We start from the raw sequence: 1,153,433 nt of genomic DNA, 5'->3' as shown, positions 1-1,153,433 counted from the left end.
CTGCATAACATCCATGCCAGGACCACCAAACTCAGAAACAGTTACTTTACCTAAGCAGTAAGGCTGATCAATACCTCCAGCCACTAACCCACCCTTTCACAACCCGCTACCACGACTTTATCATTTCCTGCCTGAGTCATCTTATATACAGACACTCCCGTGTCAAGCATAATTTTATGGACAATCTACCTATATAAGCTATCTTCTGTATTTAGATTTATTGTGTAGTTTTATTATTACGTGCTTTATAATATTGTGTTTTTTGGTGCTGTATCAAATTAGAGTTACAATTACTTCCTTCTCTTTTTACACTGTGTACTGGAAATGACATTAAACAATCTTGAATCTTGAATCTTGAACCTTGAAATTTGGTTGCATAAAAAGCAGGGGCTTTATGCAAGTGATGAACTTTTGTTGGAAAACTGAGATTCTAGTTTCCAGTTATCATGTGGTTGAGGCTTACGTTCTTTGTGAAATGAGGGCTGTCTGATCCACTTGGCTAAGTGATTGTAAATCTACCTGATTTACAGCACATGCATTCAATTCACATTCAGTTTGATGCAATTTGAAATAGCCACATTCATGTAAACAGAATATTTGACTCATTCATTTTTGAAGCTCACTAAATCGATATGTTCTTATACATAACACATTCAAAGCAAACACCAAATAAGAACTTAACATATCCACATTGATATCCCATCACACACAAATTTGCCAATCACAGCTATCTGAGTAAGTAGCTAACTTTATTAGGTACAGGAGCGGAACTGAGTGTGGGTTTATGCTGCTGTAGCCCATCCACTTCAAGGTTTGACGTGTTGCATGTTCAGAGATGCTCTTCTGCACTGTTGTAATGCTTTGGTATTTGAATTACTGTCACCTACCTGTCAACTTGAACCAGTCTGGCCATTCTCCACTCACTTCTTTCATTAACAAGGCATTTTTGCCCACAGAACTGCCTATCACTGGATTTTTTTTTGTTTCTCACACCATTCCTTGTAAGCTCTAGAGATTGTTTTACATGAAAATCCCAGGAGATCAGCAGATTCTGAGATACTCAAACCACTCCATCTGGCACCAATAATCATTCTACAACCAAAGTCACTTAGATTCCATTTCTTCCCCATTCTGATGTTTGGTCTCAACAACAACTGAACCTCTTGACCATGTCTGCATACTTTTATGCTTTGAGTTGTTGGCATGATTGGCTGATTAGATATTTGCACTAACAAGCAGGTGTACAGGTGAAACTAACAAGGTGACCTCTGTTTGCTCCTGCCCCACCGAACTCATTTCTGCATACCTCAACACTGTTTTATCACCCCTTGTTCAATCCCTTCCGACCTATGTTCGTGACACTTCTCACGCTCCTAAACTTTTTGATGATTTTAAGTTCCCTGGCCCCCACCGCTTTATTTTCACCATGGATGTCCAGTCCTTATATACTTCCATCCCCCATCAGGAAGGTCTAAAAGCTCTACGCTTCTTTTTGGATTCCAGACCTAATCAGTTCCCCTCTACCACCACTCTGCTCCGTCTAGCGGAATTAGTCCTTACTCTTAATAATTTCTCCTTTGGCTCCTCCCACTTCCTCCAAACTAAAGGTGTAGCTATGGGCACCCGTATGGGTCCTAGCTATGCCTGCCTTTTTGTTGGGTTTGTGGAACAATCTATGTTCCATGCCTATTCTGGTATCTGTCCCCCACTTTTCCTTCGCTACATCGACGACTGCATTGGCGCTGCTTCCTGCACGCATGCAGAACTCGTTGACTTTATTAACTTTGCCTCCAACTTTCACCCTGCCCTCAAGTTTACCTGGTCCATTTCCGACACCTCCCTCCCCTTTCTAGATCTTTCTCTCTCTGTCTCTGGAGACAGCTTATCCACTGATGTCTACTATAAGCCCACTGACTCTCACAGCTATCTGGACTATTCCTCTTCTCACCCTGTCTCTTGCAAAAACGCCATCCTCTTCTCGCAATTCCTCCGTCTCCGCCGCATCTGCTCTCAGGATGAGGCTTTTCATTCTAGGACGAGGGAGATGTCTTCCTTTTTTAAAGAAAGGGGCTTCCCTTCCTCCACTATCAACTCTGCTCTTAAACGCATCTCCCCCATTTCACGTACATCTGCTCTCACTCCATCCTCCCACCACCCCACTAGGAATAGGGTTCCCCTGGTCCTCACCTACCACCCCACCAGCCTCCGGGTCCAACATATTATTCTCCATAACTTCCGCCACCTCCAACGGGATCCCACCACTAAGCACATCTTTCCCTCCCCCCCTCTCTCTGCATTCCGCAGGGATCGCTCCCTACACAACTCCCTTGTCCATTCGTCCCCCCCATCCCTCCCCACTGATCTCCCTCCTGGCACTTATCCGTGTAAGCGGAACAAGTGCTACACATGCCCTTACGCTTCCTCCCTTACCACCATTCAGGGCCCCAAACAGTCCTTCCAGGTGAGGCATCACTTCACCTGTGAGTCGACTGGGGTGATATACTGCGTCCGGTGCTCCCGATGTGGCCTTTTATATATTGGCGAGACCCGACGCAGACTGGGAGACCGCTTTGCTGAACATCTACGCTCTGTCCGCCAGAGAAAGCAGGATCTCCCAGTGGCCACATATTTTAATTCCACATCCCATTCCCATTCTGACATGTCTATCCACGGCCTCCTCTGCTGTAAAGATGAAGCCACACTCAGGTTGGAGGAACAACACCTTATATTCTGTCTGGGTAGCCTCCAACCTGATGGCATGAACATCGACTTCTCTAACTTCCGCTAAGGCCCCACCTCCCCCTCGTACCCCATCTGTTACTCATTTTTATGCACACATTCTTTCTCTCACTCTCCTTTTTTTCCCTCTGTCCCTCTGAATATACCTCTTGCCCATCCTCTGGGTCACCCCCCCCCTTGTCTTTCTTCCCGGACCTCCTGTCCCATGATCCTCTCGTATCCCCTTTTGCCTATCACCTGTCCAGCTCTCGGCTCTATCCCTCCCCCTCCTGTCTTCTCCTATCATTTTGGATCTCCCCCTCCCTCTTCTACTTTCAAATCCCTTACTCACTCTTCCTTCAGTTAGTCCTGACGAAGGGTCTCGGCCTGAAACGTCGACTGCACCTCTTCCTACAAATGCTGCTTGGCCTGCTGCGTTCACCAGCAACTTTGATGTATGTTGTAAGGTGACCTCTGAATGTGTCCAGCAAAGCCTGGAAGAGATATCTGCTCCCATTTGCTTCTTCATCTACAGTGACAAATCTCCAAACTCCTACCCTAGCAAGGACAATGTTCATGAACATGGGAGATACTGAGGAAATGTTTAAAGATTAAATAACATCATTTTGTACATATACGAATTCCTTCATCTTCTACACAATGAGTGGCAAATCTCAGCTAATCCAATGAAGATATTGCATTAAGACATAAGACACTGGATCATAATTAGGCCATTAGGCCCATTGAGTCTGCCTGCCATTCCTTCACAGTTGATAATCTCTCCCCAGTAAAGAACAAAAGGAAAGCAAATGAAATAAAAAATCTTGAAAATTGTCAGCATCTATAGAGATACAATTTTATGTCAATGGGTTTTCATTATTTCTAGTTATTGGTAGACAGGGTCATAAAGAGAGCTTTTGGCCTTCATAAGTCGGAGTATTAAGTCCAGAAGTTGGGATGTTTTGTTGAATTTGTACAAGACATTAATGAGGCCAAATTTGGAATACGGAGTGCATTTCTGGTCATTTACCTACAAGAAAGATATCAATAAGATTGAAAGGGTATGGAGGAAACTTACAAGGAATGCTGCCGAGACTTGAGAACCTGAGATAGAGGGTGAGGCTGAATAGGTTAGGATTTTATTCCCTGGAGCATAGAATGATGGGATTTGATAGAGGCATACAAAATTGTGAGGGGCAGCTAAAATAAGATTAATCTCGTTTGTCTGTACAATGTGTTGCTAATGTTGCATTGCCTGACTACATCAAAAACACAGAAAAAGAACAATGGCAGGCAAAAAAGACCAAATGGAAATAAGTAAGTTATCTAAATTTAGAGAGTTCAGATTTTGATTCAGTGGGCTGCAATATGCCCAAATTGAAGATGAGATGTTGTTCCTTGAACTTGTGCTGGCCTCATTTATAAATGTGCCGAAGACCATCTTCCCTTCCCTCTGATCTCCTTTCTGGGACGTATCCCTTCAAGTGGCACAAATGCTACAGCAGCCCCTATGCCTCCTTTCTCTCCACTTTTCAGGGCCCCAAACAGTCCTTCCAGGTGAGTCAATGCTTCACTTGCAAGTCTGCCAGCGTAACCTACTGTATCCAGTGTCCAAATGTTGCCTGTTCAAGATCAGTGAGACCCAAAGCAGATCGAGTACCTTCAATCCATCTGCCACAACAAGCAGGATTTCCTCATGGCCACCCATTTTAATTCTACTTCCCATTCCCATTCTGACATGTCATTCCATGCCCTTCACTAAAGCCACGATGAGGTCAATCTCTGGTTGGAGGAGCAACACCTCATATACCAATTAAGTGGCCTCTAAATTGATAGACTGAACATTGATGTCTTTATCTTCCACTAATTTATTCCACTCCCCCTTCTCTCTTTTTCCATTCCTCATGCTGGCTCCCCTCTTACCCCTTCCATTCTTCATACCTGGCCATCATCTTCCTCTTCTCCTATCAGATTCCTTCTTCTTAAGACCTTACTTTTCAACCTATCACCTCCTAGCTTTTTACTTCTTCCCCCCTCCCCCTCCACCTACCTTGCCCATCATTTGGACTCACAGGTTGTACTCCTTCCCCTCTCCCAACATTCTTATTCCAGATTGTTACCCCACTTCCATTCTAGTCCGATGATGGGTCTAGCCCAAAACATCAATGCTTATTCCCCTCCATAGATGCTGTCTGACCTCTGAGTTCCTCCACAATTTATGTGTGTTGCTCTGGATTTCTAGCATCTGCAGAATCTCTTGTGTTTAAGATAGCAAATTAAACTGAAAGGTAGTTGGAAGCTCAGGGCTGTTATGTATAGGCTGACTGGAGAGTGAAAATTCAACCTAGAGCTGGTTTCCAGCAGATGGTGGAAATGGAAGAATGGGAAGTATAGATATTATATCTCCTGGGATTGCTTGGAAATATACTCCAAGGCACATGTTGTTCGGTGGAGGCAATGGGGTCTTGTGACCTATCTGGACAGTTGGTGGCCCATTAATCCTTTTTATATTTTAAACACATCATTCACATCACCACTTGTTCATTCTTTCAAAGTCTTCTGTTATGATCAATACACGCTGTCTTCTATAAATCTCCTATAATGTAAGTCTAATTTGTAAACTCAATTTTCTAACATATTAAGCTCTGCTTTTCCTTAATCTTTATGTTATGCTACCTACTATTAATGAAATATAGCAGTCTAGTTCTCTGCAGGTTAAATATAGCTTTCCACTTGGATCTGGTTACTCAGCATCATCTGTTTTCTATTGGCATAGGAATTCAGATATAATAGAACATATATAATTACTGTGAAGTAAGCAAAGTAAATTTTGTTTATAACTACCTATTATATCAGCTTAAAGGATTAAGAAAATGGGTGAAGAAGTAAAGTAATATATGATGAAGTGTTGGTCCTTTGGTCTGCTCCCGCATTTAGCCTTCTGTAAAGCAAACTGTGTGGCATCTTGCGAGAGAGCACCTGAACAAAATTTAACGCTATCACATTGGACAGTAATAAACTGAGAATTAGTTTATGGGAGCAAAATAATAGCTTCATACCTGGATAGCATGAACATGATGGATTGTGTCTATGTCCATAGATCCCTCAAAGTTGTCATGCTAGGGTGATTAAGGATGTGTATAGTGTGTTGGTCTTCATTAGTTGGGAAATTGAGTTCAAGAACTGTGAGGTAATGTTACAGCTCTATAAAACTGGTTAGACCACGCTAATCAGTTCAATTCTGGTTGCCTTATGAAAGGAAGGATGTAGAAACTCTGGAGAGAATGCAGAGGGGATTTACCAGGATGCTGCCTGGATTAGACAGAATGTTTTATGGCGATAGGTTGTGCGAGCTAGAGCTTTTCTCTTTGGGATGAAGGAAGATAAGAGGTGACTTGATAGAGATGTGTAAGATGACAGAGCGGATAGAGTGGACTGCCAGCATCTTCTTCTAAAGGCAGAAATGGTTGATAAGAGGAGCATAATGTTAAGGTGTTTGGAGGAAAGTACAGGGGGAATGTCAGAGGGTTTATTTTATACAGAGAGTGGTGGGTGCCCAGAACGTGCTGCCAAAGGCGGTCAGAGGCAGAGACAGATACGTTAGGGACATTTAAGAGACTCTTAGATAACAACATGGATGATAGAGAAATGGAGGGCTATGTGAAACATAGAAACATCGAAAACCTACAGCACAATACTGTACCAAACATGCACTTACTTAGAAATTACCTAAGGTTACCTATAGCCCTCTATTTTTCTAAGGTCTATGTACCTATCCAGGAGTCCCTTAAAAGACCCTATCACATCCGCCTCCACCACCATCACCAGCAGCCCATTCCACACACTCGCCACTCCTATTCTCTCCTGTTTTATCCTCTTGTTTTTCACATACTTGTAGAATGCCTTGGGTTTTCCTTAATCCTGCTTGCCAAGGCCTTCTCATGGCCCCTTCTGGCTCTCCTAATTTCATTCTAAAGCTCCTTCCTACTAGCCTTATAATCTTCTAGATCTCTATCGTTACCATGTGGGAGTGAAGGATTAGATTGATCTTAGAATAGGTTAAAAGATTGGTAAAAACAATCATGGGCCAAAATACCTGTACAATGCTATACTGCTGTGTGTTCTATCAAACGTCATCCTTCTAAGGCCATACATTTCTATGACCCAATGCCATATTAAAGCAGATAAGCAAAATCTTGATCAAAGATCTAGATTTTAAGGAGGAAGGAGACGTGGAGAATTAAAAAGTGGAATCCAGAATATCACCTGTGACGAGAATACACATAGATTAAGATGTTAGCTGTCCTGTGCTGGCACCAGTGGGATCAGCAGTTGGTCTGCCACCTGTCTTCAGGAGAAAGAGAGATAAGGAAAACAATGGAGCAGCATTTGGAGATGTTAATGAAGGGACGGGAGAGAGTAACGGAAGGAGAGCTGTCAAGATCGGCTCCCCCTTTGAACCCTGAACTGTTTGAAGTGATGGACAGGCAATACCCCAGCAGGGGGATAAAAAGGGACAGGTTCGCTAAGGCAGCACACACACGACACCCCGAGGTAACGAGACCCTGGAAGCGGTGCGTCTCTCACAAGTTGGTGGGAAGTTTTGGACGGCTGGTCGCGGGACAAGCCATAGATGCACAGGGTGGAAAGGCACGATCAGCGGGAACCTGGTGTGTGTCCACCCTTGCCGGGGTGCCAGGTTCACCGCAGAGATACGATCGTATCTGGAAACGGAGGGGTCACGGTCGGTGACCTCAGATGACATCACAAAGGGCTCACCCGAAAGCTGACTGCAAAGAATATCGAAGGTCTGTGTGGAAGCCGTTTGAATATTCATTCGTTTTGCTCTCTCTCTCCCCTTCCCCCCACACTGTCCATCTCCCACGGCAGCGATTACTGCGAACTGAACTGAACTAAATTGAATTGAACTTTGCGTCACTTTGAAACTGATCATTTACCCCTAGACAACGATAGAGCTTGATTGATCCTGTTATCTTAATTCTGTGTACATGTGTGTTTATCATTGCTGAACTGTTGCATTTATTATCCTTTTGATTAGAGTACTGTGTTGCTTGTTTCTTTAATAAAATTTTCTTAGTTCTAGTAATCCAGACTCCAACTGAGTGATCCATTTCTGCTGGTTTGGCAACCCAGTTATGGGGTACGTAACACACCGAAGCAAAGTATCTAGCCCCAAATGGTAAAGCAATTAAAATAAAAGATCTGAAAGAGGTCAAAATTGGAAGAACACTGAGAAACAGAGGTCCAAGGGAACTGCATAAATAATGAGGCACAAGGCTATGGAGGGACTGAAAGTAGGAACAGAAATGTCAACCTTGTTGGTTCAGTTAGAAACAAATACGTTTCAGCAAGTCCAAGCTAAAATGTAAGAACTTTGGAAGAGTTTTAAAACTTCATTCAGCTGGTACGACAAAAGTCAATCCATCTCTGTTTTGTGATTTTCCATTGATCTAATCTCAACAACAATGGATTAAAATATTACTACACCAAGGAAGGCCCATGATGGTGCTATACAATAGACAAGCCTACACACCATGCCCCAGATTGCTCCTCATAACTGTATATTTAAATACATGGCAAATTGGATTGTGAAGTTCTGGTGGAATTTGTTTCAGGAACTGTGTTCCAGATTTTTACATCCCACTTACAAAAGCATTTTCCCGTTATCCCACTCCAGTTTGTTTGCCAATTATTTTTAAATTTACGATGTCAGGTTCCGGCCCATTTGCCAGATAAAATAATTTTGCACTGCTTACTTTATCAAAACTTCTGACAATTTTTGATTGCTCCAGTAGATTTCTTGCTACCATAAGGAGAATGTCACAAATCCTCAACACAATGTGTCTCAGATCTGAGAACCTCTCGGTAAATTCTTCTGCAACCAACAAGATATAGACATCCATCATAAAGTGTGATGCCCAGAATTGTTCACAGTTCACCAGCTGAGTTCAAACTAATGATCTGTGAAGTTTCAGCTTGGTTTCTTTGTCTTTGTATTCTGTACCCTTAATTATAAAACTAATTATCCTAATGACCTTGTACTTTCTTAACTGATTACCCACCTTGAAGGGCTCGTTCATATCCTAATGAGGTCATACACACCTAAACCACAAAATAACACTAGCATTTGTGTTAAGACAATAAGACCATCAAACAAGGGAGCAGAATTAGGCCATTCAGCCCATCAAGTCTCTCTGCCATTCCTTCATTTATTATCCCTCTCAACCCCATTCTCCTGTATTCAATAGACAATAGGTGCAGAAGTAGGCCATTCAGCCCTTCGAGCCAGCACCACCATTCAGTGTGATCATGGCTGATCATCCACAGTCAGTACCCTTTTCCTGCCTTCTCCCCATATCCCTTCACTCCACTATCTTTAAGAGCTCTATCTAACTCTTTCTTGAAAGAATCCAGAGAATTGGCCTCCTCTGCCTTCTGAGGCAGAGCATTCCACAGAACCACCACCCTCTGTGTGAAAAAGCTTTTCCTCAACTCCGTTCTAAATGGTCTACCCCTTATTCTTAAACTGTGGCCTCTGGTTCTGGACTCCACCAACATCGGGAACAAGTTTCCTGCCTCTATCGTGTCCAATCCCTTAATAATCTTAAATGTTTCAATCAGATCCCCTCTCATCCTTCTTAATTCCAGTGTATACAAGCCCAATCGCTCCAATCCTTCAACATATGACAGTCCCACCATCCCGGAAATTAATTAATTATTCTTTACATAACCTCTGATGCCCTCACTAATCAAGAACCTATCAACCACCCTTTAAATATATCCAATAACTTGGCCTCCACAGCCATCTGTAGTAATGAATTCCACAGCTCACCACCCTCTAGCTAAAGAAATTCCTTCTCATCTGTTTTCTAAACGGAAGTCTCTCTACTCTGAGGCTGTGCTCTCTAGACTCTCCCACTATAGGAAACATCCTGTCCACATCCACACTATCTTGGCCTTTCAATATTCGTGGGTTTCAATGAGATTCACCCCTCATTCTTCTAAACTCCAGTGAGTACAGGCCTGGAGCCACCAAATGCTTGACATATGTTCGAGTTCAAATTCAAATTGAAGTTTAATTGTCTTTCAGCTGTACACATGAATACAGCCAAATAAAACAGCATTCCTCTGAGGCTAGGGTGCAAAGCACACAACCACACACAGAACATATAATTTTGATAGCAGAAAAAAGAGTTGCAGAAAAATATTAATGAAACAACAATTTTGCCAAAATTCCTGCATGTCATGGGCTGTAGATTGATGGCCCTGCATCAATGGGTGCATGGGTGTTATCCTGGAGCCACATTTCTGCAAGTACAAGCCCACAGCAGTTTCTGCTATTGCGCAGTGCAGCTGCAGATGAATGCAAGCCAGCTTGTCGCTCACTGAGCGAACACTGGAGGGCAGCACCGAGAAGGGCTAGCCTCCAACCTAGCGTGAAATCCGACGTCACACAGCCAGCTCCAGCGTCTCACTCATCAGCAGCTTCAACGGATAACCCTGAAGTAAGAATGAGGGCCACAACAGAGACCATGGAGCTCCCCCTGCCATTGGTTTCACCCACAAACCAGCGTATCAGGCTCGCAGTATTCTACATTACAGATGTCCAACAGGGTCTTGTGATCACAACAAAAATTTCCAAGGCATTCACCTGCACCATCTGTTGGATCATGCACCAGCTCCATGCACCGTCACTGATGGTGCTTTCTTCCCCGGGTGGCTGAAGCAGGCTGCAACACAGTATGTAAAGAGTCCAGGTCCACCATTACCCAGCAACTCGCTTGTGGGGTAGGCCTGCGGTACTAGTTCTTGATCACCAGAACTAGCTTGCGACCATGAAAAAGTCATAAGTGATGAACAGTTACACCTTTGGTCAGTCAGAGAGCGGCTGCTGTGTCCCAGCACGCTGCCACCTTACCGTGTACTCTCTCTCATTTCCGAAATCATTCTCATGAACCTCCTCTGGACTGGCCCCGATGCCAGCACACGTTTTTTTAGATAAGGGGCCCAAAGCTAGTCACAATACCACAAGTGCGGTCTGCTTTATAAAGCCTCAGCATTACATATATATTCTGGTCCTTTTTAAATGATGTGTCTGAATGGCAAGCAAAACAAAATCTTTTTATTGTATCTCAGTGGTCATAACAATGGTAAAACAACACTAAAAAACATACATCTGTTCATCCCTTGCCAAGAGGGCAATTACTTGACTGATGTTTTATAGAGAAATTATGACGTGGTCAAACTGGCGTTGGGAGAATGGAGGCACTGGCTGGAGGGGGCAGAACACTCATTTATCGTCTGGACCAACCATAAGAACCTTCCATATATCCAAACTGCCAAAAGCCTGAATTCCCACCAGGCCTGTTGGGCATTATTTTTTGGTCAGTTCAGATTTACACTCACCTATTGCCCGGGGCCCAAGAACGGGAAACCTGACGCGCTCTCCCGTCAATACAATTCCGAAGAGGACCTTTCCAACCCGGAGACCATCCCTCTGCCATCGTGTGTAGTGGCTGTCCTTACCTGGGAAGTTGAGGCCATAGTAAAAGAGGTCCAACGGGCTGAATCTGACCCCGGCAACGGACACGCCAATCGCCTTTTTGTGCCTGATTCCGTTCAATCTCAGGTCTCCAGTGGGGGCACATGTCTCATTTTGCCTGCCATCCCGGATGTGATCGGACACTGTCTCTTCTGAAAAGACACTTTTGGTGGCCTTCCATGGACGCTGATACCCATGCATTTGTCTCTGCATGTTCCATCTGTGCCCATGGAAAAGCCTCCCACCGGCCACCTGCTGGATTACTTCATCCCCTACCTGTCCCTAGTCGTCCTTGGTCTCACATAGCACTGGATTCTGTCACGGGATTATCCTCTTCACATGGGAACTCTGCTGTACTCACCGTGGTGGACCGCTGCTCCAAGACTGTGCAATTTGTAGACCCTAAACTCCCTTAACTCCCTTCTGCTCAGGAGACCACAGACCTTCTCGTCCACCACGTCTTCCGCACTCACGGAATTTTTTCAGACATTATATCTGACTGGGGTCCCCAATTCATTTCGCAAGTCTGGAGATCCTCTTGTCGAGCCCTGGGTGCCTCAGCTAGCCTGTCGTCCAGCTTTCATCCACAGACAAATGGGCAAACGGATCGGATCAACCAGGATTTGGAGGCGGCGCTATGTTGCATAACAGTCAACAACCCGTCTACCTGGAGAACTACCTCGCATGGGTAGAGTACGCCCACAGCTCTCTGGTCAGCACCGCCACCGGAAGATCTCCTTTTGAATGCTCTCTTGGTCACCAACCCCTGCTGTTTTCTGCTCAGGAAGAGGAGATTGTGGTGCCTTCTGTTCAGGCCCATATCTGCCGGTGCCGCAAGGTCTGGGAAGACACACGCAAGGCCCTGTTCTGCTCAGCCAACTGCAACCGGAGGAATGCCAATCGCCACCGGACGCCTGCACCTGAGTATCGACCTGGGCAGTAGGTGTGGCTCTCATCTAAAGACATTCCTCTCAAGAACAAGCCCAAGAATCTCACCCCTTGCTTCCTGGGACCTTTCGAGATTGAGAGTATTATCAACCCCACGGCAGTTCAACTCAAACTGCCTAAATCTGTGCACATCCATCCTACACTTCATGTTTCCCAATTAAAACCGGTTTCCGTCAGCCCCTTGTGCCCTCCGAGCGAATTCCCTCCACCCGCCCAGATCATCGACAACCACCCGGCGTACACCATCCGGTGGTTACTGGATGTGTGCCATTGGGGCAGTGGCCCCAATACAGCCCGGAGGAGTGTTTCTGGATTTCCTGCTCCATCATCCTGGACCCTTCCCTCATCTGTGACTTCCATCATGACCATCCAGACAAGCCTGGAGGCTCCCGTTGAGGGGGAATACTGTCATGGTCCCGTCTGGCTGTCCCCCATCTCGCTTCTATCTCCTTGATTATGCCTTAATTCCAGTCATTAGATTCCCAATTGCTGCTAGTTCATTTAATTACAGCACACCTGGTTTCCATCAGAGACTGCAGGATAAGAACTCTGGCGTCACAACCACGGATCACCAGTTCATTGGTCTATTTCCATGTGATAACTTCGTTTCCCGACTGCTTAGAACCGTTAGTTCTAAGTTCAGCTCTAATTTCAAGTTATTCCAATGAAAACCCCGTCTCCGTGTCAAGACTCTATATCAGAGCTCGGTGTCAAGATCCTCCTGGTTATCTGTTCTATGTTCGCGACCGTGCAAGCACCTCTCAACCCTATCTCCGTGCCTGTGTCCTGCACTTTTCGCTTCAGTTGCTCCTTGTAGCAAGGATGTTGCCCCTTTCCTGAATTAATGGGAAAACTTGATTACTGATCGCAGAAGGTGATGGGGATAAGAGTGAATCAAAAGCAGTCTTCAGCATAAGGTGGTAACTACTCTGATCCATTTTCTTGAAGAGGCAGAGAGTGACAGAAATGTCTTCACCATCTGCATTTGAATGAGACTCAAGATGTATGTTAAACCACTTAGTTCCCGGAACTGGATGTGGATCTCCATTAGGTAATGCAGCACTCAATGGAAGTGCCTGTGACTTGGCCATTGGTGCGCTGCCGTCCTCCTTGTCGACCAGCTGCATTACTTTCCACCTGGATGCTGGGAAGCTCCAACTTCCCAACTCCAAGCACCACACCCCTAGGTATCACAGCCTCCGCCTGAATGTCATGCTGGTTCTGACTTTCATGTATCTCCCCTCAGGAAATCTGGTGTTTTGTAGGCTGTGATTGGCCAGTTTAAATGGAATATTATTCATTGTTCGAATAAATTCCTCAAGCTGCTACAAATATATAGACGGCACTGATACATTCATCTCAACAAAAAAAGGGCAAGGGGACAGATTCAGGGCAGATTGACAGATAAACAAAATGCTCACGCAGATGTGCTGGATGGCTTTCTGGTTGAGATTAATGGAGGCAACGAGGAAGGTGATCTTCCCCCGGATTGGAGGAAGGCAAACATCACTCCTCTCTTTAAGAAGGGTCCAACCACCAACCCAGCAAATTATCGTCCTATTTCTTTAACAAACACTTGCTGTAAACTCTTGGAGCATATAATTGACAGCAATCTGATGAGGTACCTTAGCAGACACAATATTCTTGCTGACAACCAGCATGCTTTTAGGAAGCATAGATCATGCGAGTCTCAGCTTATCCTGACAATAAATGACCTGGCCAAGAACTTTGATAACAATGTCATCAATGATTTAGTAGTGCTCGACTTCTCCAAAGCATTTGATATTATTCCCCACCAAAGATTACTTAGGAAGCTCGACTTCTACGGTGTTCGCTCCAATACTAAAAGATGGATTTCCAGTTTCTTGACAAAACATCTTCAATGTGTGTGCGTGAATGGAAAAAGTTCTGAATGGCGTCCAGTGCTAAGTGGTACACCCCAGGGTACAGTGCTGGGCCCACACTTATTTTTACTTTACACTAATGACATCCACGAAAAAGTCACAAGCACCACCAGACTTTTTGCTGACGATTGTTTGATATACCATCCAATTAAGTGAACTGATGATGAAGATGCTCTGCAAAAAGATCTTGATAGTATGGTTGAGTGGTCTCAACAATGGGGCATGCAGTTCAATCCTTCCAAATCTGAAACCATGCGTGTCACTAGGAAGAGAAAACCAGGTAAAACATCATATAAAATCCTAGGTGTCACCCTTGAAGAAACCAAACATATCAAGTATCTTGGTATCAAATTCCAGAATGATCCACGCTGGAATAGTCAGACATATCATGCAACAGTGAATGCAACAGGAGTGCTAAATTTTTTGAGACACAATTTTCATCATTGTTCAGCTTCAATTAAGGAGAAGTTGTACCTCACCATTGTTAGAAATATGCAGTTGCTGCATGGGACCCATACACAAAACAAAAACACTACTTCCATCGAGTGAGTCCAAAGACAGGCAGCCCGATTTGTCACAAATACCTATGAGAGAGGAGCGAGTGTTACTCAACTTTTAAATTCATTAAAGTGGAACTCTGTCCAAGATAGACGTGAAGCACACTGCCTGACCTGTTTTCACAAAATGTTAAATGGTCAACTCGACACAGACTACCAATCCCACATCAAACCCAAACCTATTAGGGGCAGACGAGGGCACTCAACTCAATTTGAAATACTGACTACCAAGTCAGATGTGTACAGCAATTCATTTTCCCCCCGCACAATTAAAGCATGGAATAATCTTTATCCTACCACAGTCACACAACCAAACTTAATTAAATTTAAGGCAGCTTTCCTTCTTCAAAAATCTCCTTCTTAAGCCCACCCTCCACCACCTCCAGTTTAAATTCCATGTGGAATATTTTGGAGGATCAAGAACCAAGAACCAAATGAGTCTGGTAGACCAGGTAACCACGACGACAGTATATACAAAATTGCAATAATCGATACCTTAACAACACCAAGCAATGTCACAATGACTTCATAACTGAAAGTGTGACCTCATCAAGACCCAAGGGGGTGGGAACATCTTCCCCTGAAACAGTCACAAGCTCATGGCCACAACCAAAGGGGAGAACCATCTCAGAAGTAGAGAGATGTAGGAGATAGAAGGGGAGATGTAGGGAGATAGATGGGGAGATATAAAGAAGGGGAGAGACAGACAGAGACAAAGACAGGAGCAGGGAGAGGCAATTCTGAGACATTTATACTTTATACTTTATTGTTGCCAAACAATTGATACTAGAACGTACAATCATCACAGCAATATTTGATTCTGTGCTTCACATTCCCTGGATTACAAATATTAAATATTATAAATATTAAAAATAGTTAAAATTAGTAAATATTAAAAATTTAAATTATAAATCATAAATAAAAAATAGAAAAATGGCCATTGATTTCCCAACTTGGGATTTTTCAAAGGATATTTGCAAAGAACTAAGTATTTTCTTGAATGGCCATTAATGTAACACAGTGAAGTTGCAAAGGATGTGATTGGAGAACAGAGAATTTGATACTACAGGGTATAAGCAAAAGGATAGATCCAGCACCCACTCATTCTCGAATCATTATAAACCAATCACTAACACTAAACCCTTTCCTTCACCTAAGCCTCAACCTATAACCATTATCCAAATTCTTAAGCACTAACCCAAATTCCTAAGTGCTGTCTCTGATCAACACTGTAAATTATTAAACCAAACTTAATCCAATACTTTATATACCATTCCACGAAACAAGATAAGCACCTGTGGTATAATAGGAAAGACACTGGCATGGATAGAAGATTGGCTGACTGACAGGAGGCATAGAGAAAATAAAGGTCTTTTCTGGTTGGTGGCTGATGACTAATGGTGTTCTGCAGGGGTTGGTGTTGGGACCTCTTCTTTTCACATTATATGTCAATGATTTGATGACAGAACTGATGGCTTTGTAGCGAAATTTGCAGATGATACAAAGATAGGTGGAGAGGCAGTTGGTGTTGATGAAGCAGGGAACCGGTAGAAGGTTTTAGACAGGTTAGGAGAATGGGCAAAGAAATGGCAGATGGAATATAGTGTAGAGACGTGTATGGTCAGGGACTTTGGCAGAGGAAATAAAGAGGTAGACTATTTTCTAAATGGGGAGAAAATTCAGAAATCATAGGTGAAAAGGGAGTTGGGAGTTCTTATGCAGAATTTCTTAAAGGCTAACTTGTAAGTTGAGTTGGCTGTAAGGAACGCAAATGCAATGTTGGCATTCATTTCAAGAGGACTAGATTTTAAAAGAAAGGATGTAATACTAAGGCTTTATTGACCGGACCCCACATGGAGCATTGTGAGCAGTTTTGAGCTTAATATCTGATAAAAGATATGCTGGCATTGAAGAGGATCCAGGGGAGGTTTATGAGAATGATTTTGGGAATGGAAGGGTTATGTATCAGATAGAGTGGACATGGAGAGGATATAGTGGGAGAGTCTAGGACCAGAGAACACAGCCTATGAATAGAGGAACATCCTTTTAGAATGGAAATGAAGACGAATTTCTTAAGCATAGGGTCTTGGATGTTGTGCCCTTCCTCAATTGATGGAAAAGCTTGATTACTAATCACAGAGGGTGTTGGGGAAGAAGTTTTATCAAAAACAGTCTTCTTCATAAGGTGGTAGCTACTCTTTGATATGTTTTCTTGCCCCGACTCTAAGCACCAAAGCCTCTGCCGGAATGCCAATGCCATGCTAGTCGTGACTTTCATGTATCTCACACTCAGGAAATTTGGGCTTCTGTAGGTTGTAGTCTGCCAGCTTACATGGAATGTCATATATTGGTCTAATAAATTTCTCAAGCTGCAATAAATATGTAAGTTACGCTCATGCATTCATCTCCACAATAAAAGGGCAAGGGGACAGATTCAGGGCAGATTGAGGGGTAAACAAAATGCTCCACACAGACTGGCTTCCCAGTAGAGACTACCGTTCCCAGAGAGAGCAGCAAGGATAGACAGATAGAAAGGCAGAAACTTCATTGATTCCAAAGGAAATTAGAGTGTCACAGTAGCGTTACAAGTACACAGATATATAAGTATTGGAAGCAAAATAAAAAATAAAAATAAGTTACCTTAAAAATAAGATGTACAAGAGTTATAAGTCAAAGATTACAAGATCACTTCCCCGGTTATAGATTGACATTATAATGCCTGATGGCCGAGAGGGAGAATGACCGCATATAGAGCTCTTTGGAGCAGCGCAGTTGTCTTAGACTATTACTGAAAGTGCTCCTCTGTTCAGCCAAGGTGGCATGCAGTTGGTGAGAAACATTTTGCAGAATTGGCAGGAGTTTCCAAAGGGTCCTTTGTTCTACCACAACCTCCAGTGTGTCCAGTCCGATTCCTGTAACAGAGCCAGCCTTTCTAATCAGTTTATCAGAGTGCAGCTGGTAGATCAGGCGACCACGACGATAGTATGTACAATTGATACCTTGACAACATCAAGCAATGTCACAATAGCTTCATAGCTGGTGGTGTGATCTCATCAAGGCCAAGGGGCAGGGGGACAGCTTTCCCTGAAACAGAATCATAAGCTCGTGGCCACAAACAAAGGGGAGAACCACCTCGGAAGGAGAGAGATTAGGGAGATGGAAGGTAAGATATAGAGAGGGGAAGAGACAGATAGAGACCAAGAGAGAATCAGAGACAGGCAATTCTAAGGCATCATTCCCAGATATGGGATTTTTCAAAGGTTATTTACAAAAAACTAAGCATTTTCTTGAATGGGCACTAATGTAACATAGGAACACATTCTTGACATAGTGAAGTTGCAAAGAATGAGAGTGGAGACCAACCAATTTGATACTACAGGGTATAAGCAAAAGGATAGATCTAGCACCCACTTACTCTGACCCAAATTTCAAGACATTATAACAAGTTGCTAACACTAAACCCTTTACTTTACCCAAGCAACCTGTAACCATTACCCCAATCCCTAAACAGTAACCGTTTTTAACTTGTTAAATTAACCTTAAACCCTAAGCTACTCCCTTAAATACTATTCCTGACCCATAGCTGACCTGTGGAACTAATTCAATTCTAACACTAAATCCTGACTCATTTCGCAATTTATAACACTAACCCTCATCGCTAACCAAAGCCCCATCCCTGACCAATGCTCAATTCCTGACACTCACCCGGTCCTAACCTTACTTGTTTTATTTGAATTTTCAGAAGGCCTTTGACAAGGTGCTGCACATGAGGCAGCTTAACGAGATAAGAACCCATGGTACTCCAGGAAAGATACCTGCATGGATAGAAGATTGCCTGACTGGCAGGAGGCAAAGAGTGGGAATAAAGGGAGTCTTTCCTGTTGGCTACCAGTGACCAATGGTGTTCTTCAGGGGTTAGTGTTGAGACTACTTCTGTTTGCTTTATATGTCAATGATTAGGATGATGGAATTTAAAGTTTTGTGGTCAAGTTTGCAGGTGATACAAAAGTAGGTGGAGGGGCCAGGTAGGGAGCCTGCAGATAGACTTGGACAGGTGGAACATAGTGTAGGGAGTGTATAGACATGCACTTTAGTAGAAGGATTAAAGACATAGACTATTTTCTAAACGGGGAGAAAATTCAGAAATCGGAGGTGCAAAGGGTCTTTGAAGTCCTCAGGCAGAATTTCCTAAAGGTCAACTCCGGTTTAGTTGGTGGTAAGAAAGGCAAATGCAATGTTAGCATTCATTTCAAGAGGACTAAAATATAAAAGCAATGATATAATGCTAAAGCTTTTTAAGGCAGTGTCCAGACTGTACTTGGAGTTTTGTGAACAATTTTGGGCCCCCTACTAAAAAAGATGTGCAGGCATTGAAGAAGTTCCAGAGGCGGTTTAGGAGAATGATCCAGGAATTGAAGTGTTAACATCTCAGGAGAATTTGATAGTTCTGGTCCTATACTTGCTGGGGTTTAGAAGAAAGAGGGGGCTGGGTCTCATTGATACCTATTGTATATTGAAAGGTTCAAATAGGGTGGATGTGGAGAGGATATTTTGAGGGAGTCTAGGACCAGAAAGTACAGCCTCAGAATAGAAAGACATCCCTTTAGAACAGAAGTGAGTGAGAGGGCGCAGAATGTGAGAATATTTGCCACAGATGGCTGTGGAAGCTGATCCATTGAGTATATTTAAAGCAGGTCATAAAATGGTGGCTCTCATGGATGCAACAGCCACACCGTCTCAAATCACCAGCAAAATTTCTTGTCCAGTTCGTCTTTTCAATGACCTGAAAACACTGTTGATGTTAAAGAGTACTAAGATCTGCAAGTGTACCTCACTAGCAAGCGGAATAACGAAGGTGCTGCAGAGTTACGGACTAACGCGGGGAGCAGACCCTCGCTCTGCACCAGGGTCTACTGCCACTATTTGGAGAAGCGTTCATGGGAAGCGGCAGGCGTGAACGCAGAAGTGTAGTAAGTGTGCCAGTGTTTGAGCGAGTCCTAAAGCGGTTCCCTGCAGGCCCATGCTTCTGATGACTCTAATCGCTGAGGTTCAGTCACTAGAGTACAAACTGGATTACCTGCACCTGCATCTGAACCACCGGGAGATGAGGGACTGCTGCAAGCTTATCCCGACAGAAACATGGCTCCAGGACACCATTCCAGAGTCAGCCATCCAGCCAGAAGGCCTAATCTCCTTTTGGGCTGACAGAAATGCTGCCATGTTTCTACATCAATAAGAACCGGAATGCGAACATCTTGGTAGTTACGACCCACTACTCATCACAGACAAAGTTTTTAATGGCGAAGTGCAAGCCTTTCTACTCACCGAGGGAGTTCACAGCCATTGTGATGATTGTCCCTCCCTGTAATCGTGCAGGGGAAATGTTTGAGAAGATCTACACCTGCGACCTCGAGCCATTAACCTCAAAGGTGTCCTCATTGTTGCTAGTGACTTCAATCATGCCAACTTAAAACGCTCCTGCGAAAGTTAAAACATATTACATAGAACACAGAAATCTATAGCACATTACAGACCCTTCGGCACACTTTTTTTTATTATTAAGTGCAATCGTGAACAATAGCTAGATCAGAAATGCTGATCAAGTCAACTAGTTCCCAAAGAGAACTCTGATAGGCCAATCAGATGGTTCACTGCTGCTCAGCGATGGCAGGCACAAGGGTCGCTAGCCCCTGTACCCCAGAAACACACCTGAGCAGTGCGGCGGAGGTGTGTGCTATGCATGACCTGATCTGAAAGCATCATGTTGACTCATAACAAATCGTGTTCACAGTGGAACAGCTTAGTCAAGGATGGGGTGATCAGCACAGATAGACAAATTATACCTCCACTATCCCGTACCAACCATATAATCTACTCTAGAAACTGCCTAGAATTACCCTACCACATAGCCCTCTATTTTTCTACGCTCCATGTACCTATCTACAAGTCCCTTAAGAGACCCTATTGTATCCACCTCCACCACCATCACTGACAGCACATTCCACAAGTCCAATACTCTCTGGGTGAAAAACTTACCCCTGACATCCCCTCTGTACCTACTTCCAAGCACCATAAAACTATGTACCTTCATGTTAGCCATTTCAGCCCTGGAAAAATGCCTCTGGATATCCACACGATCAATGCCTCTCATCATCTTATGCACCTCTATCAGGTCACCTCTCATCTTCTGTCACTCCAAGGAGAAAAGGCCGAGTTTATTCAACCTATTCTCATAAGACACACACTCCAATCCAGGCTACATCCTTATAAATCTCCTCTGCACTCTTTCTATAGTATCCACATCCTTCCTGCATCATGTATGCAGCCTGTTACAGCCGTTCCAACTAGTTTTCTTACTTTTTTAACTTACGTTATTTGTTGTTTTTTTTTCACGGTAACAGGTTGAAGCTGCACGCTCTCTAACATGCTGGTGGAGAGAGTTTTATATGGGTTTTTAGCACTGGAAATAGTTACATCCGGAAACGTCTCATTAGCGGGGCAGCAATATGGTCGCATTGTTTATTCCAGGGACCAGCTGATTGCGCTTATGCTGGCCGGTTTAGCGAGCAGAGTGGCGGACATCCCTGTTGAAATCTGGAGGAAAACACACAGAGGATGCAGAGGGGGATCACAAAGGCGAGGAAAGAGGACCGGGTCGAGACAACAGAGACTTATGGAGAAGGGGAGTTCGGTGGGTAATAAAATGGTCGAGTTGACGGCGCTAGCCAGGAGTCAGAGAACATTTCGGGAGAGCAGTGTTATGTGTTTTACTGAAACGGGGCTGCACGAGGAAATACCCGACCAAAACTATTCCATGGATGGCTTCCAGACTGTTCAGGCTGACCAGAAGTGCACTGACAGCGGTAAGCGTAAAGGAGTTGGGCGCTTGCTGTTCTGGTTAACAACGGATGGTGCAATCCTGGTCATATTATGATCGAGGAACATGTTTGTAGACCAGATATTGAACTTCTTGCTGTTGGACTCCGGCTATATTCCACCGAGTTACAACACTGGGCGTCACGGGAGGTTGTTCCTGCCTGTGGCCATTGAACTTTGCAGCTCCTCCCGTGGAGGGTCAGACACCCTGAGCCAAAAGGCTGGTCCTGGACTTATTTCCATCTGGCATAGTTTGCATATTGTTGTTTGTTTGTTTGTGGTTTTTGTATTGCTATATTTATGCTCTATTCTTGGTTGGTGCGGCTGTAACGAAACCCAATTTCCCTCGGGATCAATAAAGTATACCAGAACTGAACACAGTATTCCAAGTGGGGTTTGACCAAGGTTGTATATAGCTGTAACATTACCTCACGGCTCTTGAACTCAGCCCCACGGTTGATGAACACCAACACAGTATCCACCTTCTTAACAACATTGTCAACCTGAACCGTAGCTTTGAGTGTCCTATGGACATGGACTCCAAGATATCTTTGATCCTCCACATTGCCAAGAGTCTTACCATTAATATTATATTCTGCCTTCAGATTTGACCTACCAAAATGAACCACTTCACACTTATCTGAGTTGAACTCCATCTGCCACTACTCAGCCTAGTTCTGCATCCTATTGATATCCTTCTGTAACCTCTGACAACCTTCCAGACTATCCACAAGATGCTCCAATCTTTGTGTTATCAGCAAACTTACTAACCCACCCTTCTGCTTCTTCATCCAGGTCATTTATAAAAATCACAAAGAGGAGGGGTCTCAGAACAGATCCCTGTGGAACACCACTGGTCACCGACCTCACTGCAGAATACGAACCATCTACAACCACCCTTTGCCTTCTGTGGGCAAGCCAATTCTGGATCCACGAAGCAAGGTCTCCTTGGATCCCATGCCTCCTTACTTTCTGAACAAGCCTTGCATGGGGGAACCTTATCAAATGCCTTCCTGAAATCCATATACACTACATCCACTGCTCTACCTTCATCAGTGTGTTTTGTTACATCCTCAAAGAATTCAATCAGGCTCGTAAGGCATGACCTGCCCATGACAAAGCTATGCCCTTTGGTATTAAACTTTTCAACCCTGGGAAAAAGATACTGTCTACCAGTTCTATCTGTGCCTCTCATAGTCTTATAAACCTCTTCAGGGTCATTCCTCAGCCTCCTTTAATCAAGAGAAAATAGTTCCAGCCTAACCAGTCTCTTCTTATACCTCCAATCCAAGTGCCATACTGTACTTGTGAATCTTTTCTGCACGTTCTCTAGCTTTATCTCATTCTTCCCACAGTGTGGCAATCAGAACTGCACACAATACTCTAAGTTTCACCTAGTTTGGTGGTTTAACAGGCTTATTAATGGGCATTTCCATAGGTCAATTTTTGTTATGAATAGTTTTTTTATAAACTCTACTGTATTTTTTTATTTGCCTATAAATGCCTGCAAGAAAATGAATCTCAAGGTAGAATATGGTGACATATATGTACTTTGATAATAAATTTACTCTGAACTTTGAATTTCTGGTGTAATTTGCATCCAGACGGAGCCTTTATTGTTGCTGGGGACTTTAATCATTGCAACCTACCCACTGTGCTTCCAAGATTTTACCAAAATGTATCATGTACCACAAGGGGAAATAAAACCTTAGATCATGTCTACACAAACGTGGCTGATGCTTACAAAGCCAGTACCCTTCCCCACCTGGGACAGTCCGACCATCTTTCATTGTTTCTACTTCCAAGTATAGCCCGGTCATTAAACGTGTGAAACCCTCAATGAAGACTATTAAGATCTGGCTGGAGGCTGCTGACTCTGCTCTTCAGCACCAATTCCAGCACACAGAATGGAGTGCGTTTGCTGCCCATGCCACCACAGACTCTCAGATTAACGTTGATTTATATACCAACTCTGTCCTTGAGCACATCAACAAGTGTGTAGATAGAGTGACATCACAAAAACACATAAAAGTTTTCCCCAATCAGAAACCATGGATGAACAGAAAGGTTCGCCTCCTGCTCAAAGCCAGAGATTCAGCCTTCAGGTCTGGAGACCAAGAGGCTTACAGCTCAGCCAGGGCCAACCTGAGGAGGGAAATCTCTCAGGCTAAACACATATACTAACAGAGGATCGAGGAGCATTTCAAGTCCTCTGACCCTCAGTGCATGTGGCATGGCATACAGATTATTACAGACTTCAAATACCTAGAACTGTGCCCCCTTCCAGCTCTGCTTCCCTCCCTGATGAGCTCAATTAACTTCAACGCTCGCTTTGACCGAGGGAACAAGGAGGTCACCCTCAAAGTGAATCTCTCACCTGGTGAACTGCCTCTCTCATGTTTGCGCCACCCTGAGCAGGGTGAATATACAGAAGGCAGCTGGTCCGGAGGGAATACCTGGCTGTGTGCTCAGAGTCTGTGCAGGGTAGTTGGCCGGGGTCTTCACGGACATTTTTAATCTGTCCCTGGCCCAGGCAGTTGTCCCCACAAGCTTCAAGATCGCCACCATCGTGCCAGTGCCGAAGCATTCCACTGCCACGGGCCTGAATGACTTCCGCCCTGTTGCACTCACCCCCATCATTGCAAAGTGCTTTGAGAGACTGATTCTATCACATCTGAAATCCTGTCTGCCCACTACCCTGGACCTCCATCAATTTGCCTATTGCAACAACAGGTCTACAGAGGATGCCATCTCCACGGCACTTCACTCTGCCGTGACCCACCTGGCCAGCCCCAACTCTTACATCAGAATGCTGTTCATTGACTTTAGTTCCACATTCAATACTGTGATCCCCTCCAAGCTGATCGCCAAACTTCGCCAGCTTAGCATCAGCTCACCCCTCTGCATTAGGACCTTGGACTTTCTGACTAACAGACCCCAATCATTTATGTTAGACAACCTCTCCTCCTCCACTCTCATCCTGAATACCAGTGTGCCTCAAGGCTGTGTGCTGAGCCCTCTTCTGTACTCCCTTTTCACCTATGACTGCGTTCCTGTACATGGCTCTAACTCCATAATCAAGTTCGCAGACGACACCATGGTGGCTGGCCTGATCAGAGGGGATGATGAGACGGCCTACAGGGACGAGGTCCAGCACCTGGCAGCATGGTGTGCCGACAACAATCTGGCCCTCAACACCCAGAAGACCAAGGAGATCATTGTGGACTTCAGGCATGCTAGGAGCCACACTCATGTCCCCATTGACATCAACGGAGCTGTAGTGCAGTGTCTATCAAGCTTCAAATTCCTTGGTGTCCACATCATCGATGATCTCACCTGGTCCCTGAACTCCTCCATCCTGATCAAAAACACGCAACAGCGCCTTTATTTCCTGCAGGACATCAAGAAAGCTCACCTCTGTCCCAGGATACTGACGGACTTGTACCGCTGTACCATTGAGAGCATACCCACCAACTACATCTCAGTGTGGTATGACAATTGTCCCATATTGGACTGCAAAGCACTCCAGCAGGTGGTGAAAACTGCTCAGCAGATTATCGGCACCCAATTGCCCACCATTGAGAACATCTACCATAAACGCTGCCTGGGCAGGGCGAAAAGCATTATCAAGGATGCATCTCACCCTAACCATGGACTTTTTACTCTCCTCCCATCTGGTAGGCGCTACAGGAGCCTCCGCTCCCGCACCAGCAGGCTCAGGAAGAGCTTCTTACCTGAGGCTGTGACCCTGCTGAACCTCACATCACAGCGCTAAGCAGTATTGCACCCATATTGTACTGTCTCAGTACTTTTATATTTGTATCCTATAGCACTTAGTTTTTATTCACAGTTATTTTGTAAATAATACTATTCTTTTGCACTTCTGGTTAGATGCTAATTGCATTTCATTGGCTTTGTATCTGTACTCTGCACAATGACAATAAAGTTGAATCAAATCTAATTTGACTTTTGAATTTGGCATATACACAATCTCTAGATCTCAATTACATTCACTGCATCATATTTGTCATAAACATTTCTCTGTTTTATTTTAATTTTTTTTCCCCTCACCATCCAGTGGGAGGTCTAGCTAGCCTACCCTTCATCTCCTCTCATGGAAATATATTTGGTCTATATCCAAACAAATCCACCTTGAAAGTCCATTATTTCTCACGTAGAGTTTTCCTGGGCAACATTTTTTTTCCATCCTCTCTTCTCTGTGATTCCAATTTCAAATTGCTGACTGTCTTCCAATTGGTTGCTCTCAGTATTGATATTTTTGTTGCACCTTCTGTAATGACATCACAGCTAATTGCTCTATGATTGATATTACCCAGATGTTCTTCTGCTGAGAAGCGTTTACTTGTTCTTTTTCATTCTCCAGAAAAAGACTCAGTGCTGTATCATTTTTTATGGGCTAAAAATACTGTATTTCAACAAAATGGCTCTGTGTGCACTTTGGGAGTTATTTACGCTCCCCTGCACTTTCTAATTTTAAAAAAATAATTTCACTGTTCTCTTTGCTAATTGTTAACTCATCTAAAAGTTAATAAATCAGAATCCAAGCACCACACACAAAATGCTGGAGGAACTCAGCAGGCCAGGCAGCTTCTATGGAAAAAAGTAAACAGTCAGTCTGAGTCTGGCCTCACTGCAGCAGTAGAGGAGCCCATGGACTGACATATAGGAATGGGAATGGGGCCATGGCATGTCAGTCCATGGGCTCCTCTAATGCCATCATGAGGCCACACTCTGGTTGGAGGAGCAACACTTTCCGTTTGGGTAGCATCCAACCTGGTGGCATAAGCATTGATTTCTCAAACTTCCAGTAATTGCCCACCCTTAACCACTCACATTCCCATTTCCCTCTCTGACCTTATCTACTTAATGCCCATCACCTTCTTCTCCCAGTTTCCCTTTCTTCCATGGCCTTCTGTCCTCTCCTGTGAGATTTCCCTTTCTTCAGCCCTTTATCTCTTTCACCAACTGACATCCCATCTCCTTACTTCACATCTTCCCCTCACCCGGCTTCACCTATCACCTACCACCTTGTACTTTTTCTCTCCTCCCACCACCTTTTTGCCCTAACTTCTCATCTCTTTTCCTCCAGTCCCGATGAAGGGTCTCGGCCTGAAACATCAACTGTTTACTCTTTTCCATTGATGCTGCCCGGCCTGTTGAGTTCCTCCGGTGTATTGTGTGTTGGATTGCCAGCATCTGCAGATTTTCTCATCTTTGTGCTGGATCAGAATCAGAATCAGGTTTATAATCATCGACATACAGAAACGTAGAAACCTACAGCACATTACTGGCCCTTCGGTGTACAATGTTGTGCCAACCATGTAACCTACTCTAGAAACTGCCTAGAATTTTCCTACCACACAGCCGTCTATTTTACTAGGCTCCCTGTATCCATCTAAGGGTCCTTTAAAAGACCCTATTATACCCTATTTCATGCACCCACCACTCTCTGTGAAAAACTTACCTCTGACATCTCCATTGCACCTACTTCCAAGCACCTTAAAATTATGCCCCCTTGTGTTAGCCATTTCAGCCCTGGGAAAAAAGTCTCTGGCTATCCACATGATCAATGCCTTTCATCATCTTATACACCTCTATCAGGTCACCTCTCACCCTCCATTGCTCCAAAGAGAAAAGGCCAAGATCACTCACCCTATTCTCATAAGGCATGCTCCCCAATCCAGGCAACATCCTTGTAAGTCTCTTCTGCATTTTCTCTATAGTATCCACATTCTTCCTGTAATGAGGTGACTGGAACTGAACACAGTACTCCAAGTGGGGTCTAACTAAGGTCTTATACAGCTGTAACATTACCTCATGGCTCTTGAACTCAATCCCACAGTTGATGAAGGCCAACACACCATATGCCATCTTAACAAAACTGGCAACCTGTCAACCATATCCCAAATATGTCAATGTTTGTCTTCAGGATCCTGTACCTCCTCCTTGATGGTGGCAATGAGATGAGGGCATGTCCTGGATGGTGAGAATCGTTAATGATGGATGACACCTTCTTGATGTATCCTCTACCAAAGTTAGCCTCAGTGTTGGGGAGGCTACTGTGCATGATACAGCAGGTTGACTTTACAACCCTCTGCAGCTTTTTCCGATCCTGTGCCTCCATAAGAGTCAGTGTAGAAACCAGCCAGGCTACACCTGGAGAGATCTGCAGTAGAGACCTCGGTGACATACTGTCACGTGATCAGCAACAATGAGTCAGGTTTTATAAAAACAATCAAACATTTATTAAGCTCTGCTCAATATTAAAAAAAATAAACAAACGAAAATCTTAAACGGAAGTAAACTGCTATGCGGCCATTTAACAAACCACCACTCAGTACTAGTTCTTAAAGCGAAAAATGCAAAAACAGTTCTTAAAGTGGTAAATTCAAAAACAGTTCTTAGAATGGTAAATTCGAAAGACCAAGAGATTTATACAGTGAAATAACTCTCTCCAATTCACTCTCCAATACTACTGAAAAGGTACATCAACAAATCTGGCAGCAATTGGTTAAACTGACGGTTCAACACTTTTGTACCTTACAGTAGAATGTAAAATTCCGTTTTAAAACAAAACTGTGTCATAAGGCAAATACACAGCGGAGTGGAGGATCTGGCTGACGTTCTAACTGGAAAACTAACTGCATTACCCCAGGGGTCTCCTTTTATACCCATGGTGAACATGTCATCACGTGACCTCACATCGATGAGAAAATTATATCAGGTGACCTCCAAAAGACCATTACATCATGCTCATCAGCTACTCAATTACATCATGGTCATAAGACAGTCACAAGATATCCATGAGGTATGTAACGATACCAAATTACTTCAAACTCCTAAATAAAATATAGCTGCTACAACATCCAATAGAAATGTAAAGAAGTCTAAAACCAATAGGTCTAAAACAAGAAGGGAAATGGTCCTGCAACCATGAAAATGCATCACCCTCGCACTAATTTTCTCCCCTGTACTCAGTGATTCACACCACAGGAAGTGCTCATCAAATAAATGGTTTTTCATATCATATTCAAACATTCAAGGATTATTGGGCAACGGGAGCATCACAATCATGTTTAACTTGTTCTACTTGGAAGGGAGGTTGGGAAAATAGACAGCAATCAACCTACCCCCTCCCTGACCCATGGGTGCTGAGCTCAATCGTGCTGGATCACTCAGCACCCCGGGTGAGGTTAACCAACTCAACACAGAATGAAGATTGAACCAAGGGACTTTCCTAGTTGGTATGGCCCAGATCCATCTTGGCCAGTGAACTGGCCTGCTGAACCACTCAAGGAACATGACCAAAACAAATAAAATCTCAAGTAACAGTTTGGCCATTCTGATGGATTCTCAAACTTAGAACATTAAATTGCTTTGCAGGAGAAGACTTCATGGAGACTTATTCCTGGAGAAAAGTCAACTATGTAATTAATCCTGCTGTTTTTTGTTGTGATTACAATCCTATCAAAGTTCTTTACTAGAAACTTGCTATTTTCTTGTGCCTGTTAAGTTGCTATGCTTCTTTGTTAGGAAGAAGCATTTCCACTGCAATGCCTCCTGGGAGATGAGATTCAGATATTTTTTCTGACAAACTATCGGAAAATTCAGGGCTGAGCATTTCCAAGTATCTGAGATGCATTCTTAGCCAGTCACCGACGTAAACTCATATGTTTATTCCCTTAAGTTAAAGCTACCAGCAATATTGAAAGCAAAGGCTTTACAGTGTGTTGAAGCTCAAACTGGCTGCTGTACTGTTTTAATATTTACTGGATTCGAGACAGACTTTCAGTGTTACATTGTTGCTTTGTGACTATTTGCATTGAAAAAGTGCACCACCCTATTAAAATCCATTTCTTCTCAGAGTGCTTAACATTCACTCAGCAGACTTGATGAAATTTAAAGAGTTGTATAAGGAGTTTACATATTTTGCATTGTTTCATCTGTTCATACTTGTAGATGTGGCTTGCTAGATGTGGCAGTCTACATCTGATTGGACAAATTTCAACTTTCAGATCCTGGTAGATATTTAAGCAGACTTCACTCAAAGTAAACAGAATGCATTGAGGACATAGGAGTAGAATTAGGTTATCTGGCCCATCGAGTTTTCCCTGCTATTTCATCATGGCTGATCCATTTCCCTCTCAACCTCATTTTCCTGCTTCCTGCCTTCCCCCCATAACCTTTCACGCCTTGAGTAATCAAGAACCTATCAACCTCCACTTTAAATAACCCCATTGACTTGATGTCCACAGCCGCCTGTGGCAATAGATTTCACATGTTCACCACCCTCTGGCTCAAGAAATTCCTCTTCATCTCTGCTCTAAAAGGACACCCCTCTATTCTGAGGTTGCACACCCTCTAGTCCTAGACTCCCCCACCATTGGAAACATCCTCTCCACATCCCCTCTATTTAGGCCTTTCAGCATTCAATAGGTTTTAATGAGATCCTCCCTCATTCTTCTACATTCCACCGAGTACAGGCCCAGAGACATCAATTGCTCCTCATACAATAAGCCTTTCGTTCCCAAAATCATTCCTGTGAACCTGCTCTGAAACATTCCCAACGTTAGCTTATCTTTTAAATACGGGGCCCAAAATTCTCACAATACTCCAAATGAAGCCTCACCAGTGCCTTATAAAGCCTCAGCATTACATTCTTGCTTCTATATTCTAGTCTATACGACATAGAAACAGGATTAGGCTATTTGACCTGTCCAGTCTGCTCTACAATTCAATCATGGGTGATCTTTTTCTCCCCTCCTCAGCCTTCTCCCTGTAGCCTTTGATGCCGTGTCCAATCCGGAACCTACCAAGCTCTGCCTTGAACACACCCAACAACCTGGCCTCCACAGCTCCTGTGGTAACAAATTCCACAAATTCACCATCCTCTGCCTAAAGATATTTCCCCACATCTCTGTTTTAAATAGACGTCCCTCTATCCTGAGGCCAAGCCCTCTTGTCCTAGGCTTCCCCACCATGGGAAACATCATTTCCACACCTACTCTGTCCAGGTCTTTCAACATCCGAAAGGTTTCAATGAGATCCCCCGTCTTTCTAAATTCCAGCAGGTATAGACCCAGAGCTATCAAATACTCCTTGTATGATAATCCTTTCATTCCCAGAATCATCCTTGTGAACCTCTTCTGAACCCTTTCCAATGCCAGCTCATCTTTTCTGAGATGAGGAGCCCAAAACCGTTCACAATACTCAAGGTGAGGCCTCACCAGTGCCTTATAAAGCCTCAGTATCACATCCATGCTTGAACTCTCAAACTTCCCAACTGATAAGTACGTTTCACATTCAGTGTGTACTGTAACTGACTACAAACCATAAGCTTTCCTGATTTTAATGATATAGTATCTTCAGCATTAATTCAAAGTGTATCAATGGTGAACAGTAACTGCCTTTCTGCAATGTTGTACTAATAACTAGTATTAAAGCTTGATGCAAGGGGAAGCCATTTTATTACAAACCTGATTACATTCATTATCTGAAAAATTTCAAATAATATGGTAGTTTCAAATATAATTTTATAGATTTCAAAATACGAGTTGTTCTTATCATTATTGGCATACAATCCTAGTATTGTCTGTGGCCTGTTCTGAATTTACAACAGCTCAGTTGATCACAGAATTTTCATTACAGGAAAAAAACAGTTGGCCCATTGCAACTACATTGTCTTTAAAAAAAAAATGTGCTGCTTCATTGAGCAACAGATGGACCTCTACAGAAATAGGCCTTTCAACCCATCTAGGCATGGATTTAAGGTCAGAGGGGATATGTTCAAAGGAGATGCAAGGGCAAGGTTTTTACACAGAGAGTGGTGATGCCTGGAGTGCACTTCCTGAGGTGGTGGTTGCTATGTATTTAATATTTCAGTAGTATTTGAATAATCTTGTGTATATAGCTATATAGTTAGATAAAACATTCTTCTTTGTTTAATTAATTCATTACAAGTTATATGTAAAACTACATGAACTGCATAAATCATTACGCTACCACATGGTATGTGAGTGCCTCACTTGAAGTAAACTGTAAACTCGACCTGCATTTCAGACTTCTGTGTCTTCCTTTGAATTAGCTTAATATTTTGAAGTTACAAAACAAAACAGTGGTAGAGCTCATACAATTGGGTCTTTTAAGAGATATTTAGATAGGCGCATGAATGTGAGAAATGGAAGGAGACGGGCATTGTGTAGGCAGAAGGGATTAGTTTAGCTGGGCATTTGATTACTAATTTAATTGGTTTTACACAACATTGTAGGCCTGTGCTGGTTCGATATTCTAGTCTGTGCCAACTGTTATTCCCAACGACCCACACCTGGACCATAGCCCTTCGTAACCCTCCCATCTATGTATCGACTCAAACTTCACTTCAGTGCTGCAATTGAACCAGCATCTACCATTTCTTCTGGCAACATGTTCCGCATTCACACCAACCTCTGAATGAAGACATTCCCCCTCAAATCCCTCTTAAGTAATTCACATGTCACCCTAAACTTATGGCCTCTAATTCTAGTCTCACCCAAGCAGAGGGGGGAAAGAGCCTGCATATCTGTAACCTTCATAATTCATAAGGTTTCCCCTCAATCTCCTACACTCCAGGGAATGAAGTCTTAACATATTCAACCTTTCCCTATAACTCAGGTCCTGAAATCCCAGTGACATCCTTGTAACTTTTATATAAAGCATCTGCCTTTAGTCAGCAATCCCGTAAATACCTCACCCACAAAGGTATTTCTACAGAAATACCTTTTAAAATTATTTATTAAACTGGCTTCCACATTGCAGATCTGACAGTTCTCTATTTGAAAACATCTACTCCTACTTAGGCCTTTTACTGTGATAGAATTTATCCCGTCTTTCCTTTCTTGCCCTTTAAAAGTGAACATAAATCTTCCCGGAATCACCTTTCAAACTACTTAGAACAAGGCATAATATTGACAATCTAAATTAAATCACATATAATCAATGCACGCAAAACATACAAAAAGCTTTGTAATGATGTGGTTATGTTATAAAAGTACAACCAGTACAAATTAGGATGCCTTCAGCTTTCTATCAAGTTAAATCTCCCAATGATTAACATCATGTCCACTGTAAGTCTTTACATGGTGTGTGAGAGAGGTGGGCATAGCAGTTTATCTCCTGCTTTTTCTTGGCTATCCAACTGCTAAAGATCATTTACTTTAAAAAGAAATCTTTTAACAACACTGTAAGAGACCATTCAGCCCATTATTCCATGCTGGCACACAAGCAAGAAATTGCATTAGTCCCACTGATCCTTTCCATATTTCCATGTACAGCCCACCATATATTCTTTCTCACACATGCCCAGGGCTGGGATAAATTACTCCTTCAGCTTGGTTAATGACTTTATTTCTTATTGCCATTAAGCAAGATAAAGGGGTAATTTATTGCGGGCAATTAACTTACTGGAACAAATGTGAGAGAAAACCGGAGTGCCCCAAAAACGTCCATAGAGTCACAGAAGGAATGTGCTCACTCCACACAGACAGTACTCAATGTCAGCAGCAGAAATGTCTGTGTCGACCAGTATCAGGATCACTCCACTCCTGCAAAAATTCTGGGATGATAAAAATAAGTTAAGGTACTCTGAGATTTCTATAAAGGATATCATACACAACAAAGATAAAGATTAGCTTTATTTGTCATGTGTATTTTGAATGGGTGGTGGGGTGGCGATACGTCTCTACCAAAGGAAGTGTAAAGTGCTCCTTCCCTCCACAAGCCTGCAGGTCACCTTTGGAGAAGGTGTAGCACCTACTTAGCCCCCGATTGGGGTCATGTGAAGCCAGGGGAGCAGGTGGTGGATGGTCGTATGAGCAGCTGGTGCAGATCACGAGTCCTGGTTATGTGACCACTGACACCAGGCAGATGATCTCTGAAGAGTACTGATAAGGGCTGGGTTCACCTATCTAGTAAAGACGCTGCCCTGAAGAAGGGAATGGCAAACCACTTCTGTAGAAAAGTTGCCAAGAATCATCACGATCACCATGATCGCCCATGCCATACAACACGGCACATAATGATGACGATGATAATCTACATCGAAAAATAAAAGTGAATTGAGTCACTTGTGTCAAATCAAATCACAAGCTTTATGCTGGGGGCAACCCACAAATGTTGCCATGCTTCCAGCACCAACATAGCATGCTTATAACTTACCAACCCTAACCTGGATGAATTTGGAGTGTGGGAGGGAACCAGAGGACCCAGAGGAAACCCACATGGTCATGGGGAGTATGTACAAACTTGCTACAATGGCAGAAATGGAACCCTGATCTTACAGCGGGCACTGTAAAGTGTTATGTCAACTGCTAAGCTATGTGCCGCCTTACAAAGTCCATCAAACCACATTCTTGTTTTTCTTTTAATGAAATGTTAAAATCTGCCAGGACTCAAATATTTGTTATTGCAGTGCTATCACTAGTCACCATTCATACTCCTTTGGAAGTTGTTTCTTCCAGCTAATAATTCCACATTGAACCAACATTCTGCCACCAAAAAGCTCTGGTCATCCACTTCCTTCTTCTTTTAGAGATCTTACCATGTGTGGGCACTTGTCCATACAGCAAGCATCACTTCCAAGGGAGTAACTTAGTGCAAAGTTTTCAACAAAGTCAAGAAATTTATTAACCCTTTTTAAGACCATAAGAGATAGAGCAGAAATAGACCATTCAGCTCATCAGTCTGCTCCACCATTCTATCACGGCTGACTCATCATCCCTTTCAACCCCATTCTACTGGCTCACCCCATAATCTTTGGAACACTAATGAAGAACCAACTGATCAACCTTCATTTTAAATATACCCAATGATCTGTCCTCTGCAGTCATCAGTGACAATGAATTCCACAGATTCCTCACCCGCTGGCTAAAGAAATTCTTCCTCATCTCTGACCTAAAGGAATATCCTTGTATTCCGAGGCTATGCCTCCACTATAGGAAACATCCTCTCCACATCCACTCCATCTTGGCCTTTCATTTTTTGATAGATTCTACACTCCAGCGAATACATGCACAGGGCCATCAAATACTCTTTATTTATGGGATCATTTTCATGAACCTCCTCTGTACCCACTCTAATGCCAGCACATTCTTTGTGAGTTAAAAGGCAAAAAAACTGCTCACACTACTCCATGTGCAATCTAATCAAAGCCTTATAAAGTATCAGCATTGCTTCCTTGTTTCTATATTCTAGCCCTCTCGAAATGAATGCTAACTGTGCATCTATCAGCAAAGCAGCACTTTCTTCCTATCACTTGCACTTAATAGCCCTCCCAAAAGAGCTACATCTACTCTCAAACAAAGACTTCTTCAGTGATTCTTTCCATTGACAATACCTCTATGATATGCTGTGAGATTTAAACAAAATAATCTGAACATATTTTGCTTAATAATAGTGCCAAAATACCAAACAAAGCAAAATCATCTGTACTTTTATGGAACCATAACACAATGAAAAGTACTTTCCTCAAAAATCAGTCGGTTAGTGCATGAGTTAACCATGGCCTTTTCCCCAATTTGGTCTCTTCACAATTTCCCAAGGAAAATAATCAGTTGAAAAGCAGCATTTCCCTCCTATATTAATGTTCTCCACCAGGGTGCACTAAATTCAACACTATAATATCAAGATTAACCCTCACAAAATGCTGGAGGAACTCAGCAGGGGAAGCAGCATCCATGGAAATGAATAAATAGTCGATGTATTGGGCTGAGACCTTTCATCAGGACTGTACCATCAATTCAATCACTGTTATATTTATTGTCTTTAGCAGTGCTCATGCTGGTTTTTCTTTTTAAATGGAAAGGAAAGGCATGTCGCATCCGGAGTTTCTCCGGTTAGAGGACAATTTCCCTCCACGCCTCTCTGACGTAGTGGGGAACCGCATACGAGGCAAGTTACAGCAGTGGTTTGCCATTGCCTTCTGCAGGGTGAGTTTCCAAAGAGATCACCAGCTCGTAACCCAGCACGGATGGAAAGTATGCAGGGGAGCCGGCAAAGCTTATGTTAATTTTTGCCTCTCGTCTTCGATCAGGGAATAAAACAAAACAACCAAGAAGGGACACTGGAACACTTTCCATGCAGCAAACTCCCTTTTCTTAAAGCTCCCTTCTGGAAAGTGCTATAGCGTTTTTAAAACAAAAACTTCATGCCATCATAAAAGTCTTAAAAATTCCTCCCTCCAGCAGTTAATCTGATCAAACATTCTATTTAGACCCCCACCCCCTCTGTCTATTACCCCTGTCACTGCACTGCAAACACTTTAAACCATACTTTATAATGCTGTTTACATTGTAAATACATTCTGGTATTTCTGTATTTAAGAACATTTTATTCCATATCATACTTTAATCTCTTCTTTATTTTTATATAATTCTTTATCATTGTTGAGAAGCCGTTTTTTTATTACGTGGTGTGCTCTGACCAACACACCATTGCAAATAGGCTAAATGCAAACAGGTCTTTTCCACAGAATTTAGGAAAGACTAGAACTAAAGAGTGAAAGGTGAAATGTTTAGGGGGAGCACAAGGAGGAACCTCTTCACTCAGAGGATGGTGAGAGTGTGGAACGAGCTGCCAGTAGAAGTTTGAATATGGATTTAATTTCAATTTTTAAGAGACGCTTGGATATGTACATGGATGGGAGTGGTATGGAGAGCTATGTCCCAGGTGCAGGTCGATGGGAGTAGGCAGAATAATAGTTTGGCACAGACTAGATGGGCTGAAGGGCCTCTTTCTGTGTTGCAGCGCTCTATGACTCCATGACAGAAAGTAAAACATATATTTGTACCAAAATGAGAAATTGAAAAAAATAATTTATATTGAAATTCAAATAATAATAATCTAATTATCTTGGTTGGCTAGAATTTGGCCACTTTGGATTTGACTATTTCTATACCAAATGGCTCTTTGTACATATTTAGTATCATTTTACTTACAGAACAAACTGTGCCTATGCCAAAAGAATTTCAAGTATGTTTAAGATACAGGATTGTTTAATGTCATTTCTAGTACACAAGTGTAAAGGGGAACAAAATAATTGTTGCTCCGGATTCAACGCAGCACAAAAAAACACAGTAAGATAAAGAAAACAATCGATATAAATACATAGGTTGCTTATATACGTAGATTGATTGTATGTCTATAAAGTGAGGTTAGGTATGGGAGTGTCTGTACCTAAGGTGACAGAGAGGAAATTATAAAGTAGTGGTTGTGGGAGGGTGGGGGGTGTTTTAGTGGGTGGAGGTGTTGATCAGCCTTACTACTTGGGGAAAGTAACTGTTTTTGAGTCTGGTGGTCCTGGTGTGGGTGCTATGTAGCCTCCTCTCTGATGTGACTGGGACAAACAGTCTGTGAACAGGGTAGGTGGGATCCTTTATGGTATTGTTGGCCTTTCTCTGATACCTTTCATACCGGTACAGTATGTCCTTGATGGCCGGTAGGCTGGTACCAGTGATGTGTTGGGCAGCCTCGACTACCCATTGTCTGAGGCGGTGCAGTTTCCAAGAGATTCTGTAGATGCTGGAAATCCAAAGTAACACATACAACATGCTGGGGGATCTCAGCAGGTCAGGTAGCATCCATGAAACTGAACAGCTGATGTTTCAGAATGAGACCCTTCTTCATCACTGGAAAGGAAGGGGGAAGATGCCAGATTAAAAAGGCGCATGCTAAGGGGAAGGAGGAGAGTTAGAAGGTGATAGGTGAAGAGCGAGGGGGAAGTGAATTGTTTTTTTTTTTGCGGAAGGAGAAATAAACATTCATGCCATCATGTTGAAGTTACCCTGATGAAATATAAGGTGTTGTTCCTCTACCCTGAGGGTGGCCTGATCGTGGACACATAGACCGACATGTCGGAATGGGAATGAGAATTGGAATTAAAATGTTTGGCCACTGGGAAGTTCTGTTTTTGGTAGATGGAGCAGAGGTGCTCGACTTTCCATGCCATGCAGTATGCATCATGTTAGGATGCTCTCTACTGCGCACCTGTAGAAGGTCGTATTGATATCCATAATACAGCTCTCTTCTGCCTCCCTCACAAGCAGATGGTTAGATGGTGAGCTTGGTGAGCATTGTTGAGCTTTCTTGATGTGTTCAGGCACCATGAGAGGTTGTGTGAGATGTGCACTCCCAGCAGTTTCCACCGCTGTGCCATCGAAGCAAAGAGGGGTGTGAATAGTGAGAGTTCCCCTGAAGTCAATATCCATCTCCTTTTCCCTGTTGACATTGAGGAAGGATTATTTGCCTGTTTGTAGTTGGGAGTTACTGAAAATTTTACTTTGATTTTAATGCATCGACGACTTGGTCAGTTTTCCTCATTTTTCACTGTATTTTTGAGGTAACTGTGCAATTTAATACTATCAGAGAAAAATATTCAGAAAATTTTGTATCCAGTCATTGGTAATGTAGTGGTGAGAGTGTGTCAATGCCCTGTTCTTAGATTTATGTGAAAATCCTAAGTAAGCTGGAGAAAGCACTTCTCTAAACAATACTGTGCCAATTTCAACAAAACGTTGTAATTTATAACATCAGAATCTAAGATTAGAACTTACTTTAATCTTGATTGAGAAAATCAAATTCAAATGTTAGGTATCAGTTAGGAGTTGATCGATCACCTAGAAGAGCCAGAGTAAATCATAGCACTCTGTAAACAGTAGCACAGATAAATCAAGTTATGCGACATCAAACTTAGATTTTAAAATATACACTGCAGACTGTGGGAGTAAAGAAAGGGCAAGTAAAAGAATGGACTAATTCTTGGCAAAAATACTGTGAATAAAATGCCATGCATTATAAAGATTAATTTTATTTGTCACGGGTACATTGAAACATCAAAATACGCAGTGAGATGTGTTGTTCTCATCAATAGCCAACACAGTTGAAGGATGTGCTGGGGACCGCCTGCAAGCATCGCCATATTTCTAGTGCCAACATTGCATGCCCAATACTTACTAAACCATATGTCTGTGGAATGTAGCAAGAAACCAGAGCACCTGGAGGAAACACACGTGGTCACGGGGATGCGCAAGAATTGAACCCCAATCGCTGATCACTGGCACTGTAGAGCATTGCACTAACTGCTACAAACTGTGCTGCCTTTGTATCCTCGATCAGTGCAAGAAGCAGAGAAAGCATCTTACGAGCATACTCAAAGTTTCAACGGAACAGAAGCAATATTCATAAGGAAAATAATCTTGGTAGCAGCAATAAAAATAGAAGAGGTTGGCATGGAAAAAGAAGAAAGATTGCAGATTGGATGACTGCAAGAAAACATTCATGGAGAATAGTTTCTTTTACAATTAGTAAGATCTGCAAAAGAAAGTACTTGATAAATGCTTTAGTGATAAAGCAGCACTTGCAAGGCTGAGATTAAATACAATATGATTCACTCAGCTTCAATTCCACTGAATTTTATTTTATACAGAATTGTAACAAATGGCATCCAACTGTACATGGTCCCTGCATGACTACTTAATGGCTGAGACTTAATTCAGTTTTAAAATCATGGTCACACAGTTTTTAATGTGCAGGACTTGCCGATGAAATAGCTTCATGCAGCAATGGAGTATTAGTTTATGGATCGATACAAATGCTTCTTAGAATATTCACTTTATAAGGAATTAGACAACAGTTGTGTCATTGGTGAATTTACAGATGATGTTTGAGTTGTGCCTGAATTAATGTAATTTTATGTAAAATATAATAGCATAGTATTTGAGTTTCATCTTTTAACTTTCTGAAACGCTGGTGAATACCATTGGCAGAAACTGGACTACAGTGCTTGGCACAACTGGTTGCTAAGGAAATAATGAGCTGACTCAAGATTCTCCAGCTGGCATTGTTGCGCTATGTCTACCTTCCCAGAGATTAGTCATTTAGCAATATTAATGCAGATGAATCACTCATTTCGTCATGAAATGGTGTGAACCCAGAGTGGGAGAGAGCGTTGGGGACTGAAAATATTTACATTTCTTATTTTTCCAGCCCATCAACAGCTTGCACAGTTTGATCAGATCAAGAGTAACGTTGTAAAGAATGTCTGATAAGAAGTCCCAATTGGTAAAGCTCCTTGCTTCAGACGGGCTAATAGCTAAGTCGTCAGACAACCTTTCAAGACGGGTATGACTGATTTCCACCATAAAATTCAAAGTCAAAGTCAAAGTAAATTTATTATTGAACTATGTATATGTCACCATATGCTACCTTGAGATTCATTCTCCTGTAGGTATTCACTATAAAACAAAAACACACAACAGAATCAATGAAAAACCATACACAACGACTGGCAAGCAAGACAAACTGTGAAAATATAGATGGATAGTTGGAGTCTGTGCAGATGGCTATGGTCTATGTGCAGACCAATGGGACTAGGCAGCTTAAATGAGTGGGCATGGACTAGATGGGCCAAATGACCTGTTTCTGTGCTGTACTGTCCTATAGGTAAATAAATAATACCGAGAGCCAGTGTTGTAGAGTCCTTGAAAGTGAGTCCACAGATTATGGAATCAGATCTGAGTTGAGGTGAGTGAAGCTATCCACGTTGGTGAAAGAAGCTGATGGTTGAAGAGTAACAACTTCCTGAACATGGTGGAGTGGGATCATACTCAGTGTATAAGTGTCTAGAGGTGAACAAGAGTCAATATAAGAAAACAAAATTAATTTTGGCATTCTAACTACATTAGCAAAATCCCTCATTACACTGAACTGCAACAGAACTACTTAAACATTCTGTAATCTTACATTTCAAAAACAAAACTTAATCCATTGATTTCTGTGGAAGTTATTTTACACAAAATGAGGAATTTTGTTAAAGGTGTAAGGAGAACACCTCTTCTGAAATAACTGTTCTGCCAGACACTGTGGTCTAGTTTTGGAGTGTTGATTTAAAACATTATACAAGAAGTAGTTAAACACACACAAAGATATTAGAAAACGGAAAGTGAGTTAAAAGATGAGTTTCACTTATTTTGCTATTACATAGCAAATCACTGTGATCGCCTAAGACTAGGGGACCCAATTTGAGTACAACAGCCAGAACCATTTTGTAAATCTATGTCAACATAAATATTGAAAATGTAAAGCCATTAATATAGGAAGATTTCTGTCTAGATTGTGACAATTTATCCACTGAGATGGAACTAATTATAGGTCAATTAAGGTTTTTCACTGACTATCTTCAATTAGTTTGCTAGTGATTATAGGGTCTATTTTGGATTTGAATGTGCATAGTTAATTAAATTGGTTGAACTTGCTTTAATTAGAATTTTGGCACACAAGTGGGGGGGGGGTGATGTTGGTGGTTAGACTCAATTAAATAAATTGCAACTACAGTGGCTTCCAGTCAATTGGGACACATCAGGACCGGCACATTTTGATCAAATTAACTGGCTGTCTCAATTAGCCAAAGTTTCATAGAAATAGTTAAGAAGGTATAAAAAAGACAAACTACCATTTAACTGAGGAACAAATTATGTATTACAGAATTATGAAATACAGAACTAATTAGAATGCTACCAATGCTACTGCAATACAATAAAACTGTTTATTATTTCCTAATATTTATTAAGGGAAGAATTCATCCAGTGTACACTGCCATGTTCTTTTACAGTAATTGTAAATGAACAAAATCAGTGAAGACATTGTATTGTCTTTATACAATGCTTTGGATGATTGCATCCTCCATTTGCATTGTACCATTCAAGATGATTGGTGATACCTTCAAATTCTTCATAGTTCCTAACATGTTGAAGTAGTGAAATCATTTCATTTTTATTCCCCGCCGTCTCTGGCATCTCCAAACCTGAATGCTTGAAAATAAATGACTGCCAATGGCCCAATTGACTGGAATCCACTGTATTTGTAAACACAACTGCAACTGAATATATTATGTCTCATATTATCTTTATTATATCTTAGAGAAAGAAGTTTATTTGGCTTATTGGTTAAAGATGGTTCTCTCTCAATATTTTTACAGGGTATATGTATCACGACTGGCAAGAGTGACTATTTTATTTAGGGATACCGCATGGATACAGGTCTTCTGGCCCAACTTGCCTGCAACGTCCAACTACACCCATGTGACCAATTAATCTACTGTGCCGTACATCTTTGCAATGTGGGAGGTAACCCATGTGGTTACAGGAAAGTCGTAGAATCTCAGGTGGTGATGAGAGGGCGTACAGGAGTGAGATGTGCCAACTAGTGGAATGGTGCTGTAGGAACAACCTGACACTCAATATCAGTATGACAAAAGAGCTGATTGTGGACTTCAGGAAGGGTAAGATGAAGGAACACATACCAATCCTCATTGAGCGATCAAAAGTAGAGAGAGCGAGCAGCTTCAAGTTCCTCGGTGTCAAGGCCTCTGAGGATCTAACTATCGAAGGCAAGACAGCGGCTATACTTTATTAGGAGTTTGAAGTGATTTGGCATGTCTACAAATAGACTCAAAAACTTCTATAGATGTACCGTGGAGAGCATTCTGACAGGCTGCATCACTGTCTGGTATGGATGGGCTACTGCACAGGACTGAAAGAAGCTGCAGAAGGTTGTAAATCTAGTCAGCTCCATCTTGGGCACTAGCCTACAAAGTACCCAGGACATCTTTAGGGAGTGGTGTCTCAGAAAGGCAGCGTCCATTATTAAGGACCTCCAGCACCCAGGGCATGCCCTTTTCTCACTGTTACCATCAGGTAGGAGATACAGAAGCCTGAAGGCACACACTCAGTGATTCAGGAACAGCTTCTTCCCTTCTGCCATCCGATTGCTAAATGGACATTGAAGCTTTGGACACTACCTCACTTTCCATAATATACAGTATTTCTGTTTTTGCACACTTTTAAAAAATCTATTCAATATATGCAATTGATTTACTTGTTTATTTATTATTGTTTTATTTTATTTATTATTAGTATTATTTTTTCCTCTGTCTGTTAGATTATGTATAGCATTGAACTGCTGCTGCTAAGTTAACAAATTTCACGTCACATGCAGGTGATAATAAACCTGATTCTGAGAACCTCCTTACAAGTAGTGAAAGAAATGTACCCAGGTCACTGACACTGTAATAGAACTAGGCTAACCGCTACGCAATTGTGTTGCCCCACAAATATTTCTAGGAAGCATATTAGTGCAGATGCACACTTTCATCGGTGAAGAGACTATGGCTGTAGGAAACATTTCTGGACAAACGCGCACCAAGTCTTTCGTTTGGCAATTTCCTTTTAAGTTTTTCTAGTCTGTAACTCGACAAACACGCACCAAATATACCGTTTCCTCTTCGCTTGTTTTCTGTGCGTCCTGCGCATGCCCAGTAGGAGGAGATTCGCCCAAATATCCGTTTTAATGTGGACAGAGGTATTTTTTAAAACAGCTAGTGTGGACGCCTGTTGTTTTTATGTGAAAGCGGTGTTTTCAAAATTATCCGGTCTAGATTGGATGTAGCCTTAGTTAAAACAGTCTCAGTGTGCTTACTGTTTTGTTCCTTAAGGGTAGGAAAGCATTAAGTGCAGAATCACAAAAGCTGTGAAAGAACCAATCAGAGGTCCTTTTCCTCTGTTCTTCCTCCACAGCACACCAATTACTTTTCCTTTCCATTATATATCCAATTGCTTATTGAAAGTTGTTATTAAATCTGCTTCCACCACCACTTCAGGCAGAGCATTTCAAAAACACAACTCACTTCAAGTTTAACTCCTAGTTATAATTCTTATATCTGCACAGCATTTTAAGAGACAGTGGAAATAATGTTCACAAAAGCGGTTAGGAAACACTGTAAGATCTTGTTTGAAATGCTGGGCTGATGTAAGAGTATTTAAAGTTAAAATGTACAAAGCACAAGGACGAGCTTCCAGGAACATATTATGTTGTTTTAGTAATAATATAAGTCTTCATTTGAAATAAAAGAATAGCAGTTACTGGAATTCTGAAATAAAATGCTCAGAACATTGTACTCAAAAGGCCAGGCAGTGCTTATGAAGAGAGAAATCAAGCTAACATTTCTGATCACTGACCTTTCATCAGAACATTAAGCACATAACCTAATGATGAATTACTTACCTTAAAACATTAGGTCTGTCTCTCTCTCCATGGTTACTCTGCCTCGCTGTTCATTATTTCTAGCATGTTGTTTTTGTGTTTTCATTTGATTACTTTATACACTCTAACCATTTTACCTCTAAAATTTTACCTCACTGTTCCTTCAAACTTCTTCCTTTTTCTCCCTAGAATAGAAGAGATAGCGTAGCCAAAGAGAGGAAGATAGAGACAGGTTAACAAGTGCTGCTCTTGCCCTACTACTTGATTGAAAACCTCAAAACAAGCAGAAGTCCATCTCAGTTCTTCAGCCCTACATGAAATATTACTTTATAAGCCTGTCAGGGAAGACTTTTAGAGAATCCATAGTTTGTTACCTACTCAAATTTGCTAATAGAGTCATAGAGCACTATAGCACATAAATAGGCCCTTTGGCCCATCTAGTCTGTGCCCTGTGTTCTTCTGCTTAGTTCCATCTACCTGCACCTGAACCATACCTATCGAGTAGTAGAGCACTTCAGCACAGAAACAGGCTCTTCGGCCCATCTAGTTTGTGCTGAGCTGATATTCTGCCTCATCCTATCAACCCACACAGGACCATGGGTCTCCATACCTCTCTCATCCATGTGCCTATTCGATATGTTACGATTGAACCCACAGCTACGATTTCCACGAGACCACTACGCTACCATGGGCACCATGGCAGTGTAGTGGTTAGTGCAACAGTATCATAGCTTGGGGTGTCAGAGAATGGAGTTCAACCCCACAGTCCTCAGTAAAGAGTCTGAACGCACTCCCCACAGTATGCATAGGTTTACTCCGGTTGCTCTGGTTTCCTCCCACAGTTCAAAGACTAGCTAGTAAGTTAATTGGTCATATAAAATTGTCCCATGATTAGGCTAGGGTTCGTCGGGGGGTTGCTGGACACCACTGCTTGAAGGGTTGGAAGGGCCTATTCCATGCTGTATCACTAATAAATAAATAAGACCATAAGACACAGCAGCAGAATTAGGCCATTCAGCCCATCAAGTCTGCTCTGCCATTCCATCATGGCTGATTAAATATCCCTCTCAATCCCATTCTCCTGCCTTCCCCCCATAACCTGTGACTCGCTGGTTAATCAAGAGCCTATCAACCTCCGTTTTAAATACACCCAACGACTTGGCCTGCCACACCCAGACAGTAGTGAATCTGTGGCAATTAATTCCCCCGATTCACTACTGTCTGGGTGTGGCGCGTGGCCAAATGGTTAGGGCGTTGGACTAGCGATCTGAAGGTCGTGGGTTCGAGCATGTGTGTCCTTGAGCAAGGCACTTAACCACACACTGCTCCAGTCTACCCAGCTGAGAATGAGTACCGGCAAAATGCTGGGGGTTAACCTTGCGACAGACTGGCGTCCTATCCGGGGGGGGGGGTGGGGAGTGTCGTACTCTCAGTCGCTTCACGCCACGGAGATTGGCATAAGCACCGGCCTGATGGGCCAAAAGGCTCGTGACAGACTTTAAAAAAACTACTCTCTGGCTAAAGAAATTCCACCTCATCTCTGTTCTAAAAGGATGTTCCTCTATCCTGAAGCTGTGCCCTCCGGTCCTAGATTCCCTTGCTATAGGGAACATTCTCTCCACATCCACTCTATCTGGGCCTTTCAACATTCAATTGATTTCAATGAGATTCCCCCTTATCCTTCTAAACTCCAGCGAGTACATGCCTACAGCCATCAAATATCTCTTCTACATTAACCCTTTCATTCCTTGAACCATTTTCATGAAACTAATCAGGACCCTCTCCAATGCCAACACATCTTTTCTTCAATAATAGGCCCAAAACTGCCCATGATACTCCAAGTATGGTCTGACCAATATCTCATAAAGCCTAAGCATTACATCCTTGCTTTTACATTTCAGTTGTCTTGAAATGAATGCTAAAATTGCATTTCTTTTCCTTACTATTGACTCAATCTTTAGGGAAACCTGCACGACGACTAAGTCCATTTACATTCATTCTGATATGTCTATCTACGGCCTCCTCTACTGTCAAGATGAAGCCACACTCAGGTTGGAGGAACAACACCTTATATTCCGTCTGGGTAGCCTCCAACCTGATGGCATGAACACTGACTTCTCAAACTTCTGCTAATGCCCCACCTCCCCCTCGTACCCCATCCATTACTTATTTATATACACACATTCTTTCTCTCTCTCTCCTTTTTCTCCCTCTGTCCCTCTCATTATACCCCTTGCCCATCCTCTGGTTTTTCCCCCCCTCACCCTTTTCTTTCTCCCTAGGCCTCCTGTCCCATGATCCTCTCATATCCCTTTTGCCAATCACCTGTCCAGCTCTTGGCTCCATCCCTCCCCCTCCTGTCTTCTCCTATCATTTTGGATCTCTCCCTCCCCCTCCCACTATCAAATCTCTTACTAGCTCTTCTTTCAGTTAGTCCTGACGAAGGGTCTCGGCCCAAAACGTCGACTGTACCTCTTCCTAGAGATGCTGCCTGGCCTGCTGCGTTCACCAGCAACTTTCTATGTGTGTTCCTGTACTAAATGCCCTGATTTATGAAGGTATTGGTACTGGCTTAATATTATCACGTATACCAAGACAGAGTGAAAAGTTTACTTTGCATACTGTTTATACTGATCAAATCATGACAACGTTCATGAAGCTAGGATAAGATAAAGCAATATCAATGCAGAGTAAAGTATAAAAGTACCAAAAAAATGCAGTGCTGTGCCCAAAGCTCTCTTTGTGATCCTGTCTACCTGTGATGGAATGATGAATTTACCTCAGCCATGATGGAATGGCAGAGCAGGTTCAAAGGGCTGAATGGCCTATATCTGTTCCTATGTCTTATTGGTCTTCTCATGCTACTTTCAAGGAAAATCTGAATATAACGTAAATCCGGGTCCGCAATCAGAACTGTGTATCACTCATTCACTGTCTCTGCGCTTGCACCAGCCCAGTAGGCTTCTAGGAATTCAATTAATTAATTAATTCTTAAAATTTGTAAGAGTTGAAGAGAGATTATCTTTCTTTCTTTCAAAATCTTAAAAGTATTAATTCCAGGGTAAGGAAAGACCATGACAACTTACATCCAGATACTTGGAAATAGCCAGTTGTCAATTCCTACCTCTGTTTTCATTTTTGGACAGGAAAAAGCTAGAATGATGATCACATGTAGATATTTATTTTTTTAAAAAAATACAAATATTGATGGTGAAGATGGACTTAACTCATACTTGTTAAACTGCCAATCTGAATAAGAGGTAGGTTCTTTAACTTGGCAGCAAACAGTACTTGTGAATGGACATGCTGTTCCTGCCCTGTGAACATAAATCCCATACTTTGCCTTTCCATTAGTAAAACCACACAAAACCGCACACACCACAGCTGAATGATACCCAATCATTGAACTTGAAAATAAGCTTTTCAGATCAGTGACTTGGTCACACAAGTAAATTTCAGGAACCCACTAACAGCAGCAAGCTTCCCTGATCCATTGCTGTATTTTCTTGCATTCCAGAAGTTGACTTTCATAGGTTTACCAAAACTATTTTCCCTACACAGGCTGCTGAACTGAATCACAAATTGCCCTGTACTCTCTCAATCACATGATGGTGAAGTTGATCCACTGACTTCTGCTGAAGTCAAACTGATAAGAGACAATGTTTTTATTCAGAAAATCATGCTTTGAATAGAGCCCATCTGGAATGGAGGCAAAATAGAAAGCAGAATAGACACATTTCTCTTTGGAGCAAAAGAGGATGAGAGATGACTCGATAGTGATAGATAGTGAAGATAAGAGGCATAGGTAGAATGGATAGACAGAGATCTTTTCCCAGGGCTATATAAGGGAGCATAATTTTCAGGTGATTGGAGGAAAGCATAGAGGAATTTCTTTAGCCAGAGGGTGGTGAATCTGTGGAATTCATTGCCTCAAACAGCTGGTGAAGGCCAAGTCATCAGGTACATTTAAAGCGAAGATTGCTAAGTTCTTCAATTAGTAAGGTTGTCAAAGGTTATGGGGAGAAAATAGGAGAATGAATGTGAGAGGGATAATAAATGAGCCATGATAGAATGACATAACAGACTTGATGGGCCAAATGTCCTAATTCTGCTGCTACGGCTTATGGCCTTATGGTCTTTATTGATGCAGAGAGTGGTGGGTGTGTGTAACGCCCGGCCAGAGGTGTTGATAGAGGCACCTGCATTAGGGGCAGTAAGAGTCTCCTGGATAGGGATATGGACATATGAAAAGTGGAGTGTTATCTAGGAGGGAAGGGTTAGAGTAACGAGGAAGAGAAAAGAAATATAGCCCAGGCCCCTGAGTGGCATGACTGCAGATTGATGGTAGGCTGCCCTGGTTCAGCTTGTTCTTCCACTGAGCAAACTCTGCAGAACAGCATTGAACAAACACCCCAGAGCAGCACCAAGCAAAACTGGAGGCGATCACCGACGAGGGGGCCAGCCCCCAATCCAGTACGGATTCCAGCGCACCGACACAGGCCTCTGTTCTCTCCCTCACCGTCTCTGGTGTTTTCAGCCCTGGACAACAGCAACAGGCGACCCTGCAGTAAGGGCCTAGTCCTCGCCGCAACCAAGGCAACATCAGTCCCCTCCTATCGGTCTTTCCACATAACCAATGAACCAGACTTGCAGTATCCTACATTAACAATATCCAACAGCATCTTGCAATCATGATAAAAAAAAGTCCAAGACAATCATTCACACTGTGCAACATCTCGGCACTATGTTTTGTAACAAGTCCAGGCCACACATAACAATGGTACACAGTAAGTCCAGCTCCCTTGCTATCCAGCAACTTGCTGATGGTATAACAATGCAGTACTTGATGTTCTTAGTATCTAGCAGTGACCTGTGATCATACAAGATGAACAAATCCAAAGCAGCACATATAAAATGCTGGAGGATCTCAGCAGGTAAGGCAGTACCTATGGAAAGGAATAAACAGTTAACGTTTCATGCTGAGCCCCTTTTCCAGGACTGGAAAGGAAGGGGGAAGACAACAGAATAAAAAGGTGGGGAGAGGAGAAGAAAAATAGCTTAAAGGATAGCTAGGAGAATAGGTAGTGTGATGGCAGGGGTCAAATGTACCTCTGTTGGACCCGGAGTGGCCACTGTGCTGCCATATTACTGTAACACATCAATCTATGCTCGAGCAATGCTGGGAAAATTGTGCTTTATTTTAAAGATTAATGATAAACATTTCCAAAAATTTTAATGCCATAATCATGAGGCGGTGTGTCTTTTGAAGTTTATTTTGTTCATTCGTGAGGTTCTTTCTTTATTCTCTCCGCATCAGCTTGTAATGAGCTTCCGGTAGGTTCCGCAGTCGTTCAGCAGCCTGGAGGTAAGAGGATAATTTAGTCACAGGAGCTAACAGAGGAATTAATGTAGCAATTTAATTACAGTACGATTTCACCTTTGACAGGACTGTAACAAGGAAGTACAATTTCTATTGCCTTCTCCAGCAGTAAACATCCAGGATAGATTTTGTTAGAATGGCTAATCAATATAATTATGTAACCTCTGCAAACCTGAGCTGATCTAATTAGGCAAGTAGATCACGCGGAAAAAACAGTCGAGGCCACATGCGGCAGTAGCTGTGGCAACACAACATGCATTTTAAAATGACCTTAAAGTTGAAAAAAGGCCAGCAATGTCACGAAGGATGCCACCTACCCTGCTTATGGACTAGTTGTCTCTCTCCCTTCAGGGAAGAGACTCAGCAGCTTCCACACCAGCACTACTAGACTCAAAAATAGTTACTTCCCCCAAGCCATCAGGCTGATCAACACCTCCAGCCACCAACCCACCCCACCCACCACTACATACATATCACCTGGCATACATAATCAAGCTATGTACATAATGTATATGACAGCTACTTGTACATTGTGTTTTATAAGGTTGCTTTTATATTTGCATTTGTGTATTTTTATTAAGTTCTTATGCTTATCATTTTTTTTGCTGCATCTGATCTATATTAACAATCATTTTTTCTCCTTTATACTTGTATATTGAAGAATGGCAATAAACTTGAATCTTGAGATGTTGAATTTTGAATCATACTGTGGCTCTCCTTCCTGCGTCCGAAACTATTTCTTATCCATGATGCAATTTAATTGAACAGACCTGAGTATTGCTAATCAGCCTTTTATATGAAAGTTTGTCAAGTGCCTTCTAAGAAACCATAGTAACAACATCAGCTGCATTCCCTTCATCAATCTTTAGTGTTACCTCATCAAATATGTTAGCCTAGCACAATTTACCTTGAACAAATCATTGCTGCTTTCCTTTATACTCAATTTGATCTAAATTTATCTCTCTCATCTTGTTCTACCCTGTGTTTAGGCAATATTTCATACTTTATAACAGCTTGTTACAAAAGAAAAATCCTCCTTTTGTTCTTCTTTACACTCGTGTACTGAAGGCTGACAATAAGCAATCTTGAATCTTGAAAATCCACCAGATTTTGGCATTGGAAATAGAGAAAAGCTCCATAAACAGCTTTGTAATTTCTAAACCGCTGCCTTTAGTTTAGCCATGCAGGCCATGCTCTCTACTTACTGTTGCTGTCAGGAAGGAGGTACAGGAGCCTCAGCACCCGCACCACCAAGTTCAGGAACAGTTATCACCCCTCAACCATCAAGTTCTTGAACCAGTGGGTATAACTTCACTCAACTTTACTCGCCCTATCACTGAACTGCTCCCACAGCCTATGGACTCACTTTCAAGGGCTCATCATCTCATGTTCTCAATATTTATTGCTTATTTATTTTTTTTTTGCATTTCTACAGTTTGTTGTCTATTGCACACTGGTTGTCCATCCTGTTGGGTGCAGTCTTTGGTTGATTCTATTATGTTTCTTGGATTTACTGAGTACGTCTGCAAGAAAATGAGCCTCTGGGTTGTATATGGTGACATATAAGTACTTAAATAATGAATTTACTTCGAATTCTGAACTTGAAACATCTTTCCCAATGTAACATCACCTGCTAAATTTGGATCAATTTGCCTTGGGCATAAGGGTCCAGGTAGTTGATTTAGAAACTGCAGTTGCCCTTTGCAGTTTAACATCTTATTTAATTAAAAGCAGAACATGAGGGAAGAACTCAGCAAGTCAGGCAGAATCTGTGTGGCAAAAAGGTGTTAGCATTTTAGATGCTACCTGACCTGCTGAGTATTTCTGGAGAAACACAGATGCTGGAATCTGGAGTCACAAACAATCTGCTGGAGGAACTCAGCAGGTCAAGCAACATCTGTTAGTGAGAAGGAACTGTGGACAGGATAGGGTGAAATCCAAGATCAGTACTTCTAGTGCTTTTGAAAAAAATGTTTCCATTTTATTTTGGATGTTCAGCATCTACAGGTTTTTGTTTTTAGATCATTGCTTCCTCTACTTTCATTAAAATACTGATAACATTCTCCTGAAATTCCAGTTTGTAGTGTTTACAATTCCAACCAACATTATCGATTTTACCTCAGATTCACTCAAAATATCTGCAGCTTCATACTGGACAGAACTTTGCTAATGTTACTTGAAGGTATGTTACCTACTATTTGGGATGTTACCTACAAGAACATCCTTTTAGAACAGAGATGAAGAGGGATTTCTTTATCCAGGGATTGGTGAATCTGGAATTCATCGTCACAGACAGCCGAGGAGGCCAATTCATTGGGTATACAGTATTTAAAGTAGAGAGTGATAGGTTCCTGATTAGTAAGGGTGTTAGGGGGTTATGGGGAGAAGGCAGGAAAATGGGGTTGAGAGGCATAATAAATCAGCCGTAACGGACTGGCAGAGCAGCCTCAGTGGGCTGATTAGCCTAATTTTGCCCCTATGCCTTATGGTCTTATAAAAATAAAGGACTTTGGCAAGGTAGAACTCCTTCACCATATCCATGTTTCTGTTAACATAAAGAAACCCATTTACTCCTGAGAATCAATCCCATTACTTTAAACGCGACTGAAAGAAGATGCGTGGATTTACAGTTCCTATCTGTCTTTCCAATTTATCCAGTGACACCTTTAAAAACAATCAGTTCCTTTAAACTCTATTCCTCCCTTTGAGCACTGCCCTTGTTTTTGAGCCTTTATATGCTTATAAATTATTTGTTTTACTTTTAATTCTAGTTCTTAACTCAAAATAAAATCATGTGAGCTGACTGGGGAGTGGGTAGCAGTCAAGATTTTAACCCAGTGGTAATGGACAAACATTTTTTATATAAAATAGTGAGAGACATGAAGGGAACGTTGGAAGGATGTGATGTTTCCATGGGCCTGCCTCCTCTTCTCTTCTTGGTTGCAGAAGAAAGAATTTCTTAAAGGACTCTTAGCTGCTGTGGATCTTCTAAATGGCGTTCAAGGTGGTGTCAGGGGTGGTGATCTGGACCATTATTTAATTTTGCAGGGGTTCCCAACCTTATGTTCATGGACTCCTTACTTAATGATATTGGTCCATGGCATAAAAAAAGGTTTGGAACCCTTGTAAGAGTTACCGATGGTTCAGTGCATACGCTTTGATGCGATATCATCCTCACCTGTTCGGGCGTGAGATCTCTTTGGGCCTGGGCAAGCATCTCGTACCCAACCATGAATTTCTTAATTGTTGCAGAACGTAACAGTGGCGGGTAGTAGTGTGCGTGAAGCTGCCAGTGACGGTTGTCATCAAAACACAGCTGTCCTGTGGGGGCTCCTGTTAAAATACAATAATTCTGTTAGAAAGTAACAATGGCCAATCATATCCTTGCAAAATCTGATAGGTAAACCAGGGGTTCCCACCATTTTTTAAGCCACGGACCAATTCCAATAAGAAAGGGGTCCGGGGATCCCAGGTTAGAAACCCCTGAAGTAAACATTTTAGTGTCCCACCATCATCAAGATTAGCGACCTGAGGGTAAAAACTAATGTAATATTGCATTTCTTACACCTTGTTGAAATGACTGATTTCTGGTAATGCAATGAGGTTAATTTTGCAGGTTCAAGTATGCTAACAATTAGAAGATAAAATGCTTCCAATAAATCAATGACTAGCTGGAGTCATAGTTAAATTCTATCTGTACTTAACTTTTCCTCATACATTCTGCTTTTGTTTAAGTTTCAGAAGATTGGCCTATGTCATTTCAACATTCTGAACATCAACTTGTGGACAGAAAGCAATTACTAAATAACTACCACAGCAAGAACCATTTAATGGTGTACACAGGAGCACAACAACTAGCAGAGTGGGTTTTGTTTAAGTCAGTGAGTACTGAAGTTCTTAGAGGCAGACTTATTCCAACTTATGGCAATCAGTTTGTTCTTGATCTATAATCGAAGCAATTCACCTCTCCTGGCCCTCAGTTACAAACTATGCCCCAATTTAAACTTGGGATGGATAGAGAGACAAATCTAAAAGTGACTACCAGGGTGACATCCACACTATCCTCATCGAGTACTACAGTGCAGAAACAGGCCCTTCAGCTTATCAAGTTTATGCCGAAACATTATTCTGCCTAGTCCCATCGACCTGCACCTGGACGATAGCCTTCAAACCTCTCAATATCCATGGACTTAAATCCAACCAGCATCCACCAATTCCACTGGCAGCTCATTTCACTTGCACACTGCTCTCTGAGTAAAGAAGTTTCCCCTTAGGTTCCCCTTAAACACTTCATCTTACACCCCTAACCCATGACCTCTAGTTCTAGTTTCACACAACCTCAGTGCGAAAAGCCTGCTTGCATTTACCCTCTCATAATTTTGCCCATCACTATTAAGTTTCCCTTCATTCTTCTACAGTCCATGGAATAAAGTCCTAAGCTGTTCAAACTTTCCCTTTAACTCAGGTCCTCAAGTCCGGGCAACATCCTTGTAAAATTTCTCTGCACTCTTTCAATCTTATTGTTATCTTCCCTGTACGTAGGTGACCATCTTAGCTTTCAAGCATCATTGCACCTCTGCTAAAAGATCTTCATCTGCATATGGCAGGAATAACGAGGAGGGACAAGTGGCTGTCAATCGTTCTGAAGCTATTAATGGACAGAATGAAGCATTTCTTTTTGATATAAATACACAAAGGTTGAGGTCAAAGCAGTCCACTTCATCAACACCAACTATTCCATCCACTCCCAAATAAAGGTAGGGCAAGAAATTCCAGGATTCATACCAAGCAATAATGAGGGATTGGCTTTTGAATGAGGATGGCACGACTTGTTGAGTATTCCAGTGCTCCGATTGCCTCTGCCATTCCTGGTGGTAGAGATCAAAGGCTTTAGAGGTGCTGTCTGAAAAGGCCGAGTTTTGGGGGATGGTGCACACTGCAGTCGCCATGCAGTGGTGGGACAGGGAATGAATATGAATTTTTTTCTGACAGGAGATGGGTGTTGATGAAGTAGACTACTTATGTACTTACGGTGTGTCAATCCATGGCATCTTTTTGTGCCAGAATAGGCAACGTTCAGGTAGGAGGAGCAACATCTTATATTCCATCTGGGTAGCCTCCAATCTGATGGCATGAATATTGATTTCTCCTTCTGGTGAATAATCTCCACTCCCCACTTCCTCTATTCCCCTTTCTGACCTTTCACTTCTCCTCACCTGCCTACTTCTTCCCCAGCGTCCCTTTCTCCTATTATCCACTTTCTTCTTCTATGAGATTCTTTCTTCTCCAGCCCTTGACCTTTCCCACCCACCAAGCTTCACCTACCACCTTCTAGCTAGCCTGCCCCCATCTTTTAATCCTGGCAGCTTCCCCCTTTCTTCCTAGTCCTGAAGATGGATCTCAGCCCGAAATATAGACTGCTTACTCTTTTCCATGGATGCTGCCTGACTTGATGAGTTCCTCCAGCTTTATGTGTGTGTTGCTTATGGTCTCCAGTTTCACTCCTCTAGTTAAGTGCAGGGTATTCTATAACCTACTGATTCTTGCCTCATAAATGATGGAAAGGTTTTGGGTGTCAGGAAGCAGTTACTTGCTCAGGATATCAGGCCTATAAGCTGCCCTCGTAGCCACTGTGTTTTTGGTTGAGATTTTTTTTATAGTTATAGAGTGGTACAGTCCTGTGTCCTTCCACATCTATGTTAATCCCATTTACCTCCATAGGGGCCACCTCAATACCCCCAGGATGTTGTTGACAGAAGACGCAGCAATAGGAATGCCATTGAATATCAAGGATAGACAGTTAGATTATCTCTTGTTGGAGATGCTGTAATCTATTACATACATTGAATGCTACTCGCCATTTCTCGGCCTATGCCTGGATATGGCCCAGATCTTGCTGCAATTGAACAATGTACAACCACTTCCCACCTCCTGATGGAGTGAAGCCCACTGATGAAGCAGCTTGGAGCAGGTTGGGCCTTGGGCTCTGCCCTGAGGAACTCTGCAGAGAAGTCCCACAACTGGGGTGATTGACTGTCATCAACCATTGCCAGTTGCAAAGCAGTCACTCTCCTCTCACTCCTGGAATTTGGCAGAAGACGTCACCAGGATTATCTCACTCACAGAATCAGTGCGACAGGTAGGTCTGTCAGCATTCAGCCAGCTTGGTCTTTAGTGATGTAAATTCATTGCACAAGTCAGACCATGTTTGGAGTGGTGTGAGCAGTTTTGAGCTCCTTATCCAGGAAATGATGTGCTGCAATGGAGGGGGTCCAGAGAAGGTTCACAAGAATGATCCTGGAATGAAAGGGTTATCATATGAGGTGTGATTACTGCCTCTGGGCTTGTACTTGCTGGAGTTTAGAAGAATAAGGGAGGATCTCATTGAAACCTACTGAATAATGTGAAAAGCCTATGTACGTATATAGAATGGATGTGGAGAGGATGTTTCCTATAGTAGGAGAGTCTAGGGCCAGAAAGTACAGCCTCAGAATAGAAGGATGTCCCTTTAGAAAATAAATGAGGAGGAATTTCATCAGCCAGTGGGTGGTGAATCTATGGAATTCATTGCCAGAGGGACATCTGTAGAGGCCAAGTCTTCGGATATTCTAGAGCAGAGGTTGATAGGTTCATGATTTGAAATGGTGTCAACAGTTATCGGAGAAGGCAGTAGAATGGAGTTAAAAGGGAAAATCCATCTGCCACGTTCAAATACCGGAGGAGGCTCGAGGGGTTGAATGGCCTAATCATGTTGCTATGTCTTATGGTCTAGTGGTCATATGGTTATAGCACATGGAAGCAAATGGGGCTCTGCTATCTTTGGACACAGTCAGAGATGGTTTCCCTGATGTATAATGACACAACGCAATTTATGTAACCCATCTAGATATGTGCCAGGATTACCACAGAGTTAACAAACCCCATCCTGCTTGATATAAGCATTTCATCATTTTGCCAAAACCCAGATTTATAAACAGATGGTGGGCAACTGTACAGTGCAACAAGGACTGAAGTAATCTATTCCTGTTTAACCCTTTGTATGCTCCCATTTTGTTAGGGGCAGGGTGATAAGACTGAGTATTCACTGGAAAATTGCATTCATGAAAAGAATATTAATCTTTCAGATTAAACCATAATAGTTATAGTGTAAATTAGTAGCTATTGGTCAAAACAACTGATGAATCTTGTAGTAAATTATAAAGAGAAATACTTATTTAAACAGTCTCAGATCGACCGTACTAATTGAAGAGTAAATTATGTTATTGGAATGAAAATCACCTTATCCACTTTCAATTCCAAATTGAAGCACTTTACCAAAATTAACTATCAGACATTGAATGGTCTTCATGTTTCACTAGCCAACAATGGAGAAAAAATAATTCAGGCCCAGAACTAACATCTGCGATGCATCTAAATGTATTAAATCTAAAATAATGACTGAAAACCAACTCCAAATTGAGAATACCAGTTAAAGCTTACTCCATTAAAATCATTTTCCCAATTCTCTCCTCAATAGTTGTGTAACCTTAGATCAATACATTAAGATTCTCTTCTTATCTAATGAAAATCAGACCTATCAATTTACTTGTGAGATATACCAGAAGATGGTCTGGCTTAGATTAGAAAACGGACATCTTTATACGTATTTGGATCACAAATTTCATTAGGTAATGTAGTACTTGAGCACCTAGCTCAGCGTAAACAGTAACATGATAGTAGTCTGCTTTCACACATTGTTCGCTGCAAAATTTAGTTGACCTTACCATGCCATCCCATAGAGTAAGGAAAAGAGACCTCAAAGAGATTGTCATACTTAGTCAGGAGTCTTTTCATAATAGAAGCAAGACCTAAAATGTAGAACCAAACGAAATAAATTAGTTCCAGTAATACTCGTCTTTTAGAATCCTCTGAACATATACCACACCAGCATCGAATCCAGCAACACATTGCACATTGGGTGTTTGTCAGTCTTTTTTATGTCTAGGTTTTCACTGATTCTACTGTATCTCTTTGTTCTACTGTGAATGCCCACAAGAAAATGAATTTCAAGGTTGTATATGTTTAGGTATACATACGTTGATGATAAATTTTAACTTTGAACATATGAATTTTAAAATGTTGCTCATTTTAAAAAATACCTCATTCCCTCACTTTCTCTTCTACTTGAAACTTCTTCTAACACTTTAAAATCACTACATATCTCTGAATTTAGTCACATCATTAATGAGTCCCATGACTTCACTGCCTAAGTCCCCTCTGTCATCCGATTCCTAAATGGACATTGAACCCATGAACACTACCTCACTTCTTAAATATATATTATTTCTGTTTTTGCACGATTTTTAATCTATTCAATAACATATACTGTAATTGATTTACTAATTCATTTATTTTTGTTCCTTCTATATTATGTATTGCAATGAACAGCTGCTGCTAAGCTAACAAATTTCACGACACATGCCAGTGACAATAAACCTGATTCTGAAGACCTGCACTCTGGCAATTCTGGTCAAAATCGCTTCACCTCTCTGTCATCTTCCAAACATACATCAACACCATTCTCCCTGACTTCATAATAAATCATTTGTGGGATGTTGTTAGATTTTATTTGATAATGTTCCAGTGTGCAAGTTGACACCACTTTGGTTGGCTGGATCTCAAACAGCAAGATGGAGTACAGGAAGGAGATAAAGAGCCTACTGGCATGGTGTCAAGACCACAACCTTTCCATCAATGTCAGCAAAACCTGATTTCAGAAGGCAACAAAGAGTACGCGGCCATCCATGTATCAATGGTGCTGAGTGGAGATGGTTGAGGGCTTCACGTTCCTAGATGTAATTATCACCAAAAGCTTGGCCTGGTCCAACCACATATACACAAAGACCAAGGAAGTGCCTCTTTTTCCTCGGGAGGCTAAGGAAATTTTACATGTCCCCACTATATGCACTATAGAAAGCATCCTATCTGGATGTTCGATATGGCAATACTCTTGGCAAGACCAAAAGAATTGCAGACTTGTAGACACAGCCCAGTCTATCATGAATACTTGCCTTCCCTCTACTGACCCGCCTACACCTCCTACCATCTTGGAAAAGCAGGCAATGTAATCAAAGACCGCTCCCCCCCACACTGGTCATTCTCTCTTTCCCCTCCCTTCCATCATGCAGATAATACAAAAGGTTGAAAAGCACGCAACAAACACAAAATGCTGGAGGAACTCAGCAGGTCAGGCAGCAGCAAGGAAAAAGAATAAACGGTCTTAAAAACACCAACCATCAGGCTCAAGGACAGCTTCAATCCCGCTATTCTAATAGTCTTGAACAGACCAAACCTCTTGTACAATAAAGATGAGTGCAGCCCTGGCAGCTTATTTGTCTATTGGCACTGCACTTCCTCTGTAATACTATATTGTGCATTCTGTTATTGCTTTTCCCTTTGTTCTACCTCAATATACTAATGTTTGGAATGATCAATCACTGCATCACAGTAAATGCGACAACAATGAAGCATTTACCCATTGCCAATGTTCTGTGTTCAAAGCGTTGTTTAAATGCAAAATTTCCAGCATCTGCAGAGTCTCTTGTGCTTAGATGCAAGTTTTTGTTTGCCAAAGCAGAAAATGAACTGTTTATAATAATCTGTGATGATACTGCAACATTTTAAATTAAGGTATTCACTTTCTTCTTGATAAATATGATATGCAGAATCAGGATCAGGTTTAATATCACTGACATGCATGGAGAAATTTATTGGTTTACGACAGCAGTAGACTGCAATACATAATAACAAACTATAAATTACAATAAGAAATACATATTAAAAATCATATTAAATAAATTGTGCAAATTGAGGGCAAGGGATTCAGGATAGTATTTCATAAACTGATTTTGCTTGCTCCCCATTTTACAGGGAAGTAATGAATTGTTTGTGCTTCAATTTTCTTTACTTCTAACATCTAGTTCAAGAAAGAAATTTTGGTAGACAGGAAGTACACTACATGGATGATAGCCTGCTTTAAATTCTTTAGTCCTGACGAAGGGTCTCGGCCTGAAACGTCGACTGCACCTCTTCCTATAGATGCTGCTTGGCCTGCTGCGTTCACCAGCAACTTTGATGTATGTTGCTTAAATTCTTTATACTCACTTTTAAGCAAAGTTAAAAGTCGTAGCATTTTATATGTATCACATACAATAAAAGAAGTTTTCTTACTTTCCCTTTCTTTACCAGACAAGTCCTGTAAACGAAGTATATGTCTTTTTGGAAGAAGTAATGTCTGAAAAGGCCATGTTGCCCAATATGGCACGATGGCCAACCACTCTTCATTTTCAACCACAATTCGTTCCTTCAAAAACAAATAAAAAAACATTTTACTGCACTCAAATGTTTAAGCCTTTAGTAGCTCTTCATAGCTGAACAACGTTCATTAGGAATACAAAAATGGTAGAATTACTCTATTAGCTGTGGAAAGACAACTAGGATATTTTTATGCAGCTGGAGATGGAAAGCACCTGCAAAAGACCCAAGTAGGAGATTTTAAGTAGATTCTCAACTTAAGACGTTTACCATGGCTTATCTTTCCTGTAGCAGGTGAGCCCAGGACCATGCGGCACAGCGTCAGACTACAAGGATGTCCCTTTAGAACAAAGATGAGAAGAAATTTCTTTAGCTACAGGGTGAATCTGTGGAATGTGTTGCCACTGATGGCTGTGAAGGCCAAATCATATTTAAAGCAAAGGTTAATAGGTTCTTGATTAGTCAGGGTGTCAAAGGTTATGGAGAGAAAGCAGGAGAATAGGGTTGAGAGGGATAATAAATCAGCCATGATAGAATGGTGGAGCAGACTCGATGAGTTGAATACCCTAATTCTGCTCCTATATCTTATGGTCTTTTGGTAATTACATCCATGTGAGTTTTCTAAGGTTCACTTTTCATTCCATTGACCCTTCTATAAGCCACTTAATGGCCCAGATTTTACAGTAGTACTGATGGTAACACTAACCAGGTGTTCACCATCCTTAATCTGTCAAGCTGATGGCAACATTGGAACTTCTGTGTTCAAGTACAGAAATGCTGAAGCTGCTCTAAGCAGTTTGTCTTTAAGATATATTTTGCTATTAAAACCAACATGGAATTCAATGAGGGACCATCAACCTGGACTAATGGCCCAGTACTCATGGATGCAACTGAACTTAGGATACTGCACTAGGTACAAGGAGACAACTAGAGTATTTTTATACAGCTGAAGATGGAAAACAATGCAAAAGATTTAAGTATGATATTTTAAATACATTTTTCATTTTAAAAAGCTTTCTATAGTTGATTAATTTATAAAGGATTCTAATTTTTTTTGTCAAACCTTACTTTTGAAATCTCACTTTAAAATATCTTAAATTAACAAGTCACTAAAACGTTTAAATGATTTTCTTGGCTGTAAAGACATTAGCATATTTTTAGGAGTTTAAAAGTTATTTAAAAGACTTATCCTGATGTTGCTGATGGGATTAGGCCTGACCACAACAAAAGTCACTTTTAAGCGTACAGAATAGACTATCATCTACAGGCTGCTGTGGGAGAATTCCCCAATGCTTTAAAACATAGAACATTATAGCACAGTACAAGTCCTTCAGCCTGTGATGTTGTGCTCACCTTTTAAACTACTCCAAGATCAATCTAATTCTTCCCTCCCACGCAGCCCTCTATTTTTTCCTTCATCATTGTGCTTAAGAGTCTCTTAAATGTCCCTAATGTATCAGCCTCTAGTAGTGCGTTTCATGCACTTATAACTCTCTGTGTAAAAAACCTACCTCACATCACAGCTATTCTTTCCTGCAATCACCTTAAAATTATGTCCCCTGGTATTGGCCATTGCCACCCTGGGAAAAAAATGCTGACGGTCCACTTGATCTATGCCTCCGATCAGCTTATACACCTCTATCAAGTCACCTCCCATCCTCTTTCGCTCCAAAGAGAAATCCCTAGCTTGCTCAACCTCTCCTGATAAGACCTGCTCTCTAATCCAGGCAGTTTACTCTGGCAGGCAAAGCAGTGGCTCAGGTAGTAGAACCACTACGTCACAGCCCAGGTTCAATCCAGTCTGCGTGAAATCCACACATTCCCCGCACCCCCCCCCCACCCTGTGACCAAATGGGTGCTCCAGTTTCCTCCCATGGTCCAAAGCTGCACTGGCCAGTAAATGAATAGACAAATGTAAACTGCCCCAGCTATGTGGTTAAATTGCAGAATCCGGGCTGAGTTGATAGAACACAAAAAGAGTAGGATTATGATAGGATTTATGTGAATGGATGGTTGATGGTCAGCATGGGCTCGAGGGGCTGAAGGGCCTGCTTCTGTGCTGTGTCTCACTATGATTGTAATTGTTACCAAGGTCGGCCCCACTGTACATTTAATGCAGCTAGCTTAAACGTAGGAAGGGAGTGTGGCATCAAATTAATAGTAAGCAGTATGAAACCAAATTCCAAAAATCTCCCTGCAGCATTGAAATTAATCAGATTCAATATTCAAGTTTATTTATCATTTCTACACTACAACATACAGTGAAATGCATTGTTTGTGTTAACAATCAGCACAACCCTGGGGTTAGCCCGCCAGTATCCCATACATTCTGGTGCCAACACAATGCTTGGCAGAGCAACACAGAACACAACAAGCGACTCCTCGTCCCTCCCCACTGATCTCCCTCCTGGCACTTATCCTTGCAAGCGGAACAGGTGCTACACCTGCGCCTACACCTCCTCCCTCACTACCATTCAGGGCCCTAAGCAGTCCTTCCAGGTGAGGCGACTCTTCACCCGTGGGTCGGTTGGGGTTATTTACTGTGTACTGTGCTCCCGGTGTGGCCTCCTGTATACCGGTGAGACCCAATGTAGATTTGGAGGCTGCTTCGCCGAGCATCTACACTCTGTCCGCCAGAACAAGCGGGATCTCCCAATGGCCAGTGGCCACCCATTTTAATTCCACTTCCCATTCCCATTCGATATGTCCATCCATGTCCTCCTTTACTGTCGTGATGAGGCCACATTCAGGTTGGAGGAACAACACCTTATATCCCGTTTGGGTAGCCTCCAACCTGAAGGCATGAACATTGAGTTCTTGAGCTTCTGGTAATGCCCTCTGCCCCTCACCCCCCTTCAACATTTCCTATCCCCTTTTCCCTCTCTCATCTTATCTCCTTGCCCACCTATCACCTCCCTCTGGCGCTCCACCCCCCTTTATCTTTCTTCCATGTGCTTCTGTTTCTTTCACCAATCAACTCCCCAGCTCCTTACTTCATTCTTCCCCTCTAGGTTTCACCTATCACCTGGTGTTTCTTCCCCCCCTCCCCCCACCTTTTTAAATCTACTCCTCAGCTTTTTTTCTCCAGTCCTGCCGAAGGTTTTTGGCCTAAAACGCCGACTGTACTTTTGACCATAGATTTTGCCTGGCCTCTGAGTTCCTCCAGCATTTTGTGTGTGTTGCAGGCAATAAAACAACAACAGCTAAAGTTCCTCTCTCCAACCCATCACGTTCACAATCATCTAACTCCAAGACAGGCCACCTTTTTTGGCCTCAAGCCTCTATCGGATGTGGGCTCTGACACGTAGTTTACACGGTGGAAACTCAACTAATTCAATGCTTCAGCCAATTCATTGCGACTTGGCGAACTTTGGTGAAGTAGACCTTGTGAGAAATTCAGAAGCATCAAATGCCTAAATGATATAAGCACAAAATCATTATTTGTCCACTTCTTATATTGTATATAATAGATTAATAGCTCAGTAATACTTGAGTAATATTATAAATATGTTGCTTGATTAAGCATTCTTTGTTGTTTAAATAATTCATTATGGCTATATGTATAAAGTACGTGGTTTCCTTAAGGGAAAATCTTGCCTGACAAAGCAGTTAGAATCCTTTGAGGAAATAACAAGCAGGATAGACAAGGGAGACTTGGTGGATGTTGTGTACTTTGACTTTCAGAAAGTCTTTGACAAGGTGCCACATATGAGGCAGATTAACAAGATAAAACCCTATGGTATAACAGGAAAGATACTAACATGTATAGAGCACTGGCTGATTGGCAGGGGGCAAAGACTAGAAATAAAGGGAGTCTTCTAGTTGGTCTAGTTGGAGTTTATGAACATTGATTTTTCAAACTTCCAGTAATGCTTCCCCCTTCACCATTTCCCATCCCCTTGTCCCTCTCTCGTGTTATCTCCTTGCCTGCCCATCGCCTCCCTCTGGTGCTCCTCTCCCCCTTTTTCTTCTTTCTTCCATGGCCTTCTGTCTCTTTCACCAATCAACTTCCTAGCTCTTTGCTTCATCCAGGTTTCACCTATCGCCTGGCATTTCTCTCTGTCCTCCCCCCATCACCTTTCAAATCTACTCCTCACCTTTTTTCACCGGTCCTGCCGAAGGGTTTCGGCCCGAAACGTCGACTGTACTTTTTTCCATAGATGCTGCCTGACCTGCTGAGTTCCTCCAGCATTTTGTGTGTGTTGCTTTGTTCCTGTCTCTTATGGTCTTATAGTATCCTTTGACAAGGAGATACAAGGGACTGAAGATGCTGGAATATGGAGCAGGCAAATGGCAGGAGGAATTCAGCAGGTCAAACAGCATCTGAGGAGGCAAGGGAACAGTTGAAGTTTCAGGTTGAGTACCTGTATCAGGGCTGAGAGTGTAAAGGGGCCTGAAATAATGACAGTTTATAACCCTGCACAGATACTGCCTAACCTGCTGAGCTCCTCCAGCATTTAGTGTGTGTTGAGTGGGGTGGGTGAGAAAGGGGATGTCAAGCACCAGGTGGATCCAGGTGAGGAGGGATTAATCTTGTGTATAAACTGCTGAATTTCATTTACTGTAACAGGATCAAAAGCATTGTGTAAACTCACAGTACGTGCATGTGAAGATTCTATTAAATTGGAAGCTTCAGAGGTATCACAACAAACCTCCACCAGATATTGGCCAGTTACAAGAAAAGAGCGTAACAAAGCGGCAGTGCCTGGGTCCAGGAGCGAGGAATGATATGCTGTTCGGCCAGTTTAAGTGACAGGCCCGATTGAAAAGGTCCGCGTGTCGGAGCTGGAGAGGAGGGACGGGCTGGTGTTCAGCTCGCTGCTCACTAGGTTTACTCGTCTCTGCGCCAAACTCAGGCTCTGGCCTGCAACTAACAGGCTCCTGGACCGACTGCAGTGATGAACTGGCTTTGTGGCTGTGGACTCACTTTCGTGAATTTCAGTTCTGAATGTTATTTACCTGCCTCTACTGTTTGCAAAATTTCTTTTTTTTTGCACGATGAATATTTGACGGTCTTTTTCAATGGGTTCTATTGGGGTTCTTTGCTTTGTGGATCCCAGTATGGAGACGAATCTCAAGGTTGTGTATGATTGTTCGTCCATTGTTGACGTCGATGAGGACCTCGACACCATTATGATGGTGTCGAGACTAGCGTGTGATTTGGATTTAAGTGAGGGCGAGTTGCGCAGCGTCAGCCTCACTCTCTCTTCCCAATTCCCATCTGGATCCAGTGGCAAGACAGAGTCTAGACGGCTGGAGATGGGACTAGGCGCAGTGGATGACCAGGACGTCTTCTGTGTCTTGTCCTGCTCTACACGCTCCACAACGCTTGCAGAGACTGCCTTCTTGACCGTTGGACCTTCCATAGGTCTCGTCCGCTCAATCCGCCGGAGTCTGTCTGCACATGCTGGGATAGACAACTCCCTATCACACCGAGGGTTTGAGACCCATCGGCTACCCTCACCTGGTTTAGCCGGCTTGTCGAAGCTGTTGCCCAGGGTGTGGCCGCTGTCGCATGCAAACAGCTACGGGGAGCCACAGGTGAGAGCTGAGTGCCAGGTGGGGACCAAAGGTGGACTAACCGCCTTGAAAAGGACACAGCATGTTCTCTCACCAGAGGTGCTACCCCTCCCTGACACCCCATACAAAGTTGTGTATAGTATACGTACTTTGACAATAAGTGTACTTTGAACTTTTGCAACTTTGGAGAGCAATGAATGCAACTTGATTTGAAAGTTCGTCAATTAAGTATGATAATAAGAAGGGAAGAAATAGCTTATCATCCTTAAAAAGACCAAGAAAGGTGCAAACAAGTCAGATTAAGTTAAAAGGTTGGCGCAACTTTGTGGGACAAAGGTCCTGTGCTGTGCTGTAGTGTTCTATGTTCTGTGTTCAAACAAGCATCTTATGCTCCTGCTGGTAAATAATCTGTCATCATATGGTTGTGGACCAGTTAGCACGAAGCTATGACAGCCTGGGTGCTCTAGTCTTTGGAGTTCAATTCCGGTGCCATCTGTAAGGAGTTTGAATGTTCTCCCCATGACCGCATGGGATTCCCTTGGGTGCTCCAGTTTCCCGAAACTCCCCTCCCTCAAAGACATACAGGTTAGTAGGTTAATTGATCATTGTAAATTGTCCCGTGATCAGGCTAGGTGGGTTGCTAGGCAGCACAGCTCGTTGGGCCAGAAGGGCCTGGTCCATACTGTATCTCTAAATAGATAGATAGATGAATGAATGAATAAATAAATACATAAGTAAATAAGAAAGAAAGAAATGGTAGATGTCGGCCATCCTCTTGCAACCAAAACTGCTTACGATGGTTTCCGCAGTCTAAAATCAAGGGACTCAGTAAGATAAAGGGATCAAAAGCAGAAACAGACTGTAAGCATTGATTGTCAAATATGTTATTTTCCAGCATCTTGGAGTCAAAAAGATCACAAGTTCCAACTTGTAATGGTTTTTATTATGCATTTCAATGTTCATCTGTCTCGTGGCTTCTGATCATTTAAAGACCACTATACACTTCATTGAAATGGAATACAATCTTTTGTGGGTTTCTGGGACGGACTTTACTCTTGTCTGTGCTCATTGAGATGAGGGGTAGCAGTGCAAGTATTCAAAGTATTCACTCACATACTTTGTGAGTGGCCAAAGTCAGAGGCAAGCAGTTTCAGAGTAGATACAACCGAACCTGAAATGTCGACAATTCCTTTCCCTCCTACAGATGCTGCTCAACCCACTAAGTTCCACCAGCAGGCTGTTTTGTCATTACCACAGACTAGGCATTTCACATCAGAATAAGGTTTATTGTCACAGACATAACGCCACAAAATATGTTGTTTTGCGGCAGTAGTGCAGTGTAAGTTGTAAAAACATTACTATGTTACAAAGGAAATAGACACAGTGGATAGTAAGATAGACAGATAGGTAGATCCACACATTAACAGAACAAAATAGGATTATCTAGATAGTGTTAATGGTTTCATGGACCGTTCAGAAATTTGCGCAGTTTGTTCTGCATTCTCACAAGGCAGGTGTGGCACTCTCTTTACATCACCTGTTCTCCACAGCACGCCACCACTCACAGGAGAAAATGACTTCACCACCCAAACATCCTTAAGCCCGCTGAGAAATATTGCCAAAAGAATCAAAATGAAAACAAAAATTGCTGGAAATGCAGGTATGGTCCATCAGCATCTATCATTACCTGCACTTAACCAATCTGATTCATGTCAACACACATTACTGTGATTTACACACTTAATTACTTACTGAAATATAATTGTCATGAAGCCAATTGAAACTTTTCATCACTGGGTCCCACCTACAGTATCTTTCCGTTGTTGAACAAACTGAACTACAGAGATTCAGTGAAACAAATAATTTTAAAGTTGCTCACAATTAGCTAACACTGAACAAAAGCTAGTTTCTCACACTGCATGGTAAAACTTAAATTAATTACGTAGAAAAATTTAGCTCACTTCTTAATTGGACAATGCTCTTCTCTACAAAGTTACTGGGATGAATATTAAGTATGCATCCCTCCCACTTTACAAGAAGAAACAGCATAGTTACAATAAAATCACACACACCAAATGCTGGAAGTATCAGCACATCAAGCAGCATCCACAGAGGGGAATAAACAATCACCATTTTGGGCAAAGACCCTTTATCAAGATTTGTCTTGAAGCTTGGACTGTTTATTCTCTGCTGTTCCTCCGGCATTTTGTGTGCGTTGCTCAAGATTTCCAGCATCTGCAAAATCTTTGTGTTTACTATAAAATGCACATCGTTCATGACTGGGGAGATTTGGCATCGTAGTAATTATCACAGGATCAGTAATCCAGAGACCCAGTTATATGCCAGGGACATGAGTTAGAATCCCACCATTGTCACAAATGCAGAGCAAGGGTGGACCCAAATGCAGGACAGAAATACGTTTCGTAGGGTTTACTAAATAGAGTTTATTAATAATTACAAGGAAAGCCATGATGCAAGGATAGAACAGACAGAAATCAAGGAGAGAGAAAAGCGGAAGCGGGAATAAGCGTAAGGACAAGGACTCAGGCCCTGGACTAGGGTCTGGGCTAGGACTGGGAACACGGACCTCGGAGACAGGACTTGATACTTAGAACATAGAACATAGAATAGTACAGCACAGTACAGGCCCTTCGGCCCACATTGTTGTGCCGACCCTCCAACCCTGCCTCCCATATAACCCCCCACCTTAGATTCCTCCATATACCTGTCTAGTAGTCTCTTAAACTTCACTAGTGTATCTGCCTCCACCACTGACTCAGGCAGTGCATTCCACGCACCAACCATTCTCTGAGTAAAAAACCTTCCTCTAATATCCTCCTTGAACTTCCTACCCCTTACCTTAAAGCCATGTCCTCTTGTATTGGGCAGTGGTGCCCTGGGGAAGAGGCGCTGGCTATCCACTCTCTATTCCTCTTATTATCTTGTACACCTCTATCATGTCTCCTCTCATCCTCCTTCTCTCCAAAGAGTAAAGCCCTTGAACCTCGGAGCCAGGACTCGGAACACGGACCCCGGAGCCGGGACTCGGAGCACGCACCCCGGAGCCGGGACTCGGAGCACGCACCCCGGAGCCGGGACTCGGAGCACGCACCCCGGAGCCGGGACTCGGAGCACGCACCCCGGAGCCGGGACTCGGAGCACGCACCCCGGAGCCGGGACTCGGAGCACGGTCCCCGGAGCCGGGACTCGGAGCACGGTCCCCGGAGCCGGGACTCGGAGCACGCACCCCGGAGCCGGGACTCGAAGCACGGACCCTGGAGCCAGGAGGAACACGGACCCCGGAGCCAGGACTCGGAACACGGACCTCGGAGCCAGAACTTAATACTTGAACCCCGGAGCCTGGACTTGATACTTGAACCTTGAACCTCAGGACCCAGACATGGACTTGGTACTTGGAACTCGGAGCATGGACTTGGAACTCAGACACAGGGCACAGAACACTGAGCCGGGACTCCTCCTTCAACACAGTATATGGAGCCGGGACTCTTCTTACTCACGGGACAGACTCAGACACAGGACATAAAACACTGAGCCGGGAATCCTCCTTAGACACAGGACTCCTCAGGACCCTTCTTGACACAGGGTCAGGACCCTTCCAGGGTACAGGGCCGGGACCCCTTTTCGACACAGGACATGGATACGGAGGCCACACAATGATAGACAGTACTATAACTGGACACAAGTATGCTCCAAGCAGCGGCGAGCTCTTGACTCACCCCGCGGGTTAACTTTGACGGACCCGCTCTGGCAAGGGAAGGCGGCTTGCTGGCACTTGCTTCGGGAGGAGACTAGGATTGCTTCGACAAGAAACTTAGTTGGCTCTGGCCAGATGACATTGGCTCGCACTAGCTTCGGTGACTTCGTTAACGCTCTTGCCCCGAATGGCTGAAAGTTGGAGACTTATAAACTGCCGGTTCAGTCGAGAGTAAATTACCTTTAATCACCAAGCCCGAGGGACAAAGGAAAACAGGGAATTAAAGGGAAACAAGGAGTCAACGGTCCAGATCGTAACACAAACAAAGTAAATTTAAAGTGAACCCGATCTGGATCATGACAACCATGGCAGAGAATGAATTTGAATTCAATAAAAATGATCATGAAACCACATCAACTGTTGTAAAAACCCATCTGGTTCACTAACGTCCTTTAGGAGAGGAACCTTGCCGTCCTTACTTGGTCAGGGCTATATGTGACTCCAGACCCACAGCAACGTGGTTGACTCTCCAATGCCCTCTGAAATGGCCTAGCAAGCCATTCAGTTGTATCCAACCGCTAAAAAGAAAATAGTAAGGAATGAACCCAGACGGACATCCTGACATCGTTCTTGGCACTGGAAACGACAATGGAAAAACCAGCCCTGTCGACCCTGCAAAGTCCTCCTTACTAACATCTGGGGACCTGTGCCAAAGTTGGGAGAGATGTCTCACAGACTGGTCAAGAAACAGCCTGACATAGTTGTACTGACAGAATCATAACTTAGTTAATATTCCAGACTCCACCATCACTGCTCCTGGGTTGGACTGTCTCAGCAGCAGGACAGGCTTAGCAGAGGTGACAGCACAGTGGCATATAATAGAGAGGGAGTTGCCCTGGAAACTCTCAACATCAACTCAATGAAGTCCCATGGCTCCAGGTTTAACATGGGCAACAGGCAAGGAAACCTCCTGCTGATTACCACGTACCATCCTCCCTCAGCTGATGAATCAGTACTTCTCCATGTTGAGCAGCGCTTGGAGGAGGCACTGAGGGTGGCAAGGGCAGAGAATGTACTCTGGGTGGGGGACTTCAATGTCCATCACCAAGAGTGGCTTGGTAGTGTTACGTACCCCGTAACTGGGTTGCCACACCAGCAGAAATGGATCACTCAGTTGGAGTCTGGAGTACTAGAACTAAGAAAGTTTTATTAAAGAAACAAGCAACACAGTAATCGAAAGGATAATAAATGCAACAGTTCAGTGATGATAAACACACATGTGCACAGAAGTAAGATAACAGCATCAATCAAGCTCTATCGTTGTCTAGGGGTAAATGACCAATTTCAAAATGACTCAAAGTTCAGTCCAGTTAGTAGTTCAGTTCGCAGTAATCGTTGCCATGGCGGTGGACAACGTGGGGGAAGAGAGAGATAGAATAGGAACAACTCATCATTCAGAACGGCTTCACTCACAGACCAGCGAGATGGCTCACAAACAGCTTTTGGGCGGGTCCTTGGTGATGTCACCTGAGGTCACCGACTGTGACCCCTCCTCCAGATGCGGTCGATCCTCTGCAGTGAACCCGGCACCCAGGCAAGGGCGGACACACACCGGGTTCCCGCTGATCGTACCTTTCCACCCTTGTCGTTGTCTGACACTTCTCACCCACTCGTGAGAGGCGCACCGCTTCCAGGGTCTTGTTACCTCGGGTGGCGTGTGTGTCTGTCTTAGCGAACCTGTCCCTTTTTATCCCCCTGCTGGGGTATCGCCTGTCCATCACTTCAAACAGTTCAGGGTTCAAAGGGGGGAGCCGCTCCAGACAGCTCTTCCTCCCACATCCCTTCATTACACATCTCCAGACGCTGCTCCATTGTTCCTTATCTCTCCTTCCCCTGAGGGCAGGTGGCAGACCAACTGCTGATGCCACTGATGCTAGCCCAGGCCAGCAAACATCTTAATTTTATGTGTATTCTCGTAACACTTCCCCCCTTTAAGGATTTTTACCGGGAGGTAAAAATTACAAACATGACTACATTATCTGATACATACACAATATACATCTTTAACAGTTATTTAGCTAATACAGAGAATTTGAAGCTGTCAACACCTTGACAGACAGTCATCACATTTTCTGTTCCTTTTACACGTGTTATTAATAACTCCTTAGACCAGGCTCCAACTCAGCAAACTTCATAGTGGCCAAAAACACTGATGAATTGCGACCAATGTAACCTCTCATTTGGTTTTGTCCCGGACCACAACAACAAGGGTCGTCCCATTCCGACTCAATTTTCTCTCGCAAGGGCTTAGTAGGAGGGGGACGGGTATTGACCGCAGAGTTATTGCAAAACTTCCTGCAGTACCCCACCATCTCCAAAAGCCTTCTGAGGGCCCTCTTGTCTGTCGGGGTTGGGAGGTCAGCGATAGCCTGCACTGTAGCTTGCATCACTGCCAGCTGCCCCTGTGTCACCACAATTCCCAGGTAAGTGACTCTCGTGTGGCCGAATTCATTTTTTTCAAGGTTCACTATCAAGCTGGCTTCAGACAGCCGTATTAAATTGCCAATACACACCTCTGTGTTCATCAGCCCTTTAGTCACTGAATTACTCAAAAAATATGGGTGTTGTTTACTTGGCTGCCCTATTGTAACCACAATCGCCCAACGTCCCAGTTCTTTGCATTTCCTCGGGACAATCAAACACATGGGTGCGAGTCGTTTAATTACTCCTTCGGGGATTAAGGGAGAGACCTTATCAGTAGACCTGGCCAAAACAATAGCCTTCTCCCATCTGACCGATCCCATCCTAATCTTTTCAAAATGGTTCTTTTCTCTTAACAGGGGGCCCCTAGCTTCATTGATTTCCACGCTAACACCGACTAGGTTTGTTAGCATATCAAAAGCCGGTGACCGTCTCAGTTCGCGTCGGTCATGGTCAATAACATTTTTCCCCCTGGGCAGCCGGTAAATCTCTTTCATGATTCCACCAACTGTTTCCTCCAGCACCGCAAAATGTCCACCGGGGGGTACCTCGTGGGCCATGTTAAAAACCTCATCCCCATAACTCTTTTGCACCACCCCCCACTCCTCATCTGCGGATGCTGTACTTGATTTCCCTTTCTTCCTTAGCACTTCCTCATCCGCACAATAGCTTGTCAAGGCTGTGTCAGAGAGAGCGGTCTCGGCAAAAACCATCAGCCCCTCGTCTCGCTCCTGCGTCTGCACAAATTCTTTCCTGGCTACTGCTACGTCCGTCCCAGCTCCCTCACTACCTCTTATCTCACTACACCCTGTCTCATACAAGGTTGGCAGAAATGTTTCAGCCAAATTCACCATCGCGGGCGGGGCCTCCATGCTGGCAGGCTGACCCGTCAATCTCACGACTGGGAACACGATTCCTCCGGCGATGTCATTACCGAGCAAGACTTCCACGTCTTTCATTGGTAATTCGGACCTCACCCCGATCGTGACTACTCCAGAGACCAGGTTGCTCTGTAAGTGTATCTGGTGCAAAGGGACTGACTCTGTCCCTTCCCCAACACCTTTGACCTCTACCTCCCCAGTCTGGGTCTCTGAGCTAAACTCTAATACACTCTTCAGTATTAGTGACTGACACGCTCCCGTGTCTCTCCAGATCCGCACTGGAACTGGTTTTAACCTCTCCTTCACTGACACCAGTCCGGCCGAGATAAACCTCTCGCGCCCTTCCTGGACTTTTTCAGACCTGTCCTTCCCTAGCGGTTCGCTTAACAGCTCGATACAGCCATTCAAAATTTCCGCTTTTCCTTTCCCCGTCTCCTTCCTTGGGGCAAAGCACCTGGACGCAAAGTGTCCGACTTTCCCACAATTATAACAGACGACCCCAGGAGACTTCCTACCAGACTGCTCCCGGTCTACCTTATCCTTTTCACTAGTCCCCGGCTTACTTTCTGACTTTTCCGGCGGACTCTCCCCGCCGTCCTGACTACCCTTCTGGTAGCCTTTACTCGGGGCAAACTTCATTTTATGCGTCAACGCATACTCATCCGCTAACTTAGCAGTTGCGGCTAACGTGGCTGCCTCTTTCTCATCGAGGTAGGGTCTCATACCCTCAGGGACACAACCTTTAAACTGCTCAATCAGAATCAGTTGTAGCAGTCTGTCATAATCCCCCTCTACCCCTTTCGAGGCGCACCAACGCTCACAATATGTTTGCATCTCGCGAGCAAACTCCAAATACGTGCGGTCCCACCGCTTCCTCGCATTCCGGAACCTCTGCCGGTATGCCTCCGGGACCAACTCATAAATCCTGAGGATGGCCTCCTTCACCACCTCATACTTCTGGGCATCTTCCGCGGATAAAGCGGAGTAAGCTTGTTGGGCCTTCCCTTTCAGTACACTCTGAAGTAAAACAACCCACTTATCCCTCGGCCATTCCTGACTTATAGCCACCTTTTCGAAGTGGAGAAAGTACCGATCCACATCGGTATCGTCAAATGGGGGAACCAGCCTAACCTCCTGGGTCGCCCGGAACCCTCCACCTTGGTTCGGCACGAGCCCCTGCTCGGCCCTTATCTTTAACTTCTCCAGCTCAAATTCCCTTTCCCTCTGTTTCTCCTCTCTCTCCAACTGTCTGTCCCTCTCTCTCTCTTCTCTCTCCAACTGTCTTTCTCTCTCTTGCCTTTCTAACTCTTTCTCTCTCTCCCGCCTTTCTAACTCTCTCTCTTTCTCCCGCCTTTCTAACTCTCTCTCCTGCCTTTCTAACTGCTTCTCTTCGTGTTCTAACTGCCGTACCCGGAACTCGTGCTCGAGTCTCAGTTTTTCAAGCTGTACCTGTACTGCGTCTCCAGCAGGTTTTTCAATAGACACCTCCCCCAGCTCACCTTGGGGAAACACACCTTTAGATACATAGTGCTCTACAATAGCTCTGTGTATCTCCTCTCTCCTCATTGTCGACTTCACCTTGGCAAGATTCACCCATTTGGCCACAGCTATCAATTCCGATTTCCTGGCATCCTCTAATGCCTCCAAGGTCGGCGCCTTTATAAATTCCTCAACCTCCATTTCTGCTGTTTGTCTTTTCTTTCTTTCGGGAATTTTAACCCAATCAATTTACTCCGTCCCAAATTTAGCGTTCAAAATCGCGGACGAGAACCCCACTTATGTTACGTACCCCGTAACTGGGTTGCCACACCAGCAGAAATGGATCACTCAGTTGGAGTCTGGAGTACTAGAACTAAGAAAGTTTTATTAAAGAAACAAGCAACACAGTAATCGAAAGGATAATAAATGCAACAGTTCAGTGATGATAAACACACATGTGCACAGAAGTAAGATAACAGCATCAATCAAGCTCTATCGTTGTCTAGGGGTAAATGACCAATTTCAAAATGACTCAAAGTTCAGTCCAGTTAGTAGTTCAGTTCGCAGTAATCGTTGCCATGGCGGTGGACAACGTGGGGGAAGAGAGAGATAGAATAGGAACAACTCATCATTCAGAACGGCTTCACTCACAGACCAGCGAGATGGCTCACAAACAGCTTTTGGGCGGGTCCTTGGTGATGTCACCTGAGGTCACCGACTGTGACCCCTCCTCCAGATGCGGTCGATCCTCTGCAGTGAACCCGGCACCCAGGCAAGGGCGGACACACACCGGGTTCCCGCTGATCGTACCTTTCCACCCTTGTCGTTGTCTGACACTTCTCACCCACTCGTGAGAGGCGCACCGCTTCCAGGGTCTTGTTACCTCGGGTGGCGTGTGTGTCTGTCTTAGCGAACCTGTCCCTTTTTATCCCCCTGCTGGGGTATCGCCTGTCCATCACTTCAAACAGTTCAGGGTTCAAAGGGGGGAGCCGCTCCAGACAGCTCTTCCTCCCACATCCCTTCATTACACATCTCCAGACGCTGCTCCATTGTTCCTTATCTCTCCTTCCCCTGAGGGCAGGTGGCAGACCAACTGCTGATGCCACTGATGCTAGCCCAGGCCAGCAAACATCTTAATTTTATGTGTATTCTCGTAACAGTAGTAACACCATAGACCGAGCTGGTCAGGTCCTACTGGACAAAGCCACTGGACTGGGACTACAGCAGGTGGTGAGGGAGCTAACAAGAGGGAAAAACACACTCGACCTCATTCTCACCAGCATTTTGCGTATATTGCTCAAGATTTCCAGTGTCTGCAAAACCTGCTGGGTTTATAGCCAATGAACACTACACCAGCCTGGCTGCCATGGAAACATCTATCCATGACAGCACTGGTACAAGTGACCACTGCACAGTATTTGTGGAGACGAAGTCCCATCTCCAGATTGAAGAAAAGTTGTGTGGCACTACCACCGTGCTAAACGGGATAGACTTTGAACAGATCTAGCATCCCAAGACTGGGCGTCTATGATGCGCTGTGGACCATCAGCAGCAGCAGAATCGTACTCAACTACAATCTGTAACCTCATGGCCCGGCATATCCCCCACTCTAACATTACCACCAGGCCAGGGGATCAACCCTGGTTCAATGAAGAGTGCAGGAGGGCATGCCGAGAACAACACCAGGCATACCTCAGTATGAGGTGTCACCCTGGTGAAGCCACAATACAGGATACTTGTATGCCAAAAACCATAAGCGGCAAGTAATGGACAAAGCTAAGTGGTCCCACAACCAACAGATCAGATCTAAGCTCTGTATTCCTGCCACATCCAGCCGTGAATGGTGGTGGACAGTCAAACAGCTCACTGGAGGAGGAGGCTCCACAGATATCCCCATCCTCAGTGATAGAGGAGCCCAGCACACCTCTGCAAAAGATAAGGCTGAGGCACTTGCAACAATCTTCAGTCAGAAGTGTTGAGTAGATGATCCAGCTTGGCCTCCTCCAGAAGTCCCCAGCATCCCAGATATCAGTATGCAGCCAATCCAATTCACTCCATGTGATATCAAGAAATGGCTGAAAGTACTGGATACTGCGAAGGCTATGGACCCAGACAAAATCCCGGCAGTAGTCCTGAAGACTTGTGCTCCAAAAATCACCGCGGCACTAGCCAAGCTATTCCAGTACAGCTACAACACTGGTATCTACCCGGCAATGTGGACAATTGCCCAGGTATGTCCTGTACACAAGAAACAGGGTAAGTCCAACCCAACCAATTACCACCCTATCAGCCTATTCTCAATCACCGGCAAAGTAATGGAAGGGGTGATCAACAGTGCTATTGTGCAGCACTTACTCAGCAATAACCTGCTTACGATGCCCAGTTTGGATTCCATCGATGGATGAGTGCAGCTCCATCAACACTCAGGAAGCTTGACACCATCCAGTACAAGGCAGCCCACTTGACTGGTACCCCTTCCACAAGTATCCAGTCCCCTCCACCATTGACGAACAGTTGCAGCAGTGTGTACTATCTACAAGATGCACTGCAACAGCATACCAAAGTTCCAAAGACAACACCTTCCAGACCCACGGCCACTACCATCTAGAAGGACAAGAACAACAGATATCTGGGAACACCACTACTTGGAAATATATTGCCTTTCCTTCATTGTCGCTCAGTAAAAATCATGAAATTCCCTCTCTAACAGCACTGTGAATGTACCTACACCTCAGGGACTGCAGCGGTTCAAGAAGGCAGCTCATCATCACCTTCTCAAGGGCAACTAGGGATGGGCAACAAATGTTGGCTTAGCTGGCAATGCCCACATCCCGTAAATGAAAAAAAATATTCACGTGCCTGGTGAAAAAGCAAATGAAGAAAACCTTGGATTCAACCTTGGATCAGTAATGTAGAACATAGAAGAGTACAGCACAGTCCAGGTCCTTTAGCCCACAATGTGGTACAGTCAGCCCTCTGTATCCGCGGGGGTTAGGTTCCAGGACCCCTCCACGGATGCTCAAGTCCTGTTTATAAAATGGCGTAGTATTTGCTTATAATCTACGCACATCCTCCCGTATACTTTAAATCATCTCTAGATTACTTATAATACCTAATACAATGTAAATGCTATGTTAATAGCTGTTATACTGTATTGTTCAGGGAATAATGACAGGAAAAAAAATGTCTGTATATTCTCAAACAACGAGTGCTGGAGAGAGAACTTCTGGGGGTTTTTTCCTATCCCGATCCGCGGTTGGTTGAATCCGCGGATACGGAGGGCCAACTGTACCAACTTTTTAACCTATTCCAAGATCAATCTAATGCTGCCCTCCCACATAGCCGTCCATTTTCTTTTCACCCATGTGTCTATCCAAGAGTCTCTTAAATATTCCTAATATATCTCACTCTGCCACCAACTTGTGTTTCACCCACCTATCAGTGAGTAAAATACCTAGCTCTGGTATCCCCCTGTACTTTCCTCCAATCACCCTCAAATTATGCCCTCCCATGTTAGCCATATCTCCCCTGGGAAAAAGGCGCCAGCTGTCCATTCTATCAATGCCTCTTAACATCTTATACACTTCAATCAAGTCACCTTTCATCCTCCTTCACTCCAAAGAGAAAAGCCCTAGCTCACTCAACCTTTCCTCATAAGACATGCCCTCTAATCCAAGTAGCATCCTGGTAAATCTCCTCTGCACCCTCTCTAAAGTTTCCAGAACTGAACATAATACTCCAAGTGTGGTCTAACCAGAGTTTCATAGAGCTGCAATATCTCCTCCTTTGACTGTGAGAAGCAGAAGGCATGCATTCCATCAGTAAGCCTTTAGAGGATTTTGTTTCCAAGGGAAAAGCATTCTTGCATTTCAGCAGCAAAGTCAAACAATGAGCAAGGTTACAAGGTACCCAATTACAGACATAATCTGTCCGTTCCACTTTGTTAGCTGTTTCTGACTGAGCACAGAACTATAATGGGTCTGCACTTTGGGAACTAAGTCTGGATTTCATATCACAGATTAAAGAGCACACCATAATTAGTGAGTAAATCAGACAGCAATTTATAGAGAGGAAGTGATACCCCATCCTAAGTTACTAGACAGTTTATATTGCTCCAACCTCGCAAAAATAAAAAGGCACCATTAATCTTGCCACAAGTTTCAACATATTGACTCTTTATTGACTCATTTATGTGTTCAGATTTAGATTTAATTATTTATCACGTCCGTGGAAACATACAGTACAGTGAAATGTGGTGTTTGTGTTAACATCAAACACACCTAAAGATGTGTGGGGCAGTCTGCAAGTGTCACCACACATTTCAGCGCCAACACAGCATGACCACACTATTCAGCTGAACGTAGAACACGACACTCAACAAAACAACAAGCCCCTTTCCTCTCTCTCACCCAGCCACACACATGGACAGTCCCCCAAGCCCAGGACGGGCCTCAGGGCCTCCAGTCTCCTGCCACAGGGCTTTGAATTTCAGACTTCCAATCACCCTTTGGGCTTCGATCTTCGTTACTGACCACTGGACTAGCCATTGATGGAACACAAAACTCCAGGCCCTGAGCTCCAGGCTCACTGACTCACCAACCCTCATGTCTCCTGCTCACAAAGAACATCCAATCCTGGGATAGCGCGCGCGCGTGTGTGTGTGTGTGTGTGTGTGTGAACAAAATATATAAATATGTATATTATTATGATTATGAGGACACACAGTCCCCTTTTATTGTCATATAGTAATGCATGAACAAATGATAAAAATGTTTTTCCAGAATGATATCACGAAAACACATAACAAACCGACTTAAAAACTAACAAAAACCACATAATTATAACATATAGTTACAACAGTGCAAAGCATTACCGTAATTTGATAAGAACAGACCATGGCACAGTAAAAATCTCAGAGTCTCTTGAAAGTCCCATCATCTCACGCAGACGGTAAACCTCCAGCGCCGCAAACTTGCCGGTGCAGCATCCCGGAAGCATCCAACCACAGTCCGACTCCGAGTCCGTCCGAAAAACTCCGAGCCTCCGACCAGCTCTCTGTCACCGAAGCACCGAGCGCCATCTCTGCCGAGCGTCTCAACCCCGGCCCCGGCAACAGGCGATACGCAAAGCCGAGGATTCGGGACCTTCCCCTCCGGAGATTCCCGATCGCACAGTAGCAGCGGCAGCGAAGCAGGCATTTCAGAAGTTTCTCCAGATGTTCCTCTGCGCTTCTCACAGCTGTCGCCATCAAATCCGGATTGTGCACGGCCCCTAGTACACATATCGATATTCATTCGGAACGGCCACACCCGCTGTGTCACGCCACCATCTTCTCCTCCCTCATCTCTCACATATATACATATATAAATGCTGTATGTTGTGAATTTTGTCGTTTTGCAGCAGGATTACAGTGCAATACATAAAATATACTATAAGCTATAAAAAGATATATATAAAAAGCTGTCCCAAAACATTAAGTGCATGTCAATCCTTCATCAGGACTGGTGACGGGTGTCGGTCCAAAACCTAGATCGTTTACTCCTCTCCATAGATGCTGCCTGACCTGCTGAGCTCCTCCAGCACTCTGTGCATGTTGCTCTGCATTTCCAGCACCTGCAGAATCTCCTGTGTTTATGATTTGCATTCATGAACCACTACATGCATTCATAATTGTTTTCTTTGATAGACTGTAACCTTGCTACAAGCTCAACTTTCTACCTGAAATTTCATTAAGGAAATAAAGCATCCTGTTGGGTGAAATGTTACTTTGCTTTTCTGCAGTCAACTGAGGACATGAGGGTAAATGAGTCCTCTATATGGGAGGGCTATGATCCAGTGCGGGTCAATGGGTCCAGACGGAATAACAGTTTGGCAGGAACTAGATGGGCTGAAGAGCTTGTCCCTGTGCTGTAATGCTCTGTGACTCTGTACTTCATGCACTTTTCATATTGCCCGTTAAAACTGGACTACAGTCATGACCAACATGTGTTGAGCCATCCACCGGGTTATCATAACGATGTTATTTCTGCTGCGAAAATTGAGCTAAGTGAGTGGATCAGATGAACACATTACATCGTTGCCAGCTGGTTTAGAGAGAAAAACCATTATCCAATTAGAGAAGTAATCAGTCTACTCTAATTAGTACTTAACTCCTGACTGAGCACAGGCCAGTTTCCAACAGGCACTTTGGGTGCGAAATCTGGACTTCACATCAGTGAATAGCTAGGTTATGATGAAGAAAGTTAGAAGTTAATTAGTTTATCAATGTAGCCATAGTATAGAAGCAATTTCTTGTTATAAAAAGCAGATAGTATCTGATATTCACATACGCATAAGCCAAGATAAGTCAGTACCACTCAATAACGTCAGTAACACCAGTCAGCAGGCACCGGTAAGCCCGCACTTGGAGTACTGTGGGCAGTTTTGGTCTCCTTATTTAAGAAAGGATGTGCTGACATTGGAGAGGGTTCAGTGAAGATTCACTAGAATGATTCCGGGAATGAGAGGGTTAACATATGAGGAACGTTTGTCTGCTATTGGACTGTATTCCTTGGAGTTTAGAAGAATGAGGGGGGACCTCATAGAAACATATCGAATGTTGAAAGGCATGGACAGAGTGGATGTGGCAAAACTGTTTCCCATGATGGGGGAGTCTAGTATGAGAGGGCATGACTTAATGATTGATGGGTGCCCTTTCAGAACAGAGTTGCAAAGAAATTTTTTTAGCCAGAGGGTAGTGAATCTATGGTTGTTGCCACGGGAGCAGTGCAGGCCAAGTCATTGGGTGTATTTAAGGCAGAGATTGATAGGTACCTGAGTAGCCAGGGCATCAAAGGTTATGGTGAGAAGGCGGGGGAGTGGGACTAAATGCGAGAATGGATCAGCTCATGATAAAATGGCGGAGCAGACTTAATGGGCCGAATGGCTGACTTCTGCTCCTTTGTTTTATGGTGTAAAAGCTGAGAAGTAATAAAGTAACACTGCCTCAGAATTAGCTCTTTATCTGGTTGCATCATAAGACCATATGAGCAGACTGAGGCCATTCAGCCCATCGAGTCAAATCTGCCATTCAATCATAGCTGATTTATTTTCTCTCTCAGCCCAATGCTCCTGCCATCTCCCCATCAATTTTGGCACCTTTACTAATCAAGAACCTATCAACCTCTGCTGTAAATATACAGGAAGGCTTGGCTTGCACAGCCATCTGTGGCAATGAATTCAACAGATTCACCACACCCTGGCTAAAGAAATTCCTCCTTACCTCTGTTCTAAAGGGATGTCTTTCTATTTTGAGGTTGTGCCCTCTGGTCCCCTCCCCCACAATTAGAACTATCCACTTCACGTCCACTCTATCCTTTCGATTCTCGGCTCAGTGCAAGACATAAAAATGATTATAAGTTACAAAAACACTGGAAATCTTTAGCAACATGCACAAAATGCTGGCCTGAAATGTTGACTGTTCATACCCCTCCATGGATGCTGCCTGACCTGTTGAATTCCTGTAAATGTTTATGGGCCATTGAGAAATCCGATGGCAGAGGGGAGGAAGTTGTTCTTAAAATGCTGAGTGTGGGTCTTCAGGCTCCTGTACCTCCTCTGTGATGGTAATAACAAGAAGAGGGCCCCCTGTCTAATGTATGTAGATACAGTACTGTGCAAAAGTCCTAGGCACTTTAATATAACACACCAAATCATCACTGATGCAGCCAATTGGTTTTAGGAGTCATATAATCAGTTAAATGGAGATCACCGTGTGCAGTCAAGGTGTTTCAATTGATTGTAGTAAAAATACACTTGTATCTGGAAGGTCCAACTGCTAGTGAATCAATATCCTGGCAAAAACTACACCATGAAGAAAAATGATCACTCGAAGCAACTCTGCGAAAATGTTATTGAAAAGCACAAATCAGGAGATGGATGCAAGAACATTTTCAAGTCACTGAATATCCCTTGGAATACAGTTGTCAATCATCAAGAAATGGAAAGAACATGGCACAACTGTAAATCTGCCTAGAGCAGGAAGTCTTCAAAAACTAGGTGGCCTTGCAAGAAAGGGACTAGTGAGGGAGGCCACCAAGAGACCTGTGACAGCCCTGGAGGAGTTACAAGCTTCAGTGGCTGAGATGGGAGAGGCTGCGCATACAACAACTGTTGCCCGGATTCTTCACCAGTCACAACTTTATGGGAGAGTGGCAAAGAGAAAGCCGTTGCTGAAAAAAGCTCATATGAAATCTTGGCCAGAGTTTGCCAGAAGGCATGAGGGAGACGTTGAAGTCAGCTGGAAGGTTCTATGATCCAATGAAACCAAAACTGAGCTTTTTGGCCATCAGACTAAATGCTATGTTTGGCACAAGCCAAACACTGCACATCATCAAAAACACACCATCCCTACCGTGAAGCACAGTGGTGACTGCATCATGCTGTGGGGATGCTTCACTGCAACAGGCCCTGGAAGGCTTGTGAAGGTAGAGGGTAAAATGAATGCAGCAAAATAACAGGGAAATCCTGGAGGAAAACCTGATTGCAAGAGAACTGTGACTTTGGTGAAGATCTGTTTTCCAGCAAGACAATGACTCCAAGCATAAAGCCAAAGCTACACAGGAATGGCTTAAAACGACAAAACTAATGTCCTGGAGTGGCCAAGTCAGAGTCTAGACCTCAATCCAATTGAGAATTTGTGGCTGGACTTGAAAAGGGTAGTTCACTCACGATCCCCATGCAATCTGACAGGAGCTTGAGTAGTTTTGTGAAGAAGAACAGGGAAAAATTGCAGAGCTGATAGAGCCTATCTACACAGGCTGTAATTGCTACCAAAGGTGCATCTACTAAATACTGACTTGAACGGGGTGCAAGCAATATTTTGTGTTTTATATTTGTAATTAATTTAGATCACTTTGTGGAGATCTGTTTTCACTTAGACACAAAAGAGTCTTTTTCTGCTGATCAGTGTTAAAAAAGCCAAATTAAATCCACTGTGATTCAATGTTGTAAAATAATAAAACATGAAAACTTCTTGGGAGGGGGAAATACTTTTTATAGGCTCTATCGCAAGGGTACCTAAGCCCTTTGCGCAATACTGTGCTCTTTTTACGTACTGCACTGTACTACTGAAAAAAAACCACAAATTTCATGACATATGTGAGTGAGGACAAACCTGATTCTGATATGTGTCTCTATTGTGGACTGAGTGTGAGAAGGGGGCAGGGAGAGAGGAATCATGGTTGGAAAAGGGGGAAGGGAGAGGGGAGGGAACAGAAAGCACCAGAGAGACATTCTATAATAACCAAAAGACCAATTGTTTGGAATCAAGTGACCTTGCATAGTATCTCAGGGCTGGGTGTGTCTGTACCTGCCCTACCTCCCCCACCACTGTCCCAGCACTCCTTCTCTGCCACCTGTCCCATAACCCCCACCCCCACAGCACTCTACCCTCACCATTCCCAACATCTCTTAATCCCGCCAGATTTACCAACTCGCTCTCTACTCTGTGTTGATAAATATAGTACTGTGCAAAATGCTTAGGAACCTGAATTATACATATGTATATATAAATATATAAGACTTTTGCATGGTATTGTAAATATAATATACTTATAATACATTATATAGATAACTAAATATCCAATATTTTTGTACTTTACTGAAGGATTGCTATATAAAGCAGAAATTGAAAGCAAAGTAATCAAAAGGCCCATTTCAGATGGTTACAGCATCTTGTGCTTTGGTCGGCACGCACACATGCTGAGAAGGAACATCTGAGGTAAATTGTGACGCGCCTGCAAACACTAATAGCAAAGTGAGTACAATAGTTTACAAGCACTGTTAAATCAGAACATAATGCCCATTTTCAAGGGATGAAAGCTTGCACTTCTCTGGGCCCTTACTCAATCTGTGTTATCACAGGGCAAATTCCTTTGGATTTAACATGAAGAAAAAGAACAGTCAACATTTATTTCATGAATAAACATCAAATCCAAGAAAGAAATGTGCAACAAACCTTCTTTTGAGACTCTAATTTTGCATACTCCACTAGCATTGGCACTCCATGGCTGTTGAAATAGTCTCGTTGTGTCCGATCAGCTAATCTTGGTTCATTAGGAAGAAAGCTACTAGCCCACACCTAAATGATGTAAAACAAGACACCCTTGAGAATAGAACACTAATAAAATTTAAACAAGAAACTTGATAGTAAAATTGTCAATTTCAGGCATAGTTACAGACAAAAATTCCGGAGGAACTCAGTGAGTCAGGCAGCATCAGTAGAGAGGAATAAAGAGTCAACGTTTTGGGCTGAGACCCCAGCACACTGTATGTATTACTCTAGATTTTCAGCATCTGCAGAACCTTGTGTTTAAAATGTTACACCACAGGTCTCGGCCCAAAACGTTGGCTGTTTACTCATTACCATAGATGCTGTCTGATTGCTGAGCTGCTCCAGTATTTTGTGTGTGTTACTCTGGATTTCCAGCATCTGCAGAATCTCTTGTGTTTTATGATTAGCCACTTGGTTCTTTGCTTCTGAATTGAGCAGAAAGAGAGTCAGCCAGTCAGATGCCCTCTTTCTGGCTGTTGGGCCATGGAATTGCAAAATACTTCACACTGAATACCTATTTAAGCGGTTTTTAAATGTGACGAGATCTTTTGCCTTTGCCACTCTTTCAGGTATTGAGATTCAAACCTCAAGATCTCTTAATTGAGAATTGTTTCTCAAATCTCCTGTAATCCCTCAACCAAATGCTTTAAATCTATGCCTCTAATTAGTGAGGACCTCCATTGGCCAGAGTCAACCATGGATGTTGTGACCTAGCAACACGTTTTACTGTTTCGATGTATATGTGAGAAACAAAGCTTACTTCTGTCTTTGTAAGGTCAGGATTCACTTTATTTGTCACCTTACAAAGATAAAGATTTGCATTATTTATCACATGTACACCGAAACTTACAGTGAAATCTGTCATTTTCGTCAAATCAAATCAGTGAGGATTGTGCTGGGCAGCCTGCAAGTGTGGCAACGTTTCTGGCACAAACATATAATACCCAGAACTTACTAACCCTAACCTGTGTGATTTTGAAATATGGGAGGAAACCGGAACATCCAGAGGAAACCTATGAGGTCACGGGGAGAACGTACAAAGTCCTTACAGACAGTGGTGGGAATTGAACCCTGATCTTACAGATCGTGATTGCCCAAACTGCTATGCTACTGTGCTATTCATCTTTATAAATGCCATTGTGAGGCCGAGGAGACAATGAAAATACTTTTGGTATCAGGGAATGAGTCACTAATCCTCTGACATACTTTGGTTGGCCTAGATGAGGTTCTAGTCAGTTGGGTAATGTAATGGATTATAAAAGCAAGTTGAAATTTATCCCTATTGGAGATTCTGCATTTGCTTTTATACTGCAAATATTACTAAGCAATTATTAGTCCATATCTGGGTCTTGTTTGGTTTATTAAGGAACTGTGAATGGAACTGAATAGTGCACAATCAGCAGAAGACACCCCTTACAATGGGAAAAAGATGGCTAAACAACTGTGGAAGGGTACATGCTTGAAGGCTCAGCGTGGACGTAGAGAGAATGTTTCCTATTGTGGGAGAATCTAGGACCAGAGGGCACAGCCTCAGAATAGAAAGGAGTCCTTTTAGAACAGAGATGAAGAGGAATTTCTTTAGCCAGAGGGTAGTGAATCTGTGGAATTCATTGTCGCACAGGGCTGTGGACGCCGAATCATTGGGTATATTTAAGGCAGAGGTTGATACGTTCTTGATTAGTAAGGGTGTCAAAGTTTACAGGGAGAAGGCAGGAGATTGGTGATGAGAAGGATAATAAATCAACCATGATGAACTGACAGGGCAGACTCAATGGGAAAAATGGCCTAATTTTGCGCCAATGTTTTATGGTCTTAAACGTTTTCGAGGTAGGTTAAGATGAAAAAAAAGATTAAGACTTCAATAAGATTAGAAGATCACTATCAAGAAATGTATTTATTAGAAAAATCAAAATCTTTATTAAATTTATCCTTCTTGTATTTTCTTTCCATATTAGATCATGGTTAGGGTCCTTTGATGAATTCAGTGTCTGCTCTGTACCATCACTTCTTGGAAACTTAACACTAACCAAAAGAAAGTTACACGTGGAACTGTTAAATTAAATTAGAGTCTTTGAAGTAAGTAATTTCCCCATCTATGATGATATCCAGGTGCTCTTGAAGTCTGTGCTGACATGAAGATATCCAGGTGGATCACTCATCCATCCAGACAGGAGGGGGCCTGGGTTTTATTTGAGAAGACAGAGTGTGTGCCACTTCACATTCCAGCAACCAAGTTACCTGAGCAGAACTAGTGAATTCACACTGTTTCTTGTATGGAATGAACAGATGCATTATTGCAGAGAATGATTAGAATTTATGGATTGAGGATATTTCTTTTAAATTTTTGTCTATGTAAGAACAAATTAAGTTTCTTGTATTAACTTTACTTCCAAGAGGACCACAGTCTTGTCATAGGGTTTGGAGATTTGCAAGTCCCAATGATGCAGAGAGCTATGTTGGCTAGAATTAGGGCCTTGTGCTTTGACTTGTGGTATGGTCACCTATGCCAAACAGGTCAAAGGGTAGAGTCCAGACTAAGAGTGGTGCACTGGTCTTCCAGTTTCAATGGACCAGCTCAGGGCTAACAACCCTGATTGGTCAAAAAAAAGTTACGGAAACAACAGCGAAACCTCATTGCTGCCCTAAACGCAACGGCGTAACAGGCAGATGGGTGTTGATATTAACTTCAATGAAGCTGGCATTATGGACTACTCGACAAACTAAACAGTTATGATGAAGGGCCTTGCAGAAAATGCTGACTGTTTATTCCGCTCCATAGATGCTGCCAGCCCTGCTGAGTTCGTCCAGCATTTTTTATAGTGTAACCTAACAGAAGCCATCCGAAAATCATACCCAGCTGCCTGGGAGTTTTATGGTGTACAGTCTATATAGATAAATCTTAATTTCTTCCAGTTAACCACAGTTAAGGCTGCTACTGTTATAGTTTGCATATGATACAGAATCCACACTTATATTTTTTCACCTCTTTTGCAACCTGTCAGCTGAAGCAGATTTTTGCAGTTTCAGCATTCCATATAATGTGACCTTCAGCACTGTATCCTATCAGTCAAAAGACCGCTACTCCCAACTCTGTAACACTATCCATTGTCACTTTACCTCAGCCCATTAACTGCTGAACCCATCATTCCTGCACTTGCTAACTGGAGATTACATTACACCCACGCTCCTTTTGCCTTCCATCGCCCTCTACTGTCCATCCAAAGTAATGCATGTCCAGAGCATCACCATCCAAGAATAGCTCAACCGACAGACACCCAGTTTTACTCTCAAATAATCTCACCTGTGTCTGACTCACCATAATGCCAATCTAAAGCCCAAAGTTTCACACCGCTGACTCATTTCCAGTCCTTCAGGACTAGCTGTATCTCCACAAGACAAGACAGAGAAGCAGATTTAGGCTATTTAGCTCATTGTGTCTGCTCTGCTATTTGATCGTGGCTGATATATTGATGATCCTCTGACAGGATCTTCAGCTACATCAGGCTAATTTTTCATGATTGGCTCAAGATCCATCTCCTCCATATCTCTAAATCAATAAGTATTTGTCTCTATTTAAGGTTATAGTTAAAAGCAAGGTCAATGTTGTAAAACCATTCATAATTAAAAGAGAAAATGATGGAAACAGTCAGCAAGTGAGGCAGTGTCCATGGAAAGAGATGTCAGGATTGGGAAAGAGGGAAAATAAGCTATTCTTTATTTTCTGAAAGGGCAGGGAGGACCAGGTAGAACAAAGGGTATACCTCTGATAGGGTGAGAGCACAAGACCAGAAATTACCTTCCACTAATCCCAGATCTATTCTTGATTTGTCAGCATTCTGCTGCAGTACACATTTTATACTCTCAGAATATGCTGCATGAAATGGTTTTCTTTTTTTGGGTGTGTGTTTGCTTTTAATTCATTTGGTTCTAATTCGGTTTGCCTAATGGTGAGGGTGTTGAGCCACAGCATTGCCACCTGTGCTACCACAGAACTGAAAGCTCACAGGATGGCCTTCCTGTGAGCACAGCTACCAAATGCAGGAATTCCACATTGCAATGCACCCTGCGATTATAAATACATGGAAGATCCAAAGAACTGCTTTTACATACAGCAGATTCTGGTTAACTGGGACACATTGGGACTAGTATATGTTGGCCCAATTACGTGGCTGACACAATTAGCCAAATTTCATGGAAGTAGTTAAAAATGTATAAAAAAGACAAACTACTGTTTGACTCAGTAACAAACTATTTTTTAAAAATGAAATACAAAGCAAATTAGAACACTACAAATGCTACTATAGCACTATAAAACTGTATTAGCTCCCAATAGTTATCGACGATATAATTCATCCAGTGAACGCTGCTGTGTTCTCTTGATCGACTGTAAATGAACAAAACCAGCGTAGACACTCAATCCAAATAATGGACTATCTTCATACAATGCCTTCAATGATTGCATCCTCCAAATCTTCATTTCCATTGTAGCATGCAAGATGATTTTTGATACTTTCAAATTCTTTGTGGTTCCTAACATGTTGAAGTAGTAAAATCAGTTCATTTTCACTCCCAGCCATTTCTGGCATCTCGAAAATTGAATGCTTGAAGCCACAGTTCTCAATTATCCCACTGCTTATTTCTTGCCAACTACCGGTGATAAAAATCACTACATTTTGAACACAGACACATGCAACTGACACTATTTAAAAACTGTTTGTTCTAAACACAGTGTAGTGCCTAATGACCACAGAATTGAACATGACTGATGCTAGTTAGAAAGTGTTCGACAAGTCCTCTGTCCCAATTAAGTGGCATCGTGTCCCAGATAAACAAAGGGAACCCGGCTATCTTCTCAATTAGTTTTTGTTCTTTAAGAGTAGTCCAAAATAAGCAATTGCTCCAGCTAACCAATGGCACAATTAACTGGAATCCAGCATATACAGAAAGCTCATATGCTCCCTCTGGTGTGCAAATCAATTACTGCATGTAAAACACAGAAGACACACACCTTTAACTTATTAAATTGGTAAATTGGTTTATTATTGTCATATGTACTGAAGTACAGTGAAAAGCTTGTCTTGCACACTGTTCATACAGATCAATTTATTACACAGTACATTTCTGTAGAACAATAACAGAGTAAAGTGTTACAGTTACGCAGGTAAACAATAAGTGCAAGGTCATAACACGGTGGATTCTGAGGCTGAGACCATTTTATCATACAAAGAAACTGTTCAATTGCCTTATAACAGTGGGGTAGAAACTGTCCTTGATCTTGCTGGTAGGTGTTTTCATGCTTCTGCATCTTCTGCCCGATGGAAAGGGGGAGAAGAGGGAATATTTAGGGTGAGTGGGATCTTTTATTTTGCCGACTGCTTTACCAAGACAAGAAGTGTAGACACAGTCCAAGAAGGGGAGGCCAGTTTCCATTACGTGCTCCAGCTCTGTAATGCATCCTGATAGGATGCTTTCTATGGTGCCTCGATCAAAATTAACAGGAATTGATGAGAACATGCCAGATTTCTTTAGCTCCCTGAGAAAGTAGAGGCATTAGCAAGCTTTCTTGGTCGTGGCATCAACATGGTTGGAACAGTACAGACTATTGATAAGGTTCAAGGCTCCCTTTATGAGGGCAATGATCAGCTCTTTTGTTTTATTGATACCACAGGAGAGATTGACATCAAGACACTATGCCACTAGACTGTTCATCTCTTTGCTGTACTCCAATCAATTGTTACTTGTGACAAGGTCCACTCTACTGGGATCATAGTCCACTATGGAGGTATCTCTGCACAAAAACAGTGTTCTGGCACATGTAGAAGGCTACCAATTATTGCCTGTTCTTTACCATAATATTGATAGGATATCAAACAACTAAACTTCCAGAATAAATTACACCGTCAAATAATATTTGAAAACAGCCATTTTCCTTTATTCCTTTAATTTGTTGTAAACTCTGTCTATCTATTTATTTAGAGACATTAACTCAGAACAGCCCCTTCGGGCCCAACAAACAGCACCACCCAGCAACCCACGAATTTAACCCTAGCTAATCACAGGACACTTTAAAACCACTAATTAACTGACACGTATGGAATACAGTATGGTAGAAAATGAAGCACCAGGAGGAAACTCACGCGTTCATGGGGAAGATCGACAGACTCTTTACAGATGGCAGTAGAACTGAACTCCAAACTCCTACGCCTTGAGTTGTAATAACATCATGCTAACTGCTGAACAACCGTGGTGCCCAGGCAAGTGACTTGAATTGAACATTGTTTTGCACAATTATTTTGCTTCTGTGATGTTGAAAGAAATACTTGGTTTCTTGTGCAAGTAACCATTCAACTACAAAATGCCCAAGTTGAAAGGCGGGGACAGGTTTACACTCCAGACCTCACAATTCACCTCATTGTGATCCTGCATTTTATTGCTTACCTGCAATGCATATCCTCTGTAGCTTTTAAACTTTATTCTCTGCATTATTATTATTTTACCTTGTTCTACCTCAATGCACTCCTGCATGAACAGTGTGCAAGACAAGCTTTTCACTGTACGTACATGTGACAATAAAAAAATCAATAACAATAACAATTTCTGGCCCTAAACTTCTAAACACACACCCAAGTTGTTTTTTTTTTTAAATCTATGCCAACATCTTGATCATTCAAATACTTATTTTTTCCCCCAATTATAAAAAAGACATTTACCTTGAAACAAAGGAATTCTCAACCTTTTTTCTGCCATGTTCTCCTACCATTAATCAAGGGCGTCCACGGAGCCCAGGTTGGGTACCCCACCTTAAAGAATAACTTACTGGAGTTTTCCAGTTCTGATTGCCTTTTTACAAGTGCAGTGAAACACACCGTTAACCCTGCCAAAGAACTGGACGCCTGTCTGCCCATCAACAATGGCTCTGTACTGCCACTTGGTGCTTAACCAATGAACTACAAAAATAGTACTTCCAGAAAAATCCTCATACTGTAACCATATAACCATATAACAATTACAGCACGGAAACATGCCATCTCGGCTCTTCTAGTCCATGGCAAACTTTTACTCTCACAACCCAGAAATTTTTGGAGAAATAGCAATAGTTATCCGTGAAACTGCTGATGTTTTGCTCATGCCAATGCAGTGTATACCTGCTGCTCTCTTGTGCATTCACTGCAAGTTTCCAGGGATAAATTCCTCTTTGCATTTCATAGAAGCACATAAATGAAGAAAGGGAAAAAAAAAAACTGGTCATTAATTGCCTCTTGAAACTTTGAAAACTCAAAGTACGCTGAATCAACTCTTATCTTAAAACTTCAGCAGGCAGTATAAAACTATAATTCAAAAAATTAGTTTGCATATATTAAAAATTCAAAAGGTTGTCGATACTTTGCATTCTGTAACAATACTGAGCTATTCCAAGTCAGGTACTAGTTAAGCACAGGGCCACAGTCTCTACGATTTCTATAATGGCCCAGTGATTAAGATGGTATCTAGTTTAGATCAGCAAGTTCTTTTCTACTGCAAATTCCCCAAATTACTCCATCTCCAGTGCCTCAGAATTATCGTCTGTATCAAATGAGATCAGTGAGGATTGGGCTGGGCAGCTCACAAGTGCTGACAGGCTGTTGGTGTCAACATAGAATGCTCACAAATTACTAACCCCAACCCTAATCACACGTCTTTGGAATGTGGGAAGAAACCAGAGCACCCGGAGGAATCCCACACAGTTATGGGGAGACCATACAAACTCCTTACAGAGAGTGGCAGGATTTGTACTCTGATCTACAGCTTCCCCCTATGGACTCTGTCTGTACTTCTCACTGCCTCAGTAAAGCAGTCAGCATAATCAAAGACCCCACCCATACCATTCTCTCTTCTCCCCTCTCCAACTGGTCAGAAAATACAAAAACCTCAAAGCACTTACCACTAGGCCAAGGAAGGTGTCTATAGCACAAGGTGGCAATCTATAGTGTTTAAAAACTCTTGAATGGACCTCTTACATGATAAAATGGACTTTTGGCTTCACAATCTATCTTGTTATCTACAGGCCCCCAAACAGTAGTCTGGATGCAGGGTGTAGGTTGAATCAAGAGTTAAAATTGGCATGTCGCAAAGGCAATGCTACAGTTGTTATGGGGGATTTCAACATGCAGGTAGACTGGAAGAATCAGGTTGGTACTGGACCCCAAGGGAGTTTGTGGAGTCCCTCCGAAATGGATTCTTAGAACAGCTTGTACTGGAGCCTAGCAGAGAGAACGCAATTCTAGATTTAGTGTTGTGCAATGAACCGGATTTGATCAGGGACCTCAAGATAAGGGAGCCATTAGGAGGTAGTGACCATAATATGATAAGTTTTAATCTACAAATTGAGAGGGAGAAGGGAAAATCAGAAGTGTCAGTATTACAGTTGAACAAAGGGAACTATGGAGCTATGAGGGACGAGCTATCCAGAGTTAAATGGAACAATACCCTAGCAGGGATGACAGTGGAACAACAATGGCAGGTATTTCTGGGAATAATGCAGAAGATGCAGGATCAGTTCATTCCAAAGAGGAAGAAAGATCCTAAGGGGAGTAAAGGGAGGCCATGGCTGACAAGGGAAGTAAAGGACAGTATAAAAATAAAAGAGAAGTATAACATAGCAAAGATGAGTGGGAAGCCAGAGGATTGGGAAACTTTTAAAGAGCAACAGGAGATAACTAAAAAGGCAATACGCGGGGAAAAAAATTGAGGTACGAAGGTAAACTAGCCAAGAATATAGAGGAGGATAGTAAAAGCCTCTTTAGGTATGTGAAAAGGAAAAAAAAAAGACGAAAATTGGGCCTTTGAAGACAGAAACGGGTGTATTTATTATGGGGAAGAAGGAAATGGCAGATGAGTTGAACAGGTACTTTGGATCTGTCTTCACTAGGGAAGACACAAACAATCTCCCAGATGTAATAGTGGCCAAAGGACCTAGGGTAATGGATGAACTGAAGGAAATTTATATTAGGCAGGAAATGGTGTTGTATAGACTGTTGAGTCTGAAGGCTGATAAGTCCCCGGGACCTGATGGTCTGCATCCCAGGGTACTTAAGGAGGTGGCTTTAGAAATCGTGGACGCATTGATAATCATTTTCCAATGTTCTATAGATTCAGGATCAGTTCCTGTGGATTGAAGGGTAGCTAATGTTGTCCCATTTTTCAAGAAAAGAGGGCGAGAGAAATCAGGGAATTATAGACAGGTTAGCCTGATGTCAGTGGTGGGAAAGATGCTGGAGTCAATTATAAAAGGTGAAATTACAACATATTTGGATAGCAGTAACAGGATAGGTCTGGGTGAGCATGGATTTACGAAGGGGAAATCGTGCTTGACTAATCTTCTGGAATTTTTTGAGGATGTAACTATGAAAATGGACAAGGGAAAGCCAGTGGATGTAGTGTACCTGAACTTTCAGAAAGTCTTTGATAAAGTCCCACATAGGAGATTACTGGGTAAAATTAGGGCACATGGTATTGGGGGCAGAGTACTGACATGGATTGAAAATTGGCTGGCTGACAGAAAACAAAGAGTAGCAATTAACGGGTCCCTTTTGGAATGCAGGCGGTGACCAGTGGGGTACCTCAGGGTTCAGTGCGAGGAACGCAGCTGTTTACAACATACATTAATGATTTAGGTTAAAGGATTAAAAGTAACATTAGCAAATTTGCAGATGACACAAAGCTGGGTGGCAGTGTGAAATGTGAGGAGGATGTTATGAGAATGCAGGGTGACTTGGACAGGCTGGGTGAGTGGGCGGATGCACCCGAATCCCCACAAAAAAAAAAAATCACATCACATGCACAAAATCTAGGAGGAACTCAGCAGGTCAGGCAGCATCTATGGAGAGGAATAAATATTCAGTGTTCTGGGCCAAAACCTTTAATCAGGACTGGTATGGAAGGGGTAAAAGGCCAGAATGAGGTGAGAAACCACTTGCTTTTGAAAAAAAAAAGATTCCAGTCAAAATCTCTCCACACTGAAGTGGAATGGTAGACACTTCTTCTAATAACACAAACAACAGGAATTCTGCAGATGCTGGAAATTCAAGCAACACACATAAAAGTTCCTGGTGAACACAGCAGGCCAGGCAGCATGTCTAGGAAGAGGTGCAGTCGACGTTTCAGGCCGAGACCCTTCGTCAGGACGAACTGCAGGAAGAGTGAGTAAGGGATTTGAAAGTTGGGGGGGGGAGGGGGAGATCCAAAATGACAGGAGAAGACAGGAGGGGGAGGGATGGAGCCAAGAGCTGGACAGGTGATTGGCAAAAGGGATACGAGAGGATCATGGGACAGGAGGTCCAGGAAGAAAGACGGGGGGGGGGGGGAGAGGGACCCAGAGGATAGGCAAGGGGTATATTCAGAGGGACAGAGGGAGAAAAAGGAGAGTGAGAGAAAGAATGTGTGTATAAAAATAAGTAACAGATGGGGTACGAGGGGGAGGTGGGGCATTAGTGGAAGTTAGAGAAGTCGATGTTCATGCCATCAGGTTGGAGGCTACCCAGACAGAATATAAGGTGTTGTTCCACCAACCTGAGTGTGGCTTCATCTTTACAGAAGAGGAGGCCGTGGATAGACATGTCAGAATGGGAATGGGATGTGGAATTAAAATGTGTGGCCACTGGGAGATCCTGCTTTCTCTGGCGGACAGAGCGTAGGTGTTCAGCAAAGCGGTCTCCCAGTCTGCGTCGGGTCTCGCCAATATACAAAAGGCTACATCGGGAGCACTGGACGCAGTACATCACCCCAGCCGACTCACAGGTGAAGTGTTGCCTCACCTGGAAGGACTGTTTGGGGCCCTGAATGGTGGTAAGGGAGGAAGTGTAAGGGCATGTGTAGCACTTGTTCCACGTACATGGATAAGTGCCAGGAGGGAGATCAGTGGGGAGGGGTGGTGGGGACAAATGGACAAGGGAGTTGCGTAGGGAGCGATCCCTGCGGAATGCAGGGCGGGGGGGGGAGGGAAAGATGTGCTTAGTGGTGGGATCCCGTTGGAGGTGGCGGAAGTTACGGAAAATAATATGTTAGACCTGGAGGCTGGTGGGGTGATAGGTGAGGACCAGAGAAGGGGATGGCGTTTTTGCAAGAGACAGGGTGAGAAGAGGAATAGTCCAGATAGCTGTGAGAGTCAGTAGGCTTATAGTAGACATCAGTGGATAAGCTGTCTCCAGAGACAGAGACACGCCATCCCCTTCTCGCAATTCCTCCGTCTCCGCCGCATCTGCTCTGAAGATGAGGCTTTTCATTCTAGGACGAGGGAGATGTCTTCCTTTTTTAAAGAAAGGGGCTTCCCTTCCTCCACTATCAACTCTGCTCTTAAACGCATCTCCCCCATTTCACGTACATCTGCTCTCACTCCATCCTCCCACCACCCCACTAGGAATAGGGTTCCCCTGGTCCTCACCTACCACTCCACCAGCCTCCGGGTCCAACATATTATTCTCCGTAACTTCCAACACCTCCAACGGGATCCCACCACTAAGCACATCTTTCCCTCCCCCCCTCTCTCTGCATTCCGCAGGGATCGCTCCCTACGCAACTCCCTTGTCCATTCGTCCCCCCCCATCCATCCCCAGATCTCCTTCCTGGCACTTATCCATGTAAGTGGAACAAGTGCTACACATGCCCTTACACTTCCTCCCTTACCACCATTCAGGGCCCCAAACAGTCCTTCCAGGTGAGGCAACCCTTCAGCTGTGAGTCGGCTGGGGTGATGTACTGTGTCCGGTGCTCCCGATGTGGCCTTTTATATATTGGCGAGACCCGACGCAGACTGGGAGACCGCTTTGCTGAACACCTATGCTCTGTCCGCCAGAGAAAGCAGGATCTCCCAGTGGCCACACATTTTAATTCCACATCCCATTCCCATTCTGACATGTCTATCCACGGCCTCCTCTTCTGTAAAGATGAAGCCACACTCAGGTTGGAGGAACAACACCTTATATTCCGTCTGGGTAGCCTCCAACCTGGTGGCATGAACATCGACTTCTCTAACTTCCGCTAATGCCCCACCTCCCCCTCGTACCCCATCTGTTACTTATTTTTATACACACATTCTTTCTCTCACTCTCCTTTTTCTCCCTCTGTCCCTCTGAATATACCCCTTGCCCATCCTCTGGGTCCCCCCCCCGCCTCCGTCTTTCTTCCCGGACCTCCTGTCCCATGAACCTCTCGTATCCCTTTTGCCAATCACCTGTCCAGCTCTTGGCTCCATCCCTCCCCCTCCTCCTATCATTTTGGATCTCCCCCTCCAACTTTCAAATCCCTTACTCACTCTTCCTTCAGTTAGTCCTGACGAAGGGTTTCGGCCTGAAACGTCGACTGCACCTCTTCTAATAACATGTGGATTTTGGCTGGTGGGGTAGAGGTATGTCTTTACCAAAGGACATGTAAGGTGCTCCTTCCTTCCTTCCTTTAGCCTGCAGGTCACCCTCAGGTAATGTGTAGCACATGTTTAGCCCCCCGATCAGGGTCACGTGAAACCATGGGAGTAGGAGGTGGACGGTTGTATGAGCAGCTGGTGCATATCACAAGTCCTGGTTATGCGACCACTGACGCCAGGCAGACAATCTCTAAGGAGTATTGATAATGGCTGGGGACACTCATCTTGTAAAGACACTGCCCAGAAGGAGGCAATGGCAAACCTCTTCTGCAGAAAAATTTACCAAGAACAATCATGGTCAAGACCATGCTTGGCCACATCATATGACACGGCACATTAAGAACATGAAGATGAAGAACATGAAGAACAGAACAGGATTATCTCACTTCCTGCTTATAATAAATACAGGTTTCCCCCGCCAACCGAAGATAGAGAGTTGAAATGGTTCATAAGCCGGAAAGTCGTAAGCGAAGCAGCAATTACCATTAATTTATATGGGAAAAATTTGTGAGCATTTGCAGACCCAAAAATAACCTACCAAATCATGCCAAATAACACATAAAACCTAAAATAACAGTAACATATAGTAAAAGCAAGAACGATATGATGAATACACAGCCTATATAAAGTAGAAATACTTTTCCACAATCATTGCCGCACTGTTCTCCGTAGCGAAAATCTCACACAAGCGCTCTCGGCAGAAACACGGCGCAAGCGCTCTCCAGTAACCTTTAAGCTATAAAGCTGCCAAATCATACCAAATAACACGTAAAAATACACAGCCGATATAAAGTAGAAATAATGTATGTACAGTGTAGCATCACTTACGGGAATCGGGAAGACAGCGCAGAGCACACTGATGATGGTGTGTTAGGCTGAGTCAGAGTCTGGGGAGGCGCAGTGGCTCCCACCCTCCGGGCAGCGAACCGATACCGGTCCGCGAAGAATGCAGGGGTACAGCGGTGGCTGGGACGCACCCAGCACATCTTTAACAAAAAAGCCGAAATAAACAAGCTAATTAATTAGGTGCCGCCTGGCACGTACATGTCAGCCCAGATCAGTGGCGATTGCTGATTGCGTCGCCTCTGATCTGGGTCGACATTTATGTGCTGGGCGGCACCTAATTAATTAGCCTGTTTATTTCGGCTTTTTTTTCTTAAAGATGTACTGAGTGCGTTCCAGCTACCGCTGCATTCTCCGCGAATCGGTATCTGTCTGGGGCCCGGGGGTTGGGGTGGGGGGGACACTGGGGTGTCACCTCATCGTCGATCAGGGCAGGCAGGTCATCTTCTTCTATGTCTGCCTGCCTCGATGTCGAAGTTCTTCGTCTGCTACGGCTGATGTGGAAGGCTTGCTTGACTGCTTAGCCTTGCGCATTTTTCTATCATACAGTTCTTTGTAAGCACTCAAACCATCCTGCAAATATGCCCTAAACCGACATACCCTTTCAAAATTAAAGTCGTACCTTATCATTGCAGTGAAAATCTCACGCAGTTGCTTCACGTTCATTTCCTGGACGACTTTACTTTCGGTCCATTTGCTATGCAATTCAGTTTTGATTGTTATCCTTTACTCTTCCAATTGCATCAGCTCTTCACCTATCAGTTCTTGGTCATGGGATGCCAAAACCTCTTTCAACATCATCTTCATCAACTTCCAGAAGCCAAACTCACTTTGTCCTTACTTCATTCACCACGATCGAAACGCTTAATTATGTCTAGTTTTACGCTAAGTGTAACACCCTTACGAGCTCTCTTAGGCATTTCCGATACCTTAGAACTCATCTTGCAAACAGCTGCTCATAGGCTCGTGTTTAAGCAATGCCAACGAGAATGCCGTTCCCGGGGAGAGCGGCTGCTTGGGGCACATGCTGCTTTTCCCCGCGCGCTGCCTTTTTTCGTAACAGTGAAAACACCTTCTGTTAGCGAAAATAGAGAACTAATGTAGGTCTTTCGTAACAGTGAAGTTTCATAAAGCGAACGTTCAAAAAGCGGGGGACACCTGCAGTGCATTTCACAGTCTGCCCCTGTGCACCCCATATGTAACATTCTCACCTGACAGTGTGGATGTGGGTTCGAACATCCCATCATAGCACCTTTATTTTCAAAGATCTGAAATAAAAGAATAAACCAAGCCTGTGAAAAACTGTGATAAACTGTTCACCATTCTTTCACAAACTGCATACAAAATGAATAAAATTCTTTTTTGCTAGATTACATTTCAAATAATCTGTATTCACTCCTTTCATATTTTGTAAGGGAAGAAGACTAGCTGCTGCTAAATCCCAGTCATAAATCTGCAGGCAGGCTTCAAATGTTTATGAAATGTTTTCTGCAGCCTTAATGCAAAACTCAATCACTAGCCAAGTATGTACTGAAAACTGACTGATACAATTAACTGTTTTTAAGAAGCTTTGAATTTCCTAGACCAGGCATCATTCTAAAAGCCCCCAGTACAGAAGGGTTTGAGATTCAATGTCTTCTTAATAATTATATAGAGTCATAGAACACTCAGCACAGAAAAAGGCACTTTGGATTAATTCCAGTAATGAAAGGGTTAAAGTATGATGACTCAGCCTGTACTCGCTGGAGTTTGGAAAAATGAGGGGGGGGATCTCTTTGAAACACGTGAATATTGAAATGCCTAGATAGAGTGGATGTGGAGAGGAGGTTTCCTATAGTGACGGAATCTAGAACTAGCAGGTACAGCCTTAGAACAGTGGAACGTGGAGGAATTTCTTTAGCCAGAAAGTGGTGAATCTGTGGAATTCATTGACAGAGACAGCTGTTGAAGCTAAGATTTTGGGTCTATTTAAAGCAGAGCTCGATAGGTTCTTGATTGTTCAGGGTGTCAAAGCTTATGAGGAGAAGGCAGGAAAATAGAGTTGAATGGGATAACAAATTAGCCATGATAGAACGGCAGAGCAAACCTGATGAACCAAATAGCCTAAATCTTATGAATGGCCTATGTCTTATGGTCCAAAACAAATTGCCAATGCAAATGTAAATCACTTTCGGCAACGTATTATAACAACGCCCCCATCAGGGAAGACTGTTACACAACATCTATGCCAAGACCTCGAGACTCAGAAACTGTTTCTTTCCCCAAGCCATCAGGCTGATCAACATCTCCACCCATAAACCCACCCACCACCACATCATCTAATGTCACTTTATGTACGTACATACAATCAGTCTATGAGTTTTACAGCTAGAGACTTGTACATTGTGTTTTATAGGATTGCTTTTATGTTTATAATTAAAAGAGACTATTTATTCCTCTCCATAGATGCTGCCTGACTTGCTGAGTTTCATCAGCATTCTGTGTGTGGTACTCTGGATTTCCAGCATCTGTAAAATCTCTTGAGTTTCTGGATGTATTACTGATGTTGATAATGTCTCAATTCTGCAAACATTAAACTAATTCCTTTATTTTTAAAGAATGAAAAGATTTTTAACATATCAAACTATTCCAACTGCTTCAAAGGAGCGTGATCTCACATTTTACATTGAGCTATACAAAGGGATACTAAGATAAGTGACAAGCAGTTAATCAAAGATGCATCTTAATGGAAATGATGAACATTTGTAAAGGATTTTCAGAGCCCAATGAAGTATTGTGCTTCAAAGTGCAAATTAGGAATCAGGAAGATAAGAAGATGGCGGGGCGATGCAGCTTGCAGCCGCCACTCCGGTGAATGATATCTGTTATCTGTCAAGTAGGGTGCCGTGCACAATCCTGATTTGATGGAGACAGACGTGAGAGCACAGAGGAACATCTGGTGAAACTTCTGAAATGTCTGTTTCGCTGCCGCTGCTACTGTGTGATCCAGAATCTCCGGAAGGGAAGGCCCTGAATCCTCGGCTTTGCTTGTTGCTTGGCGGCTGGAGCGGGGTCAAAGCGCTCGGCAGAGATGGTGCTCGGTGTCGGAGGCTCGAAGTTTTCAGACGGACTCAGAGTCGGCTGTGGTCGGGTGCTTCCAGGGTGCTGCATTGGCAAGTTTGCGGCGCTGGAGGTTCATGGCAGGGAGAGTTTCTCCCTTCTGCCGCCTGCGTGAGATGAAGAGGCTATCGGAACTTGAAACTTCTTTCACCGTGCCCATGGTCTGCTCTTTATCAAATTACGGTATTGCTTTGCACTGTTGTAACTATATGTTATAATTATGTGGTTTTGGCAGTTTAGTCTTAGTTTGTCTTGTGTTTCTGTGATATCATACTGGAGGAACATTGTATCATTTTTTAATGCATGCATTTCTAAGTGACAATAAACGAGGACTGAGTGTCCCCACAATCTAATCTAAAAAAGGAAAGCACTTCATTCCTACACTGTCACAGTCCCTGTCCCACTGTGTTTTCACCAGCCCTGCTGCTGCCTAGAAGAGATCCCCTTCCCAAGAGTCACTATGTCACTTTATCGTTTCCTATCAGAGTCACCTTATGCTCAGATAATCCTGTACCCAGTGTCACTTTATGTACATACAATCAGTCACTGTATACAAGCTAATCTTATGTATATATGCCCATGCTCAACAATTGCTTGTACATTGTTTCATAGGATAGCTTTTATATTTATATTTATTGTGCAGTTTTCATGCTTATTGTGTTTTTTACACTGCATGGAATCCAGAGCAACAATCATTTCATTCTCCTTTTCACTCGGGCACTGAAGAATGACAGCAATCAGTCTTGAGTCGCAAGAGGAACATTCATAGGAATAAAGCACAAAATTGCCTAGAAGACATGCCAATGGTTTTTGAAGTTTATTACCTGTACCCACTGATACACTGGCCCCAGTTCCTCCATAAGCTCCGCCCATTTGTCAATCACAGTTCTAATTTCTGAGATGGACATTAGTGGCAAGGTGACGTCAGAATAAGGATGGAAGCACATGACCTTGCTGAAGGAAAAGAAACAAAAAAAACCACTGTAATGTTGGTCACTTCATTCATTTCAAACATGTAGTGCAATAATTTATTAACATAACACATGGAGAAGGTCCAGAGGAGGTTCACGAGAATGATCCAGGGAATGAAAGGGTTAATGTATGAGGACTGGGCCTGTACTCACTGGAAATTAGAAGAATGGGGGGGGGGGGGAAGAAGGGGAGCTTAATGAAACCTATCAAATATTGAAAGGTCTAGATAGAGTGGAAAAGATGTTTCCGATAATGGGGGAAGTCTAGGAGCAGACTCAGAATACAAGGACATCCCCCTTAGAGCAGATATAGAGAGAAAGTTCTTCAGCTGAAGGGTGTTGAATCTGTGGAATTCATCGTTATAGATGGCTGTGGAGGCCAAGTCATTGGGCATATTTAAGGTTGAGATTGATTATTAAGGGTGTCAAAGGTCTTGGGGAGAAGGCAGGAGAATAGGTTTCAGTGGGATAATGAATCAGCCATGATGGAATGGCAGAGCAGACTCAATGGATCTAATTCTGCTCTTGTGTCTGATGGTAGTCTCTACGTATGAGACCATCTGCATATATGGAGGCACCTTAGAAAGCATCCCACCTGCACACATCATGGCAACTGCTCTGCATGCAACCACAGGAAACCGCAGAGAGTTGTGGACACAGCTCAACACACCATGGACTCCAGCAACCTCTATGGACTCTGTCTATACTTCCTGCTGCATCAGTAAGTCACTCAACATTACCAGAGGCCCCATCCACTCTGGACATTCTCTCTTCTCCCCACTTCCACTGGGCAGAAGGTACAAGACCCTGAAAGAACATACCACCAGGCTCAAGGACACCTTCTTCCCCGCTGTTATAAGACTATTAAATAGTTCCCTAGTATGGTAGGATGGACCCTTGACCTCACCATCTGCATCATTATGACTTTGCGCCTTCTTGTCTAACTGCTCTGCACTTTCTCTGCAGCTGTTACACTTTTATTCCGCATTATATTTGTTTTTTGTTGCATCTTTGTAATAGAAGCCCACAAGGTCATGGGGAGAACGTACAAACTCCTTACAGACAGTGTCACAATGGAACCTGGGTTGCTAACGTAATAAATGCATTATGCTAATGGCTATGCCCCATGTTTTTTTTTTAAAACCTTGTTCTATCTCAATGCACTGCGCAATGATCTGATCTGTATGATCAGCCTGCAAGATAAGCTTCTCATTGTATCTCATTACATGTGACAATAATACACCAATACCAATTCCATCTGTACTTCCAAATCCAAATAAGGACAGGAAATTCACAAGTAAGCATGAAAATGAAAAGGCTATTGCACAAACATATGCTTCCAGCAGAGATTTTCCCATCAGAATTAAATATAAACCATAATTTCATGAGGCTTCCATACAAGTTGCCACAAGTTTCATTGTTTCCACACTATGCATCTGAATTATTTGTTAAGGCACTAACTGTGATTCTAGCCCTAACTGCAAGAATCACCATCAAATGCTACCAAATGTTGAACATTGACTCGTAGGCTTATGGAGGGCAATGGCTCCAATCAGAATCAGGTTTATTATCACCAGCTTGTGTCGTGAAATCTGCAGCAGCAGTTGAACTTGGAAATCTTGTAATGTACTTGTAAATCTTGTAACAAACTTGGAAATCTTGTAAACTTTGACTAGTAAATCTTGTACACCTTATTTTTAAAGGTAGCTTATCATTTATTTATTCTTACTTCACTTCGCTTGTATAACTGTGCACTTGTAATGATACTCTGACACTAATTTCCTTTGGGATCCATAAGTATCTATCAATCAATGCAATACATGATCATGTAGAAAGAAGAAAAAATAAATACTTACTGCAAATGATTTACTTACGTATATTGAATAGATTTAAAATAGTGCAAAAACAGAAATAATATACATATATTTTTTAAAAAGTGAGGAAGTGTTCATGGGTTCAATGTCCATTTAGGAATCATATGGCAGAGGGGAAGAAGCTGTTCCTGAATCACTCCTTCCTTCCTGATGGTATCAATGAGAAGAGGGCCTGTCCTGGGTGATGGAGGTCCTTAATAATGGATTCCGCCTTTCTGAGGCACCGTGCCTTGAAAGGGTCTTGGATACTACGGAGGCTAGTACCCATGATGGAGCTGACTAATTTAATGACTTACTGTAGCTCCTTTCGATCCAGTGCAGTAGTCACCCCACCTCCCCATACCAGACAGTGATGCAGCCTGTCAGAATGCTCTCCACAATACATCTACAGAAGCATGAGGTTTTTGGTTGACAAACCAAATCTCTTCAAACTCCTAATGAAATATAGCCACCATCTTGCCTTCTTTATAGCTTCATCAATATGTTGGGACCAGGTGAGATCCTCAGAGATATTGACACCCTGGAACTTGAAATTGCTCACTCTCTCCACTTATAATCCCTCGATGAAGATTGGTTCGTGTTCCCTAGTCTTACCCTTCTTGAAATAAACAATCAGCTCTTTGGTCTTAATGACATTGAAAGGTTGTTGCTGTGACACCACTCAACTAGCTGGTATATCTTGCTCCTGTATGACCTCTCATCTCCATCTGAGATTCTACCAGCAATGGTTGTTTCATCAGCAAATTTATAGATGATATTTGAGCTATACTTAGCCACACAATCATGGGTATAGAGAGTAGAGCAGTTGGTAATCAACTCATGTACAAAGTACAATTACCAACTGACAACTCTATTGCCAAAATGGATTCACACCTATGAACACTGTGGGGCAATAATATTAATATTAGGAGGGACAGAAAATTCCTACAAGATTAATTTTGTCACATACATCAAAATATCAAACAATACAGTGAAATGCGTCATTTTGCATCAACGACCAGCACAGTCCTGGCATGTGCTGGGGGAAGACCGTCAGTGTCACACTTCCAACGAACCCTAACCCATACATCTTTGGAATGTGGGAGAAACTGCACGTGATCGCAGGGAGGATGTATAAATTCCTTTTAGACAATGGCAGGAATTGAACCCGTGTCACTGGCAATGTAAAGTGCTATGCTAATTGTGGTGCTACCATGCTGTCCCTTGGAGATTCATAGGTCATTTACAGCAGGGGTTCCCAGCCTTTATTATTTCATGGACCAGTACCATTAAGCAAGGTGTCTGTGGACCCTAGGTTGGGAACCCCTGATTTAGAGCGAAACTGACTGAATTGAGCTAAGATGAAGACTGGTTTTGGCCTTCAGGTATGACTGGATGAATGTTTTACTTGCTGCAGACATGGAGACCTGTATCCCAACTTCTTATTTTGTAAAACCAACGTAGCATGTCAGGGATGCAAGGGAAGTTCTCTGCAATTCCAGTGAGACTAATGAAAGCATTATATTCAACAGATAACACTTCAGGATTATGAGTCATCCTGATATTTCATTCAGATACCACATTGATACAATGCATTTTGTCTTTTTTTTAAAAAATGGGATGGGGTAGAAGATGGGGTTATGCTGCTTGAAGGAAGGGGAACCAAAACAGCAAGATCACAAATACAGTGAATTCCAGTTAATTGAAGCAGCAACTTATTTGGGAGGCAACGCTTAAAGTACAAAAACTAATTGAGAAAATAAGCGGGGCCCCAATCCTGCTTAATTGGGGCAAGAGACTGTTGCTGAACTGTTTCTAATTAAATCACTTGTGTGACCATTGGACATTACACTGTACATGGAGGAACCACTTTTTAAAAGAGTTAGCTATGTGCACTTATGTTCAAAAAGCAGTGATACTGTCACTGATAGTTGGCGATAAATAAGCTGTAAGACAATACATAACTACTTTTGCTCACTGTGGTTTCCAGCATTCAGGCTTCGAGATGCCATAAACAGCTGGGAGTGAAAATAAAATGATTTCAGTGCTTCAACAAGTTTAGAACTATGAAGGATTTGAAGGTATTAACAATCATCTGGATGTTACAATGAAAAAGAAGATTTGGAGGACGCAATTGTCAATAGCATAGTACAAAGGTAGTCCATTCTCTCACTAGGTGTCTGCTGCTGAATTTTGTTCATTTATAGTAAATCAATGCCCTGGTTCATTTTTTTTTATTGTTATACTGTTCTGTTGTAACAATTAAGAACTAATGCACAGTTTTATAGTACTGTAGTAATATTGATAATATCCTAATATTGATAATATCCTAATTCGGTTTGCATTTCAATACATAATTTGTTACTGAGTTAAATGGTAGTTTGGTACTTTTTAAAAAAAACCTTTTCAATATTTCCATGAAACTTCGGCTAATTGGGGCAGCCGCATAAGTGGCCAAAATATACTGGTCCTGATGTGTCCCAGTTAACCGTAGTGGGAAAGACTGTACAGGTCGCTACACTTCTAGAGTCATAGAATCATCTAGAATGCAAACAGACCCTCAGCCCAGCACACCTTTGGGAAGTGGGGGGAAACCAGAGCATCGGGAGAAAACCCAGGCAGTCACAGGGACAATCTGCACACTCCACACATACAGCTCTGGAGGTGAGGTTAGAACCCGAGTTGCTGGGGGTACGAGACAGCAGCTCGACTAAATGTTCCAACTGTATCGCCCTCCCACCCCACCAATCGTCTCTTAAAAATGTCCAAAAAATAACAAAAGAGTTCTTTAAATAATGCAGACACTGGATAAGTTAATCAGATATTACCTCATACGGGAGAAACTACAACAAATCATGAATAGATCCAAGGAAGTCATTAAGAAGGTTTGCCATTCAGAAAGTGGAACTTACTGCTATGAAAGTATAAATGCAAATAGAATTGATGCATTTAAAAGAAAAATAGTGAAATGCATTTTGGAGAACGGGAGGATATGTGTTCATAGATAAGGTAAGAGAGCAGAGAAAGAGCCATGTGGAGCAACAACACAGGCATAGGTCACTTCAGGTCAAATGGTCTCCCCTAGTATGGTTAATCCTGTAGAACACAATGCAATGGGAAAGAAGCAAGTCTGAAAAGAGTATTTAATTCATCTTAGGAATATTGATTTTCATTACAGAATAACTGATAATAATACAATTAAATGACAAAATATATTTACATGTGGAATATTCTCTCGAATTTATCAGTCAGATTTTTTTGTCCACAAGATGCATCAAAGGACTAACACCTCATATTCCATCTGGGTAGCCTCTACCCTGATGGCACGAACATCAATTTTCTAACTTCCTTTAATTTCTGCCTCTTCCCCCCCCCCCCCTCATTTTCTATTCCCCGTTCTGGCATCCATCTCACCCTTTCTCTCTCTTCTCCCCACCTACTCATCAACTCCCTCTGGTTCCACTCCTCCACCCACTCACCTTGTTTCACCTACAACCTGCCAGTTTGTAATCCCTTCCCCTCCTTCCACCTTCTTGTCCTAGCTTCTGTACAATTTCCTTTCCAGTCCTGATGAAGGATCTCGGCCCATAACGTCGACTATTTATTCCCCTCTATAGACGTTGTCTGACTGGCTGAATTCCTCCAGCATGCTGTTGTGTTGCTCAAGAATGGAATTGTGTTTATGTACTGAGGGTTTCTTTTTTAGTTTATATCATGGTGCTATTCCATTTTTCATAATATGAAATGCAATCATATATTACATGAAAATAAAATCACCTATTACAATAAAAATACAGATTTTACTGTAAATTCAGAACAATGCAGCTTTGTAGATTCACAATATGTTCAGGCTACAAATATTCACAAATAAATAGTTACCAAATTCCCTGAGCAGCTTTCGTTTGAAACAGTTGATGTTCACTGACACCTGTGGGTTTAAGAGGTATAGTATTCTTAACATAGAATCCAAGGGAAGCAATTTTACTAACTACTTAGATCACTTTTATAAAGGTTGCTCTGACAAAAATATACTAAGTCAACAGTTCACATTTTCCCTTTTTTTTGTTTTCTTGGTTCAAAATCCGACCTTCCAGGGAGGGGGAAAGAGCAAACCCCAAAATTGTGTTAGTTTAGTAGAGTACTGGATTGTTAACCCAACTACAGAATTACTTGATAAAACAAAATGTGCAGACATGCATCTGTATCCACCAGAGTAAGTTGGTATTAAATCGAGCAGTTGTATTTAGATCCTATTGGCTCAGAGTGATGCTCAGTCTTGTATCAAACATTGTAACATCATCACTGGAGTCCCACATTTAAAACAATATATTCAAACAGTTCACAAAAAATGTTGCTGAAAGAAAATGTTTCAAATCAATGCTGGCATTCGCACTACTGGAATCCAAAAGTACAACTGGCCAAAACCAGTCACGTTTTGGGCAAATATTTAACAACAGTTACCGCACGTAGCACTGATATAATCTGTTTATTTAGCAATACAGCACAGAACATGCTCTTCTGGCTCATTGAGACACACCACCCAGCAACCCAGCTAGCCTAATCGCGGGAGAATTTACCTTGACCTATTAACCTACTAAGCAGTACCTCTCTGGATTGTGGGTGGAAACCCATATGTTCATGGGGGAAGACGTACAAACTCCCCCTGGTATTGAACTCTAAGCTCCAAGGCCCCGAGCTGTAAAGTGTCACGATAACCGCTACACTACTGTGGCACCTGGTTACAGACCAATGTTGCATTAATATCACCACCTGTCACTGAACACAAGCAACACATTTAGGAGTAGGGCATTTGGCTCACTGCACTTGCTCCATCACTCAGTAAAATCACAGATGTTGTTTGACCTCAGTGCTACTTGCATGAATTGGCCCCATATTCCTCAGTCTCTATTTTGGATATACTCTTGTTACTGATACTCCTACAACACTCCTCTGCAGAGAAATTTGAAGTTTCACTACAGTCCAAGTGACAAAATTTCTTCTTGTCCTGATGAAGGATCTCAGCCTGAAACATCGACTATTTATCCTCCCCCATAGATGCTGCCTGACAGGCTGAGTTCCTCCAGCATTTTGTGTGTGTTCATTTTGTCTGCCCTGAATGGCAAAGCTCTGCTATAGGGACTGTGACACCAACTCCTCGTATTTGTTCATCTCTTCTATCTCTTTTTCTTATCTGTTGGATTCTTCCCCTATCCTTCCAGTTTTCCTTTCTCTTCTTTCTCATTTACCTTAAGATCTCAATAACTCCATTTCTCCTTGCCTGCAGTCTGTTCTTTTCATTTAGTTTTGGTTTGGCAGTACTGACGTTGCCTTGAATCAGGAAGCTGTGGAACACCTAGCCTAAGCTGACACTGCACTGTAGCATTAACCAGAACATCCAAGTTGTTACTTAATCTTCTTTGGTTAATTCATGGTTCAACTGCCCCTTCAACTAAATGTCATTGAGCTTACAGTATAGTGTCAAAGAACTGGAGGAAACACTAAAGATTACATTTTCACTTCACTTGTCATGTGTACATCAACACATACAATGAAATGCATTGCTTGTGTCAATGATCAACACACCCAAGGATGTGCTGGGGGCAGCCCACAAATGTCACCATGTTTCCAGCACTGACGTAGCATGCTCACAACTCTCTAATCCTAACCTGTACGCCTTTGGAAGATGTAGGAGGAAATTAAAGAACCCGGAGGAAACCCACGTGGTCATGGGGAGATCATACAACGTCCTTACAGACAGCAGCAGGAATTGGTGATCGCTGGCGCCGTCAAACATCTTAATCAATACTTAAGCTATAAGTAATGCTCCAGAATGAATCTGGACTACATAGAATTTGGTTGGGGAACTTTCTCCAAGAGACTATTTATTACAATGTACTACATTCCAGAGGGTAGATCACTCAAGTGCATTCTTTCCTTTCAGGTCTACTTCTTTTCCTAGAGCTAAATCCAGATTTGAGGCTCGTCAAAACTGGATTCATCTATAATAGATCACGCTTGTCAAGGAAAATAGCTGAAATAATAATAATGGAAGAAGCTCAAATCAATATGTAGACAGTCCAACAACAGGAGGGGCCATACTGGTATGGGGAGAGGAGCCTTGCCACCCGACTGATCCAATAATTGACTCGAGAAGACCGAATTTTCTCTTACCACTTTCACTTTGAATGTCCAATTGCATTGGCATTCAGAGAACTTTTTGCAAAGAATAAAGAACAGAGCTGGGAGAGAGAATGACCTGGATTAGAAAGTAGGATAGCAGATAAAACACAAAATAATCTGCAGATGCTGGAGTCAAAGCAACACTCACAACACGCTGGAGGAACTCAGCAGGTCGGGCAGCATCCTTGGAAACAATGAGTCGACATTTCCGGCCGCAACCTGACGAAGGGTTCCGGCCCGAAACGTTGACTGTTCGTTTCCATGGATGCTGCCCGACCTGCTGAGTTCCTCCAGCATGTTGTGAGTGTAGCAGATAAAACTGTTTTGTAGCTGCACCTGGGATGGTATGATTCCTTAACAGCTGTCAGTCTGTGTTTAGAATCAGAATCAGGTTTAGTATCACGGATAAATGTCACAACATTTGTTGTTTTGAGGTGGCAGGACAGTGCAATACATAAAAAAAACTACAAATTACAATAAGATAGATATAGAATGTAATCAGTAGTGCAAAAAGAGGAAAAATACTTAAGTAGTGATCATGGGTTCGTCCAATGTCTGTTCAAAAATCTGATGGCAGAGAGAAAAATGCTGCTCTTAAAATACTGAGTGTGTATCTTCATGCTTCTGTACCTGCTCTCTAATGGCAGCAATGAGAAGAAAACAGCACTAAGGTTATGGTTCTATTGGGAAAGATAGGATCTACTTAACAACATAAAAGAAAGTATTCCAATCCAAAAAGTACAAGGGATGTAAACCATAGCAATGCTAATATTTGTGAATGAGAATAGTTTATCTATGCTATTGGATTACACGTATTCTAAGTACCTGGGTCTGGAGCATCTGGTTGAAGACTTGGGAAGTCATTGTCAAAAACGAAAGTACTTTCATATATTGGGTTCACCTTTGGAAAATGAAACAAAAAAAAATCTTTACATGAACCAGGACATGTTTCATTAAGATTATCAACTTTATAGCGCACTCTTATTTTAGAAAGGAAGTTCAAAACAATCAATTGATATGATGGATATAATGGACAGCAATCAGAATACAACAAAATGTTTGATAATTATAGTTAGTTTGATTTCTGTAGCCACTCCACATTTTAAACATAGAACATAGAATAGTACAGTACACTACAGGCCCTTCAACCCTCAATGTTATGCTGACCCTCAAACCTGGCCTCCCATATAAGCCCCCACCTTAAATTCCTCCATATACCTGTCTAGTAGTCTCTTAAACTTCACTAGTGTATCTGCCTCCACCACTGACTCAGGCAGTGCATTCCACACACCAACCACACTCTGAGTAAAAAACCTTCCTCTAATATCCCCCTTGAACTTCCCACCCCTTACCTTAAAGCCACGTCCTCTTGTATTGAGCAGTGGTGCCCTGGGGAAGAGGCACTGGCTATCCACTCTATCTATTCCTCTTATTATCTTGTACACCTCTATCATGTCTCCTCTCATCCTCCTTCTCTCCAAAGAGTAAAGCCCTAGCTCCCTTAATCTCTGATCATAATACATACTCTCTAAACCAGGCAGCATCCTGGTAAATCTCCTCTGTACCCTTTCCAATGCTTCCACATCCTTCCTATAGTGAGCTGACCGTAACTGGACACAGTACTCAAAGTGTGGCCTAACCAGAGTTTTATAGAGCTGCATCATTACATCGCGACTCTTAAACTCTATCCCTTGACTTACGAAAGCTAACACCCCATAAGCTTTCTTAAATACCCTATCCACCTGTGAGGCAACTTTCAGGGATCTGTGGACATGTACCCCTAGATCCCTCTGCTCCTCCACACTACCAAGTATCCTGCCATTTGCTTTGTACTCTGCCTTGGAGTTTGTCCTTCCAAAGTGTACCACCTGACACTTCTCTGGGTTGAACTCCATCTGCCACTTCTCAACTCACTTCTGCATCCTATCAATGTCTCTCTGCAATCTTCGACAATCCTCTACACTATCTACAACACCACCAACCTTTGTGTCGTCTGCAAACTTGCCAACCCACCCTTCTACCCCCACATCCTGGTAGTTAATAAAAATCACGAAAAGTAGAGGTCCCAGAACAGATCCTTGTGGGACACCACTAGTCACAATCCTCCAATCTGAATGTACTCCCTCCACCACGACCCTCTGCCTTCTGCAGGCAAGCCAATTCTGAATCCACCCGGCCAAACTTCCCTGGATCCCATGCCTTCTGACTTTCTGAATAAGCCTACTGTGTGGAACCTTGTCAAATGCCTTACTAAAATCCATATAGATCACACCAACTGCACTACCCTCATCCATATGCCTGGTCACCTCCTCAAAGAGCTTGTTAGACATGATCTGCCCTTCACAAAGCCATGCTGACTGTCCCTGATCAGACCATGATTCTCTAAATGCCCCGAGATACTATTTCTAAGAATCTTTTCCAACAGTTTTCCCACCACAGACGTTAAGACTCACTGGTCTATAATTACCCGGACTATCCCTACTACCTTTTTTGAACAAGGGGACAATATTCGCCTCCCTCCAATCCTCCGGTACCATTCCCGTGGACAACGAGGACATAAAGATCCTAGCCAGAGGCTCAGCAGTCTCTTCCCTCGCCTCGTGGAGCAGCCTGGGTAATATTCCGTCAGGCCCCGGGGACTTACCCGTCCTAATGTATTTTAACAACTCCAACACCTCCTCTCCCTTAATATCAACATGCTCCAGAACATCAACCTCACTCACATTGTCCTCATCATCATCAAGTTCCCTCTCATTGGTGAATACCGAAGAGAAGTATTCATTGAGGACCTCGCTCACTTCCACAGCCTCCAGGCACATCTTCCCACCTTTATCTCTAATCGACCCTACCTTCACTCCTGTCATCCTTTTTTTCTTCACATAATTGAAGAATGCCTTGGGGTTTTCCTTTACCCTACTTGCCAAGGCCTTCTCATGCTCCCTTCTTGCTCTCCTCAGCCCCTTCTTAAGACCCATCTGATCCTTGCTTCCTAAACCTCATGTGCTGCCTTCTTCCTCCTGACTAGACTTTCCACCTCACTTGTCACCCATGGTTCCTTCACCTTACCATTCTTTATCTTCCTCACCAGGACAAATTTTTAAGCATAATTAAATAGGAGGTAATTTTTTGGTAGTATGTTTTCAAGCCGATTGAGCGATCTGGTGCCCTGTTGTTTCTGAGTATTCAGTGAGCAGCACGGCCTCAATGACAGTTCTTGCCCGATATCTATCTGTCTACCCATCTCTCTCTCGCTCTCTCTTGATTCTGTTGGAGGGTGGTGCCAGAGTCCTGGGTATTGGGCAAGGTTTAATTAACACGAGTTGTAGATTGGATTCTGTTGTTCTTTTTTGTTGCTATTTTGGGTGATTTTGATCAGGGTGGTCTTTGGAAAATGAACAACACATCGCTAAGTTGAACTAGAACTGAGCAGAACTGAAAATGCCTGGACTCTTTTCGATTTTGTGTTTCATATTCTGTGTTTCCGCAATTCGTTTTTCTTTTTGCACTTGGAACGGGTTATGTTTTTCTTTGAACAGGTTCCATGATTTCTTTGATTCGCAGCTGTCTGTGGGAAGATAAATCTCAAGGGTTGTATACTGCATACATACTTTGATAATAAAATGTACTTTGAATCTTTGAACAAAAGTACAAATTGATCTGAGATTTAGCCTAAATGACTTCCATCACACTGGTTTCAATCTGCCATTACAAATCTATGCCCTACCTCTCCATTTGCCCTCGTTGCTCCAGGACACAGAGGATTAGTTGGATCATGACGTGGAATGTTCACCTCTGCTGGTTTCTCAACCTGCCCTTTCCATGGCCGCTTCATCCGGTGAGCGGAGACCAGGACCCACTCATCACGGAGAGGGTTGTAGCGGATATGCTGGTGTTCTGGTTTCAGAATAAAAATTAAAAGAGTTGTAAGAATAGCAGCAACCAAACTCATCGATAATTTACTGCCAAAATTAAAACCTACTGATGGCCAACAAAAATATAATCTGAATAGTATTATTCTCATCTTTTTGTTGCAAGTTTCTAAACAATGTATTTAATTCTTGCTCTTAACATTCTTCAACCTTTTTTATCCCAACTGTTTTATCTCATGTGCTACATGCAAGGTCAGAGGAAACCTTTTTTTTAAAAAAAATCTGCTGGACTTTGCTACTTCAGTACCTAAACTTCAGACTCTTTCTTTGGTTTCATTTCTAAGATTAATTTCAACTGTTCACATTTAGCTGTAGACTTTGCTACAACTTTAATTGTCTCCTTGTCCCTCAGATCTTCCTTAAGGGTACCAGCTATAATAACAGCAAGACCGCACTACAACATTATCAAGCAAATGAAGACAGAAAATGCTGGAAATACTCATCAAGACAGTCAAGAGAGAAACAGGTCATCAGCATGAAACTTATAACTGTTTTGCTCACCGAGGCTTTTGGTCTGAATACAGTAGATTCTGTAATTAGGACAAAAGAATGCAAGACATTGGAGAAAAATTAGGCCACTTGGCCCATCAAGTCTGCTTCACAACTCCATCATGACTGACCTATTAGAAATCCTGCCTCATTTCAGTTCTAAATAGACATCCCTTATTCTGAGGTTGTGCCCTCTGGTCCATGACTCACGCACTATAGGAACCATCTTCTCTACATCTACTCTGTCTAGGCCTTTCAGTATTGAATAGGTTTCAATGAGATCCCTCTTCATCCTTCCAAACTCCAGAGAGTGCACCCTTAGAGCCAGCAAACACTCCTCACATAATAATCCTTTTATTCCTGGAATCATTCCTGTGAACCTCCTCTAGCCCCTCTTCTGAAAAGAAGCCAACCTGGCAGCCAATCTGGATTGGCTCCTTCATTCCCATTCTTACATTGTGATCTAACTTGTTCTGTACTTCCTTTAAGTACACAATTTGCTACTCAGTTAAACACAGTTCATTTTTTTTTTAGAAACTATTTCCATGAAACTTTGGCTAACTGGGTTAAAATATACTGGTCCCAATTATCTGGAATCCAGATATTCCAGATTTCCAGCATCTGTTGTACTTTGATTTTGGATTCTTGAACAAAATCTGACATTGAGATACTTACAAAGATAAGAAAGAAGTGCGGTAAAACCTTCAGGAGGTACACAAAATTGAACATTTTAGGAAAGGAATTTCAAAGCTTAAGATAAATAAGTAACATGTTAGAATCTGGGTGCACGGTCAAATAGGGTGCCAAGATTGGGATTTGGTTTCAAACAGAGGCCATGGAGAGTCAGGGAATCTTTGCTAGCAAACCGAGTTCGTGGCTTTGGTTTTCCAAATAAAATGGATGGAAGGATTTTGGATCAAGCAAACAGCTTAGAGGTGGTGGATGGATGAAGAGAAGCTGCAGTAAATGTTGAGTTCTGTTCATTTAGGACTATGTAAGTATTTAGCAGGCATGCACACTTTCCCTGTTACGCATGCGTGTGCCAGAGGAAAAAGGGATGAAAGGGTGGCGGCCCTTATGTCTTGAACTGAGCTGCTGTAAGTACAGCTGTTTAAAGAAAATGTGTCATTGTTGTTTGGGTGTTAACAGTGTAGTAGAGGATGGTTTTCAATTACAGGATCCCACTGGCATTTGACAAGAGCAAGTCTTTACGAAAGCTGGTAAAAATGAAAGTGGAATATGGACTCGTGCTACAGAACTGGAGAAGAAGCAGCAAGCCTTGGCTGGTCCGTTTTCGCTTTGAGAAAAAGCAAGAGAGACCACAATGGGAATTTCAGTGGAAGACTTGAACCAAGATGACAGTCTGAATAGGCTAATAAATACGGGTAACTTTTTTTTTTGAAGGAAGAAAAGGATCAGATGTATGAGGCATGTTCAGACTTTGAGAAAATTTACAGAGACAATTCTAAAAATATGGCTGACTATGTTATTGATTTTGAACAGAAGTACAGTCGCATGAGTAAACACAAAATGGAACTTCCTGATGCTGTATTAGCTTTTAAATTGCTGGATACTGCATGCCTAGACATAAAGGACAAAGAGCTAGAGTTAACTGCATAACCAGAACTTACACTTGCATCTATGAAATCATCACTGAAGAGGATTTCTGGAGAAATGGCTGCAAAGACAACAGTCTGAATTAGTTTGAAACAGGAAATGGCATACTACACTGAGCAATGTAGCAAGCCTAAATCCCAGAGTGACTAGGCAAGGGTACTATTACCTGGCATAAGTCTAATAAACAAATCCGGTAGGAGATCAAAATATGCAGTATGTCAAAGTATTTACCACTGGTCAAGAAACTGTCCGTACAGAACCGAACAAGCTAGGCTAACTGATGAAAATAACCAGCTCTGCACATTATTGTGTGACCATTCTAGGTTAAAGACATTACTGAGAATCAATGTGAAAATGAGGTACTAACTGTCACACAAAACATGACCACAGATGAGAAATGCAAAGTGTTTTTCAAACTTCACAGTTTGGACACGCTTCAATTGATAGACTTCAGAAACTGCTTGAGGAAACAAAGCTGCAGATTATTTTTCCATTCTAAAGCAAATAATTGACAGCAGTGAGACATATCAAAAGTTTGGAAGGCCCACGCCCAACACTGTGGTTGATCTGCTCCTATCATCTAAATACAATGAAACAGTAGCTGTAGGCCTTCATGAACTGGAGCAAGGAGTGTGGTATCTCCACATCACTGATGAGTTCAGAGATAATGAAAACTCTTGGATAGGTGTGCATGGCCCACCACGGAGAGTATTCAATGATAATGGTGGTCAATCCAATAGTGATGAATTCAAAGATGTGGCAGAAAAAGGCTGACTTTGAGGCGGTGCGAAAGGATTTAGAAGGAGTGGATTGGGACAATCTGTTTTATGGGAAGGATATAATAGAGAAATGGAGGTCATTTAAAGGTGAAATTTTGAGGGTTCAGAATCTTTACGTCCCTGTTAGGTTGAAAGGAAAGGTTAAAAGTTTGAGGGAGCCATGGTTTTTAAGGGATATTTGAAACTTGGTTTGGAAAAAGAGAGTGATCTTCAATAAATATAGGTAGCTTGGAGTTAATGAGGTACTCAAGGAATATACAGAATGTAAAAAGAATCTTAAGAAATTAGAAAAGCTAAAAGAAGTTACGAGGCTGCTTCAGCAAGTAAGGTGAAAATAAATCCAAAGGGTTTCTACAGTTATGTTAGTGGCAAAAGGATAGTGAGAGATAAACTTGGTCCCTTGGAAAATCAGAGTGGACGGCTATGTGCGGAGCCAAAAGAGATGGGGGAGATTTTGAACAATTTCTTTCCTTCAGTATTCACTAAGGAGAAGGATATTGAATTGTGTAAGATAAAGGAAACAAGGGTAGTTATGGAAAGCATGACAATTAAAGAAGCGTAAGTACTGGCGCTTTTAAGGAATATAAAAGTGGATAAATCTTCGGGTCCGGACAAGATATTCCCTAGGACCTTGAGGGAAGTCAGTGTAGAAATAGCAGGGGCTCTGACAGAAATATTTCAAATGTCATTAGAAATGGGGATGGTGCCGGAGGATTGGCGTATTGCTCATGTTGTTCCATTGTTTAAAAAGGGTTCTAAGAGTAAACCTGGCAATTATCAGCCTGTGAGTTTGACATCAGTGGTGGGTAAATTGATGGAAAGTATTCTTAGAGATGGTATATATAATCATCTGGATAGACAGATTCTGATTAGGAACAGTCAACATGGATTTGTGCATGGAAATTCATGTTTAACAAATCTTATTGAATTTTTTGATGAGGTTACTAAGAAAGTTAACGAGGGTAAAGCGGTGGATGTTGTCTACCTGGACTTCAGTAAGGCCTTTGACAAGGTTCCACACGGAAGGTTAGTTAGGAAGGTTCAATCGTTAGGCATTAATATCGAAGTAGTAAAATGGATTCAGCAGTGGATAGATGGGAGACGCCAGAGAGTAGTGGTGGATAACTGTGTGTCAGATTGGAGGACGGTGTGTAGCGGTGTGCCTCAGGGATCTGTACTGGGTGCAATTTTGTTTGTCATATATATTAATGATCTGGATGATGGGGTGGTAAATTGGATTAGCAAGTATGCAAATGATACTAAGATAGGTGGCGTTGTGGATGATGAGGTAGGTTTTCAAAGCTTGCTAAGAGATTTAGGACAGTTAGAAGAGTGGGCTGAAAGATGGCAGATGCAGTTTACTGCTGAAAAATGTGAGGTGCTACATTTTGGTAGGACCAATCAAAATAGGACATACATGGTAAATGGTAGGGCATTGCAGAATGCTGTAGAACAGAGGGATCTAGGAATAATGGTGCATAGTTCCCTGAAGTGGAATCTCAGGTGGATAGGGTGGTGAAGAAAGCTTTTGGTATGCTGGCCTTTATTAATCAGAGCATTGAGTATAGGAGTTGGGATGTAATGTTGAAATTGAATAGGGCATTGGTAAGGCCAAATTTGGAGTATTGTGTACAGTTCTGGTCACTGAATTATAGGAAAGATGTCAATAAAATTGAGAGTGTACAGAGGAGGTTTACTAAAATGTTGCCTGGGTTTCATCTCCTAAGTTACAGAGAAAGGTTGAACAAGTTAGGTCTTTATTCTTTGGAGTGTAGAAGGTTGAGGGGGGACTTGATAGAGGTGTTTAAAATTATGAGGGGGATAGATAGAGTTGACGTGGATAGGCTTTTTCCATTGAGAGTGGGGAAGACTCAAACAAGAGGACATGGGTTGAGAATTAGAGGACAAAAGTTTAGGGGTATCATGAGGGGGAACTTCTTTACTCAGACAGTGGTAGCTGTGTGGAACGAGCTTCCAGCAGAAGTGGTTGAGGCAGGTTCGATGTTGTCGTTTAAAGTTAAATTGGATAGATATATGGATAGGAAAGGAATAGAGGGTTATGGGCTGAGTTCAGGTCGGTGGGACTAGGTGAGAGTAAGAGTTCGGAATGGACTAGAAGGGCCGAGATGGCCTGTTTCCGTGCTGTAATTGTTATATGGTTATATGAATAAAAGGTTAACATTGGAACAAAGACAACAGTGGCATACAGTCTTTGGAGGAATGCAATCCTGGAGTGACACAATCAAACACTTACTGAAATAATAGAAACAGAAAACCTACAGCACAATACAGGGCCTTCAACCTACAAAGCTGTGCCAAACATCTTACCTTAGAAATTACCTAGCGATACCCATAGCCCTCTATTTTTCTGAGCTGCATGTACCTATCCGGGAGTCTCTTAAAAGACCCTATCATATCTGCCTCCACCACTGTCACCAGCAGCCCATTCCACGTACTCACCACTCTCTGCGTAAAAAACCTACCCCTGACATCCCCTCTGTACCTACTTGCAAGCACCTTAAGACTGTGCCCTCTGGTGCTAGCCACTTCAGCCCTGGGAAAAAGCCTCTGGCTATCCACATGATCAATGCCTCTCATCATCTTATACACCTCTATCAGCTCACCTCTCATCCTCCGTCACTCCAAGGAAAAAAAGACGAGTTCGCTCAACCTATTCTCATCAGGCATGCTACCCAATCCAGGCAACATCCTTGTAAATCTCTTCTGCACCCTTTCTATGATTTCCACATCCTTCCTGTAGTGAGGTGACCAGAACTGAGCACAGTACTCCAAGTGGGGTCTGACCAGGGTCCAATATAGCTGCAACATTACCTCTCGGCTCCTAAACTCAATTCCACGATTGATGAAGGCCAATGCACTGTATGCCTTCTTCACCACAGAGTCAACCTGCGCAGCTGCTTTGAACATCCTATGGACTCGGACCCCAAGATCCTTCTGATCCGCCACGCTGCCAAGAGTCTTACCATTAATAGTATATTCTGTCAACATATTTGACCTACCAAAATGAACAACCTCACACTTACCTGGGTTGAACTTCATCTGCCACTTCTCAGCCCAGTTTTGCATCCCATCAATGTCCCACTGTAACCTCTAACAACCCTCCACACTATCCAAAACAACTCCAACCTCTGTGTCATCAGCAAATTTACTAACCCATCCCTCCACTTCCTCATCCAGGTCATTTATAAAAATCACAAACAGCTGGGATCCAAGAACAGATCCCTGAGGCACACCACTGGTCACCGACCTCCATGCAGAATATGACCCGTTTACAACCACTCTTTGCCTTCTGTGGGCAAACCAGTTCTGGATCCACAAAGCAATGTCCCCTTGGATCCCATGCCTCCTTACTTTCTCAATAAACCTTGTATGGGGTACCTTATCAAATTCCTTGCTAAAATCCATTTGCACTATATCTACTGCTCTATCTTCATCAATGTATTTAGTCACATCCTCAAAAAATTCAATCCGGCTCGTAAGGCATGACCTGCCTTTCACAAAGCCATGCTGACTACTCCTAATCAAATTATGTCTCTCCAAATGTTCATAAATCCTGCCTCTCAGGATCTTCTCCATCAACTTACCAACCACTGAAATAAGATTCACTGGTCTATAATTTCCTGGGCTATCTCTACTCCCTTTCTTGAATAATGGAACAACATCCGCAACCCTCCAATCCTCTGGAACCTCTCTCATCCCCATTGATGATGCAAAGATCATTGCCAGAGGCTCAGCAATCTTTTGCCTTGCCTCCTACAGTAGCCCAGGGTATATCTCATCCTGTCCTGGTGACTTAACCAACTTGATGCTTTCCAAAAGCTCCAGCACATCCTCTTTCTTAATATCTACATGCTTAAGCTCTTCAGTCTGCTGTAAGATCTGTTTCCATAGTGAATATTGAAGCAAAGTACTCATTAAGTACCTTTGCTATCTCCTCCAGTTCCATACACACTTTTCCACTGTCACACTTGATTGGTCCTATTCTCTTACACCTTATCCTCTTGCTCTTCACATACTTGTAGAATGCTTGGGGTTTTCCTTAATCCTGTCCGCCAAGGCCTTCTCATGGCCCCTTCTGGCTCTCCTAATGACTTTAAGCCCCTTCCTGCTAGCCTGATAATCTTCTAGACCCCTATCATTACCTAGTTTTTTGAACCTTTCATAAGCTCTTTTTTTCTTCTTGACTAGATTTACAACAGCCTTTGTACACCATAGTTCCTGTACCATAGAAACAAAAAACATAGAAAACCTACAGCACAATACAGGCCCTTCAGCCCACAAAGCTGTGCCAAACATATCCCTACCTTAGAAATTACTAGGGTTATCCATAGCCCTCTATTTTTCTAAGCTCCATGTACCTATCCAAAGACTCTATCGTACCCGCCTCCACCACCATTGCCGGCAGCTCATTCCATGCACTCACCACTGAGTAAATATCCCTGAACATCTGCCACATTTCTTCCATACATTTCCCTGAGATCATCTGTTCCCAATTTATGCTTCCAAGTTCTTGCCTGATTGCCTCATATTTCCCCTTACTCCAATTAAACCCTTTCCTAACTTGTCTATTCCTATCCCTCTCCAATACTATGGTAAAGGAGACAGAATTGTGATCACTATCTCCAAAATGACCAGGTTTATTTCCCAATACCAGATCAAGTACAGCATCTCCTCTTGTAGGCTTATCTGCATATTGTGTCAGGAAACCTTCTTGAACACACCTATCAAACACCATCCCATTTAAACCCCTCGCTCTAGGGACATGCCAAAATTTCCCAGCACAACAACCCTGTTATTATTACACCTTTCCAGAATCTGTCTCCCTATCTGCTCCTCGATGTCCCTGTTATTATTGTGTGGTCTATAAAAAACACCCAGTAGAGTTATTGACCCCTTCCTGTTCCTAACTTCCACACACAGAGACTCCATAGACAATCCCTCCATGTCTTGCTCCTTTTCTGCAGCTGTGACACGATCTCTGATCAACAGTGCCCCACCCCAACTCTTTTGCCTTCCTCCCTGTCCTTTTTGAAACATCTAAAGCCTGGCACTTGAAGTAACCATTCCCGCCCCTGAGCCATCCAAGTCTCTGTAAGGGCCACAACATCATAGCTCCAAGTACTGATCCATGCTCTAAGCTCATCCACTTTGTTCATAATACTCCTTGCATTAAAAGAGACACCTCAAACTATCGGTCTGAGCACATCCTTTCTCGATCACCTGCCTATCCTCCCTCTCACACTGTCTACCATCTTTCTGTATTTGTGAGCCAACCGCCTCTTCCTCCGTCTCTTCAGTTTGGTTCCCAACCCCCAGCAATCCTAATTTCAACTCTCCCCAATAGCCTTAGAAAACCTCCCCGCCAGGATATCAGTCCCCCTGGGATTCAAGTGCAACTCGTCCTTTTTGTACAGGTTACTCCTGCCCCAACAGGTCCTGTTGTGTATGTGGCCATTTACACAACAATATCATTAATAAAAACGCTGGAGACTGGAGCCAAGTTAACAGGGGCTTTTTACTTATAGAACCCAAACTGAACACATATACACAGATCAATACGCACCCAATAGCGCATGCTCAATAACGTGTTACGACGACATAAAATAGTCCCATATTATACAGTAGGCTATATGGTACACTCCTCCCCTTTTATTTAAAAAATATCAACTTTTTTTTACGCTAATTACTGTACTTGTACCCTTAATATACGAACGCCCACCCACTGTTTAATTAGTAACTTAATCATATGAAATTGTAACAATGTAATAATAATTATAACTCAAGTCTTTTGGGGGGGGGTCTTCTCTGCCCCTCTGGGTAATGTCCATCAATAAACTTGTTTGTTTTAATACAGATTTCCATATAAAAGCCATGAAAAGTTGACCTCTGAGCATAGGGAGTTTCCATGGCCTGCTTCAAAGGTGACTCGCCACCAACAAAAGAAGTGGTTGGTGATCTGCTGTCTCTACTAGTTATTCAAAAGTTGGGCAATCCCATGACTCACAGAAAGATCAGTACTTTACCAGTAATCTTTCACCATTTAGTGCAGCAGTTGATTGAAATCCTGTTGTTCGTTCCTCTTTGTAAGCTGCTGCTAAAGTACAGTTTTGCAGACGTTAAAGATTACCTGCAGTGCTGTCTGTCTGGCTCAAGAAGAATTCCTTCAGATGCACGGTCAGCACAAGTGTGAAACTACTGCACAACCACAGAAACCTTACAACTTGTTGCCAGAATTCGCCTGTTTTGATGCTGTTTCCCAATTTCTTTGTGAAAAACAAGACACATAGACTGAGGATTCCAAAATATGTACATGCAAAAGAAACTTTCTCGCAAAGGATTAAATGCATGATTCTCAATGGAGGAAAAAAATTGGATCAAGATTTACCTTGTGCGAAAGCTGTTCTGTTTGAATGGAATTGATTTTGTCCTCTGTTAAGTTTACCTTCTTTCCCAGCAACCTGGTTTTCAATTATTTCACCACCCTCAGTAATTTCTCCCTGAGGCTGGTTGCTATATCGTGGGTGGCGACCATAGCGACGATGAACAAAGTAAGGTGGATAACACTGTCTTCTGTAAGGAGGGCAATGTCGCTGATTTTGATAATCTCGGTTTTCTCCATCTGTTGCTGTCTTTGCTCCATCTCCTTTCTCTCCACCTTCAATGTTCTGTTGGTAATTACGGCAGTGAGGGTTGTAGCGACAATAATGATTTCTGTCCGCAGCATATCGGCTTCCTTGGACTGGAACTCCTCCAGGACCAGTTACGTTTGCTGCTTCAGCACCCTTTTCGCCTTCCACTACATCGAACTCCACAGTTTCACCATGTACAATACCGCAGAGGTATTTCCATGGGTTATTCTTTTTTATAGCAGTCTGATATACAAACACATCTTCCTTTGTATCATTCTTGTTGATGAATCCATATCCATTTTGTACGTTGAACCACTTTACTGTTCCAAGAACCTTTGTTGTGATGACTTTCTTCCCCCGGGGGATTTGGGTTTGTCTGGCTGTTGCTGCTCCGTCTTGGCCTCGCTCCTGGTGTTGACAGGCTGCGTGAGGTGGTTGCGGCTCGGGCCGGTCTGAGGTGGGGACTCCGGCACTCTCTCCGCTTCTTTGTTCTCTCTAATATAATTCCTTTCTACTTTTTCTGTCTCCAGTTGCAGAAAAAGCTCTGCATTTCGTATTCCTTGCTTGCATTGTTGATCTAGTTTCTTCATCCTTTTCTGATACTCCTGCAAAGTGACTTCCTGTAACTGCTGTAGCTGTCTTTTGAGAGATGTCAATTTCTCCTGGTACATCTGCTCTTTTACTTCCAGGTAGTCTTCATCATCCTGCTTATTGGCAATATCTGTCTTCCTGCCAACGCTGTCTAGCTCCTCCTCGTCGGTGAAATAGTCGACAATGGGTGAGAGGAGAGCTGCTGACATCTTCCCCACCGAGCTGCCCTCCTTTGTTGACACATCTAGTGCCTTGATGGTGTGCCAATCCAACCGGATTTTCCTGAGCCGTTCACGACCCAGCAACAGTGGTCCTCCATTTTCCAGTACACAGAGTTTCAGCTGTTGTGTTTTGTCCCCGTAGGCCACTGTCACTTTAATTTTACCTTTGGGACGCACTTTCTGTCCTGTGCAAGTCTTTAGCAGTAGTTTAGTTCGTTTCAGAGGTATGTGAGAAAACAGTCGTTTGTAGTCGTGTACAGAGATCACTTAAGGCTGAGCCTGTATCCAACTCCATTTTCAGTCTCATGCCTGCCACTTGTGGAGTGATCCTTATTACTCTTCAATCATCTGTCTCTTTCATGCTCTGAAGTTGCAGACAAGACAATTCACTTTCGTCTGAGTCGTTTTCATCAGAACTGCCTTCTTTCATTTTGTGTATCTTGTTGTACTTTCCTTCCTGGGGCTTCTTGTTTCTCTGTATTTTGCCCTTTTTCTGCTGTTTACTAGCTTTGCATACTCTGCCAGTGTGGCCCTGTTTGCCACAGTTCCTGCATTCCTTGTCTTTAAACCAACAGTCGCCAGGGTCATGTGACCTGTTCCCACAACAGTAACATTACTTTCCTTCATTTCTGTACAACATGTTCCCACAACGGTCACATTTCTTTCCTTCATTTCTGCTCAGTGACATTTTATTTGTGGCATATTCCAAAGATTTTTGTTGCATCTCTGCAGCACCTCGTGCGGCTGATTCTAATGATATTGAGATGTTTAGCGCTTTCTCGATTGTAAGGTCTTTTTCACACAGGAGCTTCTTCTGTGTGGTTTCACAGTACATGCCACACACTAACCTATCCCTCAATGCGTCTGATAGATCCACTCCAAATTGACAATGTTCTGATAATTTGCGCAATTCAGCACAATATTCAGAAATGCTTTCATTTTTGCTCTTTCAGCAATGACCAGTGGTTGGGGGTTTAAATGCTGTTGGAGAGTGTCTACTATTTGCTTGAACGTTTTGTCAGCTGGCTTGTCAGGGGTTAACAAGCTCCGTAGCAGGCCGTATGTTTTTGCGCCCATTACACTAAGGGTACGTCCACACTGCGCCAGATAATTTTGAAAATGCCGGTTTTGAGTAAAAACAACAGGCGTACACACTAAGCGTTTTTCAAAATATCTCTGTCCACACTAACATGGATATTTGGGCGAATCTCCTCTACTGGGCATGCATAGGACACACAGAAAACAAGCGAAGAGGAAACGTATACCCAGTGCACGTTTGTCCAGTTACAGAGTAGAAAAACTTAAAAGGAATTGCTCTTGGCTCTTGCACAGGAGGACTTAAGACTATATAAAAAAACAAATACTGGAGCGTATGGAGGCAACCGACAGGGAGTTCACAGACGGTATGATCCGGCTGATGACCAACATTGAAAAACTGACTAACTGTTGCATTATTAAAGCACCTTGTTAAATGTAGAAAACATGTCTGCATCAATGTTATCTTGTATTTCCATACAATGTTACATTAGGCTGTTACACATCTATTGTCAGAGAAGTACTTGCATAAATAGGTAAACCACCTTCATACAAGCAAGGACAGAAAACAGGGCAAAGTGAGTATACTTATTTATTCAGTAAGCTATGGGTCAAAGTATTTGCTGAGTACATTTCTAACTCTTCTGGCTTCAGTCTCATTGCTCTGTTCTGAAATTGTTAGGTTCTGCGAAGCGCAGAATCAAATATCGCTGTGATGATTGTACACTCTAGTACCAATTGTTTGGTGACAATAAAGTAGCAATAATAATAAGTAGAAAATAATAAAATGCCGGGCTGCCGCCACCTGTTCCGGCACGTCATGACAGTGGTTTTAAAAAGCTCCAGTTACCCCGTATACACTGCAACGGATATTAGGCATTTTCAGATTTATACACTCTGGAGACTGTTTCTGAAAATCTCCATTTTCGGGGGATGAAAACGCTGTTTTAGTGTGGACAGAGGGTCAAAACGAAGAGAAAAAGCTTTGTTTTCAAAATTATCCGGTGTAGTGTGGACGTAGCCTAAGTAAGATGCTAACTTTCTTTCCTTCATTAACACTGTTAGCATCACATTATAACTCTATTCTTTCGATATAAATTGCCCAGTCTTCAATGCCACTATCAAATGCTGTAATGGTTCCAATTAACGCCATCCTTGTTATGTTAATTTAGCCTTGGTCCCTTGCTAATTAGCCCTGGTTCCTTGTTTTCTTTTTGACTCACGTGAGCCTTTTCCCCCTAGTGTCGCGAGTGTACTCTGCCTAGATGCGTATGTTGCTCCTTTTTTCCCCCTTCCCTTCTGGGGCAGGCAGACCCTCAGCCCCTGGGGTCAGCGCTGGCCTTGGTCTCTCGGTCTCCTGACGTGCTGTCGTTCCGACAGTGTCTCCGATTCCTTTCAGACTGCCACGGCCTCGCTCTTCTTTCGACTGCCGTTATCAATTAAAACATGGCGTTCAGATACGATGTAGGTTCATTAACCTCGTCACCAATTTGTTGTGTATGTGGCCATTTACACAACAATATCATTAATGAAAATGCTAGAGACTGGAGCTAAGTTAACAGGGGCTTTTTACTTGCAGAGCCCGAACTGAACACATATATACAGATCGATATGCGCCCAATAGCGCATGCTCAATAACGTGTTACTACTACTACATCCCATATTATACAGTAGGCTATACGGTACAGGTCCCAATGATCAAGAAATCTGAATCCCTGCCTGTTGCTCCAATTCCTCAGCCACGCATTTATCCTCCACCTCCCTCTATTCCCATACTCACTGTCACGTGGCACAGGCAGTTATCCCAAGATGACTGCCTTTGTGGTCCTGCTTCTCAACTTCCTTCCTAACTCCCTGTAGTCTGTTTTCAGGACCTCTTCCCTTTTCCTGCCTATGTCATTGGTACCAGTATATACCACGACCTCTGACTGCTCTCCTTCCCACTTCAGGATAGCATGGATGCGATCAGAATCGCCTGTCTGACCCCCTAACTATAGAGTCCCCTATCACTGCTGCCATCCTCTTCCTTTCCCTTCACTTTTGAGCCACTGGGCCAGACTCTGTGCCAGAGGAGCAACCACTGTTGCTTCCCCCAGGTAAGCCGTCCTCCCCAACAGTACTCAAGCAGGAGTACTTATTGTCAAGGGGTACAGTCACAGGGGTGCACTCTAGCCTCTGACTCCTGCCTTTCCCTCTCCGGACTGATACCCACTTACCTGTCTCCCCAGGCTCCTGTGTGACTACCTGCCTATTGCTCTTCTCTATCACCTCCTCACTTTTCCTGACCAGACAAAAGGTCATCAAGCTGCATCTCCAGTTCCCTAACACGGTCCCTAAGGAGCTGCAGCTCGACGCACCTGACACCAAGCACAGGACACCGGCCTCACACACATTCTTCCTGTCTGTATTCTACACCGGCAACCTACCTCAGCTCAACCTGTTATCGCTGAAGCCCTGTTGAGCCAAAGCCTTCCTACTCTGTCTCCCTCTACTCTGTCGCTCGCTCCTCCGATGCCCGCTTTATAAGGTGTGTCCTTTTAACCTCTTGTCACTGTGCAGTCGTACCACTATCAAACCGCTGAAGAAATAACCATCTCCCTTTAAACTCTTCTCACTTTTCTCACCGGCTGACGTCCACACACTTGCACAGTCATGCCCCGATCAAACCGCTGAAGGTAAAGAAAAGCAATGGCTGTGATTGGATCACAGCTCTGGACAGGGTCCTTATTGTGGAGAATACCACGCGCAATGTACATTGCTATAGCCTATATCAATTGGTGTTCAGCCAGAATCCAAACCTTCCCTCTGTACTGACTGACAATCTCCTCTAGAGGGCCCTACAAGGAGTGACTGGGTTGGGAAACATAATTCAGTACTGGATGTATCAATGAAGGCTTTCACTGAAGCCGAGTGTCCAAAGGGAGTTCAAAGAGCACTGAGGGCACGGCACTGTCCTGCAGACGAGAAATATGAGACAGGGGAAAAAGTGTATTACAAAAGGGCAGACCGTACAGAATGGAAAGGTCCTGGAGTTATCATTGGTCTGGATGGAGTTGTATTCATGAGACACGGAGGTACATACGTGAGAGTGCATCATTCCAGACTACGTAAAGCCCACACTGAAGACCATCAGAACTCCATGGAGAATGATAAAAACAAAAATGAAAAGCACTTTGGCAGTACAGTGTCACATAGCACAGACAAGGATGAGGAGAGTGCTGCTAAGGACCCAACAGAACTGTTCAGCAGTGGCACAGACAGCGTGGAAGAGAGTGCAGCTGGAGACTCAGACTTGCCTGAACAGAAATGATCATAAGTGCAAAGACAACACGGAAGTTTCAGTCTTAAAAGAGGACGAACTGTGAGATTTGTAAACAAAGCAGAAGTCTTAGGATGAGCAAGCAAAGCCACTGGGAAAAACAGAAACAACAGGAATTCTGCAGATGCTGGAAATTCAAGCAACATACATCAAAGTTGCTGGTGAACGCAGCAGGCCAAGCAGCATCTATAGGAAGAGGAGCAGTCGACGTTTCAGGCCGAGACCCTTCGTCGGGAAAAACAGAAGTTGTTTTAACTTGAATTACCTTGAACCAATCACAGTCGCTGGCACTGCAGGGCCAGTCAACATGTCATGAGTAGACAGACATCATATAGAATCAAGTATAGATCAGGCTGGACCATCTGAGAAATGTCGAGATGAAGATGGCCTAGTAACTAAAGAGGTGTCATTTGAATGTGCAAAACAGATTGAAATCAGAAGTTGGAGGAATAATGGAGTGCTTGAGGAAGCCAGAGAGATTGACCAAAAGAGAGTGTCTACAAGATCAGTGTGCACCTTGAAAGAGGCCCCAAGAGGAATTACACTAAAAGCACGCCTGGTGGCTAGAGGTTTTGAGGAACTGAACATAAAAAAACTCAAAAAGACTCACCAACATGTGCATCAGAGTCTCTGACTCTTTCTCTCAGTGATATGTCAAAAGCATTGGCAACCCCACTGCATGGACATAAAATCCACATTCTTACAGGGAATGGAGGTGTCACAAGACAGAAGTGAAGGAACACTGTGGAAGCTCAGTAAGTGTATGTATGGTGTAGCAGATGCATCGCTCTACTGGTATAAAAAGGTCAAGGAAATATGTTGAAAACAGATGGAAAGATGTCACAAGTGAATCCAGCTGTTTTTTAACTGGCAAGATTCAGGATGTCATGTGATTTGAGTACTTGCCTGTTAAGTAGATGACTTCATATGGGGAGGCTCATAAAACTTTGCCACAACAGTGATACCTCAGCTAAAGTCAGCCTTTCAGATTGGGTGCAAGGAACATAGACATCCTTACTGTTGACGGAACAGTACAACTGCACCAAGAAAGCTACATAAGGAATCTTCAGACAATCCACATGGAATCCTCACGTGCCACACAAAAGGAATGCCCCCTCAGGCTATGTCCACATTAGACCGGATAATTTTGAAAACGCCGGTTTCGCGTAAAAACTATAGGCGTCCACACTAGGCGTTTTTGAAAATACCTCCGTCCACATTAAAACGGATTTTGAGTGAATCTCCTCCTACTGGGCATGCACAGGACACACAGAAAACAAGTGAAGAGGAAACGGTACACTTGGTGCGTGTTTGTCCAGAAACATTTCCTACACCCATAGTCTCTTCACCGATGGAAGGGACAACAGCTACAACTAAATGCAATAAGGCTTGTTACTGGGCAAAAGTGAAATTTGCTGTTACCTCATTTGTTTGCCTTTACTTTTGCCATGTCCTTGTGTATTAAACGTGCCATAAAACGAGTTACTGGGCAAAAATGACAATTGCATCTATTGAATGTTTGCACAAGCAATACATTAATAAAGCACCATGTTAAATGTATAAAACATGTCGGTATCAGTGTTATCTTGTAATTCCATACAATGTTACATTAGGATGTTACACATCTATTGTCAGATATTGCTGTTGGAGGTTGCATTCAAGAAAACAGTAAAATACTGCACTGCTGCCACCATTTGTTCCGGCATGTCATGACAGTGTTTTTAAAATTAGCCAGTTACCCCATACACACTACAATAGCCAACCGGCGTTTTCAGATTTACACACTCTGGGGAGTGTTTTAGAAAAGCTCCATTTTCGGGGGAGGAAAACACCGTTTCAGTGTGATGGAGGGTCAAAATGAAGAGAAAAAGCTTCGGTCACGGATTTATCCGTCTAGTGTGGACGCAGCCTTAGTGAAGCTGAAGCTGAACAACTCAGGTCAAAGATAGGTCAGATTCTATGGGTGGCAAGGCAGAGCAACCTGACATCATGTTTGATGCCTGCAACTTGGCATCCAGCACAAAAAAAAATGCCACAGTACAAACTTTAAGAGGCAAACAATATAGTGTGCATAATTCACTCAGAAAAGGTAGTCTTGAAGTTTCAACAGCTTGGAAAAGATAGCTCACTGAGGCTTGTTGTCTTCAGAGATGCCTCACTTGGAAATCTTCCCAAGGGGGACATTTTATTGGACTGATGGGAGAAAAGGGAAGATTTTCACCTCTCTATTGACAATCAAAAAAGGATTCGAAGAGTTGTACAGAGTACACTGGCAGGAGAAACCCTTGCTATGTCTGAAGGTATTGACAATGCTGCTTATCTGGCCACACTCTTTTCTGAGCTTTTCTAGAATAGTCTATAAATAACATGTGTTACAGACAACTACTCTTTGGTTGATGCCATCAAATCCACCAAGTCAGTTAGAGAAGAGGCTTCATCTAAAGATAAGCAGCATCAAAGTACGTGTCCAAGCACAGAAAATTCATTATGTGCTATGGTCAACAGCAAAGGAACAATGAGCTGACTGTCTTACAAAGAAGGGGGTGCCAGCTCTTGTGCTGTTAAAGGCACTTAGTACCTTAAGGATTGTATTAACATCAAAGGTTAGAACTAATTCTCATATCCTAGTGGACATTTGAATTGTCTTTAAATTTTTTTAATTTAATTTTTTAAAAATATAGACATAAAACAAGGTTGGGAGATTGTTGAGTTCTCTTCACTTGGACTATACAAGTATTTAGTAGGCACGCTCACTTTCCCTATTATGCGCATGCACGCCAGAGGAAAAGGGGAAATTTGTGGGACGAAAAGATGGTGGCCCTCATGTATTGAATTGAGAAATTGAAAGTAAAATTGTTTACACAAAAGAAAAACTGGTCTTTACTGATTGGGCATTAACAGTAGGTAGAGTTAAAGCCATCCAAAAGTCAAAGCAAACAAGTACAGGCTGGTATAACACACCAGTAGGAAAATGACTGGAGATAAATGCATCACATGTATTGCAAGCATAAGTTATTTTCATTCTGTTGACACAAAACGTAAATATAGAATCCAATACTATTCTGATTCTTAACTGAGATGTATTAAGGAAGTGAAAAGAAATAGGAGATCAGGGCTAAATTCTCAGGGGGAAAGCGGAGTAGCAAACGTGAAGGAATTAAGCCAGATAGAAGTACATCATGAAATTGGAGAAGGGGGATGAGGCTCCTTGTTGGTGGAAAAATCTAGTTCACATGAATGGATAGTCAAGATTCAAAATTCAAGCGTCAAGATTCAAGTTCACCTATCACAAGAATATGAAAAACATACAGTGAAACACAGGAATGAGACAGCAATTGATAACCCAGTCACATAGCTGGAAGGGGAATTTGATGAGCAAAATTAGCCATCAGCAGGCACACTGAGCAGACAAACCGCCAAGAGTTGGAGGGACAAGCTATGGCTGTTGCTGTAAGGTAGCAGGATCAAATGAAAACACTATGAGGAAGGCAATATGGTCTTGTCCAATACAGAAGTAGACATAGGAAGATAAAGATCACTGACAGATTATGGAAGAGGAAGGATCATACACGGAGAAATTAAAGAAAACATGGTGGAAGAGAAGAAAGGGGCTTTTGAAGATAACAGAAAAGGAGTTGTTGGATCGGCTAGAAATTGGGGAAAATAGGACCCTGGTTCAGAATGTCTGAACAAAATACTAAGCCACAGGTGAATAGGAACCGGGCAGTGAGAGCTAAACAGGCATATCTGTAACACCAGGATCAGATCCTACCCAACCTGCTGGCATAATACAAAGGTCCAAAGCAGGTTAGGATGAGATTCTGGTCGTTTGAGCATGCTGCCCTATCCACTGCTGATGTTCATGCTTCTACCTTGGCTTTGTTTTCCTGTACTATTTCCATCTCCCCAAAATCTATCATCAACTCTGACTGACCCTCTACGGTAATCCAGGACAAAAAAATCCCAGACATTTACTACCCTCTGAATGAAGAGATTTCTCCTCATTTCAGTCTTAAACAGTCTTCCCTGTATTCTGAGAATCCTTATTCGGCACAGTTGGGGAAACATTCTACCTGCTAAGATACCCTATAAAAATTCTGTAAGTTCAACTGAATTCACCTTTTATTCTTCTTAACGCTCAATACCTGGTCTATTCAATCTCTAAGCATACAGCAAACCAAATATCTCAAAGTTCAAAGTAGATTTATTATCAAAGTACCTATATGTCACCATATACAACCCTGAGATTCAGTTTCCTGTGGGCATAATCAATAAATCATTAACAGAATATTGACAATGATAGAATCAATGAGAGACCACACTGACTGAGTGTTCAACCAGTGTGCATAAACAAAAATAAATAATAATTAAAAAAAAGCAATAAGTATCGAGAACATGAAATGAAGTGTCCTTGGAAGTGAGGCCATAGGTTGTGGGAACATTTAAGTGATGTAGCAAGTGAAGTTGAGTAAACGTATCCCCTTTGGTTCAAAGACGAATGATTGAAGGGTAGTAACTGCTCCTGAACCTGGTGGTGTGAGTCTCGAGGCTCCTGTGCCTTATTCCTGATGGCAGCAGTGAGAAGAGAGCATGCCCTGGGTGGTGGGGGTCTCTGACTCTATGGCAACGGCTTTACCTGTGATAGACTGGGCTGTATCCACTACTTTTTGTAGGATTTTCCTTCCAAGGGCATTGGTATTTCCATACCAGGCTGTGATGCGGCCAGTCAATATACGCTCCACTACACATATATAGAAGTTTATCAAAGTTTTAGATGTTATGCTGAATCTTTGCAAGCTCCTAAGGAAGCAGAGGCTTTGCCGTGCTTCCTTCGTAATTGCACTTCCGAGCTGGCCCCAGGACAGTTAATAACACCAAGGAATTTAAAGTTGCTGACCCTCTCCACCTCAGATCCTCCATGAGGACTGGCTCATGGACCTTTGGTTTCCTCCTCCTGATGTCAATAATCAGCTCCCTGGTCTTGCTGACATTGAGTAAGAGGTTGTTGTTATTGCACAACTCGGAATCTGGCAAAAATCATCATTGCACTCATTCACCACCTCATTAAAGTCCAATATACATTGCTGTAATATGTCCTCACTCCTGCATCAAATACTTCCACAATAAAAGACCAACACACTGACTGCATTCCTAATTGCTTGCTGGCTTTCAGTGACTTGTGTTGTAGTATACATAGGTCCCTTGGAACATCAATATTTCTGCATCTCTCATCAGCTAGACAAGTGGAATGTTTTTGTTTTATACAGCAAAGTGGGTGCCCTCAAATTTTCCACATTAGTTTTCCTCTGCCTTCTTCTCACCACTCACTTAGCTTGTCTATAATGGTCTAGAAGCCTCCTTATATGCTCCTCCTTAATCCACCCTAGTATCATCAGCAAACCTGGAGAGATGACATTTGGTCACCTCAGCCAAATCATTGAGATGGACCATGAAAACTTTGCACCCCAACCTTTGACAAACGAGAAAATCTGCAGATTTCCCAGCAACACACACAAAATGTTGGAGGAACTCAGCAGACTAGGCAACATCTCTGGTAAAGAGTACAGTCGACATTTCAGGTCAGTCCTGCTGAAGGGTTTCGGCCTGAAACTTTGACTGTCCTCTTTTCCATACATGCTGCCTGGCCTGCTGAGTTCCTCCAGCATTTTGTGTGCTATCCCAACCCTTGATCCTGGTGGTACCCTACCAACCACTGCCTGGCAATCTGAGAAAGACTCACTTCTTCTCACTCATTCTACTGTTAACCAATTCTCATCTCATGAGAACTATCCATTACTCTGAAGTCTATGCGATTTAAAGGAGACGCAAGAAACTGCAGATGCTGGGTGCAGGATTCAACCCGAAACATCAAAAATTCCATTCTCCCCTACAGTTGCACTTCAGCTGTATGCAAATTCTGGCCAAAATTTACATAATTAAGCAAAAAAAGTGATGCATTTCGGAGAAGAACCAATTCACATAGGAAAACCAGCAATAGGAATCAGCTGGTGCGGTCATCCAGGCCAGAGCTTATGAGCTCACTAGGAACTTGAATATTAAAAAAAATCCAAGCTCCTACAGTTTACTCAGGTGGTCATAAAACTCTGCTGGTATCATTTGGAGAAAATCCAAAGACATTATCCACAGAAGCCTTGGCCAATACTTGTGATCTCTCAATCTTGACTTTTAAACACTATTATCTGGTTATTTTCCTAATGCCATTTAGATATAAATTGGCAGTTATATTTCTAGTATTACCATAGAGACAGTACTCTACTGAAATATGCTTATTGATAGCGTGTGTTTATATGCTGTATTTCCTCGGTTTTCTTGGAGCCATTTGACGATATATTTTGCCTTGGGAGGGGAGTTTGATGTCTGATGTTTTTCCCTGGGTGGGTTGGTTCTATGGTTTCTCTTTGTTTCGTCGCTATGGGCAAGACAAATTTCAGGGTTGTATACTGCATACTAACTTTGATAATAAATGTTCAGTACGTCAAACTTTGAACTTTAAAACTGCAAAATACCAGAAGTGCAGTAAAGCCAATGGTCTGTAACAGAAAGAAAAATACCTGCTGGAAACAAGCAGTAAAATTGAATCTTACAATCCCATTCATGTTGGCTTTTGATAGAAACATAGAAAATAGGTGCAGGAGTAGGCCATTCGGCCCTTCGAGCCTGCACCGCCATTCAGTATGATCATGGCTGATCATCCAACTCAGAACCCTGCACCAGCCTTCCCTTCATACCCCCTGATCCCTTTAGCCACAAGGGCCATATCTAACTCCCTCTTAAATATAACCAATGAACTGGCCTCAACTGTTTCCTGTGGCAGAGAATTCCACAGATAGACCACTCCCTGTGTGAAGAAGTTTTTCCTCATCTTGGTCCTAAAAGGCTTCCCCTTTATCCTCAAACTGTGGCCCCTCGTTCTGGACTTCCCCAACATCAGGAACAATCTTCCTGCATCTAGCCTGTCCAATCCCTTTAGAATTTTATACATTTCATCATCTTCATTCGGTATGTGCCATGTCATATGACATAGGCAATCACGGTCCCATCACCATGATTGTTCTTGGCAAATTTTCACAGAAGTGGTTTGCCATTGCTTTCTTCTATAGTCATAGTCATACTTTATTGATCCCGGGGGAAATCTGGCCAGAGATTGTCTGCCTGGCGTCAGTGGTTACATAACCAGGACTTGTGATATACACCAGCTACTCATACAACCATCCGACAAGTGACCCTGATTGGGGGGGGGGGGGGCACTAAACAGGTTCTTCACTTCCGCCAAAGGTGACCTGCAGGCTAGTGGAGGGAAGGAGCACCTCACACCTCCTTTGGTAGAGGTATACCTCCATCCCGCCACCTCATGTTTTTCTATAAGAAATGTATAAGAAGTGGATTGGCAAGGACTGATGAAACACAAATAGAGACTGCTGGAGGTGACATATTGTGAAGCAGCTGTTCTTAAATGATGGCCAAGTGACCTACCATGGAAAGCATCTTATCCAGACCAGATGCATCATGGCTTGATATGACAGCTACTCTGCATGGGACCACAAGAAACTGCAGAGAGACGAGGACACAGGACACCAGCCTCCCCTCGATGGATTCTGCTACACGTCACACTGCCTTGGTTAAGCAGCCAACATAAACAAAGACTCCTCCCACTCCGGATATTCTCTATTATAACTCCCCCCCCCCCCGGCCCGGTAGAAGATAGAAAAGCCTGCAAAACTTACATCATCAGGCTTAAGCACAACTTCTACCCCACCAGTATAAGACAATTGAAAGGACCTCTTGTACAATAAGGTGGACTTCTGACCTCACAATCTACTTCGTTATGGCCTTGCAAATTATTGTCTGCAGCACACCCATTCCCTGTAACTGTGTTCTGTGTTCAGTTGTTTTTTATCCCTTGTACTAGCTTGATGTACTGATGCGAGGAGCTGATCTGTATTGACGGCATGCAAAACAAAGTTTTTCACTGACGAAGGGTCTCAGCCTGAAACGTCACCCGTGCTTCTTCCTGTGGATGCTGCCTGGCCTGCGGCATTCCACCAGCATTTTGCGTGTGTTGCTTGTTTTTCACTGTACCTGAGTACATGTGACAATAATAAATGTGACGCCAGGCAAGCAGACCTCCTGCAAAGTTACTCGCTGGGGAAGCGTTCAGGGTAGGAGCGGTCCTAAGGAGGCCAGAGGTCTCCCGTGAAATGGCTGCTGAGATCAGTGAGAGGTGGAAGGAAAAGCAATGACAGAGGGGAGCTCACCTTGCTCCAGGAGAGCGCAGGTGTCAAATGAAACACAGGGTTGGGAGTTTCTGGGAGAGGCCCGATTCTCCCAAAAGCAGTGAAGCTGCTTATTGACAGTTCTGTTTAAAATAAAAATGGAACCCAGTATTGCCAGCATTTATTGTCCACCCTTAAATGTCCTTGAAGTAAGTGGCTCACTAGGCCTTTCCTGACTTCATCTCATTGGTGAGGCTGAAGTCCTGTACCAGATAAAGATGGCGGATTTCCTTCTCTGAAGGTCGTTGGTGAACCAGATGCATTTTTTTTTATATAACATAGTAGCTCTATTTTTTAACAAATTCCAGGTGAAACACTGATTTTCAAATTCCACAACTGCTGCAGCTGGATTTGAATTTTATACGTCTGGATTGTTAGCTTCGATCTCCGCTCTCCACAACACCGAGACTTAGGCCATGGCCTGCCCCAGCTGCTCCGAGCTTGTGTTTGCAAGCTTCGCGGCAACTTGCCCCGCTTTGTGAATAACCGAGGCCGAACGCTGTGGGCCTGATCCAGCTGCTCTGGGCTTCATGTCTACGGACTTACATCTGTTCCGAATGCTATTGCTTGCTTTTTAGCGTTCGCCTGATTTGCATTTTTCTCCGTCTGCTCATTGAGTGGTAGTTATAGTCTCTTTTTAAAACGGGTTCTTTCGGGTTTCTTGTTTTGTGACTGCCTATAAACAGACAAATCTCAAGGTTGTTTATTTATATATACTTTGATAATAAACTTCGGTAATTAAACTGCCAGGCCAACTGAAAGCATGTTGGGACCTTTAGGCTTTGGACAAAGGAAGTCTCTGAGTTACTGGATGTAATATCTCTTTCTGTCCCAGCAGTAGCAGTGAGACCATAATCACAAGAGAATCTGCAGACGCTGGAAGTCCAGAAAAACAAACACCAAATGCTGGAGGAACTCGGCAGGTTGGGCAGCACCTAAACACAGGAAGAAACAGTCAATGCTTCGGGCTGAGGCCCATCCTCAGGGCTGGAAAGGAAGCGGCAAGAAGCCAGAATGTGTGGGGGGAGAGGGGAATGAGTACAAGGTAGCGTGTGACAAGTGAAGCCAGGTAATGGGGAAGATGGATAGGTGGGGTGGGAGGGGTAATGAAGTGAGAAGCTGGGAGGTGACAAGCAGTAGAAGGATGAATCTGATAGGAGAGGAGAGTAGACCATGGGAGAAAGGGAAGGAAGTGGGCACCAGAAGGAGGTGATTGGCTGGTGAGGAGAAGGGAAGGGTTGAAAAGGAGCTAGAAGGGAAATTGAAAAAGAGTGAAAGGGGAGGGAGCGGAAATTAAAGAAATTTTTTTAAAAAATCAATCATAAACAAGAAAAGATCTGCAGATGCTGGAAATCCAATCAATACACATAAATTGCTGGAGGAACTCAGCAGACGAGGCACCATTTACAGAAACATCGACTATACTCTATTCTCGGCCCAAAACATCGACTATACCTTTTTCCTTAGATGGTGCTTGGCCTGCTGAGTTTCTCCAGCATTTTGTGTGTGTTGTTTTAAAAATCAATGTTCGTGCCATCAGGTTGGTGGGAATCCAGATGGAAAATGAGGTACTGGCCCCTCTGTATATCAGTGTTCTTTTCAGACTTGCTTCTTTCCCATTGCATTGTGTTTTATAGAATTAACTGTACGAGGGGAGACTATTTGACAGAATAGAAAGTGTTGCTCCTCCAACCCAAGAATGGCCTCATCATGGCAGTAGAGGAGGCCATGGACCGACATGTCGGAATGGGAATGAGCGGAAGTGAGCGCTAAGTTTGATGTGATAAAGTTAGAGAACAGTCTTGGCATAACATCATCCATGGGCAGTCCCTTGCCACTGAGTAAAGAGGACTGTGCAAGTGAGGCAGTCTCACCCAGGAGAGAACGAAGAGGCCAATGGCTAGAACAAGGCCAGGGTAGAATTGAAAATACAAAAAGGAGGAGGGCATTTAGGGGAGAAGATAGAGGGGAAAGGATGCCTGGAGAAAATGATACAAGACTGAAAAACAGTGTGGAAAAGAGCATACATATAGGTTCAGAAGACTTCTGCATGTACAAATACCCACACTGTCACTCTGGTGCCAGACATATTACACCTAAAATTTGTCTATTTTGAAGCAACACACTCACAATGCTGGAGGAACTCAGCAATTCAGGCAGCATCTATGGAAAAGAATCAGTAGTGGACATATTGGGCCAAGACCCTTCATCCGGACTGTTTCTGCCCAAAATGGCAGTTGTTTATTCCCTTCCACAGATGCTGCCTGACTTGCTCAGTTCCTCCAGCATTTTGTGTGCGTTCCTGACAATTTCCAGCATCTGCAGATTCTCTTGAATGTACGTCTATTTTAAAACCACATTCTTATTTTCATGGTCCAATAATCCCCAATTCTGTTCTTGCTTATCCACAGTCTGCAGATTTTCATTCCAGCTTCCCATTCAAGTCCTAAACATAGTTATCTACAACAGTTAACTGCTGAAAAGAACTGAAAGTTCTAATAACTGAATACTCCAATGATATCACTAGAACTTTGTAGCAGAAGCTTGGCCCAACAGCAGAGGAGATGATGCAGCAGTAAGCAATAACTTTAATAATAGACCGCAAAATAACAAGGCATTAGGGACCACAAAACAAAAGAGAATAGAAACTAAACACAAGCAACAAGGCAATCTTTAGGCAGGGAAAGTGAATCACAAACATGAGAAATTCTGCAGATGCCGGAAATCCAAGGCAACACACACAAAATGATAGAGGAACTCAGCAGGTGAAGAAGCATAAATTGAGAGGAATAAATAGTCAACGTCTCAGGCCAAGACACTTCTTCGCGAGTAAAATGGAAGGGGGAAGATGCCAGAATAAAAAGGTAGAGGGAGAGGAAGGAGGCTAGCTAGAAGGTGATAAGTGAAGCCAAATGGGTGGATAAGGTAAATGAATGGAGAAGGAGGAATCATTTTTGCTGGTGGGGAAGATGCTTTTTTGCTCGTGGGGGAGGGAGGGGGTCTTCTTATTCTTATCTGTGATTTAGTATTTAATTAGTTTTTCTTTTTAAATAAAAACTGAACCAGTAAAAGTTGTGTGGTAAGAAAATTAGAACTTTTTCAGACAGCAACCAACCAAAGTCCTAAGTTTATCTAATTCCGAGTTAACCAATGATAACAAGAATACTAACCAATAATGAACAAAGCATAGATGCACAAAAGAGAAACCTCAAGATCATTCTCTGATGTTCACAGAATGTATTTGCTGTATCTGCCTCGCCATTAAAATGCATTCATAAACCGCAAGTTTCTTGGTTGATTTGAATTGTCAAATCATACAGTTAAAGTATTCCAACCGTCTAAGCTGTACAGTAAATGGGAGATAAGTGCGCTTTAACGTTCAAACGTAAAGCCCTGTCACTTTAAATTTTATTAACCATAGATATTTTTTCAACTTTGATTCAGTCTTCTTATTTAGCACGAATTTCACCTGTTTAACTTTGGACTTCTGTCCCAATCCTTACCCCGTTTCATTATGTTAAAACAAACCCTCTTTCGACCCCAAGTTTTCCCTCACTTCAAAATTCAATGTGTACGTTTAGTAACGTGCCCAGCAAAACGTATACATTGGGATTTTGAAGGATAGCACACACAGTGGGCAAAGGAAGATTATGATCCGATAAACAGAAACATACTTCCGCCAGAATAGAATTAGATTAAACGGCATCTAACACAAGACAAGCAGCCACTAAATGAATAGATCAGGCAGTGATGTTTCAGTATTAATTAGACCAACTTCACCATTTCTAGCAAAATTAGTAAATCTTTGTGTAAATTACCACTGGGGTCGAAAGTCGGCTTTGCAGGGACCTTTGGTTCCACGCTGGAGTTTCTTTCACTCCCTTCCATCAGCCAGTCCTCAGTTCCACAGCGAGGTTAAAGGCGATACATAGCTTTACTTCTACCGCTTTACTTTTAACATCTTATTTTAATTGCAGATAACACATGTCATCACTTATAAAACAATAAGACTAAATTAATCTCCCGCGTTTGCTATTTGGACTCCGCTGTGCCAGGATTTCTGACAGGCCAACCATAAACGAACCCTAGGATTTGACTGAATGTTCCTGATTTAGCTCTAATTTCTTCCACCTGTTTCTTCAGGTACCGAGGGTATAAGTATCAGGAAAGTAAGCTTGTTTTGCAGCAACATTACAAACATTAAATTTAAAATAAATTTAAATCAACAAGTGGTTGATTTACACTATAAATAACCTAAAATAAACATTACGATAGTGCGTTCTTTACCGAAAATCCTATCCAGATGCATCGTAGTTTGGTATGGGAACTGCTCCTCTGGCAAGAACTTGCAAGAGTTGTGGACGCAGCTCTCCCCATCACGAATATCAACTTCCCTTCAGAGTCTATACCTAAATCCAAAGACTCAACATTATATGAACAGCTTATTCCCCTCTGCCGTCAGATTTCTGAATGGACCATGAACATTGCCTCGCCATTTGTTCTCGATTTAGTTTTATAACTTTTTAAATTGTAATTTATGGTAATTTTTATGTGTTGCTCTGTACTGCTGCAGCAAAAACAACTATTTCACAACATATGTTAGTGATAATAAACCTGGTTCTGATTTATTTTCTTTACTGATACTATATGTAAGCGTGTCACAGCTTGGTATGGGAACGACTCTGCCCAGGATTGCAAGAAATTGCACATTATGGTCACAGCTCAGTCCATCATAAAAATCCGCCTCCTCTCCATGGACTCTGTCTATACTGTCAATCTAAAATAGAAAAAAAATCTATTTTGCATTAATGACATTTCAATAGTTCCGTTCCCAAATAAGCTGCTTGACCTGTTGAGTATTTCCAAGATTGTCTGAATGTTGTCAGGCTCCATCCACTTTGTCTACACCTCGTGCTGCCTCAGTAAATCACCAGCAGAATAAAAGAATCCACCCAGCCCAGATATCCTCTCTTTCCCCCTCATCCACTGGTCAGAAGATACAAAAGCCTGAAAGCATATCTCAAGGGCAGCCTGATTTGACTATTGAACGGTTCCCTTGTATGAAAATTGACTCTTGGCCTTACAATCCACCTCATTATGATCTTGACCGTATTGCCTACCTGCACTGCACTTTCTCTCTAAGTGTAATATTTTATTATGCATTGTTATTGTCTTACTCCCTCAATGCACTATTGTAACGAATTGATCTGTATGAACAGTGTGATTCTGCAGTCGTTTATTGATTGACTTTGTTCTTCCTCAGTGTGTTGTGTATCGATTTGATCTGTTGGAACAGAATCCAGGACATGATTTGCGCAGTATCTCGCACATGTGACAATAATAAACCAATTTCAATTCCGGCCGAGTTTTAGTCGGCCTGCAGCGGACTCCACAACCTGCTCGCTGCGTCACAACCCTGGCCGTTGGGCTGATTGGCGATTCCACGGCCGGGTCCGCCGGAGAGCGCCGATAGGCGAATCGAGCTGTCCGTCAGGGAGGAGGCTGGCTGGGGATTGGGGATTGGCGTTTGACGGCGCGTCGTTATCAGTCGCGGGGTCCGGAAGCGGCGCGTCACTCAGCGGGAAAGCGACCCAGCCATGAAGCGCGCGTTGTGCTGGACCACCGCCTTGGTGACGGTGCTCGGGCTCGGGATAATGGCGATCAGCGCCTGGATGGGCAGCAAGCGGTACGTGTTCGATGGACAGGAGCTTTCGCGCCTGGCGCGGCAGTACGCAGGTGAGTGGCGGCGGGGGTGCGCGGTCTGCTGGGCCGGCAAGTCGGCGCTGGCTGCCGCACCCGCCTGTGTCTGATCTGGGCTCTGTTATACCATCTCCTCGCATTGTAACGCCGTTGGGGGTGTCCTGTCCGGTCGCATCGATGTGTGCAAGGCGTTGGGCTGCAAGAGCCGGGGTTCCCAACCTGGGGTTCATGGACCTCTTGCTTAAATGGTATTGGTCCATAACATTGGGGGAAAAAAGGTTGGGAACTCCTGGTATAAAGGATTGTAAAAACTGCCCAGATGATCGCTGGGGTCCCCCTCTCCTATAAGTGATGTTTATCGAGACCGTTGTATACGAAGGGACAAACATTGCTGAAGATCCCTACCACCCATCCCACCATCTCTTTGACTCACTACCGTCAGGAAGGAGATACAGAAGTATCAGGACTAGGGCTAGCAGACTAGGTAATAGCTTCTTCCCTCAGGCTGTGAGACTAACGAATATCCTGCCACAACCGAGATCTCATCACTAGGATATTCAGCTGTTCCCTATTTACCTGTGCTGTGCCCTACATGCGCTTTAAATTATATTTTATTAACACATTTGTGGTAGTGTATTTTGTTTTATGAGTTATGTGTGATGTGTCTTGTGGGTGCACTGTGGTCCAGATGAATGTTATTTCGTTTGTTGTAAATATGTATAGTTAAGATAATTATCTTCAGCTCAGGTGAACAGCTGGAAGTTGTGGTACTTAGTACCAATGATATAGGTAGGAAAAGGGATGGAGCCTGGAGAGAGAATATAGGGAGTTAAGTGGAAAGCTGAAGAAGGTAGTAATTTCAGAACTGCTGCCTGTGCCACCGTGCCAGCGGGGGGAAGATTGGCAGATGAAAGTCTGGCTAAGGAGTTGGTTCAGGGGGCAGGGTTTAAGTTTTCTGGATTGTTGGGATCTCTTTGGGGAAGGTATGACCTGTACAGAAAGGACAAGTTACACCTAAACTCAAGGGAGACCGATGTCCTTGCAGCAGGTTTGCTGGAGCTGTTGGGGAGGCTTTAAACTAACTTTGCAGGGGGATGCAAACTGGAGTGGTAGGGCTGAGGATGGGGCAGTTGGTGTACAACTAGGTGCAGTGTGTAGTGAGACTGAGGAAGGACAGACAGATGATAGGGTGAAATTGCAGTCAGTGGGATGAGTTTGAAGTGTTACATAGGGGCAAAATCAAAAAGGATAAATAGAGGACAGAAGGTGAATATTTGTATGCAAAATAAGGTAGATGATCTTGTAGTGCAGTTAGAGATTGGCAGGAATTGAGCTGGAGGCATCATTCAGTCATGGCTGAAAGAAGGTTGTAGTGGGATTCAAAAATACAGACAGATAGGCAGAGGAGTTAGGATGACTCTGGTGAAATAAAATGAAATGAATTTGTTAGAGATGACATAGGATCAGAAGATGTAGGAGTGAAAATACAGGGAGCCTTTTCTGGTTGGCTGCTGGTGACTAGTGGTGGCCTGCAGGGGTCGGTGTTGGGACTGCTTCTTTTCACATTATATGTCAATGATTTGGATGACGGTATTGATGGCTTTGTGGCTAGGTTTGCGGAGAGTAATAAGAAACCTGGAGAAACAGGTAGTGTTGAAGCAGGGAGTCTGTGGAAGGACTTGGACAGATAGAGAGAATGGGCAAAGAAGTGGCAGATGAAATATAGTGTCGGTAAGTGTATGTTCACGTACTTTGGTAGGAGGAATAAAGGCTTAGAAGATTTTCTAAGCAGAGAAAATTCAGAAATCAAAGGTGCAAGGGTACTTTAAACTCCTCATGAAGGATTCCTTGAAGGCTAATTTTCAGGTAGTGTTGGTAAGGAAGCAATTTTAGCATTAATTTCAAGAGGGCTAGAATATAAAACCAGAGATGTCATACTGAGGTTTAATGAGGCATTGGTCAGGCTGTACTAGGAGTATTGTAAGCAGTTGTGGGTCTGTTTTCTAAGAAATGATGTGTCTTCATTGGAGAGGGTCCAGAGGAGGTTTGCGAGAATAATTCCGGAATGAAAGAGTTGACATTTGAGGAGCATTTGATGGTTCTGGAACTGCGAGTGGGGGCCTCCGTCAGTCAGCGTTGAACATGGATGTTGCGTCTGAGCTGTCTGGTTACACAAGGCTGGGCAGTACGATATGGAGAGCAAGCAGTCACCAGTGTGGCAAGCTTCCCCCTCTCCACGTATCTGACGAATCTAAAGGAACAGCAGAGACTGATAGAGTTTGGTTCCAGGAATATCGCAGCAGCTGCCAGTCAACATTGGACTCGATGTAGGACTGCGTTAGGGACTCCAGCTCCAGAGTCTTCCCCGTGAGTGGTATAACCGCAGGGCAGCGGGGCTTTGAGATCAGAGTTTTCTTTCCCCTAGATGAGCAGCAGCCACAGCTGACAAGCACCATCTGCCCAAAGCGACTGGTTTTAAGGCGCCAGTAACCCGCCTTTGCCTCTTACTGGAGTTTAGAAGAATGAGGGGGTTATCATGGACACCTATATTTAATGTTGAAAGGTCTGGATGGAGTGGTCTCCCGATTGTGGAGGAGTCTAGAAATCCCTTTAGAGCAGAGGTGAGGAGGAATTTCTTTAGCCAGAGGTGATGTATCAGTGGCATTCACTGCCACAGACATCCAAGTCTTTAGGTATATTTAAAGTGGAAATTGATAAGTTCATGATTAGTAAGGGTGTGAAAAATTAAAAGGAGAGGCAAGAAAATGGAGTTAGGATTGATAATGGATCAGCCATGATGGAATGGTGGAGCATACTAGATGGCTGAATGTCCTAATGATCTACTCCAACTGTACGGCTGCTCTTGGCTGGTGTATTGAATTGAATTTGAATTGACTTTATTACTTACATCCTTTATATATAGAATAAAAATCTTTATTTTGCATCTCCATTCAAATGTGCAAGTATAGTCATTTATAATAAATAAGTACAACAGGGTAGTCAATATAACATAAAACTACAGTTGTGTCAGTATGAATTAAGCAGCCTGATGGAAGAAGCTGTCCTGGAGCCCATTGGTCCTGGCTTTCATGCTGCGGTACTGTTTCCCAGATGGTAGCAGCTGCAACAGTTGGGGTGACTCAGGTCTCCAATTGTCCTTCGGGCCCTGTTTACACACCTGTCTTTATAAATTTCCTCAGTAGTGGGAAGATCACATCTACAGATGCACTGGGCTATCTGCACCACTCTGCAGAGTTTTGCGGTTGAGGGAAGTACATCTCCCATACCAGGCAGTGATGCAGCCAGTCAGGGTGCTCTCAATTGTGGCCCTATAGATGCCTATTAGAATTTGGGGGTGGGGGGGGTGCATATCACACTTCTTCAGCCATGTGTCTTTTTCACCACACAGCCAGTATGTACAGACCACGTGAGATCCTCGGTGATGCTTATGCCGAGTAACTTAAAGCTTTTCACCCTCTCAACCCCAGATCCATTGATGTCTATAGGGGGTAGCCTGTTTCCATTCCTCCTGTAGTCCACAACCTGCTCCTTTGTTTCTGTGACGTTGAGGGAGAGGTGCACTGTGGGAGCCTGTATTTGGATGTAACTTGGGAGTTGAAAGAATTGCAGAAGGTCTAAGATGGAATGTGGAATCTTCTATCCCATGTATTGGAGCTGCAGTTAGTACTAGAATTTGGTTATTCTTCTCTGTTAACACTGGAACTAGCATCTGAGCTTCATCCTTGCGCCAGAGAGGCAGTGCCAGGAAGTTTAACTAACACACACACACACAAAAACACACACACAAAAACACACACACAAAAACACACACACAAAAACACACACACAAAAACACACACACAAAAACACACACACAAAAACACACACACAAAAACACACACACAAAAACACACACAGACACACACACACACACACACACACACACACACACACTTGAAAGGTGGAAGGATATTTGGGGACATATTGCAATGGGAAGAGTAATTAAAATACGTGGCCACTGGGAGATCCAGCTTATTCTACACTCCATCTGCCAGATGCTCGGCAAAGCGGTCTCCAAATCTACGTCAGGTCTCACTGATACACGAGACCACACCAGGAGCACTGACCACAGTAAATGACCCCAGCAGACTCTCAGGTGAAGTGTCGCCTCACCTGGAAGGACTGTCTGGGGCCCTGAATGGTAGTGAGGGAGGAGGTGTAGCACTTGTTCTGCTTACAAGGATAAGTGCCAGGAGAGAGATCAGTGGGGAAGGACACATGCACAAGAGAGTCGCGTAGGGAGAGATCCCTTGGAAAGCAGAAAGTGTGGGGCGAGATGTGTTTGGTGGTGTGGTCCAGTTGGAGGTGATGGAACCCAGTGGCTGCCCCTTTTAACGATGAAGCTACAGTATGTACATTGAAACTTGGACATTTCCAACAGGGAGTTGCAGGCAAAAAATCTGAAATCTGCCTGAGGCGGGCTAATTGTACTTGATGACAATCAATTTTCTGATCAGTCTCGGACTTCCTATTTCTATCTGTGTTACCCAAGAAAGGTTCTATAATCTGGTTAAGAAATAACAAAATTGGTGCCATATTATGTAGAAGGTGATCTACAAAACCGCCTGGCCGCTTATCTGTACACGACAACCTGCTGTATAAAAACCACTGAAGTCCCTGGCCAAGAATGGAATATTTACTCTGAACCAATGTTTAGCAGTGAAGCCATAGAATAACAGTGGTTCAGTTCTGACCTTGAGTGCTGTCTGTGTGGCATTAGGTTTGTGACTGCGTGGGATTCTCCGGGTGCTTTTTTCTTTCCCCCACCTTCCAAAGATAGGCTGGCAACTTCATTCTCAACTGTAATTTTCCCCTTTATTGCAAAATAAACAAAAATAAAGAATTGATAGACATGTGAGGTGAAGAGGAACAGGATTAATGTGCCAGAGTCCATATGAACACTTGAGTCTAATGTTAATGCATTCTGTGTCACAGTATATGAATTAATGTAACTGAAGAATCTAGGGTGGGCAGTTGAAGATTCAGTGAGGAGTATTGTTTCAATTGCAATATTAAAAAAAAAAGTTTGGATAGGTACATGGATGAGGGGGATATGGAGAGCGATGGTCCAGGATGGGGAGATGGGAGTAAGCAGATGAACGCGTTGGCATGGACTAGATGGACAGAAGAACCTGTTTCTGTGCTGTGGTGTTCAACAACTATAGTGTGACCATCTTCTTTGCTGCACATAATATGCTGCTTATTTGCAGTGTATTTATCACCTCTCTATCCATGTACGAATTCACTGTTTATAGCAATAATGTGTAAGTGATATTTTGTGGAGTTGTTGTGATGTGATGAATTCCTTTACTGAATAAGATTTACTTTACAATAACACAGTGATATAAAATGGTCTTGTTTCAGGACTCAATCATGAGCAGGCATTCACCAAGATTGTGGTTGAACTGAGGAAAATGTACCCTGGTCACATACTTCCAGATGAGGACCTGCAGTGGGTCTTTGTGAATGCCGGTGGCTGGATGGGGTCCATGTGTCTTCTGCATGCATCCTTAACTGAATATGTGCTGCTGTTTGGAACAGCAGTGGACACTGGAGGGCATTCGGGTATGATATGCTTGCTAATTACATTATGTAAAGCTTTTAAAATGTTTCCATATATAACGTGAACTCAGTAGGAAATCAATATTAAGTTTATAGATTGCTCTTCTGTTATGCATTATTTTATTAGACATAGAAATTGATATTTATACTTAAAACAGTAAAACTAATTGGGGGTATACTTGAGCTAGAGTGAAACATAGAAGAAATAAAGGTGTGTGCATAAACTGAGAGTGCAAACTTCACAAATATTCTATTCTTGTCGAGTTCAAATCTTGCTTGGAAGAAAATAATGAATTGCCTTTAGGATGAATCATTGAAACAAGACCATTGTACTTGTGTAAATGTTGTCTCTAATTGGAGTTTTTAACTCTAAAACTTCCTTGGTCCTCTTCGCTCACCATTTCTTTCCAAATGCTTTCATTTTTCACATAATTTAGAGCTTTCCAAAGTTGGAAGTCAGTCTTGGAACATTTACCTGTACAGGTTGAGAACTCCTTATCCAAAATGCTTGGGGCTGGAAGTGTTTTAGATTTTTTTTGGATTTTGGAGTATTTGTATCTATGTAATAAGGAAGCTTGAGGATGGGTCCCAAATCTAAACATTAAATCCATTTACGTTGCATGTACATATTGTATATATACCCTAAGGTAGTTTTTATAATACTTTTAATAACAGTGCATGAAACAATAATAGAAACATAGAAAACCTACAGCACAATAAAGGCCCTTTGGCCCACAAAGGTGTGCTGAACATATCCTTACCTTAGAAAATACCTAGGGTTACCCATAGCCCTCTATTTTTCCAAGCTCCATGTACCTATTCAGGAGTCTCTTAAAAGACCCTATCATTTCCTCCTCCACCACCACCACCGGCAGCCCATTCCAGACTCTCACCACTGCATTTTAAAAGAAAATACAACAACAACAACAACTTGCCCCTGACATCTCTTCTGTACCTACTTCCAAGCACCTTAAAAAGTGCCCTCTCGTGCTAGCCATTTCTGCCCTGGGAAAAAACCTCTGACTATCCACACGATCAATGCCTCTCATCATCTTATATATCTCTATCAGGTCACCTCTCATCCTCTGTCGCTCCAAGGAGAAAAGGCAGAGATCACTCAACCTATTCTCATTAGGCGTGCTCCCCAATCCAGGCAACATCCTTGTAAATCTCCTCTGCACCCTTTCTATGGTTTCCACATCCTTCCTGTAGTGAGGTGACCAGAATTGAGCACAGTACTCCAAGTGGGGTCTGACCAGGATCCTATATAGCTGCAACATTACCTCTTGGCTCTTAAACTCAATCCCACGATTGATGAAGGCCAGTGCACCATATGCCGCCTTAACCACAGAGTCAACCTACACAGCAGCTTTGAGTATCTGATGGCTTCGGACCCCAAGATCCCTCTGATACTCCACACTGCCAAGAGTCTTACCATTAATGCTATATTGTGCCATCATATTTGACCTACCAAAATGAATGACCTCACACTTATCTGGGTTGAACTCCATCTGCCACTTCTCAGCCCAGTTTTACATCCTATCGATGTACCTCTGTAACCTCTGACAGTCCTCCACACTATCCACAACACCCCCAACCTTTTGTGTCATCAGCAAATTTACTAACCCATCCCTCCACTTCCTCATCCAGGTCATTTATAAAAATCACGAAGAGTAGAGGTCCCAGAACAGATCCCTGAGGCACACCACTGGTCACCAACCTCCATGCAGAATATGACCTGTCTACAACCACCCTTTGCCTTCTGTGGGCAAGCCAGTTCTGGATCCACAAAGCATGGTCTCCTTGGATCCCATGCCTCCTTACTTTCTCAATAAGCCTTGCATGGTGTATCTTATCAAATTCCTTACTGAAATCCATATACACTACTTCTACTGCTCTTCCTTTATCAATGTGTTTAGTCACATTGTGTACATTTGAACCATCGGAAAGGTAAGCTATCACTACCTCAGCAACCCAAGTGAACAGTCAGTAGCTGTTTGGCATCACTGTTATTCCCGACTTGGAATTCATGAGCTCCCAGTAAGCAGTTTTTCTCTCGCACTAGTTCATCTCACATGTGTACTCATACAGCTGTTCAGCATGTTAGGTTTTCATCAGCAATGATCTCGGCAAACTCAACAATGAATTTCTCATCTGCATGTGAATAGCAGACACTCTATCACCACAAGCCTTTTTATATTTAAAAAAAAATTAATACTGTGCCTTTTCTTAAATTTCTGCAACCAGCCTTCTGACTGTACATAGCCTCCTTCAATTTTCAGTTTGTCATGATAGAACTTTGCTTTTTTTCATGATCAGCATATAGTTAAAGCAGCATGTGCTCACTGCAACACTGATTAATCTACTTTCAATTCATGATGGAGAACTTCGCTTTATGCAGTTTAAAAAAAAAATTTCATTAAGTGCTGTTCATTACTTTCAGCATAGAACTTTTAACAGTTTGTCGTTCTGTTCCAACACCATACTCCTGTCAGATACTTCACTCTTAAATCACTGTCAAAGTTTACAACAATTTGACTTCCTGTTCACTATTTCTTTTCTTTTCACTATTACAATGGAGGTAATTGTAGGCCTTTTTGACATTTTCAGCAATATCTTCATGGCACAGAGCAAGGAATAAGCACAAGATTCACTGTGAGTAAACACGAAAGTCTAACTATGACAACTGCTGAGAACAAATTGGCGCCAACCGGGCCCACTTATGTGAAGTCACTTCTCAGAAAGGTCTGTGGTGCACAGAGACCTATGCATCACCTGGGTACCTCCTCAGTGCCTTGTGGAATTTTCCATTTGTGGGGTCATGTCAGTTCTCCAAAAAAAAAAGTTTAGACTTTGGAAGTTTTCAGATTTTTGATTTTCAGATGAGGGATGCTCAACCTGTATTAGATTACATTCACCCTCTAATGGAGATGGAATTTTGCTCAAATATGCAGGACATGGTATAGATGTTTTTTGTTTTATATTTTTCTTGCCTTTCAAATGTAATACTTGCCACACCTTGAACATGGGATTAAGATTTACCGGAGATCATAATTAAATACCTAGGTACTCTGGAATGCCAAGAATGTCCAAGTTCTGTCAGCTAATTTGGTTTTAATAGTGGTCTTCTAAGTATTTTCCCCACATTTTCCTGAAGGAAACATCTCCTGGAAAGAATGTTTCATGCCTAAGAGGTGCTGCCCCTTGGTATTTTGTCTTTTTCAGTGCATGTAAACCTTGATTAAATCTCTTTTTATTATCCCTGTTAAAATCATCGACTACTCTAGGAGCAATTTAAAGAGCATGGCTGTTTTTTCTATGTTAATAATCCTCACCTCAAACTGGTCCTCTGTCACCACCTACCTTCAATGGACACCACTTTGTCAACATCATCTACACAAGTTGTTCCAAAAGTGGGTGATATCACTTGGATGATCAGCCATGATCATAATAAATGGCGGTGCAGGCTCGAAGGGCCGAATGGCCTACTCCTGCACCTATTTTCTATGTTTCTATGGTTTGCGTGGGACTGGCACACAAAGCTTTCCACTGTATCTTGGTACATGTGACAATAAAGCAATTACTCCCATTGGGAGCATTGGGAGCTTCTAAGGGTGCAATAAAGATAAAGGAGGTGGTAGGGGTGCCCTTGGTAGCTGGGGGGGGGAGGGCAGCTGAGGGATTACAGGCTTAAATTAAACAATTAATTGCTTATACGAATTTAATCCTCGGTGCCTCCATAATTGATTATAATCACTCTTGTCTTGCTGACATGCTATAGAAACATAGAAAATAGATGCAGGAGTAGGCCATTCGGCCCTTTGAGCCTGCACCACCATTCAGTATGATCATGGCTGATCATCCAACTCAGAGCCCTGTACCAGCCTTCCCTCGATACCCCTGGTCCCTTTAGCCACAGGGGCCATATCTAACTCCCTCTATTCTCTTAGACTTTTCTCGAAGCGCATTGTAGTTGTTGAAAAGCAATGTGACACTAGCATATCATGATAAATCTGGACTGAATAAATTGTGTTGTTTCCTGGCCTGGCCCACACATTTATGCTGTTCACTATAGTAGTACAGTGTTAGTATGTACGATTCCCATACTTCTATCATGCAGTGACACAATTCCTGTGTGGCTTTCAATGGGGTAAAGCTCAGAATTTGCCCTTTTGAAATGGTCTTGATCTCATTTCTCTAGCCCAAGGCCCAACTGAGATATCATTTTATTTACCTTTGGGCAGAGAGTCATGTTTTGCCTGAGCGATGATGATGTCATAACTTTCCCCTCTATAATTGCAACACTTGAAGTTGGATTTAAGCAATAGGCACTAGGTTGACTCTGGTTGTTAATCCATAATGAAAGTGGCAGAAGCGACCAAACATAAAAGAAGTGTAGTTAGTATAATGTGGAATGTCTGAAGTATGGTTTATACCAGCACCAAGCAAACCAACAGCAGCCAATGTGCCTGTTGTGTGAAAATGTTTTTTCAAATGAGACAATGAAACTATCTAGGCTCCTTGAACATTTGAAGAGAATACACTTTGATAAACCAAAGAAGAACTTGGCTTATTTTCTGTTACTTCTTGGAAGCTCTCAAATGGAAAACACTTATTGTTTGCCAGCACTTCACAACAGAACAGAAGTGGTTTTGCATGTTTCATATAACATTTCATTGTTAAATCTGGAAAACCCCTTACAATTGGAGAAGGACTGCTTCTGCTAGCAGTAAGGGAGATTCTGAGTAATGTTTTGCATAAGTCACCTGACAAATAATTAAAGTGATTCCATTCAATGAAAACTCTGTTCAAGGAAGAATAGATGAAATGTCTGAGAATGTCACATTTTGGACTACCGTACCTTCCTTTGAATTAGCTTAATTCAGTTGAAGCAGAGTGAAACATTCAAGTTTAAAAAAGTGCAGTGAGGAACAGCGAGTAAAAAATGCAGACAGGCCAGCTCAAAACAGAGGCAAAAAAAATAAAATTTACGGGTTCATGAACATTGAATACCAGGTCATAATAATCATTTTTTTAAAAAGAGCAGAAATGGCTGGCTACATTGGAAAGAATGGAAAGTTTGATTGTATGTGTACCGAAGCCTTTGAATGGAAAGCCTACAAAAGTATTAGTTGCAGCCCAGTTCTTCACAAGCAAAGCTCTCTCCACCATTGAGAGCATCTGTAAGGAGCGCTGTTGTAGGAAAGCAGTGTCCACCATCAAGGATCCCCACCATCCAGGCCATGCTGTCTTTTTGTTGCCAGTAAGAAGGAGCTACAGGAATCTTAGATCAGCGGTCCCCAACCACCGGGCTGCAAAGCATGTGCTACCAGGCTGCGAAGAAACGATATGATTTGGCGATATGAGTCAGCTGCACCTTTCCCCATTCCCTGTCACGCCCACTGTGGAGCTTGAACACATGCGAGGTCATTACCCGCGCGTCATCTACGTCAGCGTGGGAAGGAGATCATCAACTCGAGCTTGTAAATGACGGTGGGCTGAAAAGTATGTTTGACATAACATCTCTGCTGGCATTCTGATCAAAGTCAAGGCTGAATATCCTGAGATAGCCATGAAAGCACTGAAAACGTTGCTTCCATTTCCAACATATCTCTGCAATGAAAACTAAATTGCAGAATAGACTGGACACAAAGAACCCCTTTCGAGTATCGCTGTCTCCCATCACCCCTCGAGAGGACCGTGTTGTTGCAGGGAAAGAAGCCCAGGGCTCCCACTGATTCAGCGATATTGGTGTGTTGCAATCATTTTATATGTTCATATGGGGAAAATATGTGCTGTGTGTTTAATATCCAAACGTTACTTAAAATGTTATGATGCTATTGACTTATAAGTGACTTATATAACCATATAACAATTACAGCACAGAAACAGGCCGTCTCGGCCCTTCTAGTCTGTGCCGAACGCTACTCTTACCTAGTCCCACCAATCTGCACTCAGCCCATAACCCTCCATTCCTTTCCTGTCCATATAGCTGTCCAATTTTTCTTTGAATGATAGTATCTAACTTGCCTCTACCACTTCTACTGGCAGTTCCTTCAACACTTACTTCAAGCTCCCGTCCTCCTCTGATAATTGACTTATAACTATATTCATGCGAGGAAAATATGTGCTGTGTGTTTAATATTAAATTCGTTAGATAAACCCTTTTAGAAACAAAATTATTAGCCACTTATCACCTATATTCCGATTGTGATTAACACCGCCCCCACCCCGCCCTGGGTCGGCCGGTCCGCAAGAATATTGTCAATAATAAACCGGTCCGCAGTACAAAAAAGGTTTGGGACCCCTGCCTTAGATCCTACACCTCCAGGTTTAGGAACCGTTATTACCCTCAACCGTCAAGCTCCTGAATCAGTGGATAACTTCACTTGCCTCATCACTGAACTGATTCCACAACCTATTGACTCGCTTTCAAAGTTTACAACTTGTGTTCTTAATATTTATTATTTGTTTGTTATATTATTATTTTGTGTTTTTTTTGTATTTACATAATTTGTTGTATTTTGCACATTAGTTATTTTTCTTTGGTTGTGTGCAGTTTTTCATTGACTCTATTGTGTTTCTTTGTATTTGCTGTGACTGTCACAAGAAAATAAATTTCGGGGTAGAATATAGTGGCACATACGTACTTTGATAATAAAATTTACTTTGACCTTTGAACCTGGAAGCAATTTGTTCGTTATGTGCCATGTTGTATGATGTGGTCGATCATGGTCTTGGCAAATTTTTCTACGGAAGTGGTTTGCCATTGCCTTCTCCTGGCCAGTGGCTTTACAATTTTGGTTACTCCAACTGTGCTGGCATCAGTGGTCCCATAACTAGGACTTGTGATGTACACCAGCTGCTCGTACGACTGTCCGTCGGCTGCTCCCATGTCTTCGCATGACCCTGATTGAGGAGGGCTGTACAAGTACTACATCTTGCCCAAGGGTTACCTTCAGGCTAGTAGAGGGAAGGCGTTCCCAACACCTCCTCTGGTAGAGATGCATCTCCACTGCATCACTCCACTGAAGTTATTATATATACTTACTGCTTTAGAATAATGCATAGAAAACTTTCTCTTTATATAAAAGATATTTAAAATGTTGCTTTTTTTTGCATTTTTAAATGGGTCAAGCTTGCCATTTGTTGCAAGTACAGATAATAATGTGAATATATTTAAATTATTTTGACTTGACTTTCTAGGACGATATTGGGCTGAAGTGTCTGACACGATTATTTCAGGAACTTTTCAACAATGGAAAGAAGGGACAACCAAAAGTGAAATATTTTACCCAGGTTAGTTTCTATACTGCGTCCGGTGCTCCTGATGTGGCCTTTCATATATTGGCGAGACCCGACGCAGACTGGGAGACCGCTTTGCTGAACACCTACGCTCTGTCCGCCAGAGAAAGCAGGATCTCCCAGTGGCCACACATTTTAATTCCACATCCCATTCCCATTCTGACATGTCTATCCACGGCCTCCTCTACAGTAAAGATGAAGCCACACTCAGGTTGGAGGAACAACATTCCGTCTGGGTAGCCTCCAACCTGATGGCATGAACATCGACTTCTCTAACTTCCGCTAAGGCCCCACCTCCCCCTCGTACCCCATCTGTTACTCATTTTTATGCACACATTCTTTCTCTCACTCTCCTTTTTCTCCCTCTGTCCCTCTGAATATACCTCTTGCCCATCCTCTGGGTCACCCCCACCCCTTGTCTTTCTTCCCGGACCTCCTGTCCCATGATCCTCTCGTATCCCCTTTTGCCTATCACCTGTCCAGCTCTTGGCTCTATCCCTCCCCCTCCTGTCTTCTCCTATCATTTTGGATCTCCCCCTCCCCCTCCAACTTTCAAATCCCTTACTCACTCTTCCTTCAGTTAGTCCTGACGAAGGGTCTCGGCCTGAAACGTCGACTGCACCTCTTCCTACAGATGCTGCTTGACCTGCTGCGTTCACCAGCAACTTTGATGTATGTTGCTTTAGTTTCTATACTTTGTTTTTGTAGATATTGATAAATGCAGAATCCCACCTTTTTAGTCTCTGTATGTGCATTGTTTTATTTACTAGCCTGAACATATTCCTACAGGTTTCTACCTGTGCTCTATCACCATTGTTGGCTCCCTGCTGAGATAACAGCTGAACCTCAACTTAATGTAGTTGAGTTCAGGTCAAGACAGACAGAATTGTAGACTATCATTTAAGCGTTGCTATTCTGTAATTATTTTCGATTGTGATAAATTAAAACAGAAAACTATAGGGGTGACTGGTCTCCAGGGACTGATGAGGAGGAGGGTGGGTGTTCAAGGAATGGGAGTGCTAATCAGAAGATCTGATATTGTGATTTTAAAAGCCTACTGATCAGTGTCGTATTCATTTTAATTGATCGAGAATTGTATGTTACAGAAGTGGGTCATTTTGTGTATGGTTCTGCACATTGCAAAAAGCTGCCCAGTTAGTAGTCAAACACAACTCCTACTCACCTACTTACATGGTGCTACCTGCCTGCCATCTTGCACCCCTCCTCATTTCCATCATCCACCTTGGAGTCCTTTCTTACCACTCCTTTTCTCCCATACTGACCATCATGCCTCTCCACTCTCAGTCCTGATGTAGATTTCAACCCAGGTGGTCAAGAATTCCTTTCCTCCCACAGGTGTTGCTTAAGTTCTTCCATCAAATGGTTGGTTCCTCCTCCCACCCCACCCCCCCAGTACATGTTAATCTCATCTTCCCATCTTCTAGCACTTGGCTCATAGCATTCTCTTTCTACCCAAATCCAGTATTGGTCCAGACCATGGGTTCTCAACCTGGGATCCATGGACCTTTGGTTAATGGTTGGGGTCCATGGCATAAAAAAGGGTTGGAAACCCCTGGTCTAGACGCTTAAAAGCTATCAGCAACTCTGCTTCCACTACTGTCTTCAGCAGTGTATTCCATTACCTCATTAACCTAATCATGGTTGATGAGTACTTGAATTACACTGTCCCATAATGGTACAACATCCACAATCCTATAAGCCATGAAGAATTGGGGTGGGGGGAGTATCTGGCTGGTCCCAACATATTGAGGCAGCTATAAAGAAGGCAAAGCAGCGGCTATATTTCATTAGGAGCTTGAAGAGATTTGGATTGTCACCTAAACAGACATCCCACCTCTCCCGGAAGATCCTGGAGTCTCCCGCATATTAATAGTGGCTCCCTGATGCCTGCAAATTATATACAATATCATGGAAATCAATTTTTTGAGAGCGAGAGAGAGCAAGTGAGAGCGCGAGAGGGGGAGAGAGCAGGCGAAAGCGCGAGAGGGGGAGAGGGCAGGTGAAAGCACGGGGGGGGGCAGGCGAGAGAGAAAGCAAGCGAGAGCAGGTGAGCGACCACGAGAGAGAGCAAGAGCGTCCCATGGCAGAGTGTTCCAAAAAAAAAAGAAAATATGAAACGTACAGTACGTCACCCCAGACTACACTAAAGTGTACCCCTGCCTAATAGGAGTCAAAAATAATGACAGTGTTGCTCGCTGCATTGTTTGCAACGGTGACTTTTCTATTGCCCATGGTGGGTTAAGACTATAAAAGACATGTTGAGGTGAGTTTAACAGGTGTCATTCGTTCATTAGCATAGCTAATGTTATTTAAGCTAGCTGGCTGGCTGCTAAGGAGCTACTCTATTGCAGACATCCCACCTCTCCCGGAAGTCTCCCGCAAATTGATGGTGCTGCCTCCCTGAAATGAGTTTTTGCAGGGTGGGATGTCTGCCTAAAACACTCAAACTTCTACAGATGTACCGTGGAGAACACTGACAAGCTGTATCACCATGTGGTATGGGGTTGCCGGGGGGGAGGTGGTGATGATAGTACACAGGACTGAAAGAAGCTACAGAAAGTTGTAAAATTTGTCAGCTCCATAGTGGGTACTATCCTTTGTAGTATCCAAGACATTTTCAAGGAGCAGTGCCTCAAAAAGGCAATGTCCATTGTCATTATTAAAGCCACCCCCCCCATCACCCAGGACATGCCCTCTTCTCATTTTTACCGTTGGGAAGGAGGTACAGAAACCTGAAGGCACACACTCAGAAGTTCAGGAATAGCTTCTTCTCTCCAAATGATTTCGAAATGGACATTGAACCCATGAACACTCTCACTTTTTTATTATTTCTGTTTTTGCACTATTTTTAGTTTATTCAATATAGATATGCTTACTGTAATTTACTTATTGCATTGTACTGCTGCTAAGTTAACAAACTTCACAACATATGCTGGTAATAGCAAATATAATTTTGTATTCATTAAGTAAATCTGAAGTTTTTCACAAACTTTTTTTCACTCAGCACTGTACAACAGAGGTAATCACTTACCAACAAGCTGTCTCCTCAAAGCAGAGCTGATATATTGATACCTCATACCCTATGACTGAGTTCATGAGACTATATGTCAATATGCTGGTGGAGTAATTCACAAGAAACTAATGTTTTAACTGAATTAGAATGAAATGATAAGATTTTTCTTGAAGTCTGCAGGATTGTTGATAAGATCCCGCAGACTTCTACAGGATAAGTAAGCCATTTATCATCCTCATTATGTACTGCCAGCCAAGGTAGAGCTATCTGTTTTAAGTTTGATGCGAGTTATTCACTGCTTGGCCACTTCCAAGATTTCAGTGTCCATCTATTAAATTATAACTCATTTATAGCAAAAAGCTGAAACAATTAATTCCAGACAGGACAACCTATTTATACCAGGCACTAATAATCAAGTGGATGAGGTTAGATTTCAGCATGAAAACTTTTATTCTAATTATAAAACTCTATTTGAAATGAACAACCTAGAAGCTGTTGTTATTAAAAGACCTGTCCTCTTTACACAATGAACTTGGCTTGCATGTGATTCCAGTTGTTCACCTGCTTGTGCAGATGCCATCCTGTACATACAAAAAAGTAGCCAGTGCCACCTTCTCAGGACAATTGGAGAAGGCAGAAAATCTAAGTTGTCAAAGCCAGAAGTCAATGTATACCTTTTATTTGTTCATGTGTTATGGATAATCTGGAGTCTCAGCAGCAACTAACTGTTGTAAAGGTTTACTAATTCTTTATTTCGAATGGAGGATCATCTGAATTCCAATTGTTTTGAGTGCTTGGTTTTAAGACTAGTTTAGGTTTTTTTTTAAAAAAAGAACTCATGAAGTATAATCTGTTCCCACAGGTGACACGATAGTCCATTCTGTTGGCGAAGCCACGGCTGTCCGCTGGAGTTCGGGGACTTGGATGGTAGAATATGGCCGAGGCTTTATTCCATCTATGTTAGGGTTTGCACTATCAGATACAATCTTCAGCACACTGGATTTTGTTACTCTCTATTATACATTATCAGTCTACGTAAAAGCACTCATTCTGGAAGCCAATACGTACCTCACTGGAGCTGGCTTCTTTTGAAGCTCAGTGAAGACTTATTTGCAATTTTAAATATTACAAGTGTCTGTTTGATGTCAGTTTACATTACTTAATGGAGTTGAAAGTTGTATCCATGCCAACAGTCCTGAAAACTTTATATTTGTATAATGCAAGTTTTGAAAATACCAACTTTTTCCTTTACTGAAGATTATCACTTCAAGTACTGTTGAAAAAAACAAAAACAGAACTTCACATTTGAGTTTTTGCGTAATCTTTCTTGTTGGGCACAACCAATTTAAACATTAATCATTGATTAAATCTATTGGAATCATCTTGGAAGGTAAATTGAGAAATCAGGATTTTGAACATGATTATTGTACCTCTTCAAATTACCATGTTTTAGTGTGATATTGCTTTGATCTGAACCTGTTGGTTGAAGACCACCTTCTTACTTCTGTGAATCCAATTTTTGAATCAGGTATGACCAGACTGGTAATGCAGCCTAATTAGTTAAAATTGGTGTGCTTATAACAAATGGACCTTGTACAACTTCATTGTGTTCATCATTATTCCTAATCCTGAAAGTCCAATTTTTGATGCATTTGTACATCAAAGTGGTGTGATGTAATGTATAATGAGAATCTCTTTGAATATATAATTACTAAAAGTCAAGTGTAATTTGACTGCAGGCAACTTGGAAGACTTTTTTTTGAATTTTGGGAATTGTGCAAATGGGCATTTTTCTTATTCACTTTCTATTGGCAGCCAGTGACATCCCAGATTAGTAATCTAATGTTCACTGGGTAACTACCTCTATCATCTCCTCAAGTCTCAAGGAAGGCTGCTGCACTGGTTGATGTTTCTGGCTGAATTGCTGGTTCAAGTCAACTGACCATTTTGGTCAGCAAATGTCATGAGAATGGGGCTCTTAAGCACATCATCCCTGCGTTTGCTGCTGCTACTGGTTCTAGACAGCCCAGCCACTTGCTTAGCTATGTTTGCATCAGAGAGGAAGAATTGTATTTCTCACTGAATGCTGGTTTAAAAAAAGAACGTAAAAATCATGTGAACATTAAATAAAAACAGAAAATGCTGGAAGTAATCAGCAAATCAAAAATTATATGTGGAACGAAAAACGAGAAAGAATATGTGGAACATTTCAAATCAGAGCCTTCATCATGACAGTTCCTACAAAGAGCCTCTGACCTGAAACTAAGTCTCCTTCCACAGCTTCATGTTGGGTATTTCCAGCATTTTCTTTGAATTTGAAATTTCCAGCATCTGCAGTTTGGATTTTCATTTACAGGAAAGGTCCAGCTTTGGTCATGGTGCTAATGATTGTATTTCATTTGATTTTAAAATTTACTTCTAATTTACTTTGTGAATTCTTTTCTGCCAGCAGTAAAAGGGTGGAAATATTGCTCCTTGTGTAGAGGATTTACATCTGTTAATTTATCTTCAATGGAGGATATCTATTAGTACTATCAAGAACAATAGTAATTATTTTTACACTTGACCTGTGGAAAATCTGGAATGATCATATTTTCATCTCTGGTGGTCCAATAGTGCAACTTAAAGCAACGTTAGATGTGCCATGTCACATGTATTCCTTGCATAAAGTTGAAAAACCATCCTGTGGAGCTGCCCATTGTTTCGCAGTTTTTAAGGATTAGTTATGAACTTCATACAACTACCATAAATTTGACTTGGTTTTTGACTTGATTTGAGGAGATTGGGGAGTTGGAAAGCCTTTTTTTTTTTGAACAACTAGATTTAAAATCTTGGAATAAAATCCTTTTTAAAGATTGCCTCCATGATTATAGATCTGTTTGATTTACTACACAACCATTGGTTGTATTTGAAAGGATTCACTGAGAAAAGCATAATGAAGAATCAGATTTCCCAAATGTGTCCTTTACTTCATGCTTTTTTTTAAATAAAGGGAGTGTGTCTTGCAGGGGACGTCCTTCTCACTGAATAAATACTACATTTTACATTTCCTTTTTGTTTTGCATGTTTTTTTATTCATTAAAAGAGACCACCAACATATACAAAATGCACTGTACTCTTTTAAGAAAAACACTTTCTTGCAGTACAATATATCTATGAAAATTAAAGCTAACTATATTTTAAGTGAGCTCCTGTCAAGATTTGGAATGTGAATGTATTTTGAGACAAAGTCCTCTTTTTTGCTGGTGTAGATTCAACATATTAGAATGAATCTAGAAGCACCTTTAAAAGCTAGTTAAGCATAGCCAGTTGTTTTTATTTTTTTTGTGTTATTGTAACCAACTAATAAATTTGCTTTGGTTCAATAGGTGGATGGGAAAAACTTTTATCAAAAAGAGCAATAAGTTGTATTAAGTGATTTGTGTGTTTAAATTCACCTTTATGGAAATCTGCAAAGCTTCTGTCTAAGATGTGTTACTTCTGGTTTAGGGTCAGTGAAAAGAATAATATAATTTTGTTTGTGGAAGTAGAAAATAAGTCTATAAGATTGTAGATTTTGTTTTAAGTTGGATGTCTCAGCTTTGGAGGTGTGCGCGCGCGCACACATCATCTACATCTGGTTAGCAAAGTGACAAACTGTACAAATTAACTGTAAAAATAATGTGACTACCTTTTACTGAAATCAAAAGCTATTCTCAGAAATATAAGGAAGTTATTATTAAGCTCTTGACCTCCCCAGGTTTTTGTTAAATCTGTTTTGGTCGGGCTCAAAGGTTTCTGCTTATCGTTACTAGTCCTTAGAAGTATTATCCCGATATTAAATTGTCTCTGTTCCAATAGGCACATGGTTCAGTTTTATATTTCTTCTCATTTCTGTTCCGCAATAATGCTGATTTCAGCTGCTTCGTTGACACTGAGGTTCCATTTTGAAGTTGGGCAGGATTGGTGCATGCATCAGTGTCTGATCAAGCAACAAACTCATTCTGAGATACTGTTGTGGAAGCTTCCCCTGTATGCTCAAATGTTCAGTATTGCATACTGCTACTGCAGCTCCAATGACTGTATTGAAGCCAGTGGAACTGAATTTTGAAAGGAGTATCCGACAATTTTATTTACCACATACAACTTTACTCCTAGTTGCATGTATGGACGTCCTTTGCTTTACTCTGTTTAGACACCGATTCTGATTTTACCCTGAGCCAGTTGGGAATCATTGGCTCATTAGTAGGAGTTTGGTCTAGAGGTGACTAGCAGTTAAATCTACAACTATTCCCAGCATTTGGGGAAGTGGTGAGAGTTGGGATTGATAAATAGTTGCAGAAAGAAAAGGATGAGGGATAGAAGGAAGCTGGGAATGGATTTTAAATTGTTGTTAAATCTCTTTGCCTCTGGTCCTTAATCTGTTCCTGGCAAATTTGGTCATTGGCGAAATCATCACAGCTCCCCTGGCCCTGTTTGATGAAAGAATGCCAGTTTGGTATGTTACAGTCAGACAGATGAGGTTGAGAAAAGAGGAGGCAAGTTTTCTTGTCCACTGTCATTGATATGGAGTTAAAACAAAAACATATTTCCTGCTAGTAACTAACTCACTGAATTAAATGATCAGCTGTTAACTGACTGACACTGTTGTTACTACAGACAGTCAAACTTTATAGTCTGAACTAAAGTGATGCTCCCAAGACCATGGAAAACTTTGAGTGGTGCATTAGAGGTGTTTAAATTGAGGAATTTCAATGTTAAATATGTAACTTCAAATAAGTGATTACTTTAAGCTGGTAGTGATGGGCTTCTTGAGCCTTTTCTGTTTTAGAATATGGTGGCTGATGTGATATTGACTTTGATACCAACTTTACTCTTTTCTCTCCCCGTGAGCCCTAGTTCAAAAGCTGGTAAATATAATCAAGTGATGCAGGATTTTGCTTTGGTCTTGTTTGTTGATGCAGGTAATGGGAGAAGGTATGTTTTTTTTCTTGGTATCTTCATTACAGCAAAGTTTTTTTATTGTTCTTCATTAAATATTAGAGGACAAATTAAATTCAAACAAAATATTTTTATTCTACTGCCAGTCATAATTAAGTCATTTCAGTGAAATCTCCATATGTTGGATTACACCCATTTTTCAGGATCGTAGTTTCATAGATCATGGTGGGATAATGGCTCTTTAAGGTCCAATAAGTAAAGGCCTTTGAATCTGACAAAAACAAAATCAAATTTATAAAAAAAAAACTGGGAAGGTCAACAGGCTAGTACTAATTTTCATCTTTTTCTAAATAGCCCTTTACAGAATCAATATAATTTTGGAAAAAACATTAAATTACTATTTTTTTTCCTTGTCCCCTAGGCATTGGTGAATTTTAAAATTTGTATGCAGAATTTTGCATTCTTAACTACAAGCTACGGTTAAATTGTACAGAATAACTAAATCATGAAGATGGAAACCAATGGAAGTTCTAAAACAACCTAATTATTTATTTGAGTGAGAATCATGGTGATAATTCTACCAGCAATAGCTACAAAATGATTTATTCATGAAAAGTATTATTTTGGAACATTTTGTGTACTGCAGCTGTAAATTTGCCTTGGTTTGCATCTTGAGGTTTCTGTGGCTGAGTATCTTCAAATACAGTTTAATATTGTGCATTTGAACTTGGAGACTGTAACAGACTAGCACTTTACTGCAGAATTTAAAAGGCATAGATGTCAGATTATAATGAATTGGACCTTCAGGAATTCTACATTGATCTTCCATTTAGCATTCCATTTAGATTTTTAAAAGATATACTTTTCAAAGTTAAATTATTCTGCTTTTTATAATGGCATGAAGGAATTAAGTACCATGAAGTTATACAATTTGTTTTGAATGAGTTTGCAACTAATAAGTTGTCATTCCTAAAGTTAATCCAGAGCCCAATAATATTATGTTTTTACATTTCCCATGTGGAAATGTTTGTAAAGAGTGCAAAAATGAAAAGTTTACATGGTACAAGAGTAACATTCTTTAATTTGTGTTAATTGAATTTTGTGCTTTAATGAACCCAAAATGCTGTGGTTTGAAGCTTTAATGATGTGCTCTGTAAAAGAAAATTAACTGTGCTGAAAAAATGTTTTGTCAATGATTTATGGAAATATCACCAAGGGCCTTATGAAATACATATATTAATTTATATCCTAGTCTATTTGAAACTGTCACAGATTAGTAAACTGTAAACCATTTGTCTTGCAAAATTAAACAATTTGTGCATTTTGTGGGAATGAACATAAAAATAAAAAAAGATCTGCTTCAAGTAATTCATTCCTTTTCTTTAATGGTTGTTTTTGTCTTAGCTGAAGCAATGGTTGTAGAATAAAGTCTTGATTGAACCACTGACCTGGTGCTTACCTGGTTCAGTACTGCTTTCATTTTAGTTAGCATGCAACAACTTAAAGCTGCTGATCAATTGCTACCGTCTTCCATACTTGACAATGCCACAGTAGATAATTAGCTGGGAGACCTAATGGTTAGAAGGATTTACTACATAGACTCAACCCATTTCATTGAAATGTTCCCACACCAATGGACTAACTTTCAGGTACTCATCTCTTGTTCTCTTTATTTATTGTTATTTATTTATATTCACATTTGCACACTTTGTTGTCTTTTACACTCTAGTTGAATGTCCTAGTTGGGTGGTCTTTCATTTATTCTGTTATAGTTACTAGCCTATAGATTGACTATGGCCACAAGAAAATGAATCTCATGGGTGGGTATGATGACTTGTACTTTGATAATAAAATTTACTTTGAACCTTGGCCCAAAGTAAGTCAGTTTGAAATTGTGAAAATTGAGGTTGATAGCTGACTGTTTAAATAATAAAGGCATCCATTAGTCTTACGAGATCATGGATCTGTGCCTGGAACGTCTTCACTCTCCAGGGCGCAGGCCTGGGCAAGGTTGTATGGAAGACCAGCAGTTGCCCATGCTGCAAGTCTCCCCTCTCCACGACACCGATGTTGTCCAAGGGAAGGGCAAGGGCCGATACACCTTGATACCAGTGTCATCGCAGAGCACTCTGTGGTTAAGTGCCTTGCTCAAGGACACAACATAGGCCTTCGCCTGGGCCCCGAACGCAGAACCTTCAGATCTCTAGTCCAGTGCCTTAACCACTTGGCCACGTGCCCACACATAGCTGACGATTTGGTGAGGTTATTAATGGGTATGAAACTAAGGCAGGCAGGTAAAGCTTAAATTAGAGGCTAAGCAGTGATGATACAATAAAATTGCAGAACAGATATGGGGAAGTGTGGATTTATCCTGTCACCATAAAATTTAAAATTACTTCGCCTTAAATTGATCTTATCAATGCTAAAAACAACAATTTATTAAACAAATAATCTGCTGTAGGAGCTCAGTGGGGCGACCAACATTGGCCCGAGGGTGGGGAGCAGTTTCAGCTCTGATCCCTAAATAGTTCCGACCCGAAACGTAAATTTCGTTCTTCGCACAGATGCTGCTTGACTTATTGAGCTGACCCAGCAAATCAGTACTGTACTCCAGACACTTGCACCTATAGTCTTGTGTCTCCAAGCAATTTAGCCCATCAACTTTTGAAGTGAAGATAATTTACGGCGGTACCATTTGGTTAGGAGGGAGACACAGCGGAGCCCTCGGAGCTGTAGGATACATGATACCTTCTATAATGTTAATTTAAGAAACGACAACTGAAGCATTCTAACAGATAGTTAGGAGGCCTTGATTGTAGTCGTTGAGTTTAAACAGTATCTGGATGTCCGCCTGCTCACTTGCACGCGATATAAATGATTTGTTTGCTTTCTCACGTTTCTTTTACAACTCTCAACTCAAAATTCTTAATTCTCCGGCCCTAAAACTCCGAATAAAATAACGAAGTGCCGGATGTACTCATCGGCTCAGATAACAGGAAGGGTACAAGAGCCTGAAGATTCACACTCAACGATTTCAGGAACAGCTTCTTTTCCCGCTTCTGTCTTCAGATTTCTGAAAGGTCCCTGAGCACTGCATCGTTGTTCTTTTCCCTTCTGCGCTATTTAGTTTGTAATTCATAATGAATTTATGTCCTTGCACTGTACTACTGCTGCAAGACAGCGTGCCGTATAAGACAATGATATTAAAGCTGATTTTGATTATACAGATGCTGCCTTAAGACATCGACGTTACTGTAATTGAAGAAAATCAAAGCGCTGGACGAATTCAGTGGGGGGTGGGGCCGAGAAGGAGAGTGGACGTTTCGGGTCGAGACCCTTCATTAGGACTACATGACCCACTGAGTTCGTCCGGCACTTCCTGCAGATTTCAGCCTCTGTCCAACTGAACAACCCGGTTATTTTGACTGGTGGTTAATTTAATATTTGAGAGAAATCAAGCTCATTCACTCAGTGCAGCCGTATTGAAAGATGATTAGATAATCTACCGTTTGGGAACAGAAAAATGATACCTCGTAGATTGAGGGGGGAAGTTCGGACAGCTTTCATCTCTTGATATCGGTAACTTTTTTCTAGCGTCTCATAATTTGATTTCTGGTTGGTTGGCTCTGCTGTCAATTAAATAATAAGGCGGGACTTTCCTAAGAAGAAGACCACTTCCGCATTGAGGCGCCGAGGGGGTGACTTCTCCCGCCAAGAAAGGGAACTTGGCAAGTGTTTGCGGTTGTCGACGGAGGTGAAGGATGGAGGCGAGTGCCGGTGCGGCCGCGGCGGGAGTGGGGAGGTGTGCCGAGCATGGCAAGAAGCTAGCGTACTTCTGCAAGCAGGAGAAGCTGAGAGTTTGCAGCAAGTGCGTGATCCTGGGATCGCACCGAGAGCATCCCGTGGTTCCAGTGGCTGAAGCATTAAGTGAGCTGAAGGTACAGAGCGCCTGTGAGTTTATTCTGTGCTTTAATCGCGTCCTAAGTACGTGAAATACAATGAATGAATGGCGTTGAAAGTGGGAACGATGTGACAGTGGCTTTAAATTCCGCCCTGGTGATATAATTCTTAATGCGAAAAGGCGCTCTGCAGAAAGTGCGGGAAGTATGGTAGAAGGTAGATGAGCCCAGGGCATGGATCATGGATCAACACCTGGATTTATGATATTGTAGCCATTAATGAGACTTGGTTGCAGGAGGGGCAGGATTGGCAGCTCAATATTCCGGGGTTCCGTTGATTTAGACGTGTTAGAGCGGGAGGGATTACTTCTCAGGGATAATGTCACGGCAGTGCTCCATCAAGACACGCAGAAGAACTCCTCTAGTGAGGCGTTATGGGTGGGACTGAGCAATAAGAAAGGTATGACCACGTTAATGGGGCTATATTACAGACCACCAACAATCCGAGGAATTTGGAGGAACAAATTTGCAGAGTTGCCATAAGGTTATTATAGTAAACAACAGGAATTCTGCAGATGCTGGAAATTCAAGCAACATACATCAAAGTTGCTGGTGAACGCAGCAGGCCAAGCAGCATCTATAGGAAGAGGCGCAGTCGACGTTTCAGGCCGAGACCCTTATAGTAGGTGATTTTAACTTACATTGACTGGGACTCCCACACTGTGAAAGGACTAAATGGGATAGAGTTTATCAAACGTGTTCAGAAAAGTTGCCTTAATCAGTACGTAGAAGTCCCAACGAGAGAGTTTGCAATACTTGATTTGCTATTTGGGACTGAGACAGGGCAGATGAAAGAATTTTGTGTAGGGGAACACTTTGATCACAATGATCATAATGCCATTAGTTTCAAAATATGCAAAAAAAAACAGGTCTAGACTGCGGGTTGAGATTCTAAATTGGAGATAGGCCAATTTTGATGGTGTCAGACATGATCTGGATTAGGTGGGGCTGTTTTCTGGCAAAGGTGTACTTGGTAAGTGGAAGGCCTTCAAAAGTGAAATTTTGAGAGTACAAAGCCAGTCAGATTAAAAAGTAACAATAATAAGTGTAGGGAACCTTGGTTTTCAAGGGAGATTAAGACCCTGGCTAAGAAAAAAAAAGTGCCATAGGCAGATAGGAACAAATGAGATGCTTATGGAGTACAGGAAGTGCAAGAGAACACTTAAAAAAGAAATCAGAAGAGCTCAAAGAAGGCATGAAGTTGCCCCTGCAGACAAGGTGAAAGAGAATCCTAAGGGATTCTACAGATATGTTAAGAGCAAAAGGATTGTAAGGGACAATATTGGTGCTCTGGAAGATCAAAATTGGCATCCATGTGTAGAGCCAAAACAGATGGGGGAGGTCTTTTAATTTTTTTTTGCATCTTTATTTACTCACAAAGTTTATAGAAGTGTGGCAAGGCAGCATCAACTTCATAGACCCCTTACAGATTACAGAGGAGGAGGTGTTTGCAGTCCTGAGGCAAATCAGGGTGGCTAAATCTCCAGAGGCTGACAAGGTGGTCCCTCGGACCTGACCGTAGGCGGAGTCCTTAGCAGAGATAATTAATCTTTCTTAGCAATGGGAGAAGTACCAGAAGATTGGAGGATGGATAATGTTATTCCACTGATTAAGAAAGGCTGTAAACATAAACCAGGAAATTATAGGCCTGTAGAGTCTGACATCAGTAGTGGGAAAGTTAAGGGATCGGATATGTAAGTATTTGGATATTCATGGACTGATTAAGGATAGTCAGCATGGCTTCGTGCATGGTAGGTCATGTCTAACTGATCTCAGAGTTTTTTTTTTGAGTAAGTTACCAGGAAAAAAGATGAAGTGAATGTTAACACGAGGAATTCTACAGATGCTGGAAATTCAAGCAACACATATCAAAGTTGCTGGTGAACGCAGCAGGCCAGGCATGCGTTACAGTCGACGTTTCAGGCCGAGACCCTTCGTCCTGACGAAAGGTCTCGGCCTGAAATGTCGACTACCTCTTCCTAGAGATGCTGCCTGGCCTACTGCGTTCACCAGCACCTTTGATGTGTGAAGTGAATGTTGTCTGCACAGACTTCAGCAAGGCATTTGATAGGGTCCTGCATGGGAGGTTGGTCAAGAAGATCCAGTCGCTCAGCATTCAAGATAAGATAGTAAACTGGATTAGACTTTGGCTTTGAGAGAGAAGCTAGAGAGTGGTAGTAGATGGTTGCCTCACTGACTGGAGGCCTGTGAGTCGTGGAGTGCTGCAGGGATCGGTGCTGGGTCCATTGCTGTTTGCCATCTATATCAACAATGTGAATGATAATGTGGTTAACTAGATCAGCACGTTTACAGATGACACAAAGATTGGGGATGTAGTGGACGGTGAGGAAGGCTATTATAGCTTGCAGAGGAATCTGGATCAGCTGGGAAAATGGACTGAAAAAGTGGCAGATGGAATTTAATGCAGACAAATGTGAGGTGTTACACTTCAATAGGACCAACCAGGGTGGGTCTTACAAAGTCAACCGTAGGGCACTGAGGAGTGTTATTAAACAAGGGATCTGGAAATACAGGTCCGTAATTCATTGAAAGTGGCATCATTGGTAGGTAGGATTATGAAGAAAGTTTTTGGCACATTGATCTTCATATCTTCATAGTATTGAGAACAGAAGATGGGATGAAGTTATGTTGAAGTTGTACAAGATATTGGTAAGGCCTAATTTGGAGTATTGTGTGCAGTTTTGTTCAAGTACCTACAGGAAGGATGTAAATAAGGTTGAAAGAGTACAGAGAAAATTACAGGCATGTTGCTGGATCTGGAGGACCTGAGTTATAAGGAAAGATTGAATCAGTTAGGACTTTATTCCTTAGGACGTAGAAGACTGAGAGGAGATTTGATAGTTATACAAAATTATGAGGGGTATAGATAGGGTATCTGAAAGCAGGCGCTTTCCACTGATGTTGGGTGGGACTACAGCCAGAGGTTATGCGTTTATGGTGAAAGGTGAAAAGTTTAAGTGGAAACAACAGAAAATCTGCGGATGTGGAAATCTGAGCAAATGCTGGAGGAACTCTGTAGGCCAGGCAGTATCTGTGGAAAAAAGTACAGTCGACGTTTCAGGCTGAAACCATTTGGCAGGACTCAGTTTAAGGGGAATGTGAGGGGAAACTTCTTCACTCAGAGGGTTGTGAGAGTGTGGAATGAGTTGCCAGCACGCGGTGCATGCAAGCTCGATTTCAATGTTTAAGCGAAGATTGGATAGGTACATGGATGGTACAGGTATGGAGGGTTATGATCGTGGTGCAAGTCAATGGGAGTAGGCAGTTTGAATAGTTTCAGCATGGATCAGATGGACTGTACTTTTCTATGACTATGATTCCAAAGGTGTAGACTATGTGAAAGAAAAATAATTATCCATCTTTCAGTAGGTTCTTTGCCCTTTTTCCTGTCTTCTTTAGTTTTTCATTCTCCCATTTCTTTTTGAAGTACAGTATGGAAAATGGAGAGGCATTTGATTTTGTACTCAAAAGCAATTATGTGCCGATTTTAACGATGGCGTCTGTGTGGAAATTCTCATGATTTTTTTCAAAAAGCACTTCTTATATCTTTGTGATATAGGAAGAGCGAGACATACCTAAGAACCCAGGGGTGCCAGAGACTTGACTATGTTAAACACCACAGCAAATGGAAAAATAAATTACGTCCACGTACAAAAAGTTCTCCACGACATTCCGACATGGCTTGTAAGGGGCAAGAACATTGGTGCTGCACATCTACCAAGCAATGACCATTAGCAAGAAGGGAGAGTCTCGCACCTATGCCTGATGTTTTCATCAGAGTCATTACGCATCTATGTGCTGAGGGGTCACTACTGACAATAAATTCAACTAGAAAAATTTTTTTAAAATACTGGACCAGTCCTGGAAATATCACGGCCTCTGGAGCAGTTCAGAGGCTGACTATGCTATGGCAAGTTATTCTCTTTGTACCATCTGCAAGAAGTGGGAAGGAATATTGACTTTTTGTCTGAATAAGCACAAATCCGACAGTAATATAAAATAACTCCATCCAAGACAAAAGCAGCCTATTAACTCTCACTGTCATCTCCCTTCACCACTGGCAACCTGTGCCATCTATGAAATATTATCACAGTTACAACCCTGGTTATTTTGACAGTACCTCCCAAATCTCTGATCTCTGCCACCAAAAAGGTTCAGGGCATCAGGTGCACAGAAGCAATACCACTTGCAGCTTCCCCTCCAACTCATGCACCACCCTGACTTGGAAGTTTGTAGTTGTTGTTTCATCAGCACTGGTTCTAAATGTTGGAATTCCCTACATAGCAGCAGTCTGGCATATATTCAGCTGAAGGCCCAGAGTAATTCAAGGCAATGGCCTGACCACACTGCACTTGGGATATTGTGAGCAGTTTTGGGCTCCATTTCTGAGAAAGGATGTGCTTCCATTGGAGAGGGTCCAGAGGAGGCTTATGAGAATGATCTGGGAATGCTTGAGGAGCACTTGATGATTCTTGGCCTGTATTCATCAGAGTTTAGGATAATGAGAGGTGCAATCTCATTGAAACCTACTGAATATTGAAAGAGTGGATGTGGAGAGAATGTTTCCAATTGGGTGAGTCTGGGACCAGAGAACATCATCTCACAATAGAAGGATGTCCCTTTGAAACAGAGACAAAGTGTTAATTTCCTAAGCCAGAAGATGGTGAGCTTGTGGAATCTATTGCCACAGATGACTATGGAGATCAAATTATTGGGTATATTTAAAGTGGAGGTTGATAAGTTCTTGATTAGTAAGTGTGTCAAAGATTATGGAGAGAAGGGAGGATAATGCGATTGAGAGGTAAATAAATAGCCACCATTGATTGGTAGAGTAGGCTCAATGGACCAAATGGCCTAATTGTATTCCTATGTCTTAAGGGCTAAGAAAGCAGCTCTTTGGTGTCAGGTAATGTAGAGCTTTATAGTACCAGCAAAAGGAGTTTGATTCCCGCTGCAGTCTTTAAGGAGTTTCTACGTTCTCCCACGACTGCAGGGGTTTCTTCCCGTGCTTCAGTTTCCTCCCACGTTCCAAAGATGTAAGTTAGGGGCATGCCATGTCAGTACCAGAACTGTCGTGATAGGCTGCTCCTCGGAGTATGTTGGTTGTTGACACAATGCATTTCACTGTATGTTTCGATGTTTTATGAACATGTGGCAAATAAAGCTATTTTTAAAAAATCTTTTCATTGCCACCTCAGGGACAATTTGGACAATAATTGGTGGCCCTGCCAGTGATGTGCAAATTACAAAAAAGCATTTTAAAAAATTGATCTAATTGATGGTGATTACCTCACTGTAATTTGTGCTGTCTGCCATGGGGAGAGACAACCTCCAAATCAGAAGTGGTTCTTCCCTTGTAGCAGACAACAGGAAGACTCATACAGCACAACAACACGCTATTTGGTCCACAATGTGTGCTAAACTAATTAGTAATTTCAATGATTTTTTTCCCGTTCTTTGTCCAAATCCACCCTCAGATCCTCTCCATACAATGAGCAAAGTGCTGCTTCCTGAATCTGTCTAGAGGTACCATAGACATGATCTTCACCATGCCATAAACTCTACAACCACCTCTTCTTGTGCCCAGTGGACATGGGCTGTCTGCACCTGACCTGCTAAGGTTTGGGAGATCTTGTCCCTGGAGCACTACAGTCAGACTGCCCAGGAAGCTCCCATGATGACATTGAGCAAGCGAGAACAGGATACTGATCCAGCAAAGATTTAAGAATGTGTCTAGTAGTTAGTATGCACTTAGTAGCCACTTTATTTGGTACAGCTACAAACCTCATTAATGCAAATATCTAATCAGCCAATTATGTGGCAGCAATTCAATACATAAAGAATGCAGACAATGTCAAGAGGTTCAGTTGTTGTTCTGACCAAACATCAGAATGGTGTAGAAATATGATCTAAGTGAATTTGATTGTGAAATGATTGTTGGTGCCAGACACAGTGTTTTGAATATCTCCGAAAGAGCTAATCTCCTGAGATTTTCACACAACAGTCTCTATAGGTTTTATGGAATGGTGAGGTAAACAAAAAACATCCAGTGAGTGGCAGTTCTGTAGGCTAGAGCTTTGATCAGCAACCAGTCCGGACATCGGAAGTTTGGAGAGGAGCAGACTCCAGTCAGGTCTGCTGCCCGAGGCTAAAAGGCAGGAGTAGGTCACTGCAGCATAATAGAGTTTTGACCAGCAGCCAGTCAGCGTTTGGGATTGATTCGCAAGAGCAAATTAAGGAAGGCAGGGGCAAGCACAGTGGCCATCACCAGAGTAGGCATGTCAGAGTGGTGATCTTAAGGCCTTAGCTCTTCGAGGCTTCACTCAGAGGAAGAAAACCAAGTTTTTTTTTCCTTCTCTTCTTTATATCTACTCAGTTAGGTCAGTTGACATGCCAGGCAGGATAGTTTGTGGGATGCAGGAAGGCAGGGAGACCTCCAGTGTCCCTGATGACTACAACTGCAAGAAGTGCATCCAGCTGCAGCTCCTAAAAATCCACATTAAGGAGTTGGAGCTGGAACTGGATGAACTCTGGGTCATTTGGGAGGCTAAAGGGCTGACAGATAAAACATAAGGAGAGGTAGTTCACCTTTGGTGCAGGACACAGGAAACTGGATGACAGTCAGGAAGAGGAAAGGGGTTAAGGATCCAGTGTAGAATACTGTTGTGGCCATCTCACTCAACAACAGGTGTATCACTTCGGATGCTGTGGGTGGGGGGGGGGCAGTGAGGAATGATCTAACAGAGGAAAGTCACAGTGGTTTTGTCTCTGGCACTGGGTTTGCCTCTGTGACTCGGCAAAAAAGGATGCAGAAGAGGCGTGCTGTGGTGATAGGGGATTTATTAGTTAGGGGAATGGACAGGAGGTTCTGTGGGCGACAACGAGATTCCTGGATGGTATATTACCTCCTGGGTGTCAGGGATATCTCGGATCAAGTCTTCAGCATTCTTAAATGAGAGAGTAAATAGCCAGAAGTCATGGTCCATGTAAGTACCAATGAGATGGGTAGGTCGAGTGGGTGAGGTTCTGTTTGGGGAGTTAGGTGCTATGTTAAAAGGCAGGACCTCCAGTGTTGTGATCTCAGGATTGCTACCCATGCCATGTGCTAGTGAGGCCAGAACTGGGAAGATTATGCAGTTTAATACGTGGCTAAGGAGTTAGTGCAGGAGGGAAGGCATAAGATTTTTGGATCATTGGGCTTTCTTCCAGGAAAGGTGGGACCTGTACAGAAAGGATGATTTGCACATAAATTGGAGGGGAGCTAATATCATAGCGGGAGTGTTTGTTAATGTTGCAGGGTGGGATTTAAACTAGAGTTGCAGGGGGATGGGAAGCAGAACAGTTGGAGGAGAGGCTGTGGTGGCAGGTGTTGTTAAGACCTCAGACTAAGTCAGGAACCAAGAGGTTGAGCATGGTGCGACTAGTGTCCTGAGCTGTAGGAAGTATCTTAGGAAAGGCGGGTAATAGCGCTGAAGATGAGGTAGCAAGTTTGCAAACAGAGACAATCTATAGAGGAATGGCTGTGGATACAGCAAAATTGCAGTTTGAGTTGCAACTTAAAAGGCAGACAAAATTGAAAAGGGTGAATACAGGACTGAATACAATATCTGAATGCACACAGTATATGGAATAAGGTAAATGAATTTGCAGCGCAGTTGCAGATTGGAAGGTATGATGTAGGCACTACTGAATTATGGCTGAAAGACTATAGCTGGGAGCTTAATGTCCAAGGAGACACATTGCATCGAAAGCATAGGCAGGAAGGCAGAGGGGGCGGTATTGCTCTGTTGTTTAAAAAATTAAATCAAATCATTAGAAAGAGGTGACATGTGGTCGGACGGTGTTGAATTATTGTGGATAGAGCTAAGGAATTGTAAGGGTAAAAACTATGATGGGAGTTGTATCCAGATCCCAAAACGGTAGTAAGGATGTAGCCCACAAATGATAACAGGAGATTAAAAATGCATGCCAAAAGGGCAATGTTGCAATAGTCGTGGCGGGATTTCAATATGCAGGTAGATAGGGAAAATCAGGTTGGTGCTAGATTACAGGATGGATAATTTCTAGAGTGCCTACGAGATGGCTTTTTAGAACAGCTCGTGGTTGAGCCCACTAGTGGACCAGCTATTCTGGATTGATTAGAGAGCTTAAGGTAAAAGAACCCTTAGGGGAAAGTGATTGTAATATGATCGAGTTCACCCTGAAATTTGAGAAGGAGAAGGTAAAGCCAGACGTATCAGTATTATAGTGGAGTAAGGGAATTAGAACCATGAGAGAGGAGTTGGCCAGAGTTGTTTGGTAAAGAACACTGGCAGGGTTGACAGCAGAGCAGCAATGTCTGTAATATCCGGAAGCAATTCGGATGGCACAGTATGTGTATATCCCAAAGAGGAAGAAGTATGTTACGAGAATACACATAAAATTAAGATGTTTGCTGGCCAGCATCAGTGGCATCAGCAGTTGGTCTGCCACCTGCCCTCAGGGGAAGGAGAGATAAGGAACAATGGAGCAGCGTCTGGAGATGTGTAATGAAGGGATGTGGGAGAGAGAGCCGTCTGGAGCGGCTCCTCCCCTTTGAACCCTGAACTGTTTGAAGTGATGGACAGGCGATACCCCAGCAGGGGGATAAAAAGGGACAGGTTCGCTAAGACAGGGACACACGCCACCCGAGGTAACGAGACCCTGGAAGCGGTGCGCCTCTCACGAGTGGGTGAGAAGTGCCAGACAACGACAAGGGTGGAAAGGTACGATCAGCGGGAACCCGGTGTGTGTCCGCCCTTGCCTGGGTGCCGGGTTCACTGCAGAGGATCGACCGCATCTGGAGGAGGGGTCACAGTCGGTGACCTCAGGTGACATCACCAAGGACCCGCCCAAAAGCTGTTTGTGAGCCATCTCGCTGGTCTGTGAGTGAAGCAGTGTTCTGAATGATCAGTTGTTCCTATTCTATCTCTCTCTCCCCCCACGTTGCCCATCGCCATGGCAACGATTACTGCGAACTACTAACTGGACTGAACTTTGAGTCATTTTGAAATTGGTCATTTACCCCTAGACAACGATAGAGCTTGACTGATGCTGTTATCTTACTTCTGTGCACATGTGTGTTTATCATCACTGAACTGTTGCATTTATTATCCTTTCGATTACTGTGTTGCTTGTTTCTTTAATAAAACTTTCTTAGTTCTAGTACTCCAGACTCCAACTGAGTGATCCATTTCTGCTGGTTTGGCAACCCAGTTATGGGGTACGTAACATAAGTGGGGTTCTCGTCCGCGATTTTGAACGCTAAATTTGGGACGGAGTAATTGATTGGGTTAAAATTCCCGAAAGAAAGAAAAGACAAACAGCAGAAATGGAGGTTGAGGAATTTATAAAGGCGCCGACCTTGGAGGCATTAGAGGATGCCAGGAAATCGGAATTGATAGCTGTGGCCAAACGGGTGAATCTTGCTAAGGTGAAGTCGACAATGAGGAGAGAGGAGATACACAGAGCTATTGTAGAGCACTATGTATCTAAAGGTGTGTTTCCCCAAGGTGAGCTGGGGGAGGTGTCTATTGAAAAACCTGCTGGAGACGCGGTACAGGTACAGCTTGAAAAACTGAGACTCGAGCACGAGTTCCGGGTACGGCAGTTAGAACACGAAGAGAAAGAGAGAGAGTTAGAAAGGCAAGAGAGAGAGAGAGAGGGACAGACAGTTGGAGAGAGAGGAGAAACAGAGGGAAAGGGAATTTGAGCTGGAGAAGTTAAAGATAAGGGCCGAGCAGGGGCTCGTGCCGAACCAAGGTGGAGGGTTCCGGGCGACCCAGGAGGTAAGGCTGGTTCCCCCTTTTGACGATACCGACGTGGATCGGTACTTTCTCCACTTCGAAAAGGTGGCTATAAGTCAGGAATGGCCGAGGGATAAGTGGGTTGTCTTACTTCAGAGTGTACTGAAAGGGAAGGCCCAACAAGCTTACTCCGCTTTATCCGCGGAAGATGCCCAGAAGTATGAGGTGGTGAAGGAGGCCATCCTCAGGATTTATGAGTTGGTCCCGGAGGCATACCGGCAGAGGTTCCGGAATGCGAGGAAGCAGTGGGACCGCACGTATTTGGAGTTTGCCCGTGAGATGCAAACATATTGTGAGCGTTGGTGCGCCTCGAAGGGGGTAGAGGGGGATTATGACAGACTGCTGCAGCTGATTCTGATTGAGCAGTTTAAAGGTTGTGTCCCTGAGGGTATGAGACCCTACCTCGATGAGAAAGAGGCAGCCACGTTAGCCGCAACTGCTAAGTTAGCGGATGAGTATGCGTTGACGCATAAAATGAAGGTTGCCCCGAGTAAAGGCTACCAGAAGGGTAGTCAGGACGGCGGGGAGAGTCCGCCGGAAAAGTCAGAAAGTAAGCCGGGGACTAGTGAAAAGGATAAGGTAGACCGGGAGCAGCCTGGTAGGAAGTCTCCTGGGGTCGTCTGTTATAATTGTGGGAAAGCCGGACACTTTGCGTCCAGGTGCTTTGCCCCAAGGAAGGAGACGGGGAAAGGAAAAGCGGAAATTTTGAATGGCTGTATTGAGCTGTTAAGCGAACCGCTAGGGAAGGACAGGTCTGAAAAAGTCCAGGAAGGGCGCGAGAGGTTTATCTCGGCCGGATTGGTGTCAGTGAAGGAGGGGTTAAAACCAGTTCCAGTGCGGATCTGGAGAGACACGGGAGCGTGTCAGTCACTAATACTGAAGAGTGTATTAGAATTTAGCTCAGAGACCCAGACTGGGGAGGTAGAGGTCAAAGGTGTTGGGGAAGGGACAGAGTCAGTCCCTTTGCACCAGATACATTTACAGAGCAACCTGGTCTCTGGACTAGTCACGATCGGGGTGAGGTCCGAATTACCGATGAAAGACGTGGAAGTCTTGCTCGGTAATGACATCGCCGGAGGAATCGTGTTCCCAGTCGTGAGATTGACGGGTCAGCCTGCCAGCATGGAGGCCCCGCCCGCGATGGTGAATTTGGCTGAAACATTTCTGCCAACCTTGTATGAGACAGGGTGTAGTGAGATAAGAGGTAGTGAGGGAGCTGGGACGGACGTAGCAGTAGCCAGGAAAGAATTTGTGCAGACGCAGGAGCGAGGCGAGGGGCTGATGGGTTTTGCAGAGACAGCTCTCTCTGACACAGCCTTGACAAGGGAACTAGTAGGCTATTGTGCGGATGAGGAAGTGCTAAGGAAGAAAGGGAAATCAAGTACAGTACCCGCAGATGAGGAATGGGGGGTGGTGCAAAAGAGTTATGGGGATGAGGTTTTTAACATGGCCCACGAGGTACCCACCGGTGGACATTTTGCGGTGCTGGAGGAAACAGTTGGTGGAATCATGAAAGAGAGTTACCGGCTGCCCAGGGGGAAAAATGTTATTGATCATGACCGACGCGAACTGAGACGGTCACCGGCTTTTGATATGCTAACAAACCTAGTCGGTGTTAGCGTGGAAATCAATGAAGCTAGGGGCCCCTTGATAAGAGAAAAAAACCATTTTGAAAAGATTAGGATGGGATTGGTCAGATGGGAGAAGGCTATTGTTTTGGCCAGGTCTACTGATAAGGTCTCTCCTTTAATCCCCAAACAAAGCGAATCTTTAGAAGGAGTAATTAAACGACTCGCACCTATGTGTTTGATTGTCCCGAGGAAATGCAAAGAACTGGGACGTTGGGTGATTGTGGTTACAATAGGGCAGCCAAGTAAACAACACCCATATTTTTCGAGTAATTCAGTGACTAAAGGGCTGATGAACACAGAGGTGTGTATTGGCAATTTAATACGGCTGTCTGAAGCCAGTTTGATAGTGAACCTTGAAAAAAATGAATTCGGCCACACGAGGGTCACTTACCTGGGAATTGTGGTGACACAGGGGCAGCTGGCAGTGATTCAAGCTACAGTGCAGGCTATCGCTGACCTCCCAACCCCGACAGACAAGAGGGCCCTCAGAAGGCTCTTGGAGATGGTGGGGTACTGCAGGAAGTTTTGCAATAACTCTGCGGTCAATACCCGTCCCCCTCCTACTAAGCCCTTGCGAGAGAAAATTGAGTCGGAATGGGACGACCCTTGTTGGTGTGGTCCGGGACAAAAACCAAATGAGAGGTTACATTGGTCGCAATTCATCAGTGTTTTTGGCCACTATGAAGTTTGCTGAGTTGGAGCCTGGTCTAAGGGATTATTAATAACACGTGTAAAAGGAACAGAAAATGTGATGACTGTCTGTCAAGGTGTTGACAGCTTCAAATTCTCTGTATTAGCTAAATAACTGTTAAAGATGTATATTGTGTATGTATCAGATAATGTAGTCATGTTTGTAATTTTTACCTCCCGGTAAAAATCCTTAAAGGGGGGAAGTGTTACGAGAATACACATAAAATTAAGATGTTTGCTGGCCAGCATCAGTGGCATCAGCAGTTGGTCTGCCACCTGCCCTCAGGGGAAGGAGAGATAAGGAACAATGGAGCAGCGTCTGGAGATGTGTAATGAAGGGATGTGGGAGAGAGAGCTGTCTGGAGCGGCTCCCCCCCTTTGAACCCTGAACTGTTTGAAGTGATGGACAGGCGATACCCCAGCAGGGGGATAAAAAGGGACAGGTTCGCTAAGACAGGGACACACGCCACCCGAGGTAACGAGACCCTGGAAGCGGTGCGCCTCTCACGAGTGGGTGAGAAGTGCCAGACAACGACAAGGGTGGAAAGGTACGATCAGCGGGAACCCGGTGTGTGTCCGCCCTTGCCTGGGTGCCGGGTTCACTGCAGAGGATCGACCGCATCTGGAGGAGGGGTCACAGTCGGTGACCTCAGGTGACATCACCAATGACCCGCCCAAAAGCTGTTTGTGAGCCATCTCGCTGGTCTGTGAGTGAAGCAGTATTCTGAATGATCAGTTGTTCCTATTCTATCTCTCTCTCCCCCCACGTTGCCCATCGCCATGGCAACGATTACTGCGAACTACTAACTGGACTGAACTTTGAGTCATTTTGAAATTGGTCATTTACCCCTAGACAACGATAGAGCTTGACTGATGCTGTTATCTTACTTCTGTGCACATGTGTGTTTATCATCACTGAACTGTTGCATTTATTATCCTTTCGATTACTGTGTTGCTTGTTTCTTTAATAAAACTTTCTTAGTTCTAGTACTCCAGACTCCAACTGAGTGATCCATTTCTGCTGGTTTGGCAACCCAGTTATGGGGTACGTAACAAGTATTATAAAAGAAAGAAGACAACAGCCATGACTAACAAGAGAGGTCAAAACCAACATAAAAGTCAAAGAGAGATCATATAATAGAGCAAAAATTAGTGGGAAGCTAGAGGATTGGGAAGTTTTTAAAAACCAACAGAAGAAATCTTTAAAAAAAAAAGCCATTAAGAAGGTAAAGATGGAATATGAAATTAAGCTAGCCAATGATATTAAAGAAGATACCAAAAGTTTCTTCAGATACCTAAATGTAAAAGAGAGGCAACAGCGGATATCAGACCACTGGAAAACGATGCTGCAAAGGAAATAGTGGGGACAACGAAATAGCAAACAAATTGGATAATTATTTTGCATCAGTCTTTACTGTGTATGGTGCAAGTTCCAGGTGTCAAGGGGCACAGTTACCATTACCAGAGAAAAGGTTCTTGGGGAAACTGATAGGTCTGCAGGTAAATAAGTCAGCTGAACCAGATGGTATACACCTCAGGATTCTAAAGGAGGTAGCTGAAGAGATCGTGGAGGCAATAGTAACGTTCTTTCAAGAATCACTAGATTCTGGAATGATTCTGGATGACTGGAAAATTGCAAACGTATCTCCACTATTCAAGAAGGGAGAGAGGCGGAAGAAAGGAAACTATAGGCCAGTTATTCTGGCCTCAGTGGTTGGGAAGATGTTGGAGTTGATTATGCCAGATGAGGTCTCCGGGTACTTGGAGGCAAATGATGAAATAGGCTGTAGTCAGTATGGTTTCCTCAAGGGAAAATATTGCGTAACAAATCTGTTGGGATTCAGGATAGGCAAAGGAGAATCAGGTGATGTTATGTACTTGGATTTTCAGAAGGCCTTTGACAATGTGCCACACATGAGGCTGTTTAACAAGCTACGAGCTCATAGTGTTATGGAAAGATTCTAGCATGGATAAAGCAGTGGTTGGTTTGCAGGAGGCTAAGAGTGGGAATAAAGGGAACCTTTGCTGACTGGTGTTCCAATGAGTCTGTGTTAGGGATGATAATTTTTATGTTATCTGTTATTGATTTTGATGATGGAATTGATGGCTTTGTTACAAAGTTTGCAGATAATATGACACTAGCTGGAGGGGCAGGTAGTTTTGAGGAAGGAGAGAGGAAGGCAAATGCAATGTTAGCGTTCATTTCAAGAAGACTAGAATATAAAAGCATGGATGTAATATTGAGGCTTTATAAGGCACTGGTGAAACCTCAGTTGGAGAACAGGTTTGTGTGCCTTATCTTTGAAAGGATTTGCTAAAACTGGAGAGGGTCCAAAGGAAGTACACGAAAATGATTTCTGGATTGAATGGCTTGTACAGCAGTTTTTTTGCGCTGTATAGCAGTTTCAATATCAATGTGATCCTTGACCTTATGGTTTTTAACAAGAGTTGAAATATCTGATTCAGGTTGTGACAGCAAAAGCCTTAAGTCCCCAAGTGTAACAATGTCCAAGCAGTTTCTGTTATTTGTGAATATGAAGTTCATTGCACTGAAGCTTCTTTGAACAAGGTAGGATGATGGAAATGGAATGAAGAGCAGTTTGTCTGTTTTCCAAAGACCATGAAAGTTCATATGACATATTTGAAAAGCATTTTTGCTTCTTCATCATTCTGAATTCAGAATCAGAATCAGGTTTATTATCCTTCTTTCAAGCTCTCGTCTTGTTCTTCCACCTTACAAAGAAATGGGTTAATTACCCAGTCTGGAATTTACAGATCGTTCAAACCCTTGAATCGATTCTGAAAATCCTTCAGTGACTGCAAATTTAAGCAGTACTCTTGCAAATCACCATCTGTGAAAGGCTTCATTAAACACTACTGTATTATTAATAAGACACATCGGGTGTCGCTAATCTGACAGGAGTGGAATAAGACCATACTCCAGGTATGTAACATTGTATTGATGCACTTTTCTGTAGTTTCTGTTCCTTAGCAGGATTAGAATTCAAGGCTTCACCACCTTCAGACTGCTAGAGATCGCGCTGTGCCTATTTATCCATTATTAACCAGGCTAAATTGAAATTAAAAATTAACATAAACTGGGAATGCTCATCGGATATTGATGACGGCAGCAAGTTGACACGAATGGAACGATGGTAGCAGCATGTAAAGGAACGGCAAGGCGAAGAGGAAGACGATCAGAGCAGCGAAAATGACTTTGACAAGGATTCAGGTTGGAATCTGAATGTTAGTCAGGATAGAGCTGGTGTTCAGCAAGCTACCTTCATATTATTCCAGTTAGCACAATTAGTTACAAGATCCAGTTAGAGCTCGTAATGTCTCATAATCCCCAAAGATGGTTCTTGACCACACATCTGATGCTGAAGTCGCTTTGAACACCTCAAGAGAAATCTTTGGGATCGGCAGATTCACTGATTGGTTCTCTTTCACCATTTACTTCTAGCCTGCGCTTGTATCATTGTGTTTTCTGTAGATATGATGAGAAAGTTCAGAGACTTGCCAATTGTTAAATTGCATGAGCTCATTCCATGCCGTGAGTCAAGGGGAACTGTTGAGCACTGTGGTTGCTAGTTTTTGCATTCCCAATAATGTCCATTTAGTTGGTAATGTCAGATGAGATTGCCGAGTTTCAGACATGTTGTATTGACGAGTGCTTACAGCTTCCAGAGCAATGGTTCTTCCTGAGTTCCGGTGCTTCATCTTTTTATTTTGGAAGAGCTTGCTCTACTAACGATTGGTCAGGTCTCGTGCCTGAAGTTAGGGTGTTCCTTACCACCCCTCCCAAAAATCTTGAATGCCCCTAGACGACTTCTGTTTCCCCTAGCATCCCCTTTGGACACCATTGGGAATCACTGATCAACTTGATTCCATAAAATCTGTGCATTCAAATATAGTACTTTCATTCCTGTTTTCATCACCCTTTCCAATTTTGCCCCCATGTTGCACTTCAACTCATCCCACTGACTCTAATTTTACCCTATCATCTGCTTGTCCTTACTCAGAGTCTCACTACACATTTCATCTAGTTATACAGGTGTGCGCCGCTTTATGTCCATTTGGACAACGTCCGACCGCATATACGTCCGTAGTCCTGATCGGAGAATGTGACGTAACGGACATAACCAATCTCATGTATCGTGCGTCTCTTGAGTGTAGTAGCGTTATCTCTCTGTTTAATTTTCTTTCGAAGATATTACCATAAAGTGCATCATGGCTTCCAAACGCAGCAAAACCACTCCTAGTGACAGCAGTAGCAAGAGGCAAAGGAAAAGTATTGATTTGGAAGTGAAACAAAAAGGTTATTAAAAAATATGAAGGTGGAAAACCAGTGAATGCTATTGCTCGAGATTTAGGCATGTCGCACTCGACAATCACGACAATCCTGAAAAACGAAGAAAAAATTCTGGAAGTTGTTAAAGGATTGGCTTCATTGAAAACTACAAGGCTCAAGAAAATGTGAGAGGGACCTATATCGGATATGGAGAAATTGCTAATGACATGGATTGAGGACCAAACACAAAAGAGAATCCCTCTCAGCACATTGACAATCACTGCTAAAGCACAGAGCTTGTTCGAAATGATTAAAGAAAAAGCAGGACCAAACCACGATATTGATAAATTGTGTGATATAGGCTCAGAAAGTGTTTACATAAAAGTTTAAAAAGTGAAAAAAATTAAGTTTAAAATGAAATGAAAAATTATAGTGTATGTATTATAGTGTACAGTATACAGTTTTAGTGTAAGTTCTTGGCTATTTAGTCCATACAGGTACACTACAGTACTCCATATAGGTTCGCTAAGTATATAATGTGTTCACACAATGTCCAAATCACATAACGTCTGATTTCACAGAACGTATCGTGGACGTTAAAGCGACGCATACCTGTATACCACATGCTGCATCCTCAGCCCTATCACTGTGGTTCCCATCCCCCTGCCAAATTAGTTTAATTGATTAGTATCATACTGCTCAAAGGACACAGCAGACCATTTCTACTCAAAGCACCTCAAGTGGTTCCAGTTCCAATGCAGATCACATGTAGGTGCCTTAAGCGATTGGCCATTTTTCTCTGGAATTTTAACTTTGCATGTAGGTGGAAAGAGTTCAGATAACACTGCCCAGTCTGGATGGAATATTTAGGTCTTTTTAGGTGTTTTACACAAGACGATGCCGCAATGAAACCTGGCCTGCCTTTCTGTTATTGTCTCTGACACTTTCTCAATGTTCACCTTTTTCAATAACAATGTCATTGTTTTTTAATTACTACTCAGGAATTGCTGTCTGTGTGTTCAAAGGATTTGGAATCCAAATGTTTGGAGCAAAACTTAAGATTGGAAGAGATTGAGCGAAGTGTGACCAAAACCAAGGTAAGGAATTCTGTGAGAATAGGTTCTCTTCCCGCCCTCTCCTGAGTAGGACAGCCACTGGGTGTGCAAGCCACACTCCTATCTAATGTGTTGCTCAAATTTCATATTGACCCCAGAAATTGAGACTGTAAGTGCTGAACAGTCCCTCAATTTTTTTTTCTGCAAAAGTAACTTATGAGTGATCAGGACTGGAATTCAGAATCAGAGTTTATTATCACTGGTATATGTCATGAAATTTGTTTTGCAGCCGCAGGACAGTGCAAAGAAAAATTACGATAAGTTACAAAAACATATAAATAGTGAAATAGCATTCATGGGTTCTTGGACTCTTCAGAAATCCAATGGCTGAAGGGAAGAAGGTGTTCCTAAAATGTTGAGTGAGCCTTCAGGCCCTTGTACCACCTTGACAATGGTAATAACAAAAAGATAGCATGTTCTGGATGGTGAAGGTCTTTACTGATGGATGCCTTGATACACCAGCTCTGGAAGATGTCCATATGCTGAGATACGTTTGCGTCTGATGGATCTGGCTGAGTCTACAAGTCTCTGCAGCCTCTTGTGATCCTGCGTTTTGGAGCCTCCACACCAGACAATGATGTAACCAGTGCCAATGCTTTCCATCATACATGTATAGAAATTGGTGAAGGTCTTTGGTGACACACCAAGTTGTCCCAAGCTCCTAATGAGGTAGAGTTGCTGGCTTGACCCCACTTTCCTATTATTTAGAAGCAGCTAAGGCACTAAACACACTTTCCTTGCCCCAGCTGAGATCAGCAATATCAGCAGAAGTTAGGGATTGAACCTATGATCTTATTGGTCCATGCAGACCAGCGCCAGGACAAACGTAAGAATTAGTCACAGTTGCATCAGGGTAAGAGGACTTAAGATTATGACTGGGGAAATAGAGAGGCTGTAAGGATATCAGACTAATTGGTAGAATTGAGCCTCTGTGACACAGATTAAGCATAAACTGGAGATTTCTACATATTTTTTCCCCAGGAAGAAGCTGATGCACTCCAGCGCCAGGTGGAAGGTGATTTTGACGCTTTGAGGCGTTTCCTGGATGCAGAGGAGAAGGCTCTGACGGAGCAGATATCTGCTGAGGCTCAGGGGATCTTGCAAGAACTGAGCAGGTTGAAGATGGAATGTTTGCAGCGAGTGGGAAGTCTGACTGGGCTGGCTGAGCCTCTCCACTCAGCACTGCAGACTGACAACCTGAGTGAAATCTTGAAGGTGTTTATTTTTTGTGGGCCTGAGTAAAGATACAAATTTATTTCTGCCTCTTCAATTTAGTCTTTTTTTTTAAACACAGACAGGCGCGAATGTAGTGGGGCCAGAGGTGGTGATGGAGGGAGATACTTTAGGGGTATTTAAGAAAGTCTTGGATAGGCACATGAATGAAAGAAAAGTGGAAGGCCCTGTAGGAGGGAAAGGTTAGATTGATCTTGGAGTTAAATGACCAGCCCCAACATCGTGGGCAAAAAAAGTCTGTAATATGCTGTGCTGTTATGTTCTGTGAAGAAAATTAACTCATGATATTTGGAGAACTTTTTTGTGTCTTTTTGCCTTTATGTTTAGTTAGACGGTGCTTTTGCAATGGGAGTAGATCAACAGCACCATTGAAGGCAAAATCTGATTGATTCCTCAGAAGGAAAGCCCAGGTGAATTTGTTAAAAACAAATTGTATTTGGCATTACAGAGTGCCAATAGAGGAAATCCTGTTAATGCAGGCATTGGAAGTTCCATCCAAACAGCATTTGATAGATGCCTTTTGGAACTTCAACGTCTACAAATGGATTGAAGAGCCTATAGCAGCATGGGTGGAACACTGCCTGAGTAAGGTTAAAGGGTTGACACGACATCATGGGCTTTACTGCCTGTACTGTACTGTACTGTTCTGTGTGTAACTGGAAACAGATCAATAGGAAAAGCTTGTTTTCCAGACTGGAGAGCTGTGTACAGCAGAGTCCCCAAGGCTCAGTAATATATAATGACTTATTCTTGGAAGTAGAGGGCATAATGTCCAAATTTATTAAGTCCAAATCTTGGGTGTTGGGCCATGTTCTGAGCAATTTGCACAACATCCTGCTTATTCACCACAATTCTTCCATTTTCACTGGTTAATAACCATACATTCCCTTCCAAAGAGTGTTGTGGATGGACTATGGACAGTTGGAGTTCTGTGGTTCAATAGACCATAAGACACAGGATCAGAATTAGGTCATCCAGCCCATTGAGTCTGCTCCTCCATTCCATCATGGCTGATTTATTATCTGTCTCAACTCCATTCTCCTGCCTTCTCCCATAACCTCTGGCACCCTTATTAAGAACCTGTCAATCTCTGCTTTAAATATACCCAATGACTTGGCCTCTACAGCTGTCTGTAGCAATGAATTACACAGATTCACCACCTTCTGACTAAAGAAATTCCTTCTCATCTCTGTTCTAAAGGGACATCCTTCTATTCTGAGGCTGTGCCTTCTGGTCCTAGACTCCCACACTACAGGAAATATTTTCGCTACATTCACTCTTTCTAAGCCTTTCAATATTCAATAGGTTTCAATGAGATCTAAGATTCAAAGTGCATTTATTATCAAAGAACGTACAAATTATACAACATTGAGATTTGTTTGCTTACTGGCAGTCACAAACAACCCACTTTTAAAAAAATAAACCAACCTCCAGTGCCCATGGAGAAAGAGGGAAAAAAATCACAACAAATGCAACCAATAGAAGTAAGCAACAACAACAACAACAGCATTTTGAACCAAATTGAGTCCTTGGATCCAAATCCCCAGAGCAACTTGGAGTCAGTTCCCCCATCATTCTTCTAAACTGGAGTGAGTATAGGCCGAGAAACATCAAACACTCCTCATACCTTGACTGTTTTATTCCCAGATTAATTCTTGTAAACCTCCTCTGGACCTTCTCCAATGCCAGCACATCCTTTCTAAGGAAAGGAGCCCAAAATTGCTCACAATACTCCAAATGTGATCTGACCAATGCACCTTAAAGCCTCAGCATTACATCCTTACTTTTATATTCTAGTGAATGCTATCTCTCTCTGGTCAGATAAAAATGGGAAATAAATTTAGTTTTGCTAGAATGATCCACAAACATTTTTGAAATGAAAGGAACTGGACACTTTGTCTTCCATCGGTAAGATCTATTTGCTGTCGATTCAAGGCTAGGTCTGATCTGCTGAGGTACTCTAATGTATATTGTACTAAATGTCCTCCCCATTTGGCAGTTTAAAGCTTCAGAGAGTTCCTAGTCCTAATGGTCTGTGGGGATGGGCAAGATAGGAAAGGACTGATCAGGAGGTGGCATGCACACAAAGCTTTTAACATTTCGTTTCCTACTTGGCTAAATGAATTATTTTTCTCTGTTTCAGGTGTTGGATATTTCCTCTGATGGGTGAGATTAAAATAAAACATTTGCATTTTGTGTTCTCTATTTCTGTCTATATCTGCAGGTTTTGTGCCTCTTTGTGTTCACGTACACCTCTGCCTTTCCCATTGGGAATTTTTTTGTCAATTTGTCTATTTCCTTCTGTATCTGACTTTTTCCTCATTCACTACTACTTGCCCCATCTCAAATATCTGTACTGCTATACTTCACTGTGGTTCTGTCCATGTCAGCTTGACAGGCTGTTTGTCTCATCACAGATCGAGCTGCTCGAGTGCAACTGTGAATGAGCCCATTGTCCGTTTTAAGAGTGAGAAATTTCTTGGCCCACTGCAGTACAAAGTATGGAAGAAGATGTTTCAAGTAATTCAGACAGGTGACAACGGTTTATAACCCCTCTTGCCCCTGGTGATCATGTTGAATTAGCTGGGATGTGATGCCTGCAGAACTGGTGAATGCAGCTTCAATCTCAACATTTAAAAAGAATTAGGATACATAATGGATGAGAGGATTATGGAGGTTTATGGTCAGGCTGCAAGTTGTTGGGACAGCAGAATGATAGTTCAACACAAACCATGTGGGCCAAAGGACTTGTTTCTGTGCTGTAGTGTTCTTTGACTTTTATGACATATGACCTGGTAGTTAATTCCTGTAGGATCTCCAGGCCAGTGGTACAGTATCTATAATGCTCATGGTACACAGCTCCAATGAAAGTAAATTGAGTTTGATTGGACGATATCTCAAGATGGTGATGCACAGATTTCAAGCTCTCTCTGCCCAAGGTTGGATAACAGTTACACGGAGAAATCTGTCATCTCAAATTCCAATAGGTGAAATAAACTGCTGTGGGGACACTTTTACAAAGTCCTGATGTTTCCTTGAGCAACACACGCAAAATGTCAAGCTGCAGTTTGTTTCGGGCCGAGACCCTGCTGAGCTCCTCCAGCACTATTTATTTAGAAGTTGAGACATTTTATCTAATTATTTAGAGATACAGAGCAGGTCCTTTCGGCCCAACTTGCCGTGCCACCCAGCAACCCATCTATTTTAACCTTAACCTAATCACTGAACAATTTACAATGACTAACCTACTAACTTTGGAATGTGGGAGGAAAGCAGAGCATCTGGAGGAAACCCACGCATTCACGAGAGGACGTACAAACACATGGCAGATGGAGCTGGAAGTGAATCCGAAATCCTATGCCCAAGCTTTAACAGCATCACACTAACTGCTATGCTGCCATAGCACCCCATCCACACGTATTTTGTGTGTGTATTGCTGAAGACTTGTGTTATCTGCAGAATCTCTTGCTTCCCTGATGTTGGCTTTATGACCTCTCTTCCATGTTTGCTGATGTGATTTTTTTTTTGTTACATTTTCTTTCAGTGCCTGAAGCCTTCACCTTTGATCCTTTGACCTCTCATCCTCACCTTGAAGTTTCTCCAAACCAGCGGACAGTGATAACTCGCCGTGAGGCATTGCCGGTGCCTTATGCTGATGGGAGATTCGACACCTGTCTATGCGTTCTCGGTAATGAGCCGATTTCCTCAGGAAAGCACTACTGGGAAGTGATTGTTAGAAATAAGACCAAGTGGGATCTTGGTGTCGCCTATAGTTCCGTACCCCGTCACGGGGATCTCATCTACAAGCCTAGTAGAGGCATCTGGTGTTTGACATTACGGTATGGCTGTTGCTATGAAGCCTGTGACGAGAATGACATTGAGCTTGAAATTCAGCACAAGCCAGGCCAAATTGGTATCTACGTGGACTACGAGGGCGGTGTGGTGGTGTTTTTGGACGCCGAGACCATGCAAACACTACATGTTTTCCGAGCATGTTTCACAGAGCAGCTTCTGCCTCTGTACAGCCCATGCATAGTGGAGGAGGGGACTTCAACTGACCAGCAACTCACTATTTTCAGATTGTATTTGTATCACTAGTGATTGTGTTCAGTGTGTGTGTGCTGTTTGCGATCGCAACAGAGGGACCCACTGCTCATTGTTAATGGGTATTGACTAAATTTACAACTGAGAGGAGAATAAAGCGCAGTTTTTGTGTTGTTAATCCTTGCTCATTTGTAAATTCCTTTTCCTCTTGATTGTGGTGAGATTAGCTTTATTTGAAACATGTGCACCAAAGCATACAGTGAAATGTGTTGTTAGGCTTAATGACCAACACGTGCTGGGGGCAGCTTGCAAGTGTTGCCACGGTTCTGGCTAGCTCGTATGTCTTTTGGAATGTGGAAGAAAACTGGAGCAAAGCCACGTGGCCGTGGAGAGAGCGTACAGACTCCTTACAGACAGTAGCAGGAATTGAACCCCAATCTTTCAATTGCTGCATCAAGGTGCAGGATTATATCGAAGAAGATTTAACAGAACTTTAACGGGAATTGTTAGATACAGAGAACTTGGATTTTAAAATTCTAAATTTTAGATTCATTGGAATGATCCAGGTAAGATGTGGGGTTACTGAACACTTTTGCTGGGCACAGCTCTCTCCCAAGGTCCCCAGTTCAGTCTATATATCTAACCATTGACAAAACAATACCTCTAATAATGGAGAGGTGCCATGTGTCAAAGCAAGCTATGCACGAGGGAAAAGAGTTGGAAGTGATATGTTGGCGTAATCCATGTGGCATCCATTGGAATGATAATTGAACCAGCTAACTGTCAGAAAGGTCACTCACGGTTACTCGTAGCACGTTAAGGGGGCTTTTGTAGAGATTTATTTATTTACTTAGAGATGCAACGTGGAACAGGCCCTTCCGACCCAATGAGCCACACTACCCAGCAAACCACCTGCTTTAGAAGGATAATTTACAATGACCAATTAACCTACCAACCGGTAGGTTAGAGCAGCTGGTGCAAACCCACGTGCTGACAGGAAGGACATACAAAATTCTGACAGGTGGGGCCAGAATTGAACCCCAAACTCCTTGAGCAGTGTGCAATCATTTCTGAAGCTCCTGGCCTGCCAATGACGGCAATGTGATAAATGCAACAAAGCAGCAGGATGTACTTGTCATATGAGGAGCGTTTGATGGCGCTGGGCCTATATTCACTGGAATTCAGAAGAATGAGGGGTGACCTCATTGAAACCTATCGAATATTGAAAGGCCTCTATAGAGTGGATGTGGAGAGGACGTTTCCTATGGTGGAAGAATCTAGGACCAGAGGACATAGCCTCAGAATAGAGGGGCATCCTTTCAGAATGGAGGTGAGAACGATTTTCTTTTATCAGAGTGGTGAATCTGTGGAATTCATTAGCGCAGATGGCTGTGGAGGCCAAGTCTTTATGTATATTTAAGGCAGAGGTTGATAGATTCTTGATTGGTCAGGGCATGGAGAGATACCGAGAGAAGCCAGGAGATTGGGGCTAAGAGGGAAAATAGAGCAGCCATGATGAAATGGTGGAGCAGACTCGCTGGGCCAAATGGCCTAATTCTGCTTCTATATATTATGGTCTTTCTGTAAGTTGTGCTTTGACTTTCCAATAGCAGGTATAGGCTGCACCCAAAACTTTCAGGTTATTTAAGTAAAGGTAGAAATTAAAATCATGTGAACAGTGGTGTGAAGAACTGCACGTGAAATGTCAGAAACAAAGAGCTGCTAGCTTGGTTAGTACATGTCATTCCTGGTTCAATTCCCAATGGGACATGAATTCACCCAGAATAAAACACTTTTATGTATGATGTGAAAGTAAGGAATGGAAGCTAATGATCCAATTTCTATCCTATTGTTGTTTTCACTCTCGATAGGGTCTGAGACCAAGGAGGAATGGGTGCTTATGGATTCAGGATGTTCCTCATGCTCACAAGCCTTATGACCCAAAACTGAAGTTTAAAGTACAAATTGAATAGAAACTACCACATTCCCTCTAATTCATGAACAATGACACATTTGACTTTGTTTAGCACTGCCAGTTTAATCCAGGTGACCCAAAGGATAAGCATGAGAACATCGTGAATATGCAGACAACAGTTTTCATAACTGAGATCATAACTGAACTAAAGATTTTAGAAACAGGATTCCAAAGCTGTGGCCAGCTAAGTGCAGAGAAAGGCTGTTTTAATAACTCGTCTGTAGCTCAGATGATGTCAAGGATATTGAGTCTGATCTTGAAAGCACTGAGGTGCACTTGAACACAATGTGATTAATAAATGCAGCTCCAGCTGAAACTTCGGCAGTAACCAAAGACCAAATAGATAATTAAGTCATGTGAATACATTTTCAGATTGAGTTTATTAAAAGGTTATTTAGAGGATTGCTACAGAAATGGGTGTAAAATCAGGTACCTTCAGTGGAAAGCAAATGAACGCCAGGTCCACAGTGGATGCAATCTCACCAGCTCTCCTCTCAGCCTTGGACTGCCTGAGCAACAGCAATACTGATGTCAGGCTGCTGTTTATTGATTACAGTTCAACATTCAACGCTATCATCACTTCAGTAATAAGCATCCTTCAAAACCTGGGCCTCTGTACCTCCCTCTGCAACTGGATCATTGACTTCCTCACTGGGGGACCACTGTCGGTGCAGATTGGAAATAACATCTCCTTGATGACGATCAACACCGGCGCACGTCACAGATGAGTGCTTAGCCCACTGCTCTGCTCTCTCTACTCCAATGATTCCCACTGTGGGTTATGTCACTACACCTCTGGGGGCGGTGGGAGTTCTTAAGGCGGGGTGCACTGGGTAGCAAGGGGGGGGGGCTAGCTGAGGGATTGCAAGCTTAATTTAAGCAATAAATTAAGAAGCATTTCCTCAGTGCCTTATAACTGATCACAATCACATGATCACCTCATCTCTTGCTGATCTGCTGTTCTCCTTGACTTTGCTCAAAAAATGTTACTCTTCTCTGTTTCACACATCATGAGAAATCTGGACTGCAGAAATTTATTTCTGGACCCATTGGCACAATATTGCCATTCACTACTGTTGTGTAGTATTAGCTAGTATGATTCTTATACTTTAATCATGCAGTGATGCATTTCCTGTGAATTAAAGTATGGTGAAGATCAGAATCTGCTCTTTCAGATGATCATGACTGCATTTTGCTAACCCACGGCCCAACCAAGATATCACTGCCCCTCTTTATGCACCTTTAAGCAGACAGTTAGATCTTGCCTGAGCTATGACATCATAACTTTCCCCTTTAATAATTGCAGCACTTGAGGTGACACTTAAGCAATAAGTGATTGACCATGGTCAGTAATCCATAATGAAAATGGCAAAAGCAGACTAAATAAAAAGGAAGTGTAGACAGTATAGTGTGGAGTATCTGAAATATGGAATTATGTCAGCACCAAGCAAGTAATAGCTGCCACTGTGTCTGTTGTCTTTTTTTTCCCAAGTAAGGCAATGAAACCATCCAGGCTCCTTTGAACATTTGAAGAGAATACACTCTGATAAAGCAAACAAGAACTTGGCTTATTTTCAGTCACTTTATGAAAACTTTCAGCACTTAATAACAAAACAGTGATGGTTTGTGTGCTTCATACAACATCTCATTGCTCATTGCTGAATCTGGAAAGCGGCTTGCAATTGGAGAGGAACTGATATTGCCAGCAGAAAGGGAGGGTCTGAGTACAGTTTTGCATTTGTCACCAGATCAAATAGTTAAAACGATTCTGCTCAGTGATATCTCTGTTCAAAGACGAATAAATGAAATGTCCAAGGAAATTTAAGATATTGTGCAATATACTTGGGGCAACAGAATTTGCCCTGCAGTTAGATGAGTCAACTTTGCTAGGCAATAAGTCTTTACTTCTTGGTTATATTTGTTTCATAAAAATGAAGGAAAGTGGTGTTGTTTGCAAAGGCGCTAGAAATAGATACAAAGGAGTAGTCAATACTTTGTATTGTTGAACAACTTTTCAAAGAGGAGGACATTCCAGTTACCAAAATTTTTGCTTGTCCAACAGATGATAGTCAATGACAGGACCCCCCCCCCCCCCATGGGGTTATTACTTCCTTGAAAAAAGCTGTACTTAATGTACATATTTATCATTCACAATATAATTCACAAACAACATCTTGTTGCAAAAAAAACCTAAGTGATTGGTTGCACAAGTCATTATCATAGCAGTAAATAAAATCACATCCCATGTTCTGAATTCTGAACTATTTTGTGAGCTTTGTATTGAGAATAATGAACTGCTTGTACTCTTGCTGTTGCACAGAGATGGCTCTCAAACAGAAACTGCTTTTATGTGCTTTCTGAAACTGATTTTTTTTTATTTCCTGCTTTATTCAGTAATCAACTCAATTGACTTTTTGTCAGAATTATTCATGTGGTCTAATGAAATCCATCTTCAGTGGCAAGGAAATGATGTGAATCTTATCAAAGTTATATCAGTTGTCTTCACATTTCTGTCCAAGTTAATCCTATTTAAATGGCTGTCACAACCTTTTCCAATTTCTGAGCCTCTCTGAGAGAAAGAGAATTGAAATGAATTGACTTTATTACTTACATCCTATATATACATGAGTATATATTTAGACATCTCATCTAAATGTGCAATTTATAGCAATTTATAATAAATAGTATGTACAACAGGACAGTCAATATAACATAGAAATACAATTGTATCAGCATGAATTAATCAGTCTGATGGCCTGATGGAAGAAGCTGTCCTGGAGCCTGCTGGTCCTGGTGCTGGCTTTTATGCTGCGGTACTGTTTCCAGGATGGTAGCAGCTGGAACAGTTTGTGGTTGGGGTGACTCCGGTCCCTAATGATCCTTTGGGCCCTTTTTATGCACCTGTCTTTGTAAATGTCCTGAATAGTGGGAAGTTCACATTTGCAGATGCGCTGGGCTGTCCGCACCACTCTCTGCAGAGTCCTGTGATTGAGGGAAGTACAGTTCCCATACCAGGCAGTGATGCAGCCAGTCAGGATGCTCTCAGTTGTGCCCCTATAGAAAGTTCTTGGGGTTTGGGGGCCTACACCAAACTTCTTCAACCGTCTGAGGTGAAAGAGGCCTTTTGTGCCTTTTACACCACACAGCCAGTATGTGCAGACCACGTGAGATCGTCGGTAATGTTTATGCTGAGGAACATAAAGCTGTTCACCCTCTTAACCCCAGATCCATTGATGTCAATAGGAGTTAGCCTGTCTCCATTCCTTCTGTAGTCCACAACCAGCTCCTTTGTTTTTGGGACACTGATGGAGAGGTTGTTTTCGTGATACCACTATGTCAGGGTGATATCTTCTTCTCTGCAGGCTGCCTCATTATTATTTGAGATTAGGCCAATCAATGTGTTGTCAGCAAATTTAATTAGCAGATTGGAGCTGTGGGTGGTGACATAGTCATGGGTATACTGAGAGTAAAGGAGGGTGCTTAGTGCACAGCTCTGAGGGGCATCTGTGTTGAGGGGCAGAGGTGAGAGAGTCCACTCTTACCACCTGCCGGTGATCTGACAGGATGTCCAGGATCCAGCTACTCAAGGCAGGGTGAAGGCAGAGGAAAGAATGCCAGATGATGACCTTCAAATATACTGTGCCCAACTAGGTGAGCAGCACGACGGACAGATTTCTGTATCTCCTCCCAATCCAAGTTCCAGATTGGGTAATAAATCCATTCCTGAACACTTGTAATGAGGAATTAACAGGAAGGATGGAGGAAGAACTGATCTCACTGTGAAATGACTTTGAGCAGAAGCTGAGGTTCGAAAAATCATATCAAGACCTTTGGGTGCAGAAAGAAATCACTGAATACTATCCTGCACGGTTGGAAAGAAGGTCAAGGTGTTCTTTATTGCGTTTCCAATATCATAGTTAGTGGAGCAACAGATTCACTACAGTCCGCCAACTTCTTTCAAGGCAACAAATCAGACTGCAAATGACTAAACTGAGACTCCTTCTGTGTGACATTCAGCCTGATGTTGAGAAGCTGATATCACTGCACCAAGCCCATCCATCTCATTGAAAGATGAAAAAGCAATGAAGTGGTGAATATATGGTGACTACTAATATATGGTGTAAACTTGTTGATGAAAATTGCTTTACTGTAATTCAAGAAATTATTTGTAGCCTTAAATAGATTTGAATAAATGTTGCAATTACTTGTCACTGCTTTGAATTTACAGTTCCTATTTTTCTTTCATTGTATATTGTAAATCAAAATTCATTATAGTTTTATGGAATGGCGAGAAAGGCGGTGGGGTGGGGGATCACTGGGGATGAAGTCTGTGAGCCAAGGGGCTGGTAACCCAGAAACATTTGGGAATCACTGCTCTACACCCATGATTGTGTGGCTAGACAATCATCTACCAATTCACCAGTGACACAACTGCTGTCAGCAGAATCTCAGACGATGATGAGGAGGTGTACGGGAGTGAAAAAGATTGGCTGGTTGAGTGGTATTGCAACAACAACCTTGCACTTAGTGGCAGTCAGATCAAGGGATTGATTGTGGACATCAGGAAGGGGAAGTCGAGAGAACACACACCCATCCTCGTTGAGGGGTCAGCGGGGGGAAGGTGGAGCAGTTTCAAGTTCCTGGGTGTCAACATCTCTGAAGATCTATCTGGGCCCAGCAAATTGATACAACTATGAAGACGGCACATCAGCGACTAAATTTTATTAGGAATTTGAAGAGACTTGATATGTCACCAAAGAATCAAGTAACTTTCTACAGGTGAGCAGTGGACAGCATGCTAATTGGTTGCATCACCAGCTGGCATGGAGGGACCACTACACAGGATCAGGAAAAGCTGCAAAGGGTTGTAAAGTAAGCCAGCTCCATCATGGACGCTGGCTTCCCCACACTGGAGAACATCTTCAAATGGCAATGCCTAAGAAAGGTAGCATCCATCATTAAGAACTCCCATCACCCAGAACACGACCTTTTCTCAATGCTAGAGGTTGAGTACCCCTTATCCAAAATTCTTGGGGCTAGAAATCTTTCAGATTTTGAAATATACAGTATAAGGAGATAGCTTGACATCCCCGTCATTTTTGACTGTAAATTTATGTACTACTGGTAAGTAGACTTTGTCTTACATTTGTTCATCACACAACTGTACTTAACAGTACAAATTATTACATACCATTAATATCAAAAAAATATAATGTGTGCAGGGAAAGAAAAGCAGCACAGAAGCATTGAGAGAATACCTGAATCAGCTGTTGAACAACAACAAACAACAGCAGGCTTTCAGTCTCCATCTATGATGCTGTGTTTTGATTAAAAGGTTACAGTACACTGTATTTTTATTTTACTTTTCTTAGGCTTTATGTGAGGTATAAAAATAATCAACATTGTAGGCTTGTTCTGGTGTTAGATGTTCATCAGCGCTGATCTTCACAAACTCATCGATGAATTTCTCTGCTGCTTTATCCCTAACCCTGCACATCCTTTATTTTCTTTTAATTTCAAAATCTTTAAAAAATTAACGCCATGCCTTTTCTTAAATTGGTGCAACCAGCCTACCAAATATTCACAATTACCTACAATTTTCAGTTCATCATGATAGATTATTTATTTATTGAGGTACAGTGCAGAACAGGCCCTTCTGGGCCTTCAAGCCACGTCATCCAGCAACTCCTTGACTTAATCCTAGCCTAATCACAGGACAACTTACAATGACCAGTTAACTTACCAACCGGTATGTCTTTGGACTGTGGAAGGACAGGCAGTGACGGGAATTGAACCTGGATCACCTGTACTGTAAAGCATTGTGGTAACCACTGCTACTATGTCTTTACAAATACCTTCAATACTGAAATTGTCATGATAGATCTTTGCTTGTTTCATGATCAACATACTATCATGTGGCATACTATCACACTCTGTCCGCCGGAGAAAGCAAGATCTCCCAGTGGCCACACATTTTAATTCCATGTCCCATTCCCATTCTGATATGTCTCTACTGTCAAGATGAAGCCACACTCAGGTTGGAGGAACAACACCTTATATTCCGTCTGGGTAGCCTCCAACCTGAAGGCACGAATATTGACTTCTCTAACTTCCGTTAATGCCCCACCTCCCCTTCACATCCTATCCCTTATTTATTTATTTATTATATATATATTTTTCCCCCCTTTTTTTCTCCCTCTGTCCCTCTCACTATAACTCCTTGCCTGCTCTCCACACTCCGGGCTTCCCTCCTCACTTCTCTTTCTCCCAGGCTTCCCATCCCATGATCCTCTCCCTTCTCCAGTCTGGTATCCCTTTTGCCAATCAACTTTCCAGCTCTTAGATCCACCTCTCCCCTCCTGTCTTCTCTTATCATTTTGGATCTCCACCTCCCCCTCCCACGTTCAAATCTCTTACTATCTCTTCTTTCAGTTAGTCCTGATGAAGGGTCCCAGCCCATAATGTCGACTGTACCTCTTCCTATAGATGCTGCCTGGCCTGTTGCGTTCACCAGCATTTTTTATGTGTGTTGATTATGTGGCATATGTTCACTCTGACACTAATGAATCCATTCTTCCAATACACAATCAAGATCTTCAATTGTCACTTTATTATTTTTCCTTAACTTCTGTTGATTACTATTATTTATTGTGAAACATACACAGTCATATCTCAGAACTGTCTGTGAAGTGTAAGCATCTGTGCAATGTCTGGGAACCTTCCCAGAGCCTTGTGGAATTTTCCATTTGTGATATCATGGCAGCGCTCAAAGACAGTTCAGATAAGGGATACTCAACCTGCACCATTGGAGAAGAGGTACAGGAACCTGAAGACACACAGTCAATGTTTTAGGAACAATTTCCCTTCTACCATCAGATTTCTGAATGGTCAATGAACCCGTGAACACTATTTCACTATTTTTGCTCTCTTTTTGTATGACTTGTTTCATTTTAATATTAGATTAGATTAGATTCAACTTTATTGTCATTGTGCTGAGTACAGATACAAAGCCAATGAAATTCAATTAGCATCTAACCAGAAGTGCAAAAGAAGAGTATTATTTACAAAATAACTGTGAATAAAAAGTAAGTGCTACAGCACACAAATATAAAAGTACTGAGACAGTACAATATGGGTGCAATACAGCTTAGCGCTGTGATGTGAGGTTCAGCAGGGTCACAGCCTCAGGGAAGAAGCTCTTCCTGAGCTTGCTGGTGTGGGAGCAGGGGCTCCTGTAGCGCCTACCGGATGGGAGGAGAGTAAAAAGTCCATGGTTAGGGTGAGATGCATCCTTGATAATGCTTTTTGCCCTGCCCAGTCCGTGTTTATGGTAGATGTTGTGGGCAATGGTGGGCAATTGGGTGCCGATAATCCGCTGGAGTGCTTTGCGGTCCGATACAGGACAATTGCCATACCACACTGAGATGCAGTTGGTGAGTATGCTCTCAATGGTACAGCGGTAAAAGTCCATCAGTATCCTGGGACAGAGGTGAGCTCTCTTGATGCTCCACAGGAAATAAAGGCGCTGCTGTGCCTTTTTGATCAGGATGGAAGAGTTCAGGGACCAGGTGAGATCATTGGAAATGTGGACACCAAGGAATTTGAAGCTTGATACACGCTACACTACAGCTCCCTTGATGTAAGTGGAGACATGAGTGTGGCTCCTAGCATGCCTGAAGTCTACAATGATCTCCTTGGTCTTCTGGATGTTAAGGGCCAGGTTGTTATCAGCACACCACGTGGCCAGGTGCTGGACCTCATCCCTGTAGGCCATCTTGTCATCCCCTCTGATCAGCCCAACCACTGTGGTGTCGTCTGCGAACTTGATTATGGAGTTAGAACCATGTACAGGAACGCAGTCATAGGTGAAAAGGGAGTACAGAAGAGGGCTCAGCACACAGCCTTGAGGCACACTGGTATTCAGTGTGAGAATGGAGGAGGAGAGGTTGTCTAAATTAACAGATTGGGGTCTGTTAGTCAGGAAATCCAAGGTCCAATTGCAGAGGGATGAGCTGATACCAAGCTGGTGAAGTTTGGCGATCAGCTTGGAGGGTATCACAATATTGAATCCGAACTAAAGTCAATGAACAGCATTGTGACGTAAGAGTTGGGGCTGTCCAGGTGGGTCAGGGCAGAGTGAAGTGCCATGGAGATGGCATCCTCTGTAGACCTGTTGGTGCGATAGGCAAATTGATGGGGGTCCAGGGTAGTGGGCAGACAGGATTTCAGGTGTGATAGAACCAGTCCCTCAAAGCACTTTGCAATGACGGGGGTGAGTGCAACTGGACGGAAGTCATTCAGGCCCGTGGCAGTGGAATGCTTCAGCACTGGCACGATGGTGGCGATCTTGAAGCCTGTGGGGACAACTGCCTGGGCCAGGGCCAGATTGAAAATGTCCGTGAAGACCCTGGCCAACTGCCCTGCGCAGACTCTGAGGCCACAGCCAGGTATTCCATCCGGACCAGCTGCCTTCCGTATATTCACCCTGCTCAGGGTGGCGCATACATCGGAGGTGGAAAATGAGAGAGGCAGTTCACCAGGTGGGAGATCTGCTTTGAGGGTGACCTCCTTGTTCTCTCGGTCAAAGCGAGCGTAGGAGTAATTGAGCTCATCAGGGAGGGAAGCAAAGCTGGAAGGGGACACAGTACTAGGTGATTTGAAGCCTGTAATAATCTGTATGCCATGCCACATGCACTGGGGGTCTGAGGAGTTGAAATGCTCCTCGATTCTCTGTTTTTATATGTGTTTAGCCTCAGAGATTCCCCTCCTCAGGTTGGCCCTGGCTGAGCTGTAAGCCTCCTGGTCTCCAGACCTGAAGGCTGAATCTCTGGCTTTGAGCAGGAGGCGAACCTCTCTGTTCATCCATGGTTTCTGATTGGGGAAAACTTTTAATTATTTTTGTGATGTCACTCTATCTACACACATGTTGATGTGCTCAAGGACAGAGTTGGTATATAAGTCAATGTTATAATTCTTATTGCAATTTGTGGTATAATTATGTATTGCACTGTGCTGATTCCCCGCTCCACTTCAGGGGTTAGGTCCGTGTCCCCAGAAAAGGGTACACAATGTCCGAGCGAGCTTACCAGGTCTCAGGGCTCGACTGCCTTCTTTAATATTGCTGTGAAGTGCTGTAATACTAAAGTGTGGTAAAGTTCTTTATAATGCAGTATATCTAAATAAATAAATAGTAAATAAAATAAAATAATTAATACATTGTATAGTAATACTTGTGAAGTACTGTAATATTTAATACTGTAATCACCAAATAAACTATGCCCAAAGGAATAAAAAATGCCCAAACAATGAAAGTGTTGAACTACACACCCATGATATTCAAAGGTATTATATATCTGAGTCTCCCACCATTAATATTCCAGGGATCAGCCACAGACATGTAAAAGCTGCAACTAAAAGCATGTCAGGAGCAAGGTATTGTGTGGCCAGTGACTCAAGTACTGACAGCCAACGGTCTTTACACCATCTACAAGGCACATGTCAGGAGCGTGATGGAATACTCTCCATCTGTCGAGATGAGTGCAGAGCCAAAAACTCCCAAGTTGCTACACAGCATTCAGGACAAAGCAGCCCACTTGACTAGCACCCCAGCCCGCCGCTGCCTGTAAGGCATTTGTATGTTCTCCCCGTAACCACATGGGTTTCCTCCAGGTGCTTCAAGTTCCTCCCACAGTGCAAAGACGTACTGGTTGGTAGGTTAATTGCTCTTCGCAAATTATCCCTTCATTAGGTTAATGTTAAATCGGGGGTTATTGGCTGGGGCAGCTTGAAGGGCTGGAAGGGCCTATTCCATGCTGTATCTCAATAAATATATAACATCTATGTAAATGTTCATTCTCTCCACCCCAAGTGCACAGTGACTGTAGTGTGTACCATAATAAGAATGAGAATCAATTTTATTGTCACTGACAAAAATCCTGAAGTTTCTTGTTTTGTGGCAGCAGTACTGTTATGTTTAGTAATTCCAAATCTTACTTTCCATTTTCTATTTTCTACTTATGATTTATAATTTAAGTTTTTAATATTTACTAATTTTACTATTTTAAATATTTAATATTTGTAATCCAGCGAGCAGGAAGCGCAGAATCAAGTATCGCTGTGATGATTGTACGTTCTAGTATGAATTGTTTGGTGACAATAAAGTATAAAGTATAAAGTATAAATCATTAAACTAATTGAAAGTAAAAGACAGGAAGCAGAAATGTGAATCTAACATCATGTTTAAGCGAGGTGCACAGATATGACACGGTATCATCATGACGTATGCCATTTATGTACTTTTACATATAATCTATAATGAATTATTTGAACAAAGGATGCTTAAATAACAACATACTTGCAGTGTTACTGAAACATTAAATACACAACACTTCTCCCTGTTTCCCTATGAACTCCAACACTATACAGAATTTTAAATTGTCCCATTCAGGCCTGAAGATTTAATTGCTGTAGAGAGTTTCTTACTTTTGTGGGATAATGCTTTTCCTGACAATGGAGGCCACTGTGCCTGGCAGGTGAGACTTGCGGCTGTGAAAACAATCTCAGGATCTGGGGCCCCCTCCGTGGTGGTTGCAGGAGTTGACTCTGAAACTGCAGGAAGCAGTTCTAACAGGTCTTCTCCTTTCTTTGTCTTCTTCCAGTTTGTACATCTTCATTTTGGGAAGATGTATTTAGTTCACTGGAGTATTCAAGATTCAAAGATTCAAAGGGTATTTATTATAAAAGCATGTGTAAATTGTACAAACTTGAGATTTATTTGCTTACAGGTAGCCACAAAACAAGAAGCCCAAAAGAACACAATTAAAGGGAAAAAAAAGACAAAAATAAAAGACCAACACCCAATGTGCATAAAAGGGAGAACAAAAACACAAATCAGGCAAATAATTGAAGCAAACAACAACATTCTGAACCAAATTGGGTCCTCAGATCCAAACCCCAGAGCAAACCGGAGTAGACCTAGTTCATTATATCAGCAGGCACGGACCACAGCAGCTGGGGCAGTGTTCATAGCCTCAGCACAATGGAGAGACTAGTGCCGATCGTGAACAGGGAACAAAATTGTAAGGAGGAACTTTTTTTAGCCAGAGAGTAGTAGATCTGTGGAATGCTCTGCCACAGACTGTGGTGGAGGCCAAGTCCATGGGTATACTAAAGGTGGAAGATGATCATTTCCTGATCAGTCAGGGCATCAAGGGATATGGAGAGAAGGCAGGTGTATGGGCTTGACTGGGATCCAGGATGAGCCATGATGGAATGGCAGAGCAGCTTCAATGGGCTGAATGGCATAATTAATCCCGCTCCTATATCTTATGGTCTTATGGCTCTCACTTCAGAAACCTGACATGCTGTCTTTTCAGTCTATCTATGCCAGTGTATAAGTTGAACAGACTACAGGACAGCAAAAACTTCTGGCTTCCTGGAGAGAGGAGTGAACATCGCAGAGTACAAATGAAATTGGCTCTCGCCTCCAACTTGGGCCAGCATTTAAACTGTCTAAACAGTGGATCATACCTTGTACTAGGACTTGGCTGCTGTGTGGGGCTCAGGGCCTAGTCCATGCCACCCAGCGACTCGTTCCGATTTCGCCGCCCAGCCCGAAGCCACTCTCAAGCTCTTCAAAGCAACTCAGTGCCCAGAGCAATCCAACCTCTCTTCTGGGCCAGTTGTATGGGCATCCTCTGCCCTGACCTCTCCTCTTGGAGCCCAGAGCAATCCAGCTTTGCACCCAGGTCACTTGCACAGGTATTGAAATGCCACTGTCCCCTACCTCTCCTCTCCAAATGGCTTACGCCATCTGCATCGATTCTGCAACACACCATCTCAGCTCTTCCCCCGAATACTTTAATTTAACACAATTTACCCCAGAAAGGCTGTTTTTAGTGATTTTTTTGTCAAATTTCTTGCCTTTCTAACTACGTGAGCTGTTGCACACATTTGGAAGCAACATCTTAACCGGCAATATTCTCTTATTAATCCATCTATTGCGCCCCTCACAATCTGGTCTGTCATCTCGGTTTTCTCATCCACAATACCATCTGACGAATCTTCTGTTTTTGTATCTCCATCGACTCCTTTCTTTTCTGTCTTCCATTTATCCGGCTGGGCTTTGGTCTTTACATCACTTTTACAAGCGGCTTTTGTCTTCCACTTGAAGTAACCTTACTTACACGCAGAATAGATTCTGGTTATTTATACTCAAAAAAGCTGAATGGTTACAACTTTCCTGAAGCTCCTTGAACTCTCCTCCAGCTTGAAACCAAGCCATGTTTCGCAAGTGGCTGCCTGATTAACATATCTGAGGATTTCTACAAAAACTGCTTCCTCTGGGCCACATGGTCCTTCCTTGGTCTAATATGTTTTCCAACCGGAGGCAACACCACCTGTGGGTAATGGTTCATGTTGTACAGTATGGAGACAGTTGCGGTATCATCCAGTATCTTTCTTACTTCACTTTCATTTGACTCTATTACAGGGGATGTGGCATACAAATGTTGGATGGATCTCCAGTCCAGTTGTAGTTGTCACAGCCAATCACATCCACACAATGCCGGCCCTCTTGTTTTTCCAACATACAAGTTCAATGTGGCTTGTTTGTTGTTACATTTTACTGTTATAAATATCATTCTCACTGGAATGATCTTTTCCCCAGTATAAGTTCTTAATTGGATATCTGCAGGCTTCAGTTAGGTATCTTTGAAATGCTTTTCAAACTAATTTTGTAGAACAACTGAAACAGCTGAGTCCCAATTCAATTTCAGTTAATTTGCTGTTCATTTCTGGTGTCAGCCATGTTGCTTATCCATTGTAAGTTCTCACACTGTAACTCTCAAGGCTATTCAGTTCTGTATCACTCTCATGTTCCATCATGGAGGGAGGAGAAGATGGCGGCCCGATGCAGTGCACGCGGCCGCTCCGGAATGATATCTGTATTTGTTAAGTAGGTACCGTGCACAATTCTGATTTGATGGAAACAGACGTGAGAAGCACAGAGGAACATCTGGAGAAACTTCTGAAATGCCTGCTTCGCTGCTGCTGCTACTGTGCAATCGAGAATCTCCAGAGGGGAAGGCTCCAAATCCTCGGCTTTGCCTGTTGCTGGCGGCCGGAGCAGGGGTCGAAGTGCTCGGCAGAGATGGTGCTCGGTGCTCAGTGTCAGAGGGCTGGTCGGAGGCTCGAAGTTTTCGGACGGACTCAAGAGTCAGCTGTGGTCGGGTGCTTCCAGGGTGCTGCATCGGCAATTTTGCAGTGCTGGACGTTCATGGCAGGGAGAATTTTCTTCTTTCTACCGTCTGCATGAGATGATGGGACTTTCGGGAGACTTTGAGACTTTTTTTTACCATGCCCATGGTCTGTTCTTTACCAAATTACGGTATTGCTTGCACTGTTGTAACTATATGTTATAATTATGTGGTTTTTGTCAGTTTTTCAGTCTTGGTCCATTTTGTGTTTCTGTGATATCATACTGGAGGAACATTGTATCTTTTCCTAATGCATGCATTACTAAATGACAATAAAAGAGGGCTGCGTGTCCTCATAATCTAATCTAATCATAATCTAATCTAATGACTATCAGATTTTTTTTCATCAGCAGCATGTAGATTAGTGCTCTATTTGAAATTGCAACTTGAATTTTTATCTTTTTGTTGTCCCTGTGGAGTCCGTTTATTTTTGTCTGTCCAATATGCTTTTTGTATATATTCTACTTTGTTGCATTTTCTGCAAGTTTTGCCTTTAAACTTGCACGGGTCTGCAATATGTGAGCACCTGCTACAAGGGTAATGCAATTTGTTTAGCCAGGCCGGTTTCTGTTTAGAAGTTGCAATTTTGTTTACTCTCACTTTTATTCCTGACTGCAACTCAATTGCGCCTCTGTCTGCTATTTCCATTGACACAGCAATTTCAACTTCTCTTTTAAATTTAAGTTATGCTTCAGTTAGGCATTTTTTTCTGAATGCTTTCTTGTAAAATTCCATAACCTAAGCGATCTCTCAGTGCATCACTAAGCCCATTACCAATCTGATAACATTTGCCATGTAAACTGTAATGGACTCTCCTACCTTTTGATTCCACTTATGAAACCTAAAGCATTCTGCAATCAACAATGGTTTCAGTGTTAAATGTTCCTGCATTACTTTCAGCAAAGCTCATATCAGCTGGTTAGGTTTGGAACAGTTAAACTTGGAAACAAATTGTATGCCTTTAAACCCAAATGTACTTAGCAAAACTGGTACTCCTTTCTCATTGAATATTTTATGTGCTTTAATATATCGCTCAATCTGCTCTGTATATAATAGCCAGTTGTCCGTTGCGCAATCAAATATGTCTATCTTTCCAATGTAGCCAGCCATTTCTGCTTCTTTTTTAAATTATGATTATTATCACACAGTACTCATTGTTTAGAAACCCGTGGATTCTTCTGTTTACTGCCCTATTATAAAAGACTCAACGTTCTCTCTCCCCCACCTGAAGAGACATGCGCTGCACTGTTTTTTTAACTCGAATTTCTCGCCACTCTTTTCTTTTAACATAAAAGTCTTGTACGCTTCAACAGGTGGGTAGTCATCTCAAGATTGTTTTAAAAATACCTCATCACCACTGTTAAGTTTTGTAACTCCAAAACATAAAACTAATTGAAAGGAAAAGATAAAAGTCCACAATGTAATGATGTTTATTTTAAGGAAGGTGCGCATGTATGACACGGTAGCATCATGACGTATGCCATTTACGTACTTTTTCATATAGTCCATAAATAATTATCTATACAAACAAAGTATGCTTAATTATATTTGCAATAATGTTCAAATATTACTGAAATATTAAATACACAAGTACAGTGCAGGAATAAGACATTAACATGCAGTAACTTGCAATCAAAATTAAATAACTCAGTAGTGCAAAAGGGGAATAATGAGGTAGTGTTCATGAGTCCATGGACTGCCCAGAAATCTGATGGCAGAGGGGAAGAAACTGTTCATAAATTGTTGAGTGTGTGTCTTTAGGCTCTTGTATCACCTTCCCCAATGATAGTAACGAGGGGAGGGTATGTCCCAGATGGTGAGGGCCCTTCATGATCTACAGAATTCTCTGCTGTTATTCTGTCAGCACCTCCCAATCCCATGATACGCACCACCAAGGAGCATGAGGGCAGTAAGTGTATTGGAACACCAGCCGTCTTAGAACCCAGATATAATGGTATCTCATATTATATCAAATTAGTATTAAATAATGCATTATTATACGAATATAAATTAGTGTATTATACTAATATATATAATATAAATTATTTATGCTAATATAAATAAAATATATAATATTAAGAAACTATCAGAATATGTAGAAATCTAGGGTTCCGATAATTTTGCAACTCCATGGATGGTCCTAAGCACGACTGTAAAAGGAGGAGGGTTGGATAAGGGGCTAATAACTCCAACATTTAAACACCCAGAGCTACAGAAACACCAACAACAGCACCTTCAAAGTTCTCAGCCCTGGGCAAGGAAGGATCTTACCAAGAAGACGGGCTAGGCCTGGGGACAACTTGAAAGACAGGCACAGGGCAGAGGCCTCTAGTGAACTGCGGTCCGAGGCCTATGCACCTGCAGGGGTGATTTAAGCAGGTAGTCCAATCACAAAACAAGATGTTTTTTGCAATTCAGAATTTCTTCGGAAGTCAAAAATGAAGCATAAAAGACCAGAGGACACAGCACAGAACAGAGGGTTGTCCTTTTAGAACAAAGATGAGGAGGAATTTCTTTAGCCAGAGAGGTCATTATTATGGATCCCACCCACCCATAATCTTTGACTTCCTACTATCAGGCAGGAGACTATGATACATAAAAACAAGAATAGTTAAAATGAGAAATAGTTTCTTCACCCAGGCCATTTGGCTTCTGAATTTCCTGCCGCATCGTATTCGAAGTGTCACTGCCTAATCTGTTCCGTACCTCACAATATTTAATATTAATGCACTTTAGTTCATTATTTATATGTGATTCATCTGTAGATTTTATCCTTACTTTCATGTTATCATGTGCTCTGTGTGTTATGTGTACCATTTACACCCTAGTTCCGAGAACCATTGCCTCATTTCTATATACATTATATAGTTATATATGTCATATACATGTATATAATTAAATGAAAATAAACTTAACTTGATGAGTGGTGAATGTGGAATTCTTTGCCACAGGTAGCTGTGGAGGCCAAATCTTGATGTATATTTAAAGCAGAGGTTAATAGATTCTTGCTTGGTCAGGGCATGAAGAGATACAGGAGAAGGCAGAGACTGGGGCTGAGACGATCATTGGATCAGCCATGATGAAAAGCTAAATGGCCTAATTCTGCTTCTATATCGTTTGGTCTTATGGTCTTATGAAATTTCTACTTACGGCCATTTGATTAAGCGTTATAAGAACAAAGATTGAACAAAGAAAGTGAAGCTGAGGAAAAATAAGACAAAGGAGAAGGCAGTCAAAGTTGTCTCATACCCAGAGAGACTTGAGATAACAGAAGTTCCATTTGTAGCAATTAACCAATAAAATAGCCAAATTCAAATGGTGTGACACCTGCTACTGAAGTCTAAGAAGTTTCTAGAAAATTCAGAAACAACTGTACTGTAATTCCTGCAAAATTCACTGAACAATTATACTGTTGTTGTATAGGTAATTATTTAAAAATGCAAGCAAGCACAGGAAAGTTGAACTACAAGAAAATAACAACTCTCTACTGTAAACCAGAAGAAACTAAATAGATTCTAAGTGTCTACATCCTAGAATGGAAAGCGTAATGCTAATCTAACCACCATAAAAACTGATTGAAAAGCAAAATAACTGTAAAGAGAAGAAATTCAAGAGAAACACCCTCTGCATGACATTTAATTTGAAAGCATAGTTATAACAATATATTTGACATTTAATATGTTACTGACAAAAAAAAGGGTTTTTTTTAAGGTGAATCCTCCAGATCTTACAAGGGCTTTGTCATATGATTTTATGTTGTGATTAACGAATTCCAGTAAAGTCCTTCCAAAGGATCTCAAACTGATCTACCACACAGGGTCCACCTGTGACTTGATTTGCAAGCACATTGTCGCATTGTGCATTTGCTCCCTAAAAGCAGTGTTGGATCCTAATGCTTTTGCAATCCAAAGGTTCGTCAAAAGTCAAAAATGAGGCATGAAAGCGCTTGCTCATGGCCGTCTTATTAAGTGTTACAGGATCAGAAAATGAACAAGAAAGAGGAGCCAAGTGAACAAAGGAAGGACAGAGAAAAAAGCCATTGTGGTCATCTGGGCTTCAGCTGGCTGCCCTGTGAGGCTTATTCGTCTCTGCACTGACCTGAGGCTGTGGCCTGCAACTAACGGGCTTCAGCGGGCTCACTTTTGTGAACTTCAGTTCTGAATGCTATTTGCTTACTTTTCTTGGTTGCCCCCATTTGTTTTTTTTCCCCTCTCTGCATACTTGGGTGTTTTGACGGTTTTCTTTTGTCTTAATGCGTTGGGTTTCTTCGTTTTGTGGCTGTCTGTAAGGAGATGAATCTCAAGTTGTATAAAGTATACATACTTTGAACACGTTCAGACTACAGCTAACAAAATTCCAAGGATAATGACTAACCTATAAGAAAGCCAGATTTAAGTGGTAGAACACCTGCTACAGAAAACTAAGAAGCTTATAGAAAAATACAGAAGCAACTGACTACTTATCTGTATATAAGTGATGGTATAAAAACACTTGTAAGCATAGGAAAGTTAAACAACAAGAAAAATAATAATTCTACACCTTAATCCAACACCAACTTTCTAGGAAGAACATCCACTTCCCCTATGGATGACCTGCTGATTTCCTCCAGCAAATTACAAATACAATAGATTCTGCAGATGAAGGGTCTTCAAAACATTGAATTTTATTCCCTACGCCTATTACTCATAGATTGTTTATTGTCTATCAGACTGAAGGCCACTGGGAAATTTGAAATTTAATTGTCTGCAAGTCCGTTGCTGGCTCAGAAGACTGTCTATCTGGGTGTATGGGTGGCATGGAGGAAAGGGTTTGTTTTGCTGGTGTTGTTTTGTTGCTTGTAGTGTTCTGTGTTGTTCTGCCAAGCATTGTGGGCATGCTATGTTAGCACCCGAATATGGGCCAACATAGCATACCCACAATGCTCAGCAGAACATTTGAACATACGTAGGCTGCCCCCACCCAGCACATCCTTAGATTGTACTGAGTGATAACAGAAATGACACATTTCACTGTATGTTTTGATCTCAATGTAATAAGGAAATGAATCTGAACCAGCCGAGGTCTGTTCCTTCAACATTTTGTGTGAGTTCCTCTAAACACCTCATTTATTGCTTTATCTTGCATTTCCCAGCAGATGGCGCACAAGATCCATCAAGTGACTCAACTCCACAGATTGAATCATTAATATTCAGGAGTTTGGAAAAAGTGTTTACAGAACATAAATCCCAGAAGCTTGTTCAGAGTATTTCAAATAACAGAAACTTTAGCAACAGATCAATAAAAACCCTAAATAAATCATGTAAGCATGCATTCTACTGATCCTCTGCCCACAGAAAAAAAGGTCTATAACCGTGTACTGCTCTGAGAGATTGTGAAATATACTGACTTATGAACCTCCATATTTCAAATCCTATCAACGCTGACTAATACTTTTAATTTGCTACACTGATCTTTTGCCTAATTGCTGACAAAAATGAAAATCATACTAACGTGTCATTTCGCACAATCACCTATTTCACAATAAGGTAGGGTCAATGCACAGACTCTTTATCCAGGGTTGGGGAATCAAGAGCTAAAGGGCATAGGTCAAAGGTGAGAGGGGATAGATTTAATAGGAACCTGAAGGGCAACTTTTTCAGCCAGAGGATGGAACAATCCAGCAGAAGAAGTGGTTGAGATAGCTACATTTCTGAATCAGAATCAGTTTTATGATCAGGTACGTCGTTCAGAGGAGTATGGGCCAAATATCGGCAAATAGGACTGGTTTAGATGGAAATCTTTGTTGTCATGGCCCAGTTGGACTGAAAGGTCTACTTCTATCCTTTGACTCCATGATCGTTTTTCTCTGAACAAACAATGGGACACCAGCAACAAAGAGTTTATTAATTTCCTACCTGGAGGAAAACTTGGTCATTTTCTTTCACTTTTTCCTTGTGGGGTCGAAAGCCTTGCCTTCATTCAATAAAATGGTTAAAATACGAGTAATCACCATTCATTCAATGACTAGGCTGTGCCAGGGCTAAAACGGGACTGAATCAGCAAGGTTTAAAGCTGTAGATGTGTAATTAAATTTTGATTCATTTATTTATCAAATGTACACTGAAACATACAGTGAAACCACGCTGTTTGAGTTTATAACCAACGCACCCCAAGGTAGTGCTGGGGACAGTCCACAAATGTCACCATTCAGGCACCAACATAGCACGCCCACCGCATTCAGCAGAACAGCACAAGCAACAGCAACAAAACAAAATAACAACAGCAGAACAAGCCCTTTTCCTGCCTCCCACTCTCACATGCAGACAGGCCTCCAACTCCAGGATAGGCTGCTTCCCGGGCCTCCAGCTTTCAGTCCCTTACGCCGACTCGCAGACACCAAGCCCCCCATTGTCTAGTTGCATATTCTACGGGAGTCTGTGTAACTGGGGCCTTTTTTTAAATGGGAGGACAGCATTCAGTATTTGTCCCGTGTACAAGTGCAACCTGATAGTAGGTTTTCTGATGACGATCTTGGCCTGAAACACCAACTGTTTATTTCCCTCCATAGGTGCTGCTTGAGCTCCTGAGTTTCTCCAGCATTTTGTGTGTGTGGCTCTTTAAGAATATAGTGTTTTAACAAACAGTAATGCTTATATATTCCATATGTTCTCTTACATTACTTTTGAGGTGTGCTCCCTTGAAGGCAAGTATATTCAATATTTGGATCCAGTTAGTTTATGTTTTAAATTCCAACTTTTAGTTTCCCAACACAGGACTGCAGCAGTTTGAACAAATGGTTCCCCATCACTTTGTGAGGAGCAATTGCCTTGTCACGGTAGTGTAGCAGCTAGGGTGATAACATTACAGCTGAGGGAGTTCCAGAATTCGGAGTTCTATTCTGGCGCCATTCAGAAAGGAGGCTCTGTATGTCTTTCCCAGTGGATTGCATGCGTTTTCTCCGGATGCTCTGGTTTCCTCCCACGGTCCAAAGACGTACCAGGTAGGTTGACTGGTCATTGTAGATTGTCCCGTGATTAGGCTAGGGTTAATCAGGGGTTACATGGCTCCAAGGGCCAGAAGGGCCCACATCACTAAAACTAAATCTTTAAAACCTTGTAAATGATTCATTTTTAAACAAAGGTAGCTGATCCATAAAGTTCACAGCAATATCCTGAAACAGATCTCAATTATTCTGGGTTTCAAAGTCTTGTTTTTTAAGAAGCATGTGCAGGGTTTTAGACGACGTCCTTCATACTTTTCAAATCATCTGCACCCTCCTGAACAGACAGGGTTTGCTGCTGCAGCTAAAACTTCAATGCGGCGTTGATGCCCGTAATCGGGGTGTCGGGGCGGCACACGAGCATGGTGGCTAGTGCAACATATCGCAGCACCAGTGACCCAAGTTCAGTTCCTGGCGCTGTCTGTAAGGAGGTTGTAACTTCTCCCCCTGACGACATGTGCTTCCTCGAGGTTTTCCGGCTTCCTCTCACATCCCAAAGACATGCAGCTTAGTCGATTAATTGGCCACGTGGGTGTAATTGGGCAGCGCGGGCTATATGGGCCAATAGGGCCTGTTACTGGGCTGTATAAATAAAACTAAAAATAGAGCTCCTGGAAAAGGTTACCAAATGTAATCAAAATCCACCTCAATCCACAACCTGCCTTTCACCACAAATGTCAGTGGACCCACATTTTTAGTTTTATAACTAAAACAATCAAATCACTTAATTCAAGTGTCACTCTGATTATATTTAGATGTGAATGTCAACAACTCCATTAGACTCACAATAAATATATAGTTGAAGTCAGAAGTTTACATACACCTTAACCAAATACATTTAAACTCAGTTTTTCCACAATTCCTGACATTTAATCCGAGAAAACATTTTCTGTCTTAGGTCAGTTAGGATCACTACTTTATTTTAAGAATGTGAAATGTCAGAATAATAGTAGAGAGAATGATTTATTTCAGCTTTTATTTCTTTCATCACTTTCCCAGTGGGTCAGAAGTTTACATACACTTTGTTAATATTTGGTAGCATTGCCTTTAAATTGTTTAACTTGGGTCAAACGTTTTGGGTTGCCTTCCACAAGCTTCTCACAGTAAGTTGCTGGAATTTTGTTCCATTCCTCCAGACAGAACTGGTGTAACTGAGTCAGGTTTGTACACCTCCTTGCTCGCATACTCTTTTTCAGTTCTGCCCACAAATTTTCTATCGGATTGAGGTCAGGGCTTTGTGATGGCCACTCCAATACCTTGACTTTGTTGTCCTTAAGCAATTTTGCCACAACTTTGGAGGTATGCTTGGGGTCATTGTCCATTTGGAAGACCCATTTGCGACTGAGCTTTAACTTCCTGGCTGATGTCTTGAGATGTTGCTTCAATACATCCACATAGTTTTCCTTCCTCATGATGCCATCTATTTTGTGAAGTGCACCAGTCCCTCCTGCAGCAAAGCACCCCCACAACATGATGCAGCCACCCCCATGCTTCACGGTTGGGATGGTGTTCTTCCGCTTGCAAGCCTCACCCTTTCTCCTCCAAACGTAACGATGGTCATGATAGCCAAACAGTTCAATTTTTGTTTCATCAGACCAGAGGACATTTCTCCAAAAAGTAAGATCTTTGTCCCCATGTGCACTTGCAAACTGAAGTCTGGCTTTTTTATGGCGGTTTTGGAGCAGTGGCTTCTTCCTTGCTGAGCAGCCTTTCAGGTTATGTTGATATAGGACTCGTTTTACTGTGGATGTAGATACTTCTCTATCTGTTTCCTCCAGCATCTTCACAAGGTCCTTTGCTGTTGTTCTGGGATTGACTTTCACTTTTCGCGCCAAAGTACGTTCATCTCTAGGAGACAGAATGCGTCTCCTTCCCGAGCGGTATGATGGCTGCGTGGTCCCATGGTGTTTATACTTGCGTACTATTGTTTGTACAGATGAACGTGGTACCTTCAGGCGTTTGGAAATTGCTCCCAAGGATGAACCAGACTTGACATCATTTTCTGACCTCAATCTGATAGAAAATTTGTGGGCAGAACTGAAAAAGCGTGTGCGAGCAAGGAGGTCTACAAACCTGACTCAGTTACACCAGTTCTGTCTGGAGGAATGGAACAAAATTCCAGCAACATACTGTGAGAAGCTTGTGGAAGGCAACCCAAAATGTTTAACCTATGTTAAACAATTTAAAGGCAATGCTATCAAATACTAACAAAGTGTATGTAAACTTCTGACCCACTGGGAAAGTGATGAAAGAAAGTAAAGCTGAAATAAATCATTCTCTCTACTATTATTCTGATATTTCACATTCTTAAAATAAAGTAGTGATTCTAACTGACCTAAGACGGGAAATGTTTTCTAGGATTAAATGTTAGGAATTGTGAAAAACTGAGTTTAAATTTATTTGGCTAAGGTATGTAAACTTTTGACCTCAACTGTACCAACCCTGTGTAAAAGTCTGAGGTACATACCTATGTATACAGCATGTGGGCAAGTGGTTAAGGCATTGGACTAGTGACCTGAAGGTTGTGAGTTCGAGCCCAGTCGAGCGTGTTTTGTCCTTGAGCAAGGCACTTAACCACACATTGCTCTGCGACGACACTGGTGCCAAGCTGTATGGGTCCTAATGCCCTTCTCTTCATCAACATTGGTGTCATGGAGAGGGGAGACTTGCAGCATGGGCAACTGCTGGTCTTCCATACAACCTTGCCCAGGCCTGCGCCCAGGCACAGATCCATGGTCTCGTAAGACTAACGGATACAGCTAGTGTGCCGAAGACTTTTGTGCAGTACTGTATTTGTCAACATGGAGCAGAGGGCAAGTTTGTAAATCTGGCGGAAGCAAAGGATGTTAGGAATGGCGAGGGTGGAACACTGCGGGAGGGGTGTGGGACGGGTGACAGAGAAGTGTGCCAGGGGTGAGTGCAGACACATCCGGCCCTGAGGCGCCAGGCAAGGTCATTGGATTCCAAACAATTGGTTTATTAATCATTACAGAATGTCTCTTGGGTGCTTCCCATTCCCTCCCCACTCCTTGTCCTTTCCCCAACCATGAATTCTCTCTCCCCGCCTCTTTAACACTCTCAATTCAAAGTATGGAGCCATACTGGGATCAGGTTTTTCAACACTCACATCTGTCATGAAATTTGCTTTTACTTGTGACAGCAGTACAGTGTAATACATAAAATTACTACAGTACTGTACAAAACTATTAGGCACCTTAGCTATACTGTATATATGTGCCTAAGACTTTTGCACCGTACTGTATATCTTTCCTCTTAATTCCATTGTCAGCTTTGTATTATGCTCCAACTTCAATCACTCAGGAGTGATGTGATTTCAGACAGCACCTCTGATCCTGGAGACCGAAATAATCTTAATAAAAGGAAACAATGCAAAGTTAGATTGGTAAAATGAACAAGAAGATTAAGCATCAGAAAACTTGAAAGGAAAGCTCATGTGGTTTATATGTTTCCCCTTAGCAGTACAAGGTTAGATTGGAATATACCTTTATATAGGATGGCAAAATGAACAGATCATAAACACATGAGACTTGGCAGATGCTGGAAATCCAGAGTAGCACATACAAAATGCTGGGGAAACTCAGCAGGTCAGACAGCAGCTATGGAAAGCAATAGATGGTCAATGTTTCAGGGCAAGACCCTTCATCAGGACTGGAAAAGAAGGGGGAAGAAGCCAGAATAATTGGGTGGGGGAGGGGTGAGGAATACAAACTAGAGGGTGATAGAAGAAGACAGGAGGGTGGATGAAGAGAGAAGCTGGGAGGTGATAGGTGGAAAAGGGAAATGGCTGAAGAAGAAGAAATTTGATAGGAGAAGAGTGTGAATGAAGGGAAGAACACATTCTGTGTCGAACCACTTCTTTTGAAGCCTTTCAGTGCACTTTCTACTTGTGACGTAAAGGGCAGCTTTAAATCTTCTTTATTGTAATATAGAACGAAAGGAAAGTTATGCAGAAGGGAATTGTTAGATTGATCTTGGAATATGTTTAAAGGTCAGCAATCATTGAGGGCCAAAGGGCCTGAACTGTGCTGTAATATTCTATGAGATGAAGGCCTGTGGAAGAGTTGCTAAAGTACAAGTTATGATGGAAGAGAGAATGTGAAGACCCCAGATCAACTCTAATTAGATCTATATGATGATTGATAAATCGCGAGTCAATGGCAGAGCAGGGGAAAGACAACCCGTGTCAGAAGCTTGACCAGAGATGAATTGCTGAAGCTTTTCCAATGTTGCACTGCAGTTGGTCGTGAGTGAACCAACGAACAGTTAAGTTATCTGACGATCAAGGAGGCAGTGAAGCATTAACTGCCAGGAAGGAGACGCAGAGCTGGATTTCGATTGGCAATAATTATGTGCCCATGAATAATATTCCTGTCATATGTCATCAAGATGGGGAGAGACAGAGGAAAGAGGATTGAAACTGGAGGGCTAAAGAAGATAATCTGTTTCTGATTAGCAAAAAATCAAGTGTTTCTTTACTCTGGGCCTGTACTCGCTGGAGTTTAGAAGAATGAGGGAGGTTCTCATTGAAACATGTTGAATATTGAAACACCTAGACAGAATGAATGTGGAGAGATTATTCCTTATAGTGGGTGAGTCTAGGACCAGAGGGCACAGCCTCAGAAAAGAAGGACATCCGTTTAGATTAGATTAGATTATGAGGACACGCAGTCCTCTTTTATTGTCATTTAGTAATGCATGTATTAAGAAATGATACAATATTCCTCCGGTGTGATATCACAGAAACACAGGACAGACCAAGACTGAAAAACTGAACAAAACCACATAATTATAACATATAGTTACAACAGTGCAAACAAAACCGTAACTTGATGAAGAACAGGCCATGGGCACGGTAAAAAAAAGTTCAAAGTCTCTCAAAAGTCCCACATCTCACACAGACAGGAGAAGGAAGAAAACTCTCCCTGCCATGCCCGACCACAGTCTGACTCTGAGTTGTCCAAAAACTTCGAGCCTCCGACCAGCCCTCTGACACCGAGCACCGAGCACCATTTCTGTCGAGCACTTTGATCTCAGCCCCGGCCGCCAGCAGCAGGCAAAGCCAAGGATTTTGGGGCCTTCCCTCCGGAGATTCTCGCTCACACAGTAGCAGCGGCAGCGAACCGGGCATTTCAGAAGTTTCTCCAGATGTTCCTCCGTGCTTCTCACGGCTGTCTCCATCAAATCAGAATTGTGCACAGTACCCTATTTAACAAATACGATATCATTTCACCGGAGAGACTGCGCGCGCTGCGTCGTGCCGCCATCTTCTCCAAGATGAAAAAGAATTTCTTTAGCCAGAGAGTGGTGGATCTGTGGAATTCATTGCCATGGTCACCTGTCGAGGCCAGGCCATTGAGTATATTTAAAGCAGAGGTTGATAGTTCTTGGTTAGTTAGGGCATCAAAGGTATGGGGAGAAGACAGGAGAATGAGGTTGAGAGGGATAATAGATCAGTCATGGTGGAATGGCGGAGCAGACTCGTCATCTAGTTCTAATCCTAAATCTTATGCTCTTATAGTCTAAATCCTGTGAGCAGCAAATATAAGAAAGATCTATTGAAGATCAAGACTTGGGTTTGGCTGAGAACAATGTTTTCATCTGACCATGCCTCCCTCATACACTGATGTCACATGTATTAAGAATTTGATACCAGAAGACCTATTGTAATTTTCAGGACAGAATTTTACAATGGTATAGATTATTTGGTGTGAGTCCCCAGATGAACATCTAAACGGATAAACAGATAATTAATATTAATAATTTTGAGTTTGCTTATCTTTGGTAGATAATTGACCAATGCCAAGTCCACAGTGGACATCTTTATCTACTTGTATTTACATTTGGGAAAAGTCAAAAAGGAATCCATGAATTATCTTGGAACAAATCAACACTCATTACACAGAGGAATGTTGCAAAGAGATAATGGAATAACTCCAGAGTGGTACATGCAACAACAGTAATGCATGGCATCTGTAAAACAGACTTTCTAAATCAGTTTTTGTTTTATAAAACCACCTTTTTTTCCTGCTTCTGTTTCTTCTCAAGGCTGCAGCACAGTTCCAAGGGCAGTTGGCAGCCCTTGATACTAGTCCTGGTGCATAGTTTACATGTCGGAGCCAATTCAGGGTGTCTGTTAGTGACATTTCCAGTGTGAGGAACATCATCCTCCTCCTCCCTTCTCACACACAGATACATGCAAATTCTATCCCTGCGCCACACACACACACACACACACTCAAACATGCTCAAACACTCAAGCACATCCATACACTCAGACATGCAGAGACAATAAAAGCAAAAAGCAATAAAAGCAAATATGTGCACACACACACACACACAAGCACATCTCTATACACAAACAGATACCTAGACAAGTCTGCACACAGAAAAGGGAGGCATGGTAGAGCAATGATAAGCATAACACTACAACAACACCAGCGACTGCCACTGTCTGCAAGGAATTTGTACGTTCTGCCTGTGGCTGTGTGGGTTTCCTCCAGGTGCTCCGGTTTCCTCCCACATCCCAAAGATGGATCAATTAGTAAACTGATTGGTCAAATGGGTGTAATTACACCAGAAGAGCCTGTTGCTGTGCTGTGCCTCTAAATAAGTAAGTAAACCACACACACACACACACACACACACACACACACACACAAACACCGCCATTTCACAAACTGAGCTGCTAGACCGAAAATAATGAAAGCTGCTTAGTAACTTCTAGGACAAGAATTATAACTATTGCATTAATCAGTTAAATTTAATGTTGGTGCAACAACGATAACCCAGTATCCAAGTAGAACAAGTAGAGTGTCATTGAGTCACACAGCATGAAAGCAGACCCTTCGGCCCGACTGTTGCATGCAGACCAAGATTTCCATCTAAGCCAATCCCACTTGCCTATGCTTGGCCCCCTTTCCTTTAAATCTTTCCTAACCATGTACCTGTCCTAGTGTCTTTTAAATATTAATGTGCCTGCTTCAAACTCAAACCATTTCCTTTAACATCTCATGCCATATATTGAAAAAGTTGCTCCCCCCCACCCCCGGTCCCTATCAATTTTGCCCCTCTCATATAGAAGCTAAAACCTCTAGTTCCTTATTCCAAAAAAGACTATGCCATTCACCCTGTCTGTGACAAGCGTCCTTGATGAGAATAGCTTGGACCCAAATGCTGGAGTTTCCGAGGCTAGGATCGAGACACGGCTTCAAACTGGATCGAGAATCTGAGCACAAAACAAACACTAGACAAAATCACAAGTAGGCTTACAACTGAGCGCCAAACCACTGTTCAGATGCTCCTTAAATGCTCGATCCTTGGCACCCAAAACAGTATTGCCAATTAGCAGGATGGTCCTGAATCTTTAAAGGAGACGTGCCAGCTATCCATACTGCGCGGAGTTAGAGCATCTAAGCATAATAAGCTGTTATGATAGGTGTCCTAACACCTAGCTGTACCTCTCATAATTGGATACACCTCAGTAAGGTATAAGAGTGTCAGTGGATGTTGTTTACCTTGATTTTCAGAAAGCCTTTGACAGAGTGCCACACATGAGGTTGTTAAACAAGATAAGAGTCCATGGAGTTACAGGAAAGATACTAGCATAGATAGAAGATGTACTGATGAGCAGGAAGCAATGAGTGGGAATAAAGAGGGCCTTTTCTGGTTTGTTTGCCAGTGACTAGTGGTGTTCTGCAGGGGCTGATGTTGGGACCACTTCTTTTCACATTATATGGCAATAATTTGGATGATGGAATTGATGGCTTTGTGGCCAAGTTTGCAGATGATACAAAGATAGGTGGAGGGGCAGGTGGTGTTTTTGTAGGTTTCCCTAAAGGTTAACTTATAGGTTGAGCTGGTGTTAAGGAAAGCAAATGCATTGTTAGTGTTCATTTTGAGAGGATTAGGAGATGAAAGGGGTGTATGGGGTGGATATCAACAAATTTTATGAAAATCTCGACAGTGTTTATGAGCAATGTAAATCTCAGGATATAAAACTAGTCACGGGAGATTTTAACGCCAAAGTTGGACAGGAAAGAGTTAATAACATCATAGGACCTTTTGGATTAGGGGAGAAAAATGAAAATTGTCAAAGGTTTACTGATTGGTGTGTCAGAAACAGCCAAGTGATCACCAATGCTTGGTATAAAAACCATCCACGTAGATTGTGTACTTGGATTATCCCTGGAGATAGAACAAGGAATCAAATAGATTTCATTACCATCAATGAACGCTTTAGAAATAATATCACAAATTCTAAAGCCTCCCCAGGAGCAGACTGTGGTTCAGATCACCATCCAGTAATAGCCACCATCAAAACAAAATTAAAGAAACTGAAACATGGAAAAAAGAGAAAGAAGTGTATGTTGGGAGAACTTAAAAAAGATAGCATACTTAAGCAACAGTTCAAGACAGCTGTAGAAGAACACCTCAACGAAAACGTAACAACATCTAATTGGGACAGACTTAAATATGCAATCAGCAGAGGAGAAAATCCCAGTACAAGAAATCCAACACACCAACAAGGGGTGGATAACCCAAGAAATTCTAGATCTGGTGGAACAAAAAAGGTTAGTGAAGAATAATGAAGTGCAATACAGACAGCTAGACAGACAGACCAGACAATTGTGCAATATTGCAGAGGAAGAATCAATGAATCAAAAAAGCAATGAAGTTGAAGGCCATATTAACAACAGCAAAGAAATGCACAAGAAAATCAAGGAAGTTACTGGAATTAAGAAGACCTCCTCTACAGGATGCATAAGATCAGCAGACAGATCCATACTAACAGATCCAGACATAGTATGTGAGAGGTGGATTCGGTATATAGAGCAGCTGTTTGAGTATAATAGAGGGGAATTCCCAGATATTACAACACCCTAATTCTAGCCCACCTATTACCAAAGAAGAACTAACTAAAGCAATGAAAAGCATGAAACATGGTAAAGCCACCAGACCTGATGAAATTTCAGTGGAAGTGATACAAGCCCTAGAAGATCTGGGCATAGATATTCTTTCTGAACTGTTTAATGGCATATATGAGTCTGCTGTATTGCCTGATGATCTCTTGAAATCAGTATTTATAACTCCGTCAAAAATTCCTGGAACTATTGACTGTGAAAATTATAGAACAATCAGTCTTATGAGTCACATAATAAAGATTTTGTTGAGAATTGTTCTGAGTCGAATTAAAAACAAGTTAAGACCAGAAACTTCTAAACTGCAATATGGCTTTATTGAGGACAGAGGAACTAGGAACACAATATTCATACTATGAATGCTTTCAGAAAGGGCAATTGAATATCAAAATGATGTCTTTTCATGTTTTATTGATTTCACTAAAGCATTCGACAAAGTGCAACATGAAAAACTATTTCAAATTCTCGCTAAACTAAACATTGACGGAAGGGACCAACAACTGCTTCAAAGTTTATTTTGGAACCAAACAGTGGCGGTAAAAATTGATGATAATATAAGCAGTTGGACTAAAATTCAAAGAGGAGTTAGACAGGGATGCGTTGCCTCATCAGAATTATTTAATATCTATAGTGAAATGATTCTCAGAGAAATAGAAGACCTAGATGGGATAAAAATTTGAGGTGTTAACGTCAACAATATAAGATATGCAGACGATACCACCCTAATAGCAAGTGCTGCAGAAGACCTACAAATCCTCCTAGACAAAGTAATGCAAACAAGTGCAGATTTTGGTCTAACCGTCAACTGTAAAAAAACCAAATGTATGGTAATATCAAAACAGCAGGATACTCCCAACTGCCAATTGTACATCGGTAACCAAGAGATTGAACATAAGACCAGCTTTAATTACCTTGGTAGCTTTATATCACAAGATGCCAGAAGTAAAGTAGAAATAAAAAGAAGAATTACTATTGCCAAATCCAACTTCCAAAAAATGAAACCCATTTTTACCAACAGACACATTTCTATAACAACAAGGCTTAGACTACTAAAATGTTACATCTGGTCAATCTTGCTGTATGCTTCCAAAACATGGACAATAACACCAGAACTCCAAAGGAACTTAGAAGCAACAGAAACGTGGTTTCTTAGAAGAATGCTGAAAATATCATATAGAGATAGGGTAACTAATGAGACGGTACTCCAATATGCCCATACAAAAAGATCTTTAATGAGAATATTAAATGAGAGGAAACTTAAATTCCTGGGCCATGTCATCAGAAAGGGAGAAATAGAATGCCTTACATTACAAGGCTGTATGCCTGAAGAGGAAGGCAAAGAAGAAAATATATGGACATTGTGAAAGAACTAACAGATCTAAGTGTGCGAGATATTATTGACGCTGCATGCAAGGCACATGAAGAAGAAGGATATAAAAGCAAGGATGTAATGATGAGACTTTATAAGGCATTGGTAAGAACACACTTGGGGTATTTGTGAGCAGTTTTGATTCGCTTTATCTATTAAAGGATGTGCTGGCATTGAAGAGGATCCAGAGGGGGTTCATGAGAATGATCCCAGGAATTAAAGGGTTAACATATGAACAGCATTTGACGGCCCTGGACTCTGTACTTTCTGGAGTTTAGAAGAATGATGGAGGAATCTCACTGAAACCTATGAAATATTGATAGAGTGAGATAAAGTGAAAGTGGAAAGGATGTTTCCTATAAAGGGGGTGTCTACGACTAGAAGGCACAGACTTAGAATAGACGGACATCAATTTAGAACAGAGATTAGGAGGAATTTCTTCAGCTAGAGGGTGGTGAATCTGTGGAATTTATTGCCACAGATATCTGTGGAGGCCAAGTCCATGGGTACAGTTAAAGCAGAGGTTGATCAGTTCTTGATTAATCAGGTCATCAACGGTTACAGGGAGAAGGCAGGAGTATAGTGTTGAGATGGATAAATAAGGCATGATGGAATGGTAGAGCAGACCTGATGGGCCGTTTGGCCTAACTCTCTCTCCTTTTATGCCTTATGGTCTTTATGATCTAAGATCTCCCCTCATTCTCCTATACTCCAATGAAAAAAGTCACAACCCACTCAAACTCTCTCCACAACCCAGTCCCTCCGGTCCTTCAACATCCTTGTAAACCTTCATACTTTTTTCATCTCAGTTGCATCTTTCCTTTAGCAGGGCAACCAAAACCCGAACATAATATCTCAAATGTGGCCTCACCAATGTCTTGCACAACTACAGTATAGCAGTCTAGCTTCTGTATCTAATGAACGCCAGCAGCCTTCTTTACCACTCTGTCTATCAGCAATGACATTTTCAGGGAGCCATGGACTTGTATCCCTAGCTCCCTCCGGCCGATTACTAAGCTACACCCTTTTCTAAGACATTGGAAGATTAGTAATCTTACTTCAACAGCATCCTTGTACCAGCACCTTAACTAATACAGAGCAATCTTTGTTTCCGCAGCTACTGACCCAAATGGGATTTAAATATTGACCTATTTGTCACATGCCCTTAGAAACATTGTTTGCATCACCGACCAGCGCAGTGTGAGATGTGGTAGGGATAGCCCACAAGTGTCACCGTGCTTCCAGCGCCAACGTAGCGTGCCCACAACTTACTAACGCTAACTCATACATCTTTGGAATGTGGTAGGATGCGTGAACACCCAGAAGAAAGCCACGCTGTCAGGGGAAGAACATGAAAATTTATAGAGTCTGGCGGGAATTGAAACCCGATCTTAAAGCTGGCGCTGTAAAGCGTAACACGAACAGCTATGCTACCATACAACACCGTTTCCTACCATACTTTTGTTGCCACCATACCGGCTATGGAGTCATGGTAGGTAGAGGACAAAAATGGGAAAAGTTTCTACCAAGACCAATGATGTGGAGACCTTGGCAAGCTGAATGGCTACACCAGATTAACATTTTATATGTATTTTTCTTTCTACCCAAGTGGGTAGACAGGTCAATGGATGAGAGCAAGTAGCATACAGCAGGAAGCTGCAGGTGAGATTCTGTGAAATGTGCTTAAAGGAATTAAGATGTGGCTAGAAAATTGGACAAATCATGAGTTAGGAGAGATGCCAAGTGGATAGAGATACCTGAAAGCTTCATTGGGCTTTCCTCCCCCTCCTATTCCAGCCCATTGCATTCAGATGAACACTGGCATTACTAATTTCTCAAACAGAAAGTGATTGTAATTTTTTTCATATTTATTTTGCTATTGGAATATTTCAATCAATAGTCCACTGGTTCAGTTAGTTACCTCTCCAAAATGGTACCAGACAAGTAGGCCCTTAAGAGAAGGAACTTGTACTTGCACAGTTCTTTCTACATTCTTGAGATGTTACAAAACACATTACAACAGAGGAATTTTAAACTTTAAATTCCTCAGTGTTATCATTTCAAAGGATCCGTCCTGGGTCTAGCAGGTAAGCGCCATTAGGAAGAAGGCACAGCAGTGCCTCCCCTTTCGTAGAAGTTTGCAAATATCTGGCATGTCATCTAAAACTTTGACAAAATTCTATCGACGTGTGGTGGAGAGCACATTGGCTGGTTGAATCACAGCGTGGTATGAAAGTGCCAATGCTGTTGAAAGGAAATGCCTACAGAATGTAATGCCTACAGCCCAGTCCATCACGGGTACAGACCTCGCAACCATTGAGCACATCTACACAGAGCGCTGACACGGGAAAGCATCATCCATCATCAAGGAACTCTACCATCAGGCCATGCTCTCTTCAGAAGGAAGACGTAGAGCTTCAGAATCCACACCACCAGGTTCAGGAAGAGTTATTAACCCTTAACCATCCAGCTCTTGAACTAGAGGGGATAACTTCACTCAATTTCACTTACTCTATCTCTGAGCTGTTTCCACAACCTATGGACACACTTCCAATGATTCTTCATCTCATGTAATCGATATTTGTTGCTTATTTATTTACTGTTATTTTTTTCTTTTTTCCTTTCTTTTTATATTCACACACTTCTTTGTCTCTTGCACATTGGTTGTTTGTCTGTCCTGTTGGGTATGGTCTTTCATTGATGCTATTGTATTTCTTATATTTACTGTGAATGCCTACAAGAAAATGAATCTGAGTTGTATATGGTGATATATATGTACTTTGATAATAAATCTACTTTGAACCTCTGAATTTCTCCTGATTGCTGCAAAACCCAAGTCGATGAATGAGAGGTTAATCCGTTTTCAGCCCTATCAACTGAGGAATAAGTGTAGTCTGAATTACCAGATAATTTATCAGCAATTGATAGCAAATTATTTCTGGGCTATTTTACTGCACCATACCAAACCAGCTCCATCAAAATCTGTAGGTTCAAAACTGAATCAATCCATTCAGGAATCATTTTTTCTTTCACAACAGCCAAGTCCCCAGAGTTATTTTCTGGCAGTGGTCTTACCTGGTGAGTCTCATGACAGGTTATCTGATAGAGGTGTATAAGATAATAAGAGGCATTGATAGAGTGGACAGCCAGTGCCTATTACCCAGGGCAGAAATGGCTAATACATGGGGGAAATAATTTTAAGGTGAATGGGGGAAAGTATACTTAGATGGAATATGAGAGGTAAGTTTTTTTTACGCAGAGAGTGGTGGGTGCATGGAACATCCTGCCAGGGGTGGTGGTAGAGACAGATGCATTAGGAACTTTAAGAGATACTTAAGATAGGTACATACCTTAGATGATTGAAAATTTGAGAGCTATGTAGGAAGAAAGGGTTAAATTGATCTTGTTGTAGGTTAAGAGGTCAGCAGAACATCATGGGCTAAAGGGCCTGTACTGCTCTGTGCTATTATTTTTTATGTTCTATGATAACAGTTCACATCCAAAGGAGAATTGAGCAACTGAAGATCTTGATCAGGTAACTACCTTGATTCCAGTATTTTTGTTTGACTGACAGTACAACTGTGAATGTTCTTCTCAAAACCTTCATTAAAAGGTTCAGACTGTTCTCAGAGTAGCCACCAAAGAACTGCAGAGGCTGGAAATCTGGACTCAAAACAGAAACTGTTAGAAATGTTCAGCAGGTCAGGCAGCATCTGTGGACAGAAAAGGACTGTCAATACTGCAGGTTGAGGCCATTCATCTGCATTCGCAGTTCCTCTAGCATTTTAATTTTGCTCCAGATTCCAACTACTGCAGCCACTGATATCTCCATTTTAATATTCCACTGCAATGTCTATTCACGGTTTGGCCAAAATGAAGAAATTTTCATCCTCACTTCAACAAGAGTTCTGCGAGAATCTCTCTGACTGCTCTTCTGCTCTTTGACCACAATCTCACTGAGACACTACCACAGCCATGTGACTTTCCTTGGGCAGATCAAATGAAAAGCCTCAACCTAAAATGTTGACTGTCCACTTCCCTCCAAAGATGCTGCCTAACCTGATGAGTTCCTCCAGATGCTTGTTTCTTTTTGCTCTGGACTCTAGCATCAACAGTCTCCTTTGTCAACAGCGTGGAAGACTCAGTTTGAATTTTTCTGTGAAGCTTTTGAGACGACATTTCCATTTGTATAGCAAAGTCAAATAAGAACAGTAGACATAAGAGAGTTATCTAATCAGGGTCTTCAGATGATGTCACAGTCTAGACTTTCATTAATGAGGGACCTTTAGCATAAAACCGCTTCTCTTTCCACATCCACTGCAGTGTGTCCTGTTTTTACTCAGTGTAGGCACGCCTGATATGTAAGTGCAAATTCACCAGAGTAATTTCCATTTAATTTATCAATGGCAAAAACATCCCAAAATGCTTAGTTTTATATGTACGATATTAGTTCTTTGTACAAGGTTCAACAGTTAAAAGTAAATATTATTATCGGAGTATATACAGTATATGTCATCATATACAAGCTGAGATTCATTTTCTTGTGGACATACTCAATAAATCGATAGAATAATAGCCATAATAGAATCAGTGAATGACAGTCCAACAAGGGCATTCAATCAGTATGCAGAAGACAACAAAGAAGAAATAGTAACAGTTAATAAATAAGAGATAAATATCAAGAACGTGAGATGAATCCTTGAAAGTGAGTCCATAGTTATGGAAACATTTCAATGATGCAGCAAGTGAAGTTGAGTGAAGTTATCCCTTTTGGTTCAAGAGCCTGTTGATTGAAGGGTAGTAACTGTTCTTAAATGTGGTGGTGTGAGTCCTGAGGCTCCTGTCACAAACAAGAGAAAATATGCAGATGCTGGAAATCCAGGCAACACCAACAAAGTGCTGGAAGAACTCAGCAGGCCAGGCAGCATCTATGGAAACGAGTAGAGTTGCCATTTTGGGCCAGAACGCTTCATCAGGACTGGAGAAGTAAAGATGAGGAGTCAGAGTAAGAAGGCGAGGAAGGGGTGAAGAAACCCAAGGTCACAGGTGAAACTGGGAGGGGGGAGAGGGATAAAGTAAAGAGCTGGAAAGTTGATTGGTGAAAGAAACAGGGCTGGAGAAGGGTGAGTCCGATAGGAAAGGACAGAAGACTATGGAAGAAAGAAAAGCTGAAGGAGCACCAGAACAAGGTGATGGGCAGGTAAGGAGATATGGTAGGAGAGGGAAATGGGAATGGAGAATGGTGAAGGAGAGGGGGCATTACCAGAAGTTTGAGAAACCAATGATCATGCCATCAGGTTGGAGGCTACCCAAATGGAATACAAGGTATTGCTCCTCCAACCTGATGTCTATTATAAATACACTGATTCTCACAGCTACCTGGACTATAACTCTTCCCACCCTGTTACTTAAAAAAATGCCATCTCCTTCTCTCTGTTCCTCTGCCTCCACCACATCTGCTCTCAGGATGAGGCTTTTCATTCCAGAACTAAGGAGATGTCCTCTTTCTTCAAAGAAAGGGGCTTCACTTCCTCCACCATCAATGTTGCCTTCAACCGATCTCTTCCATTTTGCGAACGTCTGCCCTCACCCCTTCCTCCTACTACCCAACCAGGGATAGGGTTCCTCTTGTCCTCACCTACCACCCTTCCCGCCTCCACATCTAGCACATAATTCTCCATAACTTCTGCCATCTCCAACAGGATCCCACCACCAAGCACATCTTTCCCTCCCCACAACTTTCTGCTTTCCGCAGAGATCGCCCCCTACCCAGAGTCTTGTCATCTTCAGAAGTTTTCTGATGACTCTGCCATAGTTGGATGCATCAGCAAGGGAGATGAGGCTGAGTACAGGGCTACGGTAGGAAACTTTGTCACATGGTGTGAGCAGAATTATCTGCAGCTTAATGTGAAAAAGACTAAGGAGCTGGTGGTGGACCTGAGGAGGGCTAAGGCACCGGTGACCCCTGTTTCCATCCAGGGGATCAGTGTGGACGTGGTGGAGGATTACAACTACCTGGGGTATGAATTGACAATAAACTGGACTGGTCAAAGAACACTGAGGCTGTCTACAAGAAGAGTCAGAGCTGTCTCTATTTCCTGAGGAGACTGAGGTCCTTTAACAACTGCCGGACGATGCTGAGGATGTTCTACGAGTCTGTGGTGGCCAGTGCTATCATGTTTGCTGTTGTGTGCTGGGGCAGCAGGCTGAGGGTAGCAGACACCAACAGAATCAACAAACTCATTCGTAAGGCCAGTGATGTTGTGGGGATGGAACTGGACTCTCTGACAGTGGTGTCTGAAAAGAGGATGCTGTCCAAGTTGCATGCCATCTTGAACAATGTCTCCCATCCACTACATAATGTATTGGTTGGGCACAGGAGTACATTCAGCCAGAGACTCGTTCCACCGAGATGCAACACAGAGCGTCATAGGAAGTCATTCCTGCCTGTGGCATCAAACTTTACAACTCCTCCCTTGGAGGGTCAGACACCCTAAGCCAATAGGCTGGTCCTGGACTTATTTTATAATTTACTGGCATAATGTACATATTACTATTTAACTATTTATGGTTTTATTACAATTTATTACTTATGGTGCAACTGTAACGAAAACCAATTTCCCCCGGGATCAATAAAGTATGACTATGACTAATTCATTTATCCTTTGCCCCTCCTGGCACTTATCCTTGCAAGCAGAACAATTGCTGCACCTGCCCCTAAACCTCCTCCCTCACTACCATTCAGAGCTCCAAAGAGTCATTCTAGGTGAGGCGACACTTCACCTGTGAGTCTGTTGGGGTTATCTACTGTATCTGGTGTTCCTGAAGAGGCCTCCTGTACATTGGTGAGACCCATCGTAGATTGGGAGACCGCTTTGCCAAGCAACCACGCTCTGTCCGCCAGAAAAAGTGGGATCTCCCAGTGGCACACATTTTAATTCCATTTCTCATTCCCATTCCGATATGTCAGTCCATGGCTTTCTCTACTGCCGCAATGAGGCCACAGTCAGGTTGGAGGAGCAACACCTTATATTCCACCTAGGTAGCCTCCAACCTGATGGCATGAGCACCGATTCGTTGAACTTTCGGTAAATCCCATCTTTCCCCTACTTCACCATTCTCCATTCCCGTTTGCCTCTCTCAACTTATCTCCTTCCCTGTCCATAACCTCCTTCAGGTGCTCCTCCCCCTTTTCTTTCTTCCATGGCCTTCGTCCTCTCCTATCAGAGTCCTCATTCTCCAGCTCATTGTTTCTTTCACCAATCAACTTCCCAGCTCTTTCCTTTAGCACTCTCCCCCTCCCGGTTTCACCTGTCACCTTGTGTTTCTTCCTCCCCTCCCTCCACCTTCTTACTCTGACTCCTCATCTTTATTCCTCCAGTCCTGATGAAGGGTCTTGGCCTAAAACGTCTACTCTACTCTTTTCCATAGATGCTGCCTGGCCTGATGAGTTCTTGCAGCATTTTCTGTGAATTGCCTAAGACTCCTGTACCTCCTTCCTGATGGCAGCAGCGAGAAGAGAGCATGTCCTGGGTGGTAGGTGTCCCTGATGTTTCTTTCCCGTGACAGCTTTTCATGTAGATATGCTCAATGGTGGAGAGGGCTTTACTCGTGATTGTCTGGTTGTATCCGTTAGTTTTGCAGGATTTTCTGTTCAAGGGCATTGGTGTTTCCATGTCACATTGTGATGCAGCTAGTCAATATACTCTCCACTATAGACCTACAGAAGTTTGTCAAAGTTTTAGATGTCATTGCTGAATTTCTACAAACTCCTAAGGAAGTAGAGACGTTGCTATGCTTTCTTGGTAACTGAACTTGCGTGCTGGGCCCAGGACAGGGCCCAGCCACACAGTCATATGTGTAAAGCAATTAGAACAGGGGACTAAGCACACGGCCTTGTGGGGCACCTGTGCTGATGGAGATCGTGGAGGAGATACTGTTGCCAATCTGTACTGACTAGGATCTGCAGGTGAGGGAATCCAGGATTCAATTGCAGAATTTGCATCTATACAATGTTAAAAATTGCGCTTTGTCTTCAATGTTTGCCATTTCAGTCTGAAGGTCTTGATCCCTGCTCTTCAATACCTTGTCCCATTATACTTCATTTAAACCCATGCTGAGACTGTGAATGTTAGCAGAACATTTCTTCTCAAAATCAGTTCTATTTTAATCACAGGTGATATACAATTAGTTTCCACTTGAATTTACTGGAATGTATTTATGAAATTTCCACCACGATTCTTTCTGTCTAGAACTGGTAAGCAGATATCATCCTTACATCCTATTGCTATTCTGATAGATAATTCCACACATAACCTGAGGGACCATATGTTTTAATACAGATCAGGTTCAGGGTACCACATGCAGAGATCTGGCTGTGACGCAAGTATCAAATGTGCTAATTTGTTCATTGCTCCTTGCTGGAAGGTCTTGGTCAGTGAATCAAATTGTGTATTAACCTTGCCATGTCTTTTCCTCTCTGACTCACTGTCACCTCTTTTCTCTGTCTCGTTGCTGTTGTTTTGGGATCAGACAGGTAAGAGATAATGAAACAGATTAGATGACAGCCAGTTCAACTGTCATTGGTAGCTATCATGGAGTGGTTGATTTGGATCATGTCACGCTTTTACAGTGCCAGCGACTCGGGTTCAATCTGCGCTTGTATGTAAGAAGGTTGTCCATTCTCCCTTTGACCTCATAGCTTTCCTCTGTGTCCTCCTATGTTCTAAAGACGTGTAGGTTAGTAGGTTAATTGCTCATGTGGGTGTAATTGGGCAACATGGATTCATTGGGCCAGATGGGCCTGATACAATACCATATTTTTCAATGAAAATATAGTCTAACAGGTTCTATTTGTGTCTCTATGTTGATTTGTGTTTATCTCTCTGTCTAGGGTTAGGGTTGAGATTAGGGTAAAATTTAACTATCATGTCACACTCAGAGTGGTGATATCAACATCAGATTTCAATGGCAGAATTTTATGGTTTATTGCTACAGAAACTGAATGTACAATTAAATTAGCAAAATGGGAAATTGCTTTATTAATGTCACCTGCTCCAAGGTACAGTTCAAAACCTCCATACAGATCATTTCACGACAACAATGCATTGAGGTGGTACAATGGAAAACAACAACAGAATGCAGACTAACGAGTCAGGATTGCAGAGAAAGCACAATGCAGGAGTAACTCCCAGAGTCATAGAGTTCAGACTTAAAAGAGTGGAACGATAATAAAATGAGTAGATCCGCAGAGAGAAGCTTCAAACGAGTTGCCACACTCTATTCAAGGCACTGCTGTGACCGTATGTGGATTACTGTGTAGAATGGTAGCCTCCTTCCTTAAGGAGGGTGCCAATGTATCAGAAGAAGAACAGAGAAGGTTTCCTGATCTGATCCCTGGAACGGATAGCTTGTCTTATGAGGAAGCGCTGGGCAAGCTAGACTTGTACCTCCTGAATCAAAATCAGAACCAGAATCAGGATTAATATCACCTGCAGATGTCGTGGAATTTGTTACCTTTGCAGCAGCAGTACAATGCAATATATGATAATATAGAAAAAACGATGAATTACAGTGTATATAAAATAGTTAAGTAAGTAGTACAAATATAGAAGCAAAAAAGTAGTGAGGTAGTGTTCGTGGGTTCAATGTTCATTCAGAAATCGGATGGCAGAGGGGAAGAAGCTGTTCCTGAATCACTAAATGTGTGCCTTCAAGCTTTTATACATCCTTTCTCATGGTGACAATGAGAGAGGGCATGTCCTTGGGGGTCCTTAATGATATAAGGATGTTGCCTTTTTGCGGCACTCCTAGTGTTCACGATGAAGCTGACTAATTTTACAATTTTCTGCAGCTGTACAGTTGCCCCCACCTACTTGCATACCAGATGGTGAGGCAGAAAGTTACATCCACGTTACATCTGTGGAATTTTGCGACTGTTTTAGGTGACATACCAAATCTCCTCGAACTCCTAATGAAATATAGCTGCTGTCAATATGTTGGGACTAGGTTGCGTCCTCAAAGATATCGACATCCAAGAGCTTGAAATTGCTTGGTCCTTCCAATTCTGATCCCTCTATGAGGACTGGTGTGTGTTCCCTCGGCCTACCCTTTCTGAAGTCCAGAGGCGTGAGAAAGGATTTTCTAAGGAGGTCTTGACAAGATAAATGTGATGAAAATGTTTCCTCTTGTGAGAAAATCTAAACTCAAGATTAACATCTAAAAATAAGGAGTTCCTCATTTAAGACAGAGAAGAGGTGAATTATTTTTCTCTGAGTATTATGATTCTTTTGAACACATTTTAGAATTATTATTAAATATTTTAAGGGAGAGGAAGAAAGATCCTTGATGAACAAGACTGGTGAAAAGATAGAATGGGAATGGAGAGCTGAAGTTACAGGCAGATTAGCAGTGATTTTAAGAGGCAAAGCGGGCTTGAGGGATCTCCTGCTCTTAATTCCCCTGGTTGTATGTTTGTCTCTCAGGTTATGATGGCAGAACAATGCTCAAGTCTGTCCAGTTGGGTCTGAAGGTCATTATGTTCCAGATTTGGGATGATTGGTTGTGCTTCGGTACTTTTAACATGGGACAGACATTCATATCAGTTACCACATGAACTTGACAAAGCAAAATCTTGTTCAGGTGACAAGGGGGTGTCCAGTATAGCTGGAGACTGGGCTCGACACACAGCCATTAAGATTCACTCATAGATAGACTGAAGAGTAAGTGACCAGCACATTGGAATTCATGAACATATTATAAGACCATTACACAACATCCACCGATTCTCCTTTGTCTATTCTGCTTGTTATTTCCTCAAAGAATTCCAACAGATTTGTCAGGAAAGATTTTCATGTAAGGTAACCATGCTGACTTCAGCCTATTTTGTCATGTGAAGCCACATTCTTACAGTTGATTCCATAAGTTGTACTCTCGATCTCACTATCACGTTATGATCTTGCACCTTATTGTTAACCTGCACTTCACTCTCTCTCTAGCTGTCACACTTTATTTTGCATTGTTATTGTCTTACTTTGTACCACCTCAATGCTCTATGTAATAATCTGATCTGTATGAACAGTATGTGAGACAAGTTTTTCATTATATTTCTGTACATGTGACAATAATAAACCAATTCCTTTTCCAATTCCAGTATTGGTGTGCTCAGGCCTAAGTGCCCTTCTCCATTGAGGCTCATAGCTCCCTCCTTCCTTCCCATGCCCATCCTCATTTTGATCTCTCTTACCCCTGATTCTCCAGTTCCTCGATTTCTTGTTCTTCCATGTTCTCCCTGTTCCTTAACCTCCTGGCCCTATTCCTCATAACCCTTCCCTCCATACTATACATCACTTCCCCACTTGTACCCTGCCATTTACTCCCCTCCTTTCTTCCCTAAACTGGGCATGATTTTCCTTTCTTTCCTGTGGCCCTCTGCTCTCCCCCTTCTGCAACCAGTCTCAGAGCTCCACCATCGCAAATCCTCGCCACGCATTCCCTCACTTACCATCCCTGAGAATTCCCTTCCTCTATGCTGTATCTGTGTGCAGCTTCCCTTCAGAAATCAGACAAAGATGAATACTACACAATGCACTGGGTGGGCACAGGAGTACATTCAGCCAGAGACTCATTCCACCGAGATGCAACACAGAGCGTCATAGGAAGTCATTCCAGCCTGTGGCCATCAAACTTTACAACTTCTCCCTTGGAGGGTCAGACACCCTGAGCCAATAGGCTGGTCCTGGACTTATTTCATAATTTACTGGCGTAATTTACATATTACTATTTAACTATTTATGGTTCTATTACTATTTATTATTTATGGTGCAACTGTAACGAAAACCAATTTCCCCCAGGATCAATAAAGTATGACTATGACTATATATTAAACTGTATAACCTTCCTAGTTCTGGCCTCACTAGCACGTGGTATGGGTAGCAATCCTGAAATCCTGAGATCACAACCCTGGAGGTCCTGCCCTTTAAATTAGCACTGAACTCCATGAGCTCCCTGTGCAGAACATTGTCACTCATCCTACCCATGTCATTGGTACCTACATGGACAATGATCCCTGGCTGTTCACCCTCCCACTTAAGAATGCTGAGGACTCCATCTGAGATGTCCTAGGCCCTGGCACCCAGGAAGCAACATGCCATCTGGGAATCTCATTCTCACCCACAGAACCTCCAGTCCATTCCTCTAACTATAGAATCACCTATCACCACAGTGTCCCTTTTCTCCCCCTCCCCCGCTTCCCTTCTGCGTCACAGAGCCGGACTCAGTGCCCGAGACCCGACCACTGTGTTATTCCTCTGTTAGGTTAACCCTCCCCCCAGAAGCATCCAAAGTGATGAATCGATTGTTGAGGGGGATGGCCACCGCGGTACTCAGCACCGGATCCTTACCCCTTTTCCCTTTCCTGACTGTCACCCAGTTTCCTGAATCCTGCACCTTGGGTGTAACTACCTCTCTATATATCCTATCTATCACCCCTTCAGCCTCTGAGTGATCCAGAGTTCATCCAGTTCCAGCTCCAGTTCCTTACATGGATTGTCAGAAGCTGCAGCTGGATGCATCTCTCATAGTTGTCGTCATCAAGGACGCTGCAGGTGTCCCTGCCTTCACGTTTCCTGCTAGAGAAGCATTCCACTATCCTGCCTGTAATCCCTACTGTCCTGGCTCAGCGGATATAAATACAGTAAGGGAAGGAAAATAACACTTGATCTAGAGCTTTTCTATTTTTGCTTTCTCTGACTGAAGCCTCTCTTGCTGCAGCCTCGAAGAGCTAAAGCCTCAAGATCACCACTCTGACTCGGTCCACTCAGACGATGGCTGCTGCGCTTGTCCCTGCCTTCCTTTAGCTTGCTTTTGTTAATCAATCACAAACGCAGATTGTTCAATGGTCAAAGCTCTATTACACGGCTGTAACACACTTGCTGCCGCCTTTCTCGACTCAGGCAGAGGACCTGAGTGAAATCCCCTCCTTTCAATCTTCTGATGGACGGATTGGTCACAGTTAATGATCTATTACACTAACCCTAACTCGTGAGTAACTCTAACCTAATCAGTGGAGAAGGTACAATGATCAAGTAACCTACCCGGTATGCTGTTGGACTGTGGGAAGAAACCACAGGACATTGAGTAAACCTACACGTTCCGTGGGGAGGATGTACAGAGGCTCCTTACAAAACGGTACTGAAATTAAACCCCGAACCCTGAGACACCCTGAGCTGTAATAGTGTTGTGCTAACCGTTAATGTTATAGTGTTCTTATATTTAATCCCATAGTTTTATTTTTCCATATTCTCATTAACTTTCCTTAGATTCTACCACTTACCTGCCCCCTAGGGGGAACTCACAGTGGTCAGCAAATCTACCATACCACATGGGTTATGGGGAGAAAGTGGAGAATATGCAAACTCCACACAGACAGCAACTAAGGTCAGGATTGAACCTGGGTCACTGTTGCTATGAGACGGCGGCACCACTCTGCAACCCTGTTCTCTCAGATATTGATTGGCTGTCAAATATCCATTGAAAGGTTGATTGGCATTTCTCTCAAATGGTGTTCAACTGCCCTTTGGTTCTTTTTACCACGTAACCACACTTTTGACACTTATTCTATCAGATGGTAGGAAACCACACAATCACTGAGAGAATGTGCAAACTCCATGCAAAGAGACTCTATCTCAAGTGCCTCGAGCTGAGGAGCAGCAGTGCTAATTACTATGGCTACAACATCATGCTGCAATATGCTCCCATCTTAATCAGCACTCTGCATATTGCTTAAAAAATTAATTGCAGGATGTTTCCTGGCTGCAGTTTGGTGACAATCCTGCAGCGTGATTGACTGCTCAGCCACCCTGATGGCATTAAAGGTGCTGGAGAGATGTGATCCTGTTGAATTGATGTTCTAGCCGCCAAGTTCACTAGATCTTTGTGGAGAAATTTCTTCAAGTTCAGTGAAAACTGCTATCTCTTTTCTGATGACCGCAAAGTTTGTAGAATCAATTTTATTTTTCCTAACACAGGAAAATTACATAGGATCAGATATCCAACTATAAATTTGATCTTTTTACCAATGCATTCTAAAATACAATCTCCTCAAAGAGTGAGGCTTCAAAGTAACTCATTTTGAGGAGATTAGGATTCTGCTGGGGGCAGCCTGCTAGTGTCACCATGCTTCCAACACCAATATAGCATGCCCAGAACTCACTAACCCTAATCCATATATTTTTGGAATATGAGAAGAAACTGGAGCACATGGAGGAAACCCATACAGTCTTGGGGAGAATGTAAAAACTCCTTACAGACAGTGGTGGTAATTAAACCCTTATCAGCGATCACCAGCGCTGTAAAGTGATTTCCCTAACTGCTATGCTGTCCATGGTATTTGTTGAGAATCTCAATTCTTTTTTCAGGCTCTTCCAACGTTAATCATTGTAAGTGGCTTCAGTATTCGTTAATATGTATGACGTCTATATATCGTATATACAAGGAGCTTTATTCAACTACTCTGTGAAAACAATGAACAAGTAAGCACATATTCTTATGTCAGAATGTACAGATTATTTTCCTGTAATTTTGCACCTCTGATGTCAGTCCTCTTTTGTTTTGTCGCACCTGGGATAATATACATGTTATTCTTCATTACCATCGACCTCCCTCACCTGTGCTCACAGATCATTATGTCCTGAAGCCAAGATACTTTTTATCAGTTGAAAAATAACAGATGGTAAATGTGAGAATGAATTCCTGATATGTACAGTATCCATCCTTCTTCCATTTGAGACGTGCCTACGTGTGGGTAACATGAAGAAGAAACGGCAAAGACCACCTACACATCACCACTTCACATGGACCATCCAATATTCAATACACTGAGACAGTGTTGTTAGAAGTCTGAGATGATAAAGTCTAACTTGAAAATGAAGTTAATGGTCTGCTTGTGATAATCATTCACTTTTGCACTGCTTCATTTAGCCAATGCATTGCCTGAAGTCAGAGACATAGTGCAGCTGCCTTCCAGCTCCAGTGACGCTGGTTCAGTCCTGATTTCTGACGCTGTATGTCTGAATTTTACACATTTTTTCCTGTGACAACATGGGATTCCTGGGTGCTCCATTTTCTTCTCATGTCCAAAAGGCTCAAAGTTTAAAAGTTCAAAGTAAATGTATTTCGCCATATATGTCACCATATACAACCCTGAGATTCTTTTTCGTGCAGGAATACTCAGCAAATCTATAGAAAAGTAACTATAACTGGATCAGTGAAAGATCAGGTAGAGCATTGAAGACAACAAACTACTCAAATGCAAATATAAATAAATAGAAACAAATAATGAGAGCATGAAATAACAAGATAAAGAGTCCTTAAAGTGAGATCATTGGTTGTGGGGTGAGTGCTGTTATGCCCTTTTGTTCAAGAGTCTGGTGGTTGAGGGGTAGTAACTGTTCTTGAACGTGGTAGTTTGAGTCCTGAGGTGCTTATACCTTCTACCTGATGGCGGCAGTGCGAAAAGAGCGTTGCCTGGGTGCGGAGGATCTTTGAAGATGGATACTGCTTTCCTATGGCAGTGTTTCATGTAGATATGCTCAATGGTTGTGAGGGTGTTACCCAGGGCCTGATTTAGTGGGGCCGGAGCCCCTGGGCTGGAGGCCCTGATGGGCTCCTGCCGACACCGTAAAATGCTGCTGTACCAAGCAAAAAAAGGCAAGAACAAGAGCAAAGGTCGTACTGGTCTAAATATCAAAGCTGTGGACCAAGACATTGGTTTAGTACAATACGTAGGCTATAAACTTACAGACCTTAAGAGACAGGACAGAAAGTATCGCAAATTCTTCGCTTGAAGGACAGCAACTAAAGCACTCAAAAGTTGGCTTAGTAAGGTCATGAGGGAGACACAGTATGATGTACACAATCTTAAATCTTTATTTAGCTATTGCTGCACATAACATAGGCCTTATTTCTCAAATAATATCAAAGCATTTTTATCTCGGTATTTTTCTCAACCCTGTGTCCTGAGAAAGTAAAATGGAAATGAGTGACAAAAAGGCCAAGAGAGATGGCACTTTGGCAAACTAGGAAACTTGACAATACTCCAACAATATGTTTGAAAAATGAGATCTAGCACCTATTGCCGTGCTGTGTGGCTTGCAGAGTAAAGACCATGTATTACTTACTAGGTCTGTAATAGGCTACAACTATTAGCCTATTGCCACAAAAACAGAAACAGCACTGACACACAAGTCTAGATATTTACAAAGTCAGATGCTTGTTTTTCACAATTAAAGCCTAGTCCTTCTGGATTTCTTCGCAGTAAAATCCTTGATCAGATCCTAAAATCCAGTTTCCGAACAAGATCACTTTCAAGTGACATCAGAGTAAGATGTTTCAGCCTGTCCTGTCCCATTGTGGATCTGAGCCTATTCTTCACTAGCTTGAGCTTGGAGAAAGATCGCTCATCACTTGCATTTGTGATGCAGAGAGTCAGGTAAAGCCTCAAAGCAATGCTTACATTTGGGAAGATGACCTGCAAGTATTTCTTTCTCTGAGGAAGCATAAAAACTCTGTTGTGGATGAAATATCTTTGCAAATTACAAATTCCCTGAAATGGACAATCTCCTCCACAAAGTCTAAGTCCAGGTCAGCTGAATATCTGCTTTGGAGACCAGATGCTCTCTTGCACAGATCTTGTACAGAGAGAGAACGGATATTGTTTAAGATTTCAAATGTGTTGTTAAGGTCATTATATGATGCAAATCTGCAATCAATTTCTGCAAGTAATCTATCCATCACGACCAAAAAAAAACAGTAGCTGAGAATTTTTCTCTGGCTGACAAGCCAACATCACATGTTGTGGATTCACCCAGAAAGGCCTTACGTTTTCTTTGTCATTGGGTGACTTCTTTGTACACTTGTGAGACTGTTGGAGACATAGTTGTAGCTTAGGTCTCAAAAGTATCAAATTGATCATGCAAGCTCGCTATGTATCCCCGTAGTGATCTCACCAAATCCACAGCATTACACAGGTCTAGATTTACAGCTTGCAATGCCACACTTGCACTTTCAAAGCGCTGACGAATGCAATGCCACAATTTGCTCAGAAAAGCTATCTCAAGCTTGTCCATTTTTTACCTCTAGAATGCCCATGTAGTTGCCGTTAATCAGGCCTGCCAAATATGTCACCTGAGCTCCGGATAGCCCCTCCCCTCTCGACCAAAAACTTCACGACCACCACCACTCTTCAAAGTACGTCAGTCCAGTAGACACAGTCTGACTGGAACTGTTTTTGCAGTTCTGTATCTATTCTTCTGCTGTCAGATGCGAGTGTAATGTAGGTCAGTATTGTTTTCCTGCGGTGTTCGCTATTTTCATGCTCTCCTATGCGCTCAGCGGCATGTTTCCAGTCGCTAAAGCCAGTTTCAAACATGGACTGACAGTTACCATCATTGAAGATGCGGCATGCAAAACAAAACATACAGCCGGTGGAAGGGGAATATAAGAGCCATTGCCTTGATATATACTCACCATTTACGAGCTTGCGTTTGAAGTGAAATTTGGAGAAAAAACATCTCTGCTGTTTGCATACTCGTTCCAAAGCTTTGATATCCACATCCTTATTCTGGCAAGACTCCAGCCCTTTCTTAGACCAGTATGCTTGGACTGATCTAACGTTTCCTTTCCCCAGCCAGCAGGATCAGTGCTGTAAGGATCCTCAGCAGCGGTAACGTTAACATTAATGGCGGCCCGACTTGATTGTTCAGAGGCCTCTGTGTTCGGGAATCCCAAAGTCATGCTCTCTGCCTCTTCAACGTTAGCTGCTGACTGTGGCAAGGACGGTGGTCCTGTGCTAATGCTGATGCTAGCACTAGCTGTTGAACAAGTCTCCGTTTGTCCACCGGTCTCAGGCTGCGACAAGAGTGATGGTACTGCTGCATCATCGAGAACAGGTTTAAAAAATTCTGTCAATTTTAATGTCTCTTTTAATGCTTCTTTCTCACAGTCCTCTTTTTCTCATTTCTTGTTTTCTGTTCTGTGCTCCACTCACGTGTTTTTTTTCATCCACCATGATGATAGCTATCTATTTTGGGCCCCCCTGCAGCTCCGGCCCCTGGTCTGCAGCCCAGCCTAGCCCTGCCTAAAGTTCGGCCCTCGTGTTACCCATGATGTATTCAGCCAAATCCACTACCTTTTGTAGGATTTTCAGCTCAAAGGCTTTGGTGTTCCCATACTAGGCCATAATGCAACTAGTCAATGCACTTTTCACCACACATCTATAGCAGTTGTCAAGGTTTTTGATGACATACTGAATCTCTGCAGACCCCTAAGGAAGTAGAGGCACTGTTGTGCTTTTTTTGCAATTATATTTATATGTTAGGTACAGGACACGTTCTCTGAGATGGTGATACCCAGGAGTTTAAAGTTTTATTTATCACAAGTACATTATAGCATAGAGTGAAATGCATTGTATTAACAACCGATAGGATATGCTGGGGCAGCCCACAAGGGTCGCCGCGCATGCTGGCACCAACGTAGCACGCCCACAAAGATTGGCAGAACTGGAAGCATAGTGGTTAGCACAACATTTACAGTACCAGCGACATGGGTTCAATTCTCGCCACTGCCTGTAAAGAGTTTATATGTTCTCCCCATGACTGTGTGGGTTTCCTCTGGGTGCTCTGGTTTCCTCCCACAGTCCAAAAACATACCAGTTGGTAGGTTAATTGGTCATTGTAAATTGCCCAGTGATTATGCTAGGCAGCGTGCCTCAAAGGGCTGGACGGGCCAATTTCGAGCTGTATCTCAATAAATAAATAAATAAATAATCACAAGCCGCAGCAACAACAGCAGCAAAACAAACCCTTTCTCACAACTCAGATCAGAATCAGGTTTAATAGGATTATGATTATGAGGACACACAGTCCCCTTTTATTGTCATTTAGTAATGCATGCATTAAGAAATGATAAAATGTTTTTCCAGAATGATATCACGAAAACACACGACAAACTGACTTAAAAACTAACAAAAACCACATAAGTATAACATATAGTTTGACTTTATTGCAAGAGGATAGGGATACAAAAATCAAGACATCTTGCGCAGATGTGGGGGACATAAAGCAGTGACAATAAGCAATGTTCTATTGATGGAGATGATAGGTGGTGATACACCATGACATGTACTGGGGTCTTATTTTTCAACGTGCATGTGAATAATTTAGATGAAAGAATTGTGAGATGCACTTCCAAATGTGCAGATGAAACTACATCAGGAGACTTGTTAGAAATTGGATCTTGTAGCTCCACAGTTTTGTGCACTGAGTGATTAATTTTAATGTAAAGTAAACTTAATGTGATCTATAAAGTCCACAAATTTTCCTTTTAGGTCCTCTTCATGTCCAACACACTGGTGCACAAAGACTAAAACATGGTAAATGAAGTTTAGCATGGAGAATGGTGAGGCATTTGGTGAGGGAAAGGTAGATTATTATGTAAAATGCAAAAAAGGTGCAAATGAGTGAAGTTTCTGTCTCACTACTCCCCAACAAGATAAGATCTGCAGATGCTGGAAATCCAAGCAACACACACAAAATACTGGAGGCCGGAAATGTTGACTATACTTTTTTCCATAGATGCTGCCTGTCCTGCTGATTTCCTCCAGCATTTTGTATGTGCCACTACTCCCCTCTCCTCTTTGCATCACAACCTAGGATGGAAACACCAACGCCCAAGAACAGAACAGCCTACAAAACAGTGGTGGATATAGCCAGTCCATGACATGAAATACCCATCCCACTATTGAGTACAACAAAAGGAGCACCGCCACAAGAAAGCAACACCCATCAGGCCTGCTCTCTTCTTGCTGCTACCTTCGGGAGGGAGGTACAGCAGCCTAGGTCCCACACCACCATGTTCAGGAGTAGGTATTACCCTTCAACCATCATGCTCCCGAACCTCTCTGGGTAACTTCGTTCACTACAGTACTGAAATGTGTCCACACCTTATGGGCTCATTTTCAAGCCCTTTACAGCTCATGTTCTTAGTATTATTTACTTATTTGTTTTTTTTTGTTTGTATTCCATCAGTTTGTCTTCTTTTGCATGTTGGTTGTTTGCCAGCCTTTGTAGTTTTTCATTGATTCTGTTGTATTTCCATGTTCTGCTGTGAATGCCTGCAAGAAAATGTATCTGAGGGTCGCATATGGTGCCATACATGTACTCTGATCATAAATGTACTTTGAACTTTGATAGGCTTTATACTGGCTAACTCCCCTTTCCACTTGCAGCACCGATGCAGGGCTTTGATCTGAGATGTCAACATCTTCCCCCCGGCTTCCCCCCCGGCTAGCTAATTCTGCCCAACTAAACCTGTTGCACTCAGAAGGTCCCAGTTTATTATAGGGAAGTTGAACAACCCTGTTGTTTTCACACCTTTCCTTAATCTGTCTGCATATCTGATCCCCAGTATCCCGATGGCTATTGGGAGGTCTGGAGGACTATCCCATCTGAGTGAGGGCACTCTTCTTACTTTTGAGTTCTGCTCCTATGGACTCTGTGGACGAGCCGTCCATTTTGTCCCCTCTGAGTGCAGTTGTGATATTGTCCCTGATTAGTAGTGCAAGTACCCTCCTCTTTTATCTCCCTATCTTTCTAAAACACCAAAACCCAGGGACATTGAACACTTATTACTGTCCCTCTCTCAACCAAGTCTCTGTAATGGCCACAACATCATAATTCCATTTACTGATCCATCCTCTAAGTTCATCACCTTTACCCTTAATATTCCTGGCATTAAGATACACACACTTCAAACCATCCAAGCCGTCATATCTATCACCTTGCTTCCGCCTGTTCTTACTGGCTGTGACATCTATCTTCCTTTTGATTCTTTCACTTTCTGATCTGGTGCTCTGGTTCCCATCTCCCTGCCTAACTAGGACTAGTGAACCTACCAGCCAGGACATTGGGTTCTCTCCAGTTCAGGTGCAACTTGTCCCTCTTGTACAGCTCACCCCTGCTCCAGAAGAAGTTGTAATGATCCAAGAACTTGAAACCCTTCCTCAGCCACTCAGTTATCTGTGCTATCAATTATTCTTGTCTTGACTAGCAGGTAGCACTGAAAAAAATCTGGATATTATTACCTTGGAGGTCCTGCTCTTCAGCTTCTTTCCTAACTCCATATACTTACTGCACAGGACTTCTTCCCTCTTTATACCTATGCCATTGGTGCCAATGTGCACCACGATCTCTGGCTGCTCACTCTGCCCTTCAGAATATCCTTAGGCTGCTCTGAGACATTCTGGATCCTAGCACCTAACAGGCAATGTACTATCCTGGCTTTTCTGTCATGGTTACAGACTCTCCTGTCCTTTCTCCTAACCATCAATTGTCATGGTCTGGTCCGTGAAATCCCCACTCCGGTTCATGGTCCGTGAAATCCCCATTCTGGTTCGTGGTCCAGTCTGTGGACTCAGGACTCCGGGTCTTCCAGCTGACCCTTGTTTGAGTTAATCATGGGCACCTGATTCCCATCTTTGGGCTTGCAATATAAGTAGCCTTGGTGGTGAATGTGGGCTGCTGGCCAGTTTGGTGTTTGTAAGCCAGCTGCCGAGTGGCTGAGTTGGCTTGACTAGAAGCTGGCTGTGTTTTGCTTGATGCGTGAGTGTGTTTTGGAACCTGTTGAGGGAAAGAGAGTGGGGAAGGAACGGAAATTGCTGGGAGGGGGTTGTGTGGGTCTGGTAATGGCGGACAAGATAAGAGGTGGGGTTGAGGGAAAGAAAGTGGAGAAGGAGAGGGATAGAGACTTGGGACCAGAGGTAGGCAGCTGGGAGAGGTGGATTATTGTGAAGGGAGAAATAAAGGGAATGAGGAGGTAGTGATGGGTTGGATGAATAAAAACCAAGACAAAGGGAATAAAAGAATAAGAAATGATAGTGGAGAAAGCTCTGAAAGTGAGGAAGATGAACAAGCTCAGAGAGGAGGTGTTGTCATAATTAGGTTTAATGAGAAGGCTCAGGGACATATGAAGAAAATTAACCTGTTTGTGCTAACAACAACTCTGACAAATAAGATAGGGGAAATAGTATTTGCAAAAGTCCTTAATGATGGCAACTTATTGGTAAGATGTGTGAACGAGGAACAACTTGAGAAAGCACTCAAGCTAAAAGAGATAGGAAAATGCAAGGTGGAATACACTGGGAGGGTGGGACCACAAAACAGTGGTTGTAAAGGAGTGATTACGGGGATACCAATGAGTATAAATATGGAGGAGATAAAGAGGAATGTCAAAGGAGGGAAAGTAATGAATGTTCAAAGACTGAAAACAACAAAGGAGGGAGTGAAAAAGGAAAGTGAATCTGTATTGATTGAATTTGAAGAAGAAAGAGTGCCAAGGAAGGTGTTCCTGGGTTTCATGAGTTACCCAGTAAGGGTGTATGTGCCAAAGCCATTGAGGTGCTATAATTGTCAAAGGTTTGGACACGTGGCTAAAAACTGTAAAAGGCAGAGGAGATGTGCTAGATGTGGGGGTGATCATGAATATGGAAAGTGCGGAACAGGAGTTCAACCAAAATGCTGCAATTGTGGAGGAGCTCATAATGTTGCATATAGTGGGTGTGAGGTTGTGAGACGGGAGACTAAAATTCAAGAAATAAGAGTGAAAAGAAAGATCACTTGTGCAGAAGCTGTAAGAATGTCAAGAGAACAGAATAATGTTCCTAATGAACAGGGAGCAATAGGGATACGAGAGATGCAACAAAGAACAAATGACAGGATTTATGTAGACAAAAAGGCTCTAGTAACATTCATTGCAGGAGTGATTAATAGTACTGCTGAGGTAAAGTCAAAAAGTGACAAAATTCAGCTGGTGGTAAAAGCAGCAGTAAACCATTTAGGGTTAGTAGGACTGACATAGGAGGAAGTGAGGGAGAACCTCAGTAATCAGTCAAGCCAGGAAGTGTCATGTGTTGGTTAATACTAATTATGGTGATTCTTTTACAATGGAATGCAAGGAGCTTACTGGCCAATAGCCAGGAATTCAAGCACTTTATTAAAGAAATGGTTGTAAAACCGGATGTAGTGTGTATTCAGGAAACTTGGCTGAAACCAACTTCAGACTTTGTGGTATATGGATATACAATGATAAGGAAAGATAGAAATCTAGAGGGAGGAGGGGGTTGTGCTATGTTAATCAAGCAAGGTATACCATATAAGGTACTGGAAAAAGGAGATGATCAGGAATACATAGTGGTGGAAGTGTGGGAGAGAGGGGAGGGAGTGGTTATAATTAACTACTACAATCCATGTAAAAGGTTGGATTTGGACAGCCTATTAAAGATACAAAGACAAAACAGACATAAAGTAGTGTGGTGTGCAGATTTCAATGCTCATAGCACAATATGGGGGGATCAGATTACAGATCCAAATGGGAAGGTAATTGAAGATTTGATGGAAGAAAGGGATTTGGTGTGTATGAATGATGGTAGCGGCACAAGGATAGATATAACAACGGGAACTGAGTCAGTGTTAGATATTACGTTAGTGTCTAATACCTTGGCTGGCATTAGTAACTGGGGAGTTTGGACTGCTTCAACAGTAGGCAGTGATCACTACCCAGTTTTGTGTTCAGTGGGTGAAAGAGTTGAAGTAAGACCAGGTGGCGGAACCCCGAAGTGGGTGTTTGAAAAAGCTGATTGGGGTAAGTTCCAGAAGTTGAGTGAAGAAGGGTTGACAAAGATTGATATTTCTGGAAATGTAGATGAATTAAACAGTCAGGTGACTTCAGCAATTATCATGGCAGCAGAAGGATCTATACCTAGGAGTAAAAATAGGATGAATAGAAAACTGGTACCATGGTGGACAGAGGAATGTTGTCAGGCTGTAAAAAACAGAAATAGAGCATTCAGGCTAGTTAAAAGAACCCATAATATGCAGCATTTGGTTCAATATAAGAAAGCACAGGTAGTGGTGAGAAGAACTATACGTCAAGCTAAAAGGGCAAGTTGGAGGAGTTTTTGCGACAAGGTAGGAAGAACAACACCTGTGGGAGAGGTATGGGGAATGATTAAGAGGATGGGAAGGGAATGGGAATATCCAGTAATGATATCTGAGGAGGAAACTGCAGTCTCCAGTAGGGATAAGGCTGAGGTCATGGCCAAGTCATTTGTACTGATACACAGTTCAGAAAATTTGTCTGAAGGGAGAAGAAGGGAAAGAATAATGAGCCAACACCCAGGTGTGTTGAGCAGGAGGGAAGGAACAGATTATATAATTGATGATCCATTTACATTAGCAGAAATGGTGAGAGCAATAAAGAGATTGAGACCAACCTCCCCAGGGAAAGATCTGATATGCTCTGTGATGCTAAGAAATCTAGGAGAAGGAGCGCTCTTGAAGTTGCTGCATTTTTATAACAGAGTGTGGGAGGAGGGAAGATTACCAAGTGCATGGAAAGAAGCAGTAGTAATTCCAATAAGGAAGCCTGGCAAGGATCTGTCAAAACCCACTAGCTACAGACCAATTGCACTAACATCAAGTATATGTAAGATAATGGAAAGGATGATAACAGAAAGGTTATCATATGAGCTTGAGAAAAGGGGAATGCTGGCAAGTTATCAGAGTGGTTTTAGAAAGGGAAGGAATTCCATGGACTCAGTGATTATGTTAGAGACTGAAATAAGGAAGGCCCAGGCAAATAGAGAGTCAGTAGTGGCAGTGTTCTTTGACATTGAAAAAGCCTATGATATGATGTGGAAGGAAGGATTATTAATTAAACTGCACAAGATGGGGGTTGGTGGGAGTGTTTTTAATTGGATTAAAGATTTTTTGTTTGGTAGAAAAATTCAAGTTCGGATTGGATCAGAATTATCAAAACAGTACATAGTGGAAAATGGCACACCTCAAGGTAGTGTGATTAGCCCATTATTTTTCATGATTATGATCAATGATGTCTTCACAAAAGTACCAGTGGATATAGGTAGGTCACTGTTTGCGGATGATGGGGCCTTGTGGAAAAGAGGCAGGAACATGGACCATATAATCAGGAAACTGCAAGAAGCAATTGATGAAGTGGTGGAGTGGGGTTATGATTGGGGATGTAGATTTTCAGTAGACAAAACTCAAACTGTATATTTTACCAGGAAAAGGGTTGAGGTAGGGAAGAAGTTAAGGATGTATGGGGTTGAATTAGAAAGGGTTGCATCATTTAAATTTCTGGGAGTTATATTTGATTCAAGATTAACATGGGCAGACCATATCAGGAAAGTTGAGGAGAAATGTAAAAACGTGATGAGATGTTTGACTGGTAGGGAATGGGGAGCAAGTTGTTCAGCTTTGAAGAGAATGTATGTGGCTTTAGTAAGATCTGTATTGGATTATGGAAATATAGTATATGGATCAGCAGCTAGGTCTCTTATAAGGAAACTGGATGTGATTCAGGCTCAGGCCTTGAGAGTGTGCAGTGGGGCTTTTAAAACGTCACCAGTGTCAGCCCTACAGGTAGAAATAGGAATAATGCCTTTGGAACTAAGAAGGATGCAACTGATGGCAAACTACTGGGCTAACTTGCAGGGGCACAATGATTCTCACCCTACTAAAGGAGTGTTGCAGGAGTGCTGGGAAAATGGGAGGTTTCAGAGGGATACCTTTAGTAGGGTAGGGAATGATATCGCGAAAGAATGTGGAGTATTTGATCTGAGGATAAGTCCTTCAGTAGTTTATCCGGTTGTAGCTCCATGGAAGCTTGTATGGCCTGACATAGACTGGCATTTGTTAGAGGTAAAAAGGAAAGAAAGATATAAAACAGATTTGGTAAATGCATTTAACTGTCATGTGATGGAAAAGTACAGTGATTATACTCACATTTATACGGATGGTGCGAAGGAACCTGAAACAGGAGTGACAGGGTTTGGGGTGGTAATACCAGCAAAAGAAATTGGAATCAGCAGAAGAACATCTAATAAGTTAGGGGTGTTTACAGTGGTGATGCTGGCAGTGTCGGTTGCATTGCAATGGGTGCAGAAAGCCAGACAAGCCAAAGCATTGATATGTTCAGATTCATCCTCAGTTCTAGCAAGTTTAAGGTCTTTTCACACAAACAGTCGGCAAGATGTACTTTATGAAGTCCTTCAGTTAGTTACAAGAATTGCAAATCAGGGCGGTCAGATAAAATTTCTATGGGTTCCAGCACATGTAGGGGTGAAGGGGAATGAGAGGGTGGATGAGTTGGCAAAGAGGGCATTAAAGAAAGAAAATGTGGAAATGCACATTAGTATCAGTAAAGCAGAGGTTAAGTGTGTAATCTGGGAAAAAGTCAACCGAATGTGGCAAGAAAGATGGGACAGGGAGGGGAAAGGGAGGCATTTATATCAAATACAAAAGAATGTTGCAGTTACTAGGGTAGGTAATGGAAACAGAAGAGAGGAGACTGTGTGGACTAGGTTAAGGCTGGGGCACTGTGCATTAAACAAAACATTGAAAATGATAGGGAAACACCAGACAGGATTGTGTGAGGAATGTCAGGAAGAGGAGTCAGTAGAACATGTAGTTTTGTGTTGCAGGAAATATGGGATACAGAGAGAAATGATGAGAAATAAATTAAGGGAGTTGGGGATGCAGGAATTCACATTAAAAGGGTTGCTGGGCATGGGTGAGAGAGCACAAGTCCGGGTATTTTTAGCGTTTTTAAGGGGTACGGGTTTTTTTTATAGAATATGACGAATAAACAGGAATAGGATACTAGGATGGTCAAAGATGGGAGGGTGAAGTGTAGGTTTGTGTGTGTGAGTGATTGGGTGAAGGGATTTAGAATGTATGTCTAGTGCACATTCTGGAGCAGAGCGTGGCGGTAATGCACCATTAAGCTGGATGCCAACCGCCGTAAAACAAGATACAGACACAGAATGTGGGCTGCTGGCTGGCTGAGGGGTGGTGAGAACTGCTGAAACTCCAACTGCTGGGCCAGAGTTATGAGTTAGCTGCTGATTGTGGGGTGTTGTGGGGTGCTGTGGGGGACATTCTGTGGGAATATTGACTGATGGCCTGTCTAGGTCTGGAATGATATTTGTACATGTTCCCTTGCAAACTCTGATAAGATGGCAGGGAGGGAGACTGATGGTGACAGCAATAACACGGAGTGTGAGTGGGAAGAGGTGGGGAGAGGGACTAAGAACAGGAAGATGATGGGTCGGAAGAGAAAGAAAGGAGGTGGGTCTAGTGGAGGTGGATCAGAAAGTGAGGGAAGAGAAGTTGAGGAGAAGGGCCTGAGGGCAAAATTGCTAAATGTAGTGGTAAGATTTGAGGGGGAAGGGGGAGTAAAGAAAATCGATCTGCTTAAGCTAACAAAAATCATTAGAGGACAAGTAGGGGAAGTGAACCATGTGAGAATTTTAGGAGATGGAAACCTGCTGATAAGATGTAAAACTGAAGAGCAGATGGAGAAGGCAATGAAGGTGACTAATGTTGGGAAAGTCAAAGTGTCCAGGGTTGTAAGAGTTGGAGCACAAAGGGTCAATGGTTGCAAGGGGGTGATATCTGGGATTCACCTTAGTGTTAATATGAAGGAGCTAGTGCAGAACTTGAGGGTGAGGAATAGTTCAGTGAAGAGTGTGAAAAGAATGACAAGGGGAGCAGAGAAAAGGGAGACTGAAACTGTTCTGGTGGAATTTGAGGATAAGGTGCCTCCAAAGGAGTTAAATTTTGGATTTCTAAGATACAATGTAAGAGAATATATACCAAAACCTATGAGGTGTTTCAATTGCCAGGAGTTTGGGCATGTGGCCAAAGCGTGCAAAGGAAAGAGAAGATGTGCAAGGTGTGGTGGGGAACATGAATACGGAAAATGTGGAGAGGGAGTGAGACCAAAGTGCTGTAATTGTGGAGGTAACCATAGTGTAGCGTACTGGGGATGTGAAGTGTTGGAAAAAGAGGTGGAGGTGCAGCAGATAAGGGTGAAGGAAAAAGTCTCATAAGCTGAGGCAGTCAAGTTGGCAGGACAGAAGAAAATGAATGAGGGAGGATGTAGCAAAGAGCAAGCGGCAGCTAAAGAAAGGCAAGATAAGAAGAATGCATGGATAGAGAAGAAGAAATTGGTGACCTTTATAGCAGGAGTGGTAAACGCAACATATGAGGTCAAATCTAAAACTGAAAGGATTCAGATTATTGTGAAAGCTGCAGAGCACCATTTGGGTTTGATAGGATTAAAATGGGAAGAAGTAAATGATGAACTCAGGGTACAGTCAAGTCAAGAGACAGTATGTGTGGGTTGATATTACTAATAATGCTACTTCTTCAATGGAATGCAAGAAGCCTGATTGCTAATGGGCAAAATTTCAAGCAGTTTATAGCGAGTAGGAGAGAAAAGCCAGATGTTGTGTGTATCCAGGAGACCTGGTTAAAACCTAATTTAGATTTTGTTTCATATGGTTATGAGGCAGTAAGGTCAGACAGGAGAGAGGGTGGAGGAGGAGGATGTGCAACTAATGTAAAGCAAGGTATTCCTTATAGAATACTAGGTGTAGGAAGTGAACAAGAGTATATGGTAGTAAAACTATGGGTTGAAAGGAAAGAGTTGGTGGTTGTGAATTATTATAATCCATGCAAAAGACTAGAGTTAAACAAGCTTGAGGAGATAGAAGGGCAGAATAGTAGTAACGTTGTTTGGTGTGGTGATTTTACTGGACATAATGTATTATGGGGGAGTGACAGAACAGACATCAATGGTTGGGTAATAGAGGAGTTGCTAGATGAGGAGTATCTAGTGTGCCTAAATGATGGCAGTGGTACTAGAATTAATGTTAATACAGGTAAAGAATCTGCGCTTGATCTTACATTAGTATCAAACTCCATTGCATCAGTGTGTGATTGGTTAGTGTACCAAGAAGGATCTGTAGGGAGTGATCACTACCCAATCTGGTGCAAGATAAATATTTCTGCTTCATTGAACACAGAGAATACAAGTGGGAAATGGATCCTTGAGAAAGCCAAATGGGAGAGATTTCTGGAAAAAAGTGATAGGTATCTAAGTCAGGTCAATGATGGAATGGACGTAGGAACACTTGACAGCATATTAAAACAAGATATAATATCAGCTGCATTAGAATCCATTCCTAAAAGTAAAGGAAGAATAAAGAGGAGACTAATACCATAGTGGGATGATAATTGTAAGGAAGCAGTGAGAAATAGAAATAAGGCATTTAAACTGGTTAAAAGAACTAACTTCCAACATATGATTCAGTACAAACAAGCTCAGGCAGTAGTAAGGTGGACAATAAGACATGCTAAAAGAACGCACTGGAGAAAATATTGAGATTCAATCGGAAACACAACTCAAGTAGGAGAGGTGTGGGGGATGATGAAAAGGATGGGAGGGGACAGGAGAGAGTGGAGGTACCCAGTTCTGGTTGATGGAAATGTGACTGCAGTAACAAATAAGGAAAAGGCAGAGTTGTTGGCAAACATTTTTGTTATGGTACATAGTTCCGATAATTTGTCTGAGAAGGGAAGAAAAGGTAGAGAGAGAACAAAAGCTGGAAATATGGAGACTTTATGTAGGAAAACTAACTTTGACGGTGTGCAAGATGTCCCTTTCAGCATGGGAGAATTAAGAAAGGCACTGGATAAAACAGGAAAGATTGCGCCAGGTAAAGATGAAATATGTTATAGTATGATAAAACACTTGAGTGAAGGAAGCCTGGAGAAAGTACTGCTTCTGTATAACAAAGTCTGGGATGAAGGGAGAATACCAGGGAGCTGGAAAGAGGCAATAATTATTCCAATAAGGAAACCTGGGAAAGATGCCAGCAGGCCAGAAAACTGTAGGCCAATTGCCTTAACGTCACATGTATGTAAACTTATGGAATGTATGATAAATGAGAGGTTAGTGTACTTCTTGGAAAGTAGAGGTATGGTGGCTATGTATGAAAGCAGGTTCAGGAAAGGAAGGAATACTATGGATCCAGTGTTGTGTCTAGAGGATGATATAAGAAAAGCTCAAGTAAATAAAGACAGTGGTTGCAGTTTTTTTTTGATGTTGAGAATGCTTATGATATGTTATGGAAAGAGGGGCTCCTAATCAAGCAACATTTAATGGGAAATGGGGGGGGGCAATGTTCAATTGGGTTAAGGACTTTTTAAACGGGAGAACTATTCAGGTGAAGATAGGATCAGAGGTATCAAGCCAGTATGCTGTAGAAAATGGGACGCCTCAGGGGAGTGTAGTGAGTCCAACTTTATTCTCCATTTTGATAAATGATATATTTGTAAATATTCCAACAGAAGTGGAGGGGTCATTGTTTGCAGACGACGGGGCTTTGTGGAAAAGAGGGAGAAATATTGAACATATAGTTACGAAAGTGCAAGATGGAATTAATCAAGTTGAAGAGTGGGGGACAAAGTGGGGTGTTAAATTTTCAGTGGGGAAGACAAAAGCCATGTTCTTTACAAGGAAAAAGTTCAGGGGACTTAATTTGAATCTGTATGGAAGTAACCTGGAGAGAGTTGAAAGTTTTCAGTTTTTGGGAGTGCAATTTGACTTGAGATTGACATGGAGAGAACATGTTAGATATGTAGTTAGTAAATGTAAAAATGTGATAAATGTCATAAGGTGTCTTGCTGGATTGGAATGGGGTGCTGATTTTGCAGCACTGAAGTATATTTATGTAGCATTAATAAGATCAAGATTAGACTACGGAAGTATTGTATACAGGTCAGCAGCAAAATCTGTGCTGGCAGAACTGGATATCGTACAAGCTCGGGCTCTAAGGGTGTGCTTGGGAGCAGTTAGAACTTCCCCAGTGTATGCACTCCAAGTTGAGGCAAATGAAATGCCATTGGGGCTGCGGTGTAAACAGCTGGAAGCCAATTACTGGATTAATTTAAGGGGGCATGGTGATAGTCATCCTACAAAAAGGGTGTTGCAGACATGCTGGAAGAAGGAGAGGACACAGAAAAAGTTTTGGCTGGATAGGAGAGCAAACAGCAAAAGATATGGGTGTATACGATAAAGAGTTTTGTCCAAGTGTGTTGTGGCCTGTCAGACCTTTTTGGGTATTAGAAAATCCCTCTGTAGATTTGGAATTGCTTAAGATTAAGCACAGTAATAAGACGGCTGATATACCCAGTGAATATCATAGTTATAGGGAATGTAAATATAAAGGCACACAGATTTTTACGGATGGATCAAAGGATCCAGAAACAGGTGCAACAGGGTCTGCAATTGTTGTACCAAGTTATCAAGTGGAAATTAGCAAGAGAACACCTGATTGGTTGAGTGTATATGCAGTTGAAATGTTTGCCATATTGTTAGCACTAGAATGGAGTGAGCAGGTTGTTTGTAATAATATTGTGATATGTAGCGATTCTGTGTTGGCCTTTGCAAGCATTAAGGCAAGTACAGCTAGAGGTCACCAGGCTCTGCTTTATGAAATCCTGTTTGCAAATTCAAGACTGGCTAGACAAGGTAAAAATATCGCATTCATGTGGGTTCCAGCACATTTGGGTATTATGGGAAATGAGACAGCAGATAGTCTGGCAAAAGCAGGAGTCAAAGGATCTATAGAGGTCAATATTAAACTATCAAAATCAGAGGGGAAGAGCATAGTGTGGAGAAGGATAAATCAACAGTGGCAGCAGTATTGGGATAGAGCAATAAAAGGAAGACATTTACATTCGATTCAGAACAGAGTAGATATGAGAAGAAGTAGGGGAGTAAAGCGGAAGGAGCAAGTAATTATAAGTAGACTGAGAATTGGGCACAGCAACCTTAATGGCACTCTGGCCATCATAAATAAGCATCCAACAGGTTTTTGCAATCTATGTCAGGAGACTGAAACAGTAACGCATATCCTTATTTCACGCAGGAAATTTGCGCAGGAAAGGCATCTAATGTTGCAACAATTACGCAAAATAGGACTGGTAGAGAACAGAGTTAAAGGTTTATTGGAATGTGGGGAGAGTGATCAGGGGAGGAAATGGTAGTTTAGTTTTTTAAGGGTGACGGGACTGGAAAGACGGCTTTAAAGTGAATGGACAGTGAAGAACAATAAATCCTGAAGATGGCAGTAATGCAACAATGTGGATGCCAACTGCTAGAAGAAGAAGATGATTTGTCTTGTCAGTTCCCCTTGGAGCAACCTGCTGATGGAAGGCTAGTGAAACCATTTGTGATCTCTAGGCCTGGTTGGAGGACCACTGCTTCATGGAGCCTTGTTGCCACTAGTTGGAGTGGTCTTTGTGGTATGGATTTGGCTGTTTCCCGGGCCAGCTGAGTGGCTGCCAGCCACTCCAAGCTAGGTAGGGATCTAGCTGTTTCTGTAGCCAGCTGAGGTTGCTGGCTGAGCTGAGACTTGGAGCTAACCTGGAGCAGAGATGGAACTGTCTGTTCTTTGGTGTTTGTCTCTTCTTGTCCTCACCTCCGTGGGGTAAGTCAGGCTGTCTTGCTGTTGCCCTGCGGGGGGACATGTCTTGTCTTTGCCTCTGTTGGGTAAGTCTGGCTGTCCTGCCGTTACCCAACAGGTGGACCTGTTCCATCTTGGTGTGGAGATGAAGCTGAGTCCCTGCTTGTCATAGGATAAGTCCTGGCTCTTTGTCTATGTTCTGTCCTGTCTCATGTTAATGTTGTGTTAAAGATGAGTCCTGGCTTGTCGAAGGATAAGTCCCGGCTCTATGTTGATGTTCAGTTCTCAGTCTGTCTCTCAGCTCCAGCATCCAAGTTATCAGCCTCCACATGTCAAGACGAAGATCCCGCAGCCAAGCTCCAAGAACCGTAGCCTCGAGGATCCCGCAGCCAAACTCCAAGAACCGTAGCCTCGAGGATCCCGCAGCCTAAAGTCCCACGGCCCCAGCCTCAAGCCAAGCTCAAGACCCACGGCCCCAGCCTCAAGCCAAGCTCAAGTCCCAAGACCCCAGCCAGCAGCCAAGTCGTGTCCTTGCCTGGTTCTGTGGTCCGAACCCAAGGCATGACCGAGGTTCTGGGTCTTTGTCCAGTCTCTGGCTCAGAGTCCAAGCCTTGTCTCCTAGTCCATTGTTCCTAGTCCTGGTCCTGCTTTCCCTAGCCCAAGTCTGCACTCTTGTCCCTGGTCCTTGCCTGAATCCTGTCACTTCCCTACTCTAGTCAATTCCTGTCCCTTGTACTTCAGTGTCTGTGTCTTGCATTTGGGTCTGTTTCCAGCACCCTACTGTGACACAAATCTGCTATCACTATCGCTCTGCCTGACTTTACCCTTCCCTGCTGAGCCTCAGAGCCAGCCACAGTGCCACTGACCCTGCTGTGCCCTGATAGGTCATACACCGAGTAGTATCTAAAAGGATATACTTGTTGCAGAGAGGAATGGCAATACTGAAACCCTGCACTGACTGTTTACTCCCCTTACTTCTCTGGTGGCCACCCATCTACTATCCAAAGCCTGCACTCTACATCTATGAGGTTTTCAGTCTCCTGGATAGTCATGTGTTTATCCAGCTTCAGCTCCTTGACCTGGTTACTCAGATGCTGAAATAGGATGCACTTCCCACAGAAACATTTTGGTACCCTGAAATCCCACATCTTACCACCACAACTACCATACTGCCTTCACTGAACTAAAGACTAATGATTTGCAGATAACAAAAAAGAGTTTACATGGTTTTACCTGTGCCTTCTCTATGAAATCTTTGAGTACCACACTCACCAACGTCACTTTCTTGGCCTCTTCTGGCTGAGTTCGTTATACCTTTGGATCTAACTTCTCAAGTTTAAGTTCCACAATCGAATAAATGATTTCAAATGACTCAGCACCCTTAGCCTCTGCCTGTTCTCACCGAAGCCTGTTGAGCAAAAGCCTCCCACTCTAAACCTGGCCCAATCCAACAATGCTGCTCTGCTTAAACCTAACTTTTTATTAACCCTTGCCAGTGCCTAATTACGCACATTCCAATACCTCCTAGTGAAGAATAACGCACAGAATGCCTTGATTGCCCCCACTTGCTTCTGTCGCAATCTCTCTCCTGCTATGCATACTCTAGAGAGTCTAGCAATGTGTGTTGTGCAGAATAATGCTATTTTTTTCCTCTTGGAATGCTACCTTGAAGTATCTCTATTCATCTCTTCAACAAAAACACCATTTGTCTCTTTTATGTTGCTGATCTTCATTAGTTTCTGTTTTCATTTTCTATTACCAAAGAAAATATCTTTACCACTTCTTGCTGATCTCTATCATACTGTATTTATCATTGCATTTTTCTTGCCCCCATCACTGTCCCTTATTTTCTCTGCCTTAAACATCTATATTGTATCAACCTCCACAACCTCTCCTGGCAGTGCTTTATAGGCACCCACCATCCCTGAGTAAAAAAAAAAACTTCACTGCGTCTTCTTTGAAATTTCGCCATTCTGGCTTAAATGTACACTCTTTAATATTAGACAGTTTGACCCTGGGGAAAAAAGTTACCAGCTCTCTATTTATGCTTCTCATGGCATAGGACATCTTATAACTTGTTTTATCACCAGCATTTCTCAGTTCTGATGAAAGATGTGTGGGGAACCTATAAGTTCATTGTCTGCTGAGGGCGAGATCTGTGGCATTCAAGTATGGTGACCCAGATAAATACGAGAAAACCAGGTATGACTTGCAGAGGTTTATCTCAGAGCTAAGGAACAATTCCAAATGAGGTTGGAGGCAAAATTAGATGTACATCAATTCTTGCAGTGTTTGCAGGCCATTACTTCCTACAAAGCGAAACCTAACATCACCATGAATGGCAGGGATGCTTCATTCCCAGATGAGCTCAATGTCTTTTATGCTTTTATTTATTCATATTATTCTTTTATTCTGTGCAGGTCAGAAACAACATCTCACTGACAATCAACACTGGAGAACCTCAGATGTGTGCTTAGCGCACCGCTATTTCCCATGCTTGTGTGGTTAGGCACAGTTCAAATGCCATCTATAAATTGGCTGAGGATACAGCTATTCTTGGAAGAATTTCAGACAGTGGTGAGAGGGTACACAGGAGTGAGATAGATCAGCTAGTTGAGTGGTATCGTAGCAATAACTTTGCACTCTACGTCAGTAGGACCAAAGACCTGATTGTGGACTAGTGCTCACGATGGAGCTGACTAACCACCATAATACGCAGGACATCTTCAAGGAAAGATGTCTGAAAAAGGTGGTGTCCATCATTAAGGACTCCCATCACCCAGGTCGTGCCTTGTTCCCATTGCTACTGTCAGGACTGAGATACACACTCAATGATTCGGGAGAAGCTTATTCCCCACTGTCATCAGATTTTTGAATGGACATCAACCCCATCTATTTTTGTATTACTTACTTAACTATTTTATGCATATACTTACTGTAATTCACTACTATCATGTTTTCCTCCATTATCATGTATTGCATTGTACTGCTGCTGCAAAGTCAGCAAATTTCATGACATACGCCGGTGATATTAAACACGATTCTGATTCTGAAAGGTTATCGGTTTGAAATATTAGCTCGGTTCCCCCCTCCACAGATGCCATTTGACCTACTGAATGTTTCCAACATCTCCGCTTTATTTTTGGCTGCCAAGGGCATAACACTATCAACTTAGTTCTGTCTGTCATTACATACAACTTTCTGGGTGACTTTGGATTCCATTTACTCTGCTTTCAAAGTGGGAGCACATTTTGAAACACAGAATGGATGTGTGTGTGTGATTCTCACACACACACACACACACACACACACACACACACACACACACTCAGATTTCATCCCTTTAAACTAAATTGCATTTTTCATGAAGTCTAGCATACCTCATACACTTTTTGATTAATCATCCACATTTGTCCATCATACTTGGATAGATATAGACTGTTTAAGAACAGTCAGCATGGCTCTATGCATGGTATGTCACGTCTAGCTAATCTTATAGAGATTTTTGAGAAGTTACCAGGAAAATTGATTAAATCAAGGCAGTGGATGATGCCTACATGAACTTTAGCAAGGTATTTGACAAGATCCCGCATAGGAAGTTGGTCAAGAGAGTTCAGTTGTTGGCATTCAAAATGAGGTAGTAAATTGGATTAGATATTGACTTTGTGGGTGAAGCCAGGGTGTGGTAGTAGATGGTTGCCTCTCAGAGAGGAGGCCTTTTGACTAGTGGAGTGCCACAGGGATTGGCGCCGGGCCCATTGTTGTTTGTCATGTATATCAATGACCTGGATGACAATGTGGCTAACTGGATCAGCAAATTTGCAGATGACACCAAGATTGGGTATGCAGTGGACAGCAAGGCAAATCATGGTTTACAGCGGGAACTGAACAGCTGGAAAAATGGCAGATGGAATTTAATGCGAACAAGTTCGAGGTGTTGAACTTCAGTAGCACCAATTAAGGTAAGTCTTACACAGTGAACAGTAGGGCACTGAAGAATGCAGTGAAGTAAAGGGATCTGGGAATATAGGTCCAGAATTCATTTGAATTCATTAGAATTCATTCTATTGAGTTTGAAAAGCTAAATTCTACCCAGAGGTAGAAATTGGATTGCATTAACCTGCTGGCACAAACTGGAAGCAGTAAATAATTCCTGCACCAGAACAATTGGGCCTGGGGCTTCAGTTTAATTAGATGAGGACACAATGGACAGCAGCAGTATGTACCTGGGCTGATTGGGTAAGTCCTAAGATGCAGAGGAAGAGGGCAATAACCACTACAAAGCATCATATAACATCTTCCCCAAGCCCAATATTCAGGCAGTTTTCCTTTTTTGCAGGCCATCCTTTTGAGGACTGCTGGTTACCCAATTTCCTAAGGCAGGCTCATACCTGCTCTGTTCTAAGCAGCCTAATTTCAGGAATGAATTTCAAAGTAAGTGTAAAATTCCTCATTGATATTTGCAAGGAGACAGACAATTAACTTAAGCATTTGCCATGGATGCCTAGAAGAAGTGCCCCTTTATTTATCCACTTATTTATTGAGATATACTATGGATCAGGCCATTCTGGCCCTTTGAACCGCACGCCTCAGCAATCCACCTATGTAACCTTAGCTTAATCACAGGACTATTTACCTATTAACTGGTATGTCTTTGGACTGTGGGAGGAAACCCATGCGGTCATGGGGAGAACGTACAAACTCCTTACAGACAACAGCTGGAATTGAACCCAGGTTGTGTGTACTGTAAAGCATTGTGGAACCAACATGTGCACTGAGTGCAGATGACTCTAGTGTTTATTTGGCATTCTTTGCCGTGATTTATATTTGATACAGATACATCAATGTCCCAAGACATGCCTTCTTCTCACTACTACTATCAGTGTGGAGGTACAACAGGTGGAAGACACACACTCAGTGGTTTAGGAACAGCCTCTTCCCTCCACCATCAGATTTCTGAACGGTCCATGAACACTACCTCACTATTTCTGATCTCTTTTCGCATTACTTAATTTTTATATATGTTTCTTATTGTAATTGTACTATACTGCTGCTGCAAAACAACAAATTTCATAGCATACGTCAAAGTTCAAAGTAAATTTATTATCACTGTACATATATGTCACCATATCCTACCGTGAGATTCATTTTTTGTGGACATTCATAAAACAAAAAAATACAATAGAATCAATGAAAAACTACACACATACAATTGACAAACAACCAATATGCAAAAGAAGACAAACTGTGCAAATACAAAAATTTAATAATAAATATATATGTAAATAAATAATATTGAGAACCTGAGTAGTAGTCTCCTTGAAAGTAAGTCCAGAGGTTATGGATGCAAACACGAGGAATTCTGCAGATGCTGAAATTTCAAGCAACACACATAAAATTTGCTGTACGGAGCAGGCCAGGCAGCATCTGTAGGAAGAGGTACAGTCGACGTTTCAGGCCGAGACCCTTCGTCAGGACTAACTGAAAGAAGAGCTAGTAAGAGATTTGAAAGTGGGAGGGGGAGTGGGAGATCCAAAATGTCATTTTGGATCTCCCCCTCCCCCTCCCACTTCCAAATCTCTTACTAGCTCTTTCAGTTAGTCCTGACGAAGGGTCTCGGCCCAAAACGTCGACTGTACCTCTTCCTACAGATGCTGCCTGGCCCGCTGCATTCACCCAGCAACCTTGCTGTGTGTTGCCAGAGGTTATGGAATCAGTTCAGTGTTGAGGTTAGTACGAGTAATAATAAAACTGATTCCGATTCTGATTCAAATTCTGTCTACTTTCCTACTCCAGGTTTCACACTTGAGACAGAAATAAAAGGATCATAAATGGTGTTGTATTATTTTGATCTGCAGCCAAAAATTTGATAATATACTTCTTACTTGTTGGAATGTTGGAAAAGCTGCAAATACCTGGATTTAACTCATTAAACTATCTCTCTATAGAATAGTGAGTTAAACTATCTCCCTATAGAATAGTGAGTTAAACTATCTCTCTACAGAATAGTGAGTTAAACTATCTCCCTATAGAATAGTGAGTTAAACTATCTCCCTATAGAATAGTGAGTTAAACTATCTCCCTATAGAATAGTGAGTTAAACTATCTCTCTACAGAATAGTGAGTTAAACTATCTCTACAGAATAGTGAGTTAAACTATCTCTCTACAGAATAGTGAGTTAAACTATCTCTCTATAGAATGTTTCTAATGAATCTGAAACATTAATATTTCTCTCTCTCTACACATGCAACTGATTACCATTTTCTTTTGTTTTTATTTAAGTTAATCTGCAGTTTTTATTCTTCTAGATTACTGCTGAAAGCAGAACCCTGGATAAGCAGTGATTCATCTTTGCCGCTGAAATATGAGTGTTTTAGATAGAGCAAACGCAAGCAGGTTTTATCACCATGATTGGGAGAGATGAGGACTAGAGATCATAGGTTAAGGGTGAAAGGTGAAATATTTAAGGGGAGCCTGAAGGGAGACTTTCTTCACTCATTGTGAGGTGTAATTGTGGAACAAGCTGCAAGTGGAAGTGATGGATCTGGGTTTGATTTCAACAGTTAAGAGAAATGTGGGTACGTCTGGAAGACTATGAGAGGCGTATGGAAGATTATGTTCCCCTACCAGGTCGATGGGAAAGTTCCAAGTAAATTTTATTATCAAAGTACATACTGTATATGTCACCATATACAACCCTGAGATTTGTTTACCTGTGGGGATACTCAGCAAATCTATAGAAAAGTAACTATACTAGGATAAATCCCAATTGCAGAAGACAACAAACTGCAAATGCAAATATAAATAAATAACAATAAATAATGGGAACATGAGGTAAAGAGTCCTTAAAGTGAGATCATAGTTTATGGAACAATGGGGTAAGTGAGTGCAGTTATCCCCTTTTATTCAAGAGCCTGATGGTTGAGGGGTAGTAAATGTTCTTCAACCTAGGCAGAATAAGAGTTTGGCATGGACTCTCTCAGCTGAAGAACCTGTTCCTGTGCTGCAGTGCTCTATCAGTCAGTCTATGACTGAACATCATCATCAGTACACTCCTGACTATCCATTAGAGAATGTCTACAGGGCCCTGCTAATGTATCAAAACATATGTCCATGGATTCAGAATGTCACTGTAAGCTGTTTCAGTTTCTCTCATTTAAAACTCACTAAATAGTTGCTCCCATTATTCTTCAATTTGATAGGTGCTCAACCTTCTTCCATTTCCCTACTCCTTAAAATGATGCTCAAGTTAAGGTACAGTTCCCAAGACACAAGGAGGCTTGGGATCTGTAGCCAAATGACAATCCTTTATAAGTGTTAGCCTATCCGTACAATAACCTATCCAGAGGCAGGACAGTAGGAGTATGGGTGAAATTTACCCACATGACCCTGCTTCATATACTATCAATACCCTATTCTCATGTTTACCATAAGAGAGGGCGTACAGGAGCTTGAAGGCATACACTCAACATTGTAGGAACACCTTCTTCCACTCTGCCATTAGATTTCTAAATTTTCAATGAACCTATGAATACTACCTCACTATTTTTGCTCTCTTTTTACACTCCTTATTTATCTTTTATTGAAATAATAAAATATTTTATTTTATGTATTATTCTTATTATAATGTATATTTTATATATTGGTCCCAACATATCGATGTAGTTATAAAGAAGTCAAGACAGCGGCTGTACATTATTAGGAGTTTGAAGAGATTTGGCATGTCAACAAGTACACTCAAAAACTTCTATAGTTGTACCACGGAGAGCATTCTGACAGGCTGCATCACTGTCTGGTATGGAGGGGCTACTGCACAGGACCGAAAGAAGCTGCAGAGGGTTGTAAATCTAGTCAGCTCCATCTTGGGCACTAGCCTACAAAGTACCCAGGACATCTTTTGGGAGCGGTGTCTCAGAAAGGCAGCGTCCATTATTAAGGACCTCCAGCACCCAGGGCATGCCCTTTTCTCACTGTTACCATCAGGTAGGAGGTACAGAATCCTGAAGGCATACTTTCAGCGATTCAGGAACAGCTTCTTCTCCTCTGCCATCCGATTCCTAAATGGACATTGAAGCTTTGGACTCTACCTCAGTTGTGGTTCTGTGGAATGCTCTGCCTCAGAAGGCAGAGGAGGCCAATTCTCTGGATTCTTTCGAGAAATAGTTAGATAGAGCTCTTAAAGATAGCGGAGTGAAGGGCTATGGGGAGAAGGCAGGAAAAGGGTACTGATTGTGGATGATCAGCATTGATCACAGTGAATGGTAGTGCTGGCTCGAAGGGCTGAATAGCCTACTCCTGCACCTATTGTCTATTGTCTATTCTCACTTTTTAAAATATACAGTATTTCTGTTTTTGCACTTAAAAAAATCTATTCAATATACATAATTGATTTACTTGTTTATTTATTTTTGTTTTATTTTATTTATGAATTTTCTCTCTCTCTGCTAGATTATGTATTGCATTGAACTGCTGCTGCTAAATTAGCAAATTTTACGTCACATGCCGGTGATAATAAACCTGATTCTGATTCTGACAATACTGGTATAGAATCAGTTTCTCGTAGTTGTCACTAGATGGCAATAAAGAGTGGGAATTCTGTCTGACGTTTACCCTTCGATAAGACGTAGAGACAGACTTAGTGGCATTGACTGAGAACAACCATCCAAGAACTACCTAGGGATCTAAGTTACACTACTGTGCAAGTATTGCATTAACTTTGTGTATTTACTTCCAGATTCAACATAGCTAGCTCCGTCATAAGCACATAGCTGAACATCATCAATGTAATATATATATAAACAAAATGTTTATACAGTACCTTGGTTAGATTGTCACAAAGTATTAGATTTGAGTTTGATGCCAAAATCACGAAAACCTAAGTACACACACACAGGCGCACAGTCATATACAGAAAGTTTCTATGATAGCAAACTAAAAAGCTGTTTGTACAGATTCCGCATCAAGAGCTCCTGTACAACATCCGGAATTGTTTAAATTAGTCGTTATGCCCTTTCCTTATCTCCTACATATATTTTATATTTAGTTGACTGGGTTTAATAGCCACGCCTCAGTACAAGTACAACCTCAGCGAAAGCTGCTCGTGTCAATTACTCAGGCTGCAATGAAACTTGTTGCGTAATGAAGTTTTTTTGTGCGTACCGCGTTGGAGGAAGCGAGATTTTTATTGCTTTGTAATTCATATCTAAGATATTCATATAACCCTGTGAAACAAGACAAAATCCAGCCACACTAATTTTACAAGGGGAAGTATCTGACCATCCCACCCCTTATTTTGCTTTGTTGGCTATTGTCGAAAGAACATTTTTTTTCCCATTTCTAAACTTTCAGAATGTTTGATGTTTAAATATCTCAGCTTTCTGCCCCTACCGATCTCGAACTTTACAAGTCCCAACCACACCCAGCGCTGTCGGCGTAAATTTCCCATATGTTGAGAGATCAATAGGTCTTACGGCTGTCACAATTTACCCTCCCAGCCCCCAGGCCTGGCACTCCCCAGATACTCTCTCTCACAAATCTCCCATACGTTTATACTATGTGGGATCCATGATCTCGAATCTACAGAAAATTCGTTGATAATAGAGTTTATGACAGAGCTAGCTCCTGCACAAAAATAACGCACATATTCCCTAGACTTAAGTTATTTTCCCAATTATTTCAGTAAATTGAGACATGCTGGAGGGGGCAGGGGTCGTCGAGGCGACGGTGGCATTGGGGAACTTCTCCTCTCCAGCTCGTCACAAGCTGATACTCCCCCCCCCCCCCCACCTTTGAACGGGAGCCGCTGCAGACACCGGCATACCTTCCGCCCCGACTTGAATCCGATTGCTTTGTTTCTCCCAACTTCACCTGATGAGTTTGCTGCCAAATAACCTCCACTTCTGAACGTGGTCAACAAACGAGAACAAAGTAACCCCCCGCCACATTTTAAAGGTGGTGGGGTGGGGGAGAGAGAGGGCAGATCCACTTTGGGATTGTTAGAAGATTAATCACACTGGAAGTTGTACTACGGTGCCCGCACATTCCTTCTCTCCCCCCCCCACCCCCCCGTTAGACCGCTGCCGCTTCTATTTATCAACAAATTGACGTGTATTTAGCAAATGGGAGCAGAGGTCTGGTGCTGTCAGACCAGGTTACGCAAGCGCCCCAGCGCGTTTCGAGCCACTTGTTGCAATCGGAGGCCGATATTTAATGGTTGGCAGCAATATATATGTGTGTATACTAACGCACACACCACACATACCTCTGTTTATATGCATGTTAAATGCTGTAAGAGAAAAGGAGAGAGAGAGAGAGACCCAAGAGGGATTGCGTCGGGATTATCGAAATCAATAAGGGAAACCTAGACTTTCCGAAGGGATTACACATGTGGATAACGAGCGAGGAAAGTAAAACATAGCAAGAAACAAAACAAATACATAGATCATGGTTGACAACGCGAGTGTAGTGAATAAAGCGGCACTGGTGAGGGTGTATTTTTTATTATTTATATTGTATGCATTGTTTTAATTTTCCTTTTTTGCACTGTCTGTCTCTCTCTTTCTCTCTCTGGTCTCTGGTCGCCCGGAGGCGTAACTCGGCAGCTCTCTCCCTCTGTAAATATTTTAATCAGGTTTGGCGGTCGGGGAAGCGATTTTTGCAGAGATAAAAGTGTTACTAAACAGGAGTCGTGACAAGATCTGCCAATCCTCAGAGCGAGAAAGAGAAAGAGAAGGGAGAAACAATTAAAGAGAGAGGGGAAAACAAGAAACAATCAGTTGGATTGAAAAATATAGACCAGGAGCCGGACTTTGGGAAAATTACATCTGATAAAAAAAAGACAGACGTTTTGTTCGCTTGGTCCATGATTTGAGTTTTTTTATATAGTGAAGGTAAATTCTGAGACATTCTTTAAATAAAAAAAAGTCGGCGGCGATAAAGCGATGCAAATTGTGATCAAAGATCGTGAACACAGAGATTAATTGTGTGGAAACGATCGGCAGCGAATTGAATGAATGAATGGAGGGGAAAGTGGACGATCACTGCCCCTCCCCCTCCCCCAAAAAAGAAAATGATTGATAAAAACAGGCACATGCTAAAAGCAAGTTTTAGTGGCGATACAACTAATCTGACCCCTATTCGTTTTTAAAAGCAGAGGTGAACGGGTTTTGATAAACTTCTGGGAAACAGTAACTATAACGTTGGGTAAGGGGAAAGTGCTTGTATTTGAACATTAGATATACGAAGGAAATAATCGTAACTGCTTTGCGGAGGATATTTCTGTTGATTGCAGAAAGATCACGGGAAGAGAGAAAAATAAATAAAAGCTCGGTAAGTTCTTTTTAAAAGACACTTCCTGTAGTGGCGAAGCGGCGTTGCAGCCGATTGTGGGATTCGTAGATAGGAGTTTCCCTTTACAAATGAAGATCTATATCCTGTAATGTGTTCGTGGAGCATTGGGCATTAACAGTCCTTGCAAAATTAAATTCTGAAAGGGGGTTTGAGCAGGTTGCAATATGCTGGATTCAGAGTTTTTAAAGACAAGATTTAATCAGACATTACGCATTGAATCAGGTAATATTAGTTGTCCAATTCGGTACTTATTTTAGTTGAGGGGCTGCCGACCAACAAATATCACTTTAACAGACTGGATCTGTGATCATTCGTTGTTTGACGATCTCACCCGCCTTTTTTTCTCTTCTAAAGGAGAACAATCGACTTTCTAATTATAAAATGTACACAAGGCAAGGCAAATTTTAGTCGGTTAGCCGCGGATTGGGTTGGAGAGTTTAATCCATTCTTATTTTGGATTGCAGAACATACTAGTCGAACAACTGCGATTTGTTTTTATTTTTTAAGAGTGCGACCCGCTTTTAAGGTCCTGTTAAAATTTTATCCAAAGACTTCGAAAGGTTATCCATGCATTTCTGAACAGCTCTTGAGTTTGTTGAATTTAATTCGCATTTCCCGAGGTGTATGCAGTATCATCCTGCCATTCTGATTAAGTTAACAATGCAATGTAACAAAGTTGAGTCAGTTTCCTCTCTTGAACGTGTTGCAGATTTGGAAATAAACCGCGTTATACACGTCTATGACCGGGGTGCTAGTGGGGCTAGGGGAAGTTTTTGTTTCGTTGTCCGCCTCTCCCTTCTTACTTTTATTATCTTGTGAACAGCAAGGCTTGGTGGCCTCTAATGGAATCAGCCTGATCTCTTCTGGAAGTCCACACTGCCAGGCTCCCCACGGCATGAAGCTGGAAGCGGTCATGGAAAACCTGCAGAGGCAGCAGCAGGCGAGGCTGGAGATGGAAGAGAGGCAGAGGAAAGAGAGGGAGAGAGATGCGAGACGAGTCGGCGGCGACACCCAGAACCAGCAGCACCAGCAACAGCAGCAGCAAGCGATGACCGCAGCTGTCCACCAGCAGCTGGCCGCAGCCCAGCAGGCAGCCGCCCTGGCAGCGGTCCGAGCCGCGGCCATGGCCGGTCTAGGGGACGCGGGGCTCGGCTCGAGCGGGGCCACCCGGCCGCTCATCGCAGCGGAGCGCCGCCGCCGCCGCCTGCCCTCAGGACTCACCGAATCCGAGGAGGAGGAGGAGGAGGAGGAGGGCGACGACGAGGAGGAGCTGGGACGCGATCCGGAGCCCGGGGAGGACGAGGAAGAAGGGAACGAAGAGGAGGAGGAAGAGGAGGAGGAGGAGGAAGAGGAGGAAGGGATGGAAGACGATCAGATCCATCGTGTTCCCGGGGTGCCAACCCCCGGGCAGACTCTGAAAGGGACCCCAGTGCAGCTCTCCAGATTCGGGCAACACCACTACCACCTCCCCGGCCAGTCTCACTCTCCAGTCGGGATCCCCCAGCAGGCACAGTCCCAGCAACAGGAGTGGACCTACGAAGAACAATTCAAACAGGTAGGCGATCTACAGGGTGTTTTATTTGTCCTAACTCACCTGCGGTATCCCACTGTCGCCCAGTGTGAGGGGACACCGGCACATGAGGCCAGCAAGGTCAATTCATGTGGCACAGTGAGAGTTTCTTCCCATGATATGCTTCATTCTTGTTTTGTCGTTATATTGGGTTATTGTTAGCAACAAGGGATTAATAGAATATCCTCGTTACCTATGGCGTGTTTCATTATGGATCATTTACCACTCACTGAATTGTACCGAATAATATTTGAAACAGGTTGTGCAAAATTTAGTTGAAATAGAAAACTTGAGCCAAGATTGACAGGTAGATCTTAACAAATGAATATGTAAATATAGTTATGGATCGTGAGCAGAGACTATTAACTGGCAATGTGTGCTGCATATCATGTTACATCATATTGAAGAAACAGAGACTATTCACTGGGTAAAACATGTGTATCATGTATACAGTATTGCAACAGGTAGTTTTACTTCATGTTCCCTTTCACCTTAACAGCTTCAAATATGTTCAACATTTCTAATGTATGCTCTACTCATCTATAGTGGAGACGGAGTGTAAGAACATATTAAACTGATAATAAAGCTCATTATTAATTACTACATATTTTACATCTAAAAGTCAAACCAAGTTGTAGTCAATTTTCTCTCATTGATTTTCTGTCACTAGATGTCGATAGCAGACATTACTAAAGCATTTCCTTCCAGCCCTGTGGTGTGGTGTTAATCAAGTGTGAAAAATAGATCTGATGGCAGCAAGAATATGTACAACTTTCTACAGTTACAGTCCCCATGTTATTTTCCATGTTTTCCTATTGTATCTTAATGCTTTCCTCTACACATGACCAAACTGTAGTCAATTATGTTTTAATCTTTTGCTCATTCTGAGAGGAGTGAACTTGCTAACGAATCTACTGTTGCTATTAATATTGCAGTTTTAACCTTGATTTGGCCAAGCAAGCCAGAGATGACTTCTTGTTCTATTGAAAGTTCTAATTCCCTTGTGATGTGTGTGATGTTTCGGTATTTTGGGCCAGGATAGAGTTTGCAGCAATTTGATAACCTTGCTAGGAAACTCACCAAATTCACTGGAAAGTTCAGATAATGACAGCTACAGGTTTGAGCCCAGGGTCTATATTGAGTCTCCGATAATGTGCACTGAGTCCACTAGCTTTCTTTCAGTGTTTTGTAGCCAGCACGCAGAAGACTGGCCAGGGTGTGCACTCTTGATTGAAATCCAACAACTGTTGTTGGAAATTCACTTGCATGGATATGATGTGAGGCTGGGATAACGTTTAACTCTAATGCCTGCCAACTTTGTCAATGGCACTGGGAGAGTTATGGTAATTTACAAGATGCACTAGAGGGTGAATCACATTGTAGTGTTTCTTATAAAAAATGAATGTATCAGTCCTGTCATGAGATTTATACTTCTATCAGTATCTTTATTAAACAGGTTTGTTTAGCTGTGATCTATACAAAAGTGGTAAAATTTGCATTAGATAAAACCCTATATTTTTATTACGTACAGGTAGCCTATAAAACACTTTCAAAGAGATTGTGTTCTAAGAGATGGGGCTTATTTTGTACCTTAGATTATTCTCAATATTCATTGCTTAATCTTACTGTGCAAGTTTAAAAGCTAGAAAATTTCTCTTGTGAGTAGTGTTTTGTCTTGTCATAACTACTTCGAATTGTATGTATCTAGTTCTCTCTTTTATCTAGCATAGTTCAATTTTACTTTGTCCTTATGCATGCAAAAGGGCAGGGAAGGAGAGTCTAGAGGTGCTTTTTTTTCCCAAGGCATGGACGTCTAGATCTCAAGGGAATAGTTTTAAGATGAGAGGGAAAAATTTTAAAGTAGATTTGAGGGGCATGTTTTTTTTACACAGAGGGGTGGTGAATATTTGGAATGAGCTACCAGAGAAGGTAGTGTAAGCAAATACAAATATAATATTTAAAAGACATAGGGACAAGGACTTGGATCTGAAAGGAGCAGAGGGATAAAGTTCTCATGTTGCTGCTAACCAGTAGCAAAAATGTAAGTTAGTTATCTGTAAAACTAAGACAATGTGTAGAAAATACTTCAAAATATTGGTGATTGTTACAGGGCTGATTCATCTACTGTTAAAAACTCATTTCTCCAAGGCAAACAGTGTGACTCTAGCTGAGTGAATGAGATTAGTGAGAAAACAGAGCAGTTCTGGAAGTTCACCAGCAGCTTTTTTTTAAATGCTCTTTTCCTTTCAGTAGTTTTGATATTATGTAGTTCAGCCTTACAAGGGTTAATGCCAAATGAAAATAATGTTTTGATGCAGGAGTTTGCATGCAATGACATCTGTTCAAATTTAAAGTAAGGCAATATGTGAAGTGAATTGATTTGAAATGAGAAATAGAATTTTATTTGATCCACCCATCCAGTTCTTGGAGTTCCATAAAAAATATAGTGAAGTCTGCCTGGAGGAAGGTGTTCTCCAATCACAGGATTCAGATAGTAAATATGTTTGGGATATTAGTTAGCCTGTTGTTATATGCATTCTTTCAAATTATTATCGTGCTTGTATAGTATATCTCCACATACTATGCACAGCAGAATTGTAATGATCGTTATTGTTCAGTATATGAGTGATTCAAGACAGTATTAGTATGGTGCCAGAAGTTAGTCTGTAAATATATTAGTATCAGCAGCTACAAAGAACACATTTTGTTTTGGATTACAAGAATCCAGTGGAAAAATTTATACAGCTAACAAAAAGAAACAGCCTGTGATTTTTATTATACTTCGTGATATCGTCATACACATCACAAAGTCTAAAGTTCGATACTATGTTTGCTGATCTTACTGAAGACAGTAGTCGGTGTTGGCTCCTGTGGTTGGAAACAAAGGAAAATAAGGCAAGATTCCTGTTCCCAATCATTATCCAATGAGCCTTTACTGGAAAACAATCGGACATCGAGTCATGAATGGATTGGAGTCAGTTACGATGCCTCCCATGACCAAATTGGTTGCTGTCACTGTGAAGAACAGTAACTTGACAAGGTATCTGGAGGATGCTAGGTAGCTCTGAGCAATGCTTCAGCTTCAGAACTGGGTTTAATATCAGTGGCATATGTCATGAAATTTGTTATTTTGTGGCAGTACTACAGAGCAATACACAGGAAAAGTATAAATACAATGAGATCTATAGAAATATATATATATATTTCTCACCCCTTATAGATGGTGTGTATGTGTACTTTTCTCTCAATCTTGGGTCCTCTACCAGAGACCCCGGGGGCTTGAGGTGTCAGCGCAGTATCCTTGCTGTTCCTAGTAGTGCGCTCTTCTGGACCGAGACCTCAAATGTTGCTCCTGGGATTTGTTGGAGTCTCTCCCAGTCCAGGTGTCACAGCTCCAAGTGCTCCCATCACCACCAGGATTACTCCAGCTTTAACTGTCCACATACTTTCTATCTGCTCTTTCAAACCCTGGTATTTCTCCAACTTTGCATATTCTCTCTTCCTGATGTTACTGCCATTCTGGATTGTCACATCTATTGCTTTCTTCTGTTCCTTTTCCAATGTTACATTATCTGGTTGGTCAGTACCTGCTTATCAGTCTGTATTCGGAAGTCCCACAGGATCTTAGCTCTGTCATTCTTCACTACCTCCTTGGGTGTTTCCCATTTGGACTTGGGAGTGTCCCATCCATACTCAGCACAGATGTTCCTGTACACAATTCCTGCAACTTGGTTGTGCCTCTCAGAGTATGCTGACCCTGCCTGATTCTTGCACCCTGCTGCTATGTGTTGGATGGTTTCAGCTAATTCCTTGCAGAGTCTGCATCTTGGGTCTTGTCTGGTGTGATAGACCCCTGCTTCTATAGCTCTTGTGCTCAGTGCCTGTTCTTGTGTAATCATGATTGCCTCTATGCTGTTCCTCAGCCCTGCGATATCCAGCCATTGGTAGGATATATATCCAGGTATATATATATAAAATGGAAAGAGAGGCAGCAACATCCAAAGCCCGATCGGCGATCTGGAACTACCTGTCCTGAATGCGGAAGAACTTTCAAAGCCAAGATTGGACTCATAAGCCACTTGAGATCCCATAAGTAGATCAACAGAACAAAGACCATCATCCTTGACCTCGAGGGGTAGCCATGACGACTATGTGTGTATATATATATATATACTGTATATATTTTAAGGAATTGCCCTTTGAAGATGCCCTTGATGCTGGGGAGAGTAGTGCCCATGATGGAACTGGCTGAGTTTTCATCTGTCCTCAACTTTTTCCAGTCCCGTGCAGTGGCCCCTCCATACCAGATCACGATGCAACCAGTTAGAATGCTCTCCAAGTTACACCTCTAGAAATTTGCTATCATAAGCAAAGCCTTCAGGAGAGAAGGCCAAAACAAAAAAAGCACTTAGTAAATTACTGTTTCCACTTTAATTTTCAGTTCTCATGACTCTAAGAATTAAGGGTTAATATAGAATGTACAGACATTAAAAAAAAAAGTTGTAAATGAATTAGATTGTGTATGCATATGAATTGGTGTTACACTGTTTTTATCTTTTATATTAATGGGTGTAGGAGGAACAACCAAGGCTGTTAACCACAGCTATCAAAAAATAGTTTCCAGCAGTGAGGAACTACTTTGCCATCTGCTTCTGATTTGCAAAGTACCAGGTATCAATTATGGACAGAGCTTAATTTGACATGGAAAATAGAAGCACTAACAATCTCCGATCATTAGGATTATTTTGCAATAGTTCCTCCTCCCCTCTCCGACCTCTCCTTACTGCGTATTTTTCATCAGGCTCATTTGGAATTGCTCAGGACTACACGGAGTTGTTGCTTAAATGAGAGTGTAGCAGGAGGTAATTGTTAACAGAGGTTTGGTCTTTGCATCAATGTATCTGCTCCTCACACAGGGAAAGAGAGATTGCACATACAGTCCTCAGAGGTGGAACTGCAAAGTGTAAGATAAGCGTTGTCTGTGAATTGCACATTGGATGTAATTTGACTCAAAAAACCAAAAAAAAGGAAGTAGCAGCAGAAGTTGGATTAATTACTTCGCATTGTGTCTTCGTTCTGAAGATACCAGTTCTCTCTTAACAATGTTTTTAAGGAATTTAAGATTAGCTTTATTTGTCACATGTATGTCAGAAGAGACAGTAGTATGCTTCATTTGTGCCCATAGCCAACACAGTCCGAGGATGTCCTGGAGGCAGCCCACAACTGTCGCCACGCTTTCAGTGGCAACATAGCATGCCCACAATTTACTAACCCTGACTTATATGTCTTTGGAATGTGGGACCTAACCCATGCTGTCACAGGGAGAACATAGAAACTTCTTACAGACAGTGATGGGAATTGAATCCTTATTACTAGCACTGTAAAGTGATCCACAAACTGCTACGGTACTGTGTTGCCTCAAAATATACAACTTCTGCCTTGAAGTCATGTTATTGAGGCAATTTAGCGTAGTAATATTTGGTCGGATACTTTTATTTACATCGCAAATTTTGTCCCAACTCTCCTGAAGCCCAAATTTTTGATAGGTATTCATTCCATAGGATTTCATTGCTTTACAACACCTTGCCCAAGCAGAATTTCTGATTTAATAAAAAAAATGATCAAAATATTGCTCATAGAAAATGAAATCTCCTTCTCTGGTTACCTTGGCAACTCCATGCCAGTGCACTGAACTGCTGATGTCAGAGACAAGTTAGAGGTCAGGTACAAGTGCATCTGATTTCTGAGCTCAATAGCCCAACACTGAGCTGAGAAACCTGTTGTAATTGGTATCCAACCCCTCATCTCTGTGCTATTGCTTGTGTAAGTAGCACAGTCCTATTCACTTGATCGGCCTTGATTAAAAATGTATTTGTTTATATTTTTTAAATTTTTACTGTTTAAATTAATTTCAGTAGATTAAGTTATTTTGTTATTATAAAGTTTTTCTTTAAAAAATTATGATGTTTATTTGAAATGTTTTCAAATCTCTCAAAGCTTTTTAAACACAGGTCTTTGATAATGACAGCCTGTCCAAAGTCCACTAAGGTGTTCAGGGAGACTGTCCTGGGGATTTACCACTTGAGACTGAGTGGCTGCTCACCATTACAGATTGCTATGGCAACGGTTATGGACGTGACCGCTAGAAACTTCAGGGACTTGCGGACACAGCTCAGCATGTGACTGGAACCAGCCTCCCCACTATGGAACCTGTCTATACTTTTCATTGCCTCAGTAAAGCTTTTACACTGTATTCTGCATTGTTATTGCTTTATCTTATTCTAGATCAATGAACTGTGTAATCATTTGAAAAGTGTGCAAGACAAGTTTGTCACTATACTTTGGTATATGTGACAATAATAAACCATTAGCAAATCCATACCAGTCCACCTCAGGGCATCCAGGCTTCCAGGTTAATGGATCCCCTGGAGGCAATGGCAGATATTGGACCAACACAAGGTGGCTACAGTAGCCAGTCTAGTTCAAGCCCAGTCCAGCTATGAGCCTCTGTGGCTCACTGGGTAAATGGAGTGATTGCAAAGAGAGTGAGGCTGGAAGCCTAAAGTGGGGAACAAGTTGCCTACTCGACATTGCCTGTGGTCCCCATACTAGAAATAAAGAGCTAAATAAAACCTGTGAATGCTGGAAATGAAGAAAATGAAAAATATCTTGCGGTCATTTGTTCATTCTGAGTAGTGTCATATAACATGGGTGATCATGGTCTTTCCATGACCATGGTTGTTCTTGGCAAATTTTTCTACAGAAGTGGTTTGCCAATCCTTTTTTCTGGGCAGTGTCTTTACAAGGTAGCTGACTCCTGCCACCATCAATATTCTTCAGAGATTATCTGCTTGGCATTAATGGTCGCATAACTGGGACATGATATGCACCAGGTGCTCATACGGCCATCCACCACCTGCTCCCACGGATTCATGTGATCCTGATTGGTGGACTAAGCAGGTGCTACACCTTGCCCAGGGTGACTTGTAGTCTAGTGCAGGGGAGGAATGCCTTTCACCTCCTTGGTAGACACGTAACTCCACCACACCACCCTCTCTTTCAATAGGATAGACAAATTCTGGAGTTGAGCAAGCTCTTGCATATTTTCAATTGAGTTGTTATTAATCAATTTAGTCATTGGATAATACCATAAAACAGAAGCAGACATCATGATGCTTGAAAGAAACTAACAACATCTCTTCTAGTCCAAGAACATACATTTACCATCTCCACTCTGGTTGAAGCAAATGAGTGTGAGTGAATCATAATGAAGGAAATGAAATGAATATGTGACAGGTTTCACAGTGCATAGTTATCACCTGCACAGTGGGATACAGCAAGTCTGTTATCTACTTGGGAAAAATATTTCAAAAGAGCTCTTCTGCTTAATCACATTTTCTGAACATTGTCCATATGGGTGTACTACTGTTGGTGCTTTTTGGAAAGGAGGAATGGTTAGAAATAGGCAAGGAAGTTAAAATGGGAAATGGATAATTAGAGTTTTGGAGCAACTTGTTTGCTGATCTTTGTTGCCTCCTGATTGCTTAATTTAAGATTCTCATCATTTTATTTAAATCCTTTCATAGTTTCAACATCCTCAGTTCTTTAACCTTTGTCAGCACCACATCCTTCTGAAAATTTTACATTTTTCTGAGTCCCGTTCAGCTACTTGCCTCAGCTCTTCAGATCCCCTGATCTGAAATGCTCTTTCTATGTATCTTTTCTATTTTTAATGCCTTACCACTCCTTTTAAGGCCATTTTGTTAACCACCCCTATGAGAATATTTATTAACTCCTTCTGGTATCATTTTTAGTTCTGCCTCATTTTTAGGCTGATTTTGACTCCCTGAAGCAGCAGTGGAAGTTTTTCTTTATTGGATAATGCACAATGAATGCAGAAAATGCTGGAAAAAGCAAGTCAGGCACTATCAGTGGCAAGCAAAAACAAGTTAATGCTTCACCAAAACTGAGAAAAGTGAGGAAACAGGCCTGTTTTAAGTTGCAAGGCAGAGGAAGTTGTGGAGAGAATAAACAGCCCCCATTAAAAGGGTGGAAACCGAGAGAATCCAGATGCAACAAATAGTACTGATGCTATCCGAGAGAAGATGGTGAAGCCAACCTTCCCTCTCCCTCTTCTTCTATTTCCCACTCTGGCCTCTTATCTCTTCTCACTTGTCTAGCACCTTCCCCTAGGTCCCCCCTCCTTCCCTTTCCCCTATGGTCTGCTCTGCTATCCTATCAGATTCCTTCTTCCCTAGCCCTTTATCTTTCTAACCCACCTGGCTTCACCTATCACCATATAGCTATCTTCTTTCCCCTCCTCCCACCTTTTTATTCTGGCATCATCCCTCTTCCTTCTCAGTCCTGAAGAAGAGTCTCGGCCCAAAACATTGACTGCTTATTCATTTCCATAGATGCTGCCTGACCTGTTGAGTTCCTCCAGAATTTTGTGTGCGTGTTACTTTGTTTATTTTTTGGTTGTCTTACTCAGGAAGGCACTAGAATAATGCATAATCTCAATACAAACAGTCGCTTGTTTGATTCAGACATAAAATTTAAAAATAGATTTGAATCAGGTTTATTATCACTGATAAATGTCATGAAATTTGTTGTTTTGTGTCAACTGTACAATACAATATATTTAAAATTACCATAAATTCCAAGAATTAATGATTAAATAAATAAGCAAACAGGCAAACAAACAGACTGCGTGAAAGTGGATTGGACTGTTCAGAAATCTGATGGTAGAGGGGAATTAACTGTTCCTAAAATGGTGAGTGTGGATCTTTAGGCTGTTTTACCTCCTAACTTACGGAGTTAGGACTTATGGCTGCAGATTTCAGCTGTCCTGGTTTCGAAATAGTATAATTAATAATTCCCTTGGGAGATTCATGCAAAAAGACGCTATTCTCAGGCACCATCTTTCTTTACTGTTATGCCAATGTTGATTATATAAACTTGTCACTAAGCCAGAAAACTAAACGGGGTTTAAATTCTAAAAACTTTAAATTCTCAATGACTCTTTATAGAAAGGCCTAGAGAGAGTGGATGTGGGGAAGATGTTTCCTATGGAGGGGAGTCTATGACCAGAGGGCAGAGCCTCAGAATGAAGGGACGTTCATTCAGTAGAGATGAGGAGGAACTCCTTTAGCCAGAGAGGGTGTTGAATCTGCGGAATTCAGGATGGCCTTGGAAGTCATGTCATTGGGTATATTTAAAGTACATCGAAACATAGAGTGAACTGCATCATTAACGTCAACAACCAACACAAGGATATCATTAGGTATATTTAAAGCAGAGGTTGATAGCTTCTTGATAAATAAATACTTCAACGGTTATGGGGAGAATGTAGGAGAAAGGGGTTGAGAGAGATAGTAAATAAGACCATAAGACCATAAGATACAGGAGCAGAAGTAGGTTATTTGACCCATCGAGTCTGCTCCGCCATTCAATCATGGGCTGATCCAATTCTTCCAGTTATCCCCACTCCCCTGCTTTCACCCCATACCCTTTGATGCCCTGGCTAATCAAGAACCTATTTATCTCTGCCTTAAATACACCCAAAGGCTTGGTCTCCACAGCCGCTCTTGGCAACAAATTCCACAGATTTACCACCCGCTGACTAAAGTAATTTCTCCGCATCTCAGTTCAAAAAGACGTCCTTCAATCCTGAAGTCGTCCTAGAATAACCCTACCATGGGAAATAACTTTGCCATATCTAATCTGTTCAGGCCCTTTTAACATTCTGAATGTTTCTATGAGATCCCCCCTCATTCTCCTGAACTCCAGACAATACAGCCCAAGAGCCGCCAGACGTTCCTCATACAGTAACCCTTCCATTCCTGGAATCATTCTCGTGATTCTTCTCTGAACCCTCTCCAATGTCAGTATATCCTTTCTAAAATAAGGAGCCCAAAATTACACACAATACTCCAAGTGTGGTCTCACGAGTGCCTTATAGAGCCTCAACATCACATCCCTGATGGAATCAACCATGATGGAATGCTGGAGGAGACTCGATGGCCCAAATGACCTGGTTCTGCTCCGATGTCTCATGGTCTTATGTTTCAGAAGTACAAATGTTTGTATATTTGGCACAAGTTACATGGGTTTCCCATTGTATTCTGTGTGGCAGCACATGACTAGTGAAGTAATGATAAAGTAAAACTGTGGAAATGCTGTGTCTGCAACTATGCTATCAGACTTTGGGACTGAGGGAAGTAATTGTGGTGGGCTATTCTCTCCTCCTCCACCAACATCTGAAGCCAGTCTCTTTACATGGAATTCAATCTGGTAATGTGTGAGGTGATACTCTGTGGAAGGACATACTTCAAGGCTGTCATACGGGGGCATTGGGAGCAGACCCAAATGCAAGATACAGACACTGAAGTTCTAAGAACAGGACTAGGTTTGGCAAGAAAGCAAGGGGAGTGGGGAAGAAAGGATGCTGGACATTGACACAGGCCCTGGATGAGACTAGGATGCAGGGTCTGGGCGAGGACATGGACAAGAAACATGGAACCCGGACAAGGAATAGGAACGAAGAGTCTGGGCTAGGGACACGGTACTCCGGAACTAGAGCCTGGACAAGGACCCGGAACCTGGATCTTGGTTAGGACTAGGAACCGGATCTTGACTAGGAACCAGAATCCGGGTTTAGGTGAGGACAAGACGTGGCTACAGGACTGGACGTGAGACTTCTGGACAGGACGAGTGATCTCCTGGACAGGGCTGGGCGAGGTGCTCCTGGGCTGGGTGAGGCACATGGACAGGACGAGAACATGAAGCCATGACTTGGTCTTGGAAGACAGGACCCTCGGAGCCTTGGACTTGAGCATGGGAAACACGGAGCCTTGGACTTGAGCATGGGAAACACGGAGCCTTGGACTTGAGCATGGGAAACACGGAGCCTTGGACTTGAGCACAGGAACATGGAACACAGGGCCGGGACTCATACACAGCACACAGAGCCAGGACCCAGTCCTTGGGAACAGGACCAAGGGCCGGGGTTCTTTCTATACACAGTACACTGAACACAAAGAGACAGTTCTCCACTCAGGGTAGTGGCAAATGGCCGGACCTACCCAGCGGAGGCGAGGACACTAAGAGACAATTCCAAACAATGACAGACTGTTCCTTATCTTGACACAGCAAGGCACTGGTCTTGCTCTTGTGGTTGAACTTGATGGCGTTACAAGCGAGGACGCAGGCAGGGATCCAGGCAAGGCTTCCAAAGGAAGGGGAAGGGAAGAGAACAGTCCAGCAAATGAAGCTGAACCTAGGAGCTATTTATATAGCCAGCCCAAAATGAGAATCAGATGCCTCAGTTGAGGCACTCAACAGAACAAGGGAGAAAACAGGAAAACGGGAACAAGGATCGATGGACCGGACCGTGAACTGGAATGCAGACTTCATGGACTGGACCATGACAAAGGCGGAGTACAGGATTAATGGCAGGATTCATAGCAGTGTGAAGGAACAGTGAGACCTTGTGGTTTATATCCATAGATCCCTCAAGGTTGGCATGCAAGTTGATAAGGTGGTTAAGAAGGCATATGCTGTGTTGAACTTCATGATTCAGATTGAGTTCAAGAGTTGTGAGGTAGTGTTATAGATCTATATACAGATCTCTGGTTGAAGTACTGTATTAAGTCCTGGTCTCCTCATTACAGGAAGGATGTGGAAGCTTATAGAGGTTGTAGAGTTTTACCAGGATGCTGCCTAGAATTGGAAAGCATGTCTTATGAGGATGGGTAGAGCGAGATTGGACTTGATAGAAGTGTACAAGAAGGTAAGAGGCATAGATCGAGTGGATAGCCAACATCTTCTTCCAGGGTGGAAATAGCTAATACAATGGGGCACACTTTTAAGGTGATTGGAGGAATGTATGGGGGGGGGGTTGCTGTCTGAGGTAGTTATCTTACACAAAGAATGATGTACTGCCAAGGCTGGTGGTAGAGGCAGGTATATTAGGGTCATTGCAAAAGCTCTTAGATAGGCATATGGATGAAAGTAAAATGGAAGACTTTGTGGGAGGGAAGGGTTAGATTGACCTTGTAGTAGGTTAAAAGCTTGGCACAACATTATGGGCAGAAAAGCCTGAACTGGGCTTTGCTATACTGTTCTAGGCTCTACATAAAAGGAGAACAGCTTCAGTATTACAGGAAATGTTTAAAAAATACTCTTATAATCTTGCACTCCTGCTGACAGGCCATCCTGAGAATTGTAATGAACTTCAGTCTTGGAAGGCATCAACACCATGTAAAGAGATCATTTTCACTAGAGCATAAGACTGTGATACATTGGCTGATGGTTGTGAACATTATTGTTAGGGTGAGAGTTTACCCTCAGTTCCAATTGATTTTGGGTAAGTAATCATTCGGAGTGTCATTCTTGTACTGAGTTTCTTCAATCCAGAGCAATACACAAAATGCTGGAGGAACTCAGCACATCAGGCCGCATCTATGGAGGGAAATAAACAGTTGACATTTTGGGCTGAGACCCTTCATCAGGACTGGAAAGGAGGGGAGAAAGAAAACAGGATAAAAAGGTGTGAGAGGAGTACTAGCTGGCAGCTGATTGGTGAAACCATATGAGAGGGAAGTTGGGCCTCCCTCTGGTGCTTCTTGGTCCCCTTCTCCCATGGTCCACTCTTCTCTCTTATCATCTTCCTCCTCCTTTGGCCCTTTGCCTTTTCCACCTAACACCTCTCAGCTTCCTGCTTCATATCCCCTCCCCCACCCACCCACCTTCCCTCTCTCCTGATCTCACCTATCACCTGCCGGCTTGAACTCCTTCTTTTCCCAATTTCATTGATCCTGGCTTCTCCTCCCTTCCGTTCTAGCCCTGATGAAGGGTCTGAAGCACCTTCAATTACTCCAAAAGACTGAGGTTTGGTAAAATACTGAAAGGCTTTTATTCGCTGTACAATACGACCTCCACAGTGAGTGTCTGCCCCCAGACTGAGGGGGAGGGGCAAGGCGAACACCTTTATACAGGACTCTGTGGGAGGAGCCACAGGGGCAGTCAGCAGAGGGGTGTGTCCAGACAGGTAACCCAGTTACAACATATATACATGGTTTACCACAGGGTCTTGCCCTGAAATGTTGACTGTTTATTCCCCTCCATAGATGATTCCCAACCTGCTCAGTTCCTCCAGTATTTGGCTTGATTTGCCCTGGATTTTCAGCATCTGCAGAATCTCATGCATTTCCACTCTCCACAGCTGTACTGGCATCTTAATTTGTGGCTGAGTTTCAGGATATCTGTGCAGACCAATGGAGTTTTGTTTTAAGCCATTCAGGAAGTCACAGCAACAGAACATGGCTGTAAACAATGACTCTCAGGCAGCTGTGGATGTGAAAGTTTGAATGTGGGTTGTTAGATATCAGGGACTGGAGAATTCATGTCATGTTATAAAATGGAATAGATTTAATTACACCAGTGGACTGGGGCAATGTTGCAGAACCAATTCAGAAAGCAGTTGAGTGGTATAAAGACAGCATTAATCTATCTCACTACCACATAAAATGTAAAGAGGGCATTCAATCAATATAAAGGGGCAGGAGATCAGAGTAATCGATCCCTGTACTGAATGCCAGTGTAAAGATATCTCTGAAGGAACAAATGGATTAAAACAGGATGATTCAGTTATACTCACACACAAAGACACACACACACACACACACACACACACACACACACACACACACACCACATGTGTGAGATTCTGCTGATGCTGGAAATCCGGAGGAACACATCCAAAATGCTGCAGGAACTCAGGCAGCATCTATGGAAAGGAATGAAGAGATGACATTTCAAGCTGGACTCTTCATCAAATTCAGTCAGTTGGTTACCTTTTAATATATATTTTTTAATTCTCTGGTGATACTTCCATCCAGTTTTGCATGCCTATGCTATTCCCTTCCATTTTAACTTTGGACTGAAAGGCAGCCATTGTTTACCCAGCTTTTTTTTCTGGAAAATGCTACGAAATAAACCCAGCTCCTCAGCTTACAGAAGAATTATGGAGTCACACCCTCATGCTTCTATGCTTCTGCTGTGGAATTTAGCTTTCTCAATATTTTACATAGCTACAACCTCCCAATATGCAGAAAAATATCTTACAGACTTTATGTTATCGAATTTCAGAGGAGGGATATTATGTTGCAGTTAAAGTCACTGGTGAGACCATACTTGGAATATTGTTCACAGTTTTGTTCACCCTATTATAGAAATGACATTGGCCTGATGGAGAGAATGAAGAAGAAGTTTAGCCTAGAGGGCCTGTGTTATCGGGAGATGTTTGCCACACCAGGTTGTCTTTATTCATTGGTTGCTACTGCTACAGATACGGGAGTCTGCATTTTGATCGGTGGAAGGATTGCTCTGCTATGGAGAGGGAATGACCAGCCACAGGGCCTGGAGAATGTTACTCTGGCTTTGTGTTTTGGATACGGATTTGGACTATAGTCTTTTTTCAGTCCTATAGTTTTTTATATTCAGTGCGTTTTGCACCCGATCTTTCTTATTTTTTGTGTGTTGGGGAGGGGGATTTGGGGGTCGATGTGCCTGTTGCATTTTTGTTCATTTTTGTGCAGAGGGGAGTGATTTGGAGGTTGATTTTCGTGCTGCTGTTCTTTTCTTTCTTGGTTCCATGGCTATCTGGAGAAGAAGATTTTCAGAGTTGTATACTTTGATAATAAGTGAGCCTTTACAACCATTTGAGTGTACGAGAATGAAAGGTGACCTCACAGAAGTTTAGAAAATCATGAGAGAGTGAAAAGAGACCTAAGAGGTAACATCCGTACACAGACGGTGGAGAGTACCTGGAATAAGCTGCCAGAGGAAGAAGTCGAGGCAGGTACATTTTCAATAGTTAAAAGGCATTTGGATAGGAAGGGAAGGACTTGGTGTTTCATGGGCTGAATACAGGAAACTGGGATTAGTGGGGAGAATGCAGTGGTCAGCAAGGACTCGTTGAGCTGAATGGTCGGTTTCTGTGCTGCATAACTCTAGGATTCTATTAACAGGTGAAACACTACTGTCATAGGGACCAATGTCTTGGTTCTAGAACTTAGAACGGATAGAACAAACAGCACAAGGACAGGACCTTCGGCCCTCAGTGTTTGTAGTAACCAATCTAATCTCATCATTTTGTGTCTGTTGCTTAGGAAAATAAAATAAATTGTTATACAGATAAATATGTAGGATCAGTTAAGGTTTGTTGTAGAAAAGTAGGGCTTTTAGTTGAAGAAAATATAGATGTTGCATTTTATGACAGAAGGATATGACAGTCTCAGTAATGGAACGCTGAGGGAGCTGAGTGAGGCAAGGGACACTGATTTGGGAGCCTGTAGGTAAATGGAGTGAGGTTCGATGGTCATTGATCGATAGATCAATACAGCACAGAAAAGAGCAATACAACACAGAAACAGGCCCTTCAGCCCATCTAATACATGCCAGTCTGGTCGTCTGTGTTGTCCCACCTACCTGCACCTGGCTCTGTCATCCAATTATCTATCCAACCTTCAACGCAGCTTGCATCCAGAACTTCCACTCGCAAGTCGATCCATTTGTGACCCACCCTCTGAATGAAGAAGCTCTCCCTTAGACTTCCTTTAAATATTTTACCTTTCACCCTAAATTTAATACCTCTAAATGTTATGCCAATCAAAAAGCTAGCTTTGCTTGCATCTATATCAGATTTGGCAAAATGCCGATGCTTTAAAGCCTTTATGGATAGGTGATTGAAGAGTAGCATTTAGGTCCAGAGAAAGGATAGACAATAGGGAGCTAATGTTACTAGATACAATCTGGGCAATTTTGCCAATGGTTAACGTTCACTTTTAAGTAATGGTTAGAAGTTACTGAAAGATAGATCAGTGATCAGACGGTGCTTAGACTGGTCATGTGATATGTTTCTTCAGAGCAAAGGAATAATATTGTGCATACTGTACGTATTGAAGGGCCATGTTGTACATGATCCCAGCAGATCTGCTGGAGTCACTCCTTGTAGGTATCTGAGCCCTATGTAATATCACCTATTAATAACAAAACTGATGCACTCTACTGCTCAGTGACAATGTCTAGTCAGAGAGCTAGGGTCTGATGCAAGATGCACCCCACCCTTCAGCTCAACACAACTCCATTCTGCTTGTGACTGTGCAACACGCACAAAATGCTGGAGGAACTCAGCAGCCCAGACAGCACCATGTCAGTTTCCTCCAGGTCCTTCAGTGTCCTCCCTTAATCCATAGACGTACGGTTAGAGTGAGGGTTAGTAAGCTGTGGGCATGCGATGTTGGCGCCACTTGTGGGCTGCCCTCAGCACATCCTCGGACTGTATTGGTCATTGACGCAGATGACACATTTCACTGTGTTTCAATGTTTTGATCTACATATGACAAATAAAGCTAATCTTTAATTTTCCTTCAAATTTTTCTAATCAATCTAGACATATAATAACATTAAGAATTGACATTAAATATCATTGATACAATAATTTTTGCTAAACATTCATTTACATATAAATTGATCAACACATTGAGATTAATTAAAATGAAATAAGCCAAAGCCATCTAGCTATTTTATTCAGATTAGTGATTTTGTGATATGCCAACCTTGTTGTAGAGCTTAGTCCTGACCTAAGATACATCCGACACTTCAGTTCAGCAAAACTGAGTCCGGTGGTGGTGTAAGAGGTCAGATCAAATGCCATCTGACTTCCAGCAAGCTCTTTCCTTCCAGGCCACTGCATAAAAGTGCAAGTCAGGGAGGCACTGGTTTGAACAATGCTGTTTGAATAGAGTCATTTTCTCTGGAGCTGTCAGCTTAGCTTGTTGCCAGTTTTTGGAGAGAAGGCCCAACAACTTAGTTGGCTTGTTAGACTGTCAGGGAACGTGATATAACGGGAAACACTGGCAAGTACTGTGGAGCCGCCTGTCTGTCCAGACCCTCGGGCAGGAAGCAGAAGGCTAGTGGTCTTGAGGAAAGGAACCAAAATACAGTTTGTGCTAAGAATGGGGTCAGATTAAAGACTAAAACACAAAATGCTGGAAACACTCAGCAAGTTGGCTGGCATCTGCGGGAAGAGCAAGAGTAAATGCTTTAGGTGGAAGAGGAGTTCTGTAGTGGCCAAACCAAATTGAAACACCGCGCATTTTGTTTTACTTGCATGACACGTCCTCACTCCAATAGTGATTAAAAACCTTTATTTGATCCTTTATTAGCAATTAGCAAACATGCAATCTTGAAACGATGAAACTTAAGTGCACCCAAGTGTAAGCACAGCGTAATTGAGCATTAGAAAGTGATAGGACATTGGCTGGCCCCCAGCTAGGAAAACTTTGCCACAAAGCCATCAATTCCACAATCTAAATCAATGACATACAATGTGAAAAGCAAACTGACGAACAAAACACAAATAGGATGCCCTGACTCATCTGACTAATTACCATAATAAATGATCAATACAGAATACAATGCAGATACAGACAGATACATAGATCCTACAAGTTCTAATAACCTGAAAATGTTCTCTGCTTCTTTTTTCATGGAAGCTACCTTATGTGCTGAGTAATTCCAGTATTTTCTACCTTTATTTAATATTGTCCACTTCTGTTGTTTTTTTGTAGATTTTGATATAATTAGGATGATCCTCCCATAAAAGAAAAGGCCTGGAAATTAGCTTCTGGGATCCATTTCACTTGAAAACAAATCATTTGAGAATAGATCAGTTATAATTGACACATTTAGAATTAGTAAGTTTTGGAAATTCTGAATTTCATAACTTTTTCTGCATGTACACAAACCAAAGCCAATCCAATATTCCCAATTGCTTTTTCTACAATACCCAAGATGATTGGAGAGGGTTCAAAGGAGGTTCATGAAAATGGTTCCAGGACTGAATGGCTTATCATAGGAAGAGTGATGGCTCTGGGCCTGAATTTACGAGAATTCAGAAGAATGAGGGATGTTACAGATAATATACTGGCACGGGTAGAGGAATAGCTGACAGGCAAGAGGCAGCAATTTAGAAGAGTGTGTGGGGATTTCATTGAAACCTACCGAGTGTTGTAAGGACTAGATAGGGTGGATGTGGAGAGGATGTTTCCTATGGTGGGTGTATCCAGAACTAGAGGACACAGCCTTAACATTGACAGGTGACCTTTTAGAACAGAGATAAAGAGGCATTTTTTTAAGCCAGAGAATGGTGAATCTGTGGAATGTTCTGCCACAGACTGTGGTGGAGGCCAAGTCTGTCGGATTATTTAAGGTGGAAGTTGATGGTTTCCTGATCAGTCAGGGCATCAAAGGATATGGCAAGAAGGCAGGTGTGTGGGGTTGACTGGGATCTGGGATCAGTTATAATGGAATGGCAGGGCAGACTCAATGGGCTGAATGGCCTTATTCTGCTCCTATGTCTTATGGTCTTATGGACCTAATTGAAACCAATCGAATTTAGGGGTAACATGAGGGGGAACTTCTTTACTCCGAGAGTGGTAGCTGTGTGGAACGAGCTTCCAGCAGAAATGGTTGAGGCAGATTTGATGTTGTCGTTTAAAGTTAAATTGGATAGATATATGGACAGGAAAGGAATGGAGGGTTATGGGCTGAGTGCAGGTTGGTGGGACTAGGTGAGAGTAAGAGTTCGGCACGGACTAGAAGAGCCGAGATGGCCTGTTTCCGTGCTGTAATTGTAATATGGTTATATGAATGGTGACAGGCCTTGATGGTGTGGATGTGGAGAGGATATTTCTTATGGTGGGAGAGTCTAGGACCAGAGGACGCAGCATCAGAATAGAGGGGCATCCTTTTAGACTGGAAATGAAGAGGAATTTATTTAGTCAGAGAGTGGTGAATCTGCAGAATCCATTGCCCCAGGTAGCTGTGGAGGCCAAGCCTGTATGTATATTTAAGGCAGAGGTTGATAGATTTTTGATTAGTCAGGGCATGAAGGGATATGGGGAGAAGGGAGGAAATTGGTTCAGAGAGTAAAATTGTATCAGCCATGATGAAATGGTGGAGCAGACTTGATGGGCCAAATGGCCTAATTTTACTCCCATATCTTATGGTCTGATGGTCTTATAATACCCACAACCATTAAGATAGTTAGAGGATCAATGGAGTACCACTGAAAGGGTTAAACTCACATGGACTTACTCCCCCAGTTATCTCTTGTTCTTGCTGTGACCCTGAAAGGTTGAGTTTTGTTTGGGATATGATTTCGGAATCAGAATCGGAGTCAGGTTCATTGTCACGGACATTAGGCATTAAATGTATTGCTTGTGGTAGGAGTACAGTGCAGGCATAAAAAAACTATAAGTTACATTAAAAATAACTAACCAACTAGTACAAAGGAAGAAGGCTTTTAGAAGAGGAGCCCCTTACTAGTTTGTATAGGTAGTAACTCTCAAAACTGAAAATGTTGTCAAACCTCCACTTTCAATATACCCAAAGACGGCCTTCACACACCTCTGTGGCAAAGAATTCCACAAATGCATTACTCTCTAACTAAAGAAATTCCTCCTCATCTAAATAGATGTCCCTCTATTCTGAGGCTGTGCCCTCTGGTCCTAGACTCACCCACTATAAGAAACATCCTCTCCACATCGACTGTGTGGCATGTGACCACACAAATGGCATGTGTACCTTCTGCATCCTAAATGTGCATTTTGAAGCTGTTTGCGAGACCTGTCAGCCCCAATCAGAATGAGCTGGTTCAGTACTTCATTGCGTACTGGAGCTGTGGTGAAAATGGTTGGTGCTTCCAGGCTAGTGGTGATCCTGATGATAACAGTGGGGCTGCAGAAACACTTTCATTCCTTCCAGCTGCATCATGGGTTCAAGGCTGTTTCTCTAGTTAAACTGCTGGGGAGGTAGACACTGCAGTATAGATCCATAACACATCCGTAACATGTCCACAGCCATAGATTCCTCAAAGTTGATAGGGTCGTTAAGAAGTAGTATGGTGTGTTGGCCTTCACTAGTCAGGGGATTTGGTTCAAGAGCTGCAAGAAAATGTTGCAGCACTATAAAACTCTGGTTAGACTACACTTGCAATGTAGTGTTCTGTTCTGGTCGCCTCATTATTGGAGAGACATGGAAGCCTTAGAAAGGCCTCAGGGGATATTTACCAGATTACTGCCTGGACTCGAGGTTATGTTTTATGAAGGTGGGTTGAGTGAGCTGGGGCTTTTTCTCTTTGGGGCAAAGGAGGATGATAAGTGACATGATAGCAGTGTACAAGATGGTAAGAGGCGTAGATAGAGTGGGTAGCCAGAAACTTTTTCCCTAGGCTTTAATGGCAAATATGAAGGGGCTTAATTTTAAGGTGACAGAAGGAAAGTATTGGAGGGATATCAGAGGTCCAGGAAACAGTGGGACTATTCTTGGACAAGAGAAAATCTGCAGATGCTGGAAATCAAAGTAGTACCCACAAAATGCTGGAAACTCAGCAGGTCAGACCACATCTATGGGAAAGAGTAAACAGTCAGCGTTTCAAGCTGAGACCCTTCTTCAGGACTGATGAAATCATTCTTGAGATTTTTCTTGGATAGGTTAAAAGGTTGGAACAATGTCATGGGCCAAAGGACCTGTACTATGCTGTAATGTTCTGTGTTCTATTTTCTAAATAACAAAATGGCAAAAGGGGTTTTGATATGCACCAGAGGAGTCCTTTTTCCATGTTGGAAGACACTAAAAGCTTTCAGCAATGGGTTTCTGTAAATGGTATTTGGGCACTGGTATTTGTTTTACAGAAATGGGCAGTTTACTGATTCTATTCTAATGATGTTGTTTTCCTGGTTATACTAATTTCAACAAATTATAATTCACCATAACAGATGTGCACATATACAAAATACTTAAATGACTTGTGTGGTCTGGAATTTTGTTTATATAGCAGAAGCTCTGATTCATAATGCTGCCAACATAATGACATCTGAGTTTTAATATCTTTATTTGCATTGATTCACTGGTGTAGAAGTTTTGTCCATAAGGATGCAGTTATGAAGAGAGGCATTTTTTGATCAATGTTGGCAAAATATTCAAGCATTATACTGCAGGCTGGCACTTACTTACTGATTGCTATGCTTCTGGTATTTAGGGCAGCAATGAAGGTCCTCCATCTCTGGTGGTGTTCAGGGCTTCCTTCATCGTGCCAGTAGCTTCCCCTTGGTTTTCACAACAGTCATTCATGCAAGTCCTGGATGGAGACTCAGGAATACCATCGCGCTGACATGAAGAAGGATTCTCCTTTGCTGTTTCCATTACAATTTTGTTTCACCAGTCACGGCTGTTAGCCCTGAGCTGGATCTCTAAATCGGGAGGGCTGGAGGACAACTCCTCCACCCTTTGACCTGTTTGGCATGAGTGACCCTTCCAAGAGCCAAAGCATGAAGCCCTGCCTCCAGCTAATATAGCTCCCTGGGTCGTCCCTGCAAACCACAGCAAGGCTGTGGTCCTGTTGGCTGGCACACACATTTTGAACCTTTCCCTCAATACCAACAGAGGGAAATAAAGAGCTAGTCGTTAGCATCAGAAAGGCAGGAGGTCTGCGTCAGCAGTGTTGAGGTTGAGAAGGTTGAGAGTTTAACATTGCTAGGTATGACCATCACTAATAGCCTGTTGATATCCCAGCCACATAGAGATCATGGACAAGAAAGGTCACCAATGTCTCTACACCCTCAGGAGGCTAAAGGAGTTTGACGTGTCGTCATCAGCTCTCAACAGTTTTATTGATGCACCATAGAAAGCATTCTGTCTGGATGCATAATGGCTCAGTATGGAATTTCTCTACACATGACCTCAAGAAAAAGCAGAGAGCTGTGGACGCAGCTCAGCACGCCACAGGAACCAGCCTCCCCTCTATGGACTCTGTTAGTACTTCTCACTGCCTTACCAAAGCAGGCAGCATAATGTGGGACCCACGCACCCCTGAAATATTCTCTTCTCCTTTCTCCCATTGGGTAAAAGATACAAAAACCGAAAGCACCTACCAGCAGGCTCAAGGGTAGCTTTTATCTCACCGTTATCAGCCTATTGAATGGGCCTGTTGTATCATAAGATAGATTCTTGGCTTCACAATCTCCCTTGTTATTGTCTTACATTCTAGCACTTACCTGTACTGCACTTTTTTGGTAGCTTTTACACTTTATTCTGCATTGTTATTGTTTACTCTAGATCAATGCACTGTGTAATTATTTGATCTGTAAAAACAGCATGCCAGATAAGCTTTTCGTTGCAACTTGGTACATGTGACACTAATAAACTAATATCAATAATATACAGTGGCATGCAAAAGGTTGGGCACCCTGGTCAAAATTTCTGTTACGGTGAATAGCTAAGCGAGTAAAAAGATGATTTGATTTCCAAAAGGCATAAAGTTAAAGATGACACTCTTTAAAAATATTTTTAGCAAGATTACTTTTTTATTTCCATCTTTTATGGTTTCAAAATAACAAAAAAGGAAAAGGGCCTGAAGCAAAAGTTTGGGCACCCTGCATGGTCAGTACTTAGTAACACCCCCTTTGGCAAGTATCACAGCTTGTAAATGCTTTCTGTAGCCAGCTAAGAGTCTTTCAATTCTTGTTTGGGGGATTTTCACCCATTCTTCCTTGAAAAAGGCTTCTAGTTCTGTGAGATTCTTGGGCCGTCTTGCATGCACTGCTCTTTTGAGGTCTATCCACAGATTTTCCATGATGTTGAGGTCAGGGGACTGTGAGGGCCATGGCAAAACCTTCAGCTTGCGCCTCTTGAGGTAGTCCATCGTGGATTTTGATGTGTGTTTAGGATCATTATCCTGTTGTAGAAGCCATCCTCTTTTCATCTTCAGCTTTTTTACGGACGGTGTGATGTTTGCTTCCAGAATTTGCTGGTATTTAATTGAATTCATTCTTCCCTCTACCAGTGAAATGTTCCTCGTGCCACTGGCTGCAACACAAGCCCAAAGCATGATCGATCCACCCCCGAGTTTAACAGTTGGAGAGGTGTACTTTTCATGAAATTCTGCACTCTTTTTTCTCCAAACACGCCTTTGCTCATTGCAGCCAAGAAGTTTTATTTTAACTTCATCAGTCCACAGGACTTGTTTCCAAAATGCATCAGGGTTGTTTTGATGTTCCTTTGCAAACTTCTGATGCTGAATTTTGGCCATAATGAGCCAAAGCATATACAATATACAGTTGACCATGATAGATCTTGTCTTCTGGGGGGGGGGGGGGGTGGCTGTACCGGGGGGAGTGCAATGGCTCTGATGCCCCTCTCTGGCTTGAGGCCTCATCCCTGCTGCAACCGAGGCCACTTAGCTGTCCTGCTCACCGCCGATAAATCAGGGAATCGAACTTGCGGCGTTCCACGTTGACAATGTCCAGAACGGTCATGTAATCACGTGAAACGAGACCAAGACAGCCACTGCCTGTTGGACTGCACACCTCTGTTGGCTCAGGCTCCTTCATTTTCTCTGCCAGTGAGCAGCGGGCTGATGGTGTAGACCTGCAGTACCTTAAGCAGGACAGAAGGTGAAGGATCATTAAAAATACATTTAAATAGGACCGTCATACGTTTTGTTGATCCCGTAAAAGCCACTGCGATGAAAGCGCTGCCATCTTACCGGATAAATAAATGTGATAAATAAATCTTAAACACGAGGCAATCTGCAGATGCTGGAAATTCAAGCAACACACACAAAATGCTGGTGGAACGCAGCCGGCCAGGCTACATCTATAGGAAGAAGTACAGTCAATCTTAATCTATTTTATTACCGTGGCAGGGATGGCGTTGCTTTATATCTGTGGTAGGGGAAAGGTTGTTGTACTACTGTGGTGAGGATGGGGTTACTTTATATCTATAATAGGGGTAGGGTTGTTGTACTGCTGTGGCAAGAGAGGGTTAATTTAGTGCTGTGATAGCTGGGGCTTTTTTATTACTGTGGTAGGGTAGCCTTGTTTCATTACCATAACAAGGATGGAAATCAGTTTGGAGTATCTCAAGTAAGACTTTTTGGTTCACATGCTGTTTGCCTGGTGGTGTTCTCAGCAGCTAACCTCAGTGACTAGTGAGATAGACAAAAGATCAATGCACGGAACTGATCTGCAAAACACATTTGTACCAAATCCCTCCATCGTGGGAAGATGCAGGCGAACTGTACGTGCTGGCAAGAAAATAGGAAATTGGATTGGGAAATGTTTTGATTTGGCTCATACCCAAGAAAATTAAATCTCAAGATGTTCCACATTATTGCTTTCTGATAAGATAACTGGAATAGAAATAACATATGCTCACTAATCAGCACAATGGAAGAAAATACAATTTAAAACAACTTTCCTTTGAAGTTTGAATGCATTAATTGTAAGTAGCTCCATTAACACATAATGTTTAAAAATTTTTAAAATTAAAAATAGTTGACATCTCAAATAAATGTTACACTCCCACCGTATCATTTTTTTTAAGCCTGGGCCATTCTGTGAAGTGAGACACTGGGAAAATCAGGTTGGTCCTGGACCCCAAGAAAGGGAGTTTGTGGAGTGCCTCCGAGATGGATTCTTAGAGCAGCTAGCACTGGAGCCTACCAGGGAGAAGGCAATTCTGGATCTAGTGTTGTGTAATGAACCGGATTTGATAAGGGAACTCGAGGTAAAGGAGCCATTAGGATGTAGTGACCATAATATGATAAGGTTTAATCTACAATTTGAGAGGGAGAAGGAAAAATTGGAAGTGTCAGTATTACAATTGAACAAAGGGGACTATGGAGCCATGAGGGAGGAGCTGGCCAAAGTTGACTGGAAAGATACCCTAGCAGGGATGACAGTGGAACAACAATGGCAGGTATTTCTGGGAATAATACAGAAGGTGCAGGATCAGTTCACTCTAAAGAGGAAGAAAGATTCTAAGGGGAGTAAGGGGCGACCGTGGCTGACAAGGGAAGTCAAGGGCAGTATAAAAATAAAAGAAGTGTAACATAGCAAAGATGAGCGGGAAGCCAGAGGATTAGGAAGCTTTTAAAGAGCAGCAGAAGATAACTAAAAGGGCAATACGGGGAGAAAACATGAGGTACGAAGGTAAGCTAGCCAAGAATATAAAGGAGGATAGTAAAAGTTTCTTTAGGTATGTGAGGAGGAAAAAATTAGTTAAGACCAAAATTAGGCCCTTGAAGACAGAAACGGGTGAATTTATTATGGGGAACAAAGAAATGGCAGATGAGTTGAACAGGTACTTTGGATCTGTCTTCACTAGGGAAGACACAAACAATCTGTCAGATGTAATAGTGGCCAGAGGACTTAGGGTAACGGAGGAACTGAAGGAAGTTCGCGTTAGGCAGAAAATGGTGTTGGGTAAACTGATGGGACTGAAGGCTGATAAATCTCCAGGGCCTGATGGTTTGCATCCCAGAGTACTTAAGGAGGAGGCTCTTGAAATTGTGGACGCATTGGTAATCATTTTCCAATGTTCTATAGATTCAGGATAGTTCCTGTGGATTGGAGGGTAGCTAACATTATCCCACTTTTAAGAAAGGAGGCAGAGAGAAAATAGGGAATTATAGACCTGCCACAAGGAAATCTGCAGATGCTGGAATTTCAAGCAACACACATAAAAGTTGCTAGTGAACGCAGTAGGCCAGGCAGCATCTCTAGGAAGAGGTACAGTTGACGTTTAGGGCCGAGACCCTTCGTCAGGACTAACTGAAAGAAGAGCACTAGCTCTTCTTTCAGTTTGTCCTGACGAAGGGTCTCGGCCCGAAACGTCGACTAATTATAGACCAGTTAGCCTGACATCAGTGGTGGGGAAGATGCTGGAGTCAATTATAAAAGATGAAATAGCGGCATATTTGGATAGCAGTAACAGGATCTGTCCGAGTCAGCATGGATTTACAAAGGGGAAATCATGTTTGACTAATCTTCTGGAATTTTTTGAGGATGTAACTATGAAAATGGACAAGGGAGAGCCAGTGGATGTAGTGTACCTGGACTTTCAGAAAACCTTTGATAAGGTCCCACATAGATTATTGGGCAAAATTGGAGCACATGATATTGGGGTTAGGGTACTGACATGGATAGAAAATTGGATAGGGAACAAAGAGTAGGGATTAACGGGTCTCTTTCAGAATGGCAGGCAGTGACTAGTGGGGTACTGCATGGCTCGGTACTGGGACCGCAGCTATTTACAATATACATTAATGATTTAGGTGAAGGGATTAAAAGTAACATTAGCAAATTTGCAGATGACACAAAGTTGGGTGGCAGTGTGAAATGTGAGGAAGATGTTATGAGAATGCAGGGTGACTTGGACAGGTTGGATGAGTGGGCAAATGCATGGCAGATGCAGTTTAATGTGGATAAATGTGAGGTTATCCACCTTGGTGGCAAGAACAGGAAGGCAGATTACTATCAGAATGGTGTCAAGTTAGGAAAAGGGAAGTACAACGAGATCTAGGTGTTCATCAGTCACTGAAAGTAAGCATGCAGGTACAGCAGGCAGTAAAGAAAGCTAATGGCATGTTGGCCTTCATAACAAGGGGAATTGAGTATAAGAGCAAAGAGGTCCTTCTGCAGCTGTACAGGGCCCCGGTGAGACCACACCTGGAGTATTGTGTGCAGTTTTGGTCTTCAAATTTGAGGAAGGACATTCTTGCTATTGAGGGAGTACAGCGTAGGTTCACAAGGTTAATTCCTGGGATGGCGGGACTGTCATATGTTGAAAGATTGGAGCGACTGGGCTTGTATACGCTGGAATTTAGAAGGATGAGAGGGGATCTGATTGAAACATATAAGATTATTAAGGGATTGGACACGCTAGAGGCAGGAAACATGTTCCCAATGTTGGGTGAGTCCAGAACCAAAGGCCACAGTTTAAGAATAAGGGGTAGACCATTTAGAATGGAGTTGAGGAAAAAATTTTTCACCGAGAGAGTTGTGGATCTGTGGAATGCTCTGCCTCAGAAGAGGGTGGAGGCCAATTCTCTGGATGCATTCAAAAAAGAGTTAGATAGAGCTCTTAAAGAGAGTGGAGTCAAGGGATATGGGGAGAAGGCAGGAACGGGGTACTAATTGTGGATGATCACAGTGAATGGCGGTGCTGGCTCAAAGGGCCGAATGGCCTGCTCCTGCACCTATTGTCTATTTTCTACTGACAGCAGCAGTGGAACGGAAATATGGTCCCAGTGTTCAAAACATGTGACTGGCAGCCAAATAACCATTTATTCCAGAAGCATTATTAAATCATTGTACTGACAAGATCCTCTGAACTTTCTTAAAATTTGTTAAATTTGCAGTTGAAAGGGGAAAATGCTGGAAGCACTCCGCATCTGCCAAGGGAGAAGTATAGCATTAATACTTCAGATGGGTTTCATTAATGGCTTGAAATATTATCTCTAATATACTCTCCCCACAGATGTTTTCTGACCTGTTGAGTGTTTCCAGCATACCTTGTTTTTATTTCAGATTTCCAGAATTCGCAGTAATTTTCTTTGTCTGTCTGCTACCAAGATGTAGAGTGGACTGCCAAACCTGGAACAGATGGCAAAAGTGAAAAGCAACTTGGGAAAGTATCAGGGAAAAAAAAAATTCAAGACCAGGTCAGCGGTCAACATAATTAAAAATAGACCGTCTTGTCATTATCACTATTGGACCTTACTTCGCACAAACTAGTTGCATTTTTCTGGCGCTTCAGTGCTGCAGCCTTTGGAAAGATCATCTAGTACTTATGTATTTAGAGATACAGCGTAGAACAAACCCTTCTGGTCCAATGAGTCGCACCACCAAACAAGCCTCTTATTTAAACCGAGCCTAATTGCAAGATAATTTACAGTGACCAATTAACCTAATAACCCAGGGATTCCCAACCTTTTTCATACCATGGACCCTTACCATCAACCAAGGGGTCCACAGGCTCAATGGTTGGGAACCCCTGTGCTAACCAGTATATCTTTGAAACCTGAGAGGAAACCGGAGCACCAGGTGGAAACCTTTGCTCTCATGGGAAGTATTTTCAAACTTTCTTACCATGAATGATAGAATTGATCATCAAAATCAACTGTCCTGAGATGTAATAAGTTGCACTAACTGTAACACAATCATGTCACCCTATGGATGCATTGAGGGTGTGAAAGGTGCTATATAAATGGAAAGTTAAAGGGGGCTTTGCATTGTTAGAAAATGGAACACTCTGTTATGAACACTCATTTAGTCAGAGTTCATAAATCCTTTTCAGAAGGAATTAGTTGTTTGACAGGGAAAAGGGGAAAAGTAAGTCTCAGCTGGTCTGCAAGCCAAAGTTTTGGTTCTGTCCCTTCAGTCACCAAAATTCACAACCATCTCCAAAATGTAATTCTATTGGTAAATTGAACTTTGGAAACAGAGTACTGCTCTGAATTTCTCTCCCAAAAGCTCATCAGTATGGATAGGATGGATGGTCATAGTCTTTTTCTTAGTGTTGGAAGTTCAAAACTGGAGGGCACAGATAAAAGAGGGGAGAGGCTTAAAGAAAACCTGAGAAACTCTTTGCACACACAGAGGGAGGTGAGTGTGGTACAGTTGTAACACTGGGAGACATTTGGATAGGTATATGGAGAGAAAAGACTTGGAGGGTTATGAGGTTGAAAACGAGCAACCGGGACTAGCAGGAAGGATGCTTTGGTAAGCTGCTCTGAAGGACCTGTTTCTGTGCTGTATTCTTCTATTACTTTATGACTCTGATGCCTGTAGCTCTCTTTTCCCAAAAAACATTTCTTAGAACTTGCCTGTTTGACAAAGATTTTGATCATACAATGCCTTCACACTTTGATAACGTTCCAATTTGGCACCTTGTACAAGTAGAAGTTCCTGTATTAATGCCTCAGTATCTGTCTCAGTAATATCAGTGGACAGAACTTTATCTTGAATGTCAGTGTAGCAGCTGAGAGGGTGCATTCGTCCCTTTGTGTGGAAGATAAAATGGCTGCTGGAGCAGGCAAGTGGCTCTCTGTTGGCTGCATATGGGCGTAGGATCCAATTTACTCCCAAACTTCAAAGATGCACTTTTTGTATGTACTTCTCACCCTCAAATACATACTGACAGCTGGAGGATCGATGGGCACAAAATTACATGTAGAGGTGATCGGTACAAATGATTTGTTTCTGTGCATCAGTGCTGTGGATGCCAGGTCTGCAAATTCAAGTGGGTTAAATTCCACAGTTTCAATAATTGACACCGATGCAGCAAGTGAATATGGATGGTTTAACCTGGTTACTGTTCGTTTTTAATTGGGCATGCCTTGGGTCAGTGGTCAGGGCGTTGTAGAGATTTCTTTCTGCTTTGCTTGAACGTTGTAATCTTACTCTCGGCCTTTCTCTAATTGCGTGGGTCGGGCAAAGAATGGCTCTTTGTACAAGTAATTAGCCCCAAGCTGTGATGATGTGTGGTGGAGTTTTGTTGAAGTTGTACCAAGGTAAATAATCACGTGACAAACCCCCCCTCCAACCCATCTTCCCCATTGTCTTTAAGTTTTGTAGCTCAGGTGCCAGCCAATACTCGAAGCATTTTCACAAATAGAGGAGAGCTTCTTCCTGGCACATATGTTTTAGGAGACTATCTTTCCAAGTTACAGAACAAGTTTAATCTCAACACGTGCCAATGGTTAACATTTTCTCAGAAGCAGCATTTTTTCCTGCCAAGGTGAGTTGCTGTTTATGCTGTTGACACAATATATGCATTTCAAACTGTGAATTACTTCCCCTTGGGTCACCTCCTCCTTCCCTTTCTCCCATGGTCCACTCTCCTTTCCTATCAGATTTGTTCTTCACCAGCCCTTGACCTTTCCCACCCACCTGGCTTCACCTATCACCTTCCAGCTAGTATCCTTCCCCTTGCCCCACTTTTTTATTCCGGAATCATCTTCTTTCCTTCTCAGGCCCAAATGTTGACTATCTATTCATCTCCATAGATGCTGCCTGACCTGCTGTTCTCCTCCAATATTTTGTGTGTGTTGCTTTGTATTTCCAGCATCTGCACACTTTCTCGTGTTAGTGAAATAATTATATGTATTTTTAAAAAGGCGACTAATTGTTCTTGCACTGTATGTAGGGATGGATTGGCCAATAGCAACACTTCAACTCCACCTCCACATAATCTGGTAGCCCCGATACCAACACTCCTACTGAATCGCATAGTCCCAATACCAATATTTCAACTGCACTCCCACTGAATCTGCTGGCCCTAGTACCAACAAATCCTATTGAATCTCCTGGTCCCAATACTAACTCTCCACCCTCACCACAAATCCACAAATGAATCTGCTGGTCCCAAGACCAACAGGTCAATCTCACCTCCACTGAATCTGCTGATCACAATTTCTCTAGCCAGCAGCAACTATAAAGTGTTTTATTAATCTCTGCATTATGTAGAAATAATGTTAGAATTTATAAGAAATATGTAAAATTTGAATTTATGAATTTTCACTATTGATTACCCCCCACAGAAAGACTACTGTACCTCACAGTTGTCAGAGACATATTGTGATTGTGGTATGGTGGCTTGTTAGTGGTGCAGTAATGCAGAAACCTTGACCAACTATCTGGGAACATGAGATGAAATCCCACCATTGCACCTTTTGGGACCATAGCAGTTAGCACAATCGCCTTACAGTGCCAGTGATCTCAGATGAAAGTTAAATTCCCACTGCTGTCTATAAGGAGTTCGTACGCTCTCCCCATGACCTTCTGGGTTTTCTCTGTGTGCTCTGGTTTCCATCCACGTTTCACTGATGTATGGGTTAGGGGTAGTATGTCATGGGTATGCTGTGTTGGTGCTGGAAGCAAGGTGACACCTGTGGGCTGCCTGCAATATAATCCTTGTTGATTTGATTTGAAACAGACAGTGCATTTTCACTGTATGTTTTGATGTTTCAATATACAACAAATAAAGGTAATCTTTATAATCTTTTATAAACCTGAGTCATCTTTCAATCTACAAATTGTTGGGTTGTTGTAAAATCCATCTGGTTCATGATCTGAGCGTCTTCAGAATGTGGGCGGAAACCCGTGAGGTCACGTGGTGACGGAGAGCGTACAAAGTCCTTACAGACAGTGGCGGAAATTGAACCCAGATCACTAGCGCTGTAACGTGTTATGCTAACTGCTACCCTACCACGCTGCCGCACTATGACAGTGCTAGTGACCTGGGTTCAATTCTGCCACTGTCGATAAGGAGTTCTGTGTTCGGCCAGTGACCACATGGGTTTCCTCTGTGTGCTCTGTTTTCCTCCTTCTTTCCAAGGATTACTGCTCGGTAGATTAATTGTCCTTTTGGCTGTAACAGGGTCGCGCGGGCTTGTTGGGCTGGAATGTCCTGTTACTATGCTGGATCTCTAAATAAATAAATGTGTGTGTTAGCCTGTAAAATTATTTATGTTTTTCCCGAAGTCAAATATTCACTGTTGGGTTGTACACTTGAAACCTTGCCATTCGATTGTATCATCAAAGGTATTTATCATCAGGAATCTGCCAAGTTACAGGAGCAGTCAGGGGAGGTCTGCGGTGAAAGCAAATAGTGATATTGATAAATACTGTATGTGCAGTCATGTAACAGTGCAATCGGATCAGTATTGTTGCTGGTGCTTCCCGTCCACTATACAACATGGCACATTGCTCAGACACCAGTATCAGTTGTGGCCGTGTTTCCAGATTTTTATCTCCACTATAAAAAGCGGCAGATATAAATACTCTTTTGGAGAGAGAGATGGAATAAAAATCAACTGACTATATTAATTTCATTATTGCTGTATTAACACGTTTCATATTCCTCAATGGGTCAGCATATTTAATAATCAAAGGGAAAATTGCTGATTATAAGATAACATTACAGGGTCCTTTAAACTGGAACTGGAATCAGAATCAGTTTACAAGCAGCAAATGATGCCACCTGATACTACTTGCATCTGCCAGATACCAGATGCTTGGTGTCTAATGTCCTCTATCTTAATCTCAAACAGTGGTGCAAGATACACAGACCTGAAGCACACTTTGAAGGAAACAGCTTAGGGTACACATAATGACTTGCAAATACCATTTTAGCCTCACTTGCTCAACCCTCTTGCCACGCAACCTTCCTTTCTACGGCTACTTATGCTTCTTGCTTAGTGGCCACTTTATTAGATACACTTGTACACCTGCTCGATAATGCTAACATCTAATCAGCCAACCACTGAAAGCAACTCAATGCATCAAAGCATGCAGATACGGTCAAGAGGTTCACGATAGCATAATGGTTAACAAAACACTTTACACTACTGCCCCTGTCTGTAAGGAGTTTGTACGTTCTCCCCTTGACCACATGGGTTTCCTCCAGGTGCTCCGGTTTTCTGTCCGAAGGTAGGTGGGTTAGGTGGTCATTGCAAATTGACCTGTGATTAGGCTAGGGTTAAATCGGGGGCTGCTGGGCAGCACGGCTCGGAGTGCTGCGGGGGTCAATTCCTTGCCTTATCTCAATAAATAAAAATAAAAAGGTTCAGTTGTTGTTCGGACCAAACATCAGAATGGGGAAGAAATGTGATGTACGTGACTTTGACCATTGTTGGTGCCAGACGGGGTGGTTTGAGTATCTCAGAAACTGTTGATCTCCTGGGATTTCTGAGGTTTTTATGCACAACACGCTCTAGAGTTTGCAGAGCATAATGCGAAAAACAAAACATGTCCAGTGAGCAGCAGTTCTGTGGGTGAAAACACCTTGTTAGTGAGAGAGGTCAAAGGGGAATGGCCAGACTAGTTTAAGCTGACAGGAAGGTGACAGTAACTCAAAAAGCCATGTTTGGACTGGATAAGCTGCAGCAACAGAAGACTACAAACATACACACAGTGGCCACTTTGTCTGGTATATCTAATAATATGGCCACTGAGTGTATCTCATGCTTAAAATGAATGGTTGGCCAGTAATGTCACGAGGTGGGAAAGGCTATTTTTAACTTCGGCAGTCTGTCAGAATACAACTCTCATCTCTTTTCCTGCCTGAACATGGGAAACAACATTAAGTGGCTTCATTTGTTGTTCTCTTCTCGTCTGCAGCAACTTTGACACAATTGGTCTATATTGCACATATATTAACTAATACTGAAAGAGCCCACTATTATTGTATGGGGTATAGTACTGAAGCAAGACGTTCCAGGTGCAGATCCATAGTCTCGCGAGACTAACAGATGCCACCATGAGTACTCACAATAGATACCCCACTTGATGAAATGTTTCATGCAAAAGAGAAAGGCCTTAAGTATAGGCAGTGGTCTTGTGCATTCCACAAACTAAGTCTGGAGCTCAACTCCATAAGACCATAAGACATAGGAGCAGAATTAGGCCATTCAGCCCATCAAGTCTGCTCCATCATTCAACCATGGATGATATATTACCTCTCACAACCCCAATGTCTTGCCTTCACTTACCAATCAGAACCCATCGGCTTCTGCTTTAAAAATTCCCAATGACGGCCTCCCAACTGTCTGTGGCAATGAGTTCCATAGGCTTACCACCCTCTGGCTAAAGAAAGTCTTCCTCATCTCTGTTCTGCCCTTGTATGCTGAGGCTGTGCGCTCTGGTCCTCGACACCCTTACAATTGAAAGCATCCTCTCCACATCCACTCTATCTAGCCCTTTCAGTATTTGATTGATTTCGATTAGATCCCCGCTCATTCTTCCGAAGTCCAGCAAGTACAGCCCAGAACCATTAAATGCTCCTCATACTTAACTCTTTCCCACCACTTCTTTCCTATCTTATAATTATGCCAACGTTGTGCCTGCCCATCCAACACCATTACTCCCTACTAAACCAAGTGTAAGCAACCAGCTAGTGGCAAATTGACCTTCTATGCCTTATTTTGGGGAGGAACCCCAGCTGGAATTAACCAAAATAAGCATAAGTAAATTAAACAAAATTAGAAAGGGTCTCCCACGGAAGTTATCAGGCATATTGCACACATGATCTGTAACTCAGTCAGAAGTTAAAATTGTGGCAGCAAAGAATGCAGGGGAGAAATCTAACCCCATGTGAGTTGCTGTTGTCTCTTAGAACATTCTGTTGGATAGTGAATATTCTGATGGTTTGGGCACAAGTTACCTACAGTGAATTTCCACCTATTTGATACTTAGGTCCCTCAAACTGGAAATGGAGTCAGAATTGTTTTACAAGTAGCAAATGATACCACCTTCCACTTCCAGGTAAAGTCTAATTTAAGATCAGCAGATTGAATACAGTATCTGCATCATGCAGGGAAGGTAGAGTAAAATACTGACGTGTAAATATATTTGACGTTTCAGGAGTAGCTTCTCCCCACCGCTATCAAATTTCTGAATGGACAATTAACCCATGTGCACTACCTCACTAATTTTTTTTTTGCTTTCTTTTTGCACTACTTAATTTAGTATTTTAACGTATACTGTATTTTCATATTGTAATTTGTAGTTCTATATTATTATGTATTGTATTGTACTGCTGCCACAAAACAGCAAATTTCTTGACATATATAAGTGATATTAAACCTGAGTTTGATTTGGATTCTGATCAAGAACTCTTAGGTGGTTAAAAAGCATGTTCTTATTTGGAAATCTCCTTGGTTTAATAATAAGCAACTTGAAAAGTTATAGGTTTTCTACAGTCTTTCCTGAACTGTTATATTTCAAGATGCCCTTTATTTTCAATCAACTGTGTCTAAATACTTTTTATGACCTCCTCGGTTTTATCTTATTATCTCCTGCTTTATATAAGAGTGAAGTTTCCAATCCAAATGTATGAGTCTGAAAGTTTGGTGAGATACCTGGCTAAAAAGGATATTTCAGACAAACTCTCTCCTAAGTTTTTGCACCTTTTGTAATGGATAGTCAGGAGCCATATTTGGTTCTTCCACTTAACCCAAGCAAAAAGATTAATTAGTAATGTGGGTTTAGAGAAATAAATCCATCCAGATTAGTATTCCTTTACCAACATGGCTTACACTAGACAAGCAAGCCATTAGAAACTTCATGAAGAGATTTTTAAAATTATTACATACAATATGAGCCTGCCAGAAATGTCTGCCCAGTAACAATGCTTCCGGTAGGAGTTCTAATTCCTGTTGTTCCAATGGGAATTCTGATCTGCTTTTTTTTTCTCTGAGGTAATGACCCAGCTGCCTTTTGGATATCAAATTCTGACCAATGGGGTAATGCATTCCAAATAACTCTTAATGGTGCATTCTGCTGAGATGACATACAAGGACAGAATATTAACAGATGTGATCTGAAAGATAGCTGGAATTCTCAACTGCACAAACATAATCATTTTACCAGGCAGAGCAGGAAAACATTGATGTATAATACGGCACATAAGAAGCATCCTATTAACTATTTAGGGTACAGTATTACCTTTGGAATTTACTGATAAGATGAGAGCATTTGTTTAATTTCCTGAAATGATTTTAACCCACAGTTTCTTCTCTGGCTGAACTGATTAATACAGTAGAGCAGGTAAGTTCAAAAGAAATGCACAAGACAAGCATTTTTGACACTGAGTTGTGAGTGCTCACAGTCCCCTGTTAATGGAGACAAATATGATAGAGGTGTTTAAAAGACCCCTAAATAGACACAAGTATATGCAAGGAATGGGGGACATGGATATTGTATAGGTAGAAACGATTAGTTTAGTTAGGCATGTGATTACTAGTTTAAAATATTTATGCACAACATTGTGAACAAAAGGGTCCGCTCCTGTGTCATATGTTCAGTACCGTGCAAGAGTCTTAGGCACATATACAGTATATAGCTAAGGTGCCTAAGACTTTTGTGCAGTACTGTAGTAATTTTATATATTGCACTGTACAGCTGCTGTAAAACAAAAACAAATTTCATGATGTCAATGAGTGAGAATAAACCTGATTCTAATATGGTTCCCTATTGTGGACTGGGAATGGGAAGGGTGCAGAGAGAGGGGAATTATGGTTGGAAAAAGGTGAAGGGAGAGGGGAGGGAGTGGGAAGCACCAGTGAAACTTTCTGTAATGATCAGTAAACCAGTTGTTCAGAATCAAATGACCTTGCCTGGTGTCTCAGAACTGCGAGTGTCTGCATCTGCACCACTCCACACCCCAGCCTCTTTCTCTGCTGACTGTCCCACATCCCTCCTGCTTTTTTTGTGTGTGTATATATATATATATGTGTGTGTGTGTGTGTGTGTGTGTGTGTGTGTGTGTGCATGCACACGCGCTTTATGTGCTGTGTCTTTGCCCAGTACTGGATGTTTTCATTTAATGGAACTAAAGCAATCACTTTTCAGTGCTAGTAATCTCTGATCGGGGTTTGATTCCCGATGCTTTCTGTAAGGCGGCTGTACATTCTCCTCGTGACTGTGTGTGCTTCTTCTGGATGCTCCAGTTTCCTCCTACATTTCAAAGACAAACGTTTAGGCTACGTCCGCACTACGCTGGATAATTTTGAAAACAAAGCTTTTTCTCTTCGTTTTGACCTTCTGATTGTGTGCAAACTATGTTGGTGCCAGAAATGTGATGATGCTTGCGAGCTGCCTCCAGGACGTCGTAAATGATGATGCAAATGGGGCCTTTCACTCTATGTTTTGATGTTTCGATGTACATGTGACAAATAAATCTAATCTTTATTGTTTTTCAATATAAATCTGCTGCATTTAGTAGGCCTAGGTAGGTTGTTATACATTTGAAAATCTTTTGTTTGTTCCTTCCAATGAATTGTCTGATCTGCAAAAGAAGTGATGAAGAATGTAGGTGTAAATAGCTTCATTACAATTAGATGGAATCTCAGAATAATCCAGTGTAGAAGATACAATTTGCTATCAGCTTCAGCATCTGTCTGGTCAGCATCCTTGTCTTAAGGCTTAATCGGCCAGGCATGTTGTTAGCATAACTCAGATCAGAATCTTGAAAAAGATGCATTCTTTTTGAGTTCTGTTATGGCAAAGGAATACCTGGTGGACGGTGGGAACCTCATCAACCACCTCAGAATTCAAAGTTCAAAATAAATTTATTACCAATAAAGAAATACAATAGAATTTATGAAAAACTATACATAACAAAGGCTGGCAAACAATGTGTCAAAGAAGACAAATCGTGTAAAGAAACAGAAAAGAATTAAATGATACAGAGAACATGAGTTGTAGAGTACTTGAAAGTAAGTTTATAGGCTGTTGAATCAGTTGAGTGTTGAGGTGAGTGAAGTTATCCACGCTAGATCAGGAGCTTGGTCATTGTAGGGTAGTAACTGTTCCTGAACTTGATGGTATTGGACCTAAGGCTCCTGTACTTCCTGCTCAATGGCAATAGTGAGAAGAGAGCACGGCTAGAATTGAACTAGAATCAAGTGATCCTTGTTCTGGAGGGCAAACAACAGGAATTCTGCAGATGCTGGAAATTCAAGCAACACACATCAAAGTTGCTGGTGAACGCAGCAGGCCAGGCAGCATCTATAGGAAGAGGCGCAGTCGACGTTTCAGGCCGAGAAACGTCGACTGCGCCTCTTCCTATAGATGCTGCCTGGCCTGCTGCGTTCACCAGCAACTTTGATGTGTGTTGCTTGTTCTGGAGGGGTTGCTTCAGAAGATTTATGCATTTACCTATCTATCTACTTTCTCTTACATAATTGGGTGAGGGGGGCAAGCCATTGTAATAAGTAATGTCTTTGACTTTGAATGTTGTGTACCGGAAAAGGGGGAAAATGATAAAGTACAAGAAATACAGAGAGCAACAGGTGGCTGTAAATACGTTTGAAGAATGCAACAATCAAGGAGTGCAGATGATATCATAAATCACAAAAGTGTAACTTGAGCAACGTACTAATGTCATCTGAACCTCAAGAGCCTATTATAGCCTTGAACATTGAGCAATTTTTTAAAATAATTCATGTATTTTCTTTCTTTTCTCATTTATAATCCTTTTCTGAGTTCAGATATTAATATCCTCGCAGTTGTACAACAACTGTGATTATTAAACTTCTGATTTTGTACAGTTGATTGTGGAATTGACTGTTATACACTGTTTATTCTGTTTCACTCACTATGTAAATCAGAATTGATTACTGCACACACAGTTCAGTATAAATCAGTATATACTGATTTAATCATGTGCTCAAATCCTCTTTGAAAATATGCATCCTGGAACCTTTGGAAATCTTTGGTCCATGAATGTCCAATATGGAGAAAGAGTTTTAAGAATTTTTGAGCCTATGCATTGGAAGCACACAGATCCCTATATAAGGTGCAGAACAACATACTATTTGGTAAACCAGTTGTCCTCAAGCACCTCCTGCCTCATTTCCCATTTTGACCTCACTGGGCATCTCAAAACACACAAGGCCAGAGTACAAGTAAACCATGCTTACTAATCTGTATGTCTTTGGAATGTGGGAGGATATTGGCGAACTTGGAGGTAGCCCACACAGTCACAGGAAGAGTGCAAAATGCTCCTTACATACAGCTGTGGGAATTGGACCCTGATCACTGGCACTGTAAAGCGTTATGCTAGCAACTACGTTACCATGCTACCATGTCGCATGTAGAAATTTCACTCCTGTAAAACCTGACACTAACTTTTGAACTTGGCTTTTTATTTCAGACTTCCCAGTTAGTGGAAATTCATTCTGTTTTATTACTCTGTCATAATATTTTCAAAGTTAACACTTTTTAATCTTCTAATCCAGGGGTCCCCAACATCTTTTGCATGGTGGACCGGGGCGGGGTGGGGGGGCGGGTAGGGTTGCCAACGGACAAGAGCAGCAGTCAAATACGTTGTGTTTACCCTGAGAAAGACTACCATGACCACGAAGACTTCCGCGGGCACCAGTACGCATGCGTGTACATGCTGATTTTTTTCTACAAATCGTTTTTGGCGATTCTGTTCGGTGGGGGGGGGGTGTTAATCACGACCGGAATATAGGTGATAAGTGGCTAATATACTCAATTTTGTTTCTGAAAGGGTTTATCTAACGAATTTAATATTAAACACACAGCGCATATTTTCTTCGCATGAATATAGTGATAAGTCAATTATAAGTCACTTATAAGTCAATAGCATCATAACATTTTAAGTAAAGTTTGGATATTAAACACACAGCACATATTTTCCCTGTATGAACATATAAAATCATTGCAACACACCAATATCGCTGAATCAGTGGGAGCCCTGGGCTTGTTTCCCTGCAACAAGATGGTGCCATCGAGGGGTGATGGGAGACAGCGATACTCGAACGGGGTTCCTTATGTCCAGTTATTCCTCAATTTAGTTTTCGTTGCATTCATTGCAGAGATATGTTGGAAATGGAAGCAACGTTTTCAGTGCTTTTGTGGCTATTTCAGGATATTTAGCCTTGACTTTGATCCAGAATGCCGGCAGAGATGTTACGTCAAACATACTTTTCAGCCCGCTGTCATTTGCAAGCTCGCGGAGTTGATCTTCTTCCCGCGCTGACATGGATGACACGTGCATAATGACCTCGCATGTGTTCAAGCTCAACAGTGGCTGTGACAGGAATGAGGAAAGGTGCAGCTGACTCATATCGCCAAATCATATTGTTTCCTCGCGGCCCAGTAGCACGTGCTTTGCGGCCCGGCACTGGTCCGCGGCCCGGTGGTTAGGGACCACTGTTCTAATATCCAGGGAATAGAAGTCTAGTTTGTGTTGTGACTCCTGTAATTTAATCCTTGATGTTCAGGTATTATTTTAGCAAATTTACCATCCACTCTCAAGGGCAATATATCTTCTCCAAGGCATCATTCCTAGAAATAGTCAAAATTCAGGCAATTTGAATGGCAGTGCCATTAACTGTTATCCATTTCCTAATGTGCTCTGCAAAATTTCTGTGGCTAGACTTTAAAAATGCTTCCGTGATGGAAAATCACAAGGGATGCTTGCTAAATTGGAATTTTCTTTCCTTCCTCTTTTCTTCAATACAAAACCATCTGCAACATATACACAAAATGCTGGAGGAACTCAGCAGTACAGGCAGTATCCATGGAAATGAACAAACAGTCGACATTTCAGACTGAGACTCTTCTTCAGGACTGGAAGGAAGGGGGAGACACCGAAATAAAAAGGTGGGGGGAGGCTAGAAGGTGATAGTTGAAGCCGGGTGGGTGAGAAAGGTAAAGAGTTTGGAGAAGAAGGAACCTGATAGGAAAGAGAGTGAACGGTAAGAGAAAGAGAAGGAGGAGGGGCACCTTGGGGGTGGAGATAGGTGGTTGAGAAGAGGTAAGGGGCCTGAGTGGAGAAAAGAAGAATTAGGTAAAGTGAGGGATATTCTTTTAACGGAAGGAGAAATTGATATCCATGACATCAGGTTGGAGGCTACCCAGACGGAATATAATGTGTTGCTCCTCAACCCCGAGGGTGGCTTCATCATAGCACGAGGAGGCCATAGACAGACATGACATAACCATCTGTCTGTTTACTTATTTCTGTGCATTGCGATTATCAGTGAGGTTATTTTACTCACTGTAAAGAATCAAAGATCAGCTTATTCACCATGTACATTTGCATGTATTAGGAATTTGCTGTGGTGTGTTGGCTAAAGTGTACTTAAATACCAGCATGTGAAGTGTCTGTTGTCACATTTATAGGATTCATTTTATCATATCATCAATTGTGAAGCAATTTTCAAGTACATAACTTTAATTAAAAAATAAAGGCATGGAAATTGAAATGAGGCAGTAAAGAGAAACGACCTGGGATGGAAACACCAATGTCCTTGTAGAGAAGGGCTTCTAAAAAGTAGTGGATATGGCCCAGTCCATCATGAGAAAAGCCCTCCCCACCATTGTGCACATCTACATGGAGCACGATTGTAGGATAGGTGGATCCATTATTAAGGACCCCCACCATCCAGGCCATGCCATCTTCTCACTGCTGCCATCGGAAAGAAGATACTGGAGCCTCAGGAGTCACCACAAGGTTCAGGAACAGTTACTACCCCTCACCATCAAGCTCTTGAAGCAGATGGGATAACTTCACTCAACTTCACATGCCCTATCACTGAAATGGTCGCACTACCTATGATAGAGGTGCAGTCGACGTTTCAGGCCGAGACTCTTCGTCAGGACTAACTGAAGGAAGAGTGAGTAAGGGATTTGAAAGTTGGAGGGGGAGGGGGAGATGCAAAATGATAGGAGAAGACAGGAGGGGGAGGGATAGAGCCAAGAGCTGGACAGGTGATAAGCAAAAGGGGATACGAGAGGATCATGGGACAGGAGGTCCGGGAAGAAAGACAAGGGGTGGGGGGGACCCAGAGGATGGGCAAGAGGTATATTCAGAGGGACAGAGGGAGAAAAAGGAGAGTGAGAGAAAGAATGTGTGCATAAAAATTTCCATCTGCAGAATTCCTGTTGTTTGCACTACCCTATGAGCTCACTTTCAAGGGCTCTTCATGTCATATTCTCAATATTTCTTGCAGGTTTATTTATTGTTATTATTTCTTTTAGTTCCTCTTTCTTTTTGTATTTGCAGTTTCTTGCTTTTTTTTTTGTACATTGGTTGTTTGTCCATCCTTTTGGGTGCTGCCTTTCATTGAATCTCTTGTGTTTGCCCACAAGAAGGTGAATCTCCGGGTTTTATAAAGTGACATACAGTGGTGTGCAAAAGTTTGGACACCCCTGGTCAAAATTGCTGTTACTGTGAATAGCTAAGCGAGTAAAAGATGACCTGATTTCCAAAAGGCATAAAGTTAAAGATGACACATTTCATTAATATTTTAAGCAAGGTTACTTTTTTTATTTCCATCTTTTACAGTGTCAAAATAACAAAACAGGAAAAGGGCCTGAAGCAAAAGTTTGGGCACCCTGCATGGTCAGTACTTAGTAACATTCCCTTTGGCAAGTATCACAGCTTGTAAATGCTTTCTGTAGCCAGCTAAGAGTCTTTCAACTCTTGTGTGGGGGATTTTCACCCATTCTTCCTTGCAAAAGGCTTCTAGTTCTGTGAGATTCTTGGGCCATCTTCAATGCACTGCTCTTTTAAGGTCTATCCACAGATTTTCAATGATGTTTAGGTCAGGGAACTGTGAGGGCCATGGCAAAACCTTCAGTTTGCACCTCTTGAGGCAGTCCATTGTGGATTTTGAGATGTGTTTAGGATCATTATCCTGTTGTAGAAGCCATCCTCTTCATCTTCAGCTTTTTTACAGACGGGTTTGCTTCCAGAGTTTGTTGGTATTTAATTGAATTCATTCTTCCCTCTACCAGTAAAATATGCCCCGTGCTTGTGCTGCAACACAAGCCCAAAGCATGATCAATCCACCCATGCTTAACAGTTGGAGAGGTGTTCTTTTCATGAAATTCTGCACCCTTTTTTCTCCAAACGTACCTTTGCTCATAGTGGCCAAAGAGTTCTATTTTAACATCATCAGTCCACAGGACTTGTTTCCAAAATGCATCAGTCTTGTTTAGGTGTTCCTTTGCAAACTTCTGATGCTGAATTTTGTGGTGAGGACGCAGGAAAGGTTTTCCTCTGATGGCTCTTCCATGAAGGTCATATTTGTGCAGGAGTCGCTGCACAGTAGAACAGTGCACCACCACTCCAGAGTCTGCTAAATCTTCCTGAAGGTCTTTTGCAGTCAAACAAGGGTTTTGATTTGCCTTTCTAGCAATCCTACGAGCAGTTTTTTTGGTTTTCCAGACCTCAGCTTGACCTCCACTGTTCTTGTTAACTGCCATTTCTTAATTACATTACGAACTGCGGAAACGGCTACCTGATAAAGCTTTGCTATCTTCTTATAACCTTCTCCTGCTTTGTGGGCGTTACTTATTTTAATTTTCAAAGTGCTAGGCTGCTGCTTAGAGGAGCCCATGACTGCTGATTGTTGGGACAAGGTTTGAGGAGTCAAGGTATTTATAAAGCTTTGAAATTTGCATCACCTGGCCTTTCCTAATGATGACTGTGAACAAGCCATAGCCCTAACAAGCTAATTAAGGTTTAAGACCTTGGTAAAAGTTATCTGAGAGTTCAAATATCTTTTTTTCCACTCTAAAATTGTACAAAACAGAAAATATTACACTAAACTTCCTTAAAATGTTGAAAAGAATGTTTCATCTTTAACTTTATGACTTTTGGAGATCAGTTCATCTTCTACTCACTGAACTATTCACAGTAATGTAAATTTTGACCAGGGGTGCCCAAACTTTTGCATACCACTGTATATGTGCTTTGATAATACATTTACTTTGAACTTTGAGTAGGTCAAAATTTGATGGGACAATAAAGATCTTCCATCACACAATTCATCTACAATATGAGGTACAAGCGTTTGGGTGAGCAGGGTGAGTAGGTGGATGCAAGGGATGGTATTTAAGAGGGCTGATTAGGTCAGATTGTTGGTGGGTGGATTTGGTGCCTTGGCTCGACGAGGGCTTGGAAGATGTGGATGTAATCAAGGTCTAGGCCAGGAAATCGAGAGGTGTTAGGAACTTGGGTCAGCCACTGGGAACTGATTGTGAGGATGAGATGAAGGTTGTCTTAGTAGGATTGTCTTAGGAGGAGTAGTGAGTGAGTGTCAGATTAGTTGCTGTGATGTGTGTGATTGGGAGAAGAATTTCTGCTGTAGAAGAGATAGATGTGCATGGGCCGTGGTTGGAGAGGAAGAGGCTGGATATATTCAATGTAGGGAGATAGCTTTTTTAAAATGATTACACATATTGTAATGCCAAAGACTGCTGAACTAAGCAATTAGAACTGTGTAGACTATATCATCTGTCTTGTGGGAATGAGCTAGGCCATGATTTTAAGATAAGGATTAATAAAATGGTTCAATTCCATTTTCTTTAATAACCTTTGAATTTCAAAAGAAAACATTGGAGATGGAGATTGAACTCTCTCGGGACAAGTTCAGGTTATTTATTCACAAGATAATGTAATAAATCCAGAATCTGTTGGGAGTCCAATCTCTAACCTGGAGGAACTGTGTCCAAGCCCATTCCCATAGCACCAGAGTAAATTCCTGTGTAGACTTGAAACTTGGTGATATTAATGACAAATGTTTTCTTTTCTCTCTCAGTTACTGCCCTTGGAGTGATGAATGCACTTCTGAACAAGATCCTTCCCAACACTAGAAAATCATCACGTCTGTTTTCAGTCACAATAATATGAGATGAGTGGTATTTTACTATATGAATTACAAGCAGGAGGAGACCCTTGGATACTTCATAGTGGCTCTGTCATTTACTAACAAGGGAAGGGTTAGGTTCATCTTTCTAGGTTAACAGGTCAGCAGAGCATTGTGTGCTGTACTGTTCTATATTCATAAGATGAAACCCCAAATCCATATTCCTGTCTACTTGTGGTAACCTTTGACATAGAACATCGAACAGTCCATGATGTTGTGCCAATCTTTTACTGTACTCCACTTTCAACCCACCCTCCATATGGCCCATAATCTTCCATTTTTCTTTCATCTATGTGCCTACTTAAGAGACTTTTAAATGTCCGTATTGTATCAGATGCAACCACCACACCCCAGCAGTACATTCAGACACTTACCACTCACTGTGAAAAAGACCTAACTCTGAAAATTGCCCTTAACTTTCCTCCCCTGACCTTAAACGGATGTCTTCTGGTATTAGCCATAACTGCCCTGGGAAAAAGGCAACGGCTGTCTGCTCTGTCTATTCTCTTATCATCTTATACCAAGACACTTATTCATTCATTATTATTACTATTATTATTTCTTTGTTTCTTTCTTTCTTCTCTGTCTGTCCTTTCATCATGTTAAACATCTTAATTAAGATTCCTCTCATCTTCCTTTGCTCCAAAGAAAAATACTTTAGTTCACTCAACCTTTTCTCATAAGATATGTTCTCTAATCCAGGCAGCGTCCTGGTAAAACTCCTCTGCACCCTCTCTAAAGCTTCCACGTCCTTCCTATCATGAAGTAACTAGAACTGAACGCAGTACTCCAAATGTGGTCTAGCCATAGTTTTATAGAACTGTGACATTACCTCTGGCTCTTGAATTCAGTCCCCAAACTAAAGAAGGTCAACCCACCACACACCTTCTTAAGCACCTTATTAACCAGTACGGCATGGTGAAGTGCCAGGGGAGGAGGAAGGAGTTCAAAGACTGAATCAGAACACCTTGAGAAAGATCTCCTGGAGGCAGTTATTAGAGCTGCTGCCTCATGATTACACCATCCTGGGTATGATGATACCGTTCTTGGGTGCTGTCTGTGTGAAGTTTGCAAGTTTTCCTTGTGACTCCACGGGCTCCCACTGCGTAATCCATTTCTTGCCATATCTCATAAACATGTGAATTGCTAATTCAATTGGATAATGTGAGTACCTCTTAGTGACACTCATAGAATCACGATATTGAGATACTGCGTGGAAGCACACCTTTTTGATCCACTGAGAGAGTGCCCACCATCAACCATTCAGCTACACTAATTCTACATAAATCCTACTTTTTGTTCTCTCCATATCCCTATCAACTCCCCCAAATTCCACCACTGACCCACAAACTGGAGACATTGTGCAGTGGGAGAATGAGAGATGATCTCATAAAAGTCTATAAAGTCATGAGGGGTATGAATAAGTGGATAGTCATAGTCTTTTCCCCAGAGTTAGGGAGCCAAAACTAGAGGGAAGAGATAGATTGAACAAGCAAGGGTTTTGTCTCTTTTGAGTGAAGGAGGATGAGAGGTGACTTGATAGGGGTATTTAAGGTAATACCAGGCATAGGTAGAGTAGACAGCCAGAGACCTTCTTCCGGGGATAGAAATGTCTAATACAGGGGGGCATAATTTTAAGGTGATTAGAGGAAAGTATATTGGGATGTCAAAAGGTGTAGGTGTTTTTTTTCACAGAGAGTGGTGAGGACATGGAATGCACTGCCAGGGGTGATGGTTGGCATAGATACATTAGGGACATTTAAGGGTCTCTTGGATAGTCTCATGGAAGAAAGCAAAATTGAGGGCTATGTGGGAGGAATGGGTTAGACTGATCTTAGCAGGTTTAAAGGTCACCACAACACCACAGTCTGAAGGGCCTGTACTTTGCTGTACTGTTCCATGTTCTGTGAACGGTAACTCCTTTACACAGAGGGTAGTGAGTACCCAGAATGAGGTGCCAGAAGAAGTGGTTGAGGCAAATATAAGTGTAAGATTTAAGAAGTGTCTGTTTCTCTGCTGTATTACTCTCTAACCTATCAATCTGCACAGATTTGGAGTGTGGGAGCAAAGTGGAGAGCCTGGAGGAAATCCACTGGTCCACAGGGAAAACATTACAGGCAGCACCCGAGGTCAGGATTAAACCATGCTCTCTGGCTCTGTGAAACAGTGGATCTACTAGATGCCCCACTATGTCACCATATTGTGTAGAAGAGCGACAGAGACGGGGGGTGGGGGGGGGGAGAGAATTATGTGTGCTGATGTCAAGTTCGTGTAAGTGGGAGCTTGATCGCTGGTGTGGACCTGTTGGCCATGCTGTATGACTCGAAGATGCTTCACAGTGCTGAAGTGAATACAGAGCGCTGGCTTTTGTGATACAGTGTGCACCAGGACCACAAGTCGGAAATTTGGGCATGGTAGTCAGTAGTTCCATGTAGCTCACACAGATCACTGTGATCACGGAGTGTATTTTGGAGCACTGGGTATCCGCAAGACCACATGGATATCATGCAGCCTACTGAGCTTTTGTCTGTTAAGAATATAAGACTGATAATACCCCATATCCTGATTACAGCTCATGACCTTCTATACTGTGAGGAGAAGCATGAAAAGTTTACCCTTAACTTTAATGGATAAAAACTTCCGTGGAGCATGCCGACCTCCACACCTAAGTTCCTGACTTGTGCTTCCTGTGGGCATATCCTGCGACAGGAGCAAAAGGCCATAAAATCCCCCCTTGTATGTGGTCTTTCAGATTCAGCTACAATGCAAAAGCAGCTGTAATTGGTACAGAATGGTTAATTAAACTCCTGAGATTTACAAAATGTCAGCAAAAAAAAGTCTCTGAGAGCATTTTTTTCACAAATAAAAGTTTTCTTAAATTCTCCATAAACTAAATATGCTTGATTTATGCACTTTAATAAATAGAGAAAATAAATTATGTGATTTCTATATTTAGAGTTCTGCAGGTATGTAAACTCTCAACAGTACCAGTTGACATTTTCTATTTAGGTACTGAATGAGAACTATCAAGGGCTGTCATGTATAATTTAATTCACAGATGTATACAAGTGCATTTGGCGTTAAGATCAGATTTCTGGCCTTTAGATTCCTGACCCATGCTGTCATTTATAGGAAATCTCCCTACTCATCCTAATGCAGCGATCATTGTTCCATGCAACATTGGAAGCGCTGTTAATTTCCTACATGGCCTTAAATTAGCCGAGAATGGCAGCTTGGAACTGTGGCTGGGAAAAACTTAAATCACAAAAGCTTGCAGCATTAACCCTGACCTCACCAAGAAGTGAGTTTTTGAGTAGTCAGTGCTTTGGGTTCCTGTTTTCCCTTGGTTTCATTGAGGGTTTTGTCAGAATCAGAATTGGGATTTTTATTACCGACACATCATGAAATTTGTTGGTTTGTGGCAGCAGTACGATGCAAGGCATACTGTAAAAATGACTGTAGTTTACAAAATAAATAAGATGAATAATGAGGTAGTATATTGGGATGATGGATGGTTAAGAAATCTGACGGTGGAGAAGGAAAAGTTGTTCTTAAATCTTGCATGTGTGTTTTCAGGCTCCTGTAGCTTCTCGCTAATGGTGGTAACATGAAGGGGGCATGTCCAGGATCTCCACTGCAAAGCAAGTAAACGTGGTGTGTGAGCTCTGTACATACCAAAGCCTCATTGATTCATTCTATGCATTGAAATGCTAAGTGCCTCTGGTTACAAACCTACAGTATATGCTTACAGTAGGTCCCCATACCTTACCATTGACATTTTAATCTCAATTAGGGACTAAATGAGTCCTGGCAACTTTAATTTTGGAGTTTTGGCTTTCTGTTGTTAGAAGTTTTTAGAATATCTGTGTTAATTATTTTCCCCCAACAAAGTCGTTTGAACCTTCAGAGGTGCCTTAACAATACCTGTAAATATGTACCTCAAAGAAGGCATTTGTCAACCATTTTAAGTACTGAAATTGAATTGAATCACCGTCTGTTAACTTTGATCTTAAAGGTATGAAAAGGTGATGTACTTTTGGGTTTGTGAGCCTCTACTGAGAATGTCTTCATGAGAATACCTGCTTACTGTGATGAATAGGGGCTTTCATTTCACCGGCTTCAGTCTCTCTACTGTCACTTTGATCACAGTCACAGCATTTGGCAGAATAATTACCAAGACCAACTACTAACAATTTTACTAACTATACCTTTTCTGGACTAACGTTCATTGCAATCTGTGGCCTGTAATTTCCCTTTGGGAGGTGCGCTTTTAAACTGTTGTACGACCTAGCGTTTTTGCGGTATCCTGAAGGAGCCAGTGAACTGGACTCTTGAGAATGCAGGTACAGCTGGAGCAGACCTGGGGCCGGATTGAGACTTCAGGCACTGGTCCCCGGATCTGAGATGGAAAAACAAATCGATGTTTAGCCAATTTAAGAGTCGAGTCAGATTAAAAAGATGAAGGCATTGAGACTGGAGGCGAAGGACGAACCGGTGTTCAGCTCACTACTGCATGAGGCTTTACTCGCCTCAGCGCTGAACTGACTCTGTGGCTGTGGCCTGCAGCCATTGAGCTCCCAGACTGGCTGCGGCATTAAGCTAGCTCTGTGGGTGTGGACTCACTTTCGGGGAGTTCATCTTCTGTGTAATATTTGTTTTTTTTATTGTTTGCACGATTTGTTCTCTCTTTTTCACACATTGGATGTTTGTCTTTGTGGTGTGGAGTTTCTCATGAATTTTATTGTGTTTCTTTGTTTTGTGGCTGCCTGCAAGAATGTGGCGCTCAAGGTTGTATATAATATACTGAAAATAAATTTACTTTGAACTTTGAACACTTGTTCAAAGTCCCTATGTGCTGTTCTGTTTCTTTAATAAATTGTGGGATGATTACAAATATTCTGACTTATTGGGTGAAGTGAAATGTTATCCAGCAGATTTAAAACAAACATTAATTTAAGGAGCGAGCGTGAAATAAATGCTTTGTTTGAAACATGTATTGTTCCTTTGCCTTATATACTGGAGACATTTTAACTGATTTAGCAAACATCTGCCGATTCAGTACTCCCTCAATTACCTCAGTCACTGCACTTCATGATAAACACTTTGAACCACATTTTGTAATGCATTTTAAATTGTAAGTACATGCTAACATGTACTTGTGCACATTATTCCATATCTGTACTTTAACCTCCAACTTTATGTTTATATAATTACAAACAAGAGAAAATCTGCAGTTGCTGGAAATCCGAACAACACACACAAAATTCTGGAGGAAATCAGCAGGTCAGGCAGCATCAATGGAAAAAAGTACAGTTGACATTTCGCGCCAAAATATTGACTGCACTTTTTTCCATAAATGCTGCGTGGCTCGCTGTTCCTCCAGCATTTTGTGTGTGTTACTTATATAATTCTTTATTCTTCATAATTGTTGAATGTTGTTTTTTTCTTGCATGTCATGCCCTGACCAACACGCTTCAGCAAGTTCCTGATACATGTAACTGTATATAGCGAATAAAATTGATCCTTGATGCTTGATGATCTGTATTTGGGCAGTTTCATCCCAATCTTCTTCCAAGGCAGACCCTAGCAATCAAAAATGACTTGGTTCTGTTCTGATTCTGTTGGTCTCGTGTGAATCCTGATGAGAACAATGTAGAGTCCAGAGATACTGCTATAGATGGGCAGGATACATTTGACATGCAGCTGGGTCCAAGGTGTACGAGGTGGTGTCCTATTTCTGACAGGCTTCTGTATGCCCTTATTCTGAAGGTCTTGGTGTCAGCAGCTCCTTCTCCATAATGATCAGTTACAGGCCAAGTTCTATAGACTGATTTTGGGATGATTTTGATTCTAGAGTGGAGGTAACAGAGACTAAACAGTTTCTCATTCATCTTGGAGAGTAGCTCTTGCAGCTTGTTGCAGGTGTGGAGCAATAAACAGAGACAAAGACGTAGTCAGCATCAGGATTGGGTCTGTGGTAGGTCTTTTGCTTGGAGTCACCATCTATATATCATCATAGAGGAGATGCAGAATCGAGATGCATTTCTGTGGGCAGTCAGATCTGAGAATTTCTCACAGACATTGATTTACAGAAACGAAGACTTTTTTGAACTGATAGATTATAAGGTTAGTGAACATTACTGGAAAAATGAAATGTGTGGATGTTGGATGAAGTATGTTCAGGATCAATGTCAAAAGCCAATGACCTCCAACTATCTATTCAGAATATTTGTTTTGGAGAAATATTGAGGACATGTCTATTGGAGGAGAGTGATCTTGGAACCTTCAGACATGTCACCATATTTTTTTCTCTAACAGCTGGAGAAGGCCAGATTACCACTTAAAACCATAAGACATTGGGTTGAAATTAGGCCATTTTGCCCACGGAGTCATGGCTAATTTATTATCCTTCTCAACCCCATTCTCCTCCCTTCTCGCAGTAGCTTTTGAGACCCTTACTAATCAAGAATCTTTCAACCTTCCAGAAATAGTAGGGGACAGAGGGTCCAGTGAGATGGAGGAACTGAGCGAAATACATGTTAGTAGGGAAGTGGTGTTAGGTAAATTGAAGGGATTGAAGGCAGATAAATCCCCAGGGCCAGATGGTCTGCATCCTAGAGTGCTTAAGGAAGTAGCCCAAGAAATAGTGGATGCATTAGTGATAATTTTTCAAAACTCATTAGATTCTGGACTAGTTCCTGAGGATTGGAGGGTGGCTAATGTAACTCCACTTTTTAAAAAAGGAGGGAGAGAGAAACCGGGGAATTATAGACCGGTTAGCCTAACGTCGGTGGTGGGGAAACTGCTGGAGTCAGTTATCAAGGATGTGATAACAGCACATTTGGAAAGCGGTGAAATGATCGGACAAAGTCAGCATGGATTTGTGAAAGGAAAATCATGTCTGACGAATCTCATAGAATTTTTTGAGGATGTAACTAGTAGAGTGGATAGGGGCAAACCAGTGGATGTGGTATGTTTGGATTTTCAAAAGGCTTTTGACAAGGTCCCACACAGGAGATTAGTGTGCAAACTTAAAGCACACGGTATTGGGGGTAAGGTATTGGTGTGGGTGGAGAATTGGTTAGCAGACAGGAAGCAAAGAGTGGGAATAAACGGGACCTTTTCAGAATGGCAGGCGGTGACTAGTGGGGTACCGCAAGGCTCAGTGCTGGGACCCCAGTTGTTTACAATATATATTAATGACTTGGATGAGGGAATTAAATGCAGCATCTCCAAGTTTGCGGATGACACGAAGCTGGGTGGCAGTGTTAGCTGTGAGGAGGATGCTAAGAGGATGCAGGGTGACTTGGATAGGTTGGGTGAGTGGGCAAATTCATGGCAGATGCAATTTAATGTGGATAAATGTGAAGTTATCCACTTTGGTGGCAAAAATAGGAAAACAGATTATTATCTGAATGGTGGCCGATTAGGAAAAGGGGAGGTGCAACGAGACCTGGGTGTCATGATACACCAGTCATTGAAAGTGGGCATGCAGGTACAGCAGGCGGTGAAAAAGGCGAATGGTATGCTGGCATTTATAGCGAGAGGATTTGAGTACAGGAGCAGGGAGGTACTACTGCAGTTGTACAAGACCTTGGTGAGACCACACCTGGAGTATTGTGTGCAGTTTTGGTCCCCTAATCTGAGGAAAGACATCCTTGCCTTAGAGGGAGTACAAAGAAGGTTCACCAGATTGATTCCTGGGATGGCAGGACTTTCATATGAAGAAAGACTGGATGAACTGGGCTTGTACTCGTTGGAATTTAGAAGATTGAGGGGGGATCTGATTGAAATGTATAAGATCCTAAAGGGATTGGACAGACTAGATGCAGGAAGATTGTTCCCGCTGTTGGGGAAGTCCAGAACGAGGGGCCACAGTTTGAGGATAGAGGGGAAGCCTTTTAGGACCGAGATTAGGAAAAACTTCTTCACACAGAGAGTGGTGAATCTGTGGAATTCTCTGCCACAGGAAACAGTTGAGGCCAGTTCATTGGCTATATATAAGAGGGAGTTAGATATGGCCCTTGCGGCTACAGGGGTCAGGGGGTATGGAGGCAAGGCTGGGGCGGGATTCTGAGTTGGATGATCGGCCATGATCATAATAAATGGCGGTGCAGGCTCGAAGGGCCGAATGGCCTACTCCTGCACCTATTTTCTATGTTTCTATGTTTCTATGTTTCTAACCTGCACTTTAAATATACCCAATGACTTGGCCTCCACTGCCATCTGTTTCTATGAATTCTACAGATTCACCACCCTCTGGCTAAATAAGTTCCTCCTATCTCTGTTCTAAAGGGATGTGATTTTAAACTGAGGCTGTACCCTCTGGTCCTAAGCTTCCTCACTATAGGGAACATCCTGTCCACATCTACTTTATGTTCCATATTCAATAGGTTTCAATGATATTTCTCCTCATTCTTCCCAACTCTCAATGATGAGCTTACAGTTTGATATTCCTGGGGGTAGAGACACTATTCTGGAGTTCATTTCTGAGAAAAGCAAACATGATTTTTGTCTCTTGTAATTGTGAAATCATGCTATTTGAAGACTACCCCACTGACTTTCAAGATTTGTAATTTGTATTCTTGGGTATCAGAGTGAAGAAACCTCTACTCTGTCTTCAGAACTGTACCATAGCTACAAGCATAGGATCTTACAAAGTGCTGAAATTCTAAGTTTCAGTTACAGTGTATGGCATTGCTGTTTTCCTTCCGTACATCTCTCATCATGTTGAAAATGTTGAAGATTGAACTTCATCTGTAGGCAAACCATTGGAAATTATCTGACATGCTTTCAGTTTAAGAGCATGGTCATATTCTTAAGAGCATTATCATGACTTTATGCTCTTAAAAATCATATCTTTCCTGGAAACTCATTTATGAATTAATAACTGTGGGGAAAAATTGGTTGCTGAGCAAGTAATTTCATTTCAGCTTCGCATACATGGTAAAAATAAGTCTGTAAATATACTGCTTGATACTCGATCAGGACTAATCTGTAGCCACACAGAATATTCTAGTCTCCTTGTACTTCCTTTCCCAGAATTTTGAACCCATAATTTTTGCAATACTTATTTTCATTCTGCTGTGTTTCCCACTGTTTTGAGTTTCTAATGCCCATAGAGGAATAGAGTTATTCAGCACAGAAATACGCCCTTCAGCTCAACTGGTTCGAGCAGATGAAGATGCCCCATCCAAAATAGTCCCATTTGCCAGCGTTTAGCCCATTACCATCTAAACTTTACCTTGTACCTGTCCAGCTGTCTTTAAAAAGTTGTTTTTGTACCAGTCTCAATACTTTGGGCATTTAAGAAACTCTTAGATAGGCACATGGATGATAGAAAAATGGAGGGCTATATACGAGGGAAGGGTTAGATTGATCTTAGAGTAGGTTCAAAAGTCTGTATTCTGCTGTAATGTCCTCTGTTCTGTGTTCTATACTTCTGACTGATTATTCCATGCTTTGAATCATGCCATGTTCACTGAAATTTTCCTCGATTCCATCACCTGCTGTTCACCTCAAGTAACAAATGTCCTTCTGGAATCTTGCACAAATATAGTAAATGTTAAAGCATAAATTGTTGTGGATTTAATGCTGACAACTGTAAGACTCAGCCGGCTCCATTAGGGGCACAACCCAACCGCATGCACCCCGCCCCCCCCCCCCCCACCACTGAGGATATCCTCAAGACACAGTGTCTGGAGAAGGTGGCATCTATTATTAAAGACCCTCGCCATCTGAGATATGCCCTCTTCTCATTACTATCTTTGGGGAGAAGGTTCAGGATCATGAAGAGCCATATTACCCTTCTCTGCAGTTTAAAATATCCTTAAATTATAACTTCCCAGTTCTGATGAAAGATTAATTTAGGAAAACTTCTTTCCTACACGATTAGGTTTCTGAATGGTCCATGAACACTACTTTGCTATTCCTCTTCAGCACTACCTACCTACCTATCTATGTATTTTAATAATATATGTTTTTCATCTGCCTGTCTGTCAGTTGATTATTTATTTATTTATTATTGTAATTTACATTAATTTTCATTTCTTTACTGTTTCCACAAACGTCACGGCATATGTCAGTGATAATACACTGACACATGAAATGCTGGAGGAACTCAGTAGGCCAAACAGCATCTGTGGAAATGAATAAACAGTCACATTTTGGCCCGAGATCTGAGCTATTGGATACGGATATATTGGCTTTTGCTTGACAAAACATTGATCTTTCATCATCATAATTTTTATATTGGTGAGACCCGACATAGATTGGGAGACTGCTTCGCTGAGCACCTATCCTTCGTCTGTCAGAGAAAGCAGGATTTCCCAGAGGCCACCCATTTTAATTCCACTTCCCATTCCCATTCCAATGTGTCTATCCATGGCCTCCTCTTCTGTTGGCGATGAGGCCACACTCAGTTTGGAGGAACAACACCTTGTATTCCATCTGGGTAGCGTCCAACCTGATGGCATGAACATTGATTTCTCAAACTTCTGGTAATGCTCCACCCCTCCCCTCTCTTTCACTATTCCCCATCCCTTTTCACCTCTTTCACCTTATCTCTTTGCCTGCCCATCACCTCCCTCTGGTACTCCTTCCCCCTTTTCTTTCTTCCATGGCCTTCTGTCCTCTCCTATTAGATTCTCCCTTCTTCAGCCCAGTATCTCTTTCACCAATCAACTTCCCAGCTCTTTACTTCACCCCTCCTCCCCCAGTTTCACCCATCTCCTTGTGTTTTTCCCTCCCCTCCCTCCACCTTTTCAATCTTCTTCTCATTTTCTTTTCTCCAGTCCTGCTGAAGGGTCTCGGCCCGAAACATCAACTGTACTCTTTTCCTTAGATGCTGCCTAGCCTGCTGAGTTCCTCCAGTATTTCGACTGTATTGCTAACATTCCCTTTGCTCTCTCTACTCCAGTCCCTCCTCTGCCTTTTAAAGCAACCTTGAATTCTAACTTCCCCGGTTCTGATCAAAGCCCACTGACCTCTAAAGTTAACCCCATAGCTTCCTCCAAGATACTGTCCGACCTTTTGAGTAATTCCAGCATTTTCTGTTTCTGTTTAGATTTGCATAGCATCAGCAGTCTTTTGCTTGTCAAGCACTTCAAAGTGCTGTGATCAAGTAGCCGTGTACATTGTGATGCCAGCTCATTATGCATGCATAATTTTAAGGATGTGGAAAGTTCTGAAATATTTTCTTTCATTTTCAATTCTTGTGAAAAAAAAAACAAAAAAATGCTAAGATTAATTAAAATTAGATGATACAGTCCCATTCAGGTAGGCACCTTGAAAAACGTTTGGGCTTAGTCAATGAAGAGAATTAATAAACATTTCATTTAATATTGATGGAAGACTGTAGCGTCAGAGAGCATATTTGAACATTCAGAGACCGCAGATGTAGTAAATCAGTAAAGGCTGGGAAAACTTATTGGGTCATGCAGCAGCTCAGAAGTCATACAAACATAAAGCATGGAGAAAAGTCTTTTAGCCCATTGAGGCTATGCAGAGCAGCAAACGCCAGAAAGTGAGTGCCACCAAGCTCAAGGATAGCTTCTGCTGTATTGTTAGAAGACTATAAAATGGTTCCCTAGTATGATAGGATGGATGTGTTACCTCACAATCTACCACATTGCAGTTTATTGTTGACCTGCACTGCACTTTCTCTGTAACCGTAACACTTGATTCTGAATTGTTATTGTTCTACACATCAAAGTTGCTGGTGAACGCAGCAGGCCAGGCAGCATCTCTAGGAAGAGGTACAGTCGACGTTTTGGGCCGAGACCCTTCGTCAGGACTAACCAAAGGAAGAGCTAGTAAGAGATTTGAAAGTGGGAGAGGGAGGGGGAGATCCAAAATGATAGGAGAAGACAGGAGGGGGAGGGATGGAGCCAAGAGCTGGACAGGTGATTGGCAAAGGGGATATGAGAGGGTCATGAGACAGGAGGACCGGGGAGAAGGAAAAGGGGGAGGGGGGGGAAACCCAGAGGATGGGCAAGGGGTATAGTGAGAGGGACAGAGGGAGAAAAAGGAGAGAGAGAGAAAGAATGTGTGTGTGTATAAATAAATAACTGATGGGGTACGAGGGAGAGGTGGGGCATTAGCGGAAGTTAGAGAAGTCAAATGTTCATGCCATCAGGTTGGAGGCTACCCAGACGGAATATAAGGTGTTGTTCCTCCAACCTGAGTGTGGCTTCATCTTTACAGTAGAGGAGGCCATGGATAGACGTCGACTGTACCTCTTCCTAGAGATGCTGCCTGGCCTGCTGCATTCATCAGCAACTTTGATGTGTATTGCTTGAATTTCCAGCATCTGCAGAATTCCTTGTGTTTGCATTGTTATTATTCTACCTCAGTACACTGTGTAATGATTTTATATGTATGAACAGTATACAAGACAAGCTGTTTGCTGTGTCTCGATACATACAATAATAAGCGAAATCCACTTCCAGTTCCAACAACAAGCATCCTTGTCCATGAAACCAACACTTGATCCATTTTAGTCTTCCCGCATTCACTTCAATTTCCCTGAAATTCCACCATTCACCTGCAAAAATAAGGGCCAGTTTAGAGTGGCTAATTACCTACTAGGCCACATACGGTGTCTTTTGGATGTGGGAGGAAACTGGAGCTTCTGAAAGAAATCCACATGGTCACAGGATCATATGGATTTCTTCACACAGACAGCACTGGAGATTAGGAGTCAAAACAAGTTTGAGTTTTGTGAGGCATTGGATCTACAACCAGCAACACTATGGTAAGCCAACATCTGTGGAAGTACAGAGCAAAGCAGAGTCAACATTTCAGTTGAATGACATTTCACCAGCTTATCTTGCGTAGTGTTTATACAGGTCAATTCCTTACATAGTGCATTGAGTTTGCTTACCTACTGCCCATTACGCTGTTAGCATTTAGGGCAGCAATGAAGGTCCTCCATCTCTGGTGGTCTTCATCCTGTCGGCAGCTCGGTTTTCACTCCTGTCAGTTCTGCAAGTCCCAGGTGGAGACTGAGGAATACCATCCCACTCAGATGTAGAAGGATTATTCATTGCTGTTTCTGTAACAGTTTTGTTTTACCAGTCAGGGTTGCTAGCTTTGAACTGAACTGAAGGATTGGTGGACCTTAGTCTAGCCTCTACCCTTTGGCCTGTTTGGCTTGGGTGACCCCAGCGAGATCCAAAGCATAAAGCCCTGACTTCAGCCAAAATAGGACTCCAGGTCTTTGAGGCACACAAGCCTCCAAACCATGACAAAGTTGTGGTCCTCTTGGAGGACATTGAGTTTGAACAAGGTAAAACAATAACAATGCAGAATAAAGTGTAACAGCTATAGAGAAAGTGCAGTGGTGGAAGACAATAAGATGCAAGAACATATCAAGGTAGACTATGAGGTCAACGGCCCATCTTATCATACTAGGAAACTCTTTGATAGGCATATAACGGTGAGGTCGAAGTTGAACTGAAACCTGGTGGAAGGTGCTTTCAGGCTTTTGTATTGTCAGCCCAAGGGGAGAAGAAAGAATGTCTGGACAGGGTGGGGTCTTTAATTAAGTTGGCTGCTTTACTGAGGCAGCAAGAAGTAGAGATAGGGTCCATGGAGGTCTGGCTGGTTTCTGTGATGTGCTAAGCTCTGCCCACAGCTCTCTGCTGTTCGTTACTGTTATGCGCAGGGCATTTGCCACCCAGATGGCATGCTTTCTATGATGCATCAATAAACATTGACAAGGATCAGAGAAGACAAACCAAATTTCTTTAGCCTCCTGATGAAGTAGAGTTGTTGGTGACTTTCCTCGGCCATTGTGCCCCGAAGCTCTGAAGTACTCGTGCGTGGCACACCAAATTTGGTGATTACGTTTTGTACTCATATGATGACATAATTTCATTTACATGATCTTGTTCAGTGATTGAATTAAATTGAACTGAATTTAGTTAAATCTTACATCCATCACATATTGTGAGGGAGTTATGACTCTGTCGCAATGTACAGACGTGTGAATTTATAAGTCTGATGGCTTGTAGCTAAAAGCTGTCCCATAGCCTGTTGGTCCCGGCTTTAATGCTGTGGTACTGTTTGCCAGATGGAAGCAGCTGAAACAGTTTATGGTTGGGGTGACTGGTGTCCCTGATGATCTTCCAGGCCTTCATTCTGCAGCTGCTGCTGTAAATGTCTTCAGTGGAGGTAAGTTCACATCCACAGATGCGTTGGGCTGTCCGTACCCAGCAGTGCCCAGCAATCAAGGTTGGTGCATTTCCTGGTACCAGGCGGTGATACAGCCAGTCAGGATGCTGTCAGTGCTGCCCCTGATATATATATAAGTGCACCACATTGCACTGCAGCAAGAGATGTGTGATGATCAATCTATTTCTAATGGCCATGTGAACTCCTTCCTATTGAAGAGTCACAGAGCAGCAGTGATCTAACCCAAGAAGTGTGTAAAGCAGTGTCAGCAACAAATACTCAGTTGAGCAAATTGCACCAACTGAGTAAGCCAGTTAGCTGACTGAATCTACATTGGCTGTGTTTATCTGTGAAAAATATTCACACACTTGTTTTCAAAACCAGAAAGCAGTATGGTGTGTTTTTGCTTCATATCTAAGTAAGTCACGTAGATACGCAATGCAATCAAGTCATTATGTGTACATCTCATCTAAGCACGAAGTGTTGGTGAGCCTTGCTGTTGGGCAGGAACAAAGTATGTATAGTGATTGAATGTCCAATAGCTCTTATTGTGATCAGAACATTCCTTGTATCACAAACGCAAGAAAATCTGCAGATGTGGAAATCCAAAGCAACACACACAAATGCTGGAGGAACTCAGCAGGTCAGGCAGCATCTATGGAAAAGAGCACACAGTTGATGGCTTGGGCCAAAACCCTTCATCAGTCTTGATGAAGGGTCTTGGCCCAAAGTGTCGACTGTTTAGTCTTTTCCATCGATGTTGTCTGGCCTGCTTAGTTCCTCCAGCATTTTGTGTGTGTTGCTTCAGAATATTCCCAGTATTAGAACGTAATACTTAGAACACTACAGCACAAGTCAGGCCCTTCGACCCCAAATGTTGTGCCGAATTTATAAGCTACTCTAACACCAAACTAACCCTTCCCTCCTGCATAGGTCTTCATCTTTCTATCGTCCATGTATTTATCTGATAGCTTCTTAAATGTCTTTAATGTATCTGCCTCTTCCACCATCCCTGGCAGGGCATTGCATGCACCCATCACTCTCTGTGTAAAAAAAAAACTTACCTCTAACATCCTCCCTATATTCTTTCCTCCAGTCACTTTAAAATTCTGGTCTCTCATGGTAGCCATAACCACCCTGGAAAAAAGGCTCCGACCCTCCACTCGATCTATGATTCTCATCATCAGTATCCGAGTTTTGTCCAAAAATACAGGGAGCCCTTGAAGAAACACAATATCTGCCAAACAGGGTAGTGTGGCGTTCCAAGCGTTAACATTATTGTGAGAAAAGATGTTGATTTCATGATTGAGTGCGAGCCTATATCAGTTTTTGCGAGGGTAGAGCAGGAATTAATAGCATGAAACAGGGAGCAATTTAATTCATAGGTGTGGAGGAATTTCAAGAGGAACCTCATCCGTTACCGATTTCCTTTAAGCAGATCTTATTGCGAGGCATGTTCTCAGGTTTTGATTCTCAGGCTGCTTTTTTGTGTGATTTGTTGATGCTGAAGAGGCATTTCATGATCCCGTGATATAAACGGGTCTTCCTTTGCGGTGATTGCTGTGTTATTTTTAGTTGATTTGATGGGACGGACTGAATCCCTGAACCAAGATTCCTGGCTGCCCAAATAAAGCCATGCAAATGAAAAGCATAAATCATTCATGAATCTGACACATCTGACTGCTTGGGTGTTCCAAGACAAAAAGTGACTGCTTAACTTAAAAATGTAATAATGGTAATAAAAAAGTATGGCCATGATGTTACGTACCCCGTAACTGGGTTGCCAAACCAGCAGAAATGGATCACTCAGTTGGAGTCTGGATTACTAGAACTAAGAAAGTTTTATTAAAGAAACAAGCAACACAGTAATCGAAAAGATAATAAATGCAACAGTTCAGCAATGATAAACACACATGTGCACAGAATTAAGATAACAGCATCAATCAAGCTCTATCGTTGTCTAGGGGTAAATGACCAATTTCAAAGTGACACAAAGTTCAGTCCAATTTAGTTCAGTTCGCAGTAATCGTTGCCATGGCGATGGACAATGTGGGGGGAAGGAGAGAGAGAACGAGAACAACTGATCATTCAGAACGGCTTCCACTCACAGACCGGCGATATTGCTCACAAGCAGCTTTCGGGCGGGTCCTTTGTGATGTCACCTGAGGTCACCGACTGTGACCTCTCCTCCAGATGCGGTCGATCCTCTGCAGTGAACCCGGCACCCAAGCGAGGGTGGACACACACCGGGTTCCCGCTGATCGTACCTTTCCACCCTGTGCGTTTAAGGCTGATCCCCCGATCAGCCGTCCAAGAGCTTCCCACCGACTTGTGAGAGGCGCACCGCTTCCAGGGTCTCGTTACCTCGGGTGTCATGTGTGTCTTGCCTTAGCGAACCTGTCCCTTTTTATCCCCCTGCTGGGGTATCGCCTGTCCATCACTTCAAACAGTTCAGGGTTCAAAGGGCGAGCCGCTCTTGACAATACCCAGACTGATGGCTCCTTCATTAACACCTCCAAATGCTGCTTTATTGTGTGCCTTATCTCTCCCTCCCCTGAGGACAGGTGGCAGACCACTGCTGATGCCACTGGTGCAAGCCCAGGCCAGCAAACATCTTAATCTATGTGTATTCTCGTCACAATGGATTGAGTTTAGCCGGGGCTCCAAACAGTGTTGCAAACTTAACCATTGGTCTAATCTGAGTGCTTTCAGGAAACAACCCGATACAAGATTTGTTTCACCAAGTCCAATATTTCTTCCCTCATTATTGTTTTTAGATATGTTATTAGTATCTGAAGGACAAGTCATAATGCAGGTAGGTGGGGCTAGTCAGACGATCAGGTCAGTATGGATTAGATGGACCAAAGGGCCTGTTCTGTACTGCAGTACTCCGTGACTCACGAACACGAGAAAATCGGCAGTTGCCGGAAATCCAAAGCAACAAAACGCTGGAGGAACTCAGCAGGCCAGGCAGCATCGGTGGAAAAGAGTAAAGAGTCGACGTTTCAGGCCGAGACCCTTCATCGGGACAGTATGGCTCTATGACTTTGTACAAAGCTAACTTTAGCCTTCTGTTGCCATGCGTAAGAGCACAGGCACAGGAACAGTATTAGGCTACTTGGTCCACTGAGTCTGCTTGCCACTTGATCAAGGCTGATTTAGATTCTCTCCCAATCCCATTCTCCCACCTTCTCCTCATACCCGTGGAGGATGCTTATGTATTAGGCAGTTCAGCTGTGGATTCATTTGATTTGCATTTGATGGCTGGATAAAGCTTGGGGGTGGAGGAGTGTCTGCAGTAGTTATTTTGTACATAAAAGGTGCTGATTTTGAGTGCACTGTCCATGTAGTGATGGTGAGAGCCTGTATAATCCAGTGGTGGGCATATTATTAAAACAGTGGCTGGGGGATGGTTGGACTCTTTTAAGTGTTTAGACAGCAGGTGTACTGTACACACATGCAGGATATGCATGTATATGCATATGTCCTGGTGAAGTGAGTATTGATCTTTTGCTGAGCAACACACAAAATGCTGAAGGAACTCAACAAGTCAGGCAGCATCTGTGGCAAAGAATAAGCTGTCAACGTTTTGGGCTGAGACTCTTTATCAGAATTGGAAAGGAAGAGGGAAAAAGCCAGAATAAGAAGGTGGGAGGAGTACAAGGAGGTGGGTGATAAGTGAAGCCAGGTGAGGGGGAAGGTGGCTGGGTGGGCGAGGGGGAATGAAATGAGAAGCCGGGAGGAAATAGGTGGAAAATATGAAGGGCTCAAGAAGAAGGAATCTGATAGGAGAGGAGAGTGGACAATGAGAGACAGAGAAGGAGGAAGAGCACTGGATGGAGTTGATTGGTAGGTTGGTAGAAGGGAAGGCTTAAGAGGGGAGCCAGAATGTGGAATTCAACGAGAGTTAAGGGGAAAGGAAAAAGATTACCAGGAGTTGGATAAAGCAATGCCTATGTCACCATGTTGGAGGCTACCCAGACAGAATATGAGTTATTGCTTTTCCAACCTGAAAGTGGCCTCAGTGTGGCAGCAGAGAAAGCCATGGACCGAGCTCTGGATTTCCAGCATCTGCAGAATATCTTGTGTTGATGGTTGCTGAACTCAGGATGATGAAAAACAAGAGGTTTCTTAAGTCATTTGGAAACTGGATTTCAACAGAAGTGAGAAGTAGTCCAGTTTCCAGATGATTGATCATTAAAGTGGTGCGGCATGCGTCGTCCATTAAACTAGAGCAAACTGAACAACTTGTGCAGGGCTCGCATGGTAGCTTAGTGGTTAGCACAATGCTTTACAGTACCAGCGACTCAGTTTCAATTTCTGCTGCTGTCTGTAAGCAGTTTGTATGTTCTCCCCATGACCACATAGGTTTCTTCTGGGTGCTCCAGTTCGTCCCACATTCCAAAGACGTACAGGTCCATAGATTAATGGGTGTAATTGAGCAGTGTGGACTCGTTGGACCAGAAAGGCCTGTTACTGTGCTGTATCTCTAAATCTAAAGATCTAAAATTCAACCTCTTAAGAACAATGCCTTCTCCTCCGCCATCAGGTTTCTGAACAGACCATGAATACTACTCTACTATTTTGACCTCTTGTTTATTTATTTATTTAATGTATTCCATTGTGATGCCGTTGCAAACAATGAATGTCACGACATGCTGTACGCCAGTGATAACAAACCCTATTCTGATTCGGATTCAGAGAAGCTCCCTTTGCTCCTCCCTATCTACAACTTAAAATGAAGTTGTTTCCTGTATTTTCTGGGATGCTGTCTGATCTGCAGTAACCTGCAATAATCAGTCTTTAACCCTGCGTAGGTGATAGGATAGGCTTTGGGCCAGACGTTCCCGACCACTAAGCTAATTCCTCAGATTTACAAGGTTTCCGTTTTAAGTCTAAGCAACAGAGCAGTGGTGGATCTTGAGTACAATAATTGCAACTCGTATTTATATGATGCCACCCCTCCCCTCCATGGGCTCCGTCTATATTTCTTAAACACAAACTACTCTGCAGATGCTGGGGTCAAAGCAACACGCACAACACGCTGGAGGAACTCAGCAGGTCTGGCAGCATCCGTGGAAACAAACAGTCAACGTTTTGGGCTGGAACCCTTCGTCAGGACTGAAGAGGGAGGGGGCAGAGGCCCTATAAAGAAGGTGGGGGGGGGGGTGGGAAGGAGAAGGCTGGGAGGTGCCAGGTGAAAAACCAGTAAGGGGAAAGATAAAGGGGTGGGGGAGGGGAGGCAGGGAGGGGATAGGCAGGAAAGGTGAAGAAGAAATAGGGAAAAGCACAATGGGTAGTAGAAGGAGGCAGAACCATGAGGGAACTGATAGGCAGCTGGGGGAGGGGGTAGAGTGAAATAGGGATAGAGGAAGGGAGGGAGAGGGTATTACCGGAAGTTGAAGAATTCAATGTTCATGCCAAAGGGCTGGAGACTACCCAGACGGTATATGAGGTATTGTTCCTCCATCCTGAGTTTGGCCTCATCATGGCAGTAGAGGAGGCCATGTATGGACATATCCGAATGGGAATGGGAAGCAGAGTTGTGGGTGGCAACTGGGAGATCCTGTCTGTTGTGGCGGATGGAGCGGAGGTGCTTGATGAAGCGTTCCCCCAATCTGCGTCGGGTTTCACCGATGTAGAGGAGGCCGCACTGGGAGCACCGGATGCAATAGATGACCCCAACAGACTAACAAGTGAGGTGTTGCCTCACCTGGAAGGACTGTTTGGGGCCCTGAATAGTGAGGAGAGAGGAGGTGTAGGGACAGGTGTAGCACTTATGCTTACAGGGATAAGTGCCGGGTGGGAGATCAGTGGGGATAGACGTGTGGATAAGGGAGTCGCGGAGGGACCGATCCCTGTGGAAAGCAGGGAGGGGTGGAGAGGGAAAGATGTGCTTAGTGGTGGGGTCCTGTTGAAGGTGGCGGAAGTTGCAGAGGATAATGTGCTGGATCCGGAGGCTGGTGGGGTGGTAGGTAAGGACAAGGGGAACTCTGTCCCTGTTGTGGTTGGGGGAGGATGGGGTGAGGGCCGAAGTGTGGGAAATGGAAGAGAAGCGGGTGAGGGCATCATTGATGACGGCAGAAGGGAAACAACCATCATTAAAGAAAGACGGCATTTGAGATGTCCTGGAATGGAAAACCTCATCCTGGGAGCAGATACGGCGGAGACAGAGGAACTGAGAATAGGGAATAGCATTTTTGTATGTGGCAGGGTGGGAAGAGGTAAAGTCGAGGTAGTTATGAGAGTCAGTGGGCTTATAGAAGATGTCAGTGGACAGTCTGTCTCCAGAAATGGAGACTGAGAGATCGAGAAAGGGGAGAGAAGTGTCTGAGATGGACCATGTAAATTTGAGGGCTGGGTGAAAGTTCACCCCACCGAACTTGTATCTGCCTACCTGGACTCCATTTTGTCACTCATAGTTCAGTTCCTCCCCGCCTACATCCACGATACATACCATGCCCTCCACCTCTTCAATAACTTCCAGTTCCCCGTCCCGACCGCTTCATTTTCACTATGGGTGTCCAATCCTTATACACCTCCATTCCCCATCAAGACGGCCTCAAAGCCCTCCGCTACTTTCTGAACAATAGACCTCACCAGTTCCCCACCACCACCACCTCCTGCAGTTGGGGGAACTGGTTCTCACACTTAATAACTTCCCTCTTGGCTCTTCCCACTTTCTTCAGACTAAGGGTGTAGCTATGGGCACTCGCATGGGCCCCAGCTATGCCTGCCTCTTCGTTGGTTATGTGGAACAGTCTGTGCTCCAAACCTATTCTGGTACTGCTCCCCAACTTTTCCTTCACTACATTGATGACTACATTGGTGCTGCTTCCTGCACCCATGCTGAGCCTGTCAATTTCATCGACTTTACTTCAAACTTCCATCCAGCCCTCAAATTCACTTGGTCCATCTCGGACATTTCTCTCCCCTTTCTTGATCTCTCGGTCTCCATCTCTGGAGACAGACTGTCCACTGACATCTTCTACAAGCCCACTGACTCTCACAACTACCTCGACTATACCCCTTCCCACCCTGCCACATGCAAAAATGCTATTCCCTATTCCCAGTTCCTTTGTCTCCGCCGCATCTGCTCCCAGGATGAGGCTTTCCGTTCCAGGACATCTCAAATGTCCTCTTGCATTAAGGATCGTGGTTTCCCTTCTGCCATCATCAATGATGCCCTCACCCGCATCTCCTCCATTTCCCGCACTTCGGCCCTCACCCCATCCTCCCGTCACCACAACAGGGACAGAGTTCCCCTTGTCCTCACCTACCACCCCACCAGCCTCCGGATCCAGCACATTATCCTCCGCAACTTCCGCCACCTTCAACAGGATCCCACCACTAAGCACATCTTTCCCTCTCCACCCTTCTGCGCTTTCCGCAGGGATCGGTCCCACCGCGACTCCCTGGTCCACACGTCCCTCCCCACGGATCTCCCACCCAGCACTTATCCCTGTAAGCGTAAGTGCTACACCTGTCCCTACACCTCCTCTCTCACCACCATTCAAGGCCCCAAACAGTTCTTCCAGGTGAGGCAACACTTCACTTGTGAGTCTGTTGGGGTCATCTATTGCATCCGGTGCTCCCGGTGCGGCCTCCTTTACATCGGTGAAACCCGACGCAGATTGGGGGACCGCTTTATTGAGCACCTCCGCTCCGTCCGCCACAACAGGCAGGATCTCCCGGTTGCCACCCACTTCAGCTCTGCTTCACATTCCCATTTGGATATGTCCATATATGGCCTCCTCTACTGCCGTGATGAGGCCAAACTCAGGTTGGAGGAGCAACATCTCATATACCGTCTGGGTGGTCTCCAGTCCCTGGGCATGAACATTGAAATCTCCAACTTCCGGTAATTCCCTCCCCCTCCCGTCCCCCATCCCAGTTTCACTCTGCTCCCTCCCCCAGCTGCCTATCACCTCCCTCATGGTTCTGCCTCCTTCTACTACCCATTGTGTTTTTCCCTATTCCTTCTTCACCTTTCCTGCCTATCCCCTCCCTGATTCCCCTCCCCCACCCCTTTATCTTTCCCCTTACTGGATTTTCACCTGACACCTACCAGCCTTCTCCTTCCCACCCTCCCCCCACTTTCTTTATAGGGTCCCTGCCCCTCCCTCTTCAGTCCTGACGAAGGGTCTCGGCCCGAAACGTTAACTGTTCCTTTCCACGGATGCTGCCCGACCTGCTGAGTTCCTCCATTGTGTTGTGCGTGTTGTCTATACTTCTTGCTGCCTCGTGAAGCAGCCAGCATAATCAAGGGTGCTAGACACCATCCCCTCTTCCCCTGCCCATTGGGCAGAAGCTGCAAGAGCTTGGAAACGTATTCCTCCTGGCTCAAGGGCACCTTCTATCAGACTGTTACATTTTTTTAAGAGATGAGCTTTACTTGTCACATATACATTGAAATACTGAAACACCCAGTGGTGTATGTTTGCGTCATTTGCGCCAAGTCAAGCCAGCTAGGAATGCGCTCGGTAACACCTGTAAGTGTGGTCACACTCCTAGCACCAACATAGGGTGCCCACAACACACTAACCCTAAGTGTACAACTTTGGAATGTGGGAGGAAACCAGATCACCATTCAAAAACCCAAGCGGTCAGATATAAACTCCTTACAGACACTGGCAGAATTGAATCCTGGTGCTGTGATAGCAGTCCACTGAGCACTATGTTACCGAGCTGCTCCATGCCTCCCTAGTACTATGAGATGGACTCTTGACCTCATAATCTACCTTGATATGACTTTGCACCTTATTGCCTACCTGCACTGCACTTTTTCTGTAACTGTAATACTTTATTCCACACTCTCTTCATGTTTTCCTTTGAACTTGCAACGATTTGATCTGTATGAACAAGCATTTCACTGTATCTTGATACATGTGAGAATAATAAACCAGCTCCAATTCCTTTACCATAATAATAGACATCAAGGGGAGCTATAAATCGAAATTGGTAGCCAAAATCTTGGCAGTCGGGGTGGATTTTGAAGAAGTTGTTAACATAGTTATGTAGAGAGCTTTATATTGGGAATTCGAGAGCTTAGGACACGTTCTATGCTTTCACAGGGGTTCCTGACCTTTTTTATGCCACGGACCAATACCATGAAGCAAAGGGTCTGTGGATCCCAGGGTGGGAACCCCTGGTTTAGACTCAGGCTAACATTGATAACCTAGCCGACATTACCCCATGCATTTATTTAATTTGAATGATGGCTTTCTCAGGTTCGCTCAGTTTATATTTTCTTCTCTAGTCAACAGTCAATCTTCTATAATGCTGTCTAAATGAGAGCACAGCAGAGCTTTTAATCTTTCTGCATCTTTGATGTATATTGTCACATCCAGGTAAAATTGTCTACTTCAAAAGACACATAGGCCATGAATTCTTTCTTGTGTGTTGTGCTGTGAAATCTCATTTGTTAACTCGAAATCAAAAATGAAAAGGTACCCAATTGTAATCCCTCTGTAGTGGTTTGCAGTGCAACAGTATCACATGTTATACAGGGTGTTGTTACTGTCTGACATGACTGTTGTGTAAGTGAGCAGCAGTGTAATAATTTAAATTATTATTTTTCTTTTACTCTGATTTTCTCCTTCTCACGTGCTTGCTTTACGCTGGGCTGTGGTTACAAGTCACAAGCTATTCTCTGGTTTCTTGCCCAAGTGATCCCTGACGTAATCGAAAGAAGGCACAGAAAGTTGCAAAATCAGTCAGCTCCATCGTGGGTCCTAGCCTCCGTAGTATCCAAGACATCTTCAAGGTGCTGTGCCTCAGAAAGGTGGTGTCCATTGTTAAGGACTTACTTATATACTGTCTTAATGTAATTCATTTATTTATTATTTTCTCTATATTTATTTATCATGTATTGCATTGTATTGCTGCCACTGAGTTAACAAATTTCAGGATATATACCAGTGATATTAAACCTGGTTCAGATTCTGATTGTGACCCTTGACCTGCTACCTGAAGGGCCATTATGAGTGAGCCACTCTCCTCCTGAGGTCGAGGCACAGGTATACTAGTTTCTGTGACAGATCACTGGTTAAGATTGGATTCTAACCTTTGCCTTCTATAGTCAAAAAGCTATTGTTGTGCTATTTAATATTCTCCTTCTCTCATCTTCATGTCTATAGTCTTACTTATTCAACTCTGCTTCATTATCTTACCCCAACTTGATCTCACAAATTCAAATTATTTATGCGGTATATAACCCTGAGTTTCGTTTTCTCCACAGACAGCCACGAGTGTGAAAACCACCCCCATGTGTGTGAAAACCACCCCCCATGTGTGTGAAAACCACCCCCCATGTGTGGAAAAAAAATGCATGCGGCAACAAACAAAAAAAAAGAATATAAAACATGTAATATAAAGCACAAAAATTGACGAGTCCGGGCACATTCAGTTCAGTTCTGTGTTCATTAGCTGCAGGCTGCCCCGGTTCAAAATCACCCAAAACAGCAACAAAGAAAGGAGCGTCCAGAAACCAGAAACACATCATAACATCAACTAAGGAGTCCAATCCACAAACCATGATGATTAAACCTTGCCCAAAACCCAGAACTCAGAAACAGAATCAAAATCAGAATCAGGATTATTATCACTGGCATGTGACATGAAATTTGTTAACTTAGCAACAGCAGTTCAATGTAATACATAATATAGAAGAGAAAAAAAAAATAAAAATAATAATACTGTAATAATAAATAAGTAAATCAATTACAGTATACTTGAATAGATTAAAAACTTGCAAAAAACAGAAATACTGTATATTAAAGAAGTGAGGTAGTGTCCAAGGGTTCAATGTCCATTTAGGAATCGGATGGCAGAGGGGAAGAATCTGTTCCTGAATCGCCGAGTGTGTGCCTTCAGGCTTCTGTACTTCCTACCTAATGGTAACAGTGAGAAAAGGGCATGCCCTGGGTGCTGGAGGTCCATAATAATGAATGCTGTCTTTCTGAGACACTGCTCCTTGAAGCTGTCCTGGGTACTTTGTAGGCTAGTAGTCAAGATGGAGCTGACTAGATTTACAACCTTCTGCAGCTTCTTTCGGTCCTGTGCAGTAGCGTGCCCCCCACCCCTACCAGACAGTGATGCAGCCTGTCAGAATGCTCTCCACGGTACATCTATAGAAGTTTTTGAGTGTATCTGTTGACATGCCAAATCTCTTCAAACTCCTAATGAAGTATAGCCGCTGTCTTGCCTTCTTTATAACTACATCGATATATTGGGACCAGGTTAGATCCTCAGAGATCTTGACACCCAGAAACTTGAAACTGCTCACTCTCTCCACTTCTGATCCCTCTATGAGGATTGTTATGTGTTCCTTCGTTTTACCCTTCCTGAAGTCAACATTCAGCTCTTTCGGCTTACTGACATTGAGTGCCAGGTTGTTGCTGCGGCACCACTCCACTAGTTGGCATATCTCACTCCTGTACGCCCTCTCGTTACCACCTGAGATTCTACCAACAATGGTTGTACAGGTGTTCCCCGCTTTTCGAACGTTTGCTTTACGAAACCTCACTGTTACGAAAGACCTACATTAGTTCCCTGTTTTCGCTAACAGAAGGTGTTTTCACTGTTACGAAAAAGGCAGAGTGCGAAAAAAATCAGCGTGTGCCCCGAGCAGCCACTCTCCCCCGGATTTGGAACGGCGTTCTCGCCGGCACTGCTTAAACACGTGCCTGTGAGCAGCCGTTAGCAAGATGAGTTCTAAGGTATTGGAAAAGCCTGAAGGAGCTCGTAAGGGTGTGCACTTAGCGTAAAACTAGACATAATTAACCGTTTCGATCGTGGTGAATGAAGCAAGGACAAAGTGAGTTTGGCTTGTGGAAGCTGACGAAGATGATGTTGAAGAGGTTTTAGCATCCCATGACCAAGAACTGATAGATGAAAAGCTGATGCAATTGGAAGAGAAGTGGATAACAATCGAAACCGAATGAGTAATGATAAAGTATGACTTTAATTTTGAAAGGGTACGTCGATTTAGGGCATATTTGCAAGATGGTTTGAGAGCTTACAAAGAACTGTATGAGCTAAAAATGCGTGAGGCTAAGCAGTCAAGCATACTGTCGTTTTTCAAGTCTTCCACATCAGCCACGGCAGACGACGAACCTCGACCTTCAACATCGAGGCAGGCAGACATAGAGGAAGATGAACTGCCTACCCTAATAGAAACAGATGATGATGAGATGACACACCCCAGTGTCCCACCACCCCAACCCCCATGCCGCGGACAGATACCGATTCGCGGAGAATGCAGCGGTAGCCGGGAGGTACACAGCACATTTTTAAGAAAAAAGCCAAAATAAACATGCTAATTGTTAGGTGCCGCCCGGCACGTAATTAATTAGCATGTTTATTTCAGCTTTTTTCTTAAAGATGTGCTGTGTATGTCCCGACTACCACTGTACCCCTGCATGCTTCGCGGATCGGTATCGGTCGCTGCACCACCCAAACTCCGACGACTCAGCCTAACACACCATCATCAGTGTGCTCGGCAAGCTGTCTTTCCGATTCTCGTAAGTGATACTACACTGTACATGCATTATTGCTACTTTACATCGGCTGTGTATTTTTAGGTGTTATTTGGTATGATTTGGCAGCTTCATAACTTAAAGGTTACTGGAGAGAGTGTTTCTGCCAACAGCACTTGCGTGAGATTTTCTGCCGAGAACGCATGCGCCGTGTTTTTGCTGAGAGTGCTTGCATGAGATTTTCGCTATGGAGAACAGTTTAGGCAATGATTGTGGAAAAGTATTTCTACTTTATATAGGCTGTGTATTTATCATATCGTTCCTGCTTTTACTATATGTTACTGTTATTTTAGGTTTTATATGTTATTTGGCAGGTTATTTTTGGGTCGGAACACTCACAAAATTTTCCCATATAAATAAATGGTAATTGCTTCTTCGCTTTACGACATTCCGGCTTACAAACCGTTTCATAGGAAAGGTCTACCTTCGGATGGCGGGGGAAACCTGTATCCATCTCTGGTACCATCCTCCAACAGCATCAAGGAAGGGAGAGACCATTCGAATGCACGACCTTCCTCAGGGAGCAGTGAGAGAGAGACGGTCACAAATCTCTTGTAGGTCTACAATTCTCAGGAGAATCTGTGTTCTTTTCCCTCTTATCTATTTTTTGTGTTCTCTTACCCAACATTATTCTCTGCCTGTGAGGTTCCTGACCTCCATCTCTCTTCATAGAACATAGAACATCACAGTACAGTACAGGCCCTTTGGCCCACAATATTGTGCAGACTTTTTAATCTACTCTAAAATCAATCTAATCTTTCCGTCCCATAAAGCTCTTCATTTATCTCTCATGCATTGCCTATCTAAGTGTTTCTTAAATATTCCTAATGTTTCTGTCTCTACCATGACCCCCTGCAAGGTGCTGCATTCATCCATCACTCTCTGTGTAAAAAAATTACCAATGACATCCCCCCCTATACATTCCTCCAATCACCTTAAAATTATGCAAACTTGTATCAGCCACTTCCACTCTGGGAAAAAGCTTCTGGCTGTCTACTTAATCTACGCCTTTGATCATCTTTGCAATTCCCTTAATGTATTCCTTAATAGCTATACCTGTGGCTACCTATCCCTATAACTTCATTGTTGGATCATCATCATTTTTTTTTCTCAAATTAAATCTAGGAAGATTTTAATATATTAAAGGTATTTTATAACTGTGCATTCTTGTTCCCAGCCTGACGGAGATCAGTTAACATGAGTCAGGATTTGCAAAGTTCCGTATCAGAATCGGAATCAAAGGCGAAAGCTCAACGTTCAGGTTTACTTTCACTGACTTATCTTGGGACATTTGTCTTGCAGCAGCAAAGCAGTGCAATACATTAAAAAAACTTGCAATAAGATACAATAAGAATGTAAAAACTAAATAAGTAGTGTAGAAAGAGAGTGAAATATTGAGGTAGCTTTCATGGGGTCATGGACAGGCACGGATGAGCAGGAAGTATATTGGAGAACTTCCATCCATCTAAAGCTGTTTATCAACGGCCTTTTTTCTATCTTCAGTAGAGATGGTCACTGATAATTGCACAAAGTACAACTCCATTCACTACTCATGAGCAAGTGAAGCAGTCCATATCTACAGGATCTAGACAACATTGGTAAGGCATAAATTGGAAGCATGGTTGAATGATCTTCACTTTGCTGGATAAGTACTAGTGTTAATATATTGTAGAAGGTTGTCGTAGATTGCAACAGGACATTGATAGAATGCAGAGCTGGGCTGAGAAGTGTCAGATGGAGTTCAATTCTGAAAAGTGTGAAGTGGTTCACTTTTGGAGGTTGAAATTGAAGGTAGCATGCATAATTAATAGCAGGATTTATAATAGCATGGAGTAACAGATGGATACTGGGGTTCACATCCATAGATGCAGTGCAAGATGATAGGGTGGTTAAGAAGGCATATGGTGTGTAGGCCTTCATTAGTCGAGAGATTGAGTTCAAGAGTTACAAAGTAATGTTGCAGCTCTATTAAACTCTAGTTAGACCACACTTGGAGTATTTGTCCAAAATGAAGTATTGGAGATTAACTTTAAAGTGTTTAGAGGAAAGTATGGATGCAATGTGTGAGGTTGGATTTAAAACAGAGAGTGGTGAGTGTGTGGATCACACTGCTGACAGTAGTAAAGGCAGATATATTAGCAACATTTTAAGAGACTCTTAGATATAAAATAGATTAAAGAAAAAATTGAAGGCTACATGGAAGAGAAGGGTGAGATTGATCTTGAAGTTGTTTAAAGGGTCAGCACAACATCGCGGGCTGAAGGGCCTGTACTGTTCTGTATTTCTCTATGTTCTATTACCATCCAGGATAAAGCTGTTCAATAAACTTCTAAATATTTATTGCCTTCATTACTGGAGCACAATAAATGTAGTGTGCACTATCAAAAAAACAGCACCACAGTTACTCACCCAGATATCACCAAGAAGGCCAAAGGCTCCAAACTGTTTGATATTAAACAAAGTGTAGATCACTTCCAGGTCATTATTCCTTCATTGTTGCCGGGTCTGAAACCCAGAACTCCCTCCCAGCAGCACTGAGGAAGTAGCTTGCTGTAAGGACTGTAGTTATCGAAGACAGCCACCACCTTCTCAAGGGCAATTCGCAATCGACAATTTATTCTGCTCTTGCCAGCACTGTTCCCTCTCAACTGCGTGGGTGTGCAGTACTGACATGTCATGAAAAGAAACAGTAACTTTGCACATAACAAGCTCCCAGCAACATATTATGACCAAATAATCTGTTTTACCGATGGCTGAAGGACAAGCATTGGCTTGGCCAGCCAGAGAGAATTAATTTCCTTGCTCCTCATTGAACATGCGCTAGTGTGTAATAAGTTTATTTTCACCTGGGAGGGTGGAAGGACAGCAATGAATCAGTGAAGGGCTTTAATGAAAGGCATCACTTTCAACCATGCTGAGCTGCCTTACAACCACACTACAATATCAACAGGAATACTGTGTTGTAAATCCTTAGTGCAGATCCTGAGCAGACAGCCCTGGCACTGGGATGTAGGAGAATATCCATCGGGACAATGATAGTGATTACAAAGGACACACAGAATACAGAACAAACAGTACAGTACAGATTGGAGGGATGGTTTTAGCAGCTGTTGCAGAACAGCAAGCATCTTCTGTAGGACACATCAAAGTTGCTGGTGAATGCAGCAGGCCAGGCAGCATCTCTAGGAAGAGGTACAGTCGACGTTTTGGGCCGCGACCCTTCGTCAGGACTCACAAAGGGTCTCGGCCCGAAACGTCGACTGTACCTCTTCTTAGAGATGCTGCCTGGCCTGCTGCATTCACCAGCAATTTTTATGTGTGTTGCTTGAAATTCCAGCATCTGCGGATTTCCTTGTGTTTCTGTTCTGTAGGACTTGGATTCACAGCATCATCTGAATGGTTGAATCAGACATTTTGGTTTAAGTCAGAAATCCCACCTCTCCCGGAAGTTCTGGAAGTCTCCTGGATATTAATAGTGGCTCCCTGATGCCCGCAAATTATATACAATATCACGGAAATCAATTTTTTTGAGAGCGGGTGAGAGAAAGCAAGCGAGAGCGCGAGAGCAAGAAAGTGAGAGAGTGGGAGAGAAAACAAGCGAGAGAGCGGGAGAGAAAACAAGCGAGAGAGCGGGAGAGAAAACAGGCGAGAGCGGGAGAGAAAACAAGCGAGAGAGCGAGAGAGAAAACAAGCGAGAGAGCGGGAGAGAAAACAAGCGAGAGCGCGGGAGAGAAAACAAGCGAGAGAGCGAGAGAGAAAACAAGCGAGAGAGCGGGAGAGAAAACAAGCGATAGAGCGGGAGAGAAAACAAGCGATAGAGCGGGAGAGAAAACAAGCAAGAGCGCGGGAGAGAAAACAAGCGAGAGAGCGAGAGAGAAAACAAGCGAGAGAGCGAGAGAGAAAACAAGCGAGAGAGCGGGAGAGAAAACAGGCGAGAGCGGGAGAGAAAACAGGCGAGAGCGGGAGAGAAAACAAGCGAGAGAGTGGGAGAGAAAACAAGCGAGAGCCGGCAGAGAAAACAAGCGAGAGCGCGGGAGAGAAAACAAGCGAGAGAGCGGGAGAGAAAGCAAGCGAGAGAGCGGGAGAGAAAACAAGCGAGAGAGCGAGAGAGAAAACAAGCGAGAGAGCGGGAGAGAAAACAGGCGAGAGCGGGAGAGAAAACAAGCGAGAGAGCGGGAGAGAAAACAAGCGAGAGAGCGGGAGAGAAAACAAGCGAGAGAGCGGGAGAGAAAGCAAGCGATAGAGCGGGAGAGAAAACAAGCGAGAGCCGGGAGAGAAAACAAGCGAGAGCGCGGGAGAGAAAACAAGCGAGAGAGCGGGAGAGAAAGCAAGCGAGAGAGCGGGAGAGAAAACAAGCGAGAGCGCGGGAGAGAAAACAAGCGAGAGCGCGGGAGAGAAAACAAGCGAGAGAGCGGGAGAGAAAACAAGCGAGAGCCGGGAGAGAAAACAGGCGAGAGCCGGGAGAGAAAACAGGCGAGAGAGCGAGAGAGAAAACAGGCGAGAGCCGGGAGAGAAAACAAGCGAGAGCACAGGAGAGAAAACAAGCGAGAGAGCGGGAGAGAAAACAAGCGAGAGAGCGGGAGAGAAAGCAAGCGAGAGAGCGGGAGAGAAAGCAAGCGAGAGCACGGGAGAGAAAACAAGCGAGAGAGCGGGAGAGAAAACAGGCGAGAGAGCGAGAGAGAAAACAAGCGAGAGCCGGGAGAGAAAACAAGCGAGAGCACGGGAGAGAAAACAAGCGAGAGAGCGGGAGAGAAAACAAGCGAGAGCACGGGAGAGAAAACAAGCGAGAGAACGGGAGAGAAAACAGGCGAGAGCTCGGGAGAGAAAACAAGCGAGAGCGCGGGAGAGAAAACAAGCGAGAGAGCGGGAGAGAAAACAAGCGAGAGAGCGGGAGAGAAAGCAAGCGAGAGAGCGGGAGAGAAAGCAAGCGAGAGCGCGGGAGAGAAAGCAAGCGAGAGCCGGGAGAGAAAACAGGCGAGAGAGCGAGAGAGAAAACAAGCGAGAGCCGGGAGAGAAAACAAGCGAGAGCACGGGAGAGAAAACAAGCGAGAGAACGGGAGAGAAAACAAGCGAGAGAGCGGGAGAGAAAGCAAGTGAGAGAGCGAGAGAGAAAACAAGCGAGAGCTCGGGAGAGAAAACAAGCGAGAGCTCGGGAGAGAAAACAAGCGAGAGCGCGGGAGAGAAAACAAACGAGAGAGCGGGAGAGAAAACAGGCGAGAGAGCGGGAGAGAAAGCAGGTGAGAGAGCGGGAGAGAAAGCAGGTGAGAGAGCGGGAGAGAAAACAGGCGAGAGAGCGGGAGAGAAAACAGGCGAGAGCCGGGAGAGAAAACAAGCGAGAGAGCGGGAGAGAAAACAGGCGAGAGCGCGGGAGAGAAAACAAGCGAGAAAGCGGGAGAGAAAACAAGCGCGAGCACGAGAGAGAAAACAAGCGAGAGCGCGGGAGAGAAAACAAGCGAAAGAGCGGGAGAGAAAGCAAGCGAGAGAGCGGGAGAGAAAGCAAGCGAGAGAGCGGGAGAGAAAACAAGCGAGTGCACGAGAGAGAAAACAAGCGAGAGAGCCGGAGAGAAAACAAGCGAGAGCGCGGGAGAGAAAACAAGCGAGAGAGCGGGAGAGAAAACAAGCGAGTGCACGAGAGAGAAAACAAGCGAGAGAGCCGGAGAGAAAACAAGCGAGAGAGCGAGAGAGAAAACAAGCGAGAGAGCGGGAGAGAAAACAAGCGAGTGCACGAGAGAGAAAACAAGCGAGAGAGCGGGAGAGAAAACAAGCGAGTGCACGAGAGAGAAAACAAGCGAGAGAGCCGGAGAGAAAACAAGCGAGAGAGCGAGAGAGAAAACAAGCGAGAGAGCGGGAGAGAAAACAAGCGAGTGCACGAGAGAGAAAACAAGCGAGAGAGCCAGAGAGAAAACAAGCGAGAGAGCGAGAGAGAAAACAAGCGAGAGAGCGGGAGAGAAAACAAGCGAGAGCACGAGAGAGAAAACAAGCGAGAGAGCGGGAGAGAAAACAAGCGAGAGAGCGGGAGAGAAAACAAGCGAGAGAGCGGGAGAGAAAACAAGCGAGTGCACGAGAGAGAAAACAAGCGAGAGAGCCGGAGAGAAAACAAGCGAGAGAGCGAGAGAGAAAACAAGCGAGAGAGCGGGAGAGAAAACAAGCGAGAGCACGAGAGAGAAAACAAGCGAGAGAGCGGGAGAGAAAACAAGCGGGAGAGCGAGAGAGAAAACAAGCGAGAGAGCGGGAGAGAAAACAAGCGAGAGCACGAGAGAGAAAACAAGCGAGAGAGCCGGAGAGAAAACAAGCGAGAGAGCGGGAGAGAAAACAAGCGAGAGAGCGGGAGAGAAAACAAGCGAGAGAGCGGGAGAGAAAACAAGCGAGAGCACGAGAGAGAAAACAAGCGAGAGAGCCGGAGAGAAAACAAGCGAGAGAGCGGGAGAGAAAACAAGCGAGAGAGCGGGAGAGAAAACAAGCGAGAGCACGAGAGAGAAAACAAGCGAGAGAGCCGGAGAGAAAACAAGCGAGAGAGCGAGAGAGAAAACAAGCGAGAGAGCGGGAGAGAAAACAAGCGAGAGCACGAGAGAGAGCGCACGAGCGAGAGCACGCCATGGCAGAATGTTCCAAAAAAAAAGAAAATATAAAACGTACTTCACCCCACTAAATTGTACCCCTGCCTAATAGGGGTAAAAAATAATGACAGTGTTGCTCACTGCACTGTTTGCAACAGTGACTTTTCTATTGCCCATGGTGGGTTAATATGTAAAAGACATGTTGAGGTGAGTTTAACAGGTGTCATTTGTTCATTAGCATAGCTAACGTTATTTAAACTAGCTGGCCAGCTGCTAAGGAGCTACTCTATTGCAGACATCCCACCTCTCCCGGAAGTCTCCCACAAATTGATGGTGCTACCTCTCTGAAATCAGTTTTTGCAGGGTGAGATGTCTGGTTTAAGTACGTATCGCCCTTGGTTGTTCTATGTTTTTATTTAAATATTTTGCCAGATAGCTGATTTTCTGACTTACAAAGAGTTCTCAAGAACAGAACCCTGTTACAATGGACCTGCACTAGACCAGGAACATGTGGGATAATTTTACTCTCTAAATCCCACACTGGCTTAAATTAACTCAGGACAGTTTAAGAGTCAAACTAGTTCTTTGCCGTTGTGGCTTAATGTCGCCCAAGATAACAGGGAAAATTGACTTGCCACCAAATCGTTGGCTGCCTGCACCCAAGCCGCTCTGTTGCAGTTTAGCTGTGTGTGCATTCTTTCACGCTGAATGTAGGGACAGCCCCCTTGGATTGTAAGGGCCCACTCAGAGGCTCACCAGTTGTCACTGGAATTGGGGTTGTTAACTGCTTATGAATGGCTTTAATGTTCACCTTATGTAATACTTGGGAGCGGCTAAAAATATTTTCTAAAAAGGTACGTTGTTTTAAAAAAATACACTGTAAAATCAATGTTTGATTCCCGCCACTGTGTGTCGTGTGGGTTTCCTATGGGTGCTCCATTTTATCCCTTCACGTTACACAAGTTAGAGTTAGTAAATTGTGGGCATGCAATTTTGGCACTGGTGATGTGGAAAACTTGTGAGGTGCCCCCTGCACATCCTCGGACAGTGTTGGTCATTGATGCAAAAATGCGTTTCACTGTTTCTTCCACTGTACATGTGACAAATAAAGCTAACAATTAAAACACTTAAAATGTAGCAACTAATTTAAACAACTGGCCTGTCTACTTGCCTTTCCTCCAGCCGCCATTTATTGGAATGAGTTTGCTGTACTTTCATTGTGTGACTTGGCTCAATATGGAGCTTTTCCACCCTGAGAAATATCTCGTTGAACTCCATGAGCTGAAAGCTGGGGCACTTGCATGAAACATAAAGTAATTCCCTGTATTAGACTCATAGAGCGCTACAGCACAGTAAAAGGCCCATCAGCCCATCTACCCTGTGCCAAACTGTTATCCTGTCTTGATTCACTGACCTATGTATTTATCCAAAGTTCTCTTAAATGCTGAATCAAACCTAATTCCACCACTTCCGCTGGCAGCTCACTCCATACACCACCCTCAGTGTGAAGGAGTTTCCCCTCAAGTTCCCCTTTCACCTTTCATCGACCTAAATGGAAAAAGCCTACCTGCATTAGTCCTATCTCTAACCCCCTGATAATTGTGTACCTCTATCAAATCTCCCCTCATTCTCCCACACTCCAAGGAATAAAGTTCTAACCTATTCACATTTTCCCTACAACTCAGGTCTTCAAGGCACAGCAACATCCTTATAAATTTTAACTCTATTCTTTAAATCTTATTGATATCTTTCCTGTAGGAAGGTGATCAGAACTGCACACAATACTCTAAATTAGGGCTCACAAATGTCTTATACAACTTCGACAGAACATCCCAGTTCCTGTACTCAGTACTCTGACGTATGAGGGCCATTCTGCCAAAAGCTCTCTTTATGACCTTATCTACCATTTCTTGATGTAACTTCATGGGGCAACTTCGAAGCTTTTATGATCGTCAAACATGACAGCACAGAAACTGGCCCTTTGGCCCATCAAGTCCATGCTGAACTATTATTCTGCATGCATACAACAGGTTCTCCTTAGGTAAGCACTTGGAAAAACATGGTTGTGTAAGCAATTCCCTCTGATATTATTTTCACACCTTTGGAAGTATGTGCAGCAGAGCATCTGTCAAGCTGCTAGACTGTCAGTGAAACAAAAGCTTATCCGTGGTGTGTTGGAAGCAATGGGGAGTCTGGTGGGATGTCATGACATTCAGCACAGATGCACACTGTGCCGAAGACAAATAGTCATGTGAGTGGAGTATCAACTTCAGAATGATATAATCTTTCACTCCACCCACAAGGGACTGACTGACATCAAAACACTTTGCCGCATTGTTTGTTCATATTCACCCGTATATTGTCAATCATGACCCGTGCAAATAGCGCCAATGCAAACAGGATTGTAAGGTGCAGGAATAAAGTATACTGGCCATTTCCAAAGATTAACATTGTTTTGCAAGGGCCTGTTTTATGCAGCAAATCCATTACAAGTAGATGGTGAAGTAAATAGTGTAAGTATTTGTTACCTTATTTTTTAAATAAAAGTTATAGATAATCACTGTATTTGAATATCCTTCATTTAGCTTGGTTCCCTTCAGTGCAGAAAATGTTTTGAATGCAAGGCTTCCTTTTCGATGCTGGAGTTGAGATGAACATGATGCCTGGACTGGAAATGAGAGCCACTCAGAATTGGGTGGGTTGGATCAAGGTCTCGGTGAGATTGCAGAATTCTCTCTTTTGCAATACAAACCACTCAGGTTTCCATGCAATAGATTGAGCTTCGAGTTCAATGTGCTAAGGTCATATCAGATCAAACCGCATGTGAGCTGATTCAGGCACCTGTAATGATTAAAGATATAAAGATTATCTTTCATTGTCACTTGAATATTGAAACATACAGTGAAATGTATAGTTTTGCATCAACAACCAAATGTCTTAGGATGCGTTGAGGGCTGACAACACAGCTTGCCCACAACTCACTGACCTTGAAGGAATGTCTTTGGAATGTGGGTGGAGACCGAATACCTGGAGGAAACCCACACAAGTCATGGGCAAAATGTGCAGATTCCTTACAGGCAGAGGCAGGAGCTGAACGCTGATCTGAGATCGATGTGCTAACCTCTATGCTACTGTGCAACCTGTACTACCGGTCTGTCATTACAGCATGTTTTCATCTTCCCTGGTATGAAATTCTATGTTTTCTCCTGAAAGTAGTGGATGAAGTCATCGGGCAACTGGGGAAGTTTTAAAACAGACTGTTTCATCACCCTGTATCCAATTCATCTGGACAGTGAGGGAGAAATTTGAACTGATGGGATGGGCAGGGAGGGGTGATACTTTCATCCTGTTTCCCATTACTAAATTAATTGTGACTTTAAGGGGAAAGACATGAGAGACACTTTTGTTTCTTTGGATGCCAGTTGAGCGATGTTTCAACATTTTGGGTGTGAAATTTGGAACTCTCAGCTGAAGAACATTGAATGAAGTTGTAATTATATGCTTCCATTCTTAAACTATATACTTACACCCAGAAGATCACCAACACTGACTTGTCTTGCCACTCCAGCCTCTCTGCTGTTCCCTGAGGATTATCCTTGGATGCCATTATTTCTATTGGCATGATGCCTCTTAGATCAGAAACATACTAGCATTTTCCATATCCACAATGGCAACATCGAAATGACATTATCACCATTTCTCTTGACCATCTCATCTCTAAATTGTTCACTTGTTTTTCCAGCAAATTGTATGAGCAGAAATTCATTGTAAGTAATTACTGAGACGCCGTTGTCTATGCTCTGTGTTCCCTATCTCTGGTGACTGTCAGAAACTTTTCCAACTTGTTTGGCCCCTTTTTTCATAATAGACTCAACAATGAACTCTAGATGATATACCTGTTCGATTTCCAAGGTTTACCATTGGAGATGGACTCAGTGAGGGCCCTTTTAATGGTCATCGTTTTCTCCATAGGAGTTAGGACATACATCTGTGTGTTGGTGCACAAGGAATCTTTCTGTAGAGGGGTCATTGCCACTTTGTTCCTCAAGGCTGTGTGAAGTGTGTTGGTGAGTACAATGTAGTCTGCTTGGTGTAGCTTTCTTCGTTAAATAACTGCGCACTGAGTTGATTCTACAACCTATGGACTCACTTTCAAAAGATCTACAATTCATGTTCTCGATATTTATTGCTTATTTATTTATTTATAATCTTTTTTTGTATTTGCACAGTTTGTTGTCTTTTGCACATTGGCTGTTTCAAAGTTCAAAGTAAATTTATTATCAAAGTACATATATGTCACTACATACAACCTGGAGATTCATTTTGTCTATCTTATGTGTTGTTTTTTCACTGAGTCTATTGTACTTCCTTGTATTTACTGTCAATGCCTGCAAGAAAATGAATCGCTGGTTAGCATATTGTGACCTATATGTACTTTGAAAATAAATTTACTTTGCATAATGGGAGTAAAGGGTAGGATTTGAGAGTGAGGCCTGGAGAAAGGCTTTGGGTTTCTGGGTGAGTCTGAAGCTTGCAGATGTTAGGGATGTACTCTGACTGACTGTTTGGGAAGGAACTGATGAACCTGTGGTGGTTGGAACAGGTGATAAAAGGTGAATATGGATTTGTCAGCCCTTCCTGCTTGGTGGGACCATTTCATCAATGTTAGGCTGCTTTATTTAACTTCTTAGCATTCTCAACACTAATCACCTTAGCCATTTACTCCCACTGCCTTCTGAAGTGCGGGAAACTTCCGGAGCCCTTAAAGTCTCTGACTCAGTGCCCAGAGTTGCCTGAGCCTGAGGTTGTATTGTCAACTTCTTATTAAGTTCACTTCCTATACCATCACGGCCACCAGTTCTAGCTATAATACATATCCATTTCAAAAACTGGAGACATAAGAGACAACAGATGCTGGAATCTGGGGTAGCAAAGTGTCTGGGGGAACTCAGTGAGCTGAGCAGGTCCTAATGCAGGGTTTTCACCTGGAACTAGGGTTGCCAACTTTCTCACTCCCAAATAAGGGACAAATGTAGCAGTCAAATACGGGACACTTGTGTTTACCCCGAGAAAGACTACCATGACTATGGAGCCTTGCACAGGCACCTGTGTGCGCATACGTGATGTGCGCATGCCTGCATGTGCCGATTTTTTTCTACAAATCGGTTTTGTATTCCCGATTCTGATACACTGTACATACATTATTTCTACTTTATATAGGCTGTGTATTTATCATATCATTCCTGCTTTTACTATATGTTAGTGTTATTTTAGGTTTTATGTGTTATTGGTATGATTTGGTAGGTTATTTTTTGGGTCTGGGAACGCTCAAAAATTTTCCCATATAAATTAATGGTAATATGCTTCTGCACTTTACGCCATTTTGGCTAATGAACAGTTTCATAGGAACACTCTACCTTAGCAGAGGAAATACGGGACAAGGGCAGTCCCATATGGGACAAACCAACTTAGCCTAATATACGGGATGTCCTGGCTAATACGGGACAGTTGGCAACCGTACCCAGAACGTCGGCAATTCCTTTTCTCCCACAGGTGCTGCTCAACTTGCCGAGTTCCTGCAGCAGATAGCTGCTCTAATTTAAGAAGTGATAGAAGCATAGAAACCTACAGCACAATACAGGTCCTTCGGTCCACAAAGTTGTACTGAACTTGTCCCTACCTTATAAATTGCTAGGGTTAACTACAGCCCTCTATTTTTCTAAGCCCCGCGTACCTATCCAAAAGTCTCTTAAAAGACCCTATCGTATCCGCCTCCACCACCGTTGCCAGCAGCCCATTCCACGCACTCACCACTCTGCGTAAAAAACTTACCTCTGACATCTCCTCTGTACCTATGATGTACATGGTCAATCAACATCTTGGTTAGTCCTGGCTGCCTTTTGCAGTCGCAGAATCATACAGTTATACATTGCGGAAGTAGGCTCTTAAGCCCAGCTCGTCCATACTGAGTAAGTTACCTACCTGACTGAGGGAGCCCATTTGCTAGTGCTTGGCCTATATCCTTCTAAACCTTTCCTATCTATGTACTTCACATAAAGTGGTGGAGGAATGCAGCAAAATAGAGGGCTATGGGTAAGCCTAGTAATTTCTAAAGTAGGGACATTTTCGGCACAACTTTGTGGGCCAAAGTGCCTGTATTGTGCTGTAGATTTTCTATGTTTTCTAAGTCAGGCAACATCTATGCTCTTAGTATCTTGATGAAATCAAAATATGGACTGCTTATTCCTCCCCACAGATGCCGCCTGATGTGCTGAGCTCCTTCATCATTTTGTGTGTGTGTGTTGCTCTGTATTTCCAGAATCTGCTGAATCTCTTGCGTGTACCCATGTACTTGTACAAATGTCTTTCCAACATTGTCCTTGTTCCCGTGTCTGTCAATTCCCCTGGCAGCTCATTTCAAATTCCTACTAGCTTCTGTATGAAACTTCAAAGTTTGAAGTAAATTTTATTATTGGAGTACTTATATGTCACCACATACAACCCTGAGATTAATTTCCTTTACCTGCTGGCATACACAGCAAATTTATAGAATAGTAACTATGACAGGAACTATAACTGCAAATATAAATAAATAGCAATAAATAACAAGAACATGAAATAACAAGATAAAGAGTAACAAGATAACTATAACAGGATAAACTTGTCCCGTGGTTTGCCTTTAAATCTTTTCCCTCTCACCTTCAATCTCTGCCCTCTAGTTACAGAATCCCTGAACAAGGAGCATAAAATCACTGTGCCATCAGCCCTTCAGTCAACCAGCAAGGTTAATTACACATTGTAGTTGTGTGTTTGTTTCTGCAGTGTATCACTTGTAGCCCCCATCTCTTTATGCACAATAATGATACTAGTTTTTTCCTGATTGTATCAGGACAGCTGATGGCAGAGTGGGCGAATTGTAATCTGCGTTCAGCAGCGGTGTTCTTCGCTGGACTGGATCCAGCCACCCTATGTCAGTGTAATTCCTTGGCAGCTGCCCAGGGTTTGCAGAAGATCTGTATTTCACTTCACTTGCCTGGAGGTTTTAAAGATTACAGAACTGATGTTTTGCTAAACAACTCGTCCGCCTGGCACGTTGCCTGTGTCCTGATTCAATGAGTCAGCCCTTTTGCTGCATAATTAAGAGTCAGTGCATGGAATGAATATGATTCCATTCGGCTAGAAAATATTAGAAAGATGTTTTGTATCCCTGGCCCTCTCCCGACCATGCAAGCATGCCAACATGCCATAGTTTTTAAAATAATCTTTCCTTTCTGTATCTGAGAGTTATTGGCAAAACTAAGAGATTGAAAGTAAAATGGGGCAAGGACAAAGACACCATTGACAGGAGAATTGATAAATTGCCCTGGCCAGATCACCAGTAGTGGATCTAAAGGGCAAAAATCTGCAGCATAAACTTATCCAAATCTAATTGCCCTTGAACTGAGAGGGGTTGTTTGACCATTTGAGACTGATCATACAATCAAAGAGAGTCATGGCGTCATACAACAAGGTAAAAGGCCCTTCAGACCGACTGTTTGTTTATTTTATTTTTATTTATTTAGAGATACAGGGTAGAATAGGCCATTCCGGCCCGTGGAGCCGCACCACCCAGCAACTCAGATTTAACCCTAACCTTACAATGACCAATTAACCCACACAGAGTATCTTGTGGGAGGAAACCAGACCACCCGGAGAAAACCCATTCAGCCGATAGGGAGGACGCACAGAGGACAGTGGGATTGAACTCTGAACGCCGATATCCTGAGCTGGATGATCATTGCACTGACTGCAGCACGACCATGGAGCTCTTGCTGACCAAGATACCTATCCAAGCTAGTCCCATTTACCAGTCTGGAGTTTCATATGAGACAGGAGAGTTAAATTTGGCAGATTTCCCCAGAAGGGCATCTGTGAACCAGTTGAGCTGTTTATAATAATCCAGAACTTTTTTTGTGGCCGTCATTCATTCATTCATTATGTGCCATCTCTTATGACATGGGCGATCATGGTCTTGACCGAGATTGTTCTTGGCAAACTTTTCTACAGAAGTCGTTTGTCATTGTCTTCTTCTGGTCAGTGACTTTACAAGATAAGTGACCCCAGCCAATATCAATACTCTTCAGAGATTGTCAGTGGTCGCAGAAGCAGGACTTGTGATATGCACCCCTTACTCCCATGGTTTCACACGACTCTGATTGGGGGGCTAAACAGGTGCTACACCTTGCACGAGGGTGACCTGCAGGATAATGGAAGGAAGGAGTGCCTTACACCTCCTTTGGTAGAGACGTATCTCCACCCCACCACCCAAGGCCATCTAAGGCTAATTGTTGTTTTTCAAATTCCAGATCATTAAATGAATTTAAGTGCACAGCTCGCCTGGTATGATTTGCCCTCGGTTCTTCATATTACTAGTCTGGTACAGTAATTTAATTGCAGAGCCACTATAGTTTCTTCGTTCAGTTTATCCTTCTACCTTAGCTCCCTGCTCTTGCTGCTCTTTGTTCCTCTGACAAGGAGCAACATAATATGTCACCCAGAAAGCTTCACTTCTTCAGCTATCTTAAGCTGAATAAGGCAGCAGAACCACCCATAAATACAAGCAAAAATACTTGGATTATCGGATTAAGTTCTCATAGAATTCAAACAATCGGACTGTAGTACATTGGCGTCTAACAGAAACACTTAATACCCTAACTGCCCCAACACTAAGAGATTGAGTGTAAAACGAGGCAAGGACAAAGACACCATTGACAGGAGAGTTGATAAATTGATAAACCTGCCATGATTTTGGCCGGATCACCAGTAATGGAGCTAAAGGGCAAAAATCTACAGCCTAAAATTATCATGAGATTAACTACAAAGGATAATAACATTTTTCTTTGTTGAAAATGAATGATATTAAGCCATGAGTCATGCTTCAAAGAACGGGACTAGGTGTCACACCCAAGCTAAGCAAACCATTAAGTATTTATCTAGTGGAGGTGAGGGGGAAGGGAAGACAAGATTGATAGTTCAAATGATGACTGCACATTCTTTTGTATAGACCCTTTGATTGAAGTTGTACAATGCAGAGTGAGCCTTTCAACATAACAATCAATAGAGTTTTGAATTGTAAGGGAATCAAGAGATATTGGTTAGTACAGGAAACTGGCACTGCGATAATTGTTCAGCCATTTTGTTGTGGTGCAGAAAAGGGGGAAATGGCCTACCCCTCATTTCGATTTCTTAAAATCTTCGATTTTTCACTGTTTTATATTGTATCCTACAGCTGCTAGCTGCTGGCAAGGTGTACCACAACAAGTGGATTTGGAGGGATTCTCACTGGATTTTGAGTGGAAATTGGAGAGGAAAATCCAGTTACTAAGTATGCTCATATCAGAACAAATAATACAGATGGAAGCAGGAAAGGGGTTTTGCTGAGGAAATATAAGGAGTTCAGAGCTAAATTAAGAGGTTGGAACTCAAGAGTAATCTTTGAATTATTGGCTTAGCCACACACACATTTGGTTGAGAACAAAGAGACAAAAAAAACAAGAGGAGTGAAATTAACTGGAATGATAAAGAAAGGCTTCCTTTTATGGGGCACTGTCACCAGGGCACCACGGGAGTGTAGTGGTTAGTGCAACGCTATTACAGCCCAGGGCATTGGAGTTCAGAGTTCAGTTCTGGCACCATCTGTAAGGTGTTCGTACGTTTTCCCTGTGAGTGTGTGGTTTTCCTCCGGGTGCTCTGGCACCCTCCCGTAGTCCAAAGGCATAGCAGTTAGTGGATTATTGGGTATTGTAAATTGTCCTGTGATTAGGCCTGGGTTAAGTAGGTGAACTGACGGGTGTTGTGTGGCTCATTGGGCAGAAGGGCTTGTTCTGCCTTGTGTCTCTAAATAAATAAACTTTTGTCCAAATAGAAGCTGTGGCAATAGTACAGGCTAGGCCTCATTCATACTGAGACCAGTGTTCTTCATGCACACTCTCCATGGTAACCGCATTACAGCAGTATATAAGGCTGCTGAGGAGGTGACATAGATGCAGGTGGTCGTGAATACAAACATGGTGCTGGTCTGATGCAACAATAGACTAGCCTGGGTGCCGCATGGTGGCATGGCGGTTCACGCAATTGCTTCACAGCACCAGTTCCAAGATCAGGATTTGATCTCCACCACTGTCTGCAAGGAGTTTGAACATTCTCACTGTGACTGCGTGACTTTCCTTCAGGTGATCTGGTTTCTTCCCACATTCCAAAACAAAAAGATGTACGGTTAGGGTTAGTAAATTGTAGGCATGCTATGGTGACGTTGGAAACATGGTGGCACTTGTGGGCCGCCAAGCACAATCCTTGTTGATTTGACTTGAAGCAGAACGATGCACTTCACTGCATATTTCGATGTACAGGTGACAGATAAAGCTAATCTTTTCTTTTCGAACTACTTTGGTGTGAGCTCTGATCTGATATCGGGCCAGTGGTCATTTCACACAGGTCAGAAATGGTCTAAAACAAAAGACTATGGTCAGTGAAGGGAACTCCAAAGGAAATATTTGCCAGACCCTGAATAGTGAGGCTGGGAGATGCTGCATACAAAGCAGGAATGGTGCCACCACTGCCAGGTAATTTGTGTGCTTTCTTTCCACTAATGACTTGTTTTGAGCCTTTTTTCTTCACTGTCTTGTATGATTCGTGTATAATTTATGATCAATATGTTGTCTGAATCAAAATGTCTGCAACGCTGCTGAAAGCAACTTTTTCTTTGTAGCTGTACCTCACTGTGTTTGAATCAGAATGGGGTTTATCCCTGTCATGAGTTGTAAAATTTGTTGTTTTGTGGCAGCGGTACAGTACAACACATTTAAAAATACTAGGTTACTATGAAAAATGTAAGTAAATAGTTCAATGGAGGAACGATGACGTAGTGTTCATGGGTTCATGAACCTTTCCGAAATCTGATGGCGGAGAGGGAAGAAACTTTTCCTAAGACATTGAGTTTGTGTCTTCAGGCTCCTGTATCCCCTTCCTGATGGTAGTATTGAGAAGAATGCATATGACAATAAACTGTGAGCTCTAAATGTGTAGAACCTTTAATTTCCTCTATTTCCTAAAACCCAAATGTTCTGCTCCTAATGTTTTAATGAGAAAGTAATGCAGTTCGTAATCCAAATTTTGCCATCAGAAGAGGAAACACGAATTGTGCAGCCCTGTGAATCACTGGGCACATAACTGATACCAATAAAGTATCTGACATACCAAAGTCTGTCATGGCTGGACATATTGTACACAGGTAAATCTCACAGCATTTGCTGTTTGGCTCAGAAATTAGACCATAAGACTGTAAGATATAGAAGTAGAACTAGAACATGTGGCCCATTGAGTCTGCTCCACCATTCAGTCATGGCTGATCTCTTTCAATTCTTAACCCCATTCTCTTGCCTTCTCCCTGTAACTTTTGACACCCTCACAAATCAAGGATCTATCAACCTCCATTTTAAATATACCCAATGACTTGACCTCTACAGCCATGTGTGGCAAAGAGTTCCACAAATTCACCACCCTCTGGCTAAAGAAATTCCTCCTCATCTCTGTTCTAAAGGGATGTCCTGGTATTCTGAGGCTGTGCCCTCTGGTCCAAGACTCTCCTACTACTGGAAACAAGCCTCTCCGTGCCCACTCTATCTGGGCCTTTCAATATCAAGAGATTGAGCTAATCTGGACCGAAAGAATTTTATCCTCATCTTGTACATAATGTACATAAGTGGGTCCATTTCCTGATCTCAGGTATTGCAATAATTATTAAGCTACAAAAAGGATTGAATTAACCATCACAGTCTATAATGTTTAGAAAAGGAAAGGTGGGAGAAATGGGATGTACAGTGCTATGTTTAGCATGATACCCGTAGCAAAAAAAAAGACACTTTAGAAAATAATCAATTGCAATCCTTGTGACTAGATATTAGATCATAAGTAATCACATTACAAAGAGCAGTTATTACACCATATGCTGATAAATGTAAGAAGTATGGTTTATTACTGTCACATGTACTAATATACAGTGAAAAGCTTGTCTTGCAAACTGTTTATACAGATCAAATCATTATACGGTGTATTGAGCTAGAATAACGTAAAACAATAACTATGCAGAATAAAGTGTGGGCGCTGCAGAAAATGTGCAATGCAGGTAAATGATAAAGTGCGAGATCATACCAAGGTAGATAGTGAGGCCAAGAGTCCACCTTATCGTAAAAGAGTCACTCGAGTCTGATAACAGTGGGATAGAAGCTGTCCTTGAGACTTTTGGTACGTACTTTCAGTCTTTTCTATCCTCTGCCTGATTGGAGAGGGGAGAAGAGAGGAGGTTTAGGATGTCTAGGGCTTTTAATTATGCTGACTATTTAAATGAGTCAGTGAATAGTATAGACTGAGTCCATAGAGGGGAGGCTGGCTCCTGTGCTGTACTGATCTGTGTCCTCAACTCTTGGCAGATTTTTGTGATCATGTACTGTACCATACAAAGCTGTTCAGCATCCAGACAGTATGCTTTCTATGGTGCATCAGTCAAATTTGGTAAGTGTCGATGGTGACATGCTGAATTTCATTAACTACCTGAGGAAGTAAAAGGGTTAGTGAGTTTTCTTGGCTGTGAGATCAACATAATTGGCCTAGGACAGACTATTGGGGATGCTCATACCTAGGAACTTAAGAAAAACTAGAATACTCATCAGAGGACTTTCATTTCCACAAAACATTCAGTGCTGTTTGGTTGTGGATTTAGGCCTATTGTTGTGAATTTAGTACAGAAACCCAGGCTAGTACTCTTTGCTGAGAATCACAACTTCTGCTTAACCACAGCAACAAATAGAAGTCATCACCAATTCAACTTTCTAAATGTTTTTAAAATATATTTAACCATGCATAAACCTTACAAACTTCAAATGGTGCATTTTCTTGGTGCCGTCTGCAGTGCATTCAAAGCCATTCGCAATCTTCCGTCAGTTGAAGGCCATTGCGTAGTTGAAGGGAAACTGTTGGTCTACAGCTGGAAGAAGACTGCTGATGGTTTTGGTTGCAGGTTATCTGGAAGTCAAATGGGGATGTTGGCCTTCATGGCCAGGGGGATTGAATTTAAGATCAGGGAGGTTATGCTGCAACTGTCCAGGTTATGTTGAGACCATGTACTGCGTGCATTTCCGGTCTCCTTACTTGAGGAGAGATATACTGGCTTCAGATGTGGTGCATAGGAGGCTCACCAGGTTGATTCTAGAGATCAGGGTTTAGCCTATGAGGAGAGAATGAGTCACCTGGGGTTATACTCATTGGAATTCAGAGGAATGAGTGAGGATCCCAGAGAAACATAATATTATGAAAGAGATAAATAAGATAGAGGCAGAGAAGTTGTTTCCACTAGTAAGTGAGACTAGAACTAGGGAACAGAACCTCAAGATTTGGGGAAATAGATGGAGATGACAGGGTGGAACGGTTAGCGTATCGTTATTACAGACCGAGGAACTTGGGTTCAATTCCATCGTTGCCTGCAAGGACCATAAGACATAGGAGCAGAATTAGGCCATTCAGCCCATCAAGTCTACTCTGCCATTCCTTCATGGCTGATCTCGGATCCCACTATAACACCATATGAGATAGGAGTTTGTACTATCTCTGTGTGACCACGTAGGTTTCCTCTGTGTGCCCTGTCTTCCTCCCACACTCCAAAGATGTGTGGGTTAGTAGGTTAATTGGTCACAAAGGTGTAATTGGAGCCACAGGCTCATTGGACCGTAAGATCCTGTTACCATGCTGTATCTTTACTAAAATAGCAATTTCACAAAATGAGGAGAAACTGCTGTCCCCAGAGAGTGGTAAATCTGTGCAATTTTCTGCCCAGGGAAGCAGCAGAGGCTTCCTCATTAAATACAGGAGAATAGATGTTGCAATGCTGAAAGATTTTTAGCAATAATACGAATTTAAGCATTTGCTAGGGGCTCATTTGAACTGCCAGTCACTAATTATGAGGAACTCTAGATTTTGAGGCTACTGCCAAAATGCTCACTGGTATCAGGGAGTGTGCCTGTCAGAGTGAAGAAACTCGTGGGTCAGGGAGGTTAAATTGAACAAATCTGATCATTGACTTTCCGTTTTCATCACCTACGATTAATATCATTAACAGCAGGACGACAAGCTTGTGTTGTAGTTTGTTGGGGATGGAAAGAGTTGGAAGTGGGTGGGTGTTGGGATTGGGGGGAAGCAGGCTTGAAGGAGGAGGGGGATGGGTTCTCAAGACAGACCTCCCACTAAGCATGTTTTTTTTTGCCTCTCTGTGCTATTGTGGTGTGGCTGGCGCTGGGGCCAAGGATCAGGAAGCCTTTGGTACAGTGAGGACTTCAAAATGACTGAAAACAAACAGAAGCTTATAGGCCTGATCTCCAGAGACTGGGGATTGGGAATGCTGGCCAACAGTTGTTATAACAGTGGCTTTGAAGAGGATTACTGCACATGCAAAGAGATGTAAAATTGGTTAAATTAGATAACATTATCTGTTATAGTTCATGTTAAGACCTTCTAGTGACATATCTTTGTTAACTGCTTGCAGTGTGTTTTGCTCATTAGAGTTCCCTGCTGTTAAAAAGGAGTGGTGTGATTGCTGGCTTTGCTCTTAACATCTCCTGTGACCCAGACAGTGACAGTCCCAAGTTACTCTTCAAGGGGCAAATTACTGTCCCCCCTCAGCATCCTTGCATCACCGACGAGCCATTAGCAGTGGAACCCTGGCTATTTTGTTTGCTAACCAACCTGGGAATGTTTAGACATTTCATAGTGCCTTATCCAAACTTATAAATGAATTTGTGAGTTCAGATTGGGAATTAATTTGTAACACAAGCAATTTGGTAGGAAATTAATTCAAAGCTTTAGCATTCCCAATTTAGATTAACCTGCTGCCCATTATGCTGGCGTTTAAGGCAGCAATGAAGGTCTTCCATCTCTGTCTGCCCTTGGGCATTCAGGTGTAGAATGATTCTTCACCTACTGCTTCTATAACAGTTTAGTTTTACCACTCAGGGTTGGTAGGCCTCAGATGAACCCCCAAACATGGAGGACTGGTGGACCACTCTTGGTCAGGCCTCTACCCTTTGACATATTTGGCATGGGTGACCCTATCAAGAGCCAAAGCATAAAGCCCTAACTCCAGCCAACATAGCTCTCCAACGCAAGCCCACAACCCTACGACAAAGCTATGGAGGACACTGAGTTTGAACAAAGTAAAGCAATTAACAATGCAGAATAAAGTGTAACAGCTACAGAGAAAGTACAATGTAGGTAGACAATAAGATGCAAGATCATATCAAAATTTAACACTATTTGTCACATGTGCACTGAAATGTTGAAACATACAGTAAAATGTGTCATTTGCGTCAATGACTAACAGAGTCTGAGTATTTGCTGGGGGCAGCCCGTAAGTGTTGCCAGGCTTTGGGCGCCAACATAACAAGCCCACAACTTCCTAACCCTAACCTGTACGTCTTCGGAATGTGGGAGAAAACTGGGGAACCTGGAGGAAACCCATGCAGTCATAGCAAAACATACAACAGGCAGTGGTGCAATTGAACCTGGCTCGCTGGCGCTGTAGTAGCTTTAGGCTAACCACTACACTACTGTGTTGCCCTAAGACTACCTAAAATGCACAAGACCAAGGAAGAAACATTGGTCTTAGTTATCAACAGTCTGTGCCTGTCCTGGGCCTTGGTTTTCTTACTGTGGTCCATTTGGGGAAGCAAAGTCTCTTTGGTGAGGACAATCAGATTCACACATTTAATACTTGGGCAGCATCTATGGCCACCTTTATTGCCACTTCTAGGTTGGAGGATCAACACCTCATATTCCATTGGGTAACCTCCAACCTGACAGCATGAACATTGGTTTCTCCCCCCAGTTATCTTTTTCCGTTCCCTATTCTGGCTCCCTTCTTACCCTTGCTCTTCTCCTCACCTTCCTAACACCCTCCTCTGGTGCTTCATCTTCTTCCCTTTCTCCCATGGGTCCACTCTCCTCTCCTATCAGATTCCTCCTTCTTCAGCCCTTATCTCTTCCACCAATCACCTCACAGCTTCTCACTTCATTCCCCCGCACCTGAATTCACCTATCACCTAGCTTGAAGTCCTTTCTCTCCCCCGCTCCTCTTATTCAAGCTCTTTTCCAGTTCTGATTAAAGGTCTTGGCCAGACAAGTTGGCTCTTATTCCTTTCCATAGACACTGCCTGACCTGTTGAGTTCCTCCAGGATTTTGTCTGTGTTACTCTGGATTTCCAGCACCTGCAGAATCTCTTGTGTTTACACATTTAATACTGATGGCTAAAAACTTGCTTTTTCACCAATGTTCTAAATTGATGCATTTATATCTAAAAAGCTGATTTGACAGGACGGCGTCTGAATCAAAGAGTTCACGTGGATAGAAGAAAACAGCTGTGTGGAAGTAACCTTAAAGCTCCTAAGTGAACCAAGGTGCTTCGATGATACTTGCACAAATACAAAGCTTTCGTACTTTATTAATGTTACCTGAACTCACAGATCAAGTTACAGCTTCATGTTTAATCCGTGCAATCTGTTTTCTATGTGCTTCCACCATATATTTCATTATTATTTACGGTTTATCCCAATTGTTAATGCATCTTCATATTGCCAAGAACTGATAAATTGCATTCAGGTGGTGTGAGTACATGTGTGTACTGTTCATACAGTATTGTGCAAAAGTCTTAGGCACATATATATGGTTAAGATGCCTATGACTTTAGTACAGTCCTGTAGTAATTTTATGTATTGCACTACACTGCTGCCACTAGAAAAAGCAAATTTCATGACATATATGAGGGATGATCAACTTGATTCTGATATGGGTTTCCACTGTGGATTGAAAGTGGGGAGAGGGCAGGGAGAGGGGAGTCATGGTTGGGAAAAGGGGAAGGTAGAGGGGAGGGAGCAGGAAACACCAGAGGGACATTCTGCAATGAACAATAAACCAATTGTTTGGAATCAAATGACCCTGCCTGGGGTCTCAGGGCTGGGCATGTCCACACCCCTCCAACTTTGCTTTTCTTAACATCCTTTGCTCCCACCAGATTAACAAATTTGCTCTCCACTCCACATTGACAAATACAGTTCTGTGTAAAAGTCTTAGGAGCCACAGCTATATATACAGTATGTGCTTACAACTTTTGCACAGTACTGTACAAGGAGCATTTGATGTCTCAGGGCCTCTATACAATGGAGTTCGGAAGGATGAGGGAGGGGGATCTCATTGAAACCTACCAAATACTGAAAGGCCTGGACAAAAGGAACATGGAAAAGATGTTACTAATATTGAGAGAGTCTTGGATCAAAATGCACAGCTCCAGAAAATAGGGATGTCCCTTTAATGCAGAGATGAAGAAGAATTTCTTCAGCCAGAGGTGGTGAATCTGTATATTTCATTGCCAGAGAAAACTATGCAGGCCTAGATATGATGTGTATTTAAGGCTGAGATCAATAGGTTCTTGACTGCAAAGGGGTTAAGGGTAATGCAGAGAAGGTGGATTAAAAAGATATTGGATGTGCTTGAATAGTGAGCAAAATCGATGGGCCGAATCTGCCCCTCCATATTATGAGCTTATGGTCACTTCATTGCTTCTTGTCTGGTGTGTGAGAAAGGATTATTCCAAGCGTGGACAAGTGGTGCGTGAATAATCAATAAAGATACCAAGGAGAATAATGCACAGCAACACACACAACATGCTGGAGAAACTCACCAGGTCAGGCAGCATCCGTGGAAATAAACAAACAGTCAATGTTTCTTCAGAACTTGAAAGGAAGGGAGAAGATGCCTGAATAAGAACCTGGGGGGATGGCAAGAACATCAATTTCTCCTTCCAGTAAAAAAATTCCTTCCCCTTCACCTCTTCTATTCCTCATTCTGACTTCTTATCTCTTCTCACCTGCCTACCACCACTTCCCTTTTTCCTGTGGTCAACTCTCCTCTCCGATCGGATTCCTTTCTGTGCAGCTCTTTACCTTTCCGACTCACCTGGCTTTACTTCCGAGCTATTCCCCTTCCCCTCCCACCCATCTTTTTATTCCGGCATCTTCCCCTTCTTTTCCAGTCCTGAAGAAGGGTTTCAGCACGAAATGTCCACAGTTTGTTGATTTCCATAGATGCTGCCTGGCCTGCTGAGTTCCTTCAGTATGTTGGATGTATTGCTTTGGATTTCTAGCATCTGCAGAATTTACTGTGTTTAAGAATAATGCACATATGGAATTCAGTGAACTCCATCAGTTGACCTTGCTATGTTTGTAACTTCCACCCTTATCATAGTGACAGGTGGACTTTTGTGGTGTCTCAGTATGTGGTTTTGAGCGGTGGGGAGGGGTGTATGGTAGCAGAGTGGCTAGTGCAATCACTTTATAGTGCCAGCAATCACCGATCGGAGTTCCTGCCTCTGTGTGTAAGGAGCTTGTAATGTTTTCCCTGTGACCATGGACTCTGGCTTCCTCGCATATTACAAAGATGTACTTTTCAGGTTAGTGAGTTGGGAGCATGCTGTGTTGGAAGCGTGCTGGCACTTGTGGGCTGCCCCCAGCAGAATCCTCAGACTGAGCTGGTTTTTGACACAAATTAATGTTTTTCACTGTAACACATACCTTATCCTTATTCTTTATACTTTATTGTCGCCAAACAATTGATACTAGAACGTACAATCATCACAGCACTATTTGATTCTGTGCTTCCCGCTCCTGGATTACAAATATTAAACATTAAAAATATTAAAAATAGTAAAAATCAGTAAATATTAAAAATTTAAATTATAAATCATAAATAGAAAATAGAAAAATGGAAAGTAAGGTAGTGCAAAAAAACCGAGAGGCAAGTCCGGATATTTGGAGGGTACGGCCCAGATCCAGGTGAGGATCCGTTCAGCAGTCTTATCACAGTTGGAAAGAAGCTGTTCCCAAATCTGGCCGTACGAGTCTTCAAGCTCCTGAGCCTTCTCCCAGAGGGAAGAGGGACGAAAAGTGTGTTGGCTGGGTGGGTCGTGTCCTTGCTTATCCTGTCAGCACTGCTGCGACAGCGTGCGTGTAGAGCGAGTCCAAGGACGGAAGGTTGGTTTGTGTGATGTGCTGCGCTGTGTGTGTGCACATACACAATGCTGGAGGAAGTCAGCAAGTCAGGCAGCGTCTGTGGAGGGGAATAAACAGTTGACATTTTGGGCCGGTTCCTTCATTTTCATTCCCTACTTGATCTAAATTTTTTGACAATCCAGCAGTTTCAAGTCTATTCCTAGAAACACCAACTTTTTTAATAAAGGAAACAGATTCACTGAATTGGATTTTTAATTCCCTAGTTAAAATGGTATGACTCAAATTTATGTCTGTGCACGAATGGTGTAGGCCTTTGGCCACCCATCCAGAATATTAGCCACTGAAGAGACTTGATAGAGGTGTACAAGATGATAAGAGGCATATGCTGTCTTCTCACTGCTGCAATCAAGAATTAGGTCCCATATTTCCAGTTTCAGGAACAGTTATTATCCTTCAAACATCAGGCTCCTGAACCAGCACGGATAACTTCACTCACCCAGGCTCTGAACTGATTCCACAACCTATGGACTCACGTTCAAGGACTCTACAATTCATGCTCTCATTTTTTTAATATTTGCACAGTTATTTGTCTATTGCACATTGATTGTTTGTCTATCTTTGGTTTGTGTGGTTTTTAGAAACATAGAAAACCTACAGCACAATACAGGCCTTTCGGCCCACAAAGCTGTGCCGAACATGTCCCTTCCTTAGAACTACCTAGGCTTTACCCATAACCCTCTATTTTTCGAAGCTCCATGTAGCCATCCAGGAGTCTCTTAAAAGACACTATTGTTTCTGCCTCCACCACCGCCGCCGGCAGCACATTCCACGCAGTCATCACTCTCTGAGTAAAAAACTTACCCCGACATCTCCTCTGTACCTACTTTCAAGCACCTGAAAACTATGCCCTCTCATGTTAGCCATTTCTGACTATCTACACGATCAATGCCTCTCATCATCTTATACACCTCTATCAGGTCACCTCTCATCTTCTGTTGCTCCAAGGAGAAAAGGCTAAATTCATTCAAACTATTCTCATAAGGCATGCACCCCAATCCAGGCAACATCCTTGTAAATCTCCTCTGCACCCTTTCTATGGTTTCCATGTCCTTCTTGTAGTAAGGTGACCAGAATTGAGCACAGTACTCCAAGTGAGGCCTGACCAGGGTCCTATATAGCTGCGACATTACCTCTCGACTCTTAAACTCAATCCCACAATTGATGAAGGCCAATGCACTGAATGCCTTCTTAACCACAGAGTCAACCTGCGTAGCAGCTTTGAGTGTCCTATGGACTCGGACCCCAAGATCCCTCTGATCCTCCACACTGCCAAGAGTCTTACCATTAATGTTATATTCTGCCATCATATTTGACCTACCAAAATGAACCACTTCACACTTATCTGGGTTGAACCCCATCAGCCATTTCTCAGACCAGTTTTGCATCCTATCAATGTCCTGTTGTAACCTCTGACAGCCCTTCACAATATCCACAACACCCCCAACCCTTGTGTCATCAGCAAATTTACTAATTCATCCCTGCATTTCCTCATCCAGGTCATTTATAAAAATCACAAAGAATAGGGGTCCCAGAACAGATTCCTGAGGCACACCACTGGTCACCGGCCTCCATGCAGAATGTGTCCCGTCTACATCACTCTTTGCCTTCTGTGGGCAAGCCAGTTCTGAATCCACAAAGCAATGTCCCCTTGGATCCCATGTCTCTTTACTTTCTCAATAAGCCTTGCATGGGGTACCTTATCAAATGCCTTGCTAAAATCCATATACACTACAACTATGGCTGTACCTTCATCAATGTCTTTAGTCACATCCACAAAAAATTCAATAAGGCTCGTAAGGCATGACCTGCCTTTGACAAAGCTATGCTGACTATTCCTAATCATTTTATGTCTCTCCAAATGTTCATAAGTCCTGCCTCTCAGGATATTCTCCAACAATTTACCGACCACTGAAGTAAGACTCCCTGGCCTATAATTTCCTGGGCTATCACTACTCCTTTTCTTGAATAAGGGAACAACTTCCGCAACCCTCCAATCCCCCAGAACCTCTCCTGTCCTCATTGATGATGCACAGATCATTGCCAGAGGCTCAGCAATCTCCTCCCTCGCTTCCCACAGGGGCCTGGGGTACATCCTGTCCGGTCCCGGTGACTTCTCCAACTTGATGCTTTCCAAAAGGTCCAGTACATCCTTTTCATGAATATCTATATGCTCAAGATTTTTAGTCCACTGCAAGTCATCCCTACAGTCGCCAAGATCCTTTTCCGTAGTGAATATCGTCGTCCCACCATCGTCCCCGTGCCGAAGTCTTCATTGTCCTGCCTCAACGACTACCGTCCCGTTGCAATCACATCCATCATCATGAAGTGTTTCGAGTGGCTCATCATGAGGCACATCAAGACCGTGCTGCCCCCCTCACTGGACCCCCTGCAGTTCGCGTATCGTCCCAGCCGTTCAACAGATGACGCCATTGCCATCACAATTCACCTGCCCTAACCCACCTGGACAAAAAAGACACGTACATTCGAATGCTGTTCATAGATTTCAGTTCAGCATTCAACACAATCATTCCTCAGCACTGGTTTGGAAAGGTGAGCCTACTGGGCCTGAACACCTCCCTCTGCAACTGGATTCTGGACTTCCTAACAGGGAGAACTCAGTCAGGCCAGATCAGGAGCGGCATCTCCAACACCATCACACTGAGCACGGGGGACCCCAGGGCTGTGAGCTCAGTCCACTGCTGTTCACTCTGCTGACCCACGACTGTGCAGCAATACACAGCTTGAACCACAGCATCAAGTTGGCCGATGACACGACCGCGGTGGGTCTCATCTGTAAGAACGACGAGTCAGCATACAGAGAAGAGGTGCAGTGGCTAACGGACTGGTGCAGAGCCAACAACCTGTATCTGAATGTGAAGAAGACAAAATAGATGGTTGTTGACTTCAGGAGAGCACGGAGCGATCACTCTCCACTGAATATCGATGGCTCCTCAGCAGAGATTGTTAAGAGCACCAAATTTCATGGTGTTCACCTGGCGGAGAATCTCACCTGGTCCCTCAACACCAGCTCCATAGCCAAAAAAGCCCAGCAGCATCTCTATTTTCTGCGAAGGCTGAGAAAAGTCCATCTTTCACCCCTTGTCCTCACCACATTCTACAGAGGTTGTATTGAGAGCATCCTGAGCAGCTGCGTTACTGCCTGGTTTGGAAATTGCACCGTCTCGGACCGCAAGACCCTGTAGTGGATAGTGAGGTCAGCTGAAGGGATCATCGAGGTCTTTCTTCCCGCCATTATTGACATTTACAGCGCACGCTGCATCCGCAAAGCTATCAACATTGTGAAGGACCCCACGCACCCCTCATACAAACTCTTCTCCCTCCTGCCATCTGGCAAAAGTTACCAAAGCATTCGGGCTCTCACGACCAGACTGCGTAACAGTTTCTTCCCCCAAGTCTTCAGACTCCTCAATACCCAGAGTCTAGTCACACACACACACACACACACACACACACACAACTGAACACCACTCCATGTCCTTTGCAATTTTTGCTCACTTCTTTCTCAATTCCTGCTAAAACATTGTTTATATTTACATTTACATCATTTATTATTATCTTGTAATTTGTCCTTTACTATGCCTATTGTCTTGTTTTTTAATTATTGTACTGTCTTGCACTGTTTTGTGCACATTATGTAGTCCTGTGTAGGCCTGAAGTCTAATGTAGTTTTGTGTGGTTTCACGTAGTCTAGTGTAGTTTTGTGTTGTTTCATGTAGCACCATGGTCCTGGAGGATTGTTGTTTTGTTTTTACTGTGTATTGTACCAGCAGTTATGGTTGAAATGACAATAAAAGGGACTTGACTTGAACGCTGTAGCAAAGTATTCATTAAGTACCTCTGCTATTTTCATTGATTCTGTTGTGCTTCTTTGTAATTACTGTGAACGCCTGCAAGAAAATGAATCTCACAGTAGTATACGGTGACATGTATGTACGTTGAAATTAAATTTACTTTGTACTTCAAATATAGAATGGACAACCAGTGCCTTTTTTCCCCCAGGAGAATAACGGCTAATGCAAGAAGGCATAATTTTAAGGTGAATGGAGGAAAGGCTAGGGGGGATGTCAGAGGTAGGTTGTTTACACAGAGAGTAGTGGTTGCATGGTACGCCCTTCCAGGGCTGGTGGTAGGCATTCAATAAGCTCTTACGTAGGCACATGGATTGAAGAAAAATAGAGGACTATGTGGATGAAATGAATTAGATCTTGGAGTATGTTAAATGGTCAGCAGATCATAGTGGGCTGAAGGGCCTGTACTGTGCTCTATGTTCGATGTTTATAATATCCGGATGTCTCAGTCGATGGAACTACCAATAAAGTAATTATGGACTGTGGTCATTTCTGTAAATCAGGAATTGTTAACAAATTTATGTTTATCATGGTCACAGACAACAAGGAAATTAATGATGAAATAATTTGATCTTTACTGATTCTGTCTGAGAGATAAATAGGCGCCTCTTTTGCTCTAGAAATGAAATGTGTGATCTATTATTTCCGTATGAAAAAGCAGAAGGACTTGAACACCGCATTTCAGATAGACTAACAATCCCACATTATTTCACCAGAATAGTTTAGCATTTCTGTTGCTTTTTTAAAAATTGTTGCTTTTTGACTGGAGGTATTAATTCATGTCATGACACTTCCTCCAGATCTTTTTTTTTAAATTTCAACTGAGTTATTCAAATCACATGTATGGACTCTGTATGCTTTGCTTTTCTTCCTTATCTGTACTGAATTTCAGCGGTAGACACCATTACATACTGGTTTTGATTTCAGTTTGTACTTTAAAAATTGGTTTTGTCTCATTTAATTGTCCCTTGCTCTTCAGTTTCTAGTGAGGCATCGGACGTGCAAGTGATATATTTGGAAGAAAGGCCACTTGATGTAAGCATTTAATTGCTGCCTTAACCGAGCCATCAGTGAACTCCAGAGCACGAGACCTTTGCAGGCATCCTGTTCCTTTTCAGCCAGCTTTCTTCAGGCCAGAAGCAAGTGGTTAACCATGTGTTTCCTTTAAAATCCATCACACGGCTGTCAGTGAGGCATGTTCGGCAGAGAAAATGACAGTGAACATTGAAATAGCTGCTTATATGCAGCTGCTGACAGCACGATCTAGGAAATTAGCTTGTCAAGTCCCTCACTCATTCTCAGCATCACACTCAAATCCAGTTGAGCACAATGTTAAATACTTTTTTGTTCACAGTGCTTGCATTATGGAAATGGATAAACTAAACAGATTGCAACAAATCATAAACACTAGAGGTTCTACAGATGCTGGAAAGCAAGAGTAACGCACACAGAATGCTGGAGGAACTCAGCAGGTCGGGAAGCATCTACGCAAAGGATTAAACGGTCGGCGTTTTGGACCGGGACCCTTTTTCAGGAATAATGAAGAGCTTCGGCCCGAAATGGTGACTGTTTATTCCTGTCCATCGATGATGCCTGGCCTGCTGAGTTCCTCCAACATTAGTATATGTTAAAGACTCAAAGTACATTTATCGTCACAGTGTGTATACAGAATAAAACAGATTTGTCCTCCCGCAGGCAGCCAAGAAGTGCCATTGAACCGTTGAAGAAAATATCAAAAACCCAACACTCAAAAAGAAAGGACAAATTGCGCAAACTGCAAAAAGCGAGTGAACAACAACGTAGAATATTAAACATCAAACTAGTAGTATTCAGTTTAGTTCAGTTCAGCAGTGTGGCATTACCCAGTGCAGACCGCAGGCTATTCTTTGCCAAAGCTCTCCTGTCCGTATCGATCGCCACGATCAAACCACTCAAAAACAACATAAAAATGTCACCAGAATCCAGGAAGACATGCAACATGAAAACCGTTTGCAAATCAGCTGTCACATTTCCTATGTTGCATTGGTGATTGCTCTCCAGAAGTACTTCATTGGCATTTGGTACCCTGAGGTTGTAAAAGCAGCTTATCTGCTCTGTTCATTGCTGCGTTTTAGTGACTGTGTTAAGTGTCCTGCATACTCAAACCTCCAGAGCTATTTCAGTTTTATATTGAAATATGGCTCCATGTCTGTTCCCTTCCCTGTTCATGCATTGAAACACTGCACCACTTCTGTGGACTCCTAGATCTGTAATGCAACTATAAAACAATTATCTGTAGATTAGATAACCATCATATTATTCTTATAAAATGCAAATGACCGTTTTTTGTGATGCAGAGGTCTCTGCATTGTATTTTGGATTTGCAAATCAATCAACTGGAAATGTAAAACATAAAGGACATTTCAGCTGGTCTTAAAGTTCTTCACAACTTGTCAAGAGATTCTGCAGATGCTGGAAATCCAGAGCAACGCATACAAAATGCTGGTGGAACTCAGCAGCTCAGGCAGCATGAATGGAGGAGAATAACCCAACCACTTAGCACAGAGGACTTTCACAATACAGACTGTGGCAATGTGAAAAACAAGAAGCTATTCTGAGTACAAGAGCTCACATAAAAAGACTGTAAAATCATAAGAAGTGTGAACAGGATGTGACCATTCTGCCCCTTGGTGTCCTGACATTCCTGAAAACCATTTTGCTGCCCTCTCACCGTAAACCTTGTTTGAAAATCTTGGTATATTAAAGCTGTTTGTTGACCGTCAAGTCTTCTGGATTCAAGATTCAATATTCAAGGTTGTTTAATGTCATCCTCAGTACACAAATGTGAAGAGCAAAATTATTGTTGCTCTGGATTTGTTGCAGCTTAAAAATAGCACAATAAGATAAGGAACACAATAATAAGAACTTGATAAATATAAATACATAAGATAGCTTATATACATAGATTGATATAAAATCCACAAAGTGACGCTAGACACAGGAGAGTCTGCAAATATTGTCAAGCAGGAGAGAAAACTTCTCCAGTTTGCTTTTACATTTGTCTAATGGAGCAGTTGTGGATTCAGAACACTTTCCCTCAGAATCAGTTTTAATATTACTAATATGTCATGAAATTCATTGTTTTTGCAGCAACAGTACATTGCAATGTATAATGAGAAAACCATAACTTCAATAAGAAGTATAGATAGAAATATAGAAACATAGAACACCTACACCACAATACAGGCCCTTCAGCCCACAAAACTGTGCCAAACATGTCCTTACCTTAGAAATTACCAGGGTTACCCATAGTTCACTACTTTTCTAAGCTCCATGTATCGATCCAGGAGTCTCTTAAAAGAGACTATCCGTATCCTTTCCGCCTCCACCACCGTCGCCACTGGCTGTGTAAAAAAAAACTTACCCTGACATCTCCTCTGTACCTTCTTTGAAGCACCTTAAAACTGTGCTCTCCTGTGCTAGCCATTTCAACCCTGGGAAAAAGCCTTTGACTATCCACGCGATCAATGTGTCTCATCATCTTAGACACCTCTATCTGGTCACCCCTGTCGCTCCAAGGAGAAAAGGCCGAGTTCACTCAACCTATTCTCATAACGCATTCTTGCCAATACAAGCAACATCCTTGTAAATCTCCTCTGCGCCCTTTCTATGGTTTCCACATCCTTCCTGTAGTGAAGCGACCAGAACTGAGCACAGTCCTCCAAGTGGGGTCTGATCAGGGTCCTATAGAGCTGCAACATTACCTGTAGGCTCTTAAACTCAATCCCACAGTTGATGAGGGCCAATACACTGTATGCCTTCTTAACCACAGAGTCAACCTGCGCAGCAGACTTGAGTGTCCTATGGACTTGGACCCCAAGGTCCCTCTGATCCTCCACACTATAGTCTTACCATTAATACTATATTCTGCCATCATATATGAAAAAACTTAAATTAATAGTGCAAAGGCAAGTGAGGTAGTGTTCATGGATTCATTGTTCCGTCAGAAATCTGGTGATGGAGGGGAAGAAACAGTTCCTGAAACGTTGTGTATGTTTCTTCAGGCTCCTGTACTTCCTCCTTGATGGTAGTAATGAAACAGGGCATGTCCTGGGTACTGGGGGTCCTTAATGATGGATGCCTCCTTTTTGAGGTATTACCATTTGAAGGTTTCCTCGATGCTCGGGCGGCTAGTGCCTGTAATGAGCAGCTTTCAGCTTTCTTCAGCTTTTTTTCTGATCCTGTGCAGACCAGACAGTGACGTAACCAGTTAGAATGCTCTCCATGGTACACCTGCAGAAATTTGCAAGAGTCTTTAGTGACATACCAAATCTTCTCAAACTCCTAATGAAATACAGCCACTGTTGGCCTTTCTTTGTAATTGCATCAGTATGTTGAGCCCAGGATAAACCTTCAGAGATGTCAACACCCAGGAACTGAAACAGTTCACCCTTTTCACTGCTGATCCCTTGATGAGGACTGATGTGTGTTCCCTTTACCGCCCCCCCCCAAAGTCCACTATCAATTCCTTGGTCTTACTGACCGTTGAATGTAAGGTTGTTGTTGCGACATCACTCAACCAGCTGATCTATCTCGCTCCTGTACGCCTTCTCATCATAATCTGAAATTCTGCCCACAACAGTAGTATTGTTGGCAAATTTGTAGATGGTGTTTGAGCTGTGCCTAGCCACACAGTTGTGAGTGTAGAGGGAGCAGAGCAGTGGACTGAGCACACATCATTGAGGTATGCCAGTGTTGATTATCAGTGAGGAGGAGATGTTATTCCTGATCTTCACAGAATGCGGTCTCCCAGTGCGGACGTCAAGGATCCAGTTGAAGAGTACAGTACAGAGGCTCAAGTTTGGGAGCTTCTTAAATAATACTGAGGGTATGATGGTGTTGAATTCTGAGCTGTATCAGTAAATGGCACCCTGATGAAGAAATTGCTGTTGTCCAGGTGATCCAAGGTCAAATGGAGAGCCAGTGAGATTGCATCCGCTATGGACCTATTATGGCGATAGGCAAATTGTAGCCGGTCCAGGTCATTGCTTGGGCAAGAATTGATTCGAGCCATGACTATCCTCTCCGATCACTTCATCACAATGGATGTGAGTGAAACCGGGTGATAGTCATTTCTTCAGTAGCAGTGGACAAAGGAATAAGTAGTAATGGAAGGTAAACAAGGGTGGAAATTCATTTAAGAAGGTGATTGGATATGTTCCTACATATGCTAGAGCTGTCGAGAGGCGATAGCTGTGAATGTGGATTGGGAAGTATAAACGAAGAATGAGATGAGTAATGTTGGGAATTGGGAGAGGACACAAGAGGTGAGAGACAGATGTCTCAGAGGGATAAAGAGAAGATGGACAGACAATACTGGAAGTAGTATTGATGAGCACTGTGTGGAGGGCAATTGTAATGTTCATCAGATTAGTACAAGGATAACTCAAGCACTTAGGTCTGCTTATGAACTTCAGAAAGAGTAGGATTAGAGAACACAAACCAATCCTCACAGAGGGATCAGAAGTGGGGAGATTGAGCAACTTCAAGTTCCTGGGCGTCAAGATCTCCGAGGATCTAACCTGGTTGAAATCTATTGGTGCAGCTATAAAGAAGGCAAGACAGCGGCTTATTTCATTGGGAGTTTGAGGAGATTTGGTTTGTCACCTAAAACACTTGAAAACTTCTGCAGATGTACCATAAAGAGCATTCTGACTGGCTGCATCACTGTCTGGTACGGGGGTGGCGGGGAGTGGGGGGCTACTGCACAGGACTGAAAGAAGCTGTAGGAAGTTGTAAAATTAGTCAGCTCCATCTTGGGTACTAGACTCTGTAGTAACCAAGACATCAAGGAGTGGTGCCTCAGAAAGGTGGTGTCCATTATTAAGGACCCCCATCACCCAGAAAATGCCTTCTTCTCATTGTTACGGTCAGGCACACTCAGTGATTCAGGAACAGCTTCTTCCCCTCTGCCATCCGATTCCTAAATGGACATTGAACCCTTGAACACTACCTCACTAATATTATTCATGTTTTTGCACTATTTTTAACTTAGCTATTTAATATCTATATATATACCTATCGCAATTGATTTACTTTTTTCTATATTATCATGTATTGCATTGTACTGCTGCCATTAAGTTAACAAATTTCCGAAATATGCCAGTGATATTAAACCTGGTTCTGATTCTGAACTAATGAGAATCTCTGCCGGTGGTGAATAGGGAACACAGAGGGACCAACAGCCAATACTCCATACTAAAAGACAGACATCCAATGGCAGGAAAATGTTGATGTAAAAATGGTGGAGCCATTATAAAAGATCAATAAAGATTAAAGATTAACTTTCTTTTTCACACGAATGTCAAAACATTGAAAAAACAATATAGTGAAATGCGTCATTTGCATTAATGACCAACACAGTCAGTGGATATGTTGAGGGAAACCCGCTACTGTCTCCAAGTTTCCAGCACCAAACTAGCGTGCCCACATCTTATTTGCTTTAACCCCCACACCTTTGGAATGTAGGACGAAACGGGAGCACCTGGAGGAACCCATGTGGTCACGGGGAAAATGTAGAAGCTCTGTTCAGACAGCAGAAGGAATTGAACCCCGATCTTACAACTGCCACCATAAAGTATTTTACTAACTGCTACAGCACTGTACCGCCCCATATTTGTTGTATCAAGTCCAGAAGCATGTCTGAGTGAGTTAAGTCCTGTTTGTTGGATAAAGCTCTGGAAATCAAGCTGATGTAAATGTAAATATGTAAATATTTCACTGGGAGATATTTAACCAGAAGTTAGGAATTTATTTCCTAAGTGTAGAAGAATGAGGGAAGCTTTGATAGAAGTATACTAAAATTATTAGGGGTATAGATATCACTAATGCAAGCAGGCTTTTTCCACTGAGGTTGGGTCGGACTCGGACTAAAGGTCATGGGTTAAGGTTGAAAGATGAAATGTTCAACGGGAACACGAGGAGGAATTCCTTCACTCAGAGGGTGGCGAGACTGTGGAACACGCTGCCGGTGGAAGTGTCAGGTGTGCGGTTGATTTAGTGTTTAAGAGAATTTCGGATAAGTACATGGATGAGAGGGGTTTGGCGGGCTATTGTCCTGGTGCATCTCGGTGGGACTAGAATAATAGTTCAGCATGAATTAGATGGGCCGGCCGGTGGTGTAGCAGCATCAGCACTGAACTTCAAGGTGGACGGTCCTGAGTTTGAATCTGGCTGGGTCCCAGTGTGGGCAGCAACAGGATCTGCATGGAAGAAAGGCCTGGCAATCTACTTCTGTATCTTGCCACGAAAACCCTATGGACAACCACCTATTCATAGGGTCATCATGAATTGGCGATGGCTTGACAGCACTCAGCAACAGCAGCAAGGTGAACTAGATAGGCCGAAGGGCCTGTTTCTGAACTGTATTGTTCTACGACTCTGTCTCCGCAACAGCAAATGCCGCTGTTATTCAGCAGGCTGCAGAGAGGTAGTGTTAACAGCTTTATTTAAGTGGGGAAAAATTAGTCATTAACAGTGACACAAGGGGGACTGCAGATAGTGGAATTTCGTATCGACACACACCACAAAATACACGTAGAACTCTGCAGGGAAGGAAGCATTTATAGAGGAAAATGGGCAGTTGCCTTTTTAAGCTGAGACCCTCCCTCAGGACTGGAAAGGAAGGCAGAAGCTTTTAAAGTTAGACATTAAATTATTTTGCAAGGTGCAGGTGGAAGATAGAAGAGGAGGAGAGAACACAAGGGATTATTTCTGATTGGGATATAGTCTGGAATGATGAAATAGCAGATGCATCAGAATCAGAATCGGGTTTAATATAACTGGCATATGTCATGAAACTTGTTGTCTTTGCCGCAGCAGTATAATGCAATACATAATAATAGAGTGAAAAAAGCTGTGAATTACAGTAAGTATAGATAAAATAGTTAAATTAAATAGTAGTGCTAAAATAAATATAAAATATGTGGTGTGGTAGCGTTCATGGGTTCAATGTCTCGAGAAAGCAAACAAAAACAAATTATTGAAGGATATAACAAAACTTTGGTCCGGGTGAGCGGAGATTTGGTCTGTAGTGCTGTTGGATCCAAAGTCTTGCACAGTATCAGTTGTAGGAATGAAGAAAAGCAATGGGGTATTTGTAGGTCTTCCTAAGATCTGGAGAAATGTAAAGCAGCCCAGAAGCACAGCACTGTAGCCAGGAAACAGCATGTGGCTGAAGCCGAAAAAACCAGCAGAACTAGTAGATGTCAGGCACCCGAATGGTTTGGGAAGGATCAAAGTTGCCTTAAATAAAAACAACCAAAGATTAGAATGCACTCCAGGGCAGGATTGATGCTCAGGGCAATTTGGAAGCCAGATTTGAGAGTGATCTAATGCTCACAAAGGAAAGCGAGGACTGGATGCGGTCAGGGATGGACTGGATGTTGACATATATGTCATTTTTGTAACCCCTGCTGACTAGTTAAATCAGCTGCAGAATTTTGTGGGGGGATAGTTCTTTGCCACGGTCAGAGTGGGTGATGCATGATTCTGTAGGATGCTGCTTAAGGGGCTACTGGGGTCTCAGCTTTTGTTTAAACGAGTGGGAAATCCAAAGAATCCACAACATTTCCGTGCCATAGTGAGATTATTCTATTCAAAGTCTGTGCATCACTTTGCAAACAATTTGACACTGTCCCTACTCTCATTTTATGGTGAGTCTCTGTGTAACTGTATAGGTGAACAGTTGCTGTTTGTATCGACCTTGCGCCCTTGCCATAAATAAACTGTAAATGAGATTTGGCAACCACATCACATTAGTCGGAAAATATTTCAGACAAATAGCTGATTCAGTTTGTATCGTGGGCTGATACAAGCAATGTGGTCTTCATTTTACATAAAGTACAGACGAGTGAGTTTGCACTGTTGGAAGCTGATAGTAAATTATATTCTCTTTCCTCCCAATATGTTTCTCTGCAAGGCCTTTTCGATACCCCCCTGCCCTTCACCAATCTCTGCCTCCTTCCCCTTTTCCTCTCTCCTATTGCTGTACACCATCGAGAACTGGCCCACTGGCCTCTTTAATTTTCCCTTCCCCAGTTTTGCCAAGATATCCTTCTTCAAGGATCTCACTCAGATACACATGGACTGTAAGCTTTGGCAGACTTCATGAATCACCGTGACCCAACCCCGACCTTACCTGCTGGTCACACGTACGCTCTTTATGCCAGGAGTCTCTCGGTGGTAATCAGAAGCAAGAGTCCTCACTGATTTTATTTCCAAGCACACACAGGGGTTGATGAGACCAATATTTCCAGGCCTTTTATCATCCTATTTGAGTGGAACTAATTCAAAGCAGAACGGTGGTTTGCCTGAAGCCTTTGCTCCACATGTGGCTCACTGTGCCATGAACCTTGTTATCATGTATTTATTTTTTGGAGATCTGGACACTGCTAGCGAGGCCAGAATTTATTGTTGAACCCGAGTGGCCATAAACTGTCTTCTTGAATCACTAAGGTCTTTCTAGTGATTTACTTCCTAAATGCTGTTGAAGAGGGCTTTCTGGAAGGATCAGAAATATTTTTCTAGGCCAAGTATTGTACACATTGGAGGGGAATCTGCAAGTTCCCACGTGTCTGATGCTCTTACCCATAAGACCATTAGACCATTAGACATAAGACATAGGAGCAGAATTAGGCCAATTGGTCCATTGGGGCAGCTCCACCATTTGCTCATGGCTGATTTATTATCCCTCTCAACCTCTATCCTCCTGCCTTATTCCCATAACCTTTGACACCCTAACTAATCAAGAACCTACAACCTCCACTTTAAGTTTACCCATTGACTTGGCTTCTACGGCTGCCTGTGGCAATTAATTCCACAGATGGCCACCCTCTGGCTGTAGAAATTTTTCCTCATTTCTGTTCTGAAGGGACATCCTTTCATTCTGAGTCTATGCCCTCTGGTCCTAGACTCACCCATTGCTAGAAACATCCTCTCCACATCCACTTTATCTGGGCCTTCCAATGTTCAATATGTTTTAATCCCCATCCTCAGCCCCCCATTCTTCTAAACTCCAGCAAGTACAGGTCCAGAGCCATCCTCATACATTAAAACTGCCATTCCTGATGTCAGTCTCATGAAGCTCCTGTGGAGCCTAAGCAATGCCAGCATACCTTTTATTTTGAGAAGGGCCCAAAACGGTTCACAGACCACTCCAAGTGTGGTCTGACCAAAGCTTCAGCTTTCTGGAGGTAGAAAGTGTCAGGTTGGAATACTCTGCCAGAATATCCTGGGCAAGTCACTGCATTTTCTAGGTGGTTCATGCTGCAGTACATCAAGAAGTCAGCATCCATCATTAAGGACCCTCAGCATATGGAACATGTCCTTTTTCCATTACTACTATCGGTGTAGAGGTACAGGAGTCTGAAGATTCACACTCAACATTTTAGAAACAGCTTCATCTCCGTTGCCATCAGATTTCTGAACAGTTCATGAACATTTCACATTTGTCCTCTTTTTGCACTATTTACAGTATATTTTTATTATTGTAACCTATGGTATGTTTATGTATTACATTGTACCTCTGCCACGGCAAATTTCACGACATATGTCAGTGATACTAAACCTAATTCCAATTAACCAATAACAGAGGTGTCATCTGGGAACTTATAGATGCCCAGTCACACAGTAACGAGGGTAAAGAGTCAGAATCAGGTTTAATTTCACTGGCACGTTGGCATCCATCTGTCTCGAAGGACAATGGGTGGCACAAGCATTTGTAGTGAAATCTGTTGTTTTGTGGTAGCAGTACATCGTAATAATACATAATAATTTAAAAAACTCTAAATTACCTTAAGAAATATACATAAAAATAAATTAAGTAGTGCTGAAAGAGAGTAAAAGATAGTGAGGTGGTGTTCATGGGTTCATTGTCCATTCAGAAACCTAATGGTGGAAGGGAAGCAGCTGCTCCTGAAATGTTGAGTGCATGTCTTCAGCCTGCTTGGTGGTAGCAATGAGAAGGGGGCATGTCTTGAGTGATGAGGGTTATTAATGATGGATGCTCTCACTTTGAGACATCCCCTTTTGAAGATGTCCTCGATGCTAGGGTGGCTAGTGTCCATGATGGAGCTGGTAGAGTTTGCAGCCTTCCGCAGTTTTTTTCCGACCTAGAGAGAGTAGAGCATCCTTGAGGGGGGCCTGTGTTGATTGTCAGCAAGGAGGAGATGTTATCACTGATCAGTGCTGTCAGTTCAGGCTTGAGATTGACATTGCCTGCCACTTTGTGGCATAAATGCTGTGTGCCATTCATAATCTCAAGCCTGAACGTTGGCTAGTCATTTTGTGCCACAAACGCACGCGCGCGCACGCAGACACACACACACACACACACACACACACACACACAACACACGTGTTAGTTATACTCACACATAAACAACACACGTGTTAGTTATACTCACGACACACACGTTAGTTACACACACACACACAATGGGGCAAGAACGCAGCAAGTCAGGCAGCATCCAGGGAGGGGAATAAACAGCCAACATTTCAGGCGGAGACCCTTCATCAAGATCTTGGCCAGATACATTAACTACTAATTCGTTTTTAATTTACTGACGAGGTGTGAATGGAATTCTTCAGTAAAGATTAACTTTTTTGTCACATGTACAGTAAATTGAAACATGCACTGAAATGCATCATTTGCATCATTTGCATCAATGATTAACACAGTCTAAGGATTGTGCTGGGAGCCACACTTTCAGCACCAACATAGTCAGTAACTCTAGCCAAACGTCTTTGGAATGTGTGAGGAAACTGGAACACCCAGAGGAAACCCATATAGTTATGGGGAAAATGTATAAAGTCCTTACAGACAGTGATGGGAATCGAACCCCAGTCAATGACTGTTTTCGCTGTAAAGCAATTGTGCTAACCGCTGTCCAAACATGCTGCCTGCTATGCTACTGTGCCTCAAATGTCCCAGTTTCTGATTTATGATGGAAGGTATGTCATTGATGAAACCGATGATGATGAACTTATTCCTTGAATCTCTGAGTTTTGGCAAGAGAATTTCACAAAACCCAATTTTGACAGGGTGGGGGGTGGGCACCAGTTCACAGAAAAGCCTTTGTGTCCGTCACCCTGGTTTTAAAGCAACAGCCCAAACAATTTATTGTTCTGTGTGCTTACTCATTATTTTCCCATCCCTCACTGCCCTGTTTTTTCCATTTGGGCCTACTCACTGATGCCCTGTTTGATCAAAATTACATCCCTTTGTTCTTTATGAAAGCAAATTGTAATAATGTGATTGTTGTTTTGCAGTGTGATAAAGAAGCTGCTTTACTGTTCCTCTGCAGAAACAGTGTAGTCAGTGTTGTCAGATAAGCTAAATTTGCATAACCATGCATTTCTAGAAGTCTCTTACTTAATTTGAACAATAATATCGCACTGATTAGTGACACTATGAGTGCTTCCGTTGATTGCTTATTTTGCTTGGCCGCTTGTGTAATTTTTATCCAGCATGTATTTGTTAAGGTTTTGCATTTTTGAGGCCTTATTCAACACAAGCTATTTTCTAGGTCAAGCAACACAAACAAAATGCTGGTGGAACGCAGCAGGCCAGGCACCATCTATAGGAAGAAGTACAGTCGACGTTTCGGGCCGAGACCCTTCATCATTTTGTTCCACCAGCATTTTGTGTGTGTTGCTTGAATTTCCAGCATCTGCAGATTTCCTCATGTTTGCGTATTTTCTAGGTCAGCTTTAGTGACTTATTAGTGATACTGCACGGAGAAGGCCCTTCCGGTCCATTGACCCGCGCCACCCCAACGACTCCCGTTAACCACGATTTGTCCTTTATGTATGTAGTACTGTATGTAGCCCACAGAACTTTGCCATGATTTACTGATGCCATGTTAGAAAGCAGCCCATCATGTGAAGACAACAGGAATTCTGCAGATGCTGGAAATTCAAGCAACACACGTCAAAGTTGCTGGTGAAAGCAGTGGGCCAGGCAGCATCTCTAGGAAGAGGTACAGTTGACGTTTCAGGCCGAGACCCTTCGTCAGGACTAACTGAAGGAAGAGTTATCACCATTCAGGGCCCCAGACAGTCCTTCCAGGTGAGGCGACACTTTACCTGTGAGTCGGCTGGGGTGATATACTGCGTCCGGTGCTCCCGATGTGGCCTTCTATATATTGGCGAGACCCGACGCAGACTGGGAGACCGCTTTTCTGAACACCTACGCTCTGTCCGCCAGAGGAAGCAGGATCTCCCAGTGGCCACACATTTTAATTCCACATCCCATTCCCATTCTAACATGTCTATCCACGGCCTCCTCTTCTGTAAAGATGAAGCCACACTCAGGTTGGAGGAACAACACCTTATATTCCGTCTGGGTAGCCTCCAACCTGATGGCATGAACATTGACTTCTCTAACTTCCGCTAATGCCCCACCTCCCCCTCGTACCCCATCCGCTATTTATTTTTATACACACATTCTTTCTCTCACTCTCCTTTTTCTCCCTCTGTCCCTCTGACTATACCCCTTGCCCATCCTCTGGGTTTTCCCCCCGCCTTGTCTTTCTCCCCGGACCTCCTGTCCCATGATCCTCTCATATCCCCTTTGCCAATCACCTGTCCAGCTCTTGGCTCCATCCCTTCCCCTCCTGTCTTCTTCTATCATTTTGGATCTCCCCCTCCCCCACCCACTTTCAAATCTCTTACTAACTCTTCCTTCAGTTAGTCCTGACGAAGGGTCTCGGCCTGAAACGTCGACTGTACCTCTTCCTAGAGATGCTGCCTGGCCTGCTGCGTCCATCATGTGACGAGTTCCATTTTGCATTAGCATACCTACTTGGAGCGCTGTTGCAGGAAAACAGCATACATCAACATACATCAGCCATGCTCTCTTCTCACTGTTGCTTCAGCACTCACACCACTGGGTTCATGAACAGCTATTACCCCTCAACCATCAGGCTCCTGAACCAGAGAGGATAACTTCACTCAACTTCACTTGCCCCTTCACAGAACTGTTCTCACAACCTTCAGACTACATGTATGTAGTTTGATAATAAATTTACTTTAAACTTTGAACTTAACTATAACCTAATGACAGGACAATCCGCAAAGACCAGTTAACCTACCTGGTACATCTCTGGGCAATGGGAGGAAACCGGAGCAGCTAGGGGAAACCCACACACTCCTACAGAGACTTCTTAAAGACGGCACCGGAAGTGAACTCTGATGCCCCAAGCTGTAACAGCATTGTGCCAACTGTTACACTACTGTGGCACCAAGGCTCATATTGTTGCAGTGCCATGCTACCATGCCGCCGCTAGCTAAGTATAGGACTAAGGCAAATTAGTTGGACAGATGACAGGCTGTATTTTTGGTCACATTTGATGATCTCACCCTGAAAATGCGTCAAAAATGCCACATATATAAGAACATGTAATGAGAGTAAGGGTTGGATGAACCAATTGATAGTCAAAAAAAGCCTCCAGCGGAGTTGGAGTGTATGAAGGCTGATAAATCATAGAGGCTTGATGATTTACATCCCAGAGCTTTGAAAAAAATAGCTCTGACAATAATGGATGACGTGGTTATTATCTTCTGGAGTTTTATAACTTGTAGAATTGTCATTATGGATTGAAGTTTACGAAAATATAATCACGCTATTTAAAAGAGTGACAATAACATTGGGGAAGCTATCAGCCCGTAGGAGAATGGTAGATTAAAAGATATAATAGCCAAACGTCTTGAAAAGACTAGTAGGATTGAGCATAATCAACATGGATTTAGGAAAGGAAAACGCTGTTTGATCTGCTAGAGTTCTTTGAGGATATCACAAGAATAAATAGGGTGAATTAGTGAACATGCTGTATTTGGGTTTTTGGAAATTAGAGTTATAGAGTACTGCGGCACAGGCAAGTCCCTTTGGCCCATCCAGTCAATGCTGACCCAAACTTCTACCTAGTCCCATCTACCTTCACCAGGTTCATAGCCCTCCATACCCCTCCAATCCACATATATATTCAGACTTCTCACAAACGTTACACATGAACCTGCGTCCAACACTTCCACCGGCAGCTGGTTCCACACTCACGCCATCCTCTGAATGAAGATGTTTCCCCTCAGATTCCCCTTGAAAATTTCACCTTTCACCCTAAACCTATGACACGTAGTTCTAGTCTCACCCAACCTAAGGTGGAAAATCCTGCTTATATTTACCCTTTCTATACTCCTCATAACTTTGTATACATGAGGTATTATATACAGGATAAGGCAAATGAGTTGGAAAGATGCCAAGTTTGATTCTTGGTCAAATATAAATCTTATGTAATCATATATTTATTTATTTATTTATTTTGAGATGTAGCCCCCCTTCAGGCTCAATGATCCGCACTGCTTAGCAGCCCACCAATTTAAAACTAGCCTAATCCCAGGACAATTTGCAATGACCTACTAACCAGTATGTTTTTGGATTGTGGGAGGAAACCAGAGCATCTGGAGGAAATACACACACTCAGAGGGAAACTGCTTACAGATGGTGCCAGAATTGAACTCTGAACCCCAGAACAGCTCACGCTGTATTAGTGTCGCACCAACCTCTGCGCTATTGTGGCAGTCATTTGGTTATTATATCCTTTAATTTAGCATAATATATAAAATGTTATATATTTTATATTCCACATTATATAAGATCTAACATTGCCCTCATTCACCAGGTCTCCAGCAAATACTCCTAACCTATTCAATCTTCCGCTATAACTCAGGTCCAGCAACATTCCTGTAAATTTATTCCGCACTCTTTTAAGTTTATTGATATCTTTCTTGTAGGTAGGTGACTGCACACAATATTCTAAATTCAGCCTCACCAGTCTTTTACACAACTTCAACATAACATCCCAACTCCTCTACTGAGTAAGGAGACCAAACAACCAGATAAGAGGACATAGAACTGGGCTAATATTGACATCAATTGCAAACTGTTTGTAAGACAGAAAGCAAAAAAAAGTGGAAATTAAGTAGATGAATGGAGGACAGTCTGATTTTTCTCAAGTTGATAAACGTCATCTTTCCAGATTTGCTGATGATATTAAACTAGATGCAATTGTTAGAATGTAAAAAGGCTTTGTGAGACGTGAATACGTTGAATCAGGGAGTGAGAAAATGACAAATAGAACATAATGTGGAAAAATGTGAATTATTCACTGTGCATAACTGACAAGTGGAGTTTTGTTCAGTGATGAGAAATTGGGAATGCTGATGTTCAGGGGAACAGGAGTGTTCTTGCAAACAAGCAACTGAGTGCTAACATGCATAACAAATTAATGTTAGAAAATAGACCGATTATTAAATCTGCAGTACTTACGGCCCATTACACCTGTTGGCATTTAGGGCAGCAATGAAGGTCCTCCATCAGACTGTCCTTGGCCACTGAGATGTAGGATTGCTGTTCCCATTACAATTTTGTTTGACCAGTCAGGGTTGTTAGCCCTGAGCTGAACCCCCAAACCTGGAGGACCGGTGGGCCACTCTTAGTCTGGCTTCTACCTTCTAACCAGTTTGGCATGGGTGACCCTACCAAAAACCAAAGCAGAAAGCCTTGACCCCAGCCAAAATACCTCTCCAGGTCATTGAGGCTTGTAGGCCTCCAAACCACGACAAGGTCATGGTCCTCTTGGAGGATTAAATCTGTAGGTTGCAAAAAAATTGGTGGAGTTGTGGATGTGAGGACGATTGTCAAAGGATGTAGCCGTATAGGCCAGCTGGAAATTTGGACAGAGTAATGGCAGATAGAATATAATCTGGACAATTGTGAGGTGATGGTGATTCAACTCACCAAGTCTGTGCCGAAAGTGATCCCAGTCTAAACTCATCCTATCTGCCCATACATGTTCTGTATCTCACTATTCCCTGCCTATTCATGTGTCCATCTAAATGCCTCTTAAACATTGCTATCATATCTGCTATTTGGCAACATGTTCCAGGCACCTACCACTCTCCGTGTAAAAATTCTGCCTTGCAAATCTCCTTTGAGCTTTTCTTTTCTTAACATAAATTTATGTCTCTAGTATTTGACACTTCCTCCAAGGGTAAGAGACTGATTATCCATGTTTTGCATAATTTTATAGCCTCTATTTTGTCCCCTTCAGCCTGCAGCACTCCAGAAAAGAAAACAGTTGAAATATGTGTAGGCTCTCCTTATCTCTAATGCACTCCAATACAGCCAATATCCTGGTGAACCACATCTCCATCCCTTCCAAAGCCTCCACATCTTTCCTATAATGTTGCAACCAGGGCTGCACAGAACACTCCAAGTGTGGCAAATGACTTCACAATATTTTTATCCTCAGTACTCTGACCAATGAAGGCAAACACACAGTGAACTTTCTTTACCACTATATCCCCTTGATGTTCTGTATGCTTCCCATTTACGTCTGAAATCGCAAAATGCATCAGCTCACAATTGTCCAGATTATATTCCATCTGACATTTCCCTGACCAAATTTCCAATTGACCTATATCCATGCATCCTTTGACAACCTTCCTCACCATCCACAACTCCACCAATTTTTATGCAACCTGCTGATTTAATAACCACACCACCCACATATTCATCCCCTCGGACAGTAGAAGCCCGAGCACTGATCCTTGTGCAGCACCACTGGACACGGATCTCCCGTCGGAAAATACCGACTTTCTCCTACTATCCTCGGTCTTCTATGAGCAAGCCAATTTCTTGCCAATGACTGACTCAATTTGTTTCCAAAAGTCTCTTTCACATCTTTTTCCACTTTATCAACAAAATCCACTTGAAACTATTGAAGAATGTAGTAAATACAGTCAGAAGTATTCGATTCAAAGATGACATCAGTTTAAGAATTGCAGTCATTAAAACACATTTATTTTTACTTAGTTCAGTCTTCAGGTTCTGGGCATCACTGGTATGGCCAGCATTTGCTGCCCACCCAGAAGGGGATGATGAACCTCCTTCTTGTATACCAGGTGAAAGCACTCTGACAGAGCAGTTGGTTGTGAAGCTCCAAGATATAGACCCAACAATGATGAAAGAACAAGGCAGAATCAAAGTCAAAAGTCAAGTTTATTGTCATGTCCACCAGTGCATGTATGCACAGGTCCAAAGAAAACGCTGGTTGCAGCAGCTTCCCAGACACATAGCACTGCATAAGCACCACTAATAGTAAAAAAATATATAAATTAAGTACAATTTTCACAAGAAAGAGCACAATTGGAACAATAAAAACATCAATCCTTTTTGGTGTGAAGTGATCGAAGTGCCCACAGTGTTCTTAAACTTTTGTGGTTGTGATTCTGCTGGGTGGTTGAAGAACTGAAAGGTTGAAGGGTTATTCAAAAGGATCTTTTCTTGAATCTGGTGGTGTGGTAGTTGCTTGAAGATGGTATGACCTGGGTGGTGGAGATCTTTAATAATGGGTGTTGTCCTGTTCTTCTGAGTCTGGGTGGCGCGCAACTCGGAGGGGAACCTATTGATGATGGTGGTATTACCAAACACCAAGGCCTTTGAGCTTGGACATGAGACTGTGAGTTTACAGAGTAAATTAGGCAACAAGTGCATGCCATGGCGAGAGATAGGTTCAGTTTGCGGAAGCATGGAAATTTATCCAAATGTTACAGATTTAATTTGCAGGTAAAGACCCATCTAGAAGAGTGTGGACAACTACTGGAGGAATTAATTAAAGACATTGCCAGAAAATATATTACACTGTTTTTTAAGGCACATGCTGATACTCTTACCATAGTAGCCAAAAAACAATGTTTAAAACTTGAAGTACATGATTCAGTATGGAAGTGAGCAGGAAAAGATTGGGTACAGCAGTGTGAAAAAAGTCTGAGGTGCGCACACGCACACAGACACACACACACATACACACAGACACACACACAGACACACACACACACACACACACACACACAGACACACACACACGCACACAGACACACACACACACACACACACACACACACACATATAGATAGGTAGGGTGCTGAATACTTTTGCATAGTACTATATTTGTCAACTTGGAGCAGAGAGCGAGTTTGTAAATCTGATGGGAGCAAAAGGGGTTGGGAATGGCAAGGGTGGAGCGCCGTGGGGGGGGGGTGCGTGTGGGACAGGTAGCAGTGAAACAGTGATGGGGCGGGTGGCGGCATAGGTGTGGGTGCAGGCAAACCTAGCCCTGAGACACCTGGCAAAGTAATTTCTCCCTCCATCCCCACTCCCATCCCCTCTTCTCAACCATGATTCCTCTCTCCCTGCCCCCTTCCCACGCTCAGTCCACAATAGAGACCCACGTCAGAATCGAGTTTATCATCACTCACATATGTCATCAACTTTTTCATTTTGGGTAGCAGTACAGTGCAAAACATAAAATTACTAAAGTACTGTGCAAAAATCTTAGGCACCCTAGCTATATGTGTCTGCCTAAAACCTTTGCACAATACTGCATATCCCAAGTCTAAGAGTGAAGTTATGGACAGTGGTAGGTGACTTACCATAGATATAATGACACACACACAGAGTGCTGGAGGAACTCAGCAGATCAGAGAACATCTATGGTAAGGAATAGAGTTGATGTTTCAGGCTGAGTCCTGATGAAGCTTCTACTTTAAGTATTGTTGCACATTCCTATTTCTGGCATTTTACCTGTGTATTATTGGGTAGATATCAGAAGTAGGATGTTTACAGAGGGAGTGGTGGGTGTGTGGAACTCTCTGCCAAGGGTGGTGGTAGTGGCAGGTACAGTACATTAGGGACATTTAACAGACTAACCACATGGAGTAAAGGAAAATGAAGGGCGATATGTTAGTGAAGTTAGTAGAGTAGGTTTAAAGAAGGGCACAACTTATTCTACGTTCTATTATCAAATGCATGCAATTGTATAACGTTATATTATTTTAACATATGTAAAATGTCGCAGCTTCGCAAGCTACCTCTTAGGGATGAAGGTCACAGAAAGGTCAGGACTTTTATCACTGCAGGACCCTTTGGCTGAAAAGTCATATGAATTCCAAGTTGGGTTTTTGCACAATTTCATCATCATCGTGATCACTTTCACTGGAGGTTTAATTTGGTTTCAGATGTCTTAACATATAGGTTGAGATTTTCAAGCTGCACTAACGTAATTTAAGTTTGGGTTCTCTCCAGAATTGAAATATTAGGACCATAAGACCATAAAAGATAGGGGCAGGATCAAGCCATTTGGTCCACTGAGTCTGCTTTACCATTTCATCGTGGTTGATCTATTTCCCTCTCAACCCCAATCTTTTGCATCCTCCCTGTATCCATTCAGGCCTTGACTAATCAAGAGTCTATCAACATCTGTCATAAATATTCCCAGTGACTTTACCTCCAAAGCTGCCTGTGGCAACTGTTACTACAGTTTCAGTACTCTCTGGCTTAAGAAATTTCTCTTCATCTCCATTCTTAAAGGATGTCCTTCTATTTTGAGGCTTTGTCCTCTAGCTTAAGACTCCCTCACCATAGGAAACATCCTCTCCACGTCCATTCTATCGAGGCCTTTTAACATTCGATAGGTTTCAGTAAGGTCACCCTTCATTCTTCTGAAATCCAGTGAGTACAAGCCCAGAGCCATCAAACACCCTTCATATCACAAGCTTTACAATCCTGTAATTATTTCTGCGAACCTCTTTTGAACTCTCTCCAATATCAACACATTCTTTTTTAGATAAGAGGCCTAAAACTGCTCATAATACCCAAGTGAAGCCTCGCCAGTACTTTATAAGGTATCAACATTACATCCTTGCTTTTATATTCTAGTCCTCTTGAAATTAATGTTAACATTTGCAGATAATTGCTATCACTGAAAATTGTCTTCGATTTGAATATGTATCATCTAATCGAGGACTACCAGACTCAATACCTTTCACCAAGCAATAAGACTGATCAACATCTCCACCCACTACTTCATTATTTCCTGTCAGTTACCTTCTGTAAAACCTAGTGTCACTTTATGGACATACAATCAATGTATGTATATAAACTATCATATGCATTTATTTATGCTGTGTGTGTTTTCTTTATATTGCAGCGAATCGGAGCAACAATTATTTTGTTCTCCCTACACAGGAAATGACATTCAACAATCTTGAATCATGAAGGATAATTTCTGGTAAACAATTCTGTATCAAGTTCCTTGAAATCCTTAAATCTCCTCCAATACGGCCCACCAAACACCAACAATGTCTTAAGAGAAGGCACTACAATGTTTGTAGTGCTTTCCCCTTTACTGATTTACTGTTCTATGTTCTATTTGTGTAGAGAGAAGGGATTAGTTTAGTTGGCCATTTGATTACTAATTCAATATGTCTGGCACAACACTGTGGGCCAGAGGGCCTACTCTTATGCTGTACTGCACCATGTTCTATGTTCTGTGTTTGAATTATGTCTTATTCATGTGAATATGGTTTACGAATGTGGGTCATTCAGTCCAGTGCCAGGAAGAACTGATTGCAAGAGTTTCTCAAGGTGGATGCCTCATCAACCCAACCATCTGAGCTGCTCTCTCAGTGATCTTTCTTCCTTCATAAGGTCAGACGTGGGGATATTTGCTGATGATTGCGCAGTTCAATTCGATTAGCAAAGTAGTCGTCTTTGGTTTTACTGGTAGCGTTTGTTTTGCCAGCACCTCCCGATAGAGAATGCAATGATGCCTCTTCACAGTTAGTGTCAGTGACGTTTGCAGTCTCTGTGCTGTTAATAACCTCATTTTTCATTTCTCCGCTGAAATGCGTTAATCAGGGTTAAGATACGGCCTTGTTTATGTTTTAACGGGTCTCATTTTGCAAAACTACCATCATTAGGGGCGGCAGGGTAGCGTAAATCTATTACAGCGCCAGCAATCCCCATGACCATGTGGGTTATTTCTGGGTATGAAAACGTATGCTTAGTAGGTTCCGGGCATGCTATGTCAGCACCAGTAGCATGGTGGCACTTACGGGCTGTGTTGGTCACTGAGGCAAAAATGATGCATTTCACTGTATGTTTCGATGGTTATGTGACAAATAAAGCTAATCTTTATCCCGTTATCTGTCAGTTACCCAGTGTGTGATGTGCTGGTTCTCTGAAAGCCCTTTATACTGTTCTACTCAGTACTCTGATTTCTGAATGCATCAGCACTTTGCCAGTTTGTGACTACATTGTGATCACAACTGATGGACTACTGGAATTAAACCAGTCACTGGTTTAACCATCAATCACATCTGGCTATTGTTTGACACTTATGCAGGTCACTGGGCATACCGGGTGGAAGGGGACTGGCTCCCACTCAGCGTCACCTGATAACTGTGGCTTTACAAAGGAGGATGCTTTTAAGGGAAAGTTGACACCTGTTTGGACAAAGCCTAGTTGGGCCGTATTGCCACTTATGGTTGATGTTCAGCGGTGGCCAGTGTAACCCGAGTACTGTGAGGATATTCTCTGTTTAAACATTAACCCTTTAATCCTTTGAAAAGCGGAGTATTGTCTTAATGCCGCAAACAGTAACAATACAAGATTTAAGAGTTTCCCATTTTCTGCAGGGGACTGCAAAGGTATGGCCCCATAAGCCTTTGATCTCCTGATGTTGAATTATATATAGAGTTACCGTCTCCCTCTGGGGAGAACAAGAGGCAGAGGTGTTCCCAAGAGCTGATTGCACTTAGCCTCACTCATTAAGCATCTCAGAACTACAGAAATTCTCACTATCTGTTTTTTAATTAGCACCTTCTTCCTTTCCTATCTTCCTGTTTAGTTGGATTGTCTTCTTTCTGCCTGTTGAGAAAATATCAAAGTATAAACTGCACAGAAACAACTGTTAAAACATGGAAGAAAACCATCTGACCCATCCTATGTGCATGAAATGCTGGAGGAACTCAGCAAGTCAGGCAACACCTGTAGAAAGGAACAAACAGTCGATATTTCAGGCCGTGACCCTTCCTGACGCATGGAAAGGAAGGGATAGAAGCCAGAGTAAGAAGATGGGGGAAGGGGAAGAAGTACAAGCTGGCAGGTGAAAGGTGAGACCAGATGACGGGGTAGTTGGGTGGGTGGAGGAGGGGTGATGAAGTAAGAATCTGGGAGGGGATCGTTGGAAGAGGTAAAGAGTTGAAGAAGAGGGAAGTAGGGGAGGACAATATACTATGGAAGGAGACCCAGATGGGGTACCTGGTCAAGTACTGAACACCTGTGTTACGCAATTGGCTGGAATATTTACTGATATCTTTAAACTCTTGCTTTGGCAGTCCAAGGTATCATTGCAAGCAGGCTGCAATAATGCTGGTGTCCAAAGAAGAATTCGGTAACCTGCTTCAATTACTATCATCCAGTAGCACCTACGTCCACTATGATAAAGTGCTTTGAAAGGCTGGTGATGAAACATATCAACTCCTGCCTGAGGAGGGACTTGGATCCGCTCCAGTTTGCCTATTGTCACAGCACATCAGCAGGAGATGCATTTCAGTGGCTCTTCACTCAATCCTGGAACATCTGGACAGTGAAGATGCATACATCAGGATGCTCTTCATTGATTACAGCTCTGCGTTCAAAACTAGGCCTCAGTACCTCTCAGTGCAACTGGATCCTCAATTTCCTCACTTGCAGACCCCAGTCAGTTTGGTTTTGCAAAAATATTCCTTCCACAATCTCCATGAGCACAGGTGCACCACATGACTGTGTGCTTACCCCCCTGTTCTGGTCACTTTGTACTTACGACTGTGTGGCCACGTACAGCTCCAATGCCATAGTTAATTTTTCCTGATGACACCACTTTGTAGGTCTAATCAAAGATGGCGATGAACCAGCATAGAGGAAGGGGATTGAGAATCCGGCTGAATGGTACCACAACAACAACCTGTCATTCAACATCAGCAAAACCAAAGAGCTGGAATATTAACTACAGGAGAAGGAAACAAAGGTCCATCAGCCAGTCCTCATTAGGGGAACAGATCAATAACTTTAAATTCCTCTGTATTATCATTTCAGAGGATTTACCCGGGGTTCAGCATGTACTGTAAGTGACACTACACAGAAGGCATAGCAGCACCTCCACCTCCTTTGAAGTTTGCAAAGTTTTATCTAAAATGCTAACAAGCATCTATAGATGTGCAGTGGAAAGGATACTGATTGACTGCATCATGGCCTGGTATGGAAACACCAAATCCTTTGAGTGGAAAAGCCTACAAAAAGTAGTGGACGTAGCCCAGTTCATCAAGGGTAAAGCCCCCTCCACAATTGAGCACATCTATAAGGAATGCTGCCGCATGAAAACAGCATCCCAGCGTCAAGGACACCCCACCACCCAGGCCATGCTCTCTTCTTGCTGTTGGCATCAGGAAAGGGCTTCAGGAGAATTAGGTCCCACACCACCAGGTTCAGGAACAGTTATTAATCCTCAATCATTAGTCTCCCGGAACAGAGTCAATAGCTTTACTCACCCTAACACTGAACTGATTCCATAACCCATGGACTCACTTTCAAGGATTCTAAAACTCAGATTCTCAATGTTATCTATCTCTTTCTCTATCTGTCCAATCTTTTTATTAATTCATCTATCCGTTCATTTATTTATTTATTCATCCATCTATTTATTTATTAGTTTGTTTTCATCTTTTTTTGGACTTACACAATTTATTCTCTTTTGCGTGATGCTTATCTGTCTTTGTTGTTTGCAGTTCTTCATTGATTCTATTATGTTTCTTTATATCTGCTGTGAATGCCCACTAGAAAATGACACTGAGTGTAGTATATGGTGACATATATGTACTTTGATAATAAATTTTCTTTGAACCTTGATCTTTGAATCAAGCCCATAGTAGTTTGTCTATGAGAAACTTGGGGTGTGTTAATAATGTGATCCATATGGTGTTTTGGCAATCTCCTGCTCCGTGATAATGCATTCACTAACTGCCAGTGAATTGTGATTAATTTGCTGCACAGGAGTAACCTGGGAATGTTGCAACATAATTCCGTGATTACTAACTAAGCCCTGGTTAATCTTCTCAAAGTTCTTGGTCTTTGTTTTACTGCAGGTTTGATTTAGGCTAAACACTCAGCTTATTAAATGGTTGCTCAAGAAATTCAAGAATTACTGTTATAGTAAACGTGGGTCTTTTATTGATAGTTAAAATTGATGGAGGATAATAAACAGCTTAACGGCTGAATGTATTGTTTAATGTGGGACTAATCTGTACTGATCAAAGTGATCTCAGGTTTGCTACCTAATCTATTACTGAGTAATGGGGTGCAGCACTTAGCATTAATTTCCTCGGAAAAGGCTGATCTAAGGGGATGTATTCTGCCCTGTGATATGGGGTCACACTGAGAACAGGAAAGAACTGAATGGTTCACAGTATACACATACCTCATAAAATACATGCATTGTCTCCAAGGATGCTCTTCTGCACTCCACTGTTGTGATGCATGGTTACTGGAGTTACTGTCGCCTTCCTCACAGCTTCAACCAGAATGACCATTCTCCTCTGACCTCTCTCATTAACAAGCATTTTCCCCCTACACAATCACTGCTCATTGAATGTTTTTTGTTTATCACACGCTCTGACCTCTAGAGAATATTGTGTGTAAAAATCTCCGGAGGTTAGCAGGTTCTGAGATACTCAAACCACCCCATCTGGCACCAACAAGCATTTCAAAGATTCAAAGATTCAAACTTTATTTTCAAAGCATGTATGCAGTATACAACCATGGGGTTTGTCTTCCCAGAGAGAACCACAAAACAAAGAAAAGCATGGAACCTGTTCAAGAAAATCGCCAATTCCCTCCCCACCCACATTCAAAGATAAACAGATCATGCAATCTGCAAAAAAATGAGCAAGAAATACAGAATTTAAAACCACAATGCACAAAGTTTTTGAAAGAGTCCAGGCATATTCAGCTCAGCTCAGTTCAGTTCAATCTAGTGCTGTTTCGTTCATTATTCTCAGGTCATCCTGATCAAAATTGCACAAAATAGCAATAAAAAAGGCATGACCAGAAACCAGAAACACATCATAATGTGAACTATAGAGTCCAATCTACAAACCGCATCAATTGAACCTTGCCCGAGACCCAGGACTCCAGCGCCATCATTTGAAAGCATCGAGGGAGAGAGAGAGACCATTTGAACACAGAGACTTGCCTCTGGGAGCAGCAAGTGAGGGAGAGAGAGAGAGGGACAATCACACGCAGACACCTCTCTTCGGCAGAAGCGAGTGAGAAGCTGATAGGAGCACCTCCGCTCCATCCACCATAACAGACAGGATCTCCAAGTAGCCACCCACTTCAACTCTGCTTCCCATTCCCATTCAGATATGTCCATACATGGCCTCCTCTACTGCCATGATGAGGCAAAACCTCATGTACCGTCTAGGTAGTCTCCAGCCCCTTGGTATGAACACTGAATTCTCCAACTTCCAGTAATTCCCTCCCCCTCCCTTCCCCTATCCCTATTTCACTCTGCCCCCTCCACCAGCTGCCTATCACCTCCCTCATGGTTCTGCCTCCTTCTACTACCCAGTGTGTTTTCCCCTATTCCTTCTTCACCTTTCCTGCCTATCACCTCCCTGATTCCCCTCCCCCACCCCTTTATCTTTCTCCTTACTGGTTTTTCTCCTGGAACCTACCACCCTCCCCCCACCTTCTTTATACGGCCTCTGCCCCCTCCCCCTACAGTCCTGACGAAGGGTTCCGGCCCGAAACGTCGACTCATTGTTTCCACGGATGCTGCCCGACCTGCTGAGTTCCTCCAGCGTGTTGTGAGTGATAGTCAGCATTGAACATCCACTTACCTTCCACTCTCGCCTCGATTTTTAATCTTCCTTGATTCTTTAATTGATGGGAAATGGAATCAATTATGGGCTCATGCCCCTTCTCCAGGCTTCTTGACTTCAAGGCCGCACACCATGCTTGAAGCCTCACCAAACATCCTCCGAGCCAGCTAAGCGGCAGGTTGCTCAAATGGCCCGAAAACACACCACCAAAATGTAGATTATAGGCTTCAACAGTAGCAGCACCACATTTGAAAGAAAAAGAAGTGAAGGAAGCGGTTTCTTGAACCATCTGGAGGATATGGCCTTTCATTGTGTTGTTCACTGGCGCCATCTTCTTCTGGTCAAATTCACTGAGATCACATTTCTTCCCCATTCTGATATTTGGTTGGAACAACAACTGAACCTCTTCACCATGTCTGCATGCTTTTATGTATTGTATTGCTGCCATATGATTAATTAATTAATTTATTTATATTTACTTGTTTAGAGATATAGTGCGGATCAGGTCCTTACAGCCCAATGAGCCTCACCACCCAGCAACCCACCTACTTAACCTTAGCCTAATTAGATTATGAGAACACTCAGTCCTCTTTTATTGTCATTTAGAAATGCATACATGCATTAAGAAATGATACAATGTTTCTCTGGAGTGATATCACAGAAAACAGGACAGACCAAAGACTATCACTGACAGGACCACATAATTATAATATATAGTTACAGCAGTGCAAAGCAATACCATAATTTGATGAAGAACAGACCATGGGCACAGTAAACAAAAGGTCTCAAAGTCCCGAGTCGATTGACTCCCGAGTCCCCGATAGCAGGCGGCAAAAGGGAGAAACTCCTCGCCATAAACCTCCAGGCACCGTCAACTTGCCGATGCCTTGGAATGGGCCGACCACAGCTGACACTGAGTCCATCCGTCTGAAAACTTCGAGCTTCCGAGCAGCCTCTCCGATACAGCCTCCTGAGCGCCATCTTCTGCCGAGCGCCTTCGACCTCTCCCCGGCCGCTGAAACACGCAAAGTCGAGGATTTCGGGGCCTTCAGCTCCGGAGATTCCGCTTACCACACAGTAGCAGCGGCAGCGAAGCGGGCATTTCAGATGTTTTCCAGATGTTCCTCCATGCTGTCACGTCTGTCTCCATCAAATCAGAATTGTGCACGGTCCCCTACTTGACAGATAACAGATATCATTACTGAAGTGGCCTCACGCGCTACCATTGCGCTATTACCTTCTCCCCCCTCCTGAGACAATTACAGGACAATTTTATAATGACCAATTAACTTACTAACTGTTTTCCTCTTACAGTCTTTGGACTGTGGGAGGAAAATGGAGCACGTGATGGAAATCCATCAGCGGTTGGGTAGGATGTACAAACTTCTTATAGACAGCTTTAGAACTCCAAACTCCAATGCCCTGAGCTGCATTAGCGTTGTGCAAACCACTATGCTACCGTGCACCCCCCTCTCCCCCTCCCCCACTATGGTATGAATTGTATTAACGAGCAGAGCAGGTATGTCTAATAAAGTGGCCACTGAGTGAAGACTTACACCAAGACAGCAGCATGGCAGAGTAAGGAGCTCTTGACTCACGATGTTGTGCCAACCCTTTAACCTACTCCACGATCAATCTAATCCTCCTTCCTACATAGCCCTTTCCCTCCATTTTTTTTTCTCTTTATGCCAATGGACCAAAATGTAAGGCGCATTGTGACAAGCAAGAAAACCCAATTTATTAAAAAAAATCTCACCCCGTAGAACATAGAACCATAGAACCATAGAACATCACAGCACAGAAACAGGCCTTTTGGCCCTCCTTGGCTGTGCCGAACCATTTTTCTGCCTAGTTCCACTGACCTGCAACTGAAACATATCCCCCCATACACCTCACATCCATGTACCTGTCCAAGTTTTTCTTAAATGTTAAAAATGAGCCTGCATTTACCACTTCATCTGGCAGCTCATTCCACACTCCCACCCGTCTCTGTGTGAAGAAGCCCCCACTAATGTTCCCTTTAAACTTTTCCCCCCTCACCCTTAACCCTTGTCCTCTGGTTTTTCCCTCCCCTGGCCTCAGTGGAAAAAGCCTGCTTGCATTCACTCTATCTATACCCATCATAATTTTATATACCTCTATCAAATCTCCCCTTATTCTTCTACGTTCCAGGGAATAAAATCCTAATTTATTCATCCTTTCTCTGTAACTCACTTTCTCAAGCCCTGGCAACATCCTTGTAAACCTTCTGTGTACTCGTTCAACCTCATCAATATCCTTCCTGTAATTTGGTGAGAAAGCTGTACACAACACTCCAAATTCGGCCTCACCAATCCCTTATACAACCTCACCATAACATTCCAACTCTTATTCTCAATACTTTGATTTATAAAGGCCAATGTACCAAAAGCTCTCTTTATGACCCTATCTACCCGTGACGCCACTTTTAGGGAATATTGTATTTGTATTCCCAGATCCCTCTGTTCTACTGCACTCCTCAGTGCCCTACCATTTACCTTGTATGTTCTACCTTGGTTTGTCCTTCCAAAGTGCAATACCTCACACTTGTGTGTATTAAACTCCAAATCGCCATTTTTCAGCCCATTTTTCCAGCAGGTCCAAATCCCTCTGCAAGCTTTGAAAACCTTCCTCACTGTCCATTACACCTCCAGTCTTTGTATCATCAGCAAATTTGCTGATCCAATTTACCACATTATCATCCAGATCATTGATATAGATGACAAATAACAATGGACCCAGCACTGATCCCTGTGGCACACCACTAGTCACAGGCCTCCACTCAGAGAAACAATTCTCTACTACCACTCTTTGGCTTCTTCCATTGAGCCAATGTTCTACCTCTCCATGTATACCTAGCGATTGAATATTCCTAACTAACCTCCCATGCGGGACCTTGTCAAAGGCCTTACTGAAGTCCGTATAGACAACATCCACTGCCTTCTCTTCATCCACTTTCCTGGTAACCTCCTTGAAAAACTCTAATAGATTGGTTAACCATGACCTACTACACACAAAGCTATGTTGACTCTCCCTAATAAGTCCCTGTCTATCCAAATACTTGTAGATCCTATCTCTCAGTACTCCTTCCAATAATTTACCTACCACTGATGTCAAATTTACCAGCCTATAATTTCCCGGATTACTTTTAGATCCTTTTTAAAATAACGGAACAACATGAGCTATCCTCCAATCCTCCGGCACCTCACCCGTAGATACCGACATTTTAAATATATCTGCCAGGGCCCCTGCAATTTCAACACTAGTCTCCTTTGAGGTCCAAGGGAATACCTTGTCAGGTCCTGGGGATTTATCTACTCTGCTTTGCCTCAAAATAGCAAGCACCTTCTCCTCCTCAATCTGTATAGGTTCCGTGACCTCCCTACTTGTTTGCCTTATTTCCATTGACTCCATGGCAGTTTCCTTAGTAAATACAGAAGCCAAAAAACCATTTAAGATCTCCCCCATTTCTTTTGGTTCCATACATAACCAACCACTCTGATCTTCAAGTGGACCAATTTTATCCGTTACTGTCCTTTTGCTCTTAATATACCTGTAGAAGCTCTTTGGATTATCCTTCACCTTGACTGCCAACGCAACCTCATGTCTTCTTTTAGCCCTCCTGATTTCTTTCTTAAGTATTTTTTTGCACTTTTTATACTCCTCAAGCACCTTATTTGCTCCCTGTTTCCTATACGTGTCATACATCTCTCTCTTCTTCTTTTTCAGAGTTCCAATATCTCCTGAGAGCCAAGGTTCTGTATTCTTATTCACTTTGCCTTTAATCCTGACAGGAACATACAAACTCTGTACTCTCAAAATTTCTCCTTTGAAGGCCTCCCACTTACCAATCACATCCTTGCCAGAGAACAACCTGTCCCAATCCACGCTTTTTAGATCCTTTCTCATTTCTTCAAATTTGGCCTTTTTCCAGTTTTTATTCCTCAACCCGAGGACCAGATCTATCTTTATCCATGATCAAGTTGAAACTAATGGTGTTATGATCACTGGAACCAAAGTGTTCCCCTACACTCACTTCCGTCACCTGTCCTAACTCGTTTCCTAATGGGAGATCTAATATTGCATCCTCTTTAGTTGATACCTCTATATATTGATTTAGAAAACATTCCTGAACACATTTTACAAACTCTAACCCATCTAGACCTTTGACAGTATGGGAATCCCAATCAATATGTGGAGAATTAAAATCCCCTACTATCACAGCTTTATGTTTCCTGCAGTTGTCTGCAGATTTGCTCCTCCAACTCTCGCTGACTATTGGGTGGTCTATAATACAACCCCACTAATGTGGTCGTACCTTTCCTGTTTGTCAGCTCCACCCATATGACCTCGGTAGAAAAGCCCTCTAATCTGTCCTGCCTGAGCACTGCTGTAACATTTTCCCTGACTAGCAATGTCACCTCCACCCTTCATCCCTCTGCCTCTATCACGTCTGAAACATCGGAACCCTGGAACATTAAGCTGCCAGTCCTGCCCCTCCTTCAGCCAAGTTTCACTAATGTCTATAATGTTGTAATTCCATGTGTCAACCCACGCCCTCAGCTCGTCAGCCTTCCCCACAGTACCCCTTGCATTGAAATAGACACCCCTCAGAAGATTATTACCACCACACACAACCCTTCTGTTTGTGACTTTGCTTGAACTTTTAACATCATTTATTTTCACCCCTGCTCCACTATCTGCTATGGCACTCTGGTTCCCATCCCCCTGCAAATCTAGTTTAAACCCTCCCCAAAAGCACTAACAAACCTCCCTAGCAAGGATATAGGTCCTCTTGTAGTTCAGGTGTAACCGTCTCTCTTGTACAGGTCCTACCTGCCCCAGAAGAGGTCCCAATGATCCTGAAATCTGAAACCCTGCCCCCTACACCAGTTCCCCAGCCACGTGTTCATCAGCCAGTGCATCCTATTCTTACCCTCACTGGCACGTGGCACAGGTAGCAATCCTGTGTAGCAACCCTCTCCTTTTCTTCTATTTCCCACTCTGACATCTTCCTCTTCTCACTGGCCTATCACCCCCTACCCCACTCCAAGGCCCCTCCTCTTTCCCTTTCTCCTATGGCCCACTTTTCTCTCCCATCAGATTCCTTCCTCTCCAGCCCCTTACCTTTCTCACACCAGGCTTCTCCTATCACCTTCTAGCTATACTCCTTCCCCTCCCCCAACCTTTTTATTCGGGTGTCTTCCCCCTTCCTTTTCATTCCAAAATGTTGACTGCTTATTCATTTCCATAGATGCTACCTGATCTGCTGAGTTCCTCCAGAATTTTGTGTATGTGTTAATTTATGTTAAATCTTCATTAATTTATGTTAATTTAGTTCATCATTGTGTGAATTGTAACGTAGTAATATAGTACGACTAGACTTTCAGTTTTTTAACAGCGATTTAAAGGACTACTAAGGTTCAGGTAAACTTTTCTCATATCTGTCAATTAGTTCACAGAATCTGTGATATTTTTGACCATTATATTATTGTTGTTAATTATATTCTAATAGAAGCAAATTCTATTCAAACTAGTGGTATGATTCCTTTTCCATCTCATTATATTGTATATTCACAAGAATAACTGTTCTTACATAAGTAGCAATTAAGAATGGAGAAGAAAATTTAAGAAATGCTGCAGAAATTTTGAAAGAACAGTACAGAACAGTACTGGCCCTTCAGCACACAATGTTGTGGCAACCTTTTAACCTACTCCAAGATAATCCAATTCTTCCATCTTACATTGCCCTCCATTTTTCTTTCATCCATGTGCCTATCTAAGAGTCTCTTAAATTTCCTGAATAACCAAGACCCCCAGCGAGCATTCCATGCAGCTTCACTCTGTGTAAAAAAAAACCTCAGTCTGAATTTCCTTCACTCACTTTAAAAGAATGTCCTCTGGTATTAGCCACTTGCACACTGGGGAAAAAGGTGCTGGCTCTCCACTCGATCTACTGTGTGCCTCTTATAATCTTATGCACCTCTAATAAGTTGTCTTTCATCACTCCAAAGAAAAAAATGCCTTAGTTCACTTAACCTTTCCACATAAAACATTAGAGACAAATTAGGTTAGAGCTGAGATTTAAGAATAAGATGAAGTTATGGAAAATTATCATTACTGTTACGACCACTTGAAAACAAACTAAAATGGTTGAGGGGCTAAGTGAGGTAGCAATGCAATGTATGAAGGGCTTCCAACTAACTGAATTCCAAGTCGATAAAGTACATTTATTCCTTTATTACAAACCAACAATAACATAATTTGACTCATCTATAATTCATGTAAAACAAAAACGAATGAGACAAGCGTAATTGGATCAAATTTAAATGAAGATGAGCACTCAATAAAAAACATGTGCTCCCTTCTCACCCCTCTCCGTATTGCCATGCAGGTGAATAGTAGAATATATTCACTTATTTCTACCGCCACCCAAACCCATGTGAGCACTTACCTTAACCCAAGGAGAGAATATATAACATAAATACGATACTTACTGCCTGTTATGCTGCTAGCATTTAGGGCAGCACTGCAGGTCCTCTATCTCTGGTAGTGTTCAGGGCTTCCCTCATCATGTCAGTAACTTCCTCTTGGTTTTAACTACTGTCAGTCATGCAAGGCCAAGATGGAGACTCAGGAATACTATCCTACTCAGTTGTGGAAGGAGTCTTCATTGCTATTTCCATAACAGTTTTGTTTGACCAGTCAGGGTTGTTAGCCTGAGCTGAACCTTTCAACATGGAGAACCAGCGGACTACTCTTAGTCTGGCCTCTACCCTTTGACCTGTCTGGCAGGGTGACCCTACCAAGAGCCAAAGCATAAAGCCCTGACTCCAGCCAGTATAGCTCTCAGGGTCATTCAGGGACACAAACCTCTAAACCATGACAAGGTCTTGGTCCTCTTGGAGGAAATACAATGCAGACAGACAATAAATAGATACATGGCTCTTATAGTCAGCATGTTGATTACCTAAATAAATAGATTGTTTCTCAGGAAAGATTCATCAAATCTGAAGTTCCTGATGTCAGTGTGCCTTTAAGAAAAAAAACTTAAGATTTAGTTTTCCACCGTGGCTTGTTCATTTACCAGGATTTATTGGCAACAAGCAATATTTTACAGACTTATTATTATCGGTTATAAAAGTTAATGATTATAGTATTAAACAGTGCTGAGCTTGTGTATATCAAGGCGTTTATAATCTGGGTAGACACAATAAGATGATGGATAATAAAACTTAAGGAATTTTACCTCTGAGTTTATTTGGCAAGGAATCTGCTGAGGTTATCTGCTTTCCTTGTCTGGGTGCACTGAGTGTATAATATCATTCCGTGTGTGTTTCCAGGGCAAAACATGAAGCAATGTGAATTTACATTACAAATTAACCTTATATCTATATAACAATTACAGCACAGAAACAGGCCATCTCGGCCCTTCTAGTCCGTGCTGAACTCTTACTCTCACCTAGTCCCACCGACCTGCACTCAGCCCATAACCCTCCATTCCTTTCCTGTCCATATAGCTGTCCAATTTAACTTTAAGTGACAACATCGAACCTGCCTCAACCACTTCTGCTGGAAGCTCATTCCACACCACTCTCTGAGTAAAGAAGTTCCCCCTCATGTTACCCCTAAACTTTTGCCCTTTAACTCTCAACTGATGTCCTCTTGTTTGAATCTCCCCCACTCTCAATGGAAAAAGCCTATCCACGTCGACTCTATCAATCCTCCTCATAATTTTAAATACCTTTATCAAGTCCCCCCTCAACCTTCTACGCTCCAAAGAATAAAGACTTAACTTGTTCAACCTTTCACTATAACTTAGGAAATGAAACCCAGGCAACATTTTAGTAAATCTCCTCTTACTCTCTCAATTTTATTGACAACTTTCCTATAATTCGGTGACCAGAACTGTACACAATACTCCAAATTTGGCCTCACCAATGCCTTATACAATTTCAACATTACATCCCAACTCCTATACTCAATGCTCTGATTTATAAAGGCCAGTATACCAAAAGCTTTCTTCACCACCCTATCCACATGAGATTCCACCTTCAGGGAACTATGCACCATTATTCCTAGATCCCTCTGTTCTACTGCATTCTTCAATGTCCTACCATTTACCATGTATGTCCTATTTTGATTAGTCCTACCATAATGTAGAACCTCACATTTATCAGCATTAAACTCCATCTGCCATCTTTCGGCCCACTCTTCTAACTTGCCTAAATCTCTCTGCAAGCTTTGAAAACCTACTTCATTATCCACAACTCCGCCTATCTTAGTATCATCTGCATACTTACTAATCCAATTTACCACCCCATCATCCAGATCATTAATATATATGACAAACAACACTGGACCCAGTACAGATCCCTGAGGCACACCGCTAGACTCCGTCCTCCAATCTGACACACAGTTATCCACCACTACTCTCCGGCGTCTCCCATCCAGCCACTGCCGAATCCATTTTACTACTTCGATATTAATGCCTAACCATTGAACCTTCCTAACTAACCTTCCGTGTGGAACGTGTGGAATTGTGTGAAAGTGAGCTGTTTAGAGGCAGTAGAAGGGATTTGCACCATGTAAAGGCTCATTATTTGTTCGAGAAAAAAATCTGTGTTGTTCTGCCAAACTTTATTGGCATGCTTTGCTGGCACTGGAATATGTGGAGACTCTTGCACACTGCCCCCTACTCATCATTAGTTTGTAATACCGTAAGACAATAAGACATGGGAGCAGAATTAGGCTATTTAGCCCATCAAGTCTGCTCTGCCATTCCATCATGGCTGATTTTTTATCCTTCTCAATCCCCCCATTCTCTTGCCTTCTCCATGTAACCTTTGACACCCTGACTAAGCAAGAACATGTCAACCTCTGCTTTAAATATACCTAATAATTATAATAAGTACTTTATTGATCCCAAGTTGGAAATTCTTTTGTTGATTGTAATGATATCGTTGTTTTGATTGTCAATGGAGGTGACACAGTTCGCTCCATGTTTTCATGTACATATGAAAAATAAATAAATCCAAGTCTGAGAATCCGAAGTTGTCACCTATCCTGTCAGAGTTCGTGGTGGGTGGAAACTGAAGGGGATCTCAAGCACAGAATATTATGGATTCAACAAGGATAAGTTAAGACAGACTGTGGATTTTTGCATTGACACCACTCAGGCAGGTCCACCTCAGTAGCAGGTGAGGGGAGGAGAAGATGGCGGCGTGACGCAGAGTGCGTGGCCGCTCCAAAATGATATCGTATTTGTAAGTAGGTACCGTGCACAATCCTGATTTGATGGAGACAGGCGTGAGAAGCACGGAGGAACATCTGGAGAAACTTCTGAAATGCCCGCTTCGCTGCCGCTGCTACTGTGCGATCGAGAATCTCCAGAGGGGAAGGCCCCAAATCCTCGGCTTTGCCTATTGCCTGTTGCCGGGGCCGGGGTCGAAGTGCTCTGCAGAGATGGTGGTCGGTGCTTGGTGTCGGAGGCTTGAAGTTTTCGGACGGACTCAGAGTTGGTTGTGGTCGGGTGCTTCCAGGGTGCTGCATCGGCAAGTTTGTGGCGCTGGAGGTTCATGGCAGGGAGAGTTTTCTTCCTTCTACCGTCTGCGTGAGATGATGGGACTTTCGAGAGACTTTGAGACTTTTTTTTAACCGTGCCTATGGTCTGTTCTTTATTAAATTACGGTATTGCTTTGCACTGTTGTAACTATATGTTACAATTAAGTGGTTTTTGTCCGTTTTTCAGTCTTGGTCTGTCCTGTGTTTCTGTGATATCACACCGGAGGAACATTGTATCATTTCTTAATGCATGCATTACTAAATGACAATAAAAGAGGACTGCGTGTCCTCATAATCTAATCTAATCTGAGAGTGGCAATGAAGCAGTGTTGCATAGACATCAACATTCAATGCATAGACAGAGCAAGCAATCTCACGAGTTGAGTATGATGTTCTCTGAAGGGGGGATATTAGGGTGGATTCCCTAAATGAGAATGCCTGTGTGTGACTTTGTTTAACATGGGGAGGCTGATGTACGGGCGTCCAACACACAGTCCTTGACATATCGCGCTCTAGGTCCAACGGCATGGACTGTAAGATGAGTGCGACCCTTCACTGCTGCAGCCTTCCTCCACCTTCACTGCCATTGTGATGCGTCATCATCTTCTGCCAGCTCCACCACTGAGGTTTTGGTTGGATCGGTCTTTGTCTGGAACCTCCCCCTTGACCTCATCACCATGAGTGACCCTACCAGGAGCTCAGCCTCAGGATCTCAGGAACCCACAAGCCTCTCCACAACGATAAGGTGACAATCCTCAGAGAAGGATATATCCTTTTACATCTCTTCCAAGCCCGTCCCTATCATGATGGGTAAGCACATGTCCAGATCCAGATCCAGATTTTTTAAAGTCACATATACGTGGCAGAGATAGTAGAACTGCTGCCTCAGAACTCCAATGATGTGAGTTCAGACCTGACCTGCGGTGTGCTCTGTGTGAAGTTTGCCTGTTCTCCCTGTGAATACTTGGGTCTCCTCAGGAGCCTCCAGTGTCACCCCCCCCCCCACACTGGTGGGACTGTAAGTTACCCATCGTGTGCAGGTGAGTGGCAGAATCTGATGAGAGCTGATGGGAATGGAGGAAGATTAAAGTAGGACTAGTGTAGGATTTCCGTAAATGGGTGTTTGATGGTCAGCTGTGATTTATTGGGTTGAAGGTCTTGTATCTGAACTGTATGACTCTGTGACTCAATAAAACTTTCCCAGGGCATGGGGGATAAATATCCTAGAATCATTTGAGAAACTTTAGTTATGTATATAGGAAATCCTTCAGTATCAAAAACACAAAATACTCTGCGGATGCTGGGGTCAAAGCAACACTCACAACACGCTGGAGGAACTCAGCAGGTCGGGCAGCATCGGTGGAAACGATCAGTCAACGTTTCGGGCCGGTCCTGACGAAGGGTTCCGGCCCGAAATGTTGACTAATCGTTTCCACAGATGCTGCCCGACCTGCTGAGTTCCTCCAGCGTGTTGTGATTGTTCCTTCAATATCAAGTAACCTGTCTTATCTATAAACATTTTTATTGATTTGGTAGGAGCTTGAAGACATACACTCAACATTTTAGGAACAGCGTCTTCCCCTCCACCATCAGATTTCTGAATGGTCCACGAACCCACGAACACTGCCTCACTATTTGGTTTTCCGCTTATTATTTTAGTATATTTCTTATTCTGACTTATAGTATATTTTTATATCTTGCACTGTGCTGTTGCCACAAAACAACAAATTTCATGATGTGTCAGAAGTAATAAACCTGATTCTGATTATGAAGCAAAAATTGAAGGTGGATCAGATACTTACATGTGTAGAACACTTTTGTGTTGCAAGAGGACACCTGGCTGTGCAAATCTCTGATCTAATATTCATATTCCTCAGCAAAATAAACTTGCGCAGTGTTTGAGAAAGGTTCTGTACCGGCTGTCAGGATCATAGTCAATGGTCTTCTGGCCAAGCACGGCAGGAATATAAGGAAAATGAATGCACAGCAAAGCCAGTTGGTAACACACACAAAACAGCAGGTCAGGCAGCATCTATGGAAATGAAATAATCAGTTGACATTTCGTGTTAAGACACTTAATCGGGACTGCAAAGAAAGGGAGAATCCAGAATAGGAAGGTGAGGGGGGGGAATGGGAAGGACTACAAGTTAGAAGTGATAGATGGCGCCATGTGGGGGTGGAGGAGATAGATGGGTGGGGGTGGGAGTTGATGTGGGAAGCTGGGAGGTGATAGGTGGGACAAAGAGAAGGAGGAGGGGTACCAGGAGGAGGTGATAGACAAGAAAGGGGAAAAGAAGTGGTGAGAGGGGTGCTAGAATGGGAAGTGGGAAAGGAGAGAAGAGGGAGGGGAGAGAAATTACCTGAAGTTAGAGAAATTAATGTTCATGCCATCAAGTTGGAGGCTATCCAGACAATCTATTTATTTATTTATCGATCTATCTATTTATTGAGATACAGCATGGAATAGGCCCTTCCTGCTCTTCACGTTGTGTCACCCAGCAACACACTATATAACCCTAGTCTTATCATGGGACAATTTACAATGACCAATTAATCTACCAATCGGTACGGCTTTGGAATGTGGGAAGATACTGAAACACCTGGTGGAAACCCACACGGTCACAGGGAGAGCGTATAAACTCCTTATAGACAGCAGTGGGAATATGAGGGTTGCTCTTCCAACCTGCTTGTAGTAGAGGAGGCCCAGGACTGACATGTTGAAATGGGAATGGGGATTGAACTTAAAATTGTTGGTTACTTCTTTGTTGCGGACGGAGTGAAGGTGCTGCCAAAGCGGTACCCAAATTATGTTGGGTCTCACCGGTGTAGAGGAGCCCATTAGTCCCTTGCCCCTGCTCTGCCATGGTCAATCTTTTTAAAATTGTTTACTGTCATTTCCAGTACACAAGTGTAAAGGAGAATGAAACAATTTTAGCCTCACACATAAAATGCAGGCAGAACTCAGCCAGTCAGGCAGCATCTTTGGAGGGGAATAAAGAGTCGAAGTTTCAGCTAAAGCCGTTCATCCGGACTGGAAAGGAAGGGATAGAAGGCAGAGTAAATAGGTGAGAGGAGGGAAAGGAGTACGAGATGGTGGTGACAGTGGTGGTTGTCCATCATGTCCGACAATGACAGGAAACCTGTTTGGAAGTGTTTTTAAAATCGAAAACCCTTTGCACTGAGGCAGTTCCACTCTCTCGATCTCTGAAGTCTGTGTCCAGTGGTATGAACAAGCGTCACAAACTGGGGTCTTCCTTGGTTGCAGTGGATAACCATGATGGCTTCTATGCCCCGTCATGCCCTTTGCTTTCACAGAGTGTTACAGTATGACCTTCCTATCCGTTGTATGACAGGTGATGGGTGAAGGTGCGTGCATGGGGGAGGAGGGATGAAGTAAGACGCTGGAAGTTGATCTTTTGCCTCTGCTTCACTTCCCTGTCTTCACCCTTTATTCTCTTTTTTATAAAGCATATTCAAATCTCTGATTTGAATTTACTCAACAACTAAGTCTCCACCATTTTGGGCAAAGAATACCAAAAATTCACCATCATTTAGGGATGCAGTTTTTCTTGTATCTGTCCTGGATGGCCAGCCCCTTAAATTGAGACTGCAACCTTTAGTTCTGAATATGTCAGCCAAAGAAAACATTATTCTGATAAGCCCCATATTTATTTTGTATGTTTAACGAAGATCATCCCTCTTTCTGGTCTCACCTTTCCCCTCAGCTGGCCTCACCTATTTCCTGTTAGCTTGTAGTCCTTTTCCTCCCTGACCTCCTTATTCTGGCTTTCGACCCCATCCTTTCCCATCCTAATGAAGGGTCCCAGCCTGAAGTGTTGACTGTTTAATCCTCTCCCTAGATGCTGCCTGACTTGTTGAATTCCTTCATTATTTTGTCTGTGTTGCCCAAGATTTCCAGCATCTGCAGGATTTCTTGTGTCAAGGAATTATTGGCTGTTTTGTGTTTAATCTCCCCATGGAAGACAAATTCAGCATCCCACATATCAATTTGGTAAACTTCACTGCACTCCTTATATCACAAATATGTTCTTAGGCTTGGAGACCAGATCTCTGTTCGGTATCCTAAAAGTGGTCTCATCAGGGCTCTGTTGAGTTGTAGCAGATATATGTACAATACCTCTCTTTTAACCAGGACCATTTGCCCTAAAATTGTTGTTTGTTTTGCACATATGCAATAGCCAAATAACTTTGATTCATATATGGGCTGGTAAGTTTGTGGATAATAAACAAAAAGAATTTTTAACTCTGGATGTAGTTGGGCAAACAGTATGTTGAGATTGCTCTGTTTTCCAGCCTGGATGAAGCAGATGCTTGATACATTGCTCATCCTACGCGTGTAATGTTCATGTGCATTTCCAAGCCAGTACACAACACAGTATTCATGCGCATTACAAATGCTGTGAATGTTTCTTTTAGAGATACAGCATGGAGTAAACCCTTTCAGCTCAGCGAACCACGCTATCCAGCAATCCTCCTATTTAACGCTAGCCTCATACTACAATACACTTGATCTTAACCAAAAAGCCAAGAAGCAAGCATATTGTTACCCAAGTCCCAGTGCATGCCCAGATCGGAAGTGGCCATGTATGCTGTGTAGTTGTGGGCGTTTCTGTGAGTGGCTCGTTAAGCAAGTGTAAATGAAAAGCAGAGAGGGAATCAAAAAAGAAAATATCTTGAATGTTGAAAATCTGAAATTCTGGGGTGGTTGGGGAAGTAACTGGATGACTGAGCAGATCCAGCCAGCAGCCGCATACGAGCTGAATGTTCTGCCCATGCTCTTGGCAATTCTGTCCATCTGCAGAACAAATCCAGACTGTGGCCCTCTGACTCTGAACTCGAGCCCTGTGCTGCAGTATTCCACTGTAAATCTTTTGTTTTGACTGTTCCTGAGCCATTTTATGGTCTAAGGTTATGGAGAGAAGACAAAAGGGAGGAATTCAATGAGCTATGTTCAAATGGTGGAGCAGACTCAATGGGCTGAATAGCCTAATTCTGCCCTGATGTCTTATGGTCTAGCCTCATCACAGTTCAATTTAGAGTGACCTACAAACTGGTACGTCTTGGACTGTGAGAGCAAATCACAGCATCTGGAGGAAATGCACATCCTTCACGGCAAGGATGCACAAACTTACTTATTACAGATGGCATCCAACACCCTGAGCTGTAATCGCGTTGCATTCACCACTACACCACCAGGAAGCCCCATGAATAGTAAGTGACAAGGGGAGATAAAGGTGAGGTGCTGGATTTCAAACCATATTAACTGTATGTTAAACTTTGTGTTTGTTCAGAACTTAATTATGAGGGAGTAAAGATCGTAACCATAGAGATGGACAGTTTAGGCTTTCAGCCCACATTCCAATGCTATCAAACGTGCCTAATCTCACTTGCCTTCATTAATTCTATATCTCTATAAGCCCTGCTCAGACAAGTACCTGTCCAGTTCCCTCTTAATTGTTGTTACTGTTCCTGCCTCCAGCACCACACCTGGCAGCTCGTTCCAGATACCAACTACTCTTTTTGTGAAGAATGTACCCCTTATATCTCCTTTGAAGCTCCTCCTTCTTACCTCTATCCTGTGGTATAATTTAATGGATTTTCTTTTCACAATTTTCTCCTTGTGCTGAACACCCTAACATTTAACTTGCAGATTGAGTCAGTGGTGAGGAAGGCAAATGCAGTGTTAGCATTCATTTCGGGAGGTCTAGGATACAACAGCAGGGAAGTGAAGCTGAGGCTTCATAAGGCACTGGTAAGGCCTCACCTTGAGTATCGTGAACAGTTTTGGGTTCCTCATCTAAGAAAGGATGTGCTGGCATTGGAGAGAGTTCAGAGGAGTGATTCCGGGAATGAAAGGGTTATCATATGAGGAGTGTTTGATGGCTCTGGGCCTGTACTCACTGGAATTTAGAAGGGTGAGGGGAGTGGGATCTCATTGAAACCTTTCAAATGTTGAAAGGCCTAGACAGAAGTAGATGTGGAAAGGATGTTACCCATGGTGGGGGAGTCTAGGACAAGAGGGCATAGCTTCAGGATAGAGGGACATCTGTTTAAAAAAGAGATGCGGAGAAATTTCTTTAAGCAGCATGTGGTGAATTTGTGGAATTTGTAACTATAGGCAGCTGTGGAAGCCAGGTTGTTGGGTGTATTTAAGACCATAAGACAAAGGAGCAGAAGTTGGCCATTTGGTCCATCAAGTTTGCTCCGCCATTTTACCATGAGCTGATCCATTCTCCCATTTAGTCCCACTCCCCCGCCTTCTCACCATAACCCTTGATGCCCTGGCTACTCAGATACCTATCAATCTCTGCCTTAAATACACCCAATGACCTGGCCTCCAATGCTGCCCGTGGCAACTAATTCCACAGATTCAACACCTTCTGGCTAAAAAAATTTCTTCACATCTCTGATTTGAATGGACGCCCTTCAATCCTTAAGTCATGCCCTCTCGTACTAGACTCCCCCACCACGGGAAACAATTTTGCCACATCCACTCGGTCCATACCTTTCAACATTCGAAATGTTTCTGTGAGGTCTCCACTCATTCTTCCAAACTCCAAGGAATACAGTCCAAGAGCGGACAAACGTTCCTCATATGTTAACCCTCTCATTCCCGGAATCATTCTAGTGAATCTTCTCTGAACGCTCTCCAACGTCAGCACATCCTTTCTTAAATAAGGAGCCCAAAACTGCCCACAGTACTCTAAGTGAGGTCTTACCAGTGCCTTATAGAGCCTCAACATCACATCCCTGCTCCTATACTCTATCCCTCTAGAAATGAATGCCAACATTGCATTCGCCTTCTTCACCATCGACTCAACCTGGAGGTTAACCTTAAGGATATGTTGCATGAGGACTCCCAAGTCCCATTGCATCTCAGAACTTTGAATTCTTTCCCCATTTAAATAATAGTCTGCCTGTTTATTTCTTCTGCCAATATGCCTAACCATACACTTTCCAACATTGTATTTAATTTGCCACTTCTTTGGCCATTCTCCCAATCTATCCAAGTCTCTCTGCAGACTCTCTGTTTCCTCAGCACTACTGGTCCCTCCACCTATCTCTGTATCATCAGCAAACTTAGCCACAAAGCCATCTATTCCATGATCCAAATTGTACCACGTAAAAGGAAGCGGCCCCAACACGGACCCCTGTGGAACACCACTGGTAACCGGCAGCCAACCAGAATAGGATCCCTTTATTCCCACTCTCTGTTTCTTGCCAATCAGCCAATGCTCTATCCACGTATGTAACTTTCCTGTAATTCCATGGGCTCTTATCTTGTTAAGCAGCCTCATGTGTGGCACCTTGTCAAAGGTGGAGATTGATAGCTTCTTGATTGGCCACGGCATCAAAGATTGAATGGCCTAATTTTGCTCCTTTGTCTTATGGTCTTATGGTAATTTCTGCTAGCTCTAATAAGATTCAATCATTTGACATTTATCCTCCCCCCCCTTCCCCATCCGCTTAGACCTTAAGACCATAAGACATAGGAGAGGAATTGGCCATTTAGCCTATCAAGTCTACTATACCACTCAAGTATGGCCAATTCAAGATTCAAGATTGTTTAAGATCATTCAAGTACACAATAATCATATGATAGCTGATATATATTGACTGATTGTAAAGAGATGCTCGGCACAGGAGTGTCTGTACATAAAGCGACTGATGGGAAATGATAAAGTAAAGATGGTGGGGTTGTGGAGAAGTATGTTAGTGGATAAAAGTTTTGATCAGCATTACTGGCAAAAGCTAACTGTTTTTGAGTCTGGTGGGTCCTTGCGTGGATGCTATGTAGCCTCCTCTCTGATAGGAGTTTGACAAGTGGTCTATCTGCAAGATGGGTGGGATCTTTTTCTGGCACCTTTCTGTATATATGAATTCATGGCTGATTTGAGCTTATAGAAGGGTGTGGTCTCTTCACAATACTCTGACTCATCCCTCTATTCCAGACAATATACCCCGTCATGTGACCATAGGAAATTTAACCCTTATTCATTGATTGGGGGGATGGTGAGTGGGAATTGTAATCAGTGCTGATTCCTTTCTTTGGATTTTTATTATCTGCATCATTGAATCAGGGATATTGGTATAAGGGATGTACAAAATCTTGATCAGTATCAAGATGAAACAGGACAGTGGATTTTAGAGGCAATGAATTAGGAAGTGGAGAATTAGGACATCCTTGTTTCTGATCAATGGAGTTCAAGGCCTGGTGTTTAGTCTTTGGAGAGTCCAGAATTCAAAATGGGGAACCTGGAGTCCTTATTTGGTATCATCAGTGACGCCTGGGGTTGATTCAAAAGATTGCAGTCTGAAGGTTGGTTGGAAGACTGGGAGGTCGAAGCTGATTGCCAAAGTCCTGAATCTGGGAGTCCAGTGGGGCAGTTGAAGCCCAATGTCTGTGAATCTGTGAGTTCACTGGGAGCCCAGTGTTGAATCTGTGAGTTCACTGGGAGCCCAGTGTCTGAATCTGAGAGTTCACTGGGAGCCCAGTGTCTGAATCTGCGATCCACTGGGGTATTCAAAACCCATTGTCTGTGAATCTGCGAGTCAAGTGGGAGATTGGAAGCCCAAACTCTGTGAGTCCGATAGGGCAGATGAAGCTCAGTGTCTGTGGAGGCTGGAGCTGGGGGCCAGAGACGGACTTGTCCTGGGTTTGTGGGCTGACTGTGTGCATGGGTGGGTGGATGTGTGTAAGGGAAGGAAGGGGCCTTTTTTTGCTGAGCATTGTAAGTATGCTATGTTGGCATTGGAATGCATGGTGACTGTTGTGGGCTGCTCCCACCACGTCCTTAGTCTGCATTGGTTCACAGAAACAACACATTTTGATGTACCTGTGATAAATAAATCTAAATCTTTTTTTTTCAGTGAACTTTGGGAAAAAGTCTTGGATCAAACAGTGGTAGATTTGACTCTATCAGTTGGCAAAATAGTGGGTAAACACTGTTTACACACTGTTGATGAACACTTAGCCAAAGTGCTTTAGGGCTCCAAGCACAAAATGAGCCATCTATATTTAAAGACAATAAAGCAAAACAAATAAATGATTCAAAACTTGTAAGTTTAATTATGAGGTAAATAGAAACAATTGGCAATGAGCTAAATCTGATTCCAGGGCTGCTTTACTTAGGTTGTATTACTTTGAGCTTATCTTTGACATTGCCACATATGATGTTTGTATAAGCAAAGGGTCAATAAGTTCAGACCTTGAAGTTCTCTATCAAGCTCATGATGTTATCTCCTGAATCAGGCGCACATGTGTAAACTGTTGCAGGTAAGTCTGCCAACGTTCCAGAGTGTCTTTATGACCTGTTTCAGCAGCCACTATATGATAAACCAAGAGCAAAAGTCCATTAGGCCAGATCGTGCTGGTGCCTAGAACATGCTAAAGGTCAGAATGTGGGTGAGAGACACAGTTGACCTCAGGTTCATTCCCTGGTCCCAGTGCTGAGGGCTGAGCTGAGCACTCAGATGCACTTTGTTTCTGTGCTGTCAGCAGTGTGCAAGCCTCAGCTGGTGCTGCCAACAAGGCCACTCACCAAAGCACTGATCGCCACCAAAATAATATGTCAAGCTGAGTGTGTTCTTTTACTTCATTGTATCTAATATTAATGCTTTTTAAGTATCTTCTGTAACTTAAATATGGTTTAAAGTAAATATTAATTTATATTTTTTAATGTTTTTTTTCACTATTTATCAGGGATGTTTAGGAAGATCAGAAAAGGTCTTTGCCTATATGACTCTTAGTTCAACATGGTGGTTTTGCTGACTCTGGCTCATTCACCACTTTAACTTTGCTCCATATAGTAGGAAGACATGGCAATCTCACGAGGAGGTCCGCGGGATCCTCACAACAAGATGGGTGCAACCACAGGGATATTATGAAGGGGACAAATGCATGTCAAGTCCAGTGAGATCCAACTTGCATACTTACAAGTATAAATCTTTGTAATGTCAATCCAGCAGCAATAGCTTTAAGGTGTGGCAGTGCTTTCAATGGGTATTGTGTTTAACCTATTGATTGTATTGAGAATCTTCTCAGCTGGGTAAGAATATGACACCCAAGGTCTATGGTTCCCGTGTGAATGAATATCAAAAAAACTGCAGATGGGGATATCGGAAATAAAACCCAAAATGGTAGAATTGCACAGTCAGTCAGACGGCATCTGTGGAAAGAAAGACAGAGCACATGTTTCAAATTGAAGAGCCCTGATCAGAATAGTCAGTCTTCAAATTGAAACTTTGTTTCTATTTCTACAGATGCTACCTGACCTTCCGAGTGTTTCCAAACACTTACAGTTTTTACTTATGATTTTCTCTTTTGTATACCGTGCATGATACTGGACATAGACAGGAACATAATACAGCACAGCGATAAGCCCTTCATCCCACAATATCTGTGCCTGTCCTCAGTGGTTGGGAAGATGTTGGAGTCCATTATTAAGGAAGAGGTACTTAGAGGCACATGAGAAAATATGCCAAAGTCAGCATGGCTTCCTTAAGCGGAAATCTTGCCTGATAAATCTTTGGAATTCCTTAAAGCAATAACAAGCAGGATAGACAAAGGAGAGTCAGTGGATGTTGTTCATTTGGATTTTCAGAAGGCCTTTGGCAAGGTACTTCACGTGAGACTGCTAAAGCAAGTAAGAGCCCATTGTATTACAGGAAAGGTACTAGCATGAATAGAAGATTGGCTGACTGGAAGGAGGAAAATGGTGAGATCAAAAGGGGCCTTTTATGCTTGGCTGCTGATGGCCAGTGTTGTTCCACAGGTGTCAGTGTTAGATCCACTTCTTTTCTATATGTCAATGATTTGGATGACAGAATTGATGGCTTTGTGGCCAAGCTCGCAAATAGTACAAAGATAGGTGGAGGGGTAGGTAGTGTTGAAGAAGTAGGAAGTCTGGAGAAGAAGTTAGACAGATTGAGAGAATGGGCAAAGAAATGACAGATGGAATATAGCTTGGGGAAGTGTATGGTCTTGCATTTTGGTGGAAGGAATGAAGGCTTAGACTTTTTTCTAATGGGAAGGAAATTCAGAAATCAAAAGTGCAAAGGGACTTGGGAATCCTCGTGCAGGATTCCCTAAAAGTTAACTTGCAGATTGAGTTGGTGGTAAGGAAGGCAACTGCAATGTTGGATTCACTTTGAGAGGACTAGAGTATAAGAGCAAGAATGTAATGCTGAGGCTTTATAAGGCTTTGGTCCAACCACACTTGGATTGTTGTGAGCAGTTTTGAGCCCCTTATAAGACATACATAGGAGCAGAATTAGGCCCTTGAGCCCATTGAATCTGTTCCGCCAGTCCATCATGCCCAACTTATTATTCCCACTCAACCCCATTCTTCTGTCTTCTCCCGTAAACTTTGATGCCCTGACAAATCAAGAACCTATCAAACTCAGTTTTAGATATACCCAATGACTTGGCCTCCACAGCCATCTGTTACAATGAATTCCACAGGTTCACCACCTTCTGGCTAAAGAAATTTCTCCTCATCTTTATTCTGAAGCCGTACCATCTAGTCCTAGACTCCCTCACCATAAGAAACATCCTCTCCACATCACTCTATCTTGATCTTTCAATATTCAATAGCTTTCAGTGAGATCCTCCTTCATTCTTCTAATCTCCAGTGAGTATTGGCCCAGAGCTATTAAACACACCTCATTCATTAATCTTTTCATTTCTGGAATCATTCTCGTGAGCCTGCTCTTGACCCTCTCCAATGGCAGCACATCTTTTCTTAGATAAGAGGCCCAAAACTGTTCACAACATTCCAAGCATGGTATGACTAGTGCCTTATAAAGCCTCATCATTACACCCTTGCTTTCATATTCTAGTCTTCTTGAAATAAATGCTAACATTGAATTTGCCTTCCTTACCACCGACTCGACCTACTGGCTAACCTTTAGGGAAAACTGCATGAAGAATTTCTTTTATCTAAGAATAGATGAATGTGTGGTTGAGGAATTGGTACAGGGGAAGGGTTTCACATTTCTGGATCATTGGGATCTCTTCCTGGGAAAATATAGGTGTACAAAAACGGTGGATTACACCTCAACCCGTGCTAAACCAATATCCTTGGGGGCAGGTTTGCTAGAGCTGTTGGGGAGTTTAAGCTAATTTGTTAGGGGATTGAGAACTGAAGGGACAGGGCTGAACATAGGGCAGTTGTTATGCAAGTAGCTGGAGTGTGTAGTGAGACTGTGAGGAAGGACAGGCAGATGATAGGGTAAAATTGTTGTCAGTTGTAAGAGATGAGGTGTAGCAAGGGGGCAAAATCTAAATGGGTGATGAATACAGGACTGAAAGTGTTATATTTGAATGCAGACAGTATATTGAATAAGATAGATGATCTTTTAACATATTTGGAGATTGCCAGGTACGATGTTGTGGGCATCACTGAGTCATGGCTGAAAGATCATGGTTGGACACTTAACATCCAAGGATACACATTGTATCAAAAGGACAGGCAGGTAGGTGGAGGGGGTGGGGTGGCTCTGTTTGTAAACTATGAGATCAAATCCTTAGAATGAGGTGACATGGGATCAGATGGTGTGGAATCCTTTGTGCATGAAGTTAAGAAACTGTAAGGTAAAAGACCATGATGGAGGTTACATACAGGCCTCCAAACAGTAACCATAGCGAGGGTGACAAATTACATGGGGAATTAGCAAAGGCATGGATCCCGAGAGAGGGAATTTGTAGAATGCCCATGAAATAGCTTTTTAGAGCAGCTTGTAGTTGAGTCCCCTAGAGGAAAGGCAATTCTGGATTGGGTGTTATGTAATGACCCAAATTTGATTAGGGAGCTTAAGGTAAAGAAATCCTTAGGAGCCTGTAATCATAATATAATAGAATTCACCCTGAATTTTGAGAGGAAGAAGCTAAAATTAGGTGTATCAATACTACAGTAGAGTAAAGGGAATTACAGAGGCATGAAAGAGGAGCTGGCCAAAGTTAATTGGAAGGGAACACTAGCAGAGACGATGGCAGAACAGCAGTGGCTGGAGTTTCTGGGAGCAATTCAGATATATCCCAGAGATGAAGAAGTATTCTAAGGGAAGATGAAGCTACCGTGGCTGACAAGGGAAGTTAATGACAGTGGAAAAGGACAAGGGAGGGCATAAAATAAAACAAAAACTAATGGGAGGTTAAAGGATTAGGAAGCTCTTAAAAACCAACAGAAGGCAAATAAAAAAAAACATAAGGAGAGAAAAGATGAAATATGAAAGTCAGCTAGGCAATGGAATATAAGAGGATACCAAAGGTTGTTTTCAGATATATATAGTGTAAAATTGAGATGAGTGTGGATAGTGGACTGCTGGACAATGACACTGGCGAGGCAGTAAATAGGGGCAAATAATTTGTGGAAGAACTTAATAAATATTTTGTGTCAGTCTTCATTGTGGAAGGCACTAGCAGTATGCTAGAAATTCAAGAGTGTCAGTGGGTAGAACTGAGTGTTAGTTACCGTTACTAAGGAGAAGGTGCTTGGGAAGCTGAAGAGTCTGAAGGTAGATAAGTGTCCCGGAGCAGATGGACTATACCCCAGGGTTTGGAAAGAGGTGGCTCAGGATATTGTGGAGGCATTAAGTAGTGATCTTTCAAGAATCACTAGATTCTGGCATGGTTCTGGAGGACCGGAAAATTGCAAATGTTATTCCACTCTTTAAGACGGGAGGGAGGCGGAAGAAGAAATGGTTGGATTGAGTGGATGTGGAGAGGATGTTTCCTATAGTGGGATGTTTCCTAGGGCCAGAGGACACAGCCTTGGAATAGAGGGAATTCCATTTAGAAGAGGGGTGTGGGGGAATTTCTCTAGCCAGAGGGTAATGAATTTGTGGAATTCATTGCCACAGACAGTTATGGAGGCCAAGTCTTTAAGTATATTTAAATTGGAGGTTGATGGTTTCTCACTTAGTCACGACATCAAGGGTTATGGGGAGGAGGCAGGAGAATGGGATTGAGAGGGATAATAAATCAGCCATGATAGAATGGCAGAGCAAACTCGATGGGCAGGATGGCCAGATTCCGCTTCTATGTCTTAGTGTCTTATGGTCTAAGTTCATTTACCCAATCTACGCTTGCATCATGAATCGAGCAGATTCTCACCCCATCATTACCCTGAGAAACCAGACTGCAAACAGAGACAGTCTTTTATCCAGTTGTTCGAAGTAACAATTGTTTTATTTCATGGATACTTCAAGTCAGATTAAACTCCTGGAAAAGTCTATCTTCAGCAATTCTCTTAGTTACAAAGTCCTACAGTTAGGTGCACTTGTAGAAAATGGTAGCTTTGAACTGACACAACTGGGAATCCACAGTTTAACAAGTGATGTGGTGACTCCGCAAGTAAACTCAGAACTTTAGAGTATGTTAGCAATCTATGAGGCTAACGGCGTGTAGGGTTCAGAGGTGGTTTCCTTGTATATGTGAATCGAATCAGAATCTGATTTATTATCGCAAACCTATGTCATGACGTTCGTTGTTTTGTGGCAGCAGAATAGTGTAATACATATATTTAATAATTACTATAAGTTACATTAAGAAATATGTAAAAATAGTAAGTAGTGTGAAAAAAGAGCAAATATTGTGAGTTACGTTTCATGGGTTCATAGACTGTTAGAAATCTGATGGTGGAGGGGAGGAAGCTGTTCCTAAAAAGTTGAGTGTGTGTCTTCAAAATCTTGTACCTCTTCCTTGGTGGTTGCAATGAGAAAAAGTCATGTCATGTTTGGTGACATTCCTTAATGATGGATGCCACGTTCCTGAGGCATCATCCTTTGAAGATGTCCTTGGTGGTGGGAAGGCTAGTTCAACTCTGCAGCTTTTTTCGATCCTGTGGGTTGGTGCCTCTGTACCAGATGGTAATGGCAACCATTCAGAATGCTCTCCACAGCACACCTTTAGAAATGTTTTTGGTGACATATACCAAATCTCTGTTCACTGGACCATAGTTTCTCTGCTTTATGACCCTATAATTCTAAGTCATATGAAAATATGATTATACCTCTTGTTATCCATTATCCAGTAATGGAGAGGCAAGCATCTATTTTGTTTAGGAAGCAAAGGATCACATCTTTGGTCTCCACCATAAATACTGGTCCATTGCCACTGACTCCAACACTCCCCTTTGGCACCAACTGCACTAGGCCATCCAGAATTTCAGCACCCCCTGAAATGAGCATAAAATCCCACAATCACTCACTCACCAGGACAACTTACTTCCACTTTCATAATATGGCATGTGGTTGGATGCCCAAAGGTCTTTCCTCATCCTGTTTTTTCACCTCATGTTCACAAGACATTAGAGCTGCAAACTCAGTGCTTATAGAGTTATGGACATATTCAGACATATCCATTCACAAAGAAATATCAAACTAATAAAATAATTAGTGCTGTCCTAATATAGCTCTAAACAGTAGAGCTAAAAATATTCCTCCAGGCTGCGAATCTAATGAATACCCTGCCACCACTGAGGCCTTGTCACTAGGACAGCGAGCTGTTTACAGCATATTGTACTGTTTACTGTTTACTTGTGCTGTGCACTGCGTGTGCATTTTGAATTATATTTTATTAGCTTATTTGTGGTAATATTTTCTTTTATGTGCTATGTGTGATACAGACCATAAGACCATAAGATTTAGGAGCAGAAGTAGGCGATTCGGCCCATTGAATCTGCTCTGCCATTCAGTCATGGGCTGATCCACTTCATCCAGTCATCCCCACGCTCCTGCTTTCACCTGCTTTGATGCTCTGGTTAATCAAGAACCTATCTATCTTGCCTTATATACACCCAATGACTTGGCCTCCACAGCCACTCGTGGCAACAAATTCCACAGATTTACCACCCTCTGACTAAAGTAATTTCTTGCATCTCAATTCTAAAAGGACGTCCTTCAATCCTGAAGTCATGCCCTCTTGTCCTAGAATCTCCTACCATGGGAAATAACTTTGCCATATCTAATCTGTTCAGACCTTTTAACATTTGGAATGTTTCTGTGAGATCCCCCCTCATTCTCCTGAACTCCAGGGAATACAGCCCAAGAGCTGCCAGACGTACCTCATACAGCAACCCTCTCATTCCTGGAATCATTCTCGTGAATCTTCTCTGAACCCTCTCCAATGTCAGTATATCCTTTCTGAAATAAGGAGCCCAAAACTGCACACAATACTTCCAAGTGCAGGCTCATGAGTGCCTTATAGAGCCTCAACATCACATCCCTGCTCTTATGTTCTATACCTCTAGAAATGAATGCCAACATTGCGTTCACCTTGTACATCACTGTCTCAACCTGCAGGTTAACCTTTAGGGTATTTTGCACAAGGACTCCCAAGTCTCTTGTCTTGTAAGTCTCTTGTGGGTTTCATTTGGTTATATCAATGTGTAGTCAGATGACAATAAACTTGAACTAGAATTTGAAATCGACAATATCATTCCATCATTAAAGTATGAGAAAGTCAGCTTGGGGAGTTCTCCTCTCTTAAGTCTATACATTCTCTTTGTCATATCTATTCTGATCAGACAGTTCAATGCCCCAAAAAAGTTTCTCAATGTTCTGATCAGCAATGTCTTTTGTTGTTTTGTTGTGGTGTTAAGAAAAAAAAACATGATAATTTGTCCCAATCATGCATCTTTCCCCGTTCCTCTGCACTCCATATCTCCAGACCAACAGACATGATACTGTCTAGTACTGTTCAAAGTTGAAATTAAATTTATTATCAAATATATATATGCCACCACCTATTACCTTGGGATTCATTTTCTTGCAGGCATTTACAGGAAAATAAAGAAATACAGTAGAATTTTTGAAAAAAGACTATACATGCTGTGTGCTGCAGTTTTCTCCCACAGTGCAAAGACCTATTGGATGGTAGGTTAATTAGGTTAGGATTAAACCAGGTGGTTGCTGGGCAATGTGGTTCTGGACTGTCTGAATAAATAAATAAAGACTGACAAACAACCAATGTGCAAAAGAAGGTGGATCATGCAAATAATAAATCAAGTAAATAAGTAATACTGAGGTCACGAGTTGTAGAGTTAGTCAGTTCAGTGTTGGGGTGAGTGAAGTTATCTCCACTGGTTCAGAAGTCAGGTTAACATTGAGATGAGTGAAGTTACCTCCACTGGTTCAGAAGTCAGTTTAACATTGAGATGAGTGAAGTTATCTCCGCTGGTTCAGAAGTCAGGTTAACATTGTGATGAGTGAAGTTATCTCCACTGGTTCAGAAGTCAGTTTAACATTGAGATGAGTGAAGTTATCTCCGCTGGTTCAGAAGTCAGTTTAACATTCAGATGAGTGAAGTTATCTCCGCTGGTTCAGAAGTCAGTTTAACATTGAGATGAGTGAAGTTATCTGCGCTGGTTCAGAAGTCAGTTTAACATTGAGATGAGTGAAGTTATCTGCGCTGGTTCAGAAGTCAGTTTAACATTGAGATGAGTGAAGTTATCTGCGCTGGTTCAGAAGTCAGTTTAACATTGAGATGAGTGAAGTTATCTCCGCTGGTTCAGAAGTCAGTTTAACATTGAGATGAGTGAAGTTATCTCCGCTGGTTCAGAAGTCAGTTTAACATTGAGATGAGTGAAGTTATCTCTGCTGGTTCAGAAGTCAGTTTAACATTGAGATGAGTGAAGTTATCTGCGCTGGTTCAGAAGTCAGTTTAACATTGAGATGAGTGAAGTTATCTGCGCTGGTTCAGAAGTCAGTTTAATATTGAGATGAGTGAAGTTATCTCCACTGGTTCAGAAGTCAGTTTAACATTGAGATGAGTGAAGTTATCTCCGCTGGTTCAGAAGTCAGTTTAACATTGTGATGAGTGAAGTTATCTCCGCTGGTTCAGAAGTCAGTTTAACATTGAGATGAGTGAAGTTATCTCCACTGGTTCAGAAGTCAGTTTAACATTGAGATGAGTGAAGTTATCTCCGCTGGTTCAGAAGTCAGTTTAACATTGTGATGAGTGAAGTTATCTCCGCTGGTTCAGAAGTCAGTTTAACGTTGAGATGAGTGAAGTTATCTCCGCTGGTTCAGAAGTCAGTTTAACGTTGAGATGAGTGAAGTTATCTGCGCTGGTTCAGAAGTCAGTTTAACGTTGAGATGAGTGAAGTTATCTCCACTGGTTCAGAAGTCAGTTTAACATTGAGATGAGTGAAGTTATCTCCACTGGTTCAGAAGTCAGTTTAACATTGAGATGAGTGAAGTTATCTGCGCTGGTTTAGAAGTCAGAGTGCTGTCTTTCAACTCTGACACACTGTTTAGTAACAGAGTGCCACACTCCCCACTGGGAATCATCTCTCAGCCAGAATGATTCACTGATCTTGGGCTGATTAAACAAAGTCTCTGCAAAAGCTTAAGAACAATGTTAAAAAGGAACAGGAAAATCTCAGTTTTTTTCTCTCTCTGATTCAGTCCTCTTCCACCCAGGGCTCCCCAGCCTTTTCAATGGTGGGAAGGCATTTTCAGAAGCCTGCTTGTTTTATAAACTGGCTTTTCTATTAATTCTGAAGACAAAATATCCACTGAAAGGCAAACAGTTTCAAATGTGGGCAATGCTGATTAAGTCAAAGTACTTTCTGCTTGTTTTTGACTACACAATCTAGGCATGCAAGTTCAGAATTTAAGTTGTAACAAATACAGTAATTAGCCCTTCCGCTGCAACCCCAGCTCCCCCACCTCTACCCTATAACCATGACATTCAACTGGGAGAAAATGATAGAGACTACGTATAAATACAATCTGCTCATTATCCTTAAACACGAGGAATTCTGCGGATGCTGGAAATTCAAGCAACACACATCTAAGTTGCTGGTGAACGCAGCAGGTCAGGCAGCATCTCTAGGAAGAGGTACAATCGACGTTTCGGGCCGAGACCGTTTGCCAGTCCTGATGAAGGATCTCGGCCCGAAACGTCGACTGTACCTCTTTCTAGAGATGCTGCCTGGCCTGCTGCGTTCACCAGCAACTCTGATGTGTGTTGCTCCTCATTATACATTGACTTACTGTCCTAGATGCAAATACACATGAAGTTAGCTGTGTATTGCAGGGAGGGTTAGCAAATATAACACCATCCTCCAGTACCCTTTCCTGTGGTGGCTGGTGAATATGTTTGTATGCTGGCAAATAGTGAACTATTAATAGTCCAGAGATAGAGTCAAGAACTTTAGAGAAGAGGAACATGGGTCAGTTGTGGCTCACAAACAGAAACATACAATCTGAAACTTTCAGAGGATAGATTGTTGAATGCAACTGTAGTCTCAATGTCATTGCCTTTTTTGGTTGGTAATGGAGTGCTTTATTATCCATAGGTACTGTAGCTTGTGACCATATCCCACATGTATAACTTGAGACTTTAATATAAAGGGAACCCTCTGGGCATAAACAAAAGTCAAAATCTGACAGATCAAATGCAGAAACACTCCAGACAAACATTCTTATTAAAGGAATGGAAACTGGGGGATTACCAACAGTCCAAAGAAGTAAAGTGGTAGGACAGCGTACTGGTTAGTGTAATCACTTTACAGCTCCCATAATCACCAAAGGGGTTCAATTCCCGCCACTCCCTGTGCGTTCTCCTATAATCGTCCCCTCTCTTAGCTTGAAGCTGCACCTTCCATTATGTTCTACCCTCAAAAAGGTCTCTAACCATCTACCTTGGAGGTCCTGCTTTCCAGCTTTCAACCTAACTCTGTATATTCTCTTTTTTGGACCTCCTCCATTTTTCTACCTATGTCATTGGTATCAATATGTATCACAACTTCTGGCTGCCCCCCCCCACCCCCTTTACAATGCTGTGGACCCAATCTAAGACATCCCTGACTTGGCACCAACTGGGTGTCTCTTTCACATCCACAGAATCTCCTGTCTGCTCCTCTAACTATGGAATCCTCGATCACTACTGCATTCAGCCTCTCCCCCTTCTCATCTGAGCCACAGAACCCGACTCAGTACCAGAAACCTATTTGCTGTGGCTTCTCCCAGATAGGTCGTCCCTTCCAACGGTATCTAAAGTGGTACACTTTAATAATTTAAAACTGTACCACCCATGAATATGCAACATCAAAATTGCTCCATAAAAATAAACATACTTCAATACCTTTTTAAATCTGAACCAAATCTTTAGATCTCTTAACGGTGCCATGCAAATTGATAGGATAGTTATAACAGCGTATACACAAGGGCTTTCATTAGTTGGGGCATTGAGTTCAAGAGCCACTAAGTAATGTTGCAGATCTTTAAGACTCCAGTTATACCACTCTTGAGTATAGTGTTCAGTTCTGGCGGTCTCATTATAGGGATTATGTGGAAGCTTTAGAGACGCTGCAGCTTTTGGACGTTGCCTGGATTAGAGAACATGCCTTTTGAGAAAAAGTTGAGCGAGCTAGGGCTGTCCTCTTTGGAGCAAAGGCGATTGAGATGTGACTAGATAAAGGTGTACAAGATAATAAGAGGCTTAGACAGAGTGGACGGCCAGCATCTTTTTCCTCGGATGGCTATGGCTAACGCCAAAGGACATTATTTTAGGGTGATTGGAAATGAGAGATGACAAAGGAAGGTTTATTCCACAAAGAGTAGTGGTGCCTGCAACATGCTGCCGGGGATGATGGTAGAGGCTGATAAATTTTGGAGATTTAAGAGACTTTTCAAAGGAAGAAAGAAAAATGGTGAGTTATGGGTTGTGTAGGAAGGAGGGTTAGATTGATCTTGGAGTATGCTAAAAGTTGACACAACATCATAGGCTGAAGGGCTCCTACTGTGCTGTGCTGTTCTACGTCTAATGTTTCATGTTAAAAAAATAGATATGCCTTTAGGTCCTAGAATATAATGATAACAATAATGATAAAAGAAGTTTTGGGGAGTGCTTACAATTAAAACTCTAATGCACACAACTGGTATGAAGTTATCTGCCAGGAGCAGAAGGTTGGCAATTCACTACACAGTTCACTATGGGGTGGATCTTCATGATGTAGCATCACATTGCAGAGTTGTGTGATGAGTGTATGAGAGGATTTACAGCAGGCTTTAGAGATGGAAAATTCTGTATCCTGCAAAGTAAGCATGCAAATCTCTGTTCCAGTAATTTATGTATGCAGTTCCATTGCAATTATGTATTGTTAATTATAATGTTTATCCTCAATTGAGTTGTGACTAGAGAATATTGGAAGCTACAATTTAAAAATGATGTTATGTTTGGCACAACATAGATTATTGTCGTATACACCAGGTTGCAATTAAATTTCTTGCTTTTGTGAAGCTCACAGGGTCAACAGTATATCTGATAATTAGAGCTTCTTAGTAAATGTTAAATATGAGAATAGGTAAGTACTTCATAATTCTAAAGACAGTTTGTAAATGTGGGTGTTTTATATTAAATTTGATTTTATTTAAATACTGAATGTTACAGGGAAAGGACGGAACATTGGTGTTGAAATGTCTGTTTCAGGAAGATTGCCGAGGAGGTTGGGAATAATAATATTTTTATTATAGAATAAAAACACGCTTTCTCTTGCACGTTACTCAGCGGATTATCGGCACTCAATTGCCCACCATTGAGAACATCTACTATAAATGCTGCCTGGGCAGGGCGAAAAGCATTATCAGGGATGCATCTCACCCTAACCATGGACTTTTTACTCTCCTCCCATCCGGTAGGCACTACAGGAGCATCCGCTCCCGCACCAGCAGACACAGGAAGAGCTTCTTCCCTGAGGCTGTGACCCTGCTGAACATTTCATCACAGCATTAAGCAGTATTGCACCCGTATTGTACTGCCTCAGTACTTCTATATTTGTGTGCTGTAGCACTTTTTATATTCGCAGTTATTTTGTAAATAACACTATTCTTTGCATTTCTGGTCAGATGCTAAATGTATTTCATTGGCTTTGTATCTGTACTCGGCACAATGACTATAAAATTGAATCTAATCTAATCTAAACGTACTCTCATTTGGAGGAATGATTGATGACTATTCAAAGTTTATTATTAAAGTACATTTATGTCACCATTTACTACCTTAAAATACATTTCCTTGCAGGCATTTACAGGAAAATAAATATAATAGAATTTATGAAAGACTATACATAAATAAAGACTGACAAGCAACCAATATGTAAAAGAAGACAAATTGTGCAAATAAAGTATAAAATTTTGAGAAGATGAGTTGTAGAGACCTTGAAAGTGACTCTATAGGCTGTAGAATCATTCAGAATTGAGATGAGTGCCATTTCAGGAGTCCCATGGTTGTAGGGTAATAACTGTTCCTGAACCTGCTGGTGTGAGACCCAAGGCTCCTGTACCTTCTGCCTGATAATATTGGTGAGAAGAGCGCGTGGCCTGGACGATGGGAAGGGGGTTGCATCCTCGATGGGTGCTACTTCCTTGTGGCAGCGCCTCTTGTAAATGTCCTCACTGGAGGGGAGGACATTACCAGTGATGAACCAGGTTGTAACCCCACCTTTTTTTCAGGCTTTTCTATTCTTGGGCATTGGTGTTTCCATATCAGGCTATGATGCAACCAGTTAGGGTACTTTCTACTGTGGTATGAACCAATAGTTATCCATAGATTTACAGAGGATATACAGTTTCAGAATGACAGTTAAGTTTATTATCATTGACATATGTCATGAACGTTGTTGTTTTGAGTGAAATTTGCTGTTTTCAGAAGCATATACAGTGGATTCTGATTAATTGGACCATTGTTTAATCAGGACAGCTGTTGATTTGTAGCAACTCCTGTAGAACAAAAGCTAATCAAGATAATAGCCAGGATTTCTTTTATTTATTTGGGACACTATGCCGCTTAATAGGGGCAGGAGACTGTTGCTGAATAGTTTGTAACTAGTGTTAGTCGTGTGCGCTTGTGTGGCTATTAGACACAACACAGTACTTAGAGTGAACAGTTTTTTAAAAGCATCAGTTGTGTATGTTTGTATTTTTTTTAAAAATGATTTTTGTCACTGACAGTTGGCGAGAAATAAGCAGTAAAACAATTCAGAACCGTTTTGCTCACTGTGGTTTCTAACTTTCTGGCCTGGAGATGCCAGAATGGTCATGATCGAAAATGAAACTACTTCAATTGAGAAACCATGAAGAATATGAAGGTACCGACAATAATCTTGAATATTACAATGAAACTGAAGATTTGGAGGATGCACTCGTCAACCGCATTGTATAAAGGCACTAAGTGTCTGCTCTGTTTTGTTCATTTACAGTCAAAAGAACACGACACAGATGAATTCCTCCATTGATAAGTATTAGGAACTAATACACAGTTTTATAGTACTGCAGTAGTATTGGTGCTGTTCGAATTTGTTCTAACTCATTTCATTTAAACACATAACTTGTTACTCAGTTTATCTTTTTTATATATTTCTAACTATTTAGATGAAACTTCGGTTGATTGGGGCAGCTGCTTAATTGGGCCAAAATATATTGATCTTAATGTGTTCCAGTTAACCTGAATCCACTGCATGTGATAGAATAAAGGAAGATTCATTAGAATGAAGCCCTAATCTGTAGAAATGGTGGTTTCACTGACTGGAAATAGGTAATAGCGGAGGCCTTGGTGCTGAACATTTACCTGGATTCTAGTTCCATCTGACAGTGTTTACAAAAGAAATTATTAGTGATTCATGGTGCATTTATTAATGCATCATTAAGATTATCCTTAGAGGATTAACAGCTTTCCATATGGTTTAGCTCTCTATATATCTATGTGTCTTTATTCATAATTGCCTAATTAACCGAGTATAGTTCTTACCAAGCCTTCATTATATTTTGTCTTTATCACAAAAAGACCTTGAATGAAGGCATAAGGTTATGAGACCATAAGGTTGTGTTTACTGGATACAGGACCTCTGAGAGGGAGGATTTGGCCTGCAGCAGCAGCGATGAATGCCAATTGTCATGGATGACTGAGCCTACTCAGCTGGGAATCTTCCACTCTGTCTTCTTCAGAGCCATACTACACTACCCATCAACTTCTGAGAATATCTTTTTACCTGCCACAATTTCTACTTCTTCCAAAAAAAAACAGATTTGGGGACAAGAACATTGATATTAGGTGATTAAATTAATCAGAATCAGAATCAGGTTTATTATCATCGGCATGTGTAGTGAAATTTGCTAACATTGATATTAAGTGATTAAATTAATCAAATTCCTTCCATGGCACTTAAGGATTTTTTTTTTACCATTTTGCACACCTATTAATCTGTTATCATTAGGGAGCTGTGTACTTAGTAACTAAATAACTCAGGTTGTATTTTGATTAAGTTTTGATGTACCATTTATTGTCCATAAATTAATGGCAGCCATCTTGATAGAACAAAAGAGATTGGTGTGGATGGAAGCCATTTAAAGCCTTTTTAATGCCATAATACTGTCAGACATAGGAGTGGAATAAGGCCAAGCGGCCCATTGAGTCTGCTCCACCATTCTATCGTGGTTGATCCATTTTCCCTCTCAACCTCATTCTCCTTTCGTGATGGCTTTCGTGATCTGTGGATAACGCAAAGCAGTTCCATAATCATATGAGTTATTTCTGCAATGTAGCCACATGATGTATTCTGATAATTGGTAAATGATTTGTTGTAATGATGGAGTTTGAGGAATAAATGTAGGTCTTAGTATTGGTTTATTATCTTTACATACCCCAAGATACAGCTTTTCTTGCTCATAGAGATCAAATCATTATACAGAGAATAAGGCAAATCAGTAGCACTGCAGAATAAAGTGTAAAAGCTATTCCAAAAGTGCAGTCCTAATAGATGATAATGAGCAAGATCATAATGAGGTAGGCTGTGATGTCAAAAGTTAATATTATTATACAGGAGGTCAATAAATGCTGTTAAAAAGAATAACACTGAAAGTTAGGTACTGAAAAAGGTGATTATTCTGGTGTGTGTGTGTGTGTGTGTGTGTCCGTGTTTGTGTTCATGTTGTGATTTCATTTCTTGGACAAGAGAGACATGCAATGTGCCACTTCGCAACAATATGAATAATGTCAAAACACATACAGCAAGTAGACCTTAAACATTTAAATGTAAATTTTCTGTTATAAATAAATGTCTTCTTCGTAGATAGTGTCAGTCTCAATCCATTCAAATAATATATTCGGAACATCTACACTACATGGGTAACAGCGATTCAAAAACTCAATACTTCCTCTGGCCAACCAAGGAAGAAAAGTAACGGCTCACGCTTGCAGTGTTGCCCATGCACCGAGAGACTGAATTAGAATTAGTAATATTTTTATTTGATAATGGATTACTGAAAGGCTTACTATTTGATTAACTGAAGCTTCTAGTCTAAGATAGCAATTACGTCTGAGTTCAAGAGCTGCGATGTGACGTTGCAGCTTTACAAACTCTGTCTAATCCACTCTTGGAATGCTGTGTTCCGTTCTGGTTGCCTCATCATGGGAAGAATATGAAAAATTTAGAGAGGGTGCGGAGGAAATTTTACCAGGATGCTGCCTGCATTAGAGAGCATGTTTTATGAGGATAGGTTGAATGAGCTAGGGCTCTTCTCTTTGGAGTGAAAAAGGGAGAGAGGTGACTTTATAGAAGATGATAAAAGGCATAGATCAATTGGGTAGCTAAAGACTATTTCCCATGGTTGAAATAACTAATACCAGAAGCATAATTTTAAGATGATTAGAAGAGATTATAGGGGGATGTCAAAGGTTAGTTTTTTACACAGAGAGTGGTGGGTACATGAAGCGACCTGCCAAGTGTAGTGGCGGAGACAGGTACCTTAGGGGCATTTAAGAAACTCTTAGATAGGCACATGAATTATAGAAAGATGGAGAAAGGAAGGGTTAGATTGATCGTATAGTAAGTTAAGCAATTGGCATAACATGATGGCCCAAAGGGCCTGTAATGTGCTGGAAGGTTCTATGTTTAGTATTGCCAGGCATACTTTATTGTAAAGATAATGTGCTCTCCTTTGTCTCCAAAATGAATTCTAATACAGTCAGTGGAATGAATTTCATTGGCAGAGTACAACATACTGATACAAGCATATACAGCATTCAGTATGACTAATCAGCAATTTGCTTCTAGGCACTTCCTTGCTCGACCTCCAGGCAATCTCCCATTTTTAGTGAATTATTATTTGTGAATTGAGCCTCAGCATTTGGAGAATCTGTGTTTTAGCACGTCTGTAACAGTGCCTCCAACCCAGCAACAGCCTGACACTTGATAAAAATGGATATATACAGCATCTGGAATGTATCAAGAATCAGCTTGTATCATTTTTTTCTCTCTGTGTGGTTGTTTATTTTGTCTGTAAACTGTAATTCCTGCAGTGGGTGCTCGTACAATACCAAATTGAAATGTGGAGCTGCTGCGGTAGCTCCCCCTGTACTCAGGGGCAATTGGTTATAAACAAATCACTGTAAATGCCAGCAGGTAGCAAAATGTCATCGTTGCCGGTTTCAAAAACTCCACAGGTAGTTTTAAGAACAATTAACATTTAAGTAGTGCATTTCATGATCTCAAGACATCCTAAGACGGTTAAATATTTCAGAGATAATACACTTGACACAATGCACCAATTCAGTAGCCAGTACTGCACGCAGGAAGGTCCTACAAATATCACTCGTGATGCAGAGCATTTCATTTTTTTTTAACAATAATGGGCAATCTGCCATTTTTAGTGAATTATTATTTGTGAATTGAGCCTCAGTATTTGGAGAATCTGTGTTTTAACACATCTGTAACAGTGCTAAATGGAAAATTCAGTGGAAAATCTTTCTGGTGGCAACACCTTATTTATTTTATAATTATATCTGCCACGTGGTAGGTGGCGCGGTCGTGTACCAGTTAGCTTAACGCTATTCTCTCTGGCTACCCATCCCATAGGATGATGATGGTTCCGTTCAGTCAGTTAGTGGGATGGTACCCCACTCTTCAGAAAGGAACAGCAGGTGCGTGAACGGATTTAGGTGAGTAGGGGTTTGCGTAGGTCCAGACCCACCCTCTTGATATCCCCTCCTGGATCCAGCTGCATGGTGGGGTCCAAGATGGCTGGGGGAAGTTCTGTTGCAGTGAATGGCCAGACCAAGCTTCGATGCAAGGGATGCCCTTTCCACACTTCACGGCACATGTTTGCTAGATGGCCATTGACCCTACGAGAGGGTTCATCCGCCTTTTAACAGGTCTTGTTTTTCATCCTGCAGGGTGTCTAGCCACTCTCCTCACCAGGCAAGCCTAGTGGGAGAGCCGGTTCAGTCGCCAACCAGCCAACCAATGCTATTACAGAGCCAGCAGCCCTGGTTCAATTCCGCCACAGTTTGTAACGAGTTAGCATGTTCTCCTAGTGATCGCATGGGTTTCTTCCAGGTGCTTTGGTTTCTTTCAACATTCCACACTCATACGGTTTAGTAGATTAATTGGTGTTTTTTTTTCTGGCTGCTCGCTGTGCAGAATCTACTCTCTCCTTGGCATACCAGGGGCTGCAAAGAAATGAGCCTTCAGGACCACCACAGAGGCTGCTGAGCGAGCCTGTAGATGGCTATGGATCAAGAGGTGTGGGCTAGTGCTGCTGGGACACAAGCTGGATCAACCCTGGCTTGGTTGCCCAGGCAAGGGTGTCTGATGTTGAAGGGCCTGAAACACCAGACGACCCCCCCAGGTTACATCACTGATGATGTGTCCCAGCACATCCAAGGATGTATCTCAGCATCGGTCATAAGGGTGGAATTCGGTAGCGCAGGCTTGTTGAACCAGAAGGGCCTGTCGCTGTACTGAATCACTAAATGAAGAATTTATTGAAAAATTGTTGACTATATCATTGTTTCTGTGTTTTGAGATGCAACAATTGACTATTCAACAGAATTATCTTTATCTTTGTGCCAGCAAATCTTTCAGACGCATTTACTTGCCTATCCCTGTTAGCCTGTCTGTACTTGAAGATACATACGAAGTGTTTGCTTTAAAGATTGATCATCGTTGAAGAGATCTGACTTGCTGCTTTTGCTGAGGTGAGAGGTTTTGATTCCAAATTTGCTTTCATTCAGAGAAAATCTGTTCTTAAAAATAACGTACCTCAGAATGAAAGTAAGTGGAGCATGTTTGAAATGAGGGTTGGAAAGGTAGATGAGTAAAATTTAAAATGAACAGAGCAGAGGAAAGTATTATTAAAGTGCTTTTACCACATCTCACTGGGATTTCACATACATTAGGTATCAAAGTTCAAAGTAAATTTATTATCAAAATACATACATATCACTATATATAACCCTGAGATTCATTTTCTTGTGGGCATACTGAATAAATCCATAATAAAATAATAACTATAATAGAATCAATGAAATGCCACACCAACTTAGGCATTGAACCAGTATGAACCAGCAAATACAAAATTCATAATAATAATAAATAAATAAGCAATAAATATTGAGAACATGAGATGAAGAGTCCTTGAAAGTGAGCCCATAGGTTGTGGGAATATTTCAACGATGGGGCAATGACCATGCACAGAGATTTCATGTTGTCAAACACATCATCTTTATGCACACTGCAAGGATATATCAGTGAAAATGTCCATTTTCACTGGGGGAATGCAGCAGTCCAGCAAATTGGCTGTTCCAAATTCCAGTGTCTGTAATTTTTTTGTGTCCCAAAAATTTGTTTAGGTAATTTTTTTCTGGAAGTGATTCTGGGGACACGTTGGCTGGAGTTTCTGACAAAACTGCCCTCTATTCCTCACAACTGTATTTTGTTTTAATGTTTCATCTATGGGTCAAATCTCTAACAGTGGAACAGTTAGTCTAGACCACGCAATAATGTCAACATGCAAAACAATCAGGTTAGTGATGTTTCATTATATATAAAAAAACTTTGTTAATGCTAATTGACTCATGCATATGGAAATACATAGTACTTTAATTTTGAATAGAATTTGAATAAGCATGGCAGTGACATAATCCTTAAACTGGGAAACAAAAAGAGTGAGTCTAGGGAGGCTCAAACTTCTCAGAATTGTGCTGGTGATCTGAAAAGTTGAATTACACTTGCTCTTCTGTTCACAAGGTGTTAACATAAATATATTTATGTTCATTAATTCTGTGATAAATAAAGAATCACAAAGAGCAGTTAATGGTGTTTAATGATGTATGTGAATTATTCGCATGCAACATAACAAATGCTAATTACGTTGGATTAAACTGGATATATCAGAGTTTGTTAAAAATTAAGCACAGGATTAATGTATGACATCACGTACAAATTGCACAACTTCATGCTTGGATGCGAAAGATTTCAGTTCATTAAGTTCACCTGAATAAAAGTACCCGGTACTTGACTATATTAAGTACAAAATCACATTCAAAGGTTACTGGTGAAAGAGCACAGCTAAGAGCATAAATATTTATTCCAATTTAATAATTTATCAAGCAGCTTTGTGTTAAACAATCTCTCCTTCCCCTTGCAATTTTTATTCCTTCTCCTGGCATGACGATTTATGCCACACTGTAGTGCAATGGTCTTTGGATTATCACAGTACCTCACTCATGCCTGGCTATTGAAAGACATTTGACTGAACGATTGCAGCTGAGGGTCTGGCTTGACATTAGTACACACACACACACACACACACACCAGTAACAATGGATGACCATTACATTATGCATTAAATAACGTTATGCTTTTCTCAGTCATATAGCATTAGTTTTAAAGAAGGTCTACCAGCATTGCAGGTAACCAGGGATCGATCAAACCTGCCTAAAGGTTCTGTTTTATTGCTGATGATGCAAAACGAAAGAAAATATAATTCTCTGAAATTGTCAAACGCTGCAAATAATATTCCCATTGGAACTGGTCTTTATCATTTCATATGTAAGCTTATATCCTGCATGATAATGCACAGTGAATCTATATATACTACCTCACTATTTTTTTTTACTCTTTTTACTCTCTTTTTGCTCTACTTATATACAATACTGTGCAAAAGCCTATATATATAGCTAGGGTTGCTCAATACTGTATTTGTCAACATGGAGTGCAGAGCGAGTTTTTCAATCTGGTGGGAGCAAAGGATATTGGGAAAGGAGCTTCATGGGAGGGGTGCAGGACAGGGTGAGGAGGAGTGCCCGGGGCAGGGGTTAGCGTGGGTGCAGACACACCCAGCCCTGAAACTCCAGGCAAGGTCATTTGATTCCAAACAATTGGTGTATTGATATTAATCCTGATTCTGATATAATATTGGGTCACAGAGAACACAGAATAATACAGCACAGTACAGGCACTTCGGCCCTTGGAGCTGTGCTGACCTTTCAACCTATTCCAAGATCAATCCAACCTTTCCCTCCCATATAGCACTCTATTTTTCTTTAAGTATCCTTGCTGTATCTGTCTGTCCCAACAGTCCTGACAGTGCTGACAGTGCGTTTCACGCACCCACCACTCGCTGTGTCATGAAGTTATCCCTGACATCTCCCCTACAGTTTTCTCCAATCACCTTAAAATTATGTCCTCTCCTATTAGCCACCGTATTTCTGCCCTGGGAAAAAGTCTCAGGTTGTCCATTCTTATCAATGCCTTTCATCATCCCATCTTATACACCTCTCATTTTCCTTCACTCCAATGAGAAAAGCCTTACCTAACTCCTTCTTCAAAATCCTATCACTCCTCTCCAGTAAGGATAATTTACAATAGATAATAAAGTACCACCAGCAAGATACTGGGATGTGAAAAAAGCTCGAATATTGGAAGTCACTGTTGAACCTGGGTTGCAGAGCTGTGAGATGGCAGCACTACCTACTGGCTCAGTGACTACTAAGACTCTATAAGACAAGAAAGTTCATTCACTTTAGTTAATTTCCCATTAGATGATTTAGTTTAAAAAGACTTTCAGTGAGTCTAAAGGACTGACTGAGAGGTGACTTGATAGAAGTAGACAAGATGATTAGAGCCGTAGATTCAGTGGACAGCCAAAGACATTTTTTTCCCAGGGTGGAAATGACTAATATGAGGGGACATAATTTTAAATTGATTGGAGGAAAGTATAGGGGGATGTCAGAAGTGAGTTTTTACCCAGAGAGTAGTGAATGCTTGGAACCTACTATTAAGGATTGTTGGTTTGTAGAATTATTAAGGGTAACAACAGATACATTAGAAGCATTTTAGAGACTTAGGCATGTGGATGATAGAAAAATGGAGGGCTATATAGGAGGGAAGGGATAGGTTTATTTTAGAGTAGGTTATAACATCAACACAATATTGTGCATTGAAGAGCCTGAACTCTACTGTACTGTTCCATGTTCTAAACTTGACTGCACCAGGATAAGCAAAAGTGAAGATTTAATATTGATGTCAAAAATTCCATCAGATTAAGAGCTGCAAACGAATAAATAACAGCAAGTTTCACCTTTTATAGAAACTTGCTGTTATTATAAGAGCAAAACCAAAATGAGGCTGCTCTAGTAGACTCCCCCACTGTTTATCATAGTAGTCATAGTCATAGTCATACTTTATTGATCCCGGGGGAAATTGGTTTTTGTTACAGTTGCACCATAAATAATAAATAGTAATAGAACCATAATAGTTAAATAGTAATATGTAAATTATGTCAGTAAATTATGAAATAAGTCCAGGACCAGCCTATTGGCTCAGGGTCCTCTGTCAAAGTAAACACATCTAAGCCAGCACTTTTAACAGATGCATTAATTGTTTTGTGGAGAAAGGGTAGTTTATCTCCTCCTAGTTGGAAGCCTGACAAAACTGAAATACATATGACAATAAGTTCTGCAAAAAGAAAAATTCAAGACAATAAAGTACCACCACCATGATCTTAGGATGTGTAAAGAAATCTCAAACATTGGAGGTCAGTCTTGAATCTGGGTTGCAGAGCTGTGTGACAGCAGCCCTACCTGCAGACTCAGTGACTACTGTGGCACTTTAAGACAAGCAAGTTAATCTATCCTAATTAGCTTGCTACGTTGGTGGGTGGCAGTGCAGTGTTGTTGTTAGAAACGGTTTACATCACCAGTGATCAGTAATGGGGATTAAATTCCTGCCGCTGTCTGTAAGAAGTTCATAAATTCTCTCCATGCCAACGTGGGTTTCTTCTGGGTACTCTGGTTTCCTCCCACCTTCCAAAGACTTATGGTTAGATTTATAAGTTGTGGGCAGGCTATGTAAGTGCTGCAGGTGTGGGTGACACTTGCAGGCTGCCCTCAGTGCGTATTGGTACTATGTTGGCCAGTAACACAAATGACACATTTCATTGCATGATTCAATGTTTCAATATCCATGTGACAAACAAAGCCTTTAAAAAATGGAAAATAGTTTCTATGTTGTAACCATGCAAGCCCAACACACACACACACACACACACACACACACACACACACACACACACACACACACAAGTGAGCTGTAAACTGAACACACTTTAGTTCTCTCTGGGAAATGATTGCAGAATAATTGGGCATTAAATCTAAAGTTGCAGTAGTGGAAATCATTTGAAAATTGTTCCCATGACCAGAAGCCACGAAGACAATAATCATGCTGAGAGTTGATAACAATGGAGCCACATGACTCTTTTTAATTGACCACAGTGTTGCATTTTGGCTGAAAAAATAAGGCATTAAACAATATCTGATATTCTAACACTAGTTATATTTGGGGTAGTTCAGATATTTATTTGGGTTGTGGAAAAGAAATGGTTGATATAACAACAAAAAATGTGTCTTGATCCATGTAGCATACTGTGCATATTATCTGATACCACAGCAAGCAGTGCTGCATAAACACTTCCATTATTGTTGGCACTATACAAGTGTAACCTGAAGAGAAGATAGATTGCAGGAACATGCCATCTTCTCGTTACTTCCATCAAGGAGGAAGTACAGGAGCCTGAAGATCCACACTCAATTATCCAGAAACAACTTTTCCTCCGCCATCAGACTTCTGAATGGTCAATGAACTCATGAACACTGCCTCATCTTATTATTCTGTCTTTCTAATGTATAATAAATTTATATCTTTGCTCTGTAATGCTGCCATAAGACAACAAAGACATAAATCTGAATTTGATTCTAAGATGTAGTGGCTGTCTTGAACTCTTCTTGATGTCAGTTTGGGAAAGGAGAAAACTTGCAAACTGTTATTTCATTTGAATCAGAAATATTGAATATTATGGTCTTTCTCCATTCCATGATTTATTTTTCCTTTCTCAAGTTTCTCTTCCTCTGAGTATGATCCTGATGACAACAGAATCCTGGACTTTTCATTGCTACCTTCGGGGAAGGACGTACAGGAGCTTGAAGACACACAGTCAACAGTTTAGAAACAGTATCTACACCTCTGCCATCAGATTTCTTAACAGAGATTGAACCGACACATGGACATTAACTCAGTATTTTTGCTCACTTTTTAATAATTTAATTTTTATATATATTATTTTTTGTAATTCCTAGTATTTTTATGTAATGCTGCTGCCAAACAACAAATTTTATGACATTCTGTATGTCAGTGATATTAAACCTAATTCTGATTTTCTAATTATGAATGGCATCTTCCATTCATACAAAGAGAAACATAAATGTGGGTGAGTTCCCTCTCTTTAGCCTGGGATAGAGAATATACATAGGCCGATTTGTATTTTACAAACTTATTTTGACACATTCCATTATCTACACATTGAGGGAGCCACCGTAGTATCCATTCTTCTTCCAGCAGAAGTATTTTGTCTTCCTTCTGTAACAGGTTTCTCTTGAGCTATGCCAGATTCATAACTGTGTTTAATTAATCTGTTAATAACATTCATGCAACTTGGAGTCTCAGCTTGTCATTCTAGTCTCAAATCCAGCATGGTCTTGCTCCTCTTCATCTCATAATCTCCTCTTGTCTTCAAACCTACCAAAACCCATCTGTATCTCCAGTTCCGGTCACCCATCACCTCCATATTGAGTGGCTCGGTTATTCTTTTTATTTAGAGCTACAGCTTAGAATTGGGCCATTCCAGCCCAATGAGCCTGCATTGCTTAAATACACCCAAGTGACCGATTAGCCTACTACCTATGTCTTTGGGATGTGGGAGGAAACTGGAGCACCTGGAGGAAACCCACACGGTCATGGAGAGAACGTGTAAAATTCCTTATAGACAGTGGCGGGAATTAAACCCAGATCACTGGGACTGTAACCACTACACTACTGTGCTGTCCCTAAACTACTGGCCATAGTTGGATAGCTTGTCCATCGTGCTTGAAGTATGAGTACTGCGAGCAGGGTTCTCATTGGATTTTAAGTCCAACGCCCTAACCACTGGGTGGTTGCAAGTCTAAACTACTAGTGGTGGTTGGCTGCCCCGTTCTGGAGCCTGCTGTGTGAGTGGTGCAAGCAGGGTTTGAGCTTGCTTGAGGAGTCTCCATTAGATTTCAAGTTCAATGCCTTAACTGCTTGGCCATCATAATTCTGGCTATTGTAGATTGCATCTGCTAAAATTCTTTGCTTGTTTACCCCCTCTCTCCTCCTTCAATGCATTCCTTTAAAACTACCATTTTGATCAAATTCTAAACACTAGAAATGCTGCGGATGCTGGAAAATATAGAGCAACACACACAAATTTTGGAGGAACTCAGCAACTCAGGCAGCATCTATGGCAGAGAATAGGTCGTGTTGAATGGTCTTGTGTGAAGTGTTGACTATTTAATCCCTTCCATAGAAACTGCCTGACTCACTGAGTTCCCCCAGTATCTTGTATCTGTTGATTTTAACCAAACTTCATCTTCTGCCCAAATCTCTCTTTTTATGAGATTTCTTTCCATTTTAAAAACATTTATGAATGCAAGTTATCATTGTCATTATTGTTGTCACAAGTCACTGAGTGTTGTCTAGAAAACGATTGGTCAGTAGGAAGTATTTAGAAACAAATAGCACAGATGAATTGTTTTTTTAAAATAATTCCTGTACCTCAGAAAATTATCCTATATAAGGTACAAAAGGGTCGAGAAATTATTGATTTGGAAATCGTTTTGGACCATTTTTATCCAGCTGTAAAATAGTAACTCAAAAAGAATGTTGGAGGAACTCAGCAGCTCAGTCAGCATCTATGGAAAGGAATTTAAAAAATGACTTTTCGGTCCAAGACCCTTCATGGAACTGGAGGCAGCAGCCACCATTTGCTTGCTGATTTATGGAAAATAAGGTAACACTTCAAATAGCTTTCAGATCATGATGGAAGTGAACAGAAATGGAGAAGGGGATCATGCAAACAACATGTTGGTCCCGGAAGATGGAAAGGATGGGAATGGTGAAGGTCTGATGACACAGAGGTGGAAATGTCCCTGACACATACAGCTGGCCTGTTGTTTCTTGTGCTGCGGGTAATCCAAACCATGGTGGCAGTATAGCTACCAAGAGATTCTGCAGGTGCTGGAAATCTGGGGAAACATACACAAAATGTTGGAGGAACTCAGCGGGTCAGGCAGAGGGAAATGGATCGTCGATACCCTTAATCATGGCTCATGATGAAGGGTCTCGAACTGAAATATCAACTGTCCATTTTCTCTTTGGAGTGAAAGAGGATGAGAGGTATCTTGATAGAGGTGTATAAGGCAATAAGAGACATAGATTGAGTAGCCAGCCAGCACCTTTTTTTCCCAGGCTAATATGAGGGGGCATGTTTTTAAGGTGATTGTGGGAACGTGCAGTTGGGAGGTCAGAAATGGGTTTTTAACACAGAGAGTGGTGGAAGTGTGGAACATGTTGCCAGGATGGTGGTAGATCCATTATGAGAGACTCCTAGACACATGGATGGATGAAAGAAAAATAGAGGGGTATGTGGAAGGAATGGGTTAGATTGGTCTTGGAGTAAGTTAAAGGTTGGCACAACATCATAGGCTGATTAAAGTCCGTCACAAGCCTTGTGGCCCATCAGACCGGTGCTTATGCTGGTTTCCATGGCGTGAAGTGACTGAGAGTACGAGACCACACCCCCCCCCGCCCCCGGATAGGATGCCAGTCTATCGTGAGGTTAATCCCCAGCCCTTTTGCCAGTACCCATTCTCAGCTGGGTAGACTGGAGCATTGTGTGGTTAGGTGCCTTGCTCAAGGACACACACACTGCCCCAGCCAAGGCACGAACCCACGACCTTCAGATCGCTAGTCTAACGCCCTAACCACTTGGCCACGCGAAAGGCCTGTGAAGTCTTGTACTGTTCTACGTTCTAAGGATGCTGCCTGACCTGCTGAGTTCTCCAGCATTTTCCACGTTGATGTACTAGCTAAGTCAGATCACAGACTGGGCCATCTGCAACTGAAGATATCAAGCAAAATGGTGGGCTGATGACTGCTGGCAGTGATACACTGAGGACATTACAATGATGGGGGGAGGGTGGGGTATTTTTAATGAAATACTCTCAGAGATATATTCTCTTTGAACTTCCACTCCAGTTTCTGTTGGCTAGTCATTAATGCATAGCGGGTGTGATGATGATGATGATAGCATCAGATATATGTAGTGCAAGAGGCAAATGAAGCCCATGCCAGAGTATTGACAGCACAAGGTACCGGATACAGTTTCCCAGAGGGCAGGACTTAAACAGGAATGAGGGCAAATTCGTCAAAACATGCAAAACAATTTTCTTACATAATTTACATATTTAAAGATAGTTACAAATGGGTTTTGTGACTAGGAAGTTTTAGAAGGTTGCATCATGTTTCGATCATAATGGGAGCAAAAATAGTGAGGTAGTGTTCATGGGCCATTCAGAAATCTGATGGCAGAGGGGAAGATTGTTGTTCCAAAAATGTAGAGTGTGTGCCTTCAGGCTCCTATATCTCCTTTTTGGTGGCAATGATGAGATGAGGGCACATCCTGGGAGATGTGGGTCCTTAATGATGGATGCCACCTCTTTGAAGATTTTGAAGCCTTTTGAAATATGGGAGGTGAATGAAATTAGAATTTGACTGGGATTTTTGTTTGACTGCACAGTGTGTTCCAGTGTATACCAGTCTTTAAATCCTGAGTGGCTGTTACATTGCAGTTATCATGCTTCGGAGCGTTAAAGTATGAAAACAAAAGATCTGTCGTTTCCAGCTGTTTGATTTTCAGCTAGCACTTTTGTAAGTGTCTGCAACACTGCCTCAGCACCAGCAATTAGCCCCTCATTGACTCAGCCTAACATGCACAAAATGCTGGAGGCCTCAGCAGGTCAGGCAGCATCTGTGGAGAGGAATAAAGAGTCGATGTTTTGGACCAAGATCCTTCATCATTATTGACTTAGCCTTTAGCCTTTGGATCTCAAAAGCTTTAAAGTACACAGAATTGGAATATATTGCACACTTTTGAATGTTTCAGCTAATCATAAACACAAGAGATTCTCTAGGTGCCAGATATCCAGAGTAGCACACACAAAATGCTTTAGGGAATCGGCAGATCAGGCAACATTCATGGAGAGGAATAAACAGTTGGCATTTCAGGCCAAGACCCTTCATCCAGACTGAATGTTCAGCTCTGTTTGATCACCTTACTTAGTGCTGAAGGAGTTGCTCATATTGAATAAGTTATTTATTTATATCAGCAGTGGACTTGCCGTGATGTCTAGAAAACATTTCGCCACTCATCTGAGAGGCTTCTTCAGTTCTAATCCATGGTAGGTAGTTTTCCAGTTTATAAAATCTGTGAGTTGTTTAAAGGTATAGCAATCACATGAGGGTCGTTAAGAGTGGTAGAGGTAATGAGAGGGTCATTAGTCTAATCGTTGTATGAATGGAGGTGTGAACTGTTGTGGAGACGCTGGGGTAGAGATGTTAGGACTGCATTGTAAGTAGCTGATAGGTGGTGACGTGCCCCACTCCCTCTGTTCAGGGATGGGTTTTCCAGTTTGACAAAGATGGGCTCTTTAACCCCTCTTTCAAACCACCTGTCCTCCCTCTTCAAAGTGTGCACATTGTTATTATCAAAGGAGTGACCCTTATCCTTTAGATGTAGATATACAGCTGGGTTTTGACCTGAGGCGTTAGCACTCCTACGTTGGGCCATCCATTTGTGAAGTGGTTGTTTGTCTCGCCGATATACAGATTTGTGTAGTTCTCATTGCATTGGATAGCATATACAAAATATTGCTCTGTTTATGTTTGGGCGTAAAATCCTTGGGATGGACGAGTTTCTGTCTGAGTGTGTTTGTAGTTTTAAAACACAGGGATTTGGTGTTTCTTGAAAATCCGTCTGAGTTTTTCTGAAATTCCAGCTACATATGGGATGACTATGTTTTTCCATCTGCTTTGCTCCTTACCTCTGTCTGTTGGGCTGATGTCCCTGCTGGTTTTGGTTGCTATCTTGATGAAGGCCTAGTCAGGGTAGCCGCAAGCATTCAAGGCTTCTGTCAAATACTTGCGTTCCTTGTCTTTAGCTGCCTTTGACACAGTGATGTAGTGTTCTGATAACCCTCAACTTACGTTCTAATGGCTGATGAGGTACTGATCTGTATGGGTTGGTTTCCTGAAAAATTCAATATCTAGGTGTCTATTTTCTCTGATAAGTACTGCACAGTCCAAAAAGGCCAGTCGATTATTCTTGGCGTCTTCTCATCAAAAACTACCCACCATGGATTAGAACTGAAGGAGCCTCTCGGATGAGTGGCGAAATGTCTGTTCGAGACAACACAGTTGCCATGATTTACTACTGCTTGATATACAATGACTTGGATGACTGAGAACCTTCATAGACTTATTTATTTAGAAACATAGAAAACCTACAGCACAATACAGGCCTTTCGGCCCACAAAGCTGTGCCGAACATGTCCTTACCTTAGAAATTACCTCAGGTTACCCATAGCCCTCTTTTTTTCTGAGCTCCATGTACCTGTCCAGGAGTCTCTTAACAGACCCTATTGTATCTGCCTCCACCACTGTCGCCGCAGCCCATTCCACACATTCACCATTCTCAACATAAAAACTTACCCCTGACATCTCCTCTGTACCTACTTCCAAGCTCCTTAAAACTGTGCCCTCTTGTGCTAGCCATTTCAGCCCTGGGAAAAAAGCCTCTGACTATCCACACGATCAATGCCTCTCATCATCTCATACACTTCTATCAGGTCACCTTTCATCCTCCGTCGCTCCAAGGAAAAAAAGCCAAGTTCACTCAACCTATTCTGAGAAGGCATGCTCCCCAATCCAGGCAACATCCTTGTAAATCTCCTCTGCACCCTTTCTATGGTTTCCACATCCTTCCTGTAGTGAGGCGACCAGAACTGAGCACAGTACTCCAAGTGGGGTCTGACCAAGGTCCTATATTGCTGCAACATTACCTCTTCTCCTAAACTCAACCTCACGATTGATGAAGGCCAATGCACCGTATGCTTTCTTAACCACAGAGTCAATCTGTGCAGGTTATTAATAACTATTTTTAAAATCAATCTGAGCGGCTAATAATTCCACTTGCAGCTTCATATGAAGGAGAGGGGTAGAGTTAAACATGACCTCAGGAAGAGGGTAGGATATTGGAGTGTTGATTTGGACAAACTGTAGTTGTATGAGGGATAGTTGGAAGCAATGTTGCCAGAGATGTGGGGTTTGGGGAGAGGGTGTCGTTCTAATGCTGGGAGCAGAGTTGGGACAAGACTGGATGCTGGTGTTGCCGGATATACTGTTTGATATAATTTTCATAGCCAGACAAATGTCACTGTACCTGGGCTCACGCCTTTAGATTTGTAGAGGCGAAATTTGGAACTATGGGTTTCCTGTTTACTAATGATTCAGACTTATTAATTTATCACATGTACATCAAAATATTTTTGAAGAACCAGCATGATATCTAAAACTTCGTTGAACTTCTATAGATGTGTAGTGAAGAATATATTGACTAACTGGTAAATATCAGAGCCTGGCATGGAAACAGCAATGCCCTTGAATGGAAAATCTTCCAAAAAGTAGTGAATATAGCCCAGTCCATCATGGGTAAAGCCCTCCCCACCACTGCCCACCACTGAGCTCATCTACTTGGAGCGTTGTCACAGGAAAGCAGCCTCCATCATTAGAGACCCCCACTACCTCGTCATGCTCTCTTCCTGCAGGCTCAAATTCTGGGCTCACCGCCTAACTCACCAACCCCTCGTGCCTCCTGCTCACATGGATATTTGATCTTGAAACACATCTACCTGGAATAGCCTGACATCTACTTTATTGATCCAACATCACCAAATCATGTCCCTGGCCTTCAAATGCGGAGGCCTAGACTCCTGGCTGACCTCTAACTCCACCTCTTCCCTACCCCAAACCCTAATCTGACCTCTAATTCCTTAACATCCCTATCCCTCACCCCTAATGTGACCCCTAACTCCCCTCTCTGTCCCCCAAACCAACTCTATGAAGTAAATAAAAGCAATTCAGCCTCTCTCTGCTCAGCACCATCTTGATAGGAAGCTTACAGGTAGTGGAAAATTCCAGCTCATGTGAAAGCCCAGTAAGATAGATATGGAAACACGAGAAAATCTGCAGATGCTAGAAATTCAAGCAACACACACAAAATGCTGGTGGAACGCAGCAGGCCAGGCAGCACCTATAGGAAGAAGTACAGTCGACGTTTCGGACTGAGACCCTTCGTCAGGACTAACTGAAAGAAGAGATAGTAAGAGATTTGAAAGTGGGAAGGGAAAGGGGAGGGGGAGATCCAAAATGATAGGAGAAGACAGGAAGGGGAGGGATAGAGCTAAGATTTGGAAAGTTGATTGGCAAAAGGGATACGGGGCTGGAGAAGGGAGGGAATCATGGGACAGGAGACCTAGGGAGAAAGACAGGGGGAGGGAAGATGGAGAGCAGGCAATGAATAATTGTGAGAGGGACAGAGAGAGATAAAATAGAGAGAAAAAAAAGGGAAAAATTATCAATCAATCAATAAATAAATAAATAAGGGATGGGGGTAAGAAGGGGAGGAGGCGCATTAACAGAAGTTAGAGAAATCAATGTTCATGCCATCAGATTGGAGGCTACCCAGACGGAATATAAGATGTATATTCCGTCTAGGTAGCCTCCAACCATATGGCATGAACATTGATTTCTCTAACTTCTGTTAATGCCCCTCCTTCCCTTCTTACCCCATCCCTTATTTATTATTTTTATTTCCCTCCCTTTTTTTCTTTCTTCTCTCTCTGTCCCTCTCACAATCACTCCTTGCCTGCCCTCTATCTTCCTCTGGGCTCCCCTCCCCCTTTCTTTCTCCCTAGGCCTCCTGTCCCATGATTCTCCCCCTTCTCCAACTCTGTATCCCTTTTTCCAATCAACTTCCCAGCTCTTAACTTCTTCCCTCCCCCTCCCACTTTCAAATCTCTTCTTTCAGTTAGTCCTGACGAAAGATAGATATGAAATTGGTTAAGAATTCCTCTATAATGAAATAACTTTATACACAAAGAATGAGATATGAGTTAATTGCATTTCAGCAAACAGCCATTTTGTTTATCAAGTATACTCAGCTATTCCATCGTGGATGTTTTATTATGCCGCCCAAACCCATTTTCCTGCTTTCTCTCTGTAACCTTTGACTCCCCCACCCCAACAAATCAAGAACCTATCAACCTCTTCTTTAAATATCCCCAGTGCCTTGGTCACCAAAGTTCTCTGTGGCAATGAATTCCACTGACTCACCACCTTCTGGCTAAATAAATTCCTTTTCACTTCTGTTCTAAATGGATGTCCGTCTATTCCAAGACTCTGCCCTCTGGTCCTATACTCCCCCACCATAGGAAACATCCTCTTCACCATGTTCAATAGGCTTCAGTGAGATCACCCCTCATTCTTCTAAACTCCAGTGAGTACATGCCCAGAGCTATCAAACGCTCAGAATCATTGTCTTGAAGAAGTAGTGGAGTTGCATCTGTTGAGTGATAAAAAGTGGGTTGGCTGTCCTGTTGTAACTAGTCATTGCCTGGTCATTGTATGATGCAGCTTTTACTTGCTATTGATCAGTTGAGATCTTACTGTTGTGCAGGTTATCCCTCATGTGGGCAAGTAGTGCTTTGCTGTCGAAGCATTTGCAAATTCAGCAGCTAACCACTGTACAATCATTGGTGAACAGCCCACTCCTGACCTTATTGATGAAGTTTGGTGCTCAGGGCATTTTAATGTAGATATAAAATGCCTTGGGATTCTCTCTAATCCTACCCAATATAGGACAGTTCATGGCCCCTTTCAGCCCTTCTGATTCATAGAACATAGAACATAGAGAATAGAAATCTACAGCACATTACAGGCCTTCCGGCCCACAGTGTTGAGCCGACCATATCATCTACTCTAGAAACTGCCTAGAATTTCCCTACTGCATAGCAATCTATTTTTCTGAGCTCTAACAACACACATAAAAGTTGCTGGTGAATGTTCACCAGCAACTTTTATGTGTGTTGCTTGAAATTCCAGCATCTGCAGATTTCCTTGTGTTTGTGTTTCTAAGCTCTATGTACTTATCTAAGAGTCTCTTAAAAGACTCTACTGTATCAGCTTCCACCATCATCACCGGCAGTGCATTACATGCACCCACCACTCTGTGTGAAAAACTTACGTCTGACCTCCCCTCAGTACATACTTCCAAGCACCTTAAAACTATGCCCCCTCATGTTGGCTATTTCAGTCCTGGGAAAAAGCCTCCGGCTATCCATACGATCAATGCCTGTCATCATCTTGTACACCTCCTATCAAGTCACCTCTCATCCCCTGTCATTCCAAGGAGAAAAGGCCAGGTTCACTCAACCTATTCTCATAAGACACACAATCCAATCCAATCAACATCCTTGTAAGTCTCCTCTGCACAGTCTCTATTGTATCCACATCCTTCCTGTAGTGAGGTGATCAGAACTGAACACAGTACTCCAAGTGGGGTCTGACCAAGATCTTGTATAGCTGTAACATTACCTCACGGCTCTCAAACTCAGTCCCATGGTTGATGAATGCCAACACACCATAAGCCTTCTTAACAACACTGTCAACCTGCACAGCAGCTTTGAGTGTCCTATGGACATGAATCCCAAGATCTGTCTGATCCTCCACACTGCCTAGAGTCTTACCATTTATATTATCTTCTGTCTTCAAATTTGACCTACCAAAATGAATCACTTCACACTTTTCCAGGCTGAACTCCATCTGCCACTTCTCAGCCCAGTTCTGCATTTTATCGATGTCCTGCTGTAATCTCTGACAATCCTCCAAACTATCCACAACACCTCCAACCTTTGTGTCATCAGAAAACTTACTAACCCATCCTTCTACTTCTTCATCCAGGTCATTCATATAAATCACAAAGAGGGGTCCCAGATCAGATCCTTGCAGAACACCACTGGTTACTGACCTTCCTGCAGAATACCAACCATCTACAATCACCTTTTGCCTTCTGTGGGCAAGCCAATTTTGGATCCAAAAAGCAAGGTCTCCTTGGATCCCATGTGTCCTTACTTTCTGAATGAGCCTTGCATGGGGAACCTTATCAGATGCTTTACTGAAATCCATATACACTATATCCACTGCTCTACTTACATCAATGTGATATGTTACATCCTCAAAGAATTCAATCATGGTTGTGAGGGATGACCCTGCCCTTGCCAAAACCATTCCGACTATCCCTAATCAGATTATGTCTCTCCAAATGCTCATAAATCCTACCTCTCAGGATCTTCACCAACAGCTTGCCCACGACTGAAGCAAGACTCACTGGTCTATAATTCAAAGTTGCTGGTGAACGCAGCAGGCCAGGCAGCATCTCTAGGAAGAGGTACAGTCGACGTTTCAGGCTGAGACCCTTCGTCAGGACTAACTGAAAGAAGGGTTAGTAAGAGATTTGAAAGTGGAAGGGGGAGGGGGAGATCCAAAATGATAGGAGAAGACAGGAGGGGGAGGGATGGAGCCAAGAGCTGGACAGGTGATTGGCAAAGGGGATATGAGAGGATCATGGGACAGGAGGTCCGGAGAGAAAGACAGGGGCCCTATCCCCTTTGCCAATCACCTGTCCAGCTCTTGGCTCCATCCCTCCCCCTCCTGTCTTCTCCTATCATTTTGGATCTCCCCCTCCCCCTCCCACTTTCAAATCTCTTACTAACCCTTCTTTCAGTTAGTCCTGACGAAGGGTCTCGGCCTGAAACGTCGACTGTACCTCTTCCTAGAGATGCTGCCTGGCCTGCTGCGTTCACCAGCAACTTTGATGTGTGTTGCTTGAATTTCCAGCATCTGCAGAATTCCTGTTGTCTGGTCTGGTCTATAATTTCCTGGGTTATCTCTATTCCCTTTCCTGAACATCTGCAACCATCCAATCCTCTAGTACTTCTCCAATCCCTACTGATGATAAAAAGATCATTGCAAGAGGCTCAACAATCTCCTCCTTCACCTCCCACAGTAGCCTGGGGTATTTCTTGTCCAGACTGGGCAACTTATCTAACTTAATATTTTCAAAAGCTCCAGCACATTCTCTTTCTTAATGTCTATATCCTCAAGCATTTTAGTCCGCTGTGGGTCATCCCCACAATTGCCAACATCCTTTTCCCTGGTGAATACTGAAGCAAAGTATTCATTAAGTACCTCCACTACTTCCTCCGACTCCATGCACACGTTTCCACTATTGCACCTGATTGGTCCTATTCTCACACGGCTCATCCTCTTGCTCTTCACATACTTGTAGAATGCCTTGGGGTTTCCCTTAACCTTGTTCACCAGGGCCTTCTCATGGTCCCTTCTAGCTCTCCTAATTTCATTCGTAAGCTCCTTCCTGACAAACTTGTAATTTTCTAGAGCTCTAACAGTACCTAGTTTCTTGAACCTTTTGTAAGCTTTTCTTTTCTTCTTAACTAGATTTTCTACATCCTTTGTACAACGTGGTTCTTTCACTCTGCCATCCTTTCTCTGCCTCAATGGAACCTACCTATGCAGAACACCATGCAAATGTTCCTTTAACATTCGCCACATTTTTGCTGTGCATGTCCCTGAGAACATCTGCTCCCAATTTATGTTCCCAAGCTTCTGCCTAATAGCACCTTATTTGCCCCTACCGCAATTAAATGTTTTCCCAAATTGTCTGCTCCTATCGCTCTCCAGCACTATGGTAAAGGAGATAGAGTTGTGATCACTACCTCCAAAATGCTATCCCACCAAGATATCTGACATCCGACCAGGTTCATTTCCCAATACCAGCCCAAGTACAGCCTCTCCTCGAGTTGACTTATCTACATATTGCGTCAGGAAACCACCACTACCACTGGAGAGAGAGAGAGAGAAAGAAAACAACAGGAATTCTGCAGATGCTGGAAATTCAAGCAACACACATCAAAGTTGCTGGTGTACGCAGCAGGCCAAGCAGCATCTGTAGGAAGAGGTGCAGTCGACGTTTCAGGCCGAGACCCTTCGTCAGGACTAACTGAAGGAAGAGTTAGTCCTGACGAAGGGTCTCGGCCTGAAACGTCGACTGCACCTCTTCCTACAGATGCTGCTTGGCCTGCTGCGTTCACCAGCAACTTTGATGTGTGTTGAGAGAGAAAGAAACACACATTGTGCAAACAATAGAAGTAAGCCAACAGCAACCCAAACCAGAGTGAGTCCCACATCCCCTCCCACAACAGCTGGAGTAGGCCCAAGCTGAACCTCAGACCCCAGTTTTCACACCAACAGGGTAGGAATAGATAGCAGCCGGATCAGTTCACAGCCTCAGCACCGCGGAGAAGGAATGAACATTCGCGAGAGAGTGAACAAAGTCAGCCCGTCCCTCACCTCCGAACCTAACACTCAGGCTTCCGAGTATACCCCAAATATAAATCAGCCCTTTGGTCCCCTCTGTCTCAGTGAGACCATGTGTAAACTAGGCAAGTACCTCCACTAAGTTCTTCCTGGTCACCTGGACTTCCCACATAAACATGTCTCTCCATGGACTCATGAACTGCTTGGTTGAGGTTAAATGCAAATTAGAGGAACAGAACCTTTTATTCTGCCTTGTTAGTCTACAACCCAACAACACAGACATTGCAAACACGAGGAAATCTGCAGATGCTGGAAATTCAAGCAATGCACACAAAATGCTGGTGGAACGCAGCAGGCCAGACAGCATCCATAGGAAGAAGCACAGTCGACGTTTCGGGCCAAGACCCTTCGTCAGGACTGAATGAAAGAAGAGACAGTAAGAGATTTGAAAGTCGGGGGGGGGGGATCCGAAATGATAGGAGAAGACAGGAGGGGGTTGGATAGAGCTAAGAGCTGGAAAATTGATTGGCAAAAGGGATACGCTGGAGAAGTATTTCTTGAATTAATGCCCCTCCTCCCGTTCTTACCCCATCCCTTATTTATTTATTTTTATTTTTCCTTTTTTTTCTCTCTCTGTCCCTCTCAGAATAACTCCTTGCCTGCTCTCCATCATCCTCTGGCGCTCCCCTCCCCCTTTCTTTCTCCCTAGGCCTCCCGTCCCATGATTCTCTCCCTTCTCCAGCCTTGTATCCCTTCTGCCAATCAACTGTCCAGCTCTTGGCTCCATCCCTCTCCCTCCTGTCTTCTCCTATCATTTAGGATCTCCCCCTCCCCCTCCCACTTCCAAATCTCTTACTATCTCTTCCTTCAGTTAGTCCCGACGAAGGCTCTAGGCCCGAAACTTCGACTGTGCTTCTTCCTATGGATGCTGTCTGGTCTGCTGCATTCCACCAGCATTTTGTGTGTGTAACGTAAACTTTGAATTATCCTGTTTCTAGCAAATTATTCTTTCTCTGTCCCATTTCCTTTTCCTCCCAATTGTTCTTGTCAGCTCTGAACCTGTAGTCACTGGAGTTTAGAAATGAGGGAGAGAATTTCGTTGAACCCTATTGAATATCAAAAGGTTTAGATAGAGTAGATGATGACAGAATGTTTCCAATTATGGGAGAGTCCAGGCCAGAGGGCAGAGTCTCAGAATACATCCCTTTAGAACAGAAAGAAGGAGAAATTTCTTTAGCTAGAAGCTGCTAAATCTTTGGAATTCATTGCCACAGGTAGCTGTAGAGGCCAAGTCAAGACGAAGGTTGATAGGTTCTTGATTAGTAAGGATGTTAAAGGTTACAGGCAGAAGGCAAGAGAATGGCAGAGTAGACTTGATGGGCCATATGGCTTAATTCTGCTCATGTGTATGGTCTTATTGTCAATCTACACAGATTTTCCTACACTCATCCAGCCCCCAACACCCTGTTTTCTTCCTTTCCTCTACCCTCTCCACCTGCCTACATCATACTGATCCCCCTTCCCCTATTGTTCTGGACCGCACTTCCCCCACCCCCCACCTCGTGTATTTCATGCTTCACCCATCATCTTCCAGCTTGTCTTGCAATCTCCCTTCCTCAGCTGGATCTACCTATTACCGCCTGTGAGCTCTTTCTTTGCCTCTTCCCTTCACCTTTTCGTACTGGTTATTGCAGCCCCTGTCTTTTGGTCCAGACGAGGTTTCTTGACCCGAAATGTTGACTGCCCATCTGCCCCCATAGGTGCTGCCTGACCTCCTGGGTTCCTCCAGCATCTGGTTTGCTGCTCCAGATTCCAGCATCTGCAGTCTCTTGTGTCTCTACGATCATCTGGATAGGATTGTAAACCTTCTCCTGGAAAAGTGCCAACACTTGAGGAGAAGAGGAAGTGAAGACAGGAAATTGGCAGTGACAGGATGGGTACTTTCCCCTATTCTTTTGATACTCTATTTACCTTACTGTTAACAACTCTTCAGAGACATACTATCTCAATATAAATTGGGATTTTGTTGGCAATCAGACACAGCTCCAACAACTTATCCTGATCTGGCAGGCATCCAAGCAAGAGTGTATGTAAGGACAAGGACTATTTGTTTCTGCTTTGTAACCGAATACCAAAAGGTGATATGCTGCACTTACTAATAAGTGTAAATAGACGGTAATTTTCTGATAGGCTGATTGACCTATTTGTTACTCAGCCTTGTAGTCTCTTAAACAAAATAACAAAGAGCTGTTGAAATTGGAACGGCCTTTGTTGTTTTTAATATTTACAGATTTTCAGAGTTTGAATTTGCAAAGTGATTCCGAGCGTGTGCTATTGTCAGAGATAGACCTTCTCAAATCTTTTAAGAGTTATCCTTTCCTGGATTGTGGAAACTGGAAGCAATGAGAAAGAGGTCATGTCCCTCTTCTAATATTTAATTTTAAAAAGTCATTTAATTTGTAATTAATATGTAATAAACAGGACAATGAAAATAGTTGTGTGCCGAAACATTCCCAGTGGTGGGTTAGCTGACCTTGAACATTTGGGCTAAATGTTTTATAAAAAGACTGCAGCTGACATCACAGTACAGTGTGATCAGCCAGAAGTAGTTAAAAGTCCTTTTGAATGTATTAGTGGTTACTAAGTAGCTCAGATTTTAATTGCCGTGACCAATATATTCCATTACTGCAGGAATTAGCCATTGTATCTGATTGGTCTGACTTTGGAGAATAGAGTATGGAGCTACCTCATCTGAATGGATGACCTTGTAAAGCTTATACTGGCACAGGATGTCAATGTTGACCTGTTGTCCTTTAGCATTAATGTATCTCTCTTCCTTCTGCTGGTGCCTTCAAAGTGCAACACTGTTGTTGATTGATTCCTTTCTTTTTCCTTGGCAAGCAACTTTTTCTATTTGTGCTGCTTATACGCCATTCTTGAGAGGAAATGAAAGTTGAGAGTGATTTCTAAGCGTGACGGTTACATTACTAGCCTAGTATCCAGAGGTCTGGACTGCTGATCATGAGATCTAAGTTCAAATCCCAACAAGACGGCACAATAGTATAGCAGTTAGTGTAACTCTGATACAGCGTCAGGGACCCGGGTTTAATTGCGCCACTCTCTGTAAGGATTTTATTCGTTCTCCGCGTGGCTATGTGGGTTTCCTCTGGGTGCTCCGTTTCCTTCCACATTCCAAATTCGGATAGGTTAATAGGTTAATTGATCGTATGGGTCTAATTGGGTGGAGCGGGCTTGCAGGGCCGGAAGGGCCTGTTTCCATGGTCTATTAACAGAGAAGAGAAGGCAGCTGGGGAGTTTAAATTAAAGTAATGAAAGTAAAAAAAAAACTGGAATTATAATGGTGGTTATGAAACTGCTGATTGTTGTTAAAATCAATATGACTTGCTTATGTTTCAAAGAGGAGGAACTTGGCCTGCTTTATCTGCTCTGGCTGTTTGTGATTCCAGAATACAGCCTTTGGAGTGGTTCTAAGTTGCTCACCAAGCCTTGTGGGCTAGTTAGAGATGGACAATGTATGTGATTTAGCCAGTGATGCCCATGAGCAACTGGCAAAAGGCCATCACATTCTGAGTGTGTGGGAGTGATTCTGTGATCAGTACTTCCAGTGGGGAGTGGAGAATTCCTGGGAGTCAGTTCAGAAAAGTTACTGCGACCCCCTTTAACTTCACATCTACTGAGTTGCAGGCAGGTCACAGAATTCATAAAAGTCATTTGCAGGCAGTGATATCCCACAACCAGCAACAATCAGACTGATCAAAGTTCAAAATAAACTTATTATCAAAGTATTTATATATTACCATATACCACCTTGAGACTTATTTTTTGCATATTTGCAGGAAAAATAAAGAAATGCAATAGAAATCAAGAAAAACTATACATAAGCAAATATTGACAAACAACCAACGTGCAAATGAAGGCATACTGTGCAGATAATCGGCCTCGACCCATTGAGGATCAATGGTCATAACAGCAGGAGAAGTCAGAATCGGAAACAAAATCAGTTTAATATCACTGACATAAGTCATGAAATTTGTTAACTTAGTGGCAGAAGTACAATACAATACGGGATAATACAGGACAAAATCAGTTACAAAAAGTATATACATGTATATTGAATAGTTAAATTAAAAATAGTGCAAAAATAGAAATAATAAAAAAGTAAAGTCATGTTCACGTGTTTAATGTCCATTTAGGAATCGAATGGCAGAGGGGAAAAAGCTGTTCCTGAATCGCTGTGTGTGTGCCTTCAGGCTTCTGTACCTCCTTCCTGACAGTAACAATAAGAAGAGGGCATGCCCTGGGTGATGGATGTCCTTAATAATGGACGCCACTTTTCTGAGGCACCGCTCCTTGAAGATGCCTTAGATACTGCGGAGGCCAGTGTCCAAGATGGAACTGGCTAATTTTACAACGTTTAATCCTGTGCTATGAGTCTGCACTGCCAATTACACCAAAGTGACCAACTAACCTCCTTAGCCATATGTCTTTGGAATGTAGGAAGAAACCAGAGATCCAGGGAAAACCCATGGGGCTACAGGGAGTACTTACAAACTCCTTCCTGCAATGTTTACTTTTTACCATACTCACTACGGTGCACCAGGCCATTTTTGATTTGTCTATAGCCCTGCAACATCTCTCTCACATGGACAATGATTTCTTATTCTTTTGCTGCTTAACTATATGAAGGTAATTTGGGGAACAAATTAATCTGCGGGCGCATCCTTGTGAGGCGCGAGGAATCCCAAGAACCCAGCGAAACCCCAAGCCTTCATATAGAGAACCTGCAAACTCCACAGAGATGGCAGCTGATGTCAGGTTGAAAACTGGGTCACTGGAGATACAAGGTAGCAGCACTAACTGCTGCACCAGCTTGTTCTTCCCGCCCCCGCCTCCCCCACTTCTAAATGGCAGTCCGTAGTGTAATCGTAAAAAGCCCTGTTTCATAGGAAGGGAAAAGGATTATGTCAATTGCCCATTCCTCTACTCAGAGAAAGTATCGATTTACGAAAGAAAGTTGGCAGATGGTGTAAAGCCAGTTAACAGAGGCAGACAAGTTTGAGTGACAAGCAGGTCTGAAACTGAAACTATAGAAAACTTCCCATGAACTTAGATAGCCCGGTGGCAAAGTGCCCAAATTCGGTGTGTGTATCTTGCGCAATTATAGCACTCTTTCCAAGTGGTTATTCAGCACTTTGCAAAGCTGAAGCCAGGAAATTTTTGCTAACAAATTTAGGCATTTAAGGAAATGGCCCTAATAGGCTGTAAGACATTTTTAGTTTGCATTTGGCACAATATACTGGTCTGGTGAAGAAATCGGAACCAGAACTTGTAATTACCAGGAGTAAGTGATTCTGCCTACATTAATAAGCACACACTATTTTAGTACATGGAAAATAGCACTGACAGTAGAGACTAGTACTAAGGAAAAAACAGAAGAGACTGCAGAAGCTGAATCATAGAGCATGAAACAAATTGCTGGAGGAACTCAGCCGGTCAAGCAGCATCAATGGAGGCGAGGGATGGTCGATAGTACGTGCGGGCACTAGCCTCACCAACATCAAGGACATCTTCAAAAGTTGATGCCTCAAAAAGGTGGCATCCATCAATAAGAACCCACACCACCCAGGACTTGCCTTCTTCTTGTAACTACCATCAGAGAGGAGTACAGAAACTTGAAGACACCCACTCAATGTTTGAGTGACAGATTCGTCCCCTCTACTCTCAGATTTTGAATGGACAATGAACCCATGGACACTACCTCACTATTTTTGCTTTCTTATGCACTGCGCATATAATTTTAAAAAAATATATTTCTAATTGTAATTATAGTAATATTTTATGTATTACACCACACTTCTGCTCCAAAACAACAACCTTCATGACAAGTGTCCCTGATTCCGATTCTGTCACAGGGTCACAACCTGAAACATCAACTGTCCATTTAGCTCCACAGATGCTGCCTCACTTGCTCAGTTACTCCAGAAAGTTTTGGCTGCAGTGCTAAGAACATACTTTGAGTGGCTTCATGTAATCTATTTAAGCATGGACATGCTGTTCTCTCCAATTTTATTGGTGTATCATAATGTAATCCTAGTTGGACAGGAGAGTTATATGGTGCACCTGCTTCACAAATAAAGACAGGCGTAATTTGCACCAGCAGCCACTGGACTCGACAAAAACACCATCCCCTTCTCTCAGTTCTTCTGTCTCCACTGCATCTGCTCTCTGGGTGAAGCTTTTCATTCTAAAATGAAGGAGATGTCCTCCTTTTTCAAAGAAAAGGGCTTCCCTTCCTCTACCATCAACACTGCCCTCAACCACATCTCTTCCATTTTAGACACGTCTGCTCTTACTCCATCTTCCCGTCACCCTTCCAGGGATAGGATTCCTCTTGTCCTCACCTACCACACCACCAGCCTCCGAGTCTAGCACATAATTCTCCAGAACTTCCACCATCTCCAATGGGATCCCACCACCAAGCACATCTTTCCTTCACCCCCACTTTCTGCTTTCCACAGGGATCGCTTCCAACACGACTCCCTTGTCCATTCGTCCCTCCCCACTGGTTTCCCTCCTGGCACTTACCCTTGCAAGTGGAACAAGTGCTTCAGCTGCCCCTACACCTCCTCCCTCACTACCATGCAGGGCCCTAAACAGTCCTTCCAGCTGAGGTGTCACTTCACCTGTGAGTCTGTTGGGGTCCTTTACTGTGTTTGGTGCTCCCGGTGTGGCCTCCTGTATATCGGTGAGACCTGACGTAGATTTGGAGATTGCTTCGCTGAGCATCTTGCTCCCTCCATCAGAATAAGCAGGATCTCCCAGTGGCTGCCCATTTTAATTCCACTTCCCACTCCCATTCCAATGTGTCCATCCATGACCCCTTCCACTGTCATGATGAGGCCAAACTTAGATTGGAGGAACTACCATCTGATATTCCATTTGGGTAGCCTCCAACCTGATGGCATGAACATCAATTTATCAATTTCCAGTAATGCCCCCCACCCCATAGTTCCAAAGAGGAACAGTGAGATAGTGTTCATGGGTTTATGGACCATTCAGAAGTTTCATGGTGGAGGAGGATAACCTATCCTTAACATGTTGAGTGTGTTTCTGCAGGCTCCTCCTCCTTCTCCCTCTTGATTCTTGATAATGGATGTCGTCTTCTTGAGGAAGCACTTTTTCGAAATGTCTTTGATGGTGGGAATGGTTGTGGCCATGATGGATCTGGCTGAGACTACAGCCCTCTGCAGCCTGCTCCGATCCTATGACATGGATTTAATTTAGTCATGTTTCATGATTTAATTCAGGAAGCTCATGAATTGTGCTTAGGCTGATGTCTCTAGTACCTAACTTTTCAGCTCTTGTCACCTCACTAGGAGGAATCTGGAAGCTTTAGACAGGGTGTAGAGGGGATTTGCCGAGATTCTGACTGGATGAGAGAGCATGCCTTCTGTGGAAATTTTGGGCTTTTCTCTTTGATATGAGAGAGGACGAGCGATGATCTGTTAGAGGTGTATACGTTGATAAGAGGCTAGATAGAATGAATAGCCGGTACTGTTTTCCCAGTGTGGAAGTGGCTAATATGAGAGGGCATATTTATAAAGTGAGTGGAAGAAAGTATAGGGGGGAATGTCAGAGGTAGGTGTTTTAGACAGATAGTGTTAAGTGCATGGATCACACCACCCATGAACAGGGGTGGTGGTAGAGGTGGATACGTTAGGGACATTTAAGAGATTCTTATATAGGCACATGGATAAAAGCAAAATGGAGGCCTGTGTGGGAGGAAAAGGTTAGATTAATCATGGAGTAGGATAAAAGGGCAGGTGAAGGTCATGAACCAAAGGACCTCGACTGTGCTGTACTATTCTGTGTTCTATAGACGTTATGGAAGTCCAACAGCCTGTAAGTGTGTTTGGGAGATCACCAGGATGTGTTTCCTGGCTGTTGTGAGGCTGTAGGAAGCTTCTGCCATCTGGGAACTCATTTTGAGGAGATTGATGAGACATTGATGAGAAGACATTCAGGAGAGAACTGGTTCAGCTGGATAAATGGTGTCACAACAACAACCTTGCACTCAGAGTCAGTAAGACCGAGTAATTCATTGTGGACTTCAGGAAGGGGAAGTCGAAGGAACACACATCAGTCCTCATTGAGTGATTACAGGGGAAAGAGTCAGCAGTTTCAAATGTCTGGGTGTCAATATCTCCATTGATCTATCCTGGGCCCAATATATTGATGCAATTACAAAGAAGGCACAATAGCTGGTATTTGGTATGGTATGGTATGGCTGGTAGCTGGTATGTCACCAACGACTCTCACAAATTTGTACAGGTGTACTGTGGAGAGCATCCTAACTGGTTGCATCACAATCTAGTATGGAGGGGCCACTGCAAAGGATCAGAAATATCTGCAGGAAGTTGCACCCCAGCATCGAGGAAACCTTCAAAATGCAATGCCTCAGAAATATACCATCCCTACCATGAAGAATGGTAGTGGCTGGATCATGCTGTGGGGATGCTTCACTACAGCAAGATCTGGAAGGCTTGTGAAGGCAGACAGTAAAATGAATGCAGCAAAATACAGGGAAAACCTGAAAGCGAACTGTGACTTGGCAGATTTGTTTTCGAGCAAGACAATGACCCCAAGCATAAAGCCAAAGCTGTCATAGTCTGGTCCGTAAAGTCCGCATTCCGGTTCACGGTCCGGTGCATCGACCCTTGCTCCAGGTTTTCCTGTCTACCCTGTTTCTGTTCCTGTTGAGCACTAATTGAGGCAGCTGATTCTCGTTGGAGTCGGCTGCATAAATACCTCCAGAGACCAGGGCGTGGCTGCTGGATTGTTCTTGTCCTTACTCCTCATATCCCTTCCCCTGCCTTCTGTTTCCTTGCTTGAAGCCTTGCCTTGTCTTGCCGGTAACTCTCGCCTTGCCTGAAGTTCTTGCCTCACCTTGCATTGCCGGAAGCCTTGCCCTGTCTTGCAGGTAACTCTCGCCTCGCCTCGCCTCGCCTGAAGTCTTGTCTTGGAGCCACTCTGTACCTATGTCCCTTCCTGTCCCTTGCCTCCGTCGGGTAAGTTAGGCCAGATTGCCGTTACCCTGCGGTGATTCCTGTCCCTTCCTGTCCCTTGCCTCCGTTGGGTAAGTCAGGCCAGATTGCCGTTACCCTGCGGTGGGTTCTGTCCCTTCCTGTCCCTTGCCTCCATTGGATGGAGAGCTGTGCCCTGCCCAGGAGTACCGTGCCCTGCCTAGGAGGAGCTTCAAGACCCCAAGCCTCTAACCAAGCCTTGCCTCAAGTCTCTAGCCGAGCCTCGCCCCAAGCCAAGCTTCAAGACCCCAATCCTCAAGCCTCTAGTCTCAAACCTCGCCTCAAATCTCTAGTCTCGAGTCTCTGGTCTCCAGCCTCACCTCAAGTCTCTGGTCTCCAGCCTCGCCTCAGGTCTCTGGTCTCCAGCCTCGTCTCAAGTCTCTGGTCTCAAGACTTGCCTCAAGTCTGAAGATTCCAGCCTCATCCTGCCTGCCAGCTAGGTCACGTCCTTGTCTAGTTCTGGGGTCTGGGCCAGAGGCAAGACCCAGGTTCTGGATCCTTGTCCAGTCTCTGGCTCAGAGTCCAAGCCCCGGCTCCTAGCTCTCTTGTCCAGTCCTGTTCTGGGTTCCCAGTTTTCGTGTCCATGTCCTAGCCCTCACCCTGTATCCTAGTCCTGTCCCTAGTACTTCAGTGTCTGTGTCTTGCACTTGGGTCCATTCCCAGCCACAACCTTATGACAAAAGCTATACATGAATGGCTTAAAAACAACAAAATTAGTGTCCTGGAGTGGCCGAGTCAGGATCCAGACCCCAATCCAAGTGAGAATTTGTGGCTGGACTTGAAAAGATCTGTTCACTCATGATTCACATGCAATCTGACAGAGCTTGAGCAGTTTTGTAAAGAAGAATGGGGAAAAATTGCAGTGACCAGATGTGCAAGGCTGATAGAGACCCATCCACACAGGCTCAAGGCTGTAATTCAATAGGGTTTCAGTAGGTATATTTAATGTCAGAGAAATGTATATAGTATACATCCTGAATTTCTTTTTCTTTGCAAACATCCACAAAAACAGAGGAGTGCCCCAAAGAATGAATGATAGTTGAGCATTAGAACCCTAAAGCTGCCCCCCAGTTAGAAACATAGAAACATAGAAAATAGGTGCAGGAGTAGGCCATTCAGCCCTTCGAGCCTGCACCGCCATTCAGTATGATCATGGCTGATCATCCAACTCAGAACCCTGTACCTGCCTTTTCTCCATACCCCCTGATCCCTTTAGCCACAAGGGCCATATCTAACTCCCTCTTAAGTATAGCCAATGAAATGGTCTCAACTGTTTCCTGCGGCAGAGAAACAGATTCACCACAGTTCATCCCTCCCACGAACAAGCAGCAACAAAACAATGACCTCCCCCCCACATCAGCAAAAAAGCATCGGCGCACTCCCCCCCCCACCCCCAACAAGCACTCCAGTGTGTAGCAAAGGATCAATAAAGGCACAGATTTGCAGTACCCCAAAGACTGCTCGTTCACCCGGTAATTCAACATACCACAGGCTCTTTCTCTCCCTAATAAGGGAAAAAGAGGTTCCCTGTTTCACAGCAAGAAGGAAGACATAACAATTAACTTACTGATTTATGATGTTAAAAGTCTGTTGTGTTGCTTTTTCTGAGCTCTGCGCCTGGAGAATCAGCCCCAAACAGGCCCAGGTCTCTGGACACACAGCCCACGGCAGCTAACCCGCTGCTCCCAATATTTCGTGTTCTCCCGCGACGCCTCCGTCGGGGGTACCGGCCTATAATCAGCCCGTCTTCAGGGCCACGAAAATCCAGCACCCTGAAGGTACGCTAGTCTGCCAGGCCCCGTCCTTAGGATATCAAAAAGCAGCCGGTTGTGAGGCCCTGAAAACAGGTCCCATTTCCACAAAGAACCGAAGTCAGAGTGTAACTGCAGGTCAAGGTATTCAGAGGAACCTTGAAAAGGAAAAAAAAGAGATATCAAAGATAGAAATAGAGCTGTTTCCGAAGATGCAAGCGAAGGAGTTGTCATTTAGTGCCATCGTAACCTTTCTCCGCTGTCTCCTTTGCTGCCTGAGGTGCATCTACTAAATACTGAGTTGAAGAGAGCGAGTAATTATTCAATAAAATAATTTGTGTTTAATAATTGTATTACATTTTTGACCAATTTGTAGAAATCTGTTTTCATTTTGACAGAAAAGTAGCTTTTCTGTGATCAGTGTCAAAAAAGCCAAATTAAATTCATTGTGATTCAATGTTGTAAAATAATAAAACATGAAAACTTCCAAGGAGGGTGAATACTTTTTCTAGAAATTGTATATATTTTTAAATGTAGTTTATCATTTTTAAAATATTAGAATGTATTGCAATGGACCATTTCCTCAGAACAACAAATTTTTATGACATATGCCTGTGATATTAAACCTGATTCTGCTTCTTGTAGAGAAGTCTGAATGGTTGAGTTAAACACCCTCATTTTACTGTACATTGCTTTTGGTTGGCCTGTATTATTATTTAAATATATGACGACAATTCTGCCTTGCAAACTGTTCAAGTTATGAGTAAGTCACAGAAGAGAAACCCAGTCATAACTTGGGGAGGAGCAGTGCACCTGTATGATATGTTTTATAGCATCATACAAATATTTTCACCAAATCACATATGTGAGTGGTTTAACAGACAGGGCAGCTTGGAAACGACCATTAATGCCTTAGCAATGTCAGGTCAGAATTAAAAGTTTGGGACAAGTACCTTCCTCACTGCCTCACTGCCTCCCTGGCTATTGCACAGATTGTGGTTCACCTGCGGTGGATCAAAATACAGTTGGGTTTGTTTTGCCCAGTTCCTGCAGATCCCCACTAGCTCTAGAGCTCCAGATGTGAACAAATTGGCAGCTTCTAGGCTGTGGTGCAGTGTGTTTTGGATATGTTCCAATATTGGCCTTGGTCCACTGCCACTGAATTTGTTATTCATAGGGAGGAAAATTGCTTGTGACATTGATACAATTTTTACATGATTTTATGTGACCTCAGATTGTAATGAGTGATAGTATTGATCAGTTTTGCTTAATTGCTTCTTTCTCAGACCATACAAAATATTTTGCAGTTGTTGATGTTTTTTTCACTAGTTTAAGCCATTGCTCAAATTGAAATGATTTATCTTGAAGTTTCTAAAGGCACCGATGCATGGATTGATGCAGATATGCAATCATAAAGTGCAGTGTAACATCTAGAAATATCCCAATGCAGGGTGTCACCCACATCATCAACGGAGACTCGAGGCCTTACCTGGGGTTAGAAGACTGTGTATGTGCATGGGCGGGAGAGAGGAACGAGGTTTGGGTTTGCTTTAATTCTTTTATTGCTATTTGAGTTCTATGTTGCTTTGCTAAGTATTGTGAGCAGGCTAGGTTGGCGCTGGAATGTCTGGTGACGTTTGTGGGCTGCTCCCAGCACCCTCTCGGGTTCGTTGGTTGTGAACGGAAACGACACATTTCACTGTGTGTTTCGATATATGTGTGACAAATGAACTTGAATCTTGAATTTGGTTTCACCTATCACCTTGTAGCTTGTACTGCTTCACCTTCCCACACCTTCATGTTCTGGCTTCTTCCCCCTTCCTTCCCAATCCTGATGAAGGCTCTTGGCCCTAAGTGTAAACTGTTCGTTCTTCTCCATAGACGCTACCTGACCTATTGAGTTCCTCCAGCATTTAGTTAGTGTTGCTCTTGAACCATGAATCTTGAATCTTCTATCCCTTTGCCTCCGTACAAGCTGTCTGATTTGCTGAGTTCATTCAGCAGTTGGTTTTTCTTCCACCTTGGAAAAGGGGCTAGTCAACCTTTCCAATGACAACTTGACTGGACGGTGAGATCATGCTTGGATGCAGAAAACACTTGCAGAAAGATTAAACCAGTAATTTTTCACCCACTTTTTCATTCCCCTGTCCCCCCTTGCATCCCATGACATTCGAACTGTTCTGTGTGACTCAGGAATTCCAAAGTACCGGCTATCCAGGGTAATGAATGGTTTCCATTTCCACAGACATCCATTAGTTGATTTTGTTCAGAAGTTGGAGATTACTAAAAAATCACTCAATACCTACACACTATTGTAATGAATGGTATAAAAAGTATAAAAGACTGACAAGAAAGAACAAATACTAAAAGTGTAGAGAAAGGGAAGAAACTAGTTCCGACACAATCTGACTATGTGCTGGGGGGCAGCCCACAATGTCAGCATGCTTCTGGCACCAACATAGCATACCCACAGCTCACTCACCCTAACCCAGTACATCTTTGGGAGGTGGGAGGGAACTGGAGCACCCAGAGGAAACCTGCGCAGTCATGGGGAGAAAGTACAAACTCCTTACAGAAAACTTCAGGAATTTAATCCCGGCCGCTAGTTCTGTAAAAGCGTTAAACTAGCCGCTATTCTATCATGCCATGCTCATTACAGGGTTTCTATACCCAATTGTTACCCAGCTTTCTGCGAGGATTTGTTTAGGTATCCTGTGCTCAACGTAATGCCTCCATTGCCCTGCACATTTAGTAGAGTTCTTCCAGTGGGGGGAAGTGGTCAAGAGATCTAGCCTTTCTGACCCATTTACACTCATGTGACCAATTAAACGGCCAATCTGTATGCACTTGGCATATGGGAGGAAACTGTACCACCCAGAGGAAATGCACGTGGTAACAGGGAGAATGTGTAAACTCCCTACAGTCATCGGCAGAATTGAACACAGTTCACTGGTGCTTTAATAGTGTCATGCTATTACTGTGCCATAGCAAACTCTGGCTGGAGCATATTTCACAAGTTTTGGCTCTGACTGGAGCACGCTACACAACTGGTGGTGATCTGCATCACATACAGTTTCAATTTTCACGCTCTAGTTTATTGTTATTCAACCATGCACATATATGCAGCTAAACAAAATGATATTCCTCTGAAACCAAGGTGCACAGTATAATACATACAGTACATAAAATAATAACACAATAATATTAACAGATAATAAAATATTCTGTAGATGTACAAGTTGACATAAAGTGCAGACACAACACTGTTAAATATACAACAGTTTAATGGTATTAGTGCTGTCATAAATAACTGTACTGGGTGGTCGCGGATGTTGAGAAATCTCACAGCCTGGGGGGAAGAAGCTGTTACCCAGCCTAATAATCCTTGTTCTTATACTGGAGTACCTTCTTCCTGATGGTAGGAGGTCAAAGAGATTTTGGGATGCATGGGAGGGATCCTTGACAATGTTGAGGGTTCTGCCAACACAGCGCTTCTGATATATGTGCTGTATGGGGGGGCGGAAAAGAGACTGCGATGATTCTCTCAGCTGTCCTCACATCCGTTTCAGGGTCTTGCGGTCAGATGCCGTTTGCAATTCCCATACCAGATGGTGATACAGCTGGTCAGGGCACTCGCACTGGGGGTGGGGAGCCTCGTTCGCCTCAATCTCCTCAGGAGGTAGAGGAGCTGCTGTGCTTTCTTGACGAAAGAGGTGGTGTTGAGGGACCAGGTGAGATCATCCATGATGTGCACTCCCAGAAACTTGATGCTCCTGACTCGCTCCATGGAGCAGCTATTGATGTGCAGTAGGGAGAGGTTCAGACTGCACCTTCCTGAAGTCCACAATCATCTCTTTAGTTTTTTCCACATGAAGACTCAAGTTCTTGAGTTTGCACCAGTCCACAAGATGTCTACCTCCTCGCAGAATGCTAACTCTTCATGCTGATGAGGTCAACCATGGTTGTGTCATCATCATAGTAATGTGTTTAGAGCTGGAGCTAGCAGTACTATTGTGCATCAGCAGTGTGACCGGCAGCAGGCAGAGTACATAGCCCTGGTGGGCACTGGTGCTTAGTGTAATGGGGCTAGAGATATTGCTGCCAACACGGAGTGTCTGAGATTTCTCTGTCAAGAAATCCAAGATCCAGTTACAGAGGGAGTTACTGACACCCAACAAGGACAATTTACCCACCAGCATCTGAGGAATGATTGTATTGGACACCAAACTGAAGTCCATAAACAGCATTCTGATATAGGAGACATCATTTCCCAGGTGGGCCAAGACTCAGAAGAGGTTAGAGGCTATTGCATCATCAGTGGACTGATTTGGATGATATGCAAACTGATAAGAGTCTACGGTAGTGGAAAGGCAGGATTTAATGCAGTTTGTGACCAGCTGCTCAAAGCATTTCATTACTTTTGAGGTCAGTGCTAGTGGACGATGGTCATTAAGGCAGGTTACTGTCAGCTCCTGCGCACTAGGAGCCTTGAAGCCTGCAGGAGTGGTGCACTGTTTCAGAGAGATGTTAAAGGTGTCCATGAGAACATGTGCCAGCTGAGTCACAGTCTTTCAGCACCTGACTGCGTATGTTTGTCAGGCCCTGGAGTTTTGCATTGGGTGACCCTGACTAGGGTATTCCTCACATCAGCTGTAGGCAGACAAGAATGCCCACTGCCCAGAAGGGAGAGTGTCTTCCTTGCCACTACATTGTTCTTGGCATCAAACCATGCGTAGAAGACATTCAACCTATCAGGAAACGAGGAGGGGGTCACTATCATTGATACGTAGTGTGGTCTTATAGTCTCATGTTCACTGGAGCTCCAGAAGTTTCATAAAATAATGAACAAGTTGAGCGATGTCCTTTTCTTGTACCTGGTTGTGCCTCCTCAGGGTGGAGGAGCAACACCATATATTCTGTCTGGGTACCCTCCAAATTGATGGTATGAACATAGATTTCTCCTTCTGGAGAACAAAATTCCCCTCCTCCCCTTCCTCTGTTCTCTACTCTGACCTTCTCACCTGTCTATTACTTCCCCCTGGGTCACCACCTCCTTCTCTTTATCCTATTGTCCACTCTCCTCTCCTATCAGATTCTTTCTTCTCCAGCCCTTGACCTTTCTCACCCAACTGGCTTCTAGTATTACATTCCAGAGTGTCTCTTTTTCCTCCCTCCACCTTTAATTTAGACATCTCCCTCCGCCTTCCCCCTCAGTCCTGAAGAAGGGTCTTGGCCCGAAATATCGGCTGTTGCTCTTTTCCATAGATGCTGCCTGACTTGCTGAGTTCCTCCAGCATTTTGTGTGTGCTACATAAAATATTGGATACCCAGCATAAATCTGTGAAGTTCCTTAGTCTATTATTGCTGGGTTCCTGTTGGAATAAAACCATGATTATCGGTCTCTAGATCGTATGAGTGGGTAGACGTCAAATAAGAACAGTAATAGATTCAACGGTGTGAAACGTCCAGTGTCAAACAGAGACAGCCACTGAGCATTCTTACTCACACCTGAACAATGTTCTCCTGACTGAGACAAGTGTGCATGGAACAACATATGCATGACTTGAGAGGGGCAGGATACAAATCTAGGGCAGATAAATGTTTGCTGGAGAGGATTGATCCCTGCATTAGATATTAAGAAAGAGGATGTGCTGGAGCTTTTGGAAAGCATCGAGTTGAATAAGTTGCCAGGACCAGATGAGATGTACCGCAGGCTACTGTGGGAGGCGAGGGAGGAGATTGCTGAGCCTCTGGCGATGCGATAATCTTTGCATCATCAATGGGGACGGGAGAGATTCCGGAGGGTTGCGGATGTCGTTCCCTTTTGCAAGAAAGGGAGTAGAGATAGCCCAGGAAATTATAGACCAGTGAGTCAAGCTTCAGTGGTTGGTAAGTTGATGGAGAAGATCCTGAGAGGCAGGATCTATGAACATTTGGAGAGGCATAATATGATTAGGAATAGTCAGCATGGCTTTGTCAAGGGCAGGTTGTGCCTTATGAGCCTGATTGAATTTTTTGAGGATGTGACTAAACACATTGATGAAGGAAGAGCAGTAGATGTAGTGTATATGGATTTCAGCAAGGCATTTGATAAGGTACCCCATGCAAGGCTTATTGAGAAAGTAAGGAGGCATGGGATCCAAGGGAACATTGCTTTGTGGCTTGCTCACAGAAGGCAAAGAGTGGTTGTAGACGGGTCATATTCTGCATGGGGGTCAGTGACCAGTGGTGTGCCTCAGGGATCTGTTCTGGGACCCTTACTCTTCGTGATTTTTATAAATGACCTGGATGAGGAAGTGGAGGGATAGGTTAGTAAGTTTGCTGATGATACAAAGGTTGGGGGGTGTTGTGGATAGTGTAGAAGGCTGTCAGAGTTGCAGTGGGACATTGATAGGATGCAAAACTGGGCTGAGAAGTGGCAGATGGAGTTCAACCTGGATAAGTGTGAAGTGGTTCATATTGGTAGGTCAAATATGATGGCAGAATATAGTATTGATGGTAAGACTCTTGGCAGTGTGGAGGATCAGAGGGATCTTAGGGTCTGAGTCCATAGGACGCTCAAAGCAGCTGCGCAGGTTGACTCTGTGGTTAAGAAGGCATACAGTGTATTGGCCTTCATCAATCGTGGAATTGAATTTAGGAGCCGAGAGTTAATGTTGCAGCTATATAGGACCCTGGTCAGACCCCACTTGGAGAACTATGCTCAGTTCTGGTCGCCTCACTACAGGAAGGATGTAGAAACCATAGAAAGGGTGCAGAGGAGATTTACAAGGATGTTGCCTGGATTGGGGAGCATGCTTTATGAAAACAGGTTGAGTGAACTCGGCGTTTTCTCCTTGGAGCGTTGGAGGATGAGAGGTGACCTGATAGAGGTATATAAGATGATGAAAGGCATTGATCGTGTGGATAGTCAGATGTTTTTTCCCAGGGCTGAAATGGCTGTCACAATAGGGCATAGGTTTAAGGTGCTTGGAAGCAGGTACAAAGGAGATGTCAGGGGTAAGTTTTTTATGCAGAGAGTGGTGAGTGCATGGAATGGGCTGCCGGCAATGGTGGTGGAGGCAGATACAATAGGGTCTTCGGATAGGTACATGGAGCTTAGAAAAATAGAGGGCTATGGGTAACCCTAGTAATTTGTAAGGTAGGGACGTGTTCAGCACAACTTTGTGGGCCGAAGGGCCTGTATTGTGCTGTAGGCTTTCTATGTTTCTATGTTTCTATTACTATCTTTGGGGATGAAAACTCATTACGGGGTTTATCTATCCAAAACTTCTCAATGTGACATTGTGCTGTTATTCTTGATCCATATGGACATACAATTTGAAAATCAGTTACAGAAAATTTTGTTAGTGCTATGTAATTACTAATTATTATTTTTTAAGAGTCAATTTTGCAATCATTTTGCCCCACTCTAGAAACGACAAGGGCATAGGAAAAGGGCACTCTGGTATCCTAGGTTATTTTTGTGTCAGGATCACATGATTTAACATCAGCACTTATGTCGTCCTCCTTTAGGACAATCGCAGTGTCACTTGCACCACCTTGACTTAGAGCAATCAGTATCGACCACTCAATCTTCCCAAAAGTGTCAAAGGTGGATTCAAATCTGACACGTCTCATACCTTTTATGGTACTAGCCCTCTCACACTGCACCATCACACCGTCCTCTGATGTCAGAATCAGACTTATTTTAGATAGACAGATAGATGGATAGGTACATTATTGATCCCAAAGGAAATTACGTGTCACAGTAGCATTACAAGTGCAGAGTTATAAAAAATATACAAATATTAGAAGAGAAATAAGGAAGAATAAAATATAAGTAACCTCAAACAGTCAAACAGGAGAGGGTCATCATTTCCCTGGCCATAGGTTGACTTATTATAGAGCCTAATGGCTGAGGGTAAAAATGACCTCATATAGCGCTCTTTGGAGCAGCACAATTGTATTAGTGTAGTACTGAAAGTGCTCCTCTGTTCAGCCAAGGTGGCATGGTGAGAGTGAGAAACATTGTCCAAAATTGCCAGGATTTTCTTTAGGGTCCTTTGTTCCACCACATCCTCCAGTGTGTCCAGTTTCACTCCGCTATCAGAGCCAGATTTTATTGAGCCTGTTGGCATCACCCGTGTTGATGCCATTGCCCCAGCACACCACTGCATAGAAGATTGTACTGGCGACAACTGACTGGTAGAACATGTAAAGGAGATGCCTGTATACACCAGATGAACCTCAGTCTTCTCAGGAAGGAGAGGTGACACTGGCCCTTCTTGTACACAGCCTCTGTCTTGGTGCTCCACACAAGTCTGTCATCCAAGTGCACCCCCAGGTACTTGTAGGTCCTCATTACATCCACGTCTTCATCATCAATAGTAACAGGGAGCAGTGCAGGCTTAGTCATGCTAAAGTCCATCACTATCTCCTTTGTCTTACTGATGTTGAGCTGCAGATGATTCAGCTTGCACCATTTGACAAAGTCCTCCACCAGGGCCCTGTATTCATCCTCCCATCCTCCCTTTATACACCCAACTGTTACTGAGCCATCAAAGAATTTCTGCTGATGACATGACTCAGTGTTGTATCTAAAGTCTGAGGTCTACATGGTAAACAGGAGGGGAACCAATACTGTCCCCTGTGGGGCCCCAGTTCTGTTTTTAGCCATGGCTGACACAGGGCTCTGAAGCCGCCCAAACTGTGGTCTGTCAGTCAGGTCGTCCATTATCCAGGATACAATGGAAGTGCCAACCTGCATCGATCGGAGCTTCTCCCCCAGCAATGAGGGCTGTATGGTATTGAAGGTACTTCAGAAATCAGGACGCATGATCTTCGCAGTTCTGCCCTGCTTATCCAGATGGGAGTAGTGTCTGTTCAGCAGGTAGATGATAGCATTATTAACTTCAATGTGCTCCTGGTAAGCAAACTGCAGGGGTCTGAGGGCTTATCTGACTAGGGGTCAGACATATCATTGACATATGTCGTGAAATCACTCCCAATTCTATGATTTCCCTGTCACCCATCACCAATATTACTCAAGGCTTGGGACCTGAGCCTAAACTGACCTGATCTCTCAACCACTGAGACCCTGGTTTCCAGCAGCATGCAAAGAAGTGGAGAAAGTCAGCGAATTTTGCGTTTAGTGTGCTGCTCCAGACGCCAGAACTGTATCTTCAGTCTCTTGTGTTACCAGTCCACCTTTTCTGATGCTCCCAGTTGAGGTCTTAATTTTTTAGTCCATAACACCAGCCTTCTGCACAAGTACAAATGTCAGCAAAGCCTTTGATGGCCCCCTTACCCACCCACAGAAGAAGTTCTAGTCTCTTTCTTCCATGACTGCATCACCATTCCAAACAGGCCTGTGAATGATGGCCTACTTTAATCCCTGAGCCTAGCCTTTGACCTGACTACTGCGAGTGTGCTAGATATGTAGAATGACCATTCAGTTGTGCCAAGGCTCGAACGAAATCTGGGTTGGAGGGCATAACCAAAGCAGTCACTGCTGCTGTGCTGCTGTGCCCGTCGAACCCAGCCATCAAGAGGCATTAGGGTAAGTGAACATCCGACTGTAAAGTACGATTAGGCACATCAAAAGAAAGTGGCCAAAACAATTGAGGAAAATAGGCCATGTTTATCATACCAAGAAGGAAGTTAAATTACTTTTACCCTTGTTTTGGTCATAGTCTTCAAAGAAGATGAAAGGATTTGTTTTTTAATCACTGATATGTCAGGAAAAGTGTTGCTTTGTGGCAGCAGTAGAGTGCATAAAATTTGCTATAATTTAAGTGAGACATAAAAATTGCTGCAAGTTACAATAAATAGATACATAAACAAGTATGTAGATAGGTAGATAGATAGATAGATATATAAATACAATGCATATAAAATATATTCACCCCCTTGGAAGTTTTCATGCTTTGTTGTTTTACAACATTGAATCACAGTGGATTTAAATTGGCTTTTTATGACACAATCCAACGGAAAAAGACTCTTTCATGTCAAAATGAAAGCGGATCTCTACAAAGTGATCTAAATTAATTACAAATATAAAACTTTGTAGATAGATAGATAAATAGCGGAATAATGTTTCGGCACAGGCTAGAAGGGCCGAATGGCCTGTTTTCTGTGCTGTAGTGTTCCATGGTTCTATAAATGGGTAGATTGTGCAAAAGAGGTTATGTGGTGTTCATGGGTTCATGGATCATTCAGAAATCTAATGGCAGTGGTGATGAGGCTGTGCCTTACTATTTCAGGCTCCCATACATTCTCTCTGATGCTTTTGAGTACGGGTCTTCAGACTCCTATACCTTCTCTCTGATGGTAGTAATGAAAAGAGGACAGGTCTCAGAGAGAGAGTATTGGTTGACACTTTCTTGGAGGCACTGCCTTTAAAAGATGTCCTTGATCATTCAGTGTAAAAATTGTGTGATGCACTCATTTCGTTTGAGTTAGCACTGTGTGAACAGCCAGAGATCAAGAACTTAACTTGCAGTCTCACTAAAGATATACAGTACACACAAAGTGCTGGGGGAAGTCAGCAGGTCAGGCAGCATCTATGGAAATAAATAAGCAGTTGAGGTTTTTGGCCGAGACCCTACTTCAGGAATGAGAAAGAAGGGGGAGGATGCTGGAATAAAAAGGTGGGGGGAGTAGCTAAATATCTGGTGTCACTAAAGATATGCTGGAATTGGAGGACTGAGTGATTATGGTTAAATCTGATTAAAGGGAGTTTATGGCAGAAGAAAAAATTGAAATAGGAAGTATTATTACTGAGCTGTGGACAAAGAGATTACTTGCATTTACCAGTCATACAGGCCTTAGAAACTGACTGCTGTTGCTTTTCAGTTTTGATCGTTAATGGCTAGAGCCAACTTTGGTTCCTTCATCAGAAACCATCTCATCCTGCTGACAGTTCCATTCCACTGTTCAGCTCCATTTACAGCTCCTTTAATACAAAGCAGGTCGTATCCAAAACGGAGATGATAAGGCAATGACTGAAAGTTTGCAAACGGAAGCCTAATCTTATAATTTGAACCAGGCCATTGAGGTGTGAACCCAGGAAGTGCTTTTCACATGTGCAGTAGTGAAAATCAGTAACAGGTTTGTAACTTTTTTTCCCCCCCAAATATGTCAATCTGGCTTCCAATTAGTAGAATCTGTATAGGGAGAGTGTCGAAGGTGTATTTGCAGATAGAGGACAAGCGACTTTATGTTGTAAAAGGCCTCATTGTTTCTGTATCTTTTCCATTTTTATATCTCGGGACATGAATGTCTGAGGAAACCATGGCAGTTTAGCATTTTCATTTTCTCTCTGTTTAAAGCATTTTTTCTTGGAAAACTGTTAGTGGGTCAGGAGTGTGCACTGATGAGTGGGGGAGGTAGGACTGAGGGGTGGGGGTGGATATAGATCAGCAGAAGCCTTCCACCTCTCCCCCCCCCACTTTGCAGTTCTCCTGCCAACATTCATGTTCACATTCCACTGGGTCCTAGTTTAGTTACTGGGTATCGTCACTGGGCAAATCCTTACACAGTTTATTTAATCAGGTCATTAACCTCTTTAATTTGGTGACCTCTCCACCATGCCTATAAACACAAAATTTTTACCAGAGCACGAAAAGTCCAGTTTAATCCCCCCCCCCCATTTTAGGGTGGGTGTGCAATATGTGTGTGTGAACAGTGATATATGACCCACCCCAATCCTAATCAATTCAGACAACAAACAAATACCAGCATTATATTCAGCAGAAACAGCCCCCATCTCTGCCTTCTGTCTGCTGACACACTTTTGGTGAACTCTTTTTTTCTTTGTTAGACTTTTTTTTTCTCCAGAAAGAATAAAAGCCCCTGCCGTATAACCAGCCGGCATAGGAGAGTTACTCACGCCATAGAGAACACGTGTAAAGACTATCAATCACTAAAAGAATGTCTGCAGCCTCCCAGGAGAGACCAGACAAACCAGCCAACATTTATTGGGAGGGTGGGGTGGGACAGGGAGACAAAAGCTTGGCTTTCAAAGTGCAATTGTTAATAAAACTTTTTTTTGAGACATTGCATTCCTCGAAGAGACACCATCGTTTAGTTGGCATGAAAGGGCTGCAGCTTGACCTTTCCTGTTGTGACTATTCAGTGCCTACAAATACTACACTGATCCTTATTGCTGCTTTGTCTGCATGTCTTCCATCCCCCACTGGTTGGGCTTTTTTTTCAGTTTTAAAGATTAGTTTTAGCTTTATTTGTTACACATGCATCGAAACATACAGCGGAATGCGTCGTTTGCACCAAATCAAATCAGTGAGGATTGTGCTGGGCAGACCGCAAAGGTTGCCACATCTCTGGCGACAACACAGCACGCCCGCAGCTCGCTAACCCTAACCTGTACATTTTGGGAATGCAGGAGGAAACTATCACCTGAAGGAAACCCACACAGGCATGGGGAGAACGGATGAATTCCTTACAGGCAGGGGCAGGAATTGAACCCCAGTCAGCAAAAGCTGGTGCTGTAAGAAGACGTGCTAACTGCTCTGCTGCTGTGCTGCCCCCCGGCTGCTGCTACTCAGTGTATTCTGTCCATAGAATGTGAATTTGTGTTGGAACTGGGAAAGTGATGCACCCGGCGAGTTCACATTGTGTTCTGGAAACATTTCAAAGCAGTTACAATGATAACATTCAAAAGTTATCAAAGTTCTGGGTGGCATGGTAGTGTAGCGGTTAGCACAGCGTTCTGCAGTACAAGCAGCTCGGGTTCATTTCCCACTGCTGCATGTAAGGAGTTTGTGTGTTCTCGCCATGACCTCTGGGTGTTCTTCCTACGTCCCTAAGGTGTTCTGGTTGGTAGTTCATTGTAAGTTGTCCTGCAATTAGGCTAGGATTAAATTAGGGGGTTGCTGGGCGACATAGCTCGAAGGGCTGTAAGGGCCTGTTCCTTGTTGTATCTCAACAAATAAATAAAAATGACATTCAGATGGGTACAAGGTAGGAAAGTATTCAGGGGAAATGGGGCAAACATAAGCAAGTGGGATAGCTTAGATGGGAGACGTGTTCCAGTTGGGCCTAAGGCCCTGATTCTGTGCTGTACAAGTCTATGATTCTTTCACTGAAAGTTTTGTGCTACTCACCCCTGTTATTTCCACTGCTTCTTTACTGATTGGATAAGGGGAAGACCCTGTGCTAAGGCTGTCCTTTCACCTTTCATGGAGTCAATGGCAGCCCATTTTCATTCCAGTTCTGAGGGTTCTGAAGGAGCCAATGAGGGGCCACAAATGGGTCAGGACCTGTTTGATTGGATGGGAGCGTTGCTAGCTTGGGAGATGGTGTGTTTCTTCTGCCATTTACGTTGTCTTCTGCGTACTCCTAGCAAATACTGTAGATTCAAGGTTCCCAATGACATCTCGAAAGCACTTTTTTGCATTTAGAGAGATCATTGATCATTTCAAGTTAAGAATTCCTGGAAGAGGCTTCGGGAACCCCCATGGACAATTTCCCTCACTGCCTGGTAGTCTCTTGCCATGAGACAGCTCAGAATATAGTGTCTATTTCTGCATTCTGGTGTTAGACGTGTGAACGACGTAGCCTGACCACTGAAGCCGAGTGTAATTAGCAGCTGAATTCTGTGAATGCTGGCTAGTACTGTCGTAGTGTCACAGGGTTGTTTGAGTCAAGAACCAACCAACAGAAACCTAAAAACAAAAAAAAAATCTGATGTTTCTGAAGTGTTTGGATGAGGTGTTAAACTCATGATGCTTTAATTCTCTCAAATGAACAAATAGAATCAGAATCAGAATCATTATTACCATTAACGTATGTATGAAAGTTCTTGTTTAGTGGCAGCAGTATAATAAAAAATATAAGTTATAATAAGAAATATAATAAAATAAATAAGTAATGCAAAAAGAGAGCAAAAAATCCATGGGTTCATGGTTGATCCAGAAATCTGATGGTGAGGGGAAGAAGTTGTTCGTAAGATATTGAGTGTGTGACTTCTGGCTCCTGTAATTTCCTCCCTGAGGGTTAGAATGAGAAGGTGTTATGTCCCTGGTAGTGAGGGTACTTAATGATGAATTTTGTCTTCTTAAGGACTTCTATGGACGTGTGGTGGGCAGTATGCTGCCTAGTTGCATCACAGCCTGCTATGGAAACACCAATGCCCTTGAGTAGAAAATCCTACAAAAAGTTTTGAATACAGCCCAGTCCATCATGGGTGAAGCCTTCACCACCATTGAACACATCTACATGTGGCACCCTCAGAGGAAAGTAGCATCTATTATCAAGGACCCACACCATCCAGGCTATGCTCTCTTGTCACTGCTGCCATCAGGAAGATGTTACCTCAGGACCCACACCACCAGGCTCAGGAACAGTTATTAACCTGCAACTGTCAGCTTCTTGAACCAGAGGGGATAATTTCACTCAACTTCACTGCCCCATCACGGAAATGTTCCCACAACCTATGGACTCACGTTCAAATCCTTTTCAACTCATGTTTTCAATATTTATTGTTTTTTTTCCTTCTTTTGTTTTTGCACAGTTTGTTGTCGTTTGTATATTGGCTGTTTGTCTGGCCGGTTGGGTGCGGTCGTTCATTGATTCTATTGTGTTTCACGGATTTGCAGTTATTGCCTGCAAGAAAATGAATCTCAGGATTCTATATGCTATCATATATGTACTTTGATAATAAATTTACTTTGAAGGTTGAACCTCGAATCTTTTGAAGATGGCCTCGATGTTGGGGAGGCTTGTGCCCATGACGGAGCTGGTTGAATTTACAACATTCTGCCACTTTTTCTGATCCTGTGTGATGGTGCCTCTGTACCAAATGGTACTGCAACCAGTTCAACTGGTCGCCGTGGTATATCTCTAAATATTGGTTAGAGTCTTTGGTGACATACCAAATCGCCTTCGAATCTGACCCAAATCCAGGATCCTATTTTACACTCTAAAGGAGAGTATGTTATTCATCACTAAGTCACATTATTCGATTATTATTACAAGGCTGCTGAGTGATGTGGGTGTGATTCAAAAGATTGTACATTTCCAGTATTACAGAGTGATGACTTCAAAAATACTTCATTAATCATAAAGTACTTTGGGACAACCCAAGGTCATGAAAAACACTAGATAAATGCAAAGATTTATTCTTATCACTGTGAGCAATGAGCTTAAATTTCTCAAGTGAAAATTGTTGCATTTCAGGCTTGGTGACTTGCTTAAAACAAGAATCCAAAGATGTTGTTTGGGAGGTAGGGGTGGGTTTATGTTTCAGCTTGTCTTCTCTGATAATCTCAGCGGGGTCTGGGTGGAATCAGTAAAAATGATCAGAGAATTTTAAACAAAAGTGAGCTACGCCCCAGCGTTTTACATTTACAGTTTCTGTGATCAGTTTCACCTTCCTGAATCTGTCCTTGCCCACAAAACTGGCGGTCAGTGAAGAAGATTTCACAGAGGTGCTTAATCAATATGATGTAAAGCACTCCTACAATTAAGTAGTCAGTTTCAGCATTTTAAGTCTTTTCTATGATTTTATATCTGGTTACATGATGAAATTGATTCATTTTCAGTTGGGAACTCACACTCACTCAGTATTGACATCAGGTTACCATTTTTAAACAGATTCTTAAGTGTTCTTTAATAAAAAGAAAAGTTTAAAAAATTTACAGCCTATCACACTGCTTAATGAAATATTTAATGTTTGTATGATACAGCAGAGCCTAATCACCTGTTCTGAGCAACGCAACTAGGCAGGTACATTAGCATATAAAGAGTACTTGGACAGATACAAGGATGGAAAAGTTTAAAAAGATATTAAGATTAAAGATTAGCTTTATATATGTATATCAAAATAGTTCCCTGTAAATTAAGCAGCAAATTTGCATCCTGTTTTAGAATGTACTTTTGTACTATCTTGGGATACATTGGTTAAAAATGTGATTTAAAGATAAAGATCTTATAAAGATTAGCTTTATTTGTCATGTGTATGTCAAAACATTGGTACGAACAGTGAAGTGTATTTTTTTGCATGAACGGCAGACATAGTCCGAAAATGTGCTGGGGCAGCTCGCAAATGTCATAAGACCATAAGATCATAAGATATAGGAGCAGGAAATTAGGCTATTCAGCCCATGTCTGCTCTGCCATTTCATCATGGCGAATCCATTTCTCTCTCAGCTGCAATTTCCCACTTTTTCCCCTTAACCATTCATGCCCTGACAAATTAAGAATATATCAACCTCTGCCTTAAATACACCTAATGACTTGACCTCCACAGCCATCTGTGGCAATGAATTCCACAGTTTCATCACTCTCTGGTTGAAGGAATTCCTCCTCATCTCTGTTTTAAATGGACATCCCTCTATTCTGAGGCTGTGTATTCTGGCCTTAGACTCCCCCACCGCAGGGAACGACAGCATGTCCCCAGCAAAGCATGTCGCCATGCTTCCAGGGACAACAGAGTATGTCCACAAGATACTAACCTGTACTTCCTTGGACTGTGGGAGGAAACTGGAGCACGTGGAGGAAACCCACACAGTCACAGGGAGAATATACAATCTGCTTACAGACAGTGGTAGGAATTCAACCCAGACAGCTACGCTACTGTGTTGTCATTTGGAAGAATATGGGCCAAATGTAGGTAAATGGAATGAACTTAGATGAGAATCTTGGACCAAATGGGGCAAAGGGCCCACTTCTGTTTTATTTGACTCTTTGACTATGACATCCTGCCCACATGTGCTAAATGTGGCTTGGTTCAAATACTCTTTCAGGTGGGATAAGCTTGTGCCGTGTCAGCCAATACATAATCAAGGATGGGGAGATTTTCCTCATGTTTATCTGTTTTCCTCAGCCCTCCTACCCCCACCCCATTTTGTGATTGCCTCTGGGTTGGGTATGGAAAAGATTATAAATCCTCAGAGTTAGATCAGGATTACGATGGCTGTTGTTGGGTCATGTTTGGGTCAGGTTTTAATTTTATGCCCGAGCAGGCCTGTGTGTGTAAATACAATTAATTGGAATGTGACCTAGCTACAATTTTGAAGGCATTTTGGGAGTAACTTCCTTCATTTGACCAAAGCAGAAATTCTTTCATCTAATTTTCAAAATTGGTATTTCCACTGTTTATTTTAAGAATATGGTGGGTTTATTTACTCAGGTTATCAACATTTTAAATAGTTTCCTTTTCTGATGTTTGACTATTCCTTACCAATATACAGTTTCCTCTGGCTGCTCTGAGAGCCCAGGTCGTTAGCTGGTTGACTGGAAGATTCCGGGCACACCCTCACTCACCCACCCACCCCACTGGCCTCCCGTTGTGACCCAAATGCACAGCAGCTCAGGAATGGAGAACAAATGCTGGAAACATATAAATGTAGGTACCCTTTATAGTGCAAAACTGTCCCAGGCCACTTCATGGGAGCATTATCAAACAAAAAAAGGAAATTGACCATGGATCAAATGATGTTAGGAAAAGCTGAGTTTAAGAGGTGCACTGGGTCAATGAAGTATCAAGGTTAGGGTGCCTGCAGTGAACACCTGGTAGAATTTCAGAGTGGCATCCTGCTCTGTGACCAGCAGCCCTTTTACTACCTAAGAATAGGACTTCAAAAGGAGTTGGTTGCATGTAAGGTCCTTTCATATCCCCTCAGGACATGATACATAAAAGCAAGTTCTTTTTCTCTTCTGTCATTACATGAGAGGCAGCTGCTATTTCAGTGACAGTGCTGTAAGATAAATGGACAGATACAGTGGGGTGGTTTTGATAGGATTGTTGTCTCTGCATGTAGCCCATGTGTATAGGCCAGTGGTACAGTTCCTCAGCTTGGGCCATGGCCTAGTAATGTTCTCCCACAACTATTTCACAAAGTTCAGAAACTGGAAATGAAGAAATTTAACCAGCTACACTAAACCCACCTGGTAGCAGCACAGTTATTTGCCTTTTGCTTGACGTTCTTACTTCAAAAATAAACATTACTCATCACAAATGCCTTATGAGAATAGGTTGAGTGAACTTGGAGTTTTCTCCTTGGAGTGACGGAGGATGAGTGGTGACCTGATAGAGGCTTTTCCCCAGGGCTGAAATGGCTAGCACGAGAGGGCATAGTTTTAAGGTGCTTGGAAGTAGGTACAAGAGTAAGTTTTTCCACACAGGGAGCGCTGGGTGTGTGGAATGCCCTGCCAGTGATGGTGGTAGAGTCTGATACAATATGCTGTTTTAAGACACTCTTAGATAGGTACAAGAAGCTTAGAAAAATAGAGGGCTCTGCAGTAGGGAAATTTCTAGGCAGCTTCTAGAGTAGGTTACATGATCAGCACAACATTGTGGGCCGAAGGGCCTGTAATGTGCTGTAGAAGTCTATGTTCTATGTTCTATATATATAGCGATTAACATAACACTATTACAGCATCAGCAACCTGAGTTCAATTCTGGTGCTGTTTGTAAGGAGATTTTATGTTCTCTCCGAAACTGTGTAGGTTTCCTCTGGATGTTCCTGTTTCCTCCCACAGTCCAAAATCGTATGGGTTCGTAATTGGTCACCTGGATGTAATTGAGGGGGGGGGTGCATGGACTCGTTACTGTGCTGGATGTCTAAATAAAATACCAGTGCATGCCTTTTTAACATACATTGGGTTCATGGGTCATTACATTTGTCGTGTTAGCACGTTCAACATACAAGGCACCATTGCCACTTCGGACAATACAAGCTTCAAGTGATTGTGCAGTTTAATGTGTGGTGGTGACGGAATCTTAGACTGTAGTCCTTCACCACAAAGCGTTTACATTGTCTACACTGAGCTTCAATGTATCTCTTAGCATGCACTCCTGCAGCCTGAAAGTGCCAGACAGCAGTAATCCCTTATAAGGCGGGAGGAGGCGATAGCAGTGCGCTGCGCGAGCGCAGTTCTCCAGTGAAAATGATATCGTATCCGTTAAATAGGGGCCATGGACAATTCTGATTTGATGGAGACAGACGTGAAAGCACAGAGAAACATCTGGAGAAATTTCTGAAACGCCGGTTAGCTGCTGCTGTTACTGCACGATCGAGAATCTTATCGGAGGGAAGGCCTCAAAATCCCTGGCTTTGCCTGCTGCTGGCAACTGAGATTGAGGTTGAATCATTCGGATAGAGATGGTGCTCGGTACTTGGTCTCAGAGAGCTGATCGGAGGCTCGAAGTTTTCAGACAATTCAGAGTCGGACTGTGGTCGGGCATGGCAGGGAGAGTTTTCTTCCTTCTCCTGTCTGCGTGAGATGTGGGACTTTCGAGAAACTTTGAGCTCTTTTACTATGCCGTGGACTGTTCTTCATCAAGTTATGGTATTGTTGCACTGTTGTAACTATATGTTGTAATTATGTGGTTTTGTTAGCTTTTTCAGTCTTGGTCTGTCCGTCAGTCCTGACGAAGGGATCCAGCCCGAAACGTCCACTCATCGTATCTGACTGATGCTACCCGACCTGCTGAGTTCATCCAGTGTACTGAAAGTGTTGCTTTGGTCTGTCCTGTGTTTTGTGATATCACACCGGAGGAATATTGTATCATTTCTTAATGCAGGCATTACTAAATGACAATAAAAGAGGACTGCGTGTCCTCATAATCTAATCTAATAAGCATCTCGTTGTACTGGAAGAACACGTTTTGAGCAGAGCAAAGTGATAATCTTCCAGCAGCCCTTGATGCTTTTGAAAGTCTGTGAATGTCCTCTGTTGTGCAGCTACTTGGGACGAAGCTTGATAAGGACCTTCTTTGTAAATCCTGATTGCAGTCATTCTGAGTGCTGTTGTTGAAGGACCTGATTGGGAAGAATCTATCTCACTGTCAGCCAAGCAGCCTGCCTTTTACCCGATGCTGGAGGAAATTCTGGTGAAATCTAAAACAAGTGCATTCCATGTCATTTGTCCCTCTTGTTTTACTGGTAGCACATTCACCTTTGAGGCAGAATATGCTGTCAATATGGGTGCCACGGTGGTGTAGTGGTTAGCGTGACGCTTTTACAGATTCTGGCCTTCCAGAGTTCAGAGTTCAATTCCAGCGTTGTCTGTAAGGAGTTTGTATGTCCTCCCTGTAAGCTGCGTGGGTTTTCCTCTGGGTGCTCCAGTTTCCTTCTACAGTCCAAAAACATACTGGTTAGTAGGTTCATTTGTCGTTGTAAATTGTCCTCTAGTTAGGCTAGGGTTAAATCCTTGGCAGCGTAGCTCATTTGGGCTGAAAGGGCCTGTTTTGCACTGTACCTCTAAATAAAATAAAAGACATAGAGGAAGGTGTCTGCATTCGATTGGTCTCTCTCTCCCTCTCACTCGAAGCTGCCAGAGGATGGTGTCGGAGTCTTGGGTCTTGGGCAAGGTTTAATTGATCTGGTTTTTGGATAGGACCCTGTAGCTCACATTATGATGCTCTTTATGGTTTCTAGTTCCTCATTTTTTGTTGCAATTTTGTGCAATTTTGATCAGGGCAGACGGGCTCTGTGACCTGCAGGTAACAAATGACACGGCACTAGTTTGAATTGAACTGAGCTGAACTGAATGTGCCTGGACAGTTTCAATGACTTCTTGGTTTGATGTTGTATATTCTGTATTTTTCACTCGTTTTTTTTGCTGTTTGTTCTTTTCTGGTAAGATGGCGGCTTCTTGGGGGCCAACCAAAGGTGCTTTTTATGATTTCAAAACTATACGGGACTCCAAGAACCTCGGGTACAGCAGGTCTACTGCATCAGTGGGCTGCTCGTTGATCAGAGTACCTAGATGTGGTTTCAAAGGAGCCGGCCTGCATGTCGGTGGAGGAGCTAGATTAGATTTGGAGGAGCTGCCTGCTACATGAAGATATTGGAGTTGGTACACAAAGGTGGTGTGCAGTGTAACCGTGGGTGATCATCTTGGACAATTCTCTTGTGGTTGTAAGACTCTGTTGGACATTGATAATGTAAAACGCTGCAGGCCTGTTTCCCTTGGTTGGTGGAAAAGACAGGTGGTGTGGGAACTGTGTAGACTCAGTTGTAGCGAGGATTAGACTTCAAGCCGCGGGCTTGCCTGCTGCCATAGTCCAGCTGAGGAGATACCGGAGGCGGTGCTCGGTTGGGGGCTGGCCTAACCTGTCAATGCTGCCCTCCCATGTTCGATTAGTGGAATGATAGGCTAGTGGAATGATAGGCTAGGTCGCCTGCACCTGCGCACTGTCGAGAGACTGAACCAACAATTAACAGGATATGTCGCTCAAGGACTCGTACTATATATATGTGTTTTTTTTTGTGTGACCATTTTCTTTGCTTGCTAATTTGAATGTGCTGTGTATGTTTTGCAACTTGGCCCCAAAGGAACGCTGTTTCTTTTGACTGTATCTATGTATGGTTGAATAATAATCAATCTTGATTTGATTTTTGCACATTGGGGTTTTTTTTTCTTTGAACAGGTTCCATGGTTTCCTTGGTTTCATGGCTGTCTGGGAAGGCCAATCTCAGTACATAAGTACTTTGAAAATAAATGTACTTTGAAATCTTGAGTTTGAGATAGATAGATAAATAGATAAATAAAAATAAAATAAAATATTGTGCCAGGGAATTCAGCATGACAGCTTCGTTGTTGAAGTTATTTTTCAGATAAGGTGGTAAATCATGGTCAGATTCACCCCAATGCAGTGGTGAGCATACTGTTTTGACAGAACCGTTTCAGGACATGTTAATGAATATATAGTCATAACTTTTTCTCAAGTGAAGTAAATACATTCAGTTGCACATTGCTGCCATTAGTACTGCTGACTTACTGTGTGAGAATCAAATAGAGAATAGCACTTATGCATTTTTTTACCATTAAAAATACAATGGGATTTATGTTACAATGGCTATTCAATTCTGTTAAAATTGCCAAAGTGGATATTATGTATATTGGGAGAGGAAGTATATATTTGGTACAGCTCACTTGAGAGTGCATTGAGGTTTTACCTCTGATTTATCTGATTCTAATGTTGGTGCCATCCACAAATTTGCTGATCGAGATGTTATTGTTGTCATTGTGGGGGGTGCGGGGGTTGCTTGTCTTGTTCTGCTGAACATTGCAAGTATGCATTTGGTGCCAAGAAGTGTAGCAGCATTTTGTCTGCCCAGTGGAGTTGGCTAGACCGCCAATTCTGGAATATTGGCTGTGAGAGGACGCTGCAATTGGGTATTTATCCCTCAAGTGGTTTTGGAGGATTTTGTGAAGCTAGTATTGATGGCTTTTTTCTCCCCAGTGCTTACTGTAATAGTCTAAATCTCAGAAACATATAGGAGTACTGGGATCACTGTTCCCTAGTGGACCTCAGGTCTACACTCTAGAGCAGGAATTCCCATCCTTGGACCTCAACCATTAACCAAGGGGTCTGTGGACCACAGGCTGTGAACCCCTGCTCTAGAGTTTGCATCTTTTACAAGTAAAGGCTATGGTAGGGCAGTGAAGATGGTGGAGAATTCCATCACTGACATCTGACTTCACAGAGAGGTGGTTTCTGAAGTATGGAAAGCAGTCCACATTTTTCAATATATCTTCTTAGATATTCATTGTTCTAGAGTGGTGAAGGAGCTGTGATTTGCAAATATTGAGTGTAAGGCCCTTTCCCTTGCATAAGGCCATAAGACGTGGGAGCAGATTTAGGCCATTTGGCCCATTGGTCTGCTCCGCCATTCCATCATGGCTGATTTATTTTTCCCCTTAACCCCGTTCTCCTACCATCTCCCCCTAACCTTTGGCACTCTTACTAACCAAGAACCTTTCAATCTCCATTTTAAATGTACCCAATGACATGGCCTCCGGCATGTTTGAGTGGAAGAGCTGAGTGTTTGTGCATTGCAGCTTGACGGCTGAGCTAGACGTGCAGGTTGAACATTTTCCAATTTGTCCTGTGGACTGACTCCATTCCAACAGAAAATCTGTCAAAACTGAGACATTGCGTTTTTGTGACAAGAAGAATGGTAGGAAAAATTTGGGTAGTGATGCTTAATATCGGTCTTGGCAGTGGTTGGCTGTGTTATGGGTATTTTGATATTTTACACTTTCTTCATTTAGTTTCAGACAATTGATGTTTTATCTGTAAATCTGGTTGGCATGCCATACGGAGTTATTTATAATACCTAGAAAAACAGCTGTTCCCCAACTACCCTCACTAAAAGTGATGATCTTGCTGTTTGTGGGATCGTCCTGTGTGCAAATTAACTGATGTATTTGTTATGGGATTCCATCCATCTAAAGCATACTGGCATGATCTTTCCTGCAGAGAGAGGGGGGAATGAGGTAGAGAGAGAGGGGTGGATGAGGCAGAGAGGAGGGGAGTAAGGGAGAGGGGGAGTGAGACAGAGAGAGGGGGGTGGAGCAGAGAGAGTGAAAGTGAGGCAAAGAGAGGGAGAGTGAAGGATAGAGGGGAAGTGAGACAGAGAGAGGAGGAATGAGGCAGAAAGAGAGAGGAATGAGAGAGATGGGGAATGAGGCAGAGACAGGGGAAATGAGTCTGAGTCAGGGGGATTGAGGAAGAGACAGGGGGAGTGAAGCCGAGAAGGGGGAATGAGGCAGAGAGAGTGGGATAGAGAGAGGGGAGAGTGAGGCGGAGAGTGTGGGGAAGTGAGACAGAGCGAGGGATTGGTTGAGACCAGAACTTGCATTCTATCACAAAGCAAGGGAGGCAAAACTCTGCATGTAGCTTAATTTGAGGAGGATTTTGGGGCTCCTTCAACAGTACCAATGGTCTTAATGAGGTAGAAAAAGGCTATGGAATGGTAGGTGCAGTTCCCTGCATTTCATTTGAAGTTGCTGTGCAGAAAAGATCATGCCAGTGTGCCTCATATGAATGTGATCTTGTAACAAATACAACAGTTAATTTGTACACAGGAAAATCCCTCAGACAGCAAGACAATCATTTCTAGTGATGGTGGGTGGAGGTTAACTGTTTTCAGGTTACTGGAAATAACTCAGTATGGCATGCTTCCCAGATTTACAGATAAACTATAAATTGACTGAAATTAGGTGAAGAAAATATCAATTGTTGAGATCACACCTGGAGATAAGAGTTTCTAAACAGTGACTGTTTTCCATTTGCTCTTTGATGCTAAAGAGATCTGAAATCAATTCTAGTCAGGAGTAAACATCTTCCATTATCCATCACTTTAACTTGAGAGCTAAATTGGAGGTTGTCATGACATACTCAGCTGGATAATAATTCATATTTGGGTAGATTCGTTTCAGACTGCATGTGCTGACAACCTGTATGCAGTTTTGAATTCAGAAGCTTGGCCATTCATTCACCTTTCCATAATATTGCTTTCAGTACAATATTAGAATACGATATACGAGAGGATACTGTGAACATTGCCTGAAGAGCAGTTAGTGTGCGTATGTCACAGTAAGTGTAGCACTTTTGTTTGGCTTTTGTTGGGCTGATTTTTTTTAATAGCCCATAACGCAATGGCAGTCCATTGTATAGCAGATGGGAAATACTACATTTGCACTTGTGTAACATGACTCTGCACTAAAAATAACTTATCTATGGATTGTGTGATGTCAGCGAGGGAGTATTTCCAGAAGGTCTGAAGGCGAGGCAATTAGGCCATTTGGTGGCTCTTTTGCCAGAGGCTGGAATGAGGTGACAGAATGTGTGTGTACAGTAGGTACTGCCTCTTTCATCATTTCAAAGTGGGAATTGCTTCTTTGGATTGAAAAATTATCTGCTTGTCACTCTAGGATATTAAAGATTAAAGATTAGTATTATTAGTCACACGCACATCGAAACATCGAAATATATAGTGATTGGCATGAACATTGATTCCTCTAACCTCTGGTAATTTCTTCACCCTCCCACTTCTCTCTTCTTCCGTTCTTCATTCTGGGTTCCCTCTTACCCTTTCTCTTCTCCTCACCAGCCTATCACTTCCCTCTGATGCCCCTCCTCCCTCACTTTTTCCCATGATCCACTCTCCTCACCTTGATGATGTTGCTGGGAGGGGCCAGAGCACGTTACACGTTTCTGGAGAGAAATAAATAGTCAACGTTGCAGGCTGAGACCCTTCATCAGGACTGGAAAGGAAGGAGGCAGAAGTCCCCTTCTCCTACCTGTGCATCGTCTCCCTCTTCCTTCCCTTTCTCCCATTGTACACTGTCCTATCCTATCAGATTCCTTCTTCTTCAGCCCTCTACCTTTTCCACCTCCCAACTCCATTCCCCTCCCCCACCCAGCCACCTTCCCCCTCAGCTGGTTTCAGCTATCACCTGCCAGCTTGTACTCCTTCCCCTCCCCCACCTTCTTATCCTGACTCCTTCCATCTTTCTTTCCAGTCCCGATGAAGGGTCTTGCCCAAAATGTAGTTTATTCTCTTTCATCTTGGTCTGTTGAGTTCCTCCAGCATTTTTGTGTGTGTTGCTCTGAAATACAGTGACACTCATTGTTTGTGTCAAATCAAATCAGTGGGAATTGTGCAGGGCAGGCCACTTCCGGCACCCACAGCTTACTAGCCCTAACCTATTAGAGAGAATAACAAAGGACACCAGGAAACCATTAGCCAGTTAGCTTGACATCTATTGTTGAGAGATTACTGGGAGTCTACAGTACTGTGCGAAAGACTCAGGCACATATGTAGCTAGGGTGCCTAAGATTTTCACACAGTATTGGTGAAAATTTATGTATTGCACTGTGCTGCTGCTGCAGAAAGAAAACAAAGTTCATGACATATATGTAAGTGATGATAAACTTGATTCAGATATGGGTCTCTATTGTGGACTGAAGGTGGGAAGGGTTCAGGGAGAGGGGAGGGAGTGGGAAGCACCAGAGAGACATTCTGTAATGACCAATAAACTAACTGTCCGGTGCTTCAGGGCTAGGTATGACTGCACCTGCGCCACCAACCCCTTGTCTCTGACACTCCCTCTCTGCCACCTGTCCCACATCTCTCCCATGGCACTCCACCATCACTATTCCCAACCTCATCTATCCCCACCAGATCTGCAAACTCGGTCTCCTCGTTGACAAGTACAGTACTGTGCAAACTACTTAGGCATATATAAATATGTGACTTTTGCACAGCACTAATTAAAACTAGAATGAATGATTATCTTGTAAATTTTTAATTTAATCAGAAAAAATATTGATAAATGTAAACAATAAGACATAACGGAAGAAATTCTTAAAGAGTGCGTTAATTAGTAAGCTAGGAAATATGTGTATTATTTTTCTGAATACTTAAAGGACACGTGATATTGGTTCTCTAAGAGGATATTAGCCACTTTGAAACTCATGGATTGGATCTCAATTTGCTGTACTGATCATAGAGAAATTCAATATCTAGCAAGGCGGTTTGTGATTGAAATGCCCAGCAAGAATCTGCATTGGATGTACAGTTTTTCACTCTGATTGAATGATGTCATAGGAAGGTACCTGATGAAGCCTGTCATGAAATCAGAGAAATGACATCAAAGGGAGACATCACTCTATCATGATGGTGTCAGCTGAAAAGTATCACTGAAACCTAAGCTTGCCTTCCAACACTAGATCTGCAATCCTGTAGATCTTAGCTCTTCAACTACCCACCAAGTACTGCATAAAAGTGATTTTCTGTTTCTACCACCTGTCAGGCAGTGAGTTCCTGACCTCTTTTATCCTCCAGTTGAGTTCCCCCCCTCAAATTCTATCAAATCTTGCTACCAATTTATTCTTTCCTATTTGATCTTTCACAATCTTCTATATACCTCAATTATGTCTTTCCAATGTTTTCCATATTTCCGTCATAGCAACAGTTTTCCCTCCCTGTCAATATCCCTGAAAATCTTCTCTGAAGTGCAATCATATCTTTCTTGTAATTAGCTGATTAAAACCATATTTGGTATTCAAACTATAGTGATTGCATACAGTCAAACTCTACACAGTCCTCTTGCTCCTGTATTCTCAGCTTTGGCTAATGAGGGATAGCATCCCATAAGGCTTTATAGTATCTTTGGTTGCCTACTCCAACGTCACTCTGTTGTTCCAAATCACTCAAAGTGCTATCACTTATTCTATGTTTCCTTTCTCTGGTAACCTCACCAAATGTGTCACTTTGCACGACTCTCGGTTAAATTCCATTTGCCATTTTTATTCCCAGCTGACTGGGTTATATCCATTAACAAAAAGGCTCGGCACAGGATATAATTCTTGTGGCTGTTGGTGAAATTCCAGCTTCCCCAGAATGTTCTGAGGCACTTCTACACTTCCATCATAGAGAGCATCCTCACATCGGCCAGTTCTGTCAAGTTTGGCACAAAATCCTATCATGGAACACTAAAAATACAGTGAATGGTCAGGAGAGCAGAAAAGATCATTGGCTGTAGTCTACTATCACTGCAGGGCTTGTATGTGTCCAGTGCTTAGAAGCAGACAGGAAAAATCGTTGCGGACATAACCCAAACCGCAAAGTGTCTTTTCCAAAAGTTTGCTTCTGAAAACACTATAGTGCGATTAAAATAGAAACTTTACTCCATCTCCCCCCAGGCAGTTAATCTGATCACTATTCTATTAAGCCCCCACCCAACCCCCTCTCTCGATCTCCTCAGTCATGGCACTGTAAACACTTCAAACACTTTTATAATGCTGTTTACCTTGCAAGTACATGCTGGTATCTATGTATTTATGCACATTGTATTCTATACTGTATCTGTACTTCTAACTTTATTTTTATAAAATTGTTTATTCTGTATAATTCTTGAATGCCATTTTTTTGTGCTATGTGTCAGGCCAACACAACACAGCAAATTCCTAATGCATGTAAATATTGATCTTTGATCTTTGATAAATCTTCTGGCACTCTAAAGCTTTCTTCCTCACTGTCAATCAGTTTTTGTATATTTACATTTCATTTTTTAATCATTATTAGATAATCAAAAATCAAGGACTGAGCTTTGTTCACCTTCATTTAGAAAATCACTTTGATGTTGGAGATGTTGGAGTCTGGAGAATTCTTATGGATCTCAGCACGTCAGGTAGCATCAATGAAGACGTTAGATGTTTTGGGTTGTGACCCATTATCTGGAGTGAACAGGTCTTTCAGAGATTGTCCAGTATCCTGAAGCTGACTTTGGTGGGCTGATTGGGGTTGGTTACTGTATGTCAACCACACTGGTACTTCAGTGACAATAAATAGCCTGAGGTCATGAAAGTGTAATGAAAATGCAAGTATAGTATATAATACAGTTTATACTGAAAAGCAGAAACAATGGCTTGACCTGAAATGTTGACCGTCCATTTCCCTCCCCAGATGCTGCCTGACCTGCTGAGTTCTCCTTGCTCTTTATATGTTGCTAGATGATATTTTTACTTTCCTGCGACTGAGTTGGTTTTGGATCCAATTTGGCACTCTCCCATGGGTCCTGTGGCCTTATACTCCTTTTTGAAGCATTCTTTCATAATCCTGAAAAGAGAGAGGGGATGGAATTTGTGTGGACTAATATGGCTGGAATATAGCCAGTGATGGCTGTGAATGGAACCAGGAAGTGGTCAGGAATGGAAGGACCTTCTATTCAAGGATCCCTGAAAGTAGCAGTAGCAATAAAAAAGGAAACGAAGAAGGCATCCTGGATGTTTACTTTAATTTGCCAGAGCTAAGAAGTTAAAAGCAGAAAAGGTTATTGCACAACTACATAAAACATTGTTTAGACCACAACTCAAGTACCATATGCAGTTTTGGCAGCCAAACTATAGAAAGGATTTGAGTGCATTGGAGAGGATGTAGGGAAGATTCACCGGGGTGTTGCCTGTAATAATATTTTCTGCTGAGACCCTGGGATTCTTTTCCTTGAAGCAGAGAAGGCTGAGGGCTGAGAGTATCACACAAAATTATAATGAGCATTGATAAGAGCATTTTGTGTGCTGCAGTTCCCAAGGAGACATTGGATTGCGTAGAGGGAGAGAGAGAGAGTTTAAAAGAAGTGAATGAGGACAGTCGGCACATTTTGTGTGCCACAGTTCCTGAGGAGATATTGGATTGCATGTAATTCAGCACCTGGCAATGTCCAATAAAAGGAAGTTAGGTTTAGGCAGAGAGGCAATTGTGTGAGTGGGCCAGTGTTAGAGTGGTGTGCTCACCAAAGCTTCAGCGAGTAGAGGCGTAGGCCATAGGTAGATTTTTTTTCATTATTTATTCTTTCTTTCTTTTTGTACATTTAGACCAGTGGGATGCCAGGCAGTATGGTAGAATACTTCTCTTGTGAGATGTGGAAAGGCAGGGAGATTATCAGTATACCTGACGATTACAGCTACAAGGAGTCCATCCAGCTCCAGCTTCTTACAGACTGTGTTAAGGAACTGGAGCTGGATGAACTCCAGATTATTCAGGAAGCTGAGGGGTTTATTTACAGGGAGGTAGTTAAACCTAAGGTGCAGGATACAGGTAGCTAGGTGACCGTCAGGAAGGAGAGAAGGATAGCAGCCAGAGCAGGGTATCCCCATAGTCGTTGTCCTGAATAACAGATATACTGCTTTGGATTCTGTTGTGGGGATGATTTAGCAGAGGAAAGCCACAACAATCAGGTCTCTGGCACTGAGTCAGGCTCTATGGCTCAGAAGGGAAGGAGGAAGAAGAGGTGAGCTGTAGTGACTGGGGCTTAGGTGGTTAGGGGAACAGAAAGGAGGTTCTGTGGACAAGAGCGAAATTCCTGAATGGTATTTTGCTTCCTGGGTGCCAGGGTCAGGGATAGCCTGGGTGGGAGGGTGAGCTGGCAGAGGTCGTGGTCAATGGTAGTACCAATTGGTGACGAAGTCCTGCAAAGTGAGTTCAGGAAGTTAGTTGCTAAGTTAAAGGGCGGGACCTCTAGGGTTGTGATCTCAGGAATGCTATTCGTGCCTTGTGCTAGTGAGGCCAGAAGTAGGAAGATCGTGCAGTTTGACATGTGGCTAACGAGTTGGTGCAAAAGGGAGAGCCTGAGATTTTTGTTTTATTGGGCTATCATCAATGGAAGATGAGACCCGTACAGAAGGGACAGTTTGCACTTTAACTGATGGGGGACCAATATCCTTTTGGGAAGGGGAAGCTTTGCTAGTGCCGCACTATGGGTGGGAATGGTGGGGGGGGTGGCTAGTTAAACTACAGTTGCAGGGGGATGGGAACCAGAGTACCATGGTAGGTAGCAGAGAGTTTGTTGAAAAAGATGTTGGTAAATCAGGAATGGTTGGACTAATATTCTGAGCTGCATATATTTCAATGTATGGAGTATTGTAGGAAAGGCAGATGAGCTTAGGGCATGGATCAGCATGTGGAATTATGATATTGTAGACGTTATTGAGACTTGGTTGCAGGAGGGGCAGGACTGGCAACATAATATTCTGGGGTTCTGTTGTTATAGACGTGATAGAGCGGGAAAGATTAAAGGTGGATTAGTGGCATTACCAGTCAGGGAAAATGTTATGGCAGTACTCAGTCAGGACAGACAGGAGAGCTCATCTAGTGAGGCTTCATGGGCAGAACTGAGGAATAAGAAAGGTATGACGACATTAATGGGATTATATTGTAGACCACTCAACCGTCCGTGGGATTTAGAGGAGAAAACTTGTAGAGAGATTGCACTTTCCTCATGTTGACTAGGACTCCCATACTGTCAAAGGGCTGAATGGAAAAGAGTTTGTTAAATATGTTCATGAAAGTTTCCTTAATTTGAACATTGAAGTCCCAATGAGAGAAAGTGCGATACTAGATCTCCTATAAAGGAATGAGACGTGGCAGCTCACAGAAGTTCGTGTAGGGGAACACGTAGCATTTCATGATCATAATATCAGTAGTTTCAAAGAAATTATGGAATAGGATAGGTCTGGTCCTCGGGTTGAGAATGTAAATTGGAAAAAGGCCAATTCTGATGCTATCAGAAAGGATTGGGACAGGGTTGTTTTCTGGCAAAGGTGTAGTTAGTAAGTGGAGGCAGGCCTTCGAAAGTACCGAGTTTGTATGTTCCTGTCTGGATAAAAGGCAAGGATAACATATTTAAGGAACCTTGGTTTTCAAGAGATATTGAGGCACTGCTTAAGAAAAAGGAGGTGCATCGCAGGTATAGGCAGGTAGGAACAAATGAGGTACTTGAGGAGTACCTCAAGAAATGTAAGAGAATGCTTAAGAAGGAAACCAGGAGGATTAAAAGACGGCATGTGGCTGCTCTAGCAGACAAGGTGAAGGAGAATCCTGAGGGCTGATACAGATATATTAAGAGCAAAAAGATAGCAAGGGACAAATTGGACCTCTGGAAGATCAGAATGATTATCTATACATGGAGTTAAAAAGAGATGGGGGAGGCATTAATTGGAATTTTTGCAACTGTATTTAGTCGGGGGAGTGTCACAGACCCTATAGAAGTGAGGCAAAATAGTAGCAAGATTGTGGACCCCATACAGATTTGAATTTGAATTTATTTAAATTTGAATTTGAACTTTTTTAAATCTTACATCTACTCCACAACGTGAGGGATAAAAATCTTTGCATTATGACTCAGTCACAATGTACAGACATGTGAATTTAAAAGTCTAATGGCTTGTAGAAAGAAGCTGTCTTGTAGCCTGTTGGTCCTGGCTTTAATGCTGTGGTACCGGTTGCCAGACAGAAGCAGCTGAAACAGTTTATGGTTGGGGTGTCTGGTGTCCCCGATGATCTTCCAGGCCTTCATTCTGTACCTACTGCTGTAAATGCCCTCAGTGGAGGGAAGTCACATCCACAGATATGCTGGGCTGTCCGCATCACTCTCTGCAGTGCCCAGTGATCATGGTTGGTGCAGTTCCCGTACCAGGTGGTGATACAGCCGGTCAGGATGCTCTTAATGGTGCCTCTGTAGAAGGTCTTGAGGATTTGGGCACCCATGCCAAACTTCTTCAGTCGCCTGAGGTGGAAAAGACACTGTTTTGCTTTAATTTTGCAACAAAGCCAGTGTGTACAGTCCAGCTGAGGTCATTGATGATGTGTATACCGGGGAACTTGAAACTACTCACCTTCTCAACTGTAGACCCACTGATGTTGATCAGGGCAAGCCTGTCTCCAATCTTCCTGTAGTCCATAATCAGCTCTTTTTTTTTTGGATTTTGAGGGAGAGGTTGCTATTTTGGCACTACTCTATCAAGGTGTCAGCCTCTTCTCTGTAGGCTGTCTCATCACCACTGGAAATAAGACTGATCAAAGTCATGTCATCTGCAAATTTGATCAGCAGATTGGAGCTGTGTGTGGCAGCACGGTCGTGTGTAAAGGGAGTAGAGAAGGGGACACAGAACACAACCCTGGGGGTTACCCATGTTGAGGGTCAGAGAGGCAGAGGTGAGGGATCCGATAGGAAGTCTAGGATCCAGCTGCACAAGGTTGGGTGCAGGTCGAGGTCTCTGAGCTTCCTGTCAAGTCTGGAGGGGAATTAATGGCATTGAATGCTAAACTGTAGTCCAGGAACAGCATTCTAACGTATGCATTACTCTTCTCCAGGTGAATGAGGACAGTATGTAGTGCTGTGGCTATGGCGTCATCGGTAGACTGGTTCCATAGGTAGGCAAATTGTAGGTGGTCCAATGTGCGTGGTAGCATGCTGCGGATGTAATCTTTAACCCGTCTCTCAAAACATTTGCTTATAATTGATGTGAATGTGACAGGGCATCAAACATTCAGGCATTCTACCTTGGTTTTCTTAGGTGCAGGGACAGGGGGTAAGGATTGCTGTCTTCGGGTAAATTAGGGTGGATAAATCTTCGGGGACTGACAAGGTGTTCCCTCAGACCCTAATGGAGGCAAGTGCAGAAATTGCAGGGGCCGCAGCAGAGATATTTAAAGCATTGTTAGCCAAGGGTAAGGTGCTGGAAGATTGGAGGATAGCTGATGTTGTTCCGTTGTTTAAGAAAGGCTTTAAGAATAAGCCAGGAAATTATAGGCCAGTGATCCTGATGTCATTAGTGGGAAAATTATTAGAATGTATTCTAAGGGACCAGATATTTAAGTATATGGATAGACAAATACTGAATACGGATAATGAAGATGGAAAGATGTAAGTATGTTTGAAAGAGTGCAGAGGGAATTTACAAGGATTTTGCAGGCACTTCAGGACCTGAGTTATAAGGAAAGATTGAATAGGTTAGAACTTAATTCCCCAGCTCTGAGAAGATTGAGGGGAGATTTGACAGAGGTATCCAAAATTATGAGGGGTGTAGACAGGGTAATTTCAAGCAGGCTTTTTCCATTGTGGTTGGGTAAGACTACAACTGTTGGTTGTGGGTTAAGGGCTAAAGATGAAATGTTAAAGGGGAGCATGAGGGGGAACATCTTCACATAGAGGGTGTTGAGAGTGCGGAACAAGCTGGCAGCACAAGTGGTGCATGCAGGTTCGATTTCAACATTAAAGGGATACTTGGATAGATACATGGATGGGAGTGTTATGGAGGGCTACGGCATGGCTGCATGCCGACGGGACAAGGCAGATTAATGGTTTGGCACGGACTCGATGGCCTGAATGACCTGTTTCTGTGCTGTACTCTTCTATGACTCTATGAATTGATGATTGAGAGTGAGGAGTTCTCTTTCTAAGCAGAAATGTCCATAATCAAGCGGCCCATGTTTAAGGTAAGGAGCAGAACATTTATAGGAGATTTGAGAAATTAAATTTTTTTATCCAGTAAGTGTTTGGACTCTGGAATCTACTGACAGAACTGGTGGTGGAAGATGTACTCTCACAACATTAAAGAAGCATTTTGATGAGAGCTGGGTGACGGAACAAGTTTTAGAGAATGACACAGATATACCCCAGCCTAATGGCATGAACAGCAATTTCTTCCCCTCCCTTGTCTCTCTTTTTCCATTCCATGTTCTGTCTCCCCTCTTACTTCTTTTCTTCTCCTCACCTGCCTATCACCTCCTGGTGCTCCTCCTCTTTTTCTTTCTCCCATGGTTCACTCTCGTCTCCTATCAGATTCCTTCTTCTTCATCCCTTCACCCTTTCCACCTATCACCTCTCAGCTTCTTATTCCCACTCACCTGGCTTCACCTATTACCTTAGAGCTTGTACTCCATCCTCTTCCCCTCCAACCTTCTTATTCTGGTTTCTGCTCCCTTCCTTTCCAGTCCTGATGAAGGGTCTCAGCCTGAAGCGTTGACCGTTTGTTCCCCTCTATAGATACTACCTGACCTGCTGAGTTCCTCCAGCATATTGTGTGTGTTACTCTGGATTTCCAGCATCTGTTTATACAAATGTTTGTAGATAGGTGCTTGTAGCCATCAGATACAATGGTCCTCTTTCTGTGGCTTGGCTCTGTAATACTCTGTGACACTGAGACCTTGTCAAATGCATACTAACATCTTCACTGATCATATCTAATGGATTTCTTCTCTCAATATTCCTTTGTACCTCCACAATATATTCAATTAATTTAGTCTTAATAAATTGATTAATCTGTGCCTTTTTAAGTGAAGGTATTACTGTTCAATAATGTGGAGACTACTGAATTTAAACCAACTGGCTTGTAAGTTTTTTGATTTACACTTCCTTTTTACATGATTGTCCTTTGGCACCACTCCTGCAGCCAGAGCAGATAGGAAAATTAAAGTCAAGAGTTTCCTGAAAAATATTTCATCCAGGCCTAATGATTAATCTTTTTTTTTAAGGATGAAGTACCTTTTATTTCTTCTCCTTTTACTGTTTATCCTGACGAATACTAAACACTTGTTCTCCCTAATTGAAAATTAGCATTGTGTTTATATGGTCTTGGCTATTCATCTGTTCACTCCCCTCCATAGATGTTGCCTGACCTGCTGAGGTCCTCCAGCATTCTGTGTGTTTTGCTCAAGATTTCCAGCATCTGCAGAACATATTGTGTCTATAGTATTTTTAAATTTCCGTCTCCCTTCCTTCTTGAGCAGGATGGTTTTCTAATTTATTGGGACATTTCCAGACTATTGTTGTTCATCTCCGTGCCTTGTGGCTCATCGGGCGGTAACGTTGCTAAATTCTTTAGCATTTGGCTGCTTTTTATGAGGCCAAGTTGCTAGCTCGATACTCAATCCAGCATGGATGGAAAGCGTGCAAGGAGCCGGCCGGATTCAAACCTGGGACCACTCGCCTGGAAGCCTGGTGTGGGTGCCACGACCCAACTGGCCGGCTATATTTCCAGGATATAGGGCATTTTTTAAGATCACAAGCAATGGATCCATTATCTCTGCCGCCAATTACTTTCAGAATACAGACCTTTAGATCCTGGTGACTTGCAGGGCTTTAATCTCATGAGTACATTCCTCCAAGTGAAAGTCATTGTATTATGTTCCAGTCTTCCACTTGTCCCTACATCATTTCAATCATTTGGCATGCTTTCAGTGTTTTCTTCTGTGAAGATGTACAAATATTTGTTGGAAGACTTTGCCATTTCCTTATTTCCCAATTATAATTGTACATTCTCATCTTGAAAGGAACTTCTCCTTTCTTTCAATTTAATTTATTGAACCACTACTGTATTTTTAAAAATTATTTCTTGCTGGTTTACTTTCATTATTTTTGAAATCATCCTTTGCTGGTTTGCAAACTTCTCCTGAACTTCTTTCCCTTCTTTCCCTTTAATCCATTTTCTTCAGTCCACTTCAGCCATTTTCATAACTTCCTAATTTTATTTACTGAACATCATAACAGTTCACTGAATAAACTATTTTCTAACCTGTCTCCCCTTTGCATCTCTTGTTCAAAATTTTAAATCTATGTTTGCTCATCCTTGAATAGCTGTTAAAAGAAGCATTTATCTTTTAACCCTGCCTGAGCCAATCATGACTTTGTACAGTTCTGTCAAATCGACCTTATGTGAAATAAGGAAATCACCAGCTTCTCTAGTCCGCCCATCTTAAATCTAGTTCCCATTCCAATTCCAATATGTCAATCCGTGGCCTCCTCTACTGCCATTCTTAGGTTGGAGGACCAACACCTCATATTCTGTTTGGGTAATAAATTTTTAAACTTCTGGTAAATTCTCCCACCCCCTTCTCTTTTTTCCCATTCTCCATTCTGAACCTCTTCTTATCCCTTCCCTTCTCCCTTCCCTTCTCCTCACTTGCCTTTCACCTCCCTCTGTGCCTTTTCTCCTTCTCTTTCTCGTTTGGTCCACTCTCCTCTCCTATCGGACTTTTTCCTCTTCAGTCCTTCACCTTTTCCACCTATCACCCCACAGCTTCTTACTTCGTTCCCCTCCCCCACCTTTCCATCTTCCCTCTCAACTAGCTTCATCTATCACCTACCAGCTTGTGCTCCTTCCCTTCCCCCACCTTCTTATACTGACTTCTTCCCCCACCCCCGTCCAAATGTCAACTGTTCTGCTCCTCCACAGATGGTGCCTGACCTGCTGAGTTCCTCCAGCATTTTGTGCATTGCTCTGAGCTTCCCCATCTAATATTGTAGCTGAAATCGTTTATCTCGGTTGGCATAGAAACAGGCCCTTTGGCCCAACCCATCCAGGCCAACCAGGAAAAAATCAATTTCTTGTCCACTAACCAATAGCTCCTGCTGGAATTTACCTCTAAGCAACAGGTTAACAAAGGCAGTTTAGCATGGCCGTGATACAAACTAAAGATAAAGATTAGCTTCATTTATTGCATGTGAATTGAAACATTGGAATATACAGTGAAATGTATTGTTTTTGTCAAGTTAGATCAGCAAGGATTGATCTGGGCAGCGTACAAGTGTTACCACGCTTTCGGCGCCAACATAACATGCCCACAGACTTTCTAAGCCTAGCCGTACATCCTTTGGAATGTGGGAGGAAACTGGAGCATTCGGATGAAACCCACGTGGTTGCAGGGAGAACGTACAGACTCCATGTGGATGAAATATTCATGGTCGTCTTATGTCCAGGGAGCTGTGCAGAATGCAATAAATATGCAAATTTACATGCTACTGAAAATAGAGCAAAAATGCAGATACCGGAAATCTGAACTTGAAGTAGAAAGTATTTGAAACATTCAACAGGCCAGACTGCGTTTGTAGAATCAAAAGCAGCTAATGTTTCAGATTCAAGATCCTTCATCTAAACTTGGAGATGAAATGTTGACTCTTTCCTCTTCTAATGGAAACCACCTGGCCTTCTGAGTGTTCCCAGCAGTCCTAACAGCACAGTGTCGCGGTCAGCGTAATGCTTTGCAGCTCCAACTGTTCAACTCTCGCTGCTGCCTGTCAGAAGTTTGTAGGTTCTCCCCGTGACCTCATGAGTTTTGCTCGGGTGCTCCGGTTTCCTCCCACCTTCCATCCAGTTAGGGTTAGTGAGTTGTGGACACGCTATATTGGCACCGGAAGCATTGCCACACTTGCGGGCAGTCCCAGCACAATTCTTGCTGATTCAATTTTACATAAATGATGTACTTCACTGTATGTTTTGATGTAAATATGACAAAAAAGATAAATCTTTTTTTTATTTTTACTGTTTTTAACTTGATACTGTAGCGATCATTTTAATCACTATTACCATAAAGCATACAACTTGCAGAGACCTCTTGCTATTTTTATCCAATAAACCTGATCAGAAATCCAATTGTCTTTTCAATCTGAGGAATACCATGTAAAAGATTCCAAGGTTCCAATTCCTCTGTTCATATATTCAGATGCAATTTGACAGGACCTACAGCACAGAAACCTCTTTTGGTAGAGAGACTACTGCGGCTTTTGATGTGAGTGTGAAGGGTCCACCCATCATGACTGAGTGAAAAAGCTCACAATAGAAAGACACTGGCAGCATTTTCTCATCCATTCGTTCCTTGTTGCTAATTTAATAACACCATGATTAGATCCGGGGGTACTCCTGAGCAACGACAATGTTAATTTCATTTCCACTTCTTGCATGTTGATCTGAAGCAATTATTCTACATGCTAGCAACTAAAGGGTACAATCTGCAAATTGCAAAGTTGTATGCATTTTTTTAAAGGCTGACAAAGGCAGTAATCCTGTCTCTCTTCAACTAATTTTTCAGTTTTGGGAGCTTTGCTGTTATTTGCATGGCAGGTAGTGGGGGCGCAGATGGTTTTGCTGAGGCATGTGGGGAGAGGGGGACGGGGAAGGGTTGATGCTTTTGCTGCTAATTGTGAGTGGGAGGGTGGAGGGTGTTTGGAGATCTCACGTTTTCCTGTCATTCATTCTTTGGGGTTTTCTTCTGTTTCATGGATGTCTGCAAAGAGTGAGAATTTCAGCGTAACATACAGAAAATGCTGGAGGAACTCAGCAGGCCATACAGCATCTATGGAAAAGGGTAAACCAGGATTTCTCAACTGGGGTTTCCCAGAGGTCGGTAGGGGTTACGTGAGAGATCATGATTAAAAACAATAATTTTTGATCTATTTTTGAACTTCACATCACGTGGGATGTTAACGCTTGCAGTGTTGGGCAGTGACTGAGCAGCCTCGTTAGCGATCTCGTTAGAGGTCTTTCAGCCCAGTATGGCAGCGTACAGTAGGACTGTGTTTATTTGGTCGAGTCCACTCATTTTTTGACGTGAGCTAGGGGAGGCCGTGGATAATTGGTGAGTGCTGTATTGCATGGAGGGGAGGGCGGTAGACTGATGAAGTGTGTCATCCAAGCATTGAATTGACTCGCCCAACTTGGTCTGTGAATCAGGATTCCCCTCCTCCCCCAACTTCCCCTTATGCACCACTGACTGATTTATGGGAGCGGAAAAACTTTACTGGTGTAGTAAAAAATTGGAGGGAAATTTTCATCCTAAAGGAGGAAGCTTTTTTTAATAAAGTCACAGTCAGTAAAAGGACATAGGGAGCAAGTTATTTAGTAGCAGAACTTATTACCCAGAAAAGGAAAAGTCACACAGCAGGTGAGAACCTAATAATGCCAGTGTGTAAAATTATGGTGGGTAAAATGCCAGGACAAGATGCAGTATGAGAAATTGAAAAGGTTTCACTGTCAAACAGTATGACAAGTCGGTGTATTGATGACATGTCACATGATGCTGAAGAGGTTTCGTGTGATCAACTGAAAAACAACAGCTTCTCTGTCCAGATTGATGAGTCGACAGATTTCGCCAATAAATGTCATGTTGTAACATTTGAAAGAATTGTAGATGATGGTCAAATTCAAGAAAACTTTTTCTGTTGCAAAGAGCTGTCTGAAATAAGAAAAGGCCAAGATATATTTAATATGTTGTCTTCATATCTGGAAACAAAAGGTTCCAGATGTGGTGTTGGCACCTGTACTGATGGCGCTCCATCAATGGTTGGCTCCATGCGAGGTTTCGTTCCTCTTGTAAAAAAGAAAATCCTGTTGATGTCACAGCACACTGCTTTCTTCACAGAGAGGTGCTGATGTCAAAAACCCTTAGAGACAAAATGTAAACAAGTTCTGGATGATGCTACAAAAATGGTTCACTTAATTAAACAAAGACCAGTTCACTTGAGAATGTTTAAAAAACTGTATGCAAACTGGTCAAAGAGCACACCAGTCTCCTGCTATATACAGAAATCCATTGGCTTAGTAGAGGTGTTCTCAATGGGGTGTTCGAGCTGAAAGGTGAATTGCAGGTCTATTTTCAAGAAAATAGTAGGCCAGATTTTACTGAGTGCTTTGAAGATGAAGAATAGCTGCAGAAATGTGCTTACTAAGCAGACATTTTTCAACATATGAACCAGTCGAACAAGTCTCTGCAAGGCCCTGGAGAAGATGTTTTAACTTGGATTTAAAAAGAAATTGGATCTTTGGAAAAATCATGTTGCAAAAGGAAATCTTGAATTGTTTCCACTGCTGCTTGGGCTTGAGAGTGAGGAAGGATATCAGAAAGTCTTGAACAAGTGAAAATCTGCAGATGCTGGAAATCCGAGCAACACACGCAAAATGTTGGAGGATCTCAGCAGACCAGGCAACATCTAGGATAAGTCAACACTTAGAAAGTCTCAAGTTTTATTGAAAGCCCTGGAAGAACTGCAGAACAAAATTCAATAGTACTTTTCCTCCCTTTAAACACAAGTGTATGACTGGGTGAGGACCTTTTCTCTGAATCTTCTGCTCAGTCTGAGAACTTGACTTTGAGAGAAGAGCAGGGACTTTGTGAGCTACAATTGGATCATGCACTCATGATGAGATTTACTAACCTGCCACTGGACAAGTTCTGGATTTCGGTGAAAGAAGACTATCCTGCCATTCATAGAAAAGCAATGAATACTTTGCTCCAACTTTCAACTTCTTACATGAATGAGCAAGCTTTTTCTTGTTTAACAAGCATAAAGAGCAAGGATAGAAATCGTCTCATTTCACTTGAAGGTGAAATCCATGTGTGCTTATCTCAAGTTCACCCAGAATTGAGATTTTGTGCAGCAGAAAACAAGCACAGTTTCACATGTTAGCCCTATATTTGAGCCTGATCATGTCACTTAGTAAGAAAATATTTTTTCAAGGTCTTGTATAAAATTATGTGTTGGGCTATGATTTTATTCATATTGCTTTGGCTTATGGTTTTTAGTAACTGTACTAATCAACATTGTCAATAAATTTTCATGTTGCAGATAGCATCAATTAAAATCAATTTACTACCTTTATTTAAATTAAATCTACCAAGCCTATCTTTAGAAAAATTAAATCTCACTTTGACTTAAGCCAGTTATTTAACAGAAATTTATAAAGTTTGTCTTATGAGTTGTTAATATTTATGAAAGGGAAATAAAGGGATTAATTTCAAGGAAGGTAAGCTAAGCTTAACTACCTGTTTTTTCCCAAGAAATTCATTCCCTACTCAAAAGAGCATTGACAATTATTTTTGGATTATTATATCCTCAACTTATTGATCACGCTAATACACCGTGAGCTGCAGATGTAATAATTTTTAAGCAGGGGTTCCCTGAGACCTGAAAATTATTTCAAGGGCTCCTCCAGGGTAAACGGGTTGAGAAAATGTGGAGTAGCAGCTGACGTTTCGGGCCGAGATCATTCATCAGGACCGTTGTCATTTCGAGCTGAGACCCTTCATCAGGACTGTTGACAAAACGTTTACGTGTTTCCATAGATGTTGCCTGGCCTGCTAAGTTCCCCCAGCATTTTGTGTGTGTTCCTTTGGATGCCCAGCATCTGCAGACTTTCTTGTGTTAGAGGAATTTCATGTTGTATACTGTATACATTCTCGGATATTAAATGGAACCACTGAACGATTGTGAGGGTTTAATGTAGCCTACCAAATTGTGCAGTCGCTACTCAGCCTGTTGGGCCCTTTTGACGATATTTGCTCCTTATTAGATAATAGAAACCAATTTCCTTGTACGCAGGATATTCTCACAACTAGGCCTCACAGTCTGTATCTGTGGAGACTGCTGCACTATTTACTGTCTGTTTACACAGGGAGCAAGAGCCTTTGTCATGAATAATGCAACAAAAGCAAGACTTTCATTCACTTGTTTGATTAAGAAAAAATGGCCTTGTCATGAGGAAAAGGCCAGTTAATGGGTTAGCGATTACATATGATTCAGTGAGTCTGAAGCAAAGATTTCTATCTGAGAATGTTCCATACCAATAGGTCCCTGAATACCAATGAAACCTTCTGCAAAGTCACGGGTTTGTCTGTACTAATAAGTGAATGGGAGGCGCAATCATGGATCTGGAACATGGAAATAACTGCACTCTATTTATTTATGGGGACAAACAGTGCCACTAAATCAAGAAGTTGGAAAGAAATATATTGGACATGAATTATAATAAATTGTATGATCATTTACATTGTGATCAATTCAAAATATTTCTATCTGTTGAATCAAAACTCCACCTAAATTATTTAACTTTTATTTTAAGTCGGTTTAACAACGTATTTGTATTGACCTTTAACAAATGAGTTGAATTAAGGAAGGTTCGTAACTACTTCATACCAGGAACCAGTTGCTCAAGTGCAATTATTTTATTTGTCCATTGATATCAGTTGAAACTGTTAAACCAAATTAACCCTAATTCTCTGCAAATTCAATAAAGTAGATTGTGGATTTTCAAAAGAATCTATTGATTTGGGGTGCAGTGTGTGGGATCACAAGCATGATTTGCCACATTGTGGGAGGATGTAGATTTGTGTGCTCCTGGCTGTTTTAACTTCGCTTTCAGTGGGTGTTAAACCCAGCAGGGCCTGACACGTGGGCCTGGCACTGCCAGCGGCAACTCCGGAATAAACTAACTGCATTTACTAAGGGTTATAGGGAATTCACAAGATCTGAAGCATGAACTTCTATCCCTGATTGTTCTAAAAAATAACCTCCGGAATACAATGAAATTTATTGTCTGGACTAAATTGATGCTTATCTGCAAATATAGTGAACTGCAGACTGGATACGACGTGATAACACATGAAGAAGGAAGGTTATAGATGAAGGCAAGTATGTCAGGAAGAATAATTTTAGTATTGTACTTAGCACACCTCTAAGAGTGATACAACAAATTCAGTGGTGAGTTTCTTCTTTTGGAATATTTTCATAGAGCGATTGAAGAGAGGTTTTGTGTGTTCTGTACTGAAGACAGGAAGAGTGGAAGGAGCAATATACTCAAAATGCTGGAGGAATTCAGCAAGTCAATCAGCCTCTGTAGAGGACAATAAACAGTCAAGTCAAGTCAAGTTAAGTCACTTTTTATTGTCATTTCAACCATAACTGCTGGTACAGTACGCAGTAAAAACGAGACAATGTTTTTCAGGACCATGGTGCTACATGAACAGCACAAAACTACACTAGACTACAGACCTACCCAGGACTGCAAAAAGTGCACAAAACAGTGCAGACATTACAATAAATAATAAACAAGTCAATATGCACAGTCAAGGGCAGTAGGTTGGTGTCAGTCCAGGCTCTGGGTATTAAGGAGTCTGATGACTTGGGGGAAGAAACTGTTACGTAGTCTGGTCGTGAGAGCCCGAATGTTTCAATGCCTTTTGCCAGATGGCAGGAGGGAGAAGAGTTTGTATGAAGGGTACGTGGGGTCCTTCGTAATGCTGTTTGCTTTACGGATGCAGCTTGTGGTGTAAGCTTCTGTAATGGCGGGAAGAGAGACTCCGATGATCTTCTCAGCTGACCTCACTATCCACTGCAGGGTCTTGCGATCCGAGATGGTGCAATTTCTGAACCAGACAGTGATGCAGCTGCTCAGGATGCTCTCAATACAACCTCTGTAGAAAGTGGTGAGGATGGGGGGTAGGAGATGGACTTTTCTCAGCCTTCGCAGAAAGTAGAGAGGCTGCTGGGCTTTCTTTGCTGTGGAGCTGGTGTTGAGGGACCAGGTGAGATTCTCCGCCAGGTGAACACCAAGAAATTTGGTGCTCTTAACGATCTCTACGGAGGAGTTGTCGATGTTCAGCGGAGAGTGGTTGCTCCGTGTCCTCCACAACAACCATCTCTTTTGTTTTGTTTACATTCAGAGACAGCTTGTTGGCTCTGCACCAGTCCGTTAGCCGCTGCACCTCTTCTCTGTATACTGATTCATCATTCTTGCTGATGAGACCCACCATGGTCGTGTCATCGGCGAACTTGATGATGTGGTTCGAGCTGTGTATTGCAGCACAGTCGTGGGTCAGCAGAGAACAGCAGTGGACTGAGCACACAGCCCTGGGGGGCCCCCGTGCTCAGTGTGATGGTGTTGGAGATGCTGCTTCCATTCCGGACTGACTGAGGTCTCCCAGTCAGGAAGTCTAGGATCCAGTTGCAGAGTGATGTGTTCAAGACCAGTAGGCTCAGCTTTTCATTCAGTTTCTGAGGAATGATTGTGTTGAATGCTGAACTGAAGTCTATCAACAGCATTCGAACGTACGCGTCTTTTTTGTCCAGGTGGGTTAGGGCCAGGTGGAAGATGATGGCAATGGCATCGTCTGTTGAACAGTTGGGATGGTACACGAACTGCAGAGAGTCCAGTGAGAGGGGCAGCAGGGTCTTGATATTACAAGCCAATGCCCTTCATCAGGACTGGAAAGGAAGAGGACAGAAGCTTGAAGGAAAGGATTGAGGAGAATCCCTGACCCTGCTGCTAGCTGCTCATTTTTCATCACCCAATTATAGTATCATTCCAAGTTTTACTTTTGTGAAATTATGCATAATTAATTATATATATTTTCTCAAAGAGTAAAATCATATTTTTTTCTCAGTTTTTTTAGTTTCAGTCAATTCTCTCCCATCCCAGAGTTCCCTGAATCATATTGTACTGTGTGTCCTCCAACTCCCCATTGCACAGGTGATAAGCTTCGAATGCAAGAGTTTGCCATGTTCAGTATACAGAACGCCATCACCATCAATGCACCTTCTCAAGGGTATCTGGAACTGGACAATAAAACTGGCCTCACTGCAGATGTCCATGCCATGAGAATGAGTAAACTGTATGTTCCAACATTCAAGACTCAAGATTGTTTATTGTCATACTTCAGTACACCAGTGTTAAGGAGAATAAAATGGTTGTTATTCCGAATCAGACACATCCTTTCCTGAAGAATCACTGGATCCTGAATAGCTGGAGGCACTAGAAGACAACCGAGCAGAATTAGGCCATTCGGCTCATTGAGTCTACTTTGCCAATCCACCATGGCTGATTTATTATCCTCCTCAGCCCAATTCTCTTGCCTTCTCTCGTAACCTTTGACACTCTTGCTGATCAAGAACCTATTAAACTCTGCTTTAATTAATCCAACAGATTCACCACACTCTGGCTAAAGAAATCCCTCTTCATCTCTGTTGTAAAGGGAAGTCTTTGTATTGTGAGGCTGTGCCCTCTGGTCCTAGACGCCCTCACTACAGGAAACATCCTCCACATGTCCAATCTTTTTTTTAGTTGATGGGGACTCTAGCTAGTTATAGTATTCCCCTGTTTGCAGCATCTGAAATGATAATTTCTAAACTTATCCATCTACATGGAGATAAGGCCCAGAAATTAAAACCTTCCTGGTCTGATTCTCTAGGAGTGGGATTGGCAATTAGCCACAAAATTAGAAAAGACGGAAAATACTACTATTTTGTACACTGAAAAATGCTAAAACTCCTGGGCTTGTCTATCAACACGATCATTTCCAAAAATTATTTTATAATTAGGTTTTAATTACCTCGGTTATTTGACTCGTAATGATACTCTTCCTGCCTCCCTCTTTGATGCCACCAAGCTCGCTTCTGTACAGGATATGGCGCCCGCTGCCCTAGTCGTCAGGAACACTTTAGGAATTAGGGTGAGACCACACATGAGAGGCCTCATTTTTGTGAGTGTGTCCACACTGAAAGCAGCATCTGTGTTTTGCCAAAGAAGGAGATAATTTAGTTTCATAAAAGTTCAAGATAAAAAATAGCTTTATTTGTCAGACATACATGGAAAAAAAAACAATGAAATGCATTGTTTATGTCAAGTCAAATCAGTGAGGATTGTGTTGGGCAGCCTGCAAGTATCACCACAGTTCTGATGCCAACAGCTCACAAACCCTAACCGTACGTCCTCGGAATGTGGGAGGGAAGTGGAGCACCCAAAGGAAACGCACGTGGTCGCAGGGAGAATGTGAAAACTCCTCACAGGCAGTGGCAGCAATTGAACCCTGATCAGTGATTGCTGGTGCTATAAAGTGACGCACTGAGCCTATGCTATCATGCTGCACTAGTTTGTGCTAATTAGATGCCAATGTTCCATAATAAGTATTAGATTAAATTTATCCATGTTACTCAAAGTCAGTTTTCCTAAATGTATGTCAGCTATGTTTGAAATGCCATTATAAGCCAATGAAAAAGAAAACCTTGCATTTATGCAGCAACTCTTATGACCTCAAGATGCACATGAGTGACTAGCAGATGGTGAAGTTAAGCACCATTAGAAAGTAGGAATCAGAGCAGTGAACTGTGTGCCGATCTATCAGCATAATGATAGGATTACCCAGTGAGCTCTGTGTATGGCAAATATTAATAAGCATACTGGCAAATGATCCCCGTGTGATGTGGTCTCTTAGAAAGAAGGTCTGGCCTTGAATTTAATGTCTCCTCTAAAAGACAGAGTAGCTTGATACCTCATATTAACCATGTGACACCACTGGTCAAAATATCTGACTGTTGTTGAATGTTGAAAGACTGAGGTCATGGATTGACTAGGTCATAACATTGGTCACTGCTAATCGTATCGCCACAAGCTAAATATATATTGTTGAAGAAAAACATTTGAAGCCAGCTTTGACTTAAAAAAAAGATGTTCATCTCTGTTTTTTCTTCAAGTCTGGACTTTGGCACTTCACCAACCCTTTCTTTTCTGCCACTATCGATATCAAAATCAAATAAAATTTCCCCTATTTACAAGGTTTAATGCCAAAATTTAAAAAATTGATACTTGTTAAGTTAACAAAGAGCTAGAGAGGTGGTCTTATCATATCCATCAGAGCAAAATCAAACCATGATATTTCTCAGTGCATGGCCATGTACACAATATGTCCTCTTGAGTTTATTTGGCTAACAACATTTATCAAAAAATGATCGTCTCCGTATTATCTTTATCCGTCAATTTTAATAGTGATAATGATTTATTTTACAAAGTTAATGAGCATAACCTTCTAAACACAGCTGTCTCTGGCTAAATTGAGAGCTGCAGGAGACAGGAACTATTTGACATACACCAATAAAGTGGGAAACAAGCTGTAACTATACATTATTGATGACAGAGCGACATAAAGAAATTGCTTTTGATCGTTATACATAATTCATGACAGCACATAGCTAGTTTTCTACTTCCACCTTCATTTTCATAGATAAAACATTTTCCAATTCAGCACCATTATCCCAGCTCTCCACAGTTTCACCCACAATCTGGATTAAAAAAATAACATAATTATATATTAATGAGGTAATACTCTCATATGAATTTAGCATTTCATTTGGCAGTCTGTCAGGTTAGGTCTGTCTGGTTAGTTAGCTCTGTAAAGTGCTTTTATGGAAAGAAGTACCAAAACTCATTTAAAGTGTTTTAACTGGGGCATATAATGAGAACTCCACGCATATGTGACATCTCTGCATTGCAATTTCAGGGGCAGGAGGCATTTTAAAAAAAAGCTGTGTTATTAAAGAGAATGATATACACCTGGGAGTGATTACGAGGCAGGAATCTAATTGAGGGTTTGAATGGTTTCTATAGCAAATAATAGATACCTGGGGGTGATTATTGGGCAGGGAAGGTTCAGGTGACATACAGCAAATTATGCACAGCTACGAATGACTGCTCGTCAGGAATCTAATAAAAGGCTTCACATAACACCATAAACCTTGCAGAGAGTAATAGCTGAAGAATTCCTTACTGGTTATTGTACCCAGTCTTCAGATGTACACCTCAGAGTCACTCCCTACTAACTCTTACACTGTGATAGTTTGGAGATGGTGGAGGTGGGGTGGGAGGTATTTATTTGATTTTTTTTGTGTGTGGCAGCAGTGACATGGGAAGAGATCAGATTTGTACTGTGTTTCTCAACCAGATGCTGATAGTAACAGAGAATGTAGTCAATGTCTGCAAAATCATTACAGGACTTTATTGAGAAATGATCCGCAGTTGATTAGCAGGGTGATGCATGTCTCACACGTGTAAGAAGCCACTGGAGCAGTAATTTTCTTTTTCTAAAATTATTTGTCACAGGAGGAATATCAGACAATATGCTGTAAAACATAAATGTATCAGTTCTTTAATCCTTCAGGCTTTTCTGGCTGTTCGGGTTTTAATAGTATTTAACAATGAAATAGATTTATCAATGAATCAAAACTGGCAAAGAACATTAGTTACAGCCAAGAAATACAGATAAACAGGTGCTAGCAGCAAACAATGGGTCTTGCTGTATAATCAGATTTAATTTTTTCTTTTTTTACTGAGTTTATAGAAAAATGTGTACATTTTATTTTTAAAGATTTAATGATTAGCTTTTTTTAATCGCACGTGCATCCAAACGTTGGAGTGTGAAATGTGCCATTTGTGTCAACAACCAATATGGTCCATGGGTGTGCTGGGAGCAGCACGCAAGCTTCTGGCACCGACGTAGCAGATCCACATCTTACTAGCTATAACCGTGCATCTTGGGAGTGTGGGAGGAAACTGGAGCCCCCAGAGGAGACCTGCACAATCGTGGCACTCCACACATAAATTTGCCTGTTTCGCTCTCCACCCCACCACCCCCAGCATTGACTCATCTGCAATACCTGCACTGGTTGTGCAAACCTAAGTAACTAGTTTAGGGTGGATTACTGCAGTGGGAAGGGTGGGCTTGGTTTTACAACCACACAGATGCAGCAGGTGTATCGGCATGCTGAAGAGAGATGGAAATTTGGGCCAATCATTGTTGACCCGCAGACATATATGGCACCTCAACCATCTGAGGAAAACAACGTGGAACAGCCCAAGAGTGAATAGTGAATTTCCTTTGCTTTACAGCTCCGCAGTAAGCCATTCAGTGTTTTCACCAGCTTTGGAGTAAATGAAGATGAGAGGTAACTTAATAGGTAACAAGAGAGATACATCAAGTGGATAACCAGTGCTTTTTTCCAAGGGTGGAACTGGCTATTATGAGAGGGCATAATTTTAAAATGATTGGAGGAAAATGTCGAGGTGAGGGGATGTTGGAGGTAGATTTTTTTAATACTGAAAGTGGTGGATGCATGGAATGTGCTGCAAGGAGTGGGTAGAGGTGGACACATCAGGGACACTTAAGAGACTCTTAGCTAGGGCACAGATGAAAGAGAAATGGAGGGCTTTCTGAAAAAGAGGAGTTAGATTAATCTTGGTGTACATTCAAAGTTCAGAACAATATCATTGGTCAAAGGGTTTGTATTGTGCTGTATTATACCATGTTCTATGTTGTAATCATACAGGAAGTTTTCCTTGAGTACAACTCCCCCTCATCTTCAACATTACTGTACAGTCAAAACTTTTCTTAATCACTTATGTACGTATGGTCAAACACAGTCACTGTGAGTTGCATTGAATATTGAGATAGATTTGCCTCTTAAGGTTTCAGGTCATTTTGTGGAGTTGCATTGTAAAAATAATCCCATTAGAGTGGCACATTAATGTAGCAGTTAGTGCAATGCTTTACAGTGCCAGCGAAGAGTGTTCAGTTCCTGACGCTGTCTGTAGGCAGTTTATACATTCTCTCCCCATGACCATGTAGGTTTCCTCTGCATGCTGTGGTTTCATCTGCATGCTGTAGTTTCCTCCCACATTCCAAAGACATAGGGGTTAGGGATAGTAAGCAAGTTATGGGCATGCCATGATAGTATCCGAAACATAGTGACACTCGTGGGCAGCCACTAGCTTATATTCAGACTCTGTTGGTCTGAAACAAATGATGTATCTCACTGCATGTTTCAATGTTTCGCTGTATATGTGACAAATAAAGCTAATCATCGTTGTCAAGAGCTACTTCAAAATGAAAGCCTTGAATCTTTATATTTGATGAGTTCAAGTTCAGGTCTTTGGTGACAGAAGAAAATTATGAAGCACCTTCAGGTGAATGCTGGAAATGTTGTAATTACAGCAATTACATAACAAAATGATACAAACCTATTATTTTACAGTGCCTTTTGTTCTCACTTGAGTATTACAAGTGATTGGTCCAATTGGCTGTCAATTGTGCTGTAGGCCTAGAAGGAGCTAATAATTCCTGAGATTAAAATGTAAAATCCTGGAAATATAAAATATGTTAAATAACATCAAGGTAGGCTATCAAAGCTTGCAGCAAGATCTGGGAATATGGACTTTAAAATGCAGATGGAATTTAATGCAGACAAGTGTGAGGTGTTGCATTTTAGGAGGACAAACCAGAGTAGGACTTACACAGTGAGTGGTAGGGCATTGAGAGGCATGGTAGAACAGAGGGGTCTTGGAAATGCAGATCCATAATTCCTTGAAAGTGGTGCCACACGTAGATAAGGTTGGAAAGAGAAGTTTTGGAATAGTGGTCTTAATAAATCAAAGTACTGAGTGCAGGAATTGAGATGTTATACTGAAGTTGTTTAGGAGGTTGTTGAGCCCTAATTTGGAATATTGTGTGTAGCCCAGGTCACCTGCCTGCCGGAAATCTGTCAATAAGATTGCAAGAGTACAGAGATGTTGCTGGGACTTGAGGACCTGAGTTATGGGAAAGGGTGAATAGGTGAGGACTTTATTCCCTGGAGTGTCGGAGAATGAGGCGAGATTTGATAGAGATATACAAAATAATGAAGGTCATAGATAGGGTAAATAAAAGCAGGCTTTTTCACTAAGGTTGGGTGAGACGTAGGTTAAGGATGAAAGGTGAAATATTTAAAAGGAACTTGAGGGAGAACTTCTTTACTCAGAGGGCAGTGAAAATGTGGAATGAGGTTCCAGTGGATGTGATGGATGCAGTGTTCAATCTACTTAGCTGCCTGGCCAGGAACTCATGTTCTCGGTATTTATTGCTTGTTTGTTTGTTTGTTGTATTGTTTATTTATTTATATAATTATTTATTCATCTATTTATCTATCTGTCTGTCGCTGTATCCATCCATCTGTTTATTCTATTCATCTACTTATTTATTTGTTCTATTTTCTTCTGTTGTGCGCAGTTTTTCATTAATTCTATTGTTTCTTTGCATTTACTGTGAATGGCCACAAGAAAATGAATCTCAGGCTAGTATATGGTGATATGTATGTCCTTTGATAATAAATTTACTTTCATCTTTGAACCTAAAGATGATGATTAGGTTTATTTGTCACATGTACATTTAAACAACGAAATATCTCATTTTTTACATCAGTGACCAATAGACTCGAGATATGCTGGGCAGCCTGCAGGTGTTGCCATGTTTTGAATGCCAACATAGCATGCTCAGAACATTAACTCTAACCTGAAAGTCTTGGAATGTGGGAGGAAATCATTGCATCTGAAGGAAACCTACACGATTATGGGGGAAAGCATACAAACTCCTTACAGAGAGCGACAGGAATTGAACCCTGATCTTACAGCAGGCAGCATAAAGCGTTGCATTAACCACCAGGCTGCCAAGCCACCCATATCCTTGGCAGATTCATTGATTTCCCTATTGACTTTATCAGGCTCTTCATAACTGTCCAAATATGCAGAATTTGAGAAGCATCTATCCATCCATTTCTACCAGTTGACTCTGTCACCTTGACAGTTTCAAAACCAGACCACTATTTTCCACCTAATTACATGGACTTCTAAATGTCCTTTTTCTCAGCAGATGACAGAGGTTTCTACCTACACCTTGCTCTGGCCTGGAATCTCTGACAAATCATTAGAACCCAGTTGGCCATGCATCTTCTATTGGGGATTATCAATGCACATGTGTTCAGAATAAGAGAATCCACACAGACAAAGTTAAACAAATATTTATGTTTCAAAACAAACCTGCGGACTATCCAGTGTTCTAACATCACCCATAATGACTGAATGTGAGTTGTTTTTGTTCTGGTGTAGTGCATTAATTTGTTAAATTTATTCCTGCAAAGTGGCAAATATCGATCAAACCAGCATTTATTGTCCACAGATTTCCTTGAGGGAATATGGAGGGGCCTCATTCTCAAATTGTTTCAGTGATTGCATGGGATCTGGTTCAAGTGATGCCCTGAGGTGATCTATAATTGGCTGTTTAGGATAAATAAGAATACGGGCCATCCCCATACACTGAACTGGTTCTGTATGTACACCTATAAGTCAATTTCGTGCTCATTGGAAAATGGCCAAAATTCATCCAATATGGTAACCACACCTCCCCAGTATTGTAAAGAAAACAACAAGAAGCACAGAAGGAAGATAAATGAGAGAGAGCGAGAGAGAGAGAGAAAGAACGAGAGAACGAGAACGAACCACAATGCATTTCAACAGCAGCAGTCGGTGACTGGGGATCATTTCCTGCTGCTCTTTGTAAGGAATCTGTATGATCTCACGTGGCCACATGGGTTTCCTCTGGATGCTCTGGCTTCCTCCTACATTCCAAAGAAGTACGGTTGCCATAGTGACTATTTTAGGCTGCTCCCAGCATACCCTCAGACTGTGTAGGTCATTGACGCTAAATGATGCATTTTACTGTATATCTCCATGTACATGTGACAAATAAAGCTAATCTTTAGTTTTTAGTGCTGGCATTCAGAGGAATGAACTTGGTCATACATCAGATTTTTGAAGTTAAGAGATGTTATGCTCGTATGTAGGGCTTTAAGATTGTTGTTTGTAACCTGGGGACACTACTTTGTTATTCCTTTATCTGCACTATTTTTATTGCGTTTTATAATTTACAGATTTTTTTGTCTTGCGTTGTACTTCTGAGACAAAATCACAGATCTCACGTCATATGTCAGTGATAATAAACTTGATTCTGAGTCACAATTCATTAAAGACTCCAGCCCATCACAACCATGCTGACCTTTTTGCCCATCTTCACTGATCCCATTTGCCCACATTCTAGCATCATTGTATGCATTGTTTATTTAGTTTTCTGGCTAAAATTTTCTGAAGGATGTTAATTGTATATGTGATCCCATCAGCTCCTCTAACTTCCACTAACTTACTCCCCCTTTCCTCTTCTCTCTTTTTCCATTCCCTATTCTGGCTCTCCTCTTACCCATTCTCTTCTCCTTACCTGTCCATCACCACCCCCTAGTTCCCTGCCTCCTTCCCTTTATTCCATGGTTCACTCTCCTCTCCTCTCAAATTCCTCCTTCTTCAGCCCTTTACGTCTTCCACTTATCACCTCCCAGATTCTCACATCAGCCCCCACCCCTCCATTCATCAACCTGGTCTCACCTATCACCTGCCAGGTTCTCACATCAGCCCCCCCCCCCCATTCATCAACCTGGTCTCACCTATCACCTGCCAGATTCTCACAGCCCCTCCCCCTCCCTCATTCACCAACCTGGTCTCACCTATCACCTGCCAGGTTCTCACATCAGCCCCCCTTCCCCATTCACCAACCTGGTCTCACCTATCACCTGCCAGGTTCTCACATCAGCCCCCCCCATTCACCAACCTGGTCTCACCTATCACCTGCCAGATTCTCACATCAGCCCCCCCCCCCATTCACCAACCTGGTCTCACCTATCACCTGCCAGCTTGCATTCCTTCTCCTCCCCCAACTTCTTATTCTGTTTTCTGCTCCCTTTCTTTCCCGATGAAGAGTCTCAGTCTGAAATAGCGACTGCTTGTTCCCCTCCATAGATGCTGCTTGACCAGCTGAGTTCCTGCATTTTGTGCAGCCCCTCTAGTAGCCTATTACAGGTATCAACCATTCTTGGCATAATAAATTTACCCCTCAGATCATTTTTAAAAATCCTTCCTCTCATCTTAATCTTATACCTTCCTGTTTCTGATATCCCCACTATGGAAAAGTATTCAAGAACAGTTATTACCCTTCAACCATTAGGCTCCTGAACCAATTTGGATAACTTCACTCAAGTCAACTCTGAACTGATTTCATAACCTATGGACTCACTTTCAAGGAGTCTGTAACTCAAGTTTTCAGTAGTGTATATATATATTATAAATGTGCAGTTTCTCTTCTTTCGCACCTTGCTTGTTTGTCAGACTGTGTGTGTAGTTTTTCATTAATTCTATTGTATTTCTCTGTTCTACTCTGAATGCCTGTAAGGAAATGGATCTCAAAGTAGTATATGGTGACATATGCATTTTGATAATAAATTTATTTTGAACTTTAAACTTTATTCATGCTTTGCATAATCTTGCATACTTCTATCGGGTCACTCCTTAGCTATCTTTGCTCTAGGGAAAGTAAGTATAGGGTATCCAATATATCCCCATAACTCAAACAGAAACATAGAAAACCTACAGCACAATACAGGTCCTTCAGCCTACAAAGTTGTGCCGAACATGTCCCTACCTTAGAAATTACTTGGCTTACCTATAGCCCTCTATTTTTCTAAGCTCCATGTACCTATCCAAAAGTCTCTTAAAAGACCCTATCGTATCTGCCTCCACCACCGTTGCCGGCAGCCCATTTCACGCACTCACCACTCTCTGAGTAAAAAACTTACCCCTGACATCTCCTCTGTACCTGTTCCCTAGCACCTAGCACTTTTTTTACAGCAGGTGGTGAAAAAGGCGAATGGTATGCTGGCATTTATAGCAAGAGGATTCGAGTACAGGATCAGGAAGGTACTACTGCAGTTCTACAAGGCCTTGGTGAGACCACACCTGGAGTATTGTGTGCAGTTTTGGTCCCCTAATCTGAGGAAAGACATCTTTGCCATAGAGGGAGTACAAAGAAGGTTCACCAGATTGATTCCTGGGATGGCAGGACTTTCATATGATGAAAGACTGGATGAACTAGGCTTATACTCGTTGGAATTTAGAAGATTGAGGGGGGATCTGATTGAAACATATAAAATCCTAAAGAGATTAGACAGGCTAGATGCAGGAAGATTGTTCCTGATGTTGGGGAAGTCCAGAATGAGGGATCACAGTTTGAGGATAAAGGGGAAGCCTTTTAGAACAGAGATTAGGAAAAACTTCTTCACACAGAGAGTGGTGAATCTGTGGAATTCTCTGCCACAGGAAACAGTTGAGGCCAGTTCATTGGCTATATTTAAGAGGGAGTTAGATATGGCCCTTGTGGCTAAAGGGATCAGGGGGTATGGAGGGAAGGCTGGTGCAGGGTTCTGAGTTGGATGATCAGCCATGATCATATTGAATGGCGGTGCAGGCTCGATGGGCCGAATGGCCTACTCCTGCACCTATTTTCTATGTTTCTATGTTTCTATGTTAAACCTGTGTACTCTTGTGGCAACCATTTCAGCCCTGGGAAAAAGCCTCTGACTATCCACACGATCAATGCCTCTCATCATCTTATACACCTCTATCAGGTCACCTCTCATCCTCCGTCGCTCCAAGGAGAAAAGACCGAGTTCACTCAACCTATTCTCATAAGGCATGCTCCCCAATCCAGGCAACATCCTTGTAAATCTCCTCTGCACCCTTTCTATGGTTTCCACGTCCTTCCTGTAGTGAGGTGACCAGAAATGAGCAAGTATTCCAAGTGGGGTCTGACTAGGGTCCTATACAGCTGCAACATTATCTCTCGGCTCCTAAATTCAATTTCACGATTGATAAAGGCCAATACACCGTACACCTTCTTATCCTCTAAATCCTCTAATCCAGGCAACATCCTGCTGAATCTCCTCTGGATTCTCTCCAATGCAATCTAGGCCTTATTGTTTTATCCTCAATCTTTGCAAGTCTGGGTGAAACTTGCACAGTGGGTGTTTAGTCAGCCACAAGCCACTCAGAGTTTCTCAGCCAAGATCTGAATCTTTTTTAGACTTGGGTTATATTCAACTGCTGCATTATCCCAATGCTTCTTCAGTAAGGCTACCATCATAATCAAAAGATGAATAAGCAGTCAATGTTTCAGGCAAAGCCCCTTCTCACAGCCCTGAAAAAGGGTCTTGGCCCAAAAAGTCGACTGTTTATTCATTCCCATAGATGCTGCCTGGGCCGGCTGGTGGCGTAGTGGCATCAGCGCTGAACTGCAGGGCGGAGGTTCCGAGTTTGAATCCAGCCGGCTCCCCTGCATGCTTTCCATCCGTGTGGGGTTAAGAGCTGGTGATCTCTTTAAAAAAAAACTCACCTGGCAGAAGGCAATGGCAAACCACTGCTGTAACTTGTACGCGATTTCCCACTGCGTCAGAGTGGCGTGCGAGGAAGTTGTCCGCGACCCGGAAAAATTCCGGACGCGACCTTCATTATTATTATTAGATGCTGCCTGACCTGCTGAGCTCCTCCAGCATTTTGTGTGTGTTGCTTTGGATTTCCAACATCTGCAGACTTTCTTGTGAGCATAATCAAAGACCCCACCCTGGACAACTGCCCTTGTCCCTTTCTCCATCAGGCAGAAGATGCAAAAGCCTGGGCATGTGTACCACCAGGCTGAATTATAACTCCTATCCCACTCTTGAATAGATCTCTTGTAGAATAGAATGGAATTTTTTTCCTTACAATCTTCCTCATTATGATCTTGCACTTTATTGTCTACCTGCATTGAACTTTGAGTTCAGCTGTTACACTTTATTCTGCATTGTTATTGTTTTACCTTTCTCTGGTCACGGTGTGTTTTAGTTCTGTTACAGCTGTAGTAAGCTCAGCTCACATCTCACCACTGCCAGTCTGCTTGGACCAGTCCTTTCATATCAGGAATACAAAGTAAAAAGTGGAGTTGGATGAAAAGCCCAGTCCATCCCAGGCAAAGCCCTCCCTACCATTGAACACATTTACATGGAGCGCTGCCACATGGAAACAACATCCATCGTCAAGGGCTCCTGCTGTCCAAACCATGCTCTCTTTTCACTACTACGATCAGGCAGAAGATACAGGAGCCTTATTTCCCATATCACCAGCTTCAGGAGCAGTCATTACAGGCTCCTAAACTGGCATGGATAACTTTACTCACCACATCTCTCAACTAATTCCACAACCTACAGACCATACTTTCAAGGACTTTACAACTCACGTTCTCAGTATTAGTGTTTTGTTTACAAAATTTGTCTTGTTTTGCACTTTGGTTATTTGTCAGTCTTTATTTATGTACGCAAACACGAGGAAATCTGCAGTCCTGACGAAGGGTCTCAGCCCGAAATGTCGACTGTACCTGCTGCCTGGCCTGCTGTGCTCACCATCATTTTTTGTGTGTGTTGCTTTATTTATATATATTGGTTTTCTTAAATTCCATTGACTTCTTTATTTTCCTGTAAATGCCTGCAGGAAAAAGAATCTCAAGGTAGTATATGATGACTTAAATAAATATACTTTGACTTTGTCTATATATGTGCAAGATCACAATTCCTACCAACACATGAGCTCTTTCGCACATTCAGATGCTTCATTGCTTCCACAGATTGCAGTCCAGACAAGACCAACACATATAAAAGCTGTCAACATTAGTGGACACAATGCACAAAATGTTGTGCTCATTGGTAGCCGTATTAAGAGCTGTGTTAAATTTAGATTAACACATAAGATTGAAATTTAACCTAAGGTTTTTAAATTAGAGCTGTTAAAGTGGGCAGAGTCCCTTTAAAAGTCTTGTTCTATTTGCATGAGCTTTTTATTGGTTATTTGAATGTGGGATTGACTGCAACATGGAGGTTGCTCGGGGCTAACAGTACATGCTACCTGCAATTTGCATTAAATATTGATTGTCTTAGCTGTCAGGAAGCTAATGCCCCGCAGTCCCTGATATTTGGTGAACAGTCTTGACCATTTAGTCCATCAGGGCTCATTAGAGGATGGAAAGGCTGAAGCACTGAGCTGATCAATAGGTGTCTTTTGGGCTTTAGGAAGATTGGGTCAGGGAAAAAAATCAATTTACTTTTTATTGATTTAAAAGATACATACCACCAAATGGAAGAATTAAACATCAGTTTAGCCGATGTTGAAATCCAAGACACAAAGCTCCATCGTCAACAGGCATCATAGATTTCTTATGTACATCTTCATTTCTCCCTAACAGTGCGGGGAAGAACTAATTCATTGAGATTTACACAGGGAGACTATTTATTTGTTTAAGTGCTCCGTGTGATGTGACCTGCCTGATCAGGTATGTTTCTCTTAACAATCTCTTCCCTGGGTTTCAACCGTTTTCACTCAAACAATTTTCAGTATGGCCAAATGTGTAGATTTTGCACAGGGATTAGTATAGACAGTGGGCACGTGGCCAAGTGGTCTAGCGACCTGAAGGTCGTGAGTTCGAGCCCCAGCCGAGGGAACGTGTTGTGTCCTTGAGCAAGGCACTTAATCACACATTGCTCTGCGACGACACTGGTGCCAAGCTGTAAGGGTCCTAACGCCCTTCCCTTGGACAACATTGGTGTCGTGGAGAGGGGAGACGCAGCATGGGCAACTGCTGGTCTTCCATACAACCTTGCCCAGGCCTGCGCCCTGGAGAGTGAAGACTTTCCAGGCGCAGATCCATGGTCTCGCAAGACTAACGGATGCCTATTTTTTTTTTAGTATAGACACAAGGTTCTGTTTTTAGATAGTGTCTTTCCATTTGAAGTCTAAATTTTACAATGATAGCAAAAGTAAGTTTGAGTTTGCTGTAGGAACAGACTCACCTGTCATACTGAAACTAAAGAGCTGCTCTAGGGATTTTGATGTAAACTACTCTATAAGGATCATGTCTAGTCTCCTCATGTCCTTTATAGGTTTTCTCCAGGTGCTCCAGTTTTCTTTTACATTGCAAAAGACATATGAATTGGTGTTAGTTAATTGTGGCTATGCTATGTTAGTATTAGAAGTGTGGCGACACTTGTGGGATGTTTCCAAAATATCCTTGGACTATGTTGGCCGTCACTGCAAACAACACATTTCACGATTTTTCAATGTGCACGTGGCAAATAAAGCTAATCTATCTTCTTGATTGGAGGTAGTAAAGGCTTGCAGACGATGTATTTTAAAGGCTACAGCTTTGTATTTAGTCGGATATTGTGGCAGGAACAGGGGAAATAAAACCCAATATTTTTAAGAGACAATATTTTACTATTTTACATTATCATTGCCCTAATAGCACACACTTCTTGCAGATGGAGATACAACAACAGAGTGAAGTGGTTAACTAAATGCTATTACAGTGCTAGTGAGCCGGGTTCAGTTCCTGGCCCTGTCTGCATGGAGTTCGTATGTTCTCTCCATGACCAGACAGGTTGCCTCTGGGTGCACGGTTTTCCTCCCACATTCCAAAGACTTACAGGTTAGGTTAGTAAGTTGTCAGCGTGGTATGTTGGCCCCGGAAACATGGTAACACTTGTAGCTTGCCTCCAGCACATCCTGGGATTGTGTCAGTCATTGGCTCAAATGACATATTTCTCTGTATATTTTGATGTTTCAATGTACATGTGACAAAGCTAATAAAACTAATCTACTGAGAGTCCAGCCTGATCCACTTGTATGAGGTTCTCAGTGGCACCTCAACCACAAATGCAGAGCTTCTGTCCTATCTCCTTCTTCCAATGTGTAGACAGTGATGAATATTGTGGCTTCTTCCTGTCTTATTGGTCCTTGATGTGCATGATGATATTCCTGTGGCCGTTCACTACACAGATAGTTTTCATTTTCCTTGGCTAAACAATGATCATGAAGACCTCTGGTGTAAGTCAAGTCAAGTCAAGTCACTTTTTATTGTCATTTTGACCATAAACTGCTGGTACAATACACAATAAAAATGAAACAATGTTCCTTCAATGGTGCTACATGAAACAACACAAAACTACACTAGACTAAGTGAGACAGCACAAGGCTACACTAGACTACGTAAAACAACACAAAAACTACACTAGACTACAGACCTACACAGGACTACATAAAGTGCACAAAACAGTGCAGGGCGGTACAATAAATAATAAACAAGACAATAGGCACAGTAAAGGACAAATTACAATATAATAATAAATGATGTAGATGTCAGTCTGGACTCTGAGTATTGAGGAGTCTGATGCCTTCGGGGAAGAAACTGTTGCACAGTCTGGTCATGAGAGCCCGAATGCTTCGCTACCTTTTGTCAGATGGCAGGAGGGAGAAGAGTTTGTGTGAGGGGTGCGTGGGGTCCTTCACAATGCTGTTGGCTTTACAGGTGCAGCGTGTGGTGTAAATGTCTGTAATGGCGGGAAGAGAGACCCCAATGATCTTCTCAGCTGACCTCACTATCCGCTGCAGGGTCTTGCGATCCGAGTAAATCAGTGAAGTGTCACTTACTCCCAGCTTCAGTGTGCTGCATTAAGTTGAGCAGCAGCAAGACCTAATGGATGAGAAGACATCTTCTCATTGCAAACATCAGGAAGAAGAACTGGAGCCTGAACTAACTTACCTAAGACCATAACCTGGACTGGGACATAGGCCACTGACAGTAGCTTGCCAGTATCTTCTGTCCTGGGCCTGCCTTTCAAGTTGTCCCCAAGTAAAGCCCATCTTCTTGGTGTATCCTTCCTTTTCGAGAGATAAGATCTTTGGAGCTTCTGTTGGTGTTTCTGTGGCACTGAGCTTTTCTGTTCTGTAGCACTTGCTAGCCCCATGACCAACCCTTCTCCTTTCACAGCCAAACCTGGAACAGTGCACGGCAGAGTTACTGAAGCCCAAAGGCACACAGTTAACATTTTAGGAACAGCTTCTTCCCTCCTGGCATCAGAATTCTGAACAGTCCATGAGTCCATGAGCACCACCTCATTATTTTCCTCTCTTTTTGTACTATTTATTCATTTTTGATATATTCTTGATGTAATTTATAGTAATGTTTATATATTTCACTGCCGCAAAACAACACATTTCACGACATATATTAATGTGAATAAACAGGAGGATGGCAGAGCAGCCGTGAACAAACGCTAGACGCAGGGTTAGGGTTAGTGAACTGCGGGTATGCTATGTTGGCACCAGGGTCATGGCAATACTTGTGGACACTGAACTGATCTGATGCAAACAATGCATCTTACTCTATGTTTCAATGTACATGTGAAGCTACTGATTGAGAAGTTGCAGGACCTAGGCCTCTGTACCTCCCTCGGCAAATGGATCCTCGACTTCGTAACTGGAAGACCACAATCTGTGCGGATTGGTGATAACATCTCCTCCTCGCTGACGATCAACACTGGTGCACCTCAGGGGTGTGTGCTTAGCCCACTGCTCTACTCTCTATATACACATGACTGTGTGGCTAGGCATAGCTCAAATAGCATCTATAAATTTGCTGACGATACAACCATTGTTGGTAGAATCTTAGGTGGTGAGGAGAGGGTGTACAGGAGTGAGATATGCCAACCAGTGCAGTGGTGCCACAGCAGCAACCTGGCACTCAACGTCAGTAAGATGAAAGAGCTGATTGTGGACTTCAGGAAGGAACACATACTAATCCTCATAGAGGGATCAGAAGTGGAGAGAGTGAGCAGTTTCAAGTTCCTAGGTGTCAAGATCTCTGAAGATCTAACCTGGTCCCAACATATCAATGTAATTATAAAGAAGGCAAGACAGCGGCTATACTTTATTAGGAGTTTGAAGAGATTTGGCATGTCAACAAATACACTCAAAAACTTCTATAGTTGTACTGTGGAGAGCATTCTGACAGCTGCATCACTGTCTGGTATGGAGGGGCTACTGCACAAGACTGAAAGAAGCTGCAGAAGGATGTAAATCTAGTCAGCCCCATCATGGGTACTAGCCTACAAAGTACCCAGGACATCTTCAGGGAGCAATGTGTCCAGAAAGACAGTGTCCATTATTAAGGACCTCCAGCACCCAGGGCATGCCCTTTTCTCACTGTTACCATCAGGAGGGAGATACAGAAGCCTGAAAGCACACACTCAGTGATTCAGGAACATCTTCTTCTCCTCTGCCATCCAATTCCTGAATGGACATTGAAGCTTTGGACACTACCTCACTTTTTTAAAAATATACAGTATTTCTGTTTTTGCACGTTTTAAAAATTCTATTTAATGTGCATAATTGATTCACTTGTTGATTTATTATTATTACTTTATTTTTCTCTGCTAGATTATGTATAGCATTGAACTGCTGCTGCTAAGTTGACAAATTTCATGTCACATGCCGTTGATAATAAACCTGATTCTGACAAATAAAGCTAATCTCTTTAATCTTTTGATTCTAATTCTGATTTTGATGCTGATAATAGTGTTGCAAGTTGTCTTGCATTTAAGGGAACTTTGTTACATGGTTAAAACTCTGTCCTCTTTTGCATAGTTAGTAGCCTGTCATTTTCTTAATTCCATTGAACTGATTATCACTAGTAAAGTAGCTTGAGAAGGTTTCATGACCTGAACTCTCCACGCTGAAGTAACCTTGTTTGGGAAGAGTGTACCTGCTGTGTAGGTGTTATCCACCTACTGCCATGCAGCAGCTTGTTCAAATCTACTGTGTGGCAGCAAAGGCAGGGACAGCTCTTAATATACACAAACTACAGGAGGAACTCAGCAAGTCAGGCGGTGTCTATGGATGGGAATAAACAGTTGATATTTTGGGCCAAGGCTATTCATCAGGACTGGAAAGAAGGGGGAAGCTAGTATAAGAAGGTGCAGGCAAGAAAGATAGGTGATAGGTGGGGAGGAAGGTGGGTGGGTGTGAAGTAAGAAACTAAGAGGTGAAAGTGTAAAGTGATAAAGGGCTGAAGAAGAAGGAATCTGCTAGGAGATGACAAGTGGACCATGGAAGAAACAGAAAGAGGAGGGGAAATAGAAGAGGAGAAGAGGTTTGAGGGAGGGTAACCAGAATGGGCAAATAGAAAAAAGGGAGAAGGGAGTGATTACCGGAAATTAGATAAATCGATGTTCATGCCATTAGGTTGGAGGCCACCCATATGGAATCACCTGCCAGCTTGTAAACCTTCCCCTTCCCCATCTTATTCTTGCTCTGTCCCTTTCCTGTCCAGTCCTGATGAAGCATCTATTATTTATTCCTCTCCATGGATGCTGCCTGACATGCTGAATTCCTCTAACATTCTATGTGTATTGCTCAAGATTTCTAGCATCTGTAGAATCTTTTTATTTCAGCCCTAATATAACCTGGTGTGTGGCGATATTCTGGAAATGTGAGTCTAGATCAGGGACTTCTAACCAGGAATACATGGGTCCCTGGTTAATGAAAAGCCTACATGGCATAAAAAGGGTTGGAAACTTCTGATCTAGATGTAGACAAAAGAATTCAGTCTTATTGTAAAATGCAGCAGGCCAGGCAGCATCTCTAGGAAGAGGTGCAGTCGACGTTTCAGGCCGAGACCCTTCGTCAGGACTAACTGAAGGAAAAGTGAGTAAGGGATTTACGTCGACTGCACCTCTTCCTAGAGATGCTGCCTGGCCTGCTGCGTTCACCAGCAACTTTTATGTGTGTTGCTTGAATTTCCAGCATCTGCAGAATTCCTGTTGTTTCAGTCTTATTGTACTCAGTAGGATTTTGTATGCCCTCTTGAACTTCAAAATCAAGCTATATAGTGAGTTCTCCAAAGGGGAAACCACCCACAGCATGTTGTAAGGTAGTTGATGAATGGCTGCAGCTAAATGTTTATGATAGTAAAAGAAATGATTAGGCTTTGGTGCTGCTATTGTTAACTGAGCACTGTAAAGCTGGGAGTGAATCTGACACTTTTCAGATATTGAACTACATTTTCTCCTGTCCTTAAATAAACTTTTTCTAACAGGGCTGTTACTCAGAGGATTGCAATATTTGAACATCTTGTGAGATATTTTCAACATCCATTTCTGCACCACAGGGGTCAGATCTGTAGATGCTTCACCAGCGAAATTATTAATTGCACCCTAGTGCTGCAAGGTTATTATTTCTTAACATAGTTTCAGTTTGTTTCTCTAAAGTTTTAATTAATAAAAAAATATTTTACCGCAATTACTAGATCGATGCCAGACAGAAATTTGGGAATAATTGGGATAGATGGATAACTGCAGCAGAATGGATTTGAAAAATAATGGATCCTTATCAGAGATTCAGCTCAATGTCCCAGGTTTCCCGTTCTCTTGCATTAGCCTCACTTGCATTAGCATTTTACGGTAGGCCAAACAGGCAGCTTCAGTGTTTTTCCAATTCTAACTGAGGTAGCACAAGGCCCCACATTTTATTTAGTACTCCTTGACCCTGAACACGTGAGATCTGATTGGGCAGATACAGTAATTCAGGAGTTCCCAACCGGGGGTCCTCCGACCCCTTGCTTAATGGTATTGGTCCTTGGTGTAAAAAAAGTTGGGTACGCCCTGCACAAATGGGAGGTGCACTATTGTTTGGAAAAGTAACCTTGAAACACCTGCCAAGTCACTCCATAATTGTACCAAGGTTCTTGAGGCTGTTGACATTGCTGTGTTTGGACAGGGAAGATGAATTAATCAGAATTTTGGAGAGCAGGTGATGATAAAAAGGTGTAGGTAGAATGGATCCAGTATTGCTCATAGCTGGAGAGATCCAGATTTAGGGGAAGGGGTTGGGTAAACCGAAGGAGGATAAACTCAGTGACCTTATAGGGTCTGGAGGAGACCAGGCAACAGTGGGATTCTATCCCACTGTTAAAATCTATCAAATAGTTCGCTGGTACGATAAGATGGGATTTTGACCTCACAGTCTACCTCGTATTGATCTTGCACCTTATTGTTTACCTGTACTGCACATTCTCTGTATCTGTTACGCTTCATTCTACATGCAGTTATTATTTTACTTTGCCCCGAGTGCACCATTCTAATGCACTGACCTACATAAATAGTGGGCAAGACAAGTTTGCACTGCACCATAGTAATTGTGACAATAATAAACCAATTTACCGCTTTATTTAATTTGCTGCTCTGAAAGGAAATCAATATTTTCATTGGTAGATCCAATATTGCATGATTGTCAACTGAAGTTAAAAAGTGCTAAACCTTGGCTTGTAAATAATATTATGATATTACACTACCCTTCTGTGCCCTGCAGGTGCCTCTAACCGCCTGGCAATTAAAACAGGGGAAACATTGAAAGTGGGAATGTTTGGAGTGGTATGTGGCTGCCATTATTACTAGCCAAGTTTGTCTTTTCTTGTAGCATACGGTGTTAAAATGGCCCTTTATGTGACTTTAATTAGGGTGATATCTTCTATCACACACCTGCAAAGGTAATGGCAGATCCATTACTCTAAACATATTATTATTACAGAAAATTTAAATTAGTTGCTTTGGTGAAAAGTAGAATTTGTGTGTAATGGATAAAAGGTTTATAGAGGATTTCTGTAGCAAAGTAAATTACAGTGTTCCCTGTTGACTTAGCTGCTGTATTCAGTGACAGTGAGCAAGAGGAATTATATCTTTGTACATTTATTTTTTTTTATTTTAGAGATATAGCATAGTAAAAGGCTCTTCTTGTCTAACGACCTCGTGCCCCCTAGTAACACACAAGTGAGCAATTAGCCTACTAACCTGTATGTCTTTGGAATGTGGGAGGAAACGGGAGCACACAGAGGAAGCCCATGTGGTCACGAGGAGAATGTACAAATTCCTTACAGACAGCGGCAGAACTGAACTTGCCATGCTGGAGGTGCAATAGTGTTATGCTGACTGCTGTAATACAGTGCTGCCCCGTTTAGTTTAACACATTGAGGAAGTGGAAATAAAAATTGGGAGAGATAAAAAATGGATTTGTGTTTCATTACCTGACTACCTGTGCCAGACAAAAATGTGCAATAGACATTGAGCTTATAGATTCCCATTTTTTTTTCATTCAGCTTGCTTTGGTAGTTTTGAGAAATCACGATTTTACTTGCCATGTTCTTCATGATGATTTAAATTAAATTAGAAGCTATTGTTATGTTGTCTTCTAACCTCACTTTTGATTATCATGAGTAAATTTCACAGACAGTAGACCGTAACACCATAAGACATAGGAGCAGAATTAGGCCATTTGGTTCATTGAGTCGGTTCCACCATTTGATCATAGCCGATTTAATATCCCTCTCAACCCCATTCTCTTGCCTTCTGCCCATGCCCTTAGATGTCCTTACTAATCAAGAACCTATCAACCTTCACTTTAAATATTCCGAAAGATCTGACCTCCCACAGCCACTTGGGGCAATTACTTACCCTTTGACAAAAGTTCATCTTGATCTCTGTCTTTGTATTCTGAGGTGGTGGAATACACTGAGAGGCAGTAGAGCCAAGATAACATAACAATGTTGTCCTGACCTAACATCTACACAAGTATACTCATCACAAAGGAAAGTATCATAATGATTACCAATATAGGCCCCAGTTTTGGTAGGGCAAAGAATTTAATTGGAAGGGACAAAAATATAATAGTCTTAAACCTGGTACTCTTTAATGAGAATGATGTCACTCATTATCTAGAAATAAAACCTGGATCGTTCTTGCTTGGAAGCCCTTCAGGGATTATCATGAATAAATAATGTTCTTCACTTGTATGCTCTTTCAATTCATGCTTTTGACATTCAGAATTACAGAATCAGAGGAGAAATATAGGGCACTTTATGCAGCAGCTTAGTGCCAAGCTTATTTCAAGTTCAAGTTTAATTGTCAATCAATCATACATGAATACCCATGAATACAGACAAACAAATCAGCATTCCTCTAGGGCCAAGGTGAAGAACACAGTACCAACTGTCATTACACATCGAAAGGCACCTTTAGCACATATAAGAAAGGCAGCAGAAACCATACAATGAGACAAAAAATATATATATTATAGACTAAGTCTTTAAATGACATGTCCCAAAGATTGATGAAGCATGAGTGTTGTTGGTAGGAACAAGTCTTTAGTAGTCCACAGATGAATGCATGCATGCACACAATCTAGCTTGCCTTCCACTGAGTGAACAGTGGAGGGGTCTGCCCCAAATCCTGCTGCGTCACACTGCCTCCAGTGTCTCTGCTCCTGGCAGCTGCAACAGGCAACACCGCGGCATGACGCCTAGCCCATGCTGTGAATCGGACATGCAGTATTCTACATCACCAACATCCACCACCTTTCTGCAACAGCGCCTTTAGTTCCTGCGAAGCATCAAGAAAGCTCACCTCTGTCCCAGGATACTGACGGACTTTTACCGCTGTACCATTGAGAGCATACTCACCAACTGCATCTCAGTGTGGTATGGCAATTGTCCTGTATCAGACCGCAAAGCACTCCAGTGTGTGGTGAAAACTGCCCAGCAGATTATGGGCACCCAATTGTCCACTATTGAGAACATCTTCCATAAACACTGCCCGGGCAGGGCGAAAAGCATTATCAAGGATGCACCTCACTCTAACCATGGACTTTTTACTCTCCTCCTCTCTGGTAGGCGCTACAGGAGCCTCCGCTCCTGCACCAGCAGGCTCAGGAAGAGCTACTTCCCTGACGCTGTAACCCGACTGAACCTCACATCACAGCGCTAAGCAGTATTGCACCCATGTTGTACTGTCTCAGTACTTCTATATTTGTGTGCTGTAGCACTTGCTTTTTATTCACAGTTATTTTGTAAATAACACTATTCTTTGCATTTCTGGTTGGATGCTAACTGCATTTCATTGGCTTTGTATCTGGACTCGGCACAATGACAATAAAGTTGAATCTAATCCAATCTTTGTGCATTATCTCCGACACCTTTCTGTAACAGACAGGCAACAACATGGTCCGCACCAAGTGTAGCTACTCCGCTGACGAGCTGCACTTAAGTAATTTGGACTTAGAGTCTCATCTGCTTTACCCAGTTAATTATTGCGATGAAAGCTTTCATCTGGAATTGTGCGACTTAATGAACAATGCCTCAAAATATGAGCATTTTTATCTAACTTTATCTTGAACATTTCACCAGCAGAGTAACTGGTTACTCATTACACTCTCTGGTTCATGCAAAATGCATGAAAATCAGATTTTGAAAAATCAAATTTGCCTTTGAATGAATAGTCACATTTGTTTTCTTTGGTCTTCCTGCAGAGCCTGTTCCATTGATTTACCACTTTGGAATAATATTGTTTTTAATTTATCTCCTCAAGCATGGGTGAGACACATCTCTTCTACACAGAATGAAACTATTCGTTATGGTCCACCATTTAGGATTCTTGAACATGACTTTTTATCTTTTCCAGTGAGAACATGCACAATTTAAGTAATTGTTCCTCATAATTGCCCCTCCATCGCTGTGATCATTATCCGTCATTTATCTTGCCATATCCAATCTGCACCTCAGGGAAGAAGCCCTTCAACACAAGTGTTGTAGACTCTCTTCAGAATAAATGAGATGCTGACTGATTTTCTCATTTGTTTCCAGCATTCACTGACTTTCAGTACAAGATTAAAATATTTAGGGTCTAGAAACTGTAGCGAACATTAACAATGGGCTTGGTAGCTGGATGCCATGAACCTTTTTTGCTCTCTGGCCTCCTGGAAGCTGTGACATTTCACATCTTTCCTATGAATGCGAAATGTGTTTCTCTGTGTTCTGTTACAGGGCCTCAAGTTCGAGCTGTGCTGTGGCTGGGTGTTATGAGAAATTTAGATTTATTTACCACTTTTTCATCGGAACATAGGCGTTATCGTTTGGGTTAACAACTAACGTATCCGAAGGTGAGCTGGGGGCAGCCTGCATGTGCCACTGCAGATTCTGGCGCAAACATAGCATGCCCACAATGTTCAAAGCAACCACAGTAGGGATGAGGAGGAATTTCTTTATAGTTAATTTCTTTAACTATAAATTATTTATTTAAATAAATTATTTATTTATTTATCCAGAGGGTGGTGAATCAATGGCTGTAGGGCCAAGTCATTGGGTAAATTTAAAGCAGAGGTTGATAGGTTCTTGATTAGTAAGAGTGTCAAAGTTACGGGAAGAAGGCAGGAGAATGGGATTGAGAGGGAAAATAAATTAGCCACGATAGAAACACATAATTAAATGGTGTAGCAGACTCAATGGGCCGAATGGCCTAATTCGGCTCCTCTGTCTTATTGTCTTATACGGCACACAACACAACAACTACAACCAAAGGAGAAAAAGAACAACAACAGCACAATAAGCCCCTTACCCAACCTCTCACCCATTCCCTCACACACAGTCAGGCTTCCAGCACTTGGACAGGCCGCAGAGCCTCTAATCCTTGAGCCAATCTCTCAGATATTGGCCCAGGATGGGGGCAAATTTCAACATCAAGAGTCTGGCACTGGCCAGGAAGGCTCGTTGTCATGTTTTACTCCCTAAGGAACTGATCTTCCAGTGCACAGTGCTGAGACAAACAAAGGGTGCTGATTGTAAACAGACTGACTTCGTTTTGAATGAAAGGTTGGTGGGTATCTCATCCTCTTACAGCTATTTATCACCGGCTCTCATTAAAAGCTTTCACTGCTTGGGCAGCCAAGGCTGAGGCTGCCTATGAACGGAAGATAGCAAACACTTCACCATTGCTCCAAATGCTGTAAATGCTAAAGGAGGATCCACAAGTTCATTCAATCAAAAGCTGCTAATACTTGACTACTTCTCCTTGCACCTCTGCCTTTTACTTTCTTTCTTGAACTGGGAACAGATGTTGTACACATCGTTTGATTTCCACCGTTTGGAATCTTGTAAACTGCAGCAATTAAAACATTGTCAGCTGCAAGTCATAAATTCTACCTTTTTCAGGCAACTTAATAGCTTGTTAGACCTATTCCTTGTTTATTATTTTAGTCACCGTGGCAACTAAATGAATTTTTTTCTGTCACTTGTATCTTTGACCTTAAAACAGAGGGTGCCCAGCGTGAAGAAGTGAGGCTTGTATGTATAGTTCTGCGTAGGTGGGGTTTGTGGAAATTTGCAGTATTAACTCACACCATTTCACTCCTGTCATATGACCATAAGGCACGGGAACAGAATAAGGCCATTTGGCCCATTGAGTCTGCTCTGCCATTCAATCATGACAGACTTATTTTCACTTTCAACCCTGTTCTCCATAACCTTTGACGCTCTTACTAATCAAGAACCTATCAACCTCCACTAATGACTTGGCCTGCGCTGCCTAGACCACCACAGCACGGAAACAGCCCCATCAGCCCATCTAGTTTATATAACCATATAAAAATTACAGCACGGAAACAAGCCATCTCGGCCCTTCTAGTCTGTGCTGAACTCTTACCCTATCCTATTCCCACTGACCTGCACTCAGCCCATAACCCTCCATTCCTTTCCTGTCCATATAGCTATCCAATTTAACTTTAAATGACAACATCGAACCTGCCTCAACCACTTCTGCTGGAAGCTCGTTCCACACAGCTACCACTCTCTGAGTAAAGAAGTTCCCCCTCATGTTACCCCTAAACTTTTGTCCTCTTATTCTCAACCCGTGCCCGCTTGTTTGAATCTTCTCCACACTCAATGGAAAAAGTCTAACCACATCAACTCTATCAATCCCCCTCATAATTTTAAACACCTCTATCAAGTCTCCCCTCAACCTTCTATGCTCCAAAGAATAAAGACCTAACTTGTTCAAACTTTCTCTGTAACTTAGGAGATGAAACCCAGGCAACATTTTAGTAAACCTCCTCGTGCTGAACAATTATTCTGCCTAGTGCCATTGACCTGCTCCTGGACCATAGCCCTGCACATCTCTCCCATCTACATACTTTTCCAAACTTCTCTTAAATGTTGAAATCTGATCCTCATCTACCACTTCCGTAGCAGTTTACACCACACTCTCATCATCTCTGACCGAAGAGCTTTCCCCTCTTGTATTTTGCCTTTCACCCTTACTCTATGACCTCTAGTTCGAGCCTCACTGGAGACATGGCACTATAGGAAATGTACTGTGGATTATCTGGACAGATTCCACTAAAGACACTGCCCTAGAAATTTTAATACATCTGAACATAAAGATGAGCTTTTTTGTCACATGCACATCGAAACATCAAAACATACAGTAAGATGTGTCAGTTTAAATCAACGACCAACACAGGTCGCTGAGGATCGTGTTGGTGGCAGCCCGCAAGTGTCGATATTCTTCTGGCACCACCATAGTAAGCCCAGAAATGACTAACTCTAACCCGTACTTCTTTAGAATATGTGAGAAAACCAGAGCAGCCAGAGGAAACGTAATGATCATGGAGAGGATGCACCAACTCCTTATAGGCAGTGGTGGGAATTGAACCCGGGCCACAGGCATTGCAGGGCATTATCTTACCTGCTGTGCTACCATGCACCCTAATACTAAGCGTGCTAACGATTGTTCGGTTATGAGGCTCCAGGTACTCCTGAAAAAAAGTTCTCTTTGCTCTTTGTGTAATGAAGAAAAATTGGTTTGGTAATTCAGAAAAAAAGTTGAGTTGTGTGCAGGGTAGGGAGAACCAGGAAGTGAAACTTGGTTCACCGAGGAAGTCAAGTAGTTTGAGTAGGAAGTCATAGATGAATGTGTTTGGCAGGGGGGGTGGAGGGGTGAGGGGTTGTTCTGCAATATTATCAAGGATTGAGATCAAGGATAGGAGCTGGGGGTGGATATTAGGTGGGTTGCTATGGTGTGAAAGTTAAAACCTCAATAGGCAGTGTAGCTGGAGCAGAACCTAGGCTGTTGAGGCCAGGGTATCAGAGACGGATCCAAGATATTGGATGGCCTTTTAGGTTTAGGATGGTGGGAAGGCAGGATTGGACTATTCTTGGAGACTCAGGGCTACTGAGGTTGGGGTGTTGGGGTGGGTGCTTTTGGGAATTGGGACCTAGCAAGTCCACAGACACCTTGATTAGTCCAGGCCATAAAAAAGGTTGCGAGCCCCTGGATCCCAGGGAAGCTCAAAGAATCGGAGGATAGGGCATCTGAGCACTGGGGAATCTGTGAATGGGAATTTCGGGCCCGTGCATTCAATGGCCCAGAGTGAGATCAGTGGGTCAAAAAGAGGATGCAGACTTGTAATGTGGTATCAATAAATCAAGGATTAACAAGGGTCAATTAAACAGTGAATTACTAAAAAAACTATAGTACAATAGCACCCAGAGATGATTAGTCCTAACAGAGATGATCTAACTTTCCTCTCACAGTTCCAAAAAGCAAGGCAGAAAAATGATTTCAGGCTACACATGCCTGATGCAGAAATCACACTGGGAGTGCAAGGAGTGCTCACACTGGGAAATATTCAGACAAGCATTTGGAATTGGCCATAAACATAGGAACAGATTAGACCATTTTCCCTATCAAGTCTGCTCTGTGTTTCCATCATGGCTAATTTATTATCTCTCTCAACACCATTCGTCAGCCTTCTCCCCATAACCTTTGACTCCCTTACTAATCTAGAACCTATCAACCTCTGCTTTATGTTTACCCAATGACTTGCCTTCCACTGCCATCTGTGGCAATGAATTTCATAATTCACTACCCTCTGGCTAAAGAAATTCCTCTTAATCTCTGTTCTGAAGAGATGTTCTTGTATTCTGAGGCTTTGTCCTCTGGTCCTAGACTTTCCCACTGTAGGAAACATCCTCTCCATGTCCATTCCATCTAAACCTTTCAATATCTGATAGATTTCAATGAGATTCCCCCTCATTTTTGTATGGATTGATATGAAATGATCTGAATATGGCTGTTCTTAACTGTAAAATGCAAAGGAACCATATGGATATGTACTTAGCCCAGCAGCATTTGACAAAATACTGTTGTGTTCCAATCTCATTTTCTTTGTGATCAAATTCCAGTTAATACTAAAAGAATTTAATACTTCATTTATCTCTCCAACGAATGCTATACATACCATATGTTTAATGACTCATGCCCTGTATCCCAAGATGCGGTATTACTTTGTGAAAGAAGTTGATCAAATTTGCCTTGAGTGAATGGTCTTATTCCTATACTATGTTCTTTTTAGGATAAATTTTACATTTCCATTTAAATAATACCCTCACAAGTTAGTTTTAAATTTTATCTCCTCAACACGGGCTTCAGGCTTCTAGACAAAGTGAAACAGTTTGCCATGGTCCACAGTTTAGAATTTTTAAACAGTATTTCTTATATGTTCCAGTGAGTGCATGTGCAATTCAAGTAATTTATGCTCATAATTACATCTTCATCTCTGTAATCGTTAACCTTTACTTATCTTGCCACCTTCGGTTACATTTAGTTCTTTGTCATTCCAATGCTTTTTTGTGACTGAATTTTTCCTAAACCACTACCCTAATTCCTGGCCTTTAATGTGCACAAAAAATTGTTTTAAAATGTGTTCCATGTTCCTTTTTGATTCAGCTAAAGGCATTCACCTATGTATTCACAAACAAAGGAGGCATTGTACACCTGTTAAAGTGTACAATGTTTAAACCTGTTAAAAGTGACAAGAAGTCACTTTATCAGAGTTGTATAAAACATGCAAGGGCAAATCACATTTAACTCTTTCCTTACGCATGCATTTATTTCTCTTTTCTGAGTTATATTTGGTAGTCTTGCTCAGTCAGGATAGAGTTAACTTGAACTTGCTATTTGTGTTTTATATTTGTTCATTGCACACTGGAATCCCTATTCATAGTTGTGATTCTCTCTTAATCATACTATAACGTGATAAGGCTTATTGGCAGACCAGATATTTTACAGAGATGAGACTCAAGGTGATTTTCCACATTTCAAACGAGTACTTGTAGGACTCAACATTTCTGATATTTCGACCACGCTGGGTTATAATAATCCCCTATGTGCACAGTGTGCAGATCCTCGGTTTCATGCACTTAAACCATGTACTTTCTGATGCATACAGTGTAGATTCCCTTTTTCAGAACTTATAGATAGGAATGGCAGGGTGCAGATACGTCTCAACCAAAGGAGGTGTAAGGTGCTCCTTCATTCTGCTACCCTGCAGGTGTAGCACCTGCTTAGCCTCCCCCACCCGGAGTAGGATCTCAAGAAGCCATGAGAGCAAGAGGTGGATGGTTGTATGAGCAGCTGGTCCATATCACGTCCTTGTTATGCGACCACTAAAACCACGCAGACAATCTCTGAAAAGTATCGATAATGGCTGGGGTCACCTGTCCTGTAAAGACACTGCCCAGAAGAAGGCAACGGCAAACCTCTTCTGTGGAAAAATCTGCCAAGATCAATCACGGTCATTACTCTGACCGCCCACATCATACGACACAACACAAAATCAATGAGCGTACTAAATGTAAATGAACCAACGTTGCTTGCAAGTGAAGTAAGTGAGAAAAGCAAGCTGGTGAAAAGAAACTCAGGCAAAAACTTTAAACACATCCTTTCTAAGTGTTTCTTCATATTTGATGCAAAGTACTCATAAAAATGCATAGAATTGAGTAGCAATCTGCAAGAGGAACTCAGTAGGCCTAACAGCGGAATCAGAATCACAATCAGGTTTATTATCACTTACGATGTGAAATAATGATGTGAAGGAAGTCCATTTCAAAAACATACAGCATAATTACTATACAAAACAAATAACTGCAGAAGGAATACTGCATGAATTTGTATTCATGAGTTTGTGGACTGTTCTGAAATCTGATGACAGAGGGGATGAAGCCACTTTTGGATTACTGAGTCAGGAGAAACTGATGCAGCCACAGGAAGTTTACGCACACTCGACACAGACAGCAGCCGATGTCTCTGACACTGTGATGCAGTGGTGGTATCCAAAAATCTATCAATCTCAGGTTAATATTTGTCTGATACATGACCATTCTTGGACTTCTAAGGAAGGGAATTGTGAAGATTTATTATCTTCTTAACAAAAAAAATTCTTGATATCTCTAACTAATTAATTTCTTAATACTTTACCATGTAGTTCTCCACTCTCCAGTGAGAGGGAAGTAGCTTCTTTCTCTGTTATTCCTTCTCAAAATCTTAAATCTTTCATCGAGTAATAGTTGTCCTTCCAGAAGTGCAGCAAGGCAGTGCAAAGTAACTCAAAACAGGAAGATTGTAAACTTCTTTGTTATGACAGATGTATCATTTGAGCAAAAATTACTCATCATCTTGATCCAATGTATCTGCCAATTAAGTAAAGTGAACATGAAAATTCCACAAAATGTAAACCACCAGCTTAGGTACATCCTAATCACCGGATACAAGAGACATTGATGGGTGTACATAAAGTGTCATATGCTTACTCATGTTACTCTGTAGTTAATTGAAAAAAAAATTACTATCAATCTGTAGGAAAGGGAATGTTTTAAGGCCAAAGCTTTCTGATGTTGGCACTTGGGGTAGCAATGAAGGTTCTTCATCTCGATCTGTCCTTGGCCATCTTCTCTATTGTGAAGGTCCTCCATCTCTGTCTGTCCTTGTGTCCCAGGTGTGGTTCAGGGTAAGTTTAAAGTTAGGTTCCTGTTTAGTGAGTGAGAAGACCCTGTTCCAGCATTATCTGCAATGGAACAGTGTTTTTTTGCACTTACATCTTTGTGAGGTGAAGCAATGATGGGTGAGGATAACTTCTGGGGAGATCAGGATTGAGATGGCATTCATGAGATGCTCCAAGATCTTTAGATTTGCCTCTACCTGCTTTTTTACTCTTTTGATGAAAAAAAACATAGCTTTATTAACAATATCTTAAAAGAAATTGTGACCATTGAGATCAAGGATGGACTCCAGCCCTTGCAGTTTCTATCAATCCTGGAAGGCCTCCAGCGGGGCACTGATCAAATGCAGAAGCACCAGGGTCATCCAAACATGGAGGTCTCCTCAAAAGGTCAACCTAGTTGGCTTGAATGGACGGGCTTGAAAATGACGTTGATAACTTGGGCCTTTGAACAGTCACCCAGTCCAAGCCGTTGAGTTCACTGACCAATTCACATCACTCTCCCTCCCTCTCTGCTTACTGTGTTCCAAAAGATTAGGAGCTTTGGAGTCCTGATGAAGGGGCTCAGCTCAAAAAAATCGATTGTTTATTTTCCTGCACAGAAGTATTCATTGGTCTTTCATCATTGATGGTCTTCGTTCTTCCTCAAAAGCACCTCAGGAGTACTTTCAGCAGGTGGACTACAGTGGCTCATGAAGGCTACTACAGCAAAGTGGGATGGGCAATAAATCCCGGCCACATTAGAAGAATGCTGTTGCCAACACCTTGATGCGTTGGCCTAACATGTTCTGACTGAGATACATTTCAGCCGAAGTGTGCCACTGGTAGAGGGAATGCATCTTTACGTGCTGTTATAGGTAGCTGTGCTGCAGGTGACAGCAAGAAGTGGCAGAAGGTTGAGGACACAACTTAGCAAATCATGGAAACTAGCTCTCCACCTCTATGGACTCTGTCTATACCTCTCACTGCCTCAGCATAACCGAAGACCCCACCCACCCCATATATATTCCCACATCAAAGTTGCTGGTGAACGCAGCAGGCCAGGAAGCATCTCTAGGAAGAGGTACAGTCGACGTTTCAGGCCGAGACCCTTCGTCAGGACTAACTGAAAGAAGAGGGTCTTCAACCCTCCTCCTCTTCATGGACACCCCGCTCTGGTCTTCTGACTGCTCTGGATCTCTTTATTGCTAACTGCCGACGGGACATCAACCATCTCGACTTCACCGCACCTCGTCCCCATTCCAACCTCACTCCTTCTGAACGCTCTGCTCTCCACTCCTGTGGTGAAGTCGAGATGTTTGATGTCCCGTCAGCATCCAGAGCAGGCAGAAGACCAGAGTGGGGTGTCCATGAAGAGGAGAAGGCTTGAAGAGCCTCTTCTTTCAGTTAGTCCTGACGAAGGGTCTCGGCCCGAAACGTCGACTGTACCTCTTCCTAGAGATGCTGCCTGGCCTGCTGTGTTCACCAGCAACTTTTATGTGTGTTGCTTGAAATTCCAACATCTGCAGATTTCCTCGTGTTTGTCATATATTTTCCCCCCTCCTCTCTCTCAGGCAGAAGATACTAGGAAAGCTTGAAAGGACGTGCCCCGCTCTTATCTGACTATTTCATGGTGATGTGGTATGATAAGGTGGACTCTTAACCTTATGATCGACCTCGTTATGATCTTGCACCTTATTGTCTATCTGCACTTCACTTTCTTTGTAGATGTTACACTGCATTCTGCATTCTGATGTTGTTTCACTTTGTTCTACCTCAATGCACTGTGCAATGATTTGATCTGTACAAACAACATGCAAGCAGCATGCTTTTCACTTACCTCAGTACATCTGGCAATAATAATCTAATTCTATTCTAAAAGAAGGTGTGCTTAAATTAAGCGTGGCAACTTCATGGTCCAATAACTTGGGTTAATAAAATAATCCTTATGCTAAATTTCTGATTAGTCTAATTCTTGTCCACCAGGGATTATTCCTGGACCAGAGATTTCCATTCCAAGCCAGCAAGTAGTCTAATAAAATAACTCATCCAATCTTGGAACTCTTTGCCTTCTTCTGTGCTCAGGATGTCCACTGCTGGTGTGGGAAGACAGTGAGGTTTCCAGTGAGTGTGCTGTACAAAATAGAGAGAGGAGCACTTGTAGTTGTTATTCCCTTGTACTCAACTTGTGTGATCTTGCAGTAACTAAAGTTCAAAGTAAATTTACGAACAAAGTATGTATTTGTTATCCTACACTAGTGATTCATTTTCTTGCAGACATTTACAGTAAAAATACGGATATACTGTAGAACTGATAAAAAAATGCACAAAGATTGACTAACGACCAAAGTGCAAAAGAAGACAAACCGTGCAAATAAAAATTAATGCTGGAAGCACAAGTTGTAAAGTGCCCCCATAAGTGAGTCTGTACGTCGGTCATAGAATCACTTAAGTGTTGAGGTGAGTGAAGTTATCAGGAGCCTGATAGTTATGGGGTAATAACTGTTCCTGAACCTGGTGGTGTGAGATCTCAAGCCTTTGTACCTCCTGCCTGAAGGTCATGGCGAGAAGAAGGCATGGCATGGATGTTGGGGGGCAGTAATGGTGGGTGATACTTTCTTGTGCCAGTGCTCCATGTGAATGTGCTCAATGGTATAATGGGTTTCGAAGCGGAGGTATTTCTGAGGACTGAATGTGGATTGAAAGTAGGAAGTTTTTAATGTACAACGTGTTCCGTTTGAAGGAAAATATCTTCTGATTTTTTCCATATCACCCTTGATCCTTTCATATGTATTCCAGTCATGAAACAGTTCCAATTAGCAGTTCCTCAGCAGTGAGGGGGTTAAGATCGGGAAAGAGGATAAATTAGGTAAAAATTCTTTTACCTCACTGTCTGGCATGGAGAGGCCACTGCACAAGATCAGGAAAAGCTGCAGAGGATTACAAACTCAGCCAGCTTCATCACGGGCACTAGCCTCCCCAGCATCGAGGACATCTTCAAGAAGAGGTGCCTCAAAAATCCTTGATGTTCCTTGCTGATTAAGTATGTAGAGACAACAAATTCTTACCTAACCCTCAGGTTTGGCCTGCATGCGCTAGTCTAGGGGAAGACAGACTCCGGCCCAGCCAAACTTGAAAAATCTTGTTTGTATGGATGGTGCGTGATATGTTGCCCAGTTACAAACCTGTACCGCAAAATATCAGACAGAACACCATATGCAATTAAATGATTTAACTTTATAATTCTTAATCTGACCATAGGGTTAATAAAGAAAACAAAAAGAAAAAGGGCCCATTTTAATGAAACGGTCTAATGTGCACGTTAGAGCTCAGGGTTGTCCGTCCATTCATTCCACATCAACCTCTCCAAGCGTTGTTGACTCCCCGACTCTCTCTCCATGTCCACTCTGTCTGGCGGCCTACCAACTCTCTCTCCACTCGCGTCTTCTCTCTTCATCCCTCGCCGACAAAAGACCGCAAAACCCTTCTCACAGACACACAAGAAAGAAACAACACGCCTCTCATTGGATGATGCACATTCCAAAGCCCCCATTATCTCTAGTCATAACCCAAATACTGCTGTTACAGAGAAACCATTGCATTAGCAGTGAAACCTTACCGAGAAACCATTACATTAGCAGTGAAACCTTACAGAACAATCACTTATATGCTGTATTAAATACAAAGATCAAACTAAGAATATAGAACAGTACAGCACAGGAACAGGCCATTTGGCCCACAATGTTGAGCTGAACCAGCTAAAAGGAAAATCAAAAGCACCCAAACACAAATCCGTTCTGCCTACGCAATGTCCATATCCCTCCATCTTCTTTACATCCATGTGCCTATCCAAATGTCTCTTAAAGGCCTCTATTTTCCTCTACCACCATACCAGGCAGCGCATTCCAGGCATCCACGATTCTCTCACATCTCCTCACATCCCCCTTCAATTTATACCCTCTCACTTTCAATGCAGGCCCTCTGGTATTAGACATTTTAACCCTGGGAACCACATACTCCCTCTCTACTCTATCTAAGCCTCTCATAATCTTACAAACCTTTATCAGGTTCTCCCTTAGCTCCCAGCGCTGCAGAGAAAACAACTCAAGTTTATCCAGCTTCTCGTGATAGCACATCCCCTCTAAGCTGGGCAGCATCCTGGTAAACCACTTCTGCACCCTTTCCAAAGCCTCAACATCCTTCCTATCAATGTAATCTTGTACAAGTTTCTGTATGAAGGATAACTAAACTGAATACAAAAGCAAATAGGGGATTTAAAGCCCTGTCTTAAAGAAAGAAACCATTCAAAAGTTATCGAGAGAGAACTAATTAAATCCAATTAATTAGAGATAATACCAGATTATTTGAACACAATGATGAGTAATATTTTGAGAATTTATTTTACAACAGTATCAAGATCAAATGTAATTTAATTGTAGGGAACTGCATTCTATTACATTGGATATGTATGGTTGAGTTAGGAGGGAAACCTGATCTGTTTTATGTTAATTAACGGCCTGTGCTCTTTATTCCAAATGAATGATCATTGATAGACACAGTATTAAATCTCAGCAAGCTCTAAATGTTGCATTATTCATGCAGATTTGCGGCAGGTGCTTTTGGCTAGTTTTATAAATAAAGTCAATTTATTATGCTGCATATGAATGACAATTATTAATTGTGTTTGTTGTGTTCATAATTCCATTCTGCTATTATCAGAATTGTTCAATAAAATTATTTGAATACAATTAGTAAGAACAGTTGTTTGAATACAACTGATTCATTATACTCAACAAATAGATGTTACAGTAAAGTAACTAAAAGTCTACTGAATAATCTACAGTACTGTGTAAAATTCTTTGGCATATATATATAGCTCGGGTACCTAAGACTTTTGCACAGTGTGTGTGTGTATGTGTGCATCCATTGCGAGCGATGAGGACCACTGACATCCTTGGGTGGGTGAGTTTGTTATTTGTGTATCCAGGTGATGAGTCTAATCTGGGCAAGGAAGCACCTTGCATATATGTGTGAAGGTTCTGTAGTTGAGGTGCCTTGCTGCTCATTCTTTCCGCTATTGTCCTTTCCTTTCTGCTTCTGCGTGGCGATTCTTCTCACCTTGATTGAGAATGCTGTGCCAGGAGGAGTGGGTCAAGCATGCACCTTCCCAAGAAGTGTGATCGATCTCAAGGGCCTTGAGTGAAGTCTTGAATCGTTTTCGCTGACCACCATGAAAGCACTCCGCTGTGGACAATACAGAACATTACACAGTACTGTATTAGTCAATGTGGAGCGGAGGGTGAATCTGACAATTTGGCAGGAGCAAAGGATGTTGGGATCTCTGGTGCTTCCTGCTCCCTCCACTCTCCCTTCCCCTTTTCCCAACCATGATGCCCTTCTCCTTGCCCCCTTCCCTCTCTTAGTCCACGATAGAGACCCATATCAGAATCAGGTTTATCATCACTCATGTATGTCATGAAATTTGCTTTTTCTTGTGGCAGCAGTACAGTGCAATACATAAAATTACTACAGTACTGTGCAAAACTCTTAGGCACGTGTATAACTAGGGTGTCTAAAACTTTTGCACAGTACTGTATTTATTTGTTATTTATATGCTATTTTGTAGCATAGAAACTGTATTTGGCACAACTACTGCTTAAACTTCATTTCAGCTTCTTAGTTTAAGAATCAGAAGCCATTAAATTCCTCTCTTCTTAAAGACACCAGACTGTGGTTACAGGCTAAATATAGTCTCTGGGTAGATTTGGATTAGGTGGATGAAGGTGCACTGTTACTTTATTGTAAATGTGTCCCTAGGATATTGTGCGCAGTGTACATGGGCCCTTCCTCAGTGAACGTTCTCTAGTGTAAAGTTTGCAGAGAACATGATTTACAAAGAGAATCCTAAAGGAGGTGAGGATAGAGGTGGGGCAGTGGGAAATGTAAGTGGTGTGACCAGGAGGGATGGTCAGAGAAATTATTAGTGATGGGAAACAGACAGTCTGTCAGGGATACTCAGCATGTTGAGCACCATCTGTAGGAGGAAAGGAGTTGTCAAAACTGTGGGCCGTAGAGTGATAAGAACAAACACTACAGTACTGAAACAGGGTGCTCAGCTCATGTAGTCTGTGCCAAACTGTTATTCTGCCTAGTGCCATCAACCTGCTCCTGAGCCATTGCCCTCAATACCTTTCCCATCCATGTACCTACCTAACCTTCTCTCAAATATCACAATCAATCCCACACCCACCACTTTCGATTGCAGGTCGTTCCACACTCGCATCATCCTCTGGGTGAAGAAGTTCCTGTCAGTTTCCCTTTAACTATTTCACCATTTGCACTTAATCTATGACCTCTAGTTCTAATCTCACCCAGACTCAGTAGGAAAGGCCTGCTTGTGCTTGTCTTACCTTTACCCCTTATAATTTTGTATACCTCTGTCAAATCTCCCCTCATTCTCCTATGCTCCAGAGGAAACAAAAGTGCGGTTTATTTAACCTTTTTCACCGTTTTTCTTAATGTTCTTCCCCCCCACCCCCAGGTTATTCAACCTTAAGTACTAATATGGGGTTTTGACCCAAAATGTGGGCCATTCCTTTCCTCCCACAGAAGCTGCTACACCTGCTGAGTTCCTCCAGAAGCTTGTCTGTTGCTTCATATTCCAACATCTACAGCCTCTGTGTCTCCATCACAGAGGTGATGTCGAGAAGATAAAGACCATAATACTATAGGAGTAGAATTAGGTCACTTGGCTTATCAATTCTGCTCCATCATTCCATCATGGCTGATTTATTATCAAGAACCAAACAACTGCCACGTTAAATATACCCAGTGGCTGGTCCTTCACAGCCATCCATGGCAATGAATTCCACACATTCACCACCCTCTGGCTAAAGAAATTCCTCCTCACCTATGTTCTAATTGGATGTCCTTCAATTCTGAGGCAGTGCCCGCTGATCCTGTTCTCTCCCACTATAGAAACATCCTCTCCACATTCACTCTGTCGAGGCCTTTCAATATTCAATATGTTTCAATGTGATCCCCCTCGTCCTTCTAAACTCCAGTGAGTACAGGCACAGAACCATCAAATGCTCCTCACACCTTCATCCTTTCTTTGATGGAATCATTCTCGTGAACCTCCTTTGGACCCTCTCCAATGTTAGCACATCTTTTCTTCGATAATGGACCTGAAAACTGAGCACAATATGAAAGTGCAGTCCGACCAATGCTTTATAATGCCTCAGTTGCTTAATGATAGTCAGACAGGTGAGAGATATGTTGTGTGGACGATAGAAGTTGCTTGGACCCCCAAGGCAGAGGAACTAATGACATTAAATGTGTGTTGCGGGCTGAAGGAATGTCAGGAAACTGAAACAATGAGCTGAGAACAAATTCTTTGAAGATTTTAGGTGCTTGTGATTGGAGTATGAAATGCATCCGATATATTAAAACATACTTGGACACATCAAGCACAGCCATTTTAAGCAGGCAGATCTACTGAATGATGTACAGAAGATTCAAGTGGAGAAATTTTCGGCCTGCTCCATGTGGAACCTTTGGAGGTAGAAGTTATCGATGGGCTGAGGTGGATCGTGAAGCATTAAACTGGTAGGTAGAAGCCTCTTGGCTGAATATGGAGAGCGATTTACGACCACCTGGAATTGTGCAGTGTTGTAAGTTGTTAGTTATGAGGCACCTTGTTGAAAAAGTGCTTGCTTCAGGTTGGTGCTGTGCTCCAGACTGGAGTGATGTCAGTTCATCTCTCCTTTATCTATTATAGCTCAATCAAGGCTATAATGATACTGTGTAAAATTTACAGTTCATGATTTTTATCAGAGTCGTCTAATGACATGTAGACGTGGCTCTCTGCACCCAACAACCTGTGCAGCAGTGGAAGAGTGAACAAGGTTTTAGGGAGCAAGGGACTCTTACCTCGTTTCGTGATTTAAAACATAAGGTGTGTAACTTTGCAATTAGTACTGACAGCTGAGATACAGGTACCGAGAAACAACATTTGCCAATAAATGGTAAAATAATGAGAATCAATAGCATGAGAAAATCTGCAGATGCTGGAAGTCCAAAGCAACACACACAAAAAACGCTGGAGGAACTCAGCAGGCCAGGCAGCATCTATGGAAAAGAGTAAACAGTTGACATTTCAGACCAAGACCTTTCCTCAGGACTGGGGGGGGGGGCCTGGGAGGAGTGGGGGAGATGCCTGAAACAAACGGTGAGAGTAGGAGAAAGAGGCTGGCTGGAAGGTGACAGGTGAAGCCAGGTGGGTGGGAAAGGTGAAGGGCTAGAGAAGGGAGAATCTGATCGGAGAGGAGAGTGGACAATAGAGGAAAGGGGCATGGTAGTGTAATGGGTAGCACAATGCTTCACAGTCCAGGAAAGCCGGCACTGCCGCTTGGCTGTAGGGAGTCTGTATGTTCTCCCTGTGACCATGTGGGTTTCCTCCAGATGCTCTGGTGTCCTCCCACATGTTAAAGACATACCGGTTGGTAGGTTAATTGGTCATTGTAAATTGTCCCATGGTTAGGCTCAGCTTAAATCGGGTGATTGCTGGGTGGCTCAGCTCGAAGGGGGGGCTATTCCACACTGTGTCTCAATCAATAAATATAATGGGGAGGAGGAGGGGACCCAGGGAGAAGTAATAAGCAGGTGAGAAGCTGAAAGGTCAGAGTGGGGAATAGAGGTCGTGGTGGCAGTTGATAATGAGGATAACTGGATACTGTGGAGAAGTATGTTTTCCTGTGGACAGTCTTCTCTATTCAGAACTTCTATACTTGAGCGAACAATTTGACTCCTGCTCCTCTAGGGTCTAACTGCGGTTGTAATGTATCAAAACACTTAGCGCTGCCAATACAACATCAAGTCATCGCCACTTAATCCAACCTATCAACTCAAGTACCCACAAAGCCTATTACTGGAGCTATTTCATCAAGTGTGTTGCTTCATGTTAGCTCATTCATCTCATTATGTCGGCTCCCTTGCTATAGCTTCTGGCTAAGGATTGAACCAGGAGCTGGCAGACTGCCATTTGGCTCCGTACCAGCTAGCACTGCGCTGTGTCTCTAATTAACTCCTTGCTCCTGTGTATTCTCCGAGGCTGTGTGGGCTTGTTCCGATAATACCCCGAGCAATGAGTGGCAAATGCTCGTGTTCGAAAAGATTAATACTGCAGTCAATACTGTACTTCATTTTCGGCCGAATGCACGATTGTGTGGGTGGCTGCATCGGCTCCCTCGTACTAATTACAGTCATCAGGATCAATTTTGTTTGATATTTTTATTTTATTAATTGTGATCGTGCAGTGTTATGCTCAGTAAATTGGAGGATATCCTGTTTACAAGGAAAAGATAATTATACTGTGTATCACACAATGTATCAGTCTGTTGCTCAAGTATAATTGTAAGTAAATAGTGCATCCATTAATGGTCTCATATCTAATTACTAAGCCTTTTGAAGGCCAGTTAGAAACTAATAGTTTTTTTGCAGATCCAGGGGTCAATTAGAGGTCAGAATAAACTGGTAGGAGATAGCCAATTTTTCTAATATGTTTCATTACAAAGTATGACACCTGATGCATGCTGAATCCAGCTCTCGCATTCATACGTGCTGTCAGGGTGTTTCAAAATTGCTTACGGTAAATCTCATAAGTATATTTTGTTGGAAAACTGGATATGAGCTTATGAAAGCACAAAGTCCAGTGGCTGTTAAATTCAAATCCAGCGATGTTTAATTGCTGTTTGGTTCAGCGGGTTTTGTGGATTGAAGCTTGCTGAAGAAAGGTAGAGTGTACGTCAGAGAAGGTTTGAAAGCTGTGGCTTCCTCTCTGTTGTGTTCTTCACTATTGCACGTGACAATTGGACTACAGTCTTGGTTGTTGACTCAAACAATGCCTTTCACAAATTCAAGAGATTCTGCAGGTGCTGGGAATCCAGACCACATACACAAAGTGCTGGAGGAGCTCAGCAGGTTAGGTAGCATCTAAGGAGAGGAATAAACTGTTGATGTTTTGGGCTGAGGCCCTTCCTCAGGACTGGAAAGGAAGGGGGCAGCAGCCAGGATAAGAACCACACATAAAAGTTGCTGGTGAATGCAGCAGGCCAGGTAGCATCTCTAGGAAGAGGCACAGTCAACGTTTTGGGCCGAGACCCTTCGTCAGGACTAACTGAAAGAAGAGCTAGTAAGAGATTTGAAAGTGGGAGGGGGAGGGGGAGATCCAAAATGATAGGAGAAGACGGGAGGGGGAGAGATGGAGCCAAGAGCTGGACAGTGGATTGGCAAAAGGGATATGAGAGAATCATGGGATGGGAGGCCCAGGGAGAAAGAAAAAGGGGGAGGGGTGAAGCCCAGAGGATGGGCAAGGAGTATAGTGGGAGGGACAGAGGGAAAAAAAGGAGGGAGAGAAAAAGAATATATATATATAAAATAAATAAATAACGGATGGGGTACGAGGGGGAGGTGGGACATTAACGGAAGGTAGAGAAGTCAATGTTCATGCCTTCGGGTTGGAGGCTACCCAGACGGAATATAAGGTGTTGTTCCTCCAACCTGAGTGTGGCTTCATCTTGACAGTAGAGGAGGCTGTGGATAGACATATCAGAATGGGAATGGGACGTGGAATTAAAATGTGTGGCCACTGGGAGATCCTACTTTCTCTGGCGGACAGAGCGTAGGTGTTCAGTGAAACGGTCTCCCAGTCTGTGCCTGGTCTCGCCAATATATAGAAGGCCGCATCGGGAGCACCAGACGCAGTATATCACCCCAGCCGACTCACAGGTGAAGTGTTGCCTCACCTGGAAGGACTGTCTGGGGCCCTGAATGGTAGTGAGGGAGGAAGTGTAAGGGCATGTGTAGCACTTGTTCCGCTTACAAGGATAAGTTCCAGGAGGGAGATCGGTGGGGAGGGATGGGGGGTCGAATGGACAGGGGAGTCGCGTAGGGAGCAATGCCTGCAGAAAACAGAGACGGGGGAGGGAAAGATGTGCTTAGTGGTGGGATCCCATTGGAGGTGGCGGAAGTTACGGGGAATTATATGTTGCACCCGGAGGCTGTGGGGTGGTAGGTGAGGACCAGGGGAACCCTATTTCTAGCACTGCGTCCAGTGCTCCCGATGTGGCCTTCTATATATTGGCGAGACCTGACGCAGACAGGGAGATCGTTTCGCTGAACACCTACGCTCTGTCCGCCAGAGAAAGCAAGATCTCCAAGTGGCCACACATTTTAATTCCACATCCCATTCCCATTCTGATATGTCTACCTATATATTTTTTCTCTCTCTCCTTTTTCCCCCTCTGTCCCTCTCACTATACTCCTTGCCCATCCTCTGGGCTTCACCCCTCCCCCTTTTCTTTCTCCCTAGGCCTCCTGTCCCATGATCCTCTCATATCTCTTTTGCCAATCAACTGTCCAGCTCTTGGCTCCATCCCTCCCCCTCCCATCTTCTCCTATCATTTTGGATCTCCCCCTCCCCCTCCCACTTTCAAATCTCTTACTAGCTCTTTTTTCAGTTAGTTCTGACAAAGGGTCTCGGCCTGAAACGTCGACTGTACCTCTTTCTAGAGATGCTGCCTGGCCTGCTGCGTTCATCAGCAACTTTTATGCGTGTTGCTTGAAATTCCAGCATCTGCAGATTTCCTCGTGCCAGGATAAGAAAGTTGGGGCTGGAGTAGGAGTACAGGCTGGCAGGTGAAAGGTGAACCTAGGGGAGGGGTCTTGTCCATTTAGATTATTAACTTAATTGCTCTCCTATGCCCCACTCCCCCAATCCTTCAACAACTGAGAAGACAGACTTCTCACAACTTCACCACCCAACACTCAATAAACCATCAATTTTCTGACAGCAGGAGAGGGACAGTAGCATAGCAGTTAGTGCCATGCTTTACAGTTCCAGCAATTACCAATAGAGGTTCCTATATACCTCTTCCCACCGTTTCTCGTCAAATTCCCTCCCCGTCTCTTAATTCCTCCGCCCCCACTGCTTCTGGTGTCAGCATAAGTCTTTACATTCCAGAGATGCCCTCCTTCTTCAAAGAAAGGGGCTTCCCTCCCTCTGCAATTAGTACTGCTCTTTTGCACACGTCTGCCCTCACCCCATTCTCCTGTCACCCCTCCAGGGATAGGGTTCCTCTTTTCCTCTCCTACCAACCACTAGCCTCTGTGTCCGGCACATAATTCTCCATAACTTCTGCCATCTCAAATGGCCTCCCCCCACTTTTTGCTTTCCATACGGATTGCTCCCTATGCAATTCCCTTGTCCATTTGTCCCTTCCCACTGATCTCCCTCCTGGCATTTATCCTTGCAAGTAAACAAGTGCTACCTCTGCCCCTACATCTTCTCTCTCACTACCATTCAGTGTCCCAAACAGTCCTTCTAGGTGAGGCAACACTTCACCTGTTAGTCTGTTTGGGTCATCTACTGTATTTGGTGCTCCCAGTGTGGTCTCCTGTATATCTGTAAGACCTGGCGTAGATTGGGAGACTGCTTTGCCAAGCACCTACGCTCTGTAGTCCACCAGAAAATGTTGTATCTCCCAGTGGCACACATTTTAATTCCACTTCCCATTCCTATTACAACATGCCAGTCCACAGCCTCCTGTACTGTTGTGATGAGGCCACAGTCAGGTTGACGGAGCAACACCTTGTATTCCGTCACGCTCACCTCCAACCTGATGGCACAAACATCAATTTCTCAAACTTCTGGTAATGCCCCCTTTCCTTCACTATTCCTCATTCCCATTTCCCTCCATCACCTTATCACCTTACCTGCCCATTGCCTCCCTCTGGTGCTCCTCCCCCTTTTCTTTCTTCCAAGGCCAGATGTCCTCTCCAATCAGATTCACCCTTCTCGAGCCCTGTTTCCCTTTCACCAATCTTTACTTTCCCAGCTCTTTACTTCACCCCCCCTCTTCTGGTTTCACCTATCACCTTGTGTTTCTTCCTCCCCTCCCCTCCCCCCACCTTCTTACTCTGACTCCTCATTGATTTTCTCTCCAGTCCTGATGAAGGGTCTCGGCCTGAAATGTCGTTTATACACTTTTCCATAGATGCTGCCTGACCTGCTGAGTTCCTGGAGCATTTTGTGTGTGTAACTTGGATTTAGTCATAGTCATAATCATTGTCATACTTTATTGATCCCGGTGGAAATTGGTTTTCGTTACAGTTGCATCATAAGTAATAAATAGTAATAGAACCATAAATAGTTAAATAGTAATATGTAAATTATGCCAGTAAATTATAAAATAAGTCCAGGACCAGCCCTTTGGCTCAGGGTGTCTGACCCTCCAAGGGAGGAGTTGTAAAGTTTGATGGCCACAGGCAGGAATGACTTCCTATGATGCTCTGTGTTGCATCTCGGTTGAATGAGTTTCTGGCTGAATGTACTCCTGTGCCCACCCAGTACATTATGTAGTGGATGGGAGACATTGTTCAAGATGGCATGCAACTTGGACAGCATCCTCTTTTCAGACACCACCGTCAGAGAGTCCAGTTCCATCCCCACAACATCACTGGCCTTAGGAATGAGTTTGTTGATCCTGTTGGTGTCTGCTACCCTCAGCCTGCTGCCCCAGAACACAACAGCAAACATGATAGCACTGGCCACCACAGACTCGTAGAACATCCTCAGCATCGTCCGGCAGATGTTAAAGGACTTCACTCTCCTCAGAAAATAGAGATGGCTCTGTCCCTTCTTGGATTTGCAGCATCTGCAGATTTTCTTTTGTTACTAATCGAGATTCAATTCACATTACTCTCTGTAAGGAGTTTGTTCATTCCCCCCGTAATCATGTGGGTTTGCCCTGAGTGCCCTGTGTTCCGCCAGTATTCCAAAGTAGTATGCTTAAGGTTAGTAAGCTGTGGCCATCTTATGTTGGTGCCGGAAACGTAGCACCACTTGCAGACTACCAGCAGCACAGTCCTCAGGCAGTGTTGGTTGTTGACACAAGCTGATGCATTTCACTGTATGTTTTGATGTGCAAAGTAATCTGTTAATCTTTAATCTTTAAAAGAAGTACCTCCACAACTCGCTGGTCCACCTAACCTACCACCTCACTCAACCTGATTTGCAGCTTCTCTGGATCCCCACAGGCCGTGGTGTATGGTTCCCCTTATCCACGCCTCACGCAAACACTGCTCCATTCTCTGAACTCTGGCCCCTTTGCCGCCATGGCAACCTCTCTCCCCTCCAGACCTGGTGCTACCTCTGGATTTACCAGCAGTTCCGCTCTGCACGTTCCACAATGGCACACCCTGGAATGGATATTGTGTAAGAACTTTAGGCCTTGGCCCTTCTAAATTTTTTTTGGTAGTGGGCTGACATTCAAAACAGTTGTTGACACAGTTGGTAATGATGCATTAGCAAGCCCCTGCTGGTGCTGAAAGATTTCTCAGCTTCGTGAATGCAAAATGGAATTAAAAAAACTTAAAATTGACACCTGACGTCAGTGTGTAAGCTCAGTCACAAACAGCAACCACTTGGATGAGACAGCAAAATGCAGCCAGTTCCTGTCAATTTGGCCTTAGTCTATGAAATGAAAATCTAATTTCCACCATGAGGTTGTCTGCCCTTTTATTCATTAGTTCACTTCTTTTCTGAAGCAGTATCTCATCATTCTTTCACTCACTAAACAGCCACACAAAGCAATCAGGTCAACCTTTGTCATAATGCAAGACTGAGGCTGAAGAAAAACCACATTCTAAAATTCAGCTGTTTGTGTTAAACTGTCACGGTAATGCAGATAATTGTACTGTGAGTAGTACAAGTGTAACATTAACATTCCTGAAAAAGGCTTGGAAGAATAATCTCGTGCAGAATTCTTTTGAGTCCAGCTTTTCATTATATCACATGAATGTTCCTATTTATTAAAACATTAACATTCAAATTTGTTTAATGTCATTTCCAGTACAGAAATGTGAAGGAGAATGAAATAACTATTACTTTGGATCCATTGCAACACATAAAAAACACATTAAGATAAAGAGCACAATAATAAAAAAAAATCTCAAAGTTAAAAGTAAATTTATTATCAAAGTACTTATATGTCACTATATACGACCCTGAGATTCGTTTTCTGGTGGGTGTACGCAGAAACATAATTAGAATCGATGAAAGACTTCACCCAATAGGATTGACAAATACCGATACGCAAAAGACACAAACTACAAATTCAAAATAAAGAGAAAATAAATAAATAAATGTTGAGAACATGAGATGAAGAGGCCTTGAAAGTGAGTCTGTAGGTTGTGGAGTTCAGTTCAGTGATGGGGCGAGTGAAGTTATCTCCTCTGGTTCAACAGCCTGATGACTTTTCCTGAACCTGGTGGAGTGAGCCCTGAGGCTCCTGTATCTTCTATTGGTTGGCAGCAGTGACTAGCAAGCATGACCTGGGTGGCGGGGGTCCCAGATGATAGATGCTGTTTTCCTGTGGCAATGCTCCACGTAGATATGCTCATTGGTGGGAAGGCTTTACCTTTGATGAACTGGGCTGTATCATTACTTTTTGTAGGATTTTCCATTCAATGGAATTAGTGCTTCCATTCCAGGCCATGATGCAAACAGTCGATATATTCTCCAGCACGCATCTAGATGGATACTTTATTGATCCCAAAGGAAATTACAGTGTCACAGTAGCATTACGAGTGCGCAGATATAAATATTAGAAGAAAAATAGAAAGAATAAAAAATAAGTTACCTCAAATAGTGTAACAGGAGAGGGTCATCACTTCCCCGGCTGTAGGTTGTCTCATTATGGAGCGTAATGGCCGAGGGTATGAATGACGTTATACAGAGCTCCTTGGAGTAGCGCAGTTGCCTTAGTCTATTACTAAAAGTGCTCCTCTGTTCAGCCAAGGTGACCTGCAGACAGTGAGAAATATTGTCCAGAATTGCCAGAATTTTCCGTAGGGTCCTTTGTTCTACCACAGCCTCCAGTGTGTCCAGTTTGACTCTTATAATACAGCCAGACTTTCTAATTAGTTTATTGGTCCTGTTGCCATCACTCATGTTGATGACATTGCCCCAGAACACTACCACAGAGAAGATTGTAATGGTGTCAACAGACCAGTAGAACATGTGAAGGAGAGACCTGCATACTCCAAAGGACCTCAGTCTCCTCAGAAAGTAGAGGCAGTTCTGAACCTTCTTGTATACAGCCTCTGTGTTGGTGCTCCAGTCAAGTCTGTCATCTAGGTGCACCCCCAGGTACCTGTAGGTCCTCACCACATCCATGTCCTCACCATCAATAGTAACAGGGAGCAGTGCAGGCTTAGTCTTTCTAAAGTCCATCACCATCTCCTTTGTCTTACTAATGTTGAGCTGCAGATGATTCAGATTTATAGAGGTTTGTCAAAGTTTTATATATCATGGCAAATTTTTGCTTACTTCTAAGGAAGTAGAGGCACTGCCATATTTTTTTCATAATGGCATTTACATGCTGGGCCCAGAGCAGATTCTCCAAAATGATAATACTGAGGAAGTTAAAGTTGCTGACCCTCTCCACCTCTGATGCCCAACGAGAACTGGCTCTTAGACTTCCAGTTTCCTCCTCCTGAAGTCAATAATCAGCTCCTTGGTATTGATGATATTGAGTATGATTTTGTTGCTGTGGCACCATTCAGCCATATCTTCTATCTCCCTCCTATATGCTGGTTTGTCTACACCTTTGATTCGGCAAACCACAATGTGGTCGTCAACAAACTTAAATATGGCATTGGAGCTATGCTTAGCCTCACAGACATAAGTGAGTCAAGCAGGGAGCTAAGCAGCTAACCTTGTGGTGCAGCTGGTGTGATGGAGATTGTGGAGGAGATGCTGTCACTGAACTGACTGGGATCTGCAAGTGAGGAAATCAAGGATCCAATTGCACAAGGAGGGATTGAGGCTAAGGTCTTGAAGCTTTTTGATTAGTTCTGAATGCCGATCTGTACTCAATAAAGAGCATCCTGAGGTATGCATCTTTGCTGTCCAGATGTTCCAGGGTTGATGAAGAGCCAATAGCATCTGTTGTGGACCTGTTGCCCTTGTAGGCAAAGTAGAGCAGATCCAAGTTGCTTCTCGGGTAGGAGCTGATAATTTTTATCACCAGCCTCTCAAAACACTTCATCACAGTGGATAAAAGTGCTACTGGATGACAGTCATTGAAGCAGATTATCACGTTCTTCTTTGGCAGTGGTATAATTGAAGCCTGCTTGAGCAGGTTGGAATCGCAGACTGCCAAAGCATGAGGTTAAAGATATCAGAGAACACTCCAGCCAATTGATCATCACAGGTCTTTCGTACACAGCCAGATACCCCATTTGGGCCGGGTGATTTCTGCGGGTTTGAAGGATGCTCTCACATCAGTCTCAGAGACAGAAATCACAGGGTCATCAGGAGTGGTGGGAGTCTGTTCGTTTTACCCTCCATGTTTTAGTGTCAACGTGAGCATACATAGAAGGCATTGAACTGATCGGGGAGTGAACCTTTGTTCCATGTTGTCACTTATGTCGCTTGGTTTCACTTTGTCAGACTTTTCAAGCCCTGTCACTGCTGTCAAGCATCCTTCAGTATCTCAAGTTTGGTCTGTCAATGACACTATGATTAACCAATTTTCAGCTGTTTTATGCACCGTTCAAGGTATATTTTTGAATCCCAATTATTTAAACGGTTACTTTCAAAAATGTAGTCTGATTGTGCTGGATTCAAACGGATCTTGTGCTTGGTCATTTGGAAATGAGTTAGCACAGGAGCTAGAAGGTAAAACACTCCTAAACATGGAAGTAATTTAAAGAGAGATTTGCAGCAGACTAGTGAATGTGTTGGCAGTGAAACCTCCGTCTGATGATGTTGAATTAGCAATATAACTGTCAGCCTCCGTCAAAGTAAACAAAAAGTTCTGTCATTGTATGAAAATCCAGTCCTGATTTGAAAATAGATTTAAATTTATCTATTAAATACTGCAGCTCTCATTAGTTGGGAACTCTCCAATTCACAGGAATACAATCTACTGATATGCACCACTAATTAGTAAGGTCACAGATAAGCCGCAACTTAAAATAATGTACTCACGAGGGGTTCAGTTTCCTTTATTTTCTCATTGCTCATAAATCTTGCCATCTCCTATTTGAAATCATGGCAGCAAGATAACACAGCAATTAGTGTTCACCATTAATTGCGATTGGGGTTCAATGGGGTTCACTGTCTGTAAGGAGTTTGTGTGTTCCTCCCATGACCGTGCAGGTTCCCTCTGGTTGCTCAGTTTCCTCCCGTCTTCTGAAGATATACGGTCTAGTAAGTTGTGAGCGTGTTGTGTTGGCGCTGGAAGCATGACAACACTTGGAGTCTGCCCCCAGCATGATTCTCTGGCTAGGTCCTCACTACGCTGGATAATTTTGAAAACGCCGGTTTCAAGTTAAAACAACAGGCGTCCACACTGAGCGTGTTTCAAAATATCTCTGTCCACATTAGGCGGATATTTGGGCGATTCTCCTCCTACTGGGCATGCGCAGGACACACAGAAAACAAGTGAAGAGGAAATGGTATACTTAGTACGTGTTTGTCCAGTTACAGAGTAGAAAAACTTAAAAGGAATTGCTCTTGGCTCTCGCGCAGGAGGACTTAAAACTAAAAAAAACAAATACTGGAGCATATGGAGGCAACTGACAGGGAGTTCATGGACAGTATGACCCGGCTGATGACAAACATTGAAAAACTGCCTTAACTGTTGCATTAATAAAGCACCTTGTTAAATGTGTAAAACATGTCTGCATCAGCGTTATCTTGTATTTCCATACAATGTTACATTAGGCTGTTACACATCTATTGTCAGAGAAGTACTTGCATAAATAGGTAAACCACCTTCATACAAGCAAGGACAGAAAACAGGGCAAAGTGAGTATACGTATTTATTCAGTAAGCTATGGGTCAAAGTATTTGGTGAGTACATTTCTAACTCTTCTGGCTTCAGTCTCGTTGCCGTCTGTTCTGAAATTGTTAGGTTCTGCGAAGCGCAGAATCAAATATCACTGTGATAACTGTATGCTCTAGTATCAATTGTTTGATGACAATAAAGTAATAATAATAATAATAAGAAGAAGAAGCAGAAGAAGAAAACAATTAAATGCCGCACTGCCGCCATCTGTTGCGGCACGTCATGACAGCGGTTTTAAAAAGCTCCGTTTACTATGTCTGCACTGTAATGGATCTTAGGTGTTTTCAGATTTATTCACTCTGGAGACCATTTCTGAAAATCTCCTTTTTCGGGGGATGAAAACGCCGTTTTAGTGTGGACAGAGGGTCAAAATGAAGAGAAAAGCTTCGCTTTCAAAATTATCCGGCGTAGTGTGGACGTAGCCTCAGACTGTGTTGGTCGTTAATGCAAATCACTATCTCACTGTATGTTTCAATGTACATGTGACAAACAAAACTAATCCTTATCACTTTATCAAGCAAGAGAACTTCAAATTTCTATCAGTCTTCAAACAGCCATCACCAAAACAAATGAACCAGTCATGATCACTTTGCACTTTGTTGGAAGCTGCAGTGTACAAACTAACTGGTTCATTTCCCTCTATTGCAATAGTGACTGTGCTTCTTGGCCTATAGTGTTTCAAGTGGTGGATGAGGTTGTGGGAGAACCACATAAACTCAAAATGTTCTGTTCCATTCTTATCATCCTTCTGATGCTTTGTTTCTGACAACCTTTACATTATGATATTGTTGTTACGCTCATGGATATTTGAATGCGTATAGTTGATCTCTGATCTCTTGCAAATCAACAAGGTTAAGGTGCCTTTGGAGATTTATCTTCTGTCAGATGATTTATCTCTGGAAGGATTGTGTTAGCAGACATGCATACAGTAGTGTTGACGAAAATGAATTAACTGGTCATACTCTTAACTTTTTATATGTTAGGCTAAAACATTGTTTTTTATCAAAGAGGTAAGTTGTTCCCATAGTCGGGCAGGACCAAAGAGAAATGGGGTGCCATGGTAGCGTAGTGGTTACTGTGACGCTGTTACAGTTTGGGAACTCAAAGTTCGGATTTCAATTCCAACGCTGTCTGTATGGCGTTTGTATGTTCTCCCCATGAACGCATGGGTTTTCTCAGGTGCTCCAGTTTCTTCCCACACTCCAAAGACACCCTGGGGTTAATTGTTCATTGTAAATGGTCCTGTGATTAGGATAGGGTTAAATAAGTAGGTTACCGGGCAGCACAGCTTGTTGGGCTGGAAGGCCTGCTTTGCACTGTGAGGTGGTGTGAGGCCTCTGTCGGTCTGGGTTGACCATCGATTTTGCATCTTAGCTGTCTGGAAACGTAAGCCAGGGCAGCACAGTATGGAGGGCAAGCTCCCCCTCTCCATGCATTAGATTAGATTAGATTATGAGGACACACAGTCCTCTTTTATTGTCATTTGGTAGTGCATGCATTAAGAAATGATACAATGTTTTCCCAGAATGATATCACAGAAACACATGACAAATCGACTGAAAAACTGACAAAAACCACATAATTATAACATATAGTTACAACAGTGCAAAGCAATACCGTAATTTGATAAAGAACAGACTATGGGCATGGTAAAAAGTCTCAAAGTCTATCAAAAGTCCCATCATCTCACGCAGACGGTGAACCTCCAGCGCCGCAAACTTGCCGATGCAGCATCCTGGAAGCATCCGACCACAGTCCGACTCCGAGTCCGTCCGAAAACTCCGAGCCTCCGACCAGCTCTCTGACACCGAGCACCGAGCACCATCTCTGCCGAGCGCTTTGACCCCGGCCCCGGCAACAGGCAATAGGCAAAGCCGAGGATTTGGGGCCTTCCCCTCCGGAGATTCTCGATTGCACAGTAGCAATGGCAGTGAAGCGGGCATTTCAGAAGTTTCTCCAGATGTTCCTCTGTGCTTCTTACGGCTGTCTGCATCAAATCAGGATTGTGCACAGCATCCTAGTTAACACATACAATATCATTCAGAACGGCCGCGCGCGCTGCGTCGCGCCGCCATTTTCTCCTCCCTCCTCCTGATGAACCCAAAGGAACGACAGATACAATACAGTTTGGCACCAGTCAGCATTGAACTCAGTGTAGGACTGCCTTAGGGACGCCAGCTCTGGGCTTTTCCCTCGAGGTTTACTCCCAAAGCCTTCCCCCTGAGTGAGTAAGCTGCAAGGCAGTGGAGGTTAGACAACAGAGTTTGCCTTATCCAAGATGAGCTGCCAGCAAAGGCTGATGGGCCCCATCCACCTGAAGCAACTGGTTTTAAGGTGCCAGTAGCCCACCTTTGACCCTCCTCCTGTCAGTAGAAACGGTTCTGCGCTGTCTCTAAATAAATAAATAAATACCTTTTCAAAAATAAATGGGGGATGAGTAAAGGACTGTTTTAAGAAAAAAGTAACAAAAGATTGAAAATCATTATAATAATGGGATTGATTGCAGTGTTTGTCTCTCAAAACAGTGAGACACTGTCACAATTTTTTGGATATAAACAACAGAGACAATGAAAATATACAGAGGTCTCTCCAAGATAGTTGAATGCATGTCCCTACACATATTTAATTACACATATACACATATCTCAGTAGGTGAGCATCTGGGGGACAATGACCACCACTCCCTGGCATGATCATGGAAAAGGATAGAATCAGAGAGGACAGGAATGTTTTTAATTGGGGAAGGGCAAATTATGAGGCTATAAGGCTAGAACTTGCGGATATGAATTGGGATGATGTTTTTGCAGGGAAATGTACTATGGACATGTGGTCGATGTTTAGCGATCTCTTGCAGGATGTTAGGGATAAATTTGTCCAGGTGAGGAAGATAAAGAATGGTAGGGTGTAGGAACCATAGGTGACAAGTGAGGTGGAAAATCTAGTCAGGTGGAAGAAGGCAGTATACATGAGGTTTAGGAAGCAAGGATCAGATGGGTCTATTGAGGAATGTAGGGTAGCAAGAAAGGAGCTTAAGAAGGGGCTGAGGAGAGCAAGAAGGGGGCATGAGAAGGCCTTGGCGAGTAGGGTAAAGGAAAACCCCAAGGCATTCTTCAATTATGTGAAGAACAAAAGGATGATAGGAGTGAAGGTAGGACAGATTAGAGATAAAGGTGGGAAGATGTTCCTGGAGGCTGTGGAAGTGAGCAAGGTCCTCATTGAATACTTCTCTTCAGTATTCACCAATGAGAGGGAACTTGATGATGGTGAGGACAGTATGAGTGAGGTTGATGTTCTGGAGCATGTTGATATTAAGGGAGAGGAGGTGTTGGAGTTGTTAAAATACATTAGGACGGATGAGTCCCTAGGGCCTGACGGAATATTCCCCAGGCTGCTCCATGAGGTGAGGGAAGATATTGCTGAGCCTCTGGCTAGGATCTTTATGTCCTCTTTGTCCACGGGAATGATATCGGAGGATTGGATGGAGGTGAATATTGTCCCCTTGTTCAAAAAAGGTAGCAGGGATAGTCCAGATACTTATAGACCAATGAGCCTTACCTTTGTGGTGGGAAAGCGGTTGGCAAAGTTTCTTAGAGATAGGATCTATGGGCATTCAGAGAATCATCGTCTAATCAGGGACAGTCAGCATGGCTTTGTGAAGGGCAGCTCGTGTCTAACAAGCCTGATAGAGTTCTTTGAGGAGGTAACCAGGCATATAAATGAGGATAGTGCTGTGGATGTGATCTACATGGATTTTAGTAAAGCATTTGACAAGGTTCCACATGGTAGGCTTATTCAGAAAGTCAGAAGGCATGGGATCCAGGGAAGTTTGGCCAGATGGATTCAGAATTGGCTTTCCTGCAGAAAGCAAAGGGTTGTTGTGGAGGGAGTACATTCAGATTGGAGGGTTGTGACTACTGGTTGTCCCACAAGGATATGTTCTGGGACCTCTACTTTTCGTGATTTTATTAACCACCTGGATGTGGGAGTAGAAGGGTGGGTTGGCAAGTTTGCAGATGACTCAAAGGTTGGTGGTGTTGTGGGTAGTGTAGAGGATTGTCGAAGATTGCAGAGAGATATTGATAGGGTGCAGAAGTGAGCTGAGAAGTGGCAGATGGAGTTCAACCCGGAGAAGTGTAAGGTGGTACACTTTGGACGGACAATCTCCAAGGCAGAGTACAAAGTAAATGGCAGGATACTTGGTAGTGTGGAGGAGCAGAGGGATCTGAGGGTACATGTCCACAGATCCCTGAAAGTTGCCTCACAGGTAGATAAGGTAGTTAAGAAAGCTTACGGGGTGTCAGCTTTCATAAGTCGAGGGATAGAGTTTAAGAGTTGCGAGGTAATGATGCAGCTCTATAAAACTCTGGTTAGGCCACACTTGGAGTACTGTGTCCATTTCTGGTCGCCTCACTATAGGAAGGATGTGGAAGCATTGGAAAGGGTACAGAGGAGATTAACCAGGATGCTGCCTGGTTTAGAGAGTATGCATTATGATCAGAGATTAAGGGAGCTCGGACTTTACTCTTTGGAGAGAAGGAGGATGAGAGGAGACATGATAGAGGTATACAAGATATTAAGAGGAATAGATAGAGTGGACAGCCTGTGCTTCTTCCCCAGGGCAGCACTGCTCAATACAAGAGGACATGGCTTTAAGGTAAGGGGTCGGTGGGAATTTCAAGGGGGATATTAGAGGAAGGTTTTTCATTTAGAGAGTGGTTGGTTTGTGGAATGCACTGCCTGAGTCAGTGGTGGAGGCAGATACACTAGTGAAATTTAAGAGAGTACGAGACAGGTAGTTTATGGAGGAATGGAGGAATTTAAGGTGGGGGGTTATATGGGAAGCAGGGTTTATGGGTCGGCTCAACATTGTGGGCAGAAGGGCCTGTACTGTGCTGCGCTATTCTATGTTCTATGTTTTATATTTCAATGAGACATATACTGAATGCAGAGGAAACATAATAAAATATATTTGAAGATATTTTAGACTTTTTTTGAAGAATAACTTCAACCCAAAAAAAGTGAGATTGTGCAATGGTTTAAGTTTGATTCATGGTTAAGAAACTGATGAAAACTGTGGCAAGTTGATAGCAGAATTGAGGAAATTATTATGAGACAGTAATTGTGGCAACAGATGAGAAAGAATGCAGAGTCAATAAAGACCAGTTTCAGAGGTATTTGTTATCAGAGATGAATCTCATTTTTGAGAACATGTTGAAGAATGTCCAAGGAGTGGAATTGGCAAGTAACAACATGTGTAACTTGCAAGTAAGACTGACCACTTCATGTGATAGTGTACAGAATGAACAAGTGGAAGATATACTATTGTAAAGCAAACCAAATATTTTAAAAGGAGAAACATTGTGGGTGAAAGCTATGTGCAGTCTGAACGCTGGTTCAGAAAATGGAAGTGCCACACATGTGTTTTAAAAGATCTTTTTGCTGCAGCCTGCAGGAATAAACATGGCTTCATGCTAAGCAAACAACACAGAAGGAAAAAGAATGTGCTCCGACTGCAGAGGATTCATAAACACAAGAGATTTTGCAGATGTTGGAAATCTAAAGCAACACAACACAAAATACTGGAGGAATTCAGCAAGACAGGCAACATCTATGGAGAAGAATGAACAATCGACATTTTGGCTCTTGGTCCAAAACATCAGCTGTGTATTTCCCTCCGCTGATGCTGCCTGGCTTCATGAGTTCCTCCAGCATTTTGTGTTGCGTTGCGTCAGAGGATTTCACCACTTTTGCAATTTAAATAGAGCAATTGAAACTGTCATAATAGAAGTGATCACACGCTTAATGAAAAATTGGCTAACTCAACAAAAGTACGATCACTGGCTATGGTTATGAAAGTGACTAACATTTGACATTTGAACTTGACACTGGCTGCACCATAATGCACAAGAAAACATCACACCTGAAATCCTGCTCAGGTGAGAGCTGACCTGAAATACCAAAGGCAATTTAAAATATTCTAACGAGTGAATTGAGTTGAATTGACTTTATTACTTACATCCTTCATATACTTGTACATGAGGAGTATAAATCTTTACGTTACGTCTCCGTTCAAATTTTCAATGTGCAATTATAGCAATTTATAATAAATTGTATGTACAACAGGACAATCAATATAACATAGAAATATAGATGTGCCAGCATGAATTAATCAGTCTGATGGCCTGGTGGAAGAAGCTGTCCCGGAGCCTGTTGATCCTGGCTTTTATGCTGCGGTACCATTTCCCGGATGGTAGCAGCTGAAACAGTTTGTGGTTGGGGTGACTCGGGTCTCCAGTGATCCTTCATGCCCTTTTTACACACCTGTCTTCGTAAGTGTCCTGAACAGTGGGAAGTTCACATCTCTACACCACTCTCTGCAAAGTCCTGTGATTGAGGGAGGTACAGCTCCCATACTAGCTAGTCAGAATGCTCTCCATTGTGCCCCTAAGTTCTTAGAATTTGGGGGGGCCGTACCAAACTTCTTCAACCATCTGAGGTGAAAGAGGCGCTGTTGTGCCTTCTGCACCACACAGCCAGTAAGTACAGACCACGTGAGATTCTCGCTGATGTTTATGCCGAGGAACTTAAAGCTGTTCACCCTCTCAACCCCAGATCCATTGATGTCTATAGGGGTTAGCCTGTCTCCATTCCTCCTGTAGTCCACAACCTGCTCCTTTGTTTTTGTGACATTGAGAGAGAGGTTGTCTTCTTGACACCACTGTGTCAGGGTGATGAATTCCTCTCTGTAGGCTGCCTCATTACTATTTGAGATTAGGCCAAACAGCATAGTGTCATCAGCAAATTTAATTAGCCGATTGGAGCTGTGGATGGCGACACAGTCGTGGATATACAGAGGGGGCTTAGTACACAGCCCTGAGGGGCATCTGTGTTGAGGGTCAAAGGGGCAGAAGTGAGGGAGCCCACTCTTACCAACTGCTGGCGATCTGACAGAAAGTCCAGGACCCAGCTGCTCAAGGCATGGTGAAGGCCGAGGTCTCTGAGCTTCTTGTTGAGACTGGAGGGAATTATGATTGTTAACATTTTGAGAAGTGGTAGACTAAAAAGAATTCCTGACTAGTTGAACACTCAGCATGCTATGATGGATAAGGCTAGAATATTATGAAATTCTGGCGAGATATGAAGAGGTCTTGAAGATGAGATGGTCACCCGTCACAACTCATGTTCATCTCACTGCCACACCTACTTCTTCAACCTAAGGTCAGTGCATTTTAAAACCCTGCAACTTTATAAAACCTTGGTTAGACTACATTTGAATCTTGTTTTGGGTAAACTATATTTAGTTGGCAATTGTTCAAACGAAAAAAGATCCTGAAGGCGTTTAATACCTAATCTATCCCATTCTTTAAAAGCCATATCAATCATAGAGGGTTTAAAAAAATAATTAGAAAAAATGGGACTCAAAAGAGAAAATCTCAATAAACCACAATATTTCGGATTTGTATCCAAATCCTCATAGTGTGTTTAACTACCAGATTATCGGTTAAATTACTCAAAAGTAAAGGAAGTGAGGATCCAAGAAGAGAAATAATACATACTTTATTAACAGAATTAGCTTCTAAAAAAACCAACATTGGATAATCCTCATGATTTATATAATAAACTATAACCAAAATGTAAGCTTTCTTATATTAACTGCCCAATAATAAAATCTAAAGTTTGGTAAGGCTAATCCTCCATTCTTTTTATCTTTCTGAAGATGAATATTGTGTTCAGCTCTGGTGGCCTCATTAAAGGAAGGATGTGGACGGTTTAGGGTGCATAGGAGTTTAAACAGGATGCTGCCTGGATTAGAGAACAAGTCCTATGAGGACGGGTTGAGTGAGGTCGGGCTTTTCTCTTTGGAGTGAAGAAGGATGAGAGTTGACTTGATAGATGTGTGCAAGATGATAAGAGGCATAGATTGATTGGATAACTAGATACTTTTTTCCCAGGGCAGAAATAGTCAATGGGAGGGAACATAATTTTAGGGTGATTGGAGGTAAGTATAGGGGAGATGTCAGAGCTAAGTTTTTACACAGAAAGTGGCGGGTGAGTGGAACACCTTGCTGGGGGTGCTGGTAGAGGCAACTATATTAGTAGCGTCTAAGAGACTCAGACAGGCACATGGGTGACAGAAAATAGAGGGCTATGTAAGTGAATGTAAGTGCTACTGGATGACAGTGACTGAGGCCAGTTACCACATTCAGCACAGATCTCTGGTGCTCGTCCAGAAGCCCCATTTGGTTTGGATGCTTTCCATAGGTCTACCATCCTGAAAGATACCCTCACATCAGCTTCAGAGACTGAAATCATGGGTCATCAGGAGCGGTGGGAACGTGTTTCCTCCATATTTTGGTGTCAACGTGAGCATAGAAGGTATTGAGCTCATCTGGGAGTGAAGCCTTATTGTCACCTGTGTTGCTCGGTTTCACGTTGTAAGACTTTTCAAGTCCTGCTACAGCTGTCCAGCATCCTTCGGAGACTCAGATTTGGTCTTTGTGGGAAGGGGTGGATTGATCTTGGAGCATGTTAGAAGTTAGGCAAATAATATTTGTCAAAGGACCTGTTCTATGCTATAATGTTCTATGTTCTATGAACCAAATTGGTAAAGGTGCTGAGGAAGAGGATTTCTTGGAATATATGCGGGATGGTTTTTTGAACCAACATGTCGAGGAACCAACTAGAGAGCAGGCTATTCTGGACTGGGTTTTGAGCAATGAGGAAGGGTTAATTAACGATCTTGTCGTGAGAGGCCCCTTGGGTAAGAGTGACCATAATATGGTGGAATTCTTCATTAATATGGAAAGTGACATAGTTAATTCAGAAACAAAGGTTCTGAACTTAAAGAGGGGTAACTTTGAAGGTATGAGACGTGAATTAGCTAAGATAGACTGGCAAATAACACTTAAAGGATTGACGGTGGATATGCAATGGCAAGCATTTAAAGGTTGCATGGATGAACTACAACAATTGTTCATCCCAGTTTGGCAAAAGAATAAATCAAGGAAGGTAGTGCACCCGTGGCTGACAAGAGAAATTAGGGATAGTATCAATTCCAAAGAAGTAGCATACAAATTAGCCAGAGAAAGTGGCTCACCTGAGGACTGGGAGAAATTCAGACTTCAGCAGAGGAGGACAAAGGGCTTAATTAGGAAGGGGAAAAAAGATTATGAGAGAAAACTGGCGGGGAACATAAAAACGGACTGTAAAAGCTTTTATAGATATGTAAAAAGGAAAAGACTGGTAAAGACAAATGTAGGTCCCCTGCAGACAGAAAAGGTGAATTGATTATGGGGAGCAAGGACATGGCAGACCAATTGAATAATTACTTTGGTTCTGTCTTCACTAAGGAGGACATAAATAATCTTCCAGAAATAGTAAGGGACAGAGGGTCCAGTGAGATGGAGGAACTGAGTGAAATACATGTTAGTAGGGAAGTGGTGTTAGGTAAATTGAAGGGATTGAAGGCAGATAAATCCCCAGGGCCAGATGGTCTGCATCCTAGAGTGCTTAAGGAAGTAGCCCATGAAATAGTGGATGCATTAGTGATAATTTTTCAAAACTCGTTAGATTCTGGACTAGTTCCTGAGGATTGGAGGGTGGCTAATGTAACCCCACTTTTTAAAAAAGGAGGGAGAGAGAAACCGGGGAATTATAGACCGGTTAGCCTAACGTCAGTGGTGGGGAAACTGCTGGAGTCAGTTATCAAGGATGTGATAACAGCACATTTGGAAAGCGGTGAAATGATCAGACAAAGTCAGCATGGATTTGTGAAAGGAAAATCATGTCTGACGAATCTCATAGAATTTTTTGAGGATGTAACTAGTAGAGTGGATAGGGGAGAACCAGTGGATGTGGTATATTTGGATTTTCAAAGGCTTTTGACAAGGTCCCACACAGGAGATTAGTGTGCAAACTTAAAGCACACGGTATTGAGGGTAAGATATTGGTGTGGGTGGAGAATTGGTTAGCAGACAGGAAGCAAAGAGTGGGAATAAACGGGACCTTTTCAGAATGGCAGGCGGTGACTAGTGGGGTACCGCAAGGCTCAGTGCTGGGACCCCAGTTGTTTACAATATATATTAATGACTTGGATGAGGGAATTAAATGCAGCATCTCCAAGTTTGCGGATGACACGAAGCTGGGTGGTAGTGTTAGCAGTGAGGAGGATGCTAAGAGGATGCAGGGTGACTTGGATAGGTTGGGTGAGTGGGCAAACTCATGGCAGATGCAATTTAATGTGGATAAATGTGAAGTTATCCACCTTGGTGGCAAAAATAGGAAAACAGATTATTATCTGAATGGTGGCCGATTAGGAAAAGGGGAGGTGCAACGAGACCTGGGTGTCATTATACACCAGTCATTGAAAGTGGGCATGCAGGTACAGCAGGCGGTGAAAAAGGCAAATGGTATGCTGGCATTTATAGCGAGAGGATTCGAGTACAGCAGCAGGGAGGTACTACTGCAGTTGTACAAGGCCTTGGTGAGACCACACCTGGAGTATTGTGTGCAGTTTTGGTCCCCTAATCTGAGGAAAGACATCCTTGCCATAGAGGGACTACAAAGAAGGTTCACCAGATTGATTCCTGGGATGGCAGGACTTTCATATGAAGAAAGACTGAATGAACTGGGCTTGTACTCGTTGGAATTTAGAAGATTGAGGGGGGATCTGATTGAAACGTATAAGATCCTAAAGGGATTGGACAGGCTAGATGCAGGAAGATTGTTCCCGATGTTGGGGAAGTCCAGAACGAGGGGTCACAGTTTGAGGATAGAGGGGAAGCCTTTTAGGACCGAGATTAGGAAAAACTTCTTCACACAGAGAGTGGTGAATCTGTGGAATTCTCTGCCACAGGAAACTGTTGAGGCCAGTTCATTGGCTATGTTTAAGAGGGAGTTAGATATGGCCCTTGTGGCTACAGGGGTCAGGGGGTATGGAAGGAAGGCTGGGGCGGGGTTTTGAGTTGGATGATCAGCCATGATCATAATAAATGGCGGTGCAGGCTCGAAGGGCCGAATGGCCTACTCCTGCACCTATTTTCTTTGTTTCTATGTTTTATTATGAAGTGAAACCAGAGTTGGGTACAGAAATTGACGGGCTTCTCAGAGAGTAAGTAATTGAACCTGTTTGGTATCCTAAGCTGGACAGCACCCATTGTGCTTGGATCCAGCAGGATTTGTGGATTCAAATTCAGATTAATTCATCACATGTACGTTGAAACGCACAGTGAAATGTGTTATAAGTCAACTTAATCTAAGGGTGTGCTGGGGACACTTCCAGTGCCAACATAGCATACCCACAATGCTCAGCAGAAGACCACAACAGCAAGCTTGGAGATTGCATATTGACTGCTGAAATCTTGTCCTTGCCGTTTCAAGAATAAAATATTTACTTGCAGTTTTATCTGGAGAGTCACAGTCGGAGTTGGAGAAGGATCATGGCTACCAAGAAAAGCATTAGAGGAGTAGCCCAAAAGATTTTTGCTGTCAACATGCACAAATTATGGTTCATATCTAAGTGATTGGAGTGACTGCAGAGTTTTGTCTGCACCTGTCGCATTTCAGAAATCTATGGAGAGTTTGCTGCAATGCATTCCCAGGTTTGTTGTTCATCTGGTTTCGAATTTAGATTCTGATTCAAAGATGACTGGAGTTGAAGGGATATGTAGCCAAGTGCCAATAATGGATCACTCAGCCACTAGATTTATGAATAGTGTGAAAATCAGACAACAAAATGTGGAGGAACTCAGCAGGTCAGACAGCAACTATGAAAATGAATAAATAGTTGCCGTTCCAGACCAGGAAACTGCTTCAGTATTCATGAGTGGTAAAGGTCTATTCTGCTCAAGTAGAGATCAGATTCTCTACCATTGAGAGAAGATCTTCAGTGTATTTGAAAGATGTTGTGAAATAATGTTTAATTAACTGAGCCAGGGAATGGAAGGAAAGATGTCAATTATATTCCATGATAACCCATCTATAATTTAATATCATTTCCCCCTTCAAACACACAAGGATTATATTACTGAAGTGGGTTTATCTTGCAACAGTTCTTTGGCAATGCCATTTTGGATACTCCCTGTAAGGGCTGCATTTGCCCATCTGTGCACTCAGCAGGATTTAAGAATGAATCGCAGCCTCCAGTTGTTTGTTCAGTTATAACAGGTATTCCTTTCTTTCCCCTGAAAAACTAACTTCTTATTCAGATCTGATTTCTAATCTAAAGACCTTGATTAGAAATGATTTAGTTTTAAAGATTCAATGATTTAAAGATTGTTTAATGCCATTTCCTGCACTGTACACAACTATAAGGAGAATGAAATAATTGTTACTCTGGAAGTGATGCAGAACAAAAAAAACACAAAATATAAAGAACACAATAATAATAATAAAAAAATACAATCAATATAAATGCATAAGAAAGCATAAATTAATTGTACATAGATTAATTTTATGTTCATAAAGTGACACTAGTCTGTAAAATATTAGTATTAATAATATTTGAATCGGTCTTGAAAACTCTCGTTTTTGCAGAGCTTATAACCTCTTAGATGTTACAATTCTGGATTCTGGACACTGTTAATATGGCAAAAAAAAACCTACCAGATTTATCTCTTTAATTTGAATTGTATTCATGAGGCAATGCTATATTTGTCCCTGCTATCCTCACACATCATACCGACTGGACAATTGATCATTGTTCCTTTATTGGCACTGGATTTCATATAACTTGTGAGGGCAATGTCTACATGGGGCCTCTGGTAGTCTATAGTATGACCCATCACTATCAATGTGGAGCAGCTGGATTAGGTATTAATTAATGCCCTTTGAAAAAATGTCTGCTAGTTCATGAGATCAGTTTTTTGAATCAGGCATTACAATATATTACACTGAGCTTCCTTCTATTGAGATGACACAGGTTTTGGACTGCATCCAACATAACTCATTGTTTTGTATTACACTCTGGAGAACACACACTTGTGGAGTGTGTCCATTGAAATAGATCACCGTGTAGTAGCTGTGCTGGAATCTATTCTTCAAGATTATGAGTATTGTATCATTTACCTTGGAATACATCTCGTGAAATCTGCTGAAAACATTTCTTTTTGGATTGTGTCCTGTCCTCTTTTTGGATTGTGTCCTGTCCAATGAATTGCACAAGACTGAATTTCTCCGGAGAGTATTTAGGATTGATTTGATCCCATAGGAAAAAAGAATCTTATAAGTTAAGCACAGTATCCATAACTTTAATAAAATTGAAATCCTGGATGTGGGGTGGGGGGGAGGTAGGTGTGGCTTTGTTGAGAACGTAGGTCAGGGGACCGCTTCATGAAACCCCTTTGCTCCATCTGCCACAAAAGGTGGGACTTCTTGGTGGCCATCCATTTTAATTCTACTTCCAATTCCCATTCTGGCACATTGGTCCATGGCCTCCTCTATGGCTATGGAGTGACCCTCAGGTTGGAGGAACAACACCTCATATTCTCCCTGGGCTGCCTCCAACCTGATGTCATGAACATTGATTTCTCTATCTTCCGATAATTTCTCCCCCTCCCAGCTCTCCCTCTTGCTATTCCCCATTCTGGCCCCCCTTGTACTTCTTCTCTTCCCACCAGTCCACCGCTTCTGCCTTGCATTTCTCCTGTGGTCCACTGTCCTCTCCTATCAGATCTTCTTCAGTCGTTTATCTCTTCTACCTATCACCTCCCAGCTTTTATTTCATCACCCTTCCTCACCCACCCTCCTTCCCCTTCACCCATCACCTGCCAGCTTGTTTTCCTTTCCCTGTCCCCCCACCTTGTTATTTTGGCTTCTGCACCCAGTACAGATGAAGGGTTTCAGCCCGAAACGTCGACTGTTTATTTCTCTCTGTAGATGCTGCTGCCCTCCAGAATTTTGTGTGTATTGCCCTGGAGGAGGAACATAGTGTTGCAGGATGGGTAGCTTTTCACTGACTGGAGTACCTGGCACAATGCTTTATAATCCAATCATTTAATCCCCAGGACATCACTGCAGAAATTGTTCAGGGCAGTGTCTGAACCCCATCTGCCTTATCAGATGACATACCCAAGCTAGTCAAAAGTATTGATGTTCTCCAATTAATGCCACTCAATTTAATTCGCCATTTCTCAGTTGATCTTAAAGCACCGAAATATCTGGATAATGTTCAGGCTTGTGAGGTATGTGTGAAATAATGTTTGTTTCACAAAAGTACAAAACAGTGCCAACTAGAGCAAGCGAGAGTCTTATGATATCTCTGTGATATTTTGTTCTATTACCATCACCAAATTCCAACTAACAGCAACCAAAATCCTGATTGGACCAACCACACAAATGGCATAGCAACAAAAGCAGATCTGGGACTGGGAACATGGGCTATTTCTCAAAGTCCCTGCCCCATTAATGAGGCAGAAGCCAGAAATGTAATGAGATACATTGCTCTTGGCTGCATGAGTACAACTCCAAAAGAATTTGTCTCGCATAACATTCATACAGATCAGATTATTACCAATCGAATGTTGAAAGGCCTTGATAGAGTGGATGTGAAGAGGATGTTTCCTATGATGGGGAAGTCAAAGATCAGAGGACACAGCCTCAGAATAGAGTGGCATCCTTTTAGAACAGAGATGAGGAGGAATTTCTTTAGCCAGAGAGTGGTGGATCTGTGGAATTCATTGCCACAGGCAGCTGTGGGGGCCAATACTTAATGTATATTTAAGGCAGAGGTTGATTGATTCTTGATTTGTCAGGGCCTGAAGGAATACAGAGAGAAGGCAGGACATGGGGGCTGAGAGGAAAATTGGATCAGCCATGATGAAATGGCGGCGCAGGCTCACTGGGCCAAATGACCTACTTCTGCTCCCATACTGTATGGTCTTATATATAAAGTCCTCACCATTATCACAGAGGACAATCCAGCACTAACTGCATCTCTAGTGATGCTGCTCCAGTGCATTTACAACACTGGTGTTTACCTGACAGTTTGGAAAATTGCAGTTAGGCCTTGTCCACAGAACACTGGATAATTTTAGCCTCAGAATAGAACAGAGACGAAGAAGAATTTCTTTAGCCAGAGGGTGGTGAATCTGTTGTTCTTCTTGTCATAGATGGCCGTGGAGGCCAAGTCATTGGGTATATTTAAAGTGGAGGTTGATAGGGTCTTGTTCAGTAAAGGCATCAGAGGTTACAGGGAGAAGGTAGGAGAATGGAGTTGAAAGGGATTATAAATCAGCCATGAAGAAATGGGCAAGCAGACTGTTGGGTCACATGACCTAATTCTGCTCCCGTGCCTTATGATTTTATGGCTTTATAATTCCAATCCAGTTAATTACTACCCATATAGTCTTCTCTCAAATTAGGGTGTGTTCAAGAGTCTGATAATAGTGAGATAGAAGCTGTCCTTGAGCCTGGTGATACATGCTTTCAGGCTTTGTAGCTTCTGCCCGATGGGAGAGGGTAGAACAGAAGTTGTCTGGGGTGGGTGGGGTCTTTGATTATCCTGGCTGCTTTATTGGGGCAGTGAGAAGTGTAGACAGAGTCCATGCAGCGGAGGCTGGTTCCTGTGATGTGCTGAGCTGTGTCCACAACTTTCTGCACTTCATTGCGGTCACGTGAAGAGCAGTCGACATCCAGACAGAAAGCTTTCTACACAGTGCATCGATAAAACTTGATGTAAGCTCGTATATGAGCAGCAGAATTTGAATGACCCCATGTTTATGAAAGACAGGATGAGAGTGTCAGCAATTGCAAAGGCTTTCATCAACAGAGGATAGTGACTGCGTGTAATTTATAGTTAGTGAACACCTGGTAATGACTATTTATAGTGGACTGCTTTAACTGCAGCTGCAGAACACATGGCTTCTGGAGCAGATGAAATCCCTGCTGAAGTACTGAAACAGTTTTTATGAGATATGGGAAACGGGCATTTATTGCTAATTTCTGATGGGTGATAAAACACTTTCATGAACCAGTTCAAATATGGCGCCTAGTTAATCGGCATGCATGCAGCGTGATTTCCCTTCCTTTTTCCAATATTTTTTGTTGATTTCTATAAAGAAGAATACAGAGTTCAAGAGAATACATATTATAAAACAAAAGAAAAAATATAATAATACCAGATACAGTATATTGAATCACATTAACAAACTCCTTACTCGATATTCATATGGATTAGATTAATTTGTATATTAGAATAGAAACAATTTTATTTAAAAAAAGCATCTACACCCACTACCAAAGTCAAAACTGTTTGGGAATAAAAAGAAAAAAAACTTTTCAGATAATAAAATATACTATTAACCAACTTCTGTACTTTAAAAAGAAGTTGCGTGATTTCCTAACATCTTCTCTGTATCAGACTCACAGAGAAGCTGTAACTGGTATCCAAAGCACTGGGAAAATACCACTCTGCATTCTCCCTTCTCGCCTCTCCCATCAGGCAGAGGATACCAAAGCCAGACATCCCATCGTGCAAAAACTCATTTCAGGGGGGTAGCACCATCAATTTGCGGGAGACTTCCGAGAGAGGTGGGATGTCTGCAATAGAGCAGCTCCTTAGCAGCTGACCAGCTAGTTTAAATAATGTTAGCTATGCTAATGAATGAATGACACCTGTTAAACTCACCTCAACATGTCTTTTACAGTCTTAACCCACCATGGGCAATAGAAAAGTCATTGTTGCAAACAGTGCAGTGAGCAACACTGTCATTATTTTTGACCCCAATTAGGCAGGGGTACACTTTAGTGTAGTCTGAGGTGACGTACTTTTTATATATATTTTTGGGAACACTCTGCCATGGCGCGCTCTCACTCGTGCGCTCTCTTTCTCTCTCTCTCGTGGTTGCTTGTGCGCTCTCATGTGCTTTCGCTTGCTTTCTCTCTCACTCGCTCTCCCTCATGCGCGTGCTCTCTCTCCTGGTCGCTCTCGCGCTCTCTCTTGCTTTTCTTTCGCTCGCTCTCAAAAAGATTGATTTCCGTGATATTGTATATAATTTGCGGGCATCAGGGAGCCACTATTAATATGCGGGAGACTCCCGGAAGTTCCGGGAGAGGTGGGATGTCTGCCAAAGCCTGAAAGCATGTATCCCCCAGGCCCAAGGACAGCTTCTGCCTCTGCTGTTATAATATTGAATGGTTCTATAGTATGATAAGATGCACTTTTGACCTCACAATCTACCTCATTATGATCTGGTACCTGCACTTTCTCGTTAGCTGCTACATTTTGGTCTGCATTGTTATTACTTGCTCAAAGCCCAATAACCTGATCTTTATGAGTGTGGTAATGTTTCACTGTGTCTCGAAACGTGACAACAATAAACCAATTCCAATTCCAATTCCAAATGGATTGGCAAGGTCGTACCAGCATTGTGTCTCTGGCTGACAGTTGCACCAGCAAGGCTCCAGTCAACCTCATCTAGCTCTGATGGGCAGAATACATCACCAATACGCCCAGCACCAGAATCCCAGAATAAGCACTCTATCCCAACCTCCACTGAGGCAAGAGATTTCCAAGACATAGGAAAATCCTGAAGCACATTGTCTCTCTTTCAATATTTTTATTAGTTACTGCATAAAGGAATACAGAGTACAAGAAGATATATAAGTCAAAAGAAAAAAAAATAAAATAGTACCAAATACATTATATTAAAAATACAGTTACAATCATAAAACCCTGTATTCATAAAAAATTGGATTAAATCGTAATATTGAAATATAATAATCCTAATCCTCCAACTACATTCCAATGGTTTTCTCAAACCATATTAAGTTTAAATTTAGAAAAAATTAGAAGTGATATTTTTGACTTCGGTTAAATTTGAAGAAACTTGGAAACCTTTTATGCAACATTTTCATATGATGTAATCTGACCTTTCCGAATCTTTTTTCTAAACTTAAATTATATGGTGAGAGGAGCGGAATTAACGACAATATTGAATGTGTCCGATACAAGCTGTTGGTCTCGCCCTGTTTTGTTTTTTTTTCTTGGGGTTTTTTTTTCTCTTTTTCTTTTGGGGTTTTTTTGTTTATATATTTTTTTCTTTTTATTTCTTTTTTAATGTTTAATCTTATTATGAGTTTGGAAGTCTTTTGTATCTATGTTACTTAAAATTCATTTTATATATGCTGATAAACATTTTTCCAATCTCTTTGTACCAACTTTGTTATTGAGTTTATAATTTTGAAAAATTAATAAAAAGATTTAAAAAGAAAAGAAAGAAATATAATAATTTTGTTATACGGGAAAAAAAAATCTAAACACACTACCAAAGTCAGAGCTGTTAGGAAAAGCAAGAAAAAAAGGAGGAAAAAACCCTTATAGAGTAAAATGTATTATTAGCCATCATCTGTACTTTTACAACAAATCAAAGGTTTTGAAAATAACTCAGAAATGGTCCCCACAATGTATAAAAGTCTTGGCTAGATTCAAAAACTGAACAACGGATCTTCTCTAAATTTAAGCATGACATAACATCGCGTAACCACTGAGCACGAGTCGGTGGAGCAGCATCCTTCCATTTAAGCAGGAGCACCCTCCTAGCCATAAGAGAACTGAAAGTCAAAATATGTAAATCAGGAGTCTCCAAAATAAAGTCTTTACCTCCAACAATACCAAATAATGCGGTCAAAGGGTTAGGCTTGGAATTTACCTTGAAAAGTACCAAGAAAGTTTGAAATACTTTGTCAAAATTTGAAGCACATTGTCAGAGTAGGCAATGATCAAAAGTAATCCCTACCCTTCATGACAGCTCAGAGTGAAAAGCCACACCCAGGAAGGTATTACGTTTCTCAAGTCTCTGTGATGGAAGCATGCACATAGTATCTACAAGTAGTGGATGGAGCACGCTACATCCCATATATCCTCCTACCCACCTCTAGTGGAGTCAATAGAATCCTTAACACAGTATTTAGCCACCTCAGAACCAACAGAACTAGAAAGTAAATAAGACATCCCGCTTACCCAGGGACTAGCCAAGGACAACTATTTCCAGGTAAGTGGTTTAATTGCAGCTGCAGACCAGATGTACTTCAAAGTTCAAAGTAAATTTATTGTCAAAGTATGTACTGTATATTTCACTTTATACTACCCTGAGATTCATTTTCTTGCAGGCATTCTCAGTAGAATAAAGAAATACAAACAAGTCAATGATAAAGGATGTAATGTTGAGGCTTTATAATGCACTGGTGTGGCCTCACTTGGAGTATTGTGAGCACTTTTGGGCTGCTTATTTATGAAAGGATGGGCTGATAATAGAGAGAGTTCAAAGGAGTTTCTTGAAGATGATTCCGGGATTGAAAGGCTCGTCATATGAGGAGCGTTTGATGGCTCTGGGCCTCTACTCACTGGAATTAGGAAAATGAGGGGTGACCTCATTGAAACCTATGTTGAAAGGCCTTGATAGAGTGGATTTGGAGAGGATGTTTCCTGTGATGGGAATGTCTAAGACCAGAGGACACAGACTCAGAATAGAGGGACGCCCTTTTAAAAAGGAGATGAGGAAGAATTTCTTTGGCCAGAGAGTGGTGAATCTGTGGAATTTGTTGCCACAGGTGGCTGTGTAGGCCAAGTCACTGCGTACATTTAAGGTAGAAGTTGATAGATTCTTGATTAGTCAGGGCATGAAGGGATTTGGGGAGAAGGCAGAAGATTTGGGGCTGAGGGGGAAAATAGATCAACTATGATGAAAGGGCGGAGCAGACTCACTGGGTCAAATGGCCTATTTCTACTTCTATATCTTATGGTCTAATAACTACACACAGGCAAAGGCTGACAAACAGCCAATGTACAAAAGAAAACAAACTGAAAATACAACCCCCGCCGCCCCCAATAATAAATTAATAAATAACACTGAGAACATGAGTTGTAAGGTCCTTGAAATGGAGTCGTTAGTTTGTTGGCATTAGTTCAGTGTTGTAATGTAAAGTTATCTACACTGGTTCAGGGGCCTGATTATACCATGCAATAACTATTCTTGAACCTGGTGATGTGCGACTTAAGGCTCCTACACTTGTGGAATATCCCCCTTTTTAATGCCAAAGCCTGTATCAGATTGTCTGCAAGTCATAATCTCATAATGCCCCAATGAGCCACAAGCCCCGAGAATAATTTTTGAAGTGAGTCGCTGCTGTGATGCATGGAAACACAGCAAATATTTTATGCATTATGTCCTACAAAACAGCAGTGATATTAATCATCCTCTTATTTTCTCCAACACACTGTGCAGTGCTCACTGTAACACAACATTTGATTAACTTCTCACCACTCCTAGTTCTGATGCCAAGTCATTAATCTGAAGTCACACGCGGAAAATGCAGGAGGATCTCTGCAAGTTAGGCAGCATCTGTGGATGGGAATAAACCACTGACATTTTCAGTCAGCCTTCATCGAAGTCTTGGCCCGAAACATTAACTGTTCATTCCCCTCCATGGATGATGCTTGGTTTGTTGGGTTCCTCCAGCATTTCACGTGTGTTCCAGCAATTGCAGAATCTCTTGTGTTTATCAGTCTGATGTGTTAACCTTTCTTATTGTCTATCCAAGGACCAATTAAATATATCCAGCAATCCTGTTTTTTTTTACTTCAGAGAACTAGTGTCTGAAGTTCCTTCTTCTCCCATACAATAAATAGTTAGAGTGTAGCTCCCCACAAATCTAGCATTCGTGTAACCTAAAACAGAATACAAATCAATTAATGTGCACTTGATCTGCTTGGAAATTCACCCCACTCTGTGGCATCTACGTGCAACGTTGTAGTGGCAACCTGTTGTATTCTGCCTCTGAAATTGATTCATCGAATTGAGAGGGATGAAATCTGGAAGTAATAATGCTGATACCATAATATAATTGATGTGTTTTGCACTTACAACCGGAGATGAATTTCTAAACCAAGTCTTACAATTGTTTGTTATTGTCACTAGTGCTTTGATCTGAGTTCGCTTGATTTTTTTTCCATTGTTTACTTAAAGGGAGTAACTGGATAAAGGAAATGTATTGCATACTAAATGGTCCCTGCTAAGAAGGTTCTGTTATAGAGAAAACAGCAAATCAATAACATTAGACCAGTTACATTAGTAAGGAAACCTAGCATAGTGGTTAGAGAGCGTTACTTTACAGTGTCAGCAACCAACGATTGGGGTTCAATTCACACCACTGCCTGGAAGGAGTTTGTATGTTCTCCTCATTGTCAAGTGTGCTTCCTGTCAGTGCAACAGTTTCCCCTCACATTTCAAAGATGCACTGGTTGGGGTTGTGACGTGGGCATACTATGTTGGCACCGGAAGTGTAGCGACACTTGTAGGCTGCTCCGAGCACAATCCCTGGACAGTGTTGGTCGTTAACGCAAAAATGTCACGTTGTACTGTATGTTTCAATGCTATTATGACAATTAAAGCTAATCTTTAATCTGTAATGTGAGTGCAGCCATCTTCTTTTCATCATTTCTGAATAACCTGCTGGATGTTTCGGCTACTTTTTTTCTACAGCGTTTCCCTCCCTTTGACCTCTGCCACTATCCAGGGTAAGGACAACGATGACGAGAGCTTCTTATCCAGGTTCCAAACCACTCTAACATCATTTCAAGGTCAGAACTTCGTAGGATTGCCACATTGTCAGCACATGTGGCAAAGGGAATGACTCATTCCTATTCTTGCTGGGAATTATGCTCCTTCGATAACCCCACCTAAACTGCAGGAACATAATAGAGATAAATTTGGAATTCCCAGGCATATCCATAAAGTATACAATATAACATAATTACTATGGGGTTATAAGTGGCCCAACTAAGGAGAGGGAATAACAGTCATTGTGATATTGGGAGGGGAGCTATGTTCATCTAACAAAAAGGAATTAAACTAGTTACATTTAATCTTCCCTTAAAGTAAATTTGTGAGGTGTAAAATAGTCCGTGGGTCTCATTGTAGCACTACTCTTCTGGTAGGCGTCCTGGCTTTGATGAACAGTCACGGACTGTTTATTTTCTTCTATAGATGCTGCCTGATCTGCTGAGTCCCTCCAATGTTTTGTGTGTGTTGTTCTGGCTTTGATTTAGATATAAGCATCCTGTATACAACTGTGTCGTGCCAATCAAAGACAAGCACATTTCCTGCATCTGATATTTTTGAAGGAAGGAAGCTGAGTAGACAAATGTATCGTGTATTTAGTGCTTTGTTGGTGAGGTAATGGTTTTAACAATTAGCATGCCATGTAGTGGGTACGCTAAGTTGGTGCTGGAAGCATAGCGACAATTGTGAGCTGCCTCAGCACACCCTGGACTCGAATGACACATTTTGGGATGTGGGAAGAAACTGGAGCACCCAGTGGAAACCCACGTGGTTATGGGGAGAACTCCTTACAGACAGCAGCGAGAATTGATCCCTGATTTTACAGCTGACACCACAGTAAGTGACGCGGACAACTACAGGACGGTGCTGCCCCGCAGTTCTCACCTAATGGAAGGGCAGATCAGGCCCAAAGAGCCAGATGATCTACTGTTTCTATTCCTTAAGTGTTTATGAATGTATGGATTATGGGCATGAATATTATGAGGCTATGTTTTAATAGATTTGGTTGAGTGAAGCTTTTCAAGGCAAATGGAGATTATGTACTGTTTTCTTCATTCCCTAATCTAGATCCCTTCCTACTCCTGCCCTTCTCTTCACTTGCCCTTCTCTTCACCTGCCCACCACTCCCTTCTGGTACCTCCCCTCTCTCCACTCTCCTTTTAGAATCCTTCTTCTCACTTCATCCCCCCTTCCCCTCACCTGATTTCACCTTTCACCTGCCACCTTGTACTCTTTACCCCCCTCCCCTCCCTCAACTTATTCTGACTCTTTTCCTTTCCAGTCTTGCTGAAGGGTCTCAGCCCAAAATGTCGACATTTTATTCCGCTCCATAGGTGCTGCACAACCTTTTGATTTCCACCAGCATCTTGTGTGCAGGACTGAGAAATGACTGATCCTCTCCTTAACTGAAGCTGTATCTTCAAGGTGGAGAATGAGACTCTACCAATGGGTTTTAGCAACAAACTGAGTAGAAAATTCTAGTTCACTCTTTCTCCTGGTCAAAAGAGTTTTAAGTTTCTGTTCTCTCATGAGTTTGCTCCTGTGGGCTCTCAACTGATTGATAGCTTTGAGGGTTCCCTTTAGTTTTCCTTGAAACTCCTTCAACCACAAGAATAGATTGAATGAGCAGGTCATTCGAATATTTATGTGAAGAATGTGATTAGAGAGCATGCTGTAATGTACAAATATTAATCCTGCTTGAATTCACCAGGCAAATTTAACATTAGTGACTGTTGAAAAATTTCTCTTGACTCGTGTGTGCATTGTTAGTTTAAACCCACTGGCGATGATATACAGATTTGCAGAACTTACGCATATTTTTGCCTTTGGATTTAGTTTATCTTTGTTTCAATTCTCCATCACACAATCAGAGCACAATATCTAAGTTTCCCATCAATTCTGGATTTCTCTCCTTCCCAATAAGGAGTTTTTGAGAGATAGTCTTAGAAGCAGGCTTTTTGGACCATCGACCACTAACCACCTATTTACGTTACCTCCATTTTCGTATTTTCCCTATATTCCAAATAATTACCCCAGGTTCTTCACAGTCAGGGGCAACTAACAGTGACCAATTAACCTACCTACCCACAGGTCATTGAGATATGGAAAGAAAACTGGGCTCCAAAAGAAACACTTACAATCACATGGAGAATGTCCAAACTCCAAACGACAAAGAAGCTGAATTAGGCCATTCAGCCCATTGAAATTAAAAAGATTTTTTATGGGACTGGTTCAGCCCATTTGATATGCTTTTGTTCTTCTTGCAACATGAATATTAAATAACTAGATTGAAAGATTTAAAGTACATTTATTATCAAAGAATGTATGAATTACACAACCTTGGGTTTTGTTTGCTAAAGAAAATACAAAGGAACACACACAAAATGCTGGAGAAACTCAGCAGGCCAGGCAGTATCTACGGAAAAAAGTACAGTAGATGTTCGGCAGGACTGAAGAGTAGTTGAAGGGTCTCTGCCCAAAATGTTGACTGTACTTTTTTCAATAGATGCTGCCTGGCCTGCTGAGTTCCACCAGCATTTTGTGTGTGTTGCTTAGATTTCCAGCATGAACAGATTTTCTCTTGTTTGTAAGCAGTCGATATTTCAAGCCAAGGCCCTTCTACAGGACTGGAAAGGAAGGGGAAAGATGCCAGAATAAAAATTTGGTGGGAGAGGAGAGGGTTATAGGTGAAGCCAGGTGGGTGGGAAAGATAAAGGGCCGGAGAAGAAGGAATCTGATAGGAGAGGAGAGTGGACCATAGGAGAACGGGACTCAGAGGGAGGTAAACACAAAATAATCTGCAGATGCTGGGGTCAAAGCAACACTCACAACATGCTGGAGGAACTCAGCAGGTCGGGCAGCATCCGTGGAAAAGATCGGTCGACGTTTTGGGCCGGAACCCTTCATCAGGACTGTAGGGGGAAGGGGCAGAGGCCCTATAAAGAAGGTGGGGAGAGGATGGGAAGGAGAAGGCTGGTAGGTTCCAGGAGAAAAACCAGTAAGGGGAAAGATAAAGGGGTGGGGGGAGGGAGGCAGGAAAGGTGGAGAAAGAATAGGGGAAACACAATGGGTAGTAGAAGGAGGCGGAACCAAGAGGGAGGAGGTAGGCAGCTGGGGGAGGGGGCGGAGTGACATAGGGATAGGGGAAGGGAGGGGGAGGGGATTACCAGAAGTTGGAGAATTCTATGTTCATACCAAGGGGCTGGAGACTACCTAGACGGTATATGAGGTGTTGCTCCTCCAACCTGAGTTTAGCCTCATCATGGCAGTAGAGGAGGCCATATATGGACATATCCGAATGGGAATGGGAAGCAGAGTTGAAGTGGGTGGCTACCGGGAGATCCTGTCTGTTGTGGCAGACGGAGTGGAGGTGCTCGATGAAGCGGTCCCCCAATCTGCGTCGGGTTTCACCAATGTAGAGGAGGCCGCACCGGGAGCACCGGATGCAATAGATGACCCCAACAGACTCACAAGTGAAGTGTTGCCTCACCTGGAAGGACTGTTTGGGGCCCTGAATGGTGGCAAGAGAGGAGGTGTAGGGACAGATGTAGCACTTGCGCTTACAGGGATAAGTGCCGGGTGGGAGATCAGTGGGGATGGACATGTGGATAAGGGAGTCGCGGAGGGACCGATTCCTACGGAAAGCGGAGAGGGGTGGCAAGGGAAAGATCTGCTTCGTGGTGGGGTCCTGTTGAAGGTGGCGGAAGTTGCGGAGGATAATGTGCTGGATCCGGAGGCTGGTGGGGTGGTAGGTGAGGACAAGGGGAACTCTGTCCCTGTTGTGGTGGCGGGAGGATAGGGTGAGAGCCAAAGTGCGGGAAATGGTGGAGATGCGGGTGAGGGCATTATTGATGACGGTAGAAGGGAAACCACGATCCTTAAAGAAAGAGGACATTTGAGATGTCCTGCTACGGAAAACCTCATCCTCGGAGCAGATGCGGCGGAGACAGAGGAACTGGGAATAGGGAATGGCATTTTTGACGGAGGAACTGGGAATAGGGAAAAGGGAGGGAGGTGATAGGCTGTTGAGAAGTAGGAAAAGTGATAAGAGTGGAAGAAGAGGAAAGGGGAAGGGAATTTGCCTTACTGGAAGAAGAAATCAGTATGTATTCATGCCATCAGGTTGGAGGTTACCCAGACGGAATATAAGGTGTTGCTCCTCCACCCCGAGGGGGGCATGTCAAGAAAACACTTCCAGATATGAAGAACAACTGAGGGCCTTATTCACTGGAGAACTCTAGGAGCAGCTCAAAGCCTCTGATGATGCTGCTGAATATAATAAAGTAACAGAATTTATTTTTATTGATTACCTCACACTTGATATATGTACTGCTTTTGTGCTTGTGAAAAAATTAGCCTGGAAATTACAGTGTGCAATATTATTGTACAAGTGCTGAATGAAATATATCAAATGCCTATGAGTTAGTGCCTCAATTGAGAGAGCAGAGAGGATAATTTGGTACGGACACAATCCATAACATCATTGATCATTAATAGTGCATCATGGACTTTGGTTACAGGCAAGTGTAAAATATTGGTTTCCATCTTTACATTGTATTTTTGACAGACTGTATGCTGATGAATGTCCAAAGTCTGTGACAGCTATGCAGTCTAACATATACATAACTCAGCAGGCTAGGCAGCATCTATGGAAAGGAACAAACAGTTGCTGTTTTGGGCCGACACCCGTCATCAGGAGTCTCTCCAAGGCAGCGATGTAGTCTTGCAGATAAACAAATATAGAGGTTGTCAGTAAATTTATCGTACATATATCAGTCTGTTTTCACCTTCCCACAAATATATTTAATCCCATTAGCTATTTTCAAAGCTCCTTTGTGTTAATCTGCTTCCCAAAGCAATACTCAGCTAAGTAAACTAGATAGGAATCAGTCTTTGGTTCCTCAGTCTAAGCTGAGTTAACTGCTTGCAATTAAAGCCAAGACTGGAGTACCTTGTTTGTCCACAGAGCCATAGGAAACAAAAGAAAATCCATTCCGAGCTTTCCTTCCTAAAGGGTATCCACATGGACATCTGGGAATTTAAGTACAAATTACGATCAGATGGTGTTCACTTGCCTAGAAACTCTTTCACATGGTGCCTCTTTTTCACTGTCATGAGCACAAATATCTCATAATTCCAGAGCGGAACACTATTTCCAGTCTGAATTTGCAGGAAGTTCTTGCTTGGATAATAAATTTCCACATCCCTGGCATTGCACAATAGTAGGAGGAGTCAGATTCAGATTTACTTTTTTTTTATCAGATTTACTTATTTATCACATGTACATTGAAACATACAGTGAAATACATCGTTCATGTTAACAACCAACAAAACTTAATATGAGAAAATCTGCAGATGCTGGAAATGCAGGAAGATTTAAACTTGTTAGCAATCTGATCAGGGTTGCCCGCGTGTGCCAGCACACATGACACCAACATCGCATGCACAAAATGCTTGGCAGAACACAGAACACAGCAAGCAACAAAATAACAACAGCAAAACAAGCCCCATTCCTCCCTATGCACAGTCCTCCAGCCCCAAGACAGACTGTCTTCAGCCTCTTGTAGACTCGTGGATTTGCAGACACTGGGCTTCGACTTTCCCAGTGGACTTGCAGAAGGTCACAGACCTAGGCTTCTGGAGGATCCTGGATGAGGAAGAAGACAGGTCCTTTCTGGGAAATAATGAACGCCAGTCATGATGTGTCCTTATGCTTCAAGTTCAGTTAAACTGGGCAGCAGCTAGGGATGTCAGACTGTGGAGGTGTATGGAGTCAGCGAAATGTAATAGCCTTTGGGAAGTTTGATCAAACACCTGAAAGGATTTTGTGCGCTGTGCCTGAACATTCTAGTCTATATTTTCCATGTCCTGACCTGCAATGAAATAATTTTGTCTATATTCAAGACCAGGAGACAGAAAGCATGACATTTCATGATTGATAGGTGCCTGCTGATGGCAGGTGAGGACTCACAAAATCTTCCTTTGCTACCTGTATATTTCAGCATTGGTTATACAAGAAACAGTGGGAGTCTAGGACCAAAGGGCACAGCCTTAGAAGTACAAGGACATCTCTTTAGAACGGAGTGAGGAGGAATTTCTTTAGCCAGAATGTGGTAAATTAGTGGAGGCCAAGTCATTGGGTTCATTTAAAGTGGAGGTTGATAGCTTCTCTATTCGTAAAAGTGTCAAAAGTTACGGGGAGCAGTCAGGAGAATGCAGATTAATTGACACTAGATCTAAAAGTTATGGGTTAACAGTAAAAGGTAAAATGAAATATTTAAGGGGAACTTAAGGGGGAAGCTCTTCACACAGAGAGCGCAGAGAGTATGGAACAAATTGCCAGCGGGAGAAGTGAATGCAGATTTGATTTTGACATTTAAGGGAAATTTGGATAGATGCATGGATGGGAGGAGTTTAGAGGGCAATGGTCCAGGTGCCAGTCGATGGGACTAGGTAGAATAATAGTTTGGCATGGTCTAGGTGGGTCAAAGGGCATGTTTTTGTGCGATATTATTTTATTACTTTATGTCTCTACTGGGGATGAGAAGGAAAATAAATCAGCCATGATTGAATGGTGGTGCATTCTTGATAGGTGGAATGGCCTAATTTTGCTCCTATATTTTATGGTCTTATGGTCCACATATACCTGAATTAGTCCCATTTGCCTGCATTTGGCCCATATCCTCCTAATCCTTTCCTAACCATGAACCCATCCATATATGTTCTTAAATGTTGTAATTGTACTTCAGTCTACTGCCTCCTCGAGCTATTGTATCCATCACCCTCTGAAAAACATGATCCTCAGGTACCCTTTAAGTCTTTCCTCTCTTGCCTTAAATCCTTATCCTCTCGTTTTGGATTTCCCTGCTCTGGGAAAAAGACATCCTGGAAGCCTAGCGGTTGGTGTAACACATTACCGTATCAGTGACCTGTGTTCAATTCCCACCGCTGTCTATAACAAGTTTGTATATTCTCCCTGTGACTGTGTGTGCTTCCTCTGGGTGTTCTGGTTTCCAAGGATGTATGGGTTACTAGGTTATCTGGTCACATGGGACAACATGGGCTCATGGGACAAAGTGGCCTGTTACCGTGCTGTATCACTAAATAAATAAAAATAAATAAGACTGACCATCTGCTTAATCTATGTGCCTTATAATTTTATAAGCCTCTGTAAGGTCACCCTTCAGTTACCCTGCACTCTGGGTAAACATTTGCAGCCTTTGCAGTATCTCTATCTCTTTATCACTCAAGCTCTGTAGTCCCAGCTTTGTGAATCTTGTCTGTACTTTCTACAGATTCATCTTCTTTCTCCTATAGTGTGGTGATGAACGCTCACACAATATTTTAGGTGAGGCCTTAACAATGCTTTGTCCATCTGTAACATGACGTTTCAACTCTTGCACTCAACGTCTTGTCCAATGGAGGCAAACAAGCTTTCTTTACCATCCTGTGTTGACACTTTCACCAACTATATACCTATAACCCTGTGTTTCTGTTCTACGAGACTCCTCAGGGCTCCGTCTTTCACTGTTTAGGTCCGCCGTGGCTTACCTTCTCAAAATGTATCCCCTCGCATTTGGCTGAGTCAAATTCCTTTGCTCACATTCTCTGTTGATTTTGATCCTTTTTGAAAACCTTCTTCATTGTCCACCACACTACCAACATTGGCATCACCTACAAACTCACTAATCCTGTCACTCAATGTTTTCATCCAATTTGCTAAAACAGCAGGAGACCATGTGACACATCACTGGTCATATTCTGGACAACAGCCCTTTACCACCACCTTTGATCTCTTCAATCAGATCAAATTGGTCTATCTCAAAATTACTTTCCTGATGAGACTACCATGCAGGACCTTGTTAAAGTCCATGCAGATCGAGTCATAGTGAACTAAAGCACATCTAGTGTGCCCTTTGGCCCATCTAGGCCATGTGAACCAATTTTCTGCCTAGTCCCATCTACCTGCACCCAGACTGTATCCTTCCAAACCCCTCCCATTCATTTTTCTAATCAAACTTCTCTGAAATATTACAATTAAACCGGCACTTATCAGTTCCACGACAGCTCTTTCCACGCACATACCTCACTCGGGGTGAAGAAGCTTCCCTTCAGATTCCCCTTAAATATTTTATCTTTAACCCTGAACCTATGATATCCAGTTCTATTCTCAAGCAGCCTGTGGGGTAAGAAGATGAATTAAAAACAACTGTCTGCAGGAAGAACAGTGGGTCAAGCGGCATCTGTGGGAAGAAAGGAAATTTTTGATGTTTTGGGTCTTTGAGCAGGGTTTCAGCTTAAAGCCTGAACAATTTCTTTACCCCCACTGATGCTGCCTGATCCACAGAGTTCTTCCTCCAGAATCATTGTTGCCCCAGGCTCCAGCATCTGCAATCTCTTGTGTCTCCATGTAGGTGCTATCTACCACTCTGCCATTGTCTTACAATTGACATTTCTTGTTAAATACTGGAATACTTGGGCAACCTGATTCTTTTAAAACTTATTTTTGAAGTTTTTTTTTCTTTGTTAACCTTTGTGACATAATAACTATTCGCTTCCAGGTAAATCCTCTTCGCTTTTGCCACAGATTGCTTTTACTGTACATCTTGTTCTGTGACAAAAAGTAGCAATTCCTTATGTGGTAATTTTATTCAGTTTCACATAGCTTAGAGTCAAATTTGTTCTAAGCTGCACAGGATAATAGAAAATGATCACACTGTAACTTACAGAGAAATGTAAAAAGATAAAAATGTGAGTTAGCATCACTTCTATAAAGAGTTGTTCTATAAATATTCTATGTTGTCAACTGCAAGTACAGGAGGCACCCCTGGAAAGGAATTTGGTTCATATTTGTACAACTTTATTAGGTAAATCTGTGCAAACAGCTGAAATTCTTGTCATTTTCTGGTGGAATTTCCTAACTGCCAGTGAGTTGCAGTGAGGTAGAGATTCCAGAATTTATGGCTGTTGGCTGTGAGCAGGCCTGCAAACTGAAGAGAGACTACAGTTTCAGGTTGATTTGAGACTGCCTCCAATTCATTTTATTTGAAGCCTTGTTAACTGATCAAATGGACTCAAGGTCAAAGAAAAGAAGGAAATGCTTTGAGAATAAATAGAATAGAAGCATTTATTCTGATTTGAATTCAGCCCTGGGGGACTGGTGTAGAGCTTGCCTTTTGCTGATGGTTGTGAGAGTCTCATGTCCAAACTGGATGTGCATCTCAGCATGAAACCAATATGATGCTACAGAGCTGGGATTTAAAGGCAAACATAATTTTACTTTTCAAATCCGATCCAACCAAAAGTATTGAAGGCAATCAAAGTATGGGGATGGTGAGGTGTCTCAACAAGAAACATTGCCTAAATGTGAGCTGAATGAGAAGTGTAGATCAGGTAAATGCAAGCAGGCTTGTCCACTGAGGTTGAGTGAGACTAGAACTAGAGGTGATGGGTTAAGAGTGAAATGTGAAATGCCTAAGGGGAACTTCAAGGGAAATTTCTTCACACAGAGGATGGTGAGAGTGCAGAACAAGCGGCCAGTGGAAGTGTTGGATGTGGATTCAATTTCAATACTGAAGAGAAATGTGAACAGGTACATGGATGGGCAGGGTATGGAGGACTATAGTCATGGTGCAGGTCAATGGGACCAGGCTGATTAATAGTTTGGCATTGACAAGATGGGCCAAAAGGACTGTTTCTTTGTTGTAGTGCTCTATGACTCTACAAATGTACATAAAAAGTCTGAAAATTCCTTCTCCAAAACAATGTTCAGTTAAAATTAATTTAACACAGATTAGAATGATATGTGTGTGCCCACCTCTGGTCTTTTGACCACCCAGTAGGAAACCTGATCCTTGACTCTCTGGCAAGAGTTTTGTGAGCACGATTAACAATTTTCCAGGGCAAATCTTTAGGTGACATCAACAAAGTTATAAAGGCCACCATTTATCTGTAATGTGATTTAAGCCTACTGGATAACCAGCTTTTTGCAGTTTCTCTTGAAGCGATGCATTCAAGAGAAACTGCCTAGAGTGATAGGGTCATACAGCACCGAAACAGACCCTACAGCCCAAAACTTCAATGTTCACCAAATCATCTACCAGAGCTAGTTCTATTTCACTGCGTTTAGCCTACATTGCTCTAAATATTCTCTGTGCACACAGCTGTCTAAGTTGCTTCTAAGTATTCCAGATGTTTCTGCCTCTATCACATCTTCTGGCAGCTCAGTAATAGGGCCAACACTTACATGCTGTCATTACAGGTGGCAAGATAGTATAAAAGTTAGTGTAACACTATTACAGTGCCAGTGATCCGGGTTTAGTTTTGCCACTGTCTGTATGGAGTTTGTATGTTTTCCTCATGACTGTGTGGGTTTCCTCCCACATTCCAAAGACATACCGATTGGTAGGTTAATTGTGGATGTAAATGGGTGACACATACTCATTGCGCTGGGAGAGCCTGTTGCCGTGCTGCATCTCTAAATAAATAAATATAAGGCAGTCTTAAGTCTCACCACTTCCATTATAGGGCAAGCCTTCCTTGCATCTACATTAACTTTTTTTCCCCCTCTCTGACCTCCCTTGTTTGTTGACACTTGCCTAGGAAGCCTGGGTAGACTGTCTTCTCATGTGAACTGTGACCTCCTATTTTGAGCTCAAGTTCATCGTAACTTCATCAGTTCTGCCCTCAGGATCCTTTCAGGCTGATGTTGCTCCTCATAGTCCAGTACCCATGGACTTTTCCTTTGGCCTTTTAGCACACAGAAAATGGCTTGGGATTTGTTAAAATTGCACCATTCTGCAAAGTGCAGAACAATAGCATAATAATAATAATTATTATTGTTAATAGTAGTAGTATCAGTTGCAGAGTGCAGTGTTGACTGAGTGGAGTTTGTACATTTTGTGACTGTGTGCGTTCCACCACCCCTCCTCCACCACACACAGTTTTCTCCCATATGTTCTGGGGTTTGGGTTAATTGGAGATAGCTAGAAAACATGCTGGATATTCACAAATCAGAGCATTGACTACAGGAGTTGCGATGTTATGTTGAAGTTGTACGAGACATTGGTGAGGCCAAATTTGGAATATTGTGAGCAGTTCTGTTCATCTGCCTACAACAAAGATATCAGATTGAAAGAGTAAACAGAAAATTTATGAGGATGTTGCCAGGACTTGAAAACCCAAGTTATAGGGAAAGATTGAATAGGTTAGGACATTATTTCCTTCAGCATGGGAGAATGAAAGGAGATTTGATAGAGGTGAACAAAATTATGCGGGATATAGATAGGGTAAATGCAAGCAGGCTTTTTTCACTGAGGTTGAAAGAAAGGTGAAATATTTAAGGTGAAACTGAAGGCGAACATCTTCACTCGGAGGGTGGTGCAAATGTGGACCAAGTTTACATCGAAAATGGTAGATGCGGCTTTGATCGCAAATTTAAGAGAAGTTTGGATAAGTGCATAGATGAGAGAGCTCTGGTACAGGCGCATAGTCACCTATGGTTCAGGTTGATGGGACTAGGCAGAATACTAGTTTGGCATAGACTAGATGGGCCAAAGGGCCTGTTTCTGTGCTGTAGTGCACTATGACGCTATGACTACGGCCTTTCTTTGGGAAATCAGCCAGGTCTGGAGACAGACATCATAGTGGGTGACCATGTTGGGAGTATTGACCACAACTCATTATGTTTTACAATAGTTATGAGTGAGGTTAAAATTGGATCTTATAGGAAGGTACTACTTTGTAAATTAGGTGAGGAAAAATTAGGATAGGACAGGAGCTGTTTAGGATAAGATAAGACAGGATCTGAGGGGCATTGATTGGGAACAGCTACTGTTGGACAAATTTGCATCAGACATGCAAGAGTTGCTTAACAATCAGCTGATCTGAGTTTAGGATTGGTATGTTCCAGTAAGGAGAAAGAAAAAGGAAGATAAGGTAGGAGAATCTTGAATGACCCCAGAGGTCCTAAATTTAGTCAGGGAGGCATATGTAAGTTTAGCAAGCTAAAATTAGACAAGACCCTTGTAGAATATAAAGAAAAACAAGAAAGTTCTCATGTTGGTGGTTAGGAAGGCTAAAAGTGGTCATGAAATGTCCGTGGTGAGCAGGATCAAGAAGAATCCCAAGGTATTTTGTACTTGCATTTAGAAAAAATGGTTATCTAATGAGTGGGAAGGTCCACTCAATGATAAAGGAGGGAGATTTTGCTTGGAGTCAGAGCAGAAGGCTGAGGTACTAAATGAATACATTGCATCAGTATTTACCAAGGAAAAGGAGTTGGAGGGAACTGAAAGCAGTGAGGGGAGTACTGGTGTGCTGGGGCATTTTGAGATTAAGGAAGAGGTAGTGCTGGGTCTTCGGAGAAGCAGCAAGGTGGATATGCCTCCAGGGCCTGATGCTATATATCCCAGAATATTGAAAGAAGCAGGTGAGAAGGTTGCTGGGGCCTTGGCAAACATCTTTGTGTCCTCACTAGCAAAGGTGAGGTTCAAGAGGACTGAAGAGTAAAAGATGTTGTGTCTTTTTTCAGGAAAGGAAATAGGGATAACCTGGGTGCACCCTGTATCAGTGATTCAGATTCAGATTTACTTATTTATCACATGTATTTTGAAACATACTGTACAGTGAAATGCATTGTTTGCATTAACATCCAACACAATCAAAGGATGTGCTATGGGCCGTTCGCAAGTGTCGCCACACATTCTGGAGCCAATGTAACATACCCACAATGATTGGGAAGCTAATCGAGAGGATATTGAGAGATAGGATTTATGTGCATTTGGAAAGGCATGGTCTGATTTGGGACAGTCAGCATGGCTTTTTTCAGGGCAGGAGTTTGATGAAGGTAAGGAAGTGGACATTATCTACGTAGAATTTAGTAGAATATTTAATAAGGTCTGTTATTGCAGGTTGACTCAGAAGATAAAGATGCATGTGATTCAGGGTGAATTGCAAATCTGAATTCAGACTGGCTTGCCCTTAGAAAATAGAGTAGGGTTGAAAGGCTATTATTCTGACTGGAGGTCCATGATTGGTAGTGTTTTTAAGGATCAGTGCAGGGACATTCTATTGCTTGTGATAGATATCAATGATTTAGATGAAAATGTAGATGGGTAGTCTGTGGAGTTATGGACAGCGTATCAAAGACAACAGTGAAATATAGATCTGCTACAGATATAAGCAGAGAAGTGGCCGATGGCGTTAAATCCGGGCAAGTGTGAGGTGTTGTATTTTGGGAGATTAGATGAAAGGAGGAAGTTAATGGTAGACCCCTTAATAACACTGAGGTACAGAGGGATCTTAATCGAGTTCATGTCCATAGTTTAATGTAAGTTGATAACGTAGTAAAGATGTATGCCATGCTTGCTATCATTGGTAGAGGTGTTGAGGGTTACCCAATGCAGGAAGAATTTGGGAACAGTTGAGAGGGCATAAAAAAGGCTTAACAAAATGCTGCCTCGCTCAATAATTATAATAATAATGATAACTTTATCTATAGAGCACTTTTCATACAGATGATATAGTTCAAGTTGCTTTACAATGAAATAAAATTGCAAACATGGAAACAAAATAAAAAATAAAATTAAACATTAAAATAAAAGACAAAAAGGAGTGAATTAAAAGCAAGGTTAAATAAATAGGTCTTAAGCTGGTATTTAAAAGTGTCAACTGAGTTTGCATCCCTTGTAGTTTTAGGTATTGAATTCCACAGTTTGGGAGCATAGTTCAAAAAAGCTGACCTGCCAATTATCTTTTGAGGGAGATTGTTTAAACTTAAGAGACTGATAGAAGAAGACCAGAGCGCTCAAGCAGGATTATAAAACAAAATCGACTCTGATATTCTCTGGTCCCAGACTATTAAGAGCTTTAAAAACAAGTAAGAGAACTTTAAAATCAATTCTAAAAGAAACAGGAAACCAATGCAGAGTAGCTAGGATGTGACTGATATGTTCCCTCATTCTGGCTTTGGTTAAAAGTCTAGTAGTGGCATTCTGAATAAGTTGAAGTTTGTCAATAGATTGCCTTGGAAAGCCAGTAAAAAGTGCATTGCAGTAGTCTAGTCTATTCAATATAAAGACATGAATTAGTTTTTCAGCATCATGACATGACAGAAATGGATGTTGCAATACCTCTCAGGTGTAAAAATGCTCCTCTGGTCACTTTCTCTATGTGGGACTTAAAATTCAAATCTAAATCAGGGACAACACCCAGGTCAGTTGCTTCTGATTTTACAAGAAGAATCGAGTTCCTAAGTTTATTAAGGAGTTTATCTCTTTTGGCTATATGATAAAACATAATTATTTCAGTTTTACCTTCATTTAGTTTTACGAAATTATCATTCATTTATTTGCTTATTGCAGGCAGACCAGAGATTAGGAAAGATAGGGTGTTATCACCATCAGACTCAACTGAGATACTGTATACAATTGTGTGTCGTCTGTATTACTGTGGAAATCAAGTTTATGCTCTCCAATGATGTCTCATAACAGAAGCGTGTAAAGGAGAAGAGTAGGGGACCAAGTCAGTATCCCTGAGCAACACTAAAACATACATTGTATCTCTTAGAAAACTGATCTTTAAGACAAAACATTTTCTAAAATACATAAAATCAATTAAGGGCACTACCTGAGAGGCCAACCCAGTTCTCAAGGTGGTCTAGGAGAACGTTGCAGTCAATTGTGTTGAAGGCAGCACTTAGATCTGGAAGAATTAGAACTAAGACTCTGTTGGCATTAACGCTGAGCCTAAGGCCACTGATAATGTTGGTAAGGGCCGTCTCTCTGCTGTGGTTTGCCCTAACAGCTGACTGAAACTTTTCTAGAATATTGTTCTCATTCAGAAAGTTGTTGAGTTGGTTGAAAATTACTTTCTCAAGAACCTTGCCCAGGAAGGGAAGATTTGATATAGCCTTGTAGTTAGCTCGTGCCTCCCTATCAACGTTTGGCATTTTAAGTAGGGGTGAGATAGCTGCAATTTTGAAGGAAAAACTCCAGTTTCAGGAGATGTGTTAATAATTTTATTAACAGAAATGAAAACACTATTGAAGGAGTCCTTAAAAAGTATGGTAGGGACAGGGTTGAAACAGCAAGTAGATGTTTACTCTTTGTTACAATCTTATGGAGTTCTGCATTAGAGGTACTTGTAAATAGTTGGGTTGAGTTGTTCTCCAATCTTGGCAACCAATTTGCAAATGTTTCATCACCATACAAAGAGACGTCATCAGTGCACCTTTCATTTGTGGTGTGTCCTCCGAATGCTTGGCTTTTATATAATTATCAATCAGTTGATTGGTTGTCATTATGGACACTCAATTGTGATATCTAGGGAGGGGACCTTTTTGACATAAATTTTGATATAGTTGGCTGTAGAGGTTACCAGTATCTGTAGCTATACTCCCCAAATGGAAGTAATTTTGCTGATAAAAAGATATTGTGAATTCCTTGCATTTTGTGACAGATGCTTCACTGAGGACATTATTGGGCAGGGCTCAACATTTGGTTTAGAATTGAGAACAAAATTCTTGAATCGCCACTATTCTCTGTAATAATCTTGGAAAAATGAGCTCTTTTTGCTGAGTGTATAACTGCATTAAATGAGGATAGTTTTTTTCCTTGAAACTATGACGGTGAACTTCCAGTCCAGTTTTTCTCCATTTTCTCGTAGCTACTCTGTATGATCTCTTGAGTTTGTGCACTGAATTTTTTTAACCACAATGACATTTTACTTAGTGATCTCTTTTTAACCCCAAGTGGGACCAGTGTGTTTAATATATTTGTCAGTTTATTGTTGAAGGAATCAACCAATTTATTTACTGAGCAGTTTATGTCACATGGTCAGATAAACCAGGCCGCACAGAGAATTTAGCATCAAGAAACCATTTTTTAAACTATTTCTTTCATGGTCTTGGTTCCAGGCAGGATGGCATCAAAAAGTACGCAAAAATGATGAAAGATAGTGGCATCAGACAAAGAAACATTAATAATATTTAACCCTTGTGTTATTATGAAATCAAATGTATTTCCAAGTCACAACACGAGATGTTGTGCAGATGTTGGAAATCCAAAGCAATACACACAAAATGCTGGAGGAACTCAGCAGGCCAGGCAGCATCTATGGAAAAGAGAAAACAGTCAACGTTTCAAGCCAAAGGGGTCTCGAGCCGAACATTGACTGTTTATTTATTTCCATAGATGTAGCCTGACCTGCTGAATTCTTCCATCATTTTTTTGTATTTCTAAGTCAATGAGTGGGCTCAGTGACAACCTGGGTAGAATCTAGACTGTCAAGTAAGTTCAGGAATTCAGCTGCCATAAAATTTGCATTTGAGAGATCATTAATATGAATATTGACATCACCAGAGATGAGGAGCCTGTCATAGTTCAATATAATAGAGTATAAGAATTCCTCGCATTCCGAGAGAAAGCAGCCATTGGATTTAAGAGAGTGGTAAATGATGCAGAAGACAGGATCTGTAACCACAAATTTTAAACACATGTACTTGAAAATGTTTTGACAGACAGTAGATTGCACGTAAAATGCTTTTTGAACACGGTGGCAAGACCACCACCTCGTCCACTAGGCCTTGGTACGGTGAAACTGTCATAGTTAAGGGGGCACTGTTCAGATAACTGGCTGTATTCATTTGGCTTTAATCAGGTTTCAGTTAAGAACATAAGGAAATGTTGGACATACTTGGATTGCTCTCCGTAGTGCACCGAAGACTGAGGGGAGACCTGGTAGCCGTTCTTAAAGTTATGAGAGACATAGATAGGGCAAGTAGCCAGAACGTTTTCCCCAGTGCAGTAACATCAAACACCAAAGCACATGTTTTTTAAGGTTTTAGGGGAAAAGTTTAAAGGCGACGTGAGGGGCAGTTTTATTTCATACAGAGAATGGTTGGTGCCTGGAAAAGATTAAGAGGGGTTGTAGTGGAAGTGGGCAGCTTGGGGTTTAAGGGACTTTTACATTGGCACATGAATATGGAGGGATATGGATAAAATACTGTATGATATTAGGTATTAATTGGCATCAAGATTGGCACAACATTGTGGGCTAATGTCCTGTCCAGTGTTGCACTGCTCAGTGTTCTATATATTTTAATTTGCTTAAATAACTTGTGGCGTGGGTGACTGATGGGAGAATCTGGAAGATGGAAAAGATTAATTTTTAGAGAGCTGGTTAAAGGGAATTATGTATGGGAGTGGTATTGATGAGACAGCACTAAGAGGGGGCATCTTCATCTGAAATAGAAACAATAAGAACTCGTCTATCTTGTTAATAATATTTTGTGTGCACACAGGCATGATTCGTTTTAAACTCATCTCTCCAGCAACATCATTCAGTTTCACTTTCATGTATGTAGAGTCACCCAGTTATCTAACCCTGAAACAGGCCCTTCGGCCCATCTCACCAATGCTGACCGGGATTATCTCAGTGCGATTTGCCAGTGTTTGCCCGATAAACTTCTAAACTTTCTCTACCCATGCACACGTCTGTGTAACATATATAATGTATGGTCCTCTTTCCAAACAACACACACACAGCACAGAAGAAAACTGTCAGTGTAATAGCAACTACTTGATAAATGTGAGGATAGACGCTGTCACCATTTACTTTCCACTTGTTCCGTTGCTTTTTAAAATTTTATTTGCAACAGTATTAACTTTTACAGCATTTTAGCAATTGCCTGTATAAAAAATTAAGTGGTGGCTCCTTTACCTCTTTCCCTGTGCCAGCAGTGAGAAGAGAGCATGGCCTGGATGGTGGGGTCCCTTGATGATGGACGCTGCTTTCTGGTGGCAGTGCTCCTTGTAGATGTGTTCAATGTTGGGGTGCAGTGGTGAGGAACAAACAGGCTGAGACCCTTCATCAGGTCTTGACCTGAAACGTTGACTTCCAGAGATGCAGCCTGACCTGCTGAGTTCTTCCAGCACTTTGTGTGCATTCCTTTTACTTTGCAGCATCTTCAGAATCACTTGTGCCCTTGAAAAGATTTACTGATTTGGCATCAACTCCTTCCAGAAGCAGAGCACTTCACAAGTTCACCACTCTGTGGCAGGAGAAATTTCTTCTCACCTCAGTCTTAAATGGGTTGCTCTCATATTTTTGGGCCACAGCCTTCTCAACAATTAAGAATATCTTTGCTGCATCTAGTCTGTCCAGTCCCAAAATTTTATAAGATTCTTTGCAGCAACATAATCTTTATTTCCAGTATCAACTTGCAACACTTTTTGTGGTTGGTTCCTGTTTTCTTTAAATATGCTGAAACATGTCATGATGATAGGCCTCAGCCTGAAATGTCAGCTAACACACATAGAAGTTGCTGGCGAACGCAACAGGCCAGGCAGCATCTCTAAGAAGAGGTACATTTGACGTTTCGGGCCGAGACCCTTCGTGAGGACTAACTGAAGGAAGAGCTAGTAAGAGATTTCGAAGTGGGAGGGGGGAAGGGGAGATCCAAAATGATAGGAGAAGACAGGAGGGGGAGGGATAGCTGTTCATTTCCTTCCATAGATACTACCTGACCTGCTGAGTTCCTCCAGCATTTTGTGTAAGTGTGTGTGTACTGTGAAGCAGGTATTTTTTTCACCAGCCTCACATTTTTTTTGCTCTCAGCTCACTGTGACTATTTCATCAACCCTAGTGCAAGACTCACAGTTTTTTTTCCTCATAAATGTAGGGTGTGACACAGTGGCCCAGTGGGAAGAGTTGTTTCCTCACAGTTCTGTCCTCTGGCGCTGTCTGAGTGGAGCTTATGCTTTCCTTTGATCACATGGGGTTCTGCTAAGTGCACTGGTTTCCTCCTAAACGTGTATAGTAGATTTATTACCCACTGTAAATGATTTCCCGTGTTTAGTTGAATGGTACAATCAAGAGTGCAGCTGATGGGACTGAGGGAAGAATGGGTTACAGGGAAAAATCACAGGAGAACAGGAACACCAGAAAATCTGTTGATGCTGGAGATCCAAAAACCAACGCACGCAAAATGCTGGAGGAACTCTGCAGGTCAGGCAGCATCTGTGGAAATGAATAACCAGTCGACATTTTGGGCCAAGACACTTCTTTGGGGCTATAGAAGCATCTCAGCCCAAAACATCGACACTTTACTCTTTTCCATAGCTGCCTAGCCTGCTGAGTTCCTCCAGCACTTTGTGTGTGTTGCACAGGAGAACAGGATTGCTTTGTGAGCAGGAATAGACTCGAAGGATTAAGCTAGCCTCTTGTGTCATAGGAAGTGTGGATTTATGGAAGGTAATCAAATTTGAAGGAATTATTTCTGTCACAATGCATTTTGAAATGGAAGGAATCTGGGAGGGTTGATGCCTTGGATTAGAGTGCAGGAAAAATCAGTGCCATGGTCTTATACTGACAATTGGGCTAATGTTGGTGTCAGCTATTGCCTCAGGATTGACATGGAGTAGGGGGTTGAGGTGGGAAAGAAGCAAGAATTGGGAAGGGTTTTATGCTGTCAACCGTGTGACCATATTGTTGAAAATTGGAAGAATGCTGAGCATGTGGAACTGCCTAGTGAAATATCCAGAGGGCTGTGAGGACGATGTCTATCATAGTTAATGTTTTTAAAAGAAAAATCCACTTTCAATTGTATCTCACTGAATAAAAACAATTTATTTAAGATTTTTTTGAAAGATTAGCTTTATCTGTTACACGTACTTTGAAACATTCAAGCATAAAGTGAAGTACGTCATTTGCGTCAATGACCAGCACAGACTGAGGGTTGTGCTGGGGGCAGCCCGCAAGTGTCGTTACGCTCCCAGCACCGACGAAACACGCCCACAACTCACTAACCCTAACCCTGACTGTACATCTTTGGAATGGTGGAGGAAACCAGAGCACCCAGAAGAAACCCACATGGTCACGGGGAGAATGTACAAACTCCATACTGACAGCAGCAGAATCTGAACCCCAGTCGTTACACTAACCACCGCACTGCCGTGCTGTCATTAGAAACTGAGGTTGGAATTGAACTTGAGACCCTAGAGCTGTGAGACAGTGGCACCAAGTGGTGTATGTGCTTGAATTTTTAATCAATAGTTACCACCCTTTTAACCACCTATCCGTTGACTTGAGTTGTCTATGGGGCACCTCAGGGTGATTTAATATATTGCCTGAAAATAGTGGAGGAGGAAAGGAGATTTGAGGAAAAGAATCCCAAATTCCGCTGAGGAGGTAACTATGTGTATTTATTACTGACTAGCTGCTGTCACAATCTCCTGGTTCGGGATTGTGATGAATCCATCATGTGCGTGAAATGCCGAGTTAATACAAAATCAGATTTCGTGAAAATAGACTCAGATATGAAATAAGTACATTTGAGTCTTGCTTTGCAATAAAAGGACTAACTGCAACACCAGTGTGAAAAAGGCCATAAATTCAGTAGGTTGGGATGTTTATGAAAGAATTTGGCTCTTCTCAGAACCTATAAAACCACTTTCAATTCTGTGGTCATTACTTAATCTAATTACACTCAGTCTGGATGAGCTCCAGCAGTGCTGGATGCTAGCCAGTATACACAGCTGTTAGAATTATAAATGGTGAGAAAGTCATTACATTGCTATTAAAGATAACAATTTTAATTGGTATTCTTGTACAATAGAAGAACAAAAGAAAATAACGGTATAATTTTTTTGCTGCATTATCCTGCTCAAGCATATGAATTTACTTATTCCTAGTTAATTATTGGTTAAATCCAAGAATATTTACATAAAATTTGTTAAGCAGGATGTTTGCCATGTCTGCACTCTTTTCTGAAGAGCAATATGTGTGTTTACTATCATTTCTGATCGGTTCTTCACATCTTCTTTTCAACACTGGTTGGTTCTTCATACCGGAAGAAAACAACCAGGCAGATTATCTGGCTCATTCTGACAGAGGTAGCAAACTCCTGACTTCAATTGTGAAATTCTGACCTGCAATGTGCTCAAAGGGAAGATGAGATACAATTCCTCAAACTTACTGAGATATGGAAAGAAAACTCCCTCGCCCCAAAAAAGTAACATATTGCCCACCCATCAATCAACAACAAGAAAGCCAGAAAAGCTGAAGGAGCCGAATATAAACTACAGTCCATAGCAATAACCACACACTGAACGTTATGCCTATACACATGAACATATGTATTAAATAAAAGCACATGCACAGGAGATGGCTTTAACTGATGTATTCACATTGCAACGAGAGGGGGAGAAAGAGGGGGAAAATGCACATACGTAGACAACAGACCAATATGTACTGTTGGGGGGTGGGGTGATGGGTCATTGCTCTAAAAGATATAGATCCATACATTACCTTTCCTCCCCCTTTACATTAATGCAACATAAAACTGTATATGTACAAAACATTCAATTTCCTTCTCATAAACACACATTCCAAATAAACACGCAAACACAAGGAAATCTGCAGATGCTGGAAATTCAAGCAACACACATAAAAGTTGCTGGTGAACACAGCAGGCCAGGCAAATTCTCCGTAACTTCCGCCACCTCCAACAGGATCCCACCACTAAGCACATCTTTCCCTCCCCCCCCCCACCGGCTTTCCGCAGGGATCGCTCCATACACGACTCCCTTATCCATTCGTCCCCTCCATCCCTCCCCACCGATCTCCCTCCTGGCACTTATCCTTGTAAGTGGAAGAAGTGCTACATATGCCCTTATACTTCCTCCCTCACCACCATTCAGGGCCCCAGACAGTCCTTCCAGGTGAACCGACACTTCACCTGTGAGTCGGCTGGGGTGATGTACTGCGTCTGATGCTCCCGATGTGGCCTTCTATATATTGGCGAGACCCGACGCAGACTGGGAGACCATTTCGCTGAACACCTACGCTCTGACCGCCAGAGAAAGCAGGATCTCCCAGTGGCCACACATTTTAATTTCACATCCCATTCCCATTCTGATATGTCTATCCATGGCCTCCTCTACTGTACAGATGAAGCCACACTCTGGTTGGAGGAACAACACCTTGTATTCTGTCTGGGTAGCCTCCTACCTGATGGCATGAACATTGACTTCTCAAACTTCCGCTAATGCCCCACCTCCCCCTCGTACCCCATCCGTTATTTATTTATATACACACATTCTTTTTCTCTCTCTCCTTTTTCTCCCTCTGTCCATCTCACTATACGCCTTGCCCATCCTCTGGGCTCCCCCCCCCACCTTTTCTTTCTCCCTAGGCCTCCTGTCCCATGATCCTCTCATATCTCTTTTGCCAATCAACTGTCCAGCTCTTGGCTCCATCCCTTAACCTCCTGTCTTCTGCTATCATTTTGGATCTCCCCCTCCCCCTCCCACTTAGAAATCTCTTACTAGCTCTTCCTTCAGTTAGTCCTGACGAAGGGTCTCAGCCCGAAACGTCGACTGTACCTCTTCCTAGAGATGCTGCCTGGCCTGTTGCGTTCGCCAGCAACTGTTATGTGTGTTGTTCCAAATACTGTCACAATAACAGTCCATAACTAACGTCACAGTTCTAAAGATTTAATCCTTTGGGTGGTGCTCTGTTGCTTTCAGGATTGCATCTCTGGTCTTATGGAGAGGCATCGGGTTTGGTAGGTGTCTTTTCTAACGTAACATTCTTGGTTTCTCAGGTCATGTTGCTGTCAGTGACATGATCATCACTCAGAGGCAAGTCCGGTGACTGTAATGTGTCCATCTTGTTGGATGGAGTCGACTCAGGTGTGTTCTTCAGTTGAGCATCCAGTATCTGGTCCACTTGATGTCTCCATGCCTGATCTCCAACATCCACTGTGTATATCAGTGGTCCATTTCTTGTAGCCCTCCTGCTGGGTGTCCCCCTGTCTTCTCAGTAATCATACGCTAGGACTTCCTGTCCAAACTCAAAGCTCCTTTGGTGCTTCACTTGGCAACTGGCTGAACTGTATATTATGTACTTCCCTCTGTAGACCTAGTTTCCGGAGGTCTATGCAAGTTCTCAGATTCCTGCTCATGAACAGCTTTGTAGGTGTTTGATTTTTCATCGCATGACCAGAATTCTGATTTACGAAAAGGCAGTTGTCCACCTTGTGCTGTAGAGGAATGCCCTCCTTAATCATTACTCTAATTGATTTCTTGAAGGCTTGGATCAACCTTTTAGTGAACCCATTCATTGCTGGGTGGTGAGAAGCTGACTTCAAATGTCTAATGCCATTTTTCTTCATGAGCAGTCAGAATTCTTCTGATGTATATTGTAGTCCGTTGTCACTCACAATTTGTTCTGGTGAGCCATTTCTGGAGAAGATAGTCAGAGCAGAGACCGTCTTTGCTGAGGTGGTTGACTTCATTGGTATCACCTCTGGCCACTTCGAATGAGCATCCATAGTAATCAGAAACATGGAATCTATGAATGGCCCAGCAAAGTCAATATGTACTTTTTACCATGGTGATGATGGACACTCTCATGGGTGTACCAGTGCCTGTGAGAGCGCATTTTGAACTTCTTGGCATCCCAAACAGTTTTTGGCCAAGTCTTCAATCTGTTTATTCCCTTCTCAAACAATTTCTTAGAATCGGAATCAGGTTTATTATCACCGGCGTGTCACATGAAATTTGTTAACTTAGCGGCAGCAGTTCAATGCAATATATAATCTGGAGAGAAAAAAAAATAATAAGGAAAATAAAAAATAATGAATAAACAAGTAAATCAATTGCATATGTTGAATCTTCTTCTTAGGCATCCGTTAGTCTCATGAGACTATGGATTTGCACCTTGGATGGTTTCCCGGGCGCAGGCCTGGGCAAGGTTGTATGGAAGACCGGCAGTTGCCCATGCTGCAAGTCTCCCCTCTCCACGCCACCGATGTTGTCCAAGGGAAGGGCATTAGACCCATACTGCTTGGCACCAGTGTCATCGCAGAGCAATGTGTGGTTAAGTGCCTTCCTCAAGGACACAACACGCTGCCTCAGCCAAGGCTTGAACTGGCGACCTTCAGATCACTGGACAAACGCCTTAACCACTTGGCCACGTGCCAATATGTTGAATAGATTTTTTAAAATGTGCAGAAACAGGAATACTGTATATTAAAAAAAAAGTGAAGTACTGTCCAAAGATTCAATGTCCGTTTAGGAATTGAATGGCAGAGGGGAAGAAGCTGTTCCTGAATCGCTGAGTGTGTGCCTTTAAGCTTCTGTACCTCCTACCTGATGGTAACAGTGAGAAAAGGGCATGCCCTGGGTGCTGGAGGTCCTTAATAATGGACGCTGACTTACTGAGACACCGCTCCCTAAAGATGTCCTGGGTACTTTGTAGGCTAGTACCCAAGATGGAACTGACCAGATTTACAACCTTCTGCAGCTTCTTTTAGTCCTGTGCAGAAGTCCCTCCATACCAGACAGTGATGCAGCCTATCAGAATGCTCTCCATGGTACAACTATAGAAGTTTTTGAGTGTATTTGTTGACATGCCAAAGCTCTTCAAACTCTTAATAAAGTATAGCTTCTGTCTTGCCTTCATTATAACAACATCAATATGTTGGGACCGGGTTAGATCCTGATTAGCATTAAGCAGCTGAGACAGCCTCGGGTTAGTGCTATCATTTGGCCTGCAGTTGCCTGTTGATGCCACACTGAGTTCTTTCATTAAGTGGTAGTCTAGTTGGATTTTTCTTAATCGTTCACATCTGAAAAGTGCTGGCCCTCTGCTTTTCAATGCATAAAGTTATAACTCTTGTGTTTGGCCTCCATATGTCACATTTACTTTCAGTTTGCCTTTGGGAAACACTTTTTTGCCTGTGCAAGTCTTTAGCATCACTGAGGTCATCTCTAATGGTATCTTAGAAATCAGTTTGTTGCAGTCAGCCTCTGGAATTATGGACAAAGCCAGCCCTGTACCGAGCTCCATTTTCAGTTTTGTACCAGACACATTTATTGTGATCCAGATGATTTTGTGATCTGCTTCAGTCATACTGTGCAGTTCTAGGCGTCTGACTCTTTGTCAGACTCTACATTGTCTGATTCTATTTTACATTCGGTAACTTTATGCATTTGGTTAGTTTTGTGTTTGAGACTTTTCACTCAGTTGTCTTTTTTGCCTACCTTGCACGTTCTCTCTATGTGATCTTGTCTGTGACACTGTCTGCAGACTTTTTCTTTGAACCAATAGTCATTTGCACCATAGGAGGATTTGTCACATTGATAACATTTTTAGTCTTTTGCACCATTGAAGGACATTTTATGCATTTCACATTCTAACCCCCTTTTCTGTAATTCTGCTGCATCCTTTGCAGCAGCCTCAAACGATATTGCAATGATCAATGCCCATTCTAAGATTAGGTCTCTTTCGGACAGTAGCCTTGTTTGCGTGCTTTGACTATGCATGCCACATACAAGCCTGTCCCTTAATGCATCAGAAAGTCCATCTCTAAAGTCACAGCATTGGGAAAGTTTGTGCAGTTCTGCAATGTACTCAGAAAGGCTTTCATCTTTGACTGGTTCCTTTTGTAAAACCTAAATCTCTCAGCCATTGCCAGTGGTTTAGGGCGCAAGAGATTTTGTAATACTGTATTGCAAAAATTTTGTCAACGGTCTTTGCAGGGGTTACTATGTTGCGTAAAAGACTGTACGTTCTTGGGCCCATTAAACTAAGAAGTGTAGGTGTTTTCTTTTGCTCCTCCACATTGTTCACATTACAATACAGTTCAACCAGTCAATATACAACTCTCAGCCTTCATTAGCGCTATCAAGTTTGTCAACTTTCCCAACTGAAGCCATCACCACCTTATTTTCACTTTAAGTTCAGTGCGCCTTTCAGTGTTACTTGTACATTCCTTCGGCTTTCTCGTGCTGCTTTACTCTCTCTGTTTTGTCCCATAGCTGTTCATGCAGCTCATGATATTTTCTGACATTCAGGTTTATACTCGTCTCCAGTTTGCTGTGTCTGTGCACAACTACATATCAATTAATTGCAACGAGAGAGAGAGAGAGAGAGAGAGCAAATGTAGACAACAGCCCATGTGCAGACAACAGGCCAATACGTAGTGCTAAGGGGATGGTCATTGCTCTAAAATGACTAGATCCATACAATACACTGTATAGCTCGGAATTTCAAACCTCTGGCCCTCCGCGGCCTCCTGTGAAGAGCGAGTGCTGACCCAGCCTCCCATGAAGAGCAACTGCTGCCCCAATCTTCTCTGCATTCACCTTGAGGGTTCAATCTTCCTTGGCATTTCAAAGGGAAGGGAAAGGTTGAAGGTGAGCCTTGTGAAAATGAACTAAGGATAGAATTTGCCAGCAAAAGTGGGAGACAATACTGTAACAGGTATTGAGATACTGAGCAATAAGTCAGGTGTCGGGTCCTGAAGACAAGCGTTAGCTGGGACCCATTTAGGTTCCCATGGTTACACACACAAAATGCTAGAGGATCTCAGCAGGTCACTCAGCATCTATGGAGAGGAATAAACAGTCGCATTTTGGGCCAAGACCCTTCAACAGTTTCCCATGGTTACACCTTTTCTTTGGTAAAAGTGAGTGAGTGAAGGAGAAGTTGTTCAACATGAGAGTGCAGGACCTGATGAAAGGTCTCAGCCTGAAATATCGACTGTTCTTTCTCTTTAATATATGCTGCCTGACCTGCTGAGTTACTCCAACATTTTGTGTGTTGCTATAAACATGACAGATGTCACATTGTTACAGCAAATACAAGGCTTTACCAAGATATGCAGAGAAAGTTATTTTTAGTAACAGTGGTTTAGAAATTTGAGTAATATTTATTTAACATCATAAGACCATAATATGAAGGAGCAGAATTATGCCATTTGGCACATTGATTCTGGTCCATCATTTCATCATGGCTGATTCATTTCCCTTTCAGACCCAATCTCCTGCCTTTTACACATATCCTTTCATGCCCTGACCAATCACAAATCTATCAACCTCTGCCATAAATATACCCAATGATTTGGCCTCCACAGCCGCCTGTGGCAATGAATTCCACCGATTCACAACTCTGTGGGTAAAGAAGTTCCTCCTCACCGCCATTCTACATGGAAGTCCCTCTACTTGGAGGCTGTGCCTTCTGGTCTTAGACTCCCCCACCACAGGAAACATGCCCTCCACATCCATTCTATCAAGGCCTTTCAACATTCAATAATTTTCAATGTAATTGCCCCCCTATTATTTTGAATTCCATTGAGTACAGGCCTAGAGCCATCAAACACTGTTCATATTATAAGCCTTTCAATCCCAGAATCATTTTTGTGAGCCTCCTATAAACCAATGTCAGCACATCCTTTCTCAGTTAAGGGGCCCAAAATTGTTCACAATACTCCAAGTGCGGCCTCAGCAGTGCCTCAATATTGCAAGTTAACCACTTGAGAATCCTGCAGGAGTATTCCTAAGTTTCTTTGCGCCTCAGATTTTAAAATTTCTCACCATTTAGAAAATAGTCTATGCTACTTAATTCTTCTCCCAAAGTGCATGACCATACACTTCCTGACACTGTATTTCATTTGTCACTTCTTCGCCCATTCTCTTAATCTAAGTCCTTCTGCAGCCTCTCTACTTCCTCAAAAACTATCTGCCCCTCCACCTATCTTCAACTGCAAACTTTGCAACAAAGCCATCAATTCCATCATCCAAGTCATTGACATATAACGTAAAACAAGGCAAACCCAACACAGAGCCCTGTGGAACACCTCTAGTTACTGGAAGCCAACCTGAAAAGGCTCTTTTTGTGACCACCATTTGCTTCCTGCCAATTAGCCAATGCTCTATCCACACGAGTATCTTTCCTGTAATACCATGGGCTCTTAGCTTGTTAAGCAGCTTCATGTGTGGCACCTTGTCAAAGGCCTTGTGAAAATCCGAGTACACAATATCCACTGATTCTTCTTTGTCTATACTGCTTGTTATTTCTTCAAAGAATTCCAATAGATTTGTCAGGCAAGATCTTCCCTAATTTTAGCCTATTTTATCATGTGCCTCCAACTACTCCAAAACCTCTTCCTTAACAATCGACTCCAACATCTTCCCAACCACTGAGGTCTGACTAACTCACCTATAATTTCCTTCCTTCGGCCTCTCTTACTTCTTGAAGAGTGGAGTGACACTTGCAATTTTCCAGTCCTCCGAAAGTATGCCAGATTCCACTGATTCCTGAAGGATCATTACTAATGCCTCCACAATCTTTTCAGCCACTTCTTTCAGAATCTAGGGGTACACCATCTGCTTCAGGTGACTTATCTACCTTTAGACCTTTCAGTTTCCTAAGCACCTTCTCCCTAGTCATGGCAACTTCATTCACTTCTGCTCTCTGACACTCTTGAACCTACAGCATACTGCTAGTGTAAGTAATGACTGACGCAAAATACTTATTCAGTTGTCTGCCATTTCCTTGTCCCCTTTCACCTCCCTGAACAAGAAAGCACAGCAGTGACTTCACTTCCTAAGGAGATCGAGGCAAGCGAGTCTCCTTCCTTCCATCCCTACGAAGGACGGCAAGGACGGCTGAGAGGATCATAGGGGTCTCCCTACTAACCCGTCAGGAACATTTATCAGGAGTGGTGTGTACGCAGGGCCCTTAGTATTATTAAGGATCCCACCCATCCATCCCAGCATCCTCTTTGATTTTCTCCCATCAGGCAGGAGACTCTGATGCATTAAAGACAAGAATGACCAGGGTGGGTAATGGTTTCTTCCCCCAGGCCATTAGGCTTCTGAACTCCCTGCTGCATTGCATTCAGATTATCACTGGTTAATTGGGTCTGTACCTTACAATATTTAATTTATGCACTTTAGTTTGTTTATATGTAATCCATCTGTAGATTTTATCCTTACTTTCATACGTTAATTTGTGTTATGTGAGTTATCTATACTACAGTGCTTTAACCCTGGTTTGGAGAAACGTCTCATTTGATGGTATATATGTATATAGTTAAATGGCAATAAACTTGACTTTACTATCTATCCAGCATCATTTTCCAGTGGTCTGATAGCTACTCTCACCTCTCCTTTACACTTTATGTATCTGAAGAATATTTTGGTATCATCTTTAATATTGTTGGCTAGCTTACCTTTGTTTTCCATCTTCCTTCTTTATGACTTTTTTAGTTGCTTTCTGTAGGTTTTTAAAAGTTTCCTACTAATTTTTGCTCTATTATATGCCCTCTCTTTTGCTTTTATGTTGGCTTTGACTTCCCGTATCATGATTGTGCCATCATTGCCATGTTTGTGAATAAAGCTGTAGTTATAGCATTTGTCTGCATTTGGTGGCGGTATGGTCACCAAGGCAACAGTTATTTGCTGCGAGACTTTAAGAAGCTTGTAGATGAAAGGATTAAACAGTTGTACAATGCATCTGTTCTGGGACGCTCATCTTAATGGATGAGAATTGTTCTGTAAAATCCGGGCTTGAAGTTTGTTATTTCATTGACCGAAGATTGCAACTGAGAATTCCAACTCAGAAAACTGGGGCTGCAGAAGATTCTAAAGACCAGAAATTGGATTTTAAAAATAAAATCTGTGCTTTTTTAAATGCTTAACCTCTGCAATAATAACTGGTTTGCACATATATTGAAACAATGGTCTACGTTGTGGTGAGAAATCATGTCCGTCAGGAAACTAGATATGGTCGTTGCAGTCAAGTCTTACCCTAGTGATGGCATTTGTTCTCTATTATATTTGCACACCCTGACATGCTCAGTATGTACAATGCGTGCTTCTGACAGGTTGATAGAAAATAGATCCAATGTTTGTCATCTAATACCTTCATTATTGACTCAAAATGAAACAAGCAAAACTCAAGTTAATTAATTAAAATTCAATTCCTAAGTTCAAAGTACATTTCTTATCAAAGTATGTAAACAATGCATACAGTATACAAGCAACACACATCAAAGTTGCTGGTGAATGCAGCAGGCCAGGCAGCATCTCTAGGAAGAGGTACAGTCGACGTTTCAGGCTAAGACCCTTCGTCAGGACTAACTGAAGGAAGAGTTAGTAAGGGATTTGAAAGTGGGAGGGGGAGGGGGAGATCCAAAATGATAGGAGAAGACAGGAGGGGGAGGGATGGAGCCAAGAGCTGGACAGGTGACTGGCAAAGGGGATATGAGAGGATCATGGGACAGGAGGTCTGGGAAGAAAGACGGGGGGGGGTGACCGGAGGATGGGCAAGGGGTATAGTCAGAGGGACAGAGGGAGAAAAAGGAGAGTGAGAGAAAGAATGTGTGTATAAAAATAAATAACAGATGGGGTACGAGGGGGAGGTGGGGCATTAGCGGAAGTTAGAGAAGTTGATGTTCATGCCATCAGGTTGGAGGCTACCCAGACGGAATACAAGGTGTTGTTCCTCCAACCTGAGTGTGGCTTCATCTTTACAGTAGAGGAGGCCGTGGATAGACATGTCAGAATGGGAATGGGATGTGGAATTAAAATGTGTGGCCACTGGGAGATCCTGCTTTCTCTGCTACTACTCTTACTCTCTTACTAACTCTTCCTTCAGTTAGTCCTGACGAAGGGTCTCGGCCTGAAACGTCGACTGTACCTTTTCCTAGAGATGCTGCCTGGCCTGCTGTGTTCACCAGCGACTTTGATGTGTGTTGCTTGAATTTCCAGCATCTGCAGAATTCCTGTTGCATACAGTATACAACCCTGGGGTTCTTTCTTCCACAGCCAGCCACAAAACAAAGAAACACCATGGAACCCGTTCAAAAAAACTATCAAACACCCAACGCACAATGAACAGATCAAATCGTGCAAATGGCACAAAACAAGAGAAAACCACAGAATATAAAACATCAAACCACAGAGGTATTAAAATATCTAGTTCAGTTTAACTTAGTGCTGCAGAGCCAGTCCACCCTGATCAAAAGTGCACAAAATAGCAATTAAAAAAAGGGTGTAACCAGAAACATATATAACATGAACGACAGAGTTCAATCATCAAACCGCATCAATTAAACCTTGCCCAAGACCCAAGATTCTGGCACCATCCTCTGGCTGCACCAAGCAAGAGGGAGAGTGAGAGACCAGTCTAACACAGGCACTTTCCTCCCGGAGTATCGAGCGAGAGTGTGAGTGAGAGAGAAACCAGTCACACGCAGGCACCCTCCACTGGCAGCAGCGTGAGAGAGACCGGTCAAACTCAGGCAGATGGCGCTGTACACGCGCTTCCTTCCACCCTTGTCCCCGTTAATTTCAACCTTGCTCAATGCTTTAATTGGCAAGATTACATTTATGAATTAAAGGGTGTACTGGATCTGAGATTTTCCATCAATATTGGAAGTGCAACTTCGGTCAGAGAAATTTGAACATGAAAATGATAAATTAATTGCATTATTCTGCGAATTGGTGTAATAAATCAATATGAATCTTTGAACTCATTTGGCTTAAACAGTACAAGAGCACTTTAGAAAACAAGTTGAGGTAAAACGCTGTGATGCAGGAGATGAAAGGGTTCACTGACAAACATTTGTATGGTTAAGAGTCAGATGGAAGAGATTTACTCTTGAACAGTGGGCCAAAAAAATTTGTGGACAGATGGTCTGGGAGATGTTTTGAGTTATTCAGAGCATTTTAACATCCAGCACTTATTAAAACAGACATGGTTGGCTGACCTACTGAAATAGATATCTAGAACTACTCATTGTGCAGTGAATAGTTTTGGCCTCCAAATCCAAGAAAGAATATTCTGGCACCGAGAAGGTCCAGAAGAGGTGAATATGAATAATCCTGAGAATGAAAGGGTTAATGTATGAGAAACATTTGATAGCTCTGGGCCTTTAGGTGCTGGAGTTGAAAAGAATGATGTTGGTGGGAGGAACTTATTGAAAGACTGGACATGAAGGGGATGTTTCCAATTGTCTTGAACCAGAGGGCACAGCCTCAGAATACAACAATGACCCTTACAAGAGAGATGAAGGGGAATTTGGGTGGCCTGATAGTGCAGGGGTGTGTGTGTGTGTGTGTGTGAGAGAGAGAGAGAGACTGAGTCTGAGAGAGTGTGTGAGAGATTGAGAGAGTAAGAGATAGAGTGAGGGATTGAAAGAGCTACTGAGTGCTTGAGTGAGAGATAGAGAGATCGAGCAAGAGGAAGAATGAGAGAGAATGAGAGGTACAGCAGGGCTTGTGTGAGAAAGTATGGGGCACACGGAGCATGTGGTGAGAGAGAGAGAGAAAGAAAGAAAATGGGGCACAGAGGTGTAGAGAGGTGGGACTGAATAGGGAAATATCCTTACAGAGACTGCTGTTGGGCATCACGTTTGTGTAGAGCATTCTTCTGCCTTACATTCACCACATGCAGTAAATAGATCACTTTGCACTTAATTCTTTCACAGTCCCTACTTTTGCTTGCCATACTGTTAATCTAAGTTTATTCTACTCAGCAGAGAGGTAAAATGTGTTAGCAATTCCAACTAGCACCATTGAAAACTGGCACTGGAGATGCTCATGGCTGAAATAAAGTGCAAGCCACAGCTGCCCTAGAATATGATGGCACTGAACAGCTTAGGGTCAGGAAATTTTCTTTTAGCTCTTATTGGCTGCAGGGAGTTAAAATTCTCCATATGAGATAGGAAGGTCTTGCAACTGAACTCACTGTGATTATTCTAACATGTAAAGGACATACATAATTGTATCTTATATCGCCTTCAAAAATGCTGAAACCAGTATTCCTTTTTTTCTGCCTGTTACACATGCGGACATTTAGGTCAGCAAAGAAAGTCCTCCATCTCTACCTGTTCCTGGTCATCTTCTCTATTAGGCCACAGGTGTGGTTCAGGGTCCTGGCAGTGTTTACGGCTTTCTTCGTCATGCCAGTAGCTTTCCCTCAGATTTCACTACTGTCAGCCATGTAAGACCCAGGTAGAGATTCAGGATTACCGTCGAACACAGATGTGGAAGGATTTTCATTGTAACAGTTTTATTTGACCAGTCTGTTTTATTAGCCTTGAGAAGAATCCCTCAACCTGGAGGACAGGTGGACCACTCTTAGTCTGGCCTCTACCCTTTGACCCGTTTGGCATGGATGACCTGACCAAGAGCCGAAGCATAGAGCACTGACTCCAGCAGACATAGCTCTCCGGGTCACTGAGGACCACCATCCTCCAAACACCCATTAAGTTTCATACATGTCAAGCTGGAAATTCTGGCAGCCTGGATAAATATTATTCAGGAATTCCTCCATGGAATGATATGTGCAAAGTATCCGGGCCCAGGAAATTCAAATGAGACAAGTTGGTAACAGGGAAACTCAGGTGCGACTGCCGCAATAAAATGTTGAAATCTCTAATTAGCTTTTTAGCTAAAGGTTAGAATCTGGAGTTGTAATCTGTTGGACTCCATGAAGAACAGAAGCATCTTTGTTCAAGGCTTAGCTCACTATTGGCTTCATTAACTTTGATGAATTTGTTAAGGTGCTAAAAACCAATTGTGTTCATAGTTGATTTGAGTTCCAGTAGCTTGCTTGAAGGAGCGACTGAGTTATTAAATTCAAATGCAAATACACTGTATGATTTATTCAGATGTGTGCCTGATCGGCAATTTTTTAAATGAATTTAACAAACTGTTATTTAAATAATTGCTTGTCTCTACTTACTGCTTTCGGGGAGATTTATTAGCCTCCTTTTCAAATCAATGAATTCAATCTGTAGTCTCAGAATGGAGTTTGGGTATTTTGAACCTCTGCAAAGAATAAGATAAAGTGGACAAGTTCTCTAGTTATTGAGGAATACTACATGAAAAACCCATAAAAAATAGATTACAATTATGAACAATTTATTATTTTCTACTTACATGATGACAGGATTGAATACCAACTCCAGTAAATCCATGTGATGTTTCTGCTACACGTCTGCTTACTCTCATTATTTGAAAATTTAGTTTGGTAGTGAAAGAACAATAAAAAATATAATAAAGAGTTGCAATAGCAAAGCTGACTTTGCAAAAAAAGAACTCAAGTTCTGTTATTTTAACTTGTTTTCATGATAGATACAAACATTCTGAAGGATGGAACAAATTGGAATTCATCCATGAGATGAGTCTGAATGCTGAAGTGCAAATTATCCTGAGTAGAAAGAAAGAAAAAGGCATTTAAAAGGATCAACTTTAGCAACTGTATTCGCCATATATACTTACACGTATTAGGAATTTGCTATGGTATGTTTGTGTGACTTGAAATAAAAAAAACTACATTCAACAATAATAAAAAATAAAGAATTATGTAAAATTATGTTAGAAGTATGGATATGGAATAAAATGTGCAAAAATACCAGCATGTCAGAATCAGTTTTAATATCATTGGCATATGTTGCGAAATTTGTTGTTTTGTGGCAGCAGTACATTGCAATACATAATTTAAAAACTAAATTACAATAAGGAATATGTATAAAAAAATTAAATAAGTACTACAAAAAGAGAGGAAACTAGAAAAAAAAGTGACACGCAGGAGATGCTGAACGAACTCAGCTGATCAGCCGGCGTCTATGAAAATGAGCAAACAGTTGGGACTTTGGGCTGAGACCCTTCTTCCTGAAGACAGTTTATTCATTTCCATTGATGCTGCTTGACCTGCTGAGTTCCTCCAGCATTTTGTGTGTATTACTTTGGATTTCCAGCATCTGCAGTCTGCATCCTGTTAAAAAATAGTGAGGTATGTTCACTGCCCATTCAGAAATCCGATAATGGAGGAGAAGAGGCTGTTGCTAAATCGTTGATCGTGTGTCTTCAGGCTCCTGTACCTCCTCCTTGATGGTCCTCATTGTATTTACAATGTAAACATAATAACTTAGTTTCGTACTTTATGGATTACAGTCAAAATTGTAAATTTGATCTGTTCACACCTTTACTGCTTCTGTTAAGTTCTAGCAGTTAGGTGGTTTTGAGTTTTCTCAGAGAACAATGGTTTGTTTCAACAAAAACATTTAAATAGTTGATGTAAAATATTCAGAAGGAAATGTCAGTGTTTCTTACGTCCAGCTTAGTGCATTTCCTCTGCCATTTGGAACCTCATTCTCTGTCATTTGGGGTTTGAAGTAAAGCTTCCTGTCAAGACAACAGCTGGTGGAGATGTATAATAAAATTCCCATTTTTAACTTCACATTGTTTTGTTTGCACTTATGATGGGAATATTGTAATAATGAAACCCAGAGTCTATTTTATTAGTTAATACAATAGTACATGTAGTTTATTTATAACAAGCAGTTACCTGCTGTTTTATATTTTTACTATTCATAAGTAACTCTTTGTAAGCTCTTGGCATATGCTAGTGTGTTGGAGTGAATAAGCCATCAGGGGAATTTTTTTTTACCTTCACCAATTGGGCTGTAATCCAGTGAAGCAAATTATCTGCTTGATTTTCAGTCCATTGAAATTAATGTAGTAAGGATTTGACATAATCAGTAAAGGATTATACTACCACCAGGAGGTGAAGACAAAAATATACCACCTTCCTCCCAGTGGGAGAATGACTAGTTTTGACCTTTTGGTTCCTATTAAAGTTCTTTGACACGCAGTGCACTTACACTCAGGGGCTACTTTATTAGGTACCTCCTGACCTGATAACGTGGCTACTGAGCGTATGTTCATAGTTTTCCACTGCTCTGGCCCATCCACTTCGAGGTTTGAGAGGTTGTGCATTCAGAGATGCTCTTCTGCACACCACCGTTGCAACACGTGGTTATCTGAGTTACTGTCGCCTACCTGTCAGTCAGTTTGAACCAGTCTGGACATTCTCCTCTGACCTCTCACATTTACAAGGCATTTTTCTCCACAGAACTGATGCTCACTGGTTTTTTTTTGTTTTTCACATGATTCTTGAACCTGTTATCTCCGAAAATCCCAGGAGGTCAGCAGTTTCTGAGATACTCAAGCCACCCCATCTGGCACCAACAATCATTCCATGGTCAACGTCAATTAGATCACATTTCTTCCCCATTCTGATGTTTGGTATGAATGTCTTGACCATGTCTGCATGCTTTCATGCATAGTGTTGCTGCCACATGATTGTCCAGTTAAATATTTGCATTATCAAGAAGGTTTACATGTGTACCTAATGAAATGGCCACTGCATGTATAAATGATATCAACATACTGACAGTCCCACATTAATATTGTTCGGGTTAATTCCATCTTCCTGATAGCAATTCAAAGACTAATGTTGTTCTACAATTAGCATCATTGAATATAGAACATGACAGCACACGTTAAACTGCTCTTATGTAGGCCTTCCTGCTTACCAAAGGAATTCACTTCCATTGTGATTATTGCAGTTTACATCCCACCCTCTGCTAGTGCTGAGGAAGCACCACAGGAGCTCAACAGCACAATCTGCAACCTTAAAGTCATACATCTCATTGTTGCTGGTGACTTCAATCATGCCAACTTAAAAACAGTCCTGCCAAAGTTCTGCCAGCATGTCATCTTTGCAACCAGAAGAGAGAGTATATCAAATCTGGTTTATACCACCATTCATGGAGCCTACAAGTCTATACTCCACCCTCACCTGGGATACTCAGACCACATATCCATTTTGCTAATCCCTCTTTACAGACCACTGGTTAAATGAGTCAAACCAGTTTCTGAGAGATCAGGACCTGACCAGGAGGTACCACCTCTGTGTTTGCAGGACAGCTTCGAAAGCATGAACTGGAATATATGCAGGAAGGCAGCTACCTATGATCATCACGTCAACACTGATAAATATGTGGGATCAGTGACTGGCCATTGCAGGAAAGTGCATTGAGGACATTGTCATGATTAAACACTACCAGCACAAACCAGAAACAATGGCAGAGACAATGGACTGTTTCTGAGAGATATTAAAGATGTCTATGAAGAACTTTGTTAGCAGCGTCACATCTTCCCTCAGCCCCTGACTGGGAATGTTGTCTGGCCCCGCAGCTTTGCGTGTGTTTGATGTGGCTAGGGTCCGCCTCACCTCCGCAGAAACAGTCTGCAAGTTTCAAGGCAGCCACAACCATTCATGTGCCCAAGAGAGCAAAGGTAACTGGACTAAATGATGATACCCGGTGGCACTGACTTCAATGACCACGAAGGGCTGGTGATGGATTGTATAAACTTCTACTTTCCAGCTACACTGGACCCTTTCCAGTTCACCTACTAACCAGACGGGTCCACCAATGGTGCCAAAGCCTTGGCTATTTTATGTGTTGCGCGTGTTATATATTTTGTGGGTGCTCTGTGGCTTGGAGGAACATTGTTTCCTTTGGTTGTTTGAAGTCAGTTGAAAATAAACTTGAACAAACTTGAAATTAAGATCAATCTAACCCTTCTCTCCTGCATAGCCGTCTATTCTGTGATCATCCATGTGCCTATCTAAAAGGCTCTAAAATGCCCCTTATGTATCTGCTTCTACCATCACCCCTGGCAGGACATTTCATGCCTTCCTTCCTCCCTATATGAAAAAGATTACCTCTGACATCCCCCTGTACTTTCCTCCAATCACCTTAAAATTATATCGCCTCTTATAAGAGGAAAACAGCATCAAAATAAGCCCTTCAGCCTAATTTACCCATACCATCATGGAATCCAAAATAGTCCCAGATGAGTTTGTCCCATATCCCTCAAAGCCATAGTACCATAAGACATTGGAGCAGAATTAGGCCATTTGGCCCATCGGGTTTGTTCCACCATTTGACCTTGGTTGATCCATTTCACTCTCGGCCCCACTCTCCTGTCTTCTCGCAATAACCTTTCACACCCTGACTTATCAAGAATCTATCAACCTCTGCCTTAAGTACACACAATAATCCGGCTTCTGCAGCCATCTGTGGCAGTGAATTCCACAGGTTCACCATCCTTTGGCTAAAGAAATTCCTCCTCACTTCCATTCGAAATGGATGTACCTCTAGTATGAGGTTGTGCCCTCTGTTCCTAGACTCCCCCACTATATGAAACACTTTCTCCACATCCACTCTATCTAGGCCTTTCAACATTTGAAAGGTTTCAATAAGATCCCCCCTCATTCTTCTAAATTCTTCGAAACCATTCTTATCCAAATTCTGTCATTGTGATGATGGAGATGGATGCCATTGAACTTAGCCAGAGTTCCTAGTTTATCTTTCTACCTCATTATCTTCTTTCTCTTAACCCCGTTTTGAGATTGAAGCAATTTGTGAGTACATATGATGACTCAAAAGATGACATCAGTGTCACCAGTAGTGCATAGACAAGTCCAAGCACAGAGCTACATTGGGTACAGCAAAAGATTAGACCACTTATGAAATCAGAATCATGTTCTTATCACTGATATTTCAAGAAATTTGTTGTCTTGTGGCAGTAATAGAGTACAAGGTATAAAGTTGCTACACGTTACAAGACAAATAAATAGTGCAAAAGGTGAATAAGATTGTAGTTATTGTTCATGGGTTCATGGATCATTCAGAGATCTGATGGCAAGGGGGGAAAAGCTGTTCCTAAAACACTGAGTGTGGGTCTTCAGCCTCCTATAATTTCTCCCTGTTAGTAATAACATGAAGAGGACTTAATGCACCAGCTGCCAGCTCTTTCAGAAATGCCTACACGATGATTAGTTCATTCTTATGCAGGATCTTCCCTCCAGACACTAATTCCGGGGTGTCTGGTAGAATTTATGGCCTACACATTTGATCGTCTTTCCAGGCACACTGAACAGAATGACATTTAATCAAAGAAGAAAGTCATAATGAGAGCCAAATAATTTTTTACAGTTTATACACAAAATTCTTTTCAGCCAAATTAGCTTACTTTAGTGATATTGAAAGGCCTAGATAGAGTGGACACGGAAAGGATGTTTCCAGTAGTGGGAGAGCCCAGGCCTAGAGGGCACAGTCTTAAAATGGAAGGATGTTCCTTTAGAACAGAGATGAGGAGAATTTCTTCAACCAGATGGTGGTGAATCTGTGGAAATCATTGCCACAGATAAATGGGAAGGCCAAATCATTGGGTAGATTTAAAGCAGAGGTTGATAGGTTCTTGATTAGTAAGGGCATCAAATGTTAAGTACAGAAGACAGAAGAATGGGGTTGAGAGTGATGATTAATCGGCCATGATGGAATGATAGAGCAGATTTGATTGGTCAAATGGCCTGTGTCTATGGCCTATGAATTATAATGCCGAGGATATTGAAAACTTGAAAGAAATGTTATAATACTCAACGAGATCTTTTAAAGATTTTTTTTTGGTGTTTACTATCATACCAGTGTTGTCATTGCTGACATTCGCATCATCATAAGAAGAGAATGTGCATACAAATCAGTTTATCATACTGAAGTCTCGTGACTAAACTGAGGTAAATGACTTCAGCACACTCAATAAAATGTCCAGATTTTTAACCACCTATTTGCCAGTGGAGATTGCATAACAACAGAGAAGCAATTTTTCTGTTAATCTAAGAGCACAATTACAAGCAAGAAGATGTCCCACACATAGTCCATCCTATTATAAACTCTAAGCGATCCTGTAATCTCCTGAGAGCAGGCACTTCATAAATTCTTCCTGGCCCCCAAAGGAAATCAGGCAAAGCAAGTACGTTTATCATATTTTCACTGACCTTCTACCCATCAAAGATAACATTCCTTTTCTGCCTTTGAAGTGCATACTTGTGAAAATTATATTAAGATCCCAGATTTCAACGTCACTGTCAAACAATGGCCCAGCCAAAGGGCAGCAGATCCATTTAATTGTTTTCAATCTCATACCTGCAAATGAACAATAAGGAGGTGTAAAATCCACACATAGCAGTGTTTTACAGTTTGTGATTTAATTGGGTGCTCTTGTAATCAACTAATTAATGAACACAGGTCATTATACTCCTTCAGCATTTACTGGCAATTCCAGTAATTACCTGGAGGGATTGCACATGGATTTATCTGCACGGTTTTAAATTAATGATGTTTCCACTTTCCTTGTTTATGTGATGCTTGCTTACTTCATGTCTGGAAAACCAACACCAGGGATCAGGTGCAGTACCAGCAGTTAAAGCTGTGAATGTGACATTACAGCTCAAAGGGGAAAAGGAAGATTTGATTGCATTGTAGAACATAGGACATAGACCACTTAAGCACAATACAGGATCTCTGGCCCATAATGTTGTAACAGCCTAATGGCCTAATTCTGCTTCTATATCTTAGGGTTTTATTAAAGAGTTATTGTACGAGGAGTGTTTGATGGCTCTGGGCCTATACGCGCTCGAACTTAGAAGAATGTTATCAGTTTTAAAATGTTTTTATGGCACGTCTTTCTCCAAGTGTCATTTTATTGACAATGACAAAGTGACCCACTGCAGTATTTAACAGCTGAAGACAATGTTAGGCTTGGGGATTGATGTGGTTCATGGAGAAGAAACTAATTTTGTGGATTTTTATGTTTGGTCATTCAGTACTGTGGGACACTAAGATTTGGATATGGTGTCACGGTGATGAATGGGTTGTCAATCACAGTGGAGTGTCACACTCTCTCCTGTTTGATGATATGTGAACAGATACCTCACTCTTCAGCTCGACATTCTTTCCAATGCACAAGGCTCATGGATTAGGACCAGGATTAGGATGTAGGACTATCAGGGAAAAAGGATGTGATTCGAGGATTAAGGCTCGTTGGAGAAAAGTTATGTCGCAGGAATTCAGGGGGTAATGGGCTTGAAGCATGGTGACTTGGTGGAAATGGAATAAGGGCAGAGGAATTACCTTAAGGAGCTGGTGCAAGAGGTAGCCGTAGAGGAGGTTACCTGTACTGTCAGGCACTCATTGTAAGCATTTCTTTCCAGGAAGTGGCTACTGAGTCCACATTTGGACTGCTATCCATGGGTATCTTCACCTTGTTATAGGAGTGAAGTGATTTAGCTGGAAGGAGTGCAAAAAAGATTGCCAGGACTAAAGGGCCTGAGTCATAGGGAGTCATAGGGAGAGGTTGTCACATTAAGTCTTTATTCATTGGAACGTTGAAGAATGAGGGGCAATCTTACAGAAACGTTTAAAAATTATGAGAGGTATAGAAAAGGTTGTTAGTAACAGCCTTTTCCCCAGGGAAGGGGAATCCAAATCCAGAGGGAATATGTTTTGGGTGAGAGGGAAATGATTTCAAAGGAACATGAGGGGCAACTTTTATTTTACACAGAGGGTATGGGAGGAGGAAGTGGTTGAGCCAGGAACAACAGCATCACTTGGATAAGTACATAGAGGGGAAGGATTTGGAGGGATATGGGTCAGACACAAAAGATTGTATCTAACTGGGTGGCACCATGGTCAGCATTGACTCATAAGGCCAAAGGGCCAGTATCTGTGATGTAATGACAAACAGGAGAAAATCTGCAGATACTGGAAATCCAAGTCAAAACACACAAAATACTGGGCGAACTCAGCAGGTCATGCAGCATCAATGGAAATGAATAAACAGTTGGCATTTCTGTCACAGTGGTGGGGGCATGGGGAGCAGGTGGACCCAAATGCAAGACACATCTTGAGAGGTTACTTAGGTTTAGTTTATTGTACGATACCAGGAGAGGAAGGCAGGAGCAGGAATAACGAACAGGATAAGGACTCAGGACTACGACTAGGCTGGGACCAAGGGTCTAGGCTAGGACTCGGAATCGGCTCCCAGAACTAGAGGAGACATGAAGAGGCTAGCGTATGGACTCCGAGCCCGAGGCTGGGCAAGGACCCAGTACCTGGGTCTTGCTTCGGGCTCGGACCCCAGAACCAGACATGGACATGACATGGGCTAGGGAGAGGAGGAACATGGGATCACAGAGCCTCGGTCTCGGGAGAGCAGGTACATGGAACCATGGACACATACACAGAACAGAGAGCCGGGACCCCTCCTTGGGGACAGGACATGGGGCCGGGACTCGCACACAGAACAGAGAGCCGGGACCCCTCCTTGGGTACAGGACATAGGGCCGGGACTCGCACACAGAACAGAGAGCCGAGACCCTTCCTTGGGGACAGGACATGGGGCCGGGACTCGCACACAGAACAGAGAGCCGGGACCCCTCCTTGGGTACAGGACATAGGGCCGGGACTCATGACCCTCCACGGGACAACGGCAAGATGGCCTGACTTACCCCCACGGAGGCAAGGACAAGACAGACAAGACATGACCCCCCCGCGGGGCAACGGCAAGACGGCCTGACTTACCCCACGGAGGCGAGGACAGGACGAGACATGACTCCCCACGGGGCAATGGCAAGACGGCCAGACTTACCTCACGGAGGCGAGGACAAGACAAGACAAGACCAACATGAATGAACACCAGACAGTACCTATCTAGCTCCGGTGATGGAACTAGACTGAAGTGCAGGTGGGGGCTGCAGACGAGGGCTAGAGGCGTGAGGGGCAGAGAAGGGATTCAGACAAGGGGGTAGGACAGGAATCACAGACCGCCAGGGCCAGGACTAGACTCAGAACTGGAAGCTGCCAGGGAAAGGACTTGACATGGTACTTGAACGCCGCCAGGACTTGACATGGTACTTGAACACCACCAGGGCCAGGACTTGACATGGTACTTGAATGCCGCCAGGGCCAGGACGTGGACGTGATACTTGGATGCCACCGGAGCCAGGACGTGGACATGGAACTTGGATGCCGCCAGAGCCAGGACGTGGACGTGGTACTTGGATGCCACCGGAGCCAGGACGTGGATGTGGTACTTGGATGCCACCGGAGCCAGGACGTGGACATGGTATTTCGATGCCGCCGGAGCCAGGACGTGGACGTGGTACTTGGATGCCACCGGAGCCAGGACGTGGAACTTGGATGCCACCGGAGCCAGGACGTGGACGTGGTACTTGGATGCCGCCAGAGCCAGGATGTGGTGCTTGGAACCTGCGGGTAGTGCCAAGCTTGCGACTCGGCCCGGGAACAGTAGACAGCGATTCTAGATTCCCTCCGGCAGGTTAACTGACGGACCCACCTTGATGAGGAAACTTTGCAGGCTCACTTCGGCGAGGTAACTGGATAGGGTTGCTCCGGTGAGGGAAGGCGAATTACCGACAATCACTTCGGGCGGAGACAAGGCTTGCTCCAGCTAGATGACATTGGCATGCTGTGACTTTGCAGACGTTCCCGCACCGAATGGCTGAAAGCCAGAGATTATAAACTACCGGTTCAGCCGAGTGTTAATTGCCTCTAATCTCCAAAGTCGAGGAACACAGGAAAACAGGGAATCAACGGTCCGGATCGTAACATAAACAAGCCAAATTTAAAGGGACCCCGATCCGGACCATGACAATTTCAGGCCGAGACCCTTCATCAGGACTGGAAAAAAAGATGAGAAGTTAGAGAAAGTAGGCAGAGGGAGGGGAGGAAGAAGTACAAGGTGGTAGGTGATAGGTGAAACTGGGAGGGGAGGAGGAGTAAAGGAAAGAGCTGGGAGGTTGGTTGCTGAAAGAGATAAAGGGCTAGAGGAGGGAGAATCTGATAGGAGAGGGTAGAAGACCTTGGAAGAAAGGGAAGGAGGAGGAGCACCGGGGGAGAGAAGGAGAGTGAGGGAATTAGGAATGGGGAAAGATGAAGGAAAGGGGCCAGGTAATTACCAGAAGTTTGAGAATCGATGTTCATGCCATCAGTTTGGAGGCTACCCATATGGAATATGGGGTGTTGTTCTTCCAACCTGAGCGTGGCCTCATCGTGGCAGTAGAGGAGGCCGTGGACTAACGTCAGAATGGGAATGGGAAGTGGAATTGAAACAGGTGACTACTGGGAGATTCTGCTTTTCTGGCCGATGGAACGTAGTATCTGTGCTGTACTGCTTGATGGCTGTATAATAAGGTACTATGGTGACTATTTTGAATTGCTAACTACCTTTCTAAATTCTTATCGAGATACAGTATACTGAGAATATACTTATTGTTTGATGTTAACCAATGATGCACAGAAGAGCAGCTATTATACTCAATATCTTTTGCCCAAAGTTTGTAAAGTAAGTAGACAGGGGATTCGTGTCTGATCAGTGCCCTATGAGATCCTCGGGAACCTGTGTGAACGTAGCTGATTTGTGGTTTGTGCACCATCCATGCAATACCACCTTCTTGCTTCAACCATCGGGAAGGAGCCTTGGGTCCCACAGCATAAGGTTCAAGAGCATTTATTACCCTACAAGCATCAGGCTTTCGAGGATTCTTTAAAACTCATGTTCTCAGTACCATTTTTATTTGCGCTGTTTATCTTCTTTTGCTCGTTGGTTCTTTGTCTGTTTATGCTGGGCTCATCTATTGTGCCCGGTTCTCCCGATGCCGCCTCCTCTACATGGAAAATTGGGGGACCGCTTCATTGAGCACCTGTGTTCCATCAGCCAAAAGCAGAACTTCCCTGTGGTCAAACGTTTTAATTTTGATTCCCATTCCGAGATGTCAGTCCATGGCCTCCTCTTGTGTGACAATGTGGCCACCCTCAGGATGGATGAGCAACACACTATATTCCGTCTGGGTAGCCTTCATCCTGGTGACATGAATATTGATTCCTCTGGTTAAAAAAAAAATTTCCTCACTCTCCCATCTTCTTCTATTCTCTACTCTGGCCTCTTAACACTTCTCACCTCCCTATCACCCCCCCCCCCCCCCGCCGCCCCGGGTCCTCTCCTCCTTCCCTTTTTCCTATGATCCATCTGCTGCCCGATCAGATTCCTTCCTCTCCAGCCCTTTACCCACCTGGCTTCACCTATCGCCTTCTAGATATCTCCCTCCCCTTGCCCCACCTTTTTATTCTGGTATTTTCCCCCTTCCTTTCCAGTCTTTAATGTCAGAGAAATGTATACAACATACATCCTGAAATGCTTTTTCTTTGCAAACATCCATGAAAACAGAGAAGTGCCCCAAAGAATGAACGTAAGAACCCCAAATTCCACCCCCCAGCTCCCCTCCCTCCCGCGCATAAGCAGTAGTGAGCAACAATGTCATGACATTTGTCATTTTGTGGCTGCAGTATGGTGCAAGACATAAAAATTACTGTACTGTAAGTTCCAAAATTAGATAAATAGTGCAAAAAATGAGTAGTGATGTTGTGTTCATGGGTTCATGGGCCTTTTAAAAATCTAATGGCAGAGGAGAACCAGCTGTTTCTAAAACATTGAGTGTGGGTCTTCAAACTCCTCTGTGCTGGTAGTAATGCGAAGAGACTCTGTCCTGGACAGCGGGGGTCCTTAATGATGAACACCAGCTTCCTGAGGCACCACTTTTGGAAGACATCCTCGATGATTGTGCCCGTGATAGACTTGGCTGAAATTATATCCTTCTGCAGCCTGTTTCAATCCTGTGGATTGGAGCCTCCATGCCAGATAATGATGTCAGCAGTCAGACTGCTCTCCACCATACATCTGTAGAAATTTGTTAGAATCTTTGGTGACGTACCAAAGATCTCAGGTACGTGATTCTGTCCTCGAACTGAAATTCTTACAAAAGTAGTAGGTATGGCCAGTCCATCATAGATAAATCCCTCCGCACCATCAAGCAGATTCGATTCGCGAATTTTCTGGAAAAATTTGTCAGTTAAACGATTCAACAGACTGTAAGCTACCAGCGAGGGAGTGAATTGAGTTGAGTGAGTTGAAGAGTTCACTACAGCCGTGGACGGTCCCAATATTTCTCTGTGTCGGAAGATTGTGATAATTTGCGGCACACAGTCCCTATTGGATATGTGACTGTCACTTTGTATGATCCATACTTGAATTTCTGGAGTATTCTGTGGTGACCACTTTTTGTTAACCTATACATGGATTCGGGTGTGTTACGTGGTGACCACTTGTGTTAAGGAATATTCCATGACTGTCACCTTGTTATCCCTGTGTGGCCTCTACTATTTAAGTGATGACCACTCGACGTCTGGAATCTTCTGTGACTGTCACCTTGTGTCATCGTAATGTGAGATTATGAACCCTTCCCCACAGACACCTGTACCTGTTCCCATGGATCTCAGAACCTTCTGGAATGCCATCCTAGGGCTCTGTTTAAATTGTCTATATTTTGGGTTGACTAAACTTGGGAAGAACTGTTTCCAGATCTCCACAGTTTGTGAGCTAAGATGCATTGCACTGTTAATTTTGGTTAGGGGAGTAATTGTTTTAATTGACTATTAAATTGAAAATATAGTTGTTTAACATTAAAAATCTGTGTCTGTGATCTATTGCTGCTGGCACGTTACATAAATTGCGACTGAGAATCAGATTGTTGTCGCAGAAAAGCAATGTCTGTCATTAGAGCCCTCACCACCCAGGTCACGCTCTCTTCTCACTGCTGCCACCAGGAAGAAAGTACAGGAGTTTTCAGGACTCACGCCACCAGATTCAGATACAGTCATTACTCCTCAACCATCAGGCTCTTGAACCAAAGGGGATAACTTCACTCGTCCCATCATGAAATATTTCCACAACCTATCGATTCACTTTCAGGGACTCTTGACCTTTTGTTCTCAATATTTATTTATCTATTTTTTTCTTTCTTTCTTTTTGTATTCATTATTTTTTGCCCACTGGTTGTCTGCCCTGTTGGATGCGGTCTTTCATTGATTCTATTATGGTTATTGAATTTATTGAGTATGCCCACATGAAAATGAATCTCAAGGTTGTATATAGTGACATATATGTTCTTTGATAATAAATTTACTTTGAACTTAGTAAGATCAGCAATAGTCAGAATACTGAGTGATAATGGGTAGCAACTTGCAGTTAAGGTTGCACTTGTGTACCTCGGCATAGCTATGCTGTCCAGAAGATTTATTTATTATTTATTTGGAGATACAGCAGGAACAGGTTCTTCCAGCTCTAAGAATATAATTGCAGGACAATTTACAATAACCAATTAACTTATTTTGGATTGTAGATGGAAACTGGAGATCCTGTAGGAAACCCATGTACTCATGGGGGAGAATGTACAACCTCCTTACTGGCAGTGGCGGGAATTGAACTTGGAACTCCAGAAAATTTGAGCTGTAATAGCGTTCACTGACCACAATGCTACCATGGTTGAAAGGCATCAGGTCAATTGTTAGGTTGGGGGGTGGGAGGGGGGTTGCCGCTGATAATCAGCCAAGAATGGAATCATATGAAAGAAATAGATTTCTGTGAAATTAGTGGGGAAATGGGATTGACAAGATTGCTCTGAGATAATAAATACATTTTTGGCTCTTTCTATTCATATTAGATTTAGGATTGGTGGTACTCACGTCATTCTAGTCCTGTGCAATGAGACAGATAAGATTAACGATCTTGTAGTCAGGGATCCTCTCGCAAAGAGTGATCATCGTATGATTGAATTTCGCATACAGTTGGAGGATGAAGTAGTTAGATCTAAAACTAGTGTATTATACTTGAACGAGGGAGAATACAACGGGATGAGAGAGGAGTTGGTTAATGTGGATTGGGAGCACAGCCTATTTGGTAGGAGAGATGAGGAACAGTGGAATACTTTCAAAGAGATTTTTCACAGTACTCAACAAAAGTATATTCCAGTCAAAAGTAAGGACAGTAAGTGTGGGGAGAGCCAGCCTTGGATAACTAAGGAAATAAAAGTTAGTATCAAATTAAAAGCTCATTTGTACAAAGTCACAAAGAGTAGTGGGAGACTGGAGGATTGGAAAAACTTTAAAAAGCAACAAAGAGCAACTAAACAAGAAATAAGGACTGGTTACTCGTTAATTACTGGTTAAAGTTTTAGAATCTTAAAAGCCAAGTTTTTAATCATAGAAAAGACCTTAATGAACTTGCAAACAAGAGAAAATCTGTAGATGCTGGAAATCCAAGCAACACACACAAAATGCTGCAGGAACTCAGCAGGCCAGGCAGCATCAATGGAAGAATGTACAGTTGACGTTTCAGGTGGCCTGCCAAAGGATCTAGACCCACAATGTCAACTGCACTTTTTTCCTTAGATGCTGCCTGGCGTGCTGAGTTCCTCCAGCAGTTTGTTTGTGTAGTTTTAATGAACTTGCATTCAACTTACCCAAATCACGACAAATAATATGTACAAAATAAGTACTATGTTAACCGTGGCAACAACATATATAACAGCTACCTAATGTCTGGAGTGATCAGATATATGTGTAGATGAATTCACTGAGAAATAATGTTGTACACTTCATATGCCAAACCCCAGAGTGATGCCCAGTATTGAACTGTTTGAGTTCCAAGATTGATGAGGCCTAATACACTACTAACTGTTCACTTATTATCCCTGGGGCCTGATTTCTGGTGCCCTGTCTTTCAGAAGGTCATTCCAGTCTATTTTTTTCACTGGTATTGATTATGTGGCATATTTAGTATCACTTCACCACTGTGGCTAGCACTTCAGAAAGGCAACATTCAAGATTCCAGTTTCAATATTCAATATTCAAGATTAAAGATTGTTCGGTAAACAAGTATAAAGGAGAAGGAAGTGATTGTTACTCCAGGTCCATTGCAGAAAAAAGAACGATAAACATAAATAACCCAATTAAAAATCCCAATAAATATACACTCCGTGGCAACTTTACTGGGTACCTCCTGTATCAAATAAAATGGCCACAGAGTTTAAGTTCACAATTTTCTGCTCATCTACTTCAAGGTTCGATGTAATGTGCTTTCTGAGATGCCCCTCTGCATGGTTATTTAAGTTAAGGTCACACTCCTGTCAGCTTGAACCAGTCTGACCATTCTCCTCTGACCTGTCTCATTCACAAGTCATTTTTGCCCACAGGCTGCCATCACGGGATGTCTTTTTTTTTGTTTGTTTTTCACACTATTCTCTGTAAACTTTGGAGACTGTTGTGCTTGAAAATCCTAGGAGATAAACAGTTTGGAGATCCTCACCCAGTCTGTCACCAACTATCAATACACAGCCAAAGTCACTTAGATTAGATTTCTTCCCCTTTCTGATGTTGGTGTGAACAATAACAGAACCTCCTGACCATGTCTGCATGCTTTTATGCACTGAGTTGCTGCCACGTGATTGACTCATTGTATATTTGCATTAACGAGCAGGTGTACAGACTTGCCTAATAAAGTGGCCACTGAGTGTGAATATAAAAGCAATCCAATAAATCACAATGTCAAGTAACTGTTTGAATGCAGCTGTGTACATAAGATTAGCTTACACACATAGACTGATTGTATGTACAGTACAAAAAGTGACTCAAGGTGCAGGAGAATCTAAACATAAGGTGCCTCTGACAGGAAATGATGGAGTGACAATGTGATTCTTGGCAAGAGGAACTCACCTAGGTATCAGCAAACATACACGATTTTTTAAAACTCTTCCTGTTTGATTCTGGGAAGATCATACAGTTTTATAGAAAAACGACAGGAATTTGAACACAGAATGTCAAATGACAGAGTGATGGACAGTTCTGAGAGGTTTGTGGTGAAACATATCAACTTCTACCTGAGAAGTAACTTGGATACGCTCCAATTTGCCTACCGGCACTACAAGTCCATTGCAGGTGCCACCTTATTGTCTCTTCACTCAACCCTGGAACATTTGTACAGGAAAGATGCATATAGCAGGATGCTCTTTATCGACTGCAGTTCAGCATTCAATACTATCATCTCCGCATAACAAATCAATAGCTTTAAGACCTTGACCTCCGTACCCCCTTGTGTAATTGGATTCTCAATTTCCACACTTGCAGACCCCAGTTATTTTGGATTGGGAACAACATCTCCTCCACAATCACAAACAGCACAGGTGCCCCAGCACATGGTGTGCTTATCCCCCTGCTCTATTCGCATTACACTTCTAACTGTTTGGCTAAGAACAGCTCCAATACCATAATCAAATTTGCAGATGACACCACAGTCGTAGGCCGCATCAAAGGTGGAAGGAAATTAGCATATAGGAGAGATGAAAATCTGGCTGAGTGCTGCCATAACAACAACCTTTCACCCAATGTCAGCAAAAACAAACAACTGATTATTGATTTCAGAAGGAGGAAACTGGAGGTCCATGAACCAGGCCTCATTGGGGGATTGGAGGTGGAGAGGGTCAGCAACTTTAAATCCCTCAGTGTTATCATTTCAGAGGACCTGTCCTGGGCCCAACATGTAAGTGCAATTACAAAGAAAACATGGCAGCTCCTCTACTTCCTTAGGAGTTTGCAAAGATTAGGTATGACATCTAAAACTTTAACAAACTTGGATGGATGTGTAGTGTAGAGTCGAGTCTATTGACTGGCTGAATCATAGCCTGGTATGAAAACAGAAAATATCAGTGCCCTTGGATGGGAAATCCTCCAAAAATTAGTGGATATAGCTCAGTCCATCACAGGTAAAGCCCTCCTCAACATTGAGAATATCTGTATGGAGTGCTCCATATCTATATGGAGCAGAATCTATCATCAGGGACCCCCACCAACCAGGTGATGCCATTGAGAAGGAGGTACAGGACACTCAAGACCCACACCACCACATTCAGGAACATTTATTACCCCTCAACCAGAACCAGAGGGGATAACTTCACCTGCCCCATCACTGAACTGTTCTCCCAACCTATGGACTCTTCATCTCACTTTTAAGAACTCTTCTTCTCATGTGCTCATATTTTATTGTTTATTATTATTACTATTATTTATTTTTTCTCAGCTCGAGCTGGTATAACGTGAGGTATGGGCATAGCCAAGCACACTCATTTCTGAATTGCTAGGAACTTTTGGATTATTCTAGTGGTGTTTAGTATTGTGGCTTTCGGAAGATTTACATGGATATTATTGTTTAATGCTATTGTGTAGTGACTTGGGATGATACCATTTGTGGATATTACTGTTGGGACAATGTATACCTTGTTCATGTTCCAAAATCTTGCAATTTCCTCTTTTAGTTCAGCATATTTCTGGTGTTTTCCACTTATTGTTTTCTGTATGTTATGTGTGTTTGGAATGACTATATCCATTAAATAAATAGTTTTTGCTTGTTTATTATTATTATTATTTCTTTTTTTCTATCTTTTTCTTTTTGTACTTGCACAGTTTGTTGTCTTTTGCAGACTGGCTGTCCGCCCTGTTGGTGTGGTCTTTCATTGATTCTATTATGGTATTGGACTTACTGAGTATGTTTGCAAGAAAATAAATCTCAGGGTTGTATATGGTGACATATATGTACTTTGATAATAAATTTACACCACTGTACAAAAATCTTGGGTACATACATATAGCTAGGGTGCCTAAGACTTTTTACACGGTACTGTATTTGTCAACGTGGAGCAGAGAGCAAGTTTGTAAACCTGGCCGGAGCATGGGGTGTTGAGAATGGTGAGGGTGGAGCACCACGGGAAGGGTGTGGGTCAAGTGGCAGGGAAAGAGTGCTGGGCGGTGAGACAGAAGGCAAGGTCATTTGATTCCAAACATTTGGTTTATTGATCATTATAGAATGTCATTCTGATGCTTCCTGCTCCCTCCCCTCTCCCTTCTCCTTTTCCTAACCATGATTTCCTTCCCCCTACTCCCTTCCCACCCTTAGTCCACAGTAGAGATCCATATCAGAATCAGATTTATTATCACTCACTCATGTCATGAAATTAGTTTTTAATTTGCGTCAGCAGTACAGTGCAATATATAAAATTACTACAGTACTGTGCAAAATCCTTTGGTACCCTGGCTATCTATGTATCTATACACATATATGTGCCTAAGACTTTTGCAATGTACTGTTCTTTGAACTTTGAAATATTACCAAGTTCTGGAAAATTTGAACTTGAATGAAGTTTATTGTAGATATTCTACAGCTTAGCTGATGTTCAATATTGTGTATCCATGTTGACCTTCATCACCTGGACGCACATAGGGCATAAATAAAGCCTACTTCTGCATGTTTTATATTTATCAACATCATCATTTAATACAAATGCAGTGCAGGAATCACAGCAAGGGAAGATGATGCTAGTAAATAATTGATAAGTACTTTGGACAACCACTGTTAAAGACTGGGCAGTAGATATTGCAAAACTTGTCTACGTATCACTGATCTTGTGAAAGTGTTAAACCTGCCTGCTGAGGTTCACGGGGCTCATTTCTCGCAGGGTGTGACATGCCAAGACCGATTAGCATGTGATGATTTTGCTGAGAAAATTGATACCTCCAGAAATCTATCCATTTTTTAAAATTTAAAATTCTCCTGAGTTGTTGTACAATCCAAGAGATTACACAGGTCATCCACTCTGGCGGAAGGTTGTTGCATGAGCTTCTTTACATTTGAAATTTGAGGGACAGGTTTTTCCACACAGAGGGTGAGGAATTAGAAACAAAAATCAGCATTGCTTGTCACATGTACATCGAAATGTACAGTGCAATGCAATGTTTGCATCAAATCAAATCAGCAAGGATCCTGCTTGAGGCACTGCCCAAATGTTAGCATACTTCCACACCAACAGAGTATTCCCACCACTTACTCACCCCAACCCTAACCACAGGTCTTTGGAAGGTGGGAGGAAACCAAAGAACTTGAAGGAAATGCCTGTGGTCATGGTGTGCACATGCAAACTGCTTACAATCAGCGATGGGAATTGAACCCCAATCGCTGATCGCTGGTGTTGTTAAGTGGTTCCACTATCCGCTATGCTACCGTGCTGCCCAGAGGGTGAAACAAACTGCTGGAGCAGGGACAGGGACAGGGACTGGAAGAAGATACAATGTAATCATCTGGAAGAAGCCTAGACGGGTAGTTGGATCGGAAGCACATAGCCGGATCTGAGACTAATGTGGACAAATGAGATTAGCGCAGATCAGGGTGGGCTGAAAGGGCTTGTTTCTGTGAGGACATATCTATGATTCCATGAAACAAACGAACAATTGTGTTTTAAATGCACCATTTCATTGAGACACGGAAATAGGCCTTTTGCCCAATGAGTGTATGTTGACGAGCTGACGTCTATTCACACCAATTCTTCATGAGCCCCGCTTTTTACTCCCTGTATTCCCTTTAAATATCGCTCCCCTTCACTTTATTCTACCGCTCATCTACGTAGCGGGGACAACTAATAATGGCCAATTAATCTACTCCCCTTCATGTCTTTGGAGTGTTGAAGGAATTGGAGTAACCCGAGGGAACCCAGGCAGCCACAGGGAGAAAATGCAAACTCAACACAGACAGCAGAATTAGTTTTAATATCACTGAAATGCAGTATGTTGTGAAATTCTTTGTTTTGTGGCAGCAGTACTATGCAATGCATTGAAACAAATTATAAATTACAATAAGAAATTGACAGTATATATGGTATTGTGCACAAATATATAGTTGCAGTGCTGAAGGCTTTTGCATGGTATTGTATTTGTCAACATGGAGCAGAGAGTGAGTTTGTAAATCTGGCGGGAGCAAAGGATGTTGGGAATGGCGAATGTGGAGACCCGTGGGAGGAGTGTGGCACAGGTGACAGAGAAAGAGTGGCAGGGGCAGGAGGTGACCAGGCAAGGTCTCCCTGATCCCTTCCCACCCTTAGTCCACAATAGAGACTCATATCAGAATCAGGTTTATCATCACTCACATATGTCATGGTTTTTTTTTCAGAGGCAGTACAGTGTAATATTGAATTGAATTGACTTTATTTGTTACATCCTTCACATACGTGAGGAGTAAAAATCTTTATGTTATGTCTGAATGTGCAATGTGTAAATTATAGTAATTTGTAATAAATAGTACATAGAGTCAGATATACAACAGAACAGTCGATATAGCTTAGAAATATAATTGTGTCAGCGTGAGTTAAGTGGCCTGGTGGAAGAAGCTGTCCCAGAGCCTGTTGGTCCTGGCTTTAATGCTACGGTACTGTTTCCCGGATGGTAGCAGCTGGAACAGTTTGTGGTTGGGGTGACTCAGGTCCCCAATGATCCTATGGGCCCTTTTTATGCACCTGTGGCTGTAAATATCCTGAAGAGTGAAAAGTTCAGATCTTCAGATGTGCTGGGCTGTCTGCACCACTCTCTGCAGAGTCCTGCGATTGTGGGAAGTACAATTCCCATACCAGGCAGTGATGCAGCCAGTCAGGATGCTCTCAGTTGTGCCCCTCTAGAAAGTCCTTAGGATTTGGGGACTCAAGCCGAACTTCTTCAACCATCTGAGGTGAAAGAGGTGTTCTTCTCTCCATACTGCTGGTATGTACAGACCAAGTGAGGTCCTCAGTGATGTGTATACCAAGGAACTTAAAGCTGTTTACCTTCTCAACCCCAGATCCATTGATGTCAATAGGAGTTAGCCTGTCTCTGTTCCTCCTGTCATACACAACCAGCTCCTTTGTTTTTGTGACATTGAGGAGAGGGTGTTTTCTTGACACCACTGTCTCAGGGTGATGACTTCTTCTCTGTAGGCTGTCTCATTATCATTTGAGATTAGGCCAATCAGTGTGGTATCATCTGCAAATTTGATCAGCAGGTTGGAGCTGTGGGTGGCAACACAGTCATGGGTGTGCAGAGAGTAAAATTATAATATATATGAAATTACTCATGTGCAAAAAATTTGCTAAATATACGTGCCTAAGATTCTGCTTAGTACTGTACATAAAATCTTCAATTAAATAATAAGTGCAAATAGAGAGCAATAGACAGCACAGGAGCTCAGGACTGATCCTGGAAGTTGGAGCTATGAGAAAGTATCTCTATCAACTTTAGCACTGCGCTGTGTTGTCCCATTTAGCCCAGGATGAGGACATGATTGACACTCTAATTGTCCCTGAAATGAGGAGGTGGTTGAGATAATCACATTAGTGGATGCAGTATTACATGTACTGTAGGTCAGACCAGCTAAGGAGAGCAGGTGCCCTTCCCTTAATGACCCAGATGGATTTTTATGACAGTTAGGAAATTTCATGTTTACCACTTCAGAGACTATTTTCTTCAAATTCCAGCTTCGTTTAATTGCTTCCATTTAAATGCCCCAGCTGCCATTTTGAGATTTGAACACGTGCCTGAATCAATGATCCTGAACTCTAGCTGCTTGTCCAATAACACTTGGACTGCTACTGTGTCCTACCTACAGCAGCTATAAACCGTAATGACATTGCAATAAATATTCATAAACCAGAGAAAATAAATTGCTGCTGCGGCATTGCCAAGCAATAAACATTCCTATGTAAATTTTATATCATTGTGAATTTCCACAACTTCCCTACATTTTAATTTTTTATCTTTTGTTGCCAGATTATTCTTCTTGCTTATATACAACTTCTAATGAGGAAAGGATTTGTGACCTCAGAGTTTTTTCCTTGGAGCAAAGGAGGGTGAGAGGTACATGATCAATGATAAGAGGCATTGATAGAGTGGATAGCCAGGCACCATTTCCAAGGACAGAGAGGGCATAATTTTAAGGTGATTGGCAGGAAGTATGGCGGGGGGGGGGGGATGTCAGAGGCAGGGTTTTTGCACAGAGATTGGTTGGTGCATGTAATGCCCTGCCAAGGGTGGTGGTAGAAGCAGATTAGAGCAGGCACGAGGAAATCTGCAGATGCTGGAATTTCAAGCAATACAGATAAAAGTTGCTGGTGAACGCAGCAGGCCAGGCAGCATCTCTAGGAAGAGGTACAGTCGACGTCTCGGGCCAAGACCCTTCGTCGGTCCTGACGAAGGGTCTTGGCCCGAAACGTCGACTGTACCTCTTCCTATAGATGCTGTCTGGCCTGCTGCGTTCACCAGCAACTTTTATGTGTGTTACATTAGAGCAGGGACTTCCAACCTGGGGTTCACCTGCACCTCAGTTAATAATACGGTCCATGGCATAAAAAGGATTGGAAACCCATTAGAGACATTTAAAAGACTATCAGATAGGCACATAGATGAAAGAAATACTGGAGGTCTATGTGGGAGAGAAGCATTAGATTGATCTTGGGGTAGATTAAAACGTTGGCACAACATCATGGGCCAAGAGGCCTGTACGGTGCTGTTCTATGTTCTATGTTTTATGTTCTATTTGGATGCTGCTGAAAACAAAGAGCCCATTCAGCCTGGCTCAATGGTAGAACAATAGTTTCAGTAGTAGTAAACACTACCCTCCTATCCTCTCTCCATAGTTCTGAAAATTATTTCTTCACAGAATCACTTTACTGCCAGTATGTGAAACATACCAGAATTAATTATGGTTCAGTGCCAAGTATAAATCACAGGGTAATACCATAATAGACAACACAATGGCAACCAACAATTTACAAGACAATAGTGCAAGCAACCTTGAGCAATCAACAATTAGAACAGTCACGTGCAGACGTCAATAATCGAACAAATAAATTCTTCTTGGGCTTCCAGCCAGGCACAGGTATTGATTATAATCGAGGTTTTGATGACAAACTCTGCCATCTTCAGGGAAGATCAGAAGATGGCAGAGTTTGTCATAGAAAAGTCAGTTATAATCGATACCTGTACCCAGCTGGAAGCCTGAGAAGAGTTTATTTGTCACAAACGCTTGAAAAGCACTAGATCCTTTTTCAACAGTCAAAGTTAAATAAATTTGAACATATAAGCAGACACAATAATTATCAGCAGAACAAGGAGAGCAAGAAGGACCATTTACAGGATGTTGTGCAGGGACAGTTAGAATATTACACCTGAATGAGTTTTGTTGAGAAGCTTGGATAGCTACAGGAAAGAAGCTTCAGAGGTGACATATAGTCTTGTTGGTGATGCACGTAGTATCTCCTTGATGGCAATTTGGTGTATAGATGACTGCTAGGGCGAGTGGAGTCAACAGTATTTTTTTTTAGCTCTTTTGTCTGCTCTGGCGATAAACATGTCTTTTAAAGTCGGTAGCTGACAGCCAATGATCTTCTCCACTGAGTGGACTACTCACACCAACTGGACTTGGAGAGGGGGAGGAGGCAGTGGAAAATGAAAATGTGATAGATGCGTAGAATCCTGCTCTACTACTAGCTCAGCAGTGTAAATCAGACCCTCACCAACTTCTGTCTAAAAAAAATAATTTTCTCATGTTGCTTTTTGATTAATTTGCCAGTTGTTTCCCTTTATCTCCTTTCCCCATATCCTTCATGATTTTAACTGCCTCTGTCAGATCTCCTAAAATTGCCTCTGTTCCAAGCAAAAAAATCCTAGTTTCCTCAGACTATCTACATAATTGAAGTTCCACATCCCTGGAATCACTCCAGTAAATATCTCTGCACCCTCCCTAAAACCTTTTCATCATTACTAATGTTTCTAGCTCCAAATTGGACACAGTTTTCTGGTTGTTCATAAACATTCATTGTGACGTCCTTGATCTTGAACTAAATCCAGTGTTTTGCATGCATTTCATAACTGCTTCCTTCTGCACTTTAAATGGAGTACGCACATATACCCTGAGATCTCCCTGTCCTGGAACACATTTTCAGTATCTGGTTCACGTTTCCCTTTATTTTCCTACCTAAATTTAACAGCTTACATTCTTCAACTCTGAATTTCATCTGCCATCTGTCTGTTTCTTCAAACAGCTTGTTCTTATTTCCGTGAAGTCTATTAGAGTGCATATAGTTGTCTATAACTTGAAGCTGTACGTCATCCTTTTAGATTGTCCAGTAAGCAGAACCAGCTGATTAAAGCAGAGGGAAAACACTTGTGAAAAGGACCATGGATGACTCACCAGAGGGAAAGACAGAATGGATTCTTAGTGGTCCACAAATGACACTGTTGAAAATCTTTTAACAAATATTCTTGGAGTGGTGTGCTTTACTCCCTTTTAAAAGCAGCTGGCATATCATCGTTCATTTGTTGTGTGCCGTGTCATATGACGTGATGATCATGGTTTTTCCATCACCATGATTTCTCTTGGCAAATATTTCTACAGAAGTGGTTTGCCATTGGCTTTTTCTGTGCAGTGTCTTTACAAGATGAGTGAACACCAGCCATTATCAATACTCTTCAGGGATTGTCTGCCTGGTTTTAGTGGTCACATAACCAGGACTTGTGATATGCACCAGCTGCTCATACGACCACCTGCACCCATGGCTTGATGTGGCCCAGATCAGAGGGCTAAGCAGGTGCTATACGTTGCCCAAGGGTGACCTGCAGACTAGTGGAGGGGAGAAGTGCCTTACTCCTCCACCCCACTGTCCATGGCAAATCACACTATATTTACTTCCACAACCATTAACGGGTGCTAATTAAATATCATATTAGGGACCTCAAGACACTTATGCCCAAATTAAGGCTTGCTTGAAATCCAAAGTAGACAGGCTTTGGCGAGCAGATGTAGAATAGTTATATGTTCTCCTCTTGTTACTTCCCTGTTATCACAGTGAAACTGAGATCATAAGGAGAAAGTCTCCCTCATTATTTTATCATAAAATTTAGGACAGTTTAATTTTGTTACAGTTTTCCCATTTTAACATCTTCCAAGCATCTTCTGAAGACACAACCTCCACCATCACTGTGCAAAAGCTACTTTCCATAGAAGCAAATGCTGCCTTTTCAATTTGACTAGCTTGACGACCTCAGTTTTTGATGTTTCTTACCACCAAAGATTGCTTCTTGTAGCCTTACTGCCACCAAAGATGCTGCTTGCAGCCTTACTGACTGCACTAATGGTACATAAGGCAGCACTGTCACCGACTGAAATAGGGAAGCTCACGCTTCCATCTTAAGTCAATAAAGAGGCAATTTGTCTTTGTTTTTGCAAGCGTTGCATTGAATAGTGAGGATAAAGAAACTCTGACTCTGGAAATGACAGTCAGAAATGTGAGAATTTATTTGTGGTCTTGGTCAAATCCATTCACAGACTTTAAAAGCTCCAAAGACCACTCAGGTTTGACAAGGTCAAATGTATTGGACATAGGTCTCGAGCAGGTCGCTCTCTAATTAATTTCCAACCAGATAGTTTACCAATATTTGACAGACTGATATAAACTGATATTTGAAAAATGTGGGAAACAAGTTATACTCAGGGAGTCTTTTCTTTTGTTGGATTATGTGTAACAAAATTATGAACTGTTTTTGAAAGAATGTATTTTAATTTTTGCTAATTGTGATCAAGGCATGGATAGAACACAAAAGGAATAGCAATAATTTGTCTTGTTATAGAACTTTATGACACCTTGTTATACACCTGAAAGTGTATAACAAATGCATTGCATTATGGGACCCAGAAGCAAACAAGCAGATACAAAGGTAGGTGGCTAGATGATTGCTGAAAGACAAAGGTTTGAAGGAGCATCTTAGACAAAAGAAAAGGCCAAATGTAGAATTATGATACTTTTATTAAATAAATAGAGATGAATTTCTCATTTATATGGTCCCCTTGGATTGCTGCAGCAACATTTTATTTTGATTAATATTGAGATGAATGGAACTAAAATGGCTATGTCAGGGAGTACATTAAAAATTACTCAGTCTTTTCTGTGATCATTGTTGCCTCTTGCTGAATATTGGCCACTCTGAGAATTGGTCATTGGCCCCAGGTAATTGTGGGTGCCCAGGGCAGTTGGAACCAAGACTTAATGAGAAAGAACAGAAAGGGAAATGTTGTTAATAAAATCTGATGAAAAGGGTGACAAAAATTGCAATAATCTTACAAGTTTATACAATATTTATCAATAAGCAATATACTGATTACATCTTGAGAGATCATCTCATCCTTTCAAAGTAATAGCTTTCAAAGCTTTTGATTTTCTTCTATCTACTGAATTTATATAAAAACATATTGTTGTAAAATAGTAGAAACTGAAATAGGATAATTGTTTAATTTCAGTGATGCGCTGGTGAGCTTTGACAACATTCTCATGAGACATACTGTATATTCGAAGCTTGTTTTAGAGGTATTGATCATGTAATCTAGGACAAAACTTTAGTATAATGCTGAGAGAGTGCTGGACCAACAGGAGTTTTTGTTTTAAATGATATAGTAATCTGAGTTGCTCAATCAGATTGATGTGTTAGAAATTACTTAGAAAAATAAAGTGATTGTCCTGGCCAATTTTTATAATTCTACCAACATCATTTACACAGTTTTTCTGTTTCTGTATCCCATAGTTTGTGTATAAGGTGGTTTATATTTCTCCCTATTTCAACAATGAGCACACTTTGGAACGTACTTTGCTCACTGTGAAATGCGTTGGGACATCCTGAAAATTGTGTGCCCTTTCTTCTAATTCGTGCAATCTGGACAGTTGTAAGCTGCAGTATAAACACAAGTGTTAAACTTTGGTAGCTTTAACTGAGAAGATTTGGCAAGGTGCCCAAAGTTGTCAGGCGGGAGGGTCATAGGTCAAGGCATGCAGTAAAATACACTGTGACATATAAATTGCTGCTTGACTGTACAACTGTATAAAGTGACTCCTTGATCGTTTTACTGTTCGATAGTAGGCATTTGTGGATTTAGCAAGACAGGAATTGTTAACAATTTTCTGAAACAAGAAAGCCAAATCCTGGAGGAGTTTTTCTTTCTTTGGGTCCTATGAGGCCTTTATTGATCCAAAATCAAGTCCACAGCACCTAAGTCCATGAAATGAGTCATGCTGGATATTATATTGGTGAGGGATGTCCTGATTTGACACAGTGTTGCCATTTTGAAATTTTACATTCACTTTTCAAACACGAACACAAACAAACACACACACACAGAAAATGTTGAATGTATCGACCAGTTGAGAAGCACACTATCAAGTCTGTTTAAATAGATTAATGTTGGTTATTTGCTAGCTGGTTTGTTATCACCATTGCTGCAATACTACAATTAGTTGGTGGTGTTCATTGGATTGGAATTAGAATTAGAATTGGTTTATTATTGTCGCATGTACTGAAGTACGCTGATAAGCTTGTCATGTATACAGTTCCTATGGAGTAATTCATTGAGGTAGCACAAAATAAAATAATAAAAGAATGCAGAATATAGTGTAACAGCTGCAGAGAAATTGTACTGCAAGCAGATATTAAAGTGCAAGATAGATTGTGAGGTCAAGAGTCCATCTTATCCAACTAGGTAACCAATCAAAAGTCTTAGAACAGCAGGGTAGAAGTTGGCCTTGATCTGCATGCTTCCAAATTCTCTAGGAAGTGATGTGGATGGTGTTGAAAGTCTTTGCCCTGGCTTCAAGTTTTCTGCACAACCCTCTGTTGCGAGGCAAATGACATGGCTGGGAGAATGAGCAGAGGGCATGCAGACAGCTGGAAGGGATGTATTGGTCTTCACGTACTGCATTTCAGAGCATGAAAGGCAGCCTGCTGCCACTCTGAGAGGCACTGATAGAGTCAATGTTTTCTCTGGATATAGAATCTAGGAACATAGAAATTTACTGCACAGTCCAGGCCCTTCAACCCACCATGTTGAGCTGACTCTGAGATCATTCTAACCCTTCCCTCCCATTTCGTTGCGAAAATATTGTTTTGAAGCGGCAGTATATTGCAATGCATAATAATAAAAAAGCTGTAAATTACAGTAAGATTTATATACAGTGGCATGCAAAAGTTTGGGCACCCTGGTCAAAATTTCAGTTATTGTGAATAGCTAAGTGAGTAAAAGATGAACCGATTTCCAAAAGGCATGAAGTCAAAGATGACACATTTCTTTAATATTTTAAGCAAGAAAACTTTTATATCCATCTTTTACAGTTTCAAAGTGACAAAAAAAGAAAAGGGCTCGAAGCAAAAGTTAGGGCACCCTGTATGGCAGTACTTAGTAACACTCCCTTTGGCAAGTATCACAGCTTGTAAACACTTTTTGTAGCCAGTTAAGAGTCTTTCAATTCTTGTTTGGGGGATTTTCGCTCATTGTTCCTTGCAAAGGGCTTCTAATTCTGTGAGATTCTTGGGCCATCTTTCATGCACTGCTCCTTTGAGGTCTATCCACAGATTCTTGATGATATTTAGGTCAGGGGACTGTGAGGGCCATGGCAAAACCTACAGCTTGCTCCTCTTGAGGTAGTCCATTGTGGATTTTGAGGTGTGTTTAGGTTCATTATCCTGTGGTAGAAGCCATCCTCTTTTCATCTTTGGCTTTTTTACAGATGGTGTGATGTTTGCTTCCAGAATTTGCTGGTATTTAATTGAATTCATTCTTCCCTCTACCAGTAAATGTTTCCTGTGCCACATGGAGCGAAAGGGAATGAGGATAAATTGGATAGTGGTGTACTAAACTTTGAGGGGTATAGATAGGGTAAGTGAACTTCTACTCAAAGAGACTAGAACTGGAGATCATAGGTTAAGGATGAAAGGATGAGGGGGAGCTTCTTTACACAGATGTTGAAGTGAGTGTGGAATGAGGTGTCAGTGGAAAAGGTGGATGCGCATTCAATTGCAGCAATTAGAAGTTTAGATACGTACATGGATGGGAGGTGTATGGAGGCCTATGGTCCAGGTGTGGGTTGATGGGTTTGGCATGGATCTGATGGACCCAAGGCGCTGTTTCTGTGCTGTAGTGCTCTATGACTCAACGGAAAATTGAGCGATGGAAAACATTAAGAGTTTCCATGCAAGAGGGTTTGATTTCCTTTGGTACTGTTTTTGTGCACAATTCCTTTGTGCTTTGGTTGAACAGATTCATCAATGGATTTTACATGAACAGGTTAACGAGAGTGTGTAGGTAGTGCAAAATGAAATAACATGTGAACTCATTGGACAATGTGGTCGGAGAGAAAAGTGAAACTGCTGGAGAGGCAGAGTTGAAGGGCAGCTATCCCCAGGGTGCAAGCATGCAATAGTGCCAGGCGGAAAGTTGAAACCATGCCCACACACATACACAAACTCAATTGTGTATCTCTAACAAAGAAGAACAAATGTTTGAGGGGAACTGCCCATAACCTGTCATATTTACACTAGCAAGGATTGCTATAACCTTACACAGCCGTTTGGATTTCGGCAGCTTTTCAGCACTTAATAAAAGAGACAGAAGGCATCCAACTGGTTAAAAGCAGGTTGTAAATGCCTCCTTTCAAATTAGGAAGCACGCTTTCATACGCCAGGGAAACATAGCTTGATTCATTCTTACATTTAATTATAAAGAACATGACCTCCTGACACATGTTTGATTACAGTCCTCCTCCACATCCCCCTTTTAATATGTTTTCTCTGTTACAATTTTAAAAATTATTAACAGTGGGAATTCTGACAGCTTCTAGTATAATACAACATCAGGAAACCATTGGGGACTCTTGAGGTCACAAGGATAAAGACATTCAAGAGGACAACTAATTAGAAATACCTCTGAATGATGAATGAATAATTTGAAGTTGGATATAAGGTTGTTGCTTCTGCTTAGCAATGCATGTAGTTAAAATGGGCAAGATTGGATGTATCAATTTTCAATAAAAATATTTATCTTGATGGACCACATGTTTTATTTGTTTGACAACCTCTGTCAGTTAATAAGTAAGTGGGTGTACAAACACACATTAAGGAATTTACGGAGTATAGCAGTATTCATCAGTGAAAGGATAACTGCAAAAGTACAGCCACTATTGAGTAGTACAGCACAAAACCTGGCTCTTCAGCCCATCCAGCACATCCTAGCTGATATTTTTTCACATCAACGCCAATTCAACGGGTGATGGAGAAATTGTCACCTTCCATTGGTGTTTGCTGTGGGATAATTGTTGCCAGGATTATATTAACTGAGGCGAGTGATGTAAAAGGTTCTTATGATACTGGACAGGTAAGAGCCAGATTGGGAGAGGAGGCCCGTCAATTGTAAGCACTTATCACCACAGGGTGGGAGTCACATGAGTAGCAACAGTACAATTCGTTAGAAGCCATAAAACATAACAGCACAATTAGGCCACTCAGCTCATCATGCATACTCCACCATTCCACCATGGCTGATTTATTATTTCTCTCAACCCCATTCTCCTGCATTCTCCCCATAACCTTTGATGCCCCGACTAACAAAGAACCTATCAACCTCTTCCTTGAGTATACCCAGTTACTTCGCCTCTACAACCACCTGTGACAAGGAATTCCAGATTCAATACCCTTTGGCTAAAAAAATTCCTCCCCATCTCTGTTCTAAAATGGACGTCTCTCTATTCTGAGGCTGTGTCCTTTGGTCCTAGTTTCGTGCACGATAGGAAACGTACTCCCCACATCCACTTTATCCAGACCTTTCAATATTCGATAGGTTTCAATGCGATCCCCCTCTTATTCTTCTAAACTCTAAAGCATACAGGCCCAGAGCCATCAAATGCTTCTCATTCCCGTGAGCCTCCAACAGACCCTCTCCAATCTCAGCATTCTTTCCTCAGATAAGGGGCCCAAAACTGCTCACCATACTCCAAGTGAGGCTTCACCAGTACCTCATACAGCCTCAATATTACAACCTTGCTTTTATATTTTAGTTTTCCTGAAATGGATGCTGACATTGCATTTGTTATCCTTATTACTGACTTAACCTGCAAGTTAACCTTAAGGGAATCCTGCACAAGGACTTCCAAGTCCTTTTGCACCTCAGATTTTTGAATGTTCTCCCCACTTAGAAAATAGTGTACACCTATCTTCCTTCTACCAATGTGCTTGACCATACACTTCCCTACACTAGCCCATCTAGTATTTCTTTTCCCATTATCTCATTCTGTGTAAATCCTTCTGCGGACTCCCTGCTTCCTCAATACTATTCACCCCTCCACCTATCTTCATATCATCTGCAAAAGTGGCCACAAATGCATCAGTTCCATCATCCAAGTCACCAGCATGTAATGTAGAACGAAATAGACCCACATCAGCCCCTGCAGAACAACACTAGTCAGTGCAGTCAACCAGAAAAGGCCCCATTTATTCCAACTCCTGTCCTCCTTTCAGTCAACCAATCTTCTATCTGCGCTGGTATCTTTACTGTAATACCATATACTCTTGTTAAGCAGCCTCATGTGTGGCACCTTGTCAATGAACTTCTGAAAATCAAGTATATAGCATACAATGACTCTCCTTTGTCTATCCTGCCTGCAATTTCCTCAAAGAGTTCCAACAGATTTGTCAGGTACGATTTCCCCTTCAGAAAACCATGATGACTTTGGCCTATTTTATCATGTGCCTTGAAGTACTGTACTTTAAAGCTTCGTCCTTAACAATGGACCCAACATCTTCCCAACCACTGAGGTCAGGCTAACTGGCCTATAATTTCCTTTCTTCTGCATCCATCCCTCCCTTCCTCAGGAAGCTGGCATCCATTATTAAGGACAGCGATCACTCAGGACATATCCACTTCTCATTGTTACCGTCAAGAAGGAGGTACAAAAGCCTGAAGGCTCACACTCAGTGATTCAGGAACAGCTTCTTCCCCCTGCCTTCCATTTCTTAATTGAATATTGAACCCCTAAACACAACCTCACTTTTTAAATTATTTATGTTTTGCACTATTTTTAATCTAGCTATTTAATATACATATATACTTACTGTAATTGAATTACTTAATTATTTTTTCTTTCTATATTATCATGTATCACAATGTAATGCTGTTGCTAAGTTAACAAGGAGGGAGGAGAAGATGGCAGTGCGACGCAGTGTGCGCGGCCTCGCCGGTGAATGATATCTGTATTTGTTAAGTAGGGTACCATGCACGATTCTGATTTGATGGAGACAGACGTGAGAGCACGGAGGAACATCTGGAAAACTTCTGAAATGCCCGCTTCGCTGCCGCTGCTACTGTGTGGTAACCGGAATCTCCATAGGAGAAGGCCTCTGAGTCCTTGGCTTTGCTTGTTTCGGCAGCCGGGACGAGGTCGAAGGCGCTCGGCAAAGGATGGCACTCGGGAGGCTCTATGGGAGGGGCTGGTTGGGGGCTCGAAGTTTTCGGACGGACTTAGAGTCAGCTGTGGTTGGGTGCTTCCAATGCATTGGCAGTTGTGGGTGCCTGGAAGTTTATGACAGGGAGAGTTTCTCCTTTTTTGCCACCTGCTGTCGGGGACTATCGGAGTCGATCGGGACTTGAGACATTTTTTACCGTGCCTTCTTTATCAAATTATGGTATTGCTTTGCACTGCTGTAATTATATGTTATAATTATGTGGTTTTGTCAGTGTTAGTCTTTGGTTTGTCCTTTTTTTTTGTGATATCACTCTGGAGGAACATTGTATCATTTCTTAATGCATGCATTTCTAAATGCCAATAAATGAGGACTGAGTGTCCTCATAATCTAAAACTAAAGTTTCATGTCACATGCTAATGAGAGTAAACCTGATTCTGATTCTTGAAGAATGGAGTAACATTTGTAATTTTGCAGTCCTCTGGAAGCATACCAGAATCTAGTGATTCTTGAAAAAGCATTAGTATTCTCCACAATCTCTTCAGCTACCTCTTTGAGTACTCTGGGGTATAGTGCACCTAGTGCAACTAGTCCAGGTGACTTCCTTACCTTCAGACGCTTTACCTTCCCAAGCACCTTCTCCTCACTCACTTCTGCCCCTTGACACTCAAATTTCTAGCTTACTGCTGCTGGTGTTTTCCACAGCAGTGAAGAATGACACAAAATACTTATTACATTTGTCTGCCACTTCTTTGTCCCCCATTATTACCTCTCCAATTTCCAGTGATCCAATATCCACTCTCACCTCTCTTTAATTTTTTATATATTTGACGAAACTTTTGGTGTTGGCTTTAATGTTATTGGCTACCTTACCTTCATATCTCATTTTTTCCCTCCTTACCGTTTTTTACTTGCCCTCTGCCGATTTTTCAAAGTTTCCCAATCCTCTATATTCCTACTAATTTTTGTGATATTATATGCCCTCTTTTTTTGCTTTTATGCTGCCTTTGACTTTCCTTGTCAGCCAAAGTTGCCTCATCCTCCATTTAGAATACTTCATCTTTGTTATGCATCTATTCTGCACCTTGCAAATTGCCCTCCAAAACCCCAGTCCTCCCCGTTAGTGTCCCCTTCCAATCAATTTTGGATTGCTCCTCTCTCATGCCTCAGTAATTCTCTTTACTCCACTGTTGTATTACTGATACATCTGACTTTATCTTTTCTCTCTCAAACTCCTATGTCTTATGCTCTAACACTACCTGCCCCTCCACCTATCTTTGTATCGTCTGCAAACTTGCCCAAAAAGCCATGAATTCTGCATTATGTAGTGAGACTGTGGGGAAGGACAGGCAGATGATAGGGCAAGTTGCAGTCAATAGGTTGAGTTGAAGCGTAACATGCTGGCAAAATTGAAAAGGTGTGGCGCGTGGCCAAATGGTTAAGGTGTTGAACTACCGATCTGAACGTTGTGAGTTTGAGCCCCAGCCGAGGCAGCGTGTTGTGTCCAGGCAAAATGCTGGGTGTTAACCTTGTGATAGGCTGGTGTCCGTCGCTTCACGCCACAGAAACCGACATAAGCACCGGCCTGATGGGCCTATAAGGCTCGGGACAGGCTTAGACTTTAACTTTAAAATTGAAAAGGGTGATGAACATAGGACTGAAGGTGTTGTAAGAAATGTAATAGAAAACTACTTAACTCATTTTCTATGAATGTAAGAACAAAAATATGTTGCATATTTTATTCTTCTAATTTTTTATTATGTATAAAGTTTATTTTGATATATAAACCAATGTTTAAAACTCAAAGTAAATTTATTATCAAATTAGATCTATATAATACCGAGATTCATTTTCTTGAATGATTTACAAAAAAAGAATACAATAGAATTTTATGAATAACTATATGTAAATGGATAAAGACTGACAAACCACCACCAAACTATGCAAATAAATAAACTGAGGAAATGAATTGTAAAGTGCCCTGAAAGTGAGTCTGTAGGTCGTAGAATCGGTTTGTAGTAGTGTGATTCAAGTTACACATTTTCTGAGTCCATGTCAACCATTAGTCACACATTTATACCACTTCTACATTTGTCTCCTTTTTATTTAATCTCCCAACATTTTCATCAGCTGTACCAACCACTTCTCCCAGCCCCAGATTCTATCACTCACCGCTGTCGTATGGGCAATTTACAGAGGCCAATTAATCGCTAACTCGTACACATTTAGGAGGTGGGATGAAACCAGCACACCCGGAGAAAACCCATTCAGTGATCATAAGACACAGGAGCAGAATCAAGCCATCCTGCCATTGAGTCTCTTCCACTATTTGATCACGACTGATTTACTATCCCTCTCAACCCCATTCTCCTGCCTTCTCCCTATTACCTTTGATACCCCTACTAATCAAGAAGCCATCATCCTCCACTTTAAATATACCCAATGACTTAACCTCCATGGCCATCTGTGGCAATGAATTCCACAGATTTGCCACCCTCTGTCTAAAGAATTTCCTCCTCACCTCTATTCTAAAAGAGATGTGTTCCTATTCTGAGGCTGTGCCTCTGGTCCTAAATTCCCACATTATAGGAAACATCTGCCCTGTCTAGGCCTTCCAATATTCAATAGGTTAAGGATGCAAACTGCACACAGACAGCACCTGACAGACAGCAGTGTAGTAGAAAGATGCAAACTCTATACAGACAGCACCTAAGGTCAGAATTAAATCTGCGTCGCCGGCACTCTGTGGCAGCACCTCTATTAGGTGTGCTACCATGCCACACAAACTCTGAAGTGATGAGAGTTATTCAGCCTTTCCACTTGCACTAAAAATGCTGAAACATAATTGGTTCTAAACTTGCCTTGAATCACAATCTATAGAATTACTTGCACTATCATGTTACATTGACCAAAAAATTCTATTGACAGCACCTACTCTGGTGGACTGTCTTCCTTCCTCTGATATCACACTATCTCTAAACGGAATGCTTCCACACACCAGCTTCCGTTAAAGCAGCATATGCCTCATCATGGCTCATTGCTTTCCCATGCTGATTGGAGACCAATTTACTTGTTCAGTTCCTAGATTGGTTCTTAATCACAGTAAATCACCACTTTTCTTGTGCACAATTTTAAGAAGAATAATTACATCACTTAATGTTATAGGCAGTGTTACGTTTTGTAACTTCAAAACATTAAACTAATTCAAAGGAAAACACGGGAGTCCAAAATGTGCATCTAACTTCATGTTTACTTTAAGTAAGTTGCACCCGTATTACATTGTAGCATGATGACGTACCGAATTCCTGTATTTATACATAAAAGTAATGAATTATTTAAATGAACAAGAATGCTTCATCAACATATATATATACACACACACACAAGATTACTTAAATACTGAATACACGACAGGAAGCACAACAGAGTACTGGTTAGCAATATGTTTTATTGCACCGGCTGTAAGATTGGGATTCAGTTCCCATTGCTGTCTGTAAGGTGTTTGAATATTCTGGTTGTGACCATGTGGGCTTCCTCTAGGTGTTCTGGTTTCCTCCTACATTCCAAAAGATATATAGTTAGTGCTGGTGAGTTGAGGGCAGCATTTGTGGACTGCCTGGCGCAATCCTCACTGATTTGATTTGATGCAACAACACTGTATGTTTTGATGTAGAAGTGACAAATAAAACCAATCTGTATTTTTATTGTTGAAAGGATGTGAGTTTGTACCATTTTTATTTTGTCTGGATTGCAGTCTCTAATTCCTGGAAAAATACAGAGAAATTTTTGACAAGTCAAGACCACAACAACTTCTTGGTGCTGCCTTAGCCCTCTAGCTATAAAAACACACTAAATGACTTGGAATACACAGGCCCAAAATAATTTTAGTCTTGGGAATGTCCAGAAGATAAGCTACTAGCTGAAAGCTTCAGTGAACTTTGCTGTGGGGGTATATGATTTTACATACCTACTCTATGTTGAAGGACAAGACATGTTGAATGGCAAGAGTTGACTTACTAAGAATATGTTGTTTGTCTGCCTGTTGAGAAGTTAAACCCAGTCAGTACCAATGTATTTCACATTTCATTTGAGAAGCATTTAACAGGATTTTTCACTCCTGTTTGTCTTTCAGCTGTATGAACTGGACGATGATCCAAAGAGGAAAGAATTCCTGGATGACCTATTCAGCTTCATGCAAAAAAGGGGTGAGTCATTGTGAGAAAGCTGTCTTTATATCTCATTTCTGTGACTCTGATGCGATGACTTGGATTGACAATAGTGCTTACTGTTGCTGATACAGGTAACCGCAAAAAAATGCTGTTGTATATTGGAGTGAGTGACAATAGTGTATTGCACTACACCAATCACTCCTGTCTCTATTGCAGATTGCTATGGGAGCCAGTTCTCTAACTTTGAACCTGGGGAGGAAGCATTGTAGTTCTATGTCCTTATTTCTAACTGATGAGGATTGGTCAGGCACTTATTGGAGTTCACAATGGAAACAGGAGTGTGTTTCGAAGGGAAGGGTAATATTGAGGATACTTACATAAAATGATGTTTTATTGGTCAAAGCTGGGACAGCTGAGGGCCTTCTTTAAAAGTCCTGTTCTGGAGGGATTTTTCTATTTGCAATGGGAGTTGCTAAATCTTAACCTGTGACTTTATTCTACAATATCTTTGCTTGTTTACTGATTAAAACTGACATCCCATTTATGATAAATGAACTCTGTGCACAATTCTACTATTATATTTCAACAACTAGTGATCAAATATACAAATATCACCAACAGAAGATAAGCTTGCTAGCAGAAAGCTTCCGTGTTGTGTGGGTGTATGATCTCATGTCATGTTGAATAACAAACGTTAATAGTAGAAATTTGTGATAAAGAGGACCTGAACTACAAAAATCTTTGAGCATGATTTACATTGATAGCAAATAAAATTTGCATTCTCTAGTAAGAAAGTTCTCCCTACTCCCGAAAGTCTCTTTGGTGGAGGGAGTGATATCTTTTGGGTACTGTTGGCCCTCTAATCTTCCAGCCTTCACTCGCAGCATTTAAAGTGCTTACAGCTTATTTGGCTTTATAACTGGACTCATGTTGTCTTGATTAACCATTCATATTTTTACATTTCCAGAGGGAATCATCAGGAACAAAAATTTGTAAAGCTATGAAACACTGAGCCAGTCAGACGACAGTGATAGGTAGTCGTCAAGTGCTGAAATCCTGGTTGTTTTCACTATTATCTGTCTTGGGGCTTTGAGACGATTTTTGCAACTCAGCTGCTACCTTAGCTAATATAGAACAAATATTTGCAGTAGAAAGAAGACTTTCAGTGCAATGTGGTTGTGGCAGAGAGTTCCCAGGGCAAACTGAAACTAACACACGGAAGTTTCTGCACACAGTGGAAATCTTGACCAACTTTGACAGGTCGCTGCAGGAAGTCAGAGGATCAGGCAACCTCTGCAAATGAAAATAAACAGTTGATATTCAGGCGGAGACACTTCATCGACATCATTCAAAATGTCAACTGTCCACTTCTCTCGACAGATGCTGCTTGATCTGCTGAGTTCCTCCAATATTATGTGTGTACTACTCAAATTAAAACTAATTCTAGTTCCATTTGCCGCTCTCTGCAGCTGCCTGTATTTTCTTCTGCATCTTGTGTATTGATCTTACTTTTCCTTAAACTATGCCAAGGGATATATTTTCTTGAAGTAGTGAGCACTCTGCCTATTCTGTGACCTCATTCTTCCATAACTGGTGTGCAAGTGGTCTTTGATCTCATGATGGAATAAAAACAAACAAAGGAGGAAATTACTCGGCCGGTCAGGCAGCATCTGCGGAGAGAGGAACAACGTTTATTTTCCAGTGAAGAATCTGTTTTACTTCTGATTTCTAGTGTATACACTGCTTTGAGTTTGGATACAAAGTAGAAGCTGGGTGGGGGAAGGAGGGAGTGTGGCAGTGAGAAGAGGTTGCTCAGAGCTTTAGAATTTGTTGCAACAGATATTTGGGAATCAACCTACAGCCTTGGTGTCAGAAATGGTGGTTCTTAAAGTGTTTGGTTGTTGGGATATCTGGGAAGGTGAGAAAGAGGGAATCAGGGAACCTAGAACAGTACAGAGGCCCTTCGGCGCATGAAGTTGTGCCTACTCGTTAACCAAGATCAATCTAATCCTTCCCTTCTACATAGTCCTCCATTCTTATTTCATCCGGCTATCTATCTAAGATTCTCTTCAATATCCCTAATGCACCTGCTTGTACAACCATCCCTGCAGTGCATTCCACATACCCACCACGCTCTGTGTAAGAAGCATACCTCTGTCATCTCCCCAAAACTTTCTTCCTAACCCTAAATGTATGCTTCCTTAGTCGTGAATCTGTATAATTTTTTGCCACAGGCAGCTATGAGGCAAATCTTTATGTATATTTAAGGCAGAGGTTGATAGATTCTTGATTGGTCATGGCATGAAGGGATACAGGGATAAAGCGGGAGACTGGGGCTGAGAGGAAAATTGGATCAGCCATGATGAAATGGTGGAGCAGACTCAATGGATAGAAAGGTAGATACTTTATTTATCCCAAAGAAAATTACAGTGTCACCGTAGCATTGCAAGTGCACAGATATACATATATACAAATATTAGAAGAGAAGTGAACAGTCTAACAAGAGGGGGTCATCACTTCCCCAGCTATAGATTGACTCATTATAGAGCTTAATGGCTGAGGGTAAGAATGACTCATATAGCACTCTTTGGAGCAGTGCAGTTGTCTTAGAATATTACTGAAAGTGCTTCTCTGTTCAGCTGAGGTGGCATGCAGAAGGTGAGAAACATTGTCCAGAACCGCCAGGATTTTCTGTAGGGTCCTTTGTTCTACCCCAGCCTCCAGTGAGTCCAGTTTGACTCCTATAATACAGCCAGCCTTTCTAATCAGTTTATTTAACCTGTTGGTATCACCAGTGTTGATGCCATTGCCCCAGCACACCACCACATAGAAGATTGTACTGGCAACAACAGACTGGTAGAACATGTGAAGGAGAGACCTGCATACTCCAAAGGACCTCGATCTCCTCAGGAAGTAGAGGCAAGTCTGACCCTTCTTGTAAACAGCCTCTATGTTGGTGCTCCACTCAGGTCTGTCAACCTGGTGTACCCCAAGATACTTGTAGGTGCTCCCCACATGCACGTCTTCACCATCAATAGTAACAGGCAGCAGTGCAGGCTTAATCTTCCTCAAGTCTGTCACCCTCTCCTTTGCCTACTGATGTTGAGCTGCAGATGATCAAATGCACTATTTGAGAAAGTCCTCCACCAGAACCCTGTATTCATTCTCCCGTCCTCTCTTTATACAATCAACTATTGCTGAGTCATCAGAGAATTTCTGCAGATGACACGACTCTGTGTTGTATCTAAAGTTCGAGGTATACAGGGTAAACAGGAAGGGAGCTAATACAGTTCCATGTGGGGCCCCAGAACTGCTTATAGCTACGTCTGATACACAGCTCTGAAGCCATACACATTGTGGTCTGCCAGTCAGGTAGTCCATTATCCAGGATACAATGGAAGTACCGACAGCATTGAATGGAGCTTTCCCCCCCAGCAATGAGGGCTGTATGGTATTGAAGGCACTTCAGAGATCAAAACACATGATCCTCGCAGTCTTGCCCTGCTCATCCAAATGGGAGTAGGCTCTTTGGGCCAAATTACCTAATTCTGCTCATATATCTTATGGTATAAATAAAGTATTTTCCACTTTGATATTTATAGGTTGTTTAGTTTTGATTCTTCAAAGGTAGGCATGATGGTGCTGTTTACCTCAGTCCAACGTTGAAGCACAGAGCTGAGGCAGCAATTACCTTCCAGGTTTGCTATGCAGGTTAAGCCAGGCCTGGCTGAAGGATGCATCTTCCTTGATCTTACCCAGTAAAATGCAAATCATTTCCAGAACCTTGTGTAGATTTTCTGCCACAAACAAGAGAAAATCTACAGATACTGGAAATCAAGGTAGATTTTCTGCCTCCCATTTTCTCGAGCTGTATAACATCAGAAACAATGAGAAAGGAACAGCTCAGATTAATAACTAGATGTAACTACTTGCATCATGAAACACTCCCTGCTCTAGATTGCTTGCTGCCGATTGAGAACCAACCTGCAGGTTGGTCCTGGGATGCAGGAAAGTGAACAGGAAGGTGGGTGACCTCAGATAGACAATTTCTACTCACAGTAAGGCTGCAGTTGTAATCAGAGCATGCTTGCTCCCCACGTCCCCATCCCTACATTCACATCAGTGATAAAAGCTTTTGCTTACCTTTCTACCATTAGACTGAAAGCATGTCCCACCGGACTCAAAGACAGCTTCTATCCTACTGCTATTAGACTAATGAACAGTGTCTTAGTACAATAAGATGGGCCTCACAATCTATCACATTGTGAGCTTGCATCTTATTGTCTACCTGCACTACTTCACTTTCTCTGTAACTGGTACTTTATCCTCTCCTCTTTATTGTTGGTTGTTAACACAGACACTGCACCCCACTGTATGTTTTAACGTCCTTGTGATATAAATCTGACTCTGAACATGAACCTGTTATTGTTTTCCTTTGTACTGTCTTAATGAACTGCTGTACAGGTAATAAATTGAAATGTAGGAGCAGTGACCAGAGAAGTTTTTCACGGTGATGGTAATAAACCAGTTTACCAGATATCCATTAATCTGAGCTTTGTATCTGTGGTCATTGCATGCGTGCTTGGTTTTACACAAAGTGATGGATACACTGGGTATTTGTCCATCAACATTAAAACTCCAGTGCAAACATAGAGGGAACCAATCCCTCACTGTACTTCATTTTTTTTAAATTTAGGTAAACAGACCCTTCCGGCCCAACACACTGGCGCCATCCAATTACACCCTGGTGATCAATTAACCCACTAACACATACGTCTTTGAAATGTAGGGAGAAACTGGAGCACCTGGAGAGAGCCCATGCTGTCATGGGGAGAATGTACAAACTCCTTACAGACAGTGGCGGGAATTGTACCTGGGTCGCTGGTGCTATAGTTGTACTACACCCACCTCTACAATACTGTGGCACCCAAAACTGGTTGCTTGAATGGTACTTTCTTGCCATTCTCTTTTCTGACTCACTTTCAGAGAATTCTGCATTCGAACCTTCAGTTTTCTCTATTAATTTATACTCTTCAATATATTTTTGCATTCCTCACACTTGGTGCCAAAATATATTCCCTTATGGGTATCCACATTAATTGCTATCTGCTACTCCTCTGCCCAAGGTGATAGTCTGTCTGCAACTTCCTCTTATTTTTTTTTTGCCAAACCTGCTTGTACTACTTGCTGATTTAAAAGAAAATATTCACCTACAAATAGATCCAAATTATATGTAAAGAGAAGTTAATTATTCCAGTGTGTGGTACAGGAAGCAGTCTGGAGATTATCATCCTAAAGGCCTTGTTAGTGCCAGGCTCCTTAAACTCGCTCTGCAAGTTATTAAACGTACTTCTATATTTGTCACTGACTCCAGCTGGATCATAATTTATGGCAGTTCTTCCTCCCCAGAGACTCTTTTCACTTCACTGTGATTAGTGAGAAGTGTTGGCAATCTAAAGGCTTACTCTTAGTTCTGAATGCCATTTCAAATCATTGAGAGAGATTTTGTGGATCCTTGCCCTGCCTTGTGTATAGAGATCCCATTGTAGGGAGAGGGTCAGTAGCTGATTGGGGACTGGGCTAGGGTTGATGAACAAAGTACCTGCTCAGTGATGGGAAAAGGGAGGAAGTTGTCAGGAAGTCTGGTGCTGGGGTGAAGTCTAGTCAATGAGGAGAAAGTGTTGGATGGAGATCAGGTGACTAGCTGCGATAGAGGGCTTGGGGCAGGGAATAGGTAAAGATCCTTGGCGTGCATTTGAAGGCCTCTTGGGAGTTCAGGAATGAGATAATGTGGTGTGTTTAGTTGTGAGATGGTTGGACCAAGGCAGAGATTCGAAGGAATCAGAAAGGTTGTTGATAGATCAGGGTGGAAATCAATGGCTGGAGGTAGAAGAGACAGATGACTGGATGGGCAGGGAGATCTGCAGGTCCCTCCTGTCTTTAATTTGTGTTTTCTTGAATCATAACTTGAGATAATCTCATCCGTTGAGTCTATGTCAGTTTTCAGGGCAGTCTGATCAATCTTATACACCCATGTTTCTCTGTAATCAATCAATCAATCAATCTCGCTCTCTCTCTCATTCCCTCCCTCCCCCTGTCTCCCATCTTTCCCCCTTCCCCCTTTCTCCCCCCCACCACCTCCACCATGATTCTCCTACCACTCACTCACATGAGGTCCAGTTCATTTTTCCAACAATCAGCAGCACTTTGAGCAGCTGGGGGAAACCCATTTGCTCATAGGGAATACTTGGGATCTAAACACAGTCGGAGGTGGATATCAGGATTGAATGTAGGTTGCCAGTGCTGCCGCATCTTTTAACTGCCTGATCTATGGAATTGTGGGCTGTGGGTAGTGTTGTTGCTAAGTACTGAGGGCAGGAATGGCAGTAGAATTTGGGGCGGCACTGTAGCTTTAGCAGTAGAACATTACAGTGCCAGTGACCCAGGTTCAATTCCCACGGGTGGTCTGCAGAAGTTTGTATGTTCCCTCCATCACTGTGTTTCTTCCAGGTGCTCTGGTTTCTTCCCACCTTTCAAAGACATATGGATTAGTAAGTTAGTTGGTCACATGGGTGTAATTGGGCTGTGTGCGCTTGTTGGGCCAGAAGGGCCTGTTACCATGATAAATAAAAAATGCTAAATAGAATAAAATCATCTGTGGAATGTGATTTGGTGAGCTCCCAATCCCATACAGCATTGTGAAGAAATGATTGCCTAATGAAGCCGGATGATTTTCCCTGTAGCTCGCCAAGACGAGGGTTGATGGGAAGTGGCATCACACCTTGGGTAACTTCTGCAGAAACCTCGTCAGACGTGCCAGAGCGAATCGTAGTGCTCAGTCAGTTTGCTTGGCAGAGTGGTGGCCCCCAACTCAGCAAAGGCCACAATTATCATTTAGTCTGGAAAAATGGTTTTAAGTGTTCATTCATCATGGGTAACCATGGTCTATCCATGACCATGATGGTTCTTGGCAAACACTTCTGCAGAAGTGCCTTGCCACTGCCTTCTTCTGGGCAGTGTCACAAGACGGGTGACCCGGCCATTATCAGAGAGTGCCTGCCTGGGGTCAGTGGTTGCAAAACAAAGACTTGTGATGTTCACCAGCTGCTCATACAACCATCCACCACCTGCTCCCATGGCTTCTCGTGACGCTGATCGGGAGGGCTAAGCAGGTGCTACACCTTGCCCAAAAGTGACCTGAATACTAACGGAGGCCCTTAGCCCTCCTTTGATAGGGAAGTACCTCCACTCCACCACTCAGGGATTTTTTTGTAATTTTTTTTATTGAATTTCAGCATCAAACAAACATTTCCATAAGATGCATTTCAGATACTGTACATATATATCATATAATCATATTTGTCACAAATCTCCACATAGTATTTATCTGAGGTATACACTTATAGAAAGGAGAGGAAAGAAAGAACAATCGAAAGAAGAAAACTATGTACAGAGTAGGGAGTGATTTTTTTTTACAACATATTCATTGACTTGTGAGAATATAATCAGGCCTATGAGGTGTTTTGTAGTTAAACCATTTTTTCCAGTATGAATAAAATTGTTCCAGCTTATGATTAACAGATGCTGTTATCTTCCACATTTTGTAAATGTCCATTGTAATTTCCATCCATGCATTTAAAGTTCGGCCCTCCTGAGATTTCCTGGTAAGGGTCTTTTTACCAGCTGCCAGCAGTACATTCATTAAATATTTATCTCTTTTCAACCATTTTTGAGGTATATACCCAAAATATATGGTCTTACTCTCTAAGAGTATTTCACATTTAAAGATGTCTTGTAGGGCATTATGTATCCCACTCCAATAGTCTTTGATAATGGGGCATTCCCAGAAAATATGATAATGGTTTGCATTTTGATTTCCACAATTTCTCCAGCAAGCAGGAGAGTTACTATTATAATGGGATTTCTGACAGGGTGTAATAAAATATCTTATCAAGTTTTTCCTCCCGAACTCCCTCCATTTCTGTGAACTGGTACATTTCCATTGATACCTCCATATTATTGTCCAGTATTCCTCAGATATTATTATCCCTCCTTCCTTCGCCCATTTTGTTTTAATGTATGAAGTTGAATGTGTTTTGAGTTTTGACAAACCCTTATAAACGCTTGAAATTATTCTACTACCATTGTCTGAATTATATGCTTTTCTAAATAGCTCTATCAGACATGTACTTGCCTTTGTTACATTTTTAACCATCCTAGTAACATACTGTCACATCTGTAAATACCGGTAAAAGTCTTGTTTTTCTAATAAGTGTTTTTCTTTGAGCATTTAAAAACTGGACAGTGTTCCTTCTTTCATTATATTGCAACTAGCTGTTATTCCTTTAGCTGTCCAGTCCTTAAATCTAGCATCCAGTTTATTCAGCGTAAAATCCGAGTCATATGCACACCGTTTAAGAATTGCAATGTCTCTCTCAAGTTTATATTCTTTTATAATAGTTTTCCATATCTTGAGTCCATTACACCCACGGGTTGTCAATATTATTTATGTAACTTTGTAGGTTGTTAGCAGCCAAAATTGCCTATATGGGGATGGGAAGTATTTTTCCATCCCCATATAGGGGATGTTTCAAATGGAACATTCCAATGGAAATGTTTTTCCATTGAGCGCCATATGATGGGTTGCACCAGCATATCACGGCTCTCAATTGTGCTGAAAAATAATAATCTCTAAGGTAGGCCCTATCCCCCTTTTCCTTGGCTAATTGCAAAGTTTTGAGACGAACCCTGGGCCTTTTACCTTGCCATATATATCTTGATAGCATCTTGTTCCATTCATTGAATTGATTTTGGTTAATCTCTATTGGTATGGTCTGAAAGAGATATAGTAGTCTGGGCAGTATATTCATTTTAATAGATTCAATCCTTGAACTGAGACCAAGAAAAGGAATTGGGTTCCATCTTGTTATATCTTCCTTAATTTTTTATATATAGGCTGATAATTTCATTCTGATAATTTTACCAAATCTTTTGGCATAATGATGCCCAAATATTTGATGGACTCTGTTTGCCATGGCGAAGGATATCAACTTTCAATTTCTCTTGGTGGACTATAGTTATATGAAAGCAGTTCAGTTTTATCTATGTTGATCTCGTATCCTGATAATTGGCCATATTGTTCAAAGGATTGCATCAATTTAGGTAAAGAGTATTTTGGTTGCCTTAGATAGATCAAAATGTCATCCACGTAACAGGCCAATTTATGCTCTGTCCCTTTAATAGTAATTCCCCTGATATCTTCATTTTGTCAGATGTATTGAGCTAATGGTTCCAGATATAATGCGAAGAGTAACGGTGACCATGCACAACCCTGTCTTGTGCCCCTTTCTTGGGTAAAACTATTAAATAAGTATCCATTGATTTTAATCCTGGCAGTAGGATAGTCGCATAGTGCCTGTATAGTTTTAATAATTGTATCATGTAGACCAAATCTATGTAAAACTCTGTAAAGAAAATTCCAATTAACCGAATCAAATGCCTTTTCAGCGTCCGTGCTTATCACTATTGCTTCAATTTCATTTTTTAACATATGATCCATAATGTGAAGTGTCCTTCGTATATTGTCTTGTGTTTGGCGTTGTTGTATAAGACCTGTCTGATCATTATGTATCAGTGTGGTAGAAACTCTTCTAATCGTTTGGCCATGATGGAAGTAAATATTCTATAATCCACATTAAGAACAGATATTGGTCTAAATGATCCACATTCCATTTTATCCTTGCATTCTTTCGGTATGGCTGAGATTATCGCCTCCTTCCAGCTGGGTGGCATTTGCGACTTTCTTAGGGCCCAGTTCAGTATGGGGAGTAAAATAGGAATTAACTCACTTCTAAACTCTTTATACCACTCTGCCGTATATCCATCTGATCCTGGTGACTTGCTTAATTTAAGCCTACTAATTGCAGCTTTTAGTTCAGCTTCAGTTATGTCAGCAGTCATCGTTCTATTTTGTTCTTTGCTTAAAGTGGGTAACTCTAAAGAATTCAGGAAGGTGTCAGTTTGGGTTATGCTTCCCACTGGAACTTTGGAATATAGAGTTTTGTAAAACATTTCAAAAGCTTCTTGAATTTCACTTAGCTTATTTTTTTTTATCACTTTTGTTCTTGGATCCCTTATTCTATGAATTGTATTTTCTGCTATTTTTTTTTTCAGTTTCCACGCCAGTATTTTCATAGATTTAGATCCACTTTCATAGTGTCTGTTTCAGAAGCGTTAAATTTTTTCTAATTTCTTGTGTAGCCAAACTATTAACTTCATTCCTAATTTTTCAAATTTCCTCTAGTGTATCCTGTGCCAAACTCAATTTGTGTTTTTCTTCTACTTCCTTCAGCTTATTTTGTAATTCCTCTAATATTCTATTCCTTATTTTTTTCTTACATGAAGATACCGCTATAATTTTCCCTCTTAAGACAGTCTTCAGAGTACATATCCCATAGAATGGGAGGTGAAACCTCTCCATTATCATTGAATTCTAGGTAAAGACCAATTTTTTTTTTAATTCATTCCTTAAAATAGGGATCATTAAGTGGACTTGAATTTAATTTCCAAATAGTATTCTTTGCTTGTAGGTCAAAATCAACAGATAAATATATAGGTGCATGGTCACTTACATCTATTGTCCTAATTACACAGGTGATTATTTTGTCTCTATCTTTTCCAAATGTTATGAAATAGTCTATTCTTGTATATACAGAATAAGGGGCAGAATAATGAGTGTAATCCCTTCCGTCAGGGAAAAGGTCCCTCCATATATCAATTAGACCAACATCCTCAAAAAGACTGTTAACTTTCTTATGTAAGGACTTTGTTTCATAAGTTATTCTATTGGAAGAGTCTAACTTTGGTTGTAATTGTAAATTTAAATCTCCCCCACATATCAAGAGACCTTCTGTTTCTGTTACCATAATATTAGTAACTTTCTGGAAGAAATTAATATCACTTCCTGGGGGTGTGTCTATTTTCAATAAGGTAACTGGATTTCCATCTAAATTCCCCCTTACCAGAATATATCTGCCATCCTGATCTCCCATTTTGAATACTTTTTCAAAATTTAGCTTAATTGAGATGAGAATAGCAACTCCTCTTCTATGTCTTGATTTATATGAGGAGAAGAACAAATTAGTGAAACCCATTCTCTTTAATTTTCCATGCTCATTATCACTTAAGTGAGTTTCCTGTAAATATACTACAGAGACTTGTTCTTTTTTCATTTTTGATAGAATTTTACTACACTTGACTGGATTCAATAGCCCATTGACATTAAAAGAAATGAATCTTACTTTGTCCTTAGCCATGTGTATTTATCTGTTAGTATATCATTGAAATTTGCAGAATATAACTTAATCGATCTACTCCCTGAACAACTAAGGGCCAAGAAATGTGAATAATAAAAAAAAGGTAATGAAGGTGTGATTCCAAGGCTGGGGTCTCTAGATGACCCTGGGTTGGGCTAGAAGAAAAGTCTAGCCATGGGGGATAGCTCCTCCTTCCTGTGGGTTGAGGGCCCCTGTTGCAATACCTATAAAAGAAAGTAAAAAAAAAACGATGTCCATTACACAGAAATGATTTCCCCGTGTATTCCTCCCATGTATATATTCTCACTTAAGTGAGGAAAAGGGAATGAATAAATGAATTTTTAAAAATTGAGTAATATAAAATCCACATTATAACACGTCTTTCTCGAGATAGGTATATCACCGTCTATTTTTGCTTCCCTTTAGTTTATCAACACTCTTAAAGTTAGCCAAACCTTATGGCTCTTCTGGAGGAGGTGAGGGCTGCCCTTAGAGAACTGACAGTCTCTTCCTAATACCCTTCTCTCGTCCTGCTCCCGTCCCCTGCTTTCTAGGTTCTCTTACTATTTCCCAAGCAGCTCGGGATAACTGCTCAGCCAGACTTTCCCTTGGTTTGACCACACTAATGGACAGTTCTCTGTTGTTCATGTCTGTAGTCGCCTCCTCCACTGACTGGTACAGTCGCATCCCTTCTTGGTAAAGTACCCTCAGTTTAGCAGGGTACGGGGTTTGGAATTTAATCTTTTGTCGCTTTAATATTCGTTTCACTTCGGAATATTCCTTCCATTTCTGTCGGACCGCTGGGGGGTAATCATGATCGAAGTATATTAACTTCCCGTTTCAAAAAACCCTCTTCTTACCCCAGGCCCTTCGTAGAGTCTCTGCCTTGTTCTTGAATCGAAGGAATTTAAGCACTATTGAGCGCGGTTTACTTTGTCTGTCTGGACGAGCAAACAATGGCCCTCTCAACTTCAATCTCCATAGTCTGGGGAATCTCCAGCGCCTCCTGCAGCAGCTTGTCTACAAAGTCCATCATCGACAATCCCTCCGCTCCTTCGGGAACATTATAAATTCTGATTATTTTCCGTCGTGACCTTCCCTCCTGGTCGAGCAATTTACTTTTCTGTTGATTTAATATTTTTATGGTCTTACTTAGTATCTGTTCCACGTTTTGCACACGATCTTCCACCTTCTCAATTCGAGTCTCTGCCACCGATATTTTCTGATTGACATTGGCGAGCTCTGACTTTATATCATTGAGTTGCTGCCTTATATCTTTTTGGACTTCCCTTATCTCTTCCAGAATCCTTATCATATTTGCTGCTTCGTCTGCACAAGGCCCATCGTCAGCTTCGCCGCCACGCACACGTGTAGGAGAGCCGCGTGCTGTACCACTCTCTTCCATAGGCTCCGCAGTGATGCTTTTTTTAGCTCCATTCTTCCTCCCCATTCTTCCTTATCAATTCAGATATTTTTGAAAGATCTTATATTTGATGGATTAACGGGGCAAAATATGCGTTTTTACGGAGGAGTTGTTGATTTAAGCTGCCATTCTGTCACCAGAACTCCACCACTCAGGGTTTTAAATGCGTGGAACTGAAAGAAACTGTGTCTGGAAAATGTACCTACTTTACACAAGTAACATTAATATAAAAATTGGTCTTAAGACTGAACTCCACAAACTGGCAGTGTGTTGTTCTCTTGCAGCTTGGAACATAGGCTGGAGATCAATCAGAGTCTTAAAAATAAGCTTTAAACTCTCTGTATGGCATGCCTCAGCTGCTCATAACCATAAGCGAGGGCTATTCAACAGCATAGTGTTAATATATCAACTGGTCTAAGTGCTTCTCCTTACCGACTTGTACAGCCTGTACACGTTCATGAAAAACTGCCATAATGCCTTCCATCTTTGTTGAGTATACCTTACTCTGAATCAGTTAAAAGGTAAGAAGATCATTCTCATGGAGCGAATTCATTTTCAATGTCAATCGTAAGAATGTTACCAAGCTCAATTCTTTTCCTATGGTTTTAAAGTTCTCCTAGGATATTGAAATTCAATCTTAATTCACTCAGAACAAACCCTTTGATATACCTCTATAGCCAATACCCGCCAAAAGGACATCTGCAGGCATTCTGACCTCTGCAAGGGACTGGCAGCTGTTGGTGGACCTCGAAGGGCAGCTGAAGTTCCCCAACCATATCGCAGCCACCACCCTACGACCAGACATTGTCCTAGTGTCTGAGTCTACTAAGCAAGTGGTGCTGCTGGAGTTGACAGTCCCATGGGAAGATAGCTTGGAGGAGGCCTTTGAAAGGAAGCTCTCCAAGTACGCAGGACTGGTCAGCAACTGTCAGCAGGCTGGATGGAGAGCGAGGTGTCTCCCAGTGGAGGGTGGTTGTAGGGGATTCGTAGCCTGTTCTTTAGTTAGAGCCTTCAGCATTTTGGGCATCGAGGGAGAGAGGAAGAGGAGAGCCATCCGCAGTACCACCGATGCGGCAGAGAGGGCCTCAAGATGGCTGTGGCTCAAAAGAGGGGAGCCATGGAGTCATAAGTAGCTAGCCATCTGGACACAAGCTGGGGTCTGATCAGCCCTGGCTGGGTCACCTGGAGGAGGTTGTACGATGTTGAAAGACCCGAAACACCCGATGATTCCAGGAACATCACTGAAGATGTGTCCAGAAGCATCAATAGATATATGTACGCAGCTGCTTTTAAAATAGTCACTTTTTAATCTAAGTTGCATCAACGACATTTGTTTTGGTATCTATCGCCTGTGATATAGATACCCCTCAACCACCAACCCTGTTTCTTCAACTCTCCTATTGTTAGTCCTCTTCTGTTGTGAAAGCCAAGCCAAGGACCAATGTGTTACAGCAATTTCTTATTTGAGAATTGCTGTCTTTGCATGTGCTTCTAGATGGTGAGGTTCAGGCAGGTAATATGGTGAGATTCAGCAAGCGATTCAACTACTGATGATACTGCAACTAAGAGACATCCACACTTTCTTGCACATCCACATTTTGCATTAGAGTGGTATGGTAGCATGGTGGTTAGCGAAACGCTTCTCAGTGTCATCTGTAAGATCGTGGTTTGATTCCCACTGCTGTCTGTAAGGAGCTTGTACATTCTTCCCATGAACAAGTGGGTTTCCTCCAAAGGCCTTGGTTTCCTCCCACATTCCAAAGACTTATGAGTTAGGGTTAGTAACATGTGGGCATGCTATGTGTTGATGCCTGAATCATGGTGATACTTGCGGGCTGCCTCCTATACAGCCTCCAATGGTGTTGGTTGTTGACGCAAACAGTGCGTTACACTGTATGTTTTCATGTTCCAATGTTTATGTGAAAAATAAACCTAACCTGATCTAATCAGAGAAGCTTATATTGAATCATACATGTTTAACTATATGATGAAGAAGCTTTCTGATACTTCACTTAGGGGCAGCGTGGGATATTGTATGATTCACTTCACACAGCCAAAGATCACCTGAAGCAGGGAACATAAGTAAATAAACAATTTTCATCTGTGACATGCAATAAAAATAACACGGATGATGGAATGGCTGTTGTGTTTTAAAACAACATCATTAAAAAGCTGTGAATTTGTTTGCATTTTCCATTTCCTATTTTAAACTTTACATTTTCAAGCAAAATTTTAATAGTAAAATCTCTTCAGACCCTGCCTTTTAAACTCAGTTCTGTTTGTCTAATCTTTTCTGCTACAGTCATGCTGGAGGGCAGGCTTGAAGCAGAGAGGACATCCTGGAATTATTTTCCACTGGCAAGGTGCAATTAATTTTCAGTTTTATGGTGCTCTGGACAGACTTTCTCCTTTTCCCACAGTGTTAGCATCTGTTACAGCTGACTGCTTCACACCATGATGGATATTTAAACTTATTGCAATGATTAGCTGCAACTCTTAGTTAAGCATCAGAATTATGAATTAGATTCAGAATCAGGTTTATTATCACTGATGTATGTTGTGAAATGTGTAGGTTTCTGGCAGTACTACAATGAAACATATAAAATATACTTTAAAGTACTATATAGTTATATATAGTACTATATACATACACACATATATATATAGTATTTTATGTATATAAATACACTGTATCTGTATATACTGTTTGTGTGTGTGTATATATATATATATATATATATATATATACACACACACACATTCAGTGGCTATCTTATTAGGTACACCTGTACCCTTGCTCTTTTATGCAAATATCTAATCAACCAAACGTGGAAGCAACCCAGTGCATAAACACATGCAGATATAGTCCAGAGCTTCATATGTTGTTCAGACCAAAGATCAGAATAGGGAAGAAATGTGATGTAAGTAACATTGACCATGGAATGATTGTTGGTGCCAGACAGGGTGATTTAAGTATCTCAGAAACTGCCGATTTCATGAGATTTTAACATACGACAGTCTCTAGTGTTTACAATTATGAGAAGAGGCTGAGGGAAGTATCTGGTAAGTACCATAGATAGTGCAGATAGCTGGAAGCTTTTTCCCTTAGTAGAGATGTCTGAAATTAGAAGGCATAGATAGATCTTAGCTAAGGAGTAAGAAATGCAGAGGGAATGTCAGGAAGCATATTTTTATCCAGATGGTTGGAATCTGGAACTCGCTGTGTGAGTGGTTAAGTCACCAAGGTATGGAAAGCTACAGACACAATGTGTTAAATAAAAAGGATGGGTACATGAAGCTCAGAAGATATGTTTTTATGATGCATGACTCCAAGACTCTAGAACTTAAAAGAATGGGGAAAATATATATATCTCTGTAGCAATCACAGTGACCTGCCTGGTGAGAAACCATGGTGGATAGTGCCACACTATTACACCGTGGGTGTTCCGAGGTTCGGAGCTCAATTCCGGCGCTGTCTGGAAAGGGTTTGTACATTGTCCCTGTGACTGCGTCAGTTTCCTATTGATGCTCCAGCTTGCACCCACAGTGCAAAGGTGTACCATGTAGTAGGTTAATTGGTCATTATAAATTGTCCGGGGATTAGGTTAGGGCTAAATATGTGGTTGGCTAGGCAGCGTCGCTTTATCGGACAGAAATGCCTACTCCTCGTTGTATCTCCAAATAAATAAGTAATGTGGAGAAAACAATTTTTCCTTCAAAAGGGAAAAGCCTACATGCTTCAAGGAGAAAGCAAATACAGCAATACTGAAAAGAGTAAAAAGGTACAAATAATTGAACTGGTCTCTGAACGAACCTGCATAAATTCAGTGAACCCAACAACCTCCTGCATTGCTCCCGTAATCATTACCCTTCATAAGTGTGACATTTTTACTTGGATTCATTATACAATAGAAAAAAACTTTCGTTCATTTTCTGTGACTATTGGTGTGTTGCAGGGATTTGAGCTGGGTCCATTGTTGTTTGTCATCTACAGTATATTACTGATTTAGATGGTAATATGGTAAACTGGATCAGCAAATTTATGAGATGTATGTTCAAAAGTTCAAGGAATAAAGGGAAGGAGAAAGGTTTAAGAAGGGAGTATCTCTTTGCTGTCTTTGTTAGTTAATGCTAAAATGTTAAACTTCATGATCTTAAAAGGCCACAAGAGAAGATCAAAGGACCAAAGGAAATTACAGAGGTAAGGCATGGGAAAGGCTAGTGAGGGATTTTAAAACAAAAGCAAAAGATCACAGAATTGTAAATGATCTCAAATTAAGTGAAGTAGAAATCTAATAGGACAGTAATAGAATCATGGAGTAGTACAGAACAGAAACAGGCCCTTCACCCATCGAGTCCATGCCAACCTGTTTTCTGCCTAGTCTTATCTACCCACACTCAGACTATATCCCTCCATACCTCTCTGATCCATGTACCTATCCAAGCTTGATTTAAATGTTATCAAAGGTTGTAGTGGACTAAGAAGAAGGCTATCAAAGTTTGCAGTGTGATCTAGACCAGCTAGAAAAATGGGTTGAAAAATGGCAGATGGAATTTAATGCAGACCAGAGTGAAGTGTTGCACTTTGGGAGGACATACCAGGAGAGGACTAACACAGTGAACAATCGGGCACCTAGGTGTGCAGTAGAATAAAGGTATCTAAGAAAACAGTTCCATAACACTTCGAGAATAGCGTCAAAGATAGATAGGTTCCAAAGAGATCTTTTGGCACATTGACCTTGATAAATCAGTTCTGAGTACAAAGTTGAGGTGTTATGTTGAAGTTCTTTAAGGCATTGGTGAGGTCAAATTTGGAGTATTGTGTGCATTCCTGGTCACCTACCTACAAGAAAGATAATAATAAGTTTGAAAGCATGCAGAGAAAATTTACTGAGACATGAGGACCTGAGTTTTAGGGGAGGGTTGAATAGGTTAGGATTTTATTCCTTAAAGCATAGGAGAATGAGGGGAGATTTGATAATATAAAATTATGAGGGGTATAGATAGGGTAAATGCAAGCATGAATTTTCCACTGAGGTTAGGTGAGTCTTGAAGTCGACATCATGGGTTAAGAATGAAAGGTGACATTTTTAAGGAGATTCTGGGGGAGAATTTGTTCGCTCAGATGGAGCTTGAGTGTGGAACAAGCTGTCAGTGGAAGTGTCGGATACAGCTTCAATGAAAACACTTAAAGGAAGCTTGGATAGATTCATGGATGAGAGGGGCTACGGTCCAGGTGTGGATAGATGAAACTAGGCAGAAATGCAAGTTAGCATTGACTAGATGGGTGAAGGGCCTGTTTCTGTGCTGTACCATTCTATGACTCAATTACTACCACTTCACTTGAGTTCATTTACATTTCTGTGGCCTGCATTGTACTATGTATCAAATCCCATTCTTATCATTCTTATGTTTTCTGGCATATACCTGATTTTAAAAGCTTTCTTTTTTTTTGTTTTTAAATATCTTATTAGCCTTTCCCCTCCTTAGCTCTGTAATTTCCTTTGGTACTATTATCTTCTCTTGCGGCCTTTTAAGATCCTGAAATCCATCCATTGTCAGCATTAGCTGGCAAAAACAGCAAATAAGTATCCCCTTCATAAACCTCTCCTCTTCTCTTTATCCCTAGAACTTTTGTACATGCTCCCTAACTTTTTTTACCAAGCAGTTGCAATACTCCACAAGAGGTGCAGTATTTTTTTATATATCTTCAGACGTTTTTGACATGTGAAAGGAGCTGAAGTGAAGCAAAGAGGTTGTTAGATTATTGTGAAATTGTGAACAAAAATGATGCCAATAAAGTTCAAGGTCAATTTGTAATCAAAGTACATATAATACGTCTCCATACATGTCACCCTGAGATTCATTTTCTTGTGGGCATTCACAGTAAATACAAATAATCACAATGGAATCAATGAAAAGCTGCACACAATCAAAGATGAATGAATAATCAATATGCAAAAGACAAGAAATTGTACAAGCACAGAGAAAAAATATAATAATAAGTATGTAAGTACAATAATGATAATAATAATAAAGTAAATAAATAGACAAACATGAGCTGTAGAGTCCTTGATAGTGAGTCCACACGTTGTGGAATCAGTTCAGAGTTGAGTTGAGTGAAGTTTTCCACTGTGCTTCAGAAGCCTGATGGTTGAAGGATAATAACTGCAGGTGTGGGGCCTAAGGCTCCTGTACCTCCTTCTCGATGGCACCGGCAAGAAAAGGACATAGCCTGCATGGTGGGTATCCTCAATGATGGATGCTGCTTTACTGCAGCCGCCGTCTTTGTAGCTGTGCTAAGTGGTGGGTAGGCCTTTAACTGTGATGGACTGTGCTGTATCTGTATCTATTTTGTAGGCTTTTCTGTCCAAGGGCATTGGTGTTTCCATACCAGGTCACAATTCAATCAGACAGTATATTCTCCACCGTGCATATATAAAGGTAGAGTTTTAGATGACATACTGAATCTACTGCGAAGTTCTAAGAAAGTAGAGGTACTGCTGTGCCTTCTTCGTAATGGCATATACGTGCTTGGCCCAGGACACGTTCTCACACATTCAAGTCCCGGTGCGACTCATGAATACTGTCGCACACAGATGCAGAAGTATTCTTCATTGCTGTTTCCATAACAGTTGTGTTAGACCAGTCAGGGCTGTTAGCCCTGAGCTGAACCCCAAACCTGGAGGATCAGTGGACCATTCTAGTTCTGGCCTTTACCTTTTGACCTGTATGGCATGGGTGACCCTACTACGAGCCAAAGCATAAAGCCCTGACTCCAGCCAGCACAGCTCCTCAAGTCATTGAAGCACGTAAGTCTCCAAACCCTATAACAAGGTTGAGGTCCTCTTGAAGGATCAAGGCAGATTACCATATTGTTTTTGAGCACCAGTATGATTGGAGCCTGCTTGAAGCAGGTGGGCTCCTCAGTGAAAGTGTGAGGTCAAAAATATCAGTAAATTGCATTCACTGAATGGACTGTACAAAATCATGAAGGTTGTTCATCAGCATCCTTACTGGGGTTAATATGGATGAACACTGAATGGTGACCTTGCCAGCAATCCACACATCTTGTAAACAAATATTAACAAAATATGGTCTTGCTCTTAAAAGAAGCTTACATAGTTGAGATAATCATTGTGAGGTCTTCACACAAAACCAGTCAATTAGGACGCTGTATCCAGAGTAATTTTTAATGAGTATATAGGAGACAATCAGAAGATTAATAACTGTGCCTTCTTGCTGTGCAACAGTTGTCACTGAAAGCAGAATGTTAGTCACAGTGCTGTGGAGATGGCTGGCTGCAGAGGGGAGGGAGCAGAGGGGTTCTATTAATCAAGCTTACAAACGGCACACTAATGAACAATAAATGGGCTGGCATTCTGTCAGAGACAGTGATTGTTTAGCGTCTGGAATTTTCTGGGTCAGTTCCTGAGATCTATATCACCAGTAACAATGCAAGAAAAGATGGTCTATGATAAAATAACAAACCTGTAAGTGCAGGATGTAATGAAAGAAACTTTGCGGGCACAGAGCAAGAGAAACCACAAGGCTCTGCTTATTCCTGAGGAAGCAAGCAGAAGAGGCCCATTTGATATAACACGGCTGTGTGAAGAAAGGAAGTCATAAATGTAACTGTGAGACATTATTTCAAATGGGGGAAGGACTGGGCATCCATTTTTAACCTTTTAAAGCCAGGTTTAGGTAATTAAATGATGTATGCATGCGTGGGAAAAGAGCTGGAAATGGATACTCACCGCAGTTGTTGCCTCTGATAAACATCTTGTGCGTCTCCATTTAACAAATAGTCAGAAATTATCCTATTAACATAATCTGTAGTATTAAAGACTTGATTAGTAGCCAAGAGCAAATAAGATACTTGTATCACAGGTGGTGACATGTGGAGGTATTGATATATGTAATACTTCAGGTCTGTTTAAACCTATTCAAGGCTTGGCTCAACGTAGCACAGCAAGTGTTTGACAAGTCTCAGCAGTAGAGTCAGAATCCAAATTAGAATCAGGTTTAATATCACCGGCATATATTGTGAAAATTTGTTAATTTGTGGCAGTAGCACAATGGAGAGATAAGTAGTGCAAAAAATGGGAAATAAAAAGCAGTGAAGTAGGTTCAATGTCCAAAAATCAGAAATTGAATGACAGAGGGGAAGAAGCTGTTCCTGAATTGTTTTGTATCTCCTTCCTGAAGATAGCAATGAGAAAGAGGGCATGTCCTGGGTGGTGGGGGTCCCTAATGATGGACACTGCCTTTCTGAGGCATCCCTTCTTGAAGATGACCTGGATACTATAGAGTCTGGTGTCCATGATGGAGCTGATTGATTTTATAAATCTCTGCAGCCTACTTTGACCCTGTGTAGTAGCCCCCCACTCGATATAAGATGGTGATGCAGTCAGTTAGAATGCTCTCCATGGTACATCTGTAGAAATCTGCGAGAGTTTTTGGTGACAAACCAAATCTCCTCAAACTCCTATGTTTAAATACCTTAGAAAATTGTCGAATGGCAAAAAATTGAATATGATTTGTTTTTGTCTGCCATGCCCCTTTTGCATACTTTCCCTAAATTTCTATACTCACTTTCCTAAACCCTCTTGGAGGGAGCTTCTCCTTGTGCAAGGTAACCCCATTCACTGTTCCTGAAGCTCCATCCAGCCCTCTCTCCACTCATGATGGGAAAAAAAGACTGTCCATTCGGAAATCTGATGGTGGAGGGAGAAAAGCTGTTCCTGAATTGTTGAGTGTGTGTCTTCAGGCTTCTAAACCTCTTCCTTGATGGTAGCAATGAGGAGAGGGCATGTCTTGTGTAATAGGGTTCTTATAAAGTATGCTGCCTTTTTGAGCTATCACCTTTTGAAGGTGTCCTGGATGCTAGTGCCCGAGATAGAGCTGGCAGAGTTTACTGTACAACTTTCAGCAGCTTTTGCCAATCCTGTGCAGTGGCCCCTCGAGACCACATGGTGATGCAACCAGTTAGGTGATGCAACATACACAAAATTCTGGAGGAACTCAGCAGGCCAGGCAACAACTATGGAAAAGAGTAGAGTCAACGTTTCGGACTGAGACCCTTTTCAGCAGGACTGCTCTCCACGTTGAGGGAGAGGGTTATTGTTGTTCTGGCATCACCCATCCAGGTGTCCTGTCTCGGTCCTGTAGGCTGACTCACTACTACTTGTGATTCTGCCATGGCATAATTTCACAGGCATTGCCTGTGCTCCAGAAATTCACTCAAATGTCCATTCCTTGACGTGTCACCATAATATTAAATTAAATCAATAAATCCAACATACATACAGAGTCTCGCTGCTATAAATGGCACAACTAGTTACCTTGCACTCTCCCTTTGTAGTAGTTGTTCTTTCTTATCAAGTTCAAGTTCAAGTTTATTATCATTCAACCATACACATTTATACCGCCAAATGAAACAACGTTCCTCTGGACCAAGCTGCATAACACCGTACATATAATTCACACACATAATACTTAAAGTAATATTCCAACTAGTAAGTTAGCAACTAATAAGGTACGCTTATGACATAAGTTAGAAGTAAACAGTATGACTCTACTGGTGTCCATGTGTGATAGGACCTGGATGGTGATTGGAGTTCAGTAGCCATACAGCTCGGCGGCAGAAGCTGTTTCGCATCCAGATACTTCTTGCCCTAATGAAATACTCCTGATCAATATCTCTGAGGGATAGAAGAGAAATCACAATGATCCTCTCAGTAGTCTTCGTGGGGACTTGTAGTCAGATGCTTTACGATTCCCATACCAGACAGCTGGTCAGGACACTCAATCATGTAAAAATTGGTTAGAATGGGGTAGGAGGAGGCTCATTTACCTCAACATCCTCAGAAAGTGGAGGTACTGCTGTGCTCTCTCGACCAAGAAATGGTATTGAGGTATCAGGTGAGATGATTGAGGTATCATTATGTTCACTCCTAGGAACCTGGTGCTTCTAACTCATCCATGGATGAACCATGTATATGCTGTGAGGAGGTGGTCAGTCAGCACCTTCCTAAAGTCCACAATCATCTCTTTAGCTTTGTCCACCTTGAGACTCAAGTTGTTATGCTCATAAAATTCATAAATACCAGCTGCTCTACCTCCTGTCTGTATGCTGTCTTGTCGCTGTTGTTGATGTTGTCAACCACTGTTGGATCATCAGTGAACTTGGTGATTCAATTTGAACTGAATCTAGCAGGCAGTGCTGTTAGTGCTTATCAGTTTTATATGCTCTTTCATTGTAATGCTATGGAGGCACAGTTACCAAAGTGATCTCTGGGTATTTTCAAAACTTATGAACAAAGTGGAATTTAGTCATTTGTAAAAATAGAACCTTGTTATTCACATGGGAAAGGGTCTATAATGGTAAGACAGAGAGTTCCGTACACCTCATTCTCAGGGAGTAAAGATTTTTCATCTATTCCTATCTTTGACCAGAGATACCTAGTCCCACAGCTATTTAATTCTCTGCAAGGGAAATAGACCCTTTCTTTTCAATGTGTTTAGGCAGTTCACAGTTTTATATATCTCAATGCGGTTCTGCTTTATTCTATGTTCTAAAGAGTTTAGATGATTATTCCTCACACCTATAATTTTATGGCCAGGATAATTTCATTGTTGACATTCTGTGCAATGAAGAAGGGAATTGTCTTCTAAAAGTTTTCAAGTACGTTCCCAGGACTTGAGGACCTGATTTATAGGGAAAGGTTGAATAGGTTAGGACTTTATTCCAGAGAGTATAAGAGAATGAAGGGAGATTTGATAGAGATATAGAGGGTTATGAGGGATATAGATATGGTAAATGCAAGCAGGCTTTTTCCATTGAGGTTGGGTGAGACTAGAACTAGACATCATGGGTTTAGGGTGATAGCTGAAATATTTAAGGGGAACATCGGGGGGAACTTATTCATGCAGAGGATTTGTGAGAGTGTGGAATGAGCTACCAGCAGAAGTGGTGAATGTGGGTTTGATTTCAACATTTAAGAGAAATTTAAATAAGTAGGTGGACGAAAGAGGTCTGGAGGGCTATGATTTGGGTGTAAGTGATGAGACTGTGCAGATTAATAATTCAGCATGGACTAGATGGACTGAAGGGCCTGTTCTTGTTCAGTAGTGTTGTATGACTCTATTCTATGTGAGGTATTTATTGAAGTAAATGACAAAGAATCCGTGCCCAAGCCTGATTGGCTGTTACAGTGATTTTTCCTGTCATCAGCTGAGCTCTTCGATTGGTTGAGGAGTTATATAGTGCTACTTTAAGTAAATATGCTCAGAATTTTCAGACAGATTGATTCTGATTGTCAATTGTGATTGTTAATAATACCTTTCTAATTTTCAGAAGTTTTCACTTTGCATTTCCTCATACATAAAAGTTCTCTTTTTTCCTAAACCTTTTTTTTTCCATTCATTGGAAAAGATGGGATATTTCATCAATCAGTTTTTGGGGCCCCAGTCAAATAAAAGACAGGTAGAACTCACTGGAAGAGGTTAATGGACTTGGTTTACCTGGTGCTGGTACTGGACCTGGTGTCACAGATTTCTGAGTGCAACAATTCATAAACTCAAACATCTCTTGAAAACCCTAGCGCTGCTTCTGATTTCTATAAAATGAAACGGGTCAATCTGTAATAGGACAAGCTAATTGTCAGGTTTCCATTCATGTCAAGGAGCAGACAAAAAATAAACACTCACCCATGTTCAGTGGAGGAAACAAGGCAGATCTGTGGACCGTGTTGTCACACAGCATTGGTCAGACCACACTTGGAGTATACTCAGCAGTTTTGGGCCCCTTACCTCAGAAAGGATGTACTGGCATAGGAAAGTGTCCAGAGGAGGTTCATGAGAATTATCCTGGAAACGAAAGGGTTAATGTGTGAGGAGCATTTAATAGCTCTGAGCCTGTACTCGCTGGAGTTTAGAAGAACGATGGGGATCTCATTGAAACCTATCGAATATTGAAAGGCCTGGACAGAATGGATATGGAGAGGATTTTTTCTATGGTAGGGGAGCTTAGGACCAGAGAGCATAGCCTCACAATATAAGGACGTCCTTTCAGAGGAGAAATTTCTTTAGCCAGAGGGTGATGAATCTGTAGAATTCGTTGTCACAGATGACTGTGGAGGCTTTTGGGTATATTCAGAGTGGAAGTTGATAGGTTTTTGATCAGTAAGGGCATCACATGTTACAGGGACTAGGCAGCAGAATGGGGTTGAAAGGGATAATATATCAGCCATGATGGAATAACCTAATTCTACTCCGATGTTTTATGGTCTAACATCTCCATCTCCACTTCTGCTTTGATGAATTTGGCAACAAATCAAACAGGGTGCCCTTCATTTACTTCACTTGGTACACCTTAAATCCTACTGAGCAAGCACTCTCAAGGACCTGGCCCCAGCCGCTCTCAGTGTTTCATTCTAGTAACCTCTCTGCAGCCAAGTGTGTGTCGGCAGTGAGTATTGACGCGCTATTATGTAACAACAGAGCCTTACTCAAACTTCAAGGCTTTCACAGTAAAGTCAGCTTTTGGGCTTAGTACTTTACTGACAACTCAGCTGAGGTCAGTGAACTTCGCACAAAACAGGAATTGATTGGTTCGTCTTTAATTTACTGAAGTATATTATAAAGGACCTTATGATCATGAATGTGTTATAATTAGGTGTCACTTTGGGTAGTAGTGATACTTCTCTTGTTATTTGTGCTGCTGTGTGTGTCTTATGGAAATTTCTGGACTGATGCCATTGTCCACACATTGCTCACAAGGTTGAGTAATCTTTCAGATGTAATTTTATTTTTTAATTGTGGAAATGAATAGATAAAACCTTCAATTTTAAATGTGTTTGAACCCAGGGTGTAGGGTGTGTAGTGATGGATGAGAGCCAGGTCAAAAGAAGCACTGATCCCATTGGATCCCAGGAGAGTAAGGGCACGGAAGCACCAACGTTATGACATTTGAAGTCCACATCCAGTCAACAGACCTCTCTACCCTTCACATTTCAGGCACATGATGTATGCAGGAAAGCATGTACCATGTAGTGCTTTAATTTGTACAATACTTAAGTGCTTGAACATAAATTTATTGTTTACTATTATGCCTTTCTGTCTTGAATGCCTTGAAGTAATTTTGAGCAATTGTCATCCAGAAAGATAAATGATATTAAGACTGTCACTTTGCAGAACACATTTACTGGAATATTGGTCCGTATAAAATGATATCCTAACAGGTTATCTCTGGGGATTCCATCTTTGGCAACTTGCGTTTTGGTTTGGACTCTCAGTGGGATTTGAATGGAAAGGGAGCAATGTGCAGGAAGTAGGTAACAATACATTGGTAGTTCTGACATATCTTTACCCTGGAGCATCAGTTTGACCACCAGAAACTGGTGCTGTACCACAGCATGAGGAGATTTCGTAAGAAATGTGTGGGGCAAGAGTGATTAAGACATTTCTTCTAAAGCCAAGCGAGCACACTCTTACCACACAAGAAAGATTTCCACTTAATTCATTGAACTTCTTTATCCACCCCCCTCCAACTAATATAGACGTTCCTAGTGGAAAGTAATTCATGTGGGTTATTATAATGCAATTCTCACTTTGATAATCATTAATTTCTAGGGTTTCCAACAAGCACCTCAATCAAGGGAACTGCAAATGATAGGCAGAAGGTTTGCAGCAGGAAGGGACAGTTCTTGTTGAGTGAGGGTACCCCCCCCCGCCCCCGCCTCAGCTAAACAAGACCAATGCTGTAGACTGATCATTACCCCAGCGGTTTCTTTGCGAAACAGGACATTCAAAAAGCGTGAAGTGTTCTGATCAACAGAGTGTTAGAATTCCTAGAAGTGAAACCAAAATAGTTTTATTAAGATTATTTTATCCTTGTTTAGCAGTGACATGTTGTATTATTTATCTCCATTGTTTAACATATGGTTATCTTTATCAATATTGTGTGTATCTGGCATGAGGGATTATTTATTATTGCTCAGAGCTACAACACAGAAACAGGCTATTCCACTCATTTAGTCCATGCTGGTTGTATCTGCCGAATCCCACCTACCTGCACTAGCTCATATCTCTCCAAACCCCTCCCATCCATGTTCTTATCCAAACTTCACTGGAATGTTTACAATTGAACCCACAACTACCATATCTGGTGACAGCTCATTCCACACTTGTACTCAGCTCAGAGTGAAGAAGACCCTCAGAATCCCCTTTCACCCCAAACCTCTGATGTCTATTTCTAGTCTCACCCAGCCTGAGGGGAAAAGTCTGCATATATTCACCCTCTCAATACAACCCTCATGATTTTGTATACCTCTAATGATACCTCCCAACATATCAAGGATTTTACATATTCCTCGAGCTCCCGGGAATAAGGTCCTGACTTATTCAACTTTTCCCTGTGACACAGGTCCTTAAGACCTGACAAGATCCTTGTAAATGTTCTCTTTACTCTTTCAGGCTTATTGATATCACAATCAAAAATTTAAAGTCTGTGAAATAAAAGAGTATGTGAAAGGTACTTTGGCTTGACTTGCTTTACATACTTTGAAGGATGTATGCAAGGGGATCTCACTGCTAGGTCCCATGTACTTTTGCAGTAAGTATCAATAGGATAATCATACTTCTGGTTTAAGATGGTGCTTCTAAAGATGGGCAACAGTTTACTGGTGGTTCATAAAGCAAAAAATACAAGTAAATAGTTCATTAATAACAAATTTTCTGTGGAAAATTGTGGTAAACTATCACCGCAAAAATGAAGAAGTGAGTGAAGGTGAGGCTGATTCGAATGTGGAGGCATGTGGTTGCGATGTGAAGTTGGAATGAGGTCGAGGCATGTTCAAGATGGAGGCAGAGTTGGAAGTTGGAGGGAGCAAAGCAGGGGAAAGTCAGAGTGGAGGAGTTTCAGAGTTCGTCCACCTAAACTGAGAGTGAGATTGGATTGATCTAAGCACCCAGTCGATTTGGGAAGGTCAGCCACGGGCCAGAACGTGACGGCAGGGTCCAGGCCCAGAGTGTATCAATGCAGCAGGGCCCAGGTCCTAGTGCAGGGAATGACCTGGTGTTTGGACAATTTAATCACCAGGTCATATGGTCTGAAAAGGCAGGGTATGAGGACCAGAAGTGAGGATTGCACCAGTTCTGCTTGCTGCTCCATGACATTTATGCCTCTCTCCATGGCGCTGAGCCTGATGCTGTGAGGCTGCACTGGCTGATTCAGACTTCGTGTCTGCGAGCTCCATGACAATTTGTCCTATTGTGTGATGAACTGAGGCTGCAGCTATGGCCACTCTTGCTGTTCCAGGCTTCATGTCTATCAACCCATTTCCATTGCTTCCTTTTAATGTTTGCATGGTTTGTGTTTTTTTTTCTCTGTCTGTGCATTGAGGGTTGGTCTTTTTTTAAATAGTGATCTTTTAGCTTTCTTGTTTTGCGGCTGCCTGTAAGCAGACAAATCTCAAGGTTGTATAATTTATACACACTTTGATAATAAATGTACTTTGAACTTTGATGAACATAGAAGGGGTGGGGGGTGGTGTATGAGTAAACCATTTTTGTGAAATTAATGAGGAAGTAAGTGTAAAGTAGGAAAGTAGAGACTTGTGACATGTTGCATTAGGGACGGACCATAAGACTAGGGAATACACAATAAACAAGTAGTGTGCAGGAACAGAGGAACCTTGTTCTACATTTCTACACCTTGCAAGCAAGTAGGTAGTTAAGAAGGCAAAAAGGATTCTTGCCTTTATTGCCAAAGCCATGGAAATCAGTAAGGACCTGTTATAATCCATTTAACTTCAGTGAAGTCACTTTTAAAATTTTATCCACAGCCCTGGTCACCACATTACAGGAAAGAAATTGTTGCTTTAGAGACGGTGCAGAGATTTATGTGATATTGCAAGACCTGGAGAGACTTAATGAGGAGGAAAACCTGAGTAGGCCTGTGCTTGCTTCTGAACAGAAGAGGTCATAGGAAGATTTAACTACAGAATATAATATTATGAGAGGCCTTTGAATAATCAACAGGAATAACCTGTTTCCTTGGCAGATAGTTCAAATATTAAGAAAGCATAAATTTTAATTTTATAGATTTGAAGGGCATAAAAGATTTTTTTCACCCAAATTGTGGCTTGTTTTACTGTCTAAAAGAGAGGTGGGAGCAGAAATTTATCACATTGAAAAAGAGCCGAAAGAGCACCCAGAATCTCATATCATACGGAGCTATGATCTAGGAGCTGGGAACTGGCATTAGTTTGAAAATGCCCAGGTGTGCAGAGTAGCCTTCTTGTGTGCTTCAAATCTGTATGATTGAATTGGATTGAACTGACTTTATTTCTCACATCCTTCACGTACATGAGTAAAAACCTTTACATCTCCATCTAAATGTGCAATGTGCAATCATAGTAATTTATAATAGTTTATAATAAATAGAGCAGTCAATGTAACACTCAAATCAGTGTGAGTTAATCAGTCTGATGGCCTGGTGGAAGAAGCTGTCATAAAGCCTGTTTGTCTTGGCTCTTATGCTGCGGTACTGCTTCCCAGAAGGGAGCAGCAAGGAATAGACTGTGGTTGAGGTGACTCAGGTCCCCAAAGCTCCTTCGGACCCTTTGTACACACCTGTCTTTGTAAATGTCCTGAATCATGGGAAGTTCACAACTACAAATGGGCTGGGCTGTCTGCATCACTCTCTGCAGAGTCCTGTGACCAAGGGAAGTACAGTTCCCATACCAGGCAGTGATGCAGCCACTCAGGGTGCTCTCAATTGTGCCCCTGTAGAAAGTTCTTAGGATTTAGAGGCCCATATCAAACTTCATCAACCATCTGAGGTGAAAGAGACACCTTTTTCACCACACATCTGGTGTGTACAGACCACGTGAGGTTCTCGGTGATGTGGATGCCAAGGAACTTAAGCTGTTAACCCTCCCAACCCCAGATCCATTGATGTCAATAGGGGTTAGCCTGTCTCCATTCCTCCTGTAATCCACAACCAACTCCTTTGTTTTTGTAACATTGAGGGAGAGGTTGCTTTCTTGACACCACTGTGTTAGAGTGATGACTTCTTCCCTGTAGGCCACCTCATTATTGTTTGAGATTAGGCCAATCAATGCAGTGTCGTCAGCAAACTTAATTAGCAGATTAGAACTGTAGGTGGCGACACAGTCATGGGTATACAGGGAGTAAAGGAGGGAACTTAGTACACAGCTCTGAGGAACTCCTGTGTTGAGAGTCAGAGGGTTTGGAGGTGAGGGAGCCCACTCTTACCTCCTGCTGACGATCTAACAGGAAGTCCAGGATCCTGTTGCACAAGGCAGGGTCAAGGCCGAGGTCTCTGAGCTTCCTGTCGAGCCTGGATGGAATTTTGGTGTTGAATGCTGAACTGTAGTCCAAGAACAACATTCTCACTTAAGCATCCTTCTTCCCTGTAGGCCACCTCATTATTGTTTGAGATAAGGCCAATCAGTGTAGTGTCGTCAGCAAATTTAATTAGCAGATTAGAGCTGTGGGTGGCGACACAGTCATGGGTATAGAGGGAGTAAAGGAGGGGACTTAGTACACAGCCCTGAGGGGCTCCTGTATTGAGAGTCAGAAGGAGTACAATGCTATCTCTACATTGAAGCAAAGATATTGCTTAAAACTTAAAGCAACCTTTGAGCCTTCAGTTGGTGATATTCCACATTTTCTGATGAAAGGCCTTTGATCTGAAATGTATGATGTATTCTTCTCTCCCTATCGATGCTGTCTGACCTGTTGGATATTTCCTGTATTTTCTGTTTCATTCTACCTTCTCTTATCCTTTCTCAGACCAGAGTAGTCAAACCATCTCTTGGCTGAGCTTGAAGTCTGCTCCATCAAGTAGGTCATTTAGCAGAACTCCCAGGTACCTCAGAATTTTCAGTGCTCAGTTTAAAATACTGTTCAATATTTCCTCTTTGTAGAGTCAGTTCTCTTTACAACTAACCCAGGTCAAAGCTCTCTTGGCGAATGTAATCAGTCCAGCCTGTGGAACAATAAGCTGTGTATCATCTAAAATGTAACTGAGCTGTGAATGATAACCTATTTCACGAGCCAATGCTTAAGACTCCCACAGTGTTGATTTTTGTGTATGTTTTTAAGCTGCATTTACTTTCTGGCCAATGCATGCTTAAAGCTAATGCAAGGAGACTTTGCAAAAAAAAGAGTTGCAATCTCATTACTTTAACAGCTCCCAACACAGAGCTGTGATTTGTACGATTACCACACGAATGCTGTAGAATTTAACTTGAACTGACAAGCCTCATTATTTACCACTGGCAACAAGGTGTGTTTGAAATCAAAAGCCTGTGCAGTGAAAGTAAGGATTCTCTGTTGGCAAGTAGTGTTGGAGGATTTTCACTTCCTCTGTCTAATTGATATTTCAGCTGGGAAGTCAGAAATCAGCATTGTAGATGGCCTACAATACAACCCATACACACACACACACACACTATCAATGCACATAGCACTAAACAGTGAAAACTGCCCCTATTTTAATCCTGTCACACAGAAAAAACACCAACAAAAGGTGATATCATCCTTATAATGTGGTGACCAAAACTGAAGACAATACTCCAAGTGTGATGTTCTTATCTGTGGAATTCTCTGCCCAGGGAAGCGGTAAAGACTACCTTATTAAATACATTTAAGACACAGCTCGTTTTTTTTCCATAGCAGGGGAATTAGTGGTTATGGGGAAAAGGCAGGTAGGTGGAGGTGAGTCCATCGCCAGATCAGTTGTGATCCTATTGAATGGCAGAGCAGGCTTGACGGGTCAGATGGCCTACACCTGCTTCTGGTTCTTATGTTCTGGTGCCCTTACATTAACTGTCTGAAGACCTTTTGTAATTCCTTGATCTGAGGATTTCTGTGTGTCTTCCTGTTTTTAATTACCTCACCTGTGGCAGACATAACTTCAAATTCAAAGCTGTCACTTAACTATATGTATATCACCAGATAAAATACCATTCCTCTGGTGCACAACACAGTATAACTCACACACGACACATAAAGTAACATTACTATGAATAAAATAACAAATAATAAAATATATTCAGGAAAATAAGCATAAGATACATTCACAGCATAAGTTAAAAAGTTCATTTGGCACTTCATTAGTGATGAGACCTGGGTGGTGGCAGGAAGTTCTGTATTCTCACGTCCTGGAGGAAGAAACTGTTTCTCATCCTAACAGTCCTTGTCCTAATACTTCGGTACCTCCTGTCTGATGGTAGTGGGTCAAAGAGATTGTCAGAGGGATGTGCGGGATCATTGACAAATCTAAGGAACCTGCACATGGAATGCTGGTGATAATTATCTTGGACGGGTGGAAGAGAGACCCCGATAATCCTCTCAGCAGTCCTCATAATCCTTTGTAGGGGTCTGCAGTCAGATGCTTGTGCAATTCCCATACCAGACGGTGACCCAGCTGATCAGGACATTCTCAAAGGTACTTCTGTAAAAATTGGTTCGAACAGCAGCGGGAGGGTGGGGAAGGGAAAACCTCACTCGCCTTAATTTTCAGCTGCCGGAGGCTTAGTTTTTTTTCCGCAAACATTCCCACTGCTCTTCTCTATAGGTTAAGACTACCCTTAAAATCTCCTTCTTTAACCAATTGTATGTGGCATTGTGTCAAAGTTATGACCATTATTTCATGATGTGTTTTTTGAGCCAAATGTCTAACAAGTCACCAGCAGATTGCTTGTTTTTGTGCCTCTTCGGCATCATTCTTCTTTTATGGTAGAATCAGTTTTAGATCCAGGATTGTTTATCGTTATCCTTCAAAAGAAAATGATTGTTACTCCAGATCTGATGCAGCACCAAAAACCTCAAAATAAGCATACTTGAGGCCCTCCGTTGGCCAGGGTCGACCATGGATGTTGAGTCCCAGCTGTATGTAAGCCAGTACGTGAGCCAGCACGGTACAATATGGAGAGAAAGCTGTTGCCCAGGCAGCAGGCTCCTCCTCTCCACGCAGCTGAGGAATCCATAGGAAAGGCAGAGACCAAAACAGTTTGGTACCAGCAGAATCACAGGAGTCACCAGGACAACGTAATGGACTCCAGCTCTAGATTTTTCCTCAGAGTTTACTCCCGAGGCCTTCCCCATGAGCGGGTAGAGCTGCAAGGCAGAATTGGTTTGAAAGCAGTTTTTTTTTCTCTTTGAGGAGCTGCCAACCACAGCTGACGATCTCCACATGCTCAAAGGGACTGTTTTTAAAGCTCTAGCTTTTTCCCCTTCTCCTGTCAGTAGAAATGGTACTGCTGGGCTTAGTAGGTAAACCACACATGAAGGCCAGGAGCTGGACTTGATTGTCAGTGGCTATTTGAGATGTACGCCATTGGAAGTGTTTAATAGATAGTGGAAGCTTATCTCCACTTACTCCCCTAGCTATGGCAACTTTAAAGAACAATAGGCATAAAGAACACAACAAAAAAACAAATAAGTGTAGTTATTGTACATAAGATTAGTTTACTGTACATACATAGACTATGTACATAAAGCAACAGTAGATTCAGAAGTGTCTGTACCTAAGGTGACCCTGACAGGAAATGATAAAGTAGTCGTGGAGGGGGTTGTGGTAGCATAGATTAATGGGTGGAGGTGTTGATCAGCCTGTCAGCTTGGGGGAAGCAACTGTTTTTAATCTTAGCAAATGCATGGTTAATATATTTCCTTCAGCTTAATTTCTGAAGATTTGCAAAGAATAGGAGTGTGTCAGTAAGGTGGCAGATGATTGTTTCACCTTTGAGAATCTAAAGTAACAGGAAGATCATTCATCTGAGAGAATGTGGAAGTCACAAAGCCAATTTCTAGTGAGTTTACAGAAAAAACATTGTTCGTAATTGACACAAATTGGTTGTAAGTTGTTAGTCTCATTGACAGAAAAAAATGATGCCCTCTGTGGGAAATAGATTAATCTTCTGATTCTATACTGAATTATAAACTTTGTTGGTTCCTAATCATAGTCATATGTTTATATAATTCTGGAAGGCTTGAAAAATCGTAAACAGTTTATAAAGGGATGTGTTTATGATTTGGCAAGAAATAGAGTAGAGTAAATTCTCCTGGCAAGTATACAGATTAGTGTATGCAGTGACAGCAGGAGATTTTACCCTCTGGATGATTGCAAGTTTCCATCTGTTCAGTACCTTCCAGTCCAGATACCGAATTGTCAAAGTGTGCAATTCCCCAAAGTTTCCTCAATGCATCTTCAAAGTTTCAAAGGAAGTTTATTAGACATGTATATGTTTCTATATTCAATGTTGAATTCATTTTCTTGCAGGCATTTACAGGAAAAAATAAAGAAACACAATATAATTTATGAAACACTATATATGAAGAAAGAATGACAAACATGCAATGTGAAACAAAAGACAAATTGTGCAAACAAAAAACAATAATAAGAACGAGTTGTAAAGAGTTCTTGAAACTCAGTCCGTACATCATAGAAACAGTTCAGAGTTTGGTGAGGGAAGCTGTTCAAGAGAGTGAAGAAAGGATTTGCTGAAACTGGAGAGGGTTCAAAGGAGATTCACGAAAGCGATTCCAGGGTTTGAATGGCTTGTCATATGAAGACCATTTGAAGGTTCTGGGCCTGTTCTCACTAGAATTCAGAAGAATGAGGGGTGACCTCATTGAAACCTATCAAATGGTGAAAGGCCTTGATAGAGTGGATGTGGAGAGGACGTTTCCTATGGTGTATGAGTCTAAGACCAGACAACACAGCCTCCGAAAAGAGGGGCATCCTTTTAGAATAGAAATGAGTAGGAATTTCTTTGGCCAAAGAGTGGTGAATCTGTGGAATTCTTTGCCACAGGCAGCTGTGGAGACCAAATCTTTATGTATATTTAAGGCAGAGGTTGATAGATTCTTGGTATATGGGGAAAAGGCAGGAGATTGGGGCTGAGACGTAAACTGGATCAGCCACAATGAAATGGCTGAGCAGACTCGATCAGCCAAATGGCCTAATTCTGCTCCTATATCTTATGGTCTTATGATTATCCATGACGTTTCAAGAGCTTGATGGTTGTAGGGTACCAACTGTTCCTGAGACTAGTAAAGTGGGAACTAAGGCTTCTGTACCTCATGCCCGATGACAGTAGTGAGAAAAGAGCATGGCCTGGGTGACACACACAAAATGCTGGAGGAACACAGCAGGCTAGGCAGCATGTAGGGAAGATAATAAACAGTTGACCTTTCAGGCTGTGAAACTTCACCAGCCCTGAGGAAGGGTCTCTGCCCGAAACGTCGACTGTTTACTCTTTTCCATAGATGCTGCCTGGCCCGCTGAGCTCCTCCAGCATTTTGTGTCTGTTGCTTTGTATTTCCAGCATCTGCAGATTTTTCTGTGTATGTGGCCAGGATGGCAGGGGGATTTGATGACCGATGCTGCTTTCTTGTGGCAGCACTCCTTGTAAACGTCTGATGTAGTCTGTAATGCAGAAAGTTTGATAACAGATGCCAACTGTTATGTTTTGTAACTTCACCGCACTAAACTAACTCAGAATGAAGATGGGAGTCTGAAATAAGGGTGTAACTTTGCCTTTAAGCGAGACATGCACGTATTATGTGGTAAAGTGATGATGTATGCAATTCACTTATTTATACATATACCCTTTTTAAATGAAAAAGAATGCTTAATCAAACAATATATATACAAGATTACTCACGTATTATTGAAATATTAAATGCACAACACTAAGCTATCTTAACCCCAGTCCAGTTTTCGTTTCTGTTGATCGATAGAAAAGAAAATTAAACACAAAATAAAAGAACACAGGTGAATCAAATAATAATCTCACACCCAGTGTCCCTCATATCTTGTGATGGACAACAATTTGTCCAGGTGTGAAATATAAGTAATATGGAGCTTTATTTTCTCACTCATGTGCCAGTACTATTTGGATCAATAAGCACAAAAGAAATGTTTATTATTGTTTCACTTCGTTATTTTCCAAGAGAAATTTGAATGAAACAAGCAGACACACAAGAATACATATGCTGGAAATCTGGAGCAACACACAAGGCACTGAATCAGTACATCAGGCCGCAAGCATCTACATAGGGAAATGGACAGTTTACCTTCCAAGTCAAGACCCTTCAGGTCGGAAGCGCAATCTAGATGAAGGGTCTCGACCCAAAACGTGTGAGTCCTGAGGCTCCTGTCACTGCTGTCATCAGAAAGAAGGTACAGGAGCCTCAGGATTCACAACGCCAAGTTCAGGAACAGTTACTACCCTTCAGCCATCAGGCTCTTGAACCAAAGGGGATAACGATACTCAGCTTCTCTTGCCCCATCGTTGAAATGGACTTGCTTTCAACGACTCTTCATCTCATGTTCTTGATATTATTATTATTATTATTATTATTATTATTATTATTATTATGTTTTTTTCTTTATGTATTTCCACAGTTTTTAATCTTTTGTGCACTGGTTGAACACCCAAGTTCATGTGGTCTCTGTTGTTTCTATTATGGTTATTATTTTACTATGGATTTATTGAGTATTGCTGCAAGAAAATGAATCTCAGGGTTGTACATAGTGACATGTATGTACATTGATAATAAAGTTACTCTGAGCTGTGACCATTTTGCTCCATAGGCGCTGCCAGACCTGCTGAATTGCTTCAGCCACTTTGAATGAAAGAAACTTTGTTTCTCAGAAGCTTTCAGTAGTTGATCTATAATTGGTGATATGTGTAGGAAATGAAATTTAATGCTTAGACAATAACCTTCAAATTTCTTTAAATGTATCAATAAGTAAACAAATTAGTTTCAGATAACTTAATCCAATACTATCTATGAGCCAAAAGTTCTTGTAAAATATTATCATAACACACTTTGAATTTAGTAGCTCAATTGAAATATATAGGGACTGTAACAGGGAAAGAGTCCGCTTGACCCAGCTACTTCCTGTCTTTCCATGAGAACAGATATTTAAAATGAACAAATACTACCTTGTCCTGTACCCAATGCATTTTGGCTTTTTTCTTTCATACAGATATCCAACCTTATCTTGAATTCAACGTCTATATTCATTACTCACTGCATAGACAATTTTTAACATTCCCTGGTCCACAACATTTCCACTTAATTCCATATGTTTGTGGTCTTCTGCTGCTGTAGCCCATCCACTTCAAGGTTCAAAATGGTGTGTGTTCAGAGATGCTCTTCTGCCACGAGTGTAACTTGTGGTTATTTGATTTACTCTTGCTTTGTTGTCAGCTTGAACCAGTCTGGCCATTCTCGTCAGACCTCCCTCATTAACAAGCAAAGAAATGCACCATTGAAATGAAATGATCTGTATGCAAGACAATTTTTTTCTCTGTACCTGGGTGCAAATGACAACAGACATCCCACCCTGCAAAAACTGACTTCAGGGAGGTAGCACCATCAATTTGCGGGAGACTTCCGGGAGAGGTGGGATGTCTGCAATAGAGTAGCTCCTTAGCAGTCATCCAGCTAGTTTAAATAACGTTAGCTATGCTAATGAACGAATGACACCTGTTAAACTCACCTCAACATGTCTTTTACAGTCTTAACCCACCATGGGCAATAGAAAAGTCATTGTTGTAAACAGCGCAGCGAGCAATACTTTCATTATTTTTCACCCCTATTAGGCAGGGTACACTTTAGTGTAGTCTGGGGTGACGTACGTTTTATATTTTCTTTTTTTTTGCAACACTCTGCCATGGCGCGCTCTCACTCTCTCTGTCCCGCTCTCTCTCTTGTGGTCTCTCGCTCTCTCGCTTGCTTTCTCTCTCTCTCGCTCTCTCGCTTGCTTTCTCTCTCACTCTCCCGCTTGCTTTCTCTCTCTCTCGCTCTCTCGCTTGCTTTCTCTCGCGCTCTCTCCCGCTTGCTTTCTCTCTTGCGCTCTCGCTTGCTTGCTCTCCCGCGCTCTCTTGCTCACTCTCAAAAAAATTGATTTCCGTGATATTGTATATAATTTGCAGGCATCAAGGAGCCACTATTCATATGCGGGAGGCTCCCGGAACTTCTGGGAGAGTTGGGATGTCTGTGACAATAATAAACCAATTCAAGATAAAAGTAACAGCATTTCCAGCCTGTCATTATATCTCAAGTCTTCCAGTTGCAAGAACATCCTCATGAATGTTTTCTGTACCCATTCCAGCTTGGTGGCATCCTCTATAGCTAGGCAACAGGAATGCATACAATACTCCAAGTGTGATATCACTTACGACTTCTACAGTTGCAATGTGTTGTCCCAATTCATGTATTCAGCCAGACACCATCTTTACTACCATGTCTACCTGTGTCACCATTTTCACTGGGCAGATATCTGAAGGAGGAGTAAATTACAACACCGTAGGGAAGAACTGTAGAATTGTTTTAAATTTTTTAAATTTTATTTTGGAGGTACAGCGCGAAACAGGCCCACCAAGCTGTGCTGTCTAGTAACCCACCGATTTAACCCTAGCCAATGACAGTACAATTTGGAATGACCAGTTTCCCTACTAACCGGTACGACTTTGGACTATGGGATGAAACCAAAGCACCCAGAGGAAACTCATGCGCACATGGGAAGATCGTATAAACTTTCTTACAGAGGACTCCGGAGTTGAACTCCGAACTCCAATGTCCCGATCTGTAATAGCATCTCAGAATCAGGATCAGAATTGGGCGGAGATGCCATCCATGGCATTTTATAACATTCAAGCCCATTACTCCTATGGGGCATAGGCCGCTTACGCAGCTTGGTCCTCTGTCGTAGGCCAAACTTTCCAGGTGTAGCCTATATTCTTTGTGTAAGATCCTTCGTCTCCCAGCGATGAGGTTTTGTTGGAGCTGTCAATGGCATTTCTATAGCTCTGGGTTTTTACAGGATGAGTTTGCTAGACCCCTGTCTAACCCTCCTCATTTTACAGTCAGTCTGGGGACCATCCATGGCAGAGTTGCTCTCCATGGTAACATATGTAGAAATTTCCTCATCCTTGGTGACGTACCAAATTTCAAACTCTTAATGAACTATAGCTACTGGCTTCCTTTCTTTGTGATTGCACCAATGTGTTGTGCCCAAGATAGATACCCTGAGATGTTGATGCCCAGGAATTTGAAGCACCTCACCCTTCCCATTGCTGAATTGTATCCATTGCTAACAGTTAGTGACATGGCCGACAATTCCACAGAACAAGGTCAACAACCAGTGGGTGAAATAAGTCATATAATAATTCATGCAGAATTATACATGACAAAGCAAATCATCACAGTGTAAAGAAGCTAAAGAATCAAACGTATTTAGAAAAGTAGCTTAGAAATGGAGAAATCCCAGAATAATGGTTGTCAAACATCTCTGTAAACAATAATATTACTAAGGACTTCCGTAACTGAAAGGATATACATAGATCAGAGTTGAAGGATAGGTAAGGAAAATGAATGTTGTTTTTAATCTTGCTTTGACGTTCTCTGCACAAGCTTACAAGGTCTACAACAGAGAGGTCAATGTGGGAATGAGAGAGGTGTTAAAGTGATGAGCCACTGGTACTGATAATTAGAGGCATTGATGTAAAACGACAAACATTTTGGTTCTGGAAAGAGTTTGAAGGGTTGATGCAAGAAATTTATTAGTTATTAACTTACTTTGGTGTTGTTTAACTTTCCCTGTGGGAATTGTTGTGAAAAACTGAATAAGCCTCTTTCTGTCAAAACCTTTTGGTCTTTGCAACGATGAATCTGCAAATGAGCTTCAGTGCTGATTGAGAGAAACAAAAGAGAGACTTAACAAAATGTACATCAGTTAAATCTTACCAAAGACGTGATTTTTGTTCTCACATGGTTTTTTCATGTAAACAGGGAAGAACATTGAAGAACAATATACTCAAACTGCTGGAGGAACTATGGATTTTGTAGAATCCCTTGTGTTTAAGAATAAGATCTAACTGTTTTGAAAAACATTTAAGAGACATTTATAAACTGACTTGATTGATTAGAGCTGTCATACTATAGCTGATAGACGATGGACTTTAGGCAATCTTTGTCAAAAATTCAAGCTGATGCTGAGTACTATATTGAGTACTGCGATATTTGTTCTCCCCATATAAAATCAGAGCTCCGGTAAGAACTCTTGTCTGCTTGCCTGGATTAATTAAATATTTATTCCATAGAAAACAAGCTAGTTTAAAGGATTTCAGAATAGCATTTCAGAATAAATTTCATATAATTGGAAAGTGATACATTCTATCAACTTGTATCAGGTAATACTAAAATTGTTTTATTACAAGATGGTAAAAGTGTAGCGTTACAGATAGTCCATTGAATAAAATGTTAACGTATCTTTGTGCAGGTGGTTTCATGTCTCATAAACTTGATTGAGGTTTTTGAGGAGATGACAAAGATGATTAATGGGTTGGGGGAGGTCTGTGGATGCTGTACGTATGGACTTAAGTAAAGCTTTCAACATGCTTCTTCATGGTAGGCTGAGCAAAATGATGAAGGCACATGGTATCTACAGTCACTTGGTAAACTGATCAATAGTGGGAAAATCTAGGACCAGACAGTACAGCCTAAAAATATAAGAACATCTTTTTAAAACAGAGATGATGAGGATTCTTTAGCCGGAGGGTGGTGAAACTATGTAATTCATTGCCACAGACAGCTGTGGAGGCCAAGTCATTGGGTATAATTAATGTGGAGGCTGGTAGGCTCTTGATTAGTAAGGATGTCAAAGGTTACAAGGAGAAGACAGGAGAAAGGAGTTGAGGGAAAGTAAATCAACCACGGTTGAATGGTCTCGATGGGCTGAGTTGTCTAATTCCGGTCCTATGTCTTATAGTCTTATTGTCTAATATTAGTTTGGCCGTATAAGGCAGAGGGCAATGGTGGAGAGGTGTTATTCTGACAGGAGATCTGTAACCACTGGTGTTCTCTACATACCAATGCTAAGATATCTGTTGTTTATGATATATGTAAATTACTTGGACAAAAATGTAGGTGGGCAGATTAGTAAGTTCCCTGATGATATAAAAGCTGTCAGAATTTTGGACAGTCAGGAAGGCTGACAGAGGATTTCAGCAGGATACAGATCAGCTGGAAACGTGGATGGAGTTTAATCTGGACAAGTGTGGCATGTTTCAATTTGTGAGGTCAAATGGCAGGACTCAAGGAGAACTGATGCACAGACGGATCTTGGGGTACATGTCCATAGCTCCCTGAAAGTACCAACACAAGCAAGTGGAGTGTTAAAGGAGGTGCATGTCTTCCTCAGTTAGGTGCTGGATATAAAAGTCAGGAAGTCATGTTGCAGCTGTATAAATGTTTGACTAGGCCGTATTATGAGTATTGCATGCCGTTCTGATCACTACATTAACAGGAATGGTGTGAATGCTATGAAGACGGTGCAGAAGAGATTCATCGGGATTGGAGAGCTTTAGTTATAAGGAAACTTGGATTGCTTTTCTCTGAATCATTGGAAGTTGAGCAGTGACCTGATCAAAGCATATAAAGTCATGAGAGGCTTAGACAGGCTAGATAAACAGATCCTTTATTGCAAGGTGAGAATATCAAAACTGGAGGGCTAGGTTTCAGGTGAGGGGAGAAAAATCTAAAAAAAACTAAAGCAAGTCATAAACACAAGAATCCGCAGATGCCGGAAATACAGAGTAACACACAAAATGCTGGAGGAGCTCAGCAGGTTAGGCAGCATCTATGAAATGAAATAAAGAGCTGAGCCATGGAGATTTTTAAATCAAACGATGGCCTGGATTCAAGCTATTTGTTGAATAATACACAGGAGTAGATAAATAAATGCATTCAGGGTGATTTGTGGGAAAACTTAATGAAAAATTGTCAATGAATCCACTACAAACAGGCAAATGGGTGAACAAGAACATAGAGATTAAGTTACTGGCAAGTATTTAAGAGATCTGGCCTATCCATCCACAGACATGGGATTAAACCCCACCACAGCAGTTTAGGAATTAAACTAAGATTCTGAAAGAAGTAATAGTATCATTAACAGTGTTAATCGAATGATCAAGCACACAGCTGGCGCACGTATTATCTTCAGGGAATGATATCTGCCACCCTTACACAGTCTGGTCCATCTGTGATTTCATTGTGCTTAATGCTCAGTTGTCCACTGAAGGCAGACAAGCAACTGTCTATGTTCAGGGGCAGGCAGTAATGGCCTTGACAATAACACCAGCAGTCCGTGAATAAATTTAAATGTGTAGTTTCCACGCACTGCTCTGCTATGGTGAACAGAATCAGAATCAGATTTATTGTCACTAGCATAAGTCATGACAATTGTTGTTTCATGTCAGCAGAACACAGCAGGCATAACAAATTATTATAAGTTACAATCAATAAGTACATAATGCAAAGTAATGCATAATAAGTAAATAATTGGAAGGGGACTAGGGAGGTTGTGCTTATAGCTTCGTGGACTGTTCAGAAAGCTGATAGTACAGAGGAAGAAGTTGTTGCTTAAATATTGAGTTCTGGTCTTCAGACTCCTGAATCTGGCGGGGGTAATGAGAGGAGGACTCTCATATGGATTTTAACTCAGATAAATACATATTATTGTGTTTTGGGAAGTTAAGCCAGGCCGAGTGAATGGTAGGATCAGGGGGAGTGTTACTAAACGATGAGACCTTGGAGTACAAGTACATACACTGAGCAGTCACTTTATTAGGTACACTTTACACCCATTCATTAATGCAGGTAATCATCTAATGCATGCGGACAGAGTCAAGAGATTCAGTTGTTGTTCAGACCAAACATCAGAATGGGGAAGAAATGCGAACTAAGTGGAATAATAATTGGTTGTCAGACAGGATAGTTTTAGTATCTCACATACTGCTGATCTCCTGGGATATTCATGCACAACAGTCTCTAGAGTTTACAGAGAATGGTGCGAAAAACGAAAAAGCATCCAGTGAGCAGCAGTTCTGTGGGTAAAAACGTCTTCTTCATGAGAGGGGACAGAGGAGAGTGGCCAGGCTGGTTCAAGCTGACAGGAAGGTGACTGTAACTCAAATAACCGAACACCACAGCAGTGGTGTTCAGAAGAGCCTCTTTGTACATACTTCAAACTTCGAACTTCGAAGTGGATGGTCTACAGCCCCAGAAGACCTTGAACATACACGCAGTGGCCAATTTATTACGTATATGGGGTGCCTAATATTGTGGCCACTGAGTGTAGTTCCATGAAAGTGGGGACACAGTTAGACTTTGCTGAAGATGGTGAATGGTTTGCTTGCCTTTGTCATTCCAGGCACCCAGTATCGGAGTTGGGATACTCAGTTACTGTTGTGAAAATTGTCGCTTAGGCCACACTTGCGCAGTTCTGTTCATCGTGTTGTGGGAAGGATTTGAGTAAGATGGAGAGGGATGGTGCAGATAAGATTCATGAGATTTCTGGACTGGAAGGCTTGGGTTATAAGGAGAGATTGGATAGGTTCAGTCTGTCTGTACTGAAACAAAGGAAGCAAAGTGGTGATGTTTAGAGATTTACTGTATAAAATTATGACAGCCACAGATTGGGTAGGTAATCACGGTTTTTTTCCTCAGGGTAGGGGAGTCTAAATCTAGAGAGCATAAGTTTAAGTTAAGATGGGAAAGATTCAAAGGGATCTGAGGGGCAGATTCTTCATGCAGACATGGATACGTGTGGTGAATACATGGAATTATCTGCCAGAGTAGGTGGTAGAGACAGGTACAACTAAATTGGTAAATTGTTTTATTATCATCACATGTACAGTGAAAAGTTTGTCTTGCATACTGTTTCATACAGATCATATCATTACACAGTGCATTGAGATACAGTGGTGAAACAATAACAGAGTGCTGAGTAAAGTATGACAGAGAAAGTGCACTGCAGGTAACCAGCAAGGTGCAAGGCCACACTGAGATGCACTGTCAGGTCAAAGTTCCACCTTATCGTATGAGGGCCCATTCAACAGTTCTAAAACAGTGGGAGCCTGTGGCATGTGCTTTCAGGCTTTTCTATTTATGCCCAGTGGGGAGGGGGTTTGGAAGCAGAGTGTCGCAACCACAGGTCCTGCTGCGGGGCGGGGTCTGCGCAACGCACAGATGAGCTGTGGAACACATTTGGCAATTGGGCTTGTGAGTATGCACGTTCCAGCTAACTACTCTTTCATTATGGTTGTATTTAATTCACTTCTTTTCATTCTAGTCTTGTCGAGACTTGACCAAAATGCAGCAATATTTACGCTCCCTGCTTACCCTCATCCTTGTCTGAGAAGGATGACTACCATTTTGACTGTCGAAGAGCAGTATTGATTTAGTATTAGTTCTCTCTTCTCTCTCTCTCTTTCCCTCTCTCCCCCCCTCTCTCTCTCTCTCTCTCTCTCTCTCTCTCTCTCTCCCCCCCCTCCCTTTCTCACTCCTTCTCTCATTCCTTCTCTCTCCTTCTCTCATTCCTTCTCTCTCTCTCTTTCTCCATATCCCAGCAATCTGACACAGAGAACATGACTGGAGTGGGTGGGATCTTTAATTATGCTGGCTGTTTTACATAGGCAGTGAGAATTTTAGACAACGCGGTTCGTGTGGTCATGGTTAGAGTAGCTGTAATTTCAAGCCATTATGCATCCAGATATGATGCTTTCTATGGCACATCAACTAAAATTTGGTGAGGGTCAAAGGGGAAATGCCAAATTTCTTTAGCCTCTTGAGGAAGTTGAGGCACTGCTGAGTATTCTTGGACGTGGTGCTGACGTGACCGGACCAGATCAGGCTATTGGTAATTTTCAACCCAAGGCACTTGGAGCTCTCAACCTTCTTGATCTCAGTGCATGTCAGCACCCTTGCTGAAATCCGTGACCAACTCTTCTGATTTGCTGATATTGAGGGAAAAGTTGTTGTCAAGGCACTGTGTCTTTGGGCTATCAATCTTCCTCCTGTGCTGCAAATCATCATTAGTTGTGTGAGTAAGAAGATGACACTGCAGTCTTGGTAGGCATGTTCACTGAACATGTTATGATAAGGTGTTGTTGTCTGACCTTACTGATTGTTGTCTTCTGGTCAGAAAGTCAAGGATCCATATACAAATAGAGGTATTGAGTCCCAGATTTAGGAGTTTTTGGGGATGAGTTCGTTTGGATTTATAGTATTGAAGGCAGAGCCAAATTGAATGAACAACAGTCTAACATGAATGTCTTCACTGTCCACATGCTCCAGAAATGACTATAGGGCCAGGGAGATGACGTCCTCCATAGATCTGTCTCTGTGGTAGGCGAGTTGCAGTTGGTTGAGGTTTTCTAGGTAGCTGGAGTCAACGTGTGCCATGATCAGCCTCTCAAAGCACTTCATGATGGTGGATGTCAGAGCCAACTGCTGTAGTCATTAAGGCAGATCACCTTGCTTTCCTTACAAGATTTAAATGACATTGGATCAGGAGATTTGATATGTCTCCAAGGACTCCAGCAAATTTTTGATGATGTACTGTGGAGAACGTTCTGAATGGTTACATCAGCATCTGGTATGGAGGCTCCAATGCACCAGAGGGCTGTAGACTAGCCAGCTCCATCACGGGCTCTGTCAAGGACATGCTTAAAAGGCAGTGCCTCAAGAAGGTGTCATCCATTATTAAGGATCCTCACCATCCAGCACACGTTCTGTTCTCATTACTACTATCAGGGAGGAGGTACAGGAGCTTGAAGATGCAAGCTCAAAGTTTTAGGAACAGCTTTTTCCTCACCACCGTCAGATTTCTAAATTGTTCATGGACCTGTGAACACTACCACACTATTCTGCTGTTTTTTTGCATTATTTACATTAATATTTCTTATTGTAATTTATAGTAATTTTTATGTGTTGCACTGTATTTTTGCTGCAAAACAACAAATTTCATGACATATGATAATAATAATAATAGTTTTAGAATCTGAATACCACAAAACATATTATGACTGATCTGTTATTACAGATAGGACAATCAATAATAACTGTCCAGATATAATAATACAGGTTAAACAAGCAAGAACAACTTATTTAATGGATATAGCCATTCCAAACACACATAATTAAAGAAGAAACTTGCTGAATTAAAAGAGGAAATTGAAAGACTTTGGAACATGAACAAGGTATACATTGTCCCAATAGTAATATCCGCAAATGGTGTTATCCAAAAGTCACAACACAATAGCATTAAACAGTTAGGGCTACACAGTAATATCTTTGTACGTCTTCGGAAAGCCACAATACTAAACACCACTAGAATAGTTTAAAAGTTTCTAGCAATTGAGAAATGAGCAAGCTTGGTTATGCCCATACTTCACGTTTTACCAGCTTGAGCTAAGAAAAAAAAAATAATTACAACAGTTGTAATAAACATGATAACCTGATTCTGATTCAGATCCATGGATTGGAAACATTTAGAAGGAGGTGGGCTATACACAGGCAAATGGGATTAATTTAGTTTGGTTGGCATGGAGCTGATAGGCCAAAAGGCCTGTTTTCAAGCAGTATAACTCCATGAACCTATAAATCTTCCTGGATGATCAAATAGGTAGAGAGGACATTAGTACATAAATATAAAAATAGAGAAGATGCCAAATGGTAAACAAAATTGAGAACCATTCTGATTATAGAATGACAGTAAAAAGAAAGGCTAAGGAACAAAGAGAGAGAGAGAGCATGGGAAAATACTTGGCAGCAAGCTTAAACCAGAATCCAAAACATGCTATGGACATTTGGGAATGGGTTCAAAGACAGGTGGGGCTGATCGGAGGTCGATAAATAAGTTTATTCATGGAGCAGAGTTCATGGCTGAGGTACTCAGTAAATAATTCATATCACTTTTCACCATGAAGAAGGTGATTCTGGGCCAGCAAAGGCTTTAGGATTCTGGATGAAACAACATCTGTCAAAGAAGGGGTACTGGAATGGCGAGGTGCATTTAAAGTGGAGAAATGCTTGCGTACAAATTGGATGCACCCTTAGTTTGGGAGTGACTTACAGAGGAGAAGCCTGTAATCTGACAAGCATTGGTAGAATCAGGGTTTCTGCCTGAGAAATGAGAGTTTACACATTTTATGTCCTATTTATAAAGACTTGTATGGATAAACTCAGTGAATCACAGACCAGTTAGTTTGTTACAGAAACAATAGTCAGTGGTAAAATTAGCAGTCACTTTTCTGCTTTGAATGAGAAAACCAGCACTGATGTTTTAATGAAAAATTGTGACTTGTAACTAGGGGCAATGAATACAAGAGCGAGGAAATCAAAATCAGAATCAAATATAGATGTTTTAAAAATGAGAAATCATGTCATAATCATGCAGCGCTCAAACATAGAAACAGGCCCTTATGGCCCATCTATTCTGTGCCAAAATTTTATTCTGCTTAGTCCGATCATTTTGTACTTCAACCATAGCCCTTCATAACCTTCCCATCCATGTACTTATCCAAACTTCTAACTGCTGAACGCGAACTCGCATCTATCACTTCACTGGCAGCTCGTTACATGCTCTCTCCACCCTCTGAGCAAAGAAGGTCCTCATCAGGTTACCCTTAAACATTTCACCTTTCACCCTTAGACCATGACCTCTAGTTTCAATTTCACCCATTGAAGTCAATGAAGAAAGAATGAAAGAAAGCAGCAGAAGGAAATATAATCTCTAAAAACAAATGATAATACGATTAATGCAGTGAATCCGGTTTATGTTATTAGCTCAGATGGCAAGCCAACTTCAATTAGTCAATAGTGATAGCTCTACCTTGTTTCATGCAATTATTACAGATCAGAAAAGAGTTGATCAGGTTGGCCTTTTTGCAATTCACTTCCCAAGTCTCTCAACATTACCATTTTAATACAAATACTTCCCGTTTTAAAGGCCTTATGGATTCTGTCTGAGCAGGCTCCAGTGTTCAATCCAGATGAGGAGGTGTGGATTGGCATTTGGAGTCAGGTGGTGGAGGGACAGTGGAGACTGAAACAGAGGCTAGGAGGTTGGCACAAAAAGGGTTGCACATTGTGGAGTCTGACAGGAAAAGAAAGTGCAGAGTGAAATCAAATGAGGGAGGGATGGTGGGATCATTGTCACAAACTGTCTTTATATTATATGTCTTACCTGCATATTTATACCTTTACGCGATACTTTTCCATGACTTTCTCTAAAGTTATGGGGAGAAGGCAGGAAAATTGGGTTGTGAGGGAGAATAAATCAGCCGTGATTGAATGTTGGTGCAGACTTAATGGACTGAATGGCCTAATTCTGCTCCTATGTCTTATCGCTTTATCATTTTATCGACTTTTCAAAATGTACTTGAATCATATTAATACAATTGTTTTGTCCAGCAATGCTCTCTGCTATTTTTATAAATAACCTATACAATTAACCAGGCACAAGACTCTTATATAGACTTGATTGAAGTACTTAACTAAGTTTACACATTTCATCCCATAGCACTTTATCAAATAATTAATTTATATTAATTAGCTTGTACTATCCTAGCCAGCCTAGACTCCTTGGCATGTGGAATGCTACATTCAATATCTTTCAGCTTCTGGTGGAATTTTCTTTGTCACAGAAGTTCTGGTGGATGTCATGTGTTTCTTCCCTTGGATCTGTTAAACCTCTCAGCTACAATTCATTTGATCACCTTGGGGGTCCATTCAGGGCTCCAAACAGTCCTTTCCAAGTGAGGCAACTCTTCTCACCTGCAAATCTGCCAGGGTTGTCTGTTGTGTCCGGTGCTCATGATGCGGCCTCCTCTACATTGACGATATGTGTCATAAATTAGGAGACCACTTTGTCGGCGCCTCTGCACCATCCGCCAGAAGCGGGACATCCCGGTGGCCAAATGTTTTAATTCTGATTCCCATTCACATTCTGACATGTCAGCCTATAGCCTCCTCTTTGCCAAGATGAGGCCACCCTCAGGTAACACCTTATGTTCCAACTGGATACCCTCCAACCTGATCGTATGGATATTGATTTCTCCTTCTGGTAAATACATTCAGAATCAGGTTTATTATCACCGGCATGTGATGTGAAATTTGTTAACTTAGCAGCAGCAGTTCAATGCAATACATAATCTAGCAGAGAGAGAAAAAAATAATAAAACAATAATAAATAAACAGGTAACTCAATTATGTATATTGAATAGATTATTTAAAAATGTGACAAAAACAGAAATACTGTATATTAAAGAAAGTGAGCTAGTGTCCAAGGCTTCATTCAGGAATCGGATGGCAGAGAGGAAGAAGCTGTTCCTGAATTGCTGAGTGTGTGCCTTAAGGCTTCTATACCTCCTACCTGATGGTAACAGTGAGAAAAGGGCATGCCCTGGGTGCTGGAGGTCTTTAATAATGGATACTGACTTTCTGAGACACCGCTCCCTGAAGATGTCCTGGGTACTTTGTAGGCTAGTGCCCAAGATGGAGATGACTAGATTTACAACCTTCTGCAGCTTCTTTTAGTCCTGTGCAGTAGCCCCTCCATACCAGACAGTGATGCAGCCTGTCAGGATGCTCTCCACGGTACAACTGTAGAAGTTCTGAGTGTATTTGTTGACATGCCAAATCGCTTCAAATTCCTAATAAGGTGTAGCCGCTGTCTTGCCTTCTTTATGACTACATCAATATGTTGGGACCAGGTTAGATCCTCAGAGATTAACTTCCCTGCACCCGCCTTCCTCTATTCCCCATTCTGACCTTTCACTTCTTCTCACCTGTCTATTATTTCCCCCTGGGTCCCCTCCTCCTTCCTTCCCTCCTATTTTCCACTCTCCTCCCCTATCAGATTCTTTCTTCTATAGCCATTGACCTTCCACACCCACCTGACTTCACCTATCACCTTCCAGCTAGGCTCTTTCCCCTCCCCCTACCTTTTTATGCAGGGACCTCCACCTCCCCCCCCCCCACCTTCCTTCTCAGCCCTGATGAAGGGTCTCAGCCTGAAACATTGACTGTTTGCTCTTTTTCATAGATGCTTCCTGGCCTGCTGAGTTCCTCCAGCATTTTGTGTGTGTTGCTTTGGATTTCCAGCATCTGCAGATTCTCTTCTGTTAGTATTTCCTTTATGCCAGTTTTGTTAAGTATTTTACATTACTCATAGACATTCAGAAAACCTTCAACAACTTTGACAGGCGACAAAGCTGGAGAAGGGCCTTTGCTATCTTCAAATCTTTGTAGGAGGAGTCTTGTTCTGGCCCACCCACTTCACTCAGTTGCTTTGTTCGAGGCACTGAGACCTCAGAAAATATGGATGTTCTTCTGGTAACAAAATGGCTAAATTTAGAATGGTGGGGGTTGTTAGCAAATGTATGAAGGCAACAGGACCCAACTCAGGAAACGCCCAACTAATATTTTCATCAACAAGTAAAATGTTGGTGATGCAGAAGGAAATGGACAGTTGACAAGTTCCTGCAGCTGCAGTCTCTTTCGTCTCATTAGTACTTTTGGCATCTTCACGCATTCAGTGTCACAATTTTCAGAAGAGCCCTACTTCAGAATCAGGTTTAATACCACCGGCATATGTTGTGAAATTAACTTTGCGGCAGCAATACATGATAATATAGGGAAAATGTGAATTACAGTGTGTGTGTATATATATACTTATTAAGCAGTTAAATAAGTAATGCAAGATGAAAAAAAAGAAATAAAATGTGGTGAAGTAGGGTTCGATGTCCATTCAGAAGTCAGATAGCGGAGGGGAAGAAGCCGTTCCTGAATCATTGAATGTGTGCCTTCAGGCTTCCATACCTCCTTCCCAATGGAAGCAATGAGAAGAAGGCATATACATATTTATCTATTAACTTACTTTCAGAAAGTCTCTGTGTTAATCACAATGAGGGTACCTCTTGTTTCATATCTCCTTCTTTCACTATAACATTTTTGTAGGTTTGCTGATGTTTTCTTGACATTTTTGTCCAGGTTTTATTTTTAATTATCTTTTAAACTTAAATAACTTGATTTTTTCCCCCTTTTCTTTCTTAGTTAGTTTAATTCACTGTTCATCTTTGATGGACAAGTTTATTTTGCTCTTTTTAGATGTTCTTGATTTGCAGTTCTTCCAAATGCAATCTGTGATGTACAGTACAACTAATTTGTTTTTGTTTCTGAGCACATTTTAATTGGTGAAGGTAAGGACCTATTGGCTTAATTGTAAGCTCCCTACTAAATGTGTATTTGCAGCTGTCAAATGAATTGGTCTTTCTAGAAATATAAACAAAAGAAAGCATTTCTTTAAGTCATTATATTTGTCCCTAGAGTTAATAAACAAGGTCTTCATTCAAGGAGGGACTAAATAAGATGGCTAATTAGATTGTGTTTTATTAGTATGCGTGTTAATCTCTATTGGTGTTGCAGCACAGCTGGTGAACAAAACAAATCCCAGCCACCACCCAACCCAAAAAAATCGAATCCCTTTGTGCTGTGCTCTTGGAAGAAAATTGGGCTCTATAAATTCATGAACTGAAGAGACCGAGCGATATGACTGAAGAAAATTCTCCCAAAGGCTGCTGCACCGATTATTGCCAAGCTTGACTGAATGTTGATCAAGATAAGGCTACTCTCACAGCAGTAGCATTAGCTTCTAATTCCTCTCCTGGTTAATGACAGCAGCCTTTGCAAACCTTTCTGACCCCAGTAATTAAGGTAATATCACCAGGGATAGGGAAACAGATGAAGCAGTTTAGGAAGCCACTGTAATACGTGGTTGGAAAGCTCTGTTTTAGCTGAAGTCTTCTGTACTGTTTTTCATTGCCAGGATTTATTTAGGCAAGTGTACAAAATTGTCTTAAGTATACACTTACCCTGAATGTATTGGATAAGCAACAAAGTATATACTGGTTTCTCTTCATATCATACACTATAAATCTTTCACCTTTTACTAAAGATACCTGATATATAGCCAGCTGTTTAACAAAACATCTATTGCTGTTTGATATTAATTCAAAAGTTATCTAATTGTAGCTTACAACGGAGACATTAATCAAGTTACCTGATTTTACCTAAGGCAGTGGTTTCTCTTCCCATAAATCAGGTGTTCCTGACCTTTTTGATGCCATGGCCCAATACCATTAAGCAAGGCGTCCATGGAATTCCTTGCCATAAATGATCAAAAAGATTTGAAACATACTCTTTCTCTTAAGGACCTATGAATATGTCTTTATATTTTATGCCACCCTTCTTAATCTGTGTCCTCGTCCCTCAGCCCTCCTCTCATCTAGCTGAACTCTGCAGCCAGGATTAGCACAATACAGGTTAAGTACCCGCATCCAAATATCTCCAAAATCCAAAATTCTTTTGAATGCTGACATGATGTCAGTTAAATGGAAAATTCATTCCACAAGGTGTTGGGTAAGTTCCCAAGCGATGTGCAGGTCTCTGTGCACAACAGGCAGTTCGAAGTAACCTCACATATGTAATGAACAGAAGTTAATGAAAAATAGAAAAACACTGGATAAAGCAAAAAATGAAGATCTCAACCTTGTGCTGAAGGAGTGGATCTGTCAGAGTCAGAGTGAACATATGCCACTTAATTGAATGCTTTCATAAAACAAGCAAAGATCTATCATGAACTGAAAATTGAAGGTAATTGTGAATATTCAGCAGGCTGGCTGCAGAAATTGAAGAAAAGGCATGGAATTACATTTTTAACTATTTGTGTGATAAAGCAATTGCTGATCACAAAGCAGTAGAGAAATCAATGGATGAATTTGTGAAGATCGTCACTGATGAAAATCGAACATCAGAGCAAGTCTACAATGCTAATTGTTTTTATTCCTTACGTAAAATCTAAAATAAATGTAAATTACAAATACAGTGTACTGTAACCTCTTATTCAAAATATGACACTGTAGTTGAAGACTGAAAGCCTGCCGTTGTTTGTCATTGCTCAACAGCTGATTCAGGTATTCTTCCGATATTGCTTTGCTGCTTTTGTTACCCTGTAAGCATTATATTTTTATGATATTAATTGTCTGTAATAACTTTTACTGTTAACAACATTTATGTGATGAACAAGTGTAGGATAAAAACTGCTTACCGGTAGCACATAAATTCAGAGTTGAAATGGTAGTGATCAGAAGGTATCTCATTTTATATTCCAAAGTCCGAAAAAGTCCAAAATCTGAAATTCTTCTGGCCCCAAGCATTTTGGATAAAGCGTACTCAACCTGTAGAAGCTAATCATAAACACAAGAGATTCTGCAGATGCTGGAAATCTTGAGCCATACACAGAAAATGCTGGAGGAACTCAGCAATTCAGACACCATTATTGAAGGGGAATAAACAGTGTCAGCTCGAAACGTCGACTGCTTATTCTCCTCCTGACCTGCTAAGTTCCTCCGGCATTCTGTATGTTTTTCACAAAAGTAGTGAACTGGATTGTAGTTTAACTTTGATTCTGTACTTCTCTTAATGTCCTGACTCATTGACAAAAAAATACCGGGGTGTTTAAAAGTGGAACTTAATTGTAGTTCATGGAAGTATTTAAAGAGAAACTAAATAAATATTTGGCAGAGAGACAAAAAAGGGCTGGTATGACCACAGGATGAGATGACATCACAAAACTCTTTTGAATACTGAAGCTATTTTAGAAATGTCTGAAATAATTTGGCTTTAAGTTAGAACTCTCATGTGATGCAATGCGTTGATCTTCTGAAATCCTGTCACAGGTTTGTGTGCACAGGAATATATACTGAAACAAAGTGAAAAAATTAGTCATTTGGATAAAAATGAAGAGGATCAATGGTGGGAAGGGAAATGCCCATGATAAAGCTACTATAAACACAAGAGATTCTGCAGACGCTGGAGATCTTGAGCAACACACACAAAGTGCTGGAGGAACTCAACAAGTCAGGCAGCATCTATAAACAGTTTCTCATTTATTAAAGAATAAAAAGGAGGTGAAAGTTGATATTGGGCCACTGCAAAATTATGCTGGTGAGGTAGTAATGGGGGCAAAGAAATAGCAGATGAACTTAATTAGTACTTTGCTTCAGTCTTTACCGTGGAAGACACTAGCTGTATGCCAGAGGTCCGTGACTGTCAGGGAACAGGAGTGAGTGCCATTACTTTTAGAAAGGAAAAAGTGCTAGGTAAATTCAAAGGTCTTAAGGTGAATAAGTCAACTGGACCAGATGGACTACATCCTAAGTCCTGAAAGAAGTTGCTGAAGAGACAGCAGATGCATTGGTCATGATTTTTCAAGAATCACTTTATTCTGGCATGATCCTGGAGGAGTGGAAAATTGCAAATGTCACTCAACTCTTTAAGATGGGAGGAACGCAAAAGAAAGGAAATTATAGGCCAGTTAGTCTAACCTCAGTGGTTGGGAAAGTGTTGGAGTCCCTCATTAAGGATGAGGTTCTGGGGTACTTAGAAACTAATGTTAAAATAAGTCAAAGTCAAACTTGATTTCTGTGGAGGGAAATCTTGCCTAACAAATCTGTTAGAATTCTTCGAAGAAGTAACAAACAAGGTGGATAAAGGAGAAGCAATGGAGGTCATTTACTTAGATTTTCAGAAGGCATTTGATAAAGTGTCTCACATGAAGTTGCTTAACAACATGGTGTTACAGGAAATATACTGGCATAGGTAGAGGAGTGCTGACTAGACAGGAGGCAGTGAGTGGAAATAAAGAGGGCTTTTTCTAGTTGGCTGCCAGTGACTAGTGGTGCTCCTCAGGGGTCAGTATTGGGACTGATACTTTTCACATTGTTTGTCAATGAATTAGATAGTGGAATTGATGGCTTTGTGGCAAAGTTTGTGGATGATACGAAGAAGGGTGGTGGGGTAGGTAGTGCTGAGGAAGCAATGAAGTCACAGCAGGACTTAGACAAATTGGAAAAATGGGCAATAAAGTAGCAAATAGAATACAGTGTTGGGAAATGTATGATAATGCATTTTAAGAAAAGGAACATTAGTGCAGACTATTATCTAAATGGGGAGAAAATTCAAACATCAGAGGTGCAAAGGGACTTAGGAGTCCTCATGCAAGACTCCCAGAAGGTTAACTCACAGGTGGAGTCTGTAAAGAAGGCAAATGCAATGTTGGCATTTATTTCAAGGGGAATAGAATATAAAGGCAAGGAGATAATGCTGAAACTTTATCAGACACTAGTCAGGCTGCACTTGGAGTATTGTCAACAGTTTTGGGCTCCTTATCTCAGAAAGGATGTATTGTTGTCAGAGAGAGTCCAGAGGAGGTTGACAAGGATGGTTCTGGGAATGAAGGGGTTAAAATATGAGGAACGTTTGGCAGCTTTGAGCCTGTACTCACTGGAATCTCATTGAAACCTACCAAATGTTGAAAGGACTAGATAAGGTGGATGTGGAGAGAATGTTCCCTCTGGTGGGGTATCCAGAACTAAAGGGCACAGCCTCAAAATTGAGGGGCGACCTTTTAGAACAGAAGTAAGGAGGAATTTTTTTTAGCAAAAGAGTGTTGAATCTGTGGAATGCTCTGCTACAGACTGTGGTGGAGGCCAAGGCCATGGGTATATTTAAAGCGGAAGTTGATAGATTCCTGATCAGTCAGCATCAAGGGAAATGGTGAGAGGGCAGGTGTAGAGGATTAAATGGATCAGCAACGATGAAATGGCGGAGCAGACTCGATGTGATGAATGGCCTAATTCTGCTCTTATGGACTTGTGGTCTTATGAAGCTACACACACAAAGTTCTCACTGCTCTATCATAATTGTGCCTACAGGTGATGAGAAATGCACTTATCTGTGACTGAGTGTAGGTAAGAGTGCCTAAATGACTAAAGAAGGGAGGTGTCCAGGTGACCCTGTTCAAAGATGAAAGGGTTGGACTTGAAGCATCTTGCACAGGATGAAGTTTCCAGCCCTGTGATATCTGTGCATGATGATTATTTATCAACCAACGAGCCATCTTCCTTTAAAATATCCTCTGTCTGGCATGCACATTAGATATAAAATCGGTTGGTGACTAGAAAGATAAACAAAATCTCCTTGTTTAAAGTACCTGTCCCTGGCATACAAATGTTAGCATTTACACATAGTATTTTTCTGATCTCAAATTATTATATTAGCAAAAAACTTAAATGACATAGATAAATAGTTCATTAGTCAGACTCAAAAACAGTTACATTCTCCAAACAGTAAGACTGATCAACACTTTGAACCACTAACCCACCCCTCCACCACTACTTTATCATCTGCTGTCAGAGTCACCTTATGTACAGATACTACTGTGCCTAGCGTCACTTTATGACCATTCAATCAATGTATTTACTCTATCTTATGTACTTATATTTTTGTGTTTTCTTCTATTGTTATGTTCTTTATCTTATTGCGTGTTTTTTTGCTACATCGGATTCGGAATAATTATTATTTTGTTCTCATTTATGCTGGTGGACTGGAAATGACATTAAACAATCTAGAATCCTGAATTATATTTGCACTTTCTACCAAACTGCTGGTGTTACAGTGGGAAATGGGAGAAGCACCAAGGGAATTCAGTCCTCACTGTTTTATCACACTGTTTCATTTTAACAGTATGTGAATGTAAGGATTAGAGGCAGTTTAAGAGCGAGCCCACTCAGTCATCTCCATCATGGGCACGAGCCTCCCCAGAATCAAAGACACTTTCAAAAAGGCTGCGTCCATCATTAAGGACCCTCATCACCCAGGATATGCCCTTTTCTCATTGCTATCATCAAGGAGGAAGCACAGGAGCCTCAAAGTTTCAGGAACAGCTTCTTCCCCTCAGCCATCAGATTTCTGAATGGGCAACGAATCCATAAACACTATCTCAGTATTTTTGCTCTCTTTTTTGTATGTATTTTTTATATCAATAGATAGATAGATGGATAGATACTTTGTTGATTCCAAAGTAATTAGAGTGTTACAGTACCATTACAAGTGCACAGACATAAATATTAGAAGGAAATAGAAAGACTAAAAAATAAAGTACCTCAGTCTAACAAGAGGGGGGTCATCACTTCCCCGACTATAGGTTGACTGATTACAGAGTCTATGGCTGAGGGAAAGAATGACCTCATATAGCGCTCTTTGGTTAAGCTGTCTTAGTCTATCGCTAAAAGTACTCCTCTGTTCAGCCGAAGTGGCGTGCAGAGGGTGAGAAACATTGTCCAGAATTGCCAGGATTTTTTGTTTTACCACAGTCTCGTGTGTCCAGTTTGACTCCATAATACAGCCAGCCTTTCTAATTACTTTATTGATTCCTGTTGCCATCAGTCGTGTTGATGCCATTGCCCCAACACACCACCACATACAAGATTGTACTGGCAACAACAGCCTGGTAGAATATATATTTCTTGTTGTAATTTATATTTATATTATTATTGTACTGCAGAATACCACCGCCACAATATATTTCATGACATATGCCAGTTATATTGAACCTGTTTCTGATTCTTTTTTAAAAACGCAAACAACAGGAATTCTGCAGATGCTGGAAATTCAAGCAACACACATAAAAGTTGCTGATGAACACAGCAGGCCAGGCAGCATCTCTAGGAAGAGGTACAGTCGATGTTTCAGGCCGAGACCCTTCGTCAGGACTGAGTGAAGGGTCTCGGCCTGAAACGTCGACTGTACCTCTTCCTAGAGATGCTGCCTGGCCTGCTGCGTTCACCAGCAACTTTTATGTGTGTTGTCTGATTCTTTTTTTTCTTTTTCAATATTTTTATTAATTTCTTACATAAAAGAATACAGAGTATAGTAGGATTTATAATCTATATCAATTACAATATATTGAAATCACAGATAAAGTGCAATTACCCCATATCCATATAAAATTAAATTTAAACGTAATATTGAAACGAGAATTTTATTATACAAGAACTCTAAACCCACTACCAGAAAAAAAAACAGCTGTTAGGTTAAAAAAAAGAAAAGGAAGAAATCCTTAATATATAGTAAAACATATTATTAGCCAACATCTATGCTTAATAGCAAATCAAAGACTTTGAAAATAATTCAAAAAAGGTCCCCACAATGTTAAAAAATCTTGTCCAGGTTCAGAAATTGAACAGTGAATCTTCTCTAAATTTAAGCATGACATAATATTATGTAACCAATGAGTATGAGTAGGCAGAGTGGCATCCTTCCACTTAAGCAACAACGCCCTCCTGGCTAAGAGAGAAATAAAGGCCAAAATATGCAGATCATGTGTCTCCAAAATAATATCACTTCCTCCAACAATACCAAATAAGGCAGTCAAAGGATTAGGTTTAAAATTTACTTTAAAAAGCACCAAAAAAGTTTGAAATACTTCCTTCCAATATTTTTCAAGACTCGGACAAGTCCAAAACATATGGGTTAATGAAGCTTCTCCATTGTTACATCTATCACAAAAGGGAGATATATCCGAATAAAAACGAGACAGCTTATCTTTAGACCACTTTAAATTCTGATTCTGAAGGGTCAGTCCTGCTGGTGGGTCCAGAATCACATACAGGACAGAGCAGGAAAGCCAATAGATTTCCTTCCCTGATGTAAATTTGGGATATGGCTGAGCTTGACAATAATTTGGAAGTCACCAATACTGTAATTAATTTTGTTTTAATCAATTGTTAGGCTCAGTCAACTTAAGTTCTATAACAGCAAACATGTGATTTAACCCTTAGTTCAGGCCTCCTCATTACTTGTCCAGTAATTGCCGACTGAACTTTGTACAAGTTCTTCTCTACGTTGTTCATTTGTTGGTCTATCACAGGCCAATTCAGTCCTGTCCTTATTCAATATCCACAAGCAAGCATTCTTCAACATCATTCATTGGAGACTTACCAGAAGTTGAAGCCTCATCAGATATCATTCCTCTCACGTACAGGGACAATTTACCATTCCATTGTTGCTTCAGCTGAATGCTAAATAGCAGCTGTATTGTCTCCATTATTGCCTGCTGAAATATCTTAGGACAGAGAAGCAGGACATAGAACTTGGTCTATGAAGCTCAGTGTCACTCGTCTGTAATAGTTACCCATCAGTATTTTGTACCTAATTAGCAATTGACCCCAGCAATTGTTGTAGTTATCTATTGAGCATCATTTGATTTATTTATCCAGTAGTGCAGGGGTTACCACCCTGGGGTCCAAAGAGCCCTTGCTTAATAGTATTGGCCCATGGCATAGAAATGGTTGGGTACCCTTGAACTGGAGCCTGAAAGTTGCTTTGTCCAGATTAAACAGCAGATTTCCTTTGTCCTTTGTAGGATTTACACCAACAGAGTGGTGAATCTGTGGAATTCATTGCCTCAAACAGCTGTGCAGATCCAGTCATTGGGTATATTTAAAGTGGAGGTTGATAAGTTCTTGAGGTCTCAGGGCATCAAACATTACAGGGAGAAGTCAGGGGATATCAGTTTGAGAGGGATAATAAATCAGCCATGATCAACCGGTGAAGCAGTCTCAATGGGCCAAACAGCCCAATTCTGTTCCTTTGTCTTGCGGTCTTACGAAGGAGGGTCTTTGCCATAAATTTATACAGCACCACAGTACAGAATCGGGCCATTTGGCACACTTAGTCCATGCTGGCCTGGCCTTCTACCTAGTCCCACCTACCTGCAAATGGACCATAGCCCTCCATATCCCTCTCATCCATGTACCCAGCCAAGTTTCTCTTAAATGTTACAACTGAACCCACATCCATCACTTCTGCTGGTAGAAGTCAGACCACCCTCTCAGTTAAGTTGCTCCCCTCAAGTTATACTTAAATATTTCACTTTTCACCCTAATTTATGCCCTTGAGTTGTCCATAATCTGAGTTCCTGGCATTTTGTGTGTGTTGCTCTGGATTTCCAGCATCTGCAGAATCTCTTATGTTTATGACCCCGTGTGAGTGGTCATTTACCGCCAAGATCCACGTGAGGAACTTAATGCAGTGCAATTACAAGATGGTCTATGTGAACCTTATGATGGAAAGTTAAACAGTGATTTCCCATGCTAGAGTTGTCCATCGAAGTAAACATATTGAAAGTACTCTTAATTTACATGTATCAGTCATTTAGTTCCACAAAATATTTTAATATTGACGCCTTTTCCCACACATTGATTTCCATCTAGTCCCATATGGACTCAAGCTCATCACAGTCTGTTGCAGCTATAATTAAGTCTGACAAGTACATTTGTTTTAGACCCCTGCATGTTGTAGGCAAGATTGACTCTCCTGCTACACTTAAAAAAATTAAGTAACTAGTATGTTTGCCAAAGAACCAACATCACAGACTTTATGCAGTCCCATGTGATGGAGTGACCAATGTGTTTCATACAGTAGAATGTAAAAGTCTAAGGCATGTATACTGTATATGCGGGAGGGGTGTGGGACAGGTGGCAGGGAAGGAATGCCGGGGCAGGGGGTGGCACCCAGAGTTGAGACACTAGGCAAGGTCATTTGATTCCAAACAATTGGTTTATTGATCATTATGTAATGTCTCTCTGGAGCTTCCTTCTCCCTTCTGCTTTTTGCAACCATGAATCCCTTCCCCCTGCCCCCTTCCTACACTAGGTCCACAATAGAGAATCAGGTCTGTCATCATTCACATACCGTATGTCATGAAATTCGTTTTTTTTTGTAGCAACAGTATAGTTCAATCTATAAAATTACTACAGGACTGTGCAAAAGTCTTAGGTGTATGCACGTACAATGGTTAACAGCTCTGCCTACCAGACTACAGAGGTACACTAAGGATGCAGAGGCCAAGCGAATAAATGCATTCTTCTCCAAAAAACCGAGTAGCAAGTATGAAGAACTGGGTATCACCAGGGCCTGACATGATCCATGCCTATTGGCTAAAGAAACTGACAGCATTAGTCACATGGCTGGCACAGCTGTTTCCCACCCTGACTAGGAACTCAAGGAAGCACAGGACTCGTAATGAAGGATCCTCACAAGGGAGCAGCACCATCAAACTATCGGCCTATAACCTGCCTGTCAACAACATAGAAGCTCCTATCAGGCATCATAGCCACCGAGCTGAAGGAACATGTGTGTAAATTCCTGAGCCCTGCTCAAAGGGGGATTGGCAATGGAACCAGTGGCTCCAAACACGAACTACTGGTAGAGAAAGCAGTCATGCGATACTCCAGGACTAGGCAAACCAACCTAAGCACAGCCTGGATTGACTCTCAGAAAGCATACAACACACCCCTTTCAATACCCCACACATGGATCCTGAAATGCCTGTCTTTGTTCAAGGTCAACAAGACTCTAAGAACCTTCATCAAGAACTCAATGGGCCGTTGGAGGACGATGCTAGAAGTTAATTCAAAGCCGATAGCACAAGTGATCATCAGAATTGGAATATACCAGGGTGATGCACTATCCCCACTACTGTTCTGCATAGGTTTGAACCCCCTCAGCCAGATGATATCAAAGAGTGGATATGGGTACAGGTTCAAGAGTGGAGTGACCATCAGCCACCTCCTGTGCATGGATGACCTCAAGCTGTATGCCGGAAATGAAAGAGTCATTGACTCACTAATCCATCTGACAAGGGTGTACAGCAGAGACCTTGGGATGTCATTTGGACTGGAAAAGTGCAGCTGGGTGGTAGAGAAAAGAGGAAAACTTATCAAGACTGAAGGAGTTATCTGAAGGCCACATACCGGATGTACAGGACAGCTACAAGTACTTGGGAATCCTGCAGGTGCTTGGAAATCTGCAGAACCCATGTACCTCCAAAAAGTGAGGTGGGTCCTAAAAAGCCAGCTGAATGGGAAGAACAAAATTAAAGCCATCAACACATTTGCCCTACCAGGCATCAGATACCCAGCCACAATAGTGTGCTGGCCGAGGAATGAACTGGAAACTGTTGACATTAAGACCCGGAAACTGCTAACAATACATGGAGGATTCCACCCAAAGTCCAACATTGAGCAACTGTACACCTGCCAGAATAAAGGAGGATGGGGACTTGGAAGTGTAAATCCCACAGTCCTGGAAGAAATGCAAAACATTCTTGAGTATGGCAGGAAGACGGCCCCTAAGGATGAACTGCTGGGAGAATACCTCAGACAGCAGGCAGGGGACATGGAAATGGAAGTGGGTGAAGCAGAGCCAGAGGACCAGAGGCCATGGCAGGACAAGCCACTGTATGGGATGTATCATCACCAGCTATCTGAGCTGAGTGACATACGAAGGTCCTACCAATGCTGGAAATGGCAGGGCTGAGAGACAGCACAGAGGTGCTGCTCATATCTGTACAAGATCAGGTGCTGAGCACAAGAGCAATAGGAGCAGGGGTCTGTCACACCAGACAAGACCCAAGATGCAGAATCTGCAAGGAATCCACTGAAACCATCCAGCACATAGTAGCAGGGTGCAAGATGCAGGCGGGGACAGCATACACTGAACTGCACAACTAAGTTGCAGGAATTGTATACAGTACAGGAACATCTGCGCTGAGTATGGATTGGACACTCCCAAGTCCGAATGGGAAACACCCGAGAAGTAGTGGAGAATAACAGAGCTAAAATCCCGTGGGACTTCCGAATACAGACTGATAAACAGGTACTGGCCAACCAAACAGACAAAGTAATATTGGACAAGAAACTGAAGAAAGCGATAGTATTATATGTGGCAATCCCGAATGACAGTAGCATCAAGAAGAAAGAATATGAAAAGCTGAAGAAATACCAGGACCTGAAAAAGCAGATAGAAAGGAGGTAACACACATCAAAGTTGCTGGTGAACGCAGCAGGCCAGGCAGCATCTCTAGGAAGAGGTACAGTCGACGTTTCGGGCCGAGAAAGGAGGTGGAAGGTTAAAGCCAGAGTAAACCCGATGGTGATAGGAGCACATGGAGCTGTGACACCTGGACTGGGAGAGTGGCTCCAACAAATCCCAGGAACAACATCTGAGATCTCGGACCAGAAGAACACACTACTAGGAACTGCAAGGAATCTGGAATGAGCTCTCAAGCTTCCAGGCCTCTGGTAGGACGCCTGTGTGTTTTGTACAGAGCTGTATACTACAGTTACCCATTAACAGTTTAAACACTGCTCTATGAGACAAACATCGGCCATTTAACCATCAGATCCAAGAATCTAGAACATAGAACAGTACAACACTGGACTGGCTCTTCAATCCACAATATTGTGCTGACCCTTTTTATTACTCTAAGATCAATCTATTCCTTCCCTCCCATATAACTCTCCATTTTTCTATCATCCTTGTGCCTATCTAAGAGTCTATTAAATCTCCCTAAACCTCCCTGATCCTCTACAACCACCTCTTTCAGCATCCTCCACACATCTACCACTTCCTCTGTAAAAAAAAACTACCTCTGACATCCCTTCTATATTTTTCTCCAAGCACCTTAAAGTTATCTCCCCCTCATATTAGCCAATACCGCCCTGGGCAAAAGCCTCTGGCTGTGCACTCTATCTATGTCTGTTGTCAGCTTGTACACCTCTGTCAAGCCACCTCTCATCCTCCTTCACTCCAGCACAAAAAGACCTAGTTCATTTAACCTTTGCTCATAAGGCACGTTCTCTTATTCAGGCGGCATCCTGGTAAATCTCCTCTCTAATGCTTCCACCTTCTGCCTATTTTAAAGTAACCCGAACAGAACACAATATTTTAAGCATAGTCCAACCAGGGTTTTATAGAGTTGCCATGTTAGTTCACAGCTCTTGAACTCAATCCTCTGACTAATGAAGTCCAACATGCTATATTCCTTCTTAAACAGTGTGGACTAACCAGGGCTTTATAGCAGCAACATTACAGAGATCTTTGATCTCTTCAAATAACACTATATAAAGAAAGAAGTGTTAGAAGGAGAAGTTAGACAAATTAGACTTGTTTTCTTTGGAGGAGCAGAGGCTGAGAAGAGACCTAACAGAAGTGTATAAGATTTCGAGAGTCTTAGATCGAGTAGACAGCTGATACCTTTTAACCAGAGGCAAAATATATAGTACTAGAGGGCATGAACTTAATGTGAGAGGGGGAAAGATGAATGGAGGTGTGTGGGGCAAGTTTTTACACAGAGAGTGGTGAATGCCTGAAATGTGCAGACAGGATCGTGGTGGATAGAGCAATAGAGCTGAAAGGACTAGATAGGGTGGATGTGGAGAGGATGGAGGGCAAGTCTGTGGGTATATATAAGGCAGAAGTTGATAGTTTCCTGATCGATCAGGGCATCAAAGGACATGCTGAGAAGACAGGTGTATGGGGTCAAGTGAGACCCGGGATCGGTCATGATGGAATGGCAGAGCAGATGGGCTGAATGGCCTAATTCTGCTCCTGTGTCTTATTTAAGAGGTATGTTAGATAGGCACACGGGTATGTGGGGAATGAAGGGATATAGACTAGAGGCTGCAGAGGGTTGTAGCCTCAGTCAGCTCCATCAAGAGCACTACCTTCCTCACCATCAAGGACAACTTCGATAGGTGACAGACAGATGAATGAAAGAGAATGGAGAGATATGTGGGAGGGAAGGGTTAGGTTGATCTTAAAATACAAGGTCGGCATATCCTGGGGAAAAGGGCTTGTACTTTGCTGTAGTGTTCTATGTTCTGCAACCCACCGGATATCAACACCAAATTTTTGAATTTCAGGTAAATTTGTCTCCACCACCATCCCCTCTCCCCACTTGGCTCCTCCTGTCCATCATCTCTCACCTCTCAGTCCACCTAACATCTGCTGTCCCCTGTCTCACTGCTCCCCCTCTCCTCTTTGTACTGGCCACTTTTCCTCTTCTCTCTGACTGCTATTGCTGAGTCTCAACCTGAAACATCAGCAATTTCTCACCCTCTCCCCCACCCTGCACCACTCCCCTTAGATTTTGTTTGACTTGCTGAGTTCCTCCAGGAATGAATTTTGTACTTTGAAATTTCTTGGGATAGGACAGAAAAGTTGCCATTGCTGAGAGGTATTTCTGATTCTGAGTCAGCTTAGTTCACAAGGAGCCGGTGACAGACAGCTGACTGAACAGAATGGGGCTCAAATTGTGACTGTAAGGCATTCTGATCCTCCAGTGACTTGCCTTGAGTCATTCGAACTGTATTGAAAGCCAGTTTAAAAAGAGGTATTTTGTTAGGAGCAAATGGAGGAGGCCTTAAAATGGTCACTCAGTTTGAAATTGTGTTTCAGAAATCCCATTTGTTCTTTACCTCAAACAGCCTTCAAGTATTTGGAACAATTATTTTGCTTTCTTCACGTTTGCATACTGGAAGTGATATTAAACTGTTATGTTTGTTCTTAGTAAAGACAGCAGGGGTAAATATGCTAACGTATTTGTTTACAGTAAATGGCTTCAGCTCCACACAAGCATGTGTGTCCAACTCATGGCTTCAGCTCAACCTGAGTGCGTGCAACCAGCTCACCAACGTCACTTCCATATCCGGGCGAACCCTACCCTCCATTGCTGACTTGGAACTGCAGTTCTTTATTATGTACATAATAACACATAAACAGTCTTGAATCTGCATAATAACACATAAACAATCTTGAATCTCTGCACGTCAGATTCCTAGAGATAAGAAATTAAAATGGACTAGAAGCAAGGGTTTTCATTGTTGTAACACAGCTCGTGAAACCTCTGTGGATTTTCACCTCATTGACTCAAAACTACTGATTATGTGGATAGCTCCAGGGCAACATTTAGATCAGTTACGTTCAGAGTGTCTCCCTCAACTATTGTTTGAACACTAGCTTGGAAATCTCTGGCAGTTTCAATAATGGCAATTAAGTAGTGGACAAGAAGGCAGATGGATATTCAGATTCAGATTGATTTATATATGTACATTGAAACATACAGCAAAATATGTTGTTTGCATTAACAACCAACACAACCTAAGGATGTGCTGGAGTTGCTATATGTTCGGGTGGCAGAACGCTTTACAGTGTAGTCGACCCCGGTTCAATTCCCACCACTGCTTGTAAAGAGTTTGTACATTCTTACCGTGACCGTATGGGTTTCCTCTGGGTGCTCTGGTTTCCTCCCACAGCCCAAAAAGGTATCAGTTGGTCGGTTAATTGGTCATTGTAAATTGTCCCGTGATTAGGCTAGCGTAAAATTGGTGGGTTGTTGTGTGGCGTGGCTCGAAGGACCAGAAGGGCCTACTTCACGCTGTAACTCAATAAATAAATAATCATAGCATGCCCACAATATTCAGCAGGACAATACAAGCAACAATAACAACCCACCCCTCTCTCCCTTCCACCCACCCACTCTCTCACACAGACATTCCCCCAATTCTAGGTTCACAGACATCACAGCCTATTCGTTTACAGATATTCCTATCATAGTACACTTGCTTTCATAAGAGCTGCCTGTAATTTTCACTAGATATTTCCCGACTTACGGAAATTTTATAAAGAGAAAGCCTCATTGATTCTATCTCTAATTGTGCCTGTTAGAATTTGATACATTCTATATTTTCTTTTTTCCTCCTTTCCTGAATTATATTTGCTAACATTAAACATACTGGGATTGATTTAGCATCTAGGGAATTTTAAAAGATAAAGACTAACAGAAGGGTGTGTCCAATAGGAGAGGACAGAAGGCCATAGAAGAAAGAAAAAAAGGTGGACAGGCACCAGAGGGAGGCAATGGGCAGGCAAGGAGATAAGATGAGAGAGAGAAAAGGGGATGGGGAATATAGAAGGAGGGAGGATCCATTACCAGAAGAACGCAAAATCGATGTTCATGGTACCAGGTTGGAGGCTACCCAGCCGGAATATAAGTTGTTGCTCCTCCAACTTGAGTGTGGCCTCTTCGTGATAGTAGAGGAGGACATGGATGGACACGTCAGAATGGGACGTGGAATTAAAATGGGTGCCCACTGAAAGATCCTGCTTTTTCTGGCGGACAGAGCATAGGTGCTCAGTGAAGCAGTCTCCCAATGTAAGTCCAGTCTCACCATTATATAAGAAGCCACGCCAGGAGTACCAGATACAATAGATGACCCCAACAGACTCACCTGAAAGGACTGTATGGGACCCTGATTGGTAGTGAGGGAGGAGGTGTAAGGGCATATGTAGCACTTGTTCCGGTTGCAAGGATGAGCGCCAGGAGGGAGATCAGTGGGGAGGGATGAATCAGTTGCATAGGGTGCGATCTCTGCACAATGCAGAAAGTTGGGGGTGGGAAAACGTGCTTGGTGGTGGAATCCTGTTGGAGATGGTGGAAGTTATGGAGAATTATGTGCTGGATGCGGAGGCTGGTGAGGTGGTAGATGAGGACAAGGGGAATCCTATCCCTGGTGGGGTGGTGGGAGGCTGGGGTGAGGGCAGACATGTGTGAAATGGAGGAGATGCAGTGGAGGACAACGTTGATGGTGGAGGAAGGGAAGCCCCTTTCTTTGAAGAAGGAGGATGTCTTAGTTCTGGAATGAAAAGTCTTATTCTGAGAGCAGATGCAGCAGAGATAGAGGAATTGGGAGAAGGGGGTGGCATTTTTACAAGTAACAAGGTAGGAAGAAGTTTTAACCAGGTAGCTGTGAGAGGCAGTGGGTTTGTAATAGAGATCAGTGGATAGGCTGTCTCCAGAGATAGAGATCAAGAAAGAGGAGGGAGGTGTTGGAAATGGACCAATTAAATCTGAGGGAAGGGTGGAAGTTGGAGGCAAAGTTAATGAAGTCGACGAGCTTGGCATGGGTGCAGGAAGCAGCACCAATGCAGTCGTCGATGTAGCGCAGGAAAAGTGGTGGAGTGACACCAGTGTTGGCTTGGAACATAGGCTGTTCCACATAGCCGACAAAAAGGCAGGCATAGCTGGGACCCATGCGACTACCCATGTCTACACCTTTTGTTTGAAGGAAGTGGGAGGAGCCAAAAGAAAAATTATTGAGAGTGAGGATATTCCACTAGACAGATGTGAGTGGTGGTGGAACGGAACTGGTTGGATCTGGTGTCCAGAAGGAAATGAAGGCCTTCCTGGTGGGGGGTGGAGGTGTATAGGGACTGGACATCCATGGCGAAAATAAGATGCTCGGGGCCAGCGAATGTGAAATCATTGAAAAGATCAAGAGCGTGTTAAGTGGCACTGATATAGGTAGGAAGGGACTGAACCGGAGAGATAAAACTGAGTCAAGGTATGCAAATATGAGTTCAGTGGGGCAGGAACAAGCTGAAACAATGGGTCTACCTGAACAGGCAGGTTTGTGAATCTTAGGTAGGAGAGAGGTGCTGGGTGTGGGAACTATGAGGTTGGTGGCAGTGAATGGGAGATCCCCAGAGTGATGGTGTTGGAGACAATGACTCCTTAGTGGGATCCTGTTCGAGGGGTAAGTAAGAGGAGGTGTCTGACAGTTGTCGCAGGGCCTCAGCATGGTAGAGGTCAGTCCACCAGACTACCACAGCACCCCCTTTACCTGCAGCTTCAAAGGTGAGGTTAGGCGTAGTGTGGAGAGTGGAGAGCAGTTTGTTCGGAAGGAGTGAGGTTGGAATTGGAATTTAATATTGTTCACTCTAAGTTCACAATTTTCACTTCTTTGTCACTACTTTCAGTATTCCTACTGTCTTTAACAGCTAAGACAGTGTCTCAGCAATTTCCTTATTCCCCTTTGTAATTTCGCTTGTCTTTGCCTCTAAAGCAACTGGCATTTTTGTTATTTGCTTTCCTTTCAAATACTTGTAGAAGCTCCTTAACAGGCAGCTCATCAAGGGCTGGATTCTTCCTGACAGTACTTGGATTGAGAAGCCTGCTATAAAGGTTAAAGAGGTTGTAAAATATGTAAGTTCAGTGGGGTTTTAACCTCTCATGAAGTAGACTGCAGAGGCTACAGATTTATATGCCCAGCATGCAAAGATCTCAAAGATGTGCATGGTTTTTTATGGGATTTTCAAAGACTACGTCTGTAACATTCCATGCACAAATCTGCTGCCGAAAGAACACTTTGTCCTCTGAGACCATCCAGAAAGTGGTGAAGACTTAAAGCAATAATCATTGCACATAATTAATGGTGCATATACTACACTCTATCTTTTAGTAAGGGAAGCATTAACAGATATAACAGGTTTATGAATTTAACTGAGTTCATGCAATCTGTCTGCTCTTTGTTGCAATTTGTTTTCAACACCCGATTTTGGAGCATCTTCTGTCCGTGAATTCAATACATCGTCTCATTTTGACCCTTGTCTTAAATATTTTGCATTGGTTCTTCTCGGCCTATTGTGTCAGTCACATCAAGCATCTCTTTGATCCCACATTCTTTACTGTTCTCTTGGGTATTGTGTACATGGAGCAGGTGGTCCATCTGGAGTTTTCAGAATTTCTCACCAACCTTCAGAAGATAATTTCTGGAGTCAGGTACAGAACTTTCATTCTTTCTCCGATACCACACCTTCAAATCTCTGACCTACTGAGAGGACTGAATACACAAGCTCTACGATGCACACCCTTCTCTTTACAGTTTGTGTTAAGCAATTCAAATTGGCTTTCTGCTCATTTTGTTTATAAGCTGCACAGAACATCACAAAACTGAAGTCTCCCATCCATCAGCATTCCCACTAGGCTGCATTACGTTGCTCCAGAGCTTGAAAGAAATGAATGTTCATGGTCATACTTGATCAGCTTTCTTCATGGGTTTCTTCATTGCCTGAGTACAAGAATTGGGAGTGTAATGAGACTGCACCTGAAATATTGTGTAAATTTACATAATCAAAATCAGGTTTAATATCACTGGCATATGTTGTGAAATTTGTTGTTTTGTGACAGCAGTACATTGCAATACATAATAATAAAATGACAACAAATTACAGTAAGAAATATATGTTTAAAATTAAATTTAAAATGTAGTGCAAAATCAGAGAGGGAGAAAAAGTAGTGAGGTAGTGTACGTGGGTGCCTTGTCCATTCATAAAACTGCAGGCGGAGCGAGCTCAACAAGCTGTTCCTAAAATTTCGACTGGGCGTCTTCAGGCTCCTGTACATCCTCCTTGACGATAGCAATGAAAAGGGGGCTTATCCTGGATGATGATCCTGAGCCAGATGATGACATAACCAGTTAGGATACTCTCCACGGTATATCTGTAGGAATATTAGAGTCTTCAGTGACATACCAAATGTCCTCAGTCTCCTAATGGAATATAGCTGCTGTCATGCCTTCATTGTAATTGTATCAATATGTTGGGCCCAGGATAGATCTTCTGAGATTTTGACACCTAGGAACCTAAAACTGCTCACCCTTACCACTGCTGATCCCTCGATGAGAACTGTTGGAGTTGGTGTGGTGTGGTATTGGTGTAGTGTTTTGGTTGCTGTACTATAGGAAGGATGTACCTAAGCAGGAAAGAGTGCAGAAAAAATTCACAAGGATATTACCAGGACTGGAGAGCTTGACTTAAATGGAGAGACTGGATAGGTTGGGAGTATGTTCCCTCGAGTGAAGGAGGCCGTAGGATAACCATAGTGAGGTTATAAAATCATGAAGGGCCTAGATAAGGTGAATGATCATAGTCCTTTTTCCAGGAAAGGGGTATCTAAAATTAGAGTTAACAGGTTTAAAGTGAGGAGGGAAAGATTTTAAGGGGACCTCAGGGGCAAATTCAAAAGTCAAAGTCAAAGTAAACATTATTGAAGTACATACTGTTTATGTCACTATATACTACCTTGAGATTCATTTTCTTGTAGGCATTTACAGGAAAATAAGGAAAGACAGTACAGTTTATGAAAAACTATACATAAAGACCGACAAACAACCAGTGTCAAAAAGAAGACAAACTGTGCACATTAATATAAACAGATAGATAGACATATAGATAAAAAGAAAGATAGATAGATAGGTGGGTAGGTACCTAGATAGATAAATACATAGGTAGATAGATTAATATTGAGAACATGAATTGCAGAGTTCTGGAAGTGAGTCTGCAATTTGTGGAATCAATTTAGAGTTGTGGTTAGTGAAAAATGAGGAGGGCTAGCTTTCTACACAAACATTGGTAGGTATATGGAACAAGCGACCAGATAATAATTTGCAATAATTTTTATTGCAATGCTGGGAAAGCTTCCTGCTATTCATGCTTTTCGTGCCACCCTTGCTCGTGTTCCCCGCACTCACTGTGGAAGACTACTGCTTCTGCTGTAGCTTGATGTTTATATACTGTAGTGACAGATGTTCCTTTTCATTTTTAGAGGTCATGTACATAGAAGATCATCTTACATGTTTTTTAGGGCATTTAATTACTTAGACTCAAGATGTTTATTAGTTGGTCGAAAGTTCAAAGAATATATATGTCACCATATATAGTCCTTTTCTGAGTTTTCTTTTCTTACGGACATTCACGTTAAATCAAAGAGCCACAATAGAATCAATGTAAGACCACACCCAACAGGATGGATAAACAACCAATGTGCAAAAGAAAAAACAAGAAAAAAATATTAGTGATCAATAAATAACCGATACATATTGAGAACATGAGATGAAGAGTCCTTGAAGGTGAATCCATAAGTTGTGGAAACTGTTCAGTTGATGGGGTGAGTGAAGTTGAGTGAATTTAACCCCTCTGAATCAAGAGCCCAATAGCTGAGGGGTAATAACTCTTCCTGAACCTGGTGGTGTGGGTCCTGTGAGAGCCTCAGGTTCAGGAAGAGTTACGTTCTTCCTGATGGCAGCAGGGAGAAGAGAGCATGGCCTGGTGGTGGAGGTCCTTGATGATGGATGCTGCCTTCCTTCGACAGCGCTCCGTGTAGATGTTTTCAATGTGGGGAAGGCTTTCCCCTGATGGACTGAGCTGTATCCATTACTTTTTGTAGGATTTCCATTCAGGGCATTGGTGCTTCCACTCCAGACCATAAAGCAACCAATCAATATACTCTCCGCCACACATCTATAGACGTTTGTTAAAGTGTTAGAAGTTATGCCAAATCTTTGCAAGCTTCTAATGAAGTAAAAGGGCTGCTGTGCTTGCTTTGTAATGGCATATATGTGCTGGGCCCAGGACAGATCCTCTGAAATGAGAATAATGAGGTATTTATAGTTGCTGACCCTCTTTACCACTGATCCCCCAATGAGAACTGGCTCATAGATTGGATGTCTAAGTCACATCTCCTCAAATGGATCCTTAACTCCAAGTTGAAGGAAGGTCTGTGGTGAGCAATGAAAATCAGAACCAGAATTATGTCTAATATCTCATACACACACACACACACTCTGTTCATGCAAAGTCAAAGGCATATATGAAAAAGTTATGTAAAGCAGAGATGCTTTCAAAAATACCGGTGAGAAGTTTCTAAAGATCAAAAAGATTACCATAAAGAGCAGTAAACAGTAAAAAAAAATGAAATCAAATCAATATTTAGTGAGACCACCCTTTGCCTTTAAAACTGGATCAATTCTCTTCGTATATGGTCATGCAGTTTTATAAGAAAATCAGCTGGTAGGTTGTTCAAACCATTTTGGAGAACTTGTCACAGTTATTCCATAGACTTTAGCTATGCTATTGTGCTGCCTTGATGATAGATCATTGGTCACAGGTTTCTGGCCATACTTCTACTAATACAATAAAATATGCTTCATACCATGCCTTTTTACTGCCAATTTCCATCAATAATAGCATTCACCCGGAAAACACCTCCAACCCATTGATCTACAAAGGGAAGTGCTCCAGCGCTTTGTCGTGATCATGGACATTAAGATTGCTAATGTTTGGACTGCTATTTTCAGCAGTTAATAAGTAACTCGACATTCTTTTCATTCATATTAAATTCTGCAGGTACTACCTTTCATTCTTCATGCCCCAGTCTGGGGTGTAAACTTGCTGTGGTTAATTGTGAGCTTCTCACACTCAGCAAGCCAACATGGTCGTACAGTCACTGGTCTGAACTGCTTTGTTATTATCACCTCATCCTCTTCACTCAACCAGAATAGGTGCACCTTGTGGGTTCTTAATGACAAAGTCCCTATGCAGAGTGTACAGACTTACTCATGGAGTTCAAGGGTATAGTTTATCCACAGAAGGGAACTTTCTAAAGACATTGTTAGTCCATTGACATAGCCATAACTGGGAGACAGACTTAAAATAAACAGATTTACGTATGCTGCATATCTGCTATTAGTAGATTTGTGGAATCTGACCATAAAGATTCAAATGCTACTTATAAGGCATCTCATTGAAAATGGCTTACAACTAAGTCTGGTTCTTAGAAATTCAAAAAAGGCATTGGTGCAAAAGCACCTACAGAAAGTGGTGGATACAGCTCAGTCCATCACAGGCAATGCCCTCCCCACTATTGAGCACATCTACAAGGAACATTGCCAATAGAAAGCAGCATCCATCATAAAGGATTCCCACCATCCAGGTCATACACTGTTCTCACTACACCCATTGGGCAGGAGGTACAGGAGACTTAGGTCCCACATCACCAAGTTCAGGAACAGTACAACAATTTGGATCTGAACAGTATTGATGACCAACTCTGAACAGATTCTGCAACTGACAGAATCACTTTCAAGACCTCTACAACACACATTCTCAGTATTATTTATTTGCTTATTTTTAATTTGCACAATTTGTCTTCTTTGTCAGTCATTGGCTCTTTGTCAGTCTTTGTTTTTGTATGGTTTTTCATAAATTCTATTGTAATTCCTTATTTTCCTGTAAATGCCTGCAAGGAAACGAATCTCAGGGTAATATATGGTGACATATACATACATGGATAATAAATTTTGGTTGAACTTTGAAGAGTAGAGGAAGAAACCTTTGTTAGAGATGCTGTAGGTTCATTTTGACAACATGAGTACTGGCAATGAAGAATAACCTGCTGAAGCAAACAACGGGGAAGTGCCATGGGACTAGGAATCCTTCATTTAATAGAAAATAGAAATCTACAGCACATAATAAGCCCTTCAGCACATAATGTTGTGCCGACCATGTAACCTATTCTAGAAACTGCCTGGAATTTTCCTAGCACAAAGCCCTCTACTTTCCTAAGCTCCATGCAGCTATCTAAGAGGCTCGTAAAAGACCCTATTGTATCCGCTTCCACCTCCGCTGCCGGCAGTTCTTGCCACACTCCTACCACTCTCTGTGTGAAAAACTTACCCCGACATCCTCTCGGTACATATTTCTAAGCACCCTAAGTCTATGCCCCCCTGTCTTAGCCATTTCAGCCCTGGGAAAAAGCCTCTGGCTATCCACACGATCAATGCCCCTCATCATCTTATACACCCCTATCAGGTCGCCTCCCATCCTCTGTCGCTAAAAGGAGAAAAAGCCAAGTTCACTCAACCTATTCTCATAAGGTACGCCCTCCAATCCAGGCAACATCCTTATAAATCTCCTCTGCACTCTCTCTATAGTATCCACATCCTTCCTGTAGTGAGGTGACCAGAACTGAACACAATGCTCCATGTGAGATCTGACCAAGGTCTCATCTAGCTGTAACCTGGAGTTTGTTAATCAGTTATGGCAGAAAATACAAAAGTATTCTAAAATTAATCTAAAACACTTATTGCATTCAATTGGGAAATTGGTTGTTGGTCTACAAAAAGACAGTGGAATAGCAATAGGGCCTTTATAAGATTTTGAGTTTAAAGACAAGCCATCACTCAGTTTATGCTTTGTCTCATCAGACTGTGGTTTAGCTGACAAAGCTGGTTCTTATGTCACTGTGCATGGATAAAATAAACATTTGGCTGGCAACTGAATCACAGCTCCTGTTAACTCAGAATTTCAGTTCCTTTTGCTTCTTTCTTGCCTTCATTGACAAGGTGTACAATGTAGTGTTTCAAATACTCACTAGCTTAACTAGTAACCTATGGGGCCATTGGAAAGGGAGATGCTTCTGTTCGATTTCTGCAGTGTGAGTAGCATTTACATTGTTGACTTCACACTTTGTCTGAAATGTTCACGATTCTGCTGGTGAAGAGGAGAGCTGAGTCTGTTGTATACTCTAAACTAATTACATTGAGTTGTAAGGACATCTCGTTGAAAACAACAGCATCCTACAGAAAAAAATGTCTTGCCTTGTACTGCTTGTTTTGACACAATGCACCTTTACTGTACCTTGATCTTCATTGTCCATGGGAACCTTCAAGATCTCACCAAGTACTTGAAAAATCTGGAAGAGGGAGAAGAAGAAACAAAATCATTAGCTGAAAAGGAAGGCAAAAATAATTTAATAGCTGACTGAAAAGTGATTAAAAGCACTATGAAAATTAATGAATGGACCACAAATTGCTTGAAAGTCTCTGCAAAATGATTAAAAGAAGGAATAAAAGAAATAAGATTGCCTTGAAAAGACTAAGTCAGAAAACATTGTTGGGCATTAGTCTCTCCTCTCTCTGACACTTTTTAATATTTATTAACAGTGCATCAAAGACCAAGTAAGGTAAAAATGATCAGAAATGAAATATTTCAAATTAGTTAAGCACATCTCAAATAAAAACAATGGAGGCATTTCAGTTCCAATAACTTTGGCTCAAAAGCTCATAATCAATAAAACAGGTTCTATTAAGAAGGTCTGAGTTCAATGGCTATTGGCACCAGGTTAAATTGAACACAGCTCAGAATCTGTAAGGAAGAATTGGAGGAAAAATAGACGAGATTTTTCTCAATATTTTGAGAAGTGCAGTAAGGGGTGGTTTCTGAGATCAATGAAAAGGAATATGAAAATAAAAATGAGTCACAAACTTAGAATTTAGTCAGATTTGATCAATAAAGAAAACTTTTTTTTTTAAAAAAAGATCTACCAAGTGAAGAATGCACAAGCCAATTAGGATAACTGTTATTGATTCAGAAGTGATAAGGCAAGCCTTCCAAACTTAAAGTTTTCAAAGCATACTCAGATTTATGAATGGGAGATGCAAAATGGATAAAATAGTTTGACTTCAAAAACCACTTAATAAGCTTTCAAATAGGAAACTTATAAAGGCGAATTGATTAAAGCTAGATTGATTGAAGTTATAAAATAAAGCCAAACATAATGGAACATGGATAAATCATATAAGAGGAATAGACTAGGGTTTCATCTCACTAAAATTATTAATAAATTAAATGGAAGAATACTTGCAATGATAAAGTGTACCATTTAATGCCAGCTTTCAGGTATAGGAAAAATGTCACATCTGTCAGAAGTAGTCAATACTATCTAGCAATGGGGATTTGCTACAGTGGCTGAATAACTAAAAGTAGTAAGTTGTTACCAATTGCTATGTATTTGCTTGGAGATTGTTTATCTGTAGGAATTGCTTTTTGTTTATTTTGCTCTTTACTAATATATTGCTATCCTCATCAGGCCTTTCAATAAATGGCACATAACTTCAAAAAACATAACATTTTCTCCAACATTTGGTAACTTGCTTTTTCGTTCTGTTGTATAAGAACCGGCTTTCTTTGCTTGCCATTACTTATCTTGTTTGTAATGACTGCCAACACACATGCCAGAAGGCAGAATACACAACACTCCACAGATCACAATATTACAGAGTCATGAAGCTATACAGCACAGAAATTGTTCCTTCAGCCTGACTCAGGTGGACCAAGGTACCTATCTACTCTCGTCCCATTTGCACGCACTTGGCCAATACCCCTCAAACCTTTTCTATCCATCCACCTGTCCTAGTGATTTTTAAATATTTCAACGGTATGTGTTGCTGCCTGTTACACTGCTGGTGTTTAGGGCAGAAATGAAGGTCCTCCACCTTTTGTGGTGTTCAGGTCTTCCTTCATCATGCCAGCAGCTTCCTCCTGATTTTCACTACTGTCAGTCATGCAAGTCCTGGGTGGAGACTCAGGAATACTGTCACACTCAAATGTAGAAGGATTCTTCGTTTTGCCATTTCCGTAACAATTCTGTTTTACCAATCAGGGCTGTTTTCTCTGAGTTAAACCCCCAAACCTGGATGACTGGTGGACCGCTCTTAGTATGGCCTCTACCCTTTGACCTGTTTGGCATGTGTGACCTTACCAGCCAACATAGCCCTCCAGGTCATTGAGGGTGGCAGGGTGAAGATACATCTCCACCAAAGGAGGTGAGAGGCACTCCTTCCCTCTGCTAGCCTACAGGTCACCCTTGACCAACGTGTAACATCTGCTTAATCCCCTGATCAGGGTCACATGAAGTGGCGTGAGCAGGTGGCGGATGGTTGTATGAGCAGCTGGTGCATGTCAGAAGACCTGGTTGTGCGACCCCTGACAAGAGCATTGATAATGGCTGGAGTCCCTTGTCTTGTCAAGTCACGGTCCAGAAGAAGGCAATGGAAAACCACTTCTGTCGAAAAATTTGCAAGGACAATCGTGGTCATTGAAAGACCATGATCAGTAAAATCATACAACACTGTTCATAATGATGAAGATGATGAATATTTCCTTAGGTGTTGTGTGTCAGTTGTACAGTGTGTACTGTGTTGTGCACCGTGGTCTAGAAGAACGTTGTTTCATTTGGTGGTTGAATGCAAATAAACTTGAAATTGAACTTTGAACTTGATTTGGATTGTAGATGGCAATTCAGGGCAGCACACTGGTCTAATAGAATCCAGCCTGTTTGTACTGATGCTGACTGACGTTATCTTCATCCCTTCACTGTTGATACTTGGCCTGTTTCCTACCTTTTCTGTTCTTATCATAGATACTTAGTATCTGCTACAATTTGATTTGACACTGCCATTTATTTTGAATTATATATCGGAACAATATTCATATTACTACTGGAGCATAACAATGGGTTATGGGTTTTCTGGCCATTATGTGAACTGCTTGATTCCCCATTCCACTAATTTCAATGGGATGGAAAATATGGCCATTTCTGTAACAGACACCTAATGTGTAGTTTTACACTCCAATGGTAAAATCAAATTTAATCTCATTACTCATAGCACAAGTAAAATGCACAATCTGCTAAAAAGCTGCCAATTCTTGTTTGTCTGTGTATTAATATATATAACTTTTTGTGGTGCTATATACGATTAGATGTGCATAGTTGATAGTTATTCTCCAGGCCACCAAGCCATCTAACATCCTATACCACAAGGTTCAGGAACAGTTATTACCCCTCAACCATCAGGCTCTTAACCAGTGTGGATAACTTCACTCACCTTCAACACTGAACTGATTTCGCAACCTATAGATTCACTTTCAAGAGCTCTGCAACTCATGTTCTCAGTATTATTTATTTATTTAGACCTTTTTATGTATTTGCACATTGGTTGGTTGTCAGTCTTTGTGTGTCGTTTTTCATTGATTCTATTGCATTTTTTTGTTCTACTCTGAATGCCTGCAAGAAAATGAATCTCAGGTTTGTATATGGTGACATACGTGTACTTTAGTAATAACTTTACTTTGAACTTTTAACATTGAAATTCGAACTTTGAGAGATGGTAGCCTATCTTTGAATACAGAACATAGATTCCTACAACGCAGCACAGGCTTTTGACCCATAATGCTGTGCCAACCTTTTAACTTAATCTAAGGTAAATATAACCCTGCCATGCTCATAGCCCTCTACTTTATATCATCCATGTGCCTATCCAACAGTCTCTAAAATGTTCCTAATGTATCTGCGTCTATCACTACCCCTGGCAGGGTGTTACAAACACCCACCACTCCCTATGTAAAAAACTTACCTCTGATATCTTCCATATAGTTTCCTCCAATCACAGTAAAGTTATGGCCCCTTGTGTTAGCCATTTCCCCCAGAAAAAGTCTCTGGCTATCCACTTGATATGTGTCTCTTACCATCTTATACGACCCTATCAAGTCACCAGTCAGTCTCCTTTGCTCCAAAGAGAAAAGCCCTAGCTCGCTTAACCTGTCCTCATAAAGTATGCTCTCTAATCCAGGCAACATCCTGGTAAATCTCCTCTGTATCCTTTCTAAAATTTTCACTTACCTCCTATAAAAAGACAATCAGAACTGAGCACAATATTCCAAGTACGGTCGCACCAGGGTTTTAGAGAGCTGCCACATTAACTTGCGACTCTTGATCCAAATCCCCTGACTGATGAAGGTGAACACACCATATACTGTCTAAACCATTCTATCAACTGCGTGGCAACTTTGAGGAATCTATGGACATGGATCCCAAGATGCTTCTGTTCCTCCACAAAGCTGGAATGCTGCCCTATATTAAATCTTGTGCCACTGACTTGATTTTTGTCCGAGTCCACTTTGGCTGCTCTCTGTAAAGGCTGAATTTACATGCACTCAGCATGATTGAAGAAGTTAAACGAACTTCCTGAATGACAGAACACAGACTCTGCCTTGGTTGCATGTGAACATGTAAAAATCAGAATTGGTGATCCTCACAATGTTTGCAAGAGTTGCAAAGAATTATAGGCTAAGTTGCGAATCAGAGGTAATTCCCATGTTCAATCAGGTTGGAAACTCCCGGTGTGCAGACTTTTCTGTACCACCCTTCCTGATGTCCCTGCCCATTGACTGTAATAGAAAAGGAAGAAAGCTGAATACCTTCTGGTAAGTTTGTGCTAGGGTTTCCTAGCTACATGGAAGGTGTTAAAATTCAGGATTTCCTACCCTTTGTGAGTGATGGAAAGAAACATCAAGTGTCAAAATGTAACAATACCATTTACACATGCATAGAAATGGACGGGGGAAATGGCAGGTCTTACACAGTCAATGGTAGGGCCTATGAGAAGTGCTGTAGAACAAAGAGATCTGGAAATACAGGTACATAATTCAGTGAAAGTGTCATCATAGGTAGATAAGGTCTTAAAGAAAGATTTTGTCACCTTGGTCTTCATAAATCAATGTATTGAGTATAGAAGATGAGATGTTATGTTGAAGTTTTATAAAACATTAGTGAGGCTTAATTTGGAGTATTGTGTGCAGTTTTGGTCACCTACTTACAGGAAAGTTGTAAGCAAGGTTCAAAGAGTGCAGAGAATTTACAAGGATGTTGCTGGGTCTGAGTTATAAGGAAAGGTTGAACAGGTTAAGACTGTATTTCTTAGAATGTAGAAGATTGAGAGGAGATTTGATAGAGATTATGAGGGGTATGGCTAGGGTAAACACGAGCAGTTTTTTTCCCCCATTGAGTTTGGGTGGGACTATATCCAGAGGCCGTGGCTTAAGGATGAAAGGTGAGAAGTTTAAGGGGAACATGAGGGGAAACCTCTTCACTCCAAGGGTGTTGAGGGTGCAGAATGAGCTGCCAGAACGAGTGGTCCATTTGAACATTTAAGAGAAGTTTGGATAGGTACATGGGTAGTAGAGGTATGGAGGGCTATGGTCCCGGTGCAAGTCATTGGGAGTAGGCAGTTTAAATGTTTTTTCAGTATGGACTAGATGGGCTGAAGGGGATGTTTCTATGCTGTAATTCTCTATGACTCTATGTGAAATGATATATGTGCCACGCTCTCAGGTGCCATTGAGAGCCAGGAGTGGACAATTCCCTGCTCAGGTGTAGGACAAATAAGGCCTCACATAAGAGATTCTAATGAAGACAAAAATGAGCAATTTAATCACACACATAAAATATAGAGATATTGACTCTTAGTAGTTGAGGCATAGAATACTATAGCCAAGAGATTATAGTGCAATTCTTCAGTATTACATACCATCCTGGTCGTGTAAGAATGCTATTACACCGAAGTAGTTGGAGAAAACATCTCCCAGGATATTGCCATGATTAGAAATTTGTAGCTATCTTAAAAGATTCAAAAGGTTAGGGTTGTTTACTTTGAAGCGGAAGAAGCTCTGAGGATAATTAATGTAATTATGAGTAATCTAAGTTGGGTAAATAGGAAGTAAAAAATATATTCACCCAGAAGATGCTATGAGTCAGTTGTTCATGACTCAGTTGAAAAGGGTAGAGAATGGTAAATGGTAAACACACAAGAATCTGCTGTTGCTGGAAATCTTGAGCAAGCCACACAAAATGCTGGAGAACTCAGCAAAACAGGCAGTTTCAATGGAGGGGAATAAACAGTCGATGTTTCGGGTCTAGAGCCTTGATCAGCATTGGAAGGGAAGGGGGCAGAAGCCAGAATGAGAAGGTCGGGACAGGTGAAGGAGTACAAGCTGGCAGATGATAAGTGAGACCAGGTGAGGGAGAAGGTGAGTGGAGGCGGGAGGATAAATTAAGAAGCTAGGAGGGGGAAGGTGTAATGGATAAAGGATTAAAGAAGAAGGAATGTGATAGGAGAGGACAGTAGACCATGGAAGAAAGGGAAGGAGGAGGAGTACCAGATGGAGATGATGGGCAGGTGAGGAGAAGAGAATGGATGAGAAGGGAGCCTGAATGGAAAAAGAGAGAAGGAGGGAGATAACTAGAAGTTGGAGAAATTGATGTACAAGCTATCAGGTACCCAGAAGGAAAAATTATGTGTTGATCCTCCATTTGAATTGAACTTCCCATTCTCATCCTGACATTCCTTCCTCTACTGCCATGATGTCGTTAAACTCAGATTGGAGGAGCAACACCACAACAGCGTAAATTTGTTGGAAGCCATCTTCCAGCCATTAATATGTTATGTTATGTTATGTATGGCATTGCAGAGCCACCAGAGCTGTTCTGTTTGCCTGTCACATGCAAGCTGAGGCTCTTCTCTAAAGAATGAAGGAGGATGAGAGTTGGCTTGATAAAGGTGTACAAGATGATAAGAGGCATCGATAGAATGTGTAGCCAGCACTCTTTTAACAGGGTGGCAATTGCTAAAACTGGAGAACTTAATTTTAAGATAATTGGAGGAAAATTTTTTTTTACACAGAGTGTTGGGTGCATGGAAAGCACTACCAGGGGTGGTTGTGGAGTGAAATATATTAGGGACATTTAAGAGTCTCTTCAATGTCCCTAATGTATCTATGTACATGGATTAATGAAAAACGGAGGGTTATGGGAGGGGGAAGGATTAGGTTGATCTTAGTGCTAAAATAGCACAACATCATGGATCGAAGAGTCTGCACTATGCTGTACTGTTCTATATTTGATGCTCAATGTCACTTAATTGGTGATTTTTCTTGTTAGCTTCAACCTGCATTCTACTTTCTTACTTGGTGACGTATTCGTTATATAGCATTTAGTTAATGACTTTAGCTACATTCACCTCAGGTCTAGCAGAACTAATATCAATTTAATAAAGAACTGTAGCACCTTGCTTCTACTGCTCCTTGTAATTGTGTCCAGTTCACAATTATGCTTTAGAAAATCTTTTGAATCTTACTCCCACCATCCGCCACCCCCAGATGGCAAGAGTATTGCCCAGTCTGATGAGATTTGGTTACTAATCTAGGTTAATTTATTAAGCTCTAGTTGCACTTTTAGTATCTGAGCAATAGGTCTTTTGAAACTGTGCAACACACATAAAAGTTGCTGGTGAACGCAGCAGACCAGGCAGCATCTCTAGGAAGAGGTACAGCTGACGTTTCGGGCCGAGACCCTTCATCAGGACTAACTGAAAGAAGAGCTAGTAAGAGATTTGAAAGTGGGAGGGGGAGGGATGGAGCTAAGTTGATTGGCAAAAGGGATATGAGAGGATCATGGGACAGGAGGCCTAGGGAGAAAGAAAGGAGGAGGGGGGAAAGCCTAGTGGATGGGCAAGGGGTATAGTGAGGGGGACAGAGGGAAAAAAAGGAGAGAGAGAGAGAGAAAGATGTGTATATATAAATAAATAACAGATGGGGTACGAGGGGAGGTGGGGCATTAGCGGAAGTTTGAGAAGTGTGTCTGTTTTTTTAATGTTGATGTGGATCAGTTTGAATTTTGACAGCTCCTGAAATTGAATAGGGCAGCACTGTAGCAAAGCAGCTATGCTTCACTTTGCAGCGCCTGTGATTACTGATCAGGGTTCATTTCCCACCACAACCTTGTAAGGAGTTTATATGTTCTCCCCAGGACTGCGTGTGATTCCTCCAGTGCTCCGCTTTACTCCCACAGTCCGAAGATGTACGATTAGGGATCGTGGGTATGGGCATGCTATTCTGGGTCTGGAAGCATCATGACCCTTGTGAGCAGCCAAGCACAATCCTTGCTGATTTGATCTGACGATAAGCAATGAGTTTCACTGTACAACCACAAGACAATCAGCAGACGCTGGAAATCCAGAGTAACATACTCACAAAATACTGCCAGAACTCAGCATCTACAGAGAGGAATAAAGAGCCTAAATGCTGCCTGACCTGCTGAGTTCCTTCAGGATTTTGTGTGCGTTTCACTCTATGTTTTGATGTACATGTGACAAATAAAACTAATCTTTAAAAATCTAATCTTCTAGAATTAGATTCCCTTTTTGGATTTACAGGTGAATATGGCTGCTTGAGTAACCTGCTATGTCCCAGTGAGAGTTTATGTCTTAAGACTGAAAATTCCAATTTGAAAATTGTAAAATAATATTATTTGGAGATGTGAATTTTGGATTAATGCATTTTAAGCTAGCTACAGTTGTGAAACAAAGCCTTACCAACCACAGAGCAATACCTGTGGTTGCCTGAGATAAAACCATACTTAAAGCATGCTTCTTCCAAAAATAATCTGTAATGTGGTTGCTGTCATTCAGCCAAAGTAAATATTTTGAACCACAGAGCCACCTGAAATGAGGGTTATCAAATGTTTCTAAGCTGTTAATTTTCATTGTTAATTTTCAATCTGACAAGATTTGAATAAAAGCTTCCTCTCAGAATCATAGCCAGCTGGGCTGTGGAGATAATGAATTTAGCTGTCCCCAGTTCCCTGTGCTTTCCAACTTTCAAATATATATTATGAAAATCAGTTTTCGACCATATGTGTTTTAAATCTAAACAAGTGCACCTGCTTAAAAGTTGCTTAGGTTCCTTTCATCTCTTCTTGGTTCTTCCAGCTACTGACGTAAGTCTTGCAGGTTCGATGTTGTCTTTTGAAGTTAAATTGGATAGATATATGGACAGGAAGGGAATGGAGGGTTATGAACCAAGTGCAGGTCAGTGGGACTAGGTGAGAGTAGGAGTTCAGCACGGACTAGAGGGGCCGCCATGGCCTGTTTCCGTGCTGTAATTGTTATATGGTTATATGGTAACTAGAAAAGCATGATATCCAAGTCGTAGGCCATTCACTGGCTTGATTTTGGAGCGGCTACTTGGGATGCTGTTAGGAAGAGAGGAGAAATAAATGTTGGTATATTGGAAGTAAAAGGTTCTCTTCAGACTTCATAACGTGCACAGTTACTGCCTCCCTCAGATGAGTCACTTTGTGCTCTGCCAAGGTTGGATTGTAAGTTGGTGTCAGTAACTAGGAAAGCAGAGGGGTAGCCCTTTACCTCAGTGACCCAATCTTCAGGCAGTGTTGACCATCAAAAGTACTTGGCAGTTTGATTACCCTGATAATGTTGGTTTGATACATGCTTTCCAGAGATACTGTATGTCATTGATCATGAGGAGTATCTTCCGATGAGCCACAACAACATGCTGAATGGGCTACTTATCTGAGAAAGGATATGCTGGCATTTAGACCATAAGATCTAGGAGCAGCATTAGGCCACATGGCCCGTCAAGTTTCTTCCGCCATTCCAACACGGATGATTTATTATTCCTTCCAGGAGTTTCATGGAAAAAATGAGAAAGGTGCAGAACAGGTGTATTCCAGGAACAAAGAAATACTCAAATGGCAAAATAGTATAACTGTGGCTAACAAGTGAAGTCAAAGCTAATGTCAAAAAAAGAGAGGACATACAGCAAAGCAAAAATTAGTGGAAAGACAGAGGATTGGGAAGCTTTTAAAACCCTACAGAGAGCAACTAAAAGAATCATTAGGAGGGAAAAGATGAAATATGAAAGCAAGTTAGAAAACAATATCAAAGTGAATAGTAAAAGCTCTTTCAAGTATGTAAAACATAAAAGAAAGATGAGACTGGATATAGGACTGCCAGAAAATGAGCCCAGAGAAATAATAATGGGGGACAAGGAGACGGCAGATGAACTAAATTAGTATTATTCATCAGTCTTCACTGTGGAAGACCCTAGCAGCGTGCCAGGTGTTGAAGGGTGTGAGGGAAGAGAAGTGAGTGGAGTTACTATTACAAGGGAGAAGGTGCTCAAAAAGCTGAAAACCCTAGTGGTGCATAAGTCACCCAGGCCATATGAACTGCACCCTAGGTTTCTGAAAGAGGTAGCGGTAGAGATTGTGGAGGCATTAGTAATGATCTTTCAGGAATCATTGGACTCTGGCATGGTGCCAGAGGACTGGAAGATTGCAAATGTCACTCCACTCTTTAAGAAAGGAGGAAGGCAGCAGAAAGCAAATTATAGACCAGTTAGCCTGACCTCAGTGGTTGGGAAGATGTTGGAGTCAATTGTTAAGGATGAGGTTATGGAGGACTTGGTGACACAGGACAAGATAGGACAAAGTCAGCATTGTTTCCTTAAGGTAAAAACTTGCCTGACAGACCTGTTGGAATTCTTTGAGGAGATTACACGTAGGTTAGTTAAAGGGGATGCGGAGGATGTCGTAAATTTATGTTTTCAGGAGGCCTTTGACAAGGTGCCACACATGAGATTGCTTACCAAGTTAAGAGCCCATAACATTACAGGAAAGTTACTGGAATGGTCAGAGCATTGGCTGATTGGTTGGAGGCAGCGAGTGGGAATAAAATGATACGTTTCTGGTTGGATGCCAGTGACGTGGTTCTCCGCAAGGCTCGATGTTGAGACTGCTTTTTATGCTGTATATCAATAGTTTAGATGATGGAATAGATAGCTTTGTTGCCACGTTTGCAGATGACACAAAGATTGGTGGAGGGGCAGGTAGTGTTGAGAAAACAGGTAGACTGCAGAAAGACAGATTAGGAGAATGGGCAAGGAAGTGGCAATGAAATACAATGTTGGAAAATGCATGGTCATGCACTTTGAAGGAAGAAATAAAGGAGCAGACTATTTTCTAAATGGGGAGAAAATCCAAAAATCTGAGAGACGAAGGGGCTTGGGAGTCCTTGTGCAGAATATCCTAAAGGTTAATTTACAGGTTGAATCGATGGTGAGGAAGGCAAATGCAATGTTAGCATTCATTTCAAGAGGTCTGGTATACAAGAGCAGGGATGTGATGCTGAGGCTTTATAAGGCACTGGTGAGGCCTCGCCTTGAGTATTGTGAACAACTTTGGACTCATCTAAGAAAAGTTGTGCTGGCATTGGAGAGGATTCAGAGGAGATTCAGAAGGATGATTCCAGGAATGAAAGGGTTATCATATGAAGAACATTTTATGGCACTGGGTCTGAATTGTTGGAATTTAGAAGGATGGGGGGTGGGGGGGGGAATCTCAATGAAACAGAGATGTGGAGATATTTCTTTAGCTAGAAGTTGGTGAATTTGTGGAATTTACTACCACAGGCAGCTGTGGAGGCCAGGCCATTGTGTGTATTTAAGGCAGAACTTGGTCGGTTTTTGATTGGACGTGACATCAAAGGTTATGGGGAGAAAGCTGCAGAGTGGGGCTGAGGAGGGGAAAAAGGGATCATCCATGACTGAATGGTGGAGCAAACTTGATAGGCCAAATGGCCTATGTCTTATCATCTTATGGTCTTCTCAAACGCATTCTCCTGCCTTCTCCCCATAACCTTTGATGCTCTGTTTGATCAAAAACCTATCCCCAGTAACTTGGCTTACACAGGCATCTGAGGCAAGGAATTTCACAGATTCACCAACCCCTGACTAAAGCTAATTTTCCTCATCTCTGTTATAAATAGACATCCCTCAATACTGAGGCTATGCCCTCTGGTTCTTTCCTCACTGTAGGAAACATCCTTTCCACATCAACTCTAGTCAGACCTTTCAAAATTTGATAGGTTTCAATGAGATACCCCCCTCATTCTTCTAAACTGCAGCGAGTTTTGACAGGGTCAAAGCCATCAAATGAACCACATAGAGTATGTTAACCCTTTCATTCCTGGGATCATTCTTGGGAACTTCCTCAGGAATCTCTCCAATGCCAGCATATTCTTTCTTAGATAAGCCGCCCCAAAACACACAAAATAATCCAAGTAAGCCTCAACATTGCATCTTTACTTTTGAAGTCTTACTCCTCTTGAAATGAATGCTATCATTGCATTTGCTTTCCTTACCACCGACTCAACCTACGAGTTAACCTTTAGGGAATCCTGCACGAGGACTCCCAAGTCCCCCTGCAACTCTGATTTTTGGATTTTCTCCCCATTTACAAAATACTCGGCAACTTTTTTCCTTAAGCTATTTTGATGCCCATTCCCCCAATCTGTCTAAGTCCTTCTGCAGACACCCTGTTAACTCAACACTACTTGCCCTTCCACCTAGTTTATTATCGTCCACAAGTTTGGCCACAAAGCCATCAAATCCTTAATCCAAATCATTGACATTCAATGTGAAAGTAAGTGATCTAAATACAGACCTTTGCAGCACACCATTGGTCACCGGCAGCCAACCAGAAAAGGCCCACTTTATTTCCATACTTTACCTCTAGCCAGGTAGCCAAAGCTCTATCCATGCTATCATCTTTTCTGTAATACCATGGGCTTTTATTTTGTTAAGCAGCCTGATGTATGGCACCTTGTCAAGGCCTTTTGAAAATCCATATAGACAACGTTCACTAACTTTCCTTTGTCTATCCTGTTTGTAATTTACTCAAAAAATTCCAACAGATATGTCAAGCAAGATTTCCCCTTTAGAAAACCATTCTGACTTTGGCCTAATTTATCACGTGCCTTCAAGTACCCTGACGCTTCATCCTTAACAAAAGACCAACAGCAGAAGTCAGGCTAACTGCCTTATAATTTCCTTTCTTCTTCCTCCCTCCCTTCTTAAAGAGTAGGGTGACATGTGCATTTTGCAGAGCTCAGGAACCATTCCAGAATGTAGTGATTCTTGAACTATCATTACTAAAGCCTCCACAATCTTTTCAGCTGCCTCTGTCAGAACCCTAGGGAGCAGTCCATCTGGTCCTGGTGACTTATCTACCTTTAGATGTTTTAAGTTCCCAACCATCTTCCTCTTAGTAATAGCAATGACACACACTTCTGTTCCCTGACACCTTTACCTTTCTGACATTCTGCTATAGTCTTCCACAGCGAAAACTGATGCAAAGTACTTACTAAGTTTCTCCGCCATTTCTTTATCCCCCATTTCTACCTCTCCGGTGTCAGTTTCCATCAGTCCAATATCCAACCTTGTTTTTTTTTCACTCTTCATTCTCTGAAAAAACGTTTTGTATCATCTTTTATATTTTTGGCTAGCTTACCTTCATATTTCATTTTTTCCTTCCTTATAGCCTTTTTATTGCCTTCTCTTGTTTATTAAAAGCTTCCCAATCCTTTAGCTTCCCACTAACTTTTGCTATACGGTCGACCTTCACTAATCCGACTACCTGTAATCCGGTCCCTTCGATAATCTGGCACTGATTATGCTTAATGTGATCCTGCTGTAATTCGGCATTTTCACTAATCCGGCACTTCTCAGTCCCAATGGTGCTGGATTAGTGAAGGTTGACCTGTATTACATGCCCTCATTTTTCAATTCTTTTTATGCTGTCTTTAACCTCGCTTCTCAGCCACGGTTGTCTCATCCTCCTGATAAAATACTTCTTCATCTTTGCGATGTATCTTTTCTGCGCCTTCTGAATTTTACCCCAGAGCCACCAGCCATTGCTGCTCCACCCTCATCCATGCTCGTGTCCCTTTCCAACCAAGTTAGGTTAGCTCCTCTCTCATGCCTCTGAAATTCCCATTATTCTACTGTCATACTGATACATCTGATTTTAGCTTCTCCTTCTCAAACTGCAAGGTGAATTCTATCATATTATGATCACTGTCTTCTCAGGATTCTTTTACCTTAGCTTCCTAATCAAACTTGGGTCACTACATAACATCCAATCCAGAATCACCATTCCCCATGTGGGCTCTGAGAAGGTTCAGGAGATCGATCATGGGAATGAAAGGGATAACGTTTAAGCAGCATTTGATGGCACTGGGCTGAATTTGCTATAGTTTAGACTAATAAGAGGGGATCTCGTTGAAACCTATCGAATATTGAAAAGTCCAGATAGATTAGATGTTAAGAGGTTGTTTCCTATAGTGGGGGAGTCCAGGATCGGAATAGAAGGATATCCCATTAGAACAGAGATGAGGAGGAATTTCTTTAGCCAGAGAGTTGTGAATTTGTGGATTTCTTTGCTACAGATGGCTGCGGAGGCCAAGTTATTGGTTATATTTATAGTTGAGGTTGATAGTTTCTTGATTGATAAGAGTGGCAAAGATTATGGGGAGAAGACTGGAGAATGGGTTCGAGAGGGATAATACATCAGTCATAATGGAACAGTGAAGCAGACTTGATGGGCTAAATTGCCTAATCCTGCTCCCGTGCCCAATGGTCTTCAGGGTCAGAATCCGAATCAGGTTTAATATCACCGGTATATGTTGTTATGGTCTTCAACAGGCACATTGAAGGAGTCCGTGTTTCCTGATGATGGCCATTTTGGGTTATGATGGGCTATCATTGACTATGTTTATAATGGATAAAACCCAGCAACCAAGTTGCCACCTGCTCATGACTGAAGTGAAAGCACATGAACTCGGCTGACTGTAAATACAGTACCTCTTGGTGGCAGGCACCAGCCTCCTGCTATCAAGAACATACTCTACACAGAAAGATGCCAGAAAAGGGATAGCAACATCATCAGGGTTCCCACCTACCCTGCTCATGGACTATTTGTCCCACTCCCATCAGGGAGGAGGCTATGTGGCATCCATGCCAGGATCACAACACTTAAAAAACTTACTTTCCCCAAGCAGTGAGGCTGATCAACACCTCCAGCCACTAACCCACTCCTCCACACCCCCCACCACCATTACTTTATCACTTGCTGTCAGAGTCAGCTTATGTCCTGTGCCTAGCCTCACTTTATGTACATACAGCATAATCAATGTATATAAACTATCTGATATATTTATATATATTTTTCATTATTATGTCATTTAACTTAGTGTAGTTTTTACATGCTGCATCAGATCCAGAGTAACACTTATTTTATTCTTCCGTACACTGGTGTACTGGAAATGACATTAAGCAATCTTAAATGAACACAGGAGCCTAGCTGACCTCTTTCTTATTACACTGAGCATCAGGTTGTGAGATAATGCAGTTATACATTCAGCGACTTGGAAAGATCTTGTGGTGAGGAATGTAAAGAGAGTGGTCTGGGCATGAAGGGATGGTTGAAGGTCTTTGTTCAGCATTCCACATAATTCTCTAAGAATAACCTCAGAAAACATGAAGCTGAAGATGGTCTGTTCATTGGAAGCGATATGGAACCTCTGAACACTCTGTGGGAGGCAGCTCTTTGCAGATCGGCATCTTTTGCCTCCTGCCCTGAGCTCCACAATTCACCCTGTGTGACCGGTCATTGCCATGACAACACTACCGGTAATGAGGTGCTGCTAGTGGTGTTTCACCACGAGGACACTCATGGAACTAGTGTCTCAGCAGCCGAACAGTGAGAAATGAATTTTCTGTTAGATTAAAAATGGGGTTGAGAAGGATAATAAATCTGCCATGATGGGACGACAGAGCTGCCAAAAGAGTGGCCTAATTCTGTTCCTATGTCTTATGGTCTTATGGTTTTACGGTCTCTGCACATCCAATGAACTTTAGAAGATGTTAAAATAGCCGATCAGACCTTCTGATAAACAGTCGATGTTTTGGGCTGAGATCCTACCCTGATCGAGGGTTTCAGCCCAAAACGTAGACTGTTTATTCTCCTCCATAGATGGAGCCAGGCTTGCTAAGTTTCTTCGGCATTTTGTGTGTGTTTCTCTGTTTTAGACCATAAATCCATAAGACATAGGAGCAGAATTAGGCCATTTAGCCCATTCAGTCTGCTCCTCCATTCAATTATGGCTGATCTTCCTTTCCCCTCTTCAGCCCTGCTCCCTGGCCTTCTTCCCTTAACCATATAACAATTACAGCACGGAAACAGGCCATCTCGGCCCTTCTAGTCCGTGCCGAACTCTTACCCTATCCTATTCCCACCGACCTGCAATCAGCCCATAACCTTCCATTCCTTTCCTGTCCATATATCTGTCCAATTTAACTTTAAATGACAACATCGAACCTGCCTCAACCACTTCTGCTGGAAGCTAATTCCACGCAGCTACCACTCTCTGAGTAAAGAAGTTCCCCCTCATGTTACCCCTAAACTTTTGTCCTCTAATTCTCAACCCATGCCCTCTTGTTTGAATCTTCCCCACTCTCAATGGAAAAAGTCTAACCACGTCAACTCTATCAATCCCCCTCATAATTTTAAACACCTCTATCAAGTCCCCCCTCAACCTTCTACGCTCCAAAGAATAAAGACCTAACTTGTTCAACCTTTCTCTGTAACTTAGGAGATGAAACCCAGGCAACATTTTAGTAAACCTCTTCAGTACTCTCTCAATTTTATTGACATCCTTCCTATAATTCGGTGACCAGAACTGTACACAGTACTCCAGATTTGGCCGTACCAATGCCTTATACAAATTCAACATTACATCCCAACTCCTATACTCAATGCTCTGATTAATAAAGGCCAGCAAACCAAAAGCTTTCTTCACCCCCCTATCCACATGAGATTCCATCTTCAGGGAACTATGCGCCATTATTCCTAGATCCCTCTGTTCTAAAGCATTCTTTAATGCCCTACCATTTACCATGTATGTCCTATTTTGATTAGTTCTACCAAAATGTAGCACCTCACATTTTTCAGCATTAAACTCCATCTGCCATCTTTCAGCCCACTCTTCTAACTGTCCTAAATCTCTCTGCAAGTTTTGAAAACCGACCTCATCATCCACAGCACCACCTATCTTAGTATCATCTGCATACTTACTAATCTAATTTACCGCCCCATCATCTAGATGATTAGTATATATTACAAACAACATTGGACCCAGTACAAATCCTTGAGGCACACCGCTACACACCGTCCTCCAATCTGACACCACTACTTTCTGGCGTCTCCCATATAGCCACTGCTGAATCCATTTTACTACTTCCATATTAATGCCTAACGATTGAACCTCCCTAACTAACCTTCCGTGTGGAACCTTGTCAAAGGCCTTTGATAACCTTTGATGCCATATCCAATCAAGAATCTATCAAACTCTGCCTTACATACACCCAATGACCTGGCTTCCACAGCTGCCTGTGGTAACAAATTCCACAAATTCACCAGCCTCTGGCTAAAGAAATTTCTCTGCATCTCTGTTTTAAATGGATGACTCTCTATCCTGAGGCAGTGCCCTCTTGTCCTAGACTTCTCCACCATGGGAAATATCCTTTCCACATCTACTCTGTCGAGGCCTTTCAACATTCAAAAGGTTTCAATAAGATCCCTCCTTCATCCTTCTAAATTCCAGTGTGTACAGGCCCAGAGCCAACAACCATTCCTCATGTGAAAAACCTTTCATTCCCAGAATCATCCTAGTGAATCTCCTCTGGACTCTGTCCAATGCCAGCACATCTTTTCTTAGATAAGAAGCCCAAAACTGTTTACAATGCTCAAGATGAGGCCTCATCATTGCCTTATAAAGCCTCAGCATCACATCCCCGCTCTTATATTCTAGACTGCTTGAAATGAATACTAACATTGCATCTACCTTCCTCACCACCAACTCAGCCGGCAAGTTAACCTTTAGAGTATTCTGCACGAGGACTCAAGTCCTTTTGCATCTCAGATTTTTGGATTTTCCACCCATTTAGGAAATGTTCTTCACCTTTATTTCTTCTATCAAAGTTCATGACCAAGCATTTTCCAACATTGTGTTTCATTTGCCACTTCCTTGCCCATTCCACTAATACATCTAAGTCCTTCTGCAGCCTAGCTGTTTCCTCAAAATTATCTGCCCCACCGCCATATTTTACTTCCAACAGATGCTGTATAACCAAGGTTCAATTGCCTTCATAGAGTCATAGAGCACTACAGAACAGAAACAAGCCTTTTAGCCCATCTAGTCTGTGCCAGCCTGGTCTTCGGCCTAGTCCCATCGATCCGCACATGGACCATAGTTTTCAATGCCACTTCCATACATGTACACATCCAAACTCCTCTTAAATGCTGCATTCCTACCCACATCCATCACTTCTTTTGGCAGCTCATTCCACACTCACACCACCCTCTCAGTGAAGAAATTCCCCCTTAAATTACTTTAACTATTTCACCTCTCCCCTTAATCTGTGACCTCTAGTTCTAGTCTCACCCTGCCTGAGGGGAAAAAGGCTGCCAGTGTTCATCATTAATACCCTTCATAATTTTATGTACCTCTATAAGAACCCTCCTCCTTCTCCTGCACTCCAAGGAATAAAGTCCTAACTTACTTAACCTTTCCCCATAAATCAGATCCTCAATTCCCAGCAACATCCTTGTAATTTTCTCTTCCGTGCTAATTAACATGTGCAATTTCTGTAGCACTGACCGAGCAAAGTTTCTACTCTGCGATAAGTGAACAGGTCAGGCAGAAGGGAAGATGCAACCTTTGTCCACTTTCCCAAGTCAAGATATTTTTTCCCATCCCCTATCAAATTTCTGCAATTCCTGCAACAAAATGCACATTTCCACATGGGACCAAGGTAAGCAGACAAATGGAGAAATCAATTTCTTTGAAAAATACAATTTTAGTTCACATCTCTAGTGATCATGGTTCAGTCTTGATCTTGGGTGCTGTCTATGAGGAGTTTGCACATTTTCTCCGTGACCGCATGGGCTTCCCCCAGGTGCTTTACTTTCCTTCTACATGTGTGGGCTGGCAGGTTTGTTGTCCCCAGTGTGTCGATGACCGTGAAAATTTAGAGGAATGCAAGGACAGGACAAGTGAGAAACTAGACCCTTGCTAATTGACACAGATCTATCGGACCAAGCAGATGCTTCCACTATTCAGACATCCCACCTCTCCTGGGAGTTCCGGGAGTCTCCTGCATATCGATAGCGGCTCCCTGTTGCCCACAAATTATATACAATATCCCGGAAATCGATTTCTTAGAGAGAGAGAGGGAGAGGGTAAAAAAAAGGAAGAAAGAAAATGAATGAATCCTGCTTGATCTCTCTTTGTGCTAAGTAGACCTATAAATTTTCTCTGTGGGCAGGCTTTACAGTCGACCTCTCTCTCTCTCTTCCATATTCCATCAGTTCAGTTACTGCCGTCTGTAATGACGCTGAAATCATCTGGACAAAAGCCTGGCAAGGAAATTCCCAAGGCTGGCAGTGACAACCTGACTACGTGAGGCTGCCATATATGGGCGGGGCGCATTGGCGTCTTAAAAAGGATTAGACCGGGGTTTAAATTGGAGCGAAATTCCAAAATCGTCTGCTAAGAGATCTTTAAAAATGCGCTCACAGCAAGCAAATTCTTCGGGGTATTTTTCCTGAAACACTTCCACTTACAGGTACATCGAAGCCCGCGATTGGCTGGGTTTAAGCGCAGCAGTTTTCAGAAGAAAAACCGATTTTAATAAATACCCGGCCCCCACCGAGGTTTTGTCATGAGGACAGCAAACTCTTTACCTGTGCTGTGCACTTTATATGCATTTTGAATTACACTTTATTAAATAATATGGCAATATATTGTTTTATGTGGTGTGCGTGATATATGTATTGTGGCTACACCGTGGTCCGGACAGAGGTTGTTTTGTTTGTGGACAGTCAGCCAGATGACAATAAACTTAAACTTGAAGATACAGAACTTCCAGATCACTCATTTAAAATCCCCCATTTCGGTGTACAAAAGTCCTGATCTCGACTATTGCAGGCAATGTGTGCGTGTGTGACTACGGATGTATATGCGATCAGATGTTGTCTGAATGGACGTTAAGCGGCGCACACCTGTAATAAGGATACACCTTATGCTTTTATTTCTTTTAGGGACCACAACATATTAGGGAGGCTAAGCACAGGGAAGGCTGCTCAAGTATTTCAGTTCTTTTCAGCAGAAAACCAAAGTCTGACAGAGAAGGTCACTGGAGCTGAGGTGTACTTTACATCTTTCATCGTTGAGCATAACCTGCCATTCCAGGTGTGTCAGCACACAGACAAGCTACTCAGGAGAATTTTTCCTGATTCAGAAATAGCAAAAAACTATGCCTGCTCATCATCCAAGACAACAGCTATTGTGAACATGGCACATTAAGACAGAATTCAGAAATCAACTATCTCACAAAACACTTATAAATCTGATGTCTTGGAAAATTAACAAATTCATTCACACAGACTGCTGAGGTTGAGACTTCCGGTTGAGACCTCCCTGAAATAAGGTTGAGACCTCCCTGAAATGAGTTTTTGCAGGGTGGGATGTCTGACTATTGCTGACGTAAAGTGCAGGGCTGTTTGTTGATGTCTAATCTTTTGACTTACATCAGCATGTTGGTGTTTGATGTTAAACTGTGGCCTGTTGTAAACCTCTGTTCTGGTCTGATTTTGCTGTTTAATGTAAATATCCATCTTTTAACAGTTTGCCTTTGTTCTAGGTCTGTGTTTGAAAATACTTTCTTCCTAAAACGTGACTGTTCTCTTCGGCTGAAGTAATTAATCCCAGACTGTTCTCTCAGCAATGTTTCATCCTACAATTATTCTCCTTTTATTACAACTCAAATGAAAAAACTATTGACTAGTGTAAATATAAAATCAATATAATTATTTGCATATCTGCTGTTTAATCACTGACTGATTATAATAATATAACTGGTAATAGTGAAGTCGTGCTTTAAATTAGTCTCAACAGTAATTGTTCTTTTTATAAGGTAATTATCATTCACAACAGTAAAAATTACATAAAGGAGATAGAAACCACATATCTTCAAAAGCAGGAGAATAAGGAAGATCCCAGTAATGATGCTTTCCTGACAATGCAGTACACAGAACCTTAGCAATGTTAATATGATGCAGATTTGTTTATGGTTTTAATGGAGAGATGGTGACATCATGAGATGGGTACTGTTGGAGCATTACCACTGGATTGGAACTTGCCATAAAATGCTAGCAATTCAGGATGAAATACTCTCCAATTCCTCTCAAAAGCTTGCAATAGAGTCAGGAACGCCCATGTGGACATGGAATTGCCAAGCTTACTGGTTGAGCTCCGTAGCAGGGGTTCCCAAACTGGGGTCCATGGCATAAAAAAGACTAGGAACCATAGACTCCACAGGGAGCCCAACACTGTCCTATACACTCTGTGGCCACTTTATTAGGTACCTCCTATACCTAATTAGCTGAGTGCATGTTCATGGTCTTCTGCTGCTGTAACTTTGCTGTCAGCTTGAACCAGTCTGATCTTGCTCATTAACAAGGCATTTTTGCTTTCAGAACTAACACAACTGGATGTTGTTGTTTTTTTTTTGGTTTTCACACCATTCTCTGTATACTGTGAAGACTGTTCGATTACTCAAGACATCGTGGACTAAAAGTCCTGTCCCTTTGCTGAACTGTGCATGAAAATCCTAGGAGATTAGCAGATTCCAAGGTACTCAAACCACCCTGTGTACCACGATCACTCACTGTCCACAGTCAAAGTCTCTTGGATCACATTTCTTCCCCATTCTGATGTTGGGTCTGGAACAACAATTGAACCTCTTGACCATGTCTGCGTGCTTTTGGGCATTGAGCTGCTGCCATATAATTGGCTGGTTACATATTTGTATTAACGAACAGTGGTCCAGATGTAACTAATAAAATGGCCAGGATAATGTATGATTCTTGTTTTTTTGCGACACCAGTACATTGCAAAGGCATAAAATTACTGTAAGTTACAAAGTTAATAAATAGTGCAAAAATAGTGTTCATGGGTTCATGGACCATTCAAAAATCTGATGTCGGAGGGGAAGAAGCCGTTCCTAGAACATTACACGTAGGTCTTCAGACTCCTATACCTCCTCCCTGAAATTAGCGATAAGAATAAGGCATGTCCTGGACGTTGAGAGCCCTTAGTGATGGATGTTGCACATCCAACTTTAAGATGTCCTCACTAGTGGGGAGGGTTGTGCCTTTGATTGAACTGGCTGAATGTTTGTCCCTCAGCAACCTGTTTCAATCCTGTGTGCTGGAGCCTCCATGACTGCCTGTGAACGCTGTCCACCACAGAAACTTGCAAATCTTGCAAGGGGCTGTAGAGGCCAAGTCATCGGTGTATTTAAGGCAGAGATAGGTAGGTTCTTGATTAGCCAGGGCATCAAAGGGTATGGGGAGAACGCAGGGGAGTGGGGATTACTGGAAGAATTGGATCAGCCCATGATTTAATGATGGCGCAGACTCGATGGGATGAATGGCCCACTTCTGCTCCTATATCTTATGGTCTTATGGCCTTTGGTGACATTCCAAATATCTTCAAATTCCTAACAGAGCCCCTGTCTTTGTGATTGCATCAATGTGTGGTGACAGACCCACCAAATTGTTGACATCCAGTAACTTCAAATCGTCCACAGCCTTTCCGGAGATGCACTATAGAAAGCGTCCTTTCTAGATACACTACAGCTTGGTATGACAAACACTCTGCCTGAGGCAGCAAGAAATTGCAGAGTTATGAATATAGAATTGTCCATCAGGAATACTAATCTCCACTGTTGACTCCCTCTACACTGCTTTGGGAAAGTAGTCAATGTACCAAGACCCCTCCCAGCTCACTCATTCTCTCTTCTCCCTACTTTGAACAGAAAATAGAAAAAAAAATGAGTATACATACCATAGCTCTATTCAGCTGTTATAAGACTCTTGAAATTTCCTTTTATACAATGAATTTGAAATCTTAATCTCTCAATCGACCTTGTCATGGTCCTTGATCTTTATTGTCTCTGCCCCCCCAGCTCTTCCTTTATGACTGTAACACAATATTCCACATTCTGTTTTGTTCCCCTTTTTGAACTACTTTTGTATGGAATGACTTGTCTGAAAGGTATGAAAATAGATGCTCCTCACTGTTATCTCAGTACATGTGACAAGAAAAAAAAAACAAATACCATCATTAAGAAATTGATGCTGCGACGTGGGAGCTAATCCATAATTTCCAGCATCTTCTAATAGCTTCTTCCTCCCCACCCAACTTCTTATTCTGGGTTCTCCCCCTTCCTTTCCAGTCCTCATGAAGGGTCTCAGCCCAAAACATTGACTGTTTATTCCCCTCCGGAGATGCTGCCTGACCTGCTGAGATCCTCCAGCATTGTGTTTATTGTCTAGGGTTGTGTTGTATAGTGGATGTAAGTTGATGGGGGACTGTTGTTTTTCAGATGCTAAATGTGAGCAGAGATAGGCTTAGTGATTAAATACTGAGGTTTGCCAGACTTGAGAAAGATGGTCCACATTACCCTTCATGTGGTGGAGTCAAAGCCTTTTGCCTGGTCAAAAATGGTACTTAATTGCACAGATACTCTTCCAGCTGCTCTCTCCCAGTTGGTAAATGGCGAAGACCATGCTTTACTAATTTGATTTGATCTGAGTTTTTTATATTTTTATTTTATATCTGAGGTTTTATAGATATGTAAAAAGGAAAAGACTGGTAAAGACAAATGTAGGTCCCCTGCAGACAGAAACAGGTGAATTGATTATGGGGAGCAAGGACATGGCAGACCAATTGAATAATTACTTTGGTTCTGTCTTCACTAAGGAGGACATAAATAATCTTCCAGAAATAGTAGGGGACAGAGGGTCCAGTGAGATGGAGGAACTGAGCGAAATACATGTTAGTAGGGAAGTGGTGTTAGGTAAATTGAAGGGATTGAAGGCAGATAAATCCCCAGGGCCAGATGGTCTGCATCCTAGAGTGCTTAAGGAAGTAGCCCAAGAAATAGTGGATGCATTAGTGATAATTTTTCAAAACTCGTTAGATTCTGGACTAGTTCCTGAGGATTGGAGGGTGGCTAATGTAACTCCACTTTTTAAAAAAGGAGGGAGAGAGAAACCGGGGAATTATAGACCGGTTAGCCTAACGTCGGTGGTGGGGAAACTGCTGGAGTCAGTTATCAAGGATGTGATAACAGCACATTTGGAAAACGGTGAAATCATCGGACAAAGTCAGCATGGATTTGTGAAAGGAAAATCACGTCTGACGAATCTCATAGAATTTTTTGAGGATGTAACTAGTAGAGTGGATAGGGGAGAACCAGTGGATGTGGTATATTTGGATTTTCAAAAGGCTTTTGACAAGGTCCCACACAGGAAATTAGTGTGCAAACTTAAAGCACACGGTATTGGGGGTAAGGTATTGGTGTGGGTGGAGAATTGGTTAGCAGACAGGAAGCAAAGAGTGGGAATAAACGGGACCTTTTCAGAATGGCAGGCGGTGACTAGTGGGGTACCGCAAGGCTCAGTGCTGGGACCCCAGTTGTTTACAATATATATTAATGACTTGGATGAGGGAATTAAATGCAGCATCTCCAAGTTTGCGGATGACACGAAGCTGGGTGGCAGTGTTAGCTGTGAGGAGGATGCTAAGAGGATGCAGGGTGACTTGGATAGGTTGGGTGAGTGGGCAAATTCATGGCAGATGCAATTTAATGTGGATAAATGTGAAGTTATCCACTTTGGTGGCAAAAATAGGAAAACAGATTATTATCTGAATGGTGGCCGATTAGGAAAAGGGGAGGTGCAACGAGACCTGGGTGTCATGATACACCAGTCATTGAAAGTGGGCATGCAGGTACAGCAGTGGTGAAAAAGGCAAATGGTATGCTGGCATTTATAGCGAGAGGATTCGAGTACAGGAGCAGGGAAGTACTACTGCAGTTGTACAAGGCCTTGGTGAGACCACACCTGGAGTATTGTGTGCAGTTTTGGTCCCCTAATCTGAGGAAAGACATCCTTGCCATAGAGGGAGTACAAAGAAGGTTCACCAGATTGATTCCTGGGATGGCAGGACTTTCATATGAAGAAAGACTGGATGAACTGGGCTTGTACTCATTGGAATTTAGAAGATTGAGGGGAGATCTGATTGAAACGTATAAAATCCTAATGGGATTGGACAGGCTAGATGCAGGAAGATTGTTCCTGATGTTGGGGAAGTCCAGAACGAGGGGCCACAGTTTGAGGATAGAGGGGAAGCCTTTTAGGACCGAGATTAGGAAAAACTTCTTCACACAGAGAGTGGTGAATCTGTGGAATTCTCTGCCACAGGAAACAGTTGAGGCCAGTTCATTGGCTATATTTAAGAGGGAGTTAGATATGGCCCTTGTGGCTACGGGGATCAGGGGGTATGGAGGGAAGACTGGTGTGGGGTTCTGAGTTGGAGGATCAGCCATGATCATAATAAATGGCAGTGCAGGCTCGAAGGGCCGAATGGCCTACTCCTGCACCTATTTTCTATGTTTCTATGTTTCTATAGAAGACTGACAAAGCGGGATGTAGATATTGTTCATGTGAACTTTAACAAAGCATTTGACAAGGTTCCACATGGCAGGCTGGTCTCGAGGTTTAAGGCACATGTGATCTATATAAAGCTTATGAACGGGATCCAAGGATGTCTTGGTAATGGAAGGCAGAGGATAGTGATCAAAGTATGATTTTCTGTTTGGAAATCCATGATTAGTAATGTGCCACAGAAATCACTGATGCTTGGGAATTTCGGAGATATGATTAGTAAGTCTGCAGACTACATGAAAGTTGCTGGTGGTTTAAATAGCGAAGATGTTTGTCTACGGCTGCAGCAAAATAAAGAATTAATGGATACTTATATGGAGCATTGGCGGATGTAATTTAGTTTTGAGATGTGTGAGATGATGCACATTGAGAAATAAAATAATAGTAGTCATGTGCAATATATTGTACAGTACTGTGCAAAAGTCTTAGGCACATATATACTGTATACAGCTAGGGCAACTAATGCTTTTCCATAGTGTTATATCTGTCAACGTGGAGTGAGAGCAAGTTTGCAGTTGGTGTGGGAATGGTGATTGTGGAGTGCTGCGGGAAGGGTGCAGGACAGGGCAAGAGAAGGAGTGCCAGGAGCAGAGGGCAGTGCGAGGGCAGACACACCAAGCCCTGAGACACATGCAAGGTAATCTGAATCCAAACAATCAGTTTATTGATCATTACAGAATGTCTCTCTCCCACTTCCTCCCCTCTGCCTTCCCCTTTTCCCAACCTTGATTCCAGTCTCCCTGCCCCCTTCCCACTCTCAGTCCACAAAAGAGACCCCTATCAGAATCAGGTTTGTCATCACTCACATATGTCATGAAATTTGTTATTTTTTGCAGCACCTGCACGGTGCAATATGTAAAATTACAACGGTACTGTGCAGAAGTCTTAGGGGCGTAAGACATTTGCACAGTACTGTATGTAGTCATATACAATATGATTCTCCACTATTGAGGGAAAAGTTGGGGCATTAGAAAATGCTGAAAAACAGAGGAGTGTCGGGATTTATATCCATAGTTACAAAAAAGGTAGATATGGTAGTGAAGAATTATATGGTATGCTTACCATTTTATGTCCATGTACTGCTCTGCTGCCACAAAACAACACAATATAAAACAGTGATAATAAACCTGATTTTGGTTCTGATTCTGAAATCTGATGTTATAAAGCAACTTTACAAACGATTAATTATATGGAGTGTTATGTACAGTTCTCATTGCCTCATTATAGGAAGGATGTTATTGTGTTGGAGAGGGTGAGAGGAGGTTGCCTATATTGGAGGGCTTTAGATAGAGGGTGAGATTGGATAGGCTGTGTTTGTTTTCTCTGGAGTGAAGGAGACGTGATAGAGGCATGTACAATAATAATAGGGGACAGATAGGGTGGATAAAAAGATACATCCCATAAAAAGGGTATCAAAATCAAGACGGAATGGGTTTGAAGTGAGAGGAAAGAGCTTTATTGGCAATTTGAGGAGAAATTTTTTCACAGAGAGAGTGTTGATATCTTGTTGCAAGCAGAGGCAGTGGGATCGGACACAATTGCTATTTTTAAGAGACACTTAAACAGGTGCTTAAATAGGCAAAGTATAGATAGATACAGACAGTGTAGACCAGTAAGAGTGGCACAGATGGACAAAAAGGACAACGTTGCTGTTGTAGGTTGATAGACCCATTTCTATGCTTTGACACCCTGATTGTATAGCTCATGTTCATTGTAGCTTTAGAATCTAACCTGGGGTCTATGAATCCCTTGCTTAATGGTATTGATCCATGGCATAACAAAGGTTGAGAATCCCAGCTCTAGATGGATGGGGTATGCACATAGTCATGGGGAGAAACTCTTTGGTCACTGGGACTGGCTTTGAGGAGCACCTCCAGGCCTCAACTTTCCATCAGCCATCATCACAATCTGATTTGCTTCCTTTCCTGACAAAGGTCATGATACAGCTTCTCTGGAATCCACAGGTTATCCTCCTCTTCCAGTTAGCTTCTCTCTGCATCCCCACTTGCCCCTTGCCTGCAACCCGCACTCCCTCGATCCTCCTTGTCTGAACACATCCTGACATCGAAGCCTCCTCCTTCACTTTCCCTTGCACACTGCTGCCTGGCTCCCTTCTTCCCTCCTCTTGATCCCACTGTTCCCGCAATCTATGGACTCACCTTAAAGGGCACTCATCTCAGGTTCTTGGTAATTATTGCTTATTTATTTATTATTATTATTATTTCTTTTATTTCCCCTTTATGTTTGCACAGTTTGTTGTCTTTTGCACATTGACTGTTTGTCCTGTTGTGTGCGGTCTTTCATTGATTTTGTTATGCTGCTTACACTTACTGTGAATGCCTGCAAGAAAGTGAATCTCAGGGTTGTATATGCTGACATGTATGAACTTTAATAATAAATTTACTTTGAACTTTGACCCCCACTTCCCTTGCCTCTGGGTATTCTGATCATCCATATGGATGAAGAGAAGAAGTTATCAGAGAGAGGGGCGCCAAATAGAAACATAGAAAGCCTACAGCACCATACAGGTTCTTTGGCTCAGAAAATAGGAATAGGATTTGGACTGAGATTGGAGGCAGTGACCAGCTGTGGAACTGGAACATAATCAAAGTTGAGTAAGTCGCTCACAGGTTATCCGGTGGGCTTCATAGACTGAACATGCGATGATCCCTGGTTCATTCTGAGTTCCAGCACTGATAATTACACTCAGACATCCCACCCTGCAAAAACTCATTTCAGGGAGGTAGCACCATCAATTTGCGGGAGACTTCCGGGAGAGGTGGGATGTCTGCAATAGCATAGCTCCTTAGCAGCTAGCCAGCTAGTTTTGCTATGCTAATGAACAAATGACACTTGTTAAACTCACCTCAACATGTCTTTTACAGTCTTAACCCACCATGGGCAATAGAAAAGTCACTGTTACAAACAGTGTAGCGAACAACACTGTCATTATTTTTGACCCCTATTAGGCAGGGGTACACTTTAGGGTAGTCTGGGGTGACATACATTTCACATTTTCTTTTTTTGGAATTCTCTTGCTCTTGCTGTTGCTCTCGCTCTCTCTCTCGCGCACACTCTCTCGCTCATGGTCGCTCTCACTCGCGCTTGCTCTCTCGCTCTTGCTCTCTCTCGCGCGCTTGCTTTCTTGCTCTCGCTCTCGCACTCTCTCTCGCGGTCGCTCTCTCGCGCTTGCTTTCTTGCTCTCGCTCTCTCTCTCGTACTCTCTCACTCGTGCTTGCTGTCTCGCGCTTGCTTTCTTGCTCTTGCGCTTGCTCTCTCACTCTTTCTCACGCGTTCTCTCACGCTCGTTCTCAAAAAAATCAATTTCCGGGACATTGTATATAATTTGCGGGCATCAGGGAGCCACTATTAATATGCGGGAGATTCCCGGACCTTCTGGGAGAGGTGGGATGGCACAGTAGTGTAGTGGTTAGTTTAACACTTTACAGTACCATCCCGTCTGTAAGGAGTTTTCCTGTTTTCCCCGTGACCATGTGGGTTTTCTCTGGGTGTTCAGGATCCTTCCCACATTCCAGAGGCATGCAGGTTAATAGGTTAATTGGTCACATGGGTGTAATTGACTGACGTGTGCTCATTGGGCTGGAAGGGCCTCCTACCGTGCTGAATCGTTAAATAATAAACAAATATTGTAAAATATCTCACAGAATTAATCATTGCAAAGAAACCCTTTATGATGAGTGGTTAGTGACTTTTTTTAAAATAGTGGTTTTCCCTGCTGAAGTGTGAACTAACACTGAGTTCAAAGATATTTGCCACCAGCAAAACCAGGAATGCAGAATTGCTGGCATTTATTGTCAGCTCATGAAACGTGCAAATGCTTAGTTTAAGGGGCTCCTTCTGATGAATAAATATATTGGTTCATCATATCCCTACAGAACAAATTAAATTTCAATAATTACATGTGGTACTGATTTATCATGTCACACTGCGCTGTTTGCAATGTCTTTACAAAAATAAAAGTTTCAACAAATGAAGGACTAAGCACCCAGAACAAATGTATTGAAATCTGAACGTCTTCAGGGCCAAAAGTGCTTGATAATGTATTTACAATTAAAATAAGGTTGTGGATGTTTTGCAGAATCATTATCTGCTACATAAGTATTGAAATCAATGTGTCATTGAGGATTCCAGCTGTGGACAGCTTAAAAATGAATTTCTGTTGTGTGATTTCAAATCCCATCAGGCAGAGCTAGCTGAGAGGTCACTGACCTTTACTCTGCCCTTTGACCTCTCCCAATCATTAATCATAGGCTGCCAAATGGTAATGATTTGTCACAGAAGCCTCAGAGTGTTAAATGTAGCCCGAGTAGATAGTCTAATGTCAATAAGTCTTTGTTATTAAATAACCCTTTTGCAAGTGGAGTAAAACTGAGCTTTTTTTTTCATTTTAAACCTAATCTCCGAAGTGTCATAGCATAATTTCTCTAATGTTATGCAGGCCAGACTTTGTTGGGAGGGCGATGGGCAGGGGCAGAAGCAGAAGCAGGTAGGGGGTGTGGAGGCACTACTGTAGAAGTACAGATAGAACAGCCTGTGATTAATAGGATTCTACAGGCTATTAGTATAAATTGATTATAGTTTCCATCAGGATCAGCATTTTCCTTTGAATTAACCTGGTTTTGTTTCCTTATAATTAACCAAAACACAAGCACAATAAAGCATTTTAGAGCCGACTTCAAAGACAAAAATCCTTTGGCATGTTTCAGTCATCGCTCAACTGAAAGTCCCCTAAAAAAATGTCTTTGCAATTCGATCCTTTGTTTCTGTGAAGAGATATATAGTGTTCACACACTTACAGATGAGCAACATTTCCAAGTAATGTTGCGTCTGTCAATGCTAATGAAATTTTGATTGCTTTTCAGAGAAAGTGCTTCCGATAAATAATTAAATACTTGTTTTCAAAGCAAAATCAAATTCCTTCCACTTCTCGTGCTGTCCTGAAGCAGATTTGCTCTCTTTTCATGTTTACGAACTCGGAATTCAAAGTTAAGTAGCTAAAGTAGCAGAGCAGTGCCTGCTGGAACATCATTAAACTCCCAAAGCTACTGAAGTGTGAGCTTTAAAATCTGGTTTCAATTCATCTGGCTGCTTCTATTAAATGCGCAACGTGAGTAGGTGAGACACATGCATGTAGTGAGACAGTTCACTGTGACGGCACCAGCTATCCCTTTCCCCTTCCACCCGTTTCCCCACGAATGAATGTAGGTTATAGTGGTTCAGTGATGTCTTGTCCTGACGAAAGGACTCGGCCTGAAACGTCGACTGTAGCTCTTCCTGGAGATGCTGCCTGGCCTGCTGCGTTCACCAGCAACTTTTACGTGCGTTGCTTGAAATTCCAGCATCTGCAGATTTCCTCGTGTCTTGCTGCTACTGACCATTCTACAGATTCAGATTCGTTTATGTATCACACGTTCATCGAAACATACGGCGAAATGCATTCTTTGAGTTAACAGCCAGCACGCCCACTGATTTACTTATGTATTTACTGAGCTACAGCGCCTTCCAGCCAACCTGGCCAGGCCACCGAGCAATCTTCTGACTTAACCCCAGCTTAATCACAGGACAATTTACAATGGCCGATTAACCTACTAACTGGTATTTGGACTGTGGGTGGAATTCGAAGCACCCGGAGGAAACACTTGCAGTCATGGGGAGAATGTACTAACTCTTCAGAGGCAACAGCAGGAAATGAACCCAGATCACCCGTACTGCAAAGCACGGTACTAACCACTACGCTCCCATGCTCCCCCTAAGTGTCGCCACACATTCTGGCGCCAACAAAGCATGCCTACAGCGTTCGGCAGCACAACACAAGCAGCGACAAGACAAGAACAAAACAAGCCCCTTTCCCAAACTCACACCCAGGCAGGCCTCCAACACCAGAACAGGCCGACTCTGGGGCCCCCCCGTCTTTGTGATGAACACTTTGCCACAGATTCTGAAGCACTGATGTTACAGAGTTATCAAACTGTACAGCATGGAAGCAGGCTTGCAGCGTGTCCATGCTGGCCACTGGGCACCCTTCCATTTTACTCCCATCGCCCAGCGCTTGCTCCATCCGTCTCTGTGATTCAAATGCTCACCTTGTGACAAGAGAGCTGGATGAGGATGGCTACAACCCAAGTGCTGGAGCTTCTGACACTAGAATCGAGACTGAAGTGAGGACAGGGTTCGAAACCAGACGCTGGATGAGAATCGAAAGTTGAGCTAATGATTGAGCACCAAACCTCAGTTCAGGTGCTCTTTAAATATTAAAAGCCTGGCACCAAAACATGGCTGCCAATTAGCAGGGCGGACCTGAACTCTTAAAGGGGCTGCGGCAGCTATCCAGATTCTGGAGAGTCGGGGTGTCTAAACCCCGAAAGCTGGTGCAGTCGTAACACATCTAGACACTTGCGGTCAGCAACCTAGCTTCAAACATTCTTTCTGGGTGAACAACGCACCCCCTCAGATCCCCTTTCTTCCCCTTTACCCTAAAATCCATGCCTTCTAGCTTTATGTACCCCTAACATAGGGCGAAGTACCCCATAGTCTATCCCTCATAATTTTAAATACCTCACCTCATGCACGGGGCAGTGTAGCAGTTAGTGCATCTGTAAGGAGTTTGTATGTTCTCCCTGTGACTACGTGGGTTTCCTCCGGGTGCCCTGGTTTCCACCCGCAGTCTCAAGATGTACAGCTAAGGTTAGTGGGTTGTGGGCATGCTGTGTTGGCGCCAGAAGCGTGGTGACACTTGTGGGCTGCCCAACACAACCCTCTCTGATTTGCTGCCAGCTATGCATTTCACTTCATGTTTCAATGTATATATGTGACAAATAATCTTTATCTTAAGCCACCTACATAGAATTCTGGAGGAGCTCAGCAGGTCAGGCAGTATCTATGGAAATGAATAAACAGTCGACGTTTCAGGCCGAGGCCCTTCAGGATGGAGAAGGAATGGGGAATTTGCCAGAATTTGGGATGATGGGAAGGGGGCTAGCTGGAAGGTGCAAAGATGCAGAGGGTAGCAGAGATCACAGAGGGGGAGCAGTGAGAGAGTGTTTCAGTGAACTCCTGTCGAAGAGAAGAACCCTAATCCTTATCTTTATCTTCATCCCCTCTTAACTTCATCTGCTTCAAGGAAAACCAATCTGGTCTCTCCAGTCTCTCCTCATAACTGAACTGCTCCATGCAGGGCTGAATCACCCCGCCAGTACCATCACAATCTGCCTGTCATGGTGACCAACACTGCACTGTAATGAAAACCAATTTCCCCCGGGATCAATAAAGTATGACTAAAGTATGACTATACAGATACCAAACTTTTATAAAATTGGAGCATTTCCTCCCTATTTTTGTTTTCAGTTCCCTAATTAATGAAGACCAATGTTCCATATCCCTTCTAATCAAATTGCCTGGCACCTTCAAGTATGTATAGACCTATTCTCCAAGGTCCCTCTGTTCCCAGTCTACAATTCATGGTACAGACTGCAGCCATTTTTAGTACTTCAAAAATCCATGACATCATATTCACCTGGATTAAACTCCATCTATCATTTACCGGTCGATTTCACCTACATATCAATTCCTCTCTGTACTCTATGACCACCTTCCACACTCTCTTCGATTCCACCAATTTTGGTCTCATCAGGGGGAATTACTGGTCATGCCTCCCACATCCTGATTTGGATCAATACATTACAAACATCACAGGTCCCAACACCTTTCCTTGTGGTACAATACCAGTCACAGGCAACCAGTCAAAAATTTACTTTATATTATCACACTCTATCTCCCTTTGCCAAGATAATTTTGCATCCAGTTTGCCAATTTGCCCTGGATCACATAGGGCCTAACCTTTTGAACAAACTTCCTGTGTGGGATCTTATCAAAATCCATGTAGATTAAACTTACTACCCTGTCTACCTTGATATACTTTGTTACCTCTTCAAAGAATTCAATCAAATTGGTTCAGACCCTGTCATTAATCCTCACCCTCAGAATTTTTTCCTTTATCCTTTCTACCACTAATGTTAGGCTCACAGGTCTACATTTAGAAAGCTTTTCATGGTGTTTTCTTAAAGGGTTTACCATGTTTTTTATTGTCCAATCACCAGGTACCTTGTGTCCAGCAATGATTTAAATATCTCAACAAGAGACCCAGAATTTCATCAGAGGAGTAATGAAAAGAGAATAAAACCATACAAGAGAAAGAAAGAAATGCTTATATTTAGACAGGTCCTTTTATGACTTCAGATATCCCAAACTGAGATGTAAAGGAGATTTGTTTGTTCATTATGTGCCATGTCACATGACATGGGCGACCATGGTCTTTCCATGACCATGTTGTCCCTGGCAAATTTTTGTACAGAAGTGATTTGCTATTGCCTTTTGGGCAATGTCTTTATGAGGCAGCTGACCCCAGCCATTATCAACATTCTTCAGAGGTTGTCTGCCTTGTGTCATAGGTCGCATAACTAGGACTTGTGATATGCACCAGCTGCTCATATGACCATCCACCACCAGCTCCCATGGCTTCATGTGACCCTGAACAAGGGGGTTAAGCAGGTGCTACACCTTGCCCAAAGGTGACCTTCAGGCTAGCAGAGGGAAGGAGCGCCTTACCCCTCCTTTGGTGGAGACGCATCACCACCCTGCCACCCCTTAAAAGAGATATCAGCTTTCCTTGTCACACGTACACTGAAATATACTTTGAAAAGTGTCAATTGCTTCAGATCAAATCAGCAAGGATTGTCGCAAGTGTCGCTACATTTCCAGCACCACCACAGTCTGCCAACACTCACTAACCCTAACTGTATGTATGTCTAGGAAAGTGGGAGGAAACCAGGGCACCAGGAGGAATCCCACACAGAATGTACAAACATTTTACAGCTCATGGTGAGAATCAAACCCCAATTAGTGAAATCTACATGATATGCAGCGTGCTTTATAATTGACATGTCTTGACTTTATTTCTTACATCCTTCACATTCATGAGGTGTAAAAATCTTTACGTTACGTCTCTGTCTAAACATGCAATGTGCATAGTAATTTATAATAATTTGTAATAAATAGAACAGTCAATGTAACATAGAAATACACTCAAAACAGCGTGAGTTAATCAGTCTGATGGCCTGGTGGAAGAAGCTGTCCCAGAGCCTGTTGGTCCTGGCTTTTATGCTGCCGAACTGTTTCCCAGGTGGTAGCAGCTGGAACAGTTTGTGGTTGGGGTGACTTGGGTCCTCAATGATTTTTCAGGCCCTTTTCACACACCTGTCTTCGTAAATGGCCTGAATAGTGGGAAGTTGATAACTACAGATGCGCAGGACTGTCCGCACCACTCTCTACAGAGTCCTGCGATTAAGGGAGGTACAGTTCCCATACCAGGCAGTGATGCAAACAGTCAGGATGCTCTCAATTGTGCCCCTGTAGAAAATTCTTGGGATTTGGGAGCCCATACCAGACTTTGTCAACCATCTGAGTTGAAAGAGGCACTGTTGTGCCTTTTTCACCACACAGCTGGTATACACAGACCACAACAACAGGAATTCTGCAGATGCTGGAAATTCAAGCAACACACATCAAAGTTGCTGGTGAACGCAGCAGGCCAGGCAGCATCTCTAGGAAGAGGTACAGTCAACATTTCAGGCCGAGACCCTTCGCCTGAAACGTCGACTGTACCACTTCCTAGAGATGCTGCCTGGCCTGCTGCGTTCACCAGCAACTTTGATGTGTGTTGGTACACAGATCACACGAGGTCCTTGGTGATGTGGATGCTGAGGAACTTAAAGCTGTTCACCCTCTCAACCGCAGATCCATTGATGTCAATAGGGATTAGTTAGCCTGTCTCCATTCCTCCTGTAATCCACAACCAGCTCCTTTGTTTATGCAACATTGAGGGAGAGGTTGTTTTCTTGACACCACTGTGTTAGGCAGATGACTTCTTCCCTGTCGGCCACCTCGTTATTGTTTGAGATAAGGCCAATCAATGTAGTGTTATTGGCAAATTTAATTAGCAGAATAGAGCTGTGGGTGGCGAAACAGTCATGGGTATACAGGGAGTAAAGGAGGGGACTTAGTACACAGCCCTGAGGGGCTCCTGTGTTGAGAATCAGAGGAGTAGAGGTGAGGGAGCCCACTCTTACCACCTGCCAGTGATTTGACATCAGGATCCAGCTGCACAAGGCAGGGTCAAGGCCGAGGTCTCTGAACTTCCTGTCGAGCCTGGATGGAATTATGGTGTTAAATGCTGCAGTCCAAGAACAGCATTCTCACATAAGCGTCCTTCTCCAGATGTGTTAGGTTGATATGTAGAGCACTGGCTATTGCGTCATCTGTGGATCGGTTGTGTAGTAGGTGAATTGTAGGGGGTCCAGTTTGGGTGGCAGCGAGCTGCAGATGTAGTCCTTGACCAGAGTCTCAGAGCATTTGCTTGTTATTGAGCAAAAGATTTGATTCCTTCATTTATATTTTTAGAGCTTTGACCATGTGATAATAGACATTGCTTTTCTCTGTTAACCGAGAAAGGGTGGATGTTAAAAAGGAGAGAAGACTGACATTTTGGGATAGACGTGCAAGCTCAGAAGTGAGATGGATGGCAAAGGATGTAGCTAGAAGTTTGGCTGAGCAGCTGACGTGAGGCCCCATGTGTCTGACCATGGAGCCGACAAGGCTCTTGTCAACACCCAGCAGGGCAGACAGGGAGATTGACAAGCAGACGAACATTTTATTTGGAAGGTGGATCACCCAAGTGTCTGGTTCTTATCATTATGGTAAATGGCAAGGAGAGATCTATGAACAATGCTCTTTTGATCCCACACAGAAACCTTATGAGCTGCCCTGCGTTTTGCCAGGATTCTCTGATGGGCTCAGTCCCACGTTCAACTGCTACAATCAGCACTTACAATGGGGTCAAGGTTCAAATAATGTCAACAAATCACAAGCATTTCCAGCCCCTTCAATATTAACTAACTGATAATCATTCCATACGGCCACTACATGTTTCGGTCATCAGCTTGCATTCCTCCTCATCTTTATTAACATTAGGATGATCCCAGAAGCTTCTATACTCTCCAATTAAATGGGGTACTAAGCTCAGTGCACCTGACTCCTGTTGGGTCCACACAATTCCTGGATTTTGACCTTGCTGGCCTTAGAAATGATTTGAATTTTATTTCATTGACTTAATTAAGAGTGGTGGCCAGGGCTGGCAGAAGCAGGCAACTCATGATAGGTACTTAAGATAATTGGGGAAATGTAGACAGAAAGGTGATTGAAGCATTTCTTTTGCTTGGAGCTTATTGTTCTGATCTAAATGCACTGTGAATGAATGGAAACAGCATTTTAAAATCAAATTGGATAAATAAAAGAACCAAAGGATAGTGTGGGAAGAACAGGAAGCTAGGCAAATTGAATAGTTCTTTCGAAGAGCTGGTATACTCCAGTTACCCTCTTGTTGGATTATATTGTTAAGTGTTGCTTTCAAGTAGACAGACCAAGCGCACAATCCGAATGCATCAGATAAATTTTAAATTGTGTGCCTTTAATATTGAAGTAAAAGTCCTCCACAAAATATATAAGAGCCATTTCCTGGGATGTAAAGCTTGCCTTGAAAATTGAGTCAACCATCACGAGAGATTGAACCATTACTGACTTGTATTTCAACCCACAAGGATTATTATCTTCAAGAAGGCAACCTTTTTTGAAAAATTATTTGCTCAAAACATATAGGACTTGTATATGTCTAGTAAAAAGAAAAAGGACAGGAAAAATCATTGCAAACACTACCTACCCTGCAAACTGACTTTGACAGAAGCTCCTATCTGTAAAATGCCGTAGGGCTACTAAAACAGAATGTTTCATGCCATCTTAAAAGTTTCTTCCCCCAGGCAGTTAATCTGATCAACCATTCTAGTTAGCTCCCCCTCCCACCCCCTCTTTCTATTACCCCCATCACCGCACTCAGCAGGCACATTAAACCACTTTTTATAATGCTGTTTATATTTTAAATACATGCTGTTATTTATATATTTATGCACATTTTATTCCATATCCATCCTTTAACTTTCACTTTTAATTGGTTTATTACGGCGGCATGGTAGTGTAACGCTTTACAACCAGCAGCCTGGGTTGATTTCCCACTGCTGCCTGTAAGGAGTTTGTACGTTCTCCTTGTGACCGCATGGGTCCCATCTGGGTGCTCTGGTTTCCTCCTACAGTCCAAAGACATACCAGTTGGTAGGTTAACTAGTCATTGTAAATTGTCCCCTGATAAGGTTGCGGTTAAATCAGGGATTTAACTGTCCTGCCAAAGGGTGTCGGCCTGAAACATCAACTGTTTACTCTTTTCAGTAGATGCTGCCTGGCCTGCTGAGTTCCTCCAGCGTTTTGTGTGGGTTGCTTGAATTTGCAGCATCTGCAGATTTTCCCTTGTTTGTGATAAAATCAGGGATTGTTGGGCGGCATGGCTCAGAGGGCTGGGAGGGCATATTCTGCGCTGTATCTCAATAAATAAGTAGATAGATAGATAAATAAATATGAATGTTGTTTTCTGGTACCTGTCACACCCTGAACAACACAGCACAGCAAATTGCTATTACATGCAAATGTATACGGAGAATAAAGTTGGTCCTTGATCCCAGATGTCAGCGACAAGTCCAGCATTTATTATTATACATCCCTGAATTCTACGTTGATCTGGTTGGCTGCTTTGAAAAGCAATTAAGAGTAAAACACATGATAGAGTCTGGAGTCACGCTTGGACTGGATCGGGCAAGTTACTCGTTTCCCTGAAGAACATTAATGAGACGGATGGCTTTTTTCCCCAGCAAATAAGTAATTTGGTGGTCACCAAATTTTTATTCCAAGCTTATTTAACTCTTGCCAATTTGATCGGATTTTGAAAGCAGAGGACTGGAAACAAACTCAGTGCAATGTTAGTGGACAACTCTACCATTATCACAAGCTACTTCTATTATAAATTAAATAAATGTTTATTTAATTTTGGTCTTAGGGTGATATGACTCTCTACCAATTAAAAAGGCACATTATATCAATGTTGCATTGTATCTTTTTTTATTATTGTGATACTTCGAGCTGCACCACCCAGCAATCCCCCAATTTTATTGCCAGTTGAATCACAGGACAATTAACCTTTGGACTGTGGGAGGAAACTAGAGTACCCAGAGGAAACCCACGAGGTCACGGGGAGAATATACAAACTCCTTTCAGGCAGTGGCAGGAATTGAACACTGGTCACCTGTGCTATAAAGCATTGAGCCACCATGCCCCTTAACCTCTTCTCGAAAGCAGTTAGGAATGGGACAGAAATGCTGGCCTTTCCAGCATGGATCCCATGAGTATAAAAGCAAATGAAAGAAAACTTCCTGACAATTAATGGGACTGAGAAACTTTAAAATCTCAATCAAATCCAACTGAGTTTTGAATTTGATAGTCAGAAAGCAATTTTGGAGGTGCAATCATTTGCTTTTAAAAAGGATAACAGAAGAATTTTTGCAAGCTGTAGGTAGAGAGTCATTTAATTTAATTTAAATTAAAATCATAGCCAGCTCCACCTTCAACATTAACCCCCCCTACACCCCCCCGCCCACACACACACACACACACACACACACACACACACACACACACACACTACACCACACCACACATATAAACATTCAAACATAAATATATGGAGGTTTCTGTTAATTTCTATTGTCCAGTGAGGGTCAGTCTTAATCCTGTTCCCTTTGGATGTAACTCCTCAACACAAACAAGCAGTAATCTAACGCTAATTGGTTGGCCTTCCTCTGTCTCCCAGATGGTGAGGGTGATGGACATTTCTCTCTGGTGAGGTAGTGAATAATCTTCTGGGCTTTCAGATTAAACTCTAGAGAAATAAATCCCATCCATACTTTGCCTCACCTAAGAATGTTAGTTGATATTCCTGATAAAAAATATTTTCTAAATATGAGTGAGCTGATTTTTCATCTTGATTTTAATGTTAGAAAAAAAAAACAAAAATCATAATCAGAGCAATACATAACAAGAGAAAAGTAAATTAGAAATATTTGCTATGTATTTAAGCATTTTTATTTAAATATTTCAGACAGTGGTAGTCATTGATTTTCACTTATGTTGGATAAGACAAGAAGAATGTATTGCAATTGAATTTATGTGCTTAGGGAAACAGTTCATATTCCACAAATGTCTTGATCTGATTGATTGTTCAAAAGTTATGGCAAATATATTGACTGGGTTGTGAATATTTGCCTAAATCTATTTAAACAGTGCTTTTGGGAAGCATTTAAAAACTTTATCTGTAACTCTAAGGGCATTGCTGTAGGCAGGGTTTAGCTGTAGAAATCAAATTAGCTACTTTAGCCTGAATGCACCCCAATTTCTGGAAATGAAGAGTGTGCAGAGGCTTTTTGCTATTTACACAGTGTGTATCTAAGAACATTTTCTGCTGAGATTCTAGCACTAGGACGGAGCCATGTTGATAAACACCTCATATTATTGCCGGAGTTCTCCTTCCCACCTCACAGAATGACAGTAATATGCTGTGTGTGCTCTACCTAAGGCTGAACTACAGCCAAACATCAATGCTCCTTTGACAGCAAAGCCATTTGCCCAATCTCTGATTGCCTTACCAGTATCGAAGACATCTTCAAAAGAGGACGCCACAAAAGTCAGCATGCATGATTTAGGGCCCTCCGTTACCCAGAACATATTCTCAGCATATGACTGCCATTAGGGAGGAAGTACAGGAGTCTGAAGACATACAGTCAATGTTTTAGGAACAGCTGCATTCCGCTCTGAATGGACTACTGTCTGTACCAACCTCATTATTTTTGCTCTCTCTTTGCTCTATTTATTTATTGCAATATTTCTTAATGTAATCCAGAATTTTTTTTATCTTTTGCACTGTAATACTGCCACAAAACAACAAATGTCATGACATACTCTATGTTGGTGTTATTGAACCTGATTCTGATTCCAAAACAGGTAAAGAAATCAGGTGCCTCAGACCTCTACTTAAGATCAGCATGACAAAACATGAGTCAAGGTGAATAGATTATGCAACACTCGAATGGGAAACTGGAGTTTGGCAATGATTTCTACTCTTTCAGAGTGCATGGTCGGGGCAAAGTCTTTCACTTTGGGTGAATGTGAATTGGCTTCAAATTACAATAAGGAACTTCTAAGTCTGTACAGAGAAGGAGGGACCAGGAGCAGCAAATTTGGTAAAGGTGTCAGTGCTTGGCGCCCAATGGGATGATGGAGAGTGGATCTTGGCAATGTGGCATAGAGTCATAGAGCACGACAGCCCAGAAATGTGCCCTTCAGCTCATCTAGTCTGTGTCACATTATTATTGTGCTTAGTCCCAATAACTAGCACTTGGACCATAACCACTGATACTCCTCCTATCCATATACTTGTCCACACTGTGGGTATACTTATCCAAGCTTCTCTTAAATTTTGAAATCAAACACACCATCATTAGCTAGTACTAGAGTAGATCTTTTAGTAGGGAAGGATTAGGATGTAGATATTTAAAGGGGCTTCCAATCCTTGAAATAGAGAAAGCAAAACTGGATTAAAACCTCCCATTTACAAACTCTCAGATCTGTTTTCTGAGGCAGCAGAAACACATTAGGAGAATTTTGATGGATTTACTAAACCAGCGTTGCTGACAAATCGATCAATTAAATTTTGTCACTGCTGAAAGGTGCATTTAAAGAAAAATCCTAAAGTTCACCATCCTCCAGTTAGTCCCTTAATTCCTGATGTATTTTTGCCTGTAGCTGTATCTAGGTAATTTGTAATAAATCCGGGGGACTGAGTATAATGAGCCAGTATGTGAGTATAATGATCTCTACAAGATCTAAAATGGCACTGGAAAGTGATGACTCTTTGCATGCTGCTCCAAAGAGAACCATCAAATGTTTTTGTTTAAGACTACTACAGCTGAAATCTACAGAGTCAGTCGTAGATATTTTCCATCTCCATCTTGGGCACCAGCCTCCCCTCCATTGAGGACACCTTCAACAGGCGATGCCTCAGGAAGGCAGCATCCATCATTAAAGACCCTCACCATGGAGGACATTCCCTCTTCTTATTGCTGCCATTAGAGAGGAGGTACCTGAAGGCACAGAACAGCTTCTTCCTCTCCGTCACCAGTTTTCTGAATGGCCCATTAACATGTGAACATTACCTCACTATTTTAATCTCTTTTTCCACTACTGTACTTACTTATTTTTATATATTTCTTATTGTAACTTACAGTAAATTTTTATGTACAATGGATTCCGGTTCATTGGTCCATTATTTAATCAGGGCAGCCACTTATTTGGGACAACTCTTAAAGAACACAAAACTAATGGAGAAAATAGCTGGGACTCCCTTTGTTTATTTGGAACATTTTGCCACATAATTGGGGCAGGAGACGGTTGCCAAACTAGCGTCTGTCATGTAAACCCGTGTGGCTGTTAGACACTATACCGTGCTTAGAGCGAATAGTTTTTAAAGAAGTGTCACATGTATGTGTTTGTGTTTAAAAAAAAACAGTGATTTTTGTTATTGAGAGTGGAAATAAGCAGTAGGACAATTTAGAATTGTTTTGCCCACTACAGTTTCAAGCCTTCAAGCTTGTGGATGCCAGAAATGGGTGGGAGTGAAAATGAAACTATTTCACTTTTTCATGGAGATAGAAACTATGAAGAATTTGAAAGTATTGACAGTCATCTTGAATGTTACAATGAAAATGAAGATTTGGAGAATGCAATCGTTCAAAGCATTGTACTGTATGAAGGCAGTTCATTATCCACATTAGGGGCCTGTACTAATTTTGTTCATTTGCAGTTAATCAAAGAACGTAGCAGCATGTTGGTTGTCCATCGAATCTGATGATGACAGTGAAACCAGTATGGGAGAGTTCTAAAAGCACTGGAACAGTTCTACTCTCTTGATCTCGGAAATCTGAGTCCAGTGGTGCAAGTAGTCCTCACAAACTGTGTCTTCCTTGGATGTAGTGTGTAACTATGACTTCTTCTGTGCCTTGTCATGTGATTCATTCTCCACATAGCATGGCAGAGCCACCTTCTTCACCTGCGGATCTCACCGCTGATCTCATCTGCCCAGTCTGCCGGAGCTGACTTCACATGCTAAGAGAGGCATGTCCATATTTCACCAGGGCATGAGGCCGTGCAGCGACGCTCACCTGGTTTAGGCTGCGTTACAAATCAGTGTACTGGAGTGTGGCTAATATTGCATGAAAACAGCTAGTTGGAGCCCCAGGTGAGATCTGAGTGTCTGGTGTGGACCAGAAGTGAGTGAGCTGCCCCAGAACAGACATGACAAGCCCCTTCACCCTCCCTGGACACCCCATACACTGGATGACTTCCACCATCAATAACAATTAGGAACTAATAAACAGTTTTATAGTACTGTAGTAATATTGGTAGTGTTCTAATTTATTCCGTATTTCATTTAAGTACATAATTTGTTTCTCAGTTACATATAAATTTGTATTTTTTAAAGCTCTTTAACTATTTCCATGAAGCTTCAGCTAACTGGGGCAGCTGTTTAACTGGGTCAAAGTGTTCTGGTTCCAATGGGTCCCAATTAACCAGAATCCACTGTATTGCGCTGTTGGCCCTGCTGCAAAACAGCATGCAGTACGTCAGTGATAATAAACTTGATTCGGATTCTGATTCTTCTTTGCTTTATTTTAGTTGCTGGCCAGGCCACATTCTCACTTGATTTTCCTTGACAGCCGAAAACAGCAGGGTAAATTGTTGTATGCCCTTCACCACAACCTGCCAACCATTAAGTTATTAAGTAGTAGACGGATAAGTGAATTATATATTGTAGTTGTGCAGTGATTGCAAGTTTAACTCTCCTCAGATTCAGTGAGAAAATAACTGGCAAATATGTGCCGTGTTGTGGACTTTCAGAGGTAGAGACTGCCTAAAGATATTGCTGTTCCGTAGCTATTGAATCAAAATCAACTATATCGTTTTTATCTGGCTATTAACCACAACTGCTCTGCTCAGAAAGGAAAAACTGTGATAAAGCGTTGACAAAACTGATCCATTTTTGCTACAGCTTGACCCTACAAATCTACTTAATGTTCTTAAGACCATTGATTTTGCTTCTCTGAGTCATCTTAATGGAGGGAAAGGAGATGGTTATATTTTGCTTGGAAAAGTATGGAGGCTATTTATTTTAAAATCAGTAAGTCACTTCAGAATAACAGAAAGAATCTGGCAATATTGGAATAAAACTATTAGGCACAGTACTGCAGGTTCAGAAGGCCATATAGAGTGCAATCTAATTTCTGTCAGGTATTTCTCAAGTAATAGAATGCAAAATTAAGAAGAAGGTAATGTTACAGCTGGGTATAACCTGAACTGGAATACACCAGAAGGAAACACACAAAAAATATTGGCAAGTATTTCACCAGAAGTAGGAGGATATATCTCTTGGGAAAAATTGAGCAGCTTAAAAGCCTCCAATAACTTGTTCTTGCCCTCAATAACTTTCCTTTCAATTCTTTCACTTTCTACAAATCGAGGCTGTAACTAAGGACCTCAGCTATGTCTGTGTTTTCATTAATTGTGTGGAGCAATCTTAATTCTAAACCTACTCTGGCAATCTTTCGTACCTCGTATTTTGCTCCATCTATGACTACATTGGTGCTGTTTCCCCCACTCAGTAGTTGTATCACTTTTTCCTCCAACTTTCACCCAGCCCTTAAATGCAGTTGGAGCATTTCTGACACTTCAATTCCAATTCTGGATGTTTATTTCCATCTCATAGAAACGTAGAAAACCTACAGCACAATACAGGCCCTGCGGTCCATATACTTACTTTAGAAATTACCTAGCGTTACCCATAGCCCTCTATTTTTCTGAGCTCCATGTACCTATCCAGGAGTATCTTAAAAGACTCTATCGTATCCACCTCCACCACCGTCGCTGACAGCCCATTCCACACACTCACCACTCTCTGCGTAAAGAACTTACCCCTGACAGCTCCTCTGTACATACTTCCAAGCAACTTAAAACTGTGCCCTCTCGTGTTAGCCATTTCAACCCTGGGAAAAAGCTTCTGACTATCCACATGATCAATGGCTCTCATCATCTTATACACCTCTATCAGGTCACTTCTAATCCTCTGTCGCTCTAAGGAGAAAAGGCCGAGTTCACTCAACCTATTCTCATAAGACATGCTTCCCAATCCAGGCAACATCCTTGTAAATCTTCTCTGCACCCTTTCTATAGTTTCCACATCCTTCCTGTAGTGAGCACAGTACTCCAAGTGGGGTCTGACCAGAGTCCTATATAGCTGCAACATTACCTCTCAGCTCCTAAACTCAATCCTATGATTGATGAAGGCCAATGCACCGTATGCCTTCTTAACCACAGAGTCAACCTGCACAGCAGCTTTGAGTGTCCTATGAACTCGGACCCCAAGATCCCTCTGATCCTCCACACTGCCGAGAGTCTTACCATTAATACTACATTCTGCCATCATATTTGACCTACCAAAATGAACCACCTCACACTTACTTGGGTTGTCTCAGGAGACAAATTAGCTATTGTCATCTGTTATAAACCAATGGACTCCCGTGACTACCTGGACTACACCTCCTTCCATCTTGTCTCCTCAGACAAGCAAGTGCAACTGCTCTGTTACTGCTGCCATGTGGAAACACTGATGCTGGAATTGACGGCAGATTACCAGTGGCCGTGTCTCAGACAATCTCAGACAAGACCCAGTGTTAAAAAATTACACTGAAAAAAAGACAGTGTACTTTAGAGAAACTGAAACCATTCCTCAAATGTTGTAATGAACTATAATGTGAGTACGGTGTTTCATTTAAGGTCATGTCTACCATTTTGAGAGAAAGGAATTTGTTCAAACTTCATACTGAGTACAGGGGAATAGAGAGCCTGAATGCTATTGCAAGAAGTTTTGTTCACAGGCCCTATCTGGACATTGATCTTGAATTATTAGTAAATAAATGCAATACTTGCAGAAGTTGTAAATTAGGCCACCTTAAACACAGGAGATGCTGCAGATGCTGGAAATCCAAGCCAATACACAGAAAATGCTGGAGGAACTCAGAAGGTCAGGCAGCATCTATGGAAATGAATAATTGACGTTTTGGGCCAAGAGCCTTGACCAGGACTGGAAAAGAAGGGAGTAGATACCTAAAGGTGAGGGGGGGGGGTGTTGTGGGAGGGTAAGCTAGAAGGTGATAGGTAAATCCAGGAGGGGGATGATGTAAGAATCTGGGAAGTGATTGGTGGAGAAGGTAAATGGCTGGAAAAGAAAGAATCTCATAGGAGAGGAGAGTAACCATGGGAGAAAGGGAAGGAAGAAGGGCACCGGGGAGGTAACAAGATACCTTAAGCTATTTTTAATAGTTATGGTGTCATAACTTAATGAGCTTTTCAATGGGAAAATTAAATCCTGTAGAAAACAAAGACTATTTCCTGATACTGATCAATAATCATGAAAAGCAGTTGATTTGGGAGACTCCTTCGCCGAGAATCTACACTCTGTCCACCAGAACAGGTGAGATTTCCCTGTGGCCACCTATTTTAATTCCACTTCCCATTCCCATTCTAATATGTCCATCATTGGTCTCCTCCACTGTTGTGATGAAGCCACACTTAGGCTGGAGGAACAACACCATATATTCCGTTTGGGATGTCTCCAAACTGATAGCAGGAACATCGATTTTTCAAATTTCTGGTAGTGCCCCCCCCCACCCCTTGTCCTTCATTTCCCATCCCCTTATCCCTCCCTCTACTTATCTCCTTGCCCACACATCACCTCCCTCTGGTGCTCCTCGCCCCCTTTTCTTTCTTCCATGGCCTTCTGTCTCTTTCACCAATCAACTTCCCAGCTCTTTACTTCATCCCTCCCCCTCCAAGTTTCACCTATCACCTGGGGTTTCTCTCTCCCCTCCCCCCACCTTTTAAATCTTCTCCTAAGCTTTTCCCCTCCAGCCCTGCCGAAGGCTTTCAGCCCAAAACATCGACAGTACTTTTCTTCATAGATGTTGCCTGGCCTGCTGAGTTCCTCCAGCATTTTGTGTGTGTTGCTCAAATTTCCTGCACCTGCAGATCTTCTCTTGTTTGTGAACTGAAATGGAAGAGTTTATGTGCCATTAATGAATATACTATAGATGAGCTTTTCTCCGTGGATTGTCACCTTGTCGTGGTGGAGAAGCTTGTGTGGTCCTGTGATCCCGAGAGCAATGCCGTCTGGAGCTATGCTCCTGGTAGGGTCACCCATGGCGGTAAGGTCGAGGGTGAGGTCCCCGACAAAGAACAATCCAACTAAGACTTCAGCGGCGGAACAGGCAGACGAAGTTACTTTGAACTCAATGGCTGTGAAGGCGGATGAAGGCTGCAACAAATCCATCAGCTCCAATCGTCGTGGTTTCCATGCTATTGGAATCAGTTGGTTGATTTGTGAAGTATCGTATGATTCTTGGAGTGCAACATCAAGTACACGTTAAACAAATACACGCACAGGCATCTTCGCTCTGTGGACATCATCCAAGAAGGAACAGCAACTTTCAAAGCCAACAGATGTGCAGAATTAGAAGAAAAGAGAAGAAAATGGAAAGAGAGGCAGCAACAACTAAAGCCCGATCTGCCATCTGGAACTACCTGTCCTGAATGCGGAAGAACTTTCAAAGCCAAGATTGGACTCCTAAGCCACTTGAGAGCCCATAAGTAAATCAACAGAACAAAGACCATCATCCTCGACCTCGAGGGGTAGCCACGACGATGAATAGGTGAGTTGAGGTTGTGTATGTGAATGTTGAACAGGTTGTTTCTGTAAGTGACTGTGACTTTCAATCCATTCTACAAGCAAAATTTAAGGAACAATTAAAATGTATTCACAAAACACAAAAATCAATGGAAATGCTGATATTTATTCTGTTTCTTCTGAAAGAACAGTCAGCTGGACTGCTGGCTACACCAGACGATATATGGGGGGTAAATTTCCTTCACCAAAGGGCCATAGTAAACCTACTGGGCTCTTTGACAATCCAGTAGATTCAGGAGTATCATGACTCTGACAAGCTCTTTTACAACATTCCAGAACATCAAAAATCCACTCCTTCCTTCAAATGAGAGAGCAGTTGGAATAAGGGAAACAATGCACAAGAGCAACTGTTTCAAAGATATTCAAAATGCAGCAAAAATATCATAAACACATGAGATTCTACCGATGCTGGAAATCCAGCGTAACACACACAAAATACTGGAGGAACTCAGCAGGTCAGGTAGCAGCTATGGGGAGAAATTCGACTCAGATCACATCCAACTTCAACCCCTAAGGAGACTTAGGGAAAAGAAGCATCAAATCCAAGCATAACTGGCAAAGAATCAAAACCTTGTTTGAGTTCAGATTCAGAACCAAACAGTCCTCAAAAATGATTTGTCAAGAAAGGCAGCAAGGAGGAAAGAAAAATTCCAAAAAAAAGTTACCAGATCAAACTTATAGTCGTTAGTTATTAAACGTGTTTATTTTTCTGGTATATTCATCTTGCTGTAAAAAATTTTAAAGTGTTTAAGAAATAAATATTTTTCCGTAAGAGAAAAAAGCAATGTGATCTAACTTTAAACATGGACCTGTTTTTTACTCTTTATCCATGCATGATTCTGACTTGAGTTGAGAATCATGTGTATGTATGTTTTGTAACAACATAGCAATGTAACCGCAAGATGCAGTTTGCACCAACTTCTTAAAAGATTTGATATACTTTTGTGAAAGTATCAGAAACAAGAGTAAACCCTTGTGTGCAGTGCCAAGGGAGCTGAATATGTATATACATGTATGTAAAATTGAATGCGAGATGTTGAAGAATTGACAGTAACGTTGCTAATTTTTCAAGACAAATCATTGGGCATAATTTACTTCATTCTTTTTGGAAGTGTTGTGTATTTAATATTTCAAAAATATTTGAATGATCTATATATGTTTGATTAAGCATTCTTTTTCATTTAAATAATTAATTATGGGTTATATGTAAAAATACATTAATTGCATATGTCATCTCGCTACCACATGATGCATGCGCACCTTGCTCAAAGTAAAGAAGACAAACCTGAATTTCGGACTCCTGTGTGTTCCTTTGAAATAATTTAATGCTTTCAAGTTACAAAGCATAACAGGAAGCTTTAGTGTATAAGGTTGGCATGGATTGAGTGGATAGCCAGAGACTTTTTCCCAAGGGTGGGAATAGCTTATAGGAAGAGGGCATAGTTTTAAGATGATTGGAGGGAAGCATATGGGGATGTCAGAGGTAAGTTTTATACAGAGTGTTGAGTGCATGGAATGCTCTGCCAGGAGTGGTGGTAAAGGCAGATACGTTAGGGGCATTTAGGAAACTCTTAGCTAGGGCATATGGATGACACAAAAGTGGAGGGCTATGAGAAAGGAAGGATTAGATTGATTTCAGACACGGTTAAAAGGTTGGCGCAACATCATGGACAGAAGGCCCTGTACTGTGTTGTTCCATGTTCCAAGGCTGCATTGAAGGAGCATTCTTCAAGATTGATCTGTTCTGGTGGCTGACAGTTTGAGTCAACTGCATGTTCTGGAAATGGTAGTCAAAACCGTGTTAATGTTGCTTGGGCAGAAGAGAGTTAATCCCGCGTGTGAGCTCTGCTCCTACTTTGTGCTGACAGGGAAATTTCAAGCTTATCAATGATTACTCTCAATGATACATGACCCATCAGTGCCGACATCTGCTGACAAAACCTATACTGGCCCTAGAATTCTCTCAGTTTATATTGTCATTGCATTTCAGGTAAAATACATTTGATTGAAAATTGAAAACCAATAAATCTCTTTTATCAGAGGCTGGCAACACAGCCTAATTCTATTATTCTTACCCTGAGCCACTATTCTTTTAAAAGAAAACTTTTTTTAAAACAATGAAGTTAGAGGCACTTTGCTTTTGCTTGCTTTTCAGGCTTTTGTTAAGTAAGGTAGATAGATAACTCTTTTATTCTCCTAAGGATGAAAATTTCAATATGTTCAATTGTTTCTTGACAAAAGATCCAGTCAATATGCTTTGTGTTTTTGACTAATGTAGCTGGTTAATTTGAAGTCTCTGCTTTTACTTTATCCTACATTTGTTTCAACAAAGCAATAATTAAAAGATTACTATGAATTGTAAGATATTGGCTACTCATTTCAGTTCATTAATCTGAGTGAATGTTCATGAGAGTAATTCCGGGAAGGAAAGGCTTATCGTATGAGAAGCAATTGATGACTCTGGACCTTTGCTCGCTGGAATTTAGAAGAATGAGGAGGATTCTCATTGAAACCTACCGAATGTTGAAAGGCCTAGAGTAGATGCGGCGAGGATGCTTCAAATTTCTTTATTTGTTTATTGAGATACTGCGCAGAATAGGCCCTTCGAGCCGTGCTGCCTAGCAACCTAATCATGGGACAATTTACAATGACCAATTAACCTACCAGTATGTCTTTGGACTGTGGGAGGAACCCAGAGCATCTAGAGAAAACCCCTGCAGTCATGGGGAGAATGTACAAACTCCTGACAGGCAGCAGAAGGAGTGATGGGAAATCTAGGACCAGAGGGCACAGCCTCAGAATAGACGAACATCAGTTTAGAAAGGAGATGAGGAGGTATTAATTTAGTCTGAGGATGGGGAATCTGTGGAAGTCCTGGCCACAGGCGGCTGTGTGGGCCAGGTCATTGGGTGTGTTTAAGGTGGAGATTGATAGGTTCTTGATTAGTCAGGGCATTAAAGTTATGGGGAGAAGACAGGAGAATGGGGTTGAGAGGAAAATGCATCAGCACTGACGAAATGGCAGGTAAACTTGATGAGCTGAATGGCCTAATTCTGCTCCTATGTTTTATTGTGTTAATTTGATTTTGCCTTCATTAATTTTTTTGTTGGATGTTTTAGCCTGAGAGGTTAATGGCTCCATATCAGACAAAAACTTTCATCTGTACTTTGGAACCATGAAGCAAAGTTAACATATACACCATGTAATAGGACTTAGTGGAAATGCATCACTTAGATGTACTCTGGAATGCCTTCTAAATTTATTAAATGGGCTTAGAATACTAAGATGAAAGTCACTTGGTAGGAAGTACTGATGAAGTCGTCTCTGAATGTCATATCCAGCGATGACTCTGATGCCTAGATGTCCAGCAGCTTGCTTCTGCCTGTCTTGTAGATTTTCCAGCGTATAGGATTGTAGTCTTATTAATACCCAAATATTTTAATTTTCAAGTAATATAATAATTTTTCCAGTCAATATGGTGAGTTTAGAGGGAAAAATTTCCTTTTACTTCTCGTCTAACTGATGTGTTTAAGTGGATAGCTTTCTTCTATATCTCACTTCCTGCAGAGCAGACTCGATGGGCCAAATGGCCTAATTCTGTTCTTATGTTGTATGATCTAAACAAGCAAGATAACAGCAGGCTCTTGCATGAGCTGCCTGCTGCTATACTTTGTGCTCTGGGCACATTTGGATACATTATCCTTCGACATGTTTTCAGGGGAATCTGAGGGGGAGCTTCTTTACACAGAGGGTGGAGCAGTTGTGGAATGGGCTGCCAGTAGAAGTGGTCGATACAAGGTGAATTGTAACACTGAAGTGAAGTTTGGATAGCTACAGGGATGGGAGAGGTATGGAGGGATAAGGTCCTGTTGCAGGTAGGTGGAACTAGGCAGAAGACCAAGCTGGCAGAAGATCAGATCAGCATGGACTAGATAGGCCAACGGGCTTGTTTCTGTGCTATAGTCTCTGTGACTCTGTCACGGGAGAGAAATCAGAGGAGAACGGATTGCCACAGGGTGAAATAAGACATTACCATTTTCCTGTCTTATTATGGCATTCTGGAATATCAATGGACATTTCCTTCACAGAATTGTGTGTGCACACCTGATGCAATGATTGTGTCAGACACACATCAGTTCAGGTCATTCCTCACCTTTGCTTCTGACTACAAGCTCCATTCAGGCTCACAAATCCTGCCTTCTTTCCCTGCTAAGACATCTCCCAAACATTTGGGAAATGTACTCATCAAACACACTCTTCCTCTATGCTTCTTCATTCCAATCACATACCGTGCGTTCCCTTGTCTTGTTTCCCAGCGTTCTATGTTGCATTTATAACAATTTAATGTCGAAGTAAATTTCCTATCAAAGTACATATGAGATTCATTTTCTTCCTAGCACTTAGAGAAAAATAAAGAAATACAATAGAATTTATGGAAACTATACATACGCGAAGACTGCCCAACAACCAGTGTGCAAAAGAAGAAAAGTAGTGTAAATAAAAAATATAATTAAATAATTCTGAGAACATGAGTTATAGAGTCCTTGAAAGTGAGTCTGTAGGTTTGTAATGAATCCAGAGTTGTGGAGAGTGAAGTTATCCATGCTGGTTCACGAGCCTGATGGTTGTAGGGTCCTGAACCTGATGGTCCTGTTGATGTTGAACCTGGTGGTGTGGGATCTGAGTCTCCTATACCTCCTGCCCAATGGCAGTAACAGTTTGGCCTGGCAATGATGGAAGCTGCTTTCTAGTGGCAGCGCTACTTGTGAATGTGCTCAGTGGTGGGGAGAGCTCTGAAAATATTGTATTTCCTTACTGCAAATCATTTAACTAAGCAATGCATTCCTTGATCCGAATTAGTCAACCCGATTTTCGGCCCCTTTTCTCATTGTTTATGCTCCTTTGACTGGTTTTAAACCTTACTGGCGGTTTTCTATTTGGAACTAACTGAACAGACGATCAATCAGTCTGATCGATCAGGATGGTTGATTGGAGGGCATGGGGGATGGAGGGCTCCAAATTAACAGAGCGGCAAACTGGCCACCTCACGGCAGCAGGGATTTATGTTTCTAATTTATGTTAATGGTTTGCATCGAGAAGCTCATTATGAAATGTGCAGACAAAAGCAAATGGAAGATTGTTAAATCTGCAGGGACAGCCAGGGATCTGCCAAATTAGCTAATTGTCCATGTATCTTAGTTGGAAGCTGTAGGCTTCTGCATGTAGCTAGAGTCTATATTTAAACTGTAGTACTCAAATCCATCTTGTTCTGGTAGCTAAGGTACATAGAAGTTGGAAAAGGAACAAGTTATATGAAGATGTTCATCTTCAATAAGATCAAGGTTGCTCTGTTCTCATGGCTGAGCTCTACTCTTTTGGATTTCCCCATTACTATGAAGTCATAAATAGCTTGTCCTGAGTTAAAAATATGATCCACTGCCACAGGTCCCTGAGATAGATAATTATATAAAAAATAATGAACGTCCTTGAGAACAAATTCCGCCTCACCTCTGAAATGGGTGGCTAAAGTTCAAAGTAAATTTATTAATCAAATTTACCATATCCAACCCTGAGATTCGTTTCCCTGTGGACATATTCAGTAAATCCAAAAACCATAATAGCAATAATGAAAGAGCACACCGAACAGGGTGGACAAACAAACAATGTGTAAAAGACAACCAACTGCAAATACAAACAAAAAATAGTAATAAATAAATGAATAACCAATAAATATCGATAACAAGATGGAGAGTCCTTGCAAGTGAGTCCATAGTTTGTGGGAACAATTCAGTGTTGGGCTGAGTGACGTTATCCCCACTGGTTCAAGAGCCTGATGGTTGAGAGGTAATAGTTATTCTTGAACCTGGTGCTGAGAGTCCTGACGCTCCTGTACACTCTTCCTGATAGCAGAAACGAGAAGAGAAATTGACCTGGGTGGTGGGGGTCGCTGATGACGGTTGCGACTTTCCTGTGACAGCGCTCCGTGCAGATGTGCTCAGTGGTGAGGAGAGATTTACCCATGATGGAGTGAGCCATATCCACTACCCTCTGTAGGATTTTCCATTCAAGGGCACTGGTGTTTCCATGCAAACAGTCAGTATACTCTCCATCACACATCTATAGAAGTTTGTCAAATTTTTGGATGTCATGTTGAATGTTCGCAAACTTCTAATTAATCATGAACAATACCCTTTGGTCTAAATGAGCCAACTCGAGAAGCCTTCTTTTCAGCATCTTGTCATTTCTCCTCGGAATGTTTATATTTGATAAATAAGATCACCACTCTCCTCTTCAGAATATTTATATTGGTTAAAGAAGATCATCACTCACTCAGTCTTTCAGATTCTTGAATACAGAGCCAATCTCTTCAACCCCTTCCCAAAAATTATCTCAGTAGTTAACACAAGAAATCTTCTCTGAACTGTTTTCAATGCAAGTACGGGCCCTCCTACAACAGGTGGACATAATCCAAGTGCAGTCTAATCTGTGGCTTGCAAAGTTGCAATGTAATGTCACAACTTTTATATTCTATGCACCGACCAATGAAAATATGCAAGTCTTATACCTTCTTAAGCTCACTATCTACTTGTACTGCCATTCTTAGGAAACTGTGGGCTTGAATCCCAAGGTCTCTCTGTTTATCAACATTCCTTTGTGCCCCACCATTAACTTTTTTATCTCCCATCTCTGTTTGACTTCCCAAGCTGCATCATCTCATCCTTGTTGGAATTAAAAATACACCGACCAATATTGCACCCAACTTTTCATCTGATGTCTATCCCGCTGTAGCTTCAGACAGCCTTCTTCAGTATTCAGAAAAGCATAAACGTTCATGTCAATTTTACTAATCATATCCTATGGAGCGGTACAAAATTAATAAGGGGATAGATAGAGTGAATGTATGTAACCTTCCCCCCCGCACACACACACACACACAGGCTGAGTGATTTTAGAAATAGACGTGTAGTGTTGGGATGTGGCTCATTGGCTAGTCAAAAGCCACTTCCACCGTGTTGATTGTGATTGGTGCATTTGAAAACTGTAGTTGCTCATCCCATTAGTTGTCTTGCATGCCACAGCATCCAGTGTCCAGTTTCTAACACCCCAGGCATAAAAACCTCAGAATAGCACATGTGGGAGGTTTTCTCTCTCCTTTGTCTCTAGGGCACACTACACAGAACCTTTGGGAAGGTATGCTCCACGCGCACTTTTAACCAAATATCTGTTTGTTGAATAGTTAGCTCTGTACTTTGGGTTACTTGGGGAAACTTAATGTTTGATCGAATTTTTTACTGTCTGTAAATAAATGATTAATATGCTTGTTAGCCGTCAGTACTTTCTGTCTCACAAACCAAACCCGTGAACCGGCTTCCACATTACCATAAGTCATAGGTTCAGGGTGAAAGGTGAAATATTTAAGGGGTAATCTGAGGGGGAACTTCTTTAATCAGAGGGTGGTGTGAGTATGGAACAAAATGCTAGTTTAAGTGCTAAGTGCGGATTCAATTGAAACATTTAGGAGAAGTTTAGATAGGTACATGGATGGAAGGTGTTTGGAGGGATGTTGTCCATGTGCAGGTAGATAGGATGAGGCAGAAGATCAGGTCAGTGTGGACTAGATGGGCCAAGGGGCCTGTTTCTTTGCTGGAGCCCCCTCTGACTCTATCCAAGACATTAAAATAAATCACAGGTGTGGCACCAATCCATGTGGTAAACCACTTGTCACAGACTTTCAATCAAAAAGTATCTTTCCACCATGACCTTCTGCCACCTATCACCAAGCCAATTTTTGCATCCAGCTCTCTCACTCCCCTTGGGTCTCATTTGCTTTAACCTTTTGGCCTATCATGCAAGGCATTATCAAATGCTTTACTAACTAGCCTACCATGCAAAGACATTGTCAAATCCCTTACCAAAGTCCATATAGACAATATCTACCACCTTTCGTTCATTAAACTTCTTAGTTACCTTCTTAAAACTCTAAATAGTGAGGCATGGTATTATGATTTAGTCTAATCATCCTTGACTTTCCAAAAGTACATAACTTCTGTCCATTAAGACATTCTCCAATAATTTCCCTAACACTTAATTGGTTTATCCCTGCTGTCCTTCTTAAATAAAGAAAAAACTTTAGCTTTCCTGCAGTCTTCACCTATGGTTAACAAAGATGCAAGTATCTTCACCAGGGCTCCAGTAATATCCTCCTATATTTCCCAGTGTTTCCAGGTTTTTTTCCAATATTAATCAAAAAATATTGCTGATTGGATAATTGCATGTCAAACTCATGAGAGAGCCATTCTACTTCACAAATTGATAATATCTTCTACTCATTACTGAATCAGGACTTTAGAATTTCTGCTCCTGACTCAGCTCAGCTGCCAATGGATAACATATGAAATTATCAGTGCAATTCCCTTGAACAATCTGGAGGAATTAGTTCACAAGCAAGACAAGAGCTGCAGATGCTGGAAATCCAAGCAACAGACACAAAATACTGGAGGAACAGCAGGCCAGGTAGCATCTATATAAAAGAGTAAAGTTGACATTTTGGGCTGAGACCTTCAGGTCTTTTCCATAGATTTTGCCTGGCCGGTTGAGCTCCTCCAGCATTTTGTGGAGGAGTTAGTTGTAATCACAATTGAAGTTTAATATTGGCATCGGTACTGGTTTATTATTGTCACATGTACCAAGATACAGTAAAAAACTTGTTTTGCATACTGTTCATACAGATCAAATAAATATACAGTGCATTGAGGTGGAACAAGGTAAAACAGTAGCAAATACAGAATAAACACAGGAGATTCTGCAGATGCTGGAGGAACCCAGTAGGCCAGGTGGCATCAACAAAGAGGAGTGAATGGTCAATATAGAATAAAGTGAATAATATACAGAGGAAGTGCATTGGAGGTACATAATAAAGTGCAAGATCAAAACGAGGTAAATTATGAGATAACACGGCTGTCTTATTGTACAAGAGATCTGTTCGAGGGTTGGGTAACAGTGCAATAGGAGCTGTCCTTGAGCCAGCTGGTATGTGCTTTCATGCATTTGTATTTCCTGGCTGGTCGGAGAGCGGAGAAGAGAGAAATAAACACAGGAGATTCTGTAGATGCTCGAAATCCAGAACAACGCACACAAAATGCTGGAGGAACTCGGCAGGTTAGCCAACTTTTATGGAAATGAATGAAAAAGTCAGTGAATGATTTGGGCTGAGACTATGGCAGGAATTTAGGATAAACAAACTATCCTTTATGGGACCTCCTTCCCTCTACATGTGTTAAAATCAGCACAGGCACTGCATCATTTATCTGTCACTCCCCAGTCAATGCTGTCCAACTCAGTACATGATTTATTCCTCTCCATAGATGCTGTCTGACCTGCTGAGTTCCCCCAGCATTTTGTGTGCAATGCAAAACTCAGTAGCTGGGTGCTGGGTTCTTCTTTCTCTCATGTTCTTTTTGGCATCTTTGTTTGACTAAGGAATATGACAGAGGAAGTAGAGGCAGATCTGAGGCTAATTGAACAGCCACTTGCTCCCGGGCCAGAAGGTCGTAGGTTTAAGTCCTCAGTCCTGAGTCATCAGCACTGGGAATTCTCGGTAGAATGGGAAAGCTTACCGGAGGGCTGAGTAGTTAAATAGCTCTCTTTTTAAGTACAATGATGGCGTAGTGGTTAGCGGGCACTATTACAGCTCGGGCCATTCCAGATTTCAGAGTTCAGTTCTAGCGATGTTCTGTAAGGAGACTCTGTATGTCCTTCCCGTGGAATGCGTGTGTTTTCTCTGGATGCTTCGGTTTCCTCCCACAGTCCAAAGACATACTGGGTAGGTTAATTGGTCATTATAAATAGTCCCCTGATTAAGTTAGGGTTAATTGAGTTTGTCAGAGGTTGCTGGGGCAATGTGGGGCAATGTGGCTCAAAGAGTCGGAAGGGCCTACTCTACAAACTAGCACGAAATATTATTTCTGAGGTGTCACCATAGAGATGGGGCAGTGAATATGGAAATATTGGAACCAATGTCGGCAATTCAACTCCTGAAATCTGTTCTTACATTAGATCAGAGCTAATTTACACTTCCACCCCATTTGTTCCATTTTCACTTTGTATTTGTTCCTTGTTCCATTACCACCAAACACCCTAAGCCATAAAACAGAATTCAACTCAACACTTTAAGTTTGAATTGACCCAGCATCCTCAGTTGTTTGAGGAGAGAATTCCAGATTCTTACTTCATTGTAATTCTTCTTCAAAGCTCTGATAATACAAACATTCCACCTGATTTTTAAATTCTCAATCAAGTGAAATATCTTTTTCTGATGTTCCTGACATCTCTATTGTCACTCTGAAGTCCATACAGACAACATTTACCACCAGCCCTCATTAATTTTCTTAATTACCCCTTCAAACAATTCACTCAAGTTAGTGAGAGATTGCATGCTGACCCTTTCTGATCAGGCTTGCCTCTTATTGTTTCAAACATTTCTGTTGTGTACTCATGGACTCAAGTGTTCTTAAGATTCACTTTATTTATCACATGTACATCGAAACATCCAGCAAAATGCATTGTTTTGCATCAATGAACAATGCAGTCCAGGGATTGTGCTGTAGGAAGCCCACAGCTCACTAACCATAATCCTAACCATATGGAATGTGGGAGGAAATTGGAGGAAAGCACACAGTCTGAAGGAGAATGTATAAACTCATTACATTCAGTGGCAGGAATGAATGAATATTAGCACTGTAAAGTGCTACACTAGTCGCGACACTACCATGCTATTCCACGATGCTGTTGCAATATCTGTTGTTGCAGAAGTGTCCCAAAGGGAGCTTATAATAAATTCTAACCCCAGAACTTGCATCAGTGTGGGGACAGGAATAAAGTATTGGATTTCCATCTTAAAAGTAGATCCTTTTTTTTCAACCAGAAGGAAAGAATTCCTGCACTGGAATTCTTCATCTGAACTGCTGGTGGAAAGAAAAACTGTTTTCTTGTTCTTTGTTGGGGATTCTATTTATTGTTTATCATTTAGAGATATAGCAACACCACCCAGCAACCTACTAATTTAATGCTAGCCTGATCACAGAACAATTTGCAATGACTACTAACCTAGGAACCGATATGTCTTTGTACTGTGGGAGGAAACCAGAGCATCTGGAGGAAACACGCGCACACACGTGAAGAACGTACAAAATTGCTAATAGAGGATGCCTGAATTGAACGCCAAATTCCAATTTACCAAGCTGTAGTAGCATCGTGCTGACCATCACACTATCGTGGCACACCCCATATGGTTGAAAGACCATGATCTTGCTTCTGATCCTCTTCTTTTCCTGGCGAGTTCACAGCCTTCTCACTGATGTAGCGCCCAGCACTCTGTTTGTTATCAATTATTTAAACAAGTACACCAGATTGAAGCACTGATACAATTGAATGTATATAGTGTCTCATACTCTATCTCTCTTCTTGTTGTTTGCAAATTTACCTACTAATAAGGTGCACAGAATAATTTCGAATTTATTTGAATATAGATTAAAAGAAAGCTTACAGTATGTGCCCGACCAAGGGAAAATCAAAGTAACTTATTTATGTTTTCAGTAGTAATATGAAGTACAACACAATTATTTTAGTAAACGTAAGAGAATCTGTAGATGCTGGAAATCCAGAGCAACACACTCAAAATGCTGAAGGAATTCATCAGGTCAGGCAGTATGGATAGAGAAAAATAAAAATCAACATTTTGGGCCAAGACCCTTCTTCAAGAATCGGCCCGAAACTTTGACTGTTTATTTCTCTCCATAGATGCTGCCTGACCTGCTGAGTGCCTCCAGAATTTTGTTTGTGTTACTTTGGATATCCTGCATCTGCAGAATCCTTTGTGCTTATGATTACTTTAGTACAAATGTACTTCCAGAACTTTTAGCAAGATAACTGTTCCAACATCTGTGACGGTTACAGTATCTGTCTTTATAAAAGAGATGGGTTCCTTCTAGAACTTCATTTGAATCCTAAAACCATGGCATGAGGACATGATAGATAGTAAGCAAAACTAGCCAAAACTGATCCTCTTCAGGATATTTGCAACTGTGATGGTGTTTGCAACTGGAATACATTGTAGGGAGAGTATGGTCATGCACTTTAGCAGAAGGAACAAGAGCATAGACAATGGGACAAATTCAGAAAACAGAGGAGCAAAGAGACTTGGGAGCCTAGTGCAGGATTAGCTTGCAGGTTGAGTCAGTAATAAAGCATGCAAATGCAATATTAGCATTCACTTTGAGAGGACTAGAAAGCAAGGGTGTAATTCTAAAACTTTATAAGACATTGTTCAGACTGTATTTGGTGTATTATAAGCAGTTTTGTGCCCATATCTAGGAAAGGATGTGCTGGCATTGGAGATGGTCCAGAGGAGGTTTGCGAGAATAACCCTGGAAATGAAAGGGTTAACGCGTGAGGAGCATTTGGTAGCTCTGGGCCTCTGCTCACTGGAGTTTAGAAGAAAGGGGGAGGGTGTGTGGGAGGAGTTTCTCCTTTGAAACCTACGGAATGTTGAAAGGATTAGGCAAAGTGAACGTGCAAAGAATGTTTCTAATATTGGGAGAGTCTATGACCAGAAGGCACAGTCTCGGAATAGAAGGAGGTCCCTTTCGAACAGAGAAGAAGAGGAATTTCTTCAGCCAGAGGAAGGGGAATCGGTGGAATTCATTGCCGCAGACAGCTAAGGAGGCCAATTCATCAGGTGTACTTGAAGTGGAGGTTGATAGGTCATTGATAGGACTTCAAAAGTTAAGGGAGAAGGCAGGAAAATTGGGTTGAGAAGGATGATCGAATGGCTGAGCAGACTCAATGGACTGAATATCCTTATTCTGCTCCTGTTGTATGTCTTATAGTCCTATGGTCTTATGGCATGGAAAAGCTGCCAAATGTCAGGAGCAGGTAGGACTGGGAGACTAGTTGCAGTGCTGGGGTAAAAATGAAAGCATCTGACCACTGAGAACTTAAATGTTGTTGAGTCTTGATTAGCAGAATTACTGTTGTGGTGGATGATAGAAACATCACCAGTAGGAATGGATCAATTCTTCATGTAATTTTACCAATGAAACAGCCACTAAAACATATTCTTAAACTTATTTTGTCATTTATTCGTGACATAATTCTTTTACAGGCCAGCCAGTACTTATGCCAGAGGAATCCAGGCTTAAGATTTACACATTTTCTTTAACAACAGATAGAATTGGATGATGGTATTAGACAATAGAGAAATAGAACCATATATTTTCTCTTAAATAGATTATTTTAAGGAAACAAAGTTGATGCTAGCACTGAAAGTGAATTGGTCAAATTAAAAAATGTATTGCTTTCAATAAAAATGTGTTAGTTTGAGTAAAAAGTGCAGTTTCAATTGAGTAAAAGTACATCAATTTCATGAAGTATTGATTTTATACCACTTGCTTTCACACATTCAATTGGATTTATCTAATGCGTTTGCACTGAAGCACCGAAGTTCGAGAAGACTCTGCAAACATGGATTTCCAACTCGTTTCTGCATGTAGATCATGTCGTTTTTAGAATGTATTCCCAATTGACACATTGAGCCAGGGAAAAAAAAACAGAACCCAGGCTGTATATAGCTGCAAGCTGAAAATGACAACCACTCATTTGACTCAACGAGCCTAAGAGTTTATATTTGGATTGTCTAGACCAATGAATTAGTTATGCAGTAGCTTGAATATCCAAATTACTGCCGATAGTGCAAATCAGCTTCATTTACTGCCTCCTCCCTAATAGAGTTTTATAATTAAATGTGATTAGATTTGTAGGATCACAGATACACATAGCAGGCTGTTCTGCTCATTATGATTCTGCTAGTTCTTTGAAGAGATGTCATGTTTGGTTCCACTTGCCTATTCTCTGTGTCAATCACCCCGTATTCCCTCATCTTTAAGTGCCTGTCCATTGCTCTTTTTAAAATCATTCTTGATCACCTTCCACTTCTTTTAAAGATAATGTATTCCAGATTCCTTTATCTCCACTAGTGAAAAAAATCTCCTTGTTCCTCCTCCAACTCTGACATTTTCCTAATGCCGCTAAGGTATAGATTCTGGTTATTAAACTACTCCACGGTGGAAATAGGTCTCCACCAATCAAATCTCTCATATTTTTATTTAATTATTGAGACACAGCGTGGAATAAACCCTTCCGGCCCTTCGAGCCGCACCACCCAGCAACCCCCAATTTAACCCTAGCCTAATCATGTGACAATTTACAATGCCCAACGAACCTACCAACTGTACATCTTTGGACTGTGGGAGGAAACCGGAGCACCTGGAGGAAACCCAGTCAGCGATGGGAATTGAGCCCAGGTTGCTGGTACTGTAAAGCATTGTGCTCATCTCTACACTACCATGTCCCATTTTGAAACTGCTGTGACTTTATAGAAATGCACAGGACGACAAGAGGCACAGATAGAGTGAGTAGCTAGAGTCTGTTTCCCAGTGCATATATGGCTAATATGAGGGGGCAGAGCTTTCAAGGTGATTGGAGGGAAGTACAGGGGGGGGGGGTAGAGCTTGTTTTATTTTACACAGAGAACAGTGGGTGGATGCAGGTAACACACTGCCAGGGGCAGATACGTTAGTGTATACATATGTCTATTCAATAGTTAAGTTCAAATAATTAGTGCAAAATAACAGAAATAATAAAGTAGTGAGGTAGCGTTCATGGGTTCAATGTCCATTTAGAAGTCGGATGGCAGAGAGGAAGAAGTTGTTCCTGAATCACTGAATGTGTGACTTCAGGCTTCTAAACCTCCTTTCTGTTGGTAACAGCGTGAAGAGGGCACGTACTGGGTGGTGTGATCCTTAATGATGGAGGCTGCCTTCCTAATGCACTGTCCCTTGAAGATGTCTTGGATACTACAGAGGCTGGCACAATGATAGAGCTGACAAATATTATAAGTTTCTGCAACTTATTTCAATCTTGTGCCGTAGCCCACCACCCCACCCCATACCAGACAGTGACGTAGCTGGTTAGAATGCTGGCCATGGTACGTTTGTATAAGTTTTCAAGTGTTTTAGTTGACAAACCAAATCTACTCAAACTCTGAATGAAATATAACTGCTGTCTTGCCTTCTTTATAGCTGCATCAATATGTTGCGTCCAGGTTAGGTCCTCGGAGACATGGGCTAAAAGGCCCGCACCAGCCCTGCTATTCCATATCCTATGAGTTTTAGGAACTCTCTTCCCCAAGGGACGGTGGAAGTCTTTGAGACACATTATTGATTAGAGCGGTATGAAAGTTTGCCATGAATAAGTGCAGATGTGGATTTGAGATTACAGCCAGATTAGCTATGATCCCACTGAATCAGAATTAGAATCAGGATATCACTGATGTTTGTCCTGAAATGTGTAATTTTGTGGCAGCAGTACAGTGCAAGACAGAAATGACTGTCAGAAATAAATAAATAAACAAACAAACAAACAAACAAACAAACGAAAGAGTGCAAAAAGGCAATTGCCGTGTACTCGGTATTTTAGTAATAATTGAGTAACGTTCTAATCCTGTTGTTTGATTGAGCATTCTTGTTTAAATAATTTATTAAGGGTTATATATAACAGTATGTGAATAGCTATGATGTCCCAAGTGCACATCTCTCTAAAAGTAACAACAAAAGCAGAGCAGCACACACAAAATGCTGGTGGAATGCAGCAGGCCAGGCAGCATCTATAGGAAGAGGTACAGTCGATGTTTCAGGCCGAGTCCCTTCGTCAGGACTAACTGAAAGAAGAGGTACTAAGAGATTTGATAGTAGGAGGGGAGGGGGAGATCCAAAATGATAGGAGAAGACGGGAAGGGTAGGGATGGAGCTTAGAGCTGGAAAGTTGATTGGCAAGAAGATACGAGGCTGGAGAAGGGAGAGGATCATGGGACAGGAGACCTAGGGAGAAAGAAAGGGGGAGGGGAGCATCAGAGGAAGATATAGTGAGAGGGACAGAGGGAGAAAAAAGAGAGAGAAAGAAAGGGGAAAAAGTAGAAAATAATAAATAAATAAATAAATAGATAGATAGATAGATAAATAACGGATGGGGTACGAGGGGGAGGAGGGGCACTAATGGAAGTTAGAGAAGTCAATGTTCATGCCATCAGGTTGGAGGCTACCCAGACAGAATATAAGTTGTTGTTCGTCAAACCTGAGTGTGGATTCATCTTGACAGTAGAGGAGGCCGTGGATGGACATATCAGGATGGGAATGGGACGTGGAATTAAAATGTGTTGCCACTGGGAGATCCTGCTTTCTCTGGTGGACGGAGCGTAGGTGTTCAGCGAAATGGTCTCCCAGTCTGCGTCGAGTCTCACCAATATATAGAAGGCGCAACCGGGAGCACCGGACGCAGTATATCACACCAGCCGACTCACAGGTGAAATATTGCCTCACCTGGAAGGACTGTCTGGGGCCCTGAATGGTGGTGAGGGAGGAAGTGTAAGGGCAGGTGTAGCACTTGTTCTGCTTACAAGGGTAAGTGCCGGGAGGGAGATCGGTGGGAAGGGATGGAGGGGACGAATGGACAAGGGAGTTGCATAGGGAGCGATCCCTGCAGAAAGCAGAAGAGGGGGGAGGGAAAGATGTGCTTACTGGTGGGATCCCGTTGGAGGTGGCGAAAGTTACAGAGAATTATATGTTGGACCCGGAGACAGGTGGGGTGGTATGTGCGACAAGGGGAACCCTATCCCTAGTGGGGTGGCAGGAGGATGCAGTGAGAGCAGATGTGCGTGAAATGGGAGAGATGCGTTTGAGAGCAGAGTTGATGGTGGAGGAAGGGAAGCCCCTTTCTTTAAAAAAGGAAGACATCTCCTTCATCCTGGAATGAAAACCCTCATCCTGAGAGCAGATGCGGCAGAGACGGAGGAATTGCAAGAAGGGGATGGCGTTTTTGCAAGAGATATGGTGGAAAGAGGAATAGTCCAGGTAGCTGTGAGAGTCAGTAGGCTTATAGTAGACATCAGTAGATAAGCTGTCTTCAGAGATAGAGAGAGAAAGATCAAGAAAGGGGAGGGGGAGGGAGGTGTCGGAAGTGGACCAGGTAAATGTGAGGGCAGGGTGAAAGTTGGAGGCAAATATCGTCTGTACCTCTTCCTATAAGTGTTGCCTGGCCTGCTGCGTTCCACCAGCATTTTGTGTGTGTTGCTTGAATTCCCAGAATCTGCAGATTTCCTTGTGTTTGCGTTTTTAAAAACAAAAGTAGAGTACACGTTTATCCCATTCTCCCCATATTTTTCTTTCAGTTAATTTCTGGAGTTAGAAAACATAACAGTGGCAATGAGGAAGTTGTAAATGCTGAAGTGGAGAGAGACGTTTGAGATAATAAAATAAAAAATCACAACACATGTTCTATGGAAGGGAAGAGACAATCAAGTTAAAAAAAAGACAGAAATTGGATGAATTCATGGGTTCATAAACGGTGAATACTGGATGATAATAATCATAAATAAAAAGAGAAATGGCTGGCTACATTGGAAAGATTGACACATTCAGTTGCATGAGAGATAACTGGATATTGTACACAGTGAATTGAGCTGTATTTTGAAGTAAATGAAATAACTAATGAGAAGTGAGTGCCAGTTTTGCTGAGTGCATTGTATTTAAAGGCATACAGTTTGCTTTGGTGTTTAACTGCTCTAACTAAACCAGCCAAAATGAGATTTGCTGATATAATGAAAGTAATGCAGGAACATTTAGAATCAATGGAATTATTGATTGTAGAACACTTTTGGTTTTATAAGCAGAATCAAAATGAAGTGGAGTCCATTTCAGCGTACGTGGCTGCATTGAAGGGGTTATCTGAGCATTGTCAGTTCTGTGACTGGCTTTATAATGCACTGAGCGATCATTTAGTTTGTGGAATCTTACAAGAAAACATTTGAAAACGGCTCCTAACTGAAGCACAACTTACACTTCTGAGCAGTTGAAATAGCAGTATTGATGGAAACTGCAGGCAGAGATGCAACTGAGTTGCTGTCAGGAATGAACGTGAACGTGAAAGTGAGCAATTGCAACATCAGAACAGAAAACGGCCTGGTCGACAAATTGTGTTACTGTTCTGGCAGTGGCTCACATTCATCAGACCAATGTAAGTTTAAAGGCAAAACATGAGGAAAATACAACAAAATAGGTAAGGTGCAAAGAGCACGTCAGTAGACAAAAGTAAATGGACTGCACAGGGAAGAGAAAAAAATAAAAAGTCAAGTTGTTCATTTCTAAAAGAGCACTAATCTGCATGCTGTTGATAAAAAACCCTGATGATGACGAGTGACAAAGGACGGAGTAGCCTTGGGACTTACAATGTGAAAACTAACAGGAGACAAGCAATATGACTTACACTAGAAGTGAGTGGCAAATTAATTAAAATGGAATTGGACACTGGCACAGTTGCTTCAGTCGTTCCAGAAATTGAGTTTGAAAGGCATTTCAAAAATAGTGAACTAAAGCCTGCAGTTATCCAATTAAGAACTTATACTGGGAAAAAGATAACTCCTGTGGGAATGATATTCAGAATAGTGAACAACCAACAAGCCACACTGGGAGGTGGGCAAGCAAGGAGATAAGGTGAGATAGGGAAAAGAAGATGGCCTGTACTGTCGCGATGAGGCCACACTCAGGTTGGAAGAACAACACCTTGTATTCCGTCTGGGTAGCCTCCAACCTGATGGCACGAACATCAATTTCTTAAACTTCCAGTAGTTGTCCCACCCCTCTCCTTCACCAGTCCCCGTCCCCTTTTCCTCTCTCACCTTATCTTCTTGCCTGTCCATTGTCACCCTCTGGAGCTTCTCCCCCCTTCTCTTTCTTCCATGGCCTTCAGTCCACTCCTATTAGATTCCCCTTCTCCAGCTGCGTATCTCTTTCACCAATTTCCCAGCTTTTTACCTCACCCCTCCCCCTCCTGGATTCACATATCACCTTGTGTTTCTCCCTCTCCTCCCACCACCTTTTAACGCTATTTTTTTCTCCAGTCCTGTTGAAGGGTCTCAGCCTGAAACGTCGACTGTGTACTTTTTTCCATAGATGCTGCCTGGCCTGCTGAGTTCCTCCAGCATTTTCTGTGTATTGCTTTGGATTTTCATCATCTACAGATTCTCTCATGATTAGGTTAGGGTTAATCGGAGCTGAGGGGTTGCTGGGACAATGTCCCCACTGGCTTGAAGGTCCAGAAGGCCCTATTGCATGTTGTATCACTACATAAATAAATAAATTCTGTGACTGTTGCTTAGTGGCTGCCGAATAAAGCTTTAAAAAGTTATCAATTGAAACCTGAGCTGTTCTTTCTCTTATCTGATAAAGCTTCTAGCAAAGCAGGGTTTATATCTACCAGACAACTACATCTAATGCTGTGGTCTGCAGTAGGATGATTGTTTGAAGATTGTTGTCACTTTCTCGATACAGAAAAACATTTTCCAAATCCTTCCTGCAGTTTTGATTGTGGTGCTATCTTGAAACAGTGTAAGAGTCCAGAGATAGAAAGATCAGAGTGGGATGAAAAATGAATGTGGCAGGCAGCTGGAAGCTAAAAGCTTGAGTCACCCTGAGAAACTGAATGAAGGTTTCTGCAAAATTAATGTCTCCTTTGTGAAGGAGATGATATGCTTTCTGAATACATTAAGCTGGAAAAAAGTGCAAGTGCTTCTTTGCCTGAAAAGAGTATTGGGTCTCTTGATGGTAGGGATCATCAATTCTACCAATGCTTTTGATAAGGTGAGATATGAATAGCTCATAAAAATCCTTCAGCACTTGGACATTGATTTGAAAGGTATTAGAATCATCATAAATTTGTATAGAGAACAAAGAGCATGAATGAGAGTTGAAAATGAGATGGGTGATTTTGTCCAGATTAAGAGGGGAGTCAGACCAACTCTCACCCAACCTATTCAACCTTAATAGTGAGAAGACTCTAAGCGAACTTAGCAGTATTCCAGTAGTGATAATTAGTGGATACAATTTGAACGATCTAGGATACTCAGGTTACGCAGTGCTGATAGCAGGGCAGAAAGAGAAGCTCCAAGAAATACTAAATAAAGTTGTCAAAGAAAGTTCAAGGAGAGGATTGACCAACAACTGCAAGAAGGCAGAATGTATGGTTGTCACAAAGAAAGAAATACAGAAATTTCAACTGAAAGTGGGCAACAAAACAATTATACAAACATTCAATTACTTAGGGAGCTTGATAATATCTGATGGTAGGGCTGATGTTGAAAGTAGAAAAGGATTGGGATTGATAAATGCCTGTTCGAGAGTTTGAGCATTTAAAGAAAAACGGCATTTCTATGGGGAGGAAACTCAGAGTGTTGTGGTGCTACGTTCATTCCACATTAACATATGGAAGCAAATGTTGGACAGTATCAAGGCAAAATGAGGGAAGATTTGAAATCACAGAAATGCGTTTTTTGGGCAGAACGATGAAAATATCATGGAAGGCCAGAGTAACAAATGAGGAAGTGTTGCCAAAAGCTGGAATAAGAAAAGAAGCTGATAACATCCACCAGGAAACAGCGGCTAGAATTTCCTGATGAAAAAGAAGCTGAAACATTTTGCATTGACAGGAAAAAGTAGTGAAAGAAAAAGTTACAGTCGACAGCGCATGACATTCATGAGTTACATCAAGGGGTGGACAGGCAAAAGTTGTGAAGAGTTTATTAGAACTTCTCAGAATAAAACCAGATAGAAGACCATGTTTGCCCATGTGATATGACACAGCACATAATGATGATGACGATGATAGTGGGAAAGAGAAAAAAGGCAGCTATTGTTTCAAAGATAACATGCAGATTGCTGTTGTGGCTAGAGATTTGAATCCAGAGGTTAAAATAATAAGTTGTCCAACAACCCACTTCCTTGGGAACATCCCAGCCTAGCCCAATCCTCACCTTCATTACCACTGCTCAACATATTCAGAACTTACAAAAAAACTAGACCCATAAAATCTGGGAACTTGCTTGGAAAATCAACTGATACTCCAGCTAGTATTGGAAAGTTTATATTTTCTGAAACCAGAACAACTCTCGATAGTGTAAAATACACTCAATGTCTAGTCAGCCAATCAAAGCAGTAACTCAAAGCAGCTGGGAACAGCTTCCCCTCTGACATCAGAATTTTGAATTGTTCATGAACCTATGAACACTATTTTTGCTTTATTTCTTTATTTTGTAATTTATTCTAATTTTATACCTTTTCACTGTACTGAAGTCGCAAATCAACAAATTTCACGTCATACACTCAGTGACCGTTTTGTTAGGTACACTTGTCCATCTGCTCATTAATACAAATATCTAATTAGCCAATCAGATAGCAGCAACTCAATGCATAAAAAATGTAGACATATTCAAACTGTTCAATTGTTGTTCAGACCAAACATCACACTGGGGAAGAAATGTGATCAAAGTGACATTGACCATTGGAATGATTGTTAGTGCCAGAAGGAGTGATTTGAGTATCTCAGAAACTGCTGATCTCCTGTGATTTTCACACATGACAGTCTCTAGAGTTTACAAAGAATGGTGCAAAAACAAACAAAAAAAATCCTGTGAGCTGCAGTTATGTGGGTGAAAAAGCCTTCTTAATGAAAGAGGTCACAGGATAGCCAATGTTGTTCCATTGTTTAAAAATGGCTCTAAATATAAACCAGAGAATTATAGGTCAGTGAGTCTGACATCAGTTGTGGGAAAGTTATTGGAAGGTATTCTAAGGGACTGGATATATAAGCATTTGGAGAGACATGGACTGATTAAGGATAGTCAGCATGACTTTAAGCATGATAGGTCATGTCTAACTAATATTATATAGTTTTTGAGGAAGTTACCAGGAAAGTAGATTAAGCTTGCAGACGACACAAAGGTTGGTAGTGTTGTAGATGGTGCGGAGGATTGTCGAAGATTGCAGAGAGACATTGATAGGATGCAGAAGTGGGCTGAGAAGTGGCAGATGGAGTTCAACCCGGAGACGTGTGAGGTGGTACACTTTGGAAGGACAAACTCCAAGGCAGAGTACAAAGGCAGGATACTTGGTAGTGTGGAGGAGCAGAGGGATCTCGGGGTACATGTCCACGGATCCCTGAAAGTTGCCTCACAGGTGGATAGGGTAGTTAAGAAAGCTTATGGGGTGTTAGCTTTCTTAAGTCGAGGGATAGAGTTTAAGAGTCGTGAGGTAATGATGCAGCTCTATAAAACTCTGGTTAGGCCACACTTGGAGTACTGTGTCCAGTTCTGGTCGCCTCACTATAGGAAGGATGTGGAAGCATTGGAAAGGGTACAGAGGAGATGTACCGGGATGCTGCCTGGTTTAGAGAGTATGGATTATGATGAGAGATTAAGGGAGCTAGGGCTTTACTCTTTGGAGAGAAGGAGGATGAGAGGAGACATGATAGAGGTGTACAAGATAATAAGAGGAATAGATAGAGTGGATAGCCAGTGCCTCTTCCGCAGGGCACTACTGCTCAATACAAGAGGACATGGCTTTAAGGTAAGGGGTGGGAAGTTCAAGGGGGATATTAGAGGAAGGTTTTTTACTCAGAGAGTGGTTGTTGCGTGGAATGCACTGTCTGAGTCAGATACACTAGTGAAATTTAAGAGACTACTAGACAGGTATCTGGAGGAATTTAAGGTGGGGGGGGTTATATGGGAGACAGGATTTGAGGGTCAGCACAATATCGTGAGCTGAAAGGCCTGTACTGTGCTGTACTATTCTATGTTATATGTTCTATGTTCTACATGGACTTTAGCAAGGCCTTTGACAAGGTCCCTCATAGGAGATTGGTCAGAAAGGTTCAGTCACACAGCATTCAAGATGAGGTAGTAAATTAGATTAGACATTGACTTTGTGGAAGAAGCCAGGGAGTGGTAGTAAATGGTTGCCCCTCTGACTGGAGGCCTGTGACTAGTGGTGTGCTGCAGGAATCGGTGCTGGATCCTTTGTTGCTTGGCATCTCCATCAATGATCTGGATGATAGTGTGGTCAACTAGATCAGCAAATTTGCAGAAGACACCAAGATTGGTGGTGTAGTGGACAGTGAGGAAGGCTATCCTGGCTTGTGGAGGGATCTGCATCAGTTGGAAAAATGGGCTGAAAAATGGTAGTGGAATTTAGTGCAGAAAAGTGCGAGGTTTGCACTTTAGTAGGACCAACCAGGGTACGTCTTACACAGTGAACAGTAGGGCACTAAGCAGTGTGGTAGAATAAAGGGATCTGGGAATACAGGTCCTTAATTCATTGAAAGTGGTGTAGCAGGTAGGTAGATAGGGTCACAAAGAAAACTTTTGCTACATTGACCTTCATAGTTCAATGTATTGAGTATAGGAGATGGGGTGCTATGTTGACAGGAATGTGACAGTAAATCAAATAACCATGCATTACAACTGTGGTGTGCAGAAGAGCATTTCTGAATGTACAACATGTCAAACCTTTACATGGATGAGCCACACCAGCAGAAGACCATGAACATGCACTCAGTGGCCACTTTATAAAGTACAGGAGATACCTGATAATTGGGCCGCTGATTGTACAGTACATGAAGTAGATAATTTAAAAACCCTGAAAATTCTTGCCTCATTTTGATTAACTTTGAAAGTTGCAACATTATTAAATGAAAAAGAAAGCACATCCATGCCAATGTGATTTACAAATCCTCCTTTAAGGAAACCCCAGTGTACATGAGGAACTATAGAGCCAGACATATATTTAATGAACTCGTCTTTATGCTATTATCATAAATCTACAGCTTACAATAGGCTGTTCTGAGCTAAACTCAGGTTAATTAGAAAGGCCAAGTGTACAAAAGAACCACTTACACACACATTATCGGGTTCAATAATCTGCTTTCTGCATTGATATATCATTCCATATCTCATGATATCAGCAGTGCAGTTTCAGTATTTACAATCTCCCCAGCAAATGTGAAGTTGTTATTCATGAACTAGAGCCATAGATCGTTGGATTCCTCTTGATGTTGCTGTGCTGAAGTATTGCACTAATTAGATTATTGGTCCTACTTGATGCTGCCTTGCCAAGCACTGGACGAATTAAGGGGAAAAAAATTATGGTTAAAAGCATCAGTTCAACAAATAAGCATGGTTTAAATTTGAAGTTTGACTTACTTAATTTAACTTCTATATATATATATTAAATTAAATAAGTCAAACTTCAAATTTATATATATAGCTATACATATGATTTGTACTGCTGCTGCAAAACAACAAATTTCATGACATATGCCAGTTATATTAAATCTGTTCAAATTCTGAAATTAGGGTTTCATTTTCCCAATCTCAGTTGTACACGGTCACTACTTTGTAAATTCCTGTCAACCACCTTATGTACAGGCACTCCTGTCCTGGCATTTCTTTATGGACAATCAATCAATGTATGCAAGCTGACTTATGTATTTATATTCATTGTGTTTTTTTAGTTATGGTGTTCTTCATCTTGTGTTACGTCAGATCTGGAGTAACAATTGTTTGGTTCTCCTTTGCATTTGTGCACGAGAAATGATATTAAACATTAAACAATAGATATTCTTAAGATTTTTTTTAAGATTAGTTTTATTTGTCACGGATACATCACAGCATACAATGAAATGCATTGTCTGTGTAAATCAAATTGGCAAGGATTGTACTGAGCAGCCTGCAAGAGTCACCACAGCTTCAGCACCAACGTAGCATTCCACAACTCACTAACCCTAACTGTATGACTTTGGAAAGTGGGAGATATCCAAAGCACCTAGAGGAAACTCACGAAGTCATGGGAGAATGTACAAACTTCTTACAAACAGTAGGGGGAATTGAACCCCGATCTTACAACTGGCACTGAAAGTGTTGCACTAAGCACTATGCGACTGTGCCAGGCGCTGCCTTAACCCCACCACGAAGCTTTATGGGTTGGAAGCCATTTTGTATTGATGTCATCGGAACGTGGCAGAAAGTTGCAGGAGAAGGTCATTCAATTCCATGAGGTAGCTCCACCATCCAAAAAATCTTGGCAGATCTTCTACTTCTTTTCTTTCTTTTTAAATCTTTTTATTGAATAAGTATACAAAAAGGTAAGCCATATAGACACTAATACACTGTTAGAATATAATAAAATTACAGAAGATGTTAATACAAAAAAAACTACAAACAATGTAATTTAAACATAACATACCAAGGTAACATAATAGTATACTAATTTTTATATATATATCAATAGAGAAAAGGAAACCCCCCCCCCAAAAAACCCACCATGCAACTAACTAAAAGCAAAGCAAAGCAATGGGCTAACTTGAAACCAAACAGAGTTAAAAAACTTAAAATCACGTCCTCAATCCCGACCTCCATTAAAAACAGTAAAAAAAACAAGAAGGGTATATATTACATTAAATGAAAATATTGAATAAAAGATCTCCAAGTCTGTTCAAATTTAAATGAGGAGTCATAAAGATTGCTTCTAATTTTCTCCAAATTCAAGCATAATATCGTCTGAGAAAACCAAAAAAAGGTAGTTGGAGCATTAAGCTCTTTCCAATGTTGTAAAATACATCTTTTCGCCATTAAAGTAAGAAATGCAATCATTCTACGGGCTGAAGGGGAAAGATTACTGGAAATTTTAGGTAGTCCAAAGATAGCAGTAATAGGGTGAGGAGAGATATCTATATTCAATACCTTGGAGATAATATTAAAAATGTCTCTCCAAAAAGTTTCCAGAGTAGGGCAAGACCAAAACATATGAGTTAAAGAGGCTATCTGCCCCGGACATCTATCACAAAAAGGATTAATATAAGAATAAAAGCGCGCTAACTTATCTTTGGACATATGTGCTCTATGAACAACTTTAAATTGAATTAGGGAATGTTTAGCACAGATAGAGGAAGTATTGACTAATTGTAAAATCTGCCCCCAATCATCCACGGAAATGATAAACCCCAATTCCTGTTCCCAATCAACCCTAATCTTATCAAATGGAGCTTTCCTAAGTTTCATAATAATATTATAAATCATAGCCGATGCACCTTTCTGACATGGATTAAGGTTAATTATAGTACTAAAATGTATGTAGGAGGAAGCATTGGAAAGGAAGAAAGTATAGTACCTAGGAAATTTCTAACTTGTAGATATCTAAAAAAATGTATTCTTGATAAGTTATATTTATTAGATAATTGTTCAAAAGACATAAGGGAACCATCTCAAAATAAATCCAAAAACCGTGAAATACCCTTAGTCTTCCAAATTTGAAAAGCACGATCCGTAAAAGAGGGAGGAAAAAATATATTACCTAAAATAGGAATCGCTAACCCAAATTGATTAAGATCAAAAAATTTTCTGAATTGAAACCAAATACGTAAGGTATATTTAACTATCGGGTTAGACACCTGTTTAAGGCGTTTCAAATCAAAAGGAAGAGAGGAACCTAAAATAGAGCCAAGTGTAAAACCCTGAACAGATCGTAATTCCAATGCTACCCATTTAGGAATGGATAGTATATCCTGGTCAAGTAACCAGAATTTCATATGTCGAATATTAATTGCCCAATAATAAAATCTAAAGTTAGGTAATGCTAAGCCTCCATCTCTCTTAGCTTTCTGTAAATGTATTTTACCCAGTCTCAGGTTTTTATTCTGCCAAATAAATGAAGAAATTTTAGAGTCGACTTTGTCAAAAAAAGATTTTGGAACAAAGATTGGTAATGCCTGGAATATATATAAAAATTTTGGCAAAAAAAACATCTTAACTGCATTAATACGACCAATCAAAGTTAAATATAAAGGAAACCATTTAGATGAAAGTTGAATAATATGGTCTATTAATGGTAAAAGGTTAGTCTTAAATAAATCTTTGTATTTACAAGTAATTTTAATCCCAAGATATGAAAAATAATTATTAATCAATTTAAATGGAAATTTATAATATAAGGGAAGTTGTTTATTAATCGGAAAGAGTTCGCTCTTACTAAGATTTAATTTATAACCTGAAAAAAGACCAAATTGTTCTAATAGCTCTAAAACAGCCGGGATGGATTTTTGGAGATTAGACCTTCTACTTCAAATGTTCTTGCTTCATCTCCATATTCTTTGATTATCTTAATATCCAGAAATGTATCAATCTTTGTTTTAATGATTTAGCCTCCAAGTTTCAGCCAGTAGAAAATTCCAAAAGTTTATTGAATCAGTATCAGAACCAGATTTATTATCAGAATCAGAATCAGGTTTATTATCACCGGCATGTGACAGGAAATTTGTTAACTTAGCAGCAGCAGTTCAATGCAATACATAATATTAAAAAAAGCACAAAATACAATAATAAATAAATAAATAAATAGCAGTATACATATATTGAATAGATTAAAAATTGTGCAAAAAACTGAAATACTATATATTAAAAAAGTGAGGTAGTGTCTAAGGGTTCAATATCCATTTAGGAATCCGATGACAGAGGGGAAGAAGCAGTTCCTGAATCACTGAATGTGTGCCTTCAAGCGTCTGTACCTCCTATCTGATGGTAACAGTGAGAAAAGGGCATGCCCTGGGTGCTGGAGGTCCCTAATAATGGATACTGTCTTTCTGAGACACCACTTCTTGAAGATGTCCTGGGTACTTTGTAGGCTGGTACCCAAGATGATGCCGACTAAATTTACAACCATTGATATATGTTGTGAAATGTGTTGACTTATTGCACCAATAAAGTGCAATTCATAAAAATACCGTGTTTAAATAGGTAGTACAAAAGATCTACAAAATGAGAGCATAATAGCGATGTACTCTTCATGGTCTCATGGACCATTTAGAAATCTGTTAGTGGAGGGGAAGAAACTGTTGAGTGTATATCTTTAGGCTCCTGTACCTCCTCCCTGATCGTAGTAACGAAAAGAGCACATGTCCTGGATAGTCGGGGGGTCCATTGACTTCTTGAGACTTTTGAAGAAGTTCTCGAAGGAAGGGTGGCTACTGCCCTTGATAGAGCTGACTGAGCTTTTTATTTGTGCCCCCATACCAGACAGAGCGCGACCATTTAGAATGTTCTCCATGGTACATCTGAAGACATTTGCCAGAATCTTTGATGTCATACTAAATCTCCTCAAACTCCGAATGAAGTACAGCAGCTAGTGTGTCTTCCTCATAATTGCATCAATATTTTGAACGCAAGATAGGTTCTTTGAGATGTTGACACCTGGGAACTTGAAACAGATCACCCTTTCCACTGCTGATCCTTCAATGAGGACTGTTGTGTCTTCCCCTGACATCCCTTCCAGAATTCCCCAATTAATTCCTTGGTCTTACTGATGTTGTTGTGACACCTCTTAACCAGCTGATCTATTTCACTCCTGTATGCTCCCTCTTCACCATCAGACATTCTGCTGATAACAGTTGTTTCATCAGGAAATTTCGATGGCATTTAACCTGCGCCTAGCCACAGAGTCAAGGGTGTAGAGAGTAAATTATGTAGCAAGTGAAGAAATCTCTCTTTATTTCTGTCACTTCTTACTTAGATTCATAGCTCCAGCCTGATTAAGACTAGGATCTTCTCTCTGTCTGATTTATCTAGCTCTCTAAGAATTTTGTAAACATTAATAAATATACAAACCCTAATTCTTCTGAACTATGAAGAATACTAGGAGTATTCAAATACAGCAAATCTTTAATCAACAAAACATATATTTCCTCTAAAGGGGTGCACTCATATAACTGAAACTCCTCTTATATGAGTGCACCCCTTTAGAGGAAATATATGTTTTGTTGATTAAAGATTTGCTGTATTTGCCACATGTACATTGCAACATGCAGTGAAATGTGTCATTTGCATCAAATCAAATCAGCAAGGATTGTGCTGGGCAGCCGGCAAGTGTCACCACGCTTCTGGCACCAACAGAGCTTGCCTGCAACTCACGAACCCTAACCATACGTCTTTGGAATGTGAGAAGAGTACACAGAGGCAGCCCACGCAGTCACCAGAAGAACTTAGAAAACTGCTTAAAGACGGCGGCGGGAATGGAGCCCCGATCAGTGATTGCTAACGACGGTGTGAGGCAGATTAAGGATGATTGAGCGATCTGCCATTTTGCTGCATCCAAGTGGGTTTCAGGAGGCGAGTGTCCTCAAGGTCAAGAGGTTAGAGACAGGGTGCGAACCAATGATCGTCCCCATTTATTGCCGATCTCACTGACTTAAGTGCTGAGGAATATTTGAAACATCGAGGCAAGTGTGGAAGGCAAGTGAGTGATCTGCACCGTTTACCAGCCACTCACCCGCTGCTGTTGGAGGAGAGTGTCTGCACGTAATGGTCTCTCTCTCTCTTCCTCTAACTCACTGCTCCTGAGGGGGAAGGCCCCAACATTCGAATGAACTCTCCCTCGATTCTGTCGGAGGACGGTACCAAATGGGTCTGTGGTTTATGGACAGTAGTTCAATCTTGTGTTTTTGTGTTCTGTGCTTTCGCCCGTTCGTTCTTGTTGCTGTTTGTGCAATTTGTTGTTTTTGCGCCTGAAGTGGAGGGTTGATGTTTTTCTTTAAGCGGCTTCCCTGGTGTTTCTTTGTTTCGTGGCTGCCTGGAAAAGAGGAATCTCAGATTTGTATACTGTGTACATACTTCGATAATAGATGTACATTGAACCCTGAAAGTTCTGCCATTTATAAATTCAACATTTTATTTATCAGTGGGAGTTTCATTACAGATATGTGATTGGCTTGCACTTGTGCACAATATAAGACCAGCAGAGTTTTATCCCTTTTGATAATATCGGCAGAATCTTGGTCTACTATTGACGGATTTGATCAGACTGAAGAGGCATTTTCCACAGGTTATGTTATGCCAGCACATGTGCTATAATAATGCAAATGAAGTATACAAGTGACCCTCACATTCTAGATATTTGGGTAACGGAAACTTGCCCTTCCTGAATTCACAGATCACTGACTAATATTATTTGAGCTATTGAATCAAGTTCAGTCTTGCAGAATTTATGTGAAACCAAAGTAAGTAAATATGAGCACAAGAGATTCTGCAGATGCTGCTAATCTTGAGCCACAGACACAGAACTTAGCAGGTCAGACAGCATCTATGGAAGGGACTAAACAACAAACTTTCACGTCGAAATCCTTCATGTGGATTAGAAATGAAGATGACAGAGGCCAGAATAAGAAGGTGTGAGGTGGGGGGGGGGGGGGGAATGCGAAGGAGTAAGGGGAGAAGGAGCTGTAATACCAGAAGTTATAGAAATTGGTGTTCATACCATCAGGTTGGAGACCTCAAATTTGGCCTCATCATGGCAAGAGAGCCCAAAAATGAACATGTCAGAATGGGAATAGGAAGTCCAATTGAAATGGGTAGCCACCAGGAGACACGAGGAATTCTGCAGATGCTGGAAATTCAAGCAACACACATCAAAGTTGCCGGTGAACGCAGCAGGCCAGGCAGCTTCTCTAGGAAGAGGTACAGTCAACATTTCAGGCTGACTGTACCTCTTCGTAGAGATGCTGCCTGGCCTGCTGTGTTCACCAGCAACTTTGATGTGTGTTGCCATCGGGAGATCCTGCTTTTTGCAACAGGCAGAGCAAAGGTGCTCTGATCAAGTGCTCCCCCAATCTGCATCAGGTCTCACCGATGTAGAGGAGGCCGCACTGCAGCACCAGATACAATAGATGACCCTGAAAGACTTGCAGGTGAAGTGTCGCCTCACCTGGAAGGACTGTTTGAGGCCCTGAATGGGGGTGAGGGTGGAGGCTTTGGGACAGGTGTAGCATTTGTCCCAGCTGCAGTGATAAGTACCAGGAGGGAGGTCAGTGGGGAGTGAAAAGTGGACAGACTTGTTTTCCAATTTCTGTTTGTGCAGTTGACATGGTTTCACATGACTGAAAATCGTAATATGGACAGGGTTTGTTTTTAGGAATGCAAGCTCGCCCCACCCCCCGAAATACAAGGGTCACCTGGATAATAACTTTCAGAAAATAAATGATCCAACAATGATTGAAGCAAAGTATATAGCTAAATACCTGGTAATATTTGGCCTGATCTATCTATCCATCTCTCTCTCTCCCTCTCTCGCGCTTTCTCTCTCCCTCACTCTTTCCCTCTCGCTCCCTTTTCTCTTTTTTCTGACAAATATTTGAAGATTTCAATTTCCAAATCACTTCTTTGTTGATTTTATCTCCCATTCTTCTGTGATTTGGTGAACCTTGATCCATGACCTTTCACTTTGCCTTTTCAATAATATCAAGTATCTGCTCCCCTTTAAAAGTTATTTTAAAGTGAACACAGCAGAAATTCTTTGATTTATTATCTCTGTAACATCAATACGTTGGGAAGAGGAGTGAATATTTTTTTCTCTTTTTGACAGAAAGTGAACAATTAGGTGTTTTACTTAGTCAAATTAATTAGCCTATAACTGTGGGATGTCTGTCGATTTGTTGAAGCTAATATAATTGATTGTGGATATTTTTTTCATTTACACAGGGACACCAGTGAATCGGATTCCCATCATGGCTAAGCAGGTGTTAGATCTGTACAGTCTGTACAAGCTTGTCACTGAAAAAGGCGGCTTAGTGGAAGTCATCAATAAAAAGATCTGGCGCGAAATCACCAAAGGCCTCAACCTCCCTACCTCTATTACCAGTGCTGCTTTCACCTTGAGAACCCAGTAAGTAATGCAAACATGTCTGGCCACTGATCTTACAATGCAACATATTTGCCAAGGATCATAATACAGAAAGGTCAGCTGTGGCTGTACGATGTGTAATATCTCTGGACTGAGAAACATAGCTTTCTGTTCTTGCAGTATCAGAGCAGACTCGACTGGTCAAATGGACTAATTCTAATCCTATATCATGTAGTCAATGGTCAATCATCTCCAGAGACCCTCTCATGTGGGGTCAGGGGCAACCAGAGAACAGGTGACATTCAGGGGGCACATGGAGAGATAAGAGTCTGGGCATATGGTTCCTGACAATGGCAAAACCATTTTCACTCATCTACAGTCTGTGGGCTTTGCTGGCAAAGCCACCAATCGTAGTCCAGCTCTGATCGTGGCCTCTTCCTTCAATCTGGATTCAGAGAAGAGCTAATTACACCGTGAATCCAGAGTCACTTTTCAGCTAGATGTCAGATTTGCTTCTCTTACTAACATTTACAGACCATTTATGTTTCATGACAATTTGTCCATTGTTATCAATATCAGCACTTTAATTGAATTTAAATGGCCAGGATTTAAACTTAGTTCTCTGGTTTACTAATCTGTAGTCCTAGGGCAAGCAGTGTATTGCAGAAACTCAGAGGAGGAGGTGCTAATTAAAATCATTGCAGGTGGGAGAAATCACCCATCAACATGATATGTATAATGTTCAAACCCCAAAGACACCAGATTTCAATTTGAAATATAAAGACAGAATGTAAAAGAGGAAAGATAGATTAATATTTGTAGTGAATGTATTCTTCTCAGTTGTGTTGAAGAAAACCACATCAAGGATTACAAACTCTGTGGCGACTTATTAGGTACACCTGTAAACCTGCTTGTTAATGCAGATATCTAATCAGCGAATCATGTGGCAGCAACTCAATTCATAAAAGCAAGTAGACATGGTCAAGAGGTTCAGTTGTTACAAAACATCAGAATGGGGAAGGAATGTGATCTAAGAGATATTGATGGTGGAGTGCTTACTGGTGGCATACAGGGTGGTTTGAGTATCCCAGAAACTGCTGATCTGTGATTTTCATGCATGACAGTCTCTAGGGTTTACAGAGAACATAACAAGAAACAAAAAAAATCTAGCAAGTAGCTGTTCAGTGGGTGAAAATACCTTGTTAAGGAGAAAGGTCAGAGGAGAATGGCCAGATTGGTTCAAACTGAAAAGAAGGTGATAGTATCTCAAATTACCATATGTTACATCTGTGGTGTGAAGAGGAGCAACTCTGAACACACACTTGTCAAACTTTGAAGTGGATGAACTACTGCAGCAGCATATCACAAACATACACTCAGTGGCCATTATATTAGGCACAGGAGGTACAAATTTATGGATGGGATGCCATAGTAGCGTAATGTCTAGTGCTGCCCTATTACAGCACAGGACGTAGGAATTCAGAGTTCAATTCTGGCGTCCTCTGTAAGGAGTCTGTACGTCCTCCCTGGGGAACACATGGGTTTTCCCTGGGTGCTCTAATTTCATCCCACAGTCCGAAGACATATTGTGTAGGTTAATTGTTCATTGTAAATTGCCTTTGATTAGATTAGGGTTGAAATCGGGCCTCGTCAGTGTTGCTGGGGTAGTGCGGCCAGAAGGGTCTACTCCATTTGTAGCTCTGAGTAAAAAATAAACACATTTTATTGAATGTTGTGTGCCTCCAACCTTTCCTGTTTGTTTTACAGTATGTTAGATTACTTTTTTTGCTCAATCTAAATTGGAAATGGTATTCATTAGGTTAATACAAGGAGCCAACATCCAAATGACCTTCCATACAAGCAAAACAAGAGTAGGCAGCTGCATTTTACAGAAATATCGTTCTATATCAGTAGGGAGAGACGTTGGTGGGCATGTGAAAAATACAGAAGTAAATTGTAAAATATCAGGCAAGGTCAAGGACAAAGAGGCCCATTAATCCTCATTACAAGCCGTCACTTCCCAGCCTGACAATCATAGCATTGTGCTAACCTGCTGTGCCACCAGCCCGCCCGATGAAAAGTAAATAAACTGCAGATGCTAGAAATCGGAAATAAAAATGGAAATTTTGGAAATGCTCTGCAGGCAAGATAGAGAGAATAAACAGAGTTAGCACGTCAGGTCAATGACCCTTCATCCGAGTTTGGATTTCGGGGGCAACTGTATGATTGCAGCTTCATTGTTCATTTGCTCTTGAACCTGTATTTTACGAACCTGAAGATTTGATCCTGGTGGAATCGATACTAGACCTTCAGTGGGTATGCTTTTGGAGCTTAACGATCTCACCAATTAGAACAAAATGGCACTTGAACCCAGCTCAATGAATGGTTGTTATGGAATAATTTGGGATGTTCTTTCAAATTAGTGAGCGGTCAATATACGTACTTAGACCTCTGTTAGTTTGGTACAAGATCAGGATTAGCAAGTTCCAGATTCTGAATATTTTCTTTGTTGGCCAAAAAAAGTAAGAGACAAACTCTATTAAGTAATAACAAAGCAGTCCGTGAGAACCAATATGTATAAATCAGGAGCAGGCCAGTCAGTCCCTGATGTTTGCTTCACCACTCAGTAAGATGATGGCTGATCATTTACCTTAGATCCACTTTTCTCATCTAACTCCAGGTCATTGTTGTCTAATATTCTATTGACTTGGTATTGGTTTATTACTGTCACATGTACAAAGACACATAAAAAGCTTCACTTGCATACTGTTTATAGAGATCAAATCATCGCACAGTACATTGAGCAAGGAAAATGTAAAACAATAACAATGCAGAATAAAGTGGCAAAGTCAACAAAAAGTGCAGTATTTGTCAACGTGGAGCAGAGAGCGAGTTTGTGAAGCCGGTGGAAGCAAAGGAAGTTGGGAATGGTGAAGGTGGAGTGCCACCGGGGGGTTGTGGGACAGGTGGCAGAGAAGGTGTGCCAGTGGTGGGGGTTTGGTGCGGGTGCAGACACACCAAATGCTGAGACACCAGGCAAGGTCATTTGATTCCAAGCAATTGGTTTATTGATCATGTGTCTCTGGTGTTTGCCACTCCCTCCCTCTCCCTCCTCCTTTGCACAACCACGATTCCCCTCTCCCTGCCCCCTTCCCACTCTCAGTCCACAATAGAGACCCATACCAGAATCAGGTTTATCATCACTCACATATGTCATGTGTGTGTGTGTGTGTATATATAAATATATATATATATATTTATTTATATTTATATATACATTGCACAGTACTGTAGATTACAACATTCTTGCTCACGTGTACTTAATGGGTCCCTAATTCCCTGTTTGCTCTCAACATAATTTTTTTAATTATACCGATACATTTCCTACCTTGCAATGTGTAGAAGCATTCCATGATCTATTGGATTTTGGACACTGATATCTAGTATTGCCATAGCTACCTTTTTCAAAACCCCAGGAAGCAAGCCATTAGGTCATAGAAATTTACCACCTTGCAATCCTATTAACTTTCTTCAAATGTTTATTCATTGCAATTGTCCACTATTTCTGGAAGTTGTTGCTGAGTCTTCCACCAAAGCAAACAAGAAGTTTAAAGAGGCCATTTTGTTGTGTTCTTTCTAAACAAGTCTATAACCTTCTACCAGCTCTGTGATATCTACTGCAAAATCTGTTTCAAATCTTATGAACTAATTTACCATTTTGAATGGTTGAGAAATACTGGTGCATCCAGTCCACTTATTGCCCTACTAGACCCCAAACAGCAGTCATCATTGTTGGCTATACAGACAAAATGCTGGAAGAACTCAGCAGGCCAGGCAGCATCTATGGAAAACAATACAGTCAGGCTATTGTTGGCTATGTTATAAATGTTGTAATCTTCAATTGCATGTTTCCTTCAACAACAATTGCTGGCAAGTACCCACTTCCACAGCCAGATTCACAGGAAAAGAGTCAGGGATGGTGACCACAGGACCATTTAGTTCTGTGCCATGGTTGGGGGGAAGTGGATAGTGGGGTGCATGGAAGCCGATGGATGGGTAGGCCTCTACGCCAGTGAGACAGGAAGTAGATTGGAGGCTGCTTTGTTGAGCACCTCTGCTTCATCCACTACAGGCAGGATTTCCCAATGGCCAACCATTTCAATTCCATTCTCATTCCCATTCCAACGTGTTGATCCATGGCCTCCTCTACAGCCACGATGAGGCCACTCTGAAGTTGGAGGAACAACACCTCATATTCTTTCTGGGTTACCTCCATTCTGATGGCTTAAACATCAATTTCTCTAACTTAATGGTAATTTTTCTCCCTTCCCCCATCTCTCTTCCCATTCCTCATTCTGTCTTCCCTTTTACCCCTTCTCTTCTCACCTGCCTCACCTCCCTCTATTGCCACTCCTCCTTCCCTTTCTCCCATGATCCACTCTCCTCTCCTATCAGATTCCTTCTTCTTCAGCCTTTTACTTTTTTTCCACCTATCACCTCCCAGCTTCTTACTTCATAACCCCTCTCCCCAGCCACCGACCTCCTCCCTCAACTGGCTTCTCCTTTCACCTTATACTGCGTGCTTGTACCCCTTCTCCTCGCCCCTCCCCGTACTTCCTTCTTCTGGCTTCTTCTCCCTTACCTTTCCAGTCCTGGTAAACGATCTTGGCCCAAAAGATCAACTGTTTACTCCTCTCCATAGATGCTGCTTGACCTGCTGAGTTCCTATGCTACTATGAAAGGGCGGGAGTATGGCCATCGAGTGACGAATATCCAGACGGAGGAGAGGAGAACGTCGATGGATGTGTAGGAGTGGTGGGGAGGGCACATTGGGAGCCTGCACTGTCTGATACTCCAGAGAGACACATCAGTGTCTGGGGGCTCGAGAGATGAGTATTACGACCGTAGGTGAGAGCTGTCAGAGCATCACCAGAGGTGGTGATTTTGGTGAAGATAAGGGGCTAAACCTAGAGAGGGGTTCCAGTGCAGTACTGCCCTGGGAACACCAGGCCTTCCTGGGAAGCCCAATGCTTGTGGTTCCTGAGGTAACATTGGGATTGGGATTGGTATCGGTACGTTATTATCACACGTACCAAGATACAGTTGTAATTTGCTTTATTGAGATACAGTGCAGAGTAGGCCCTTCCATCCCTTCAAGCTGTGCTGCCCAGCAACATCTGAGTTAACTCTAGCCTAATCACGGGACTATTTATAGTGACCAATTAACCTGCCAACCAGTATGTGTTTGGACTGTGGGAGGAAACTGGAGCACCCGGCGGAAACTCACGCAGTCACGGGGAAAACGTATAAACCCCTTGCAGACAACAATGGGATTTGAACCCGGATCCCTGGTACAGTAAAGCATTGTGCTAACCACTATGCTACCTTGCCACCCCTTGTTTGCATTCAAACATAAAAGAGAATGTCTGGGGCGGGTGAGATCTTTGAATATGCTGGCTGCTTTAATGGGGTAGCAAGAAGTATAGTTCAGAATCCACAGAGGTGGGAGGGGCACTGGGGGTGGGGTGCAGGTGCCTGTGATGCGCTGAGCTACGTCCACAACTCTCTGCAGTTTCTTGCAGTCACGTGCAGAGCAGTTGCACCAAGCCGTGATGCATCCAGATAGGATGCATTCTATGTTGCATCAATAAAAATTTGTAAAGGTCGATGGAGACATGCCAAATTTCTTGGCAAGGACCATGATTTCCTTTCAGTGCTTGAAAAAGAATGCTGCTCAGTAAATGATGTGTCCTATCATGAGTGAGGCTGGGATATTTTCTTTCAGAAGAGAACTCTGAGCAAAGATTTGAACAAAACATAAAGTAATATTGAGGGATCTGCTGAAAGAGTCTAATGAGAAACTGAAGGGTTCAAGGACCAGAGGTCACGGAGTATAAAGGGAAAGACAATTATTAGTGACAGGAGAAAAAACTTTATTACTTAGCATATGCTTGGAATGTTGTAAGCACTGCTCACAGATGTGTGGAGGCATGTTTCATTGTGACCGTCAGCAAGGAATTCTGCAAGTAAATAATGAGGAAAGATTTGCAAGGCTACAGAGAAGGAGCCAGTGGGTGGAATTAATGAATTGCTCAGAGACAATATGAATACAATGAGCCAAATAAACCTCCATACATGCCAGGACGAGGCCCCCATTCATCGGAGTCAACCATGGATGCTGCTTCCCAGCATCGAGCCTGGGCAGTAAAATATGGAGAGCAAGCTGTTGCCCATGTTGAACGCTCCCCCTCTTCACACAGCTGATGGATCAACAGGAATAGCAGAGACCGATACAGTTTGGCACCAGCAACATCACAGCAGTTGCCAATCAGTGTTGAACTCAACGTGGGACTGCCTTAGGGACTCCAGCTCCGGATTTTCCCTCAGAGTTTACTTCCGAAGCCTTTTGCATGAGTGGGTGTAGCCGCAAGGCAGCGGAGGTTTGAGATCAGAAGTTTCCTTCTCTAGATGAGCTGCCAACCACGGCCTATGAGCCCCATCTGCCTGAAGTGACCGGTTTTAAGGCACTAGTAACTCACCTTTGGCCCTTCTCCTGTCAGTAGAAATGGTTCTGCTGGGCATAATAGCTGAGCCACACATGAAGACCAGGAGTTGGACTTGGTTGTTAGAGGCTATTTGAGATGCACACCATTGGAAGCATTTAATAAGTAGTGGGAGCTTATCCACACTACCACCCCCAGCTATGACAAACTTAAGGAATATTCCACAACTACTCTTAATTCTATGTGCATTCCTCAATCAGAAAAGAGTTAGATTGATTCCTCAAATGGGGAATTAACAGATTGAGCAGATTGGGCCTAAACTCTTTGGACATGAGAAGAATGAGAAATGTTCTCATTTAAATATCCAAAAATATCTTGCAGAGTTTGATCGGGATGATGGAGGAATGTGTCTCCCTGTATGGTCTCAAATTAAACAATCAGCCATTCAGGACAGAGTTGGAAATAAATTTCATCACCCTGAATCTTTTTGACTATTGACTGCTCGGAATTTACTACCCAAGATGTCTGGAGGATCATTCTTTAATACCAATCAACTCTAATACGTTTTGTTAGATTCACTGTTGTCCATAAGGAATTTGTACATTCCAAAGTCGTTTTGGTTTGTTTGTTGATTTAGAGGCATGGGCTGTTTGGTTTAGAATGACCTGTTACCATGATTTATTTCTAAATAAATCAATATAAAAAGAATGTAGGAAAGCACAATTATTAAGCAAAAACAACTTCCATCCCCAGACTGATATGAAGGTCCATGGCCTCTTCTAATGTCACGACGAGGCCAAATGCCATTGGAGGAGCAACACCTCATATTCAGCCTGGGTAGACTTTGACATGACGGCACAAGAATTGATTTTTCTAACTTATGATAACAACTTCCCACTGTTCCCCCGGCAATCACCCCCAACTTCTGCTTTATCGCATTCCGGTGGCCCTTGCACCCCTTCTCTTCTTTTCCCCTGGTCTCCTAACTTGTCCATCACCTGCCTCCAATTCCCCAACTCCTTCCCTTTATTGCACTGTCCTTTCCTATCAGATTCCTTCTCATTCAGCCCTTTGACTCTTCCCCTAGTTTCTCAAATCATTTCTTTTCATCATCCCTCTCCCACCCAACTATCTTCCCTCTCACGTGGTCTCACCTATCATCTACCAGCTTGCAGTCCTCTTTGTCCCCTCATCTTCTTATTCTGGCTTCTGCTGCCTAACCTGCTGAGTTTCTGCAGCATTTTGTCTGTGTTGCAAAGGTAGAAGGTAAGTTATGAATAGCAGAGACGGCACAAGGAACAAAAGGGAGAATAAAATTACACCTGTGTGAATCCCTGCAGCATCTGGTGACCTTGTGATCTCCTTCGTAGAGGGTGATGCTCAGAACACCTTTGAAGAGGGTAAACCCTTGCAAGGTATCAGGCCCTGATGGTATACCTGGTAGGGCATTGAAAATCTGTGTCAACTAACTGACAGGAGTGTTCAAGGACATCTTCAGTCTCTTACTGCTACAGCTGAAGGTTCCTACCTGCTTCAAAAATGTGACAATCCTACCAGTGCCCTGAAGAGCAGGGTAAGCTTCTTCTATGACTTTCGTCCAGTTCCACTCAGATATACCATGATGAAGTGCTTAGAGAGGCTGGTCCGGCCCAGAATCGGCTCTTGCCGAAGCAAAGACCTGGACCTACTGCAATTTGCCTAACACGACAATAGGTCTACAGCAGATGCAACCTCACTGGCTCTCTGTTTGGCCTTGGATCATCTGGAAAATGGCAATACCTACCTCTGGCTGCTGTTTATTGATTACAGCTCAGCATTCAACACAATTATACCCGCAGCTCTAATCAATAAGCTTGAAAACCTGGACCTCTATATCTCCATCTGCAACTGGATCCTTGACTTTCTCACCAGGATTCCACAGTCAGTGCTGAACGGAAATAACATCTCCTTTCGCTGACAATCAACACAACCTCAAGGATACATGCATCTCATTGCTCTAATCTTTCTAGACACACAACTGTGTGGCTGGGCACAGCTCAAACATCATCTATAGAGTTGCTGATGTCACAACTATTGTTGGAAGAATATCGGATGGAGACGAGGAGACGTACAGGAGTGAGAGAGATTAGCTGCATGAGTGGTGTCTTAGTAACAACCTTGCACTCAGTGTCAGTTAGACCAAGGATTTGATGGTGGACTTCAGGAAGGAGAAGCTGAGGGAACACACCAGCTGCTTTGAGCGTCCTATGGACTCGGACCCCAAGATCCCTCTGATCCTCCACCCAGCCAGGAGTCTTACCATTAATACTATATCCTGCCATCATACTTGACTTACTTCACACTTATCTGGTTTGAACTCCATCTGCCAATTCTCAGCCCAGTTTTGCATCCTATCAATGTCCCACTGTAACCTTTGACAGCCCTCCACACTATCCACAACACCTCCAACCTTTGTGTCATCAGCAAACTTACTAACCCATCCCTCCACTTCCTCATCCAGGTCATTTATAAAAATCACGAAGAGTAAGGGTCCCAGAACAGATCTCTGAGGCACACCACTGGTGACCGACCTCCATGCTGAACATGACCCCTCTACAACCACTCTTTGCCTTCTGTGGGCAAGCCATTTCTGGTTCCACAAAGCAATGTCCCCTTGGATCCCATGCCTCCTTACTTTCTCAATAAGCCTTGCATGGGGTACCTTATCAAATGTCTTGCTGAAATCCATATACATGACATCTACTGCTCTTCCTTCATCGATGTATTTAGTCACATTTAAATGAAATACGAAACAAATTAGAACTTCCAGAACTACTGCTGGTTGTCCACTGTATCTGATGAAGACAGAAAACCTGTGCAGGAGAATTTTTAAAGTGGAAAAGCCTTTGCACTGGGGCAGTTCTATTCCCTCGACCTTGAAATCCAGATGCTAGTAGGATGAGTAGGTGTCACAACTGGGGACTTCCCTGGTTACAGTGGATGGCCATGACTTCTGTGTCTTGTCATGTGATTCGCTCTTCACATACCAATTCAGAACCACTTTCCTGGCCATTGGATCTCTCTGTAGGTCTCATCCACCCAGTCCGCCGGAACGGACTTCACGTGCTAAGACAGGCATGTTCCTATCTCACTGGGGTATGAGACCCACCAGCTACCCTCATCTGATTTAGCCCACCCACTGAGGTGGTGAACTGGGTGTGGCCGCTATCGCATGAACCGGCTAATTGAAGCCACAGATGAGAGATGAGGTGAACGAAGATAACATTCAAGATGATTGTCGAGACATTCAAATTTTTTATAGTCCCTAATTTGTTGAAGTAGTGAAATTGTTTCATTTCTTTTGCAGCCATCTCTGCCATCTCTAAGTCTGAATGCTTGGAACCGTGGCAGTCAGACAGTTCTGAATTCTCTTACTGCTTATTTCTTGCCAGTTATCAGTGACAAAAATAACTGCTTTTTGAATACAAACACATGCAACTGACAGTATTTAAAAACTGCTGTCTCTAAGCATGATGTAGTGTCGAACGACCACACAACGTGCACACAACTGATACTACTTAGCAGCAGTTCGGCAACAGTCTCCTGCCACAATTAAATGGCATATCGTCCCAAGTAAATGAAGGGAATCCCAGGCATTTTCTTGATTTCTTTTTGTTCTTTAAGAGTTATCGCAAGTAAGCAGCTGCCCCATTTAATCAATGATCCAGTTAACTGGAATCCACCATAGAGTTTTCTTATTGTAATTTGTAATTTTTTTTACTATTATATATTGCACTGTACTGCTGCCACAAAACAACAGATTTCTCCATATGCCGGTGATATTAAACCCGATTCTAAAGTTCATGGCTGACTGGTGTTTCTATTTCTCCTGTTTGTATATTGAAGCATAATATTGAAGTATTCTGTTGAACTTATAGAGTTACAGAATGGACTAGATGGGCCAATGGGCCTGTTTTCTGTGTTGTAGTGCTCTATGACTCAATTAGCATGTTTTCCTTTACTATTACAATGCTGTAAAAGCAACCAATAGTTCAATTTCCAGGTGAAATTTCCTTAAAAATTTTTTTAGAGGATCACTATCAAATGTCTTCTGAAATCAAAGTGACTTTAGAACATAAAGCAATATAGTACAGATCCTTCAGCCCATAATGTTGTGCTGACCTTTTAACCTACTCCAAGATCAATTTAATACTTCCCTCCCACAAAGCCCTCTGTTTTTCTTTCATTCATGTTCTTATCTAAGAGTTTATAATCTTTATTTGCTGGTTTATTCCTCTCTCCTCTCCTGTCAGATTCCTTCTTCTTCAGCCCTTTATCTTTTGCACCTCTCACCTCATAGTTCCATCATCTCGCCTAACCCACCCACACATCATCCCCTCACCTGGTTTCACTTATCACTTTGCAGCTTGTATTCCATCCCTTCCTCCGAAACTTCCTATTCTGGCTTCTTCACCCTTCCTTTCCAGTCCTGATGAAGAGTCCCAGCCCACCCAGAACATCGATTCTTTATTCCTCTCCGAAGATGCTGCCTAACCTGCCAAGTTCCTCCAGCAATTTGCGTGTGTTATGCTGGATTTCCAGCATCTGCAGATCCTCCCATGTTTATTTATCTCTCCTTTCCATGGCCCTGTAATCAAACGAACACAGTAAGATTTCTGTATTTCAGTATATGTAGTTTCCTGTTCTCAAGTAATTTTGTAACCTGAATTTTATTTGTAATCCTTTAATGTCTGCATGTTATAAGGCCAATTAAATAATGTTCAGCTGAATTTCCAGCTTTGATAACCTGAGTGGAAAGATAATGGTCAGGGGATTAATTGAACAATTATGGTCTTTTTCACAATGCTGCTAATGTTCTGGCCATATCAGCAGAAGAAGTCCATCTGGTCAGAATTTGTGGAGTTTGCACGTTCTCCTCAATGAATTATCTGTTTTGAATTTCCACCTGGTTTCTTCCCACATCCCAAAGATCTGCTTGTAGATTAATTGGTTACTGTAATTTACTGCTCAATGTAGGTAAGCAACAAAGAATCAAAGAACGGTTGACAAGGATGTGAGAGAGAATAGGTTGCAGGAGTGCATCTAATTGCTACACAAGTTAAAGTGATATGGTGTACTGGCCTTCAGTAGTCAAGGGACAGATTTCAAAAGATAGTGATAATGTTGCAAATCTCTAAGGCTCTGGTCTGACCGCATCTGGAGGACTGTGTTCATTTCTGGTCGTCTCATTATCGGGAGGATGTGGAAGTTTTAGAGAAGGTGTAGAGGAGATTTACCATGATGGTGCCTGGGTTAGAGAACAGTTCTAATGAGCAAAGGCTGAGTGAGCTAGTGCTTTTTTCTTTGGAGTGAGGGAGGATGAAAGGCAGCTTGATGGAGGTGTATATGATTATAAGAGGCATAGGTAGAGTGGATAGCTAGTGGCTTTCTCCCAAGGCCGCAATGGCCAATACATTTGTTTACCGTGATTGGAGGAAACTTCAGGGGGGATATCAGAGATAGCGTTTTTACACAGAGAATGGTAAATGCCTGGAATGCACTACCAGGGTTGATGGCAACATTTAAGAGACTATTAGATAGACACGTGGATGAAAGAAAAATGGAGAGCAAAGGGCAATGTGTGAGAGAGGCATTGCATTGATCATTGAGTAGGTTAAAGATCCGTGCTGTATTGCACTGCTTTATGTTCTTTGTTCAATGATCTAACTATCAGGAGAAGATTGTTCTGCTGGGAGCTGCTCAGCCTGGACCTGATGGGCCAAATAAGCTCCTTCTGTGTTGTAGTCTACATAGCCATAGAATTCCATTGAGGCATTGCTAATATTTATGAATTGGATTTGTCGACACAAGTCCAGTTTTTCTTTGAAATGCTTTGAGTTTTCTTGCTTGTAAGAACATAGTACATGATAAATAAGAGTAGGAGAAGGCCATTTGGCCCATTGCATTTGCTGCACCATTCAGTCAGATCATGCCCGATCTGGCCACGTGTTCAGCTCTACCTAACTGCCTTCAAAAGGTCATGTCCAGTATCTATTGTGCATAATCTTTCACTGAATATTGAGTAAAAAGTTTTCTTCTGAATTTGCTGCTTCCTCCTGTTTAGCAGATTCAAGGAGAGGAGATGAATAGACAGATGTTCCAAGCAGACACATTTGTCTCCTGTCAAACTGGCAAGCAGCCCATTTCCTTGTGGATGGAGGGGGAAGTGGAGGGAGGCGCCAAGTTTGAAGAGCTGCACTAAAGATCTTTTGCTCACCCAGAAGCTGACTTTGTTCAATTAGACTGACCTATCACAGGAGCTCAAATCCTTACTGCCTATTATCATCAACCACTGAAGCTAACTTTATACAGCCTGAAGCAGATTGTGCCGAGATGCTTGTAAGGTTAGGATAATGGTTTTGTGTTGCAAAAGTTTAATGAGATAGTTTGATGCTATGCTTATGTTTATCTGCCTCCAAGGTGTCTGGTTTTCAGTAGATACAAAAAATCACAGCAGCCTCTGTATTTTTTCAAAGTTTCAAAATAAGTTTATTATCAGAGCATGCGTAAGTCACCGCGATTTACAGTACATTTATTATCAAAGTGTGCGTGCAGTATACAACCTTGAGGTTCGTCTTCCCACAGACAGCCACGAAACAAAGAAAATCTACGGACCCAATTTAACGAAAAACATTAAACCCCCAACGTGCAAAAAAAGAACAAATCGCGCAAACGGCAAAAAAGCAAGTGAAAAACACAGAATGCAAAATAGCAAATCACAAAGACATCGAAAGAGTCCAGGTATATTCAGTTCAGCTCAGTTCAGTTCAATCTATTTCAAACCATATACTCCCCTGAGATTCATTTTCTTGCAGACATTCAGGGTAGAACAAAAATACAACAGAATCAGTGAAAATCTACACTCGAAAACTGGCAAAAAAAAAAACAAGTGCATAAGAAGACAAACTGTGCAACTAAAAATAAATAAATAAATACTGAGAACAAGACTGTAGAGTCATTGAAAGTGAGTCCATAGGTTGTGGAGAGTGAAGTTATCCTGATGGCTGAAGGGTCATCCCAGAAGTGAATGAAAATGAAGAAATGTGATAAGTCTGAATTATCTTTATGTTGTTATTTGTTACCTAACTGTTTTTAATTTGCCTTCCAGATACATGAAGTACCTATATCCATATGAATGTGAAAAGCGAGGTCTGAGCTCGCCTGGAGAACTCCAGGCAGCTATTGATAGCAACAGGCGAGAGGGCCGAAGGCAAAGTTATGGATCTACAATGTTTAATTACTCCCCTGTGGGGACGCCTACTATCTTATCCTCTCCCAAGATACAGATGCCCACTATAGCTATATCCACTCATAATGGCAGCCATATTAGCCACGGACATTCTATAAAAAAAGGTATGGTGTTTTTCAATGTTTACATAATGAAGTTCTGTTAATAGATTGATGAGATTTTTTAAATTTTGAAAGCAGAAATATCAACTTGTAACTTTGTTTTTTCATTGACATGATGAAAGATCGCGTGTTCTCAAGGGCTTTTTGTCCCTTGAGTTAGCCATTTTAAATCTGTTTACTGATATGTGAAAAATTTGCTTTGTGGGTTCTTTTGCACCAAGTGTTGAACTCAGTGATGAGGATGATTCAGGGGAAGAGAGTGTATGTTTGCGATAAGCATTCGTGCCATCAAAACTGCAAAGCCCTTGAATCATGTTTCTTTTTCTTTCCTGCAGTGTCAGCCATTTTATTTATCTTCCTTCCTTCCTTCCTGTATGCTGGCGAAGTTTCAGTGTGGTCAGATAATGGGCACAGCAGCTTCAAACCATAGTGTGGCTTCTTAGTTGTTGTCAGTGATTAGTGTTTTTTAAGTTTAATTTCTAGAGGATAGGAAATGAAACATTTTGAGGAGGAGTTCAGATATTGAGATATGCTCTTTTCTCATTATAATAGTCAGGGAGGAGGTGCAGGAGCCAGAAGACTCACACTCAATGATATAGGCACAGTTCCTTCCCCATCATCATCAGATTTCTGAATGGTCCATGAACCCATAAGTTTATGAGAGGCATAGATAAGGTATAGATAAGAAGTCGAGAAGTAGAAAACATAGGTTTAAGGTGAGGGGAAAGATTTAAAGGGGATCTCAGGGACAAGTGTTTCACAGAGAAGATTCAATGTTCAAAGTATATTTATTATCACAGTACATATATGTAGAGACAGAAGCAATTACATTGTTTTAGAAAAAAAAACATTTGGAGAGTTATGTGGATCATTCAGAGTTACAGAGTTCTAGGCCAAATGCAGTCAAATTGGATTTGTATAGATAGGCATCTTGGTCAACATGAATGAGTTGGGCCCAAGTCCTTATTTCTGTGCTATATAACTCTCAGAACCTTTGAATCTCTGTTGATGCCAACCTCCCATTTACACTAACCCCACTTATGAACTCTTGTGCTGCAACCTTCTATGCCTTGACAAATGTTCCCCTTAAATTCTGTGAGAGTGGCTGTTTCTACAGCTTCCTCAAGCAGGGTATTTGCACATTCCAACCACTACCAGGGTAAACACCATTTTTTTTCTCTCTCAGAATCACAATCAAGCTTAATACTGAGGTAGTGTTCATGGATTCAATGTCTGATTGAATCTACGAGGGGAAAAAGCTGATCCTGAATTGTTGAGTGTATGTCTTCAGGCTCCTGAACCTCCTCCCTGAAAGTAGCAATGAAAAGAGGGTATGTCCTCGGTGATGGGATTCCTTAATGGTGCATGTTGCCTTTTTAAGTTGCCTCAGATTCCCTTGTAACTTCTTACTCCTTCCCTCTGTTAAAGGCAAAGAGTTTTCTACCATCTGCCCTGTCTCTGCTTCCATAATTTTCTACACATCGATCAGATCCCTACTCAACTCCCGCAGTCTAGAGAAATACAAACCCACCTAATCCAGTTCCTCCTTATCAGTGAAGCACTCTATTCCAAGCAACATCCGAGTGAATTTCATCTGCAGCCCTTACCATGTAAGCTACTGAACTTTGCTTGTGTTCTACCCGCTGGGCTGCAGGTCAATGCAACTGAAGTGCTCTTCCTATACCAAGTATAAGCCAGAGATTCCTTTATATTTACCCCTTGTCTGCTTGTGTCAGAACAACGTAAACCTTTTGAACCACTTTCTCTGAGCAAGTTTTGCTGAGCACCCCACCAGCAAATTACATCACTCGGCACAGAAAATTTGACAGGGAAGTAATTCCCATATTTGGGTGAATGGTGTCACAAAATTCTTAGTCCAATTTCCTGATGGGCAGGATTTCAGCCAGAAATGGGCACAGTCATTTAAAATCTTGAGCAAAATATTTCCTGTGCATGATTAAGACTTATAAAATAGGTGAAATCTTGTTCTTTTTAAAATCTATTTCTTAGGATCAGAATCAATTTTAATATCACTGGCATATGTCATGAAAATTGTTGTACGGCAGCAATACATTGCAATACCTAATAATAAAAACTGTAAATTACAATAAGTATATAAGTATTAAAAAAGTTAAATTAATTAAGTAGTGCAAAAAAAGAAAAAAAAGTAGCGGCGTAGTGTTCATGGGTTCAACGTCTATTCAGAAGCCAGTAGGCAGAGGGGAAGAAGCTATTCCTGAATCATTGATCAGGGTTGGTAAACCTATGACAGACATGCATAAAATGGCACGCACAAAGATTTTGTTGGCACACGGCTTGCACCAAAGCTATAATTTCACATTTACATTTTTTATGTTATATATGAGTTACGATAACGATACTATTTAGAAGTGTTGCTATTTTTCAATTGTCTTTTTAAAAACTAATATTAATTTTTGACCATGTTTTCTAAAACACTTCATTTGTTTAAAGAAATCTGCCTTTGCTATACTTTTATTAGTGGTAAAACAATAACTATCCATAAATTTGTAGAGAGAATTTGTAGAATTTCTGAGGGATGGCTTTTTAGGACAGCTTATTGATGACCCCACTAGGGGATTGGCTGTGCTGGATTGGATGTTGTGCAATGATCCAGAGGTGATAAGAGAGTTTAAGGTTAAGGAACCCTTAGCGAACAGTGATCACAATATGATCGAATTCACTTTGAAATTTGAGAAGGAGAAACTAAATTCCAATGTGTTGGTATTTCAGTGGAATAAAGGAAATTACAATGACATGAGAGGGGAACTGCCCAAGGTTGACTGGAAAGGGACACTAGCAGGAAGGACAGCAGAGCAGCAATGGCTGGAGTTCCAATGAAAAATGAGGGAAGTGCAAGACAGATATATCCCAAATAAGAAGAAATTTTCGAATGCAGGAAGGACACTACCGTGGCTGACAAGGATGTCAGAGCCAAAGTAAAAGCAAAAGAGAGGGCATACATGCAAGGAAGCCAAAGCTAGTAGAAACATAGAGGATTGGGAAGCTTTTAAAAACTTGCAGAAGGAAACTAAGAAGGTCATTAGGAAGGAAATGATGAATTCTGAAAGGAAGCTGGCAACTAATAAAGAAGATACTAAAAGCTTTTTTGAGTATATAAAGGGTAATAGAGAGTTGAGGATAGATGTAGGACCAATAGAAAATTATGCTGGAGATATTGTAATGAAAGACTCAGAGAGGTCAGAGGAACTGAATGCGTATTTTGCATCAATTTTCACAGTGGAAGGCATCTGCAGCATAGTGTATCAGGGAAGTGAAGTATGTGCAGTGAAAATTACAAAAAAAAGTTGCTCAGGAAGCTTAATGGTCTGAGGGTGGATAACTCTCCTGGACCTGATGGAATGCACCCTCGGGTTCTGAAGGAAGTAGCTGGAGAGATTGCGGAGACATTAACAATGATTTTTCAAGAATCGATAGATTCTGGCATTGTACCAGATGACTGGAAAATTGCAATTGTTACTCCGCTATTTAAGAAGGGTGGAAGGCAGCAGAAAGGAAACAATAGACCTGTTAACCTGACATCAGTGGTTGGGAAGTTGTTGAAATTGATTGTTAGGGATGAGATTATGGAATACCTGGAAGTATATGACAAGATAGTCCAAAGTCAGCATGGTTTTCTTAAAGAAAAGTCTTGCCTGATTAACCTACTGCAATTTTTTGAGGAAATTACAAGCAGGGTAGACAAAGGAGGTGCAGTAGATGTGGTGTACTTGGATTTTCAGAAGGACTTTGACAGGGTGCCGCGCATGAGGCTGATTAGCAAGACAAAAGCCCATGGAATTACGGGGGAGTTACTAGCATGGGTGGAGCATTGGCTGATTGGCAGAAAACAGAGTGGGAATAAAGGGATCCTATTCTGGCTGGCTGCCGGTTACCAGGGGAGTTCCACAGGGTCGGTGTTGGGACCGCTGCTTTTTAACGATGTATGTCAATGATTTGGACTATGGTATTAATGGATTTGTGGCTAAATTTGCCGATGATACAAAGATAGGTGGAGGAGCGGGTAGTGTTGAGGAAACAGAAAGCCTGTAGACTTAGATAGTTCAGGGAAATGGGCAAAGAAGTGGCAAATGAAATATAATATTGGAAAATGTTTGGTCATGCACTTTGGTGGAAGAAATAAATGGGCAGACTATTATTTAGATAGGGAGAGAATTCAAAATACAGAGATGCGAAGGGATGTAGGTGTCTTTGTGCAGGATACCCTAAAGGTTAACCTCCAGGTTGAGTTGGTTGTGAAGAAGGCGAATGCAATGTTGGCATTCATTTCTAGAGGTATAGAATATAAGAGCAGGGATGTGACATTGTGGCTCTATAAGGCACTCGTGAGACCACACTTGGAGTATCGTGTGTAGTTTTGGGCTCCTTATTTTAGAAAGGATATACTGACATTGGAGAGGGTTCAGAGAAGATTCACGCGAATGTTTCCAGGAAGGAAAGGGTTACCGTATGAGGAACGTCTGGCAGCTCCTGGGTTGTATTCTCTGAAGTTCAGGAGAATGAAGAGTAATCTCATAGAAGCATTCCAAACGTTAAAGGTTAAAGGAACAGATCAGATATGGCAAAGTTATTTTCTGTGGTAGGTGAGTCTAGGACAAGGCTTTGTGAAGGGCAGATCATGTTTAACAAGCCTGATAGAGTTCTTTGAGGAGGTGACCAGGAATATAGATGAGGGTAGTGCAGTGCATGTGATCCACATGGATTTTAGTAAGGCATTTGACAAGGTTCCACACGGTAGGCTTATTCAGAAAGTCAGAAGGCATGGGATCCAGGAAAGTTTGACCAGGTGGATTCAGAATTGGCTTGCCTGCAGAAGGCAGAGGGTCGTGGTAGAGGGGGTACATTCGGATTGGTGGATTGTGACTAGTGGTGTCCCACAAGGATCTGTTCTGGGACCTCTACTTTTCGTGATTTTTATTAACGACCTGGATGTGGGGTAGAAAGGTGGGTTGGCAAGTTTGCAGACAACACAAAGGTTGGTGGTGTTGTAGATAGTGTAGAGGATTGTCGAAGATTGCAGAGGGACATTGATAGGATGCAGAAGTGGGCTGAGAAGTGGCAGATGGAGTTCAACCCGGAGAAGTGTGAGGTGGTACACTTTGGAAGGACAAACTCCAAGGCACAGCACAAAGTAAATGGCAGGATACTTGGTAGTGTGGAGGAGCAGAGGGATCTGGGTGTACATGTCCACAGATCCCTGAAAGTTGCCTCACAGGTGGATAGGGTAGTTAAGGAAGCTTATGGGGTGTTAGCTTTCATAAGTCACGGGATAGAGTTTAAGAGTTGCGATGTAATGATGCAGCTCTATGAAACTCTGGTTAGGCCACACTTGGAGTACTGTGTCCAGTTCTGGTCACCTCACTATAGGAAGGATGTGGAAGCATTGGAAAGGGTACAGAGGAGATTTACCAGGACACTGCCTGGTTTAGAGAGTATGGATTATGATCAGAGATTAAGGGAGCTAGGGCTTTACTCTTTGGAGAGAAGGAGGATGAGAGGAGACCTGACAGAGGTGTACAAGATAATAAGAGGAATAGATAGAGTGGATAGCCAGGGCCTCTTCCGCAGGGCACCACTGCTCAATACAAGAGGACATGGCTTTAAGGTAAGGGGTGGGAAGTTCAAGGGGGATATTAGAGGAAGTTTTTTTACTCAGAGAGTGGTTGGTGCATGGAATGCACTGCCTGAGTCAGTGATGGAGGCAGATACAATAGTGAAGTTTAAGAGACTACTAGACAGGTATATGGAGGAATTTAAGGTGTGGGCTTGTATGAGAGGCAGGATTTGAGGGTCGGCACAACATTGTGGGCCAAAGGGCCTGTACTGTGCTGTACTATTCTATGTTCTATGTTCTATGTAAGAGGGCATGTCTTCAGGATTGAAGGATGTCCATCTAGAACAGAGATGTGGAGAAATTACTTTGGTCAGAAGGTGGTAAATCTGTGGAATTTGTTGCCACGAGCGGCTGTAGAAGCCAAGTCACTGGGTGCATTGAAGGCAGAGGTAGATAAGTTCTTGATTAGCCAGGACATCAAAGAGTATGGTGTGAAAACAGGGGAGTGGGGATGACTGGAAGAATTGGATCAGCCCATGATTGACTGGCGGAGCAGACTCGATGGGCCGAATGACCTCCTTCTGCTCCTATATCTTATGGTCTTATAGGACTCATCCTTTTTTCTTAAAGACTCTATAATTATTGTTACAAAATCTTTAATCAATGATACTAATTAATATTTAACTGTTAAAATTTACCATGGCATGCAAGAGAGTATTTTAGAAGATTATCGCCAATTTTGGCACATGCTGTCAAAAAGGTTTGTCATTCTTGAGACCCAGGTCATAATACTAATAACACTTCTTCATTCATTGTTATATTTGGAGAAAACATAGGAATGATTAAGACAACAGTGTAAGCAAGTTTATGAAGAATGTTTCAATCCTACAATATTACCTTGGAGTGTGCTACATTGTATGTTATTTATCTGTGAGGGTCAGTGCTGAACAAACATGCCAGCATGCTGCCTTCACTTGCCTTCACACAAATATATTTTTAGCCAGGACTCATCAGCCGTGACTGTTGCTTTGTCGTGCTATCTCGCATTCACTAAATTAGCAGTAAGTTAGCATTAAATTAGATGAAGCCTGCGGCTGCCCTAATCAGTGCGGTGTGGAGTGGTGCCTCTCCAGAGTAGTTACACCCTGCCATTGCACGTCAGAAAGTTCATTAGTCCTGTCTTAACACTGTCATCAGGAAAAGAGAGTTCTCTCTCCTTTGAATCTTGTGTTATTTGTTTGGAGACCAGGCTCTTCTGGCCCAAAGAGAACCACCACCCAGCAAGCCCCTCATTTAACTTTGGCCTAATCACAGAACAATTTACAATGTCCAATTAACTTACTAACCAGTGCTTCTTTGGACTGCGGGAGAGAACTGGAGCACCCAGAGGAATCCCACACAGTCAAGGGGAGAACAGCCAAACTCCTTATAGACAGAGCCAGAACTGAACTTTGAACTCTGATGCCCCAAGCTCAACTAATGTCATGCTAGTTACTACACTACTGCGCTGCCCCATGGAACTAAGTTTGATTTTAGCCTGAAGTGTCTTAGGGCTAAGAGAAGACGGATTAAATTATACTAAAAAAATCCCAAGTTTGTAAAGACCACTGGGTCATTTATCGAACTGACAAAGCACCAAAACAGGAGGAGTGCTCTCCCTTCAATGCTTCAGTTGCCTTATTAATAGCATCAATGTTTAAGATTTACTCTTTGGAAGCTTCTTGTGTAAACGTACTGTTGCCTAGTCCTTTTACAAATTGTGCCTTCTGGGGAGCACAAGTCATGCTGTTACCTAAGGTTGATTGTCAGCTTTGCCTTGCCAGTTACACTCCCCAAGATACCGGGAGCTGCAAGTCCCCCTGCAGAGAATTAAGGAGGCAGGCACATAAGGTGGAACAGAGAAAATGCTTCATTGTTAGTGTTGCTGTCTTCCAGATCATATTTGATCGTATGTTGAATCAGCCTGCTATAAAAGTTGGATTGACGTCAGTTGAAGAATGTCAGATTGCTTTTGCTATCCTAGTTAATATTTAGCCCACTTGGGGGACCAATTTGCAACACTTTGGTGACCTCCTCTTTCCTCTCTCGCACTTAGAAGAGCAGGCGCTGTCAACGGCGGCCCACAACCGAATAGCGATCCCGCTCAGCATCGCCGGCCATCACGTCAGCACCAGCCAGGCCGTCGCGGCTCAGGCGGCCGCGTCGCAGATGGCAGCGGCCCAGGCAGTGGCCCTGGATCAGCTGCGAGAGAAGCTGGATTCAGGGGAGCCGCCGGAGAAGAAGAAGCTGGCCATGGCGGAGGAGCAGCAGCGGCTCATGCAGCAAGCCCTGCAGCAGAACCTGCTGGCCATGGCAACGCAGATCCCCATGAACATCAAGATCAATAGCAGAGGTAAGGCGAGAAGACGCAATGTGTGAATGCTGGGTTCAGACAACAGTTTCCCAGTAACACTCAGCTCACTTATACATCACCACCGTCGACCTCTGCATTATCGTAGAGATTACATCTGTCTTGTCTAAGTTCTCTTATGAACCTAATGAATAGGAACCAGGGGCAAGTCAAACTGCTCTTCAAGCCTATTTTGGCATTTAATTAGATCGTAGCTGATTGGATCATTGGTCTCAGCTCCACTTTCCTGGCCATCATTCTTGATTCCTTTGTAGTGATAAATCCATCTAGAGCATAGAACATAGAAGTGTACAGCATACGAGCAGGCCATTCAGCCCACAATGTTGTGCTGAACCAGCTAAAAAGCAAATCAAGAACATCCAAACACTAATCCCTCCTACCTACACCATATCCCTCTATCTTCCTTATATCTATATGTCTATCCAAATGTCTCTTGAAAGCCTCTAATGTATTTGCCTCTGTCACCATACTTGGCAGCTATTTCCAGGCATCCACGACTCTCTGAGTAAACAGAAATACCCCTCACTTCCCCCTTGAACCTACTTCCTCTCACCTTCAAAGCATGCCCTCTGGTATTAGACATATCACCCCTGGGAAAACTCTCTATTGCAAATTTTTATTTATTTCTGTATTGGTATAACTAATCTCAGTTATTTTCTTCAAATTTCAACCTAGGGTGCCAACTGTGCCATTTTTCTTGTAAAAATCAAAACATCTATTGAACTATTGAATTTATTTTTTTCCAATGACCTGAAAAAGAAGGCCTTACCTCCTTCAGTGCTTGCTCTCTCCCACGACCCACAGGTTTCTAAGATTCAAATTCATCAGAATCACTCATTGTATTGGCTTTTCCTTTATTAAAGACTTTTGTACCAAAGACTAGAGCCTTTAAAGAAAAATAAAATAATTTGTCTTCTGAATATGTTCTCCACAAAATTTAAACTTGAGCTAAAGCTCCATATGATTTATCAGATAATCGGATATCATTTATGAAAAATCATAGCTAATACCAGAGGACATTGTTTTAAGTTGAATGGAGGAAAGTCTGGGGGGGATGTCAGAGGTAGCTTTTAATATAGACATTGATACATGCCTGTAATTCACAGCCAGAGCTGGTGATAGTGGCTGATACGTTTGGGATATTTAGGAGAGTCTTAGATACTATAGGCATATTGATGTTTTAAAAAATGGAGGATTATTGACACAGGAGATTCTGCAGATGCTGGAAATCTAGAGTAACATATACTTGGCCCTCCTTATCCGCAAATTTCGCATGCGCGAATTCAACCAACCGCGAATCGAGAAAACCCGGAAGTGCTCTTCCAGCACTTGTTGTTCGAACATGTACAGACTTTTTTTTCTTGTCATTATTCCCTAAACAATGCAGTATAACAACTATTTTACATAGCATTTATATTGTATTAGATATTATAAGTAATCTAGAGATGATTTAAAGTACACGGGAGGATGTGCGTAGGTTATTGTGGATCTGGATCGGAAAAAAAAACGGAAGTTCTCTTACTAAGTAAGTCGGAACAAGTACATCCGGTATTATTTAGCATCAGTTAGTCAAACGTTTGTCTTAGTTTATAGTATATATTTTACCTTTCTATGCATATAGAACACTTAAGAAACGTATGTTTCAATGCTGGGCTCAGGAACGGAAATTCCCGAGTTGGATCCAGTGACAGATTGCTCTTGATCACGCTGTCCATCCTTGCCGGGATGATGTGAAGGATCAAAAACCCAAAACCCAATAATTAAACCACTGTGATGTTTAGTAATAATTGTAGCTTTCATCGGAGCAGGGATTTTCTCACTTTATCCTTTAAAATTGTTCCAATCGTTGACCGACTGTAGCCTAATGCTTTTCCAATGACCGATGGCATTTCACCTCTTTCCAATCGCTTTGTTATTTCCACTTTATTTTAAATCGCAACCGTGATTATTTTCATGAACAGAAACACTGCAGATTCAGAGCTCTGCTGCCGGGTCCTAATGTCCACCGCACGGAGGCAGGTTAAATAAGGTCCGGGGTTCCGCTGGGTCTTAAGGTCCACCTTATTTAGACAGGTTGAATAAGGGACTTGAGCATCTGCGTTTTTTGGTATCCGCGAGGGGTCCCGGAACCAATCCCTCGCGAATAAGGAGGGCTGACTGTATACAAAAAGCTGGAGGAACTCAACAGGTCAGACAGTAATAAACAGTCGATGTTTCAAGCAGAGACCCTTAATCAGGACTGGAAAGGAAGGGTGAAGAAGCCAGAATAAGAAGGTGAGGAGGAGGGGAAGGAGTACAAGCTAGCAGGTTATAGGTGAAACCAGATGAGGGGAAAGGAAGGTGGGTGGCAGAGTGGGGAGGGGATGAAGTGAGAAGCTAGAGGTTGATAGGTGGAAAAGATAAATGGTTGAAGAAGAAGGAATCTGATAGGAGAGTGGACCACCAGAGAAGGGAAAGAAAGAGGGGCCCCAGAGGGAGGTAAGGGGAAGAGGAGGTAAGAGGGGAGCCAGAATGGGGAATGGAAGAGAAAAGGGGGATGGGGAGAAATTGCTAGAAGTTATGTAGGAGGGAAGGGTTAGATTGATCCTGGAGTAGGGTAAAAGTTTGGCGCACAATCATGAGGCAAAGGACCTGTATCGTGCTCTACTGTTCTGCGTTCCATAGAAGCATACACAAGATTCACCTTTAACGTCAATTGATGTGTCTTAAATTACATTGGACAAAGCCGTGTAACCCCCGTCTTCTCTCCTGTGCAAAAGATTGCTGATTTTACTGCATTTTTCATGTTTGTTTTTCTAACACGGTGAGATATGTTGGTCCTGTAGAATGAAACATCCACTCACATTTCACACCCGGTGTGCACTGATAAGATACACCATAAGGCAGGTGTTTAGTGGTCTGCCCTAGCACTGCCGCAAGCACATGGGACAACAGCTGTTACAGAATGTTATCCAGATGCCAGCTACAGTACATGAACAAAGGCTCATATATCCAGAGTGAGCACCTACTATGATTGGACTGTTAAAAGGCAAACAGCTGCTCTTCCACATCTCCAACTGATGTGAGCACCACCTGATTTGGGTATGATGTGTGTTGAAAATTTTATTAGAAGAATTGTGTGAAGGGCTCAGGCAGTTTGCCATGTCTGATTTAAGAACTTTGTGGATGTGCTGCCTTTCTAACAGTGAAGCAATCCTGGACTCGTTAGTAGTCTGCTGAGCAAGTGTCCTGACTGATAAAAGGACACGGCCGACAAAGGAAGTTCAGTTGTGCATGTCAGGGTTGCTGGTTCAGTACCACAGCTTTTGATGCCAGCACTCTTGCTTTCTGGCTGTAGAAGAGGTTTGCCTCCATATAACCTAATAGATGTAGCAGGAAACTTCCCAGTTCTGTTTAGTATAAGTTCGTTAAACTTCATGAATTGACAAGGCAGGGAAATGGGGTTGAGAAGGAAAATGAATCCGCCATGATTAAATGGTGGAGCAGACCCAATGGACCAAATGACCGAATTCTGTTCCTATGCCTTATGGTCGGAGTAGACTTTGCACACAGTTTAGGCTTAGCTGAATTGGTAAACTGGACCATATTCAGATCTGAATGAATATGCCACAGCCGTCAGGTCCTACATGGGTGAGCATGAGCCCAGGAGAACATACTGAATACATTCAGACGAGAAGCCGTGGTCTGCTGAGAGCTAAATCTGTGGCATACAAAACCAGCAATCCAGAAGCATCAAAGAAGTTCAGGTACAATCTACGGAAGACTATCATGAGAGTGGGAAAGCAATTGCATGCGAAATTACAGATGCAGTTGGATGCATAGCAGTGTTTTCATGCAATTACTTCCTATAAGGCGAAACCTAACAGCATAAATGGCAGTGATACTTCACTCCCTGACGGACTCTTTGAAAGGGAGAATAACACTGCATCTGTATCTGACAGCCCTGTGCTTTCTTTCTTGGAGACTGAGATTAGAACATCCTTCAAAAGGATGAATCCTTATCAAGCCCCAATGGTGTACCTGGCAGGGTACTGAAAATCTGTGCTGACCAATTGGCTTGAATGTTCAAGGACATTTTCAGCCTCTCACTGCTGCAGATGGAGGTTCCCATCTGCTTCAAAAGGGGTTCACTCATTCTGGTGCCCAAGAAGAGCAGGGTGAGCTGCCTCAGTGACTATCGTGCAGTGACACTCACATCTTTTGTGATGAAGACCTTTGGGAGGTTGGTCATGGCCAGAATTAACTGCAGCCTAAGCAAGAACTTAGACCTGCTCCATTTTGCCTACTGCCATAGCAGGTCTACAGTGGATGCAATCTCACTGACTCTCCGCTCAGCTTTGGTCCACCTGGACACCCACAATATCTACATGAGGCTGCTCTTTATTGATTATAACTTAGTATTCACACCGTCAACCTCTCTATACTAATCAGCAAGCTTTAAAACCTTCATCTCTGAACCTCCCTCTGCAACTGCAACCTTGACTTCCTCACTGGGAGACCACAGTCAGTGCAAATCAGAAATGAAATCTCCTCCTTGCTGGCAATCAACACTGGCGCACCTCAAGGATGTGTGTTTAACCCACTGCTGGACTCTCCCTACACTCGAGACTGTGCGACTAAGCTCAGCTCATATACCATCTCTAAAATCTGTTGTTAGCACAATCTCAGATGACAATGAGGAGGCATAGAGGAGTGAAATAGATAGGCTGGTTAGGTAGTGTCACAACAACAACCTTGCGTTCAACACCAGCAAGACAAAAAATTGATTGTGGATTTCAGGAAGGGGAAGTCACGAGGACACACACTAATTCTCGTTGAGGAAGCCAGCAGTGGAAAGGATCAACAGCTTCATGTTCGAGGGTGTCAACATCTCAGGTCATCTATCTTGGGTGCAACATATTGATGCAATCATCAGGAATTTGAAGAAATTTGGTATCGCACGGAAGTCTTTGCAAATTTCCATAGGTGTACAGTGGAGAGCATTCTGACTGGTTGCATCACCATCTGGCATGGAGGCTCCATTGTGCACTGAAAGGGTTGAGGACTCTGCTAGCTCTATCATGGGCTCTAGCCTCCCTACCATCAAAGATATCTTCACAAAGCAGTTCTACAAGAAGGCAGTATCCATCATTAAGGACCCTCGCCGCTTCTCATTGCTACCATCAAGAAGCTTGAATATGCGCACTCAACATTTTAGGAACAGCTTCTCTCCTTCTACCGTCAGATTTCTGAACCCACAAACTCTTCTTTGCTATTCCTCTTTTGCATGATTTATTTATTTGTTTGTTTTGTCATTTATAGTAATTTTATGTCCTACACTCTAATGCTGTCACAAACAACATATTTCAGGATATATGTCAGCGATAATAGACCTGATTCTGAATTAGGCTCCTTCCCACTTTATGTCTCTATCCCAGCAGGATGGGAAGGATTTGGAAGCTGTTTAAAATCTAATGGGCTTGAAAAGCTTCTTGTAATCATCGATAAACCAAACCGATTGCCTAGTTTGTCTCAGCACATAAGAAGCATCCATACTCATCCGCCGGCAATGACGTTGAATCCCTCTGCTTATACAAAGGCAGAGTCCACTGTTCTGGGAATAGGTAATTGCAAATGTTCCATCTATTGTGATTGTATGACCTGTAATCTTGTTGTAACTTTTTGCGCAAATAAAATATTCAAAAATTAATGTGCCAAGCAAAACTGGAAAACAAAGCAGATAAATGTAATAATTTGCGTTTATAAATTATGTTTTAGTTATCCTTCATATTGAATCATAACATACAAAATCCTTTAATGTTATTTCCAGTGCATAAGTGTAGAGGAGAATGAAATAATTGTTACTCCAGACCTGATGCAGCACAAAAATATCTCAATAAGATAAAGAACTCAATATAAAAAAGCACAGTAAGTATAAATACATAAGATAGCTTAAATACAGTACATAGATTGATGCATGTCTGTGCTAGGCACAGGAATGTCTGTACATAAGGTGACTATGACAGGAAATGATAAAGTATGGGGGTTAGGGTGGCGGTATTGGAGGTATTGATCAGTCTTACTGCTTGGGGAAAGTAGCTGTTTTTGAGTCTGGCGGTCTGGCATGTGTGCTGTGTGGCTTCCTCCCTGATGGGAGTCGGGCAAACAGTCTATCAGCAGGTTAGGCGGTATCCTTTGTGATCTTACTGGCTCTTTCCTGGCAGTTTCTGTATATATGTCCTGGATGGTGGGTAGGCTGGTGCTGATGATGCGTTGGGCAGTTTTGACTACCTGCTGTAGAATCTTCCTGTTCACAGTGGTGTAGTTGCTGGACCAAGCAGTGATGTAGCATGTTAGAATGCTCTCTACTGTGCATTTGTAGAAGGAAGTGAGCAGACATGTGCACAGTCCGGCTCTCCTCAGCCTCCCCAGAAAGGAGAAGCATTGGTGAGCTTTCCTGATAGTGTGTGATGTGTCCTGGGACCATAAAAGTTTGTGTCAGGTCTGCAATTCCAGGAGTTTGAAACTGCTCATAGTGTCCACTGCTGTGCCACCAACAGAAGAAATATTTTACCTGAACTGACTGATCTCAGTGTGGTATGGCAATTGTCCCGTATCGGACCGCAAAGCACTCCAGCGTGTGGTGAAAACTGCCCAGTGGATTATCGGCACCCAATTGCCCACCATTGACAACATCTACCATAAACGCTGCCTGGGCAGGACGAAAAGCATTATCAAGAATGCATCTCATCCTAACCATGGAATTTTTACTCTCCTCCCATCCGGTAGGCACTACAGGAGCCTCCGCTCCCGCACCAGCAGACACAGGAAGAGCTTCTCCCTGAGGCTGTGACACTGCTGAACCTCTCATCACAGCGCTAAGCAGTATTGCACCTGTATTGTACTGTCTCAGTACTTTCATATTTGTGTGCTGTATCACTTTTTTTATTCGCAGTTATTTTGTAAATAACACTATTCTTTGCATTTCTGGTCAGATGCTAAATGCATTTCATTGGCATTGTATCTGTACTTGGCACAATGACAATAAAGTTGAATCTAATCTAATATCTACTGTTGCCTGTATTGATAGTATCTTGTCAAAAGCCTGTACCGTATGTCACAAAGGTTTTACCCATCACACGTTCAGTAGCACATTTACACACTCTCTGCTCCTATCAGCAGAGCCCCACGTTGATGCTTCCTTGCATAAGTGACATTACTCTATTGCATCAGTCTGTCTAATAAATACCACTACACTTTTAATCACATATTAATTGCAGATTTCTCTAGCTCAGCATTATATAATCATCATCCACAATGCAACATTACCACCAGATTTCATGCCAGTACAAGTTCTTTCTTTTCCTTTGGTTAAATTATTTACAGTTATTTATAGAATCCTAGAATGGTGGCAGTTCAGAATCAGAGCTGCATATGTCATAAGATTCATTGGTTTGCAGCAGCAGTACAGTGCAAGACATATAATAAAAATATACTATAATAAAAAATGCAAAAGACAAGAAGCGAAATGCACTAAATGTGCATTTCAAAAACAATTTGATAATCATGATTTCAATTCATCAGAATCAGGGATCACAACAAAAGTCTCCATTGGTGAAGGATGGGTCAGTACTTCACACCTCAGGAAAAGGTTCAGTGGAATGAACAAAAGTTAATGTTCATTCTGTTTCTCACTGTTGCTTTTTTTGTCTTTTCACTGTTTTCACTGCAGAACAAATATCAGGTTATAGGTTGGCAATAAGAAATCTAATTTTGATTCTGGGATCAGCCAAAAGATTACCCTTTCGAAATCATTAGTAATGTTAATGTTAAGAACAAACCAGGTAAGTAGTGCTGGACTGCCTAGTGTGGGAATTAGAAGCTACCATTCCGATGGAGTGAAAAGTAAGGACCCCCATCACCCAGGACATGCCTTACTGTCATTGCTACCATCAGGTAGGAGGTACAGGAGCCTGAAGACACACACTCAGTGATTCAGAACAGCTTCCTCCCCTCTGCCATCCGATTTCTGAATGGACGTTGAACCCATGAGATCCACCTTACTACTTTTTTTATTTCTATTTTTGCACTACCTATTTAGTTTAACTATTTAGTATATACTTACTGTAGTTCACAGTTTTTTTTTGTATCATTATATATTGCATTGCACTGCTGCCACAAAGACAACAAATTTCATGATACACGCAGGTGATATTAAACCTGATTCTGAATATTTTCTGAGGCTAGGATTTAGACAGAGTGGTGGAGGCTTTTCTCCTTACTTCATTGACATGTGTGCCCATTGTTGAAGCAAAATAACTACAACTGATCACAGTTACTCTGGAAAGCTTGCCCGCAGGTGCCTGTAATATAAGATTTTCTATTTTTTAGTGCTAACCATCTTCATTTTGTGAGGTTCAAAACCAATCTGTGTCAAATTCAATATCATAAACATAAGAGATTCTGATAATTCTGGAAATCTAGACCATTCAATATATTTGCCAAGTGACATAAATGTCATTTGAGGTATGAGTGTGACACACTTCAATAAATTCGTTTGCTTTCTGGCAACACATTAATGTCAAAATCTACCCCACTATGATCTCGCACCTTATTATCTAACTGCACTGTATTTTCTCTGTAGCTGTTACACTTTATTCCGCATTATTATTGATTACCTCAGTGCTCTGTGGAATGATTTGATCTGTATGAACAGTATGCAAGACAAGCTTTTCACTGAACTTCATACATGACACTAATAAAATTGCAATTCCAATTCCAATTCATTATTTTGAGTTGTACATTTAAAGCTGTTTGGAGAGGAAATTCCTTATCCTTAAGAAAACTGGAAATCATACCAAGGCCCATAGTTCAAATAGAAGTTTAAATAGAAAAAAGTAGGAGGTGATTAATGGTTAGAAGGCAAACAATTCCCCACTCCTAAATGTCACTAGAGTATAGGAGGAATAGAAGATTCTTCTCTCCAATCAAATTTCTTCTTCTTCATCCCTTTACCTCTTCCACCTATCATCTCCCAGCTTCTCACTTTATCCTCTCAACCCTCCCACCTACCATCCCTCTTTCTGTTTATTTAATATTTCAGTAATATTTGAGTAATCATGTACATATATTATTTGATTAAGCATTTTTGTTCATTTAAATAATTCATTATGAGCTGCATATCTAAATATGTGAATTGCATACGTCATTGCACTATCCCATGATATGTACATGCCTCGCTTAAAGTAAGCGTGGTTAGACCTGCATTTTGGACTCCCATGTCTTCCTTTGAATTCATTTAATGTTTTGAAGTTACAAAACATAACACCCATAACCTGGTTTCACGAATCACCTGCCTGTTTGTACCCCTTTTCCCCATTCCCCCACAACCTTCTAATTCTGGCTTATTCCCCCTTCATTTCCAGTCCTGATGAAGGGTCTCAGCTTGAAACTTTGATGGTTTATTCTCCTTCGCAGATGCTGCCTGACCTGCTGAGTTCCTTCAGCATTTTGTGTGTGTGTGTGTGTGTGTGTGTGTGTTGCTCTGGATTCACAGCATCTCTTGTGTTAAAGACTTCTACACATGGGGCCAATTACACTTTAATAAATAACACTTCCAGGAGCAGAAAGAGAAACAATGTACTTGCATATTATTTGCTAAGAGAAACTTAGAAATCAAATAGCCTAATGCTACCAGCTCCCAAGAGTCAGCTTATCATTTCTGGTTTACTCTTTGGTTATCTTGCTTTTTTGCACTCATATTGGTATTTTCTTCTTCTTGCTTTCCCCAGCAGATGACAGACAAGAAACTGCATTGAACCTGTCTACAAATGGCATTAGCAGCATCAACATGTCAATAGAAATAAATGGAGTTGTCTACACAGGTAAATAGAAGGCTGTTTTCCGATGTAATTGCGAGCAGGAAATCCAATAACTTATGGCAATGCAGTGGCGTTAAGTTCTATACACAATTTGATGTCTTTACTATAAAATCCATTCTAATGAAGTGGCAGTCCGATGCAGTTAAAAAAAGTTAAATATCTTGAAATTGCCCTTGTTGATTTGCGGTCGATTGTGCTCATTCTCATAGATTGAGAAACAGACTGTTGTATCCAGACCATGTTGTTGAAGTAAAGGTTTAATTACCACTATGTAAGCACTAGCTGTTCGGAACCCACTCTCCCATGTTAACTTGCCCTTTAATTCTAGCCGGTTCCTAAGGGAATGATGGAACATGGAATTAAATGGGATGGGATGTTGAGGGGAGGGGGAAAATGGAACAGCAATTTAGCTACGACAGGGATACTTAGTAAGGAATGTGGTGCTAAACATAGAAAGTAATAAGAATGAAAGCAGGAGCTAAAACAGCTGTTAAGAACACCACATAACAGGTGTCTAGGCCATAAAAATAATATGTAATGATTGAAAAAAGCTGCAACAAATTTTAGCAACTCTCATGATCTGAGGTACAGTCTCTGTATACTGTGCTTCGAGTGGTTTGAGTCTTAATTAACTGTATAAACACAATCCATATATATGCAGTAATTCCTTTAAAGCAGGCTTCCCAACCTGGGAGTCCACGGACCCCTCAGTTAATTGGCATAAAAAGGTTGGGAACCCCTGCTTAAGTGTAAAATGCTCAGGTATTCAGTGGTACATCAAAACAGTTACATCCCTTAAGACTGCACATCTACCTGTGGGCCTGATTGTAAGATTAATGCAGTATCTTTGTGTTGTTGCAGTCTTAAATAGAGTTCATTTTTATTTTTGTGATCCTCATTTTCCTGAAATCAGTGGCACATTTGCCTTATTGGTCTTAAATGGCAACTCTAAAGATTTAAAGATTAACTTTATTTGTCACATAGACATTGAAACATACAGTGAAATGTATTGCTCATGCCAAATCAAATCAACAAGGATAGTGGTTGGGTTGGGTTGTTCTCCGATCTTGGCAATTTACTAGCATCCGATCGTCACCGTACGAGGAGACATCAGCAGTGCGCTGTTAACTGTGGTGTGTCCTCCAGATGCTCGGCCTTTAAATACCTGTCAATCAGCTGACTGGGCGTCATTTCAGAAACACAGTTGTGATGGGAGGAAATCTCTTCGCCGATTGATTGCGTGGCGAACTTCATGGATTTTGCTCTGGAACTTTGCCTACATTGGTTCATAAATAGGACTGAAGTCTACATGTTTGTTTACAGAATTGTTTGTGGAAAATTACACTTCTGAGAATTCTTTTGCATGTCTCGTGTTTTGCATGTGCCATGTCTTTCAGTGAGGATAGTGCTAGGCAGTCTGCAAATGTCAACTTGCTAATGTTGCTTGAACTGCTACACTACCACACCACTGTGAAATGTCACTGGAGGTGGAACCAACCTTGTGACAGTGCCTAACTGCTCAAGTTTTCTTTTCCTTTGTAATACTGCCATACCTGAGAAAATAGTTAAAACTGCAGTATTGATTTAGTGGCAGGCAGTACACTTATCCTGATACTGCTATAGGATATTCCAACATAAAACGTCTTCTTTGCCTTCTACGAACACCTCCACTTCATGGGACTGCAACTGAATTCATGCCCAGCATTGGCAAAAGAACTGAATGATTTTATTTAGTTACGGTTACTTCAGAACTACTCTGGTCAACTTATTATGATGTAACAATGTCTGTTTTGATCATGTGTACCATTCATTCAGAAGATCCCACCTCAGGGACACCTCACTGCAGTTTTGAGGCAATGTTAGTTATCAAATGTGGTTTGAAGTAAGCCTGCCTACTTCCTTGGGTGCAGGTAAAAGATACCAGTGCAGAAGTCTGTCATTCTGGATTTCCGGTATCTGCCGATTTCTGGATGAATATGGAGCTGTTGAAACACAACAACACCTTGCTGCCAGCAAACAAAGCTACTATCTGTTCTATTAATCACACATTTTCTGGAAAAAGATCACTACAATCAGTAGCCTGTAATTTCCCTTTCAGAGTTGAGATTTTGAACGGCCTGTACGACCTAAACAACAGGAATTCTGCAGATGCTGGAAATTCAAGCAACACACATAAAAGTTGCTGGTGAACGCAGCAGGCCAGGTAGTATCTCTAGGAAGAGGTGCAGTCAACGTTTCAGGCTGAGACCCTTCGAGATGCTGCCTGGCCTGCTGCGTTCACCAGCAACTTTTATGTGTGTGGCCTGTACGACCTGGTATTTTTGCGGTCTAAACTGAAGTCTCAAAGGTGCAGGGCAGTTGTGGCATGCCATAGAGAGGCCAAATCGAGGCAGCAGGGTCAGAGCTCACTCGCCGATCAACGACCGTTGTTGGAGTGGATTTGGAGCCAATTCAAAGCGGCGGAAGCAAGGCAAGGCAGAGTTGAGGCAGTGAGGCCTGGATCCAAATGCAGATCGAAGCAGTAGGTCCTAGGTCTGACAGCGAGGAGCAGCACGGTGTACAGCCAAATTAAGCGTTGGACCAGATTGAAAAGATCAGGGTATTGAGGCTGGAGATGAGGGATGGGTTGGTGTTCAGCTCTCTGCTTGGAGAGGCTTACTCGTCTCTGCAATGAACTGAGGATGTGGCCTGCAAGTGACGGATTCCTTGACCAGCTGCAGGGTTGACTGACTTCATGGCTGTGAATTCACATTCATGAACTTTATGTTATTTCTTACTTTTTATTGTTTGCATGATTTATTCTTCTTCTTGCACATTGGGTGTTTGACAGTGTTCTTTTGCCATGGGTTCTATTGAGTTTCTTTGTTTTGTGGCTGTCTGTAAGGAGACAAATCTCAAGGTTTTAGACAGTAATAAATGTATTTTGAACTTTGCAGGTTGTCTTGTGATTATCACATTGAATCTTGCAAAAAAATTAATTGCTGCATTTCTAATACAGTATTGCAAAATTTCAACATGTCAAAAGTATCTGATAAAAGGTAAAACATGGTTGAACTCCCTAAAGATACTAAAAAATGTAAGACTCTCTTCCCCAGTTCCTCGTTCCGTGTGTCCTTGTTACAAAGTTTGTCCATTTCCAGACATGTCCAAAGCATCAGAGTTGTCCTGTATTTTCTGTATATTTATTATCTGAGTCATTGTTATACCACTATTCTTGATTCAATATATCCTGGATTACTTTCAAATAACTCATCTCCAATAATAGTATCATTGGCTCTTCAACTTCCTTTACCTTCCGCAGCTCAGAATCCAAGAGCAATCAGTGGTTATCAGTCTTTTTGTTTTGGAAACAGCTGTGTTGCTATTTAATTTGTCTGCTTTCACGGTAGTACTCCTGTTAGTTTAACTAGTTTTAACTCGTCAATGTGTGCTTGAGACATTTCAGCAGACGTTCCCCACAGGAGGTGAGCCTGTGACTGCATGGTGCCGTCAGTATCTGTAAACCGCAGGAGCAAGAGGTTGATTGTTTTGTAGTGAAATCAGCTAAAACTGAAAAGCAAATCTCCCGGGTATTCCAAGGGTCTTTTTACCAGCTAATTAATTCTTGCAATCCAACCATTTTACCCTGGGCATTAGGATATACTTGGGAAAAAAATGATAATTATGATAACTATGCAATCACGCCTGCCAAGACTGATGGCAGTATTTTGGACTAGATTCAGAGACTGTATATTATAGAAAAAAGTGGCAGCACAGAAATCGGCCCTTAGGCCCATCTAGTCCATGCTGAACCATTTACACAGCCAAGTCCCATCAACATGCACCTTGACTATAGCCCTCCATGTCCCTCCCATCCATGTACCTATCCAAACATCTCTTAAATGTTAAAATCAAAGTTGCATCTGTCACTTGTACGGGCAACTCATTCCACACTCTCAGCACCCTCTGAGTGAAGAAGTTTTCCCTCATGCTCCCCGTAAACATTTCACTTCTCAGTCTTAATCCATGACACCTAATTGGAGTCTCACCAAGCCTCAGTGTAAAAAAGCCCGCTTGCATTCACCCTATCTGTACCCCTCATACTTTTGTAAATCTCTATCAGCTCGCCCATCAATCTTCTACATTCTAGGGAATAAAGCTTTAACCTATTCAGTCTTTCCTTATAACTCAGGTCCTCTAGTCCTGGCAACATCCTTGTAAATTTTCTGTACTCTTTCAATCTTATTTGCATCCTTCCTGTATTTAACTGACCAAAGCGGCACACAATACTCCAAATTAGGCCCCACCATATTTTAAGCAGCTTCAATACAACATCCGAACACCTGTATTCAATTCTTTGATCTACAAAGGTCACACTGAAGGGTCATGGCCCAAAACATCGACTGTACTCTTTTGTCCATTGATACTGCCTGGCCTACTGAGTGCCTCCAGTATTTTGTGTGTGTTTTTATAAAGGCCAATGCGCCTAAAGCTTTCTTTACGGCCCTATCTACCTGTATTATTTTATATACTGGTTTTTGATCCATATTACTGAGCCTCAGAATCAGGTTCATTATCACTGACATACTGTTTTTCATGAAATTTGTTGTTTTGTGGCAGGAGTAGTGCAAGCCATAAAAATTACTGTAAGTTATAGTAAAAACAATTATGGATATGTATTTTGTGTGGCCAAAAAGGATTAATTGGGCATTTAATTACAGGTGTAATTATTGGTACAACATTGTATACCGAAGGGCCTGTTTTTGTAACATATGTTCTCCAAATTGGATAAATTTACGATGAGAAAAGTTTTGCATTGTTATAAAGACCAGACGTTTCCAACTAGTAAGCTGTTCTGGCTGAATCGGTGCATACAGCAATTTAATTGGTGCATCATCAAAGACTCCCGCCATCCAGGCCATGTTCTTTTCTCGCTGCTGCCCTCGGGAAGGAGGTACAGGACTCTTTAGTTCCCACACTACCAGGTTCAGGGATGGTTATAGCTCTTCAGCTACCAGTGTGGATGACTTCACCCACCTCAACATGGAACTGATCCCATGACCTCTTTTTTACTTTGACCTTTGAACTTTCAACTTTACACATTGGGTCAAATGGCCTTCCTCTGAGCACTAATCATATTATCATTCTGATCCAACTGCTCCCTCTCACTTTTCTCAAGCAGTATCTGACCCTTACCACAAAGACAAAGGTTGGGAATTAAAATACTCATGATTTAGGCATTTTGAACTCATTCTGTTCTGCACTTGCAATTTGTTCTGGTTTGGAAATGACCTACATGCATGTATTGAGCAAAACCATAGATACGGAAAATCATCCTAATATTGTAGACATTGAAATGGTTTGGAGGAATTTGATATAATTGCACTGGTTGCCATTTATTAGCTGTTCTCTTTAAGCAAGACATTTTCTGTTAAAGACCCTATTCTATGCTCAGGTGAACCTGCCAATTGTTTTGTATTGCAAGGGAGTTTCATGCAGCAAATTAGGATTCTTGTTTTTTGCTTTGCATATTTGCACAATGAGCCAATAATTCTGGTAGCACAAAGACAAAAAAAAAAACTGCAGATGCTGGAAATCCAAGCAACACACACAAATTACTGGAGGAACTCAGCAGATCAGGCAGCATCTGTGGAAAACAGTAAATAGTCAACATTTCAGGCCGAGACCCTTCAACAGTATCAGATGAAGGGTCTCGGCTCGAAATGTCAACTGTTTACTCTGTTCCATAGATGCTGCCGGGTCTGCTGAGTTCCTTCAGTATGTTGTGTGTGTTGCAATAATTCTGGTGCCCTATTACGTGTTTTTGTATAATGGGTATGTTTGCTTTTTATACTGGTATTGAGGATCTTACATGTAGAAATACAGGTCCCATACCATTAATAGAGTGGTCACAAGCAACAGTAGATGCTGGAAGCTGGAGCAACGGACAAGATAATGAAAGAAACCAATGGGTCAGGCAATATCTGTGGACGATTGTTGCCTGACCTGCTCAGTAACTGTCGCACTGATAAAGGGACCTTTAAAAATGCTGCAAGGGACACCACAATATGCAGCGAACAACTGCAAGAAAATAACAAAGATGAAGATTGTTTGTTGCATGTACATCGGAACACGGGTGGCAGGGTGGAGATACGTCCCTAACAAAGCAGGTGTGAGGCGCTTCTTCCTTCCTTCCTCCACCCTGCGGGTCACTCCTGGACAAGGTGTAGCATCTGCGTCGCCCCCTGATCAGGGTCACATCAAGCCATGGGAGCAGGTGCTGGATGGTCGTATGAGCAGCTGATGTTTATCACAAGTCCTGGTTATATGACCACTGATGCCAGCAGACAATCTCTGAAGAGTTTTGATAATGGCTGGGGTCACCCATCTTGTAGATACACTGCCCGAAAGAAGGCAATGGCAAACCACTTCTGAGGAAGAATTTGCCAAGGACAGTTACAATCATGGATAAGACCAGATCACCCATGTCATACAGCATGGCACAGACTGATAATAATGATGTATATTGAAACATTGAAGCAAATAATGAAATATGTGGTGTGCATCAAATCAAATCAGTGAGGATTGTGCTGGGCAGCCTGCAAGTGTCGCCATGCTTCTGGTGCCAACAGAATGCCAAAACTTAAAACCCCTAACTGTATGTCCAAGAGCAATTCCAGACCATCACAGGGAGAATGTACAAACTCCTCACAGCCTGTAGCAGGAACTCAGACCCGGTAGTGATCACCGGCACTAGCTGCTGTATGACCATGCCACCCCTCTACACTACTGTACTACATAGAAAAACCTACAGCAGAGTACAGGCCCTTCAGCCCACAAAGCTGTGCCGAACATGTCCTTACCTTAGAAATTACCTAAGGTTACCCATAGCCCTCTATTTTTCTGAGCTCCATGTATCTGTCCAGGAGTCTCTTAAAAGAACCTATTGTATCCACCTCCACCACCGTCACCGGCTGCCCATTCCACGTACTCACCACTCTCTGCGTAAAATAACTTACCCCTGACATCTCCTCTGTACCTACTTCCAAGCACCCTAAAACTGTGCCCTCTCGTGCTAGCCATTTCAGCCCTGGGGAAAAGCCTCTGGCTATCCACACAATCAATGCCTCTCGTCGTCTTATACACTGACCCCTATGCACAACTGTACTGACCTCTCTACGCCCAGCTGTAACAACATAGAGATGTTACAGATAATAGATACTTTTAAAGAAAATGTGATAAGTAGAATGAAAGAATAGACATAAACTAAAACTAAATGAAGAAAAAATATAGAAGAATAATAAGTAATATCATTTGGTTATCATCATCTAATGAAAGCAGCCTGACATTTTGGAACGGCATTTCGGGGTAGCACGATGCTATCACAGCTCAGGGTGTCGGAGTTTGAGGGTCAATCTCGGCATCCTCTGTAAGGACTGAATGTGTGAGTTTTCTCTGAGTCTTCCAATTTCCTCCACAGTCCAAAGACTACCAGATAACTAGTTTTGGAAGTTGTCCTGTGATTATATGAGCGTTAAATCAGGGTTGTCGGGGTTGCTGGGTGGCGTGGCCTGAAGAGCTGTGAGGACCTATTTCACACTGTATCTCTAAATAAATAAAAAATAAATAAAATGCAACTTAGCCTCTGTTTGTGGACTCATTGGATAATTCAGATACTTGCCCCAGAGCCGATACGTGATGAATTGGACATCAACAGTTCTGCATGCAGTTTATGTAACATTTGGGAAATATACTGTAGACTCTGTCACCATTTTATTAGCTACAGGAGTGAAATCTGGTGCGGTCTTGTGCTGCTACAGCATATCCATTTCAAGGTTCAAAGTACTGTGCCTTCAAAGATGCTCTTCTGCACAATTTTGTTGTATTGTGTGGTTATTTGAGTTACTGTCATCTTCCTGTCAGCTTGAACTAGTCTGGCTATTCTGCTCTGACCTGTCTTAATAACAAGGCACTTTCATTCACAGAACTGCTGTTCTCTGGATGTTTCTTGTTCTTTGCACCATTCTCTGTTAACTCTAAAGACTGTTATGTGTGAAAACCCCAGAGATCAGCAGAATCTGAGATACTCAATCCACCCCATCTGGCACCAACAACCATTCCACGATGAAAGTCACTTAGATCACATTTCATCCTCCTTGAGCGTATGGTCTGAACCACAACTAAATCTCATGATCATGTCTGCATACTTTCATACTTGGCTGATTAGATATTTGCATTAATGAGCAGATGTACAGGTGTATCTAAAGTGGCCACGGAGTGTGTCAGACTCTATTTTGTTCTGGATCTAAATGTGAAAGGCAACCAAATCATTCATCTGACTGAGCGATGAACTACATTAAATATTTACAGTCCAGATAGGTTAAAGACTTATGAACTGATAATTGATCAAAGCAAGCGAAAGTGTGTCGGGGTAAGGTAAAGTATTGATAAATTTAAAGAACAGCTGTGTGATTTTAAATGTAGAGTCATAGAGTTATCCAGGGTGGAAACAGTGCCAACTGCACCATGTTGTCCCAGATGCCTTATCCAAGCTAGTCGTCTTTCAGAATCAGAATCAGGTTTATTATCACTGACACACATCATAAACTCTGTTGTATTGTCGCAATACAAAGAAAGTTACTATAATTTACTGTGAGAAATAGACAGATAGATATATAACTAACATAGATAGATAAATAGTGCAAATGGAGAACATAATAATATTGATGGGTTCATGGACTGTCCAGAAATCTGATGTGGAGGGTAAGAAGTTGTTTCCTAAAACTCCCCTATGCCAGTATTCAGTCCAAAATCTTCTAAATCTTTCCAATCTACTAACCTGTCCTGCTGTCTTTTCATAACTGTTCCCGCACCTGCTTCAGTCACTTCCTTTGGCAGCTGATTCCACATAGATACCACCCTCTGTATAAAAAAAAGGCTACCCTTAAGTTCCTCTTAAATTTGTGCTTCTCACCTTAAACCTATGCCCCCTAGTTCTTGATTCCTCAAGCCTAAGGAGATTACTAGGTGCATTCATTCTATCTATATCCCTCATGATCTTCCACAAGATCACTCCTCACTTTCTTCTGCTTCAAGAAATAAAGTTCAAGTTTTTCCAACCTCTCTGAATTAACTCAGTCCCTCAAGTCCTGGCAGCGTCCTTGTAAATCTTTTTTTGCACTCTTCTCAGTTTAATAGCACCTTTCCTATAGCAGAGTGAGCAAAACTGAACACAATACTCCAAGTATATCAGATGATGAGGGGCATTGTTCGTGTGGATAGCCAGAGGCTTTTTCCCAGGGCTGAAATGGCTAACATGAGGGGGCATAGTTTTAAGGTGCTTGGAAATAAGTACTGAGGGGATGTGAGGGTAAGTTTTTCACCCAGAGAGTGGTGGGTGCATGGAATGCACTGCCGGCGGCAGTAGTGGAAGCAGATACAACAGGGTCTTTTAAGAGCCTCTTAGATAGGTACATGGAACTTAGAAAAATAGAGGGCTTCGCGCTAGGGAAATCCTAGGCAGTTTCTAGAGTAGGTTATATGGTCGGCACAACATTCTGGGCTGAAGAGCTTGTAACAGGCTGTAGACTTTGATGGCTTTTACAAACAGATGGGATGGATGACAATTACTCCAAAACAGACTCCTGTCTAACTATATGGCACATGGATCCACTCCTTCCTATCAGTTTTCATTGCTTACCTCTCTGTTATAAACGACCTGTCCATGATATTAAACTTGCTTCAGTTGTAGCAATTTTGCCCTTGAAATAGAAGAGGTCCTGTTTGAGAAAGTTAAACAGAATTGAGACTGGCACTTCTGTGCACTACTCCAAGTTTTTTTTTGTCCACGGTGCCATATTTCAAAGGAGGTTGTAATTTGAGGCTTCATTTATTCTGCCAGTGGAATGTAAATGCTTATTGAAACTGTGAAGAAAAACAGTACAAGGTTCCCTAATAGCTTGCCCCATTTTTGTTGCCCAACATCTTCACTAAATAGATTTAGTGACCTTTACTGTTGTGGTGATCTTGCCAAGTACAAATTAGAGGTATCTCTTCCCATAGCAGTGACAATCTTTTAAATCTCCTTCATTGGTTATGAGGTCTTTTAGGAAATCCTGAAGTTGTAGATGTTCAAATCTTTAGGCTAACAACATCTAATGTTCACTCTCATCCACGGCCCTCAAAGAAAATGATCAAAAACTGCCCATTTATTATGAGTGTATGGTATACTTCATTTTATTTAGAAATACAGCACAGTTACAGGTCCATCTATTGCAGAGAACCCAGTCTGCCCTATTACACCTATGAGACCAGTTAACCGACAAACTGCTCGAAATGTGGGAGGAAGCTGGAGTACTGAGAGGAACCACATAAGGCCACAAGGTGAACATACAGACTGCAGAGGAATTGAACCCGGGTCAATGGTGCAGCAATAGCATTATGCTGACCACCATGTTATCACGTTGTTCTTGTCTAACTAGGTTTCGATCAGCCAAATGTTCTGTTTATAAGGCTGCTGAGAAAATTGAAGAGAATTTTTTTGCTTCTGTACTGTGCGGTGGGCTGACACAGCTTTACCTGATGTTCATGGGCTTAATTTTCTAATGTTTTCCGATGTAAAATATCAAATCCAAAATCCTGAGATCGGAAACTGAAATAATTCAACTCTCTCTTATTGCAAACACAAATCCAAACCATAGCCATGTTCTCCGTTTAATTTCATTTTCTAGAGCTTAAGAAAACTACACATTGCAACAGAGTAGCTTTATTGTGTTTCCGTTTCCAGTATCATCTGATGTAATGCTTAAAAGGAAACCCTGGTACTCTATGCCGCTCCAGTAAGCGCTTTTACTAATGCTCAGGCAGCAACTAGGTTCTGATCCCATATTTAGTTACAATAGTGCTGGCATGTTACTATCCCATTAGTAAATATTATGGAATTTTCAGTCATAATATAGCTCCTACTAGATACTTCCAGATGATTCAAGAATCATATAGGATTGTATTGATTCAAGCCTTTTGCAATGATGATGTATAAGGCTGTTTAGGAATTTAAATTTACTACCTTTACATCCTGGTAAGAAAAAGCAAATATTTTTGCCGAATGAAATCAGTTTCACTGTATGGACGAATGCACCCTGTTATTTATATGGTGTGATTTTGCTATTCAGGGTGGTGGGGTGGAGATATGTCTCTACCAAAGGAGATGTAAGGCACTCCTTCCCTCTGCTAGCCTGCAAGTCACCTTTGAGCAAGGTGTAGCCCAATCAAGGTCACGTGAAGCCATGGCAGTAGGTGGTGGATGGTCACATTTCACAGGTTCTGATGAAGCCCGAAATGTCGACTGTTTACTCTTTTCCCCAGATGCTGCCAGGGCTGCTGAGTTCCTCCAGAATTTTCTGTGTGTTGCTTTGAGTTCTAACATCTGCAGATTTTCTTTTCTTTGTCATATAGCCTAGTTATGAGACCACTGACACCCTGCGCACAGTCTCTGAAGGGTATGGATAATGGCTGGAGTCACACGTCTTGTAAAGACACTGTCCAGAAAAAGGCAATGGCAAACCACTTCTGTAGAAAAATTTGCCAAGAACTATCATGGTCATGGAAAGACCATGATCCCCTTCATCATTCGACACAGCACAGGATGATGATGAAGAATGAAGAAGTATGGGGGTTCATGAGAATGATCCTGGGAATGAAAGGGTTAACATATGCAGAGCAATTGATGGATCTGGGCCTGTACTCATTGGAGTTTAGCAGAATGGGGCTGGGGGTGGGGTGCTGGGAAGGATCTCTTTGAAACCTTTCAAACCTACTGATTGTTGAGAGGCCTGGAGAAAGTGAATGTGCAGATATTTCCAGTAGTGGGAGAATCTAGGACCAGAGGGCTGTCCCTTTAGAACAGAAATGAAGAAGAATTTCTTTAGCCAGATTGTGGTGAATCTATGGAATTCATTGCCACAGAGAGCTGTGGAAGTCAAGTAATTGGGTATATTTAGAGTGGAGTTGATAGGTCCTTGATCAGTAATGGCATCATAGATTATGTGGAGTTGGCAGGAAAATGGAATTGAGGGGGAAAATAAATCAGTCATGATAGTGGAGCAGACTTGATGGGCTGAATGGCTTAATTCTGCTCTTAAGGTAAAGTTCATTGCTGTAGTTTGTTATAATGCCTATTTTTCAGGACCTTTCAATCTTTTCATAATTTCCATCTGAACAAAATCCTGCACAACAAGTCTATTACTAAAATTTCAGGTACCTTTAGTAGAAAGATGAGCCAGATAGTGGCTTTATCTAATGGACAGGAGCAACTCTTAAGAAGACATGCATTCTTAAAAATTACTAGAGCATTTTTGCCTTCTATATACACAAGTTTTAGGATCTCGTGGATTTCTTTTCACCAGGAAAAGGTCACTCCTTCACTTCTGCTGCACACATCCTTCAGTCTTCCCCTGTCACTAGACTTAAAGTACTGTGCAAAAGTCTTAGGCATACAAAGGGTGATTGATAAGTTTGTGGTCTAAGGTAGAAGGAGTCAATTTTAGAAAACCTAGCACATTTATTTTTCAACATAGCCCCCTCCTACATGTACACACTTAGTCCAGCGGTCGTGGAGCATACGGATCCCTTCTTTGTGGAAGTGGTCCACAGCAGGGGTGATTGACAAGTTTGTGGCCTAAGGCTGAAGGAACTGAGTTATTAACTTCAAACTTTCTGCATTATCACTCAAAGAGTTGAGCTGCACGTGCATGTAACGAGAGCGTCTTGGACCTCCAGGTGGTCCACAGCAGGGGTGATTGATAAGATCGTGGCCTTAGGTAGAAGGAGATGAGTTATACAGCTCTTGTTACATGCGAGTCAACTCTTGGAGTGAAAATGCAGAAAGTTTGCAGATACTAACTCATCTCCTTCTACCTTAGGCCAGGACCTTATCAATCACCCCTGCTGTGGATCACTTCTGGAGGTCCAAGACGCCGACTTCTACAAAGAAGGGATCCGTATGCTTCACAAACGCTGGACTAAGTGTGTAAATGTAGGAAAAATAAATGTGCTAGGTTTTCTAAAATTGACTCCTTCTACCTTAGGCCACAAACTTATTAATCACCCCTCGTATATAGATAGCTATGATTCCTAAAACTTAAGCACAGTACAGTACTGTAGTAATTTTATGTATTGTACTGTACTGCTACCACAAAAAAAATCATGACATACGTGAGGGATGATAAACCTGATTCTGAAATGGGTCTCTATTGTGGACTGAGAATGGGAATGGGTCAGGAAGAGGGGAGTCATGGTTGGGTAGGGAGTGGGAAGCACCAGAGAGACATTCCATAATGATCAATAAACCAATTGTTTGGAATCAAGTCTGGTGACTCAGGGCTGGGTATGTCAGCACCCACGCCACCTTTGCCTCTGGCTCTCCTTCTCTGCTACCTGTCCCAATCCTTTCTGTGGCACTCCACCCTTGCCATTCCCAACTTCTTTTGCTTCTGCCAGATTTGCAAACACCATCTCCGCTCCACATTGACAAATCCACATTGTGCAAAAGTCTTAGTCAAACTAGCTAGATACAGTGGTATGCAAAAGTTTGGGCACCCCTGGTCAAAATTTCTGTTACTGTGAATAGCTAAGCGAGTAAAAGACGACCTGATTTCCAAAAGGCCTAAAATTAAAGATGACACATTTCTTTACTGTTTTAAGATTACTTTTTTTATTTCTATCTTTTACAGTTTCAAAATAACAAAAAAGGAAAAGGGCCCAAAGCAAAGTTTGGGCACCCTGCATGGTCAATACTTAGTAACACCCCCTTTGACAAGTATCATAGCTTGTAAACACTATCTGTAGCTAGCTGAGAGTCTTTCAATTCTTGTTTGGGGGATTTTCCTCCATTCTTCCTTGCAAAAAGCATTCCGTGAGATTCTTGGGCCATCTTGCATACACTGCTCTTTTGAGGTCTATCCACGGATTTTTGATGATGTTTAGGTTGGGGGACTGTGAGGGCCATGGCAAAATCTTCAGCTTGCGCCTCTTGAGGTAGTCCATTGTGGATTCTGAGGCGTGTTTAAGATCATTATCTTGTTGTAGAAGCCATCCTCTTTTAATCTTCGGCTTTTTTTTTATAACAGACAGTGTGATGTTTGCTTCCAGAATTTGCTGGTCTTTAATTGAATTCATTCTTCCCTCTACAAGTGAAATGTTCCCCGTGCCATTGGCTGCACACAAGCCCAAAGCATGATTGATTCCCCCCCCCCACATGCTTAACAGTTGGAGAGGTGTTCTTTTCATGAAATTCTGCACCCTTTTTTCTCCAAGCATACCTTTGCTCATTGCAGCCAAAACGTTCTAGTTTAACTTCATCAGTCCACAGGATTTATTTCCAAAATGCATCAGGCTTGTTTAGATGTTCCTTTGCAAACTTCTGACACTGAATTTTGTGCTAAGGACGCAGGGAAGGTTTTCTTCTGATGACTCTTCCATGAAGGTCATATTTGTGCAGGTGTTGCTGCAGAGTAGAACAGTGCACCACCACTCCAGAGTCTGCTAAATCTTCCTGAAGGTCTTTTGCAGTCAAACGGGGGTTTTGATTTGCCTTTCTAGCAATCCTATGAGCAGTTCTCTCGGAAAGTTTTCTTGGTCTTCCAGACCTCAACTTGGCCTCCACCGTTCTTGTTAACTGCCATTTCTTAATTACATCTCGAACTGAGGCAAAGTCTACCTGAAAACGCTTTGCTATCTTCTTATAGCCTTCTCCTGCTTTGTGGGCATCATTTATTTTAATTTTCAGACTGCTAGGCAGCTGCTTACAGGAGCCCATGGCTGCTGATTGTTGGGACAAGGTTTGAGGAGTCAGAGTATTTATAAAGCTTTGAAATTTGCATCACCTGGTCTTTCCTAATGATGACTGTGAACAAGCCATAGCCCTAACAAGCTAATTAAGGTCTGAGACCTTGGTAAAAGTTATCTGAGAGCTCAATTCTCTTGGGGTACCCAAACTTTTGCATGATGCTCCTTTCCTTTTTTTCCACTCTAAAATTGTACAAAACAAAAATAATACACTAATCTTGCTTAAAATGTTGAAAAAGAATGTTTCATCTTTAACCTTATGACTTTTGGAGATCAGTTCATCTTCTACTCACTTAACTATTCACAGTAACAGAAATTTTGACCGGGGTGCCCAAACTTTTGCATGACACTGTCGATATACCCTCTGTATGTGCCTAAGACTTTTGCACAGTACTGCAGGTTTTTGCTACCTCCCACAAACACTCTGATCGCTGTCGCCTTTGGCTCTGTCAGCCCCATTCGCAAAGATTAGTAGATTCACTTCCTTAGTAGACTACTTCACTTCCTGCCCCAACAGTTCCAGTAACAGTAATAAAATTGCATAAGTAACTAAATGCCATAAATGCAAGTACTACATAAATGCATAGGCACTGCAGAGTACTTTTTTTCATCTGTTAATATTATTTTGTGTGCTGAATGTGATATATGTACTGTGTTCATTTCACATAGTACCCTCACCACTCTCAAATTACCACTATAGGACAATCACCTGTACATTCTTTTTTCCAAACACATTTCAAGAATTATTTTGCTGTGGGTATCCCTTGCAATGATCTCTAGTTTATATTTTTAGGATGATTGCTGCCACTTAGGGGTGGCGGGGTGGAGATACATCTCTGCCAAAGGAGGTGTAAGGGACTCCCTCCCTCCGCTAGCCTGCAGGTCACCCTTGAGCAAGGTGTAGTACCTGCTTAGCCCCCGATCAGGGTTGTGTGAAGGCATGGGAGCAGGTGGTGGATGGTCGTATGCGTAGCTGGTACGTACCCCGAGCCCTGGTTTTGCGACCACTGACGCCAGGCAGACAATCTCTGAAGAGTATTGATAATGGCTGGGGTCACCTGTCTTGTAAAGTCACTGGCCAGAAAAATGCAATGGAAAACCACTTTTGTCAAAAAAAATTGCCAAGAACAATCATGGGCAAGACTATGACCACCCATGTCATACAACGCGGCATATAATGAGTGAATGAATGATATTGCTGTCCAATATCGCAGTAACAGTCAGTTTTCTAGGCAGACATCAAAAGTTGCAGCACATTAGACTGTGTGATAGCTTAATATGAAATCACATCTTAGCTGTTTACCCCCTTAAGCCTTTGTTGTTATTCTGCTACTTCAATATTGAATGAAGGAAATTGCAATTATTACCTTGATCTATACCCATTGGTGCCTTATTATAAAAACTAATGATTTTAATTTTGAAAACTTAAACTCATGAAAAATCTGCAGCTATTTTGAGAAAAATATTCCAGGTTTTAGCTAAATTATTTTCTCATCTTAATGTTGAGTAGCAAAACTCTCATTATTCCACCACCCTGCCCTTCTCCCATATTAGGATCTGTCAGAAGAATTGATTTCCATAGATCTATTGAATCACTTTAAGGTATTTACAAAACCTTGGTTTGGCGTCAGTCAGCCAAATGAAAATCAAGGCTTTAAGGGACATTGAAAGGAGCTAGTAAATGCATTGGTGCCATTCGCTTGGCCCAAAACGCCAACACTTTATTCCTCTCCATAGATGCTGCTTGATCTGATGCATTCCTCCAGCATTTTGTGTGTGCTACTCTGGATTTCTAGTATCTGCAGAAACTCTTGTGTTTATAAATCGGCAAGTGTCTGTTTAAATATGTAGATTAATGCCTTTCAGTTGAAATTTTTAGGTACTAATGGGCATAAAATACATCATACAAGTGACCTTTACAAAATAGCTAGATGCAGTTCGATAAACAGCCTAGAAAGTTTGGGGAACTCACAAAAGAAGACTATTTAAGGTCCTCCCTATAACTTGCTGGATTCATAGACTTCTGAGACTATAGCTCAGAAACATGCTTCTCAGCTCATCAAGTCCTTGCCAGCCTGGTCTACTGTCTAGTCCAATCTACCTGTACCTGGAATATAACCTGTCATACATCTCATTCATGTACCAATCGAAACTTTTATTAAATGTTACCATTGACCTCACTTCCGTTGACAGCCCTTTCCACACTCACAACACCCTCTGAGCGAAGAAGTGCCTCCTCAGATTCCCCTACAATATTTCATCTTTCACCCTTCAACCTAAGCCTGGTGATTTATTTCTAGTCTCACCCAACCTCCGGGGAAAAAGTCTGCATGATTTCACCCTCTCTGCACCCTCATAATTTTGTATACCTCCCTTCATTCTCCTGTGTCTCCAGTGAATAAAAGTCCTAACCTATTTTTCCCTATCATTCTGGTCCTCAGTCCCAGAAAATCATGGTAAATTTTCTCCGCACTCTTTCCAGCTTATTGATAGCTTTCCTATAGGTAGGTAACCAGAACTGCATACAGCACTCCATATTAGGCCTCAAAAATATTTTATCACTTGTGTTTGATCAGAACTTTGGAATGGGCAAAAATATAGTTGTGTATACTTGAACTTCAGAGGTGTATGTTAGTGACCATAAGACTATAAGACAGAGGACCAGATTTAGGACATTCAGCTCATTGAGCCTGCTTCAACATTTGATCATGGCTGATCTATATTCCTTCTCAATCCCACTTTCCCACCTTCTCCCCATAACCTTTGATGCCCTTAATAATCGAGAACCAATCAACCAATGATTTGGCCTCCCAGGCCATCTGTGACAATTACTTCCACAGATTCACCAATCCCTGGCTGAAGAACTTTCTCCTCACCTCTGTTTTAAAGGAATATCCTTGTATTCTAAGGCTGTGCCCTCTGGTCCCAGACTCTCCCACAGTAGGAAACATCTTCTCCACATCCACTCCAATAAGACCATAAGACAAAGGAGCAGAAGTCGGCCATTCGGCCCATCTAGTCTTCTCCGCCATTTTATCCTGAGCTGATCCATTCTCCCATTTAGTCCCGCTCCCCCGCCTACTCACCATTGATGCCCTGGCTACTCAGATACCTATCAATCTCTGCCTTAAATACACCCAATGACTTGGCCTCCACTGCTGTCCGTGGCAACAGATTCCATAGATTCACCACCCTCTGACTAAAAAAATTTCTTCGCATTTCCGTTCTGAATGGGCGCCCTTCAATCCTTAAGTCTTGCCCTCTCGTACCAGACTCCCCCATCATGGGAAACAACTTTGCCACATCCACTCTGTCCATGCCTTTCCAACATTCGAAATGTTTCTATGAGGTCTCCCCTCATTCTTCTAAACTCCAAGGAATACAGTCCAAGAGCGGACAAACGTTCCTCATATGTTAACCCTCTCATTCCTGGAATCATTCTAGTGAATCTTCTCTGTACCCTCTCCAATGTTAGCACATTCTTTCTTAAATAAGGAGACCTTTCAATATGCTTCAATGAGATCCCCCTCATTCTTCTAAACTCCATCGAGTACAGGCCCAGAGCCATCAAGCACACCTCATTTGTTAACCCTTTTATTTCTAAGTCCATTCTCATAGACCTGTGCATGTACTTTGAATATTACTGCTTTTGCATTTACCGTATCTTCCTCTTCCTGCAGGTGTTCTGTTCGCACGAAGGCCAGTCATCCCTGTGATGTCTGGCAGTAACGGCAACAGCAGCAGTTCTCAGGGCATGTCTAGTCCCGCAATAGCACCACAAGCCCAGCCTTCTTCCTCCTCGTCTCATAGTCACACTCCAAGCAGTTCTGCACCTTGAAGCCTCGCCTACGGACAGCAGACCACATGAGACAGTCCCTGAAGACTCTGGTGTTTTTTTGAGAGTGTGTTTTTTTGCAAGGAAAGTTTGCAACACGGATATTGGTAACTTTTCAGGTGAAGTGATGGAAACAAACTCAATTATGCATGAGGGTCACATTTACTATATTGTACAGTTAATCACTGTCGAACTGAACGCCACTTAATTTTATGTAAAAAAAAACAAAATCAGTGATTTTAACTTGCGTAAATCTGTTGCTTTCTGTAAGTGAGTCAACACTTATATTTTCAGATGGACATCCACCCAACCATAGACTCTTCAATGAAGATGGTGATGAGATTGTGGATGACCATTTGGTTGGACGCACTTTTCCATGTAAAACTAGTTTTTGTTGTGTTCTGCAGAGGGGTTCGATTTTTGGAAGATTTATTAGGTGAGGCCAAAAAGGAAGGGTATAAAAAGGGATATGGCTTAATTACACGTACAGTACATCTTAATAATGCTTCGTGACCTAAGGGAATTGATTACTTTGTTTTAACAATCGGTTGTTTCAGGAAAAAGAACTAGTACCATATACTGTAATTCAGCTTTTACCAAAGAGAGAAATAGCTTATCAGGATATATGGCATCATATCACAGGGCTGAATACAATGACAAAATATACGTAAATGTACGAATGAGCACATTGCAATATTGAGGAAAGGGAACAGTTTTTAAAAGGTATGTGAGCAAATGAGAATCACTAAAGGAAGTTGCTTCTTCATAAGGCCACAAAGAGAGAAAACAGCTTAGGGATTGTTCATATGGTGCCGGATCTCAAAAGGAAATTGCCACATCAGGCAAGAATCTTGGGAATACATCTGGGGCCTGACCTTTTACAAAGCTACAACTGTGTTACAGGGATCAATTCTGTCTTATCATCCACGTCCTGTTGTTCACAATGATGGCTGCACGTCTGTCCCTGTGCAGTGATAGTATGGAGATTTATGATTAAGTGCACAAAGAGAAAGAAAAAAAAACAGCAGGGGCAGTTTTATCAATTAAGTGGCTTTATTGAATAGGGCCAGATGATAATGTTGACAGTGATGCACTGACCCAGGCTGTTGAATGGAGTCAAGGGGGAGGTGGAGGTGTGTCTGTGCAAATTAATGCTGTCAGAACCTAACAACTCATTGCAAAGGCTTGTCAAGTCTATAGAATTTACTCTGAAAGAAGCATCTTGCTGTTATATTGATTTTTTCTGTTCCTTGACTTCTGATGTACTCAAATGGCAACCCTCTGCCTCTATCCCTGTCTATTTGCTATTCACAGATGCAGCCGAATACCTCGTGAATCTTCTAATTAACATTTAATGAGAATGGGAAAAAAAAGAGAGAGATGCTCATAATATACCTCATAGAAGTCATTTTATTTAATTTGTATTTTTATTGTAAAGCCACTTGTGAAGCATTTATTTTCACCAATCACTGTTGTTTTTTATTTTATATTGTTGTACCAAAGAAGGGAATATTCTATTCTACACCTACCTCATTGTTCTGAATAGCAGATTGTCAACTCCCAGTTGTATTACTAAGATCTTTGCAGGGTGTTAGGAAGGGAACAAGTTGCCATGAGCTGGAATTCTAGCCGCCTGTAAACCAGGTTTAATGGTGGCTTTTTTTAGTGCTGTGTACCAAAGATCAAGCAACGCATTTCACAAACTTTGTTAAACAGTAGCACAGTTCTGATAAATATTACTTATGTCCAATATGTGTTATTCACTTTGTTTAGGCTTTTTTGCAATGCTAATGCTGTAGGACTTTAGATTCTAAAATGGCTTACTAGCTGTGTATGAGATTTTTATTTTAATTTTCTTCTTTGACTAATCCAGTGCATTAAGTGAAAGCTGGATTGTGGTGCTCAGGGTTATCAAACGTTTAAAAAAAAAGAAAATAACGTGATTTTTATTGCCATTTGACTTATAGTACATTTAGAAAATGCTGCTTGGAGCACAGGTGATTTTTCTCTCCAAACTGTTGTCCATTGAACATCTACGATTGGGCGGTGGATTACCAAACAGTCAGCCAAACAGTTTCTTAAAACGTTCCATACATTTGGATGTTCTGCCGGTAAAGTACGTGCTATTAGTCATTTTTATCATCAGCAGCACAATCTTTCTTAACAATGAATAATTTTCTATCCATTCATAGGTAAAATATTATTAATCAATTATTATTAGGGTTGTCTTACTATTAGGAAAATGAAACAATTGGTCAATATGAATTGAATCACCCAGGTTACTTTACTGATCCTCCGCCTTTTGTTTCCACCCCACCCAACTCTCTGAATGAATTTACACATGCGTCTAGAATTATTCATACTCCGTAAAGAAAAACTGTCATCAGTAAATCCTGAAACCATCTTCTGGATTAGAATTTTAGAAAGGGAAGAGATGCTATATAAACAAATACATTGTCGAGAGTATGTTTGTGTTAAAATGGTGTTTTGCTTTGGCATTGGAGTTATTCTTTGTAAACCAGTCAGAAATTAAACCGTAAATTGAAAGTGCCTCTTTAATGTGTGATTTCTGTTTTGCAAGCAATCATTCTACAAAACAAATGGATTTCCTTTAACTGTCAAAAATCAGTTGCTCAGTCAGTGTGAAGAGATTTGCAAATGCAACATGACAATTGTTTCTTCAACTACTTTAGGAAGTTTTTGTCCACCACAAAATTAAGGATGGCAGATTTATCATTAAAACCAAGTTTCAATATGTGTATGTTACACCATCAGGCATTTAATGTTTCTTCCAAACTAGAATCATAGAACACTATAGCACAGAAACAGACCATTTGGCCCACCTAGTCTATGCTCAACTATTATTCTGACCATTAACATCAAACAGCCCCAGGATTATAGCCTTCCATACCCTTCCTATCCAAAACTGCTCTTAAATGTTACAATCAAATCCGCATCCACCACTACCACTGGCAGCCCATTCCACTCTCTCACCACCTGCTGAGTGAAGAACTTCCTCCTCATGTTCCCCTTAAATATTCCACTTTTCAGGTAAGATAACTTAAATTGAAGCAGGGTATGGATTCCTAGTATTTTTTGTAGTATGTATCATTTATTTCTGGACAGAAGATATGAAAAATATCCTAGAGACAGTGACTGAAACTAATAATAAAGTCAAGCCACGTCAGTTATTCATTTTGAATTGACTATTTCATCCAGTGTTTCTGAAAAATTAAAGAATAGCTTTTCTTTTTGTCACATGCCCATCAAAACATTGAAACGTAAAGTGAAATGAGTTGCCCGTGTCAACAACCAATGCAATTCGACAATGTGCAGGGAGGGGGCAGCCCACAAGTATCGCCATGCTTCAAGCGCGAACATAGCATGCTCACAACTTACTAATTCTCACTAACCCATATGTACTTGGAATGTGGAAGGATCCTGAAGCATCTTAAGGAAACCCACATGGTCATGGGGAGAATGTACAAATTTCTTACCAGCAGCAAGATTTCAACCCCAGTCACTGGCTCGGTAAAACGTAACAGTAGTCACTGCGCTACCGTACATTATTATGTGCAGTACATTTAAGTACGTTTTCAGTAGCTCAGTCAAAAGCTTCTATTACATCATTTTGAGCTTGTTTTTTCAACTCGTATAGCTGACAATTTATAAATTCAAATTCAGATGCAGAACATAATTACTGCTTACTAAATTATGTCATCTGAATAGCTCCGTTGAACATGGCACTGAATTCATCCAGTGTCAATCTTCTTCTCGTCGAGACTTAGGCCTCGTCAGAAGCTTAGTTGCAGGATTTCCCTGCTATACTCATTGCACTGTCGTTCGAACATGTGTGCCCCAAGGAGCGCATGTCAATGCAAAGAGTAAATGTATTACTGCCGAGGCTGGATCACCGCAGTGTCATCATGGTTCTTCTGGAAAAACTCATAAGGAACTCACTCCTAATTGGTGACAGTTCAGTTATAGTGGAAAATTGCAACCCTTCATCCACAACTGGAAGAGTCCATCCTGTAAACCATCAGTACTGGACTTTCTGTTTGAGGATCAGGTTCTGGTGGTGGTGGCAGTGGAGGACAATCATCATACTGAGCCCCATAACATTATGATTGGATAGGCCTCAGTGAGGAGGTGATGGACCTCCCAACCTACGGTGTTCATAATGGGCCAGGGGACCACGGTCATCATCTGGATAGTGGCTATAGCTTCCTTATTGGGCTGCATACTCAGAAGGGTAATGACCAAACAATGCTGGTTGTCACCGTCACTTGTTGGGTTCTCCTAGTCCTCCCAAATTAGGATTTGTATAGTCCCAAAGGTGCTGATCAGTTTTGAAGACATTCAAGTGAGCAGGTTTTGCATACTCAATCTTCAAAGTGCAACAACCAGAACAGATGTCTGCCGCATTGAGCGACACTTTTGATCTCTGAGCACTCCGTACAAAGTCAAATTCCACCATTGCTTTCTGAATCCAGTTATTTCCACAGGATAACATGGATTGCAAATTGTGTACAGCACATCCATTGTAACTGGACAGATGAGGTTCATCACTGTGAAGAACAGTATGTTCTTGACATTTCTGGAATCACCAGGCCTGGAAATGTTCTGACTCACAGAATAGTTAACAAAAGCAGGCTGTGCTCTCATGTAGATCTGGCTTTCAGCTGCAAAGTTTACATGGCACACACACCCTTCAGTTCCTCAGAATCCAGTCATACTTATCCCTTCTTTGGCATCAGAATCGGAATCCGGTTTATTATCACCGGCATGTGACGTGATATTTGTTAACTTAGTAGCAGCAGTTCAATGGGTAGTATAGAATAAAATAATAATAATAATAATGAATACGTAATCTTATTCAGTATACTTTATACAGTATACGTATATTGAATAGATTAAAGATAGTGCAAAAAACAGAAATAATATATATTTTTAAAAAGTGAGGTAATGTCCAAAGGTTTAATGTCCGTTTAGGAATCAGATGGCAAAGGGGAAGAAGCTGTTCCTGAATCGCTGAGTGTGTGCCTTCAGGCTTCTGTACCTCCTACCTGATAGTAACAGTGAGAAAAGGGCATGCCCTGGGTGCTGAAGGTACTTAATAATGGACGCTGCCTTTCTGAGACACCGCTCCCTAAAGATATCCTGGGTACTTTGTAGGCTAGTGCCCAAGATGGAGCTGACTAGATTTACAACCTTCTGCAGCTTCATTCTGTCCTGTGCAGAAGTCCCTCCATACCAGACAGTGATGCAGCCTGTCAGAATGCTCTCCACGGTACATCTATAAAAGTTTTTGAGTGTATTTGTTGACTTACCAAACCTCTTCAAACTCCTAATAAAGAATACCCACTGCCTTGCCTTTTTTATAACTATATTGATATGTTGGGACCAGGTTAGATCCTCAGAGATCTTGACACCCAGGAACTTGAAACTACTCACTCTCTGTACTTCTAATCCCTCTATAAGGATTGGTATATTTTCCTTCATCTTACCCTTCCTGAAGACCACAATCAGCTCTTTCATCTTACTGACGTTTAGTGCCAGGTTGTTGCTGCAGCACCACTCCACTAGTTGGCATATCTCACTCCTGTATGCCCTCTCGTCACCACCTGAGATTCTACAAACAGTGGTTCTATTGTCAGCAAATTTATAGATGGTATTTGAGCTATGCCTAGCCACACAGTCATGTGTATACAGAGAGCAGAGCAGTGGGCTAAGCACACACCCCTGAGGTGCGCCAGTGTTGATCGTCAGTGAGGAGGAGATGTTATCACCAATCTGCACAGATTGTGGTCTTCTGGTTAGGAAGTCGAGGATCCAATTGCAGAGGGAGGTACAGAGGCCCAGGTTCTGCAACTTCTCAATCAGGATTGTGGGAATGATGGTATTAAGTGTAGAGCTATAGTCAATGAACAGCATCCTGACATAGGTGTTTGTGTTGTCCAGGTGGTCTAAAGCTGCTTGGAGATCAGTTTAGATCGCATCTGCTGTTGACCTATAGTAGCAATAGGCAAATTGCAATGGGTCCAGGTCCTTGCTGAGGCAGGAGTTCAGTCTAGTCATGACCAACCTCTCAAAGCATTTCATCACTGTAGATGTGAGTGCTACAGGCGATAGTCATTAAAACAGCTCACATTATTCTTCTTCGGCACTGGTATAACTGTTGCCTTTTTGAAGCAAGTGGGAACTTCCACCTGTAGCAGTGGGAGGTAGAAACTGTCCTTGAATACTCTCGCTAGTTGGTTGGCACAGGTTTTCAGAGCCTTACCAGGTACTCCATCAGGACCTTCCGCCTTGTGAGGGTTCACTCTCTTTAAAGACAGCCTAACATCAGCCTCTGAGACAGAGATCACAGATTTCTTGGGTGCAGTTGTATCTTCACAGCTGTAGTTGTGTTCTCCCTGTCAAAGCATGCTTAGAAGGCATTGAGTTCATCTGGTAGTGAAGCATCGTTGCTATTCATGCTATTGGGTTTCACTTTGTAGGAAGTAATGTCTTGCAAGCCTTGCCAGAGTTGTTGTACATCTGATGTCACCTCCAACCTCATTTGAAATTGTCTCTTCGCCCTTGAAATAGCCCTCTGCAGATCATACCTGGTTTTTGGTACAGGCCTAGGTCACCAGACTTGAATATCACAGATCTAGTGTTCAGCAGATGTACCTCCTGGTTCATCCACGGCTTTTGGTTTGGGAATGTACAGTAAGTCTTTGTAGGCACACACTCATCCACACAGGTTTTAATGAAGTCAGTAACAACTGCAGCATACTCATCCAGGTTCAAAGATGAATCCCTGAGTACAGTCCAGTCCACCGATTCAAAGCAGTCCTGTAGGCGCTCCAGTGCTTCCCTCGTCCAAACCTTCTTGGTCCTCACTACTGGTGCTGCAGTCTTCAGTCTCTGCCTATACTCAGGGAGTAGAAGTACAACCAGGTGATCAGATTTCCCAAAGTGAGGGTGTGGAACAGCACGTTAGGCATTCTTGGTGGTGTAGCAATGGTCCAGTGTGTTGTTTCCTCTGGTATTGCAAGCGATTTGTTGATGGTATTTGCTTAGAGATTTTTCAGACTGGCCTGGTTAAAATCTCCCAAAGCAATGGTGAAGGTGTTAGGGTGCACTGTTTTGTGCATGTTGATCCCATTGCTCAGATCATCCAAAGCCTGGTTGACATTGGCCTGAGGTGGAATGTAAACTGCTACCACAATGACCCCGGAGAACTCCCGTGGTAGGTAAAAAGGACAGCACTTAACTACTAGATTTTCCAGGTCTGGTGAGTAGAATTGGGACAGCACTGTTATATTTGTGTACCAAGAAGAATTGACCATGAGGCATACTCCTCCACCTCTGCTTTTGAGAGACTCTATGGATCTATCCTGACGGTGATCCTGTGCTTTTGAGAGACTCTATGGATCTATCCTGACGGTGATCTGAATCGCTGCATCCAGTATGAAAGGGGTTAACCAAGATTCTGTGAAACAAAGGACACAGGTGGTCCTAATGTCCCTCTGATTCAGCACCCTGGCTCTGAGATCATCGATTTTATTCACCAGAGACTGCACGTTTGCCAGCAACATAGTCAGTATAGGGAGTTTAAAACCCCATTTTCTTAAATGCACTTGTAACCCCAATCTACAGCCAGGCTTCTTCTGTGGGCACTTCCGTCCACAGTCAGAGTTGTTTCCATCAGTTTTAAGCATCGATAGTTTGTTTAAATGTATTAAGACATCTTTGTTGACTGTATTGACTTTGGAAGCAGTTGTGCTTTTTAGCTGTATCAGGCTGAAATGAGAATATTTAATTGTATCCATTGAGAGTACTGCTGCTACTCGAGTCGCTCCTAGACGCCCCAGAAGTAAAAAATCATCACCACATGGCTGGTGGCACCAAGCTCCTGCAGTGCTTCTACAAGATCTTCCTCCATCACTCCATCACACAGCCCTCTGACATGTACTACAGGGGATGAATTTGGTTTTTGACGATCTTCAAGATAGCTGCCATCTTTGCTGCCGGCTGCCATAGTTTTGGGCCCTCTGGCGCTTGGCCACTCTACCGCCATGTGCCACCTGGTTGATTGCCATCTTGATGCTAACCGCTGCCACCTCCCTCACAATCTTCAGACATTGCAAAATGCAGGTGAGATCCGCTATAGCCAAAGCAGTCATAAAATAGCATCTGTACTACTTTTGCTGCAACATTTTATCAAAGTGCTAATTCTGTATGTAGTATTGAACATAAATCATAGAACATTGTAGCACATTGCAGGCCCTTCAGCCAATGATATTGTGCTGGCCTATTAACTTATTCCAAGATCGTTTAATTCTTCCCTGCCTTATAGCCCTCCATTTTTCCTTCATCCATGTGCCTATCTAGGACTCTCTTAAACGTCCTTAATGTATCTTCCTCTGCCATCACCATCACCATCACCATTTTCAGTGCATTTTGCGCACCCACCACTAACTATATGAAAAACCTACCTGTGACATCTGCCTATGCTTTCCTCCAAACACCTTTAAGTTATGTCTTCTTGTATGAGCTGTTTCCGAAACACAAAATGATCTGCAGGTGCTGTGATCAAAGCAACACTTACAGTACGCCGGATGAACTCAGCAGGTCAGGCAGCATCAGTTAGAAACGATGAGTCAATGTTTCGGGCCGGAACCCTTCGTCAGGACTGAAGAATGAAAGATGGGGAAGGATTTGAAGAATGCTTGTAGCGTCAGTTGAAAGACAAAGGGGTGGGGGAGGGGAAGCATTGATGTCATAGCCCTAAAAACAATGGGTGGTAGAAGAAGGAGGCGGAACCATGAGGGAGCTGGGGGAGGGGGTAGAGTGAAATAGGGATAGAGGAAGGGAGGGGGAGGGAATTACCGGAAGTTGGAGAATTCTATGTTCATACCAAGGGGCTGGAGACTATCTAGACGGTATATGAGGTGTTGCTCCTCCAACCTGAGTTTAGCCTCATCATGGCAGTAGAGGAGGCCATGTATGGACATATCGGAATGGGAATGGGAAGCAGAGTTGAAGTGGGTGGCTACCGGGAGATCCCGTCTGTTGTGGCGGACAGAGTGGAGGTGCTCGACGAAGCGGTCCCCAATCTGCGTCGAGTTTCACCGATGTAGAGGAGGCCACACCGGGAGCACCGGATGCAATAGATGACCCCAACAGACTCACAAGTGAAGTGTTGCCTCACCTGGAAGGACTGTTTGGGGCCCTGAATGGTGGCAAGAGATGAGGTTTAGGGACAGGTGTAGCACTTACGCTTACAAGGATTAAGTGCCGGGTGGGTGATCAGTGGGGATGGACGTGCGGATAAGGGATTCGCGGAGGGACCGATCCCTGCGGAAAGCGGAGAGAGGTGGAGAGGGAAAGATGTGCTTAGTGGTGGGTTCCTATTGAAGGTGGCGGAAGTTGCGGAGGATAATGTGTTGGATCCAGAGGCTGGTGGGGTGGTAGGTGAGGAACAGGGGAACATAACAGGGTCCCTGTTGTGGTTGCAGGAGGATGGGGTGAGGGCCAAAGTGCGGGAAATGAAGGAGATGCGGGTGAGGGCATTATTGATGACGACAGAAGGGATACCACGATCCTTAAAGAAAGAGAGCATTTGAGATGTCCTGGAACGGAAAGCCTCATCCTCAGAGCAGATGCGGCGGAGACAGAGGAACTGGGAATAGAGAATGGCATTTTTGCATGTGGTGGGGTGGGAAGAGGTATATTCGAGGTAGTTATGAGAGTCAGTGGGCTTGTAGAAGATATCAGTGGACAGTCAGTCTCCAGAGATGGAGACCGAGACATCGAGAAAGGGGAGAGAAGTGTCCGAGATAGAGGAAGTGAATTTGAGGGCTGGGTGGAAGTTTGAAAGCAGCACCAATGTAGTCGTCAACATACCGAAGGAAAAGTTAGGGAGCAGTACTAGTATAGGTTTGGAGCATAGACTGTTCCACATAACCAACGAAGAGGCAGGCGTAGCTGGGTCCCATGCGAGTTCCCATAGCTACACCCTTAGTCTGAAGAAAGTGGGTAGAGCCAAAAGAGAAGTTATTAAGTGTGAGAACCAGTTCTGCCAACCGGAAGAGGGTAGTGGTGGTGGGGAACTGGTGAGGTCTATTATCCAGGAGGTAACGAAGGGCTTTGAAGCCTTCTTGATGGGGAATGGAGGTGTATAAGGATTGGACATCCATAGTAAAAATGTAGCAGTTGGGACTGGGGAATTGGAAGTTATTGAAGAGGTGGAGGGCATGAGATGTATCATGGATGTAGGTGGGGAGGGACTGAACTATGGGTGACAAAATGGAGTCCAGGTAGGCAGATACAAGTTCGGTGGGACAGGAGCAAGCAGAAGCTATGGGTCTACCGGGACAGTTAGGCTTGTGTGTCTTTGGGAGGAGGTAAAACCGAGCGGTACGGGGTGTGGGAATAATGAGTTTAGCCGCTGAGGATGGAAGGTTTCCAGAGTTGATAAGGGCGGTGATGGTGCGGGAGACAATAGTTTGATGTTTTTTTGTGTTTTTCACACACATCTCCTCCATTTCCCGCACTTCGGCCCCACCAAAGCTCCTGTTCGGTCCTGTAAGTAAGAGAAGGTGTCAGAGAGCTGCCATTTTGCCAGTAACTTTTCTTTTGGCTCTTTCCACTTTCTTCAGACTAAGGGTGTAGCTATGGGAACTCGCATGGGACCCAGCTACGCCTGCCTCTTCGTTGGTTATGTGGAGCAGTCTGTGCTCCAAACCTATTCTGTTACTGCTCCAAAACTTTTCCTTCAGTACATTGACAACTACGTTGGTGCTGCTTTCTGCACCCATGCTGAGCTCGTCAATTTCATTGACTTTACTTCAAGCTTCCACCCAGCCCTCAAATTCACTTCCTCTGGAGGAGCAACACCTCATATACCGTCTAGGTAGTCTCCAGCCCCTTGGTATGACCATAGAATTCTCCATCTTCCGGTAATTCCCTCCCCCTCCCTTCCTCTATCCCTATTTCACTCTACCCCCTCCCCCAGCTCCCTCATGGTTCCGCCTCCTTCTTCTACCACCCATTGTTTTCAGGGCTATGATGTCAATGCTTCCCCTCCCCCACCCCTTTGTCTTTCAAATTCCTGGTCTTTCAACTGACGCTACAAGCATTCTTCAAATCCTTCCCCATCTTTCATTCTTCAGTCCTGACAAAGGGACTCGGCCCGAAACATTGACTGTACCTCTTCTTAGAGATGCTGCCTGGCCTGCTGTGTTCACCAGCAACTTTGATGTGTGTAGCGTGTATTCTCAGACTCCTTTAACTTCTCCCTGGTGGTAGTAATGAGAAGAGAGCATGTCTCAGGTGGTGAGAGCCCTTTTCAATGGATCTTACTGGTGGATGCTAACACCACCTTTTGAAGATGTCCTCGACAGTGGAGAGGCTAGTGCCTTGGATTGATCTTCCGAGTGGCTAATGCCCAGGAACTCGAAGGTGCTCACCCTTTCCTCTCCTGACCACTCAATATCACAAACGAACACACAAACACACATAGGAGCAGAATGCGGCCATTCAGCCCATCGAGTCTTCTCCTCCATTCCATCATGGCAGCTTTATTATCCCTCTCAACCTCAGTTTCTCTGTAACTTTTGATGTCCTAACTAATCAAGCACCTATCAACCTCCACTTTATATATACTCAATGGGTTGACTTCCACAGCCACCTGTGATGATGAAATCCACAGATTCACCACCCAACCACCCAATGGTTAAAGCAATTCCTCCTTATCTCAGTTCCTTTTCTCCCCTGGCCCTACTCATCCATTATATGAAACACCCTCTCCACATCCGCACTATCAAGGCCTTTCAAATTTTTATTTATTTACTTATTGCCATCCAGCATGGAACATACCCTTGCAGCCCTTTGAGCCACACCGGCCAACAACCCCACATTTAGCCCTAGCCTACTCATGGGGCAATTAACCTACTAACCGGTATATTTCTGGACTGTGGGAGGAAACCAGAGTACCTGGAGAAAACCCATACATTCCACCGGGATGACGTACGGACTCCTTACAGATGATGTCAGAACTCCAAAGATCAACACCCCGAGCTGGAAAAGTGCAATGCTGCCCGCTACTCTACCATGGAGCCACCTATTCGATAGGTTTCTATTAGATCCCCCATCATTCTTCTAAATTCTAGTGAGTTCAGGCTCAGAGCTATCAAATGCCCCTCAGACATTAACCTTTTCATTCCTGGAATCAATCTCATGAACCTCCTCTGAATCCTCTCCAATGCCAGCCTGCCTTTCAAGTTTTGAGGAACACATGTTTAAAATTTGAGGTACCAATCCTGTTTTCTGCGTTATCATTCATCACCCTCCTAAAACCAATGCCTGCTTTCTCTCCAAATTCTCTGTATTCTTATCCTCTTATTATCTTGAACTATGACAGGATTCTCATCTCTGGTGATTTCAGTATTCATATTAATGATCTCTCAAATGCATACGCGATGGTCGCTGAATTCAAGAGCTTACTAGACAGCCTAGATCATACCCAACACGTCAATGAGTCCATCCATCAACTCAGAAATATACTTGATCTAGTAATGACAAAAGAGTTAAATATTATTAATGATTCACATCTGATACTGCTATCCCTGATCATTTTTGTGTACTTTTTGATGCCCTCCTGCCTGGAACCAAGGCCATAAAAAAAATTACAGTTATAAGCGGTCCCTTGATGCTGCAACACAACTTAAGTTCTCTGAGCTGGCTAGTTTAACTGACCACATGGCTTCAACAGCTCAGTAAATTAAATAGTTCATTCTTTCAACAATAACTTGACAAGTATATTAAACACAGTGGCCCCACCTAGCATTAAGAAAAATATCACTTAGTAAAACATCGACATAGTTAAACAATTCTGTCCATGAGCTGTAGAGATCATGCAGAGTAGCTGAGAGAAAATGGCGGAAAACTGGACCAGAAGTCCACTGCAATATTTTCAAGGAAAAACTAGGCTCTTTAACGCTGCTGTATGCTCTGCAAGAGGGGCCCATTTTTTCCAAGACTATTACAAAGAATAGTGGAAATTCAGAAATGTTGTTCTCAACTATAAACCGACTGTTGAACCCTGCCCAAACTGTCATGTCCTCAAGTCAAGCATCTGCCACAAAATGTGAGGAACTCACCATATTTATTTACCTACAAAATTATTTCCACTAGGGAGAGTAGAGCTACAGATACTAGTAACCTCTATAGCCAACCTCTTAAAAAGACAGAATCCATGTCAAAATTTACAAGCGTTTCTGAATCAGAACTCTATAAGAGATTGTATCAAAAGAGTGAACGTCTACTTGCTATCTCGACCCTGTCCCTACCACATTTTTTAAGGACTCTTTTAATAGTGTTTTAAATTCTGTTAGGAAATTATTAACACATCTCTTGACTCTGCAGTTTTTCCAGATGCCTTCAAAACTGTGGCTGTCCAACCCTTACTTAAAAAACCAAACGTTGAGAGTGAGGCACTAGCTAACTAAGGCCTATATCAAATATTCCCTTTCTGGGCAAGGTCCTTGAGAAAGTAATTTTCAACCACTCAACAACTTTCTGAATGAGAACAATACTCTAGAAAAATTTCAGTCAGGTTTTAGAGCAAACCATAGCACAGAGACAGCCTTTACCAAGAACATCAGTGACCTTGGCCTCAGCACTGATGCCAACAGAATCTCAGATCTAATTCTCCAAGATCTAAGCGTTGCCTTCGACACAATTGACCACAAAATTCTCCTAGATTGTCTGGAGAACGGGGCTGGCCTCTCTGGTGGTGCCCTTAATTGGTTTTGTTCATGGATCTGACAGAAAATTTTTATGCCTGTCTTGGAGACAAAGTTTCTAAGAGATACAATGACTCTTTTAGTGTTGCTCAGGGAAGCTGTCTTGGTCTCCTATTCATCTCATTATACATGTTCCCCTCAGGAGACATCATTACAGAGCATAAACTTGATTTCCATACTTAAGCAGATGACACACAACTGTGTATTTCAGTTGACCCTGATGATGATAATGGACTCGTGTGTGCTGTCCAGCCTTCTTCTGAAAGAGAAAGTGGCTTTTAAGGCTAGACAACAAAACAAATAGTACCACAGAAAAAAATAAAGGCTCTGTGATAAAATGATTACCCTCAAATTATGGAAACACAGAAAAATGATGAGATATTTAGTTGGCAGTTTAGTCATTCTCACCCTGTTTTCTGTGACTTCATTATATATTAACTCATAATTTTTTTGATTAAAGTTTAAAAGCATTAATAGATTGCAATGAAAATCAGCTTCAACAGAAGTTAGTAATACATAAAGAAGGGAAAATGCAACCACAGCAGTAACAGAGAGAATATGAAGGAGAGATAGTTTGTATAATAGTTGCAAAAGATGAAACATTAAAGAACATAATGAGACATAATAATACAAAATGGATAATCTGAAAGCTGAGAGCACAGTGGAGTCCCAATTCCTTTTCTCAGTATTCTCTGGAACGTGTGCCAAAAATGCCAGAAGCAGTAGGCAAATTCTCCCGGGGCCAGCCACATATCTAATGCAGAGATAAGAAGGTTATTACAAGATTAGAAGCTTTCAGCACCACTGAAGCATCATAGTTAACTTTATTCATTTATTTATTTATTGAATCAGCATGCAATAGGCCCTACTGGCCCTTCAAAACGTGCCACCCAGCAACATTTCACCCCCCCCCGCCAATTTAATCCTAGCCTAATCACGGGACAATTTACAATGACCAATTAACCTACTAACTAGTACATCGTTGGACTGTGGGAGGAAACCAGAGCACCCAGAGGAAACCCACATAGTGAAGGGGAGAACGTACAAACTCCTTACAGGCAGCAGCGGGAATTGAACCCTGGTCGCCTACATTGTAAAGCGTTGTGCTAATCACTATGCTACTGTATCGCCTTTGTGCCATGCCACCAGGAATAGTAAAATGAATTCATAGACAATCCCTACAGCTCATACTAATAGATGAGGTAAGAAATCCAAAATCGGTAATAGGCGCCCTATTGTTTTCAGCTCATGGAGGTGGATGGGCCAAGCATTTAAAAAAAATGTTATTTATTTTGGACTGGGGCTTTAAATGCTAGTACATATTCAGATTTGTCTGTCACTCCCTTGTGCTGAGGTGGTCCAGGCAAGATTCACCTTTCAACATCTCCCTAGATCTTAGCAGGTCCTACACTAAGCTCCACTGAGACTGATTAAGAAGATCTATAATCCTTCATAAAGAAAAGGTTGTTAGTGCTGGAGGGGTCAATTCTTGCAACAAAGATGGACAAATGGTCCATTTTGTTCTGAAGATTTAAAGTAGTTGATTTGACCACTATTTGCAACTGGAGAGACAGGGTGATATGGCAATGCAAATGATCACATGCAAATGATTGAGATGGGGTGCTACTCGGTGATGTTAGATTCAAGTGAACACTGTGAAGTTCTCAACCAGGAAAACAGAGACTTAGAGAAATTGTACAGATCAAAATTCAAGATTCGAGATTGTTTATTGTCATTCTGCAGTACACAAGGGCAGCTCCATCATAGGCACACCCTTCCCCAGCATCAAAGACATCTTCAATAGATGGTGCCTGAAGAGGTGGCATCCATCATTGAGGGTCCTCCTTATCTGAGACATCTGCACTTGTTATTACCATCAGGGAGAAGGTACAGGAGCGTGAGGACCCACAGTCAATGTTTAAGGAGCAGCTTCTTCTCTCCACCATAAGATCTCTGTAGATGTCTGTGATAATAAATCTGATTCTGACGTAAGGTCTGTGACACAGTAGCATAGTGGTTAGTGTGGCACTATAATAGCTCAGGAGTTCTGGAGCCCAGAGTTCAATTCCAGTGCTGTCTGTAAGGAGGTTGTATGTTCTTTCCCTAAACCATGTAGGTTTCCTCTGGGTGCCCACAGTCCAGAAGTGTAGGTTAATTGGTCATTGTAAATTGTCCTGTGATTAGGCTAGTGTTAAATAGGTGCGTTGCAGTGCAGTGTAGCCTGTTAAACAGGAAGGGCCTGTTCCACTCTGTAGCTCCAAATATAAAATAAAAAGTCTAGTCATAGAATCCTATTTCCATCCATATGTTAGAGCAGAAACTTGCCCCATCATTGAAATGCTCCCATAACCTATGGACTCACTTTCAAGGACTCTCATTTATTTATTATTATTATTTCTTTTTGTTGTCCTTTGCGCACTAGTTAAACACCCTCATTGGTGTGGCCTTTCATTCACTCTGCTGTGGTTATTATTCAGCTGGTGGCGCAATGGCATCAGCGCTGGACTCCGGAGCGAAGGCTCCCGAGTTCGAATCCAAGTCGGGCCACCCCTGAGCACGCCTTCCGTCCGTGCCGGGATGGGCGTCGAGCTAGCCACTCAGCCTCATAAAAAAAAAAGGTCGAGTCAGGAACGTTCATATCGTGACCCGGTTAATCCGAAAGGAGGCCAATCCTGACACCATGTGCCAGACAAGAATGGCCAACTGTCTAGTTGAGTATGCCCACAAGAAAATAAATCGTTGGGTTGTATGTGGTGACATACAGTATATGTACTTTGATGATAAATTTACATTGAACTTTGAATTTGGCAACACAATTTCAAAGGACTGTGGCTGACTTGTAGACAAAACTAACATGGGAAAGCAATACTTCTGTTTATTGATTATGTCAATTTGCAAAGGTCTGAAAGTATAATTGTTTCTGGAGAAAGGAACAGCTGAAACCATATAAACACTTCATGCTCTTTTTCAAAACATTTAAGCACAAGACTACAACATGTTATGGAGTATTCTATCTTTATAAACATCCCTGGGTTCAATAGAGCCATTGCGTCAATCAGGTCATCGGATTGGTCCAATTCATGCGGAAACAGATGATTCTGGTGCCTGGGATTGGATGGGCTGTCTGCAACTCCTGAGACTGGCTAAGGGGGAGATTCAAGACCTCGGGAGCACGTGGTCAGAGACCACACAAGTGGGAACAATTGGGATGATCCAATCCCTGGCAATAGAGGCTTGATATGGTTGTATCCACAATCTGTTCAACATCACAGTCAAAGTGGAATATTAACCATAAGTATTTGTCCACAGGGACTCTATGGTTTCAATAAGTACACAGCGACTCTGAGGGAGAGTGCACTGATAAAAAAGTTGGTGGTGTCTTGGGGATGAAGCTGCCATGCTACCATTTTAAACGGTTCTACATTTAAACAGCCCAGCATCTCTTTGTCAATGAGTCAGAGCAAGTCAGTGGGATACAGAACCCAAGTTAAACTACAATCCAGGAAAGGAAGGGGGCAGAAGCCAGATTAAGAAAGTAGGTGAGAGGAAAGGAGCACAAGATGGCAGATGATAGGTGAGGCCAAATGAGGGGAAAGGTGGGTGGGGGGGAGGGGGGATAAAGTAAGAACTGGGAGGTGATAGGTGGAAAGGGCTGAAGAAGAAGGAATCTAATGGGGGAAAACAATGGACCATAGAAGAAAGGGAAGGAGGAGGTACACCATAGGGAGGAGATGGGCAAATGAGAAGAAAAGGGGTAAAATGGTAACCAGAATGAAGAATAGTAAGGGCTTCTGCTCCCTTTCTTTCCGGTCCTGATGAAGGGCTTTGGCCCAAAACATTGATCTTTATTTCTCTCATTGATAGTGCCTGTCTTGCTGAATTTCACTGGAATTTTTAGGTGCATTGCTCCAGATTTCCAGCATCTGCTGTCTCTCTTGTGCCTCTAATCATTTCTCTCTGGTGCTCCAGTTCCTTCCCACATCCTGAATGTGTGCAGGTTCATGGTTTAATTGGTCATTGCAAATGACCCCTAGTGTGTAAGTAAGTGAGAGAATCTGTGGGGTGTTGCTGGAAATGTGAGATTAGTGAAGGTAGCTGCAGATACTTGCTACAGGCCTTTTGGGCCCCAAAGACCTTTTTCCATTGCCTGTGACTCCATGCTCCGTTTAACATTAATTTTTTGGGAAGCATTTGAACTAAATTATTATTCAAGAAGAAAATAGAATGACTTATCCAATATTATCTGTTTCTCACTCATAGTAACAATGAGTTTTGGCTATGGTATTTTGATGGATTTCAGCCCAGAATTAACTGTAATCAAAAAACATCAAAGGCATTAATTGGTCAATTATTTTGAACACATGGAATTCAACTGTATTAATAATTTGTCATAATGATTTTGCTACTGTCTTGAGAGCTCTTTCATGGAATTAGCACAATGATAACCTTACTTTGCTGATGCAAATGCCAGAGGTTATTTGTGCCAGAGCATAAAAATCTATTCACAAGAACACCATAAATCCAAACCAACATATGGCTAATTCTTTGTTGCAAGTAGTTATGGTGAGAAGAAACCATATTGTTTCCGGGATGTTAGGACTTGAGTTACAGGGAAAGACCATATGACCATAAGACACTGGAGCAGAATTACGCCGTTTGGCCCCTCGAATCTACTCCACCATTCAATCATGGCAGATCCTTTTTTTTCCCCTTCCTCAGCTCACTTTTCCCCTCTTCAGCCTCATATATGTTAGGATATTGTTGCTTGGAGTGCAGGAGAATGAGGGGAGGTTTGATAGAGGTATATAAAATTATGAGAGGGATATATAGGGTAAATGCGTGCAGGTTGGATGAAACTTGAACTGGAGGTTATAGGTTAAGGGGGAGAGGTGAAATATTTAAGGGGATCATGAGGAGGAACTTCTTCAATCAGAGGGTGGTGAGAGTGTGGACTGAGCTGTCAGCTGAAGTGTTGTGCAGGTTTAATTGCAACATTTAAGAGAAGGTTGAATAGGTACATGGATGGGAGGGGTATGGCCCAGGCATGGGTTGATGAGACTGGGCAGGATAATAGTTTGGCATGAACTTGATAGGTTTGAGGGCCTGGTTTCTGTGCTGTAGTGTTGTATGTCAAAAATGATTCTACGCCAATAAAAAGTCTAGGAGGATGGTTTCTAGCCACCCGAATGGTCGAAATGCAGGTGAATAGAACTTTTTGAGATTGGACAAACCTTAACTGTTCAAGATTCTCAGCATATTATATTGTAGCATGATTATACACAATATGTTTAACCCATAACTTCCTTAGTCTTTTTCAACTATAAGCAAATAGAAGCTACAGCAATAGTCAGAAGCCTCCAAGAGTTTCCGATCCATTACTCTCCTTATGTTGGCTATAGACATACAATTTTAGTTTTCTGTTATTCATTTCACAAATATGAGTATTGTGATGGTACTGAGTTTGTTGACTACCAAGTTCAAAACTCAAACAAAGATTTGAAACCCCATCTGATATAGATAGCGATGGGTACCCTCAGTAAAGGGCGGTTATTCTGTAACTACCTACTCTTCAAAGACTAGTTCACTTCCCTGTTTATCCTCCATAGTGAGTTTAACTGCCTTTATACACTATTTGTGCAGTAGATGTCCAAGCCTCCCCCGCCCCACCAGCCCCACCAGAAGGACATACTTTCAGCTATCAAAGTAGCTTTGACACAGTTCATTTGATGTTAGTGATACACATTTCAATTAAAACAACATTCTTATAACACATTTAAAACTCACAGAGGATGATTTTGATCTAACATAAAGTTTCCAAATTACAAATCATTTGTAAAAAACAAAGGATTTTCAAAGCACAGGTACAAGTTCTAAAAGCAAGTACCAACAAGTTGCATCAAATGAATTGTCTGTTGCAGAAATCAAAGGCAAGGGAATGGATTCTAGTTCACCCTTTTTGTCTATTTTTTTTTTGATGTTCCTTAACCAGGCCTGACTGCTTTTTAATGTTTTTCTGCCATTTGGGTGCACCTTTTCTGCAAGTTGAAATCAAGAACTCCATGGAAAAGGAAGCGAATGAAAAGTCTTCAGTCTGCTTCTCTTTCCATAGATCCAGCCTGCGTGCTGAACATTTCTACATTTGATTCAGCTATCCGGCAGCTGTCAATTTAATTTTTTATTTTAATATTATTAAAAAATTAAAAAATTATCATTGCAAATGATTTAAGCTTTTAAGCAAATGCCAACTTCATGGTAAGGCATGGTACAGACGATGGGAGGAGAAGATGGCGACGTGACACAGCGTGCGTGGCCACTCCGAACTGATATCGTATTTGTTAAATAGGGGCCGTGCACAATCCTGATTTGATGGAGACGGACGTGAGAAGCACAGAGGAACACTTGGAGAAGCTTCTGAAATGCCTGCTTCACTGCCGCTGCTACTGTGCGATCAAGAATCTCCGAAGGGGAAGGCCCCAAATCCTTGGCTTTGCCTACTGCCTGTTGCCGGGGCTGGGGTCGAAGCACTCGGCAGAGATGGTGCTCGATGCTCAGTGTCGGAGGGCTAGTCAGAGGCTCAAAGTTTTCGGATGGACTCAGAGTCGGACTGTGGTTGGGTGCTTCCAGGATGCTGCATCGGCAAGTTTGCAGTGCTGGAAGCTCATGGCAGGGAGAGTTTCTCCCTTCAACCATCTGCGTGAGATGATGGGACTTTCGAGAGACTTTGAGACTTTTTTTTTACTGTGCCCATTGTCTGTTCTTCATCAAACTACAGTATTGCTTTGCACTGTTGTAACTATATGTTATAATTATGTGGTTTTTGTCAGTTTTTTTTAGTCATGGTTTGTCTTGTGTTTCTGTGATATCATTCTGGAGAAACAAGTTGTATAATTTCTTAATGCATGCATTACTAAATGACAATAAAAGAGGACTGCGTGTCCTCATAATCTAATCTAATCTAAGGCTGAACATTTCCAACAATTTCTGTATTTGCTTCCTATTTCTAACATTTGTCGGTGTTATTTTTCATTTTAATACTGTTATAACATGATTGTAAATGATTTAAGCTTTTTGCAAATGCTAATGAAATGATAAGGTGTTAATTTACATGGAGGTGCAGAAAAAATGAATGAAACATTTTGGACATGAAATCTTGAAATTTTGAAAAAGAAGCAACACGTCTAACATACTTTTTTTGACATGGGGGCATTTTAAAATTCAAATCGGTGTCTCAACAACAAACATAAAATGCTGCAGGAACTCAGCAGGTCAGGCAGCATCAATGAGAGGAATGAACAGTCAATGTCTTCGGCCAATTCCATTCTTCAGGGTTGAAAAAAATAAGGAAGAAGAAGCCAGAACATTGGGAGGGCTGAAAGAGTAAAAGCTGGCAGGTGCTGGATGAAACTAGGTGAGGGGAAGGGTGGGTGGGTGGGGGGGGGGTACAGTGATGAACAGAGTAACTGGGCAGTGATAGGTGGAAAAGCTAAAGGGCTGAAGATAAGAGGATATGATAGGAGAGGAGAGTGAACCACAGGAGAAAGGGATGGGGGAGGGGCACCAGAGGGAGGATATGTCTCAGAAATCATTTCAAAGTTCAAAGTTTAAAGTGCATTTATTCTCAAAGTAAACACATATTACCATATACAACCCTGAGATCCATTTTCTTGCTGACATTCACAGTAAGTAGAAAGAAACACAATAGAATCAATGAAGAATTGCACACATACACAAATGGACAAATAACTAAAGTGTAATATGCAAACATAAGAAGAAAAAATAAGAATGCATAAATAAACAAGCAAACAAACACATAAATAAATGAATATTAAGAACATGAGTTCCAGAGTCCTTGAGAATAAGTCTATAGGTTATGGAATCAGTTCAGTGTTGAAATGAGTGAAGTTATCTCCTCTGGTTCAGAAGCCTTATGTTGAGGGGTAGTAACTATTGCTGAACTTGGTGGTATGTGTCCAGAGGCTTCTTTACCTCCTTCCTGAGGGCGACAGTGAGAAGAAAGCGTAACCTGGGTGGTGGGGGTCCTTGATGATGGATGCTGCTTTCCTGTGACAGCACTCCATTATTTGATCATTGGAGCTTTTGGAGAGTCGAAATCAGGAGAATAGAGAGCCAGAAGTGGAGCATCGCTGGCCCCATGATACCAGCAAATGATCTTAAATTTATTTGAGGACCTTTGCCTGATAAAGGTTAAGTTGAAACAGCTCACGTTGCCCGAGGGATCTGGACGCAGTACAATGTGACTGAGTAGTAATGAAGAGATAGCTGAATTAGAACATCATTTCGTGACAACATTTCTCAGAAACTGATTATCTGATCAACAAGGCATGTTGTTAAATACGTTTGTAGCTGTTACTGCATCAACTGAAATGGACAAGTGAGCTTAAGGCGATAAGCTCTGTTGCTATTTTTGCAGGAGATAATTGGCAAACTACTTGACATTTGGATCCTTGGCTAAAGACACAGTGGGGCTGATATTTCACCTTTTAGTTAAGAAGAAAGAGGAAAGCATCTTTCCTGTATGACTAATGAATCATTTACAAAATCACTGCAAAGCACAGTTTGGCTAAACAGTCTGTGAATATGAGAGATTGTTAGCCACAATGCAGGAAATCACAATAAGGATCTTATAGTGCATTTTAAACTGGAGAAAATATCTGAATCTCACTAGTTTAATGGGAAAGCCCTTCAAGATATTGCTAATCATGGTAATAAAATACTGCACATATATTTTGGGAGCCCTCAATTATTGACACAAAGGATAGGTTACTGGCTCTAAGGAGGGTCCTTGGGGTAAGGATGCTGTGACATAAATGTTCAGGGCACCGTTTGTCTCAGTTACAATCTCCCTTACAAACCTTCTAAGATGCCAAAGAGTGATCTGCACAATCGAGCAGCTGCTTACCCTCATTCTTATAGTTACATTCAAGCAGTCTCAAACTAGTGCCTTCTTAACTAAACCAAATGTCCAAATGGACTGCAAGACTAAACTCCAAAATGCTCTGGTATAGAGAATACCAAACCTTACCATCCTCTGTGAGAATAAATCACCCTCATTACAATCCTAACCTGCCCACCATTCGTTTTGAGAAAATGTTTATGATTCTAGACCAATCAGCAATCACCTTGCATCCAGCCTGTGGAGCAAATTCTTCTGAGCTCGAGAGAACACAGGCCCAGTCTGTTCAATCTGCCCTAAAACAGCAAATCAACCATTACAGGAACTGGTCATGTATTGTTGATAAATTCCCTCCATGTTGTGTATACCTGTAACCAGTCAAGGAGACCAAAATTATACATACTACTTCTGGTATAGTCTTAGCAAGGTCTTGTATATCAAACACCCTGGTTTCCGTGGCTGCATAAGTCTAGGGAAGACTACCTGCCAAACTCATGAGGTTGAGACGCGCTTGATCCCACCCCAAACCTCAGATTGTGTGGATGCTGGGTCATTTGCTACCCTGTTACAAATTGATGCTGTGAAATAACAGACAGAGCACTGCAAACAATTAAAGGAATTATGTTTATGAATCTTAACTGAAGGGTTAGTAAAGAATAACAAAAAGAAAAGGGCTCATTCTAATTAAACAGTCAAATGTGCACAAGTTGGAGCTCATCTTGAACTTCCCTGTCACTCACGTGCTGGGCCCTCAGTCAACGTGAAACCACACACCACCTTCCGAATGTCGCTCACAATCCATCTCAGACAAACATGTCTCCCACCAGATCGTATGCTACGACCGGTTCTCTCCAGCACCTTCTCTCTTCATCTCCTCTCGAACAAAAAACACCAATCCCCTCACCAAGAAAACCTCCCACTAATTGAATGGCACACATTCCACATCATCCCTTATCTTCAGCAATAACCCAAACAGGCTGAAAGCAGAACAGCAACTCTTACAGAGCTGCTATATGCAATACCTGCAGCATAACAGTAAAAATGTAAACCAGGGCATTACATATAATTCAAGTTTGACATCTTGATTCCTCAACTCTTCTGGTAATTTTTTAAAAATTTTATTTAGAAAATAAAAAACGTTAACAGGCCCTTCCAACTCTAATGAGCCTGCATCATCCTGTTGCAACCATATGATCAATTAAGCAGTAGAGTAGCTTAGTCATTAGCATAGCGCCTTACAGCGCCATTGACCTGGGTTCAATTCGTCTCACTGTCTGCAAGGAGCTTGTATGTTCTCCCCATAACCATGTGGGTTTCCTCTGGTTGCTCTGGTTTCCTCCCACATTCCAAAGATGCATGAATTAGAGTTAGTAATTGTCGCCATGCTCTGTTCATATAGGAAGCACAGCGACCCTTGTGGGTTGTCCCCAGCACATCCTTGTTGACATAAACAACACATTTCACACATTTCAAAATGCTGGAGGAACTCAGCAGGTCAGGCAGCATTGATGGAAATGAATAAGCTGTCGATGTTTTGGGCCAAGACCAAGGTCTGCTTGACATGCTGAGTTCCTCCAGCATTTGTGTGTGTGTTGCTTTGGATGTCCAGCATCTGCAGAATTTGTTGTGTTTATGCATTTCACTTTATGTTTCGATGTACATCTGAGATTTAAAGCTTATCTTTAATCTTTAATCTTTAATCTTTAACTGATATGTCCTTGGAATGTAGGAGAAAAATCAGACCACTCAGAGGAAGTCCACGTGGTCACAGGGAGAATGTACATTCACACATTTTACAGACAGTGGGAGAATTGAACCATTCACTTGCACTGTAACAATGTTTTGCTAACCGCTAGGATTTCATTTACATTCAGCTGATAACCTGGTAGCGTGTGACAAGTATTGAAAAAGTGGACAATCAATTAAGTCAAGTGATTAATGCATTGATATGGCAACTTCTTGGCCCGTGACAGAAACAGCACCTTACGGGAACCAGCATCCATTCTATGGACACTGTCTATATTTCTTCCTGTCTCAATAAAGCAGCCAACATAATCAAAGACACCACCCTCTCCAGACCTTCTCATTGCTCGCTTGTTCCACCAGGCAGAAGACACAAAAGCCTGAAAACATGTACCATCAAGATCCAGGACAGATTTTGTCCCGCTGTTATAATGACTATTAAATAGTTTCCAGGTATGAGAAGCTGTACTCTTGACCTTGCAATCTATCTCAATAAGATCTTTCACTTTTTTGTCTCCCTGCAATGCACTTTCTCTGTAGCTATTACATTTTATTCTGCATTATTGTTGTTTTATCTTGTTCTACCACAATGCACTGTACAATGATTTGATCTGTATGAACAGTACGCAGGACAAGCTTTTCATTTTTGTCTCCGTATATGTGACAATATTAAATCAGTACCAATACTAATTTCAAATGTGTGTTAGGGAAGGGATTCACTGTGGACCTAGCTGAAAGAGGATGGCAGGAGACTTAATGCAGTATTGATGATCAGCAAAATTGTTGACAATATTTATTTCCGGTTGTTGATGATAAAGACATTATAATGATGATATCAAAAGGTTGAATCTCCCTCTGCATATCAATATATTGATGAATTTTCCTGGAAGGTTAGACCATAAGATCATAAGGCATAGGAGCAGAATAAGGACAGTTGGCCCATCAAGTCTGCTCTGCCAATCTATCTTGGCTGATTCATTATCTCTCATTACCACATTTTTCTTCCTTCTCCCCATAACCTTTGATGCATTACTAAGTAAGGACCTATCAAACTCCACTTTAAATATACCCTAGGAAATGGCTTCTCCATCCATTTGTGGCAATGAATTCTGCAAATCCACCACCCTCTGGCAAAAAGAAATTCCTCCTCATCTCTGTTCTAAACAAATGTCCTTGTATTCTGAAGCTCTGCCTTCTGGTTCTAGACTTCCCCACAAAAGAGAGCATCTTCTCCACATCCACTCTATCTAGGTCTTTCAATATTCGATATGTTTGAATAAAATCCCCCCTCATTCTTCTAAACTCTAGCGAAAACAGGCCCAGAGCCACCTTTCGAAGGGTTAGAATGAATTAGAATGCAATGAAATCTCCCTAAAGGGCACCTGCCACTATGCTGGATAAATCCGTTAACTTACTTAGTTTTTGATTTGAATCATTTTAGGAGATCACATTTTTTTTTACATGATTTGAACTTGGGAATCGGTAAAGCTGAAAATTGATGCGATTTATATAAATACAAGTTTGGATTTACTTTCAGTGCAGATTTGTGCTTCTCCTTTGATCAAACTGTACAGATTAATCATCATGTAAGAAAAGTTGAGGCAATGATAGAGGTGTATAGAGCCTTTAGGTGTTTCTGTCTCATTGCCTCAAAATTACTCATTATTTCATCTATTACTTGTCATGTGATCAATAATATTCACTGTTTTCTGATGAATAACAAAACCAGAAGCCCATTCATCAAGTCAGTAATGGATGAACAGGGACCACGGCCATCTACAACCAATTTAAAAACTAACATTTTAAATAATTGTGATTAATTTTACTGTCCTTTCCCAGAGTTAATTATTTTAGAAAGTCTTTACTTAAGTGCTGAGTACCAGTTATAGAAAGTTACAGAGTGAAACTGAGTGAAGAAAGAAAAATAACAGAAAGGCCTGTGTCTTTAGATTGGCTGAAGATTATGGATTTCATTGATGATAATTCAAATTCAAGAAACTGTGAGAAAAGCAGAGGAAAGTTTGCTCCAGTCAGGCATTCCCACCACTTACAAGATCTGTAAATAAATAGCAATGCATACGTTAAACTGCTATTTATTTCAGGCATTTCTTATGGTTCTCTTTCTCTGTATTAGTCTGTTCTTCTTCCTTGTCCCATCACCCCTAAGGGGGGATGGGCTACCAACAGCAGTTCTCTGTCCTGCACCAGTTTTTCAGTCTTTCAATGTGTAGCCCATTGAAGATCCCTCCTCTCCCGGGGATGAGGTCTTTGGATCTTCTGTTGGCATTTCTGTAGTGCTGGGATTTTACGGGATGGGTATGCTCGCTTCATGCCCGACCCTCCTCATTTCGTAGCCGGGCTTGGGACCATCCGTGATGGAGCTGTATCAACCTGTGTTGGCTCATAAACAAAGATGCTGCACTACATTTGTTCAGGCTGGTTCATTGATGAGGGTGTCAGATTCTCACAATGGGCAAAATAACATACTTGTCCCAAACCAACTCTGCTTTCACATTTCTACCAACTCTGTACAATCATTCTGTTAATTTATTACCAAAGTATACATATATAACCATATAACAATTACAGCATGGAAACAGGCCATCTCAGCTCTTCTAGTCCATGCCAAACTCTTACTCTCACCTAGTCCCACCAACCTGCACTCAGCCCATAACCCTCCATTTCTTTCCTGTCCATATAGCTATCCAATTTAACTTTAAATGACAACATCGAACCTACCTCAACCACTTCTGCTGGAAGCTCGTTCCACACAGCTACCACTCTCTGAGTAAAGAAGTTCCCCCTCATGTTACCCCTAAACTTTTACCCTTTATCTCTCAACTCATGTCCTCTTGTTTGAATCTCCAAATGACATAATGTCCATATGACACTATATACTACCTTGAGATTCATTTTCTTGCAGGCATTCACAGGAGAACAAAGAAATATAATACACTCAGTGGCCACTATATGAGATGCACAGGTACAAGCGCTCATTAATATAAATACCTAATTAACCTATCAAGTTGCGGCAACTCAGAATGAGGAAGAAATGAGATCTAAATGACTTTGACCATGGAACATCAGAATGAGGAAGAAATGAGATCTAAATGACTTTGACCATGGAATGATTATTGGTGCTAGATGGGATGATTTGAGTATCTTAGAAGCTGCTGATCTCCTGGGTTTTCACACCCATCGTTCTCTAGAATTTACTAGAGAATGGTAAAAGAAACAAAGACATTTAGTGAACGGCAGTTTTCTGGGTGAAAGTGACTTGTTAATGACAGAAGTCAGAGGAGAATGGCAAGACTGGTTCAAGTTGACAGGAAGGCGATGGTAACTCAAATAATCACACGTTACAACATTACTGTGCAGAAGAGCATCTCTAAATGCACAACTTGTTGAACCTTGAAGTGGGTGCAATTCAGCCGCAGAAGACTACAAACATACACACAGTGGTCACTTTACTAGGTAGAGCAGGTAGCTGATAAAGTGGCCATTTACTGCAGAATCAATGAAAAACTACACACAAACAAAGACTGGCAAGCAACCAATTGCAAAACTGTGCAAATATGAACAAAAACAAATAATAGATAATAGATAGTACTGTGAACATGAGTTGTAGCCTCATATTCTCTGTTTTTTTTTTACCCTTTCAAAAAACAAAGCTGGTTGGAGAGGGTCTAGAGGAGAATGATCCCAAAGGTGAAAAAATTAAAGTATCACGAGTGTTTGATGGTTCAAGGCCTGTACTGGCTGGAGTTTAGAACAGTGAGAGGAGAACTCATTGAAACCTATCAAATATTGAAAGGTCGAGAAAAAGTGGAATTGGATAGGACGTTTCCTATTATGAGGGAGCCTCGAACCAGAGGGGACAGTCTCGGAATATAAGGCTATTGACTTAGAACAGAGATGAGGAGGAATTTCTTTAGCTAGAGGTTAGTAAATCTGGAATTCATCACCACAGCCAGATATGGAGAGCAAGTCATTGGTATATTTGAAGTGGAGGTTGATAATTTCTTGATCAGTAAGGGTGTCAAAGGTTTCTGGGAGCAGGTAGGAGAATGGGGTTGAGAGGAATGATAAATCAGCCATGATGGAATGGCAGAGCAGACACAATGGCTCGAAAGGCTTAATTCTGCTCCTTCATTGAAAGTCTGCGGTGTTATTGAATGTTAAGAGATCTTATTGGTTTGATTCTGATGCCTCTGCCCTCATTAGCAATTAACAGGTTGCCTATTTGATTTTGTTTTTCTTAATTTTGTTCCTTTTGGCAGCCGTTAAGGATTATGCACTGTTGAAATAAATAGTTACAGTTTAGTTCAGTTCCCCCATTGGACAGATCAGAATCCATTACAAAAGCAGAGGGAATGCTATAAAATCTACTCCTTGGACAATTTCATGAGGTATGGAGACTTACTAAGCAGCAAGACATTGTTGAATCCATTAAGATCTGATAGTCTGGTGCCTGCAGATGGCTAATCACATTAATCTCAACACACCCATTATAAAAGGTGGGGACTGAACATGCCTGAGAGTTCATTTAGACACTAAATCATACAATTTCCACATTGCTGTCATCACTCACTTTAACACTGACAAAAAAAAATTGCCCACATTTTAAATTAACTATGGTTATTTTCCAAAAGTTAGTATCTACAGTGATTTTAATTTTTCAATTTGTATCACTGCCATTTATCAATATGTTGGTATTTATTGTATTTAGTGACTATCATACAGAGAGACTTAGCATTTGAATAGGTGGATGTGCATGTACATACTCACTAGATACCAATCTAACATTCCAGATAAAGTTACAACTTTTCCATTCCAGCTGAATTAACACATGGAGTATCTGAACTACAGCCAAACAAAGTCCTTGGCAGTGAAAATTAACTTTCACAAGTGTGGAGACTTGTTACTTCAGATTTTAACTATTGTCAGTAATGTTAAAGAAGTTAAAATTAAATGGGCAATTTGTTTTTTTTTTGTCTTCTTTATCAAATCAAGGTAAGAGCTTAAGACATAGGAGTAGAATTAGGCCATTCACCTCATCAGGTCTGCTCCACCATTTCATCATGGCTGATTTATTAGCCATCTCAATCCCATTCTCCTACCCTCTCCCTGTAACCTTTGATGCCCTGGGTCATCAAGAACCTGTCAACCTCTGCTTTAAGAACCTATGCCCTAGGAATTTGCCACCACATTCATCTATGACAATGTATTCCACAGATTCACCAACCTCTGGCTAAAGAAATTCCTCCTCATCTTTGTTCTAAAGGAACATCCTTCCATTCTGAGGCTGTGCCTCCGATCCCAAACTCCTCCACTATTGGAAGCATCCTTCTCACCTTCACTCCATCTAGGCCTTACCTTTATCTTGGCTCAGACATTATTTGTTCACCACTGACGGCTGCTCGGGGCCACAGAGGTCTGCTTGAAATCAAGACTGTGCGTTACAAAATAAGGATTTTGTTCTCATTCAGAATATTGTTCAGAAGTTGCCTCTGGCAACTGAACTAGTTTGAACACTTTATTGATGTTAGTCTATATATCAGATATAGGTTAGCTCCTGTTGGTTTAATTGCATAGCTGGTGTGCAAAATTAGTCTTGCGATTAGCTTTACTTGTTGTCTCATGTTCAAATCATACATTAAAAAGTAGGTAGATTATTCATGTGATAATTTCTATATGAAATAAAACCAATTGAAAATTGGCCTGGGCACTCCCAATTGCAACTTGCCTCAGGATATTTGATGTATGCCTGGCATAAGTCCACACTTTATTATGTTGCAATTGCTGGTAAATCCCTTGGAGGCATAAATTGAATCAATTGGGTGCAACCTTCCATGAACACTCAGCGTTCAAGTTAGAATTTTAAAAATATATTATTCATTCACAGGTTATGGATATTATTAACAATGCAAGTGTTTATTGACCATCTCTAATTGCCCCTGAACTGAAGTTTAAAGATTAGGCTTATTTGTCATATTGACGTTGAAGCATACAGTGAAATGCATTGTTTGTGTCAAATCAAATCAGTGAGGATAGCGCTGGGCAGCCTACGAGTGTCGCCATGCTTCCAACGCCAACGTAACCATGTCCTTTTTAACAGCAGCTCTTCGGAATGTGGGAGGAAGTTGGAGCATCTGGAAAAAACCTACGCAGTTATGGGGAGAACGTACAAACTCCTTGCAGGCAGTGGCGTGAATAGGTTATCGCTGCAGCTGCATCAGCATTTAGCTAACCGATATACTACCGGAGTCACATATAGGCCACACCAGCTAAGGGCGATGGAATCGCTTAATTGACAGAGTCAAACGGGTTTTTATCTCTTTCCTGTAGAGCTCTGCTCTCTATTACTAAAACTAGCTTTGCATTTTTAACCATATTCTAGATTGATATATTTATTTGAATTTAAATTCTCCAATTGCGATGATGGGGTTCACATGCATGTTGCTGGATGAATGACCCCGACCTCAGGCTGCTGACACAGTGATTTTCACACTGCACCATCACACTTACATTGCTCCTTTGTAGGTTTTTTGCTACTTCACTGGATGTGTGTTTGTATGTGAAGCTTCAGGACTCACTGCCGGCTACATAGACACATTCCAAAATTCATAGTGTTCTAGGGAGTTTGCACTCTGAAAATTTAGTTGCTGAGTAACTAATTCCATAGTGCTCCTTAATAATCTTTCTAATAGAGTCTACAGCCACAGAAATCACACTCAACTCTCCAAAAAATATTGTCGTATGGCCTAAATTATGATAGATTTCAACCATGTTGGCATATTCACTTATAACAGAAAAAATAATCAAATAATCAAATCATAACTTTGTTCACTAAAATGATGTGCGCATTTGCTTCTCCCATTTCATATACAGATCCTCAACCCCCCCCCCCCCAAGATTTGAACACTGTTCTAATGTATAGCCCCTATAAACAAATAAGCATATGGGAGATCGACGGGCTGGGGAATTTTGCTCACATGCCACATTCCCAGTTTGAAAATTGTCCAGCCTACGAGTAGATCCCAGGAATGTAAACAAGGGTGGAACGTGGATGTGTTTTAAATTCGCAGCACTGCATTGCAATGTGTCCTACTGGCCGCAGTCTCAGCTCTGGAAAGCAGCTCTCTTGCACAGATGGTTTTGATGATGCATAAGGTCTCATCCCGGAGATGAATTGGCTTCAAGCTGCCATGTCTCTGTTCCTGCAGAGTAGGGTCAAATTTTTATGAACTATCTCTTCTCATCCTTCGGTTCTCGTAGTACAGCTAGACAATCACACGTAGCATCCTTTTATTCCTGTAGAACTGTGAAGTGCTGATGAACAGCATTCCTGTTTCCATTGGAACCTGTTCATGTGATTATAAAGATAAGGTTTATTTGTCATATGTACATCAAAACATTGAAACATACAGTGAAACAAAGCATCTCTGTCAACGATCAACACAGTCCAAGGATGTACTGGGGGCAGCCCACAAGTGTTGCCACGCCTCCAGCGCCAACATAGTCCGTGTCAAACTTGCAACGCTTAACGATCTGTACATCTTTGGATGCGGAAAGAAACTGGGTCACCTGGAGGAAACCCAGGAAGGTCAGTAGAGAACATACAAACCAATGGAAATTGAACGCTGATCACTGGCTCTGTAAAGCGTTACACTAGCTGCTATGCTATGTGCCGAGTACTTGCAATCCCTACAGACCTATACACCTTTGGAATATGGGAGGCAACCGGACCACTGGAACGTCTCTGCACATTGGGAATCCCAAGCTAACCTTGATGGCATGCTGACTTTATTCAGAGCCGTGTTACTCTTCGATGACAGAGACCTGACCCCCAAATGGATAAAGATGAAATCAGATGGAGGTAGAAAGACCTGTTTGGCCTCTGTCAGTTGATGCAGAGTGCTCTGTGTGGCCAGTTTGCTAAAACAAATGCGCATGACACCTAGAATGGAGGGCACGGTCTCCCTGTTCCATGCCATCTCAGCGAGAGCACAGGGATAGACTTCCCTATGCTCCTTGCCATCTCCTGCATTTTATTTATATTTGTACTTAGCTGCACTTTTTCTGTAACTGTAACGCTATATTCTGCATTCTGTTCAAAGCTGGAAGTTTAGAGCAAATTTATTATCAAAGTACATATTTGTCGCCATATACAACCAGTTGTTTTTTGCACACTGGTTGTCTGCCCTGTTGGCGCCGTCTTTCATTGAATCTATTATAGTTATTGGATATATTGAGTATGACTGCAAGAATCTCAGGTTTGTATATGGTGACATATATGTACTTTGATAATAAATTTACTTTGAACTTTGAGATTCATTTTCTTGTGGGCATTTACAGTAAATATATGGACAGAAAAATAATAATAATAATAATAATAATAATAAACTAGCAATAAGTACCTAGAACATGAGATGAAGAGTCTATGAAAGTGAGTCCATAGGTTGTGGGAGTAGTTCAGTGATGGGGTGAGTGAAGTTGAGTGAAGTCATCTCCTCTGGTTCAAAAGCCTGAAGGCTGAAGAAAAATTACTGTTCCTGAACCTGGTCATGTGGGTCCCAAGTTCTTGTACTTTCTGATGGCAGCAGTGAGAAGACAGCATGGTACACTACCTCCACATAATTACGCAAGGCCTAATTTGTCTATTTACTATTAATCAAAGATACAGCAGTGTAACAGGCCCAATGAATCCAGGCTCCCCAGTTACCCCCATGTTACCAATTAGTTTACTAACTTATAAGTCTTTGGTAAATGGGAAGAAGTTGGAACACCCACACAAAAACTCTGTGGTCATGGCAAGAACATAAAATTTCTTTACAGACAGTGGTGGAATTGAACCCGGGTCACGTGCGCTGTAGGAGAATTACGCTAACCACTACGCTATTATTCAACCCCTACTGCCCAGGTTCAATTAGTTCTGATGAAAGGTCGTCAACCTGAAATATTACTGTGACTGGGAGATTCCAGTTGCTGGAAATTTAGAACAACATACTCTGGGCGCTGGAGGAACTCAGCAGGCCAGGCAGCATCTATGCAGGGAAAATGGACAAAGTTGGATTTGAATCCGGATGAAGGATCTCAGCCTGAAACATCAACTGTTCATCTCCCCCCATAGATGCCTCCTGTCCTCCAGTGACTTTGTGTGTTGGCCTAGAACCATTGACTTAGCTCTTCTCACCGCAAAGGTTCTGTGTACCACATTCCCTGTTCTTACTTCAGACTTTCTGTGCATACCGCAAGTTCCTTTTGCATTATTGTTAGTCTGGTTTTCAGGAACTGGTGCTGTTGAAAGTGAGGCTCAATTATTATCAACTTGCTGATTCTCCAAGTGGCTATTTGGTGGGGTGAGCAGTAGGGGTTGTTGAGGAAAGGTCACATCCAAGGAGTTACATCCCAAAGTGTGTGATCTCAATGGGCGCATTCACACCTCTGAGTCAGAAGGGTTTAAGTCTCATTCCAGGAAATCTGAACCATTATCCAGGATGGCAGTCCAGTGCAGTATTAAAGGGCATCAGGATTGTCAAAAAAGCTCAAAAAAATGCAAAACTGAAGCCCAGTTTGGCCTCTTGAATCATTATAAACCTCTCAATGCATATTTCAAAGAAGAGAAGAAGAATTCTCCCTGGGTTCCTTGCCAATTGTGAGTGGTTTTGGTCCTTTATCTAAGAAAGGATGTGCTGACATTGGAGAGGGTCCAGAGGAGGTTTACAAGAACGATCCTGGGAATGAAAGGATTAATCAATGAGGAGTACTTGATGCCTCTGGGCCTGTACACACTGGAATCCAAAAGAATGGGGGAGGGACTCCATTGAAACCTATTGAATTTTAAAGGCCTAAACACAGATGAGGTAGAAAAGATGTTTCCCATAGGAGGGCAGTCTAAGGCCAGAGTGCACAGTGTCAGGATAGAAGGACATCCCTTTAGAACAGAGATGAGGAGAATCTATTTATCCAGGGGGTGGTGAATCAGTGGAACTCATTGTCACAGACTGCTGTGGAGGCGAAGTCATTGGGTATATTTAAAACAGACATTGATAAGCTCTTGATGAGTAAGGGTGTCAAAGGTTATGTGGAGAAGGCAGGAGAATGGGATTGAGAGGGATAATAAATCATCCATGATGGAATAGCGGAGCAGACTCAAATGGCCTGATTCTGCTCCAATGTCTTATGGTCTTATGTTCAATGTTCATTCCTGGAATGTTCTCGAGTAAAAAAACTTTGGTGGTCACCTCATTGTTGTTGTGAGACGATCGTGCTTGCAAACAGGCTGGTGAAATGCTTTTATTGTGACAGCAATAGATAACTCTCTGGAAGTAAGGCACCTTGTAGAATGGTGAGGGGGTGAAAAGCTGGACAGGCCGAGGAATCCAGGTTGGATGCCACAACTTGCCACAACTTACCACACTATCTAAGCCATTTAGTCTGTTGCTTCTTCTACCTCCCCTTACAATCCATCACTGTATATATTTAATGACTCAACGGGTGAGGGTTATGCCCTGAATTGTTTTACACGTGATAATTTGTGGAGGCACCATATGTGCGCTGTTTATCAGTCTGCAAGATTACTTATTAACCGAGACGCCATCTCCATTGGAAATAAAATAGTTAATCACGAATGTGGGAGGTAATAAAAACAGCCAATTAGTGTAAACACAGTTAAAAGCTTTGCATGACAAGAGACTGATTCCCAGAAAGCACTGCAGGCAATTAAACTAATGATGTCAAGACTGTTCCACATTAAGCTGCTAAAATGAAAATAAAGATTGCTTAATTAAAGGATGAGAGTTGTGTTTAATTAGGAGCAGTCAAGATTTGTGAGCAAGGATGTTTGTTTAGTAATAGAGTTATTATTGAGTTTGAAGACTGTTATATTACACTACAGAATAAACAAAAACAAATTAGTTGTATTCCTCTGTAATGAGATGTCCTGCCATGGTTAGATTAATTCTCATCTTAAAATTGCAGTGTTAATTTTATGCATCACTGCTGTTCAGAGCAAAAATCAATGTAACCGCAATAAACTAGTAAAAACCATCAATTCTCTTATTTTGGAAAATCACAGTTTAGCACTTAATGGTTTGGTCTAACATTGTCCTACTAATAAATAACTTGTTTCGATTTTGTGCTGATTAATTTTTGAATGGCTAATAAACGCTGCTGCTTACTAAGTCTAAACTGGTTTGAAGATTCAGTATTTACAATCAGAAGAGCTTCCTATCGCAAATTCTACTATCAGCTAGCTTCCCTTCCTAAAATAAAACTTTTGTTGGGACGGAAGCTGCCAAACATATGAAATTTCCACAATATTAGATGCTCATGAGTCTGTTACTAGGGATCTCAAATTAATTATTTGAGGCAGTGAAGGTAATTCTGGCCGGTGGTCTTATTACGATGCAGTTATTGGGTAAAAACTTTGGGATTTATGAGATCTTCCCCATCTGTTCCAAACTGGTTACAGCCACGTAAGGCTTGTAATCAAGACCCTTTTACTGTTTATCAAATTTCAATTATGGATCACAATATTAATAATCATACCAACATTTATTTTGAGGACAGCATGATAAAAAGAACCCTCGCTGAGTTTGCATCTTGTAGATGTGCAATAAATCCATCTTGGTTTAGGGTTGCCACTTCTTTTTTTTGTGAAGTCCATATCCAGTCAATGCAAGGGGACTGTGTTATAGAGTTATGGAGAAGTACAGCACAGAAGCAGCCCCTTCAGCCCACCTTGTCCATGCCAAATATGTTGTCAAGCTAATATTCACATTGATTACATTCAACATTTTCATTGAAAGTATTTTCAGTGAATAACATTGGCATCCAATTTCTGAATGGGCATTGAACCCATGAACACAACCTCACTACTTTTTTAATTTTATTTTTGCACTATTTATTTAATTTAACTAATATATATACTTAGTCACATTTTTTCCTAATATTATGTTTTGCATTGTACCACTGCCGCAAACACAAGAAATTTCACGACGTATGCTGGTGATATTAAACCTGATTCTGATTCTGAAAATTTCGATGTTATCAAAGTGAATATTAGCTCCGACTTAGTTAGTAGGGATGACATTGGAGGCTAGAGAGGGCAGTTAGGTCAGGTTGGGGTTTAGGGGACAGAGATGGGAAGGAGTTACTTTCTGTATGTGTGGGTAAGTGGGATTCAGAATCAGGTTTATTATCATGGGGCATTTGTCATAAAATTTGTCGTTTAGCAGCAATCAGTGCATTACAATACATAATAATAATTTAAAAATTACAATAAGAAATTGATATGAAAAATATTAAATTAAGCAAGTAGTGCAAAAAGAGAGCAAAAAAAAAAATAGGTAGTACTCATGGGTTCATTGTCCATTCAGAAATCTGATTATGGAGGGGAAGAAGCTACTCCTGAAATGCTGAGTCCACTTCTTCAGACTTCTGTACCTCCTCCTTGATGATAACAATAAGAAGAGGGCATGCCCTGGTGAAGGCAGTCCTTAATGATACATGCTGCATTTTTGAGGTATTGCTTTTAGAAGGTGTCCTGGGTGCTGGGGAGGCTGGTGCCCATGATGGAGCTGGATGAGTTTACAACTTTCTGCAGCCTTTTCTGATCCTGTGCAGAGGCCCCTCCATATCAGATGGTGATGCAACCAGTTGGAATGCTCTCCACAGTACATCTGTAGGAATTTGCAAGAGTCTTTGATAACATACCAAGTCTCTTCAAACTCCTAATGAAATATAGCCACTGTCATGACCTCCCAGTGATTGCATCAATATGTTAGGCCCACGATAGATCTTCAGGGACATTGACAGAGAGAACTTGAAACTGTTCACCCTTTCCAGTGCTGATTTCTCGATGATGACTGGTGTGTGTTCGCTTGACCTCCCCTTCCTAAGGTCCACAATCAGCTTCTTGGTCTTACTGATATAGAGTGCCAGGTTGTTGTTGCTAGAGGTATGCGGAGGCACAGGTGGTGTTGAGAAAGTTGGGAGGCTGCAGAAGGACGTGAACATATTAGGAGAATGGGCAAAGAAGTGTCAAGCGGGATGCAATGTCAGGAAGTGTATAGTCATGTACTTCGGTAGAAGGAATAAAGGCGTAGACTATTTTCTAAATTGGGAGAAAATTCAAAAATCCAAGGTGCAAAGGAGCTTGGTTTATTTGCAGGTGAGTCAGCGGTGAGGTGTTATAAGGCACTGGTGAGGCTGAACTTGAAATATTTTGAGCAGTTTTGGGCCCCTATTTAAAGAAGGATCTGCTGACATTGGAGAGACTTCAGAGGAGGTTCACGAGAATGATTCCAGGAATGAAATGCTTGTTGTATGAGACGTGATTGTTTGCTCTGGGCCTTTACTCGCTGGAATTTAAAAGAATGAGGGGAGATATCATTGAAACTTATCAAATGTTGAATGGTATAGATAGAGCAGATGTGGGGAGGATGTTTCCACTGGTGGGAGAGTCTAGGACAAGAGGGCATAGCCTCAGAATAGAGGCACATTGATTTAGAACGGAGAAGAGGAGGAATGTCTTTAGCCAGAGGGTGGTGAATCTGTGGTATTCGTTGACAAACATCTATAGAAGTGTAGTGGAGGGTATATTGACTGGCTGTATCACAGTCTGGTATGGAAATGCCAATGACCTTGAACAGAAAATCCTGCAAAAGGTAGTGGATACGGCCTGTCAATCATGGGTAAAGTCCTCCCCACCATTGAGCACATCTACATGAAATGCTGTTGTAGGAAAGCAGCATCCATCATCAGAGATCCTCATCACTCAGACCATGCCCTTTTTTCATCAGGTAGAAGGTACAAGAACCTCAGGACTTGCATCACCATGTTGAAGAATGGTTACTACCCCTCAATCTTCAGGCTCCAGAACGAAAGGGAATAAGTACACTCACTTGCCCATCCATTGAGATGTTCCCACAACCAATGCACTCACCTTCAAAAGACTCTTCCGCTCATGTTCTTGATATTTATTGCTTATTTATATATGCCCTCTTTTCATTGTTACAGTCAGGCAGGAGGCACAGAAGCCTGAAGACACATTCAGAGATTCAGGAACAGCTTCCTCTCCTCTGCCATCTGATTTCTAAATTGACACTACCTCACTGTTTTTTGTTATTTATTTCTGGTTTTGCATTACTCATTTTAGCTTAACTATTTAATACACAAACGTTTGTACATATATGTACTACCTGTCATTGCTTCTTTCTGATGTTTATCATTGTACTGCTGCCGCAAATTTAACAAATATTAAACCTGATTCTAATTCTAATTCTGATTCTGATTTTGAATATTATTACTTATTTCATTTTGTATTTGCACAGTTTGTTGTCTTTTTCACATTGGTTGAACACCCACCTTGGTGCAGATTTTCATTGATTCTGATATGGTTAATATTCTATTATGGATCTTCTCAATTAAGGCACTCTTAGGTAGGCATATAGATGAAAGAAAAATCTAGGGCTATACAAAACAATATAAATTGATTGTAGAATCTCTCCTACTTGTCCTTCCTGAGGTTCTGTGACCAGAACAGAGCATAGCATGCCAGATAAGGTAGGAAATTAGTAAGCAGATCTTTACACTCCGTCTTGTCTTGATTGCTATATGAGTCAAGTAATTTAAGATAAAATCTTTAAACATGCTTTTCACTTAAACGCTCTTACAACTAAGGAACCAGGATGTAGATTTAATAAAGGTTGCTTCAGCAGAAGGTTAGATAGAGTTTTGTGCCAGAGAATTTCTTTGAAGAGTGCCAAGAGCGAAGTGTAGTAATGTTAACATTTCAACACTATCATCAGCTCAAATCACTACAGGTTATTAGTGGGAAAATACTTTGGAAACAAGCAGTAAACATTGCAAATTGCTGAGAATTTTCTTTTTTTTTTCTGGAAGTAAAATTAACAGAAGGTAAATGGACTAATTTTTAGTAATGTCACAGAATTTGTGCAGAAATTGGACTCTAGACTATTCGAGGATATATGACTATACCTGTATTGAAGGCTGACTGTTTACCGATCTGCAATACAAGCATTGTCATTGGCAGCAGTCCCTCATAACTGTGCAGGAGAGCATTTAAATGTTCTCACCACAAACTAAAAGAGTTGTACACTCGCCCAGCTCAATCATTCTCCACCACTGATGTCATCTTCAAGAACTGGCGCCTCAAGAAGGCAGCATCCATCATTAAAGACTCTCACCATTCAGGATATGCATTGCTTTTTTTATGTTGCTACCAACAGGGAGGGGGAATAGGTGCCTGCAGACACATACTCAATGTTTTATGAACAGCTTCTTCCCCTCTGCCATCAGATTTCTGAACAGTCCATGAACCAATGAATTTGTCCATGAACTTGTTATTCTATTTTTATACTATTTATCTATTTTAGCACCTAATACTGTAGTAATTTTTGTGCCTGGCACAATACTGCTACCGCAAAATAACAACTTTCTTGACATTTGTAAATGATAAGAAACCTCATTCTGATTCTGATTCAAGAGAAATAAATCATTAATTATTATCAATCAGATTATTCCCCCCCACCTCCACCATTGAGCACATGTACACGGAGTGCTGTTGCAGGAAAGCAGGGACTCTCACCACCCAGGCCATGCTCACTTCTCAGTGCTGCCGTCAGGAAGAAGGTAGAAGAGCCTCAGGACTCACGCAACCAGGTTCAGGAACAGTTACTACCCCACAACCACCCAGGCTCTGGAACCATTGACTCAACTTCACACCCCATCACCGAACTGTTCCCACGACCTATGGACCTAATTTCAATGACTCTTCACCTCATATTCTCTTTATTTATTGCTTATTTATTTATTATTATTATTTCTTTTTCCCTTCTGCACTTGCACAGTTCGTTGTCTTTTGCACATCAGTTGTTTGGCCGTCCTATTGAGTGAGGTCTTCCACTGATTCTATTACGGTTCTTGGCTTTACTGAAAATGCCCGCAAGAAAACAAATCTCAGGGTTGTATATAGTGACATATATGTACTTTGATAATAAATTTACTGTGAACTTTGAAACATTGTAACATAGTTGTTAAGCTCCCCCTGTAGCTCAATCGGGTAAATACACCCCCTGCTTTGATAATAATCCTAATAAATCAAGATGTAATGATTTTTAGTACATGCTGCATCAGCTGATCTCTGCGCAGGCATCAGTAGAAGAACAGCAGTTGTTTTCTCAAAGTATAAGGGCTACAGAGTGGATAATTACAGAAAATACTGGCAGAACTCAATATGTCAGGAAGCATCAGAAGCAGGAAAACTTAGAAATCAACATGCAAGTTACAGAGCACATGAAGTGTAGGTAGGATATGTATGTGAAATAGTGGAGACCAAGAGGCTGAACGACACAAAAAAATGATAGGGCTGGTTCAAAGAGGCTGGTGAAAGGCTTGTTTGTTCCAGGTGACATGTGGAGAAGTTGTAAACAGCAGGACATAAATGCAGACGAGTGAGAGAGAGTGAGAGAGTGAGAAAGAGTGAGAGAGAGTGAGGGGGGGGGGGAAGAGAGAGAGACAGATAATGGAACTGTGGAATGCAGAACTTAGCAGTTCCTGGAAGTCTGAATACTTGAAATCCCCAGGGCAAGCAGAAAGAAGCAAGCTGAGCTAACACTGACCTGACCTGTTAATCATGACCTTTCTACGGAAACTGAAAAAGCTGGTTATCTGAATTGCATATTGAGTTTCAAGGCCTATAAGATACCATTGCAGATGAGAAGTTCTTAAACTTGTGTTGGGCTTTCTTGTGAGGGGGACATAGAGGAGTGGGATATAGAATTAATGAATTCATTAGTGATAAAGATCCATGGGAATTGATAACCATGCTGTTAGCACGGACATCAGTCATTCACAATGGAAATTCAGATGTGGAGTTCAGTGAACTGGAGGACTTGTTTGGAGTTACAACACAAACCACTTTAGGATGCCTGTAAGAGAAGGCACACTTCTGTTTTTGACTCTACCCTTGGACTTGGGTTCCACCGGTATTATGAATGGTGGTTAGTGAAGCAGCAGGAAGTGTAGCCCATGGAACTGATCCATTCACAAGCTGCCCAGCATAAATCCAAAATAACTTGATGAATTGCTGATGATGAACTTCCAAAATTCAGTGATCCGATAAGACTGGCTTCTCTATGCTTGGTACCAGATGAAATTATCTTCACGGGTTTCCTGCGAGCAACTTGCACTATGTTTTATTTAGAGACACAGTACAGTAAGAAGTCATGCCAGCTGAATGAGCCCGCGGTGCCCACGTGACCATTAACCTATGTCATTGGAGTGCGGGAGGGAAACCAGAGCACCCAGAGGAATCCCATGTCATAACAGGTAGAACGTACAAATTCCTCACAGACAGTGGCGGACTTGAGCTCGGATAACTGGCGCTGTAATAATGTTACGCTATCCGCTACACCTCCGTACTCCCCCTTCTTCCGGCCATACTTGTCATGAATGGCCTTTATCTCGAAGGAAATAAAGATTTCCCTCCGCCACTCTTCACTATCTTGAAGGTGAGACAGACCAACATAATAAAATAAGATTATTGCAACGCAGAGAAGTAAACTCAACAACATTCAAAACGAGAAGAATCAGGAATAATAATCTTCTGTGTCTATTTTTGTAAGTTGCAACAGGGGGGGAAGGCATCTTCCAAATTGCGTATATTTAATGTGATTTGACATCGCACTAAAACAGTTGAAAAAGAATAAAGAAAAATGTATTTGGAAATCTGCAACAAATGGTGGAGCACAGGGATTGGTGCAGGGACCTAAATATCTCGGATGAAAATGTAAGCGATATAAGAGTCATAGCTAGCAAAGATGATTGTTTCATGATAGGTTAGCAGTAAAGCTGGACAGAGAGGTGAATGATAAAGTTTAATCCTGAAAAACTTGAGGTAATGCAGTTTAAGAAGTCATATTATGGAAGGACAAACAGAGGAAATGGCAGGGACTTTAGGAACATTGATATATAGGAGCATTAGGCTGAATGGATGAGGAGCGTTTGATAGCTTTGGGCCTGTACTTGCTGGAGTTAAGAAAAATAAGGGGGGACTCTCATTTGGGGGGAGGGTGGGAGAGAGGAGGGGGAAGGGGAGGGGGAAGGGAAGGGGAGGGGGAGGGGAGGGGAAGGAAGGGGGGAGGGGGGAGAGGAGGAAAGGGGGAGGGGGAGAGGGGAGAGAGGGTTATTACCAGAAGTTGGAGGAATCAATGTTCACGCCATTAGGCTGCACTAGCTAGACAGAATATGAGGTGTTGCTCCTCCAAATTGAGAGCGGCCACATCGTGGCAGAAGATTCCTTTCTGTAGTTTACGTTGTCTGGAGAGCACATAATTGTGAAGTAAGTTATGAGCTACTCTGAGATTTCCAGCTGTTTACCCACCCCCCACAGGCCTTTAACATCTTGCAATTTCAATAAGAGCAATTGGACTGAAATTAAATCGTAGCTTGTTGCTATCTTCAGTCTGTTCATCTGCACCTGTTCTCATACTAACAATGGGAATTAAGACACTTCCTGCACCTGCCATCTTTTCAATGATATGTTTGCAATGTACAAATACTGTTTACTTTACACTTTGTTGAATTTAAATGAGAATTATAATATAATGAATTTCGATGAGGTAATCAGTGAGTGATAAATCAGCATGTATTTGGTGTTAGGAATCATTATTTGGTGGGCAAAATTATGCATTAACGAAATTAAAAGGCAGTCTTCAGGAAATAAAACTTATACACAGATTAACATGTAACTGATAGTTTGTAGCTTTCTGTCCCACTGAAACTACAAAGGGAAAGACAATAGATGAATATTACCTCTATCAGCACACATTGTTGAAGGCGAATCTCTGCTGCTTAAAGCACATTTCAGAACAGGTCTGTTTTGTCATTTAGCTTTCCGGTTAGTTCTGTATTTGTGGAGCCATAATTCAACATGGTAACAAAATGAGTATCTTTTGAGTGTCTGATTTTTGGAACAAGCACCAGTGTTAGACATACATCGGGGATATGCTAGTTGGGATGTGCTGCCATTGTAAATATGTAGATTCTGTTAACTCACCTGACTATATTCCAAATATTGAAGATAAATAGGCAATTGTAGCAATCGAAGTTGTAATTAATCATTTATTATTATCTTTGTATTGAAGAAGGATAAAACATTGTTCAAGATTCAAGATTGTTTCACATCATTTCCACCGTAAAGGACAAGAAATTAATTGTTACTCTGGATCCAATGCAATAACACAATAAGATAAATAACACAATAATAAAAAAAACACAGTAAATATGAATACATAAGGTAGCTTATATGCATTGATTATATCTCCATAAAGTACATGCAGTGATGCCTGGCACATGGGTGTCTGGAAAGTGAAATTCTCTTGGATTCACCTGGACTCTCTCTCTCTCGGAGGTTTGCTGTATTAATATAAACTTTTATATTTTCCTGTTACTGCTTCCATGTGACTCAGTTTTAGTCACTCTCAACACTTAATAAAAGAGTATGCTTTGATCAGATTTCCCATATCTCTTTGTTCATTTCTAATTCCCTCGTAAAATATGTTGATTTGTCCTTTGGTAATAAATGATTTGCCATTAAAAAAAACCTCTGAATTAAGTAAGAAGCTGTCCAAGGTTTGAAAATTGGAGAAGGCATTCCAATAGCTCTCTTCATTTTTGTGTAGGAGTGGCATAAAAGCTATTTGATCAGTAGTTCTTATTTCAGCAGAGAGCCCTGTTTTCCCTATTCAGATGTGAAGCAGGAAAGAACAAACTTGAGTGTATACAAGACTGTTTACAGCCTCTGGGCACTCAGAACACTTACTGCCGAATCATGGAAAATTTATGATGTGGAAAGAAGCCCATCATTTCTGTGCCAGTCATAAATGAGCTGCTCAATCTTACTCCACCTTTAGCACTGTAACCCTGCAGTTCATGGCTCTTCAAGTTCACATCCAAATACATTTTAAATCTGATGTGTCCTTTACAGTCAGCAATTTTTGACTCTCATTATTTGCTATATGAAAATATTTTTGCCTCTAATATTTCCACCAGCGACCTTGCAGAAATAAATGTAGTCTGAATATTATGCATCTCCTTACATGTGTCTAATTCTCCTGAGATTAATTACCTGCCAAATATCTATTTCAAATGTTTTTTTGCTAAATTATCCATATTTAGTAAAACTGGCTTCTACCTAGATTAAAACCATTTTTGTTTTAAATTTCCCAGTCTTCCACAGCAATGAGGAACCCAGCTGAATTTTGATCAGTACCAGAAAATGTTTCCTAAATTACTTTCCTTGCAACCGACTAGCTTCATTTCCTAAAATTATATCCAGCATAGTAGTTAGCACAACACTTTACAGTACAGACAACCTGGGTGAATTCCCGCTGCTGCCTGTAGGCAGTGTGTGTGTTCTCCCCGAGACTGCGTGGGTTTCCCTCGGGTGCTTTGGCTTCTTCCCACAGTCCAAAGACCATAAGACCATAAGATTCGGGAGCAGAATTAGGCCATTTCGCCCATCGAGTCTGTTCTGCCATCTCTTCATGGCTGATTCAATTTTTCTCTCAGCCCCAATCTCCTGCCTTCTCCCTGAATCCTTTCATGTCCTGAATAATCAAGAATCTATCAACTTCTGCCTTAAGTATACATAAAGACTTGGCCTCCACAGCTGCCTGTGGCAAAGAATTCCACAGATTCTTTGACATACCAGTTGGTAGGTTAATTGATCATTGTAAATTGTCCCGTGATTAAATTACGAATTGCTAGGTGGTGTTGTTTAAAGGGCCAGAAGGGTCTATTCCTCACTGTACCTAAACAAATAATTTCACTATCTCCTACACACCATCTTCTTAGGTTTGTTCACAATGGTGAAAATAAGTGTTCCTCAATGCAATTTAGAAATCCATTCAGAATTCAAAGTTTAACATAAATTTATTATCAAAGTACTTATATGTTACCATATACTACATTGTCATTCATTTTCTTGCAGGCATTCACGGGGAAAAAGTAAGATAATAGAAACTATGAAAAACTATATAAGAAGAAAGACTGACAAATTACCAACGTGCATAAGAAAATGCTTTCTGCACTCTCTTCATTCCAGAAAAGAGCACCTGGATTTATAATCCTCCTATTCACTCTCCAGGTAACATCCAGGGCTTCTAAGATAGCACAGGATATGCATTCCACAGTTCTGAAGTCCCCTACCATGCCCCTCTACCCCATACCAAAATTCCTACTGTCAACTAAACCGGAGTTTCATGTCATGTTATTATTTCTGGTTCTGGTGGAGTTTCTGTGACTTGAAGTGTTAGCTTTATTCCTCTTTCCACAGATGCTTCCTGACTTGCTGTGTGTTTCCAGTATTTTTTGCTCTTTAGACCATAGGACATAGAACACTACAGGCCTTCGGCTTTCAACGTTGTGCCGACCTTTTAATTTACTATAAGGTCGAACCCATCTTTCCCATAAAGATTTCCATTTAGCTTTCATCCATATACCATGAACTTTTTGTTTCAGAGTTCCAGAGTTTCATTACTTTTCAGTACTCAGATAACAAAACTGTGCACTACCCGCAGTCTGTAAAGTACATTGGAAAGCGGCTATTGTAATGCAGACAAAATATATATTACAGCCCTCATTGTTGTATCATTGGCAAATTTATAATTGGCATTTGAGCTGTGCTTAGCGACACAGCATGGGTGTAGAGAAAGTAGAGCAGTGGGCAAAACACACATCCTTGAGATGTGCCAGTGTTGATTGTCAGTGTGGAGTAGATGTTATTTCCAATCCACACCAAATGTGGCCTCCTGATGAGGAAGTCAAGGATCCAATTGCAGAGGAAGGTGCAGAGGCCCAAGTTTAGAGCTTGCCGATTAGTACAGATGGTAATGAATACTGAGCCAAGTGATCAATCTAGAGCAGCCTGATGTTAAGGTATTGCTATTGTTCAGGTGATCTAAGGCCGAGTGGAGAGCCAGTAAGATTGCATCCTTGTAGAGCTATTTTGATGACAGGCAAATCACAGTGGGTCCATGTCCATGCTCTGGCCATGTCTGACCTCTCAAATCATTTCATCACAGTAAATGTGCGTGCAAATGAGTGATAGTTGTTGAGGCAGCTCACCCTGCTCTTAGATGTAAGACCATAAGACCATAGGACGTAGGAGCAGAATTAGACCATTTGACCCATTGAGTCTGCTCTGCCATTTTATCATGACTGACTTATTATCTCTCTCAACCCCACTCTCCAGCCTTTGAAGTCCTAATCAAGAACCCTTCAACCTCCACTTTAAATATACTCAATGACTTGGCCTCCACAGCCATCTGTGGCAATGAATTCCACAGAGTCATTACCCTCTGGATAAATAAATTACTGCTCTAAAAGGATTCCTTCTGTTCTGAGACTGTGCCTTTTGGTCCTAGATTTGCCCACTATAGGAAGCACCCTCCCCTCACCCATTCTATCTAGACCTTTCAATATTCGATAGGTTTCAAAGAGATCCCCTCACTCTTCTAAGCTCCAGCGAGAACTGGCCCATTCTCGTGAACTTGCTTTGGATCCCCTCCAATGTCTGCATATTTTTTCTTAGATAAGGAGCCTAAAACTGCTCACAATACTCTCAGTGTGGTATGACTAATGCCTTATAAAGGCTTAGCGTTACATTCTTGCTCTTGTATTCTAGTCCTCTCAAAATGAATGCTAACATTGCTCTTGCCTTCCTTACCACTGACACAATATGCAAGTTAACTTTTAGGGAATCTAGCATCCTTGTTGGCTCGTGGATGCGAATTCACTTTCAGTTGTGGTTTGATGTTTAATATCCTCAGCAATAAACACGTTTTACTTTTTCTTTGCGATCTGATTGCGACACTTTGGTGCAGAATTGGTCTTGCGGCTGTGGCCTGCAGCCATTGGCACAGCACTGAACTGGCTGACTTGATGGCTGTAGCTGTGGCTATCGGCTCCTGGGCTGGCTTCATTTGTCCATTTGTATCAATGGCTTGAGGCTGCGGATTCACTTTTGGGAATTCACCGGTTTGATATCTAATGTTGTGTGTTTTATTACTTGACTTTTTGTTGTTTGCATGATTTGCTCTTTTTTTGCACATTTGATGGTCATATTGTGGGGGATTCTATTGTGTTTCTTCGTTTTGTGGCTGCCTGCAAGAAGACAAGTTTCAAGGTTGTATACTGTATATGTACTTTGATAATAAATGTACTTTGAATATTGAACTTTGAACAAGATCTTCCAAGTCCTTTTGCACCTCTGCTTTTTGAATTTTCTCTTTAAGAAAATAGTCTTCACCTTTATTTTTTTCTACCAAAGTGCATGCCCATACACTTCCCTTTACTATGTTCCATTTGCCATTTCCTTGCCCATTCTCCCAATCCTATCTAAGTCCTTCTGCAGACTCCCGGCTTCCATGATGCCAGTCTGCCCTTTCACCTATCTTTGCATCGTCTTCCACAAAGCCATCAACTCCAACATCCAAATCACTGGCTTACAGTATAATGTGAAAGAAAGCAGTCCCACCTGCAGAACACCACTAGTCACCGGCAGCCAGTCAGAACAAGCCCCCTCTATTCTAATTATTTGCCACCTGCCCATCAGCCAATCTTCCATCCATGCTAGTATCTTTCCTGTAATACCTTGGGCCTTTATCTTGTTAAGCAACCCCATGTGCAGCATCTTGTCAAAGGCCTTCTGAAAAGCCAAGTAAACAACATCTACTGACCCTCCTTAGTGTATCCTGCCAGTTATTTCCTCAAAGAATTCCATCAGATTTGTCAGACTAGATTTTCCCATAAGAAAACCATTCTGACTTTGGCCTATTTTCTCATGTACTTCCAAGTATCCTGAAACCTCATTCTTAAAAATGGACTCCAACATCTTCCAACCTCTGAGGTAAGTTAACTGGCCTATATTTTCCTTCCTATTGCCTCCCTCCCTTCTTAAAAGGTGGAAAGATATTTGCAGTTTTCCAGTACTCTGGAACCATTCAGAATCTAGTGATGCTTGATAATAGAGAGTGGGGGACTAAGGGCTCTGTGTTTCAATCTTGCTTGCAGAGCATACTTTCCTCATTTCCTTTTTCTTAAAGGGAAACTGCGACCCAAGTCTGCAGTCCGGGGTCTACCGATTCTGAAGATCAATAGATTTTCATCAGTAATGAACTATCCATGGCTGTGACTGTGGACTTCAGCTGTAGTAGTCCTGAATAGGCACTTTGGAGCTGCATGCATAGATTTGCCAATTATTGTCATCATCTTGATCTAGATCAAATTAATCGTGCTGGCCACTTCCATATGATCCAAATATCCTGCATTCAAGAAGTGTGTCCATGTTGTTCTCTGCTAATTATTGGGTGGTATAGGTTCCTTCCCTCTATAGGCAGGAGATGAACTGTTCTGCTCTCCCCGTGATCTGAAGATAATGCCTCACATATACATTTATATGCCTTCCAAACTGAGTTGAGAAGAAACAATAGAAAATGAACCCAAAAATGAAAGGTCATCTATTTTATCTCAAAGATGGCAAGCAATTTTCAGATTCAGAATCAAAATCACTGATATTGTAGATTAATGTAAAAATTGTATTCTATTAGCCTCTCTACTCTCCTCAATAAATGAGAAAAGAAAAAATTCTCTGTAATTCTTTGTATGCTGAAAATAAAAGATTGATTGAAATTAATCCATCTCAGACCATCGATGAGGCCACAAATACCAATTCTCTCTCACTTAAATTTGGTTCCCCTTCATCAAAAGGAAGTCGAGGGAACACATACCAGTCCTCAACAAGGGATCAGCAGTTTCAGGTTTGTGGGTGTCAATATCTCTGAAGGTCTATCCTGGGCCCATCATGTTGATGCAATTACAAGGAAGACACAGCAACAGCTATATTTCATTAGGAGTTTGAGGAGTCTTGGTCAAGACTCACAAACTTCTACAGATGTACTGTGGAAAGCATTCTAACTAGTTGCATCATTGTCTGGTTTTGAGGAGTCGCTGCGCAGGATTGGAAAAAGCTGCAGATAGTTGTAAACTCAGTCAGCTCCATCCTGAGCACTAGCCTCCCAGCATCAAGGACACCTTCAAAAGGCAGCGTTCATCATTAACCTATCACCCCAAAATTCCTTCTTCTCATTGCTACCATCAAGGAGGAAGTACAGGAGCCTGAAGCCGCACACCCAACATTTCTGGAACAGTTTCTTCTCCTCCGCCATCAGATTTCTGAATGGACAATGAACCCAATGATCTCACATTTTTTCCTTTTGTTTCACTAATTATTTAATTTAATTTTTTATACATACTTCCTATGGTAATCCATAGCTTTTTAAAATGATTTATTATGTATTGCAATGTGCTGCTGTCACAAAGCAATAAATTTCACGACATATGCTAGTGATATTAAACCTGGTTCTGATTATACCTGTTTTCTCCTTCTGGATCAATTCCTAAGTGGAAAACCTGATCACTTATCCAAATGCCGAGTCCACCTATGGAACTTGGGAGTGTTGAAGTTGTTGACTGACTAATCAGGTCTTGCTGAGTAGTTTCATGCGAGTGTTGCACAGGGGATGGTGCGGTGTAACATGGGTCTCCTCTCCTTTGCAGAGATTTGCTGGCAGGTTGTAAACCAGTTCACCAGGGTGTGATATATTCACAAATCTACCAATGGCTCACATGAGTAAAATAATCCCCAACTAAATAAACATTGTTGATATTCTTTAAACCAATTGAGATAAGATAATGACATTTACAATGGCCTTGGAGGTACTAAATATCAAAATGGATAGTTTTTTTTCAAAATAAATCCCATGCTGATAATTCTGCTGTTGTCTGCAACTTTATAAATTGTACAAACTCCACTTTGTTTTAACATGTTAGTTAAATATAATACCTTCCTAATTCCAGCACAATAAGACATTGACCTAGAATATCAATAAGGAAGATCTTGGAAATACAAAGAAATAGGTCCTGTTTAGTAGAATTTGCCATGCAATGAGGCAACAAAGTAAACTTCAGACAGATGTTTCCCATCAGTATAAAGTCAAGGTCAAACTGTGTGCAGCCCTCATGGTGTTCAGTGTAGGTGCTGGAATTCTTGTAAAACTGATAGAATAGTAAAAATAGACACGTATAAACATTTATGTATAACATATCAATGGCTTTTGAGATGATAGTTCTGTTTTCACTAAAGTCCTTAATGAAGCAGAGTTAGGTTATGGCAGCTGGATCCAGAGAGAAACAATCACTGGGTAATAATTGCACTGCTAGTCGGAAGGCTGATAGCAATTTAATAGCGATAAGGCTCTCATGTTTGAGGATAGGGTCAACACTTACCTTGAACCAAATAGCACAATAGTTAGGATCCTTTTCTGATGTGTTTATACCCTAACAGTGAAGCCTAAGGATTAGTGGAGATTTGATCTCAGTCCTCATGGTAAACATGTTTTAAGGTGCCTGTGTGGGTCATGTATTTTTGACAGCTTATCTGAGCCATGAGATCAAAATTGCTTTCTACCAGGTGAAAATCCAAAAAAAAAAGACTGCAGTGCTGGAAATCTAAAATAAAATCAGAAATTGCTAGAAGCGCTCAGTGGAATAGACTGTATCTGAGAAACTGAGCTAATGTTTTAGGTTGAAGACACTTCACTGGAACAAACGAGCCTCACTGTCTTCATTCGGGCGGTAAAGTTAGATGTGGTACTTCATGTATCACTCTGTAATTCTCTGCATGCTGAAAATAAAAGATTGATTGAAATTAATTCATCTCAGACCATTGATGAAGCATGTTATCAAAGTATTATAAAACAGTACTTAGAGTATTAAAAGGGCACAATTCGAATGCTCAGCAGTGTAACTTGCATAGAGCATAGAATATTACAGCAAAGTAAAGGTGTTTCAGCCCACGATGTTTGCCAAGCTTTGAACATAATGAGGGGTAGTCACCATGTCATGTATTATTATATCATATATCATTTATTATTATGATGGAGGAAGATGTTACATCTGTAAATAAGTTTTCATGGATTACTTCATAGATCACATAGAGCTGCTGCTCAGTTTAACGAAGTCAGTACCGTCGATGGGAGTGATCATCAAATTTAATTCATTATGGCTATCATTAGCAGCACAGGACATATGACAAAGATGGATCATTTTAGAAATTATAGCAGATAGTCACCCAAGAAATTAGCTTTCATGGATGACCTATTGATCCATAAACACTGCTTTTCCCTTCATAGAATCAGAAAATCATCAACCTCTATTATGATAAGATGGACTCTTGACCTCACAATCTACTTTGTGATGATCTTGCACTTCATTGTTTACCTGCACTGCACTTTCTCTGTAGTTATTATACTTTATTCTGTACTGTTATTGATTGACGATTAGCTTTATTTGTCACATTTACATCGAAGCATCAAAAAATACAGTAAAATGTGTAGTTGTCCCCTGTCTCCTAAAACCCTCACTAATTTTTATAGATGCACTGTAGAAAGCATTCTTCTGGGGTGCAGCACAACCTGGTATGGAAGTTGTCCTGTCCAAGACCGGAAGAAGCTGCAGAAGATCGTGAACACAGCCCAGCACATCACACAAGCCGATCTTCCATCCTTGGACTCACTTTACACCGCATACTGTCGGAGCAGTGCTGCCAGGATAATCAAGGACACGACCCTCCCAGCCAACACACTTTTCATCCCTCTTCCCTCCGGGAGAAGCCTCAGGAGCTTGAGGACTCGTACGGCCAGATTTGGGAACAGCTTCTTTCCAATTGTCATAAGATTGCTGAACGGATCCTGACCCGGATCTGGACGTACCCTCCAAATATCCGGACCTGCCTCTCGGTTTTTTTGCACTACCTTACTTTCCCTTTTCTATTTTCTATTTATGGTTTATAATTTAAATTTTTAATATTTACTATCGATTTGTACCCAGGGAGCACAAAGAGCAGAATCAAATATCGCTGTGATGATTGTATGCTCTAGTATCAATTGTTTGGCGACAATGAAGTATAAAGTATAAAAGTATAAAGTATAGTTGGTACCAACAACCAACACAGTCCAAGGACGTGCTGCAAACACCCACAACTTATTAACCCTAATACATACATCTTTGGAATGTGGGAAGAAACTGATGCATCTGGAAGAAATCTGTTTGTGCTCGTGGGGAGAATGTACAAACTCTTAACAGACAGAAATCAAATCACAATTGATCTAAACCAGTTCCAATACCAATTCAAATAAAGCGCACCACGAAAATGGGCCCATACAGCTTGCTCCCTCAATTCCAACTGTGTCACTGATCTCTGCTAAACCCAGCTGTCTCCATTGCTCTTACCCCTGACTTTTGTTATCCAGGAGTCTGTCCAAATGCCTTTTAAGCGCTGAAGTCGTATCTGCTCTACCATCTCCTTTGACAGTTTGGTCCAAATATTCGCCACCCTCTGTGTGAAAAAAGGAACTGCCTCTTGTATTTCCATTAAATTTCTCCCCTCTCATCTTAAACCTTTACCTTTAGATTGCCCTGTCCTGGGAATAAAGATTCCAACTACCTACCCTCATAATTTAGAATACCTCCTTAAGGTTAATACTATGCGAAAGTCTCTAGATGGTTGCTATACACGAATGCTCCAGATGGCTCTTGACTTGAGTTGGCAACAGCACATGATGAATGTCGAGCTCTATGACGACCTACCGATGCTCTCCACTAAAATCAAGGCGAGAAGACTGCAACTAGCGGGGCACTGTCTACGCCACCCCGAGCTACCTGCCAGCCTAGTCATCATATGGGAGCCCAAGCATGGGAGGATGAACCCTGGGCGCCCTCCCAAGACTATGGTCAACACGCTTCTAGAAGACAGCGGCGCGGCTAATGTAAATGAACTGAACACACTGATGAGGGAGAGAGAGAAGTGGAGAATCCGTCATCGTGCCTGACGCTGGCCCACTAGGCCTGAGTCGACGTAGTAGTAGTAGTAGTAAGGTTACCTCTCAGTCTCCTATGTTTAAATCAAAATACATCGAGTGCATTCAATCTCTCCCACTTACAACATCTCATTATTCCTTTCTGTTTTGCAATCTTTTTTTTTAATTCATAATATTTTTAACAGTTTGTCTTGGTACTGTACTTTTGCTACAAAACAACGCATCACATAAGTCAGTAACAATAAACTTACCAGGTAACTTCTTTTCCCTTGCCATTTTCCCACCTCCTTCCCTTTCTTCCATAACAATCTATCCTCTGCTATAAAATTCCTTCTTCTTCAGCCCTGTATCTCTTTCATCTGTCACCTTCTTACACTATCCTCTCTCCTCCGCCCACCCACCTTCTTATTCACCCCAAGATCCACAAGCCTGACTGTCCCAGTAGACCCATAGTCTCTGCCTGCTCCTGCCCCACCGAACTTGTGTCTGCCTACCTGGACTCCATTTTGTCACCCATAGTTCAGTCCCTCCCCACCTACATCCGGGATACATCCCATGCCCTCCACTTCTTCAATAACTTCTGGTTCCCCGGTCCCGACCGCTTCATTTTCACTATGGATCTCCAATCCTTATACACCTCTATTCCCCATCAAGACGGCCTCAAAGCCCTCCACTACTTTCTGGACTACAGACCTCACCAGTTCCCCACCACCAACACCCTCCTCCGGTTGGCGGAACTGGTACTCACATTTAATAACTTCTCTTTTAGCTCTTCCCACTTTCTTCAGACCAAGGGTGTAGCTATGGACACACGCATGGGCCCCAGCTATGCCTGCCTCTTTGTTGGTTATGTGGAATAGTTTGTACTCCAGACCTATTCTGGTACTGCTCCCCAACTTTTCCTTCGCTACATTGACGACTACATTGGTGCTGCTTCCTGCACCCATGCTGAGCTCGCCAATTTAATCGACTTTACTTCAAACTTCCACCCAGCCCTCAAGTTCACTTGGTCCATCTCGGATACATCTCTCCCCTTTCTCGATCTCTTGGTCTCCATCTCTGGAGACAGACTGTCCACTGACATTTTTATAAGCCCACTGACCCTCATAACTACCTCAACTATACCTCTTCCCACCCTGCAACATGCAAAAATACCATTCCCTATTCCCAGTTCCTCCGTCTCCACCGCATCTGCTCCCAGGATGAGGCTCACGGTTCCAGGACATCTCAAATGTCCTTTTGCATTAAGGATCGTGGTTTCCCTTCTGCCGTCATCAATAATGCCCTCACCCGCATCTCCTCCATTTCCCCCACTTGGGCCCTCACCCCATCCTCCCGCAACCACAACAGGGACAGAGTTCCCCTTGTCCTCACCTACCACCCCACCCAGCCTCCGGATCCAGCACATTATCCTCCGCAGCTTCCGCCACCTTCAACAGGATCCCACCACTAAGCACATCTTTCCCTCTCCACTTCTCTCCGCTTTCCACAGGGATCGTTCCCTCCACGATTCCCTGGTGCATACATCCCTCCCCACTGATCACCCACCCGGCACTTATCCCTGTAAGCGTAAGTGCTACACCTGTCCCTACACCTCCTCTCTTGCCACCATTCAGGGCCCCAAACAGTCCTTCCAGGTGAGACAACACTTCACTTGTGAGACTGTTGGGGTCATCTATTGCATCCGGTGCTCCCGGTGTGGCCTCCTCTACATCGGTGAAACCCGACGCAGATTGGGAGACCGCTTCGTCGAGCACCTCCGCTCCATCCGCCACAACAGACAGGATCTCCCGGTAGCCACCCACTTCAACTCTGCTTCCCATTCCCATTCATATATGTCCATACATGGCCTCCTCTACTGCCATGATGAGGCTAAACTCAGGTTGGAGGAGCAACACCTCATATACCGTCTGGGTAGTCTCCAGCCCCTTGGTATGAACATTGAATTCTTCAACTTCCGGTAATATCCTCCCCCTCCCTTCCCCCATCCCAGTTTCACTCTGCCCCCACCCCCAACTGCCTATCACCTCCCTCATGGTTCCGTCTCCTTCTACTACCCCTATTCCTTCTTCACCTTTCCTACCTATCACCTCCCTGCTTCCCCTCTTCCACCCCTTGATCTTTCCCCTTACTGGTTTTTCACCTGGCACCTACCAGCCTTCTCCTTCCCACCCTCCCCCCACCTTCTTTCTAGAGCCTCTTCCCCTTCCCTCTTCAGCCCTGACAAAGGGTTCCAGCCCGAAAAATTGACTGATCATTTCCACGGATGCTTCCCGACCTGCTGAGTTTCTCCAGTGTGTTGTGAGTGTCGTTTCCTATTCACCTCGTCTCACTTGTCTTGTATTCCTCCCCCACTTTTTTATATTCTGTTTCTTTCCCCCCACCATTCCACTCATGATGAAGGGCATCAGCCCAAGATGTCGACTGCTTATTCCCGTCCTGACCCGCTGAGCTCCTCCAACATTTCGCATGTGTATCTTTAAACAACTTTCTTCACCAACTATGACTCAACAATTTACATGTCTTTTGCAAGCTTCTCCAAATTAATCATATCCCTTACATTTTCATCCCCTTTTTGGGAATTAAACACAAGTCTGCCTGGAAGGACTCATTAGTCTTCTTGAATTTATTCTCACTTGGGGAAAGTTTCATCGGCCTTCAACAAAAACATTGCAGGCATTGAGATAATTTTAACATATGTTGGGGTTGCTAACCTCCTCACCTTTAACCTTTGCAGATGATGGTTGCTATAAGCGCTACTGCAGAACGAGAGATCAAAAGCTGAGGAAAGGCCCTTCACTAAGGTGCCATGGGAGTGCTGAATTGTCTGAGGCATCAAATTCTGAATGGGATAATAAATCTAGATCTCTATTACTTGTTCAGTTAGAAAAACAAAATTTCAAGGCAACAGTCTCAAACTTGCATCCCAATAATTGTGAAATTTCCGGTATTAATCTTCATGCACTATGAAACTATTGATATTTTGCGGAATATGCAGTAACAATGTAAGAATTCAGAAGCTCTGACTGTTTCATTCTGCATCATCTCCAGAAATAAGTGAGATGACAAAAACTTCAGAGCCTTGACATTTATATCAGTTCTGTGGCAATTACGACTTCGACATATTGCAGTTTGCCTCCAAAATTTAAAGCATTGACCAACATATATAACACATTGAGCATTACAGACTGGGACAAAATTTCTAGCAAAGTTATTTATGGTTATAGAGCACTACAGTAACAAAACAGGACCTACGGCCCATCTCATCCGTGCCGATTTGTTTTTCTACTTAATTCCATCTGCCCACACCCGGGACATAGCTTTCCATATCATGTTCATTGGTCTACTTATCTAAACTTTGCATATTTGTTGCAGTGGATCCCACATACCTCACATCTGCTTGTAATTTACTTACATTACAGCAAGCTTTAAAAATTTCGCGCTATTTCTTCAGTGGTTTGATAGGGGGATGACCGCGCAAGCACGTGGACATCAGCCAGTGAGAACAGCAAGAAGAGCGGGTGTTGGAGGAGTGAGCGGCAGAACAGAGGGAGACGAGTAGGAAAACTTTGGCTTGAGAGGGCTTCAGTGATAGTGGGGCGAGGCGAGGTAGGTTGCCTGTGTAGAATACAGACGGGAAGAATGTGTGTGAGGCCGGTGTTCTGTGCTTGGTGTCAGATGTGGGAAGTCTGGGAGCCTCCCAGCCTCCCGGACGGCCACGTCTGTGCCAGGTGTGTCAAGATGCAGCTCCTTAGGGACCGTGTTAGGGAACTGGAGATGCAGCTCGATGACCTTGCGTCTGGTAAGGGAAAGTGAGGAGGTGATAGTGAGGAGGTGATAGAGAGGAGCTATAGGCAGGTCGTCACACCGGGGCCTGGGGAGACAGATAAGTGGGTAACAGTCAGGAGAGGGAAGGGCAGGAGTCAGAGGCCAGAGAGCACCCCTGTGGCTGTACCCCTTGACAATAAGTACTCCTGTTTGAGTACTGTTGGGGGGGATGGCCTACCTGGGGGAAGCCTCTGGCACAGAGTCTGGCCCAATGGCTCAAAAGGGTAGGGAAAAGAAGAGGATGGCAGCAGTGATAGGGGACTCTATAGTTAGGGGATCAGACAGGCGATTCTGTGGTTGCGGTAAAGAAGCACGGATAGTAGTTTGCCTCCCAGGTGCCAGGGTCCGAGATGTTTCTGATCGCGTCCATGCTATCCTGAAGTGGGAAGGAGAACAGCCAGAGGTTGTGGTACATATTGGTACCAATGACGTAGGCAGGAAAAGGGAGGAGGTCCTGAAAACAGACTACAGGGAGTTAGGAAGGAAGTTGAGAAACAGGACCACAAAGGTAGTAATCTCGGGATTACTGCCTGTGCCACGTGACAGTGAGTATAGGAATAGAATGAGGTGGAGGATAAATGCGTGGCTGAGGGATTGGAGCAGGGGGCAGGGATTCAGATTTTTGAATCATTGGGACCTCTTTTGGGGCATGAGTGACTTGTACAAAAAAGACAGGTTGCACTTGAATCCCAGGGGGACCATTACCCTGGTAAGGAGGTTTTCCTAGGCTACTGGGGAGATTTTAAACTAGGATTGCTGGGTGGTGGGAACCAACTGAAGAGACGGAGGAAGAGGTGTTAGCTCACAAATAGAGAAAGTTTGGAGACAGTGCGAGAGGGAGGATAGGCAGGTGATAGAGAAGGGACACGCTCAGTCAGATGGTTTGATATGTGTCTATTTTAATGCAAGGAGTATTATGAACAAAGTGGATGAGCTTAGAGCATGGACCAGTACTTGGAGCTATGATGTTGTGGCCATTACAGAGACTTGGATGGCTCAGGGGCAGGAATGGTTACTTCAAGTGCCAGGCTTTAGAATTTTCAGAAAGGACAGGGATGGAAGCAAAAGAAATGGGGGTGTGGCACTGTTGATCAGCGATAGTGTCACGGCTGCAGAAAAGGAGCAAGACATGAAGGGATTGTCTATGGAGCCTCTGTGGGTGGAAGTTAGGAACAGGAAGGGGTCAATAACTCTACTGGGTGTTTTTTATAGACGACACAATAATAACAGGGACATCGAGGAGCAGATAGGGAGACGTCATGGTGGGAGATTTTACTTTCCCAAATAGCGATTGGCATGTCCCTAGAACGAGGGGTTTAGGTGGGGCAGAGCTTGTTAGTTGTGTTCAAGAATGTTTCTTGACACAATATATAGATAAGTCTACAAGAGGAGAGGCTGTACTTGATTTGGTATTGGGAAATGAACCTGGTCAGGTGTCAGGTCTCTCAGTTGGAGAGCATTTTGGAGATAGTGATCACTATTCTATCTCTTTTACTATAGCATTGGAGAGGGATAGGAACAGAGAAGTTAGGAAAGCATTTAATTGGATTAAGGGGAAATATGGGGTGAAGGAGAAGATTGCTAAGCCTCTGGCGATGAACTTTGCATCATCAATGAGGATGGGAGAGATTCCAGAGGATTGGAGGGTTGTGGATGTTGTTCCATTATTCAAGAAAGGGAGTAGAGATAGCCCAGGAAATAATAGACCAGTGAGTCTTACTTCAGTGTTTGGTAAGTTGGTGGATGAGAGGCAGGATTTATGAACACTTGGAGAGGCATAATGTGATAAGGAATAGTCAGCATGGCTTTGTGAAAGGCAGTTCGTGCCTTACAAGCCTGATTGATTTTTTTGAGGATGTGACTAAACACGTTGAAGAGGATAGAGCAGTAGATGTAGTGTATATGGATTTCAGCAAGGCATTTGACAAGGTACCTTATGCAAGGCTTATTGAGAAAGTGAGGAGGCATGGGATCCAAGGGACATTGCTTTGTGGATCCAGAACTGGCTTGCCCACAGAAGGCAAAGGGTGTTTGTAGATGGATGATATTCTGCATAGAGATCGGTGACCACTGGTGTGCCTCAGGGATCTGTTCTGGGACCTCTACTCTTTGCAACTTTTATAAATGACCTGGATGAGAAAATGGAGGGATGGGTTAGTAAATCTGCTGATGACACAAAGGTTGGAGGTATTGAGAAATGTGTGGAGGGCTGTCAGAGTTTGCACTGGGACATTGATAGGATACAAAACTGGGTTGAGAAGTGGCAGATGGAGTTCAACCCAGATAAATGTGAGGTGGTTCATTTTGGTAGGTCAAATATAATGACAGAATATAATATTAATGGTAAGACTCTTGGCAGTGTGGAGGATCAGAGTCCGAGTCCATAAGACACTCAAAACTGCTGCACAGGTTGACCCTGTGGTTAAGAAAGCATACAGCCTTCATCAATATCATGGGATAGAGTTTAGGAGCCAAGAGGTAATGTTGCAGCTATATAGGACCCTGGTCAGACCCCACTTGGAGTACTGTGCTCAGTTCTGGTTGCCTCATTATAGGGAGGATGTGGAAACCATAGAAAGGGTGCAGAGAAGATTTACAAGGATGTTGCCTGGATTGGGGAGCATGCCTCATGAGAATAGGTTGACGGAACTCGGCCTTTTTTCCTTGGAATGATGAGAGGTGACCTGATAGAGGTGTATAAGATGATGAGAGGCATCGATCGTGTGGATAGTCAGAGGCTTTTTCCCAGGGCTGAAATGGCTAGCATGAGAGAGCACAGTTTTAAGGTGTTTGGCAGTAGGTACAGAGGAGATGTTAGGGGTAATTTTTTTTTTATGCAGAGAGTAGTGAGTCTGTGGAATGGGCTGCTGGCGACAGTGGTAGAGACGAAAATGATGGGGTCTTTTAAGAGACTCCTGGACAGGTACATGGAGCTTAGAAAAATAGAGGGCTATGGGTAACCCTTGGTAATTTCTAAGGTAAGGACATCTTCGGCACAGCTTTGTGGGCCGAAGGGGCTGAATTGTGCTGTGACATTTGTTTCTATGTCGCATATGCACTAAATGACTAGTTCATGCACACAAAGGAACAATTGCAGCTAAGGATATTATGAAAGTATGTGGGTTATAAGCACTTCAGGTAAATCATTCAATAGATAAATTAATAGCTTTCAAAAATAATTTCTTCATGAAATTTCAGCCTTTGATCTCGTGTACAAAGCAGATTGTAGTTTGCACTGTGTATGCCGTTTTCCATTTTAATTGAAAAAGTTACATTTTATTTCTTGGTTTGTTGTACCTGTTGTGATTGGCAGCTCGATTCGTTTGATAATATCGCTGCTTCCTATTACCAGAGGTCCTGCTGAAATGATATTTGTTAGAACTGGCATTGGAGATGATGTCCATCAGAAATTTGGGAAAAGCTCTTTTCAAGTTAAGCAACGTTGCATCCCCATTGAAAGCAAAATCCAGCATAAGGTTTGATAAGGGGCTATCCCTTCTTATGATCAACATTCATTATTTAGCCACACAATCAAAAAAGAAATTGAACAGTCACCTCATGTACTGTATACGACACAACGGCTGTTCTGAGTGGCAGCACTTCAATAGGAAAGCATGGATATGAAGTGCTGTGTTTTGCGCTCCCCAAAAGATCTACTAAAAGTTGTGTCAATGTAAGGTGCAGTTTTCCTGCTGTCTCTTTAGTGTCATTATTAATATCTGGAAATAGTTCCAGTGAAAAAAAATCATACTAACACACACAAAATGCTGGAGGAACTCAGCAGGTCAGGCAGCATCTATGGAAAGGAGTAAAGAGTCGACATTTCATGCTGAGACCTTCATTAGCTCTGGAAAGGAAGGGGGCAGAAGCCAGAATATGAAGATGGGGGGAATACGAAGGAGTACAAGTTCGAAAGTGATTGGTGAATCCAGGTGAAAGGTAGGTGGGTGGTGGAGGAGAGATGAAGTGTGAAGCTGAGAGGTGAAGAATTGAGAGGTGGAAAAGATGAAGGGCTGAAGAAGAAGGAATCTGATAGGAGAGGAGAGTGGACCATGGAAGACAGGAAAAGAGGAGGGGCACCAGAAAGAAGACTCCATGTCACTTCATGCAGATAGGGCTCACCAGCTGTGGTTGGCTAGGAGAAGGAAAACTCTGATCTCCAACCTCCACTGCCTTACAGCTATCCCCACTCACGTGGAAGGCTTCAGAAATAAACCCTGAGGGAAAAACCTGGAGCTGGAGTTCGTAAGGCAGTCCTACATTGAGTTCAATGCTGACTGCTGGTACCAAACTGTATGAGTGTCTGCCATTCCTTTGGGTTCATCAGTTGCGTAGAGAGGGGGAGCTTGTTGCAAGGACAATAGCTTGCTCTCCATATCGTACTGTCCTGGCATGCGTACTGATCTTTTGTATATAGACACCTAGGATGCAGCATCCATGGTCCACCCAACCAACGGAAACTCAATGCATTCCTCCTCTAACTCTTCAATTGCTTTTGCAATGTTTTGACACAATAATTTATTAAACTCCTCTGTCCATAACTCTGCACTATAGCTATCAAGTGACGTTTCGATGTGCAATATTTTTCTATTGTCTACTGTGCTGTTTACTGTTTGCTGTAAAAGTGTGCTACACTTTACTATATGCATTTTGAATTATATTTTACTGACTTATATATAGTATAATAGTTTGATTTATGTGCTGTGGGTGCCGTATATTGTGTGGGTGCTCGATGGTCTGGAGGAATGTTGTTTCCTTTTGTTGTATATATGTATTTTTTTATTTATTGAGATACAGCATGCCATAGTCCCAGCAACCCCCGATTTAACCCTAGCCTAATTATGGGACAATTTACAATGACCAATTAACCTACTAACCAGTACACCTTTGGACTGTGGGAGGAAACCAGAGATCCCAGAGGAAACCCTCACGATCATGGGAAGAATGTACAACCCCTTACAGACAGTGGCGGGAATTGAACCTGGGTTGCTGGTACTTCAAATTTTCTTGCCGATGATTTGTCCTGCATACTGTATGGGCTTATTGTACAATATTGATTCATTCAATCACAGAGATTTGCTAACAGACAGCAACTTTTGAAGAACTTTGGAATTTGAATGCTATTGACCATACTTCTGTTTGGTGTGAAGGAGGATTCGAGGCGACTTGTTAGAGATGTACAAGTTGATAAGAGGTATAGATAGAGTAGACAGCCAGAAATGTTTTTCCCATGTCAGAAATGGCTAATATGTGGATGCATAACTTTAAAATGATTTGGGGACAGTACAGTGGGGATGTCAGAACTGTTTTTTTTTACACAGAGAGTTTTGGGTACGTGGAATGCATTGCAAGGGATATTGATAGAGGTAGATATATTAGGGACTTTTAAGAGTCTGAAGTAGGCATATGGATGGAAGAAAAATTGAGTGTTATGGAGGAGGGAAGGGTTATATTGATTTTCGAGTGGGTTAAAAGGTTGGCACAACATCATGGGCCAAAGGGCCTGTACTGTAATGCTCTATGTTCTATATTGTAAATTGCTTTCTTTATCGAAGTGCAATTAAATATAAATTGCTCTTCTACTAACTGTTTCATAAAACGTAGCATCATAGAAGATTTATTTCTCTTGATAGACAGGAGAAATTGGTGTTGTTTCTTCCATTACAAGAAGAATGGCCGAGAGAAAACAAAGAGTAGCGATTAATTGGTCCCTTTCAGAATGGCAGGCGGTGACCAGTGGGGTACCGCAGGGTTCAGTGCTGGGACCGCAGCTGTTTACAATATATGTTAATGATTTAGATGAGGGAATTAAAAGTAACATTAGCAAATTTGCCGATGACACAAAGCTGGGTGGCAGTGTGAAATGTGAGGAGGATGTTACGAGAATGCAGGGTGTCTTGGACAGGCTGGGTGAGTGGGCAGATGCATGGCAGATGCAGTTTAGTGTGAATAAATGTGAGGTTATCCACTTTAGTGGTAAGAACAGGAAGGCAGATTATTATCTAAATGGAGTCAAGTTAGGAAAAGGGGAAGCACAACGAGAACTAGGTGTTCTTGTACATCAGTCACTGGAAGCAAGCATGCAAGTACAGCAGATAGTGAAGAAAGCTAATGGCATGCTAGCCTTCATAACAAAGGGAATTGAGTATAAGAGCAAAGAGGTCCTTCTGCAGCTGTACAGGGCCCTGGTGATACCACACCTGGAGTACTGTGTGCAGTTTTGGTCTCCAAATTTGAGGAAGGACATTCTTGCTATTAAGGGAGTGCAGTGTAGGTTCACAAGGTTAATTCCCGGGATGGCGGGACTGTCATATGTCGAAAGATTGGAGCGACTGGGCTTGTATACTCTGGAATTTAGAAAGCTGAGAGGGGATCTTATTGAAACATATAAAATTATTAAGGTATTGGACACGCTGGAGGCAGGAAGCATGTTCCTGCTGATGGGCGAGTCCAGAACCAGAGGCCACAGTTTAAGAATAAGGGGTAGGCCATTTAGAACGGAGTTGAGGAAAAACTTTTTCACCCAGAGAGTGGTGGATATATGGAATGCTCTGCCCCAGAAGGCTGTGGAGGCCAAGTCTCTGGATGCTTTCAAGAAAGCGATGGATAGCGCTCTTAAAGATAGTGGAATCAAAGGTTATGGGGATAAGGCAGGAACTGGATACTGATTGTGGATGATCAGCCATGATCACAGTGAATGGCGGTGCTGGCTCAAAGGGCCAAATGGCCTACTCCTGCACCTATTGTCTATTGTCTCTTGAATTTACAATGGAACCTAATGAAAGAGGAATAACATTGATTGGTAAAGAAACACCATCATTAAGAAAGCTTTTTGAAGCAGCAAGTGGTCAGGATTTGGATAAAAAGGTGGGTAGATTTGATGGTCACATATATCTAACTAGGAGGAAAGAATTAAATAGGCAATGGAAGAGGGGTATACACATGGTAAACACAAGCAGGCTTTTTCACTGAGGCTGGGGAAGTTGAGGGAACATGCAACACTCGTCATCGTAGGATCAGCTGTGGAAGGAATGAACAGTTTTAAGTTCCTGGGTGTCAACATCTCTGAAGAACTATCTTAGGTCCAACGTGTTGATTCAATTATGAAGAAGGTATGTTATCGGGCATATTTTATTAGGATTTTGAAGAGACTTGGAATGTCACCAAAGACAGATTTCTACAGATGTACTGTGGAGAACGTTCTAACTCTTTGCATCACAAACTAGTATGGAGGGGCCACTGCACAGGACTGGAAAAGTTACAGAAAGTTGTAAACTCAGCCAGCTCCATCATTGGCACCAGTCTCTCCAGCATCAAGGACATCTTCCAAACCTGATGCCTCAGAATGGCAGCATTCATTACTGAGGACCCCCATCAACCAGGATGTGCTCTTTTCTTTTATTACCATCAGAGAGAAGCTATAGAAGCCCAAAGACACACACTCAATGATCTGGGAACAGCTTCTTCCACTCCACCATCAGATCTCTGAACTGACAATGAGCCAAGCCATGAACTCTACCTCCTATTTTTGCTCTCATTTTGCACTAAATCTGATTCTGATCTTGAGTTCATTGGTTAAGGGTGAAAGGTAAAATATTTAAGGGAACCCTGGGGGGGAACTTATCCAATCAGTGGAATTGCTGAATGTGGGTTTAATTTCAACATCTAAAAGAAGTTTGAATAAGTACTGTATATGATTGGGAGGGGAATGGAGGGCTATGGCCCAGCTGTGGGACCAGGCAGCATAATAATTCGGCATGTATTAAATGAGCTGTAGGGCCTGTTTCTGTGATGGAGTACTCAAAAACTGTATGATTCTAAGTGGAACTAGCTTGATTGCTTTTCTAGAACTAGTATGGTATCAATAGACTGAATGGTCTACTTCCATGTAGTACTCACTTTATAATTTTGTGAAAGGCCCCATCCTTACAAGAGAACAAAACCCCTTACACTACCTTGAGCCCTTCTCAAGCAAACAAATACTCTGAAAGAAGTGAGTATCCTGGATGAACCCTTGTAAATTTCAATTCCATCATTATAAAAAGCAACTCAGTTAAAACCAAAATGTGATTCGCACATTCCAGTTTACATTAAACCACTCTGATTTAAAGCATGGCATTTCATGGCCCTCTAGTGAATTTGCTCTGCTGTGGTTATGTCTCGCAAACTCCAAACTTGATTCATCCAGCTCATTTTACAAGATGAATTCACAAGCACTGCATTTTTTTTTCTGATAAGGGCTTATCTGTCAGGACCAAAGACATTTTTTTTCAGATCAGTATCCTGGAATGCAGCCTTGCCTGTATGAAATACAAGTCAGCAGATAATGGAGAAAGCATAGCCGTAATTTTCAATGGCCGAGGCTCGAAGCCAGCACTGTTATCCCTCTAATATCTATTTTTCTGTGGGCAAAGAAAATCTTCCATAATGCTTGAGGTCTGCAATTTTATACTCATTTTAAAAACTTGGGTGACATTTTTCAGTTGAATAAACTGCCTACATCCTTCTGGGTTCTTCAGGGCATCTTCCTTTCTGCATAGGCAATGCGTTCCTTGAAGATTGTCAAGTTAGGAAACAAGGAACAGGAATTTTGCTAACTAAGCAAAAGGTAAATTAATGAAGTGCAGATGGTTTCTTTTATCAATCTTATTTTAAAATTATTAATAGAGACTCCCAGCTCAGCAAGGATTTGCCCATTTTAATATACTCCTGTAGGTCAACAGAACGCACATTACATGTAACCCTAGTTGATCACCATAGCAGCTGTCTTAATTTAGTGTGTGTTTCTCTGATTAGTGACACTTTTGAACAGATGGGTTTTAACTGTGTGCGAGGTTTTGTCGTGACTTTAAACCAAATGATATATGAACTAGGTTCAGCATTGATGTAAAACAGACAAGATATTCCTGATCATGAAACTGTACAACTTCTGTGATACTTATGTGTTTGACACTAAGACTGCACCATCTGCATGAGGCAGATTCTAGATTCTACAGACTTAACATAAAGGATATATTTTACAGCAAAGACAATATTATGTGGGGTGAACAGTTGTTGTATTAGCCGTGGTACAGTATTAGTATTGATACTTTTGCTGCTGCCTTGTGTGTGGGGGGGGGAGGGAGGCTTTGGGGTTCTAACATTTTTGTCATTCATTCTTTGTTTTTTTTCTGTTTCATGGATGTCTACGAAGAGCAAGAATTTCAGGTTGTATACTGTGTACATTCTCTGACATTAAATTGAACTATTTGAACTATTCAATCATTTGAGTGTGGTAAATGCAGATTGCTTTGCAATGAAAAGAATGCACTAGCAATATATTATTTGCTTTAGTTCACCATCTGCATACATCTTGCTACATTTCAACTATTCTGCTGTTATGCTCCTTCCCATAACCTTTAACTTTCTAACTCAGCCAAGCCCTCCATTTTGTATTTCTTGTACTCCTTAGTACAGGAACCTGACAACTGGTTGACCCTGTCTCTTTTTAACTTTCTTCCAATCCTGTCAGTCTCTCCATCTTCCTCCTCAAGTCAAAGGAGTGAATTTGATAATGGGGTGGGTGTCGTAATGTCACAGTTACCACTGGTGATCACCAATCCTGGTTCCATTCCCGCCGGTGTCTGTAAGGAGCTTGTATATTCTCCCCATGACCACGTGAGTTTCCTATAGTTAAGTCAAGTTTATTGTCATTTAACTATATGCATATATAACATCAAATGAGGCAACAGTTCTCTGAACCATGGTGTAAAGTACACGTAACAGACATATAATGCACGATAATTTAGGAAAGCAAGAGTAAAATCTACAGATGAATGACACATAAATAAACAAAGTGTAGAACAGAATAACGGGTGACACTTCAAATGCGATGCAGCAGGGAGTTCAGAAGCCTAATGGCCTGAGCGAACAAACTGTTTCCCATCTTGACCATTCCTGTTTTTATACATCGGAGTCTCCTGCATGATGGTGGAATGTTAAAGAGTATGCTGGTTTTCCTCTTCCCCTCAGTCTCCAAAGGTGCATGGTTAAAGTTTAGGTTAGTGAGTTGTGGGCATGCCAGGCTTGTGGCAGAAAGGTGGCGACACTTGCGGGCCGCCCCCAGCACAATCCTCAGACTATGTTGGTCATTCAGGTAAAATGATGCATTTCACTGTATGTTTCAATACACATAAATAAAGCTAATCTCTTTACTGTTTTGTCCATGACTTCAAAACCCTCTAATCCTCTCCACTCCTTTTACTACCTGTAAATGAAACAAATTACATTTTATTGGTATTTTGATAAGCATATCACTCTTCAACAATTTTATTTTACCTTAAGATTGTCTTCAAAGGTGGCTTGCACCTATCTGAATGTGACTAAATGGTGGGTTTTATAGTACTAATTTAAGTTGTTTTGGTTCATAATTAAATGACCTTGACAAGCTCTCAATCTTTCAATAGCCCTGTTGATAATAGTTTCATATCGACTGGATACTTTTATAAAGCAATCAATATTAACCTTTACATGTTAGTTAAAGAACAACCATTTATTACCTACATATTTCAAGCATTAATATACCCAGTCTTACATCTATCTACAATATATAATATTTAACTTTCTACTTATGATATGTTGGAACACATTGTGTACAAATTTGATGGAAGCAGTTAAGAAGGACTTAAGGTAGATTCAAGATTCAAGATTGTTTCAGGTCATTTTTAGCACACGTGTAGAAGAGAGCAAAATAGTTATTATTCCTGATCCAATACTGCACAATACAAGCGATAAGATAAAGAATAAACATGAGGAAATCTGCAGATGCTGGAAATCCAAAGCAACACATGCAAAATGCTGGAGAAACTCAGTAGGTCAGGCAGCATCTATGGAAATGAATAAACATCAGATTGAAGCATTTTGGGCCAAAACATTGACTGCTTATTCATTTCCATAAATGCTGCCTGACCTGCTGAAATACTCCAGTGCATTATGTGTGTTGAATGAGATAAAGAACACAATAATAATAATAAGAAAAATACAGCACTATGAAAAAGTCTTAGGCACATTCATATAGCTAGGGTGCCTAACACTTTTACACAGTACTATAGTAATTTTATTTATTGCACTGTACTGCCGTCAGAAATAAGAACAAATTTCATGTCATATGTGAGTGATTATAACCCTGATTCTGATATGGGTCTCTGTTGTGGACTGAGAGTGGGAAAGGTGAATCATGGTTGGGAAAATGGGAAGGGAGAGAGGAGAGAGCAGGAAGCATTGGAGAAACTTTCTATAATGATCAATACACCAGGCAGTTGGAATCAAATGACCTTGGCTGGTGTCTCAGGGCTGGGTGTGTCTGCACCCACACCCCCACCCGGCCCTGGCACTCCTTACCTGTCCCAGACCCCTCCCATGTCGCCCCATCCTCGCCATTCCCAACATCCTTTGCTCCCGCCAGATTTACAAATTCGCTCTCCGCTCCACGTTGACAAAAGCATTATTGTGCAGAAGTCTTAGGCACCCTATCTATGTAGATTTGCGGGGTGGGGGTGAAGTAGTGGGTTAGTGGGTGGAGGTGTTGACCAGCTTCACTGCTTGGGAAAGGTAACTGTGGGAATGGGACAAACAGTCCAAGAGCAGGGTGGGGTGGGGTCCTTTATGATGTTGCAGGGTCTTTTCCCGGCACCTTTCTGTATACATGTCCTCTCTGGTGGGTAAGCTTGTGCCGCTGATGTCTTGGACAGTTTTGAGCAGTGCAGTTTCAGTACAATGCAGTAATGTTAGGCACTTGAAGGGAATTGATTTAAATTGGAGGAGAGAGTATAAGGTAATGGATCTGACTTGATCACCCCTCTAGTGTCTGACAATGTTTTCATAGGCCAAGTGTCCTCAGTATACATTATACTAATCTGATGGTTTAATGATCTCAAATAATTGCACATCCAGCCAAAATCAGTATGGTCACACATGCCAATGTACAACACCATTATCAGGTGTCTGCTGTGAACAATCAAGACTGGGACCTAGTGTTTCTTATCATGCTGTTACAAACCTATCAGTGCTATAAATCTTATATCCATTTCTCACAGCCAATATACAATGTCAATTACTCAGCCAATGGCAGGTCACCCAAATGTACTGCATGACAAACACACGTCTGACTTGTGGAACTGGCACCAACAGTAATAAGTCAGTGGGAAATGTAGGGGTGATAATGTCTCACCCCACCTGAAGGAGAGTTCTGGTTATAGCTGAACATAGAACATAGAATATTACAGCCAAGTGCAGGCCCTCCTACTAACCTTTTAAACTACTCTAAAATCCTTCCCTCCTACATCACCCTCAATTTTTTGGTTATCCATGGGCCTATCTAAGAGCTTCTGAAATTCCCCTAATGTCTGTACCAGCAGCCCTGGCAGGGCTTTCCATGGTCAAACCACTCTCTGTGTAAAAAAAAACAACTTCTGACATCTCCAGAACATTGACTGTTTATTCTCTCCTTAGATGCAGCCTAACCTACTGAGATCCTCCAAAAAATTAGTATGTTTTTCCCTTGTAGTAGCCATTTCCACCATGGGAAAAACTCCATGGCTACCCATTTGATCTACGCCTCTTATCATCTTGTACACCTCTACAAATCACCTAATAACCTCCTTCACGCCAAAGAGAAAAGCCCGAGCTCACTCAACTTATCCTCATAAAACATGCTCTCCAGTCCAGGCAGCATCCTGTTAAAACTCCTCTGCACCCTCTCTAAAGCTCCCACATCCTTCCTACAATGAGGTGACCAGGCAATGCAATATTACAAGTGTGGCCTAACCAACGCGTTATAGAGCTGCAACATTACCTCCCCACCTCCCTTGAACTCAATCCAGGACTATTGAGGGTCAACACATCATACGACTTCTTAACAAACCTATTAGCTTGTAGGCCAACTTTGAGGTATCTATGGATGTGAACCCCAAGTTCCCCCTATTCCTCCATTGACAGGATGCAGAGATGGGTTGAGAAATGGCAGATGGAGTTCAACCCAGAGAAGTGTGAAGCGATTCACTTTGAAAGGTTGAATTTGGAACCAGAATGCAGTGTTGACTGTTCGGCAAGCATGGACAGAAGCCATTTCAGCAATTAAGATGGCACTGGTGAAAGCAAGCAAGGAAAAAAGATCGTGAGTTGATAAGTGTGATTTTAGAACCATAGAATTCCAGAATCATGAAAAGTTTGAAGAGACAATTTTGAACGAGATTGGAGGAGATAGCAGATGCATGGCAACTCTGGCAGAGTTTGCAAGACATTACTTCATACAAAGTGAAACCCAATAGCATGAATGGCAGTGATGCTTCACTACCAGACGAACACAATGCCTTCTCTATGCCCGCTTTGAAAGGGAGAACACAACTACAACTGTGAAGATCCCTGCTGCACCTGATGACCCTGTGATCTCTGTCCAGAGGCAGATGTTAGGCTGTCTTTAAAGAGAGTGAACCCTCACAAAGTGGAAGGTCCAGATGGTGTACCTGGTAAGGCTCTGAAAACCTGTGCCAACCAACTAGCAGGAGTATTCAAGGACATTTTCAACCTCTCACTGCTATGGGCGGAAATTTCCACTTGCTTCAAAAAGACAACAATTATACCAGTGCCTAATAAGAATAATATGAGCTTCCTCAATGACTAATGCCTGGTAACACTCACATTGACAGTAATGAAATGCTTTGAGAGGTTGGTCATGACTAGACCGAACTTCTGCCTCAGCAAGGGCCTGGACCCATTGCAATTTCCCTATCACCACAATAGGTTAACTGCAGATGCAGTCTCAATAGCTCTCCATAAGGTTTTCGACCACCTGGACAACACAAGCACTTATGTCAGGATGCTGTTCATCGACTATAGCTCAACATTTAATACCATCATTCCCACAACCCTGATTGAGAAGTTGCAGAACCTGGGCCCCTGTACCTCCCTCTGTAATTAGATCCCCAACTTCCTAACTGGAAGACCACAATCTGTGCGGATTGGTGATAACATATTCTCCTCGCTGACCATCAACACTGGTGCACCTCAGGTGCGTGCTTAGCCCACTGCTCTACTCTCTATATACATATGACTGTGTGGATAGGCATAGCTGAAATACCATCTATAAATCTGCTGATGAGACAACCATTGTTGGTAGAATCTCAGGTGGTGATGAGAGGGCGTACAGGAGTGAGATATGCCAACTAGTGGAATGGTGTTGCAGCAACAACCTGACACTCAACGTCAGTAAGATGAAAGAGCTGATTGTGGACTTCAGGAAGGGTAAGATGAAGGAATACAAACCAATCCTCATAGAGGGATTGGAAGTAAAGAGAGTGAGTAGCATCAAGTTCCTGGGCATCAAGATCTCTGAGGACCTAACCTGGTCCCAACATCTTGATGTTGTTATAAAGAAGGCAAGACAGCAGCTATACTTCACTAGGAATTTGAAGAAATTTGGCATGTCAACAAATACACTCAAAAACTTCTATAGATGTGCCGTGGACAGCATTCTGACGGGCTGCATCACTGTCTGGTATTGGGGGGGCTACTGCACAGGGCCAAAAGAAGCTGTAGAATGTTGTAAATCTAGTCAGCTCCATCTTGGGTACTAGCCTACAAAGTACCTAGGACATCTTCAGGGAGTGCTGTCTCAGAAAGGCAGCGTCCATTATTAAGGACCTCCAGCACCCCAGGCATGCCCTTTTCTCACTGTTACCATCAGGTAGGAGGTACAGAAGCCTGAAGGCACACACTTAGCCAGCGGTCCCCAACCACCGGGCCGCGGACCGGTACCGGGCTGCAAAGCATGTGCTACTGGGCTGCGAGGAAACAATATGATTTGGCGATATGAGTCAGCTGCACTTTTCCTCATTCCCTGTCACGCCCACTGTTGAGACTGAACGCACGTGAGGTCATTACACACACGTCATCCATGTCAGTGCGGGAAGGAGATCAACTCCTCGAGCTTGCAAATGACGGTGGGCTGAAAAGCATGTTTGACATAACATCTCTGCCGGCATTCTGGATCAAAATCAAGGCTAAATATCCTGAGATAGCCACGAAAGCACTGAAAATGTTGTTTCCATTTCCAACATATCTCTGCAATGAATGCAACGAAAACTAAATTGCGGAATAGACTGGACATAAGGAACCCCGTTCGAGTATCGCTCTCTCTCATCACCCCTCGATGGCACCGTCTTGTTGCAGGGAAACAAGCCCAGGGCTCCCACTGATTCAGCGATGCTGGTGTGTTGCAATGATTTTATATGTTCATACAGGGAAAATATGTGCTGTGTGTTTAATATCCAAACATTACTTAAAATGTTATGATGCTATTGACTTATATAACCATATAACAATTACAGCACGGAAACAGGTGATCTCAGCCCTTCTAGTCCGTGCCGAACGCTACTCTCACCTAGTCCCACCGACCTGCACTCAGCCCAAAACCCTCCATTCCTTTCCTGTCTATATACCTATCCAATTTTTCTTTAAATGATAATATCGAATCTGCCTCTACCACTTCTACTGGAAGTTCGTTTCAACACTTACTACAAGCTCCCCTGATGATTGACTTATCGCTATATTCATGCGAGGAAAATATGCGTTGTATGTTTAATATTAAATTCGTTAGATAAACCCTTTTAGAAACAAAATTGAGTGTATTAGCCACTTATCACCTATATTGCATTCGTGATTAACACTGCCCCCCCCCACAGAATCGCCAAAACCGATTTGTAGGAAAAAATTGGCATGTACACGCATGCGCAAATCACCCCTGCACTTAACGATTCAGGAACAGCTTCTTCCCCTCTGTCATCTGATTCCTAAATGGCCATTGAACCCTTAGACACTACCTCACTTTTTAATACATAGTTTTTTTTCTGTTTTTGCACACTTTTTATTCAATATATGTATACTGTAATTGATTTACTTTATTTATTATTATTATTTTTATTTTTCTCTTCTATATTATGTATTGTATTGAACTGTTGCTGCAAAGTTAACAAACTTCACATCACATGCCAGTGATAATAAATCTGATTCTGATTCTGAAGTTAAATCATTGACCCTACACTGGTTTTCTTGCAATGGTGACCCAGTTTACCCCATTCCTTGACTCCTCCATTCAAATTCTGCTACTTTAATTCCTTTTTTGAAAAGCAAAGGCAAGGTTAGCTTTATTTGTCACATGTACATGCATTGAAACATTGGAACAGAAAGGAACACTTTGTTAGCGTCAATGACTGCCACAGTGCAACGATGTGCTGCAGGCAGTCTACAAGTGTCACCATGCTTCCGGCACCGACAGAGTATCCCTACAACTCACTAATACTAAGACAAACAGAACACCTTTGGAATGTGCCAAGAAACCAGAGAACCCAGGAAAAGAACATACATTCACAGGGAGCATATAGTGCACAAACTCCTTACAGGACAGCGGCGGCAATTGAACCCCATTCGCTGGCACTATAAAGCGTTGCACTAACTACAAGCAACACACATCAAAGTTGCTGGTGAACGCAGCAGGCCAGGCAGCATCTGTAGGAAGAGGTGCAGTCGACGTTTCAGGCCGAGACCCTTCGTCAGGACGTAGGGTCTCGGCATGAAACGTCGACTGCACCTCTTCCTACAGATGCTGCCTGGCCTGCTGCGTTCACCAGCAACTTTGATGTGTGTTGCTTGAATTTCCAGCATCTGCAGAATTCCTGTTGTTTGCACTAACTACAATGCTGCCATGTCACCCCCATTGTTTCCACTATACCTTCAAATATCCACTCCTTTCTTGAAAAAGTTCTTTTGCGTCTCAAAAGTATTTTTCAAACGGATGATAAATAAGACCATAAGACCATAAGACATAGGAGCAGAATTAGGCCATCTGGCCCATCGAGTCTGTTCTGCCATTCAATCATGACTGATCTTTTTTATTTCTCCTAAACCCCAGTTCCCAGCCTTCTCCCTGTAACCTTTGATGCTATGTCCATTCAAGAACCCATTAATCTCTGCCTTAAGTACACCCAACGACATGGCCTTCACAGCTACTTGATAGCAAAAATTCCACAAATTCACCACCCTTTGGCTAAAGAAATCTCTGTTTCAAAAAGGCACCCCACCCATCCTGAGGCTGTGCCCTCTTGTCCTAGACTCTCCCACCATGGGAAACATCCTTACCACATCTACTCTGTCCAGGCCTTTCAACATTTGAAAGGTTTCAATGAGATTCCCCCCATCATCCTTCTGAATTCCAGTGAGTACAGACTAAGAGCCATCAAACTTTCCTCAAATGATAACCCTTTCATTCCTGGAATCATCCTTGTAAACCTTCTCTGGACCCTCTCCAATGCCAGCACATCTTTTCTAAGATGAGGGGCCCAAAACTGTTCACAATACTCAAGGTGAGGCCTCACCAGTGCCTTATAAAGCCTCAGCATCACATTCTTGCTCTTGTATCTAGATGTATTGAAATGATTGCTAACGTGGCATTTGCCTTCCTCACTATGAACTCAACCTGCAAGTTAAACTTTACGGTGTTCTGCACAAGGACTCCCAAGTCCCTCTGCATCTCAGATTCCCGGATTTTCTCCCAGTTTAGAAAATAGTTTGCACATTTATTTTTACTACCGAAGTGCATGGCCATGCAATTTCCAGCATTGTCATTTCATTTGCCACTTTCTTGCCCATTCTCCTAATCTGTCTAAGTCCTTCTGCATCCTACCTGCTTCCTCAACACTACCTGCCCCTCCACCAAGTTTGTATCATCTGCAAACTTGGCAACAAAGCAATCTATTCCATCATCTAAATCGTTTATAGGCAGCATAAAAAGAAATTGTCCCAACATCGACCCCTGTGGAACACCACTAGCCACTGGCAGCCAGCCAGAAAAGGATCCTTTTACTCCCACTCACTACCTCCTACCTATCAGCCAATGCTCTGACCATGTTAGTAACTTTCCTGTAATACCTTGGGCTCTTAACTTGGTAAGCAGCCTCATGTGTGGCACCTTGTCAACGGCCTTCTGAATGCCAGCCTTACTGACCTGCTTGAGCTGAGTAGAATGTTTTAATATTGAATTTCCATGTTAGCTTCTGGTTCTCGTTGATACTTTTTTGGATGTAGCACATTTTTTCTATGCCACTTCTTTATATGATTTCAATATAAGGAACAGGACAGGCTGGGTGGATTGTTGTGAAGCCTGAATCAGATTTGATGAGAGAAGGGGGAAATGACATGCTTCATTCTGACTTCCATAATAATGAAATTGTCTTGGTCAATTTTTTACAACTCTGCCATGGACGGTCATGAGCCCACTGCAAAAAGAGCAAGGTTGGGCTCGCAAACACGAGGGCTTCTGCAGATGCTGGAAATTCAAGCGACACACATCAAAGTTGCTGGTGAATGCAGCAGGCCAGGCAGCATCTCTAGGAAGAGGTACAGTCGACGTTTCGGGCCGAGACCCTTCATCAGGACTAACTGAAAGAAGAGCTAGTAAGAGATTTGAAAGTGGGAGGGGGAGGGGGAGATCCAAAATGATAGGAGAAGACAGGAGGGGGAGGGATGGAGCCAAGAGCTGGACAGGTGATTGGCAAAAGGGATATGAGAGGATCATGGGACAGGAGGCCCAGGGAGAAAGAAAAGGGGGAGGGGAGAAAACCAAGAGGATGGGCAATGGGTATAGTGAGAGGAACAGAGGGAGAAAAAGGAGAGAGAGAAAAAGAATGTGTGTATATAAATAAATAATAGATAGGTTACGGGGGGAGGTGGGGCATCAGCGGAAATGTCATTGACCCCACCTCCCCCTCGTACCTCATCCGTTATTTATTTATATACACACATTCTTTTTTTCTCTCTCCTTTTTCTCCCTCTGTCCCTCTGACTACACCCCTTGCCCATCGTCTGGGTTTTTCCCGCCCTCCCCCTTTTCGTCCTTCCTAGGCCTCCTGTTCCATGATCCTCTCATATCCCTTTTGCCAATCACCTGTCCAGCTCTTGGCTCCATCCCTCCCCCTCCTGCCTTCTCCTATCATTTTGGATCTCCCCCTCCCCCTCCCACTTTCAAATCTCTTACTAGCTCTTCTTTCAGTTAGTCCTGATGAAGGGTCTCGGCCTGAAACGTCGACTGTACCTCTTCCTAGAGATGCTGCCTGGCCTGCTGCATTCACCAGCAACTTTGATGTGCGAAGGTTGGGCATGGGCTAGCAAGTCCACCCTGTAAAAACCCAGTGCTACAGAAATGCAACCAAGTGCTCCAAAGACCTTATTGCTGTTAGAGAAGATCGGCTATACCTTGGGACAACAGAATGACTGGCCTGGAACAGAGAACCCTGGTGAGCTACTTACTGCCGGCGGCCTGTTCCCAGAAGCGGTGGTGGTGTAAGGGTAATGGGCTTATGTAGGTAAGTAGGATAAGAATACAAAGGGAGCGAGGTCAGCTCAACCCAACTTTTTCCAATTAACCTGCCTTCCTAGTCAGCCCTCTTACAGATCCATTTTCCAAAAGCCCCTCGACGTACAGCAGTCCAGTCATCCATTTTCTTTATTGCAGAAGTTACCTATATCTGCCTGAGAGTCACTGGCTAAATAATAGAGATGCCCAGTCTCTACTGAGGGTGATACACGAAATGATTCATTTCCTAAGTATCTGTGTGGCCTGATAAATTTGATAAGCAAAGGAACTCGATAGGTCTTATGTTGGAAACTGTTTGACTAGGATGGAAACATGGATTAAGACCGGTATTGTGATTTTTTTTTGTGTGGAACAAGAGCCAGAAAGCCTTAAGCAAACCTGAATTGGCACAGATTTGGGAAAGCACTATCTGTTGTTAGCTGGCTGATATTATCAAATGAGCCCATTCCAAAGGCAGAATAAACTCTGTTCTTTTGTCGGTTTGCCTGTTCAATAGTCATTGATTTTACTGACTTTTGACCTGTATTGTGAATACTCACACCCCAGACAACTATATGTCACTGAATATTTCTGTCTATTTTGTAGTGTGGACAAGTGGTCTGTCAATATTAATTACCGATACTATTTTTTCTGACCTAACTCTTTAACTATATCACTGATACTGTTAAGTTAAAGTGTTTAAATCAAATGGTCCCTGAAGGAGTAGTTTAGAGTAATGATATGAGATAATGAATCTCTAAGTAAGGTTTTATTATAACTCATGGAACAATTGAAATGCCTAGGGCTATGTCACAAGCATAATGCTTAACAGAACTATAAATAACTGATGGATGTGTCTAAGATCAAAATCTTTGTAAACACAACTTGACAAACAGTTTCTTGAGATCATTGTTATAAAAAACATTAACCTGAACCAATCTAGTTTAGCAATGTTCAATTATCCCAGAAGAATAAGAATTGTTAACGTGGACCAAATTTGAGTTGGGTTTAACTGTCACACATACACCCAATGGCCACTTTATAAAGTACCTTGTATACCTAGTAAAGTGCCATTTGAGTGTATGTTCATGATCATTTTCTGCTGTAGCCCATCCAGAATCAGATTTAATTCACTGGTATATGTTGTGAAATTCACTTCAAGGTTTGATGTGCTGTGCATTGAGAGAAGCTTTGCTGCATAATGCTGTTGTAACACATAGTTATTTGAGGTACTCTCACCTTCCTGTTAGTTTGAACTAGACTGGCTATTCTCCTCTGACCTCTCTCATTAACAAGGCATTTCCACCCATAGAGATACAACTCACTGATTTTTTTTTTGTTTTTCGCACCATTCTCTGAAAACTCTAAGGACAGCTGTGCATGAAAATCCCAGGAGATCAGCAGTTTCTGAATTACTCAAATCACCCCATCTGGCAGCAACAATCATTCCACAGTAAAAGTCACTTAGATCACATCTCTTCCCCATTCCGATGTTTGGTCTGAACAACAACTGAACGTCTTGAACATGTCTGCACACTTTCATGCATTGAATTGCTGCCACATGATTGGCTGATTAAATATTTGTGTTAACAAACAGGTGTACAGGTGAACCTAATAATGTGGCTGCTGAGTCTAACTGTAACTGAACAGAATTACCACAAAACTAAAAAAAGGAATTTTTAACATGCAGATGATAATAAATGGAAAAATCTTACATGTTGGATTTTATCTCTGTTTTCTTGACTGCCTGTTCAAATTTTCTTTAATGTTTTCCTTCATAAATGTTCGGGTCACTTTTGCAAAGGAAAATACTGGTGTCAACTCATCACTTATGAAGCTGATAGCTTGGTCCAATTGATTAATATCCTCTATTTCTCGGTATCTGAGATCTTTGAGGTTCAAAACAGGATTTTAATTAAAATTGCAAAAATTTAAAAATTTACATGTTTTGCAGGGTGACCACATTATCTTTGTTTAAGTTTCTTTTTGTAACATTGAAAAAATCTGTTCATTACATTACATTTCATATTTGCCCATTATGCCACTGGCGTTTAGGGCAGCAATGAGGGTCCTCCATCTCTGGTGGTGTTCAGAGCTTCCTTCATCAGTCATCCAAGTCCTGGTTGGAGACTCAGAAATACCATCATGCTCAGATGTAGAAGGAATCTTCATCGTTGTTTCCGTAACAACTTTGTTTTACCAATCAGGGTTGTTAGCCCCGAGCTGAATCGCTGAACCTTGAGGACCGGTGGAGTACTATTCGTCTGGCTTCTACTCTTTGAACTGCTTGGCATGAGTGATCCTACCAACAGCCAAAGCATAAAACCTTGACTCCAGCCAATATAGCTTTCCAGGCCGTTGAGGCATACAAGCCTCCAGACCCTACGACAGGACTGTGGTCCTCTGGGAGGTGTTCATTATATACTGTATCTTTACTGAAGCTGTGATTTCTCTGAATACTTAGAAGAACCTTTTCTAGGAAGTGTCACTAGACCAACAAGATGAAACTAAAACTGCATGTTTTCCATTTTGAAATAGGAAGTTTAATGACAATGCTCTTTAGGCATATTTTATCATGACAGCCTGCCTGTTGTAAGACAAATGGGCTGCTTGTCACACTTCCGTGTTCAGAATGCTTAGTATATGTGACAGAATGATTCCAATATGTATTTTAAAAGAGTGGGACAGTTTCTGACTACCATATTGACACCGAGTTTTCCATTTTGACACTAGTAATGCATCTAGTTATGCAGGCAAATATAAGAATTCTTTATTTAACAAAAAATAACTAGAGGACTGGTGGTAAATTGAATAAGGAGTATAATTGTATGCACTCTCTTTTTATGCATCAAATATTTATTTTCCATTTTTTTATGTTTCTTGCACCTGGCTGTAATTTTAACATTTTAACACGAGGAACTACACATGCCAACTTGAGGAATGGCACAATTCTTGCAGGCATGGAATGTGCTCTTGTTCATTCTACAGTGAGAACCACTCTTGTCATCTGCAATTTGCAGGGGGCTGGACTAATACACAGATGGCTGGAGTGGTCAATCCATGCTGGAAAAGTTCTTTGGCAGTGTGGACAAAAGATGCCAGCCACGTTGGGTTGGGGGTTGCCGGCTGGCTCTTTTCTGGACAGCCTACAATTCTCTGCTGCAATTGTCCTTTCCGTGTCACTGTTGCCTTAAGGAGGGAATAGCACCGCTCAACCTGATCCTGGGTTACCGGCAAAGGCTTTTAGTGAAGTTTTCAGGATGTCTTAAAGTGCTTCTTTTGGGCTCCACGGGTAAGCTTTCCTTTCTGTAGTTTGCCGTAGAGCAGTCTATTAGGCAGCTGATAGTCTGGCATATGAGTTACGTGGCCTGTCCAATGTAACTAGGACTGAAATAGTGGTGCAGATACTAGGCAGGTCCACCTTGGTAAGTACCTCAGTGTCAGGAATTCTATCTTGCCACTTAATGTTGAGGAGCTTGCTGCGGCAGACTGCATGGAAATGGTTAAGTTTCTGCGCATGCTATGGTACACTGTTCATGTTTTGCAGGTCTAAAGCAGAGTGGAAAGTACAATAACCCTATACACCTTCAACTTTATCTGTAGACTTATGTCTCTTCTGTTCTAGATGTTGTTATAAAGTCTGCCAAGGCTATAATTGCTTTGGCGATCCTGGCCTTTACTTTATCATTAATCACGATATTCTGGGACAGTGTGCTGCCAAGGTACATGAACCTGTTCTTCAGGTTGAGTCTTTGACCATTGATTGTTTGGTTCAAATTATGATTTCCATGGAAATGGCTGGTGCATTACTTCAGTCTCCTTGGTATTGATGGTAAGCCCAACGTTGGTACACACATCAGAAAACTTGTTGACGCAGTGCTGCATATCATCTTTTGAACCAGCACAGTCATGAGTAGATTGGAACTCTCTGATGATGTGTGTCATAACCTTAGTTTCTGCTTGGAGCCTCCTGAGGGTGAACAGTTTCCCATCAATTGGGAACAGTTTCCCAATTCAACTGGGCATCACTGAAAGTCATGGCACAAGTGAACACCTGGCAAGCAAGTGGATTCCTCGAACCATGGTTTTCTACAAACAATTCTATGATCGCACATGTAGACTTCAATCCCATTTACGAGGGGTAATTGATAAGTTTGTGGCCTAAGGTGGAAGGAGTCAATTTTAGAAAACCTAGCACATTTATTTTTCCTACACTTACACACTTAGTCCAGTGGTCGTGGACCATACAGATTCCTTCTTTGTAGGAGTCGGCGTCTTGGACCTTCAGAAGTGGTCCACAGCAGGGGTGATTGATAAGTTTGTGGCCTAAAGTAGAAGGAGATGAGGAGAAACTTCAAACTTCCTGCATTTTCACTCAAAGAGTTGAACTGCACGTGCATATAATGAGAGCTGTACAACTCATCTCCTTCTACCTGAGGCCACAAACTTATCAATCACCTCTGCTGTGGACCACCTGGAGGTCCAAGATGCTCTTGTTACATGCACGTGCAGTTCAACTCTTTGAGTGATAATGCAGTAAGTTTGAAATTAATAACTCATCTCCTTCTACCTTAGGCCACGAACTTATCGATCACACCTTCTGTGGACCACTTCCACAAAGAAAGGATCTGTATGCTCCACGACCGCTGGACTAAGTGTGTATGTTGAAAAATAAATGTGCTAGGTTTTCTAAAATTGACTCCTTCTACCTTAGGCCACAAACTTATCAATCATCCATGGTATAAGCCAATGCAGGCAAAATTCCAGACAATGCAGAGAGTTTGCCATGCAACCAATCAGAGACGAGATCCCCTCCCTATGTCGCAACTGAGTTTTTATAATGACCAATCAACAGACTGATGGATATAAAAGCAAAGCATCCAGAGGACACTCCACAAGTGAACAATGCACTGATGTTGTCTCCTCATACAGCGACGAAATGTCTGCAAATAAATTGCCAACATCAGAGAACATCTCAACCCAACCAGCTTCCCATCAGTGCAGAATCGGATGCTGATGCCTATATTGTTGTCTCTGAAGGAATCAGTCAACATGAAGGAAAACACCAGATGGAATCGTGTTGGATCTGAGATGCAGCCCTGTTTGTCCTGTTTGAGACAGGAAAGGGCTTAGATGTCTCATCATTGTCCTGAACTCTAGCTTGCATGCCATCATGAAGTTGCTGCACCATGGCGATGAACTTCCTTGGGATCTGTACTTTGCCATGATCTTCCACGGACCCTCTCTGCCAGCAGTGTCGAAGGTCTTAGTCAGATCAACATACCAGGAGAACAGGCCAGTGATTTGCTCCTGATATTTCTCTGGCAGCTGCCTTGCAGCAAGCACCATATCGATAGTCTCATGCCCTTTCCAGAATCCACACTGGCTCTCCGGTAGGAGTCCCTGGTCAAGGTGTGATGTGAGATGGTTGAGAAGAAGCCTGGCGAAGATCTTGCTTGTGATAGACAGCAAGTATATTCCACAATAGTTGTTGCAGGACTGTCAATTTCCCTTTCACTCATATTACTGGATGATGGATGCATCTTTAATTTCCTGTGGAATTGTCTCTTACTGCTGCATGAGTTGGAAGACCTGATGAAGCTCTTCTGTTAGCACCGCGCCATTTTCCTTGGAGGCCTCAGCTGGCATTGCATCTGATCCAGGCTCTTTACCACTAGAGAGGTCATGCATCACTTTCTGATTCTTGGCTAAGGTTGTTGGAACATCCAGTGCTTCATTGACAGGTACTTGGAGCAGGCAATTGACAGCTTCATCATTTATAGTCAAAGGAGTATTCAGGACACAGTCAAAGTGCTCAGCCCATCTATGAAGACTTTTCTCTTTGCCTGTGATCAGCATGTTCCCGTCAGCACTAAGGAAAGGAGATGATCCTAGGGCCATAGATTTCTTTTAGCGCAGAGTAGAAGTTTTATCAAATGATACCTAATGTGTATTAATGCCTGGCTGGTGTTGTAGACGAAACAACAGTGCCTCCATTATGATGCTTTGATGTCAGCATAAATGAGAAAACAATGGGAGCATAGTCTCCCCCTCCCCCTCCAACTTTCAAATCCCTTACTCACTCTTCCTTCAGTTAGTCCTGATGAAGGGTCTCAGCCTGAAACGTCGACTGCACCTCTTCCTACAGATGCTGCCTGGCCTGCTGCGTTCACCAGCAACTTTGATGTGTGTTGCTGGGAGCATATTAAATGTGAGTTCTTCCCCAAGCTATCTGTTCTTGTATTTTCTCTGATATTTTCAGCTGGTTCAAAATCCAATTGATCTAAATTTGTTCCTGGAAGTTTAATTTTTGAGGTACAGTGTTTATGGATTGTTACGTACCCCGTAACTGGGTTGCCAAACCAGCAGAAATGGATCACTCAGTTGGAGTCTGGATTACTAGAACTAAGAAAATTTTATTAAAGAAACAAGCAACACAGTAATCGAAAGGATAATAAATGCAACAGTTCAGCAATGATAAACACACATGTGCACAGAATTAAGATAACAGGATCAATCAAGCTCTATCGTTGTCTAGGGGTAAATGACCAATTTCAAAGTGACGCACAGTTCAGTCCAATTTAGTTCAGTTCGCAGTAATCGTTGCCGTGGCGATGGACAATGTGGGGGGAAGGAGAGAGAGAACAAGAACGAATGATCATTCAAAACGGCTTCCACTCACAGACCTGTGATATTGCTCACAAGCAGCTTTCGGGCGAGTCCTTTGTGATGTCACCTGAGGTCACCGACTGTGACCCCTCCTCCAGATGCGGTCGATCCTCTGCAGTGAACCTGGCACCCAAGCAAGGGTGGACACACACCGGGTTCCTGCTGATCGTACCTTTCCACCCTGTGCGTCTATGGCTTGGTTCCGCAACCAGCCTTCTAAACGACTCCCGTCGACTTACAGGGGGCACCGCTTCCAGGGTCTCGTTACCTTGTGGTGTCGTGTGTGTCTTGCCTTAGCGAACCTGTCCCTTTTTATCACCCTGCTGGGGTATCGCCTGTCCATCACTTCAAACAGTTCAGGGTTCAAAGGGGGAGCCGCTCCCGACAGCTCTCCTTCCCCTTCAGTACACATCTCCAAAAGCTGCTCCATTGTTTTCCTTATCTCTCTCTCTTCTGAAGACAGGTAGCAGACCAACTGCTGATCACACAGGATAGCTAACATCTTATCTATGTATATTCTCGTCGCAGGATATAAAATAGCTGTTGAGGTTTGTCCATTCAAAGGTTCAAAAAAAGGATCATATGTTCATTTATTATCAAAATACGTATCCATATGGGGAAGAAATTCGTCTTCCCCACATAACCATGAAACAAAGAGAGAACATGAAAGTCATTCAGAGAGAAAAACCAAACCCATCAACCCCTCCACACAAAAACAAATGTCATCCTGATCATCAACCCCCAAACACCCTCTCCCCACACAAAAAAACTAACGGAATGCAACAAGAACATGGGCCTACAAACCCCTCCCCTCGCACAATGAAACAGAAAGGAACAGGTGTAAAATACAGAATATAAAAACCATGAGTCTGAGAAAGTCCACGGTCCATAAATGCAGTAGTCTAATCCATAAACTTAGAACCACCGTAACATCGGTGGGGGACACTAGACAAGCGCAGAGAGGCCTACCCGCCTGCCATAACGAGCCATGCAGTGATAGGCCACTCACAGATTCCTTCGGCAACAGCAATCAGAAGGCAAGCAGTTTGCGCTGAAATCTCACTCGCCTTCCACATTCACCTCAATGTCTCAGTCTTCCGCTTTAATCGGCGAAATGAAGTCAAACATTGGCTCACTCCCCATCTCGAAATTTCTTCGTCTCAAGGCTGTCCTGTACTTGACCTGGTATTGGGAAAATAACCTTGTCAGGTGTCAGGTCTCCCAGTGGGAGAGCATTTTGGAGATAGTGATCACATTTCTATCTCATTTACCATAGCATTGGAGAGGGATAGGAACAGACAAGTTGGGAAACGTTTAATTGGAGTAAGGGGAACTATGAGGCTATTAAGCAAGAACTTGGAAGCATGAATTGGAAACAGATGTTCTCAGGGAAACTTACGGAAGAAATGTGGCAAATGTTCAGGGGATATTTGCATGGATTTCTGTGTAGGTATGTTCCAATGAGACAGGGAAAGGATGGTGGGATACAAGAACCATAGCGTACAAACGCTGTTGTAAATCTAGTCAAGAAGAACAGAAGAGCTACGAAAGGTACTAAAAACTAAGTAATGATAGAGATCTAGGAGATTATAAGGCTAGCAGGAAGGAGCTTAAGAATGAATTTAGGAAAGCCAGAAGGGGCCATGAGAAGACCTTGGTGGCCAGGATTAAGGAAAACTCCAAGGAATTCTGCAAGTATGTGAGGAGCAAGAGGATAAGATATAAGAGAATAGGACCAATCAAGTGTGACAGTAAAAGTGTGTATGGAACCGGAGGAGATGGCAGAGGTACTTAATGAATACTTTGCTTCTGTATTCACTATGGAAAAGGATCTTGGCGATTGTAGGGATGACTTGCAGCGGACTGAAAAGCTTGAGCATGTAGATATCAAGGAAGATGATGTGCTGGAACTTTTGGAAAGCATCAAGTTGGATAAGTCACCGTGACCGGACGGGATGTACCCCAGCTACTGTGGGAGGCGAGGAATGAGCTTGCTGATCCTCTGGTGATGATCTTTGCATCATAAATAAGGACAGGAAAGGTTCTGGAGGATTGGAGGGTTACGAATATTGTTCCCATATTCAAGAAAGGGAATAGGGATAGCCCAGGAAATTATAGAGCAATGAGTCTTACTTCAGTGGTTGGTAAGTTGATGGAGAAGATCCTGAGAGGCAGGATTTATGAACATTTGGAAAGGCATAATATGATTAGGAATAGTCAGCATGGTTTTGTCGAAGGCAGATAAGGCCTTATGAGTCTGATTGAATTTTTTGAGAATGTGACTAAACTTTATATTCCTGTTAGGTTGAAAGGAAAGGTTAAAAGTTTTACAGAGCCATGGTTTTCAAGGGATATTGGAAACTTGGTTCGGAAAAAAAGAGAGATCTACAATAAATATAGACAGCATGGAGTAAATGAGGTGCTCAAGGAATATAAAGAATGTAAAAAGAATCTTAAGAAAGAAATTAGAAAAGCTAAAAGGAGATATGAGGTTGCTTTGGCAAGTAAGGTGAAAATAAATCCCAAGGGTTTGTACCGTTATATAAATAACAAAAGGATAGTGAGGGATAAAATTGGTCCCTTGGAGAATCAGAGTGGACAGCTATGTGTGGAGCCAAAAGAGATGGGGGAAATTCTTAACGATTTCTTTTCTTCGGTATTCACAAAGGAGAAGGATATTGAATTGTGTAAGATAAGATACGGGTAGGGAAGTTATGAAAACTATGATGATTAAAGAAGAAGTAGTACTGGAGCTTTTAAGGAATATAAAAGTGGATAAGTCTCCGGGTCCTGACGGGATATTCCCTAGGGCAATGAGGGAAGATAGCGTGGAAATAGCGAGGGCTCTGACAGAAATATTTCAAATGCCATTAGAAACGGGGGTGGTGCCGGAGGATTGGCGTATTGCTCATGCTGTTCCATTGTTTGAAAAGGGTTCTAAGAGTAAACCTAGCAATTATCGGCCTGTGAGTTTGACGTCAGTGGTGGGTAAATTGATGGAAAGTATTCTTAGAAATGGTATATGTAATTATCTGGATAGACAGGGTCTGATTAGGAACTGTCAACATGGATTTGTGCGTGGAAGGTCATGTTTGACAAATCTTATTGAATTTTTTAAAGAGGTTACTAGGAATGTTGACAAGGGTAAAGTGGTGGATGTTGACTATATGGACTTCAGTAAGGCATTTGACAAGGTCCCACATGGAAAGTTGGTTAGGAAGGTTCAATCGTTAGGTATTAATATTGAAGTAGTAAAATGGATTCAGCAGTGGCTGGATGGGTGATGCCAGAGTTTGGTGGTGGAAAACTGTTTATCAGATTGGAGGCCGGTGACTAGTGGTGTGCCTCAGGGATCTGTACTGGGTCCAGTGTTATTTGTCATATACATTAATGATCTGGATGATGGGGTGGTAAATTGGATGAGTAAGTATGCAGATGATACTAAGGTAGGTGGAGTTGTGGATAATGAAGTAGGTTTTCAAAGCTTGCAGAGAGATTTAGGCCAGTTAGAAGAGTGGGCTGAAAGATGGCAGATGGAGTTTAATGCTGATAAATGTGAAGTGCTACACTTTGGCAGAACTAATCAAAATAGGACATACATGGTAAATGGTAGGGCATTGAAGAATGCAATAGAACAGAGGGATCTAGGAATAATGGTGCATAGTTCCCTGAAGATGGAATCTCATGTGGATAGGTTGGTGAAGAAAGCTTTTGGTATGCTGGCCTTTATAAATCAGAGCCTTGAGTATAGGAGTTGGGATGTAATGTTGAAATTGTACAAGGCATTGGTGAGGCCAAATTTGGAGTATTGTGTACAGTTTTGGTCACCAAATTATAGGGAAGATGTCAACAAAATAGAGAGAGTACAGAGATGGTTTACTAGAATGTTACCTGGGTTTCATTACCTAAGTTACAGAGAAAGGTTGAACAAGTTGGGTCTTTATTCTTTGGAACATAGAAGGTTGAGGGGGGACTTGACAGAGGTATTTAAGATTATGAGAGGGATTGAAAGAGTTGACGTGGATAGGCTTTTTCCATTGAGAGTGGGGGAGATTCAAACAAGAGGACATGAGTTGAGAGTTAAAGGGCAAAAGTTTAGGGGTACCATGAGGGGAGAACTTCTTTACTCAGAGAGTGACAGCTGTGTGGAACGAGCTTCCGGTAGAAGTGGTTGAGGCAGGTTCAATGTTGTCATTTAAAGTTAAACTAGACAGCCATATGGACAGGAAAGGAATGGAGGGTTATGGGCTGAGTGCAGGTCGGTGGGACTAGGTGAGAGTAAGAGTTCGGCACGGACTAGAAGGGCCGAGATGGCCTGTTTCCGTGCTGTAATTATTATATGGCTAAACACACTGATGAAAGTAGAGCCGTAGATATAGTGTCTATGGAACTTAGCAAGGCATTTGATAAGGTACCTCATGCAAGGCTTATTGAGAAAGTAAGGAGGCATGGGATCCAAGGAGACATTGCTTGTGGATCCAGAACTGGCTTGCCCACAGAAGGCAAAGAGTGGTTATAAATGGGTCATATTCTGCATGGCCGGTGACCAGTGGTGTGCCTCAAGGATCTGTTCTGGGACCCCTACTCTTTGTGATTTTCATAAATGACCTGGCTGAGGAAGTGAAGGGATGGGTTAGTAAATTTGCTGATGATACAAAAGTTGGGGGTGTTGTGGATAGTGTGGAGGGCTGTCAGAGGTTACAGCAGGATATTGATAGGATGCAAAACTGGGCTGAGAAGTGGCAGATGGAGTTCAACCCAGATAAGTGTGAGGTGGTTCATTTTGGTAGGTCAAATATGATGTCAGGATATAGTATTAATGGCAAGACTCTTGGCAGTGTGGAGGATCAGAGGGATCTTGGAGTCTGAGTCCATAGGACACTCAAAGCTGCTACGCAGGTTGACTCTGTGGTTAAGAAGGCATACGGTGCATCGGCCTTCATCAATCGTGGGATTGAGTTTAAGAGCCGAGAGGTAATGTTGCAGCTATACAGGACCCTGGTCAGACCCCACTTGGAGTACTGTGCTCAATTCTGGTCGCCTCACTACAGGAAGGATGTGGAAACCATAGAAAGCGTGCAAAGGAGATTTACAAGGATGTTGCCTGGATTGGGGAGCATGCTTTATGAGAATAGGTTGAGTGAACTCGGCCTTTCCTTCTTGGAGCGACGGAGGATGAGAGGTGACCTGATAAAGGTGTACAAGATAATGAGAGGCATTGATCGTGTGGATAGTCAGAAGCTTTTTCCCAGGGCTGAAATTGCTAGCATGAGAGGTCACAGTTTTAAGGTGCGTGGAAGTAGGTACAGAGGAGATGTCAGGGGTAAGATTTTTACACAGAGAGGGTGAGTGCGTGGAATGGGCTGCCGGTGGCAGTGGTGGAGGCAGAAACAACAGGGTCTTTTATGAGACTCCTGGATAGGTACAGTACATGGAGCTTAGAGAAATAGAGGGCTATGGGTAAGCCTATGTAGTTCTAAGGTAAGGACATGTTCGGCACAGCTTTGTGGGCCGAAGGGCCTGGATAGTGCTGTAGGTTTTCTATGTTTCTAAGTACATACTCACTTCCCTTGTTAAAGACAGCAAAACACTAGATCACTTAATCAATCTCCAGACTAAATCGAAGGCATTAACATTTCCAGAAACACTTATAAGATGAAAAAAACAGACATCAGTAACTATATTTGAGAAATATTTTTAAGATCATAAGAGATAGGGTCATAATTAGGTCATTCTGTCCATCAAGCCTACTCCACCATTTGATCGTGGCTTATCCATTTCTCTCTCAAATGCATTCTCCTGCATTCTCCCCATAACCTTTCAAACCCTGATTATCAAGAATCTATTTACCTCGGCCTTAAATGCACCAAATGACCTGGCTTCCACAGCTGCCAGTGGCAATGAAATCCAAAGATTCATCACCCTCTGGCTAAAAAAAATCCCTCCTCACCTCTGCTCTAACCGGATGATCCTTTATTCTGACATTCTGCCCTCTGGTCCTAGACTCCTTCACCATAGGAAACACCCTTTCCACATGCACTCTATCAAGGCCTTTCAACATTCGATAGTTTTCAGTGAGATCCCCCCTCATTCTTCTAAGTTCTAGTGAGTACAAGCCCAGAGTCATCAACGCTCTGAGCATTTTATTGATTAGAAGTGCATTGGCATGTCATGACATCATGTAAAAGACTGAACAAATGTACGTCTAACTTTTTTATTTCATAGCAGTAATGTAGAAAAGTCTCAATATCCATATTGTGCTTAAAATTTGGTTCTCATTATTGAAGATGTTTGGGAAAATATTGTAGATATATTTATGAGGGAGAAAGAAAGACATGCTGAGCATATGAGCTGAGGAGACTCATGTGGAACAGAAATACAAGCCACTGAATGTTTGCTGTTGTATATTGCATTTATTTACAGATAATTGTACTTCAAACTTGAAGCGATTAGAGGAATTTGAAAAGAAATGATATGATGTTATAAATATACAAGATTATCTAAGATCATTTGTATGTGATTAAATACTGTGGAGTATTATATGATGCTTGAACAATTATTCACAGTCAATGAATGTTCCAATAATAGCCCCCAGTTAAGCATGCATTTGAACAGATGCTTGTCGCCAGCTACCAGAATAAAAATATGTTCCCCCATTAGATACTGTATGTCTTGCAATAGTATTGTAATTGCACCACTTTTATTTGGATAGATTTATTTTATTTGGAAGGGTATCATTATCAAACTCCAAACATATGAATTACTGCAAAGTAACAATGAGTATACAGAAAATGCCCAATTTATACTGTACTATTAAAACAAGCTCCATTGGAATCCAATTTATGATTCAGAAACTTGACTTTTGTGCCATTTTTATACTGCTTTAGGAGGGGTGATTGATAAGTTCGTGGCCTAAGGTAGGAGGAGTCAATTTTAGAAAACGTAGCATGTTTATTTTTCAACATTGTCCCCTCCTACATGTACACACTTAGTCCAGCGGTCGTGGAGCATACGGATCCCTTCTTTGTAGAAGTGGTCCATGGCAGGGGTGATTGATAAGTTCATGGCCTAAGGTAGATGAGTTATTAACTTCAAACCTTCTGCACTATCACTCAAAGAGTTGAACTGGACGAGCATGTAATGAGAGTGCCTTGGACCTCCAGGTGGTCCACAGCAGGGATGATTGATGAGTTTGTGGCCTAAGGTAGAAGGAGATGAGTTATACAGCTCTGGTACTATTAACTTTAATGAAAATGTACTGTTTTGCTATTTATACAGATGAAGTCAGTTAATTGGCATGAAATTGCTTGCATGGTAATATCATGGAATCACAGGCAGAATGGTAGCATAGTCACTAGCAGGTCACTTTACAGTGGCAGCAATCACTGATCGGGGTTTCAGTTGCTGCCATTGCTTGGAACAGGTTTGTACGTTCTCACTGTGACCACACGGATTTCCTTTTGCAGCTCCAGTTTCCCTCCTAAGTTCCAAACGTGTACAAGTTAGGGCTAGTAAGTTGTGGGAATGCAGTGCTGACTCTGGAAGTGTGACTTGTACGCTGCCCAGGACAACTGTTGCTGATTTGATTTGATGCAAACATTGCATCTCACTGTACCTTTCAATGTTTTGATGTACATGTGACAAATAAAGCAAATCTTTAAGCAACACACGTCAAAGTTGCTGGTGAACGCAGCAGGCCAGGCAGCATCTCTAGGAAGAGGTACAGTCGACGTTTCAGGCCGAGACCCTTCGTCAGGACTAACTGAAGGACGAGTGAGTAAGAGATTTGAAAGTTGGAGGGGGAGGGGGAGATCCAAAATGATAGGAGAAGACAGGAGGGGGAGGGATGGAGCCAAGAGCTGGACAGGTGATTGGCAAAAGGGATACGAGAGGATCATGGGACAGGAGGCCCGGGGAGAAAGACAAGGGGTGGGGAGGACCCAGAGGATGGGCAAGGGGTATAGTCAGAGGGACAGAAGGAGAAAAAGGAGAGTGAGAGAAAGAATGTGTGTATAAAAATAAATAACAGATGGGGTACGAGGGGGAGGTGGGGCATTAGCGGAAGTTAGAGAAGTCCATGTTCATGCCATCAGCTTGGAGGCTACCCAGACGGAATATAAGGTGTTGTTCCTCCAACCTGAGTGTGGCTACATCTTTACAGTAGAGGAGGCCGTGGATAGACATGTCAGAATGGGAATGGGATGTGGAATTAAAATGTGTGGCCACTGGGAGATCCTGCTTTCTCTGGCGGACAGAGCGGGATTTCCCAGTAGCCACACATATTAATTCCACATCCCATTCCCATTCTGACATGTCTATCCACGGCCTCCTCTACTGTAAAGATGAAGCCACACTCAGGTTGGAGGAACAACACCTTATATTCCGTCTGGGTAGCCTCCAAGCTGATGGCATGAACATGGACTTCTCTAACTTCCGCTAATGCCCCACCTCCCCCTCGTACCCCATCTGATATTTATTTTTATACACACATTCTTTCTCTCACTCTCCTTTTTCTCCCTCTGTCCCTCTGAATATACCCCTTGCCCATCCTCTGGGTACCCCCCCCCCACCCATCTTTCTTCCTGGACGTCCTGTCCCATGATTCTCTCGTATCCCTTTTGCCAATCACCTGTCCAGCTCTTGGCTCCATCCCTCCCCCTCCTCCTATGATTTTGGACCTCCCCCTCCCCCTCCCCCTCCCACTTTCAAATCTCTTACTAACTCTTCCTTCAGTTAGTCCTGACGAAGGGTCTCGGCCTGAAACGTCGACTGTACCTCTTCCTAGAGATGCTGCCTGGCCTGCTGCGTTCACCAGCAACTTTGATGTGTGTTGCTTGAATTCCCAGCATCTGCAGAATTCCTGTTGTTTGCGAAAGCAAATCTTTATCTTTATTAACATACTCATGGAACTATGCTGGGGAATAATTTAAGGAAAGTGTCAAGCAGTTTGTACCTTTCGCTAGGTCTGATAATAAAGAACCAAAAGCAGTAGATCTTTTCAAAGACATGTTTATTACTTGCAAGGAGAAACACCTCCACTCCTCATGGATGGCAGGCTGCCTCTGATTTACACCTTACAAAGGTCATGTTTTTAATACACGTTTTGAGGCTATTCTTAGGCTATTATCTGTTCTGGAGGTCAGTTCCTCCACTGCAGTATAGCTGCGGTACACAAGGCTATGCAATAAATCAATCTCCCCTTAGTTAGACAGGGAACAATAATAGACATTACAGAAATACAGCGGCTTGTATGACAACTGGTCAGACCTCTCACAGACTTCCATGGATAATTTAAAAATAAATAAACAGTGAAGCAAATGAATATTAACTAACCCCATGGAGATACTTACTTGTAATGTTGCAGGCTGCAGGAATGTATCCATTGAAGTTGAGCTGTGCATCATTTTCCAAGCTGAGGTGAACACACATTTTTGGCGGCGTTTTACTGAGGATGAGAATAAATATTTAATATTTCCTTTCCTCTCTAACATGATTAATTTACATTAATTAGCTCTTCATTACAACCATGTCACAGATAATTAGCAGTTAATTGAAAACCAAATATCTGATGGAAGGGCATCTTCAAGTTATGAGCTCTGGTTAACTTGAAAGTCTTGCCAGGGGACAATAGTTGGAAAGAAGCACAATATGCTTTTCAGGAGTTCAGAAGATCTAAAAAAAATCTTAAGTCTAAAAAAGTAGGAGGCATGGTATTCAAATTGCTCGCAGCATCTTTTTGCAAGCAGCAAAGTGATCATGACCACAATAAGCAAGTTTAATTACATCAGTCGCAGAATAAATAATGTAATAGGAATATAACTTTTTAAATCTGAAACAGTGCATTAGATCCTTCACAAAGAATGGGGACTGAATTTAATGTCTCAATCAGATGTCATGGTCCAGTCCGTGAATTCCGGATTCCGGGTCTTCCGGCTGTCCCTTGTTTCAGTTGGGCTTAATCATAGGCACCTGATGCTCATCTTGGGGCTGGGAATATAAGTGGCCCTGGGATCGCATGTGGGTGCTGGTTTGTCTTGTCAGTATCCCCTTAGAGCAACCTGCTGGTGGAAGGCTAGAGCAGCAATTCGTGATCTCTAGGCCTGGTTGGAGGACCACTGCTTCATGGAGTCTTGTTGTCTCTAGTCAGAGCAGTCATCGTGGTATGGATTTGGCTGTTTCCAGGGCCAGCTGAGTGGCCATCTGCCACTCCGAGCTGGATATGGATTCGGCTGTTTCTGTAGCCAGCCGAAGTTGCTGGCCGCTCCAAGACTCGGAGCCACCCTGTATTGAGCTCTTTTCCTGTCCCTGCCTCTGTGGAGTAAGTCAGGCTGTCCTTGCTGTTACCCTGAGGCTGGTCTGTTCCCTTCCCCTCTCCATCTGAATCCCTGACAGTTTCCTCAGCAGGTTACCTCGGCAGTCATCCTGGTCCTGCATCCTAGTAAGCATCCCGACCCAGTGTCCCAGGAAGGGGCCCGGCCCTGTGTTCCAAGAAGGAGTACCTTGTCCTGCCCAGGAGTGCCTCGCCTAGCCCTGCAGCCAAGCCTCAAAGAACCCAAGCCATGTCCAGTCCTGTAGCCACGACATGTCCTCGCCTAGTTCCGGGGTCCGAGCCCAAGTCAAGGCTCAGGTTCTGGGTCCTTGTCCAGTCTCTGGCTTGGAGTCCAAACCCAGGCTCCTAGTTCCCAGTTCCCTGTCCTGGTCCTGCTTTCCCAGCCAAAGTTCTAGCCCAAGTCTGTGTTCCTGTCCCAGCTCCTAGTCTGTGTCCAGTCCTGTTCCCAGTACGTCAGTGTCTGTGTCTTGCATTTGGGTCTGCCATCAATGCCCTCCATTTGACATCAGGAGCAGAAATCAACCTATCTCCAGATCTGTGTCTGTGTAACCTACCCATAACTATGATCTCCACCACTAGTAGTTTGGTATTGCTCCACTATGATGCCAAAACAAAAGCTCAAATTCTTCTGTTCATAATTTCAGCCAATAACCTCTGACTCTATCATACAAACTGACCTACTGAGAGCACAAAATCTTCTAGTTGCCTCAAGCAAATGGAATTTTTGTGTACTTAAAATGCTTCTTTCAGGCAAGAACTGTGTTGGGCAGTACATTCAAAGCAAGTTCATTCTCTCACATACTCATTTTTTAAAGATTAAAGATTGGCTTTGTTTGTCACATAAATACTGAAATTTTTTTATTAAAAAAATTTTAAAACCATTCAAATGTCCATTAGAATGTAAGAATTAGTTCTAACCCTTGATTTTAATACAATTCTGAAGGTACCAAATACCTTCACTAAGTGCCTTTAACAGCACAAGAGCTGGCACTCCCTTCTTTGTGAGACAATCATCTAGTTGTCCCTTTGTAAAGTTGACCATAGCATGTGATGAATTTTCTGTGCTCGGACAAGTTCTTCGATCTCTAGATGAAGCTTCTTCTCTGTAACTGACTTAGTGGATTTGATGGCATCAACCAAAGAGTAGTTATCTGTGACACACGTTATTTGTTGACTGTTGTTCTTTGGGTCACCATGAAAAAGCTCAGAATGGAGTGTGGTCAGATAAACAGCATTGTCAATACTTTCAGGCATTACAAGGGTTTCTCCTGCCAGCTTATTACATGCAAATCTTGGATCCATTTTGATTGCCAACAGAGAGGTGAAAATCTTCCCCCTTCTCCCATCACTACAATAAAATGTCTCCCTTGAATACCTCCATCAGAAAGATTTCCAAGCGAGGCATCGCTGAAGACAATGAGCTTCAGAGAACTATCTTTTCCAAGCTGTTGGAACTTCATGACTACTTTTCCAGATTGAATCTTGTTTGCCTCACGTGAAGTTTGTACTGGGGCAGTTTTTTTGTGCTGGATACCAAGTTGCAGGCATCAAACATGATGTCAAGTCTGCTCTGTCTTGTCATCCAAAAAACAGTCAAGTGTATTTATTAGCAGATTCATACCATCATCTTTGTTCAAGTCTTCCACTGAAATTCCCATCGTGGTCTCTCTTACTCTTCCCAAAATTGACAGTACAACTGCAAGGGCCTCCTTGTTCTTTTGCAGCTCCAGTGTTCATATTCCAATTTTATTTTTCCAGCATTCCAAAGGCTTGCTCTTGTTGAATGTCAGCAGGATCCTATAATTGGAAACCATCCTCTGTTAACACTCAAGCAACAAAGATAAGTTTTAGTTTTGTTTAAAGGACTTTACTTTCAATGTCTCCATTCAATACATGAGGGCCACCACCTTTTATCCTCACGATATCTCCTCTCTCCCTGGTATGCAGGTACATAACAGGGAAAAAGCGCATGCCTACTAAATGCTTGCATAACCCAGATGAACAGTACTCATCACCAAGGGCAGCCATAAGTATCGTCACGTTTCTGACGCAAACATAGCATGGCCACATTTCACTAACCTTAGCCAGTAGCTCTTTGGAATGTGGGGGGAATCTGATGCACCCAGAGGGAACCCTTGTTGTCACGTGGAGAATGTGCAAACGCCTCAAAGGCAGTGGCAGGAATTAAACCCCAAATGCTGATCACTTCCACTGTAATGCCGTTGCCCCAACCGCTAGGCTACTGTACTACCTCATCACGTGCTATTATTGGCGGCACGAGAGATAAATAGTGAAGCTGAGGAACAGAATATATGCTGATAAATTTCTCACACCGAGAGAGTTTATACAGGAAATGCACAATCATAAGAAATTTGTTCATGGCGTGGTCTGGAAGTCTCAGCATCTTAAATGCATTAAGTAAAATTAAAACAATGTTAATCCAATATGATCAGTGCAAAGTTCAGAACCAGGCAAAGTTATCTGCCACATGTGTGATTTAATAAAGGGCATTTGGTCTAAGAGAAAGATTAATGTTGCTGACCTACCACAACCTTTGCTATGTAAGTCATTTACATTAATCTTTTAATCACTTAATGATACTTAAAACTTTAAGTGTGTTAAAGTAAGAATAATGGCACTCTTTCACTGGCAATTTTGTAAGAGGACACCAAACAGGAATTCAAGTAGAAGTATGTGTTTGCATCCAAAAGCAATTTGATCAAGAGGATTTTCCAGTGCTGAAAGAATCCAAGATCTTGACCTTGACCCAACAATGGCCAGCTATACATCAAACTGTTAGGTGAAGGACACTTTTGATCTTCTGTATCTGACTTTGTGTGTGTGTAATGTCTTGATGATTGCTGCTTGTTAGTCTTAATAGATTGTGGTGCAGTTCATGTTGTGCACAATAGTTTTCTCTCTCAACAGAATTAAAGGATCCAGTAAGTGACCTTTCCTCTCCTTGATAAGGAAGATTTTACAGAGCTTCTCTCCGTTCCAGAGTTAACTTTTTACCAATGAACAAATATCCTTTTCACAGCAATTTCCCCATGCTATGTTGTGTTGCCTCTGTTAACATACCACTTTGGAGTGACAAACGAATATGATTTAAATGTTTTGGCATGGATTAGATGTGCTGAAAAGTCTGTTTCTCTGCTGTACTTTTATAAGACTCTATGAGAAATGGAAGCATTCAAACCTGCTCCACCGTTCATCAAGATCATGACTAACCTACACTTCCCTACATTAGCCTTGTATACATTGATATACATGCAATTGCCACTTTATTAGGTACACCTGTACTCAATAATGCAAAATTTAATTGGCCAATTATGTGGCAGCAACTCAATGCATAGAAGCATGCAGACGTGGTCTAAAGTTTCAGTTGTTGTTCAGACCAAACATTAGAAAGGGAAAGAAATGTGGTCTAAGTGACTTTAACCATGGAATGATTATGCTGCCAGATAGAGTGGTTTAGTTATCTCAGAGACTGCTTATCTCCTGAGATTTTCATATACAACAGTCCACAGTTTACAGAGAATGATAAAAACATCAAGTGAGCAGCAGTTTTAACATATAACCATATAACATATAACATTTTTTGTGGACAAAAAATGTTTTGTTCATGAGAAATCAGAGGAAAATGGCCTAACTGGTTCAAGCTGACAGAAAGGCGACAGTAACTCAAATAACCATACGTTACCACAGTGATGTACAGAAGAGCATTTCGGAGTGTGCAACAAACACATCAAGCCTTAAAGTGGATGGGCTACAGCAACAGGCCACAAACATATAATCAGTTCACAAACAAGAGAAACTCTGAAGATGCTGGAAATCCAAGCAACACACACAAAATGCTGGAGGAACTCAGCAGGCCAGGCAGCATCTATGGAAAAAAGTAATATTAACGTTTCGGGCCAATACCCTTTGGCAGGACACATACTCAGTGATCACTTTATTAGATACACAATAAAGTGACCACTAAAGGTATATATTTGATCATGCTGGCTGCTTTACTGAGACAGCAAGAAGTATAGACAAAACATCCAGCATAATCAAAGACGCCACCCACCGTAGACATTGTCTCTTATCCCCTTTCCGATTGGACAGGAGATATGAAAACCTGAAAGTATGTACTAATGAATTCAAGGACAGCTTCAATACCACTATTATCAGATTACTGTATTATATTTAGAGTTGTTCATTAGAGTGACAGAGTCTTAGAGTTACACAGCATGGAAACGGACCCTGCGTGGTCTATGCTGACCAAGATGCCACATACACATTTGCCAGAGTCCTTCCCATGACCTTTTAAATCTTTCCAATCTATGTAGGGAGTCATGGAGTCATATAAAATTGCAGCACCAGAAACAGGTCCTTCAGATCATCTAGTCCCTGCTGAACTATTTAAGCTGTGTAGTCCCATCGACTTGCACCTGGACCATAGCCATCCATACCCCTACCATGCATGTACCTATCCAAACTTACATTAAATGTTGAAACTGAGCTTGAATGCACCACTTTTGTTGGCAGCTCATTTCACACTGTCACCACCAGCTGTGACTCATCTTGTTCAATACACTTTGAGGTGTTACTATATGAGGAGCGAGAAGAAGATGGCGGCGCGACGCAGCGCGCGCGGCCGTTCTGAATTGATATCGTATCTGTGAAGTAGGATGCCGTGCACAATCCTGATTTGATAGAGCCAGACGTGAAGAAGCACGGAGGAACATCTGGAGAAACATCTGAAATGCCCGCTTTGCTGCCGCTGCTACTGTGCGATCGAGAATCTCCGGAGGGAAGGCCACAAATCCTCGGCCTTGCCTGTTGCCTGTTGCCTGTTGCCGGGGCCGGGGTCGAAGCACTCGGCGGAGATGGTGCTTGGTGCATCGGTGTCGGGGAGCTGGTCGGAGGCTTGGAGTTTTCGGACGGACTCGGAGTCGGACTATGGTTGGATGCTTCCGGGATGCTGCATCGGCAAGTTTGCGGCGCTGGAGGTTTACCGTCTGCGTGAGATGATGGGACTTTCGAGAGACTTTGAGACTGTACCGTGCCCATGGTGTGTTCTTATCAAATTACGGTATTGCTTTGCACTATTGTAACTATATGTTATAATTATGTGGTTTTTGTCAGTTTTTCAGTCTTGATTTGTCATGTGTTTCTGTGATATCATTCTGGAAAAACATTGTATCATTTCTTAATGCATGCATTACTAAATGACAATAAAAGAGGACTGCGTGTCCTCATAATCTAATCTAATATGTTGTGATTCAATTGTTGATCAGATGCTATTGAAACATTATATGGCAAGTGCCTCAGATATGAGAGAGAAAATTCTATAAGCTTTTGGTGGTTACAGCTTACCTTAGATTTGGCACCCTTGGGGGGAGGCGGGACTGGAGTTTGAAGCCTGGGATATGGATTTGCTGACTGAATATCTAGTGTTGCCGGAAGATCAGGGATTGGGAATCAGACCTCAAATGGCAAGCCAGCCAATCAGGAGAGCCTGGGAGTCAGGAAGGACCAGCGAGCAGGAGAAAAGAATGATAAAGTTCACCTTTAAGATATGTGGATGTAATTGGGATTCTTGGGGAATTGTGTCATTTGATGTGCACCTACAGCAGTTGTTCCCAATTTTTTTTTGTGTCTTTCCACCCCCTTAGCTCCCAGAACAGATCCCCAGTGTCCCCCTCTCCATTTCTGAGCATTACATAAAAACTATAATGAATTTTGATTCAAGACGCACAGTGAAGTATGTGGAGTGGAAGATCCCAGAGTTGGATGGAGACAGATCCTTGTACTTTATGTGACAGTTTTAAGGATGATGTACAGATGAATGAGTGGCTGAGGAAGTGGTGCCATGTGCAGGGTTATAGATTTCTGCATCACTGCGATCTCTTCTAGGGAAGATTGTTCAAAAAACAAAAAAAGACGGGTCACACCTGAAGCAATATCCTTGTGGCAGGCTTGCTAAAATTGCTGGGGAGAGTTTAAATTAAGTTGGCAGGGGAATGGGAACTGGAGTGATAGGACTGACGGTGGGGCAGTTGGTATACAAGTTGATGCAGTGCGTAATGAGATCATGAGGAAAGACAGGCAGATGATAGGGCACAATTGCAGTCAGTGGGATGAGGTGAGTTGTAACATGGGAACAAAATCAAAAAGGGTTATGAATACAGGACAGAAGATAATATACTTGAATGCACGCAGGATACAGAATAAGGTAGATGATCTTGTAGCGCAATTAGAGATTGGCAGGTATGACGTCACAAACATGAGAAAATCTGCAGATACTGGAAATCCAAAGCAACACACACAAAATGCTGGAGGAACTTAGCAGGCTTGACAGCAGGTCCTGATGAAGGGTTTCGGCCCAAAATGTCGAATGCTTACTGTTTTCCATCGATGCTGCCTGGTCTGTTGAGTTTCTCCGACATGTTGCGTATGTTGCTGTGACAGGTATGATGTTGTGGAACATCACTGAGTCATGGCTGAAAGACTATCATAAATACATCACAAAGAAGAAGAAGTATTCTAAGGTTAGGATGAGGCAACCGTGGCTGACAAGGGAGGTCAAAGACAGCATAAAAGCTAAAGAGAGGGCATATAATATAGCAAAGGTTAGTGGAGTTAAATGATTGACAAGCTTTTAAAAACCAATGGAAGGCAACTTAACTGGAAAACCACAACCTGCGCGGTTTGGGAATAACATCTCCTCCTTGCTGACTATCAACACTGGGATACCACTGGAATGTGTGCTTGGCCTATCGCTCTACATTTTCTACACTCACAACTGTGTGGTTAGGCACAGCTCAAATTCTATCTATTAATTTGCTGATGATCTAACCATTGTTGGCAGAATTTCAGATGGTGACGAAAGGGCGTACAGGAGTGAGATATACCAGTTCATTGAGTGGTGTCACAGCAACAACCTTGCACACAATGACGGTAAGACCAAAGAGCTGATTATAGACTTCAGAAAGGGTAACATGAAGGAACACTGCCCTATCCTCATAGAGGGATCAGAAGTGGAGAGAGAGAACAATTTCAAGTTCCTAGACATCAATATCTCTGAGGACCTAAACTGGATGCAGCATATTGATGCAGCTATAAGGAAGGCGATACAGCAGCTATATTTCATTTGGAGTTTGAGGAAATTTGGTTTGTCAAATAACACACTTGAAAACTTCTACAAATGTACCGTGAAGAGCATTCTGACTGGCCGCATCACTGTCTGGTATGGGGGAGGGCTGCTGCACAAGATTGAAGTAAGTTGCAGAAACTTGTAAAATGAGTCTGCTCTATCGTGGGTACCAGCCTCCGTAGTATCAAAGACATCTTCAAGTATCCGAGATAGTGGCGTCCATCAATAAGGACCCCCACCACCCAGGGCATTCCCTGCTCTCACTGTTACCATCAGGAAGCGGGAACAGAAGCCTGAAGGCACACACTCAGTGCTCAGGAAAAACTTCTTTCCCTCTGCCATTCGATTCCTAAATGGACATTGAACCCATGAACACTGCTTCATCTTTTTAAAAACTTTTTTTTTGCAGTACTTATTTTTAACAAATACTAAATAGATATATATACACTTACTGTAATTCAGTGTTTTTCTCCATATTTATTTATCATGTATTTCATTGTGCTGCTGCCATAAAGTTAAGAAATTTCACAACATATACCAGTGATATTAAACTTGATTCTGATTTTGATTTTGATTCTGAGTTTTGGGCCCTTATCAAAGAAAAGCTGTGCAGGCATTGGGAAGGATCCAGAGGAGGTTCATGAGAATGATTCCGGGAATGAAAAGGTTAATGTATGAGGTAAGTTTTACGGTTCTGAACCTGTGTTCACTGGAGTTTAGAAGAATGAGGGCGCATCTCATGGAAACCTATCGAATACTGAAAGAGCTAGACAGAGTGGATATGGAGAGAATGTTTCCTGTAGCGTGTGAATCTAGGACCAGAACAGAGGGACATACTTTCAGAACAGAGATGAGAAGAAATTTCTTCAGCTAAAGGATGGCGAATATGTGGAATTCATGACTATAGATGGCTGTGAAGGCCCATCATTGGATAGATTTAAAATGGAGGTTGATAGCATCTTAGTCAGTAAAGGTGTCAAAGGTTGAGGGAGAATGGGGTTGAGAGGGTCCATAAATCAGCCATAATGGAATGGCAGAGCAGACTTGATGGTCTGAATGTCCTAATTTTGTTCCTATGGTCTTAAAGTAGGGACTACAAATTCAAGGCAGTGACAAATATTTGCAAAATTTATTCAAATGTATTTAAAGCTACAAATAAATATTTTTTTAAAAATTTAGTTACAGTAAAACAATTTTTATCAACAATTTTAAGGCATACATTAGTAGTGCAACTATTCACTACTTTATTGCTCTGTTACCTTTTGGTGAGATAAGACGGGCTTGGTGCAGTGATATCAGCTTCTCAACATCGGGCTGAATGTCACTCAGAAGGAGTCTCAGATCCCCATGTTCAGTAATTTGCAATCTGTTTCATTGCTTTGAAGGAAGTTGGGCAACTGCACTGAAGTGCTCTGCTAAATATGATGTTGAGGAGCCAATAAAGAACACTTTGACCCATTTCCACAGTAGAAGATAGCATTCAGAGAGTTCTTTCTGCAACCTAAAGTCCTGATACGATTTTTTAAACTTTGGCTTCTCAGGCAGTTTCCTTCTGAGAGCCACCTGGCTTCTGTGTGGAACAGCATGTGTTCAAATAGTTCAAATGAGAATTAAGAGCTTGGGTCTTGTTTTTATTTACCACTGTTACAACAGCTTTTAGTGATTTATATAGCCAGTCACCAAGGTTTTTTTGCGACAAGATGAATTATACAGTGGATAGTAAATATGTTACGTAATTTTTTTTTCAAGAAAGTAATAACCCTACTCATCCAACTGCAGAGAAAATTCTTTTTTCCTAGGTATGTTCCACAATGTGCACTCCACATTCTCAGACATTTCATATATACATTTTTGAACAGAGCTGTTACTGAGTGGAATTGCTTTAATTATTTTGTCTGGTGACTTGTCCGATGCAAAACTCTCCTTAGAACCTCCCTTGCTGCTGGAAAAATTAGTTTTTCTCCAATTGTATGGGACTTCCCAGATCTAGCAATGAGCAATGCAATATTATATGAAGCACACAACCATCACTATTTTGTTGTGAAGTGTTGGCAAACATATTTTGAAAGTTTCCGTAAGGTGTCTGAAGATAAGTCAAGTTCTTGTTTGCCTTATCAAAGTGTATTCTCTCCAAATGTTCAAGGAGCCTGGATGATTTCAATGCCTCATTGGAAAAAAATTATGACACAACAAACACATGGCTGTTGCTGATTGCATGGTGCTGGTATAAATATGTATTTCAGATAATCCTGTCAATACTTCATTCGGTCTACTTCTATCATTTTTGTTATGGATTAATGACCACAGTCAATCACCTATTGTTTACGTCCAAACTTAAATGCTGAGATCAATAAAGGGGAAAGTTATGTCATCATCATAATGTAGACAAACCCTGACTCTCTGCATGAATGTACATAAATTGTGGCAACGATATCTCAGTTGGGCCATGGGCTTGAGAAATGGAGTCAAGACTATTCTAAAAAGCAAATTCTGAACTTTAACTCATTGAATGCTATACCCAAATTTATAGGAAATGTACCATTACATGGGAAGTGTACTAGATAACACTTTACTACAATAGTGAACGGCAATATTGCACGGGCCATATAACCATATAGCTATATAATAATTACAGCACGGAAACAGGCCATCTCGGCCCTTCTAGTCCGTGCCGAACTCTTACTCTCACCTAGTCCCATCGACCTGCACTCAGCCCATAACCCTCCATTCCCTTCCTGTCCATATATCTGTCCAGTTTAACTTTAAACGACAACATTGAACCTCCCTCAACCACTTCTGGTGGAAGCTCGTTCCACACAGCCACCACTCTCTGAGTAAAGAAGTTCTCCCCTCATGGTACCCCTAAACTTTTGTCCTTTAACTCTCAACTCATGTCCTCTTGTTTGAATCTCCCCCACTCTCAATGGAAAAAGCCTATAAGCCTATCCACGTCAACTCTTTCAATCCCTCTCATAATCTTAAATACCTCTGTCAAGTCCCCCCTCAACCTTCTATGTTCCAAAGAATAAAGACCCAACTTGTTCAACCTTTCTCTGTAACTTAGGTAATGAAACCCAGGTAATATTCTAGTAAATCGTCTCTGTACTCTCTCTATTTTGTTGACATCTTCCCTATAATTTGGTGACCAAAACTGTACACAATACTCCAAATTTGGCCTCACCAATGCCTTGTACAATTTCAACATTACATCCCAACTCCTATACTCAATGCTCTGATTTATAAAGGCCAGCATACCAAAAGCTTTCTTCACCACCCTATCCACATGAGATTCCATCTTCAGGGAACTATGCACCATTATTCTTAGATCCCTCTGTTCTATTGCATTCTTCAATGCCCTACCATTTACCATGTATGTCCTATTTTGATTAGTCCTGCCAAAGTGTAGCACTTCACATTTATCAGCATTAAACTCCATCTGCCATCTTTCAGCCCACTCTTCTAACTGGCCTAAATCTCTCTGCAAGCTTTGAAAACCTACTTCATTATCCACAACTCCACCTATCTTAGTATCATCTGCATACTTACTCATCCAATTTACCACCCCATCATCCAGATCATTAATGTATATGACAAATAACACTGGACCCAGTACAGATCGCTGAGGCACACCACTAGTCACCGGCCTCCAATCTGATAAACAGTTTTCCACCACCAAACTCTGGCATCACCTATCCAGCCACTGCTGAATCCATTTTACTACTTCAATATTAATACCTAACGATTGAACCTTCCTAACCAACTTTCCATGTGGGACCTTGTCAAATGCCTTACTGAAGTCCATATAGTCAACATCCACCACTTTACCCTTGTCAACATTCCTAGTAACCTCTTTAAAAAATTCAATAAGATTTGTCAAACATGACCTTCCACGCACAAATCCATGTTGACAGTTCCTAATCAGACCCTGTCTATCCAGATAATTACATATACCATTTCTAAGAATACTTTCCATCAATTTACCCACCACTGACGTCAAACTCACAGGCCGATAATTGCTAGGTTTACTCTTAGAACCCTTTTTAAACAATGGAACAGCATGAGCAATACGCCAATCCTCCGGCACCATCCCCATTTCTAATGATATTTGAAATATTTCTGTCAGAGCCCTTGCTATTTCCATGCTATCTTCCCACATTGCCCTAGGGAATATCCCGTCAGGACCCGGAGACTTATCCACTTTTATATTCCTTAAAAGCTTCAGTACTACTTCTTCTTTAATCATCATAGTTTTCATAACTTCCCTACCCGTTTCCCTTATCTTACACAATTCAACATCCTTCTCCTTTGTGAATACCGAAGAAAAGAAATCATTAAGAGTTTCCCCCATCTCTTTTGGCTCCACACATAGCTGTCCACTCTGATTCTCTAAGGGACCAAGTTTATCCCTCACTATCCTTTTGTTATTTATATAACGGTACAAAACCTTGGGATTTATTTTCACCTTACTTGCCAAAGCAACCTTATATCTTCTTTTAGCTTTTCTAATTTCTTTCTTAAGATTCTTTTTACATTCTTTATATTCCTTGAGCACCTCATTTACTCCATGCTGTCTATATTTATTGTAGATCTCTCTTTTTTTCCGAAACAAGTTTCCAATATACCTTGAAAACCATGGCTCTGTCAAACTTTTAACCTTTCCTTTCAACCTAACAGGAACATAAAGATTCTGTACTCTCAAAATTTCACCTTTAAATGACCTCCATTTCTCTATTACATCCTTCCCATAAAACAAATTGTCCCAATCCACTCCTTCTAAATCTTTTCGCATCTCCTCAAAGTTAGCCTTTCTCTAATCAAAAATCTCAACCCTGGGTCCAGATCTATCCTTCTCCATAATTATATTGAAACTGGGCCCAGAAATAACACAACTTCTTCAGTCTAGATTTCTCGTGATACGCAAATAAGTGTCACATTGCTTTTCAAGAACTATAGCGTGTTTTGAGTAAAGTCCAACAGAGTGGTGGGTTAGCATGAGAGGAGGTGATTACATGATCAGTGTAATTAATTATGAGGCATTGAGGGTCAAATATTTAAACTAAGTAATTCGTTTCATAAATTAAGCCTGTAATCCTTCAGCTGTCTAACACACTCGGGGGTGGGGGGGGAGGCGAGGTGATATCACTCACATTGAGAACTACACCACTAAAAGATGAATTTTGATCTCCCAGTCTACCTTGTCATGGCCCCTACACTTGGCTTATCGACCTGTAGCACACTACACTTTCTCTACATTTTGCTTTCTATTTGCTGTGTCGATTTACTTATACATGGAATGATGTGTCTGGATGGTAAGGAGCATAAAATCTTTTTATTTGTATCTCAGTAAACATGACAATGACAAAACTGCACTAACAAATACCTATCATTTCATCTCTTTGTCAAAAGGGCAATTACTACATCTATGTTTTATGTTGAAATTATTTAATATTGTGATACATTAATAAACAATTATTCACAACAAAATTATTTAGAGTAAAATTATTTATAGTAAGACATCTCCAGTGAGCTCAAAGAGTCAGAAAGCATTTGGTCCTTTGTCAGCTGTTGCTGCAGAGGCTTTTCAGACGTCTGCCTTCTAGGTTTTAAAAAGCAGTGAAGTGCGTTGAAAGAAAGCCACAATGCTGGGAGGATCTGCCTTGCCTTCTGCCTCCTTACTCGATTGATAAGAATACTCGTTTACTGATGCTGGAAGGTGCCGGGAGATAGAGTTAGTTAAAAGCTGTCTCCTGCGCAGGATCACAGAGAAGAGAAAATCAGCAGATGCTGGAAATCCAAGCAACACACTAAAAGCTGGAGGAACTCAACAGGCCAGGCAGCATCTATGGAAAGGAATGCAATCGATGTTTCAGGCCGAGACCCTTCAGTCCTGCTGAAGGGTTTCAGCCCGAAACGTCGACTGTACTTTTTTTTCATAGGTGCTGCCTGGCCTGCTGAGTTCCTCCAGCATTTTGTGTATATTCCTGCGTAAGGTATTAGCTGTAGTGTTCTCGTGCAATGTGTTGAAACTCTGACTAAACACCAAGTTAAACCGGAGCCAATGAAGACAGAGTTGTAGTAAGGTACTCTGAACATTTACTGTTCACTCTTCCCCATTAACATCGTATGGTGAAAAGGCGTTGCTTCTATAATGTTTCTTTGTGAGTAGAAACGGAACTCTACACGATCATGCCGCACGCATGGCACCCACCTTCATACCTTCCTGAACCAAGACGCGGTGAAACCGGAGGTGATGTCATTGCATGCCGCAATATACCATAGGCAATGGATTAACCTTTGTTATACTGTAACTTAATTATAAACCTTTAACTTTAACTAGAAAATAGTTACAAACAAATCATTTAAAACGTAGACCCAACAAAGTCAGATAAATGCCTTAAGGGCAACACACGCTCGCCTGACCTTTGTAAGGTCACTATAAACATGGTATATAACTTTAGTCTCTAGATCAGTCTTTAAGTAGAAGTAGAACAACCTCTGTAACTGGTCTCAGGTTTCCTTTTCAGGGTTCGTTGTAAAGATGTGAACCGGCTGATTGCCTGCTCTTTGTTATTTGCTAAGCGCTGGTATGGTACTCCGAATGGTAGTAGGGCGACCCAGTTGTTCGCTTTGTCTCTAAAGACCTTTGTGTCCATTATTTTTAAGAAGATGGAGTCTTCCACCAATGGAGCAAGTTTATTATCATGCTTAGTTTGAGTGAAGACTGACTGTCCCAGTGTCTTCTCAGTTGCTTTACTATGCTCGTGCCTTTGTTGTGCTTCCTTTATACACGTAACACTTGTGGAGGGCTGAGAAATTGAATAGCGGCCACTCTCTAGCACGTTAGTCTTGAGTGTGTTAACTGTCAGTTTGTGTACGTTGCCAGGGCACACCTCTCCTATCACCACCCAGCCCAGATCCAGACGTTGGACGAAGGGGGCGTTGTGTGGTCCATTGTCCTGCTGCCTGACTTTGTGCACCCTAAGAATGTCTCTTCCGAGTAGCAGGAGTATTTCTGCTTCCGGATCCAGTTCTGGGATGTGCTTGGCAATGTGGTGGAGATGGGGCTGGTGTAGCACTGCGCTTGGCGTCGGAATCTCAGATCGGTTATTTAAGATCTCATTGCACTCTAAGAGTGGAGGGAGACTGATGACGACGTTGCCATCCAGTGACTCGAGCTGGAAGCCTTCTGCCTTCCTGCCATATGTTTCTGTGATGCCAGAGCAAGTTCTGAGGTAATATGGGAATGGATTACCCTTTACGCTGAACAACTCGAAGAACTCTGGTCTCACTAGTGAGCGATTGCTCTGGTCGTCCAGAATTACATAGGCTTTGATGGCCTTTTCTTTGGCTCCCTTAGGGTATACCTTAGTGAGGCAGATCTTTGAGCACGAACGGCTCGACTAACCTGGACTGCAAACTTCTGTGCAGCTTGAGCTGATGATAGTTGTAACAGAGCGATCCTCTCCCTACCTGCCATCCTCTTGTGGAAGTGGAGGAGCCTTGGCAGTTTGCGGTGACAGGCTGGGATGCATGGCTCCATCGTGATTAGTGCTGTTACATTCCGAGCACTTTACAGGGAACGTACACTCTTTATTGAGGTGGGAGGTAGAGGAACAACACTTAAAACATATTCTTTTTTCCTTGAGAAGGGCCTTCCTTTCGTCAAAAGGTTTGTTTCGAAACGTTCTGCATTTTTGAGGGGGTGGGGTTTGTTGTGCAATGGACAATTCTTGCTAGGGTCATTGTTGATTGTGGAGACTTTGGTTTTATGCACTGAGATGGGCTTATTGACGACAAAATTGTTTGAAATGGGTTTGACTGGGTTGATGTGGGTTGTGGTTCTACCTTGATTCATGAAGTTAGGGTCGTTTCGCCTCTTTACCTCCTTGCACACAATCCTACTAAAATACTCAAAGGGAGGGAATTGACCATCGTTCTCTTCCTTGTACTCTGAGCCAATAGACACCCATCTTTCCTGAAGCCCAAATGGATGTTTGTCCACAATTGGTCCAACTCCGCGTGAAGTATCCAGATACGACAGGCCAGTTAAATAGCCGTCTTCTTTAGCACCTTGAATCTCCATGAGTAAATCTCCGAGTTCTTGTAATTTAGTGTGGTCCTTGGCTGACACCCTAGGAAAATTGTCCAGCCATTGAAATAGCGCCTTCTCAGTAATTTCAGGGGCCACATAGCAGTCCCGCAGTCTCTCCCATGCTTTGTGTAAGGCTAGCTTGGGGTTGCTGACGTACACTGAGCGTATGCGTTTCACCTGTTCACTTGATTCCTTTCCCAGCCATTTAGTCATAAGGTCCAACTCTTGTATTGCTGCGAGCTGGAGTCTGCCGGTGGCGCTGTTGAATGAGGAGTACCACGCACGGTAATTTTCAGGCTTATCGTCAAACTGGTACAGTTCTGAATTGACGAGGTCTCGTCGCGCTACATACTGTGCCAAGGGTTCTGCTGCATGTGGCATGCTAGCTGGGGGAATATGTTGGGGAACATATCACTAAGCATGTACGTTCATGATGTGATTTGATGTTCTGACTTCAGCCTTTGTCTCTGATCTTGCTGGATCTGGTAAGTTTGGTGTTGGGAAGTATTCGTAGTCAGCCCTTTCATACTTGTGTTTGTGACAAGGTTGCAATTGTGAGTTGTCTTCCCCAGGTGAACGCGATGCAACGAAGCTTCCCTGTGATTTCACATGAGATGGAACGCCAACAGGCAAGTATGGAGAAGGAGAATGAATCTGCAGGTCAATTTGAGATTGGACATATTCGCTGGTGCGTTCCAATTTGGCCCCTTCTGACATAAATTTTCCTGTTTCATCTAGAACATGCATTTCTTCAGTGTTTTCCAACACTTGTGCTTCAACTGCAGCCGCATCAGCTTCTCATTGTAGCGTCAACACTTCTAACTCTGAATCTATCCTTGCCTTTTCCAACTGGTTTTCCGCTTCTCTGGCAGCTTTTTCCATTTTCAGTTTTGCTTGTGGTTAGCGTATGACGCTCGCACCTTGATGGCTTCAGCTTTAGCTCCTGCAAGGGAAGCCACACTTGTTGACGTCCTACTGCTCTTGGCGTTGAGTGCAAGTGACTTGGTGCTCGATCATGAAGCCATCGTACCACTTGTCGAAACGTCTAATGATTTCGCCTTTTCACTGTAGTGTTCTCGCGCAGTGTGTTGAAACTCTGACTAAACACCAAGTTAAACCGGAGTCAATGAAGACAGAGTCGTAGTAAAGTTAACCATTTACTGTGCACTCTTCCACATTAACATCGTATGGTGAAAAGGCGTTGCTTCTATAATGTTTCTTTGTGGGTAGAAATGGAGCTGTACACGATCATGCCGTATGCATGGCACACACCTTCACACCTTCCCGAACCAAGACGCGGTGAAACCGGAGGTGACGTCATCGCATGCCACGATATACCATAGGCAATGGATTTACCCTTGTTATACTGTAACTTAATTATAAACCTTTAACTTTAACTAGAAAATAGTTACAAACAAATCATTAAAAACGTGGACCCAACAAAGTCAATTAAATGCCTTAAGGGCAACACAGTAGCCATTCTTTTACAATATGCTTTCTTGGCATGGCAGGGAATGTAGGCAGGAAGGTACTCACCCTCTGCCTCTGGGAGGACCTCGAGATCTATATCAGACCACTGCTTTTCTGGGATTGGCTCTGGAACTCCTTTCCGTAATGCATCTCTCAACAGAAGTGCCCACGACTTGGCTAATGGTGCTCTGCCGTCCACTTCGTTGTCTACCAACTGCAATGCAAGCAATGAGAAATTACTTTCCACCTGGATGCTGGGAAGCTCTGACTTCCTGACTCCAAGCACCACTTCACTGGATACCACAGCCACCATCTGAATGTCACGCTGATCCTGACTTTCATGGGTTTTTGTAGGTTGTAATCTGCCAGTTTAAATGGAATGTCATAAATTGATCTAATAAAATTATCGTTTAATAAATATGTAAGTGATCCTGTTACATGCATCTCGACAATAAAAGGGCAAGGGGACAGATTCAGGGCAGATGGAGGGGTAAACAAAATGCTCACACAGATGTGCTGGCTGGCTTCCCAGTAGAGACTAATGGGGCAACAAGAAACAGAATACGTCTGGTAGATCAGGTAACCATGGCGACAGTATATACAAAATCGCAACAATCAGTACCTTGACAACATCAAGCAATGTCACAATGGCTTCATAAATGGTGGTTGGACCTCATCAAGACCTAATTTATGGGGTTGAATTAGAAAGGGTTGCATCATTTAAATTTCTGGGAGTTATATTTGATTCACGATTAACATGGGCAGACCATATCAGGAAAGTTGAAGAGAAATGTAAAAAAGTAATAAATGTGATGAGATGTTTGACTGGTAGGGAATGGGGAGCAAGTTGTTCAGCTTTGAAGAGAATATATGTGGCTTTAGTGAGATCTGTGTTGGACTATGGAAATATAGCATATGGATCAGCAGCTAGGTCTCTTATAAGGAAACTGGATGTGATTCAGACTCAGGCCTTGAGAGTGTGCAGTGGGGCTTTTAAAACGTCACCAGTGTCAGCCCTACAGGTAGAAGTAGGAATAATGCCTTTGGAACTAAGAAGGATGCAACTGATGGCAAATTACTGGGCTAACTTGCAGGGGCACAATGATTCTCACCCTGCTAAAGGAGTTGCAGGAGTGCTGGGAAAATGGGAGGTTTCAGAGGGATACCTTTAGTAGGGTAGAGAATGATATTGCGAAAGAATGTGGAGTGTTTGATCTAAGGATAAGTCCTTCAGTAGTTTATCTGGTTGTAGCTCCATGGAAGCTTGTATGGCCTGACATAGACTGGCATTTGTTAGAGGTAAAAAGGAAAGAAAGATATAAAACAGATTTGGTAAATGCATTTAACTGTCATGTGATGGAAAAGTATAGTGATTATACTCACATTTATACAAATGGTGCGAAGGAACCTGAAACAGGAGTGACAGGGTTTGGGGTGGTAATACCATCAAAAGAAATTAGAATCAGCTGAAGAACATCTAATAAGTTAGGGGTGTTTACAGTGGAGATGCTGGCAGTGTCGGTTGCATTGCAATGGGGGCAGAAAGCCAGACAAGTCAAAGCATTGATATGTTCAGATTCATCCTCAGTTCTAGCAAGTTTAAGGTCTTTTCACACAAACAGTCGGCAAGATGTACTTTACGAAGTCCTTTAGTTAGTTACAAGAATTGCAAATCAGGGAGGTCAGGTAAAATTTCTATGGGTTCCAGCACATGTAGGGGTGAAGGGGAATGAGAGGGTGGATGAGTTGGCAAAGAGGGCGTTAAAGAAAGAAAATGCGGAAATGCACATTAGTATCAGTAAAGCAGAGGTTAAGTGTGTAATCTGGGAAAAAGTCAACCAAATGTGGCAAGAAAGATAGGACAAGGAGGGGAAAGGGAGGCATTTATATCAAATACAAAAGAATGTTGCAGTTACTAGGGTAGGTAATGGAAACAGAAGAGAGGAAATTGTGTGGACTAGGTTAAGGCTGGGGCACTGTGCATTAAACAAAACATTGAAAATGATAGGGAAACACCAGACAGGATTGTGTGAGGAATGTCAGGAAGAGGAGTCAGTAGAACATGTAGTTTTGTGTTGCAGGAGAGAGATGATGAGAATTAAACTAAGGGAGTTGGGGGTGCAGGAATTCACATTAAAAGGGTTGCTGGGCATGAGTGACAGAGCACAGGTCTGGGTATTTTTAGCGTTCTTAAGGGGTACAGGGTTTTTTTGTAGGATATGACGGATTAACAGGAATAGGGTACTAGGATGGTCAAAGATGGGAGGGTAAAGTGTAGGTGTGTGTGTGTGTGTGTGTGATTGGGTGAAGAGATTTAGAATATATGTCTAGTGCACATTCCGGAGCAGAAGGTGGTGGAAAGGCACCATTAAGCTGGGTGCTAACCGTCGTAAAACAAGATACAGACAGACAGGGAGGTGACAGCTTTCGTTAAAACTATCTCACAAGCTCGTGTTCAACAACCAAAGGGGTGAACCACCTCAGAAGGAGGGAGAGGTAGAAAGATGGAAGGAAAGAGACAGAGAAGGGGGAGAGACAGAGAGAAAGTGACAGGCAGAGACTGAGGGAGAGTCAGAGATTGGCAATTCTGAGGCACCATTCCCTCACTCGGGATGTTTCAAAGGACATACAGTGTAATGTAGGAAAGAGTATGGTCAATGTGCTTAGTAGAAGGAATAAAGGCGTAGACCAGCAGTTCCCAAACTTTGTTGTGTTACAGCCCACTTGGCTCCCGGTCCACATGCCCAGCGACTCCACTCTCTTTCCAGATATTACTCAAAACTACAAAGAATCTTGATTTACGATGCACAGTTAAAGAAAGTAGGGGCTTCAAATTCAAAGCAGGAACAAATAATTACAAAAGTAATTCTAATCTATTTATAGCTACAAATACATTTATTTATTTAATTACAGTAAAAACAATTCTCATCAATAACTTTAGAGCATAAATTAGTAGACCAATTATTCAAATGGATGAAATGATTCTGTTTATTATCAGCGTACACATTATACAACCTGAAATACTTGTCTTCACAGACAAACACAAAAACCCCAAAAGAATGAATGACAAAAGCGTTAGAAAAACCAAGTCCCCTCCCCTTTGCCCACACAAGCAGCAGCAAGCGTTAATGTCGCACTTCCCCCCCTTCCTGTTTCAGCAAAAAAAGTCAGCATCCACCACTCACCCAGCAACAGCAAAGCAGTCAAAGAGAGACCATGATCTGCAGTCAACAAAAAAATGATTGTTTACCAACAGTTCGACATGCCACAGGCTCTCTCTCCCCCTCACTAACAAGGACAGAGAGATAGCACTCATTTTTCACAGTGAATGGAGAGACTGGCAGTCACTGTTTTGGAGTTACAGTCCGACGTGTCACTTTTTATTTGGAAATACCTGACGTAATAATCAGCAATAAACTCTCCCCTCGAAAAAAGAAAGGGAGGGAGAATGCGTCCGCTCGAAAACAGAGACCTTCATCTATACATCCGCGTAGTGAAATCCTGATGTTCCTTCTCTTGGGAATCCGCAGTTTGGCAATACCGGCCTGGAATCGGTCACCCACAGGGCCTTGCATGGCTGCACTCCGGAAGTTCCATTTTCCAAGCCAGCCCTGAAGAATGTTGGAAAACAGTGCGCTGACAAGATCCAAGAATGGAAATGCATCTGTCACAAGAAAAACACAGCCTGAGTGCCAATTATAGATCAGGATCTTGATAAAAACACAACCACCAATAAAAGGAAGAAAAGAGATATTAAAGAGAGGTGTTTAAACTGTTTTCACAGATGAGCTCAAAGAGGAAACTACTTGGTTCCATATTAACTCTGCCCACTGATCACTATTTCTTTGCTTTTTCTCCTTTCAATGAGATGGAACGGGCTTGGTGCAGTGATATCAGTTTTTCAATTTCGGGCTGAATGTCACTCAGAAGGAGTCGCAGATCCCCGTGTTCAGTAACTTGCAGTCTGTTTCATTGCTTTGAAAAAATATTGGGCAACTACACTGAAACCACACTCCACCAAATATGATGTTGGGGAGACAATACAGGATAGCATTTAGAAATTTATTTCTGCAACCTAAGTATTGTCTTCTGCTCAAAGACATTTTGTCGGGAGACCAGTTCTTTGTTGTTCGCCTGCTTCTCAATGCACGGAGAATAAGGAATGAGGTGGATGATCTTCTTGCACTATTACAGATTGTCGAGGGTGATGTTATGGCCATCACTGAATTGTGGCTGAAGGATGTTTGTAATTGGGAGCTGAATGTCCAAAGTTACACATTGTTATGGAGGGAGGGGAAGGTAGGCAGAGGGGGCAGTGTGGCTCTACAGGTAAAGAATGGCATCAAGTTCATTAGAAAGATGTGACGTATGATTGGAAGATGTTGAATCCTTGTAGGTTGAGTTAATAAACTGCAATGGTAAAAGGACCCTAATGGCAGTTATATACAGGCCTCCAAATAGTAGCTGGAATGTGGACTGCAGAATACGAGGGGTGATTAATAAGTTTGTGGCCTAAGGTAGAAGGAGTCAATTTTAGAAAACCTAGCACATTTATTTTTCAACATAGTCCCCTCCTACATTTACACACTTAGTCCAGTGGTCGTGGAGCATACGGATCTTGGACCTCCAGAAAGTGTCCACAGCAGGGGTGATTGATACGTTCGTGGCCTAAGGTATAAGCAGGTGAGTTATACAGCTGTCGTTACATGCACATGCAGTTCAATTCTTCGAGTGATTATGCAGGAAGTTTGAGGTTAGTAAGTCATCTCCTTCTACCTTAGGCCACGAACTTTGGACTCTGGCATGGTTCCGATGGAGTGGAAAATTGCAAATGTCACTCTACTCTTTAAGAAAGGAAGGAGGCAGCAGAAAGGAAACTATAGACCAGTTAGCATGACCTCAGTAGTTAGGAAGATGTTGGAGTCAATTGTTAAAGTTGAAGTTATGGAGTACTTGATGATTCTGGACAAGATATGACAAAGTCAGCATGGTTTCTTTAAAGGAAAATCTTGCCTGACAAACATGTTGGAATTCTTTGAGTCGATTATGTTACGTACCCTGTAACTGGGTTGCCAAACCAGCAGAAATGGAACGCTCGTTGGAGTTTGGATTACTAGGAACTAATAAAGTTTTATTTAAGAAATAATAATACAGTACACTAATCGTAAGGATATAAATGTAACAGGTTAGCAATGATAATACACACAGAACTAGGGTAATAGGAATCAATCAAGCTCTATCGCAGTCTAGGGGTAAATGATCAGTCCTAAGTGAAGCAGAGTTCAGTTCAGTTTAGTGCAGTTCGCAGTAATCGCTGTTGTCGTACTGTTGGAGACAAAGAGAGAGAGAGATGTAATTTGGTTTCAGGCAGACCCTTTGATGTCTTCTATCCCGCTGTGGTCACCGGCTGTGACCCCTACGTTCCGGATACGATCGTTCTTCCGCAGTGAACCCGGCACCCAGGTAAGGGCGGACACACACCCCAGGTTCCCACCGATCGTACCTTTACACCCTGTGAGCCTCTGGTCGGTTCCTGCGAACCGGTCCTCCAAACTCCCACCACTTATGGGGGCACACTGCTCTTTCCAGGGTCTCGTGGCGTGTCTCGTGCCTTAGCAAACCTGCTCCTTTTATCCCCCTGCTAGGGTATCGCCTGTCCATCAAACTTCAAACAGTTCAGGTTCAAAGCAACCGGTCTGTCAATAGCTGAATTGTGTTTCTTTCCCGTTAATCCCTCTCTTCTCTCTTATTAGCATTTTGCATGTTTCTCCATTGTCTTTCTTATCTCTCTCATTAGCATCATCAGTCTGGTACCTCTGCTGGGTGTCACACATGACAATTACAAGTAGGATCAATAAAGGGGATAAAGTGGTTGTTGTATATTTGGATTTTCAGAAGGCCTTTGACAAGGTGACACACATGAGGCTGCTAACCAAGTTTAAAGCCCATAGTATACAGGAAAGTTACCAGCATGGTTATTGCATTGGCTGATTGGTAGGGGGCAGTGAGTGGGAGAAAAAGGATCCTTTTCTGGTTGGCTGTCAGTGGTGTTACGCAGGGCTTGGTGTTGAGACCGCTTCTTTTTATGTCGTATCAATGTTTTACGTGATGTAATAGATGGCTTTGTTGCCAAGTTTGCAGATGATTGGTGGATAGGCAGGTAGTGTTGAGGAAACAGGAAGGCTGCAGAATGACTTAGATGGATTAGCGGAATGGGCAAGAAAGTGACAAATGAAATACAATGTTGGAAAATGCATGGTCATACACTTTAGTAAAAGAAATAAATGTGCAGAATATTTTCTAAAAGGGAAGAAAGTCTAAAAATCTGAGATACTAATGGATTTGGGAGTCTTTGTATAGAACACCCTAAGTTGGTGGTGAGGAAGGCAAATGTAGTTTGCATTCATTTCGAAAGGTCTAGAATATAAGAGCAGGGATGTGATGCTGAGGCTTTATAAGGCACTGGTGAGGCCTCGCCTTGAGTATTGGGAACAGTTTTGGACTCCTTACCTAAGAAAAGATGTGCTAGCATTGGAGAAGGTTAAAATGAGGTTCACAAGGACGATTCTGGGAATAAAAGAGTTATCATACAAGGAATATTTGATGGCTGTTTGCCTGTACTTGCTGGAATTTAGAAGAATGAGGGGGGAATCACATTGAATCCTTTCAGATGTTGAAAGGCCTAGACAGAGTAGATGTGGATAGGATGTTTCCCATGGTGTGAGAGTCTAGGACAAGCCGGCACAACCTCAAGATAAAAGACAGTCCACTTAAAACAGAGATGCAGAGAAATTTTTTTAGCCAGAGGGTGGTGAATTTGTGGAATTTGTTAGTGCAGGAAGCTGTGGAGGCCAGGTGGTTGGGTGTATTTAAGTCAGAGATCGATAGGTTATTGATTGGCCACGGCATCAAAAGGTTATGGGAAGAAGGCCAGGGAGTGGGGCTGAGGAGGTGAAAAACAGATCAGCCATGTTTGAATGGCAGAGCAAACTCGATGGGCCAAATGGCCTAATCCTGCTCCTATGTCTTGTGGTCTTATGGTCTTTTCTTCCTGCTAATTCCTCCCTACCAGCTGTTCAGCAATGGATTTATTACCCAGTCTGGAATTTGGACTGAGTGAAGATCCGGAAATCTCGCTCGTGCAGCATAAAGTGTACTTGAATATCATCATCTTGTATTCTTTCTTTGTCTAAAAACTCCACGAGGCTGAGAAATTGGAACAGGTCACAACAGTGTAAGTTGAACTTAAATAGGGTCAACTTGGACAGAAATGTGGAGTTGACTGTGATAACTTTGGTAAGATTTACATAACTTCTTTGCAATTGAAGATTAATTTTATTAAAGTTTCTTAATATTTCTGACAAATGAGCAATGTCATCCCTAATATTCTTAAGTTTATTACTGAATAAAGCATTTGACTCTTCAAGGAATGTTATCCTAGTTTGAAAAAGCGCATGAAAGCAGTTCAGGCAGTTGCCTCTTGAGAGCATCTGACTCCTGTGTGCAACAGCAAGCGTTTAAACTGTTCATCATTCTCAATGCAAAGCTCTCGAAATTGTAGAGAATTGGAAGTATGGGAGTGTGTTACTTTACCACTCTAACAGCAGTATTTAATAATTGGTGCAGCCACAAACACCTAAGCTATTGTTGAATTATTGTTTAAGTACAACCTCAAGTGCTGTGATCAATAAAGGGAAAGTTATGGCGTCATCATAGCTCAGGCAAAAACTGACTATGTGTGAGGGTACATAAAGTCAGGCAGTGATATCTCGGTTGGGCTGTGGGCTAGAGAAATGAGGTAATAACAATCTGAAAGGGCATATTCTGAACTTTACCCCATTTAATGCCATACCCTAATGCACAAGAAATATGTCACTGCATGATTAGAGTATGGGTATTGAATTAGCTAACACTGAACTACAGTAATGAACAGCAATAATATGTGGGCTGGGCCAAGAAATTGCACAATTTCTTCAGTCCAGATATCTCATTATTTGCCAAGTACATAAGTATCATTTTGTTTGTCATGAACTATAACACGCTTCAAGCAAAGTCTAAGAGAATGGTGGGTTTGCAAGAGATGAGGAGATTACGTGATCAATGTAATCAATTCTGAGGCACTGAGGATCAAAGGCATATAAGTAATTCATTTTGTAAATTAAGTTAGTAATCTGTTAGCCAACCCTCTTGTAACTGAGAAATCAACCAATGCCCCCTTTACCTTTATTGCCTCCTTAGAAACTCCTACCACCACCAGGGGATCAGTATTGCCCACTTTAGAGACCACTGTCCTAAAAGGTGAATTTTGATCTCCCAGTTTACCTTGCCATGACTCCTGCACTTTGCTAATCGACCTGTGGTGCACCGCACTTTCTCTATATTTTGTTTACTGTTTGCTGCCTCGATGTACCTATGCATGGAGTGATGTGTCTGGATGGCAAACAAAATAAAATCTTTTTATTTGTATCTCAGTAAACATGATAATGACAAAACAACACTAACAAACACCTATCAGTTCACCCCTTTGTCAAAAAGGCAATTACTTTATCCAATGTTTTGTATTCAAGTTATGTAGTATATCGATACATTAATAAGTAATTCACAACAAAATTATTTGCAGTAAAATAATTTACAGTAATGCATCTCTACTCAGCGTGAATAGTCACAGAATGCTTTAGGTCCTTTGTGAGCTATCACTGTAGTGGCTTTCAGATGTATGCCTTTCAGGCTTCAAAACACACTGAAGTACGTAGGAAGAAAGCCACAATGGCAGGAGGCTCTGTCTTGGATGATGTCACCTTATCCGTTTGATGGGAAAACCTGACCACTGATTGCAGAGTGCATTTCGAGAGCAAGTTGAGTGAAAACAGTCCCAGCTCTCTACTACACCCTTCTCCCAGTTTCACCTGTCACCCACTACCTTATACTTCTTCCACCACACCCCCCTGCTTCTTACTCTGACCTACCATCTCCTTTCCAGTCCTGATGAAGGGTTTTGGCCCAATATGTTGACTGTTTACTCTGTTCCATTAATGCTATTTGGCCTGCTGAGTTCCTCCAACATTTTGTGTGTATTACTTTGATTTCCAGAATCTGCAGATTTTCTCTTGTTTCCTATGTAAGGTGGTAGCCATTCTCTTTTAATATGTCTTCTCGGCATGGCAGGAAGCAGAGGCAGGAACGTCCTCACCCTCTGCATCTGGGAGGGACTTGAGATCCATATCAAACCACTGCTTTTCCAGGACTGGCTGTAGATCTCCTTTAGGTAACACAGAACTCAACAGAAGTGCCCATGACTTGGTCAATGGTGGGCTCCATTCTTCGTGTTGTCCACCAACTTCAGTGCAAGTGACTTTCCACCTGATTGCTGAGAATCTCCGTCTTCCTAATTCTGAGTGCCATATTCCTGGATACCACAACTCCGCCTAAACATCATGCTGGTCCTGACTTTCATGTATCATACCCTCAGGAGATCTGGTCTTTTGTAGGTTCTGATTGGCCAGTTTAAATGGAATGTTATTCATTGTTCAAATAAATTTCTCAAACCGCTATAAATATATAGATGATACTGATCCATTCATCGTGACAATTAAAGGGCAAGGGGGCAGATTCAGGGCAGATTGTGTGGTAAACAAAATGCTCACGCAGATGTGCTGGCTGGCTTCCCAGTGAAGATAAATGGGACAACAAGGAACAGAATGCATTTGGTAGATCAGGTAACCACGACAACAGGATGTACAAAATGGTAGCAATCGTACCTTGACAACATTATGCAATGTCACAATGGCTTCACATCTAGAGGTGTGATCTCATCAAGTTTTAAGAGAGAGGGGGACAGCATCATCATCATCATCATCATCAGGTGCCATGCCCAGTTTGACCTTTGACTGCCATGGCCCACACACTCCTGTTTCAGGTCAAGTGGATCAATTCATTGGTATTCATTTCCAGTTCTCTGGCTACTGTCTCCATCCTCATTTGTCTTTGTCTTCCTCTTGCTTTCTTCCCTTCAATCTTTCCTATAATTACCGTGCATTCTAACTCCTCTTTCCTAATTACATTTCCAATGAAGTTTTGTTGACTTTTCATGATCTCATACATTATTTCTCTTTTTGTGTTTGCTCTGTTCATGACATCCTCGTTAGATATTCGTTTCATCCATGATATTCTTTGCATCTTCCTCAAAAACCACATCTCTGCTGCTTCAATTCATTCCCTCGTGTTACTAGATATTGTCCAACATTCTGACTATATAACATAACTGGATAAACGTAGCATTTCAGTACTCCGAAGCGGGTTGTCATGCCTAGTTTAGCATTGGTCAGTATACCCTTCATTCCCGTAAAGGTGTCTTTTGCCATCTTTATTCTTCTTTTGATGTCCATGTCACACCTGCCATCTGATGTCACCCAGCTTCCTAACTAGCAAAAGTTCTGTACTTGTTTTATGTCTTCCCCATTTATTCTCAGCCCGCAGATAGGATTCTCCTTCTTTTTGGATATCACCATACATTCTGTCTTTTTGCAATTGATAGATAGACCCATTTTTGCACTTTCTTCAACAACTATATCAATTAAGTTTTGTAGTTCTTCCTCCGTACTTGCAATTAACACAGTGTCATCCGCATATCTGAAATTATTGATGATTTCACCGCCAACTTTGATTCCCAAGATGTCTCTTATTTTTTGTAATATTGTTTCACTGTACACCTTAAATAAGTCAGGGGAGAAAACATACCCTTGTCTAACGCCTCTCTTGACTTACTTCTCCATCTATTCTTACAGTGGCATTTTGTTCCCAGTACAGATTGCTGATTAGGTAGAGGGGGACAGCTTCCCCCAAAACCGTATCACATGCTTGTGGCCAACGAAAAAGGGAAGAACTACCTCAGAAGGAGGGAGACCTAGGAAGATGGAAGAAGTGAAAAAGAGAGGGGGAGAAAGAGACAGAGAGAAAGTGGCAGAGGCAGAGGCAGACAGAGACCGAGGGAGAGTCAGAGATGGGAAGTTCCAAGGCACCATTCCCTCACTTGAGATGTTTCAAAGGATATACAGTGTAGTGTAGGAAAGATTATGGTCATGCGCTTAGAAGAAGGAATAAAGGCGTAGACTAGCGGTTCCCAAACTTTGTTGTGTTACAGCCCACTTGGTTCCCAGTCCATATACCCAGCGACTCCACTCTCTTTCCAGCTATCACACAAAATTATAAGGAATCTTCATTTACGATGCACAGAGAAAGAAAATAGGAACTTCAAATTCAAAACAGTGGCAAATTGCAAAAGGAATTCAAATCCATTTAAAGCTACAAATAAAAATATTTTTTCTATTACAGTAAAAACAATTTTCATCAATAATTTTAGAGCACACATTAGAAACTCTACTATTCACTACTTCATCGCTTTTTCACCTTTCAGTGAGATGGACGGGCTTGGTGCAGTGATATCAACTTCTCAACGTCAGGCTGAGGGTCACTCAGAGGGAGCCTCACATCCTCATGTTCAGCAATTTGCAGTCTGCTTTGTTGATTTGAACAAAGTTGGGTAACAAAAGCCTTGATATGATATTTGAACCTTGCTTTCATCCCAAATCACTTTGTAGTGAGATCTGTTCTTCCTCCATCCTTCCTGTTAATTCCTCAGGGCTTGGGAATGGATTTGTTACCCTATCGGGAATTTGTATTGAGAGAAGATCCTGAGATCTCTCTGACATGCCTTTATGCAGCTCACTCAGCAGGCACAGTATACTTGAAGATCATCATCTGGTATTCTTCCTTTCTCTTCCATCTCAGACTCTCAGAAATTGGAAAAGGTCGCGACAGCCAATATTGCATTTAAATAGGGTTACCATGAAAAGAAATCTGTTGATGACTGATTTGATTTTGATATGATTCACATCATTTCTTTGCAATTGAAGATTGATTTTATTAAACAGAGAATAATTCAGAAAAATGTTATGCTTTATAATCATAAGCTGATTACTGAATGAAGCTTTTGAATCTTCAAAGACAGTTTCAAAAAGCACATAAATGCATTTTATGCAATTTCTTTTGAGAGCCATTTGACATCTATGTGCAACAAGAGTTCAAGCAGTTCACCATTCTCAATACAACGCTTGCAAAATAGTCGAGAATTGAGAGCAGAGACTTGATTTTATTTATTGCTGTGACCACATTATTTTTTTTCGGTATCTAATCTCTGTGGTTATTTGCGATGAGGTGTTGACTGTGAATTACAATATAGTCAGACAAAGATTAATTGCCTGATAAAGTTGACTCATCAAACTGCAGATCAAATTCCATTATCCTAAGTATGCTACACACGCATTCTCAGATATTTCACCTATTCGTGTTTGAACAGAGTTTTCACTGAGTAGAAATATTTTTAATTATTTGGTCTTGTAACTTATGCAGAACTGTGCTCAGAACTTCCCTTGCTGATGGCAGAATCTCTTCCATTTCACACACATATCCCGCGACCAATGTTCCCTCTAATTTTTAGTAGTCAGTGTGCGCAAAAATCTTACATTGTGCAAATTCTTTTTCTGTGACAAAAATACGTGCGCATTGAATGCACATGTGGCACAGTTTATGTAGGTTTACAAAATATTTGACATAAAACTGCACAGAATAACAACAAAATAACATACATATTTAAGTCACTCAGTTATTTTTTCTCTCTCCTGTCTTTGGCATTTACCCATTTTTTTGTAAACTCTATCCAGAATTTCAATCCAATTGATAGATTTTGATTCTCATTAACATATCCAAATGACATTCACCTAAACCGTTTCTCAGCTTGTTTTTGAGTTGATTCATTAAGCTAAAACCTTGCTCACAGTCCGCCCTAGATGCAAGAAAGGTTTTCCCAATGTTCATCAACTGTGCAAGGTCACAAAACTGTTCATTTTGAAGTACAAATGGCACCATTTGAGCAAAGTTTGAAATCAGTTTGGATTTAATTTTTTCTTCCACAGAAAATTTGAAATCATTAAACTGTCTAACTATTACAGTATTTTCAGCTAGAAAATCATGATATAACTATATAACAATTACAGCACAGAAACAGGCCATCTCGGCCCTTCTAGTCCGTGCCGAACGCTTACTCTCACCTAGTCCCATCTACCTGCACTCAGCCCATAACCCTCCATTCCTTTCCTGTCCATATACCTATCCAATTTTTTTAAAATGACAAAATCGAACCTGCCTCTACCACTTCTACTGGAAGCTCGTTCCACACAGCTACCACTCTCTAAGTAAAGAAGTTCCCCCTTGTGTTACCCCTAAACTTTTGCCCCTGAACTCTCAACTCATGTCCTCTTGTTTGAATCTCCCCTACTCTCAATAGAAAAAGCCTATCCACGTCAACTCTATCTATCCCCCTCATAATTTTAAATACCTCTATCAAGTCCCCCCTCAACCTTCTATGCTCCGAAGAATAAAGACATAACTTGTTCAGCATTTCTCTGTAACTTAGGTGCTGAACCCCAGGTAACATTCTAGTAACCAGAACTGTACACAATACTCCAAATTTGGCCTCATCAATGTCTTGTACAATTTTAACATTACATTCCAACTCCTATACTCAATGCTTTGATTTATAAAGGCCAGCATACCAAAAGCTTTCTTCACCACCCTATCCACATGAGATTCCACCTTCAGGGAATTATGCACCATTATTCCTGGATCACTCTGTTCTACTGTATTCCTCAATGCCCTACCATTTACAATGTATGTCCTATTTTGATTAGTCCTACCAAAATGTAGCACCTCACACTTATCAGCATTAAACTCCATCTGCCATCTTTCAGCCCACTCTTCTAACTGGCCTAAATCTCTCTGCAAGCTTTGAAAACCTACTTCATTAACCACAACGCCACCTATCTTAGAATCATCTGCATACTTACTAATCGAATTTACCACCCCATCAAACATAATTTATATTTATATTTTAGACATAAGGCATTAACTTGTTCATCGCCAAATGTGGAGTCACAATCTGCAATTGCGGAGAAATCGAAAGCTGACCATTCTTGTACCTCATCTTCAGGAAACCTTTCTTCTAAATGAACACAAAGATTATTTATAAAAGTCAACAGTGAACTTGTATCTGCTGTGACGTTTTCTTCACGTTGTTGGCTTAGCAAAACTTTAACTTTGTCATTCCACGAAACATTGTCTCCCAGATACTGCTTTCTTATCTTGTTAATTTTGCCTCGCACAAAATGAAGTGAATCAGTCAGTGTCAGGCCACTCTTTTGCAGAATCTTGCACAGTGCAACCAGTTCATCAAAGACATCACTTAAAACATGTAAAGCTACTTTGTATGTGATGTTTATCAATTTCTTGTGACAGTATTTAGCCACAGGGTCATTTGACTGCTCTTTTTCAATAAAAACTTTGTAAGCTATCTACAGGATTTGAAACAGATCTTTGTAAACTTTACAATATGAACACTGTCTGTCAAAGATGGCTGCTAACGTGATGCAGCTGCACAAACCGGAACGGGAAAGGTGAGGTGGCATAAATTAGTGATGTGCATTGTGGTATTTGAAAAACTGACTGACTAGTTAACAAAAACAATTAGCTAAAAGATTCTTTTCAATAAGTATGATTATTAATTACTACATTATTTTAGGCAACTAACCTTTTGTGCACACATTAATTTCCTTTGTGCACTGGTTGAAAAACGTGTGTGCGCGCACACGCACACAGTTTAGAGGGATCATAGCCCGCGACCCCACCCCACCTTGTCATCACCTACAATCCCAGTAACCTCCACGTCCAGTTCATATTTCTCTGTAACTTCCGGCATCTCCAACGGGATGCTACTTCAAACACATCAGGCATCCAGTAGTTTCACAAAAGCATCACACAATTTAGGAGACTATTAAAGGCAGAAGTACAACCCAACCCCAATGGCTAACACTCTGAAGGTTATAGCACTCTTAACGTTGCAACATGACATTGTATGCAAACCCAACAATGTATTATGAGATCTTCTCTGATTTAGCGTTGGGTCCAGGAGAGGTAACATCTAAAACAGATAGTACAAAGTCTATTCAGGCAAAGCAGGCTGATAATTTCATGGGCTTTTTTATATTTGTTCCATGGTTATGATACAGTGAAAACATTAACGTCATCTTCAACCCCACCAACCAGTGTTATTTAGTGCAATGTAAAAGAAAAAAAATAGACTTCAGATACATAATTTTCTGTAACTTCTGTCATCTCCAATGGGATCCCACCACCAAGCACATCTTTCCCTCCCTCTGCTTTCTGCTTTCTGCAGGGATCGTTAACTAAGCAACTCCCTGGTCTATTTGTCTCTCCCCATTGATCTCCCTCCTGGTGCTTATCCTTGCAAGCTGAATATGGGCCACGCCTGCCCCATCACCTCCTCCCTCACTGCCAGCTGTAGAGGAGGCCATGGACTGACATGTCAGAATGGAAATGGGAGGTGGAATTAACATGGGTGGCCGCTGGGAGATCCCATTTTTTCCCTGGTGGACGGAGCATAAGTGCTTTCCCAATTTACGTCAGGTCTCACTGATATGCTTCCTTCCATGTCTAGACCAATTTACAACGTCATCTCGAATGCCAAGACTGAAAATTCTTGACCAACCTCCCATGTGAGACCTTGTCAAATGCCTTGCTAAAGTCCATGTAGACAATATCTGCTGCCTTGTCTTCATCAACTTTCTTGTTAACTTCCTTGAAAAACTCTTTACGGTTAGTTAGAATGACCTACCCCACATGAAATCAAGCTGACTATCCCTAATCAGTCTATGTCTATTCAAATACTCATACGAGGGGGGATTGATAAGTTCGTGGCCTAAGGTAGAAGGAGTCAATTTTAGAAAACCTAGCACATTTATTTTTCCTACATTTATACACTTAGTCCAGCAGTCGTGGAGCATACGGATCCCTTCTTTGTAGAGGTTGGTGTTTTGGACCTTCAGAAAGTGGTCCACAGCAGGGGTGATTGATAAGTTCGTGGCCTAAGGTAGAAGGAGATGAGGAGAAACTTCAAACTTTTTGGATTTTCACTCAAAGAGTTAAACTGCACGTGCATGTAACGAGAACTATATAATTCATCTCTTGCTGTGGGCCACTTCTACAAAGAAGGGATCCGTATGCTCCACGACCGCTGGACTAAGTGTGTACATGTAGGAGGGGACTATGTTGAAAAATAAATATGCTAGGTTTTCTAAAATTGACTCGTTCTACCTTAGGCCATGAACTTATCAATCATCCCTTGTATATCGAATTCCTTAGTAAACCTTCTGATAACTTTTCCACTACTAAGGTCAGGTGTGGGCACGTGGCTAAGTGGTTAAGGCATTCGACTAGCGATCTGAAGGTCATGAGTTCGAGCCCCAGCCGAGGCAACGTGTTGTGTCTTTGAGCAAGGCACTTTATCACACATTGCTCTGCGACGACACTGGTGCCAAGCTGTATGGGTCCTAATGCCCTTCCCTTGGACAACATCAGTGGCGTGGAGAGGGGAGACTTGCAGCATGGGCAACTGCCTGTCTTCCATACAACCTTGCCCAGGCCTGTGCCCTGGAGTGTGAAGACTTTCCAGGCGCAGATCCATGGTCTCGCAAGACTAACGGATGCCTCAAACTAAAGTCAGGCTCACTAGCCTATAATTTCCTGGTTTCCCTTTAAGGTCTTTCTTAAACAGCATAACAACATTGGCTATTCTCCAATTCGCTGTTACCTCACCTGTTGCTAAGGATGATTTAATTATCTCTGCTGGGGCTCTGCAATTTCTGCACTGACAAAGTCATTAAATACAGGAAGAAACATGTCAGATATGTGTCAGTAATTTAAAATTGAACCTTAGGACCAGGAACTACAGACTCTGTGAATACCCCTGCTGCTCAATGTCTTTGAGAGAAAAGCCCAAGCTGTTTTGATTGTCAAGCAACACACACAAAATGCTGGAGGAACTCAGCAGGCCAGGCAGCCTCTATGGAAAATGGTATAGTCAATGTTTCAGGCTGAGACCCTTCATCAGGACCGGAGAAACAAGATGAGAAGTCAGAGCCATTGATCATTAAGTGTCATCTCTGCCTCTTTATCAATTCAGAAATTGGGCAGACTCATGGATTCAGGTGAGTGCCTGAAAAATCAACGATTACTTTAAGAAGCTCAACTGTAATTTGAAGTTAAGGTAAAGTTGTTAGCCCAGCAGTGTGTGGTACCCATCTGCTTCAAGCAGGCTTCAATCATACCAGTGCCAAGAAGACTACAGTGACCTGCCTGAATGACTACAAATGGACAACAAAGTTTTTCAAAAGTATTACTTCCTCAGAATTTTTTTTTTTGTTTAAGATAGACTGCTTGAAGATGAACACAAATATAATTTCAGACTACTTGTATCACGTAGGAATTTGGAGAAACAACAGATTAACTTTTATTGAATATAATGTTTCAATTACATAATGGTGCTGATGTTTGCAATAGTTCAACTAACTTAAAAATATTTTGTTAATGATTTTTATTTGTACTCAGTATCTGAAGTTTCTCACTTAAGTGTCCAACAATATTTGCCAGCACTGATGGATTCCAGTTGCCCTGGTATCTTTTCTCCATGACAGCAATGTCCTGGAGAAACCTTTCACCATGCTCGTCACTAACAGCACTAAGATTTGCAGGGAAGAAGTATAAATGGGAATGCAGAAAATGAATCTTTAGTGACATGTTGCATTTCATGGTTTTATATGCTTGAAGCATGCTTTCAACCAGCTGCATGTAGTTTGGTGCTCTGTAGATGCCGAGAAATATTTCAACAACTTCCTTGAATGTCTTCCATGTGATTTTCTCCTGTCCCACTAGAAATTCTTCAAATTGCCTGTCATTGATGACTTGTTTGACTTGTGGACCAACAAAAATTCTTTCCTTAATCTTGGCATCAGTTATTCTGGGAAGCATCTGTCTCAAATATCAAAATCCTTCATAGAAATTTTTGTGCCTGGTGATAGCAAATTCCATCCTTACAGTCCTAAACCCAGTCCTGCCATGCAGCAGCTGAGCCACCTAATCATGCCTGGACAAGATAGGAAACTTTCCAGCTTACATTGTAGACAACATTTTAATTGACTTGAATTATGAATTGAAATAATGAACATAAGTGATTTCAAAAAATGGTGCATGATAGGGAAATTTCATGGTGATTTTCATGATCAGTTGCCCCAAATTCATAAGATACACCTAAAGGTATTCAAGAAGCAAAATCTTTGTTGTCCAGTGCTATTGCCCAGTTGTGATGAAGTGTTTTGAGAGACTGTTGATGAAACATATAAGCTCCCCCTGAGAGGCGACTTGGATCCGCTCCAATTTGCCTACCTGGAGCAACAGGTCCACAGCAGATGCCATCTCATTGGCTTTTCACACAACCCTGGAACATCTAGACAGCAAAGGTGCATACATCCAGACGCTTTTTATTGATTACAGAACAGTATTTAATACCATTGCCCCCTCAAAACTAATATAAACTGGAACTTTCTTAGTGTAAGGGGTTTAGATGTCGCTGAATTTGCTAAAGGTTTCTTAAATCGGTTTGGGGACGGTCCAATGAGAGGAAGGGGTTGTAATGGACCTAGTGTTGAGTATTGAGCCTGGCCAGGTGACTGACCTTTTAGTGGGTGAGCAGTTAGAGAACAATGACCACAACTCCTTAAATTTCAGGATAGCTAAAGATAACAATGGGTATAGTCCTTGTGGTAAAGTTTTAAATTAGAGTGGGGCAAGTTACGAGGGCATCAGGCAGGAACTAGGAACCGTTAACTGGGATCACCTTTTCCCTTACAAGTTCACATCAGACCTGTGGAGGGTGTTTAAAGATCAATTGCACAGAGTACAAGAAAGGTATGTTCCTGTTAGAAGGAAGGACAGGATATAAGAGAATGCCGGATGTCCAGGGAGGAGATGAATTTAGTCACAAAGAAAAAGGACAACTATGTAAAGCTTCAGACGTCAGGATCAAATGAAGCACATGAGGAGTATGAAGAAGACAGGAAAGAAGTAAAGAAAGGAATTAGAAAAGGCAGGAGGTGCTATGAAAAGTCCTTAGCAAGTAGTATTAAGGTGAGTCCCAAGGCATTCCATACATACATCAAGAATAAAAGGATAACTAGGGAGAGGGTGGGCTCACTCAAGGATAAAAAGGGGAAAATTAACTTGGATGCAGAGAATGTGAGAGAGGTACTTAAAGAGTACTTTGCTTTAATAGTTACCAAGGAAAAATATATGGAGGACAAGGAAATTTGTGCTGAGTGCAAAAAATGTTAGAGCATTAAGAGTTGAAGGGAGGAAGTGATGGGCGTCCTAATGACTATTAGGTGGATAGGTCCCTAGGACCTGATGGGAATTACCTCAGGTTATTGAAGGAGGCTAGAGACAAGATTACTGGGCTTTTGACCAGTACATTTGTGTCCTCGTTAGCCACAGGCAAGGCCCCAGAGGACTGGCCAGTGCCTAATGTGTACGTCTGTTTAAGAAGGGAACAAAGGAAAATCATAGAAACGATAGACAAATGAGTCTCATGTCAGTTGTAGGGAAATTGCTGAAGAAAATTCTTAGGGATAAGATATATGAGCATTTGGAAACACATGGCTTAATTAGGGGGAGCCAGCATGGCTTTGTGCAGGGCAGGTCATGCCTTACCGGTTTGATTGAGTTTTTTGATAAGGAGACAAGAGAGATTGATGAGGATAGGGCAATGGATGTTGGCTACATGGATTTTATTAAGGCATTTGACAAAGTCCCTCATGGGGGGCTAATCCAGAGAATTAACATTCATGGAATTTACGGTGAATTGGCTGATTCAGACTGACTTGTGCATTGAATGCAGAGGGTGGTGCTTGAAGGGTTTTAGTCAAGCTGGAGGTCTTTAGTTAGTGGAGTTCTGCAGGGATCTGTGCTGGAACCTCTGCTATTTGTTGTGTATATTAATGACCTGGGTGGGTTAATAAATTTGTAGATGATACCAAGACTGGTGGAGCTGCGGAGTAGTATAGAAGATTGGCAAAGAACGATGCAGATCAGTTGCAGGTATGGGCTTAGAAATAGCAGATAGAGTTTAACCCAAATAAATGTGAGGCCTTGCACCTCAGTAGGGCAAATATAAGGAGACAGTACACTGTTAAGGGCAAGATCCTCTACAGTGTTGCTGAGCAGAGAGATCTTGGGATCCAAGTTCGTAACTCCTTGAAAGTGGTTACACAGGTTGATAAGATGGTTATGAAGGCTTATAGAATGCTTCCTTTTACTTGTTGTCGCATTGAGTTCAAAAGTCAGGATATTATGTTGCAACTTCATAAAACTCTGGTTAGGCCACATCTATAGGAAGGATGTTGAGGCTTTGCAGAAGCTGCAGAAGAGTTTTAATAGAAAATAGAACATAGAATAGTACAGCACAGTACAGGCCCTTCAGCCCACAATGTTGTGCCGACCCTTAAACCCTGTCTCCCATATAACCCCCCACCTTAAATTCCTCCATATATCTGTCTAGTAGTTAGGGAGGTTTGTGAAAATGATCAGGAAATGAGAAGTTTAAAGTACGAGGAATGTTTGATGACCGTGGGCCTGTATTTGTTGGACTTTAGAAGAATGAAGGCAGATCTCACTGAAATCTGTCAACTACTGAACGGCCTTGAAAGCATGGACACATACTGAACATTTCCTATAGTGGGGAAGTATAAGACCAGAGGATTTTACCAGGATGTTGCCTGGTTTAGAGGGCATGTGCTATCATGAGAGGCTGGATTAACTTGGGTTGTTTTCTCTGGAGCGTTGGAGGCTGAGGGGAGATCTGATAGAGGCTTACAAGATTATGAGAGGCATAGGGAGAGTGGACAGAGCATATCTGTTTCTCAGGGTTGAAATGTCTAATACCAGAATGTATGCATTGGAGGTGAGAGGAGGTCAGTTCAAGGGGGTATGAGGGGTAAGGTTTTTTTCACTCAGAGAGTGGTGGATGCCTGGTATGGTGGTAGAGGCAAATGCAATTGAGGCTTTTCAGAGACGTTTGGATAGGCATGTGGATGTAAGGAAGACAGAGGGATATGGACATGGTGTAGGTAGGAGGGATTAGTGTTTCGCTGGTTTTGATTTGCTTTTTAGCTGGTTTGGCACAACACTGTGAGCTGAATGGCCTGTTCCTGTGCCACACTCTTTTATGCCCTATATTCTAAAACTAACCAATAGGCTCCAAGACCTTGGCGCAATACTTCCTTATGCAATTGGATCCTGGATTTCCTCACGAGTAGAGACCTGTCAGTTTAGATTGGCAAGAACTTCTATTCCACGATCTCCATCAGCACAGGTGAACCAGAGGGATCTATGCTTAGCTTCCTGTTGTACTCGCTTCACACCTATGACTATGGGGCTAAGCACAGCTCGAACACCATATTCGAGTTTGCTGATGACGCCACTGTTGTGGGCCGTATCAAGAATGGTGATGAATCAGCATACAGGAGGGAGAATGAGAATTTGGCCGAGTGGAGTCATGACAACAACCTCTCACTCAGTGTCAGCAAGACCAAGGAACTGAAAGTAGACTTCAGGAGAGGGAAACCAGTGGTACATGATCCAGTCCTCACAGCAAAATCAGGGGTGGAGAGGGTCAGCAACTTGAAATTCCTGTGTGTTACTATTTCCCAGGATCTGTAGTGGACCCAGTATGTAAATACAATTGCTAAGAAAGAACAACAGTGCCTCTACTTCCTTAAGAGTCTGCAGAGATTGGGCATGACTTCCAAACCTTTGACAAACTTCTATAGATGTGCAATGGAGAGCTGCATCACAGCCTGGTTTGGAAACGCCAATGCCTCTGAATGGAAAATCCTACAAAAAAAAAGGTAGTGGGTTCAGCCAGTACATCACGGATAAAGCCTCTCAATTATTGAGGACATCTACATGAAACGTTGTTGTAGGAAAGCAGCAGCCATCATCAGAGATACTTATCAGCCAGGCCATGCTCTGTTCTCACTGCTGCCATCAGGTAGAGTATAAAAGCCTCAGGACTCCCACCACCAGTTACTACCCCTCAGTCATCAGGCTCTTGAACAAAAGGAGATAACTACACTCACTTGCCCATCGATTGAGATATTCCCACAACCAATGACCTCACTTTAAGGACTCTTTATTTTGTTATATCGCCTTATCATTATTTATTGCTATTTATCTATATTTGCATTTGCATAGTTTGTTGTCTTCTACACTATTTGATCTTTCATTGATTCAGTTATAGTTACGATTCTACAGATACCTTGAGTATGCCCACAGGACAATAAATCTCAGGGTTGTATGTGCTGATGTATATGTACTCTGATAATAAAAATTACTTTGAACTTTTAACTTCTGAGTGAGGTGATTTTGTTGGTCATTTATTTTTCCTCATCTCAAGAAATGCCAGTACAAAGCAAAAGTGACAAGCCCATCTCTACCCCATCTCTTGCACCTCAATTGACTCTGTGTTGTCTGACTGAGAGATTGACCTGCAATCTTGAATGACTTGCATTTTTTAAACATTTTTTTTGCTTAGCAAAAAATAAAGTATAATTTAAATATGCAGTACTGTGCAAGACTTAGATACATATGTATGACTAGGGTGCCTAAGATTCTTGCACAGTATTCGATTTGTTAACATCGGGTAGAGAGCGAGTTTGTAAATCTGACAGGAGTAAAAGATGTTGGGATTGGTGAGGGTGGAGTGCTGTGGGAGGGGTAGGGGACAGGTGGCAGAGAAAGAGGGCTGGGGCAGGGGTGGTGTGGGTACAGACACACACAGCCCAGAGACACCATGTCAAGGTCATTTGATTCAAAACAATTGGTTTATTGATCGTTACAGAATGTCTCCTTGGTGCTTCCTGCTCCCTCCCCTCTCCTTTCCCCTTTTCCCAACCACGATTCCCCTCTCCCTGCCCCTTCCCACTCTCAGTCCACAACAGAGACCCATATGAGAATCAGTTTTATCATCACTCACATATGTCATGCAATTAGTTTTGTTTTGTGACAGCAGTACAGTACAATATAGAAAATAACTACAGTCCTGTACAAAAGTCTTAAGAGCTATATATCTGTGCTTAAGACTTTTGCACAGTACTGTCAATAATATAGGAATCACAACAGCCAATTATTGTACAGTTAACTCTCAGAACCACACCGATAATGAGTGGCCACTGACAGGCAGGAAGATGACACCAGAGTAAAAGGTTAGTGTTAAAAATAGAAACATAGAAAACCTACAGCACAATACAGGCCCTTCAGCCCACAATGCTGTGCCGGACATGTACTTACTTTAGAAATTACCTAGGGTTACCCATAGTCCTCTATTTTTCCAATCTACATGTACCTATCCAAGAGTATCTTAAAAGACCGTTTTGTATCCGCCTCCACCACCGTCGCCGGCTGCCCATTCCACACACTCACCACTCTCTGCGTAAAAAACCTACCCCTGACATCTGCTCTGTACCTATCTCCAAGCACCTAATAACTGTGCCCTCTCATGTTAGCCATTTCAGCCCTGGGAAAAAGCCTCTGACTATCCACACAATCAATGCCTCTCATCATCTTATACACCTCTACCAGGTAATTTTGAAACCCTATTCAAAATAATGCTTTTCTTCATACCATTTACCTTTCTTACCATCTTCATTCTATGTTTCCTCTTTCTACACCTTACGTTCAAAGTTCAAGCAACGCACACAAAATGTTGGAGGGACTCAGCCGGTCAAGGCAGCATCTGGGAAAAGAGTACGGTCGACGTTTTGGGCCTACACCCTTCAGCAGGATTGGAGAAAAAAGCTAAGGAATAGATTTAAAAAGTGGGGGGTAAGGGAGAAAGAAACACAAGGTGATAGGTGAAAGGGTGAAGTAAAGAACGGGGAAGTGCATTTATTATCAAAGTATGCATACATTATACAACCTTGAGATTCATCTCATAACAGGCAGCCACAAAACAAAGAAACCCAAAGGAACGCATTAAAAAAAATTGTCAAACACCTAATGTGTAGAGAAAACAAGACAAATTACAAAACAATAAACCCTTAATTCAGCGCAGCTGGGAACAGCAAACTGAAATGACCTGTCCTTCGCCTTGGACTTCAACACACTGACCTTTTCAATCTGGCTCGGTGCCAAAATTATCATCCAAACATCAGATACTGATGCTTCAATACACTTTGGGGTCTGGACCCCGCTCCCTTGATTCAGCCTGTACCTGACCTTTCCAATTTGGCCTGATGCTTAAATCAATTGAACTCTGGGTCTTCCTCACACTCAGCGATGAGCTTGGTGCTAGGACATTGCATGCCAGACACGTATGTCCCCATCTCACTGGGGTATGAGACCTGCCAGCTACCCTCACCTGGTTTAACCAGCTAGTCGATGTGGTGTATCAGGGTGTGGTCACTGACTAGAGGAGGGGTCATTCTGGATTCAATACTGGGCAATGAAACTGATCAGGAAACAAATTTCTTGGTGGGTGAGTATTTCAGAGACAGTGACCGCAACTTCCTAATCTTACCATAGCCTTGGATAGGGATAAGACCAGTTGGTATTGTTGGCCAGAATGAACTGCTATTTACAGACCAGTGATAGGAATGAGGCAAAAAAAACAGACAAAGCAAAAAATATTTGTTCTTGCCACATGGCTGCAGGAATGGAGGTGGCCATTTTGAGAGACTGTCCTTGCAGCCTCCAGTTTGTGAACTCTTTGGTGAACTGATGCTTGCTCCAGATAACTTAATCAGAGCAGCTGAACATGGACACAGTGAGTTTTCTGTTAAGTCCAATTTCAGAAAGGAACTCTTTATTATGTAAAATGCGGGTTTGAAGAAGGGACAGCCTGGGTGTCTGGGCCCAGTGGCTGGCTGACCTGGTTGAACTGGTTTGGACCAGTCCAATTTGGACAGAACAAAAGAAATCATCTAAGGCACAAGGCTGAAGGGAGAGCCATGAAGCAATACTATATGTAGTCTTGAGCCAATTCCAATCAGAAGCTGACACAGGTCAGTCAGATGACTTTGAGCCAACAAATATGAAACATCATGCAGTAGATTGCTCTGATAAATAAAAGAAGAATGGTGGATTTTGGAAGCACAGGCAGCAGCAGGTCTGTGGTGACTATCATGGAAATGGAGGACCCCACATTGGAGACATGGAGATTACATCAGGATCAAGAAGAACATGTCAGTACACTGAATCAGGGATCCAATCGCAGACCCAGTACTGTGCACACAGTGATATTAATAGAGTAACAAATCCTGAGGTGCAAACAAAGTTGGTGTCAAAGTTCAGGCAAAGATCAAAACATCCATAGAAATCCAAAAACCAGAATCGGGAAACAGGCAGAGTCGATATTCAGACAGACAGAGTACAGATATGAATGCTGGAAAGGCTTAGGAAAATTCATTGGTACAATCTGGCAACAAACAGGTGAAAACACAGGACTGAAATACACTGAGCAATAAACAGAGAGGCAGATGATAGGTGGAGCACAATGAGACACCGGTGGCAGCAATACAGGTAATAATGAGAAGCAGATGAGAGACGGAGTAGAGCAGGAGCGGGGACAGGAGCACATGGCAACACAAAATCATAGACTGACAGCTAGGGGGAAACACACAAAAAGACAGAGTTCAACTGGAGGTACTGACAGAATGCCTGGCTAGCATAAGCTCCTTTTCCAGGTATTAGTTTTCTCTTTTCTGACTGCTCATGGAGGGCTAGGGAAACCTACCATAGGGGGTGTGCCCACAAGTACTTAGTTTTGTAAATTCACGTGCTTTGTGAATTGAGCAAATAAAGATACTTGTCAGTAAATATGGATCCTCTCCTTGCCTGTCCATTATTATTGAGGGATAATCCTTGTATCAGTATAGAAAAGTATTTAAATATGAGAGGAGTTGAATTATGATGCTATTAGGTCAGAACTTGGAAGTGTAAATTGGAAACAGATATACTCAGGGAAATGCAAAATGGATATATAGAGATTGTTTAGGGAGCTCTTGCATGCAGTTCTAGATAGGTCTCATTGAAGTAGGGTGAAGAAGTGTGGAACATCCAGTCAAGAGGAAGAAAGATGTGTATTTAAGATTTAGGAAGCAAGATTCAGACTGGGCACTTCAGAGTTATAAGGTAGATGGGAAGGAGCTTAAGATGTGACTTAGGAGAACTAGAAGGGGGCAGGAGAAGGCTTTAGAGAGCAGAACTAAGGAAATCCCCAAGGCATTCTACGCATTGGGGGCATGGTAATGGTATGTTTACTGTGATGCTATTATAGCTTGGCGCATTCTGGCGTTCAGAACTCAGTTCCAACGCCACTCTGTAAGGAGCTTCTGTACATCCTTCTCATGGAACGTGTGGGTTTTCTCTGGGTTCTCCTGTTTCCTCCCACAGTCTAAAGTTGTACCAGGTGGGTTACTGGTCACTGTAAATAGTCCCGTGGTTAGGTTACGGTTATTTGGGTTCGTTGCCGTAGCGGTGTGGCTTGAAGGGCTAGAAGGGTCAAGCCCACATTGTATTACTAAATAAATAAACAAACAAGTAAATAGGAGGAGGATAACTAGAGTGAGGGCAGGATCAATCGGGAATAAAAGAGGAAACATACGCCTGGAGTCAGAGGAGGTATGCGAATTCTTAATAAGGTCGCAGGGATCAGGCAGATTAAATGGTTCAGCATGGACTAGATGGGTTGAAGAGCCTGCTTCTGTGCTGTACTTTTCTGTGACTCTATGTCTCTAATAAATACTTTGCTTTAGTATTCACCAGTGAGAGGCACCTTGACGGTTGTGAGAACGGACTGATATGTCGGAACTTGTCAGCTTTATGAAGGAGGATGAACTGGAACTTTTGAAAAACATTAGGATAGATATGTCCCCGATACCTGACCGGATAAATACCAGGTTGCTACGGGAAGTGAGGGAAGAGATCACCGTGGCTTTGGCTCTGATCTTTGCATCCTCGCTGGCCACAGGAATAGCATAAAACTTGAAGGTGATAATTGTTATTCCCTTGTTCAAGTAAAGTAATATGGATAATTTGAGGAAATATAGACCAGTTTGTTGAACATTACTGGTGGGCAAACTATTTGAGAGGATGCTTGGTGACAGGATTTATAAGCAGTTGGAGAAACATAGCCTGATTAGGGACGGTCAGCATGGCTTTGTGAAGGACAAGTCATGCCTCATGAGCAGAATTGAATTCCTTGCGGAAATGACAAAACTGATGAATGTAGAGATATGGATGTGATGTATGCAAACTTTAGTAAAGCATTTGATAAGGTTCCCAAGTTTGGCTCATTCAGAGAGAGAGTAGGCATGGGATTCGGGGAAGCATGGCCGCATGCATTCAGAATTGGCTTGCCCACAGAAGGCAAAGTGTGGTCGTCAATGGAAGCATTCTACCTGGAGCTCTGTGACCAATGGTGTTCTGCTCGTTGTTATTTTTATAAATGATTTGTATGAGGAAACGGAAGGGTGGGTTAGTAAATTTGTAAATGACAAGGTGTTCGGTTGTGTTGTGGATCGTAGAAGGTTGTAGGTTATAACAAGACATTGACAGGATGGACTGAGAAGTGGCAGATGGAGTTCAATATGGAAAGTGACTCACTTTGAAAGGTCAGATTTGAAGGCTGCCGTGCCACCCTGGTAATAATAAACCTGATTTTGATTCTGATTTTTTTTAAAAATAATTGGAGTTTGTTATGTGATTTGTTAGATCTCAGGGAGCTCTGATTGCACTGACTTTTCCAAGTAAAACTTAAGCAGTGTAATCTTTGCTCTGCTGGTAATATGTGCAGGTGGTTGTAGATGTTAAGGTAGCTTGAGGTGATGAAGAATCGTCATCAAATTACCAGGATTTCAAAGCCGCACCTGAACGGCAGGCAATAATAACACCACCTTGACACTGTAATCTCAAGTTTTGATCAATCTTCAGTCTTTTATGGCCACTTGAAAGCCTTTTGGTATATTATTAGGTTTGACAATACTTTTCATTGGATGAAAAGTATTAATTTACAGACAGGATTTTTTTTAACCCAATGTAATTATTAGTCACGGGATTGTTTGATTGTTTGATTATGGTCAAGTATCTAACAGTAACATCCAGTGACAGCAACTGAGTTGGAGGATGGGAATGGGATGTGAACTAACTGACATCCTTCACTTTTATTCTTCTTAGAATGGTAACACGCCACCACCCTCCACCACCACAAAAAAGAATCAAAATGCATATGAAACAATCCTGGTGCTTTTCCTTCCTTACTAACCTTGTGAATCACCAGGTTCAGGAACAATTCTTATCCTAAAACAATCAGGCTCCTGAACCAGCATTGATAACTTCACTCACCTCAGCACTAACTGATTCCTCAACCTACAGACTCATTTTTAACTGCAAATTCATGTTTTCTGTATCAGTCATTGATTTATTTTTTATGTTAATTTGTACAATTTATCTTCTTTTGCATATTGGTTATTTGCCAGTTTTTGTTTCTGTATTGTTTTGCATAAATACTATTGTGTTTCATTATTTTCCTGTAAGTGCCTGCAAGAAAATGAATCTCAAGGTAGTGTTTGGTCATATACTGTATACATTCTTTCATTTTAAATTTACTTTGACCTTAACTTACTTCACTTGATTTTAACTTTGTCAGAGTTTGTAGGTTCTGCAGAAGGATTCTAATTTGCAAGGAACTGACACAGAATTTGCACGGATGCTGCCTGACCTGCTGAGATTCTCCAAAATTTTGTGTGTGTTGATCAAGACTTCCAGCATCTGAAGAATCTCTTGTCTCTACAATAAATGTAAATATAAAAGTAGTTCAGTGCCATCTAAACATAGAAACATAGAAAACCTACAGTACAATACAGGCCTTTCAGCCCACAATGCTGCGCCAAACGTACTTACTTTAGAAATGACCTGTGGTTACCCATAGCCCTCTATTCCTCTGAGCTCCGTATACTTATCCAGGAGCCTCTTAAAAGACACTATTGTGAGATCAGGACTCAATTCCAACCACTGTGTGTAAGGTGTTTGTATGTTCTCCCTAAAACTGCATGGGTTTCTTATGGGTGCTCTGATTTCCTCCCACATTCCAAAAGACAAACTAGCTTGGGTCAGTAAGTTTTGGGCATGCTATGTCATTTCTAGAAGCATGGCGACACTTGCAAATGAACCTAGCTCATCCTAGACACAAACAATGCATGTCACCCTATGTTCTGATGTACATGTGACAAGTAAAACTTATCTCTTAATCTTTGATTGTCTGTACTGCTAAGGGTGTATCTTGTCTTCCATTACTCTCTGAAGCCCCACCTCACCTCTCCCCACTAACTTTATGCTGCCAACATTCCTGTGTTACCCACCACTAAACAGTTGCTCACTGCTCTCTATACCCAGTGTTGTTGACAGCAATAGGAAATTTAGGTACTTCCCAGGTTGCAGGCTGCTTCCCTAACCTTTTTCTCCCAGTGGAAGTAAAATATATCTATCTAAAGGCCAAGACAGCTCTTGTCTATTTTGCATATCACCCAACTCAATCTACCAATGACACAACAACCTGCTGCCCTCAACTCAGTCCTGTCACCTGGAGAATGATGTCTCCTACATCAGAATGCTGTTCATCAACTTCAGTTCGGAATTCAATATGATCGTTCCTCAAAAGCTGGTGGGTAAACTGTCCTTGTTGGGTCCCAACACCTCTCGCTATAACTGGATCTTGGACTTCTTGGTGGAGAGACCTCAGACAGTTCGTGTTGGCAGCATTACCTCTAGCTCCGTCACGCTGAACACTGGCATCCCCCAGGGTTCTAACCTCTTCATTAAGTTCGCTGATGACACAACTGTGTTAGCCTCATCAGCAACAATAATGAGTTTGCATACAGAGAGGAAGTAGAGTGTCTTGTGGACTGGTGCGAACACAACAACTTGAGTCTACAAAGTCTCTCCAAGGGATGACTACCCTGAAGAAATTTTAGATCTTTCCTTCAATGGGAATTTAGTGATTCCCCTCTCTCTCCCCTCTCTCTCTCCCCCCTCCCTCTCTCCCCCTCTCTCCCCCCTCTCTCTCCCCCCCCCCCGTGGCTGTCCAGCTCTGACTTCACCACTCCCCCTCTCCTGGTTTCACCTATCACCCACCATCTTTTACTTCTTCCTCCCCAACAACCCCCCCCCCGCCAACCTTCTTACTCTGACTTCTCTTTCTTTCCAGTCCTGATGAAGGGACTTGGCCCAAAATGTCAACTGCTTACTCTTTTCTATAGATGCTGCCTGACCTGCTGAGTTCCTCCAGCATTTTGTGTGTGTTAACTTGCATCTCAATGTGGACAACACTAAAAAGATGATTGTAGGCTGTAGGATTGTAGACCACTTCCTAATGCTCATCAATGGCCCCTCCGCGAAGAGAGTCAGGAGCACCAAGTTTCTTGGAGTACACGTCATGATGATCTCGCGTGGTCCCTCAAAACTACCTCTTTCGTCAAGAAAGCACAGCGGCCTCTCTACTTCCTGCGGAGACTGAGTCAGGCTCCAATCTAACCACATTCTAACGACGCACCTTTGAGACTGTCCTGACTACTGTATCACTGTCTGGTATGGGACCACAAGACTCTGTAATGGATTTTGAGGACTACTGAGAGATTCACAGGTTCTTATTGCCCTCCACCCCGCCCCATCCAAGATATGTACCAGAGACACTGCATTTGTAGATCCCTCAGCGTTGTCAAGGAGCTCTTCCATCCATTCCACAATCTCTTTGACCTCCTACTGTCAGGCAGAAGAACAAGGACTATCAGGCTGGGAAACAGCTTCTTCCCTCAGGCTGTGAGACTTCTGAACATTCTGTTACCTCCCAGTACACATTATTTATGAAGTGCTGTCTGTATGTGATATACTGAATGGACTGTGTTTGGCCACGTTGGTCCTAGAGGAACGTTGTTTCTTTTAGCTGTATATAGGTGTACGGCTGAATGGCAATAAACTTGAACTTGTTACTCAATAATTAATGAATATTCCACCTGATCAAGAAAAAATATCTTAGGGGTCATACTAATGCAATAATTTTATCCTTGGGCAAAAACATAAACAATTTCAGCTTATCATTTGTTAAACAACACTGATTTTATTAACAGGAGAAAGCCTGCAGATGTTGGAAATCCAAAGCAATATACACAAAATTTTTATTTGCTGAACAGATTCATCAACTATGTTAGCCTACCACTAATATTATTAAGGCAGAATAGTATACATTGCAATCATATGTAAATGAAAGCAAGAGTAATCCGTATGAAGGTTGTGGATGGATTTGAGGTGTTATGTTATAGTTGTACAAAATTCACTACTGCGAAGCCTCTTTCATGATGCTTTAAATTCACTACTGCGAAGCCTCTTCTGTGATGCCTACACTGAAGAAGTTTAAATCTTCTCTTCGATGGGAGTTCAGTGAAACCATCTCTCACTGTTCCCCATCTGTAATTTCTTCGGCTCTTCAACTTTTCGACCACATTTTGACTCAGACTCGCTATCACAGCCATATATCCTTTCTTGGAACGTGCCTCCGTCGCCAGCTCTTGGCTCCATCCCTCCCCTTCCTGTCTTCTTCTATCATTTTGGATCTCCCCCTCCCCCTCCCACTTTCAAATCTCTTACTAGCTCTTCCTTCACTCAGTCCTCACGAAGGGTCTCAGCCCGAAACGTCGACTGTACCTCTTCCTAGAGATGCTGCCTGGCCTGCTGCGTTCACCAGCAACTTTGATGTGTGTTGCTTGAATTTCCAGCATCTGCAGAATTCCTCGTGTTTACATAGATATAGTTGTCCGGCTACACTTGGTATTTCGTGCATTTTGGACACTTGGGCTCAGTGGGGAAAGAAGGCAAGCTGAAGAGAATTTGAGATCGGGGCAAGGAACCAAGGCATCAAGTTGGATGTGACCGGTGTCTTTTGTAAACCAGTCAGGTGGAGTTGGATGGATTCACAATGGTGATCAGAAAAGAAGGCAGCAAGAAGGTGTTTAAAAGAGAAGAACACCCAAACAGAATGCCAGAAGTTTCAAACAGAATTTATAGATGTTTTAAAGTTTCAAAGTACATTCATTATCAAAGAATGTATAAGTTATACAACTTTGAGACTGTTTGCTTACAGGCAGCCGCAAAGCAGGAAACCCAAAAGAACCCAATTAAAAAATAAAATAAAGACCAACTCCTGCTGTGTAGAGAAAGGAGAGAAAACATAAACCATGCAAGCAATAGAAGCCAGCAACAGCATTCTGAACCAAAATGAGTCATCCTGTCTTTCCAGTCTATCTGGGCCAGCGTTTAAATTGTCCAAACAGTATATTGTACCTCGCACTAGGACCCAGCACCACTGCAGCTTATAGCTCCGGGTCTTATACATGACGCCCAGCGATACGCACCAGGTCCAGATTTTCTCGATTTCTTGGTGCCCAGAGTGATCCAATTTTGCATTCTGGCTGGTGGTATAGGCATGGAAACTCCTCTGCCTTGAATTCTCGCTTGGAATGGCTCATTCCATCTGCATTGTTTTTGCAACATACCAGCATGATTAATCGCTCGAATTTGCCTCGCCTTTACTTGCCTCTTCATTGTTTGCAGTGATAATTTACCATAATTTACATCAGAAAAAATGTTTTTTTAGTAAAAGTAAGCTGTTGCACATGTTAGGTAGCACTATCTTAAACCAAATCATCATTTCAGCTTGAGATCCTACAACATACATCAAAGTTGCTGGTGAACGCAGCAGGCCAAGCAGCATCTATAGGAAGAGGTGCAGTCGACGTTTCAGGCCGAGACCCTTCGTCAGGACTAACTGAAGGAAGAGTGAGTAAGGGATTTGAAAGTTGGAGGGGGAGGGGGAGATGCAAAATGATAGAAGAAGACAGGAGGGGGAGGGATAGAGCCAAGAGCTGGACAGGTGATAGGCAAAAGGGGATACGAGAGGATCATGGGACAGGAGGTCCAGGAAGAAAGACAAGGGGGGGGTGACCCAGAGGATGGGCAAGAGGTATATTCAGAGGGACAGAGGGAGAAAAAGGAGAGTGAGAGAAAGAATGTGTGCATAAAAATGAGTAACAGATGGGGTACGAGGGGGAGGTGGGGACTTAGCGGAAGTTAGAGAAGTCGATGTTCATGCCATCCGGTGGGAGGCCTGCCAGACGGAATATAAGGTGTTGTTCCTCCAACCTGAGTGTGGCTTCATCTTTACAGTAGAGGAGGCCGTGGATAGACATATCAGAATGGGAATGGGATGTGGAATTAAAATGTGTGGCCACTGGGAGATCCTGCTTTCTTTGGCGGACAGAGCGTAGATGTTCAGCAAAGCGGTCTCCCAGTCTGCGTCGGGTTTCACCAATATATAAAAGGCCACATCGGGAGCACCAGACGCAGTATATCACCCCAGTCGACTCACAGGTGAAGTGATGCCTCACCTGGAAGGACTGTTTGGGGCCCTGAATGGTGGTAAGGGAGGAAGTGTAAGGGCATGTGTAGCACTTGTTCCGCTTACACGGATAAGTGCCAGGAGGGAGATCAGTGGGGAGGGATGGGGGGGACGAATAGACAAGGGAGTTGTGTAGGGAGCGATCCCTGCGGAATGCAGAGAGAGGGGAGGAGGGAAAGATGTGCTTAGTGGTGGGATCCCGTTGGCGGTGGCGGAAGTTACGGAGAATAATATGTTGGACCCGGAGGCTGGTGGGGTGGTAGGTGAGGACCAGGGGAAACCTTTTCCTAGTGGGGTGGTGGGAGGATGGAGTGAGAGCAGATGTAGGTGAAATGGGGGAGATGCGTTTAAGAGCAGAGTTGATAGTGGAGGAAGGGAAGCCCCTTTCTTTAAAAAAGGAAGACATCTCCCTCGTCCTAGAATGAAAAGCCTCATCCTGAGAGCAGATGCGGCGGAGACGGAGGAATTGCGACAAGGGGATGGCGTTTTTGCAAGAGACAGGGTGAGAAGAGGAATAGTCCAGATAGCTGTGAGAGTCAGTAGGTTTATAGTAGACATCAGTGGATAAGCTGTCTCCAGAGACAGAGGCAGAAAAATCTAGAAAGGGGAGGGAGGTGTCAGAAATGGACCAGGTAAACTTGAGGGCAGGGTGAAAGTTGGAGGCAAAGTTAATAAAATCAACGAGTTCTGCATGCGTGCAGGAAGCAGTGCCAATGCAGTCGTCGATGTAGCGAAGGAAAAGTGGGGGACAGATACCAGAATAGGCACGGAACATAGATTGTTCCACAAACCCAACAAAAAGGCAGGCATAGCTAGGACCCATACGGGTGCCCATAGCTACACCTTTAGTTTGGAGGAAATGCGAGGAGCCAAAGGAGAAATTATTAAGAGTAAGGACTAATTCCGCTAGACGGAGCAGAGTGGTGGTAGAGGGGAACTGATTAGGTCTGGAATCCAAAAAGAAGCATAGAGCTTTGAGACCTTCCTGATGGGGGATGGAAGTATATAAGGACTGGACATCCATGGTGAAAATAAAGCGGTGGGGGCCAGGGAACTTAAAATCATCGAAAAGTTTAAGAGCGTGAGAAGTGTCACGAACATAGGTCGGAAGAGATTGAACAAGGGGTGATAAAACAGTGTCGAGGTATGCAGAAATGAGTTCGGTGGGGCAGGAGCAAGCTGAGACAATAGGTCGGCCAGGACAGGCAGGTTTGTGGATCTTGGGTAGGAGGTAGAAACGGGAAGTGCGGGGTGTGGGAACTATAAGGTTGGTAGCAGTGGATGGGAGACCCCCTGAGCGGATAAAGTCGGTGATGGTGTGGGAGACAATGGCCTGGTGCTCCTTAGTGGGGTCACGATCGAGGAGTAAATAAGAGGAGGTATCCGCGAGTTGTCGCTGTGCCTCGGCAAGGTAGAGGTCAGTACGCCAGACTACAACAGCACCTCCCTTATCAGCGGGTTTAATAATAAGGTTAGGATTAGTGCGGAGGGAGTGGAGAGCAGAGCGTTCCGAAGGAGTGAGGTTGGAATGGGGACAAGGTGCGGTGAAGTCGAGACGGTTGATGTCCCGTCGGCAGTTAGCAATAAAGAGATTCAGAGCAGGCAGAAGACCAGAGCGGGGTGTCCATGAAGAAGAGGAGGGTTGAAGACGGGAGAAGGGGTCATCGGTGGGGGTGGAAGAGTCCTTGCCGAAGAAGTAGGCTCGGAGACGGAGACGGCGGAAGAAAAGTTCCGCATCGTGGCGAACACGGAACTCGCTGAGGTGTGGGCGAAGGGGGACAAACGTGAGACCCTTACTGAGAACAGAGCGTTCTGCCTCCTACAGTTGAAGGTCGGAAGGGATAGTAAAGACCCAGCACGGATGAGAGCTGGGATCAGAGGGGGGAGGGGGTAGGCTGGTGGTGTCAGTGGAGAGGGGAAGGTTGGGGTGAGAGGAAGATGGAGCCTCTGAGGGCCCAGGAGTTGACGATGGGATCTGAGGAAGACGGGGCTGCGGAGTGGTGGTGGGGGAAGGGGAGACGGGAGTCACAATAGCAGCACATAAAGACCCGGCCTGGAGTTCAAGTCTGGAGTCGCAGTTGTTGTTCCCATTTCCTCCAAACTAAAGGTGTAGCTATGGGCACCCGTATGGGTCCTAGCTATGCCTGCCTTTTTGTTGGGTTTGTGGAACAATCTATGTTCCGTGCCTATTCTGGTATCTGTCCCCCACTTTTCCTTCGCTACATCGACGACTGCATTGGCGCTGCTTCCTGCACGCATGCAGAACTCGTTGACTTTATTAACTTTGCCTCCAACTTTCACCCTGCCCTCAAGTTTACCTGGTCCATTTCCGACACCTCCCTCCCCTTTCTAGGTCTTTCTGTCTCTGTCTCTGGAGACAGCTTATCCACTGATGTCTACTATAAGCCTACTGACTCTCACAGCTATCTGGACTATTCCTCTTCTCACCCTGCCTCTTGCAAAAACGCCATCCCCTTGTCGCAATTCCTCCGTCTCCGCCGCATCTGCTCTCAGGATGAGGCTTTTCATTCTAGGACGAGGGAGATGTCTTCCTTTTTTAAAGAAAGGGGCTTCCCTTCCTCCACTATCAACTCTGCTCTTAAACGCATCTCCCCCATTTCACCTACATCTGCTCTCACTCCATCCTCCCACCACCCCACTAGGAAAAGGTTTCCCCTGGTCCTCACCTACCACCCCACCAGCCTCCGGGTCCAACATATTATTCTCCGTAACTTCCGCCACCGCCAACGGGATCCCACCACTAAGCACATCTTTCCCTCCTCCCCTCTCTCTGCATTCCGCAGGGATCGCTCCCTACACAACTCCCTTGTCCATTCGTCCCCCCCATCCCTCCCCATTGATCTCCGTCCTGGCACTTATCCGTGTAAGCGGAACAAGTGCTACACATGCCCTTACACTTCCTCCCTTACCACCTTTCAGGGCCCCAAACAGTCCTTCCAGGTGAGGCATCACTTCACCTGTGAGTCGACTGGGGTGATATACTGCGTCCGGTGCTCCCGATGTGGCCTTTTATATATTGGTGAAACCCGACGCAGACTGGGAGACCGCTTTGCTGAACATCTACGCTCTGTCCGCCAGAGAAAGCAGGATCTCCCAGTGGCCACACATTTTAATTCCACATCCCATTCCCATTCTGATATGTCTATCCACGGCCTCCTCTACTGTAAAGATGAAGCCACACTCAGGTTGGAGGAACAACACCTTATATTCCGTCTGGGTAGCCTCCAACCTGATGGCATGAACATCGACTTCTCTAACTTCCGCTAAGGCCCCACCTCCCCCTCGTACCCCATCTGTTACTCATTTTTATGCACACATTCATTCTCTCACTCTCCTTTTTCTCCCTCTGTCCCTCTGAATATACCTCTTGCCCATCCTCTGGGTCACCCCCCCCCCCGTCTTTCTTCCCGGACCTCCTGTCCCATGATCCTCTCGTATCCCCTTTTGCCCATCACCTGTCCAGCTCTTGGCTCCATCCCTCCCCCTCCTGTCTTCTCCTATCATTTTGGATCTCCCCCTCCCCCTCCAGCTTTCAAATCCCTTACTCACTCTTCCTTCAGTTAGTCCTGACGAAGGGTCTCGGCCTGAAACGTCGACTGCCCCTCTTCCTATAGATGCTGCCTGGCCTGCTGCGTTCACCAGCAACTTTGATGTATGTTGCTTGAATTTCCAGCATCTGCAGAATTCCTGTTGTTTGAGATCCTACATCAGGTTTTGTGGATTAAATAGAAAGGACTGGATAAATTTATGTATTGTTCTAATATGAAAGAAAAAAGATAAAATCATTGAAAATGTGTATGCATTTTTTCAGTTTTTGCAGAAAAGAATTAGGTAGTGTAAAGAAAATGGTTGATTAATGACATGATCATTTCGATTAACCTTGTGTTATACTCATTAGTTACTTCAGGCATTTTGGCTCAGGACAGAATGAAGATTTACTTTGTTCCTCAAACATCTATTCAGCAAGTAAAACAACACAGAGCCTCTCTGAATGAGTTACAACTTTCCCAATGCTGAGATCAAATGGTCATTGTTCCAGTATCAAAGGAATTTCATTATTCAAAAAAAAGCTTCCATTACACCTGTTCTTTGAGGTGACTTGACACTACTGAGAATGGTTCAAAATTGGTGATGTGATATTTTTTGCTCCATTCTGCAATTAATCCAAGGAAAATAGATCATAATGAGGTAGATTGCTTGAAAATGAACCCAAACTCATGATGTTCAAATGCACATAATACTTCGCTATTAATTAAATGCTAACTTCCCTTTTGTCTCTGAGCTAATAGATTATATGTTACTTTTAAAGCATTGCTTTGTAGATGGATCAGTATATACTCTGCTTGACCTAAAGCTGAAGTGGTGTGAGGCTGCCTTCTGGAGGTGGTTTAACACCACTTGCACAAAGAAATAACTTGTCCTTGTATCCAATACGAAGAAAAATACCTCAGCAGGTGATGCACACTATAATAAAAATTGTTGTAGGAGAAACAGTTAATCACTCTTGATAGTATTGTTTCAGCAAAAAAAGATGGTGTATTTACAGTATCTGTTCAGTGAACTTGTGAACCTGTACACCATTTTACTTATGGTGGAAAACACCTCCTTCCCCCAGGGCATGAGACTGCTGAACTCCTGTCTCCACCCAGCTCGCATCACATATAAAGTGCTGGTAGCGTTATACCGTTTACTTTTTAATTTGTGTCATAAATGCACCTTATTATTTGATAACTTATTTGTGATAATATTACTTTTGGTGTTGTGTGTGAGATACATGTACTATGTTGTAAGGCCCCTATGGTGAAAAGCCTCGATAGACTGGATGTGGAGAGGATTAGAGCACTGTCTCAGAGTAGAGGTACGTCCGTCCTTTTAGAATGGAGATGAGGAGGTTTTTTTTTTAGCCAGAGAGTGGTGAATTTGTGAAATTCTTTGGCACAGGCAGCCGTGGAGGCCAAGTCTTTATGTATATTTAAGGCAGAGGTTGATAGATTTTTTATTGGTCGGGGCGTGAAGGGATATGGGGAGAAGGCTGGAGTTTGGAGCTGAGAGAAAAAAAGGGATCAGCCATGGTGAAATGGCAGAGCAGACTCGATTGGCCAAATGGCCTAATTCTGCTCCAATATCTTATGCGTTGGTCATAGTCTTTCAAAAATCACTGATTCTAGCATGGTCCCAGAGGACTGGGGATTGCAAATGTCACTCCACTCTTTAAGAAGGAAGGAAGGAAGGCAAAAAAAAAGAAATTATAGGCCAGTTAGGTTAACCTCAGTGTTTGGGAAAGTGCAGGAGTCTATTATTAAAGAAGAGGTTTTGAGGTACTTGGAGACTAATGGTAAAATAAGTCAAAGTCTGCATGGTTTCTGTGAATGGAAATCATGCCCAATAAATCTGTTAGAGTTCTTTGAGGAAGTAACAAGCAGGGTGGACAATGGAGAGGTTGTGGATGTCAGTTACTTGGATTTTCAGAAGGCATTTAATAAAGTGTCACATATGAGGCTGCTTAACAAGATAAAATCCAATGATGCTACAAGAAAGATACTGGCAGGGATAGCGGAGTGACTGACTGGCAGGAGGCAGCATGTGGGAATAAAGGGGGCATTTTCTGGTTGGCTACCAGGGACAAATGGTGTTCCTCAGGGGTCAATATCGGGATTGCTGCTTTTCATATTTTTGTCAATGATTTAGATAGTGGAATTGATGGCATTGTGACAAAGTTACAGCAGTACAGGAGGCCATAGAACCTGATATATCGAAATTGGAATAGGAAGTTTCATTGAAATGGCCGGCCACTGGGAGGTCCCGCTTTCTCTGGTGGTTGGAGCGTAGGTGTTCAGTGAAGCGGTTTCCCAACCTACTTCGGGCCTCACCAGTAAAGAGGTGCACCGGAAACAGTAGATGATCCCAACAGTCTCACACGTTTAGGACTGTTTATGATTATGATTATGAAGACACGTAGTCCTCTTTTATTGTCATTTAGTAATGCATGCATTAAGAAATGATACATTATTTCCTCCGGTGTGATATCACAAAACACAGGACAAACCAAGACTGAAAAAACTGACATATACAATTATAACATATAGTTACAACAGTGCAACAATACCATTACTTGATGAAGAAGCCCATGAGCACAGTAAAGTTCAAAGTTTCTCAAATGTCCCGCATCTCACGCAGACGGGAGAAGGAAGAAAAACTCTCCCTGCCATGCCGACCACAATCAGACTCTGAGTCATCCGAAAACTTCGAGCTCTGATCAGGTCTCTGACACCGAGTACTGAGTGCCATCTCTGTCCGAATGATTCGACCTCCTTCTCGGTCGCCAAAAGCAGGCACGGGATATTGAGGCCTACTCTCCAAAAGATTCCCGACCACACAGTAACAACAGCAGCGAACGGGCGTTTCAGAAATTCCCCCAGATGTTCCTCTGTGCTTTCATGTCCATTCTCCATCAAATCAGAATTGTCCACCGCCCCTATTTTGTCCACGGTTTGGAATCCTGAATGTAGTGAGGGAAGAGGCGTTGGGGCAAGTATGACCCATATTTAACTTGCAAAGTACCAGGAGGGAGATCAGTGGGGAGGGCCGAGTGGACAAGCGAGTTGTGTAGGAAGCGATCCCTGTGGAAAGTGGGGGGGTGAGGGAAAGATGTGCTTGGTGATGGGTTCCCATTGGAGATGGCAGAAGTTATGGAGAACTTTATATGTCAAGTCTGTTTCTTCTTTTATATTGCACTAAATAACATTGGATGGTGGGGGTGAAGGAGACATTAACATGTTCACTGTATCATTATCCTGTAACGAATATAAAAAGCCCATGAGATTATCAGCCTGCTCGGCCTGAATAGACTTTGTACTATTTGTTTTAGGTGTTAACTCTCCTGGACCCTAAGTTAAATCAGAGAAGATTTCATAATACACGATTGTACATTGTTAGGATTGCTTCCAAAGTCTTGCTGCAGTGTTAAGAGAGGTATAACCTTCAGAGTGTTAGCCCTTAAGATTGGGTTATACGTCTGCCTTTGATAGTCTTCAAAATTGTGTAATACTTTTGTGAAACTACTGGATTCCAGAAAATTTTAATCTTGTAGATTGATTTATTGTATTTTACAAATTCACTTGAGGTTAAATGGACTTTATCTAAATTTATTTGCACAGCTTTATCTATAATTCCTTCAGATCTGCTCACAGTATCATTCTTGTTGTTAAATGAACAACTTAATGACCTTTCTATCTATAGGAAACACCCATTCCCGGAGAGAATGGTTAATTCCCAGTCATTTGAGACCCCCTTTGACCTGAGCTCCAAATATACTTAGCCAACTGTGGAAGTCTGAAATGTAGGAGGAGCAGTTGATGGCTCTGGGCCTGTGCTTGCTGGAGTTTAGAAAAATGAGGGGCAATCTCACTGAAACTTATTGAATATTGAAAGGCTTAGATAGAGGGGATGTTTCCTACAGTGGGTGAGTCTAGGACCAGAGGGCACAGCCTTAGAATACAAGGACTTCCCTTTAGAGCAGAGGTGAAGAGGAATTTCTTTAGCCAGAGGGCGAATAATCTATGGAATTCATTCCCACAGGCAGCTGTGGAGGGCAAGTCACTGGGTACATTTAAAGTGTAAGTTGATATATTTTTGATTTGTAAGGTCATTGCGAGGGAAAATAAATCTGCCATGATCAAATGGTGGGGCAAACTAAATGTCAGAATAGCTTTATTCTGCTGCTATGATGTATGGTCTTTTATCAACTGCTTAACTAACAGAATTGTGAAATCTTAATTGTTCTCCTAATTCATTAGTATAAACTGAGACCCCAATTTGTGTCTCTATCCATTGAAGTAGTTCACCTTCTTGTCGATATGTGTGGCCATACCTACAGATAGCAATCATAGTAGATTATTTGAGTCAAACAACCAGTTGCTCTAACCAATCCTTACATGATCACATTTTTCTTGATGGTGAGATATTCTTCAAATTTTACCAACATAGTATCAATTTTGTTTTTGACTTCTCTATCTATCACACTACATGGGGCAGGAATATCATTTGCTTTGTATTTCATGCACTCAATCCACGGGACAGCATGGTGGCTAGGTGCTCTGGGGATACTATAATAGCACCGGTGTCGGAGTTCAGAGTTCAATTCAGTGCTGCCTGTAGGAAGCTGTGCATTCATCCCGTGACTGCATGGCTTTCCTCCAGGTGTTCCTGTTTCCTCCCACAATCCAAAGAGGTGCCAGATAGTAGGCTAATTAGTTGTTGCTAACTGTCCTGTGACTAGGCTTGGGTTAAATATGTGAGTTGCTGGACAATGTGGTTTGCTGGGCTGGAAGGGCCTGTTCTGTGCTGTATCTCTAAATAAGCAAAAAATAAAATAGAGTAATCCATCGTGCAATTTTGCCGATATTGGCTTGTTCTGACGTGATACAATATGTAGTCTTGATCTGCTCTCCCACAGACAGTCCTTGGGCATGGAGAAATTAAATTTCACTGATGGAGCCATAGCAACATTACCTTGTCTCATATTTTGTTCAGTTTGACTCTGAAATCACTTTTCAGGTTTTTGCTTGCAGGGTTTTCAGATTCCTGCCTAAAAGTTTACACTCTCTCATTTCTATACTCTTGTTTACTAAAACCCTGTTGCAGTGCTGGCTCAGAGGTTTCCTTTCTCCCTACAGATGTTGGCCCTTATTAATCAAAGTATAGTTAGCGGACAACAGCTTGTGGATATCCCAAGTGATTTAAAACCATGAGGCACTTTATTGAAGTGTAGTCACTTTGAAAAGATAGCTTAGTTAGTGGTCTTCTCATCCCTAAGCCCAAAACACAGTATGTGTGTGTCTCTCTGAAGGCCTGAGCCCATTATCCGGTTAACCATCCAATGTAGCATTGGAAACATTCTAGCATTCTCATAGAGCTACAGAATCATAGGATAGGTGCATCCCTGTATACCCATGACTGTGTCGCCACCCACAGCTCTAATCTGCTAATTAAATTTGGGGACGACACTACATTGACTGGCCTTATCTCGAACAAAAATGAGGTGGCCTACAGGGATAGCCCCTATTGGCATCAATGGAGCTGGGGGTGGGAGGGTTAACAGCTTTAAGTTCCTCGGCATCCACATCACTGAGCATCTCACGTGGTCTGTAAACACCAGCTGTGTGGTGAAAAAGGCACAACGGCACCTCTTTCACTTCAGACAGTTGAGGAAGTTTGGTATGGGCCCCCAAATACTAAGAACTTTCTACAGGGGCACAATTGAGAGCATCCTGACTGGCTGCATCACTGCCTGGTATGGGAACTATGCCTCTCTTAATCACGGGACTCTGCAGAGAGAGAGGTGAGGACAGCCCAGTGCATCTGTAGTTGGGAACTTCCCATGATTCAGGACATTTACAAAAGCAGGGTGTAAAAAGGGCCCGTAGAATCATTGGGGACCCAAGTCACCCCAAACACAATCTATTCCAGCTGCTACCATCCGGGAAATGATACTGCACCATAAAAGCCAGGACCAACAGACTTCTTCCACCAGGCCATCAGACTGATTAACTCATGCTGATTTGAGTATATTCTATGTTACACCAATTGCTCTATTTATTATAAATTATTATAAATTACTATAATTTAGATGGAGACGGTCGCAGTGCAAAAGCAGCCTTGTTGGGTCAAATGCCCTCCTCCTATGTAAAGTGTGAGAACATGAAAATATAGAACTCTGCATGTTCCCGTTTTGCAGCTTCCCAGTAATTTCTTCCTACAGCTACTGATCAAAGCCAGAAAGGTTATTTCTGAGTGGGGATCAAGGATGCTTGCAGTTAACAGAGGGGAAACTATCTGAACAGGACAACTATCTTCTTGTTATACTGTAAGTATCTTGTTTGGCGTTTGGCAGCAATCTACATTCAATCTACATTCAGTGCGTTTGGCAGCAATCTACATTCAGTGCCAGCAACCAATGTTAATTATTACTAACTGGAAAACTTAAGACATTGAAAAAGCTAATAAATTGCAAAGTAAATTTGTTATCAAAGTACATATATGTCTTCATATACTACCCTGAGATTCATTTCTTGCAGGCATTCAGAGTAGAACAAAGACATCCAATAGAATCAATGAAAAACTACACACAGACACTGACTAACAAGCAATCAAATGTGCAAATACAATAAATAAATAAATAATATATAAATAATAATAAATACGTAAATAATTTTTAAAAATAATATTGAGAACAGGAGTTGTAAGAATCCTTGAATCAGTTCAATTTTGAGGTGAGTGAAGTTATCCATGCTGATCTAGGATCCTGATGGTTGAAGAGTAATAACTGTTCCTAAACCTTGTGGTGTGGGATTTAAGGCTTCTGTACTTCCTGCCCTATGACAGCAGCGAGAAGAGAGCCTGACCTATTTGCTTTAAGGTTGTTATTCTCTCCCTGGATATCAGTAGCAAATAATAAGATCTGGAATTCTTTGTAACCATTTCTCCTTTTTGCTATAAATGCACCTCAGAGTTTGGTCCTGCATATTGCTCTTGAGATACAATAACTCCTGATGTTGAAAGGTTAGGACTTCTTAGGGGAGCCAGTTCTGACATATTTCAATGTCACCAGCAGTGGTTGTATTTATATCATTGAAGACTGGAATACCCTGATGTGCTACATCTCACTCAATGCCTGGGATAATATTAACTGGTGTCAAAATGGCAACAAAACAAAAATGAATGTCAGGAAAGAGAAAGATAATCTACAGCTCTGCTCTGAAAATGCTGCTATAACTGTTAATTTTCTCAATTTCTTGAAAGATTTAAATCATCAAAAAATTTTAAAAGGGTTTTTTTTTGCATTAGTATGTTTGTAACACAGACTGCGACTAGGATCCCCCTATGAAAAAAAGACACAGAGATGTATGAGACTGGACCTGCTGACATCTGCATCAAAACCTGAAGTTCAAAATAAATTTATTATCAACATACATATATGTCACCGTACACTACTTTAAGAATCACTTCCTTGCAGGCATTTACAGTAGAACAAAGAAATACAATTGAATCAGTGAAAAACTACACACAAAGAAAGACAATAGCCAATGTGCAAAAGAAAACAAACTGTGCAAATGAAAGTATAATAACAAATAAATATACTAAGAACATGAGTTGTAGAGTCCTTGAAAGTGGGTCCACAGGTTGTGGAATTGGTTCTGAATTGAGGTGAGTAAAGTTATCCATGCTGTCTATGACGCCCGATGGTTCCTCATGGCAACAGTGGGAATAGCTTGTCCTGGATGGTGAGGGTCTTTGATGATGGAGGAACTCGGTGGGTGGGACAGCACCAGAGGACAGAAGCAGATAGTCGACGTATTGGGTTGGAACCCTTCATCTGATATAGATGTTCACTTCCCTTCACAGATGCTCTCTTTCCACTGACAGCCTCCAGCATCTTGTTTATTTGAAAAAGATACAGATAGTCCAGTCCATCCTGCAAACTTTTGTAACTATTAGGAATATATCTAACTTGGAAGAGCTGCCAGGGATAGATCAAAGGGTCATTTATCTTTACTACTTGCTGCTTCAGTACAGCAACAAATACAAACACCCCGACCACCCTGGATATTCGCTCTTCTCTCTTCCCCATCAACCAGAAGGTACAAGAGCCTGAAAGCACATACCACCAGGCTCAAGGACAGTTTTTGCCTCACTGTTATACGACTTTTGAAAGTTTCCACCGTACAAGAAGATGCACTCTTGATTTCAAAGTCTACATCATTATGACTTTGCACCTTACTGTTTACACGCATTCCATTTTCTCTGTAGCTGTTGCACTTTATTCTGCATTGCTATTGTTCCCCCTTGTTCTGCCCCATGTAATGAATTGATCAGTATGAATAGCATGCAAACCAAGTTTTTCTCGGTACATGTGAAATTAATAATTCAATTCCTCTGCTGATTAAAATGTTGTCATGCACTTGAAATGACACCAGTTAACCAACCTTCATTACCGTTGCAGAATTACATTCTATCCCACCTACGTAACTGAAACACCAGGTGTGAGGACACACATTAACATGAATTCCAGAGACAATGCAGGTTGTTAGGTCTCAGTAGAATGACAATTCAGCCATTTAACCATACACATATATACCATCAAATGCACAATGTTTCTCCAGACCAAGGTGAGCAACACTATACATATAACTCACACGCACAACACATAAAGTAACATTACCACAAACAAATTAACAAATACTAAGGAGCCCATATCATGCAAGTTTAAAAAGTGAATAGTATAACACTACTGACTCTTCATGATGAGACTTGGGTGGTGGCAGGGAGGTCAGTTGTTCCCTGATCTGGGGGATGAAGTTGTTTCCCATCCTAAAAGTCCTTGTCTTAATGCTACGGTACCTCCTTCCTGATGGTAAGGATTCAAAGAGATTGTTGGATGGTTGGGAGGGGTCACTGACAATGCTAAGGGCCCTGCGATTGGTCGAAGGTGGGCCTAAGAGACTGTTTTTGTGCTGTAGTGCTCTATGACGTTAGGTCTCGTAGTATCAGATCAGGGCCAAAGAAATCTCCCAGTGACTTCCATCATCTGTGTTCTGTCAGCTGACGAATTCCTCTACATTGTAGACAAAACTGGAAAAAAGTTACAAGTTTATGTATGTATTCTGAAGGGAGCTTCCAATATTCATCAGCAAGTGTAGCTCATTAGCAGTGCCATTGTGAATCTGTCCAGGTGACCATGCGGTCAGTCTAGCCCTGAGGCAGGTTGTCAAAGAACATTGTTAACCCCATTCTCAACAAATGTTTTGTCAAAGATGAGTCTGTTCATGGTGTTTTTGATAGCAATGAATAATGTATTGTCTTTTTAAAGATTGAGTTCCAACTATCATTCGGTCTGTAAGGAGTTTGTACGTTCTCCTTGAGGGTGCTCTGGTTTCCTCCCACACTCTAAAGACGTGGGTTAGTAGGTTAATTGGTCACACAGGTGTAATTGACTGACACAGTTTGATAAGGCAGGAAGGGCATGTTACTATGCTGTATCTCAAAAATAATAAAATAATATAATAAACTCACTTTATTACGCCGTGTTTTATTACCACTGTACAGCCTCGTTTCAGAGTATACCAGCAGCTCAAAATGGAGCTGGCATGGGTTGAGTGATGATGTTACTGTTTGTGGTGTAAACCCCTCTGGTGTGGCAGATCACTCATTCTGTTGTTCCCATGCATATACCAGAGCAATTGGTGTTTATTGCTCAAGCTACTGTGGCTTCATGATGGTTCTATTGCTTTTCTCTCAGGAGGTTGGGAGCTTACATCCACTCCAGGGACTAGCAGATCTAGATTGACACCATCACTGTCAAAGACAGTTGAGACCAATTGAGGCACTGTGTTTATACTAGCATTCCACTGAATTTTTCTGAAATATTCAAATTTCTTAAATTGGTGGACAGGACAGATAGTGATGCTTTCTTGTGTTTTACTCTTGAGTTTATGAAGTTTTCTTAGGCATAGATTCCTGGAACCAAGTAACATGTCTCAAAAAACAGGCTCTGCTATTGAGGATAGAGGTGTCAATGATTGGTTTCACTACTCAAGAGGGCTGTGGACACTTAGCCGCTGAGCATTTTCAAATCAAAGATTGATTTGTGCTCCCAATCTACCTCACCGTGCTGGTTGCACTTTATTTGCTTATCTGCACTGCACTTTCTCTGTAACTGTGACTTACTCTGCATGTCCTGAACCTGTCCTGAAGAAAGGTCTCAGCCTGACATGTTGACGGTGTATTCCACTCTGTAGATGCTGCCTGAGCTGCTGAGTTCCTCCAGCATTTTGTACGTGTGTGTGTGTGTGTGTGTGTGTGTGTGTGTGTGTGTGTGTGTGTGTGTTGCCTTAGATTTCCAGCATCTGCAGACTTTCTCATGGTTAATATATTCTGCATTTGGTTTTCTTCTTATTACTTCCATGTGTGGCGTGATCTGCCTGGATGGCACATGTCTGACAATCACACACTGTAACCGATACTAATAAATATACAGGGAGTCAAGAAAACCAGCAGAGTAGTATACCGGTTGGTATAATGTGAAGGTTCAATTCCTGCCCCTTCTATAAGGAGTTTGTACCTTCTTCCTGTGACTGGATGGGTCTCCTCCCACATTCCAAAGAGTATGGGTTCAGGGTTAGGTTGAGTGAGTTGTGGACATGCTATGCTGGCGCTGAAGGCAAGGCATCACTTGTGGGCTGCCCCCAGCACACCCTCGAACTGTGTTGGTTGGTGACGTAAATCACCCCTTTCACTTAATGTTTGATGTCTCGAAGTGTATGTGACAAATAAAGCGAATTTTTAAAATAAATGGCACAAGTGTGGGGTGAGCTGCAAGTAGAAGTGGTTGTTGCAGGTCAGTTCCAACACTTAAGAGATGTTTTGATCAGTAAGTGGATGAGAAGGGCATGGAGGGCTGTGGCCCAGGTGTGGATAGATGGGACTAGGCAGAAAAGACAGGTTAACTCATACTAAATGGACCGAAGGTCCTGTTTTTGTGCTGTGGTGCTCAATGACTATGACTCTAAAAGTGGAGTGCAAGAAGGTGGAGCTGAGGTTAATGATCAACTAACTTCTTATTGACTGTCAGAGCAGGAACAAGGAACCAAGTTACCCAACTCTGCTTCTATACCTTATGGCCTTAAGTACAAAGAAGGGTGTAAAAATAAAACTCACGGAGCATCATTATGTCTTAAACTATGATGCCATCTGATGATCCTGCCACTGTACCACCAAATATCAGAATCAGCATGCATTGGGAGAGTTGAGTGATCCCAAAATCAGATCAACATTTGTAGCTCTGCCATAGGGCGGCACGGTGGCATAGTGAGTTAGCACAATGCTTTACAGTACAGGAAACACGGGTTCAATTCCCACCGCCGCCTGTAAGGAGTTTGTACATTCTCTTCGTGACCGCGTGGGTTTCCTTTGGGTGCTCTCAGTCCAAAATTGTACTGGTTGGTAGGTTAATTGTTCATTGTAAATTCATTAAATTAGGGAATTGTTGGACAGTGCGGCTCGAAGGGCTGGAAGGGCCTCTTCCATGCTGCGTATCAATAAATAAAAATAAATAAACAATATTCAGTCCAGCACAACGATGAACCTAAATTCCTAAAAAAGTGGAGGTGACTCGATGAACAAACACTTCCATCCTGACACACAGTGACAGACTGTAGAATCTGGATATGAAAGGTGAGCCTGAAGCATTGAGAGACATCTGTATTCAGAAGTGCTGAGCAGATAATCCGTCTCGGCATCTTCCTGAACAACGTTATCCCATTCCCAATCGTATAAACTATAGATCATAAATCAGCTCATAATCCATAAATGAATATGTAAAAGAACACAGACTCAAAAATATGCATAGTGTTTCGTGCTTTGCTTAAGGCCTGAGAGAAAACAGATTCAGATTCGGATTTAGATTCAGGTTTATTTATCACACGTACATTAAAACATACAGTGAAGTGCATTGTTGACCTCAACAACCAACACATCCAAGAGTATGCTGGCGGTAGCCTGCAAGTCTCGTAGCAAACTCTGGCATCGACATAGCATGTCCCCAATGTTCCACAGAACAACACGAGCAGCATTAACAACAGAACAAAACAAGCCCTTTTCCCACATGCCCACCCTCTCACAACCATCCAATCACAGGACAGGCCACCTCCAGGCCTCTAGTCCTTGGCCCCAGACTCTCAGACACTGGGTCTCCAACCTCCAGTCCTGAGACTCACCAACATCGGTCTTGGATTTCGGGCTTTTTACTTCCGGCTTGCCGAGCTCTGGGCTTCAACCTTTTGCTTTGCCCAAATTAATTTGCTGACCTTCGGACCTCGACCCCAGGACTTGCTGATCATGGGTCTGATCTTCAGTCTCGGCCCCAGGAGTCATCGATCGCAGGCTTGATCTTTGGGTTCACATGGACCACCGACTGAGTGATGTGGGGCTCCTCTACCCTCATGACTCCCACCCATTCAGACCTCCAATCTGGAACTCTACAATCTGGGGAAAAGGGAATATTTTCGATACACTCAGCATGTGCCTTCCAATTTGTGAGCTATAACAGTAAGTACTTTTAGGCAATGGGCTGTCCCTAGGTTATGAATACCCAACTTCTGGGCATGCACACATATGAACAGCATCCCATAATATTAAATTCTAAAGTCCAATGTATGTACAAACATTTGTTCCCACAAATTCCAGAAATGGTTTCCTCTTTTACTCCACTTTTAGTAATAAGTCTTATTTGCTTTTGATGCTATTCATTACAATGATATATTATGGTTACCATCTTGTATGTTTTCTATATGTTCTGACAGTAAAATTGACTTATGAACATCAAAAAAGCAGAATCTGATTGGACATGGTCTGTATTTGACTATTTGGGATTCACAGATGAGCTCTATTTAATTCTTAGTCTGCATTTCATACACACAATTTCCAAAAGGACATATTCCCTATAAATCAAGAATTAAAATCTTGGGAATTTTTCCTCTCCCAATCTGACTGCAGCATTATAGCTCTTTGTAACAGCTAAGATGGTTTGTGGACTGAAATCAACTTAACTTGACAAAGGCTGGTTTTTTGACACATGTATGTTTTTGTGGTAAATTGGAGTAGGTCATCTGGCCCATCGAGCTTGCTCCACCATCCTATATGATAATGGTTGATCTGGCCATGGACTCAGCTACACCTACCTACTTTTCCCCAATAACTCTTCATTCCCTTGATATGCAAAATTTTATATAACTGTGTATTAAATTGTATTTAATGAGGTCGCCTTCATTGCTTCCCTGGTAGGGAATTCCACAGATTCACCACTCTCTGGGAAAAGCAGTTTTCTCCTCATTTCCATCCTAAATCTATTCCCCCGAATCTTGAAGCTACTGTCCCCTAGTTCTAGTCTGAACTAGCAAGGAAACAACATTCTGACCTCGATATTATCTATCCCTTTCATAGTTTTATATGTTTCTATAAGAACCCCTTTCATTCTTCTGAATTCCAACAAGTGTAATCCCAGGTGACTCAGTCTATCCTCAAAGGCTAACCTTCTCATCTCTCGACTGAATCAGGTGAAAGCATCACACTAGCAATTCCAGCATTTGCCACTTTACAATTAAGGTAGCGGAAAACAGTTTCAGACAGAATATTTCACTCTAGGTATCTTTTCAAGTGCTTTAGTCTCCTAACTCTGAAATGCATCAGTAGTTTTTGAAAAGCATTTATCGGTAGTTTTAAAACACAATATTTTGAAGTTAATGTCGGATAACTGACCATTCCAGACAACGGTTCTGAATCAGAGTACATTAAAAAAATTGTAGGTTTATTTTTTTTTAATCTCTGCCCAGCTGCCAGCATCAAAAGGTTAAACTACAAATTATCCTTCACGCTGTAAAGGTTAGAAGTATTAAATCAGGGATCTAAAAATAATTTGAAGTCTAAATTTCAAGCAGACATCAGGCTACACTTCTGATCAATAAAATGTCAGAATACTCATTACACCAGTGCTGTTAAAAAGAGAAAAATTGCAAGATTCTAAAAACATGAAAGGTTCCATTATCCCTCTGCAATAAATGGTGACCTTTGGGCAGCAAGTTTATTTATTGTGTATCCCTGTTTTTATATGTTCTGTACGTTTACTTCTGTGGCCAGCCCGTCATGTTATATCTCTGTCAATTTAGGTTGAGATGACTGGTGATGACTCTCTTTCTATTTGACACTGTTCCCAAGCTTATATCATCACAATGCTGCAAAATAATGCTGAGTGGATTTTATCGGCTCGAATTCAGGTCATTGACCCGAATGCTGGACAATTGCCAGGCATGCAACTAAAGCTGAGTTAGACTATCTCCCTAAAGGGTAATTACCGCAGGTTTCCTGCATCTGGAGGTTCATTTGCATTATGTTATGTGCCTTTTTGAGAAATTTCTAATGACAGTTAACATACCTTTTGAAAACTAATGTTGAGTAAATATAACCAATTATATTAGTAGTAATAAAAATCTATATATCTTGTTCGTTTTCGTTTAAGTTTGAAATCTTAAGAGTACTAAATGTCCAGATTATAAAATCTTTTGGAGAAAATGATCCAAATTAAGTAACATCGAGAGGCAAATGGATAAATCTGATTAAGCATACGACAATGCATTCATGTATCAAGGGGAAAATGAGAGAGTTGTGAGCAGTGAGAAAAGTTACTTGGGAATTTTCTTTCCCTGCAATCTAATAGTAAAGTTTTGGATTATATTATCAAGGAAACCTGTAGTAGAATGTGGAATAACTATCTCTGCGAGACAATCAGATACAGTTTTTGATGCAAGAGGGAACTGAGAGATGAAGTAAAAAAGGTGAATGACTTTTATATCTGGCAAGCATATGCCTGTGGTGAGCTCGACGAGTTAATTTATCTAACAATAGATATTTCTTTTAATGCAAGCACACTATCAGGTTCACTAATTTATGGAGATTCCTGGCTTTATTCATGTTGATTGTGATTTAAGGAATCTACAAATATTGATTTATTTACGAAAAGAATAAATCAATGCATTTTTATATTTATGTTTATTTTATATAGTATTTTCATATGTTGCTTTAAGATGCCTGCATTTTTCATTGCTTTGCTTCAGCTTTGAAATTATTGATAACCTGAATAATTATATTAAAATTCACAAACCATCTGTGTATTCCTGAATCAGAAGCCATGGATGAACAGCAAAATTGGGAACCTGCTCAGGGCTCGGGATGCCACTTTCAGATCGAGTGACGATACAGCATACAGCAAAGCCAGGTCAAGCCTCAAAAGAGGCATGAAAACTGCTAAGTACTAATAAGAACAGATAGAGACACACCTATTGTAATGTTACCAACTCCTGATGAATGTGGGAAGGCATCAGGTCCACCACTGACCATAAAGTTCAGATCTCCTGTCCTGCAAACAGTGACACTACACTAGCTGAGGAGCTGAAGAACTTCTTTGCTCAGTTTACCTGGGTCAGCAATGAACTAGTGATGAAGACCTTGACATCAGAGGAGGCTACAGCGCTGACACAGAGCACACCTGAGGTGAGACGTACTCTCCGCTGTATCAACACCTGCTGAGCAGCTGAACGAGATGACGTACCCGGCTTACACAGGTGGGTCCTCAGGGACTGCACTGGCAAGTTAGCAGAAGTTTTTACTGAAATCTATAACCTCTCTTTGTTCCTCGCTGTGGTCCCCGCATGCTTCAAAATATCAACCATCATACCAATCCCAAAACAGTCAGCGGTAGCATGCCTCAACAACTACAGATTGGTTGCACTCACCTCCATAGCTGCCAAGTGCCTAGAGAGACAGGTTATGTGCCATGTTAAGAACATCATTCTTTCTACTCTGGACCTGCACCAGTTCACTCCCCACATTATACTAGAACACCTGGAGCATAAGGAAACCTACGCCAGAATGCTTTTTGTTGACTGCAGTTCTGCCATAGTCCCCAACGAGTTGACCATTGACCTATATGAACTGGGACTCAATACATCAAATTGCAACTGAATTCTGGACTTTCTTACCAGTTGCACCCAGACGTTCAGACTAGGCAAGTAGACATCAACCTCTCTGACCCTGAACACCAGTTCACTGTAGGCGTGTGTACTGAGCCCTCTCCTTTACACCCTTTTCACCCATGACTGTGACCCTGTCTATGACGCCAACTTCATCATCAAATTTGCAGATGAAACCACAGTGATTAGATTAATTACAAATAACAATGAAACAGCATACAGAGAGGAGATGCAGAAACTGTCCTAATGGTGCAATAACCATAACCTTTCACTCAACATCAAAAGAAACCTAAGAAATGGTAATTGATTTCAGGAAATCAAGAAGGTACGAACAGGCTCCACTACTCATAAATGGTGAAGCAGTGGAAAGATATCCAAATTTAAGTTCTTGGGAGTGAACATCAAAGTGGAGCTCACTTGGAACTCCAAAAACTCCTTAACCATAGGGAGGGCTTAGCAACACCTCTACTATCTTAGGAGTTGAAAAAGAGCAAACCCAAAAGCTGCTGGTAAACGTTTACCTATGTGCCATTGAAAGAATGCTGACCACTGCATGATGGTCTGGTACACCAGCTGCAACAAAATCAACCAGGAAGCACTTTGACGAGTGATCAGGTCTCAACAGAACATCACAGGGACACATCTACCAGATGTGGAAACTATCTACAACTTGCGCTGTCTTTGACAGGCTTGCAACATCGTGATGGACTCAACCCAGCCCACTAATTACCTTTTCAATCTTCTCCCATTCTAGCAGGAGATACAGAAGCATATGTGCACGGACATCCAGCATTTTCTTCAGGACTGTCATGCAACTGAACAATGCCCCTCACCAATCTATAGTCTGTAGGCACGGTGGACAATCTCTCAGTGCAGTACATGGACATGTAGAATACTTGATTGGAGCAGACACTGCTTCTTTTAATTTCAGAGTTGTTTGTTTTTAATTTAGTTGTAACGCAGATGTCATTCTAAATAACTCAGATGTTATTTTAAGTTTTAGTCATTGTGTTTTAGTAATTGAATTGCCAGTATGCTGTTTTGCACTGAATGGAGAAGCACTGCAATTTCCTTGTCCCAAGCAATGACAATGAAGCTCTAACTAACTTCTGTTCAAATGTCTCCATTTCCTCATTCCTCCCATTCTCTGTAGCCTCCTCCAGATTTGCAAACCTCTATTATTGGTTGGTCTCTTGGGCATTCCCCATTTCCTACGATTTAGTAGTGCCAGCCCTGAGTTCTACAGTCAGTCTTAAACACTGGAATTTCCTTCCTGAACATTTTTGATCTCATCCTTTAAAAAAAAATCCCCTCTAAGGTCTTCTTCGAGGCACAAAATTTTGATCACTTTTTCTAATGTCGGCTTTTATTGCCTCATTGGTAGAGATCTTTTAATACACTAAATATGCCAGTTAAGTACAATCCTGGGCTAGATTGAGAAGAAAGTCATATATCATAAGTGTTGCTTATCTAAAATGACTGTTACCTGCTGGAATGTTTGCCTTCTATCCTAGTACACATATATAAAAAAAATTCCATCTGACTAAAATGATGTTGCACAGAACAAAGAACATTAAAGCACAGTACAGGCCCTTCAATCCGCACTGGTGTGCTGACCTTTTATTCTACCCTAAGATCAATCTAACCCTTTCCTCCCTCATAGCCTGCCATCTTTCTTTCATCCATGTGTCTATCTAACAGTCTCCTAAATGTCCCTAATATATTTGATTCTACCATCAACCCTGGCAACATGTTCCATTGTACTCACCACTCTATGTAAAAAAAAATTATCTCTGACTAAACTTCCCTCCATTTATCTTAAAATTATGTCCCTTCATACTAGACATTTCTTACTGTCCATCTTGTACATCTTGAAGACCTCAATCAAGTCATCTTTCATCTTCCTGTTCCTCTCCAAAGAAAGAAGTACATTTCAGCATGAAACAGCTTTCTGGAGAAGATGGAAGGAAAAATACGAAATTAGTTGGAGCTGGGGTAAGAGTTAAGGAAATAAAAAAGCTGAATTGGCAGGCAATAATTAACCCAGGGTATTTCATTGATTATATTTGTATACTGTGTGTATGTTAATTAGATCGCTTGAACTGAACTAGGGTCAGTAACTCATCGAAGCTAATTATACCATCACCACTTCTGTTTAAATAAATATTCATTAATCACTGAAAGAGGCAGAAAAGATACTAATGTATGCTGAAGCTAATCATAATTCTGTGTGACTATTTTATGGGAATTCTGATATTAACTTGTCCACTGAACCATTACTTTAATCTACTTCTAATTAGATCTGATTAATACTCAAAAATTGTAAGTACTTAAGTGCTGAGTTTTCTTTACTCAAGTATTATTTTTGGCTACCATCAGCAGTATAAAGAATAAATGAATAATTGTCCAAAGAATGTATATACTTTTAATGTTAAGTAACCATATTTAATGCAAAGCAGTATTCAATTCTTCATTCATTCTCTCTGAAAGATAATTAAAGAATAGTTCAATGTCTGTTGATTCTTCTGTATAATATTAATCTTTGAAAATTTCTGGAAAAGTTAACAATTACAAATAAGCATAATAGATTTTATAAAAATAAGGTGGGATCAGTGGAAGTATTTGAGTAAGCCATGGTTAAAACAATAAGGGAAGTTTTCTTGGGATTCCTCTAATTTTAAGAAAATCTTTAAATAGAGGACAAAAAAAAACAAGCAAGAAAAGACCAGCTGATAAATCAATCTGACCCATTATCTGTTGTCTGGGGCAACAGGATTAGACAATTGTTCTTTGACTAAATTTTTTTTTTCCAAAGCTTCTTCAACTTGGTCACCATAATTTTTTTCTTTAACTAAAATCATCTGAATTAATTTTAACCTCTACAACCTTTTAGGAGATTAGCTATGGTGAAATTTTGTGGTGAACTTCCAACAGAAAATTCACATCTGCGATTCTCTTCATGTCATTTGGGTTGTAAGAATGTTCTATGATCAGATTTTGAGAAATTATTATTGAAATAATATCTGAATTATTTACAACAATTTTGGAAGATCCAAACATTTTTTCTAAAATAAGATGAACAGAATTTCTTCACTCTAGCTTGCATTTTGTTTAGTGAGTTACAAAAAATAATTGATAAATGCTGTTAGATTGGAGGTACATTTTTCAGACATTTCTAAAGAATGTTTAACTTGGGGAACAATGAACTCAACTGAATCTAACATATTTAAAGGAATTCCCCGTGTCTTTCATTCCACTGAGCCATATAATTGGGGCCAGAGAACAATTACCCAACATAAAAGATTTGTGAACTTCAGCAATTAAAAACTACACGTTACTGCATATAATCTGACTTGCCATAAAATAATACAACCTTATCTATGCTATCCTCTATCTTTCAATATCACCTCTCATCCTTCTAAACTCCACTGCGAACTAACTCAACCTAGTCAATTTGTCCTCAAAACACTCAAACATAATTGCTATCACTTCTCTCAACCGTCTCCAATGATAATATAATTTTTCTTAAATAAGTGGCATAAAAATATATACGGTCAACTAGATGTGATTTCATTAGTAACTTTTAGAGTTGAATTAAGATATTCTTTCTTTTATTCAAGATTGTTTAAAGTAATTTCCAGTGCACAAGTGTAAAGGAGAACAAAATACATCGGGAGGAGAAGATGGTGACGCGCCTGCGTGTGCGCAGCCCTCCAGTGAAAAATGATATTTTATCTGTTAAATAGGGGCCGTGGACAATTCTGATTTGATGGAGAATGGATGTGAAAGCACAGAGGAACATCTGAAGAAATTTCTGAAACGCCCGTTTGCTGCTGTCGTTACTGTGTGGTCGGGAATCTTTCGGAGGGTAGGTCTCAAAATCCCCAGCCTTGCCTGCTTTTGGCGACCAGGAAGGAGGTCGAATCGTTCGGACAGAGATGGCGCTCAGTACTCGGTGTCGGAGAGCTGATCAGAGCTCAAAGTTTTCGGATGTCTCGGAGTCGGATTGTGGTCGGCATGGCAGGGAGAGTTTTTCTTCCTTCTTCCGTCTGTGTGAGATGTGGGACATTTGAGAAACTTCGAACTTTACTGTGCTCGTGGACTTCTTCATCAAGTTATGACATTGTTGCACTGTTTGTAACTATATATTATAATTATGTGGTTTTGTCAGTTCTTTCAGTCTTGGTCTGTCCTGTGTTTTGTGATATCACACCGGAGGAAATAATGTATAATTTCTGAATGCATGCATTACTAAATGGCAATAAAAGAGGACAACGTGTCTTCATAATCTAAAATAATTGTTATTCTGGATCCAATCCAGCACAAAAAATACACAATGAGATAAAGAACATAATAATAATAAAACCACAACAAATATAAATGCCTAAGGTAGCTTATATACATAGATTGATCGTGTGTCCATGAAGTGATGCTAGGAACAGGAGTGTTTGTACATAAGGTAACTGACAGGAAATGATAATGTAGTTGTGATTGGGGGTTGAGGACAAGTGGGTATGTGGGTGGAGGTGTAGATCTCCAATCTCCTTACAATGAAAGCCAGCATTTCATTAATCTTCTCAATTACCTGCTACATCTTTATATTAGTTTTTTTAAGTTCATGTCTCTCCATGTAAATAATAATCTGCTTTATTATTTTTTTTATTGTCTCCCTGTCTACTTTTGCATTATCCTCAATTTTGGCTTCGGTACATTTGTTTCATTCATCCAAATTATCAATGCATATTGTAAATAGATATGGTCTCAACACTAAACACTGTTGAGCCCTAGTGATTACAGGTTGCCAATATGAGAGTAGCATTCTTATACCTTTTCATTGTTTTGTTCCAGCTGGTCAAATTTCTATTATATCCACAACATGAGTAAATTTTTGTGTAACATCTTGTTACACACCTTATAAAAGTTCAAATTTTTTTACATCTACCAATTCCCCCATCCCGTCAAGAAGATACTTGCAGAAAGGATTTCAATAGATTTGTCACATATCATTTCCACTCCATGAAATCAGAAGAGCTATACATAATTAGGTTATGATTTTCTAATTCTATTACCTTTGGAATGATAAATGCTACTATTTTTCTAGTAGTAACAATAAGCTAACTGTGCTAGAAATATTTGGATTTGCCCTCCCATGCTTTTTGAATAAAGAAATCATACTGACAATTTTCCAACCATTTGCAATCTCACCAGAATCAAGTAAGTTTTTGGAAGATTAAAATCAATGCATGTACTATATTTGTTGAGCAAGCTAGGGCTTTTCGCTTTGATGAGAAGGTGGATGAGAGGGGATTTGACAAGATGATAAGAGACATAGATAGAAAAGACAGCCAGTGTTATTTTCCCAGGGCAGAAATAACTAATAAGAGTAGGCATAACTTTAAAGTGTTTGGAGAAAAGTATAGTCGAGGGGTGGGGGGTTGCCAGGGGTGGTGTTAGAGGCAAATACATTAGGGATATTTAAGAGACTCTTAGACAGGCATACAGCTGAATAAAAAATGAGGGCTATGTGGGAGGGAATGTTTAAATTGACCTTGGAGTAGGTTAAATGGTCAGTACAACTTTGTGGGCCAAAGGGCCTGTACTGTGCTGAACTGTTCTATGCTCTATGCTCCATATCTGCAGTTACTTCTTTGAGGGTCTCAGAATGCCAAGTATCAAGTCCAAGGGCCTCCTGTTCTTCATCCCCATTAGTTTCTCTAGAACTAATTTGATGGCTTGGTATTTTTATTCCAGCCCACTAGTTAATATGTATTAATGGAACGTTTGTAATAACTTCTACCATAAAAGCTAATGGAAATAATTGCCACAACTATATCCCATTATTATTCTCTGGGAAGCTTTGCTAACTTTGATCTCTCTATTTCTAAATGTATACTGAAAAAACTTCTTATTACCAGTTTTTGTATTTCTCATTGCTGGGTCTTGAACTTATCTCAATCATTGGGTGTACACTTCCTCCAAGATGACCTTGATGTAGGGTTTGGAGGCTTGTGTGCCTCAATGACCCAGAGAGCTATATTAGGTGGAGTCAGGTTTTGTGCTTTGGCTCTTGGTAGGGTCACCCATGCCAAGCATGTCAAAGGGTAGAGGCCAGACCAAGACTCCACTGGTCGTCCAGGTTTGGGGGTTCAGCTCAGGGCTAATGACCCTGACTGGTAAAACAAACATTTTACGGAAGCAACAATGAAGAATCCTTCTATATCTCAGTGCGTAGGGATTCCTGATTCTTCACCCAGAACTTGTGCATGACCGGTAGTAGTGAAAACTGAGGTTCTGACATGTTGAAGGAAGCCCTGAACACTGACAGATATGGAGGGCCTCCACTGCTGCCCTAAACGCTTTGGTGCTACAGGCAGTAGAGAATGTACACTTACTCTTCCCATCTTGTGTGTTTTTACCCTCTTTAACTAGCTTGGTTAGTCACATTTGTTCATAGTCCCATTAGTTTCTTACCTCCTGGGTTCCTGGGCATATTCTTCCTTGGCGTCATGAACTATTTTCTTAAATGACTTCTCTACTCTTAGCTACAAAATCGAGCTGCTCAGTTCACTTTGACAGACACTTAGCCTCATCCTTTTGTAATTCCCCTTATTTAAGTTTAACATTATTATTTCAGAAGTGAGTTTCTTATTCTCAAATTGAATACTAAATTATACCATATTTTCATCATAACTTTCCTGAAGTTCCTTTACTCAGATCTGAGGTGGTATGGTAGTGTAGCGGTTAGTGCATTCAATTTACAGTGCCAGCAACCACCCATTAGGTTCCAATTCCTACCCATCTCTGTACATTCTCCTTGTGACCACGAGGGTTTCCGCACGGTATTCCATTTTCCTCCCACATTTCAAAGACCTATGGTTAGGACTAAATTGTCGGCATCCTATATTGGCACTGGAAGCATGGCGACACTTGTGGGCTGCTGTAAGCAATATCCTTGGAATGTGTTGGTTGTTGTCGCAAAAGTGAGATGCTTCACTGTATGTTTTGAAGTTTTGATGTACTTGTGCCAAATAAAGCTAAAGCTGAAGCTAATCTTTTTTAAATTTAATCTGTCCCACTGAACAATAATAGATATAAAATAACCTGTTGGTTGCTCAAGCTATCCCAAATGATCCCTATGTTCACATATTCTTGTGGCTATCGTTTACAATTTGAATAGTTCTATCCACAAGGAGATTAAAGCCACCCATGATTAGTGCACTATTCTTTTTATATGCAAATCCCACAACACCCCACCCAACTCAATATTTCTTAATGTATTCTGCTTCCAGCAGCATAGTAACACTTTGGGGACCAAGATATTGCTGCTCCCATTGTCTTCTTTGAGTTTCCATTCTTTTAACTCTGCCCAAAGATAGACTCTACAACTTCTGTGCCTGGATTGTCTCCCATAACAGTACTTATTTGATCATTTATTGCGAGTTACCATAATGTTTTGCTTCCCATCTGTATGAACATCCTAAAATCAAAATTCCCTGAATATTGACTCCCCAGCTTTGACTTTTTGGTATATTTAAGGCAGAGGTTGGTAAGTTCTTGATAAATCAGGGTGTCAAACACTCCGGGGAGAAGGCAGGAGAGCGGGTTAAGAAGAATAAAAACATGTTGCTGTTTGTATGTTCTCACTGTGACTGCATCCGGGTTTCCTCCGGGTGCTCTGGTTTCCTCCCACAGTCCAAAGATGTACTGGTTGGTAGGTTAACTGGCCTTGTAAATTGTCCCATGATTATGCTGGGGTTAAATCGAGGGTTGCTGGTCGGTGTGGCTCGAAAGGACCCGTAGGACCTATTCTGTGCTGTATCGCAATAAACAAAAAAAAAACAACCATATAAATAAACAAACAAACCATGACAGAATGACAGAGCAGACTAGATGGGCAGAATTGCCTATTTCTGCTGCTAGGTTTTATGGTCTATAGTCTTATCCCCTGGTAAAAGGCATTCAGGTCATGTACATTTATTTCTATTCATGTTATTGGTTTATCAATTTTGCTTTGTATACTGCACCTATTCGAGCTCCCAGTTTTGTCCTTCTACCATTGTTCATTAATGTTAATCACATCGGTAGGGTTTATTGTGACTTTATTTGCTTCTTATCCTTCTTTTTCCTGTTTTGCTCTTTCACTTTCTATATTTCTATCTTATATTTCCTCCTGGATTCCCCTTCCTCTAACTTCCACTCGGACACCATCCCCCTGACATCCTAGTTTTAAACCCTCCCCTGCAAACATCTCTGCAAAAATGCAAACACGAGGAAATCTGCAGATGCTGGAATTTCAAGCAACACACATCAAAGTTGCTGCAGAACGCAGCAGGCCAGGCAGCATCTCTAGGAAGAGGTACAGTCGATGTTTCGGGCAGGACGAAGGGTCTCTGCCCGAAACGTCGACTGTACCTCTTCCTAGAGATGCTGCCTGGCCTGCTGCATTCACCAGCAACTTTTATGTGTGTTGCTATCTCTGCAAAAATATTAGTTCCAGTTTTATGACTAATTTATTCCCTCTCAACCCCATTCTCCTACTTTCTTCCTGTAACATTTGATGCCTTTACTAATCAAGAACCTATCAACCGCCACTTTAGATATGTCCAATAAATTGGCCTCCACAGCTGTCTGTGGTGATGAATTCCACAAATTCACCACCCTATGGCTAAAGAAATTCCTCTTCAACTCTGTGACGAGAACAGGTTTGGACAAGCACAGGTTCGAAGTAAGAGTTTAGTAATTTTTTGCTCTCTCTTTGTCTATTAGTACATAGTTAGTGTGGTAAGAATGGGCCCAGATTAATGGTATGTTCCTTATGTACCTCCAGTCTCCCTGATAACTACATCTGCATGAACTGCAGCTCCTTAGAAACCGTGTTATGGAACTGGAGCTGCAGTTCGATGACCTTCAGGTCTTACAGGAGAAAAAGGAGGTGATAGATTGGAGCTACAGGGAAGTAGTCACCCTTAAGTTGCAAGAGGCAGGTACCTAGATGACTATCAGAAAAGGGAAAGGGAATAGGCAGTCAGAGAAGAGTACACTTGTGGTTGTTTCCCTCACCCTCAGTAATAAGGTAAATGATCTTGTAGCATAATTAAAGATTGATGTGGGTAGCAGTAAGTCATAAGAACATTAAAACATAAGGAATAGGAGCAGGAGTAGGCCTTCTGGCCCATCGAGCCTGCTCCACCATTCAATAAGATCATGGCTGATCTGGCCATGGACTCATCTCCACCTACCTGCCTTTTCCCCATAACCCTTAATTCCCCTACTATGCAAAAATCTATCCAACCTTGTCTTAAATGTATTTACTGAGGTAGCCTCAACTGCTTCATTGGGCAGAGAATTCCACAGATTCACCACTCTCTGGGAAAAGCAGTTCTTCCTCATCTCCATCCTAAATATACTCCTCCGAAACTTGAGGCTATGTCCCCCAGTTCTAGTCTCACCTATCAGTGGCAACAATTTTCCTGCCTCTATCTTATCTATCCCTTTCATAATTTTATATGTTTCTATAAGATCTCCTCTCATTCTTCCGAATTCCATTGAATTCAGCCCCAGGCGACTTGATATCTCTTCATAGTCCAACCTCCTCATCTCTGGAATCAACCTGATGAACCTCCTCTGCACCACCTCCAAAGCCAGTATATCCTCCTTCAAGTAAGGAGACCAGAACTGCAAACAGTACTCCAGATGCAGCTTCACCAGTGCCCTGTACAGTTGCAGCATGACCTCCCTGCTCTTAAATTCAATCCCTCTCACAATGAAGGCCAACATTCCATTTACCTTCCTGATAGCCTGCTCCACCTGCAAACCAATCTTTTGTGACTCATGCACAACCATTCCCAAGTTCCTCTGCACAGCAGCATGCTGCAAGTTTTTACCATTTAAATGATAATCTGCTCTTTCATTTTTCCTTCCAAAGTGGATGACCTCGCATTGGTACTCCATCTGCCAGACTGTTGCCCACTCTCTTAACTTCGCTATATCTCTCTGCAGACTCCCCGCATCTTCTGTACAATTTGCTTTCCCACTCAATTCCCCTCTTCCAGATCATTAATGTATATTGTGAACAGTTGCAGACCCTGCACCAACTCCTACAGCGCATCACTCACCATTGATGGCCAACCAGAATAACACCCATGTATCCCAACTCTCTGCTTTCTGTTAGTTAACCAATCCTCCATCCATACTAATACATCATGGCTGAAATTAAGCTGTCTCTCCCAAACTCAGTGGAAAAACCTGCTTGCTTTTACCTTATCATAATATTGTATACCTCTGTGAAATCTCTCTTCATTCTCCTACTCTCCAGGGAAAAAAGACATAACCTATTCAACCTCTCTCTATAACTCAGGTCCTCAAGTCCCAGCAATGTCCTGGTAAATTTTCTCTGCACTCTTTCAATCTTATTTACATCTTTCCTATAGGTAGGTTACTAAAACTGCACACAATACTCCAAATTAGGCCTCACCAATATGTTATACAATTTCAACATAACATCCCAACTCCTGTATTCAATACATTAATTTCTGAAGGCCAATGTGCTAAAAACTTTCTACAGTACTGTGCAAAAGTCTTAGGCGTGCGTAAAAAAAATCTGTAAAATGAAGATGCTTTCAAAATAATGAAATGAAAAGTTTCTAAATATCAAAAAAAAACTACGAAGGACAGTAAGCAGTAAAAAAAAAGCTAAATCAAATTAATATTTCGTATGACGACTATTTGCCTTTAAAACCGCATCAATTTTCCTAGGCACACTGTCGTGCAGTTTTATAAGAACATCGGCTGGTAGGTTGTTCCAAGCAGCTCGGAAAATTTTGCCACAGTTCTTCTGCAAACTTTGGCTGTCTCTCCTAATGATCCCAAACAGCCTCGATGATGTTGAGCTCAGTCCTCTGTGAAGGCCATACTACGTGAAACTGTATAAAAAATCTAGGGTTCCTAAGACTTTTATAGTGTACTGTACCTGCGACGCAACTTTCAAGGAATTATAGATCTGTATTTCCAGATCCCTCTGTTCTACTGCACTCCTCAGTGCCCCACCAGTCACTGTGTGAGACCTACTCTGGTTGGTCCTCCCAAAGTGCAACACCTCATCCTTGCTTGCATTAACTTCCATCTGCCGTTTTTTCAGCTCATTTTTCCAGCTGGTCCAGATTCCACTGCAAGCTGGATTTCCTCACTGTCCATTACACGTACGTTCAGTGTAGGGAATGGCACAAGGTCTCCTGGAGACGACCATGGTCCCACCACTGCCATCAGCTCGACCTTATCATCACCAAGCACAGTGTCCCTGGCACTCGCAGTTACCACAGTGCAGACGGCGAAACAGATCACTCTCCTGTTGTCAGTAGAGTGGGGCTACTGCCAAAGAGACTCCATCATTCCAAGACTAAGGACCAATCTCATATCAACACCTACTGTACAGCGAACTCTGATAGAGCACAGCAGTTTGCAGATGCCTTTGAACCTGCAATGAAGAACAGTTCTGGTGACAGTATCTCTATTGACTCCAAGTGGTTGCAACTCCGTGATGCCACCTACAGCTCAGCCATAACAGCATCTGGTAAAAAAAGGAGCACAAGAACGCAGACGGGTACGAAGCACACGGGGAGGAAACGGAGCGAGTGACTGAGACAAAGGCCTGCTGGCCTACAAGCAAACCTCCTGCACCAGCACACACAACACCCTCAGAGCTGCTCGAAACAAGGTGCAGCAAACTGCCCGATGTTGGGCAAACAACTACTGGCTGACTTTGTGCAGCAAAATCCGATCAGCTGCCGACAGCGGAAATGCAAGAGGGATGTTTGACAGCATCAAGTCAGCCACAGGCCTTTCAACCACCAAGACAGCCCCACTGAAGTCAAAAAGAGGGGTAGTTGTCACGGACCAGAGCAAGAGGATGGAATGCTGGGTAGAGCACTACCTGGAGCTGTTTGCAACCCGGAACGTGGTGTCTGATGGTGCCCTGGAGGTACTGCCTGACTTGCCAGTCATGGAAGAGCGTGATGCATTGCCATCTATGGAGGAGCTCAGCAAAGCCATTGACTGTCTCGCCAGTGGAAAAGCCCCAGGGAAAGATGGAACTCCCCTTGAAGTCTAGAAGAGTGGGGAACCTGTCTTGTGTCATCATCTACATGAGCTTCTGTGTCTTTGCTGGGAGAAGGGACACGTCTCCCAAGATGTGGGAGATGTCAACATTGTCACACTGTACAACAACAAGAGAGACCGTAGCGATCATAACAACTACCATTGCATCTCTCTCCTTAGTATTGTGGGGAAAGTGTTCACCTGCATTATCTTGGCACGACCTCAGAGCCTTGCCTCCAGAGTCTACTCAGACCCAGTATGGATTCAGAGCAGACAGGTCACCAGTGGACATGATCTTCTCACTGCAGCTGCAGGAGGAGTGTTGAGAGCAGCAGAAGCCACTGTGCATAGCCTTCATTTATCTGACCTAGGTGTTCGACCTTGTAGGCCGAAGCAGACTCTTCAAACTCCTGCTAAAGTCTGGCTGTCCCCCCAAGCATGGGCAGCATCATATCATCCTTCCATAAGGACATGCACAGCCCTGTCTCTTTGGAATCTTCTTCTCCATGCTTTCACAGTTCTGCACTGAAGGCATCTATCTTTGCACAAGAGCTGATGGCAAGCTGTTCAACAATTCTCACTTGCACTCCACGACCAAAGTTAGGACAGAGCTCATCCACTAGATGCTGTCGGCAGGTGATGCAGCATTGACGTAACACACTGAAGGGAAACTCCAACACTGATTAACTGCTTTGTCCATGCCTGCAAGGAGTTTGGGTTAACCATCAGTCTGAAGAAGACAAATGTCATGGCCCAGGGTGCAGAATCTCCCCAAAGCATCACCAGCAATGGTTGCTCTCTTGAGGTCGTCGAATCCTTCACCTATCTTGGATCAACCATCACCAGCCCCCTGTCCCTCGAAACAGGGAAATACCAGGATTGCCAAAGCTGCAGCTTCATGACCAGACTGAACAAGAGAGTGTGGAACAACAGAGAGCTGACAAAGAAGACCAAGCTGCATGTGTACCAGGTGTATGTGCTCAGCACGGTCCTCTATGCAGCGAGGCTTGGACACCATACATCAGCGAAGAGAAGAGGCTCAACTGATATCACCTACACTGCCTCAGGCGCATCTCGCACATCTCCTGGCAGGACCGAATCACCATCGCAGAGGTTCAGCAGTGGGCTGACACCTCCAGCATCCATGCACTCCTCAGCCACAGATGCCTTGGATGATTGGACCACGTTAAGCGAGTGGATGAGGGACACATTCCCAAGGACATGCTGCATGGCGAGCTGACTGAGGGTTTCCGCCCACGAGGAAGACCATGCCTCCGCTACAGGTATGTCTGCGAGCGTGATATGAAGCTGGCAGGCATCGATCTCAACAAGTGGGGGGAAACAGTTGAAGACCGAACAGCATGGAGGGCCGCAGTCAAAAGCAGAGTACAACATACTGAGATAGCAAGGACCAACATGCTCATCAACAAGAGAGCCAGAAGAAAAGCCAGATCTGCATCTCCCAGAGCCCCTTCCTCCTTCACCTACTGCTGCCGTGGAAGAGACGGTCACTCTAGAGTGGAGCTGTACAGCCACTCTAGAAAGTGCGAATAGTCCAAGTCTACAACCCCAAGAACCATCAGGAAAAGTGTCACACCATCATCTCTCGAGATGTACAGATGTCAACGACTACACCCCAATCTTGGTGTCATGCGCAAAGTTGCTGATCCAGAGTATCCCATTATCATCCAGATCATTGATACAGATGACAAGCAGCAACGGACCCAGCACAGATCCCTGCAACACACCACTAGTCTCAGGCCTCCAGTCAGAGAGTCAACCATCTACTAAAACTCTCTGGCTTCTCCCTTGAAGCCGAAGTCTAATCCAATTTACTACCTCATCTTGAATGCCAAGTGACCAAACATTCTTGACCAACCTTCCGTGTGGGAACTTGTCAAAGGTTTTGCTAAAGTCAATGTAGACAACAGTCACTACCTGACCTCCCTGTAACTTCCTCAAAAATCTCTATAAGATTAGTTAGTCATGACCTATGTTGACTCTACCTGATCAGTCCCTGTCTATCTAATTACTTATATATCCAGCCCCTTACAATACATTCCAGTAACTTTCCCACTACTGATGTTAGGCTTAGAGGCCTATAATTTCTTGGCATATTATTAGAACCTTTCCTGAACAGCAGAACAACATTGCTATCTCCAATCTATTGTCACCTAACCCGTGGTTATGGATGTTTTAAGTATCATAAACAAGAGAAAATCTACAGATGCTGGAAATCCAAGGAATTCAGCAGGCCAGGCAGCCTCTATGGGAAGGAGTACAGTTGACGTTTCGAGCTGAGACCCTTCAGCAGGACTGGAGAAAAAAGGACGAGGAATCAGAGTTAGAAGAGGAGGGGAGGGAGAAACACAAGGTGATAGGTGAAACTGGGGCGGGGGGTGAAGTGAAGAGTTGGGAAGTTGAATGGTTCAAAGAGATGCAGGGCTGAAGAAAGGGGGAATCTGATAGGAGAGGAAAGAATGTCATGTAAGAAAGGAAAAGGGGAGGAGCACCAGAGGGAGATGATGGTAGGTAAGGAGAAAAGGTGAGGGAGGGAAAAGGGGATGGAAATGTTGGGGGGGGGCATATCAGTGGAAGTTCGAGAGATCAATGTTCATGCCAACACGAGGAGGCTACCCAGGCGGAAGATAAGGTGTTGCTCCTCCACTCTGACGTCATCAACCTTGAGTCACTGGTATGAAGAAGATGAGGGAACCCAATCTCTATGTTTTAACTGCATATTGACTTGATAGTGGCTTCACCTTAGGCTTCTAAGCTTTTACATTTCAGCTTCCTTTAACTCTCTTTGAAGAATTCCTTTAAAATCTTGTCCAGGATTTTAGGTTCAGCAAAACACAAAGGTCTGAATATGTCTGACCTTAAATGTAGGTTGCGGGTTAAATCCAGTGAAATGAACACCATGCTGACCCTTGCCTATTTCCTTCTGAATTTGAATTTAATATATATGGCTCTGTGCCCAAAACCCTCTCAGGAGAGGAACATTGTCAATTCTAATGTTAATCACTCAGAATGATGTTGACATGTTGGACTAGAAATTCAACCAATTCAGCACTTTCTGTATGTGCTATGAATTCTACACTGAAAATAATCCAGCATGGGCCTGCAACGGCATTACACATTTGAGCAGGCTGAAACCTCAGACTGCATTTTTGTGTGGAATCTGCCATTGTATGGGAGACTTAGCCCGCGCATATGACATCGATTAATGTGCAGTGCACCTTCGATCCCAATATTGTATGGTTAGACGGTGAGCATACTTGGAAAGAAACAGTGGAGATTCACTAGAAAGGAACAATCAATAACAGAGTTGAGCACACCCACCCTTGAAATGCAAAAGGACTCATATTACCAGCGTATTTGACACAAGACATTGTTGGATCAGCTGAAATCAAAACAGATTTCATGTCGTTTGTTTAAGAGAAACCATCTATCTTTTTGGGAGATTTCACTACATCTCAATGTTCCAAACGTTTCTCCTAGTTTTGACCTTAGCTACTATGATCTCAAAGTTCTTGTGAGTGAATAATCTCCATTCTCAGAACTGCCTTGGCATTCTCCACAATCTATCCCACTGCTTGCAATGACAATAGGGCGATATGTTAGTATACTGGTTAGTGAAATCTATAACCCAGCGGATTATCGGCACTGAATTGCCCAACATTGAGAACATCTACCATAAACACTACCTGGGCAGGGCAAAAGGCATTATCAAGAATGCATCTCACCTTAACCATGGACTTTTTACTCTCCTCCCATCGGATAGGCGCTACAGGAGCCTCCGCTCCCACACCAGCAGGCACAGGAAGAGCTTCTTCCCCGAGGCTGTGACCCTGCTGAACTTCACATCACAGCGCTAAGCAGTATTGCACCCGTATTGTACTGTCTCAGTACTTTTATATTCGTGTGATGTAGCACTTACTTTTTATTTGGACTTATTTTGTAAATAACACTATTCCTTGCCTTCCTGGTCAGATGCTAACTGCATTTCATTGGCTTTGTATCTGTACTCAGCACAATGACAATAAAGTTGAATCTAATCTAATCTAATCTAATCTACTACAGTACCAGCGATAACCAATCTGTGTTTGATTCCAGCAGCTGCCTGTAAACAATTTCTATGTTCTCTCCAAGACCACGCATGTTTCCTCCGTGTGCTCCAGTTTTCTCCCATATTCCAAAGACGTACCGGTTAGGATTAGTGAGTTGAGAGTGTGATATCTTGGCACCAGAAGCTTGGCAGCACCAGTGGGCTGCCCCAGCACAACCCTCATTGATTTGGTTTGATGCTAATGACCCATTTCATTGTATGTTTTGATGTACCCACAGCAAATAAAGCGAATCTCTCTCAGTTCACTGTAACAGAGCCCGGCATAGGCTGGGTTTGATGTTTCCACCGAAACCTCAGATTTATGGATATTTAGCAGATGTAACTGTGCAAAAACCTGCTGATCAGATTGCTCGCATGTATAACACCATGCACAAGCATTGGTCTTATAACCCCAGAACAAGGATGGTTATCCTATCTAGCATTATGTTACTGCATTTGAAGTGAATCTTGAATTCATGACCCATTATTTTCAGCTTAACATTGACTCGTCGGCTTTACTTTTTCATGTAACTACCTGTGGAACTATAATAAGAGAATTGACGATTGAGGACACTGAACTTCAGAACGAGGAAGTTGGGGGAACACACACTGTCTTCATTGATGGGTCAGTAGTAGAAAAGGTGAGCAGCTTCAAGTTCCTGGGCGAGATGTATTGGAGAATCTATCCTGGGCCCTGCATATTGATGCGATCACCAAGAAGACATATCAGTGGCTCTACTTTGCTAGAACTTTGAGGGGATTTGATATATCACCAAAGACTCATGCAAATTTCTATAGATGTACCATAGATGGCATTCTGACTGCATCACTTTATATACGTTTTTAAGGTCACATCTCAGCCTCCTACACCCCAGAGATCAAAACCCCATCCTATCCAGTCTCTCCTGATTACTTACGCCTCTAGTCCTGGTACGCCTTTAGTCTTTGTTAATCTTTTCTGCACCTCTCCACCTGAATGCATCCTTCCTAATGCTGGCCAACCAAAACTGTACAAAATACTTTGAGTATGGTCTCACCAACATCTTGTAAAGCTGCAATATGATATCCGAACTTTTGTACTCAATGCCCTAAGCAATGAAGGCAAGCATACCAGACACTTTCTTCATCACCCCGTCTGCCTACATTGCCACATTTAACAAAACTAACAAAATGGATCTCCTTGTTCTATGACACTTTCCCTGACCCTCCCATTTATTGTGTGATTCCTGCCCTGGTTTAACTTACCACACATGCCTAAATTAAATTTCATCTGTTATTCCTTGGTCCACTTTCTCAGTTGATTTAGATCCTGCTGTAATCTTACATCTAACACCTTCTCTTCATCCAACTCTGCCATTAAATTTTGTGTCATCTAAAACTTACTGGCCATGCCATCTATATTTTCATCCAAATTGTTAATATTGAGAGCGAGGACAACTTCAGCCAGACAAAGAGTGAGGATGGAGGGTAATTGGTTGGCTCTGCTGTCCAGAAAGAAACAGGGAGCTTTCAGGCCTTCCTAATCGGGATGAAGGTACAGTATATAGGGACTGGACATCCATAGTGAAAATATGATGGATATACTGGCTTTGGAGGCAGTGCAGAGGAGGTTCACAAGGTTGATTCCAGAGATGAGAGGGTTAGACTATGAGGAGGGATTGAGTCATCTGGGACTGTACTCGCTGGAATTCAGAAGAACGAGAAGAAATCTTATAGAAACAAATAAAATTATGAAAGGGATAGATAAGATAGAGGCGGGAAAGTTGTTTCCACTGGTACGTGAGGCTAGAATTAGGGCACATATCCTCAAGATTCAGGGGAGTAGATTTAGGACAGAGATGAGGAGGAACTGATTTTCCCAGAGACTGATGAATCTGTGGAATTCTCTGACCAATGAAGCAGTGGAGGCTACCTCAGTAACTATATTTAAGACAAGGTTGGATAGATTTTTTGCATAGTAGGGGAATTAAGGGTCATGGGGAAAAGGCAGGTAGGTGAAGATGAGTCCATGGCCAGATCAGCCATGATCTTATTGAATGGCAGAGCAGGTTCAATGGGCCTGTTCGCCTACTCCTGTTCGTATCTCTTATGTTCTTATGATCTGAGCCATGGAACTTGAAATCATTGAAAAGGTCAAGAACCAGTGAAGTGCACAGATGTAGGTGAGAAGGGACTAAACCAGGTGATAAAACTGAGTCAAGGGATGCAGATATAAGTTCAGTGGGCAGGAACAAGTAGAGACAATGAGTCATGCACTGGCAGATTTGTGGAACTTGGGTAGGAACTAGAGATGGGAGGATATATTTGATGTAGAAATGGGAGGCAACAGGGGCAGATTTGAGTTTGTAAATCTGCTGGAAGCAAACGATATTGGGAATGGTGAGGGTGGGGTGCCGCAGAGGGGTGTGGGACATGTGGCAAAGAAAGAGTGCCAGGAGTGGGTCATGGCACGGGTGCAGCCAAACACTGCCCTGAGACACCAGGCAAGGTCATTTGATTTCAAACAATTGTTTTATTAATCATCACAGAATGACTTTCTGGCACTTCCCACTCTCTCCCTCACTCCTTCCCCTTTTCCCAACCATGATTCCCCTCTCCTTGCCCCCTTCCCACTCTCAGACTAGAGCAGAGACCCAGATCAGAATCAGGTTTATCATCACTTATATGTCATGAAATTCCTTTTCTTTGGCTGCAGCAGTACAGTGCATTATATAAAATTACTACAGTACTGTGATAAAGTCTTAGGCACCCTGGCTATTTATATGTGCCTAGGACTTTGCCCAGTACTGTACTCATTGGGATGAAGGGCCAGCATTCATTGTACTGTATTGCTCTATGACTCTGATTCCTTCCACCAAATGAAGTAGACCCTTCATCAGAGTCCCTTTCCACAGATACTGTCTGACTGGTGAATGTTTATCCTGTGACTTTACCCCTCTTCTGAGACAAGTGTAAGCACTGATTTATGGGCTCAGCAATACAATCTTAAACAGCACAATCAGAATATATGTTCATTATGTGCTGTATTGTATGATGCAGGCTTTTTATGACCATGATTGTTTTGGTAAATTTTCTATAGAAGCGGTTTGCCATTGCCTTCTTCTGGGCAGAGTCGTTACAAGATGGGTGACCCCAGACATTATCAATACTCTCCTGAGTTTGTCTGCCTGCTGTCAGTGGTGGCATAACCAGGACTTGTGATATGCACCAGCTGCTCATACGACCATCTACCACCGGCTCCCGTGGCTTCACCTGGCCCTGATTTGGGGGCTAAGCAAGTGCTACACCTTGTCCAAGTGTGACCTGCAGTTTTGTGGAGTGAAGGAGCATTTTACACCTCCTTTGGTAGAGACATATCTCCACCCCACCACCCTAAAATCAGACTCGAGCTTGCGAATGCGATTGATGGAAGCTCCCACAAACTCTTGAGTAATACTAAATTGAAGCTTTTTCAATGTAACAAATTGTCTAAACTCATAGAAAGTAGTAAACTTGGAATTAAAATTATTGGGGTTGATAAGTAGAAAGAATTATGCTGAATATGTTAATAATCTGTGTCAGAAAAAAGGCACATTAATGCACAGGGCCACATGATCAGTAGGGTATCCATTGCTATCAAACTATTATAACATAACTAGCCAGATTAAACCATAGTCATCAGGTGTAGTGAAGATGGATGGATAGATGGATAGATACTTTATTGATCCCAAAGGAAGTTATGTCACAGTAGATTTACAAGTGCACAGATATACAAATATTAGAAGAGAAGTAAGAATTAATTTTTAAAAAGTTACTTAAAAAATAAGATGTACAAGATTTACAAGTTCACACTGTTAAGGTGGTAATGCAAGAATTACTGTAGTATTATACATTGCACATTCACACCATCCAGATAAGAAATGTCTGTATGGTGGTATTACACAGGGTGTCCACGATAGCAGGGTGTGGTTAACTGAACTAAACAGATCTTAAACAGAGCTCTGGTAAACAGAAGTTAATAACAGTCTAACGAGGATGGGGGGGGGGGCAGTGGAATCATCACTTCTCCGGCTATAGGTTGACTCATTATAGAGCCTAATGGCCGAGGGTAAAAATGACCCCATGTAGCTCTCTTCGGAGCAGTGCAGTTTTCTTAGTCTAATACTGAAAGTGCTCCTCTGTTTGGCCATGGTGGCATGCAGAGAATGAGAAACATTGTGCAGAGTTTACAGGATTTTCTGGAGGGTTCTTTGTTTTACCACAGCCTCCAGTGTGTCCAGTTTGACTCCTATAACAGAGCCAACCTTTCTAATTAGTTTATTGAACCTTTTGGCATCACCCGTGTTGATGCCCTTGCCCCAGTACACCACCACATAGAAGATTGGTGAATACAGACCGGTAGAACATGTGAAAGAGAGGCCTGCATGCTCCAAAGGAACTCAGTCTCCTTAGGAAGTAGAAGCGAGCCTGACCCTTCTTGGCACGGCTTCTGCGTTGGTGCCCCACTCAGGTCTGTCATCCAGGTGCACCCCTAGGTACTTGTAGGTCCTCACCACTTCCATGTCCTCACCATCAATAGCAACAGGGAATAGTGCAGGCTTGGTCTTCCTAAAATTCATCACCATCAACTTTGTCTTACTGATGTTGAGCTGCAGGTGACTCAGCTTGCACCTTTCGACAAAGTCCTCCACCAGGGCCCTGTATTCATCCTCCTGTCCTCCTTTTATACACCCAACTATTACTGAGTCATCAGAGAATTCCTGCAGATGAAATGACTCAGTGTTACATCTAAAGTCAGTGGTATACAGGGTAAACAAGGAGGGAGCCAATACAGTCCCCTGTGGGGCCCCAATGCTGCTTATGGCCATGTCTGACACACAGCTCTGAAACCAGACAAACTGTGGCCTGTCAGTCAGGTCGTCCATTATCCAGGATACAATGGAAGTGCCAGTCTGCATTGGATGGAGCTTTTCCCCCAGCAATGACGGCTGCATGGTATTGAAGGCACTAGGAAAATCAAAAACATGATCCTCACAGTGTTGCCCTGCTGATAAAGTCGTTAAGTTCTCCACAAGACGTCTCCTGACTTTTTCACATAAAGTTGTTAAGTTTTCCACAAAAGATGTCTTCTGACTTTTCATACCTTTTGGTTTCGACAAAAGGCGGTTGTTAAGTCTTTTATCTAAGTTATTAAGCTTTGCTCTATTTGAGTAGCTGGGATGTCGATCGAACTGACTGTTCTCTTGTATCAACCTGAGTGTTCTTTTGTATCGGTGGCCTTATAACTTGTAACAGTTCTGACCTCAGGCAGTGAACTTGTTGAACCACTGGAGGGATGAGAATGCTTCTCCCCTGATGTCAGGACCAAGTTCACTCACCGGCTGAGATAGAAGAAATAAACTGGTGAAAAGATAAGTAACAATCTTTTTGTACTGTAGTTATTTGATCTGGCAAATTTACGTTTACTTTTGGTGTCGTGACTCAGATCCCAACATAAGGAACGTCTCTCTGGGCTGAGTAAGTGACAGGGGGCTTGAATTGAACACAACTGAGTGGCAGGGCGCCCCAAGGTAGTTTACCTCTGGCTATTTCTTGTGTCCGACCGAGCGTTTTTGCCCCTTGCCCATTGAGACCGGTACCTTGACAGGATCAGACGACCCGTTTGGATATAGGATTTAAGGTAAGCAGTTGTCTCTTTTATGTTGCTGTGGGTGACAGGATATGACCGGTTGAAATTTGATGATTCGGAAAAGGGGTTCCGCATGCCTCAAGATATGGCCGTTTGAAATTTGAAAATGATACGAGACTGGCAGCCCGGTATAATTCTCACCCTGGCAGCAGAAATATGACTGGTTGAAATTTAATGAGACAAGATCAGGATAAAGGAGAAAAGGCCTCCAGAGCATGTGAGTGTTGTTTTTTTTTGCGAGTATTAACGGAAAATAGGCTAGCAGTTTTTGTGAGAGTTAAAGGCTGCGGGTGATATTGGCTAATCTGTACTGTTGCTAAGGAAATAGTCGGGACTGGAGACCCCGGTCAGAAGAGGCGGCCACCACTACCTGACGGATTTGACCATATCAGCTGCCTCCTGATAATATGGCCACTTGAAATTGATTAAGGGGGAGGCAGGCTGGCTAAATTTCTCACCCAGTGGCATAAACAGTGACTGTTTTTTGGCTTGTGCCTAGGCTCTTGTGTTGTGTATTTTGTGCCTATAAGCTGTTTGCCTCGTTGGTTTGTCTGTGTTTCGTGTATTTGTGATTTTAGCTACTTGCTTTGCCTTGTACAGCACTTTGGTCAACATGGGTTGTTTTTAAATGAACTTACCTTGACTTGATAAATAAGAATAACTAGTAATATAACAAGGGCAATAATGGGACAGGCCCTTGATGCAGCTGGAAAGGGAACTCCCCTCCAAAGTATATGTGAAAAATTACCTAAATCAGAGGACGATTTACGAAGATTAAGTTTTGCACTTACTAAAGGTTTGGGATCTGATACTTGGCCCCCAGGGGGAACTTGGGATATAGAGTCATGTGAACAAGGGGTTAATTTAATCTGGAAAAAGAACCGTGGAAAGAAATGGAAATTCCTGATTAAGGAATGGAAAGATAAAGCGGATGTAAAATGGAATAATACTTTACTGGCCAGTTGGAGGAATAATGCATGCAATAGAGGAATAGAGGTATGTGCTGTTGACGGAATTCCAAAGAGCTGGAAAACCGTTAAAGCTGAATGTGAATGGGTAGATGGTAGAAGGAAAAGGGAGCAAGAACAACAGCAAAAACAGCAAAAGGCTGGAAAAGATAGAAAGGAGGGTTTAAGGCAACAGCGCGGTGAACAAGAGCCAAAAGGGTCCTGGGATTCCGATCCTACGTCTGGCAATCCAACCTTGCTTGATGATTCAGAAGACACCGATAGGGATGAGGAATGGGGGTTATTTCCCAGAGTCCCAATACCCCCTGGCCCAAACCAGCATACCTCAACAGCCCCTCCGCCTTATAATTCTGCACATCCTTATCGAGACCCTGAGGGATCAGGTATAGGGGAGCGAGTAAAACTAAATCCAAGAAATAAGGGGCGTAAAGAAATTCAGGATAGAGATCAGGGGGAAGAAGTGGCAGAACTTACCCAGCAATTGGAGGAGGTCCAAATTAGTGCCCCGGGGCAATATCCGATTAGACAACTGCCCAATCCGCGAGCAGCAGACAGTAATGCAGAATTGACTGTTGGGGTTGATGTCCCTTGGAAACCCCAAGAAATGATCATGATAATGAATCAAGCCCCAGACCGAAAGGAAAAACCAGCTCAGTTTGCCCAGTGTGTCCAGAGTACTATTCAAATGTATGGGGCTACTACTAAAGACTTATTTAGATGTGTATTGCATGATTTTATCCCCAGAAGAAAAGGATAAATGGTTGGAACAAATGAATGATGATACGGGGCCGGTTTGAACTCATGACAATTTACAACGAAAGGTCCCTAATGATGATCACCATATTAACTGGTTGATTCAAGCACTAGAACAAGCCCTTCAGCAACCAGTAAATATTAACAGGGTGCTGGAATGCAAGCCCAAGCCTGAAGAGACAGGAAGTGAGTATTGGGAACGTTTTGTTGCCTGTTATGGAACTTTTTGCTGGAGATTTAGCTTTTAACCAAGGACAAGTTTCGCCCCTGTTTAATGCCATGTTATTGCAATGTGCTCCTCTCAGTGTTGCAGATATGATTCAGACTGACAGTATGGATTGGTCTGACAATACTCGAACCCAGATGAGACGAGCTGTTGTTTATTATTGGAGCGGTCAGAATGGGTCCAAGCCATGTTCCAAACCCCACGTGAAGACTGAGTATGTTCAACTTCTACGAAGGCAGACGGTAAGGGGGCAAGGGGATCCTTTGGACGGTGGGGAGGAACCCGGAAATCCTGACCAGAGATACCCTTAGCCTCCGTTCCCCAATCCTGATATGGCAGACTGGGGCCAATATACAGGATGGGATGAGTACCTCCATGGAGGGAAGAATTTACCCCAGAGACCGGCTCAATGGTACCCACCTACTAACCCCTTTTAGCTGGGACCCTGGAAGGGGAATCAAGGAGGATCTAATAGTAGACCTTGGTCATAGGGAACCAGACCCCGGGTATCGTCCAGAGATGAGCCTCGGCCCGAAGTAATGGCTAGGCCTGTTCTAATTGTGGAAGATATGGGGCCACTGGAGGGTAAAATGTCCCTGTCAATCAGGGACAGAACCTCCCTCCAGCGGACCACCTCGAGCCTCATTCACTATGAACAATCCTTTCGCATGAGGCAAGGGCCAAAACCTCCCAGTCGTCACTACGTCCCCTAATCAAGAACCACGTATTATGCTACAAGTGGCAGGAATTCCAATTCTGTTTATGACTGATACGGGGGGGTGGGGGGGGGGAACCACTTTGACCCTCGATCAGGAAATAGTAAAGGACAAGGGATTCCAATTATCCTGAGGTTTTATCAGGATTTGAGGGAAAGGAAAACGTATATCGTCAAACAATGCCGCTGCCTGTTCAATACTGTGGACAAAACTGTGTCATTCCATTTACAGTGACCAGCAATCTAGGATGCAACTTGGCAGGGAGAAATTTGCTCTGTCCACTAGGGGTTGAAATATTCTGCACAGACGAGGGCATCACTTTGGGACTGACTGGGGGAAGGCAGTGTCCCCAGTTTGCTGTTCCCCAATGGTTCCCCAATGATTTCCAACCAGCAGCGGAAAAACAAATAAAAGCATGCCTATTATGTAAAAAGGCAAATGCTGGGAAGGGGATACCTTGTGCCCCCGGGAACACCCCCTTGCCTGGTGGACCTTTTTCTTGTCTGCAACTTGATTTTATTGAACTACCTAGGGTACATTGTTATAAATATTGCTTGGTAATAGTAGATGTATTTAGCAGATGGAGGCTATACCCACTACTGATAATACTGCTATGACGGTTGTAAAAATATTATTAAGAGAAGTGATTCCCTGTTACAGATTACCCGAACCAATAATCTCAGACAATGGACCTCATTTTATTGCTAAGATAAATGAGAAATCTGTAAAGAACTGGCAATAAAACAGCAATTTCACTGCGCTCACCATCCAAGAGCAGCTGGTATAGTGGAACGAGCAAATGAAATCTTAAAGAACAAGCTAACTAAATTTATGCATGAAACTGGACTAACCTGGCTTAAGGTTTTACCTCTGGCATTGTTCCATATGAGAGTTACACCCTCGACTAAAACTGGATTATCCCCAGCAGAAATCATCTATGGAAAGTTTATGCGTACCCCATGGACTCATCCCCTCCCTGATAAGATAGATATGCCTACTCTAGGGGAGGAGATGGGAAAATATTTCTGTAAGCTAACCAAAATTTTCCAAAGTTTGCATTCACAGGTTCACCAGGCCCACCAAGAGGACAAGGATCAAGCTAAAGGGGACTATCCCACTGTTAATCCTGGAGACTTTGACTTGATAAAGAGTTGTGACAGAAGGAAATTGGACACTCGGTGGAAAGGACCCTATCAGGTGCTGCTGACCACACCCACGGCCGTGAAGGTGGAAGGGCAACCAAGGTGGATTCATCGAACGGACTGTAAACCTGTCGTTAAGGGAGTAGAAGAAACGAAGAGGGAATAATATCAAGATGACAGTACTAATGTTACTTTTTGTACGATGCACCCCAAGTCTCCAAACGAATACTTTCCTTTCTCTATGCCACACATACGCAGAACAAATAAGGCAGTCGGCTTGTTGGGTATGTGTCAAGTTACCCCAGCATGCGGAATCAGGAATGCCCTTGGAAGGAGTACCTTTGAATAGTAGTGAGATGTTATCTGTGAGATTTATGAATTCTTTGAGCAAATCCTCAGACCCATTTTTGGATCAATGGTGGATATCAGGATGTAAAACAACCCAGAATTGTAGGTGTCTCTGTTTTAAGGGATGGCATTTGCATATATCTACAGAAGTGGTTGAGAGGCCTTCTATAGAACTTGCTAATACCCTGAGTAAGGTAAATGGGGCCTGTTATTGCCGTACTGGAGGAATAGAGGAAATGTTTTTGGGAAATTAGATTAGATTAGATTAGATTCAACTTTATTATAATTGTGCCGAGTATAGATACAAAACCTATGAAATGCAGTTAGCATCCTACCCAGAAATGCAAAGAATAGTGTTATTTACAAAATAACTGTGAATAAAAAGTAAGTGCTACAGCACACAAATATAAAAGTACTGAGACAGTACAATATGGGTGCAATACTGCTTAGCGCTGTGATATGAGGTTCAGCAGGGTCACAGCCTCAGGGAAGAAGATCTTCCTGAGCCTGCTGGTGCAGGAGTGGAGGCTCCTGTAGCGCCTATCCGATGGAAGGAGAGTAAAAAGTCCATGGTTAGGCTGAGATGCATCCTTGATAATGCTTTTCACCCTGCCCAGGTAGCGTTTATTGTAGATGTTCTCAATGGTGGGCAACTGGGTGCTGATAATCTGCTGGGCAGTTTTCACCACACGCTGGAGTGCTTTGCGGTCTGATACGGGACAATTGCCATACCAGACTGAGATGCAGTTGGTGAGTATGCTCTCAATGGTACAGCAGTAAAAGTCCGTCAGTATCCTGGGACAGAGGTGAGCTTTCTTGATGCTCCGCAGGAAATAAAGGCGTTGTTGCGTCTTTTTGAGGGACCAGGTAAGATCCTCGGGAATGTGGACACCAGGGAATTTGAAGCTTGATACGTGCTCCACTACAGTTCCATTGATGTAGATGGGGACGTGAGTGTGGCTCCTAGCTCTTGTACAGAAATTAGGACTGATCCCCCTCCATATGCTGTTAATGGAATTTCTCACCGTGATAGTTCCCTTTGTCATCATAAGGCCCTGAGAACCTTCTTACCACATACCCAATAAGTTCCATTAACAGCGTGCGGAGGGGGATCAGTCCTATTGGTGTGCTGAGGGGGGTGTGAACAGGAGGGCAATTGTCAAACCTTTTGAAGAATTGATCTGAGGCTGTGGATGAATTAGTCATAATTGTTCTTTTTTCTAAGTGATATTTCCTACGATCTGCTCCCAACACCTGCCAACCTCAGCACCTGGTATGAAGATAAGTCAAACAGGTGTGCTGCTTGTGGCAGGAAGGGAACACTTCAACATGCAGAGTCAATCTTTCCAGCGGCATGTACACTTAGAGACATAACAATGTTCTCAAAGTTGTAACAGAAGCAGTTGAGCAGAGAGTACTGCAGCACAACTTATCTCATGCCCCATGCTGCACAAAACATCGCATATCATTTGTGAAAGAAGGCTCCAAGACAAGGGTGTACAGAGCAGGCTCATGACCAAGCATACCTTCTTCAGCCAATGACTGATGTGTCAAGGCCGACCTGGATGGGAAAGGCAGTTTTCTGGAGCAAATAGCTTTCACCGCATTGCGTCCAGATATAATCATATGGTCTGACACCAGTAGAGAAGTGGTTATTGGTGAACTCAGAGTCCCCTGGGAAGACAACATCAGTGAAGCACATGAGTGCAAGTTAACCAAGTATGCAGAATTAAGATCAGAGTGCAGAGACAGAGGGTGGAAGGTCTCATGCTATCCATTCGAAGTAGGCTGCCGTGGGTTTATTGCGTTCACTTTCCAGAAGTGGCTGCGTGACCTTGGCTTCACTAGAAGAGAGATCAAATCAACCAGCAGGGCTGTAGCTGAGGCAGCAGAGAAAGGATCAGCGTGGGTGTGAACCAAGTATGTCCAGAGGGGCAGATAGTCAGACAGTGTATACATCTTTTGCAAACCCTTCAGTAGTTGCATAGACACCTGAAGAGCAGACTATCTGTTGGATGGAAGTGACCAACAACTCTGATAGAGGCAGATGCCAAGTTTTTAAGCTCACCAGTGGGAGGTGGTGCTTTAGCACTGCTGGCCCACCACCTCGAGGGAGTCTTGATCATAAGCGGGCCGAAACTCCTGAAGACAGGTGGCAGATCAACTGATGATCCCACTGGTGATAGCACAGGACAGTTAACATCTTAGTTCACATGTATTTTCAATTCTAAAATTCTCAAGAACATGAGTCCATAAACCAATGAACATGACCTCACCATTCTCCTTTTGCATTATTAATTGATTGATTAATTCACGCCATGTCAATGACAATAGATGTGATTCTGATTCTGAAGATATGTGCAGGTCAGGATACATTCCAGGGTCTAAATCAAAAGAAATATGTAAATGTTTCTATTCGCAATCAAATTTTTGTAAACCAGTAATTCTACATTGTTTAATGAATCCCCATGATTTATGGAAAATAATTCATGTTCAGTTTTTATTATTTTTCCTGCTTCTCATTCTCTGCCAAATATTTTGCTGTGTGTAATTTCTAAGACTGGACAAAATGGCATTCAAATTGCAACTGGTCCAAACTAATTGCAGATTTTGGGCCATTACATAAATTGATACTGAACTCAAAAATGTCCAGACAGTGTGCAGTGGTGTGGAACTAACTCCTTTCTTCAGACTGGAACCCTGGGCATTGGCAAATAGTTTAGTACTGTAATAGAATCAGATGCAGATATATTAGAAAAATCTCTGCCTGGAGAAAAATGGCTTGAAAGCAATTTTTTGAAAAGTAATTATTTTAAATTAATTGAGGAGCTAAATAACATTTGAAATACTGCTTTTTTATGGATTTTTACACAGATATCCCAATTAACTAGTAATCTTGCAGAGCAATTCCTCTCCATTAAAATCAATGAATGAGGAACGTATAGATATGATGGTCTACTGTGAAAATACTCCAGGTGAGTTCACAGTGTAAATATAAGGGAAATTGCTCTGCTTACAGCTCACTCTTTGATTACCGCAAGGATACTAATGCGGGAATGCACTAAAAGAAAGACTACCAAGCAAATAAGTGTACAAACATATGAAAAAGATTTAGGGTAGGCCAAACAGTCCCTTGAACTTGCTCCAGCATCCAATTAGATCATGGCAGATCGAACATTTGGCTCAACAATTTCTGCTCTCTCCCCAGACCGCTTGGCTCAATTTCTACCTTGTGTTTGACTTGTGGTCTTGAATATATTGAAATATCTTTGGCAAGTAGGATTAATGAGAATCCAAAGGTATTTTTTATGTGCATTACTGATTGGCTTCATGTACCTTTTCGAATTGATTTTAAAGTTCTCTTAAGCAACACACATCAAAGTTGCTGGTGAACGCAGCAGGCCAGGCAGCATCTCTAGGAAGAGGTACAGTCGACATTTCAGGCCGAGACCCTTCGTCAGGACTAAATGAAGGAAGAGTGAGTAAGGGATTTGAAAGTTGGAGGGGGAGGGGGAGATCCAAAATGATAGGAGAGGACAGGAGGGGGAGGGATGGAGCCAAGAGCTGGACAGGTGATAGGCAAAAGGGGATACGAGAGGATCATGGGACAGGAGGACCGGGAAGAAAGACAAGCGGGGGGCGGGGGGAACCCCTGCAGAATTCCTGTTGTTAAAGTTCTCTTGCTTGTTTTTAAAACTCTCAATGGTCTGGGACTGGAGTACATCACAGTATCACTTTCTTTTTATAATCCCTGTCTTTCAATTCCCTCTTTTAAGTCAGCATATTTCTGGTGCTTTTCACTGATTGACTTCTGTATGTTATATTTGTTAGGAATGGCTATATCTATTAAGTAAATTGTTCTTGCTCATTTATCCATAATATTACAGCTAGACTTTTATTATGAATTGTCCTCTCTGTAATAATGGATCAGTCATAATATAATTTGTAGGACTCTAACTCTAAAATTGGATCAGACATTTATTTATAGTAAGTTTTGGTGTCTTTTATGAATTTGAATTTCAAAACAAGATTTTGGTGAAAGACGTTTGCCACTTGATTGAGCCTATGTAAATAATCAGAATTAGTTAAACCTTTGCAGGATCCTGTAATGTGTTGGATTGTTTCTGTTTTTTCTTGGCATTTTCTGCACTTATCTTCTTGAATTTGTTGGTCTTCTGTGATGTATATCTGATCATTTTCTGTGTTAAGCGCCTGGTCCTGTATTGTCACAAGGTACCCCTCTGTTTTGGAAAAGATGTGTTCGATGCTTACTTGTCGATATCTAGTCTGCTCAGATCATACGGATGTCTTATGTGGAGGATCATGCTCCTCCATTGGTTAACTTTTACTTCTATTGTAATAATTCCTTCATTTTCCTACGTCGTGCTTTCATTTAAATTTAGTGGGGGGTGCACTTCTTATCAGAATTGCATATACTTGCGTGGATTACTGAATCCTGTTTTCGTTGATGAAAATATATCCTTAGAAGTTTTATCTCACTGTTTTGTAAATGTTTTATGCCTGTTATTCCTCTTCCTCCTTTTGTCCTAGGTAGTGTTAATTTAAGTGTGTTCAAATGTACATAGTGTTTTCTAAAATTTGTCATTTCAGTTTTTTAGTGAATTTTCCAGATCAGTCTAAGATCAAGATTGGTTTATGCCAAAAGACTATGTTAATATGGGCACAGTGAAAGCATGTATTGTCTTTGCTATGTTTTTACTATTCAGCTCTGTTTCATACCCTTATAGCATCCTTTCTGCTCTTTTGTAAGTATATTGTGGTTATCTAAGTGAGTGGCAAGATGCATGACAGTACAATTTAGACATGGTTTGAAAACATGTAATAGGATGATATTGTAATGAGTCATTCGTGATTTCTCTTTTAAGTAAGAGATATGTTTTACTTTCTGTCAAATATTTGGGCAGTTCTTCAGGATTTTTAAGAAAACTGTTGATATGTATTGAGAGGTATGGATGAACACAAATGAATATTTTATACCAATAATTATTAACATTATCATTGCTGGTGCTTTTCCAGTTGTGGATTTTTTTTATAACCACTTTTAGCATAACCATTGTAACTCTGGGTGTTTGTATATCTTCAATAGTGTGAGTGCATTATTTCTCCACCCTAATCCAGCTTGCTTCGTGGTTGTCCATCACCTTGTTTGACCAGATATTACACCAGAAGTGCATTAGCTCTGTATTTGGTGGTAATTCTGTGCTAGGTTTGGTGACGTTTTGGTGTGCAAATTTAGCTTCAATGTCCTATATAAACCTTTTCATTGTTCCTGACTTTCTCATCTGGCACATTTCATGTATCTACTTAATTTGGCTGTGTATGTACCAAGTTTTTGTTTTAGTTTATCTATAAATTCTACAATGCTTTTGTTAAGTTGATCACATCTTGTATAAACCCTAGTATTTTGTTAGCTTTTCTCATAACTTTCTTGCTCAGTTTAACCATTTAATACTCCATTAGGTGTATTATTTCTTCTCTTAAGGTTTTAATTTTGTTTTTTAATCTCTTCTCCCATTTCAGTGTTTTCATTTCATTACTCATTTTGGGCTTCTACTAATGAGTGCCTCTATTTTGGAGACATTTCACTACAATGCTGTTAATGCTGAACAGTATGTTAGTATGTATAGTTCTTCAAATGTTTCAAGTTTTCCTAAATATTGTTGCGAGTATTTACATTTTTTGCAAAATTTGATGGAGTGTCTTGTTATGGTACGTAAGGTCTTCTTATCGGGTCAGTGCCTATGTACTCTGTTGTGTGCTGTTAGATATTAGGATAATTTTGACTGTAAGATCAGCTTTGTCATCAGTATTTTGTGGAGGCTCTACATCTGGGTTATTGCTATTACCATCAGATTGTGGAGCAATTGTAGAAGTTATTCTGTTTCCATCATGATTATTATAAAATAATTATTATTATTTAGAGTATAGCTAGGGAAGAAGGTAAGATCCCATTCAAGGATAACAGGGAGAATTTATACTTTAAGTTAGAGAATGTCATTGAAGGACTTTGCATCAGTATTCACTAAGAAGGACGCGGAGTAAACTAAAAGTCGATTTTATTGTCATATGCCCAAGTACATTTACGCACAACTGCAATGAAAAACTTACTTGCATCAGTGTCGCAAATAGCATTATATAAACAGCATTCACAATTAAAACATAAAATGTGCAGATTTTTTCTACAAGAAAGAACACAACTTAGAACAAAAAAAGCGTTTATTTTGGTGTAAGGTGATAAAAAAGTGGTCCTAGCATTGTTAAACGAGGGTTGTACCAGTTGGTTCAAAAAATGAATGGTTGAAAGGATGGTAGAGTTAGAAGAACTAGGGCTGAATCTTCCTGGATCTGGGATTGGATATTTCTGCTAGGATTGGAAATCAGATAGCCTTAGAAGGTTTCCAACTAAAATGTCCTCATTTCACAACAATAAAACTTTCGTCCCTTGATTCTGGCTCAAAATGATCAGGGTGGTGCTTAAATGTACTGGTGATTAGCACTGTTCCAGCTGGTTCAAAATCAGATTGGCTGAAGGGAAGTAGCTGTTCTTGAACTTGGTAGTATGGGATTTCAGTCTTTTGTACCTTCTGCCCATTAGTAGCTGTAAGAAGACGGCATGGTCCATATGATGAGGATATTTGTTGAGGTATTTGGTGTGATCAGCGTGATTGATGTACTCTAATATATTACGGCATTTTGACATGAAGAAGGAGATAGCATTTGCTCTTTTGAGGAGAACTAATGTGGAGAAATCCCCGGAGCCTGCCCCTGCTACAATCAACACAGGCGTACCTCAAGGAAAAGGAAGAGCAGGAAATTATAGGCTGGTGAGTCTCACAGCAGTATTAGGGAAGTTATTGGAGAGGACATTTAGAGATAGGATTTACTCCCATTTGGAAAAACATGAACCAAATATGATCAGTCAAGATGGCTTGGTGCAATTTTACAAACTTTATTGAGTTTCTTGAAGAGGTGGCCAAGGTGAATTAAATTAGTTTTATTATCACTGTCCTATATCTTGTGAAATTTATAGTTCTGCAGCAATAGTGCTGTGTAAAGAAGTAAAATTCACTATAAACTACAAAATAAATAAATATTACAAAAAATAGTAATGGAGTAGTTTTCATGGACTGTTCAGAAATCTGATGGCGAGGGGACAAAGCTAATTCTAAATTGTTGAATGCGGGTCTTCAGACACCTAAACCTGCTCCCCATTGGTACTAATGAGCAGAGGCCATGTCCAAGTTGGTGAGGGTCCTTAAGGATGGGTGCCGCCTTCTTGAGCCACTGCCTCTTGAAGATGTTCTCGATGGTAGAGAGGGTTGTGATGAAAGTGGCTGAGTCTACAACCCGCTGCAGCCTCGTGTCCAGGGGGTCAGTGTGGACATGGTGGAAGATTACAAATACCTGGGGATACGAATTGACAATAAACTGGATTGGTCAAAGAACACTGAGGCTGTCTACAAGAAGGGTCAGAGCCGTCTTTATTTCCTGAGGAGACTGAGGTCTATTAACATCTGCCAGATGATGCCGAGGATGTTCTACGAGTCTGTGGTGGCCAGTGCAATCATGTTTGCTGTTGTGTGCTGGGGCAGCAGGCTGAGGGTAGCAGACACTAACAGAATCAACAAACTCATTCGTAAGGCCAGTGATGTTGTGGGGATGGAACTGGACTCTCTCACAGTGGTGTCTGAAAAGAGGATGCTGTCCAAGTTGCATGCCATCTTGGACAATGTCTCCCATCCACTACATAATGTACTGGGTGGGCACAGGAGTACATTCAGCCAGAGACTCATTCCACTGAGATGCAACACAGAGCGTCATAGGAAGTCATTCCTGCCTGTGGCCATCAAACTTTACAACTCCTCCCTTGGAGGGTCAGACACCCTGAGCCAATAGGCTGGTCCTGGACTTATTTCCTGGCATAATTTACATATTACTATTTAATTATTTATGGTTTTATCACTATTTAATTATTTAAGGTGCAACTGTAACGAAAACCAATTTCCCTCGGGATCAATAAAGTATGACTATGACTAATCCTTTGCTTTGGAGCCTCATTCCAGGCTACGATGCAACCTGTCTGAATGCTCTCTAGCACATATCTTCAGAAACCTGCAGAGTCTTTGGAGGCAAACCAAATCCCCTCAAGCTCTTAAAGAAATAGAGCTTCTGGTGTGCCTTCTTCGTGATTGCATCAGTACGTTGGCCAGGACAGATCGCCCAAGATTTTGACACCCATGGACTTAAAGCTGCTCATTCCTTTCACCACTGACCTCCTCAGTGAGAACTGGTATGTGTTCTCTCAAAATCTCCTTCCTGAAGTCTAGAATCAATTCCTTGATCTTGCTAACGTTTAAGTAAAATAAAGTCTGTCATAACAGTATTTCAGTGGAGTAAAGGAAATTACAGTGGTATGAGAGAGGAGTTGGGCAAAGTAAATTGGAAGGAGCTGCTGGCAAGGATAACAGCAGAACAGCACTGGCATGAGTGTCTGGGAAAAATGAGGAAGGTGCCGGATAGATGTCCTCCAAAAACAAGGAAATACTCAAATGGCAAAATAGTACAACCATGGCTGACAAAGGATGTTAGAGCTAATGTAAAAGCAAAAGAGGGGGCATACAACAAAGCAAAAATTAGTGGTAAGGCAGAGGATTTGGAAGCTTTTAAAAATCCTTTTCTCCCTCCTGAATGGCACCTAGTTACCTGTATCCTCCCTGTATGTCTAGTCTATCAACCCCTCAGCCTCTCAAATGATCCAGAATTCATCCAGTTCCAGTTCCAACTCCTTAACATGGTCTGAAAGAAGCTGCAACTGCATGCACTTGCAGCCATTGTTGTCAGGGAAATTGGAGGTCTCCCTGCCTCCACATCTTGCAAGAGGAGCATTTCACTATCCTGCCTGGCATCCCCACTGCTCTAACTGTATGATAAGAAAGAAAGAAAAGTGAAACAAGAAAAACTCTACCTACTGCCTCCACCTCCCCTCGCCTCAATAAGCCAAATCCTGAACTCTCCCTTCTAGCACTGACCCAATCACACAATGGCTGTTCTTCTTAAATGTAACTTCCTTTTATTGGCCTTTGCCTAGTGCCTAATTATGCACAATCCAACATCTCCTTGGAAACTACTGTGGCAGGCAGAAAGTCACTCACTTCTTTTGAAATCTCTCTCCTGCTACACAATCCACGTCTCCTCTAGAACTGTGGTGCACAGATTGTCCCACTGTCCCTGCTCACATCTTTATAATCTCTCCCTTGCTTTTCCTTGGAGGAAAACAGGATGACAGGTGACTTGATAAGACATTAGACCATAAGACAGAGGTGTACAAGATTATAAGAGGCATACATGGCATGGATAGACAGCACCTTTTCCCATGGGCGATGAGTATATCTTTTTAATGTGAGCGGAGGGAAGTTTGGGGGGGACATCAGAGGTAGGTTTTTTACACAGAGGATGGTAGGTGCCTGGAATGCACTGCTTGTGGTGGTTGTAGAGGCAGATCCATTAAGAAACTTAGCTAGGCAGATAGATGAAAGAGAAATGGAGGGTTATCAGCTATGTAGGAGGAACGGGTTAGATTCATTGTGGAGTAGGTTTATATACAGTACTGTGCAAAAATCTTAGGCACAGGGTTGCAAATCTTGCAGGGGCAAATGTTGGGAATATCGAGGGTATAGCTCTGCAGGTGGGTGTGGGACAGGTGGCAGAGAAGGATTGCCAAGGCAGGAGGGTGCTGTGGGTGCCAACACACCCAGCCCTGAGCCACCAGGCAAGGTCATTTAGTTCCAAGTAATCGGAATGTCTGTCTGGTGCGTCCCTCTCTCTTCCTCTTTTCCCAACCATGATTCCCCTCTCCCTGCCCCCTTCTCACTCTCAGTCCACAATAGGGACCCATATCAGAATCAGGTTTGTCCTCACTCACATATGTCATAAATTTGTTTTTTTTGTGGCAGTGATACAATGCAATACATAAAATTACTACAGCACCGTGCAGAAGTCCTAGACGCCTTGGCTATTTATATGCGACTAAGACTTTTGCACAGCACTGCAGGTCAGCACCACATGGTTGGCTGGAGGACCTGTACTGTTCTCTGCTAACAGGTGTGAAAAGAGTTTGGCCTCAAATGCCAGTTACCATCTGAAATTAAAATATGTGAAAGTCCAACATGAATCAAGACACTCAGAAGCGAAAAGTATCTTGGATGGGGAGAAGGAATAAAATTACTATCATGCAGGATATAAGTAAGATATTCTGACTTCCAGGAAGAAACAGGATATGCTGCTATCAAAGGAAAACAAAGCCTGACACTAACGGCTGTACAATCACTCCAGGGCAAGCAAAAAAATGCAATTGGATAGTTACAATTTAAATGTATTGACCTAAACAAGTGAACCGAGTTACAGTACAAGCATCAGGATTGATCCTGCATGGTAAAATGGATTGGGCCAGCTGGATGCATATGCCTTGTGACAGCTGCTCCAATCAATTTTACAATTCCTTATTGGTTTATTAAAATAAGCTCCTGTTTTTGAGCTTTCATCATGCAAACGCTACGCGGCCCAGATTGCATTTGCTAGGTGCACAGCTGAGTGTTTCTACAACAGTTGATTCAATATGTTTTATGCTTCAGGTTGAATCAATCCTTTGAATTGAATAGGCTCATCCTGAAAAGTTAAAAAAAAATCTATTGAGCCAACTGCTGTGCAAATCTGCACCTAGTGCTGCAACTTAAGGCCAACTGTGTAAGTCTTTGGGTAACAAAATGTTCTGAAGCCATGAAGATCTGTTTTCAGGACATTATTTCTTCTTTCTCTGGTTACTCAGTGCCTGTATGAATCTTCTAGCTTCATTGTATTTGAGGACAGAGCCATGCTGTGTGACAAATCTTAAGTAGTTACCACAAGGGAAGACATTGAAGAACATGACCTGCTTTACAGGTTGAAGAAGGAAACCTCAGAATTAGTGAATCTAGTTGCGTGAGCTCGGTCGACCTTAGCCAAGGTGAAAATAGAATACTGCCTTTCCCTACGTTCAAATAAACTTGACAGGATTGTGATCATTTTTTTGCAATACGAAAGGGAACAGGTTTGAGCAGAGTTAGGCTTGTAAATTGCATTTGTTTCACCCTTAACATGCCAGAATTCTCTGCTTGACAACAGCTCATCAAGTAAATTCTTCAAAAGAGACTGACTTCTTGACTTCAACCCACAACATCATTGGGAGTTATCAGCCACTGATAACAATTTGCGATTGTATGCAGTCACACCTAGCATCATCTAATATCAGTTCATTTAAAATTGTGAAATTGGGAGGATCAATGCTGGGGCCATTTGGCCTTCCTCTTGTCCGGTGGCGTTGGTCATGCCTGCCATGTTGCCCGTCCTCTCATGGCTGCAATGTCTTGAGTCCCCCAGTGCAGGCTGTGAGACAGGCTGGTAATATGCTCCACCAACTCCCCAGGGATGGGAAGCCTGGGTACGCTCGCCCTGTCAGGATTCCCTGCTCAGTCCCCAGGTCCTCGTACAGGTCCCGTTTTCAGGAGAGTGGCATACTACTTGATCCTTCGATTTAATCCCTGAGTATTAAGGTGCTCCATCTGACATCGTAGCTCTTCAATCTCATTGTCAATCTCTAATCCCACTCCTGACACCAGTGTGGTGAGCGTTTGGTTCACGACGGCAGATGAGAAAAGCGCCTTTAACTCAACAGTTATTTTGATTGCAATAAGCACAAAACAGACAGGGCACTATGACCCAAGGAGAGAACTCACTCAGTCACATACAAATCCTGGTTACAGCCAGGGTGATCTACAAACACACATGCGAATAGCCATATAACCCAAGCTAAAATGTGGCAATAAGTGAACCTGAACATCCCACCATAATCCCATGAAACTATTTTAACACAAGAACAATAAATAGCACTGGTCATTAGGAATGCTAGGGCAGGCTGTCAAACAATGTCCCACCCCCAGATAATATTATTATATTTGTCTTTGCACAGTTTATTGTGTTTTGTCTCTCCTGTTGGGTGTGGATTTTCAATGAATCTGTTGTGTTTCTCGGATTTACAATGAATGCCCACAAGAAAGCAAATCTCAGGATTGTATGTGGTGACAGATATATACTTTGGTAGTAAATTTATTTTGAACTTAAAGGCAAGGAGTGAAATAGTTAGACAAAAGGACAAAGGCTGAGGAAAAAATAAACACCCAGAGGATGGGTGCCCTATGGAACACAGCATTTGAGAAATTGTTGGGGGCAGACACTCTCACAACACTTAACGTGGACACAGGGTTACCAAGGTGCGGAAGGCCATGGACCAAGTGCTGGTAAATGGATGTAGTATGGATGGGGACTGGATAATGAGCTTGGACATAGTGTCAAGTGGGCCTGTTTCTGTGCTGTATGATGCTATGAACTTGAAACAAAAAAAAAAGAAAAACAAAGAGATATTTAGGGCACTAAAGGAGCTCATTGACATTGCTAGCTCTCCAAAAGTGGGATCCAATTTGTCTCACTTCAATGCAGCAATAAATAAATTTCTTTTCAAATATACCACAAAGTGCATCCTTTACTTCAGTTGTGAAGCTAAGAAAACTTAGTCATAAATATCAGTATTCATATTGTTTTACCACTGTCACATGTACCCAAATACAGTGAAAGGCTTGTATGCATTCTATTCGCACACAGAACCAGGTGAGACAATAACAGTGCGGCATAAAGAGTAACAGCTACAGAGAAAGTGCAGTGCAGGTAACGAATAAAGATTATAACCAGGTAGGTTGTAAGGTCAATTCGGGAAATGATAGGTCGTCCCAGCTTTTTCATTGCTCTTCACAACCTGGTAATTTGTTTATAGTAGTTTCGACTTTCCCCTGTGACACTCGATATGCCAGTTACCAATAGTGCTGAAACTTGGCTGCTCTGAGCTGTGTAACTTTATGTCAAGACACACATAGAGTCATGGAGTACAACACAAAAACAGGCCCTTCTGCCCATGTAGTCAATGCCAGACTTATTTGGTATAGTCCCATCAACCAGTATCTGGAACGTAGGCCACTATACCTCTCCCATCCATCTACCGATTCAAACTTCTCTTAAGTGTTGCAATCAAACCCTCATCTACCACTTTCCCCAGGAGTTCTTTTCACTCTAGCACCAGTTAGAACTAGACTAGAATTAGAAGTCATAGGTTAAGGGTGAAAGGTGAAATATTTAAGGGGGAAGTGAGGGGGATTATCTTCATTTAAATCAGGGGTTCCCAACTTTTTTATGCCATGGACCAATCCCATTAAGCAAAGCACAAACAAGAGAAAATCTGCAGATGCTGGACATCCAAGCAACACACACAAAATGCTGGAGGAACTCAGCAGGCCAGGCAGCATCTATGAAAAAGAGCACATTCGACATTTCGGGCAAGGGGTCAGTGGATCCAAGTTGGGAGCCTCTGCTCTAGGTGAAGATTATCCCCTTCAGGTGCCCCTTAAATATTTCATCTTTCATCCTTAAACTATGGCTTTTAGTTCTAGTCTCACACAGCCACAGTGGAAAAAGAGTCCTTACATTTACCTTATCAATATCCAGCGTTATTTTGTATACCTCTATCAAATCTCCAGTCATCCTCCTATGCTCCAGGGAAAAATATCTTGACCTAATCAACCTTCTCCTGTAACTCAGGTCCGCAAGTAACAATAATAAACCAATTCCACTTCCACTATTGATGATAAGTTACTGGGTATATTTAAAGTGGAGTTCGATAGGTTCTTGATTAGTAAGGGTGTTAAAGGCTACAGGGAGAAGGCAGAAGAATGGGGTTGAGAGGAAATAATTAAACAGAGGAGCAGTCCGATGGGTGGAATGGCTTAATTCTGCTTTTATTTCATTATTTTAAATGTATCTCCTAATTTTTCAGCAGTACTTTTAATCCACCTAGCACATTTCAGCATTGGCACAACATTCAACTTTCATCTGTGGTGATACCTTCAACCACACTGCTTTGAAAAGCCACTCTTTTTATTGCCTGGATAAACACATAGTTTTTTCTACACCCAAGGAGCATCCATGGAAGAGTCAACGTTTCAGGCCAAAGACTCTTCATCCATTAGGGCAAAGGCAATTCTGGATTGGGTGTTGTGTAATGAAACAGAGTTGATTAGGGAGCATAAGGTGAAAGAACCCCTTGGAAGCTCAGTGTGTCAGTATTACAATGGAGTATAGGGAATTATAGAGGCATGAGCGAGGAGCTGAGCCTTAGTCGATTGGAAGAGGAAGTGAGCAGGGAAGACAGCAGAACAGCACTTGCTGGAGTTTTTGGGAGAAATTTGGATTGAGCAGAATAGATCAATTTGAAAAATGAATCAATATTCTAATTACCGATTGCACAACCTCCAACTCCGATTCCAGCCTTGACCTCCAGCCATGATCTCAACCGTGCTGGGTCTTCACTATTCCCTCTGACCTTCCCCTCTCTGAGGCAGAGCGTTCTGTTCTCAAAAAGGGCCTCACCTTTGTCCTCCTGTGCCCATCTCCAAGCCTATTTCTTTGGCAAGGACTCTTCACCCTGCACCAAAGACCCCTTCTCCCATCTTCAACCCTCCTCCTCTTCCTTGTCACCCTGCCTTGGTCTTCTGCCTGCTCTGGACCTTTTCATTGCCAACTGCCAACAGGACATTGACCATCTCGACTTCAACACACCTCTCCAATTCCAACCTCACTCCTTCTGAACGCTCTGCTCTCCACTCCCTCTGCACCAAATCCTAACCTCACTGTCAAACCCGCAGATAAGAGAGATGCTGTAGTAGTCTGACGTACTGACCTCTGTTTTGCTGAGGTCTAGCACCAAATCTCAGACACCTCCTCTTACTTACCCCTCGAACAGGATCTCACTGAGGAGCACCAGGCCATCGTCTCACACCGTCACAGGCCTTATTAGCTCTGGGGATTTCCCACCCACTGCCACCAACCTCATAGTTCCCATGCCCCACACCTCTTGTTTCTACCTCCTACCCATGATCCACAAACCTACTTGCCCAAGTAGACCCATTGTTCCTGCCCTACTGTACTCATACCTGCATACCTTGTCTCTGTTTTATCCCCCCTAGTTCAGTCCCTTCCTACTTACATCCATGACACTTCACACGCTTTGGAACTTTTCAACGATGTCAAGTTCCCTGGCTCCCATCATCATATCTTCACCATGGATGTCCAACTCCTATACACTTCCATCTCCCACCAGAAAGGCTTCAAAGCTCTCTGTTTCTTTCTGGACACCAGAGCCAGCCAGTTCTCCTCCACCACCACTCTCCTCTGTCTAGAGGAACTTGTCCTCACTCTTAATAATTTCTCCTTTGGCTCCTCCCACTTCCTTCAGACAAAAGATGTAGCATGGGCGCTCACATGCGTCCCAGTTATGCCTGCCTGTTTGTTGGCTATGTGGAATGGTCTATGTTCCAAGCCTACACTGGTGATCGTCCCGCACTTTTCCTACGTTACATCGACGACTACGTTGGTGCGGCTTCCTGCACCCATGCGGAGCTTGTCGACTTCATCAGATTTGTCTCCAATTTACAATGATCAATTAACCTACTGTCCAGTACATCTTTGGACCGTGGGAGGAAGCTGGAGCTCCCAGAGGAAACTCATGTGGTCACAGGGAGAACGCACGAAATCCTTACAGCTATGATGGAATAGGGTAGTATACTTGATTGGCCGAATAGCCTATATCTGTCCCTATAATTTATTTCTCTTTCATCCATGTGACTTATACTGTCTGTATTATCAGCTTCAGCACAGTGTTCCTCTAACCTTGCTTTGTGCTGGGGTTAAGATTCAAAGCACACGCTTGACCCTCCATAGCTTGTTCTCCAGGGAAAAATCCAGAGGATATTTCCTCCTTTTGTCACTTCCAAAGGCAGAGTTTGGATAAGTCACAGTGCTGTCTCAACGGGATAAAAATTCTTGCAGCAATTTCAAACTCATTTGTCTTTCAGCTACTTTTATAGTCTTTAATTTATCTGCACTTTCCAAATATTGCAGAAAAGGGCAGCTTTTTGGAATTTTGCAAGGAAGTTTGTAAATCATTTGTTGATGCTAATAAATTGAAGGCTTTTTCTAGGGGCCACTCCTGTACTCTCAGGTTGACACTTTGTTTCTGAGAAGTAGTGATTGACCAGCACTTTTCTAATGAAGATCGTGGTCCTTTAATGATCATTTCTCCTTGCCTTTTTTTCCAGACATATATCTCATCATCTATATTTATCGCTAACTTTAGCTAAACGGACAGGTTGTAAGGAAACACACACAAATTGCTGGAAGAGCTCAATAGGCCAGGCAGCATCTATGGGAAAGAGTAAACAGTCGATGTTTCAAGCTGAGACCCTTCATCAGAAGGGTCCTGCTGAAGTGCCTCGGACCAAAATGTCAACTGTATTCTTTTTCATATATGAGTTTCTCCAGCATTTTGTGTGTGTTGCTTGGATTTCCATCATCTGCAGACTTTCTCTAGTTTGTAAGGAAATGTAGATTTTGGAAGGTTTGCGCACAATGTTGAAAGGGTATGGACACTAAGGGAAGAATAAACATTTGATGTTTCAGTCTGAGGCCCTTCATCAAGACTGGAAATGAAAGGAGAAGAAGACAGAATATGAAGGTGCATGGAGGGGAAGGAGTACAAGCTGGATGGTGATAGGTGAAGCCTAGTGAGGTGGAAGTCAGGTGGGTGAGGGGAGGAGGGGTGAAGTGAGAAGCTGGGAGGAGATAGGTGGAATAATCAAAGGGCTAAAGAAGAAGGATTCTGATAGGAGAGGAGTGGAGAAAGGGAAGGAGGAGGGGCACCAGAGGGAGGTGATAGGCTGCTGAGGAGAAGAGAAGGAATAAGAGGGAAACCAGAATAGGGAATGGAAAAAGAGAGAAGGGGGAGGGGGAGAAATTACCAGAAGTCAGAGAATTTGATGTCCATGCCGTTAGGTTGGAGGCTACCCAGATAGAAGATGAGGTGTTGCTCCTCGAGTTTGAGAATTGCCTCATTGTGGCATTAGCAGAGGCCATAGATTGACATGTCGGAATGGGTGTGGGGAGTGGACTTAAATTCGCTGGCCACTGGGAAGTTCTGCCTGCTGTGGACAGAGCAAAGGTCCTCGACGAAGTGGTGCCCCCAATCTTCATCTGGTCTCATCAATGTAGAGGAAGCCACAACAGGAACAGCTGAGTAGATATTTTGAGGGGAAAGATTCTCTGATCTGTATAACAGTCTAACAAGCAAGACTGTTGAACCTGCAGCATGCACTGCCACGTTCATGAGAAAAGAGTCATGGACTGTTTCAGATTGATCTGAGATGTAATTGGGGTCTCGCCTCTGCCCATTATTGCGAATCAGATCTTGGCAGGGTTAATAAACTCCAGGGCCTCAGGTGTGTGCTTCAAATCCCGAGCCCAGCACAGAGTGAGTATATTGGCCCCTTAAAGATTAATTAATAATGCCATCCTCAAGGCACAAACACAGGAACTGCACAGCTTTCAGACAAAGTGAAACACCATGGCAGCACTTCATCAATCACCGTCGCTTTTTATGTCTGACAGGCAGCCTAATGAAAGAGAAAAGTCTCGGGGTGAAAGACTTTGAGTTTTTTTTTCACACCAGATGATGTTTACAACATTTTTCTACTTAGCTGCTGAGGTAGCAACACTTGCTGAGTGTTCTGTGCTCAGAAATTCCCCTTTTCTAATTAAAATGGTCACTGAGCTGCAGTGACATTGTTATGTTTAATCCATAATAAGGGCACTAAGCCAACTCAAATCTGTTCCTCATAATGGAATTTCTGGACAAATAGTGATGAACTTCTGATTTATGCACATCTACAGTTGAATATTGAATGATCATTTTGGCTTGTTTTACCTGAAATTTGTATTTGGTAGATGGGTATCGGGATTGGTATTGATTTACTATTGTCATACCTCTACAATCTGGATCAACACGTTGACATCGTGTGGAAGATTGTGTGCTTTAAGGACTCCATCAGGTGATGCCAACTCAGACATCCAGGTTGGAACGACTGTGGATGAGATGCCTGGCGAAGATCGATCCAAAGTGGCTCCTGAACGGACAAACTGGCGTTTTCCCCTCCCGGGCCACATTTCAATTACAATTGGAAGCGTGAGTGCCATACAAAACAACAGCAACAACGTTACTGTCAGATGTATCAAGATACAGTGAAAAGCATACTGTTAATACATGCTTCATTACACAGAGCATTGAGCTAGAATAAGTTAAAACAGTAACAATACAGAATAAACTGTAAAAGCTACTGAAAAAGTGCAGTGCAGGTGAATGATATAATGCAAATCCTAATGAGGTCGATGGTGAGGCCGTTTTATCATACAAGAGTCTGATCACAATGGAGTAGAAGCTGTCCTTTAATGTGGTGATCAGTGCTTTCTGGCTTTTGTATCTTCTGTCTGATGGGAGAGGGGAGAAGAGACAATGTCTCGGTGGGTGGAGTGTTTAATTATGAAAATCACTGAAATTATTTGGGAAAATTTAAAGTAGATGTTGGAATTTCCTACATTCCTTGTGTTAAATCATCCAAAATTTTAATCATGAATATTTTGGCTGAACATTAATCTGGGTGTTACTAGAAACCACTAAGAATTAAAAAAGCTTTGTGTTCTTGCAGTAATGTACTTAGGAGAATTGGCATTTGTGTTTTACTCTCATTGCTAAAATAGGCAGAGGTTGATGGAAGTTTATTGAGTTCCTCCGTAGGTTGGGGCTGCCCATGGATGTTGAGTTCTAGCTGTCTATGTGATGCACCAGTCAGTACACAAGCCAAGGTGGTACAATATGGAGAGCAAGCAGCATGCAGCAAGCTCCCCATCTCCACGCAGCTGGTGAATCCAAAGAAACGGCAGAGGTCAATACAGTTTGACATCAGGAGTTACCAGTCAGCATTGAACTCAAGGATAGAACATAGAACATAGAATAGTACAGCACAGTACAGGCCCTTTGGCCCACAATGTTGTGCCGACCCTTAAACCCTGCCTCCCATATAAACCCCCACCTTAAATTCCTCCATATACCTGTCTAGTAGTCTCTAAAATTTCACTAGTGTATCTGCCTCCACCACTGACTCAGGCAGTGCATTCCACGCACCAATCACTCTCTGAGTAAAAAACCTTCCTCTAATATCCCCCTTGAACTTCCCACCCCTTACCTTAGAGCCATGTCCTCTTGTATTGAGCAGTGGTGCCCTGGGGAAGAGGCGCTGGCTATCCACTTTATCTATTCCTCTTATTATCTTGTACACCTCTATCATGTCTCCTCTCATCCTCCTTCTCTCCAAAGAGTAAAGCCCTAGCTCCCTTAATCCATATTCTCCAAACCATGCAGCATCCTGGTAAATCTCCTCTGTACCCTTTCCAATGCTTCCACATCCTTCCTATAGTGAGGTGACCAGAACTGGACACAGTACTCCAAGTGTGGCCTAACCAGAGTTTTATAGAGCTGCACCATTACCTCGCGACTCTTAAACTCTATCTCTTGATTTATGAAGGCTAACACCCCATAAGCTTTCTTAACTACCCTATCTACCTGTGAGGCAACTTTCAGGATCTGTGGACATATATCTCCAGACCCCTCTGCTCCTCCACACTACCAAGTACCCTGTCATTTACTTTGTACTCTGCCTTGGAGTTTGTCCTTCCAAAGTGTACCACCTCATACTTCTCCAGTTGAACTCCATCTGACACTTCTCAGCCCACTTCTGCATCCTATCAATGTCTCTCTGCAATCTTTGACAATCTTCTACACTATCCACAACACCACCAACCTTTGTGTCATCTGCAAACTTTCCAACCCACCCTTCTACCCCCACATCCAGGTCGTTAATAAAAATCATGAAAAGTAGAGGTCCCAGAACAGATCCTTGTGGGACACCACTAGTCACAACCCTTCAATCCAAATGTACTCCCTCCACCATGACCCTCTGCTTTCTGCAGGCAAGCCAATTCTGAATCCACCTGGCCAAACTTCCCTGGATCCCATGCCTTCTGACTTTCTGAATAAGCCTACCGTGTGGAACCTTGTCAAATGCCTTACTAAAATCCATGTAGATCACATCCACTGCACTACCCTCATCTAGATGCCTGCTCACCTCCTCAAAGAACTCTATCAGGCTTGTTAGACATGATCTGCCCTTCACAAAGCCATGCTGACTGTCCCTGATCAGACCATGATTCTCTAAATGCCCATAGATCCAATCTCTCAGAATCTTTTCCAACAGCTTTTCCACCACAGACGTAAGGCTCACTGGTCTATAATTACCTGGACTATCCCTACTACCTTTTTTGAACAAGGGGACAACATTCGCCTCCCTCCAATCCTCCGGTACCATCCTAATGTATTTTAACAAATCCAACACCTCCTCTCCCTTAATATCAACATGCTCCAGAACATCAACCTCACTCATATTGTCCTCACCATCATCATTTCCCTCTCATTGGTGAATACCGAAGAGAAGTATTCATTAAGGACCTCGCTCACTTCCACAGCATCCAGGCACATCTGCCCACCTTTACCTCTAATTGGTCCTATCTTCACTCCTGTCATCCTTTTGTTCTTCATGTAATTGAAGAATGCCTTGAGGTTTTCATTTACCCTGCTCACCAAGGCCTTCTCATGCCCCCTTCTTGCTCTCCTCAGCCCCTTCTTAAGCTCCTTTCTTGCTACCCTATATTCCTCAATAGACCCATCTGATCCTTGCTTCCTAAACCTCAGGTATGCTGCCTTCTTCCACCTGACTAGATTTTGCACCTCACTTGTCACCCATGGTTCCTTCACCCTACCATTCTTTATCTTCCTCACTGGGACAAATTTATCCCTAACATCCTGCAAGAGAGCCCTGAACATCAACCACATGTCCATAGTACATTTTCCTGCAAAAACATCATCCCACTTCACACCCGCAAGTTCTATCCTAATAGCCTCATAATTTGCCCTTCCCCAATTAAAAATTTTCCTGTCTTCTCTGATTCTATCTTTTTCCATGATAACGTTAAAGGCCAGGGAGCGGTGGGGGTCACTGTCCTCCAGATGCTCTCCCACTGAGTGATCTGTGACCTAACCTGGTTCGTTACCTAATACCAGATCTAGTATGGCATTCCCCCTAGTTGTCCTGTCAACATACTGTGACAGCAATCTGTCCTGGACACACTTAACAAACTCTGCCCCGTCTAAACCATTGGAACTAATCAGATGCCAATCAATACTAGGGAAGTTAAAGTCACCCATGATAACAACCCTGTTATTTTTGCACCTTTCCAAAATCTGCCTCCCAATCTGCTCCCCGGTATCTCTGCTGCTACCAGGGGGCCTATAGAATACTCCCAATAGAGTAACTGCTCTCTTCCTGTTCCTGACTTCCACCCATACTGACTCAAAAGAGGATCCTGCTACATTACCCACCCTTTCTGTAGCTGTAATAATATCCCTGACCAGTAACGCCACCCTCCCCTTCCCCCCCCATCCCTTTTAAAGCACTGAAATCCAGGAATATTGAGAAGTTTATATAAGTTTATAGAAGTTTATAAGATTATGACAAACATACTACATGGTCAGAGTCTCTTTCCAAGGGTAGATATGTTAAATATTAGACGGCATAGATTTAAGTTAAGAGGGAGAAAGTTTAAGAGAGATGTATGTGGTTAGGTTCTTTGCACAGAGAGTGATACGTGCCTGGGATGTACTACCAGGTGTTGTGATGGAAGCAAACATACACAGTACTGTGTAAAATTAGGCACATATATATAGTTAGTGTGCCTAAGACTTTTGCACAGTACTGTAGTAATTTTATATATTGCACTGTTCTGTGCTGCAAAGAAAAATTTCAAGGCACGTGAGTAATGATAAACCTGATTCTGATATGGGTCCCTATTATAGAGTGAGAGTGGAAAAGAAGAAGGGAGAGGGGGAATCATGGTTGGGTAAAGGGAAAGGAAAGAGGGGAGGGTGTGGGAAGCACCAGCGAGACATTCTGTAACTATCAATACTGTAAACCAATTGTTTAGAATCAAATAACCGTGCACGGTGTCTCTGGGCTGGGTGTGTCTGTATCCGAGCCATCCCTTTCGCCTGGCACTCCTTCTCTGCCACCTGGCCCACACCCCCTCCTGCAGCACTCCATCCTCACCATTCCCAACATACTTTGCACCCACCGGATTTACAAACTTGCTCTCCACTCCATGTTGACAAATACAGTACTGTGCAAAGGTCTTGAGCACCCTAGCTATGTACTTGTGTATCTAAGACTTTGACACAGTATTCTAGTTGTGTTTAAAAGGCATTTGGACAGGCAGCTGAACACGAATGGACTAGAAAGGCATGGATCCTGTGCAGTCAGATGGGATTAGTTTCATTTGGCATCATGGTGAGCAACATTCCTCATGGGCTAAAGTGCCTTTCCCTGTGGTGTTGTGTACTGTGCTCTGTATTGTATGTAAGTGATGGGCAATAAGTTAGTTCCAAACAGGGCTTCTCAGCAGCTGCTGCGAGCCAGTTAGAACTCCCCTTTTTTCATTTTGTGAACAACATCCCAAGCACAGGGGCACCTTTAATTTACGTGCAAAATGTCAATAAACTCTAAGTTTGGGTTAGTCTTGGGATTCAGGATCAAAGATTGTAATATTTTAATATTCACTTGGATCAAAACAAGATAAACAAAAGGCAAAGATTTGCAAGAAATTCTCTCAGTTATAGATCCAGCAAGAACATAATTTGCAGTGAATTTAGTAGCAACTAATGATGCAAAATGAATATTGTACTGTGGAGTGTTTATATAATTTAAATTAATATATGTATTATTGTAATTGATATTTTATTATTATAAATGTACTGCTGCCGCAAAGCAACAATTTTCACGCCATATGCCAGTGATATGGCGGCACTGGAGTGTAGTGGTTAGCACAATGCTTCACAGTACGGGCGACCCGGGTTCAATTCCCACTGCTGACTGTAAGAAGTTCATACCTTCTCCCTGTAACCGTGTAGGTCTTCTCGCACAGGCCAGAGATGTACCGGTTGGTAGGTTAATCGGTCCTATGATTAGGCTGGTGTTAGATCAGGAAATTGCTGGGTAGTGCAGTTCAAATGGGCAGAAGGGCCTACTCCACACTGCATCTCAATAAATAAATAAAAAGTAAAAACATTAAATCTGATTCTGATTCTGAAGAGTGTATTTTATAAACAGTAACCCTAGTAACATTTACGAGGAAGAGGCAAGAGTCATAAACCAATGTTTCAAAATTATCAAAGGCAAATGTTGAACGCCATAGAACAAAATTGATTATAGCAAATTTGCCTGAACTGTTAACTGGTATACATGTAAGCAAACCATGGTAAATAATCAGAAAATCTAACACAGTAAGCAAGTCAGGATAAACCTATATGGTTCTACACAGCTGCTTAATTCATAATAGTCAACCAGTAATGACAATAACTGTTGTCGGATGTCGGGCTGCTGCAGAGTGGACGAGGGGTCCCTAAGTTAATGAGATGGCAGTGGGTTCTGGAATTAGAGATCCATGTGGCGAGAGAATGAATTCTAATGACCCCCCCCCCCCACTTGGTTTATCAATCAGTGAGACCAGAGTTTGAGGCATAGTTTTTGGGGTCTCTTTGGTGTTCGAGAGTTTGAGACCTAGTGTTTGGTGATTCACGTGTCCTGGGATCGATGCCAAGGATTGAGGCCCAACGGTTGAATCAGTAGACTGGAAGTTGAGGCTCCCTTGGCCAGGGCTGAATCTGCTGGGGAGGTCAAAGCCCTGTGTCTGCAGGCCCAAATCCACATCTGCTGGAGGCCGGAGGCCTGTCCTGGTGTTAAAATACTGTGTAAATGCAGACACCCCATCTCTCCTGGAAGTTCTGATAGTCTCCTGCATATTAATTGCAGCTCCCTGACGCCCGGAAATTATATACAATATCCCGAAAACTGATTTTTTTCTGAGGGAGAGGGAGGGTGAGAGTGAGCATCCTGATTGGTTTCTCTTCGTGCTAAGTAGACCTATCAGTTTTCTCTGTGGGCGGGCTTTACAGTCGACCTCAAAAATAATGACAGTGTTGCTCGCTGCACTGTTTGCAACAGTGACTTTCTTATTGCCCATGGTGGGTTAAAATGTAAAAGACATGTTGAGGTGAGCTTAACAGGTGTCATTTGTTCACTAGCATAGCTAACGTTATTTAAACTAGCTGGCTGGCTGCTAAGAAGCTACGCTATTGATGTCCTACGTGATGAGGCCAAACTCCCTGTAGACTTGCTTAAAGTTGTAATAAAATAAACATCTTAATATAATATAATATAAGTACATATTTTAATGTCACATTTTCTGCATATACCCAACTTGGTTTACAGATTAGACAAAATCACTAAACAAAGTATTACTTACACCCTTGGAGGTTGACTGGGGGTGGGGGGGTTGGGGGGATATGGGGTTTTGGGGGGTGGGGGTGCCACCTCCCTGAAATGAGTTTTTGCAGGGTGGGATGCCTGTAAATATGTGTGTGGGAGGGGATGAAAGGGGCTTATTTTTAGTGCTGTTGTATGTTGCTTGTTGTGTTCTGTGTCACTCTGCTGAGCAGTGTGGGCATGCTATGTTGGAGCCAGAACTTGCAGGCCACCCTCAACACACTTTCCAGTGTGTTTGTTGTTAATGCAAATGACACATTTCACTGCATTTATCTATCTTAATGTACATGTGACAAATAAACTTGAATCTTGTATCAATAATGTAAAAAAAATCTTGAACATAAAAAGCAAAAGCAAACTGCTGAAGAAACATAAACAAAGAGAAAATCTGCAGACACTGGAAATCCAGGCACCACACACAAAATGCTGGAGGAACTCAGCAGGCCAGGCAGCATCTATGGAAAAGAGTACAGTCAGCATTTTGGGCCGAGATCCTTTGGCATCCTGCCATCCTACCGAAGCGCCTTGAAACCAGCCAGTTATCTTTTATGCAACCAATCATGTCTATCTTTCTGATGTAGCCAGCCATTTCTGCTTTTTTAAAAAAATTATTATTATTACCAGCTGGTACTCACTGTTTATGTACCCGTGAATTTCGCCCTTTTTCTGCTTTTTTAAACTCGATCGTTTGGCTGCACCTCTGAAGAAAACAAAAACGGGATCTGTTTTTTAAAACTCCAACACCTCTTCCTCCCCCTCGCGAAGAAAGAACGTGCTGTGCTTCAACAGGTAGGTAGTCATCTCAGGTTTCTTGTAAAACTTACTCATCTCAACTGTTATGTTTCTTAACACCAAAACATAAAACTAGTCAAAAGCAAAATATGGAGCCAGGGATACCAGTGTACTGTAGTTTTGTTTTATTCTTAGTGAAGTGCGCACTTAATGACTTGGTGGCAAAATGATCTGTCCCATTCATGCACTTTTACATATAACCCATAATTAATTATATAAACCAACAAAGAATGCTTACTCAAATGCTATATTTACAATATTATTCATATATTACTAAAATATTAAATAAACAACCAACAACCCTCTAGAACAGAGATGAGAAAGAATTTCTTGAACCAGAGTTCGCTGAATCCGTGCAATTTATTGCCACAGATGGCTGTGGAGGCCAAGTCATTGGGTACATTTAAAAAGAGGTTGATTAGTCAGGGTGTTGAAAGTTATGGAGAGAAGGCAGGAGAATGGGATTGAGAGGGTTGATAAATCAGCCATGATGTATTGGAGGAGCAGACTCAATGAGTCGAATGGCCTCATTCTATTTCCATGACTTACAGCTTTATGGTCCCTCCACTGATGCATCATCTCAACCCAAAATGCTGATAATTCCTGTCCCTCCACAGATACTGCTTGATTCACTGAGTACTTCCAATAAACTGGTTTTTCTTTGCTCCCAAATCCAGCATCTGCAATTTGTTTCGATCAAGTTCCCTCGCACTTTTTAAAAGCCCCATCGGATACAAACCTGGACTGTTCAACGTTTCCTCATCATCTAACATGTTTATTCCAGGTATTAATTTTATCAACTTCTCCAAAATCCTTCTATAGCATTTACATCCTATTGTAAAGAAGGAGACTAAAGCTCCAATTGCAATGTCACCATTGCTTATATGACTATAATAGAACATTGACCAGTACTGCATGGGACAGAAAACTCAGCCCATGATCATGTGCCAATCTTTTAACCCTCCATTTTCCATTCATCCATGTACCAATGTAAGAGTCTCTTAAATGTCTCTAATGTTTCTGCCACTACAACTTCCGCCCCTGCCCACAAACTAAAGACTGGGCATTCTATGTACCTGACACTTTCTATGTAAGTATCTACCACTGACATCCGCCCATACAATCCTCCAATCATTTTAAAATTATGTCCTCTCATATTATTCATATTTGTCCTGGGAGAAAGTAGCTGGCAGTCTACTCTAAATATTCCTTTTATCAAATTATACACCTCCATAAAGCCAACTCTAATCTTTCTTCACTCCAAAGAGTTAAACCCTATCTTGCTGAACCTACGCTCAAAAAACATGCTCTCTAATGCAGTATTTGTTCTTTAAACCAGGACATTGTTCATTAATCCAGGACACGCTCTCCAATCCAGGACACGCTCTCCAATCCAGGACATGCTCTCCAACCCAGGACATACTCTCCAATCCAGGATATTCTCCCTAATCCAGGACATGCTCTCTAATCCAGGACATGTTCTCTAATCCAGGACATGCTCTCCAATCCAGGACGTACTCTCCAATCCAGGATATTCTCCTTAATCCAGGACATGCTCTCTAATCCAGGTCATGCTCTCCAATCCAGGACGTACTCTCCAATCCAGGACATACTCTCCAGTCCAGGATATTCTCCCTAATCCAGGACATGCTCTCTAATCCAGGACATGCTCTCCAATCCAGGATATCCTCTCCAATCCAGGACATTTTCTCTAATCCAGGCCATGCTCTTCAATCCAGGACATGCTATGTTGGTACCGGAAGAATGGTAACACTTGTGGGCTGCGTTTGTCTGATCTTTGTCCACTCACATAACTTACTTCCAGTTTCTAGTTTCTAGTTCTTTCTAGTTTCTTCATTTCCCCACCTCAAAAATTCCCTATGTGTCATCAACAAATTTAGAAATCATGCCTTTCATTGCTGCCTATCATATATTTAGGTGAAGTATAAAAGATTGAAGCTGAACACAGATCCCTGTGGTCTATCATTTATTACATCTTGTCAGCCATTCCTGCTTATTCTTTTATTCCTCTTAGCTAACCAATCGTCTGTGTTTGTCAACATCTTACCTCTGACGCCATGAGCTTTTGTTTTCCGTGCCTTCTCAAAATGCTTTTGGAAATCTCTGTACAGCATCTCCTTTACCACAGCACATTTCAAGATAAAGATTAGGAGGTCTTCATTTGTCACATGTACATTGAAACATACAGTGAAATTCACAGTTTGCATTAGTGATCAAGATGTAATAAATGATATACCACAGGGATCTATGCTGAGCTTCAATCTATATGCTGGGCAACCCACAGGCAGTGTGAGCAAAGCATGCCTACAACTTACTAACCCTTCGTCACCCGCAACGTTTTTGGTACGTGGGAGAAAACTGGAGCACTCAGAGAAAACCCACACGGTCACAGGAATAATGTACTAATTCCTTTTAGACAGTGGTGAGAATTAAACCCCAATCTTCCAGTCGCTGGTGCTGTAGATTATTACACCAACTCCTGTGCTACCATGCCACCGATTCCTTCTTCAACAACCTGCATTAAATTGGTCAAATATGATGTTGCCTTTGTGTAGACTCTTCTAATTACCTCCGATCTTTCCAGGTGTCTTGTTTTAATAACAGCTTTCACATTTCCCTGGCTGTCGGAGGGCTCTGCACTCAGGACCGATCGTACTCTCTCCTTGATGGTGAGTGAGATCTTGCTCCCGATTCTCGAGTCGAGGAACTCAGAATAAAAAGCAGTGCTTCAGACTGTCTGTAACATTGAAATAGGGACTGTTATCTCTCCTCTCGCTGTGGTAGGAGCGATATCTGTCTCTTCCCTTGTTAGTGAGAGAGAAAGCCTGTGGGATGTCGAAATGTTGGAGTGAACATTCAGTTAATGATGTACTGTAGACCATGGTATCCCTTTGGGGGCTTTGCATAGTGTGTGGTGGGAATGCTGATGCTTTATGCTACAATAAGTGGGGGAGAGAGGGAGGGTTGATGCTGCTTGTGCACGGGAAGGGGATAGGGGGCTTTGGGGCGCTATGTCTTTTCTGTCATTCATTCTTGTTTTTTTTCTTTTTTTGATGATGTCTGCAGGGAATAAGAATTTCAGGTTCTATATTGTATACATTCTCTGATATTAAATTGAATCATTGGACCATTGAAGTATTGACAGATGTTGAAACAAGTTGGTCGATACCTTCCTGCTGTTTGTTATCTTTCCTCTTTAAATAAAGGTCTTAAATTTGTTATTTTCCAATTTGTTGAAGTTTTTCCCAAATTTAGGAAATTTTGGAAATTTAACATCAGCACATGAATTGTCTCCTTACCCACTTCCTTCAAGACCAAGGATGTCAGGAGAACAATTGGCTCAAAGTGACTTCAAGGTGATTGTTAGTTGCCTTTTCTAGTTCCTGATTTCTGGAATGTTCATTACATCCTCTACAGTGAGAGGTGATGCGAAATACCAGTTCACTTCATCTGGTTTCTCCTTGTTTCCATTACCATGGGACATAGGGGGTAGCGTAGTGTGTGGCATTTGGGATGATACTTTACAGTGCCAGGGATCAGTAATTAGGGTTTAATTCTGCCACTGTCTGTAAGGAGTTTGTACAGCTGCCTCATGACCGCATGGGTTGCCTGCAGGTGCTACGATTTCCTCCCACATTTCAAAGGTTTTATGGGTTAAGGCTGGTAAACTTTGGGTATGCTGAGTTGGCCTCAGAAGCAAGTGGGCTGCCTACTTGGACTGTGTTGGGCATTGATACAAATGATGCATTTGTGCTTCAATGTTTCAATGTACATGTCAGAATCAGAATCAGATTTAGTATCAGTGGCACATGACGTGAAATTTGTTGTCTTTGTGGCAGCAGCACAATGTAATAGATAATAATAGAAATAAAAACTGTGAATTACAGTAAGTATATAAATATGTTAAAGAGTTAAATTAAATAAGTAGTGCAAAAATAAAATTAAAAAAGTAGTGAGGTAGTGTTCATGGGTTCAATGTCCATTCAGAAATCAGATGGCAGAGGGGAAGAAGCTGTTCTTGAAATATTAAGTGTGTGAATTCAGGGTCCTGTATCTTCTCCTTGATGGTAGGAATGAGAACAAGTCATAACCTGGATGCAGGGGGTCCACAATGATGGATGCTGCCTTTTTGAGGCATTGCTTGTTGAAGATGTCCTGGATACTACGGAGGCTAGTGCCCATAATGGATCTGACTATGCTTATAACTTTCTGCAGCTTATTTCAATCCTTTGCAGTACCCCTCTCCATACCAGATGGTGATCCATGCTCTCTGTGGTACAACTGTAGAAATTTGCGAGAGTCTTTGGTGACGTACCAAATCTCCTCAAACTCGTAATGAAATATAGTCGCTGTTGTACCCACTTTGTAGTTGCATCAATATGTTGGGTCCAGGATAGATCTTCAGAGATATTGACAATGAGGACCTTGAAATTGCTCTCTCTTTCCACTTTTGATTGCTCTATGAGGACAGGTGTGTGTCATTTCGTCTTATGCTTTCTGAAGTCCACAATTAGTCCTTTGGCCTCACTGACATTGTGTGTGAGGTTGGTGCGGCAACACCACTCAACTAGCTGATAAATCTCACTCCTAGATGTCTTTTTGTCACCAGCTGAAATTCCGTCAACAATGGTTGTATCATCAGCAAATTTACAGATGGCATTTGAGATATGCCTAGCCACCAACAAAGGTAATCTTTATCTTGAATTTTTGATTCCTGTTTCTGTAGGACCAGTATCACTCTGTTAATTCATTTTTTAAAAATATCTATAGAAGTTGTTATCATTTGTTTTTATGTTTCTGGCTACTTCATATCATAATCTAAATTTTCCTTCATTGTTCTTTCAGTCGATATTGGCTCATTTTTATGTTCTGTTCCACCTCTAATCTTCCATCTGGTCTCTGTGCACTCACTGAGTGTTGCCAACATTGTCATCTCTATAACCTCTACTGTAAGTTGTTAATATTGGCAGCAAATAGATTCATTATATTTTCCAGCCAGAATGGAACTGGTTGGGTGGCTCACCTGTCAATCATACCTGGAGATCCCTTACAGAATATAAAATCATACACTCTCTGCTGAGAGGAACTGAAATTGCATAAATGATTTGTCTTGTATTAATACCCTCCACTCATTTCTTCTTACTCTGCAATTCTTACTTTTTTTGTTCGCATCATGTTTTTTGCTTATAAAACTTGCATATAATTTATGTTTAATTTGTATTTCTCTTGTGGAGGTTGTGCATCTGATACTCTGTGCTTCTGATGCTACTACATGTATACTCTTTGTTGCACCTGCAAAGATTAACTTTATTTGTCACATGTACATCGAACCATCGAAACATGCAGTAAAATGCATCATTTGCATTAATTTTCAACATAGTCCATGGATGTGCCGTGCTTCTTACGCCAATGTAGCACATCCATGAGTTACTTACCCTGACCCGTACATCTTTGGAAAGTGGAAGGAAATGGGAGAATCCAGAGTAAACCAAACTAGAAACGTCGGGCACGAGCCGAATCGAAGTGGTGGGGTCCAGGCCCCAGAGCGCATCAAAGCAGCAGGGCCAAGGTCTGAGGGTGAGGAATGACCCCACGTTTCGACAGTTTAAATACCAGGCCAGATTGAAAAGATCAGAGTGTCAAGTCTGGAGACAAGGGACAGGTCGGTTCAGCTCGCTGTCCCACGACGTTTACTCGGCTTGGTGCTGAACTGAGGCCGTGGCTTCATTTTCATAAATTTCAGTTCTGAATGCTATTTGCTTACTTTTATTGTTTGTATGATTCATTCTCTCTCCTCTGCTGACTGAGTGTTTGACGGTCTTTTTAAAAATAGATTCTTTTGTGTGTCTTTGTTTTGTGGCTGCCTGTAAGGAGATGAATCTCAAAGTTGTATAATGTATACATACTTTGATCATAAATGTACTTTGAACTTTGAACTTTAAACTCACAAGATCACAAGTTGAATGTAAAAAAGTCCTTACAGGGAGTGGCAGGAATTGAACTCTGATTGATGTTACAGATAGCACACACATGTACTTGTGCATATGCCAATATACTTTGTTCTTTTTTGTTGAAATCACAGCTTTTATTTTGAGTTCATGATTTTTTCAATCCTGAATTCAATTGGCTTCAGACAAGAAAGGCCAAATGGCCTTATTCTGTTCCTTTATCTTATGGCCTTGTAGTCATTTCTTGGAGGTTCATTTTAAACAGATTCCACAAATGAATTTTGCTTTCTTTAATGTATGTTCTAAGTTGCATGACTGTAAGCTCTGTCATGTGATCTCTAACTCCTTGGCTGACACAATTGTGCTGACAGGCAGCGCAGTTAATAGCATTGAAGCCAAAAAAAAATGTGAAGGTTGCTGAACTGCTTCACAATGCTACAATAGGCCCATAAATTCATAATGCTGCTGTCAATGGAATGATGTTGATAAGAAAGGTACAAAATGGCTGCTGAAAGGCAAAGTCATGATAATGGAGGTGTTATCACAGGAGAGAGGAACTATATTGTTAGTTCAATTATGTATGTTGTTCTACTATCAAGGTCTATCAATGTGAAAACCAATATAATCTTTACTTAAGAAAAGCAGCCAATCAGATTAGACTGCCATTTCCTTATACACTTGAGAGCATGGTTGTGCAGTAACATTACTGATTAAGCAAGTTTTATCCTCCAATTTTTTGAAGACAATTGAGCATTAGTTCTACAAATGTGCAAAATGGACACTTAAGATTTAACATATGCTGATTAGATTAAAAACAGGGCTTGTTCATTTGTTCAACACTTAATTTCATTAAATTTACTTCACACAAATACTTGATGTTGTTGTAAGACGTTTTATTTTCCAACGTCTCATGATAGATAGTAGTGTAACTGTTCAGGCGACGCTCAGGGATTCCGGAGTATGGAGTTCGATTCCGGCGCTGTTTTATGAGGGGTCTCCGTACGTCCTCCCCGTGGAATGTGTGGGTTTCCTCCAGGTCATCCTGTGTCCTCCCACAGTTCAAAGATTAACTGGGTGGGTTGGTTGGTCATTGTAAATTGTCCCGTTTACGTTAATTGGGTTTGTTAGAGGTTGTTGGGGCGGTGTAGCTCGAAGACCTGGAAAGGCCTATTCCCTGCTGAAAAGAAATTTAAAAAGTCACACATAATTGCAATTGGTATCTGTTGTGTATTTAGTATTTCAATAATATTTGAGTAATCTTGTATATATATATGGGTTGATTAAGCATTCTTGTTCCTTTAAATAATCCAAATCAAATCAAGTTTAATTATCATTCAACCATACATAGATACAGCTGAATGTAACAGCATTCCTCTGGGGCTAAGGTACAAAACATACACAGCACATTCAGAATAGCAAGCAAAGAAATCATATTCACATGAAAAAAAGAAAAAATATATATAGCTCGAGACCCTGAACGACAAGTCCCGCAATTTTTGGTACAGTATCCCAGCAGTGTGCAGAAGCATGCAATCCAGCCTGTCATCCACTGATCGAACACAGGAGGGCAGCACCTGCGGGAGAGGCCAGCCTCCAGCCAAGTGGCATCGCCTCGGGCATCTCCTGGTCTGCAGCAGCAGGGAAGCCCGTGGATTGAGGCTACACAGCTCCCGTGTCACCTGTCATGCCACCAGGTAAGGGTAACAGGCCTGGAACATCTGACGTTATCATTGTCCGACAGAGTCTTGAGATAGCAAGTGAAACGTCTGAGATAATCACCCATGGTTATACTGCAGCCCACCTTTGCACACCAACTCTGATGCCGTTAAGTGCAGGCAACAACATGGTCTGCAGCCAGGTCAGCTCCACCAAACACAAAATGGCTCCTCCTACAACCCGGCGGGCTCCTCCGTCAACCCGATCGGCTCCTCCTACAACCCGGCGGGCTCCTCCGTCAACCCGATCGGCTCCTCCTACAACCCGGCGGGCTCCTCCGTCAACCCGATCGGCTTCTCCTACAACCCGGCAGGCTCCTCCGTCAACCCGATCGGCTTCTCCTACAACCCGGCAGGCTCCTCCGTCAACCCGATCGGCTCCTCCTACAACCCGGCGGGCTCCTCCGTCAACCCGATCGGCTCCTCCTACAACCCGGCGGGCTCCTCCGTCAACCCGATCGGCTCCTCCTACAACCCAGCAGGCTCCTCCGTCAACCCGATTGGCTCCTCCTACAACCCGGCGGGCTCCTCCGTCAACCCGATTGGCTCCTTGCCTGACATCTAAGCTCGTTCTTCTCTGACATCGGGGCAGGCCGTTTTGACACCTCGGCTGGCTCCAACACTGACACCAGTCCAGCTGCTCTGATCACTGATAGAGTAGCCCTGCAGTACCTGATGTTCTTGGAATAGAATTGTCTTGCAATCATCAAAAACACATTTAACAAAGGAAAAAGCACCTCTGGTTGGCCCCCGAAGGACCTCTGCATGTGAACGTGCTGCCATCTTACTGGAAATAATTCATTATGGATTATATGTACAAATACGTTAATCGCATACGTGATTACGCTACCATGTGACGCGTGCATGCCTTGCTTAAAATAAACTCAAACGACACCTGCATTCGCAGACTCTTGTATTTTCCTTTGAATTAATTTAACGTTTTGAAATTACAAAACCTAACATTGGTGATGAAGTATTTTAAAAATAAACCCGACACAGTTCTCAACCTATTAAAGTGTAGCAAGACATTCAAACTAAAAAAATAAAAAGGAATGATAGATAAAATACCCAGTCAAGCAAGTGCAACAGGTCGGTCAAATTTCAAAAAAGCGGCACAGCACATATTCTATGGAAAGGAAGATAAGATCAAATGTTAAAATAAGTAAAAATAAACAAAAGACTTCAAGATTCCTAAACCGTGAGTACCCGGTGCTAATATCAAGAACAAAAATATCAGACGTGGCTGATTACATTGGAAAGATCGACAAGTTTCATTACACAGCAGGTAACTGGCTCATGTATACTGAGCTATTAGAACAGTATTTTGAAGCAAATGAAATAGCCAATGAGAAACAAGTACCAATTTTGCTGAATTCATTAGGTTTAAAGGCATATAGTTTGCTTTGAAGTTTGACTGCTCCAACCAAACGATCAGAAATTTGCTTTGCTGCTATTGTAAAAGTGATGCAGGAACACTTAGAACCAGAGCGATTGGTGATTGCAGAATGCTTTAGGTTTCATAAGTGGAATCAAAAAGAGAGAGAATCCATTTCAGCATGTGGCTGAACTGAGGAGATTGTCTGAGCATTGTCAGTTTAGCAATGGGCGTAATGAAGCACTAAGAGATTGTTTAGTTTCTGAAATCTTAAATGAAAACATTCAAAAATAGCGCCCAACTGAAGCACAGTTTATATTGAAATGAGCAGTGGAAATCGCTGTTTCAACAGAAACCACAGATATTGACACAATTGATTTTTAATCAGGATTGAAACTGAGCTTGAACAGAAGTGCAGCGTCTAAACAGAAACAAGCCTGGCTGAATAAATTGTGTAATCGTTGTAGCAGGGGCTCACATACACTAAACAAATACAGATTTAAAGCTGAAACTTGAAGAGAACTCAGCAAAGTAGGTCATATGCAAGAGTATGTCAGGCAGACAAAAATAAATGTTCCACACAGGGAAGAAAGAAAATGCTAAAAAGTCAAGATGCAGTTTCTAAAGGAGCACTAATCAGCACGCTGTTGATGAAAAATCTGATAATGAAGAGAATGACACAGGATTGTGCAGCCTAGATATTTACAGTGTGAAAATTAACTGCAGTGTCGATCAATATGGCTTATTCCCGAAGTGAATGGCAAATTAATTAAAATGGAATTGGACACTGGTTCAGCTGTTTCAGTCACTCCACATTATGAGTTTGAACAGTATTTCAAAGCTACTAAATTGAAGCCTGCGGATATTCAACAAAGAACTTATACAGGCGAGAAGACAATTCCTGTGGGAATGAAATTCATTACAGTGAAATACAACAACCAACAAGCCACATTGAGCTTGTATGTGGTAAAAACAGAAGGACCTGCATTGTCGGGGTACATCTACAACTTGATTGGATATCCATCCACCATTTGCATGCCACATCCCCTGCAATGAGGCCAACTGAAAACAAATTAAGAAAGGTACTTGATGATGCCATGACTGTTTCCATGCAGAACTTGATGAACCATTGCCCAATGGGGGACAAATAGGTGTTGGTACCAAACTCTGTGCCTTTGGTTGGAAAGCATATTGGACCAAGAAAGGACCTTTCTGTCTAGAGAAATTGTGGAAGTGACAAAAACATCAGTCCAACTACAACAGTTTTTGCAGGTGACATATCTGAGAAAGCTTCTGATATGTTAATCAGGCAGTTACTTACGAAATGTGGGTTGGTTTTAAGCTGGAAAAGAGTTTAAGGAGATTTGGGAAAGTTGCAAGCATTCAGCTTCTATGAGTATAAGGAGCCAGGATCTACTCTGTATGCTCTGCATGCATTAAAGTTATTACATGAACTTCAAGTGGGAGACAAAATGTTGCTTGTAATAGTAGATACAAAGACGAAAGCCCAGCTGGGTGAATGGAAGACCAAAAAGAAAGGAGTCAATGGAGATACGAAAACAGAGGATTTGTCAGATGATGCTGTCGATGAGGAAGCTAAAAGAAGAGATCAGATCATAAAGGGAGCAATTGAAGGAATAGTAAGCAAATAATTCATAAAGTAACTGCACCTTCCCAAGATCAAGATGCACAAATAAGAAGATAAAGGAAGAAATAGATGGAGAGAAAGAATGTGAAAGAGAAATGCGTGAAAGAGAGAAATAATCTGAGAAAAAAGAAAGGATTGAAGCAGATCCAGACAGAGAAAAGGAAAAGAAAGGTGTCTAGAGCTGTCAGAACCACTTTCAGCAGTCTCAGATTCAACTCCTACAACCACCATGAGGAGGATCTAGAATCTGAGATTGTTTTAAAGCCACAAGTTTCACCTGCTAAGTAGTGATCCCCCTTGTCAGGAATGACATTATCCCACAACAGTAAGAAAGCTTCCACAGCGATGAAATCTTTTGGCCTGACTGGAGCAATCTAAAATGTACTATGCTGTGGATGTCTGTATGTAGTAGTTGTATAGTATATTGTGTATATAATCAAGAAGTATTTTATTAATCAATACACACAAAATGTTGGAGGAACTCATCACACCAGGCAGCATCTAGGAAAAGAGTATAGTCAACTTTTCGGGCCAAAAAGATCAGATCATAAAGGGAGATGCAGCCTGGCCTGTTGAATTCCTCCAGTATTTTGTGTGTGTTGCTTGGATTTCCAGCATCTGCAAATTTTCTCTTACAGTATTTGTGAATCCATTCTATTGATTTGAAGTTTATAGTTAAGTAGGGAGAGGAGTGTTTTGTTTTTAATATTTCAATAATATTTGAGTAATCTTGTATCTGTATTGGTTGATTAAACATTCTTGTTCCTTTAAGTAATTCATTACGGGTTATATGTAAAAATACATTCGTCATTATGCTCCTTCGTGATATGTGCGCACCTCACAAAGTAAACTCCAACTACACCTACATTCCTGGATTCACATGTTTTCCTTCTGAATTTTCAAACTTCAGCCTGGAAATTTGTGATAAAAGTCACCATTCTATGGTGTAAAAAAACAGGGGGGCAATGCAAATATAGGTATCCGATTGAAGATTCCTTAGACCAAAGACAATACAACAGTTATATTTATGTAGCCCATTTTTGGAGGCTCCTGTCCCAGTTGAGAGGTTGAGAGATCACAAGGTTCATCAAACAGAGGACTTACGAAGATCTTAAATGTGAAAATAAGGCTGAGTATGTGGAGATTTTTGAGGAGGGATTTCCTGAGCTGAGTACTTGCATGTCTGAAAGCACTAGTCCAGAGCCGGGGGACAGACGGAGGGAAGCTCCAAAAGAAGCGTCACACCGATCAGTTTAGTGAAGGTAATACAAGGTAAAACAGTAACAAGGTGTAGAATAAAGTGTTACAGCTGCACAGAAAGTGCAGTGCAGGAAAACAGTAGATTGTGAGGTCAAGAGCCCATCTTATCATACGAGAAGACTAGAATATAGAAGGATGTAATGTGGAGACGCTATTGGTCAGTCCACATATGGAGAATTATGGGCAGATTCGGGCCACGTATCTATGAAAGGATGCACTGACATTGCAGAAGAATGAAAAAATGATTCTAGGAATTAAAGGATTAATATATGAGGAGCATTTGATGGCTCTGGAGATGTACTTACTGGAGTTTAGAACAATGAGGGGAGATCTCATTGAATGTTGAAAGACCTGGATAGAGTGGGCATGGAGAGGATATTTCTAACAAAGGACCAGAGAACACAGCCTCAGAATAGAACAATGTCCCTTTAGAATAGAGGTGAGGACGTATAGTATTTTTTCAGCCAGAAGGTGGTGAACTTGTGGATAGCTGTGTGGCCAAGTCATTGATATATATATAAAGTGGAAGTTGATAGGTTCTTAATTAGTAAGGGCATTGAAAGTTATGGGGAGAAGGCAGTAACAATGGATTGAGAGGAAAAATAAATCAGTCATGGTTGAATGGTGGAGCCGACTCGATGGGTCAAATAGCCTAATTCTGCTCCTATATCTTATGGTCTTATGGAACTGTTCAATAGCCTTATAACAAGCAGTGTAGAAGATGTCCTTGAGTCTGGTGATACATGTTTTCACACTTCTGTTATCTTCTGCCCGAAAGGAGAAGAAAATATCCAGGATGGGTGGTGATGAACAGATGCAACTATTCATTCACAGTCAAATTATTTTAACAAATCTAAAGTCAAGTATCATTTTTTAAACCTCTTTCCTACTGTTACTTTCTCTTCATCATTTCTTTTAAATTCATACTTCAGTTCACTATTTTAATCATAATTAACTCCAATACACATATTCTAATTCATCCACCTCTTTTATGCCTCTTTCTTCCTTTATTGTTAAATTTCTGGTGATAAAAAATTGTAGCATTTGATCCTGAGAGAGAAAGAGACACATTTGCTTGCATCATAATCTTTACTTTTTACTTCCAGCAGTATAATGTTTTGAATTGAAGGCTGCAAGGAACTGTCAAACTAATTGAATTGTTCTGCTTCCCTAAAATTTAGCCCAATGATGCTAATCTCATCTACATCTATTTGGAGCTAGCTATCTGGCCTATATGACATGTTTTTTTTTTTGCTTTATAAAAATTAGCTTTATTTGTCAAATGAACATGGAAACATACAGTGAAATGTGTCATTTTGTGTTCAGTCAAATCAATGAGGATTGTGTAATGGTGTAAGTAAGTGTCACCACACTTCCAGTGCCAGCATAGCATGACCACAATTCACTAACCTAATCGTACACCTTTAGACTATGGGAGAAAACCAGAGCACCAGGAGGAAAGCCATGCAGTCACAGGCAGAATATACAGGCAGCAGTGGAAACACATCACCAACTTTTAGCTGGAACTTTAATGGCTTTACACTAACCTTTGTGCTACTGTTGCCACCTCTTCATTAGCAGCAGCGCAGTGCAAATAAATATAATCACACTACATTTCAAAACAAAATAAATAGATTAGATTATGAGGACCCGCAGTCCTCTTTTATTGTCATTTAGTAATGCATGCATTAAGAAATGATACAACGTTCCTCCAGTGTGATATCACCCAAACACAAGACAGATCAAAACTGAAAAACTGACAAAAAACCACATAATTATAACATATAGTTACCACAGTGCAAGCAACACCGTAACTTGATAGAAGAACAGACCATGGGGCACCGTAAAAAATGTCTCTCAGTCTCTCGAAAGTCCCAACATCTCACGCAGATGGTAAAAGGAAGAAAACTCTCCCTGCCATGAGCTTCCAGCGCCGCAAACTTGCCGACGCAGCATCCTGGAAACACCCTACCACAAAGCTAAAATAGAGCTAAAAAACAAGGAATAAAGCGGTGGTGCTCATGGACCATACAAGAATCTCGTCACAGAAGGGGAAGAAGCTACTTCTGAATCGCTGAGTGTGCATATTTAGGCTGAATTATTTTGATGGGACAGTGATAATAGCTACATGGTATCAGTAAGCATTTGGAATATGCCATTTGTTTTGCTTAGAGAAACACACAGAAAACGCTGGAGGGACACAGCCAGTCAGGCAGCATCTACAGGGAGGAATAAACAGTCGCCATTTTGGGCCATCGTCAGGGTTACTCTGGATTCCCAGCATCTGCAGAGTTTATTCTTCGTGTTTGGATGAATTCAGTGAAGAATAGAATGTGGATGTGAAATAAATCTTAGGTGGGTTCAAAGGGAAATGTATTGAAAGGAGAAAGAAAGCCATTGAAGGGGAGTTGTCAGCAATAGCTCCAGGAGCAGTTTCATTCAGCTGGATAATGGTTGGGGTTGCTGGGCAATGATGAAATGCTAAGCAGAATCTTTGCTCTTAACTCCAGTGGTAGTGGAAAACTAATCACAGTTTGGACAGCAAGGTGAAAGAAAGACTGGATTCCTGATATAGCCAAGCATGTCACTTTATATCTTACAACATGCTGGAGGAACTCAGCAGGTCGGGCATCATCCGTGGAAAAGATCAGTCGAAGTTTCGGGCCTTCGTCACGAAGGGTTCCGGCCCGAAACGTCGACTGATCTTTTCCACAGATGCTGCCCGACCTGCTGAGTTCCTCCAGTGTGTTGTGAGTGTTGCTTTGACCCCAGCATCTGCAGTTCACTTTATATCTTTCCAAAGTTATTTATTTAAAGATATAGCACAGAACAGGCCTTTCCAGCCCAACAAGCTGCACCACCCAGCAACGTTCCATTTGACACCAGCCTAATCATAGGACAACTTACAAAGATCAATAAACCTATTAACTGGTATCTCTTTGGAATGTGGGAGGAAACAAGGGCACCTGGAGAAAACACACATTCTCACAGGAAGGACGTACAAACTTCTTACAGCCAGGATTGTAGACTCAGTGGCCACTTTATTAGGTACCTCCTGAAGCTAATAAAATGGCCACCAAGTATATGTTCATGGTCTTCTGGTTGCTGTAGCCCATCCACTTCAAGGTTTGACTTGTTTCTATTCAGAGTTATTCTTCTACACACCGTTGTTGTAACACGTGGTTTTTGAGTTTCTGTCGCCTTCCTGTCAGGTTGAACCAGTTTGGCCTTTCTCCTCTGACCTCTCTCATTAACAAGGCATTTTCACCCATAGAGCTGCTGCTCACTGAATTTTTTTTGTTGTTTTTCATACCATTTTCTGTAAACTCTAGAGCAGGGGGTTCTTAACCTTTTTTTTATGCCATGGACCAATACCATTAACTGAGGGGTCAATGAATCTCAGGTTGGGATCCCCTGCTCCAGAGACTGTTGTGTGTGAAAATCCCATGAGATCAGCAATTTCTGAGATACTCAAACCACCCCATCTGGCACCAACACTCATTCCACAGTCAAACTCACTTAGATCACATTTCTTTCACATTCTGATGCATGAGCAAATGTACAGGTGTGCCTAATGAAGTAGCCACTGTGCATATTTAGCAAGAAATTTTCACTTTTGCAACAACTCAGTGTTATGCAGGACACTTCTTAATATGAATTCATCAGCTCTCATTTGTTTCTATACAACCAGTGGTGTTTATTTCCATCGGTCTTGGGCTGGCAGTGGAGAGAATCCAGAGGAGATTCATGACAGCAAGCCAGGGAATGAAAGGGTTAATGTGAGGAGCATTTGCTGGCTCTAGGCTGGAATTTAGAAGAATGAGGGAGGATCTCAATGAAACCTATTGAATATTGAAAGGCCCAGACAGAGTGGACATGGAGAGGATGTATTCTATAGTGGGGAGCCTAGGACCAGATTGCACAGCCTTGGGACGGAGGGACATCCACTTAGAACAGAAATGAAGAGGAATTTCTCCAGCCAGTGGGTGATGAATCCATGGAATTCACTGCAACAGATGACTGTGGAGGCTAAGTCATTGGGTATGTTCTTGATTAGTAAAGATGTCAAAGGTTACGGGGAAAAGGCTGGAAAATGGGATTGAAGGGGATAATAAATCAGCCTTGATGCAATGGCAGAGCCTTATTTTGCTGTTATATCTCATGGTCTTATGATCTTAAGTGAGGTAAAATACAATAGTAACATTAGCCTCACGGCATGTAGTTTGTTCAGACATTATGCCTCCCTTGGGAGCTATCAAATTGTGGCATAACTTATTTAAACAATCATGCATTTTCAACTTTCATTTTCATCATTGGCTAACTTACAGTATTACATTTATATGAACATTTAATCAATTAGGGGGCATTAATTTGTGAGATGAATGTTATATAACGCGATGTTATTACTGCTCAGGGCTGAAGAATTCAGAATTAAATTCCGATGCCGTTCTGAATGTTCTCGCCCTGGAATGCATGGGTTTTCCCTGGGTGCTCTGGTTTCCTCCCACAGTCCAATGATGTACCGGGTAGGTTAATTGATCATTGTAGTTGCCTCATGATTAGGTTAGGGTTAAACCGTGGATGTCGGGTGGAATTCATTGAAGGACCGGAAGAGCCCACTCTGCTCTGCATCCCTAAATAAAATGAAATAAATATTAATTTTTATGGTGTTGCGTTAATTATGTAATTAATTAAGATATATTGGATTCAGTAGCTGGAATGACGAAAGTATGGAAATTGATTCTTTTCATTACACAAAATTAAATGCTTGAAAAGATAGGTGAGAATAGGGAAAAAAATATTATTAATGTGGGAATACAAGAAAATTGTGACAGACCATTCAGCCTTTTCGATCTGTTCTGTCGCCCAAACAGATCACAGTTCATCTGTACTTCATCTCCATTAATCTTCAATTTTCAATATTTCAATACACTTACTGCTTGGACTATATCTCTCTATATATTCATCTGGCCACAACGCCAATGATCTTTCCAACATAATTAATTATATTAGCCGGTTGTAATGTGTTGGTTATAAATTAATTTTGCTCCCTTTGTTCAGCTTATATCTGTTCATTCATTTGCACGCTTCTTGGTGGCAAAATGCAGCATTTTGTTTTGCAGTCTTGCAGTAAGCATAATTGATTTGAGCACCAGAAAAATCACCTGGACGAGAATGCGTCTGGACTTCCCAAGTTCCTGCCAATATAGACCTCAAAACCCTTGTTCCCTGCCATCAAACATGACAGCAGTATTTTACTCCACTCTATGCGCTCTGCCTCCTTTCTTTCCAGTCATGATGAAGAGTATTGACCAGAAACCTTGCCTGTTTATTCCCCTCCATAATAGATGCTGCCTGACTTGCTGAGTTCCTCCAGCAGTTTTAGTGTGTTGCTCTGTGTGTTCTTGCCTTGTGGACCAATCGCCATTGTGTGACCTTATCGAAAACACTCTGAAGACCCAAGTACGCTCCACTCACAGCCTCAAAGAACGCCCATAATCATAATCAAATGATTTTCCATTCATGGATCCATGCTGATTTTACCGAATCCTGTTATTCTTTTTTATTTGGTGTTTGCTATCATATTCTTCAATGTTATAACATCTATAGAGTCCAGCATCTATTACAAATATGCACACTAACAGTTGACTAGTTCCTTGTTTTCACACCCTCCCCCTTTTTTAATACTAACCCACAATGTGCAGGGTCAATTTCAGAATCCTTAGAGTAACCATGCTCTCCATTGTAAGTTCTCCTATCTCTGTCTGAAAGGAAACCAACTTAACTACATGATAAACAAAGGGATAGATAGATACATTCATGGGGTTAGATGAATATGGGGAGTGGGGGTGTGGAGGAGGGTGTTGTGGAGTATCAGCATTTGGATAAATGATATGATCTTGTATTGATAGTCAATAAAATATTGTATAGTAAGTTAATATTACAATTTTCAAAAATAATTTTTACTTTATTGATACCGCATAGAGTAGGCCCTTCTGGCCCTTCGAGGCATGCTGCCCAGCAATCCCCCGATTTAACCCTCGCCTAATCACAGGACAATCTACAATGGCCAATTAACCTACCAACCAATACATCTTTGGACTGTGGGAGGAAACCCTTGCGATCACGGGGAGAACATACAAACTCCTTACAGGCAGCAGTGGGAATTGAACCAGGATCACCTGTACTGTAAAGCGTTGCACTAACCACCATGCTACTGGGCTGCCCCAATTCTCCTCTCTCTATCTATAAGGGACTGACATTTGTCCTTGCTTTTTGTGTGCTCTTACATACGTTTATATGCTTCTTTTGTTCATTTGGTCTCATACTCCATGTTTCCTTTATTTATCCGCTGGCCTTACAGCCTCTTTGAAAATCAGTCTATTGAGCTATGTCATCTTCTATAGCATTTGATGACTACTTGAATTCAAAGCATAAATATGTCAAGGAAATGTCCCGTGATACTACCTTCTAAGTTCCACTCTTATAGAATCTTCTGTGCTGCTCCTCCATAACCCTCAATTCCTCAAAATTTTAGATATTTACCTATCTCTATCTTAAGTATATCTAATGATCTGGCCTACGCTATCCACTGTGACAGGGATTCCAGAAATTCCGTACACTCTGAGGAAAGAAATTTCTATGCATCTCAGTTTTAGATGTCCAACAGATAAACTATCCAACCAGGCATGGCTGACAAGGCATAATCAAGGTCAATATATAGATACTGTAACTATGTTCCAATAGACTCAGGGCTACTTAAAGTCATGTTTGAATACCGTACAGCATCAATATTAATCACATCATCCAATTTACATTTCAATTGAGATATAATTAATCACCAAGTTGATGTTATTTGGTTCATCCTATCATCAGAAGTCAAATTTACACACCAGTGGTCAGCAAAACCAACCCATTTAACATCAAGACACAAAAGATTCTGCAGATCCTGGAAATCATGAATAACACATACAAAATTCTGGAGGAACTCAGCAGGTCGTGTCGATGTTTTAGATCTGTTGGTAAAGAGATGTTTTAAGAAAGGAAGATACTTAACTCACCTGGCACCTTTATTGAAAGACCTTGTTGGAGAAAACAGTAGAAATGATATATTGATAATAACTTTAGAAAGCTGTTAACAAGAATACTTGGGGTCAAAGAAGGATAGTGCTAGAAAATGGATGCTAATGATGTACAGTACTGTGCAAAGTTTATCTGTCTTAGGCACACATATATATATCTGGAGTGCCTAAGACATTTGCACAGTACTGTATTTATCAATGTGGAACAGAGAGTAAGTTCGTAAATCTAGTGGGAGGAAAGGATTTTGGGAGTGGTGAGGGTGCAGCACTGCAGGAGGGGTGTGGGACATGTGAAGGAGACTAGGGGCCGACACACCCAGCCCTGAGGCACCAGGCAAGGTGTCCTGGTTCCCAACAACTGGTTTATCGATCATTACAGAATGTCTTCCTGCTCCCTTCCCTTTCTCTTCCCCTTTTCCCATCCATGATTTTCCTCTCCCTGCCCCCTTCCCACTCTTAATTCACAACAGAGACCCATATCAGAATCAGATTTGTGGCAGTAGTACAGTGCAATACATAAAATTACCACAGTACTGTACAAACATCTTAGGAACCCTAGCCATACATATGTGCCTAAGATTTCTGCACAATACTGTAAAATTAACTGAAGTCCATTTATCTAAGTGCATTACACTCACGAATTGATGTTGATTTCGTTAACAGGATTTCAATGCCCAGGCAACATTAACTGTTCCATTATCCCTTCTATGGCATGACACTAACAAGACCTATGATGTCAGATTGGACTGCAATAATCCAGCTAATGGTTTCTATTAAGTAGATAAACTTAACCAGCAGGACCTACCTCTTCCACAACATCTACCATTTAAAACATTATGGGGAACAAAGGGAACTTTGGGTCTACATCTAGAGATCCCTCCAAGTTGTTGTGCAAGTTGGTAAGGTTGTTAAGAGTACATATTGTATGTTGGACTTCATTAGCCAGGGGATTCAGTTCAAGAGCCATGAGATAATGCTGCAGCTCCTTCAATCTCTAGCTGGACCACCCTTGGAGTATGGGTTCGGTACTGGTCACCTCATTATAAGAAGGATAAGGAAGGTTTAGAGAGATGAGGAGGAGATTTACCAGGATTCTGCCTGGATTAAAGAGCTAGTTTTCTGAGAAGAGATTGAGCGAGCTAGGGCTTTTCTCTTTGGAGTGAAGGAGGGTGAGGGTGACTTGATAGAGGCATACAAGATGATAAAATGTATCGATAGAATGCCTGTTTCCCAGGGTGAAAATGAGTAATATAAGAGGGTAAAAGATTAAGAGGAAAGTATAGTCTGGGAGATCAGTGGTAGGCTTTTTACACAGAAAGTAGTGGTTATGTGGAATTCGCGGCAGGGGTGGCGATGGACGCAGTTACACTAGAAACATTTAAGAGACTCTTAGACAGGTACATGGATGATGGAAAAATGGTGGGTGTGTGGGAGGGAAGCTTTAGATTGACCTTGGTGTAGGTTAAAAGGTCAGCATAGCATTGTAGGCCAAAGGGCCTGTACTATGCCACACTGTTCGATGTTCTATGTTCTTTCTCCAGTTGCCCATCTACACTTGAAAGGAAATTATTCCAATGTGAATAATAATGAAAATTGATCAGATTCCACACCTATTATATTTTCAGATGAGTTCTATTGATGAATGTTCTTGAAAGATAAGTGTTGTATCATTGATCAATTAATCCAATGCAGCCCTGACTATCATTTACAAAATGCTGGAAGAACTCAGCAGGTTAGGCAGCATTGATGGAGAGGAATAAACAGTCAATGTTCCCATCCTGATGAAAGGTCTTGGCCCAAAACGTCCACTGTTTATTCCCTCCATAGATGCTGGCTGACATGCAGAGTGTCTCCAGCATTTTGTATTTCCAGTATCTGCAGAACCTCTTATGTCTGTGTGTCATTGCTGCTTTAAAAGAGTTAAAAGTCATTATGTTAGTTGCATTAGATTCCTTTTCTAGAACTGCCTCTGTCATTGTATACTGCAGTTTACAATGCTAAGTGACCCATTTAGACATGAATCATATCCTTGATATCATTCAACACTTCAAATAACAGGAAACAGGAGGGCAATTAGGATTGCTGGGGCCCAGGTTCTCGTGAAACAGCTGATGCTTTACTGCATAATACATGGTTGTATGCACATTGCTCTCTAATTTAGAAAATCATAGTCATTTCCTCCTTTTAAAAATGTCTGATGCTCATAAATCTTTTGTACCTTTTCTGTATCAATTTAAAGACCTTATTTCCTGCTGTAGGATGCAGATTGTGTCTGATTTTTCTCACAGGCTTTAATCTATTAATGGACAAGTAGGTGAGCTGTTGTGGGGTGGCGGGGGGGGGTTGAGGGGTTGGTGGTGGTTGCACGTGGGAGCAACCAACTGGACAAGTTGAACAGGTTTATTTGGTGGAGATGGCAGGCTTTGGAAAAATATTTGTCTTAATCAATGGGGATGTTTTCATCACCAGACAAAGCTTTCACAGGGAAAATACAATTGTTTCTTTATGGTGTGCTTGCAGCCTTTCTAAATAGTGTAAGAATCAAGATTATCATCAAACATCCAACAGACTGACTAATTAGTATTGGGAAAATATAATTTGATAGGAGAAGCATAAAAACGGATGAGGGGTTGTTTTTGTTTTGTCACATGCAATGTATTGATTTAATTAATTGGGCTGCGTTCTGAAAGAACCAGTTTTGCCATGGCTTTCTTTATGAGAATGATATGTGTTCATGATTAATTTTCCTTTCCCAAGATTTCTCAGAGCATGAGAACGAATATCTTACTTTATTTTTGAAGAGGTTCTGCAGATGCTGGAACTCCAGAGCAACAAACACAAAAGGAACTCGGGAGGTCAGGTAGCATCAATGGAGAAGAATAGGCAATTGGTGTTTTGAGCTGAGACCGTTCATCAGGACTTACTGTTTTTTTTCACATTTAAGAAGGGGTTTCATACTTTGCTCTTCATGGATTTGTCTATCCCATATATCAAAATAAGGTCATTTTTGAACAGATTTGCACTGTCCTGCTTTCTGCCTGTTCCTTCCTTTCTCTGATGTGAAGTATAACATCTGGTGGTATCACCCTCAGCTTGGTGGGGATGAATCAGCTCTCCTTGTGGGAAAACCAAAGCTACAAACCAGGATCATACCATGTGTGGAAGGCAACAATAAAAGCTGGTGCACTGTGTCATTGTGAGTGGCACGGTCATGTAATTTGTGGTGGAACACTTTGCAGTGCCAGTTGTAAGACCGGGGTTCAATTTCCACTGCTGTTTGTATGTATCCCCTGTGACTGCATGGTTCTCCTCCCCCATTCCAAAGACATATGATTTAAAGCAAGTAAGTTATGGGCATGTCCTGTTGGTGCTGGAAGCATGGCAACACTTAGAGGCTGCTCTAGCACACTCCTTGGACTGCGTGAGCCGTTGACATAAAACTTCACATTTCACTGCATGTTTCGATGCACATGTGACAAGTAAAGCTATTCTTTAATCCTTATCTTTTAAAAACAAAATTTGATTGGAGGAACAGCTGACTGAATGATGAGGACATCTTCTAACGATGGTGCCTCAGGAAGGTGCATCCATTCATTGTAAAGGAGCCTTGCCATCTGGAACATGCCCTCCTCTCATTATTACCTTCAGGGAGCAGGTACAGGAGCCTGAAGACCCACACTCAGCACTTCTGGAACAGCTTCTTCCCCTCCACAATCAAATTTCTGAATAGTCCATGAACCCATTAACTCTCTACCCTGTGATTCCTCTTTTGAACTTATTTATTTATTTTTGAAGCTTATATTGATTTTTACGTTGGTCACTGTGTGTCAGCAACAATATATCTGGTTCTGATTCAGATTTTGAACTCCCCCTTTTGAAAAGAAGGCTACTATTTATTCAGAAAATATCACCAATAAAAGGACTACCAAATGTGAGGACCAAATTGTATTATTTGGAGATTTTTACTGCATTAAAAACAAATCATAGAAACTCAAAAGTCCTCTCTGGATTGTGATACATTTGATTTAGATAGTGAACAGCGGCAGTAATTTTTGGAGTGTGTCAACACAAAACAATGGCCACAATCTTGACTGGAGTTGTCTTTGTGAGTAGAGGGGAGGAACTTGTTCTGAGGCAACAGAGGAACTCAATAGGTCAGGCAACATCTATGTGGGTGGCAGGGTGGAGATATGTCTCTACCAAGGAGGTGTTAGGCACTCCTTCCCTCCATTAGCCTGCAGGTTACCTTTGGGCAAGGTGTAGCACCTGCTTAGCCCCCTCATTAGGGTCATGTGAAGCCATGGGAGCAAGTGGTAGATGGTCGTATGAGCAGTTGATTCATATCACAAGTCCTGATTATGTGACCACAGATGCCGGGCAGACAATCTCTGAAGAGTATTGATAATGGCTGGGGTCACTGATCTAGTAAAGACACTGCCCAAAAGAAGGCAAAGGCAAACCACTTCTGTAGAAAAATTTGCCAAGAACAATCATGGTCAAGACCATGATCGCCGACGTCATACGACACGGCACATAATGAACGAGTGAATCAGCATCTATGGTGGGGGGGGGGGGAATGAACTGTTGATGTCAGCTAAACTTAGCAGTCCCAATGAAGGGTCACCACCTGAAATGTCAACTATCCATTCCCCTCCATTGATGCTGCCTGATGTGTTGAGCTCCTCCTCATCCTTTGTATGTTGCTCGAAATTACAACTTCTGCAGTCTCTTTCATCTCCAGCTTTGTTCTGAATGCCAAAATGTCTGAGATCTCAAAAGTCATACAACTCTGCCTCCTGCACAAGAAAAAACTTTTCTCCAAGTGCTCAGGAGACAAATTGACAGACTGGAAATGATCTGCAAAGTCTGGTTATTTGGACCAACTACAGACTCCTGACCCTGAGGTAGTGAGATTGTGGCAGATTGTTTACCAGGTAATTGGCCATCAATCCCTGTGGGACTGGGCCGAACCGAGGGAAGTTATAGTTATTGTTGTGAGGTGAGGGCAAGTTGATTGCCAACCTTCGGAGTTTGTCTGACTCCCATTCCTAGCAGGGATATCCAATTATTCAGTCCTTGATGTTACCTTCCCTGAAACAGCAGATACACCACCTCTCTTGTGCCTCCATCTTTCCAGCTGGTGCAATGATCCTCTTGTACTATTTATGCAAGGTGTGTTTTTATGCATTCAGTCTGGAGGTCCCAATGGAGGCAAAGGTCAAGGACGTCTGAACCCTAACTTTTCTCAATGTTTACCTTACCTTGAATAAACTTCCTACTGGAGTGGACCAGTCTGTAGAACAAGTAGGGAACTTTAAGCTATATTGATTTTGGTGCCAACCAAGGTCACACCAGCCTCACTCAGAGAGCTGCAAATGCAGATGGCATTCACCCCAGGATCTAGAATAGAATTTCCAACCTTTTTTATGCTATTGACCATACCATTAAGCAAGGGGTCCATGGACCCCAGATTGGGATCCCCTGGTATCGAACATAGAACAGTACAGACTCTTCTGCTCACAATGTTGTGCTGACCTTTTAATTTACCTTAAGATCAATCTAACCCTTCCGTCCTACATAGCCCTAATGTATCTGATTCTACCATCACCACTGGCAGGGCGTTCCGTGCATCCTCCACTCTGTGTAAAAACTTACCTCTGACATCTGAAATGCATGCATTAAGAAATGATACAATGTTCCTCCAGAGTGATATCACAAAAAAAAACCAGGACAAACCAAAAACCTACACTGACAAGACCACATAGTTATAACATATAGTTACAGCAGTGCAAAGCAATACCATAATTTGACAAAGAGCAGACCATGGGCACGGTAAAAAAAAATTGCTTAGTTATTACTGTGAAGATTTGGATTAGATTAGACTGGCTTTATTTATCACACATACATTGAATCATGCAGTGAAATATGTCATTTGCATCAACAACTATTACATTTTGAGGATGTACTGGGGGCAGTTGCAAGTATCAACATACTTTTGGCACCAACATAGCACGCCCACAATTTACTATCCCTAATCCATACCTGGGTGGAAACTGGAGCACTTGGAGGAAACCCATGCAGTCATGGAAGAACATTAAAACTCCTTATAGAGAGTGTCAGGAATTGAATGTCCATTATCTCAAACATAGGTGCTGCAAACTGTTACATGTGAAACTGATTTAACAGGATTATTGTGCTAAAGTGCATCTGAACTATTGGCATTGAATACATTAACAAGTGCTAGAGAAGATGCAGGAGGTTCTGTTAATATTTTAGATTGCCAAACCATTCTCTGGATATCCAGTCTTTAAATAGCACAATAATTTAAAAATAATAACTACCCAGTTCTTCATTCATTATACTTCCACATTTGGTTTCTATATTACTTGGCAAATGAAATCCCTGCAGCAACCGACACATTTTTGTTGAGTAATGTTTTCAAGGTTGCTAAGTACAATCAGTAGGCAAAGGATGAAGTGATACAGTGTGAACTTGGGCAGATGACTAAATCGGTCAGAACACCATATGTAAAATGTGTCCAGTGACTGAGAAATGCAAGGTATCACACATGATGCAAGTTCTTTTCCCATTTCAAAGATGAATGTTGCCAATCCTCACTCTGATTTATGAATCTGATGTCTTACAGTATCGACAGATAACTAGCTATAGTGTAATACTTATCCTGCCCAGTCCCTGGTCTGACATTGTTTGCCCTTTACCTTTAACTTATCTCGACAGATTATGTAATAAATTATTTTTAGAAAGCATTAATTAATAATATTTTCGGAGCATAAACTATATGAAGCATTGAGACAGCAAGCGGTGTGTGCTACTGTTGGACAGCCCTTGCACTCGAGCAATCTTTTTCCCTTTCTCTCTCTCGATGGTGAGTGAGAGACTGTTGATCTTTGAATCTGGACACTCGGACAAGCGACGGAGCAGATCATAACAGCAAAACAACGAGCTGCTGGTTTCCCCTCTCGTTGTTGCAGAAGCAATATCTCTCCCTCCCTTGCTAATAAGAGAGAGAGCCTGCCAGAGATGTCAAAGTGTTGGGAAGGACAATAGTTTTTGATGGACTTCAGATCATGGTCAATAGATTATTTTGGAAAGCCAGTAAAAAGTACATTGCAGTAATCTAATCTTTTTGATATAAAGGCGTGAATTTGTTTTTAGTATCATTACATAATCAAAATGAACGTACAGTACCTTTGCAATATTTGTTAAATGTAGAAATACTGCTTGGTTCACTTTTTTTATGTGGGACTTAAAATTCAAATCTGAATCAAGGATAACACCCAGACTAGTTACTTCTGATTTTATAAGGTGAGCCAAGTTCCCAAGTTTATCATGAAGTTTATCTTCTCTATACTTCTGGTTGGTCTCAAAGACAATGTTTTCTGTCATTCATTCTTTGGGGTTGTTTTTTTTCTGGTTTGTGGATGTCGGCAAAGAGTAAGAGTTTCAAGTTGTATACTGTATCATGCTTCTGCTCGGGTGTGGGAGGAGGGAGGGGTGCTTTGGGGTTGTAACGTTTTCCAGCGTTCATTCTGTGGGTTTTTTTCTGTTCTGTGGATGTCTGTGAAGAGTCAGAATCTCAGGTTGTATACTGTATACATTCTCTGATATTAAATTGGATCATTTGACCATTTGATTTGTTAATTCATAATTTAGAACATTTGAGGATATAGATTTTGTAATAATGCTGTTTATCTCAATTGAGATTTTAATTGATTTACTTTATCAATAAATCATTTTTCAATTCATTATGCCTGACCCTCAAGAACATAGTTTGAAAGTCTGTCATTCGAAGCCATTTTAATGGTTTGGTGTGACTGAGGAAGACAAGAAAATTGCAAATCAGCTTTCTTGCTCTCTTTGTTCAATAAGAATTATAGAGCTTATTTTCCTTCTTTTCCTGTTGATTTGTATGTAAGATTGTATTGTATGACTTACTCAATGATTATAGTGATGCCATCTTCTGACACATCCACTTTTGTTGGGTAGATTAGTGATAGACATATTTTTGTGTATGGTAGGTTACATCTAACCAATTTTAGTTTTTTGAGGAAGCTGAGCACCGGTGCCCCACAAGGCTGTGTACTCAGCCCCCTGCTGTACTCACTGTACACCCATGATTGTGTAGCCAAGTTTCCATCAAACTCAATATATAAGTTTGCTGATGACACAACAATTGTAGGCCGTATCTCGGGTAATGATGAGTTTGAGTACATAGAGGAAATTAAGAACCTGGTGGCATGGCGTGAAGACAATAACCTATCCCTCAACGTCAGCAAGATGAAGGAATTGGTTGTTGACTTCAGAAGGAGTAGCAGACCGCACGACCCAATTTACATTGGTGGTGCGCAAGTGGAACAGGTCAAAAGCTTTAAGTTCCTCGGGGTCAATATCACAAATGACCTGACTAAGTCCAACCAAGCAGGGTTCACTGCCAAGAAGGCCCACCAGCGCCTTTACTTCCTGAGAAAACTAAAGAAATTTGGCCTGTCCCCTAAAACCCTCACTAATTTTTATGGATGCACCATAGAAAGCATTCTTCTAGGGTGCATCACAACCTGGTATGGAAGTTGTCCTGTCCAAAACCGAAAGAAGCTGCAAAAGATCGTGAACACGGCGCAGCACATCACACAAACCAATCTTCCGTCCTTGGACTCACTTTACACCGCACGCTGTCGGAGCAGTGCTGCCAGGACAATCAAGGACACGACCCACCCAGCCAACACACTTTTCGTCCCTCTTTCCTCCGGGAGAAGGCTCAGGAGCTTGAAGACTCGTACGGCCAGATTTGGGAACAGCTTCTTTCCAACTGTCATAAGACTGCTGAACGGATCCTGCCCCGGATCTGGGCCGTACCCTCCAAATATCCAGACCTGCCTCTCGGTTTTTTTGCACTACCTTACTTCCCATTTTTCTATTTTCTATTCATGATTTATAATTTAAATTTTTTTTACTGATTTTTACTATTTTTAATATTTAATATTTGTAATCCAGGGAGCGGGAAGCGCAGAATCAAATATCGCTGTGATAATTGTACATTCTAGTATCAAGTCTTTGGTGACAATAAAGTATAAAGTAAAGTAAAGTAAAGCTACCAGAAAAATTGATTAGGACTTTTTTTCCCTGGAGCAGAGGAAAATGAGGGACATTTGGTGAAGATATACAAAATTACGAGCGTATAGATAATGTTAATAAAAGTAGGCTTTATCCACTGAGGCTGGGTGTAGCTAGAAATAGAGGTCTTAGGTTAAGGGTAAAAGGTGAAATATTTATGGAGAACCTGAGGGGAAATTCTTCACCCAGTGGGTGATGTGAGTGTGAGTGAACTCTCAGAGGACGTGGTGGCTCCAAGTTCAATTTCACCATTTAGGAGAAGTTTGGATAAGTACGGTACATGCATGGAAGGGGCGTGAAGGGCTACAGTCCAGATGTGGGTTACTGGGACTAGGCAGAATAACAGTTTGGCATGAACTAAAGTCTAGAGTCTAGTCCATGGGTAGAACTAGAAATAGAGGTTATGGGTTAAGGGTAAAAGGTGAAACATTTAGGTTAGATTATGAGGACACGCAGTCCTCTTTTATTGTCATTTAGTAATGCATGCATTAAGAAATGATACAATATTCCTCCGGTGTGATATCACAGAAACACAGGACAGACCAAGACTGAAAAACTAACAAAAACCACATAATTATAACATATAGTTACACCAGTGCAACAATACCATAACTTGATGAAGAACAGGCCGTGGGCACAGTAAAAAAAGTTCAAAGTCTCTCGAAAGTCCCACATCTCACGCAGACGGGAGAAGGAAGAAAACTCTCCCTGCCATGCCGGACCACAGTCCGGCTCTGAGTCATCCGAAAACTTCGAGCTCCGACCAGCCCTCCGACACTGAGTACAGAGCACCATCTCTGCTGAACACTTCGACCTCAGCCTCGGTCACCAGCAGCAGGCAAAGCCGGGGATTTTGGGGACTTCCCTCTGGAGATTCTCGATCGCACAGTAGCAGCAGCAGCGAACCGGGCATTTCAGAAATTTCTCCAGCTGCTCCTCTGTGCTTCTCACGTCTGTCTCCATCAAGTCAGAATTGTGCATGGATCCTACTTAGAAATACGATATCATTTCACCGGAGAGCTGCACGTGCTGCATCGCGCCGCCATCTTCTCCTCCCACTTCGGAGGAGAAACATTTATGGAGAATCTGAGGGAAAATTCTACACTCAGAGGGTGACGTGAGTAGGGAACGAGCTACCAACTTCAGTGGAAGTCCCTGTTTCTGTGCTATAGTGTTCTATAACTCTATGATTCTATGAGTTTCTGACAGTGAGTGAATATGATTCCCTAGAGCTCTGACGTAAACTCAGTGGACTGAATGATCTTCAGAAGAAAATAAGGAAGAACTAGAAAACGAAAGGGATTATTACCATGACCGAGGATGGAGATGGTAAAATGTTATCCCTGGGTTGAGATAACTGAATGGAAGGAGAGAATGAGCACCTCATCAGTTTCAGATGTGCTCCAGTAATGTGTCGCTGATGGCCAGAGTTTGGAGCTTGCTTAATGAAGTGATATGAGGAGTCTACTGAGGCTTGGTGATGCCCTAAACTGGCCAATAAGAGCATTGTTGCAATTTGACTGAAGGAGACATTAAACGACATTAAGCGTCTATGGCCTTCAGACTTACTATCACAGACCTTTGGAGTGGAATGGTAGTGTAGTGGTTAGAACAACGCTTTACAATACAGGCATCCCGGATTCAATTCCCGAGGCTGCCTGTATGGAGTTTGCATGTTCACCCCATAGTCCAAAGACGTATCGGTTGGTAGGTTAATTTGTCATTGTAAATTGTCCCGTGATTAGGCTAGGATGAAATCGGTGATTGCTGGGCGGCATAGCTAGAAGGGCCGGAAGGGCCTATTCTGTGCGGTATCTCAATAAACAAATAAATTCTTCTCAGTATTACCTATACTTGCACAGTTTGTCTTCTTTTGCACATTGGTGCCTGTCAATCGTGGTCTGTTCTTGTATAGTTATCTGTAAATTTTATTGCATTTCTTTAATTTCCTGCAAATTCTTACAAGAAAATGAATCTCAAGGTAGTATATAGAAACTCAGATACATAGAAAACCTACAGCACAATACAGGCCCTTTGACCCACAATGCTGTGCCGAATATGTCCTGACCTTAAAAATTACCAAGGGTTACCCATATCCCTCTAACATACTGTATTATAGATATTTTGATAATAAATTTACTTCCAACATTGAACATTGATGATCCGGAAAAAGATAGCAAATAGGAGCTTGCATGTAGCAAATCAAAGGAAGGACTAGAGAACAATTCATCCAAAGGTAAAAGCAGAAAAGAAACTGCAATGAAGATTAAAAGAAGCAACAATCTATATGTTTAGCCTTTGCTTTCATGCAGGTAGGAGAAGGACCTCCAAGTGATCAGATTTCCTGAAGTATGGTCTAGACATGGAATAATGGGCATTTCTAATAGTAGTATAGCTAAAAGACTCTTTGGATTTGGCCCAAGTGCAGAGAGAGAGAGAGACACTGAAGCAGGTCGACAATTCACAGAATGCAATGTGAAGTTGCAGAATTTTATGGGAAAGGAAAACATTAAATGCTAGGCCAACAGGGCCATTCACTAAAAAATTGCGACTTTGCTCAAGTCTCAACAAGACTACAACAAAAAGAAGCAGGTTAAATACCGCCATAATGAAGCACCAGAAAGAGTTTATAATGAAATATCTTTTTCCTCTCTGAATCAGAAGTCCAGTCCATCCTGTGTATAGGGTCTGACTGATGTTTCCGGCATGTCAGGAGTGAGCCACGTCTCTGTGAAACACAGAATGCAACAATTTCTCATTTCCCTCCAATAGAGCAATCTATCTCTTAAGTCCTCAATCTTGTTTTACAGTGACTGTATATTTACCAACCAGATGCTGGGTAGAGGAAGTTTCATAGCCCAGTGTTTCAGCCTGGCCTGGAGTCCTCCTCTCCTCCCTCTCTTTCTGCTATGGCAAGGTAGAGTACCATCATCCATTTAAAGCATACCTGAAAGCTAAGTCTGCTGAGTCCTTCAGAAGATTGTGAGATCACTAGTTTGTTAAGACAGGTCAAACGTATGTTACTTAAAGGAAAATTACAGGCTGCAGATTGCAGTGAGAGTAGTTTAGAAGAAGTATATTTAGAAGTTTTGTTATCTGCCCATAACATGTCATTGTGGTTCACCAGCACCATCTTGCCATCACAAGGAAAAGATACTGATATCTTTCCTGGAGATAGGTGACAGAACTGCACAGAATACTCCAAATTAGGAGTCTACCAACATCTTATACAACTTCAACATAACAATCCAACTACTGTACTCAATATCTTAATACTTTGATTTATGAAGGCAATGATGTCAGTGATAATAAAATTGAGTTCTGATTCTGATTCTGACATAAGGGGCTGTGACATTTTTTAAATCATGAGGGTCACAAGCAGGTAGATAGAGTCTTTTTCCCAAAGTGGAGGAATCAAAAACGAGTCGGAGATATGTTAGGCTTGTTTTTCACAAAGAGGTTTCATGCAACCAGCTCCAAAGGAAGTGTTGGAGGCAGATGTATTTGCATTTAATAGGTGTGTTCTGTCCTTCAGACAATTCATTATGTTTTTCTATGTGATTAAGCACATTCAGCCTTTATTTTAATGAGCAGTTTCTGATCCGTATTAGGTAACTTCCTGTGCAGCCAGTAAGTAACAAGTAGAAAAGCACGTTGGCTGGCAGGAGGCCAGAGGTTTGTGTTAAGAGTGAAAGAAGTTTTCATCTAATGCCATCCTGTTGTTTCCCGAGCAGAAGCAATGCTGGAAATTGTTGTTATATTGTTTTGAAGTTAATCTCATGGTATCAATGGATGGATAGTTTGTCCATCGTCATCAATGAAGACCTTGACACCATTAGTCACTTTGAGACTGGATGCGGTGTGTTCGAAGACAACTGGTCAGACCAATTCGGGCACGGAATGTCCTGGCACGTGTTGGGCAGACATGTGTAGGCACTGCAGTTGTTGCGCTGGTGGCTCTGGACTTGCGCAGCTCGTGCTTACGTTGTGCTTCAGCTGTGCGCCTTGCTTCATAAGCTTGACAGCCCTTGTGGATGAGGCCGCGCCAGGTAGGGCAGTTTTGTGCCAGCGTTTCCCAAGAGGTCTTGTCTATGTCAAATGACTTCAGGGAGGCCATTAGTGTGTCTTTGTAGTGTTTCTTCTGTCCTCCATGCCAGCATCTTTCAGCAGAGAGTTCCCCAAAAAGGAGCTGCTTGGGTATGTGCTCGTCCGACATGCAGATGACATGACCTGCCCACCGGGTCTGTGCTCTCATCAACAGTGTGTGGACTGACGGCAGACTTGCTCTAGAGAGAATTTCAGGGTGTGGTACTTTATCTTGCCATCTGATGCCTAATATTCTGCGAAGACAAGTCATGTGGAAATGGTTGAGCTGTCTTGCATGTCTTCGATACACAGTCCACGTTTCACAGGCATACAGGAGGGTAGTGAGTACCACAGCTCTGTAGACCTTCAGTTTTGTTGCAGGACTGATTCCTCAGCATTCCCATACAGTGGAGCGCAGTCTACTGAAAGCAGAACTTGCTTTTGCTATTCTGCAGTTAACTTCTGTATCAATAGTCACTGCTCGGGTGATGGTGCTGCCAAGGTAAGTAAACTGGGCCACTGCCTGTAGTTTCTGTCCTTTGATTGTGATTTTGGGTTCTGTGTACGGTGCATGAGGAGCAGGCTGGTGCATGACTTGTCTTTTTGATGTTGATGATGAGTCCAAAGTTGTCACAAGCCGTGGAGAATTTGTCCATATTGACTTGCATCTCTGGCTCTGAGCCAGCTTACAGGGCGCAGTCATCGGCAAAGAGGGAGTCTCTCAGAACAGTCTCCTTCATTTTGGTAATAGCTTGAAGTCTCCTCAGGTTGAAGAGCTTCCCATCCACTCTGTACTTGAGGCTGATTCCAGCATCACTGTCCTGGAAGGCATCATTCAGCATGGCAGTAAACATCGTGCTGAACAGTGTGGGTGCGAGCACACAGCCCTGTTTGACGCCATTGGTGACTGGGAACGCCTCAGAGGATTCTCTGCCGTCCAGCACTGTGGCCATCATGCCATCATGGGACTGGCATACCATCTGAATGAATCTGGCGGGGCAGCCGAACTTTGACATGATCCTCCACAGGCCTTGTCAGCAGACAGTGTCGAAGGCTTTCGTGAGGGCAACAAAAGTTGTGTAGAGTTCGCAATTCTGCTCCTGACACTTCTTCTGAATTTGGCGCGCGGCAAAAATCATGTCAATAGTCCCACAACCGTTGCGAAAGCCACACTGTGACTCTGGCAGCAGGCGCAGCTCCAGATGAGTGACCAAACGACTTAGCAGGACTCTTGCAAGGGTTTTTCCTGTGATGGAGGGCAGCGAGATTCCTCAGTAGTTGTCGCATACTTGTCAATTGCCCTTCCTCTTGTAGAGGTGTACGATGGATGCATCTTTAAGTTCCTGAGGAATGGATCCTTGCTTCCAAAAAGACTGGAACAACTTGGTTAGCTGATCTTGCTCAGTGACTTCAATGCAAGAGTGGAGCACGGCAGGGAGTCATTGGGAGACATGGAGTGGTAAATGTAACAGTAATGGCCTACTCGTACTGAAGTCCTGTGCAGCACACGACCTGCTCATCACCAACACAACTTTCCGCCTGCCTACCCGTAACAACACCTCCTGGATGCACCCCCACTCTAAGCATTAGCATCTTATTGACTATGTCATTGTCAGGAGAAAAGACAGGCAGGATGTCAGAGTGACCAAGCTCATGGTATCAATAAGATTTTGCTGAAATAGGGTGTTATTTTAAAGTTTATTAGACGCTAACCTAGATGCTAATGATTTACACATACCATTTACCTGTAGTATTTATTGTCAGAACTTTATATTTACCTGTAGGAAACTTGCCTAAGTTCTTACTTACCCGTGTATATTTACTTGTGTGAATGGAATAGCATGGTAGTTGTACTGCATCTTCTTGTTTTTCAGTTTCACTTCTAAATCACTATGTGATGCCACTGAGTCTGTAATAAAACCAAGGAACTAGGAGGCTATACCCCGACTCTCATGTCATTTTTGAATGGAGTTTGTCTGACAGTCTAGTTGATGTTACAACACTTCACCCAGGGCAGTATAGGGTATTTAGACAGAAACTGTGATAGCAGAGGTGTTAGAATCCGAATCAGGATAGGGTTTTTTTTTCTTTTTCAATATTTTTATTGATTACTTGCATAGACGAATACAAAATACATTATGATATTATGGAAACAGAAACAAGATTGAATTGTCCCATAACTATGTATAGTAAATTAACCATAATATTGTAAAGGTATATTTTATTCTAATCTAAAGCAAAATCAAAACCCCATAACAAAACAGAAAAAAAAAGAGAGAGAAAAAAACAGCTGTTTGGTTAAAAGAAAAGAAAAAAATCTCTGACATATAGTTGTAAATTCAAACATATAATAGCCATCACCATTGCTGACCAAATCGAAAATTGTGAAAGTAGTTCCAAAAAGGTCCCCATAATGTGAGAAAATCTTGTCTAGGTATAGGAATAGAACACCTAATCTTCTCCAGATTTAAACATGACATAATATCAATCCACCAATGGGCATGAGTAGGCGGAGCAGCATCTTTCCATTTAAGCAACAAAACTCTTCTGGCTAAAAGAGAAATAAAAGCCAAAATATGCAAATCATTTGGCTTAAGAGTAAAATCATTTTCTCCAACAATGCCAAACAAGACAGTCAGAGGGTTGGGTTTAAAGTTTACTTTAAAAAGCTCTGAGAAAGTTTGAAATACCTCTTTCAGAAATTTATCAAGCCGCGGACAGGACCAAAACATATGAATCAGAGAGGCCCCTTCGACATTATACCTATTACAGTATGGAAAAAAATCTGAGTAAAAATGAGAGAGCTTATTTTTAGTCATGTAGGCTCTATGAACCACTTTAAATTGTAAAAGAGAGTGACGCGCACATAACGAAGAAGTGTGAACAAGTTTAAAAATTTCATTCCAAGTATCCTCATCAATTGAAATCTGTGAGTCTGTATGTCTGTAGGTCATGTTCCCAGAGGTTTTTAATTTCGTCTAACGGAATGTTTCTCAGTGCCAACAACATACTATAAATATTAGAAATAGATCCATTATGAAAAGGTTTCAAAGTAAAAATTGTATCAATTAAATTCTTATCCGGATATTTAGGAAATGTATAAAGTTGAGAACGCAAGAAGTCCCTAATTTGTGAATATCTAAAAAAGTGAGCTTTACGAAGAGTATATTTAATAGATAGTTGATCGAACTCCACAAACAGATCCTGAAAACATTTAATACCTAGTCTATTCCACTCTTTAAAAACTACATCAGTCAAAGAAGGTTTAAAAAAATAATTAGAAAAAATGGGACTAGAGAGTGAAAAACCAAATAACCCAAAGAATTTTCTAAATTGTAACCAAATCCTCAAAGAATGTTTAACTACGAAATTATCAGTTAAATTACTTAAGGATAGAGGAATTGAACAACCAAGAAAAGAAATAATAGAAAAGTTATGAACAGAATTAACTTCTGAAGAAACCCAAACCGGACAGTCTTCACGATTAATGTAGTAGATCCAAAACGTAAGCCAGCATATGTTGACTGCCCAGTAGTAAAACCTAAAATTGGATAGGGTTAATATCACTAAATTATGCCATGAAATTTATTGTTTTGTAGCATCAGTTCAGTGCAAAATTTAAAAAATCACTCTAAGTTGCAATAAAAGATAAAATTAATAAGTAGTGCCAAAGAGGAACTGTGAGGTAATGCTCATATGGACATTCAGTAATCTAATGGAGAAGGGGAAGAAGCTGTTCCTAAAAATTGAGTGTGTGTCTTCGTGCTCTGGTAATTTCCTCCCTGATGGTAGTAATGAGAAGAGGGCATTGAAGGATGGGAAAGTTCCTTACTGATGGATGTTGCCTTGTTGAGGCACTGCCTTTTGAAGATGTCCTCGATGGTGGGGGAGGGTTGTGCCCATGATGGAAGTGGCCGAGACCACAGCCTCTTTTGATCCTCTGTATTGGAGCCTCCATACCATGCTAGAGTCTTTGCTGGCATGTCGAATCTCCTCAAACTCCTAATAGAATATAGGTGCTGGCATGTCTTCTTCATAATTGCAAAAATATGTTGGACCCAGGACAGATCCTCCAGGATGTTGATGTGCAGGATCTTGAAGCAGGGTAGTACAGAACAGGGAGCAGAACGAAATTGGAGTAGAGGGTTAACGTGCAGGTTGAATCAGTGGTAAGGAAGGCAAAAGCAATGTTAGCATTCATTTCCAGAGGACTAGAATATAAGAGCAAGGATGTGATGCTGAAGCTTTATAAGGCCTTGGTCAGACCACACTTGGACTATTGTGAACTGTTTTGGCCCCTTATTAAGATAAGATGTGCTGGTGTTAGAGAGGGCCCAGAGGAGAAAGGCGTTGAGGGGGATAATAGATCACCCACGATAGAATATCAGAGCACTTGATGGGCTGAATCACCTAAATCTGATCCTAATAATTTTGGTCTAATTGGTATTTAATTTTACTGCCCACTACCTAAAAAGATAGCTCGATAATATAAAATGTCTTTTCACAGTTATACTGTGAAATTATCTTCTATAGGTGACAGAATCCATTGGACTCCTGTTAATCAACACACCACAGTAACCAGCCTCCCCTCTATAGACTCTGTCTGGACTTCTCACTGCCTCAGTAAATCAGCCAGCATAATAAATTACCTCACCCACCTCGACATTCTTTCGCTCTTCTCCCATCAGGCAGAAGAGAGAAAAGCCAAAAAGCATGTACTACTAGGCTCAAGGACAAATTTTATACCACTGTTATCAGACTCTTGAACAGACCTTTTGTACAATGACCTCACAATCTAGTCGTTATGATCTTGCACTTTATCATTTACCTGCTCTGCACTTCTTTAGTAACTTTTACACTTTATTCAAAGTTCAAAGTTGAAAGTACATTTATTATCAAACTATGTATACAGCATACAACCTTGAGATTCATCCCCCTATAAACAGCCACAAATTAAAGAAACCCGAAAGAACCAATTAGTAAAAAAAAACTGTCAAACACCTGCATTATTATTGTTTTACATTATTCTAGCTCAATGCACTGTGCAATGATTTTTTTAGATTATATTATGAGGATACACAGTCCTCGTTTATTGTCATTTAGTAATGCATGCATTAAGAAATGATACAATGTTCCTCCAGTAGATATCACAGACACACAAGACAGACCAAGACTAAAAAACTGACAAAAACCACAATATTATAACATATAGTTACAACAGTGCAAAACAATACCGTAATTTGATAAAGAACAGATCATGGGCACGGTAAAAAAAGTCTCAAAGTCTCAAAGATCCCATCATCTCACACAGACGGTCGAAGTAGGAAGAAAATTCTCCCTGCCATGAACCTCCAGCGCTGCAAACTTGCCGATGCAGCATCCTGGAAGCACCCGACCGCAGCCGACTCTTGAGTCCGTCCGAAAACTTCGAGCCTCCGACCAGCCCTCTGACACCGAGCACCGAGCACCATCTCTGCCGAGTGCTTCAGCCCCGGCCACGGCCACCAGCAACAGGCAAGGCCGAGGATTCTGGGCCTTCCCCTCCGGAGATTCTCGATCGCACAGTAACAGCGGCAGCGAAGCGGGCATTTCAGAAGTTTCTCCAGATGTTCCTCCATGCTTCTCACGCCTGTCTCCATCAAATCAGGATTGTGCACGGCATTCTACTTGACAGATACCAATATCATTCACCGGAGAGGCCACATGTGCTGCATCGCACTGCCATCTTCTCCTCCCCCATAAAGATTTGATCTTTATGAATAGTACTTCAGGCAAGCTTTGCACTCTATCTTGGTACATGTGACAGTAATAAACCAATACCAATGGAATTTTTTTTCTGAAGGCACTTTTGTATCACAAACCATCATAACCTCTGAAGTTCCAAGAAGTCACATCACTGTGACAAAGTGATCATTACTGCTTCCAAATCTGAATGACTGAATTTCTTGCTTCTTAAAAATTACAGTGATTGTTCTCCCTAACGATGTAACTGATAACTGGTGGTTGTCTCTCGGGGTCCGAAGAAGACTAAACATTGTGCAGTCTTCTGTGGATACGCATGTGGCTTCGGAGGCCAAAGGCCAAAGGCCGAAGCACACACGCGGTTGCAGGTTGGACATGGAATGGCGGTTGTTGGAACAGGTGCATACACAGCTTTGTGTTGTCAGTCTCGTGCTGCTGCAAGGCGCTGATTTCGGTCATCCTCAAAGTCGGATGCCGCTTTTCTGGTCAGGGCACACCACGCAGCCCTGTCGGCTGCGGACTCCTCAAGCTGTCGAGGCTGGCGGTCTGCCCATTTGATGTATGGTTTCAGATTGTCTTTGAATCGTTTTTTGGGGTGGCCCTGATTGCGGCTGCCATGCTCAAGCTCACCGTAGAGCAGCTGCCTGGGGATTCTTGTTTCACCCATGCGGATTACATGGCCATTCCAGCATAGCTGGGCCTGGAGGATCCTTGCCTCAATGCTTGTGCTGTTGCCTCTGTCAAGGACTTCCTGGTTGGTGATTCGGTCCTGCCATCGAATCCTCATGATCGACCGCAGAGAGCGCATGTGAAACTGCTCCAGTTGTTTGATGTGCCTGTGGTACAGGGTCCAGGTTTCACAGCCATACAGGAGAGAGGTGAGGACCACAGCCTTGTACACCTTGAGCTTGGTTCAAAGCTGAATGTCCTTGTGCTCCAGAACTTTGACACGGAGTTTCCCGAGTGCCTGCTGGCTTTCCGGATCCTTGCTATGATCTCTTTGTCAAGGGATCCGTCAGTGGAGGTGGTGCTTCATAGATACTTGAAGCTCTCCACATTCTTCAGGACAGTGCTGTCGATGGTGATGCATGGCTGAGGAGGGTGACTGTTTGCTGCAGGTTGTAGGAGAACTTCTGTCTTACTGAGGCTGATTGTCAGGCTGAACAGCTTTGAGGCTGCAGAGAACTTGTCGACAATCGCCTGCAGGTGGTTCTCCTGGTGGGCCATGAGGGCACAGTCATCAGCAAACGGCTTCAGTGATGAGCCTCCTCAACATTTTGGTCTTTGCAGCAAGGCATCTCAGGTCAAACATTGATCCGTCTAGGCAGTACCTTATGTAAGTACCCAGGTCTAGGTCCTTAAAAGCACTTGAGTGGAGAACAGGTTTCAGAGCACTGGTGCTAGAACGTACCCTTGCTTCATGCCATTTGAGATGTTGAAAGTCTCAGATGGGGAACCATCTGAGATCACTTCTCCTGTCATGTCATCATGGAGCAGGTGGATGAGTGCAGTGAGTTTCCGCGGGCAGCCAAGCTTTTTAAGGATAATCCACAGCGTGTTTCTGTTGACCGTGTCAAACGCCTTCGTCAGATCAATGAAGACAGAGTATAATGTCATGTTCTGTTCCAGGCACTTCTCCTGTATCTGTCTCACTGCGAAGATCATGTCGACAGTGCTGCGTTCAGGATGAAAGCGCATTGTGACTCAAGAAGGTTCTCTTCTGACACTGTTGGAATCAGTCTGTTGAGGATGACGCGGGCGAGGATTTTTCCGGCAATGGAAAGTAGTGAGGTGCCTCTATAGTTCCCGCAGTCAGTCCTTGAACCTTTATTTTTGTAGAGGGCGATTATCGTTGCGTCTCTGAGGTCAGGGAGCATCTCTTCTTCTTCCCAAATGCTAGTCAGGGTGCTGTGGAAAGCCTCAAATGATTCCTTGCTGAGTGCTTGATAGTTCAGCAGGTATTCCATCCTTGCCGGGCACCTTGCCACTGCTCATCTGCGTGATAGCTTTCTTGACTTCATCTATCGAGGGAAAATCATCCAGTTCCTTGTGAATAGGCTGTTGGGGGATTTGGTCCAGAGCAGACTGGACGACCGATGAAGGGCAGTTCAGGAGCTGTCTGAAGTGCTCTTTCCATCTATGTTGGATGCTCTCGTTGTCCTTTAGCAGTGTGGTTCCATCAATGAACAACAGTGGAGATGAGCCAGATCTTGAGGGGCTGAAGATCATCTTGGTGGTGCGGACATTCCATGATCCTAACAGAAGTTTCTTTCTTTTCCTTTGAGTGTAACCGCATTGGCGGATGAACTGCCAGCTGAGGCAAGCTGGCCAGTTATCTGCCTGTAGGGCAGGCAATGTTTAGGCCACCTTTTCTAGGCCTTTCCCTATCGAAGTCCTATTTAATTATTTATGGTGCAACTGTAATGAAAACCAATTTCCCTCGGGATCAATAAAGTATGACTATGACTATGACTATGGACGGTGAGCAGTGCTGTCCTGAAAAGGGCTGCTCAGTCACCATTGGTGCTGCCAGACTCCTCTGCTGCCCTGGGTACAGAGAAGAACGACCACTTGTCCGAAGGCCGCCTACGTGCGGGTTTGTGACTACAACTCCCAGTAGTCACCTCTACCCGTTGCTTCGCCACTCCACCATTGCCGTAGGACTTGTAGAAGACTGGTAGGAATTGAAAGTTGGGAGATGAATGTTGCACAATGTAACCAGTGCGTGAAAGATATTAACGTGGAAAAGCCTTGCACAGAGACGATCCCACTCTCTCGGCCTCAGAAGTCAGGATCCAGTGACACAAAGAATCGTTACGTCTGGCAACTTCCTTGGCTGCATTGGATGGCCGCGTCTTCTTAAGTGCTCTGTCGCGCCCTACGCACTCGACAGTGAGCTGCCGCAATGCCTTCTCAGCCTGATCCACCGAAGCAGTCTTCACATGCTGGAATGAGCAAATTCCTATCTCACCGAGGGTTTCAGACCCATTGGCTACCCTCACCTGGTTTAGCCGGCCTGTCGAAACTGTTGCCCGGGTTGTGGCCGCTGTCGCATGCAAACAGCTATGGGGAGCCACAGGTGAGAGCTGGGCGTTGGTGGGGACTAATAGATGACAAGCCGCTCCAAGGAGTGTGACAAGCTCCCCCATCTAGAGGTGCTACCCCTCCCACGCACCCCATGCACCCTAATGAACCCTAATTTAACCTAACAATGTCTTATCCATAAAATAAACACATATCCTATCATTATTAAAATGTATGAAGTGTTCAATGTTGTTCATTTCTTTTTGACTAAACTAATTTCTTTCTTGTCTGACCATCACTTTAATCGTTCAATTATTAAATACGTATATACAGTAAACTTACAGAAGTTGAAGCACAGTGCAGAGTATCCTGACTGGTTGCATCTTGGTCTGGTATGGAAATACCAATGTCCAGGAATGAAAAAGTACAGAGAAAGTATCTGGCACTTCTGCGATCTCCTGGGGTATTTGGCAAACTAGACTCTTGAGTGCGCGGGTACAGCCACGCCGACCATTGCTGTGAGTGGACAACGTGTCAACGTCTAATGACGGAAGACGAACCCGTGGTCTGCTCCATTACTCCGCATGAATTAAAATGTTGAGCAAGATTAGAATTGTCGAGGACAAGAGCAGAAAACAAACAGGAGTTCAGTGCTGTCTGCCTGTGTTTGACCAATCTCCCTCTCTTCCTGCTACTGCCGACAGATGGGAAATGCGGGAGTCTAGGGTCCCACGTCGCCAGGCTGGGGAGCAGTTTTTGCCGTCAGGCTCCTGAGCGGATTTCACTCGCCTCGGCCCTGAGTGGACTCCATAGTGCTGGAGTCACTTACAGAGACTCTGCCGTTCATGTTCTGTGTGTGTTCATTCACTTTCTTTTACAATTTGCGTGATTTGATCAAGGTGTCAAGGCCAAAGGTGAAGGAAGTTCAGTTTATTTTCACATGCATGCACAGCTACAGTGACAAACTTAGTTGCCTCGGAGTTAGATGCACGTAACATCATAGAATCAGTACTCACAGAAAAAAAAATAATCATGAACAATTCACAATTTTTAAAAGAAAAAAACAAATAGAACAAAAAAAAATATAGAACATTACAGCACAGTACAGCCCCTTGGTCCACAAGTTTCTGCCAACTTCAGCTTTTATCTGAATTTCTTAATCTCTTAACAAAACCCTACACTAGATTTGATAGTTTGTCCAGAGCTGTCATCTGATGATGTTTGTTCACCTCATTATGTACTGCTCAGTGAAATTACCAACTATATTTCTCTTATTCAGTCCATTTATTCGTGATATTTGTGTTTTGTTATGCTCTGTTGTTATAATTATTAAATGATTAATATTTATTGAAGAACTGCAAGATCTTATTACATTGTATGTCAATGATTTGGATGATGGAATTGTTGGGTTTTTGCAAAGTTTGCAGATGATATGAAGAAAAGAGGAGGAGCAAATAGTTTTGATGAAGTAGAGAAGCTACAGAAGGACTTAGATAGGTTAGGAGAATGGGCAAAGAAATGGCAGATGGTATATAGTGTCAGGAAGTTTATGGTCATGCACTTTGGTAGAAGAAATGAAAGGGTTGTCTATTTTTTAAATGGATAGAAAACACGAAACACTGACTTGGGAGTCATTGTGCAGGATTCCCTACAAGTTAATTTTCAGGCTGAGTCTGTGGTGAGGAAGGCAAATGCAACGTTAGCACTCATTTCAAGAGGACTAGAATATAAAAGCAAGGATGTAATTTTGAGACTTTATAAAGCACTGGTGAGGCCTCACTTGGAGCAGTTTGGGGGCACCTTATCTTTGAAAGGATGTGCTAAAACTGGAGAGGGTTCAAACAAGGCTCACAAAAATGATTCCAGGATTGATTGGCTTGTCATTTGATGACACTGGGCCTCTATTCACTGGAATTCAGAAGAATGAGGGGTGACCTCATTGAAACCTATTGAATCATGAAAGGCCTTAATAAAGTGTATGTGGGGAGGATGTTTCCTATGGTGGAAGATTCTGAGACCAGAGGACACAGCCTCAGGAAAGAGGGACTTCCTTTTAGAATGGAGATGAGGAAGAGTTTCTTTATCCAGAAACATAGAAACCATAGAAACTACAGCACAGAAACAGGTCCTTTGGCCCTTCTTGGCTGTGCCGAACCATTTTCTGCCTAGTCCCACTGACCTGCACACGGACCATATCCCTCCATACACCTCCCATCCATGTATCTGTCCAATTTATTCTGTAATGTTAAAAAAGAACCCACATTTACCACCTCGTCCGGCAGCTCATTCCATACTCCCACCACTCTCTGTGTGAAGACGCCCCCACTAATGTTCCCTTTAAACTTTTCCCCCCTCATCCTTAACCCATGTCCTCTGGTTTTTTTCTCCCCTTGCCTCAGTGGAAAAAGCCTGCTTGCATTCACTCTATCTATACCCATCATAATTTATATACCTCTATCAAATCTCCCCTCATTCTTGTACGCTCCAGGGAATAAAGTCCTAACCTATTCAATCTTTCTCTGTAACTGAGTTTCTCAAGTCCCGGCAACATCCTTGTAAACCTTCTCTGCACTCTTTCAATCTTATTTATATGCTTCCTGTAATTTGGTGACCAAAACTGAACACAATACTCCAGATTCGGCCTCACCAATGCCTTATACAACCTCATCATAACATTCCAGCTCTTATACTCAATATTTCGATTAATAAAGGCCAATGTACCAAAAGCTCTCTTTATGACCCTATCTACCTGTGACGACACTTTTAGGGAATTTTGTATCTGTATTCCCAGATCCCTCTGTTCCACTGCACTCCTCAGTGCCTTACCATTAACCCTGTATGTTCTACATTGGTTTGTCCTTCCAACATGCAATACCTCACACTTGTCAGTATTAAACTCCATCTGCCATTTTTCAGCCCATTTTTCCAGCTGGTCCATGTCCCTCTGCAGGCTCTGAAAATCTTCCTCACGGTCTACTACACCTCCAATCTTTGTATCATCAGCAAACTTGCTGATCCAATTTACCACATTGTCATCCAGATCATTGATATAGATGACAAATAACAATGGACCCAGCACTGATCCCTATAGCACACCACTAGTCACAGGCCTCCACTCAGAGAAGCAATTCTCTACCACCACTCTCTGGCTTCTTCCATCGAGCCAATGTCTAATCCAATTTACCACCTCTCCATGTATACCTAGCGACTGAATTTTCTAACTAACCTCCCATGCGGGACCTTGTCAAAGGCCTTACTGAAGTCCATGTAGACAATATCCACTGCCTTCCCTTCATCCACTTTCCTGGTAACCTCCTTGAAAAACTCCAACAGATTGGTCAAACATGACCTACCACGCACAAAGCCATGTTGACTCTCCCTAATAAGCCCCTGTCTATCCAAATGCTTGTAGATTCTGTCTCTTAGTACTCCCTCCAATAACTTACCTACTACTGACGTTAAACTCACCGGCCTATAATTTCCCGGATTACTTTTCGATCCTTTTTTAAACAACGGAACAACATGAGCCACTCTCCAATCCTCCGGCACTTCACCCGTAGACAGCGACATTTTAAATATTTCTGCCAGGGCCCCTGCAATTTCAACACTAGTCTCCTTCAAGGTCCGAGGGAACACTCTGTCAGGTCCCGGGGATTTATCCACTTTAATTTTCCTCAAGGCAGCAAGCACCTCCTCCTTTTCAATCTGTACAGTTTCCATGGTCTCACTACTTGATTCCCTCAATTCCATAGATTTCATGCCAGCTTCCTTAGTAAATACAGACGCAAAAAACCTATTTAAGATCTCCCCCATTTCCTTTGGTTCCGCACAAAGCCGTCCACTCTGATCTTCAAGAGGACCAATTTTATCCCTTACAATCCTATTGCTCTTAATATACTTGTAAAAGCTCTTTGGATTATCCTTCACTTTGACTGCCAAGGCAACCTCATGTCTTCTTTTAGCCGTCCTGATTTCTTTCTTAAGTATCTTCTTGCACTTCTTATGCTCCTCAAGCACCTGATTTACCCCCTGTTTCCTATACATTTCATACAACTCCCTCTTCTTCTTTATCAGAGTTGCAATATCCCTTGAGAACCAAGGTTCCTTATTCCTATTCAATTTGCCTTTAATCCTGACAGGAACATACAAACTCTGCACTCTCAAAATTTCCCCTTTGAAGGCTTCCCACCTACCAATCACATCTTTGCCAGAGAACAACCTGTCCCAATCCACGCTTTTTAGATCCTTTCTCATTTCTTCAAATTTGGCCTTCTTCCAGTTCAGAACCTCAACCCTAGGACCAGATCTATCCTTGTCCATGATCAAATTGAAACTAATGGTGTTATGATCACTGGAACCAAAGTGCTCCCCTACACAGACTTCTGTCACTTGCCCTAATTCGTTTCCTAACAGGAGATCCAATATTACATCCCCTCTAGTTGGTCCCTCTATATATTGATTTAGAAAACTTTCCTGAACACATTTTACAAACTCTAAACCATCTAGACCCCTAACAGTATGGGAGTCCCAATCAATGTATGGAAAATTAAAATCCCCTACCACCACAACTTTATGTTTCCTGCAGTTGCCTGCTATCTCTCTGCAGATTTGCTCTTTCAAGTCTCGTTGACTATTGGGTGGTCTGTAATACAATCCCACTAATGTGGCCATACCTTTCCTGTTTCTCAGCTCCACCTATAAGGACTCAGTAGACAAGCCCTCTAATCTGTCCTGCCGGAGCACTGCTGTAATATTTTCCCTAACAAGCAATGCTACTCCCCGACCTTTCATTCCTCTGCCTCGATCACATCTGAAACATTGGAACCCTGGAATATTAAGCTGCCACTCCTGCCCCTCCTGTAGCCAAGTTTCACTAATTGCTACAACATCATAATTCTACGTGTCAATCCACGCCCTCAACTCATCCGCCTTCCCCGCAATACTCCTAGCATTGAAATATATACACCTCAGAAGATTTTTACCACCACTCACAACCTTTCTATCAGCAGATTTGCTTAAATTTTCAACATCATTTATTTTCACCCCAGCCACATTGTCAGCTCTGGCACTTTGGTTCCCATCCCCCTGCAAATCTAGTTTAAAGCCTCCCCAATAGTACTAACAAACCTCCCTGAAAGAATATTGGTCCCCCTGTGGTTCAAGTGTAACCCATCTCTCTTGTACAGGTCCCACCTGCCCCAGAAGAGGTCCCAATGATCCTGAAATCTGAAACCCTGCTCCCTACACCAGTTCCTCAGCCACTTGTTCCTCCTCCAGAGCATCCTATTCCTACCCTCACTGGCACCTAGCACAGGTAGCAATCCTGAGATTACCACCCTCGAGGTCCTGCTTTTCAACTTCCTACCAAGCTCTCTATACTCACTGTCCAGGACCTCTTCACTCTTCCTTGCTATGTCATTGGTACCGATGTGCACCACGACATCTGGCTGGTCACCCTCCTACTTCAGAATATCATGCAATCGATCAGAGACATCCTTGACCCTGGCACCTGGGAGTCAACAAACCATCCTGGATTCTCTGTCACGACCACAGAACCTTCTATCTGCACCTCTAACTATCGAGTCCCCTATCACTACCGCTCTCCTCTTTCTCCCCCCTCCCTTCTGCACTGCAGAGCCAGACTCAGTGCCAGACATCCGGCTACTGCAGCTAGTCCCAGGTAAGTCATCCCCCCCAACAGTATCCAATGCGGTATACTTGTTGTTGAGGGGAATGGCCACAGGGGAACCCTGCTCTGCCTGCCCTTTCTGTGAATCTGTGGGTTCTTTGCCACAGGCAGCTGTGGAGGCCAAGTCTTTATTTATATTTAAGCCAGAGTTTGATAGATTCTTGATTGGTTAGGGCATGAAGCAAAACGGGAAGAAGGCAGGAGATTTGGGGCTGAGAGAGAAATTGGATCAGCCATGATGATATGATGGAGCAGACTACATGGGCCAAATGCCCTAATTCTGCTCCTATATCTTATGGTCTTATACTGTTTACATCTTAATGTGTCATAAATGTACCTTATGCTAATTGACAACTTTCTGGAATATAGTTTATTATTTGTTCATTTATTTGTGGTAATATTACTTAATATATTGTGTATGAGTTATACTTACTGTGTTGTGCACCTTGGTCTGGAGAAAAGTTGTTTCATTTGGCTGTATACATGTATGCAGCATACTTGCAATAAACTTGAACTTGAACACTCATGACTGTGTGCCTAAGCACAATTCAAGTGTTATCTGTATGTTCACCAATGATATAACTGTTGTCAGCAGAATTTCAGATGGTAATGAGGAGGCATGCAGGAGTGAGATTGACGCACTCAGCCTCAGTAAGACCAAGGAATTGATTGTGGACTTTGGACAGGGGAAGTCGAGGGAACACACACCAGTCCTCCTCGAGGGATCAGTAGTGGAAAGGGTGAGCAGATTCATGTCCTCTTTTCCCTTGTGCTATCAGGGAGCAGGTATAGGAGCCTGGAGACACAAACTCAATATTTTACTAACAGCTTCATCCCCTCTTCCATCAGATTTCCAAACAGACAATGAACCAAATCATGACCACAGCTTCACTGTTTTTGATTTCTTTTTGCACTGCATATATATTTCTGATTGTAATCTATAGATGTTTATGTATTGCACTTTGCTGCTGTATCAAAACAACAAATTTCATGACATTTGTCAGTGATTAAACCTGATTTTGATTCTGCATTGGATGGCACACTGAATATCATCATTGAGGCTTCATCAGTTTTGAGAATTAAATCTTATTAAGAAATACTTGGTGACCTGTGAATGCTGCATATCGTCTGTGGCTTAGAACAATGCTAGGTGCTCAGAGGATATCCCGACTGGGAAATGGAGATGACAGAGGCCCACATTTTTTTTCTCTGTGGAACCGAAATAAGCAGTTCTCCCTCTGGCCAAGCAAAACTAAGCAATGTCACATTTTGTGCCTCTACTAACTGCCCATCATATATTCTGAGAAGGTCATCTGATAGGGGCAGTCCCATCACCAGGACATGCGATAAGAAAGCAAATCATTCCTCACTCACCTTGTTTTCCTCCTCCCCATTCCTGGGTGTTGTCTTTAAAGACATACATGATGCAAAAAGAAAATCAATTAACATCTTTTTTGTTCGGAGATGAAAAGCGTTACAATGTTTGGGTTAGAATTGAACTCACCCTGACTGACATGATCGAGGCAACAGCGGAGTATGAATGGAAGTTGCAGAACTACATTCTTCCTGCACTACTGGCAGAGGCTTTTAAAATTCAGGCATGTTTGTAAAGATTAAATAAAGAGCAGCAGTTTTAGTAAATGGTTTGAGTTGATTGACAGAAGGATCCAAAGATATCCAGATTTATGAGGCGTATAGATAGAGTAAATGTTAGCAGGCTTTTTCCACTGAGGTTAGGTGAGTCCAGAACTAGAGTTCATGGGTTAAAGTTGAAAGGTGAAATGTTTAAAGGGAACATGAAGGGGAACTTCTTCACTCACTTTCAAGGACTTTTCATCTCATGTTCTCAATATTTACTGCTTATTTATTTATCATTATTTATTTTAATTCTTTCTTTTTATATTTGCGCAGTTTATTGTCTTTTGCACGTTGGTTGTCAGCCTTTTTGGTGCGGCCTTTCATTAATTCTATTCTGGTTATTGGATTTATTGAGTATGTGCACAAGAAAATGAATTTCAGGGTTATATATGGTGGCATACATGTACCTTGATATTTGAGTCTGCAGTGAGCTGACAGTGGAAGTGGTGGATGCAGGATCAATTTCAAAATTTAAAAGAAATATGGTTAAGTATATGGATGGGAGGGGGATGGAGGGGTATGATCTGGGCGCAAGCCAATGGACAAGGTCAAGTAACATTTGGCATGCACTAGATGGGACAAGGGGCCTGTGTCTGTGCTAGAGTGTTCTATGACTCCAAGCAACATGAAAGAGAGCTCGTGAATGCAATGGATATTAAGGTTAAAAAAGGAATGACTGACGCAAACACAACAGCAGTTTTCACTTCGGAAATGGAGGAGAAACAAACCAGCAACAGGATTAATGACTGGGGAATCATTCAACACAGATGTGATAGGTAGACGTCTGTGTTGAATCGTTTCCCATTGATAATAGATGTTCCATTCCACACAATCTCCAGTCACAAACAGATGATGGTGCGATTCAGCAAAATCTATCAGCTTCCGAAAAGATAACTATGCGACACACGGGCTCTGAGTCAATCGCTGCATTCCTGTATCTGACTGAGAATATTTTGTCTTGAAGTGTCTCGGCAGACACTCCAGCGACATCCTGAATGTCACGCTAGTGGAGTTTATCATTGTTTATTATCAACCCTCAAGGCTGGAAACTGATGCACAGGTTCTCTAGATTCTACAGATGTAGTTATTTATTTACTCTCATTTTTTGTAGTTACGCAGTTTGTCTTCCTTTGCACATTGATAGTTTGTCAGTCTTCGTGTGTAATTTTATTGAGTCTATTACATTTCTTTTTTCTGCTGTGAATGTCTGCAAGAAAATAAATCTTAGGGTAGTGTACAGATTGAAAAGGAGGAGGTACTTGCTGTCTTGAGGAAAATTAAAGTGGATAAATCCCCGGGACCTGAGTGTTCCCTCGGACCTTGAAGGAGACTAGTGTTGAAATTGCGGGGGCCCTGGCAGAAATATTTAAAATATCGCTGTCTACGGGTGACGTGCCGGAGGATTGGAGAGTGGCTCATGTTGTTCCGTTGTTTAAAAAAGGATCGAAAAGTAATCAGGGAAATTATAGGCGGTGAGTTTAACGTCAGTAGTAGGTAAGTTATTGGAGGGAGTACTAAGAGACAGAATCTACAAGCATCTGGATAGACAAGGGCTTATTAGGGAGAGTCAACATGGCTTTGTGCGTGGTAGGTCATGTTTGACCAGTCTATTGGAGTTTTTCGAGGAGGTTACCAGGAAAGTGGATGAAGGGAAGGCAGTGGATATTGTCTACATGGACTTCAGTAAGGCCTTTGACAAGGTCCCGCATGGGAGGTTAGTTAGGAAAATTCAGTCGCTAGGTATACATGGAGAGGTGGTAAATTGGATTAGACATTGGCTCGATGGAAGGCCTGTGACTAGTGGTGTGCCACAGGGATCAGTGCTGGGTCCATTGTTATTTGTCATCTATATCAATGATCTGGATGATAATGTGGTAAATTGGATCAGCAAGTTTGCTGATGATACAAAGATTGGAGGTGTAGTAGACAGTGAAGAAGGTTTTCAGAGCCTGCAGAGGGACTTGGACCAGCTGGAAAAATGGGCTGAAAAATGGCAGATGGAGTTTAATACTGACAACTGTGAGGTATTGCACGTTGGAAGGACAAACCAACATAGAACATACAGGGTTAATGGTAAGGCACTGAGGAGTGCAGTGGAACAGAGGGATCTGGGAATACAGACACAAATTTCCCTAAAAGTGTCGTCACAGGTAGATAGAGTCATAAAGAGAGCTTCTGGTACGTTGGCCTTTATTAATTGAAGTATTGAGTATAAGAGCTGAAATGTTATGATGAGGTTGTCTAAGGCATTGGTGAGGCCGAATCTGGAGTATTGTGTTCAGTTTTGGTCACCAAATTACAGGAAGCATATAAATAAGATTGAAAGAGTGCAGAGAAGGTTTACAAGGATGTTGCCGGGACTTGAGAAATTCAGTTACAGAGAAAGGTTGAATAGGTTAGGACTTTATTCCCTGGAGCATAGAAGAATGAGGGGAGATTTGATAGAGGTATATAAAATTATGATAGGTATAGATAGAGTGAATGCAAGCAGGCTTTTTCCACTGAGGCAAGGGGAGAAAAAAACCAGAGGACATGGGTTAAGGGTGAGGGGGGAAAAGTTTAAAGGGAACATTAGAGGTGGCTTCTTCACACAGAGAGTGGTGGGAGTATGGAATGAGCTGCTAGACGAGGTGGTAAATGTGGGTTCTTTTTTAACATTTAAGAATAAATTGGACAGATACATGGATGGGAGGTGTATGGAGGGATATGGTCCGTGTGCAGGTCAGTGGGACTAGGCAGAAAATGGTTTGGCACAGCCAAGAAGGGCCAAAGGGCCTGTTTCTGTGCTGTAGCTTCTATGGTTTCTATGGTCTGCTGACAAATTTTGATAAGTTTATTTTGAACTTAGAAAGCATCCCATAACATACTTAATGAGAAACGCTGGAGTTCTTCTGATGTGGCCTGTGAAAATGAAAGATGAACTTTTTATTCTGATGGCCTCTTTCCAGTTCCGACGAAGGGTCTTGGCCCAGAGCATTGACTGTTCATCCATTTCCATAGATGCAGCCTGACCTGCTGAGTTCTTCCAGCATTGTACGTGTGCTGCTTTGGATTTCCAACATCTGCAGAATTTCTCATGTTTAACACAAACTTTATTTCTCACATGTACATCGAAATGTACTGTGAGATGTACCATTTGTGACAACAACCAATAGCGTTGTGCTTGGGGCAGCCCACAAGTGACCATGCTTCTGACACCAATATAGCATGCCCACAGCTTACTAACTAACTCATACGTCTTTGAAACAGGAGGGAACAGCAGTATCTGAAGTAACCTTATGCGGTAAAAGAGAGAATAGAAACATAGAAAATCTACAGCACAATACAGGCTCTTCGATCCACAAAGCTGTGCCGAACATGTCCTTACCTAAGAAATTACCTAGGGTTACCCATAGCCCTATATTTTTCTGAGCTCCATATACCTGTCCAGGAGTCTCTTAAAAGACCCTATCGTATCCACCTCCATCACCATCGCTGGCAGCCCATTCCACGCACTCACCACCCTCTGCGTAAAAAATTTACCCCTGACACCTCCTCAGTACCTACTTCCAAGCACCTTAAGATTGTGCCCTCTCATACTAGCTATTTCAGCCCTGGGAAAAATCCTCTGACTATCCACGTAATCAATGCCTCTCATCATCCTATAGTCATAGTCATAGTCATAGTCATACTTTATTGATCCTGGGGGAAATTGGTTTTCGTTACAGTTGCACCATAAATAATAAATAGTAATAAAACCATAAATAGTTTAATAGTAATATGTAAATTATGCCAGGAAATAACTCCAGGATCAGCCTATTGGCTCAGGGTGTCTGACCCTCCAAGGGAGGAGTTGTAAAGTTTGATGGCCACAGGCAGGAATGACTTCCTATGACGCTCTGTGTCGCATCTCGGTGGAATGAGTCTCTGGCTGAATGTACTCCTGTGCCCAATCAACACGTTATGTAGTGGATGGGAGACGTTGTCCAAGATGGCATGCAACTTGGACAGCATTCTCTTTTCAGACACCACTGTCAGAGAGTCCAGTTCCATCCCCACAACATCACTGGCCTTATGAATGAGTTTGTTGATTCTGTTGGTGTCTGCTACCTTCAGCCTGCTGCCCCAGCACACAACAGCAAACATGATAGCACTGGCCACCACAGACTCGTAGAACATCCTCAGCATCGTCCGGCAGATGTTAAAGGACCTCAGTATCCTCAGGAAATAGAGACAGCTCTGACCCTTCTTGTAGACAGCCTCAGTGTTCTTTGACCAGTCCAGTTTATTGTCAATTCGTATCCTCAGGTATTTGTAATCCTCCACCATGTCCACACTGACCCCCTGGATGGAAACAGGGGTCACCGGTACCTTAGCTCTCCTCAGGTCCACCACCAGCTCCTTAGTCTTTTTCACATTAAGCTGCAGATAATTCTGCTCACACCATGTGACAAAGTTGCCTACCGTAGCCCTGTATTCAGCCTCATCTCCCTTGCTGATGCATCCAACTATGGCAGAGTCATCAGAGAATTTCTGAAGATGACAAGACTCTATGCAGTAGTTGAAGTCCAAGGTGTAAATGGTGAAGAGAAAGGGAGACAAGACAGTCCCCTGTGGAGCCCCAGTGCTGCTGATCACTCTGTCGGACACACAGTGTTGGAAGCACACGTACTGTGGACTGCTAGTCAGGTAATCAAGAATCCATGACACTGTACACCTCTATCAGGTCACCTCTCATCCTCCGTCGCTCCAAGGAAAAAAAGGCCAAGTTCACGCAACCTATTCTCACAAGGCATGCTCCCCTATCCAGGCAACATCCTTGTAGATCTCCTCTGCACCCTTTCTATGGTTTCCACATCCTTCCTATAGTGAGGCAACCAGAACTGAGCACAATACTCCAAGTGGGATCTGACCAGGGTCCTATATAGCTACAACATTACCGCTCGGCTCTTAAACTCAGTCCCACAACTGATGAAGGTCAATGCACCGTATGCTTTCTTAACCACAGAGTCAACCTGCGTAGCAGCTTTGAGTGTCCTATGGACCCTAAGAACCTTCTGATCCTCCACACTGCCAAGAGTCTTACCATTAATACTATATTCTGTCATAACATTTGACCTACCAAAATTAATCACCTTGCACTTATCTGGGTTGAACTCCATCTGCCACTTCTCAGCCCAGTTTTGCATCCTATCAATGTCCTGCTGTAACCTCTGAGAGCCTTCCACACTACGCGCACTTCCAACCTTTGTGTCATCAGCAAATCTACTAACCCATCCCTCCACTTCTTCATCCAGGTCATTTATAAAAATCCCGAAGGGTAGGGGTCCCAGAACAGATCCCTGAGGTACCCCAGTGGTCACAGACTTCAATGCAGAATATGACTCGTCTACATCCGCTCTTTGCTTTCTGTTGGCAAGCCAGTTCTGGATCCACAAAGCAAAGTCCCCTTGGATCCCATGCCTCCTTACTTTCTCAATGAGCCTTGCATGGGGTACCTTGTCAAATGCCTTGTTGAAATCCATATATACTACATCTACTGCTCTATCTTCATCAACGTGTTTAGTCACATGCTCAAAAAATTCAATCAGGCTTGTAAGGCACAACCTGCCTCTCACAAAGCCATGCTGACAATTCCGAATCATATTATGCCTCTCCAAATGTTCATAAAACCTCTGGCTCGGGATCCTCTCCATCAACTTACCAACCACCGAAGTAAGACTCACTGGCCTATGATTTCCTGGGCTATCTCTACTCCCTTTCTTGAATAACGGAACAACATCTGCAACCCTCCAATCCTCAACAACCTCTCCCATCCCCATTGATGATGCAAAGATCATCGCCAGAGGCTCAGAAATCTCCTCCCTCACATCCCACAGTAGCCTGGGGTATACCTCGTCTGATCCTGGTGACTTATCCAATTTGATGCTTTCCAAAATCTCCAGCACATCCTCTTCCTTAATATCTACATGTTCAAGCTTTTCTGTCCGCTGTTCATACTCAGTGAGAATTAACCCCATCAATGGCAGCATCTACTGTTGACGTTTCGGTCTGAGACCCTTCATTAGGCTAATCTACATATACATAATGGAGAAATGTATATTCAGTAGTAACTGTAGGATTCTGTTACTGATAAACATGAGAAAGTCTGCAGTTGCTGGAAATCCAAAGCAACACACACAAAATGCTGGAGCAACTCAGCAGATGAGGCAGTATCTATGGAAATGAGTAAATAGTCGACGTTTCGTCCAAGGCCCTTCTTCAGGACTGCTAATGGTCTTTTTAAGTGGGTGGCATTTTTCTACACTGTTATCCCTTTGACTGGATTTAATTAAACTTCTCTTTACTTTACGAAGTGGCCAAAGGCATAGGTACAACAACTCTGTGAAATTCAGTCTGGTCTGGTGAGAGGAGGGATTTTTGTCTCTGAAGAAGCTTTTGCCCCCTTGCTTGTTAAGTAGATCATCGGAAAGTGTTTTATTTTCCTCAGTTCTTTTGTTATCCTTTCCATCTCTTTGCTTATACTCCTGACGAGACATGATGGCTTTACAAATCTAAAATGAAATAAGCCCAGCTGCTGGCAAAAACACTATTACAACAGCATCCACACAATCACTGGTGTTTCATTTAAATCATGAAGCCTGCTATCCCGAGTAAATTTATTTTATGTTATCTTATTAAAGCTAGTGGCAAAAGGAGCATTTGTTTCAATCAATTTTCCTGAGGCTGATTTTTTTTTTCACAGACATAAATTCAAGGGTCAGATTTTCTTCTTTGAGAAACTAGGCCAAAGTTGCCATGATGTTGTGCCATCACTTGAGTCGAGTATGATTATTCCCTTAAGGAGAATGTCTGTGCGTAACTTTGCTTAACGCGGGGAGGCTGATAGATGGGCAGCTGCTGCACAGTCCTTGTTAGTGTCCAGTGGTGTGGAATGCAAGACAGCTGGAGACTCTTCATGATTGCAGTCTTCCTCCGCCTTCACTGATATTGAGGTGCATCATCATCTTTCACCAGTTCCGTGTTGGATCACTCTTTCTCTGGAATCTCCCCCTTGAGCCTACCAGGTGCTAAGGTCCAAACAGGATTGCTCTCGGGATCCCAGGAACTCACAAGCTTCTCCATCACAACACAGCAATGACCCTCAGAGAGGATGATATAACACTCTGATACTTGTGAATCTTTGGTGGGGGGGGGGGGGTGAGGTTAGTTAGATCAATTACAAAAAAGGAGGAATTCATTTACACATTTGTGCTCAGAGTTTTGCACAAAATGTTGTTTTGTTGCAGTGTTAATTGGAATATTAATATTAATATTAAAATATTACTCCTTTGTAGCAGTAATTGAATGTTATTTGTTTTTTTTAAATTTTAGATTGGTAGGTCAAGGTATAATTCTGGAGTATTACTTAGCGAAGGACAATTGGATTGCAAGCGGATAGACCACAATAATAAAGAAAATTTGCAAGAGATTACAATACGAGTCTGATAACGAGGAGTGAGGGAGAAATGTAGGGAACACTACTCTGGAAGTTTGAAAAGCATTAAATTGTAGGTTTATGTGGAAAATAAAACACAGTGAAAACACAGCTGTTCATTTTGAATCCACATGTTGTTCCTGTAGAGCAGAGGTTGCCGACTTGTGGCCCACGGTCCACTTGTTTAATGGTATCGGTCCATGGCGTAAAAAAGTTTGGGAACCCCTGCTGCAGAGGGACCACGGACAGGTAATGGCAGGTAATTTTATAAGCACCCCTCCCATAACAATGATCACATTTACACTAATCCAAAACTAAGTGTGTGTGTGTGTTTCTTTATGAGTGATTAGCTTTATTTGTCACATGTACATCACAACATCGAAACATCCAGTGAAAAGCATCCTTTGCGTCAATGACCAATGCAGTGCAAGGATATGCTGGGGGCAGCTCGCAAGTATTAGATTAGATTAGATTATGAGGACACTCAGTCCTCGTTTATTGTCATTTAGTAATGCATGCATTAAAAAATGATACAATGTTCCTCCAGTATGATATCACAGAAACACAAGACAGACCAAGACTAAAACTGACAAAAACCACTTAATTATGACATATGGTTACAACAGCGCAAAGCAAGACCATAATTTGATGAAGAACAGACCATGAGCATGGTAAAAAAAAAAGTTTCAAAGTCCCGATAGCCCCATCATCTCACGCAGATGGTAGAAGAAAGAAAAACTCTCCCTGCCATGAACCTTCAGTGCTGCAAACTTGCCGATGCAGCACCCTGGAAGCACCCGACCACAGCCGACTCTGAGTCCATCCGAAAACTTCGAGCCTCCGACCAGCCCTCCGACACCAAGCACCATCTCTGTCGAGCGCTTCGACCCTGGCCCCGGCCACCAAGCGACAGGCAAAGCCGAGGATTCGGGGCCTTCCCCTCTGGAGATTCTCAATCGCACAGTAGCAGTGGCAGCAAACAGGCATTTCAGAAGTTTCACCAGATGTTCCTCCGTGCTGCTCACGTCCGTTCTCCATCGAATCAGGATTGTGCATGGCATCCTACTTGACAAATAACAGATATTCATTCCGGAGTAGCCGCTGTGCACTGCGTCCTGCAGCCATCTTCTCTCTTCTGGGACCAACATAGCATGCTCTGACTAAACCTAGCCTGTACTGTATGTCTCTGGAATGTGGGAGGAAACCTACTCAGTCACAGGGAGAAAATTCAAGCCTTTTACAGACAACGGTGGGAATTGAATCCCAGTCACTGATCACTGGCGCTGTAAAGTATTACAAGAACTGCTATGCTGCTGTGCCATATGTATGTGCTTAAGGGGCCTTGAACATAGAACATTTTGCAGCCCAAGTAGAGGGGGATCTCCTCATATTGTGATTGATGTGTCAAATACAATGCAGAATAAAGCTTCAGCCACTGAGGATAGTGTGTGGGTTTAAATCCTGCACCATCTGGTTCAGAGGCTAAAGTGCCATTTTAAACCAAAAGTGTGTGTTATGATATACTTGTACGTGTACTTGTGAGCAGATGATTAAAGTTGGTGCGCATGCGCTGTTGTTTTTATCTGAAATATCTGTCTCGAAACATGATAGCAGCGGTGGGGCTTGGAGAATTGCTCCTTTTAACCGCAGCGCCCGATTTTTTCATCTTGCGGTTGGCAGCATAATAATAGTGCAACTCTGATACATTGGAGGGTGAGTGCAAGAGCAGAAAAGTGTCGACCGAGATGAGCAACCAGCCACAGATAGAGACGAGTGCAGTAGCAGTGCCGGGAGGTGCGACAGCAGAATCTCAGTGACCCCCAGCACCCGCGGGCGACCCCGTGCCGGGGAACCATGGTCGGGCAGAAGTCCTCCCCCAGTCAGCGGCATCCGCCCGCCACCGGCCGTGATGGTCAACCGCGGAGCGATAGACGGATGGAAGACATGGCTGCAGAGGTGGACTAACTACAGCGTCGTAGCACAACTGTGCAAACAAGTTCCAGCATACCAGACGGCATTATTTTTACATACAATTGGACCCTCAGGATTTGAGGTCTACAACAGTTTTCTGTTCGCAGATGAGGCTGAAGGCCAAGACCTCACAAAGATTTTAGCTGCATTTGACAGATATGCTATCGGTGAGAAAAATGAGACATATGAACGGTACTTGTTCGGCAAGCGGCAACAAGAACAAGGTGAGACCTTTGAATCATTTCTTGCCAGCCTTAGATCTCTTGCAAAGACATGTAACTTTTGCTCGTGTATGTCAGACAATCTGCTGAGAGACAAGATCGTACTGGGCATTAATGACTCCCAAACCAGAAAATGTCTGTTACAAGAGAGAAAACTATCGCTCAGTGACTGCATTGACATCTGTAAAAGCACAGAAGTGGCTGAATTACACCTACAAGCATTCAGTACAGCTGCAGATTGCAGGTCCGCTACTGTCCATGGGATTAAACCTCGCACTAACAAGAAAGGTTCAAAGCATCCTGGACAGAAGGCTCGTGCTGGAGGTGCAGCCAGAGCAAAAGGCACCTTGAACAGCCATGGAAGCAAAGTGAACCCATGCACGTACTGTTGCACGGAACATGCAAGAGACAAGCAACAATACCCAGTATACGGACAGGTGTGCAAGGCGTGTGGCATTCGAAATCACTTTGCAAAGGTATGCAAGCAGAAGCCTGTGCATGGGGTGGAAGCACAAAGCGATGACCAACCCGACAGTGACAGCCGCACTGAGTTTATCGACAATGTCATAGTGGTGGTGAACAGTTTGAAGACAAAGAATGACGTATTCGCACAGACGCTCATCAATGGAAAGCCAATAGACTTCCAAGTTGACAGTGGGACGAGCATTAATATTTTACTCCACAAATACTTGGAGGGAGTAGACCACACACTAAGACAATGCACAAAAAAGCTGATGATGTGGAACAAGACCACCATGGATGCAGAAGGGATGTGCAGAGTGAAATTGCGTAACCCCATGACGAACCACGAGTATTCTGTCGAATTTGTCGTGGTCACTGACAACTTTACACCATTTTTGGGAAGCAGGGCCAGCCAGAAAATGAAACTGATTACGGTCAACGATGACAACTTTCGCAGGGTGCATGCATCTACACTTAAAGAAAAACAATGCACACCGGAAGAACGCTATGCAGAGGCGTTCGATGATGTGCCTGGGGAGCTTCCGGGTGCAGCCCACCTGCAGATCGATGAGGAAGTTCAACCCACAGTGTTACTTCCACGACATCTACCTCACGCTATGAAATGGAAAGTGAAAGCTGAGCTTGATCAACTGGTAGACCGCAAGGTGACACTTCCAGTCCATGAACCTACAAGGTGGGTTAGCCAATTAGTGGTTGCAGAGAAGAAGAGCGGCAATCTTCGTATATGCATTGACCCTCGACCATTGAACAAAGCACTGAGGAGAGAACACTACCCCCTTCTGGTGATAGAGGATATTTTGCTGGATCTTAACCAGGCTAAGGTTTTCAGCAAGCTTGATATGAGTTCTGCATTCTGGCAAGTGAAATTGGACAGTGAATCAAGCATGCTCACCATTTTCAATACACCTTTCGGGCAGTATAGATGGCTCAGACTCCTGTTTGGAACCACGGTTCCATCAGAGATCTTCCAGTGCAGGCTGCATCAGGCGCTGGAAGGAATATTGGGAGTGATCTGCGTTGCAGACAACATTCTGGTGTACAGAAAAGGGGAAAACGCAGGAAAAGGCAAACGCTGATCATGATGTGGAACCTGAGAAGCTATTACAGCATTGTGCAGGGCAGCATATCAGGCTCAACAAGAACAAGTCTGTCTTCAGAGCAACAGAGATACCTTTTTGGGGCGTCTCGTCACAATGGAGGGACTTCAGCCTGATCCTAAAAAAGTCACTGATGTTCTCAACATGCCAGCACCCACGGATGTGTAGGGAGTGCAGTGATTGATCGGATTTGTCAACTACCTGAGCCGTTTTCTACCAAGTCTCTCAGATACCCTTGAGCCAATAAGACAGCTGACAAAGCCAGATGTAGCTTGGGAGTGGTCAGCTGAGCAGCAAAACGCTCTCTCCAACATCAAGCGGATGGTATCTGAAGCACCGGCTTTAGCATACTACAATTCTAAGGAAAAGCTAACCATCCAATGTGACGCCAGCAACAAAGGCCTAGGGGCAGCACTCCTCCAGAATGGAAGTCCGATCGCATATGCAAGCAGAGCGCTAATGGACACAGAAACACGTTATGCAGCGATCGAAAAGGAAATGCTCGCAATCGTTTTTGCACTTGAGTGTTTTCATCAGTACACTTTTGGCCGTTTCACAAGAGTACTCAGCGATCACAAGCTGCTCGAAATGATAGTTAAGAAGCCGTTGGTGAAGGTACCAAAGTGCCTACAGAGAATGCTTCTTCGCCTGCAGAGCTATGACTTCGACATCACCTACTGTCAAGGAAAGCTCATGCACCTCTCGGATACGCTACTGCGAGCAGTTAGCCGGTACTCCAGGCCAGGAGGACAGCTTTGATGAAGTCAACTTGCTATCGCATCTGCCAATTCGCGATGAGCGTCTAGAGCAGATTCGCATAGAAACAGTGAAAGATGATACACTACAGATGTTGAAATGTGTAATCATCAGTGGATGGCCAAGCGAACGCGATGCACTACCAGAGCAACTCACACCTTACTATAGCTATAGGGATAAGCTCGCAGTCCAAGACGGCTTAATCTTCAAAGGTGAGCGTGTCATCATACCACAAAGTGAGCGAAAGCGAATGAAGGAAAGAATTCATTCGTCACGTTTGGGCATAGACGGATGCCTCAGACACACACACTAATGTCTTTCTTGGCCAGGCATGAGTAGCAACATCAAGCAATATATTGTTACATGTGATGTTTGTCGCACATACAAAATGACTCAGCAGAAAGACTCACTTATAAGTCATGAGGTACCTGCTCGGCTGTGGGAAAAGATAGGTACTGACCTGTTTATGTTCGAAGGAAAAGGGTACCTTGTCACCATTGACTACTACAGCAATTTCTTCGAGGTAGATCTTCTTTGAGATACGACCAGCGCAGCCGTTATTTGCAAATTGAAGGCTCATTTTGCGAGATATGGTAGCCCAACACAAGTGGTTAGTGATAATGGGTCACAATACATGTCAGCAGAGTTTCACAGATTTACACGAGAATGGGATTTTGAGCACTTGTGTAGCAGCCCCGGAAATAGCGAAGTGAATGGAAAAGTTGAATCAGCAGTTAAAACAGCGAAGCGGATCCTCACAAAGAGAAACAAATCGTGAGTAGATCCCTACCTCGCACTTCAAGACCATCGCAACACACCTTCGCAAGGGCTCAGCACGGGGCCTGCCCAGTGTTTGATGAATCACCACACACGCACACTCCTGCCAACAACAGCGAGTTTACTGGAACCCAGAGTTGTACACGAACGCAAGCATTATGAAACAACGTGTCCAGCAGCAGGCTGACAATCACAACAAATCAGCCGAAGATCTTGCCCCATTCAATGAAGGGGATACTGTGCGCATGAAATCCCTGGTGCAAGGTAAAAAGAACTGGGAGAAAGCAGTCTTCTAGAAGACTAGCAGAGAAAGTGTGTCGGTGCCTTGATGAGCGTTCATATGTAGTTCAAATCCCTTCTCGGATCTACCAACGTAATCGCACACATCTACGAAAGACGGCTGAGAAACCACCTGAAAAGCTAATCATATATGAACAGGCAAAATCAGGTTAAACAACTGAGATCAATGACCACAGTGTGCCTACCGCATCAAATGTACACAGCCAAACACTAGCAGAGGCTAATGAAACAACACAAACACTAACACAAATGTTGAAACATGCAAATAACAAACAACAGGACTTGGACAAAACAGTAAAAACTCGTAGTACACTGGATGAACTCAGCAGGTCGGGCAGCATCAATCAGAAATGATGAGTCGATGTTTCAGGCCGGAACCCTTCGTCAGGACTGAAGAATGAAAGATGGAGAAGGATTTGAAGAATGCTTATAGCGTCAGTTGAAAGACCAGTAATTTGAAAGACAAAGGGGTGGGGGAGGGGAAGCATTGACGTCATAGCCCTGAAAACAATGGGTGGTAGAAGAAGGAGGCGGAACCATGAGGGAGCTGGGGGAGGGGGTAGAGTGAAATAGGGACAAAGGAAGGGAGGGGGAGGGAATTACCGGAAATTGGAGAATTCTAAGTTCATTTCAACGGGCTGGAGACTACCTAGACGGTATATGAGGTGTTGCTCCTCCAGCCTGAGTTTAGTCTCATCATGGCAGTAGAGGAGGCCATGTATAGACATATCTGAATGGGAATGGGGAGCAGAGTTGAAGTGGGTGGCTACCGGGAGATCCTGTCTGTTGTGGCGGACAGAGTGGAGGTGCTCGATGAAGTGGTCCCCCAATCTGCGTCGGGTTTCACCGATGTAGAGGAGACCGCACCGGGAGCACCGGATGCAATAGATGACCCCAACAGACTCACAAGTGAAGTGTTGTCTCACCTGGAAGGACTGTTTGGGGCCCTGAATGGTTGCAAGAGATGAGGTGTAGGGACAGGTGTAGCACTTACGCTTACAGGGATAAGTGCCAGGTGGGAGATCAGTGGGGATGGACGTGCGGATAAGGGAGTCGCGGAGGGACCGATCCCTGCGGAAAGTGGAGAAGGGTGGAGAGGGAAAGATGTGCTTAGTGGTGGGGTCCTGTTGAAGGTGGCGGAAGTTGCAGAGGATAATGTGCTGGATCCGGAGGCTGGTGGGGTGGTAGGTAAGGACAAGGGGAACTCTGTCCCTGTTGTGGTTGTGGGAGGATGGGGTGAGGGCTGAAGTGCGGGAAATGGAGGAGATGCGGGTGAGGGCATCATTGATGACAGTAGAAGGGAAACCACGATCCTTAAAGAAAGTCGACATTTGCGATGTCCTGGAACGGAAAGCCTCATCCTGGGAGCAGATGCGGTGGAGACGGAGGAACTGGGAATAGGGAATGGCATTTTTGCATGTGGCGGGGTGGGAAGAGGTATAGTCGAGGTAGTTATGAGAGTCAGTGGGCTTGTAGAAGATGTCAGTGGACAGTCTGTCTCCAGAGATGGAGACTGAGACATCGAGAAAGGGGAGAGAAGTGTCCGAGATAGACCAAGTGAATTTGAGGGCTGGGTGGAAGTTTGAGGTAAAGTCGATGAAATTGACGAGTTCAGCATGGGTGCAGGAAGCAGCACCAATGTAGTCGTCAATGTACCGAAGGAAAAGTAGGGGAGCAGTACCAGATTAGGTCTGGAGTACAGACCGTTCCACATAACCAACGAAGAGGCAGGCATAGCTGGGTCCCATGCGAGTTCCCATAGCTACACCCTTAGTCTGAAGAAAGTGGGAAGAGACAAAAGAGAAGTTATTAAGTGTGAGAACCAGTTCCGCCAACCAGAGGAGGGTAGTGGTGGTGGGGAACTGGTGAGGTCTATTATCCAGGAAGTAGCGGAGGGCTTTGAGGCCTTCTTGGTGGGGAATGGAGGTGTATAAGGATTAGACATCCATAGTAAAAATATAGCAGTTGGGACCAGGGAATTGGAAGTTATTGAAGAGGTGGAGGACATGGGATATATCCGGGATGTATCCTGGATGTAGGTGGGGAGGCACTGAACTATGGGTAACAAAATGGAGTCCAGGTAGGCAGATACAAGTTTGGTGGGACAGGAGCAGGCAGAAACTATGGGTCTACCGGGACAGTCAGGCTTGTGTATCTTTGGGAGGAGGTAAAACTGAGCGGTACGGGGTGTGGGAATAATGAGTTTAGCGGCTGAGGATGGAAGGTCTCCTGAGTTGATAAGGGCGGTGATGGTGCGGGAGACAATGGTTTGATGTAGACATTCTGGAGACAGACTGTCAACTGACATCTTCTACAAGCCCACTGACTCTCATAACTACCTCGACTATACCTCTTCCCAACCTGCCACATGCAAAAATGCCACTCCCTATTCCCAGTTCCTCCATCTCCGCCACATCTGCTCCCAGGATGAGGCTTTCCGTTCCAGGACATCTCAAATGTCGTCTTTCTTTAAGGATCGTGGTTTCCCTTCTACTGTCATCAATGATGTCCTCACCCGCATCTCCTCCATTTCCCTCACTTCGGCCCTCACCCCATCCTCCCACAACCACAACAGGGACAGAGTTCCCCTTGTCCTCACCTACCACCCTACCAGCCTCTGGATCCAGCACATTATCCTCTGCAACTTCCGCCACCTTCAACAGGACCCCACCACTAAGCACATCTTTCCCTCTCCACCCCTCCGCTTTCCGCAGGGATCGGTCCCTCCGCGACTCCCTTATCCGCACGTCCATCCCCACTGATCTCCCACCCGGCACTTATCCCTGTAAGCGTAAGTGCTACACCTGTCCCTACACCTCCTCTCTTGCAACCATTCAGGGCCCCAAACAGTCCTTCCAGGTGAGACAACACTTCACTTGTGAGTCTGTTGGGGTCATCTATTGCATCCGGTGCTCCCGGTGCGGCCTCCTCTACATCGGTGAAACCCGACGCAGATTGGGGGACCGCTTCGTCAAGCACCTCCACTCTGTCCGCCAAAACAGACAGGATCTCCCAGTAGCCACCCACTTCAACTCTGCTTCCCATTCCCATTCCGATATGTTCATACATGGCCTCCTCTACTGCCATGATGAGGCTAAACTCAGGTTGGAGGAGCAACACCTCATATACCATCTAGGTAGTCTCCAGCCCCTTGGTATGAACATAGAATGCTCCAACTTCCGGCAATTCCCTCCCCCTCCCTTGCTCCATCCCTATTTCACTCTACCCCCTCCCCCAGCTCCCACATGGTTCCGCCTCCTTCTTCTGCCACCCATTGTTTTCAGGGCTATGACGTCAATGTTTCCCACTCCCCCACCCCTTTGTCTTTCAAATTACTGGTCTTTCAACTGAAGCTACAAGCATTCTTCAAATCCTTCCCCATCTTTCATTCTTCAGTCCTGACGAAGGGATCCGGCCCGAAACGTCGACTCATCATTTCTGACTGATGCTGCCCGACCTGCTGAGTTCATCCAGCGTACTGAAAGTGTTGCTTTGATCTTTTACAGCATCTGCAGAGTATTTTGGGTTAGTAAAAACTCGTTCTGGCCGCACAGTGAAAAGGCCACAATATCTAGAAGACATTGTCCCACATTGAATAATGGCGTGAACAATTGAACAATAAGTCTGTGACACTATTTGGCATTTTAATGTCATGTTTATACTCAAAGAAGGACCATGTCCTATTTGAGGTTGTGTAGTTTGTACTTTGAAGTTAAAGTCGAAATTTAGTATGTTTCATATTTTGTATATATGTTGATACGAACGGAAATAATGAGTGGTATGTATTTGTGACAGGCATAAGAAACATAAGGCATGATTAATGAATCCTATGAAAGTTAATTCCATGCAAATACACTGGAAAGCAGACTTCAGAGAAACTGAGTTTAATTGTTAATACAATTGTTACTTTTCTTTGTTTTGATAAAAAGGAGGATGTTATACTTGTACATGCACTCAGGAGCAGACAATTAAAGTTGGTGCGCATGCACCGTTGTTTTTATTTGAAATATCTGTCTTGAAACAGTGTGCAATCAGAACAGTAAGATGTCATGGGAAGCACCAGTGTGGAACGAACATTGGTAATCGTAGCAAGAATGGCAATTGGTGCATCAAGGGAAATATCTTTGACACCACATTGAATTACAGATATAATATTAAGTTAAATGTTTAGTGTAGATTCATAATAAGATAACAAAAAGTTACATTGTCTAGGACCTAGTGTTAGTGAAAAGGCCAGAATGTATTCTCCATCTCTGATTGCCCTTGAACTGAATGGCTTGTTAGGCAACTTAAAAGTCAATCCATTAGTGGACCTAGAGTTACATACAAGCAAGGTCTAGCCTATCTGTAGTATTATGTCTGTTCTGATCAAGAGTCTCCAATATTAACTCTGTTTCTCTTTCCTCAGATGCCTGAACCTGCTGGAATATTACAGCACATTTATGTCTGTATCTCTGATTTTAAGCCTCTACATGGTTCTTACTCTTAATTTTTGAGGATAGCCATCCACCAGCACCACAGAATCAGAATCAGGTTTACTATCACCGACTTACATGAGGTGAAATTTGTCACCTTGTGGCAGCATTACACTGCAAAAACATAAAAATTCACATAAATTACAAAATAAATAAATAATGCAAAAGAAAAGAGTAACAAGATAGTTCATGGGGTCACAGGTCGTTCAGGATACTGACAGCGGAGGGAAAGACACTGTTCCTAAACCATTGCATGTAGTTCTTCAGGTTCCTTTACGGTACCTCCTCCCTGACAGTAATACTGAAAAGAGGGCATGAAGGGAATATTAGTATTCCTTTAATTATTTATCTCAAGTTTAATTGTTGTTAAATGTGGGGAGTGCATGACATTGTGCCCAAGTGAAAGGTTGGATCCAACGTGACCCAGCAGGACTTACCCCAATAACGTTAAAATCTTTTAAAACTTACACCTTGCATCTCGTAGAGAGGATTATCAGGCAACGTTCAAAGTTCAAAGTCAAATTTATTATCAGAGTACATACATGCCACCATATGCAATGCTTCGATTCTTTGTCCTGCGGGCATACTCAGCAAATCTACAGAATGGTGACTGTAAACAGGATCAATGAAGATCAACTGAGCAACTATAAGTAAATAACAATAAATAATGCGAGTATGAAATAACAGGATAAAGAGTCCTTAAAGTGAGATCATTTGTTGTGGGAACATCTCAATACATGCAGGTAGTTATTTTCTTTTGTTCTACAGCCTGATAGTTGAGGGATAGTAATTGTTCTTGAACTTGATGGGTGAGGGATAGTAATTGTTCTTGAACCTGATGGTTGAGGGATAGTAATTGCTCTTGAACTTGATGGGTGAGGGATAGTAATTGTTCTTGAACCTGATGGTTGAGGGATAGTAATTGTTCTTGAACTTGATGGGTGAGGGATAGTAATTGTTCTTGAACCTGATGTTGCGACTCCCAAGGAACTTGCACCTTTTACCTGCTGGCAACAGCAAGTAGAGAGCATAGCTTGGGTGGCAAGGATCTCTGATAATGATCTCTAATAATGCTTTCCTACAACAGTGTTTCAACCATAACATCTCTGTATAGGATTCAGAAGGACAATGTAAAATGGTGACATGGCAAAACTGATGATGGGCTCTCTTTAGTTATTAGGTAAATTGGATCTTAAATACTCAGCTGGCAATCATTAACACTAGTAATTAACTCGTGGCTTGGAACAAGAGCAGACAGTAAAGCTGTCGAACACTGAATTGGCGCTCAAAGTACCACTTTTCTTTGGGCGGTAAATCTGACTACATGCAACCGCAACTCCAAAGCCCAATTCTAAATCTGCAAAGTAAAGTAATTAAGTAAAGTGTCACTTGGCTGATAACTTTCAGCAAGGCTATTCAATGTTCGTTTCTTGTACGTTTGCTATTTATGCCTCATTGATGCAAGCCATTGAAAACACGTTATACCATCCCTGATTCATGTGGATGCATAAATTAAGAAGTGTAGCCAGTTAGTTTTGCAACATATTGAAGAGCTAGGCTTTTGTTGCAGCTCTGAATACCTGCCTGAACTTCGATCTCAGCAGTACGTCACCAGTAATTAATTTTACTGGTTAGCTTCTCAAGGGGTAGCCGTGAACACCCACGTGGGCCCCATCCACACCTGCCTCTTCACTGGTCATGTAGAACAGTCCAAGCCTTCCCCGCAACACCCCCCAGCTGTGCCTCTGCTACATTGATGACCACATTGCTGCTGCTTCATGCAGCCATGCTGAGCTCATTAATTTCATTAACTTTGCCTCTAACTTCCACCTTCCCCTTAAGTTCACTTGGTCCATTTCTGACACCTTTCTCCCCTTTCTCGACCACTCCGCCTTCATCTCTAGAGACTAACTGTTGAATGATGTCTTTTATAAACCTAGCAACTCCCACAGTTATCTTTACTATACCTCTTCCCAACTTGCTTCTGCAAAAATGCTTTTCCTTTTTCTCAGTTCTCAGCTCTGCTGCATCTGTTCCCAGGATGTGGCTTTCCTTTCCAGGTCATCAGAGATGTCCTCCTTCTTCAAAGAATGGGGTATCCCTCCCTCTACATTGGATGCTTCCTCACCCTCTTCATTTCCTAAAATCCATGCTTACTCCATGCTCTTACCACCTTAACAGTGATAGAGTTCCTTTTGTTCTTACCTGCCACCACGAGTCTCTGCAATGGCCGTTATCCCCAAAGGGATCCTACCACCAAACATATCCTGACTTCCCCCTCTCTGCTTTCTGCTGGGATCGCTTCCTCCGTGATTCCCTTGTCCATTTGTCCCTCCCCATTAATATCCCTCCCAGCCCTTGTCCCTGTAAACAGCCAAAGTGCTAGACCTGCCCATTCACTTCTTCCCTCACCTACATTCAGGGCCCCAGACAGTCCTTCCAGGAAAGGCACCACTTCACTTGAAAATCCACTGGGTCCCCCCGGCCCTATTTTGATTGATTTTTACAGGAGCACCACTGAGAATGTCCTGACCAGCTGCATCACCGTCTGGTCTGGGAATTGCAAGGCATCTGACTGCAAGTCCCTAAGAGGGATTGAAAGGACTGTTGAGAAGATCATTGGGTCTTTCTTTCACCCATCAGATGTTTATCAGGAGCGCTGCATACACAGAGTCCTCATTGATCCCTCCCATCCATCCAGCAATCTCTTTGAACCCCTACCATCAGGCAGGAGGTACCGTAGCATTGGGACAAAATTCGTAAAGATGGAAAATAGCTTCTTTCCCCAGGCTGTAAATCTACTGAACTTTCTGCCACCATCAGGTCTCATCACTTATAAAGCACCCATAGCATTACTCTGTTTACTTTTTAACTCGTGATGTAAATGCACTTTGCTATTTGTTAACTTACTAGTGGTAATATTACTTAATATGTTATGCTTGTATGAGTTAATATGTTATGCTATATGAGTTATATGTACTGAATTGTGCAGCTCAGACCGGAGGAACGTTGTTCTGTATACATGTGTATGGCTGAATAACAATAAACTGCACTTGAACTTGTACTAGTAATGGGTGCCAAAGGTTACAGAGAGAAGGCAGCAGAATGGGATGAGAGGAATAATAAATTTGCCATGATGGTATGGCAGATTAGTCACAATGGGCTGAATGGCCAAATTCTGCTGACCCGGACCCGGACTTGACCCAGATCTGGGCCATACCCTCCAAATATCCGGACCTGTCTCTCGGTTTTTTTGCACTACCTTACTTTCCATTTTTCTATTTTCTATTTATGATTTATAATTTAAATTTTTAATATTTAGTATCCATTTGTAATTCAGGGAGCGGGAAGCGCAGAATCAAATATCGCTGTGATGATTGTACGTTCTGGTATCAATTCACATCAAAGTTGCTGGTGAACGCAGCAGGCCAGGCAGCATCTCTAGGAAGGGGTACAGTCGACGTTTCAGGCCGAAACCCTTCGTCAGGACTAACTGAAGGAAGAGTTAGTAAGCGATTTGAAAGTGGGAGGGGGATGAAGAGATCCAAAATGATAGGAGAAGACAGGAGGGGGAGGGATGGAGCCAAGAGCTGGACAGGTGATTGGCAAAGGGGATATGAGAGGATCATGGGACAGGAGGCCCAGGGAGAAAGACAAGTGGGGGGGGAACCCAGAGGATGGGCAAGGAGTATAGTCAGAGGGACAGAGGGAGAAAAAGGAGAGTGAGAGAAAGAATGTGTGTATAAAAATAAATAACGGATGGGATACGAGGGGGAGGTGGGGCATTAGCAGAAGTTAGAGAAGTCAATGTTCATGCCATCAGGTTGGAGGCTACCCAGACGGAATATAAGGTGTTGTTCCTCCAACCTGAGTGTGGCTTCACCTTTACAGTAGAGGAGAGCGTGGATAGGCATATCAGAATGGGAATGGGATGTGGAATTAAAATGTGTGGCCACTGGGAGATTCTGCTTTCTCTGGCGGACAGAGCGTAGGTGTTCAGCAAAGTGGTCTCCCAGTCTGCGTTGGGTCTCGCCAATATATAGAAGGCCACATTGGGAGCACCGGACGCAGTATATCACCACAGCCAACTCACAGGTGAAGTGTCGCCTCACCTGGAAGGACTGTCTGGGGCCCTGAATGGTGGTAAGGGAAGAAGTGTAAGGGCATGTGTAGCACTTGATCCGCTTACACCTACGCTCTGTCCGCCAGAGAAAGCAGGATCTCCCAGTGGCCACACATTTTAATTCCACATCCCATTCCCATTCTGACATGTCTATCCACACTCTCCTCTACTGTAAAGATGAAGCCACACTCAGGTTGGAGGAACAACACCTTATATTCCGTCTGGGTAGCCTCCAACCTGATGGCATGAACATTGACCTCTAATTTCCGCTAATGCCCCACCTCCCCCTTGTACCCCATCCGTTATTTATTTTTATACACACATTCTTTCTCTCACTCTCCTTTTTCTCCCTCTGTCCCGCTGACTATACCCCTTTCCATCCTCTGGGTTCCCCCCCCCCCGTCTTTCTCCCCGGGCCTCCTGTCCCATGATCCTCTCATATCCCTTGTGCCTATCACCTGCCCAGCTCTTGGCTCCATCCCTCCCCCTCCTGTCTTCTCCTATCATTTTGGATCTCCCGCTCCCCCTCCCACTTTCAAATCGCTTACTAACTCTTCCTTCAGTTAGTCCTGACGAAGGGTCTCGGCCTGAAACGTCGACTGTACCTCTTCCTAGAGATGCTGCCTGGCCTGCTGTGTTCACCAGCAACTTTGATGTGTGTTGCTTGAATTTCCAGCATCTGCAGAATTCCTGTTGTTCTAGTATCAATTGTTTGGCGACAATAAAGTATAAAGTATTATGGTGTTATGGTCTATTTTCAATCAGGAATATTGTCATGTAATCCATATTCAGGGTAACTGATTGAGTCTACTCATTCCTTTCAACCTTTCTGATTTATCAACCATATCCTCAGCCTACTGCTGGTTACGGGAACCCAGATCATAATTCCGTTATTCCTTCAAGCAGCAATTTCCCACACTCGACATTACCTGTGGGTTTTGTTGTCTTACTGAAAAACATGTGCAATTCTCCCTACAAAACTGCACTGCTTTACATTTCCAGTTTTGAATTTTAAAAATCCACTCTGCAAGTTTATTGCAGAGTACCCATGATTCGTTGTGGAAACTGTAGGGCAGGAGTTCCCAAACTTTTTTTAGACCATGGCCCAATACCATTACGCAAGTGGTCCATTGACCCCAGGTTGGAAACCCCTGAGGACAACATGAATGACTTTGCAGAATGAGGAAATGATTGGCACTGAAGCCAGTTCCTCTGGTTAGTGAGGATACAAGGGCGTAAATTCAACACTAAGGTACAGTTTTAGATGGAGGAGTGTATTGAAAAGCTACAAAGTTATACTAAACTTGAACTAAGCATTGATTAGCCCGCATATATGCTTGTATCCTGTCTTGCAATTCTAGCTGTTATGTTATATAAAAGCAGATAAAAGCATTGGAGACTTTATTTACAAGGATAATTCAAATACTTCAAAAATAAACATTTTACAAGAATGAAGAGTCTGGATCAATATTTTATTGAGGAAAGAAAGCCGAGAGAGATCTGGTAGAGGTCTTCAGAATCATGAAAGATTTTTGAGAAAATGGATATAAAAGGAATGTTTCTATTTGCGGGGAAGAGCAAAAACAAAGCCCGTGAACCTAAACTTCTCACTGAGATATCCAAATAGGAATACAGGAATTCAGAAACAAGAGAAAACCTGCAGATGCTGGAAATCCAAGCAACACACACACACAAAATGCTGGAGGAACTCAGCAGGCCAGGCAGCACCTATGGAAAGGAATACAGTCAACATTTTGGGTTGAGATCCTTCATCAGGACCCAGTTCAGGAATTCAGAAGGCTCAAGGCACATTTTGACCAAATAAGTAGACTGTCCATTGTGACCCACCAATACCGCCTGGCTCCTGTGCTCCTCCAGCAACTTGGTTTTTGTTCTACATTCCAGCATCTGTCACTTCCTCTTGTTACAGGAGAAAGGAACAGAAAATTCTTTTCTCTGGAGTGGCAGAGGCTGAGGTGAAATCAAATTGAAGTTTATAAGATTATGAGAGTCATGGACAGAGTAGACTGACAATATCTTTTTCCAAGGATTGAAATGTCTAATACCACAGGGCATGCATTTAAGGTGAGGAACAAGCTTTTTTTTTTTTACAGAGAGTGAGGGCTACCTGGAATGCATTGCTTGATGTGGTGGTAGAGGCAGGTACATTAGGGACTATTAAGATATATTTATATAGGCACATGACTGTGAGGAAAATAAAGGGACTTGGACATATTTGTAAGCAGAAGAGATTAGTTTAGTTGACCATTTGATAAGTAATTTAATGTGCATCAGAGTCTCTCTAACTTCTTCTCACAGAGATATGTCAAAAGCATTGGCAAGCCCATTCCAAGGACATAAAATCCATATTCTTATAGGGAAAGGAGCTTTACATTCCACCCCTCCAGAAGCCAGAAGTGAAGGAACACTGGAAACTCAAAAAATGTCCTGCAGATGCATCGTAAAAAAAGTTAAGGAAATAATGTTGAAAACAGGTGGAAGGATGTCACAAGTGGATCTAACTGTTTTTTACTGGCAAGATTCAGGATGTCATGTGATTGGAGTACTTGCCTGTCATGTAGATGACTTCATATGCAGAGGCTCACAAAACTTTACCACAACAGTGATCCCTCAGCTAAAATCAGCCTTGCAGGTTGGATGCAGGGAACATGACAGATTCTGCTATGTAGGGATAGACATTATCGTTGTAGATGGATGCTGCACCAAATAATCTTCAGACAATCCACATGGAATCCTCACGTGCCACACAACAGGAATGCCCCCTTAGTGAAGCTGAAGCTGAACAACTCAGGTCAAAGATAGGTCAGATTCTATGGGTGGCAAGGCAGAGCAACCTGACATCATGTTTGATGTCTGCAACTTGGCATCCAGCACAAAAAAAAATGCCACAGTACAAACTTTAAGAGGCAAACAATATAGTGTGCATAATTCACTCAGAAAAGGTAGTCTTGAAGTTTCAACAGCTTGGAAAAGATAGCTCACTGAGGCTTGTTGTCTTCAGTGATGCCTCACTTGGAAATCTTCCCAAGGTGGACATTTTATTGTACTGATGGGAGAAGAGGGTAGATTTTCATTTCTCTGTTGGCAATCAAAAAAGGATCTGAAGAGTTGTATGGAAGACGCTGGCAGGAGAAACTCTTGCAATGTCTGAAGGTATTGACAATGCTGTTTATTCTATTCTGAGCTTTTCTATGGTGCCCAAAGAAGACCAGTCTGCAAACAACTTGTGTCACAGACAATTACACCTCGGCTGATGCGATTAAGTCCACCAAGTTAGTTACAGAGAAGAGGCTTCATCTAGGATAAGCAGCATCAAGGAAGTTGTCCAAGCACAGAAAATTCATCACATGCTATGGCCAACTACAAAGGAACTATCTCACAAAGAAGGGAGCACCAAATCCGGTGCTGCTGAAGGCATTTGGTACCTTCAGAACTGTATCAGCATCAAGGGTTAGAACTAGTTCCCATATCCTAATGGACACCTGTATTGTTTTTTTGAACATTTTTAACATTTTTGATATACATAAAAAAGGTAGGAGATTGTTGATTGTTCATTTGGGGCACCTCTGATTTCCCCAATGAGGACCGGCTCATGGACTTCTGGTTTTCTCCTCCTGAAGTCAATAATCAGCTCCTTAGTCTTGCTGACATTGAGTAAGAGGTTGTTGTGGCAATATTGTCATCACCCTGACACAGTGATGTCAAAAAAACAACTTCTCCCTCAATGTCGCAAAAACAAAGGAGCAGGTTGTGGACTCCAGAAGGAATGGAGACAGGCTAACCCCTATTGACATAAATGGATCTGGGGTTGAGAGGGTGAAAAGCTTTAAGTTCCTCGGCATAAACATCACCGAGGACCTCACATGGTCTTTACCTACCGGCCGTGTGGTGAACAAGTCACAACAGCGCCTCTTTCACCTCAGACAGAATAAGAAGTTGGGTATGGGCCCCAGATCCTAAGAAATTTCTATAGGGGCACAACTGAGAGCATCCTGACTGGCTGCATCACTCCCTGGGATGGGAACTGTACCTCCCTCAATCACAGGATTCTGCAGAGTGTGGTGCGGTCAGCTCAGCACATCTGTAGATGTGAACTTCCCACTATTCAGGACATTTACAAAGACAGGTGTGTAAAAGGGGCCCGAAGGATCATTGGAGACCTGAGTCACCCCAACCACAAACTGCTTCAGCTACCACCATCTGGGAAATGGTATCACAGCATAAAAGTCAGGAGCAGCAGGCTCTGGGACAGCTTCTTCCACCAGGCCATCAGACTGATTAATTCATGCTGAGGCAACTGTATTTCTGTGTTATAATGACTATCTTGCTGTACATATTATTTATTATAAATTACTACATATTGCATATTGCACAGTTAGATGGAGGTGTAACGTTAAGATTTTTACTCCTCAAGTATGTGAAGGATGTAAGTAACAAAGTCAACTCAATTAAATTCAATTCATTCAGCCACGTTTTCAGTCTCCCTCTTACATGCTGACTCATCACCACCTTTGATTTGATCTACACCAATAGTGTCGTCAGCAAACTTAAATATACCATATGACATTGTGTGCCAAAGGGCCTATTCCTGTGCTGTACTGTTCTGTGTTCTAAAGTTAAACGCTGATATTGTTCAATGAGAAAAGGCAGGAGGAGACTTAAGGCTGTTCCAGCAAATAGTCTGCTTCTGCTTTGTATAGTCTTGGTAAAGTCACTTGAAGGAAGAAAATCTATTATTAGAAGTAATCTTGGTAAAGCTAGTAACTATTATCTGAACAATAGTGCCTAATACAGTCAGGTATTGAGAACTTACCACATTGGTAATTAGCTTACTGTTGACAAATGAACTGAGATAGTGTGCATGAGGGGGGAGTATGGTGGAATGTGTTTGTGCAGCTGACGCAGTGGAATAACCGGCAGTACGAGACTCCAATCTGAACGTCTGCGGCAATGTTATGTTTTTCAGGTTGCTGTAGGAATGGCATGCAAGTTAGGTGGAATTGTGATTGATAAGTTATTTGTAAGTGAGTAAATACATCCACAATGCATCTCAGTTTTAAGAGCAGTTGGCCAGCTTCATTCAGTAAATTCTAGTTTCAACTTGCTCTAAGAAGTTACAGTTGGAGTTCCTACTTTCAACCCAAAAGCAGTGAGTTCAGAATCAGAATCAGGTTTAACATCACTGGCATATGACATGAAATTTGTTGACGTTTTAGCAGCAGTACAATGCAATACACAATAATAGAGAGAGATGAAAAAAACTGAATTGCAGTAAGTATATATACATTAAATAGCTAAATTAAATTAGTAGTGCAAAAATAGAAAGATAGAAAAATAGAATAGTGAGGTAGTGTTCATGGGTTCAATGTCCATTCAGGAATCTGATGGCAGAGGGGAAGAGGCTGTTTCTGAATTGCTGAGTGTGTGCCTTCAGCCTTCTGTACCTCCTACCTGAAGGTAGCAATGAGAACAAGGCATGCTTTAGGTGATAGGGGTCCTTAATGATGGACACTGTCTTTTTAAGGCATCGCTCCTTGAACATGTCCTGTATACTATAGACTTGTAGTTCTGGCTTATACCTAAACATATTCAATTGCATAGACAGCATGACGCTGGGTGCTGCTGGCATTGCTATCAATTGCTGACATTAATTATACACTACTGCGCCAAAAATTGAAGTCAAGATCTGGCCGTAAATTCGGCAAGACCTCCAGGACTTCCAGATTTCCTCCAAGATAGGAGGACTTGTCTCGACTTGGCACCAGAACATCGAAACATCAAAACATAGAGTGAAATGCTTTATTTGCCTCAATGACCAACACAGTCCAAGATGCACTGGTGCGGCCTGCAAACGTTGCCATGCTTCTGGCACCAACATAGCATGCCCACAACGCACCAGCCCTAACCTGTACCACATTTTTTTGGAATATGGGAGGAAACTGGAGCACCCGGAGGAAACACATGAACAAGGAGAATAAATTTATTTACCACATTCATTTACATACATTAGGGATTTGCTGTGTGTTGACATGACATGTAACAAAAACAACATTCATCAATTATAAAGGATAAAGAAATATATAAAATAACATCAGAGTACAGAAATGGAATAAAATGTGCATAAATACATAAATACCAGCATGTATGAATTTTCAATGTAAACATCATTATGAAAAGTCCTGAAAGGTTCTGAGTCTTGAAGAAAGGTCTTGACCTGAAACGTCAACTTTTAATTCATCTTTACCGATCCTGCCTGATTTGCTGAGTTCCTCCAGCATTTTGATTTCCAGCATCTGCAGACCTTATCGCATTTATTACAAAATGTAGTGCAGTGACTGAGTAATTGTCAAGTGAGGTAATTCGTCATAGGGGGAACATACAGACTCCTACAGAAAATGGCGGGAATTGAACCCCGATTGCCAATCACTGGCACTGTAAAGCATTGCGCTAACCGTTACACTGCCAAGCATCTTCACTGTTCTCTTCCACAGGAAACTGGAACATTGAGGCTGCATGAAACACTGTTGCATGAAAGCAACGTCTATCATCAAAGTCCCCCACCACCCAAGACATGTTCTCTTCCTGCTGCTGCCGCCATCAGAAAGAAGGTACAGGAGCCTCACCACTCTCACCACCAGGTTCGGGAACAGTTATTATCCCTCAGCCATCAGGCTCCTGAACCAAAGGGGATAACTTCACTCAACCTCACTTGCCCCATCACTGAACTGTTCCTACAACCTATAGACTCACTTTCAAGGACTCTTCATCTCATGTTTACAATATTTAATGCTTATTTGCTTACTACTATTATTATTATTATTTCTTCCATTTGCATTTGCACAGTTTGTTGTCTTCAGCACTCTAGTTGTATGCCCTAGTTGGGCAGTTTTTCATTGATTCTTTGATAGTTATTATTCTATAGATTTATTGAGTATGCTCACAAGGAAACGAATCTCAGGTTTGTATGTGGTGACATATATGTATTTTGATAATTAATTTTATACTTTGTACTCTTTTTAATCTTAAAGGCCTATAAAATTCAGGATGCTATTAAACACTCCTTCTTCCCAGGCTGGCTTTGTTATTTTACTTCCTGTGCCTAACTTCATTATATAACATTGAAGTAAATGTAAAGGTTATTGCATTTCAGTGCTGAAAAATTGCCACATTTTTTTTCCCAAAGTATGTTGTCCACATCAATGTCAAGAAATAAATGAATGGGAGATTGAGAGTTGCTGGAAATTAATTGCTCGAGGTAAGGTCCAGCATTGAAGAGTTAATGAAAAATGGGCAAAGTGTTCCTGTAATGCAAGTAACACAATCCTCCTGTGATTGATCCATCAGATAACCAAAAAGGTCCGCTCAGAAGTGACCATTCTTTTGTGGTTTATGAACTTGTGCAGCTCGGGAACCCTCTGCCCTGTAGAAAGTTGTCGCCCGCACTGACAACCTTTGAATGATGATGGATGACGTTTGTTGCCTCCTTAATCACCTTCTGCAGCATTAAAAGGAGACCCTCGAACCAGTCATAAAAAGAAAAGTATGAGGGACTCGGCATTCGTTATTGTTCAGAGTACAAACTAGTGCATTTGCCTGCAGAACATACGGTGAGAATAAAAGAAGAAAGAATGTTGAAATTTAGTGGTGGGACATGATTATTCAAATTGAAGACACACATTATTGTGAAAATGCTAACCAAAATTAAAATAAAACTTACCTTTTATAAAGGCAGAAAGATGAATTTATTGAGTATGTCCACAAGGAAATGAATCTTAGGGTTGTATATGGTGTACTTTGATTAAATTTACTTTGAACTTTGATCATTAATGTTGACTGAATTTGTCTGCTTCTCAGGGACACCATTAAGATCAGAGACTGACAACAGGCCACCCATTCACAAGGGAGGTGGTTGTATAATGGTTAAATTAGATTAGATTCAACTTTATTGTCATTGTGCCAAATACAGAGACAAAGTCAATGAAATGCAGTTAGCACCTGACCAGAAATGCAAAGAATAGTGCTATTTACAAAATAACTGTAAATAAAAAGTAAATGCTACAGCACATAAATATAGAAGTACTGAGACAGTCCAATATGGGTGCAATACTGCTTAGCACTGTGATGTGAGGTTCAGCAGGGTCACAGCCTCAGGGAAGAAGCTCTTCCTGTGTCTGCTGGTGCGGGAGCGGAGGCTCCTGTAGTGCCTACCGGATGGGAAGAGAGTAAAAAGTCCATGGTTAGGGTGAGATGCATCCCTGATAATGCCCTGCCCAGGCAGCAGTTAATGGTAGATGTTCTCAATGGTGGGCAATTGGGTGCCGATAATCCACTGGGCAGTTTTCACCACACGCTGGTACGGGACAATTGCCATACCACACTGAGATGCAGTTGGTGAGTATGCTCTCAATGGTACAGCGGTAGAAGTCCGTCAGTATCCTGGGACAGAGGTGAGCTCTCTTGATGTTCCGCAGGAAATAAAGGCACTGTTGCACCTTTTTGATCAGGATGGAGGAGTTCAGTGACCAGGTGAGATCCTCGGAAATGTGGACACCACGGAATTTGAAGCTTGATACACGCTCCACTACAGCTGTAGATGGGGACGTGAGTGTTGCTCCTAGTATGCCTGAAGTCCACAATGATCTCCTTGTTCTTCTAGGTGTTAAGGGCCAGGTTGTTGTTGGCACACCACGCGGCCAGGTGCTGTCAGGGTTAAGGATCATTGTTCAAGGAACAGGAATTTAAATTGTACAATGGTAATTGGGGAAATTATATTCAAATACAAAATGATACAAAACCTAACCATAGCAACAGTAAGTCTGAAATTACTTCTTTGCTTTTATAAAGTATTTGAATCACTACACTGCGGCAGACAGGAAGGCTCTACAATGTGTAGTCAAGACTGCCTCGTGCATCACTGGCACCTACCGACCCACCATCAAGACATATATACATAATGGTCTTTGAGAAAGGTCAGCAATACGTTGCTGCCTGGAAGAAATTTGTACATTATCCCCGTGACCATATGGATTTCCTCTGTCCTGTTTCCTCCCACAGTCCAAAAGACATACAGCTCAGTAGGTTAATTGGGAATTGTAATTTGTCCTGTGATTAAGCTAGGAGTAAATGAAAGGGATCGCTGGGCAGCAAGGCTCGAAGGGCCAGCAGGGCCTATTCCACACTGTATCTCAATAAATAAATAAATATCATGAAGGATCCCACCCACCCTGTTTATGGACTGTTTGTTCCACTCCCATCACAAAGGAGGCTATGTAGCATTCACGCCAGGAAAACAGTTGCTTTCTCTAAGCAGAAAATCTGACCAACACCTCCACCTACTAACCAACCCAAAACCCACAACTTTATATTTCCAGTCAGATCACCTTACTGTCCCTAGTGTTACTCCATAGACAGACAATCATTCTATGCATATAACCTATCTTATGTATTCATATTTATTGTGATTTGCATTGTGGTTTCTATCTTATTGTGCTTTGCTTGTGCTGCGTCAGATGCAGAGTAACAATTAGTTTGTTCTCCTTTACTCTTGTCTACTAGAAATGACAATAAACAATCTTGAATCTATTGTCTCTCAGAGGAAGAAATGTACCATTTTACCCACTCTGACCTATAGATAACTCCAGACCTCAAGATGATTGACCCCTCTTGGCTTAGTTCAGACACAATTGGACCACAGACAATAGGTGTTACCAGCAATGGCTGGATCCTGTTGAACAAATAAATTCAAGTAATCTTATGGGTAAAACTCTGATATCAGTTCCAATTAGAGCGACACAATCAATGAAATGCAAAGTTACATTCTCCTTGTAAACACAAGCAATTCTGCAGCTGCTGTAAATCTTCAGCATCATGCACAAAATGCTGGAGGAACTCAGCAAGTCAAGGTAGGAAGACCATAAGACATCAGGCCATTCAGCCCACCATTTGATCATAGCTCGTTACTTTCCTCCCTGAGCCCCATTCTCCTGTCTTCACTCAGCTTCTACCCCTCCCTTTCCAGTCCTGATAAAGGATCTTGGCCTGAAATATTGACAGCTTACTCCTCTCATTACATTCTCCTTGTGACCACATATCCTACTTGTCTCCCCCTGTGTGTTTTGATTTCTTCCTACATCCCAATTATGTGCATGCCTTTTGGTTAACTAGCCTCTGTACATTTCTCCTAGAGTGTAGGGTGAACGGTAGAATCTGGGGAGAGTTGAAGAGAAACAGGGAGAATTAGAAATGGAATTCAGGTAGGATTATTGTGAAATGGGTACCTGGTAGTCAGTAGAAACTCGATGGGCAGAAGGGGCTGTTTCTATAACTCTGTGACTATGTCATTGCTCCTTTGTCATCTTTAGCAGTTTAGCTTCATAAAAATCCTTTACTAAACAGGTTAAAAAGACAATGAGATACAGAATCATCAGGAAGTCATCAGCAAGAAACCCAATTTCTCTTTTCATGCAAGTTGGCCACCTGCCATACACTTCCGGTGTTTTCTATTTTCATTACAGGTTTTCAGCAGCTGCAGCTCTTCACTTATAAACTTAGGAAGTGTCAGAGCATTACAATCTCAGGGGCAATAAATGCTGCCTTGATAGTTTCAACCATACCTGAGCCTATTTGATAGGTTTCCTTGTGAAATTTTGTCACAATTAATTCGGAAGCAGGATGTGTGTTTTTTTCCCCCACAAGTTACTTCAGATATCTCCTCCCTAAAAAGATCAATGCAAAGTCATTTGTAAGACAGAGGAATCTGAACCAGAATCAGGTTTGTCGCTGACAAAAGTCATGAAATTTGTTCTTTTGTGGCAGCAAGATATGAACATTACTGCAAGTTACAATGAAATAAATAAGTACATAGTAAAAAGAGGAATAGTGAGATAGTTTTCATGCATTGATGGGCTGTTCAGAAATCTGATGGCGGAGGGGAAGAAGCTGTTACTAGAATGTTGAGTATGGGTCTTCAGGCTGTTGTATCTCCTTCCTGATGATAGCAATGAAAAGAGTGCATGTCCTGAATGCTGACGGCCCATAATGATGGATGCTGCCTTCTTCATGTACTGCCTTTTGATGATGTCCTTGATGGTGGAGTGGGTTGTGCCTGTGATGGAGCCAGTTAAGTCCAAGACCTTCTACATGCAGGGCTTCCCAACCTGGGGTCCAAGGACCCCTTGCTTAATGGTATTGCTCCATGGCATAAAAAAGGTTGAGAGCCCCTCCTCCACACCTCTTTTAACCCAGCACATTGCAGTCTCTGTACCATGCCCCTCGTAACTAGGCTAAAACATCCACTGGATATGAGCTGCACTTCCCACAGTGGAGCTCTACAGTCCACTGAGTGCATATACTATAAAACAATATTTCTGAGAATAAATTCTTAACTAGACAAATGCTTACATGTGGGAACACTTTACTTCCTATTGCCTGTTACACCCCCCACCCCCACCCACATCCTATTTGGAGTGCAGCAAAGATTCTTCCTGCGTTAGATGAGCCAACTCAGGAATAAACAATTTCAGAAATAAATAATGTAGACGAGCCACCTATCAGTTGAATTGTTTCTTTTAGTTTATCTTGAGAATTTATTATTGTTGTTTCATAGGTCAGTTGGCATGACAGGAAAATGTGGGTTATAGAGGGCATGAATGAATACAAGGCATTTGGCAGCCCGTGCCTGCGTGAGGTAAGTTGCCTTCTGTGCATTCGTGTTCCCGATCCTGAAGCATAGTGACACCATGGTTTCTGCACGGTTTTGCAGAAATGCAGATAATAGAACAAAACCATGAATTTTGTGGTATAACCTTTCATGGGCACAGTAGCTTTACAGCACCAGCAACCCAAATTCAATTCCTGCTGTTGTCTGCAAGGAGCGTGTACATTCTCCCCGTCACCGCATGGGTTTCTTCCCACGAATTGATGAGGTTACTCAAAACTGGATGCATGAAATGTGTCTAAGTTAATGCATGTTTTATTTTTTTTTGGAATCAAACAGATATGAGCTGCCCACGGCTGTGGCAATCTAGGCCTTCCTGTTCTACACTGTTGTGAATCCAGCAGGGGTTCAAGGAAAACAGCTGATTAGGTTAGGGTGTAGTTGTACCTCATCTTCCTCAACAGATTGTGAGGGTCCAGGAGCAGAGGTTTTGAAGTCAGATACCCACTGCTTTATTGAGTGAGGTGAGGAAGAGCAAGGCATTGAAGAAAGCACGTGGGCTCAGGTTTGGTTTGTGGGCTCAGTGAATATTTGACATTGTTTTACCAAGGAAGGTGTTGAGATGTCTTTCGACTGGGGCCTGCTACTTGTGCTGCCCGGGACCCTTGGTAAATTTTTATTGTACCTTCCAGGATCTGCAGTAGGCTGGTGTCCTGAAGCTTCTCTCATCTGTAAGTGCCTGTTAGAGACAATTAAATATCGTGACCTCTTGGCTGGGATCAAGGGCCCCCTATTGGTTGTGATCCACCATGATGTGCGCCGTATCCCAGTATGCAAACCAGAGCAGTACAATATGGAGACCAAGCTGTTGCCCATGTAGCACGCTCCCCCTCTCCGCACTGCTGATGAACCCAAAGTAACAGCAAAGACTGATACATTTTGCACCAGCATCATCGCAGGAGTTGCCAGTCAGCGTTGAACTCAATGTAGGTCTGCCTTAGTGACTCCAGTTCTGGATCCTTCCTCGAGTTTACTCCCGAAGTCTTCCCCATGAATGGGTATAGCCGCAAGGCAATGGAGGATTGAGATCAGAGTTTTCCTTCTCCTAAATGACATGCCAACTGTGACTGACAAAACCCATCAGCCTTGTGGCTGAGACCATGGCTGGATATATTCCAGGAATATGTTCCAATATTCAGGAACTGTGCAGCTGCATATTTTCCTTTGGAGATGCAGCATGGTACCGGGCCTTTCGGTTAGATGACTGGACCTGTACGAGGCATTCTGTTGCAGCATAACCAAAAGGTTACAGAAGTCATGCAACTTTTCTGATTTTGCATCCTTTGCTTTTGTTTATAGATCGCGATACAGGTTTCCCCCGCCATCCAAAGATAAAGCGTTCCTATGAAACGGTTTGTAAGCCGAAATGTCGTAAAGCGAAGAAGCGATTACCATTTATTTATATGGGAAAATTTTGTGAGCGTTCGCAGACCCAAAAATAACCTACCAAATCATGCCAAATAACACATAAAACCTAAGATAATAGTAACATATAGAAAAAGCAGGAATGATATGATTAATACACAGCCTATATAAAGTAGAAATATTTTTCCACAATCATTACTGCACTGTTCTCTGAAGCGAAAATGTCACGCAAGCGCTCTCGGCAGAAAATCTCACGCAAGCGCTCTCTGCAGAAACACGGCGCAAGTGCTCTCCAGTAAACTTTAAGCTATGAAGCTGCCAAATCATACCAAATAACTCGTAAAAATACACAGCTGATAATAAAGTAAAAATAATGTATGTACAGCGTAGTATCACTTACGGGAATCGGGAAGACAGCTTGCCGAGCACACTGATGATGGTGTGTTAGACTGAGTCGTCGCAGGTTGGTTGGTGCAGTGGCCCCCACCGTCCAGGCTGCCGACCAATACCAAACCGCGAAGCATGCAGGAGTCCAGCGGTAGCCGGGAGGCATCCAGCACATCTTTAAGAAAAAAGCCGAAATGAACATGCTAATTAATTAGGTGCCGCCCGACACGTAATTGTCGGCTCAGATCAGTGCCGATTGCCGATTGCATGGCTTTTTTCTTAAAGATGTGCTGTGTGTCTCCCGGCTACTGCTGCATTCTCTGCGAATCGGTACTGTACCTGTCCACAGCCTGGGTGTTGGGGTGGTGGGACACTGGGGAGTCATCTTGTCATCTGTTTCCATTAGCGCAGGCAGCTCATCTTCTCCTATGACTGCTCGCCTCGATGTCAGAAGGTCGAGGTTCGTCGTCTGCTGTGGCTGATGTGGAAGGCTTGCTTGACTGCTGAGCCTCGCGCATTTTTCTATAATGCAGTTCTTTGTAAGGACTGAAACCATCTTGCAAATATTGGCTAAACCAACATACCCTTTCAAAATTAAAGTTGTACTTTATCATTTCAGCGAAACTCTCACACAGTGGCTTCACGTTCATTTCGCTACTGCATTCGGTTTCGATTGTTATCCTTTCCTCTTCCAACTGCATCAGCTCTTCATCTATCAGTTCTTGGTCATGGGATGCCAAAACCTCTTGAATATCATCTTCGTCAGCTTCCACAAGTCAAAATCACTTTGTCCTTACTTGTTCACCACGATCGAAACGCTTAATTATGTCTAGTTTTACACTAAATGTAACACCCTTACGAGCTCTTTCAGGCTTTTCCAATACCTCAGAACTCATCTTGCAAACGGCTGCTCAATGCAATGCCGTTCCGAATCCGAGGGAGAATAGTTGCTTGGAGTGCGCGCTGATTTTTTCGTAACAGTGAAAACAGCTTCTGAAAGCGAAAACAGGGTACTAATGTAGGTCTTTCGTGACAGTGAGGTTTTGTAAAGCGAACATTCGAAAAGTGGGGGACACCTGTATCACAAAAACTTTACTGATCCCTCTCCCTGTATACCCTAAGACTCCCAAAGATTTATGCACATCAACATCTGGCCATTTACCTCCCACCCACCATTCCTGACACTCTTTGGAGAAGTGTCAGCAGTTCACATTCTGCAACTTCTGTGTCCTTCTTGGGGGGGGGTGGGGGGGAGGGCGGTGGGGGGGGGATACATTAGAAATAATGACAGGAAGGACCATAAGAGTTGTATTCAATCAGTGGATGTGATTAGTTTAAGTAATTCAGAAGTACTTCAGTCAAAATAATCAAATATATTTCTTCTCCCTGAATCATTACAGTTAGGATCTCAATCAGAAAATAAGCTAGGAATCATCATATTTCAAGATGGTTGATACAGTCATGTAAAACTACAGCACAAAAACAGACCCTTTTCTCCATCTAGTCCAAGCTGAACCTTTAAAATTGTCTAATCCCATTGACCTGCACCTGAACAATTGCCCTCCATACCCCTTCCATCCATGTATCCATCTAAACTTCTCTTAAATGTGAAATTTCATCCATCACTTACACTGGCAACTTATTCCACACTCTCACCACCTCTGAGTGAAGAACTTTCCCTTCATCCCCTTAAACATTTCAACTTTCACCTGTAACCTGTGACCTCTAGTTGTCTCACCCAACCCAAGTGGAAAAAGCCTTACAATTACCTTATTTGTACGCCTCAAAATTTTGTCCCCTCAATCTTCTATGTTGAAACTATTCAATTTCTCCTTAAAACACAGGTTCTCCAGTCCCAACAATGTTCTTGTAAATTTTCTCTGCACTCTTGTAATCTTATTTACATCTTTCCTGTAGATAAGTGATACTCCAAATTAGATCTTATTAAACTTCAATATAACATCACAACTCCTGTACATAATATTTTGATTTATGGAGGCCAAAGTGCCAAAAGCTTTCTTCATGATCTTTTGTTCTTTTGCACTCTTCAGTGTCTGACCGCTCACTGTGCAAGAACTACTTTGGCTGGTCCTTCCAAAGTGCAACACCTCACACTTGTCGGCATTGAGTTCCATTTGCCATTTATCAGCTGGTTCAGATTCCGCTGCAAGCTTTGATAACCTTCCTCACTGTCCACTACGCCCCCAGTCTTGGAGTCATCCACAAATTTGCTGATCCAGTTAACCACATTATCATCCAGATCATTGTTATAGATGACAAACAACAGAGCTGGCAACATGCACAGCCTTGCCCTCGACATGTGTTACCATGCACAAAACCATGCAGACTATCCTTAATCAATCCCTGTCTATCCAAATACTCATATGTCCGGTCTCTTGGAATACCTTCCAATTACTTTTCCACTACTGACATCAGGCTCATCAGCCTATAATTTCCTGGTTTATTCTTAGAGCCTTTCTTAAACAGTGGAACAACATTTAAAATTGTTTGGGATTCTGGCACTGAATCTGTGATTATTCTGGAAATAATTCTGAGAGCTTGTACTTCCAGTGAGAAACCCCATTTACTGGAAGTTCCAAAACACGAGGCCCTCTTATCTACTTGGAACACACCAGACACGATAAAAAGTCTTTCACAGAGAGCTGGAATGGACAAAGAAGACAGACCATAAATGAAATATAACAACGTACCCTAGTTAAGTGTCAAGCTGGTTAATATTAATGTCACTGGCTGGGAAAATTACATAGCTGATCAAGTAAAGTATAAACTGCAGAGACATTAAAATGATAGCCTTCTTGAAGAAGCAGGAATAGCTGACAAACTGAACAGCAGAAACCTATCAGCCTCAAGGAGATGGACTGACAAGATGAAACATATGGGTCGGTTTACTTCTCCGGCACTGCTCATGTCAGTCATCAGTGCAGGCATCTAGAGAGATATATAATGTTGGGGAAATTTGGTCAAGGTATAAGGAGGCCACTTATTCCCTGAAAGACAGGAAACTGAAGAAAAGAAAGGAGAAGAGATCTGGGAATGCAGATAGACAAGCAGGCACAGAAGGATAAAGCACATCTAAAGATAGTGTATCAGTGTGATTGGCTGCTAGGGTTAGTTAATTTGTGTGACTTTCTTCATTCAAAAGCAGAGGTCATTGAAAGTTCTGACCCAGAAGCTATTCTGAAATGGCATGGGCTGGAAGTTCTTGGATTCTTTTCCTAAAATTAAATATTACATCGTGGCAATGAAATGGATGTAATTCCACCCGGCAGACAAACAAAGATCAGCGAACCTTTTATAAATCTGACCGCTAAATCCGATGGCTTGTCCAAAACAAAATAACATCTTTTCATGTCATTAACACTCACTTCCTTCAAAGGTTGCAACATCGAGTATCAATACCATCTCCATCAGAATGGCCACTTATGTGACCTTAACAAAAATTTCTATGAGGCCTAATTGCTTGGATGTTATCGTAATGATGTGATATTTTGAAATGCTGATGTAAAAAGAAGATTGAAATGGAATGCATGACAACTCCAGGGCTACCTCTATCAGGGCTCCTAATGACAGATTCTTACCATAGTGGAGGATCACATAACACTGATCTAACAGAAGCACCACTACATTGATACTAGTAAATTGCCTTGATAACCTCTCACTCATTCCATTAAAATATTCAATCCTTTGTGCTCAAGTGATTCAACTTGTTTTGCAATATTTATAGTGTTGAATTTGAATTGTTTGTATATGATTGTCGATTTTTAAAGAAAACAATTTGTTAAGGGAGTGTCACTCGTGCAATGGCTTCTGGCAAGTTAATTGAGCATTGGTAAGGAAATCTCAAGGTAGATGTGAATTATGTTAATGAGCCAAACAGAGGCATTATTTACTCCAAAGATAAGTTCTGTATATTCTTTTTATTTATTGAGATACAATGCGGAGTAGGCCCTTCTGGCCCTTCAAACCACGCAGCTCTGCAACCCCCGATTTAACCTCGGCCTAATCATAGGACAGTTTACAATGCTCAATTAACCTTCCAACTGGTACGCTTTTGGACTGTGGGAGGAAACCTGAGCACCCGGAGGAAACCCACACAGTCACGGGGAGAACGTATAAACTCCTTACCGGCAGCGACGGGAAATGAACCTCGGTCGCTGGTAAATGTAAGGTGTTGTGCTAACCACTACGCTACCATGCCTGGATGATTTCTTTGTGATGAAAGAAGCAAAGTGATTAAGGGTTTACCAAATATTTTGACTCATATTTGTTAAGATCAACACACAAAGTTTCCATATTGCTGTCAAGAATCCGAATTCCATGCAATTATTGTGCATGCAATAAGAATTTTAAGCAGTTAATTCTGTCTTCATTCAGTATGGATGAGGTTGCTGTATCTTCCAGCCCATTGATGCAGGATCTTGAAATGAATCACTGATAATTCTTTTAACAGCATAAGACATACAATACTGTGCAAAAGTCTTGGATACCCTAGCTATATACGCATGTAGTATATGCTTAAGTACTGTATCTACTAAATGCTTACCAATAGTAATAAACCTTTAAGACTCATAGATATCAATGTTTCAAAGGCAAATTAAGAGATGTCTTCTCACCACATGCAGGTAATCAAAACTAACCCATGCAGGTAATGAGATATAAAACAGTTTATAGTACTGTGCAAAAGTCTTTGGCACCCTAGCTATATAGGTATATGTGCCTAAGAATTTTTCACAGTATTTTAGAAGAAACATTAGTTCATTTGGCCTATCAAGTCTACTCCGCCATTCGATCATGGTTTTAACACTCTTATTAATCAAAAACCTATCAAACTCTGCTTTAACTACTTTCTCCCACAAATGCTGAGTTCCAGCAGCAATTTTAATGTTTGACATTATCATTTATTTAAACTAGATTTAAAAATATCAACTGCACACTTAAGTGCAGAAGTGGAACTGAATTTTCAGAGCTGACTTCTCTCAGGTGAGGTCTTAAATTGTGGGCAAATTACTTTATTCAAATTGGTGTTACCAAATCGACAATATATTTTGTCGAGTGAGTGTGCTCAGGACATCATCCTTCACTCAGATTCTGATTTATTAACCACACCTACATTGAAATGCATAGGGAAATGCGTCACTTGCGTTAACAACCAACACACCCGAGGATGTGCGGGGTGGGGAGCAGCCTACAAGTATCACCACCCATTCTGGTGCCAATCTATCATGCCCACCATGCTTGGCAAACAACATCAATACAACAAAACAGAATATACGAACAACAAAGGAACAATGTGAATCATGCCCTGTTCCTCCCTCCCTATAACCCACCACACAAACATGCATGCACTCACTCACTCACTCACTCCTCTAACCCCAGAAAAGGCTATCTTCAGCCTCTAGCTTCTATGAACATGTGGATTTACAGACACTGAGCCTCAACTTCCCCATGATTCACAGATTCGAGGGTATGGCCATCGGGCTCAAATATTCTCTCTCAACTATCAAACCTAAAATTGATGCATGAGCCATTGACCACTGACATTTGCTAGATCTTGCGTGGTGATTTAGCTGCCAGTTTTATATTTTAAAAAAAGTAACATTGAGTATATTTAGTAAAATAATCAAGTAAAAGTGAAGTGCATTGGAATAACGTGAGATTATGAACAGGAATACTTCCATCAGGTTGAAGAAGTACAGCCTGGTGGTTCTCACTGAAGGCTGGATAAAGCGATCAATGGACTTCATTTGAAGGAGTTCAATAGTCACACTACATTCAATTTAATTTAAATGAGGTAGAGCCTGACCAGCGAAGATGTTAGATATACACACTGCACAACGTGGTGAATTCAGCCCAGTCCATCACAGACAAAGGCCCCCCCCAACCTTTGAGTACATTTATAAGGAGCGCTGCCTCAAGAAAGTGGCATCTGCCACCCATGTGCTGTTCTTGCTACTATTATTTGGAATGAGGTACAGGAGTCTTAGGTCCCACTCCAACAGGTTCAAGGGCAATTATAGCCTTCAACCATCAGGGAACAGAACCAGCGTGGGCAACTTCACTCTCTCCAACACTGAACTGATTCCTCAGCCTACAAACTCAATTTCAAGGACTCTACAATGTTAGCGGTATAATTAATTAATTAATTATTTTTAATTTATTTGTATGATTACCCTTCTTCTGCCCATTATGTCAGCCTTTATTTATATATTTTTCATACATTCTACTGTATTTCTTTATTTTCTTGTAAATGCCTGCAAGAAATTGAATATCCAGGTAGTATCTGGTGATATACTGCATGTGCCCCTTTGATTATAAATTTACTTTGAACTTACTGAAGAGAAGTAAGGCCAAACATTTTGCTCCTGTAAAACTGCAGCCTACAACGTGTACCACTTG

At 42.2% G+C, this 1,153,433-nt stretch overlaps 4 protein-coding genes and 2 pseudogenes across 7 annotated transcripts; 3 read left to right on the top strand and 3 right to left on the bottom strand.

Moving 5' to 3' along the window:
* Window positions 1-48,838: 48,838 nt before the first annotated feature.
* Window positions 48,839-139,821, bottom strand: galt (galactose-1-phosphate uridylyltransferase). Its single transcript, XM_063042066.1, has 11 exons — window positions 139,583-139,821; window positions 112,565-112,734; window positions 109,666-109,741; window positions 106,540-106,588; window positions 100,661-100,790; window positions 97,949-98,005; window positions 83,402-83,524; window positions 59,245-59,377; window positions 56,799-56,882; window positions 52,214-52,368; window positions 48,839-49,014 (listed from the first exon to the last, which is right to left on the bottom strand). Exons 1-11 carry the CDS (start codon window positions 139,650-139,652, stop codon window positions 48,955-48,957), a joined length of 1,107 nt encoding a protein of 368 aa, XP_062898136.1. The 5' UTR covers window positions 139,653-139,821; the 3' UTR covers window positions 48,839-48,954.
* Window positions 121,868-126,907, bottom strand: LOC134344358 (Y-box-binding protein 1-like; annotated as a pseudogene).
* Window positions 139,822-141,264: 1,443 nt separating the features above from the next.
* On the top strand, window positions 141,265-161,034 carry sigmar1 (sigma non-opioid intracellular receptor 1). Its single transcript, XM_063042794.1, has 4 exons — window positions 141,265-141,500; window positions 146,889-147,089; window positions 154,293-154,385; window positions 158,288-161,034. Exons 1-4 carry the CDS (start codon window positions 141,362-141,364, stop codon window positions 158,515-158,517), a joined length of 663 nt encoding a protein of 220 aa, XP_062898864.1. The 5' UTR covers window positions 141,265-141,361; the 3' UTR covers window positions 158,518-161,034.
* A 5,013-nt stretch (window positions 161,035-166,047) lies between these two features.
* Window positions 166,048-189,310, top strand: LOC134343364 (zinc-binding protein A33-like). The gene is made up of 6 exons (XM_063042064.1): window positions 166,048-166,283; window positions 183,763-183,858; window positions 184,858-185,091; window positions 187,253-187,275; window positions 187,527-187,642; window positions 188,654-189,310. Exons 1-6 carry the CDS (start codon window positions 166,107-166,109, stop codon window positions 189,205-189,207), a joined length of 1,200 nt encoding a protein of 399 aa, XP_062898134.1. The 5' UTR covers window positions 166,048-166,106; the 3' UTR covers window positions 189,208-189,310.
* Window positions 189,311-264,331: 75,021 nt separating this feature from the next.
* arid3c (AT rich interactive domain 3C (BRIGHT-like)) lies at window positions 264,332-851,345 on the top strand. 4 transcript variants are annotated; one of them, XM_063042792.1, is made up of 8 exons: window positions 264,332-264,543; window positions 266,234-266,965; window positions 645,007-645,079; window positions 798,257-798,440; window positions 812,049-812,293; window positions 819,982-820,275; window positions 830,064-830,156; window positions 848,657-851,345. In XM_063042792.1, exons 1-8 carry the CDS (start codon window positions 264,505-264,507, stop codon window positions 848,812-848,814), a joined length of 1,818 nt encoding a protein of 605 aa, XP_062898862.1. In that variant the 5' UTR covers window positions 264,332-264,504; the 3' UTR covers window positions 848,815-851,345. The 4 variants fall into 4 exon arrangements, with proteins under 4 accessions (XP_062898862.1, XP_062898861.1, XP_062898860.1 ...); XM_063042791.1 differs by having other exon boundaries at window positions 819,979-820,275; window positions 830,067-830,156; XM_063042790.1 differs by having other exon boundaries at window positions 819,979-820,275.
* A 1,470-nt stretch (window positions 851,346-852,815) lies between these two features.
* Window positions 852,816-856,901, bottom strand: LOC134343334 (heterogeneous nuclear ribonucleoprotein L-like; annotated as a pseudogene).
* Between the last annotated feature and the right edge of the window lie 296,532 nt (window positions 856,902-1,153,433).

This window comes from Mobula hypostoma, chromosome 3 (genome assembly GCF_963921235.1).
Source record: "Mobula hypostoma chromosome 3, sMobHyp1.1, whole genome shotgun sequence".
NCBI lineage: Eukaryota > Metazoa > Chordata > Chondrichthyes > Myliobatiformes > Myliobatidae > Mobula > Mobula hypostoma.
The sequence above is the reverse complement of the archived record's forward strand: the minus strand, read 5'-3'. Positions and strand labels throughout refer to the sequence as shown.

What these genes read in the sequence shown, in the direction of transcription:
- galt (XM_063042066.1), bottom strand. Translation starts at nt 139,652, where the DNA reads ATGGAAGGGAGTGAAAGAAACTCCAGCGTGGAACCAAAGGTCCCTGCA. An exon ending in GCCGACTTTCGACCCCAGTG is followed by an intron (nt 112,735 to 139,582) that starts GTAATTTACACA and finishes TTCTGAAACCAG; the next exon opens with AACACCAGCATATCCGCTAC. An exon ending in AATTAGAGTCTCAAAAGAAG is followed by an intron (nt 59,378 to 83,401) that starts GTTTGTTGCACA and finishes TTGTTTTTGAAG; the next exon opens with GAACGAATTGTGGTTGAAAA.
- sigmar1 (XM_063042794.1), top strand. Translation starts at nt 141,362, where the DNA reads ATGAAGCGCGCGTTGTGCTGGACCACCGCCTTGGTGACGGTGCTCGGG. An exon ending in GGACACTGGAGGGCATTCGG is followed by an intron (nt 147,090 to 154,292) that starts GTATGATATGCT and finishes TTGACTTTCTAG; the next exon opens with GACGATATTGGGCTGAAGTG. An exon ending in AAGTGAAATATTTTACCCAG is followed by an intron (nt 154,386 to 158,287) that starts GTTAGTTTCTAT and finishes CTGTTCCCACAG; the next exon opens with GTGACACGATAGTCCATTCT.
- LOC134343364 (XM_063042064.1), top strand. Translation starts at nt 166,107, where the DNA reads ATGGAGGCGAGTGCCGGTGCGGCCGCGGCGGGAGTGGGGAGGTGTGCC. An exon ending in TTGGATATTTCCTCTGATGG is followed by an intron (nt 187,276 to 187,526) that starts GTGAGATTAAAA and finishes GTCTCATCACAG; the next exon opens with ATCGAGCTGCTCGAGTGCAA. An exon ending in GTTTCAAGTAATTCAGACAG is followed by an intron (nt 187,643 to 188,653) that starts GTGACAACGGTT and finishes ATTTTCTTTCAG; the next exon opens with TGCCTGAAGCCTTCACCTTT.
- arid3c (XM_063042790.1), top strand. Translation starts at nt 264,505, where the DNA reads ATGGTTGACAACGCGAGTGTAGTGAATAAAGCGGCACTG. An exon ending in GCTTTCACCTTGAGAACCCA is followed by an intron (nt 798,441 to 812,048) that starts GTAAGTAATGCA and finishes TTTGCCTTCCAG; the next exon opens with ATACATGAAGTACCTATATC. An exon ending in AAATGGAGTTGTCTACACAG is followed by an intron (nt 830,157 to 848,656) that starts GTAAATAGAAGG and finishes CTCTTCCTGCAG; the next exon opens with GTGTTCTGTTCGCACGAAGG.